The following is a 1,045,413-nucleotide window of genomic DNA, read 5'->3' as shown; positions in this document are numbered from 1 at the left end:
AAGATCTTTGGGTTTTTGAACCGGAAGAATATATTGCTCAATTATTGCTTATTCCCTGCAAATTACACCCTTCTCCATAAAAGGAGAAACGAGGAAATAAAGGGTTTGGGAGCACAACTACATGAGAAATCTATGTTCACAACCTATAGCTTATAATAGACCCACCTGTGTAGTACAAAGTAAAGGAAAGAAATTGTATGGGCTTATGGACACAGGAGCTGATGTGTCAGTAATATCCAGTAAGGACTGGCCCCCAGCATGGCCTCTCAGACTAACCTCCACATCCCTAGTGGGAGTAGGAGCAGCTAAAAGTGTTCAACAGAGTGCTGAGATTTTACCTTGTCTTGGTCCGGATGGACAATCATGTACTTTCCAGCCTTATGATGCAAATATAGCTATCAATTTATGGGGTCAAGAATTACTTACAGCATGGGATATGAGACTTACAAATGAAAACTTTCATAACCCAGGATTTAAAATGTTGAAGGACATGGGATATCAGAGTGGAAAAGGTTTAGGGAAATTCCTACAAGGAAACCCTAACCCGATATCTATAACTGGAGAAACAGAAAAGGGCAAGGATGTCAGGATTTCTGATGGGGATCATTGATATTTCTCCTCGACCCACTGCCTTACCATTAGAATGGCTTTGTGACAAACCTATGTGGGTGGATCAATGGCCCCTAACACAGGAGAAGCTAGATCAACTTCATCTGTTGGTAAAAGAACAATTGAATGCAGGACATATAGAGAAGTCAGCCCCTGGAATTCACCGGTATTTGTTATTCCAAAAAAGTCTGGAAGATGGTGACTACTGCATGATTTGAGAGTTATTAATGCGCAAATTAAACCAATGGGTGCCTTACAGCAAGGTTTACCTTCCCCAGCAGCCATTCCAAGAGACAGGCCTCTTGTAGGAATAGATCTTAAGGATTGTTTCTTTACTATACCATAACACGAGAAGGATAAGCCTCAATTTGCCTTCTCTGTGTCTTCTATTAATCATAGAGAACCTGTTTCTCACTATCAATGGAAAGTTTTACCTCAAGGCATGCTTAACAGTCCTACATTATGTCAGCATTTTGTGGGAAGAGCATTAAAGGAGCCTTGAAATATGTTTCCCACTGTGTATATCATTCATTTTATGGATGATATTCTTTTGGCCGCTCCTACAGATCAAATTTTACATCAGTTATTCAGAGAAACAAAACAGGCTTTAATTAAATGGAATCTCAAAATTGCTCCAGAGAAAGTGCAAACAACTTCCCCATACTAATACTTAGGAACTATTGTTATGGAGGGGAGTGTACTGTTGCAGGAAGTCAGGGACCCCAAACAGAGGGACTGGCTGAAGCCATGGCAGAAGAATGTGGATTGTGAAGATTTTATGGACATTTATTAGTTCCCCAAATTAATACTTTTGTAATTTCTTATGCCTGTCTTTACTGCAATCTCTAAACATAAGTTGTAAAGATTTCATGGACACTTATCACTTCCCCAGTCAATACCTTTGTGCTTTCCTATGCCTGTCTTTACTTTAATCTCTTAATCCTGTCCACTGAGGAGGATGTATGTCACTTCAGGACCATGTGATAATTGCATTAACTGCACAAATTGTACAGCATGTGTGTTTGAGCAATATGAAATGTGGGCACCTTGAAAAAAGAACAGGATAACAGCAATTGTTCAGGGAACAAGAGAGATAATCTTAAACTCTGACCGCTGGTGAGCTGGGCAGAACAGAGCCATATTTCTCTTCTTTCAAAAGCAAATGGGAGAAATATCACTGAATTCTTTTTCTCAGCATGGAACATCCCTGAGAAAGAGAATACGCACCTGGAGGTATAGGCTTATAAACAGCCCCCCCAGGTGCACCTGTCTCTTATGGTTGAGGCTGCAGAGATGAAATAGATTCCAGTCTCCCATAGTGCTCCCAGGCTTCTTAGGAAGAGGAAATTCCCGCCTAATAAATTTTGGTCAGAAGGTTGATCTCAAAACCCTGTCTCCTGATAAGATGTTATCAATGACAATGGTGCCCGAAACTTCATTAGCAATTTTAATTTCGCCTTGGTCCTGTGGTCATGTGATCTCACCCTGCCTCCACTCACCTTGTGATATTCTATTACCCTGTTAAGTACTTGATGTCTGTCACCCACACCTATTCGCACACTCCCTCCCCTTTTGAAACTCCCTAATAAAAACTTGCTGGTTTCTGCGGCTTGTGGGGCATCACGGAACCTACCGACATGTGATGTCTCCCCCGGATGCCCAGCTTTAAAATTTCTCTCTTTTGTACTCTGTCCCTTTATTTCTCAAGCTGGCCAATGCTTAGGAAAAATAGAAAAGAACCTACATGAATATCGGGGCAGGTTCCCCAATAGTGTACGGCCTCAGAAAGTAGTTCTCCATAAAGGCAGGTTACAGACTTTAAATGATTTTCAATAATTATTAGGAGATATAAATTGGCTGTGACCAATGCTAGGTATTGCAACTTATCAACTTACACATCTTTATCAAACCCTGCAAGGAGATTCTTCCTTAAATTCCCCACAGCAATTGACCAAAGAGGCAGAAGTGGAGTTACAACTTGTAGAGCAGATGCTACAGCAATGACATGCCTCATGGCTACAGCCACAAAAACCTTTGCTTTTGTTTGTTCTTCCTATCCCTCACTCTCCAACAGGACTTTTAGGCCAATGCTTAGACAAATCTGTAACCGTAATAGAATGGCTCTTTCTACCTAATCAGTCAAAACTTTGCAAGTCTATCTTTCTTTAATTACACAAATTGTGACTATGGGCAGGCATAGGTCAAAGATGCCTATGGGATATGATCCAGATAAAATTATTGTTCCTTTAGACTCTCAGCAACAGTCCACAGCTTGGGAAATGTCAACTGCCTGGCAAATCACTTTTGCAGACTTTGTGGGTGCCATAGACAACCACTATCCCTCAGACAAAGTTTTGCAGTTTTATAAAGTCCATTCTTTCATTCTTCCTGTGATTACTCATCACAAGCCTATTTCAGGTGGCCAGACTTATTTTACTGATGGCTCTTCTAAAGCTCATGCAGCTATTTATGGACCTAAACATACTCAAACAATAATGACCTCTGGGGTTTCAGCTCAGCGCTCAGACTTAATTGCAGTCATTCAGGTTTTACAGCTGACAGCTGCAGATCCTATCAACATTGTCTGTAATTCAACTTATGTTGTAAATGTAGCCAGTTGCATAGAAACTGCTACAATTAAAAATACACTAGACCCAGAACTGCTTAATTTGTTTCTAAGACTTCAAACAACTATTGGCTCTCCTTCATCTCCTTTTCATATTTCTCATATTCGCTCTCACACACAACTTCCTGGACCACTATCTCTAGGTAATGATAGAGCAGATAAACTGATTAGTTCTGTGTTTCAGCAAGCTCAAGCCTCTGCACCAAAGTACTTCTGCCCTACTCGCATGTTCCATTTCTCTCGCAGCCAAGCTAGGGCTATAATACAAGCCTGTCCTACTTGCCAGCATGTCCCTGGAGCCACACCTGTAGAAGGTTGTAACCCATGAGGTTTGGCTCCAAATGAAATCTGGCAAATGGATGTTACACATGTAGCAGCCTTTAGTAAACTTAGCTATGTTCACTAATTATAGACACTTATTCTCATATGCTGCATGCTACATGCCAAACAGGTGAGACAGCTGGTCATGTACGGCAACATTGTTTGTCATCATTTGCTCATATGGGGATAACTAAACAATTAAAACCTGACAATGGACCAGCTTATACTAGTCATGCTTTTCAAAATTCTTACAGCTTTGAGCTATAACCCATAAAAAAGGAATTATTATAATCCTAGAGGACAAGGAATTATAGAGTTGGCACATCAAACATTACAACACGTGTTGAAAAAACAGAAAGGGGCCAGGTGCGGTGGCTCATGCCTGTAATCCCAGCATTTTGGGAGGCCGAGGTGGGCAGATCATGAAGTCAAGAGATCGAGACCATCTAGCCAACATGGTGAAACCCCGTCTCTACTAAAAACACAAAAATTAGCTGGGCGTGGTGACGCGCACCTATAGTCCCAGCTACTTGGGAGGCTGAGGCAGGAAAATCACTTGAACCCAGGAGGTGGAGGTTGCAGTGAGCCAAGATCGTGCCATTGCACTCCAGCCTGGTGACAGAGCAAGACTCTGTCTCAAAAAAAAAAAAAAAAAAAAAAAAAAAAAAAGGGAAAAACAGAAAAGAGGGATAGGAGACCAGTTACACCTCAAACAAAACTACACTTAGCCTTATTTTCTTTAAATTTTTTTGACTCCTGGTACAGATGGTAAGACTCCAGCAGAAAGACATTGGCAAGTGTTAGAGGAAAAGAGGAAAGTTTATCCGAAAGTGTTATTGAAATCCCCCGGAAAAAAGACAATGGAAAGGTCTGTTGGATTTACTGACGTGGGGATGAGGGTATGCTTGTGTTTTTATGGGAGATGGACAAGCCGTGTGGGTGCCCTCAAGGTGCATGTGACCATGGAACGGGAGACTAGAGGAACCCAGGGTGGCCAACTATGGGCCTGGTCCCTCTGGTATGAGCCATGAGCCAGCTGAGCCAGAGTGCAAAGATGGAGAGAAGGCCGACCGGAGTCATGACGACATCAACCCCCATAACCTGGGGGCAACTCAAGAATACCACTCAGGAAGCTGGGAAACTACTGGAGCATCAGAGCCAGGCAAAACACCCTGATTCCATGTTCTTGGCCATGTTAGCCATAATGTCCTGTGTGGTATGTTTTCCCTGTGCAGAGGCAAAAACATTTTGGGCATATGTTCCCAATCCCCTAGTAGTACAACCTATGCTTTGGAGTGACACTCCTCCTGAGATTTATCGTGATCAGCAAGTATGGGCTCCAGGACCCCTAACTCCCCTTAAAATAGAACAGTTAGACTCTCAGAACAATGTCATTAATTATACCACCCCACTAGAAGGACTCCCCTTGTGTATCACTACAAAGACATCGCTTAACTGTAGCTGTCTTATAATTCAAGCTCAAGAATGGTTGAGTCATTATGGAAAAGTCATGTGCCTATTAAGTCTTGGTTCTATTAATGTAACAGGTGTGCTAACCAACCATTCCCGGCCCAATCACCCTAATCGTGCTGACTATATGGAATGGATTCCCTTCGATAGTTACTACCCCCCAAGACATGGACCCAATGTCTTGACCCACTGGCTAGAAAACAATCTATGTTAACTGGAGACATTGTGGATTGGGGACCTAAAGGTCAACTATATGGAAAACATGAAAATCAGAAATCATGGCACAAACTTCGCTGGCATTGGTGGCAAGATTTTAATGCTTCTTCTTTATACCACACCGGGATCTAATCCCAGTCTGCCACCCAGATTGCTTGACATGGAGCAGGCTTTAGCCCGCCTCTTCCTCAGTGGCATTATCTAGGGAGGAAAGGACCAATCCAAGAGATGTTATGGAAGGCAGCACTCCCATTTATGAATGGCGGGATACTATCCAGTGATAGCAATAGTAAGCAACACAGTCTTAATGTTACATTTGTAAAGAATATCACCACTCAATTTATGGTTTGTCTTTTTAATCCTTATGTCTTTTTTGGCAACTAAGAAGGACCAGCTCCAGGTAAACAATATCCAATTGACCTGTAAATCTTGCCAGTTATGTCACTGCATTAATCATAGCACATTGCAAACACATAATGTCTCTACTTTGATAATTTTGGGTCGCATCCCTGGGCTATGGATTCCTGTTAATCTGTCCCAGCCTTGGGCTACCACACCTGCTTTGCACTTCATGAAACATCTTCTAACTCAACTTACTCATTGTGCCCATAGAGCCTTAGGCATGATAATTTTTGCTATTGTTTCCTTGGTCACATTAATAACTTCCGTTGTGATGTCCTCTGTAGCTTTGCATAGTTCTATTCAAACAACTCAGTACATGGAAAACTGGATGCGTATAGCCAACCAAGCATGGCCACTTCAGAATAAAATTAACACTGAGTTACAAACTGAAGTGGCATTGTTGAAATCCACGGCTCTACAGTTAGGAGAACAAGTACAAAGCTTGCAATTGCAACAGCAATTGCACCATCATTTTAATCACACTCATATTTGTGTAACCAACTTAGAATATAACCAAAGTGAGTATCCATGGGACCTTGTGAAAGCCCATTTGCAGGGAGCTTGCACATCCAACATCACCTTTGATATCGGTGAATTACAAAACAAAATTCTTGATTTAAATAAACAAACTCAAGAGTTTCAGCCTTCTTTAGAAGACTAGACCAAATTCCAGCAAGGCCTGGAGAGCCTCAACCCTTGGACCTGTCTAAAGCACCACATTAACATCTTATATGTAGTCCTTGGAATAATGTTGTTTTGTCTCTGTCTTCTGTTCATAGTCTGTAAAATTGGATGGACTGCCAATCAGAAAATGAGAGCTGCCCAGCCTGGCCTTACATTCTTTCAATTAATTCATAAACAGAAAGGGGGAAATGTAGAGAGCTGAATGCCCATGGGTTGTGACCAACTCAGCATTCCACTGAGGCTATATGATCAAACAGCAAACTGTTTATCATAAATGCAGAATGTGGGCAAACTCACTTCTGCTTCAGCCGCCAGAAGGTTCGCTGAGGGCAATCACTCCCTGGCGCCATGCTCTTTGAGGTTATCTACTGAGACATCTAGAGCCTACTGTTCAAAGAATGCAATCTTGTGAGCCTGCTGTGAATCAAGCTGCTGACCGACAACCACCCCCCCTTCTCCCTATCTCCTTTACCCAATAAATACAAAGGGCACTAAAGCTCAGGGCCCTTTTTCACTAGAAGCAAGGAGCCCCCTGACCCCTTCTTCCAAATATACTCTTTGGTCTTTATCTTTATTGCTGTGTTCGTCCCCTTTTGTTCAGTCCAACAGGGATTAGGTCCACGTCACCTTTTAAACAACCAGCTCTTGAGTGAACTCATTACCATGGGGGAGGACACCAAGCCATTCATGAGGGATCCACCCCCATGATCCTAACACCTCACACCTTGCCCCACCTCCAACACTGAAGATTACATTTTAACATGAGATTTTGAGGGGATAAATATCCGTACTATCAGAGAGGTTACTTCAAATGTTCAGGTGCATGACATTTTGATATAGCTTTAAAAATAAGCTATTAGGGCTGTGCCCAGTGTCTCATGCCTGTAATCCTAGCACTTGAGAGGCCAAGCCAGCAGGATGACTTGAGGCCAGGAGTTCGAGACCAGCCTGAGCAACATAGCAAGACTCCATCTCTCTCTCTCTCTCTCAAAAAAAAAAAAAAATATATATATATATGCATGGTAGTGCACGCCTATAATCCCAGCTACTCAGGAGGCTGAGGTGGGAGGATCACTTGAGCCCAGAAGTTCAAGACCAGCCTAAACAACACAGTGAGACCCCATCTCTACAAAAAATAAGCCATTAGACTCTCAGGTTATTATTTTTATTATTGCCAGGTATCCTCACCCTTACTCCTGGCATGGAAGATACAGTAGGAGTCATAGATGGCTGTAGGTCAGGTGCTGTCTCATAAGTAAGCCATATCGCCAGGCATCACATCTATGCTCTCACTCTAATATATGTATATTGTAACCCCTTCTATGTGCCAAGGCAGGAGGATCACTTCAAGCCAGGAGCTGAAGACCAGCCTGAGCTACATAGTGAAACCCTGACTCTCCAAAAATAATTAGCTGACTGTGGTGGCACATGCTTGTAGTACCAGCTATTTGGGAGGCTGAGGCAGAAGAATCACCTGAGCCTAGGAGGTAGAGGCTGCAGTGAGCTATGATCGCACCACTGCACTCCAGCCTGGACGACGGAGTTAGACCCTGTCATTAAAAAATATAAAAAATGAAAATATTGTTAAGAAGCTCTTGAGAAGGCTCCAAGTACAGTTCCTGGCATGTAGTGGGTGCACAGTTAATACTTCTTGGGGCCACAGGATTGGGCATCAGATTTACATTTCACTGAAACTTTCTATACCATCTGCATCTATTTCCTTTTGAAAAATGTAAATAAAATCAATACAAATGAACAAATGTCAGCTCTGTTTTATCCTTCACAGAATAAGCCAAATGAGAGTTGGAAGTGACTGCAGAGATTGTGAGGAAATGGAAGCTCAGAAGTTGTGTGGTTTGTCCAAGTTCCCCTGACCAGCTCTGGGACCCTGTTTTTTTCAGTTGAGGTGAAATTCACATAACATAGCATTTACTTTTTTTTTTTTTTTTTTGAGACAGAGTCTCTCTGTGTCACCCATGGAGTGCAGTGGCACAATCTTGGCTAACCGCAACCTCTGCCTCCCAGGTTCAAGCGATTCTCCTGTCTCAGCCTCCCAAGTAGCTGGGCACATGCTACCAAGCCCAGCCAATTTTTTGTATTTTTAGCAGAGATGGGTTTTCATCATGTTGGCCAGGCTGATCTCGAACTCCTGGCCTCAGGTAATCCACCCGCCTCAGTATCCCAAAATGCTGAGATTACAGGCATGAGCCATGGCACCACCTGGCCACTTTTTTTTTTTTTTTTTTTTGAGACAGTCTCGTTCTGTCACCCAGGCTGGAGTGCAGTGGTGCGATCTTAGCTCACTGCAACCTCTGCCTCCCAGGTTCAACCAATTCTCCTGCCTCAGCCTCCTGAGTAGCTGGGATTACAGGTGCCAGCCACCATGCCCAGCTAATTTTTGTATTTTGGGTAGAGATGGGGTTTCTTTTTTTTTTTTTGGAGACAGAGTCTCACTCTGTCACCCAGGATAGAGTGCAGTGGCGCGATCTCGGCTCACTGCAAGCTCCGCCTCCTGGGTTCACACCATTCTCCTGCCTTAGCCTCCCGATCAGCTGGGACTACAGGCGCCCACCACCACGCCTGGCTAATTTTTTGTATTTTTAGTAGAGACGGGGTTTCACCGTGTTAGCCAGGATGGTCTCGATCTCCTGACCTCGTGATCCACCCGCCTCAGCCTCCCAAAGTGCTGGGATTACAGGCGTGAGCCACCGCGCCCGGCCGAGATGGGATTTCACCATGTTGGCCAGGCTAGTCTCGAACTCTTGACCTCATGTGATCCGCCCACCTCGGCCTCCCAAAGTGCTGGGATTACGGGTGTGAGCCACTGCACCTGGCCTGAATTTGTTGTTTTTAAGTGAGCAATTTGGTTGCATTTAGTAAATTCACAATGTTGTACAACCACCACCTGTATCTGGTTCCAAAACATTTTCATCACCCCAAAAGGGCACCCCACCATTAGAAGTCACTCCCCCTTGGTCCCTTCCCAGGGCCCCCAGCAATCGACCTTCTCTCTATATAGATTTGCCTGTTCTGGATATTTCCTATAAGTGAAATCATACAGTCCTTCTCCTTTTGTGTCTGGCTTCTTTCACTCAGCATCATGTTTTCAAGGTTCATCCACATCGCAACATGCATCAGCACTTCCTTCCTTTTTATGGCTAAATAATATTCCACTGCATGGATATGTCACATTTTGTCTGTCCATTCATCTATTGACTGATATTTGGGTTGATTCCATCTCTGAGCTGTCGTGAATAGTGCTGCTGTGAACGTCCGTGTACAAGTTTTTGTTGGGAGTCTCTGTTTTCAATTCTTTCCAGTATGTGATCCTGGTCTTTGATTCCCTCATTACACTGCCTGCCAAATGTACAGCCAAATTGTATGCAACATCGTTGGAAGGACACCGGTGGGAGGGGCTGTCCTGTTAATTCTTGGAGAAATAGCGTCGTAGTTCAATGTATGTCCCACAAGGTGGCGCCCACACTTAGGAAGCTTCTCCGGGCTGAAGGAAAAGCTCTCTGTGCCCTCTGTGCAGCCACAAGTGGAGGCTCTACCCAGAAGCAGCGGCTTTACACCTAATACTCCTGTGACTGACCCACATCCGAATACCCAGGGAGATTAGGTGGTTCATCACCTGAGAGCTTTGTTTTTACTTCAGACAGCTGCTTAAGGTTCTAATGGGTTCCTGTCACTAAAAGTGCAAGGAGATTAATGTGTCTAGGTTGTCAAAATCAACTTGATAGACATTTCTTCATAGCTAATATTTCCTTTCTTATCTGTTGGTTAAAAGAGCCGATCCTCTCACAGTTACAGTGAGTACAGCAGGAAAGAAATATTACATTTCTCTACTTTTTCCAATTCACCCCTACCAAGGTTCTTTGCAGTATTCTTTTCTTGTTTTTTGTGTTTTTTTCAGAGATGGGGTCTCACTCTGGGCTGGAGTGAAGTGGTGCAATCACAGCTCACTGCAGCCTTGACCTCCTGGGCTCAAGTGATCCTCCCACATCAGCCTCCAGAGTAACTGGGACCACAGGCACACATCACCACGCTCAGCTAATTTTTGTATTTTTTTGTAGAGATGGGGTTTCACCATATTGGCCAGGCTGATCTTGAACTCGTGGGCTGAAGCAAATCACCCACCTCAGCTTCCCAAAATGCTGGGATTACAGGCATGAGCCACAGTGCCTGGCCTAAAATACTCTTAAATGATGCACCCTCCATACATAGAAAATCTTCCTAGAAGTAATATCATCCTATATAATGAGATGAGGGTTAAGCTGGTGATAAAGTTAGGCATAAGTAGGGCATCACCCTAAATCCCGAGTTAAGAGGAGTTTGCTGTAGTTTGGGGAGCATATTGAAAACACATTGTTGGCTGTGGGCGGCAAGCCATCCAGGTGCTGAGGCAAGAGACCGAGGGCACGAGCTGTTCCAGTATAATAAAATATATAAAACAACAAGAGTTATACTAGATCTAGATCACAGACATGATTATATATGAATATCATTAATCATTAGTTATCCGGAGGCCTAACCGTCTCCCTGTGGTGCTGTGCTTCAGTGGTCACGCTCCTAGTCTGCCTTCATGTTCCATCCTGTACACCTGGCTCTGCCTTTTAGATAACAGTAGCAAAATTAGTGAAAGTACTAAAAGTCTCTGATACGCAGAAATAATGGCGTAAGCTGTCTCTCTCTCTCCCTGTCTATCTCTGCCTTGGCTGCCAGGCAGGGAAGGGCCCCCTGTCCAGTGGACACGTGACCCACGTGACCTTACCTGTCATTGGAGATGACTCACACTCTTTACCCTGCCCCTTTTGCTTTGTATCCAATAAATAACAGTGCAGCCAGACATTCGGGGCCTCTACCGGTCTCCGCCTCTTGGTGGTAGTGGTCCCCCAAGCCCAGCTGTCTTTTCTTTTACCTCTTTGTCTTGTGTCTTTATTTCTACAATCTCTCGTCTCCGCACATGGGGAGAAAAACCCACCGACCCTGTGGGGCTGGTCCCTACAGTTGGCCGGGCACGGTGGCTCACACTTGTAATCCCAGTACTCTGGGAGGCAGAGGTGGGTGGATTACCTGAGGTCAGGCCTTCAACACCAGCCTGGCCAACATGGCAAAACCCCGTCTCTACTAAAAATACAAAAATTAGCCAGGCATGGTGGCGCACACCTGTAATCCCAGCTACTCAGGAGGCTGAGGCAGGAGAATTGCTCCAACCCAGGAGGCAGAGGTTGCAGTGAGCCAAGATCACGTCACTGCACTCCAGCCTGGGCGACAGACCGAGACTCAGTCTCAAAAAAAAAAGAAGAAAAAAAAAAAGAAAATACATTGTCAAGACTCAAATCACAGAGTGGTGTTTCACATGATGGTAGAGACTGCTGATTGCCCTCTTGAACCCAGCTTCCATTTCTTCTTTTTCTTATTTATTTATATTTTGAGACGGAGTTTCTCTCTTGTTGCCCAGGCTGGAGTACAATGGAGCAATCTTGGCTCACTGCAACCTCTGCCTCCCAGGTTCAAGCAATTCTCCTGCCTCAGCCTCCTGAGTAGCTGGGATTACAGGCATGAGCCACCATGCCCGGCTAGTTTTTTTTTTTTTTTTTGTATTTTCAGTAGAGATGGGGTTTCTCCCTGTTGGTCAGGCTGGTCTCGAACTCCCAACCTCAGGTGACCCACCCACCTTGGCCTCCCAAAGTGCTGGAATTATAGGCGTGAGCCACTGTGCCCGGCCTTTGCCAGGTATCTTGACTAGAGGAAGATAGTGTTCTGGGTGGGAGACTCAAGAGGTCTGGTTACTGAAGATACAGATCTCACTTAAAGTAAGTAAATTGACATCTGGTTTCCAAATCAATCTATTATGAAATTGGCCCATGTCACTTTCATTTGGCCTGATCAAGTTTTTACTGAGAACTGAATTGGGCACAGTGGCTCACACCTGTAATCCCAGCACCTTAGGAGGCTAAGGCGGGAGGATCACTTGAGTCCAGGAGTTTGAAAACAGCCTGGGCAACATAACAAAGTCCCATCTCCACAAAAAATACAAACATTAGCCCAGGAAGCTGAAGCAGGAGGATCATTTGAGCCCAGGAGGTCGAGGCAGCAGTGAGCTATGATCGTGCCACTGCACTCCAGCCTGGATGGCAGAGCAAGACCCTGTCTCAAAAAAAAAAAAAAAAAAAATTTGAGAACATTGGACATTCAGTATCTCTCCCCTCTCTTGGGCATCATGTTTAGGTTCTGTCTCTAGAGCACATCTCAGAGCCTGCTACAGGTAAACAGGCCAGAAGTTAAATGCATGAAACAAATTAAATGCATGAAACATTCAAGCACATTCTTATTGGTGTAATTAAAATAAAAAAGTAAATGCATGAAACAGAAGCTGTTTACCCACAGCAGAGGAGGGGCAGAAATCATATCCAGTGTGCCATATCATTACTGCCTGCCAGCATTTCCTTAGGCTATTTCATTTATTTACTTTTTTTGAGATGGAGTCTCGCTCTGACTCCCAGGCTGGAGTGCAGTGGCATGATCTCCACTCACTGCAACCTCCACCTCCCAGGTTCAACCAATTTTCCTGCCTCAGCCTCCCAAGTAGCTGGGATTACAGGTGCCAGCCACCATGACTGCCTAATTTGTGTATTTTTAGTGAGAGACAGGGTTTCACTACGTTGGCCAGGCTGGTCTCAAACTCCTGACCTCGAGTGATCCACCCGCCTCGGCTTCCCAAAGTGCTGGGATTACAGGCGTGAGCCACCATGCCCACCTTCCTTTGGTTATTGAGATGGACAAAGAGTTACCCAGTAAGTTAAGAGCAGCTAGTTTTTAATGAATCTTAGCCCAGAATACAAAGCAGGGTGTAGCAGTTGCCTTAATGGTGATATAATTGTAAACAATAGCTTTTTCTTCCCCTATAAACTCGAGTTATAGGAAGCGTTTCAGAGAGAGGATAACACATTTGAATCTATTTTTTAAAAATCATCCTGAAAGCTAGCAGTATTGTTGTCGTTTAAAAGGTTCCTCATATACTCTTACCCTCAGCCAACCCACCATGTTTATCAATTCAAATTCTAGAACTTTCTTGACCCAAGAGATTTTGTAGGAAAAATTTCTCTTTTCAGATATTCAGCACGCAAGGATCATTTTTCTTGGTTTTGTTGCTGATCTTGCTGAACTTTCCATCAATGGCTGAGGGAGGAAGCTTGCATGATTCTTATGAGTTCTTCTGAGGCACTTTGACTGTGACCTGTAAGGGGGACAGAGAAGCCGTTAGATCTTCCTGCTTCCCTGTGATCTGTAGGTCCCCTCAGCTAGGAGCTGACTAAGTGTGAGCAGAAAGGGCTTTTCTTTTTTTCTCCCCAGACTGGAGTACAGGGGTGCAATTACAGCTCACTACTGCCTTGACCTCCTGGCTCAAGCGATCCTCCCACCTCAGCCTCCCAAGTAGCTGGGACTACAGGCATGCACCATAACACCCAGCTAACTTTTTGTATTTTTATTAGAGATGGGGTGTCACTATGTTGCCCAGGCTTGTCTTGAACTCCTGGGCTCAAGCGTTCCGCCTGTCTGGGCCTCCCAAAGTGCTAAGATTACAGGCGTGAGCCATGGCACGTGGCCTGTAACTATGATTTTGATGAAGAGTTATAGGCCAATGATGTCAGAATTTCTATTTCAAATCTGGGTCTTGCCCCTGGAGCTCCAAGCCCATCTCCCTAGATGTGTTCTCCACATCACCTCTTGGGTTTGGACAGGTACCCCAAACACAACCCTAAAGAGAACCACAGTACTTCATTCAGTGTTCCCTATCACAGGACTGGCGTCACCACTCAACCCCTCCTTGGAAACCTGGGTGCCATCTTTGATTCCTAGTTTTGCTTTTCCTCTCTATATCCAGAGTCGCCAATCCTACTCCTGGCTTCCTGTCACATATACCCTCTTTTCTCCACCTGCACTGCACCACTCCAATCCAAACCACCATCTTTCTCCTTGGAGCAGTCTCCTGACAGCTCCCTCATCCCTCCTCATACTGGATGGTCCATTCTCCCTAGGGCAAGCAGAGTGAGGTTTCTTAAATTTTTTTTTTTGAGACGGAGTCTTACTCTGTTGCCCAGGCTGGAGTGCAGTGGCGCAATCTCGGCTCACTGCAACCTCTGCCTCCCAGGTTCAAGCAATTCTCCTGTCTCAGCCTCCCGAGTAGGTGGGACTACAGGCACCTGCAACCAAGCCTTGCTAATTTTTGTGTTTTTAGTAGAGAAGGGATTTCACCTTGTTGGTCAGGCTGGTCTCGAACTCCTGACCTCAGGTGATTCACCTGCCTCAGTGTCCCAAAGTGCTGGGATTACAGGCGTGAGCCACCGCGCCTGGCCGCTTTCTTAAATTTTTAAACAACTTTCTTGAGATATGATTTATGCACAATCAAGTGTAATTGCTTTTAGAATATTTTAAGTTGTGCAATCATCACCATACTCCAGTTTTAGAACATCTGCATCATCTCCAAAAGCAATCTTGCACCCATGAGCAGCCACTACCCATTCCCCATGCCCTAGATGACCAGTAATAAGTTTCTGTCTCTATAGATTAAGCAGAGCAATCTTTTAAAAATACAAATTGAGTGGGCCAGGCACAGTGGTTCACACCTGTAATCCCAGAACTTTGGGAGGCCGAGGCAGGCAGATTACTTGAGGCCAGGAGTTCGAGATCAGCCTGGCCAACAGGGTGAAACCTCATCTCTACAAATACAAAAAATTAGCCAGGTGTGGTGGCAGGCGCCTGTAATCCCAGCTAGTCAAGTGGCTGAGGCATGAGAATCGCTTGAGCCCGGGAGGCGGAGGTTGCAGTGAGCCAAGATCACAGCACTGCACTCCAGCCTGAGCAACAGAGCAAGACTCTGGCTCAGAAAAAAAAAAAAAAAAATTGAGCCACCTAATTCTTCTACTTAAAATGCTCCCATAGCTGAGATCAAACTCCATTATCAAAGACATCAAACCCCACATCATGGCCAACAAGGGCCTGTGCATTCTGGCCTTGCTCTCTCCCCACTAACCACTACATCTTCCACCACCAGCAACCTTCCTGCAGTTCCTGGAAGAGCCATATTTCTCGCCATCACAGCTTTTCCAGAAGCTATGCTCTTTGTTTAGTACGTTCTTCTCTTCCTCCCCTCACCATCTCTACTTCCACTCATCCTTCAGGTATATCAGCTTAGATACCACCCTGTCACGTGGCCATCCTGGACATCGCCTCCTTAACACTAGTCATGTGCCAAGATTTAAGACTCACCAACTGAAGTTGGACCTTTTATCCGATGTCATAACTCAAAGCCCAGCACAGGCTGTCCACCCACATGGCCACCTCCTGCTGTTGTGGACTCTGCTCGGGCAGTGGATGAAGTGTACCCACTGGGAAGTGGGTGGGGTATACAGTAAACAAGACTGGCTGTGAGCTGATCTTTGTCATAGCTTTATGGTGGGGATACAGAGGCTCATTCTACTGTTTTTTTTTTTCCGTTTTGTTTTGTTTTGTTTTTGAGACAGAGTCTCGCTCTGTCTCCCACGCTGGAGTGCAGTGGCACCATCTCGGCTCACTGCAAGCTCCGCCTCCCGAGTTCACACCATTCTCCTGCCTCAGCCTCCCAAGTAGCTGGGATTACAGGCACTCGCCACCACGCCTGGCTAATTTTTTGTATTTTTAGTAGAGATGGGGTTTCACCGTAGCCAGGATGGTCTGGATCTTCTGACCTTGTGATTCGCCCACCTCGGCCTCCCAAAGTGCTGGGATTACAGGCGTGAGCCACCATGCCCGGTCTGTTTGTTTGTTTTTTGAGACAGAGTCTTGCTCTGTTGCCCAGGCTGGAGTACAGTGGCGCGATCTCAGCTCACTGCAACCTCCACCTCCCGGGTTCAGGCAACTCTTGTCTCAGCCTCCCAAGCAGCTGGGACCACAGACACATGCCACCAGCCTGGCCAATTTTTGCATTTTTAGTAGAGATGGGGTTTCACCATGTTGACCAGGCTGGTCTCGAACTCCTGACCTCAAGTGATCTGCCCATCTCGGCCTCCCAAAATGCTGGGATTACAGGCATGAGCCACCACTCCTGGCCTCATTCTACCATTATACCTATTCTTTGCATAGATTGGAAAGTTTCCACACTAAACAAGTAAACACGTTTAGTTGATTCCAGTGAGCTATTCAGGAACACAGGTTGTGTCCTCGGCCTCTCCAGTCTCAGGCTTGGCACTGTGGCCCTGAATGAGTCCCGTTTGCCTTTTCTCACCTGCTCCACAGCTGGCAGGCTTGCCCTGAGCCTCCTCTTTTCCAATCCTGGAAAGGCTAGCTCAACCCATTTGCCTCTTCCTTAAACATCACTTGTGTTTATGTTTTCTGGTTAAACTATAATTAGTATTCACAGTAAATCATTTTCACTTCAGTGTATATTTCCCTGTTTGTTTGTTTTTTCTTTTTTTTTTTTTCCTGAGACGGAGTCTCGCTCTGTCGCCCAGGCTGGAGTGCAGTGGTGCGATCTTGGCTCACTGCAAGCTCCACCCACTGGGTTCACGCCATTCTTCCGCCTCAGCCTCCTGAGTAGCTGGGACTACAGGCACCTGCCACCACACCTAGCTAATTTTGTTTTTGTATTTTTAGTAGAGACGAGGTTTCACCATGTTAGCCAGGATGGTCTCGATCTCCTGACCTCGTGGTCTGCCCACCTCAACCTCCAAAAGTGCTAGGATTACAGGTGTGAGCCACTGCGCCCGGCCTGTTTTTTTTTTTTTTGAGTCTCACTCTGTCGCCAGGCTGGAGTGCAGTGGTGCAATCTTGGCTCACTGCAACCTCCACCTCCCGGGTTCAAGCAATTCTCCTGCCTCAGCCTCCCAAGTAGCTGGGACTACAGGCATGTGCCGCCACGCCCAGCTAATTTTTGTATTTTTAGTAGAGACAGGGTTTCACTATCTTGGCCAGGATGGTCTCGATCTCTTGACCTTGTGATCCACCCACCTCAGCCTCCAGAAGTGCTGGGATTATACGCGTGAGCCACCGCGCCCGGCCATTTTGTTTTTAATAAGATGGTATCTTGCTACATTGCCAAATTAATCGCTTATGAAATTGGCGAACATGACTCTTCAATTTGGCCTGTCCAAGTTTTTCGACTTACAAAACTGAGAGCCAGGCTGGGTGTGGTAGCTCATGCCTATAATCCCAGCACTTTGGGACCAAGGCAGGAGAATCACTTGAGCCCAGGAGATTGAGACCAGCCTGGGTAACATAGTGAGACCCCATCTCTACAAGAAATACAAAAATTAGTCAGGAATGGTGATGTGCACCTGTAGTCCCAGCTACTCGGGAGACTGAGATGCGAGGATCACTTCAGCCCAGGAGGTGGAGGCTGCAGTGAGCTGTGATGGCACCAGTACACTCCAGCCTGGTGATTCCAATCCTGGAAAGGCCTGCTCAACCCATTTTCCAGGCTAGCTTCAAACTTGTGGCTCAAGCGATCCTCCCACCTTGGCCTCCCGAGTAGCTGGGACTACAGGCATGCAACACCACGCTCCAGTTTTTCCTTTCTTTTTTTATATTTATAAGTAAATGTATCTGAGTATCTATCTATGTACATAAATTCCAAAAATTGGGCTTATATTGATGATATATTAGTTTGTATACTGCTTTTACTTTAAAGGCTAAGCATTTTTCATATCAAATATTCTACAAAAACATTTGTAACAGATACCTGTTACTCCTTGATTGGGGTGTTCCATAATTTATTGGGCATTAAGTTTACATCTGATTTTCCCCTCTTAGAGATAAAGCAGTGATGAATATTTATGGAAGGAACGCTTTCTTTGTATTTCTGATGGGTCCTTCAGGCTATATTCCAGTCATTGAAGTTGCAAATCAAAGGAGATGCATATGGTTATGGGCCTTGATATCTCATGCCTAATAGCTTATGTTTGTATTATTTATTTTTAAATATTTTTATTACTGTGGGAATTGCTCCATTCCAACCTAATAGCTAATTCTTTTTTCTTTTCTTTTTTTTTTTTTTTTGAGACGGAGTCTCGCTCTGTTGCCCAGGCTGGAGTGCAATGGCACAATCTCGACTCACTGCAACCTCCGCCTCCCGTGTTCAAGCGATTCTCCTGCCTCAGCCTCCTGAGTAGCTGGGATTACAGGCGCACGCCACCACACCTGGCTAATTTTTGTATTTTAGTAGAGACAAGGTTTCACCATGTTGGTCAGGCTGGTCTCAAACTCCTGACCTCATTCGTGATCCACCCACCTTGGCCTCCCAAAGTGCTGGGATTACAGGTGTGAGCCACCGTGCCCGGTGAAAAGCCACCGCGCCTGGTGAAAATCTGAAAAGATTCTTACTAGAAGCTTTTCCTCTCCGCTCCGCCCCCTGAAGTCTCTCCCTCTTCTCAGGCCTACAGGCCTTGGCGTATAACGAAGCCCAGCAAATGACCGCATAGGCCTGATGGGGGCACGTCCCTCAGTATTTCTCATGGGACAGAGCAGAGGCTGGGTCTTTACCCTCTCTTGTCACTTCTCAGGCTTAAAATGGGAAATTAGTAGGAAACACTGATGGCCTCAAGCATGAGGGAGAGGCCAAAAGGTGGCCCGCCCAGCAGACCCTAAATCCCTGGCAGGCCCTGATCCCCAGCAGGTCCTGAACTTCCAGCAGGCCCTGAGTCCCCGGCAGGTCCTGAACCTCTGGCAGGCCCCGAGCCCCCAACAGACCCCAATCCCCCAGCAGGCTCCGAGCCACCAGCAGACCCTCAAGCCCCAACAGGCCCTGAGCCCCCAGCAGGTCCCACACTCACAGTTTTCACTTCAGTGTATGCCTGCAGCCCGTACTCGCCCAACTCCCGGCCACTCCCCGACATCTTGTAGCCACCAAAGGGTGACTGGGCTCCAAACACATCATAGCAGTTGACCCTGTAATTTGAAACGAGATTGCAGAAATCACTCTTGGGGGTTATGGGTTACACTCCCAGGACCCCCTGTATTGCCCCAAAGTCTTTATTTTATTTTTAACTTAAAAAAAAATTTTTTTTTTTGAGATAGAATCTTTCTCTGTTGCCCAGGCTGGAGTTGCCATGGCATGATCTTGGCTCGTTGCAACCTCCACATCTGGGGTTCAAGAGATTCTCCTGCCTCAGCTTCCTGAGTAGCTGGACTACCAGCACGTGCAACCACGCCTGGCAATAAATTTTTTTTTAAGAGACAGGGTCTGATTATGTTACCCAGGCTGGTCTCCAACTCCTGGTCTTCAGTGATCCTCCTGCCTCAGCCTCCCAAGTAGTTAAGATAACAAGTATGTGCCACTATGCCTGGCTAATTTTTTTATCTTTTATTTTTTGTAGAGATGGGGTCTCACTATGTTGCCCAGGCTGGTCTCGAACTCCTGGCCTCAAGTAATTCTCCTGCCTCAGGCTCCCAAAGCACTGGGATTACTGGTATGAGCCACTGCACCTGGATGGCTTTCTTTTCTTTTCTTTCATTTTTTTTTTTTGCAATTTAAAAAAATTATTAAATTTTATTTGAATTTGAAATTTACCATTTATTTATTTATTTTTATTTATTATTATTATTTTTTGAGATTATTTTTTGAGATGGAGTTTCACTCTGTTGCCCAGGCTGGAGTGCAGTGGTGAGATCTCAGCTTACTGCAACCTCCGCCTCCCAGGTTCAAGCGAATCTCCAGCCTCCCGAGTAGCTGGGATTACAGGTGCATGCTACCATGCCCAGCTAATTTTTCTATTTTTAGTAGAGACAGGGTTTCACCATGTTGGTCAGGCTGGTCTCAAACTCTTGACTTCGTGATATGCCTGCCTTGGCCTCCCAAAATGCTGGGATTACAGGTGTGAGCCACCACGCTTGGCCTATTTTTAATTTTCTTTTTTTTTTTTTTTTTGAGACAGAGTCTCGCTCCGTCGCCCTGGCTGGAGTGCAGTGGTGCGATCTCGGCTCACCGCAAGCTCCGCCTCCCAGGTTCACGCCATTCTCCTGCCTCAGCCTCCCGAGTAGCTGGGACTACAGGTGCCCGCCACCACACCCGGCTAAATTTTTGTATTTTTAGTAGAAACGGGGTTTCACTGTGTTAGCCAGGATGGTCTTGATCTTCTGACCTCGTGATCCGCCCGCCTTGGCCTCCCAAAGTGCTGGGATTACAGGTGTGAACCACAGCGCCCTGCCCTTTTTCTTTTCTTTTTTTGAGACAGAGTCTCACTCTGTTGCCAAGCTGGAGTGCAGTGGTGCGATCTCGGCTCACTGCAACTTCTGCCTCTAAAGTTCAAGTGATTCTCCTGCCTCAGCCTCCTGAGTAGCTGGGATTACAGGTGCCCACCACTGCGCCCGGCTAATTTTTTTTTTTTTTTTTTTTGAGACAGAGTCTTGCTCTGTCACCCAGGCTGGAGTGCAATGGCACGATCTCAACTCACTGTAACCTCTGCCTCCCGGGTTCAAGCGATTCTCCTGCCTCATCCTCCCAAGTAGCTGGGATTACAGGTGCATGCCACCACACCCGTCTAATTTGTGTATTTTTAGTAGAAACAGGGTTTCACCATGTTGGTCAGGCTGGTCTTGAACTCCTGACATCATGTTCCACCTACTTCGGACTCCCAAAGTGCTGGGATTACAGGTGTGAACCACCACGGCCTTACAGGTGTGAGCCACCAGGCCCAGGCCTAATTTTTGTATTTTTAGTAGAGACGGGGTTTCACCACATTGGCCAAGATGGTCTCCATCTCCTGATCTCGTGATCCGTCTACCTTGGCCTCCCAAAGTGCTGGGATTACAGGGGTGAGCCACTGCACCCAGCCTAAAATTCACCATTTTAAAGTGTACAATCACTGGTTGACAGCATATTCACAGTGTTGTGTGACCATCACCACTGTCTAATTGCAGAACATTTCTATCACACTGAAAGAAGCCCTGTGCCCAGGAGGCAGGCACTCTCCATTCCTCCCTCCCCCAGCCCCTGGCAACCACTAACATACTTTCTATCTCTATGGATTCGCCTATTCTAGATATTTATAATACTGTAAATGGAATCACACAGCATGTGGCCTTTTGTGCCTGGGTTCTTTTTTTTTTTTTTTGGAGTCTCACTCTATCGCTCAGGCTGGAGCGCAGTGGCATGATCTCCACTCACTGCAATCTCCGCCTCCCAGGTTCAAGCGATTCTCCTGCCTCAGCCTCCCGAGTAGCTGGGACTACAGGCACCTGCCACCACAGCCAGCTAAGTTTTGTGTTTTTAGTAGAGATAAGGTTTCACCATGTTGGCCAGGCTGGTCTCAAACTCTTGACCTCAAGTGACCTACCCACCTCGGCTTCCCAAAGTGCTGGGATTACAGGCATGAGCCACCGCACCCAGACAGTCTGGGTTCTTTCACTCAATGTTATGTTCAAGATTAATCCATGCTATTGCATGCATGGCTACTGATATGGCTTGGCTTTGTCCCCACCCAAATCTCATCTTGAATTGTAGCTCCCACAATTCCCACGTGTTGTGGGAGGTAATTGAATCATGGGGCCAGGTCTTTCCCATGCTATTCTTGTGACAGTGAGTAAGTCTCACAAGATCTGATGGTTTTATAAAGGGGAGTTTCCCTGCACAAGTTCTCTTCTCTTGTCTGCCACCACGTGAGACATGCTTTTCACCTTTCACCATGATTGTGAGGCCTCCCCAGCCACGTGGAACTGTGTGAGTCCATTAAACCTCTTTCCTTTATAAATTACCCGGTCTCTGCAATGTCTTTACCAGCAGTGTGAGAACAGACTCATACAGCTACTTCATTCCTTTCTGTGGCTGAGCCACATTTCATTGCATGGACAGATCACATTCTGTATCCATTCATCTACAGACGGACATTTGGGTTGTGTTCACCTTTTGGCTGTTACAAATAATGCTGCTGTGAAGATTCATATACACGTTTTTATGTGGGAGCACGTTTTTCTTTCTCTTGGATAAATACCTAGGAGTGGAATTGCTGGGTCATATGGGGGCTTCATGTTTAACTTTTTGAGGAGCTCCCAAATTATTTTCCACAATGAGTGTGCCATTTTCCATTCCCATCAGCAACATAGGAGGGTTCCGATTTCTCCACATCCTTACCAATACTTTAAAATATATATACATATAGCCCAGCCTGGGCAACATGGCGAGATCTCATCTCTACAAAAAATAAAAATGTTTTTTAATTGTCCAGGTGTGGTGGTACACACCTGTGGTCCCAGCTACTCAGGAGGCAGAGGTGGGAGGATTGCTTGAGCCCAGGAGTTCAAGGCTGCAGTGAGCTATAATCGCACCCCACAGCACTTCAGCCTGGGTAGAATATTTTTTTCTGTCTGAAAAAATAAAACTAAAAATAAATAAATAATAAAAATATAGCCATCCTAGTGGGGGCTAAGTGTGAAGCAGAGGCTAAGCTTTTAGGATCAGTGTCACAATCATGGGTCCCTCTGCTCTGGTCTCCTGCCCTGAGGCAGCTGGGGAGGAGCCCCACCACTCCGCTGCCTGCCAAGTTCAGGTGCAGGGCCTTTGCACCACAGAGAAGCTTGATCCTTCGGAGGTGAGGTAGCAGGACCTCTCAAATCGACATCACACCCTGACCCAGGAGAAACTGAGCCCAGCTCCCCAAATTCCAGGATGGTGACCACCAGATTCCAGTAGGCCCTGGCTTTGAGGAATCTCTGTTGGGTTGTGAGGGGCTGCTGGGAGGCTCTTACCACACAGTGCCCGCCTGGAGGGCCTGGGACAGGTAATTGGCCTTGTCCAAATCCTTTGTGAAGACAGCTGCGGCCAGCCCGTACGTGGAATTGTTGGCTCTCCCAACAACCTCCTCTATGGTCTTGAACTTCAGGATCTGCATCACTGGCCCGAAGATCTGGAGTGAGAGAGCAGCGTAGGAGGGTTCGGCAACACGGAGGCACCTGCCATCGAGCTCTCTCAGAGCAGAACAGATGATTCCAGATTGGGGGATAAGCCCCCAGCCATGCTCTAACAGTTCCAGGGGAAGACAACAGCCATCAAGCTCAGCAGAACACAGAGGGAATGGAGCTAACAGGGGCCAACTTCCTCCTGTGCGCCCCGGGCTTTACATACAGTATCCCATTTCTAAACAATCCTGCCAGGTATGTTATTCACACGTGACACGTAGATTTAGTGTCAAAGAATTTAAGTCAGCTGGGCATTGTGGCTCATGCCTGTAATCCCAGCACTTTGGGAGGCCAAGGTGGGAGAACTGCTTGAGTCTAGGAGTTCGAGTCCAGCCTGGCAAACACAGAGAGACCCTGTCTTTACTCAAAAAAAAAAAAAAAATTTTTGGCCAGGCACGATGGCTCACACCTGTAATCCCAGCATTTTGGGAGGCTGAGGCAGGTGGATCACCTGAGGTCAGGAGTTGGAGACAAGCCTGGCCAACATGGTGAAACCCCATCTCTACTGAAAATAAGAAAAATTAGCTGGGCGTGGTGGTGTGCGCCTGTAATCCCAGCTACTAGTAGGGTCTGAGGCAGGAGAATCGCTTGAACCCGGGAGGCAGAGGTTGCAGTGAGCTGAGATTGCACCACTGCACTCCAGCCTGGCGACAGAGTGAGACTCCATCTCAAAACGAGAAGAGAAAAAATAAGCCGGGCGTGGTGGCTCATGCCTGTAATCCCAGCACTTTGGGAGGCCGAGGCAGGCAGATCACGAAGTCAGGAGTTCGAGACTAGTCTGATCAACATGGTGAAACCCTGTCTTTACTAAAAATACAAAAATTAGCCAGGCGTGGCTAAAACTGGAGACAGAGTCCCGCTCTGTTGCCTAGGCTGGAGTGCAGTGGCGCGATCTCGGCTCACTGAAACCTCTGCCTCCCAGGTTCAAGCGATTCTCCTGCCTCAGCCTCCAGAGTAGCTGGGATTTCAAGCAAGCGCCACCACGCAGGGCTAATTTTTTCTTATTTTTAATACAGACAGGGTTTTGCCATGTTGGCCAGGCTGGTCTCGAACTCATGACCTCAGGTGATCCACCCACTTCGGCCTCCCAAAGTGTTGGGATTACAGGCGTGAGCAACTGCACCCAGCCTGTACTAAAAAATTTTTTTAAAATTAGCCAGGCATGGTGGTGAGCACCTGTAGTCCCAGCTACTCAGAAGGCTGAGGTGGGAGGATCATTTGAGCCCAAGAGTTCAAGGCTATAAGGAGCCATGATTATGCCACTGCACTCCAGCCTGGGCAACAGAGCAAGAATCTGACTGAAAGAAAAAAGGTCATGGGAAGGAGCAGACAATGTCATTCCTAGACTCCTGGCTCTGAGGGCCAGGACACCAAGGCCTGCAGGCCATGCTGAGGAATGCAGACGATCTCCCAGACAGAGGGTACAAGCTGAAGAGGAGGGACAAGATCAGATACATACTATGAATAGCGTGTTATGGGCACTGGTTCTGGGTATAACTTGAGATCTGGCCCCAAGCCAGCAGATGGGTGACAGCATCAGGATGCCAGGCTGAACTGTTTACCTCACCTCCCGCCAAGAATGTTTCCAGAGCACTGGCCCCAAGTGCTCACCTCCTCCTTGGCGATGGTCATGCCATCCTGCACATCTCCAAACACAGTGGGCTGGATGAAGTAACCACGGTCAGCAGCAATGCCCCCACCACACAGCAGCTTCGCCCCCTCTTGCTTCCCCGTGTTGATGTAGCCGAGGATCTTCTTAAACTGAGTTTCATCCACCTGTGGGAGAAGGAACCCAGAGTTATGGAGACATCGGATTCAGACCTCTCCTAGGCTTCAGGCTTAGAATTATGCAGGCAACAAGACAACTGGGAAATGGACCAAGGTCATAAGAAAGCAAGATCAGAAGAGGAAACACACAGGGCCAATAGCAGAAAACACAAAAAAGGCCCAACTTCCTCAGCCTACCGGAGAAAAGGACATCAAATCAATCTTTACTTTTCAACTATAAGATTACCAAAAAGTTTAGGAAGAAAATACACTGATAGCAAGAGACCGTTACATATACTGTTAGAAGGATGACAGACTGGTACAGCCTTTAGAGCAAGTGGTTTATTAATATTGCTCAAAAATTATATACTCAGATCCTTTGGCCCAGCTATTTAACTTCTAGGAATTTATTCTACATATGCACAAAGAGAAATGAACAAGGATATTCACTAGGGAGTATTTTTTTTTTTTTGTATTTTTGTTTTTGAGATGGGGTCTCACTCTGTCACCCAGGCTGGAGTGCAGTGGTGCGATCTCCACTCACTGTAACCTCTGCCTCTCATGCTCAAATGATCCTCCCACCTCAGCCTCCCGAGTAGCTGGGACTATAGGCATGCACCCCTACGCTGGGCTAATTTTTGTATTTTTAGTAGAGACAGGGTTTTGCCTTGTAGCCCAGGCTGGGGGAGCATTTTGTAAAGGCAAAAGATGGAAACAATTCTAAGTATAAATCAGTAGAGGGGTTGGTTAAAATTATTACGGTGCATCCAGTATATTGTCATCACTAATAGATCTGTGAACTAACTGACACAGAAAGATGGCCCAAGATACTCTGTAAAAAGAAGGAAAGCTTGGGCCAGGGGCAGTGGCTCACGCCTGTAATCTCGGCACTTTGGGAGGACGAGGCAGGCAGATCATGAGGTCAGGAGTTCAAGACTAGCCTGGCCAACATAGTGAAACCCCGTCTCTACTAAAAATACAAAAATTAGCTGGGCATGGTGGCACATGCTGAGGCAGGAGAATCGCTTGAACCAGGGAGGTGGAGATTGCAGTAAGCCAAGATCGCGCTATTGCACTCCAGCTCTGGCAACAGAGACTTCGTCTCAAAAAAAAAAAAAAAAAGAAGTAAAGCTTGTAGAACAATATGCACTTATATACTCCTTTATAGGGTAGGGGAGAAGGGCGACAGGGTCTCACTCTATTGCCCAGTCTGAAGAGCAGTGGCACAATCACGGCTCACTGCAACTTCAATCTCCCTGAGCTCAGGTATCTTCTCATCTCAGTCTCCCGAGTAGCTGGACCACAGGTGTGTGCCACCACACCTGGGTAATTTTTATATTTTTAGTAGGGATGGGGTTTTGCTATGTTGCCCAGGCTAGTATCTAACTCCTGGGCTCAAGTAATTGACTCACCTTGGCCTCCCTCCCAAGTGTTAGGACTACAGGGGTTAGCCACCACACCCAGCCTATTTTTTAAAAAATAAACATACAACAGCATAACTGTGTGTGCATGAGTGGTTACCAATGGAGAATAAAAGAAATGCAACAAAGTCTTATTTTTTACATTAAATACCTTTTTTTAAAAAGAGTCAGGGCCTCACTCTGCCACTCAGGCAGCAGTGCAGTGGTGTGATCACTGCTCACTGCAGCCTTGACCTCCTGGGCTCCCACCTCAGCCTCCCAAGTAGCTGAGAGTATAGGCACGCATCACTACATCTGGCTAATTTTTTTTTGCTTTTTTTTAAAAAAAAAATTATTTATTTTTTGAGGTGGAGTCTCACTCTGTCACCCAGGCTGGAGTGCGGTGGCACGATTTTGGCTCACCACAACCTGCGCCTCCCGGGTTCAAGTGATTCTCCTGCCTCAGCCTCCCGAGTAGCTGGGATTATAGGCGCCCACCACCACGCCCAAATAGTTTTTGTATTTTTAGTAGAGATGAGGTTTCACCGTGTTGGCCAGGCTGGTCATGATTTGCATTTTTTTTTTTTTAGTAGAGATGAGGTCTTGCTGTAGTGCCCAGGCTGATCTCGAAATCCTGGGCTCAAGAGATTCTCCTGCCTCAGCCTCCCAAAGTGTTGGGGTTACAGATGTGAGCTGCCACACATAGCCTAAACACTTTCTCATTAAATTTATTAATGCAAGTTTATATTATCTTAATAATTAGCCACAAAGAGAAATGAGACAAAAAGAAATGTTAGGACGGGTGCAGTGGCTCAAGCCTGTAATCTCAGCACTTTGGGAAGCTGAGGTGGGCGGATCACAAGGTCAGGAGTTCAAGACCAGCCTGGCCAACATGGTGAAACCCTGTCTCTACTAAAGATACAAAAAATTAGCTGGGCATGGTGGTGGGCGCCTGTAATCTCAGCTACTCGGGAGACTGAGGCAGGAGAATCATTCAAACCTGGGAGACGGAGGTTGCAGTGAGCCGAGATCGTGCCACTGTACTCCAGCCTGGAGACAGAGCAAGACTCTGTCTCAAAAAAAAAAAAAAGAAAAGAAATGTTAGGACAGGTGCGGTGGCTCACACCTGTAATCTCAGCACTTTGGGAGGCTGAGGCAGGTGGATCACCTGAGGTCAGGAGTTCAAGACCAGCCTGACCATCTTGGTGAAACCCTGTCTCTACTAAAAATACAAAAATTAGCAGGGCGTGGTGGCGTGCACTTGTAGTCCCACCTACTCAGGAGGCTGAGACAGGAGAATTGTTTGAACCTAGGAGGTGGAGGTTGCAGTGAGCTGAGATGATGCCACTGCACTCCAGCCTGGGTGACAGAGCGAGACGGTCTCAAAAGAAAGAAAGAAATGTTAGTGCCCCTAGCTGCACTATTCACAGTAACCAAAAGGTGGAAACAATCAAGTCTGTCAACAGATTAATAGAAAAATCAAAATGTGGTCTATTCACACAATGGAATATTACTTGGCCTTTTATGTTCTGATACATTCTTATTACAACATGGATGAACCTTTAAAACATGGCTACTTGGAAGAAGCCAGACACAAAGAACCATGTAGGATTCCATTTGCATAAAATGTCCAAAATAGATAAATCTATAGGCAGAACATAGATTGGTGGTTGCCTGGGCCTGGTAGGGGGAGGAATGGGGAGTGACTGCTAATGGGTACAGGATATTTAGGGGAGGCAATGACAATATTATAGAATTAGTGGTGATGGTTGCACAAAGTTGTGAATATACTAAAAATCACTGAATCGTACACTAAAATGGTGCATTTTATGCTACGTGAATTATATCTCAATAAAGCTATTAAAGATAGAGATGTTGGAGGCCAGGCACAGTGGCTCACACCTGCAATCCCAGGACTTTGGGAGGCTGAGGTGGGAGGATTGCTTGAGCCCAGCAATTCAAGACCAGCCTGGGTAACATAGCAAGACCTCATCTCTATAAAAAATATGAATATTAGCCAGGTGTGGTGACGTGTGCCTGTAGTCCCACCTACTTGGGAGGCTGAAGCAGGAGGATCACTTGAGGCCAGGAGGTTAAGCCTGCAGTGAGCCATGATCACACCACTGCATTCCAGCCTGGGCAACAGAACAAGACCCTGTCTCTAAAAAAAATCAAAGAGGGGGATGTTGGGCACATAACCCTGTCCCATGGCAAGGCCAGTCCATCCTCAGACATGGCTGTGGCTCCCCACTGAGGAATCAGAAATGCAAACTGCTAAAAGAAAGAAGCCAGTCTGAGAAGGCTACCTACTGTATGATTCGTATAAGACAATCTGGAAAAGGCAAAACTATAGAGACAATAAAAAGATCGGCCAGGCACAATGGCTCACGCCTGTAATCCCAGCACTTTGGAAGGCTGAGGTGGGTGGATCACGAGGTCAGGAGATCGAGACCATCCTGGCCAACGTGGTGAAACCCTGTCTCTACTAAAAATACAAAAATTAGCTGGGCATGGTGGCATGCACCTGTAAGTCCCAGCTACTCAGGAGGCTGGGGCAGGAGAATCACTTGAACCCAGGAGGTACAGGTTGCAGTGAGCCGAGATCACGCCACTGCACTCCAGCCTGGTGACGGAGCGAGACTCTGTCTCAAAAAAAAAAAAAAAAAAAAAAATCAGTGGTTGCCTGCCAGGGCTCAGGGGAGGAAAAGAGGGAAGAATAGGTGGAGGACGGGGGTTTCAGGGCACAAATATATTTATATGATACTAGAATGATGGTATCATACACATTATGATACATTTGTCTAGGCCCATAGTAAGTACAACACAAAAAATGACCCCGAGGCTGGGTGCCTGACAGCAGATTGCCCGAGCTCAGGAGTTCGAGACCAGCCTGGGCAACAGAGTGAAACCCTGTCTCTACTAAAACACAAAAAATTAGCCAGGCGTGGTGGTGCGCACCTGTAGTCCCAGCTACTCAGGAGGCTGAGGCACAAGAATTGCTTGAACCCGGGAGGCATGAGTCGAGATCGTGCCACTGCACTGCAGCCTGGGTGACAGAACAAAACTCTGTCTCCAAAAAAAATAAAAATTAAAAAAAAAAACCCGAATATACACTACAGACCTAAGTGAATAATAAGGTACCAGTATTGGCTCATCAATACTAACAGATGAACCACACTCATGCAGGATGTGAATAAAGGGGAAACTGGTGGAACAGGGAGGTGCGAAGGAATATATGGGCACCCTCTGTACGTTCAGCTCTATTTTTCTATAAACCTACAACTGCTCAAAAGTAAAATCCAGGCCAGGTGTGGTGGTTCATGTCTGTAATCCCAGCACTTTGAGAGGCCAAAGCAGGAGGACTCCTTGAGCCCAGGAATTCAAGGCTGAGGTGAGGTATGATTGCACCACTACACTCCAGCCTGGGCAACAAAGAGAGACCTTGTCTCTAAAATATAAATAGGTAAATAAATAAATAAATAAAATCAAACAGCTCAAAACATGAAGTGAAATAAAGTCCCTATACTAGCCATACCATGGCTCTCAGACACGAAGGTTCACAGAGCTGTGTATCTTCTGGTGGATACACTTCTACTGATGACCAAGGTCTTGGAAACACACACTCCCTTTTGCAGACACTCCTGGTATTTGTTACATATATGCAATTTACAAAGTGCTTCCCAGGATTAATTTCTACATCACAGCCACCCTGTGAATGAGGCAGGGCACGGCTCGGGATGGGGAAATGAAGGCTGAGGGAGGGAACATAGCTTCCCAAAGGCACACAGCTGCTGTGTGGTAGAGCTGAGACCTGAACCCAGTCCCAACTGATCTGAGCCCGATGCCCTCTCTGCTTCTCATGCTGGCTCTAGACACCCAGACCCTGCGGCACTGCCTGGCTCACCTGCGGCCCCTGCTCGGTCTTGCTATCAAAGGGGTTCCCGACCACCCGAGACTTGGCCCGGGCAACGCTCCGCTCCACAAACTCATCATAGATGTCCTCCTGCACGAAGGTCCGGGAGCCGGCACAGCAGCACTGGCCCTGGTTGAAGAACAGGGCGAAGTGGGCCTGTTCCACGGCCCAATCCACTGCGGGAAGTGGGCAGGAGACAGAAAGGTGACAGTGAGGAGGAGGACCCTGGCCCTGGTGGCCGCCTGCCCAATGGAGCCTGTTCCCACCACTGTAAGGGTTGATGCCTGCTGGGTGCCAGAGACAGATACAGGGAGATGAGGGGTGCTCTCGGAGCCCACTGCCAACCAGGACAAAGGGCGTGATGGCGGCAAGTGGATGAGTCAGATAGCAGGGGCGTGGCCTAGCCTGATGATGCAGAGAGCAGCCAGGGAGAGGCTGGGGACAGGCCAAGGCCAGGCCATGCAGGCCCTGCGCTGGCGTCTTATCCTGAGGCCCGAGGGACAGCAACCAACGCCATTGGGCACTGGGGGGGCGACAGGATCGGCTGGAGCCACAACACAGGTGGCCAGGGCTACCTTCAAGGCCAGGCCTTCTCCAGCTGGAAACTCACTATCGGCATCTGACATGATGATGTTGGGGCTCTTCCCCCCCAGCTCCAAGGTCACTCTCTTGAGGTTGCTGCTCCCAGCAGCAACCTGGATTACGCGGCCAATCTGTGGGGACAGAAAGACAGGAACAAGCTCTCAGTGCCGGGAGAAAAGAGTCCAGCACTCTATAGACACAGAACAGAGTCCCCCACAGCTTGAGTGAGCAACTGGACCACGAGAGACCTAGAGAATTTCACCAAATAGACGTTCACTTTTTTTTTCTTTTGGACAGGGTCTCGCTCTGTCACCTAGGCTGGAGTGCAGTGGCGTGATCTCAGCTCACTGCAGCCTTGACCTCTCAGGCTCTGGCAACCCTCCTGCCTCGGCCTTCCAAGTAGCTGGGGCCACACGCACACACCACCACACAAGGCTAATTTTTAACCACAATGGCAGTCCTGGTCAAGGAGTCTGACCTGGCCAAGATGCTTTGATTTGGGGCAAGCGGTCAGCTCTGGGCTATGTGGAGTCTGGCCAGGCCTGGCCTCCTTAGTCCACATGGGACACTGGCCCCTCCCAAGGGCAGCTAGTGTGGCAACCAGACCACGAAGGGCTCAACCCTGCCCCACCCCTCCTGGTACCTACAGGGTCGTCCTGGAGGAAAAGGCCTCCGCTTGACACCCGGGAGCTCACCTTGAGCATGTCGTCCACTGAGGACAGGGGGAGCTTGGGCCAAGGAGGCTGCAAGCTTGAGGCCAGGGTCACCTTACCTCAGTGGAGCCTGTGAATGCCACTTTGTCCACATCCTCATGGGAGGCAATGGCGGCCCCAGCCGTGGGGCCAAATCCAGGCACAATGTTGACCACACCAGGGGGAAAGCCAGCCTGTGAGCAAACAGCCAGGGGACATTGGGAGTCACCCTCCTATTCTGAAGGGCTCAACCAGGGGAAGACACATCCTTTCTCAGAGAGGGTGGGACAGTCTGCCAAGGACACATGTGGTCAGAAGCTAATTGTATGGGGCACTACATGGGAATTCTAAATGGGACGGAGAAGGAGTCTGTTCGCTGGGGTTCCCTGTGTCTTTGCCCCTCCCCTGACAGCATTCACTTAGAACAACAGTGGGTTTTTGTTTGTTTTTTGAGACCGAGTCTCTCTCTGGCACCCAGGCTGGAGTGCAGTGGTGTGATCACAGCTCACTGCAGCCTCAAACTCCTGGGCTCAAGTGATCCTCCTGCCTTAACCTCCCAAGTAGTTGGGACTACAGGTGCATGCCACCCAGCTGATTTTTAATTTTTTGTAGAGATGGGGTCTTGCTATGTTGCTCAGGCTGGTCTCAAACTCCTGAACTCAAGCAACCCTCCTGCTTTGGCCACCCAAAGTGCTGGGATTGCAGGCGTGAGCCACCAAGCCTGGCCTAGAGCAATATTTTTAATTCTTCAAAGGGGATCTTGCAGTGAAGTCCAATGTGGAAAAAAGCTAAGAGGGAGCCACTCTGGTTCACATGGTGATGGGGGCTCCACAAACACACCTCCCTGTTTAGGGACCCCTGAGACCCTTCTCAGAACTCCTTTAGAACAAGCCTCAACAAGGGCATTTAGAGGTTAAGACCAGGATAAGCCACGCACCTCCTTGATCAGGTTGGCCACATAGAGGGCGGTGAGGGGTGTCTGCTCAGCTACCTTCATCACAACCACGTTTCCAGTTGCCAAGGCTGGGCCCAGCTTCCATGCTTGCATCAGGAGCGGGAAATTCCACTGCAACAAACAACAGCAGCCCTCGAAATCCAAGCTTCCTCAGAGAACTACACTGGGTAGCAGAAGGTGGCAACCCCAGAGGGCAGAAGCAGCACCGAGTTCTCTGAACCCTGCGTGTCCTCCCCTAACTCCATCCATCGTGGTTTTAAGATGAATGGATGAGGCAGGCGGTGCACAACGATGACAGACTCACATTTATCCGTGCTTTTATGTCCGTGACACCATGCTAAGCCCTAATTACCTCCCTAAGACAGGCACTATGTTCATTTCCACTTTTCAGATGGGGAAACTGAGGCTTGGGGGATAAGTGACTTGCCCAAGGTTACAGAATTCACGAGTGGCAGTGCTGAGACTCAAACCGGATTGGCTTTGTCAGAGCCCATCTTCTTACCTGCCACCCAGGCTGCCTTCCGACACCACCCCAGAACCTCTGCAATGAGTCTGGCAGACTGCCAAATCTCAGGGCACCCTGAAGAAACTCCAGGGAGGCTGGACTCACCGGAATGATCTGCCCGCACACCCCCACAGGTTCATGGCGTGTGTAGCTGAAGAAGTCTCCGTCAATGGGGATGGTTTTCCCGTGGTACTTATCAGCCCAGCCGGCATAATACCTTTAAACAAAGAAACGTTCAAGCTCGAATCAATGATTGTCAGGGACCCCTGCAAACCCTGGCAGAAAGAGAAGACTCAAACTGGTCCAGCTGAGTCTTTCTGAAAACTGTCTTTGCTTTTGGCTTATTCAGAGAGAGACAAGTGACTGCAAAGGTCACGAAAATCTACTCTAGGTAGCTAACCCCCAAGCCTCAGAATCGCCTGGGGTTCTTGTAAAAAACACCAGATCCCAGGAGTCCATTTCCAATCTACTCAATCCCACTCTCTGGGGCTCATGCCCAGGAATTAGATTTTTTTTTTTTCTTTCTTTTCTTTTCTTTTTTTTTTTTTGAGACAGCGTCTCGCTCTGTCTCCCAGGATGGAGTGCAGTGGTGTGATCTGGGCTCACTGCAACCTCGGCCCCCCAGGTTCAAGCGATTCTCTACCTCAGCCTCCCAAGTAGCTGGGATTACAGGCACCTGCCACCATGCCTGACCTTCTTTGTTTTTTTTAAGAAACAGGGTCTTGCTGGGTGTGGTGGCTCACACTTGTAATCCCAGCACTTTGGGAGGCCTAGGTGAGCAGATCACGAGGTCAGGAGTTCGAGACCAGCCTGGCCAAGGTGGTGAAACCCCGTCTCTACTAAAAATACAAAAAATTAGCTGGGCGTGGTGGCGGGTGCCTGTAATCCCAGCACCTCGGGAGGCTGAGGCAGAAGAATGGCTTAAACCTGGGAGGCGGAGGTTGCAGTGAGCCGAGATCACGCCACTGTACTCCAGCCTGGGCAACAGAGCGAGACTCTGTCTCAAAAAAAAAAAAAAAAAAGAAAAGAAAGAAAGAAACAGGGTCTTGCTCAGTTGCCCAGGCTGGAGTACAGTGGCACAATCATAACTCACTGTAGCCTTGACCTCCTGGGCTCAAGTGATCCTCCCACCTTAGCCTCCTGAGTAGCTGAGACTACAGGCACATGTCACCATGCCTGGCTAATGTTTTTAAATTTTTTGTAGAGATGTGGGTCTCCCTATATTGCCCAGGCTGCTCTCAAACTCCTGAGCTCAAGTGATCCTCCTGCCTTGGCCTCCCAAAGTGCTGGGATTACAGGCTCGAGCCATTAGCACCTGGCTAGTGACCTGGGTTTGAACATGGGTTTGTGACCCTGGAAGAAAGCTAGCTAGGGGGTTGCCAATCTATGCAAGCCCAGGCATTGCAGCTTCCCTCCCCCAGATCTATACAAACACAGTCTACATGACATGTGTTTTGCAAGCCCCAGAAGTTATTTCATCAGCACAAAAGCAGAATGCCAAAATTCAGGAAAGCATGTGGCCCCAACTGAGATGTACCAGGCTGCTCTCTCTGGGGTGTCCTTGCAGAGGGAGTTTTTCAGCCTTGGCACTGCTGACATCTGGGGCTGGAGAATTCTTTGTTGTGGGACTGTCCTGGGCATTGTACGATGTTGAGCAGCATCTCTGACCTCTATCCACTAGATGCCAGTAGTACCCTTCCCCTCGCAGTCGAGGCTGCCAAAAATGTCTCTGGACATTGCCCAGTGTCCCCGGGGAGGCGTGATTGCCCTGGCTGTGTGCACCTGTTGTGAAGGATACCGACTGTTTTCTTTTTTTTTTTCTTTTTTTTGAGACGAAGTCTCGCTCTTGTCTCCCAGGCTGGAGTGCAGTGGCGCGATCTCAGCTCACTGCAACCTCCGCCTCCCAGGTTCAAGCGGTTCTCCTGCCTCAGACTCCCAAGTAGCATGCCTGCCAAGACGCCCATCTAAGTTTTAATTTTTTTATTTTTTATTTTTTTTTCTGAGACAGAGTCTCGCTCTGTTGCCCAGGCTGGAGTGCAGTGGCGCGATCTCAGCTCACTGCAAGCTCCACCTCCCAGGTTCACACCATTCTCCTGCCTCAGCCTCCTGAGTAGCTGGGACTATAGGCGCCTGCCACCAAGCCCAGCTAATTTTTTATATATATATATTTTTAGTAGAGATGGGGTTTCACCGTGTTAGCCAGGATGGTCTCGATTTCCTGACCTCGTGATCCCCCCGCCGCGACCTCCCAAAGTGCTGGGATTACAGGCATGAGCCACCGCGCACAGCCTAAGTTTTGTATTTTTAGTAGAGACGGGGTTTCATCATGTTGGCCAGGCTGGTCTCGAACTCCTGACCTCAGGTGATCCACCCAGCTCGGCCTCCCAAACTGCTGGGATTATGGGAGTGAGCCACTGCGCCCGGCCCAACTGTTTTCTTGTCCAACCTCTACTCTTCTGGCACTGCTTCCTCCCCACCACCTCTGTTTACATGTCATAGGGAGGCAGCCATTATGTACACAAATGATCTGTCCACCCTTGGCCACAGCTGGCCAGAACCAAGGCCAGCCACTCAGGGTCCTCCCTCAGGAATATGGCATTACAACTAAAAGATGACAGCTTAGCCTGGCTGGAATCAGGCATGGAGGTACAAGAACAGGTGGTGTGGGCTACCAGGTCCCAATGTAAAAACTGGCCCTCAAAGCCAGTGTAGCTGAGGAGAATGAAGCAAGCAGGGAGGTGAGTGAGACTCAATGGCCTTTTGCATTAGAGACCTCTTGACTCTATCGTTTAAGTTGGGCTCAGTGAATTTCTTTCTTTCCTTTTTTTTTTGTTGAGATGGAGCCTCAGTCTGTCACCCAGACTGGAGTGCAATGGCACGATCTCGGCTCACTGTAACCTCCACCTCCTGGGTTCAAGTGATTCTCGTGCCTCAGCCTCCTGAGTAGCTGAGATTACAGGCATGCGCCACTACTGCCTGGTTAATTTTTGTATATTTAGTAGAGATGGGGTTTCACCATGTTGGCCAGGCTCCTCTTGGACTTCTGACCTCAAATGATCCACCCGCCTCAGCCTCCCAAAGTGCTAGGATTACAGGTGTGAGCCACTGTGCCTGGCCTCAGTGAATTTCTGGCAGCTCCAACACATGGGCTTTAACAAAGCCCTTGTTCCTTGGTCATTGAAATGTTTATGTTTGCTGGGCATAGTAACTCATGCCTGTAATCCCAGCACTTTGGGAGGCCGAGGTGGGAGGATCACTTGAGCCCAGGAGTCCAAAACTAGCCTGGGCAACATAGCAAGACCCCCGTCTCTACAAAAAATTTAAAAAGTATCCAGGCATGGTGATGCACGCCTGTGGTCCCAGCTACTTAGGAGGCTGAAGTGGGAAGATTGCTTGAGCCCAGAAGGTCAACACTGCAGTGAACTATGATTGTGCCACTGCACTCCAGCCTGGGCAAGAGTGAGACCCTGCCTCAAAAAAAAAAAATTAAAATTATCAATCAATCGCCAGGCGTGGTGGCTCACGCCTCTAATCTCAGCACTTTGGGAAGCCAAGGAGGGTGGATCACAAGGTCAGGAGATTGAGACCATCCTGGCTAACACGGTGAAACCCCATCTCCACTAAAAATACAAAAAATCAGCCGGGCATGGTGGCGGGCGCCTGTAGTCCCAGCTACTCAGGAGGCTGAGGCAGGAGAATGGCATGAACCCGGGAGGCGGAGCTTGCAGTGAGCTGAGATCGCACCACTGCACTCCAGCCTGGGCAACAGAGCGAGACTCCATCTCAAAAAATAATAATAATAATCAATCAATCAATCAATCAAACATTTTTGATTAAACCAAACCCAAAGCTAGTAAAAGGAAGGAAATAAAGACTGAAACGGAGATAGACAAAAGACAATATTTTCTTGAATAGAAAAATAATAAAATCAACAAAACCAAAAGTTTGGTTCTTTGAAAACATTTACAAAATGGACAAACCTTTAGCTAGGCTAAGAAACAGAGAGAAGACCCAAATAAGTAAAACTGAAAATGAAGACAACACTACAGATCTTACAGAGATAAAAAGGATTATAAGAGAATACTGTGAACAATTGTACACCAACAAATTAGATAACCTCGATAAAATGGACAAGTTCCAAATAACACAGAAAGTACCAAAAGTGACTCAAGAACAAAAGAAAGCATTTATGACTAATCACAATTTGTGATATTGAAGGATTTTCCCATGAGCTGGAGTCTAAATAGAGTAGCCTTCTCTGACTCCTGTGATCCTTTTGAATTTTTGTAATTTATTCATTTTTTGTTTTTGTTTTTGAGACAGAGTCTCACTCTGTCACCTAGGCTGGAGTGCAGTGGCGTGATCTTGGCTCACTGTGACCTCCACTTCCAGGGATCAAGAGATTCTTCTACCTTAGCCTCCTGAGTAGCTGGTATTACAGGTGTGCGCCACCATGCCCAGCTAATTTTTGTATTTTTAGTAGAGATGGGGTTTCATCATGTTGACCAGGCTGGTCTCAAACTCTTGACCTCACGTAATCCACCTGGCTCAGCCTCCCAAAGTGCTGGGATTATAGGCATGAGATACCGCGCTCTGCCCCTTTTGAATTTTTGTAATTTAATTTTTACCTCCTAACAACGTTGCCTCCCCTTTTCCCCTGCCAGAACAAAGAACAGGAAAGCTGAGCCCATACCGGAGACATTTGAGGACCATGTCCAAATCCACCAGGTAGGAGATGACATAGGGCTTGCCATTGTCCAGGGTCTCCAAGGCCTGAGAAGAAAACAAGGTCAGCAGAGACATGGGTGCAGGAATGAGAGGAAAACAAAGGGCTGACAGAGGGCGCCAAGGCTGGGACTGAGAAGGGCTGGTGCAAGCCCAGGGTGAGAGTCCGCTTTGTGCCCCAAATGTCACTAGCATCTCTGGACTATTGCCATGGTCTCTCCAAAGGCAGGGAGGAGGAGGAAGGGGGCCAGGCAGGATGAGCCACCAATTTCTCACTCAGTGATTTCATAAACACACTCTTTTAGCTTCTGCTCTCTACCATATCCAGGTGCTGGGATAGAGACCAGCGTGGAGCTTACAGAGCAAAGAGACTGTGCATAATGACACAAGTCCTCAGTCACATGTGTTAAGAGTGCTAGAGGCCGGATGTAGTGACTTGCAGCTATAATCCCAGCACTTTGGGAGGCCGAGGCAGGTGTTCGAGACCAGCCTGACCAAAACAGTGAAACCTTGACTTTATCAAAAATACAAAATTAGCTGGGCATGGTGGTGCACACCTGTAATCCCAGCTAGTGGGGAGGCTGAGGCAGGAGAATTGCTTGAACTTGGGAGGTAGAGGTTGCAGTGAGCCGAGATTGTGCCATTGCACTCCAGCCTGGGTGAAGAGTGAGACTCCATCTCAAAAAATAATAATAATAATAAAAGAATGCTAAAAAATAGAAAGCAGGGAGCCAGGCTGCCCAGCCCTGTCTAGAAACATCAGCCAGAGATGAGCCCTTTAGGCTAGAACCTGAATGATATGTAGGGGGCAACTGGGCAAAGGGGATGGTACAGATGGCAGCAGGGCGAAGAGCATCCCAGGCAGGTGCAAGCGCTGATGCTCAAAGAGGCTTGGCCATCAAGCATGGGAGCCCAGGCTCAGGAGCACATGTGAATGTGAGGACTGCAGTGCAGCATGACTCAGATGATGGAACTAGAACAGGCTGGGTCATTTTTTTTTTGAGACAGGATCTGACTCTGTTGCCCAGGCTGGAGCGCAGTGGCACCACAACAGCTCACTGCAGCCTTGAACTCCTGGGCTCAAGCAAGCCTCCTGCCTCAGCCTACCATGTAGCTAGGACTACAGGCATATGCCACCATACTCAGCTAGTTTTTTAACTTTTTGTAGAGACAGGATCTTGCCATGTTACAGGCTGGTCTTACAGACCATGTTGAGGATTTTATCCTAAGGACACCGCATGCCATGCAGGGATAAGAGCAGAGTGCCATGTATAATCTGCCTTCTGGAAGGTTTGCTCTGGCTTCTGTGTGCAGAATCAATTGTGGCTGGGAGGAGATTGCCTCCTGGTTTCTTCTCCTCTTGCAGCCAGGGAGAAGGCCCACCATGGAGGGGCCGAGGGAGAGGTGTCCATTCCCAGGGGTCTCTCTCCTGGGAAGGCCTCCCTGACACAGCTCCTCTCCCCTCCCCCAGATCCTTCTTGCTTAGCCAAACCCGCCGCATCAAAGGCCAGGTGCGGTGGCTCACGCCTGTAATCCCAGCACTTTGGGAGGCTGAGGCAGGTGGATTACTTGAGCCCAAGGGTTGGAGACCAGCCTGGCCAACATGGTGAAACCTTGTCTCTACTAAAAATACACAAATTAGCTGTGCGTGGTGGCTTGTGCCTGTAATTCCAGCTACTTGGGAGGCTGAGGCAGGAGAATCACTTGAACCCAGGAGGTGGAGGTTGCAGTGAGCCGAGATGTCGCCACTGCACTCCAGCCTAGGCGACAGAGTGAGACTCCATCTCAAAAAAGCAAAACAAAACAAAACAAAAAAACAAAGGAGACACTGAAAGGCTCCTCTGGTTAGTACAGAGGTGCCCCCTAAAGGTGTCCATCCTATGCCATTCCCATCAGTCCCGTGTCAGATGTGTGTTCCCTGGCTGTTCACAGGATGCTTGGTTCCTGGCTGTTCACAGGATGCTGCGAGCCTATTCACCACATGGGATCTGAGGGGGAGAAGGGCTGAGGACTCACCGCCAGGTAGGTCCGGTCCCGCTCGATCAGATCGGCCAGGCGGTTCAGCAGCCGGCCCCTGTGTGATGCGTCCATGCGGCGCCAAGGTGAGCCCAGCTGGAAGGCGGCCCGGGCGGCCTTCACTGCCTTGTCCACATCTTCCTAGAAAACACAGGAAAACTCAAGCCTTCCTGGAAAACTCAGGTCTTCTCAGTAATAACCAGGTCCGAATACAAACACATCCAGAAGGTCATCAGCATATCGCTGCACAGAAAACCTGCCCCGTAAACAATGCTCCTAGCCCGGCAGAGCCCTGATGAGCACCAGACTTCAGCAATGGGGTTGAATAACATGACCTTCCCCTCCTTTCATGAAGTCCTGGTGGGAATGAGAATCCGGATAATTTCTGTATTTTCTTTTTTTTTGTTTTTTTTTTGAGACGAAATCTCGCTCTGTCGCCCAGGCTGGAGTATAGTGGCGCAATCTCGGCTCATTGCAACCTCCGCCTCCCGGGTTCAAGCAATTATCCTACCTCAGCCTCTTGAGTAGCTGGGATTACTCAAGAGATGCCACCACACCTGGCTAATTTCTGTATTTTTAGTAGAGACGGGGTTTCACCATGTTGGTCAGGCTGGTCTCAAACTCCTGACCTCATGATCTGCCCACCTTGGCCTCCCAAAGTGCTGGGATTACAGGCTTGAGCCACTGCGCCTGGCCTGTATTTTCTTAGTTTTAAATTACTTATTTGTTTCTTTGTTTACTTTAGAGATGGTATCTCACTATGTTTCCCCGGGCTGGTCTCAAATTCCTGGGTTCAAGTGATCCTCCCACCTCAGCCTCCCAAAGTGCTGGGATTACAGGCCTGCGCCACTGCGCCCGGCCAAAAACACAAAATATTTTTACTAAGAGTCTAATTTAAAAATTTTAAACAGAATATTATCAGTTTCGATTGGTTCCTACAGTCTGTACAATTCAAACCTCCACAGGAGCTAGATCTTAGGAGACCCAAATTCTACCCAGCAAGGTTTCCATCTCTGACCTTCAACTTCCAGGTCTGGAAAGGAGACACTGTATTAGATATTTGCCGAATTCACTTCTAAGTCTATAGTTCTACACTAAGTGAATTAACACCGTTGTCTGCAGACAAGTTTCTATTGATTAATTTACTCGGAATTTTTCACTGGTATCTGTTACTTGTGAAAGTAATACACATATATGGTAAAGCTTTCACCACACAAAAACGTATAAAATAGAAGACGAATCCATCCCTCCCCCAAGGTAAGTCACCAGTTCTCACCTTGTCCCCTTCAGCTACCTGACAGATGACCTCTCCAGTGGACGGATTGACGGTGGGGAATGTTTTCCTGCTGACGGCATCGTGCCATTCATTGTTTATGAAAATCTACAATGAGAAGGAAAGAAGTTCTCAGGACCAGCTGTCAACCTAATACTGACTACCAGTATTGTAAGGAAAAAAAAAAACAAGAAAAAGCAAATATGAATTAATTTCAGAGTGGTGTAGCCTACAAATGAAAAGCACAGGCCTTGCAGACAATCTAGGCCAGAATGCTCACTCTGCCAAGTGACCTTGGGTAAGTCACTTGACTTCTCAGTGCCTTGGTTTCTTTAAAAAATGAAGAGAATGTTCATACTTGTTCTAGTTATCCATTGCTGTGTAACAAAGCACCCTAAAACTTGGTGGCTTAAAATGATTTCTTATCTCCCACAGTAGAGTCCCCTGGTTGGGCTCATCTGGGCAGAGTTCCCTTGTGTGGCTACAGTGTGAGGACAGCTGGGGCCAATAGTCATCCACCTCTGAGGCTGGATGTGCAAGATGGCTTCTGCACTTACTCGTCTGGCACCACATGGCTGCTTGGGCTTCCTGACTGCATGGCTGGCTCAAGCTAGTCCGACTTCCCACATGGCAGCTGGCTTCCCCTGAGACAGTGTTCCTAGAGACCCAGGTGGAAGCTGAAAGGCTTCCTAAGATCTAGCTTCAGAAGTCACTTGGCCTCATTTCTGCCACCAAATTCTGTTGGTCAAAGTGAGTCACAGGCTCAGTCCAGAGTCCCAGGTTGAGGAGAGAGCCTCCCCTTCTCCCTAGAAGGAATGGCAAACAATTTGCAACCACCTTCATTCTATTCCACTCCCACACAAATTTGTTGTGAGAACTAAATTAGATTATTCTTTTTATTGTTTTTTTTCTTTTTTGAGACAGGGTCTCACTCCACTGCCCAGGCTGGAGTGCAGTGGCGTGATCATGGCTCCCTGTAGCCTCTTCCTCTTAAGCTCAAGTGATCCTCCTGCCTTAGCCTCCTGAGTAGCTGGGACCACAGGCACACGCCACTACGCCTGGCTAATTTTTGTATTTCTTGTAGAGATGAGGTCCCTCTATGTTCCCCAGGCTGGACTCAAGCGATACTCCCTCCTCAGCCACCCAAGGTCCTGGGATTGCAGGTGTGAGTCACCATGCCCAGCCCTAGATTATTACTTCACTCACTCAGCAAACACTTAATGAACACCTGCGATGGGCCAGGCACAGTTCTAGGGCTGAGGACACAGTACAGCCAAAAGCCAACAAAGACCATGCTCTCATGGTGCCCAGGAAATAAAGAGGCAATCAAACACAGAAGACCACCTCAGACTGTACAGATGAAGGCGAAGGGAAGAAGAGGATCCAGAGAAGGTGACTAAGGTGGGGGGTAGAGAACTCCAGCCGTGGTGGTAGGGGCAGGTCACCCTGAGGAGTGGACATTTGACCGAGTCCGGAATGATGAAAAGGAGGGGTCCACAGGAAGAGCCGGAGGACCAGCAGTCCAGGCTGTGGAATAGCAAGTGCAAAGGCCCCAGGGCAGGAATAAGTCTGGTAGATTTGAGAAAAAGCAAAGGTGGCCAGAGTTACTGGTGAACCAGAAAGGAAGTGATAAAAAACGGGGTCAGGGAGGAGGGCGGGTCCCAAGACGGTTCCGCCTCTAGAATGTAATTCAGACCAGGCCATCACCCAACCAAGCCACATCTGGGGGAAAGACTTCCTTCCTCATGAGGCCAATGTCAGAGAGCCAAAGCCCCTCCATTTGCTCAGAGGAAGGGTCCTTACTTATTACCTAAAGTCACCTATTAAAGTGCGAGGCTGCGTGCGGTGTTCATGCCTGTAATCCCAGCACTTTGGGAGGCTGGGGTGGGCGGATCACCTTAGGTCCAGAGTTTGAGACCAGTCTGGCCAACACGGTGAAACCCCATCTCTACTAAAAATACAAAAAATTAGCCAGGTGTGGTGGCAGGCGCCTGTAGTCCCAGCTACTCGGGAGGCTGAGGCAGGAGAATCGCTTGAACCCAGGAGGCAGAAGTTGCAGTGAGCCAAGATCACGCCATTGCACTCCAGCCTGGGCAACGAGAGTGAAACTCCGTCTCAAAAAATAAAAATAAATACATACATAAAGTGCCAGAGTTCGCCCTCTGCTTTCCAGGCACTGGGCGATGGTCTTGGGGAGTGCAGAGAAGACATCTCCCAGCAAGCTGTTCCCTTCGGGCTTGGTAAACCAGTGTCCTGGCAGGGTCCATGGTCACCTCACCAGTGCTGAGGCAAAGGCTACAGGTGACGTGAAGGCAAAGACATCTGCCTCTCTGCCTGCCTTCCTTGGGGGTCCCTTTGGCCCCAGCATCCCTGCATGTCCTGGCCCTGGCCTAGAACTCCAGTGAGACATCCATGGTCACTCTGGGCCAGAGTCTCGGACCATAAAGAATACCGAGCTGCCAAGCAAAGCCTGGAGTGAGGCTCACAACAGGGCTGGGGAGGGGTGGCCAGGCTCACTGGTCAAAAGCAGACATTTGGCCTGGCACAGTGGCTCACACCTGTAGTCCCAGCACTTTTGGAGGCCAAGGCATGAGAATTGCTTGAGCTCAGGAATTTGAGACCAACCTGAGTAACATAGTGAGACCTCCATCTCCACAAAAAATGAAAAATTAGCCAAGTGTGGTCGCATGCGCCTGTAATCCCAGCTACTTAGGAGGCTGAGATGGACGGATCACTTGCTTGAGTCTGGGAGGTTGAGGCTGCAGTGAGCCATGATCACACCACTGCCTCCAGCATGGGTGACAGAGCAAGACCCTCTCTCAAAAAAGAAAACACAAAAAGGAGCAGAGGTTCAAGACAAGAATCTGGGTGGCCAGGCACAGTGGCTCACGCCTGTAATCCTAACAATTTGGGAGGCCAAGGTGGGAGGATTGCTTGAGCTCAGGAGTTTGAAACCAACATGGGTAACATAGTGAGACCCTCTCTCCACAAAAAGTGAAAAATTAGCCAGGTGTGGTTGCGTGCCTATAGTCTCAGCTACTCAGGAGGCTGAGGTGGGAGGACCATTTGAGCCTGGGAGGTTGAGGCTGCAGTAAGCCGTGATTGCATCACTGCACTCCAGCCTGGGTGACAGAAAAAGACTCTTAAAAAAAAAAAAAGAATCTGGACGAATATGGGCTTTTTTTTTTTTCCTGAGACAGAGTCTCATTCTGTTGCCCAGGCTGGAGTGCAGTGGCGCAATCTCAGCTCACTGCACTCCAACCTCCCAGGTTCACACCATTCTCCTGCCTCAGCCTCCCAAGTAGCTGGGACTATAGGCGCCTGCCACCATGCCCGGCTAATTTTTCTGTGTTTTTAGTAGAGACGGGGTTTCACCGAGTTAGCCAAGATGGTCTCAATCTCCTGACCTCGTGATCCGCCCGTCTGGGCCTCCCAAAGTGCTGGGATTACAGGTGTGAGGGTTTTTTTTTTCTTTTTTTTTAGACAAAGTCTGGCTCTTGTTCCCCAGGCTGGAGTGCAATGGAGCGATCCCGGCTCACTGCAACCTCCGCCTTTCAGGTTCAAGCGATTCTCCTGCCTCAGCCTCCTGAGTAGCTGGGATTACAGATGCCTGCCACCATGCCCGGCTAATTTTTGTATTTCTAGTAGAGACGGGGTTTCACCATGTTGGCCAGGCTGGTCTCCAACTCCTGACCTCAGGTGATCCACTCACCTCGGCCTCCCAAAGTGCTGGGATTACAGGCGTGAGCCACCGCGCCTGGCCGAATATGGGCTCTTTTGCTCCTGATTTTGTCACATGGGACAAGCACCTCACCCCTGTGTCTTTGTTTCCTCATCTGTAGGGTGGGAATCACCCTAGAGCCCCCTTTTTATAAAGCCATGTGAGGGTCTGCAGTCTCTGCGCCAAGCATGGAGTGAATGCCCAACGCCATGACGATGGCAGGGTGGAAACAGAGTGCCCCAGGAAGGAGTCGTTCAGGTAAGGGCCTAGCAGGAATCATATTCCCAGGCTGAAATTTGTTCCGCATAATCTCTATGGTGGAACCCGCAGTTGTGCACCCACAGGAAAGGCTCTTGGCACCGGAGAAGAACATGGGTAAACATTAACTGGGGTTCTGGAGGCGTGCTTGTGTGGTTTCATATTAGTTAGTCAATCGTTAATTTTTAGGGAAATGGCACCCTTCTTTCTTTCCACGGGAGGGCTGGGTCATTTCCAGTGTGGGGACAGGTGTGGCAATAAAGAGCTCAGGTTCAAAGCCAGGAAACTGCCAGACCTAAGTTCAAGTTGGACTATGCCGTGCCTGGGCAGCAGGTCCTGGGTGTTTACTCCCCGACTCTGAAAGTCAGCTCCTCCTCGGGGTGCCCGTGGAGGAGAAGGGAGTTCCCGGGTCTGCCTGCTGGAAGATGGGGGCTCACGGGCGTGGGGGGCGGGCAGGCAGCTTGCAGCCATTGAGTAGGCATCCTTCTCTCCTTCCCCCTGTAGCACAGGCTCAGGGTTCACGCCTCACACACAACTGCCTCACAGCAAAGCACTTGGGTCAGCAGGGTTAGGAGAGTACAGAGAAGCACTAGGCTGGGCTGGGTGGAAGTAGGTCTGGTTGGCCTTGTACTATCCCCAAGCTTCTTCCTCCCCCACCCAGGGAGGAAGTCCACTCAGCCCTCTGCGTGTCATGGACATGGCTAACATTCACTAGCTACCCCTCAAGAACCAGCCCCACACCAGCGGTTCTGTGTACTTGGATTGTTCCCATTTAAACCTCATAGCAAACCTAGGAGGTGAACTTCATCCTCTCCACTTCACAGCAGAGGATGCTGGGCACAGAAGAGTCCAGCCACTTGGCTCTAGGTCACACAGCAGCAAAGGCAGAGCCAGGCTTTGAAGCCAGGTCTTTGGGACTCCAAGGCCTGTGTTTTTCCCAACTCCAACCTCCAGCCATAGCCCAGGTCTGCCTTCAAGGAGGTTGGAATTCTGATTCCCAAATCTCCATCTTTATGGTTTACTTACTGACTCAACACACGTTGATTTCACATTTTGATTCTGAGCCAGGCACAGTGGCTCATCCCTGTAATCCCAGCACTTTGGGAGGCCAAGGCAGGTGGATCATTTGAGGTCAGGAGTTCGAGACCAGCCTGGACAACATGGTGAAACCCTGTCTCTACTAAAAATGCAAAAATTAGCTGGGCATGGTGTCACTTGCCTGTAATCCCAGCTACTCGACAGGCTGAGGCAGGAGAATTGCTTGAACCTAGGAGATGGAGGTTGCAGTGAACCAAGATTGCACCACTGTACTCCAGCCTGGGCAACAGAGTCTCAAAAAAAAAAAAAATTTTATTCTGAATGTTGTAAAAAGCACCAACCTCAAAGCCAAACAGATCTGGGTTTGAATTTTTTTTCTTAAATAAAGGTGGGATTTTTTTTGTATTTTTTGTAGAGATGGGCTTTCACCATGTTGGCCAGGCTGGTCCCAAACTCCTGTGCTCAAGTGATCCTCCTGCCTTGGACTCCTAAAGTGCTGGGATTACAGCTGTGCGCCACCATGCCCGGCCTGGGTTTGAATTCTGACTCCATCCCTCACAGATTTGACCCTGGGCAAATCCCTTCACTTCCCAGATGCCTCATCGAGTACTTCTGGGGGCTGATGTGAAGGTTAAATGCAAGAACGAGTGTACAGTTCCTAAGCTAGGACCTTGCCCGCAGGGGGTCCTGCAGTGTTCTAGATCCTGCAGCTCTCTCGTAGCTTAAAGATTCTTAGGAGCGAGGGCCAGGTCTATACTCTTTATGTTGTTCCCTGCACCAAAGCATACTAAATTGTCCTGGATTTTAAACTTTATTTTGCAAAGATCAGGAAGTAGGAAGGGGAGAGGTGGGCCAGTCTGGCTAAAACCCCACCAGCCCCACCCCTTCCTCGCTGGGCTGGCCCCTCTGATTTAGATTAGGATCCTGGAAAGACCACTCCCTGGCATGTTTGCCTTTCAAAGCCCAGAATGTTCTCAATCACCCTTCACTGTTGAACCAGGCTGCATTTTCAACAACCCATCCTCCCTTCTCCACTGATAAGATAAACCTGGGTCTGCTGTAGGACGCTGGAAACCTCCTCCGGTTTACATTTCCCATTTCCCTTCTCCCAGAGCCAGACTCAGTGGCTTCCCTCCCCGGTGGGGGGCTGGGTAGGAACTGTTCTCACACTGAGTTTCTGCCAAAGTTCTGCTTCAAGTGAGGAGCAGTTTTCCTGAATAAACACCAGGCCAGACTCTGGGCCAAATGCTTTATAACCTCCTGACCAGAAACCCGAAGCTCGACTTACATAACACACGTAAACGCTCTTGGGCGGGGCGTGGTGGGGGGATGTCCTAGCTCCCACTTCCTCTTTATAGTTTCCAGAAGCACAGTGATGTCTGGAGTTGACATTTTCAATCTAGACTGTAGGCAAAACATAAAGATTTTCTATCAAAATACTCTAATTCCTACATATTTTAATAAATACATCTCACTTTGTTTTGTAAAAATTGGATTCATTCACCCACGCATTCCATAAGCTTTCACTGACAGCCCTGGCCACTCCAGCACAGGGAGTCCAAGAGCCAAGTCCTGGCTTGTGGGAGCTGAAGTCCTGGTGAGGAGAGGGCGCAGGAAACAAGCAAAACCAAGCAAGTGAGAAGCAGGAGGAGGCTTGGCCAGCTGAGGGGTCTGAAGGGTGACTGCTAGGAAGAGCCTGGGGACAGGAGGAGTGGCTGCAGGGTGTAGGTGAGGGGAGAGCGGGGGGCTCGCGATTCTACCTGCTGTGTGCCAGGATCTGCACTTGATGCTGGGAGGACCCAGGAGACCAGAGAACCGGGACACTGCCGTGTCCTTTCTAAGTGGGGGTAATAGACTTGCTGTTTGCTAACTCGCTTTTCTCAGTTTCTCTTGGACGTTATTCCACAGGCAGCTCTGCCTCATGTTAAGCCACATAGCGTTCCTCAACACGGTCAGGCCATGGTTTATTTAACGATTTCCTACAAATGCACTTTTAGGACAAGTGATCGCCATTCCAGCAACAGCTGTGGCGAACCCTTTCACATGCGTTTTTCCAAACATGGGGCAGATTACTGTGTAGAAATTAGAACTACTGAGTTAGAGGGTAACAGGATCCCTCTTCACCTTGGCTATCTTGTTCTCCATGCCAGGCAGAGACTTAGTGGTGATTGTGGTGGTCGAGGGGCTCAGGAGCTGGGGCAGGGTCAGTGCCCAGAGCAGGACAACTGGACCTTGGGGGCGGAGGTCAGACCAAGGCCAGGAGAGAATGAAATTCTGGCCACCACCCCCAGACCTCATGACAATGGGTGGTTATCATCTGCCCAGGGTCTCCAATGAAAGGCTAAACTGTGTTCAGTAATCATCTGCCCAGGGTCTCCAATGAAAGGCTAAACTGTGTTCAGTAGTTCTGATTTAAGGAGGCAGGATACATTCTAGAAAGATTTCAGTTCAAGCTTTGATGCATGAGAGAACTGGACATGTTACCTAGGAAATCCCCGTCCCTGGAACACCGTATTTTCCCAAAGAGTGAGCAAGCTAATGGCGCGGTTTTGCAGCCTGGGATGATCCCAACGGCATGTGCTCTTTCACTTGCTAATCTGCGGTTAGGTGATTATGTCCGATGGAAAGCAGATGCCATTGCTTGTATTACAAGATTCCAGGGAGTAAAGTTCAAGACAAACACGGAATGCCACACACATTCCCTCTTCCCCACACATAATCCAGAACCCCAGGTTAGTTGGGGATCAAGGCGAGGGGCAGTCATCTCCCCAGGCTTGCTCGGGACACTCCCGAACCAAGACTAACCCAGGCAGACAGACGCCAGCCCTCTGCCCCACTCCCCCACCCCAGGGCCTTTTTTCACCACTTCAAAGATGGGAGTTTCAATTCCACTTTGGACTGTTTGCCAGACAGGCGCGGTTTCAACTTGTTCTGCTTACGGTTTGGCAACCTCTATCTTGCTGCAATGGACTTTCCCTGAGCCAGTTTCACCACTCCCTATGCGTCCCCATGTTCCCACTCTTTTAAACTTCCAAATACTTTGCAATAAGGTCCTTTTGAGTAGAAATACTGGGTTCTCATTAAGCAACCCTTTACCTCACTTCTGGAGCACAAAACTGTAAACATGGTTTCGTAAATGGCAACCATTCATTATTCAATAAATATTTACCCAACAGTGATCCTATGCTAAGGTGCTAGGTGCCAGGAATGCAAAAGTGAACAATACAAACATGGCTCCTCCTCTCTGATTTTAAAATTCTATTCAATTGTCCCTTAAATGTTTATTAATACATTCTTATGGTCTGATCATTATTCAGGGAGGTCAAGTTCACATTAAGTTATAAGTTTGAAAGTGGGCTTCAAATTCTGCCCTGCCCAACCTTCACACACATGCCCTTAGTTATACTTAATGTGAACTTGACCTCCCTGAGCCTCAGTTTCCTCACCCGCAAGACGGGACAGCAATACTACCAGGCTTATAGAGTTGCGGGTAGGATGAAAGGTGAAATGCAGGTAGAAGTCCTCAGTAGAGGGCCTGATGGAAAATAGGTGATGAATAATCATGATTACTGGAGCAGGGAATACATACACATGTCCACAACATGTAAATTCTCAACTCAGCTTGACCTCAGGAGCACAAACATTATTATAGCCCTGTCACCTGAAACTCAAGTGTGTCCCACAGATTCTGGGCAGGCAGGAAGTATTGAATGCCCATTTGTGTTCTCTGATTAAAAACACGGGCCGGCCACGGTGGCTCATGCCTGTAATCCCAGCACTTTGGGAGGCTGAGGCGGGCGGTGTCACTGGGCCCCACCACAACCTCCGCCTCCTGGGTTCAAGCGTTTCTCCTGTCTCAGCCTCCCAGGTAGCTGGGATTACAGGTACATGCCACCACACCGGCCAATTTTTGTATTTTTAGTAGAGACGGGGTTTCATCATATTGGTCAGGCTGGTCTCCACCTGAGGTGATCCGCCTGCCTCGGCCTCCCAAGGTGCTGGGATTACAGGCATGAGCCACCACACCCAGCCTGCCTAAATCTATTTCTTTTTGTTTTTTTTTTTTGAGACGGAGTCTCACTCTGTCACTAGGCCTCACTCTTATGCCAGGGCATGAGCTGCCATGCCCGGCCACCTAAATCTATTTCTATAGAGGCTCTTAAAACTCCTAGCTGGATGTTGTGGCCCATGCCTATAATCCCAGTGCCTCTAGTGGCTGACGCAGGAGGATCGCTTCAGCCCAAGAGTTTGAGGTTGCAGTGAGTTATGATCATGCCATTGCACTCCAGCCTGGGCAACAGAGCAAGACCCTGTCTCAAAAAAAAAAAAAAAAACCAAAAAAAAAAGAGGCCAGGTGCAGTGGCTCACGCCTGTAATCCCAGCACTTTGGGAGGCCAAGGCGGGTGGATCACAAGGTCAGGAGTTTGAGACTAGCCTGGCCAACATGGTGAAACCCCAACTCTACTAAAAATACAAAATTAGCTGGGCATGGTGGCGGCACCCGTAATCCCAGCTACTCAGGAGGCTGAGGCAGGAGAATCGCTTGAACCCGGGAGGCAGAGGTTGCAGTGAGCCGTGATCGTGCCACTGCACTCCAGCCCGGGCGACAGAGTGAGACTACATCTCAAAAACAAAAACAAAAACAAAGGACACTCCTAAAGAAGTCATCAACCTGTACAATCAATAGGGAGATTCAGTCAGCACAAAGTCACTCCAAAACACAGGTTTTGGCTCATTCTGTAAGAATCTCCCAGGCAAACAAGAAAAAGCAAATTTCTGCTTCAGATATACCGTTAACAGTGATTATCTGCAGGGGTGGCACATCAGGGGACCATTATATTTTTTCTTTTTTCTTTTAATATCTGCTCATGGGGTATTAAGTTTTTTTTGTTTTTTGGGGAGTTTTTTTTCAGACGAAGTGTCACTCTGTCACCCAGGCTGGAGTACAGTGGTGCGATCTCGGCTCACTGCAACCTCTGCCTCCCGGGTTAAAGTGATTCTCATGCCTCAGCCTCCGGAGTAGCTGGGATTACAAGCGTGGGCTACCAGGCCTAGCTAATTTTTGTATTTTTAGCAGAGTCAGGGTTTCACCATGTTGGTCAGGCTGGTCTCGAACTCCTGTGCTCAAGCAATCTGCCCGCCTCAGCCTCCCAAAGTGCGGAGATTACAGGCGTGAGCCACCGTGCCTGGCCAATTTTTAAAGAAATCAAACATTTAAATGAAGCCAGAGTCCTCGTTCATCACTACCCTTATCCTGTCCTGCCCACTCAGGCAGTAACCACCCTCACACCAAGGAGAATTTTCCTTCCAGCACATTCTTACACATTTTTTATGGAGATCTGTCTATCTACATACAACATAAAGTTTTGTACAGTTTTCATGGTTTCATATGGTGTAGAGTGCTGGACATTTTTCCTCCTTGACATATTGTTTTTGAGATACATTATTTGTACAGGTTGAGCCAATGATTTGTAACTGCTACATGCAGAGGATTATTTCCTCCTATAACTGTAACATAGGTGTTCATCTATTTCCCAATGGAGCTCGAGCTGGCTTATTTCCTAAGCTTTTACTGACATAAAAGAAGTTGCAATGAACATTTCTGTATGGTGCCTATGTATACTTGCAGTGTTGCCCAGGATGGAGTGCAGTGGCAAGATCAAAGCTCACTGAAGCCTCAAACTCCTTGGCTCAAGCAATCCTCCTGCCTCAGCCGCCCAAGTAGCTGTGACTACAGGTGCTCACCACCATGTCCAGCTAATTTTTTTAAGCTTTTGTAGAGATGGAGTTTTGCTATGTTGCCCAGGCTGGTCTCGAACTCCTGGGGTTAAGCAATCTTCCCACCTTAGCCTCTGAAAGTGCTGGGATTACAGCTGTGAGCCACCACACCTAGCCTTGGGAAATCCATCCTTAATTGCCTGTCAGTTCTCTCTTTAGTTCAGTGCTTCACACTGTAATCCCAGCACTTTGGGAGGCCAAGGAGGGAAGATTGCTTGAGCCTAGAAGTTCAAGACCCAGCCTGGGCAACATGGCAAAACCCCATCTCTATAAAAATTATAAAAAATTGGCTGGCTGCAGTGCCTTAATCCCAGCACTTTGGGAGGCCAGGGCAGGTGGATCACCTGAGGCCAGGAGTTCAAGACCAGCCAGCCTGGCCAACATGGCGAAACCTCATCTCTACTAAGAATACAAAAAAATTAGCCAGGCGTGGTGGTGGGCACCTGTAATCCTAGCTACTCAGGAGGCTCAAGCAGGAGAATCGCTTGAACCCAGGAGGTGGAGGTTAGAGTGAGCCAAGATCACACCACTGCACTCCACCCTGGGCAACAGAGCAAGAGTCTGTCTCAAATAAATAAAATAAAATAAAAAATACAAAAATTAGTCAGGTGTGGTGGGGTATGCCTGTAGTCTCAGCTACTTGGAAGACTGAAGTAGGAGGATAACTTGTTGACTGAGCCTGGGAGGTTGAGGCTGCAGTGAGCACTACTACACTCCAGCCTGGGCAACAGTGAGAGACCCTGTCTCAAAACAAAAACAAAAACAGAAAGAGAGGGTAAGAATAAAGATGCAAGTTTTAATTCACCCCAAACTCCCATTCTACTTTACCACAATCTAGCTCACCCCTTCAGGAAACAAACTGCAAATACAACAGCATCCATATCAAATGGAGTTTGATCACCAAGACACTGCAAGTCCACAGCGTCACTGTTATCCCAGCTCCTGCTTAAGGCTGCAGTCAATATGGAGGCACCAGTGGCCATGAAGCCAGCACTGCCTGTGGCTGCAGAAGCCTCACCCCATTTGGTCCTCACAGCAATTCGGTGATGCAGATGGAATTTTACCCCCCACATTTTTTTTTTTTTTTGAGATGGAGTCTCGCTCTGTCACCCAGGCTGGAATGCAGTAGTGTGATCTCGGCTCACTGCAACCTCTGCCTCCCAGGTTCAAGTGATGCTCCTGCCTCAGCCTCCCAAGTAGCTGGGATTACAGGTGCGCGCCACCATGCCCAGCTAATTTTTGTATTTTCAGTAGAGACAGGGTTTCACTATGTTGGCCAGGCTAGTCTCGAACTCCTGACCTCGTGATCCGCCTGCTTCAGTCTTGCAAAATGCTGGGATTACAGGTGTGAGCCACTGCACCCAGCCATTTTACCCCATTTTACAGATGAGGCAGCTGAGGTGCAGAGTCCACTGCTGTATGCACCATCCCTCTTCCCTGCTGAGTCAGCAATAAGGCCACACTGCAAACAGCCCAGGGGGCTCTAAGAGGTCCAGTTCCAGCACGGCGCCACCAGAGTAGAATGCTCTGTGGTCCTTGGAAAGGGTTAAATGAGATCTGAACGTACTCAGAATGATAACCCAGGTACATTGTTCAGTGAGACGGCGAGCTTCAGAATATAAGTGGTTGCATCTCATTTATGTTAAAAAAAAAAAAAAGTCTGGTGTGCTTGCATTCTCTCTCTCTCTCTCTTGCTGCAGGCACTTGTAAATGCAAACAAAATGTCTACAAGAGACACACCCACCTGTTCACAGTGCTCTTGGAGGGAGTAAAATGGGGTATCCAGAGAGGTTTATTTATTTATTTATTTTTTAAGAGATGGGTTCTTGCTCCATTGCCCAGGCTGGAGTGCAGTGGCACAATCATAGTTCACTGCAGCCTTACATCTAATCTCAAGCGATCTTCCCACCTTGGCATCCCAAAGTGCTGGAATTACAGGCATGAATCACCTTGACTGACCATGTCCAGAGAGTTGTAAGTCAGTCCTCTGCAATTTTATACAGTGGGCATGTGTTACTTTAATGATCTCAAAAAGTCTGATAAAGAAAAGCAGCCACAGGGAATTGACTCGGCTCCTCCAGCCTACACCCACAGAGTAAATCTGGAGAACAGGATGTGTTACCTATGGGCCTGGGTGCATATCTGGACCCAGCTGCCTCATCTGCATGTGATAAAGGATAAAGATTTTAATCAGATCCTGTGGCCAGAAGGGTTCCTAGGGCGATGGCTGTTCCTTGAGGACATTTCTGAGACAGGGTCTTGTTCTGTTGCTCAGACTAAGTGTAGTGGCCCAATCATAGCTCACTGCAGCCTCGAACTCCTAGGCTCAAGTGATCCTCCCACCTCGGCCTCCCATATAGCTGGGACTACAGGCATGTGCCACCGCACCTGACTAATTTACTTTTTTAGTAGAGACTAGACACAGGGTCTTGCTATGTTGCCCAGGCTGGTCTCGAAATCCTAGGCTCAAGGGATCATCCCACCTCAGCCTCCCATATAGCTGGGACTACAGGCATGTGCCACCGCACCTAACTAATTTACTTTTTTAGTAGAGACTAGAGACAGGGTCTTGCTATGTTGCCCAGGCTGGTCTCGAAATCCTAGGCTCAACGGATCATCCCACCTCGGCCTCCCAAAATGCTGGGATTTACAGGCATGAGCTACTGCACCTGGCCTCTGCTAGATCTTTTGATGCTCAAGTCTTCCAAGCATGAACTTGCACAGGCTGCCAAGGGAGCCATAGCTGCTGCCTTTTTAGCTTGTGTTATGCAAAAGATTTTATTTTATCCTTTTAAAAATTCCCTTGCAAATGACCTTTGTAACATCCCCTAAAATCACACGCATGTGCCTTTACCCATCACCTATATCCAGATTTGCAGCCACACTCAGGGCCAGACCAGCAGGTGTGCTGTTGAAAGCAGCTGGCTAGGAGCCAGCTCTACAGCATCCCAAATCAGCAATAGTCCCAGAGGATCGGTGGTCCCTTTGTTCCCACCCAGAGTCACAACATACCATGGAATGTTCTGGTTAGGGGCTTACTCCTGGAAGTTCAGCTGTGAACCCCAACTATGCCACTGACTTTGGTCTTTAGGTGAGTCACTAAACCTCTTTGTGACTCAGTCTCTTCATCTGTAAAATGGAGAATTACAGTCCCTTCCTACTGAGGCTGTTGTAAAAATTACCTTAAATTGCAAAACAGGTAGACGCTTAGAACAGTGCTGCACAAAGGCTGTGCAGACAGGACAGGAGCTGTGATTAACTATGAAGTGACTGGTTGATGAGGGCCTGTGTGAACCTAACCCTCAGAGCGCCTTTCCATTTATAGGAGAAAAAGCTTAAGTCAGAGAAGGCAGCCAACATGCACTGGCACAAACAAAACAAACTCTTTCATAACCAATTTCAGCCTCTGTGAAGTCTAGAACTTTAACCAAACTCAAAGATCAAAACAAAAAATATTCCAAAGTATTACTGATTGAGCAATCAATAAATGGACCACAGGAATCAGTTTTATCCTGGAAAGCTCCTCCTTGGTTTGGTCGAAGCCGGCGTTGGAAGCCGCAGACACCCCTTGGGGTCGGCCCCCTGGGGCCGAAGGTCCTCCAGGATTCCCTACTCCCAGCAATGGAAGCAGCCGAGCGTGGCCTCGCCCATGGTGAACTGGAGAACGTGGCTGCAAATCACCTCTTTCCTGGTTTTTCCTTTTGAACTCCTTGGATGAGGGCATGAGTCAGGGGGTAAAGGGGATGACTAAGGAAAAGACAGGAAAGTTCCTGCAAAGAGGGACTTGGTCGCGTCTTCTGAGTGGGTGAGGGTGGGGACCCTGCGGAGACCCGAAAGCAAGGACCATGGGGAGAACGGAACCCCGAGAGTTGGCCCTGGAAAACAGACCGAGGCTGGGCGAAGACGGAGAGGGGGCCCAAGTCACGGGGAAATGGGACGGGGACTGTCAGAGGCGGCGAAGGGGCTAAAATGCTTGCAGGAGAGGAGGGGGCAGATGTGCTTCCAGGTCAGCCTCTGCAAACCCCTCGAGCCCCAGATGAGTACACTAAGGCCCACGGCGGCGCGGGGCCTTCCTAGGGGCCTGCGGGGGACTCGGGCCGGAAAACAAAGCGCGAGCCCGGCCGGTGGGCTCACCTGGTTGCAGAAGACCTCGGGCTGCTGGTTGGGGGCAGGCACGGCCTGGGTGGCGGCGGCTGACAAGAGGCGGCGGCCCAGGCGGGGCCCGAAGCGGGCGGCAGCGCGCAACATCGCAGCGGGCTAGCGGACAGCGAGCGGACCGAGAGCAGAGCTAGGGTCTCAGGGCCACTGAGCCGACCCCGCTCCCCGCCCCGCGCGGCAGCCAATGGAAAGGCGGGGGCGGGCCGGGGGCGGGGCTGCCTCTACCATTCCTCGGGATGGGGCGCGCAGCTGATGCAAGCGAAGCGGGTGGCGCTAGGTACCCCCGGCCCGTGGCTGCCCCCTGGCTCGCGCGACGCCTCCGCGCCCGCCACCGCCCTCCGCCTGTGCGGAAAGACCCGGCCCCGCGAACGCAGCTCGCCTTGGTTGAGCCCCCAATGTGTGCCTTTGACCCCAATGTGAACAGGCCCGAGCCAGGGCGACCCTGACCTTCCCGGCTGATGCTCCAGGTGAAGAGACCGGCCGTAAACCCAAAAGCGAGATCATTTCGGAGGTGAAGGAGATGAACGAGGTGACATGGATGGGGCAGACGGCACTGCTTTTATAAGTACCATGGTCAGGAAATGACAAGTGAGACCTGAATGATGACAGGGAACAGCAAGGGCAAAGGCCAGGAGATGAGACCACCTGGCACGTGTTAGAGAAATGGAAAGAATGAATGGAGCCCAGTTAACAAGGAGAGAGGCGGCCAGGGCAAGGGCAGGGACGGTCTTGGAAGCAGCGGTTCAGAGTTTAGAACAGGATGATTTGCATGATTTGCTTATTCTTTTTTTTTTTTTTTTTTTTGAGACGGAGTCTCACTGTGTCGCCTAGGCTGGAGTGCAGTGGCACGATCTCGGCTCACTGCAAGCTCTGCCTCCCGGGTTCACACCAGTCTCCTGCCTCCGCCTCCGGAGTAGCTGGGACCACAGGCGCCTGCCACCACGCCCGGCTAATTTTTTGTATTTTCAGTAGAGACGGGGTTTCACCGTGTTAGCCAGGATGGTCTCGATCTCCTCACCTCATGATCCGCCTGCCTCGGCCTCCCAAAGTGCTGGGATTACAGGCGTGAGCCACCGCGCCCGGCGGTGGGACTCTGATTTCAACACCAGATTCCACCAAAGTCGCCCTGGGGGCTCAGCACCATTCCACACAAACCAGAGGAAGAAAAGGCATGGGGGTGGCCCATGGGAGGTTTCTGTGGGCTGAGCCTGCTCGCCTGGCTGGATTTCAATCACACAACCATGCCTCCATGCAAAAGAGTCTGGGAAATGAGTGGCCCCTGTGCCAGGAAGAAGGGAAATAGGTTTGGAGATCAGCTGCAGAGATAATCTGATAACCAAGACTCCCTTCCTTCTCTGAATTCAGCCATGCAGGCCCCACTTCCCCTTCCCAATGGCGCCTTGCTTTTTTTTTTTAGATGGGGTTTCACTCTTGTTGCCCAGGCTGGCACCATGTGGGCTCACTGCAACTTCCACCTCCCAGGTTCTAGCGATTCTCCTGTCTCAGCCTCCCAAGTGGCTGGGATTACAGGCGCATGCCACCACACTTGGTTAATTTTTGTATTTTTAGTAGAGATGGGGTTTCATCATATTGGTCAAGCTGGTCTCGAACTCCTGACCTTAGGTGATCCGCCCACCTCGGCCTCCCAAAGTTCTGGGATTACAGGCATGAGCCACCGTGCCAGGTACTTTTTTTCCCTTAATACTGTGTGTGGAGATCGTTTTGTCACAGCACACAAGGACTATGTCCCCATTCTCTTCAACAGTTTCATGGTATTCCTCTGGATACATGAGGTAGTTTTATTTCATGAATTTCCTATGATGGACATTTAGGTTGTTTCCAATCTTTTGCCACTACAAACAATGCCACAATGTATGCTCTTGATTTGCTTAAGAAATTAATAGAAATGAGGCTGGCACCATGACTCGTGCCTGTAATCTCAGCACTCTGGGGGGGAAGCTGAGGCGGGTAGATCACTTGAGGTGAGGAGTTCGAGACCAGCCTGGCCAACATGGTGAAACCCCATCTCTACTAAACACACACACACACACACACACACACACACACACACACACACACACACACACACAATTAGCCAGGAATGGTCGCAGTGCCTGTAATCCCAGCTACTCCAGAAGGTGAGGCAGGAGATTGCTTGAATCTGGGAGACAGAGGTTGCAGTGAGCCAAGAGCTGAGATCGTGCCACTGAACTCCAGCCTGGGTGATAGAGTGAGACTACGTCTCAAAAAAAAAAAAAAAAGAAAAAAAAAAAGAAAAAAAAAAGAAAGAAAAGAAAAGAAAGAAATTAGTAGAAATGGAACAAAGAATATTTACAATTTAAATACAGATATATTACCCTCCAAAGAAGTTTAATTTATGCCCCACTACCTGTCATGTCTGAGTTTCCTTACACCCTCACCAGTAGAAGTTTCAGGATTTTTTTTTTAGCTTTGCTAATCTGAGAGACGAAAAAGTGGCATTTCACTACCACATTAATTTGCTTCTCTTTTACGAGTGAGCTTGAGCATCTCTGCCTAGATGAAGTCATGCATGTTTCCTCTGCTATGAACTAGCTGCTCATGTCTCTGGCTCACTTTTCTATTGGATTGTTGGTCTTTCTGAAATTGATTTGTAGGTGCTTTATATGTATCCAGGCAATTAACATTTTGTCTATCATATATGGCACAAATACATCCTGCCAGTCATCTTTTTACTACTAAGTAACTGTAAGTAGCTATTTCTGAACTACTGTATATTCTGTGTCATTGATCTCTGTATGCGTGTGCCAGTATGACACTGTTTTCATCACTGTAGCTTTCTAAGTCTTCTTGTTTTTTTTCCCCAAGACCAGGGTCTCGCTGTCACCCAGGCTGGAGTGCAGTAGCACAATCACAACTCGCTGCAGCCTCGACCTCCCAGGCTCAATTGATCCTCCCACCTCAGCCTCCTGAGTAGTTGTGATTACAGGTGCATGCCACCATGCCTGACTGATATGGTTTCACTGCGTCCCTACCCAAATCTCATCTAGAATTGTAACTCCCACAATTCCCACATGTTATGGGAAGAACCTGGTGGGAGGTGACTGAATTATGGGGGCAGGTCTTTACTGCACTGTTCTTTTGATAGTGAATGAGTCTCACGAGATCTGATGGTTTTAAAAACGGGAGTTTCCCTGCACAAGCTCTTTTTCTGCCTGCGGCCATTTATGTAAGACGTGACTTGCTCCTCCTTGCCTTCTGCCGTGATTGTGAGGCCTCCCCAGCTATGTGGAACTATAAGTCCATTAAACTTCTTTTCTTTTTTTTTTTTTTTGAGACACAGTCTAGCTCTGTCACTCAGGCTGCAGTGCAGTGGTGCTATCTTGGCTCACTGCAAACTCCGCCTCCCAGATTCAAGCGATTCTCCTTCCTCAGCCTTCCAAGTAGCTAGGATTACAGACGTGCCACCACGACTGGCTAATTTTTGTATTTTTTAGTAGAGATGGGGTTTCAACATGTTGGCCAGGCTAGTCTCGAACTCCTGACCTCAGGTGATCCACCTGCCTTGGCCTCCCAAAGTGCTGGGATTACAGGCATGAGCCACCGCACCTGGCCTAAACCTCTTTTGTAAATTGCCCAGTCTCAGGTATGTCTTTATCAGCAGCATGAAAACGGACTAAGGCACCAGCTAATTTTTTTTTTTTTTTTTTGTAGAGATAGGGTCTCTTTATGTTGCCCATGCTGGTCTTGAACTCCTGGGCTCAAGCAGTCAGCCCACCTTGGCCTCCCAAAATGCTGAGACTACAGGCATGTGCCACCATGCCCGGCAGCCTCCTAAGTCTTAATAGCTTGTACTAATATTTCTCTTAACCAAGATCTTTCAGCCTGGAAGTGATGAGGTTGCACATGTGCCTTCGAGGGATTCCTCTGAGAACTGCATGGAAACTCAGTTGTAGTGGGGAGGCAGGCCAGAGGCAGAGAGATGAGGAGGGCTCAGTTGGCAGAAAGAGTGTGAAGGTGGAATTGACAGGTAGCTGTGTGGAGATGAGGGCGAGAGGAGTGGAGTGGGTGCTGAGGTTCTTACCATGTGCTATTCCCCAGGATGGGGGAGCCAGGAGCAGCAGTAAACTTGGTTGTGGGGAGGGGAAGGAGAAAATGAGCTGACTTATCCACATTCGCATACATCGATACAATGTGGGCAACGTGCTTCGTCCCTGTTGGTGTGCGTGGTGTGTGTCTCAGTGCAGGACACGCTGGTCCACAGGTTCGTTTATTCTGGTTTGTCTGTGGTCTGTGGTGCTCACCATAATCCTAACCAGCAGCTCTCTCATCCCTGGTGCCCTACTGTTGGTGCACCTGTTCCACCCATGTCCTGCCCTCTCTCCTTATGGAAATCTTCCCTATCAAGATCCAGCCCAAGTCCCATCTTCTGGGAAGTCTTTTGTGACCATAGTAGCCTTCCTTAGCTGCTTTTTTTTTTTTTTTTTTTTTTTTTGAGACGGAGTCTCTCTCTGTTGCCCAAGCTGCAGTGCAGTGGTACCATCTCAGTTCACTGCAACCTCTGCCTCCTGGGTTCAAGCGATTCTCCTGCCTCAAGCTTCCCAAGTAGCTGGGATTACAGGCATGCACTACCATGCCTGGTTAATGTTTGTATTTTTAGTGGAGACAGGGTTTCACCATATTAGCCAGGCTGGTCTCAAACTCCTGGCCTCAAGTGATCCACCCAAGTCAGCCTCCCAAAATGCTGAGATTACAGGTGTGAGCCACCACATTTGGCCTCAGCTGCTTTCACACAGTCCTCAACCAAATACTGCAGACCAAGATCACCTGGATGTGCTGAAACGCTATTGTAATTATGGCTCCTTGTGGCTCAGTCTCTCCAAAGAATGAACTAAAACTTAACTCTCAACCTAGATTTCACCCTGACAGTCTGAGGCTTTCCTCTCTTCCACGTTTCTTTCCATCTGTTTCCTGGTTCTTCATCGCCCCTTGTCTGTGGGCTCACTGGCAGGAATGGGGCCGGCAGAAGCACAGGCATTCTCATGGTGCTGAGACCTTCGGTGGAAGCACCTCAAGCCACTTAACTTCCTCTAAGATATTCAAATTCCTAGCTTTCAACTACTCTGAAACCTTTCATTGTTAGGGCACAACTGATGTGCTTTCAGGCTTTAAAAAACCCTAGTTCCACTTGCTCTCCAACAAAGGTTGTGACTGAGGTCTCCTTCAGGGTCACTGACTGGTGAGATTCTAGATGTTTGGTTGTTTAGTCCCCGTTCTGGGACACTGACTCTGTCTATGGAAGCTCTTTGTTGCTGTTGTTGCAAACAATGATGTTAGGTGAGGAATTTAAAGCCCCATTTTAACAGGAAGACATCTGGCTGGGGGCAGTGGCTCAGCCTATAATCCAACACTTTGAGGCCGAGGCGGGCGGATCATCTGAAGTTGGGAGTTCTAGACCAGCCTGACCAACATGGAGAAACCCCATCTCTACTAAAAATACAAAATTAGCCAGGTGTAGTGGTGCATGCCTGTAATCTCAGCTACTTGGGAGGCTGAGGAAGGAGAATCGCTTTAACCCGAGAGGCGGAGGTTGCGGTGAGCTGAGATAATGCCATTGCACTCCAGCCTGGGCAACAAGAGCAAAACTCCGTCTCAAAAGCAAAACAAAACAAAACACAGTAAGACATCTGCCCTCACAGGTAGGAGGAAAAATATGGTCAGCCCTGAGCCCCAGCTCTGCCCTCCTTGTTTGCATATGTACACACACACACATACACACACACACACACACACACACACACAATCTCTCTCTCTCTCGGACACACAGCTGGCTTGACACTCCACAGGCAGCCAGGGCCACAGGGCAGACACCCCCATCATGGAGCCTGACCCCCTAAGAGGCAGTCGGGGGGGCATCCCGGAGATTATTCTGGAAGCATCAGAAGCTCATGCACTTCTTGAGGGCACAGCACGCTCTCCTTGGTGACATGAGCCTCATCATCTTCCTCCTTTCCTAGGTGAGGAGGCCAGTACCTCACAGAGGTGATCTTAACGATCCATGCCATGGAGTAGAAAGAGCTCTGGGATCTTCTGAATTTAGGTTTGAATTCACTGACAAGCTGTGTGATCTTAAGCAAGTTGCACAATTCCTTTGAACCTCTGTCTCCTCATCTCTAGCAGGGGCAGAATAAAAGGATCTGCCAATTGTTATAGGGTTCAAAATAACTGGCCAGGCGCAGTGGCCATGCCTGTAATCCCAGCACTTTAGGAGGCTGAGGTGGGTCAATCACCTGTCAGGAGTTCAAGACAAGCCTGGCCAACATGGTGAAACCGTCTCTACTAAAATTACAAAAATTAGCCAGGTGTGGTGGTGCGTGCCTGTAGTCCCAGCTACTCAGGAAGCTGAGACTGGAAAATCACTTGAACCCGGGAGGCAGAGGCTGCAGTGAGCTGAGATCGTACCACTGCACTCCAGCCTGCACAACAGAGTGAGACTCTGTCTCAAAAAACAATAATAATAATAATATACAGATAGTTCTTGGCACCTGGTATGTACTAAATACCCAGTAGCTCTTATGATTCTAGCCAGGCGGTGTCTGCTCATTCTGCCTCCCCTGGGGATCAGGTTAGGGAAGTCAAGCCCTTCTCACCCTCGCTTCTCAAAGTGGGTCCCAAAACAAGGAGCATGACCTGCAAGTGTGTTAGGAAGGCAGGCCCACCGCACCACGCTCTGCATTTTAACCTGATCGCAGGGGCATTCCTTTGCTAGTTGAGTGTGAGAAGCATGGCATCTTATGTGGTCCAGGCTAGTCCTCAGCCCAGATGAGGCCCCACATTCTTGCACTCCAATGTGAGCACAGCCGCCTCCTCTTTAGCGGGTCCCGCTCCTGACTCCAGCCACACACGAACAGCTGGTGTGTGCTGTGGCTTATGGTAAGCCACACATCATCCCATTTAATCCTCAGGTGATTCTGGGAAGCAAGGACTGGTCTACTCATTTTTCAAATGAGAAATCTGGCCGGGTGTGGTGGCGCATGCTTATAATCCCAGCACTTTGGGATGCTGAGGTAGGAGGATTGCTTGAGCTCAGGAGTTTGAGACCAGCCTGGCCAACATGGTGAGACCTCTGTCTCTTAAAAAAAATTTAAATAAATAAATAAATAAAACGAGAGATCTAAGTCTCTAAGATGAAGGAACATTTCCAAAGGTTGCCCAGCTACTCTGTCACAGAGTCAGGATTTAAACCCATTTGAATTTGGGCCATTTGAATCTAGAGCCACAGTCCTGACAAAAATTCTCTCCTTGAGCACGCTCTCGCCAGCCTTCCTCTGAACTCCCATCTCCACTAGACCTCAAACTTGGCATATTAAAACTGCAGACTTTCAGCACAAATGCTTAAGTCCACACCCCCATACTCCCATGAAAAGACTTAAGTTACATGGTGTCCAACATCTCAAGACCACATCTGTGGGATGCCCGTACCTGCCTGAGAAAGCCCAAAGCTGCTGAAAGAAATTACTGTTTGTTCCAGCAACACTAGAAGATGGACCCTGTCCCCCAGCCTCCAAGGGAGGGCAGGAGCCTAACCCTAAGCGCCAGTTAGCAAACCCAGACAGGTGTCACGCCAACCACACTCCTTCCTGCTCTCTCTGGTTCCCCTTCCTGACTCTTGAGCCCCCCTCCCAACCACCACCCCTCCCATCACCTCCGCACAAATCCAAGTGGAGCTCAGTTCCCGCTGGGCCCTGCTCTCTAAAGCAATGGCTTATGACTGATTAAAACCTGTCCCTGCTGGGCACGGTGGCTCACGCCTATAATCCCAGCACTTTGGGAGGTTGAAGCAGGCAGATCACTTGAAATCGGGAGTTCAAGACCAGCCTGGTCAACATGGCAAAACCCTGTCTCTACTAAAAATACAAAAATTAGCCAGGCATGGTGGTGCATGCTTGTAATCCCAGCTACTCGGAAGGCTGAGGTAGGAGAACTGCTTAAACCCAGGAGGTGGAGGTTGCAGTGAGCCAAGATGGCACCAATGCACTCCAGCCTGGGCAACAGAGTGAGACTCTGTCTCAGAAAAATAAATAAAACCTGTCCCTACCACTTTAGTGTCCGCCTTTACCTCTGACAGCTCTTCACCACTGTGTCATCCGTCTAACACTGATAGGACAGAAAATCCCCTGGGCCATTTCTCCACTCAGTCAACTTGATTAAAAGAAACCCTGTCCCAGGTTACTTGCAGGTGTGGGCCCCAGGCCGCTGGAGTCCGGGACTCACCTGTCCCAACGCGCATCCATTTTGGTAAAATGGACGAAGGGGAGAAATCTGTACCTATGTCGCAGCAGGGAGGGCAGCAGAAATACCAACAAGAGGGGTCTCTGAGTGACAGCCTTGGCACGCCCGAGGCATCCCTGGGGAACTCTGAAGCCCTGGGTGGTGACCGACAACCCTGGGGGACTGACAATGGGTACAAGCAGCAGAGATCACTGGAGCCTGTTCTTTCGGTGTCACTCCCAGCTGCCGTCTTGAAGGGGCCCTGCCCAGACAAGTTGCCTGGAAGTGTCTCTTTGCAGCCTCTGTAGGATTGTTGTGGAATGATCTGACGGTATCTGAAATCAGGCCTTGGCGAGCACAGGTCTTGGCATCCAGACACCATCTGGCCTCCCGAAGTGCTGGCATTATGTGTGTGACCCGCGGCGCCCAGCCTGCCCTTTCTTCTTGTCAGGCAGGTTTGGCTGAGACACCTCTTCTGGAAAGAGTCCTCCCCTCAGCCTCCAGCCCCAGCAGTGCTTGCCCCATCACACGCCCAGGCCTCTGGGGCACTAACCGCCATCCCCTACTTGAGATGCAAACCCCCAAAGGCCAGCAGTTGTCCTGTTTTGTTTACTTGCACATTCCCCAAGGCCTGGACTCCTGCTGGGCCCAGAGCTGAGGCTCCCTCGACAGTGGTGGGCAGAATGATCTAGCAGAGGTGGAGGGCCTGGGGGGGACCTGCCTGTCTGCAGGCAGCATTCCTGGGGCCCCCGGGGTCTCTAGCCCTCAAGGCAGAGGATCTGAGGGAGATATGGGGGTACCCACAGCCTGACTCCCATTTTCCTCTCAGCAGCTGCGTTACTGAACAGGCAAGGTTAACCTCAGAGGCCACGAAAGACATTCTTAGGCCCATGAGACAGGCCAGGCCACGACCACTTCCTTTTTTTTGAAGAAAACCTCTCCTCCCGGAGCCTGAGGGAGCACTCAGCTGCTGCGCTCCTGCCAGCTTAGCAGTGGGCTCCTGGCCAGTGTGGCTGTCATTGTGACAGGCATTTGTTTGGGGTTTAACTTCCTTGAGCAACAAGCAGTTTCTCAAGTGTGGTGAAGGGGGACCTGCCTCCCCAGACCCCTGGGCATGTGGGTCTGAGGAGCCCATTCACGGGCCCCTCATGGTGCTGATCCTGGCTGGCCATTCTCAGGGAAGGCAGTTCCCACAGGGTCACCTCTGCAAGGTGGCAGCCGGGGGGGATGGTTCCTGCCCGTCTGGTCTAACCTGAGACGAGTTTTGGCTACCCCACCACGAGTTATGAGACGAGCAGGCTGGGGCCTCACTGCCCCTGGCTCACCTCTGCATGTCGCTGGGTTTCTCAAGGAGCTCAGACTGCAAGTGAGTAAGCATTTCCACTCTCCTCAGAGAAGAGAGATTGTGCTCCAAAGTGTAATGGCGAATGGGCCACCACCTCCCCTTCGCCCAGATATTCTGACTATGGAGCAGGTGGAGGCTGCAGGGGCCTCACATGCCAGCTCCTGGGTAAAGTATGTATGAGCACAGAGCCCCGGGCTACATAGTGAGGGAAGGCAGCCAACTCGGGACTTATCGGACCCGTGGCCTCTGTGCTCCCAGCATGTATGGGGCTGAGATGATGGCCTGGACCTCGAGGAAACACAGGCAGGAGGAGGCATGAAGGCGCTGAAGGGAACCTCTCCACTCGATTCTCTTTGTATGACACAGAAAGTCCACAAAGCCTCCGAGATGTGTTTACTTATTCTTCTGTGTCCCCAAAACCCCTTTCCAAAATAACATTTAAATGATTGTTCTGTGCTGTGTGTTCAAATGGAGATAATCAGATGCCAGTGGCTTTACAATGTGGGTTGCATTCCATTTTCCCAGGCGCCCAGGTCCTGGGTCTCTAGGCCACCGCCCGCCGTGGCCGCCCCTCTGCTCACCAGGGAGGCCAGACAGGAACCCTGCAGCTGCCAGAGCAAGCACGTCCCACAGCCTTGGGAGGCCTCCCAAAATGTGTCCAGATTCCCACAGGCAGAGAGAGAGGGACTGAAAGGCTGAAGTGAAGTGACCGTGCCTGCCCAGCCTGGGACTGAGAGCCTGAAGACCAGCTTTCCAGACTCTGTCCCAGAACCCCCTTGGCCCTCAGCAAATCCCCTCCTCCTGGCCTGAAACAGACTCCAGGCTTCTTGCAGAGACGTCTTCTGTGGAGAACCAGAAAGATTGAGTCCACCCTGACTGTCCCGGGACAGAGCTGCTGAGCAGGGTGCAGGAGCCACAAACACCGGATCTTTCGAGGCACATCAGTGACAGATCTGGGCACAGCTGGACCAGCCAGGACATTGAGCCACTGCAGCCCCAAGGCTCTAAATGCGGTGCTTCAGCTCTAGCTTGGCCACCGTGGCCCGGTGCACCTCGTCAGGGCCGTCGGCAAAGCGCAGGGCTCGGGCCCAGGTGAAGAACTGAGCCAGTGGGTAGTCGCTGCTCAGGCCTGCTGCTCCAAAGGCCTGGCAGACACAGAGTGGAGGGAGGCGGCCCTGGGTCAGCCCTTGTCTCCGAGAGCCCCAGGAATGATAGCCTGCTCTTGATGGCCCATAACAACCATCTTCCCGGACTTCCCTGTGGCACCTATGTGATACAATCACTAATATTCCAGAGGGCTTCCATGGGGCCACACCTGCCATCCCACGGCCTCCAGACTCCCCAGGCCCACTCTGCAGGTGCCTTCTGCCCTGTGCTGGGGCCGGGGGTTAGGATCTAAGGAGGCGGCCCCCCTGCATGGGAAAGAGCCTGGGCTCTGGGCTTATGAAAACCCAAGTTCATGTGAATTTGAGGTCAGCTACTTGCAAGCTCAGTGACCTGGACAAGTCACTTCACTTTTCTGTGCCTGTTTCCTCACATTCAAAATGGGGGTACGATGGCACCTCCCACCTTGCTGGGTCATTCTGAAGAGGAAAAGGAAAGTTGCATGCATGGTGAGTGGGTGACACAGGGCATCTGCCAGGGTCTATGGGAGGCTGGGCGGCTGAAGATAGGAGAGTTTGGCATCTAGTATTGATGGTTCAAATAAGCCAACTGTCTGGTCTGTGCTCACCTGAATCGCACGATCAATCACTCGGGAGGCCATGGACGGGGCGACCATTTTAATCATGGCTATATCCAAGGCTGCAGCCTGTAAGGAGGAGGAGATGCGATCATAAAAGACCCGAGGGCAGCCTGGGTGGCAGAGTGAGGCCCCCCCGTCCCCCATCTCTACTAAAAATACAAAAACTAGCAGGGTGTGGTAGCATGTGCTTGTAGTCCCAGCTACTCAGGAGGCTGAGGTGAGAGGATTGTTTGAGTCTGGGAAGTTGGGGGCTGTGGTAAGCTGAGATTGCAACACTGCACTCAAGCCTGGACAACAGAGTGAGACCCCCTCTCAAAAACAAACAACAGGCCAGGCGCGGTGGTTCAGGCCTGTGATTCCAGCACTTTGGGAGGCCGAGGCGGGCAGATCACCTGAGGTCAGGAGTTTGAGACCAACCTGGCCAACATATAGTGAAACCCAGTCTCTACTAAAAAATACAAAAATTAGCTGGGCGTGATGGTGCACACCTGTAGTCCCAGCTACTTGGGAAACTGAGGCAAGAGAGCTGCTTGAACCCGGGAGGCGGAGGTTGCAGTGAGCCAAGATTGTGCCACTCTACTCCAGCCTGGGCCACCGAGTGAGACTCTGTCTCTCAAAAACAAAACGAAAAACTAAACCACAAAAAAGACCCGAAGGCAGAAAGCCTGGAAGAATGATCAGATTCCCAGCAAGAAGTCAAACACCACCGTCCAAAACAGAGGCCCCAAGGTCTCGCTGATGTGAGCTGGGTGAGGCTGCCCCTGCCTGGTGTACGGCTTGACAGCACCCAGGGATGAAGGGCGCCATGTTGGCAACTATTATCTTATGTCACAAGATGCGAAGCAAGTGCTGGCAGAATGTGGCTGTCTTCCCAGATGACGGGGAACACAGCCAGCACACACTGAAGGGATAAGGGGAGGGTCCTGTGCTTTGCTCAGGGTCACGGCCAGCTCTGCCTCCAAGCAGCAGTGGACCAAGGCCACTCAGGGCTCTGGGAAACCGAGCTACAGTGATCTGCCCTGGGGCAGGGTGTTCAAGGGAGACACCCAGCAGCCTCCACCATATCTAGCACGCCAGCGTCAAAGAACCAGGAACTGTGAGCATGAGCATGGGTTGGTCCCTGATGGTTGAGGGTCTTGGGTGGGGTTGGAGGCTGCCCCACAGAAAGCTGGACAAAGCAAGGTCAACATGGCATTGTGCTTGGTCATCACAGGCACTTAGAAAGAGCCTTAGTTAGCCTGGGCAACATGGTGAGAGCCGGTCTCTACAAAAAATAAAGAATTAGCTGGGCATGGAGGTTTGCGCCTGGAGTCCCAGCTACTTGGGAGGCTGAGGCTTCAGTGAGCCATGATGTACCACTGCATTCTAGCCTGGCTACAGAGCAAGGCCCTGTCTCAAAAAATAAATAAATAAAAGGTTAAAAAGAGCCTTAGTGAATGACTAATGTCACACTTGAAAATAAGCTTCTATTTTTGTTAATTCAATATTCAGATGAAGGCCAGCAGAGGGTCCCTTTTCCCTGCCTTACTCTTAGGTTGCCCAACACCTCCACCAATGGCCCTGGGAGTCCAGGGCCACCCAGGGGCCCTGTGGCCCCATCAGACCCACTGCCTTGGACTAAGCAGCTCACCAGGTCAGTAAAACACAAAGGCCAGTCCTCTCTTCTTGTGCCTTTCCAATTTTTGAAAAACTGCCCAAACAGCTCCAAGTAGAGGTGAAATAAAGTTTCTAATGTCAAGAAGCCAGGCTCTCATGCTTTGCTGAGTGAGGAGGAAGAATCTCTGCCTCTGGGAGGCCCCCTCGTGCCCCTGCCCCTACCTTGTTTCCTGCCAGGTCCATGAGGTGGGCAGCTCTCAGCACCAGCAGCCGTGCCTGCTCAATCTCCACGCGCGACTGCGCGATGTCCGCCAGCACTGTGCCCTGCTCCACCAGGGGCTTCCCAAAAGCCAAGCGGGACTTCACCTGTCGACACAGGAGATGTGCGGCTGAGGACATGCTGGGCTGGGGGTGGCCACGAGAGGCGGGGGCTGGTGGCCTGCAGAGCTGGGTGGAAGCAGACAGGACAGGGCAGGGGAGGAGAGTGAAACCAGGACTGTGCATCTTCTCAGCCAAGGTGCCTGTGTGCAGCCATGCGCCATGTCCAGGGAGTAGGTCTGACACACAACCTTCACGTGTGCCACAGCCAGCCACAGCCCACAGGGTGCCTGTAACAAATTGCTTCCAAGAACCCTTTATTCCAGCCATTGCACATCTGGGCAGGCCTGGCTACCAGACAGGAGCAGTTATAGATCTGAGCCAGCATCTGACCCAAGGCTACTCCTGGGAATGAGGGAGTGACTGCAGGCACTGCACACGGCGCAGGCGAAGGGTGCCCTCTGCTGACCGCAGCACCCCTTCCTGCCCTGCAGCTCCAATGGGAGCAAGGTCCCCTCAGCCCCGTCTCGCTCCCGGCCTTCCGCCGTGGGTGGCCTTATCTGCAAGGGGGATTTTAAATTCTGAAAGTCACAAGGCATCAGAAAAGGTTCTAAGTATTCCTTTTTTTTTCTTGTTTTATTTATTCTTTTTCCTTCTTTTTTTTATTATTTTTTTGGAGACGGGGTCTCACTTTGTTGCGCAGGCTGGAGTGCAGTGGCGTGATCTTGGCTCACTGCAACCTCCGCCTCCCGGGCTCAAGCAATCTTCCTACCTCAGCCACCTGAGTAGCTGGGACCACAGGCAAGAACCACCACATCTAGCTAACTTTCCAATTTTTTGTAGAGACAGGGTCTCACTACATTGCCCAGACTGGTCTCAAACTCTTAGACTCAGGCAATCCTCCTGCCTTGGTCTCCCCAAGTGTTGGGATTACAGGCATGAACCACCACACCCAGCCTAGTTTTTTTTTTTTTTTTTCACTAAAAACAATCTACACAAATAATTTATCTCATGGCAGAAAAACTACCTGTTTTCAGAACAAAAAAAGAGAAGACAGTAAGAGCACCTAGAATCCCACCATCTAGTCACCACTAGTTAATATTTGGTGGATATTCTCCTCTATCCTTCTATAGTTTTTTTATATATACTTATTTTTTCCAAAAACGGGAGCCACACTCTATATATGGTTTTGTAGCCTTTTTGTTTGTTTGAGACAGAGTTTCGCTTTTGTTGCCCAGGCTGGAGTGCAGTGGCGCGATCTCGGCTCACTGCAACCTCTGCCTCCCGGGGTTCAAGTGATTCTCCTGCTTCAGCCTCCCAAGTAGCTGAGATTACAGGTGCCTGCCACCACACCTGGCTAATTTTTGTATTTTTTTAATAGAGATGGGGTGTTTCATAATTTTGGCCTGACTGGTCTTGAACTCCTGACCTCAGGTGATCTGCCTGCCTTGGCCTCTCAAAGTGCTGGGATTACAGGCATGAACCACAGCACCCGGCCAGCCTGCTTAAAACAATAACAACAACAACAACAACAACAACAAAACATTATTTTGCATCAAAGCTAACAGCCTGTTTTTGTTTGTTTTTTTTTTTCCCAGACAGGGTGTTGCTCTGTTACCCAGGCTGCAGTGCAATGGCACACTCACAGGTCGCTGCAGCCTCGACCTCCCAGGCTCAGGAGATCCTCCCACCTCAGCCTCCTGAGTAGCTAGGACTATAAATGTGTGCCACCACACCTGGCTACTTTTTTTTTTTTTTTTTGAGACAGAGTATCGCTCTTGTTGCCCAGGCTGGAGTGCAATGGTGCGATCTCGGCTCACCGCAACCTCCACCTCCCGGGTTCAGGCGATTCTCCTGCCTCAGCCTCCCAAGTAGCTGGGATTACAGGCATGCGCCACCACGTCCAACTAATTTTATATTTTTAGTAGAGACAGGGTTTCTCTATGTTGGTCAGGCTGGACTCGAACTCCCGACCTCAGGTGATCTGCCCACCTCGGCCTCCCAAAGTGCTGGAATTACAGGTATGAGCCACCACACCCAGCCCCACCTGGCTACTATTTTTAATTTTTTAATTTTAATTTTTTTTTTTGAGATGGAGTCTTGCTTTGTCACTCCGGCTAGAGTGCAGTGGTGCAATCTCAGCTCAGTGCAACCTCCGCCTCCTGGATTCAAGTGATCCTCCTGCCTCAGCCTCCCAAGTAGCTGGGATTACAGGCATGTGCCACCATGCCCAGCTAACTTCTGTATTTTTAGTAGAGACGGGGTATCACCATGTTGGCGAGGCTGGTCTTAAACTCCTAACCTGAAGTGATCCGCCCACCTCAGCCTCCCAAAGTGCTGAGATTACAGGCGTTAGCCACCGCGCCCAGCCTTATTTTTTATAGAGATGAGGTTTTGCCGTATTGCCCAGGCTAGTTTCAAATTCCTGGGCTCAAGCAATCTGCCTGCCTCGGCCTCTCAGAGTGCTGGGAGTGTCACCACACCTGGCCACAGTCTTTTTTTTTAAATTTAAGTGTATATAGTGAGCAATTTCTCCATGTTAAGGAATAGATTTCCACAGCATCATTTAAAGTCTCACTGTATGCCATCTTGTGTTTTATTTGGCCAACAGTCATTGTTAGCCTTATAGGTTGTTCAGAATTTTGCTATTTCAATAAGCACTGTGGTGAACCTCCTTGTAGCAAATCTTTTGTAGATTCCTAATTACTCCAACCAAGTCTTCAGTGGAGGTGCCATGTTCATGCTATGCACTTTCTGGAGACTTCTGTCTGACTCATTCAGTCCAATTATTCTGCCAGAAGGCTGAATTTAATTCCATGTGGGGCTGAAGCACCATACCTGAGTCCATAGACAGGAGCGTTTTACTTAGAAAGAAAAAATAACTGGTCAGTCTTAACTCAAAAGGGTGTAAATCACAGGTTTGCTCGGTAATAAAAAATTCAGACTGCCTCTGTTCTTTCAATAGCAGTTCTTGTGAGACACTGGTTTTGGTCTCAGGGTTTGCGTCACCTTTCTGAAATTGATAATCACCAATTTGAATTCCTGTCCTGGAAGCAGCTGTCTTTTAACCTAGGTTTCCAAACTTTGGGGGTGGTAGGATTATGGCCGAATAAAGTTTTCTGGATGTGCTGTGGAGGAGGGTGGTACAGGCCAGATGATGGAAGCCTAGGGACAAAAACAAGCAACATGGGATCTCCCTGGTGTCTGATTTTTATTTATTTATTTATTTTTAAAGAGACAGGGTCTCACTCTGTCACCCAGGCTGGAGTGCAGTGGTGTGATCACTGCTCACTGCAGCCCTAAACTCCTGGGCTCAAGCGATCCTTCTGCCTCAGCCTCCTGAGTAGCTGGGACTAGAGACACATGCTACCATGCCTGGCACTTAAAACTTTTTCTTTTTGGCCAGGCACGGTGGCTCACGCCGGTAATCCCAGCACATTGGGAGGCTGAGGTGGGCGGATCATGAGGTCAGGAGATCGAGACCATCCTGGCTAACACGGTGAGATCGAAACCATCCTGGCTAACATGGTGAAACCCCATCTCTACTAAAAATACAAAAAATTAGCCAGGCATGGTGGCGGGTGCCTGTAGTCCCAGCTACTCGGGAGGCTGAGGCAAGAGAATGGTGTGAACCCAGTAGGCAGAGGTTGCAGTGAGCCAAGATCGCGCCACTGCACTCCAGCCTAGGCAACAGAGTGAGATTCCGTCTCAAAAAAAAAAAAAACAAAAAAAACTTTTTCTTTTTTTTGCCGGGCACGGTGGCTCACACCTGTAATCCCAGCATTTTGGGAGCCCGAGGCGGGCAGATCACGAGGTCAAGGGATCGAGACCTTCCTGGCCAACATGGTGAAACCCTGTCTCTACTAAAAATACAAAAATTAGCTGGGCGTGGTGGCACGTGCCTGTAGTCCCAACTACTTGGGAGGCTAAGGCAGGAGAATTGCTTGAACCCGGGAGGTGGAGGTTGCAGTGAGCCGAGATCACACCACTGAACTCCAGCCTGGTGACAGAGCAAGACTCCATCTCAAAAAAAAAAAAAAAATTTTTTTTTTTTTTGTAGAGACTGAGTCTCTCTTTTTCGCCTAGGCTGGTCTCAAATGCTTGGCTTCAAGCAACCCTCCTACCTAGACCTCCCAAAGTACTGGGATTATAGCTGTGAGCCATTGCACCCAGACTGATTTTTAATAATGTGCTAGCAGCATGACCTTTACACCTTGGAACCTTGCCTCTGCTGCTACAGAGCCTGGCGTTTCCCTTCAGGTCACCTCGACAGAGTGGGGTCCATTCTGCTCTGAATCCAAACTGCAGCAAAGTAGCAGATGCAAAGCAGACAGGAATGCAACTTCTTGGCAAGGACATCACCTTGCTTCACCTGCTAGGACTGCACTCAGAAAACAGGTAGGAATTGAAGTCCGACAGCAAAGCAGAAGGTGGTGGTTCTGAGTCAGTGCTGGGTGCGGGGGAAAGCACTCACGCGGGCCTTCATGAGTGCCAGGGCCCTCTCTGAGAACCCGATCAGCCTCATGCAGTGATGGATCCTGCCGGGGCCCAGTCTGCCCTGGGCGATCTCAAAGCCTCGGCCAGGGCCCAGGACCATGTTCTCTTTGGGCACACGCACGTGCTCAAATCGGACTTCACCATGGCCACCTGAAAGACCCAAACGATCACTGTGAGCAATAGCCATAGTCATTTTCCTTGGATGTGTTTATTCCTCACCTCAGTCTGGGTTATCTGCTGGCAATGTCCCTGCCCTTTATTTAGCCTTCTTACTGGGACATGGTTAAAGGGAAAAGGACGGCAGGAAACAGCCTGTTAAACACAGAAAATGAATCACTGATTTATAATGGCAAATGACTATTCTGTGATTCCTTTTATAAAAACATAATAATGCCACCTTAAGCTGAAGCTCCTAGTGGTTTGTGACAATGTAGTGATCCTATGAAAACACTGAAAGTAAAAATGTGAACACTATTAGCAGAGAACCAAACTGGGAGCGGACCAAACCAGGGCTGTGGCCTAGAGGTCAGCTGTTCACACTGGGGCCTGGAAGAGTAGGTTTGGGGTCCACTTCCTGCGTCTGCCCTGTATGGCTTCCTGTGTCACAGACTCCTGATTACTTTCTAAGTTTAGAAGAGGGAAAAAAATCCATAAATGCCTGTCTGAAATCCGCCTGCATGGTTGATATTCATGTATGGAAATGAAATGCAGGAGCATGTGACTCCAAATGTCATCATACCCTCAGACGTGGGATGTGGCAAGTCCTGAACAAGAGCAGGGGCCCCTCAGTGGTGTTTCCTGGGGACCAGACCCACACCCAGGGGTGACCCGCCCCTGGAGGTCTCACCTGGTGCATCTTCCAGTCCATACACCGTCAGAGGCCGGATGATTTTTATCCCTGGGGTATCCATGGGAACCAAGAGCACAGACTGCTGCCGGTGTCTTGGTGCATGTGGGTCTGTTTTTCCCATAAACACACAGAGTTGGCAACGAGGATCCAGGATGCCTGCCAGGAAAGGAGAGAGACAGACCCCATCATCTGACACCAGGGCCATCAAATCTCTACACACGTGGTCCTGGCCCAAGAAAGGCACAGTAAGGAAGCAGACAGAGCTCTTTAAGGCTCCATGTAATCAGATGAGCATCTGCAGACTGCTGACCAGAAATAAGAGCAAATTGGGTTTTGTCCCAGTGAGGAATGAATCCAACATCATAAGAGCAAGTTTTTAAAAGCATCACATAGAGTAGAAAATATAATTTAGAGACAAGAGGATGAAAACCGCTACTTGATCCCTGCCAGCTGGCTCGGCTCCCACAGGTGGTGCACACATAACGGCTCTGGGCCCGGGCCTTGGAATCAGGTGAACCTTTGACTCTGGGTTCTCTACTTGCTGGCTGGGGGCTCATACCCCAGGCAAGGGACCTAAGTCTGAGTGCGGTTTCCTCCTTTGCAAAATGGGGATGCTCATTCTTAATGTCCAGGGAGGTATGGGCTCCGGGAGGTAAGCTCCACGGCTACTTGTAGGGGCCCTGCAAAAGTAACACTGGACAATCCCTAAAAGTCAGGATTGTCATTAGCCCTTAGGATGTAACACACCTGATCGAGGAGCCAGGAAGCCACCAAGGAAGGGGAGCTGCCCAAAGCAGAATGAACAGCAGGAAGTGGAGAGATTCCTGGGGTCACATGTGCAGGGAGGCATCCGTCCATGTGTGGGCACCGGGGGACGTCCCTGCCCTGTGAAGTGCCACCTCTGAGAACAGTGTGCTCCACGGATTACCCTCCTATTCTCCCAGCTGCCTCTGCTGGGGGCGCTAAGTGACAGAATCTCCTTTGTGTCAACTTGAAAAAGCAGAGGCTCCTCCCAGGCATTGAGAGACGCGCCTAACAGCACAGACTCCCTGATGTGCATTTGGAAAGTGCATTTTAGGCCAAATACCTGTGATCCACCATTTGTGACCGTTTATGACATAGAAGCTGTCCTCCTCTCTGATGGAAGCCTCAATGTTGGTGGCATCTGAAGAGGCAACCTGAGTGGGGAGCATATTCCAGTCAGAGACGCCAGCAGACAGCCCGTGTTCCCTGTGGGGCCGACAACAACAGGGCCAGGCAAGTGGGTGGCAGCCCAGGCGACGTACCTGGGGCTCGGTCATAGCAAAACAGGAGCGGGCTTTCCCCTCCAGCAGAGGAATCAGCCAGCGAGCCTTCTGCGCTTCGGTGCCATACCTCACCAGCAGCTCCATGTTGCCCGTGTCAGGCGCAGAGCAGTTACATACCTGAGAAGGAAAAGGAGCGTGACCATGACTGTCATGTCCTCTTCTAAAAAAAACAGAGTCAAGCTCTGTCACCCAGGCTGGAGTATCGTGGCACGATCATGGCTCACTGCAGCCTCGACTTCCTCAGCTCAAGCCATCCTCCCATGCCTCAGCTTCCCAAGCAGCTGAGACTACAGGTATGCACCATCACACCCGATTAATTTTTTATTTTTTTGTACATACAGAGTTCTATGTTGCACACGCTGGTGTCGAACTCCTGGCCTCAAGTGATCCCCCACACTTCGGCCTCCAAAAGTACCGGGATTACAGGTGTGAGCCACCATGCCTGGCCTTCTCACATTAATATTTCAAGCTTCAAATTGGATGGGCATGGTGGCTCACGCCTGTAATCCCAGCACTTTGTGGGGCCAGGGTAGGTGGATCACCTGAGGTCAGGAGTTTGAGACCAGTCTGGCCAACATGGTAAAACCCTGTATCTACTAAAAATACAAAAATTAGCCAGGTGTGGTGGCACATGCCTGTAGTCCCAGCTACTTGGGAAGCTGAGGCAGGAGAACCACTTGAACCCAGGAGGCAGGGGTTGCAGTGCGCCAAGATTTCGCCACTACACTCCAGCCTGGGTGACAGAGCGAGACTCCATCTCAAAAAAAAAAAAAAGTTCAAGTTCATGCCAGTGCTTCTGAATCTGGTTTATCTGTTTAGGATTGAGTTCTTATGAAGATCAGGATGTTCCCACACACTGAGGAAAACTTTAAAGAAGGTACCTCGGGGGCATACAGGGACGTGCCCATGAGCTCACACAGATGTGCATATTCCACATTGGTCAGTCCTGCTCCGTATTTTTTCTCGGGATCAGCCTCTAAGGGTAGGAAAAGGTTCCAAAGTCCTTCAGCTTTGGCTTTCTCCTATCATGGGGAAAATAAGTCAGGAAACCACAGTGGAAGATTTCATTTTATTTTGAACCGTGGAAAACAATGAAAGGGATTGGAGGAAACAAGGCAGACAACCAAACATGCACGTGTGCCCAAAAAAATGATATGAGGAGCTGGGCATGGTGGCTGTGCCTGTGGTCCCAGCTACACAGGAGGCTGAAGTGGGAGGATCACATGAGCCCAGGAGGTTGAGACTGCAGTGAGCTATGACCACACCACTGCATTCCACCCTGGGTGACAAAGCGAGACCCTGTCTCAAAAAAAAAAAAAAAAAAAAAAAAGAGAGAGATGGTGGCTCACGCCTGTAATCCCAGCACTTTGGGAGGCCGAGGCGGGCGGATCACAAAGTCAGGAGTTCAAGACCAGCCTGAACAACATGGTGAAACTCCATCTCCATTAAAAATACAAAAATTAGCTGGGCATGGTGGCACGTGCCTATAATCCCAGTTACTCGGGAGGCTGAGGCAGGAGAATCGCTTGAACCTGGGAGGCGGAAGTTGCACAGAGCAAGACTCCGTCTCAAAAAAAAAGAGAAAAAAAGAAAAGTAGATGATGATTGCATTATGCTCCTGAAGATCTCAAGTAATTTCAAAACTAACACAATCCAAGGTTCACGTGATAAGGAACAGCGGGTGTTTCTGTTTATCAGCTGAAGTGACAGCACTGGGAGACAACACAGAAACTCAGCTCACAGTGGATCTGGCCCTCTAGCTGTGATATTACGGGTTCTCTAGAGAGAGATTTATTAGCTGATACAGCACTGTTTCAAATTTACATAATTCAAATACCCATCAGATAGGCCTAACCTGCCCTGGCTTTCTAAGGCCAAGCATTCCACTGCCTGGGCTGTGCAGTCACACCTGAGCCATCTGCCTGTGACACAGGCACAGCAAGAGCAAGAGATGGAAACTGAGTCATGAAGAGCTGGCTCTTTCTGAGACGATGGAAGCAAAGATCATTCAACTCGGAGCTCCTGTATCTTCACTGCCTGGGATGGTTCAGGTGAGCCCGGTGGGGTCGGGGAGGGTATGCCATGGTATTGGGGTCTTACCACCTCACCATGGCTGCTTTACCTTGAGGTCTTCGATCAGTGGGGAGGGGCTCCACCTGGCTGCTGAGGCCTGGTGACTCTGCAGCTCTGGCTCTGCAGGGTACACACGTTGCTCCATGAAGTGCTTCAGCCGGTGATACAGCTCTCTGACAGGTGGAGAGAGGCTCTCTGGAGAGATAACCAGACCTCCCCTTGAGGTATGAGCTGGGGAAGCTTCTGGAACGGAGCTATAACTCCTGCTGCCTGTGGGGCACCACTGGGACTGGGGCCTGGCCCACGTGTGGTAGGACCTTGTTAACGGATTTGTGAAGGGCATCTCTTTGAAAACCCGGAACCCTTCTTTGACTGCGAAATCCCACGCCAGGTTAGACACAAATTCGGTCAGCTTTCCAGTTTGTTCCGCATATGTGGAGCTTGCTTGCCCTAAGCAGAATCAAAGAAAAACAGTGATTACTCCCACACGACCCATCATAGGGATGTTAACATGTGATGACACTGTCACTTCAGCAGCTATTGCCATTTGCTGAGCACTTGCTAAGTACCAAACACTGTGCTAAGAGCCACTATAGCTCACTGAATCCCCAAAGCAATACAACTGCTTTCACCTGCACTTTGCACGCAAGAAAACTGAGTCTTAGAGAAGGAGGTGACTTGGACGAGCTGGAAGTTAGGGGGCTGGGGGCCAGAGTCCAACTTAGGTCTGCCTGCTCCCTGCTCTTGATCTCTGCTTTCCTAAAAGACTACATTTAATCAGTAACACCCCAGATCACCTCTGCCGTTGCCAGTGGGCTATAAGAAGTCCTGCATCCTAGACCACCCTTGCTACAAAATTGATAACAGCAATGCCACAACTGACTAAAGGAAGAGCCAACTTCTAGACACCACTGTCTCTGGAGGGAATCAACACCAGCATCACTCAGCTCACTATTTGGCTCTCACAGCGTCTCTTTCTTCTTGTAAAATGTGCATCAAGACTTTTTTTACAAACATATTTTTCCCCATTAAAAAAAATTAAGGTGGCCAGGTGCGGTGGCTCACACCTGTAATCTCAGCACTTTGGGAGGCTGAGGTGGGCGGATCACTTGAGGTCGGGAGTTCAAGACCAGGCTGGCCAACATGGAGAAACCCCCATCTCTACTAAAAATACAAAAATTAGCCAGGCATGGTGGTGTGTGCCTGTAATCTCAGCTACTCAGGAGGCTAAGGCATGAGAATCGCTTGAACCTGGGAGGCAGAGGTTGCAGTGAGCCGAGATCGTGCCATTGCACTCCAGCCTGGGAGAGAGTGAGGCACCCATCTCAAAAAAATAAATAAATAAAAATAAAAAAATTGAGGAGTGGTGTACATACACCTCCTTAATGTAGAACTCTGCAAGTCTTAACAAATCCATAGTTGGGTAACTACCATTGCCATCAAGATACAGAATACTTCGGCCAGGCGCAATGGCTCACACCTGTAATCTCAGCACTTTGGAGGCTGAGGCGGGTGGATCACCGGAGGTCAGGAGTTTGAGACCAGCCTGGTCAACATGGTGAAACCTGTCTCTACTAAAAATACAAAAATTAGCCAGGCATGGTGGCACATGCCTGTAGTCCCAGCTACTTGGGAGCCTGAGGTAGGAGAATCACTTGAACCCGAGAGGCGGAGGTTGCCTGGGCAACAGAGCGAGACTCCATTTCAAAAAAAAAAAAAAAAACAGAATATTTCCATCATCTGGAAATTTCCCCAGTGTACTTTTGTACTCAACCCCTGCCCCCCTGATCCCCAGCACCCACTGATCTCTGTTTCTGTAGTCTGTCTCTTCCAGGATGTCCCATAAATACATATGTCACTCAGCATGTGGCCTTTTCAGTATGGCCTCCATCACTCTGAGCCCTGCATCTGAGACACATCCAGATTGCTATGTGTACAATGTCTCCTCACAGTGAACTTTTTCACAGCCAGCTCTCCTGGATTACTTCTAGCACTTCCATGTCCCCAAGAGACTGTACCCAATAAATGGATAAATTGATAGTTCTAAAGAGACAGCCATTTTCTTTTTTTAAATGATTTCATTTTAGGCTGGGTGCTTTGGCTCACGCCTGTAACCCCAGCACTTTGGGAGGCTGAGGTGGGTGGATTACTGGAGGTCAGTTCGAGACCAGCCTGGGCAACATGGTGAAACCCTGTCTCTACTAAAAGTACAAAATTTAGCCAGGTGTGGTGATGCACGCCTGTAATCTTAGCTACCGGGGAGGCTGAGGCAGGAGAATCGCTTGAACCCAGGAGGTGGAGGTTGCCGTGGGCCGAGATCATGCCATTGCACTCCAGCCTGGGTGACAAGAGCAAAATTCCGTCTCAAAAAAATAAATATTTTATTTATTTTTAAATAAGAGATGGGGCCTTACTACGTTGCCCAAACTGGTCTCGAACTTCTGGCCTCAAACAATCCTCCTGTCTCAGTCTACCAAACTGCTGGGATTACAGGCATGAGCCACCATGCCCAGCTGAGACAGCCATTTTCATGCAGCTTTGGTGTTAAAGATAGTTTAAACTATTCCTTACAGAGTTAGGAACAAACTCAGAGCAAATTCTTTGCTACCCTGCAGAGAGTTAGCCTACTGGACCTCAATAGGTCTCTACTGAGGACCTTCTGGGTGCTAGGTATGAACCTAACCCAGGGAAGTCAGTCAGAAACCAGATAGCCTCTTCCTTGCAGACACACAGTGGGGGCTTATTCCTTATTCCTCGGACTGCACACAGCACATTGAAGGGAAAGATACTCCCTTATGTTCCTTATTATTCATAAGGATTTTCTTCTTCTAACAGAGTAAGAGGTGTATTCTTAATTTTCTTCTATTTGGTTGGCTCCCACTCTGAGACTGCTACTTTGTCCCTGAAAAAAGTCACTTGTATAAGCTTGGATTGATTTAGATCTATTGCTTCTGGTATATTTTCCAAAATGTAGTTCCAGCAGAAGAGACCACATCACTGGTGTCCACTTAACTTGCAGTCATAAGCACTTTATAGAATTTCAGTGGCCATCTACCAGAAATCTAATTTCTGCACCCACTTATTAAGGAAGGAGAAGGACACATGGGCTGGGCAGGTACATACTGTTAATCTTCTGCTCACTGGGCTCTGGTCTCTCTCATCCCCTTCCCAATCTAATGCTGATTTGAAGTCTTTTGTAAATGACACCATAGAGAGAATGTCTTGGAAACAGATACCCCTTCTCTAAGCTCCAGTTTTCCTGGCCAGTACCAAATATCTCAGCTGTTCAAACAAAAATGATTTTAAAGCTAATTGTAGAAGACAAATGTACAGAAGTAATATTTATGTTTGTATAGTTGGTTTTTTCCCCATTCATCATACGTTTTTATATTATTCTTTCAAAAAATGGATTTTGTTGTTTTTACATGAGAAAACTAAGCCATTTCCTCAGTGTGTCTGGCTGGCTTCCCAGAGGGAGGGAAAGGAGTGCACAGTAAGATAAGAGGAATAAAGGCCTGAACAAACAGACATTTTTCTGTCTGGTGGCAAACAGGTGGGGTGTTTTAGCTCTGGGCCGAGAGAAACCAGAAGCCACAACGATGGCTCACAGGATCTTAAAAACATGTCAAAGGGCTTCCTGAGAGACAGGCTGAGGACACTCAGTGTGGAGACTCTAAAATGGGCAGTCTATTAAGCTTTTCCCAGGTCACTGGAGCAGAGCAGGGAGAAAACTTGGCAGCCGGCTAGGAAATATCAGAGGTGACCAGGACTATTCATCACCATAAGGACTTAGCAGCCATTCTGTTTAAGTAAATATTTCTGGTTAGTGTTTATTGGAAAACTATAAAAAAAATGGGAAATAGTGGCTTACAGCTGATACTGTATTTTCCTAAAAGAGGGAAAATATTGTTTCCAGAAATTCCTGCTTCCAGCATCCCCTGCTTATCAGACCAGGTACAGTTAAACTAGAAATTCTCTGGGTACTGGTTTTTCTCCGGACAGTTTTTCTCATGACTGTGTATCTCCAGGACCACCTAGCACAGTGCTGGCTTTTAGTAGAGGCTCATATACTTGGGAATGAATGATCAATTCCCCTACTGCAACTGCTTCTCTCAGAAGACTCTGGCAACCTGGCTGAGAACACAGGCTGCCAGCAAGCTTGGGGTGTCACTGACTGCAAAGCTAAACACTCCATCAGCACTAGCAAATCCCATGATGAATTCCTTTCTCCTTCTTTCTCCTTGCCTTTTGTTTTTAAGTTTTGCTTTTGGAAAATTTCTTTTTCTTTTCTTTTTTTTTTTTTTTTTTTTGAGATGGAGTCTCGCTCTGTCACCAGGCTGGAGTGAACAGTGAAGCAATCTCGGCTCACTGCAACCTCTGACTCCCTGGTTCAAGCTATTCATCTGCCTCAGCCTCCCTAGTTAGCTGGGATTACAGACACCTAGTAGCTGGGATTACAGGCACACACCACCAAGCCCAGCTAATTTTTGTATTTTTAGTAGAGACGGGGTTTCATCATGTTGGCCAGGATGGTCTTGATCTCCTGACCTCGTGATCCCCCCGCCTCGGCCTCTCAAAGTGCTGGGATTACAGGCATGAGCCACCGCACCTGGCCTTTTTTTTTTTTTTTTTGAGATGGAGTCTTGCTCTGTCACCCAGGCTGGAGTGTAGTGGCACGATCTCTGCTCACTGCAACCTCTGCCTCCCGGGTTCAAGTGATTCTCCTGCCTCAGCCTCCCATGTAGCTGGGATTATAGGCGGCATCACCACACCCAGGCAATTTTTGTATTTTTAGTGGAGACGGGGTTTCACCATGTTGGCCAGGGGTCTCAAACTCCCGACCTCAGGTGATCCACCTACTTCGGCCTCCCAGTGTGCTAGGATTACCGGCGTGAGCCATCATGACTGGCCTCCTTTTGGAAAATTTCAAAGACACACAGGAGTAGAGAGGAGAGAATAACAAGCCTACGGGTTCTACTGCTCGCCTTCCGCAATGATCGATGCCAGCCCAGTCTGGTTTCATTCCCTGCCATCCCCACTCCCACTGTCCTGGATTTTTTGGAGTAAATCCCAAATATCTCATCTAGGATTCTTTCAAAACTCTAAAAACAAATGTTTTTTAAAAAACCCACAATACTATTATTACCCTTAAAAAATCGTTAACTGTTAACTTCTTCATATCATCGACTATCCACTCAGAATTCAAGTTTCAGTGACTATCATCAAAATTTTTTCCAAATAATTTGTTCAAGAAAGGATCCAAATAAGGTCCCAACACTGTAACTGGCTAACGTATCTTTTAAGTCTCTCCCCGCTCCCCCCACCTTTTTTTTTTCTGAGACAGTCTCACTTTGTTGCCCAGGCTAGACTGCGGTGATGCAATCATGGCTCGCCGCAACCTCCGCCTCCTGGGTTCAAGCAATTCTCCTATCTCAGCCTCCCGAGTAGCTGGGATTACAGGTGCCCGCCACCAGGCCTGGCTAATTTTTATATTTTTTAGTAGAGACAGGGTTTCCCCATGTTGGCCAGGCTGGTCTCAAACTCCTGACCTCAGGTGATCCACCCACCTCGGTTTCCCACAGTGCTGGGATTACAGGCGTGAGCCACCACGCCCAGCCTGATGTTTCTTTTAAGTCTCTCTCAATCTACAGGTTCCTTTTTCACCCTTTTCCTCCCCTTGAAATGTAAGTGTTTGAAGAAACTGAGTTGTTTGCCCTGTGATGTTTTCCAGAATCTGGATTTTGTGAGTGCTGTGCCCAGGGTGCTGCTGAACATGTCCCTCTGAACCCTGTGTTTCCCATGAGTTGGCAGCTAGCACTGGAGACCTGGGCAGAGTCAGTGTAACTTTTGAGGGAAGCATCAGGAGGTATATAATGTCTGGCTGTCTGTCTCTCAGTGGTGTTGGCTTTCATTGAAGCTTATTGCCCACATCCATTAATGCATTAGGAGTTGCAAATTGGTGATATGCAAATTCTATATTATTCTGTCCAGGATACTTCTCTAGAGAGAAACATTCCCTCATTGATTATTTGGATAGCCTGCAGTATCATTTGTACAGGAAAGACAGGACAAATGCTTGATTCCCCACCCCCCCACCCCATTTTCCAATTTTCAGAATAATAAGTTGCTTTCCTGGCAACCTCTGAGGTCATCAATGAGACTTTGTCTCTTTGTTTTTGTATCACTACTCATGGACTTATTTATTTAATTTTTATTTTTGGGGGGACAGTGTCTTGCTCAGTCACCCAGGCTGCAGTGCACAGGCGCGATCTCAGCTCACTGCAACCTCTGCCCCCTGGGTTCAAGTGATTCTCTCTCCTGCCTCAGTCCCCTGAGTAGCTGGGATTTTAGGCGCCCGCCATCACACCTGGCTAATTTTTGTATTTTTAGTAGAGATGTGGTTTCACCATGTTGGCCAGGCTGGTCTTGAATCCCTAACCTCAAGTGATCTGCTCACCTTGGCCTCCCAAAGTGCTGGGATTACAGGCCTGAGCCACCATGCCCGGCTACTACTCATGGATTTAAACATACCTGATGTGTTTCATCCATTTCAGCTATCATCCTTGGTGATGCCCAAAGTTTCCTATTGTTAGCAAGTGGGAGCCTGTTCAGGTTGGCTCCCAAGTCTTTTTTTTTTTTTTTTTTTGAGACAGAGTCTCATTCTTGTCGCCCAGGCTGGAGTGTAGTGGCACGATCTCGGCTCACTGCAACCTCCCCGTCCCAGGTTCAAGTGAGTCTCCTGCCTCAGTCTCCCAAGTAGCTGGGATTACAGGCACCCGCCACCATGCCTGGCTAATTTTTGTATTTTTAGTAGAGACACAGTTTCACCATGTTGGGTAGGCTGGATAGACAAGATGAACCTGGAACATTTTGTCATACTAGCGAGCAAGGAAGTTGTCAAAGACCACAGGGGTTTTACCTAAAGACTTGGGGACTGGCCGGGCTCAGTGGCTCATGCCTGTAATCCCAGCACTTTGGGAGGCCGAGGTGGATGGATCATCTGAGGTCAGGAGTTCGAAACCAGCCTGGCCAACATGGCAAAACCCCATCTCTACTAAAAACAAACAAAAAAATGACGCGGGTATGGTGGTATGTGCCTATAATCCCAGCTTCTTGGGAGGCTGAGGCATGAGAATTGCTTGAGCTGGTGAGGTGGAGGTTGCAGTGAACCAAGATCGCACCACTGCACTCCAGCCTGGGCGACAGAGTGAGAAACTGTCTCAACACACACACACACACACACACACACACCAAGAAATTTGCCTCATATAGTTGTTAAATATGCAAATGGTCACACACATATTTCACAGAAATTCTTAAGCTTACAAAATTTTAAAATCAAAGTACCGAAAAATACACATAGGATGATCACATTTGTGTAAAAGTAGGAGGAGAGAGAGAAGACAGATAAACAGAAAAACTGGAGGGCCCAGGAAACTCTTAACAGTAACATTTATCTTTGAGGAATGGTGTTGAAAAGGGTGAGATACAATTTTACATAATTCTATATGACCAAATTTTGATCATGTGCATGAATGCTTTAACTGGAAAAATTTCTTTGTGCATTACTTTAATAATTAAAAAACAAGTTTAAATATTGTAAAGAGGCTGGGCATGGTGGCTCACACCTGTAATCCCAGCACTTTGGGAGGCCAAGGCAGACGGATCACTTGAGGCCCGGAGTTCGAGACCAGCTTGGCCAACATGGTGAAACTTCATCTCTACTAAAAATACAAAAAAAAATTAGCCAGGCGTGGTGGCGCAGGCCTGTAGTCCCAGCTACCCTGGAGGCTGAGGCAGGAGAATCGCTTGAACCCAGAAGGTAGAGATTACAGTGAGCCAGGATCAAACCACTGGACTCCAGCCAGGGTGACAAAGCAAGACCCTGTCTCAAAAACAAATAATAAATAAATAAATATTGTAAAGAAAATATTTATGGACAAATGGTTAGATTAACTGAACCTCAGAGAATCCTGGCCAAATCGGTCTCTCCAAAGCCTCTGTGGCCCTGAGAGGGTTTCCAGGTGGAGGCACGGTCCTTGCTGTGACTCACCCCGCAGTGGCTCTTCAGGGCAGCCATCCCATTACCTGTGAGTGATCGCTTGTAGACTCCCTGTAGGATTGCAGCCACACGGAAAAAGGAAAAAGCCATATAGAAGTTCCAGTTCTCAGTGGGAGGGAGCCCCATTTGGAGACAGTACATCCTGAAATACTCCTCTGCAGCAGGGATTCCCAGCTGTGTCAAGTCACAGTCATTAATACCTGCGAGAAAGACAGAGCCATTCATGGGTAGTCACTGACGTGACACGCCCCTGTGGCTGGCAAATATTTAAATTCTGAAAATCGCCATGTCCCTTGCAAATTAGTTTCACGACCAGTTCCATGGGTTAGCTTATTCCTGCATTGGCTCTTGCTCCCTTAGATGGCTGGGGATCCAGGCATGAAGTCATTATTCACAAATTGGCTCTTACAGGTTTCAGACTCAACTGGCAGTAAAGGAAGGAATGGGAGCTTCCAATTCCATCTGGCCACAGTTAAGGGTGGATGCATATTATCTTCAACCAGTCATTTGATCAAAAATGATATGGAAAGAGCGATCTCAGGTCGAGCACAGTGGCTCATGCCTGTAATCCCAGCACTTTGGGAGGCCGAGTTAGGTGGATCACCTGAGGTCAGGAGTTCAAGACCGGCCTGACCAATATGGTGAAACCCTGTCTCTACTAAAAATACAAAAATTAGCCAGGCATGGTGGCGTGCACCTGTAATCCCAGCTACCTGGGAGGGAGGCTGAGACAGGAGAATTGCATGAATCCAGGAGGCAGAGGTTGCAGTGAGCTGAGATCACGCCACTGCACTCCAGCCTGGGTGACAGAGCAAGACTCCATCTCAAAAAAAAAAAAAAAAAAACAATTGGCTGGGTGCAGTGGCTCATGCCTCTAATCCCAGCACTTTAGGAGGCCGAGGAGGGCAGATCATTTGAGGTCAGGAGGTCGACACCAGCCTGGCCAACATGGTGAAGACCCTGTCTCTACTGAAAATACAAAAATTAGCCAGACATTGTGGCACACGCCTGTAATCCCAGCTACTCAGGAGGCCGAGGCCGGAGAATCGCTTGAACCCGGGAGGCAGAGGTTGCAGTGAGCCGAGATTGCGCCACTGTGGTCCAGCCTGGGCGACAGAGTGAGACTCCATCTCAAAAATAAATAAAACGAGTGACAGAGGGAGACTCCATCTCAAAAATAAATAAACAAATAAACAAATAAATAAATAAATATAAAAATAAAAAGATCTCACCAAATTATGAAAATGATAATTATAGCAAATAAAATAATTTCACGGGCCAGGCGCAGTGGCTCACGCCTGTAATCCTAGCACTTTGGGAGGCCAAGGCGGGCGGATCATGAGGTCAGGAGATCGAGACCATCCTGGCTAACACGGTGAAACCCCATGTCTACTACAAAAACAAAAATTTAGCCGGGCGTGGTGGTGGGTGCCTGTAGTCCCAGCTACTTAGGAGGCTGAGGCAGGAGAATGGTGTGAACCTGGGAGGTGGAGCTTGCAGTGAGCTGAGATCGCGCCACTGCACTCTAGCCTGGGCAACAGAGCGAGACTCCGTCTCAAAAAAAAAAAAAATTCACTTATTTCCTCCAGTTGTGACATTTTCATGATTTAGAAGCATGTAATATATTCCATTCCTAGGTATTAATCTTAGGAGTATACCTTATATATAGGCAAATATATTACTACAAGGATGTTCACTGCCTTTTTTTCATGGAAGTAGGGGAAGTAATACTAAAAAATTGGAAACAAATTAAATATCTAAATAGGAATTAACCCAAATGTCTTCCCTTAATTCTTTTTTTTTTTTTGAGATGGAGTCTTGCTCTGTTGCCTAGGCTCGAGTGCAGTGGCGCCATCTCAGCTCATTGCAAGCTCCGCCTCCCGGGTTCACACCATTCTCCTGCCTCAGCCTCCTGAGTAGCTGGGACTACAGGTGCCCACCACCACGCCCAGCTAATTTTTTTGTATTTTTAGTAGAGACGGGGTTTCACCATGTTAGCCAGGATGGTCTCGATCTCCTGACCTCGTGATCCACCCGTCTCGGCCTCCCAAAGTGCTGGGATTACAGGCGTGGGCCACCGCGCCCGGCCGTCTTCCCTTAATTCTATACAATAAAATTATATGCTCTCATTAAAAATTATGCTATAGAAGAAATACTTAATGTCATGAAAACATGTCTACAGTATACAATGAAGTGAAAAAAAGCATGCCATTAGATCATGTTACATTTTTGTTTTGTTTTAGGAAATGTACATATACACACAGAAGAAAAGATGACATGGATAGATACTGAAATGTCAGCAAATGGTTATCTCTGGGACTACTAATGATTTTAACTGTTTTGTTGTTGTTGCTATCTGTTGGCTCTAGTATTTTCACAATAAATGTGGTTTGTTTTTGTTTTTTTTGAGATGGAGTCTCGCCCTGTTGCCCAGGCTGGAGTGCAATGGCATGATCTCAGCTGACTGCAACCTCTGCCTCCCAGGTTCAAACAATTCTCCTGCCTCAGCCTCCCGAGTAGCTGGGGTTACAGGCACACGCCACCACGTCCAGCTAATTTTGTATTTTTAGTAGAGACAGGGTTCACCATGTTGGCCAGGCTGGTCTGGAACTCCTGACCTTGTGATCCACCCGCCTTGGCCTCCCAACGTGCTGGGATTACAGGCATGAGACACCACACCCAGCCACAATGAATGTGTTTTTAATTTAAAACCCTAAATAGAAGTTAGCTGTGTAAAAGCATAAGCGGTACCTATACAGGCATACTTTTCACTTAAAACACATCCTATATCCACTTTCCCGTAAATGTGACAGGACTGCATTCTAGTTATGTTTCCCACCAGAACCACCAGGACCTCACTTTCACTTCCCCCGCCCAATCACGGACTACTTCAGCTGAGTTTGCTCCCAAATGCTTGGAGAACTGGCTTGCTCCCCCACTATCCTCCAGCAGCAGTTCCTACCTCTCAGCACGGGAAAACTGGATGGCAGGTAATGAGCCAGGCAGCTGTAGGCCACATCAGCAAGGGGGTCGCCCAAGGTAGAAAGTTCCCAGTCAAGGACAGCAAGCACCTCTGGCTCTTCTGGATGAAACACCAGGTTGTCGAGCCTGAAAAGTCGCAGGAGGAATAGAGACAGCACTAAGAAAACTGCCGGCTAGGGTGGATTCTGCGTGGTCTGTTTGCCCTTTAGGCTTGGCTCCCCACCCTCCCATCCCCTCTGTGCCCGGGTGCCTGAGCTCCCTGGGCTGTGTGCTCCAAAGGCTCCCTTGCCCTCTGGCTTCCAGCTGGACTCAGCCAATCAAAAGCAGGAGATGGGAAAGGGCCTGGTTATTTATTTCCCCAGCTCCTTCTCTGCAGCCTTCCCCAGAGAGCTAGCCTCTCTGGGTTCCGGGAATTACTCCCTCCCTGTGATGGTTTTAAAACAGATCTGTAAATCCTTTGACACTCCTCCCACAAAAGGTAGAGTCTAATGCTTGGCCCAGTGAAGCATCTTGCTTCTAACAGATATAAGACACGTGGAAGTGATGCTGAGGGATTCCTGAAACTAGACTAGGTCAGAAAACGTGATACAGCTTCTGCCCAGCCCTCTGTCTCTTGAAACACACTATTTTGGAGCCCTGAGCCCCCAGGTAAGAAGTCCAGGGCTGAGAGCAATGGTTCATGCCTGTAATCCCCACATTTTCGGAGGACTGCTTAAGCTCAGGAGTTCAAGACCAGCCCGGGCAACATAACAAGATCCTATCTCTACAAAAAAAAATTTAAAAATTAGCTGAGCGTGGTAGTGCACGCCTGTAGTCCCAGCTACTCAGGAGGCTAAGGTGGGAGCATCACTGAGCCCAGGAGTTGGTGGCTGCAGTGAGTTATGTTCCAGCCTATGAATTGCCACTACACTCCAGCCTGGGTGACAGTGCAAGATCCTGTCTCAAAAAAAAAAAGTCCAGTTACCCAGAAGTTGCCATGCTGGAGAGACCATGTGGGAACCACAAAGAGACAGAAAGAGAGGCCCAAGGAGCCCGGCTGTTAATATCTTCTCTGCCCAGGGCCAGCATGCTAGCAAGTCTTCAGAAGATCCAGCCCCACCCGACAGCCGCCCTACTTTGAAATAAGCTGTCCTGTCCCCAGACTGCAAAGATTCATAAGCAAAATGACTGCTGTCGTTGTTGACAGCCACTCAGTTCTGACAAAGTTTGTTGTAGAGTAGCAATAACCACAGCACATGCTTGCCCTGTCAGACTGACCCCTCACTGTTACTGGCCCCGGGACTCCACGCTGTTCTTCAGCGGTTCCTCTAAACCACGCTATATTGAACTAAATAACCCTATATTGAACTCTCCCCAGATAGCCTCTTTCATGCTTTCTGTTTCCTGCCAGGGCTGTCTGTAATGCATGCTTTATTTAAAAGAAAAAGTAAACATCAAGCATGCAGAAAAATACAGAGAATGACATAATGACAGAACTCATGTGTCCACCTTCCAGATTTAACAGATATTGTACGTGCTTTTTTGTTACATTTGCTTCAGATTTTTTAAAAATGAGATTTACTGCTACCCTGAAGTTGGTATATATCAGTCTCAGACATTTCTATATTTCTCTTATCTATACCTGTACCTATATACCACATATAGTGTTCTTTCAATTATTTTTAAATTTTCATAAATGATATATTACCCTTTTGAAACTTTTTTCTACTTCGATTATCTTTTTTGAGACTTATGACTTATGTACAGCAAATTGGTTTATTTTACTCACTAAATAGAATTCCAACATATGGCCAAACTACACTTTATTTATCATGTATTATAATTACAAGCATGACCAAAACAAACATCTTCACCTGAGTCTCTTGGTGCAAAGCTGCAGCAGATGCTTCTTTACAAGAAACGATGGGTTGTAGCATATTCCCATCTTCCATGTTACTGCCCATTACTTTTCTTTTTTTGTTGTTTTTTGAGATGGAGTCTCACTCTGTCACCCAGGCTGGAGTGCAGTGGTGCGGTCTTGGCTCACTGCAACCTCTGCCTCCCGGGTTCAAGTGATTCTCCTGCCTCACCCTCCCGAGTAGCTGGGATTACAGGGGCACCACCACACTCAGGTAATTTTTATATTTTTAATAGACATGGGATTTTGGCATGTTGGCCAGGCTGGTCTCGAACTCCTGACCTCAAGTGATCTGCCCGCTTTCGCCTCCCAAAGTGCTGGGATTACACGCTTGAGTCACCGTGCCTGGCCACTGCCTACTACTTTTCAAAGTAGCTGCAGCAGTTTATGCTCCCACCACCGCTGATTCACTCCACTAGCAAGAAATGTTCTTCTATCCATCAAAAGACAGAACTATCTCTGACTGTGTTGATCAATAAGCAGCAGCACGCTCTCTAAAATCAGAGGATGCCTTTCCTGGAGGCAACATCCTAAATGATCATCATACTTCACTATAGCTAGGGGAGGGGGTGCTCAGACTGCACTGGATATCTCCTGCCTGCTGTATACTTGATCACATTCGTGGATTGTTGAGGTGCCAAGAGAAGCAAAGACAAGGTCCACGGAGCAGCTGTTGTGGGCTGGTGACACAAAGGCCACCTGAGGTCTTCCCCGCCAAAGGAAATACATGGCAATGGCTGGCAAGGAAAGTGTTGTCAGGCAAGTGCTCTAGAATCCCAAGTGGAGAAAGAAGATGGAGGAGGGGGTCAAATGCAGCCCAACTGCATGCCACGTTCAAGGCAGTGTGGGGGAAGCACTTGGCCCCATCAGTCTCTGATGCAGAAGCAGGTTCCTCAAGCTCCCGTGATGACCACATGACAAAGAAAGCTCAGCTGTCCACTCTCAGACCCAGGGGGATCCCCAAAGGTGGCTGGCTAACGGAAGAAGCCGGGAGCGAGGGACACCGGTCAAGCCAATGAAGAGAGGCCAATCAAATTTGGAAGGCAAAGAAATGTCTTTAAGGCTGGGCATGGTGGCTCATGCCTATAATCCCAGCACTCTGGGAGGCCAAAGTGGGCAGATCACTTGAGGGCAGGAGTTTGAGACCAGCCTGATCAATATGATGAAACCCCATCTCACATTTTTGTATTACTAAAAATGTATTGTATTTTTGGATTACCAAAAATACAAAAGTTAGCCACACATGGTGGTGCACACCTGTAATCCCAGCTGCTCGGGAGGCTGGGGCGGGAGAATTGCTTGAACCCAGGAGGTGGGGTAGGCAGTGAGCTGAGATCACGCCACTGCACTCCAGCCTGGGCGACTGAGTGAGACGATGTCTAAAAAAAAAAAAAAAAGAAACGGAAATGTCTTTAAAATTAGCCTTCACTGTCTAGTCTTGTTTAATAAAAGGCCTGAGTCCCCAGATGGGCAAGAAGACAAGCCAAATAAGGCATGCTTGCATCAAAAGCAGGTCTCCAGGTGCTGCGAAGCAGAAAACACTATAAACACTACCCTATAAAAGTACCTAACGGGCAGTTTTCACAGCAAGAGATGATAAGATAAAGCTAGACACTGCCGCCAGACGCCAGGCATACTGAAGTTCCCATTTTAGCCGTGCTACAGACTCATCACATACCCCCAGAGACCCTGTCACTCTCTTTCAATCCTTTCATTACACCCAGTGAGAATGTCCATCCCCAGGCCTCTTGGGAGGTGAGTGGCACCCTCACTCTGCCTTACTTTCAGATGAGATCGGGCCTGTTCAGGGTGGTATGGCCATAGACTCTGCCTTACTTTCAAACAGTGGGTCTCAACAGAGGAATGCTGCCCTCCCTGGGAACACTGGACCAGGTCTGCGAAGATTTTTGGTTGTCACACTCTGTGGGGAGGGGTGCTACTGTCATCGAGTGGGTTGAGGCCAGGGATGATGCCTGACATCCTGCAATGCACAGTAGCTCCCACCACAAAAACTTATCCAATTCAACATGTCACAGTGCCAGAGCTGAGAAACCCTGCCTGAAAAGGCCACACACAGACAGGTGCTTTGTAATAGGAATAATTCCCAGCTGTAAATTGCACCAAGACCAATTGCTCAATTCCCCCTTGGAGCATCCTTGCTGTCATTTTTCAGCTCTCCCTGCCACCACATCTACCTGAAGTCCCCGTGCACCACTGTGGTCCTCTGCTGACGGGGAAGATGGAGGGGCAGCCATTCGATCAGCCTCTCCATGGCTGGGATGGTGCTAGTTTCGGAAGCTCGATACTGCTTAACCCAGGTTCGTACCTGGCGTGGAATATAGTCCCCTGCGGGAAATAGGATTAGAACTTGGTGTGCAATTTCAGCAACCTCTGAAAGTAGCGGAAAAAAAAACCAGTGCAGTGAAACCCTTTGTCATGCTCTGCACTGGGTGGTGCAGTGTCTTTGAACACGTTCCTATGACTGGAGAATTTCCCACATGATGCTCCTGCTGCCCCAAGGTGGAAGTCACCAGCTCTTTGGCTGGATTAGTGTGGTCTGGGTGCTGTTCCTAGCTATATGGTCTCCAAGTATGATCTCTGGTCCTCTTAAAGACCTTGTGGCCGGCCATGGTGGCTCACACCTGTAATCCCAGCACTTTGGGAGGCCAACGCAGGCAGGAGGTCAGGAGTTCGAGACTGGCCTGTCCAACATGGCGAAAGCGCATCTCTACTGAAAAATACAAAAATTAGCCAGGTGTGGTGGTGGGTGCCTGTCATCCCAGCTACTTGGGAGGCTGAGGCAGGAAAATCGCTTGAACCCAGGAGGCGGAGGTTGAAGTGAGCCGAGATTGCGCCATTGCACTCCAGCCTGGGTGACAAGAGCAAAACTCCATCTCAAAAAAAAAGATCTTCTGTGCTTCCTAATAGCCTTTCATAAATCACTTTTTGGCTAAACAACAGTGGTTAGCTGAGCACATGAACCCTGGAGCCAGACTGCCAGGCTATGAAACCCAGCTCTGTTGTTCTCTAGCTCTGTGATCTCAGGCAGGTTACTTAACATCTCTATGCTTTAGTTTCCTCATCTTGAGATGGTCCTCATAGAGCTGTTGGGAGAATAAAATATGTAAAGCCCTTAGAACTATTCTTGGCATGTGGTAAGAACTACATGAGGGCTGGCTGCAGAGGCTCATGCCTGTAATCCCAACACTTTGGGAGGCCAAATCACTTGAGCGCAGGAGTTTGGGTAGAGCCTGGGCAATGTGGCAAAAACCTGTCTCTGCTAAAAATACAAAAATTAGCTGGGCATGGTGGTGCGTACCTGTAGTCCCAGCTACTCAAGAGGGAGAGGCAGGAGGATTGCTTGAGCCCAAGAGGTTGAGGCTGCAGTGAGCCGAGATCACACCACTACACTCCAGTGTGGGCGACAGAGAGAGACCCTGTCTCAAAAAACAAACAAACAAAAAAACTATCCCTGTTGAAACTGGACACGGTGGCACATGCCCAGAGTCCCAACTACTTGGGAGGCTGAGACAGGAGGATGGCTTGAGCCCAGAAGTTTGAGACCAGCCTGGGCAACACAGTGAGACCCCCATCTCAAAAAATACATATATTCCTGTTGAAAAGAATATTTAGGGGAAAGGGTAAAAAACGGAGAAAAATACATTTTAAATACCTATGGTCAGTATCAGAAAAAAAATTTAAATGGTCTAGTGAGATAAAAGTTGCAGGGAATTGGATAGCAGAATATTTAAGGGAAAAAAAGAAAAAATGAAAAAAAAAAGTTGCAGGGAAGAAAGACTGTGTAGTTCATAAAGGGATTTATTGAAGGCCCAAATGCCTAAGTCAGCAACACCTCCATTAAAACTAAACTGGATTTCCAAGGAAGAAGCTAAGTCTGCCTTACGCTTGGTGTGCTAATACTCAAAACGACCCAAAACGATTCAGATCCTAAAAGCAGAAGCACTAGTGATGAAACAACCAGCATGGGAGACGTGGCCTCCTGCTCACCTTGCTTCCCATAGTCTTCAAGTCCCACAGCCTGCAGATCCACACTGTGAATTTTGCACAGGACTGTGTTCATGGCAGTGTATATGGCTCGTCTGTGGCTGGGCTCCAAGCCTGGCAGGGAAGGGTCTTTGTAGATGAGACCTGGGCAGTACTCCATCACATAGAAGGGGGTGCCAATGACACTGGGAGGAACACAGAAGGGGTTTCAGGGATCAGAGTCATAATGTGGCAGGCTGTTAGTCATGACCCTATTCTTTGTCACTTTCCCTGGGTATACAGGTTGAGAGCTGGTGAAGAGTTCAGACCCAGAGCACTGGATACTTCCTTTTTCCTTTCACATAAGCACAGTGCATTAGAAGTATCCTCTCTTGCAATGGATCGATCCACATACATGCACACACACATATACATACACACGTGCACACACACACATGCACACCCATCTATGCTTCTTGGACAGCATGCTTTTCTCTTCTCCCTGGTTCATTTGTGTAAGCCACAGGAATGGATTCAAAGTGTAATAATGTAGCAAGCAGCAAGGCTCAGAGAAGGACCTCTGGAGTCACACCGAACCAGGTTTTTATTTTTTGTTTATTTATTTATTTATTTTTTAATTTTTTGAGACGGAGTCTCGCTCTGTCACCCAGGCTGGAGTGCAGTGGCGCGATCTCGGCTCACTGCAAGCTCCGCCTCCCAGGTTCATACCATTCTCCTGCCTCAGCCTCCTGAGTAGCTGGGACTACAGGCACCCGCCACCACGCCCGGCTAATTTTTTGTATTTTGAGTAGAGACAGGATTTCACCGTGTTAGCCAGGATGGTCTTGATCTCCTGACCTCGTGATCCACCCGCCTTGGCCTCCCAAAGTGGTGGGATTATAGGCGTGAGCCACTGCTCCCGGCCTATTTATTTATTTTTTTGAGATGGAGTCTTGCTCTGTCGCCCAGGCTGGAGTGCAGTGGCGCGATCTTGGCTTACTGCAACCTCCTTCTCCTGGGTTCAAGCGATTATCCTGCCTCAGCCTCCCAAATAGTTGGGACTCCAGGTGCATGCCACCACGCCTGACTAATTTTTGTATTTTTAGTAGAGATGGGGTTTCACCATATTGGCCAGGCTGGTCTCAAACTCCTGACCTCAGGTAATCTGACTGCCTCAGCCTCCCAAAGTGTTGGGATTACGTGTGTGAGCCACTGCACCTGGTTGGAACCAGGTTTAAATCCCAACTCTGCTCTTAGTTGAAGAGTGACCCTGAGAGACTTATTAAACCTCTCTGAGCTTTGTTGTTGAGATGGAGTCTCGCTCTGTTGCCTAGGCTGAAGTGCAGTGGTACGATCTTGGCTCACTGCAACCTCCGCCTCCCGGGTTCAAGTGATTCTCCTGCCTCAGCATCCCGAATAGCTGAAACTACAGGTATGTGCCACCACAACCAGCTAATTTTTTGTATTTTTAGTAGAGACGGTGTTTCACTCTGTTAGCCAGGATGGTCTCAATCTCCTGACCTCGTAATCCATCCGCCTCAGCCTCCCAAAGTGCTGGGATTACAGGCGTGAGCCACTGCACCCAGCCATGTTGTTGTTTTTTAATCTGTAAAACATACATACTTCAAAGGGTAATTGCAAGAATTAAGGGAGCTTCCAGGGTATTTGTTACTTAAAAAAAGAAATGAATTAGGGAACAAACATACAGAGTGCCTGACATGGTCTCTGGTTCCAATAAGGGTTCAATAAGTATCCCTTCTTGTTATTGAGGTTATTTTTATCATTTTTTGGTGGTATGAGTGGTGTATATACCACCCAGCAGTACTAAGGTGACCCAATGACATGTCACTAATCCATCTTTTGGTCATTACTAGCAAACAGTTTACTACTCTATTTATTTATTTATTTATTTTTGAGATGGAGTCTCACTCTATCACCTAGGCTGGAGTGCAGTGGTGCGATCTTGGCCTACTGCAAACTCTGCCTCTCAGGTTCAAATGATTCTCCTGCTTCAGCCTCCAAAGTAGCTGGGACTCCAGGTGAGCGCCACCATGCCCAGCTAATTTCTGTATTTTCAGTAGAGACGGGGTTTCACCACGTTGGCCAGGCTGGTCTCAAACTCCTGGCTTCAAGTGATCCATCTGCCTCAGCCTCCAGTTTACTACTCTAAAAAATTGTTTTGAAAATCCTACCATTACAAATGTTTCAAGTTGAAAAATTATTACAAAAGATGTTTTGGATTGGGGAAATTTGAACATGGGTTAGATATTCAGTATTATTATTAAATAATTGTTAGTTAGGTATACTGGTGTTGTGGTTATGAAAAACAATGTCGGCCGGGTGCAGTGGCTCATACCTGTAATCCAGCACTTTGGGAGGCCGAGGCGGATGGATCACTTGAGGTCAAGAGTTTGAGACCAGCCTGGCCAACAAGGCGAAACCCCGTCTCCATTAAAAATACAAAAATTAGCCGGGTGTGGTGGCACATGCCTATAATCCCAGCTACTTGGGAGGCTAAGGCAGGAGAACTGCTTGAATCCAGGAGGCAGAGGTTGCAGTGTGCCCAGACCGCGCCATTTCGCTCCAGCCTGGGCAACAGAGTGAGACTCCATCTCAAAAAAAAAAGAAGAAGAAGAAAAGAAAGGAAAAAAAAAAAGACAGGGTCTCACTCTATCATCCAGCCTGGAGTGCAGTGATGTGATCACAGCTCACTGCAGCCTCCACCTCCCAGGCTCAGGTGATCCTCCCACCACAATCTTCCGGGTAAGTAGGTAGGACTACAGGTGTGCACCTCCACGCCTGGCTAATTTTTTGTTTGTTTTTGTAGAGATGGGGTTTTGCCATGTTGCCCTGGCTGGTCTCAAACTCCTGGGCTCAAGTGATCTACCTGCCTCAGCCTCCTTAAGTGCTGGGATTACAGGAGTGAGCCACTATGCCCGGTCAATGTCTTTATTCTTGAGAGATGCATGCTGTCTGAAACTTATTTCAAAAGGTTCAGCCAAAAAAAATCATTATCTACATGTTAAAAGTATACATGTATACACACACACATATACAGAAAATAAATGTGGCAAAATGTTAACAATGTTTTAATTTTTGATCTAGATGAAGTGTAAACAGGTATTCATTGTATTAGTTTTTCTTCTTTCACCTTTTCTGAAGGTTTCAAATGTTACATAATTAAAACATTAGGAAAGAAGAGACACTCAAAAAGCATGTTACAAAGCTGTTTAAAATAGTCTTCTCCCTCTCCCTCTCCCCACGGTCTCCCTCTCCCTCTCTTTCCACGGTCTCCCTCTCCCTCTCTTTCCACGGTCTCCCTCTCCCTCTCTTTCCACGGTCTCCCTCTCCCTCTCTTTCCACGGTCTCCCCTCCCTCTCTTTCCACGGTCTCCCTCTCATGCCGAGCCGAAGCTGGACTGTACTGCTGCCATCTCAGCTCACTGCAACCTCCCTGCCTGATTCTCCTGCCTCAGCCTGCCGAGTGCCTGCAATTGCAGGCACGCGCCGCCACGCCTGACTGGTTTTGGTGGAGACGGGGTTTCGCTGTGTTGGCCAGGCCGGTCTCCAGCCCCTAACCGCGAGTGATCCGCCAGCCTCAGCCTCCCGAGGTGCCGGGATTGCAGATGGAGTCTCGTTCACTCAGTGCTCAATGGTGCCCAGGCTGGAGTGCAGTGGCGTGATCTTGGCTCGCTACAACCTCCACCTCCCAGCCGCCTGCCTTGGCCTCCCAAAGTGCTGAGATTGCAGCCTCTGCCCGGCCGCCACCCCGTCTGGGAAGTGAGGAGTGTCTCTGCCTGGCTGCCCATCGTCTGGGATGTGAGGAGCCCCTCTGCCTGGCTGCCCAGTCTGGAAAGTGAGGAGCGTCTCCGCCCCGCCGCCATCCCATCTAGGAAGTGAGGAGCACCTCTTCCCGGCCGCCATCACATCTAGGAAGTGACGCCATCACATCTAGGAAGTGAGGAGCGTCTCTGCCCGGCCACCCATCGTCTGAGATGTGAGGAGCCCCTCTGCCTGGCTGCCCAGTCTGGAAAGTGAGGAGCGTATCCGCCCAGACGCCATCCCATCTAGGAAGTGAGGAGCACCTCTTCCCGGCCGCCATCACATCTAGGAAGTGAGGAGCACCTCTTCCCGGCCGCCATCACATCTAGGAAGTGAGGAGCGTCTCTGCCTGGCCGCCCATCATCTGAGATGTGGGGAGCGCCTCTGCCCCGCCGCCCCGTCTGGGATGTGAGGAGCGCCTCTGCCCGGCCGAGACCCCGTCTGGGAGGTGAGGAGCGTCCCTGCCCGGCCGCCCTGTCTGAGAAGTGAGGAGACCCTCTGCCTGGCAACCGCCCCGTCTGAGAAGTGAGGAGGCCCTCCGCCCGGCAGCCGCCCCATCTGAGAAGTGAGGAGCCTCTCTGCCCGGCAGCCACCCCATCTGGGAAGTGAGGAGCGTCTCCGCCGGGCAGCCACCCCGTCCGGGAGGGAGGTGGGGGGGGGGGTCAGCCCCCCGCCCCGTCCGGGAGGGAGGTCGGGGGGTCAGCCCCCCGCCCGGCCAGCCGCCCCGTCCGGGAGGGAGGTGGGGGGGTCAGCCCCCCACCCGGCCAGCCACCCCGTCCGGGAGGTGAGGGGCGCCTCTGCCTGGCCGCCCCTACTGGGAAGTGAGGAGCCCCTCTGCCCGGCCAGCCGCCCCGTCCGGGAGGGAGGCGGGGGGGTCAGCCCCCCGCCCGGCCAGCTGCCCCGTCCAGGAGGGAGGCGGGGGGGTCAGCCCCCCGCCCGGCCAGCCGCCCCGTCCGGGAGGGAGGTGGGGGGGTCAGCCCCCCGCCTGGACAGCCGCCCCGTCTGGGAGGGAGGTGGGGGGGTCAGCCCCCCCGCCCGGCCAGCCGCCCCGTCTGGGAGGTGAGGGGCGCCTCTGCCCGGCCGCCCCTACTGGGAAGTGAGGAGCCCCTCTGCCCGGCCAGCCGCCCCGTCCGGGAGGGAGGAGGGGGGGTCAGCCCCCCACCCGGCCAGCCGCCCCGTCCGGGAGGGAGGTGGGGGGGTCAGCCCCCCGCCCGGCTAGCCGCCCCGTCTGGGAGGTGAGGGGCGCCTCTGCCCGGCCGCCCCTACTGGGAAGTGAGGAGCCCCTCTGCCCGGCCAGCCGCCCCGTCCGGGAGGGAGGTGGGGGGGGGTCAGCCCCCCGCCCGGCCACCCGCCCCGTCCGGGAGGTGAGGGGCGCCTCTGCCCGGCCACCCCTACTGGGAAGTGAGGAGCCCCTCTGCCCGGCCACCACCCCGTCTGGGAGGTGTGCCCAACAGCTCATTGAGAACGGGCCAGGATGACAATGGCGGCTTTGTGGAATAGAAAGGCAGGAAAGGTGGGGAAAAGATTGAGAAATCGGATGGTTGCCGTGTCTGTGTAGAAAGAAGTAGACATGGGAGACTTTTCATTTTGTTCTGTACTAAGAAAACTTCTTCTGCCTTGGGATCCTGTTGATCTGTGACCTTGCCCCCAACCCTGTGCTCTCTGAAACATGTGCTGTGTCCACTCAGGGTTAAATGGATTAAGGGCGGTGCAAGATGTGCTTTGTTAAACAGAAGCTTGAAGGCAGCATGCTCGTTAAGAGTCATCACCACTCCCTAATCTCAAGTACCCAGGGACACAAACACTGCGGAAGGCCGCAGGGTCCTCTGCTAGGAAAACCAGAGACCTTTGTTCACTTGTTTATCTGCTGACCTTCCCTCCACTATTGTCCTATGACCCAGCCAAATCCCCCTCTGTGAGAAACACCCAAGAATTATCAATAAAAAATAAATAAATAAATAAATAAATAAATAAATAGTTTAGGGCCGGGCACGGTGGCTTACACTTGTAATCCCAGCATCATGGGAGGCCAAAGTGGGTGGATCACGTGAGGTCAGGAGTTGGAGACCAGCATGGCCAACATGGCGAAACCCTGTCTCTACTCAAAAATTACAAAAACTAGCTGGGCATAGTAGGGGGCACCTGTAATCCCAGCTACTCAGGAGACTGAGGCAGCAGAATCACTTGAACCCAGGAGGCAGAGGTTGCAGTGAACCGAGATTAGGCCACTGGACTCCAGTCTGGGTGACAGAATGAGACTCCAGTCTGGGTGACAGAATGAGACTCCGTCTCAAAAAAACAAAACAAAACAGTTTAGAAAGACTCTGATTAAAAAAATAAATAAAGACAAGCAACATGAAACTAGATTAATATGTATTTTTTGAATGTTAAAAAAGATGTTTTCTACCAATTATCCCTAAAGCAGGCATATACTTATCTTGCAGGATAACTTAAATATCTGAGAACTTCTGGGAGAGGTTGTGATAAAGTTTCTTTTCCCTCCTACCCAAATTTTATTTGTCTTTAACAAATTGGAATTTGTGTTAGCATATGGGCTTTTCTCTCCTGTAGCTTGAAAGTGCAATAGCAAAAACATCTGAACTTTACCTTGAATCTTCACAGAGATCAAGAACGTTAGGGACAGGTACTCCAGCATTTGCAAGGGCTTTCATAATCCTGCAAGGACAAATGAAAATAAACAAAATTGCTGGCTGAATTGATGAGATTTTCTTGAAGTTACTTTTCTTTGTTTTTTGTTTGTTTGTTTGTTTTGTTTTTTGAGACACAGTCTCGCTCTGTTACCCAGGCTGGAGTGCAGTGGCACGATCTTGGCTCACTGCAACCTCTACTTCCTAGGTTCAAGCCATTCTCAGGCCTCAGCCTCCTGAGTAGCTGGGATTACAGATGTGCACCACCACAACCAGCTAATTTTTATATTTGTAGTAGAGACGCGGTTTCACCATGTTGGCCAGGCTGTTCTCAAATTCCTGACCTCAGGTGATCCACCTGCCCCGGCCTCCCAAAGTCCTGGGATTACAGGCATAAGCCATTGTGCCTGGCCTGAAATTACTTTTCTGAATTAAAAATGGTACATAAATTAAAATGAAATTCTAAAAAATATTCAATTGACCCAAAAGTAGGTAAGAACAAAAAAATGATGGGACAAACAAAAAACCAATGGTGAAATTGTAGACCTAAATCAAACATATCAATAATTACATTAAACTCAAAAGATGAATAGATTCCAATTAAAAGACAGAAGTTGGCCATGCATGGTGGCTCCTGCCTGTAATCCCAGCACTTTGGGAGGCTGAGGGGGAGGACTGCTTGAGCCTAAGAGTTCAAGACCACCCTGGCCAACATGGTAAAACCCTTTCTCAACTAAAAATACAAAAATTAGCCAGGCATGGTGGCGCGTGCCTGTAATCCCAGCTACTTGGGTGGCTGAAGCATGAGAATCACTTGAACCCAGGAGGCGGAGGTTGCAATGAGCCAAGATCGCTCCACTGTGCTCCGGCCTGGGTGACAGAGCGAGACTCCATCTCAAAAAAAAATAAAATAAAATAAATAAAAGAAATAAAATAAAAATAAAAGACAGATGTTTTCAGCCTGGACAGAAAAACATGACCTAATTATATGATGTCTACAAGAGATATGCGCTGAATATATAAACATAGATAGGCTGCAAAAACAAGGATGGAAATGGAAGCATTATGCAATCACTAAGCATAAGAAAGCTGGTGAGGCTACTTTAATATCAAATAAAGCAGCCTTTACGACAGTGTACCACCAGAGATAAAGAGGGACATTTGAAAATGATACAACTGCAAGTTCATCAGAAAGATATTACAATCATAAGTATGTATGTGCTAAACAACAGAGCTTCGAAATATATCAAGTAAAAATGATCAAAATTAAAGAGAAAAAAATGGAGAAATCCACAAGTCTTAGTTGAGCTTTTAACACTCCTTTCTCAGTAATGATAGAATTAGACAAAAATAGATTTATCTAAAGACATACATCTGAACCCACTACCAACTTGATCTGATGGACATTTGTATACCACTCACTCAGATATTGCAAAATACACATTATTTCAAGTAAACACAATATGTTCGCCAAGATAAGTCATGTGCTGGTCCATAAAATAAATCTCAAAAAATTTCAATAAAAATTAAAATCTAGCCCAGCACACTAGCTCATGCCTATAATCCCAGCATTTTGGGAGGCCGAGGCGGGCGGATCACCTGAGGTCAGGAGTTCAACACCAGCCTGGCCAATACGGCGAAACCCCATTTCTATTAAAAATACAAAAATTAGGGCCAGGCTTGGTGGCTCATGCCTGCAATCTCAGCACTTTGGGAGGCTGAGGCGGGTGGATCACGAGGTCAGGAGATCGAGACCATCCTAGCTAACATGGTGAAACTCCGTCTCTACTAAAAATACAAAAAATTAGCCAGGAGTGGTGGTGGGCACCTGTAGTCCCATCTACTCGGGAGGCTGAGGCAGGAGAATGGCGTGAACCTGGGAGGCGGAGCTTGCAGTGGGCCGAGATCGTGCCACTGCGCTCCAGCCTGGGCAACAGAGCGAGACTCTGTCTCAAAAAATAATAAAAATAATACAAAAATTAGCCGGGCATGGTGCCTCATGCCTTTAATTGTACCTACTTAGGAGGCTGAGGCAGGAGAATCACTTGAACCCAGGAGGCGGAGGTTGCAATGAACCAAGATCATGCCACTGCAGTGCAGCCTGGGCGACAAGAGCAAACCTGCATCTCAAAAAATAACAAACAAAAGGCCGGGCGCAGTGACTCATGCCTGTAATCCCAGCACTCCGGGAGGCCGAGGCAGGTGGATCATGAGGTCAGGAGATTGAGACCATCCTGGCCGAAGTGGTGAAACCCCATACCTACTAAAAATACAAAAATTAGCCAGGCATGGTGGTATGTGCCTGTAGTCCGAGCTACTGAGGAGGCTGAGGCAGGAGAATTGCTTGAACCCAGGAGGTGGAGACTGCAGTGAGCCAAGATCGCACCACTGCACTACGGCCTGGGTGACAGACCAAGACTCCATCTCAAAAAAAACCAAAAAATTGAAATCTTGCAGGGTATTTGTCAGACTTCAATGGAATTAAACTAGAATTCATTCACATATAATATCAAGAAAAAAACCCCCAAATATTTGAAAATTAAACAATGCACTTCTTTTTTTCTTTTCTTTTTTTTTTGAGACAGAGTCTCATTATGTTGCCCAGGCTGGAGTGCCATGGCACAATCTTGGCTCACTGCAATCTCCGCTCACTGCAATCTCTGCCTCCTGGGTTCAAGAGATTCTCCTGCCTCAGCCTCGAGATTGGCTGGGACTATAGGTGTGCACCACCACACTTGGCTTACTTTTGTATTTTTATTAGAGACAGGGTTTCACCATGTTGGCAAGACTGGTCTTGAACTCCTGACCTCAGGTGATCCACCTGGCTCGGCCTCCCAAAGTGCTGGGATTACAAGTGGGAGCCACTGCGCCCAGCCTTAAAAGTTATATATTTAAATGCTTGTATTAGAAAAGAAAAACAGGCCAGGCGCAGAGGCTCATACCTGTAGTCCCAGCACTTTGGGAAGCCAAGGCAGGCGGATCACCCGAGGTCAAGAGTTCGGACCAGCCTGACCAACATGGTGAAACCCTATCTCTACTAAAAATACAAAAATTACCTGGGTATGGTGGCGCATGCCTGTAATCCCAGCTACTCAGGAGGCTGAGACAGGAGAATCACTTGAACCTGGGAGGCAGAGGTTGCAGTGAGCCGAGATTGCGCCACTGCACTCCAGCCTGGGTGACAGAGCAAAAACTCCGCCTCAAAACAAAACAAACAATAGAAAAAAGTAACAAAACCAAACTGTGGTTCCCAGATCAATGTAATTGATAAATCCCTAGCTAGACTAACAAGAGAGAGAGAATACAAATTATCAGTTAATACCAGCAGTGATAAAGAAAGGATATCACTAGGGTGGGCATAGTGGCTCACGCCTGTAATCCCAGCACTTTGGGAGGCCGAGGCAGGTGAATCACTTGAGATCAGGGGTTGTAGACCAGCCTGGTCAACATGGGGAAACCCCATCTCTACTAAAAATAGTAAATTAGCTGGACATGGTGGCGTGTGACTATAATCCCTGTTACTTGGGAGGCTAAGGCAGGAGAATCACTTGGACCTGGGAGATGGAGGTGGCAATAAGCCAAGATCATGCCACTGCACTCCAGCCTGGATGACAAAGCAAGACTCCATTTCAAAAAAAAAAAAAAAAAAAAAAAAAAAAAAAGGATATCACTATAGATCCTACGTATATTAAAAGGATAGTAAGGGAATATTATAAATCATAAATTCAACAGCTTAGGTGATATGAACAGACTCCTTAGAAATTACAACTTACCAAATCTAAAACAAGATGAAATAAAATATCTGAGTAACAACATTTTTGTTAAATTGAATTAATAATCAAAAACCTTGGCCAGGCACGCTGGCTCATGCCTGTAATCCCCAATACTTTGGGAGGCCAAGGTGGGAGGATTGCTTGAGGCCAAGAGTTCAGGCAATATAGTGAGGCCCCATCTCTACAAAAAAATTTTTAAAACTAGCCAGGCATGATGGCATGTGCCTGTAGTATTTGGGAGGCTGAGGCGGAGAATCACTTGAGCCCAGGAGTTCGAGATTATAGTGAGGTATCATCACACCACTGTACTCCAGCCTGGACAATAGTGACACTCTGCCTAAAAAAAAAAAAAAAATCAGCTAATACTATATATGCAGTTTGTATCTGCCTTTACTATCTTAAAATTTTATCATACACATTTGTTATTATAGGCATACTTTTATTAGCTGCAATAACAGCATAATCATTAAAGGTGAGCTATGAAATCTCACAGACTGGCTATAAAGCCAGACTCTAGCACTTGCTTACTAGTTTTATGACCCTGGGTATGCTGGTTAATTTTTTTTTTTTTTTTTTTTTGAGACAGGGTCTCACTTTGTGAGTGCAGCGGTACGATCTCAGCTCACTACAACCTCTGCTTCCTGGGTTCAAGTGATTCTCCAGCCTCAGCCTCCCATGTAACTGGGACTACAGGTCCAAGTCACCAACACCCGGCTAATTTTTGTATTTTTTGTAGAGTCAGGGTTTCACCATGTTGCCCAGGCTGGGCTCGAACGCCTGAGCTCAAAGCAAATCTGCCTGCCTTGGTTTCTTTAAGGCTTACTTTTCCCAGTTGTAAATGAGGACTATAATTGTAACATATCATAGAGTTGTGAGGATGCTCTGCAGTAACAGACATTCGAAGCATTTATTTTAGTGCCTGGCACATATTAACCATTCGATAAATGTTAGCTATTACTATTACTGTCATTGCGACAGTATATATACCAAGGTTTACTTAATTATTTCCTGATTATGGTACAGATTATAGTATATTTAAGTAGTTTCCAAACTCTTTTGTTTGTTTCTTGAGACACAGTCTCGCTCTGTCACCCAGGCTGGAGTGCAGTGGTGCCCACCTCGGCTCAGTGCAGCTTCCACCTCCCAGGTTCAAGAGATCCTCCCACCTCAGCCTCCTGAGTAGATGGAACTACAGGTATGTGCCACCACACCCAACTAATTTTTCGTATTTTTGGTAGAGACAGGTTTTCACTATGTTGTCCAGGCTGGTCTTCAATTCCTGAGTTCAAGTCATCCACCTGCCTCAGCCTCCCAAAGTGCTGGGACTATGGTAGCTACTGCTCCTGGCCTTCCAAATTCTTATTATTAAACAACTTTATGGTGAGCATATTAATACATACAGCTGTTTCCCCCTACTTAGAATTATTTCTTTAAGACAGAGCCCCAGAATTGGAATTATTAGGTCTGAAAGTATGAAAACGCTGAGGCTTTTAATAAATTGTATCATATTGTTTTCCAGAATAGTTCTAATTTACATTTGGCTTTTTGGGGGATTGGAGCAGGGTTTCACAATGTCTCCCAGGTGGGAGTGCAATGATGCCACAGTAACTCACTGTAGCCTTAACCTCCCAGCTCAAGCAATCCTCCCACCTCAGCCTCCTGAGTAGGTGTGACTACAGGTTCATGCCAGCACACCCAGGCTTTTTTTTGGGGGGGGATGGGGGGTAGAAACAGGGTCTTGCTGCATTGCCTAGGCTGGTCTTGACCTCTTGGGCTCAATGATCCTCTTGCCTCGGTCTCCCAAGGCACTGGGATTATAGGTGTGACCCACCAAGCCTGGCCCATAATTGTAGTTTTAAATGTCTTGGGGTATTTTTATGGAGTGCTGACTTTTCAGTTTAGGGCTGAGCTTGTGCACAGTGGAGGCTAGTGGGCAAGTGCTCCCCTGGCCCTGAAAACTTACCTGAACTCCCTCTCTATGGCATGGGCAGATGGAAGGAGTGTCCCTGGGGGCTTCTTCCTCAGAACTAGATCACGATTAGCCAGCCTGATGTAGTAAGTTGGATTTGACTGCCCGTGATCAAACTGAAGTAGTTCCAATGGGCCTGCAAGTTTGAAAACAAAGAAAACTCAAACCAGCCCTGGAGGACAGATCTGAGCAGACATTCTTTCTTTCTAATGAGTTCTGCATTTGGGCTTCAAAATATCCTCATCTGCCATGCAGTGCAAGAAAAGTACCTCTTCTCTGCCTACTAGGAGTGACTGAGTCCCAGGTCTACACTCCGCCAACTCAGGTCCAGGATCACATGCCACTACAGTTTGTCAAAGGCCATTCATTTTATACCACAGTAATTTTCTCAGTTTGTGCAGGTGTCCAATTTTGTCCTTCCTGCCAGCTCCTGCTCCATGAATAAAAACATGTTCATTCTGTTTATCAAGCACAAACGCAGCCATGGCAACCCATCTTGCCAAATGGAATGCTTTAAGCCTGAGGATGAAAGGTGCCCTTGCACGTCCCTCTGCCTGACACTGCTGGGACAGCTGAAAGGAGTGACACAGAGGCCTTCGGCCTGACCCAAAGCTGCTTTCATGAGATGTAATTTCCCACTGCACTAGGCTGAATTCTGTGGCTCCCTTGCAGGATCCTGGCTGAGGTGAAACTAATTCATTCTCAGCTCCATAAGAAGACTGAACCCTGGGTATAGACTGATTTCACTTGGTTAGAAGAGTAGGCAAGCAACAGAACTCGGCCTGAGTTCTTCTGGCTGGCCAGAGTGGGCGCCTCAGCTGTGCAGAGGCCACTACCAATAATCCAATTGCTGGAAAACATCCTAACATGAAACTCCATCAATAAAAGCCTTTTTCACGGAGCAAGTGGGTGAAGCCTTTATTACCTGGGAAAAATGTCTTCTTTGGCCAGGTGCGGAGGCTCATGTAATCCCAGCACTTTGGGAGGCCAAGGCGGGTAGATCACCTGAGATTAGGAGTTTGAGACCAGCCTGACCAACGTGGTGAAACCCCGTCTCTACTACTAAAAATACAAAAATTAGCCAGGCATGGTAGTGGGTGCCTGTAATCCCAGCTACTCGGGAGGCTGAGGCAGGAGAATCACTAGAACCCAAGAGGCGGAGGTTGCAGTGAGCTGAGATCATGCCATTGCACTCCAGCCTGGGCAACAAGGGCAAAACTCCATCTCAAAAAAAATTTAATTTAATTTAATTTAAAAAATTTTGTAAGTCTTCTTTTTTGTTTTCTTTTGTTTTTGAGATGGACTCTCCCTCTGTCGTCCAGGCTGGAGTGCAGTGGCGTGATCTCAGCTCACTGCAACCTCTGCTTCCTGGGATCAAGCGATTCTGCCTTAGCCTCCCCAGTAGCTGGGACTACAGGCATGCGCCACCACACTCGGCTAATTTTTGTATTTTTAGTAGAGATGGAGTTTCGCCATGTTGACCAGGCTGGTCTCAAACTCCTGGCCTCAAGTGATCTGCCCACCTCAGCCTCACAAAGTGGTAGGATTACAGGCATGAGCCACCACCCCTGGCCCAAAAGTGTCCTCTAAAGCACACAAGGCACCTGGTTTTCTGAGGGGGGAATGTGAAGGAGGAAAGAGAAAACTTGTCTCCAAGAAATGGAGACAATTTGTTGCGTTTTAAAATCATGCAACTTTTTTTTTTTTTTTTGGAGACAGAGCCTTGCTCTGCTGCCCAGGCTGCAGTGCAGTGGCATGATCTCAGCTCACTGCAACCTCCACCTTCCAGGTTCAAGTGATTCTCCTGTCTTAGCCTCCCAAGTAGCTGGGGCTACAGGCATGTGCCACCATGCCCGGCTAATTTTTGTATTTTTAGTAGAGATGGGGTTTCGCCATATTGGCCAGGCTGCTCTCAAACTCCTGACCTCAGATGATCCGCCCATCTCGGCCTCCCAAAGTACTGGGGATTACAGGGGTGAGCTACCACACCCAGCAACATTATTTTTCCTTTTTTTTTTGGGGGGGGGACGGAGTCTTGCTCTGTCACCCAGGCCTGCAGTGGCACTATCTTAGCTCACCGTAACCTCAGTCTCCCAGGTTCAAGCAATTCTCCTGCTTCAGCCTCCCAAGTAGCTGGGATTACAGGCGCCCGCCAAAACACCTAGCTAATTTTTATATTTTTAGTAGAGATGGGGTTTTGCCATGTTGGCCAGGCTGACCTCGAACTCCTGACTTCAGGTGATCCGCCTGCCTCAGCCTCCCAAAGTGCTGGGATTACAGGCATGAGCCACTGCGCCCAGCCCTTTTTTTTTTTCTTTTCCTTTTTTTTTTTGAGATGGAGTCTCACTCTGTTACCCAGGCTGGAGTGCAGTGGCACAATCTTGGCTCACTGCAACCTCTGCCTCCCAGGTTCAAGCAATTGTTGTGCCTCAGTCTCCAGAGCAGCTGGGACTATAGTTGTGCACCACCACACCCAGCTAATTTTTGTATTTTTAGTAGAGTCAAGGTTTCACCATGTTGGTCAGCCTGGTCTCGAACTCCTGGCCTCAAGTTATCCACCTGCCTTGGCCTCCCAAAATGCTGGAATTACAGAAGTGAGCCACTACGCCCCGGTCAGCAATGCAAATTCTTTTTTTTTTTCCCCCCGAGATGGAGTCTTGCTCTGTCACCCAGGCTGGAGTGCAGTAGCACGATCTCGGCTGACTGCAACCTCCACCTCCTGGGTTCAAGCAATTCTCCTGCCTCAGCCTCCCGAGTATCTGGGATTACAGGCACCCACCACCACACCCAGCTAATTTTTGTATTTTTAGTAGAGACAGGGTTTCACCAAGTTAGCCAGGCTGGTCTCAAACTCCTGACCTCGCGATCCACCTGCCTTGGCCTCCTAAAGTGCTGGGATTACAAGCGTGAGCCACCGCACCCGCCTGCCGATGTAACTTCTAAGTCGTCTTCACAAAATGGGCTGTCGTCTCAAAGCATTAGAAACTGTAAAATCCTCTGAGCACACACTGCAGTCCCCAAGTTCCTCTCCCTGTTGAAAGCAGGCAACCACTGCCATACCACACTCTCAGGTGTAAGAGTGGGATAGGTACACTTTTGGAGATGCATAAATAGGGAAGTTAATGCTTTTTCCCAAGCAAAACTGAAAGCAGTGCTCCGATGCACCAGGCCCAATGGCTATTTTCCTCACTGTAAAGCTTCTTTGTCTCCAGCCCATTCCATTAGGGTTGAAAAGTGAGAAACAGACCAAAACCTTCGCCTTGGAGAGAGCTACCAAAACATGAAAGAAGCCCACATACCTGTGGTCTGGATACCCAGTAAGTCTTTGAGGTACTTCTGCAAGGAATCTTTCGGAATTTCCATCGTCTTTTTCACAGGCCGAGTGTTTGGAACACCTACTCTCAATGTAAAACCCAAGAGAGCTTCTAATTCCTTTACTGCAGTCTCTGGGTCATTAACCTGGTTTCAGAGAGAATATGTAGATGTATATTTTTTGTTGTTGTTATTTTTCCCTTCCTTTCACAGGATGTTGAGAATATATACACGTATATATTTTTAATTTTACAATTCATGGTAGTACAGGTGCAGAGAATATATATTGAACAGGTGCCAGCAGTCAATCCTGGCCTCAGGGGCTCCTATCTGTTTCCTAGGAGGTGTCTGAAATGTTTGTTCCCCGGTGCCACAAAGACATAGCACTTGAACATAAATTTAATTTACTCAGCAAGGCCATTTTTACTTCCTGCAGAAAGGGTACACTCACCAGCAGTTTTGCCACAACAGTACACCAAACAAAGGAGACAGGGTCATTTATAAGCTGACGCATCCATCCTACTGCTGTGTCCAGTTTCCATTGGCTGGAACGAGACTTTACATTCTGTATTTGTCCTAATTGGCTAGCAACTTAAAACTTTTTAAAAGAGGCAAAGGTAGAGGAAAACAAAGGAAGAAGGAAGTAACTTGTAAAATGCTGAGAAAAATAAAAACACCTTCAAATAAAGAAGAGGAACAAGCTATGACCCAATACTTGCTTGGACCAGTATTAGCAGGCCAAGGCAAATATTTAGACTAAATTGCAGGAACTAAAAACATAAAATACATTAATTTCTTTATTGCAGCTAGCAAATATTTAAAAATGTTAGCATAGCTGGGCGCGGTGGCTCACGCCTGTAATCCCAGCACTTTGGGAAGCCAAGGCGGGTGGATCACGAGGCCAGGAGATCGAGATCATCCTGGCTAACACAGTGAAACCCCGTCTCTACTAAAAATACAAAAAATTAGCCAGGCGCCTGTAGTCCCAGCTACTTGGGAGGCTGAGGCAGGAGAATGGTGCGAACCCAGGAGATGGAGCTTGCAGTGAGCCAAGATAGGACCACTGCAGTCTGGACTGGACGAAAGAGCAAGACTCCATCTCAAAAAAAAAAAAAAAAAAAATTTTAGCACAGGTCAGCTGGGTGTGGTGGCTCACGCCTGTAATCCCAGTACTTTGGGAGGCCGAGGCAGGCGTATCACGAGGTCAGGAGATCGAGAGATCGAGACCATCCTAGCTAACACAGTGAAACCCTGTCTCTACTAAAAATACAAAAAAATTAGCTGGGCGTGGTAGTGGATGCCTGTAGTCCCAGCTACTTGGGAGGCTGAGGCAGGAGAATGGCGTGAACCCAGGAGGTGGAGCTTGCAGTGAGCCAAGACTGCACCACTGCACTCCAGCCTGGGCGACAGAATGAGACTCCGTCTCAACAACAACAACAACAAAAAATTTAGCACAGGTCTTTAAATAAATTTTGCTTCTAAAAGAAGTTACTATTTATTCCTAATTAAATAATAAGGAAAGTCTTTAAAGAAGAACCTCTACTTTACTTTTTACAAAGGGTAGTCCTTTAGAGGGAAATTATCAAAGAAGTCAGTACTCTGAGGAAGGCCTTCGAACCCAGGATATTTAGCTAATGAGGGAGCAGTAGAATGCATTTCCTCTTCCCATTTAACTCCTAACCACACTGAACTTTCTATCCTGCAGAGAGAAGCACTGGTCAACGGTTCACAAAACAGCTAGGCATGATGGTGTGCACCCACAGTTCCAGCCACTTGGGAAGCCTGAGGTGGGAGGACTGCTGGAGTCCAGGAGTTCAAAGCCCTCGGCAACCTAGCAAGACCTCATCTCAAAAAAGATTCACGGCCGGGCGTGGTGAGGCCGTGAATCTTTGGGAGGCGAGGCGGGCAGATTTCCTGAGCTTAGGAGTTTGAGACCAGCTTGGGCAACATGGTGAAACCCTGTCTTTACTAAAATACAAAAAATTAACCGGGCATGGTGGCGTGCGCCTATAGTCCCAGCTACTCAGGGGGCTGACACACGAGAATTGCTTGAACCAGGGAGGCAGAGGTTACAGTGAGCCAAGATCATGCCACTGTATTCCAGCCTGGGTGACAAAGTGAAACTCTGTTTCAAAAAAAAAAAAAAATTTCACAATACCCTCTTGTGCCAAGAAGAAAGAAGATTATGTTACAACGTTTGCTCTTACCCTACAGGCCCATCAGCTCGACGATGAAAACCCAAACATAGAAGAATAGAAGCCAGGCATGGTGGCTCACACCTGTAATCTCACCACTTTGGGAGGGTAAGGTGGGTAGATCGCTTGAGCCCAGGAGTTCGACACCAGCTTGGGCAACACGGCAAAACCCTGTCTCTACAAAAAATACAAAAATTAGTCGGGTGTGGTGGTGTATGCCTCTGGTCAGCTACTCAGGAGACTGAGGTAGGAGGATCACTTAAGCCCAGGAGGTTGAGGCTACAGTGAGCTATGATTGCACCACTGCACTCCAGCCTGGGTGACATAACAAGACCCTGTATGAGAAAAAAAAAAAAAAAGAATAGAAAAAAGTTGGCATGAGACCCCCTCACATGGCTTCTCGTGCTTTACAGCAGTGAGCTGCATGGCCTGCATGGCTGGTGGCCACTGGCTCCCCACTTAAGGCAGCATCACTGGATCATGAGGACAGTGTGAACACCCCCACAAAGGTCTTAAGCCTGCCATTCACCTCCTTTCCCATCTCTTTTCTCAACCTGCCTTCGCAGTACCTGTTTGTCTTGCTTCCCATTGAAAATACAAGCAGCTAGTCACATAGATTTCATAATTAACACAAAATAAGATGACTATGGAAACACAGGGGGAAACCCTAAGGAAAGCTAGAGCTACAAATGTAAAAAGATTACAGAGAAACATTGCATTAGTGGCTGGTGCATGGGAGGGAGTTCAAAAATTAGTGACTATTACCTTAATGGTGTGAATACCAAGTCTGGCAGCTTCTTTTAGATTTGTTCCAAGGTCATCAAGAAAGATGGACTCAGAGGGCTGCAGGCCGAGCTGCTCCAAGCACAGCTTGTAGATCCTAGGGTCTGGCTTACAGATCCCTTCCATGCAGGACTCCACAATCTGATGGAGGGACAGGAATGAGAGATGAATGTCCCGAAAGGTGGAGCTCCCACATGCATGCTGGTAAACTTTTTGAGAGGAAAAGCATAAGAAGGACAGTTGAGATTTATTATAACAAGTAATTTAAGAGTGTTATGATATAAAATGATGTTGCCTTCTTACATTGAGTAATTTGACAATACTGGGTTACAACGTGGGGGCAAACTCGAGAAACCAAAGTGTCTGTTTCAGACACTGTGACCCTGTGCAAACGAGCAAAGCCATAATGGGCCTCAGTGCCATCATCAATAAAATGGGAATAATATTAATAGTCATCGTACCTATCTTAGCTCAGTAAGTTGTGAAACTTAAATGAAACTTAAGTGGGTTCCAAAATGACAAAGCATTTGGCTAATGTCACATCTTGGGGCTAAACAGAGCAGAAGAAAAGCTGTACATGTCAGTTTGACGGAAAGCATTTCGCCATTTTTTTTTTTTTTTGCAGAAAGAAGACACTATTACAGGTATAAAATAAATACGAACTTAGTGTTTATTTCAGAGGTTAAAAACCCATCCATACTCCATTTAGACAGAAATTCCATGGGAGGGCTGACACTGTTCCTGACATGCTAAGAGGCTCCTGTACTCTGACGACCTTGCTTCAGCCACATATCTGATCCGTAATGGGTGGAGGGTGCTGGTGAGAGTTCAGGAGAACACGGGAAAGCCTTCTCAGTGTCAGGCTGTCTCTGATCCACTGATTCCCCGAAAGTCCTTTTACAGTGTCCCCAGGGCGTAATCTCCTATAGAGTGGGCCCAATCTCCTATAGCCACATAGCCTATAACCAATACCCTCTGATCTGCCCTAAGAACAGAACTAAATCTCTGACTTGCCACTTGGAATGACCCAAGCTCTCCAAGGCCAAGGACAAACCCAGTGGCCCCTCTCTCTACCCTACACTTGCATTCTGGGTTGGGTGAGAACTGCCCTTTCAGGTAAATAAATGTCTGGAATAAACTGGACCTTTCTACTTTCTCTTGTCTCCTAAGGACCTGAATGAGCTAAAAAAAAAAAGTCTAAGAGGCTACCCTAAAGAAAACGTCAATAGTGAGAAGTACAGAAGCAGGGTGTTTCAGACACCAGTCGATGTAACGTACCAGATGGAAGTGGCAGAGCTGTACTGGCTGAGACAAGAGCTAGGAGAGTGGAGGGAATTGGGGGGGATGGGGCAAAGTTCCAGGAAGCATTCGGCTCCTCTCACTAGGTGAATTACATCTGGGGGAAGTAAAATAAATTCTTAAGATTTATTTGATAAGATCTCTAGCCTTCTCTTTCTTATTTTGCACATGATGGCATGAACTTATTCAGGGCTTCTATTACTTTCTTGGCAAAGCAGGAACTGTGGGAACAAGGTCAGTGTTTTTCCAAATGTAGATCAGATAAAAATGATTTTATTTATCAAGGCTCTATCCCAGGAAGATGGAGGGGAAGCCTCCTTCTCAAGGTAAGCATGACAGAGGCTGTCTGATAAGAGAAAAGCATGGACAGAATCTGAAGTCCCTCACTGCGTCTTGGGGTATCTCACCCCAGCTGCAAGGCAGAATCACCTGTGGAGCTTTTTCGAAATACACATGCCTGGATCCCAACTAGACATACTCAATGAAAGCCTCCAGGGAAACAGACCCAGCATCTTTACAAACTCCCAGGTCATGTGATGTGTAGGCAGAGTTGAAAATCTTTAATCTCACTGGCCCAACGAAGGGTACAAATACACCCAGGCATAGGCAGATGTAGGGCTAAGGTAATATGCCACTTCCTGGAGTCCAGCAAAAGTAGCTCTTCCAAAGATGGAAAGAATCAGAAAGGGGCTCTGGTAGCAAAATGTCCAATACTTGAGTTATCAGAGAAATTTAATCTGATGTGTTCTAGAGGCTACCATGACTCTCACTATATTTCATGAGCTGTTCCCTTTTGCACTGACTCAGAATATCCTTGGAGGAATGGGCCAGGGGAAGGGTCCTTCTGATCCATCACAACTCTAAAAGGTGCTGGAAGATCAACTGCCAATCTGGGCTTTGGAGTTTCTAAAGGGAATTATCACTGCTGTTGGTTATAAGACAAAAACAAACATTTTTAAAGTATCCAAATAGGGCCAGGCACAGTGGCTCATGCCTGTAATCTCAGCACTTTGGGAGGCTGAGGTGGGTTGGTCACTTGAGGTCTGAAGTTTGAGACCACCCTGGCCAACAGGGTGAAACCCAGTCTCTAATATTCATAAAAAACACAAAAACTAGCCAGGCGTGGTGGCATGCACCTGTAGTCTCAGCTACTAGGAGGCTGAGGCACGAGAATTGCTTGAGCCCAGGAGGTGGAGGATGCAATGAGCTGAGATTGCGCCACTGAACTCCAACCTGGGCGACAGAGAGAGACCTTCTCTCAAGGAAAAAAAAAGAGAGTACCCAAATAGGGGCCAGGCACGATGGCTCATGCCTGTAATCCCAGCACTTTGGGAGGCTGAGGTGGGCAGATCACTTGAGGTCAGGAGTTCGAGACTAGCCTGGCCAACATGGTGAAACCCTGTCTCTACTAAAAATTCAGGGGTGGTGGTGCCAGGGGTGGTGGTGCATGCCTGTAATCACAGCTACTCAGGAGGCTGAGGCAGGAGAACTGCTTGAGCCTGGAAGGTGGAGGCTGCAGTGAGCCGAGATGGTGCCACTGTACTTTAGCCTGGGCAACAGAGTGAGATGGTCTCAAAAAAAAAAATATATATATATATATATATAAAAAAATAAATAGGCCAGGCACGGTGGCTCATACTTGTAATCCCAGCACTTTGAGAGGCTGAGGTGGGTGGATCACTTGAGGTTGGGAGTTCGAGACCAGCCTGGCCAACATGGTGAAACCCCCGTCTCTACTAAAAATATAAAAATTAGCCAGGCATGGTGGCACACATCTGTAATTCCAGCTACTCAGGAGGCTGAGGCATGAGAATCACTTGAACCTGGGAAGCAGAGGTTGCAGTGAGCTGAGATTGTGCCACTGCACTCCAGCCTGGGTTACAGAGCGAGACTCCATCTCAAAATAAAAAAATAAAAATAAATAAATAGGTAAAGTACCCAAATATAGCCAAGCATGTCAAAACGATAGGTTTATCACATGACAGGTTGGGATACACACATGGAGCAGATGGATTTAGTATGGAAGTAAATCAGGCCGAGGAAGGCAGTAAAATTTTATTGGACAGCACTGGTCTAGGAACTAACGTCACAGAAATAGAAGGCAACATAGTTGGTCTTAGAAAAGGCCAAAGGATCCATTACGATATGAGGGCTGACAGAGATGCTTGTGTTATATGAAGACTAAGGTTCGAATTTAGAATGTAAAGCTGAAGTGTCAACCAGTAATCAAATGCCATAAATGTCTGACCTTGCTAAGAACACAGTGATATCTTAAAGGGTCTGTTTTCAACATATTGCATTTAAACCTAACTTAGTCAAGTGGCTGAAGGAAAAACTCCCTCACTCAAGACCTGCTGGAAGATAGCATTTAACATTGCACCCTGAAGCGAGGGCACAGATTCTGTTCCAATGGTTTTCAATTAGCTCAAGCTTACCACATCAAACTGTTTCCGGTCCAGGGGCAAAAAGCTTTTCTGGTTGGGAAGATAAAAATTATTGCTCAAGACTGCAGTCTGAAGACCTTTTGCCCGAATTTGAGTTATGGCCTCAGTCATCACTGGGAACTGCTTTGCCACTCGCTCACTGGTCAACAGAGAGAAAAATGAGTCCACAGGCACGGAGGTCTTTAACTAAGAACAGGAGAGGGCACAGGAGAACAGCAATCATTAAGAGTGACAAACACTCATGGCCAACAGAAAAAAAAAATGCTTATTCCTGGCGTCCTTCTGCTCTCTGCTACAAGAGCCCAGGCTCATAGCTTGCTGCCTGCAGGAACTGTGTTCCTCAGCCCCTGTGCTGAACTCTCATATAAGGTTTTTAAAAGTTATCCAGGACTAGAGTTATAGGCTGGGCACAGTGGCTCACACCTGTAATCCCAGCACTGTGGGAGGCTGAGGTGGGAAGACTGCTTGAGCTCAGGATTTTGACACCAGCCTGGGCAACAAAGTGAGATCTAAAAAAAATTTTTTTTTAACTTAGCTAGGCTTGGTGGCACATACCTGTGGTCCCAGCTACTCAGGAGGCTGAGGTGGGAGGATGGCTTGAGCCTGGGAGATTGGAGCTGCAGTGAGCTATGATCAAGCCATTGCACTCTAGCCTGAGCAACACAGTAGGGAATGGAGCTATTTATATCAATATTACAATTAAATGAGTTCTTTATTCTGCTCATGGATTGCTAGTTGAAAAAAAAAACAGCATATCATAAGAGGATACAGTGAAATCTAAAAGTATATGAAGTATATGTAATTTAATTTTTAATGATTGAGAAGTCATTTAATGCTTTTTATATTGCCTCAGTATCACCATTATGAACTTTAGTTTCTGATCAATTTTTTTCTTGTTTTTAAATTCAATCTGTGTGGGTTTTGAAAACTCTTATAAGGCTGGGCGCAGTGGCTCACACCTGTAATCCCAGCACTTTGGGAGGCTGAGGCAGGCAGATCACGAGGTCAGGAGATCGAGACCATCCTGGCTAACATGGTGAAACCCCTTATCTACTAAAAATGCAAAAAATTAGCCAGGCGTGGTGGCACGCACCTGTAGTCCCAGCTACTGGGGAGGCTGAGGCAGGAGAATTGCTTGAACCCAGGAGACGGAGGTTGCAGTGAGCCAAGATCATGCCACTGCACTCCAGCCTGGGCAACAGAGCAAGACTCCGTCTCAAAAAAAAAAAAAAAAAGAAAGAAAGAAAGAAAGAAAGAAAACTCTTATATTATCACATTTCAAAATCTGCAAAGGCAAGTCTGCTGTTTTATATATACATATACACACACAGATTTTAGAACAGCTTTACTGAACTCTAATTCACATGCCATGCAAGTCACCTATTTAAAGAGTACAATTCAATGGTTTTTAATATATTTACAAAGTTGTGCAACCATCACTGCCATCAATTTTAGGACATTTTCATTACTCTAAAGAGCAAACCAGCCAGGCGTGGTGGCTCACGCCTGTAATCCCAGCACTTTGGGAGGCCAAGGTGGGCGGATCACAAGGTCAAGAGATCGAGACCATCCTGGCCAACATGGTGAAACCCCGTCTCTACTAAAAATACAAAAATTGGCTGGAGCTGGTGGCACACGCCTGTAGTCCCAGCTACTCGGGAGGCTGAGGCAGGAGAATCGCTTGAACCCGGGAGGCAGAGGTTGCAGTGAGCCGAGATTGCTCCACTGCACTCCAGCCTGGGCAACAGAGTGAGACTGTGTCTCAAAAAAAAAATTAAAAAAAAAAAAAGTAAACCGTACCCATTAACAGTCACTCCTCATTTCCCCCAAAGTCTCCTTGTACTAGAAAACCACCAATCTACTTTCTATCTCTATGGGTTTGCCTATTCTGGACATTTCACACAGATGGAATCATACACCATGCAGTCTTTTTTGACTGGCTTCTTTCACTTTGCATAATGTTTTCAAAGTTTACTATTACATATACACATATATGTTTATATATATATATATATATAAATTGTGGAAAATATATGTAACACAAAATTTACCATTTTAACCTTTTTTTGTTTTTGTTTTTGAGATGGAGTCTCACTCTGTCACCCAGGCTGGAGTGCAGTGGTGTGATCTTGATCCTGGCTCACTGTAACCTCTGCCCCCCAGATTCAAGCAATTCTCCTGCCTCAGCCTCCCAAGTAGCTGGGATTACAGATGCCCACCACCACGCCTGGCTAAATTTTGTATTTTTAGTAGAGATGGGGTTTCACCATGTTGGCCGGGCTTGTCTTGAACTCCTGACCTCAGGTGATCCGCCCTCCTTGGCCTCCCAAAATGCTGGGATTACAGGTGTGAGCCACTGCACTCGACCATTTTTAAGTACACAGTGCAGTGGCATTAAGTACAGTCGTGTTGTCGTGCAACCATCACCATCATCACCATCTACCTACAGAACTTTTCTTACTATATTTTAAATTATATTTTAGTAGAGCTATTGTGGTTACATGAGTTATATAAAGAGCTTAGAACAGTGCACAGTACAGAAAAAATGTTCAATATTATTATTGCTTTAAAAAAGCTTTTTTATCAAAGCCATTATGTAGACAGCTCCTGTTTTAGTATCTATTAGAGGGGAGCTTTCAGGTTGCTGAATGCATGGAGGTGCTGGGAGGAGGGTGGCAGGCCTGGAAAGGGCACAGTGGCTCTAAAACCTTTGCCCCCAGGTATCTTGTCATCTGGCTGTTCATTCGTATCCTTCATAACATCCTTTATAATACACCAGAAAACATTAAAAAAATATATGCTGGAGGAACTTAGTAAAGAATTTTTTTTTTTTTTTTTTTGAGACAGAGTCTTGTTACGTTGCCCAAGCTGGAGTGCAGTGGCACGGTCATGGTTCACTGAAGTTTCAATCCCTAGGGCTCAAGCCTCAGCCTCCTGAATAGCTGGGACCACAGGTGTGCACCACCATGCCTGGCTAATTTTTTTGATTTTTAGTAGAGACAAGGTCTGGCTATGTTGCCTAAGCTGGTCTCAAACTCCAGAGTTCAAACACTTCTCCTGTCTCAGCCTCCCAAAGTGCTGAAGTTACAGGTGTTAGCCACCACGCCTGGCTAAGAATATTTTTAGTTATTCATATATGAATTGAACATTGAACACCTAGGGGTGAAAGAAATAACTTTATTATTATTTTTTTTGAGACAGTTTCGCTCTTGTTGCTCAAGTTGGAGTGCAATGGCATGATCTCAGCTCACTGCAACCTCCACCCCTGAGGTTCAAGCAATTCTCCTGCCTCAGCCTCCCAAATAGCTGGGATTACAGATGTGCGCCACCACAGCCAGCTAATTTTTTGTATTTTTAGTAGAAACGGGGTTTCACCATGTTAGCCAGGCTGGTCTCGAACTCCTGACCTCAGGTGATCCACCCCCTGGGCCTCCCAAAGTGCTGGGATTATAGGCATGAGCCACTGCGCCTGGCCTAAGAAATAACTTTAAAACATGTAATGGGTTATTAGGTTTCACTTTATTTTCAGTTTAACTAACTTATACATGAATGTTGCAACCACTACTCAAGGCAAAAAGAAAAATATGGAAATGTAGGTATGTTTACCACTCACCATTTCAGAGCAAAGTCTCCCAAATTCTCGTAAAAAACCCTCTGCTGTTATTTCTGCTCTCATAAATCTCATCCAGGGCCCATTTTCACCACCTTCCATCAAGGCCTTTAATATAGTTCCAGAAGGGATACGATTCTGTACCTCCCATTCTATAGGAAGCAAAATATGCAAAAGTGGAATACATTGATACATGCTGGGGTTTAGGGAGCTCAGGAAAATTACCATACCAGTTCCTACGGACTCGCTGTACTGCCAGGGTGGATGCTGTTGGAAATTTGCAGACATTCACAAAATGCAAAATCTCAACCTTAGACCCCCAGAGGAAGAGCAATGCTAATGTGTACAACAGAGAGCACACTGCTGTGAAGCATCAGATCCTCAGTGGTTGCTTGAGAGGACTCCGGGCACTGCATGATGAATTTTATTCCTTGATCTCATATTCACTGGACCATATGTTAGGTCACTTACCTGGACCTGGCAGAGACTATGGAAGCACATGAAGGAAGAAGCCAGATCCTGGTGGCCCCTAGAACATGCCCTTCCTTCTATAGGCTATAGTAATTCTTCACAGCATGGAGTGAGTACACTGAAATGTTCGCCTGAAATGCTGTCTTTGTGGATAAGGAAGCAAATTTCTTCTTTTTTTCAGAAAAAGCCTCACTCAGTCACCCAGGCTAGAGTGCAGTGGTACAATCTCAGCTCATTGCAACCTCCACCTCACAGGTACAACTGATTCTCGTGCCTCAGCCCCCCAGGTAGCTGAGATTATAGGCGTGCACCACCAAGCCTGGCTAATTTCTGTATTTTCAGTAGAGACAGGGTTTTGCCATGTTGGCCACGCTGATCTCAAACTCCTGACCTCAGGTGATCTGCCTGCCTGCCTCGGGCCTCCCAAGGTACTGTGTGTGATTACAGGTGTGAGCCACTGTGCCTGGCCAAGAAGGAAATTTCTGTCCACAAAGAGCTAAGGCAGTGGATGGATCAGCATCAGCATCTGTAGAATACTGGGAACATTTGTGCAAGGACTGTTTCTCCTCATCCACAGTTGCTTTTTCTGTCTATAATACAGATGCTGGGGGCAAATATATACATACAACATTCATAATTATATATCTAAGACAAAATACACTTTACATATAGCTTTTGTTTTGGAATTAAAACACCTTTGTTGTTTTTTTCTGATAAAGTAGTGTCTGTGCATTGAAAATTTTTCAGACAATATATTTCATAGAAAACTATGCAAAAGAAAGTAGGCTGGGTGCAGTAGCTCACACCTATAATCCCGGCACTTTGGGAGGCCAAAATGGGAGGATCGCTTGAGGCTAGGAGTCTGATACCAGCCTGGGCCACATGATTAAACCCTGTCTCTAGAAAAAATTTAAAAATTAGCTTGGCGTGATGGGTTGCACCTGTAATTCTAGCTACTCGGGAAACTGAGGTGGAAGGATCGCTTAAGCCCAGGAGTTTGAGGCTGCAATGAGCTATGATGGTGCCACCGCACTGCAGCCTAGGGACATAGAGCAAGACCCCATGTCTTAAAAAAAAAAAAAAAAAAAAAAAAAGAAGAGGAAGGAAGGAAGGAAGGAAAGTAAAAGGACAAGCAGTCCTATCTTCTTTCAGAAATAACTAATGTTAACAATCTGGTATATGTCCTTTGAAAATAACAAGACTTTTAAAACTCAATCCAAAAAATACTTTAATTTTAGAGCTAAAGCATATAGCATTTTTCACAGTCTCGGAGTTGGCAAGCATGTGAGGAAACCGGCACCATCATATGCTGTTGACGGGAGCGTAAACAAGCACAACCTCTGCAGACAGCAATTTGATAATTTCTGTCAAAATCTGAAATGCACATACATTTGACGTAGTAATTCTACTTTCAGAAATTTCTTCCATATATATTTATGAAAGTAAGCAAAGGTTATGTACAAGGTTGTTTGTGCAGAATTGCTCATAATAAAAAGAACTAGAAAAGTTAAATGTATACTAATAAGGTGTTTATTACATCAATTATGATATATTCATATAACGGAATACCACACAGATGTTAAAACATATAAACTTGCCCAAAGGTCAGCAAAATATGGCTTGGGGCCAAATCTGTCTCCTATCTATTTTTTTAAGAGATGGGGTCTTGCTGTGTTGCCCAGGCTGGCCTCAAACTCCTGGGCTCAAATGAACCTTCACCTCAGCCTCCCTAGTAGCTGGAACTACAGGCACACACCAGCATGCCTGGCTCTACCTATTTTCGTAAATAAAGTCTTATTGGAACACAACCACACTTGTTTACTATTGTCTATTATTGCTTTCTTGCTGCAATGGTAGAAGTGAATAGTTGTGACTGAGAGTATGGCTCACAAAGCCTATCTAGCCCTTCTTTATTTTTGTTTTTTAAGATGGGGTCTTGCTGTTGCCCAGGCTGGGGAGCTGTGGCACAGTCATGGCCCACTGCAGCCTCAAGCTCCCAGGATCAAGTGATCCTTCTGCCTTAGCCTCCTGAGTAGCTGGGATTACAGGTGCGTGCTACCATGCCCAGCTAATTTTTTTATTTTTTGTAGAAATGGGGATCTCACTATGTTGCCCAGGCTAGTCTCAAACTCCTGGCCTCAAACAGTCTCCCACCTCGGCCTCCCAAAGTGCTGGGATCGTAGCCATAAGCCATCACATCCACCATGTCTAGCCCTTTATAGAAAAAGTTTACTAACCTCCAAACTAGATCCTAGACATATGCCAACTGATATGAAAAAGATGGCAAAATATCATACTGAGTCAAAAAAAAGCTATGGAACAGTCTACAGCATATGATCCAATTTGTATATGCCCCCCACACCCACCCCCAACACACACGGGCAATTTTTCAAAAATAAACAAGAAACTTTTCACAATGATAACCACTTAAGTCTGGAACCAACTGGGAAAGGGTCGAGGTGGCAGCAGGAAATTTTATCTGTATTTTATGCTCTTTTAGCAGTGACTATTCAATAAATGGGGTTGGCATAACTAGGTTTCAATATGGAATAGAAATTAAGTTAAATCATCTTTCAGGCCATCACAAAACAAATTCCCAATACAGTAAATATCCAAGTCAGAAAAACAAAATTCTAAAACTTAGAAAATAATATAGAAGGCTGGGCGTGGTGACTCATGGCTAAAATCCCAGCACTTTGGGAGGCAGAGGCAGAGGTGGGCAGATTGTTTATGCTCCCAAGTTCAAGGCCAGCCTGGGCAACATGGTGAAAACCCATCTCTACAAAAAATACAAAAATTAGCCAGGTGTGGTGGTGCGAGCCTATAGTGCAGCTACCTGTGAGGCTGAGGTGGGAGGATAGCTTGAGCCTGGGAGGCAGAGGTTGCAGTGAGCCGAGGTCACTCCACTGCACTTTAGCCTGAGTGGCAGAGTAAAATTCCGTTTCAAAAAGAAAGGAAGAAAAAGAAAACTTTGGTACAGCTAAAAGCATTATCAATAAAATCAAAAGACAAGGCATAAAAGGGAGAAAATATTTGCAAATCATGTAACAGATAAACGGTTATGACCGGCCGGGCGCAGTGGCTCATGCCTGTAATCCCAGCATTTTGGGAGGCCAAGGCGGGCAATCACCTAAGGTAGGGAGTTCGAGAGCAGCCTGACCAACGTGGAGAAACTCCGTCTCTACTAAAAATACAAAATTAGCCAGGGGTGGTGGTGCATGCCTGTAATCCCAGCTACTCAGGAGGCTGAGGCAGGAGAATCGCTTGAACCTGGGAGGCAGAAGTTGTGGTGAGCCAAGATTGCACCATTACATTCCAGCTTGGGCAACAAGAGCAAAAGTCTGTCTCAAAAAAAAAAAGGTTTACTGAAAATCAACAAGAAAAGTGAGCAATTCACGGAAAAACTGAATGACCAATAATATTAAAAAAAAAAAAAAAGGCTCACTACTCAGGAGGCGGGAGAATCACTTTAGACTAGGAGTTCGAGACCAGCCTGACAGCCTGGGCCATACAGCAAGATGCTCTCTGAAAAAAAAAAAAAAAAAGGCCAGATGCAGTGGCTTGTGCCTATAATCCCAGCACTTTGGAACCCTGAGGCAGGCAAGTCACTTCAGGTCAGGAGTTCAAGACCAGCCTGGCCAACATGGTGAAACCCCATCTCTACTAAAAACATATAAAAAATTAGCTAGGTGTGGTGGTGCACACCTGTAGTCCCAGCTACTCGAGAGGCTGAGGAAGGAGAATAGCTTGAACCAGGGAGACAGAGGTTACAGTGAGCCGAGATCACAGCACTGCACTCTAGCCTGGGTGACAGAGTGAGACTCCGACTCAAAAAAAAAAAAAGGGCGCAACCTCAGTTGCAATCAGGCAAATGTGAGACTCCGACTCAAAAAAAAAAAAAAAAGGCGCAACCTCAGTTGCAATCAGGCAAATGAACATTAAAATAACAGGAAAAAAAAGGCCAGGCCCAGTGGCTTACACCTATAATCCCAGCACTTTGGGAGGCCAAGGCGGGCGGACCACCAGATCAGGAGATTGAGATCATCCTGGCTAACACAGTGAAACCTGTCTCTAATAAAAATACAAAAAATTAGCAGGGCGTGGTGGTGGATGCCTGCAGTCCCAGCTACTTCGGGAGGCTGAGGCAGGAGAATGGTGTGAACCCGGGAGGCGAAGTTTGCAGTGAGCTGAGATAGCATCACTGTACTCCAACCTGGGCGACAGAGCAAGACTCTGTCTCAAAAAAAAAAAAAAAAAAGAGAGAGACCAACCTGGTCAACATGGCGAAACCCTGTCTCTACTGAAAATACAAAAATTAGCCAAGCATGGTGGCACACACCTGTAATACCAGCTACTTGGGAGGCTGAGGCACGAGAATTGCTTGAACCCGGGAGATGGAGGTTGCAGTGAGCCAAGATCACGCCACTGCACTTTAGCCTGGGCAATGGAATGATGCTCTGTCTCAAAAAAAAAAAAAAAAGGAAAAGAAAAGAAACCACAAAGATGGAATTTTCATCTATCACACTAACAAAAATTTTAAAGTCAAACATTTTGAAGTTTCGAAATCATTATACCCTCTGAATTCAATTTTTTTTTTCTCCCAAGACGGAGTCTTGATCTGTCACCCAGGCTGGAGTGCAGTGGTGCTATCTTGGCTCACTGCAACCTCTGCCTCCCGAGTTCCAGCAATTCTCCTGCCTCAGTCTCCCGAGTATCTGGGATTACAGGCATGGACTACCATGCCCAATTTTTTTTTTTTTTTGAGACGGAGTCTCGCTGTATCGCCCAGGTTGGAGTGCAGTGGTGCCATCTAGGCTCACTGCAAGCTCTGCCTCCTGGGTGCACGCCATTCTCCTGCCTCAGCCTCCCAAGTAGCTGGGACCACAGGCACCTGCCACCACGCCTGGCTAATTTTTTGTATTTTTAGTAGAGACGGGGTTTCACCACGTTAGCCAAGATGGTTTCAATCTCCTGACCTCGTGATCCACCTGCCTTGGCCTCCCAAACTGCTGGGATTACAGGCGTGAGCTACTGTGCCCGGCCTAAATTCAATCTTAAAGTGTTTGAGCTTTGGTCTGAAAATGCATTCTTGGAGAAAAATAAAGTAAAATAAAAAATAAAAAAACTAAAATGTTTGGGCTATACTTTGAATTCTTTGTTGTGCGTACTAATTTTATAGTAAACTAACAGCTTAAATCAAGCTTTTCTGAAAAGGGCCAGATGGTAAATATTTTAGGCTTTGAAAGCATTACGGACCCTGTTGAAATTACTCAACTCTGCCAGTACAGGGTAAAAGCAGTCATGGACAATATGTAAACAAATGGGCAAGATGGTTTTCTAAAAAATTTCATTTTTATGGACATTGAAATATGAACTTCACATAATTTTCACATGTCACAAAATATTATTCTTGTTTTGATATTTTTCAATTACGTATTTCAAAACATAAAAGTCATTCTTGGCTGACAGGCCATACAAAAACAGACAGCAGGTGAGGCATGGTAACTCACACCTGTAATTCCAATGACTCAAGAGGCCAAGGCAGGAGGATCACTTGAGCCCGGGAGTTCGACACTAGCTTGAGAAACATAGCAAGACCCCATCTCTATAAAAAACAAAAATTAGGCATAGTGGCAAACACCTGTAGTCCCAGCTACTTGGGAGCCTGAGGCAGGATTGCTTGAGCCCAGGAGTTTCAGGCTGCAGTGAGCCATGATTGTACCACTGCACTCCAGCCTAAGAAACAGAGCGCGATCCCATCTCAAGAAAAAAAAAAATAGTATAGTACAGTAATTCTAGTGTATATATATATATACTTTTTTTTTTTTTGAGACAGAGTCTTGCTCTGTCTCCCAAGCTGCAGCGCAATGGTATGATCTCAGCTCACTGCAACCTCTGTTTCCCGGGTTCAAGTGGTTCTCCCTGCTCAGCCTCCAGAGTAGCTGCAATTTCAGGTGCCCATCACCATGCCCCGCTTATTTTTGAATTTTTAGTAGAGATTGGATTTTGCCATGTTGGCCAGGCTGGTCTCAAACTCATGACCTCAAGTGATCCGCCCATCTCGTCCTCCCAAAGTGCTGAGATTAAAGGCATGAGCCACCGCACCTGGCCAATTCTAGTATATTCTTATCAAATGACCCTTGATATGGTTCATTTGAAATAAATAACATTAGAAGCTCCAGTCAAGCAAAAGACAAAGTAGAAGGCATCACTATTTTGTTCACATTTACCCATCAAACATTTCCTGAATGACTGAGCCAGCCTGCAGAGCTAACACTGCAACAGTGAAGTGAAGAAATCCCAGACCTGGGGTCCTGGAATCCAAGAGCCCCATAGAGGAGACATGAACATATCCCACTGCAAACAAAAATATCTCGGTGAAGGTGAAACTTAATGGGAATTGGCTATCCAGGAACATTCTGCCCAGGTTGCAAATGAGGTTGGAGAAGTCTTGACAGAAGAGGACTCTTGAAGTTAGTAACAACCATGAGATTTACTGAGTGTTCAAAAGATTCCAGTCATTGCTGAATAATATCCCCTTAAATTTGCCATTAAAAGCATCAGTAGGATTTGAACAGGCAGAGGAGGCAGGGAGGAAACACAGCTTGCAAAGGCACAAACATGCAAATGTGCCTGGCATGCCTGGGGAGCATCAGGTAGTCCATAGCAGGAAAGCTAAAACTGAGAGGAGCCCTGAATCCCAGGTGAAAGCTTCTAGACTTAATCTAGGGGACCACATGCAGGCATTCAAGATTTTCAAGCCAGGGATGAAAGGAACAAGATCTATGCTTTATTTTTATTTTATTTATTATTTTGTGACAGGGTCTCACTTTGTCACCCAGGCTGGAGTGCAGTGGTGCAATCTCAGCTCACTGCAGCCTCAATCGCCCAGGCTAAAGAGTTCCTCCCACCGCAGCCCCTCAAGTAGCTGGGACTACATCCATGCACCACCATGCCCAGGTACGCTTTTTGTATTTTTCGTAGAGACAAGGTTTCACCAGGTTGGCCAGGCTGGTCTTGAACTCCTGTGCTCAAGCGATCTGCCCACCTCGGCCTCCTAAATTGCTGAGATTACAGGTGTGAGCTGCTAAGCGCAGAAGCACGATCCATGTTTTAGAAAGGTTAATTCTGGAGCTGGGAGGAGATTTTGTAAAATCCAGAGAGCCAGAGGCAGAGGAAGTTAGGAGGCTGATGACATCATTTGGGTGAGAGAAGGCAAGGGTGGAGGCAGTGGCAATGGAGAGAAGTGAATTGGTTCTTAAGATATTCTAGAGAAAGTCAAGAAACTTTCTGTCCAGTGATCTTTATGTTCTTCCCTGCTGCCTTTTTTTTTAGAGACAGGTTCTCTAAAAAAGACTGTTGTGCCAGTCTGGGGTGCAGTGGTGCAATCCTAGCTCACCATAGGGTCTCACTGTGTTGCTCAGGTTTAGTCTTTATGTTCTTTGTAGAAGAACAGATTCAGCTATCTGCAGAGCAAGAATATTTGGGGGTGGTAAGGAGCAGGGGGAGTGGACAGTCTGGAACAGCCCCTGAGGTAAACATGACAGAGATACGAGTGAAGGAACAGAGAGATAAGAGTGAAGGAACAGAGAGGCTCAGGCGTAGCACCAATGGCCCAACTGAGGCTGGAGCTCAGAAACCAGCTTGTGCAGCCAGTTAGCACGGCTGAGTAATTTGGTCAGCAGTGCTGGAAAGCCTAGACACGCAGGCATAGAAAACCTGTGCCTGGGTTGATTTAGGATGGAGAACTGGCCAACCAGCCACCACAGAAGGTCAAAAGGAGAGGGATGGCTGCCTGGCCCTTTGTCCTTCCTGCTGGCTGGCATGAGAATATGATAGCAGGAGGCGACACAGCCAAGACAGACCACAATGTAAGAGTGGAAATGAAAAGTCACAGCAGAGCAACATGCTATAAAGAGTCGGAGTCCCTGATACCACAGAGTCGCATCACACAGTGCCCCAGACCACATACCTGGGCTTTTATGTGCAAGAGAAAGAAACTTCTAGCTTGTTTCAGTCACTGTTTTGTTAGGTTTTCTACTGCTTGAAGCCAAAACGACTTTAACTAATAAAAACTGAACTGAGTAGAAAAGAAGTAAAACCAGGAAGGGGCTGGTAAAGAGAAGACCAGAGACCAGAGGGCTGACCCTTACCCTGTCAGTCCAGAAGCAGGTTTAGAGGGAGTGGGGTAGAAGGGAGGAAGGCTGTAATCAAAAGGGGAATTTCAGCATTCTAGATTTCAGAAGTAGAACAGTTCCCAAGAAGAAGTGGTTAAATTCTTTGGGATTTTTGGTTGTTTGTTTTTGAGTAAGGGTCTTGCTCTGTTACCCAGGCTGGAGTGCAGTGGCATGATCACGGCTGACTACAGCCTCAACCACCTGGATTCATGTGATCCTCCGACCTCAGCCTCCTGAGTAGCTAGAACTACAGGTGCCTGTCATCATGCCCAGATAATTTTTAAATTTCTGCAGATACGGGGTCTCACTATGTTGCTCAGGCTGGTCTTGAACTCCTGGGCTCAAACGACCCTCTCACCTCGGCCTCCAAAAGTGCTGGGATTACAGGCTTCAGCCACTGTGCCCTGCCTTGGTGGTTAAATTCTAATCACAGCATTCATGGCAGCTCATCATTGATTGAGAATTTAGGATGCACTGAGCAATCACTGTGCTAAGCAAGTGCTTCCCACGGATAACTCTCCGCCAAATCCCAAGGAGGAAGGCACTACCATTAGCTCATTTAATGATGAGGAAAGTAAGATTTGGAGAAGCTGAATCATGCGCCCAAGACACTCAGCCCCCTAGTGGTGCTTGGAATTCGACTCGAGAGCCAGAGCATGGCCTGCTGGGACACACTGCTGCCCAAGTGTTCCCCTCTGCCTTCCCGATCACCCTCCATTCTCCCACCACCACTCTAGTCCCACAAAGTGAAACAGAATCAATAGCTCACCTGCAGCGACTCTCCCTGGAGAAGGAATGAGAACTCCGCCCATGTCGAAAATCACCGCTCTGTAGGTGCTGCCTCCAAGGTGTGTCCATCGGTGGGACCCCTGGTGCCTGCGCTGGGTGTGTTTCAGGAAGGCTGTTCTCCACACCCACTGGAGACGGGGGGACTGGAAACAGCTCCTGACACACATGGTGAGGCTGAGGCTGTGTGGGAAGAAGGCACAGGGCGTTACTTGCCTGCACTGCCTCCCAACCAGGCCTCCATCCTGGAGCTCAGAGGGGCCAGCCAGACATCTCTAACCCATCTCCAACAGGCACTTCGAATCACACCCACAACTGACCTCAGTGTCTCCTCCCTCCCTGGCTACTTAGTCAAGGGCTCCATCGCCCACTCGGCTGCCCAAGCTAGAAAGCTGGGACTCGCCTCTGACTTTCTGCAATCTCTACCTCACCTCGCCCTATCTAGTTCTGTGCTGTCAAGTCTTTCTCCTGAAAATCTCATCTACCTCTTTGCATTCTCACTGCCACCATCTTGCCCATGGATCCTAACTGGCCCCCTTGCCTCTTCTCAGACCTCTCTCCAATTCTTTCTTCACCCTCCAGTCAGAGTATTCTTTAAAAATTGTAAATCTGGGCCAGGTGTGGTGGCTCACTCCTGTAATCCCACCACTATGGGAGGCCAAGGCGGGTGGATCACCTGAGGTTGCGAGTTCGAGACCAGCCTGACCAACATGGAGAAACCCCACCTCTACTAAAAATACAAAATTAGCCGGGCATGGTGGCGCATGCCTGTAATCCCAGCTACTCAGGAGGCTGAGGCAGGAGAATCGCTTGAACCCGGGAGGCAGAGGTTGCAGTGAGCCAAGATCGTGCCATTGCACTCCAGCCTGGGCAACAAGAGCAAAACTCCATCTCAAAAAACAAACAAACAACACCTTCAATGGCTCCCCATTGCCCTTAAAATAAAATCTCAATTCCTAAGCCTGGCTTAAAAGATCTACTCCCGTCAGGCGCAGTGGCACACGCCTGTAATCTCAACACTTAGGGAGGCTGAGATGGGCAGAACACCTGAGGTCAGGAGTTGGGAAACCAGCCTGGCCAACATGGCGAAACCCCATCTCTACTCAAAAACACAAAAATAACCTGGGCATGGTGTTGGGTGCCTGTAATCCAGCTACTTGGGAGGCTGAGGTAGGAGAATTGCTTGAACTTGGGAGGCAGAGGTTGCAGTGAGCCAAGATTGTGCCACTGCACTCCAGCCTGGGTGAGAAAGCCAGAGTCCATCTCAAAAAAAAAAAAAAAAAAATCTCATTCCTTTCTGCAGCAGCTCCCCATTTTTTCATCTCAACCTGGGATGATCTGGACATACACATCTACATGCAGTTTCCTCAAACGCATGTTCTCCTCTGCAATGCTCTGTTCCACCTGTTGCCTGGCTAATTCCAAACAGTCCTTTGGGTTGCAGTTTACCAGTCACTGTCTTCATGAAGCCTCTTGGGGATACCAGAAAAGACTCATTAGGAGTCTCTCCTGTATGCACCTAAGATGTCCTGTACTCGCCTCCTCCTAGCACTTACGATGACACCCTCACACCACAAAACACCATCATTTCCACTTACAGATCACTGCAGCAGCCTGGTAACTGTTCCTCAAACTTACTTTCAAAAGGTTCAGGAAAAAAAAAGACACACACAACACACATACATACATGTACACGTATACAGATGCATACCTATATACACTCGTGTATAGAGAAAACCAAACATGGCCAGACATTAATAGTGAGTCTAGATGAAAGGTATAACGGGAGATCACTGTAACTTCTTTTGACTTTTCTATAAGCTTGAAATAAAAAGATGGGGAAAAAAACCAAAATAATGAAGGCAAATTCTATTTTCTTCATGAAAATCTTTAAGCTTTTTATGTGATTTCTACAGTTAAAAAGCTTACTAAAAATCAGGAGAGTGCAAAACAGGTTGGTAAGACAGCATCTGAGTTTACAGGAGTCATTCAGTGGGGCCAAAAGGACTCCAAAACTATATACTTTGAGCATCCCCAATCCAAATATCTGACATCTGAAATGCTCCAAAATCAGAAACTCTTTTTTTTTTTTTTTTTTTGAGAGTCTCACTCTGTTGCCCAGGCTGGAGTGTAGTGGCACGAATTTGGCTCACTGCTACCTCTGCCTCCCAGGTTCAAGTGATTCTCCTGCCTCAGCCTCCCGAGTAGCAGGTACTACAGGTACGCACCACCATACCTGGCTAATTTTTGTATTTTTAGTAGAGATGGGGTTTCGCCATGTTGGTCAGGTTGGTATCAAACTCCTGACCTCAGGTGATTCACCTACCTCAGCCTCCCAAAGTGCTGGAATTACAGGTGTGAGTCACGGCGCCCAGCTAGGACTAAAAAACTGTAGAGGTTGAGCATCCCTAATCCAAATATCCGATACCTGAAATGATCCAAAATCCAAAACTTTTTGAGCCCCCACACGATGCCACAATGAAAAATTCCACACGTAAGTACTTAACACAAACTTTGTTTCATGCACAAAATTATTTAAAATATTGTATAAAATTACCATCAGGCTAGGTGTATAAGATATATATGAAACATATATATATAAGTGAATTTCATGTTTAGCCTTGGGTCCCAACCCCAAGATATCTCATTATATATACGCAGATATATCAAAATCCAAAATCTGAACTACTTCTGGTTCCAAACATTTGGGACAAGGGATACTCAACCTCTATAAGCACCTAGAGAAAGGACTCTTAAGTGGTAAATCTTGAATATAATGTGTTTCTCATCTATAGTCAGCCCTCTGTATTTGTGAGTTCCACATCTGCAGATTCAGCCAACTACAATAGAAAATATTCGAAGTAAGGCCGGGTGCAGTGGCTCACGCCTGTAATCCCAGCACTCTGGGAGGCCGAGGCGGGCGGATCACAAAGTCAGGAGATTGAGACCATCCTGGCTAACACGGTGAAACCCCATCTCTACTAAAAATACAAAAAATTAGCCGGGCGTGGTGGTGGGCACCTGTAGTCCCAGCTACTCAAGAGGCTGAGGCAGGAGAATGGTGTGAACTGGGGAGGCGGAGCTTGCAGTGAGCCGAGATGGTGCCACTGGACTCCAGCCTGGGCAACAGAGTGAGACTCCATCTCAAAAAAAAAAAAAGAAGAAAATATTTGAAGTAAAACAAAACAAAACAAACACACACAGTAAGGGCACAGTAACTGACGCCTGTAATCCCAGAACTTTGGGATGCTAATGTAGGCGGATCACCTGAGGTCGAGAGTTCGAGACCAACCTGGTCAACATTGTGAAGCCCCGTCTCTACTAAAAACACAGAAAAAAAATTAGCCAGGCGTGGTGGCGCACACCTGTAATCCCAGATACTCGGGAGGCTGGGACATGAGAATCACTTGAACCAGGGAAGTGGAGGTTGCAGTGAACCAAGATTGCACCACTGCACTCCACATTCCAGCCGGGGTTATAGAGTGAGACTCCATCTCAAAAACAAACAAAAACCAACAAAAATAACAACACAACAATAAAAAATGCAAACAAAAAATACAGGTTAACAACTATTTATTTACACAGTACTTACACTGTTTTAGGTATACATACATATATATGCATGTATATATATTTATATATTTTGATATGGATATGATTTGATATATATATTAAATATATATATTTTTTGATATGGAGTCTCCCTCTGTCACCAGGCTGGAATGCGGTGGCATGATCAGAGCTCACTGCAACCTCCACCTCCTGGGTTCAAGCGATTCTCCTGCCTCAGCCTCCCGAGTAGCTGGGATTACAGGTGCGTGCCACCACGCCTGGCTAATTTTTGTGTTTTTACTGGAGACAGGATTTCACCATGTTGGCCAGAATGGTCTCGATCTCTTGACCTCATTATCCACCCACCTTGGCCTCCCTAAGTGCTGGGATTACAGGCGTGAGCCATCGTGCCCAGCCAGTATTATAAGCAATCTAGGGATTACTTAACTCATATCTTGCTTGCCCTGAGAATACTGTGCTGGCAGCGAGCTGCACTTTTTTTGCTTTCTTTTTTTTGTTTTGTTTTGAGACGGAGTCTTGCTCTGTCGCCCAGGCTGGAGTGCAATGGTGTGATCTCGGCTCACTGCAACCGCCTCCCAGGTTCAAGCTATTCTCTTGCCTCAGCCTCCCGAGTAGCTGAGACTACAGGCGCTCGCCACCACATCCAGCTAATTTTTTGTATTTTTATAGTGGAGACGGGTGTTAACCATGTTGGCCAGGCTGGTCTCGAACTCCTGACCTCAAGTGATCCACCGGCCTCGGCCTCCCAAAGTGCTGGGATTGCAGGCGTGAGCCACCACACCAAGTCAAGTACTTTTTTTTTCTAAATGGGAAATGGGTTAAAGCATATAGGAGGGTGTACATAGGTTATAAACAAATGCTACACCATTGTATATCAGGAACTTGAGCATCCACAGATTTTGGCATCTGCAGGGGGTCCTGCACCCATCTGCTGAGGATACCACCATGCAACGACAGTAATTGGAAATTTGCTGAATTTGGGGGCAATATTTGAAACTAAAAATGTCAAGGTTCATTTGCATTTTCAGTTTTACTTAACGTTCCTATGCCAAGGCCAATGTTTATGATAGAAAGAGAAATTTACTTACACACTTGTATATTTTGTGTGAGGGCTTAGTAGAGACGAAAAATGCCTTTGGGGGGGCCGGGCGCGGTGGCTCACGCCTGTCATCCCAGCACTTTGGGAGGCCGAAGTGGGCGGATCACAAGGTCAGGAGTTCGAGACAAGTCTGACCAACATGGTGAAACCCTATCTCTAAAAAAAAATACAAAAATCAGCTGGGTGCAGTGCTGTGTGCCTGTAGTCCCAGCTACTTGGGAGACTGAGGCAGGAAGCTTGAACCCAGGAAGCCGAGGTTGCAGTGAGCCGAGATGGCACCACTGCACTCCAGCCTGGGCGACAGAGTGAGACTCCGTCTCAAAATACAAAAAAAAAAAAAGGTTTGTTTGGTAAAGAGATAAAGAATGTTCGTTCTGGATTCAGATTGCCTGAATTTCAGTTCCAGCTCTGCCACTACTACCTGTGAAATCCTGAGCCAGTTACTCTTCCTCCAAGCCTCAGGTTACTCCTCTGTAGAACAGGGACATAGTACCAGTTTCATAAAGTTGTTGTGACCATTGCATGACACAAGGTATATGAAACACTCAAATTAGTACCTGGCACATGTTGAAATGTTATCTACTATAGTAATATACTAAAAAAGTTCACAAGAGGTCTCATAGGTTTTATGCATACAGTATGTGTGTATGGTTTATGCACTTTCACATAACCCTGTGATTCTTCAACAGGGTTATGTTTTCTAACCCCAAGGAGACATCTGGAAAGGTCCAGAGACATTATTGGTTGTCACCACCTGGGGAGAGGTGCTACTGACATCTAGTGGGTCAGGCCAGGGATGTTTCTAAACACTCTACAATGCTCAGGACACCCCGCCCCCTTGCCAAAAACAAAAAAGAATAATCAGGACCCAAAATGTTAATAGTGCAGAGTTGAGAAACCCTGATTTAAACAGGGCATATGGAAACGTATTTCATAGGATGTAGTCACAAGATCTATATACGCATGTATCTTGTGGTCATGTCATAGTCCAGATACACACACATCTAGAACGCACTATGTCCACACACACACACATCTAGAATGTACTATGTACTTACATATGTATCATTATACAATGTACCTAGAGTAGCATCCTGTCATGTATGTGTCCCATATGCATTGATTGTGTCAGTATCTACATACAAAAGCCACTCTGACATACTGGAAAGAATGCTGAGCCTCAGAAAAGCTAATGTTATCTCCATATACATAATTCCATTTCATCCTCACAACTGCATGAGGACATGATATCATGCCAACTTTATGCAATGACTATACTAGTTCAAGACTGCACAACTGCTGATGTAGGTCAACCTCATAGTACGGACAGGAACTGTGTTTATCTTATACGCCAACGTATCTCAAGCATCCCAAGGGTGTCTAGACTCTCAGTAAACATTTGTGAAGTGACAGGGTGGGGAGGAGGACCCCGGTCTAACTGCAGCACTATGCTCGTAACCAGCAGATCACCATCTTTTCTCTCTTTTTTTTGAGACGGAGTTTCGCTCTTGTTGCCCAGGCGGGAGTGCACTAGCACTATCTCGACTCACTGCAACCTCCGCCTCCCGGGTTCAAGCGATTCTCCTGTCTCAGCCTCCCAAGTAGCTTGGACTACAGACGCGCGCCACCAAGCCCGGCTAATTTTTTGTATGTTCAGTAGAGACGAGGTTTCACCATGTTGGCCAGGTTGGTCTCGAACTGCTGACCTGAGGTGATTCGCCCGCCTAAGCCTCTGGGCTGGGATTACAGGCGTGAGCCACCGCGCCCAGCCAGATCGCTATCTGAACAGCGATCGACTCTCCACTCTCTACGGCCCCTTAGAAGGAACTTCACCTCTCTGAGCCTCGTTGTACCTATCTGTAAAGTGGGACAGAAACAAAACCATCCAGACTAGGGTTAGAGACAGGAGTCAAACACAACAAAAGGGGCAAAGTTCTGCATAGCAGATAGCTCGGACAATTCGGAGACCTCGCGGAGCCAGGGATCCCGCGCCGTCAGCCGAGGTGGATTAGGACGAGGCCTCTGGAGCAAGCAGAGGTTAACTCGCGACTGTGCGAAAACCTGCAGCTCAGCCTAAGTGTGGCACCCCAGCGCAAGCAATCTCCACGACGTCCTTCCGCTCCGACCTCCTCAAAATTGCGTCCGGAAGAGCAGTGGGTGACCCCTGCCACGCCGCCCAATCGCTGTGCGCGGTCCTGCGCGCATGCGTAAACCGCAGGTCAGCGACGGCGGCCGGGAGGCGGAAGTGGAGGTTGTTGTGGCTCCGAGGGCTGTTCGAGGAGCTGCTGCTGCTGAGGCGGCGGCAACTGCATTGAGGTGGTGGCGGCGCTGCCGGCCCCGGGCCGCTCGGCCTCTCGGCTCGCCTTCCAGCCTCGCCTGAGCCCGCCGGGGCCCGCGCCGGCCAGCGCCTGCCCTATGAGTGTGTCACTGGTTGTTATCCGATTGGAGCTCGCGGAACACTCGCCTGTCCCCGCCGGCTTCGGCTTCAGCGCCGCGGGTGAGTCCCGCGGCCTCGCCGCATTCCCTGTAGCCGGGTCTGGGCCCGGAGGGCTTCCCTTCCCAAAGCACTGGCCCGGGAAAAGCCCGCGGCGAGGGCTGTTGCCCAGGAAGACACGGAGAGGTAATCGGGATCCCTCTCTTTCCCATCCGCCTTTGAGAGGCCTTCCCGTTTGTTATCTCAGGGAAGCCCTGCCCCGAACCTCCCTCCCTGTGCCGTCTGAGGGCATTTAGTTTATACCTGGCGCGTCTCCCTCTCGAGATAGTCGAGTGGTGTGTTTGTCTCACTTGCTTCCCTATGGGCTTCGTAAAGGCAGGGACTGGGTCCCCAGCAACGCTGGACGGTCCCTGGGTTAATTAAATTGTTCCCTTTTGGAACGATATCCATTGAAGTGCCCCCTAACCATAGTCATAACTAAAATTTGGACACTTCCTATATCCCAGCACTGTACTAAGCACCTTTTGTGTATTGTATTCTTTAATTATCTTTGCAACAGCCCTAAGAGGCAGATGGATGTGACATGTACCTCTTACACATTGGGAAACTGAAGCTTAGTGATTAATTGATTTGCCCAAGGTTATCTGTAATGGGTGAAACTGGGATTCTAACTCAGTGAGCTGGACTTGAGTCTGAGCTTTTTACACCATTAACACAAGTGAGGAAGCTCCTTAGTGGGGAATGCAGCTCTGGCTCTGTTCCTTGGTCCTCAGATAATTAACTAACATTCATTCAAGAAATACTTGGCCGGGCGCGGTGGCTCACGCCTGTAATCCTCACACTTTGGGAGGCCGAGGCGGGCGGGTCACCTGAGGTTGAGAGTTCAAGACCAGCCTGGCCAACATGGTGAAACCCTGTCTGTACTAAAAATACAAAAATTAGCTGGGCGTGGTGACAGGTGCCTGTAATCCCAGCTACTGGGGAGGCTGAGGCAGGAGAATCGCTTGAACCCGGGAGGTGGAGGTTGCGGTGAGCCAAGATTGTGGCACTGCACTCCAGCCTGGGCGACAAGAGATAAAGTCCATTTCAAAAAAAAAAACAAAAAAAAAACTTATGCTCATATCTGCTGGAGCCTTCCTTGTGTGCTGAATCAGACAGCGTCTCTGTTTTAATGGCACCAGCAGTATCATGGAGGAAACAGATGAATTAAATAAGTGCAGAATATGTGTAGAATTACAACTGTGGTAAGTGCTGTGAAGGAAAGGAGAAACAATTTGGGAAAGTATTACAAGAAGATGTGTTTGGTTTGGAGAGAGGGATGGGGGCAGGTAGGGATGGTGTCATTGGGAACTTCCTGAGGACGTGACCTTTGAAGCTGCAAATTAAAGATTGAATATGACTTTATAGCTTATGAGCACCTTTCCAAAGGCTAAAAGTGGCTTCTGAGTTCTGAGAGTCAGCTAAATTGATATTAGCCGCATATAGACATCTGCATGGGTCAGTCATGTAGTCATTTATTCATCAAACATTTAGAGGGCTTCCTCTGTGTGCTCGGCACTGTGGTATAAGGGCTGGGAATACAGTGGTGGGCAAAACAGGCCTTGTCCCTGCCCTGACAGAGCATGTATTAGGGATATTTCAGTTAAGTCTCCAAATTCCGTTTCCCTTTTCATGTGTTTCATTGATTTAAGACAGTAATCACAGATGTTCATGGCTTGGTTCATGGCATGAGCATAAGCCAGGATGTTTAAGACTACCCCTACAAGTTTTTGAAATTTTGTTTTTTTAATGGACTTGATAGCTTCATTTTGGGCTGAACACAATTTCATTTTATCAGGTGTTACTAAAATGTTAGCTCATCTGGGCATGATCACTGTTGCATCTTCTCTAAGGCTCCCTCTTTGGCGATTTGCTTTAAAGTGCATGATTTTGGGCCAGGCGCAGTGGCTCAAACCTGTAATTCCAGCGCTTTGGGAGGTCAAGGCGGGTGGATCACTTTGAGGCCAGGAGTTCGAGACCAGCCTGTCCAACATGGTGAAGCCCCATCTCTACTGAAAGTACAAAAATTAGCTGGGCGTGGTGGCACGTGCCTGTAATCCCAGCTACTCGGGAGGCTGGGGCAGGAGAATCACTTGAACCTGGGAGGTGGAGGTTGCAGTGAGCCAAGATCACACCACTGCACTCCAGCCTGGGTGACAGAGTGAGACTCTGTCTCAAAAAATAAAAATAAAGTGCATGATTTCAGTAGAACAGCCCTGCATTTCTGAGTATATTGTCCTGGCTGCTTATTGACTCTTTGCTGTGTACTGCAGTGGTCCCAGAGTTGAGTGAGATGGATACTACAAAGGCTTCTTATCATCTTGGCGGAAGGCAGGAGAAAGAAAAGGAAAACCTAATGATAGAGGAATAGAGAACAGAGAGGAGCTTGTTTTATTACCTTGTATTAATCATTCATGTGTTCTTTAGCCGGGGAAATGTCTGATGAGGAGATAAAAAAGACGACACTAGCCTCAGCTGTAGCCTGTTTAGAAGGCAAGTCACCAGGAGAGAAAGTAGCGATTATCCATCAGCATCTCGGCCGTCGAGAAATGACAGATGTGATCATTGAGACCATGAAGTCCAACCCAGGTATGCTTTCTAAAACCCTGGACTCTCTTTTGTAATGTGAACACTGGTTGCCTATTTTATACACGGTGTTTGATGAGCCTACAATTTCAACATCTAGCATACTTTTGTCTTTCACTACGTGTGTGCTTTATATGACACTGTTAAGCCACATGTTAGTGTTTCCAAATATTTCTTCCAAATTAATCCTAACAGTTGGAGTTGACAATTCAGTTCAGTGACGGGGGGGACTTTTTTTTTTGAGGCAGGGTCTCTGTTGCCCAGGCTAGAGTGCAGTGGTGCAATGTCGGGTCATTACAACCTCAGCCTCCTGGGCTGAAGCAGTCTTCCTGCCTCAGCCTCCCAAGTAGCTGGGATTACAGATGCCCTCTACCACGCCTGGGTAATTTTTGTATTTTCAGTAGAGACAAGGTTTCTCCATGTTAGCCAGGCTGGTCTCATACTCCTGGTCTCAAGTGATCCACCTGCCTCGGCCTCCCAAAGTGCTGGAATTACAGGTGTGAGCCACCACACCCGGCTACCAGGGAGAATTTCTTACCACCTAGTTCAGTGGCAGATCATTAATGTGTCCAAATAAACATGTCGTGCCTTCCCCTGCTCTGCCAGCTCATTTTTTCTTTCTTTCTTTTCTTTTTTTTTTTTTTTTTTTTTGAGACAGTCTCACTTTGTCCCCAGGTGGGAGTGCAGTGGCATGATCTCGGCTTACTGCAACTCCACCTCCTGGTTTCAAGCAATTCTCCTTCCTCTCTCAGCCTCCCAAGTAGCTGGGACTACAGGTGCACGCTACTACACCCAGCTAATTTTTGTATTTTTGGTAGAGACAGGGTTTCACCATGTGAGCCAGGATGGTCTCAACCTCTTGACCTCCCAAAGTGCTGGGATTACAGGCATGAGCCACTGCACCCGGCCAGCCAGCTCATTTTATCTGCGGAAGTGGATGTGTAGATAGTACTACATCTCCAACATGGAGGTGGTCAGAACTGGTAGGTTTGGATTTCCACCTTAGTAGCCCTGAATGTTTGTCCCAGTTAGGATTTCGTGATAGAAGATACCTGCTTGCATTATGGTATTGCCAAATGTAATAGCCATCCTTAAGTTTCTGAGGGTGTTAATGAGATTTTTATGGAGCAAAGAGAGCTTTAAAGTATGATGCCCTCATAAACTCAGCTATTCTACAAATAATAGCTGTTAATGCATTACATTGTAATTACTCTATCAAAGTTTATTCCTCTGACTTGAAATTTTAATCTAGTTCAAATCCTTCAGCATATGTCCTATCCATTTATAATCTGCTATTTTTTAACTGGTGAAAGATGAACTAAAAACTACAGTGGAAGAAAGGAAGTCTTCAGAAGCCTCCCCCACTGCGCAAAGAAGTAAAGATCACAGTAAGGAATGCATAAACGCTGCCCCAGATTCTCCGTCCAAACAGCTTCCAGACCAGATTTCATTCTTCAGTGGAAATCCATCAGTTGAAATAGTTCATGGTATTATGCACCTATATAAGACAAAGTAAGAAAACCCTCTTTTCTTGGGGGTTAGTCAATTTTTTTTTTTTTTTTTTTGCTTTGCTTTAGCATAGTCTCTTGTCCTGAAGGAAAGTGGGTATTTTAAGCTTCAAAATAATAATACTTTTGTCTGTTGTATGTTAGAGAATTCTCAGATGTTTTACATTTGATTAATCTTGTGGATTGGGTCAAAGCTTTTCCTTATAAAAGAAATGCTTGTGGATACACTTAAGAGAATATGTGGGAAAAATGTTTTCTTTTTTTTTTTTTGAAATGGAGTTTCGGTCTCGTTGCCCAGGCTGGAGTGCAATGGCGCGATCTCAGATCACTGCATCTTCTGCCTCCTGAGTTCAAGTGATTCTCCTTCCTCAGCCTCCCAAGTAGCTGGGATTACAGGTGCCCACCACCACACCTAGCTAATTTTTTGTATTTTTAGTAGAGATGGGGTTTCACCCTGTTGGCCAGGCTGGTCTTGAACTCCGACCTCAGGTTATCCGCCCGCCTCAGCCTCCCAAAGTGCTGGGATTACAGGCGTGAGCCACTGCGCCCTGCCAGGAAAATGTTTTCTTAGCAGATAGGCATGGAAGGTGATGGGGAATTGAAAGGACAAAGAAAATGATCCACAGCATCTTTGTAGTCTCATGTCCCCACCAAATCTTTACTGAAGAGGCTGCTAAGAAGTCAGTTAACTCATTACAATTTTATTACCTCTTTTTTACCATTTTCTGTGGTTCAAACAAAGCTTGCTAGAGCCCCAAGGAAAGGAAGCATTTGGCTAGATAATCCACAAGCCCAGCCACTACCTTCTTGGGTAATGGTAGCTGATACCTTAAGGCTGTTCTTGTGCTAACTCATTTGCCAGATCTCTACTGGGAAAACAGTGACTATTCAGGTAGCCATTTTGTTTTTTGTTTTGTTTTTTGTTTTGTTTTTTGTTTTGTTTTTTTTTGAGACAGGGTCTCACTCCATAACTCAGGCTGGAGTGCAGTGGTGCAATCCTGGCTCACTGCAACCTCCCCTCCCGGGTTCAAGCAATTCTCCTGCCTCAGAGTAGCTGGGACCACAGGTGCACACCACCACGCCCAGTTAATTTTTTTTTTTTTTTTGGCAGAGATGGGGTTTCATCATGTTGGCTAGGCTGGTCTCGAACTCCTAACCTCAAGTGATCAGCCCACCTCAGCCTCCCAAAGTGTTGGGATTACAGGTGTGAGTCACTGCACCCGGCACAGGTAGCCATTCTGGATCACAGCTGTCAAGTGAGTTTGCAGCATTTCAAAAAACAAATTGCATTGTGGGAGGATTTTCTTTCCTCTCTATTCCAGCCATCTCAACTTGGTAACACTTCCTGTAATCCTCAGTTACATCCTCATGGTTTAGAATTCTCTCTTGCCGGGCGTGGTGGCTCACGCCTGTAATCCCAGTACTTTGGGAGGCCGAGGCGGGGGATCACGAGGTCAGGAGTTCGAAACCAGCCTGGCCAACATAGTGAAACCCCATCTCTACTAAAAATACAAAAATTAGCCCGGCGTGGTGGCACGCGTCTGTAATCCCAGCTACTTGGGAGGCTGAGCAGGAGAATTGCTTGAACCCAGGAGTCAGAGGTTGCAGTGAGCCGAGACCATGCAGCAAGACTCTGAAAAAAAAAAAGACAGAATTCTCTCGTATATTTAGAGCTGTTTTTTTAGGCCTTTTAAGAGAGGTCCATAGCCAGAGTTGTGCTTTTAAGTTAACCAGTGACAGATTTTTTTTTTTTTTTTTTTTTTTGAGATGGAGTCTTGCTCTGTGGCCCAGGCTGGAGTGCAATGGCGCGATATTGGCTCACTGCAAGCTCTGCCTCCCAGGTTCACACCATTCTCCTGCCTCAGCCTCCCAAGTAGCTGGGACTACAAGCACCTGCCACCATGCCCGGCTAATTTTTTTTGTATTTTTAGTAGAGATGGGGTTTCACCGTGTTAGCCAGGATGGTCTCGATCTCCTGACCTCGTGATCCACCCGCCTCGGCCTGCCAAAGTGCTGGGATTACGAGCATGAGCTACTGTGCCTGGCCACCAGTGACAGATTATTATTCAAACATTGATGAGAGTAAAACACTGCAAATTTACCGAATGCAGATTTATAACCGTAATAAATGTTGAACTGAAGATTAAAAAGTCCAATGGGGGGTATAATATAGAACAGTTCATTAATGAAATATTACAATTTTTATTTTTTCCTGTTTTCTTGGACATAAAAGTTGTCTAGTATTGTTTAAACTAACCATACCTCATCTATTCAAGACACTCTAATTTTTTTTTTGTTAGTAAGATGACCTCCTTAAAAGAAGATGTGCGGCGCAGTGCCATGCTGTGTATTCTCACAGTCCCTGCTGCAATGACCAGTCATGACCTTATGAAGTTTGTTGCCCCATTTAACGAAGTAATTGAACAAATGAAAATTATCAGAGACTCTACTCCCAACCAATATATGGTGCTGATAAAGTTTCGTGCACAGGTAAAAGTTATTAAATTTATTAAAAATCTCTTTGCCACAGAAACTGTGGTATTCAAACTGTATGATAGCTGTGTGTGATTTACAACATTTTGCACTTAAGATTCTTGAGATGTCTTCTAAGATATAATTGTAATTCTAGATGTATTTCTAAATTCATTAGCAGAAATACAATTATAACGTATACACTTTTTTTTTTTTCGGTAGAGATGAGATCTTGCTGTGTTTTCCAGGCTACTCTTGGCCTCAAGCAATCCTCCTGCCTTGGCCTCCCAAAGTGCTAGGATTACAGATGCTCTGAGCCACTGCACCTGGCCTCATGCCCATGATTTTTTATAGATCAGATTGAGTATGAAGTTTAGGGTTTTGCAAGGAGGCAGAGGTTGCAGAAAGCTGACATCACACCACTGCACTCCAGCCTGGGTGGCAAGAGTGAGACTCCGTCTCAAAAAAAAAAAAAAAAAAAATCTAGTGTGTTTTTTTGTTTGTTTCTTTTTGAGACGAATTCTCGCTCTGTCGCCCAGGCTGGAGTGCAGTGGTGTGGTATCGGCTCACTGCAACCTCCGCCTCCCGGGTTCAAGCGATTTTCCTGCCTCAACCTCCTGAGTAGCTGGGACTACAGGCATGCACCACCATGCCTGGCTAATTTTTGTATTTTTAGTGCAGACAGAGTTTCACTATGTTGGCCAGGCTGGTCTCGAACTCCTGACCTTGTGATCCACCCGCCTCAGTCTCCCAAAGTGCTAGGATTACAGGCGTGAGCCATCATGCCCGGCCTGTTTGTTTTTTTAAACAAGCGGTAACTATTCCAGAAAAGCGGTGGTTCCCAGACTTTTTGAAGTTAACACCATCTTATTATTTTTCCATTACCCCCACTTCTTTCATTTTTTTTTTTTTTTTTTTTGAGACGGAGTTTCACTCTTGTTGCCCAGGCTGGAGTGCAATGGCACGATCTCAGCTCACAGCAACCTCCACCTCCTGGGTTCAAGCCATTCTGCCTCAGCCTCCGGAGTAGCTGGGATTATAGGCATGCACCACCATGCCTGGCTAATTTTGTATTTTCAGTAGAGGCGGAGTTTCTCCATGTTGGTCAGGCTGGTCTCAAACTCTGGACCTCAGGTGATCTGCCCGCCCCAGCCTCCCAAAGTGCTGGGATTACAGGCGTGAGCGACTGCACCCGGCCTCATTCTCTTTTTAGTGGGGGAAGAGTGTACCTGTTCTGTGATCTCCAGAGAGAAGCTTTAGTGTGGAGTTCTGTCTGCAAGAGAGTACACAGTTATTATGTTTTCTGTTTACAAAGTACCCCATCATTTAGGGAGACATTTAAAAGGTTTCAATTATCCTTTGGATTTAAAGTTTACAAGTTGACATTAAGAACAGAAAAGCACTTGAATAGCTCCTTTCACTGTCCATCAGAAAGCCTTCCAAGGGTGCCAAGGAGCTTTGCAAACCATGGGAAAATCGTGCCTTAAGCCATTTCAGTCTGGTAGCACATGTAATAATAAGGATAATGATGATAATATCCAACGTTTATCGATGGCTTCTGTATCACTCACTGTGCTAAGTGTTCAATACACTTTGTCTCATTTAATCCTCACTACAATCCCTTGCGGAAACTGTGTTGTTATCTTTGTTTTACAGATGAGGAGGGTGACTGCAGAGGGAGATACATGGTTTGCCCAAGGTTACATAGCTAGACATAAATGACAAGCAAGAGTGTGGCACCCTCACTTTTAATTCCAGGGACGCGTTCCTCTTCTAGTAGGAGTGGGATGAAGGTGTGGGGAAGGGAGGCGGTTGTTTGTGAGACATTCTATGACAGCAGTATTGTTACAGTTTCTACTTAACAACTAGGGCAATAAGCAAGTAACAAAGGAAAAGACCCAGAAATAGATTGGGAAAAAAATGTTGAAGAGCACTCAGGCTTTTGAAATAGTCTGAAGTCGTATAAATCCACCACAGTCACCTGTTTAATAAACCCACACAGTTCCCTATAACAAGTACTGCCCTTCATAATGTGCAGGTAGTACTGTGGATATTTACTGTGAATGAATTTTCCTTGTACATCTGCACTATCCTTCCCCTTGTGTCTTTTGATCAAGTGAAGGTTGCTCAAGTTGACATGTTTTTCTGAGACTGCGAAACAGGTTGCTGCATGCTCTTCCCCATGGGGCTAGAACCCTTTATCTTGGTATCATGAGTTGTATTATTTATTGCTAACTCTGGGTCTTAGGGGCTAATCCCTATCATCCTAACAGGGATTTTCTAATACCTAATAATACCCTCTTGGTGTAAGACTGGAAGTTAAACTAATATCGGCTGTAGTGAGAATAATAGGCTCAGTAGCTACCAACTCTGAAGCACTTACTAGAGACCGGACCCTGTGCCAAGTGCTTTCCATGCATTGTCTCCTTGAATCCTCTCAACGATGCCATGTTGGCCAGGTGCAGTGCCTCATGCCTTTAATCCCAGCACTTTGGGAGAGACCAAGGTGGGCGGAACACTTGAGGGCAGTGGTTTGAGACCAGCCTGGCCAACATGGTAAAAGCTTATGTCTACTAAAAATATAAAACTTAGCTGGATGTGGTGGCGCACGCCTGTAATCTCAGCCACTTGAAAGGCTGAGGCAGGAGAAACTATTGAACCTGGGATGTGGAGGTTGCAGTGAGTCAAGATCACACCACTGTACTCCAGCCTGGGCAACAGAGCGAGACTCTGTCTCAAAAAAAAAAATGCCATGTATTTTACAGTTGAGGAAACAGGCACAGATAAGTCACTTGCCTGCAGCCAAACAGCTAGTAGGTGTCAGAGTTAGGGTTCAAACCTAGGCAGCCTGACTCCATAGCCTGGGCACCTAACTATGTTTTTATTCTTTTCCTCACCACAGATTTTTAAATAAGGACTTATAAGCCTTCTCTTTATCTTTGGTAATTTTTGAATTTCTGTTGGCCTTAGCTTTAGCTGAAAGAGTTGTGAGGCCAGGTGTGGTGGCTCATGTCTGTAATCCCAACACCTTGGGAGGCCAAGACAGGAGTATTGCTTAAGGCCAGGGGTTCAAGACCAGCCTGGGCAACATGGCAAGATCCTGTTTCTTAAAAATTTTTTTTAAAAGATCAAAAAAAAAGGGGGGGTGTGCTTACCAATTTGTAGTGTGACCCTTAGGAAACTTGGTCTTTGGGTAGAGAATTTACAGTTCTTCAGGACATAGGAAAAGCAGAAGGAAGTTCAATTTTGTTGTTCTTGGGGGCAGAAAAGGACAGATGACCACTTAATAGAGTATGTTGGCTTTTTTCACCTGCGTGCTTAGTTACCACAGCCTTAGCAGACACCTCCTTGGAGAAGTAGAGGTATGTTCTCAACACTGTAGTTGATTCCTGTGACAGCGAAGGAACTTGATCATAATGGATTTGTCTTTTTCTGAGTTAATCCTCAGAAGAGAACAATAAAACCAAAGGACTAGAGGGAAACAAAAGCCAGGTTTATTTAAAGTTTTGGGTCCACACAATGCAAACATTTTCAATAAAAGCTGTTTCTGCAATGTTCTTGGCAGTTAGCTTCAGGCTTTTGTTTAGTGCATTTAGATGGTGAGTTGAAGTAGGAACCATGTGTAGTTTGTTCCCTACTCTCTACCTAGTACATAGCACAGGGCCTGGCACATACTAGATGCTCAGAAAATATGTGAACAGGTGAAGGTGCATTTCTAATACCAAGATTTTAAAGAAGAGATCAATATGTTAATTGGGAAATCTCAGCTGTTTAGTGATGTTGTCATTACAAAAAAGTACTTTTTCTTTTTACTTTTTTCATTTCTGCCACAATCATCCTAGTGTAGGCCACCATGACAACTCACCTACATGCTTCTTCTCCTTTTTTATTTTATTTTATTTTTTTTGGAGACAAGGTCTCACTCTGCTGCACAGGCTGGACTGCAGTGGCACGATCTCGGCTCACTGCAGCTTTCACCTCCTGGGCTCAAGCTATCCTCCCACCTCAGCCTCCCAAATAGCTGGGACTACAGGCTTCCACCCCCATGCCCGGCTAATTTTTGTATTTTTTGTACAGATGGGGTTTCGCCACGTTGCCCAGGCTGGTCTCAAACTCCTGGGCTCAGGTAGCAGAAAGGAATAATTCATTGAATGGTTTTGGTCACATGCCTTATCCTTTCCTGTAGAGGAGGCTGGTCGTTTAGTGAGCATTTGCAGAGCTCTAGACCCCAAGAGGGCTCTACCAGCCACTGGTGGTGCCTGAGGCTCTGAAGAGGTGAGAGAAGGCCCTGACTTTCAGGCAGTCCGTTTTCTCCTGGTGAATCCATGTGCTGACTTTGCTGCTTACTTAGCCAAAAGCATTTCAAGAAACCGTTGCTCCTGAAGAATGGGGGAAGCCATATTAGGTTGTAACCTCTTAGTATTAAAGAGGCTTCTTCTCCAACAGCTGGCTTTAAACATTTTCAAATTGTAATGCACTATGCTCAATACACGGATTATTTTCTTAAGTAAAGCCTCTCCACCCCGACCTGCTGCCACTCTGCCCCTCCAAAATAAAAGTATATTCAGAATTGATCATCCTTCCTCAGCTGCTTAGCTCACTTGGTCATGTTAAGAAAGCATAAGTAGCCAGGCGCGGTGGCTCACGCCTGTAATCCTAACACTTTGGGAGACCGAGGTGGGTGGATTGCCAGAGCTCAGGAGTTCGAGACGAGCCTGGGTAACTTGGTGAAACCCTGTGTCTACTAAAATACAAAAAATTAGCTGGGTGTGGTGGCGTATGCCTATAATCACAGCTACACAGGAGACTGAGACAGGAGAATTGCTTGAACCTGGGAGGCAGAGGTTGCAGTGAGCTGACGTCATGCCATTGCTCTCCAGCCTGGGTGACAAAGCGAGACACCATCTCAAAAAAAAAAGGTGGGGGGGAAGCATAAGTAATCAAGAATTCACAATTACCTCATTAGAGGGGAATTAAAAGCTATCGAGAAGCTTACAGTGTCTGTGAGATTCAGAACCTTGTGAGGGTGGACAGGCAGGAATATTTTTGCCTGGTGCAGCCCTGAATCTCTTCCTTAAGGTTGACGATGCTGCATTTCCTGTTGCAGAATTCCCAGAAGCAGCCTGTCAATGTTGGTAGGGCCAAAGCACATAACTTTCTGTGTTTGGATTAATGCCCGTATGGGAATAAAATCCAGACAAGCCTTGGCCTCCCCGCTTGCCTTAAAAAATTGGCTGAGTTTAAAAACTGGAATCGTCTCCATTGCTTGCTACTAAGGCTAGACTAGAAGGTTCTGTTTACCTGTGTCCATTTCATAGACGCACATGTGCCTTTGCAGCTTTGCCTCAAAGGGACTGTTTGTCCACATTTCACCCATTTTCTAACGCTAGCAAATGAGACTGTTAGTATTTTAAAGGCTGGTTCATCTTGGGCCCCTTGACCTTGACCAAGAGCTTTGCTTTTGGTATTGGACACTAGGTGGCGGTTTAAGACCTCCTGATGGGACCCATTAGATGGGATCTAACTATCATATATTATTATTATTATTATTTGGTTTATTAAAGAGTAGTTGGTTTTTCATCTCATACCAGTTCCCCTGGTCTTTTATTTTTTTCTAACATAAGTGCTGACATTTTCTTTCTTTTTTTTTTTTTTTTTCTTTTTGAGATGAAGTTTCGCTCTTGTTGCCCAGGCTAGAGTACAATGGCCCGATCTCAGCTCATCGCAACCTCTGCATCCTGGGTGCAAGCGATTCTCCTGCCTCAGCCTCCCGAGTAGCTGGGATTATAGGCGTGGGCCACCAGGCCCGGCTAATTTTGTATTTTTAGTAGAGACAGGGTTTCTCCATGTTGGTCAGGCTGGTCTCAAACTCCTCACCTTAGGCGATCCGCCCGCCTCGGCCTCCCAAAGCGCTGGGATTACAGGCGTGAGCCACCACGCCCAGCCCAATGCTGACATTTCCTTAAAGAGTTCTTTCATAACAAGCGTCAGTTATTATTTGGTTCCAGGCTTTGCAGAAATGAGTGTTTACTTTCAGCTGCACAAGTGATGACTAGAGGGAAAAAAAACTGCTATTAAGGGAAATGTTGACTGTTGCTGGTTGAATATGAAAATTGTACCAGCTTTCAGCTTGTTGCACTTCAGTACCTTCTGCCAGTTCAGGTAAAAACTCTGTTGTAGCCCAGGAAATACTGTAAACATGGAATATTGACTTACAGAGTGTGATTAGCCTACCAATCAGCTTCAGTAGATGTGACTTTTGGTGGTTGCTCTCTCTCCTAAGTATAAATTTTAAAAGCTGATGAGAATGAATAAAGCCATGCATATTGAATATAAAGCAGATTTTCAGGGTATCTGTCTTAATTTTTTTCCTTTTCCCCATTGGTGTACATAGGCTGATGCGGATAGTTTTTATATGACATGCAATGGCCGCCAGTTCAACTCAATAGAAGATGACGTTTGCCAGCTAGTGTATGTGGAAAGAGCTGAAGTGCTCAAATCTGAAGATGTAAGTGTGAATTGTTCCTATATTTAATTAAAATATATCAGATTGGTGTAAAATTGAATGCTAAGGTATCTGTGAAATACCCAGAATAGGCCAGTCCATAGACACAGAAAGTAGACTGGTGGTTATCAGGGCAGGAAGAGACGAATGGGGAGTGCCTGCTAACAGGATACAGGCTTTCTTCTGGAAGTGATGGACGTGTTCTAGAATTAGATAGTGATGACAGTTGCACAACCTTGTGAATATACTACAAGCCAATGAACTGTATACTTTAAAATAGAGAATTTTATTGAATATCTCATTTTCTAAAATTTCAAAAAACGTAAAAAAAAAGAAAAAAGATACTGCATTGTTGAAATTGAGTGTTTATCAATTCTAGATCAACGAAGCCTGGAGCTGAAAATAAATGTTTTTGTTTTCAATATTAACTCCTAATTCTTGTTTCTGCCTTTTATTTTTGAGACAGGGTCTCGCTGTGTCACCTAGGCTGGAGCACAGTGGTGTGACCTTGGCTCACTGCAGCCTCTGTCTCTCCAGTTCAAGCATCTGCTAGCCTCAGCCTCCTGGGTAGCTGGGACTACAAGTGTGTACCACCACGCCTGGCTAATTTTTTAAATTTGTTTTAGAGACAAGATCACCCTGGCTGGGCGCGGTGGTTCATGCCTATAATCCCAGCTCTTTGGGAGGCTGAGGTGACGGATCGCTTGAGCACAGGAGTTGGGAGGCCGAGGTGATGGATTGCTTGAGTGTAGGAATTCGAGACCAGGCTGGGCAACATGACGAAACCCTGTCTCTACAAAAAATACAAAAATTAGCCAGGTGTGATGCTGAGCACCTTTGGTCCCAGCTACTCAGGACCCTGAAGCAGGAAGATCACCTGAGTCGGGGGAGGTCCAGGCTATAGTGAGCCGTGATCTTGCCATTGCACTCTAGCCTGGGCAACAGTGAGACCCTGTCTCAAAAAAAAAAAAAAAAAAAAAAAGTCTCTCTGTTACCCAGACTGTTCTTGAACTCCTCAGCTCAAGCATTTTTCCCACCATGGCCTTCCAAAGTGCTGGGATTACAAGTGTGAGCGACTGTGCCTGGCCTCTTGATTCCGTTTTGTTTTGTTTTGGAGACAGAGTGTCACTCTGTTGCCCAGGCTGGAGTGCAGTGGCACTCTCTTGGCTCACTGCAACCTCCACCTCCCAGGTTCAAGCGATTCTTGTGCCTCACCCTCCTGAGTAGCTGGGATTACAGGCATACGCCACTATGCCAGGCTAATTTTTTTATTTTTAGTGGAGATGGGGTTTCACCACACTGGCCAGGCTAGTCTCGAACTCCTGGCCTCAAGTGATCTGCCCACCTTGGCCTCCCAAAGTGCTGGGATTATAAGCATGAGCCACTGTGCATGGCGTTGATTCTGTTTTGATAGCAATTTGTGATGGCTCTGATCTTTCACTCCCATGGGAACCTTTCCTATATTATGTGGTCACTGGAATCATTTTGTAAAGTAGCAATACAGCTCTTTATTTTAAGATATATTTTAAGATTAAGATTTCTTTTTCCTTTCTTTTTTTTTTGGAGACATGAGTCTCACTCTGTCACCCAGGCTGGAGTATAGTGGCGTGATCTTGGCTCACTATAACCTCCACCTCCCAGGTTCAGGCAATTCTCGTGCCTCAGAATCCCAAGTGGCTAGGACTATAGGCATGCGCCATCACTCCCGGCTACTTTTTGTATTTTTAGTAGAGATGGGGTTTTGCCATGTTGGCCAGGCTGGTCTCAAACTTCTGATCTCAGGTGATCGGCCCACTTTGGCCTCCCAAAGTGTTAGGATTACAGGCATGAGCCACCGCGCCCGGCCAGATTTCTTTTATTTTAAATTAGACCTGGGCCAGATGCGATGTCTCATGCTTGTAATCCCAGCACTTTAGAAGGCCAAGGTGGGCGGATAACTTGAGGTCAGGAGTTTGAGACCAGCCTGGCCAACATGAGGAAACTCATCTCTACTAAATATACAAAAATTAGCCTGGTGTCGTGGCAGATGCCTGTAGTCTCAGCTACTCCGGAGGCTGAGGCAGAATTGCTTAAACCCCGGAGGCCGAGGTTGCAGTGAGCTGAGATTGCGCCACTGCACTCTAGCCTGGGCAACAGAACAAGACTCCCATCTAAAAAACAAAATTAAAAAATTAAGTAGACCTGAAGGTCTTTTTACTTTGAGATCCGCTTGATGGAAGTTAGTTCTGAGTAGATTGTTTTAGCATTTGATTAGGTGAAATCAAAATTTGATAAGTGGGTGGCGGGGGAAAATGTTGGATGGGAGAGAAGAAGGCTGAAAAGTCTCAGCGAGCTGGAGCTGCCAGAGGACCTGAAGAAGAGGCAGAAAAACTTGTGAAAACTAAAACTGTTTCTTCCAGTAATGGAGGGGAAAGTTCCAGTCGCAGCATTGAGAAACGGTCAGATGAAGAAGAAGCTGCAGACCTCCCAACAAAGCCTACAGTGATCTCCAAGTTTGGATTTGCCTTAGTTGGATGACAAAGAAAGCATCAACAATATCCATCAAACTTGGATCAAATAAGCCAAAAGAAACTGTTCCAACTCTTGCTCCAAGCACTTTTTCAGGAGCAGCAGCTTTTAATGAAGATGAAGATAGTGAACCAGAGGAAATCTCCAGAAGCAAAGATGAAGATGAAGAATATTGGAAGGGATACACCAACATCAGCTGGACCAAACTCCTTCAATAAAAGAAAGCATGGGTTTTTTGATAACCAGAAGCTATGGGAGCGAAATATAAAATCTTATGTTGGAAATGTCAATGACCAAGACAATTAAACGATGTTTTGAAATTGGGGTGTGGGGTGGGTGTAAACTTAAAAGGAACAGTTTCCTTTTTTAAAGAATGGTATAAGACTATTTTTGGAGCCACTTTTTTTTTCTCTTTCATTTTTTGTTTAAATATTGAGCTGTACACTAATAAGTTAGGGTTCAAAATTAGAGGTAATTTATGTTTTATATACAGATTTCAAGACATTTGCTAATTTTGTAGTTTCATGTGATTAGTTTCCAAAGGTTACAGATAATAAATCAGAAATGGTACCTTTTTAAGAATTGCATATATTTTTAGAGACAACTATTAACACATTAAGAGGGAAGCAAAGCCGGGCATGGTGGCTCACACCTGTAATCCCAGCACTTCGGGAGGCGAAGGCAGGCGGATCACCTGAGGTCAGGAGTTCAAGACCAACCTGACCAACATGAAGAAACCCCGTCTCTACTAAAAATACAAAATTAGCCAGGCATGGTGGCGTATGCCTGTAATCCTAGCTACTCAGGAGGCTGAGGTAGAATCACTTGAACCCAGGAGGCAGAGGTTGCGGTGAGCCAAGATCACACCATTGCACTCCAGCCTGGGCAACAAGAGCGAAACTCCGTCTCAAAAAAAAAAAAAAGAGAGAGAAGCAAATAGTTATTGTCTGTTTAAAACTGTAAGCAGTTACTCTCTTAACTCCCTTATTACCTAAACTTGTCTGGCTCCCAGGAACAGCCTTCTAGAGACAGGGAGTATTGGGAGGAAAACGTTACTTAACTATTGACTGAACGTAAATTTAGATAAAATTAAAATGCAGCTTTTTTCCTTATAGGCATTTGTTTTGTTTCAAGTCATCATAAAGTAGGTATTGCATTGCTATCAGTGGATACAGATGCTTAGCTCTTAAAAGAATTTTTTTTGGCCAGACGCAGTGGCTCACGCCTGTAATCCCAGCACTTTGGGAGGTTGAGGGTGGATCACGAGGTCAGGAGATCGAGACCATCTTGGTTAACATGGTGAAAACCCATCTCTACTAAAAATACAAAAAATTAGCTAGGCGTTGTGGTGGGCACCTGTAGTCCCAGCTACTCGGGAGGCTGAGGCAGGAGAATGGCGTGAACCCGGGAGGCGGAGCTTGCAGTGAGCCGAGATTGTGCCACTGCACTCCAGCCTGGGCGACAGAGCGAGACTCTGTCTCAAAAAAAACAAATTAAAAAAAAAAAAAAAGAATTCTTTTTAATGTAAACTGTTGAATATTTGAAATAGCCCACTTCACCTTAATGGGTCTTGTGTATCTTCATTTGTCTTCAAAGAAAAACCATTTGCTACCAAAGTAAATCAGTATTTCGAATGTGCTTCTCTTGTTTTTTGTTTATTAGCTAGTTGCTGTAAGCATTTCCACCAGAACTTGAGCCAAATCATAAGGAAGCTGTTTCTTTTAAAATACAAACCACCACCAAAAAATTAAATGTACATATTAAGCATTTGACTATTTTTATTTTTTTAAAAAGTATAAACACCAAAAAAAAAAAAATTAACATTGTATGAAGATGGAAAACAAGAAGATACACTTTCTGTAACTTTGTCTGAGGATTTAAATTACTAACTTGTGAATCCAATTTAAATTGAACTTAACTACTGGCTTCCCCCACACCCCGCCCCGACCCAGACGGAGTCTTGCTCTGTCGCCCAGGCTGGAGTGCATTGGAGCAGTCTCGGCTCACTGCAGCCTATGCCTCCCAGGTTCAAGTGATTCTCCTGCCTCAGCCTCCTGAGTAGCTGGGATTACAGGTATGCACCACCATGCCCAGCTAATTTTTGTGTTCTTAGTAGAGATGGGGTTTCACCACGTTGGCCAGGCTGGTCTCAAACTCTTGACCTCGTGATCCGCCTGCCTTGGCCTCCCAAAGTGCTGGGATTACGGGTGTGAGCCACCGTGCCAGCCCCAGCTTTCTTACTAGTAAAATTACATGGTTGATTTTAAATGTATACATGTTGACCAATGGCCTCTCAAAAAGCACATTTTAGATACTGGAGTAGAAGGAAAGAAAATGCATCTTCAAACATTTTTTTGGAATCTCACCACATATACTTTGTGAGATTTGTATATTGTAGGGTGTTAGTTTTTGTATTTTTGTATTGTGTATGAGCTTTTTTTTTTTTTTTTTTTTTTTGAGACGGAGTTTCACTCTGTCTCCCAGGCTGGAGTGCAGTGGTGTGATCTCAGCTCACTGCATCCTCTACCTCCTGGGTTCAAGAAATTCTCTGCCTCATCCTCCCAAGTAACTGGGATTACAGGCACCCACGACCACACCCGGCTAATTTTTTGTGTTTTTAGTGGAGACAGGGTTTCACCCTCTTGGCCAGGCTGATCTTGAACTCCTGACCTTGTGATCCACCCGCCTCGGCCTCCCAAAGTGCTGGACTTAACAGGCGTGAGCCACCCCGCCCGGCATCTTTTTTAATGTGACAGTTAAACACATCTTTAAAAGCATAGTCACAGACAAAAGAAGCATACAGTATAAACATTTCCTTGAAAACTCCTACAATATTATATTTGGAGGCAGCTTCAGACTGTTTTATTGGTGGTAACTGCTCGCTGAGCTCTTTTAGTTGGTAATAACTCCAGAGAAGCATCCTGTGTATATTCCTAACACTTGTTCACTAGCATTTAAGTTTAGAATGAGCCCCAAGTAAAACAATGGAAATGTATATAGAACTCTTAGTTCTTACATGATTTAATTATATCAAAATACATGAATTTAACTTACTTTAATGTAGGCAAACTATCAATTTTTGTCCATTTTCCTGTTTGTTAACATACCTCTCCTAGATATTCTTTTCTTGACCCAAATGAAATATTAACCTAAGGTCAAGCTGGGAGAGAGAAACAACTGAGATGAATGTCTTTACTAAAATACCGATAAATTTGTCAAACTCAAAAAAAAATTGACGTGATAAAATTGGGCATCCTTTGTGCTGGCTGCTGCACGAGGCCTCAGTTTTAGAGATTCCTTTCTTAAATGAACGTGGCTTCTTGAGAGATTTCCTGTAAGTATCTACTCTTCAGGGACTGTAGGTTAATGTGCTTTTTCTCTGTCCATAAGTGTGTGCTCCCTGACCTTTGCCTAAGTAATTCTTTCTCGTCTTCTGGCTGGAAGCGTCAAGTCAAGCACTGTCTTAGGAATGCCTTTCCTGACCATCTAGACTGTCATGCCCCCTAATTCACACCCTGTTGTGGCTTCCTGTACTGTTTGCTTTTTAATTTGATTTTTGTCTCTCCCTCCACTAGATTCTAAACTCTGTGGGGGCAGGAGCTGACTGTTTTTTGGACTTAACGTATCTGTTTTTGCTCACCACTGTTCCACACCTAGAACAGTGTCTGTCTGCTGCACATAGCAGGGGCTCAATCTCTATCTGTACAATGAGGGAATAAAGAAAAATCAGTGTTGTTGGTGCTGTCATCACTGAGTAGAAAGTGTTAAGTTATAACTTACTCTATGGAAAAATCCTTCAGGTCCAGCTATTCTTTTGTTCCTTTGTGTTCTATTATAGTCGTAGACACTTAGAGCTTGAGCTAGGAGTCTGGTCACATTTGAGATTTATATGTTAAGGTTTTGACAGCAGTCTCCCTTCCTGGAATGTCAGTTCTGTAAGGGCAGAGATCTTTGTTTTGTTCACCGCTGTACTCCCAGTACCTGGCACAGTGCTGGAACACAGGAGGTACTCCATCCCTGTTTCTTGAATGAATGAATAAATGAATGAAAATATTACCAATTTAAATTACTTGCTTAGAGTAATGATATTGAGGATATCCTGCCAGGAGTCAAAAAAGCAACTAGAAAACTATTATTAAAAGAAGAAAGGCCTGGCACAGTGGCTCATGCCTGTAGTCCCAGCTACTGGGGAGCCTGAGGTGGGCAGATCTCTTGAGCCTGGGAGGTCAAGGCTGTAATGAGCCATGATTGCGCCACTGGGCTCCAGCGTGGGTGACAGAGAGCGAGACCCTGTCTCAGAAAAAAGAAGGAAAAATAAAGTATTGCTGGTAGATGAAGAGTGAGGCTTATGTGAGGTGTTTCCTGTAGGGCGCCAGCCTCCCAGTGATGGACCTGACTGAACTCCCCAAGTGCACGGTGTGTCTGGAGCGCATGGACGAGTCTGTGAATGGCATCCTCACAACGTTATGTAACCACAGCTTCCACAGCCAGTGTCTACAGCGCTGGGACGATACCACGTGAGTGCAGGGGCCGAACCCCTCTGTGTACAAGCCCATTGCAACCCTTCCAGAATTAAAAAGAGCCACCAGCAGAAATGAACCATTCCAAGTATTTGACTTTATTCAAGAGGTCCTTTTTCTCCTTCCCTTTCCTAAGTTCAGGGAATCGGCATTCTGAGACCAAGTCCTTTTTTAGTATGCTGATTCTGAACCCTTGTGGAATTCCCCAAAGCAGCATGAGTTGTTCTTTCCTTCCAAGAGCCAGAGAGTGAAAAAAAAAAGCAAAGCTTAGTTTGAGGCTCTCGTGCTGCAGTGAAATCTAGGTCTGGAATCTCATGTATCAGCTGCACTTGGTGTCTGCCATTCACTCTGGGCTTCTTATCAACTGGGCTACAGCAGCCTAATATTTTAGCTTTGCTGGGCTGTTGATGGCTTGGTGGCCAGTAGAAATAGCAGTTACTAAGTATGAGATCTACTCTACAGCCTCCTGATTCCCAACATACCAGGTCTTAGTCATAGGTGATGTTGCTACAGACAAAGAACAGGTAAGGCCTGTACCTTTTTTTTACCCCCTAAATCCAGGATGGTTGCTCCCTTTGCAGACTGCACTGTGGGACTTAACCAGAAAGGTGTATCAGATGCTGGCCTTCTGGATTTCCCAGTACAGAGGGGAACCCAGAAATGAAATCACACAAGTAAATAAATCACAGCCATAACCAGTGTTACAGAAGAGCAGTGTGCAGCATTGGGACTGAGAACTGGGGCCCTAATGAAGCCAGGACCACCTGAGAAGTGGCATCTCCAGGAGGGTAATTAGGAGTTAAGCCGGGTAAAGAGCAGAACCCAGAGAAGGCAGTGGGGGAAGGGGAAGATCATGTTCCCAAGCACAGAAGTGAGGAGGGGTGAAAGTCTACAGGAATCTCTGTCCACCCACAAGTGGCCTGGTGGCCGGAAGAAGAATATCAGCTTCACAGAGCGGGGGCCATGCCTGGCTTGCTCACTGCTGTGTCTCTCACACCTGGTGGGGGACGTGGCACACAGTGGTAGACACTGAGGAGCACATAAATAAACTGGGTCTCTGCAGCTTATCACTGCCCTGCTTATTTAGCTGGACAGGAGTCTTGCTCCAATTCCGTGGAGTCCTCAGTCAATTCTTAGGTATCATTTGGGAGTTTTCCAAGGAATTGTCCAGTTGCCTTGAACAAAGCCATACTGAGATATGTGCATTCCTTAAAGTGTTTACCTGTATCTTCAGTCCATCTGCTATACCAGTTAAGTTCTAGGCAATTCTTTGTTCCCCGCCACTCCAGTTTTACTTTTTTTTTGAGACAGGGTCTTGCTCTGTCACCCGTGTTGGAGTGCAGTGGTATGATCACAGCTCACTGCCTCCTCAAACTCCTGGGCTCAAGTGATCCTCTCGCCTCAGCTTCCCAAGTAGCTGGGACTACAGGTGTGCACCATCTCACCCAGCTAATTGTTTTTTTTGTTTGTTTTGTAGAGATGGGGTCTCGCTATGTTGTCTAGGCTGGTCTTGAACTCCTGAGCTGAAGCAGTGTTCCTGCCTTGGCCTCGCAAAGTGCTGGGATTGTAGGCATGAGCCACGATACCCATCCCCAGTATTCCTTTTGATATAAATTAACTGTTACAGAACCATAGCATTTTAAAGTTGGAAGTTTCCTCAGGGACCATTTTTTCCAACAACCTCATTTTATACAGGAGGAGGACACAGGCCCAAAGATAAGAATTTGCAAGCTCAAAGTGTCATGGCCAGAGAATGCCAGAACTGGGACTAGAATTCAACCTGTCATATGGGATGTAAGACATGCCATTTGCCCTCAGAATCATGCAGTTCATTTAATGAGTTTTGAGCCTTGGTACATGCATAGAACTGTGAGAGATGCTGAGACAGAGGAAGCAAATTCAGGTCCTCTTTGGGGTGGTTTGGTCTAAGAGAGTTTACACTTGGACATAAACACATGTGGTTCAGGGTGGAGATTGGAAGAGAGAATGATGGCATCCCCAACCAGGGGTACTCAGGAAGGGCTGCAGTAGGAGGCAGTGTTGGTCTTTTTGATAGAGATGTCAGAGAAGGCTTTGGGAAGAGCTCCCAAAGATCTCATCAGGAAAATAGGATAAAATAATTTTTTGCAGAGAAAGGCAGGAAGAATTTAATAAACTGTTAATTATTATTATTATTATTTTTTGAGATGGAGTCTCACTCTGTCACCCAGGCTGGAGTGCAGTAGCGTGATCTCGGCTCACTGCAACTTCCACCTCCCGGGTTCAAGCAGTCCTCGTGCCTCAGCCTCCCGAGTAGCTGGGACTACAGGCATGTACCACCACACCTGGCTAGTTTTATATTTTTAGTAGAGATGGGGTTTTGCCATGTTGGCCCAGCTGGTCTCGAACTGCTGACCTCAGGTGATCCACTCACCTCAGCCTCCCAGAGTGCTGGGATTATGGGCGTCAGCCACTGTGCCTGGCCGATAAACTGTTGATTATTTTTTAGTAGACAGATGAGGTAGTATATCATAGAATGCTAATTGTTTGTTTACAAGTTTATTCTTGTAATTTTTTTTTCTTTTCAAGATCAAATTTACATTTCAGAAAGATCGTTTTGATCATTTGGGCATAGTGTAGAGAATTAGATTTCAGAACCAGTTCTGAAATCTAATTCTGTTGTTTTTAGTTTTTTGTTTTTTTTTTTTTTTAGAAGGGCTTTTGCCACATTGGCCAGGGTAGACTTGGCTTCAAGCCATCCTCCTGCCTCGGCCTCTCAAAGTGCTGGGATTACAGATGTGAGCTACTGCACCTGGCCTGTTTTCTTATTCAACCACTTTCACAGCCACCACACAGACCGAAGGGATGAGACAAAGCCAATTTCTACTTTCTGCATTCTGCTTTCTGGCTACCATTTCTGTTCTTTCTTTGAGTTTGTCTTCTGTCTTCTCTTTTGATGCTAAAGGAAGAAGTGGACTAGATCCTTTCCTTTCTCTTACACAGATAGAGCTGTGTCATCTGTGACACAGTGTTCTTCCTGTTTATTCCATTTTCTTGGTTTTATTTACTTAGTTGGGTAACTGTTACTAGTTATAGCTTTTTTTTTTAGACGGAGTTTCGCTCTTGTTGCCCAGGCTGGAGTGCAATGGCGCAATCTCAGCTCACCACAACCTCTGCCTCCTGGGTTCAAGCGATTCTCCTGCCTCAGCCTCCCAAGTAGCTAGGATTACAGGCATGTGCTACCATGCCCTGCTAATTTTGTATTTTTAGTAGAGACAGGGTTTCTCCATATTGGTCAAGCTGGTCTTAAACTCCCGACCTTAGGTAATCCGCCCGCCTAGGTCTCCCAAAGTGCTGGGATTACAGGTGTGAGCCACCGCGCCTAGCCACTAGTTATATCTTGAGCATTGTTTCTTCCTGGTGCCAGTTCAGTCAGCCTCAGCTATAACCCACTTTCTGTCCTAGTTGCCCATCTAACAAAAATACTCATGACTAGTATTTAGTATTATTTTGTGTGGAGTATAATAGAAAACAGTTAATGGATTTTTTCAACATTGTTTTTATTGGCTTTTTGTAAATTGAGACATGAATGCCTGATAGAGCACTGGTATCTTCCACATGATGTTCACGGTGCAGTGAGATATCATGTGCATTTCAATAAGTACATTAACACCTTTGTGTTTAGCCAGGTGCGGTGGCTCATGCCTGTTATCCCAGTACTTTGGGAGGCCAGCATGGCCAATATGGTGAAACCCTATGCCCACTAAAAATACAAAAATTAGCTGGGCATGGGGGTGCATGCCTACAATCCCAGCTACTTGGGAGGCTGAGGCAGGAGAATCATTTGAACCTGGGTGGCAGAGGCTGCAGTGAGCTGAGATCGCGCCACTGCACTCTAGCCTGAGTGACAGAGCAGGACTCTGTCTCACAAAAAAAAAAAAAACCTTTTTTTTTTACTACAGATTTTAAATCCAATTCTTAGGAGCAACCTGGAGAAGAAAGGGTACTTTTTGAATGATTTAAATCTTTGGGAAATGGGGATAAGGCAGGTTGTTTGTTGGAGTAAAAATACATTATAGGCTGAGCACGGTGGCTGACGCCTGTAATCCCAGTACTTTGGGAGGTCAAGGCAGGCAGATCACCTGAGGTTGGGAGTTTGAGACAAGCCTGACCAACAGGGAGAAACCCCGTCTCTACTAAAAATACAAAATTAGCTGGGCGTGGTGGCGCATGCCTGTAGTCCCAGCTACTCAGGAGGCTGAGGCAGGAGAATTGCTTGAACCTAGGAGGCTGAGGTTGCAGTGAGCTGATACTATGCCGTTGCACTCCAGCCTGGGCAACAAAAGCTAAACTCTGTCTCAAAAAAAAAAAAAAAAACAAGCTGGGAGCTGTGGCTCACACCTGTAATCCAAGCACTTTGGGAGGCCAAGGCCAGTGGATCATGAAGTCAAGAGATCGAGACCATCCTGGCCAACATGGTGAAGCCCCGTCTCTACCAAAAATACAATAATTAGCTGGGTGTGGTGGTGCATGCCTGTAGTCCCAGCTACTCGGGAGGCTGAGGCAGGAGAATCGCTTGAACCTGGGAGGCAGAGGTTGCAGTGAATTGAGATCGCACCACTGCACTCCAGCCCAGGCAACAGAGCAAGACTCTGTCTCAAAAAAAAAAAAAAATTATAAATAATCAGACATGAAATGAAGTCCTAATTGTAACCTGTAAATACTTAGCTCTTTGATCATCTAAGCTTTAGACATAAGAGCGGAAAAGGACATGAGGCAGATCCCAATTTCTCTGTTCTCTGTTTTATCAAGATTTTGTATATTTTTATTTTGTATATTTTATTTTAAGTGATATCCTTAGTTATGATAAAAATAGCATATAAGAGGAGGAGGATATAAAATCCAGTGTTTGACTTTTGGGTTCTGTAACAGCTGTCTTTTATATTTAACCTGCACCATTATCTTTTGGTGTCCTGGATAGGTGTCCTGTTTGCCGGTACTGTCAAACGCCCGAGCCAGTAGAAGAAAATAAGTGTTTTGAGTGTGGTGTTCAGGAAGTAAGTAATGGGTGATGGAAAAGAACAAAGAATGCAGCTTTAATTGTCATGAGTTTTCTTCTGCCTGGTATGACTTAAGTTCTTTATTTTTAATTTATTTTTTATTTTTTATTTTAAGAGACAGGGCTTACTGTGTTGCCCAGGCTGGTCTCGAACTCCTGGCCTCGAGCGGTCCTTCCACTTCAGCCACCCATAGTGCTGGGATTGCAAGTGTGAGCCACTGCACCCAGCCTAAATTCTTTAAAATTTTTTTTCTTTTTGTCTAGGGTTGGGCAAGACATATGAATACACAAATTATGTTACTCCTGAGCTAAATTTATTCCTTTTTTCTTTGCACTTTTGAAAGGCTTAGACTTTTACTGATGAATTGTGAATTTTTTTCTTGCTGTTCACATAGTGCTCCTTAGAAATCAGCAAAAAAAAAATGACCCATAAAAGCATCCTTGATTGTTGGGTTTTAAACATACATTTAATCACTCAGGCTCCTGTAGAAACAGTTTTTTCTTTTTCTTTTTCTTTTTTTTTTGAGACAGGGTATCATTCTGTTACCCAGGCTGGAGTGCAGTGGCATGATCATAGTTCACTGTAACCTCAAATACCTGGGCTCAAGCCTTCCTCCCATCTCATCTTCCCAAGCAGCTGGGACCACAGGTGCATGCCACCATGGCCTAGTAGGTTTTGTTTTGTTTTGTTTTTGTTTTTTCTAAAAAATTTTGTTTTTGTTTTTTCTACAAAAAAAACATTTTGTAGAGTTGGGGTCTTGCTATGTTGCCCAAGCTGGTCTTAAACTCCTAGGCTCAAGCGATACTCCTGCCTCAGCCTCCCAAAATGCTGGGATTACAGGTGTGAGCCACTGTGCCCAACCAACAATTCTGTCTTCTAGTGTCTCAGGTTCCTTCCCACTCTGAGTGAGCTGGATCGATTATTTGTTTGTTTGTTTGTTTTAAGACAGAGTCTTGTTCTTATCACCCAGGCTGGAGTGCAGTGGCACGATTTCGGGTCACTGCAACCTCCACCTCCTGGGTTCAAGCGATTCTCTTGCCTCAGCCTCCTGAGTAGCTGGGATTACAGGCAGCTGCCACCACGCCCAGCTAATATTTGTATTTTTAGTAGAGATGGGGTTTCATCATGTTGGCCAGGCTGGTCTCGAACTCCTGACCTCAGGTGATCCATCTGCCTCGGCCTCCGAGCCATCGCGCCCAGCCAGATCATTTATTTTTATTTAACTAATTAAGATCTTACCTCTTCCGGCAGAATCTTTGGATTTGTTTAATATGCGGCCACATAGGATGTGGACGGTATGTCAGTCGACATGCTTATAAGCACTTTGAGGAAACGCAGCACACGTATGCCATGCAGCTTACCAACCATCGAGTCTGGGACTATGCTGGAGGTGAATACCACTCTCTTTTCTAATTTGGACTCATTCTGTGTGGAAACTTTGCCTTCACAACGCCTTCACTTTCCCTCCCAGCTTGAAATGTCATCTTTTGACAGCTGTTGCAAACCCAAATTCTCAGTTTCCCTGAGGGCACTATTTTTCTAGGAATGTCTTGAATCACACATTATAAAGGGAGTTAATACTTCCATTCTTGCTTTCTCCCTCCCCTCTAAAATTCAAATGATTTGACACTTTTAAAGAAATATTGTAAGGCATTTAAATTAGATCTGAAAAAAAAATTTTGTCAGAGTTAAAAGTGTACAGAGACCCTTTTCATTCTAAAGAAACACACTTTTGTTGACTCTTTCTGTAGATAACTATGTTCATCGACTGGTTGCAAGTAAAACAGATGGAAAAATAGTACAGTATGAATGTGAGGGGGATACTTGCCAGGAAGAGAAAATAGATGCCTTACAGTTAGAGGTAAGAGATTTAATGAGTTATCACTCTATCTGTTTCTACTGCTCTTTACTATTCTAATTTGAAATATTTGTCATTTACCTGGATGTACATTTTTTTTTTAAAGTTTGGTCATGGCCGGGCGCAGTGGCTTATGCCTGTAATCCCAACACTTTGGGAGGCTGAGGCAGGTGGATCACCTGAGTTCAGGAGTTCAAGACCAGCCTGGCTAACGTGAAACCCTGTTTCTACTAAAAATGCAAAAAATTAGCTGGGCATGGTGGCACACACCTGTAATCCCAGCTCCTCGGGAGGCTGAGGCAGGAGAATCGCTTGAACCCGGGAAGCAGAGAATCGCTTGAACCTGGGAAGCAGAGGTTGCAGTGAGCCGAGATCGGGTCATTGCACTCCAGCTTGGGCAACAAGAGCGAAACTCTGTCTCAAAAAAAAAAAAAATGTTTGGTCATTGCTGTGAGGTGTTATTAAAATATTTTTATTCTGTTTTTCTTCTTTGAAAGTCTAAATGTCAGCTGGGTGCAGTGGCTCACACCCCTGTAATCCCAGCACTTTGGGAGGCTGAGGCAGGCGAATCACCTGAGATCAGGAGTTCAAGACCAACCTGGCCAACATGGTGAAACCCTGTCCCTACTAAAATTAGCTGGGCGTGGTGGTTCATGTCTGTAATCCCAGCTACTTGGGAGGCTGAGGCACCAGAATTTCTTGAACCTGGGAGGCAGGGGTTGCAGTGAGCTGAGATTGTGCCACTGCATTCTAGCCTGGGTGACAGAGCAAGACCCTGTCTCAAAAAAAAAAAAAAAGTCTAAGTTTCACTGTGCCTTGTTACTTTCATTGTGATGTCTGTAGTTGTCTCAAGTTCAGTGTTAAGATTTGTTTTCCCGTAGCTACAGGCTAGAGTACAGTGGTGCAGTCTTGGCTCACTGCAACCTCTGCCTCCCGGGTTCAAGCGATTCTCCTGCCTCAGCCTTCCGAGTAGCTGGGACTACAGGTGTGTGCCACCATGCCCAGCTAATTTTTTGTATTTTTAGTAGAGACAAGGTTTCACTGTGTTAACCAGGGTGGTCTCGATCTCCTGACCTCGTGGTCCGCCTGCCTCAGCCTCCCAAAGTGCTGGGATTATAGGCATGAGCCACCGTACCCGGCCACGAGTCATGTTTTATATAAATTTCAAAAAATGTTGTTTTAGAAACATACCTTAACCTTAGGAGGAAGTGGACATTTGAAAACTTGCTCATTTCAAGACTCTTAAAGGTCTGATAGTAAAATGGCCTAAAATGAGTTTTATATCGTTATTAATAAATCATTGTATTAATAAAGATCAAACACTTTTAAGTATTTAGAATTAGTAAATCCTCCACATTAAGTATGTACATGCATTCTATTCATACAAGAAATACTGGCCGGGCACAGTGGCTCATGCCTGTAATCCTAGCACTTTGGGAGGCTGAGGTGGGTGGATCACCTGAGGTCAGGAGTTTGAGACCAGCCTGGCCAACATGGTGAAACCCCACTTCTACTAAAAATACAAAAATTAGTTGGGTGTGGTGGTGGGCGCCTGTAATCCCAGATACTTGGGAGGCTGAGGCAGGAGAATCGCTTGAACCTGGGAGGCGGAGGTTGCAGTGAGCCCAGATGGCGCCATTGCACTCCAGCCTGGGCGACAAGAGCGAAACTCCGTCTCCAAAAAGAAAGGAATATTTATTGGCCAGGCATGGTGGCTTATGCCTGTAATCCCACCACTTCAGGAGGGCAAGGCTTGATCGCTTGAGTTCAGGATTTTGAAACCAGCCTCGGCAACATAACAAGGCCTTGTCTCCACTAAAAATAAATTTTAAAAAAAATTATCCAGGTGTGGTGGCATGCACCTGTAGTTCCAGCTACTCAGGAGGCTGAGGCAGGAGGATCCCTTGAGCCCAAGAGGTTGAGGTTGCAGTGAGTCGTGATTGCACCACTGCATTCCAACCTGGGCAACAGAATGAGACCCAGTTTTAAACAAAAAAAAAAGAAAGAAAAAAGAAAAATCTTTGCTGTCAGCCACTGGTGCTAGTGCTGCAAACACAGTATTGAACAAACTCCCTGCTCTCATGGAGCTTAGGGTTCAGTAGCATAGGTGTTCTTCTCCTTGCCCTCTCTGTAGTCTGCAGACATGTTTATATCTCTTCTAGTCTTCTAGAATGGTTTTTCCAAAATGGAGATGTGACCTTGCCACTCCTTGGCCTTGGGTTCCCCATTGCCCATATTTGTCAATATTATAATACCCCAAAGCCTTCCACTGGTGCCATATCTCCTAACCTGGCACATTAGTGTTACAACAGCCTCATTAGTGTTACTCATTCATTTCTGAAGAGATTCTAATGTCCACAGCTCTGTCTTGGTCAAGTAGTTCTCTGGACTCGGATCTCTGTCTTTATCTGTTCTTCTTCTATCTGTCAGCACCCTCTCAAATCTCGCCTTCTCTCACATCTTACTGTCATACGCCATCTGTCCCTTCCCTGTGGTTACACAGCACTGTTCATTCATTCATGCAGTCATGCAGCAAACAATTCTCGACATCCACCATGTGCCAGGCACTGGAGATACAGCAGTAGAGATATAACCCTTGCTTTCAAAGAGTTCACAGTCCAGTCAGGGAGACAGGCAGGTAAACTGGTGATGAAGTGCTGCTGTCCTGAGTGCTGTTACTGATAGGCACAGTGCTATCAGTCAGGGGGTGCCTGACTCAAGTGCTGGTTGGGACAGGATGGGACAGGACTGCTTCATGGGGTCAGGGAGACAGGTAAGTTTATTTGAGTTATACATAGATTTAAAACCACTGTGGTTCTTCTTAAAGTCAGCTTGACCAGAATAAAGGTTTTTATAAGTACATTTATTCTGACTAGATTGTAAGCCCCAGGAAGACAGAAGCATAATGTCATTTGTGTCCCCTGGTCCAGTATATATTGAGTAGAGTAGAACCAGGGCGTAAATATACATTCTGTTGGTTAGTTTTAGTTTTCTGTGGATCATTAAATATCAGATTTTTAAATTGGATTTCAGAGGCTGACAACAGTGACTTACATTTTGGTCTTTATTCTCTATGTTTCTAGTATTCATATTTACTAACAAGCCAGCTGGAATCTCAGCGAATCTACTGGGAAAACAAGATAGTTCGGATAGAGAAGGACACAGCAGAGGAAGTAAGTCTGTTTGGTTTGGGTGACTGCGGAAATGACACATGGCAGGGCACTCTGATGGGGGGTGTGGAAGGCAGAGTACAGGGAAAGAGGAATCTTACCATCTTCCCTTCTCAGGCAGGTAATAGGTGGAGAACTGTTTTGCCACTAAAAAGAAACTTTGGATTTAAAGGCTTGACTGTTTTGATATTTTGGGGTCTTAGGGGGTTTTGTTTGCTTTTTTTTTTTTTTTTTAAACCTCAGTCTGGTTTTCTAGTGCCTTGTGAAGTTCCACTAAAAACATAGAAGTATCTACCTGAGGGTTTGTCATTTGAGTTAGGCACTTGGGAACCGCTGCCTTTGGGAGCTAAACATGAACTTCTAAGGCAATGAAATGGCGCAGAGCCTTTCTAAATGGAAGGAAATAAAATTGGGCAGAGATACTGGCACTTCATTATTCACCCTGAAGGTCTAGGGCAGCAGTTTTCAAATTTTAACAAAATAGTCCTTTAAAAAAGATGCCATTCACTACTTTAGCAAAATTAAAAAGTGGTATGATTTTGGTGGAAACTCAGATGGAAGGCCCAGAGCTCTGTCTCCAGTATGTGCAAGGAACCCTGTGACTTCCAAAGAAGGTAGTCTGAAAACTAGTAAGCATCTGTGTATAATTGTGTATAATTATGGCTCTAGGAACCTTTCTTTGGACCTAGGGACAGTGTTTGTAATTCAGTGATTCCCTTAGTATGAAATAAAATCTTGTAAAATTTCTCAATGATTACTTTAGTAACCTTGTGAGTCCCCACCTATCCTTGGGCCTTCAGATAGGCAGTACAGAGCTGGGCTTGGGGCCCACCTCTGAGGTGGCTAGGAATATCCTGGAGCTTAGCAGGCAGGGCCATGGGCCCCAGTTTCTGGATATGCCGTAAGTGGGCAAAATCAAGGTCTGTAAAAATTAATGCTTAACATCAGCTTTAGGCCAGGTGTAGTGGCTCACACCTGTAATCCCAGCACTTTGGGAGGCCGAGGCAGGCAGATCACTTGAGGTCAGGAGTTTGAGGCCAGCCTGGCCAACATGGCGAAACCCAATCTCTACTGAAAATGCAGAAACTGGTCGGGCGTGGTGGCAGGCGCCTGTAATCCCAGCTACTCAGGAGGCTGAGGCAGGAGAATTGCTGGAGCCCAGGAGGCAGAGGTTGCAGTGAACCAAGATTGCACCACTGCACTCCAGCCTGAGCAACAGACCGAGACTCTGTCTCAAAAAAAAAAAAAAAAGTCAGTTTTAAAATGATCTGCAGTTAAAAGTTATTGATGAACTTCTTACAAGAGCCTTCTAATCAATGCATGTGCCCTTCCAGTGGCACTCAAGGTCACTTGACTTTGCTAGTTCTGAATAGGCCTTGATTAGAGTATGTGCAGGGAGGACCACCTCCCAATGCTCTCGTTGGAGCAGAGCGCAGGTCGCTGCCGCGTACTGTGAAGTTGGCTCACGGGAAGTGCATTGGCAGCTCCACTGCAGCTGCACTCATGGGTTTTTCCATGGGATATACCAGTGTGACTACCTCAAGTGCTTCATCCAGACCCTTGAAGCTAAGCTCAGGATTCTCTCTGCCCTCTAGGATTGAAAAGCAAGTCAAGGGGCAGGAAAACGAAACACTGAAACTTATGTTTGCTTTTAGGTCAGGGTAAAATGGAAGCCAGAGCAGCTCTAAATAAAACGCTTGGGGTGCTTAAAAGGATGCTTTTGTTTTCTAGTAACAAATGTCGTTTATCCATAAGTTAATGGATGATGCAAGCCTTTTGTTCTGCCACGGTCCTCCTTTTGGCCAGTCCCTTGTCCGTTAGCACCCCCAGCAGTAGAACATGTTCAGGGAGAAACAGTAACCCGGACCCTGGGTTTCACTGACAGAGATTCTTGTTTGTGGGCCTTCTGTTGATGTGGAGGAGGGGTGTGGATCAAGGTTGAAATTCATTGTGGGCTTCAGTTATAAACACTGTTTCTTTCCCCCAGTGCCTTAGGTAGTGCCGTTATTATAGCATGTGAGCACAGCCTATTCTAGAAGATGAAGCTCACAGACATTCAAAGGTTCTTAGTTTTCATGGCCATGTATGAGGAACACATGGTAGGCAGAGGCAGTCATAAGGTGACCTCCTCTAAAAGTATATCTTTTCTTGTGGATGTCTAGCTCCATTTTAATCAGTATTTTTCCAGCTGTGGATTGTAAAATGAGTTTGGTGGACCACAACTAGCATTTTTATTAGATAAAATAGTGTAGATGTAAATATTAGGATGTAGTACAATTAATATTGTTTTGTGAAACTCATTTCACTTTTGTGTGTGTCATGGGTGTTTCTTACTGTGGGCTAATGATCAGAATTTTTCATTTGTTTTTTGAGATAAGATCTCACTCTGTTGCCCAGGCTAGAATGTAGTGGCACCATTACAGCTCACTGCAGCCTCAGGCTCAGCCTCTCATGCTCAAGCGATCCTCCCACCTCAGTCTCCCTAGTAGCTGGGACCACAGGAGGGTGCCACTGTGCCTGGCTGATTTAAAAAAAAAATTTTATTCAGATCGGGGGGTTGGCCGGGCACAGTGGATCACGCCTGTAATTCCCAGCACTTTGGGAGACCAAGGCGGGCGGATCATGAGGTCAAGAGATTGAGACCATCCTGGCTAACACGGTGAAATCCCATCTCTACTAAAAATACAAAAAATTAGCCAGGCTTGGTGGCACGTGCCTGTAGTCCCAGCTACTTAGGAGGCTGAGGCAAGAGAATCACTTGAACAGGGAGGCGGAAGTTGCAGTGAGCTGAGATCACGCCACTGCATTCCAGCCTGGGCAACAGAGCGAGACGCCATCTCAAAAAAAAAGAGAGAGAGATGGGGGAATCTTACTATGTTGCCCAGGCTGATCTCCAACTCCTGGGCTCAAGCAAACCTTCTGCCACGGCCCTCCCAGAGGGCTGGGATTACAGGCGTGAGCCATGGCACTGGACCAGAAATGTTTTAATAAGCACTAATTTAAATCGTTGTTAACATTTGTCTGTAGCAATATTAAGAACCTTTCTGGCCAGGCGCAGTGGCTAATGCCTGTAACCCCAACACTTTGGGAGGCCGAGGCAGGCAGATCACAAGGTGAGGAGATCTAGACCATCCTGGCTAACACAGAGAAACCCCGTCTGTACTAAAAATACAAAAAATTAGCTGGACGTGGTAGCGGGTGCCCATAGTCCCAGCTACTCAGGTGGCTGAGGCAGGAGAATGGCATGAACCCAGGAGGCGGAGTTTGCAGTGAGCCGAGATTGCACCACTGCACTCCAGCCTGGGCGACAGAGTGAGACTCCATCTCAAAAAACAAACCAACCAACCTTTGTAGGGTTACCTTTATATTTTCATCTTGATTTAAATGTGTTTGGCTTAAGTATCTTTACTGTCCAAGACATGTACAGTTTGGTTCCTTAGGATAGTAATTTCTGTCCTTTTCAACTTCCTTAAACTGACAGGAGTCAGTTTAGAAGAAAATTTCAAAAGGATCTAGTGCTCTGTTATTTTAAAATAATATTGAAGAGAAAATTAATACCTAACTAGAATTTGAGCGATTTTAAATCTATTTTGATTTTTATGACAGAGAAGTACATTTAGAAATCTCTCTTCCAGCCAGGCGTGGTGGCTTATGCCTGTAATCCTAGCACTTTGGGAGGCCGAGGCGGGCAGATCATGAGGTCAGGAGTTCAAGACCAGCTTGGCCAATATGGTGAAACCTCGTATCTACTAAAAATACAAAAATTAGCTGGGCGTGGTGGCATGCACCTGTAGTCCCAGCTGCTCAGGAGGCTGAGGCAGGAGAATTGCTTGAACCCGGGAGTTGGAGGTTGTAGTGAGCCAAGATAGCGCCATTGCACTCCAGCCTGGGTGACAGAACAAGACTCTGTCTCAAAAAAAAAAAAAAAAAAAAGAAAAGAAATCTTTCTTCCATGTTCTTCCAGTGGAGGTTGGCTATAAAGTTAATTTGAACAAAACATTTATTTTTATTGTATTGTATTGTATTTTTTTTGTAATGGTGTCTTGCTCTGTCTCCCAGGCTAGAGTGCAGTGGTGTGATCTTGGCTCACTGCAATCTCCACCTCCCTGGTTCAAGCCGCTCCCTGCCTCAGCCTCCTGAGTAGCTGGGATTACAGGCGCCTGCCACTGTGCCCGACTAATGTTTGTATTTTTAGTAGAGACGGGCTTTCGCCATCTTGGCCAGGCTGGTCTTGAACTCCTGACCTCGTGATCCACCCGTCTCGGCCTCCCAAAATGCCGGGATTACAGGCGTGAGCCATCATGCCCGGCCTATTATTATTATTATTATTATTATTATTATTAAAGCTAGTGCTATTAGAGACTTGCTAGGCAGGCTGTATGGAAAATGATTAAAAAGAAAGGTCTAGCTGATCCCTGGGCTGTATGACTTAAATTCTCAGCCACTTTCAGTTCCTGTTATATTGCCTTGTGGTTCACCCAGCCTCCTGACTTTGCCTTCCCACCAAATCTTTTGCTGGTGTCCTTAGACCAGTGGAGTTGAGGAAATTCCCAAGTTCGCAGATCTTCACACAGGAGTGGATCCAGTATCTACCTAGCCAGACTCCAACATACTCTGGGCTGGGATGGCTGCCGTCTGATATGTTATACATCAGAATTTTTTAATTCTCTTATGTTTTTAAGGCTGTGTAATATGAATTAGTCTATGTATATTGTTTTTATAAATAGACTCAAAAGAACATGGACTGCTTATACTCCATGTGGCTTCATGATACATGAAAAAAATATTGTGAATTGGAAAAAATAAACAACTAGAGTCAAGTGTCACAAGTTTCTTAGATTACCAATGTTTGTCTCCACAAAAAATACAAAAATTAGGTCAGGCGCAGTGGCTCATGCCTGTAATCCCAGCACTTTGGGAGGCCGAGGCAAGCCTCACTTGAGGTCAGGAGTTTGAGACCAGCCTGGCCAACGTGGCATCTCTACTAAAAAATAGAAAAATTAGGCCGGGCACGGTGGCTCACGCCTGTAATCCCAACATTTTGGGAGGCCGAGGCAGGTGGATCACCTGAGGTCAGGTGTTCGAGACCAGCCTGGCCAACATGATGAAACCCTGTCTCTACTAAAAATACAAAAATTAGCCGGGCGTGGTGGCAGGCACCTGTAGTCCCAGCTACTTGGGAGGCTGAGGCAGGATAATTGCTTGAACCCAAGAGCGGGAGGTTGCAGTGAGCCAAGATCATCCCACTGCACTCCAGCCTGGGCGACAGAGCGAGACTCTGGCTCAAAAAAAGAAAAAAAAAGATTTCCCGGCATTTTTAATCCTATTACAGAAATTCTTTCAAATGATTACCTCACCTTTTCTTTATTTTTTTCCCCTGCCTGGAAACTGCCATATCTCACCTTCTCTAATTTTGGTTTGTCAAAGTTATATACAGATAATTGGGGGGAAAAATATGATGTTGGTCCCAAAGAGCACACCACATTACCTTTGTGAAATGAATCTGATTTCTCTTTGCTCTTTCAGATTAACAACATGAAGACCAAGTTTAAAGAAACAATTGAGAAGTGTGATAATCTAGAGCACAAACTAAATGATCTCCTAAAAGAAAAGCAGTCTGTGGAAAGAAAGTAGGTATAATCGGTCTATTCTGTTGTAACAGGCTCTATAAACAGACAGTTTCTTTCATTCCTATGGAAACACCCTCATTTTCAAATATATGTATCACCAGGTTTTCAGGAGTCTCCCTATATATGGAACAGGCTTCTCGTTTATTAAAAAATGCGGGGTTTCATACCAGATGGATGCCATGTGGAATGCAGTGCTCTCTTCTGATGTCTGTGCACTTGCAGTGTGTGCAGATATCTTCCATTTTTGCCTGTGGAAAGCAATTTTCTTCCATCCAGAGCCTTCGGCTTCTTTGAGCCATTGTGGCTGAGAACTGGCAGTTAGGAACGAGACTGTGTCTAAGCTGGAGATGTTCTATGCTGTGGCCTTGGGCAGGAGTTAAAGGCAAGAGATGTTGAATATGGAGCAAAAAACTCATGAACAGCATGGCGATAACATTCCTTATTTACTGTTATTTGGGAAGATAGTTGCTACTGATTGAAATTACCAGCCAGGCATGGTGGCTTACGCCTGTAATCCCAGCACTTTGGGAGGCTGAGGCAGGCAGGTTGCTTGAGCCCAGGAATTCAAGACCAGCCTGGACAACATGGTAAAACCCCATCTCCACTAAAAATACAAAAATGAGCTGGGCATGGTGGCGCATACCTGTAGTCCCTGCTATTCAGGAGGCTGAAGTAGGAGGATCACATGAGTCTGGGAGGCAGAAGCTGCAGTGAGCCAACATCTCACCACTGCACTGCAGCCTGGGCAACAGCGAGACCCTGTCTCAACAAAAATAAAATTTTGTTAAGCTATTGTAAAAACAACACTACAAAATTAATAGACGTAAAACTTAAAAATTACCCTATACTTTCAGCACCCTAACAAATTGAACAACTGTGTTAAAGAATACAAAGTAAAAACCGGACGGGTTTTTTTTGTTGTTGTTGTTGTTGTTTTGGAGACAGGGTCTTTCCCTGTCACCCAGGCTGGAGTACAGTGGCACAACCTTAGCTCACTACATCTTTTTTTTCTTGAAACGGAGTCTCGCTCTGTTGCCCAGGCTGGAGTGCTGTGGCGCGATCTCGGCTCACTGCAAGCTCCGCCTCCCGGGTTCACGCCATTCTCCTGCCTCAGCCTCCCAATAGCTGGGACTACAGGTGCCTGCCACCATGCCCAGCTAATTTTTTTGTATTTTTAGTAGAGATGGGGTTTCACCGTGTTAGCCAGATGGTCTCGATCTCCTGACCTCATGATCCACCTGCTTTGGCCTCCCAAAGTGCTTGGATTACAGGCGTGAGCCACCGTGCCCAGCCCATCTTTATTTTTAGACAGAGTCTTGCTCTGTCGCCAGGCTGGAGTGCAGTGGCGCAATAGGCTGGAGTACAGTGGAGCGATCTCAGTTCACTGCAACCTCCGCCTCCCGGATTCAAGTGATTCTCCTGCCTCAGCCTCCCGAGTAGCTAAGACTACAGGAGCACACCACCACACCCAGTTAATTTTTGTATTTTTAGTAGAGACGGGGTTTCACCATGTTGGCCAGGATGGTCTCGATCTCTTGACCTCATGATCCACCCGCTTTGGCCTCCCAAAGTGCTTGGATTACAGGCGTGAGCCACCGTGCCCAGCCCATCTTTATTTTTAGAGAGAGTCTTGCTCTGTCGCCAGGCTGGAGTGCAGTGGCGCAATAGGCTGGAGTACAGTGGAGCGATCTCAGTTCACTGCAACCTCCGCCTCCCGGATTCAAGTGATTCTCCTGCCTCAGCCTCCCGAGTAGCTAGGACTACAGGAGCACACCACCACACCCAGCTAATTTTTGGATTTTTAGTAGAGACGGGGTTTCACCATGTTGGCCAGGATGGTCTCGATCTCTTGACCTCATGATCCGCCCTCCTCAGCCTCCCAAAGTGCTGGGATTACAGCCTTGAGCCACTGTGTTCGGCCAGCTCACTACATCTTCCACCTCCCTAGGCTCAGGTGATCCTCCCACCTCAGCCTCCCAAGTAACTGGACTACAGCTGTGCACCACCACCCCTGGCTAATTTTTTTTTCTTTTTTTCTTTTTTTTTTTGAGACGGAGTTTCGCTCTTGTTGCCCAGGCTGCAATGGTGTGATCTCGGCTCACTGCAACATCTGCCTCCGGGGTTCAAGCAATTCTCCTGCCTCAGCCTCCCAAGTAGCTGGAATTACAGGCATGCACCACCATGCGTGGCTAATTTTGTATTTTTAGTAGAAACAGGGTTTCTCCATGTTGGTCAGTCTGGTCTCAAACTCCCGACCTCAGGTGATCCGCCTGCTAAAGTGCTGGTTTTACAGGCGTGAGCCACCGTGCTTGGCCTCTGGCTAATTTTTTGCAGAGACTGTTTTACCATTACAGGCATGGGCCACCACACCCTGCAAAAACTGGAAGTTCTTTTTCACCCTCTAGATCCTGCTATCTAGTGTTAACCATTATTAACCAGTACCAGTGAATATTTCTTCTTCTAGATGTTTAGCTCTGCCCACATAAATATCTCACATGCATAATCTTTTCTCTGCAAAAATAGAATCTAGGTATTCTTTTTGATAAAATATGTTTTTGGATTTTTTTTCATACTAGCACATCTAAATCTATCCTGATCTTTGTAACATCTGCATGCTGTTTAATTGTATGGATGTACTATAATGATTTCTGTTGTGGTGGTTGTTGTTGAAATAAGGTCTTGCTGTGTTGCCTAGGCCAGAGTACAGTGGCGTAATCATAGTTCACTGCAACCTCCAGCTACTGGGCTCAAGTGGTCCTCCTAGTCTGAGCTTCCTGAGTAGCTAGGACTACAGGTGTGTGCTACCATGTCTGCCCAATTGAAAATTTTTTTGTAGAGACGGGGTCTTGCCATATTGCCCAGGCTGGTTTTGAACTCTTAGCCTCAAGTGATCCTCCTCCTTGATCCTGTCTTGGCCTCCAAAAATGCTAGGATTATAGGCATGAGCCCTGCACCTGGCCTGCATAATGATTTTGACCAGGTTCCTATTGATTGTGTCAAGTTGTGTCAAATCTCACACTACTATAAGCAATACTGTAATGAGCATCTTCCTCCATGTCTCTTTTTACCTAATCCTGAGTATATCTATTCTATGGTATAAATTCCTAGAAGTAAAATAGCTGTGTCAAAGGGCATGCAAATTTTTTGTTTTTATTTATTTATTTTTGAGACGGAATCTTGCTCTGTCACACAGGCTGGAGTGCAGTGGCACGATCTCGACTCACTGCAGCCTCCGCCTCTAGGGTTCAAGCAGTTCTCCTGCCTCACCCTCCCGAGTAGCTGGGATTACAGGCACACGCTACCACACCCGGCTAATTTTTGTATTTTTAGTAGAAACGGAGCTTCACCATGTTGGCCAGGCTGATGTTGAACTCCTGATCTCGTGATCCACCCTCCTCGGCCTCCCAAAGTGCTGGGATAACAGGCGTGAGCCACCGTGCCTGGCCCAAATTTTTTGTTTTTATAGATATTGCCAAGTTGTCTTCGAAAGAGTTTATACCAGTTCATGCTCCAGTGCTAGTGTGTAAGTGCCTCTTTTCTCATGTCTCAGCTCTTGGGTGTTCTGATGCATAAAAATAGTATCTCAAATAGTGGGGTTTTTTTGTTCGTGGTTTTTGTGTGTGAGTGTTTTTGGTTTTTGTTGTTGTTTTTTTGAGACAGGGTCTTACTCTGTCAGACAGGCTGGAGTGCAGTGATGCAATCACAGCCCACTGCAGGCTCAAATTCCTGGGCTCAAGCAGTCCTCTGCCTCAGCCTCCCAAGTAGCTGGGTCTACAAGTGCACATCACCACACCCAGCTAGTTTTTTAATTTTTCTTTTGTATAGACGGTGTCTCGCTATGTTGACCGGGCTGATTTCAAAGTGACCCTCTCACTTTTGCCTCCCATAGTGCTGGGATTACAGACATGAGCCACTCTGCTGGGTCTCAGATGGTATGGGTTGTTTGTTTGAGACAAGATCTCGTTCTGTCACTCAGGCTGGAGTGCAGTAGCATGAACACAGCTCACTGCAGCCTTGACCTGCTGGGATCAAGCAATCCTCCAGCTTCAGCCTCCTGTAAATCTGGGACCACAGGTGCACGCCACTGCACCTGGCTAAGTTTTTTGATTTTGTGTAGAGACAGGGTCTTACTTTGTTGCCCAGGCTGGTCTCGAACTCATTTCCTGTTTCATTTACTGAAGCGATCCTCTCGCCTCAGCCTCCCAGAGTGCTGGGATTCCAAGCATGAGCCAATGCACCTGGCCTCAAATGGTGGTTTCATTTGCAATTCTTTACTTATGAGTAAGACTGGACATCAAGAATAGGGCACTCCCAAGTCTAAAGCCCTTTGGTTAGAATAAGTGCCCTTTTTTTCCCCTTCAGCAAATGCAATGAAGTCAGAGTACTTGACTCTCCAAGAATGCCACTTTTCCTCATAACTTCCTTATCACAGCTATCATCTCGAAGGCACCTATTTAACCACTGACTGCAAAACAAAGAAGCAGTAGAATTTTTACCGTCAGTCACAGAATAGTTTCTGCTACTGAAAACTTTCTGATGCTTAAAAAAAAGTGTCTTAAAAGTACATTTGTGGGCTGGACGCGGTGGCTCACACCTGTAATCCCAGCACTTTGGGAGGCCAAGGTGGGTGGATCACAAGGTCAGGAGTTCCAGACCAGCCTGGCCAAGATGGTGAAACCCCGTCGCTACTAAAAATGCAAAAATTAGCTGGGCACAGTGGCAGGCACCTGTAATCCCAGCTACTTAGGAGGCTGAGGCAGGAGAATCGCTTGAACCCAAGCGGCAGAGGTTGCAGTGAGCCAAGATCACGCCACTGCATTCCAGCCTGGGCAACAGAGTGAGACTCCATCTCAAAAAATAAATAAATAAATAATACACTTGTGGACTGGCGCAGTGCCTCATGCCTGTAATCCCAGTACTTTGGAAGGCCGAGACAGGTGGATCACCTGAGGTTGGGAGTTCAAGACCAGCCTGGCCAACATGCCGAACCCCAATATCTACTCAAAATACAAAAATTAGCCAGGCATAGTGGCAGGTGCCTGTAATCCCAGCTACTTGGGAGGCTGAGGCAGGAGAATCGCTTGAACCCAGGAGGTGGAGGTTGCAGTGAGCTGAGATCGTGCCATTGCATTCCAGCCTGGGCAACAAGAGCGAAACTCCGTCTCAAAAAAAAATACACTTGTGTTAAGTAGAGCAAAATTCTTGCTTTGCATAGCTGATTGCGATGGCAGAAAACCATTCTCCCTCACGATGGGAGAAAGGGGTCTGTCCTAAAGGGATTCTGAGGTCATGGTTTCTCTGTTCAATCCCAGAGCAGAAAGGGGACTGTGTCAGCAAATGAAAAATGTGCTTTTGTCTTCCTTTGTTTTTCAAAAGGTGCACTCAGCTAAACACAAAAGTGGCCAAACTCACCAACGAGCTCAAAGAGGAGCAGGAAATGAACAAGTGTTTGCGAGCCAACCAAGTCCTCCTGCAGAACAAGCTAAAAGAGGAGGAGAGGGTGCTGAAGGAGACCTGTGACCAAAAAGATCTGCAGATCACCGAGATCCAGGAGCAGCTGCGTGACGTCATGTTCTACCTGGAGACACAGCAGAAGATCAACCATCTGCCTGCCGAGACCCGGCAGGAAATCCAGGAGGGACAGATCAACATCGCCATGGCCTCGGCCTCGAGCCCTGCCTCTTCGGGGGGCAGTGGGAAGTTGCCCTCCAGGAAGGGCCGCAGCAAGAGGGGCAAGTGACCTTCAGAGCAACAGACATCCCTGAGACTGTTCTCCCTGACACTGTGAGAGTGTGCTGGGACCTTCAGCTAAATGTGAGGGTGGGCCCTAATAAGTACAAGTGAGGATCAAGCCACAGTTGTTTGGCTCTTTCATTTGCTAGTGTGTGATGTAGTGAATGTAAAGGGTGCTGACTGGAGAGCTGATAGAAAGGCGCTGCGTTCGAAAAGGTCTTAAGAGTTCACTAACCTCACATTCTAATGACCATTTTGCCTTCCTGCTTGGTAGAAGCCCCAACTCTGCTGTGCATTTTTCCATTGTATTTATGGAGTTGGCGTATTTGACATTCAGTTCTGGGGTAGGTTTAAGATGTTAAGTTATTTCTTGTAACCTCAAAGGTAAGGTTATCTAGCACTAAAGCACCAAACCTCTCTGAGGGCATAACAGCTGCTTTAAAGAGAGGTTTCCATTGGCTATTAAGGAGTTATGAAAACTCCCTAGCAATAGTGTCATATCATTATCATCTCCCCCTTCCTCTGGGGAGTGGAAGAATTGCTTGAATGTTATCTGAAAAGAGGCCTGGTAGTAAACCAGGCCCTGGCTCTTTACCAGCAGTCATCTCTTCTTGCTCTGGGGCCAGCCAGGAAAAACAAACAACCCGGGGCACATTGGGTAGACTCAGTGTAGGAAAAATGGTGGCAGCTCCACTGTTTATTTTTGGTGACTTCGTACATCATTATGAACCGCAATTAAGGAGGAGGCTTAATGGCTGTTCCCAAACTCAAATCTCAGAGTGGGTATCCTAGCATCTAGCAAGACTGAGTGGGGAGATTTCTCATCCGTGTGAAAATGTAGAGTGAGGCCTCTGACTAGCTAATTGTGTATTTTGTTGGGTTTAGTATTTTCTAAATGTTTACAAAATATTGGGCTGCATGTTCAGGTTGCAGCTAGAGGGAGCTTGGGCAGATTTTCAATTACGCTTTCAAGATATAACCAAAAGCTGTTTCTAAATCCTAAAATTAGAATTTCAACAGAGCCCCCTTTAGAACAGTCATATAACGCTTGTGTGGGCCAACAGAGGGGCTGTGTACTCTCTCTGGAACCATAAATGTCAAATAATTTATAACCTGCAGTAATTGAGCAAACTTAAAATAAGACCTGTGTTGGAATTTAGTTTCTTGAAGAGGTAGAGGGATAGGTTAGTAAGATGTATTGTTAAACAACAGGTTTTAGTTTTTGCTTTATAATTAGCCACAGGTTTTCAAATGATCACATTTCAGAATAGGTTTTTAGCCTGTAATTAGGCCTCATCCCCTTTGACCTAAATGTCTTACATGTTACTTGTTAGCACATCAACTGTATCACTAATCACCATCTGTTTTTGTGGGATGTGCTGCAGCATTTCCCAAAAAACTTTACGTGTAATGTTGCAAAATGAATGTACTCAGACATTCTTAATTTTTACTTAGGGCAGACCAACTCTTTGAGTCTCTCTTGGACTTATATATACAGATATCTTAAGAGTGGGAATGTAAAGCATAACCTAATTCTCTTTCCTATAGAGATTCTATTTTATTTAAAATCTATTTTTACACTAGTTAGAATCCTGCTGTTTTGGCCAAGTACTTGTCTTGCATGTCTGACCTTGCAGAAGCTGGGGTGGATCATAGCATACTAATGAAGAGAATTAGAAGTAGTTTACAAAGCTCGCTCACTCCTCATTTCTCTGTGATCCCTTCTATCCAGTGGCCCCACCACCACCTGGGAAAACAGATTTTTCAGTACAGGTGGGATAAATGCTCTGAAAGGCTGTGCCCAGAGGAATGAGCAAATAGGCAAGTGTTTCCAAACTACTTGGAGGTTTACAAAAAATATGTCCCAGAAAAAAAAAAAATCTTACCAAGATACGTAAAGAAAAAAAAATTTTTTTTTAAACAGTCAAAGAGTCATGTTTGAATTTCACAAAATCACATCAGACAGAAGTTGTTTTCTTCAGGAGGGAAATGAACCACTTAATATACCCATACTACCTTGAACAATGAAATTGAATTAAAATAGCCAAACTTTGAAATTATTCTGCCCCGTGTGAAATGTGTGTCTCTGACTGACATTTGCTTGGGAGCATGTCTCTAATAATCTAAGAAAGTGTCGGCTGGGCACAGTGGCTCAGCGCCTGTAATCCCAGCACTTTGGGAGGCTGAGACGGGCGGATCATGAGGTCAGGAGATCGAGACCATCCTGGCTAACATGGTGAAACTCCGTCCCCACTAAAAATACAAAAAAAAAAATTAGCTGGGCATGGTGGCAGGCACCTGTAGTTCCAGCTACTTGGGAGGCTGAGGCAGGAGAATGGCATGAACCCGGGAGGCAGAGCTTGCAGTGAGCCGAGATTGCACCACTGCACTTCAGCCTGGGTGACAGAGCGAGACTCCATCTCAAAAAAAAAAAAAAAAAAAAAAAGTGGCCTTGATTTAAAAAGCAACGTAAAAATCAGCCCCTTGGTTGGGTGCGGTGGCTCACATCTGTAATCCCACCACTTTGGGAGGCTGAGGTGGGAGGAATGCTTGAGGTCAGGAGTTCAAGACCAGCCTGGGCAACATGGCCAGACCCAATCTCTACCAAAAAAAATAATAATAATAAAAGTTTTTGATTAGCCGGGCATGGTCTTGCACACCTGTAGTCCCAGCTATTTGGGAGGCTGAGGTGGGAGGATCGCTTGAACCCAGGAGTTCGAGACTGCAGTGAGCTGTGATTATACCACTGTACTCCAGCCTGGGCAACAGACCTTGTCTCAAAAAAAAAAAAAAAAAAAAACCCTCAACAATATAGTGAGCATCTAGATTATTCATCTTTCCACTCCCTTCTTCCAGGTTCCCAAACTAGTGAAAAGTAGCTGAACTGGGCAAGGGAAGTCCTAGGCACACAACTCTTGCAAACTAAAAGCACATTTTTTTATTTTTTATTTTTTTTGAGACAGTCTTGTTCTGTCTCCCAGGCTGGAGTGCAGTGGCTCCACCTTGGCTCACTGCAACCTCCACCCGCTGGGTTCAAGCGATTCTCCTGCCTCAGCCTCCCGAGTAGCTGCGCTTATAGCATGTGCCACCATGCCCAGCTAATTTTTTGTATTTTTAGTAGAGATGGGGTTTTGTCATGTTGGCGAGGCTGGTCTCGAACTCTTGACCTCAAGTGATCCACCCGCCTCAGCCTCCCAAAGTGCTGGGATTACAGTTGTGAGTCACCGCACCCAGCCACTAAAAGCAATTTTTACACCTGAGACTATTTCCCACTAAGCTGAGATTGTTTTGGTGGGGGGGTTTGTTCTTGGTGGGAAACCGTCATAAATGTGACTTGCTAGAATATATTGATCAATATATAAACACTGAAGCAACTACCCACTCTCTGCTTGCATGGCAAAGTTGTCCTCCTCAAAAGGGCTGAGAAACTGATTTCCACAGCCAGCTAGTAGAGTGTGGAGAACTTGGCAAATCACGAATGAACAACCTTCTGTCATCGTTTAGAAACCCCTCTCCTAGTACAGTCAGGCTCCACAAGCTACAAATACCATCCATGAGATTTGGCTGCCATGCATGATGCCACGTTGCTTGGGCTGGTGGCATATTTTGGCTTGTGCGATGCCATGGGCTTATCTAAAAAAGGAAAAAGTCACTCTTATTTTCTCCAGGATAAAGCTGAATTAACTGCTGCATAGTGACTCTGCTGCATCACTTCTCTTGGCAGCAGAAGGGAAATTAAAAGTCTCTTAAGAATCAGCTGCACCTTAACAGTGCTGGGGGTCCTTTAAACTACCCAGAGACCAGGCTGTCACCTTAATCGAGTTTAGGAAGCCACCGAGTATTCTGTGGCAGACCTTTTCTGTTGGCCAGTCCTTTTCATGCTTCCCTGTGAAAATTCTTGAAATAGAGACCCAGAATACCTATAAAATGGTTGCACCAACAGATGCAGCTTTTTTTTTTTTTTTTGAGACAGAGCCTCACTCTGTTGCCCAGGCTGGAGTGCAGTGGCGCGATCTCAGCTCACTGCAACCTCCGCCTCCTGGGTTCAAGCAATCCTCATGCCTCAGCATCCCAAGTAGCTGGGATTACAGGCACACACCACCATGCCTGGCTAATTTTTGTATTTTTTGTAGAGATGGGGTTTTGCCGTGTTGGCCAGGTTGGTCTCGAACTCCTGACCTCAAGTGATCCACCTACTCGGCCTCCCAAAGTACTGGGATTATAGGCATGAGCCACTGTGCTCAGCCATTTTTTGTATTTTTTGTATTTTGTATTTTGGTAGAGATGGGCTTTTGCCATGTTGGCCGGGCTGGTCTCAAACTCTTGGCCTCTAGTGATCTGCCTGCCTCGGCCTCCCAAAGTGCTGGGATTACAGGTGTGAGCCACTGCGCCTGGCCCAGATATAGCTTTGACAGTAAAGAGTGAAGCAGTAAGAGGGAGAAAAGCCTGTCCTTTAGGAACCCCAAGTTTTATCCTAGAGCCAAGGCCAAGTGTCTGCTTCTCCTCTGCAAGGTGAAGTTGATTTTGCACCTCCCACCCTCACCCACTGGCCTCCCCCAAACCCTGTTCTGTAGTCTCCCTGGAGCAAGTGAAAAGCATTATTTGCATTTGGGTATTAGTGAACTTCAGGGAAGTTACATAAGGCTTTTAATTTTTACTGGAGTGGGGGCTGGCCTCTTTATCCTGATTAATTGCCATAATCAACAACTTCTTTCTTTCTTTCTTTCTTTTTTTGAGATGGAGTCTCGCTCTGTCCCCCAGGCTGGAGTGCAGTGGCACCATCTCAGCTCACTGCAACCTCTGCCTCCTGGGTTCAAGTGATTCTCGTGTCTCAGCCTCCTGAGTAGCTGAGATTATAGGTGCATACTACATGCCCGGCTAATTTTTGTATTTTTAGTAGAGATGGGGTTTTGCCCTGTTGGCCAGGCTGGTCTCAAACTCTTGACCTCAAGTGATCTGCCTGCTTCGGCCTCCCAAAGTGCTAGGATTACAGGCGTGAGCCACCACGCCTGGCCATCTTTTCATGTTTTAGTGATAACCTTTCTTTACCTTGTATTCCTGAAACTCACATGTTCACAGACATTTACGACCATAGGGTCTATCAGACATTAATTTGGAAACTTGTACTTCCAGAAGCCAAAACAATTTCAGAATTATTGTAGCTAGTATGCTTTTCATGAACATTGAGTAGTCTCTCCCTATAATTCTGGAAGCTTAGGAGGACATGAAAGAAAGGGGTTCTGCAGTTGGTTCTTAATCTGGATTTTGCATTCTTGCTGCATGAAAGGAAGAAATGAACAATCTTGTTTTGTACAAGATGATTGCCGTCTTTAGGGCCTAATGTTGAATTGCTTCGAGTGAAAAACTCACTGGAATCATCTGGAAAATGTGGTTTTGGTACTTGGCACGGAGCTGCACTGGTGCAGATAACATTTGTTACTCTAAGGCTAATTACCACACTTACTAAGTGAACTGAAGCAGCTTTGTTTCTTTTCAGACCTTTTTCTAAATCCCCTGACCCAAGACTCCTTTCCGATCCAGCTCAAGATGGCCTTGAAACAAATGCAGGGAGGTTTGTCCAGGAGGGGAAGTCCAAGAGTGAAATTACATGCAAGATCCCAGAACGTGAACGTGTACAGCACTCAGGATAAATCTGGGTGTTTTGTTTGTTTGTTTGTTTTGGTTTTTTTTTGAGACCAAGTCTTGCCCTGTCACCCAGGCTGGAGTGCAGTGCAGTGGCTGGATCTCGGCTCATTGCAACCTCCGCCTCCTGGGTTCAAGCGATTCTCCTGCCTCAGCCTCCCAAGTAGCTGGGATTACAGGTCCCCACCATCACACCTAGCTAATTTTTGTGTTTTCAGTAGAGACGGGGTTTCATTATGTTGGCCAGGCTGGTCTCGAACTCCTGACCTCAAGTGATCCACCCACCTTGGCCTCCCAAAGTGCTGGGATTACAAGCATGAGCCACCACGCCCAGCCTGGGTGTTGTATTTTCAAAAGATAAAAGCAGGCCAGGCATGGTGTCTCACGACTGTAATCCCAGCATTTTGGGAGACCGAGGCAGGAGGATCACCTGAGGTTGGGAGTTTGAGACCACCCTGACCAACATGGAGAAACCCCATCTCTACTAAAAATACAAAATTAGCTGGGCATGGTGGCACATGCCTGTAATCCCAGCTACTCGTGAGGCTGAGGCAGGAGAACCGCTTGAACCCAGGAGGCAGATGTTGTGGTGAGCCAGAGATCGCGCCATTGCACTCCAGCCTGGGCAACAAGAGTGAAACTCCATCTCAAAAAAAAAAAAAAAAAAAAAAAGTAAAAGTAAATCTACAGCACTAAGCATAAATGCCAAATAGGAAAAACAGTTCCAACTTGGCCTCTGTGAGGATGTCTTCTGCCATTTTTTTTGCCCAGAAGAAGCAGCAGGTTCCAGACCAGATTTCCTGGTACATGTGTTTCCTAATTTAAAAAGGAAGAGCCCAGGCTAGGTGCTGTGGCTCACACCTGTCATCCCAACACTCTGGGAGGCCGAGATAAGAGGATCGCTTGAGGCTGGGAGTTCAAGACCAGCCTGGGCAACATAGACCTTGTCTCTACTAAAAATTAAAAACAATTAGCCAGGGGTGGCGCATGCCTGTAGTCCCAGCTACTCAGGAGGCTAAGGCAGGAGGATCTCTGGAGCCCAGGAGTTCGAGCTTGCAGTGAGCTATGATCGCACCACTGCTCTCCCAGCTATATCAACTCCTGGTTCTAATTCTCAATCCCTTGATTATGGCCCAATAGGCAAAAGTTCAGGTTTTCCCTAGAGAACTGGGAGAACTCAAGTCCCCTGTAAAAGAATGAGATGTTTCCGGCCGGGTGCGGTGGCTCATGCCTGTAATCCCAGCACTTTGTGAGGCTGAGGCGGGCGGATCACCTGAGGTCAGGAGTTTGAGACCAGCCTGGCCAACATGGCAAAACCCTGTCTCTACTAAAATACAAAAAATTAGCCGGGCATGATGTCAGGTGCCTGTAATCCCAGCTACTCAGGAGGCTGAGACGGGAAAATCACTTGAACCAGAGAGACGGTGGTTGCAGTGAGCCGAGATCACGCCACTGCACTCCAGCCTGGGCGGCTGAGCGAGACTCTGTCTAAAAAAAATAAATAAATAAAGATGTTTCCACAACTTAAGAAACTCGCCTGTATCAGTTTACATCATTAGCATAATGCTTAGCACTAAAAGGCTTCAGTGCTAACTAAAAAGAAGGGACAGGAATTAATTTTACAGGCACAACAGATTACAGAGAAAGACCTAGAAGTTAAGACATGTAAGCAGAAAATTTTAGGAGGAAAAAGGAGAGTTGCTATCTTGGAAACACTCCAACAGAGAGCAACCAAATTGTGACTTATCACACGCAGCCAGAGGGTCTTCCGGCAGCATTTTTTAGGAATTATCTTTTGTGATAGAAGCAACCTTAGCTGTAGCTGTATTCACTCATATTCTAACTGATCAGTTTCTGCTCATGCAGACACTATGAGCCCAACTGTTTGCAAAAGGGACAGCAAGAGAGGAGCCACGTGGCACTCCCCCACCTCCCCACCCCACCTGTCCTTGGGGAAAAAAATTAAGATCCTCTTTTCAAAATGCCTGCCTCAGGAAAACAGCTTCGTCGCATTTGTTTCCATGCTGCGGAAAATCAACACGAACTGGCTTTGATCCCAAACAGGGCCAACTGCAGGGCACTGAGGATTCCACAGCCAGGAGGAATGCGGAGGCCTCTCCCCCAGCACATTCGACTTCAATTATGTGGGAACACGCCTGGGCCGGGGGCTGATGCCAGAATTATCCTGGCTGAGACGGAGGAGGCCCCGTGCTGTGGCCTAGAATCTTTCCTAAAAGTCCATGCGGGATCTCTCGGTTGCTGCCAATCCTGCACTTTCTCGTTGGCGAGATTCCTGGCTCTGTTTGGCTAGAGTAATGCTACGGCTCACTCCTGTCCTTTTCTTCTCACTGCGGCCCCTCTGCCCCTCACCATTGTCAATCAGAATGCTCCACCGCTTTCAAAAACAGAACAGTCCCCCCAAGAAATCATCCACACCATCCCTTCCTCCTTCTCGGTTAGCTCCGTTATGGCCCACAGGAGAGGGCTGCCTTTTTGGTTAACTCTTTAAAAAGTTTCCTTTTCACCTTCTGACATAACATTCTCGTGGGAAGGGAGGTAAGGGATGCTAATGAGCCTCACTGGATTACCGTTAGCGTGTGTGAACCCAAGTGGACTAGGAAAATCCCAGCAGGACATCCCTATGAGGGGCCTCTTTTCCAGCACTGGTTGTCCTAATCAGGCAAGCCAGAGCGGTAATCTAGAGACCCCAAACCTGTGTTGGATTTTAGTAGGACGTAGAGCCGAGATAGCCCCTTTGCACTTGCTGAGAATGAAAAATGGAAGTAAGCCCTGTCCTGCGGTTTTGATGTGTTTGATTACACTGCTAGCTCACACAACCTACCGCCCAGTCATTGTGCTGAGCACTTGCCTTGTATGTTTCATCCAGTCCTCACAACAATCCTGTCAGGTCCTACGGTGAACCCATTTTACACAGCAAGAAACTAGGGCGCAGTGGAAACAGGATGGGACTCGACCAGCACTGACTGAGGTCACATAGCTGGTAAGTGATAAAGGCCATTCTCTCTCTCTTTTTCTTTTTTTGCAACAGAGTTTTGCTCTTGTCACTCAGGCTGGAGTGCTATGGCGGGATCTCAGCTCACTGCAACCTCTGCCTCCTGGGTTCACGCAGTTCTCCTGCCTCAGCCTCCTGAGTAGCTGGAATTACAGGCACCTGCCACCAGGCCCAGCTAATTATTTTATTTTATTTTTCATAGAGGCAGGGTTTCTCCATCCATGTTGGTCAGGCTGGTCTCAAACTCCTGACCTCAGGTGATCCACCTGTCTTTGCCTCCCAAAGTGCTGGGATTACAGGCGTGAGCCACTGTGCCCAGCCCTCTCACTCTCTTCTTTTTTTTTTTTTTTTTAGAGACAGGGTCTCACTCTTGCCCAGGCTAGAGTGCAGTGGTGTGATCATGGCTCATGGCAGCCTCAACCTCCCTGGACTTAAACGATCCTCCCACCTCAGCCTCCTGAGTAGCTGGGACCACAGGAGCGTGCCACTATGCCCAGCTAACTTTTTCTTATTTTGGGGGTCTCCTATGTTGCCCAGGCTGATCTGGAACTCCTGGGCTCAAGTGGTCCTCCCACCTCAGCCTCCCAAAATGCTGAGATTATACACATAAGCCACTGTGCCCGGCCCTTTTTCTTTTCTTTTCTTTTTTTTTTTTTTAATAAACAAGGTCTCTGTCGCCCAGGCTGGAGTGCAGTGACGCGATCATAGCTCACTGCAGTCTCAAACTCCTGGGCTCAAGTGATCCTCCTGCCTCAGCCTCCTGAGTAGCTGGGACTACAGGTACACCACCATGCCCAGCTAATTTGTTTGTTCTTGTAGACATGGGATCTTGCTATGTTGCCCAGGCTGACCTTGAATTCCAAGTGATCCTCCCACCTCCGCCTCCCAAAGCACTGGGATGACAGTTGCAGTCCACCACACTCAGTCAATTCTCAATCTTGACATCATCTAACCCCAAAACCTGGGCTTATCACCACTCTGCTCTACTATCTCCCCTAACTTTGGGACTTGGGAATGTAAAAGACACAGCTCCTAGTTCGATTTTGTTGTTTTGGGAAAGGAGAGTACTGAGTTGAGGCCACTTTTGTGTGAGTCCAGGGTCCTGAACATCCACCCTCTGCCAGCCTTCCCTTTTTTTTTTTTTTTTTTTTGAGAAGGGGTCTCTAGCTCTATTGTCCAGACTGGAGCACAGTGGCACGATCTTGGCTAACTGCAACCTCCACCTCCAGGGTTCAAGCAATTCTCATGCCTCAGTCTCCTGAGAAGCTGGGATTAACAGGCACCCGCCACCACGCCCAGCTAGTTTTTGTATTTTTAGTAGAGATGGGGTTTCACTATCTTGGCCAGGCTGGTCTGGACCTCCTGACCTCAGGTGATCTGCCCACCTCGGCCTCCCAAAGTGCTGGGATTACAGGCGTGAGCCACCAACCCTAGCCTCTTCTCATGGAGTTTTCTAACTTCTCCCTCTCTCCTTTCCCACTTCAATGGGGCGCCTGAGCTGATAAAGAGAAAGGAAGAGGAAAGCCACAGGGTTTCCCCCCACTATACCCAAGGGCTGGCCTTGGGAATTCATTTCAATGGACTGTGCTGGCCCCTTCACCCTGGGGAGCTTGGGGCCCAGCCCACAGCAGCCATTTACACTGACATCTCAGTTCCTTTATCCAGAGCCTCATGGACATTTGCTCCATTGGAAAAGTCGCTTCTGGAACAAGGCTATCCAGGCTCTAAGGTGTTCTCTCTGTAAGAGTGCAGACTCTGCTAGTGCCCCCAGAGGCACAGTCAAAAGGGCATAAACAGGCTAACTGGAAACTGGATATTCTGGAGGGATCGGCTTAATTTGCAGCTTCAATTTATTATAGAACACATGGGGAGAGAGAAAGCCTAGAACAAAAATCTTACAAACTACTAGAGGATATTATAAAGCAGTATTAATTTGGCAGATGTAAATTGGTGCTGTGTGTATGTCTATGTGCAAATGTGTCCAAGAGCTTTTTCTTTGTTTTTTTTTTGAGACGGAGTCTCCTAGGCTAGAGTGCAGTGGTGCAATCTTGGCTCACTGCACGTCTGCCTCCCAGGTTCAAGCAATTCTCCTGCCTCAGCCTCCCAAGTAGCTGCGATTACAGGCTTGCGGCACCACACCGGCTAATTTTTTGTATTTTTAGTAGAGACGGAGTTTCACCATGTTGGCCAGGCTGGTCTCAAACTCTTGGCCTCAAGTGATCTGCCTGCCTCGGCCTCCCAAAGTGCTGCAATTACAGGCATGAGCCACTGTACCCGGCCTTTTAAAAAAATATTATGTAATAACAAGTTTAAGCCAGGCACAGTGGCTCACACCTGTAATTCCAGCACTTTGGGAGGCCAAGGCGGGCAGATCACAAGGTCAGGAGATTGAGACCATCCTGGCCAACATGGTGAAAACCCATCTCTACTAAAAATACAAAAATTATCTGGGCGTGGTGGCGTGCACAAGTAATCCCAGCTACTTGGGAGGCTGAGGCAGGAGAATCACTTGAACCCGGGAGTCGGAGCTTGCGCCACTGCACTCCAGCCTGGCGACAGAGCGAGACTCCGTCTAAAAAAAAGCAAAAAAATTATAAGTTCAATTTATGATCTGATGTTTTGTTTTTTCCTTTTTTGAGACAGTCTTGCTCTGTTGTCCAGGCTGGAGTGCAGTGGCGTGATCTTGGCTCACTGCAACCTCCACCTCCTGGGTTTAAGCGATTCTCCTGTCTCAGCCTCCCAAGTAGCTGGGACTACAGGTGCCTGCCACCACGCCTGGATAATTTTTTTTTTTTTTTTTAGATGGAATCTCGCTCTGTTGCCAGGCTAGAGTGCAGTAGCGCAATCTCAGCTCACTGCAACCTCTGCCTCCCGGGTTCAAGTGATTCTCCTGCCTCAGCCTCCCAAGTAGCTGGGATTACAGGCATGCGCCACCATGCCCAGCTAATTTTTGCATTTTTAGTAGAGATGGGGCTTCACCATGTTGGCCAGGCTGGTCTTGATCTCCTGACCTGGTGATCCACCCACCTTGGCCTCCCAAAGTGCTGGGATTACAGGCATGAGCCACCGTGCCCGGCCTAATTTTTGTATTTTTAGCAGAGGTGGGTTTCATCATGTTGGCCAGGCTGGTCTCGAACTCCTGACCTCAAAGGATCCACCCACCTCATTCTCCCAAAAATCTGGGATTACAGGCGTGAGCCACCACACCCGGCCTATGATCTGATTTAATAGCTATATTTGTGCTACTGAGCTTAGATTTTCACCTACTTCCACTTATCCTACATATATATATATATACATTTTTTTTTTTTTTTTGAGATGGAGTCTCACTCTGTCACCCAGGCTGGAGTGCAGTGGTGTGATCTCGGCTAACTGCAAGCTCTGCCTCCCAGGTTCACACCATTCTCCTGCCTCAGCCTCCCAAGAGGCTGGGACTACAGGCGCCCGCCACCACACCCGGCTAATTTTTTGTATTTTTAGTAGACATGGGGTTTCACTGTGTTAGCCAGGATGGTCTCGATCTCCTGACCTCGTGATCCACCCACCTCGGCCTCCCAAAGTGCTGGGATTACAGGCACAAGCCACCGCACCCAGCCCCTACTTATATATTCTAAATGCTATTAGACAATAGGAAGTACAAAAGTATATTGCTTGTGTGTTTATTTTTTATTGAGATATAATTAACATACAATAGGCCCCACGCAGTGGCCCACACCTGTAATCCCAGCAGTTTGGGATGCCAAGGCAGGCGTATCACCTGAGGTCAACAGTTCAAGACCAGCCTGGCCAAAATGGCAAAATCCCATCTCTACTAAAAATACAAAAAAATTAGGCGTGGTGGTGTGCACCTGTAATCCCAGCTACTTGGGAGGCTGAGGCAGGAGAATTGCTTGAACCTGGGAGGTGGAGGTTGCAGTGAGCAGAGATGGTGCCATTTCACTCCAGCCTGGGCAACAAGAGCAAAACTCTGTCTCAAATAATAATAATAATAATAATAATAATAATAAAAAACATACAATAGAATGCAGATCTTAAGTGCTCAGTTCAAAGAGTTTTGAGAATTGTATATACCCATGTAATCACTACCCAAATCAAGATGTGTAGAATATTTCTATCTCCCCTGTTAAAAAATACAATGTTATATTTTTTAAACAGAAAAACATAAAGAAAATTAAATGGTTATCTCAACAGAGGAAGTTATTAACACTTTAGAGTATGTTTCTTCTGGTATTTTTGTTTGTTTGTTTTGAGACAGGGTCTTGCTCTGTCACTCAGGCTGGAGTGCAGTGGCATGATCACAGCTTACTGCAGCCTCAACCTTCCAAGATCAAGCAATTATTTCACCTTAGCCTCCCAAGTAGCTGGGACTACAGGCACACACCACCACACCCAGCTAATCATCTGGTATTTTCTATGCATATTCTTTTTTTTTTTTTTGAGATAGAGTCTCGCTCTGTCACCCAGGTTGGAGTGCAGTGGCACAATCTCAGCTCATTGCAACCTCTGTCTCCCAGGTTCAAGTGATTCTCCTGCCTCAGCCTCCTGAGTAGCTGGGATTACAGGCACATGCCACCACACACAGCTAACTTTTGTATTTTTAGTAGAGACCGGGTTTCACTATGTTGGGCATGTTGGTCTCCAACTCCTGACCTCAAATGATCTGCCCTCATTGGCCTCCCAAAGTGCTGGGATTACAGGTGTGAGCCACTGTGCCCAGCATGCATATTCTTTTTACATGATTTCTTTATTCTTTCAAAAATTCCTTCAGGGCCTAATAAGTGCTAGACACTGCCTAGGTTCTGGGGATATGGCAATGAAGGCCAAGAGTCCAGGCACTGCCATCCTGAAAAGAAACAAAATTATTAATATATAAAATTTCAGATAATGGTAAATGCCAGGAAAAAAGGTAAAACAGTGTAATTGGGATGGAGGGGAGGGCTGTGTTAGGTAGGATAGTCAGGGAAGGCCACGATGGTAGACTGTGTGCAAAAAATGGCTCACTATTCCCCCCACAATGTGACTCTGCAGCATCTCCACCCCACTGAATCTGGGCTAGTATTGTGACTTGCTTTAGACCACAACTTTTGCTTCAGCAAAAGTGACACTGTGACAGTTTTTTGTTTTCGGTTTTTTTTTGTTTTGTTTTTTTTTTTGAGATGGAGTCCTGCTCTGTCGCCCAGGCTGGAGTGCAGTGGCACAATCTCAGTTTACTGCAGCCTCTGCCTCCCAGGTTCAAACGATTCTCCTGCCTCAGCCTCATGGGAATACAGGCATGTGCTACCATACCCAGCTAATTTTTGTATTTTTAGTAGAGACAGGGTTTCACCATGTTGCCCAGGCTGGTCTCGAACCCCTGGCCTCAAGTGATCTGCCTGCCTCGGCCTCCCAATGTGCTGGGATTACAGGCGTGAGCCACTGCACCCGGCAATACTGTGATAGTTCTGAGCCTCAAGAGGCCTTTTAAAATTCTATTCTGTCTCAAAACCCTGCCCAACCTCTAGGAAAACAAGCCCAGGTTAGTCTGCTGGTGGATGAGAGACCACATGGATGCGAGCCAAGCAAGCCCAGTTATCCCAGCCAAATTCATGAAAAGTACCCAGCAAAGATCTCTGCCTTGATGTTCACATGGCGTTCCCCTGTGTGCATGTGTCTATTCCTTCTTTTAAGACACCAGTCATATTGGGTCAGGATACATCCTAATGACCTTATTTTAACTTGGTTACTTCTGTTAAAAACCCTATCTCCAGCCGGGCACAGTGGCTCACGCCTGTAATCCCAGCACTTTGGGAGGCCAAGGTGGGCATATCACCTGAGGTCGGGAGTTTGAGACCAGCCTGGCCAACATGGAGAAAACCCATCCCTACTAAAAATACAAAATTAGCTGGGGGTGGTGGTGGGCACCTGTAATCCCAGCTACTCAGAAGGCTGAGGCAGGAGAATCGCTTGAACCCAGGAGGTGGAGGTTGCGGTGAGCTGAGATCGGACCATTGCACTCCAGCCTGGGCAACAAGAGCGAAACTCAGTCTCCAAAAAAAAAAAAAAAAGAAAAACCCTATCTTCAAATAAGGTCACATTGTGAGGTACTGTGGGTTAGGACTGCAGCATATGAGTTTGGGGAAGATGCAATTCAACCCATTACACATGGCTTGGACTTTTTTTTTTTTTTTTTTTTTTGAAACCGAGTCTCGCTCTATCACCAGGCTGGAGTGCAGTGCCGCAATCTTGGCAACCTCCGCCTCCTGGGTACAAGAGATTCTTCTGTCTCAGCCTCCCGAGTAGCTGGGACTACAGGCATGCACCACCACACCAAGCTAGTTTTTGTATTTTTAGTAGAGATGGGGTTTTACCATGTTGGCCAGGATGGTCTCAATCTCTTGACCTCATGATCCACCCACCTTGGCCTCCCAAAGGGCTGGGATTACAGGCATGAGCCACCGCGCCCGGCTGGCTTTGACTTTTTAAGCTCTTTCCAACCTCAGGACCTTTGCATGTACTGTTCTTGCAGGAATGACCTCCTGAACCCTTTGAATGACTGAGGCCTTCTCTTACTTCAGGTCTCAACTTATATGTTTTCTCTTAAGAGAGGCTTTCCCCAAATCTCCCTTCTCGTGCTAAATAAAGTGAGTGTTCCCTGAAGCATCCTTGGTTCAGCCATTTGCTATTACGCTTTGCCACAACACTGTTTCCTTCACGGCAACAGTTCTGTTCATCTATATGCATGTATTTTTCCTCCCTCCTTGCACTAAACTATAAAATCTCAGAAGCCAGGGTTTTGCCTCTTTCTTCACTGTATCCCCAGTGTTTGTGGACCAAATGACAGAGCAAAGGTTGAGTTTACCTGGTCACACTACAGAGCTAGGGTCATACCCCAGATCTCCTATCTCCTAATTTCTTTTTTCTTTCTTTCTTTTTTTTTTTTTTAGATGGATTCTTGCTCTGTCACCTAGGCTGGAGTGCAGTGGTGCAATCTCGGCTCACTACAACCTCCACCTCCCAGGTTCCAGTGATTTTCCTCCCTCAGCCTCTCAAGTAGCTGGGACTACAGGCATGTGCCACCAAACCTGGTTAATTTTTGTATTTTTAGTAGAGACAAGGTTTCACCATGTTGGTCAGGCTGGTCTTGAACTCCTGAGGTCAAGTGATCTGCCCGCCTTGGCCTCCCAAAGTGCTGGGATTATAGGCATGAGCCACTGCACCCAGCCCTACCTCCTAATTTCTATGTCCTTCCATATTCCCTCTCTACAAAAGCATCTCTCTACTATGAAATAAGCCTCTAAACAAGCTGTTTTGCATAGTCATTACAAACAAGTAATTAAGTGCTTGTGCTACTTAGGTTCAAATCCCAGCTTCTTTCTCCCTTTTCTAGTTGTGTGAACTGCAACCAATTCCTTACTCTTGTTGTACTTTAGTTTCTCGCTCGGTAAAATGTAGGTTGGCCAGGTGTGGTGGTTCACGCCTGTAATCCTAACACTTTGGGAGTCCGAGTCAGGAGGATCACTGGAGGTCAGGAGTTCTAGACCAGCAACATAGTGAGACCCCATCTCTATAAAAATAATAAGAAGAAGAAGCCAGGGGTGGTGGCCCTTACCTGTAGTTTCAGCTACTCAGGAGATTGAGCTGGGAGGATCCCAGGAGTTCAAGGTTACAGTGAGCTATGATTGTGCCTGGGTGACAGAGTGAAACCCAGTCTCAAAAAAAAAAAAAAAAAAGCGGGGGGTAATAATACTCACTCAATAGGGCTGATATGAAGCTCAAATGACTTAATGCCTGTGAAATTCTTAGCACAGGGTTCAATGAGTGTTAGGCACACAGAAACAGGAGAGGAGCTCTCAAATCAATATTAATTAATACTAAGGAAATAATGCTTTATTTTTTGAGACAGGGTCTTGCTCTGTTGCCCAGGCTGGAGTACAGTGAGGCAATCTTGGCTCACTGCAACCTCTGCCTCCAAGGTTGAGGTGATTCTCATGTCTCAGCCTCCTGAGTGGCTGGGATTACAGGTGTGTGCCACCACGACTGGATAATTTTTTTTTTTTTTTTTTTTGTGAGACGGAGTCTCACTCTGTCACCCAGGCTGGAGTGCAGTGGCACGATCTTGGCTCACTGCAACCTCCACCTCCCAGGTTTACACGATTCTCCCACCTCAGCCTCCCAAGTAGCTGGGACTACAGGTATGCACCACCACACCGGCTAATTTTTGTATTTTTTAGTAGAGAAGAGGTTTCACCATGTTGGCCGGGCTGATCTTGAACTCCTGATCTCAGGTGATCTGTCCGCCTCAGCCTCCCAAAGCGCTGGGATTACAGGCGTGAGCCACCGCGCCTGGCCAGGAAATAAACTATTTTCTTAAATATGCATCTAGGGCCTAGTAAGTACAAGGTACCCTGGGGTGGGGGGGTCACAGATGAGCAGCATGGTGTCACTACCTCCAGGGACCAGGTGTGCTGTCAAGGCAGAACAGTGTGGTGCAGAGGTTATCTGCATGGTCCTGGAGTTGGCCTTCTTGGGTTCAAATCCCAGCCCTGCTACTGCCTGGTTCTGTGATCTAGGGAGAGTTACTTGACATTTCTAAACATTTCTGATTTCAGCCTATAAAATGAGGCCAATAATAAGAGTATCTGCCCCGCCTAGACAGGATTAAATGAGGTAGTGCTTAGCATAGCTCAGTGAGCACTGCTGGTGTCTCTGTGTTGGAGCCTTCCCACCCCTGCTCTCCTGCAGGCAGTGTTAGTGGCCCCCATCCTGTTCCCTCATGGCCCCTGAGCTCATGATTCTCCCCCTGCTAGATGGTGTGCATTTTGAAAGTGGGGACAACTTTCCTCCATTTATGCAAGGCCTCACTCAGAGAAGCCCCTTAACAAAGGGCTACTGGAATAAACGAAGGAATGGATGAAGAAACAAAGGCCAGGCAGAGTAAAACCAAGAAGACGTTGCATAATTGAAGGCAGCAATTGGGCATTTTCACCTCAACAATGCTAGCACCTATTACATCAGCTGGACTGGACAGTGCTTTCACACTTGCAAAATGCATCCAAAAGGACAATGAAGTCCCAGTTACTTGGGAGGCTGAGGTGGGAGGATCGCTTGAGTCCAGGAGTTGGAGGCCACAGTGAACTGTGATCACACTGCTACAGTCCAGCCTGGGCAACAGAGTGAGACCCCGTCTTTAATCAACAACAACAACAAAAAGGATGATCAGGCCAGACGCGGTGGCTCATTTGAGGTCAGGAGTTTGAGACCGGCCTGGCCAACATGGTGAAACCCCATCTCTACCAAAAATACAAAAAAATTAGCCAGGCATGATGGTGGGCAACTGTACTCCCAGCTACTCAGGAGGCTGAGGCAGGAGAATTGCTTGAACCTGGGAGGCACTGGTTGCAGTGAGCTGAGATCGCACCACTGCACTCACTCTAGCCTGGGCAACAGAGCAAGACTCTGTCTCAAAAAAAAAACAAAAAAAAAACAAAAAAAAAACAAAAAAAAAAAACCGCCGGGTGCGGTGGCTCATGCCTGTAATCCCGGCACTTTGGGAGGCCGAGGTAGGTGGATCACCTGAGGTCAGGAGTTCGTGACCAGCCTGGCCAACATGGTGAAACCCCATCTCTACTAAAAATACAAAAATTAGCTGGGCGTGGTGGCAGGCGCCTGTAATCCCAGCTACTCGGGAGGCTGAGGCAGGAGAATCCCTCAAACCCGGGAGGCAGAGGTGAGCCGAGATCGCACCATCGCACTCCAGCCTGGGAGACATAAGCGAGACTTTGTCTCAAAAAAAAAAAAAAAAAAAGCAACTCGGGAGGCTGAGGCAGGAGAATCGCTTGAACCCAGAAGGTGGAGGTTGCAGTGAGCCAAGATGGCACCATTGTACTCCAGCCTGGGCGACAGAGTGAGACTCTGTCTCAAAACAACACAACAACAACAACTAAAAAAACAAAAAAGGATGATCAAGGATATAGGATGATAGTGCTCTCCTTCCAATGACTTCACATTTGAACAAGTGATCAGACATGCAAACTGGCTACTATGATTCACTATCATAAAATGCCATGCTGTGGGAACACAAGAAAGGGTGCACTTCATTCTTTTTTTTTTTTTTTGAGACTGAGTCTCACTCTGTTGCCCAGGCTGGAGTGCAGTGGCTTGATCTCAGCTCACTGCAACCTCCACCTCCCAGGTTCAAGTGATTCTCCTGCCTCAGCCTCCTGAGTAGCTGGGATTACAGGTGCATGCCACCACACTGGCTAATTTTTGTATTTTTATTAGAGACAGAGTTTTGCCATGTTGGCCAGGCTGGTCTTGAACTTCTGATCTCAGGTGATTCGCCTGCCTCGGCCTCCCAAAGTGCTGGGATTACAGGCGTGAGCCACTGTGCCCGGCCAGGTGCACTTAATTCTTCCTGGCTGTGAGGGTGAAGGAAAGCTACAAAAGTTAAGTGCCCTGGAGCCAATCTTTGAAGTAAAGAGACTGGCGGGTAGAAAGGCATAGGATAGAGTCATAGAGTCACTCAGCAGAAGCAAAGGCACAGAGGGAACTGCCTGATGGATCCTAAGAGTGCGAAGGAATTCCTCACTGGCTAGAGTGTGGGTGTCATGTAGTTGGATAGAGTAATGGCCCCCCAAAGATATCCATGTCCTCACCCTGGAGCCTGTGAATAATCCTCATATAGCAGAAGAGACTCTGCAGGTGTGATGAAACGAATGATCTTAGGATGGGGAGGTTACCCTGCATTATCCACATGGGCCCTAAATGCAATCACATGTCCTCCTCCTAAGAGGGAGGCGGGAGAACAGGTTCAGTGGAAGGTGGTGTGACTAAGCAAGTAGAGGGAGAAAAGGTGACGTGATGTGGATCGCGGGCCAAGGATTGCAGGCAGCCTCTAGAAGCTGGGGAAGGCAAGGATCAGCTTCTCCCCTGCACCCCCGAGAAGACACCAGCCAGGCCAACACCTTGAATTTAACTTCCTAAAACTCATTTCGGGCCGGGCAGGGTGACTGACACCTGTGAAATCCCAGGTGGGAAGATGGTTTGAGCCCAGGAGTTCGAGATCAGCCTGGATGACACAGCAAGACCTTGTCTCTACTAAAAATTTTTTAAAAATTACCCGGGTGCAGTGGCTCATACCTGTAATCCCAGCACTCTGAGAGGCCGAGGAGGGCAAATTGCTTGAGTCCAGGAGTTCAAGGCCAGCCTAGGCATCATAGCGAAACCCTGTCTCTACAAAAAACACAAAAATTAGCTGGGTGCAGTAGCCCGCACCTGTTGTCCCAGCTACTGGGGAGGCTGAAGAGGGAAGATTACGTGAGCCTGGGAAATCAAGGCTGCAGTGAGCCGTGATCACACCACTGCACTCCAGCCTGGGCGACAGAGCGAGATCTCATCTCTACTAAAAATGTTCAAACAATTAGCTAGAGGTGGCACGCACTTATAGTCCCAGCTACTCTGGAGGCTGAGGAGGGTAGGAGCGCTTGAGTGCAGGAGTTTGAGGCTGCAGTAAGCTATAATCATGCCACTGTACTCCAGCCTGGGTGACAGAGCAAGACCCCGTCTCTAAAAAAACAACCACACATACTCAGTTTGGACTTTTGGCCTCAATTACTGTAAGATAATACATTTGTGTGCTTTTAATCCACTAAGTTTGTGGCAAGGTGTTATAACAGCATAGGAGACTAAACAGGTAGCAGGGTAGGTATGGGAAGAAAATAGGTTATTAAGGCCGGGTGCTGTAATCCCAGCACTTTGGGAGGCTGAGGCAGGATCACAAAGTCAGGAGATCGAGACGATCCTGGCTAACACGGTGAAACCCAGTCTCTACTAAAAATACAAAAATTAGCCGGGCATGGTGGCGGGCGCCTGTAGTCCCAGCTACTCGGGAGGCTGAGGCAGGAGAATGGCATGAACCCGGGTGGCGGAGTTTGCAGTGAGCCGAGATCGTGCCACTGCACTCCAGCCTAGGTGACAGAGCGAGACTCCGTCTCAAAAAAAAAAAAAAAAAAGAAAATAGGTTATTAAGACTGTGCCGACTGCACTACGAAATTTGAACTTCATTCCATATGGGACAGGGAAATGAGAGACTCATAAGGCAGTATGATTAGATAGATGTCAGAGAGAGAATTCTGATGTGTGGTGGGCTCATGCCTGTAACCCCAGCACTTTGGAAGGCCAAGGCAGGAGGATTGCTTGAGTTTAGGAGTTTGAGACTAGCCTGGGCAACATGGTAAAACCCCATCTCTACCAAAAAAAAAAAAAAAAGAAAGAAAAGAAAATTAGCCAGGCGTTGTGGTGTACGCATGTAGTCCCAGCTACTCTGGAGGCTGAGGTGGGAGGATCACTTGACCCTGGGAAACAGAGGCTGCAGGGAGCCAAGATTCTGCCACTGTACTCCAGCCTGGCTGACAGAGACGCCATCTCAAAACAAAAAAATACTCCTGTAATCCCACCCCTTTGGGAGGCCAAGGCAGCTGGATCGCTTGAGCTCAGGAGTTTGAGACCAGCCTGGGCCACATGGTGAAACCCCATCTCTACAAAAAACAAAAAAATTAGCCGGGCATGGTGGTGTGCAGGTATAGTCCTGGATACTTGGGAGGCTGAGGTGGGAGGATCACCTGAGCCCAGGGAGGTTGAGTCTGCAGAAAGCCATGATTGTGCCACTGCAGTACAGCCTGGATGACAGCAGGAGACCCTCTCTCAAAAAAAAAAAAGAAAAGAAAAGAGCCTGGGCGCGGTGGATCACACCTGTAATGTCAGCACTTTGGGAGGCCGAGGCGGGCAGATCACTTGAAGTCAGGAGTTCAAGACAATCCTGGCCAACATGGTGAAACCCTGTCTCTACTAAAAATATAAAAAATTAGCTGGGCGTGGTGGCGGGTGACTGTAGTCACAGCTACTGAGAAGGCTGAGGCACGAGAATCACTTGAACCCAAGAGGTGGAGGTTGCAGTGAGCCGAGATCACGCCACTGCACTCCAGCCTGGGTGACAGAGCAAGACTCCATCTCAAAAAAATACAATAAAATAAGGCCAAGGTGACTCATGCCTGTAATCCCAGCACTTTGGGAGGCCAAAGCAGGGTGGATCACTTGAGGTCAGGAGTTCAAGACTAGCCTGGCGAACATGGTGAAAACCCGTATGTGTTAAAAATACAAAAATTAGCTGGGTGGCCAGGCGCAGTGGCTCACGCCTGTAATCCCAGCAGTCTGGGAGGCCAAGGTGGGCAGATCATGAGGTCAGGAGATCGAAACCATCCTGGCTAACACAGTGAAACCCCATCTCTACTAAAAATACAAAAATTAGCCGGGCATGATGGTGGGCGCCTGTAGTCCCAGGAGGCTGGGAGGCTGAGGCAGGAGAATGGCGTGAACCTGGGAGACGGAGCTTGCAGTGAGCCGAGATCGTGCCACTGCACTCCAGCCTGTGCGACAGAGTGAGACTCTGTCTGAAAAAAAAAAAAATAGCTGGGCATGGTGGCATGCGCCTGTAGTCCCTGCTACTCGGGAGGCTGAAGCACAAGAGTTGTTTGAACCCGGGAGGTGGAGGTTGCAGTGAGTCGAGATCGCACCACTGCACTCCAGCCTGGCGACAGAGGGAGACCCTGTCTCAACAATAAAATAAAATAAGGCCAAGGACCTGAATGAAGGACTGAGCCATGTGAATACCTGGGGAAAGGGCATTCTGGGCAGAGGGAGTGGCAAGTGCAAAGGGCCTACTCTGCACAAGTTGCAGAGTGGAAGGAGGTGAAAGCTGAGAAAGTAGTGAAGGATTGGATATCTAGGACCTTCTAAGTCACGTTAAGACAGGTGGCATTGGCCGGGCATGGTGGCTTACGCCTGTAATCCCAGCACCTTGGGAGGCTGAGGCGGGCAGATCACTTGGGCTCAGGAGTTCAAGACCATCCTGAGCTAATACGGTGAAACCCCATCTCTACTAAAAATACAACAAATTAGCCAGGTGTGGTGGCACACGCCTGTAGTCTCAGCTACTCAGGAGGTTGAGGCAGGAGAATCGCTTGAACCTGGGATGGGGAGGTTGCAGTGAGCTGAGATTGCACCACCGCACTCCAGCCTGGGCCACAAAGCAAGACTCAGTCTCAAAAAAAAAAAAAAAAAAGACAGGTGGCATTGGCCGGGTGTGGTGGCTCACAGGTATAATCCCAGCATTTTGGGAGCTGAGGCGAGCGCATCACCGGAGGTCAGGAGTTCAAGACCAGCCTGGCCAATATGGTAAATCCCCGTCTCTACTAAAAATATAAAAATTAGCCAGGTGTGGTGGCACACGCCTGTAATCCCAGCTACTCGGGAGGCTGAGGCAAGAGAATCACTTGAATCCAGGAGGGGTTAGTAGAGCCAAGATCATGCCATTGCACTCTAGCCTGGGCAACGGAGTAAGACTCTATCTAAAAAAAAAAAAAAAAAAAAAAAAAAAAGACAGGTGGCATTTACTCTGACATGGGAGGCATTCAGAGGTTCTTAGCAGTGGAGGCACGTCCTATGACTGGCACTTTAAAAGGATTGCTCTGACTGCTGTTTGGAAAATGGACTTGATGGGGCTAAGACTGGAAACAGGGAAACATGTTAGAAGGCTCCAGCAACCCTCAGTGGGGAGGATGATGGTGGTTGGACAAGGGTGTTAGTGACAGAAGTGGGAGAAATTGCAGAATGCCAAGCGAATCATATTTGCTGATGCATTGAAGAGAGGGAATGAGAAAAAGAGGAGCCAAGGACAAGTCTAGGTCTAGGTTGTTGTTTTATTGAGCAACTGGAAGACTGGAGGTAGAGTGTCCTGAGATGGGGAAACTGGGAAGAGGAGACTGGAGCTCTGACTATGTCCTAAATTCAGGGAGTCCATTAGAAATCTTAGTGGGGGCTGGGTGTGGTGGTTCAAGCCTGTAATCCCGACACGTTGGGAGGCTGAGATGGAGGATTGCTTGAGGCCAGAAGTTCAAGTCCAGCCTGGGAAACATGGCAGGTCCCCATCTCTAAAAAAAAAATTTAAATTTAAAATTAAAAAAAAAAAATCTCAATGGGAAGGCTGGGCATGGTGGCTCACGCTTGTAATCCCAGCACTTTGGGAGGCCCAGGCGGGTGGATCACTTGATCTCAGGAGTTTGAGACCAGCCTGGCCAACATAGCAAAACCCCGCCTCTACTAAAAATACCAAAAAAAAAAAAAAAAAAAAAAATTCGCTGGGTGTGGTGGCACATGCTTGTGTGAGGCAGGAGAATTGCTTGCACACAGGAGGCAGAGGTTGCAGTGATCCAAGATCACGCCATTGCACTCCCAGCTACTCGGGAGGCTGAGGCACCAAAATCACTTGAACAAGGGAGGCAGAGTCTGCAGTGAGCCAAGATCACGCCACTGAACTACAGCCTGGGTGACAGTGCAAGACTGTGTCTCAAATTAATTAATTAATTAATTAATTAACTGGGAGTGGTGGCACCTGGCTGTAGTCCCAGATACTTGGAAGGCTGAGGTAGAAGGATCCCTTGAATCTGGGAGGTGGAGGCTGCAGTGAGCCAAGATCGCACCACTGAAATCCAGCCTGGGTGACAGAGAGAGATCCTGTCTCAAACAAAACAAAATAAAACAAAACAGCTCCTTGCCTCCATGATGTTATTATTACATATGACATGTCTGTATCAAAACATTTCACGTGTCCAGGCTCGGTGGCCCACGCCTGTAATCCCAGCACTTTGGGAGGCCAAGGTGGGTGGATCATTTGAGGTCAGGAGTTTGAGACTAGCCTGGCCAACATGGTGAAACCCTGCCTCTACTAAAAATACAAAAATTAGCCGGACGTGGTGGTGCACACCTGTAATCCCAGCTACTCGGGAGGCTGAGGCAGGAGAATTGCTTGAACCCAGGAGGTGGAGGTTGCAGTGAGGTAAGATTGCGCCACTGCACTCCAGCCTGGGCAACACAGCAAGACTCCATCTCAAAGCAAAACAAAACATCTCATGTACCCCGTAAATATATACACCTTCTAGGTACCCACAAAAAAAAAAAAAATAAAAAGGCTTGGTGCGGTTGCTCACGCCTGTAATCACAGCACTTTGGGAGGCCAGGTGGGGCTGATCACCTGAGGTCAGAAGTTCGAGACCAGCTAGGCTAACATGGTGAAACCCAGTTTCTACTAAAAATACAAAAAATTAGCTGGACATGGTGGTGCGTGCCTGTAATCCCAGCTACTCGGGAGGCTGAGGCAGGAGAATTGCTTGAACACAGGAGGCAGAGGTTGCAGTGATCCAAGATCACACCATTGCACTCCAGCTTGGGCAACAAAAGCGAAACTCCATCTCAAAAAAAAAAAAAAAAGAGTTTTGTTCTGTCACCCAGGCTGCCGTGCAGTGGCACCATCCTAACTCACTCTACCCTCCAACTTCTGGCCTCAAGTGATCCTCCTGCCTCAGCTTTCTTAGCAGCTGGGACTACAGGCATGCACCCCAATGCCTGGCTAATTTTTCTGATTATTTTTTGTGGAGACAGGGTCTCGCTACATTGCCCAGGCTGATCTTGAACTCCTGGCCTCAAGCAATCCTCCTACCTTAGCCTCTCAAAGCACTGAGATTACAGGTGTGAGCTACCATGACCGGCAAAAATGTTCTAAAATTATACTATGGTGATGGTTGCAAAGCTGTGTGAATATACTAAAAGACTCACTGAACTATATACTTTAAATGGGTGAATTGTATAGGGTGTGACTTATACCTGAGTAAAATTGTTTAAAAAATAGTCTATGGAGGCTGGGCGTGGTGGCTCACGCCTGTAATCCCAGCACTTTGGGAGGCCAAGGCAGGTGGATCACGAGATCGGGAGTTCAAGATCAGCCTGGCCATGATGGTGAAACCCTGTCTCTACTAAAAATAAAAATAAAAAAAAAAATAGCTGGGTGTGGTGGTGGGCGCCTGTAATCCCAGCTACTCGGGAGGCTGAGGCAGAGAACTGCTTGAACTCGGGAGGTGGAGGATGCAATCCAGTTGGGCCAGACACAGTGGTTCACGCCTGTAATCCCAGCACTTTAGGAGGCTGAGGCAGGTGAATCACGAAGTCAGGAGTTCGAGACCAGCCTGACCAACATGGTGAAACCCTGTGTCTACTAAAAATACAAAAATTAGCCGGGCATGGTGGCGTGAGCCTATAGTCCCAGCTACTTGGGAGGCTGAGGCAGGAGAATCACCTGAACCCAGAGGCAGAGGTTGCAGTGAGCCAAGATTGCACCACTGCACTCTAGCCTGGGTGACAAAGTAAGACTCCATCTCAAAAAAAAAAAAAAAAAGTCCAATTGGGCATGCTTAGGGAAATACTGTAAGTAGATTCTCTTTATTCAGTTGCCTTTCTTCTTTCTTTTCTTGTCTTTTTTTTTCTTTGAGTCCGGGTGTTGCTCTGTTGCTCAGGCTGGAGTGCAGTGCTGCGATCATGGCTCACTGCAACCTCAACCTCCCAGGCTCAAGGAATCCTCCCACTTCAACCTCTGAAGTAGCTGCGACTACAGATGCGTGCCACCATGCCCGGCTAATTTAAAAAAATTTTTGAGGCCAGGTGCGGTGGCTCACGACTGTAATCCCAGCACTTTCGGAGGCTGAGGCAGGAGGATCACGTGAGGTCAGGAGTTCAAGACCAGCCTGGCCAACATTGTGAAACCCTGACTCTACTAAAAAAATGCAAAAATTAGCTGGGCGTGGTGGCAGGTGCCTGTAATCCCAGCTACTCAGGAGGCTGAGGCAAGATAATCGCTTGAGCCCGGGAGGCGGAGGTTGCAGGAGCGGAGATCATGATACTGCACTCCAGCCTGAGCAACAGAGCAAGCCTCTGTCTCAAAAAAAAAAAAAATTTTTTTTTTTTTTTTTATAGAGACTTGGTCTCACTATATTGCCAGGGCTGGTCTCAAACTCTTGGGCTCAAGAGATCCTCCCACTTTGGCCTCCCAAAGTGCTAGGATTACAGGTGTGAGTCACTGCATCCAGCCTCCTGGCCTTCATTTATTTGAACATTTTCAAGCATCTACTGTATGACTCTCTCCCATTTAAGCTCTAGTATTATTGAAGATTCTGCTAACTATGAGTATGAGTGCCCTTCAAGCCATAGGGGACAGAAATAACTTTTTTTTTTTTTTTTGTGATGGAGTCTCGCTCTGTTGCTCAGGCTGGAGTGCGGTGGTGCCGTCTTGACTCACTGCAATCTTGGCCTCCTGAGTTCAAGCAATTCTCCTGCCTTAGCCTCCATAGTAGCTCAGATTACAGGCGCCTGCCACCACGCTGGCTAATTTTTGTACTTTTATTATTATTGTTATTATTATTATTTTTGAGATGGAGTCTCGCTCTGTCTGCACTCCCAGGCTGGAGTGCAGTGGCATGATCTCGGCTCACTGCAAGCTCTGCCTCCAGGGTTCCCGCCATTCTCTTGCCTCAGCCTCCCGAGTAGCTGGGACTACAGGTGCCCGCCACCACAGCCGGCTAATTTTTTTGTAGTTTTAGTAGAGATGGGGTTTCACTAATGTTAGCCAGATGGTCTCAATCTCCTGACCTCATGATCTGCCTGCCTCGGCCTCCCAAAGTGCTGGGATTACAGGCGTGAGCCACCACGCCCGGCCTATTTTTTTTTTTTTTAACGGAGTCTCACTCTGTCTCCCAGGCTGGAGTGCAGTGGCACGATCTCGGCTCACTACAACCTCCGCCTCCTGGGTTCCAGCAGATCTCCTGCCTCATGCTCCCGAGTAGGTGTGATTACAGGCATGTGCCACCACTCCTGGCTAATTTTTGTATTTTTAGTAGAGACGGGGTTTCACCATGTTGGCCAGGCTGGTGATGAACTCCTGACCTCAGGTGATCCGCCCGTCTTGGCCTCCGAAAGTGCTGGGATTACTGGTGTGAGCCACTGTGCCAGGTCCTAATTTTCCTATTTTTAGTAGACGCGGGGTTTCTACATGTTGGTCAGTCTGGTGTCGAACTCCTGACTTTAGGTGATCTGCCTGCCTCGAACTCCCAAAGTATTGGGATTACAGGCTTGAGCCACTGCACCCAGCCGGGAATGACTTTTACGGTCAGCCTGGAATAAATGGTCTATTTGTAAAGTGGTGTAATAATATTGCACAATAAAATGAGATCAAAGGGTTTAAACAAGCCTACGAGAAGGAAAAGTTGAAAAATCATAGACTCACAGCCCATGCCAAAATCTGGATGAAAGCTGAAAATTTCAGCCTCTCTGGCTGTCTTATCTCTACAGGCAGCGATTGGGCCATTCCACATATGGCCTGTTCTTTCATTTTCCTGAAACATGACCTCTGAAAGGTTCCTTGCAATTTGAGAAGATCTAGTATAACCCCTTGTTTTCGATGAAGAACAATGAGGATGACCTTCCCAAGGTCACACATTTCTGGACAAGCAGCTGTGCAGAAACTATACCTGGTGCTATTTTCATCAGGATGGTTCTAATAGTCCAGGGTGAGATGACCAAGAATCTAGAGTTTGGAAATCATCAGGTTGTTAAAAGAAGGCTTCTCAGCTTTGTTCTGCATTCCGGAAGGCATCTTGTTAAAAGAACAAGTTTTCGGCCAGGCGTGGTGGCTTACGCCTGTAATCCCAGCCTTTGGGAGGCGAGGTGGGCGGATCATGAGGTCAGGAGATCCAGACCATCCTGGCTAACACGGTGAAACCCCATCTCTACTAAAAATACAAAAAAATTAGCTGGGCGTGGTGGCGGGCGCCTGTAGTCTCAGCTACTTGGGAGGCTGAGGCAGGAGAATGGCATGAACCCGGGAGGCGGAGCTTGCAGTGAGCCAAGATCACGACACTGCACTCCAGCCTGGGCGACAGAGCGAGACTCCGTCTCAAAAAGTAAATAAAGAAAGAATAAAAGTTTTTGTATTGATATTCAAATATCTCGCCTCCAATTGTGATGATTACACAAAAAAGCCACCAATTGGTTCCTCCCTACATGCCCATCCTTTGCAAAGTTATTTGGCTGTATATTTCCCTACCCCTCAAATTTTGTGTTTGGCCACATGTCTTGCTTTGGCTAATGTGACATTAGAAAATGTGACACAAGAAAAGACCTGAAAAGTGCCTGTGCAGAGTTCAAGACCAGCCTGGGTAACACAGGGAGACCCTGGCTCTACAACAAATACAAAAATTAGCCAGGCCTGGTAGTGCGTGCCTGTGGTCTCAGCTACTGGGGAGGCTGAGGTGGGAGGATTGCTTGAGCCCGGGGGTGAAGGCTGCAGTGACTGTGATCATGCCATTGTACTCTAGCCTGGGTGCCAGAGCAAGATCCTGTTTCAGAAAAAAGGCTGGGTGCAATCGCTTATACCTATAATACCAGCACTTTCGGAGGCTGAGGTGAGAGGATCACCTGAGGTCAGGAGTTCGAGACCAGCCTGGCTAACATGCCGAAACCCTGTCCCTACTAAAAATACAAAAATTAGCTGGGCATGGTGGCAGATTCCTGTAATCCCAGCTACTGAAGAGGCTGAGGCAGAAGAATTGCTTGAACCTGGGAGGCGGAGGTTGCAGTGAGCCGAGGTCGCATCATTGTACTCCAGTCTGGGTGACAAGAGCGAAACTCCGTCTCCAAAAAAAAAAAGTGCCTGTGCAGTGGGGCCTGCCTTCTCTTGCTGTTCTTGGGAACCTAGTATGTACGGCCATGTGAATATGTCCAGGCTAGCCTGCTAGATGACTACAGACCTGTGGCTATGCTGCCCCTATCATCCACAGGTGACCAACAGCCAGTTGCCAGACATGTCAGTGAGAACATCCTAGACCATCCAACCCCAGTTGAACTAGCTCAGAAGAGAAGTGTCCAGCCAACTCTCAGAAAATTTTTATTTTTTTGAGATGGAGATTTGCTCTTGTTGCCCAAGCTGGAGTGCAATGGTGCGATCTCGGCTCACCACAACCTCCACCTCCCAGGTTCAAGCGATTCTCCCACCTCAGCCTCCTGAGTAGCTGAGATTACAGGTGTTCACCACCATGCCTGGCTTTTTTGTATTTTTAGTAGAGATGGGATTTGTCACTGCACTTAAGCCTGGGTGACAGAATGAATGTTTTTGTATTTTTAGTAGAGATGGGGTTTCTCCATGTTGGTCAGGTTGGTCTTGAACTCCTGACCTCAGGTGATCTGCCTGCCTCGGCCTCCCAAAGTGCTGGGATTACAGGCGTGAGCTACCGTGCCCAGCCAACTCTCAGAATCTTAAGAAAGAAATAACATCTGTTGTTTTCAGCCACTATGTTGGGGGTGAGTGGTTTGTTACACAGCAGAAGCTAACGAATACACAAATATTCAGGAAGTTTTTAAAAAGGGTTACATAACTGAAAAATAAATTCGCATGTCAAGATCATTAGAAATCATAGTAACGGGATTTCTTGAGTCATTTTCAGGACACCAGGAGACTATAAATTGCTTATTGCTGCATCAAGATTTGTCCTGTGTTGACCCTCTGAGGATAGAGATTAGTCACATGTACATGGAAAGAAACAAGAACCCTGATCAAAGAAGAGTGAGACCAACTCACAGAGAGCCTCAGTTCTAACCTCTTTCAAGCCTGCAGAAGGCTAGTGACCAAGAGTAGATCCCCTGAAGGCTCCTGTGGTTTCTTGGTTCCAGTGTCTTCTGATGAACTTAGAATGATGCTTTTCCCAATGCCTGCAAGGCGACATCACAAGCTATTAACTAACTGCAATAAAAATTGGCTTCGGCCGGGAGCGGTGGCTCATGCCTGTAAGCCCAGCACTTTGGGAGGCCGAGGCGGGTGGATCACAAGGTCAGGAGATCGAGACCATCCTGGCTAACACGGTGAAACCCCATCTCCACTAAAAATACAAAAAAAAAAAACAACTCTCCGGACGTGGTGGTGGGCGCCTGTAGTCCCAGCTACTCCAGAGGCTGAGGCAGGAGAATGGCGTGAGCCCGGTAGGCGGAGCTTGCAGTGAGCCGAGATCGCGCCACTGCACTCCACCCTGGGCAACAGAGCGAGACTCCGTCTCAAAAAAAAAAAAAAAAAAAAATGGCTTCATCCAGTGGGAGAATGAAAATTCTGGGCCAGGCACAGTGGCTCACACCTGTAATCCCAGCACTTTGGGAGGCCGAGGCAGATAGATCACTTTGACCCAGGAGTTTGAGACCAGCCTGGACAACAGGGTGAGACCACGTCTCTACAAAAAAATACAAAAATTAGCAAGGCATGGTGGTGTGCAACTGTGATCCCTGTCCCTGTGCGCATGTATCTGCTTGGGAGGCTGAGGTGGGCGGATCACTGGGAGGAGAGGGTTACAGTCAGCTGAGATCACACCATTGCACTCAAGCCTGGATGACAGAGCTAATCCCTGTCTCAAAAAAAAAAAAAAAAAAAAAAGGAAACTTCTCCACTGAAATCACATACGATGGCAACACTTAGGTAAAGAAGGTCCCCTAACTGCCTGGAATTGCTTGGGTCATTGTGGGTAGCGTTGGATGTTGGCCCCATCGTCCTGGCCCATGGCTGGTAGCCATTAGCAGGTGCATAGGAAGCATGTGCCATTGCAGGCCCAATTAAGCAAACTTGCAAAAATTGAGAATTAGTCTCAGATCAAATTATTAAGTACCCACTATGCTCAGATTGACTCCATGTAGGTGACAACAGGAGCAGAGGGCTCTGCCTGCTTCTGCTGCTCCTATATTTGGCCAATATGACATTTCAGCAGAAAAAAATCCAAATGTGGCAGAAAAGCATGCAGGATTAAATTTCCTGCTGGGCGTGGTGGCTCACACTTGTAATCCCAGCACTTTGGGAGGCTGAGGCGGGCGGATCACGAGGTCAGGAGTTCAAGACCAGCCTGGCCAACACAGTGAAACCCCATCTCTACTAAAAATGCAAAAATTAGCTGGGCGTGGTGGTGTGCGCTTGTAATCCCAGCTACTCGGGAGGCTGAGGCAGGAGAATCGCTTGAACCCGGGAGGCAGAGGTTGTAGTGAGCCGAGTTCATGCCATTGCACTCCAGCCTGGGCGACAGAGCTAGACTGTGTCTCAAAACAAACAAATAAAAACAAAACAAAACAAAAAAATCTTCCTGAAAATGGCCTTTCCTTTCTATTTCTGTGTGACTTAGGATTTCCTGCCTAGAGTTTGAAAATGGTAGTTTCTGTTTGAATAACACAAAAGTAAAGTGGTGTAGACAATAAGATATTTTTTCTTTTCTTTTCTTTTCTTTTCTTTTTTTTTTTGAGATGGAGTCTTGCTCTGTCACCCAGGCTGAAGTGCAGTGGTGCGAACTTGGCTCACTACAACCGCCACCTCCTGGGTTCAAGTAATTCTCCTGTCGCTCCTGTCTCAGCCTCCCGAGTAGCTGGGACTGCAGGTGCAGGCCACCATACCTGGCTAATTTTTTTTGAATTTTTAGTAGAGACCGGGTTTCACTGTGTTAGCCAGGGTGGTCTCGATCACCCAGCCTCGTGATCTGCCTGCCTCACTCTCCCAAAGTGCTGGGATTATAGGCATGGGCCAACATGCCCCCAGCTCTTTTTATTTTTTGAGACGAAGTCTCTCCCTGTCGCCCAGGCTGGAGTGCAGTGGCCCGATCTCAGCTCACTAAGCTCCACCCCCTGGGTTGAAGCAATTGTCTTGCCTCAGCCTCCTGAGTAGCTAGGATTATAGGCACCTACCATCAAGCCCTGCTAATTTTTGTTTGTTTGTTTGTTTGTTTTTTGAGACAGAGTCTGGCTGTGTCGCCCAGTCTAGAGTGCAGTGGCGCAATCTCGGCTCACTGCAAGCTCTGCCTCCTGGGTTCACGCCATTCTCTTGCCTCAGCCTCCTGAGTAGCTAGGACTACGAGTAGCTGGGACTACAGGTGCCTGCCAACACGCCCGGCTAATTTTTTCTATTTTTAGTAGAGACGGGGGTTTCACCGTGTTACCAGGATGGTCTCGATCTCCTGACCTCGTGATCTGCCCGCCTCGGCCTCCCAAAGTGCTGGGATTACAGGTGTGAGCCACTGCGCCCAGCCTGTTTTTTGTTTTTTTGGGATAGAGTCTCACTCTGTCATCCAGGCTGGAGTGCAGTGGCATGATCTTGGCTCACTGTAAACTCTGCCTCCTGGGTTCAAGTGATTCTCCTTCCTCAGCCTTCCAATTAGCTTGGACTACAGGTGCACACCACCACACTCGGCTAATTTTTTATATTTTTAGTAGAGATGGGGTTTCACCATATTGGCCAGGCTGGTGTCGAACTCCTGACCTTGTGATCCGCCCACCTTGGCCTCCCAAAGTGCTGGGATTACAGGTGTGAGCCACCATGCCCGGCTCTAATTTTTGTATTTTTAATAGAGACACGGTTTCACCACCATGTTGGCCAGGCTAGTCTCAAACTCCCGACCTCAAATGATCTGCCCGCCTCGGCCTCCCAAAGTGCTGGGATTACAGGCGTGAGCCATGATGCCCAGCCTCTTTTTTTGTTTTGAGACATGATCTCGCTTTGTTGTTCAGGCTGGAGTGCAGTGGCACAATCATGGTTCACTGCATGCAGCCTTGACCTCCCAGGCCCAAGTGATCCTCCCACCTCAGCCTCCTGAGTAGCTGGGACCACAGGCATGCCCCGCCACGCCCAGCTAATTCTTTTTCATTTACTTTATTTTTATGTATTTTTTTAGATGGAGTTTCACTCTTGTTGCCCAGGCTGGAGTACAATCGCATGATCTTGGCTCACCTCCACCTCTACCTCCTGGGTTCAAGCGATTCTCTTTGCTCAGCCTCCCGAGTAGCTGGAATTACAGGGATGTGCACCAGCCTGGCTAATTTTGTATTTTCAGTAGAGATAGCGTTTCTACATGTTGGTCAGGCTGGTCTCAAACTCCTGACCTCAGGTGATCCACCCGCCTCGGCCTCCCAAAGTGCTAGGATTACAGGCGTGGGCCTCTGCGCCTGGCCTATTTTTTAATTTTTATTATATTTTTGAGAGAGCCTCACTTTGTCACCCAGGCTGCAGTGTAGTGGCACGATCTCAGCTCACTGCAACCTTGGCTTCCTGGGTTCAAGCAATTCTCGTGCCTCAGCCTCCCAAGTAGCTGGGATTACAAGCACCCGCCACCACGCCCAGCTAATTTTTTTTTTTGTATTTTTAGTAGAGACGGGGTTTCACCATGTCGGCCGGGCTGGCCTCAAACTCCTGACCTCAGGTGATCCACACGCCTCGGCTTCCCAAAGTGCTTGGATTGCAGGCATGAGCCACTGTGCCTGGTTTTTTTGTTTTTGTTTTTGTTTTTAATTAATTTTTTTCCTATAGGAACCAACATGCGTGCACTGTCAGTTTTTAAGGCATTGCCAATTTGTCCCTTGCAGGTGGTGACTTCTATAATAATCACTATTCCTTGAATAAAGAAACAGGCAGTCATCAGTGGTGCCAGTTCACTAGAGCCCTGTATTTGATGAGACAAAGGAGAGAAGCTGATTTTTTTCAAGAGAGCCACCTTAGGCCTTTACTTTTTTTTTTTTTTTTTTTTTTTTTGAGATGGAGTCTTGCTCTGTCGCCAGGCTGGAGCACAGTGGCACGATCTTGGCTCACTGCAACCTCCACCTCCTGGGTTCAAGCAGTTCTCCTGCCTTAGCCTCCCAAGTAGCTGGGACTATAGGCGCACAACGCCATGCCCAGCTATTTAATTTTTTTTTTTGTATTTTAGTAGAGATAGGGTTTCACCATGTTGCCCAGGCTGGTCTCGAACTCCTCAGTTCAGGCAATCCTCCCGCCTCGGACTCCCAAAGTGCTAGGATTACAGGCGTGAGCCACCACACCCGGCCAGGCCTTTACTATTCCATATAGGAAAGCAGTTTAGAACCCGGATGTTGGAAACAGACTTTCTGGGTTCGAATTGCACCTTTACCATTTAATAAATGTGCCCTTAGACAAAGTGACTCACTCTCTGTATGCCCTAGTCTCCCCATCTGTAAAAGGGGAATAATAATCCTATCTACTTCTCAGGGTTACTACAGGGTTTCTTAACCTCAGCACCATCGTCATTTTGGGCTGGATTAATTCTTTGTGCTGGGAGATTGTCCTGTGCATTATAGGGTGTTCAACAGTATAAGGACATAGAAAAAAACAAATTTGGATTCTCCTATACTCTCACAATACAACATAGAACGCTTCTGGGCTGGGGCGGTGGCTCACGCCTGTAATCCCAGCACTTTGGGAGGCTGAGGTGGGTAGATCACCTGAGGTCAGGAGTTCAAGACCAGCCTGGCCAACATGGTGAAACCCCGTCTCTACTAAAAATACAATAATTAGTTGGGCATGATGGCGGGTGCCTGTAATCCCAGCTACTCGGGAAGCTGAGGCTGGAGAATTGCTTGAACCCAGGAGGCGGAGTTTGCAGTGAGCCGAGATCACATCATTGTACCCTAGACTGCGCAACAGAGCAAGACTCCACCTCAAAAAAAAAAAAAAAAAAAAAAAAAAAGGCTTCTGACACCAGCCAGGCGCAGTGGCTCAGGCCTGTAATCCCAGCACTTTGGGAGGCCAAGGCAGACGGATCACCTGAGGCCAGGAGTTCAAGACCAGCCTGGCCAACATGGTGAAACTCTGTCTCTTCGAAAAAAATACAAAAATTAGCTGGGCATGGTGGTGCGTGCCTGTAATCCCAGCTACTCAGGAGGCTGAGGCAGGAGAACTGCTTGAACCCAGGAGGTGGAGGTTGCAGTGAGCCGAGATTGCGCCACTGCACTCCAGCTTGGGTGACAGAGGGAGACTCTGCCTCAAAAAAAAAAAAAAATGCGTTTGACACTAGATGTGTGGGGGCTTTTCCCTACCACATATCAAGCAAGCAATTCTGGAGTGTGCATCTGGGCACCTCTAATTCAATTCAATTCTGGCACTATCTACCTGGAGATAGCATCGGATCACACCCCCGACTTCAGATGCCAGTCACAAAAACAGGCTGTAAATCAGGGCCCCAGCAAGAGATCGGGGTTCCCACGATCCCCTCCTCAGGTTTGATTACTTTGCTAGGGTGGGTCACAGAACTGAGGGAAACACTTCTGTTATTACAAAAGATACAGCCAGATGGAAGAGAGGTGCAGGGCAAGGTATGTGGGAAGGGGCAAGTCACACTCCACGAACCTCCACCTCTTCAGCTATCTAGAAGCTCTCAGGGATGGGTATGGTGGCTCATGCCTGTATTCCCAGCACTTTGGACAGCTTAGACAGAAGGATTGCTCTAGCTCAGCGGGCGGATCACAAGGTCAGGAGATCAAGACCATCCTGGCTAACACGGTGAAAACCCGTCTCTACTAAAAATACAAAAAAAAAAAAAAAAAATTAGCCAGGCATGGTGGCGGGCGCCTGTAGTCCCAGCTAGTTGGGAAGCTGAGGCAGGAGAATAGCGTGAACCTGGGAGGCGGAACTTGCAGTGAGCTGACATCGCGCCACTGCACTCCAGCCTGGGCAACACAGCGAGACTCCGACTCAAAGAAAAAAAAAAATAGGCCAGGTGCAGTGGCTCATGCCCGTAACCCCAGCATTTTGGGAGGCCGAGGCGGTTTGATCACCTGAGGCCAGGGGTTCGAGATCAGCCTCGCCAACATGGTGAAATCCCGTCTCTACTAAAAATACAAAAATTAGCCGGGCGTGGTGGCGCATGCCTGTAATCCCAGTACTCAGCAGGCTGAGGCATGAAAATCGCTTGAACCCAGGGAGGCAGGGGTTGCACAGGGCTGAGATCACGCCACTGCAACCCAGTCTGTGTGACAGAGCAAGATTCCATCTCAAAAAAAAAAATAATAATAATAAATAAAAGCTCTCATAACCCAGCTCTTCTTGATTTTTATGGAAGCTTCATTCTATTGGCATGATTGATTAAATCATTGGCCACTGGTGATCAAGTTAACCTTCAGCCTCCTTTCCCTCCCCAGAGGCTGGGGGATGGGGCTGAAGAGTCCCAACCCTGTCATTATTGTCTTTCCTATGTCCAGCCCTCATACTGAGGCTGTCCATCACTTTGGAGATTTTGAGAATTTTAGGAGTTGCGTGCCAGAAAACCAGAACAAACACCAAATACCTATATTTAACAATATCACAAACAGCATACCTGGTCTGTACTCACAAGATGCCAGGGGCATTCCCCTCCAATCGTAACAAACAGAAATGTGTCTAGACATTGCCAAATGTCTCCTGAGGGGGCGATGGAGCTGGGGCAAAACTGTCCTTGGCATTGAGAAGCAGCAGGTTGTTACAAGGATTCAATGAGCAAGTTATTGTGCAGGTAGCACTTAGAACATGGTTGGCACATAGTAAATGCCATGTAAAGGTCTACAATTATTATTTTCATTATTGTTCTCTAGCCCTGCCTTACCTTGTGGAAAATAAATATTTTGATAATATGAGGGCTTAAGCAAAACGGTGTGTATGGTTAAGCCCATATGTGATTCTACTGGGGAACAAGTATCCAAGTCCCTATTCTGAGATCGAAGGTCAGCAATGTCAGTATTCATTATAGTCTGACTCTTCTGGGGTTCCATTGTAGGACTCACCATATCCCGTAGCAAACTAACAAGATCCCATGCTAATGGCCAGTTCAGCTGTCACTGGTCTGCACACATCCATTTTAAATCCCTTCCTGCATTCTCCAAATCATGCATAATTCAGATCTTTGGCTTTCCATAAATCTGTGGCCCTGAAACAACAGGCTGCCCACCAAACTCACCCCCAAAAAGAGGGTGAATAAAAACAAAAAAGGGAGAAAGAGGAAAAACAAAAGGCTGAGTTTCTTTAAATTTCTGGCTCTGCAGAGCCCAAGCATTTCCAATGAAAAATAAAGAATTCTTTCTTCTGTGTCTATTTCAGCTGGCAACCAGCTTTGCCTTGTGAATAATGTTACTGCATCATTATTCTATCCCACAAGGTAAAACAAAACGAGCAACTTAACAACCAGGAGTGTGCTCGTTTGGAGGGAATGGCTCATTTAAAAGTTCTTTAAATAATGTTGCTGTGTTCTCTACAATTTTGCAGCTCCCCACCCTCCACTTTTTTCAAAGCTATGGGAAAGTTGTTACTTTGCATACAAGGTATATAAATAATCCCTTCCTGGAAGCCCTCTCCCCCAAACACTTTTCATTTTTTAAAAAATAATGTTTTTTATTGCATTTACTCTTTTGGGATTCCTGGAGTGTCTACAAATAGATGAGCCTCTACGAATTCTGAGTAACTGTGGTTAGAAAAAAAAACATTGGTTTAATTAGCCATGGTCCTATTTTTGATATTACATCAGCTTTTTTTTTTTTTTTTAAATGAGGATTGGTCTATACAAAAACTTGAAGAGGATGAATTTGGGGGGATGCAAGTTAGTTCTGATTTGAATTAATTTTCATGCTTTTGAAAGTGAAATCAAGAGTATTTAGTGAATAATATACCATCATACATTAAGCAAGATCAAGGGAAGAGAAATGAAAAGGCATGATTGCAGAAATGTGAATTGCCAGGAATACTGGATCACGTGATATGTGCTTCTGTAGTGAGTGCAAGCAAATCACTCTTCACAGTTCTGCTCCACATAGCTCCATCAGTTTGTCATCCCCAAATCCCGAGACTTGATTAATCATTGAAGTGATGAAAATTAACAGGCTCAGCCGGGCATGGTGGCTCATGCCTGTAATCCCAGCATTTTGGGAGGCTGAGGTGCGTGGATCACCTGAGGTCAGGAGTTCGAGACCAGCCTGGCCAACATGGCAAAACCGTGTCTCTATTAGAAATAAAAAAATTGCCAGGCGCGGTGGCTCACGTCTGTAATCCCAGCACTTTGGGAGGCCGAGGCGGGCGGATCACGAGGTCAGGAGATCGAGACCATCCTGGCTAACACGGTGAAACCCCGTCTCTACTAAAAATACAAAAAATTAGCCAGGCCTGGTGGCAGGCACCTGCAGTCCTAGCTACTTGGGAGGCTGAGGCAGGAGAATGGCGTGAACCCAGGAGGCGGAGCTGGCAGTGAGCCGAGATTGCGCCACTGCACTCCAGCCTGGGTGACAGAGCGAGACTCTGTCTCAAAAAAAAAAAAAAAAAAAAAAAGGAAATAAAAAAATTGGCCAGGTGTGGTGGCGCACACCTGTAGTGCCAGCTACTTAGGAGGCTGAGGCAGAAGAATCGCTTGAACCCAGGAGGCGGAAGTTGCAGTGAGCTGAGATTGTGCCACTGCACTCTAGCCTGGGTGACAGAGCAAGACTCTGTCTCCAAAAAAAAAAAAAAAAAAAAAAAAGCTGGGCGCAGTGGCTCACACCTGTAATCCCAGCACTTTGGGAGGCCGGGGCGGGCAGATCATGAGGTCAGGAGTTTGAGACCACCCTGGCCAACATGGCGAAACCCCACCTCTACTAAAAATACAAAAATTAGCCATGCACAGTGGCAGGCGCCTGTAATCCCAGCTACTCGGGAGGCTGAGGCAGAAGAATCACTTGAATTCAGGAGGTGGAGGTTTCAGTGAGCTGAGATCACACCACTGCACTCTAGCCTGGGCAACAGAGCAAGAATCTGTCTCAAAAAAAACAAAAAAGAAAAGAAAAGAAAAGAAAATTATTAACAGGCTAATAAAAGGGCCCTGTGGCTTGCTGAAGGGTCAATGAAAATCAGAAAGCAAGTATAGAATCTACTGGACTAGATTCTCAAGTCTGCAGGTCTGTCTCCAAGCTCTCTCACTTGAGATATTTTTTCATTTCTGAAATAGTGGCTGAAATGACCATAGCTATTTTTGAAGTTGAAATTTTAGCAACACTTCTCAATATCAGAACTCTTTCAGGAGAGTACTGTTCACTGCCTTTGCAGACAACTCTCTGACTCTCTGCTTTTGTTTAAAGGGGTGTCTGAAAATCATTTGGGGGAAAGGAGAGCATTCAAAATGTTCACTTGTTGGTTGGGTGGTGTGGTGGCTCACACCTGTAATCCCAGCACTTTGGGAGGCCAAGGCAGGCAGATCACTTGAGGTGAGGAGTTCTGGCCAACACGAAAAAATGTCGTCTCTACTAAAAATACAAAAATTAGCTGGACATGGTGGTGAGTGCCTATAATCCCAGCTACATGGAAGGCTGAGCGGGGAGGATCACTTGAACCCAGGAGGTGGAGGTTACAGTGAACTGAGATTGTGCCACTGCATTCCAGCCTGGGCAAGACAGCAAGACTCTGCCTAAAAACAAACAAACAAATCCCCCAAAACTAACAAAAATTAGCTGGGTGTGGTGGTGCACGCCTGTAGTCCCTGATACTCTGAAGGCTGAGATGGGAGGATTGCTCGGGACCGCCTGGGAGGCAGACGCTGCAGTGAGCCAGACTGTGGAACTGTACTCCAGCCTGGTTGGCAGAGTAAGACCCTGTCTCGAAAAAAAAAAAAAAAAGTATTGTTTTAAAATTCAGGTGGGGAGGATTTCACAGTGTCTGAACACCAGGAGGCAAGAATCATTTGGGACCGCCATAGAGGCTGCCTGACACACCACTTCTTTTAAGGTGCATTACTCTAATATATATATATATATATATTATTTTTTTGAGATGGAGTGTCACTCTGTCACCAGGCTGGAGTGCAGTGGCATGATCTTGACTCACTGCAACCTCTGCCTGCCAGGTTCAAGCGATTCTCCTGCCTCAGCCTCCCGAGTAGTTAGGACTACAGGCGCACACCACCATGCCCAGCTAATTTTTGTATTTTCTTTTTTTTGAGACAGAGTCTCGCTCTGTTGCCCAGGCTGGAGTGCAGTGGCGCCATCTCACCTCACTGCAAGCTCCGCCTCCCGAGTTCATGCCATTCTCCTGCCTCAGCCTCCCAAGTAGCTGGGACTACAGGCGCCCGCCACCACACCCACCTATTTTTTTGTATTTTTAGTAGAGACGGGGTTTCACTGTGTTAGCCAGGATGGCCTTGATCTCCTGACCTCGTGATCTGCCCGCCTTGGCCTCCCAAAGTGCTGGGATTACAGGTGTGAGCCACCATGCCTGGCTAATTTTTGTATTTTTAATAGAGACAGGGTTTCACCATGTTGGCAAGGATGGTCTCGATCTCTTGACCTCAGGTGATCAGCCCACCTCAGTCTCCCAAAGTGCTGGGATTACAGGCATGAGCCACCGTGCCCAGCCTACTCTGATATTTTCATATAAAGCTTAAGCCTTCTGAAGTCCAGAGAAAAGGTAGTTTCCATAAATAAATAAATAAAATAAAAATAACTAAATAAACTTACCACATCACCCAACAATTTCGTTTGTAGGAACCAACCCAAGATAAATGAAAACATATATCCACATGAAGATATATGTTCACAAATGTTCATAGCAGCATTATTATTTTTCTTTCTTCTTCTTTGTGTGTGTGTGTGTGTGTTTTAGCAACTCTATTAACTGAACGAGACAGGGTCTTGGTCTGTTGCCCAGGCTAGAGTGCAGTGGCGCATTCGTAGCTCACAGCAACCTCGATCTCCTGGGCTCAAGCGGTCCTTCTGCTTCAGCCTCCCTAGTAGCTGGGACTATAGGTGCGTGTCACCATGACCAGCTAATTTTTTTTTTTTTTTTTTTTTGGAGACAGAGTATTGCTGTGTCACCCAGGCTTCAGTGCAATGGTGCAATCTCGGCTCACTGTAACCTCCGCCTCCTGGGTTCAAGCAATTCTCCTGCCTCAGCCTCCCAAGTAGCTGAGATTACAGGTGCCCGCCACCACGCCTGGCTAATTTTTTGTATTTTTAGTAGAGACGGGATTTCACCATGTAGGCCAGGCTGGTCTCGAACTCCTGATCTCAGGTGATCCACCCACCTCGGCCTCCCAAAGTGCTGGGATTATAGGCATGAGCCACCACGCCCAGCCAACCAGCTAATTTTTTATTTTTAAAGTTTTTCATAGAGACAGGGTCTCTCTATGTTGCCCAGGCTGGTTTCAAACTCCGGGGTATTCAAGTGATCCTCCCATCTCGGTATCCTAAAGTGTTGGGATTACAGGAGTGAGCCACCAATCTCAGCCCCAGCAGCATTTTCATAATACTCAAAAAGTTGACACAATCTAAACATCCACAATTGGAAAGTAGACACAAAATGTGGTATGTCCATACATGGAATATGACATAGCAATAATAAGGAATGAAATACTGCTACATGCCACAACCTTAGATAAACCTCAAAAACATTATGACAAATGAAAGAAGGCAGACACAAAAGGCTGCATGCTGTAAGATTCTACTTATGTGAAAAATCTGGACAAATCCATAGAGAGAAAATGTAGATGAGTGGTTGCCTGGGGCTAAGGATGGGAACCAAACTGCCCACCATCGTGAAGGATCTTTTTGGGGTAATGGAAATGTTCTGAAATTAGTGGCAATGGTTGTGCAAATTTACTGTGTAAATTTACTGAGAATCATTAAATTGTACACAAAATAGGTGAATTTCATAGTATGTAAATTATATCTTGATAAAACTATTAAGTTTTTATTCAATGGTAGTGAGTTAAAACAAACTTTCTCAGCTATGTCAGCTTCAGGCCTTCTTTTTTTTTAATTTTGAAAAATTTTTTATGGAGAGGAGGGTCTCACTATGTTGCCCAGGCTGGTCTCCTACTCCTTGGTTCAAAGGATCTGCCTGCCTTGGCCTTCCAAAGTGCTGGGATTATAGGTGTAGGCCACTGTATCCAGCCTAGGCCTTCTTATTCAACTTCCATCGACCTGAAACTTACTATTTTTTTTTTGAGACGGAGTCTCGCTCTGTCGCCCAGGCTGGAGTGCAGTGGTGTGATCTCCGCTCACTGCAAGCACCGCCTCCCAGGTTCACACCATTCTCCTGCCTCAGCCTCCCAAGTAGCTGGGACTACAGGTGCGCATCACCACACCCAGCTAATTTTTGTATTTTTAGTAGAGATGGGCTCTACTAAAAATTGGCCAGGCTGGTCTCGAACTCCTGACCTCAGGTGATCCACCGGCCACTGCCTCCCAAAGTGCTGGGATTACAGGCGTGAGCCACCACACTGGCCAAAACTTGTTCTTAAGATTGTATTCTGGGACCTTGATTCCAATCAGAGAAAAGTGATTGTATTTTTTTATTTTTATTTTTTTTAGATAAAGTTTCGCTCTTGTTGCCCAGGCTGGAGTGCAGTGGTGCCCTCTTTGGTCACTGTAACCTCCGCCTCCTGGGTTCAAGCGATTCTCCTGCCTCAGCATCCTGCGTAGCTGAGATCACAGATGCCCACCACCACGCCCAGCTAATTTTTTCGTATTTTTAGTAGCGATGGGGTTTCACCATGTTGGCCACGCTGGTCTTGAACTCCTGACCTCAGGTGATCCATCCGCCTCGGCCTCCCAGAGTGCTGGGATTACAGGTGTGAGCCACCGCGCCAGGCCAAGTGTTTGTATTTCTATTAAAGAAAGAATATAACGGGACACCATTGACGACCTGCTCCATTGCAGGCCTCCTTGCTGTTCCTCAGACTCCCCCCTCAGAGCCTTTGCCCTCGCTGTGCCCTCCACCTGGAGCGTTTCTCCCCAGGATCCTCATGCCCATGCTCATTTGGGTCCCTGCCCCATGTCACCCTCTCCAGGAGCTTCCCCTCACAGCAGCCCTGGCCTGTACCACAGCCGGGTACAGGTATTTTTTTGTTTCAACTGGTTTTTTAGTTCCAGTTTCCTTTAGGTTACTTTATTTATTTATTTATTTATTTATTTTTTGAGACGGAGTCTCGCTCTGTCGCCCAGGCTGGAGTGCATGATCTCGGCTGACTGCAACCTCCACCTCCCGGATTCAAGCAATTCTCCTGTATCAGCCTCCCGAGTAGCTGGGATTACAGGCGCCCACCACCACACCCGGCTAATTTTTATATTTTTGGTAGAGACGGGGTTTCACCATGTTGGCTAGGCTAGGTTAATTTTTAAAGGGTTTTGCAATGGTCCCTTGATCTACTTTTTACCTTAGATGGGAAATAAAACTGATTTCCTACATTGGCAGAATACAATGATCATTTTTGCCTGGACTATCTAGGAGGTTAATTTCAGTTGGACTACTGAAAACTGCTGGTTCAATCATTCTCCACGTTTATCTAAGTCTTTACCTTTATCTGGACAGTTCTAGGACATTGAGGGGAATTTTGGTGTTTCTTCCCCTATTATTTCCTGAAGTCATTTCACTTTAAAAAACAATAGATTCACTGCTCAAAAAAAAAAAAAAAAGTTACCTACTTTCTACTTGCTTCCAGTTTAACTGCAACACATTTTAAAAAGAGTCTACTGTGCTGGCTGGGTAAGTTAAATTAAAACTTCTAAAGGGTCCAAGGTCTAAAGTTCGCACATTGTTTTGAGGTCGGCTCTGTCTCTACCGAGGGAGATCCCATTATCCGTAGTTCTACCAGTCCCAATCCCATATATTTCCTTTAGAATCTCATGAATGAGGAAAAAGAAGTTCAAGTGAGGGAACATAGGTTCAAATGAAGGTCAGATACCTAAAAGAGTTTTCTGGTGACTGTGCGCGGCTGGGGTGGAAAAAGTGGGGAAAAGGTACCCAGATGTGGGTGGCCCCGGAGGGTTGCTCCACTCCAGCCCCGGCAGGGCAGGACAGCGCGGCCTGCCTGGTAGATGCCCCGAGCCACTGGAGCGCCTACTGTGTGGCGGGCGGGGGACGGCAGGAAAACGGCAGGATGCTGTGTCCCCTGAATCTGGCAGGGTTCTAGGTGCTTTACACGTAGCAAGACACATTCTCCGCCCCAAGGCACTCGCAGTCAGTCCATTTTCTGGGTTGCATCAGGTGGGGGCAAACTAGGTCCCCGCAGAAGTGAAGATGCTGAAGGAATACAGTAGGAGAAGAAATGCTTCTCTCCTGTCCTCCACACCAGGCAGGCCCCAGAGGCTGAGACCGACACGCCCTCCCCGAAGGGCAGACCCGCCTTGAGGAAGGCGGATCCGGGTAGGGACCGCCGCCTGGCCCTCACCCGACCCCCGAGAAAGCAACCCAGCGCGCCGCCCGCTCCTCACGTGTCCCTCCCGGCCCCGGGGCCACCTCACGTTCTGCTTCCGTCTGACCCCTCCGACTTCCGGTAAAGAGTCCCTATCCGCACCTCCGCTCCCACCCGGCGCCTCGGCGCGCCCGCCCTCCGATGCGCTCAGCGGCCGCAGCTCCTCGGAGTCCCGCGGTGGCCACCGAGTCTCGCCGCTTCGCCGCAGCCAGGTGGCCCGGGTGGCGCTCGCTCCAGCGGCCGGCGCGGCGGAGCGGGCGGGGCGGCGGTGGCGCGGCCCCGGGACCGTATCCCTCCGCCGCCCCTCCCCCGCCCGGCCCCGGCCCCCCTCCCTCCCGGCAGAGCTCGCCTCCCTCCGCCTCAGACTGTTTTGGTAGCAACGGCAACGGCGGCGGCGCGTTTCGGCCCGGCTCCCGGCGGCTCCTTGGTCTCGGCGGGCCTCCCCGCCCCTTCGTCGTCCTCCTTCTCCCCCTCGCCAGCCCGGGCGCCCCTCCGGCCGCGCCAACCCGCGCCTCCCCGCTCGGCGCCCGCGCGTCCCCGCCGCGTTCCGGCGTCTCCTTGGCGCGCCCGGCTCCCGGCTGTCCCCGCCCGGCGTGCGAGCCGGTGTATGGGCCCCTCACCATGTCGCTGAAGCCCCAGCAGCAGCAGCAGCAGCAGCAGCAGCAGCAGCAGCAGCAACAGCAGCAGCAGCAGCAGCAGCAGCAGCCGCCGCCCGCGGCTGCCAATGTCCGCAAGCCCGGCGGCAGCGGCCTTCTAGCGTCGCCCGCCGCCGCGCCTTCGCCGTCCTCGTCCTCGGTCTCCTCGTCCTCGGCCACGGCTCCCTCCTCGGTGGTCGCGGCGACCTCCGGCGGCGGGAGGCCCGGCCTGGGCAGGTGGGTGTCGGCACCCCAGCCCCCTCCGCTCCGGGCCCGGCGTCCCCTCCCCCGCGGCCCGCGCCGCCGTCCCCGCCCCGTGACCCGCCGGGCTACCCGGGGTGGGCTGGGGGCCGGCAGCGCGGGGGAGACTCGCTCGGGCCTGAGCCCCGAGGCTCGGCCGGTGGGCGCAGCCGGGGTCCTCTGGGATTGTCAGGCCTGTCCAGCCTCCCGCAGCATCCCCGCCCCCTCCCCCGGCGGTCAAGATGGAGGGAGCGGGCGGCCTCCCCTCCCCACGCGTGTTGGGAGGGGTTCTCGGGTAGCGGCGATGGTCAGCCCCGGCTCCCCCTTCCGCACGATCCTCCGCCCGCAGCGTGGGGATGCTCGGGCAGCTCCTCCACTCCCGGTTTAGGTGTGAACGTTGGAGGGGTCTGGAGGCTGTGGTGGCGTTTTCCGGAACATGTCCCCCTCCATGGGGGACATCTCTGGAGGGGAGAAGTTAGGGCCGCGTCCCCCGTGCCGGTTAAAGGGGTAGGCACCGGGCTCCTCCGGAATCATCAGGGTCTGTCGGGGCTCTCTCCCCGCCCCCTCCGAGTCCTGGGAAAGATCGGAGGACGGGGTGGAGACAAGTGGGCCTTGGCCCCCGCACCCCTCTGCGTTCGTGTCCGAGGCGGCGGCGGGGGCTCCCGAACTCCCCTGAAATCGTGGGGCTCCATGTGGCCTCCGGCAGCGTTCCACCCTCCCCCACCTGGGGAAGGGAAGGGGTGGGGAGTGCCCGGCCCCGTCCCGGCCTTCCTCCTTCCCCCGCCAGACCTCTCCGGCGCGCGGGTGGTGGCCGATCCGCATTGCTGTTCGAGGCCGCAGTGGAGAAGGCGCCTGTGGAACATCGGTGGGTGAGGGCTGGACCCAGGCTGGACCCTGGAGATCCGGGGTGGCGGTGCTGGTGGCAGGGGGCGGGCACCCTGCGCACTTATCCCAACCCCCGCCCCAATTTCGGAAATGCTAGGAGAGAGAGATTGCAGCAGGGGACGTGGTCGGGTTCCTGAAGGCAGAAAGGCGGGTGTTTACTAGCGTCTTTTTCCCTCCTAAGCCGGGGTTGTAGTAGGGGCTGGGGGCTCAGTGTTGTCCCGGCTAACTGGGTTTGACTCGAGGGTGTGTTTGTGCAGGAGGGCCTGTTGGGGGTGGCGGGCGGTTGTCAGTTCGTATTTCACGAACTAAGAAAATGCTTAGTGTTCAAAGGGAGAAGGAAACGTCAATAGACTCCATTCCATTGTGGCCGGTGTCCTTAACTTCGGGAGTGCCGCCAGAGCTTACCAAGGGCACGCAAGTCCATTTCCCTTGTGCCTCAAGTCCATCCGTGTTGTAGGCACTACTGTGCCTTCTTTAGGCCTAGGCCGCCGGCTTGACGGCGGGTGACCGGCGTCCTCCTTAAATAGGCATCTTGGGCTTTGGAAGGTGGAATAAGAGGATTTTTCATTCACCCGAGTTTTCTTTTTGAAAACACATTTTCAGCAACCCATTTCCAAAGAATTTTTATTTACAGCAGAAATTCCCCATCAAGAGGAATCAGCTGGTTTTTAAGGAATTCTGCTGCCTTCAAAGGGGGCGGAAACAGTCGGTTATTTGACTTTACACGCCCCGCCCCCCCTTCCCCTTCTCTGAGTCTGAAGCATCCCAAACACTACTTAGCCAAACTAGTTCAGATGAAGTGATCGTTTCCCCAAGTAGGGTAACTTCAGTTTCCCTTTTTCGTTGGCATCTAGCGAAAAATGAAAAAATTTAAAATACAACTTTTATAGAAAAGGATGTATTCTGTTTTTACTTTCTTAGGTATTAGGAAGAGATTTGGCAGATAATTCAACATGTTCAAATATATAAACATTAAAACTAAGGTTATTAAGTTGCATTGACTACTAGGCTTAAAAATTAGATTATAAGAGAATTTGCTCCTGAGTAGTTTGAGTGATCAAAGATATTTGGAATGTTTTAGTACCACAAGGTCTTTTTTCTGTTCCTTGAGGCTTTACAACAATTTAAGGTTAATTTAGATTTTTCCTTGCTTTAAGTTCTTTTACTTGAGACCTAAATGGCAGCCCTTATTCTTTCTGATGAATAGGTGAAATTTTGTTTACTGTGTTGGATTTGTGTAATGTGAAGTTTTATTCTTGAACAGATCGTTAATGTACTTGTAGAATTACTTTGAATTTGAATCACTTTCCTGCATTCCTTGTAAATAAGTTTCAGCTTCTAGAATCTCCTCACTTAGGTTTGTGCGTATCAACAGTGAAAATAAGTCTCTGAGAGCAAGGGTGAAAAAAAATGCAGCATTCGGTTTGACAAGTTTCGAGATAGCAAAATATGCTTGAAAGTCTGGAAATTCACATCTGCTTTAAGAAACATTTCATAATTTGACTTTGTGTGTGTGTGTGTGAATAGTTTTTCATGACTTTCAGAAGTGATTTATTTTGTTCTTTGTTATATATATTTTTGAAGGTGGCTGTTTTAGGAAAGATAATGTAATCACAATATTAGAACATAATTTTACTGTAATCTAATTTTGTGTGTGTGTGTGTGTGTGTGTGTGTGTGTGTGTGTGTGTTTTGGATGGAATCTCACTCTGTCGCCCAGGCTGGAGTGCAGTGGCCTGATCTCAGCTTACTGCAGTCTCTGTCTCCTGGGTTCATTTAAGTGATTCTCCAGCCTCAGCCTCCCCAGTAGCTGGGATTACAGGTTCGTGCTACCACACCTGGCTAATTTTTTTGTATTTTTAGTGAGGACGGGATTTTGCCATGTTGGCCAGGCTGGTCTCGAACTCCTGACCTCAAGTGATCCGCCTGCCTTGGCCTCCCAAAGTGCTGGGATTACAGGCGTGAGCTACTGCCCCTGGCCAATTTTTGTATTTTTAGTAGAGATGGGGTTTCACCATGTTGGCCAGGCTGGTCTCGAACTCCTCCTGACCTCAAGTGATTCGCCAGCCTCGGCCTCCCAAAGTGCCAGGATTACAGGCAGGAATGAGCCACTGCCCCCAACCATCAGTCTAATTCTTATTTTTGCTTTTTACCTTTTCATTTTTATGTAGTAGAGGTGATTGTGTATGTTATTTTGTAGTTAGCTTTTTTCCCCTGAACGTTGTATTGTAAATGTAAATTTTTTTTTTTTTTTTTGAGACAGAGTCTCGGTGTTTGCCCAGTCTGAAGTGCAGTGGTACGATCTCAGCTCACTGCAGCCTCTGACTCCTGGGTTCAAGCGATTCTCCCACCTCAGCCTCTTGAGTAGCTGGGGCTACAGGAATGTTCCACCACGCTTGGCTAATTTTTGTATTTTTGGTAGAGACAAGGTTTCACCATGTTGGCCAGTTTGGTCTCGTACTACCGACCTCAGGTGATGCGCCCGCCTCGGCCTCCCAAAGTGCTGGGATTGCAGGCGTGAGCCACTGCGCCCGGCTGTAAGGTTTTTACTTAACCATTCTATTGTTGGGAATTGGGTTTCCACTTTTTTGTTATAGATAGTGGTGCAGTGAACATTTTTAAATAGCTTTTTGCTTCAGTGTAATTATTTCCTTAGAGAAAGTTACCAAGAGTGGTTTTACTAGTTCAGAGGGCTTCAGGATTTTTATGGCTCTTGCTAGCGGTGCTCTATTATTCTTTAGAAGACTTGTATTACTTCCAGTGTCAAGAAGGTTGCTCTTCCATGGAATGGTTTCTTTGTAGTTTGTCAAATATTGTGGGGAATTTTTAAAGGAAAAATTGCATTTTTACTGTCAAGTGCATATATTATTAAGTGCTTTTGTTAGTTACTGGATTATTGATATTTGAGTTTAATTTGGTTCCTCTGAGGATTTAATAAGGTAATATATGTGAAGATGTTTTGAAACCTGTAACCATTATTATTAATGAGGGTACTTGGTTTATCTGTCGTGCTGATAGTACTGAGTAAAGTGCAGGAATGAAATTCCTGAGGAACTGTTCTAAAGCTTTGTTGTTGTTGTTAACCTTTCTTTTTCATCTGAAAGTGTTTTTTATTAGCTGCTAGCCTATGACCAAGTTATTTTTGGTAACTTTTTTGTAATTTCATGGCACTATTGGGAATTTTCGCTGGTTGACTCTTCTTCTTCTACATTCCCTTCCCCATTAAAAATAAAAATATGGATTTACAATTGTTACTCTATTCCTAAACCTAAATAATATGACATTAGAATTGCTTGGGATACAGGATTCAGTCTGAATAAAATATTTTTCTTTTAGTGATTTTCAGCTTAGTATTTTTACTGCTTCTTTCTCTTGAGGCATTGCAACTTAAAAATTGTGCTGTTTAGCCAGGCGCCTGTAATCCCAGCTACTTGGGAGGCTGAGGCAGGAGCATCACTTGAGCCCAGGAGGCGGAGGTTGCAGTCAGCTGAGATTGTGCCACTGCACTCCAGCCTGGGAGACAGAGTGAGACTCTATCTCAAAAAAAAAAAAAATGTGCTGTGATTTAATGTAGTTGTTCATCATGCTTCCATTTAAATTTCAGTGAGACTGTTCATCTTTTGCAGTTAAATATCTTGTAGAAGGGCCTAAAATATCTACGTTGAATACAGCTTTATTGAAGCATCTATGTACATGGGGTTTTTGGGATGAATCAGTGAATAAAGCAAACATATTGTCCTTTTGGAGTTTACATTCTAATGTGACTAGGCAGACAATGAGACATTAAATTACCAGCCTATGTATAATAGTGTATAAGAGCTATGGAATTAGAAGAAAGCAGATTAAAGGTATAGGGAGTGTGGGGAGGGGAATGAGTTACAATTTTAAATGGATTGGGGGAACTTAATTGAGGAGCTAACATTTGAGCAAAGATTTGAAGGTTGGGTATTTAGCCGTTTGCTTTTTATCTAGGTTAATTAGTCATGTGGCTTCATTAGTAATTTATAAGGTTTAAATGGCATCATCCTTTGTTATTCTTTTATGTGCACATTGATACTAACCATCTCTGAAGTTAGACCAAAAAAGTTAATTGACATTGAGGGTCATTAGAGGTAAATTGTAGATGGCTATTACTAACCAAAGAGACATGTTTTGTTTTTCTTTTGGGCTTACGTATTTTACCTAATTAGTTTAGTTTTTGTTTCAAGTATGTGGAGAAAATAAACTTTTTAAGTTTGGGCCAAAACTTGCTTTGGTTTTCTTTTTCTTTTTCTTTTTTTTTTTTTAAGAGAAAAATGTAAGCCTGTAGTTGCTTAAAGATTCCACATTCTGAAACAGTGAAAACATGGGATCAGTCATGGTGTTCCTTTTTTTGGTTAAATGTAAACTTGTATTTTCAGTGTTACTCTAATTAGCAATGGTTTATACTTCTACATAAGGGATGTTAACTCATATTGTAGCTATTTAATAGCCATATATTTTGACTTAAAGGAGGATCTCAAGGCCAGGCGCGGTGGCTCATACCTGTAATCCCAGCACTTTAGGAGGCTGAGGCGGGTGGATCACCTGGGGTCAGGAGTTTGAGACTAGTCTGGCCAACATGGTGAAACCCCCATCTCTACTAAAAATACAAAAATTAGCCGGGCATGGTGGTGGGCGCCTGTAATCCCAGCTTCTTGGGAGGCTGAGGGAAGAGAATTGCTTGATCCCGGAGGTTGCAATGAGTGCGGAGGTTGCAGTGAGCTGAGATCATGCCATTACACTCCAGCCTGGGCAACAGAGCGAGACTCTGTCTCAAAACAAACAAACAAACAAAAAAAGGAGGATCTCATTTTTTTGTCCTAAATAGCTACAGCCGTGTTAGAACTGTCACCTTAGCAAAGTATTGTTTTTTTACTTTGAAACGAATTTTAAGGTTTTAGAAGATTGTTCTCTAGAATTACAATTTTCTGTTTTGACTAGTGATAGTATTTTGATGTTGTGTAAATAGTTGAGCATGAACAAAACCCTATTTTTTTTTTTAGCTATTTCAAGTGATTGTGACAACTTCAACGGAGATGTAAACAGTTTATTAACAGTCACACCTATTATCTTTTTTTTTTTTTTTTTTTTTTGAGACGGAGTCTTGCTCTGTCGCCCAGGCTGGAGTGCAGTGGCACGATCTCTGCTTACTGCAACCTTTGCCTCCCGGGTTCAAGTGATTCTCCTGCCTCAGCCTCCTGAGTAGCTGGGTCTACATGCGCACACCACCACGCCTGGCTAATTTTTGTATTTTTAGTAGAGACAGGGTTTCACCATGTTGGCTAGAATGGTCTCAAACTCCTGACCTCAGGTGATCCACCTGCCTCAGCCTCCCAAAGTTCTGGGATTACAGGCATGAGCCACCGTGCTTGGCCGCTGCCGTATCTTTTTAAATGAAAGTACTTGTGTTTTTTTTGTTTTTTTCCAAAGGATATCTGGGTCATCTATGATGTTACTGTTACCATCTAAGGGTTTTTTTGTTTGTTTTTGAGACAGAGTCTCTGTCGCCCAGGCTGGAGTGCAGTGGCGTGATCTTGGCTCACTGCAACCTCCGCCTCCCAGGTTCAAGCAATTCTCCTGCCTTAGCCCTCCCGAATAGCTGGGATTACAGGCACCCGCCACCATGCCTGGCTAAGTTTTGCATTTTTAGTAGATATGGAGTTTCACCATGTTGGCCAGGCTGCTCTTGAACTCCTGACCTCAGGTGATTCGCTTGCCTCGGCCTCCCAAAGTGCTGGGATTACAGGCGTGAGCCACCCCCGCCCAGCCTCATGAGCTAAGGTGTTTTTTTTTTTTTTGAGACAGTTTTGCTCTTTCCCAGGCTGGAGTGCAGTGGTGCAATCTCAGCTCACTGCAACCTCTGTTTCCCGGGTTCAAGCGATTCTCCTGCCTCAGCCTTCTGAGTAGCTGAGATTACAGGTGCCTGCTACCCCACTCAGCTAATTTTTGTATTTTTAGCAGAGACAGGGTTTCACCATGTTGGTTAGGCTCATCTCGAACTCCTGACCTTAAGCGATCCACCTGCCTTGGCCTCCCAAAGTGCTGGGATTATAGGCATGAGCCACCGTGCGCAGCCTACCCTGTCTCTTAAAAAACAGTAACAACAACAACAACAACAAAAAATCCTAAATCTTAAAAATGGAAGGCAAAAACTCTAAGCTTTGAGAGATTAGGGGACTTGCCCAAAGCAATATTTGTAGGATTTTATTACACCTCTCCCTTTATTTATTTTTTTAGAGTCAAGGTCTCCCTCTGTCACCCAGGCTGGAGTGCAGCCTCAATCTATGGGGCCAAGCATTTCTCCTGTCTTAGCCTCCTGAGTAGCTGGAACTACAGGTGTACACCAGCTGGCTAACATTTAAATTTTTTGTAGAGACAGGGTCCTGCCATGTTGCCCAGATTGGTCTCAAACTCCTGGGCTCAAGTGATCCTCCTGCCTCAGCTTCCCAAAGTGCTGAGATTACAGGTGTGAGCCACTGCACCGAGCCCCCTCCCTTTATTTTTATTTTTAAATTTTAAGTTCTGGGGCCCCTCCCTTGAAATAAATAGAAACGTAATATATACACAAGATCATGCTGTGTATTTTAAGGCAATGGTCCTCAACCTTTTTAACACTAGGGACCGGTTTTGTGGAAGATGGTTTTTCCATAGGGGCAGGGGATGATTTTGAGATGAAACTGTTCCACCGGCCGGGCACGGTGGCTCACGCCTGTAATCCCAGCACTTTGGGAGGCCGAGGCGGGCAGATCACGAGGTCAGGAGATCGAGACCATCCTGGCTAACATGGTGAAACCCCCCTCTACTAAAAATACAAAAAAATTAGCTGGGCGCGGTGGAGGGCGCCTGTAGTCACAGCTACTCCGGAGGCCGAGGCAAGAGAATGGCATGAAACCCGGGAGGCAGAGCTTGCAGTGAGCTGAGATAGCACCACTGTACTTCAGCCTGGGGGACAAAGTGAGACTCCGTCTAAAAAAAAAAAAATTGTTCCACCTCAGATCATTATGCATTTGTTAGATTCTCATAAAGAGCATACAACCTACATCTCTTGCTATATGCAGTTCCCAGTAGGGTTTGTGCTTCTATAAGAACCTAATGCTGCACCTGATCTAACAGGTGGGGCTCAGGTGCTAATGCTCACACAGCTCCTGTTGTGCAGTCTGGTTCCTAACAGGCCTGTTTTTTTTTTTTTAATTAGATGGAGTCTCGCTCTGTCACCAGGCTGGAGTGCAGTGGCACGATCTCAGCTCACTGCAACCTCTGCCTCCCGGGTTCAAGCGATTCTCCTGCCTTAGCCTCCCATGTAGTTGGTACTACAGGCGCACACTGTGATGCCCAGCTAATTTTTGTATTTTTAGTAGAGACGGGGTTTCACCATGTTGGCCAGGATGGTGTCGATCTCCTGACCTTGTGATCCGCCCAACAGCCTCCCAAAGTGCTGGAATTACAGGCGTGAGCTGCTGCGTCCGGCCCCCTAACAGGCTTGTTTTATGGAATACAGTCACGGACAGTACTTGCCCTTCAGGATATCTTTTTGTAACCTTGATTTTGGCTTGCTAAAATAGGAGGTCTATTTTCTTTTCTTTGTTTTTAATGTATGTGGTTCTGTACTTACGTGGTGTGAAATCTACATAAATGTTAAATCCTTGGTTATTTATTTATTTTGAGACAGAGTCTCACTCTGTCACCCAGTCTGGAAAGCAGTGGCATAATCTCGGCTCACTGTAACCTCCACTTCCCAGGTTCCAGTGATTCTCCTGCCTCAGCCTCCTGAGTAGCTGGGATTACAGGCATGCACCACTACACCTGGCAAATTTTTGTATTTTTTTTTAGTAGAGATGGGGTTTCACCATGTTGGCCAGGCTCGTCTTGAACTCCTGACCTTAGGTGATCTGCCTGTCTTGGCCTCCCAAAGTTTTGGGATTACAGCATGAGCCACTGCGCCTCGCCTTATTTTTTTGAGACAGGTTCTAGCTCTGTCACCCAGGCGGGAGTGCAGTGGTGCCATCATGGCTCATTGCAACCTCGAGTTCTCAGGCCCAAGTGATCCTCCTATCTCAGCCTCCTGAGTAGCTGGGACCACAGGCATGCGCCACTATGCCCAGCAAAATTTTTGTTTCACTCTGTTGCCTAGGGTGGGGTGCAGTGGCAGGATATCGGCTCAGTGCAACCTCTGCCTCTTGCGTTCAAATGATTCTCATGCCTCAGCCTCCCGAGTAGCTGGGATTATAGGCATGCGCCACTACACCTGGCTAATTTTTGTATTATTGGTAGAGATGGGGTTTTATCATGTTGGCCAGGCTGGTCTCGAACTCCCGACCTCAGGTGATCCATATACCTTGGCCTCCTGAAGTGCTGGAATTACAGGCATAAGCCACTGCGCCTAGCTTTTTTGTTTGTTTTTATTTTGTAGGGACAGAGATTTTACCTGTTGCCCAGGATGGCCTTGAATTCCTGACCTCAAACAATTTGCCCTCCTTGGCCTCCCAAGGTGCTGGGATTACAGGTGTGAGCCACTATGCCTGGCTGGTTTTTTAAATTATTATTATTGTTTGTGTGTGTGTGTTGCAGGATCTTACCCTGTCACCCAGGCTGGAATGCAGTGATGTGATCTCGGCTTACTGCAACCTCCGCCTCCTAGGTTCAAGTGATTGTCCTGCCTCAGCCTCCTGAGTAGCTGGGATAACAGCTGTGTGCCACCATGCCTGGCTAATTTTTGTATTTTTAGTAGAGATGGGGTTTCATCATGTTGGCCAGGCTGGTCTCGAACTCCTGACCTTAGATGATCCACCCGCCTCGTCCTCCCAAAGTGCTGGGATTACAGGTGTGAGCCACCGTGACCAGTTTGGTTTAGTTTTTTTTTTTTTTTTTTTTTTTTTTTTTTTTTGAGAAATCTCGCTCTGTCGCCCAGGCTAGAGTGCGGTGACACAATCTCAGCTCACTGCAAGCTCCACCTCCCAGGTTCATGCCATTCTCCTGCCTCAGCCTCCCGAGTAGCTGGGACTACATGCGCCCGCCACCATGCCCGGCTAATTTTTTTTATGCATTTTAAGTAGAGATGGGGTTTCACTGTGTTAGCCAGGATTGTCTCAATCTCCCGACCTCTTGATCTGCCCGCCTCGGCTTCCCAAAGTGCTGGGATTATAGGCATGAGCCACCGCGTCCGGCCTGGTTTGGTATTTTTTTTATGAGTCTGGGTTGTTTATGAAAACTTGTCACAGCTGTTAACCTTAACTTTTTTTTTTTCTTTTTTTTCCGAGACGGAGTCTCGCTCTGTCACCTAGGCTGGAGTGCAGTGGTGCGATCTCGGCTCATTGCAACCTCTGCCTCCCAGGTTAAAGCGATTTTTCTGCCTCAGCCTCCTGAGTAGCTGGGACTGCAGGCACGCACCATCTCGCCTGGCTAATTTTTGTATTTTAGTAGAGATGGGGTTTCACCATATTGGCCAGGCTGGTCTGGAACTTCTGGCCTCAAGTGATCCACCTGCCTTGGCCTCCCATGCCTGGCAACCTTAACTTTTTATTTGCTGGTAATTATTTGTGTTTGCATTCATGTGAAAATTTGAAATTCTCATTAACATTTAAAGATTCTTACATAGATTGCTTGTAATTTTAACCCTGAAGTTGTGTCAAGTGACTTTACAATGTCAATTTGTTTTATTTATTTATTTATTTATTTATTTATTTATTTTTGTGATAGGATCTGGCTCTGTTGCTAAGGCTGGAGTGCAGTGTTGCAAATACGGCTCACTGCAACCTCTGTCTCCCGGGTTCAAGCCATCCTCCCACCTCAGCCTCCCAAGTAGTTGGAACTACTGGTGCGCCCCACAGTGCCTGCCTAGTTTTTTTGTATTTTCAGTAGATGTGGAGTTTTGCCATGTTGATCTTGAACTCATGGCCTCGAGTGATCCACCCCACTTAGGCCTCCTAACATGCTGGTGTTACAGGTGTGAGCCACTGTGTCCAGCCCGAAAATGTCAGTTTCGTGCCATGATTAATAGCTAACTACATTTTGGGAATGTAATAAAATTTCATTCTATAATGAAGTCTTTGTAAAACTCATTAGTTGTGGTATGAGGCTTGTCGGCAATATAAGTGAACGTGGTTTATTTTTATTAACTGTATCAGAACTTTAGAATGTTGGTCTCCTGAAACCATTGCCTTGAGAGGCTTTATTGAACAGTGTTGCCAATGATCAGTTTTTTTTTAAATTTCCTTTTTTTTGAGACTGAGTCTTACCCTGTTGGCCAGGTTGGAGTATAGTGGTATGGTCATGGCTCACTGCAGCCTCAACATCCTGGGCTCAAGCAGTCCTCCTACCTCAGTCTCCCGAGTAGCTGGAACTACAGGTGTATGCCACCATGCCTGGCTTTTGTATATTTTGTAGAGACAGGGTTTAGCCATGTTGCCCAGGCTGGTCTCAAACTCTTAAATTCAAATGATCCACCCACCTAGTTTTCCCAAAGTGCTTTAATTACATGTGTGAGGCACCGTGGCTGGCCAGGTCAAATATTTTTCATTGACGTTTTTCATATTGCTTTTTAAAGTCATGTTAAAATATTCTTAATAATTTTTCTAAGTGGAATTAATCTTGATTATAATTTTAGTTTTTTATAAAGGGCGGGTTTTGAAACAAGTACTGCATTTTTCTTTTCGGGTTTATAAACATTTGCTGTGGACTTTGTGCAGTTAACTATTTTCATTCCTGAAACACATTTCGAAATCAGGAATTGAAGACTAAATGTCTTTTCACTGAAGCTTGAGCAGATTTTAGAAAGGGGAGTTCTTTTTTTTTTTTTTTTTTTTGGTAGAAATGGGGGTCTTGTTATGTTGCCCAGGCTGGCCTCCAACTTCTGGGCTTAAACTGTCCTCCTGCTTTAGCCTCTGGTCTGGAGAGTTCTTTATGGCCTCTTTGAGAACTTTTACTTTACACATGATTCTATCTAGCTTTCTTTTCTGATGTACATATTGGCAGCAAGTAGAAAAGCAATGTTTTCAGAGGCAGATATATTAACAGCAATGAGAAATAACAGTAGCGTGATAGAAAGTTGAAAGACTTAGCTGGGTGCGGTGGCTCACGCTTGTAATCCCAGCACTTTGGGAGGCCAAGGAGGGTGGATCACTTGAGGTCAGGAGTTCGAGACCAGTCTGGCCAACATGGTGAAACCCTGTCTCTACTGAAAAACAGAAAAAGGGCCGGGCGTGGTGGCTCACCCCTGTAATCCCAGCACTTTGGGAGGTTGAGGAGGGCGGATTACAAGGTCAAGAGATTGAGACCATTCTGGCCAACAGGGTGAAACCCCATCTCTACTAAAAATACAAAAAAATTAAATGGGCGTGGTGATGTGTGCCTGTAGTCCCAGCTACTCGGGAGGCTGAGGCAGGAGAATTGCTTGAACCCGGGAGGCAGAGGTTGCAGTGAGCCGAGATCGGGCCACTGCACTGACGACAGAGGGAGACTCCGTCTAAAAAAAAAAAAAAAAAAAAAAAACCAGACTTGGGGCTGGGCGGGCGCCTGTAATCCCAGCTACTTGGGAGGCTGAGGCAGGAGAATCGCTTGAACCCGGGAGGTGAAGGTTGCAGTGAGCTCAGATTGTGCCACTGTGCCCCAGCCTGGGCCACAGAGCAGAGTGAGACTCTGTCTCAAAAAAAAAAAAAAAGTTTGGAAGACTGGTGGCTGGGCATGGTGGCTCACACCTGTAATCCCAACACTTTGGGAGGCTGAAGCAGGCAGATTACCTGAGCCCAGGAGTTCAAGTCCAGCCTGGGCAACACAGGGAAACCCCATCTCAACAAAAAATATTAATACAAAAAATTTAGCCAGTCATGGTCGTGCACTTCTGTAGTCTCAGCTACTTGGGAGGCTGAGGCAGGTGGTTCACTTAAGTCTGGATGTCGAGGTGAGCCATGATTGCACCACTGCACTCCAGCCTGGGCGTTAAAATGAGACCTTATCTCAAAAAAACAAAGCAAAGAGCCTGGGAACTACTAAAATGGGAACTACTAAAAAACAGACACAAGAGCTCAACAAGTATACCATTCTGGGAGGTTTTTTTTTTTTTTTTTTTTTTTTTTTTTGAGATGGAGTTTTGCTCTTGTCACCCAGGCTGGAGTGCAATGGCGCCATCTCTGCTCACTGTAGTTCCGCCTCCCAGGTTCAAGCAGTTCTCCTGCCTGACTCCTGAGTAGCTGGGAGTACAGATATTGGTCACACACCGGGTTAATTTTTGTATTTTTAGTAGAGACGGGGTTTCCCCATTTTGGCCAGGCTGGTCTCGAACTCCTGACCTCAGGTGATCCGCCTGCTTCAGCCTCCCAAAGTGCCGGGACCACAGGCGTGAGCCACCGCACCTGGCTTTTTTTTTTTGACATAGAATCTTGTTCTGTTGCCCAGGCTGGAGTGCAATGGTACAATCTTGGCCCACTGCAACCTCTGCCTCCCAGCTTCTAGCGATTTTCCTGCCTCTGACTCCTGAGTAGCTGGGATTACGGGTGCCCGCCACCACACCCGGATAATTTTTGTATTTTTAGTAGAGATGGGGTTTTGCCATATTGGCCAGGCCGGTCTTGAACTCCTGACCTCAGATGATCCACCTGCCTAGGCCTCCCAAAGTGCCGGGATTACAGGCGTGAGCCACCACTCCCGGCCTGGGAGTTTTGACTGTAAGTTTATAGCTGTATATCTTAGGCCCTAAGGGCATTACTGTTTTATAGCACAGTGTAGTTAGTTAATGTGCTCATAATGGTGACTCATAACACCAGGTTAAATGATTTTTTATATCTCCCAAAGAAGTATTTTTCAATCTGCAGATCATGACCCCTTAGTAGATTGTGAAACACATTAGTGGATTATGACAAGCATTTTTAGAAAAATGAAAAAGAATAAGAAGTGTTAGGATGCATTGCATTATTGAAATAATTGTTTTTGAGATGGAGTTTCGCTCTTAGTTGCCGAGGCTGGAGTGCAATGGCCCGATCTGCCTCCCGGGTTCAAGTGATTCTCCTACCTCAGCCTCCTGAGTAGCTGGGATTACAGACATGCTCCACCATGCCTGGCTAATTTTGTATTTAGTTTTAGTAGAGATGGGGTTTCTCCATGTTGGTCAGGCTGGTCTTGAACTCCTGACCTCAGGTGATCCACTTGCCTCGGCCTCCCAAAGTGCTGGGGATACAGGCATGAACCCCTGTGCCCGGCCTAATTTTTGTATTTTTAGTAGAGATGGGGTTTCACCATGTTGGCCAGGATAGTCTTGATCTCTTGACCTCGTAATCTGCCCACCTCGACTCCCAAAGTGCTGGGATTACAGGTGTGAGCCACTGCACCCAGCTGCCAAGAATTGTTTTAAGCTTTGGTTTGAGTTAATGTATATATACCGCATTGTAATTCAAAATGTAATTTTTGGCCAACTCTGGGCACATTGCCTATGGACTAGTCCTGCTCTGCCACGAGCAGCAACAGTTCAATGAATTTTTTTTTTTTTTTTTTTTTTTTTTTTTTTTTTGAGACAGGGTCTCTGTCACCAAGGCTAGAATGTAGTGGTGCAGTCTCGGCTCACTGCAACCTCTGTTTCCTGGGCTCAAGCGATCCTCCCACCTCAGCCTCCTGAGTAGCTGGGAGTACAGGAGCACGCTACCATGCCTGGCTAATTTTTGTATTTTTTGAAGAGATGAGGTTTTGCCATGTTGTTCAGGCTAGTCTTGAACTCTGGAGCTCAGATGATCCACCCACCTTGGTGTCCAGAAATGCTGGGATTACAGGGATGAGCCACCGTGCCTAGCCAAAAATTTTTTTTTAAGTAATTTTTTATTGATATAGTCAAAAAAGTTACTGCTTTAGAGCCAGAGAAACGCAGTAAAAGGATTGAGAAAGAGTTTTGAGGTTATATCTAAGCTAGGGTTGTCAGATTTGGCAAATAGAAATACAGGACACTCAGTTAAATTTGAATTTTTGATGAACATTGACCAGTTTTTTAGTATAATTGTGTATTAAATTGCATAGAAAAAAGTTATTTATCTAAAGTTGAAATTTAACTGAGCATCTTGTATTTTATCTGGCAACTCCAGTCTAAGCTGGAATCATGGTTCACTGTTTTTTTTTTTTTTTTTTTTTTTTGAGTCGGAGTCTTGCTGTGTTGCCCAGGCTGGAGTGCAATGGTGCGATCTTGGCTCACTGCAACCTCCACCTCCTGTGTTCAAGTGATTCTCCTGCCTCAGCCTCCTGAATAGTTGGGATTACAGGCACCCACCACCATGCCCAGCTAATTTTTATATTTTTAGTAGAGACGGGGTTTTCGCCATGTTGTTCAGGCTGGTCTTGAACTCCTGACCTCAGGTGGTCCGCCCACCTGGGCCTCCCAACGTGCTGGGATTACAGGCATGATCTACCGTGCCTGGCCATGGTTCACTCTTCAGTAACTAAAATTTAAGCTCTATGAAAGCAGGAACTTTGTTTTGTTCACTATTGATTGTATCCCTATTTCTTGAATGGTTGGCACTTAACTGCTTGGTCACATGTTTGAATGGGCAAGTTACTCAGCCACTCTCAGGCTTAGTTTATTTACCTATTAAAAGAGAAAGAATATCTTCCTTGGCTGGGCGCGGTGGCTCACGCCTATAATCCCAGCACTTTGGGAGGCTGAGGCGGGTGGATCACGAGGTCAGGAGATCGAGACCAACCTGGGCAACATTGTGAAACCTCATCTCTACTAAAATAGAAAAAATTAGCTGGGCATGGTGGTGCGCATCTGTAGTCCCAGCTACTCGAGAGGCTGAGGCAGGGGAATCGCTTGAACCCAGGAGGTGGAGGTTGCAGTGAGCCAAGATTGTGCCACTGCACTCCAGCCTGGGCGACAGAACGAGACTCTGTCTCCAAAAAAAAAAAAAAAACAAACAAAAAAAAAAACTGAGATACTGGCCGGGCGCGGTGGCTCGTGCCTGTAATCCCAGCACTTTGGAAGGCCGAGGCGGGTGGATCACGAGGTCAGGAGATCGAGACCGTCCTGCCTAACATGGGGAAACCCTGTCTCTACTAAAAATACAAAAAATTAGCCAGGCGTGGTGGCGGGCGCCTGTAATCCCAGCTACTTGGGAGGCTGAGGCAGGAGAATGGCGTGAACCCGGGAGGCAGAGCTTGCAGTGAGCGGAGATGGTGCCACTGCACTCCAGCCTGCTGGGCGACAGAGCGAGACTCCGTCTCAAACAAACAAACAAACAAACAAAAAAACTGAGATACTAAAGTCTTAATATTTTCTGTTTTTATGTATTTATTTTTTGAGATGGGATCTTGCTGTATTGCCCAGGTTGGAGTACAGTATTGTGATCATGGCTTATTGCAGCCTTTAACTCCTGGGTTCAAGTGATCCTCCCACCTCAGCCTCCTGAGTAGCTGGGACCACAGGCACATGCAACATCACACCCTGCAGTTCTTTTTTTTTTTTTGAGACACCGTCTCGCTTTGTCACCCAGGCTGCAGTGCGTGGTGCAATTTCTGCTCACTCTAACCTCCACCTCCCGAGTTCAAGCAGTTCTGCCTCAGCCTCCTGAGTAGCTTGGGACCACATGTGTGTGCCATCATGCCTGGTTAATTTTTTGTATTTTTAGTAGTGACAGGGTCTTACCATGTTGCCCAGGTTGGTCTCAAACTCCTGAGCTCAAGTGATCTGCCCGCCTTCGCCTCCCAAAGTGTCTGCGCCCTACAATTTAAAAAAATTTTTGTAGAGACAGTCTCACTGTTACCCGGGCTGGTTTTGAACTTCTGCCCTCAAGTACTCCTCTTGCCTTGGCCTCCCAAAGTATTGAAATTAAGGCCATGAGGCAGCACACCCAGCCTAAATTCTTCTTATGTTCTGTTCTTGGCACATAGTAGATGTTCAACAATGTAGAGTCAAACGCATTTGGAGTTGGAATGGCTCTGGTGTTTTTTTTTTTTTTTTAAACCAGAAACACGTGCAGTTTATTGAATGCCATTGTAGAAAAGTGTGTGAGGATAAACGGCTGATAGAGAACTTGGCTCTGGGGGCAGGGCGAGGAATGGAGGGTGGATGGAGTACATGGGAATCAGATCACGGGCAGAGCTCCTGGCCTAGATAATGCCTCCTGATCTGTTGATAGACTTGAAAGATCAACACTGGGATGATGCTGAGCAGAATGGTCGTAATGATGCGCACAATCAGGGCCCAGATGTTCAGGCACTTGGCGGTAAAGGCATAGGCCTGGGCCCTGATCAGGTCGCCAACCATCTTCTTGTCCCTAGACTTCACGGAGTAGGCCAATGCTATGAAGCCCAGGCAGCAGGAGTTCATGAAGTGGGTGTTGAACAGGGACCAGACGACATGGTCGGGCACGGAGTTCTCGCTGTGGATGGGGATCACGGTGGACATTGGGGGAGCAGGGTTGTGGGGTGCCCCCAGCACAGCCACCTCTTGCTCCTCCTTGAGCATCTCATAGTTAGGGGGATGGCCGATGTTGGCAGGAGTGAAGAGGTTTGGACATTGTGGTTCATGGTGTCCAGGGAAGACCAGCTGTGGTCGGGTTGCTGGGGTGGTTCTCAGTGGGCCCCTCCCTTTCCCTGGTAGTTTGGATTTCTCTGGCTCTGGTGGTTTTTTAGTACTCATTCTATTTACGGGTGAAGAAATTGAGACCAAGAGGGTTATTTACCAGAGTATCTCATCATTGGCTGCATAACTGGCATTAGAATCTGATGTACTTTTATTTCTAATACATTTCTTTTTTTTTTTTTTTTTTTGAGATGGAGTCTCGCTCTGTTGCCGAGCCTAGAGTGCAGTGGGGCAATCTTGGCTCCTTGCAACCTCCACCTCCTGGGTTCAAGCTATTCCTGTCTCAGCCTCCCAAGTAGCTGGGACTACAGGCACCTGCCACCACAGCCGGCTAGGTTTTGTATTTTAGTAGAGATGGGGTAGCACCATGTTGGCCAGGCTGGTCTCGAACTCATGACCTCAGGTGATCCACCTGCCTCGGCCTCCCAGTGCTGGGATTATAGGCATGAGCCACCATGCCTGGCCTTTCTTTGTCGTTTCCTTTCTTTCTCTTCATCCCTCCTCTCCTTTTTTCCCCTCCCCGCTGCCTCCTCCTGTCTTCCCTTCTTTCCTTCCTTTCTCTCCTTTTTATTTTTTCCTTTCTTTTTCTTTCTCTGTCTCTCCCAACCCTTCCTCTCTCCCTCCCTCCCTCCCCTTCTCTCTCCCCCCCTCCCTCCCCTTCTCTCTCCCCCTCCCCTTTTGTTCCTAAGAGACAGGGTCTCCTTATGTTGCTGAGGCTGACCTTGAACTCCTGAGCCCAGATGATTCTGCCTCCTTAGTAGCTGGGACTACACCCACCTCCCGTTCCGTTGTCATCTTTTTTTTTTTTTTCTTTTTTGGAGACAGAATCTTCCTCTGTTGCTCAGGGTGGAGTGTAGTGGCACGATCATAGCTTACTGTAACTGTGTAACCTCGAATTCTTGGGCTCAAGCAATCATCCCATCATCCCACCTCAGCTTGCTGAGTACCTGGGGCTACAGGTGTGTACCACCATGTCCGGCTAATTACTTTTCTTATTTTTAATTTTTCGGAGATAGGATCTTGCTCTGTTGCCCAGGCTGGTGTCAAACTCCTGGGCTCAAGTGAAACTCTTGCCTTGGCCTCCCAAAGTGTTGGGAGGGATTACAGGCATGAGCCACTGCACCCAGCCTCCTCTTTCTTCCCATTTAACTCCTAACCACACCGAACTTTCTGTCTGCAGAGAGGAGCATTGGTCAGCAGTTCACAAAATGGCTAGGTGTGATGGCGTGCACCCATAGTCCCAGCTACTTGGGGAGCTGAGGTGGGAGGATCGCTGGAGCCCAGGAGTTCAAGGCCCTGGGCAACACAGCAAGACCTTATCTCTGGCTGGGCCCAGTGGCTCACGCCTGTAATCCCAGCACTTTGGGAGGCTGAGGTGGGTGGATCACCTGAGGTCAGGAGTTCGAGACCAGCCTGGCCAACATGGTGAGACCCTGTGTCTACTAAAAGTACAAAAATTAGCCAGGCACGGTGGCGCGCTCCTGTAATCCCAGCTACTCGGGGGGGCTGAGACAGGAGAATCACTTGAACCCAGGAGGAGGAGGTTGCAGTGAACCAAGAACACGCCACTGCACTCCAGCCTGGGTGACATAGTGAGACTCTTATCTCAAAAAAAAAAAAAAAAGGTCGTCTGTACTATTGCATGTTAGTAGTTTCTTTCTGCTTATTGTTGAGTAGTAGTCTATTGTATGCATGTACCAGTTTGTTCATCTAGTGGTGGACATTGAGTTAGCAGGTTTTGGCTATTAAAAATAAAGCTGGAGGCCGGGTGCGATGTCTCACGCCTGTAATCCCAGCATTTTGGAAGGCCGAGGCAGGCGGATCACCTAAGGTTGGGAGTTTGAGACCAGCCTGACCAACATGGAGAAACCCCATCTCTACTAAAAATACAAAATTAGCCAGGCGTGGTGGCGCATGCCTGTAATCCTAGCTACTCAGGAGGCTGAGGCAGGAGAATCGCTTGAACCCGGGAGGCAGAGGTTGTGGTGAGCCAAGATTGCACCATTGCACTCCAGCCTGGGCATCAAGAGTGAAACTCCGTCTCAAAAAAATAAATAAATAAAGCTGGTATGAATATTTATGTACAGGTTTTGTGTGAACATATGATTTTATTTCTCTTGGTTGGAATGCATAGAAATGAGATTGCTGGGTTTTGTGGCAAGTGTTTATTTTTCCAGGGTACATATAATCCTGTGAGTGTTTATTTAATTTTAAAAGTAATTGCTAAACTGTTTGCTAAAGTGACTGCTATATTTTCTTTCCCTAGCAGTGTATGAATTTTTTTTTGAGGCAGGGTCTTGCTCTGTCACCCAGGGTGGAGTGCAGTGGTGCGATATTGTCTGACTGCAACATTGACCTCCTGGGCTCAAGTGATCCTCCTGCCTCAGCCTCCTGGCTGGGACCACAGGCATGTACCACCACACCTGGTAGTTTGCTTTGATTTTTAGTAGAGAAGAGGTCTCACTATGTTGCCCTGGGTGGTGTTGAACTCCTGGGCTCAAGTGATTCATCTACCTCAGCCTCCCAAAGTGCTGGGATTATAGATATGAGCCCCTGTGCCTGGCCTCATTGTGGTTTTAATTTGCATTTCCCTAATGCCCAGTGATATTGAGCATTTTTTCATGTGTTTATTTGACATTCATACCATCTTTGGTGATGAGAAACTATGTTTATGCATTGCTTAATGATGGGGATGTGTTTTGAGAAATTTTTTCGGTGATCTTATCATTGTACAAATATAGAGTTTACTTACACAAGCCTAGATGGTATACCTACTAGACACATAGGCTGTCGTACAGAGTATTACTCTTAGGCTACAAATCTGTATAGCATGTTGCGGTACTGAACACTGTTGGCAGATGTAACATAATGTTAAGTATTTGTGAATCTAAACATATCTAAACATAGAAAAGGTGAGTAAAAATACAGCGTAAAAGATAAAAGTGGTATATCTGAATAGGTCACTTACCATGAATGGAGCTTGCAGGACAGGAAGTTGCTTGGGATGAGTCATTTATCAGTGGTGTGTGAATGTGCAGGCCTAGGACATTACTGTATGCTACTGTAGACAAACACTGAACAGTTAGGATACACTAAATTGATAAATATCTTTCTTATTTTGTTTTTTGAGATGGAGTCTCGCTCTATCGCCCAGGCTGGAGTGTAGTGGCGTGATGTTGGCTCACTGCAGTCTCTGCCTTCTGGGTTCAAGCGATTCTCCTGCCTCAACCTCCTGAATAGCTGGGATTACAGGTGCGTGCCACCACACCTGGCTAATTTTTGTATTTTTAGTAGAGACGGGGGTTTCACCATGTTGGCCAGGCTGGTCTCGAACTCCTGACCTCAGGTGATCCACCCGCCGTGGCCTCCCAAAGTGCTGGGATTACAGATGTGAGCCACCGCACCTGGCCAGAGATGAGGTCTTGCTGTATTGCCCAGGGCGTTGAACTCCTGGGCTCCAGCAATCCTCCCACCTCAGCTTCCCACGTAGCTGGGACTGTGGGTGCACGCCATCATGCCTAGCCGTTTTGTGAACTGTTGACCAATGCTCTTTTCTGCAGACAGAAAGTTCACTGTGGTTAGGAGTTAAGACTTTTAACCTCTGACCTCAAGTGATCTGCCCACCTTGACCTCCCAAAGTGCTGGGATTACAGGTGTGAGCCATCACGCCTGGTCAAAAATATCTTTCTTTAAGAGTAAATTTACCTTAACTTACTGGTTGATCATTGTATATAGGTCTGTTGTTAATTGAAACATGCGGGCCGGGCCCGGTGGCTCATGCCTGTAATCCCAGCACTTTGGGAGGCCGAGGCGGGTGGATCACAAGGTCAGGAGATCGAGACCATCCTGGCTAACACGGTGAAACCCCGTCTCTACTAAAAATACTAAAAATTAACCGGGTGTGGTGGCGGGCGCCTGTAATCCCAGCTACTCGGGAGGCTGAGGCAGGAGAATGGCGTGAACCCGGGAGGCGGAGCTTGCAGTGAGCCGAGATCGTGCCACTGCACTCCAGCCTGGGCAACAGAGCGAGACTCTGTCTCAAAATAAATAAATAAATAAATAAATAATTGAAACATGCGGTGCATGTGTTTATTTGCGATCTGACTTGTTTGGAAATATTTGCATTATCTTCCTTCTAGATTTAGAGCATCTTGACAGTAGGAACAAGTGTTTTGTACAACTTTGTATGCTTAGTAAGTTATCAATTAACTTGTCGTGGCCAGGCGCAGTGGCTCACGACTGTAATCCCAGCACTTTGGGAGGCCGAGGCGGGCAGATCACCTGAGGTCAGGAGTTCGAGACCAGCGTGGCCAACGTGGTGAAACCCTGGGTTTGTTTGTTTGTTTATTTATTTATTTATTTTTTGGAGACGGAGTCTCGCTCTGTCGCCCAGGCTGGAGTGCAGTGGCGTGATCTCGGCTCACTGCAACCTCCGACTCCCAGGTTCATGCCATTCTCCTGCCTCAGCCTCCCAAGTAGCTGGGACTACAGGAGCCCGCCACCATGCCTGGCTAATTTTTTTATTTTTAGTAGAGATGGGGTTTCGCCGTGTTATCTGGGATGGTCTCGAACTCCTGACTTTGTGATCCGCCCGCCTCGGCCTCCCAAAGTTCTGGGATTACAGGCGTGAGCCACCACACCTGGCCTACCCTGTGTTTATTACAAATACACAAATTGGCCATTTGTGCGTGGCTCATCTACAGTCTCAGTGACTCAGAAGGCTGAGGCAGGAGAATCTCTTGAACCCGGGAGGCAGAGGTTGCAGTGAGCAGAGATCGTGCCACTGTACTTCAGCCTGGGTGACAGAGTGAGACTGTGTCTCAAAATAATAATAATAATTTGTTGAATATGTGACTGTTGGTTTAATTTTTATTTTTATGAGATGGAGTCTCACTCTGTTGCCCAGGTTGGAGTACAGTGGCGTGCAGTGGCGCAATCTTAGCTCACTGCAACCTCCGCCTCCTGTGTTCAGGTGATTCAGCCTCCCAAGTACCTGAGACTACAGACGTGCACTACCGTGCCTGACTAATTTTTGTATTTTTAGTAGAAATGGGGTTTCACCATGTTGGTCAGCCTGGTCTCAAACTCCTATTCTCAAGTGATCCGCCTACCTCGACCTTCCAAAGTGGCGGAATTATAGGTGTGAGCCGTGGTGCCCGGCCAGACTATTGGTTTGGTTTGGTGTGATGTTATGTTATGTTATGTTATGTTATGTTATGTTATGTTATGTTATGTTATTTTAAGACAGAGTTTGTCTCTTGTCGCCCAGGCTGGAGTGCAGCGGCATGATCTCGGCTTACTGCAACCTCCGCCTCCCAGGTTCAAGTGATTCTCCTGTCTTAGCCTCCCAAGTAGCTGGGATTACAGGCGCCCACCACCGTGCCTGGCTAATTTTTGTATTTTTAGTAGAGACAGGGTTTCACCATCTTGGCCAGGCTGTTCTGGAACTCCTGACCTCATGATCCACCCGCCTTGGCCTCCCAAAGTGCTGGGATTACAGGCGTGAGCCACTGCGCCTGGCTGACTATTGGTTTTATTATTAAGCAGTAGTAGTTGACCCTGTCATGTAGAAAGCATGGCATTTATAGGCATACCACGTTTAATTTCCTCCCCTTTTTTTATTTTTGGAGTACCTCCTGCTTGTGAGGCTTGGGAATACAGTAGTGAATAAGCCAGATGAGGTCTCTCTCTTTTTGGAGCTTATGTGGTAGTATAGACTAGGCAGAAAGTTCTCATTGCCCCTGCCACCTTATGGCATTGAGGTGTTTGAGATGCTGATGTTTACTTCTGTCTCATAAAATCTTGAAAGGAGTTCTTTTAGATGAAGAGGAAAACAAAATCAGAAGAATGGGCCTGGGTCATGTCTGTAAACCTCCCCACGTCATGGGGAGGCTGAAATGGGAAGGGCCAGGAGTTCAAGACCAGGCTGAGAAACATAACAAGACCCCATCTCTACAAAAAATATTTTTTAATTAATGGGGGATGGCAGCACACACCTGTAGTCGCAGCTACTACGAGGCTGAAGCGAGAGGATTGCTTGAGCTCAGGAGTTAAAGATTGCAGGAGCTATGATCACAGCACTGCGCTCCAGCCCCTCTTATCAGCAGTCTGGTATGTTGCTAAGGGTCTTGTTCTTTTTAGTGCTTCAGGGACAGCCACTGGCTATGCCCAGAAATAAGTATGTTTGAGAAGCTTTCTGACCTCAGCTTGAAAAATTGATTAGGGTCATAATTAAAAAGGGAGGGAAACAGGATTGAGTGAACCGGACGCTACCGTGAGTTTATTCTCCCAGGGCATACATAATCTCATGTGATTACCACATAGCCCTGTTAGATAATCTGTTATCCTGTCCTCATTTTACCCATGAGGAAATGAAGGCCCAGAGAGGTTAAATGACCTATTCAAATTCACTCAGAAGGTGGCAGAGATGAGTTACTATCATTGTATTTTGGATCTCTGGAAAGAAAGAAAACTAGTGATGGTATTAAAAAATGTTATTAATAGTTTCTTTTAATCAACCAGGAACTTGAGTCACTAGCTTCTCTGGGTGAAGGACTATACTTCAACAGTATGAAAAACGGAAAAGAAAATGAGGAATTTTGGCTGGGCACAGTGGCTCACACCTGTAATTCTAGCACTTTGGGAAGCCAAGGGAGGAGGGTCGCTTGAGCTCAGGAATTCAAGATCAGCCTAGGCAACATAGTGAGGCCCCATCTCTACAAAAATAAATTAGCTGGGCATGGTGGTGCATGCGTATAGTCTCAGCTACTTGGGAGGCTGACTCAGGAGGGTCACTTAAACCCAGGAATTGGAGGTTGCAGTGAGCTATGATTGCGCCACTGTATACCATCCCAGGCGACAGAGTGAGACCCTATCCCCCCACCGCCAAAAAAAAGAAAAGAAAATGAGGAATTTACATTTGTGACAGATACGGAATTCAGGGAATTTAGTTGTTCATAGTCTATAAATGCTATAAGAAGTCTCCATACCTTTTTTTTTTTTTTTTTTTTTTTTTGGAGACAGAGTCTTGCTCTGTCGCCCAGGCTGGAGTGCAGTGGTGCGATCTTGGCTCACTACAAGCTCTGCCTCTCGGGTTCACGCCATTCTCCTGCCTCCACCTCCCGAGTAGCTGGGACTACAGGTGCCCGCCACCACGCCCGGCTAATTTTTTTGTATTTTTGGTAGAGATGAGGTTTCACTGTGTTAGCCACAGATCCCGACCTCATGATCTGTCTGCCTCAGCCTCCCAAAGTGCTGGGATTGCAGGCTTGAATCACCGCACCCGGCCGGAAGTCTCCATACTTTTTAACCCAATCTAAAATGGTAAGGAAATATATAAGAATGTCTATTTATTATTAAATTTTTTCTATATAAAACATTTCAGAAAATAAAGACTAGCATTTCTGAGCCAAGTGGTAGTAGTGGCCATTTTTTCTGGAAAAAAAAAAAAAAAGAAAGAAAAAACACATTTAGCTATCTATGATGTGAAAAGATGAACATTTTATTTAGGTAATAAATGTTATGTCATAAAATACCATTTATTGTGTGCCTATTAGGTTTCAGGAGAGCTGTGCCAAGAGCATTACTTGTATATCTTTTAAGCCTTACAACAGCCCAGCCTGTCAGGCTGGTAGTGCCATATCTGTTTTACAGATGAGGAAGTGATGGATTGGAGAAATTAAGGAAATTGCCTTTAGGTCAAAGAGATAGGAAGTGACAAAGCTGAGATTTTTAACCTTGTGAGATTTCAAAGTCTTTGCTTTTTAATAACTGTTCCATTGCTTCTAATATAGAGATATGACAAAAACAAGTAAAAATCAGTGAAGAAGGCTGGGAGCAGTCGCTTATGCCTGTAATCCCAGCAGTTTGGGAGGCCGAGGCGTGTGGATCGCCTGAGGTCAGGAATTTGAGACCAGCCTGGCCAACATGACAAAACTCCGTCTCTACTAAAAATACAAAAAAGTTAGCCAGGCGTGGTGACAAGCACCTGTAATCCCAGCTACTCAGTAGGCTGAGGCAAGGAGAATCGCTTGAACCTGGGAGGTGGAGGTTGCAGTGAGCTGAGATCGCTCCATTGCACTCCAGCGTAGGCAACAAAGCAAGACTCCGTCTCAAAAAATAAATAAATAAATAAATAAAAATAATAACAATAATGAAGAAAACAATCCGGTGATTATTGTCAGCAATAAAATTTCTTCAATCAACCATGCTTTAGTCCTGGCAGTTCTCTATCAGTGAGTTTCAATCAAAAAGTTTGTTTATAATTTTTTTTTTTTTAAAATTTTGAAATTTGGAAACAACATCATAAATGATGGTTAGTTTTCTGCAGCTCCCTATTTTGGCAGATAGTCTGTTGTTACTCATAATTAATTTGAACTAAAAAGTAGTGTTGTACGATATCATGGGCTGTGAATGTGTTTGTGACTTGATCTGAGAACCCACACACCACTTAGGATGCTTCTGTAGGAAAATTAGAGTATGGAACTCACTTGCCCACGCTTTCCCTGTCTCAGTCCATGTTGGTAGGCTGCAAAGTCTGGGGCTAGAAGGACACTGAACAAGACTTCAGCAGTACATGTTAGTCTTCCAGAGGGAAGGAATATAATAGTTGAGAGAATAATTCCTTTCCTCTGTGACTTTAGGCAAATTCTTGGCTATGCTGTTATTTATTTGGGCCAAACAATATCAGGAGGTTGTACATTTTATTCTTAATTACTGCGATACATTAATTTTATCCATGGGTTTAACCTAGCCTACCTTTTGCTGTTAGACTTCAACTCTACTTGTGTTGGGTTACCCCTCTGCTTAAAAATCACCCTATTCCCAAGCCTGAGGGAGTCTACCTTCAAAGCTTTCTATGACCTAATCCAAGGCCTGTCAAACTTCGTAAAGGGCCAGATAGTAAATTTGTTTTTTTTTTTTGAGATGGAGTTTTGCTCTTGTCACCCAGGCTGGAGTGCAATGGTGCCATCTTGGCTCACTGCAACCTCTGCCTCCCAGGTTCAAGTGATTCTCCTGCCTCAGCCTCTCAAGTAGCTGGGGTTATAGGCATGTGCCACCACGCTCGGCTAATTTCTTTGTATTTAGTAGAGATGGGGGTTTCACCATTTTGGTCAGGCTGGTCTCGAACTCCTGACCTCAGGTGATCCACCTGCTGCGGCCTCCCAAAGTGCTGGGATTACCAGTGTGAACCACCGTGCCCAGCCCGATAGTAAATATTTTAGGCTTTGCAGTCCATATACAGTCCCATTTTTTTGTGTATGTTTGCACGTTTTCTTTACATATTTTAAAAGCCCCTTTTTTTTTTTTTTTGAGACAGAGTCTTGCTGTGTTGCTCAGGCTGGAGTGCAGTGGTGCAATCTTGGCTCACTGCAACCTCTGCCTCCTGGGTTCAGGCGATTCTCCTGTCTCAGCTTCCCGAGTAACTGGGATTACAGGCACATGCTGCCACGCCCAGCTAATTTTTGTATTTTTAGTAAAGATGGGGTTTCGCCACATTGGCCAGGCTGGTCTCCTGATCTCAGGTGATCTGCCCACCTCTGCCTCCCAAAGTGCTGGGATTACAGGTGTGAGCCACCGTGCCTGACCTAAAAGCTCTTTACAGTGTAAAAAATATTCTGAGCTTTAAGCCATGTGAAAATAGGCCATGGGCATTTGCTGACCCCTAATAGAACTCCATTTTACCTTTCTGATCATGTTTCCCATTAACTCTTCAAAAATATGACCTCCATTTAAATCAAGATGGTCTCCTTCCTCACTGCTTGTGGAGGTCCAGTGCCCAGTGTCTGCCTCTTGCTTGCTCCTCCATCATTGTTCTGCCATTCGAGATCCTCATACTTACCCTTTAAGATCTAGCCCAAATTTTCCATGAAACTAATTCTAATAATTAAAAACTTCCTGTAGAACTTAACTTTGTCTAGTACAAGTTAGCTTTCTTATTCAGTAGTAGCTTACTATAAATTACAAGAATAAAAAGATTACCATTTTCCCTCACACTGTTTTGTGGAGAATGCCTAAAGTTACTTTTTCTTTTTACAGGTCAGTATTCCTATTTGGCATCCTAATCCCCTTTCCCAAATCTGAATTTTGGGATTTGAAGCTTGCATTTGAGATTATGATTTGTCTTCCTTGTTGTACACAGGAGCAGGGACTTTACAATTAGTATTCGCATCCCTGCTCCTTCATACTTCGTGATGTAAGGCAAGTTATTTTCACTTATGCTTAAGTTTCTTCCCCTGTAAAAAGGGGATGGAAGAGGATTAAATGAATTAAACATGTAACACGCTTAAAGCAATGCCTGGCAAGTAATAAGTGCTCAGTAACTTTTAGCTGTTCTTATTAGCATGTTTGGAAACCAGTAGAAACTACACCAGCAAGTTAAGGTTGAAAAGTGGTATTGATGGGCTTGGGGTAGTACAGTATGAATGGCTACAGTTTAGCGTTTCATTAAGTTTGTATATTCATTAATTCATTACACATTTGATGCTGTCAGACTAGGACAGAGACAAAGATGAATGAAACATTATCTCTGCTTCCAGGTTACCCAGTGTAGTAGAGAAGGCAGGCATGCAGATAGTTTAAATTGGTAGCACTGGGAGGGGACTGCCATGGGTGGGCAGTGAAGAAAAAGGGCTTCAAAATAATGAGAGTTGAGATGGATCTTCAAGGAAGATAAGCAGTTTTCAGTAAGGCCATGAAGAGAGGAGGAAGTTCCAGGCGGGAAGAGTTTGTGCTAAAGTACAGGGATTGCTATACACATGGTGTATGTAGAAAAAATTTGGTTCACAGTGTGATAGAAGAATTGGAGGGGGTCCTCACTGAAAGTAAGGAAACACATTTGGAAGAATATGTTTCAGTTAGAAAATGAAATGAGCTTAAAGTAAACGCTAATAAGGTTTTTAAAATGTAAAATTTCAACGTATTTAGAAAGAGAACAGCTGGATGAATCTTATGTACCTGTCACTCAGCTTTAGCAGTTATCAGTAAATGGCCAACGTTGTTTCAGCTATACTCCCCTCTCCTCCACTGATAGTCTTTTGAAGGGGAATACAATTGTTTTGTGGCCTCCAGAAAGGGATAAGTTTATGAGCAACGGGTAGATCGTTGGGAGAGACTTGAGTTTCCTGTCAGGAAGCATTCTTGGTGCATAAGTCAGAGGTGATATGAATGCCGTGGAAGGGGGTGGCTTACTGTCTGGAGAACTCGAGAAGATGGGAATGGGCACTGTCCAGTATTGTGGCTACTTCCACACATGGTTCTTTAAATTTAAAATTATGTTGATTAAAATTTAAATATTTCAGTTCCTCAGCCATACTAATCGTATTTCAAGTGCTTAGCTGCCACATGTGCCTAATGGCTGCAATATTGGACAGCATGACATAGGACATCTTCATCATTGTACAAAGTTCTCTTGGACAGCATGGGACTAGAGCCCTAAGATCCTTTTCTACCTGAGTTGTTTGGATTTTTTGGTGTGTCTAGGTTGGATCTAGTTGTTCATGGCTTCATGACCAAGCCTTTTATCCCTTTCTCTAGAGGGACTCAAGGGGTAAAGGCACTGAAGGGGTAAAACTTCATATGAAGAGTGTGGTGGTGGTGGTGGTGTTTTAAGACAGGGTCTCGCTCTGTCACTCAGGCTGGAGTCCAGTGGCATGATCCTGGCTCACTGCAGCCTCGACTTCCTGGGCTTAAGTGATCCTCCCACCTCAGCTCCCAAGTAACTGGAACTGTAGGCATGAGCCACCACACCTGCCTAATTTTTAAAACTTTCTGTAGAGACGAGATTTCGCCATGTTGTCCAGGCTGGTCTCAAATTCCTGGACTCACCTTGGCCTCCCAGAGTGCTGGGATTGCAGGTGTGGGCCACTGCGACTGGCCTTTTTTTTCTCCTTTACTACTCTAGTGTATGCTGGAATATGAGGAAATAATTATATTAGCTAGCAGTTATTAAACACTTAATAACATACCAGGCACTGTTTTAAGCTATGCGATCTGTATGGAATATTACTTAATTTCCACAACCTTATGAAAAGATACTATTTTTTTTCTTTTGAGAAGGTACTATTTTCATCTTCATTTCATAGATGTTGAAATTGAAACACAGAGAGCTGAAGTCACAGGATTAAGGCCACAGAGCTGAGAAGTGATGGAGCCGGAATTTGAACCCAAGCAATTAATGCTGATATTAGTTCTTGTGTGAATGGTAATTGTTTTGAAACAATGATCCTAGATGATTATATGACCGGATTAATCTGGCAGTTGTTCTGTGTGAATTTAGAGTTGCCTTCCCACCTCAGTTTCCTAAAAACAAAACAAAACAAAACAAAACAAAAAAAACTCTAGCTTCACTGTGTTTGGGTTGTCATGGCCTACCCCCTCTTGCCACCTCATTTGACTCAACTTTTTAGGGAGAAAATATTCAATACGTGGTATAGGATTTCCCTTTCTAATAATAATGTAAACAACAACAAGAAGTCTGAAATTGGAAGAACAAAATGACTCACCTAAGTGAGTTAACCTTAAGAGGTGGAACTTGATTTCTAGATTTTAGTTAATTGTCTAACTGATGTACTAAATATTAGTTACTTAAGTATTAAAACGGGTAGACATAATAGTTGGGGAGCTGCTGTAGAGGGGGTAGTTTGAGAAGGCTTCTTTCAGGAGGTGACATTTAAGTTGGTAACTAACAAGAAAGGGGCAGCCATGTGAATAGCTGGAGGGAAGAGCATTCTTACAGTTTTACTGGAAGGGGGTTAGAGGTATGTGGTACCCTTATGCCAAAGAAAATTAGTTACTTCTATACAACCAGTCTGATTCTAGAAACCTGGATCAATGAAATATTTTGATTATATAAAAAAATCTGTTACCCAGGTCTTGTTGAAATAGCATTAGAAACTACTGAAGGACATATAGAGGAGGAGTGTTGAAAAATGGTGATGGATGAGCAGAATGGTGAAAAATAAAAAGACATGAAGCTCTATAATTATATTGTATGGTGACAGTACCAATAGAGATTGCATGTTTTTTCTCCCCAGTTTTTTTTTTTGTTTTGTTTTTTGTTTTTGAGACAGAGTCTCACTGTGTCACTCAGGCTGGAGTGCATTGTCGTGATATTGGCTTACTGCAACCTCTGCTTCCTGGGTTCAAGCGATTCTCCTGCCTCAGCCTCCTGAGTAGCTGGGATTACAGGCATGTGCCACCACGCCCGGCTAATTTTTGTATTTTTATTTGAGAGGGGATTTCACCATGTTGGCAAGGCTGGTCTTGAGTTCCTGACCTCAGATAATCCACCTGCCTCAGCCTCCCAAAGTGCCGGGATTACAGGTGTGAGCCACTGCGCCCGGCCTCCCCCAGTTGTTGAAACAATAATGGAAGGTAATTTTATTCTTAGATTATTTAATGTTTTTCAGTTATCAGGATGTGTTAGATTGTTTGTGTATATTGTTTTGCTTGTTAATTAAGTAACACAGTGAATAAGACAGACAAACATACGAAAATGTACATTTATTTTATTTTTTTGAGACAGTCTGTTGCCCAGGCTGGAGTGCAGTGGCCCAATCTCGGCCCACTGCAACCTCTGCCTCCTGAGTTGAAGCGATTCTCTTGTGTCAGCCTCATGAGTAGCTGGGGCCATGGGTGCACGCCACCATACCCGGCTAATTTTTATATTTTTAGTAGAGATGGGGTTTCACCATATTGGCCAGGCTGGTCTCGAATTCCTGACCTCAGGTGATCTGCCCGCCTTGGTCTCCCAAAGTGCTGGGACTACAGGCATGAGCCACTGTGCCAGGCCATTTCATTTTTGGAACGTTCTTTTTTTTTTTTGAAATGGGGTCTCGCTCTGTCTCCCAGGCTGGAGTGCAGTGGCTCAATCTCAGCTTACTGCAACCTCTGCCTTCCGGGTTCAAGTGATTCTCCTGCCTCAGCCTCCTGAGTATCTGGGACTACAGGTGCATGCCACCACGCCAGGCTAATTTTTGTATTTTTAGTAGAGACGGGGTTTCACCATATTGGTGAGGCTGGTCTTGAACTCCTGGCTTCGTGATCTGCCCGCCTCAACTTCGCAAAGTGCTGGGATTACAAGTGTGAGCCACCACGCCCGGCCTGTTTCTGGAATATTCATAATCTTTTGTTGTCATTTCAACAGTGCTCACAGCAGCTTCACCAGGTGTAGATTCCATCTTAAGAAACCACTTTCTTTGCTTATCCATGAGAAGCAACACCTCATCTATTCAAGTTTTATCATGAGATTGCAGCAATTCAGTTACATCTTCTGACCCCACTTCTAATTTTAGTTCTCTTGCTTTTTTACCACATCTGCAGTTACTTGCTCTACTGAAGTCCTGAACCCCTCAAAATCATTCATGAGTATTAGAAGCAATTTCCTGGTTGGGCACGGTGGCTCATGCCTGTAATCCCAGTACTTTGGGAGGCCAAGGAGGGCGGATCACCTGAAGTCAGGAGTTCAAGACCAGTCTGGCAAACGTGGTGAAACCCCGTTTCTACTAAAAATACAAAAATTAGCGGGGATGTGGTGGCGGGCGCCTATAATCCCAGCTACTTGGGAGACTGAGGCAGGAGAATCGCTTGAACCTGGGAGGTGGAGGTTGCAGTGAGTTGAGATTGTGCCCTTGCACTCCAGCCTGGGCAACAGGAGCGAAACTCTATCTTAAAAAAAAAAAAAAAGAAAAGCAATTTCCTCTAAAACTCCTGTTAATGTTGATGTTTTAACCTCCTCCCATGCTCATGGATGGCATTCTCAGTGGCATCTAGAATGGTGAATACTTTTTAGAAAGTTTTCAATTTATTTTGCCATCAGAGAATGGCTATGAATGGCAGTAGTAGCCTTACAGAATGTATTTCTTTTTTTTTTTTTCTTTTTTTTTGAGATGGAGTTTTTTTTGCTCTTGTCACCCAGGCTGGAGTGCAGTGGCATGCTATCTCGGCTCACCGCAACCTCCGCCTCCCGGGTTCAAGCAATTCTCCTGCCTCAGCCTCCTGAGTAGCTGGGATTACAGGCATGCACCACCATGCCCACCTAATTTTGTATTTTTAGTAGAGGCGGGGTTTCTCCATGTTGGTCAGGCTGGTCTTGAACTCCCGATCTCAGGTGATCTGCCTGCCTCGGCCTTCCGAAGTGTTGAGATTACAGGCGTGAGCCACCGCGCCCGGCCGTATTTCTTAAATAAAATGGCTTAAACGTCAAAATTATCCCTTGATCCCTGGGCTATGGACTGATTCTTGTGTTAGCAGTTATGAAAACATTTATGTCCTTGTACATTCCCATCATAGCTTTTTGTCAATGAGAAGTAATTTTTTTTTTTTTTTTGAGACAGAATCTCACTCTGTTTCCCAGCGTGGAGTGCAGTGGCATGATCTCAGCTCAGTGCATCCTACAACTCTGAGGTTCAAGCAATTCTCGTGCCTCAGCTTACTGAGTAGCTGGGATTACAGGCGCCCACCACCACGTCTGGCTAATTTTTGTATTTTTAGTAGAGATGGGGTTTCACGATGTTGGCCAGGCTGGGCTCGAACTCCTGGCTTCAAGTGATCCACCTGCCTTGGCCTCCCAAAGTGCTGGGATTGTAGGTGTGAGCCACTATGCCTGGCCTAATTGGCCTAATTTCAATATTGTTATATCTCAGGGAATAGAGAGGCACGAGGAGAAAGAGAGACAAGCTGACTGCTGGTTCGTGGAGTAGTCATAACACACAACATTTATTAAGATTGCTGTCTTATATGGACCGTTTGTGGTGCCTTAAAAGAAATCAGGGTAACATCAACGATTACTGATTACAGATTACTATAACAGATACAATAATAATTGTAAATTATTATTTACAATTGTAAAATACAATCTTTTCTTTATTATTTACAATTATTGTAAAATACAATCTGATTACAGATTACTATAACGTATACAATAATAGTGGAAAAGTTTGAAAATATTGTGAGATTTATGAGAATGTGACACAGGCGCAAAGAGAGCACATGTTACTGGAAATACGGCACTAATGGACTTGCCCGACTCGGGGTTTCCACAGACGGTCAGCTTGTCAAAAATGCAGCATCTGTGAATTTCAATAAAGCAAAGCAGAATAAAATGAGGTATGCATGTATTGCCATCACATGTACACTAGTAAAATACGTTTTTTTTTTCAGTAGGTGGATCAACCTCAAATTTTAATATAAAGCATTACTTAAAGGAGAATATGGGGACATTCATGACATTTCTTATATGTACATAAAACTTCATGAAAATAATTTAATGCTATCCAGCAGTTTATTTTAGAAGTACTGGAGGCTAGGCATGGTGTCTTATGCCTGTAATCCCAGCACTTTGGGAGGCTGAGGTAGGAGGATCACTTGAGTTCAGGAGCTGGAGACCAGCTTGGGCAATATAGTGCGACCCCATCTCTACAAAAGAGAAAAGAAGTACTGGAGTGTTGCAGCTCTTACAGAATTTGTCTAGCAGGTTTTCCAGTCTTTACCAGAAATGCCCCCATGCAGAAGTAGTAAATACTGATTCATGTAAAATAATAAACAACTTTATCTTTCAGTTTTTAAAAGACAGGGTCTTGTAACGTTGCCCAGACTGGCCTTTAATTCCTGGGCTCAAGCGATCCTCTCACCTGAGCCTTTTGAGTAGCTGAGACTACAGGCTGCACCTCTGCACCTGGCTCTGCTTGATTTTTAATTGTTGTATTGCTGTTGCAGCTATGTTTTTTTTTTTCTTCAGTGTGAGGATGGGCAAACTTTTTATGTAAAGTCTCAGGTAATAAGTATTTTAGGCTCTAGGGCCATATAGCTTCTCTGTTGCATATCCTTTTTTTTTTTTTCCATTTCCCCTCAAATTCCTTTTACCATAAGCAACTCTTGAGGAACATAAAAATCATTCTTAGCCCAGAAGCCAGACCAAAACAGGTTGTGGGCTGTAGTGTCCTGACCCCTGATTTAAAGATTGATAGCTTTGAAATGGAAAGTTTTAACTTTCTTTTTTTTTCTTTCCCTTGTTCTGATTGGGCTGTTAATTCATTAGGTATTTACTCAGTGTGTATCATATGAGGCATGATTCCTCTGCTAATTTTGGTAGTGGTAGAAAGATACTTTTGCCAAGCTTGGTTGTTAGGTTTTCATTTGTCCAAGAGTTCCTGACCAAGTGTGAATGGATGTTGAAATCAAGGTGTTTCTTTGGCCACACAATGTGCCTTTGGGGGCTATATCTATGTGCTTCTGGTACCTTCTTTTAATTTTCACAAAGACACTGCTTGCCGACCACACTGTTTTGTCTAATGTGGGGCTATGACCCCCTGGAAGAGGCATCATTTTCTGATTTTCACAGAAGCATAATATGGTCAGGTGATGGTCCTGAGTAGTGGGTATATGACAGATACACTAGTAATTATAATACAGATCTAAACTGGAGAGTTGAAAACAGCATCGTATATTTGATTGAGATAATCGAAGGAAGACTTCCTGAAAAGATGGCATTTGAGTTTCAAGGCTGAGTAGGATTAAGTATTATTATTTAAAAAATGCCTTGGACAATGCATTAAATAGAGTTAACAAATCACATCACTTATAGTCTCCAATTAAAAACATTTTACTTAAACATAATTTTAGACTTTTAGAAAAATTGCAAAGATATTATAAAGAATTCTCCTATATATCTCACCTGTATTCTTCAAGTAACATTTTACCATATTCACCTTAACATTTTCTCTGTATTGGTAATTGTATATGTAAGATTTAATATAAAATAAAAATTCTTATTAAACATATGAGAGACATGATGCCTCTTTAGCCCTAAATACTTCAACTTGTATGTACTAATAACAAGGGCATTCTATTTCAAAACCACAGTACAGTTGTCAAAATAAGGAAATTAATAATTGTGTCAAACTGTTATTCTGTTTATAGACCTTCTAATGTCCTTTAAAACAATCAACAAATCAACATTTTTCTGGTCAAGAACCAGTAAATATGTATATTCTACATATATATATACACATATATATACACACATATATTCTACATATATATGTGGAATATACGTATTTACTCCCTCTGTCCAAGAACCAATCCAGGATTGTTACCTTCGGTTATCATGTATCTTTGGTCTCCTTTAATCCAAAGCAGTTTCTTTGTCTTTTATGACTTGACACTTTTGAAGATTACAGGTTATTTTGTAGACTGTCCCTCAACTAGGGTTTATCTGAGGTTTCCTTATGATTAGATTCAGATATTTATTTTTGGCAGGAATACAACAGAAATGATTTGTGTGTTTTTCTCATTGCATGATATCAGAAAGTGCATTGTATATATTTATCCCATTACTGGGGTTGTTAACTTTGATCACTTGGTTAGAGTTGTGTCTACTAAGTTTCTTCACTATAAAGTTATTTTTCACTTGGTCATTTCATCAGTATCTTGTGGGGAGTTACTTTGTGGTTATATAAATACTCTGTTTCTACTTTCCCTTACTATATTTAGCTTCTGTGGACACTTTTGCCTGAAACAGTTATTTACTATGGTGTTACCAAGTAGTGATGCCCTTTTCTTCCATCATTCTGTCTACATTTTTTTTTTTTTTTTTTTTTTTTTGAGATGGAGTTTCGCTCTTATTGCCCAGGCTGGAGTGCGGTGGCCTGATCTTGGCTCACTGCAACCTCTGCCTCCCGGGTTCAAGCAGTTCTCCTGCGTCAGCCTCCCGAGTAGCTGGGATTACAGACATGCGCCACCACTCCTGGCTAATTTTGTATGTTCAGTAGAGACAGGATTTTTCCATGTTGGTCAGGCTGGTCTCCAACTCCCGACCTCAGGTGATCCACCCACCTCAGCCTCCCAGAGTGCTAGGATTACAGGCGTGAGCTGCCACACCAGGCCTTCTTTTTCTCTTTTAAGAGATAGAGTCCTGCTTTGTCACCAAGGCTGGAGTGCAGTGGCATGATGATAGTTCACTGCAGCCTCAAACTCCTGGGCTCAAGTGAACCTCCCATCTGTAGCTGGGACTACAGGCACCTGCATAACACCTGACTGTTTTTTAAAACTATTTTAGAGATGGGGTCTTGCGAAGTTGCTCAGGATGGTCTTGAACTCCGGGTCTTAAGTGGTCCTTCTGCCTCAGCCTCTGGATTAGTTGGCATTACAGGCATGAGCCATTGTACCTGGCAAGTGCATATTTTCTTTTTTTTTTTTTAAGGTGGAGTCTCGAGGCCGGGCGCAGTGGCTCACACCTGTAATCCCAGCACTTTGGAAGGCCGAGGTGGGTGGATCAAGAGGTCAGGAGATCGAGACCATCCTGGCTAACATGGTGAAACCCTGTCTCTACTAAAAATACAAAAAATTAACTGGGCATGGTGGCACACGCCTGTAGTCCCAGCTACTCGGGAGGCTGAGGCAGGAGAATTGCTTGAACCCAGGAGGTGGAGGTTGCAGTGAGTCAAGATCATGCCACTGCACTCCAGCCTGAGCGACAGAGGTAGACTCTGTCTCAAAAAAAACAGAAAGACGGAGTCTTGCTCTGTCACCCAGGCTGCATTGCAGTGGCATGAACTCCGCCTCCTGAGTTCAAGCAATTCTTGTGCCTCAGCCTCCCAAGTAGCTGGGATTACAGACATGTGCCACCACACGTGGCTAATTTTTATAGTTTTAGTAGAGGTGGAGTTTCACCATGTTGGCTAGGCTGGTCTTGAACTCCTGACTTCAGGTGATCCACCCGCCTTGGCCTCTTGAAGTGGTGGGATTATGAGTGTGAGCCACTGTGCCCAGCCAAGTGAGTATTTGCTTATGTAGTATTTTAATTTTATGATTTTTTTTTCTTTGAGACGGAGGTTTGCTCTTGTTGCCCAAGCTGGAGTACAGTGGTGCCATCTCGGCTCACTGCAGCCTCCACCTCCTGGGTTCAAGCCGTTCTCCTCCCTCAGCCACCTCCTCCTGAATAGTTGGGATTATAGGCGCCTGCCACCATGCCTGGCTAATTTTTTGTATATCTAGTAGTGATGGAGTTTGAGCATGTTGCCAGGCTGGTCTTGAACCTCTGACCTCAGGTGATCCACCTGCCTTGGCCTCCCAAAGTGCTGGGATTAAGGCATGAGCCACCATGCCCGGCCAGAGACTGTTCATTTATTTTTTTTTTTTGAGGCGGAGTCTCGCTGTATTGCCCAGGCTGGAGTGCAGTGGCACAATCTCGGCTCACTGCAAGCTCCGCCTCCCAAGTTCACACCATTGTCCTGCCTTAGCCTCCTGAGTAGCTGGGACTACAGGTGCCTGCCACCACGCCTGGCTAATTTTGTTTTTGTATTTTTAGTAGAGATGGGGTTTCAGCCCGCCTTGGCCTCCTGGAGTGCTGGGATTACAGGCGTGAGTCAGGGCGCCTGGCCAATCATACCTTCTTTTACTGCATTAATTATGGTTTTCTTTCGTTCTTAAAACATGTTTATAGTGACCACTTTTGAAATTCTTATTAAGTCAGACATCTGGTTATACAAGCAATTTCTATTGCCTACTTCTTTTTCCAGTGGGTGGGGTTATACTTTCCTGTGTCTTAGCTTGTCGTTTTTTTTTTTGTTGTTGAAAACTGGACATTTTAAGTAATGTAGTAACTCTGGATACCTCATTAGCCTATGGTTGGGGGTGGTGGTTGTTACTGTTATTTGCTTATTTGTCTAATGACTGGCTGAATGATTTTAGTGTTCTATCCTTCTTCCCTCCCTGTACAGTGTGACACGTCTGATGCTAGTTTTCTTGGGATGCAGCCTTGGGTATGCCTACCATCACTCTAGAATCACAGTGATTTTGGCATGGCTTTGTCTCTTTTCCTGACTGTACCCAGCTGTTAAGCTACACTAATTACTAGGTGATGCTGTGTAGTCATTTCTTGGTGTCCTTGGGGGATTGGTCCCAGGACCCCCCCGTTGGATATAAAAATTTATGGATGCTCTAGTCCCTCATAAAATGGCACAGTATTTGCATATACCGGTGCACATCCTCCTGTATGCTTTGTCATTTCTAGATTACTTATAATACCTAATATGGTGTAAACACTAGGTAAATAGTTGTTATATATTTTTTATTTGTCTTATTTTTATTGTATTTATTTTTAAGTGTTTTTAATCTCGAGTGATTGAATCTGAGGATGTGAAATCTGCAGATATGGAGGGCCTGCATTGTTTTCCGTGGAGCTTTGGGCCTAAACTGCTCCACAGACTGATCTGATCAAATTTGCGCTTCTTTGAAGGGATAGTTTCTGAGATCAGTGTTTGAAATTTGTTCCAATCCACAGAGGAGTCCTCCCAGCTCTCTTTCCCTAGTTCTGGCCACCAAACTAGACAACTACAATTTAGCACTTATCTCCAATGATTCTCCTCCTACCAAGTGCCTTTGAAAGCATCATTAACTCTTTCATACCTTGTTGCAAATGAAATTTCTTTGGGAAGAGATTGTGAGTTTTTTTTCTCCTAAATTATGGTGCAATATAAGTAATATACCATTTTAACAATTTTAAGTGTATTAAGTGTTTTTTTTTTTTGTAGTTTTTTTTTTTTTGTTTTTTGAGATAGTCTTGCTCTGTCGCCCAGGCTGGAGTGCAGTGGCACGATCTCGGCTCACTGGAACCTCCACTTCCCGGGTTCAAGTGATTCTCTGGTCTCAGCCTCCCCAAATATCTGGGATTACAGGTGTGCACCACCACGCCTGGCTAATTTTTCTATTTTTAGTAGAAACGGGGTTTCACCATATTGGTCAGGCTGGTCTTGAACTTCTGAGCTCGTGATCCACCCACCTCGGCCTCCCAAAGTGCTGGGATTACAGGCCTTAGCCACCACACCTGGCCTATGCATTGCTTTTATATGTATTTTAAAATTCATAAGTTCTCCTCCTATGATGTTTTTGTCCCATGTGATTTATTTGTTAAACCGTCATCTTTGGCCGGGCGTGGTAGCTCACGCCTGTAATCCCAGCACTTTGGGAGGCTGAGGTGGGTGGATCACAAGGTTAAGAGATCAAGACCATCCTGGCCAACATGGTGAAACCCCGTCTCTACTAAGAATACAAAAATTATCTGGGCATGGTGACGCGTACCTGTAGTCCTAGCTACCTGGGAGGCGGAGGTTGCAGTGAGCCAAGATCGTGCCACTGCACTCCAGCCTGGCGACAGAGTGAGACTCTGTCTCAGAAAAAAAAAAAAACAAAAAACTGTCATTTTTTATGTTGCATTTACTGCATTCTGGATTTAAACTGTGAGGAACCTCATGGTATCAGTTAATATATTCTTCCATCTTAATGTTTCTCGTAAACTGGTAGATCTGTAAACTTGATTAGGTCTATCCTATTGTATCACATCAGAAGCAGAAGGTGCTTTTTTTTTTTTTTAAGGGAAATTGTGTGAAAGTAGACAGAATGGTAAAGTGAACCCCTGCACACCTATCACCCAGCTTTAATAGTTATCAGCTCATACCATTCTTGTTTGATTTACAACCCCATTCATTTCTCCCTTCTGTATTATTATTATTTAGTTAATTATTTTTTGAGACAGGGTTTTGCTCTGTCACCAATGCTGGAGTGCAGTGGCATAATCACAGCTCACTGCTGTCTTGACCTCCTGGGCTCAAGTGATCCTCCCACCTCACCCTACCAAGTAGCGGGGACCACAGGCGTGTGCCACCATGCCTGGCTAGTTTTTTATTTTTTGTAGAAACAGGGTTTTGCTTTGTTGCCCAGACTGATCTCAAACTCCGGCACTCAAGTGATCCTCCTGCCTCAGCCTCCTAAAGTGCTGGGATTACAAGCATGAGCTACCACATTCAGCATGTAAATTTCTTTATATTAATTTGACTGGCATTTTAAGTCACACTTGAATTTCATATTTGGCAACTATTAAAAGCATAGAGTCCTGGATATTAGTGTTTTGTTAAACCTGATCTATCTAATCATAAATATACTTAGGTCTAAAATATGCTCTTGGCCTTTGTTTATTGCGGTTCAGTATTTGTTACTATATTAAATAGTAAAATATTTGGTTTGAGATACTAATGAAAAGATTAAAAGTAAAGCATAACTTGAATGGATACAAAAAGAAACAAGAATTTAGACTTCAGTGGATTTCAGAGAATACTGCTTCGATATGCTAACATTCCTGTTGGGTGTCCAACCGTGTCATAGATCAGTGGAAATTAGTGGTTTCTGCACTTTACTGTACTGTTTTTTTATATGATAATATTTTCCTGGTTGAATGATTCGTTCTTTTGAGTAAACTCCATGGTCAAACAATTACTTTTTATTAGTCAAAGATGTAACCACATAATCACTAAAAAGAACAGTGTGACTTATTTAAAGGGGATTATGTTTTTAAGTCTTTTATATAGCTTTGTAGGGAGGCCATATGAGTTTAAGGACAGTTCGTGGCATTTGTTCAAGGTTTTGTAACTTGGCATCTCAGCAGCCACCAGGATACCAGATCATCGTTCTAAGTAAGATTTAGGCATTTTAGCCTTCATGTACAGACTATAAGTACACCCCCCCACACCCCTACCAAAACTGTAAATTCAAATGATGTTTGAAAAAGCATAGAATTTTTGTTAGGCGAGGTAGTTTATTCCTTGTGATACAGTTCCAGAGAGGCAGCATAACCTAGGAATGAAAAACTTAGACGTGGAATCAGATACACCTGGTTTAAATACCAGCTCTACTGCTCATGAACTGGATGATTTTGGTCAAGATACTTGACTGCTGAGGTTCAGTTTCCTCACCTGTAAAGTAGAGGTGATAGATTAGACATGTTGCATGTGAAGTACTTAGTATGGTGTCTGGTTTTGTAGTAAGATCTATAAAAGATAAATTATTAGTCATATTCCTTAGACTTCAGGAATTTATCTCTGTGCCATGTTTGAGGCAAACAGTTACAGAATTAGAATGTTAGAAATGAAAGGAATCCTAGATGTCATTTAATTCAAGTCCATTGTTTTCTGGATGAGAGAAGAAAGTGAGGAAAAGTGACAGAGTTGGAGACCAAGCTAGGACTGGCCTCAGAATGTTAAGAGTACTCTTCTAGGGATCGACCAGTCGTGTTACTAGACTTTTTGGATCTGAATTGTGCTTTTCCTTGAATGTTTTGAATTTTGGCTTGAGTGTTGTGATTATTTTATTAAAATGAGATTCCAGTCCTATTGTCATGACTAATGTTTATGAGAAATATAACATTTCACTTTAATGATGTTTTTTAATTATTCTAAGGGGCCTAATCTTTTTCAGTGGAATAAGCTTTAGGTTGTATTATATTCTATAATTCACTTGAAAATAGAATTCATCTTTACTTGACAGCCAAATTTTGTGTACTGCATCTTTTCTGAGGGAGAGAGTTGGCAAGGAAAGGCACTTGTTACAACGATCCACACATATAGACGCATATTATTTAGAAATGAAAGTGCTTTGAATGATTTAGCTTATTTTCAGTTTTTTTTTTTCTGCAGTTGTAATCATATGACCTGTTTTTCTTTCTTTTTTTTTTTTTGAGACAGAGTCTTGCTCTGTCACCCCGGCTGGAGTACAATGGGGCGGTCTCAGCTCACTGCAACCTCCACCTCCCAGGTTCAGGCGATTCTTCTGCCTCAGCCTCCCTAGTAGCTGGGACTACAGGCGCATGCCACCACACCTGGCTAATTTTTTTATTCTTAGTAGAGATGGGGTTTCACTGTGTTAGCCAGGATGGTCTCGAACTCCTGACCTTGTGATCTGCCCACCTCTGCCTCCCAAAGTGCTGGGATTACAGGCATGAGCCACTGCGCCCGGCCCATATGACCTGTTTTTCTTTTATAGATGGGGGAGAAATATGGGAAGTGACTTGGTGTCAGTCATCTGTGTTGGTTAAATCAAGAATATAATCCGTGTTTTGCTTCTGAATAGCTCTTTATAACAGTGATTGGTTACTTTGGGAGTAAAGATTATTATTTAGAGACAGAGTCTTGCTTTGTCGCCCAGGCTAGACTGCAGTGGAATGATCGTAGCCTACTGCAGCCTCAGACTCCTGGACTCTGGTGATCCTGCCTCAGCCTCCTGAGTAGCTAGGACTAGAGGTGCATGCCACATGCCTGGCTATAATTATTATTAATTTACGTTTAGCATTAGTTTTTTTCTTCCAGTAGGCTATTTTACTTTATTTATTTGATTTTGATGAAGTTTGATTATTTCTAGTTTGCTTCCTTCTATGACCCCTACCTGTTGTGGGTCTCCAGGCAAGCAGTGCATAGGTAGAGCCATCCTTAGGTAGCCTTTAGACTTAATATTAGGTGAGCTCTCCCCACAGATAGCCTCTCCTTTATTTGAATGGAATTATATTTTAAGTTTGGAAATATTTTTCAGCTTATTTAGCCTGTTGAATTTAATAAAAATAATATTTAATCTTTTCAGAGGTCGAAACAGTAACAAAGGACTGCCTCAGTCTACGGTGAGTAACTTTAATGTTACTTATTGGGGAAAATTAGTAGCTAAAACATGATCTCTAACCACAGACCAAATGCCAAGGCAAAAGATTCCCTTCTTTTGAATTTTGTCATAGATAACTTGACTGTTTAAGTATGTTATTAGCCTATATGTGTTTTTTTAATGACTCTGTATAAAATGTACAATTACTTGTTGTATTAGTCCATTCTTACACTGCTAATAAAGATATACCTAAGACTGGGTAATTTATAAAGGAAAGAGGTTTAATTGACTCATGCTCTGCATTGCTGGGGAGGCCTCAGGAAACTTACAATCATGGTGGAAGGGGAAGCAAACACATCCTTCTTCACATAGCGACAGGAGAGAGAAGTGCTGAGCAAAGCAGGGAAAGCCCCTTATAAAACCATCAGATCTCCTGAGAACTCACTCACTATCATGAGAGCAGCGTAGGGGAAACTGCCCCCATGATTCAGTTATCTCCACCTGGTCTTGCCCTTGACACACGAGAATTATTATAATTAAAGATAAGATTTGGGTGGGGACACAGAACCAAACCATATCATTTGTAAATAGTATTTTTGTCACGTGTAATAACAAGAACAAGTCGCTTGTTCTTTTCTAAATGACTAAGTGCAAATCTAAGTGAAAAACCTCCAAAAGATACGTAGAACACCAAGAGTGGAGTCTGCAGAGTTCTTTATGCTTTTTATTTTGAATTAATGTGCTTTTTTTCTGCTGCTTTCATTTTTCTCCTTTGGCTTTCTGGTCTTAAATTTTGGAATGTTATCAATGAAATTGAACCGGACATGAAGGGCAGAAACTATAAGTCCCACATGATGGAAGAAATAAATGAGAAGCTATCACAAATTTTTGAGACTTTGCCTTTATTAGATTGTTTTACAAGAATCAGGAAGATATACACGTATATGGTAGTAATATGGAGTAGTGTGGTTGATCAGACTTAAGCACTGTCACTGATGCTGATATGCTGGGAGAACCTAGTCAGGGTTCTTCTATGAAGGTATGACCTGGCTTCCTACCCCATTTATTTATACTTCACCCTTCTTAGGGTACATTTCTGTGAGTTTTAACAATTGCATACAATCAGTGTAACTACCACCACAATCAAGTTAATAGAACAGTTTCATTGCCCACCAAAATCCCTCAAATCACTTTTCAGTGAACCCTCCTCTCTCTCCAACCATTGATTTGTCTTCCATCCTTACGGTTTGTGTCCTTCCTCCTCTATGGAAGTTTACTCTTGCTTTTTTATGTCATGTTTAGTCAAAACACCATTAGTTGGTTTGACTGATAACACTTGAAAACCTGACCTTCTGTTCCTTCTGTTCTCTATGGAAGCAAAATATTAAATAAACAAAATCTTCCCTTAATACATGTAAGATATCATAAACCTAACTAAACATTTTGCAACAAATAATAAACGTTAGCTTTATATGCAAATGTAAATACAGGCTGAGCATCCCTAATCGGAAATGCTCCAAAATTTCATATTTTGAATTAGGGATGTTCAAGCACTAAGTATAATGCAAATATCCCCAAATCCGAAAAAAATCCGCAGTCTAAAATACTTCTGGTCCCAAGCATTTTAGATGAGGAAGATTCAGTTTGTACTAATTTCTAATAGTTTTTTTTTTTTTTAATATTCCAGATTTCTTTTGATGGAATCTATGCAAATATGAGGATGGTTCATATACTTACATCAGTTGTTGTAAGTTATTAGATTATTGGGGATAAACTGCCTTGGGGGTAGAATAAAGTAATTCCATGAAGTTAAAATGTGGATAAATGATTGTCAAAGTAACATTGCTTAGATCATGTTTAGTCAGGATGATTTAGAGAAATAGATTAGAACTCCTTTTATCCAGTCTAATATAATTCATTGTAAAAGTACAGTTGGTCCTCTGCATCTGTGGGTTCCATATTCATGGATTCAGCCAACCTTGGATCAAAAATATTTGTTAAAAAGGCCAGGCACAGTGACTCACGCCTGTAATCCCAGCACTTTGGGAGTTTGAGGTGGGCAGATGGCTTGAGCTCACAAGTTTAAGACCAGCCTGGGCAACATGGCAGAACTCCGTCTCTACAAAAAGTAAAAAAACTAGCCGAACGTGGTGGTACGTGCCTGTAGTCCTAGTGACTTGGGAGGCTGACGTGGGAGGATTGTTTGAGCCTGGGAGGTGGAGGTTTCACTGAGCTGAGATAATGCCCCTGCACTCAGCCTGGTCAACAGTGCCAGACAGACCCCTTCTCAAAAAAAAAAATTTTTTTTTTTTTTTTTTTTTTTTTTTTTTTTGAGAAAAAAGAGGCATGGTTGCGTCTGAACCAAAGATGTACGGACGTTTTTCTTGTCATTATTCCTAAAACAATACAGTATGACAATTTACATAGCATTTACATTATATTAGGTATTACAAGTAATTTAGGGATAGTTTAAAGTATTTGGGAGAATGTGCTTAGTTATATGCAAATACTATTACATTTTATGTAAGTGACTTAAGTATTATGTAATTCGGTATCTGAAGGAGGTCCTGGAACCAGTCCCCTACCAATAACAACAGATAGCTGTATTCTTGTTAACCCTGCTGTGTGTGTAAAATAATGTTAGTAGTTGATTGTCTTTTGTACATTATTTTGTCACTTAAAATAGCTGGGGTCAGAAATGTTTGACTTCAGTATTAAAATTCGTACTGCAAACTCTGAGTAGAGCCTCCTGAAGAATTTCAAGAGTTCAGTGTATTGTTAATGTTTTGAAATTTTTTTATTGTTTTGTTAGTGAATACCTAATATTGAATGAAGCCTGATGAGGTATAAAAAGTAAAATGAAAACAAATATCCCTGGTGACCGGGTAGTATACTGTTTCTTTGATAAATAAATTATATGTTTTTAGGGCTCCAAATGTGAAGTACAAGTGAAAAATGGAGGTATATATGAAGGAGTTTTTAAAACTTACAGTCCGAAGGTAATTTTTACTTTTTTTCTTTTTCTTACAAAGTAAAAGAACATTTTCATAGTCAGTGTTTTACCTAGTTTTTAAAGCCACTTTGAATGATTTTACTTCTCAGTTTCAAATACTGATTATTTTATAGACTGGTTTGTGTAATCAGAGAGGCTTCTTGATGTGTGTGCTTATTAAAATATTTCAACCATTTTTAAGCATTGTGAGCTAATAGAGGGATGTGGTGGTTTGTTTTTTCCTCTTAAAAATTATTATTAATGTACTTAAGACAAACCATAGAAACAAAAAACATTTAGATATGAGGATTTTTAAATGATGGAATGGATAATAGATCATATGCCTGGGAAAAAGGGTATGATTCTCTTGAGATTATTTTTGTCAAAGGCATATAAGAACTGGTACCTTGATGAGCTAAAGAATTCCTAACAAATTTTATTTTGTAAAGGTTTGGAGTACTTACTTGTGTTTTTCATTTTAGTGTGATTTGGTACTTGATGCCGCACATGAGAAAAGTACAGAATCCAGTTCGGGGCCGAAACGTGAAGAAATAATGGAGAGTATTTTGTTCAAATGTTCAGACTTTGTTGTGGTACAGTTTAAAGATATGGACTCCAGTTATGCAAAAAGAGGTGGGTTTTGATTTCCTAAATATGCCTCATGGTTTATTAGATTTATTCAAGCAAAGATTTTCACAGTGATCTTACAAACTTTTTTTAAAGAAATATCTGGGCTGGGTATGGCGGCTCATTCCTGTAATCTTAGCACTTAGGGAGGCTGAGGCGGGTGGATCACCTGAGGTCAGGAGTTCGAGACCAGCCTGGCCAACATGGCGAAACCCCGTCTCTACTAAAAATACAAAAATTTATTTTTGTGTGTGGTGGCGTGCGCCTATAGTCCTAGCTACTAGGGAGGCTGAGACAGAATTGCTTGAACCCAGGAGGCAGAGGTTGCAGTGAGCTGATACCGCACCACTGCACTCCAGCCTGGGTGACAGAGCAAGACTCCGTTTCAAAAAAAAAAAGAAAGAAAAAAGAAATATCTACTTTCTAGAATAGCCCAAGTAAGGTAATTTTTTAGAAAAATGAGAATGTTAATGCATTTTTGTTGGAAAACAATTAGAACTTTAGAGAAAAATTAAATAGAGTTTTTGTGATCTCTTAAAAAATTAGTTTGTAAAGCATTTTCTACAGTTTTGTGGTCAAGAATGCTACTGATTATATTCAACTGAAAATTTCTTGTCCCATTTGGCCTACAATGCTTTAGTTTATAAGTGGGCATGTGGCAAATCTGGAAAGAAATCAAAGTATAAGGCTAAGGAAGAAAGGTAGAGAACGGTTGGTAGAAAACAATTGTCTAATGAAAATGAAAAAGGGTGAAGAAGTAGAACATACGTATTTTAAAAATATTCAGAGTATGAGACAAGGTTTTGAGAATTTAAAAGCGATTATGTAGTTATATTAAAAATTTAGTCTCTTTTTAAGTGTCCATTGATGAACAAAGTGGGAATTCCTGTTACTCATTTGCAAGGCATTATTGAGTGTTCAGTAACACGTTGCAAGGCACTTCTGGGCAATCCTGAACTTGGTTCTCAAATTCTTTTTTTTTTTTTTTTTGAGACGGAGTCTTGTTCTGTCCCCTGGGTGGAGTGCAGTGGCACGATCTCGGCTCACTGCAGCCTCTGCCTCCCAGGTTCAAGCGATTCTCCTGCCTCAGCCTCCTGAGTAGCTGGGACTACAGGCGTGTGCCACCACACCAAGCTAATTTTTGTATTTTTTGTAGAGACAGGGTTTCACCATGTTGGCCAGGATGGTCTCGATTGTTTGACCTCGTGATCCGCCCGCCTCGGCCTCCCAAAGTGCTGGAATTACAGGCATGAGCCACTGCACCCAGCCGGTTCTAAAATTCTTTTATTTATTTGTATATGCCAAATTCTGTAGTGAAATACGTAATTCTGTTGTAAATTGTAGTTCAGTACAATTTGATTTTCACTATTCAAATCTATACCAAAAGCTGTTTTTATTGTTGGGCTGATTCTTCTACACTGTTACTTGGAAATAATAATATACCAGGATTCTTTCTCTTAGACTTAGGAGTCTTTCTCTTTGCTTGCTTTTTCAGAGGCTAACAGTACTGGGTATTCTTTAACTGTCTTGATATGCTGATGAAAGCACAGTGTTCTGTTTTTGAATCTTCTCAAATGTCCTTGTCTTTGATTCACAACTTTTTGTCTTAAGAGGCCTTCAGCATCCCATACAAGGAAACAAGTCTTTTTTTAGCTGCTACCTTTGGAGTTGATTTTGTTTATGTCTAGGAGCACTAAATTATTTATACTTATACTATTGAAATATTCCTCTGTTATAAATTCAAAAATTGACTTTGGAAGATAAAATTTTAGTTGAATTTAATACATAGCACTCTGGAAAGAGTATTGGCCACAACAAAAAAAAAGGTTCCCTACTCTATTGGATACCAGGTCATTTAACAGCCATTTACGGTATGCATTGTCTTTTTGTTTTTATGATGAATTGATATTTCCCAAATGTGGAAGAGTGAATATTACTTTGAGATGTTTGTGATAGTCCATTCCTTGCTCCTCTTCAAAATTAATGTCATTAAATTTTTATTACTTTATTAGATCTTCATTTCTCAGATAATTTTAGTTCATTATAGAAAGGCAAGAAAATACAGATCAGAGTGACAACTTTGAAAATCTCACTCTACTCATAAGGGGATGGGTGTATTTTGCTATATATTACAAAATTAGTTTTCTTGATGAGGACATCCACTATTGGAGTAATTTCAGGTATCTTATTTTTTCTTTTCTCTCTCTTTTTTTTTTTTTTTTTGGAGACGGAGTTTCGCTCTGTTGCCCAGGCTGGAGTGCAGTGGCCTGATCTCGGCTCACCGCAACCTCTGCCTCCTGGGTTCAAGCGATTCTCTTGCCTCAGCCTCCCGAGTAGCTGGTTACTGAGGCATGTGCCACCATGCCCGGCTAATTTTTGTATTTTTAGTAGAGACGGGGTTTCACTATGTTGGCCAGGCTGGTCTTGAACTCCTGACCTTGTGATCCTCCTGCCTTGGCCTCCCAGAGTGCTGGGATTATAGGCGTGAGCCACCACGCCTGGGCAGGTATCTTATTTCAAAACTTACAGTGGTTTAGTGAATTATACAATTGCGTCCAGTGCGTAGTATCCTGAAAATAGTATTAAGTCATGTGTTTAGGACATCAGGTCTCTTAAGCTAAGACTATCCAGGCAGAAATTGCCCTCTTCTATAAAAGAAGAAAAGTATTAATTAGGAAGTACTATCAGTATGGAGAAAACCATTTTAGAATTATTAATTGGCATGGTTTCCTTCTTTTTTTTTTTATTTCGAGATGGAGTCTCACTCTATTTCCCAGGCTGGAGTGCAGTGGTGCGATCTCGGCTCACTGCAACCTCTGCCTCCTGGGTTTAAGCGATTCTCCTGCCTCAGCCTCCCGAGTAGCTGGGATTATAGGCACATACCACCATGCCCTGCTAATTTTTTTTTTTGTTTGTATTCTTAGTACAGACTGGGTTTCACCATGTTGGCCAGGCCGCATGGTTTTCCTTAATAACAAAATTAAGGCATTTATTACTGCATCTAGATTTTTTTTATTTTTTATTAGAGACTTACTCAGATTACTCCCAAAGTAAAGGAAGGTATGGTTTAATCAATGCTTCTTAATGCTGGGTTCACGTTTAGTCACCTGGGGAGTTTTTAAAAATGTTCTCACTTCTAGGGATCCTGGTTTAATTATAATTAGCCTGGGTGAGGCTCTGGACAGTCAGGGTGTGAGCTATGGGTTTCATGTGATGAGATCCCAGGAGTGGCTCTGTTCTGTGGCCTTGAGAATTTGTGCTTTCTAGGCCAGGTGCGGTGGCTCACTCCTGTAATCTCACTTTGGGAGACCAAGGTGGGCAGATCATTTGAGGTCAGGAGTTCGAGACCAGCCTGGCCAACATGTTGAAACCCCGTCTTTACTAAAAAAGTAAAAAATTAGCGGGACGTGATGGCACATGTCTATAATCCCAGCTACTTGGGGAGAGGCTGAGGCAGAAGAATCGCTTGAACCCGGGAGGCAGAGATTGCGAGATCATGCCACTGCACTCCAGCCTGGGCAACAGAATAAAAAAAGAATTTGTGCTTTATTTTCTTGCCTCACAGTCCCCTTTCTGTCTCAGAATTGGCAACTGCCTGAAATAGTCTCTGCTGTTATCATTTGATAGTACTTTTCCACATCTTGAATGGATAGATAGAGTGTTTTTTATAATAGAAGTGGATGAATGATTAGAGTATACTAATATGACATTGTATTTTCCTAAAAGATATGAATTGATTTCATTTCTGAGCTTTTATAATTCTCTTCTGTAATAGTCTGTCAAATTATTAAGGTTGATAATATTAACTAAAATTTGAGTGCATATTCTATGTGCCAGACTCTGTGCTAACAGATTTACCTACATTTGTTCACATAATCATCACAAGTTGTTTCTGTAGTAGATACAGCTATTATCCACGTCATAGATGAGGAAACAGGCATATTTAGGAAACTTGCTAAAGTGAGGACACAAATCTAGCTTTTCTACTCTAACTCATGTTCTTAACATTATACTGCAGTGACATAAATTATGTGGTTTGGTTTGTTGTTTATCTCAGTTGTCATAAGTCGAATTAATGTTTGTTTGTTTGTTTTGAGACAGAGTCTTGCTCTGTCGCCCAGGCTGGGTACAGTGGCGTGATCTTGGCGCACTGCAACCTCCACCTCCTGGGTTCAAGCAGTTATCTTGCTTCAGCCTCCCTAATAACTGGGATTACAGGCACGTACCACCACACCCGGGTAATTTTTGTATTTTTAGTAGAGATGGGGTTTTACCATGTTGGCCAGGCTGATTTCAAGCTCCTGACCTTAGGTGATCCACCCACCTGGGCCTCCCAAATTGCTGGGATTGTAGGCATGAACCACTGTGCCCAGCCAGTAAGTTCCATGGTTGTTAAAGGATTTCTCCACAAATAAAGCTAAAAGTAAAAAAAAAAAAAAAAAAAAAAAATTCTCAAGCAATATAAGATGCAGACTATTATGTTGTTCAAGTTTTTTTTTTTTTTTTTTAATCTTTGGCTTTATTTTTGGGGAAACCTTTTTTTTCTTTTTTGTTTTCCTTGGGACGGAGTTTTGCTCTTGTCGCCCAGGCTGGAGTGCAATGGTGCAATCTTCGCTCACTGCAACCTCCGCCTTCTGGGTTCAAGCGATTCTCCTATCTCAGCCTCCCGAGTAGCTGGGATTACAGGCATGTGCCACCATGCCCGGCTAACTTTGTATTTTTAGTAGAGACTGGGTTTCTCCACGTTGGTCAGGCTGGTCTTGAACTCCTGACCTCAGGTGATCCACCTGCCTAGGCCTCCCAAAGTGCTGGGATCACAAGCGTGAGCCACCGCGCCCAGCCAGGGAAACCTTTATTTTGAGGCGGAGTCTCGCTCTGTCACCCAGGCTGGAGTGCAGTGGCGTGATCTCAGCTCACTGCAACCTCTGCTTCCTAGGTTCAAGCAATTCTTCTGCCTAAGCCTCCCGAGGAGCTGGGATTATAGGCGTCTGCCACCATGCCCAGCTAATTTTTATATTTTTAGTAGAGACGGGGTTTCACCATATTGGCCAGGCTCTTCTCAAATTCCTGACCTCATGATCCACCCACCTTGGCCTCCCAAAGTGCTAGGATTACAGGCGTGAGCCACCACACTCGGCTGCTGGGGAAACCTTTTAACATGAGTAAGGTCAGTGTGACTTTTAAGTTCTTGATGCTAACATCATTGATTTCAATAAAGTTTAAAAGTTATATTCATGCATATATGCAAATGAATAAAAGGCTTTGAAATAGTGACTTCTTACGGTACAGTGAATAAGTTTCCTTTGGTCTCTTGAATGTTATACATGTTCCAGTTTGATTTACTGAGAAACTGAAAGTACCTTTACGTCATATGAGCTGTGAGTCACCTTGGCACATTCATAATTAGAAGAGACCATCAGATTATCATTGGAAAATCAGTTTGTATTTATCCTTTATTTGAATTCCAGTGCAGACAGATCTGAGGTTCTCTTCATTTTGCTAAAACTTCTTAGGGCCTTCAGTCGCTTTTGGCTCTGTATTCGTGTATCTTTGGAATTGTCCTGTTATCTCTGCTTGTTTTTTACTTGATTTTCCATCCATTTCCAGTATTCCTTTCTCCTCTATTTTTTTCCTTCATTTTCTTTCTGCTCTTCCTGTTGCGCCATTATTCATGTTTTCCTCTTTACTCCAACTCAACTATGGCTTTACTTCTGTTTCCTTATTCCATTGTTCCTCATACTTTTTCCTACTGCTTCATTTTCTTTGCAGTATTCTCAGCCTAGATGATAGGGGTCAGCAAATCTGCTCATCAGTAAATAAATTTTATTGTAGCATAGCTATGCCCATGCGTTTGTGCATTGTCTATGGCTGTTTTGATGGCTGTAGCCATAGAGTTGAGTAGTTGTAGCTGACTGTAGGACTTGCAAAGCCAGAAAATTTGACTGTCTCTTTACAGAAAAGTTTGCCAGCTCTTGGCCTAAATCATATTTTCCGCTGCATTTAGGGCTTTTTAGGACTGATCAAAAATACATGCTATACTGGCTTTGGTGAAGTAACAGAATGTGCTCTGTCCTTTAAACTTACAACTAATTGCATGCTTTGATTCTAATACTGTATAATATCCTGCGATTCTTATTCATGACCATTCTAATTGGATTTAGTCTGAAGAATTACTTTTGCTTAACAGATTCTTTGTCACATTTAGTGAAAAATCATAAAAGGGGAAGGTTGGTTAATGGAAAAGATCTCCATCAACTAACCACTACCTTCCTTATCTACAAATTTATCTTCTTCCTCCGTGCCATCTTTTTTTTTTTTTTTTTCAGATGATCTTGCTCTGTTGCCCAGGCTGGAGTGCAGTGATGCAATCACAGCTCACTGCAGCCTCGACTTCCCAGGCTCAGGTGATCCTCTCACCTCAACCTCCTACATAACTGGGACTGTATGTGCACATCACTATGCCTGACTAATTTTTTATATTTATATTTTTTGTAGAGATGGGGTTTCCCTGTATTGCACAGGCTGGTCTCAAACTGCTGGGCCTAAGAGTCTTCCCACCTTGGCCTCCCAAAGTCCTGGGATTACATGAGTCACCGCACCCGGCCTCATTATTATTTTTCCTCTGGTTTTAGTAGAGAGGATTTTTAAGCCAACTTCAATCATGCCCTTGACTCTCTCCCTTCTACTTACCTCCTTGTTCTCTTTTTCTTTTTCTTTTTTTTTAGATGGAGTCTCGGTCTGTCACCCAGGCTGAAGTGCAGTGGCGTGATTTCAGCTCACTGCAGCCTCAGCCTCCTGAGTAGCTGGGGCTATAGGTGCCTGCCACCACGCCCGGCTAATTTTTGTATTTTTAGTAGAGATGGGGTTTCACCATGTTGGCCAGGCTGGTCTCGAACTCCTGACCTCAAGTGATCACCTGCCTCAGCCTCCCAAAGTGCTGGGATTACAGGCGTGAGCCACCACGCCTGGCCATCTTTTTTTTTCTCCTTGCTCTTTTATACCACTTCTCTGTTTCTGGGCTCTTCAACATCTGCCTTTCTAGTTAATCTTTCCCTTTAGCATGAAAACCTATTCACTTCCTGCTCATCCTAAAAAGGATTCTTTTTTGTTTTGTTTTGTTTTTGTTTTTGAGACAGAGTCTCGCTCTTGCCCAGGCTGGAGTGCAGTGGCACTATCTTGGCTCACTGCAAGCTCCGCCTCCCGGGTTCACGCCATTCTCCTGCCTCAGCCTCCCGAGTAGCTGGGACTACAGGCACCTGCCACCACGCCCAGCTAAATTTTTGTATTTTTAGTAGAGATGGGGTTTCACCGTGTTAGCTAGGATGGTCTCGATCTCCTGACCTTGTGATCCATCTGCCTCGGCCTCCCAAAGTGCTGGGATTACAGGCATGAGCCACCGCACTGGGCCCAAAAGGATTCTTTTTAATCCTGAATTCTTCTAGCCATTATCCTGCCTAAGGCTACGATTAACCTCTAACTGCCAGGTCCTTTGGAATCTTTTTCTGTCTTTATTGCTGCACTTGAATGTTGGTTTCACCCTCCTTCAGAATTTCCTCTTCTGTATTTTTTATGTTTATTGATCATTCCTTCCCTGCCTCATTCCTGGGCTTCTTTTCCTTCACACACCCCTTAGATGTGTGTCCCCAGTGTTTGTTTCTTTGCCTGCTGCTCTTGCCACATGACACACACTGCCAGCTACCACACACAAGTTCCCTCCTATCATGTGTGTATCATTGCCCTTATACCATGTTGTATTAAAATTATATGCTTGTCTCCCCTGTTACAGTTTGAGCTCTTTGTGCTCCAAGTAAAGACAGTGATACTGTCTTTATTATTTATTCTCATGGTCTAGTATAGTGCTTTGGCACATAGTACAGGCTCAATATAAATGTGTTTGAATAAATGAAATTCAGTGCCTTAATACACTTTTGTAGAAGCATTATTTTATGGAAAGAATGAAAAAGCTGTAAGTGGTCTTACATATATAGTCATCCAGCAGATACTTAGAGAGCTCTGGGATGTGTTCCTTGCTGTGCTTGTTGCTATGGACAGTACGGAGAAATACAAGAATCTATTTTGGGTCCCTTTTGAGAACCTAGTGAAACTGTGTACCTAGTGAAACTGTATACCCTCACCCTAGAAAAATTTACACACATGTAGATTTTACATGTAATTCTTTTAAAAATTAATTTTTTTTCTTTTTTTTAAAGAAACAGGGTCATGCTCTGTCACTCAGGCTGGAATGCAGTGGTGTGATCATGGCTTACTGTAGCCTCGACCTCCTGGCTCAAGCGACTCTCCCACCTCAGCCTCCCAAGTAGCTGGGGCTACAGGTGCACGCCGCTATGCCCGGCTAATTTTTAAAAATATTTTATAGACACTGGTTCTCACTATGTTTCCCAGGCTGGCCTTTACCTCCTGGGTTCAAGCAATCCTCTACCTTGGCCTTCAAAAGTGATGGGATTATAGGTGCAAGCCACTGTGCCCACGCTAATGTAATTTCATGGTGTTCACAGTTTCTTCAGGGAGTTCATATACGCCATGTACTCTATTCTAAGCATTTTTAGAGTTAGAGATAGCAAAGCACGTGAATAAATTCAAGAAAAATGGAATGTTGTACTGCATGACATTGAATATCAAATGGAGTCAGCGATGCAAATAATTGTCTAGATTTTACAAAAAAAATTAGCCTGGTGTGCTGGTGTGCGCCTCTAATCCCAGCTACTCGGGAGGCTGAGACAGGAGAATCATTTGAACCCAGAAGGTGGAGGTTGCAATGAGCTGAGATCGTACCACTGCACTCCAGCCTGAGTGACAGAGCGAGACTCCATCTCAAAAATAAAAAATAAAAGAATTGTGTAGATTTTAGTAGTTGGAAGAAGTTGGAGTGTTAATGTGTAATTAGAGAACAGTGAGAAATAAAATTCTACAGATTGTTTTATTCTGGTGTGCTGTTGTGTTCTCATATGGTTGTCTTTTTGGTCTTGATAGTGTATCAGTAACAGAGTACGAGTAACAAACAGGGATCTCTTCTGAACGGCGTGACATTAGAAAAGCTGTTTACGGCCTCAACTTTGCTGTGGTTTATTAAGACACAGATATGTGTTCATTCTGGGGCCAAGCAGTAACTGGAGAGTGGCACTTATTGAGGCCAGTATGGAGGCAGTACAGAGATTATTGAGATTAAAAGAAAGAAACAGGTGGAACGGATCTATGTAATGGAAAGCTAAACAGAATAGTTCGTGGTACACAGTAGAAAAGCATTACATGTTTATTAAGATATGGTCATCTTCCATTTATTAAAGTTACATGTTTTATAATTTTTAGAGTATATAGAAATTCTCTACCCTATCATGTTTGCCAAAGTCAGAACAATAACTTCATTTATTAAATATAAAAAAAATAAAAACCTCTAGCATAAAATAGAATTTTATTTGGACAAACGATAAAAAAATACTGTGTGGTACTAGTAAGAGTAAGGTTGATTCAAGATACATGGGAGCAGAATCCAAAGTGTAGAAATAGGCCAGGTGCAGTGGCTCATGCCTGTAATTTCAACACTTTTGGAGGCTGAGGCGGGAGGATGAGTTCAGGAGTTCAAGACTCGCCTTGGCAACTTGGCAAAACCCCATCTCTACAAAAAGTACAAAAATTAGCCGGGTGTGGTGGTGTACTCCTGTAAACCCAGCTACTTGGTGGGCTGAGGTGAGAGGTTCACTTGCAGCCAGTAAGTCAAGGCTGCAGTGAGCTGTGGTTATGCCACGGCACTCCAGCTGGGTGACAAGCAAGACCTTGTCTCAAAAACAAACCAGCCAGGCGTGGCGGATCACCTGAGGTAAGGAGTTGGAGACCAGCCTGGCCGACATGGCTCTACTAAAAATACAAAAATTAGCTGGGCGAGGTGACGGGCACCTGTAATCCCAGCTACTTGGGAGGCTGAGGCAGGAGAATCGCTTGAATCCAGGAGACGGAGTTTGCAATGAGCCGAGATGGTGGTGCTGCACTCCAGCCTGGGTGACAGAGCCAGACTCTGTCTCAAAAACAAAAATAAGCATAGGACATGGGGATAAATTGAAGATTTATGAAGACACAGCTGAAGGAGACATAAAAGTAGATTTGGCTAAATGGAAACATGCCATACTTTGAATGGAATTATTTAATACTACAACGTTGTCAATTTTCCTCAAATAAATCTCTAAAGATAATATATTCAGTTTTGGCCGGGCACGTTGGCTCACGCCTGTAATCCCAGCACTTTGGAAGGCTGAGGTGGGCCGATCACTTGAGGACGGGAGTTTGAGACCAGCCTGGCCAACATGGTGAAACCCTGTCTCTACTAAAAATACAAAAATCATCTGGACATGGTGGCAGGTACCAGCTACTTGGGAAGCTGAGGCAGGAGAATTACTCGAACCCCGTAGGTGGAGGTTGCAGTGAGCTGAGATTGCACTCCAGCCGGGTGACTCCATCTCAAAAAAAAAAAAATTTTTATAATATATATATATATATCCGTTTTTGTAGAAATTGACAAAATGATTCTAAAGCTTATTAGATTATGTGTATTAACAGAAGAACTTTGGAAATTTTTTTCCACAAGAGTCATAAAGGAGGACTTGCCCTACAAAATATGTCAGAATTAAAACATAACTTGTCAGCTGGGTGCGGTGGCTCACGCCTATAATTCCAGCACTTTGGGAGGCTGAGGCAGGCAGATCATGACCAGCCTGACCAACATGGAGAAACCCCGTCTCTACTAAAAATACAAAATTAGCCGGTCATGGTGGCGCATACCTGTAGTCCCAGCTACTCGGGAGGCTGAGGCAGGAGAATCGCTTGAACTCGGGAGGTGGAGGTTGCAGTGAGCCGAGATCGCGCCATTGCACTCCAGCCTGGGCAACAAGAGTAAAACTCTGTTTCAAAAAAAAAAAAAAAAAAAAAAGAATTATAACTGTCACAGTGGCTACGTATGGAGCATCCAAAACTGAATTTATGTGGGTATTTTATTAATATGCAATATAGCACTTTAATTCTGGAGGAAAGGTGGATTATTCAGTAAATGATTCTGGGACATTGGGGACAAATTAGATACCTACTTCACACTGATAAATAAAACCAAATAGATTAATGAGAAAACTGTGATTAAACAAAACAACACCCAGACTACACTGGAGCAAATCTGTGAATTTGTTTAATTTTGAGTGGAGAAGGACTTTATAAGCATGACTACCAGAGCAAAAAAATCATGAAGTAAAAGATCGATACCTTTGATTATAAAGAGATTAAAGATTTAGGCCGGGTGTGGTGCTCACGCTTGTAATCCCAGCACTTTGGGAGGCCAAAGCGGGTGGATCACTTGAGGTCAGGAGTTTGAGACCAACCTGGTCAACCTGGTGAAACCCCATCTCTACTAAAAATACAAAAAAATTAGTCAGGCATGGTAGCACATGCCTGTAATCCCAGCTACTCAGGAGGCTAAGGCAGGAGAATTGCTTGAATTTGGGAAGTGGAGGTTGCAGTGAGCCGAGATTGTGCCACATCACTCCAGCTTGGGCGACAGAGTGACTCCATCTCAAAAAAAAAAAAAAAAAAGACTTAGACGTGTCCAAAAGTACCATACATTTAAAAAGACATGCCACAAACTGGGAAAAGTAGAAAAATAGTTTTAAAAATGACCAGTGAATGTATGAAAAGGTGGCCCTCCTCACTTGTAATGATTTAAGAAATGCAGTTTATTTTTATTTTATTGTATTTTTAAAGAAATTCAGTTTTAAAGCAGTGGAATATGATTGTCTATCAGCTTGCGCTGAATGGTAAATGTGAGAAAGATTACTACTACTTAGTGGTACTGAGGGAGTTGCAAAACACTTAACACTGCTAGTGGGATGGTTTAAGTAAAACAAGTAGCATTCTTAAACTCTCTATTAGGTAAAGAATAGGTAAGTAATGCATATGTTTCCAGGACATTTTCAGTAAGACTGTTTACTGATAGGGTTGTGTAATGCTAATATACTTACTATCTAGTTTTAGTATTATTTTTTTCTCTTGTCTTGGATGGTTTCAATGGAGTCTTATGCATGCAGATATATTAAAACTAGTAATAAAGCAAGAGAAGGAATGTGGATAAATTATCTCTAATTTCTATTTTGTTCTATTTCTATTTCATACTCCTGGGAAAGAATATTAAGTGGGCATGTGTACTTGAACAGTTGTTCTGTTTTTTATTAGAAAAGAATCCGAATCTATAAAATGTTTTACATATTTGCCAGGGAAACAGAAAAGATATTTGTACAGCTGTAAGAATTGGAATTAATTTCATTTTACTGACTTTTCCTTAACCTAATTCTGAACACTTTTGCCATAGGTTTGAGAATAAGTTGTTATAAAATGACTACTATTCTTCACTAATAGTATTGGCATTTCAATTCCTAAATTCTGTTTTTTGATTCTTGAACATTTCTGAATTTACTTTTTTTGTCTTAGTTCTTCTACAGAATCATTTTCTTCTTTTTTCTTTTTTTATTTTTATTTTTTATTTTTGAGACAGAGTCTTGCTCTGTTGCCCAGGCTGGAGTGCAGTAGCGCGATCTCGGCTCACTGCAAGCTCCGCCTCCCGGGTTCATGCCATTTTCTCCTGCCTCAGCCTCCCGGGTAGCTGGGACTAGAGGTACCCGCCACAGCGCCCGGCTAATTTTTTGTATTTTTAGTAGAGACGGGGTTTCACCGTGTTAGCCAAGGTGGTCTCAATCTCCTGACCTCGTGATCCATCCGCCTCGGCCTCCCAAAGTGCTGGGATTACAGGCATGAGCCATCGCACCCGGCCTTCTTTTTTTCTTTCTCTTTAACTTCTGAGCTGAAAATAGTACCTTTTATAAAGAAGTGCTCAAACGATGATTGGACTGATTTCTCCTTATTTCTCTCTTTCTCTCTGTCTCTTTCACTCTCTTTTTAGAATTTTTCTTTTTTAAGTAGAGACGAGGTCCCACTATGTTGCCCAGGCTGTCTTGAACTCCTGAGCCCAAGCAATCCTCTTTGCCTCAGCCTCCCAAAGTGCTCGGATTACAGGCTTAAGCTATCACACCAGGCCTAGGCTAATTTCATATTTTGAGATGGCACAAATTTCTTTCAGGTAGCTAGCTTTTCCTCCTCCTCCCCACTTAAAATAGATCCTGATCCAGAAGCCTAATGGAGAAAATGAAAACAGAATGTTCACCCATAAACAGTATCTTTGTATTGGAATCTTTTCTAAAACTTCTTTTGATCTTTTTAGGAGATAGTGTGGGAATCAGCAATCTAGTATTACGTACGTGGAATCTGTCACCTTGTTTTTTTAAATACAGCAAACCTCATGAAGTGAATTTCCATATTTTTTCTTGTTCTTGTTAGTTTTGCACCACTCAGGCTTTGCTGTAGAATTTGATGTATATTTGATTCTGTAGAGCATGGGCTATTGATCTTCACTCAGCTTTCAGAGGAATCTGATTAGTAAGTTTGAGTTTTTTATTATTTTTTAGTTGATTTTGAAGTAAAATACAGCACCATTTTAACTGATACCATTTCTAAACAATTTTCAGTTCAAATTTTAAGTTAGCTAATTTAGAGCTTAAGAAAATTGCTTTAAAAACATAAAATTACTGGCTGGGTACAGTGGCTCATTCCTGTAATCTCAGCACTTTGGGAGGCCAAGGCAGATGAATTGCTTGAGCCCAGTAGTTCAAGACCAGCCTGGGCAATATGGTGGAACCCCGTTTCTACAAAAAAAATACAAAAAGTAGCCAGACACGGTGGTATGTACCTGTAGTCCCAGCTATTCGGGTGGCAGAGGTGAGAGGATCATCTGAGCGCAGGGAGATTGAGGCTGCAGTGAGCCAAGTGAGACCCTGGTTTCAAAAAAAAAAAGGTTACTAATTGCAGTGCCTTTTATCTTATTTAATGGGCTTAGTCAAACTAAGATGATGTATTTTATCTTATAAATGTTTTCCCTTGAATTTTAACTGAAGAATCCAATTTGTACCTCTCACAAACAGAATGTATTAGTAAGGAAAATAAATACTGCTTTTTATTACTTAAATAGGATATATTTTTCTCTTAGGGATTTTTTTTCTATTTTATCTCACTTTATCGTAGTGCTAGAAAATTTAATCATTCATTTGAGATAGGGAGAAAATTAGGTTTTTTTTTTTCTTCTATTTTGAGACAGGGTCTCATTTTGTTGTCCAGGCTGGAGTGCAGTGGCGCCATCGTAGCTCACCATAACCTCAAACTCATGGGTTCAGGTGATTCACCTTAGCCTCCTGATTAAGCTGGGACTGCAGATGTGTATCACCACTCCTGGCTAATTTTTGTTGTTATTTTTTGTTTGATGAGGTCTCATTATGTTGCCCAGGCTGGTCTCAAACTCTGGGCCTCAAATGATCCTCCTGCCCCAGCCTCCCAAAGTGCTGGGATTACAGGCATGAACCTCTGCTCCCAGCCCATTTTTTAAAATATATTCACAGCATTGTGCAACCATCACTACAATCAATTTACATTTTCATCACCCTGAAAAGAAACTCTGAACCCCTTAGCAGTTCCTCTCTGTTTGTTTCAATTTTCCCCAGCTCCAGGCAACTATTGATTTATTGTCTTCATAGGTTTGCCCATTCTGGACATTGCGTATTAATGGAATCATATAATATATAGCCTTTTTTTTTCTTTTTTTTTTTTGAAACAGAGTCTCACTGTGTCGCCCAGGCTGGAGCGCAGTGGCATGATTGCAGCTCACTGCATCCTCTGCCTCCCAGGTTGAAGCGATTCTCCTGCCTCAGCCTCTTGAGTAGCTGGGACTATAGGCGCCTGCCACCACACCTACTAATTTTATATTTTTAGTAAAGACGGGGTTGCACCATGTTGGCCAGGCTGGTCTCGAATTCCTGACCTCAAGTGATCTGCCCACCTCGGACTCCCAAAGTGCTGGGATTGCAGCCATGAGCCACCGCATCTGGCCATATATATTATGATAGGCTTGTTTCACTTAGTATGTTTCTTCCATGCTGTAGCATGTATTAGTACTTCTTTCTTTTTCATGGCCAAATATTCCATTATACAGTTACACAGGTACACTACATTTTGTTTATTCATCAGTTGGTGGACATTTTCATTGTTTCCACCTTTTGATTTATACATAATCCTGCTGCGAACAGTGACTTTTAAAGTTTTTGTGTGGGCCGGGTGTGGTGGCTCATGCCTCTGTAATCCCAGCACTTTGGGAGGCTGGGGCTGGCAGATCATTTGAGGCCGGGAGTTCGAGACCAGCCTGCCCAACATGGTGAAACCCTGTCTCTACTAAAAATACAAAAATGAGCTGGGTGTGGTGGCGTGCACCTGTAATCTCAGCTACTAGGGAGGCTGAGGCAGAGAATCACTTGAAGCTGGGAAGCCGAGGCTACAGTGAGCCGAGATCACGCCACTGCACTCCAGCCTGGGTGACAGAGTGAAACTTCATCTCAAAAAAAAAAAAAAAAAAAAAAAACTGCGTGTGGACATAGGTTTTCAATTCTCATGGGGGTGTGTGTGTATGCATACTCATACATACATACACATACCTGCAAGATAATTGCTGGCTCGTATGCTAAATCTATGTTGAACCTTTTACATAACTGTTGGGCTGTTTTGTTTTCTTTTTATTATTTTTTGAAAATAGAGTTGGGGTCTCACTGTTGCACAGGCTGATTTCCTGGGCATAGTGGCTGTATCATTTTACAATCCTACATAGCTGTTTCCAACGTAGCTGTATCATTTTACAATCCTACTAGCAGTGTCTGAGGTTTCTTATGTTTTTCACATCCTCACCAGCATTTGTTATTGTCTGTCTCTTTGATTATACCCATCCTAGTGGGAGAGTAAGAAGTAGTATCTCACTGTAGATTTTTTTTTTCTGTTTACAACTTTACTTTAAAAATTATATATGCACACATGGTAAAAAGTTCAAAACGTGTGTACCAAAAGATTTAACAGTGAAAATAGAAAATAAGTGTGGTCCTTGTTTTCTTCCACCAAGGCAAATATTGTTATAATCTCCTAAACAACTTGTCTTCCAGATTTCTCATTTTCAGTCAATCTTGGGCATTGACATAAAGAAATTCTTAGACATTGCTTTTATTAGATCATCTCATCCCTTGCTCAAAATCTTCAGTGGCCACTGTTGTTTACAGAATAAAGTTGGGATGCTATACAGGGCCCTTCCCAGTGGAACTTCTCTTTTTCAACCTTATCTCTCATTATTTCCCAATGTTTTTTTTTTTTTTTTTGAGACGGAGTCTCGCTCTGTCGCCCAGGCTGGAGTGCAGTGGCGGGATCTCGGCTCACTGCAAGCTCCGCCTCCTGGGTTCACGCCATTCTCCTGCCTCAGCCTCCCAAGTAGCTGGGACTACAGGCGCCCGCCACTACGCCCGGCTAATTTTTTGTATTTTTAGTAGAGACGGGGTTTCACCGTTTTAGCCGGGATGGTCTCGATCTCCTGACCTCGTGATCCGCCCACCTCGGCCTCCCAAAGTGCTGGGATTACAGGCGTGAGCCACCGCGCCCGGCCTATTTCCCAATGTTAATCTACTTATTGACCTACTAAGCTGGCATGTTCTGTGTGTTAGACATCACCAACTTTGTGCCTTCTTTTTTTGTTTGTTTTTGAGTTGGAGTCTCACTCTGTTGCCCAGGTTGGAGTGCAGTGGCGCGATCTTGGCTCACCACAACCTCTGCCTCCCGGGTTCCAGTGATTCTCCTGCCTGAGCCTCCCGAGAAGCTGAGACGACAGGCGCGCGCCACCATGCCCTGCTAACTTTTGTATTTTTAGTAGAGATGGGTTTCACTGTGTTTCCCAGGCTGGTCTCGAACTCCTGACCTTGTGATCCACCTGCCTTGGGCTCCCAAATTGCTGGGATTACAGGCGTGAGCCACCGCGGCCCCCTGTGCCTTCTTCTTTTACTCCTGGATTTAATCCCAACGTGAAGAATCTACCTTACTAACTAGAGTTTTAGATACTTTTTCAAAACCAAGCCCACATCTGTCCTTTTTAGAGTCTTCTCTGACCTTCCCTGCTCATTGTGGTTTGTTTTTATTGCCTGTAACAATGGCTGTTAAACTTTACATTTTAAATTAATTTATGTTTGTATGTATTTATTTGTTGAGAAAGGGTCTCTCTCTGTCACCCCTACTAGAATGCAGTGGCGCCATCATGGCTTACTGCTTCCTGGGCTCAAGCTGTTCTCCCATTTCAGCCTCCCCATGCACCACCCTACCTGGCTAATTTTTTTGTTTGTTTTTTTTAGTTTAGTTTTTGTAGAGACAGATGTCTCACTGTGTTGCACAGGCTGATCTTGAACTCCTGGGCTCACTTGATCCTCCCATCTCAGCCTCCCCAAGTGCTGGGATTACAGGTGTGAGTCACCATGCCCAGACTTTAACATTTTCTTTTTAGTATAGAATAGGTCAGTTTTTTTCCCTCTGATGAGATCCCATGCTGACTCTTAGTTAAAACAAGGCTTTGGTTGGAAGAAGAGCTAGTGATGTCCTAGCTCCCTACTTACTCCACTTTCCCTTGCCTTCTGGGGTGTCCTGAAGACATCATAGGGTGTCATGAAGTACAGTTGGAGAACCAGTGGTCTCCATCATGTACCAAACACTCATCTTCACGAAGCAGTATGTAGTGTCTTTTTTACCGGTATATTTTCTCTCTCCCAATGCATTAAACTTTTCTGGAGTTCAGAAAACAAATTTATAGAATTAAGGAAATGCGTCCCCCCCAACCATGGTGTCTAGTATATATACAGTGACTTACAGATAACAGGTGTTCAACATATATATATTCCTTTGATTGATTTTTGAAAAGTTTACATGTATATATTTTTTATATACGGGGTCTCACTCTATCACTGAGGTTGGAGTGTGGTGATGCAGATCTTGGCTCACCGCAACCTCCTCCTCCCAGGCTCAAGTGATTCTCCCACCTCAGCCTCCCGAGTACCTGGGACCACAGGTGCGCATCACCATGCCTGGCTAATTTTTTATATTTTTGGTAGAGACAGGATTTTGCCGTGTTGCCCAGGTTGGTTTCGAACTCCTGAGCTCAGGCAGTCCACCTGCCTTGGCTTCCCAAGTGTGAGCCACCACTGAAATACTTATATTTTTAAACTTAATTTATTTATATTTATTATATTTTTATGTTTTTATATTTTAAAAAATATTTTTATACTCACTAGACCCAATTTTATACTCCTAAACCAGGGAATAACTGTTTTTTTTTCTCTTACATAGGCATGATACCATAGACAATGATTAAAATTGTAATTACCATTCATTTCTTAGTTTTGTGGCTGGGACACTGATGTCTTCAAATGTTAGTTTGCAAATACAGTCAGCCCTCTCTATCCATGGGTTACACAGCTGTGAATTCAACCAACCATGGATCCAAAATATATGGGAAATACGCTGGGGCTGTGGGTCACACCTGTAATTCCAGCACTTAGGGAGGCTGAGGCAGATGGATCACCTGAGGTCAGGAGTTCAAGACCAGCCTGGCCAACATGGCAAAACCCTAGCTCTACTATAAGTACAAAAAATTAGCTGGCCATGGTAGTGCACATGTGTAATCCCAGCTACTCGAGAGGTTGAGACAAGCAATTTGCTTGAACCTGAGAAGTAGAGGTTTCCATGAGCTGAGATTGTGTCACTGCACTCCAGCCTGCGCAACAGAGTGTGAGAAGAAAAGAAAAAAAACTGTCTGAAAAGAAAAAAAAAAATTATATGGGAAATCAAAAGCATCTATACTGAACATGTACAGACTTTTTTTCTTGTCATTATTCCTTAAGCAGTACCACAACTATTTCCGTAGCATTTACTTTGTATTAGGTATTATAGGTAACCTAGAGGTTTAAAGTATGCGAGAGTATGCAAATACTACACCACTTTGTATCAGGGACTTAAGCATCCCTGGATTTTGGTATCCCTAGGGGGTATTAGAACCAATCCCCCATAGATGCTGAAGGACAACTGTAGTGTGTGTTGGAATAATTTATTTTCAAATGGATCATTTGGAGAACACTATTCTTTAGGAAACATAGCCTCCTAAGTTCTGTTCCATACATCCCTTTCACCTCCACGGCGTTGTAGCATCCTGCTTTCATGACTGTGTCATCACTCGGAAGGAACTGCTTCTCTTCCAGAATGCTTTTCAAGATCTACTCTGACCACAGCTATAAACTTTACACTTCTATTCTCTTCTTGCCCCTCACAGTGTTCTCTGTTCCTCTAAGATCTTAAACTCTGTCTACTCCTAATCCAGCCTGCTGGGTGTGGCTGGAGAAAGTCCCACTGGGGGGCTGATTAGTTAGGAATGTAGGGTTTCCAGCTCTTGCTGGAGCCTCAGAAGAGTTCAGCAGACTTTTTTTTTTTTTTTTTTCCTTAAACCTATTTCTGCAGCCTTGATGACCACTCCTTCCAGTCCCTCACCTATTTGCTTTATTCATGGCAGAGGCTCTTTCTTCCTGCTTGTCAGTACAAAGAGGCAGGATTCTTCACCTGGATCTGTGGATTCTCAAAGAATTTGTGGAGAGAATTCAGGGCATTGATGACCTTGGATGAAGAGAAATTTACATCTTTATTTACACTAACCTTCAAGTGAAATTTAGCATTTTTTGCCATTTAAAAATATGGGCAACAAACAACTAGTAGTATTAGCAGTATTTATGACTTAAGCACCTATAGAACTCAGTTAATTTCATATCGCTTGATGTTATGGGTATCTCAAATTATTATTTTATGTATATATATTTTTGAGATGGAGTCTCGCTCTGTCTCCCAGGCTGAGTGCAGTGGTGCAGTCTCAGCCCATTGCAACCTCTGCCTCCTGGGTTCAAACGATTCTCCTGCCTCAGCCTCCTGAGTAGCTGGGATTACAGGCGCACACCACCACGCCTAGCTAATGTTTGTATTTTCAGTAGAGAAGGGGTTTCACCATATTGGCCAGGCTGGTCACCAACTCCTGACCTCAAGTGATCCGCCTGCCTTGGCTTCCAAAGTGCTGGGATTACAGGTGTGAGCCACCGCACCCGGCCTCAAATTATTTTTAGAAACAGAATCTTGATATGGTATCCGCTCTGGCCTTGAACTTGTGGGCTCAGGCAGTCCTCCCACCTCAGCCTCCTGAGTAGCTGGGATTATAGGCATGTGCCACTGCACCAGGCTTCAAATTATTATGTATGTTCATCACCTCTTTAAATTTATAATAGTTATTAAACCTGTTACTGGATCTTAATATTTAATGCTTTAATTAAGAACATGTATGTTACTATGCCAACAGATTTTTTTAGTTTTTGATAACTGCATTTCATTGTTACTTGTTCTCATTTGATTTCCTGTGTATTTTACGAATTTAAGTACATTCTGAATACGGTTTCATAGGCTTCCCTAAAATATTGAAGGGGCCCATGGATTAAGAAAAAGGCTAAGAATCCCTAATCTAGAGGCTCCCCACAGTCCTCTTTTGTCATCATACCCCTACCCCATTCTAGCCTGAGGAGCGTGGCTCCACCTGTGCCCTTGGTTTTGTTGTTCCAGTCCATACATCCTGCACCCTTAACTGTGTTTCTTATCCCCAACTTGTTTCTTTGTGTTATTCTTCAGTATTATAGTCTTTAATATAATCTGTATAATACATGGTGTAGTAGTATATGCTCGTAGTATACAATTCAGTTAGAACAGATGAGTATTCAATGAAAAGATAATCTCCTCTCTAACCCCCAGTCCCACTTCCCTGGGGAAGCCTGTGTTCTTGTGTACAATTCAGAAAATGTTTATACACATATTTTTTATTTATTTATTTTTTGAGACGGAGTCTCGCTCTCGCCAGGTTGGAGTGCAGTGGCGCAATCTTGGCTCACTACAACCTCCGCCTCCCTAGTAGTTCAAGCAATTCAAGGTTCAAGCAATTCGCCTGCCTCAGCCTCCCGAGTAGCTGGGACTATAGGCGTGTACCACCACGCCTACCTAATTTTTGTATTTTTAGTAGAGACAGGGTTTCACCATGTTGGCCAGGATGGTCTCGATCTCTTGACCTCATGATCCACCCGCCTCAGCCTCCCAAAGTGCTGGGATTACAGATGTGAGCCACTGTGCCCAGCCTGTTGATTTAATTTTAAACAGAGTTTCGCTCTTGTTACCCAGGCTGGAGTGCAATGGTGCGATCTCGGCTCACCGCAGCCTCTGCCTCCCAGGTTCAAGTGATTCTCCTGCTTCAGCCTCCCGAGCAGCTGGGATTACAGGCATGCACCACCATGCACAGCTATATTTAGTAGAGATGGGGGTTTCTCCATGTTGGTCAGGCTGGTCTCGAACTCCGGACCTCAGGTGATCCGCCCGCCTCGGCCTCCCAAAGTGATGGGATTACAGGCGTCAGCCACTGCACCCCGCCTATACACATTTTTTTGTTTTTTGTTTTTTTGAGATGGAGTCTCGCTCTGTTGTCCAGGCTGGAGTGCAGTGGCGCGATCTCTGCTCACTGCAAGCTCTGCCTCCCTGGTTCACACCATTCTCCTGCCTCAGCCTCCCGAGTAGCTGGGATTACAGGCGCCGGCCACTACGCCCATCTAACTTTTTGTATTTTTAGTAGAGATGGGGTTTCACCGTGTTAACCAGGATGGTCTTGATCTCCTGACCTCGTGATCTGCCTGACTGGGCCTCCCAAAATGCTGAGATTACAGGCGTGAGCCACCGCTCCCAGCTATACACGTATTTTTAATGCCACTCCAGTCTATGTTGGAACCATTTTACTTCCCCTTTCTTATTTTCTTCTTGTGTTCTTGAAGGCCTAGATCAGCTGTTGCTGATAGGCTGTCACTGTCACTTTAGAAAGCCCAGAGCCTTTTGTTCCTTAGAACTTTGTTTTTAATTGTATTGTAGCACTCATTGTATTCGATTCTAAAAGATTTGCTTCATTTCTGTAACTAGTCTCTTACACCCAGGAGCTCCTAGTTCCTACAGGAAATGCTGGGAATTGTATCAGTCAAATGTGAATCCCCACCTCGTCCAGACTTATGAGTGCATTGTAGGTACTCAGTAAGTGCTAAAAATGACTAAATAGTCCCACTGATACCAATCTATATACTGATACTTTATATAGTATATAGATTGGTCCACATATAACGATGACACATAATGAGAAACTGTCTTAAAAAGTTGTTGAAAGTGCCGCAGGAATAGGAATTGATCAAAACAATATGATTTTTTAGGTTTATATGGAACTTTGATGTTTGAGAAAAGGCTGATTTAGTTGAGAAGAAATGGTTAGCTGAGGATTTTGATGACTTCTCTGGAAGCACATTTGAGGGTTTGTGATGTTAAATCTGATGTTAATGATTATTTCATCCAGTTTTATGTCATTTTATAGTTTTTATACATTTAAGTATATTTATTTCTAATGTTTAACACTACCATTTTAGTTATTTGACCATTATTCTGGCCCTTTAAAAAATGCTCAGACAAGTTTGAATGATTTTTCAGAGGCATTATTGGCTCAGAGGTAAAAGAGGAAAGATTGAGAAGCTGAATATGTACTCTGTTTCCTGGGTATGGGGCTGGGGATACCCAGAAGAGGTTCACACGTTGGTCGAGACATTTCTTTATGACCACCAGCAGGTGGCATCACCGGCCCAAAATGACTAAGTTTCTGCCCAGAATCAGAAGAGAAGGTGTTGAGAGCCCACTGCTGTGGGGGTAGCATGGAGGTGGGATACAGGGGCTGGAGGTGATACAATTTTGTTTCTTCCTCCAACATCGCCTGCTAGTCTAGAGGCTTTTATAAATTGAAAAACTAATTCTTTATCATCTCATCTGATGGTTTTTATGTTTTTCCTTTTTTCTCTCTATACCTGTAGTTCCTTCAGAAACAGGTAACACTTTTCTAATAGTCACGTTGTATTCTTGCATCTTGTTGTTACAATGCTTTTGTTTCTCACCATAGGGGATGATGGAAAATTAATATTCTTTGACTTATGGCATTGGTAAAATCTGCATGCAAATTCCCACAGTTGCCTGTAGATTAGAGCCAGTTGTTTTTTTCTCAACTTTGCAGGAATCCTGGTTACAACATTGTACTATTTACTACCAACAGTGTTTTTTTTTTTTAAAATCCAGACTTGCTGGGCATAGTGGCTCATGCCTGTAATCTCAGCGACTTGGGAGGCTGAGGTGGGAGGATTGCTTGAGCCCAGGGCTGCAGTGATTGCGGCACTACACTCCAGCATGAGTGACAAAGACCCCATCTCTGAAAAAACAAAAACAAAAACAAATTTTTTTTAAAGAAACAGAAACAAAAATCCAAACTTGTAACCACTGTAAAACAAATCAGAATTTACGATAGTGGATATTATTAATAGTGCAGAATGGATACCCAGATCTTGCTTCCTTTCTAGCTAATGATGCAATGTTGGCCTGAAATGCATTACTTATAGCCAGGGATTTTCTCAGCATCCTGATGATATAGCCTCATTTCGTGCTAACTCTCCACTTCTGCACATCTTCCCCTAAGTCCTTTACTCATCTTTAGAAAGAGCTACTTTTGGTGAAATTTTAAAACCAAGGAATATCATTCTTTATAGAATCACACTTCTGTGTTTTCCCCTTCCCCATTTCTGTCTCGAAAGCGACAGACTGCTACATAACCTGTGAATACTTTTTTTTAAAAAAAGTTTGGTATTGTAAACAGAAGATTTAAGATTAAAATGTAGCATTGAGAAAAATAGATTTATTAATAATGCCCTCTTAACACAACCTAAATTCTGGTCAGTGGAATAAAGCCTGGGTCCTAAAGTTTTAGACGCTTGCTTGCTTTTCCACACTGGCTCTTACTTGGGGATCCTTTTAGAAATTTGTTTAGAATAATACTGTAAAAACATATTTAAGCTACTTTGTGTGTACATTTGGGATCTTTTGGTTTGAAGACGGCTTGACTCAAGACTTTCTAAATATTTTCACACACACACACATACCCTGTAGTGAGAAAAAAATCCGTTTATATGGTTCTATAAAAATCTCTAGCTGCTTCGAGCTTTAATTTCTTGAATCAAAAGAGTATTGTTTTTAATACTGAGCTTCTATCTAAATAAATGCTTTATTTACTTAAATGTGTGCTTTTCAAAAACTAGTATGATTAAGACATTAACAGGATCTTAGACGTAAAGGAACAGTCCTGTTGCTTCTTCCAGAAGATAATATGACTCGTTTGGAATTTTCCTATAGTGTAGTTTTTTGTCTAGTGTTGTGAGAATTAAAGGGATTTCAGGATCTTAAGGTAGGTTATTATTTGATGTTTTCTTGGAACATTTTACATTCTTGAAAATACACATGGCTAAATTAATTTTTGCCAGCAATCCACATAACTTTAAGATAATGTAGAGAAGAACGTGATTCAGGTTAGTATCAAATAAGGTCAGATTTCTAGTGCCATCAGTAGCTTTCAGCAAAGATGAGGTGTTGGTAAGATAGCATTAGTCTCTTAGAATCTCTTAGAGAGATTTTCCAAAATTCAGCCATTTCTAGTGAATGCTCCATTCCACCCCCAGCTGAGTCCTGCTGCTCTGGGGAACTCCCTCAGCACACTCTTGGCTCTTAGAATTGCTAGCAATGGGAGTAGTGCTGCTGGTGGAGCTGGCAGCTAAGCCCAGAGGTGGATTAATGCTTTTATTCCCTGATGTACAGGTACACACACTCATACCTACCCACACCTAGTTTGGGATAAGAAGAGGTTAGAATTAGCTAGGCTTGAAGTTCCATGCTTAAATTTGCTGGCTCAGATTTCTTATTTTGGCATCACTTTGCCCATTAGGGAGACAATGACAGTTATAGAAGCATTGCCAAATAAAAAATCCATCTGGAATAACCTCTTTTGTAGGAGTATTGTGTGTTTAGTTGTTGATTCGTCCCTTCCTCCTCTTAGTGGCAACTTACAGTACTGGGAAGGAACAGTGGCTGGGAGCTTATATTCCTCAGCAGAGCCAGATCAGCAGAAGTATTACTCCTTAGTTCGTAGTAGGTGGTACCCTATGGGTCCAGTCATTTAAATGCAAGCCTGTATCTACAGAGCGTTTCCTAGTGCCATCATTGCCCAGTGGGCCTTTATTTAGCTGAGTCTAACTCCCAACTAGAGAAAATTTCCTGTGCCAGACAGCAGTATGGTCAGCTAACATGTGGATGCTACATTTGCTTTCATAAGTCAGTACTCTTCAATAACATTAGTAGAAGAGAAGAGGACACAAAGTGAGAGTGTGTTAATAGGAAGTCCAGGTATGCCTGCTACCTGAACTTTCTGAGACAGGTAATACTGTAGGGCCTGAACTTTGTAGCAGAGTGGTTATATATGAAGAAGTGGGTTCTGGGAGGGGTTAAACCACTTAGAATGGCTTCATTTACTAATGGCAAGAGTTTGCTGGGATATTGACCACTGTACATAGACATGAATATGGAAAGTTAAAAACAAAATCCACATATATTTGGCTGCAAGTACTCCGAAGGTATATCTAATTAGTGCATCCATTAAACAAAAGAGATATTTTAGGCCGGGCATGGTTGCTCACACCTGTAATCCCAGCACTTTGGGAGGCCAAGGTGGGTGGATCACCTGAGGTCAGGAGTTCGAGACCAGCCTGGCCAACATGGTGAAACCCTGTCTCTGCTAAAAATACAAACATTAGCTGGGCGTGTTGGTGGGCGCCTGTAATCTTAGCTACTTGGGAGGCTGAGGCAGGAGATTCCCTTGAACCTGGAAGGTGGATGTTGCAGGGAGCCGAGATGGTGTCACTGCACTCCGGTCTGGGTGAAAGAGCAAGCTCCATCTCAAAAAAGAAAAAAAAAAAAAGAGATATTTTTGATGGATTGATAGAAATTTTCTTTTTCTTTTTTTTTTTGAGACAGGGTCTCACTCTGTCGCCAGGCTGGAGCACAGTGGCGTGATCTCCATTCATTGCAACCTCCACCTCCCGGGTTCAAACGATTCTCCTTCCTCAGCCTCCCGAGTAGCTGGGACTACAGGCATGTGCCACCATGCCCAACTAATTTTTGTATTTTTAGTAGAGAGAGGGTTTCACCATGTTGGCCAGGATGGTCTCGATCTCTTAACCTCATGATCCACCTGCCTGGGCCTCCCAAAGTGCTGGTATTACAGGCATGAGCCACCACATCTGGCCAGAAATTTTCTTGGTCACTTCTGAGACATGCAGAGTAATTACCTGTAATATAATTTAATGAATTATGTCAATATATTAAAATATGCTTCATGTGGGCTGGGCATGGTGGCTCATGCCTGTAATCCCAGCACTTTGGGAGGCCAAGGTGGGGGTATCACTAGGTCAGGAGATCAAGACCAGCCTGGCTAACACGGTGAAACCCCGTCTACTAAAAATACAAAAAATTATCCGGGCGTGGTGGTACACACCTGTAGTCCCAGCTACTCGGGAGACTGAGGCAGGAGAATCGCTTGAACCCGGGAGGCAGAGGTTGCAGTGAGCCGAGATCACGCCACTGCATTCCAGCCTGGGCAACAGAACGAGACTCTATCTCAAAAAAAAAAAAAAAATGCTTCGTGTGGCTTAAAATTATATGAAAAGAAAATACCTTTACTGATAGTCATCTGTGATTCCATTTGCTAAATTAAACGTGAAAGCATACTTTTACTGAATACTATATATTCCGTATCAGTTTAGATAGCAGTTTATCTTCACATACATAAGTTTTAAGTTTACCTTTATTATAGTGCATTGGTCTTTTGTTTTCATCAACCTAAATTATGTTCAATAAATGTTTCTGTTAGATTTTAAGTTAAACAATTATGTGAAATTCATTTTTCGTAATTGTTTTTTAACATATGTCTTTGTTGGTAATTCACGTGTGTGAGTGTAACTGATTGCCAGATTATATAAACTTTCAACCAAAACCATTCTTTGCAGATGCTTTTACTGACTCTGCTATCAGTGCTAAAGTGAATGGCGAACACAAAGAGAAGGACCTGGAGCCCTGGGATGCAGGTGAACTCACAGCCAATGAGGAACTTGAGGCTTTGGAAAATGACGTAGTAAGTAACATCTTTGTAATTATTGCTAGACTCTGGTCAGTATGACATCCTGTCACTTGGTTGTAATTTAAATGTGCTTTTGTTGTTGTTGTTATTGTAGTGAGTGTATTTAGAGCAGCAGGTTTGTTGTATAACTAGAGACTTTCTCCCAAGCAATATATAAAGAAAAATGTTTGTCATTTTACTTGTAGGGGTTAAGCAGGAGTACTGTCTGTTCTTGTGGATGCTCATGAATTACTTCTTTGTGATTAAAATAAATAATAAGAAGTAGCTTAAATTAAAATTAGAAACCATGGGAAATGCCGGTGTGTTTTGCTTTAACACCCAGCCAAATAAGGTAGCCTAAGGAAAGTGGTGTCTTAATTGTTGACTTCACCTAGAGAAGAGGTTGAAGTAGGACATTTTAAGCCTCTTGTCTGAAGAAAAGGTTGTCATTAAGATAAATAATTAGGTTACATTGGAATTAAAGCATTACATAAATTTCTTGGTCTTAAATTTGGATTATTCTCCACAAAATTCTTTTATTTCTAAAACGCCTCTTGTCACATACTAGTTTTGTTTCTCTCTTTAATGCATTATCTGTACTTGAAGTGCTTAGCTGGGTATGCTGGCACATGCCTGCAGTCCCAGCTACTTGGGAGGCTGAAGCAGGAGGATCACTTGAGCCCAGGAGTTGGAGTCCAGCCTGAATGACATAAGGAGACCCCTTCTCTAAGAAATAAAAATAAAAACAAATACTTAATAAAGACTCTGTCTTTAGGATAGAGAGCATAGAGATATAAAGCAAAGTGTCTTGCCAAAAATGAGTGTTATGGTACCAATATTTGAGTAGAATGAAGAATCTTCCATTGAGTAGAAAGAGAATTTGTAACATATCTGTGTTTGATGTTTAAGGCATAACAGCTTAATAATGACACTCTTCCTCAGACAGGAAGCCTGAAATGTCCTACTTTGACCTAAAGTCTAGTAATAAAACTGGACATACACAGGCAACATGTCATTAATTCTCAAACTTTAACAAATCATATATAACCTAATATAATGGTTCTCAAGTCTGTACATCACGTCACCTGTATGAAAAATATGAGGAAACAGAGACTTCTTTTACACTATTGGTGAGGTGGATAAATTGATAGAGTCTTTCTGGAGAGAATCTGGCAATGCTAATCAAAATTTAAAATGCACATACACTTTGTTCCAGCAGTTCTATCTCTAGTAATTTATTTTTGCCCTCATATATCCATAAGACATGCAAATAATTATATGTGAAGATTTTTTTTTTTTCTTTTTCTGCAGAGACAGGGTTTTACCATGTTGCCCAGGGTGATCTGGAACTCCTGAGCTCAGGTAATCCACCCACCTCAGCCTCCCAAAGTGCTGGGATTACAGGTGTGAGCCATCATGCCTGACCAGGATTTTTTTTTTTTTCAGCATTATTTCTTTTGTTGTTGTTGCTGTTGTTTTGAGAGATGGAGTCTCACTCTGTCACCCAGACTGGAGTGCAGTGGTGCGATCTCGGCTCCCTGTAACCTCCACCTCCTGGGTTCAAGTGATTCTACTGCCTCAGCTTTCCAAGCAGCTGGGACTATAGGCGTGCGCCACCACACCCAGCTAATTTTTGTATTTTTAGTAGAGACGGGGTTTCACCATATGTTGGCCAGGCTGGTCTTGAACTCCTGACCTCAGGTGATCTGCCCACCTCGGCCTCCCAAAGTGCTGAGATTATAGGCGTGAACCACCATGCCTGGCCATAGCATTATTTCTAATAGTGAAAAATTGGAAACATGCTAAGTGTCTATCAATATAGCATGAGTTAGATTTATGATGTCACCATTCAATTGAAACACTACATATCTCCCAAAAAGAATGGTGTTCCAATATGGAAAGATATCTAAGATTTATTAAGAGAAAAAGCACATTGCAGAACACTGGGATCCTATTTGCTTTTTTTTTTCTTTTTTTGAGACAGAGTCTTGCTCTGTCACACTGCAACCTCCGCCTCCCGGGTTCAAGCGATTCTCCTGCCTCAGCCTCCTGAGTAGCTGCCACCATGCCCAGCTAATTTTTGTGTTTTTAGTAGAGAAGGGGTTTCACCATGTTTGTCAGGCTGGTCTTGAACTCCTGAACTCGTGATCCACCTGCCTCAGCCTCCCAAAGTGCTGCGATTACTGGCATGAGCCACCGCACCTGGCCATGAAATTTTTTTTTTTTTTTAAAGAGCTGTTCATATTCTTATTGCCTAGAAGATGTCTGAAATTACACCCAAGAAACTCTTTTTGAGACGGAGTCTTGCTCTGTTGTCCAGGCTGGAGTGCAATGGCGTGATCTTGGCTCACTGAAACCTCTGCCTTCCAGGTTCAAGCGATTCTCCTGCTTCAGCCTTCTGAGTAGCTGGGACTACAAGCGCCCGCCACCACATCTGGCTAATTTTTTGTATTTTTAGTAGAGACAGGGTTTCAACATGTTGGCCAGGCTGGTCCCGAACTCCTAATCTCAGGTGATCCACCCACCTTGGCCTCTCAAAGTGCTGGGATTACAGGCATGAGCCACTGCGCCCGGCTGAAACTCTTTTTTTTTCTTTTAAGATGGAGTCTCGCTCTGTCGCCCAGACTTGAGTGCAGTGGTGTGATCTCAGCTCACTGCAAGCTCTGCCTCCCGGGTTCACACCATTCTCCTGCCCTAGCCTCCCAAGTAGCTGGGACTACAGGCTCCCGCCACCACACCTGGCTAATTTTTTGTATTTTTAGTAGAGACAGGGTTTCACCATGTTAGCCAGCATGGTCTCAATCTCCTGACTTCGTGATCCTCCTGCCTCGGCCTCCCAAAGTGCTGGGATACCAGGCATGAGCCACCGTGCCCGGCCAGAACTCTTAATAGTAGTTATTTATGCACGCTGGGATTGGAAGACATTTACTTTTTACTGGATGTCTTTCCGTATTGTGTGCTTTTTTTTTTTTTTTTTTATGTAGGGCATACATTACTTAAGTAATTTTAAAGCCTCCATAAGTAAGTGTGATTTCCTGCCCATGTGTTTGGCAAAAGGAATTGCATTGGTGGTAGACTTACATTATAGTCTTACCTGGAGTAGCACAGGAGGACCCAAGGTTAATAGGTGAACTTCGAGGCAAGCCTTAGCATTGAGGTTGCCATCAGCATTGCTTGGTTGATGTGTTCATTCTTCTGGGATGGATTACAACCTTTACTGGACTTTATACTTTTCACCAGTAAGGCTTTAAAAAAGGAGTTGAAACATTAGAGAATAATTATCCAGGCAGTAATATTCACTGGTAAATAGTCTTCCAGCCTGTGGCCCAATTGGTTGATTCTTTTACGTTAAAGAATGCAGCCTCAGCTGCTCTGCCTATGGAGTAGGATTCTTTTATTTACTTTCTTAATAAACTTGCTTGCCCCTGGCTCCCCCCCACCAAAAAAAGAAGGCAGCCTCCCTTTTGCGAATGGTAATTTCCTATAGTTTCCTCGTAGAATTGTGGAGTTACCTATGCTGAGGTTATAGGTTAGGGTATTGAGATCCAGAGTTGCCACTTCTGAGGTGTCACAACTGCTAATGGTAAAACCATTTCTAAAGCCCAGTTCTTGTGACTTTGTCCAGTGATTGCCTGTTCACCGTTTCATGCTGCCTTCCCATTTGAGCATTCCCAGGAGGAAGGGGAGGTTGCCAGGGACCTAGTACCATAGTCCGACCTTGGAATCGTTGAATATGAGGGAAAGCGTTGGCTTCTCCCTTCTTTCTCCCAAACATTGGAAGTATTTTTGGCTGTTAAAAAGCACCCCTTGTTCCATGTGGAATCCCTTGTTTAAAAGAAGTAAAATATGTACCTCCTGTCCTCCACAGACCTGAGGACCAGTGTGATCTCAAGAAGGTTACAGGTAAATGTAGATGTCTCTAACTGAAAGGTGGCTTTTACAGGTTAGAGAAAAGAGAGAACCCTGATCTGAAGGCTATTTTATGAAGTAATTAAAATGTTCTAAACTTTAAAAATAACTGCTCAAATAATTGTGTTGTATAGTTACTTATCAACTGGAGGGGCTGATAAGTATTTTTCTAAAACATTTTTAAGGAAATTTTTTCCTATTTTCTAATTTGCTAATTTTGCTCAAGTAGTTTGTTAGATATTGTTAATATAGATGTTGGTTATAACTGAATGAAAGGGAACAACTACTTTGACATTTTGAAAAACAAGCTTCATTTTCTTCTAGTCTAATGGATGGGATCCCAATGATATGTTTCGATATAATGAAGAAAATTATGGTGTAGTGTCTACGTATGATAGCAGTTTATCTTCGTATACGTAAGTTTGAAAAGTTTGTTTTTATTTTAGTGCATTTGTCTTTGATTTTCATCAGCTTAATTTATGATGAATAAATGTTTGTTAGTTTTTAAGTTAAACAATTACATGAAATAATTTTTCTCTTATTACCAACTGTGATAAATTTCCATTAAAAAAAGGGAATAAATGTAGTTTGCCTATACCCTGTTTTTATGCTCTAAACAAATTTTGGTTTTGTCTTTTTTTTTCTTTTGAGAGGGAATCTCGCTGTGTCTCCAGGCTGGAGTGCAGTGGTGCAATCTCGGCTCACTGCAACCTCTGCATCCCGGGTTCAAGCGATTCTCCTGCCTCAGCCTCCCGAGTAGCTGGGACTATAGGCGCGTGCTACCATGCCCATCTAATTTCTGTATTTTTAGTAGAGACGGGGTTTCACCATGTTGGCCAGGATAGTCTCGATCTCTTCACCTCGTGATCCACCTGCCTCGGCCTCCCAAAGTGCTGGGATTACAGGTGTGAGCCACTGTGCCTGGCCGGTTTTGTCTTCTAAGTTGTTAAAAAATATCTAAATTTGCAAGGGCAGAGATTATGGTGAACAGTTTAACCAGTTTTTGAAATATGTTCCTCTGGAGAAAAGGTAACAGAAAAAAAAGTTAGAATTTTGATTTATAAATACACAGATCACTATAACTTTTAGTTTTAGTTTTAGTTTTAGTTTCTGTTTTTACCAGTATTCTAAACTCTAAACTTTCTTAGTAGTTGATTATGACAGATACATAAACTGTGGCTTTAAAGGACTCATTTTGCTTTTCTTTTCCTCATGTTTCAGAGTGCCCTTAGAAAGAGATAACTCAGAAGAATTTTTAAAACGGGAAGCAAGGGCAAACCAGTTAGCAGAAGAAATTGAGTCAAGTGCCCAGTACAAAGCTCGAGTGGCCCTGGAAAATGATGATAGGAGTGAGGAAGAAAAATACACAGCAGTTCAGAGAAATTCCAGTGAACGTGAGGGGCACAGCATAAACACTAGGTATTTAAAGGAAATCATGATGCAGTATTTTGGATACACAACTCAAGGTCTGTGTGAGACGGTGTATTGTTATTATATTTCCTCTTCCTTTAATATAGCTTAGGTAGAGAATGCAAGTAGAATTGGTTTAAGATCTGTTAGAGAAAAGGTTATGGTGATCTTGGAAAATATGCTTTTGAGAGTAAGCTCTGTGGAGCCAAGTGTTGGTATATCACGGTGAGCAATCCAAGATCTTGAAGAGCTTGTTAAAATAGTTATCTGGTGGGGGACACGTGTAACAATCACAGCAGTACAATATGATTTGCTTGGTTAAAGGCATGTTCAAAGTACTAGGAACATACAGAATGAGGAGGAGCTAGCATAACCTGTAGAGTCAGAGAAAACCTCATTGAGGAGGTGACATTTTGTGATAAGATAATAGGGTCTTTGACACTTAGAGAAGAGTTGGGAGAAGAGTTTATCACCTGATGAAAAGCCATGTACAAGCATGGCTATGAGAAAATTTGGCCAGCTCAGGAGAGGGCTGGTTGTTGCATGTGTCTGGAACACAGGATCTGTGTCAGGTGCAGCAGTGGCAGTTGATAGTAGGAACTGAGGTCATTAAAGGACTTGGCATGTCATGCTAAAGAGCACCCTGTTGGAAGGAGATGGGGTGAATAAACCCTGGGGCATTGAGGACTGGCTGAGACACAGAGAACAGTTAGTGCACTGAAATAGTTCAACTGTGAGAATTTGGTAACCACCTAGTTAAGGGATGAGCCTGAGGTTTATTTGATAACTAAGTGACTTAATGGATGTACTGGTAAGAGAGAGAGGAAACATGGAGCAAGTTTGAGGGGAAAAACAGTGACTCCGTTTGTGCAGCTAATTGCATATGTGGGCTTGTGGGTCTTTCATTTATTCATAAACGTGTTGAGAAATACCTGCTACCTATCTAGTAAAGTAAGAGATGCATCCTCTCTTAAAGGCAGTCAGCTTAGAGTCTGGTGATTTGAATTGACATGTCCACTGATAGATGTTGACACTGTGAGACTGGCGGTTCAGTTTGAGGTTTCATCAGCATTGCCGATATTGGAGCCATGAAAAACCAAAGAACAGCCAGTGAGAGAAGAGATCTCAGAGAAAATAAAATTGAGAAAGTGAAGGACAAAAAATGTTGTGAAGATAGACCAAGATTGATGGAATCAGCCATAGAGAGGTCAAGTGGGATGAGAATGAGCACGCATCTGTTAAACTTTGTGCTTAGGAGCAGAATCTAAGGGAAGGGACAGTCCAGAGGTTAGAACTCAGGGTAAGATGGAAGAACAGGGGCATCTGGGAGTGAGGCAGTTTGGTTTAGTGTAGAACCTTTTTGTAACAAGCATTCCCTTCTGTCTAGATGACTTTTAGATATGTTTCATTGGCTTGGTACCTTTTAGAATAAAATGATTTAGAGGATCTCTCATTTTCAGGGAAAATAAATATATTCCTCCTGGACAAAGAAATAGAGAAGTCATATCCTGGGGAAGTGGGAGACAGAATTCACCGCGTATGGGCCAGCCTGGATCGGGCTCCATGCCATCAAGATCCACTTCTCACACTTCAGATTTCAACCCGAATTCTGGTTCAGACCAAAGAGTAGTTAATGGAGGCAAGTATTTTGACCAGACTTGTCAATATCATTGATAAAATAGTTTTCTAAATACTTAAAATACTTAAAATAGTTTACATAACTGATATGAATGTGCACTTTAATGATTTGGTGAGTAGCTTTCACTTCAGCATTACTTAAAATTGGCTTTTGTGGATATTAAATTAGTAAAACATTGTATATGTCATTGACATATATATTATTTAGCATGATGAAATATTCATGATGTACTAAGATAAAGTGCTACATTTAACCCAAGACAATCACTTGGCCAAAAACACTTCACATATAAAGAAATTGGAAACTTTGGGTAGGTTCTCAATTTTAAAAACACTGGATAATAAAATTTTTTAGACATAATTTATATGGAAAATTCTAACCTATGTGCAACACTGTGGTTAATATAGATCAATTTTCATTATTTGTTTCTATATTATGCTTACTTCAAGAAAGGATCTGAGGTAACTTATAATACAAGACATGATCAAGAGTCATGTGAAGAAAGTGACTAGAGAAATTTGCTTAAAAAACAACAAAAACAACCCTTAGTCTAAGGGTGGATGTTACAGTTTAGCAACTTAAGTAAAAGAAACCTGAATCTTTAGTAGGAAGACATTTTTTACTCTACCTCTAAATCTAGGTTGAATATATCTTGTAGGTTGTGGATCTTTTCCATAAATCAGGGATACTGAACAACAGTTCTATGGATGGTATGGAAATAGTAATAGCAATAGTATGTTACTAACTTTGTGGGAAAAGAGTGGACATTCAATTTTAGCTATTTAAATTTGGAAAGTTAGATGAAAATAGAGAACACTAAGTTTCCAATTTCATTTGTTTTCATTGAGTCTTTTCTCCAGAATTCCTCTCCAAATGGACACTCTTGAGTATTTTCAGTACTTAATATTGGGGGTGAAATTTCTTTGCTCACTGAGGAAAGATTTTAGTTGTTTATAAACAGAATTTTAAAGTTAAAAAACCTGAAGGGGGCTGAGAAATATATGATACTTAAGTGTGTGGAACCCTATGGAGAGGAGACCTGGACTGTTTGATAAGATTAAGGTAAGTGATATGTAATGTTAAATACTAGCTGTATCTTTACCTAGGCATATCCATCAGTATAAATTTATTTGGTGATGACTGCTTTGTAGTTGCAGTATTTATTAAGCAGTCGCTTAGATAAGTGTTTAACTGTATAAATTATTTAGAAGGTCTCCCTTTTTCTAGTTTAATGAGGTCAAGACTTTTTTTTTGAAATAGCAATGAATATTATCATTTGATACTCACAGGAGTCACAAACTCTAGAAGAGTAATGTTTTATTTCTACTTAAATGGGACTTGCTTAATAAGATTCCAAACTGAGTTCTGGGTTCAAGTGTAAACCTGATGAAAATCATAGATAATTGTAAGGAACCAGCATTTCTAATTGGATATAATAGCTACTGCTTATTTTCGTTATGCCTCAGAGTTAAAACTAATACAGTAAATAATCTTACTCCTGAGTAGGAATTATTGTGATTTATTATGTGAAATTATCTAGTGTATGTTATATTCCTTTAAACAACCAGTTACTGAGAAACAGTTATAGAAGCAGGATTAATAGGCAAAGTCTTAACTGTCTTCTTCAATAGTGTGTATAGATCCTAATTAACCCTTTGGGAACGTGTATTCATTTAAACAGACTTAATCTTAAGGAGGTTAAAGTAAAATGTGAATTTATGTCAGTTAAGTTATGCTAAAACTTATCACAAATCAAATGACTGTCCTCAAAGGGTTAAAATGTACAAGAAATCATTTTTGTCATTTTACTTTTTTTCTGTTTACTTTTTTCCCTCATTTTTTTCTTTAGTTTTTATACTTTCCTTCATATCATTTGTTCTGTCAGGTGTTCCCTGGCCATCGCCTTGCCCATCTCCTTCCTCTCGCCCACCTTCTCGCTACCAGTCAGGTCCCAACTCTCTTCCACCTCGGGCAGCCACCCCTACACGGCCGCCCTCCAGGCCCCCCTCGCGGCCATCCAGACCCCCGTCTCACCCCTCTGCTCATGGTTCTCCAGCTCCTGTCTCTACTATGCCTAAACGCATGTCTTCAGAAGGTACAATACCACAATTTGTTCATGTTTTTGTTTGTCTTTGTTTAACTCCTATGTGAGTTTATAATTACAAAATAGTTTCCTCTTCATTATTTAATAACCTATAATTTCTGTGTTTTAACTTTAGTTTATTAAAACTATTTCTATTAACCTTTTGTTCATTAGAGAGAAATTTGATAAATGTGTGAAGCTATAAACTCTCTTGAATTGTTGTTAAAAAGGGGGTTTATCTCTGCCTGATAATTATGCTTCTTTACAGCCCCAGAAGGGTCTGCCCCACAGCCTTCCCCCTCCTTATTTGCACTGTATACAGTAGTTAAACAAATGAACTTTCTTCAGCCAGTCTTGAACTTAGGTTCATTTTACAGCTCTTTGGCCAAGGTCCTAGTGAACCTTCCTATTGGCCATAAGCAGGGATGGTGTTTTCTGGGTCTTTTTTGAGAGCGACAGCCCATGTAGCTGACTTTGCGTGTCTGCCCTTAGATTAAAGTAGTTGATTTTTAGAATGCCAGAAGAATTCTAAATTTAACTGAGTAATTTTTTTAAAGTTAGCTTTGCAATCTTACATAGTGAAAGGCTGCTTTAATCTGGAAGAAGTCCTTGATCTGAGATAAAATTGATAAAAACGACATATGAATTTGAATATTTAGCTATTTCTTTCCTCGTCAAAAATAAGAATAAAATCTTGTAATTCTTATTCAGTATTTGGCGCTAAATCCATCATTGCCACATATCAAATACAGGGATATGTTGTAGAAAGGTAACATTCTAATTTAAATGCCACCCATATATTAAAAACCTGTTTTCTGAATCATAATGTCCTTTTGATACTAGTTCTGAATATTTGTGTTAAAATTTTAATCTGATTTGTTCATTAAAATTAGTTAATATTGCTTATGTTGGGACTAATAAAGTTTTCCGCACAAAATGTGTTTCTCCTGCTTCCCTGGAGAAAACTGTATTGGCTACTTTTAAATAAATTGTTACCATCTAAGCAGGCAGGTCATATGACTTTGACTGAAGCATCTAACCTTGAAGAGCAAGTTCCACTGATTTTCAAGGTGACTTCTTTGCTCAAAAGGGCCTTAATAGTGGTCACTAAATGCAAAATTCTGTTGATATTTTTCTTGTAGTCCATCATTTGAGTAAGCGATGTTTATTTAATGAGAATATATTAAATAAAACATGATCATTAATGACTGTGAACATCTTTATTACATTAAGATTTAAGGACTGCTCATGTATTAACTTCACACAGAAATATACTTTCTGTGTCATTCAGAGATGTTGAATATTTCCATTTGAAAATTATAGTGTATAACATTAGCATTCTTCTAAAGATCATGTTCGTGTTTAAATTCCTGTTGGAAGCCAGGCATGGTGGCTAACGCCTGTAATCTCAGCACTTTGGGAGGCTGAGGCAGGTGGATCACTTGAGGTCAGGAGTTTGAGACCAGCCTGGCCAACATGGTGAAACCTCGTCTCTACTAAAAATACCCAGCTACTTGGGAGGCTGAGGCAGGAGAATCACTTGAACCTGGGAGGCAGAGGTTGCAGTGAGTTGAGATCGTACCACTGCACTCCAGCCTGGGCGACAGAGACAGACTCTGTCTTATAAAAATAAAAATAAAATAATAATTCTATTGGCAACATATATTAATTTGAAGTTCTAAAGAGTTTGGCAGCCGGGTGAGAGAGTGAGGAGATTTGGCTTTGACATTAGGGAAGTTTTCGCTTGGTGTTAACACCAGTAGGCTTCTCTGATGAGGGCCATTCTGTCCACTCTTTTACCTGATAGATTGGTCTAATGCACAGTAGACTGATTTAGAAAGAGTAGTCACTAGTGGCATGGCAGAATCAATAATGTAGAATTTTGACAATTCATATAGTGCTGATTTCTCCCCCAAATGTCAGTTATTTTGGTCATCTATTAATAGACTAATACAAGTCATCCCTTTAATAGAATTTTCAGCTCACAGCCTGCTAAGCCTAAGAAACTGCTTACAGGTTACTGCTTACTGTTTTAAGCCGAGTTTTAAAATTGATGATCATGATAGAAGAGATAAATAAACTAAAATTTTAGAGAAATTTAAGAAGGGTATGTACATATGTTTTAGTGGTATCGGGGTGTATAGGGATTAATAGTCTTCTGTTTAAATTTTTTTTTTCTAATTTTAGAAGTAATGTAGAAAATTCGGGTCAGGGAAAGGTAAAATATATGGAAAGTTAAAAATATTTTATCATGTAGTCATAATTTCTAGTAACATATTTCTTTACAAATAAGACATAGTTGAAACAGATTGCTACAGTTCTTTTAAGAGTTGACATCTTATTGTTGATTTCTTACCACCAACTTCATCCCTCCCTTTCTTTAAAAATAAAGGGAAATAATAAAATTTATTTATAAAACTTTGTGGCATTCCACAAAATAATTCTGAAAGAATTAGTATGGCCAAAAAAATATGTATGGTGTTTTTTTTTTTTCTATTTTTAACCAAGGAAAAACTGTAGAGTGAGTGAGTGTGTGTGCATGTGTGTGTGAATGGGTGTATTTAGCAGAAAAGTAGTACTGATGAATATCATGGAATTTATGTGATGTTCACTGTTTCTTCCTTAGGGCCTCCAAGGATGTCCCCAAAGGCCCAGCGACATCCTCGAAATCACAGAGTTTCTGCTGGGAGGGGTTCCATATCCAGTGGCCTAGAATTTGTATCCCACAACCCACCCAGTGAAGCAGCTACTCCTCCAGTAGCAAGGACCAGTCCCTCGGGGGGAACGTGGTCATCAGTGGTCAGTGGGGGTAGGTAACACTTGGGCATAATGATGGTACTCATTTTGTCATTACACTAGATATAAAGAGGGCTGAGCTACAACTCTGTTTGAGGAAGTGTAAGTATGTATATGTTAAAAATAGTAGAATCACCAGGAATTGGGAAACCCATATTTTTATTCTGGGCTCTACCACTTATTCATCATATATTAAAGCAAGTCAGACACTCATTCTGAAGTTGAGATTTCGCAGTGAGTAAAGTGTTAATAATTCTTGCCTAGTCTACATTATGGGATTGTGATGAGATTCCTATAAGGTTCATAAATACAGATATATTGTAAAACTATAAAGTTTTGTAAAGTACCTCTCTAATATGAGGCAAACACAGTATGTAACACTATTTGGAGGGACCGTATTTCCTTATCTTTTTAGCAGCTTTGTTTATCAGTACATTCTATAAACATTTATTTTTGGCTTACATTGTAGTGTGTTTCTATAGCATCTGTATATGGCACTAATTCCCAACTATATTTCCATAATAAGGAATATCAAATACAAATAAAGGGTCCAAGTTTTATTTGTGATTAGCATAAGGAATATGCTGACAGCAGCTATAAAAGTATAAAAATTAGGCTGGGTGTGGTGGCTCACGCCTGTAATCCCAGCACTTTGGGAGGCTGAGGTGGGCGGATCACAAGGTCAGGAGATCGAGACCATCCTGGCTAACACGGTGAAACCCCGTCCCTACTAAAAGTACAAAAAAAATTAGCCGGGCATGGTGGCGGGTGCCTGTAGTCCCAGCTACTTGGGAGGCTGAGGCAGGAGAATGGCATGAACTCGGGAAGCGGAGCTTGCAGTTAGCTGAGATCACGCCATTGCACTCCAGCATGGGCAACAGAGCAAGACTCTGTCTCAAAAAAAAAAAAAAAAAAAAAGTTTAAAAACTAGACGTTGACATGATTTTACAATAAGGCTGACTGCTTTTGCTACTTTGCCAATCAGTCCTTAGTGCTTTGTTCCCATAACTGTGGTAAGCAAGAGCTTACAAAGAATACTTAAAACAAACAAACAAACAAACAAAAAAAACACTTTTTCTCTTTTAATCAGTCCAGAGAACCTTTAAAAGAAACAAGATCGGCCAGTTGCTGTGGCTCATGCCTGTAATCCCAGCACTTTGGGAGGCTGAGGTGGGTGGATCACTTGAGGTCAGGAGTTCAAGACTGGCCTGACCAACATGATGAAACCCCATCTCTACTAAAAATACAAAATTAGCTGAGTGTGGTGGCTATTTGAGAGGCTGAGGCAGGAGAATCATTTGAACCCAGGAGGTGAAGGTTGCAGTGAGCCAAGATCACACCATTGCACTCCAGTCTGGGTGACAAGAGCGAAACTCTATCTCAAAAAAAAGAAAAAAGAAACAAGATCTTCAAGCTTAAGGAAACAAAAACAAAACTCAGCTGTGTTAAATCTGTTTTTAGTTGCTATACATTTCTGCTCAGCTTCATGTGATGCACATTCATGTAATTGTATCCTAAATTCCTTTGTACTTTTTATTTTCTTCCTTGGTCTTCAATTATCTTAAGACTACCAAGAAAACAAAAATTTTAAAAATCTTCTTCAGCCGGTCAGGCGCAGTGGCTCACGGCTGTAATCCCAGCACTTGGGGAGGCTGAGGCGGGTGGATCACGAGGTCAGGAGTTCAACACCAGCCTGGCCAACATGGTGAAACGTCGTCTCTACTAAAAATACAAAAATTAGCTGGGCATTGTGGCGCGTTCTTGTAATCCCAGCTGCTCAGGAGGCTGAGGCAGGAGAATTGCTTGAACCAGGACCCGGGAGGTGTAGGTTGCGGTGAGCGGAGATCGCGCCACTGCACTCCAGCCTGGGCTATAGAGTGAGACTCCATTTCAAAAAAAAAAAAAAAAATCTGCTTCAGCTATTCTGTTAATCTTTTGACATTACTTAGATGGTCTGGAAATAAATTTTGAGAATAACATGATTAGAAGTGAGAGAGTATAAGCATAGTTTTGGAGATACACTCAGAATAGCATTATAGATTTTCTCTTTTTACTAATTGGAAAAATGGCAGTTGTTGAATAATAGTTTTCTTCCGTGACCCTTGTGACTTAAAAAAAAAAAAACACTGAAATGAAATAATCGAACCATTTTCTCTAAACCTTTGAATCTGAGCTCTGCAGTTAGGTTTATAATGGTATATGAAACCTATTAGATATATACTTGGAAGTCATATGGGATACAAACCCTGCTTTTATTATCTTCCCCTTTTGACTAACTTGGGTCTCAAGTTTCCTTAATTACTGCACAGTGGACCTTGATGTTGCTATAAAGAATGTGTAGGGCTGGGCATGGTGGCTCATGCCTGTAATCCCAGCACTTTGGGAGGCCAAGGTAGGCAGATCACCTGAGGTCAGGAGTTTGAGACCAGCCTGGCCAGCATGGTGAAACCCCGTCTCTACTAAAAATACAAAAAAATTAGCTGGTTGTGGTGGCGAGTGCCTTTAATCCCAGCTACTCCAGAGGCTGAGGCAGGAGAATCACTTGATACATTTAGTTAGGAGAGAAAATCATACTTATGTTAGTAATTGCTGCTGTTCTTCATATACTTGTGGTTTTGATTGCCAGCAAATTCCTAACATTTTGGAAAAGAAAACAGTAATGGGATAAAGGGTAAGGGCTAGAGAGGACAGTTTTATTTACCTAGATCTTCAGAGAAGCCTGAAGCCTCTTTTAGGAAGTAACATTTGAACTGAGAATGTAATAAATACATTTTCCCTTTCTTCTAGTTCCAAGATTATCCCCTAAAACTCATAGACCCAGGTCTCCCAGACAGAACAGTATTGGAAATACCCCCAGTGGGCCAGTTCTTGCTTCTCCCCAAGCTGGTATTATTCCAACTGAAGCTGTTGCCATGCCTATTCCAGCTGCATCTCCTACGCCTGCTAGTCCTGCATCGAACAGAGCTGTTACCCCTTCTAGTGAGGGTATGTAACAAAGGGCTTCTGGATCCATAATCTCAGCTGTGAAATTGAATGTTAGAGGGTGATATTATATGAAAAAATTCTAGGTTATTTTTATTCATAGACAAGTATTTTTAGTGCACATTTAAAAGTTTATGTAAATTTTGATGTTGTTTAATACTACTAATTTAATATAGTGTCTGTGTTACAAAGGTTAACATTCCTGGGTGTCAAATACCTACATAAATAAAATTATTGGTGTTTCATATGACATCTGCAAAGGAAAAAAAGCCTCTGTTTAAATGAAAGCATTATTTTCCAAAAACATAGGAAATCAAAATTATTGTTCAGTGTTTTCTTGTTTTGCTTTTCTAACTTATCTGAATTTTTTTTAAAAAATTGTTTTCTAGCTAAAGATTCCAGGCTTCAAGATCAGAGGCAGAACTCTCCTGCAGGGAATAAAGAAAATATTAAACCCAATGAAACATCACCTAGCTTCTCAAAAGCTGAAAACAAAGGTTAGAGTTTAAAGAGTCATTAAGCTTAACTGTAGGAATAGGAAGAAGTATGTCTAATTTCATGCCCATACAGAATATTTTTGTTCAACATTTCTTCTTACTATTGTGATAGATAAATGTATTGCTTGACAAATTCCAAAATCCAAATTTAATATTTGAAATTATTTTCTGATCTTATATCTTATTCTAATTTCTATCATCTCATACTAAAAAGAATGTGATGTTAAAGTTTAAAAATAAACCTGTGTCTTAACAGTTCTTAATTTTACAGGTATATCACCAGTTGTTTCTGAACATAGAAAACAGATTGATGATTTAAAGAAATTTAAGAATGATTTTAGGGTAAGTATTGTACTAACTGATGAATTTGAGTTTTAGAAAATAAGCATTACTAAAGATTTATCTATTTATAAAAATGCGTTATGTATACAGTCAGAAACATCAAACCATATATGTAGAAAGCAGAACATTTTTAAAGTGGTCTTTGCCTATCCTTTAAGTGGGATAACTAAAATCATGAGATTTGGTAACAACAATATGTAGGTATCAAATGAGAGTATAGCCCTGACATTTGAAACCACCATAGCACAGCTTACTATTTGATGGTCATTTGTACTTTGTTCAGTGAAGCTAGATATTAGTAGAGCAAGGCCAAGTCATTAATAATCTAGTGTGGCAAATGGAAGATGTACTGGACTCTGGTGTTCTGAGGTAGTTGGAGATTTATACTTTGTACACAAATATATTGTGGTCAAAATCTTTCTGTAACATTATTTCTCTGTCTTAGCACAGGCTTTACTTAACATCTCTCCTTGATTGTCATTTCATTCTTTTGCATGTTATTTACTATAGGTATCGAGGTAGATTTTGAGACCAACCAATAAATCTTCTTGAAACTTAGCTTCTTAGAAAGGAAAATCTAAATACCAGCCTTTTAAAAAAAGTAGCTGAATTAAAGGATGAGTGAACCAAAGGCAAAGGTAGCCTTTCCTCAGCCTGTGTTTTAGCTTTCTAAATGTTAACAATAGCTTCATTCTTGACTTATTGGTAACATTCAAAATACTACTTATTATTTCATACTTTAGCACATGTATCTATTCAGCTTTAATGCTATTAACAGTTGTTAACCTAAGTTTTCATTTGTTGGCGGGCACGGTGGCTCACACCTGTAATCCTAGCACTTTGGGAGGCCGAGGTGGGCAGATCACCTAAGGTCAGGAGTTCGAGACCAGCCTGGTCAACATGGTGAAACCCTGTCTTGACCAAAAATAGAAAAATTAGCTAGGCATGGTGGCGCACACTTGTAATCCCAGCTACTTGGCAGGCTGAGGCAGGATAATCGCTTGAACCCAGGAGACAGAGGTTGCAGTGAGCCGAGATCACACCACTCCACTCCATCCTGGGCGACAGAGCAAGACTGCATCTCAAAAAAAAAAAAAAAAAAAAAAAGTTTTTCAATTTGTTAAACAATAGTTAACACATACAAATGATACAAAGAATATTGAATATGATCATGTGCCCACTACCCAGCTTAGTAAATAAAGCATTCTAACACAGTTAAACTCCTCTTATGTATCTGCCCCTCCTCAGCTGCTTCCCCCTGTTTCCTTCCAAAAGGAAGGGTTTCTTTTCTGTGCAGTTCTTTATATTTATACTGCATATGAATATATCTGTGAGCAATAGATGATATTTTGCATAATCTTAAATTTGCTATAAAGTCTTTTTTTTTTTTTTAATTGATCATTCTTGGGTGTTTCTCGCAGAGGGGGATTTGGCAGGGTCATAGGACAATAGTGGAGGGAAGGTCAGCAGATAAAAAGTGAACAAAGGTCTCTGGTTTTCCTAGGCAGAGGACCCTGCGGCCTTCCGCAGTGTTTGTGTCCCTGGGTACTTGAGATTAGGGAGTGGTGATGACTCTTAACGAGCATGCTGCCTTCAAGCATCTGTTTAACAAAGCACATCTTGCACCGCCCTTAATCCATTTAACCCTGAGTGACACAGCACATGTTTCAGAGAGCACAGGGTTGGGGGTAAGGTCATAGATCAACAGGATCCCAAGGCAGAAGAATCTTTCTTAGTACAGAACAAAATGAAAAGTCTACCATGTCTACTTCTTTCTCCACAGACGCAGCAACCATCCGATTTCTCAATCTTTTCCCCACCTTTCCCCCTTTTCTATTCCACAAAGCCGCCATTGTCATCATGGCCCGTTCTCAATAAGCTGTTGGGTACACCTCCCAGACGGGGTGGTGGCCGGGCAGAGGGGCTCCTCACTTCCCAGAAGGGGCGGCCGGGCAGAGGTGCCCCCCACCTCCCGGACGGGGCGGCTGGCTGGGCGGGGGCTGACCCCCCACCTCCCTCCCGGATGGGGCGGCTGGCCGGGCGGGGGCTGACCCCCACCTCCCTCCCGGACGGGTTGGCTGCCGGGTGGAGATGCTCCTCACTTCCCAGACGGGGTGGCTGCCAGGCGGAGGGGCTTCTCACTTCTCAGACGGGGCGGCTGCCGGGCAGAGGGGCTCCTCACTTCTCAGACGGGGCGGCCAGGCAGAGACGCTCCTCACCTCCCAGACGGGGTCGCGGCCGGGCAGAGGCGCTCCTCACATCCCAGACGGGGCAGCGGGGCAGAGGCGCTCCCCACATCTCAGACGACGGGTGGCCGGGCAGAGACGCTCCTCACTTCCTAGACGGGATGGCGGCCGGGAAGAGGTGCTCCTCACTTCCCAGACTGGGCAGCCGGGCAGAGGGGCTCCTCACATCCCAGACGATGGGTGGCCAGGCAGAGACGCTCCTCACTTCCCAGACGGGGTGGCGGCCGGGCAGAGGCTGCAATCTCGGCACTTTGGGAGGCCAAGGCAGGTGGCTGGGAGGTGGAGGTTGTAGCGAGCCGAGATCACGCCACTGCACTCCAGCCTGGGCACCATTGAGCACTGAGTGAACGAGACTCCGTCTGCAATCCCGGCACCTCGGGAGGCCGAGGCTGGCAGATCACTCGCGGTTAGGAGCTGGAGACCAGCCCGGCCAACACAGCGAAACCCCGTCTCCACCAAAAAAATACGAAAACCAGTCAGGCGTGGCGGCGCGGGCCTGCAATCACAGGCACTAGGCAGGCTGAGGCAGGAGAATCAGGCAGGGAGGTTGCAGTGAGCCGAGATGGCAGCAGTACAGTCTAGCTTCGGCTCGGCATCAGAGGGAGACCGTGGAAAGAGAGGGAGAGGGAGACCGTGGGGAGAAGGAGAAGGAGGGGGAGGGGGAGGGGGGGAGAGGGAGAGGGACAATGATGTCTTGCTGTAGGTATTCTTCCCCATTTGAATTTTTTCCTCAGCATTATTTTTTTTAACATCATTCAGTCTCCTCTTATACTACACTTGGATTGAATTTAATATCTCATGAAGAAAAAACATTTCTACTTTGAAGCATGTGAATTAGCATGTTTTTATAACAGCTTTATTGAGATATAATTTACATATATAAATAAACCGTTTAAAGTGTATAAATCAGTGGTTTTTAATGAGATATAATTTACATATATAAATCAACCATTTAAAGTGTATAAATCAGTGGTTTTTAAAATATTCACAATGTTGTACAACCGTCTTCTCAGTTGATTTTAAAACATACTCTTCACCCCCAAAAGAAACCCCGTGCCCAGTTTAGCAGTCGTTCCACATTTGCCTCCAGCCCTTCTCTTTCCCCTACTCCCAACCCTAAGCAACCGTTAATCTACTTTCTGTCTCTATGGATGGGCTTATTTGGGGCAAATTCCATTTCATACAAATGGAATAATAAAATATGTGGCTTTTATGACTGGCTTCTTTCACTCAGAGTAGTGTTATAAAAGTTCATCCATGTTGGAGCATGTTTCAGTACTTCATTTCTTTTTGTGACTGACTAATATTCCTTGATGTGGATAATACCACATTTTGTTTATCCATTAATCAGTTTGTAGCTATTTGTGGTGTTCTCACTGTTTGACTATTCTGAATAACACTGCCACAAACATGAGTGTGCAGTTTTTTTCTCGTCCTATCTTTTCATTTCTTTTGTGTACCTACCTAGGAGTTGAATTGCTGGGTCATATGGCAACTGTGTTTAACCTTTTGAGGAACTACCAAGCTATTTGCCAAGATATCTACACTATTTTACATTCCCACCAGCAGGGTATGAGGGTTTCTGTTTCTCCACATCCTTGCTAACACTTATTGTCTTGTCTTTTTTGATTATAGTCATCCTTGTGGGTGTGAAGTGTTAACCTCATTGTGGCTTTAATGTGCAGTTCTTTCATGGCTAATGATGTTGAACATCTTTTGTGTTTATTGGCCATTTATATATCTTCTTTGGATTGATGTCTGTTCAAATCTTTACCCATTTTAAAAATTGAGTTGTCTTTTTATTATTGGGTTGTGGGAGTTCTTTATATATTGTGTGTACAAGTCCCTGTTAGATACATGGTTTGCAAATGTTTTCTCCTGTTCTGTTGGTTGTCTTTTTACTTTTTCATCCCTTGAAGCACAAAAATTTTTAATTTTGATGAAGTCCAATTTATCTGATTTTGAAGTAAGCTTTTGGTGTCGTATCTAAGAAAATACTGTTTCATCAATCATTAAGGTTTATTACTCTTCTGGGTTTTTTTAAGAATTACATTTAGAGGTGTGATCCATTTGGAGCAACTTTTTTTTTCTTTTGACACAGAATCTCGCTCTTTTGCTTAGGCTGGAGGGCAGTGGTGCAATCTTGGCTCACAGCAGCCTCAGCCTCCTGGGCTCAAATGAGTAGCTGGTACTACAGGTGTGCACCACCACACCTTGCTATTAATAACTTTTGTATTTTTTTGTAGAGACAGAATTTCGCCATGTTGCCCAGGCTGGTCTCAAACACTTGGACTCAAGTGACACGCCCACCTCAGCCTCCCAAAGTGAAAAATTGCTTTCACCTTGCACTGCGGACTCGCCCTGAATTCTTTCTTGTGCAAGATCCAAGAGCCCTCTCTGGGGGTCTGGATCGGGACCCCTTTCCTATAACAATATTATGAGAATAACATTTGATTTTTTTTAAGTGAAACAAATTGTTATTAAAAAATTAAAAAAGGTCATAGGAGAGTGACTTGGTGCTCAGCCCATTTTGAGCAGTTATTTAATATAGCATAAGGTGGGGTTCAAATTCATTCTTTATATTAATTTTTTATTTCTAATTGACACATAACCATACACTTATAACCATTTTTACTGTGTAAGTTCAGATTCATTCTTCCGTATGTAGGTATTAGTTGTCCCAGCACCATCTGTTAAAAAGACTATTCTTGGCCAGGCACAGTGGCTCTCAACGCCTGTAATCCCAGCACTTTGGGAGTCCCAAGCAGGCAGATCACATGAGGTCAGGAGTTCGAAACCAGTCTGACCAAATGGTGAAACCGCATGTCTACTAAAAATACAAAAATTACCTGGGTGTGGTGGCGCACACCTGTAGTCTAGTCCCACTACTGTAGTGGCTGAGGCAGGAGATTCGCTTGAACCCAGGAGGTAGAGGTTGCAGTGAGCTGAGATCATGCACTCCAGTGTGGGCGACAGAGTGAGACTCCATCTCAAAAAAAAGACTATTCTTTCCTCCATTGAATTATCTTCACATGCTTGTTGGAAGTCTGTTGACTACAAATGTGAAAGTTTATTACTGGACTCTGAATTGTCCTCCACTGAATCTCTATGTCTTATCCTTATGGCAGTACCATACTGTCTTGATTAGAGTTACTGTATTTTAAAAGGCTGTACTTTTTCAGTTAGCAGAAAACATTTTAGCTATCAGCACAACTTTCTGTAAACCTTCATTAATGCTTGACTTAAATTCCAAGAAGGAGCAACATAAAAAGTCTTATCTCTTTAGGAGTTTTAGTCTTACTACTTTTAGGTGCCTGAATAACCAAATGTATTATTTAGCCTCTTACTAATAACTCCTTGATCCATAGGGGCATACCAGGAAGAAAAGAAGTGGTTTTTAAAAAATGAGAGTGGGCCGGGCACGGTGGCTGATACCTATAATCCTAACACTTTGGGAGGCTGAGGCGGGTGGATCACTTGAGGTCAGGAGTTTGAGACCAGCCTGGATAACATGGCGAAACCCTATCTTTATTAAAAATATATAAATTAGCCGGGCATGGTGGCACATGCCTGTAATCCCAGCTACTCAGGAGGCTGAGGCAGGAGAATCACTTGAATCCAGGAGGTGGAGGTTGCAGTGATCCGAGATTGCATCAGTGGGCGACAGAGCGAGAATCTGTCTCAAAGAAAAAAAAAGAGAGTGGAAAAAAAAAATATGTGTCCCAGAACTTAAATTTTAATTAAAAAAAAATAAAAGAGTGAACTTTCTAATTGTTCTCTTCAGATAATATAATGTTATTCTCTTATGTTTTATTGCGTATTTCCTGTGTACCAGATGCTGTTCTTCATGCTTGTATGTTAAATCTTGTCTAACATCTCTGTCAAGCAAGTTCTGTTTGTATCTGCACTGTGTATATTAGGCAGCTTGGGCAAAGAGAAGTTAAGTAATCTGCCCAAACTCACATGGCTAGTAAGTAAGAGGGCTGACCATCTGGTGTTTAAGCTTCTAGCAGTGCTTTGAATAGTAACTAATGCATAGTGCATGCTGCACTGTCAGTCAGTGATTCATTAGAGCTAACTTCATGACATGCTCATAGCCCCAAACTGCATTTGTTCACAAATATCTGTAGTCCTTCATTTAGGCAGAAATAGAAATACCTTGTGTGTTTGTTGTTCCTTCCCTTTTGAGCCATATGCAGAGTGCTGATAGCTTTATTTGTGTAAGAATTGCTAGTAATTTGATCTGTTTTGGGTTAATAATGTGGGTTTTAGAGGTAAATGGACCTAGGTTTGAATGTTGGCCTCTATACATCATGTGCGTAACATTGTGGCATGCTATCTACTTCCCCCAAGCCAAAATGGGTTAATTTTAGAACCTGCTTCATAGTGTTCCTGTGAGAGCTCGATGAGATATTGCCTATAAAGTGTTTAGCATAGTGCCTAGCACATGGTATGTATTCAATACATGTTCATTCTTACTAGCAAAATATAGATGACCCAGTATTGTACAGAGTATGTACAATGGTGTCATTGTACCATTTCATGTGGAGTCACATAAGAATTTCAGTTTTCTGCTGGGCATGATGGCTCACTCCTGTAATCCCAGCACTTTGGGAGGCTGAGGTGGATGGATCAGCTGAGGTCAGGAGTTCCAGACCAGCCTGGCCGACATGATGAAACCCCATCTCTACTAAAAATACAAAAAATTAGCCAGGCGTGGTGGCAGGTGCCTGTAATCCCAGCTACTCGCAAGACTGAGGCAGGAGAAATGCTTGAACCCGGGAGGCGGTGGTTGCCATGAGTTAAGATCGTGCCGCTGCACTCCAGCCTGGGCAATAAGAGCGAAACTCCGTCTCCAAAAAAAAGAAAAAAAAAGAACTTAAGTTTTCCATTAGATTTAGTATAGTGCAGAGAGGAAATACAGCAGAGTGCTATATTCCATATATAGCAATATAGCATTAGAACAATATATTCCAATACAGCAGAGTGCTATATTCAGATACCAACTAGTGGACTTGCTATTTGTAAGATGGCAATAATAGTATCTACATCAAATAGGGCTGTTGTGAAGACTAAATGAATAAGTCTATAAATAGTTTAGAACAGTGTCTGGACAGGTACAGTGGCTCATGCCTGAATCTTAGCACTTTGGGAGGCTGAGACAGGTGGATAGCTTGAGCTCAGGCATTAAAGACCAACCTGGGTAACATGGTAAAACCCTGTTTCTACAAAAAAATACACACATTAGCCAGGTGTGGTGGCACATGCTAATAGTACCAGCTACTCAGGAGGCTGAGGTGGGAGAATCACTTGAGCCTGGGAGATGGAGGTTGCAGTGAGGTGAGCTTGCACCACTGCGCTCCAGTCTGGGCAACGGAGTCAGACCCTGTTTGGAAAAAAAAAAAAAAGTGTCCAACCCATAGTAAGAAATGCAGATGTGTTTGACATTGTAAGAAAAAGCAACACCAAAAGTCTGATTTTTGCCTTCACTCAAGAACTCTTATGATAATTAAACTCCGAAGTCCTTGGCAATATATATAGTTGGTCTGTTATGTGGATCGCCTCTACTAAAGATTTTTGTGAACAAATGAAAGTTTAAGTAGTAAGTTCCTACATCGTGACTTAAATTGCCAGTGTGCCCACATAAATACCCTGTCAACATTTGCCCTTAGCCACTTGACTCTTTAGCTATATTGGTAATGCAGTAAAGCTTGCGATGCGCCAGAGTTGCATAATGCTGTTTGCCATGACACCAAGAGCCTTGGTAATGAAACCATTGAAATTGGTTTGCCTATACTGAGGCTGAAGAGGTATCTTGGCTCTCTAATTTTAAGGCAACCTTTTTGGCTGTGTAGGTTTCTCTTTAGCTTGTTTCTCACCACCTGGGGCTGTGGCTTAGGTCCGTTGTCCTAACCTGTGGCTTAGGTTCTGTTTTTGTTGCTTGTACTTGCTCCCCCTTTTTTCAGCCATTCCTGTTTTCTTTCTTTTGTAGAGGATGCCATCTTAAATCATCTTCAGCCAGTGGTAGCATTTTATTTTTTCTGGTCTGCAAACTTAAAAACCTCATCACTTATTTTGCTAATATCTTTGTCTTCTGTTCTTTTTGATGGTCCTTGGTTTTGCAGTCTACTTTAAAGGTTTTTATTTTTTTATGGGTACATAGTAGACGTATTATTCATAGGGTCTGTGAGATATTTAGATAAAGGCATATAATGTGTAATAATCACATTAGGGTAAATGGGGTATCCATCACCATCATCATTCATCATTTCTTTGTGTAATGAACGTTGCAATTGTACTCCCTCAGTTATTCTAAAAAGTACAACAAATTAATGCTGACTGTAGTCACCCTGCTTTGTTGTCAAATACTAGATCTTATTCATTCTTTATTTAACTTTTTAAATTTTAAACTTATTTTATTTATTTATTTTTAGACGGAGTCTCACTCTGTCGCCAGGCTGGAGTGCGGTGGCGCAGTCTCAACTCACTGCAACCTCCGCCTCCAGGGTTCAAGTGATTCTCCTGCCTCAGCCTCCTGACTAGCTGGAACTACAGGCACGTGCCACCACGCCCAGCTAATTTTTGTATTTTTAGTAGAGACGGGGTTTCACTATGTTGGCTGGGATGGTCTTGATCTCTTGACCTTGTGATCCGGCTGCCACAGCCTCCCAAAGTGCTGGGGTTGCAGGCGTGAGCCACCGTGCCCGGCCTTTAAAATTATTTTAAATCATTTTAATATCTTTTTCATTTCTGCCTCCGGTCCTGCAGAGTTCTTATTCGTTCTTTCTAAATTTTCTTTGCACCCACTAATCACCTCATTTCCCTTCTTCTCCCCATTACCCTTCCCAACTTCTGGTAACCATTCTGCTATCTCCATGTGTTCAATTGTTTTTATTTTTAGTGCCTGCAAACGAGTAAGAATATGCAAAGTTTATCTTTCTGTCCCTGGCTTATTTTACTTAACATAATGTCCTCCAGTGCCATCTACATTGCTGCAAATGACAGGATCTCATTCTTTTTTATGGCTGAATGGTAATCTATTGTGTATATATACCACATTTTCTTTCTCCATTTGTCTGTCAGTGGACACGTAGGTTGATTCCAAATCTTGGCTGTTGTGTATATAGTGCCGTAGTAAACATGGGAGTGCAGATATTCCTTCAATAAACTGATTTCCTTTCTGAGTATATACCTAGCAGTGCAATTGCTGGATCATATGGTAGCTCTATTTTTAGTTTTTTGAGGAATTTCCATACTGTTCTCCATAGTGGTTTTACCAATTTACATGTCCACCAACAGTGTGTGAAGGTTCCCCTTTATCCACATCGTTACCAGCATTTGTTATTGCCTGTCTTTTGGATAAAAGCCATTTTAACTGGGGTGAGATGATATCTTGTTGTAGTTTTAATTTCCATTTTTCTGGTGATCAGTAGTATTGAATACCTTTCATATACCTGTTTGCCATTCATAAATAACGATGAGGTCTTGCTGTTTGGCCCAGGCTGGTCTCGAACTCCTGGGCTCAAGCAATCCTCCCACCTTGGCTTCCCAAAATGCTGAAATTATAGTTGTGAGCCACTGCACCTGGCCTTGTATGTCTTCCTTTTTTTTTTGTTTTGTTTTGTTTTTGAGACAGAGTCTCACTTTGTTGCCCAGGCTGGAGCGTAGTGGTGTGATCTTGGCTCACTGCGCCCTACACCTCCCGGATTCAAGCAATTCTCCTGCCTCCTGCCACCATGTCTGCCTAATTTTTGTATTTTTAGTAGAGACGGGATTTCTCCTTGTTGCCCAGGCTGGTCTTGAACTCCTAACCTCAGGTGATTTACCTGCCTCAGCCTCCCAAAGTGCTAGGATTACAGGCGTGAGCTGCTGCGCCCAGCCTGTATGTCGTCTTTTGAGAAATGTCTATTCAGATCTTTTGCCCATTTTTAATTGAGTTACTAAAATTTTCCCTATGGAGTTGCTTGAGTGCCTTTTATATTCTGGTTATTGATCCCTTGTCAGATGAGTAGTTTGCAAATATTTTCTCCCATTCTGTGGGCTGTCTCTTCACTTTGTTGATGGTTTCCTTTGCTGTGCAGAAGCTTTTTAACTTGATGTGATCCCATTTGTCCATCTTTGCTTTGGTTGCCTGTACTTTTGGGGTATTACTCAAGAAATCTTTGCCCAGAGTAATGTCCCTGGGAGTTTAATGTTTTCTTTTAGTAGTTTCATAGTTTGAGGTCTTAGATTTAAATCTTTAGTCCATTTTGATTTGATTTTTTTTTAATATGGTGGGACACAGGGGTCTGGTTTCATTCTTCTGCATATGGATATCCAGTTTTCCCAGCACCATTTATTGAAGAGACTGTCCTTTCCCCAGTGTATGTTCATGGCTTCTTTGTGGAAAATGAGTTCACTTAGACGTATGGATTCATTTCTGAGTTCTCTGTTCTGTTTCATTGATCTATATCTTTTTTTATGCCAGTACCATGCCATTTTGGTTACAATAATTTGAAGTCAGATAATGATTCCTCCCGTTTTGTTCATTTTGCTCAGTATGGCTTTTGCTCTTTTGGGCCTTTTGTGGTTCCCTACAAATTTTAGAATTATTTTTGTCTACTTCTGTGAGGAATGTCATTGGTATTTTGATAGGGATTGCACTGAATCTGTAGATTGCTTTGAGTATTATCAACATTTTAGCAATATTAATTCTTCTAATCCATAAACATGGAATCTCTTTTCATGTTTTTTCTGTGTCATCAATTTCAGTGTTTTAAAGTTGTCATTATAGAAATCTTTTACTCATTTGGTTAAGTTTATTCCTAAGTATTTTATTATATTTGTAGCTATTGTAAATGGGATTGCGTTTAAAAAATTTTTCAGATTGTTTGCTGTTAAATATAAAAATGCTCCTGATTTTTGTGTGTTGATTTTTGTATCCTGCAATTTTACTGAATTTGTTTGTCAGTTCTAATAGGTTTTTCTTTTTTGGAGTCTAGGTTTTTCCAAATGTAAGATCATATTATCTGCAAACAAGGATAATTTGACTTCTTCCATTCCAGTGTGGATGCTTTTTATTTCTTTCTGTTGTCTGATTGCTCCAATTAGGACTTCCGAGTATTATGTTGAATAACAATGGTGAAAGTGGGCATCCTTGTCTTGTTCCAGATCTTAGAGGAAAGCCTTTCAGTTTTTCCCTTTTCAGTATGGTACTAGTTATGGGTCTGTCATATATGGCTTCTGTTTTGTTGAGGTATATTCCTTCTATACCCAGTTCTTTGGGGTTTTTTTGTTTGTTTGTTTTTGAGATGGAGTCTCACTCTGTCACCCAGGCTGGAGTGCAGTGGCGCAATGTTGGCTCACTGCAAGCTCCACCTCCTGGGTTCATGCCGTTCTCCTGCCTCAGCCTCCCGAGTAGCTGGGACTACAGGTGTCCGCTAACACGCCCGGCTAATTTTTTGTATTTTTAGTAGAGACGGGGTTTCACCGTGTTAGCCAGGATGGTCTCGAACTCCTGACCTCATGATCTGCCCGTCTCAGCCTCCCAAAGTGCTGGGATTACAGGCGTGAGCCACCACGCCCGGCCAAGGGTTTTAATCATAAGGGGATGTGGCATTTTATGTGATATAAATTATATATTTATATCATGTGATATATATTTATATCATACACAGTATAAATAATATATATATATATTTTTTAGTCTTTGTCTTTTATTCTGTTAAGATGTACCATGTTTATTGATTTGCGTATGTCGAACCATCCTTGCATCCCTGGGATGAATCCCACTTAGTCATGATGAATGATCTTTTTAATGTGTTACTGAATTCGGTTTGCTAGTATTATATTGAGGATTTTTGCATAATGTTCTTCAGAGACACTGGCTTCTAGTTTTCCCTTTTTGATGTGTCCTTTGGTTTTGTATAGGGTAATAGTGGCCTTGTAGAATGAGTTTAGAAGTATTCCCTCTTCCTGTATTGTGTTGGAATAGTTTGAGTAGGATTGGTATTAGTTCTTCTTTAAAGGTTTAGTAGAATTCAGCAGTGAAGCCATCAGGTCCATGGCTTTTCTTTGCTGGGAGACTATTTCTTATAGCTTTGATCTCGTTACTTGTTATTGGTCTCGTTACTTGTTATTGTATTTGGGTTTTGGATTTCTTTGTGGTTCAGTCTTGGTAGGTTGTATGTGTCTAGGAATTTATCCATTTCTTCAAGGTTTTCCAATGTATCAGCATATAGATGCTCATAGTAGTCTCTAATGATCCTTTGAATTTCGGTGGTAACAATTATAATGTCTCCTTTTTCATCTCTCATTTTATTATTTGGGTTTTCTCTTTTTTTTCTGAGTCTGGCTAAAGGTTTGTCAGTTTTGTTTATCTCTTCAAAACAATTTACTGTTTTATTGATCTTTTGTATTTTCTTCATTTCAATTTTATTTATTTCTGCTTTGATTTTTTTTATTTCTTCTACTGATTTTAGGTTTTGTCCTTGCTTTTCTAGTTCTTTAGGATGTATTGGCAGATGAAGTTTTTCCACTTTTTTGATGTAGGCACTTACTGCTGTAAACATTCCTCTTATTGTTGCTTTTACTGTATCCTATAGGTTTTGATAAGCTGTGTTTCCATTTTCATTTGTTTCAAGGAATTTTCCAGTTTTCTTCTTAATTTCTTCATGGACCCACTGGTCATTCAGGAGCATATTGCTTAATTTTCATGTATTTGTATACTTTCCAAAGTTCCTCTTGTTATCTAGTGTTATTTTATTTTATTTTTATTTTTGTTTTTTTGAGATGGAGTCTCGCTCTGTCACCCATGCTGGAGTGTAGTGGCGCGATCTCGGCTTACTGCAACCTCTGCCTCCCCAGTTCAAGTGATTCTTCTGCCTCAGCCTCCTGAGTAGCTGGGATTACAGGCATGTACCACCACTCCTGGCTAATTTTTTTTTGTATTTTTAGTAGAGAGGGGGTTTCACCATGTTGGTCAAGCTGATCTCGAACTCCTGACCTCAGATGATCCACCCACCTTGGCCTCCTAAAGTGCTGGAATTACAGGCATGAGCCACCGTGCCCGGCCTCTAGTGTTATCTTATTGTGATCAGAGAAGATAGTTGATATGATTTTAACTTTTTTGAATTTTTATTTATTTATTTGTTTGTTTGTTTGTTTGTTTGTAACAGAGTCTCACTCTGTTACCCAGGCTGGAGTACATGTCATGATCTTGGCTCACCTGCAACCTCCGCCTTCCTGGCTCAAGCAATCCTCCCACCTTAGCCTTCCAAGTAGCTGGGACTACAGGCACATGCCGTCACATATGGCTGATATTTTTGGATTTTTTTTTTTTTTGTAGAGATGGGGCTTTGCGATGTGTCCCAGGGTTGTTTCGAACTCCTGAGCTCAAGCAATCCACCTATTTCGGCCTCCCAAGGTGCTGGGATTACAGACATGAGCCACTGTGCCACGTCAAATCTTTAGACTTGTTTTGTGGCTTAACATAGGGTCTATCTTTGAGAGCAATCCATATGTTGAGGAGAAGAATGTGTATTCTATAGCTGTTGGACACAATGTTCTGTAAATATGTATTGGGCCTATTTGGTCTATAGAGCAAATTAGGTCTAATGTTTCTTTGTTGATTTTCTGTCTGAATGATCTGTCCATTGCTGAGAGTGGGGTGTTGAAGTTTCCGACTGTTACTGAGGTCTGTTTCTCTTTTTTGCTCTAATAATGTTTGCTTTATATATCTGGATGCTCCAGTATTGGTTGCATATGTATTTATACTTGTTATAACCTCTTGCCGAATTGATCCCTTTATCATTATACAATAATCTTCTTTGTCTGTTTTTATAGACTTTGTCTCAAAATCTATTTTATCTAAGCATAGCTACTCCTGTTCTTTTCTGGTTTCCATTTGCATGGAATATTGTTTTCCAGCTCTTCAATTTTAGTCTATGTGTGATTTTATAGGTAAAGTGTGTTTCTTGTAGGCAATGGATCTTTGGTTTTTTTTTTTTTTTTTTTGAGACAGAGTTTTGCTATTGTTGCCCAGGCTGGAGGGCAATGGCGCTATCTCAGCTCACTGCAACCTCCGCCTCCTGAGTTCAAGCGATTCTCCTGCCTCAGCCTCCCAAGTAGCTGGGATTACAGGCGCCTGCCACCAAGCCCAGCTAAATTTTTTGTATTTTCAGTAGAGATGGGGTTTCAGTATGTTCGTCAGGCTGTTCTTGAACTCCTAACCTCAGGTGATTTGCCTGCCTTGGCCTCCCAAAGTCCTGGGATTACAGGCGTGAGCCACCGCACCCAGCCTTTTTTTTAAATCCATTTAGCCACTCTGTATCTTTTGATTGGAGAGTTTAGTCGATTTACATTCAGTGTTGTTACTGATTAGTGAGGACTTAACTACTACCATTTTGTTACTTATTATCTGGTTGTTTTGTAGTCCTACTCCCTCCCTTCCCCCTTCTTTTTTACTTCCTCTTCGCTCCTTTTTTCCCTCCCTCCCTTCCTTGTTTTGAAAGTGATTTTCTCTGGTGGTATGTTTTAATTTCCTGCTTTATATTTTTTGTGTATCTGTTGTAGGTGTTTTTGATTTAAGATCACCATGACAGCTGGGTGCAGTGGTTCACACCTGTAATCCCAGCACTTTGGGAGGCCGAGGTGGGTGGATCAAGAGGTCAGGAGATTGAGACCAGCCTGGCTAACATGGTGAAACCCCATCTCTACTAAAAATACAAAACTTAGCCAGGCGTGGAGGCACGTGCCTGTAATCTCAGATACTCAGGAGGCTGAGGCAGGAGAATTGCTTGAACCCAGGAGGCAGAGGTTGCAGTGAGTCAATATTGTGCCACTGCACCCCAGCCTGGGCGACAGAGTGAGACTCCGTCTCAAAAAAAAAAAAAAAAAAGAGATCACATAAGGGTTGCAAATAACATTTTATAACCCATTATTTTAAACCAATGACAACTTGAAACTTTGATTGCAAAAACAAGCAAGCAAAGAGAAAACTAATAAAAACTCTACACTTCATCTGCCCGCTTTTTAACTTTTGTTGTTTTTATTTATATCTTTATTATACTATGTCTTAAAAAACTGTAGTTATAAGCCAGGCGCAGTGGTTCACGTGTGTAATCCCAGCACTTTGGGAGGCTGAGGTGGGCGGATCACCTAAGGTCAGGAGTTCGAGACCAGCCTAGCCAATATGGCAAAACCCCCTCTCTACTAAAAATAGAAAAATTAGCCGGACATGGTGGCGGGTGCCTGTAATCCCAGCTACTCGGAGGCTGAGGCAGGAGAATCACTTGAACCCAGGAGGCCCAGGTTGCAGTGAGCCGAGAGTGCGCCACTGCACTCCAGTCTGGGCAACAGAGTAAGACTGTCTCAAAAAACAATACAAAACAAAACAAAACCCTGGCCTAGTGGCTCACGCCTAATCCCAGCACTTTGGAAGGCAAAGGTGGGGCGAATCACAAGGTTAGGAGTTCGAGACCAGCCTGACCAACGTGGTGAAACTCTGTCTCTACTAAAAATACAAAAATTAGCCAGGCGTGGTGGCACGCACCTGTAATCCTAGCTACTCAGGAGGCTGAGGCAGGAGAATCGCTTGAACCTGGGAGGCGGAGGTTGCAGTTAGCCGAGATCGCGCCACTGCCGTCCAGCCTGGGCAGCAGAGCAAGACTCTGTCTCACAAAAAAAAAAAAAATTGTAGTTCTTATTTTTGAAAGGTTCATTTTTTATTCTTCCTGCTCAAAATATGAGTAGTAGTTTATACACCACAATTACAGTGTTACAATATTCTGTATTTTTCTGTGTACTTGTTACCAGTGAGTTTTTGCACCTTCAGGTGATTTATTATTGTTTGTTAACATCCTTTTCTTGCAGATTGAAGAACTTTTTTTTTTTTTTTTTTTTTTTGAGACAGAGTCATGCTCTGTTACCAGCCTGGAGTGCAGTGGTGCCATCTTGGCTCACTACAACCTCCAACTCCCAGGTTCAAGCGATTCTTCTGCCTCAGCCTCCCAAGTAGCTGGGATTACAAGCATGTGCCACCACGCCCAGCTACTTTTTGTATTTTTAGTAAAGACGGGGTTTTGCCATATTTGCCAGGCTGGTCTTGAGCTCCTGACCTCAGGGTGATCCGCCCGCCTTGGCATCCTAAAGTGCTAGGATTATAAGCGTGAGTCATCGTGCCCAACTTGGTTGTTTATTTTCAAATAGCCTGAATTCAAGCTCACTAATGTTTTCTGCTGCTTGATACATTTCTGCTATTGAGAGACTGATGCATTTTTCAGTTTGTCAATTGAATTTTTCCACTTTGGGATTTCTGCTTGATTCTTTTTACTAATAATTATTGCAGTCTCTTTTTTAAATTTATAGGATTCTGAATTTGTTCTCTGTATTATCTTGGATTTCGTTGAACTTTCTCAAAGCATTCAGCTTGAATTCTGTCTGAAAGTTCACATATCTCTTATCACTTGGGAATTGGTCACTGGTGTCCTTTATTTTTAGTTCATTTGGTGAGGTCATGTTTTCTCAGATGGCCTTGATGCTTGTGGATGTTCATCAGTGTCTGGGCATTGAAGAGTTGGGTATTCTGTTCTTTGTAGTCTGGTTTTGTTTGTACGCATTCTTTTTTTTTTTTTTCTGTTTTTGAGACAGAGTCTCGCTCTGTCGCCCAGGCTGGAGTGCAGTGGCACAGTCTTTGCTCACCGCAACCTCCGTCTCCCGGATTCAAGCAATTCTCCTGCCTCAGCCTCCTGAGTAGCTGGGATTACAGGTGCGTGCCACCACGCCTGGCTAATTTTTGTATTTTTAGTAAATATGGTGTTTCACCATGTTGGTCAGGCTGGTCTCGAACTCCTAACCTCGTGATCTGTCCGCCTTGGCCTCTCAGAGTGTTGGGATTACAGGCGTTAGCCACTGCATCCGGCTCCCATTCTTCTTGAGAAGGTTTTTCAAGTATTCAAAGGGAATTAAGTGTTGTCATCTAAGTCTTCGCTCACTGCAGCCATACATGCATTAGAGGGCACCCCAAGACTAGTAATGTTGTGACTCTGTAGAGGTATCACCTTGGTAGTCTTGGGGAAGATCTGGGAGAATTCCCTGTATTACCAGGCAGTCTCTTGTCCTCTTACATTTCTCCAAACAAATGGAGTCTCTCTTTGTGCTGAGCTGCTTGGAGTTTGGGGAAGGGTGACACAAGCACTGCCATGGCCACCGTCACTGGAACTGTACTTGGTCTCACCCAAGGCCTGTGGCAGCTATTTTCTGGCCACCACTGATGTTAATTTAAGGCCCAAGGGTGCTTTAGTCAGTAGGTGAAGAATCCTGCAAGAACTGGGTCTTTACTTTCAGTGCAGCAGGTTCCCTTCTGGCCCAGGGTGTGTCTAGAAATGCTGCCCAGGAGCCAGGGCCTGGGATCGGGAGCTTTAGGAATCTGCTTTATTGTACTGGGGCTGAGCTGGCACCCACTTGCAAGATAAAGTCCTTTTTACTCTTCTCTCACCTCAAGCAGGTGGGTCTCCCCATGGACACCACAGCTGTGAATGTGCGGGGTCATATCTGAAGCTGGCACAATACGACATGGCACCTTGTTTTTTATTCAAGGCACAAGGGCTCTTTAGTCAGCTGGTGGTGAATCCTACTAGGACTAGGTATTTCCCTTCAAGGCAATGGGTTCCCTTCTGGTCCAGAATATGTCTAGAAATGTCATCTGGGAGCTATGGCCTAGAATTGAGGCTTCAGAACTATGCTTGGTGCTTTATTTTACTGTGGCTGAACTAGTATCCACATTGCAAGACAAAGTCCTCCCTACTCTTCCCTCTCCTCCCAGAGCTGTGAGCTGTGGTACCTGGAGTTGGGGGAAGGCTGGCACAAGCACTCCCTTGGCCACCCTAGCTGGTGTCTCAGTGGGTCACATGTACCCCAAGTCCACTGACTATGAGCCCAGCACAGTACCATGACTTGTCCAGGAATTGCAGTCCTTCTGGTCTAGACTGCCTTTCAAGTTTATTTAGGACCCCAGAGGACTTTACCCACGGTGGTGGGGCTTACCAAAATTAAGATTCTTTTGGTTTTTTTTGGCAGAGTTTCGCTCTTATTGCCCAGGCTGGAGTATAGTGACGCAATCTCAGCTCACCACAACCTCCGCCTCCCGGGTTCAAATAATTCTCCTACCTCAGCCTCCTGAGTAGCTGGGATTACCGGCATGCGCTACCACCTCTGGCTAATTTTTTTGTTTTTTAGTAGAGATGAGGTTTCTCCATGTTGGTCAGGCTGGTCTTGAACTCCCGACCTCAGGTTATCCGTCCGCCTCGGCCTCCCAAAGTGCTGGGATTACAGACCATAGTGCCCAGCCCGAAATTCAGATTCTAATCACTGGGATGGACAATTCCCCTCTGACTAGGGCTAGTCTAAATACTCCCTCTGTGGGTGCTGGCTGAATTCTGTCCTATGCTGCTTTCCACTGTGACAGGGCAGCACTGAGTTTCAATGCAAAATCCCACAGTCATTTCTCTCTCTCTCCCCCGAGCACACAGATTCTTTCTCCACCCCACACTGCATTGTGGGGGAATGTCAGGGGTGTTGGAGGGGCAGTTCAAGACTATCTTCCTTATCTTTTTTGGTGTCTTTTTCCTTGATAGGATGTCAAAACTGGGTACTGTGATCGCTTACCTAATTTTTGGTTCTTATGAAGGTGCTTTCTTGTGTGGATAGTTGTTCAATTTGGTGCTCCTTGTTGGGGATGATCACTGGAAGGTTCTGTTTGGCCACCATGCTCTGTCTCTTCTCCCCTGCCATCTCCTTTTTTTACTTAGGGGTTTAGAATGTCTAACTGACCAATATGTACAGTCAGGTCTCATTCTGAATTCACCTACTTAATGACCTTCCAAGCTGACTAGGCCCAGCGCTTAGTCCAGCCTCCATGACGGTCCCTCCACATCCTAATTAGCCTCCCTCCAGTTCATTTCACACAAAGCTGCTGTGTTCACCTTTCTGAACTATAAATCTGCCCAGTACTCTACCCTACTTAAAATTCCGTATAGACTGCCCATTTGCCCTGAGAATTAAAAGCCAAAGTCCTAAACGTAGCTTTTTAAAACTTTTTTTTTTTTTTTTTTAATTTTTAGATGGAGTCTTGCTCTGTCACCCAGGCTGGAGTGCAGTGGTGTGATCTTGGCTCACTGCAACCTCCGCCTCCTGGGTTCAAGCAATTCTCATATGTCAGCCTCCCAAGTAGCTGGGATTTACACGTGTGCCATCACGCCTGGCTAATTTTTTTTTTTTATCTTTAGTAGAGACGGAGTTTCACCATGTTGGCCAGTCTGGTCTTAAACTCCTGACCTCAAGTGATCCACCTGCCTTGGCTTCCCAAAGTGCTAGGATGATAGGTGTTAGCCACTGCACGCAGCCCTGAACATAGCTTTTAAGTTCCTTTATTGTCATATTCCTTTTGACGAGTCTATCATTTTCTGACTCACTTGTACATGTGTGTCTCACCCTTGGTCCAGCCATTGGTGCTTTTCTTTACTTCTTTATTTTTGTTATTTTATTTTATTTTATTATTATTTTTTAAATGAGACAGGGTATCACTATGTTGCCCAGGCTGGTCTTGAACTCCTGAGCTTAAGCAGTCTGCTTGTCTCAGCCTCCCAAAGGGCTGGAATTACAGTGATGAGCTACTGTGCCCAGCTCATTGGTGCTATCTTTTTTTTTTTTTTTGAGACGGAGTCTCGCTCTGTCACCCAGGCTGGAGTGCAGTGGCGTGATCTTGGCTCACTGCAGCTCCACTTCCCAGGTTCACACCATTCTCCTACCTCAGCCTCCCGAGTAGCAGGGACTATAGGCGCCTGCCACCATGCCTGGCTAATTTTTGTATTTTTAGTAGAGATGGGGTTTCAGCGTGTGAGCCAAGATGGTCTCGATCTCCTGACCTCGTGATCCGCCTGCCTTGGCCTCCCAAAGTGCTGGGATTACAGGCGTGAGCCACCGTGCCCGGCCCCCATTGGTGCTATTGTTTTATGTGATAGAGCCAGCTTCTCCCTTTTCTTTGGATTTTTAAACATACTCTTCCTTTTACTTAGACTATTCTCCATCCCAACACCTTTCCTAAACTTCTTTCACACCTTAGACTAGCTGACACTTTACTGAGAAACCTTTCTTTTTTATAGGTTGCTTTTTCTATAGACTCTCTTAGCATTTACTCATTTTATTGTGAAGTGTCTGATCTTATTTAAATGACAAGTATAAGAGGATAGAAACTATTTCATATTTTTCTCACCCAGCAGGCACAATTTCTGACATGTGGTAAGCACTCAGTAAATATTGAACTTTAGAGGCTAGGACATTTGAGTGCTTTGGTGACTGTGGTTGTGCTATATAGGTACTCTGTTATTGTTAGTTTATAGTAAAAGCATTACTCTTAAAGTATGAAAAAAGCCTTATTCAGAACATTTCATGCGTATAGTTAATATTACGTAGCTTGTGCTCATGGCAAAAATGTATTACTAAAGTTATTTAAGATATTTAAGTATAATTGTTTCCTTTATTTAGTTACAGCCAAGTTCTACTTCTGAATCTATGGATCAACTACTAAACAAAAATAGAGAGGGAGAAAAATCAAGAGATTTGATCAAAGACAAAATTGAACCAAGTGCTAAGGATTCTTTCATTGAAAATAGCAGCAGCAACTGTACCAGTGGCAGCAGCAAGCCGAATAGCCCCAGCATTTCCCCTTCAATACTTAGTAACACGGAGCACAAGAGGGGACCTGAGGTCACTTCCCAAGGGGTTCAGACTTCCAGCCCAGCATGTAAACAAGAGAAAGACGATAAGGAAGAGAAGAAAGACGCAGCTGAGTGAGTAAACCTGGAACTTAGACCATCCTGTTACTCAATTAACTTTTTTTTTTTTAAAGGCATTTAGGTCCTTCCAACTGTGAAGAATCCATCTGGACTTTTAGACTACTTTATACATTGCCCTTAGTTTACAAACAGCTAGTCCAAACAAATGACATCTTAAGTAAATGAGGTTATTGCACCCTGTGCTACTCTTCTGTTCTTCCCCTTTTTTGTACCCCAGGGCTAGAAAAACAAGGCATAAATTAAGAAAAGTTTTTCTGTAAATGAACAGGAGTTGAAAAATTATCAATTCAGGGGACCTATCTTTACTGGATTCCACTCATTAGTCACCCTCACTGTGCTGCTAGGTTGAAAAACTGCCACTGTCAAGGAGAGAAGCATGCGGTGCTTCTACTTGGAATTCAAAATATTTTTCATCAGAAACTGTGTTTTAGTTAATGTTTAGATTTGTTAAGATAGACTTAATTCTGCACATTCAGTATATTAATTAAATGGACTTTTAGGGGCTAACCTCAGAACTTAACTACCATTGACTTAGGTGTTTGGGTACCAAACAATCCAGTTAAAGCTGAAGTTTTGGAATGCAGCTTATTGATAAATTGGGGACTGCTTATTCTTGATTTGAGGCAATTTTTTTTTACAGCCATGACTTTTTCCAGGTATGTCATGTAAAATATCTTCTCACATAAGAATTACTGCATGCTAGAATATTGGTATGTTGACTGGTAGCTCATACCTATAATCCCAGCACTCTGGGAGGTCCAAGCAGGTAGATTACTTGAGGTTAGGAGTTGAAGACCAGCCTGGCCAACATGTGAAACCCTGTCTGTACTAAAAATACAAAAATTAGCCAGGCATGGTGGTAGGTGCCTGTATCCCAGCTACTCGGGAGGCTGAGGCAGGAGAATTGCTTGAACCCAGAAGGTGGAGGCTGCAGTGAGCCGAGATCATGCCACTGCACTCCAGCCTGGGTGACAGAGCGAGACTCTGTCTCAAAAATAAATAAATAAATAAATAAAAGGATACTGTTATGTTAAGAATTGCTTTTAAGGATATTTCATAAGTAGCTACTGTCTTTTCAGCTCAAGTGTTTGTTGATTGGCCAGGCGTGGTAGCTCATACCTGTAATCCCAGCACTTTGGGAGGCTGAGTCAGGCAGATCACTTAAGGTCAGCGTGGCCAAAATGGTGAAACCCCATCTTTACTAAAAATAAATATTAAAAAAAATTAGCTGGGCGTGGTGGCAGTCTCCTGTAATCCCAGCTAATCAGGAGGCTAAGGCAAGAGAATGGCTTAAACTCGGGAGGCAGAGGTTGCAGTGAGCCAAGATTGCACTGCTGCACTCCAACCTGAGCAACAGAGTGGGACTCTGTGAAGGAAAAAAAAAAAGTATTTTTTGATTGCCTTTGAGAGGAACGGTTGTATATTACTCAGATTTTTAAAAAATTGTTCTTTTATGGCTGTATTCTTTAAGGGATTAAGGAATGGGCAATATAAGTGTATATGTTTCAATAAAAACGATTAGTGATCTTCTAGTGAGAACAGTTTAAATCTATATTTAGCAATTTTTTTTAAATTGTCAGGTATGGAAGATTTTAGAGCAACGTAAAGTCCATGTAGATTTCACTGGCCTTTATATTTTTTTTAGGCAAGTTAGGAAATCAACATTGAATCCCAATGCAAAGGAGTTCAACCCACGTTCCTTCTCTCAGGTAGGTTTATTACTTTCTTTGAGGTTATCTAGTCCCAAAAAAAGAAAAATTATTAGTAATAGTCCTTCTTCCATACCTGCCATCTGAATTTTGTTTTAGTGTGCTGAACCAACCTTCTTTCTTTTTTTTACATGGCCATTAATGAATACTTTTTAAACATTAAAAAAAGGTCTTTGTTTTGTCATCAATTAGATGTGATCTTGGGCAAATCTTTGAATTTCTCTGACCCAGAATTTGACGATGGTTGGCTAGCTAGGCTGTCAGGTTTATAGATACGTCCTCTGCACCTGAGGGTTTTGCATCACTGGATTCAACCAACCATGGATCAAAAACATAGTTAGGATAATCTATACTGAACACATGCAGACGTTTCCTTGTCATTATTCCAAAACAATACAGTAAAGCATTTACCTTGTTTTAGGTATTATAAATAATCTAGAGATGATGTAAAGTATATAGGAGGATATGCATAGGTTGTATGCGAATACTACATGATTTTATGTAAGGGACTTGAGCATTCCAAGACTTTGGTATCTTCACAGGGTACTGTAACCAATCCCCCACAGATACTAAGAGATGACTGTACTATTGTTATTATTCGACTGAGATCATAAGAAGATATATTTATTTTTAATTTTTAAAAACACTTCCATCAGTTTCTTAAAAATAGCTGCCACTGTTTTTAATATTTTTTAATTGACAAAGTTTTAAGTTCCTACTGAAACATTTTTTCTTTTATTGAAATGTGAAAATTTATGTGCTGTGTTTTTGTTTTCAATAAAAGGGACATAGTTAAAGCAAGTAAAATTAGAAAGACTGGGAAAATCCGTCTTTAAATTGCAATAATAGTTCATCTGTTACCTTGAGATAATTGAATTTATTGTTGTTTTTGTAGCCAAAGCCTTCTACTACCCCAACTTCACCTCGGCCTCAAGCACAACCTAGCCCATCTATGGTGGGTCATCAACAGCCAACTCCAGTTTATACTCAGCCTGTTTGTTTTGCACCAAATATGATGTATCCAGTCCCAGTGAGCCCAGGCGTGCAAGTAAGTCATAGAATTTGATGTTCACTTAGCCTCCCCAATTGTTTGTATCTGACACCAAGCACTCTTTAGGTTTTCAGTGACTTGAGGGTGTGATGGTTATGCATATGCATTTGAAACAGACAGGCATGCAGAGATTCAGTGTGTTGTTAAGTATGAGGACCTAAATCTGAGAATGTTTTCTGTGAAAAAGATGGTTTAGATTTACTGTAGTTTGGGGTTTGTTCCTTTTAGCTGTGGGTATGATCTAATTTTTTAATGACTAATGGAGAATCAGGAAACCTTCTCATGCCTAGCTCTCTAGCAATATAAAACTAAGAGTGACAGAATACCTTGTTATTATCATAGGTGCCTAATGTTAATTTTTTTTTTAATTCTCTCAAGCCTTTATACCCAATACCTATGACGCCCATGCCAGTGAATCAAGCCAAGACATATAGAGCAGGTAAAGGTGAGAATAATCCTGCCTGTGTTTGCTTGTAGTTTGCATGCTGCATGAATTGAGTAACTAAGTTTATAATGAATAAATAGTTGTAGTTTAGCTCTGACTTTTTGATGAGGCTATGCATTGGCTTTTGATGAACAACATTACATAGATATTCACATGGATTTTATGAAGAAAAACAGGGGAGAAAAAATGCCCATCAGTTGTGATTATATAGTATCCTCTTCAAAAAGAGTAATTGGAGGCCTGGTGTGATGGCTCACACCTGTAATTTTAGCACTTTGGGAGGCCAAGGCAGGAGGATTGCTTGAGCTCAGGAGCCCAAGATCAGCCTGGACAACAGAGACTTTGTCTCTACTAAAATTCAAAAAAATTAGCTGGGCATGGTGGCATATGCCTGTAGCCCCAGCTGTTTGGGGGACTGAGGCGAGAGGATCACTTGAGCCCAGGAAGTAGAGGCTGCAGTGAGCTGTGATTATGCCACTGCCCTCCAGCCTGGGCGACAGAGTGAGACCCCGTCTCAAACATAAATACTGGCTGGGCATGGTGGCTTATGCCTGTAATCCCAGCACTTTGGGAGGCCGAGGTGGGTGTATCACCTGAGGTCAGTAGTTTGAGACCAGCCTGGCCAACATGGCGAAACCCCATCTCTACTAAAATACAAAAATTAGCCGGACATGGTGGCACCTGCCGCCTGTAATCCCAGCTACTAGGTGGGGCTGAGGCAGGAGAATTGCTTGAACCCGGGAGGCAGGGGTTGCAGTGAGCCAAGATCGTGCCACTGCACTTCAGCCTGGGCAACAGAGTGAGACTCCATCTCAAAACAAACAAACAAACAAAAAACAAACAAACAAAAAAACCAGACTAATTGGCTGGACACAGTGGCTCCATGCCTGATATCCCAGCTGGAGGATGACTTGAACCCATGAGTTCGAGAGCAGCATGGGCAATATAGTGAGACCCTATCTCAAAAAAAAAAAAAAAAGTTAATTCCAAAGCTTTTTGATCTGAAATCTGATTTAAATCTGAACTTAAATTTGAAGAAGAGGGTTTGCTAGATTAATTTACTAGATTGCTAACCTTGCTTTATATATACCTACAGTTATTTCCCCAAAGCCAGAATTTCTTTTGAAGCAGAGGGGCAACTAACTTCAACCAATGTTAAGATCCTATTAGAAGGATGTTTCGGCTAGGCTTGGTGGCTCACGTGTAATTCCAGCACTTTGAGAGGCTGAGGTGGGCAGATCACATGACCGGGAGTTTTAAGACCAGCCTGGGCAACATGGCAAAAACCTATCTCTGCAAAAAAAAAATAGAAATCTTAGCCAGCCGTCATGGTGTGCTCCTGTAGTCCTAGCTACTTGGGAGACTGAGGTGGGAGGATCAATTGAAACCAGAAGGTCCAGGCTGCAGGGAACTGTGACTGCACCACTGGGCTCCAGCTTGGGTGAAAGAGCGAAACCCTGCCTCAAAAAGAAAAATAAGATGGATGTTTCTGCATTAAAATTAGGGAGTTGTCGTATAATGTAGTTGCATAAACTAGTATTCTGTGCTTGTGTGGTTAAAGAGCCTTCGTAGAAAAAATCCCACATTTTTCTTAAAAGGAAATCTTTTGGCCAGGTGTGGTGGCTCACATCTGTAAGCCCAACACTCTGGGAAGCCGAGGTGGGCAGATCACTTGAGGTCAGGAGTACAAAACCATCCTGGCCAACATGGTGAAAACCCGTCTCTACTAAAAATACAAAGATCAGCTGGGCATGGTGGTGCGTGCCTGGGTGACAGAGCGAGACTCCGTCCAAAAAAAAAAAAAAAAAAAAAGAGTTCTTTTAATGTTGGAAAATGCTAAAGGGTTTTTTTTTTGCCAACCAGTTAATTTAGAGTGATTAACTGCTATCAGTTGAGAAACTATAGAAAGTAGAATAATTTATACAGAAAAGACATTTCTCAGTGCCCAATAATTGCCTTTCTGACATAAAGTTTTCATTTTTCCTGAATTAATAAGATTTCCTCAATGTGTTTTTTTGGGTGTTTTGTGTGTGTGTGTGTGTGTGTGTGTGTGTGTGTGTGTGTGTGTGTATGTGTTTGATACAGGGTCTTGCTTTGCTGCTGAGGCTGGAACGCAGTGGCGCTATCATGGCTCAATGCAGCCTTGACCTCCTGGGCTCAAGCGATCCTCCCTTCTCAGTCCCCTGGATAGCGGGGGCTACAGGTGCACACCACCACACCTAGCTAATTTTTGTATTTTTTGTAGAGATGGGTTTTGCCATGTTGCCTAGGCTGGTCTCAAACTCCTGGGCTCAAGCGATCTGCCTGGCTCTGCTTCCCAAAGTGCCTGCGCCCAGCCAATTTTCTCCATGTTTGACCTAATTGTGATTTCATAGATGTTAACTAAAACTCTTAATTTTCGTTTTCTCAGTATGCTATTTTTTTTTTTTTTAGCCTTGGAACATATGAACCTGTTGAAAGAACTCTGCCTGAAATAATGTAATCAAATTATAGAGTTTAATCTTATTTTGAGGGCCTTTAGAAATTCTGAGAAGAAAGTGGGTTTTTTTTTTTACTGCCATTTTAATGTAGTGTTAAGGTGTTCATGTATCACCAGCAGGTGTAGCTGTTTTCAATGATTACTTAAAACAATGCAATGGGAACTTTTTGTTGTCATTAAAATATAAAAGGTTACTGTAGTAAGAGCAAGCATGACAGTTTGGCTATCTGATGGGAGAGTCACATTCTAACTTCAGGAGGTACTGTCTTTTTAATAGAAATGATATACTCAGAGTCTGGGCACGGTGGCTCACGCCTGTAATCCAGCACTTTGGGAGGCCGAGGTGGGCAGATCACGAGGTCAGGAGATCAAGACCATCCTGGCTAATACAGTGAAACCGTGTCTCTACTAAAAATACAAACAATTAGCTGAGCGTGGTGGCAGGTGCCTATAGTCCCAGCTACTCGGGAGGCTGAGGCAGGAGAATGGCATGAACCTGGGAGGCAGAGCTGGCAGTGAGCTGAGATGGTGCCACTGCACTCCAGCCTGGGTGACAGAGCGAGACTCCGTCTCAAAAAAAAAAAAAAAAAAAAAATAGTAGAGAAAGGGCTTTGCCATGTTGGCCGGGCTGGTCTTGAACTCCTGGCCTCAAGTGATCCACCTCCCTCGGCCTCCCAAAGTGCTGGGATTACAGGTGTGAGCCACTGCTCCTGGCCTGAATATACCACTTTTACCTATCATCAGTTGATGAACATTTGGATTATTTCCTTTTTCTGGCAATGAGTAATGCTTTTGTGGATTTTCATGTACAAATTTTCATATGAGGCTGGGAGCAGTGGCTCATGCCTATAATCCCAGCAGTCTGGGAGGCTGAGGTGGGCAGATGACTTGAGGTCAGGAGTTTGAGACCAGCCTGGCCAACATGGTGAAATCCCATCTCTACTAAAAATACAAAAATTACACTGGCATGGTAGCGTGCACCTATAATCCCAGCTATTCAGGAGGCTGAGGCAGGAGCATCAGAATCGCTTGAACCTGGGAGGCGGAGGCTGCAGTGAGCTGAGATCACACCACTGCACCCCAGCCTGAGTGAAAGAGTGAGTCTCAAAAAATAAAAAATAAAATTTTTTTTCATGTGGCCTTAGATTTTCATTTCTCCTAAAGTAGAAATGCTGTGATGGAACTGCCAAACTTTTCCAAAGCAGCTGCATCATTTTGTATTTCTACCAGTAATGTACAAGTGTTCCAGTTTCTCCACATCCTCATAAATAACCGATATGTCTTTGGTTTGGGTTATGTCCATTCTAGTGGTTATGAAGTGTCATTGTGGTTTTTTGTTTTTTTGTATTGTTTTGAGATCGTGCCCAGGCTGGAGCACAGTGGCACAATCTCGGCTCACTGCAGCCTTCGCTTCCTGGGTTCAAGCAATTCTCCTGCCTCACCCTCCCAGATAGCTGGGGCTGCAGGCATACGCCACCACACCAGGCTAATTTTTATATTTTTTGTAGAGATGGAGCTTCTCCGTGCTTCCCAGGCTGGTCTCGAATTCCTGAGCTCAAGCGATCCCCCTGCGTCAGCCTCCAGAGTAGCTGGGGTTATAGGCGTGCACCACCGCGCTCGGCCCATTTTTGTATTTTTAGTAGAGATGGAATTTCACCATGTTGGCCAGGCTGGTCTTGAACTCCTGACCTCAAATGATCCGCCTGCCTCACCTTCCCAAAGTGCTGAGATTTTAGACGCGAACCACCATGCCCTGACTATAGGTTATCTTTTTACTTGCTTGATGGTGTTCTTTGTAACACAGTTTTTAATTTTGATGAAGTTCAATTTATCTGTTTGTTTTTTCTTTTGTTGCTGTTGCTCCTGATGTCATATCAGACAAAGCATTGCCTAACTCAAGGCCACAGAGATTTACTCCTATGAAACGCCTATAAAACTCCTATGATTTTTATAGTTTAGCTCTTAACATTTAAGTCTACAATCTCTTTTGAGTTAATTTTTGTGTATGAGATGAGAGTAGTGGTCCAGGTTTTTCCTTTTGCTTGTGGATATCCGTTGTCCCCACCTCATTTGTTGAAAAGACTATTCTTTCCTCTTAAATTGTTTGTTTGTTTATTTATTTTTGAGATGGAGTGTCGCTCTGATGGAGTGGCGCTAACTTAGCTTCACTGCAACCTCCGCCTCTCAGATTCAAGCGATTCCCCTGCCTCAGCCTCCTGAGTAGCTGGAATTACAGGGGTGCGCCACCACACCCAGCTAATTTTTGTATTTTTAGTAGAGACGGGGTTTTACCGTGTTGGTCAGGCTGGTCTCGAACTCCTGATCTCGTGATCTGCCTGTCTCCTGGCACCCTGGGAGGCTGAGAGGCTGAGGTGGGAGGATCACTTGAGCTCAGGAGTTTGAGACCAGCCTGTACCATTATGCCTGGCTAATTTTAGAATTTATCTTAAAGTATAAAATGTGAATCCAATTTATCTTGTTCTAAATGACTATCCAAAATGTTTTAACCAGTTTTATTAGTCTGTAATTTACATACAAGAAAATGCTCATCTTTTTATGTTTACATTTTAATGAGTTTTGACAAATATATTTGCTCATGTAACTACTTGCTTCATCAGTGAAGATGGAAAACATTGTGCCTGTTCCTCTTCTCTGTCCAACTGTACTTTATTACCACTAGCTCCAGTTAACCAGTAATCTGCCTTCTTTTACTATAGATTAGATTTATCCTCTTTAGATTTCTTTTTCTTTTTTTTTTTTTGATTAGGTTTTTTTTTTTCTTTTTTTACGTAAAAAAATCTTTTTTTGGAGACGTCTCATTATATTGCCCAGGTTGGTCTCGAACTCTTGAGCTCACCTCAGCCTCCCAGAGTGCTAGGATTACAGATGTGAGCCACCTCAGCCAGCCCCTAGATTTTTTTTTTTTTTTTAATAAATGGAATCAAACAGCGTGTAACAGAGGTGTTCAATCTTTTGGCTTCCCTGGGTCATATTGGAAGAAGAATTGTGTTGGGCCACACATAAAATACAGTAACACTAATGATAGCTGATGAACAAAACAAAAAAAAATAGCAAAACTTATAATGTTTTAAGAAAGTTTATGAATTTGTGTTGGGCCACATTCAAAGCCGTCCCAGGACGCAAGTTGGACAAGCTTGGTATATAATTTCATATGTGTGTCCTAAACAGTGTAGTAATTTGAATTTCATGTTAGTATCAGCTTATTCCTTTTTGTTTGTTTGTTTGTTTTTGAGATGGAGTCTTGTTCTGTGTCCCAGAATTGGTCTGCAATTCCACTGCCTCAGCCTCCCAAGTAGCTGGGATTACAGGCACGTGCCACCACACCTGGCTAATTTTTGTCTCTCTCTCTTTTTTTTTTTTTTTTTTTTTTTTTTAGCAGAGACGGGATTTCACCATGTTGGCCAGGCTGGTCTCAAACTCCTGACCCCAAATGATCCACCTGCCTTGGCCTCCCAAAGTGCTGGGATTACAGGTGTGAGTCACCGTGCCCAGCCAGCTTATTCCTTTTTATTGCTGGGTAGCATTTCATTTTATGATTATACCACAGTTAATTTACCCATTACTAGTCGATGGGCATTTGAGTTATTGCCAGCTTTTGGCTATTATGAATGAAGCTGCTGTGAGCATTTGTGTACAAGTGTTTGTGTTTTTATTTCTTTTAGTTAAATACCTAGAATTGGAATTGCTGAGGTATGGTAAGTGCATATTTCATTTTTTTAAAAAATTTATTTTATTTTTTATTTATTTATTTTTTTTGAGATGAAGTCTCACTCTGTTGCCCAGGCTGGAGTTCAGTGGCGTGATTTCAGCTCATGGCAACCTCCCTGTCCCGGGTTCAAGCAATTCTCCCGCCTCAGCCTCCCAAGTAGCTGGGATTACAGGCGCGCACCACCATGCCTGGCTAATTTTTTTGTATTTTTAGTAGAGACGGGGTTTCACCACGTTGGCCAGGCTGGTCTCGAACTCCTGACCACAAGTGATCCACCCGCCCCAGCCTCCCAAAGTGTTGGGATTACAGATGTGAGCCACCACACACTGCCTGGTAAATACATATTTCAATTAATAAGAAACTAGCAATCTTCTAAAGTGATTGTGTCATTTTACATTCCAACTGATCAGGTACATGTGTAGGTTCCATGTGTTCTGCATCCTTGCCAACACTTGGTATTGTGTTATCTTTTTAATTTCAACAGGTCTAATGGGTGTCTTATGGTATCTCATTGTGATCTTAAATGTACATTTCTCTGATGATGACTGATCCAGGAGCACCTCATCATGTGTGTGTTTGTTTTCAGCTGTCAACCTTTTTTTAGTAAATGGTTCAAATCTTTTTTCCATTTTATTTATTTATTTATTTATTTGATGGAATCTCACTCTATTGCCCAGGCTGGAACGCAGTGGTGCCATCTTGGCTCACTGCAACCTCCGCCTCCCAGGTTCAAGCAATTCTTACGCCTTAGCCTCCCAAGTAGCTGGGATTACAGGCATGCGCCACCATGCCTGGCTAATTTTGTATTTTTAGTGTAGGTGGGGTTTCACCATGTTGGTCATGCTGGTCTCTAACTCCTGACCTCAGGTGATCTACCTGCCTCGGCCTCCCAAAGTGCTGAGATTACAGGTGTGAGCCACTGCGCCTGTCCTAATAATTTCTTTTTGTCTCAATGTTTCTGCCTGGGTGCACTGGCTCACGCCTGTAATTCCAGCACTTTGGGAGGCCAACCTGGATGGATCATTTGAGCCAACAGTTTGAGACCAGCCTGAGGAACATGACAAAACCCTGTCTTTGCAAAAAAAAAAAAGAAAAAAGAAAAATTAGCCAGGCACAGAAGCGCATTCCTATGGTCCCAGCTACTTGGGGGGCTGAGGTGGGACAATCGCTTGAGCGAGGTTGCGGGGGTTTGGAGGGCGATGGAGGGGTGATCGAGGTTGCAGTGAGCTGAGATTGCACTACTGCACTCCAGCCTGGGCAATAGAGCCAGACCCTGTCTCACAAAAAAAAGAAAAAAAAGTCATGTTTCTTTTCTTACTGTGAAAATAAAGTTACTACTTTTAGTAAATTATTTTAAGTTATTTATATATTCTGGTTACAAGTCCTTTCTCAGAATATTGTGAATATTTTCTCCCAGTCTGCGGTTTTTTTTGAAGAGCCAGTATTGTTAATTTTAATGAAGCCTTATTTATCAAGCTTTTCTCTTAAGGTTCATGCTTTTTTGTATCATAATAAGAAATCTTTTACGTACCCTAGGTTATGAATGTTTTTATGGTTAGGTATATGGTTGATTTCAGGTTAGGTTTTGTGTAGGGTGTGATGTAAAGGTCTAGCTTCATTTTCTCCACCATAAATATTTACTCGGTTTCTCTGGCACCAGCCTCTGTTTTCCATTGGTGGCTTTATTTTTTTTCTGTTCTTGAAACAAGAGTCTCGATCTTGTTACCCAGGCTGGAGTGCAGTAGTGTGACCTTGGCTCACTGCAACCTCCACTTCCCAGGGTCAAGCGATTCTGCCTCAGCCTCTCGAGTAGCTAGGATTACAGGTGCCCGCCACTACACCCAGCTAATTTGTATTTTTTTTTTTTTTTTTTTTAGTAGAGACAGGGTCTCACCATGTTGGCCAGGCTAGTCTCGAACTCCTGACCTCAGGTGATCTGCTCATCTCAGCCTCCCAAAGTTCTGGGATTACAGGCATGAGCCACTGCGCCCAGCCATAGTAGCTTTATTGAATTCAGTTGACTGTATTGTATGTGTGTCTATTTGTGAACTGTTTTGTTGTATTGATCTTTGTATATATCCTTATGCCAATTCTCTCTTTATTGCTGTTACTTTGTAACCAACCTTTAAGTTCATATGAGTCTCCCAGTTTTATTCTCGTCAAAATTACTCTTATTCTGCGTTCTTTGAATTTGCAAATAAATTTTAGAATCAGCTTGGGATTGTGCACTGAATCTTTATATCAGTTCTGGGAGAAATATCTTAACAATATGGAATCTTCATTGAGGTCATCATATACTGCTCCATTTATTTAAGTCTTAAGTTTCACCAGTGTTTTCTAGTTTTCTTTGTATCAGTTTTGTGCCTGCTTTCTTAAATTTATCCCTTAATATTTCATCTGTTTTGTGCTGTTGTGAGTTATATTTTAAAAACTTTCAACGTTTGTTTATTCGTAAATAGAGATGCACTTGATTTTTGAATATTGACCTTGTGTCTTGATGTGTTGGTAAACCCACTGTTTCTGGCAGCCCTTTAAGACTTAAACATACAATCATGATCTAATCACCATGTTGGTGTTTTTGGGTTTTTTTTTTTTGTCTTATTGTACTGGTGCATTACTGAAAAAGGCATGAGATTTTGCCATGCTCCCATTTTTAGGGGTGAGACATTGTCTTTCACTATTAAGCATACAGTTAGGTGTTACTTCAGTTCCTAATTTGCAGAGGTGGGTTTGTTTTCTTTTTAATCATGAATGGTTGTTGGATTATGTTCAAATACTTATCATCTACTAAGTATATCATATTGACCAGGAACAGTGGCTCATACCTGTAACCTCAGAGCTTTGGGAGGCCAAGGCAGGAGGATCGCTTGAGGCCAGGAGTTCAAGACCAACCTGGGTGATGTAGGAAAACCCCATATCTACAAAACAATTTAAAAATTTGCTGGGTGTGGTGGCACACACCTGTAGTCCTAACTACTTGAGAGGCTGAGGAAGGAGAATTGCTTGAGCCCAGTAGTTTAAAGCAGCAGTGAGCTGTGATTGTACCACTGTACTCCAGCCTGGGTGACAGAAGGAGACCCTGTATTTAAAGTGTGTGTGTATGCGTGCGCATAGATGGATAGATAATAATGTAATTCCATTATGGTCATACAAACTGATATGAAATGCCATTTTATCATATAACAAGTGTCTTTTTGTGGTTGAATTTGTTTCTGGATTTTTCACTCTGCTTCACTAATCTAATAGGACTACCTTCTCATCCACTCACTGCCAACATTGATTTTTTTTTTCAGATTACCTTGAATTTTCTGTTTATTTTTCCATATGAACTCTATAATTAACTTACTACTAAAAAAATCAGTTGCCTTTTTAAAACCAACTGATCTTTAAAATATATCTTGGCTGGGCCCGGTGGCAGGCACCTGTAATTCTAGCTACTTGGGAGACTGAGGCAGAAGAATTGCTTGAACCCAGGAGGCGGAAGTTGTAGTTGAGTTGAGATTGCGCACCTGTACTCCAGCCTGGGTGACAGAGCAAGATTCCCTCTTAAAAAAAAAAAAAAAAAAAAGAAACAGAAAAGATAAATCTTTTTACAATAATTTGTTCCAATTAGGGTCCAAGTCAGGCTTGCAATTTGGATTTGTTTATATGTTGAAGTCTTTTTTTTTTTTTAATTGTTTCATATTGTGGTAACTTTTTTTTTTTTTTTTTGAGATGGAATCTTGGCTCTGTCACCTAGGCTGGAGTACAGTGGCACAATCTCAACTCACTGCAACCTCCCCCTCTGGGGTTCAAGCAATTCTCCTGCCTCAGCCTCCCAAGTAGCCCAGCCTTTTTTTTTTGAGACAGAGTCTCGCTCTGTTGCCCAGGCTGGAGTGCAGTGATGCGATCTCGGCTCACTGCAAGCTCCGCCTCTTGGGTTCATGCCATTCTCCTGCCTCAGCCTCCTGAGTAGCTGGGACTACATTCGCCCGCCACCACACCCGGCTAATTTTTTTGTATTTTTAGTAGAGACAGGGTTTCACCGTGTTAGCCAGGATGGTATCGATCTCCTGACCTCGTGATCCGCCCGCCTCGGCCTCCCAAAGTGCTGGGATTACAGGTGTGAGCCACTGCGCCCGGCCTTGTATTTTTAATAGAGATGGGGTTTCACCATGTTGGCCAGCCCGGTCTTGAACTCCTGACCTCAAATGATCCACCCGCCTCGGCCTCCCAAAGTGCTGGGATTACAGGTGTGAGCCATCGCTCTCAGCCTTGCGGTAACTTTTTATTACGAATGTATTGAGACATTAATAACCTAGGCCAGTCATGTTTCATCCCTACCCATTGTCTCTTAAAAGCTTTGAGTCCACTGGATTATTCTGAAGCAAATTCTAGACATTGCATCAGTTTATCCACCAACATTTTAGTGTGTATCTTTAAGTTGGTTTTGGTTTTGTTTTTTGTTTTTGAGATGGGGTCTGGCTTTGTTGCCCAGGCTTGGAGTGCAGTAGTGCAATCATAGCTCACTGCTGCTGCGAATTCCTGGTCTCAAAGGATCCTCCCTCCTCAGCCTCTCAAGTAACTGTGACTACAGGCACATGCCACCTTGCCAGCTTTTCTTTTCTTGTCTTGTCTTTCTTCTTCTTTGTTTTTTTGTTTGTTTTTTGTTTTTTTTTGAGACAGAGTCTCACCATCTTTCTATCTTGCCCAGGCTAGTCCTAAATTCCAGGGCTTAAGTTATCTTTCTACCTCAGCCTCCTAAAGTGCTAGGATTACAGGCCAGCACTTTAGGAGGTGCTGGATGAGCCATCACACCCAGCCAAGTCATAGGTTTTTTTGTTTGTTTGTTTTTTGAGACAGTGTCTAACTCTGTCACCCAAGCTGGAGTGCAGTGGCATGATTTCAGCTCAGTGCAGTCTCTACCAATTGGGCTTAGGTGGTCCTCCCACCTCAACCTCCCAAGTAGCTGGGACTAAAGGTGCGCGCCACCATACCTGGCTAATTTTTGTATTTTTTGTAGAGACAGGGTTTCGAATTCCTGAGCTCAAGCAGTCTGCCTGCCTTGACTCCCAAGGTGCCAGGATTACAGGCATGAGCCACTGCACTCAGCCCTCACAGTTTTAATTACAGTTTTTCCCTTAGTTTTTGTCTTGTTCATATCCAGCTTGTCTTGTATTTTTTTCCCACGATCTGAATTTTGCTGACTGTATCCCTGTGTTGATATTTAAAGTAGACTTCTGTCCCCTGTAATCTTTGTAAACTGATAGTAAATAATGAAGGCTTGATCAGATTGGGTTTTTTTTTTTTTTCCCCAATGTTTCACAGATGTGTGTACTTTCAGTGAGGAGTCATGTAATCAGTCTTTTTCCTGATAGGAGTAGTCAGTGAGTTCCTAGATGTTTTATCTATCCAGGAGATAATATGTCCCTTTAGCGCCTTAATTTTTTTGGTGTGTTTTTTAGCAGCCATTGATGATAATTGTCTAGCCCAAGATCAGTTATTTCCTTAGGGGTTGTAAAATGGTGACATTCTTTTCCTTTCATCCCTTCTTCAATTATTGCCTGGAATATTTCTATAAAGAAAAACTTTCCCATATCCAGCTGTTTGGTTACCCTGAGGTATAGCTTTCTTAGGAAAAGTAATTTAAAATGTTAATCATTTCCCTTTTTAAGGCAGTCTTCAAAATAATGAGTTGGTTTTCTGTTATCCTCCAAAGGTAACCAGTGAGGTGGTTTTTTTGTCGTTGGTTCTTACTATCAGTATAAACTTCTGGAATTTTTTTTTTTTTTTTAATTTTTTGGAGACAAGGTCTGGCTCTGTTACCTAGGCTGGAGTGCAGTGGGATGATCTGGGCATACTGCAGCCTCAACTTCCCGAGCTAAGGCAATCCCCCCACCTCAGCCTCCCAAGTAGCTGGGACTACAGGCAAGCACCACCGTGCCTGGCTTAATTTTTGTATATTTTGCAGAGACAGGGTTTCACCATGTTGCCCAGGCTGGTGTCGAACTCCTGAGCTCAAGCAGTCTGCCTGTGTCAGCCTCACAAAGTGGTGGGACTACAGGCATGAGCCACCATGGCAGGCCAGAATCACAATAAACTTATAAATTAACTTGAGAAGAAATGATTGATGTCTTCATGATGTTGAGTCTTCCTGTTCAAGAACAAAGTATACCTTCAATAGCATATTAAAGTTTATCCTTGGCTGGATGCAGTGGCTGACGCCTGTAATCCCACCTCTTTGGGAGGCAGAGGTGGGCAGATCACCTGAGGTCTGGAGTTCGAGACCAGCCTGGCCAACATGGTGAAACCCCGTCTCTACTAAAAATATTTTAAAAAAAGTATTAGCTGGGTGTGGTGTGCACCTGTAGTCCCAGCTACTCTGGAGGCTGAGGTAGGAGAATCGCTTGAACCCAGGAGGCAGAGAGTGCAGTGAGTCAAGATTGCACCACTGCACTCCAGCTTGGGCAACCGAGCGACACTCTGTCTCAAAGAAAATAAATAAATAAAAATAAAGTTTATCTTTAAGGTTTTGTACATTTTTTTCAGTGTATGCCTTAGGTAGGTTCTTTTTTAATGTTAGTGTAACCCAGGGACTTCTCTTCCATTGCATCTTCTAAGTAATTACTTATGAAGTACCATATATGAAGGCTATTGCTGTTTATATGTTAGTTTTTACCCTGCTCCTTTACTAAATTCCAATCCTTTGAGGTATTGGATAAAAATATTTTTAGCATTTTTCAAATAACAGGCAGAGTCAAGGGCTTGGTTTCTTTTCTTCCCCTCCTGTCCCCTACCCTCCCCTTTTTTGAGACAGGGTCTCACTTCTTCGCCGAGGCTGGAGTGCAGTGGTGCAGTTACGGCTTACCGCGGCATCTGCCTCCCTGGCTGAAAAGTTCCTCCCACCTCAGCCTCCTGAGTAGCTGGGACCATAGATGCACAGCACCGCAGCTGGCTAATATTTTTGTATTTTTTGTGGAGGCAGTGTCTCCCCATGTTGCCCAGGGTGGTCCCAAACTCATGAGCTCAAGCAGTCCGCTCGCCCTGGCCTCCTAAAGTGTAGGGATTATAAGCGTGAGCCACTGCGCCTGGCCTGGGGATCATGTTTTAACATGAGAATTAGTGGAGACAAACACATGATATCTAAATAATAGCACCATAGTATACTTGACTAGCTTTTTAATTATTTTTTAAATATACAGGAAGGTAATAAGTAACAAAGTAATAATAGTGAATAGTTTAAGCTCAGTTAGCATAATCGGGCAAACTTTCATTTGATAAAAGTGATAAGTAGTTTTCAGTGGCTTTTTTGTTTACCAGAAGGAGGTGGTTTTTAAATACGTGCATCCAAGATAAAATATAAAAAAATGTTCAGGTTTGCTTTCCTACATAGATAAAATAATATGTAACTAGCTCTCCCAAATTTCAGCAACAGTTAGTGAATGTTTAGCCACAAATTTGCAGTTAATTATATAATCAGTTCTTAGGATTTTATGAACAAGTTCTATATTCTTTGTGCCTTATACCTAGTTGTAAGCAGTCATTCCACAATTATTTTCCTGAAGTGGCTTGGTTAATGCCACACCAGAAACAGGTCACAGACAATAGTGCTGTAAGAAATGTGTGAGGAAAGAGGCACATGGGAAGTAGCTAGCTCGTGCTGGAGGAACTGGAAAAAAACCTCACATGGGAGATGACAGTTGAGCTGAATTCTTAACTAGAGTTGTAACAGGGCGAGGCCCTTACATGCAGACCACCTGTGTGGATTAAGATAAGACATAAAGTAATCTTTTAAAAGAACTATTATTTAGAAACCTGGTATATGCTACATGGTGCTGTGTTATACTGGGTTTGAGAAAGAATGGGAAGTGTTACAAGGATTCAGTGGTTGGAAATTAAGGAAGATAGAAAGTTAGTGTTGGATCTGTTTTGGCTCTTTGGTCATGCCTTTGTTTTTCTCAAAATGAATGCAGTGCCCGTCCCAGAAAATACCATATGAGAAGCGATTTCATAATGCTGTGAGAGTCTGTTACAGGGACTTGATCAAGTCTGAGGGCCATGAGAGAAAGTCCCTCTGAGGAAGTTGCTTTCAAGCTGACACCTGAAGGATGAAGCAGAATTATCCCAGCTGGGATTTGGGAACTGGTGTTTGAGGCTGAGGACTAGCATGCATGATAGGAAAATAACCCAGAGTGGCAGAAGTGGGAGTGGTATGAGATGGCATCAGAGACGCAGATTCAGGGTCAAATCATTCAGAGCCTCCTAGACCATGTGAACACATGTATTATGCTGTGGAGATACTGTTTAATAGGCAGTCTGCTTTTTTTTCTGCAGTACCAAATATGCCCCAACAGCGGCAAGACCAGCATCATCAGAGTGCCATGATGCACCCAGCGTCAGCAGCGGGCCCACCGATTGCAGCCACCCCACCAGCTTACTCCACGCAATATGTTGCCTACAGTCCTCAGCAGTTCCCAAATCAGCCCCTTGTTCAGCATGTGCCACATTATCAGTCTCAGGTAAGGCTGGTAAGGCCTAACTCTTAATTTTTGTACCATATAAAAAAACTTTTAATATGGTAAAGGGATTTTCCTTTATAATTTTTGCTTTTGTGTGATGGTAGGGTAGATAGCTAAGGACTTGGGGACCCTTTTCAATATATATTCGAAGGTTACTGATGATTGTAAGAGGTTCAGAGGAAACAGCCAAGAAAGATTTGAGAGTTTACAGCTGTTTCTGGAAATCTGGAAACCATGGAGTTAAAAATCTTAACTAAAGTCTGCTTGGCTCTATTTGCAGTGTTAATGTGCTTTCTTTATTTTTTGTTTGAACACAGCATCCTCATGTCTATAGTCCTGTAATACAGGGTAATGCTAGAATGATGGCACCACCAACACACGCCCAGCCTGGTTTAGTATCTTCTTCAGCAACTCAGTACGGGGCTCATGAGCAGACGCATGCGATGTATGGTAGGAAGCACTTTGTTTGTCTCTTCCAGTGTGTGTGACTCTTCTTAATTTAAGTTTCTGAAAACATACTCTATCTAAGAATAACCTGACCTTTTATGACATTGAGGGTCAAGAATCTGAAGGAAAAGATGAACCCATTTCTTTGCCTGACTTGCTTTATAACTTTTGGCAAATAGTTTCTACTTCTGTACCTGGTCTTCAGATCTCTTTCCTGCTTTAACTAAAATGTAATGATGTATATAATGGCAAAGCATCTTTGTGGAGAAAGGTACCTTTCTCCTCTTCCTCATCAATATTATGCTTTGGTATATCCTGCCTACGACATGCAAGAGAATTTTATAATAATAAAAGCATAAAGGTGTTCTCCAGCATGAAAACATTTTGCTTCACTACTTGATCTGAGGGTCACTGGCATTACATATTTTTTTTGCTGTTTGTTATAATGATAATACTATGTTTCTACATCATGCTGTATTTTAATGGTTGAATATTATGTCATATTAGATATATTTTAGACATGAGTCACACTTTAAATATAACCAATGTGAACAGAATGCTGAAATGAAAATGAGAAGTATTTTATGTAAAACTAAGCAGTATTTATATGTGAGAATAATAAGCAAAAAAACCCATCTTCGTTTTGTGACTAAACAGAGAAATTTGTGTAGATCAACTTAGCAGCTGTCTAAAGTACCAAAATAATAGATTTTTCACTGTTGATAATTTAAAATAAAATGTCCATTTGTATATCTTATGATACAGAATTAATGGATTGCTTCAAATGTTTTTCAGAATATGTTTTTAAATAGTACTGATTTCATTAAGATGTTTTGTTCTGAATATTTCTGAGAACTACCGTAGTGTCGTTTAGTTTTCCTATTTGCGTTTTTGGTTGTTTGGAGTAGGGGATAATTTTGGTTTATTCATACAGTTGAAAAGTGTACTGCTATGAGAATGAGATTATGGTTACATGTAACTACATGGGCATTTCATTTTTAAAGCCTCTTTGAACTTTTTGAAATACTAAGAATATAAAATTTTTATTTTTTAAGTTTAGATGTCCTGAACGAGTATGTTTAGGCAAAATTGAGTTATTTAAGAATTTATAGGCTGGGCGCAGTGGCTCACGCCTGTAATCCCAGCACTTTGGGAGGCCAAGGCTGGCGGATCATGAGGTCAGGAGATCGAGACCAGCCTGGCCAACATGGTGAAACCCCATCTCTACTAAAAATCCAAAAAATTGGCCGGGTGTGGTGGCATGTGCCTGTAGTCCCGGCTACTTCGGAGGCTGAGGCAACAGAATTGCTTGAACCCGGGAGGCAGAGGTTGCAGTGAGCCGAGATCGCGCCACTACACTCTAGCCTGAGCGACAGAGTGAGACTCCATCTCCAAAAAAAAAAAAAAAAAAAAAGAATTTACAGATTTCTGGCAAACCTTCTTCTTGAGACATTACTACTTTTCATACCACCTCTGTCCTTTTTGAAGAATAAAAGTTTTAACATTCCGTAGGTTAATGAGAATAGGACTTGGGCAGCAGCAATCATCCTTCCTGTCACCTGTAACCCACAGCTTATGCTTTCTTCCTGGAGGTTCTTGTCTGCCACAAAGGCTCACTGCTGATAGGAATTTGTATATGATCAAAGGTGTTTAGTTTTATAAAACAGTTAAGTCCAGTCTTAATTTTCCACATTATCACTTTCAATTTTGTATTGTGGATTACGCATTTTAAATAAAAAATTGTGTGATTGCTACATTTTGGAAAACATTTTTTTCAAGAGGCCCATCCGTAATTTAATTGTAAAAGATACTGACAAACTAACTTGGTTTATTATTTTGGTTATGACCCCGTCATTTGACTTGTCTTTAGTTGTCTTAACGGGGACTGAATATGCGTGCAAAGGCACGATTGATTTATCATGCTGGCTTTTATGCAACTTGTATATATTTTAACAATTTTCCTGTTTGCTAAAGGCTTAGGTTAAAAGTTCATTATGATTGTTTATACATTTCTGGTGAATACATCATGATTTAACAAGTGGAAAGAACATCTCTTTCCTTCCATTTTCTGGCATACTCCCCTTGGAATCAGATCTGAAACTTTTAAGCTAAAATTTCCATTGCATTTGGAGAGTAGTTATTTGTGTATGCATGCTTTTGAGACATTGTAGCAATAATACTGTAATGTTGAGCCGAATCTTTCTCCTCATTGTGTTCATTCACTGCCAACATCTGGCTTCATCTTTTGGATGAATGTTCATTGGTTTTGAAACAGCCTATAGGGTAAATACTGTGTTTGAGGTACAGATGATTTTCATAACTACTTCCTAGAACATGTCCATTTGAAGAGCAGTGGGGCCTTAGACCCCAAAGTCCATTTATGTGTGGGCAAATAGGAAATGTTGCAAACAAAACAAAGCACTAGATCTAATGTCCAGTGAAATCTGGAATGAACTAGTCATTAGAGCCGGTTCTTTCATGCCAGGAAAAAGTTACTCAGCCAAATCTGAACTACTCTCCTGCAGTTTACACAGGTGGTATTTAATTGCTGTCTGTATGGAGGCAGGCTAGGAGCAAGGCTGTGGACTTGTTGTGATTGTCACTAGTTAATCAAGATTCCCTTTGTGGTGCTTAAGACCCTAAAAAGGACACTAGGAGCTGGGCATGGTGGCTGACACCTGTAATCCAAGAACTTGGGGAGGCTGAAGTGGAGGATCGCTTAGCCCAGGTGTTCAAGACCAGTCTAGGCAAGATGGCGAGATCCCATCTCTACCAAAAAAAAAAAAAAAAAAAAAAAAAAAAAGCCCAGTCATGGTGGCACATGCCTGTAGTCCCACCTACACAGGAAGCTGAGATGGGAGGATCACTTGAGTCCAGGACTTTGAGGCTACAGTGAGCTATCATGGCACCACTGTAATCCAGCCTGGGTGACAGAGCAAGACCCTGTCTCTATTTAAAAAAAAGAAAACATAAGAAAGAATTGTTTTGTTCTATGCCATCATAAGCCATAATTTAATCTGCTTAAGCATGTTCTTCATTAAATCTGCAGTGATTTATTTGAATTATTAGACTTTCAAAGCCTTATTATATCAAATATAAACAAAATTTGAAGTACATTCTTATAAACTACAACAAACTTACATAGAAGTGTTAATTTTATACTCATCTTCCCTGAACAATTTATATTTTATAAATATATTAAATATATTGTCATAAATTTTCTCAAAGGAACCAAATACTTTGAGTATGAATTGTGCTTTTCTTTTTAAGCTACATCATATCTAGGTTTTTAAAACATTTAATGCAAACAGAAGAACATGCACCCAGATGTTGGTGACAATTTTATGTCACCTTTTCTCATTCATTAATTGTTATAGCCATAGCCAAAGGCATTGAAAACATAGGACCACTAATGACTGCAAAATGAAATCCTGATTATTGTTTTTAAATTTTTAGTATGTTTAATACACATATGCTAACATTACTGAACAGTTAAATGATAAAATAGGATAATTATTTTATTCTAAAAAAGTATTGACCTTGACCTCTTTCTAGCTATCTTAGAAAGGGCTTTTGTCAAAAACCTTATCTCTTTGATGTCTCTTTTTTTGAGATGGAGTCTCTCCCTGTCGCCCAGGCTGGAGTGCAGTGGCGTGATCTCAGCTCACTGCACGCTCCGCCTCCTGCGTTCACGCCATTCTCCTACCTCAGCCTCCCGAGTAGCTAGGACTACAGGCGCCCGCCACCATGCCCGGCTAATTTTTTGTATTTTGTTTAGTAGAGATGGGGTTTCACTGTGTTAGCCAGGATGGTCTTGATCTCCTGACCTCGTGATCCGCCTGCCTCAGCCTCCCAAAGTGCTGGGATTACAGGCGTGAGCCACTGTGCCCAGCCTCTTTTTTTTTTTTTATTTTTTATTTATTTTTTATTTTTTTTTTAATTTTTGAGAAGGAGTCTCCCTCTGCCACCCAGGCTGGAGTGCAGTGGCGCGATCTCAGCTCCCTGCAAACTCCGCCTCCTGGGTTCAAGCAGTTCTCCTGCCTCAGCCTCCTGAGTAGCTGGGACTACAGGTGCCCGCCACCACACCTGGCTAATTTTTGTGTTTTTAGTAGAGACAGGGTTTCACCATGTTGGTCAGGCTGGTCTTGAATTCCCGACCTCAGGTGATCCACCCACCTCAGCCTCCCAAAGTGCTGGGATTACAGGCGTGAGCCACTGCCCCGGCCTCTTTGATGTCTCTTAATCTAACTTCCATCATTGCCTCTACCCCATCCCTTCTAAGAAGTTACTTTAATTTTTTTTCCTCTCACATCTACTCTTTTTTTTTTTTTTTTTTTTTTTTTGAGGTAGTCTCACTCTGTCACCCATTCTGAAGTGCAGCGGTGCGATCTCAGCTCACTGCAACATCTGCCTCCCAGGTTCAAGCGGTTTTTCTGCCTCAGCCTCCCGAGTAGGTGGGACTACAGGTGTGCGCCACCACGACCGGCCAATTTTTGTATTTTTAGTAGAGACGGGGTTTCACCGTCTTGGCCAGGCTGATCTCGAACTTCTGACCTTGTGATTTGTCTGCCTAGGCCTCCCAAAGTGCTGGGATTACAGATGTGAGCCACCACGCCCAGCCTCACATCTACTCTTCTAATCCATCTAATTTTGTTTTATGGTGATGCTTTTACCTTTCAGAAACAGTAATAATACAACTTTTCCGACTAACTAGAGCCATTAGGAAGAATTAGATCCAGAATCCTTTTTTGATTTGTTTTTGGTAGTTTAATGCAGATAAGTAAGAAAATATAGTTAAGTTAAAAAAAAAAAAAATGAAAAGCATCCATAATCCCTCCACCTGACAACTGCCTTTTAACATTTTGATGTGTATCCTTCCAGGTGTATTTAAATACACTCAAATACCCTACCCCTTTATGTAGACATGTTTTAATAAGAAATAATATTCATGTTTATATTCTTGCTATGATCCTAAATTTTTGGATCCATTACTAGATAATCTTTCAGGATAATGACATTTCCATTAGTAATGTTTTTGCAAAATTGTGTGTCTATTGAATTAAACTTGTAAAATAGTTTTATTTTGGTACATGATTTATATCAAGGTTGTTCAGTAGAATGCCATGTTGGTGTTTTTATTAGATAATGATTTTATTCCTTTTACTTTTAAGCAAGTCAGCATGACAACTTGACACCTAAGTACAGAAGAACAGTGTCTTCCGGTTTAGTCCTTTCTTTTAAAATTCTGTAGCAGTGTTTAAAGTGCTTGTCATCTCTTATGAAAATGAATTATGCATGAATACAAAAAGAAATTACTAATATGTCAACCTTTCCAGAAAATTTGGAAAATGCACACCTCAAAAGGCTAATTTACCTTTCTATTTCCCAAATTCAGCATGTCCCAAATTACCATACAACAAGGAGACAAGCCCTTCTTTCTACTTTGCCAGTGAGTTGGGTTTTTTATACTAATTTTTAATTGTACAGTAAAACACTTTTTAAAGGATACATGTTAAGGGAGTAGACTTGTTGAACAATATTTTCCTTGTGCCAGTCAAATTATTGAAAGTACTTATATATATAAATAATTCAGTTTTTAAAATGGAAATACCCAATTTAAGAAGGCTGGAGTTAATGAAAAATGGAGTTGTTTCAGAAATCAATTTTTGCATACCAAGCAAATGTGACTGGGAAATGCCTAATATTTTCCTTGTTAGAGAAACTTCCTAAACAGCTTTATACACACACACACACACACACACACACACACACACAAACACACACACCCAAGCCACAAGCTTGGTATAAATTTAAAATGTTTATTTATACACACACACACACACACACACACACACACACACACCCCAAGCCACAAGCTTGGTATAAACTTAAAATGTTTATTTATATTCTGATAAGATGAAATTTATGCCTACCAGGATTTTTAATTGAATAGGATTGATGAAATACTAAGGGAAAAACTTTTCAGTCCTGTGCATGGCTAAAGGTTTAAAATACTCAGGAAGGGCCAGGCACGGTGGCTCACACCTGTAATCCCAGTGCTTTGGGAGGCTGAGGCGGGTGGATCATCTGAGGTCAGCAGTTCAAGACCAGCCTAGCCAACATGGTAAAACTCCATCTCTACTAAAAAATACAAAAATCAGCCATGCATGCTGGCATGCGCCTATAATCTCAGCTACTAGGGAGGCTGAGACAGGAGAATTGCTTGAACTTGGGAGGCAGAGGTTGCAGTGAGCCGAAGTCGTGCCACTCCACTCCAGCCTGGGTGGCAGAGCGAAATTCTGTCTCAAAAAATAAAATATTCAGGAAGCAGACCCCTCAGGATATCTTGAGCTTAAGCAAGAGATCATGACCTCTCAGGTCATTATCTTGGACAGCACAGGTCCCCTCTCCCCACCTGGCAAAAAGTACAGAAATAGTTGCTCCTTCATGGAGAAAGTCTGGGCAGAGCTTTCTTCTGGAAATGAACTTTTAAGGTACATTTTTCCTATTTGTAGGGCAATTTGTAAAAATAAGGGCCGGACGTGGTGGCTCACGCCTGTAATCCCAGTACTTTGGGAGGCCGAGGTGGGTGGATTGCTTGAGGCCAGGAGTTCGAGAACAGCCTGGCCAACATGGTGAAACCCTATCTCTACCAAAGCATGGTGGCACGCACCTGTAGTCCCAGCTACTTGGGAGGCGGAGGCACAAGAGTTCCATGAACCCTGGAGGTGGAGGTTGCAGTGAGCTGAGATTGTACCACTGCACTCAGGCCTGGGCAACAGAGAGAGACTCTGTCTCAAAATAAAAAATAAAAATAAGGCTAGTCTTGGACTTTGGTATTTAAATAGGAAGGAGTACTAATATTTGTAGAAATCCTTTAGAAATTTGTGCCATTAATATTGTCACCTTGTATGAAATGTTGTGTTCTAGAGGATATTAAGGATTCAAATTTTATGTTAGGCACATTTTGAGTTATTTTGGGGTGACTCAATGTCTGACTCTACTAAATGCCATATTAGCATTTAAAATGCATTTGACCTTAAATCTTTGTTAATTATGCCATGACTTGGTATCCAAAAATAAGCTGATACATACATACATACATATATGTGTGTGTGTGTGTGTGTGTGTGTATATATATATATATGTATGTGTGTATATATAATTTATTTGGTGCTAGGAAATGTTAAATTTAATCCTTTAATAGATGCTCTTTAAAAAGGAGTCTTGCTGTATGTATATACTATTAAAGGGGAAACTATGTCTGTGATTGTAGTGTGTAAAAGATAGTAGGTGATTTTATTATGTACTCAATTTGAGGTCTCAAATGTAGTTATCCTCACCATCTTACTGTCTCTGTTAGTAGTTTGGTGTTGTTTTCCTGGTAAGTAGCTAAGGTCCTTAATCATTAACACCTAAGCCTTAATTGCCTTAGCACAACTTCCCCTAAAAGGGAGTATCAGTACTTTTTAAAAGAAACTAACAGTTGGGCTGCTAATTTAATCTGCTGCTTCATTTCCCCCTGTTCTAAGCCATTTTATGATGGTTTGGTCAAGTTGCCTTTTATTCCCCTTTTAGAGTTTTCAACTTTCCTTCACTTCCCTTTTTCTGAATTTAACATCAGATTTACAAGTTGGAAGATTTTGTTTTGTTTTATAAGTTTTGCAATGCTGGTGATCTCTTATGACTTGTGCATCCAAAGTCAAAATGACAAAACCTAGTTACAAATTAAACACACAGCTTTCTGTACTTAATTTGCTTCAGTGAGATCACAGCTGAGGAAACTAGTTCTGGAATGTGGTTAGTGTTATTAAGGATTTTTGACTGATCATATGTTTAGAATCTTAAATATTTATGTCAAGGAACACTGAGTGGGAAACTTCTGGACTAGGTCTGGACCAAAGAAGCATATGTCTTTGATTATCTTTAATCTAAAAGATTTTATGAAGACTAAAGTTTTATAAATAGAAGTTTAACTGATGAATAAATCAGTATTACAAATAAAATTAACTTTATTTTTAACCTCTCTGGGATCTTTAGCCAGAATGAGCATATATAACAAAAGCAGTGAAATAATATGTGTGGGTCAGAACCCACTGCCCTTCCCACTCCACTCTCCTTTTCCCTGATTCTCCTGTGTTTTTTCCTTCTTTACCTTATCTTGGTTCCTTTTTTTTTTTTTTTCTTTTGAGATGGAGTCTCACTCTGTCGTCCAGGCTGGAGTGCAGTGGTGCGATCTCGGCTCACTGCAACCTCCGCCTCCTAGGTTCAAGCAATTCTCTGCCTCAGCTTCCAGAGTAGCTGGGATTACAGGCGCCTGCTGCCACACCCAGCTAATTTTTTTTGTATTTTTAGTAGAGACAGGGTTTCACCATCTTGGCCAGGCTGGTCTTGAACTCCTGACCTCGTGATCACCTACCTCGGCCCCTGGTTCCTTTTTTGTCTCTCTTGTCTTCCAAGCTATTTTTTTCCTTGGCTTTTAAATTTTCTTCCTACCCTGCTTTGTGTCACTGTCACTTAACTGGCCTATCAAGGAACCGAACTGTATTTTTGTTACTAGTATTGATTTAAAGTATAAGTTTCACATTTCTCCCAATTTATTATTATTATTTATTTATTTATTTGTTTATTTTATTTTTTGAGACGGAGTTTCGCTCTTGTTGCCCAAGCTGGAGTGCAATGGTGTGATGTCGGTTCACTGCAACCTCCACCTCCCGGGTTCAAGCTATTCTCCTTCCCCACTCTCCCTAGTAGCTGTGATTACAGGTGCCTGCCACCACGCCCAGCTAATTTTTGTATTTTTAGTAGAGACAGGGTTTCGCCGTGTTGGCCAAGCTGGTCTCGAACTCCTAACCTCAGGTGATCCGCCCGCCTCGGCCTCCCAAAATGCTGGGATTACAAGCGTGAGCCACCGTGCCCGGCTCCATTTCTCCCAATTTCAAATTCAAGGAGGAAAAGAATTCCTGATTAAGGTACTTCTTTCAGATCTTTTGAGCTAGAACAAAAAAACAAAGGGAAATATTTCTAATTAACTCTTTTTAAATTTTGTTTACAACGTATGATACATATTTTACACATCCTTTGTGGTTTTTGTTCGTCTTGTTTTTAATCAATGCCTTGCAAGTTTACCGGTATTTAGGTAGGGAAAGGATTTTGTTTTTGTTTTTTTAAACAAAGCCTATGTACATTCACTCAGCTTGGGTATTTGTGCTATGCATGCAAATTAGCTATAGATTAGAAAACCGTATTATAGTCTTTAAATACTGGTAAACTTAAATTGCAGAGATGCCTTTTAAAAATGCATAGTAAAAATATTTCATCTTTACTTTTCTCTTCAAATGATTTTAAGATTTTTACATTTTTCCAGTTGATGAATAACTTAAATTATGAGATTTCATGGGCATAATTATTTTCTATATTTATTGTTACTTTTTAATATTCTTAATACTTTGCTTAGAAGGTATTTAAAAGTGAAATTTCAAACTTTTTAGTACAAAATTTCTTGAATAAATAAAGTTACAAAAAAAAAACAAAAACCTCTGAGATTCCGTACTGTATCTTTATGAACCTCCATGAACAGAATTTGGGATTTGGGAATTGCTTTTCCTTAGACAGATTTAGATTGTTACAAATGACATTTTTAAGAGGCTGGGGTGGCGGTAGGGGTTAGTGCTAATGGTTTAACAGTAGGGGACCATGGACAACTGTAGACATCACTATCCAGTAGAACATTTTGTGGCTGGGCGCGGTGGCTCACGCCTGTAGTCCCAGCACTTTGGGAGGCCAAGACAAGTGGATCACCTGAGGTCAGGAGTTCAAGACCAGCCAGACCAACATGGTGAAACCCTGTCTCTACTAAAAATACAAAAAAGTTAGCCAGGCGCGCCTGTAGTCCTAGCTACTCAGGAGGCTGACACAGGAGAATCGCTTGAACCCGGGAGGCAGAGGTTGCGGTGAGCTGATATCACGCCACTGCACTCCACCCTGGGCAACAGAGCGAGACTCCGTCTCAAAACAACAACAAAACTGCACTGTCCACCGTATTAGCTACTTAGCTACATGTGGCTTTTTTATTATTCAAAAATAAATTTTTAGGCCGGGTGCAGTTGCTCACACCTGTAATCCCAACACTTTGGGAGGCCGAGATGGACGGATCACTTGAGGCCAGGAGTTTGAGACCAGCCTGGCCAACATGGTGAAACCCCGTCTCTACTAAAAATACAAAAATTAGCCAGGTAATCCCAGCTACTCAGAGGCTGAAGCAGGAGTATCACTTTAACCCAGGAGGCGGAGGCTGCAGTGAGCCGAGATCGCTCCACTGCACTCCAGCCTGGGTGACAGCAAGACTGGGTCTCAAAAATAAACAAACATGGCCGGGCGCAGTGGCTCATGCCTGTAATCCCAGCACTTTGGGAGGCCGAGGCGGATGGATCACTTGAGGCCAGTAGTTCGAGACCAGCCTGGCCAACATGGTGAAACCCGTCTCTACTAAAAATACAAAAATCAGCCAGGCATGGTGATGCTTGCCTATAGTTCCAGCTACTCGGCAGGCTGAGGCAGGAGAATCGCTTGAACCCGGGAGGCGGAGGTTGCAGTGAGCCGAGATGGTGCCCCTGCACTCCAGCCTGGGCAACAGAGCGAGACTCTGTCAAAAATTAAACAAATAAATACATTTTTAAAATGAACGTAAGATTTTTACAAGTACAACAAACTCAGGTTCGAAATTTACATCAAATCTTTTAGACCAAGTCAGTGCCTATACAACTTGGAGGAGCTGGAAGTAAACTTAATGAGTATGATGATGATGGAGGGCCTGTTAATAAGCCACCAAGTTAGAAAAAAAGGACTGTCTTATAGACTTATGGGACTGTGAAGCTCAGGAAGGCTTCATCGTTTGTACATCATTTGTTCTAGCTCCCAGAAGACGTTCACTACTCTTAAAAACATTCAGAGACTATGTTGCCACAGTTTTCTTGTTAAAATATTCTGGCATATGTTAATTCCTACAGTCTGGAAAATTTTCCCAGTGTATAAACAAAGCTGCTGTATCCAGTCTAAACTGGATATGAAGGAATATTAATGCCAGCTGTGGCATTGGCAGTGGATGCACAGGTGATCCTAGAACTGGCTCTTTGCCTTGCCCTTTCCCCTGCTAAGAGATAGCTTTGCAGCTGGAGACGTAACTGTTAGGGCTGGAGAGTTGGTGGCCCTTAGCCCTACAACACCTAGGATTATAGAACTGCTCCATGTGCCTAGCCTAACCCTCTGCACACCATTTACGTGGAATATACCCAGAGCCGTCTATGCTGGTGACTCGGCAGCCTTGCCTACCAGACTGCTGGAACTAGGGTGCCTCTTCCCAAAGCTGTGCTTGCTTCTCTCACCAATCAGTCCTGCATATGTCTGTGTTTGCTAACACGTTATATGAAGAATGTGGGGAACTATTTTGGAATCATTTCTGTGTATGGGCTTATTATCTTGAGGGATTTTAGGATTTGTTTCTCAAGAGAGGGCTGGGAACTATACCTTGCTAGAGTTGTCTTGAGAACGCTCTATTCTCAGCTCATTGCCTCGTGGAGGTTAGTTTTTTATCATCGGTGTGCTGTCCATAGTCACTGGAAGCAGTGAACACATCCTACTCTGCTTCTGATTCTCAACTTACTGTTTTTGAAGCACATGAACAGGCCAGGCACGGTGGCTCACGTCTGTAATCCCAGCACTTTGGGAGGCTGAAGTGGGCGGATCATTTGAGGTCAGGAGTTTGAGATCAGCCTGGCCAGCATGGCGAAACCCCATCTCTACTAAAAATACAAAAATTAGCTGGGCGTGGTGGCACATGCCTGTAATCTCAGCTACTCGGGAGGCTGAGGCAGGAGAATTGCTTGAACCTGGGAGGCAGAGGTTGCAGTGAGCCTGGGCAACAGAGTGAGTGAGACTTATATCTCAAAAAAAAACAAAAAACAAAAAACTGAAAGACATGAAGAAATGGTTTTTGTACCAAGGTTTGGCCCACGCTGAGATTCACAAAGAACTGGCTTTCAGTTCTTATCTTTATTTTGATTTAAACTGGCCCATCATGTTGTCCTTTGAAGTTAGTCTAGTAAATTTCTTTCCAAAGGGCTGGGGCACTCAGAAGGGAGTTTACTTTTCTATATTTATTTCATAAAGCAAAGATGGGAGATCCTCCATTAGGGCTTGGGAAAGTAAACTGAGTGGCAGAAGGGCTCCTGTGATTAGCTGAGAGAGACTGTGGTCCTTCGGCCCTGATGATAGATCCCTGGCCTTGCCACATACCATACACAGTGCCCGCACCCCCATCCCCCACCACACCCAATATAGTCTGTGCCCTCAGGACATTGCTCCAGGGCAGTAGCATGGTGAGGTTAGCCTGATGATGGCCTTGAGCTAAAGAGTGTGCACCTAAAATGCACTTGTTTGAGTAGTTTCTGCCTATGCCTTCAAGTTGCCTTTTTGGGAAAACCTAGTGACCGTTAAGAGTAAATGCAAACTAATTTGATTTTAATATCATATGTAGAGCTGTATTATATGAACCAAATGCTAGTCTGTTAAGCAATAGCTACACTTATTTTTTCAAGACAATGGATGGTTTAAATGGAGTCATCTATAGAAATTGGTAGTGGCGTGAGTTATGCATTGTAACCATCAAGAAAGTTCAGTTGATGAAGTGTAGAGGAGCGATGGAGGTTGTCAGACATCGGTTGTGTACATGCTCCTTTTTCTTTCACTTTAGTTTCCACGGGCTCCCTTGCTCAGCAGTATGCGCACCCTAACGCTACCCTGCACCCACATACTCCACACCCTCAGCCTTCAGCTACCCCCACTGGACAGCAGCAAAGCCAACATGGTGGAAGTCATCCTGCACCCAGTCCTGTTCAGGTAAGGGCAACTCAGAGGTCTGCATGGAGTGGCTTCTTTATCCTAGTATCTGAGTGCTTTCTTCAGGTGCCAGGTATCGCATCGTCAGAACACATGGCATGTCCACCCTCGTGAAGATGGATACAGCTGTGCCCCTGGGGTGGTGGTTTTAAGAATCACATTTAAAGGCTGGGCGCAGTGGCTCACGCCTGTAATCCCACCACTTTGGGAGGCCGAGGCGGGTGGATCACGAGGTCAGGAGATTGAGACCATCCTGGCGAACACTGTGAAACTCCGTCTCTAATAAAAATACAAAAAAATTAGCCGGGCGTGGTGGTGGGCGCCTGTAGTCCCAGCTTCTCGGGAGGCTGAGGAAGGAGAATGGCGTGAACCCGGGAGGCGGAGCTTGCAGTGAGCAGAGATCGCGCCACTGCACTCCAGCTTGGACAACAGCGAGACTCTGTCTCAAAAAAATAAAAAATTAAAAAAAATCACATTTAAGATACATGTTGATAATAAGGTGATTGGATAAGCTCTGGAAACTTGCAGTAATGAAAAATCAAATTTAACATAAAGTTCATAAGGCAAATTCCTATTTGCTTGGGACTTTTTAATTTCTAAGGTTTATGTGATGAGGTTATTTTCCTATGAGCTTCTTGAATTATGTTTGCTAATGGAGGCAGTTAAAGATGTCTTTGATATCTATCAGTTCCCTGGGGCAGTAGTCTTTTTTGACTTTAGTATGTATGCTCAGAAGTTTCTAACTGCCAGACTGAGAATCAGGCTTCTGTACCCTAGAAAGGAGTTGTCCAGATGGGAGGCACCTCCAGCCTTGCTCTTACCACCCTGTACATTCTCCTGTACTTTCCAGTGACCCTCATCATAGGCCCAAGTGTGCAAAGCTTAGCTTTGTGGGTATCCCTTGGCTGCTTTTCATTAAAGAAGTTTTCCTCTCAATTCTTTCCTGTCGCTTTGCAGCACCATCAGCACCAGGCCGCCCAGGCTCTCCATCTGGCCAGTCCACAGCAGCAGTCAGCCATTTACCACGCGGGGCTTGCGCCAACTCCACCCTCCATGACACCTGCCTCCAACACGCAGTCGCCACAGAATAGTTTCCCAGCAGCACAACAGACTGTCTTTACGATCCATCCTTCTCACGTTCAGCCGGCGTATACCAACCCACCCCACATGGCCCACGTACCTCAGGTAATACCAGCTTTAGCCAACTTTCTGTGAAGGCCAAGTAGAATGTGAAGGTTATCAGTAAGCAGCTAGAGGCTCTCCCAGCTAGGAAACCCTGTGTGTCATGCCATTTGCCTGTCTCCCTTTCCCTCTCAAATACACGTGATCTGGCCCTAAGGGAATGTTTGTGTGGTTTTGTCATGGGATCAGTGAAGGTGCTGATTGGTCAGTCCTTTAGTTTTCCAACTGAGACCTTAAAAATATCTTTGACTCTGGAATGCAACCCAGTCCTTCTTTCCTTTCTGTGTCTGCTTTGCTATGTCTATATAGCCTCACTACTATATATATGTGTACATATATATTCCCCTACACACTTACCTTGGAAGCCAGGCAGGGATGATGGCCTTCACAGAGTCTCAGCTCTCCGAAGTGACTACCGGGGCCTGTCAACTTGATTGTTACTCACATGAGTTCCAGACACATCTCTCCAATTGTTTTCCCTGGTTATCCATATATCTGCTTTGACCATAAGTTGTACTCTTGAGAGGGCTTGGCCTTGGACATTGGTGCAGTGTAACTAGAAGCTGGAAGCACCCAGGTGGTCCCATTTTTCTTTAAGAGCAGCCCTGGAAGCACTTTGGAGCTCACCTCCAGTGTAAGCTGCTACAGGTGAAAGGTGTGCTTGCCATCTCAGTGGTTGCTGTCTGCATCAGCTGCTGACAAAGGTCCCTGCACTCCAGGGCCCAGGGGATTGTCTTAATGAGGAGAAGGAGCTGCACTGAAGTTGGGCTCTAACGCTGGCCTTGAGGCCCTCCCTGGGGCTGTTACGGGTGAATTGGCTGTATTAGATGTCTCTGCTACTTTCATAACAGAACTCTCTGAGGCGGGTCTAAGTGAGACCTGCCACAATGAATTCCATTTCCTGTTAAATAGTGCGCCAGTGAGGCTCTGGCAAGGTGTGGGCTAGAGATGCGACTCAGTTGGATCTATCTCTCAGAAGGCTACCTTGTAAGTAGAGTTCCACAGCTCTGGGAAGTTTGGGCGTCCTCACCCTGCAAAGTTTAGGTTCTGTGGTGTAGCGCACTGCAGTTGATTTGCTTTTTGATAGTGGGGAGGGAAGCCGGTTTGGTCCGTGTGGGCCAGCGTGGTTTGGTGGAGTCAGCTTCATAAGAGCTGGGGTCCTGTAGGTGTCTACCAGAGGCTGGTGGCTAAGTAGGCATGTGAACTTACATGTAAGTCAGGGATCCCTAAAACCTCACTCTGTTTTTGTGCTGAAAGGGCAAAAAGGTTAACACAGGGAAGCTCAAATTTGCCATGTGCCCGTTTGAATATGTGAGAGTAAAAACGGCATTTCATCCAAGGCTTATCGTAGTCTAGAACAGTGCACAGTGTGGGAAAAAGGAAACAAGGGCTCTTCCTGGCCCTGCCAACCCCCTGCAGAGCTGGAATCCAGCTGTTTGGGCTGACTAAAATCACCTTTCCAACTTGACAGTGAGTGAGACCAGGTTGAACTTGGTACAGAGACGCTGGGCTGGCCCAGATGACTTCAGGTTACTCCTTTCCATCTCACTGGAGCCATTAAAAACTCCAACTCCTCCTCCTCCTCCTGCTCCATCAGCATATCTCTGAGAGAGTCACGGGGGCCTAAGAGTCTCTTTTCACTGCCTGGTGAGCAGACCAGAAGCAGAGGGAGAGAGGCAAATGAACAGAGGTCCAAGTAATTCACATACTTGACTGTGACAGTCTCTGCTTATTAATGTAATCTGTTTTCCTATTTGAAAGGGATGTTATCTGCAAAACTACCTCAGGCCCCACATGGCAGCCTGATTCTGAAGCATCATTGAATCTTGTATGATATTAAGTTGAGAAAGCTGCCCTTGGATCCAGTGTCTAATCTTTGTGAAGATCTTACCCCATACATAGAATACAATGATCAGAAATGTCAAGGGTTAGGACAGCACAGCCCTGACTTCTACCCAGGCTCACTTGTTGCCTGCTCCCTGACCCTTGCAGGATCTGCCCAAAGGTGAAGCGCGTCTTCAGGTCAATAGATAATCTACTAGAGATTGTCCCCAGAGAACAGAACTGGGCCCTGAGGCCCACCGTTGCCCTTTCCTGAGAGTCCCAGCCCAGTGAAAGGAACACAGTTGACATGTTGTTGAAGCCGGAGATGTTGCCTGTATGCGTAAAAGAGCTCTCTGTTTCAGGCTCATGTACAGTCAGGAATGGTTCCTTCTCATCCAACTGCCCATGCGCCAATGATGCTAATGACGACACAGCCACCCGGCGGTCCCCAGGCCGCCCTCGCTCAAAGTGCACTACAGCCCATTCCAGTCTCGACAACAGCGCATTTCCCCTATATGACGCACCCTTCAGGTGAGGCGTGTGTGTGCAGGGGCCGCCGGGGCACCCCAAAGCATTCTGCTCGCACAGGTGGAATGGCAGGCAGGGCCAGTGCTTCAAGCCCCGCATTTGAGAACTAGCAAGACCCGTCCAGGAGTGTGCACAGGAGGGACTGTGACGATCAGTTCAGCATCAGGGCCTGAGGCTTCCGGGAGCCGAGTCTGTGTGTGTTCTGATGGTATACAGGATTTGGCTTGATGAGAAGCAGCAGCAGCAGCAACAGCAGCCTGATGCATGCCTAGGACTCAGTTGGCCTTCCTTGTTATGACAGGCTGGACAGGGCAGTGTTTTCCTTCCTGAGTCCCAAAAGTCTGACATGTGGGGGGTTATTACCATGGCAGAGTTTGATTGTAGCTCTGGAGAAGATACTGCTGAGAAAGCGCTGTGGATGGACTGGCTTTGAGTGTAGCGTTAGCCCCAGCCCCTGAACAGGGGAGAGCGCCCTGTGATTGTGCTCTACTACTTGATGGCTGCCATGGCGATACTTCACAGTCTGACCTGTTATTCTGAAAGCAATACTGGTGCTTGGCTAATATTTGGGGAGGGGGTTTGTTAAGGCCTTTTTTTCTACCCCATGAACAAGTCTTCTGGGAGTTTTATCTGAAGTGGTTTTACGTCTGACTGGTTTGTTTCTACCCACCCACCCAACCCTCCCCACTTTGGTGCAGATGGGAGGGGGAAAAGCGAATTCAATTTTGAGTTTTGTTCAGCTAGCACGAGGATAGTTTACAATCATGTGCTGCAGAGACACTAGGCTGATGTGTGGTGTTGCCAGTTTTCTGTTTCAATGTTCGCTTTTCTTTTTACAGTACAAGCCCACCACCAACAGCAGTTGTAAGGCTGCCCTGGAGGAACCGAAAGGCCAAATTCCCTCCTCCCTTCTACTGCTTCTACCAACTGGAAGCACAGAAAACTAGAATTTCATTTATTTTGTTTTTAAAATATATATGTTGATTTCTTGTAACATCCAATAGGAATGCTAACAGTTCACTTGCAGTGGAAGATACTTGGACCGAGTAGAGGCATTTAGGAACTTGGGGGCTATTCCATAATTCCATATGCTGTTTCAGAGTCCCGCAGGTACCCCAGCTCTGCTTGCCGAAACTGGAAGTTATTTATTTTTTAATAACCCTTGAAAGTCATGAACACATCAGCTAGCAAAAGAAGTAACAAGAGTGATTCTTGCTGCTATTACTGCTAAAAAAAAAAAAAAAAAAAAATCAAGACTTGGAACGCCCTTTTACTAAACTTGACAAAGTTTCAGTAAATTCTTACCGTCAAACTGACGGATTATTATTTATAAATCAAGTTTGATGAGGTGATCACTGTCTACAGTGGTTCAACTTTTAAGTTAAGGGAAAAACTTTTACTTTGTAGATAATATAAAATAAAAACTTAAAAAAAATTTAAAAAATAAAAAAAGTTTTAAAAACTGATCAAGTTAGTGTGTGTCTGTATAAGCTACTTCTTTGTAGGATACTTAATATCAAAGCAGGTGTGCTAAGGGTGCATTTTGAATATCCCGGAAGGTAGCTGTGAAATGATTTTTCTTCTTCACCCTTAGTTCTGGTTCAAGGTATCTCTAGAAAAAGACAAGACTGAGCTATTCTCTTTGGTGGATTAGAGATCTGCTTCAGGAGGAGGAAGGTTGGCCAGAGTTGGGCAGCACTGAAATTCCACATCCTCGGGCTGACACCGATTCTGTAAGCTTCCTTTTTAATATCTCCTGAACCAAAATGAGTGTCATTAGCTGGAAGTTCCCAATTCGGGCATTTTTCTACTTTACCAGTAGGGGGCAGGAGACACTCAGAAAAAAATTGCAATAAAGAAATCCAGAGGGCATGAAGGCTGAAAAGATACAAAGATGTACAAAGCTGCTTATTGACATGGATGGACTCATAAGCATTTGTTAGTATTCCCAGATTGCAACGGGGAGGACAAAGGGAAGAGCGAGTATTTGGGCAGGGCAAGGATTTTGTAGAGACACCATGGTCTTAATAGAGCCTTTAAATATTATGACAGCAAATCAAGATTCTGAAAACTTTTTAATTCACATATAGCAATTTGTACATTATAGCAAAATTTGCATTATTCAAGAATAAGTTACTTGTACAGTACATAAAACAATACATAAAAATTTGCCAAATACCTTCTGCCTATAATGATACAAGATGAATCCACTTTATGTTATCACAATGTGCTGTATATTCTAACCAAACACAGGATGTCAGATGTGTCCTTGTTAATATACTCGCAAGTTCCTCTAGCTTGTGGGAGATGTTAGAGCTAACACATTTGCAGTAAGGGACTTAGTCCTGAATAGAAAGCATGAAGGAATCTCAGGCAACCCTCAGGGAAGAGTCCAAGGCCTTGACTTTAGGTTAAGAAACTGTTATGTAAAAATAGTGTTCTCTGGCCCAAGATTTTAATGATTGCTATTCCTTTTTCCTACGGTCCAGAAATGATCAAAGGCAGAAGATTTATACCAGATAAAGCCATATGGATTGCTGGTCTAAAATTCAAGGCAGGTTAGTTGACTTAATTCTTTGGTGCTGGTGACTGTTAGTTTGTAAAAGTTCAATAAGTCAGATGAAGGAAGGGATGGTGCCGGGAGCTGTCAAGCTGTACTGGTGGGGTCTGTAATTAGAGCTAACTGGAGGGATCATGATGTCTACTGTCCAGTTTGGTGTTGAGCCATGGCTCTCGGTAGAAGTTGCCGGCTGGGGCCTGGTCAGGACTGGAAGGAGAGTGGTGGGATGTGCTGTGCCTATGGTGGGCTAGCTGCAGCCAGTGGGGTGCCTGCCCCACACTGCTGCCCACCCCTTCATCAGCTGATTCTGCTCCCACATAAAGAAAGGTGTTGGCTTAGTGTCACTTCTTCCTAGAGCCATGGGAGTTTTCTGTCAGCATGTTTTTGAGCTGTCCTGGTAACTTGGACGGGAAGCAGTCTGGAGGTGGGTGCCTTCCAAATCTCTGCCACAGAATCTGAACTTGCACTTTGCAGCCTGTTAGTCAGAGCTGCTAAGTTTGCTCTACCTGGTGTGCCTCTTGGCACCACCTGAGAGATGTATGTAGAGAGGCTGCTAAGAAATGAGTGCCCCTGGCATGAAGACGTCATATCCCAGATGTTTAACTTCTGGCTGGAGGGAGGGAACTTAATTTGGTTCATTATCTACTGGGTACCTTTCCTGTGCGGAGGGGAGGACCAGTGACTTTCCATAATAAGCTTTCTCCTTTAAAAAAACTTCAGACTCTTACTTACTCTTTTGGTTCACACTAATTAGCATTCATTTTCCAGAGAAAGCTGCTTGACTTTGAGGAAATAAAGACAGGTGTCCTTAAAAATGGACTGCAAATCTGGATCAGTGTCAGGTCTGCTTTAGGGTCCATGAAATCACCCAAGAGTGTTGGTACTAAAAGTGGTGTAGGCTGGGCGCGGTGGCTCGCGCCTGTAATCCCAGCACTTTGGGAGGCCAAGGCGGGTGGATCACCTGAGGTCAGACATTCGAGACCAGCCTGGCCAACATGGTGAAACCCTGTCTCTACTAAAAATACAAAATTAGCCAGGCATGGTGGCTGGTGCTTGTAATCCCAGCTACTTGAGAGGTCGAGGCAGAATCGCTTGAACCAGGAAGGTGGAGGTTGCAGTGAGCCAAGATTGCACCACTGCACTCCAGCCCGGTTGACAAGAGAAACTCCATCTCAAAAAAAAAAAAAAGAAAAGTGCATAGGGGTTTGTTCCCCCACCCTCTGAAAGACCCCAAGGAAATTCTAGAAGCAAAAATTTGACCTCTTGGAGCACAGAGACTAAGTATAAGTGGAAGAAGCAGACCTAACCCTCCTCCCAGGCAGTCAGTCCTATGAGTTTTAGGCTGAGGTTTCATTTTAGCCTCTGATCGATGTATCTGTAAAGCTGATCTAAACTCCCAGTTTCCTAGAAGCCACTGCTGTGAGCCTGGGGGTTGTACTGAATGGCTCTGCTGGCACCCAAGAGCAGCTGACTCCACTGTCACTGCCCCCGTTTCTGAGCCTCCAGACAGGTTCTGGGAGGAGCCAGCCCCCTATGAATTGTATCACTTGTATAGATAGAGATTTGACTTCAGGACCTCCCTGGATGGTGGAGATTGTGTGTGCCCATGTGTGCAAGGAGATAGATAGATTCTCAATCCAGTGAAGCAGTAGCCAGCTAGAACAGAACACTGATTGTGGGCTATTAAAGGAGTTTCTCATTAGTTATGGCACCAGATTCCCAGCTTCCATTTTGGCTCAAAAAAGGAGCCTAAAACCCACTTGTGGGATAATTTAATAAGCCATTAGATGCTTGGAGGGCACCAAGCCAGCCTTGTTGCTGAAGGATTTACTAGAAAGGGCCTAGGAGTCCTTCTTCCCTTTTTGCTTGCTCTTCCCCTAGCCCCAGTTAATTTAACTATCACTGTAAAGCTGCTGTAAACCAGAATCCAGTTTTTTATTCGTAAGGCACCAGGATAGAACTGTTCTTGCCACCCTCCTATTTCAGTAATTGCCTGAATTTCCCTGAAAGGGTGACATACTTCACTTCTTGACATTTAGGAAGGACAGTGGCCACTCAGTGGCAGGTGACTGTCCCGAGGATGCAGTAGACAAGCCAGCATGCTGGCTCAGACTGTAAATTAGGTAGGGTTTGCATAGCTGTTTCTGACTACAAAAATAGCATGGGTGTTAGTTGAAACAGTGCACTGAAATAAGCAGTGGTTAAGTTTTGAACCTGAATCCTTTAAAGAAATTAGTCTGAGGTAAAATGTTTTAAATCATTTTTGACCTTCAGCTTGTGCCTCTGACAGAGCTTTTGTCCTAAAGCTGAGAGTAGAAGCAGGATTAGATGTGGTCATCTGTGGTGTGGACACAGCAGACCTGCCATGTGGACTGACGGTAGATGGGAGAACCGCTTGTTAGTGTTCTGGGCTTCCTGATGATCCCCCCCTCCTCCCCGTAGAAAGTCTGTCATCCGCTGTGACAGTGTCAGTGAAAAAGAGAACAAGTTTCCACTGCCAGCTCTGGCCCTCACCCCAACTCCTTTCTCTAAGAGTAACGGGGACTGGGCATAGGGACCCCGGGCAGGAGCTAGCGGCATCCTCTAACAAGAACTACATCTGTAAACAATAAGGAGAAAGCCAGGTGGATAGATGAAACCTACAGGAGGGCCCTTCAACAGGCCTAATAGAAGGGTCACTTCCAAACTGGCACGAGCAGTTAACAGTGTCCCTTAAATCTTTCTCTGGAAGGAAGGAAAGATCAATTACATTCACAAGTTCACACTTCTGCCTGTGCTCCTCAAGGGCAGCTGTTGAGGCCTGGAATTCCTCACTGGTCAGAGAGGTGTGTACTGATTGTCTATGGCCCGCAGGTGGCTCCGGGAGGATGAGTCCATTTCGTAGTCCGAGTCCCGGGCTCGATTCACAGGCTCATGCTCCAGGTGCTGCAGGCTGTTGGCCAGTTCTTCGGGCGAAGGCACCAGGTGGAAGATCTGCTCGGGGGGTGAGGATCGCCCTGGGAGACCCTCTGGGCTGAGCCCCCGGGGACAGCCAGAAGAACTAAGGTGGGGAAGGCCCAACTCTGAACCCCAGTGAGGAAGGGACTCTGAATCCCAGTGAGGAAGGGAGAAAGGGAAGAGGACCGTGTTGCAGGAACCTAGGACAAGTGACCAAGAGAGACCACACCATCAGTCTTGAGGCAAGTGCTGACAGGACACAGAACAAGATACCTGTACCCCTGGGTCTGCAGCAAGCCTCTACCCTCTACCCAGTGTCAGCCACCCCCTTCAGCAAAGGGCAGTAGGGTCAGACCTGGTGGTTGGGAGACGACTACCACGTAGCTGGAGAGCCGGACATCACAGGCGGCGCCGCACTCGAGTGGGATGGGCGAGCGCTGGAAGTGGTGGAGCATGTCCACGACCGAGGGAAAGTGGAGGTGCTGCACACGGCACTGGCCCCGCTCTGTCAGCGACAGGCGCAGGTGCTGTGGGAGGAGAGGATGGTGGGCTCGGGCTGTCCCTCTAGGACCCTGAACTCCAGTGGAGAGGGGTGGCACGGTCCTGCCTGCCCCACCCCACCCCACCCCACCCCATACCTTGGCTATCCCCTGAAAGTTGAAAGTGAGCACGTATTCCCCACGCCGCGTCTCGCTCTGCCGCACCAGGAACACTCCATGAGCATCAGGGCCCTGCAGCTGAACCAGCTGAGCTGCTTTCACTCTGGAGATGGGGCCGTGGAACCAGGGGTAGCAGGACAGGAAATGGTCCGTCTTCTGGCAGGCCGGGTCCAGCAGCCCCCCAGGAGAAGCACCTGTTAGATAAGATGGGTGATGGTGGTCGCAGGGGGCTACCTTATGTCCTGGGCTGAGTCTGGGTTCCAGCGTACCCAGAAGACAATGGCCTAGCTATTGGTTTACCCACCTTGGTTAAGGGAATCTGTGCTGCCCCTTGGGGAGCTGGACGTGCTAGGCTCTAGGGCTGAGGGAATATGCATCTCTGCTTCTGTGCTCTCCAGCCTGCTGGAGAAGAGGCTGAGGTTAAGGATCTGGGCAGGTCAGGGGTGGTAGCAGCAAAGGTGGTGCCAGGGACGAGGGCCCAGGACCTCACCCTCGGCCTGTGCACTCCGAGAGCTCAGCCATCCATGAATTCAGCTGCTGCTCGTCTCCCACCTCAAAGATGATGTCTGTCCGGTCCTTCACCTGGCAGGGAGGAAGGGAACAGGGTTGGGTCTGCTGTATGTGTATGTATTTGTATTGCCCCAGGGTGTGAAAAGCCTTGTCACTCACCTTCAGCACAAAGGTGTAAAGGTTGTCAGGCATCTCAAGCCGTGTGCACCACCGGACCTCCTGGATGCTGGAGCAAGCTGCTTGTAGCTTGGGCCTTGAACTCTACGAGACCAAGTTGGGGTACTCAAGGCTTGTTCCTGATGCTCTTTCTTCCAGCCAGGCCTGAGTTTGTCTATAGTCTCCCCAGGAGTCCCCCTTTTAGAGAGAGTATCCATGGTGTTGCTGGGCAGGCTCTGAGCCTGTAGTGAGGTCCAGGGTGCCTTCCCCTAGCCTCCTGAACACCATTCACACTGAGATCCCAAGAAGCATGTGCTGGCAGAAGGCCAGCCCTCCCAGCCCATTGGACCTGGACTTGGAGACATTCCCACTCTGCCATGTGTCTGACATCCGTTTCTCTTCCCACTGGTGAGCAAACAGCTCCCTGCCCAGCCAGGTGATAGCAGCTGCTGACGGTCTCATCACACCAAGCCCAAAGGGGCAGAGCCTAGCATGGCTAGCCTAAGTTATAGCCACTGTAAAACCACAAAATCTTGGCCCTGGACCTTCCCAGGACACCCGGCACATAGGGCTGCAGGGTGGATAGGAGTTAGCCACTGTTCCTTTGCCAGCAGGAAACCTGCTCCCAGGTCTCAACTGACCCTGCAGATGCTTCCTGTGCTGGGGCACTCTGCAGCCAAGGAGCCAGCTGCTTCCGGTTGGGAATCTGCTCAGGAGGGGGTTTGCCCCTCCCCTTCCTCTTGTGATAAGACTGAAAAGATGGCCGAAAGAAGAAAAGGGGAGAAAGAGATGAGATAAGGAATGGACAGAAGTGGCCCCACTGGGCCCCCTCCATTCAGGTGTTCCTGGAAAATACTACAACCCCTAACAAACTGGGAGCAGGGGGATGGAAAGCAGAGGCAGCCCAAAGGATGTTCTAGCAACTGTGGCTTCAGGTGATCTGACCTCCACCTCAGCCCAAAAGGGCATACCTTGGACTGGAGCTGCTAGTGCTGTTGAATTGACCCCCAAAACCAGATGCTTAACCTTGCTTTACACACAGAGCTGCCAGGTACCTCTGTCGGAAGGATCATGACCCAGTGGCCTGGCCACCTCCTTTATCCCCCTTCCCCACCTGCAGGAGAGTCAATGAACAGTGAGGTAAGAGGGCAGCCTGGCAGGAGCAGGATGGCCACCTGGGCCCTTCCAGCAGGTCTCCTGGGAGCTCCCGGGCCTGCTCTGGTTGGCGGACACAACAGGCTGGGGGAGAGTAATGACTGCAGGAATGACCAACACTGGCCACAGCTCACTGCGGCCTCTCACTAGAAAGCTGCATGACTAGAAAATTCCAGCCTGAAGTGACCAGCACCAGCCAGGGCATTTTCACCTCCTACTCCCAGAGGTCCAGCAGCCAGGATGAGGCAGGCAGAGTGAGGCCTCACATGGCATCCACACGGGCACTGGACACAGCGCAGTGTGCAGGGAGTGGGGCCTCTGCGCTCTTGCCCATTTTTACAGCCAGCCAGCCCTGCAGAGCCTTCATTTCCTGTCTGCAAGATGGGTAAGGTGCGAGTGGCCACTTCCTTCTGCTACTTTTCCAGTTGGCCCTGCCTGGCCCCCACCCTTCCCCCTAGCTGCAGGCCTTAAGGATCACTGGGAGGATATAGGCCAGGCCTGGAGGGGAACGGGCCTAGTCTCCCTTTCAGTTCCGCTCCAGGCCTAGTCCCCAGTGTCAGTGCTGAGATTAACCAGCAGAGCTGCCGGTTTCACTCTGACTCTGGCCCCTGCAAGCCAGCTCCACCCCCAGCAGCTGAAGAACTGCTGAGCAGGCAGGCAGTGGTGAAAAGAGGATTCCCCTCCTCACCCACAGCCAGCCTGGCTGCCACCTGCCTGCTGGCTGAGCACAACCCAGGGGTTCTTCCCCAACTCCCCACAGCAGCCCTTGAGAGCCGCCCAGGCCTAGAGCCACAATCTCAACCCAAGCCTGCCAAGTATCAGAGCCGGGGTCCGCCACAGCTACCTGGTGGTATGGGTGTCCTATGCCAGAGGCTCCAGCCAGGTTGCAGCGTGTGGGCACATGGGCGCAGGACAACCCCTGCTTCAGTCGAAACCTCAGCCTGGACAGCTCAGGCTCTGGCCACTGCAGGGAAGGACCACCAGATGCCCATCAGATTAAGCTATATGGGGGGATGGGTGAGAGGGGAGACAAGCTCAAACCTGGGGGCTGTGTCAGCAGCTGTGGGGGCTTTAGGTTCCCTCCTCTCACATGCCCGCTATTCCACCTCCCTCAAAAGTCAAGCCAGGCCAGCAACAGCTGCTCCCTGGACCTGCTTAGGCTCTACTGTGGTTGGGTGATCAAAGTGGCCAGATCATTTCAGGTATTTGTGGTTTGAACAGTAGACTGTCACCCACCACATCCTGCAGCGTCTATTTCTGGGGAGCAAGTCTTCTCCATTCCCAGCATCTAAACAGATGGCTTCTGTTTGTTATGGCCACTGTGGCTCCAGTGGGAATAATCTATTTCTTTCTTTGCTCTGGCTGCTAGGAATCTCAAAGTCAAAGACGTAGGCCAGCTCTGACACTACCCCAACGGTAGGACTTGTATTTATTTCAACAGCTAACTTTATCCCAGATGTTATAGTTCTTTTATCCTCTAGGGTTTTTTGTTTTTGTTTTTGTTTTTTGAGACAGATTCTCACTCTGTTGCCCATGCTGGAGTGCAGTGGCGCAATCTCGGCTCACTGCAACCTCCACCTCCTGAGTTCAAGCGATTCTCCTGCCTCAGCTTCCGCAGTAGCTGGGATTACAGGCACCTGCCACCACACCCAGCTAATTTTTGTATTTTTAGTAGAGCTGGGGTTTCACCATGTTGGTTGGCCAGGTTGGTCTCGAACTTCTGACATCAGGTGATCCGCCTGCCTTGGCCTCCCAAAGTGCTGGGATTTTAGGCATGAGCCACCACGCCGGGCCCTACCCTCTAGGTTTTAAGATTCAGCCCTGACCCTGCCACTTCCTATACAACCCTGGACAAAGGGTTCGGCTCTCCATGCCTTAGTTGTCATCTGTAATTCAGCTCATTTTTTCACAAGGTGAGCTAACACAAGCGAAAGGCATGACTCGCACAGCTGTTAACAGGCCGGTGAGTAAAGCCTGCTTGGCTCCCACTACACTACTGACAGCATGACAGTCCCCTCTGAGTAGCCTAGCCACTGGGTACACCCCCAGCTTCTCTCAGCCTTACAGAACTATTGCCCCATTTTGTCACATGCTCCCTTACCATCCTGCAATAAATTCCACGTAATATAACCAACATACTACCCTAACTAATTACAAGACAGGGACAACAAAGGACTGTCACTTAGCCGAAATAAAACGTGCTTCAGTGCAACTGTAGACAACACAACCAACTACTTGGCTGCTTCTGAGTTTGTTGTGAAAAGAAGGCTAAGAACATAAGGGAGCCAAAGGGCGGGGGAGCTAGGAAAGCCAGCCTGGTTCCAGATCCACCCAGGGTCCACATGGAAATGCAGTTCCAGGCTCCCTTCAAATGGCCCTGTGCTGTGATCAGTCCCCCTGCAAAGGTCTCTGAGCCACAGTCCCGTCATCTGAGAAGTGAAGATGAAACACCAGCCTCGTGGGGTCACGCAGCTCTCCCTGACTCCCGCCTACCTGAGGATCCCTCTTTATCCCACCTGGCTGTTCAGCCCGCCTGGAGGGAATGTGACGGGCTGGAGGCAACAGACCCTTCCTCTCTAGGCCTCACTTGCCCTCATGCTGTTACCTGGAAACTGTCTTGCTACCTACTGCCCCTTCTGTGTGCTGAGGGACAGGGGACCTGTCTTGGCACAAACATTTATAGGGCCAGGATGGTCCTTCTAGAGTCTTCCGAGGTACTGGGCCACACCCCACCCTGCCAGGTCCTCATAACCAGCTTGAGTGGGGTCTGTTACTGGCTTTGCCCTCAGGCATCCAGCAGAGACAGGCAAGTCGGGGCAGGGCAGGGCTGGACACACCAGTCAAAGGCCAGAGCTCTGGTGGCGTGACCACACCTACGTGGAGAGCAAGGCTGATGGCATGGCCTCCCCTGGTGAGAGAGCAGGAAGAGGCACAGGTGAGCCTGCCACAGCAGCCCCCAGAAGCCACCATGGGGCTTCAAGGCTGTGGGAATCAGCTTGAGCTTTTTCTAAGGTGGGGAAGCTCTTAACAGGAGCAGGCCTGCTGGCTGTCCCCCTCCTCCTGGGACGCTGGAGGGCAGGACACAGGGCAGCATCTGACACACCCCAGCAGCAAGGGCTTGGCCCAGACCAGCCTTGGGGAGAGACCGCCCACCCCCGGGAACCCCCAGGCCACACTAGCTCCCTGGTGGTCTTACCTTCCCCAGAGCCTTTGAGCCCACATTCATCGGTGTACAGCAGCAGTGGGACAGGCCTCAGTCGACCCTCCAGCACCAGCCACGCCTCTGCCACACCTATGCCCTCAAGGAGGCATCTGGCAGCCTGGGCCTAGCTCTGCAGGTGGTTAGAAGAGCCCTAGCTCTACCACTTACTTACCTTTGAAACCTTGGGCAGGACACTAACTGGAGGTTCAGTTTGCTTTCAGTAATAGGGGGCCCGTAAGCAGGTCCTGTTGACCTTCTTACTGGAGGAGGAGAGGGAGGGGGTCTGAAAAGGCGCAGAGCAAATTCCAGATCCTGTCCTGGATGGCTGATCCCTCACCCCAGCCCAGAACCTGAAGTGGATGCTGCCGGGATGGATGAATGAGCATTATTATGGAAAATACTTAATCCAAGCTTACTGTCTAGTATCAAAAAGTTAACCTACTTGGGAAGCTGAGGCAGGAGAATCACTTGAACCTGGGAGACAGAGGTTGCAGTGAGCTGAGATCACACCACTGTACTCTAGACTGGTCGACAGAGTGAGACCCTGTCTTAAAAAAAAAAAAATTCCTTGCCTTCTTCCAAAAATGATTTTAGTCAGGTTAGAGACACCCAGAAAGAGCTGGGAGACAGCTGCTACAACACAGACAAGAGTCCCTCTTGCCACAGATTTGTCTCAGCTTCCTGGCAGCCAATGCAAAGGATTCTCCGAGAGAGGACAGTCATTTGTGGAAAGAGAATGCTGCTGCTTAGCTCCATTAAAGACTCTGAGAAGTCCTGCAGCAGAGAAACCTATTAAACCCATGCATTACCCAGACTTTGACCTATTTCATAGACCTTATTACCATCCCAAGGTAATATGGGATTGAGGTGAGGAAGGTCCTCACCTCGCAAACTCTCCTTAAACGTGGTGCGTCTCAGCCATTCTCTGGGGTGGGCAGCATCAAGACTGAGCCTAGTTGCTAAAAGCCATCCAGTATCCTGCCCAGAAATCCCTCAGGGCTACAGAACCATGCAGCAACTCCACCACCCTGAGGTTTGGGACACTTAGTCCTGTGCTTGAGTCCCAACTCTGCCTTCTCTTCCATAGGTAAGTGACTCACCTCTCCTAGCCTCAGTTTCCAATTTTTTTTTTTTTTTTTTAAGAGATAGGGTCTTGCTCTGTGGCCCAGGCTGGCTCACTGCAGCCTCAAACTCCTGGGGGCTCAAGTGAGCCTCCTGCCTTGGCCTCCCAGGTAGCTGGGATTACAGACACATGCCACCACATGTGGCTGATTATTTTTTTGTAGAGATAGAGATAGGATCTCGCTATGTTGTCCAGGCTGGTCTCAAACTCCTGGCTCAAGTGATCCTTCTGCCTCGGCCTCCCAAAATGAGTCTCCACGTGTGTGTATGTGTGTATTTTGTTTTTGAGGCAGGGTCCCTCTCTGTTGCCCAGGATAGAGTATAAACTAGCTCACTGCAGCCTTGACCTCCTGGGCTCAAGCAAGAGTCTGCATTTTCTAAGGTGGGATAATAATGCCACTACCCTTCCCTGAGAATATGAGCATAGTGTGTGCAACAGAGCTCCCAGAGGGTATGGAAGGATCTCAGGGGAATGGTAAGGCAGGGAGGAGCACAGGGCCTTAGGAGCTCAGCCTTAAGAGAGACTTGGGAGCAAGAAGGCCCCTCCCTGGGCAGCCCTCCTGAGTTGTCACTCCCCTGCTCCCATGCACCAGAGGCTCAAGAAGGCCTCCCTCTTCCTTTTCCATCTTTCGGTCTTGGCCCAGCACAGAGAAAGGAGCAGTAGCGTTTGCTGAATATTCTCCGAAGTGGGGATGGTGGAGAAAAAGGCACTGGAGGTTAAGGGAATAGCAAGAGCCAACACCCAGAGGGCAGAAGGCACAGCCCCAGGCTAGAAGACAACAGGGGCTTGACTGTGGCTGGAAATGACGCTCACAGACCCCACACCACCCTTTAGTGAGCATCTGCTGTGTGCCAGGCATTGGAGCCTGGGTGGCCCACCAGCAGTTTCCAGATTGTGGAATTCACAGGCCGGCAACATTTTTCAAAAAGTTTTCCAAGAGGAAGTCACAGAAATGGGCGTCACACCATCAAGGACACGACGAAACCAAGTAGGACGTCATGGTTCCAGAGCAAAGGACAATCCTGGGCATCATGGACAGTGAGATTTATGAAGGAGAAGCCTCACCACCCTGCCCCGGGCCAGCTCCGTGCAAGGAGCAGTGTGTGTGAGCCTCACGTGGCCCTCCTGTGCCTTCACCTACTTCACAGATGAGAAGGCTCAAGAGACCTCCAAGGGGGAGGGAACACAGCACAGGGTGCTTCTATGACCTTCTGGCACAGGACATCTGGAAGGGAGTTTGGAATCTGCATTTTAACATGGGACCTGGGTGGATCTGAAACCCACCGGCGTCTGAGCTGGCTGGGGTCTGAGGGAGGTCAAGAGAGCTGGGCAGGGAGGCCTCTGTCCCCCATCTTCCCCCCAGATGCCAGGGAGCCACAGAAGATGTGCAGGAGGGGAGGCACGGCCCATCCCTCAAAGGCAGAAAGTGGTGGATGCTGGGAGCTGAGCAGCCAGGATTCCAGTCCCAGACAACTGCTGGGGGAAAGGGGTATTCACAAGGAGCCCCCAGTGAGGAGAGAGGAGCCAGGCTGGAAAACAGTGTGACACCTGGGCCCTCTGGGAGTTGGGCAGCATCAAAAACTGCCATCTGTCCCATCAGACTACGCCCAAGTCTGTCCAGAATTAGCTATTTCCACCCCCACGATGCTGCTCCAGCCTACCCTCCTCTGCTCAAAACTCCCCTGCAGCTACAGGAGGCTGAAGCAGGGAGGTTGAGGCTGCCGTGAACTATGATGGTGCCACTGCACTCCAGCCTCGACAACAGAGCAAAATCTCATCTCAAAAGAAACTCCCGGCTGGGCGCAGTGGCTCACGCCTGTAATCCCAGCACTTTGGGAGGCCGAGGCGGGCAGATCACAAGGTCAGGAGTTCAAGACCAGCCTGGCCAATATGGTGAAACCCTGTCTCTATTAAAAATACAAAAATTAGGCCAGGTGCGGTGGCTCACACCTGTAATCCCAGCACGTTGGGAGGCCGAGGCAAGGCAGATCACCTGAGGTCAGGAGTTAGAGACCAGCCTGACCAACATGGAGAAACTCTGTCTCTACTAAAAATACAAAATTAGCCAGGTGTGATGACACATGCCTATAATCCCAGCTGCTCGGGAGGCTGAGGCAGGAGAATCGCTTGAACCCAGGAGGCAGAGGTTGTGGTGAGCCAAGATCGTGCCACTGCACTCCAGCCTGGGCAACAAAAGCGAAACTCCATCTCACACAAAAAAATACAAAAATACAAAAATTAGTCGGGCATGGTGGCAGGTACCTGTAGTCCCAGCTACTTGGGAGGCTGACGCAGGAGAATCACTTGAACCCGGGAGGCAGAGGCTGCAGTAAGCCAAGATTGCGCCACTGCACTGCACTGCAGCCTGGGCAACAGAGCAAGACTGTCTCAAACAAACAAACAAACAAAAACAAAAACTCCCCTGTGGTCCTCATCTGAGAGACCCTTGTTACCTCCTCAGCCTCTTGGGCCTCCCTCCCTCGCTCTGATCCAGCCACACTGGCCTCCACTCTTCTTCAGTGTGCCAGGTGCACTCGGGGCCTGTGCCCTCAGAGAGGCAGCTCCCCCCACAGCTTCACAAATACGACTGCTTTTCAAAGTGTCATCTCCTCAGGGAGGCCCTCCCTGACCACAGTATCTAAATCCTGAGCCGCAAAGCCCCTTCACTTCCTTCCCTGCCTGTTGTCCTATGAGCTGGTCTTGCGCATTCCTTGATGCAGGTCTCTGCCGTGACTTGGCTTTGCTCACGTGGTGTCCTTGGCCGCGAGCCAGTGCCTGCTAGGTGGTGGGTGCTCAACATTCATCATAAGCCTTTTGCTGGCTAAGCATCCTTTGTGCTGGGTAACGGGGGGCATAGGGGATGATTGCCCCTACTGCCATCCCCCACCCCAGTGAAGACCATGAGTGATAGGGATGCTACAAGCCAGTGCTCTCAGGGCTGGGGTGGGCCTCCCAAGGCCCCTCCAGCTGGCCAGGGAAGAGGGCAGGCTGAAAGGCAGGCTCAGGTGTGTCAGCCCCCTGACCTCCCCGCAAGGGCACCATCAGGAGCCCCCATGCTACAGACTCTGGGAGGCAAAATCACACAGTGCCCCAGCCATGGGGAATAGCGAAGTTGAGCCAGGGCTCCAATCCTCATCTGCCCACCCCCAGCCCCAGCACCCCCAACACCTGGTCTCCCTCCAGCCGCCTTCCCGCCCACACCTTCCCCTGCCACCCAGCCCCTGCATTTGTGATGCCCTGCCTGACCCAAACTGCATGTCCCAGCAGAGAAAACCTCCTCTCCTCCAGGGAGCCTTCTCTGACCACTGAGTCATGATTAGTGCAATTCCTGTGCCTCTCCCTCAGCACTGAGCTTATCGAACCGGCCATGGTTTCCTGATGACGCAACTGCCTCCACCATCTGACTGGGAGAGTTCCTCTTGGGGTTGGGGTGGGCACCAAACCTTGCTGCCAGCTGAGGCCCAGCCCTGGGGCAGGCCCAGAGGAGGTACTTGGAGGGTTTGCCGGGTGGATGGATGGATGAGCACTTGGGTAGGTACCTGGGACCCCCAAGCTCTCAAGTGCCTGGGAAGCAGAGGGAGGTATGGGGTGTGATGGGTGATCTCAGCCCCCTTTTCCCAAGCTCCTTGGGGGGCAAACTGAAGGCAATGAGCCAGTTCCAGCGACTGAATCAGTGTGGGAACTACAGGCCACAGGGCGCTTCTCTGCTATGCCCCCCACCAGGACCCCAAGCCTGGCCCCTCCTTCACAGACCCTTCAAATGCAGGGCCCTGAGCAAATTACTTTGGCCTGCTGTGCTTCAGTTTCCTCACCTGTAAAATGGGGATGATAATGGAACCCACTCCTTGGACTTCTGCAAGTGAGCCTGCCTGCTGCCCTGAATGCCCAGTGGGCCCAGTCCACAGGGCAGCGGCTCCTAGACCCCCACCACCCTGTTCATTATGGGCCAGATCCCCCCTTGGTCTGCACCCTGCTGCCTCAGGTGCCCTTTCCCCACAGGGGAGGAGGAAAGAGAAGGGAGAAGCTTCCAGAAAAGCCACATGGCTGCCAGAAAAGCCCTTTCCTGGCAAGAGCCCCCCAATGCCAGAAACAGAAACCTCCCCAGCCAGAACATCCCCCTATTTCCCAGACATCTGAGGGCTTTGGGGGTCCCAGGCCCCTACCCAAGTGCTCATCCATCCGTCACCCAGTAAACCCTCCAAGCACCTCCTCTGGGCCCAACCCAGGGCTGGGCCCCTACTGGGAGCAAGGCTTGGTGCCCACCCCAACCCTGAGAGGAATTCTCCCAGTCAGATGGTAGAGGCAGAGACAGACATGGTGAGTGTGACACCCCCAAATACAGAATCCCTGTTCAGAGTCAGATCCCCCCTCCAGGCAGGTGGCACCCCAGCTCACACTGAGTGACTGAGTGTGGTGTGGGCAACAGGACACACACCAGCCTGCTTTTCCCGTGTATGTGTGTGGCGGGAGGGGGGCGGGGGAAGTGATTAGCCAGAGATGCTGGGACAGACAGGACTTGGGGACCTGTCTAAAACCCCACCCAGAGTGAATTCCCCTCAGTTCCCATCATGGTCCTCCTGCATGTCAGAGAATCACAGGGACACAGACACAAAGCCCCCTCTCAGAGAGACAGCAACCACCCCCAAGACAGAATCATGATGGCAAGGACACAGAGCCCCTTTCAGATGCTAGAGTGGCCTCCCTACAGCGACAGACACCCAGAGGAAGACCTTCACACAGGGAAAGACAGCCCCCACCACACCTGCTTCCAGACCAGCCCAGAGTCCCCAGCAGCAACATGGTCCCCTCCTCAGATATGGGTGCCGACTCCACCAGGTGGCCAAGGGTGGAGGGGCCAGTTACACATGGCCCCTGCAGCCTGCTGTGAGGATGGTGGGACGCTTCTACTCTCGAGTCGGCTATGGTGGGGCTATGCGCAAGGCCTGGGGACAGTGGCTTATGAGGGATGATGCCTGGAAAGCCCTACACTCCCTACCCCGCAGTGGGCACCTTCCCCAGCGCTCTCATCCCAAAACATGGACAGGAAGTCCAGGCCCCATCCAGCCCACCTGGCTAGGAGGAATGTCCTGGGATGGGCCTTGCAAGGAGCAGGATGGAAGGAGGGGAGCCACACCCCCAGGGCCTTTTCCCTCCACACCTTCACTCAAGCTGTGCCCTCCGCACAGGGCACCATTCTGGCCAAACCGCTGGGCTCTCAAGTGCCAAATAAGGACAAACAACTGTCAGGCACCGGGAGCTGCGCTGCAGTGACAGCCAGCGGACCAGCACATGGCACAGGGCATGCAGCAGCTTCCATCCACCTGCCCTGTCCCCAGCAGGCCTGAGCCACTTCTGAGGACAAGATGGCATCTCTGGGCGGCACTCAGCTCCATACACGGCAGGGCCACCAGACCCCACTCCAGGCCTGGTCCCAGCACACCTCCCCTGCTGCATGCCAGCTGCCGTCAGCCCACGCCTCGCACGACCACATCCTGCTCCCAGCTGTCCCCATAGGAATCCTTCCTGCCCCCACTGTGGCCAGCCTGGCTAAGCCCAGCACCCCTGCCCTTGGCCACACCTTTTTCAGGTGACGCCTTCTGCGCCTCGCCACCACAAGGCCATGGACGCCCCAAACCACGAGTGCCAGGCTGTGCTGGCCTCCAGACAGAAGGGAGAGCAAGCAGCTCCCTTGGCAGGGAGGGGGCAAGCCTGGCTCCCTGCAGTGGGTGGGGGTTGTTCACGCCTGTAACGAGCACTTTGGGAGGTCAAGATGGGCGGATCACTTGAGGTCAGGAGTTCGAGACCAGCCTGGCCAACATGGTGAAACCCTGCCTCTACTAAAAATTCAAAAATTAGCCAGGCGTGGTGGTGCATGTGTAGTCCCAGCTACTCAGGAGGCTGAGGCACGAGAATCACCTGAACCTGGGAGGCGGAGGTTGCAGTGAGCCGAGATCGTGCTACTGCACTCCAGCTTGGGCTACTTCAAGATGCCCTCTCAAAAACAAAAAAAACACCAGTGAGGACTGTAGCCAGGCCCCGCATCTGTGACGATCACCGAGGGTATCATGGGGCCCCAGGGCTGGGTCTACTGTAGCACACACCAGTGGGGCCAGGTCCCCAGGCTTGAATGGGGCACCGACGGCCCATCCCCCTGCCACAAAGCCAGGACCAGCTCGGGGAAGCCCCGGCCAAGCATCTGCTCTGCACCGGGTGTGGGTGGAAAAAGATGTGGTTAAGAAACAACAAAAAACCTCTGTCGCCCGTCTCGGGTGGGGAGAGTGCACCAGAGGAGAGGGGACTCATCACCACCAAGATCCCCAAAGCCCCAGACAACGGTAGCTACTGCCTGCCTTCGAAGAACGATGATTCAGAAGAAGAGGTGAGAGCAAGGGCTTCTGGGGTGGAGGGGCTCCCAGCCAACTGGCACAGCCAGGCCAGGTCCTCCTCCAGCCACGGCACAGCACCGGGAATCCCATGTCCTTCTGAGCTCCACCCGGCACGGACTCTCATTACTATCATTTTAGCTCCTGTTTACTGAACGTTTACCATGTCACAGGCCTTGACACACAGCCTCTCACTGACATCACAAAACAACAGGAAATCACACCAGCCACCCATAACAAAAGCCAGCTGGATTAAATAATTAAAAGTGAAAAAGGAAACCAAGACAGAACTAGAATAAAACCTAAATAATTATTTATCTGATCCTGGGTGGGGAAAGGCCTTTCTAAGGTAAAAAAGCAAAGAATAAAACCATAAAGGCGAAGATCACTGGATTTTACTGCCTGGAACTTGCAAACCCCCATAGGTCAAGAAATGCAGGAACAAAATTGAAAAGTCAAATCGGAAACCAGGGAAATATTTGCAACATGGGACAGAGCTAATATCCGTGCCGTGTAGTGTTCACAAATCAAGAAAAAGGCAAGCAGTGCAGGAGACAAACATGCTGAGTAAATAGCCTGATAAATCACAAGAAATGTGTATGACCAAGGAACAGAAGAGAAACAGTCGAAATCCACGGGGACAGAAAGATCAGTGGTTGCCACGGGCTGGAGGCAGGGAGTTTGGGGACTGACTGCTCCAAGGTTTTTTTCTAGGGTGATAGAAATGTTCTGGATTAGATAGTGGTGATCATTGCACAATTGTTTAAATATACTAAAAGCCAATGCATTGTACAATTTAAACAAGTGAATTTTATGGTATATGAATCATATCTCAACTTTTAACAAAGAGAAATGGTCACACTTAGGATAAGATAACCACTTTTCATCCAGAAGGTGGCAAAGGTTTTTAAAATAATACCCAGTGCTGGCACCACTGGTGACAAGAAGATATATGCGTATGACCTTTCTGGAAGGCTACTCAAAAATAATGTATCAAAAGAATAAGAAATGGCTATTAGGCAGATGAAAAGATGCTCAACACCATTTTCCATTGGGGAAATGCATATCAAAACCACACTGAGGCTAAACCCGGTAGCTCACACCTGTAATCCCAGCATTTTGGGAGGCTGAGGTGAGAGGACTGCTTGAATCCAGGTGTTCGAGACCAGCCTGGGAAATATGGTGAAACCCCAGCTCTTCAAAAAACAAAAACAAAACAAAACAAAACAAAAAACCACATCACGTAGTGTAGTGAAAAACAAAAATTAGCTGAGTGTGGTGGTGTGTGCCTGTAATCCTAGCTACTCAAGAGGCTGAGGTGGGAGGATCACTTGAGCCCAGGAGTTTGAGGCTGCAGTGAGCTGCCTCTGCACTCCACTGCACTGCACTCCAGGCTGGGTGACAGAACAAGACCCCGTTTAAAACAAACAAACAAAAAAAACACCACACTGAGAAACTACTTCACACCCTTTAAGATGGCTGGGATGGCTACAATCAAGAAGACAGACAATAACAAATATTGGCAAGGACATGGAGAAACTGGAGTCCTCTCACGCAATGATGGTGGGAATATAAAATGGTACAGTTGCTTCAGAAAACAGGTTGGCAGTCATATTTATTTTATATATAGTCATTTTTTTTTCTGAGTCAGAGTCTCTCTCTGTTTCCCAGGCTGGAGTGCAATGGCATGATCTTGGCTCGCTGCAGCCTCCACCTCCTGGGTTCAAGTGATTCTTCTGCCTCAGCCTCCTGAGTAACTGGGATTAAAGGTATCCACCACCACGCCCAGCTAATTTTTGATTTTTAGTAGAGACAGGGTTTCACCATGTTGGCCAGGCTGGTCTCAAACTCCTGACATCAAGTGATCCACCTGCCTTAGCCCCCCAAAGTGCTGGGATTACTGGCGTTAGCCACCGTGCCCAGCCCAATGTAATTAAACATAGAATTACTGTATGCCCCAGCAATTCCACTCCTAGATGTATCCCAAGAGAAATGAAAACACAGATCCACACAAAAACTTGTCCACGAATGTTCATAGCAGCATTATTCATAACAGCCAGAAAGTGGAGATAACCTGATGTCTATTAAGTGATAAACAAATAAGCAAAATGTGGCAAGTCCATACAATGGAGTATTTTTCAGCCATAAAAAGGAACAAAATACATGCTGTAACTTCGGTGAACCTGGAAAACATGATGCTAAGTGAAGGAAGCCAGACACAAAAGGCTGCATAGTCTGATTCCACATATGTGAAATGTCCAGAATAGGTAAATCCCTGGAGACAGAAAAGAGATGAGTGGTTGCCAGGGGCTGGGGAGGGAGGTATGGGGAGTGACTGTTCATGGGTACAAGGTTTCCTTTTTTGATGACGAAAATGTTCTAAAATTAGATTATGGTGAGGGTTGCACAACTCTGTAAATATACTAAAAACCAATGAATTATACGCTTTACACAAGCGAATTTTATGGTTTGTAAATTATATCTCAATAAAGCTTTGAGAGCAAGAACGGATCAGAAGTGCTCATAAAAGCCTTGACCCAGCACTCCCCTTCTAGGAACTGAGCAGAAGAAAATCATCAGAAGTGGGCACCAAGACTGACATAAGGTGTTCATCCCAGGGTCATCTATACCAGCAAAAAAGTTAAAAATGGGCTGGGCGCGGTGGCTGTAATCCCAGCACTTTGGGAGGCTGAGGCAGGCAGCTCACCTGAGGTCAGGAGTTCGAGACCAGCCTGGCCAACATGGTGAAACCCCGTCTCTACTAAAAATACAAAAATTAGCCGGGCGTGGTGGCACATGCCTGTAATCCTGGCTACTCGGGAGCCTGAGGCACGAGAATCGCTTGAACCTAGGAGGTGGAAAAAAAAAAAAAAAAGAATACAGAAAAATGTTCAGGACACAAAGTGAAAAAAGCAGGTGACCAAATAGTATGAGGAATGCCAGGCCCGCAAAGGCTGAAGCTTTTGTCCACAAGCTCCTGCCTGCAAGGGGCTCCAGACAGAATTGTGCAAAAAGTAATCCCTTCCCAGCAATTGCTGAAGGAATTGGAATTTGGAGGCGGAGGCAAAGTTAAAGACAGAGAAGAGGCTGGGTGTGGTGGTGGCTCACGCCTGTAAATCCCAGAACTTTGGGAGACCTAGGCGGGAGGACTGTTGAGCCTAGGAGTTTAAGACCAGCCTAGGCAACATAGTGAGAGTTTGTCTCTACAAAAAAACTTAAAAATTAGCAGGGCATGGTGTCCTGCTAATGTCTATGCTAATAGCAGCATTAAATAGTCCCAGCTACTTGGGAGGCTAAGGTGGGAAGATCACCTTGAGCCCAGGAGGTTGAGGATGCAATGAGCCGAGATGGCGCCACTGCTCTCTAGTCTGGGGGACAGAGCAGTGTCCCCCAGTCTCAAAAACAAAACAAAAATGACAATAATGACATCTACCAAAATGGAAATGCTGGTTCTCTCTGGGTAGTGAGATTGTGGGAGGTTTTTCTGTTACTGTTTTTTTTTTTCTTTAAATAGTTTCTGCCATGAGCTTTATTAATTGAAAAAGCAAAATAAAAAACATTAGGAACTCAGACATGGAGGCCCTCGGCAAGTTAAAGACAGTTTCCTAGATTACATGGGGTACCCAGATGAAGACAGGGCAGGGCCCCCTTCCAGGTGGTTCCCTAGAGAGAGGTTTCTCTCTCCTCCTACAGTGGTGCCCCTGTGTGTAGAGCTGAGGTTGGGGTTCGAGTCAGGCATGGGGTGGGGGGTCCCAGGCAGCAGCCACAGCGAGGGAGGTCCAGAGGCCAGGTGGCCCTTAATCGCCCCGATGTACACTGTCACCCAGTGGTTCCAGAGGCCAAACAGTGGGCGGGGGCCACAGCCTCCTCCTCAACTCAGAGGGGAGATAGGAAAAAGGGGGTATGGGGCCCCAGAAAGGAAGCTGAGGTGGCCCCTCCTGCACTGGGAGAGGAAGCCCCCCCCGCCACCCACCCCCGGCCGGCACTCGGAGACCTCTTCTAGCGCAATCAGTTTCCTTTTCCATTCACAAAGAACTGGGTGGGGGATTTCCAGCAGCGCCAATGGGGCCAGCCAGGGGTTGCTGTGGGGAGCAGCCAGGCTGCTGCCCATCCCGGGGAGGGACCCTGGGGACCCACCTGTGGGATCTGGTGGCCTCCTTCCCCTTTTTCTGCCCTTCAGGGTAGGAACACATCATGCCAGCTACTCCCTGAGCCTGCAGTTGGCTCAAAACAACCCACTAAGGCAAGTGCTGGCATCCCATTTTCTGTAATGAGCCACTGAGGCGCAGAGAGGCCAAGTTCTTGGCCCAGAGCCACACAGCAAGGATACAAGAGCCAAGATCTGAACCTGACCCTGTCCATCTGCCCTTCTCCAGCGTCCACCCTTCGCCCCTGGACCCTGACCCTGAACCTCCAAGCCCACAGCCCTGACCCCACAATGGTCTCATCTCAATACCAGCCTCGAAAACAAACAAAACAAAAAAATACCACACCAACTTCCAAGAAGCCAGTAAGAGCAGCCAGGCCTGGTAAGCAGGACGGGGTGGGGATGGACCATAATAACTTAATTACCTCCCCCCTTGTTGGATTCAGGGCACTTTCTAGGCTGTGGATTCGCAGAATTTGAGCTGAAAGGAAGCGCCCCGATACCATCTGCCCCCGTGGTTTCAGCGCGGTCGGGGGTTTCTTCTAAGCGGCAAAGCACTTTTTCAAAAACGATTTTGCATGGAACCCCAATAAGGGGGCAGATGGGGCGGCAGTGTGTGTGGCTGGGGCCGCAGGAGCCCTGCCCAACCCCCTCCGCCTTCCCCATCACTCCCAGAAGGCCACTGCAGGCACCCACTTCATAGCTCAGAGAGGACTGGGACCTACCTGGGTCACATGGCAGCCCAGGACAGAGTGAGGATGGGACCTCCGTTCCTACCCCAGGAGCCTCTGCCGCTGGTCCCCCAGGAGACGTGGGCCCAGGAAAAAACCGGCTTCTTAAGCCTGTGTGCCCGCCAGGACCTGAGCTCTGCCTGCCTGCCAAGACCAGGGCTCAGTCTGCCCTGCTTGCCGGGATACAGGCTCGTTCTGACGGTGGAGGGTGGGTGCTTTCTCTCTGCCTGTTCTGGGGCCTAAACACAAACCCCCTGCCCCTGGTGCCCCCCGGCCTTGGCAGACCCACCAGGGACTCTCATTTCCTGCCTTGGCCACCTACCAGCTCTGGGGCCTCGGGCAAGTTTCTGGACCTCTCTGTGCCTAGTTTTCTTGGCTGTGAAATGGCTTCATCACTGTCCCCACCTCCGGGGTTTGTGATAAGGATTCCATGGGATGTGGCGGACACAGTGCCTGTCACATGAAAACCAATTAATAAAAATGGGCCGGGCGCGGTAGCTCACGCCTGTAATCCTAGCACTTTGGGAGGCCGAGGCAGATGGACAGCCTGAGGTCAGGAGTTCGAGACCAGCCTGGCCAACATGGCGAAACCGCGTCTCTACTAATAATACAGAAAAATTAGCGGAGTGTGGTGGTGGGCGCCTGTAATCCCAGCTACTCGGGAGGCTGAGGCAGGAGAATTGCTTGAACCCTGGAGGCGGTGGTTGCAGTGAGCCAAAATCACACCACTCTGCTCTAACCTGGGCGACAGAGCGAGACTCTGTCTCTAAATAAATAAATAATAAATAAAAATGACAACGCCAGTGATGCCTGCAGCAGCAAAGCCTTGCAGGCCCCAGCGAACACTGGCTGTGTTGGGCACAGCTCTAGGTGCTTCCCAGACAGCACTCAGTTGATCCTGGGGCCAGAGCCATCATTCAGCTATTTTTACTTGAGTAAACTGAGGCACAGGGAGGGCAAAGTGCCTTCCCCCGGGTCACAGGCTCAGAAGGGCAGGGGCAGGCCAGGGCCGCGCCTGTCAGAGCCCGAGGCGGCTTCCTGCCGTCCCTCCTCCTCCTCCTCCTCCTCTTCCTCCTCCTCCTCCTCCTCCTCCTCCTCCTCGCACTCCTGCCCCGAGAGGAAACCGCCAGGCCTCCGGCGGACGTCCCTTTCTTTCTGCTTCCCCTTTCCCACACCCGGAGGCATGGGGGTGGCTCCTGCATCCCCGCCCAGGCTCTGGGCCCAGAGCCCGACTCCTGTGGCCTCCCCGGGTCTCAGTTTCCTCCTCTGTAAAGGAGGTGTGAGGGCGGTGCCACCTGGAAGAATCACGGCAAGGACGGACGGGCACGGCCCTCCTGTGCCCAGGCAGGGTCACAGCCCACCCAGAGGGAGCTGCCCACCTGTGCCTCTGCCTCCCCTGCAGACCCAGGCACACCCAGGAACTGAGGCCCCCAAGGGATGGGTCACTCATCAGACACCCGGGCTCCTGTGCTATCTCTTGGGGGGACTTTGTGCTCCCAAAATCAAGGTCAGAGTGGCCTTGTTCCAGGGCTTCTGGGTGCCCCAAATGTCTCCTGCCAGAAGGGTGGGCCCGAGGCTGCCCCTCACCTGCCCTATCAGTGCTTACCGTAGCCTGCCCCCCATGACACTTCCCATTTTACAGAAAACTGAGGCCCAGCAAGGCCAAGTCACACACCAGGGACACCTGGCTCGAAAGGGGATGAGTGGGGATGGCTCTGAAGCACATTTACCCCCGAGTCGCAGCCACTCCTACCCAGACCACTGCCTCCTGGGCACTCAGGCCTGTGATGCAGCGGGGGGCTCAGGGCTGAGGGCTAAGTCCCCCTGAGGCATCCCCCAGCCCCTCTTCTACCACTTCTCCAAGCTGGGCATCAGAGGCCATGGGTGGGATGTGCCAGGCAGAGTCCTCTGTGCCAGGTGAGGGGCGCTGGCCAGCCCCCTCCAGGCCTCGGTGTTGGCATCTATAAAATGGTGGCATTGGATAAAATGGCCACAGGAGCTTTTCCTAGTCCAAGAGCCCAAAACAGGTGCCCCCACCCATGCAGGGCCCTAGTTAACAGTGCCATCAATAATACTGACAGTAAGTCCTTCTAAGGACTCACTGCTCACAGGGGCAGCCAACTGCCCAGGTTCCAAGCCCCTCTCAGCCACAGGGGCTGTGAGACCTTGGGAAAGCCACCTAAGCTCTCTCAGACCTAGTCTCCCCATCTGTGAAATGGGCCTAATGGCGCAGCTACCCTCACAGGGCTGCTGTGAAGATAAAATGAAGCCAGGTCAGTAAAGTGCCTGCTGTATAAGGAAAGCCCAATAAATGGTGGTTTAAAGGGCATTTATCAACAGCTAGAACTCCATCATGTCCTCCACTGTACAGATGAGGGAAACTGAGGCTCAACCTCCAGAACCACCAGGGCTGGCAGGACTTCAAGACCATCTCAGCTAATCCATGCCTGGGCATATGTGGAAACTGAGGCCCGGCAGGCTGGGCATGCTCCATTTGAAATGGGAGCCCCACCTCCCCGGGAAGGTCTGGGGCCCAAGGCCAGCTACTCCAGCCTAGCAGCTGCTTCTGGAATCTTTCTCCTTCCCCAGGGCCCCCACTGCTGTCGCCTCCCCGTCAGGCTCTACTGCTGAACCAGTGGCAGCACAGGCCAGGCTGGGACCCCCTCCAATGCCGGCCTGGCACCGCCAGATCCTCTGATTTTTTTTTTTTTTTTTTTTTTTTTTTTTTCCTGAGATGGAGTCTTGCTCTGTCGCCCAGGCTGGAGTGCAACGGTGCAATCTCAGCTCACTGCAACCTCCACCTCCTGGGCTCAAGTGATTCTCCTGCCTCAGCCTCCCGAGTAGCTGGGATTATAGGCACACGTCACTGTGGCCAGCTAATTTTTGTATTTTTAGTAGAGACTGGGTTTCACTATGTTGGCCAGGCTGCTCTTGAACTCCTGACTTCAAGTGATCCATCTGCCTTCGCCTCCCAAAGTCCTGGGATTACAGGTATGAGCCACCGTGCCCGGCCGATCCCCGGATTCCATAAGAGAAACCAGAAGTCTGGATTCTGTGAAATCTCTCCACTTTAGGTTGTAAATGTGGCAACCAGTGCAATTTCCTTTTCTTGTAACTGCCAGGTGAGACGCACACCTCAGGCCCAGCCCAGCCTGGAGCTGGGTTATACACTCTCTGGTTTGAACCAGTTCAGCAGGGGGCCAAGGGCTTGGGGTTAGGGGCCCCTTGGGATCAAGAGTTCCTGTCTCAGGGTTCAGATCCCCTTCACTTCATGATCCCAGGCAAGTCTCTTTGCTTCTCCCAGTGCCTCAGTTTCCTCATCTGTCAAATGGGTCAGTGAACTCCAGCTCATGGGAAGGTCCAAGAATTTAGGGCAACACCTGGCACACAGAGGCACACATTCAGGGCCATGAATGTTGGGGCTCAGAAAACAACACCCCAAAGAAAGGTGCTGTGGCATGCTACGTACTTGAACTAAAGAAGACTAGAAGGGCTCAGAAGGGGCCCTCAGAAGCAAAGTCTCTCTCACCTCCTTCTGCCTTCCTGTCTCTCTCACCCTCCTTCTCCCCTGAAGTGAGTCATAGAAACTAGGCGGCTGGGCACAGTGGCTCACGCCTGTAATCCCAACACTGGGAGGCCGAGGCAGCAGGATCACTTAGGGCCAGGAGTTTGAGGCCAGCCTGGGCAACATAGCAAATCCCCATCTCTCTTAACAAAAAAAAAAAAAAAAAGATAAAAGAAAAACGGAACCAGAATTCTTCCTCAAGGTGGGTCATAGAATCTAGAACCCCTCTCCCTGAAAGCCAGCCATAAAACCTAGAAATATAACTCTAACCTTCCCCTACCTTCCTGGGTAGGAGCCATCCACAGAGAAATTCTCCAACCTACCTTGTCTGAGGGAGGCAGGTTGTAAGTTCCAGAGAGGTCCTGCCCTACACTGGGAGGAAGGAACACCATGCAGAGGCCAAGAGGAATGGGAGCAAGCAGGCCTTGCTGGGACCCCGCCTCCGTCTAGCTCAGTAGATCACACCCTTTCATCCCAATCCCATTTTTACGCAGCTATCCCTGCTCCATCAAACCTAAACACCAGACAGACCATTTCCTGGGGTCTTTCGGTCTTCATTCCTGAAAGCTACATGTCACATAAAACTTTGATTCAATAACTTTGTGATGCTTTTCTCTTGCTGACCTGTCTTGTTGCAAGAGTGTCGGTCGTGAGCCCGATGATGGGTGATGAAAGGCATGTCACCTTTCCCCCACATAAACACACTGCTCCCCTGTCCTTGCCCTGCCTGGGGCTCAGCGGTGCCCAGGGGAAGGAGGTCTCTAGAGGAAATCATGTCATACTCTCCCATCGCGGGCCTGAGCTGGGAGACCACAGGTAGCCTGGAGGGTCCCTTGCACCCACTCCCACCCGCAGGTGGCCCCAGCAAGTGTCTCAGGCCCTCTAGGCCTAAATCCTCCAATTGTTCCCACTGCTCTTAATGTAAAACCTAAAGTCCCCACTGTGGCCCACAAGGGCCTCTGCAATCCAGCTCCACTACCTTTGTAGTCTCACCTTTCCCTGTTCCCTCGAACCCCAGGCTGCCTGGCTATTCCACAGACTTGCCTGGTTCACGCTCACTGCAGGGCTTGTGAACCTGCCATTCCTCAGCCTGGGACTCCTTCACCCAGATCTATCAGGACCGGCACCTCCTGCCAAGAGGCCTTTGCTGACCAACCCCAGGGAAGGCAGCCCCCTCCCACCTCCCAAGGGCCCACGCTGCCCACCTGCAGTGGCCACTGAGACCAGAGAAAGCTGGGACTTTTCTCCCCTTCTCCTGACCTTGGAAAACACAGACATCTCCTCCACCCACACCCCCACCCCTGGCAGACTGTGGCCTCCCCTTGCACACCCCCAGTCACAGAGTGCTCTCTCCCAGCGCAGCCCTCATAGTGCCCCTGGAGGTGCTACACCATCACCCTGCTCCACAGGCCCGCGGTCACACAGCAGGTCGGGGGCAGAGCTGGGGCCCAACTGCAGGTGAGGCTCACCTGTGGGCTGAGCCCACCTGGCCTCAGACTTCTGGGCAGCTGCCTTCTCTTGGCTCTCTCCCTCCAAAGCCTCTTCCAGCCCTGGGCAGCAGGGCCTCCACCAGGCTGGCACTGGGATTACATCTGCTCCCTCTCCTGCAGGGCACCCTTTAAGTGACAGACCGCAAGTGCAGATCCAAAGCTTAAGCCCTTCGCCACCACCCACTGGTTGTCAGAACTTTCTTTTCCTTTTGTTTAAAACTGTTCCCAGAGCCAACCCCTGGGTCAGAGGTCAGGGATCACAGTTGACTACCTGGCAAGCACATGCAAGAGTTGTGGTCTGAGCACCCTTGGCCCATCACCTGGACACAGATTCACTGAGGGGATGCTCCTGAGCCGCCCGGACTGTTCCACCTGATGCTCCGAGGGGCTAGGAGAAGCCTCCCCAGGGCTGCTTGCTTTGCAGGCAACACCCCAGGCCCCGCAGCAACCACCAAGCCTGTGACAGAGCCCCAGCCAGCCAGGGCTACGGCAAAGCCCTCTGGGACCTCCCTGGTTCCCTGGATTGGGAAAAGCCCTAGGGAATCTGATGGGGCCCTACCATCAGGGCTCCCAGAGAACAGGAGTCTTGGGGATGCCTTCCCCTGAGGGCCCAGCAAGCACTGGAAATAAACCTGGGCTCTCCGCCCGAAGTCAAAACCATAACAAACCACAACAACCGTGGCAACAGCAACACAGCACTCATGGAGTGCTCCCAGCGCCAGGCACGTGGCACATGCGCTCTCCCCACCAAGACACACAGCCCTATGGGGTAGGAACTATGAGTACTCCCCAATGTACAGAGGGGGAAACTGAGTCTCAGAAAGGTGATACCACTTGCCCCAGAGCTGAGAAAGCAGCTTATTCATTATTCAAACCCAGGGCCAGCTGGCTCCCAACACCTGGTCTTCCAAGATTATTTTTATTTTTTATATATTCACTTATTTTTTTTGAGATGGAGTTTCGCTCTTGTCACCCAGGCTAGAGTGCAGTAGCACGATCTCAGCTCACTGCAACCTCCGCCTCCTGGGTTCAAGTGATTCTCCTGCCTCAGCCTCCGTAGTAGCTGGGATTACAGGCATGTGCCACCACACCAGGCTGATTTTGTATTTTCAGTAGAGACGGGGTTTCACCATGTTGGTCAGGCTGGTCTCGAGCTCCTGACCTCAGGTGATCCACCTGCCTCAGCCTCCCAAAGTGCTGGGATTATAGGCATGAGCCACACGCTTGGCCACCAAGATATTTTTTAGTAGAGATGGGGTTTCACCATGTTGGCCAGGCTGGTCTCGAACTCCCAATCTCAGGTAATCTGCCTTGGTCTCCCTAAGTGCTGGGATTACTGGCATGAGCCACTGCGCCCAGCCACTGAGGTTGTTTTTCAAAGTTAAGAACCCTGGACGGGCGCAGTGGCTCACGCCTGTAATCCCGGCACTTTGGGAGGCTGAGGCGGGCAGATAACGAGGTCAGGAGATCGAAACCATCCGGGCTAACACGGTGAAACCCCATCTCTACTAAAAATACAAAAAAATTAGCCAGGTGTGGTGGCGGGCACCTGTAGTCCCAGCTACCCGGGAGGCTGAGGCAGGAGAATGGCATGAACCCGGGAGGCGGAGCTGGCAGTGAGCTGACACCGTGCCACTGCACTCCAGCCTGGGCAACAGAGCAAGACTCTGTCTCAAAAAAATAAAAAATAAAAAAATAAAAACCCTACAGTGTCACACAGATAAGATCATGTATTGGGGCCGTTATTTGTCTTTCATGGTGTCACAGCCTTGAGATTTTTAACAAATGATGAGAAAACCGTTTTTTATCTGTGCTTGCGTTTTCCCAACAGCTTCTGATTGTGCTTGGAATAAAACACTAAGTCCTCCCGTTCCCAGTGTCCTCCACCCACATGTACTTCCCCGCTCCCCATCTCCCTCTCTCTGCTCCCACCACACCGGCCTCTTCATCTTGTCCTTTCTTCAAAACATGCTAAACACATTCCCCACTCAGGGTCTCTGCCCATGCTGTTCCCTCTGCCTGGAAGGCCCAGTGATTTACTTAGAATGAAAGTAAGTGACCTCCTGGCCAGGCGTGGTGGCTCGCACCTGTAATCCCAGCACTTTGGGAGGCCGAGGCGGACAGATCACCTGAGGTCAGGAGTTCAAGACCAGCCTGGCCAACATGGTGAAACCCCATCTCTACTAAAAATACAAAAATTGAGGCCAGGTGAGGTAGCTCACGCCTGTAATCCCAGTACTTTGGGAGGCTGAGGCAGGTGGATCACGAGGTCAGGAGTTCAAGACCAGCCTGGCCAACATGGCGAAAACCCATCTCTACTAAAAATACAAAAAATTAGCCAGGCGTGGTAGCATGCGCCTGTAATCCCAGCTACTCGGGAGGCTGAGGCAGGAGAATCACTTGAACCCAGGAGGCAGAGGTTGCAGTGAGCCGAGATTGCGCCACTGCACTCCAGCCTGGGCAACAGAGTGAGACTCCATCTCAAGAAAAAAAAAAAACAAAACTGCTTTTCATGAAAAGCCAGGCCATAAAGGTAGGAAATGACTTTTAAAACGCAAAGAAATTGTCCAAAATATATAACGACTTTTACAAATCAATTTAAAAAAGGCTAGACAGACAATAAAAACATGTACTTCACAAACGACCAAATTCCGATGACCAATCAACATATGAAAAGGTGCTTAACCTCCATGAGTCATCAGGGAAACGCAAAGTAAAGCCACCTTGAGATCCAGGAACGCAGCCACCGGTGACTCTTAACACCAAGTGCCTGGCTAACATGGTGAAACCCCATTTCTACTAAAAATACAAAAATCAGCTGGGTGTGGTGGCACGCGCCTATAATCCCAGCTATTTGGGAGGCTAAGGCAGGAGAATCAGCTTGAACCCAGGAGACGGAGGTTGCAGTGAGCCGAGATTGTGCCTCTGCACTCCAGCCTGGGCAACAGAGCGAGACTCCGTCTCAAAACAAAAACAAAACAAAACACAAAAAAACCCACCAAGTGCTCAAGTGTTGGTGGGGAAGTGGAACCACCCGGAACTCTCGCCCACTGCCGGTGGGACACAAAATGGTGCAGCTGCTTTGGGAAAAGTCTGGCAATTTCTCTAAAGTAAACATGTACCTACTCTATGACTGAGCAATGCCACTTCTAGGAATCCACCTGAGAGAAATGAAAGGATGTGTGTCCATATTTAGACTTAGATGCAAACTTCATAACAGCCTTATTCATAAATCAAAATAGAAACAACCCAAATATTCATCAACAGAGGATGGGATAAACCAGTTGTGGGACATGGAGACAGCTGTGCAATGGAATCTATTCAGTACTCAAAAGAAACAAACCCGGCTGGGCGTGGTGGCTCATGCCAGTAATCATAGCACTTTGGGAGGCCGAAGTGGGGGGACCATTTGAGCCCAGGAGTTCGAGACCAGCCTTGACAACATGGTGAAATCCCATCTCCACAAAAAATACAAAAATTAGCCAGGTGTGGTGGCACGTGCCTGTGGTCCCAGTTACTCGGGAGGCTGAGGTGGGAGGACTGCTTGAGCCCAGGAGGACAAGAGGCAGAGGATGCAGTAAGCTGAGATCGAGCCACTGCACTCCAGCTGGGTGACAGAGCGAGACCTTGTCTCAAAAAAAAAAAAAAAAAAAAAAAAAAGGAAGACACTATTGACATGTACGATCAATGTGATCAATCTCTAAAACATTATGCTGGGCAAAAGGAGCCAGAAATAAAAGGCAACCTATTTATTAGCTGGGAGTGGTGGCACGTGACGGTGATCCCAGCTACTGGGGAGGCTGAGGCACAAAAATAACCTGAGGCTGGGAGGTTGAGGCTACAGCGAGCCATGATCACACCACTGCACTCCAGCCTAGGTGACACAGTGAGACCCTGTCTCAAAATAAAATAATAAAATAAAACAAAGGCAACCTACTGTGTGATTCCATTCACATGATGTTCAAGAACAGAGAAATCGAACCTGTGGTGATAAGAGGTGGTATGTATGGGGGTACAGGGCACTGGCCTGGGGGAGGCATGAAGGAGCCCTCTGGGGTGCTGGTCACTTGCGTTGCACACACACGGAAACACAGAGCTTCAGATGTGTCTCATACTTCACGCACTTCCAGGTCTGCATGTTACGCCACAGTCAGTTTGAAAACGTTACTTCAAAGGATTCTTGGATGACTCTCCCAAACCGCCAAACCGGGACCCCTCAGTTATCCTCCCAGAGACCCCATTGCTTTTCCTTTAGAACACAGTTTACCAGTTTTAGAACACAATTTACCATTTTTAATTCCATGCTCATCTGTGGGTTTATTTCCTCAACAGCCTCCACTAGGCCCGCCTGGTCCCCCAGAACCTAGCATGTGCCTAACACATAGTAGGTGCTCCATAAATATCTGTCGAATGAATGAAAGAGTAACCATAGGTTTCCTCCACCCACATCGTGAGCCCCTCAGGGCCAGTATCACATCGGTTTTGCTCATGCTCTAGAGTAAGGCCCTACCACGTAACAGGATCCCAAAGAGAGAGCAATTAGATGAAAGCCATATGGTCCTGTCATGCATACCTGAGTCAAAGATGGAGCCTGGCAGGTGAGTAGAACACAGTGACCTTTCAGCCTCAACAGCACAGTAGGAATTAAGCCAGCTGTGAAGGAAAAGAACTTTTTTTTTTTTTTTTTTTTTTTTGAGACAGGGTCTCGCTCTGTCACCCAGGCTGTAGTGCTGTGGTGCGATCTTGGCTTACTGCAGCCTTGGTCTTCTGGGCTCAAGCGATCTTCCCACCATAGCCTCCAGAGTAGCTGGGACCACAGGCGTACACCACCACGCCCAGCTAATTTTGGTATTTTTTGTAGCAATGGGGTTTTGCCAAAGGACAAATTCTTTTTAACTTGCAAAATATCACCAAGGCACAGGAGGTGCAGAGAAATTCTCTGAAGGTTTTGAGCCCTCTGGAAATAAAACACCAATCTGTCAATGCCAGTCTGAGTCAGAGTTTTCAAGGATCTCAGAGTGACCTGCTACCAGCCCACATGACACCCAAATGTGAAGGCAAAAAGGTGTCCCTGGACATTGTACAAAATCCTTGACTGGTACTCCTCAAAACTGCCAAGGCTATCAGCAATAGAGGGTTGGAAACTGTTACAGCCAAGAGGCGCCTAAGGAGACGTAACGACTAAACCTCATGTGGTATCCTGGGGGGCGAGCTGGAACAGAAAAGGGACATTAGAGGAAAACTGGCAAAGCCAAAGGAACAGTGGCGTTTAGCTAATAGTGATGTACCCGTGCTGGTTCCTTAGCTACAACCAATGTACACAGCAGCGTAAGATGTGAACCTTCGGTGAAGCTGGGTACCATGTGTAAAGGAACACTACTATCTTTGCAACTTTCCTGTAAGTCTAAACATTTTTTTTTTTTTTGAGACAGAGTCTCACTCTGTCACCAAGGCTGGAATACAGTGGTGCAATCTTAGTTCACTGTAACTTTCCCTCCCAGGTTCAAGTGATTCTCCTGACTCAGCCTCCCAAGTAGCCGGGATTACAGGCGTGCGCCACTGTGCTCAGCTAATTTTTTATATTTTTAGTAGAGACAGGGTTTCACTATGTTGGCCAGACTGGTCTTGAACCCCTGGCCTCAAATGATCTGCCCACCTTGGCCTCCCAAAGTGCTGGGGTTACAGGCGTGACCCACTGCACCTGGCCTGTAAATCTAAAATTCTAAAATAAAAAGTTCTTTTTTATTGTATTTATTTAGAGACAGGGTCTTACTCCGTCACCCAGGCCTGGAGTGTGTTGGCATGATCACGGCTCACTGTAGCCTCCACCTCCTGGGCTCAAGTCATCCTCCCTTCTCAGTCTCCCGAACAGCTGGGACCACAGGCACGTACCACCACACCTGGCTAATTTTTTATAGAGATAGGGTCTCGCTAAGTTGCCCAAGCTGGTCTCGAAGTCCTGGGCTCAAGCGATCCTCCTGCCTCGGCCTCCCAAAGTGCTGGGATTACAGGCATAAGCCATTGCACTCGGCCTAAAAGTTCTTTTTTAAGAGGGCCTAGTTCCCTCTGGACACTCTGTGGCCACCAGCTGGAAAGCCATCACACCTCCCCAGCCCGCGCTCTCCCCAGGGTGAAGGCGAAGGGCGCAGTGCAGTGCGCAACCCCGCGGGCAGGGCTTACTTACCTTGGGTGGGTCGAAGAGCTCCAGCACGCGGTCGGGGCCATCGGGGCCCGGGGCCCGGCGCAGCGCCAGCCTCCCGCGCTGCCAGCGTGCCCCGCTGTCCATGGAGGCCTCGTCGGCCAGGCTGTAGCGCAGCACCGCCTCCTTCAGCGCCTCGGGTGGCGGCTCCCGGGCCAGGCTCCAGGGCAGGAACTTCTTGGCCAGGCCAGGCCGGGCGGGGGTCTCAGCAGCCTCTCCGGGGGTCCCGGGGGCGGCAGCGGTGTGGGCCGCTGGCAGCTCCCCGGCCGAGCGGCGGCGGAAGATGTGGCGGAGGCTGCGGCGAAAGTGCTGGAAGGAGCAGGGCCCGGGCGGCCGCGGCGGGGCCAGCTCCTCAGAGCTGCGGGCCTTGGGCAGGCCAGGGGCGGCGGGGCCGGGGCCTGGCTCCGGGGACGCCTCGGCCTTGGCTGGGGGCCCACGGCCTGTGTCCCGGTAGTCGCGGCCCGGCGCCCGTCCGTCGCGCACCTCGCGGCAGAAGTAGCGCTGGAAGAGGTCGGTGAACTGCAGCGACACCAGCTCGGCGCGCAGCGGCGCGTGCTGCGGATGCTCCCGGGCGAACAGCCAGTACTGGCGGGCCAGCTCCCGGGCCGCCGCTACGGCGTGCAACTCACAGAACTCGCTCCAGCCCCGCGGGGCCGCCGCCGGGGAGGCTGAGGGCGCGGAAGAGGGCGAGGAGGGCTGCAGGGCAGGCCCGTTCATGGCGGAGACCCAGGTGGTGCGGCCGGGCTGAAAGACACGTGGGTGGGGGGGCGACAAGGAGTAAGCAGGTGGGCAAGCAGGTGTAGGCCCCATTACACACCGGGCACCACAGCAGAAATCCAACGCGACCATAACACCCAGTGCTGGTGAAGATGCAGGGAAACATGCACTCCCCTACCAAGTGGCATTCTGTAAGGGGCATGGCCAATTTGGCAGAATTGATTCTAGACTCTGGAATCCTGCTTTTGAAGTACAAAAACCATATGATCATTTCGATAGATGCAGAGAGAGTATTTGACAAAATTCAACATATCTTTATGATAAAAATTTTCAACAAATTAAGCATAGATGGTATGTTGTACCTCAACACACTGAAGGCCCTATATAAAGGCTGAGGTCGGAGGCTCAGGCCTGTAATCCCAGCACTTTGGGAGGCTGAGGCAGGAGGATCACTTGAGCCCAGGAGTTTGAGACCAGCCTGGGCAACATGGTGAAAGCCCATCTCTCCAAAAAAACCAACACAAAAATGAGTTGGCATTGCAGCACGTGCACCTGTAGTCCTAACTACTTGGGAGCCTGAGGAAGTCAAGGCTGCAGTAAGCCATGATCAGCCATTGAACGCCAGCCCAGGCAACAGAATGACTCTGTCTCAAAAAATAAATAAATAAATAAATAAATAAATAAAATAAAGGCCCTATATGACAAGCACACAGTTAACATTGTACTTAATGGTGAAAAGTTGACAACTTTTCCTTTAAGGCCAGGGATGAGAAAAGGATGCCCACTCTGGTCACTTCTATTTAACACAGTACTGACAGTCCTAGCCAGAGCAATCAGGCTCTAGGAATCCCACTTTTAAGTATTCAAGAGAAATACTTGCTCCCTGCTACATATTTCCTGCTAAAACGTTTATAATGGGGAAAAACTAGAAACAACCTAAATGCCCACCAGCTGGAGACTAGTGAAAGAATCTGGCCCATCTATAGGCTGGAAGACTGCATCAGGGGGAAAGAGTGAGGAAGACCCACCCCACCACCTCTGGGAGAGCTCCAGGGCTATTCACTAAGCGAAAAAGCAAACGGCAGAACAAGACACCCTAGACAATCCCATTTACATGAACATACATAAAACCAAACTACTAATGTTTATGTGTACACAAACATTTTGTAAATGGTGGGCAAGAAAGGTCTGGCAGAAGCAAACTCATCCTGAAACAGTGGGTACCTCTGGGGAGGAATCAGAATTGGGATGTGGGGATGGTGGGGAAGTAACCAAGAAGCCTGTTACTGCTTATCTCTAGCAAGGATGGCTAAGAACACAGATTCTGGAATGTGGGTTCAAATCCCAGCACCAGCCACGCGCGGTGGCTCATGCCTGTAATCCCAGCACTCTGGGAGGCCGAGGCAGGTGGATTACTTGAGGTCAGGAGTTAGAGACCAGCCTGGCCAACGTGGTGAAACCCCATCTCTACTAAAAATACAAAAATTAGCCGGCTGTGGTGGCGGGCGCCTGTAGTCCCAGCTACTTGGGAGGCTGGGGCAGGAGAAATGCTTGAATCCAGGAGGTGGAGGTTGCAGTGAGCTGAGATGGTGCCACTGCACTCCAGCCTGGGTGATAGAGCAAGACCCCGTCTCAAAACAAAAAACAAAAAAACAAAAAAAAAACCAGCAACAACTTATTAGTTATGGGACCTTAAGTGACTTACATGATTACTCTCTACCTCAGTTTCTCCATCTGTAAGAGGGGAACCATGATCATGCCTACTTCATAGGCATATTATGAGCATGAATTGATAGCTGTAAAGCCCTAGAACGTAGAAAATGCTTCATAAAGACTGGCTGACATTGTTGTTATTTCCATGTTGCGGTGAGAGTATATTATTGGTGTCTAAAAAATAAACATAGGGCCGGGCACGGTGGCTCACGCCTGTAATCCCAGCACTTTGGGAGGCCGAGGCAGGCAGATCACGAGGTCAGGAGATCAAGACTATCCTGGCTAACACGGTGAAACCCCATCTCTAGTAAAAATACAAAAAAATTAGCGGGGGGTGGTGGCAGGCACCTGTAGTCCCAGCTACTGGGGAGGCTGAGGCAGGAGAATGGCATGAACCCGGGAGGCGGAGCTTGCAGTGAGCCGAGATCACGCCACTGGACTCCAGCCTGGGCAACAGAGCGAGACTCCGTCTCTAAATAAATAAATAAATAAATAAATACATAAATAAATGGGCCGGGGGCAGCTGCTCATACCTGTAATCCCAGCACTCTGGGAGGCTTAGGTGGGTGGATCACCTGAGGTCAGGAATTCGAAACCAGCCTGGCCAACATGGTGAAACCTCGCCTCTACTAAAAATACAAAAATTAGCTGGGTGTGGTGGTGTGTGCCTGTAATGCCAGCTACTCGGGAGGGTGAGGCAGGAGAATCACTTGAACCTGGGAGGCAGAGGTTGCAACGAGCTGAGATCATGCCACTGCATTCCAGCCTGGGTGACAGAGCGAGACTCTGTCCTGGAAAAAAAAAAAAAAAAAATCACACACACAAAAACAAAAACAAAAATAAATATAAAACAAAAAATAAAAAGGAATAAATTAACAAAAGTCACGGGGGTCCAGAGGGATTTCCTGCACTGACAGGGGACCCTCAGGACTAGCAGACCTTTGCCTGCCCATCTCAACTGGGGCATCCTTCTCCTCCCATGGCCAGAGGGCCTTTCCTTAGGCACAACATCACCAGAATGGCACTGAGACCCCCCACCCCTCTGCTGTCCACGGTGCAGAACAGTTGGGACCTCTGTGGGCACCATCCTTCCTTCCTCCTGACCCTCGCTGGGCCTGGGCCCCTGCTGGAGACCACATATCCATGTCGCTCTTCAAGATGGAGAAGAAATGCTCTCCCTACTCAGGCACAAAACTGGGCCCCAGATCCCTGATATCAGCACACCCTGAATGAACAGCAGTGCCACTCCAGTGACTCCCTCCCTGGGCAGGGGTAGTGGCTGCACAACACAAGCTACAGAGCCACAGGGGCCTGGGTACATTTGCTGCCTCCAATCACGCCCTCCTTCATCCTCTCTTCAGGTGTTACTGAGGGCCTACTGTGTGCCAGACACCAGGCTAGGCCCTGAGATACCACGGTGAACAGCACAGACGAACACTGCTCTCCCAGGGCTCACATTACAAAGGGGGACACGTATTGGCTGTGTGGCTCCTGATGCCTGACTCAACCTCTCTGAACCTGGATTTCCTCATCTGCCAACCAGGTGGCAGCATGGCATCCACCTTGTAAGGAACCCATGAAAGGGAATGCAAGGTGGAGATGCGAACCTACAAATGGGGTTCTCTCTGCCACACACCCCTCCACAGGCACCGTCTCTGCATGTGGCCATGTCCCGCTGGGCATGTCTGCAGGGCAGTGGCAACAAAGGGTGCCCCTGTCACATGAGGCCATGGTGGAACCCCCACAGCCGATCTCCACAAGAAACCCCAAAAAGCACAAGTAGGTGCCTCTGCCCTCGATGGAAGGGGGCCATGCAGAGTCGACAATGTTTTTTTTTTTTTTTGAGACAGGGTCTTGTTCTGTCACCCAGGCTGGAGTGCAGTGGCATAATCATGGCTCACCGCAGCCTAGACCTCCCAGGCTCAAGCTATCCTCATCTTGGCCTCCCAAAGTGCTAAGACTACAGGCACACACCACGACACCTGGTTAATTTTTGTATTTTTTGTAGAGATGGGGTCTCACTATGTTGCCTAGGCTGGTCTCAAACTCCTGGGCTCAAGCAGCCCTCCCACCTTGGCCTCCCAAAGTGCTGGGATTACAGGCATGAGCCACCGTGCCCTGCTACAGTCGACAGTTTTGTACATCACAGGGTCCTTGGGACCCGCACACAGTAGGTACTTTGCACACAGTAAGTAGTCACTAAAAGCTGTCAGGCAGATGGGAAGGGAGAGGGAGGGGCCACATCTGCCCTTGGCCACCATGTTCTTCCTGTCCCTGAAGGGGGGAGGGTCTAACCCCTGCATAAGGGCACCTGTTCTTGGTCAATCCTACTGTTCCCCACACCCAGCCTTGACACAGGTGAGACAGGCGCTGCCCTCGTGGCTTGGAGGATGCCCAGAGAGCTGTGATTCCAGACCCAGGCTCCTGCCCCACCTACACGATCTGCCGCTAGTCACGCCAGCTGCCTGTGGGTGTTGGCATGAGCCATTCCCTCTGCCCTGTCTGCTTCCAATTGCACATAAGAGAAGCCTCTTCTGAGCTCCCAACTGAACTTGACCTTCAGCACACTGGTCACACATTATCACTTGACAGGATGCTTTTATTAGTGACTATCTCTCCAACAGACTGAGTTCCATGAGTCATTCCCTGCTTCATCTCCAGCTCCTAGCATACAGCAGGAGCTCAATGAATGCCTCTTGAATGAATGAACATATGAATGCAAGAGATCAGTTGGATTTGCAAACTCTTGCTCTCCCGGCAGATGCGTGGCAACCAGCATGAACCAACCTCCCCCGCCCCCTGGGCCGTCCTACCTTCCGCACAGTCCTGTATGTCAGAGTCTTGAAGCCCAACTGCAGGGCCAAACCCTGGCAGGAGCCTTCCTCAAAACAGCTGCGCCCACTCCAGGTCCCTCACTGCCCAGGCAACGGCTGGGAACCCCCCTCATTGGGCCCCTTCCACCAGTCCTCCCATAAGAACAATGGCATTTACTGAGCGTCTGCTACACATCAGACATTTTTCTTTCTCTTTTTAGAGACAGGGTCTCACTCTGTCTTCCAGGCTGGAGTGCAGTGGCACAATCATAGCTCACTGCTGCCTCGAACTCCTGGGCTCAAGAGATCCTCCTGCCTCAGCCTCCAGAGTAGCTGTAACTACAGGCTCATGGCACCATGCCAAGATCATATCAGGCATTTTTCTAACTACTTTTACAAAATATTACCTCTTCCAAGGTTCCTAACAGCCCTAGGAGGTAGGTCCAACGATTACTTCCATTTTACAGATGGGGAAGCTGAAACAGAGCGGCCCCATAGCTAGTGATTATAGAGACCCCCACACAGAAGGGACCCCCAAAATGTCTGATCAGTGCCTAAATGCACACAAGAAGGGCTCACTTCCCAATGAATGCTTATTGGATGAATGAGTGAGTCCCAGAGGAGAGAATATAAAAGTCTCATTCAGCTCCAGCTGGAGTCAGGAGTCGGCAGTAGCTCTGTCCAGGTCCCAAACCCACCAATGATCAGGAAAACTGTCACAGGGCAAAAGGAAGAAAACAAAAATGAGAGGCTGGGCTCAGTGGCTCACACCTATAATCTCAATACCTCGGGAGGCCAAGGCGGGAGGATTGCTTGAGCCCCAGAGTTCGAGACCAAGCTGGGCAACATGATGAAACCCTATGTCTACTATAAATACAAAAAAATTAGCCTGGCATGGTGGCTGGGCCTGTAGTCCCAGCTACTCAGGAGGCTGAGGCGGGAAGACTGCTTGAGCCCAGGAGGTCGAGGCTGCAGTGAGCTGTGATCACACCACTGCACTCCAGCCTGAGTGACAGAAGCAGACCATATCTCTATAAGAAAAAAAGAACTGATGTCTGCAGTGTGCTTGGCATGGGGCTCATAAGTGGCTGCTGCTATTTTCTTACTATCACTGTTAGAAAAGAGCTCCAGCCTCGGAGTCAGGCTCGCCCGCCATGGGAAGCCACAGGGGGGCCTGCCTCATGGGCTGGGCTCGGGGCGTCATGGGGAGCTGGAACAAAAGATCTTCTCAGGGGAGAGGCGGCTGCTCAGGCTGCTCCGGGCAGGAAGTTGCCAGCCCAGAGCAGTCAGCTGTAGCCCAAGCTATGGAAGGGACTGTACCAGGGAGGTTTTTTGGCCAGGAGGGCAGCCAGGCCACAGGAAGGTGGATCCCTCCCTGACCCTGGCCCAGGCAGTGGCGTTTATTGAGTGCTTACTATGTGCCAGGCTCAGAGAAAAAGCAATTGATCAGATGGTGACAACCCTGGGATCAGGGGCTGACAAGCTGTGGACAGGAAGCAATGATGATCACGCCAGGGGGACCTGGGGCCCTCAGGCTTCGACTGTAGGGTATGAGTTGGGGGCAGGGTGTCTTTGGGACACTTCTATCCCAGCACAGAGCTTCGGGGGAGCCTGGTCAGCCAGAGAAATAAACCACCTTCCCCACAGAGGGGCCCTAGCACCCAGGAGACCCCCCTCACCTGCTCAGGCTTCCTTCTGGGGCAGGAACCTCCCAGCTATGGGGGTCTCCAGGGTTTCCCCAAATCCTGCAGCCAGGTGAGGGGCAGGATGATGTGCAGAAGGAATAACTCAGCCTGGTGCATCCTTGTCCCCCACCCCCAATTCCCTCCCTGCAGCAAATACATGAAGGCAGCTAGCTGCACGCCCACCAGCTGGGGCTGGGGGGTGTCTGCATCTCAGGACCCCAAGCTCAGAACACAACCGGGTCCACCAAAGGGCTATTGAGGGCCTCGAAGCAGCAGTGGTACCTGGTGCTCCCCAAGAAGCACAGCCAGCCCCAGGCACCCTGGAGCCACCAAGTCGGTGAGAAATCGCAGGACCTTGAATCGCTGGGAACCTGGCTGAGCTGTGGGGTCCCCTTAATCCATGCCCCGCTGAGATCAGGGCTTCTCAGCCTCTCCTCTATCTAATCACCCTGGATAATAGTATAATTCGGGAGGCTGAAATTTTCCTTTTAATGATCAGGCCCACATGCAGAGAAAGCCTTTATCCATGGTAGGAATTCCCCTGCTGAGGCTTGGGGAGGATTTTTTTTTTTTTTTCTTTCTTTGAGACAGGTCTGACTGTCACCCAGGCTGGAGTGTAGTGGCATGATCACAGCTCACTGCAACCATGACCTTGTGGGTTTAAGCAGTCCTTCCAAGTATCTGGGACCACAGCCATGTGCCACCATACCCAGTTTTTTTTTTTTTTTTTTGGTAGAGACAGGGTCTCACTATGCTGCCCAGGCTGGTTTCAAACTCCTGGGCTCAAGTGATCCTCCCACCTTGACCTTCCAAAGTGCTGGGATTACAAGTGTGAACCACTGCTCCCAGCCTGGGGAAGATTTCTTAAAGTGTGGTAAATGAAGTTAAATTGGGCCAGTCCAGAGCCTCCACTCTCCCCTGCCCCAGCTCACAGATATAGGCAGGAAGTCTCACACCTTCAGAGGGGACACTTCCTCCAGGGAGGCCTCCTGGTTGAATCTAGGCCACAAGGAACATTTCTATCTTCCCCATGCCTAGCACCAACTGTTCATAGAGTCCAGACCCTGTGGCCTAAGGAGGCCCAGAGAGTTGTGGGATTCTGACACACACTGCCTGGCAGGCGGCCTGCTGCCCTTTCACAGCATTCAAGTTGCCAGACGCAGAGATGCCCACGGGAAGCAGGGGGCGAAGGCAGGGTCCCTGGGGAGGCAGAGAGGTGGGTTCTACCCCAGGCCACGGGGCAGCTGGCTGGACACTGATGCACCCTTGCTGGGGTCACCTTGTGCCCCGGGGACATTTATCAGGCCAGCACAGTCTGCCAGAACAGGAAATGTCCTCTGGCTTCCTCTGCCCACACCGCCAGCCTGACATCCCAGCCACCGCCCCAGCTAGGTTTCAGGAGGTAGGGAAAGCCAAGAACCATCTCCCTGCGGAGAGGCAGCACCATCAGAATCCCGCACGCCCCCCATCCCAAGGCCGTGGCTTCTTCCTTTCACTGCCTCTGGGTTGAGGGCAGACAGGGGAGACCCTAGGAGGGCAGCCTGTGGGTGAACCTCCTCCCCACGTGCTACTTGGGGACATCAGGAGGGACATGCGTAAGCCCTCAATTACCTCGCCTCTCGCAGCATACACTGCCCTCTCTGGGCCTCTCCTCCTTGAGATGACACCAGTGTGTGAGCTCTGAAAGGGCAGATCCCATGTCAGAGGTCCCCTTGTGTGTCCACCTCCCTGATTGATCACATTCCCAGTCTCCCAGCTGGGGCCCCCCATTGGGCGCCTGTGAGTCAGCCCCTGTGAGGAGGGCATAGACTTCCTTCCTCCCAGGCCTCCCTGGGGACACATGTCCTGGGCAGCAGCCGGCTCCCCACTGGCCAGCCGGGGGGTAGCCACATCCGGGTGGGCCCCCAGGGGCTCCAGGCCTGGCTCACAAGGAAGCCTGTGGCCCGGCCCTGCTGGCCGACCCCTGACAGGGTGGCGTGGGAGGAAAAATCTTCTATCTAACTGCTCAGCTGCCGGGTTTCCGGCTGGGGCGGGGAGTGGGGGGGCACCAGGAGGACCTGTTCCCCTGGGGAAGTGTCCTCTGCCCCTGCTGGGAGGAAGGATGGCTAGTGGTGGCCAGCAGAACCCTGGAGCCCTGGTAGAGGGATGCTTGTCACCCCGGCAGCAGGGCCCCATTGAGCAGATGTCCAGTGGTGGCCTGGTCCTGCTGCCAGGCCTCAGGACCTGCTCAGTCTCCAAGGGATCTCAAGCCCCGGGAAGCTGGGGAGGTGGGGTGCAGGACTCCTGGGTCCAATAAGGCCTGACTCAGCAAGTGACCCCGGCTGAGTCACTTCCCCTGGGCAGCCTGCCCGCCTCAGTTTCCTTGGGAAGGGTGGGTAGTGAGGAATGGGGCCTTGCAGGGAATGAGCAGCTAGCACTGCACCTCTGGACTCGCCGAGGCAGGCGTCTCCGGTCTGCCAGACGGCAGCGGCTTCCTGCCCTGCCTCGTCAAAGATGCTGAACGCCCGCGGGCCCTTGGGGACCGTTTTCCCAGGAAACCTGGCAATTAAGTGCCAGCCCCTATTGGGCATGAACAGCAATGGCTTGCACTTATTGAGTGCCAATTGCATGCCGGGCACTGTGCATGCCTCCTTTTCTCAAAACCACCCTAACAGGGAGTTGGCAACCCCCCTATTTCATAGACAAAAAGACCTGTGGCTCAGAGAGGCTAAGGGACCAGCCCAAGATCACACAGCCAGAGCAAGTACAGCCAACACAGTTCCAGTCCTGACACTGTACTTCACACACCCAACCCTGGGGAGGCTGGAACTCTTGGCTTCCATCGGGCAGGCGAGGTCCAGATCAGAGAAGCCAGGTAACCTGCCTAGGACCTCACACCTGGAAGCTGGCAGAGCCCAGATTTGGCCCCAAAGTCCATACTGCTACCAGGGAGAAGTGGGAATTTAGCAGGAAAAGCCTCTTGTTTTATTAATAGCAATAATATCTACTATTGTTAATTGAGTGCCAGGCTCAGCGCTCAGTGCCTTATGTGCCATGTCACAGCAAGTGCACAGCTGTTAAAGCCTTTCACAGATGTTGTCTCAATTGCCTCAGAGAGCTTAAGTGATCAACCCAAGGATCCCCAGCAATGGGAGACCCTCATGAACACCAGCCCTCAGAAGGGTGTGGGGTCATGTAAACTGGGTCCCAAAGGTGTTTCCAGCAAAAGGAGCTGTATTGGCCCAGACTGTGGGACAGCTCCCTACTATGTCCCTGAGACCCCCTTCACTGACCCTCCCCACCTTGGCTGGGGAGGGCACCCGGTCTCCCCTCACCACAGACAGGTGGCACTGAGACTGGCAGCGAGGAGGTCCCTCCAAGTGCCTCCAGCTCTGCTCCACCTGGGATATGGAGAATGTCTGGGGGTGGCACAGCGGGAGCCAGAAATCCAAGGGCCCAGCAGTCCTGTGGGATCTGATTTGTACTCAAAAGTTCTATTTATCGGAGAAGGAGGATCAGGCCCAGGTTTGAGAGGCATGGGGGTGGGGGTGGGGGGATGAGGAAAGAAAGCCAGCAGAGCTAACACCCACAACAAAAAAGATCATTCCGGCCCCAAGGCTACTTCTTCTCTTCCTCCTGACCAAGCCACTCTGGACACTGTGAATTCACTCATTCATGGTTCCCATGACTCTAGGAAGTAGGTACTATTAGCACACCCATTTCACAGATGAGGAAACTGAGGTGGGGCAGTTAAGCAAGGCCTTATAGCTAAGGAAGTGCCCAGATCTTCAAAATTCTGCTCCCAAAGACCCAGGAAATTCCAGTGCTATGTATGCAAGAGATGCTCAAGGGAGACTACTGAAGGAACACCTCATAGCCAATAACAGTAACACTAATGAAGGCAATGATAAAATCACCACTACCACCACCACCACCTGCAACTGAACCTCTCTTTGCCAGGCAGCAGGTGCTCATTACACACTGGCTCATTAAATCTCCACTGCAAACCTGTTACTCCCCCATTTTACACAGAGGGAAACTGAGGGCAGAGTCACTTGCCCACGCCTTCAGCTGAACGAAGGCAATAGGAGTAGCAAAGCACAGTCTCCAGGACCCTCCTCACTATCCTCCTCCACTTCCTGCTGAGCCCCTGCAGACCCTGAGCCCCCAGCTGCTGATGCTCTGAGCCAGCCCCTTCCCAGCTGGCCGCTCTGTGGCCCACAGGGACTCACAAAAGTTCTAGGAATGCTCACCCTTTGGCTCAGAAGGATTTTCCCTCCCAGAGGGGGTAGTGGGAAAAGGCTCAGGAAAAGTGCACTAAAAACCCTTCCAACTTCCCCCAGTAGGCCCTGGCTCTCATCCTCCGAGCCCAGCCTGCCCAGGTGGCCTCTGACGGCTCTCCCTCCACGAGGGCAGGTCCCGAGGAGCCTCCAGAGCTGTTTCCACTCAGGCAGCCAGGTCAGTGATGGGAAACCCAGACACAACCTGCGCCTGCATCCCTGGAGACCCACAGGCCCACTGCCCTGGCAGGGGCCCTGAGGCCTGGCTGCTAGCCGGTGTTAGGGAACTGTCATCTCCCCGGCGAGGGGCTGCGGGTCAGATCTCGGTCCCTCCTGCCACCAAAGCTGGCCTTGCCGACATTGCCTTGCCGGGGCCTCTGCTCTGAACCCCCCACCAGATTTCACTTCCTCCCACTCAGCCCAGCCTGGCCGTGCCCCTCCCTGGAGGCCCCCAGCTGCAGGCAGTGACCTCCTCACCTACATCATTGTGGCTGGGAATGGGGAAGAGAAACAGGAGAATGAGGAAACTAAAGAAAAAAAGAAGCGGGACAGGCAGGCAGACCCTCCTCTCCAGTTCCTCAAATGCAGTCCCCCTCCCTCAAAACAAAGCTCCCCTGGCCGGAGGGAGGGAAGGGAGGGAAGGGGATTTCTGCACCAGGCATCAGAGACCTCTGAAATACCATCCCTACCGTGCGGATCTAGAAGACCAACACCCACTCCAGACGTTTTTTGGTCGGGGGATTCCCAGGGAACCCCAGGCAAGAGGTGTGAGAGGATCAATACCAGAAACCTGTCTCTGGGACGCCTAGCCCTGGTGAACCGCCCAATTCAGCAGCATGCGGGGGCCTGGCCCGGTCGACCTCGGCAGTGCAGGAACTGGGGAGAGGGGCTTCCTGAATCAGGGCGCTACCCTCTTAGCCACATGGCCCGGAATGGGGAGTGGGGAGGGGCCGGCGCATCCTCCCCCGCTGCCCCCACACCCAAGGGCTCATCTGTGCTCACAGCCTCAGTTTGACTACTTTCACTTTCAGGGTAGCAATGGGTGACCCCTGACCGCTCCTCCCCAGGCACAAGTTGAGGGGAGGGCCGCCCCCAACCGGCGAGGCTACCGTAGGGTGGGCTGGGGGCGTCAGCGATGCCCTCTCCCCCATCCCACGGCCTCAGTTACCCCAACGCTCTCCCTAACACGTGTGTGGGTGGGGGTAGTGGCTGAGTGGGGGGTCGTAGGCGCTGGGAGCCGTCACCCCGGAACGCCTCCATCCGAGTTGGCTGCAGGGCAGTATTTTGGGCTGGGGGTGACGCGCAGAGCCCGGGCAGAACTGGACACGGGGCCTCCTCTTTCCCCACAAAAGCCCTCCCGGCCCCGGAGGAGGGGAGCGCGGGCAAACGCGGGCTCACCTGAGAGACAGGAGCTCTGGGCCCGGCCGGCCCATGGCGTCGCGCGCCCCCGGGCCCTCGAAATCCCGAGGGGGCGGGCGGGCCCCCGCCCTGGGCGCGTCCTCTCCCGCCCGCCGGCTCCTCGCTCGCGGCTCGCTCGAGCGGGGCTCAGGCAGGAAACCCGGGCTCGGAAAATGGCCAGCGCCTCATCATTTCCGCCGCCAGCGCTTGACAGTTGCGGGAGGATGCGCCCCCGGGCCGCCGCCGCCGGGGAAACTTTGCAGCGGCCGCCGTCGCCACCGCGGGCCGCGACAGTCCGGGCGGGCAGCCGGGCGGAGGCGGTGGCCCGGGCCCATGCCGCCCCGCGCCGTTATGTAAAGAGGAACCGGCCGTGCGAGCGGAGCCCGGCGGGGGAGGCCGGCCGCGACAGGGGCGGGGCAGGGGCGGGGCCACCAGGAGCCACGCCTCAGGCCGCGCGCGAGTCGGAGATTCGGCTGGAGGGGCGGGCCATGAGGGCGGAGCCCGGACTGGCCCCGCCTACCAATCCCGCTAGTCCGCGGCTGCCAGGGTCGGAGGGCTCTCCTGGCGCGGGTCCGGAAAAAGGCGAGGCCTTGCGAAGCCACGCCCACCACGTGCCCACCCGATTTCGCGTCCCACAGTCTGAAGATAGAAGTGAGGATCGGAGGGGCGGGGCGACTTTAGCCCCACCCACTCAACGCCGGCAGGTCACCAGGTGCCTCAGCGCCTGGAGGCGGGGCCAGATGAAGGGGCGGGGCCTAGGGCGGGCAGGGTCGAGGGGCCTGGCCTCCAGGGGGCGCGCCCTTGCTGACTCCCTCCTGCAGGGCCTTATCAGTGCCCGCAGGGCTGGGCGGTGCAATAGCGACCACGGCTTTCATCATCGCCCCAGGGAGGGAGCCCAGCCCTGCCCGACCCTGACTATCTGCGATCATGCTGACCCGACCCGCCACGGCCCCAGGCCCCCGATTTGGGTTCTGGCCCCAGCCCTCAGCTTTGCCTTTGCTACAGCCGGTGCCCGTATAGCCCAGCCTCGCTCCGGCCGCCCGTCCTGTCCCCCAATTCTAGGAGGGGTGCATCTTTCTCCAGGAAGCCCTCTCCGACCGCTGGCTTCCGTGGCCTCTGCGCCCACCCCCCTGCCCGCCCCCGGGCTACTTACATTTTCTCCACGGCCTCATGGGGAGCTGAGACGGACAGTGGGGTTCCCCCTAGTCCGGAGTGGGACATGCTCTCAGCCAGCCTCTCCCCCAACATGTGGGAGGGCGGGGAGGGAGGAATGTACTCTTCTCCCCCTCCCCCAACAGGAAACAAGTCGCCCACGCCCCCAGCTTGGAGGGGCCACCTCGAGTCTTCCCAGGCAGCAAGTGTCTCCATTCCACTGCCTCCCCCTCTTCCTACCCGGGCAAATGACTTGACTTCTCCGTACCTCTCCACTTCCTTGCCTATGAAATGGAAATAATGTGTACCCACTCTCCTGGCAGTGAGAATTAAGTGAGTTAATGCATTAAAGCAGTTAGCTCGAGGCTTGGCTCCAGGAAGCTCTCTGTGTTAAACAAATCGGCCCCAGTCCTGACCTTAGAACTACAGGAAGGGGTTCCCCAGAAGGTGGGGATTTCCAGACTCCGAGTAGATGGGGGAAGGGAGCGGTCTGCTACAGGATTCCTGGTGTCCAATGACCTTGAAGAAAAAGGCCACAAAAATCTGCTTTCCGCACATTTCCAGGCACTGTTCTAGGCGCTGGGAACACAGCAGTGAACAACACAGATATCCCTGCCTGCGTGGAGCTGATATTCTAGTGGGGGGACATAAGGCACGAATAAGCAAGTGGGATCAGCTATGACAATGACAAAACAGTTACGGGATGGAGAGCTGGAAGGGGATGTCTTAGATCCAGGGCTCAGGAAGGACACCTCTGCGGAACTAACATGTGAGCTTAGAACCCTCCATGACAAGAAGGATCCAGGTGCTATAACGTCTGAGGGAAGAGCATTCCAGGCCAAAGGAACAGCATGTGCAAAGGTGCTGAGGTGGGAATACATGTGGTGCTTTGGAATAAAGTCATAAAGGCAGTGGTGACACCTATACTGGTAAGAGATGATGTTTCAAAGGTGGGCCCATCACATGGTGTCTTGAAGGTCTTGGTGGGGACTTTGGGAATTATTTTGAAGGCAGTAGGGTGCCATGGAGGGTTGTGAGGAGAAGGACCTGTGGAGTGTGGGATTCAAGCTGTTCACACGGCATCTGAGGATGTGGGAAGAGGGGTGGGGTGGGGGAATGTCAATGAAGTCTAAACGAGGCCGGGTGTAGTGGCTCACACCTGCAATCTCAGCACTTTGGGAGGCTGAGGCCAGCGGATCACCTGAGGTCAGGAGTTTGAGACCAGCCTGGTCAACAGGGTGAAACCCTGTCTCTACTAAAAATACAAAAATTAGCCAGGCATGGTTGCACGCACCTGTAGTCCCAGCTACTGGGGAGGCAGAGGCAGAAGAATCGCTTGAACCTGGGAGGTGGACACTGCAGTGAGCCAAGATTGCATCACTGCACTCGAGCCTGGGAGACAGAGGTAGGCTCTGTCTCTAAAAAAAAAAAAAAAAAAAGTCTGAATGGATCATCCCATATTATTTGATCACTTTCTTATACCTGGGGACACTGCGGCCAAGAGAGAACAGTTACTTGTCTGTAGCCATGCAGCTGCCAGGCAGCACCCACAGAGCAGCCCGGTACCCAGCCAATGCCAAATGGCTGCTGAAATCTGCCAGCCACAAGCACTTTCCCTCTCACTGCCCAGACAGCAGCTCTGCTGACTTAAATTGGGACTTGTGGTTCTTCCCCTTTTTAATCACGGTTCAAACCTTCTCGCCTGCCAGATTTCTCGGAGGCCCAAACTGGTTTCCTTCCTCGCTTAGTCGCTTCTTGCCCACATCCCCGCCAGAGTCCAGTTTTTTGTTTTGGCGCTCGCTGAGACCCCAAGACTTCTCACTTTTTGTGTTTATTTTCCCTTGGAAAGGCAAAGGGATTCCAACAAATAACCTTCCCATCACCGTGCCCAGATTTGAGAGTGCCGCTGCCACGAACACAGCGAGGTCGTCGTCGCCACTGGGAGGCCGGCCAGCCACGGCTCTTCCCACTCGGCAGGTCACTGGGACCTAAGGAGAGAAAGGGTTATTCAAATTCCCATGACTGATCCGTAGCTCCCGGAAACAAGCCAGGCCGTCTTAGGGGAGCAGGTCCAACCGCCCTTCCTTCTTGCTGTGAAAAACACCAACACCTCCTGCTGGCCAAGTTCCAGAAAGCCGGAGACTCACAGGATTAATAACAATTACAGGCCACGCGCGGTGGCTCATGCCTGTAATCCCAGCACTTTGGGAGGCCGAGGCAGGCGGATCACCCAAGGTCGGGAGTTCGAGACCAGCCTGACCAACATGGAGAAACCCCGTCTCTACTAAAAATACAAAATTAGCCAGGTGTGGTGCCGCATGCCTGTAATCCCAGCTACTCAGGAGGCTGAGGCAGGAGAATTGTTTGAACCCGGGAGGTGGAGGTTGCGGTGAGCCGAGATCGTACCATTGCACTCCAGCCTGGGCAACAAGAGTGAAAATCCGTCTCAAAAAAAAAAAAAAAAAATTAAAAAGATAACGATTACAACACGAGTCAACAGCAATAAATTAACAATGATCAATGCTATTAATATTCATATTAGCAATTCGTATTAATAATAATTTAAATAACAACAAAAGTTAACTAGTACAAACACAAATACATGATAAGTGCTTGAGGTGATGGATACCTCATTTACCCTGATGTGATAATTACACATTGCATGCCTGTATCAAAATACCTCACATACTCCATAAATATATACACCTACTATATACTCATAAAAATTCAAAAAGTGGGCCAGGCGCGGTGGCTTAGGCCTGTAATCCCAGCACTTTGGGAGACTGAGGCGGTGGATCACAAAGTCAGGAGTTCAAGACCAGCCAGGCCAATATGGTGAAACCCCATCTCTACTAAAAATACAAAAATTAGCCGGGTGTGGTGGCGGGTGCCAGTAGTCCCAGCTACTCGGGAGGCTGAGGCAGGAGAATCGCTTAAACCCAGGAAGGGGAGGTTGCAGTGAGCTGAGATCACGCGACTGTGCTCCAGCCTGGCAACAACAGAGCGAGACTCCGTCTCCAAAAAAAAAAAAAAGAGTTCTCTGTTCTGTATCTCCTAGCTGTGCAGTCACATAGATTCTCTGGGCCTCAGTTTCCTCATCTGGAAAATGGGGACAGTGACAGGACTGACCCCATTGGGTTGAGGGGGAATTTGATGAGAAAACTCACATTGAGGGCTTAGGAGTGGGGGAGGTACCTCCACATAGCAACGACTGATAAAGAATGTTGAATATAGTGCAGGCTCGGTGGCTCATGCCGGTAATCCCAGCACTTTGGGAGGCTGCAGCAGATGGATCACCTGAGGTCGGGAGTTTGAGACCAGCCTTGTCAACATGGTGAAACCCTGTCTCTACTAAAAATACAAAAATTAACTGGGCGTGCTGGTGGGTGCCTGTAATCCCAGCTACTTGGGAGGCTGACGCAGGGATAATTGCTTGAACCTGGGAGGCGGAGGTTGCAGTGAGCCGAGATTGCACCATTGCACTCCAGCCTGGTGACAAGAGTGAGACTTCGTCTCAAAAAAAAAAAGAATGTGATTATAATCTATGATTGGGTGTGAGAGTCCCGTGTCCCTCGAGGGTTGTGAAGAGGAGTGGCCACAAAGACCAGTCCTGTAAACAACAGAGCTTCACACCCCTTTTACAGATGCAGACACTGAGGTTTGAGAGCAAAGATCTTGCCCAGGGTCACCCAGCCAGAGTGGAGGCCTTGCTGTCTGCATTTGTAAAATGTGCTTCTGCAGGCCTGGGCCACAGGCGAGGAGGAGGCCCGGGGACCTGGCCTGGCCTGGCCCCCAGCTGGGCAATGGCTACTGCTGGTGTTTCCCATGCCCGAGTTTCCATCACGGCACTGCTGTGCAACCTCCAAAGGTCCCCTCTTGCCACCAGCAACAGGCTCCCACTTTCTGAGCCTCAGTATCTCTGGCTTGTCAAATGGGCATGATAGTAGTTGGGTGAAGGGAAATGACATTGTGTAGGACACTTTGTCCCTAGTGGCCTTCAGTGAATGCACAGAGTGCTGAGCATTATCAAAGGACACTGCAGCACACTGGGCTCCTCCTGGCTGTTCCTCAAACTCACCTTCATGCTCCCACTTCAAGGCCTTAGCACTGGCTGTTCCCTGTGCCCAGAATGCTCTTCCACCAGATGTTTTTGTTTTGTTTTGTTTGAGACGGAGTCTCACTCTGTTGCCCAGGCTGGAGTGCAATGGCTCAATCCTGGCTCACTGCAGCCTCTGCCACCTCCTGGGTTCAAGTGATTCTTCTGCCTCAGCCTCCTGAGAAGCTGGAATTACAAGTGAAAGCCACCATGCCCAGCTAATTTTTTGTAGTTTTAGTAGAGATGGGGTTTCACCATGTTGGCCAGGCTGGCCTTGAATAGCTGACCTCAGGCAATCTTCCCGCCTTGGCCTCCCAAAGTGCTGGGATTATAGTCGTGAGCCACCGCGCCCAGCTGTCTACCCTTGCTTTCTTCACTCCCAGGAGATGTCTGACTGCCCACCAAACCTAAACCAGCCCTGCCCCCATTGCTGACCATCTCCATCTCTCTTCTGCTCCTGCTTTTTTTCTTTCTTTTTCTTAGAGGCAGGGTCTCACTCCATCACCCAGGCTGGAGTGCAGTTGTACAATCATGGCTCACTGCAACCTTGAACTCCTGGGCTCAAGCGATCCTGCTGCCTCAGCCTCTCAAGGAGCTGGGACTACAGGTGCACCCCACCATGCCTGGCTAATTGTTTCTATTTTTTGTAGAAACAGGGTCTCTCTATGTTGTCCAGGCTGGTCTCAAACTCCTGGGCTCAAGCAATGCTCCCACTTTGGCCTCCCAAAGTGCTAGGATTACAGGAGCCACCGCGCCTGACTTGCCTCTGCATGTTTTTTCTTCCTCACCCTTGTGGCCCCCTGACTGATACCAGAATCATTGATTCATCTGTTTATTGGCAGTCTCTTTCCCCCACCCCCAGGAGCAGGTCAGCTCCACTCGGCCAGGCATTTGTGTGTCTTGCTCACTCTTGTGAGCACAGTTCTTGGCACATAACAGGTGCTCCTCGTGGCTTAAAAACAGTCCACACTTCTTTGACATACCTCCCTTGAAAAGGTGGAACCTGATTCCCCTGCCCTTGAGTGTGGGCTGGACTTAATGACTCCTTCCTTCCTTCCTTTCCTTCCTTCCTTCCTTCCTTCCTTCCTTCCTTCCTTCCTTTCTTCCTTCCTTCCTTTCCTTCTTTCTTTCTTTCTGACAGAGTCTTGCTCTGTCACCCAGGCTGGACTGCAGTGGTGCGATCTCGGCTCACTGCAACCTCCGCCTCCTGAGTAGCTGGGACTATAGGCACGAGCCACCACGCCCAGCTAATTTTTTGTATTTTTAGTAGAAACAGGGTTTCACTGTGTTAGCCAGGATGGTCTTGATCTCCTGACCTCGTGATCCGCTCGCCTCGGCCTCCCAAAGTGCTGGGATTACAGGCGTGAGCCCCCACACCTGGCCTTAATGAGTCATTTCTAACAGAGACTAAAGTGGAAGTGACGCTGTGTGACTTCTGAGACTGAGTCATAAGAAGCATTTAGGCTTCTCCTTGTACTCTCTTGAGCCATCCACTCTGGGAGAAGCCAGCCACCGTGTCTTAAGGACACCCAAGTAGCTTTATGGAGGTCCGTGTGAAGAGGAACTGAGGCTTCCTGCCACCAGCCAGCAAGGAACAGAGACCTCCTGGCAACAGCCAGGACTGAAACCATCACTTCCAACTATCCTGGAAGTGAATCATCCAGCCCCAGTTGGACCCCAGATGAGAACAGTCCTAACCCATTTTTGTTTGTTTGTTTATTTAAAAGACGGGGTCTTGTTTCATTGCCCAGACTGGAATGCAATGGCTATTCACAGGCACGATCATATAGCACGATCTATAGCCTTGAACTTCTAGGCTCAAACAATCCTCCTGTCTCGGCCTCTCAAATAGCTGCAACTGCATGTGCGTGCCACCAGCCCATGTTTCGGACTACCATCTCAGGAGTGAGAGACCCTGAACTACAAGCTAAGTCAGATTGCATGTGAATTCCTAAAACCATATGAGATAATAAAGGTTTGCTGTTTTAAGCCAGTAAATGCAGGAGTAATTTGTTACCCAGCAATCAATAATTAACACAGAGCTCAAGAAACCTTGGGGGGGTGAGGTCCAACCAACCCTTTTCCCACCCATTAGGGTCCAACAGAGACCAAGAGGGCTCAGGAAATGGTCCCCCTTGGTCAATACACATCTGCCCCAGGCCAGAAAATAATTACATTACTGGGTTCTTCCCTTTTTGCCTGGGTGGGCAGAACTCCCAAGGCCGATTCCTGGGCTCAGGGTCTGATCTGCTGAGCTCAAGTGCCTGATGTCATCTCTCCCTGTGCTTCCTTCCCTTGGATTCAGTTCTGTTTTCTGTCCTCCCAGTGCCTTAGAAGCTAAAATTGCCACAAGTCCTTCCCTAAGAAAAGCATGAACAGTATTTACAATCTGGACTCCATTTATGGAAGCGTGCGCCACACTGAGAACATCACAGGCCTTATCTCTTCCACCCCAAATGAACGGTTTGCTATTCATTTTCCCATTTGTCAGATGAAGGAACTGAGGCACAGGGCAGTGAAGTGACATGTCCATGTCACACGACTGGCAATGAAGCAGCTGGTGTGGACTAAAGACTGGCCTCACTGTAGTGCCCTACCTCTTAATCACTTACTGAGCCCAAGTGATAAAAAATGGTAATAATAACAGAATTAATGATTCTGAATTAATGGTTAATGATTTTTTTTTTTTAGATGGAGTTTCACTCTGTCACCCAGGCTGGAGTGCAATGTCTCGATCTCGGCTCACTGCAACCTCCACCTCCTGGGTTCAAGCGATTCTCCTGCCTCAGCCTCCTGAGTAGCTGGGATTACAGGTATGCACCACTACGCCCAGCTAATTTTTGTATTTTTAGTAGAGACGGGGTTTCTCTATGTTGGTCAGGCTGGTCTCGAACTCCTGACCTCATGATCTGCCTGCCTCAGCCTCCCAAAGTGCTGGGATTATAGGCATCAGCCACCACACCCGGCCCAATGATTAATGATTAATTAATGTTCTTTTTTGTCCTTTTTTTTTGGGGGGGGGTTGGGGGAGGGAGTCTTGCTCTGTCACCAAGGCTGGAGTGCAATGACTCGATCTTGGCTCACTGCAACCTCTGCCTCCCGGGTTCAAACGATTCTCGTGCCTCAGCCTCCCAAGTAGCTGGGATTACAGGCATGAGCCACCACGGTTGGCTAATTTTTTGTATTTTTAGTAGAGATGGGGTTTCCCCATGTTGCCCAGGCTCGTCTCAAACTCCTGACCTCAAGTGATCCGCCCGCCTCGGCCTCCCAAAGTGCTGGGATTATAAACGTGAGGCACCTCGCCCGGCCTAATTAATAATTCTGAGTGATTAATGAATTATTAGAGGATTATGTGCCAGGGACTACTCTGAGGGCTTAGTTTAGGTAGATTACAATTTACTTTGCCCAACAACTGTAAGGAGAGAATGTTGTTTTCCCCCATTTGACAGAAAGGAAACTGAGGCACGAAAGGTGAAGTGACTTCCCCAATTCACGTGGCTGGTAAGTGGCCCAGCAGCGATTTACACCCAGGCTCCCCAGTTCTGATCTTGACCAAAAACAGCGGCGGCCGCGCACCCCAACCCCAGACCCCCGCTTCCACCTTCCCCCGCCCCAACCTCAGCCTGCGAGCCGCCCCCTCTTCCGCTAGCCTGGGGAATCTGGTTTCTGGGGGAAGTGACTCAGTAGCCTGAGGCCCAGTAGATAATTATTCACTTCCAATCCCGGTAATTAGAGTCCCTAATAGCTCCGCAGAGGACGTACAACCCAGTTACCCCAGCCGTCCCCACCCGTGACCCGGGATCAACGTGGGGCACGCGAGCTCCTGGGGCCGGGACTTGGCCGCAGTCCCAGGCATCAGGCCCTGAGGGTGGTAACGCGCGGTGGCAGCCACTTGGTGGCAGCCGCTTTGCGCGGGGCTCTGGCGCCCCCTGGTGGCTGTGGGGCGATCGAGGGCTGGGAAGCGGCCTCCTAAACTCCCCTGCCTCACTCTTTCTCCCGCAAAGAACCTTCCTCTTGGATTCCCCCCAAGCCTTCCTGGAAGCTTCCCAGGCTCCAGGTTGGATGCCTCTCAGCCACCATCGAGTAGCCATCAACGTTGAGTACACGGGTTTGGGGACAGCTTAATGGCTAGCTTCTCCCTTCAGTGCTGGGTCACCTTGGGCAAATGACTTGGGCTCTCTGAGCTTCAGTTTCCGCATCTGTAAAATGGGAACAAAGAATGAGGACACCAGTGGGGCGTGGTGGCTCACGTCTGTAATCCCACCACTTTGGGAGGCCGAGGTGGGAGGACTGCTTGAGACCAGGAGTTCGAGAGCAGCCTGGCCAACAGGGTGAAACCCTGTCTCTACTAAAAATACAAAAATTAGCCTGGCGCGGTGGTGCATGCCTGTAATCCCAGCTACTTGGAAGGCTGAGACAGGAGAATTGCTTGAACCTGGGAGGGACAAGTTGTAGTGAGCCGAGATAGTGCCACTACTCCAGCCTGGGTGATAGCGTGAGACTGTCTCAAAATATATAAATAAATAAACAAATAATGCTGACTATTACTAGCTAAACCTGTTCTCAGGTCTTTCTTTTACAATGAGGAGTGGATTACTAAGAACAGCTTAATCCTACCCGCCTCATTTAATCTACATTAAAAGAAGCATCAAGGCCAGGTGCAGTGGCTCACGCCTGTAATCCCAGAACTTTGGGAGGCCAAGGTGGGTGGATCACCTGAGGTCAGGAGTTCGAGACCAGCCTGGGCAACATGGCAAAACTCTGTCTCTACTAAAAATACAAAAATTAACCAGGCGTAGTGGTGCATGCCTGTAATCCCAGCTACTTGGGAGGCTGAGGCAGGAGAATCGCTTAAACCAGGGAGGTGGAAGTTGCAGTGAGCTGAGATCATGCCATTGCACTCCAGCTTGGGCAGCACAGCGAGACTCCATCTCAAAAAAAAAAAAAAGCATCAAAATGTTAGCTAAAGCCAGGTGAGATGGCTCATGCCTGTAATCCCTGCACTTTGGGAGGCTGAAGTGGGAGGATCACTTGAGCTCAGGAGTCGGAGGCCAAGCTGGGCAACATAGTGAGACCCCCATCTCTAAACAAACAAAAATGTTAGCTAAAGTACAGAGGCAAAAGAATTGAAAACAGGCACTCAGACAGATACTTGTACATGAATGTTCATAGCAGTGCCATTCACAATAGGCAAAAGATAGAAACAACTCATGTGCCCACCAGGGGATGAATGAATCAAGACAATGCTATCTATACAATGGAATATTACACAGCCATAAAAAGGACCGAAGCATTGATATATGCTACAATGTGGATGAAACTTGGAAGCATCATGCTAAGTGAAATAAGCCAGTCATAAACGGACAAATATTGTGTGATTCTGCTTATGTAAAGTATATAGAATAGGTAAACCCCTAGAGACAGAAAGTAGACCAGTGGTTGCCATGGGCTATGGGCAGCGGGAATAGGAAGTAACTTCTAATGAGTATGGGGTTTCCTTTAGGGGTGATGAAATGTTCTGGATCTAGACTGAGATAAATGATGGTGGCACAACACTGTGAATGTACTAAATTTAGTTACTTCATGAGGCCGGGTGCGGTAGCTCAAACCTGTAATTCCAGCATTTGGGGAGGCCAAGGTGGGAGGACTACTTGAGCCCTGGAGTTAAGAGACCAGCCTAAGCAACATAGTGAGACTCATATCTCTACAAAATAAAATAATAATAATAATAATAATAATAATAATAATATTCGGGCAAGGTAGAATGCGCCTGTAGTCTCAGCTACTCAGGAGGCGCTGTGGTGGGAGGATCACTTGAGTCCAGGAGTTTGAGGCTGCAGTGAGCGGTGATCCTGCCCCTGCACTCCAGCCTGGGTGACACAGCAAGATTCTGTCTCTAAGTAAATGAATAAATTTAGTTAATTCACTAACTAAAATTAATTAATTCATTTTGTTATGTGACTTTCACCTTAAATTTTTTAATGTGGAAAAAGGTGTTAGGATGCACCCTGCCCTCTCTATTCCTTCAGCCCTATCCCCCCACCCCACCCCCATCCTCCATCTCCCATCCTGTTGCCCAGGTGATCTTGACCTCAAGATGCAGATGTGCGGCAGAGGCTGGGAAGTTCTTCTCCCACACCCCCAGAACCTGGCAGAGGCTGGGGCTGCTCCCACAGAGGAGGTGACATATGTACGGGCCACTTCTCGCCTGCAAATCAGCCAGGGTGGCTTCCTGGTTCTAGATCACCAACTTGAGGCCTCCTGAGCCCCTTGCCAGCCCAAGGGGACTTGGGCAGGGCCTGAGGCTGCAGAAAGGCATGGGGGTGCCCGCCCCTGGAGCTTGTCCACCTGTGCCCTCTGCACTGGAGGAGGCAGCAAGCAGGGCCTCTCTGGGGTGTAAGATGTCAAGATGCTCAGAGAGGGGCAGAAGGTGTCAGAGGGCACTGGGTGTGGTGGCTCACGTCTGTAGTCCCAGCACTTTGGGAGGCCAAGGCGGGCAGATCGCTTGAACTCACGAGTTTGAGACTAGCCTGGGCGACATGATGAAACCCCCATCTCTCTCTCTCTCTCTCTCTCTCTCTCTCTCCCCATATATATATATATATATATATATATATACACACACATATATGAAAAGAGGGTGCCAGAGAGGGAGGCAGGAGTTGAGGTCATGGCCGGAAGGGCCCCGAGCCAGGAGAGTGCCCCAAGCCAGCAAGCAGGGTGCAAGGTGCAAGGAGCTGCACTTTCCTCTGCCCTCTGTGGGGTTCTCAGGCCTATCAGACCAGACCATCAGTCACCCAGATGGAAAGGGATTATCTTCAGAGCCTCAGGCACCTGAGTTACTTCCTTTCAGAACTCAGACAGGGGTGGGCTTGAGCTTATTCTTGGGTCAAGAGCAGGACACTGGGGCCAGCTGCCTGGGTGCGCCTCAGGGCTCTGCCACATAGACCTGCTGTGTGACCTTGGGGGAAGTCACTTCATGTCTCTGAGGCAACTGGGGCCACAGGGCCATAGAAAGGAGGAGAGGAGAGAGGGGAGTATTTGGCAACACTGTTAGAAGCAGAAGTAGAAAGCGGAGGGTGGGGCTGGAGGGTGGGGAGCGCAGCTGACCCTGCGTTTCCCTGCTGGAAGCCACTCACCGTGAGGCCGAAGTCGAAGTGGACATGGGCTGTGGCTGCCTGACTTCCCCTTGTGCTGGTAGAAGCACCTGATTTTCCATCCAGTCGGAGTTCAAGATGTTCTCTGGGGCTAACCCTCCCTCCCATGCCCCAGTGACTGGTTCAAGGGTGGGCAGGGCCAATGAGCCTCAATTCCAGTCTTTAACAGCACAGTCGGATAAGAAAATACCTCATTTGGGCTGGGCACGGCGGCTCAATGCCTGTAATCTTAGCACTTTGGGAGGTCAAGGCAGGCGGATCACTTGAGGTCAGGAGTTCGAGACCAGCCTGGCCAACATGGTGAAACCCCATTTCTACTAAAAAGTACAAAAATTAGCTGGGCGTGGTGGCACGCCTGTAATCCCAGCTACTCGGGAGGCTGAGTCAGCAGAATCGCTTGAACCTGGGAGACAGAGGTTGCAGTGAGCCGAAATCGTGTCACTGCACTCCAGAGGACATGAGCTTGGAATTTCTGAGGGCTGTCTTGCCTGGGAGTGAACACACTCATAGTAGAGCAAAGCCCAGAGACAGAGAAAAACCATCTTGATGACAATGTCTGTGCACCTAGATCCAGCCATACCTGAAAGCAGTCACTCTTGGACTTCTCAGCTCTGTAAGTCAGTCATTTCTTTTTGGCTGAAGCCTGTTTGTGTGCAGCTTTTAGCCACTTGGCAATGGCCAGAGAACAGCACTGGGTCCTCCTAGCAATCATAACACCCAAATGTGCTTTGTGGGCTCCTCATACCTGAAACAGGAGACTGGGATGGTCCTGTTTGCATCTATTGGGTTGACTGGAATGGCCCTGGGGTTGGACGTTTGCAGCACCAGGCAGCAGAGGAAGGCTGAGAGGAGTTAGGGCCCCATAAGGTCAAGAGAATACACTGCCCCTCAACTTGAGATTTGTTGAGCCCCTACTATGTGCTAGGACTTCTCCAGGCACTGGGGATACAGTGGGGAACACAGCAGACATGGTGTTTGTTCTCATGGTAGACAGGCAGTTGGAAAGTGAATCCTTAAATACAAAGTGACAAGTTAAATACCCTTAAATACAGAGTGACAAGTTCATGGGCCATGAAGCTCACTGAATTCTTCTAACAACCCTTATCATCTCCATTTTCCAGATGAGGAAACTGAGGCTCACAGAGGTGAAGTGACTTGCCCAAGGTTGCACAGCTACTCAGATTCTAAGCTCGGGTTTACTTGCTCGCTGTGTGACTTCAGGCAAGCCGCGTCACCTCTCTGTTTGGTTTCTTTATGTTTAAAATAGAGATAGTAAAGTCTTTCCTAATTATCAGTGTCATGGTAAGAAGCAAAACCCTCAAGTGCTCGGTAAACATTAGCTATTATTTTTATTTTATTTTATGTTTCTGAGCTGGAGACTTGCTCTGTCGCCCAGGCTGGAGTACAGTGGCACAATCTCAGCTTGCTGCAAACTCTGCCTCCTGGGTTCAAGCCATTCTCCTGCCTCAGCCTCCCAAGTAGCTGGGATTACAGGCACACCACCACGCCAGCTATTTTTTGTATTTTTAGTAGAGACAGGATTTTGCCATGTTGGCCAGGCTGGTCTTGAACTCCTGACCTCAGGTGATCCACCCGCTTCAGCCTCCCAAAGTGCTGGGATTACAGGCGTGAGTCACCGCGCCCAGTCTGTTTCCCCTGTTTTACAGATGAGGAGGCCAAGGCACAGAGAGGTAAAGTGACTTGCTGAAGGACACACAGTTTGCAAATGGCAGAGTGGGGATTAGAACCCACTCATGCATATTAAACCCATTAATTTCCAGCCTAATGCATGGTTACAAGTTGCTTTTTACTATTTTTAAAAATTTTGGCTGGGCGTGGTGGCTCACGCCTGTAATCCCAGCACTTTGGGGGCCCGAGGCGGGTGGATCACGAGGTCAGGAGATCGAGACCATCTTGGCTAACACGGTGAAACCCCGTCTCTACTAAAAATACAAAAAATTAGCCAGGCGTGGTGGCGGGCGCCTGTAGTCCCGGCTACTCAGGAGGCTCAGGCAGGAGAATGGCGTGAACCAGGGAGGCGGAGTTTGCAGTGAGCCGAGATCGCGCCACTGCACTCCAGCCTGGGCGAAAGAGTGAGACTCCGCCTCAAAAAAAAAAAAATTTTTTTTAAGAGACAGTCTCGCTGTGTTGCCCAGGCTGCAGCGCAGTGGCTATTCACAGGCACGATCATAGCGCACTACAGCCTTGAACTCCTGGCCTCAAGCGATCCTCCCGCCTCAGCCTCCCGAGTAGATGGGACTGCAGGTGCGGACCACCACGCCCAGCACAAGTTGCTTTATGAGTCTGGGGCTTCACCGGCAAATGAAAGACCTCCTCTGCTCTTCTGCAATCCTGGATGCGACTCAGGAACCATGCCTGCCAGCCTCACCTCCCTTCAGCTCCTGACCCTGAAGAGCCAGAAGGAAAATAAATCCCACGAAATCTATCTACAGAAGGCAGCCATTCTGGGTTTCTGGGCGGGAGTTGGTTGGTTGTGGGTTTTGCTAAAGCAGTACTTGGATAGGATTTTTTGGATTTGAAGTGGAGAGTGCTAGGTGGTTAGGAATACCAGCTTTGTGGGCATGGTGGCGCATGCCTGTAGTCCCAGCTACTCGGGAGGCTGAGGCGGGAGAATTTCTTGCCAAGATCGCGCCATTGCACTCCAGCCTAGGCAACAAGAGCAAAATTCTGTCTAAAAAAAAAAAAAAAAAAAGGAACACCAGCTTTGGTGACCAGTAGGCTAGCACCCGCTCTGCCTCTTCCTGTGAGAACACTGGTGCCTCACTCACCATCTCGGAGCTTTGGGTTGAGGATTCACAGTGAGGCACCATGTCAAATAAACACAGCCCCGGCCCCAGGCAATACCTCTTCGTTGCTTTGAGCAGGTGAAATTTAGAAATTGAAATTGCCCCTTGGGAGAAAATGTCCAGGAATTTGGGTGTCTGTGGCAGGGGTCTGGGGGGAAATGAGAGGCTCCCTTAAAGGAGGGACAAAAGGATAAAGGGAGAAGTTGCCAATGCCAGCTTTTTTTGTTTGTTTGTTTGAGGCAGGGTCTTGCTCTGTCGCCCAGCCTGGAATGCAGTGGCGTGATCACTCACCGCAGCCTCGACCTTCCAGGCTTGAGTGATCTTCCTGCCTCAGTCCCCCAAGTAACTGGGAGTACAGGTGAATGCCACCACGGCCAGCTAATTTTTATTTTTATTTTTTGTAGAGAGGGAGTCTTGCTATATTGCCCTGGCTAGTCTTGAATTCCTGGCCTGAAGCATTCCTCCCGCCTCAGCCTCCCAAACTGCTGGGATTACAGGTGAGAGCCACCATGTCTCATGTGCCACCTTTTAAAGCAGGACTCATAAATCCTGCACTTGCCAGGTGTGGTGGCTCACACCTGTAATCCCAGCACTTTGGGAGGCCGAGGTGGGCAGATTGCCTGAGCTCAGGAGTTTGAGACCAACTTGGGCAATATGGCGAAACCTTGTCTCTACTAAAAATACAAAAAAAATTAGTCAGGCTATGTGGTGCACACCTGTAATCCCAGCTACTCGGGAGGCTGAGGCATGAGAATCACTTGAACCCGGGAGGAAGAGGTTGCAGTGAGCTGAGATCATGCCACGGCACTTCAGCTTGGTGACAGAGTGAGACTCTGTCTCAAAAAAATAAAAAAATAAAAAAAAATTAAAACAACAACAACAACAAAAACCCCTGCACTTGAGGCAGGGGATGAGCCGGCAGGACCTTCCAGGTCTTTGGGACTTCAGCAAAATTCACTCACACACAGCAACCCAGCCCTTGGCTGGTGTCTCCTTTTTCCCATGTATATACCAGGGGAAGGGGACCCTTGAAGTGGAGGGACTCTGGCCCTCACTATCGCTCCCCCTTCCTCCATGTCCTGCCCAGTGTGGAGCCAGGCCAGCGTGTTTGTGGTGGAGGATGATTTCGGTTCCCTCTTGTGGGTGGCTGGCTCAGCCCACTTCTTGGGTGGGGTGGCCATGGTGGAAGGAAGCTCCGCCTCAGATCCCACCTGGACCACCATCTGCCCCTGCTGGTGGCTAGGTGAAGAGGGGCATCACTGCCATCAGTCCAGAGACTGAGATCTGGATGCCAAACAGCGGGGCCAGGGGACACCAGGTCAGCCACTGACTCATATCCTCGTCACCAAGCACCTGCTATGTCCTGGGCACTGCCAGGTGCTGAGACACAGCGGTGAACAAGGCAGACCAAACCCCCTGCCTTCCTGGACCTGCCTTCCAATGTGGGGAGAAGCCCGCCAAGGGTACATCCATAGTTATCAAGCCCAGATACGTGACCTGCAATTGGCTTCTCCTGGTTTTTCTCCTATGTCACTGGCTGTATCTTCTCATTTCCTTTGTGGGTCCTGCCACATCTTCCCAACCTCCTGAGAAAAGCCCACAGGCCTCCATGATGTCATCTCTCCTCTCCCCTCCTCTCTGCTGCAGCCACATGGCCTCCTGCCTGCGGGCCTCTGCATGTGCTGTTCCCTCTGCCAACAACGCTGTTCCCTGGCCATCTGCATGGTTTGTGCCCTTATTTCCTTCAGGTCTTTGCTCAAAGGCTGCCTTCTCAAGGAGGCCTTCCTCGGTCCCCTCCTAGTAAAATGACAAGCCCTGCAACCCATCCTCATGAACAATTCATATCCTCTTGCCCTGCTTATTTTTCTCCTGGGCTCTTAACTTCAATTCATGGACTGTACGAATGTTATTTACTTATTTTCCCCTCTGGTCAGGAAGGGCAGGGGCACTTGTCTTGTCTGTCTTTAAAAAAATAATAAGTTAAATGAGGTGAAGTTCCTATAACATAAAACTATTTTTTTTTTTTTTTACATAGAGATGGAATCTTGCTATGTTGCCCAGGATTGTCTTGAACTCCTGGGCTCAAGTGATTCTTCTGCCTTAGCCTCCCAAGAGGCTGGGACTACAGGTGTGAGCCACTGCGCCCAGCAAAACTAACCATTTTATTTATTTATTTATTTATTTAGAGACAGAGTCTTGCTCTGTCACCTAGGCTGGAGTGTGGTGGTGGCAGGATCATGGCTCACTGTAGCCTCGGCCTCCCAGGCTCAAGTGATCCTCCTGCCTCAGCCTCTGAATAGTGGGACTCCAAAAAAAAAAAAAAAAAAAGCCCAGTGTACAGGTGTGAACCACCATGCCCTGCAAAACTAACCATTTAATTAATTGTTTAATTTTTTTGATAGAGTCTTGTTCTGTCACCCAGGCTGGTGTGGAGTGTCATGATCTCAGCTCACTGCAACCTCTGCCTCCTAGGTTCAAGTGATTCTTCCACCTCAGCCTCCTGAGAACCCCGGAATTACAGGCAAGCACCACCATGCCCGGCTACCTTTATATTTTTAGTAGAGATGGGGTTTCGCCATGTTGGCCAGGCTGGTCTCAAACTTCTGACCTCAAATGATCCGCCTGCTTTGGCCTCCCAAAGTGCTGGGATTACAGGTGTGAGCCACTGTGCCTGGCCATTGCCTGTCTTTTTAACTTCTATCCCTGGTGCCTGGGACAAAGCAGTGCCCAGTAAATACTGGTTGAAAGAATGGCTAATGGGAAGCAGCGAAGGCCTCTGACTTAGCGGGAGGGGAAGGGTTGGGGTCACAGACCTTCCTGGAAGAGGCAATGGCTGAGTGAACACTTAAAGGATGAGGGGTGGCTGAGTGAAGGAGGAAGCCTCCTGGGAAGGGGACCAGCACATGCAAGGGCCTGGAGCCTGGCGCACTCTGGGAAGAGAGGGAGGCCAGGCAGCTGCAGCGAAGCGTGAGGAGAGTAAACCATGTGTGAAGAGGCTTGAGGGGTAGCCAGCAGCCAGGATAAGGAGGGCCTTGTCACCCATGGGATGGAGTCTGGACTTGCTCCCAAGGCCATGGGGAGCCATGGAAAGGCTTTGGGCAAGAGGGTGCCATGACTTGATTTCATGAAAGTTCTAAGAGGATCCCTCGGCTGCTCAGTGGAGAATGAACCCTGGGGATGAGGGAGTTGGGAGTGGCAGAAGGGAGGCCGGAAGGGAGGCTGCAGTAACCGACCTGGGGAGAGATAGTGGTGGCCTGGGATGGGGAAGTGGTGGCAGAGATGGAGAAGTGATGGATTCAAGACACGGTTTGGAGGTAAAATCAGGACTTGATCTCGGTGGCCAAAGCCCAGTTCTAGTTCCCAAATTTCCCTTTTTAGTTCTTCTGACTCACTGTCTGCTCTCCACACCTCTCCTGTTCCCAGCCACAAAGATGCCTGGGTGTTCACAGTAGCCCAAACGGAGACACCCTGCGGTCCTCAATGGATGGATGGATGGATAAACCAAAGGTGGCATATCTGGCCAGTTGCAGTGGCTCACACCTGTAATTCCAGCACTTTGAGAGGCCAAGGTGGGTGGATCACTTGAGGTCAGTAGTTCAGTTCGAGACCAGCCTGGGCAACATAGTGAGACCCTGTCTCTACAAAAAATACAAACAAAAAAATTGCCTGGAGTGGTGGCATGCACCTGTAGTCCCAGCTACTCAGGAAGCGGAGGTGGGAGGATTGCTTGAGTCCAGGAGGTTGAGGCTGCAGTGTGCCATGATTGTGCCACTGCACTCCAACCTGGGGAACAAAATGAGATCTTGTCTCAAAAAAAAAAAAAAAATTAGGGTATCCATACAAGGGAACATGATTCAGCCATAGAAAAGAAGAAGGACTGATACATGCCACAATGGGATGAGCCTCAAAACCACGATGCTAAGAGACAAAGCCAGTCACAAAGAAACACGTAGTGTTGATTCCATTCATATGAAATGTCCGGAATAGGGAAACCCATAGAGACAGAGAGCAGATGGCTGGTTGCCAGGGGCTGGGGGGAGGGGCAATGGGGAGTGACTGCTTAATGGATACAGGGCTTTTCCTTTTGGGGTGATAAAAATGTTTTGGAATGATCAATGCTTCCAATTATCAAAGTAAAAAGGAAAAATAAAAGTTTTGGAACTTGATAGAGGTGGTACCTTCATAATGTTGTGAGTGTACTAAATGCTGCTGAATTGTCCACTTTATTTATGTATTTATTTCAAGATGGGGTCTCGCTCCATCACCCAGGCTGGAGTGCAGTGGAGCAATCATGGCTCACTGCAACCTCAACCTCCTGGGCTCAAGCAATCATTCTCCCACCACAGCCTCCTGAGTAGCTTGGAATACAGGTGCCTGCCACCCAGATTGGCTATTTTTTTGGGAGGTGCCAATTTTAAATAGTTTTATTTAAGACATTGCATTTTCCACTTAGAATACAGTGCTTATAAACTACAATGTTACTTCCACATGTTCCATATAAGCATTGAGAATGTCCAGTAATTTACTCTAGCAGCTCGACTTTATTTATTTATTTATTTATTTATTTATTGAGATAGAGTCCCACTCTGTCACCCAGGCTGGAGTGCAGTGGCGCAATCTCTGCTCACTGCAACCTCCGCCTCCCGGGTTCAAGCGATTCTCCTGCCTCAGCCTCCCGAGTAGCCAGGATTACAAGTGTGCACCACCATGCCCAGCTGATTTTTGTATTTTTAGTAGAGACAGGGTTTCACCACGTTGGCCAGGCTGATCTTGAACTCCTGACCTCAAGTGATTCACCTGCCTCAACCTCCCAAAGTGCTGGGATTACAGCCATGAGCTACTACACCTGGCCCCTAGCAGCTCAGCATTAAAACTGCCACAGAATTTGTTACAAATTTGGGTTCTTCAATGTTTTGACTATGTGGAATCATGTGATCTTTATATTGGGGTTGGCTTAATCAACCTCTTTTTTTTTTTTTTTTGAGATGGAGTCTCGCTCTGTCGCCCAGGCTGGAGTGCAATGGTGCCATCTTGGCTCACTGCAGGCTCCGCCTCCTGGGTTCATGCCGTTCTCCTGCCTCAGCCTCCCGAGTAGCTGGGATTACAGGCACCCACCAGCACACCCGGCTAATTTTTTGTATTTTTAGTAGAGACGGGGTTTCACTGTGTTAGCCAGGATGTTCTCGATCTCCTGACCTCGTGATCTGCTCACCTTGGCCTCCTAAAGTGCTGGGATTACAGGGGTAAGCCACCATGCCCGACCTAATCAACCTCTTAAATGGTTGTCCCTGAGGAAGTAGGGACACTACGTGTTTCTTTGTGACTGGCTTTGTCTCTTAGCATCGTGGTTTTGAGGCTCATCCCATTGTGGCTTGTAGCAGTCCTTCATTCTTTTCTATGGCTGAATCCCTGAGGAAGTAGGGAAGTAGAGGGAGGAGCTCCATGACCAGGGACTCCCCCAGGTGAGCCTCCTGGCGGTCCTCCTGCACTTGGGTCCAGCTTGGTAATGATGGGGTTACAGCCTTTCTCCAGCTCTTTCTGCTGATGATCAATTTCTTCCTTCTCTGTCATCTGATTCTTATGGAGCCAGTTGATAATTTCATTACACTTGTCAAGAATTTTCTGTTTGTCCTCACCATTAATCTTGCCTTGAATTTTCTCATCTTCAGTGGTGACTTTCCTGTTGAATGCATTGGATTCAAATGAATTCTTGACCCTCTGCTTCTCATCTTCAGCTTTGTACTGCTCATCTTCCTGGACCATACGCTCAATGTCCTTCTTGCTCAAACGGCCCTTGTCATTCATTAGTGATAGTAATCTTGTTCTTTTTTCCTGTACTATTTTTTATTTTTTTGAGACATTGCTCTCTTGCCCAGGCTAGAGTGTAGTGGCACAAACTCGGCTCATTGCAGCTTTGACTTCCTGGGCTCAACTGATCCTTCTGCCTCAGCACCCCCAAGTAGCTGAGACTACAGGTTCACCCTATCACACCCGGCTAATTTTTTTGTATTGTTTTGTAGAAATGGGGTTTCACCATTGTTGCTCAGGATGGTCTCAAACTCCTAGGCTCAAGCAATCCACTTGCTTTGGCCTCCCAACATGCTAGGATTACAGGCGTGAGCCACCACACCCAGCTTCCTATACTTTTGTCCACAGCAGAGACACTGAGGATGTCACTAGCATCAGTGTCAAGTGACTTCAGTGTGAGGAGCACTGTCACAGGAAGTATGCCCGTGAGTTCAAACTTGCCAAGCAGGCTGTTATCCTTGCTCACGGCACGCTCGCCTTCATAAACCTGAGTAAGCACAGCAGGCTGGTTGCCAGAGCAGGTAGTGAAGGTCTGTGTCTGCTTGGTAGGAATGGTAGTATTATGCTTAACAAGGACTGTTGTGACTCTGCCAGCAGTTTCAATGGAAGGGAAAGAGGAGTGACATCCAGGAGCAATGAGTCTTGAACATTTTCTGATTTTCTGATCTGTTTGTCTCCAGATCAGATGGCTGCCTGGGTAGCTGGATCGTAAGAAACAGCTTCATCAGGGTCAATGCTCCTATGCAGTTTTGTTTGTTTTTTTGAGACAGGGTCTCCTACTGTTGCCCACGCTGGAGTGCAGTGGCACAGTCATGGCCCACTGCAGTGTCAACCTCCTGGGCTCAAGTGATCCTCCTGCCTCAGCCTCCCAAACTGTTGGGATTACAGGCATGAGCCACCATGCCCAGCCTTCAGTTCTTTTCTATTGAAGAAGTCTTGGGCAAGCTCTGAATCTTGCAGTTAGAAGCCGAACCAGCAACCAGGGTGATGTCATGAATCTGTGACTTGTCTAGTTTGGTGTCTCAAAGGGCTTCTTCTACGGGGTCCAGGATGCTATGGAACAGGTCAGCATTCAATTCTTCAAATCGGGCATGGTAATGGAGGTATAGATGTCAATTCCTGCCTAGAGAGAATCAATCTCAATACTGGCCTGGGTGTTGGAAGAGAGAGTATGTTTTGCATGTTCACAAGCCGCATGAAGGCGTGCGGGCAGCTCTTTTTCTTTTCTTTTTTTTTTTTGAGACGGAGTCTCCCTCTGTCACCCAGGCTGGAGTGCAGTGGCCCAATCTCTGCTCACTGCAATCTCTGCCTCCCGGGTTCAAGCAATTTTCATGCCTCAGCCTCCTGAATAGCTGGGATTACAGGCGCCCACCACTATGCCTGGCTAATTTTTGAAAAAAAAAATTATTTTTTGAGACAGAGTCTTGCTCCTGTCACCCATGCTGGAGTGCAATGATGCGATCTTGGCTCACTGCAACCTCTGCCTCCTGGGTTCAAATGATTCTCTTACCTCAGCCTCCCAAGTAGCTGGGATTTCAGGTGCCTGCCACCACACCCAGCTAATTTTTTTTTTTTTTTTTTTTTTTTTTGAGATGGAGTCTCGTTCTGTCGTCCAGGCTGGAGTGCAGTGGTGCGATCTTGGCTCACTGCCACCTCCGCTTCCCGGGTTCAAGCGATTCTTCTGCCTCAGCTTCCCGACTAGCTGGGACTACAGGAACGTGCCACCATGCCCGGCTAATTTTTTGTATTTTTAGTAGAGTCGGGGTTTCACCATGTTAGCCAGGATGGTCTCAATCTCCTGACTTCGTGATCCACCTGCCTCAGCCTCCCAACGTGCTGGGATTACAGGCATAAGCCACCGTGCCCAGCCATACCCGGCTAACTTTTGTATTTTTAGTAGAGATGGGGTTTCACCATGTTGGCCAGCCTGGTCTTGAACTCCTGACCTCAATGATCCAACGACCTTGGCCTCCCGAAGTACTGGGATTGTAGGTATGAGCCACCATGCCCGGCCAGCTCTCCTGTTCTCACTGAGGTCCTTCTTATGCTTGCACTTGAGCTCAGCAATGCAACGGCTGTCCATTTGGTTGCAAAGTCTTCTCCACCTTCTCCAGCTGTAGATTTGACTTCAAAAATTTCATCCTCAATAGTGAGGACTGACACATCAAAAGTGCCACATCCCGCACGCCTATAGTCCTGCTACTTAGGAGGCCAAGGTGGGAGGCTCTCTTGATACCAGGAGGTTGAGACCAGCCTGGGCAACATAGTGAGACCTCATCTCTACAAAAAATAAACAAAAATTAGCTGGGCATGGTGGCAAACAACTGTAATCCCAGCTATTTGGGAGGCTGAGGTGGGAGGATTGCTTGAGCTCAGGAGAGCAATGTTGTAGTAAGCCAAGATCGTGCCACTGCACTCCAGCCTGTGTGACAGAATGAGACCTTGTCTCAAAAAATAAAATAAAATAAATAAATAAAATTTTAAAAAGTGCTACCTCCCAGGTCAAAGATCAACACATTTCTTTCAGTTCCAACCTTTTGGTTTAAGCCATAAGCAATAGCAGCAGCAGTTGGCTCATTGCTAATTCTAAGTCCATTGAGACCAGCAATAGTTCTAGCATCTTTTTGGTAGCCTGATGCTGAGTCATTAAAGTAGGCTGGCACTGTGAGCACAGCATTGGTAACAGTCTTCCCAAGGTAGGCTTCTGCAATTTCCTTCATCTTTGTCACAACCATAGGGGACATCTCTGGATAGAAGTTTTTTGTTTTGAGACAGGGTTTCGTTCTGTTGCCCAGGTTGGAGTGCAGTAGCGTGATCATGGCTCACTGCAGCCTTGACCTCCTGGGTTCAAGCAATCCTCCTGCCTCAGCCTCCTGAGTAGCTGGGACTAGAGGTACACACCACCACACCTGGCTAATTTTTGTATTTTTAGTACAGCCAGGGTTTCACCATGTTGCCCAGGCTGGTCTCGAACTCCTGGGCTCAAGCAATCCACCCGCCTCAGCCTCTCAAAGTGCTGGGATTACAGGTGTGAGCCACCACACCTGGCCTGAAGCTTTTTGTTTTTCCCTTGTTCTCTCCTTGGACCTTGGGTCTGCCAGCATCACTCACCACCATGAAGGGCCAGTGCTTCTTATCAGACCAGACAACAGTATGATCAAATCCGCATCCAATAAGATGTTGGCCATCAAAAACTGTGTTGTTGGGGTTCATTGCCACTTGATTCTTTGTGGCATCACCAATCAATCGTTCAGTAGCCGTAAAGGTGACATAGCTTGGAGGGGTTCAGTTTCCCCAATCATTGACAATTAACTTTACCTTTTTGTGCTGGACAATACCCACACAAGAGTTGGTGGAACCAAGATCAACACTAAATGCAGTTCCCTTAGAAAACGGTTGCTGGCATGCAGGCCTGGCTCAGATTGTGAAGAGAGACATAGGAACCCTAAAAGCAGTGGCCATATTCAATGAGGCCCTAATTTAAAAAAATTTTGGAGAGATGGGATCTCATTGTATTGCCCAGGCTGGTCTCTAGCTCCCAGGCTCAAAGTGATCTTCCCGCCTTGGGCTCCCAAAGTGTTAGGATTACAGGCGTGAGCCACCATGCCTGGCCCTAAATTATTCACTTTAAAATGGTTAACTTTTTGTTTTGTGAATTTTCCCTCAATTAAAATAATGAATAAAAGGAACCCCCCGCAACCCCCCACCAAAAAAAAAAAAAAAAGCCAGGCTCATGCTTTCTGATGTCTGCCTCCTTCACCCAGGTCAACCTTTGACTCCAGCATGAGGGGCTCTGAGAACCAAGATTCGCAGGCCCCCTGGAATTTCACCCACATCAAGGCCCATATGTCCATATGCCTGGCATTTTCCTTTCCTGGTGAACGTCTAGACTTGGGGATACTCCACCTTGCCCTTCCTGCCCTGGGAATGATGCCAGCATTAGTGCTGGCCCGGAATCCAGGGGCTCCACTGATGCTGCCTGGTAGCCTTCTCCCTCCACATCTTCCCTCTGCACTGGCTTCACTATCAGGCAGGCTCTGTCCCATCGGGGCAGGTGTTGCTCCTCCCACTTAACAGGGTCTCAGGTCTGAGCCTGGCTGGCCAGGCATGGGTCACATGTCTATCCTTGAACCCCTCATCATAGCCAGGGGCACAGACCGTTCTGATTGCCCAGGCAGAGGGAATGGGCAATATGCCTTCCATGGAAGAGTGTGTTTGTGTGTGTGTGTGTGTATGTGTGTGTGTGTGTGTCTTTCTGGGGGCACCACACATCTATTCTAATGGGCAATATGCCTTCCATGGAAGAGTGAGTGTGTGTGTGTGTGTGTGTGTGTGTGTGTGTCTTTCTGGGGGCACCACATATCTACTCTCCAAGGTCCACAAGCCCTGTCTCCCTGAAAAGAGTGAAGCCCAGAGCAGGGAGGAGCTTCCCCAGGATCACACAACCAAGAGTCCCTGACCTGACCAGGCATTCATTTCCCCATGCCGTGGGTCAAAGGCTCAGGGACCTTCTCTCCGACTGTGACCAACAACGCATTGAGCCAGGGCAGACCTGTGAAATGTGAGGCACACACAAAGTATGGGATCTGAGTTTGCTGACAGCATGGTGGAAGTGGATAAGAGGCCTTGGGGAAGGGGACAGGGTGTGGGAAGCTCAGTGGGAAACCCTACCCTGCTAGAACATCCATAGCCAGGGCTGGCCTGGGAGCCTGCCTTCACATGAGAAGGTGGGACTGTCTTTTTGTGGGTACTCTCTTCGTCTAACAAGCACTTAGCGAAGATCTGGTGTGTGCCACATGCTGGGAACATGGCAGTGCTAGAACAAAAGCCTCAGCTTTCATGGAGATTACATCCCAGAGGTGGCGCTCCATTCATCCCACAAGCATTTACTGAGCACCTACTGTGTGCTAGGTATGGAGACAGGTGTTGGAGATCTGGTGGTGGGCAAGAAGATAAAGATTCCTGTGTTTATGGACACCAAACAGATAAACAGACAAGAAACTTCTCAGGCGGTGATGAGAGCTGTGGAGAAAATGAAATCAGCAAGGGTTGGCAATGATGGGGGTGGCCATAGAGCAGGTAGTCAAGGAGGCCTTCCTAGAAGAGGTGATTTTGGCTGTTTCACATGTAATGGGTCTCTCCGCATATTTAAAACCAAACTTATACTCTTTTCTCTGAGTCCTGGTCCTGTCCCCCTGCTCAAGTTGCTGAGATGTCCAGACCAGGAACTTAGCCACTGCATCAATTCCTCCCATCCCTTCACCTCCCACTTCTAACCTGTGACCATCTTGTACAGTTTTTCAACGCTGTTCCCTTTTCCAAGCCACCATCATCTTTCACTTGGACCCAGACAGCATCTTTTGCTCAGAATCTCAATGTTTGAGAGGCATCCAGGTTGTTGCATGTCTTTCTTCTTCTTCTTTTTTTTTTTTTGAAATGGAGTTTCGCTCTTGTTGCCCAGGCTGGAGTGCAATGGCACAATCTTGGCTCACTGCAACCTCCGCCTCCTGGGTTCAAGCCATTCTCCTGTCTCAGCTTCCCGAGTAGCTGGGATTACAGGCATGCGCCACCACGCCCAGCTAATTTTGTATATTTAGTAGAGATGGGGTTTCTCCATGTTAGTCAGGCTGGTCTCAAACTCCCGACCTCAGGTGATCTGCTTGCCTCTGCCTCCCAAAGTGCTGGGATTACAGGCGTGAGCCACCGCACCCAGCCTCTTCTTTTTTTTTTGAGACAGGATCTCGTTCTGCCACCCAGGCTAGAGTGCAGTGGCGTGATCACAGCTCACTGCAGCCTCAACCTCCCAGGATCAGGCGATCTTCCCACCTCAGCCCCTCAGTACCTGGAACCACAGGTATGTGCCACCAAGCCTGGCTAATATTTTTATTATTTGTAGAGATGGGGGTCTCCCTATGTTGCCCAGGCTGGTCTTGAACTCCTGAGCTCAAACAATCCTCCTGCCTTGGGCTCCCAAAGTGCTGGGATTATAGATGTGAGCCACTGTGCCCAGCCTCTTTCCTTTTTTTAATTGTGGAAAAGTACAGGTAACATAAAACTTACCATTTTATCCTGGATCTGGTTTGGTGTCTGACAAACACACACACACACACACACACACACACACACACACACACACACCCCACACCTCTGATTTTAACCATTCTAAACTGCTAAACTGTACAATTCAATGGCATTAAGTACATTCACTTTGTTGGGCAACCATCATCACTATCTAGTTCCAGAACTTTTTCATCCCCGCAAATGGAAACCTCATGCTGGTTGGCAGTTATTCCTTACCTACCAACCCTGGGCAACCACAAATATTTCTTGCTCTTTGGATTTCTCTCTCCTGGTTATTTGTTTTGTTTTGTTTTGAGACAGAGTCTCCCTTTGTCACCCAGTCTTGAGTGCAGTGGCACAATCTTGGCTCACTGCAACCTCCACCTCCTGGGTTCAAGCGATTCTCCTGCCTCAGCCTCCCGAGTAGCTGGGACTACAGGCACACGCCACAACACCCAACTAATTTTTGTATTTTTAGCAGAGGCGAGGTTTCACCATGTTGGCCAGGCTGGTCTCAATCTCCTGACCTCAGGTGATCCGCCCGCCTCGGCCTCCCAAAGTGCTGGGATTATAGGCATGAGCCATTGTGGCTGGCTCTCCTGGTTATTTAATGTCAATGGAAACTTTATTTCTTTTCATGGCTAAGCACTATTCCATCAAATGGATGTACCACAATTTGTTTCTCCATATATCTGTGGATGAATATTTGAGTTGTTGCTAGTTTCTGGTGTTTCTGAATAAAGTTGCTATGAATAGTCACATACAGGTCTTTGTGTGGTCATGTTTTCATTTCTCTTTGGTAAATACTTTGGAGTGGGATTACTGGGTTGTACATGGCGAGTTTCTGTTCTTTTTTTTTTTTTTCTTTTTTTTTTTTTTTTTGAGACAGACTCTTGCTCTGTCACCCAGGCTGGAGTGCAGTGGTGCAATCTTGGCTCACTGCAACCTCTGCCTCCCAGGTTCAAACAAGCCTCAGGCTCCGGAGTAGCTGGGACAACAGGCGCATGCCACCACGCCTGCCTAATTTTTGTATTTTTAGTAGAGATGGGGTTTCGCCGTATTGGTCAGGCTGGTCTTGATCCTGACCTCAGGCGATCCACTCGTCTTGGCCTCCCAAACTGCTGGGATTACAGGCGTGAGCTACTGCACCCGGCCTTTTTATTTTTTTTTTGAGACAGAGTCTTGCTCTGTCACCCAGGCTGGAGTGCAGTGGTGCGATCTCGGCTCACTGCAACCTCCACCTCCAAGGTTCAAACGATTCTCCTGCCTCAGCCTCCCAAGTAGCTGGGATTACAGGCGCCCACCATCACGCCCAGCAAACTTTTGTATTTTTAGTAGAGATGGGGTTTCACCATGTTGACCACGCTGGTTTCAAACTCCTGACCTCAGGTGAATCCGCCCACCTCAGCCTCCCACAGTGCTGGGATTACAGGCATGAGCCACCTTGCCTGGCAGAGTTTCTGTTCATTTTTACAAGAAATTGCCAATTTGTTTTCCAGAGTGGCTATACCATTCTACCTTCCCATCAGCAGTATGGAAGTTCAGTTGTTCCACATCCTCACCAGCACTTGGTGTTGTCAGTCTTTTTAATTTTGGCCTTTCTAATTGGAACATGGTATTAGCTCATTTGGTTTCAATTTGCATTTCTCTGATGTGTAATGACACTGGGCATCTTTTCATTGCTTATTAGCCAGTATATCATATTATAGCTTTTTTTTTTTTGAGACAGAGTCTCACTCTGTGTCGCCCAGGCTGGAGTGCAGTGGCACAATCTTGGCTCACTGCAAGCTCTGCCTCCTGGGTTCACGCCATTCTCCTGCCTCAGCCTCCCAAGTAGCTGGGACTACAGGCGCACGCCACCATGCCCAGCTAATTTTTTGTATTTTTAGTAGAGACGGGTTTTCACCAGGTTAGCCAGGATATTCTCAATCTCCTGACCTTGTGATCCACCCACGTCGGCCTCCCAAAGTGCTGGGATTACAGGCGTGAGCCACCACACCTGGCCCATATTACAGCTTTTTATAAAATATCTGTTAACATCTTTTGCCTGGGCCAGGCATGGTGGCTCATGCCTGTAATCCCAGCACTTCAGGAGGCCCAGGTGGGAGGATTGCTTGAGTGTAGGAGTTCGAGACCAGCCTGGGCAACATGGTGAAACTCCATCTCTACCAAAAATACAAAAAAAAAAAAAAAAAAAAAAAAATTAGCCAGGCATGGTGGCGCGCGCCTGTAGTCCCAGCTACTTGGGAGGCTGAGATGGGAGGATGGTTTGAGCCTGGGAAGCAGAGGTTGTCGTGAGCGGAGATCATGCCATTGAACTGTAGCCTGGGCAACAGGACCAAACCCTGTCTCAAACACACACACACACACATCTTTTGCCTGTCTTTAGATTGGGTTGCTTATCTTATTATTGGGTTGTAAGACTTCATTATATAGATCTGGCATTCAGATTCTGTCAGATATATATATCAAGAAAATTTTTTTTCTCAGTTAGTTGGTGGCTTATCTTTTTGTTTCTCTGATGGTATCTTTCCTTTCCTTTCCTTTTCCTTTTCCTTTCCCTTTTCCTTCCTCCCTCCGTCCCTCCCTCCCTCCCTCTCTCTCTCTTTTTAAACAGGTTTTAAAAACAACCTTTATCTTTTTTAAAGTCAATATGGGCCGGGTGCAGTGGCTCACACCTATAACCCCAGCACTTTGGGAGGGTGAGGCCGGCAGATCACCTGAGGTCAGGAGTTCGAGACCAGCATGGCCAACATGGCAAAACTCTGTCTCTACTAAAAACACAAAAATTAGCCAGGCATGGTGGCACACACCTGTAGTCCCAGCTACTTGGGAGGCTGAGGCAGAAGAAATGCTTGAACCCAGGAGATGGAGGTTGCAGTGAGCTGAGATTGCACTCCGGCCTGGACAACAGGGCAAAATCCTGTCTCAAAAAAACAAAACAAAAAAAACCCCCCAACCTACTGAAGTCCAATTTTTATTTTTTTCTAGTTTATGCTCTTTGAGTCTTAAGAAATCTTTATCCTAAAGTTGTAAAGATTTTCTATTTTATTATTTTTAGTTCCTTTTTTTTTTTTTTTGAGGTAGAGTCTTGCCCTGTGGCCCAGGCTGGAGTGCAATGGCGCGATCTTGGCTTGGTGCAACCTCCACCTCCCGGGTACAAGTGATTCTCCTGCCTCAGCCTCCCGAGTAGCTGGGATTACAGGCATGTGCCACCATGCCTGGCTAATTTTGTGTATTTTTTTTTTTTTTTTGAGACAGAGTCTCGCTCTGTCGTCCAGGCTGGAGTGCAGTGGTGCAATCTCAGCTACTGCAACCTCCACCTCCAGGGTTCAAGCAATTCTCCTGCCTCAGCCTCCCAAGTAGCTGGGACTACAGGCACACGCCACCACACCCGGCTAATTATTTTTATTTTTAATAGAGCCAGGGTTTCACCATATTGGTAAGGCTGGTCTCGAACTCCTGACCTCAGGTGATCCACCCGCCTCGGCCTCCCAAAGTGCTGGGATTACAGGCATGAGCCACCATGCCCGGCCCAATTTTTTGTATCTTTAGTAGAGATGAGGTTTCACCTTGTTGGCCAGGCTGGTCTCAAACTCCTGACCTCATGATCTGCCCGCCTCGGCCTCCCAAAATGCTGGGATTGCAGGTGTGAGCCATCGTGCCCGACCTTATTTACTTATTTTTTGGAGACAGGGTCTCACTCTGTCGTTCAGGCTGGGGTGCAGTGGCGTGATCCTAGTTCACTGCGGCCTTGACCTCCTGGGCTCAAGCGATCCTCCTGCCTCAGGTTCCTGAGTAGCTGGGACTACAGGCATGCGCCACCACACCCAGCTAATTAAAAAACAATTTTTTAAGAGATGGGTTCTTACTATTTTGCCCAGGCTGGTCACTAACTCAGGCGATCCTCGCACTTTGTTTGGCCTCCCAAAGTGCTGAGATTACAGGCATGAGCCATTGTGCCTGGCAGCCCCTATTTTCTTCTAGAGATTTTAGAGTTTAGCTTTTATGTGCAAGAGTTTGATGTATTTTGAGTTAATTTTTATGTATGGCATGAGGTAAGTATCAAGGCTGTTTTTTTCTATATGAATATCCAGTTATTCCAGCTCAATTTGATGAAAAGACTAATCTGGATTTTTCCCTTCGAATCTCCATTTTTCCCATTACTTAGGTCCAAAAGTTGAGAGTCCTTTTTATTTTTATTTTTTATTTTTTGTAGAGACGAGGTCTCCACCCACCTTGGCCTCCCAAAGTTCTGGGATTGCTGGTGTGAGCCACTGTGTCCAGCCCTGGGTAATATTTTTATCATTTGTAGAGATGGGGTCTCCCTGTGTTGCCCAAGCTGGTCTCAAACTCCCAGGCTCAAGTGATCCTCCTGCCTCGGCTTCCCAAAGTGCGGGGATTACAGATGTAAGCCAGCATACCTGGCCCTGGAGTTCTTTTTCTTCTTTTCTTTTTTTTTGTTTTTTGAGACAGAGTTTTGCTCTGTCGCCCGGGCTGGAGTGCAGTGGGGTGACCTCAGCTCACTGCATCCTCTGCCTCCCGGGTTTAAGCAATTCTCTGCCTCAGTCTCTCGAGTAGCTGGGATTACAGGCACCCACTACCACGCCTGGCTAATTTTTTTTGTATTTTTAGTAGAGACGGGGTTTCACCATCTTGGCCAGGCTGATCTCAAACTCCTGACCTCGTGATCCACCCACCTTGGCCTCCCAAAGTACTGGGATTACAGGCGTGAACCACTGTGCCCGGCCCCTGGAGTTATTCTTAACTCCTTTTCTTCCTTCCTCTCTCTCTGTCTCTCTCTCATTCCCCACATGCAACCTATCATCAAATTTTACATATATCTTAAATATATATTAATGTGGTTTGGCTGTGTCCCCACTGAAATCTCAACTTGAATTGTATCTCCCAGAATTCCCATGTGTTGTGGGAGGGACCCTGGGGGAGGTCATCGAATCATGGGGGCTGGTCTTTCCCGTGTAATTCTCATGAGAGTGAATAAGTTTCATGAGATCTGATGGGTTTATCAGGGGTTTCTGCTTTTGCTTCTTCCTCATTTTCTCCTGCCGCCACCATGTAGGAAGTGCCTTTCACCTCCCGCCATGACTCTGAGGCCTCCGCAGCCACGTGGAACTGTAAATCCAATTAAACCTCTTTTTGGCCGGGCGCAGTGGCTCACGCCTGTAATCCCAGCACTTTGGGAGGCTGAGGAGGGCAGATCAAGAGGTCAGGAGTTCGACACTTGGACACAGGATGGGGAACATCACACACCGGGGCCTGTCGTGGGGTGGGGGGAGGGGGGAGGGATAGCATTAGGAGATGTACCTAATGTAAATGACGAGTTAATGGGTGCAGCACACCAACATGGCACATGTATACATATGTAACGAACCTGCACGTTGTGCACATGTACTGTAGAACTTAAAGTATTTAAAAAAAAAAAGAGGTCAGGAGTTCGAGACCAGCCTGGCCAACATGGTGAAACTCCACCTCTACTAAAAATACAAAAAATTAGCCAGGCGTGGTGGCAGCTGTAATCCCAGCTACTCAGGGGGCTGAGGCAGGAAAATTGCTTGAACCCAGGAGGCGGAGGTTGCAGTGAGCTGAGACTGCACCACTGCACTCCAGCCTGGGTGACAGAGTAAGACTCCATCTCAAACAAAAACAAAAAAACCCAAAAAATCTCTTTTTGTTCCCAGTTTTGGGTATGTCATTGTCAGCAGTGCAAAAATGGATGAATACAGTAAATTGGTACCAGGAGTGGAGTGTTGCTGAAAAGATAGGCAAAAATGTGGAAGTGACTTTGAAACTGTAACAGGCAGAGGTTGGAACAGTTTGGAGGGCTCAGAAGAAGACAGGAAAATGTGGGAATGTTTCAAGCTTCCTAGAGACTTGTTGAATGGCTTTGCCAAAATGCTGATAGTGATATGGACAATAAAATTCAGGCTGAGGTGGTCTCAGATGGAGATGTGGAACTTGTTGGGAACTGGAGCAGAGGTGACTCTTGTTATGTTTTAGCAAAGAGACTGGCGGCATTTTGCCCCTGCCCTAGAGATCTGTGGAACTTTGAACTTGAGAGAGATGATTTAGGGTATCTGGTAGAAGAAATTTCTAAGCAGCAAAGCATTCAAGAGGTAACTTGCAGGCTGGGAGCGGTGGCTCAAGCCTGTAATCTCAGCACTTTGGGAAGCCAAGGTGGGCAGATTACCTGAGGTCAGGAGTTCAAGACCAGCCTGACCAACATGGTGAAACCCTATCTCTACCAAAAATACAAAAAATTAGCCATGTGCAATGGCGTGCACCTGGTGCCAGCTACTCAGGAGGCTGAGACAGAAGAACCGCTTGAACCCAGGAGGCGGAGGTTGCAGTGAGCTGAGATCACACCACTGCACTCCAGCCTGGGCAACAGAGCAAGACTCTGTCTCAAAAAAAAAAAAAAAAAAAAAAAAAGAAAAGAAAAGAAAAAAATAAGAAGTAAATTGTAATAGAAAGAAAAGCCCATTTTCTGGGGAGAAATTCAAGCCGGCTGCAGAAATTTGCATTACGTAGCAAGGAGCCTAATGTTAATCCCCAAGACCATGGAGGAAATGTCTCCAGGCCATGTCAGAGAACTTCCTGGCAGCCCCTTCCATCACAGGTCCAGAGGTCCAGGAGGAAAAAGTGGTTTTGTGGGCCAGGCCCTGGGTTCCTGTGCTGTGTGCATCCTAGGGAGTTGGTGTTCTGTGTCCCAGCTGCTCCAGCCATGGCTGAAAGGCACCAACACAGAGCTCAGGCTGTGGTTTCAGAGGGTGGAAGCCCCAAGCCTTGGCAGCTTCCATGTGGTGTTGAGCCTGTGGGTGCACAGAAGTCAAGAATTCAGGTTTGGGAACCTCTGCCTAGATTTCAGAAGATGTTTGGAAATGCCTGGATGCCCAGGCAAAAGTTTGCTGCAGGGGCAGGGCCCTCATGGAGAACCTCTGCTAGGGTGGTGCAGAAGGGAAATGTGGGGTTCAGAGCCCCCACACAGAGTCCCTACTGGGGTACTGCCTAGTGGAGCTGTGAGAAGAGGGCCACCATCCTCCAGACTCTGAAATGGTAGATCCACTGACAGCTTGCACTGTGTGCCTGGAAAAGCCACAGATACTCACCACCAGCCCGTGAAAGCAGCCAGGAGGAAGCCTGTACCCTGCAAAGCCACAGGAGTGGAGCTGCCCAAGATCATGGGAACCCATCTCTTGCATCAGCGTGACCTGGATGTGAGACCCGGAGTCAAAGGAGATCATTTTGGAGCTTTAAAATTTGACTGCCCCACTGGATTTCAGACTTGCATGGGCCCTGTAACCCCTTTGTTTTGGCCAATTTCCCCCATTTGGAACGGCTGTATTTACCCAATACCTGCATCCCCACTGTATCTAGGAAGTAACTAGCTTGCTTTTGATTTTACAGGCTCATAGGCAGAAGGGACTTGCCTTGTCTCAGACAAGACTTTGGACTGTGGAATTTTGGGTTAATTCTGAAATTAGCTAAGACTTTGGGGGACTGTTGGGAAGGCATGATTGGTTTTGAAATGTGAGGACGTGAGATTTGGAGGGGCCGGGGCAAAATGATATGGTTTGGCTGTGTCCCCACCAAAATCTGAACTTGATTTGTATCTCCCAGAATTCCCACGTGTTGTGAGTGGGACCCAAGAGGAGGTCATTGAGTCATGGGGGCCAGTCTTTCCTACGCTATTCTTATAATAGTGAATAAGTCTCACGAGATCTGAAGGGTTTATCAGGGGTTTCCGCTTTTGTTTCTTCCTCACTTTCTCTTGCCACTGCCATGTAAGAAGTGTCTTTCACCTCCCGCCATGATTCCAAGGCCTCCTCAGCCATGTGGAACTGTAAGTCCAATTAAACCTCTTTTTGTTCTCAGTTTCGGGTATGTCTTTATCAGCAGTGTGAAAACGGACTAATACATATATCCATTAAATATATATCTATACTTAACCACTTCTCTCCACCTCCACTGCTCCACTCTAAGCCACCACCATCACTTGCTTGGACTACTGCAGTAGTGTTCTCCCTGATCGCCTGGCTTCTACTATCATTCCCTGCCCATAGCAGTCAGGGACCATGTTAAATCTAACACAGACCATGTCCCTCCTCTGCTCAAAACCCTCCCATGGCTCCTCATTCTTCTTAGAGTAAAAGCAAAATCTTTCCTCTGGTCCTTAAGCCCCTAGGTCACCTGGCTTTCTGGCTTTGCCAATAATCTCTGATCTATTGTGTTTTTTTTTTTGTTTTTGTTTTTTTTTTGTTTGACAGAGTCTTGCTCTGTCACCCAGGCTGGAGTGCAGTGGTGCAATCTCAGCTCATTGCAACCTCTGCCTCCTGGGTTCAAGTGATTCTCCTGTCTCAGCCTCCCAAGTAACTGGGATTACAGGTGTACACCACCATGCCTGGCTAATTTTTTTTTTTTTTTTTTTTTGTATTTTTAGTAGAGACCGGGTTTCACCATGTTGGCTAGGCTGGTCTCGAACTCCTGACCTCAAGTGATCTACCTGCCTCGGCCTCCCAAAGTGCTGGGATTATAGGCGTGAGCCACTGCGCCCAGCCAGCTGACCTATTTTCCTACTATTCTTCCCATTGCTCACTTGGCTCCACTGGTCTCCTCGTTGTTCTTCAAACATGCCCAGGATGGCCCCATTTCAGGGCTTTTGCACTTGCTGTTCCCTCTGCCTGGGACCTCCTTCTCCCAGATAACCACATGGCTCCCTCCCTCATTCCTCCAGGTCTGTCCTCAGAGAGGCCTTCCCTGACCACCTTGTCTAAAAGCTGCACTTCCAGCTTGGGCAAGATAGCAAGACCCCCCCGATCTCTACAAAAAATTAAAAAAAATTAGCCGGGTGTGGTGGTACACACCTGTAGTCCCAACTACTTGGGAGGCTGAGGTGGGAGGCTCGGTTGAACCCAGGAGTTCAGGTTACAATGAGCTGTGATTGTGCCACTGCACCCCAACCTGGGTGACAAAAAAACACAAAAAACAAAAAACAAAAACAAAAAAACTGCACTCCCAGGCTTTCTGCCCCATTGCCTTAGCGTACAGTCCTAGCATGAATCACTTCCAGAACTCATTTGTGTTGTCTTGATTCCTGGCTGCACCTGCTTACCTGGTTCAGGTACAGTGCCTGGCACACAGTAGGCGCTTAGTGAGAGGCTGTACAATGGAGAGCTGACCCTGGTCTGTCCTGTTCTTCCTGCTTTCAGGCCAGGACTTAATAGTGATTGGGAGGTGGCGGGTGGTGGAGAAGAGGCGGCAGGAACAGGAAGGAAGGGTTCAAGGAGGTGGGCAGGGCAAAAACAACAGCAATTCCTATTTCTTGAGAGCTTTCTGTTGTGCCGTGCACTTTACATATCATGATGGTCTTTATTTTCCGGATGAGGAAACGGAGGCTTAGAGAAGTGAAATGATTTCTCTAAGCTCACACAGTGTTCAGTGGCCTAGTGCGACTCGAACTCAAGTCTGCCTAATTCCAGAACTTCCTCTCTTCACCTGGAGCCAGGGGAAGCTTGCGAGGCGCCCTGTCCGTATGGAACAGTGCTGTACGCAAATGTCCTGGATTCAGCTGTTTTTTCTGCCACTCACACATTTTTCAGGAATTAGAGCTATTTTTCTAATTTAACTGGGCATTAAATTTGCTAAACCTGGCAACCCAGGTTTAGCAAATATTTTTATTATTTGTAGAGATGGTGGTCTCCCTCTGCTGCCCAGGCTGGTCTTGAACTACTAGGCTCAGGCAATCCTCCTGCCTCGTCCTGGGGGGAGTTCGGACTTAAGCCTAGGACTTCAGCGAATGGCCCGCCCAGGACCCCCAAATGCTTTTGCAGGCTAATCCACGACCTGGGCCAGTCCTTACCTTTGGAATCGCAATGAGCTTCCCGGGCTCCAATCCGCTTTTCTGGGCTAGGGAACTGGGGAGTCGCGAGCCAGGAGCGGACCCTTTAAGAGTGATTTCGAGGGCGGGCTCACGGGGGCGTGCCGGTTCGGGGCCTGCCAATCGGGAGGTGGGAAGAACGCGGGGGCGGGCCCGGCGCGAGCAGGCTGGGAAGGGTTAAAGGGGCGCGCCCGTGGGTCGCGGACTGTCCGGTTGCTCCCGCCTCCTTCCGTCGGATCCGCGCTCTCCCGCGGCTGCGCCGGCCCGGCCGCCCAGGAGACAAAGCGCTGCCGCCGCCGTCGCCGCCACCGGGCCAGTCCCGAACCATGGCCGGGCCACCCCGCAACCTCGCGCCTCCCGTCCCGTCGCCGCCCTAGGCCTGCGCTGCGAGGTAAGGCGGGCCTGGCGGGGGGACATGCACGAGGACATGGGACCCGGGTCGGGCCGCCCTGGGCCTCGGGGTCCCCCGGCCACCTGGAGAGCGCGTTGCGGGGATCTTCCCCGCTGGGACTCCGCACCAGTGGTGACTTCTCCAGCTGCCGAGGCGAACTTGGCCAATGACCACCCTCCCCTCTCTCAGCCCATAGGGACGTCTGCCGCTGGTGGGGACTGCGGATAAGCCCCCCATTCTGCCGCTGATCACCCATCTGGGGCTCTGGCTGTCCTTTAAGGAACTTAAGAGAGCTCCCACGCACAACACACAAAGGGACAGAGAGCAGCCGGGAGCAGGGCCACACCTGGAGCAGCAGCCCCTGCCGTGGACAAGGGGGCTGCCTGTGTCTGGACGGCGGTGCTGGCGTGTCTCTGGGGTCCCTGCTGGGGCGGTGACGGCCAGGCTGCTCTTTAGTGTTCTTGGCACACATGTTTTTCAGCCTGTGCCTGCCACACCCTCTTCCCCACGCCCGCTGCTGGGGGACACTGAGGGCAGCTGGATTCAACCCCAGGACCTGCGGTACTGGCTTCTTTTCGTTGATGTGAGTGCCAAAATGCCATGCTTCAGTCTCCCAGGAGACCTGGGTTCCGGGGCCAGCTGTGCCCCTGGAGATCTTGGATGAATTATTTGCCTTTTTGACAGCTCTTTCCCTGAAAGCTCACTACCCACCAAGTATTTTGCAAAATGACTCTTCAGGAGTCAATTCACTCAGCCCTTAGAGGGATGGAAGTTAACGTCACCATTTTGCAGATGAGGCTGAGAAAAAACTCCGACTCACAGCAGCTAATATTTGCAATCCATTTCCCATAGTTTGCCAGTGGGTTTTCCTTCTTTTAGCTCATGAACCCTCGCCACACAGCCCAATTTAACAGATGAGGACACTGAGACTTGGAAAGGTGAAACGACTTGTCCAAGGTCCTCCAGCCTGGACCTGCGGAGGCAGGAACTTTGCCTTGGGAGCAGAGCTGGGCCAGGCTCCCTCCAGCTTCCTGTCTGGCCATGGGCTGTTGAATCAGCAGCAGTGCCCACAGTGGACTCTGAACTTCTTGGAAAACAGTGTGGGGAGATAAGGCAGGGGCCAGGCCTTCGCTCCAGGCAAGGCTGGCGCCTGTGCCCCTGCAGCTTCCTGTCTTCCCAGTTCTGGTGGAGGCAGGGGTCATGGGCAGAGCTGGGTCCTGTGCCTGCTGGTGACCTTGAACCAGTTTGGCCTCTATCTAGGCAGTCGGGGGAGGAGGGTTGCTGAGCAGGAGGGAAGTTGCTATTCCTTTGGCCTTGATGGGGTGGAGAGACCCCAAGATCAGCCCCTTTATTTGGGTGGCTTGCCTGGAGCATGTGATTCTGGGCACAGTTGTATGCCTCTAGCCAACTTATTGAATCTCCCTGTGTCCATTTCCACATCTGTGAATGTGGGGTGAGATCCCTTGTCTTGGGGCTGTTGAAAGGTTTCAGAAGATACTGCAGAATGAATCAAACAGCTGTGTGAGTACCTACTGCATGCCAGGCACTAGAATTCAGACCACAAACGCCCCTGCAGGCAGAAATGACCCAGGTATTAATTTCAGGTGGAGGCACAGGAGAGGGACTGGGGGGCCTCTTGTGCATAGGGTGGCCAGGGACCACCTCTCTGAGGAGGTGACAGCTAGGCTGAGACCAAAGGATGGGGAGCTGGCCTTGTGAAGACCTGCAGGCAGACAGCCGGGACCAAGTCTTGGAGGTGGGGATGTGTCTGGTGTATTTGAGGAACAGAAAGGAGGCCAGGATGGCTGGAGCTGAGTGAACAAGGGGGAAAGAGGTAGGGAAAGGGAACTTGGAAGCCAAGGGAGGCTTGGATTTTTTTTTTTTTTTTTTTGAGACAGAATCTCACTATGTCACCCCCCAAGTTCAAGGGGTCCTTCCATGTTAGCCTCCCAGATAGCTAGGACTAGAGGCTTGTATCACCATGCCCAGCTATTTTTTTTTCTATTTTTTATAGAGATAGGGTCTTGCTATGTTGTCCAGGCTGGTCTCTAACTCAAGCAATCCTACCCCCTCAGCCTCCCAAAGTGCCAGCATTACAGGTGTGAGCCACCGCACCCTGCCTAAGGATTTAATTTTATGCTGAGAGAAGTAGGGAGCCATGGGAGGGTTTAGAGCAGAGGAGGAGTGTGATTGGACTTAATTTTCACAGGATCCATCTGTGGGAAGTGGATTTCAGTGTGGCTCGGAGAAGAGCTTAGGAAGGAGGCTTGGATCTTACCTTGAGGAACATGGACAGGGAGGGGCAAGGAGACTTATGAGGAGGCTACAGCAGCCATCCCAGTGAATGGTGATGGGGCCTAGAATGGGGAGGTGGAGTGGACAGATTAGGCAACTGATTTGGAAGACGCTGGAGAGGGGGATCAACTGGACTTGATGTGCGATCAGATGCGGGGGTGAGAGGGAAACCAAGGGCCATTTGCTGAGATCGGAAGCACAACACAGGGATGTTTGGGGAAAAGCCAAGAAAAATGTGAACTGCAACCGCGCTCAGCAGGCACTGTGTGCCTGGCCCCATGCTCCGCAAAGTCCATATAGTCACTGTATCATTGTCACAACAGCCCTGACTTAGGCACTGTTACGATCCCATTTTACAGATGCAGAAACAGAGGCCCAGAGAGATGAATAGCCTGCCTGGGGTCCCCCAGCCCAGATGCTGCAGAGCTGACATTTGAATCCAGAGAAGAGCGAGCTGAGGCTGGAGCTGAGCAGAGGGCAGGGAGGCAAGTGGTGGCCTGAGAGGTAGGAGCGGAACTGGGCAAGCAGGGCGGGAGGGTCCTGTGAGAACCGGGGCCAGCATCCACATGGGAGTTGATGGGTGGTGGTGTGGGGAATGCGTGAATCCCTGCGGCTTAGAGAGGGACAGCTGTAGCTGAGAGGCAGGGTGGGGATTCAACACCTGGAGACTTTGGGGGCTCTGGCCTTGGCCTCCCACTAGGTCAGGACAAACTGACCTCAGTTTCTTTTTTTATTTTAAGTTCCATGATACATGTGCAGAACATGCAGGCTTGTCACATAGGTATACGTGTGCCATGGTGGCTTGCTGCACCATTGACCCGTTCTCTAAGTTCCCTCCCCTCACCCCCGATCCCCCAACAGGCCCCGATATGTGTTCTGCCCCTCCCTGTGTCCATGTGTCTCATTGTTCAACTCCCACTTATGAGTAAGAACATGCGGTATTTGGTTTTCTGTTCCTGTGTTAGTTTGCTGAGGATGATGGCTTCCAGCTCCATCTATTTCCCCGCAAAGGACATGATCTCATTCCTTTTTATGGCTGGATAGTTTTCCATGGTGTGTATGTACCACATTTCCTTTATTCAGTCTATCATTGATGGGCATTTGGGTTGGTTGATCTCAGTTTCTAAGTCACAACTCATGTTCCGTCTTCTAGGAAGCCTTCCCTGACTGCCTATGTGGCTGACAGGAGGTGGCAAGGACAACCCCCTCCACCCTAGGACAGGTAGTCTGGCAGGGCCTCACTGCGGTCACCTGCTCCCAGGAGAGCCACCACCCTGACCTCATTCCACCAGGCTCTGAGAAAGACACCACCCAGGCAGGGGAATGAACACTGAGTGCCTACTGCGTACCAGGACTTTATATCCTTTGCTTCTTGAAAAATGTAGCTACCATCCTATGCAGGCTGAGGCTCTGCAGTGGGAGATAAGGCAGGCTCTCAAAATGGCCATGGAAAACCCCAAGGGAAGGTGGCCAGGCCAGGGACGCAGATGCCACCTCCCGACAAGTCCTTCCTGGCCAGCGTTGCCCCATCATATACTCCTTGGGGGAAGGTGGATGGGGTCACTGTGGCCGATGGCATGGAGTTAGAGTCCTCTATGCTAAATGGCACGGGTCGACCCCCTGCCCCTCCTTCCTGTAAGTCAGCCTAGCCCTGGGCCTGCATCTTTCCCCAAATTCTTTCTTTTTTTTTGAGACGGAGTCTGGCTCTGTCCCCAGGCTGGAGTGTAGTAGTGCAATCTCGGCTGACTGCAACTTCTGTCTCCTGGGTTCAAGCACTTCTCCTGCCTCAGCCTCCCAAGTACCTGGGATTATAGGCACCCCCCACCATGCCTGGCTATTTTTTTTTTTTTTTTGAGATGGAGTCTTGCTCTGTCGCCCAGGCTGGACTGCAATGGCGCAGTCTTGGCTCACTGCAACCTCCGCCTCTTGGGTTCAAGCGATTCTTCTGCCTCAGTCTCCCAAGTAGCTGGGATTATGGGCGTGCACCACCTCACCTGGCTGTTTTTTAGTAGAGATGGGGTTTTGCCATGTTGGCCAGGCTGGTCTCGAACTCCTGACCTCAGGTGAGAAGGATTGGCCTTGGCCTTCCAAAGTGCTGGGATTACAGGCGTGAGCCACTGTGCCCAGCCCCTGTCTTACTATTTTCCATAGAACATGAGACTACCTGGCAGACGTCTTATCTGTTTGTTAACTGTCTGCTCCCTTTCACTTGCCAGTGGCATTTCAACACCACGAGGGCAGGGACCGTGTCCATCTTTTTTTTTTTTTTTGAGACAGAGTGTCACATTATTGCCCGGGCTGGAGTGCAATGGCATAATCTCGGCTCACTGCAACCTCCGCCTCCTGGGTTTAGGTGATTCTCCTGCCTCAGCCTCCCGAGTAGCTGGGATTACAGGCGCCCGCCACCACGCCTGGCTTATTTTTTGTATTTTTAGTAGAGAAGGGGTTTCACTGTGTTGGCCAGGCTGGACGACCCTGTCCATCTTGTTATTGCTATATCCCTAGGCCTGGAACAATGCCTGGCACCCAGTAGATGCTTAATAAACATTTTATGAATGAAATCAATCTCTACAACTCTCCAAAGTTGGTTCTGCTCATCCATTTCATGGATGAACAAACCAAAGTCGAACCACAAAGTCAGGGCTGGGACCTGGCAGGGACTGCAGAAGGCCAGCTGGTCTTGTTCTTGGGATGATGGAAACAGCAGCGCCTGAAATGAGGCCTGGGTTTGGATTTCAGCCCTGCCCAACCTGCTTTGTGACACCAGGGAAGCAGTTAACCTCTCTGTGCCTCTGTTTCCTCATCTGTTGCACTGGTGCCAGGCCAGTCCCTGTGACCTAAGGTCTATTGTGAGATAAAGTGAGTTCATTCCTCTGAAATGTCTGGCATGCAGCAGGAACTCACAACATTATTTCAGGGATACAGGAGGGTAGGAGGTTATGAGGCTGTCTGGGGAGGCCCGTGAGACCCAGGTTCCAGTCCTGTCTCTGCTTCTTAGGAGTTGTGGGCGCATAGGCCAGCTGCTTCCACCCTATGAGCGTCAGTTTCCTCATCTGTGAAACGGGGATGTAGAGTGGCTGCAAGGTCCCCTTGGGGCACTGGGTGACCTAGCGTCAGTGGCCTTGTGCATAACAGCCCTTCTATGGGGTCCAGGCCCCAGGCTCCCCTCCAGGCCCCGCGATTGCCACCATGAAGCTGAACGAGCGCAGCCTGGCCTTCTACGCCACCTGTGACGCCCCGGTGGACAATGCAGGCTTCCTGTACAAGAAGGGTGGGCGGCACGCGGCCTACCACCGGCGCTGGTTCGTGCTGCGCGGGAACATGCTCTTCTACTTCGAGGACGCTGCCAGCCGTGAGCCCGTGGGCGTCATCATCCTGGAGGGCTGCACTGTGGAGCTGGTGGAGGCCGCCGAGGAGTTCGCCTTCGCTGTGCGCTTTGCGGGGACCCGGGCGCGCACCTACGTGCTGGCCGCTGAGAGTCAGGATGCCATGGAGGGCTGGGTCAAGGCCCTGTCGCGTGCCAGCTTCGACTACCTGCGGCTGGTGGTGCGCGAGCTGGAGCAGCAGCTGGCGGCTGTACGTGGCGGGGGTGGCATGGCCCTGCCCCAGCCCCAGCCCCAGTCCCTGCCCTTGCCCCCGTCCCTGCCCTCTGCCCTGGCCCCAGTCCCATCCCTGCCTTCTGCCCCAGCCCCGGTCCCAGCCCTGCCCCTGCCCCGCCGGCCCAGTGCCCTCCCGCCCAAGGAGAATGGCTGCGCTGTCTGGAGCACTGAGGCCACCTTCAGGCCTGGACCCGAGCCCCCTCCACCACCGCCTCGCCGCCGGGCCTCGGCACCCCACGGGCCCCTGGACATGGCCCCCTTCGCCCGGCTGCACGAGTGCTATGGCCAGGAGATCCGGGCCCTGCGTGGCCAGTGGCTCAGCAGCCGGGTCCAGCCCTGAGGCCACCAGGGCGCCTGTTTTAGGGGGACACAAGCTCTATGCCCTCTGGGACAGGCCGGGTCCTGGAGAGACTGGGGGAGCAGATCCTGAGGGAAATCATGGGCAAGGCTGGCCCCCAGGCCCTGAGTGGCCTGGTTTTGGGGGATGCAGGCTCTGAGAAGGTGCTGGATTCTGAGTGGGCCTTTAGGACCATGTGACCCAGAAGGCCTACCCTTGAGGGGAACGTCACGTGCAACACTAAGGAGAATCCAGGGCCTGAGGGGGAGGTTTCCTGAGAACTCCGGCCCCAGGCTGGCCTGAGCTGCCGGGCAGAGGCCTGTGCTGGCAACAGGCATTGCCGGGCCTGCAGCTCAGAGGGTCACTGGGACTGAGGGCGATCTGTGGCCTGAAAAGCAAATGCACAGTTAGTGCAGCTCCTGACCAGGCCTTCAGGGTGGACAGAGGGAGGATCGGTCATGGCAGCCACACCTGGGCCTGGCCTTGCTCCGGGACCTGCCAGAGGAGCTGGCCTGGCTCTGTGCCTGCCTGCCTCCAGGAGCAGGACGGTGGCTGGGAGGGTAGTGACTGGGGACACAGGTGCAGGTGTTAGTGCAGGACCGGAAGGGTGAGGTGGCCTGGTCCTCGGGGCTCCTGGCCTGGGCTGGCTGAGGCAGGACTCTGCCAAAAGTCCCCTGCCAGGCCTCATGGTGGTGCTCCTGGTGGCAGTGGCTCTCTGGCCGCGGGCCCTGTCTGTGTCTCCGTGGTGGCTCTCACAGGGCTCTCCAGACACTCCTTGACTGCATCCTTCAGTCTTGGCCCCTAGGCCTGGGGCCCCTTGGGAGCTTGCCTGACCTCCCTTCCTGGGCTGGGTAGCCATGGCCCGAGGTGACCTTCTAGCAGGTTCCCCCAGGGAGGGGAGGCCACCAGCTGACTCACCGCCTAGGAAGGCCCAGGTGCTGACCTAGTGGCGGAGAAAAAGCCGCACACCGAGTGTGGCTTCCAGAGCCCCTCTTCAGCTCCAGGCAGCCCCCTCTAACATGTCCCCTCCTGAGCTCAGCCCCCACCCCCATACTCCTGGTGGGGACCAGGTCTTGCTTGGCTTCGGGGCTGACCGCCGGTCCCCTTTCTTCTCACCACAGTGCCCATTTTTCATCCAGGGAGAACCTCGGGGCTGGGACACCTCCTGGCCCTCACCCTGGGTCATGTTTACAGTCCTCAGTGCCCCACACCGGTGGCCCCCTGAGGACACCTCCACCCTGACCTTGATTTTCCCAAACGCTGCCTCTTGGTGACAGACTCAGCCCAAAACCCCTTCCTTCTGTCTCTGGAGACCCTTGAGCTTGGGGAAATATGGAGGGGTGTGTGTCTGCAATCAAGGCCTCTGCAGCTCACGGCTGGCCCGGTGGGCTGGGACTTCCGTCTGAATTTTAAATACTTAGGGTTCATTTTTTTTTCTCTGGCAACAAAGCTTGATGTTTTCACTGCTTTAGTTTCCTGTTTGCTGGTGGGAGGGGATACGGTCTGTGACTCTGGACTTGCTCTGGGGGAACAGTTGTCACTGCCCCCGGGGAGAGGGGCAGCTTGGGCTGGAGAAGCACAGCCAGAGACAGAGCCCCTCGAGAGGGATCCTTGGCTGCTTCATTGTCTTCCCCCCAGCAAGCCCTGCTCTCCACAGGCACCTCTGGGGTCTTGGTATGGTCCCCGCTCACCTCCTTCCAGAGTCCTGAGTGGTGTGGGTGTGGGTGGCACAGGATCTGGGGCATGGGAGGGGTTCAGAGCTTCCCAGAGCCCCGTGTCCTGGCAGACTCAGCTGGTGGGCTGGGGTGTTAACCCCAGTCCTGGCGTAGGTTTACAGACTCTCAAGGTACGTTGGCCCTGGTCTCCTGGGAGAGAGGGGTGAGGGATGTCCCCTACCAAAGCACAAGGTGGGATCAGGCTGCCTCCTGGGTTGGGTGTCGGGGGAGCTGTCCGGCAGCCTGGCAGGGAGATGCAAGGGCTAAAGTAAAATTTTGTCAAGTAATGGCTGATTGTGTCATTTTTTTTCCCCATCAAAATCCTTGATTGATTTCCCTGGCAGAGCCCAGAGCAGGCTGTGCAAGGGCAGGGACTAGTGTGTGGTCCCACATGGCTGGTGCCCTGCCAGGCACGTTCTCACTTCTCAAGGCAGATGCTGGTCCCGTTTTACAGATGTGGAAACAGGCTCACTGAGGTTATGAAACTTGCCAAAGCCACATAGCTAGAGAGTATAAGAGCAGGGATGTAAATCTCTGAAATCCCGTGACAGGACAGAGTCTTCAGGAGGAATATGAGGGAAAACGGAGCCCAAAGTTCCTTTTCAGAAGGTAGAGAAGGCAGGGAGAAGCCAAAGATTTGAAAGCTAACTGGGCTGAAGACCTGAGAGTTGGGAGGGACATTAACAATCCTGATCAGGATGGCAGATGGAAGAGTCGAAACTGCGTGCTTCTCACTGATAAGTTCATGGAGGCTGTGGAGGGAGCTGGAGTGAAGAGGATTCTAGCACCAATGCAAGTTCAGAGGGAAAGAGTCTGTGATTGATTAGTAAAATCTGCCGTGAGCACCATGTGGCTGGTAGTGGTGCTCATGCCATGTATCCGCTCTCTGACTGATTGAGTCTGTCTACTGGGTTAATGGGTTCACAGAAGGGGCTGGCTCAAGGTGGCCTAGCATGATGGACTTAAGCCCTAGGTCCTCTTCACGTGGACTCAGCTTGGGTCACAGGTCTCCCTTGCCAGCCTAGAAAAATCCTGTACATTTAGGAACATGTGGCTTAGCGTGAGCAACCTAAAGTCCTCGTTGTTCAAGTTCAAGAAATGAAAAGTATGAAGATCAGGGAATCATGGCCCTTGTGAGCATCTAGTGCATGCTGAATAATTTTTTCCATCTCTTGTGGGACCACAGCTGACAGATGGAGGCTGGGGAAGTGGCTCCCCACACAAGCTGAGTCAGGGCACTGCCTGTGGCATTTGTGACCGCGGCCACCGTACAGCATGGGGCAAAGAGTAGGGGAAATAGCGGGAGAGAAAAACAGCTCCAAGAGGGAGGGTCAACAGCAAAATGCTGGACATCCAACTGCTGATATGTCAGTGATTCCTCCGGACCCAGGGGAGGTGTTCAGGGCACAAGTCTAAGGGGGCACTGTATGTGGTCAGAAGGAATATTCTGAGAAGCCACTTGGGGTAGAGGGTGAGGCCCTCAAGCAGGACACTGCAGCGAGAGGTTAGGCTGATTGCCAAACATCCATGCACCCTAAATACTTAGTCAAATGCAATCAGTTACGCTGCCATAGGCTCTCAGGGAATAGCTAAACTTTACTGCCAGAGAGCGACCATGTGGCCTGATTTTGGCCAATGAGATGTGAGTTGGAAGAGTCTTTTTCCTTCCAAAACACACACACAATAAAGAGCTCTTCATTGGCCAGGTGCAGTGGCTCACGCCTGTAATCCCAGCCCTTTGGGAGGCCAAGGCAGGTGGATCACGAGGTCAGGAGTTCGAGACCACCCTAGCCAACATAGTGAAACACTGTTTCTACTAAAAAATACAAAAATTACCCAGGCATGGTGGTATGCGTCTGTAGTCCCAGCTACTCGGGAGGCTGAGGCAGGAGAATCGCTTGAACCTGGGAGGTGGACGTTGCAGTGAGCCGAGAGAGTGCCACTGCACTCCAGCCTGGGCAACAGAGCGAGACTCTGTCTCAGGAAAAAAAAAAAAAAAAATCTCTTCATTGTTCTCTGTGGGGAGGGAGAAGGGGAGTAATGTCTGTGATGCCTGGAACTGTGGCAGCCATCTTGCAATCATGAAGCTGACCACTCTAAAGAAAGTGCTCCATACTGAGTTTGGCGCACACTCCAGGGTGGTTCTGGGTAACCAACTGCAGGGCTGTTGTTGGCTCAGTGGGGTGCAGGTTGGGGCTAGAATGGGATTGCCTGTTACAGTAAAGGGGCCACTGCTTCTTATCCCTTCCTAAAGAGTAAACAAATATTGAAGGAAGATCATGTCCCCCTATGGCCCTGCATCTTGGATGTTCCTAAGTGAGGCTGCTTTGTCCCCACTATGTGCTGTGTGGCTAGATCTGGTGCTAACTGTCTGCTCCCCCTAACACCTCCACGGATGACCTCACCTCACTCACCTTGCACAAACTTTGTTATGAAAAAGTTCCTGTGGCCAGGTGCAGTGGCTCATGCCTGTAATTTCAGCACTTTGGGAGGCTGAGGGGGCAGATCATCTGAGGTCGGGAGTTAGAGACCAGCCTGACCAACATGGAGAAACCCCGCCTCTACTAAAAATACAAAATTAGCCGGGCATGGTGGTGCATGCCTGTAGTCCCAGCTACTCAGGAGGCTGAGGCAGGAGAATTGCTTGAAACTGGGAGGCGGAGGTTATCCAGCCTGGGCAACAAGAGCAAAACTCTGTCTCAAAAAAAAAAAAAAAAAGAAAAAGTTCCTGCTACCTGTCCCAACTTCTAAAATCTCAGCATTCAACATGAAACTCTTCGAAGATGGTAAAATAATAAGTTGTCTAAGCCTAGCTGTAGGTTTTGCACTTTTCTGATGAAGACTTTTTTAAAAGGTGGGCAAAATATTTGCAAGTCATTTGCAATCTGATAGGCAGACTATAGACAGAACTCCTAAAACTCAACAACAACAAAAAAAACCTGATTTAAAATTGGGCAAAAGGCCGGGCGAGGTTGTTCATGCCTGTAACCCCAGCACTTTGGGAGGCTGAGGCGGGCAGATCACCTGAGGCCAGGGGTTTGAGACCAGCCAGGCCAACATGGTAAAACCCTGTCTCCACTAAAAATACAAAAATTAGCCAGGTGTGGTGGCGGGTCCCTGTAGTCCCAGCTACTCGGGAGGCTGAGGCAGAAGAATCGTTGGAACCCAGGAGGTGGAAGTTGCAGTGAGCCAAGATGGCACCACTGCACTCCAGCCTGGGTGACAGAGCAAGATTCCGTCTCAAAAAACAAAACAAAACAAAACAAATAGTCCAGGTGCAGTGGCTCACGCCTGTAATCCCAGCACTTTGGGATGCCAAGATGGGAGGATCACCTGGGGTCAGGAGTTTGAGACCAGCCTGGCCAACATGGTGAAACCCTGTCTCTACTAAAAATACAAAATTAGCTGGGCGTGGTGGCAGGCAGCTGTAATCCCAGCTACTCAGAAGACTGAGGCATAAGAATTGCTTGAACCCAGGATGGGGCGGTTGCAGTGAGCCGAGATGGTGCCATTGCACTCCAGCCTGGGGGTAGAACGAGACTCTGTCTCCAAAAAAAACCACAAAAGACTTGAGTAGATATTTCTCCAAAGAAAATATATAAATGGCCAATAAGTACATGAAAAGATGCTCACCATGAGTAATCAGCAGCAAAATACAAGTCAAATTAGGATGGCTGCAGTCAACACAGAAAATAACAAGTGTTGGCCAGAATGTGGAGAAATTGCACAACCCTTGTGCACTGTTGGTGGGAATGTAAAATGAGGCAGCCACTGTGGAAAAAAGTGTGGTGGTTCCTCAATAGTTACAGATAGAATTACCATGTGATGCAGCAATTCACTGCTTGGTATATATCCGAAAGAACTGAAAGCAGAGTTTTTTGTTTTTTGTTTTTTTGAGATGGAGTTTCTCTCTGTCACCTGGGCTGGAGTGCAGTGGCATGATCACGGCTCACTGCAACCTCTGCCTCCTGGGTTCAAGCAATTCTCCTGCCTCAGCCTCCCAAGTAGCTGGGATTACAGGCATGCACCACTATGCCCGGCTAATTTTTATATTTTTAGTAGAGATGGGGTTTCACCATGTTGGCCAGGCTGGTCTCGAACTCCTGACCTCAGGTGGTCCACCTGCCTTGGCCTCCCAAAGTGCTGGGATTACAGGCGTGAGCCACCACACCCGGCAAAAGCAGGGTCTTGAAGAGACATTTGCATACCCATGTTCATAGCAGCATTACTCATGTGTCCATCCCAAGTGTCCATCAGTGGATGAGTGGATAAAGAAACTGTGGTCTATCCAGGCAATGGAATATTTTTCAGCCTTAAGGGAAGGAAATTCTGACACATGCTACAACATGGATGAACCCTGAAGATATTAGGCTAAATGAAATAAGCCAGCCATCAAACAAATACTATATAATTCCACTTGTAGGAGGTATTATTTTGATGCAAAAGTAATTGCAGTTTTGCAATTAATGACAAAAGCCACAATTGATTTTGCACCGACCTAATACTAAAAGTAGCCAAATTCAGAGACAAAAAGTAGAAAAGTGGGTGGCAGGGGCTCAGGGGAGGCAAAATGGGGAGTTAGTGATGAATGAGGACAGAGTTTAGTTTTGCAAGATGAAAAGAGTTCTGGAGATGGAGGGTGATGATGGCTTCATTGTTATAAATGTTCTTGACACCATTGAACTGTACACTCAAAAATGCTTAAGATGGCAAAGTTATGGCCGGGCGTGGTGGCTCATGCCTGTAATCCCAGCACTTTGGGAGGCCGAGGTGGGCAGATTGCTTGAGCCCAGGAGCTTGAGACCAGCCCGGGCAACATGGCAAAACCCCGTCTCTACAAAAAACACAAAGATTAGCCAGGCATAGTGGTGTATGCTTGTAGTCCCAGCTACTCAGGAGGCTGAGGTGGGAGGATTGCTTGAGCCTGGGAGGTGGAGGTTGCAGTGAGCTGAGATCACAACACTGTACCCCAGCCTGGGTGACAGAGTGACCCGTCTCAAAAAACAAAACGAAACAAAACAAAACAAAACAAACTTTATGTGTATTATGTATATTTTACCACAATAATAATAACAAAAATAAAGGCGGGCCCATAGATTTGTTTTTTCCAAGAGGATTTCCTGCTCCTGACACAGGGGCCAGCTGCCTTTGCGGTTCCCCTGTGCCTGGAGCTGAGAGCAGCCGAGGGCCGGGGCCATGGTTGCTACCCTCTCTTCATGGTCCAGGGGCACAGCTGTCATTGCTTCTCTAGTTGTGATGCTGAGAAATCCCAGGGCAGGGCACCCAGGCCCTCTAGGCTGCAGCTCCTTAAGAAAGGGGCCTCCCCTCTGTCCCTCCCTGGGGCCTGGCACAGAGAAGCCAATCTTTGCTTCCATCCCTCTCTCAGCTCCCCTGAGTCTTCCCTCCTTGCCTACAGCTGATCGGATGAGAGTTGGTCAGACACAAGCTGAGCCAATCAGGGTCCTGGGAACTAAGTTTGGTATCCGTAGTGCTAAACTTAAGAGCTGATGGTTGAGCGACCCTTCTGGGACATGATGGCAGGGAGAGAAACAGCCAGGCCTTAGAGAGAACTAAGATCAAAATAGCCTGTGCGACACCTATTGAAGCCTGGCTAAACTTCCTGTTTTTGGGTTTTCGAAGATCTCCCCTGGATCCTCCCAATAAATATTTGCATAGTTAAGTGGGTTATAATTTCTTTCAATCCAACAGTTCTAGACTGTAAGACACCCAGTGAGTATCTGTTCTGTGCTCCTATTCTGTCATTCTCTTGTTTGCCAGTGTCCATCCTAGGGGCTGGCACACCCAGGGGGCTGAAGAAAACCAACTGGATGACAAGTCTCTCTGAGACCTATGACAGTCAGTGGGGCTTAACCCTTAGTTTGTGTCCAAATCACCTGGAGTGCTTCTTAAAAATGCAGATTCCTGGGCCCTGGCTCAGTAGGTTTGGGCAGGGCCCAGGAAACTGCATTTTGAGTAGGGTGCAAGGGATTCTAGGGCCACAGCTGAAGAAATGATAAGGTAGTGTGGTGGCAGCCTCTAAGATGGGCCCCAGGTGACCCTGCTTCCTGGTATTCACATCCTGGTATGGTTCTTTCCCACACTGAGTTATGGTGGGCGCATGTGGCCAATAGATTGCACTGGATGCAACAATGGGGCTTCCAAATCGAGGTCACAGAAGACACTACATCCTCCGCTGTGACTACTCCGGGGAAAGTCAGCCACCATGTTGTGAGGATGCTCAAGCAGCCCTGTGAAGAGTCCTACCTGGAGAACTAAAGCCCACAGCCAGCACCAACTTGTGGGCCATAGAAGTGTGCCATCTTGGAAGCAGACCCTTTAGTCTCAGAACAGCCTTCAGATGACTGCAGCCCTGGGTGATGGCTCAACTGTAACCTCCTGAAAGACCTACCAGCCAGAATCATCCAGTTATACAATCCCCAAATTCCCGACTCATGGAGATTATGACAGATAAATGCTTATTGTTTTAAGCCACTCAATCTTGGCATAGTTTTTTATGCAGTAATAGACAACTAGTAAAAGTGATGCTATGATGATCAAATCCATTTTCCAGTTAAGGAAACTAAGCTTCATGGAAGGGCTCTAGAATTACCTGATAGTGGAGATTCAAACCCAGGCCAGGCTAAGTTCAAAGCCTGTACTTTCACAGCTATACCCTAGGAGGCTGGAGAAGGTCACAGATCAGCAAAGAGCTTAACTGTTTCTCCCTCTCATTGTGTGCAGGCAGGGAAACAGACCTGGAGGGAGGAGTCACCATTGTTAAGGTCACCTGGCTGGCCTATCTGGGTGACGTTCCCTGCCCCAGGCCCCCTGCTCTTGGGATTGGGAGTGCATTCAGCGTCCCAGGTACCTGCAAAGGCAGCCTGGTTTCCATAGCGGCACAACTTGAAGCCTTGGCTGTGGGGAGGTAGGGCTTCAGAATGACCAACCACATCAAGGGCCAGTCAGCTAGGGAGGGCTTGGTTTTGTGCATTTTCTAGGAGGTGATGGGATGTGGGGCTGCCTGCTCAGTGGGAGGAGCTAAACTAGGAGGGAGGAGTGCACGGAGGCCTGAGGCTCAGGGCCTGCCCTCAGGGCTCTGGTGTGCCTTCTACCCAGGCAGATGGGACCTCCTAACCTCCTCAAAGTGCTAGACTGACCACAGCAACCCCCTGCCTCACACCTTCCATGGCTCCCCAGTACCCTCAGGAGAAAGGCATATTCCCTGCCATGCCCCAAGGTGCTTCACAATTTGGCTCCATCCCTCTTCCTCCCCACTGCCCTACCTCAACTTCCAGCCTCCTTTGGGCTTCTTCCTCCCGGGTTCTTATCCCAGTTCCACCTCCTGCCTATGGTTCCTTCTGCACTCCTCCTCTACTTCTCCTTTCTAACTCTTGTCATCTTTCAGGCATCAGTTGGGATGCCCCGTCCTCCAGGAAGCCTTCCTGGACCCCACTACTTGTACCTTCATGGCCTCCTGTGTTTCCTCCACCCAACTCTGAGCACACAATATGTACTCAATAAATGCTTATAGCATTGAGCAGACAGTAGGTACTCAATAAATACTTAGCAGCTGATGAACAGTTGCCCAATGGCCCCCAGCTGGGCTCTCCACTCTCCTCTGTGCCCCGATCCAAACCCGCCTCCTCCTGGGGGCTGTCCTGGCCTTCTCGTTGCTCTCCAGCCCCTCCACTTTCCCGCAGCCCCCCAGTGCAGAATTCCACATTTTGCTGCGCTGTTGCTGCCTGTTTCACTCCAGGGCAGTGGTGGCAGACACCCTGTCAACACCAAAGCTGATGACCCAGAACATGCTTCAGTCCCTGAAGCCCACAGGCACCTGCTCCCTCGGGTTCTCAGGTGGCTTGCGTGGTGCCAGACTCCACTCCTGCCAGCCTGGTCCCACAGGGGGCCACACCCTGGGGGTTTCTGACCTCCAACCTTCTCAAGAGCTGTGAATGAACTGAGGGTCTGAAAGGGTATTCTTTGGTTTTGTTTAATTTGAATCTTTACAACCACCTTGTGAGCAAGATGCCATTCCTACCGCCTCCACTTTATGGCTGGGAAACTGAGGCACTGTGTAGTTTAAGCATTTGCCCAAGGCCACACAGCTCTAAGAGGCGGAGCCAGAGTTGAAACCAGGCCATTTGGCTCTTGACTCCCATCTTCCTCCCCAGCTCTGAGGACAGGCCATCCATTCGCCTGAAATGTCACATGCAATGGGCTGACTCAGGAGCTCCAGGGCTGATGGGGGCCTGGGCCCTGACCTGCCACCTCCCACTCCCACCACTCCATGATGGGGTGCCCAGGCATCCCAGTGGGCTGTCCTGCTGGGCTTGGAGCAATTAGTTATCCTAACCGAGACGGGGGTAATTGTTTAACGCTCCCTGCAAGGATATACGGAAAAACTGGGGCAATTGGAAGATTTCCAGACAAAGGGAAAAGGGCTGTCTTGGGACAGCCACATGGCTGGGCTCATGGGTGAGTAATGTTTAGTGCCACTTCAGGGACTCTCCTGACATCATAGGTCACAAAAAAACCCCTCCTGCAGCCTGATGCACAGAGACTCACTATCATAGGCTGGAAGAACCTACCCCCTACTTACAATAACAATAACTAATAGTTACCGAGTTTTTTCTTTTTTTCCTTTGAGATGGAGTCTTGCTCTGTCGCCCAGGCTAGAGTGCAGTGGCACGATCTTGGCTCACTGTAACCTCCACCTCCTGGGTTCAAGCGATTCTCCTGTCTCAGCCTCCTGAGTAGCTGGGATTATAGGTGCACACCACCACGCCCAGCTAATTTTTGTATTTTTAGTAGACATGGGGTTTCACCATGTTGGTCAGGCTGGTCTCGAACTCCTGACCTCATGATCCACCTGCCTTGGCCTCCCAAAGTGCTGGGATTACAGATGTGAGCCACTGCGCCTGGCATTTTTTTTTTTAATAGTCTCACTTGGCCGGGCGTGGTGGCTCACACCTGTAATCCCAGCACTTTGGGAGGCCGAGGCGGGTGGATCACGAGGTCAGGAGATCGAGACCATCCTGGCTAACATGGTGAAACCCCATCTCTACTAAACAAAATACAAAAAATTAGCCGGCGGTGGTGGCGGGCGCCTGTAGTCCCAGCTACTCGGGAGGCTGAGGCAGGAGAATGGCGTGAACCCGGGAGGCGGAGCTTGCAGTGAGCTGAGATCTCGCCACTGCACTCCAGCCTAGGCGACAAAGCGAGACTCCGTCTCAAAAAAAAAAAAAAAAAAAAAAAAGTCTCACTCTGCCCACCCAGGCTGGAATGCAGTGGCGCAATGGCTCACTACAGCCTCTGCCTCACTACAGCCTCTGCCTCATGGGTTTAAGCAATTCTCGTGCCTCAGCCTCCTGAGTAGCTGGGACTACAGGTGCCCACCACCATGCTTGGCTAATTTTTGTATTTAGTTATCGAGTTCTTACTGCCGTGCAGTTTTACGCATATGCATATGCATGTATATTATTCACAATGACCTTCTGAGTTGGCTGCTGTGATACCCCCATTTTGCAGATGAGGAAACTGAGGCCCCAGTTATACAACTAGGAAAGGTGTGATGCTATGTTGGTCAACAGGAAGCCCCTCTTGGCATTTTCCCATCGGGCCTGGGGGCACTAACCACTCACACACTGTACAGAGGTGGGCACAGCTTGCAAGCTGGTTCACTTGCTGGTTTAGGGGTAGAGTGCAGTTTTGACTCCTCATACCAGGCCCTGGAGTCTGAGCAGCTTCTACTCTGCTGCAGGCTGGTCCACAAGGCACACTTGCCAACCCAGATGCCCACAAGGCCCAGGCAGGTTGCACAGTTGAGGGCTGAAGCAAATCATGGGCATGTGCCCCATCTAAAGGCAGCCAGCCCTCATCTGGCTGTTGTCACATTGGAACGTGGGCCCAGTGTGGCCAAGATCTTGACTATTTCCTGGAGAAGCTCATAATCATGCTTTTTAATGGGACATGCCCATTAAATGTTGGCCATTTTTTTTTTTTTTTTAGAGAGGAGGGTCTTACCGTGTTGCTCAGGATGGTCTCAAACTCCTGGCCTCAAGTGATCCTCCCACCTTGGCCTCCTAAAGTTCTGGGATTACAGGCCTGAGCCACCATGCCCAGCCAATGTTGGCAATTTAGAAACCAGGCTTAAATTTTTTTTTTTAGAGACAGGGTCTCTCTCTGTCTATGCTGGAATGCACTGGCAATCATAGCTCACTGCAGCCTCAAATTCCTGGGCTCAGGCAATCCTCCCACCTTGGCCTCCCAAAGCACTGGGATTATAGGTGTGAGCCATTGTGCCTTAAAAACTAGTTTTAAAAAATACCATTTTGTAAAACATCTCTGAGGGCCAGATCTGACCTCCAGTTTGTACTCCTAGCCCCAGAACAAAGAAGCAAGACACCCAGAATTATTATACAATTCTGTATTTAGCGACTCGTTTACAGAACGTGTTCCTTTTTTTAAAATTTTAAACAAAGTTCATCAATCTCTCATAGAAACGGTTTGTGTATGTGTGTGTGTGTTTTTTAACCGTTATAGGACGTGAACCTGACAAAGTTGTTCACGGGTCCGCTAGCTTTAAGTACAACAGGATTTCCGTGTTCAAAAGACTATACTAAGTGCTTAATCAAATCCCGTCACACTAAAGCCAAATTTAGTTCTCTAGGAATCGGAGTCTGCGTATAAGCCTGGATTTCAACGTTGTGTTGGTTTCAACAGTAAAAAGTGGTGTGTTCCCCCACGGTTGTCTTAATTGCAACAGGGTGGTGGTGGCTAAAAGATGTTTCATTTGTTCCAGATTTGATTACTCTGAAAATGGTCACTGTTTCCTATTGTCAAAATATAAAAATACCTTCATCTGGATAAAAATGTATACAGTGGAAAACTCTTCAATGCATAGCCTGGGTGTATGGAAAAGGTTTTCCTTCAGGGTTTGTGTTTTGTTGACTGTTTGGTGTGGAGACTGCAGCCTGGGCTGGGTGTGAGAGTTGGGATTTCTGGAACGGTCCTTATCTGTCCCCTTCTGGTTGCCGGGTTTTGCCCATATGGTTTCAAAATGCTAGCTACATCTTTGAAACCTCCATCGGCCATCTCACCCGCTGGCATTACATTGGCATTGATTATATTCACCTTCTCATCTTCATTCTGGGGAGTCACTCAATTCAGCCTTCCCATGGACAGTTTGAAAAAGGAAACGTAATAAAAACAAGGGAGAGAGATTCAGTAACCAATATGGTGGCCGTTCTATCCAAATTGGGAACTCTCACCCTAGAAACCATGCCAAAGACGCTGGAGGAAGGGTTCCTCTGAGTTGGGGGTTAAGTCTCTGCTCCCCAACAGGTCATGCGTTGGAAGGTAGGAGGATAGATTTGGAGGCTGGGATATGGTGAACATGCTGCGATGAACTTGGCCTTCCAGAGTTCTGCATGGACTTGGAGTTGCAGATGCCTTCCAGAAACAGCACCACGGTCAACTTGAGAAAGAAGATGGCGAGAAGGGGAGCTGGGGTCTCTAGTTTGATGAATCTACTTTTTGGCGCTGGTTACTAAGCTTCAGTGGTCATGGGATGACCAACACTGTCACTTTCGGAAAACACCAAGAGGGGAAGATGGTGGCCACAGTCTTGCTCTGGAATACCCACACTCCTACAAGTGGGGAAACTTCCTGGGTTGTGCCTATGGTTCACACGGGAAATGGGGTCGCTCTGGCTCAAACGCCACTCTCCAAGCACCTGCCCCATGCCCACCTTTCCAAAGGATCTGGAAACACTTCTTGCCTATAGATGGACAAGATGGATGTCTGACCTCCATGGCCCACAGGTTTCTAACTAGTGAGACCTGTGTAAGCAGTTTGTTCTGTACCATGCTACATCTCATATAGGACGGTTGGGCCACGGCCCACATCTCTACAACATTTACAATGGCACGGACATTCTGTTATCAAGCTTGCAAAACAGACCACCAGAATGAAACACATCCTCAACGGCGTCGAGGTTTTTGTTTAGAGTCTTTTGGACTTTCTCTTTTTAGCACAGTTTCTGGAAGGGCAGTAGCATTGCGCTGTGTCTCACAGACAGATGTGGAAAAAAATCGTGGTTCAAAGGTTATCTAAATTTTGGTCAGTCTTATAGTGTTTTGTGATGGCTTTGAATAATTGTCTTCTTTTAATCTCATCTAGTGGCAAAAACGACACAACTTCAGTGTATACTTCGCAACAGTTGTGACAGCATCCTGATTTTATAACTCTCTGTAATATCAAAACAGCATCAGCTGGGATAAATTCCAAAGGATCCTTTATTAAAATATCTAAAAGAGGTCTATAAATATTTATTTATTTTTCTAAAAGAGTTTGGAGTTTTCAGGTGAATATGTGGTGCCATTTTGCTTCTGCCTCCTGCAGAGGGGTCAGGGTGAAGAGGAGCAGGGGGGTGCAGAAAAGTGGAGGCAATGGCATTTGACCCACCTGCTCACACAGCTTCATAGAACTAGGATTACAACAAAAAACGTAAACGGCATAACATTGCTGTCCACATTTTGATGGTTGAGTTCCTCCCTCCCTTACCCCATCCTGTTGAGGAGAGTAAGTGCGAGAAGGAAGGTAGTTACCAGGGTATGTCCCTTGCCCCCTCACCCTGCCTTCAGAACTCCCACTCCAGGGCCTCCTCCCGATTGGCAGCCCGCTCTACTCGGTAAATGATGTTGTTCAGATTGGCCATCTTCTCATGCCGCCGCTGCAAGTTGGGGTTCACCTTGGCACTGGGGTGCAAGGCTCCAGCCATGTCAGCAGTGGGGCTGGCACTCGGCACTTTGGCAGGGGGGGCGCCAGGTGGGGATGGGGAGATGGGAGCTGAGGAGGAGGGGACAGGTGACACAGACATCATGAGGCCTGGTGAGGAGGCGGCCGAGGGCGAGTTCAGTGACACCTCCAGGCTGCAGCGTGAGGACTCTGAGGCTGACTTAAAACTTAAAGGGTCCGGGTGAAGTCGCTCCCCGGCCTCACTCTCCTGTTGGGGATGAAGTGAGGGACAGTCTGGGGTGGATCCACCTGGAAGGAGGGGCCCGGGAGCCACTTTTGGGAGTCCATCATTACCCGGAGGGTCGGGATGCTCCTCTTTGGGGGGACCTTGGCCTTTGTCCAGCTCCCCTGAGTCCTGGGGCTGGCTGCCTGCCTCTTCCTCAGCATCCTCCTCCATCTGTTCCTGCTTGATCCTCACTTGGGCCTTGTCCTGGGTGGTCAGGGGTGTGCTGTTCTCCTCAGGGCCCTCCTGAAGCTCCAGTTCCTTCACGGTTGGCTTCTGGTCCTCAGTCTCAGAGTCAGGGCTCTGCGGGGTGGGGTCTGGGTGGGAGTGGCCTGGCGGTAGGATTCCAGGACCCCCGCTTGGATCAAGGTCTGGCTCATCCTGGGTCCCCTCCACCAACATCTCCCGGCGCATCCGGGACCTGGGGCAGAGACGGCGGTGAGCCTGGGGCTGGACAGGGGACTCCCAAACCCTGGACTCCATCTGCATACATGGCATTTTGGTCCCACCCACTGCCCTGGGGCTCTCTAGGCACTAAGCCTCCATACTTGCACCATCTTATTAAGTCTTCTCAACAACGCCACAAGGTGGGCGCTATTATTATCTCCACTTCACAGGAAACAAGGCTCAGAGATGTTAAGTGACTTGTTCCAGGTCACACAGCTAGTAAGTGGCAGAACCGAGACTTGAACACACGACTACTGAATCCCAAAGCTCATGATCTAGACCTGTGCTGGCCAACACAGCAGTTACTGGCCATACATGGCTCTTGAGTGCTTGACATGAGGCTAGTCCACATTGACATGTGCTGTAAGGGTACAATACACACCGGTTCTTAGGCTTAATACAAAACAAAGTGAAAGATCTCATTAATAATGTTTATATTGGGCTAAATCAAATAAATGATTATGATTAATTTTATCTCTTTTTTTTGAGACAGAGTCTCACTCTGTCACCCAGGCTGCAGTGCAGTGGTGCGATCTCAGCTCACTGCAACCTCTGCCTCCTGGGTTCAAGCAATTCTCCTGCCTCAGCCTCCTGAATAGCTGGGATTATAGGCATGTGCCACAATGCCTGGCTAATTTTTGTATTTTTAGTAGAGACAGTGTTTTGCTATGTTGGCCAGGCTGACTTGAACTCCAGACCTCAGGTGATCCACCCACCTTGGCCTCCCCAAGTGCTGGGATCACAGGCTTGAGCCACTGGGCCTGGACCCAATTATTTTCTTACAGCAAATGAAGTCAAGAAATTTTCAGTAACTTGTCCAAGGTCATAGAACAACAGGGGTTTCTGTTTCCTCAGCACCTTCAATGCTGTGGCTCCCTGGCCATTTATGTTAACAATAAAGTACACTAATATAGACTATTAGCAACTATATAGTTACAAACATAATAATAATGGGCGCTTATCATGTGTTGGGCACTAGGCTAAGCACTTTTTGCGGTTTTCTTTTCTTTTTTTTTTTTTTTGAGATGGAGTCTCGCTCTGTTGCCCAGGCTGGAGTGCAGTGGCGCAATCGCGGCTCACTGCAACCTCTGCCTCCCGGGTTCAACCTATTCTACTGCCTCAGCTTCCCGAGCAACTGGGATTACTGGTGGGCGCCATCATGCCAGGCTAATTTTTGTATTTTTAGTAGAGGCAGGGTTTCACCATGTTGGTCAGGCTGGTTTTGAACTCCTGACCTCAAGCAATCCACCAGCCTCGGCCTCCCAAAGTGTTGGGATTACAGGTGTGAGCCACCGCACCCAGCCTGTTTATTTCATTTTCTGTTAGGTTGGTGCAAAAGTAATTGCATTTTCTGCCTTTTTTTTCTTTTTCGTGTAACTTTTTTTTTTTTTGAGATGGAGTCTCACTTTGTTGCCAGGCTGGAGTGCAGTGGGGGCACGATCTCGGCTCACTGCAACCTCTGCCTCCCGGGTTCAAGTGATTCTCCTGACTCAGCCTCCTGAGTAGCTGGGACTACAGGTGCATGTCACCATGCTAATTTTTGCATTTTTAGTAGAGACGGGGTTTCACCATGTTGGTCAGGCTGGTTTTGAACTCCTGACCTCAAGCAATCCACCAGCCTCGGCCTCCCAAAGTGTTGGGATTACAGGTGTGAGCCACCGCACCCAGCCTGTTTATTTCATTTTCTGTTAGGTTGGTGCAAAAGTAATTGCATTTTCTGCCTTTTTTTTTCTTTTTCGTGAAACTTTTTTTTTTTTTTTTTGAGACGGAGTCTCGCTCTGTCACCCACGCTGGAGTGCAGTGGCGCGATCTTGGCTCACCGCAAGCTCCCGGGTTTACGCCATTCTCCTGCCTCAGCCTCCCGAGTAGCTGGGACTACAGGCGCCCGCCACCACGCCTGGCTAATTTTTTGTTTTTTAGTAGAGAAGGCATTTTACCATGTTAGCCAGGATGGTCTCGATCTCCTGACCTCGTGACCCACCCGCCTTGGCCTCCCAAAGTGCTGGGATTACAGGTGTGAGCCACTGTGCCCGGCCTTTTTTTTTTTTTTTTTGAGATGGAGTCTCACTTTGTTGCCAGGCTGGAGTGCAGTGGGGGCACGATCTCGGCTCACTGCAACCTCCGCCTCCTGGGTTCAAGTGATTCTCCTGACTCAGCCTCGGGAGTAGCTGGGACTACAGGTGCACGTCACCATGCTAATTTTTGTATTTTTAGTAGAGACAGGGTTTCACCACGTTGGCCAGGATGGTCTCGATCTCTTGACTTCGTGATCTGCCTGCCTTGGCCTCCCAAAGTGCTGGGATTACAGGCGTGAGTCACTGCGCCCGGCCTTTTGTGACTTTTTATTTTAATGGCAAAACCATTTTTTTAAAAAATGGCAAATCCTTTAAAATGGATCAAAAAACATTTTTTAAAAAATGGCAAAAACCAGCTGGGCGTGGTGGCTCATGCCTGTAATACCAGCACTTTGGGAGGCCAAGGCAGGTGGATCACTTGAGGTCAGGAGTTCTAGACTACCCTGGCCAACATGGCAAAACCCCATCTCTACTAAACAAAAAAAGAAACAAAAGTGGCAAAAACTGCAATTACTTTTGCACCAACCTAATATAATAATCTCATTATGATACACTAGTCTGATTTGCACTGATAAAGGAGACCAGGCTGAGAGGGCACAGGAACTGGCATGGTCTCAAGGCTCTGAACCTAGCAGTCTGGCTTATATTTTCTTGCCCCTGCCTCCCTGCTCAGGTCCTGTGGGGCCCCATCCCAGGATCCTGGGCCTGGAGGAACTGTGAGGGGTCACCTAGTCCGTACCCTCCCCTCCAATCCCTCCAAAAAGGTGACCTTGCCCACCTTCCAGAGCTCTCCCCCACCTCCCTCAGCTCCCTCCAGTGGGAAGAGCTTCGATGGGGAGGGACTTTGTCTTGTTTTCTGTGGCGTCTGGTACAGAGTAGATGCTCAGTAAACATTTACCAAATGAAATAATGTGTTCTTCTGTAATTATAACCCTTTGATAGTTCTTTTGAGAGTGGAATTCTCTCTTCTCCTTTGTGCAAACTCCTATTCATCCCTCAAAACCCATCTCAAATACCACTTCTGTAAAGTCCTCCCCAGGCAGAATTCCCTTTTCCCTTGGCCCCTTGTTCCTTCCTGTTTCACAGCATTTATTAGATTATAGTGAAATGTTCTGTTTTATGACTGTAAGATCCTTAAGGGCGGGGATTGGTTCACTATGCATACATTAGAAATGTTTGTTGAATGAATATGTTGGATAATAACGGAGTGCTCAGTTCCTGTGGGGAATCAGAGAGGAGAAGATGTCCCCATATCCCCCAGGGAGGGAAGGAAATGAGCAGGCTTTAAGGACCTATGTCATTTGTTATTTGGCAGGCTCTGCTCTGAGCCAGATGATAAACCATATTTTATTTTATTTATTTATCTGTTTGAGACAGAGTCTCACTCTGTCACCCAGGCTGGAGTGCAGTGGTGTGATCTCGGCTCAAAGCAACCTCCACCTCCTGGGTTCAAGTGATTCTCGTGTCTCAGCCTCCTGAGTAGCTGGAATTACAAGCCCCTGCCTGGCTAACTTTTGTATTTTTAGTAGAGATGGGGTTTCATCATTTTGGCCAGGCTGGTCTTGAGCTCCTGACCTCAGGTGATCCGCCTGCCTTGGCCTCCCAAAGTGCTGCGATTACAGGTGTGAGCCACTGCGCCCGGTCAAAACCATATTTTATAATGTGTTTATACCCAGAGTTATTTCATTTGATCTACAATCAAGCATTGTGGGATAGGTATTAGGTTCCTCATCTGTAAAATAAGGGTGAGACGTGGAGAAGTAAAATGACTTGTGGGGGGATTGGGGACTGAGAGAGGGTATGGACTCAGGTCTATAGGACCCTGGTGCCCAGGAGAGAGGAGATGCTGAGTTGCTCCTCCCACCAATCTCCTCTTTCCTTGATTCCTTGGGGATCAAGAGACATTCTCTCCCCCTGGAATGGATGAGTGGATTTTCTTCTCTGGTACCATGTGGGCACCAGAGACTTTTCCTGCTCAGGAAGCTTGGCAGGGGTGTGGTGGGGGATGTTCCTCAGAGATGGTCCTTGAAATCCCCCCAAGTGTTCTTTACAGGGGTCTCCTCAGAGCCAGCCCTGGGACTAAAACTCCTAGGAAGCTCAACCTACTTCAGGCCAGTGACTTGTGAGACCAGGGAGTCAAGAGTGGGAAGAGCTATGGAAAGAAGCAGCCATTGAAGTAGGAATCACCCACTCTCTGAGGTGGTGGAGCCTGAAGAGGATACCAGGGGGTTTTTCTTTCGGTTTCAGGGGTAGGAGGGGCCAGGAGCCCCAAATCAGGGATCCACCCTGAGGCTCAATGAATAGTCAGGGTTCCTCAGGCCTGTACCCCCAAATACCCTTCCCTGTCCCTTCTTTGAGGCAGACGCAAGGCAAACAGGGTGAAATAATAATAAAAATAATGACAATAATCATATCAATACCCACCACATACTATGTGCTGGATTTTTTTTTTTTTTTTTTTTTTTTGAGATAGTCTCACTCTGTTGCCCAGGCTGGAGTACAGTGGCACAATCTCGGCTCACTGCAACCTCTGCCTCCTGGGTTCAAATGAGTCTCCCGCCTCAGCCTCCCAAGTAGTTGACACTATAGGCATGCACCACCACGTCCAGCTAATTTTTGTATGTTTCAAAGAAATGGGGTTTCATTATGTTTCCCAGGCTGATCTTGAACTCCTGACCTCAGGTGATCTGCCCACCTCGGCCTCCCAAAGTGTTGGGATTACAGGTGTGAGCCACCGCGCCTGGCCTACACGCTAGGTATTTTATGTAACTATGTTAGTCTATCAAATCCTCTGTGCAACTCTATGAAGTAGATCCTGCTACTGTCCACCCCATTTTACAGGTTAGAAGACTGAGGCTCAGGGAAGTGAAGAAGGCTCCACAGCTGAAAGTGATGGAGCTGGGATTTCTTCCACATTTGCCTGTGTTTTAAATTTTTTTTTTTTTTGAGATGGAGTCTCTGTCGCCCCGGCTGGAGTGCAGTGGTATGATTTTGGCTCACTGCAGCCTCCGCCTCCTGGGCTTAAGTGACCCTCTCACTTCGGCCTCCCAAGTAGCTGGGACTACAGGTGTATGCCACCGCACACAACTAATTTTTGTAGTTTTTTTTGTAGAGACGAGGTCTCCCTATGTTGCCAGGGCTGGTCTCAAACTCCTGGGCTCAAGTGATCCTCCCACCTTGGCCTCCCAAAGTGCTGGGATTACAGGCATGAACCACTGCACTTGGGCCTGTGTTCTATATCTAAGTGCCTATGTGATGGGGTCTTCCATCTCCCAGAGGCCATGTGGGGCTCCCTCCAGGCCCTGGGATGGGGAAGGGGTCCCACCTGGATTCTGCCACCCGCCTGTGGGTACGCCCCCATAGTCCCACCTGTAGTTGTGGAACCAGTTGATGACGGTGTTGGTCTTGAGGTTGAGCTGGAAGGAGAGGAGCTCGATGGTCTGCTGCGAGGGGTAGGGTTCCAGCTGATAGGCCTTCCGCAGTGCCTCCTTCTCCTCGGGTGCCAGCACCACCCGGGGCTTCTTGATCTGCAGGAGGCTCAGGTCCTGGGGCTGCAGGCAGGGGCTGGGGCACTCTGAGCGGGTGGCCGGGGACTCACTGTCTGAGCCGGTGCTGATGAGGCCATAGCGACGTTTCAGGTAGGCTGGGGCCAGGAAGAGAGGGAGGGCTGAGAGGTGGTGTCCCCATCCCAAAAGTTCCTGGCCAGCAGGAGTTCCATGGTGGGAGTGCATCTGTCAGGCCCACTCGGAGGCCATCATGCCCTAAGCTTAGAGGCCCGCCCCCCAGCCTTTCTCCCTCCTCACTCTCCTTCTGCATCTCCCAACCCCCAATCCCCCGCCACAAGATGCTAGCCTAACCTCGCCCGCCCGGGAGCCCTGGCATGAGCGAAGACTCAGGAGCATTCCTCACGCATAGGAAGCACTTGAAACAGGGTGCTCTACAGTATTCTCTCTGTTTTTGTAGAGACAAGGTCTCACGCTGTCACCCAGCCTGGAGTACAGCGGTGCAGTCATGGCTCACTGTAGCTTCAACCAACTAGGCTCAGGCAATCCTCCTGCCTCAGCCTCCCAAGTAGCTGGGATTACAGGTGTGAACCACCACCCCTGGCTAATTTTTAATTTTTTTTGTAGAGATGGGGTCTCTCTCTGTCACCCAGGTTGGAATGCAGTGGCACAATCACAAGTCATTGCAACCTTGAACTCCTGGGCTCAAGCAATCCTCCTGCCTCAGCCTCCTGAGTAGGTGGGACTACAGGTGCACGCCACCATGCCTGGTTCATCGTTTTGTAGAGTGTTTGAAATGCTTGTTCCCTGGTGCCGTAAAGAAATAGCACTTGAATATAAATTTAATTTACTCAGTGAGGCCATTTTTATACTTTCTGTAGAAAGGGTACGCTCGCCAGCAGTTTTGCCACGAGAGTACACCGAACAAAGGAGACAGGGTCATTTATAACCTGATGCTTCCACCCTACTGCTGTGTCCGGTTTCCACTGGCTGGAACAGGACTTCGCATGCTGTGTTTGTCCTGACTGGCTAGCAACTTAGAACTTTTTAAAAGAGGTAAAGGCAGAGGAGAACAAAGGAAGGAGGAAGTAACTTGTGGAAAAAGTTGAGAAAGGTAAAAACCCCCTTAAATAAGGAAGAGGAACAGGCTATGACCTAATGCTTGCTTGGACCACTATAAGCATGCCAGGGCAAATATTTAGGCTAAATCGTGGGAGCTAAGAACGTAAAGTACATTGATGTCTTTATCACGGCTAGCAGATATTTAAGAATGTTAGCACAGGTCTTTGAATAAATTTTGCTTCTAAGAGAAGTTACTATTTTCCTAATTAAATGGGGAGGAAAGTCTTTGAAGGGGAAACTTTATTTTTTACATAAGAATTAGAATCTCACTCTGTTGCCCAGGCTGGTCTCAAACTCTTGGCCTCAAGCAATCCTCCCACCTTGGCCTTCCAAAGTGCTGAGATTACAGGTATGAGCCGCCACATCTAGCCTACAATATCCTCTAGATTGTCAGAAGCATCCCTGAATTTCTGAACAGCCTTCAGTGGGCAATAGGTAGGGACAGTAACTTAAATGACTTACTGACTGCATGGTGCATCTTGACCCCAGATCATGAAGATGTTGGGGAGAAAAAAGCCCACTTCAGAATGAAAGAAGGTATGAGGGTCTTACTTAATCCTCACAGCAATGCTTTGTGGCTCTGAAAATGCATTTTTTTTTAGATGGAGTCTCGCTCTGTCGCCCAGGTTGGAGTGCAGTGGCACGATCCTCTTGGCTCACTGCAACCTCCACCTCCCAGGTTCAAGCGGTTCTCCTGCCTCAGCCTCCCAGGTAGCTAGGATTACAGGCATGCATCACCATGCCCAGCTAATTTTTGTATTTTTAATACAGATGGGGTTTCACCATGTTGGCCAGGCTGCTCTTGAACTTCTGGCCTCAAGTGATCCATCCACCTTGGCCTCCCAAAGTGCTAGGATTACAGGTGTGAGCCACCACATTGAGCCAGCTCTCTTGTTTTCAGAAATAGAGAGCAGCCAGCTCTCTTATTTTCAGTAACTAGCTTGAGGTTGTCACACGGCAAGGAGGTAGAAGGTCAAGTTCTCAACCACAGCATTGTCTGATGATGATGGCCCAGCCCTAGGTGCTCTCCACAGTCTGGCGTGTCCCTGGGTCATCACACGACCTGCCCTCACGACCTGGATGGCAACTTCAACTGCTCCTATCTTATCTTCCAATGGACTTTGAACCTTTGGAAATATAGAGGAATCCTTGATGCATAGCATGAGACTGGGTGCCCAGCTCAATGCCAGCTTATCTTCCATCCAAATACTAACCAGGCCTGACTCGGCTTAGCTTCTGAGATCAGCATTCCGGGTGGTATGGCTGTAGACAATGCCAGCTTATCTTATCAGGATATAATGTCAGACAATGTGAGAACTTGCAATCTCCTTGCCCAGCCCTACAAGAGACGGTTCCTGGTCCTGTCCTTTGTTATGTAGAATCTGGGTAATGGGCCAAGGGCTGATCTACAAAACAGGGGGCTGAGGCAGAGGAGGGAGGGAGGTACACAGAGTTTTGGGAAATAGACAGTTGGGGCTGGCAACAGACTTTGGTGTAGCTTCAGAGGTGTGAAAGGACAACAAGAGATGGGGTGTTAGGTTTCCTTTTGTTTCTTTCTTTTTTTTTTTGAGACAGAGTCGTTCTGTCGCCCAGGGTGGAGTGCAGTGGCGTGATCTCAGCTCACCGCAACCTCCACCTCCTAGGTTCAAGTGATTCTCCTGCCTCAGCCTCCCAAGTAGCTGCGATTACAGGTGTGCACCACCATGCCCAGCTAATTTTTTATTTTTAGTAGAGACAGGGTTTTGCCATATTGGCCAAATTGGTCTTGAACTCCCGACCTCAGGTGATCTGCCCGCCTCAGCCTCCCAAAGTGCTGAGATTACAGGCGTGAGCCACTGCACCTGGCAGAGTATTGGCTTTTCATGGGAGAGGTAGTAAATATTTACCAACTTTTTTAAAAATTGGAGATGGGGTCTTACTGCACTGCACAGGCTGGAGTGCAGTGGCTATTCACAGCTTTGATCATAGCACATTGCAGCCTTGAACGATCCTCCTGCCTTAGCCTCCCAAGTGATCCTCAAGCAATCCTCCTGCCTTAGCCTCCCAAGTGATCTGCAAGCCTTAGCCTCCCAAGTGATCCTCCTGTCTTAGCCTCCCAAGCAGCCAGGACTACCCATGCCCTGCCACTGCGACAGGCTGTAAATATCTTCACTGCTTTCAATCACATTGTTACATTGTTTTTCAAGGTTGCTATTTCATGCAGTCCCATAGTAGGCTGAGACTGGACCATGGGAGCCCTGGGTTTATGTGGGTTACAGCTAGATATGGTTCTGGGGAAAATCTGAGACCCAGTGCTGGGGCCCATCCTCTGCCCAAGTCTTACCTTTCTTCTCCAGCTTCTTCATATCCCTCAGCTTCTCCACGTTATGGGGGTCATTGAGCCACAGCTGCATGCGGACAAAAGGCTCCCGCCCCTTCAGGCTCAGCTTGTGCCAGGGTTTGGGCCGGGACAGCAGGTCAGACACGGAGCCCTGTGTCAGACCCAGGATGCTTTCCCCAAACAGCCGCTGCCCTGGGGATAGGGGAGGGGAGCAATCTGTTACCCGAGGCTGGGCAGAGAAGCCTACTCCCAGGAGAGACATGGAATAGGCCAGAGACACAGGGGAGAGCCTCGAGGCTATCTCCACTGACTCCGAAGGGAGGGCCAGAGACGGCGGAGGACCCACACCTGATGTGAAGCCGAGGGGGGTCTGTCTGTAAAAGAGATTTGGGGGCAGGACGAGGCAGCAACCAACAAAAGAGCTTTTTTTTTTTTTCTTTTTTTGAGACAGAGTTTCACTCTATTGCCCAGGCTGAGCGTAGTGGCATGATCTTGGCTCCCTGCAGCCTCTGCCTCCCAGGTTCAAGCAATTCTCCTGCCTCAGCCTCCCGAGTAGCTGGGATTACAGGCACGTACTACCACACCCAGCTAATTTTTGTATTTTTAGTAGAGATGGGGTTTCCCATGTTGGCCAGGCTGGTTTCAAACTCCTGACCTCAGGTGATCCATCTGCCTTGGCCTCCCAAAGTGCTGCAATTACAGGCGTGAGCCACTGGGCCTGGCCCAAAAGTGCTTTTTTAATTTAAGAGGTTCTTTACTCCTAGGAGATCCCTGAAATTGTCTGCCAACATCATACACACAAATTTGTATCACCGTGTTGGAGGATAATTTGACAGATTCCATCCCAGTTTTAAATGTGCACAGCTTCGGAGCAAGCAGTTCCACTGCCTGGGATAGCTGCACTTGCCCAAGTTCACACAGATGCACACAGACTTATTTTTAGAGGCAGCAGGAAAGTGGAAAAAGCCAAAATGCCCATCAGTTGGGTAAAAAACTGTGGCGCATCCATGGCCTGAAACACTCTCCAGTGGTGAAAAAGAATGCGGGTAATAGAATTATTCTAACGTGGGTGGAAGGGTGCCCACAAAATAGTGTTCATTTTTCTTTTCTTTTTTTTTTTTTTTTGAGACAGGGTCTCACTCTATCACCTAGGCTGGAGTGCAGTGGTGTGATCTCAGCTCACTATAACCTCTGCCTCCCAGGTTCAAGTGATCCTCCCACCTCAGCCTCCCAAGTAGCTGAGAGCACAGGCTTAAGCCACCACACCTGGCTAATTTTTGTATTTTTATTTTTCATTTTTTTGGGGACAAAGTTTGGCTCTATCACCCAGGCTGGACTGCAGTGGTGTGATCTTGGCTCCTTGCAACCTCTGTCTCCTGGGCTCAAGCCATCCTCCTGCCTTATCCTCCCGAGTGGCTGGGACTATAGGCACACACTACCATGCCCAGTTAATTTTTCTATTTTTTGTAGAGACGGGGTTTCGCCGTGTTGCCCAGGCTGGTCTGGAACTCATGCCCTCCAACAGTCCTCCCGCCTCGGCCTCCCAAAGTGCTGGGATTACAGGTGTGAGCCACTACACCCAGCCTAGTGTTCATTTTTCAAAAGCAAGTTGCAACGCAATATTTGTATCATTTCGTCTACACAGAAAAAAAAGGAGAGGAAATTAAGTGTATATATGTTCTTATATGTGTTCAGAAAGTGTCAAAGAGACATTAAAAAACTGAAGTGTGGGCTGGGCACGGTGGCTCACACCTGTAACCCCTGCATTTTGGGAGGATGAGGCGGGAGGATCACTTGAGGTCAAGAGTTCGTGACCAGTCTGGCCAGCATGGTGAAACTCTGTCTCTACTAAAAATAAAAAAATTAGCCAGGAGTGGTGGCTCAGGCCTGTAATCCCTGCTACTAGGGTGGCTGAGGCAGGAGAATCACTTGAACCTGGGAGGCGGAGGTTGCAGTGAGCTGAGATCGTACGACTGCACTCCAGCCTGGGGCCTGGGTGACAGGAGACTCCATCTTAAACACACACACACACACACACACACACACACACACAACACTGAAGTGTCTGAGAGGCCAATGGGGAGGGATTTATTTACTTTTTTAGTAACTTTTTTTTTCCTGTACTTTTCGGTATACCTTAAAACAATGAATATGTCTTATTTTTATAACAGGAATTGTAGTGAAAATGTTGGGGTTTGCATACATCCCTCTGGTAGGGGGGCATCACCCGCATTTAAGACTCAGAGGAATTTGTGTCCCAAAAAGGGAAAGAGCCCTAGAAGAGATTTTTCCACTGTGGCCCAAGAGGGCAAAGACTTCAGCACCGGGTGAGGACTGAGCTGGAGTTCCGCAGTGACTGGGGTTCTCCACGTCTTCCTGGAAGGAAGTTTTTAAAGCCGTGGGCTGAGAATTCCAGGTCCTCTCAGACCTGCATTCACTTTGTCCTATCCCAGACCCAGGTCAGAGCCAGATGCCTCACACAGGGTCCTGGATGCCCTGGGGCTGACTCCAGTGCCCTGGGATCTCACCGTGGGCACTTTTGTCTTTTTTTTTTTTTAATTTAACTTTTTTAGAGACAAGGTCTTCCTCTGTCGTCCAGGCTGGAGTGCAATGGCATGATCATAGCTCACTGCAGCCTTGAATTCCTGGGCTCGTGCAGGCCTCCTGCCTCAGCTTCCTGAGGACTATAGGCATTCACCACAATGTGTGAAGTTTGTTTGCATGAAGTTTGCAGCTAATTTTAGGAAGCTTTTTTATTTTTTATTTTTTTGGAGATGGAGTCTCACTGTGTTGCCCAGGCTGGAGTGCAGTGGTACAATCTCGGCTCACTGCAACCTCCACCTCCTGGATTCAAACGATTCTCCTCAGCCTCCTGAGTTGCTGGGATTCCAAGTGCATGCCACCACACCCGGCTACTTTTTGTATTTTTAGTAGAGATGGGGTTTCACCATGTTGGCCAGGCTGATCTGGAACTCCTGACCTGAGGTGATTCGCCTGCCTTGGCCTCCCAAAGTGCTGAGGTTACAGGCGTGAGGCACCGGGCCCAGCTTGTTTTTTATTTTACTGATTGACTGATTTTTTTTTTGAGATGAGGTCTCGCTCTGTCGCCTTGGCTAGAGTGCAGTGGTGTGATCTCGGCTCACTGCAACCTCTGCCTCCCAGGTTCAAGCGATTCTCCTGCCTCAGCCTCCCAAGTAGCTGGGACTACAGGCATGTGCCACCACGCCTGGTTAATTTTTTTGTATTTTTAGTAGAGACGAGGTTTCACCATGTTGGCCAGGCTGGTCTCGAACTGCTGACCTCAGATGATCCACCTGCCTGGGCCTCCCAAAATGCTGGGATTACAGGTGTGAGCCACCATGCACAGCCATTAATTTATTTTATAGACAAGGTCTTGCTCTGTTGCCCAGGCTGGCATGCAGTGGCATGATCATAGCTCACTGCAGCCTTGAACTCCTGGGCTCACGCGATTCTCCTGCCTCAGGCTCCTGAGTTGCTAGGACTACAGGCATGCACCAACACGTGTGAAGTTTGTATGCATGGAGTTTTCAGCTAATTTTAAAAAGCTTTTTTAAGATATGAGATCTTGCTATGCTGCCCAGGTTGGCCTCAAACTCCTGGCCTCAAGCGATCCTCCCTCCCTGGCCTCCCAAAGCACTGGAATTACAGGTATGAGCCACTGGGTCCCAGCTCCAGACACCTTTTCAAGGCAAGTAGGAGCCAACCCAGGTGGGAGGCAGCCTCTCCGATTCCCACCCGCTCCGTACCTAGATTGTTGTCTGTGAGGACCTCCTTCACCCTCTTGGTGATGGAGTACGTGTCCAGCTCGGGGGACATGGCCACGATCTCCTGGATGCCCCCTGGGGCCTGGCTGCCTGAGTACATCTTCCCGCTCAACGAGGAGCTGGAGCGGCCCTCTGGCTGCTGGTTCTCCTTGCTGCTCTCCAGGGACAGGCTCAACGGCTCCTGGGAGCTCTTCTCAGGCTCTGTGGGGCTGGGGGGTGGGGATGGTGAGGACCTTGGTTCTGTGGGACTGGCTGTGGGCCACAGAGAAAGAGAAGGTGGTTACTATAATCTGGCACAGACACATCCACTTTCGGGAGGCTTGCTTCTTACAGCCAAGAGTTGCCAAACACCCATTTTGCAACCACTGTAGTAATAATCGCTCAGGTAGGGACCACCCTGGATGCTAAAACTAGTGGATGAAAGTTTGATGAGGACTGGACTGGGATTTCTACAAAGTCTCCAAGTATCTCCCCACATGATGCTTAGCAATTTTTTTTTTTTTTTTAAGACGGAGTCTCGCTCTGTTGCCTAGGCTGGAGTGCAGTGGTGTGATCTCGGCTCACTGCAACCTCCGCCTCCCGGGTTCAAGCGATTCTCCTGCCTCAGCCTCCCAAGTAGCTGGGACTACAGGCATGCGCCACTACGCCCTGCTAATTTTTTGTATCTTTAGTAGAGACGGGGTTTCACCATGTTAGCCAGGATGGTCTCAATCTCCTGACCTCATGATCCACCCGCCTCAGCCTCCCAAAGTGCTGGGATTACAGACATGAGCCACCACACCTGGCCGATGCTTAGTAATTACAAAGGGAAAAGTAGCCACTTTACAGTACAGAGACCTGGTTGGACTCTCTCTGTCACCCAGGCTGGAGTGCAGTGGTGCGATCTCGGCTCACTGCAACCTCTTTCCCGGGTTCAAGCGATTCTCCTGCGTCAGCCTCCTGACTAGCTGGGATTACAGGCACTGGTGGATACCATCTTAACCAATGATCCAAGTTACTATCACCAATCACAGGGCAAGTCAGCAACATGGGCCTCCTGAGAGGATGGCCTGAGAAGGACATGGCATCACTTCTGTGATATTCCCAGCCCCAAGTACACAGCCCGAATCTGATTTCAAGGGAACATCAGGCAACCAAACTCAGACTGTCCAGGAAATAACAGCCTCTACTCTTCAGAAAGGGCAACACTGGAAAACAAAGAAAGGCAGAACTGTCGAAATCAAAACATGAAAACTAAACACAAGTGATCTTGAATCTCATCCTGCACAGGGAAAAGAAATTTACATATTTTATTTAATTAATTCATTTTGAGACAGGGTCTTGCTGTGTTGCCCAGGATGGAGTGCAGTGGCTTGGTGATAACTCACTGCAACCTCGACCTCCTGGGCTCAAGTGATCCTTCCACCTTAGCCTCCCAAGCAGCTCGGACCACAGGTGTGCATCATCATGCCTGGCTCACTTTTCTTTTTTTGAGACAAGAGTTTCACTCTGTCTCAAAAAACTTCACCCAGGCTGAAGTGCAGTGGCATGATCTTGGCTCACTGCAACCTCCACCTCACGGGTTCAAGAGATTCTTGTGCCTCAGCCTCCTAAGTCACTGGGATTATAGGTGCATGCCACCACACCCGGCTAATTTTTTGTATTCTTAGTAGAGACGGGGTTCCACCATGTTGGCCAGGCTGGTCTCAAACTCCTGACCTCAAGTGATCTACCTGCCTTAGCCTCCCAAAGTGCTGGTATTGCAGGCGTGAGCCACAGCACCTGGCCAAGATTTATATATTGTATCTAAAAATTTATATAGCTCATAAAGGATATTATTGGGACAACTGAAGAAACCTGAATATAGATGGTGGGATACATGCCAGTATTTTACCACTGTAAAATTTCTTGTTTTTGGAAAGCACTTGTTGAAGCATTTAGGGCTAAAGGGACAAGATGTCAATGAATTCCTCAAATGGCAGAGAAAGAGCACGATTATGGCAAAATTAATAACTGTTCAAACTGGGTACAGTGCAGGGAGTTTGCTGTTCTACTGTTTCAATTTTTCTGTAAATTAGAAGTTACCTCAAAACGAAAAGTTAAATAAACGGCAACAACTAAAGAAGTCAGCAATGATCCAGCAATGATCTACAAGTTCAACCACAGGAGATTGGCTGAATAAAATATGGGGGATCCCTGCAGTGGGCTCTTCCGAGGCAATGAAAGAAAATGTAATGAAAAGATGTCCATGGTGCAATGCCACATTAAAAAGCTAGATTGGGGCCGGGTGCAGTGGCTCATGCCCATAATCCCAGCAATTTGGGAGGCCAAGGTGGGAGGATCACCTAAGGTCAGGAGTTGGAGACCAGCCTGGCCAAATGGTGAAACCCCGTCTCTACTAAAAAATACAAAAATTAGCTGGGCATGGTGGCACATGCCTGTAATCCCAGCTACTCGGGAGGCTGAGGCAGCAGAATCGCTTGAACCTGGGAGGCGGAGCTCGCAGAGAGCCGAGATCACACCACTGCACTCCAGCCTGGGCAATAGAGCAAGACTCTGTTTCCAAAAAAAAAAAAAAAAAAAAAGGTAGACAGATTTTTAAACTACATTTTTCATTTTTCTTTTTTTTTGGAGATGGAGTCTCACTCACTCTGTCGCCCAGGCTGGAGTGCAGTGGCATGATCTTGGCGCACTGCAACCTAGCCTCCTGGGTTCAAGTGATTCTCCTGCCTCAGCCTCCCCCATAGCTGGGATTACAAGCGTTTGCCACCACACCCGGCTAACTTTTGTATTGTTAGTAGAGATGGGGTTTCGCCATATTGGCCAGGCTGGTCTTGAATTCCTGACCTCAAGTGATCCACCCTCCTCGGCGCCCCCAAAGTACTGGGATTACAGGCTTGAACTACCATGCCGGGCCCATTTTTCATTTTTCAAAAGACATTTTGTGTGACTATATATTGGAAAAATGATTTGAAAGATATCTGGGGCTTGTGATCTCGGGTGGATGACTTTGCCAAGCCTCCGTCCTTCCATCTGTTAAATGGGGCCATAAGACACGTAGCATTATACATACTACTTGGGGCCATCGAGAGACCTCCATGAGATAACGTGGGGCAAGGGTCCACCTCCACCTCCTCTACCACCTCCACCTCCTGGGGCATTAGAGGCACCCATGGGAGTCCCAGTGTGAGCTGAGCCTCCTGAGAAACCAGGAAAGGTGGGAGCATCCCCAGGGAGGCACCCCTAATGGGTTGGCAAGCATGGTGTGGGGTCTAGGAATCCCAGCACTGGCCACACCTAATCCCAGCACATTAGAAAAAGATGCCTCTTCCTTGAGGCATTCAACTGCCACCTGCTGGAAACTTGTTAAAATAACCATTAAAATGTATGACAGCTGGAAGAAAAGGGAGCAACGGCTTTACTTTCAGAAGAGACATCCTGAGCCCAGGATGGGTTCCTTCCTTCTCTGTCGTGGGTGAGTTGGTCACTCGGATCAGACCACTCCTATGCTCCAGAATCATCAATGGCTCCCCATTGCCCCTTGTGCAAGAAATGTCTATCACCTTGTCTTGGTGATTAAGGCTCTGAACTCCCTTGTCCCTGCCAACTGGAGCTACAGCATTTCCCTCACTCCCCTTCACAAACATCTAGGCTCCTCTCTAAGCCCCTATGTCTTTGCTCAGGCTGGTCTTGCCATCCTGAGGACTTTCCTTCTAATCTTGAACTCCTATGCATTCCTCAAGATCCAGTCCTAAATGTCCCTTCCCTGAGGTCTATTAGACTTTTGGGGTCTAATAGCACCTTGAATATATATTGTCACAGTTTGCTATAATTTCTTGCTTGGGCCAGATCTCTTCCTTACTGATGACAATGATGATGATGTTAATAAATTCCCTTTATTGAGTACTTACTACATGCCCAGTGTAGTATTATGTGCTTTATGCCTATGATCCCTCTCTCTTTATATATATATATATATATATATATATATATATATATATATATATATATATATATATATATATATGTATATGTATTTTTAAATAGAGATAGGGTTTCACTATGTGGCCCAGGCTGGTATCAAACTCCTGGGCTCAAGTCATCCTCCTGCCTCGGCCTCCCAAAGTGTTGGGATTACAGGCATGGGTCACTGTGGCTGGCCAATGCTCATGATCTCAAGTGACCCTCATGACACCTCTAAGAGGTAAGTGCTATGTCATCCCATTTTATGGGTGAGGAAACCGAGGTTCAGAGAGGTTAGACAACGTGTCCAAGATCACACAGCAATAAATGGCAAAGTCAGGACTTGAGCTGGGGTTGGGTTATGCCCAACACTGTCCTCTCATCTACCAACTGTGAGCCCCTTGAAGGCAAGGACTACAAGTTAGTCACAGGTGAGTCCCCAGAGCCTGGGGGTGGGGCAGGGGCTCTGGGCAGATGCCTATGGAGTAATTTCAGCCAGGATCCCTGAGTACTCCTGAAGAGGGCAAGGTGAAGCCCCCGAGTTCGAAGTAGCAGCATCATGGCCCTTTGTGACCGTGAGGTCTCAAGAAGTCTACTGTGCCCCCAGCCCCAAGTGAGCTGATCCTGGCCATTCAGGTAGCATCCATGTGATGCCAAGGCTGACGTGGGCATGTTCCAGGCTCACTGTTACCAACACTGATGCCATGTTGGTGTGGGAGGGCCAGTCTGGGAAAGTGAGAGTCTGTCCTAGGTGTCTGCCCACTGTCGGCAGCAGGAGAGGGGCTGGGGCCAGCTGGAAAACTGACGGTCTTTGGGCCGGGCATGGTGGCTCACGCCTGTAATCCCTGCACTTTGGAAGGCCAACGCGGGTGGATCACCTGAGGTCAGGGGTTCGAGACCAGCCTGGCCAACATGGTGAAACCCCATCTCTACTAAAAATACAAAAAATTAGCCAGGTGTGTTTGCACACACCTGTAGCCCCAGCTACTCTGGAGGCTGAGGCAGGAGAATTGGTTGAACCTGGGAGGCAGAGGTCGCAGTGAGCCGGGATTGCGCCACTGCACTCCAGCCTAGGTGAAAGAACAAGACTCCACCTCGAAAACAAACAAACAAACAAAAAACACAAAAAACTGAGGGTCTTTGAAGGCATCTCCCTCTTGGAAAACTATCTGCACCCATGTCCCAACCTAGAGGGCCAAGAAGCGAAGCGAACAGGATGACATGGAGATGATTGGCAGGAAAGAACACAGCCACCCCCCAATCCCACTCCCCCAGGGAGAACCCCGCCTTTCTGACTCCTCTGACTGAGAATCGCTTCTGACGAAGTGATGGAAAGATTCAGAAATTATCTCTATCAGGAAGACTGTGCTAATTACAGGGCTGGGGGAGTCACATGTGAACAACTGGGTTATTTGGAGAGGGAGGCGACGACAGGGAGAGGCAGGGTCTTCTTGCCTTGCTGGGCTTGTGGGTGGGGTGCCAGACAGGGCTGTGGGCAGCTGGGGACAGGAGAGAGAGCAGAGTGACCAACCCATCCCAGTCTGCCCGCGACTTTCCTTATTTTACTACAGAAAGTTCCAGATCCTGGGAAATCTCTCTCTCCTGGAGAGATAAGGATGGTGCAAGAGAGATGAAAAGAGAGCACTGGAGGGACAGGGAGGGTCAGGGAGGAAGAGACAGAGCAAACAGAGGGGGAGAGAGATGGTGAGAGAGGCAGGGGGAGAGAGAGAGTGGGGTGGGGGGAGGAGAGGGAGAGGGAGAGAGGGAGAGAGGGGGAGAGAGAGAGAGAGAGAGAGAGAGAGAGAGAGATAGGTGAATCAAAAAAATGCAGAGTGAGAAAAACAGAAAGAAGACAATGGAGGTGACTGGGTGCAGTAGCTCATGCCTGTAATCCCAGCACTTTGGGAGGCCAAGGTGGGTGGATCACCTGAGGTCAGGAGTTCAAGACCAGCCTGGCCAACATGGCAAAACCTGTCTCTTCTAAAAATACAAAAAATTAGTTGGGTGCCTGTAATCCCAGCTACTTCGGAGACTGAGGCAGGAGAATTGCTTGAACCCAGGAGCCGGAGGTTACAGTGAGCCGAGATCACACCATTGCACTCCAGCCTGGGCGACAGAGTGAGACTCTGTCACACACACACACACACACACACACACACACACACACACAAAAGAAATTGGAGGAGAGAGACAGAGATCAGGAGAGAGACAGAGGGAAGACAGGGACTGTGTATGGGGACAGGACAGGGCTTCCTTGACTGCTTGAGAATTCTGAGAAACCTCGGATGGAAGGGTCTGGAATACTGATGCTGCCACGGTAGGTAGCGCCGATTATACCCGGGGCTGCGCCTGGCAGTGGACGTGGGGATAAGGGCGTGCTTTATAACCCTCCCGTGGCATCTGGCTCAACTTCAGTAACAGGTATGGTCAGGGTTCCAGTGCCGGTCCCTGCCCGCCCCAGTGGCCAGGGCATACACAAGCGGGGCTTGGACAGGTCCTGACACCCAGCCCCACAGCCAGACTCTGTGGGACTTTGTGGGCAATGGATACACCCTTTTGCTTCCAGGCCCAGTGGGTTATGAACAAGCAGAGGCTGTGAGGGTGGCTCTGCCATCACCACTCTCTCCCTAGGGCCAGCAGCTACAGTAGCCACCTCCAGGCCTGATTCCCTCATCATTATTATTATTGTTTTTGAGACAGGGTCTCGCTCTATTGTCCAGACTGGAAGGCACTCACTCCAGTTCACTGCAGCCTTGACCTCCTAGGCTCAAGCATCCTCATACCTCAGCCTCCTGAGTAGCTGGGACTACAGGCACCTGCCACCATGCCCAGCTGATTTTTGTATTTTTGTAATTTTGTACAGAAGGGGTTTTGCCATGTTGGTCAGGCTGGTCTCAAACTCCTGACCTCAAGTGATCCGCCTGCTTTAGCCTCCCAAAGTCCTGGGACTACAGGTGTGACGCACTGTGCCTAGCCTTGGCTTCCTATTCTGGGAGAGCAGGGGACCCCGCCACCTCTACTCACATCCCTTCCCAGGCCGTGCATGGTCCCACCTCCTAGCCGCTGCCTGTGCCATTCCTTCCACAAGGAGCACCATTCTCCATCTTCTCTGCTTACCTCTATCCTACCTGTGGTCAAATCCTTCCATGACAATAAAATCTACAACCAAAACAATCAGACATTGGGGAAATGCAAATAAAAACTACAGTGAAATACCACTTACACACCCACCAGGATGGCTAGCGTCAACAAATGGGAGATAACCCATGTTGGTAAGGACCTGGAGAAACAGAAACCCTTTGAACTTCCTCAGTAAGTTAAACACAAGAGTTACCATATGATCTAGCCAACTGTACTCCTAGATATATGTTCGAAGAACTGAAAATGGGGGTTCAAACACAAATATGTACACAAATTTTCATAGGCGCATTATTCAAAATAGTCAAAATGGGGTCTATCCATACAATGGAATATCATTTAGCCATAAAAAAGGAAGGAAATTCTGATGCATACTACAGCCTGTATGAGCCTTGAAAACACGTTAACTGAAAGAAGCCAGCCACAGAAGGCCAAGTAGTACAGGATTCCATCTATATGAAACATTCAGAAGAGGCAAATCCAGACAGAAAGAAAGCGGAATTCCAGGAGCTGGGGGGAAGGAGGATGGGCAATGACTGCTGGATGGGTATGGGGTTCCTTTTTGGGGCGGTGGGAATATTCTGGAATTAGACAGAGGTGATGGTCACACGCATTGTGCATGTATTAGATCCACTGAATTGTATACTTCAAAAATGGTTTAAAAGGTACATTTTACGTTATGTGATTTTTGTTTGTTTGTTTCTTTGTTTGAGACAGAGTCTCACTCTGTCACCCAGGCTGCAGTGCAGTGGTGCCATCCGGCTCACTGCAACCTCTGCTTCCTGGGTTCAAGCGATCCTCTCGCCTTAGCCTCCCGAGTAGCTGGGATTACAGATGCGTGCTACCACACCCGGCTAATTTTTGTACTTTTAGGAGAGACGGGATTTCTCCATGTTGGCCAGGCTGGTCTCAAATTCCTGGGCTCAAGTGATCGGCCCGCCTCGGCCTCCCAAAGTGCTGGGATTACAGGTGTGAGCCACGGTGCCCAGCTGTTATGTGAATTTTACTACAGTAAAAAAGTTAGTTAAAACCTAACACCACAGACCAGGCGCAGTGGCTCACCACTCCAGCCTGGGTGACAGAGTGAGACTATGTCTCAAAAAACCAAAAACCAACCCCCTCCATCACCACAACACTATAAAACAAAACCAACCCCTACCCCACCACAAGACTATAAACAAAACCCACCCCTCCCCCAACACAACACTATAAACAAAACCCACCCCTCCCCCACAACACTATAAACAAAACCCACCCCTCCCCCACCACAACACTATAAACAAAACCCACCCCTCCCCCACCACAACACTATAAACAAAACCAACCCCTCCCCCAACACAACACTATAAACAAAACCCACCCCTCCCCCACCACAACACTATAAACAAAACCCACCCCTCCCCCACCACAACACTATAAACAAACCCACCCCTCCCCCACCACAACACTATAAACAAAACCAACCCCTCCCCATCACAACACTATAAACAAACCCACCCCTCCCCCACCCCAACACTATAAACAAAACCCACCCCTCCCCCACCCCAACACTATAAACAAAACCCACCCCTCCCCCACCACAACACTATAAACAAAACCCACCCCTCCCCCACCCCAACACTATAAACAAAACCCACCCCTCCCCCACCACAACACTATAAACAAAACCCACCCCTCCCCCAACACACTATAAACAAAACCCACCCCTCCCCCAACACACTATAAACAAAACCCACCCCTCCCCCAACACAACACTATAAACAAAACCCACCCCTCCCCCAACACAACACTATAAACAAAACCCACCCCTCCCCCACCACACTATAAACAAAACCCACCCCTCCCCCACCACAACACTATAAACAAAACCCACCCCTCCCCCAACACAACACTATAAACAAACCCACCCCTCCCCCACCACAACACTATAAACAAAACCCACCCCTCCCCCACCACAACACTATAAACAAAACCCACCCCTCCCCACCACAACACTATAAACAAAAAAGGATGGAAGTCTTTTCCCAGGTAGGCTCTGGGGTAGACACATTTCGGGACCCTAGGGGGCAGGAAGCCTGATGGCCCACAGCCCAGGGTGCTCATCCTAGGTCTGCCACTCACTGGATGATGGCCTTGGGCAAGTCACTGCACTACCATGCCCCTGGATTTCCTCATCTGTGAAATGGAAATGATAAACAGTCCCTTTGGTGGAGACTGACATGAAGATTACAGGACAAAGCACTTTGACCACTTGGTGCTATGTGTGGTAAGTGGCAGCGGTCATTAGCATTAGCATGGCTGCTTTTTTTTTTTTCTTTTGAGACGGAGTCTCGCTCTGTCGCCCAGGCTGGAGTGCAGTGACAGGATCTCGGCTCATTGCAAGCTCCGCCTCCCGGATTCACACCATTCTCCTGCCTCAGCCTCCTGAGTAGCTGGGACTACAGGCGCCTGCCACCACGCCCGGATAATTTTTTTTTTTTTTTTGTAATTTTAGTAGAGACGGGTTTCACCGAGTTAGCCAGGATGGTCTCAATCTCCTGACCTTGTGATCCGCCTGCCTCAGCCTCCCAAAGTGCTGGGATTACAGGCATGAGGCACCCCACCCGGCCAGCATGGCTGCTTTTAATCCTCGTTACAGCCTTATGGAGAGGAGTTTTTAAATCATTGTATTTATAAACTATTAAAAACATATAGAAATATACAGACAACAATATGTAAGTCCTCCCCTCCCTTCCACCCATCACCGTAATCGATGCTGACACTTCACCCCCGTCACTTCCAATCTTCCTTCTTGTTTTAAAGAAACAGGAAAGGGCCAGGTGCTGTGGCTCACGCCTGTAATCCCAGCACCTTGGGAGGCCAAGGTGGGTGGATCACCTGAGGTCAGGAGTTCAAGACCAGCCTGACCAACATGGAGAAACCCCGTCTCTACTAACAATACAAAATTAGCTGGGCATGGTGGCGCACGCCTGTAACCCCAGCTACTCGGGAGGCTGAGGCAGGAGAATCGCTTGAACCCGGGAGGCAGAGGTTGCAGTGAGCCGAGATCATGCCATTGCACTCCAGCCTGGGCAACAGAGCAAGACTCTGTCTCAAAACAAAAACAAAAACAAAACAAAACAAAAAAAAGAATAGGAAAGGAGCAGAGCAAAGTCACCACGCCCTGCCTCTTCCTGGCCCCCTCCCTGCCCAGTGCAACCTCCCTCCCCAGCTGGGGGGCTGCCTCCTTATGCATTTCTTTCTTTCTTTTTTTTTTTTTTTTGAGACAGAGTCTCACACTGTTGCCCAGGCTGGAGCGCAATGGTGAGGATCTCAGTTCAACTGCAACCTCTGCCTCCCAGGTCATGTGATTCTCCCGCTTCAGTCTCCTAAGCAGCTAAGATTACATGTGCACGCCACCATTTCCAGCTAATTTTTTGTATTTTTAGTAGAGACGGGGTTTCACCATGTTGGCCAGACTGGTCTCGAACTCCTGACTTTGTGATCCGCCCGCCTTGGCCTCCCAAAGTGCTGGGATTACAGGTGTGAGCCATCACACCCGGCCTATACATTTCATTTTATTAATTCTTTTAGAGATGGTCTCACTTGCCCAGTGCAGTGTGAGATGCACTGCAGTGGCATGATCATAGCTCACTGCAGCCTCGAACTTCTGGGCTTAAGCGATCCTCCTGCCTCACCCTTACAGGCACATGCTACCATACCCGGCTAATTTTTTATTTGTAGAGATGAGGTTTCGCCATGTTGCCAAGGCTGATTTCAAACTCCAGGCTTCAAGAGATCCTCCTGCCTTCACCTCCCAAAGTATTGGGATTACAGGCGTGAGCCACTGTGCTCGGCCTCCTTTTTTCTGAGACAAGGTCTTACTCTGTCACCCAAGCCGGAGTGCAGTGGGATGATCACAGCTCAAGTGATCCTCCTGCCTCAGCCTCCCGAGTAGCTGGGACCACAGGTACGTACCATTCCAACTGATTATTTTTATATTTTGTAGAGACACGGTCTCCCTCTATTGCCCAGGCTGATCTTGAACTCCTGGCTTCAAGAGATCCTCCAGCCTCAGCCTCCCAAAGTGCTGGGATTACAGGCGTGAGCCCCCATGCCTGTCCTCAGCCTCTTTTTAAATATTAATGCATAAGTCTGCAGCCATACAGCTACACCAGTGTGCAGTCTCATCCTGTAGGTGTTAGCTTCTATAGTAAGCACTGTCACTGGGATGGAGGCTTTTGTCACTTGACATTATGTTTCCAGTCCATATTCCTGTTGATATGGGCCTGCTGACCTGGCTCGTTTCTGTGAACCTGAGATATGGTTTTGTCCTATTGACAAGACTGAGCTCAGATCCTTGGACTCAGGGTCTGGCCTCCCCTGGTCTCTGCCCTTCTCAGTGGGCAGGTCTGATGTCCTCTCCTTGCAGTCACGTGCCCTCATTCCAGTGCAGGGCCCGGGTAGGTGCCTCACCAGGGCCCTGGCAGACTTATCCGCTGGTCCCCACAGTGGCAGGGAGCTGGGGCTCCCCCTAGCACTTCCGGACTCTGGGACTTTGGGCATCCCTCTGAGCCTCCGTTTCCTCACCCGGGCAAAGCTGACACTCCAGCCTGCTCGTGCTATCATGGGCAGCTGGGTGGCACTGCCCAAGGCCCTGTGCTAAGAAGGAGTCTGAGGCTGCACGCTAGGTCTTCAGGAAACAGAGCTGAGATCGATGAGCAATTCCAGATGTGGGACTCCACATGCAAAACACATTCTCCACCTGCTCTGAGCACCATGGAGCCACTTGGAGGCTTAAAGCCAGGACCCAGTGCATCAGGCGTGCAGCTTCTAGAAGCCTCCCTCTGGTTGGAGGAAGGAAGAAAGGGGAGCAGAGAAACCCCAGGACCCCCCGCCATGTTCCAGTGCAGCCATGACAGTGACTGGGATGAAAGCCAGGGCAGCAGGGAGGGAGAGATAGGTAGACTCGGGCAGTAAAGCCAGGCGGACATGCCACTGCGCAGGTGGGAAGTTTGCCAGCACCCCCTGAGATGCTCCTGCCCGCACTCACCCTGGGAGGCACCAGGCTGCTGGCCCACTGCCTGGCCGAGCTGGTCAGAGAGCCACAGCTGCATGCGGATGAAGGGCTCCCGCCCCTTCTGCGTCAGCTTGCTCCATGGCTTCGGCCGGGACAGCATGTCGCTCACGCTGCCCTGTGACAGGCCCAGCACCTGCGAGGGGCGGGCCAGGGGGGTAGGTCAGCAGGCCCCTGGGACATGGGCCTGGCCCTCACTCTCCTCCCCAACCTTTTTTTTTTTTTTTTTTTTTTTGAGGCAGAGTCTCGCTTTGTCTGTCGCCCAGGATGGAGTGCAGTGGCACCATCTCAGCTCACTGCAAACTCCGCCTCCCAGGTTCAAATGATTCTCCTGCCTCAGCCTCCTTAGTAGTTGGGACTTGTACCAGGCTGGTGCACGTCTGGCTAATTTTTGTATTTTTAGTAGAGATGGGGTTTTGCCACATTGGCCAGGCTGGTTTCGAACTCCTGACCTCAAGTGATCCACCCAACTCAGCCTCCCACAGTGTTGGGATTATAGGTGTGAGCCACCATGCCCAGCCTCCCATCCCCTCCCCTCCCCTCTGTTGGAGTCCAGGCGGCCTTCATTTGTTCCTCATAGGTGCCTGCCATGTGCTGTTGCTGTGCCCTTCCCCTCCAGTACCCTCCCTAATGTCCCTACATGTAAAAATCCTTCAGTGCCCCCCTCCTCCAGGAAGCCTTCCCTGACCTCCCACTTAAGTCATTTCTCCCTCCTCCGAGCTTGCCTGGCCCTTTGCCTATTCCCTTGCTAAAGGTAGAGGTGACACTTAAAACTGGCATTGCAGGGGCACCAACCAATCAGGAAACACTGAGGTCCCCTGGCTAGGGTGAGCTTTATTTAACCCTTTCTTTTTAAATTTTTATTTATTTTTGGGGGGATGAGGTCTTGCTCTGTTGCCCAGGCTGGAGTGCACTGGTGTGATCATGGCTCACTGTAGCCTCGACCACCTGGGTTCAAGCAATTCTCCCACCTCAGCCTCCTGAGTAGCTGTGCACCACCACACTTGGCTAATTTTTTTTATTTTGTAGAGATGGGGGTCTTGCTACATTGCCCAGGCTGATCCCAAACACTTTTTTTTTTTTCTTTTGAGATGGAGTATCGTTCTGTCACCCAGGCTGGAGCACAGTAGCGAGATCTTGGCTCGCTGCAACCCCTGCCTCCCAGGTTCAAGTGATGCTCCTGCCTCAGTCTCCTAAGTAGCCATGACTATACCGGCACAGGACACCAAGCCCAGCTAATTTTTATATTTTTAGTAGAGATGGGGTTTCACCATGTTGGCCAGGATGGTCTTGATCTCTTGATCTCATGATCTGCCCGCCTCAGCCTCCCAAAGTGCTGGGATTACAGGTGTGAGCCACCGTGCCCAGCTTAATTTTTGTATTTTTTAGTAGAGACGGGGTTTCACCACGTTGGCCAGGCTGGTCTCAAACTTCTGGGCTCAAGAGATCTTCCCACCTCCGTCTCCCAAAGTGCTGGGATTACAGGCGTGAGCCACCAAGTCCTGCCACTTAACCCTTTAGTGGCTGGACCTCAGGCGATCTGGAGGGGCCTGGAGGAGGGGAGTTAAGTGGCTGTTTGCTGGCCAGGATGGAAGCATTTCCTGGTTTTAACAACCACGGAGCAGAACAGTGGCCCTCCTTCCTGCGGGACCCAGGGACAGCAGGACTCAGGAATGAAGGGCCTGGGCCCCTGGGGTCCCGCCAGCCTGCTTGGGTGGGCATCCTACTTCTCCGACATCTTCTCCCAGAGCCCAGACACCGGGGGCCCGCCCTGCACTCACCTTCTCCCCGAAGATCCTCTGGCAGATGCCGTTCTTGGCCAGCTTCTCCTTGACCTGGCGGGTGAGCTCCAGCGTGTCTACCTCACGGTACATGTACAGCTCGTACTGCTCGGGGGTCAGCGGCGGCACGGTGGGCTTCAGGGTGCGCGGCACGTAGGCCGGGTAGTAGGGCAGCCGCGCGCCCGCCTCGGCCGTCGCGCCCTCAGCCTTGAGCTCGCCCGTCCTGGGGGGTTCGTCCTCCGCCCCTGCCGCCGCCTCGTCCTCGGGGGGCACAGGGGCCTCGTCCCCGCGGGGCCAGGCGCGGCCGTTGGGCTGGCCAGAGTAGCCAGAGGAGGAGGAGGAGGACAGCGAGGGCGACACGGAGGCGTAGGGGCGGCTGAGCAGGCCGCGGTCGGAGGCCCAGTGGTGGTCGAAGTAGCCGGCGTCGCCGATCTCGGACTTGACCTTGCGGATGATGCTCTGCACGAAGGCGGCGGGGGACAGGACCGGGAGCGGCGCCTGCGCGGGGCCCCCGCTGCCCTCCTCCTGCTTCACCAAGGCCGGGGCCCCGTTCTGGCTCGCGGTGGCCAGTGATGGCCGCTCCGGGGGCGAGGGGGGCACCGAGCGGCCCCTGGGCGCCACCTCCATCTCCAGCAGCGCCTGCTGTTGCGCCTGCATCTCACGGCGTGCCTGCTCCAGGATGCTCTTGATGGCGTCCTCCGAGGTGCTGGCGGGGGTCGTGCCGTTGGCGATGCTCAGCGGGGCCACCGAGGTCTTGGGCTCGCCTGCGGGGAGGGGGACAGGACGGCCCGAGGCCCAGGGTCAGGGCTCGGCATGCAGGGGACGATGTTCACAGCATCCCTGTTGATGCCAGCACGGTGTCCAGGCAACCTCTGTGTCCAGCAACTGGGGATTGGCTAACTAAATTATGATCCCTCCCTGTGGCAGAATATTAGGCAGCCACCCAAAATTCGGTTGACAGTGAGGTTTTGGCATATGCAGAGAACATGCTCATGCGGATAATGCAATGCAAACACAGACCTGACTTTTGTTTTGTTTTGTTTTGAGATGGAGTCTCACTCTGGTGCTCAGGATGGAGTGCAATGGCACGATCTCAGCTCACTGCAACCTCTGCCTCCCCACTTCCAGCAATTCTCCTACCTCAGCCTCCTGAGTAGCTGGGATTACAGGTGTGCACCACCATGCCCAGCTATTTAGCTTTAGTAGAGACAGGGTTTTGCCATGTTGGCCAGGCTGGTCTTGAACTCCTGAGCTCAAGTGATCTACACCTCAGCCTCCCAAAGTGCTGAGATGACAGGCATGAACCACAGTGCCCGGCCTGACCTGACTTTTACATAGGCAATGATCCAACCATGTAAATGTTCAAAGACAAAGAAAACACGAAGGCACAGAAAAGTGGCTTGTTCACTTGTTCTGTTTTAAAAAAAAAATTCTTTAAAAATATTTCTTTCCTTCCTCATTTCCCTTCCCTTTCTTCCTTCCTTTCTTTCATAGAGATGGGGTCTTGCCATGTTGCCCAGGCTGGTTTCAAACTCCTGGCTTCAAGTGATTCTCCTGCCTGGGCCTCCCAAAGTGCTGGGACTACAAGCATGTGCCACCATGCTCAGCTAATTTTTGTATTTTTTGTAGAGACGGGGTTTTGCCATATTGCCCAGGGTGGTCTCAAACTCCTGGGCTCAAGTGATCTGCCCTCCTCAGCCTCCCAAAGTGTAGAGATTACAGGCTCGAGCCACTGTGCCCAGCCCTTCACTTGTTCTAATAGCAATGAATCCAAATGCCCATGCAGAGAATGGATCAAAAACAGTGGGATGGGCCAGGCACAGTGACTCACACCTGTCATCCCAGCACTTTGGGAGGCTGAGGCAGTCAAATTGTCTGAGTTTAGGAGTTCGAGACCAGCCTGGGCAACATGGCAAAACTCAGTCTCTGCAAAAAATACAAAAATTAGCCAGGCGTGGTGGCTCACACCTGTACCTCAGGGTCTGAGTTGGGAGCATTGCTTGAGCCTGGGAATTCGAGGCTGCAGTGAACCAAGATTGCACTCCGACCTGGGTGACAGAATGAGACATCCATCTCTAGAAAAAAAAATAGTGGGATGATCACACAATGGAACACTATGCAGCAGTGAAAAAGGAAGTCCTTATGCAAAATCAGATATGAATCTTTTTTTTTTTTTAAAAAAAGAGATGTGGTCTTGCTATGCTTCCCAGGCTGGAGTGCAGTGGCTCGATCTCAGGTGCGATCATAGCTCTCTGTGGTCTCAAACTCCTGGGCTCAAGTGGTTCTCCTGCCTCAGCCTCCCGAGTAGCTAGGACTACAGGTATGAGCTACCGTGCCCTTTGTGTGAATCCTAATAACATAATATTGAGTGAAAAAAGCAGGTGAAGGCTGGGAGCAGTGGCTTATGCTTATAATCCCAGCACTTTGGGAGGGTGAGGCAGGAGGATTACTGGAGCCCAGGAGCTCAAGACCAGCCTAGGCTACAAAATGAGACCCTGACTCTACAAAAAAGTGAAAAAAAAAAAAAAAAGAAAAAAGAAAAAAAAATTAGCCAGGCATGGTGGTGTATGCCTACGGTCCCAGCTGAGGCAGGAGGATCACTTGATCCTGGGAGGTCGAGGTGGCAGTGAGCCATGTTTGCACCACTGCACTCCAGCCTGGGCAACAGAGTGAGAGCCTATCTCAAAAAACAACAACAATAACAACAACAACAACAACAAAAACAAGTCCAATAAGATGGCACTCAGTATCACGTTTTCTTTTTTCTTTTTTCTTTTTGACTGAGTCTTGTTCTGTTGCCCAGGCTGGAGTGCAGTGGCGTGATCTCAGCTCACCTCAACTTCTGCCTCCCAGGTTCAGGCAATTCTCTTGCCTCAGCCTCCCGAGTAGCTGGGATTACAGGCACTCGCCACCAGGCCTGGCTAATTTTTTTTTGTATTTTTAGTAGAGATCGGGTTTCACCATGTTAGCCAGGCTGGTCTCAAACTCCTGAGCTCAAATGATCTGCCCACCTTGGCCTCCTAAAGTGCTAGGATTACAGGTGTGAGCCACCGCGCCCGGTCGGTATCACATGTTTTCTATCAAGTTCCATAACAAATAACATAAACACTATATGATTTAGTGAAAAACCTTTTCTACAAATGGCAAACACAAAGGAACAACAGGACAAAATTTTAGGATGAAAGACATCTCTGGGAGAGGAAGGCAGGGGTGGGATGGGGAGGAAAATGCCAGATCTCAGTTATTGGGAATTTTCTAAATCTTGGGTTGGGCAATATGTTCCCAGAGGTTCATTCTGTCATTTACATGAGTGAACGAATGAATGAATGCATGAATATACACACACATATATACACATATATATATATGCACGTGTGTACACACATACACACAGACACCTGAGAGAAGGCCATGCAGGCGGCAGCCCTGAGAGTGTGTCATGAACCAAGGATAATAGATGGATCTGTGCCCTGAGGAATGACAATTAACCAGTAAATGAAAAGGTGCTTCCCTCTGCCCTCAGAGAAGCGTTCCCGACACCAGAGTCTCTCTAGCTCTGCAGAAAGCCAGATCAATGTAACCCCTTCTTCATTATCTCTGTGTAGCTTTCATCCTAGTGGGTCCTCTTAGACCCATTAAAAATAATTTTCATTGCTTTTCCAATTAAAAAGTAATATAGCAATGGAACATTATTTTGTCATAAAAAGGAATGAAGCACTAACAGGGGCTACAACAGGAATAAGCCTTACAAACATGGGGCTGAGTGAAAGAGGCCAGACGCAAGGTAGCACATATGATATGATTCCATTTACACAAAATGTGCAGAACAGGTCAATCCACAGAAACAGGATGCAGATCAGTGGTTTCCAGGGGCTGGGGGGAGAGTGGAAAGGAGAAGCACTGCTTAATGGGTATAGGGTTTCCTTCTGGGGTGATGAACATGTGTGAACTGGAGAGAGATGATGGTTGCATAACACTGACTATACTAACTACTACTGAATTGTACACTTTAAAATGGTTAATTTTGGCCGGGCGTGGTGGTTCACGTCTGTAATCCCAGCACTTTGGGAGACTGAGGCAGGCCGATCACTTGACCTCAGGAATTTGAAACCAGTCTGGCCAACGTGGTGAAACCCCGTCTCTACTAAAAATACAAAAATTAGCTGGGCGTGGTGGCACGCACCTGTAATCCCAGCTACTCAGGAGGCTGAGGCAGGAGAATTGCTTGAACCTGGGAAGTGGAGGTTGCAGTGAGCCGAGATCACACCACTGCACTCCAGCCTGGGCGACAGAGCTAAAGACTCTGTCAAAAAAAAAAAAAAAAAAGAAGTGCCGGGCGCGGTGGCTCAAGCGTGTAATCCCAGCATTTTGGGAGGTTGAGGCAGGCGGATCATCTGAGGTCAGGAGATTGAGACCAGCCTGACCAACACGGAGAAACCCCGTCTCTACTAAAAATTAAAAAAAAAAAAATTAACCGGGCGTGGTGGCACATGCCTGTAATCCCAGCTACTCGGGAGGCTGAGGCGGAATCACTTGAACCCAGGAGGCGGAGGTTGTGGTGAGCCGAGATTGCGCCACTGCACTCCAGTCTGGGCAACAAGAGCACAACTCTGTCTCAAAAAAAAAAAAAAAAGCTTAATTTTATGTTATGAGAATTTTACCTCGATTAAAAAAAACTCATACTTGCCTACTATGGGAGCACAGAGGAGCATGCAAAAAAAAGCACAAAAAGTCAAGATCAAAATGAAAGTCACCCTTACTGTCTCTTAGGAGCAACCACGTGAAATATTCTCATGTATTCCCTTCCAGTCTGTTTTCTAAACTACATGCATCGCATGATCATACTCGATATGTGGAAGTGTAGTCTGGTTTGTCCCCATTTAGTATCAACATGAGTGTTTTTTTTCTTTTTTTCTTTTTTGGAGACAGGGTCTTGGTATGTTGCCCAGGCTAGTCTCAAACTCCTGGGTTTAAGCGATCTTCCTGCCTCAGCCTCTCAAGTAGTTGGGACTACATGCATTTGCCACTATGCCCAGCTAAATTTTTTCTTTTTTTTTGAGACCGAGTCTTGCTCTGTTGCCCAGGCTGGAGTGCAATGGCGCGATCTCGGCTCACTGCAACCTCTGCTTTCCAGGTTCAAGTGGTTCTCCTGCCTCAGCCTCCTGAGTAGCTGGGATTACAGGTTCCTACTACCATGCCTGGCTAATTTTTGTATTTTTAGTAGAGATGGGGTTTTGCCATGTGGTCCAGGCTGGTCTCCAACTCCTGACCTCAAGTGATCCATCTGTCTTGGCCTTCCAAAGTGTTGGGATTATACAGGCGTGAGCCACTGTGCCCGGCCCCATTTTTTCTTATCATTAAAAGTTCTACCTTTAAGGGCTGCACATGCTGCTAAAGGGATATTATCTGCTTTACTTACCAGATCCCCCACTGCTGGACACTTAGGTTGTTTTGTTTCCAGTTTGTCACTCTTATGAACAATGATGGAACAGCTTATATATAAACCCCTGTCCCCATTCTGGACATTTCCTTCCAATCCCAGAAGTAGAACTCGTGATTGAGCAGTTAGTCACATTCATTTCCTCCCTGGCAGCGGCTCATGTGCCCACTGCTTAGCATTCATTTTTTTTGCCAGGGGTATGGGGCAATAACCTTTGTATTTTTCCTCTTGCTGAACTCCTAGACCCTGAATATAAGACTACTGGCTGGCCCATGGAGAGCAAACGTTTTCCTCTGCTGCGATGCTGTCTTTGACATTGCCCTGGTGCCTGCTTCCGACCCCCAGGAGAAAGTGCTGTATAAAGAGGTGAGAGACCTGGGGTTTCCCTCTGTCTCTGTGTAACTGAACTCATGTCTTCCCTCCCTAGCCTCAGTTGTCCTGTCGGTTTAGTGGGAGACTTTGGCTAGTTATTTCTTTTTCTATTATTTTTTTTTGAGACAGCATCTCACTCTCACCCAGGCTGGAGTGTAGTGATGAGATCTCGGCTCACTACAACCTCTGCCTCCTGGGCTCAGGTGATCCTCCTGCCTCAGCCTCTTGAGTAGCTGGGACCACAGGTGTGTGCCACCACACCTAGCTAATTTTTGTATTTTTAGAGGAGATGGGGTTTTTTTTTTTTTTTTTTTTTTTTTTTTTAGACTGAGTTTTGCTCTTGTTGCGCAGGCTGGAGTGTAGTGGTGTGATCTCCGCTTACTGCAACCTTTGCCTCCCAGGTTCAAGCAATTCTCCTGCCTCAGCCTCCAAATAGCTGGGATTACAGGCACCTACCACCATGCCCAGCCAATTTTTGTATTTTTAGCAGAGACGGGGTTTCACCATGTTGTCCAGGCTAGTCTCAAACTCCTGACCTCAGGTGATCTGCCCGCCTTGGCCTCGGCCTCCCAGAGGCCCAGATGAGAAGATGGTCTGGGCACGGTGGCTCACGCCTGTAATCCCAGCACTTTGGGAGCCGAGGCAGGTGGATCACGAGGTCAGGAGTTAGCTGCCACACCCAGCCCTGGCTAGTTATTTCTCATGGTTCTTTTCATCTCCATATCATGTCTCACCCATATCTGAAATCTGTGTCTAGACCACAGTAGGTGCTTAATAAATGTTTACTGCATAATTACATCCTTCTCTGTCTTGCATCTCTCTTGCTACTGGAACTGACCAAGAGGGAAATTAGGCTCAGGGGATTTTACAGGTGGGGCAGGGTAGCCGGGTAATCCCTTATCCCCTCACCCCTCCCGGGGACCAGGCAGGAGGGAGGGCCATTGATTGGGAAACATCTCGGCTCCTGGCGGCAACTGGAGGGATTCAGGACACCTGCTCGGAGCAGCCACCAGGGGGCAGCAGACACTGCAAAAATGGAAGAGGGCTTTGAAACCGGAGTCCAGGGTCTCAGTCAGTCTACGCTGTGCTGGGTGTGAGGATGGAACTCGGTCCCTGGCTGCAAGAAGCCCCCACAGCAGACGGAGGGACAGCCACACCAGCAGAGTCGTTTGTGACAGCGCAGAACTGCAACAGGGAGGTAATAATGATAATATTTGCTGTAATGATGGCTGATCTTTCAGGATTACACTGACCTCATTTGATCCTCACACAACCCTAAGAAAGGAAAACTAATACAGTCCCCATTTTTTTTTTTCTTTTTGAGATGGAGTTTTGCTTTTGTCACCCAGGCTGGAGTGCAGTGGTGTGATCTCGGCTCACTGTAAGCTCTGCCTCCTGTGGTCAAGAGATTCTCCTGCCTCAGCCTCCTGAGTAGCTGGGATTACAGGCGTGCGCCACCACGCCCAGCTAATTTTTTTGTATGTTTAGTAGAGACAGGGTTTCGCCATGTTGGGCAGGCTTGTCTCTAACTCCTGACCTCAGGTGATCCGCCCGCCTCGGCCTCCCACAGTCCCCATTTTAAAGATGAGAAGATGGGCGGGGCACGGTGGCTCACGCCTGTAATCCCAGCACTTTGGGAGGCCGAGGCAGGTGGATCACGAGGTCAGGAGTTCAAGAGCAGCCTGACCAACATGGTGAAACCCCATCTCTACTAAAAATACAAAAAAAAAAAAAATTAGCCAGGTGTGGTGGCGCGTGCGTGTAATCCCAGCTACTCAGGAGGCTGAGGCAGGAGAATTGCTTGAACCAAGGAGGTGGAGGTTGCAGTGAGCTGAGACTGCGCCACTGCACTCCAGCCTGGGTGACAGAGTGAGAATCTGTCTCAAACAAAGACGATGAAGGCACAAAGAGGCTAAGTAACTTGCCCAAGGTCACATAGCCAATAAACAGCAGAGCCAGAATTTGTGGCCAGTCCAGCTCCACTACACCAAGCAAACAGGTCACTGTGGTGGGGGTGGAGGGAAGCGGGTGCAGTGTCCAACCCATCTTCTTGCAGGAGGTGACTTCTGAGTTGAGTCATAGGTATGAGTAGGAGTTGGCCAGGTGAAAGGTGTCTGGGGTAAGGACAGCATCAGAGGCGCAGGGTGGAGTGCACGGCAGCTGGGCATGACTATGAACAGTTCATGTGACAGGCATGGAGGGGCCTGAAGACTGTAGGGCCTGTAGGCCTTGTCGAGTCTTGGGATATTTTTCTTTTTTTTTTTCTGACAGAGTCTTGCTTTGTCACCTAGGCTGGAGTGCAGTGGTGTGATCTCGGCTCACTGCAACCTCCGCCTCCCGGGTTCAAGCAATTCTCCTGCCTCAGCCTTCTAAGTAGCTGGGATTACAGGCACATATCACCATGCCCAGGTAATTTTGTATTTTTAGTAGAGATGGGGTTTTACCATGTTGGCCAGGCTGGTCTCGAACTCCTGATCTCAGGTGATCAGCCTGCCTTGGCTTCCCAAAGTGCTGGGATTACAGGCATGAGCCACTGCGCCTGGCCAAGGGTTGAGATTTTATGTTGAGAGCTGTGTGGAACCATGGCAGGGTTCTGAGCAGTGCCACAGCTACCCATGCGCTCTAGACAGGTCCCTCTGGCCTCTGGTGGTTCTGATCCACCTTGGATTCCCTCTGGGGTGGACAAAGGTAGACGAAGCCTCATCTCCTGTTCGCAGCTGGCCCCGGGGGCCTCAGGCTTTGCCTGCAGGGGTCACACTCACCGCCCTTCTGCGACTCGATCTCCTTCTTGGCCTGCTCTAGAATGCTCTTGATGGCGTCGTCTGAGCCTGTCTCAGGCGTGCGGATTCTCGGGGTGATGCTGCCTGGGGAGGCAAGAAGGCATCTGTGGCAGGATCTGCATGTTGGGCTCAGTCTCCGGAGCCTGGTGGGGTAGGGGGGCTGTCTCCTCCTCCCAGAAGAGTGAGGGTCAGACCATCAGTGAGATGGCAGGGCCACTGCTTAGTCTATGTAACAAACTGTGGGCCTGTGAGTGATTCTGGTGTGAAATAAGAATCATAATAACGAGGCCAGGCACAGTGGCTCATGCCTGTAATCCCAGCACTCTGGGAGTCCGAGGTGGGAGGATCACTTTAGGTCAGGAGTTTGAGGCTATCCTGGCCAACATGGTGAAATCCTGTCTCTACTAAAAATACAAAATTAGCCAAGCATGGTGGCTTGCACCTGTAATCCCAGCTACTCAGGAGGCTGAGGCAGGAGAATCGCTTGAACCCAGGAGGCGGTGGTTGTAGTGAGCCAAGATTGTGCCACTGCACTCCAGCCTGAGTAACAGAACAAGACTCCGTCTCAAAAAAAAAAAAATAATAATAATAAAGAAATAGGGTACAGTGGCTTATGTCTGTAATCCCAGCACTTTGGGAGTCCAAGGCGGGTGGATTACCTGAGATCAGGAGTTTGAGACCAGCCTGATCACTATGGTGAGACCCTGTCTCTACTAAAAATGTAAAAATTAGCCAGGCATGGTGGCGTTGTGACTGTAATCCCAGCTACTAGGGAGGCTGAGACAGCAGAATTGCTTTAACCCAGGAGGCAGAGGTTGCAGTGAGCTGAGCTTGTGCCACTACACTCCAGCCTGGGTGACAGAGTGAGATTCCATCTCAAAAAAAAAAAGAAATGATGACGACAATGACTATGGCAACCACCACCCCTAACAGTTCTCAAGCAGCACTGCATGCCAGGTGCTGTGGTCAGTGCTTGATGCCCGTTTAATCCTCATGGTGCCTCCTGGAGGCTGACAGATGCAGAAACCGGGGCACAGGTGAAAGGAGTTGTCTGAGGTCACCCAGTGGGTGAACAGCAGAGCTGGGACTCAAACTCAGGCATTTGTGAGGCCACAGCTGGGACCCTTCATACTGATTACCTGAAAAATCAAGTCTGGTAAGGTTGGCGGTCTTACAAATGTATAAACTGAGGCTTGGAAGTGCTGGATGAATACCTGCCAGGGCAGCGCCTGGAGCCTTTTCCCGCCACCCTTACCCTGAGTGCCCCAGGAAGGGCAGACTGTCTCTGGCCAGGGCCAGGAAGGAGAGAGCGAGGATGTATTTCCTGCTTTTACAGAGGGGAAACTGAGGCACAGACAGGCAAAGCCACTGGCCCTGGGTCACACAGCCAGGTGGTGGTAGAGCTGGGCTTTGAACCCAGAGCGCGTGTCCTCAGCCCCCAGCCCTGATGCCCTGGACCTGGCGTGGTGGCCAGCGGGGACGGGCCCTCTTGGGCACTCACCTCGCTGCCGCACTTGGATGGTCCTGAGCGCCAGTACATTCTGCTCATCCGACAGGAACTGCTTCATCTTGATGAAGGGCTCCTTGCCCTTCACCGTGAGCTTGCGCCAGGGCTTGGGCCGGGCTAGGATCTCGCTGACCGAGCCCTGCGACAGCCCCAGCACGTAATGCCCAAACACCCGCTGCCCGATGTTGTGTTTCAGCAGCTGCTCCTTCACCTGGAAGGCGATCTCTGCCGTGTCCAGCTGCTCCTCCTCTGCCCCGGGCCCCGCCGCTCCGCCCCCACCACCATCCGCGGGCTCAGGACCGCCCAGTGGCTCAGGGCCAGGGGCCGGGGTGGCAGGGGCTGTGGGGGGCTTGGCGCCATAGAAGGCTGGGGGGAACACCAGCAGGCCGCCCGCCTCTCCCTTGAAGGCGGCTGGGGGCATCATCAGTCTCTCCCCTGATGCCAGGCTGGGGAAGGGGGACAGCGAGAAAGTCCGAGTGCCGTCAGGCCCCAAGCTGGGGCCCAGCAGGGGCTGCCCGGGGCTGGGAGACAGGGGGTCTTCTGGCCCTGGTGGAGGTGGGAGCTGCTGAGGGGAGGGGTAGGACTGCTCCGTGCCCAGTGAATCCTTGATGGAATCGTCCTCTGATGGGTCTTCCTCTAGAACACCCAGACAGACAGACAGACAGACAGACGGGGAAGACGATGATGAGGGGAGAGAGAGACAGGGAGAAAAAGAACCAGAGGGGGAGAGAGACAGAGAGAGACAACGAGAAAGAGAGACAGAGAGAGAAACCACATCAGAGAGACAGAGAGAGAGAGGGAGAGCGAGACAGAGACCACATGTGAGAGAAAGAAAGAGACAATGAGAGAGACAGAGAGAGAAATCACATGAGAGGGACAGAGAGAGAGAGAGGGAGAGCAAGACAGAGAGACCACATGAGAGAGAGAGAGAGAGATAAAGAGACAAAGAGACAGAGTGAAAAACCACATGACAGAGAGAGGCAGGGAGAGGGTCGGGGGGGAAGAGACAGAGAGAGACAGAGACATATATAGAGACAGAAAGTCAGAAATAGAGGAAGGAAGGAGGAGGAGGAGGGAAGGGGTTGGTGGGGAGGTGGGGGTGGGGAGCAGTGCTATAGGCGTCCAGCAGCTGGAAGCGCCGACCTTGGCTCTTTCTGCCCTACCCCCTCCATTCTCCAACTCCCACTCTTCCAGGCCCCATCCAAATGCCAGTTCTGGGGAGCGCCCCACCCCCATCACCAAGAGCATCAGCTGAGAACTTGCTATGGGCCCAGCACCTTGGCCTGGGGTGGGAAGTCGAACTTGCCACCACCTGCAGATGGGCCCTTGCTGGGCACCCACCCTGGAGCTGACTCACTAGACCTACATGGCACCCATGAAGTGGGCCCCAAGGTCACACCCATTTTATGGATGAGGAAACAGAGGCAGCACAGTGTCCTGCCTGGGGCCACAAGGCTAAAAGTTCAGTGGGTGGCTGGGTGCGGTGGCTTATGCCTGTAATCCCAGCACTTTGGGAGGCTGAGGCAGGCGGATCACCTGAGGTCAGGAGTTTGAGACCAGCCTGGCCAATGTGATGAAACCCCATCTCTGCTAAAAATATAAAACTTAGCTGGGTGTGGTGGTGCATGCCTGTAATCCCAGCTACTCAGGAGGCCGAGGCAGGTGAATTGCTTGAACCCAGGAGGCGGAGGCTGCAGTGAGCCGAGATCACACCACTGCACTCCAGCCTGGGCGACAGAGAGAGACTCGGTCTCAAAAAAAAAGTCAGCGGGTGGCTGACAGGGTGATCATGTCCGCAGCCTACTGCTCCCCACAGTGGTCGGCTGTGGGGGGTGTAATGACAATGCCCTGCTTGTCCCCCTGTGACCACTTCATGAAAGCCGCTGCAGCTCAAGAAGGCTCAGTGGGGAGTGGAGCTCTTTAGGGGGCCTTGGAAGGGCCCAAACCAGCTGTGTGACCCCAACGATGACGTGGGTGTTTGTGGATGCCCTGCAGGACAGGCATACAGCAGGTGCCAAATCAATGCACACCTGTTGTTCTGTCGTTCTCCTGCCTGCATGGAAGGCAGTGGTCCTTGGGCATGAGAAGGCCAGAGACCCACAGGCAGCCCCCGCCCCAGCCCTCAGCCCCAGAGTATCCTCCTCCCCTACCAGGGCTGGCCAGGAGGCTGGGCTTCTCCAGAAGGAATTTCTGCGTGGGGAAGAAGGCCTCCTTTGCAATAAGCAGTGAGTCTTCAGGCTTGGCCATGCCCTAGGAGACAAGAGGCAGGTTGAGAGGGCACCTGGTGGGCGGAAGGCTCACTGGGGCAGCCTGCCCTGCAGGGATGGTGGCAGGGACACTTACCTGGGGGAGGCTGCAGGTGCTGGAGGCCAGCTTCATGGCTTTCAGGATGCTGCCAGAGCAAGTGGAGAGGGTCTGAGGTCAGCCAGCCCCCGGGCTGGAGGAGAGGTCTTTCAAGAGGCACTGACCCGGCTTACCTCCCTGACAATGACTGCTCCATTCCCCAGAACCCCATTAATTCCAGAGTCATTGCAACCCCAGGCCTGAAGTAGCAGGCTCATTAACAGGTGGCGATGTTACCTGGAGGGGTGCTGCCTGAACTGACCCATTCTGGCCAGCTTGAGTTTAGCTGGTTAATGAATCACCTTCCAGTTACCATGCCTATAATAAGTTCCCTTGTATGGTCTACAGGCAGCTTCTTTTTTTCTTTGAGATGGAGTCTCACTCTGTCACCCAGGCTGGAGTGCAGTGGCACGATCTCTGCCTCCCAGGTTCAAGCGATTCTCCTGCCTCAGCCTCCCAAGTAGCTGGGACTACAGGTGAGCGCCACCACACCTGGCTAATTTCTGTATTTTTAGTAGAGACAGGGTTTTGCCCTTTCGGCCAGGCTGGTTTTGAACTCCTGACCTCAGGTGATCTGCCCGTACAGGCAGCTCTTAATGGAAAAGGACTGAAGATGGTTGAATTTCGTTTTGTTTTTGAGACAGGGTCTCACTGTGTTGTCCAGGCTGGAGTGCAGTGGTGCCACCACAGCTCACTGCAGCCTTGACCTCTCAGGCTCAAGCAATCCTCCCACATCAGCCTCCTGAGTGGCTGGGACTACAGCACGCATCACCACCACTCCTGGCTAATTAAAATTGTTTTTTTCTCACAGAGATGGGGTCTCCCCATTGTTGCCCAGGCTGGTCTCAAACTCCTGACCTCAAGCGATCCTCCTGCCTGGGCCTCCCAAAGTGTTGGGATTACAGGGATGAGCCACTGCACCTGGCCTGAGGATGGTTAAGGTTTGATATCCACAGTGTTAGTGGAGAGAAGAACAAATGGGGTTTAGTAGGAGGGAGGAAGATGATGAACTTTGCCAAGAGCTCCTGGCCAGGGAAGAGCACTGAGGGTCTGTGGAGCCCCACCCCACATGGTACCTCAGCTCCGTTTTAATTTCCTCATAGTCAGACTGGGCCTGGAGCTTCTCTTCCAGCTTCTAGAAGAGCAAAGAAAGATGGTGAGGCTGGTCTGTGTGCTTCTGCATGGGGCCGCCTGCCCGCCTGCCTCCTCCCCAGGACCCACTTCTATGGCCTCGGACTTGGCCGTGAGCTGCCGCTCCAGGTCGGCGATCTGGTTGGCGGATGCCTCCTCCAGCTCCTGCAGTGAGCTCTGGAGGTGCTGCACGTCCTTCAGCAGCCGCAGGATCTCCCTGTCCTTGGAGGCCAGCGCGGCCTCCAGCCGAGGGCCCGAGCACAGAGTGAAGTTCACCTTATCCTGCAGGCAAAGGGGTCTTTGAGGGGCTGAGAGGTGAGGGATGGGGGTCCACAGGTCTGGCCTCCCCACCCCTGAATCCCAAGCAGAATGCAAATTTGTTGATCTGGATGATGGTATGGGGTGTGCTTGTGTTGAAAAATTCAAAGTGTTGTATACTTATGACTTGTACACTTTTCCTTATGTATTAAGTTACACTTTGATTAAAAGATTTATTAAAAAAGAATAGCCATGACAAAAGGAAGGAGTCAGCTGAGGTTGGGGATTGGGTGCTCGCACCAGAGGAAACAGCATAGGTAAAAGTTTGAGTTTCTTTCTCAGGTCTGGCTCCTACTCCAGGGGGATGTCCCCATTCTAGGCAATAAGGGACCCTCAGGATTAGACTTGACACCTTGGAGCCACGGACCACGTTATGGGCGGCTCTTTCCTCCGCCTAATTTGCTGATAGCCCCAAGACCCATGGCTTCTCCACATTTTAGGAAATGGACCCTCTGTCCTGGATGAAGATGGAGAGGTTGCTGTTTGAGGAACCTGAAGTCAGGCTGATGTCAGGCTTAGTTACAAATAAATCTAAGAAACATTAAAAAAAAAAAAAAACCAAACAAACAAAAAGCCCCAACCCAACCCCAGCTTTCTTCCATGGAGATAAATGCCAATTAAAACAGGAAGCGGATGCCATTAATACATTAAATTAATTAGCATCGAGTGCCACTGTTGTGCTCAGAAAAGCACACCCCCCAAACCAGCAAAGTTCCCTGGGGCTGATTAGCACAGGCATTTGCCGGGTTCCACGGGGGTTAATTAAGAACCATTGGCAAATTCCTCTACGAGGCATCCTCATGGGCTCTCACTCTCCATCTCTCTCCACACAGCCTCTCTCTCCTGTGTTCACTCTCTCTGTGTTATGCCGTCACCCAGGAACATGGACACACACAGAATCTCCTGGGACACAGACACAGGCTGACACACAAGGACACACCTATAGCCACAGCACACACTAACACATGCAGTTTCCCAAATATGCTGACACACACACACAAATACACACGCATCAAAGAGAGACACTCACAAGGACACATCATCACACACAACAGACATGCGCGTGCTCAAAGAAGCCACATGCTCTCATGAGCAAAAACACCCCAGACACACCAAAGACACATTAACAATTATAACAGTAGCATCAAGTACTTAGTGAGCATATACAATGACCCAAGCACCATTTTAGGCACTTTACACATAATCCATTTTTTTTTTCAGAGACAGGATCTTGCTGTATTGCCCAGGCTGGACTCAAACTCCTGGGCTCAAGTGATCCTCCTGCCTCAGCCTCCTAAGAGGCTGGGACTACAGGCATGTGCCACCATGCCTGACTCATGTAATCCTTTTAATAACCCTATAAAGTAGATGTTAATTGTACAGATGAGGAAACTGAGGCACAGTCAGGTTAAGAATACAGTCAGTTGCCCAAAGGTCACAAGTAGAGACACACATACACAGTAACACATTCATAGAGACTCATTCCAATATTCAAACAGAAAGAGAGACATAGACACCTGGGCCTGTATATGTGGGTGTCAGGTGAAGTGAAAATTATGCTCGCAAGTTCAGGTTCATGGGTGGAGAGGGAAGTCACCCTGGAGCAGACCTGTTATTATGTAAGGAATCATGAATCTCACCCCTTGGTATGTAGAGATCTGGAAATAAGGCAGACCAATTCACATAATGAACCCAAGGCTCTCTGGGAGAGCCAGGATGGAGACTGCTAATATAGGACAGAAGGGTAGGTTGGGGTGGCCTTGATGAAAGTCTCTTGTCAAGAAATGACACTAGGACCCCAAAGAGGCACAAACCAGGAGGAAAGAGAAAGATGAATTGATTAATCAGGCCTAACACAAGAACCTCAGGGTTGATCACCGAAGACTGGCTCTTCATAGCATGTGGCTGGGGTGGGAAATCCCCCTAGAATCACCTGGCATGCTTTGGAAACCAATGGCTGAGTATGAATGTTAAATTTTATCTTGGTATGTGGCCCCACTGCAGTCCTGGTGATGACTGCCTGTTGATATGTTGGCTGGCTCACACTCCTAAAAGTACCCAGTTTTGGGACTGAAAACCAGCAGGGGCATCACCATCCCAAGCATGCACAAAGCTGCTATGACCGGTGTTCAACAGCGACACCTGGTGGCAGCCACCAAAACTGCATGCTGCTGTATTGCCTCAAACTCCCTCTCCCCCATGTCTTTGCTGGTGCATCTGGAAATCAGAATGATCTTTGGTCTGAGGAAGTTCCTGGCATTCTTGGATAATTGGGGATAAGGGAGGCCTCCAAAGGAAGATACTGGAACTCCTGGTAATAAAGGGTATATGGAAACGTGGGCTTGAAAAGTAAAGAACTGTAGCTGTATTTTTATCCTCAGCTGGTGTAGCAGGTCATAGTGATTATGCTCACCGTATGCACAGAGACCCACACACATTCACACTCCCAGTTTCAAATGGATGCACACAATCAACCACAAAGTGTCACCCACATGCTGAAACCTGCAAACTCAGCCATTCCCGATCTTTCCCTCTGCCCTCCCTGCTCACTTCCCCAACCCCATCCTTACCCCACTGGGCCCCTGGGGAGAGCAGCAAGCCAGGCGGATGGAGCTGTTGACAGAGGCCAGCTGTTCCCGGAGACTTTCCACCTCCCGCTGGGCAGCCTCAGCTCGCTGGGGAGAAGGGGACAGTGTGGGCGAGAGGTGAGCCCACTCTGCACTTCCACCTTCTCCCTGCACTGTTTCAGGCAGGGGTTGGGGAGGCAGACCTCCGAGGGCCTCAGGTCCTGCCTTCCTAGTCCCGGACCCTGTCCTGGAGCTATGAAGACCAGTCACAGAGCCCTGTCTGGGCTGGGGACAAGAAATAGCAGCCTCTGGGGTTACTCCTGAGCTGAGAGGACAGGAAGAAATGCCCCTCTGAGGAGGTTCTGGGTTCTCGTGGGGTGCCTGGGACCCCCAGAGGAGTCAGAACATTCCTGCTCTATGAAGGCAGGATGAGAGAGGCTCTCTGGGTGGGACTGGCAGGTTTTCACACATTTCTAGATACTTCTGTCTGCCACATTAACTTCAGGCCTGGCTAGTCTGAAGGCAAGAGCTGTTCCAACTCTCATGCCACCTGGTATGGAATGAGTCCCAGACACGGCATCTGCAAAGGTGCTTTCCCAGGCCACAGGTTATTGCAGCCCCTGGGCAAGTCACTTCCTCTCCCTGGGTCTCAGTTTCTTTTCTTTTCTTTTTTTTTTTTTTGAGATGGAGTCTCACTCTTGTCACCCAGGCTGGAGTGCAGTGGCACAATCGTGGCTCACTGCAAGCTGCCCCTCCTGGGTTCACGAGATTTTCCTGCCTCAGCCTCCCAAGTAGCTGGGATTACAAGTGCACACCACCACACCCAGCTATTTTTTGTATTTTTAGTAGAGGTGGGGTTTCACCATGTTGGCCAGGCTGGTCTTGAACTCCTGACCTCAGGTGATCCACCCGCTTCAGCCTCCCAAAGTGCTGGGATTACAGGAGTGAGCCATCGTGCCCAGCTCAGTTTCTCTTTTTGAAATGGGGAGCAATGAAAACATCTAACACAAAGAGGTTTTGAGTGGTTAAAATCAGAATGCAGCAGTTCACTAAACTGGGTCTATGGTCGATTTTTTTTTTTTTTTTTTTTTTTTTTCGAGACAGGGTCTCGCTCTGTCACCCAGGCTGGAGTGCAGTGGTGCAATCAGGGCTCACAGCAACCTCCAACTCCCGGGATCAATTGATCCTCCCATCTCAGCCTCCTGAGTAACTGGGATTACAGGTGTGCACTACCATGACGGGTTAATTTTTGTAGTTTTAATAGAGACGGGTTTTGCCATGTTGGCTAGGCTGGTCTTGAACTCCTGGGTTCAAGTAACCCACTTGCCTTGGCTTCCCAAAGTGCTGGGATTACAGGCATGAGCTACTGTGCCCAGCTGGTAGATTTCTTTTTCTTTTCTTTTTTTTTTTTTTTTTTTAAGACAGAGTCTTGCTTTGTTGCCCAGGCTGGAGTGCAGTGGCACAATCTTGGCTCACTGCAACCTCCACCTCCTGGGTTCAAGCAATTCTCCTGCCTCAGCCTCCTGAGTAGCTGGGATTACAGGTGTGTGATGCCAGGTCTGTCTACTTTTTGTATCTTTAGTAGAGACGGGGTTTTTCCATGTTGGCCAGGCTGGTCTCTAACTCCTGGGCTTAAGCAATCCACCCACCTCAGCCTCCCAAAAGTGCTGGGATTACAGGCATGAGCCACCACACCCAGCTGGTAGATCTTAATTCTTAAAAAATTTCTACCTGGAAGGAAGCATTCAAATGTTAATACATTTAATCTTGTGGCTTTGGAGAGAAATCTGGGCTCACATTCTGACTTTGCAACTTTCCGGTTATGCGATCTTAGGCAAGAGGCTTCATCTCCCCAGCCTCGGTTTCCCTATTAATAAAATGGGGATTATAAAGGCAACTATCTCATAGGGTTGTTCTGCAAATGAAGTGGTTTGGCCAAATGCAATTTGGTAGATATCTTTGCTTGGTGCCTGGCACATATAAATGCATCAATAATTGGTTAACTTTGTTAACATCATGAGGGTATATTACTTGAGCCATTACTTAGAGAATTAAAAGAGCTGTGGCTGTATTTTTGCCTTTGGCTGGTAATGCAGGTCATAGTGATTATGTTTAACTACATAATGACCTGGACAATCAGGATGCTATGCCCAATGTATGCATATTGAGACCCATACACATTCATGTTCACATTTGAATTTATTATTTATTTATACGTATCTTGCCTTGTTCCAGAAATGGTTCAAGTCAATTTTGTTTTGGGAAGAGTTTCCTGGTATGTGGGACTGTAAAGGAAATATTTTTATGTTTCTGTACAGTTAGGGAACCCTGAGCATATCTGATTGAAAGCTGAGATCTGGACTAAAGGACAAGCCTTGAAAATTCAACTCATGGCTGATTAGCTACTGAGAACCCCAGAGGTTTCCTTCCCTGGAGGTTTATGTGTTTAGACATCAAGGGTGGGTGAGACCCACATCATGGAGACAGCCCCTGAACAGTAAAGCTGGGTTTTAAAGCAATTAGCTGGGGCTGGGCATGGTGGCTCATGCCTATAATTCCAGGACTGTGAGAGGATTGCTTGAGACCACGAGTTTGAGACCAGCTTGGGCAACATAGCAAGATACCATCTTGACAACAGCAAGAAAAAATTACGGCTGTGGTGGTGTGAGCCTGTAGTCCTTGCTACTTGGGAGGATCCCTTGAGCCCAGGAGTTTGAGGCTGCAGTAAGCTAGGATCTTGCCACAGCACTCCAGTCTGGGTGACAGAGCTGGACCCTGTCTCTTGGAAAAGAAAAAAAAAAAGCTACTAGTCTTACCTCCCCCTCCAGAGATGTGTCTACATTCCAGAGGCTAACAGCCAGCGTCCTTGTCTCTGTCCACATGACACTTGGGAGGTAGATTCTTTCCCTTCCTCTCTCAGAAGGTCCCTCTCCTACATAACCACCTAGATTCAGAATTGGGGCGGTCCTCGCCTAGAGTACAAACTTAAGTACATGTGGGATGACAGCTGGTTCTCATTTTCTCACCCCAGGAGTAAGAATTGGGGCAAACTGGTGTGGTTATTATCCTGTAAGTAATAATATGGATCTGCTGTACCCCAGCATCCTCATTAAAATAGTATTAATAAATACAGAGATTAAAAACCTAATACACTGACATTTATTTTCTTCTCTATACGTCTCCATAATGTGTGGGTTTTAGTTTTGGACTCAGGAAAACATTATTAGACGTGCTTCCTATTCCAAGTACTATAAGCTGGATTTTTTTTTTTTTTTTTTTGAGATAGGGTCTCACTCTGTTGTCCAGGCTGGAATGCAGTAGTGTGATCATAGCTCACTGCAGCCTCCATCTTCCTGGACTCAGGTGATCGTCCCACCTCAGCCTCCTGAGCAGCTGGGACTACAGGCGTACACCACCATGCCTGGATAGTTTTTAAATATTTTGTAGAGATGAGGTCTCCCTATGTTTCCCAGGCTGGTCTCAAACTCCTGGGCTCAAGTGATCATCCCACCTCGGCCTCCCAGAGTGTTGGGATTAGAGGCATGAGCTATTGTGTGCAGTCTTGCCTGTTCTTATAAAGTTTTATTGGAATACAGCCATGCTCATTCACTTACATATTGTCTATGCTTTCATGCTATAATGGCAAAGTTGAAAATCTGTGTCAGAGACTGTATGGATTGCACAGCTGAAAATATTTACTCTCTGACTCTTTATAGAAAGTTTGCCCTCCCCTGGGTTAGACGATGGTGCACCCTGCTGAGGAACACCACACAGCCGTAAAACAGAGGAGGAACTGCTTTCTATACTGATACGGAAGGAGCTCAAAGATATAGACGGGGAAAAGTAAGGTTCACAATGGTATGCATAGTATATTATCATTTTGTTTTTAAAAGGGGTGGCTGGGCACAGAGGCTCACACCTCTAATCCCAGTGCTTTGGGAGGCCCAGGAGGGTGGACTGCTTGAGCTCAAGAGTTTGAGATCAGCCTGGGCAACATGGCAAAACCGCATCTCTACAAAACATATGAAAATTAGCCGGATGTGGTGGTGCGTGCCTGTAGTCCCAGCTACTTGGGGGACTGAGGCAGGAGGATTGCTTGAGCCCCAGAGGTTGAGGCTGCAGTGAGCTGTGATCGCTGCAATGCACTCCAGACTGGATGACAAAGTGAGACCCTGCCTGTCTCAACAAAAAGAGGCCGCTGGTTAAAATAGATATATTCTGGGCAACATGGTGAAACCTCATCTCTACAAAAAAATACAAAAAATTAGCACGGCGTGGTGGCACACGCCTCTGTTCCCAGCTAACTGGCTACCTGGGAGGCTGAGGTGGGAGGATCACCTGAGCCGGGGAAGTCAAGGCTACAGTGAGCCATGATTGTGCCACTGCACTCCAGCCTGGGCGACAGAGTATGACCCTGTCCCCCTTGCCCCCCACAAAAAGATATATTCGTGGGCTTGTGAATGGATTGACCATCTCTGGAAGGAGAACCCAGGGGCTGGTGAGAGAGGCTGCTGCAGGGGAGGAGAACTCGGAGGAGAGCTGGACTTTCCTAGACAGGCCCTTGTGTAGCTTCTTGAGTTCTGAACTACATGAATGCATTACCTATTCAAAAAATCATTCTAAAAAGGCTATGTAGCCTATACAAAATGGGGCTTACTTAATGATCATTTCAGAAAAATATGCTGGACCTAAGCTCAGGGAAGCCACTGCGGTTACCACCACCACGGTAACCTAGCCCTGACTTTGGCCTTCCCGACCCTCCTAGGGGACACTGCTTCTATAGGGGTAGGGGCTCATAGAGTCTCAGCACTTCCAGCCCAGGCCTGCACCTTCTGGTGGCTTCCCAGGGACATAGAATCAGCCCTTTTATCCAAGTCTCCTCTGTAGGAGGGAGTGCCCCCACCCTGCGCCCAAAGAGCCACACCTCGGGCCTCTGCTCCTGCTGAGCCTTCTACCTGGCTGCCCTCCCTCAGGGGACAGCATCAGGACTCTGAAACCCAGCTTCAAAATGTCTTCCAAGAGGCCCCTTTTAACTGCCCCTGGGGAAAATGACCTCTCTCCCTGCCACAGTGCGGGCCCGCAGACCTCAGGGCGGGTGGGCATCTTCTCCCACCCCACAGGCAGGAAGATGAGCCAAGGGACAGAGGGCTCAAGGCCCTGCTGGCCTCTCCTGGCCATGTCTCTGGCTGGTGGCATTGCAGGGAGCTGGGGGACAGACATGGTGGGCACTCAAGACTCCGGGCTGGAGCCCCCTGGCTGTGGCTGCCCTTCTTTTAAAGTCCTGCCTGACTCTGCCCACCAGATGGCAGCACCTCTGAGCCGGAGGAAGGCAGGAGGCGGGAGCCCCACTTAGAATCCATGCCTAGATATGCTGTCATTTATTCTTTGGGTCTTAGCTCCACATCCCTTCCTCTAGGACGTCTTCCTGGACTCCCGCAGTCTGGGTCAGCGGCCCCTTCCTGCCTGTTGCTGCTTGGAGCACTCTATTTCCAAGTGTGTCTGTCTGCATTCCCTACCCCAACCCCCTACCCTGGGCCCACCCTGGGAGCTTGGGGAGGGCAGGGCCTGGGGCCCAGACTCCTCCTGGCTCCCTCACTTGGCATGCACAAGACCCACAGTTGAATAAATATTGATGAAGCTCAGTCCCTTCCTCCTCATCTGGCCCGAGACCCCCACCCCAGGCAGAGGGAGCCTCTGGCACCCACGGGTGGGAACTGCGCCTCCTCACCTGATTAGCTTTCTCCAGGTTGGTCATGATCAGGCCGACTTCATCTGCCCTGAGACACAAAGATGAGGCCCTGAGGAAGGGCTTCCGGCGGGCTCCAGGCCCCCGCCCCTCCTGACACCCCCAGCCCCTGCCTGAGCCCAGGGGAGGGCTGAAGGCCTTGCTACAGGAGAGAAATCGGGCTGGGGAGAAAAGAGCCTAGGCTTCGAGGAAAAGGGAGTAGGGCGTCAGCACTGCACCTCTTCAGGACAGCCTGGCCTCCCCTCTCCCCCAGGGGCCACTCTCTGAACTCCACCTCCAAGCCTTTGTCCTGGTAGTGCCTGGAATGCCCATCCTCAAGAGAACAGCCCCCGGCTTTAAAACCCTGATCACAGTGTTCTCCGGGGAGGCCGCCCTGCACTGTCCCCAGTGGTCACTTGTTTACTGCGCTGCCCAGCCCCCTGCAGGCTGCCAGCATGGAGGGGCTTGGGAGAGGCATCCCCTCTGTTAGCAGGGGGTGGGAGACGCGGGGGGCACGTGGGGAGCACTTTGTGACCCAAGGCCACACACATGCTTCATGCATGCTTAGGGCCTTCCTTGGCTCAAGCTGTTCCTGCTGCCTGGAGCACCCTTCCCTGCTTTCTTCACATGGCCTTCTCCTCATTCTGAAAGCCACCTCCTCCAGGGAGTTCTCCCTGACTACCCTGGATAAAGGACCTACCCCTGCTTGTCATTCTCTTTTCCCATCCCCAGTTCTTCCCTTTGTAGCATTTGCCATGTGCCAAGAACAGTGCTGGGCATACCGTAAGTGCTCAATATGTGTGAATGAACAAATGTATCACTGCACATCAGTTTTTGTCTCCTCTCCTTGACTGAGGACCGGGTCATGTTCTCATGTTTCCTCCAAGGACCCAGAACAGCACTGGATAAACAGCAGGTGCTCAATAAGTGTTTGCAGAATGAATGATTTCTTAAAGCCTAAAGAAACGCTTGAGTCCAGAGTAATTTAGGTGAATGCCTCTCAGCCCCTGAGGATTGGAGTGTGGAGCTGGGGAGCGGGGACAGTCCCAGGGGCCCAGAGCAAAGGGGGAGGCCCCCACCAAGCAGCCCCTCACTCAGCCCAGGTCCCAGGACATTATTTATGGCTGTGGTGTGTGAGTGGCACAGCAAATGACAGCTGTGTGCCTTTGGGGGTGAGGAGCAGAGGTGCTTAATGAAACGGGGGCCTCCAGCCGAGACTCAGAGGAAGGAGAAGAGTCAGAAAGAGGAGGCATGTCTGAGAGGTCAGAGGGAAGAGACATGTCTGGAGGGACAGAGGGAGGATGTAAGTCCTGGAGGATCAGAAGGAGGAGGCAAGTACTGGAGGGCCAGAGGGTGGAGGCGTGTCTGGGATGATCAGAGGGAGGAGGCGTGTTTGGGAGGGTCAGAGAGAGGAGGCGTGTCTGGGAGGGTCAGAGGGAGAAGGCCTGTCTGGGAGGGCCAGAGGGTGGAGGCATATCTGGGAGGGTCAGAGGGAGGAGGCAAGTACTGGAGGGTCAGAGAGAGGAGGCCTGTCTGGAAGGGTCAGAGGGAGGAGGCGTGTCTGGGAGGGTCAGAGGGAGAAGGCCTGAGAGGGCCAGAGGGTGGAAGCAAGTACTGGAGGGTCAGAGGGAGGAGGCCTCTCTGGGACGGCCAGAGGGTGGAGGCAAGTACTGGAGGGTCAGAGGTAGGAGGCCTCTCTGGGAGGGCCAGAGGGTGGAGGCGTGTCTGGGATGGCCAGAGGGTGGAGGCAAGTACTGGAGGGTCAGAGGGAGGAGGCCTCTCTGGGAGGGCCAGAGGGTGGAGGCGTGTCTGGGATGGCCAGAGGGTGGAGGCAAGTACTGGAGGGTCAGAGGGAGGAGGCCTCTCTGGGAGGGCCAGAGGGTGGAGGCGTGTCTGGGATGGCCAGAGGGTGGAGGCAAGTACTGGAGGGTCAGAGGGAGGAGGTGTGTCTGGGAGGGTCAGAGGGAGGAGGCAAGTACTGGAGGGTCAGAAGGAGGAGGCCTGTCTGGGAGGCCTCCAAGGGAGGAGGTACACCTCAGCAGGGCTCACTTACTTGGATGCTGCCTCCTCGTCGTACTTCCGCCGCAGCTCTAGCAGCTCTGCCTGCGTAGCCTTTAGCGCTGGGAGAAAGCAGAGGCAGGGTGAGGCCCCACCTCCGAGTGGGAAGGAGCTGGGTCTCCCAGGGAGGTGGAGCCCACTCCTTCTGCGAAGCCCAGCAGGCAGAATGAGAGCTCGGGTAGTGAGGGAGATCTTTCTCTCAGTCAGAACTGGTGACGGTGAGTGAGTTTCCTGCCCCTAAAGGGGCTCAGGCTGGTGAGAGGGATGTGCAGTGGCTGGGGTGGGCAGTGCGGGGCAGATGAGGTCTCTCCATGGGCCTAGGTAGCTCAGGGGACCCAGGCCGGGGTTGGGGGGTGGAGGCGTGGTGCTGTCTGCCCCATGACCTGGGGTATAAGCCCCCCAACACCCTTAAGTCATTTCAGGACCTGGGCAGGGCCATCCATCCCGAGGTGTTCAACCACCCCGAGGTTCCAACCTGGCAGGCCGGAAGACAGGGAAGATCCACACAATGAACAGATTCATGTGTTACAATGAACGAGCGTTTTTGATACAACTCCAGATTTCTAATTTCTCTGGGAAAATGGAAGGGCCTGGCCACAGGGGACCATATGGTAGCGCCTGGCTGGTACTAAGCAGTGGCTGTCTCTTTAGATGAGGCCTCATTTCTCCAGTTTGCCCCAGACCTCACCCCTCCCCAACGCCTCCCCTAAGTCGGTGGCTTGGTAGCGTTTTGGCCCCTGCAGGGGTTGTATTAAATTAATTAATTAATTAATTAATTAATTAGAGACAGGGTCTTGCCATGTTGCCCAGGCTGGTCTCAAACTCTGGGGTTCAAGCGACCCTCCCACTTCAGCCTCCCAAAGTGCCAGGATTACACATGTGAGCCACCACGCCTGGCCATCACCTGAATTAATTCTGTCTCAAATCCTCTTTCCACAGCAATGTGGCCTCTGGGGCATAGAGGCTCAGCCCCCCACTGGGTAAGATTATTCTTCCCAAACTCCCATTTTGCCCTCTTGATTCTAAAACACCTGGATGTGGCAGACCCCAAGCCGTGACCCCTCGTTGACAGCATTACCGTCCCCTCCCAGTCCTCCCTCTAGGCCACATGGTGCCGACACATACCTGAATGTAGGACTTTGATTTTCTCCTCTGCCTCCCCCAGTCTGGCCGCCAAAGTGATCTGTACTTCTTGAAGGCCCCTGCGGAGAGACGAGGCCTGCTTGTGCTGGCTGCAGGGACAGGCCTTGCCTGGGGCCCCCGAGTCGAGCCCCATCTTGCTTCCTACCCCTTGCCCACTCCCTGTAACCTGCACCTCTGTCTTTCTGCAAGTCCTTAGACACGACATTCAGGCACCTGGCTGTCCTGCTGCTCCACTGCCTATGTGGACCCTGTCATGGCTGCTCCTGTTAGTTTCTGCCAGGATTTTTAGGGGCAAAATTTACAGTAGCAAGCAACCTCTCTGGTCCTCAGTTTCCTTATTTTTAAAATGAGGTTTCTGATAGGGTCTGCCTCAGGGGGTACTGTGAAGCATGCTCAGTGGTGTGCTCAGCCCCCAATAGTTCTGCAATATTGTGAGTTACTTATACTGTCCTGGGGGAGGAATATTTCCTCCGTTTTCTTTTTTTTTCTTTTTTGAGATGGAGTCTCGCTCTGTCGCCCAGGCTGGAGTGCAGTGACCCGAACTCGGCTCACTGCAACCTCCGCCTCCCAGGTTCAAGCAATTCTCCCGCCTAAACCTCCTGAGTACCTGGGATTGCAGGCGCCTGCCACCACACACAGCTTAATTTTTGTAATTTTAGTAGAGACAGGGTTTCACCATGTTGGTCAGGCTGGTCTCAAACTGCCGACCTCAAGTGATCCGCCTGCCTCAGTCTCTCAAAGTGCTGGGATTATAGGCATGAGCCACCACGCCCGGCCTGTTTTCTTTCTTTTTTTTTTTTTTTTTTGAAAAGATAGGGTCTTGCTCTGTTGCCCAAGCTGGAGTGCAGTGGCGCAATCATAGCTCACTACAGCCTCGACCACCTGGGCTCAAGTGATCCTCTGCTCTGCCTCAGCCTCACATGTAGCTGGGACCACAGGTGCACGCCACCATGCTTGGCTAATTAAAAAAAAATGTGCATATATATATGGGCACACAGACTTACACCTGTAATCCCAGCACTTTGGGAGGCCAAGGCGGGAGGATCACTTGAGGTCAGGATTTTGAGACTATCCTGGCCAACATGGTGAAATCCTGTCTCTGCTAAAAATACAAAAATTAGCCAGGTGTGGTAGTGCACACCTGTAATCCCAGCTACTCGGGAGGCTGAGGCAGGAGAATTGCTTAAACCCGGAACGTGGAGGTTGCAGTGAGCCAAGATTGCAACACTGCACTCCAGCTCTGTAGCCCAGGCTGGTCTTGAACTCATGGCCTCCAGCAATCCTCCTGCCTCGGCTTCCCAAAGTGTCGGGATTACAGGCTGCAGTGGGCTATAACTGTGCCATTGCACTCCAGCCTGAGTGACAGAGCAAGATCCCATCTCTAAAACATTATAATTATTGTAAAATAAAATTTAAAAAGATTGCAGCACCAACTCCTGCTCTACCAATTTTGCACCTGGCAGCTCCCACAACTGCATAAGCTAAGTCCTAGGAATACATGTCTTAATCATTTAAAAAATCCTACCAGTTCAGTTTCTCTAGAGAATGCTGAGGAATGGACCACCCTTAGCCCCATTTCCCAGGTAGGGAAGTTGAGGCTCAGAGGATGATGTGACTTGCCCAGGGCTGGCCACTGAGTTCCTGCAGTGGAACTTGAACCCAGACCCGGTTGGAGTCCAAAGCCCTCGGCCCTTTCTCATCTCGGTCTCCAGCCTGCATCTGGATTCTGGTAGGAGACTTTCCCCGTCCACGACCCAGCCAGGTGGGGCAGCAGGAGCCCTGCCCATTCCTTCCTCCCTCCCACCCACCTTCCCTTCCTCACTTTTGTTTTTCCGCCTCATTTCTCTGCAGCAAGGTTTCTGTCAGGAGGGCTTTCCCGGGAATGCCTGGGAGGCGGCTTCCCTCGGTCAGCGTGGGCCCGGCAGGCGACGTCCCCTCTCTCTGCTCTGCAGGGAGAAAAAGAGGGAAAACCCCCATTGCCAAGAGAGCAACGTGGCAGCCAGAGCCGCTTTCTGTAAACCGGATCGATCATTGATTGTGATCAATTTCCCAAACTTGGGCCTTGGAGAGAGCGCAGCTGTGGGGCCCTGCGGGCCGCATGTCCTCAGCACACAGGTCATTTCCACTGTGGCACCAGCGTCAGCACACGCAGACCTTCTTTTGCCTGCTCATGCCTCCGCGGCCTGCTTTATTATACTTTTAAAATTGTGGTAAAATATACGTCACATAAAATTCACCTTTTTTTATTTTTTATTTTTTTTTTGAGACGGAGTCTTGGTCTGTTGCCCAGGCTGGACTGCGAGTGCAGTGGCACAATCTCAGCTTACTGCAACCTCTGCCTCCTGGGTTCAAGCGATTCTCCCGCCTCAGCCTCCCGAGTACCTGGGATTATAGGTGCCTGCCACCATGCTTGGCTAATTTTTGTATGTTTAGTAGAGATGGGGTTTTACCATGTTGTCCAGGCTGGTCTTGGACTCCTGACCTCAAGTGATCTGCCCGCCTTGGCCTCCCAAAGTGCTGGGATTACAGGCGTGAGCCAACGTGCCTGGCCAAAATTCACTATTTTAACCACCATTTTGCAGTGACATTTAGTATATTCACAATTTTCCAAAAGGAAACCCCTCATACCCATTAAACAACTCCCCATTCCCCTTCCTGCAGCCCTAGGCAACGACCAATCTCCTTTCTGTCTCTACCAATTTGCCTGTTTTGACATTTCACACCAACAGAATCGTACATTACGTGGCCTTTCCTGTCTGGCATTTTCCACTCAGCACCATGTTTTCTTTTTATTTATTTTTTGAGATGGAGTCTTGCTCTGTCACCCAGGCTGGAGTGCAGGGGCATGATCTTGGCTCACTGCAACCTCCACCTCCCAGGTTCAGGCAATTCTCCTGCCTAAGCCTCCCAAGTAGTTGGGATTACAGGTGTGAGCCACCAAACCCGGTGAATTTTTGTATTTTTAGTAGAGACAGGGTTTCACCATATTGGTCAGGCTGGTCTGGAACTCCTGACCTTGTGATCCACCCGCCTTGGCCTCCCAAAGTGCTGGGATTACAGGCATGAGCCACTGCACCTGGCCAGCACCATGTTTTCAAAGTTCATCCATGTTGTAGCATGGATCAGTGCTTCTTTCCTTTTCATGGCCGAGTAATATTCCATTCTATGGATATTTTATTTGTCCATTCAGCTGTTGAAAGCCACTTGAGTTGTTTCTGCTTTTGCTGTTATGAGTAACGCTGCCATGTACATTTGTGTACACTGTTTTGAGCCTGTGTTTTCAATTCTCTGGGGTCCACACCTAGCCGTGGCGCTGCTGGGTCATGTGGTGAGCCTGTGTTTTACTTACTGAAGGACTGCCAGACATTTTCCCCTCCCTACTGTGGAGGGCGCCCATGTGGACACTCAGCCATCACTGGCCTCACCTGCGTCATGTCCAGCTCGGCAAGGGCTCATCCCAGGGCTTGGTGGGTGCTTTTGGTGCTGAATTCGTCACTGGGGCAGAGGGTGCTTTGGGGCTGGCCATGGAGGGTGGGAACCTGAACGGGTCTGTTGACTTTTCTCTCCACCTGCCACACTATGAGTCTTACTAATTTGTTCACTGACAGTCTCCCCTTCTAGAAGATCATCACCACAAGGGCAGGATTTTTCTCTTTTACTCCTAACTGCATTTCCAGCACCAGGATCAATATATACCCAGGAACTAGATGGTTACCAAAGGCCTTCACCTGCCCAGTTCCCTGCCCCAGCCACCCCGCAACAAGGCTGGCTGAGTTTGGCTCTGAAGATCTGCAGCCTGGTTGTTTATTGTAGACGCTCCGAGAAGGCCTTATCAGTACCTTTGGGGCTGAGGAGCTCGGGGTTCCTCTTCCACGAAGTGTGGAGGTCTCGCCGGGGCTGCCCACTGGGGTCAAAGCTGGGGGGCTGCAGTCTGTCGTCTAGGCTGCGTGCCGCCTCAAACACAGGCACGGGGTCTGTGCAGGGAGAGAAAGACAGGGATAGTGAGGGCCTGATGGATAGGGACACCCGGGCTGTGGCTGCAGGGCCTGGCAGGTTCCACAGGAGCCATCGGAGTCACCCCGCTGGCTTACAGGAAGTAGCATGGACTTTCTGCTCTACGAGGGAGCAGGCTTGTCCAGGCACTTGTTCAGGGGAGCACCTGCTATCTCCAGGGTATGGGTATCCTGCCCAGCTGGGAATAATACTAACAATAATAATAGTTGGCCAGGCCGGGTGCGGTGGCTCATGCCTGTAATCCCAGCACTTTGGGAGGCTAAGGTAGGCGGATCATTTGAGGTCAGGAGTTCAAGACCAGCCTGACCAACATGGTGAAACCCCGTCTCTGCTAAAAATACAAAAAAATTAGCCGGGTGTGGTGGTGCATGCTTGTAGTCCCAGCTATTCGGGAGGCTGAAGCAGGAGACTCGCTTGAACCCAGGAGGTGGAGATTGCAGTGAGCTGAGATCACGCCACTGCACTCCAGCCTGGGCGATAGAGCAAGACTCCATCTCAAAAAAAAAAAAAGGTTGGCTGAGTGCAGTGGCTAACGCCTGTAATCCCAGCAATTTGGGAGGCCAAGGTGGGAGGATCACTTGAGCCCAGGAGTTCAAGACCAGCCTGTGCAGCATGGCAAGATCTCATCTCTGCAAAAAGATTTAAAAAATAGTCTGGGCGCAGTGGCTTATGCCTGTAATCTCAGTACTTTGGGAGGCTGTGGCAGGTGGATCACCTGAGGTCAGGAGTTTGAGACCACCTGACCAATATGGTGAAACCCCGTTGCTACTAAAAATATAAAAATTAGCTGGGTGTGGTGGTGGGCACCTGTAATCCCAGCTACTTGGGAGGCTGAGGCAGGAGAATCACTTGAACCAGGGAGGCAGAGGTTGCAGTGAGCTGAGATGATGCCACTGCACTCCAGCCTGGGGGACAGAGTAAGGCTCCATCTCAAAAAAATAAAATAAAATTAGCTGGGCATGGTGGCACATGCCTGTAGTCCCAGTTACTTAGAAGGCTGAGGTGGGAGGATCACTTGAGCCTGGGAGGTCGAGGCTGCAGAGAGTGGAGATTGCATCACTGTACCCCAGCCTCAGCAACAGAGTGAGATTCTGTTCAAGTGATCCTGCCTCAGCCTCCCGAGTAGCTGGGATCAAGGGTGTGCACCACCATGCCCAGCTAATTTTTGTATTTTCTTGTAGAGACAAGTCTCACCATGTTGCCCTGGCTTCATTGCATTTTCTTGATTTTATGATGCTATCTGTGGCACTTTAAGACTGTGCCTTGCAGACCTCCAACTACAGCGAGGGGCACTGAGCAAGGATCTGGCTGCTGCTCTGAGATCCATCGCTCTGAGGCCAATCTTCCCACCGCCTCTGCCAACCATGCCTGTGTGAAGCGGGGATACCAAGGTGGGACTGCTCTGAGGACTGACTTTGGAGTGATGACTCCCCCATGGCCTCGGCCAGCACTTCTGTAGGCTATGTGGGGGTCTAGATGCTCCCAGGCAGCTGCCCCACCTCTCCGCGAGCTCTCCCAGCCTTCCTGCTCCCTGCATTCCTATTTTGCACCAATATCCTCTCCCATGTAATCCTTGGTGTGCTTCTCGGTGGACCTGGTGACACCATCATTTGTGACACACGTTGTTGGTTAAGGACTTTTTCGGGGGCAAAACACACATCTAGATGTAAGATGTCCACCAATTCCCCAATCACTCAAAGGTGAGGAACGTGCAGGTCCTTCTGCCTGGAATTCGGTTCCCTCTCCCAGCCCTTTACACCGCAAGCACATCCGCTTCCTTACACTCTGGAGTCCTGCCTCACTTCTTCCAGGACACTTTCCCCAAGTCCCCATCTAGGGCAGGGACTAAGAAATGTGGATCATCTCAGAGGTGTGTTGGCACCTTCCAGGCTACAAAACCCATGCACAGGACTGGCTTCCCAGCATCCTCACGGCATCCCCTGGAGGCTGGCTTGGATCCAAGGCATTTTCACAGATGAGGAAACTGAGGCTCAGAGAAACCAGGTGACTTGCTGAAAGGTAGATGTGAGACTCGAATCTGGGTCTCTTGCTTTGATATCACAAAGGCCTCCTGTCCTAGTGCCTGCTCTTGACAGCCCCAGCAGGTGCAGATGGTGTCCATGGCACCCAGGAAAGCCAGGGTCCTGGATATAGACCAAGGGGCCTAGTCTGGTTCAGTTCTTTCTAATGCATGGAAGCCCTGTCTCTTCCTGGTCTCTCCCCCAGAATTTTCTTTTTTCCTTTTTTCTTTTTTTGAGACAGAATCTGGCTCTGTTGCCCAGGCTGGAGTGCAGTGGCGTGATCTCAGCTCATTGCAATCTCTGCCTCCCATGTTCAAGCTATGTTCCTGACTCAGCCTCCCGAGTAGCTGGGATTCCAGGTGTGTGCGACCACGCCTGGGTAATTTTTGTATTTATTTATTTTTTTTGTGCTGTTGCCCAGGCCGGAGTGCAGTGAGACGATCTCGGCTCACTGTAACCTCCGCCTCCTGAGTTCAAGCAACATTCCTGCCTCAGCCTACTGAGTAGCTGAGATTACAGATGCGCGCCATCACACCCAGCTAATTTTTATATTTTTGGTAGAGATGGGGTTTCACCATGTTGGCCAAGCTGGTCTTGAACTCCTGACCTCAGGTGATCCACCCACCTTGGCCTCCGAAAGTGCTGGGATTACAGGCATGAGCTACTGCGCCCGGCCAAATTTCTGTATTTTTAATAGAGTTGGGGTTTCACCATGTTGGTCAGGCTGGTCTCGAACTCCTGACCTCAGGTGATCTGCCTGCTTTGGCCTCCCAAAATGCTGGGATTATAGGCATGAGTTATCGTGCCTGGTCGCTCCCCCAGATTTTTCTGCCAGTATCTGCTTGGCCCTTGCTCTCTGCTGGGAAGCAGAGGGATCAAGAGTGTGGACCTCAAGGTTAGGTATCCCTGGAGTCTGCTAATCTATACTTGCTTCTTGGGATTGCTGTATGACTTTGGCAAGTGACTCTACCTCTCTGTGCCTCACCATAAATGTAGCAACCTCATGGGGCTGTGGTAAGGATGCATGTAAAATGCTCCACATGGCACCAGACACTTGGTTAGCTCAGAGTAAGCAGAAGCCCTCACTTCTTTCTGAGCTCCAGTCACATTGGCTTCTTCTTACCTTCCCACCTCAGACCCTTTGCACGAGAACCTTTGCCAGGAACACCCTCCCCTGACCTACCCCTTTCAGCTAGTAAACACTTACTTGCCTTCCATAGTACAACTCAAATGTCACTTCTTCCAGGAAGCCCTCCTCGACTAACCTGTCCTCTGATATGAACTGCCTACACCTTTCCTTCACGGTACCCACTGCAGTTCTAATGCATGTTTATTTGCAGGTTCACCTAATTAACACCCACTGGACTGCAAACTCGACAAGGCAAGGCCAGACTGCATGTTTTTGCACTCCCTTCCACCCCTACCCTGCTGGAATTCTTCTACCTACCATGAAGTATGACCCACAGTCCAACCCAACAAAGATCTGCTGATGGAAGAAACGGGGCAATGCCTGTACATGGGGCCTTCAGGTCCGGCTGGAACAAGGCGGCTTCCCTGTTTTACTCTGCTGTGGCCTGTTTGTTTAGGTGGCAGGGGCTTGGACAATGGGCGTCCATGCCGAGGTAAGCAGGTGCGCGGGAAGGCGGCGGTGGCTTTCATCTGCCGGCAGCCCCCACGCCCCGTCATTAGGCAGGGCCTGCGCAGCAGGGTATGCCATTATGTCTCCCCGGGCTGATGTAATTATACATTGACATAATTAACCCAGCAAGCGCATTAGGCAGGCCAGCTAAAAATTCATCTATAATTATTTGTTGTGTGCATGCTAATGAGTCCATCTGCACTGCCTTTGTACAACACGAACAAATTAATTTACAAGTCTGGATTTTTTAATAAGTTCAAGGAAACGCTTCCTATTGTGTCCCGGTTTTTGAGACAGGAGGAAAAAAGGCAACGAGCACTCGCCGGGGTCAGGGAAGTTAGACAAACACAAGACGGTGCGGTGCCACGCGGACTGCGCAGGGCCACGGAGGGCTTGCTCCGGTTCCAAGGAGGGGGAGGATCCGGCTCGTGGCCCAGGGGCCCTGCTGGCCATGAGCCCATTGAGCCAAACGACTATACTTGGTGATAAAGGATGTCTGTCACTCACCCTGTTCGCAGGGATTAGGTATTGACATTTCGTTCTACTCCGAGGCCCTCTGGGTCATTCCTTGCTGGCTGTGTGCTCTGTCTTGGGGAGGCTGGCCTCAGGTGGCTCCCCAGAGAGGCTGGTGGGAACAGGGGCTGGCTGGACCTTTGATTCAGGTCCATAGATTTCAAAGCTCTGTCTTTTTGCCTTCCTTTGCAGGTACAGTGTAAAACAGTCATTAAGCTCACAGAATCCAAAGTCCAGCTCAGGGTCCAGATCCCATGGGGCCTGGAGCCTCAGTTTCTCCACTTATAACCTGGAAACTTCCTAATTCCCAGGAATTATTATTATTGTTATTATTTAGAGACAAGGTCTTGCTCTGTTGCCCAGGCTGGAGTGCCAAGGCTCGATCTTGGCTCACTGCAACCTCTGCCTCCTGGGTTCAAGCGATTCTCCTGCCTTAGCCTCCCGAGTAGCTGGGACTACAGCTACCACCATGCCAGGCTAATTTTTGTATCTTCAGTAGAGATGGGGTTTCATCATGTTGGCCAGGCTGGTCTCAAACTCCCAATCTCAGGTGATCCACCTGCCTTGGCCTCCCAATGCGCTAGAATTACAGGTATGAGCCACTGCGCCTGGCCACTAATTTTTTAATTTTTGTAGAGATAGGGTCTTGCTATGTTGCCCAGACTGGTCTCAAACCCCTGCCTAAAGTGATCCTCCTGCCTTGGCTTCCTAGGCTTGCTAGGATTACAGGTGTGAGCCACCACACCTGGCCTTCCCAGGAATTCTTATTGGGAAGATTTAAAAAAGATATTGAGAGAGGCAGTAGTGATTTAGGGATCGGGTGTCAGCTCTTACTGCAACTGGCCAAGCTAACCTCTTGGAGCCTCTGTTTCCTCATCTGTAAAATGGGGGTGCATGTGTAGGGTGGTTAAGGACTGGGGGAGAGAAGGTGTGCAGAGAACTGCATAGTGCCAGGCACAGGGTGGGCCTTGCTAGGCGTTGTGTGCTTTCATCACCCCTAGACAAGGCAGCACACCAGGTGCTGGCATTCTGGGCGCTGGCTGTCTGGGCAGATATGCTCTGTGGAACTCGGGACAGGGTATGGCTTCACCTGTATGCATCAGTCCCTCAGAGACCCAGAGTCTAATAATCCTGCTTTGAGCTAACTCTACTCTGAGACCCAAAGATTCAAGCTTAGAAAGTCACACTGGGGAGGGATCTATCAGATCAATCTGGCCAACATCCCTTCCACCCCAGGACACAGTGGGGTCTGATATTATCCCTGAAATCCGCTGGAGAGTTGGTGGCAGGCTGAGATGGGCCCTTAGACCTCTTCCTCTCACACTGTGCTGCCCCGGATTCCCCAACTTGAGGGAGAAGGTGGCGGTGACATCCAGATGCCTTGGCCAAAGTCGGGCTGCAACGGAGTCCTAACGGCCAAGGCCCTTTCCACGGATTAGAATTCATTCAGTCTTCACCACAACACGGAGGCAGGCACTGCTGGATCCCGATTTCCCACACGGAAAAATGGAGGCACTGGGGTGAAGTCATTTCCCCAGGGTGAGGCAGGGAGGGCTGGGCTGCCATCCAGGGACACTGGCCCTGCTTGGCAGAATGGGGTGCTTGAGAGAACTTGCTGGCTCTAAGCAGGGGCACATCAGAGTCCCCTGAGGAATTTGTCAAACATCTCAGGGACTCAGTCCTAAAGATTCTCACATGTGTCAATCTTAGTCCTTTCAGGGAGCAGGTGGGGTGGTTCATGGCTCGGCCGTTAGACCTTCTAACTAATGGGTGATTTCCATTCTCTCTTAGATACAATGGAGCTGTCAATTAAGATGCCCCGCCTTCCCCTGGCAGAGGGTCAGATGCTCTGCCCTGGGAATTTGAATGAATCCCTCAGCCGGCCCAGCTACTCACTGCTCTGGTCCCATCTGACCCAGGTGGTCTCACCATTCTCCCCCACCTTCTGCCTTCTAATAAATTCCTTTCGTGCCTGATAGTTTTGCAGAGCTGGCTTCTGCTGCATGACACTAAAGAACCCTGATGGATACATGTGATGAGTGATTTTGGGCCAAAGGAGACCTAAGATACAGGTTCATTTCAAGACTGGGTAAAAATTGGGCCTAATAATAAAGAGACTGAGGACTGAATGCTCAGGAGGGTGCAGGGCCAGGTGTACCCTGGGCTTTCCCGGACGTCGTCACAGGTTTGGGGGAGAAAGGAAACCCTGTGGCTTAGACAGGGCTGGTGCAGGGCAGCCTGGCCAGGAAGCAACCAGGAGGGGTGGACTCCTGCAGTGCGCCTCCAGGAAGGAAAGAGGAGGAAACAGGCTCTAAGGTTTGTCTTGTTTGCTGACACACAGTAGGTGCCTCATAAACATCTGCTCACTAACTGAGACAATGAGAGGTTGGCGAAGAGACCAGAGGCCCTTCCGAGCTGCACGAGGTGAAAGCGTCACTTGAGCAGAGGTTTGATTAGAGCGAGAGCAAGAAGCGGGAGGTGAGCTCAAAGTGCGGCTCTGTAGGCAGAGCCATCTGGGTTAGAATCCCATCTCTGCCACTTACTCATTGTGCGGTCTTAAGTAAGCATTTCAGCCCTTTAAGCTTCAGTTTTCCCTTCTGTAAAATGGTGACACTAACTGCATCTACCAAGGTTACTATGAAGATGTGAAACCTAAGTTTTGTAAAGCAGTTAACACAGTGCCTGGTACACCTAAGTGCTCAGTAAAGAACAATGGGCTGATTCCCAGGGAGGCCAGAAGGGACCAATGCTCGTGTCCAAGCTTTGCTGTGCTCCTGCCCGGCCTTGTCTCCTGGACCAGGCTGCTTTGAGACGGAGCATGAGGGCCCTGGCTTCTTACTATTAGACCAGGAGCACAAGTCGTATGGCTGCCCTCGGTCCTGCTGCTGGCCTGCTGTGTGACCCTGGACAATGCACTGAATTCTCTGGTTCCCCTGTCCAAATGCCCATTACAATATATCCTAGGCATGCACTCAACATTAGGTGTCATCAGATAGAGGCAGGATCCCATGGAGGCGGGTGCTTTGGCCCTGGGTCTATCCCTTACAGCTGGGATGATCAGGGAGGGTGATTATGAGACACCCTCAGGGTTGAACTTGATGCAAGAGATACGCAAGGGATTTAGTAGGGAAAGGCCCACAAAAGAAAGAGGGGAAGGAGAGAGAGGAGGCAGGGTGCTGGTCTGATGCCTGAGAAAGGAGGGAAGGAGGAGGGAGGATTGGACAGGATGAGCCTCGGACTGCAGCACGACTCTGACAAAGTCTCGGCCAGGCTGGTGGGGAGTTTCAGAGCATGGTGTATTGGTCAGCTCCAGCTGCCATTAAAAACATACCACAGGCTGGGCACCATGGCTCACGCCTGTAATCCCAGCACTTTAGGAGGCTGAGGTGGGCAGACTGTCTGAAGTCAGGAGTTTGAGACCAGCCTGACCAACATGGTGAAACCCCTCTCTACTAAAAATACAGAAATTGGGGAACACTGACTTCCCCAAATCCCCAAAGACACGCTTAGAGAAAGGGAAATGAAGCCAGGCTGGGAGGCTGGAGGTCAAACCCTGGCTGTAACATCACCAGGGAAAGTCACTTAGCGTCCCCAAGCCTCAGTTTCCCCATTAGTAAAAGGGAGATAACAAAAGGACCTACGGCATGGGGTTATGCTGGGGTTATCTGAGCACGCCGAGCTCCCGCTTCAGTGCCCGTCATCTGTGGACTCCAAATGAGTGCTGCTCTTATTATTATGACTCGTGGCAGCTGTGGAAGGTGCCACTCAGAGCTCCCTTCAAGAGAAAACCTCCCTCGAGGCATTGGTGACACCTTCCAGGTGTGGCATCTTCCAATGGCTGAGCACGGCGGGGGTAGTCCTGCCCGATGCTGGAACAGACGGTTGTACCATGGACTGAACTGTGACCCTGTCTGCTGCAGACCCACATCCTGAAGGCCTAACCTGCCCCCCATGTGACTACATTTGGGGATAGGTTTTTTTTTTTTAAGACAAGAGTCTCACTCCATCACCCAGGCTGGAGTACAGTGGCGCGATCTTGGCTCACTGCAACCTCTGCCTCCTGGGTTCAAGTGATTCTCCCACCTCAGCCTCCAGAGTAGATGAGATTACAGGCATGCGCCACCACACCTGGCTAATTTTTTTTTTGTATTTTTAGTAGAGACAGGGTTTCACCATGTTGGCCAGGCTGGTGTCTAACTCCTGACCTCAAGTGATCCGCCTGTCTCGGCCTTCCAAAGTGCTGGGATTACAGACGTGAGCCACCACACCCGACCTATGGTATCCTCTAGATTGTCAGAAGCATCCCTGACTTTCTGAACAGCCTTTGGTGGGGGGAGGTGCGGACATTAATTTAAATGACCCATTGACCATTCCTTTTTCTGTGCACCAATAGAGGGAAGGCTGTGTGAGGATACAGTAAGAAGGCAGCTGTCTGCAAGCCAGGAAGGGAGGTTCTACTGGAAACCAACCCTGAAGGCACCTTGATCTTGGACTTCCAGCCTACCCCACCGTGGGGAAGTAAATTTCTTGCGTTTAAGCCTCCTGTTCTGTGTGATTTTTTTTTTTTTTTTTTTTTTTTAGATGGAGTTTCACGCTTGTTGCCCAGGCTGGAGTGTAATGGTGTGATCTCAGCTCACTGCAACCTACGCCTCTTGGGTTCAAGTGATTCTCCTGCCCCAGCCTCCTGAGTAGCTGGGACTACAGGCGCAGGCCACCACACCTGACTAATTTTGTATTTTTAGGAGAGACGGGGTTTCACCATATTGGTCAGGCTGGTCTCAAACTCCTGACCTCAGGCAATCTGCCTGCCTTGGCTTCCCAAAGTGCTGGGATTACAGGCGTGAGCCAAGGCGCACGGCCTGTGGTATTTTTTTTTTTTTTTTGAGATGGGGTTTCGCTCTGTCGCCCAGGCTGGAGTGCAGTGGCACGATCTTGGCTCACTGCAAGCTCTGCCTCCCAGGTTCACACCATTCTCCTGCCTCAGCCTCCCAAGTAGCTGGGGCTACAGGCGCCCACCACCTCGCCCAGCTAATTTTTTTGTATTTTTAGTAGAGACGGGGTTTCACCGTGTTAGCCAGGATGGTCTCCATCTCCTGACCTCGTGATCCACCTGCCTCAGCCTCCCAAAGCGCTGGGATTACAGGTGTGAGCCACCACACCCGGCCTGTGGTATGTTTTTAATGGTAGCTGGAGCTGACCAATACACCTTGCTCTGAAACTCCCCACCACCCTGGCCAAGATTTTCTCAGAGCCGTGCTGCAGTCCGAGGCTCACCCTGGCTAATCCTCCCTCCTCCTTCCCTTCTTTCTCAGGCATCAGACCAGCATCCCGCCTCCTCCTTCTCTCTCCCCTCTTTCCTTCACGGGCCTTCCCCTAATAAATCCCTTGCATATCTAAAGCTGTCTTGGCATCTGCCTCCTGGAGAACCCAAATCACTTGCTTCTCAGAGCCTCAGTTTCCCCATCTGTAAAACAAGGACAAACACAGACCCTCCCCCTAGGAGTCTGTGGATATGAAATCTGTGACTGGTGCTGGTGCATTTCTGCAGTGATGAGTCTGAAGCTGGCAGAGATCCTCAGGGCACCTGAGTCCTTGCGCCTGCTTCACTCAGCCCGTTTATTGAGCGTCTGTGGGAGGCATGATGGTGAGTGAGATAAATGAGACCCTTGTCTTTGTGCAGCCGACTTCCCAGTGGGGGAGACAGATGCTGCTCCTTTGCAAAGGTGCTCAGTGGGACCATAGAGAATGTTTCCATCAACACCGACCCTGGGGGGATCTCGACTCACCTTAGGGAGGAGATTGGGAAAGACCTCAGTGACATGGAACTAGGGGTGCTGCTGAGAAGCAGGGAAGATCTGTGGGAGAGAGGTCTAGGTGGGAGGCACCGCTTGTGCAAAAGGCTGGTGGCTGGAAGGAATCTGTGCAAAGCTCAGTGGCATCTGAGGACAAGACACCAGGTCCCAGTGGCTGGAGTGGAGTTGGGGGAGATGGGGGGGACAGGTGGCACGTAGATGCCAAAGCCCCTCTGTTGATAATGTAGATGAGGGTTGGGATTTATCCTAAGGGCAGTGGGAGGACACATTCTAATTTGCCTTTTTCAAAGGCTCATCTGGCTGCTCTGTGAAAAGTGGCGTGTAGAGGGCGTCAGATAGGCGGCTACTGCAAGAGTCCTGGCAGCCATGATGATGGCTGTGGTCACAGTGGTGGCAGAAGTGGGAGCAGCACTCAGATTCAAGAGTTACACAGGAAATGTTGGTGGGACCTGGTGCACTGAGCTGAACAGTGTTTCCCCAAGTTCATGTGAATTTGGAACATCAGAATGTGACCCTATTTGGAAATAGGGTCTTTGCAGATGTCATCAAGTCAAGATGAGATCATATTGGAGTAGGTTGGATTCTAATGCAATGATTGGAGTCCTCAGGAGAAGAAGAGAGGATGCACAGAGCCACACAGGGAAGGAGGCCATGTGAAGATGGACGCTGAGATGGAAATGACACATCTAGAAGCCGAGGAGTGCCAAGGATTGCTGGCAGCCCCAGAAGCTGGGAGAGAGGCGTGTGACACCCCTGCAGAGTCTCCAGAAGGAACTAACTCTGCCGACATCTTGATGTGGGGCTTCTGGATTCCGCAGCTGAAAGAAAACATTTGTTGCTTTAAACCACCCAGTTTGTGGTAATGGGGCACAGCAGCCAGAGGAATCTGCTCTGCTGTGTTTTGGAGGCTGGAGGTCCAAAATCCAGGTGTCAGTAGGGCCATGCTCTCTCCAAGGCTCTAGGGGAGACCTGGGCCTTTCCCCCAGCTTCTGGTGTCACTGGCAATCTGGCTTTCCTTGGCTTGCAGCTGCATGACTTCGATCTCAGCCTTCGTTGTCATGTGACCTTCTGTCTCTCCCTGATTCTTATTTATTTATTTATTTGAGACAGAGTCTTGCTCTGTCACCCAGGCTGGAGTAGGGTAGCGCGATCTTGGCTCACTGCAACCTCCGTCTCCCGGGTTCAAGCGATTCTCCTGCCTCAGACTCCCAAGTAGCTGAGATTACAGGCGTAAGCCACGATGCCCAGCTAGTTTTTGTATTTTATTTTTAGTAGAGATGGGGTTTCGCCATGTTCGTCAGGCTGGTCTTGAACTCCTGACTTCAAGTGATCCATCCACCTCAGCCTCCCAAAGTGCTGGGATTATAGGCACGAGCCACTGCGCCTGGTCCTTGTTTGTTTGTTTATTTTTGAGACGGAGTCTCGCTCTTTCGCCAGGCTGGAGTGCAGTGGCGCAATCTCGGCTCACTGCAACCTCCACTTCCCGGGTTCAAGTGATTCTCCTGCCTCAGCCTCCCGAGTAGCTGGGACTAAAGGCATGTGCCACCACACCCAGCTAATTTTTGTATCTTTAATAGAGAAGGGGTTTCACCATGTTGGCCAGGATGGTCTCGATCTCTTGACCTTGCGATCTGCTGGCCTTGGCCTTCCAAAGTGCTGGGATTACAGGCATGAGCCACCGAGCCCAGCTCCTTGTTTATTTTTGAGATGGGGTCTTGCTCTGTTGCCCAGACTGGAGGGCAGTGCCATGATCACAGCTCACTGTGGTGCCAAACTCCTGGGTTCCAGCAATCCTTCCATCTTGGCCTCCCAAAGTGCTGGGATTTTAGGCATGAGCCACCACACCTGGCCTCTCCTCTTCTTCTGAGGACATCAGTCATACTGGATTAGAGGCCACTCTAATGACCTAATCTTACCTTGATTATATCCTGCAAAGATGCTTTTTCCAAATGAGGCCACATTTAGAGGTAGTGGTGGTTAGGACTTCAACATATCTTTCTGGAGGACACAATTCAAACCATAACATGTGGCAATGGACTCAATACAAACTGTGAGACAGGCAGGACCGAGGAACTGCCAAGGCTCCAAGTCTCATAGGAAGGAAGTCCTCACTCAAGTCTAACCTACTTCTCTCCTGCTATACCCATTTCATTTGCCTTTCAGGGAGACAAGCCCATGCCATAAGGGGACCTGACAGTTCCTAGGCACTGGTCCTCCTGCCTCCTCATTCTCTCCGACTCCTGAGGAACTGGGCTGTGGGTTCAGTTGGCTGCTCTAGAAAGTACACAGCTACGATGATCATTTACTTCCCTGGGTATTTTCCACTCCTTGTTTCCTCCCCCAGCGCACAGTGCTGTGTTCCCAGATTTTACATTGTACAGGGAACTCATTTCTTCCCACCTTCCCTATCTGGCAGGAATTCATGGAGCCCTGAGCTACCTTGCTGGGAGCTGGGGTAGGGAGGAAAAAATTACTAACATCCAGACAATTACAGGATTCTGCCAACTTCTATGGAGGAGAATGCTCTGCCGGGCAGCTTGGCAAACCTGAGGGCCTCCCGTTTACTTTGTCCAATGGTATTATTCGATGCATCAGCTAAATGTCACTGGCTGCTCTTACAAACACAAATTGAAAGAGAGAGAAATGACAAAAAATCTTTAAAATGTTTGGAAAACGTTTCTCAGAGAACCTGACAGCCATGGAACACCAAGGGAATCTTGTTTTTCATTCCCGAGTCTTCCCTTCCTTCCCTGGGTCCTGCTCTGGCTCTTCACATAGTAGGTGCTCAATTAACGTGGGTTGTTTGAAATGTGTGATAAGTGATGAAATTATTAGAGCTCTGGGTGAGAGGGTAGGGCGCCACAGAGTTTGAGAGTTTTCCATGGGGGCATCTCTGTGGCAGGCAGAATAATGGCTCCTCAAAGACATCTTGACCCTCAGAACCTGTGAGTGTTTTTTGTTGTTCTTTTTAGAGACAGGGTCTTGCTCTGTCGCCCAGGCCACAGTGCAGTGGCACAATCACGGCTCACTGCAGCCTCGACTTCCTGGGCTCAAGCGATCAATCCTTCTGTCTCAGCCTCTGGAGTAGCTGGGGGCCACAGGCACATGCCATCACGTCCAGATAATTTTTTAATTTTTGTAGAGATGGGGTCTTACTATGTTGCCCAGGCTGGTCTCAAACTCCTGGGCTCAGGTGATCCTCCCACCTCAGCCTCCCAAAGTTCTGGGATTACAGGTGTGAGCCACCACGTCCTGCCCGTGAGTGTTATGTTACATGGAACAGGGACTGAAGGTTGCAGATGGAAGGGGATCACAGTCAGAGATTGACTGAAGAGGCTGCCCGGCTGGCTTTGAAGATGGAAGAAGAGGCCATGAGCCAAGGAACATAGGCAGCCCCAGCCCGAGAAGGTGGAAAAGACAAGGAAATGACTTCTCCCCTGCAGCCTCCTGCTTTCAGAAACAACCCGGCCCTGCGAATGCTTTGATTGTTGCCCAGTGAGACCCATCTTGGACTTCTGTTCTGCAGAACGGTGAGATCATAAACGTGTGTTGTTTTAAGCCTCTAAGCTCATGGTATTTGTTACAGCCGTGACAGGTGACTAAGAGTCCCTAATGCAGTCGTCATTTAGCCACCAGTCCACTACGTGTTGACAGCATTTCTTCAGTTGCCAAATATTTCCCGAGTGCCTGCTGTGTGTCAGGGAAAGCTCTGGGCCGTGGAGGTCCAGCAGGAAATGATAGAAAATTCCTGCCCTCCTGGGGCTGACACTCTAGAGGGAATGATGGACAAAGGATGGGTGAGGCAACTGGAGTGAGATGGGCTCAGAAGCAAAATGAAGCAGGGCTGGGGGAGAGGGTGGGCTGGGTGGCGCTAAATGGGCAGCCTGGTGAGGGGAGTGGTGTCTCCGCGGAGCCCTAATGAGGCAGCTAGCAGGGGGGTCGCGGGGGAGTATACTAGACACAGGAAATACCAGGAGAAACGGCTTGCATCAGATAAGGAAATGGCAGCTGACCGTCCTACTAACCTCCCCTGGGGTTACCGTCCCAGAAATACAACTTTGCTCCATCTTCATAACGACCAACCCATTTCACAGATGGGGATGTGGGGCTGGCCCAGGGGACGCCCAGTGCCAATCTCCTTTCCCCTCCCTGCGCAGGCTGGGAGGGCGGGGTGCTATGGCCGAGGGTGGCAGCTGGGTTCAGAGTGGGCTGCGGCCCTCCATATGTGAGTTTCTGGGCTTCATCCCTCAAACTCCAGCAACCATTCATCCTGGGGCAGATGGGGCCCCCACATCCACAAGGTTGGGTAGGGCAGGGGGCAGATGAGACCCCCACCTGATATCCTGAGCCAAGAGCTCAGAGGAACTGGAATTTCTTGACCGCACCTCCAACAAGTGCCAGCACTTTGCATATCTCTATATCTCACTTAAAATATGGAAACAACTGGCCGGGTGCGGTGGCTCACGCCTGTAATCCCAGCACTTTGGGAGGCCAAGGCGGGCAGATCACGAGGTCTAGGAGTTCGAGACTAGCCTAGCCAATATGGTGACACCCCGTCTCTACTAAAAATACAAAAATTAGCCGGGCATGGTGGCTCGCGCCTGTAGTCCCAGCTACTCGGGAGGCTGAGGCAGAAGAATCGCCTGAACCCAGGAGGTTGCAGTGAGCCGAGATGGTGCCACTGCACTCCAGCCTGGGCAACAGAGTGAGGCTCCGTCTCAAAACAAAACAAAACAAAACAAAACAAACAAACAAACAAACAAAAAGGAAACAACTACGTGAGCTATCACTATCACCCCCCTTTTCCAGATGAGAACACTGAGGCCTAGCCGAGGGAACCCACTTGCTCAAGGTCACTAGGCAAGAAAAAGTCAGAGGTGGATTTGAACCCAGGCCTTTCCACCAAGCCAATGCGACCCAAATGCCAGACTCTGGTGTATTCCCTTTATAACTTCTGCTGTGTCCATATGCCTCCGAAAGATGATTAACTTGACATCTGCCCTATGTGACTCACTTTTTATTTATTTTTATTTTGAGACAGCATTTTCACACTGTCATCCAGGCTGGAGTACAGTGGTGCAATCCTGGCAGCTCACTGCAGCCTCGACCCCTTGGGCTCATGTGATCCTCCCACCTCAGCCTCCCCAAGTAGCTAGGACTACAGGCACGCGTCACCATGCCCAGCTATTTTTAAAATTTTTTGTAGAGACAGAGTCTTGCTGTGTTGCCCAGGCTGGTCTCAAACTCCTGGACTCAAGCAATCCTCCCGCCTCAGCCTTCCAAAGTGCTTTGATTACAGGCATGAGCTAGTGTGCCCGGGCTGACTCACTTTTTAAAAATATATATATTTTAAAGTAATGTTTTATCTCACTTTCATAAATAGAAAATCGGGATCTTGTATCATAAGTAGAAGGTGCTTCAACCATAAAAATAAAGGCAAGGAGAAAAACAAAACAAAACAGAAAATGGATGTTACTGAATCTGAATTTTCGTTAGACCCTGTGGCCTGCCCAAGACCTTGAGCCTGGGCCGCCTCTCCTGAGGTTCAAAGGGGAGAGCTGGTGGCGTGGAGGTGTTGAAGATGCTCCAGTACCTGGCTGAGGCTTTACTCAGAGGGGAGCAGAAAGGTGGCACCCGCACATCCTGCAATGTGTTCAAAGTTTCAGTCTTGGGTCCGGGTACACCCAGGCTGTCTCCAGTATCATGTGGACTCCGCACTTGGGGAAATACTAGGTGCTGCCAAGCCCCCGACCTCTAAAATCATGCCCCCACTCCAGCATCTGGCAAGCCTGGTATCCTAGTGTCAGGAGAAGTGACAGGGCATCCGTGCAGCTCCTTGCCTGGAGCCAGCGATGCAGGTTTCTGTTGGGCTCAGCACTTCTCCCGGAAGCCTTCCAGCCGACACATGCGGCTGCCCAGAGCTGCCAGCCCCACGCAGGGGTGTGAGCGGGACTTCATTTCCCTACTCACTCCCACAATACACAGATGGTCAATAGACAGACCAGGGCAGTGGCCACGATGATCAAACAGCCTCAGATCCAACCTGGATGTACAGACCCCAAATCTAAAGTGTTTAAATACAACAGACCCTTCTGATGAGCTGATGAGTGGCAGACTTGGATCCACTATGAGCCATCAGAGATGGCAGGTCCTGATGGGCGTGCAGGGATGGGGGACACCGTGGGGAAGTGTACCCGCCTTTGTCCGACACACATCAACCTGCTCTGGGGCACAAACTACTTAGTAAAATGGCTAATTCATTTGGTTACATGGGATCCAAACCCATAGAGAACACAGTCAAAGGACTGATAATATCTGAAGACCACACCAGGCTTTCTAAAGGCACTGTCAGGGAGGTGGGTACAACTTCGCCTATTCCATCTTTCACCACTAGCTGATGCTATTGGTGGTTTTTTTTTGTTTTTTTGTTTTTTTTTTTTGAATCATGGAGGGGGTTGGGGAATCTAGAGCTGTCTCTATCCTCCCACTATGTCCATCTGAAGGAAAGTGGCATTTGGAGCTTTTTTAGGAAACACAGAGCCGGAAAGGCTGTCCGAGAGGCTGTTTAGAAACACATTTATGCAGAAGTATGCGTGCACCCCTCCAAAATATCTTCGAGACAGAAGCCTTCTCCCATCTGGGCCCAGGCTCCGGGCGCCTGCGGGGGTGGGAGGCTCAGGCTATTGATGGTGGCAGCGAGACTAACTTTGATCCTTTAATCTAAACTTTTCAATAGCAGATGGGGTGCCAAGCCTTTATATGCAGCTGTGAGCCATGTGTCTACCCACTCCTTTCTTGGGGCAGTTGGCAGTGGGGCTGGCGGGGGGTTCCTCCTGGCTTGGACAGGGACAGAGGGCTGGGAATGAGGGTCTTCTTTCTTGGCACTGGGTGCTGATGGTAATAATAATACCACCACCACCAGCACCAACAGCAGCAGCCACTGTTTACTGAGCATTTACTATGTGCCAGACACCCAGCTAAGGACTTTACAGTCCTCACCTTACTCAGCCCTCCCAGTGGCACTGGGAGGTAAGTCTGCTTTCCAAAGGAGGAAACAGCTGCTCAGAGAGGTTGGCTGAGCCAGTTACTCAAGGCCACCCAGCCAGGGAATAGCACAGCCAGGACTCAAACCCACATGCCTTACAATAAAAATAAAGTTCTTCACCAGGCGCGGTAGCTCATGCCTGTAATCTCAGCACTTTGGGAGGCCGAGGTGGGTAGATCATCTGAGGTCAGCAGTTCAAGGCCAGCCTGGCCTATGGTGAAATCCCGTCTCTACTAAAAATATAAAAAACAAAAAACACCCAACAAAAAAACCCCCAAAAACAACAACAAAAAATCAAGTTCTTATATACTGAGCTGTACAGAAAGTTCCAGGAGGGCAGGGGTGGTGTCTGTTTTGCTCAACATTGTGCCCCTGTTGCTGACAGAGTGCCTGGCAAACAGTAGGCACTCAATATTTACTGAATGAATTGCATGGGGCAATGACTGCTGGGCACCATGTTTAGTGTTCTCTGTTGCTCACTGAACCCATCCAATGGCCCTTATAATGAGGGGAGGTCATTATCCACATTTTACATTGGGGAAACTGAGGCTCGGAGAAGTCAAGTGTGATGTGGGAAGCAAAATGGCAGCACAGGATTGGCCTGGCTCTGCAGGGAGGTTCTTCAACCTGGAGTCTTGCTCCTTTCTTCCTCCACTTGCCAGGTTGGGAGCTGTGTGACTGTCTCCCCAGAATGAAAGTTCCACTTGTTCTTCCTCGAGCACACATCTGCATTTCAGCAAAGGCTTCATCCTTCCAGCCTGGAACTTTTCAATCTACTGGCAGCAAAGACCCTTTAACTGTTTTTCACTCTTTTTAGAGCTCAAATCTCCAGTGGTTTTGTCCAAGCTCCTTGGATTTTTAAATTCCTCTTGCAACTGGGGTAGTGGGTAGGAGCTGGGTCGGGGCGGGTCTAGATTCAGGCTCCGTCACTTCTCTGCTGTGTGACCTTGGGCAAGTGGCTTGAATTATCTGAGCCTGTACTTCTTCAGCTTCCCAGTGAGGAAGGATGATGGAACCTACCTCCCAGGGTATGGGTGTGTGTGGAATCAGTGAATTTGTATCTGTAAGGGCCGAACACACTGCCTGACACACAGAAAGTACCCCAGAAATGACCTCCACATGGTGGCACTTCAACCTTTAAAACCAGGTCCAAAGGCCTCCCTCTCTGAGGCCTCTGCCAGCCATCCTTCCTTGAAGCCTGCTTTCTGTTGTGTATTCTGGTTGTCTGTCTTTGGGTCATGTTGTCCTTGCTGAACCCGAGAGTCTCCAAGGGCAGGCCTGGACTTGAGCTTGAGTTCCCACAGGGCTAGGCACATAGCAAGCACTCAGAGCATAAGCTAATGAGACGCCACGGCTCGAATGCCTGTCCTCCCTTCTGAAAGGGACTGGCCTTTACTGAACACCTCCCAGGCAGCAGCACCCGGCTGGATGCTTTCATTCAGTCCGCTCTCCAACCCTGAGCTGCTGGGAGGAGCAAAGTTTAGCCAGGGGGTCATGGGGAAAGGGTGCTCCTGGCTGAGGAAACGGCATGGGCAGAGGTGTGGCAGGAAATGGTGCGACACTGCCTTCTAAAGTTAGCTGTCACCTGGGTGTGGTGGCTCACATCTGTAATCCCAACACTTTGGGAGGCCGAGGCAGGTGGATCACCTGAAGTCGGGAGTTCGATACCAGCCTGACCAACATGGTGAAACCTTGTCTCTACTAAAAATACAAAATTAGCTGGGTGTAGTGGCATGTGCCTGTAATCCCAGCTACTCGGGAGGCTGAGGCATGAGAATTGCTTGAACCCTAGAGGCGGAGGTTGCAGTGAGCTGAGATTGCACCACTGCACTCCAGCCTGTGTGACAGAGTGAGACTACATCTCAGAAAATAATAATAATAATAATAAAGTTAACTGTCATCTTCAGGAAAATTGACATTGTTAAGTTTTTCCTTTTTTAACGGGTGAAATACTGTTTTATGCTAACCTTCAGTGTTCCACTGACCATTATGGGACTAACTGAGCAGAAGCGTGGGCATGGAGGAGGGAGAGGAGGAGGGAAGGAGGGAAGGTTAGCACAGACAACACTTTCTAATCGTAGAAAATCTCTATTTCCTGTAGCTGTGCAGGTGGCTTATCCACTAGATGGCACTGAAACGAGTTATTTGGGACAAAAACAAAGCTAAATGCTTCACCTCCCCTGCTACTTCTATCAATATCTATTATATTTCAGCTGGTTCAAATGTAAATGTTTAAAAATTAAGATCACAAAAGTACTAAAAAAACTCCTTATACCCTTGAGGCGAGAAAGATTTTTAAAAACAGGACCGGATATTCAGAAGCTACAAAGCAAAGATTTGCTAAGATTTCTTGCTTTCTGCAAATATTTTTTTGAATACCTGCTACATACAATAGACAAGAGACATTACACACTAAGTTGAGAAACAAAAGGCAAACCAGGGGAGAATATATGAAACATGTATACCTGGACAAAGGTTAATATCCCCCATATACAAAGAGTGTCTACAAATCAATAAGAAAATAATCTACTCTCTGGTAGAAAAAATCCACTCTCTGGGCTAAGGAGACATAAACCAGAGATTTCTAAAAGTATAAATATGAATGCTTTATAACATATGAAAAGATATTTAGTGAACTAGTAAGTAAAGGACTGCAATATAAAATCAGCAAGGAGAAAAACATTCTTATTCTGGTCACTGATCCTGGGGTTTGTGGTCAATACAAGGCTACAATGTACTTTTCCTTCCCAAATTTTCTTCTTGGTACAGCACAGTACCAATAGGGGATGTGTTCCCAAGCACCTTAACTGTCCAGAGTTGGAGAGGGGTTAGGTAAATTACAATACAGCTATACAAGGGATTGTTAGGCTTGTACAATGAATCAAAGTTACTTGGGATCTGTAATCACACAGGGAAATATGAGTGCTTCATGTCAGATAAAGGAAACAATTCAAAACGGTACATGTAGAATCAGCAACTGTTTTGAAAAAGTACACAGGGAAAAATCACGGAAAAGAAAAACAACAAAATGCTTTTCTAGCTGGTCGTTTTCCCTCTTTCTGTTTCTCTCTATTTTCTGAAGTTGACAGCATGCATATGCTACTTTTATAATCGAGGAGACAAATTTAAAAATTTTAAACGTTGTAGAGCATTTTCCTATTCTATAGGCTCAGGAACCCTGTTGCCTGCACCACTGCTTATCCAATGTCCCTGACAACAGACCGAACCTCGTAGAATCAATAGCAGACGCTTGTCACTCCTATAACTGTTATACCCTGATGTCAATGGGCTGCTGATTACTCAGCCCTGCGGAATGCTTTCATGTACAGCGTAGCGAATCCTCACGTCCACCCCTGAGTAGGTTCTATTACTATCCCTCTTCTAAAGACACAGAAACCAGAGCTCAGAGAGGTTAAAGCCCCTGGCCAAGGTCACACAGCACAAAACACCAAACTGAGAGTTCCACCCAGGTGTGTCAACCTCTATAGCCTGGGCACTGAGCACCTTCCTGATCAGCCTCCCCCCCAAGAGAAGGAGCAAGGTGAGAAATGTCTGCCAGGAATTGCAAATCTGCATCAGATTTGTAAAAACCAAAGCACAGTAGAAAACAACATTTTGGGGCACTCACCTGTCTCTTATCTCCTCAGCAATGTTCATCTGCCTGCCCTCTCATTTCCTCGTTCCTTGTTTTTTTTTTTTTTTTCCTTTTAACTAATCACTCAGTTAACAAGTTAGCCTTCTGAAGCTTGGGTCCGTACCTAGTGACTCTACGAGTGCGATAAAGGAATCAGCCATCACCAATACAGAAGTCAGAGAGGTTTAAATCACATCATCACCCACAACAATGACATTAATTATGCTTTTAACACGTTTTACTGCTTTTTTTTTCTCACTTCACGCCACATCTGTGTGAACAATATCCAAAAGATTTACGGTTTTCTTTCGTAATTACAGACATCCAGGCTGCACACTTATCAAAATACTTGCTGAGCCATCAGGCTCTGTCGTATTCTCTGCCAAAGATCTGTGTTGGCAGCAGTCACTCAAAACAAAAATGTTGAATCAGGACTTGTGTGGCTTCGGGTGGCGGGGAGGAGTATTTCGACAAATAATTTGCCTGTCAAGAAATATAAAAACAGGAGTGTGCGCGTCCCAGCGAATTTTCCAGGAGTGTTATTTTTATGGAGGGGGTTGGAGCTGGGGGGCCGGCAGTGAGCGGGGAAGCTGGAAGCGCCCAACACACATTTGACATTTGGTTCTTGTGTCTGAGGATAAAATTTAATGAGAACAAAAATATGTCTTCCTAATTCCCCTAAGAAATCATTAAAACATTTTGTTATGCTTAAATGTCTCGAAAATGAATTAGAGGCCCTAAAGGGGCTGTTCGTATGGTACGTCTCCATCAGTTAAGGCTCCTTGTTCTCTAAGTCGGTGACAGCTGGGGACAGCTCTCCCGCCCCTGCATTTCTGGGGAGGAGAGTTGGGAAATCAGACTCCTGGAGTCAGCACTGGGCTTGGAATGACCTTCCTGCTCCCGGGCTTTGGGGAAAGAGGAGAGAGGGTATATGGACCTTCCAGAAGGTTCCACAGCAATCTTGGGACCTTGAGTGGCCCCTGGCCTGTGACTGTTTTAACAGTCTTCTCTCCAGAAAGATGAGGGTCCCATAAGAACACCCCCCAAAATGAGGGCTCGTTTCCAAGTGGGGGGCCGTAAGACCCTTCTGTTTCCCTTTGTCTTCCTGCCTGTCTGTACCCCCAAGCACTAGACATGCTGGTGTCCCCCTGTGACTGTGATGACAGGCTATGTGACCGATGATCTGGTCACTTCTGCCACTCAAAGGTAAGCTTCTGAGGGCTGGGCCCATGTCTGTGTTTGTAGGGTCACAGCTGTGTTCCCAGTGTCCAGCAAGTGCCGGGCACACAGTAGGCACTCAATAAATGCTATCTGAGTAAACAACACAAGATGTGCATGGAAGGGGGGTCTCACTGATGAAGTATCTTTTTGCTCCAATAACCTTTCCTCCCGTTTTTGCTGCTGAGTCTTATTTCTAATATTCAACAATTATTAGGTGCCTACTGTGTACCAGGTTCTGGGTATACGAATTTAGTATGATTTAGTCCGAGGCCTGGTGCATTTCACATCTCCTAGGAAAGCTGGACACATATATGATAAGGAGAATAGTTAACACTTAGTAAGCACCTGCTGTATACTGTGAACCTTGATGCCTCCAAATAACAGCACGAGGCAGGTTCTAATATTATTCTCAATTTATGGAAGAGGAGACTGCAGCTCAGGAAGGTGAATTAATTCCTCTGCAGTCACGCAGTAAGTGACACAAACAGGATTTGAATCTGGGTCTTTGAGCCTGAAAGCACACGCATATCTCAGCGCTGCCCCCTCGTGTTACAACTGAGGTACTACGGGGTGCCGTGGGAGAGCGCTGCCTGGGGACCCCTGGGAGGCATCTCTGGGGTCTGTACAGGGTCATCCTCCAGTGTCATTTGTCGCTGACACAGTGGGACCCAAAGGATCGAAAAGGGTGGGAAATAAGAGGGTGTCTTTTTCTAGATATCACTGATGAGAGCGGAGACATTATAAGCAAAAAGGCGGCAAGGAATGGTGCCACTGGGCCTCTTGGCCATGAGTACGTTATGGCCGGCAGTGAGGGTGATAATGACCCCAGCTGCAGACACATGGGCTGTCTCGGCCTCGTGCCATAGCGCCATGTCCTCGCAGGGACCACAGCCTGCAGCTGTGCCATCAGCTCTTGCCATTCCTTCCACTCTCATCACTGGGAAAACTCACGTGGCTGGACTGTTCCTGTGAGCGCGGGATGGGGTGGAGCATGGGACCAGGCAGCAGGCACATGTGTACTGGCTGAACGTCCGCCCCAAAAGGATACCTCTGTGTCCTAACGCCTGGAACCTGTGAATGTGACTTTATTCAAAGTGTCTTTGAGCTGGGCATGGTGGCTGCACCTGCAGACCCAGCCATTCGGGAGGCTGAGGTGGGAGGATCACTTGAGCTCAGGAGGTCAAGGCTGCAGTGAGCCAAGATTGCACCACTGTACTTCAACCTGGGAAACAGAGCAAGACCCTGTCTCTTAAAAAAAACAAAAAACAAAAAACAAAAAACAAACAAAAACCAAAGTGTCTTTGCCGATATAATTAAGGATCTTGAGATGAAATCAACCTGGATTATCCAGGTGGCCCCAAAATCTAATGACAAGTGTCATTATAAGAGAAAGGAGGTTGGGTACAGTGGCTTACACCTGTAATCCCAGCTATTCAGGAGGCAGAGGTGGGAGGATCACTTGAGGCCAGGAGTTTGAGACCAGTCTGGGTAACATAGTGAGACTTTGGGACTACAAAAAATAAATTTAAAAAATTAGCTGGGCTTGGGAGGCTGAGGCAGGAAGATTGTTTGAGCCCAGAAGTCTGAGGTTGCAGTGAGCTATGATCACACTACTGCACTCCAGCCTGGGCTTTGTTAAGCAAGACCTCATATATATTTTTTAAAAGGAGAGAGAGAGAGAAAGGAGAGGGAGATTGAGACAAAGATACAGAGGAGACATTGGAGTGATATAGCCATAAGCCAAGGGACACCTGGAGCCACCAGAAGCTGGAAGAAGCCAGGAAGGATCCTCCCCTGAGCCTTCAGAGAAAGTATAGCCCTGTTGACACCTTGATCTTGGGCCTGTGGCCTTCAGAACAGGGACGGAATGAATCTCTGTTGTTTTAAGGCATCCATGGTAATTTATTACAACAGCCGTAGGAAACTAACTCAGCCTTCCACGTGCAGCCAGCTTGTCACACGGAGCAGAGTCTGGAAATATTTGTTATACATGATGAGACCCGAGTCACATCTCTCCCTGCCTGTGAGACCTTGGGCATCGGGCTCAACCTCTCTGTGCCACAGAGAAGCGAGTTGCTTGGACCTGCTCCCATGGGGCGTGTGAAACGCAGAGCACAGAACAAAGGCAACTTCTATATCAGGCCTGTGCGCTCAAACTTTCCCATGCTCCAAGATCACAGGGGAGCTTGATAAAATGCAGAAGCTGATTCTGTGGGCCGGGGATGGGGCCTGAGACTCTGTAGTCCTTCCTTCCTCCCTCCCTCCCTTTCTTTCTTTTTTTTTTTTTTTTTTTTTTGACAGGGTCTTGCTCTGTCACCCAGGCTGGAATGCAGTGGCACAATCTTAGCTCACTGCAACCTCCACCTCCTGGGTTCAAGCAATTCTCCCACCACAGCTTCCCAAGTAGCTAGGACCACAGGCGCCCACGACCATGCCCAGATAATTTTTGTATTTTTTTTGTAGAGACAGGGTTTCTCCATGTTGCCTAGGCTGGTCTCAAACTCCTGGCTTCAAGTGATCCTCCCACCTGGGCCTCCCAAAGTGCTGGCATTACAGGCATGAGCCGCCACCTGCGGCTGAGCCTCTGCATTTCTAACCAGCTTGCAGGTGAGGCTGATGTTTCTGGTCCACAGACCACACTTTGAGTAGCAACAGGCCAGAAGACCTCCCTCTTCATCCAGGCCACACGCTGTCGGAGGGCAAGCTTTGTCAGCATTGCTGGATTAGTGTCCCAGCGCTGCAGTAGAAAAGCACCACCAACTGGGGGCTGAAAACAACAGACACTTATTGTCTTGTAGTTCTGGGGACCATAAGTCCAACATCAAGACACTGGCAGGGCTGTACTCCTTCTGAAGACTCTAGGGAAGGATCCTTCTTGTCTCTCCCAGTTTCTCATGGTTGCTGGCAATCTTTGGTGCTCCTTGCCTTGTAGCTACATCATTTCCACCGTGCCTCTGTTTTTACACAGCTTTCCTCAGTGGCTATCTCTGTACCCTCGTCTCTTTTTTTTTTTTTTTTGTTGAGACAGGGTCTTGCTCTGTCACCCAGGCTGGAGTGCAGTGTTGTGATCTCGGCTCATTGCAACCTCCGCCTCCTGGGTTCAAGCGATTCTCCTGCCTCAGCCTCTTGAGTAGCTGGGAATACAGGCTACCACACCTGGCTAATTTTTGTATTTTTAGTAGACATGGGGTTTCCCCATGTTGACCAGGGTTGTCTTGAACTTCTGACCTCAAGTGATCCTCCTGCCTCTGTCTCCCAAAGTGCTGGGATTACAGGCTTTGAGCCACTGTGCCTGGCCCCATACTTCTTACAACACCAGTCATTGGATTTAGGGCTCACCCTAAAGCCAGGATGATCTCATCTTGAGATCCTTAGCTAATTACATCTGCAAAGACTTATTTTCAAATAAGGTCATATTTTGAAGTTCTACGTAGACATAAATTTTGGAGGCCACACTATCCAACCCACTACAGTTGCCCCAGACAGAGGAACAGTGGACTTTCCCACCCCAAATACAAAGATCCCAGAAATGACCTTGACATCTAATCTAAATGACTCTGTGTTCTCTGTGGTTTGGGTTTTGCAGTCGGACAGCTGAGGGTGGGATGTCATTTTCCTCTTCACAGGCCCCCAGCCTCAAACACCTCCCGTAGTGCTGATTCCTGCCACTGTGTGGAAGGATGGGGGAAAGGACTGGGAGAGGTCTGGGTGGGGAGAGTTAGCACAGCAAGGCCTCCTCCGGGCTCTGCCATTGGTAAGCAGATCATTTCAACTCTTTGGGCTCCTGTTTCTGGGTCAGTAAATGAGAAGGTAGCAGGGGATGGGCCATTTAAAACAAGGGAAAGTTTTGGCCGGGTGCGGTGGCTCACATCTGTAATCCTAGCACTTTGGGAGGCTGAGGTGGGCGGATCACTTGAGGCCAGGAGTTTGAGACCAGGCTGGCCAACATAGGGCAACCCTGTCTCTACTAAAAATACAAAAAATTAGCCGGGAATGGTGGTGCATGCCTGTAATCCCAGCTACTCGGGAGGCTGAGGCAGGAGAATTGCTTGAACCCGGGAGGCGGAGGTTGCAGTGAGCTGAGATCGCGCTACTGCACTCCAGCCTGGGCAACAGAGCAAGACCCTGTCTCAAAAATAAAATAAAATAAAATAAAATAAAATAAAATAAAATAAAATAAAAATAAAATAAAATAAAATAGGGGAAGCTTTTATGGATGTCTGGCATATGTATAGATCCTTTGTGTACAACCAAATGTTCTCAAACTGTAACCCAAACCAGGACCGAGAAACCACAGTCCCAGCACCCAGAGGCCCCTCCCAGGAACTCTTGGCCCCCTTCAAGTGTTTGAAACCACTATCTTGATTTCCAATAGTACAGGTTGACTTTTTTTTTCAATTAAGGTGAAATTCATACAACAGAAAATTTATCATTTTAACGTGAACAATTCAATGACATTTAGTACATTCTTGATGTTCTACAACCACTTGTTCACTTAGTTCCAGAATATTTTTATCCCCCAAAAAGAAACTCATACCGATTAAGCAGTCACTCTCCAATCTCCCTCCCCAGCCCCGGGCAACCAACAATCGACTCTTATCTACGGCTTGCCTGTTCTGGATGTTTCATGTAAATGAAATCCTACACTATGTGGCCTTGGTTTCTGGCTTCCTTCACTCAGCACTGTGTTTTCGAGGTTCATCTTCACTGAAGCACATATCACAGCTCCATTCCTTTTTTATTTGAGACAGAGGACAGTCTTGCTCTGTCATCCAGGCTGGAGTGCAGGCATGATCTCAGCTCACTGCAATCTCCACCTTCTGGGTTCAAGCGATTCTCCTGTCTCAGCCTCCCGAGCAGCTGCGATTACAGGTGCCCACCACCACACCTGGCTAATTTTTGTATTTTTAGTAGAGATGGGATTTCTACTAAAACCGCTGGGTTGGCCAGACTGGTCTCGAACTCCTGACCTCAGGTGATCGGCCCACCTCGGCCTCCTAAAGTGCTGAGATTACAGGCGTGATCCCCTGTACCCGGCCCTCCATGCCTTTTCATGGAAAGGGAGTAATACTCCCTTGTAAGTCTAGGCCACATTTTGTTTATGCATCCATCCATTGATGGCCATATGGATTGCTTCCCCCTTTTGACCACTGAGTAACATTAATTGTCTGTTTTTAGATTTTCTGTAGGTGGAATCCTACAGGATGTGCTCTTCTGGGGCTGGCTTTTACTCAACAGCAGATTTTTGGGGTTGGCTGTGCCATTCTGGGGGAGGTACTGGAGGTCTTGCCTCTATTGCCACCTGCAGGCAGAGAGCACTGGGTGCCCTCAGTCTTCTGTGCTAATGGGATGGGGGCTCTAGTGGGTAAGATTTCAGCTCCCCAAGTAGGTCCAGGTGGGATATCTCATCAGGAGTCCCCCTAAAGCAGGCTCCTGGCTGATGTGACAACATGATGAAGGAAGATGGGGGGAGCCCTGGGGGGACATGTCACACCAGACTGGCCACAGCTCCCCCTGCCCTATACAGAGTGCCTGGCCTCACCCAGGAGCCCAGGCATGTCCCCACATCCCACCTCAAAGTCCCTGTGTCACAGTCCTAATGGCTATTTATTGTCGTTAACTATTCAATTACGGAGCCCAAGCATTTCTTACCTGGTGCTTCAATTAATTGCTTGTAAACACTCAGAAAAGCAGCCTCCGCCTCCTGACTTCTCTTACTAAGGGCCACCACCTTTGGAGACAACAAGAGAAAGAGTCACGTGTAACCATGGCATCTGTGTCTGCAAGCAAATTTCATCATTTTTTTTTTCCACAAGAAAACATCTGCAGGTTTTTTGTTTTGTTTTGTTTTGTTTTGTTTTGTTTTTGAGAGAGAGTCTTGCTCTGTCGCCCAGGCTGGAGTGCCATAGAATGATCTCAGCTCACTGTAACCTCCGCCTCCTGGGTTCAAGTAATTCTTCTGCCTCAGCCTCCTGAGTAGCTGGGATTACAGGTGCCTGCTACCACTACAGGTGCCTGCCACCATGCCCAGCTAATTTTTTTGTACTTTTGGTAGAGACGGTTTGACCACGTTGGCCAGGATGGTCTCAAACTCTTGACCTCAGGTTATCTGCCCACCTTGGCCTCCCAAAGTTCTGGGATTACAGGCATGAGCCACCATGGCTGGCCATGTATTTTTTTTCTTGTTTGTTTAAGCGATGGGGTCTTGCTACAGGTTGCCCAGGCTTGTCTCGACCTCCTGCGATTCCCCTGCCTCGGCCTCCCAAAGTGCCGGGATTACAGGCCACCACCGCACCTGGCCTTAGTCATTTTCTACTTGTGCAAACATGGGATAGGGGAGGGGCAAGAAGGAGAAATGAAGGTTAAAAGTGTGGGCTCTGGAGTTAGAAAATCTGGGTTGAAAGCCCAGCTCCACTGTGTGCAGGCTGTGTGACCTTGCACTGCCCCTCTCTGATTCTCAGTTTCTTCATCTGTAAAATGCGGGGTAAATAACAGGACCTACCTCCTGTTGGGATTAAATGGAGCCGCACCTAAGTGCTAAGCACAGGGCCCGGCACACGGTGTGTTGGTGACACCTGTTATTCTTCTTATTAGTAAAGGGTAGACTGGAAGTTCAAATATGATACATGTTTTAGGAGGAAAGTGGGACACGTCTAGAGAATATTTCTTGCCACTAAAAATGAAAGAGAAATTGTTAAAGCTCTCGTAAGATATCAAACAACTTTAACAAATGTTGGAGGGTAACAGAATTACCCTCTTTAAAAGAGGTGGAAATGTATTGGTGATTAAAGTGATTAAAAAAGGTTAGTTTTAGGCTGGGAGTGCTGACTCATGCCTTTAATCCCAGTGCTTTGGGAGGCTGAGGCGGGAGGATTGTTTGAGCTCAGGAGTTCGAAACCAGCCTGAGCAACATAGTGAGACCCTGTTTCTACAAAAGATAAAAAAATTAGCCAGGCAGGGTGGCTCGTGCCTGTTGTCCCAGCTACTCAGGAGGCTGAGGTAAGAGGATTGTTTGAGGCCAGGATTTCGAGGCTGCCATGAGCTATGATTGCACCACTGCACTTCAGCCTGGGCAATAGAGTGAGACCCTATCTTAAAAAAAAAAAAAAAAAGATCCATTACAAAATCTCTGTAATTTCTCTCATTGTTAGTCTGAGAAAGTCCCTGGTCTCTCACCTTCCAGCATGGATGACAGTCTCTCATTCCCTCAACAAATGTTTCCTGAGCACCTGCTATGCACCAAGCACTGTGGGCTGAGAACCCAGCCATGAATAAGGCAGACTCATGTCCCACCCTTATGGGACTTACAGTCCGGTGGGGACACTGGCATTAAGGCAGCTTCCCCAGATGACTCATTAATTACAAGTGCTAAACGCTTGGCAGAAAAGCACAGGGTGGCCTTGGGAGTGTGTAAATTGGGGGGAGGCTGACCCAGTTTGGTAACAGAACATCAGGAATTATCTCCCTGAGAAGGGGAAGTCACTTGGGGGAGGGCAGAAAAAAAGTTCTAGAAGCTAGACAAAGGGAAAATCACCAAGCTGTAGGTAGGTCTTTTTTAAATTTAAATTTTATTTATTTATTTATTTAGAGACAGAGTCTTTCTCTGTTGCCCAGGCTGCAGTGCAGTGGCACAATCTTGGCTCACTGTAACCTCTGCCTTCTGGGTTCCAGCAATTCTCCTCAGCCTCAGCCTACCAAGTAGCTGAGATTACAGGCACCCGCCACCATACCTGGCTAATTTTTTTGTATTTTTAGTAGACATGAGGTTTCGCCATGTTGGCCAGGCTGGTCTCGAACTCCTCACCTCAAGTGATCTGCCCACCTCGGCCTCCCACAGTGCTGGGATTACAGGCATGAGCCACTGCGCCTGGCCCTGTGGGTAGATTTTTGTCCTTGCTTAGATGGACAAGAGTGAGTTTCTGGGGACATGCAATTGAGTGGGAGACACAGCTATGGCCAGTAGGAAGCGTAACCACTGCACACCAGCCTGGGCAATAGAATGAGACCCTATCTTTACAAACAAAACAAATGCACAGGAGGAGGTGCAAACACTGGTGGCTCCTGTGAGCCCTGAGGAGGGGGCAATTCATTCAGAATCTTGGGGCGGGGGCGGGGGGCATCCCTGATGGGCTAATAAAAACAAATGGCATCGACCGTTTACTGTGTGCCAGAAGCTTTTACTATTCATGAGAGTCTGTCTCCACGGACACATCAATCACCGAATGGCTGCTGCCACCTGCCCCATCATACAGATTAGAAAACGGAGGCTCAAGGACGTCAAGCCACTTGCCCAAGGTCACCCGGTTAGCAAATGGCAGGGCCAAGATTCACACCAGGTCTGGGGATTCAAATTGCCACTCTGAATTCAAATGCTGCCTTCCTTTTGTCCTGGATAGAAAAATTACCCCAGCCAGTGGGGCCGGGTGTTCAGAGCCCATGAGGATGCCGCTGCCTTACAAGCCAACTACAGCTGCCCTGGGCGAGAGGCTGCGGTGCTGGTGACTTGGCACCCAAGAAAACAATGAGAAACAAAAGCAATTCATCTCATGGGTCTTAGAAGGAGAATTATCAAAGACCAGCCAGAAGAATGACTCAATGTTCCATTTTACGGTTGCCTGAGCTGAGTGCATGTGGTGGCTGGGGTCTGAGGAAAGGCACTGGCCTCCAATGAGAGACTGAGCAAGGGTGGGGACAAGTGCTGGAAGATTCCTTTAATGTTTCCCTGTCCCTGCCTAGAGCACCCCCTACTTTCCCTTCATGGCACTTATCAGTGTATAATGGTCCATGATTTATCTCTTCCAGTGGGGAAGACTAAATCTAACATTATAAGGAGGATGACAGTTTTGGTCTTAAGTTTTCCCCACTGGAGCGGAGCTGTTCAATAAGGCAGCCACCGGTCCATGTGCTACTGAGCACTTGAAATGCAACGATTTCAAACTGAGATGGGTTGTAAGTGTAAAATATAGCATTTCTAAGTCTAAGAAAGAAAAAGGAATGTAAAATACCCCAATACTTTTTTTTTTTTCCTGAGACAGAGTCTCGCTCTGTAGCCCAGGCTGGAGTGCAGTGGCACGATCTTGGCTCACTGCAAGCTCCACCTTCTGGGTTCACGCCATCCTCCTGCCTCAGCCTCCCGAGTAGCTGGGATTACAGGCGCCCGCCACCATGCCTGGCTAATTTTTTGTATTTTCAGTAGAGACGGGGTTTCACCGTGTTAGCCAGGATGGTCTCGAGCTCCTGACCTCATGATCTGCCCGCCTCGGCCTCCCAAAGTGCTGGGATTACAGGTGTGAGCCACCGCGCCCGGCAATAATTAAAAAAAAATTTTTTTTGGACAGTCTCGCTGTATTGCCTAGGCTGGAGTGCAGTGGTGTGATCTCGGCTCACTGCAACCTCTGCCTCCCAGGTTCAAGCAATTCTCCTGCCTCAGCCTCCTGAGTAGCTGGGATTACAGGTGCCCACCACCACGCCTGGCTAATTTTTTTGTATTTTAGTAGAGACAGGGTTTTACCATGTTGCCCAGGCCAGTCTCAAACTCCTGAGCTCGGGCAATCCACCCGCCTCGGCCTCCCAAAGCCAATAATTTTTATATTGATTACATTTTGAAATGCTAGTGTTATGAACATATCAGGCTAAATAAAATATATTATTAAAATTAAATTCACCCACTTCTTAATTTCTTTTTTTTTTTTTTTTTTGAGACAGAGTCTCACTTTGTCACCCAGGCTGGAGTGCAGAGTAGCTGCAATTACAGATGTGCACCACACACCTGGCTAATCTTTGTATTTTTAGTAGAGACGGGGTTTCAACATATTGCTCAAGCTGGTCTTGAACTCCTGATCTCAAGTGATTTGCCTGCCTCAGCCTCCCAAAGTGATGGGAATACAGGTGTGAGGCACTGCGTCCAGCTACACTTCTTACTTTTTAAATTGTAACTACTAGAAATTTTAAATTACAAATGTGGCTTGTGTTCTTTTCCTGCTGGACACTGTTGATCTCATGGATCAATGGTTGGCAATCTTTGGTCCTTGGTGTGAATCTGGCCCTTCATCTGTTTGTGTAAATAAAGTTTTATTGGAACAAAGGCATGGTCACTGTTTTACGTGTCTATGGCTGCTTTTATGTTACAAGGACAGAGTTGTGTAGTTGTGAAAGAGACTTTGTGGCCCGCGAGACTAAAAATATTTTCTATCTGGCCCCTTACAGAAAAAAGTTAGCTGATCCTTGCTTTAGGGGTTCATCTAACAGCTGGATAATATTTTTAAAAACAGAGATAAGAAATTATCCTGAGGCCAGGTACAGTGGCTCACACCTATAATCTCAGCACTTGGGAGGCCAAGGTGGGAGGATCACTTGAGTCCAGGAGTTTAAGACCAGCCTGGCAACATAGCAAGACCCTATCTCCACACACACACACAAACACACACACACACACACACACACACACACACACACACACAGCTGGGTGTGGTGGTCTACACCTGTGGTCCCAGCTACTTGGGAGGCTGAGAAAGGGGGATCACTTGAGTCTGGGAGGTTTAGGCTGCAATGCACTCTAAGTGCACTTGTGTCACTGCACTCTAGCCTGGACAACAGAAAAAGACCCTGTTTCAAAAAAAGAAAAATAATCCTGAAAAAATTAGTCAGGTGTGGTGGTGCACCCCTGCAGTCCTAGCTACTCAGGAGGCTGAAGTAGGAGACTCGCTTGAGCCCAGGAGTTCGAGGCTGCAGTGAGCTGTGATCACACCACTGCACATCAGCCTGAGCAATAGAATGAGACTCTATCTTTACAATCAAAAGAAATCCTGGACTGGCACTCAGTGTGAATCAGTTCATGTTTAGGGCTTCCCAAAGTCAACGGACTTTCAAAGACAGGAGCCGTGTAGATTTCCTGCCTCATTCAGTCTCGTTTCAAGGCAATGACTGGCTGTCTGTGGAAGGCCAGGTCCCTAAATTCCTCTTTTTTTTTTTTTTTTTTTGAGATGGAGTCTTGCTCTGTCGCCCAGGTTGGAGTGCAGTGGCGCAATCTCAGCTCACTGCAACCTCCACCTCCCAGGTTCAAGTGATTCTCCTGCCTCAGCCTCTTGAGTAGCTGGAATTACAGGCATGCACTACCACGCCTGGCTAATTTTTATACTTTTAGTAGAGACGGGGTTTCACCATGTTGGCCAGTCTGGTCTCAAACTTCTGACATCAGGTGATCCGCCCGCCTTGGCCTCCCAAGGTGCTGGGATTACACGCGTGAGCCACCGCGGTCCTTAAATTCCTGATGGCATCAGAGCCTGACCTGGTACTGGGCCTAATGTCACTATGAGCATCTCTTGGCCCCAGTTTGTCCGTGCATCAAGTGGGAAGAATAACCTCTACCTGCCTACAAAGCTGTTGGGGCAGGATGAGCTAACATGCAGCAAAGAGTCCCATGGAAGCTGATGAAAGCTTTCAAATAAATCAGAAAATTCTTCTTCTAATCACATAGGATATCTTTTCCAAGGGCTGAAACTCAATGCATTTCACCCACATGCTGAGAACAAGTGAGCTTGGCATAAAAGGCCATGTTCAATAAAAGGCTGTGTGTTTCTGTCTCATGGCTCTGCCCAACCACACAGAAGGGCAGCAGCAAAGTGCCCAGAATGACAGATTTGCCCTATGACAGGAACACCCTTGAAGGCCATGTGGAAAGGAGGAGAAAAAGACAGGAAGAGGAGGAGGAGGATGGAGGAAGGGGAGAAAGAGGGAGGAAGAGGAGAAGAAAGAGGAGGAAGAGGAAGAGGAGGAAGATGGAGAATGAGGAGGAAGGGGAAGGAGGAGGGAGGAAGAGGGGGGAAGAGGGAGGAGGAGGAAGGAGGAGGAAGAGGGAGGAGGAAGAGCAGGGAGGAGGAAGAGTGAGGAGGAGAAGGAGGAGGGAGAGGAAAGAGGAGGAGGAGGAAGAGTGAAGGGGAGGAGGAGGAAGAGGAAAGAGGAGGAGAAGGAGGGAGGAGGAAGAAGAGGGAGGGGGAGGAAGAAGTGGGAGGGGGAGGAAGAAGTGGGAGGGGGAGGAAGAAGTGGGAGGGGGAGGAAGAAGTGGGAGGGGGAGGAAGAAGTGGGAGGGGGAGGAAGAAGTGGGAGGGGGAGGAAGAAGTGGGAGGAGGAGGAGGAAGCGGAGGAGGAAGAGGAGGAAGGGGAGGAAGAGGGAGGAGGAGGAAGAAGTGGGAGGAAGAGGGAGGAGGAGGAGGAAGAGGAAAAGGGAGGAGGAGGGGGAAAAGGGAAGGGGAGGAAGAAGTGGGAGGGGGAGGAAGGAGAGGGAGGAGGAGGGAAGAGGGAGGAGGTGGAGACCATCCACAGACACCCTCAAGAAGGTCACTGTCAGGAATAGCTCAGCATCTGTGGAAGCACATGGCATTTACGCAGCCCACTGTGATACGAGGGGTGACAATGTGTTTAGTCCCCCGAGGATGAACGCAGCAGGTGTAGAACTGCTTCTGCCAGGGGCGAGTCAAGCCTGTTCTAGCCACATAGCTCTTTTCAGCCAGGTGGTTAAAAACAGAAAATTTGGGCCCCCTCCCCTAGGCTGAGCTCCACCAAGCTGTCTGAGGTCGCAGGGACATCTGGGAGCCACTGAGAACCACTCTGTGCCAAGTTCTAAGCCTTACTATGTGCTCCAGGCATCTTCTTTGAAATCCCCGCCTTCCCCCAAGCACACCTTTAGGATGTGAGCATTGTGACCGGCCCTGTTCTACAGAGGAAGAAAGAAACTAAGGGGCAGGGATGTTAAGTCACTTGGCTAAGATGAGAGCACTAGTTAGTGGCAGAGGTGGTATCGGTGCCCAGGTGCCTCTCACTCCAGGGCCCAGACTTGCAGCTGCAAACTGTGCTTCTCCAAGTGCTGTGGGCATGAAAAGGGGGACCTGCCATCGAGACTGCACAACTCCTTCCCTGGGTTCCGTGGAACATACTTTGAGAGCAGCCTCCCTCTACCACTGGGTCCTGGGCTCTGGAGAGGGTAGGGTGATTCTGAGAGATGATGGGGGGTGGACGTCTGATGTGGCAGGAATTCCAGAAGAAGCTGAAGACTGGTGGACAAGCGAGAGGAGGCAGGTGCTTGGAGGGTCTCAGAATGAACTCGGGCAATGGAAAGGCAACCCAGAGATCGGGGAATGAAGGAATGAGCTGGGTTCAGAGGGGAAGGGGTGTCCCTTGATGGCCTCTGAAGGCTGGTTGTTCCTTTAGGGCATGCAGATCAGGGGGCCACACAGAAGGCAAAGAGAGGCAAGAGTACGAGGGGGGCTCAGAGAAGAAAGGAGGGCCATGGAGAGCTAGGGGGGCTGTGGTGGGAGATAGGTTTGGTGCGGTGGGTAGGGGCCGATGGGCCGTGGAGAGGAGCGATGAGAACCCCTGGAAGCCATGAAGCAGGGCCGAGACTTGCTCAGATGTACCAGAGGGGGAGGGGCTCCTGTTGACCACTCAGGGGTGCTTTGGGGTCTGGGTGGGAGGTACTGAGCTCCCCACCAGGGGAGGCATCCAAGTACATGCCCCTGTATCTGTGAGGCTGTAAAGGTACTCAGGGAGACCCACATGTGGGGAGGTCTGGCTAGACTATCCTGAGGGTTCCCACTCACTCTGACAGTCCCTGTGAAAGATCCCTTTTCTTTACAGCACCCTTCTGATTTCCTACCACCCGGAAAATGGGGGTAACAGCTACTTCGATTGGCTGATTTGTGCATTATTATTGATGATAACAGTGACTACTGAGCACTGACTCTGTGCCAGGCACTGTGCTATGTACTGGATGCACATTAGCTTAACCCTCATCACGCTGCGGGTGTGACTATCCCATTTAACAGATGAAGATGTCGAGGCACAGAGGGTGATGGCCACATGGTGCTGGGAGCTGAGACTCAGAGGCAGCTTAGTCTGACAGCAAAGCCCATGCTTCTCAGCCTCCACTCAGAATCGATTCTTTGGTTGGGGGCTGGTGGAAGCACCTGGAATAACCAAAAGAGCTGGAGGAGCCAGGCCGGCAGGTAGGTGGGGGACGGGAGGCCAGGAGGAGCTGCAGGACTCAACCCTGCCTGCCTCCAGGTGTGTCTGCTGGGGCCCCCGTTCCCTGGCGAGTGCTAACGTGCTCTCTGCCATCCATCAGTGATGCCGCTGAGCAAATGAAAATTACATTTTAATGTCAGGGATTAAATAAGAAATAAGTTTGACTTTTGTTTTTGATAGCTACTGTTGTCAAACTGGGTTCTCAGTCTCCTGCTAAAATGGGGCAGAAATTGGAGACCCTCTCTGGCCCTCTGGAGGGTCACCCAGGGGTCCCAGAGAGGCCCCATCCTAGCCTGTTTCAGGAGCCAGCACTAGCTGGTTCTAAAGACTGATTAAGGTTGGGTGCGGTGGCTCACGCCTGTAATCCCAGCACTTTGGGAGGCCGAGGCGGAGGGATCATCTGTGGTCAGGAGTTCGAGACCAGCCTGGCCAACATGTGAAACCCCGTCTCTATTAAAAATACAAATATTAGGAGAGTACCTGTAATCTCAGCTACTCAGGAGGCTAAGGCAGTAGAATCTCTTGAACCCGGGAGGCAGAGGTCGCAGTGAGCCAAGATCGTGCCACTGCACTCCAGCCTGGGTGACAGCGCAAGGCTCCGTCTCAAAAAGGAAAAAAAAAGACTGCTTGGCTGGAACAGAATTAACGCATTTGGCCACCTGTCATTGTCATTGTTTTGCCTTCTCAGATGTAAATCACTAATTCATTTTGAATTCCCAAGTGTAAGTCACTAATTCATTTTGAATCCTTAGGGGTAAGTCACTAATTCATTTTGAACCCTCAGGTGTAAGTCATTAATTCCTTTTGAACTTTCAGGTATAAGTCACGAATTCATTTTTGGACCCTCAAGTGTCAGTCATTAAATCGTTTTGAGCATTCAGGTGTAAGTCACTCAGTTTGAATTCACAGGTGTAAGTCACTAATTCATTCTGAACTCACAGGTGGAAGTCATTAATTCATTTTGAACCCTCATGTGTAAGTCAGTGATTCAGAGCTTGAGCTCTGAGGCCCCCTCTCCTCAGATGTGCAGGTCCAGCTTCCAGATTCTGCCCTCTATGCCTCAACCTGCAATGATGATGGGCACGGGGTGCACAGCAACTCTGCAACAGCAGCAGATGGTGCATACTGAGCACCTACTATGTGCATGCCCAGGGAATCAAGCCAGCCCTCCCCCAGTGCCTAAATACATAGTGATCCTTAGGGATGTCTGGAGAAGCACCAGGCACCCTGATTTGTGTTTGTGTTTTAGTGAAAGGAGGTGTTTGTGCTTGGTCTGGATTCTGAGCATCCCTACCTCTGAACACAGGGCACCCACGCATCCGTCAGCATCTGCTGACATCAGGGCTGCAGGAATGCTAGCTTCTATCCAAACACTGCTCCATTTCCTCAACTAGCCAGTGGGCATCCCAAGGGTAGAGACTAACATTTAAAAAAATTGAATATGGCTGGGCATGGTGGCTCACACCTGCAATCCCAGTACCTTGGGAGGCTGAGGCTGGTGGATCGCCTGAGGTCAGGAGTTCGAGACCAGCCTGGCCAACATAGTGAAACTCCGTTTCTACTAAACAAAAACAAAACAAAACAAAAATGGCAAAAACCACAACTACTTTTGAGGAAACAGAGTGAGACTCCATCTCAAAAAAAAAAAAAAGGCTGTTTCTAAAAAAACAGTATTTTATAAATGAAATAAAAATAAAATCATACATGCAAAGCATTAAGACGGTGCTTGACCCATCACAGATGCCTAATACATTTATTTGCTTAACAGATATTAATCAGGCATCTCCTAGGGATGGGGCTGTTCTAGGTACTGGGCATTCAGCACCAAGCAAGACTGGCGCAAACACCTACCTCTGTGGAGCTGACATGTTTAGAGGCAGAGGCGAGCAATGAAATAAATCATGAAAGAGAATGTGGGACAGTCGTCAAGTGCAGGGGAGGAGAATGGAGTAGGGAGGTGACAGGAGTCCTGGGCAGGGCATGTGGGGCCACAGGAGGGGAAGGCGTCGTGGGGAGCTTTGGGAAAGAGTATTGCAGACAGCGAGAACGGCAGGTGCAAAGGCCCTGGGGCAGGGGCTGTCTGGCTTGTTTGAATGCCAGCAGAGAGGCTGGTGTGGCGGGAGATGGTAGACGAAGGGGAAGAAGAAAGGGGGTCGGGAGGTGAGTCGGGGGGAAGAGCCCTGGGGGTCACTGCGAGGGCCCAGTCTTTTTCTCCAAGGGGTCTGAGGAGCCACGGGAGGGTTTTGTGCAGAGGAGAGCAGATTCATGTGATCTGACACGCGTTTTAACAGGACCCATCTGGCTGTTGTGCGGAGAAGGGACTGAGGGTCTGGGGTGGAAACAGGGAGACCAGGGAAGTGGCTCCTGCCGAGTTCCAGGAGAACAACCCAGGCGGCTCAGAGCAGGATGGTGGCAGTGGTGCTAGGATTCTGGGATTGTGAAGGTCGAGCCACAGGATTTGCTCCTTGGGAACACAGAGTGGATGTTGGAGGCATAAAAGCAACAGAGGGGCCACGGATGACTCCACAGCTTGGGGCTTTAACAACTGGATAATCATTCATTCATTCATTCATTTAGAGATGGGGGTCTCCCTATGTTGCCCACACTGGTCTGGAACTCCTGGGCTCATGTGATCCTCCTGCCTCAGTCTCCCAAATTGCTGGGATTACAGGTGTGAGCCACTACGCCTGGCCTACTAGATGATCTTCAATGGCTCCTGCTATGACATTAACATTTTTCTCCCTCAGAGCCCAGGCGGGGCTGGGCACAGAGTGGGCAATAAACCAACACTGACTGAATGAACAAACCATGAATAATATAAGGAAGGAACTTAAGAGCCTCCCTGAGCTAATCCTGCCAAGCTGCCAAACTTACCTAAAACCCCGAGGCTTCCCAGAGAACAGTGGAGAATGATGCCCTCCTAGTAGCTCAAACTCAGCTGAGGTCCTGACTGCTCTGTGGAGACCTCTTGCAAGCTCCCTGGTAGGGAGGGGACAGAGGCCCAGGATGTGCCCCAGAAGTCCCAGCACTTGTCTTGAGGAAGCAAATAGCAGGGTAGGAAAGAGGAGAAACTAGCCTGGGGGTGAGGAGACCTGGGTTCTGGTTTTAACTGGGGCCTGCATCCCCATTCACCTTGGGCAGTCATTTTCCCTTTCAGAGCCTCAGTTTCCCCATCTGTAAAGTGAAGGTGCTGGGCTATGGGCCGAAGGCTCCTTCAAACTCAGTTGTGCATTGATTCTAGATTCTAATTCACCAAGGCAGATATAATATACATATCTTTTAGAGATGGGGTCTCACTCTGTCACCCAGGCTGGAGTGCAGTGGTGTGGTGCCATCATAGCTCACTGTGGCCTCAAACTCCTGGGCTCAAGCGATCTTCCTGCCTCAGCCTCACAAGTAGTTGGGACTACAGGCACACGCCACCATGCCTGGCTAATATTTTCGTTTTCTTTTTTTGTAGAGGTGGGGTCTTGCTATGTTGCCCAGGCTGGTCTTGAACTCTTAGCCTCAAGTGATCCTCCTGCCTTGACCTCCTAAAGCGCCGGGATTACACGTGTGAGCCTTGTAATCCTGGCCCATACAGACAGATAGAGAGACAGAGAGACAGACAGATATTGTCTTGTCCTCACATGAACATCCCCTGCACCCCTCTGGACCACCGCTGGGATTTTAATGAGGCCAGTGCAAGACCTAGGAAGCCCACCTACCCACCCAGGCTCTGGCTGAGGGGAGGGTCTGCAGGAAGAGGAACACCATGCAATTTTATTCTAATATTTGTAATTATTCCCAGGGTAAAAATAAGGCACAGAGCAAAGTGTTTTCAAATGTCGGCATTAAGAACACTTTTGATCCAACATAATACAATCCCCCAAATGCATTTATGTCAGGCTCCCGGAGATACCGCGAGTGGTGTTCCGTGCCAGGCTGGCTTTCACGGCTTGGAAGCAGTGCAAAAATGAAATGTCCCACAAGCAATGGCTGGCAGGCCTGCTATTAGCAACAGTGTAATCATCAATTATGTCCAATCACAAACTGCTGATTTTATAATTATCAAATGAAGTTCTAACTTCTCACCTCCGCTCGGTGGCAACTAATATAATCGCTCAGTTCCAAAAGGAAGCTTTTTTCCCTTTTCCTTTTCCTCTCGTTCTCTCTCTTCTGGGGGAAAAACAATTTCCAGGCCTCCACGTAAGACTGCATTTAAATTGCTTGTCACTCAAAACAAAGGGGAATCACTCATTTGTAATTCACCAGCTACCTGAACAGACTGCCTGTTTTCCTCGAAGCATCCATGCACCGAAGCACAAAGATCATTTTTCTATTGTTAAAATTGTATAAGCCAGGGCTTTTTTTAGCAGTAAATCCACAATTTCTCTTCTCTTCCGAGGGCTCCTGGCATAAAAGGGACAGGAGGCTTTCTTTAGCGCCTTGCAAATAAATTTCGCTTTTGGGTATTAAAAAAAATACACTATACGCTCATATAATGAGCCGAAAGCTGCAGTATCAATTCTTTGTATGGTCATATATGGAGATGAGACCAGGGCAGAAGTTATGTTTCCTGCCCTGCCTGGGGTGTGGCCAGTACATGAAGCTGGGAATCCAGATCCACTTTCATGGGCTCTGGGAAGCATCTATGTCCAGTTTTCTCTTTTTGGGAGCTGCTGATGCCACAAGCATGGCCCCACGCTGCTTGGCATGTGGCTGGCAGGTCATGCACGCAGGAACAACCTAGAGTGGGTGCTCCGGCTCTGACCTTGCCATTCCAGCCAGAAGCAGTTTCCAGCTGTGTGTCTTTTGGGCCACCTCCTCCCAGAGGAACAAACCACAGACAATTGCCACCAGCCCCCTGTGTGCAACTGATGAGGATGTCTTCCCAAGGCTCAGCCTCCGAAGGCCAGGCTCGTTTTGCCAACAGTTCAGTTTTTCTGCCTAACTGATTATAATCATAATACCTTCCAATTTTAATCTAGAGCTTTTTATAGCTTACAAAGACCTTTCACGGGAATTAGCGCATCTGAGCCTCCAAACGCTCCCAGGGGCAGCCCTGGGTCCTCTTGTTTTAGAGGCCCAGAGAGGCTGAGAAGGCGGCTCCAATATACACACACGAGGGGCCAAGGCAGGGTGTGAATTGGGGGGCGGGGGGCTGTCTTTGGACTCAGAGCCAGTTGTGTGGTAAGGAATTTGGGGCTGGAATCTGTGTGACACCCCCACCCCCACACCTGAAGTGGGCAAGTGGCTTCCATTTTGGGTAATTCAGAACAAACTCAGGTTCACCCCTAAAATGTCCCTTCTGTCACCTGAATGTGCTGTGATTCCCTGAGTGGAAGGGAAAGGGGGTGGGCTCCCACCAGGAGCTCTTTGTCAGCCACTTTGGCCTTTTTTTTTGTAGCAGCCATGAGAACTAAGAAATATTCCCGATGGCAGTGACACCGTCCTATGTGACACTGTGATGGTGGGTACATGACATCATGCATTTGTCAAAGCCCCTAGAACTTTGCAACACAAAGAGTGGCCCCTCACGTAAAGTATGGACTATAGTGAATAATTGTGTCTTGACACTGGTTCATCACGGTAACAAATGCACCACACGCTAATGTGAGATGTTAGTCATCGGGGAATTGGGGTGGGGGAAGAGGGAGTCTATGGTAACTCCCTATACTTTCTGCTCAAATTCTCTCTAAGCCCAAATAAAACTGCTCTAAAAAATAGGGTCTAGGCTGGGCGTAGTGACTCATGCCAGTAATCCCAGCACTTTGGAAGGCTCAAGGCAGGCTGATCACCTGAGGTCAGGAGTTTGAGACCAGCCTGGCCAACATGGTGAAACCCTGTCTCTACTAAAAATACAAAAATTAGCTGGGCATGGTGTCGCGTGCCTGTGATCCCAGCTACTCAGGAGGCTGAGGCAGGAGAATCACCTGAACCTGGGAGGCAGAGGTTGCAGTGAGCCGAGATTATGCCACTGCACTCCTGCCTGGGCAATAGAGTGAGACTCTGTCTCCAACCCCACTAAAAAAAAAAAAAAAAAAACAAAAAAAGGGTCTATTAATTTAAAAAAAAAAAAAAAAAAAAAAAGGCAATAGCACCCGGGACTTTTTCTCAGTGCTTATCATGTCAGTTCAGTGAATCTGTGCAAGAGCCCTGGGGTCCGTATCCTTCTCTTCCTCATTTCACAGATGGGGAAAATGAGCCTTCAGAGAGGTGGGGAAACGTGTGCAAAGTCACACAGCAAGTGGCAGAGCTCGGATTTCCAGCCCGGGCTCCAGAGCCTGTTCTCTGCGCTGTGTGAGTAAAGGGATGATGCATGATCACTGGGCTCTTGCCAAAGCCTGCCCCTCCCCATGGGATACTGCCATGTGTGCTCCCTGCACATGTGTGTCCCACCTCGTTCACGGGGGTCACACGACACACGAGACTGGGGGCCATGGATGGTGGGTCCACGGCCAGATGCACCCCATGGACAACATATTTTCTTGGACCCTCCAGTGTTTTAAAAATATTTGAGCTGTCAAAATTCATCAAGTTATACACTTAAGATTTGCGCATTTTACTGTATGTAAATTATACCTCCATAAAGTCCTGTGAGCATGAAAATATGTGCATATATATTGAGCCAGTATTTAAAAACCAGAAGAGTTCCAAATTGCTGGCTTCTCTTGGGAAATTAGAGGATCTGGCCACCCTGGGCCCATGTTTCCATCGACAGCGGCCACCTGGAGCTGGGTGTCAGCCGTCTGTTGGGACAGGCTGAGGGTCTGCATTTGGCTCCCCGTATGGGTGTGAGCCCGTCCAGGCCCCATGAGCATTAGCGTTTCTCTGTGGCCTAGACCGACACCCCCTTTATCCTGGCTTCACCCCCCTCCTTGAAATTTCTCAAAGCCCACCAGCCCCTCCCCCACCCTGAAGGAGTGATTGCATAGCCGGGTGACAGACAGACAATGCTGCAACAGGAGGGCTGGTCCTTGTCCTACTTCTGCTTCCAGGCAGCATCCACCTCCTCCCCCTATGGCTGGCAAACTGCCAGCCGAACCTCCATGTGAGTCCTGCACACAGAAGAGGCCCTTCTGACTCAGTTCCAACCTGGGCTTGGAGAAAAAGGCCATTTGCGGTGCCTGCAGGAACGTGAGACTTCCTGGGTGGTGAGGCATGCCTAGGTGGAGAAAGAACTAGCAGCTTTCCTGGAACACTCTGTGCCTCAGTGTCCCCACCTAGAGAGCAGGGACATCGGGACCCAGCTGGGGTGTGAAGACACCAGCAGTTAAAAGATATGCTTTGGGCCAGACGCAGTGGCTCACGCCTATAATCCCGGCACTCTGGGAGGCCAAGGTGGGTGGATCACCTGAGGTCAGGAGTTCAAGACCAGCCTGGCCAACATGGTGAAACCCTGTCTCTACTAAAAATATGGAAAAAAAATTAGCCAGGCGTGGTGGCGGGCACCTGTACTTCGGTTGCTGAGGCAGGAGAATCACTTGAACCCAGAGTCTGAGGCTGCAGTGAGCCAAGATTGCACCACTGCACTCTAGCCTGGGTGACAGAGCAAGAGACTCTGTCTCAAAAACAAAGAAACAAACAAACAAAAGATATGCTTTGTTCACTGTTAAACACAGGGTGAGGTTGGCCAGGCCACAGACGGTTCTTGGAATTTCTGGCCAAAGGGTTGTGAGGGTGTGTGAGAAGATGACATCATCTAGGGGGAACATGAGGGGTGGACGCCCCTGGAACATGAGGGCTGAAGCCAAAAAACCAGAGCGTGGGCAGAGGGTCAGCAATGCCAAGAACCCCTCTCCCCATCCTGCCCCCAGCAACAGGCGCCCTCTTGAGACTTGGGGCTGTCCAGGGTCTACATGCCAGGCCCCAGTGACACCTGCTGCCCCCTGACCTGGCTTGGTGATCCTGACCTGGCCCATGAACTCTCGCCACCCTGTGCTCTCTCAGCCCTGTGCTGCAGTAGCCATGTCTCTGGGAAGGCTGCAGGGATCCCAAGTGGCAGCGGCCTCCCCTTTGCAGTGATCCTGACAAGTTCTCCGAAATACCAGCTCAGAAGAGCGGAGCTAAAAGAACATGTCTGCCCTTTCTGGAAAGGCGGCTGCCCAAATGTCACTGAAGTGCTACCCTGCCCAGGCTTTTAAATATAGCAGCGTCCTTTCTGGACGTATCTGTGGAGTGTGGCTGGAGACAGCCCCGGGAGAGCCTCAGCCGGGCATGCATGCCCTCCACTGTCTGATCCCAGCCCAGTCTAGCCGGGGTCCTTGCTGCCTAACTTTCCACGTGCGGTGCTCGCTATGGACTCAGCCGTCTGCAGTGGGCTCCAGAGGTGAGGAGCCTGGGTTTGATTCCCAGTAAATGCCTCCCTCTTTGTGGCCTTGGGCACAAATATCCACATCTGAGGGTTATCATCAGGATTAAGGTGATGATACATAAAAGGTGCTTAGCACATAGCCTAGCAAACAGAAGATACTCAATAGATGTTGATTTTATTATCATTATGATCCTTGATGTACACAGCCCTATGCCAAGATGAACAAAACACAGCCCCAGCCCCTCAGTCCTAGAGTCAGAAAGACATAGACCACAGCAGAGGGTGGCAGGGAAGCAGCGCTTTGAGGAGGGACAGTCAAGGACGGAGTCATGTACCCTGCAGGGCACAGCTAGGAGGGCTTCAAGGAGGAAGAGGCACAGGCTCACACAAGAGAGGCAGGCCGTTGATTCAACAGGAGGGAGAGCAGTTGCATACAAAGGTGAGAGGTGAGAAAGGACCTCGCCTTGCCAGACAACACCCACAGTCCATTCCTCTAAGTCCAACTTTGCAAACGTGGAGTCTGTGGTCCAAATTCCACATGCACTTTGTTTTGCTCAGGTTTTAAAAATGATTGATGTTAGCCAATCTTTAAGAATCCGGAGATTTTTGTTTTTTGCATAAAAATCAAGATTTCCAGCTTCTCTGGAAGAATTGGAAGATGTGGCCACAGTAGTGTCACGTTCCCCCATTATAATCACATTGATCACACAAAGAGGAATACAGTGAATTGGAGGGTGGCCAGTGTGCTGGGCACCGTTTTAAGTGCTTTATATGTATTAAGTCTAGAAATCATCCTAAAAGCCCTGTGAGGAAGGTGCCTGTGCTGGTAAAGGTTTAACAAGTGGCTGACTGGTGAGAAAAAATAAAAAAGGTCTGATTTGTAGTGTCTGCCAATGGCTGTGGTGTAAATACTCCCACCATGGCAGATTTCATGCAATCAGTGTCACTGATGGTGGCGTTCACTATATGAATCTCTGTGTCACACCAGTGGCAGGTGCGGTTATCATTTCTACTTTCCAGATGAGGAAACTGAGGCGCAGAGAAGTCAAGAGACTTGCCCCGGGTCATGCAGCTAGGAAAGCTGGCAGAGTAGGGATCGGGAGACAGAGCAGCTTGGCCCTGAAGTTTGTGCTCTCAGCTCCTGAAATGAGCTGCAAGACCAGACTGCTTTAATCTGCCTGAGCGGGGTACAGGCCACTCCTTCAGATGGCTTACAGAGTCCCCACCTGCCCCAGTCCCCACGCCTCCCTGTTGTCTCATCTGTGCCTGCGTTGTCCATTTTGTGCACCTGCCAGGCCCCCGTGGGTAACTGAGGTTGCAACTCTGCTTTGGGGATGAAACGCCACCCTGGTCCTACTTTTCTGTTTGTGTCCAGGTTGTGGACCTGGACACAAACAGGAGGCACTTGGGTGGGGCATACCCAGCTCCTTTTCCTCTGTCCCTACCCTGTCCCCTTGCACCTGACACAAAACGCAGAGAAAACCTCTTAGCTCGAATGCTCCTTATTGTTTTCTCATTCTCTTTTTCCCAGGAATACCAGCAGCATCATTTTTCTTTGAGACAGGGTCTCGCTCTGTTGCCCAGACTGGTGCAGTGGTGTAATCATGGCTCACTGCAGCCTCGATCTCCTGGGCTCAAGTGATCCTCCCACCTCAGCCTCTGGAGTAGGTGGGAACACAGGGGTGTGCCACCATGTCTGGTTTATTAAAAAAAGAAAAATTGTGCTTCTGGATGACTAGATAGATAGCATCAAAACAATGGAAAAAAATTAAGAAAAAAGTAAAAAAAAATTTTTTTTTTTGGGTAGAGATGGGGGTCTCACTATGTTGCCCAGGGTGGTCTCAAACTCCTGGGCTCAAGTGATCCTCCTGCCTTGGCCTCCCAAAGTGCTGGGATTACGAGCGTGAGTCACTGTGCCTGGCTGCACCACCAATTTAATATAAGCATTTTTTCTGCTCTCCTTCTCACCTCCTGCCATACCATAGAACAAAACTTTGAAACAACATGATTTATAAGGGAAAAAAATACCAAGAACAGTTCACCTTGGGTTGGAAATACAAATGGTGCTGTATCCCCTATGCTCTGTGGGGAGAAGTTGCTTCCATTTCTCAGAGTAGGGGGGCTTGGATGGGGACCCCATTTTTCATTCTGTTTCTCAAAGACAAGCAGCCTTGAGAAGCCCCCACAACAGCCTTCATTGCTCCCAGCTAAGAGCCCAGGATGGCAGCAAATGAGGGAGAGGCATGTATTTGGTGGGAAGCATGGAAATAATCATGTGTGAGTAGATTTTTGAAGTAATTTAATTACCTTGCACAGCAATGAAATCTGGTTTCTGCTTTCATTAATGACCAATGACATGGGCTGAGGTTTCCTGACACCCTGGGGGAGAGGAGTTTATGCAACCCCAGGCAGCCTCAACTGTTCTGTTCTGATCAGTCCTGACCTTGCTACCAATTGCCCCCTGCCCCTGCCTTGGGATTGACTAGGCTGTACACTGGGAAAATCCTGATGGAAGTGCCCAGCATTACCTGTAAGTAGATTTGCTAAAAACATTGAACCTGAACCTGATCATGCCTCTAGATCCAACTGCTCATACATAGCAAATACAAGGATGGAAGAACAAGTTAAATGACACCACGGGGTCGTGATCAGCAAAATCTCAGCTAGAGGTAACGGAACTTGCTCAATGTCTTGCAGCTCCGGACAGAGCTGGGATTGAACCCAAGCTCATGAGCACAGTGCTATCTAGCGACAACATGGGGAGCTGGAGAAAGCACAGCTGGGCTTCCCAGAGGACGGGACAAGCACCCAGAAGAACAGCCCAGAACCAAGGTGGGTACTTCCCCACTAGGGGTGAGGTCCCTCCTGCAGCCCCCTCTCTAGGCCGACTTTCTCAGCTGCCCCACACACTTCCTGGGTGGAAAGTGCCCATCACAATGGCTGCCTCAGCTTCTGGGTTCACCCTACAGCACCCATGCTAACAACCCAGTTTGGGAGGCCAAGGTAGGAGGATTGCTTGAGCCCAGGATTTCGAGACCAGCCTGGGGAACTCTGCCTCTTTAAAAAAACAAAAACAAAAAAAAACCCAAAAAGCTAATAACCCAGACCAGTCAAAACCAACCAGTTCTGAATTCAAACTCCTGGGATAATGAATATCATTGGCTTAGCTTGAGACCAGCATCAGCCCCTGGTCCAATCAGCTGCAGTCAGAGGAAAGTTTTTAGGAAAAACTGTTCTGGTCACTTCCACATACAAAGAGCAGGCACATGTGCTCACGAACACACATGCACACACACATACAGGAAGGGATGGACAGGGAGCTTACAGATGAGAAGACATGGCTTGACCAACTTGTCTCAGTTTGCCTGGGACTTTCTTGGTTTTAGCATGGAAATTTGTGCACCTCAAGACCTTCCCAGTTTTAAAACTGAAAGTTCTGCTTGCCGGGAACCCCTCAGTCCAGGGCCAAGCTGTGACAGTTGATCACTCTACTTAAGAGGTACATCTTAGCCAGACATGGTGGTGCATGCCCGTAGTCCCAGCTACTTGGGAGGCTGAGGTGGGAGGATCACTTGAGCCCAGGAATTTGAGGCTGCAGTGAGCTATGATTGCACCACTGCACTCCAGCCTGGGCAACAGAGCGAGACCCTGTCTCAAAAAAAAAAAAAAAAAAAAAAAAAGGCACATCAACCAATCATAATGTGTGAACCTATTTGAGTCCTGATATAAACAAAAATCTGTTTCAAAAAATGGGAGGGCTAACCAGGGACACTGGGTATTTGATGACATTAAGAAAGTACTATTAAAATTTTGAGGGTAGATCATATTGTGGTTACATTTAAAAAGAGATTCCTTTTTTCAGAAATATATACTAAAATATTTACAGGTAAAATGATACAATGACTTGAGTTTTCTTCAAAATAATCTAGAGGTGTGAGAGGAAGGTGGCTATGCAGGAATAGTTGTTGAAACTGGGTCCATGGGACTGACCAATTATTTTATTCTCTTTACTTTTGTATGCTGGATTTTTTCCATAATAAAGAGTAAAAGAAAACCTACCAAAATGCCCATCAATGATAGACTGGATAAAGAAAATGTGGCACATATACACCATGGAATACTATGCAGCCATAAAAAAGGATGAGTTCATATCCTTTGCAGGGACATGGATGAAACTGGAAACCATCATATTCAGCAAACTAACACAGGGAGAGAAAATCAAACACCTCATGTTCACACTCGTAAGTGGGAGTTGAACAATGAGAACACATGGACACAGGGAAGGGAACATCACACACCAGGGCCTGTCATGGGGTGGGGGACTAGGGGAAGGATAGCATTAGGAGAAAAACCTAATATAGATGATGGGTTGATGGATGCAGCTGCCCCGGCTGGAATGCAGTGGTGGAATCTCGACTCACTGCAACCTCTGCCTCCCAGGTTCAAGCGATTCTCCTGCCTCAGCCTCTGGAGTACCTGGGATTACAGGCATGCACCACCACGCCTGGCTAATTTTTGTATTTTTAGTAGAGATGGGGTTTCACCATGTTGGCCAGGCTGGTCTTGAATTCCTGACCTAAGGTGATCTGCCCACCTCGGTCTCCCAAACTGCTGGGATTACAGGCGTGAGCCACCATGTCTGGCCTACAAATCTAATCTAGGAACACAGATCAGCAAACCTGTTTCATCAAGAGCCACGGAGCAAGTATTTTCAGCTTTTCAGGCCACCTGATCTCTGTTGCAACTCCTCAACTCTGCCCTTGTCGTGGGAAAGCAGCTGCAGGAAATATGTGAACGAATGTGCATGGCTGTGTTCCAATAAAACTTTATTTGGCCCACGGGCTATAATTTGCCAACCTCTGGTCTTGAAGGATTCAGTTTCATCACTTATTTGCTGTTGCAACTTAGGAAAGTCACTCAACCTTTAAGGTTTCCTCCCCTGTAAGATGGGGATAATAACAGTTCTGTATCAGGCCAGGATTCAATGCGATAATGAATTGGGCTTGGCCCAGTGTCAAAGTGAGTAGTAGGTCCTCAACAAATAGCAGGTGATACTGTTATTGATCTGTCATACTCTGCTAGAACATTTTGTTCACTGCTTAGAACAGCATCTGGCACATAATAGAAGCCCAATAAATATTTGTTGAAATGATGAACAATTATGTCTGCCCCTGTCAAGCAAAGAAAGCAAGGATGAGAAAACATGGTCTTTTCATGACTTTTCAAACTATCAGCCCATCTTGTACATTGAAAGAGGAAAACTTAGAACAGAGACATGAGTCCTACTTCACACAATAAGGAGTCAGCTCATGAGATCTGCTTCCTAAGACTGCATAGCTGAAGGCTGAGTTTTGTAAAGTGTCACGCTGTCAGGGGTGGTCCCAGGAAGCTGGCCAGCCCAAGTTCTGATGATCAGTATCATGGAAGAAGCAGATTGCTCCAGCTGCCCCTCAAGGGCCTGGCCAGAAACATGGGTTGAATGAGCCATGGGGTCGGGCCAACGTGGGATGTCTACATCCAGTCTTGGCCGCCATGTTGTTTGAAATGAAAATTAACTCTCAACTGTTGGAGTAGGGCTCCTTGGAGCAGGTGCTCCCCTTTCACAGGGAACCTGGGGGTGGGGTGGGGGTGTTAAGTCTTGATCCTAGGAAAAGCATGTGGAAGAATGAAACAAGATGACATCAGGGCTTGGCTCCAATGGGCTAGAACTGGAAGCAACCCATTCTCAGCAGCATGTATTTCTTTATCTTGACTTCTGGACAAACTGCAGACTATTGGGCTCTGCTATGGTTTGGACATGGCTTGTCCCCATCAAAACTCATGTTGAAGTTTGATCCCCAATGCAGCAGTATTGGGAGTCGGGGCCTAGTGAGAAGTGTTTGGGCCGTGGGGGTGGATCTCTCATGAATAGATTAATGTCCTCTCTTGGGAATGGATTATTTCCTGAGAGCAGGTTGTGAAAGAGTCTTGCTTCCTTGGTTTCTCTCTCTTGTTTCCTCTCTCACCATGTGATCTCTGCATACGCCCTCTCCCCTTCCACCTACCACCCCAAGAGGAAGGTGGCCCTCACCAGATGCGGCTTCCCAAACTTGAACTTTGCAGCCATCAGAACGGTGAGCCAAGTAACCCTCTTTTCTTTATACATTACCCAGCCTCAGGTATTTTATGATAGCAACACAAAACGGACTAAGACAGGCCCCTCTCCACTAGCCTCCTGGGTGGCTCTACCTGGTGGCATCTCTGCCCAACTGCTGACATGGGGCTGGTTGGCATCGGCACACCTGCAGAGCTTTCTAGACCCTGAGGTATTAATAGATACCTAACATTTCTGTTTGCTGAGAATCACTCCACCATTCCTCCAGAGAGCAAAAACCCAAATGTCTTCAGGAACCTCACAGGTAGCTAAGTCCAGGAGGTGCAGTAGCCCAGAGGAGATGAGAAGAGAGGCTGAGGGGAGACTGGACTCCATCCAAGGCATTCATACTCAATTTTAGGACAACTCTGTGGTAAGTGACATGAGGGTGGATGAGGTGGATGGCCAGGCTGCTCATTTGTGATCTTCTTTCCTCCCCTAAGATTGGCTGTGGTGGCCATTTTTGCACCGAGGCATTGTCCTGACCTCAGCCGATTGGACCAGGGGCTGACACTGATCTCAGGCTAGACCGGTGATACTCATTAACTCGGGAGTTTGTATTTAGAACTGGTTGATTTTGACTGGTCTGGGTTGTTAGCTTGAGTGCTGTGGGGGAACCCAGAAGGTAAGCAGCTGCTGTCAGGGGGTACCTTCCACCAAAGTCTATGGGGCAGCTGAGAAAGCCAGACTAGAGAGAGGGCTGGAGGGGGGACCCTAGCCCTTGTGGGGGAAGCACCCACCTTGGTTCTGGGCTGTTCACCTGGGTGCTTGTCCCACCCTCTGGGAGGCCCAGTTTTGCTTTGTCTGGCCTCTCATGCCAGAGAGCCACAGGACAGCACTGTGCTAGTGAGCCTGGGCTCAAATCCCAGCTCCACCATTGGCTGTGAGGCCTCAAGCAAATCCTCTCACCTTGATAAGCCTCAGTTTCTTCATCTGTAAAGTGGCGAGAATAGCAATACTTCCCTCACAGGACTGCTGAGGACTAAATGAAGGATACGGTCTGCATAGCTGGCGCACAGCTAATATTATAACCAATTCTGCTGTGAAGCTCACTTGGCCGCATTTTTGTTTCTTGCACCCCAAAGTTTTCACTTAAAACTGTCCTCCAGCTGCCCTTGACAATGACCCTGTCTTTGTGGAGGACCCCAGGATAATGCTCCAGGTGCAGGGGGGTCTCCTTCCCTCCCCGACCAACACCAGGGATAGAACCCAGACAGACACAGAACACAGACAGAGATGCTGCACTTACTCCTGATGGCCCAGGTAGCCCTGGCAGGTGCCATTCCCCCACCCCACTCATTGTAGAAAGCAACAGGCGAGACAAACAGATGGAAGAGAAATGGCTTTTCCCTCTCTCCCTAAATAACAAGATGGGAAAAAAAGGGAAGGAGATGAAAAGATTGCCACCAGCTAAATCAAAGGGAATTGGCCATTTTCGATGATAAACTTTGCTTAAATGCCATCCCTACAGCCAGGTACAAAACCACCCTGGGGCCAGGACTGGTGAGGGGTCCGGCTTCCTATTGCCTGTCGATGTATCATTAATTTCTTTTTGTTTCCTGCTAAGGCGTACACCCGACTCAAGGTGAGAGAACGCAACTGGGCTGCGACTTCTCAGATTGATAGATTGTGTTTCTGTGCTGGGTCCGTTTCATGCTTGGTGACTCTGCAGCAAGGCAATTATCACTGTGGAATGCATAATGGCCTAATTAATAACTAATGTCAGCTTGGCCTCTGAGCCATGATTATACTTCTGCAAACCAACTTTTTTTTTCTTTTAAACATTCTGAGAGAAAAATATTATTGTAATTGACTGGTTAAACTGTCAAAGTGTCCCTAGCCTGTGGACACATGGTATAGTAGGAGACACACACAAAGACTAGAATAAGGAGAGGCGTTCTGCTGCCAACTGGCTGTGTGATCTTGGCCAACGTTTGAGTGTCTCTGTGCCTGAGTGTCTGCACCTGTAAATTGAGCCATTTATTTATTTATCTATTTAGAGACGGAATCTTGCTCTGTCACTCACACTGGAGTGCAGTGGTGTGATCTTGGCTTACTGCAACCTCTGCCTCCCAGGTTCAAGGGATTCTCAAGCCTCAGCCTCCCGAGTAGCTGAGACTACAGGCATGCACCACCATGCCCAACTCATTTTTGTATTTTTAGTAGAGACAGAGTTTTGCCATATTGGCCAGGCTGGTTGCAAACGCCTGACCTAAAGTGACCCACCCGCCTCGGTCTCCCAAAGTGCTGGGATTACAGGTGTGAGCCACCATGCCTGGCCAGAGCCACCTTTTGAGACCTGAGTGGAATTCATGTGTGTGTGTGTATGTGGATGTATTTATATATACATAAAAACTAGGTTATGTAGTTCTTGTTCACTGCTGTATCCCCAGAGCTCGGCACATAGTAGGCACTTAATAAATAATAGTTAAGGGCAAGGACTCTTGAGCCAGACTGCCTGGGTTCAAATCTTGTCTCTGCCACATGCCACCAGCTGTGTGACCTTGGGTAAGTTACCTAACCTCTCTGTGCCTCATTCATCTCATCTGTAAAATGTTGAGAATAACAACATCTCCCTTAAAGGGGAGTCATGGAGGATAATGAAGTGGTATCTGCAAAAGACCTAGAGTGTTGTCTGGAACATAGAAACGGCTACAGCAATGTCTGCCAACATTATTATGTGTCAACAGTCACTTAATAACTATTTACTCAGCACCTGTTGTGTGTCAGGCACCGTGAGGGACCCAGGAACATCACAGTCTACAAAATGCTGCCTCCTTCCTTTGGTTAAGTGGGAGGGACAAGTACTATGTGAGTAATTAGGCAAACAAACATATAATTACAGACTGTGCTAAGCGTTGTAAAAGGTCCTGGGAAGGCATGTACTGGGGAGGTCTGCTTGAATTTGGGTAAGTCATGAAGGCCTTCCCAAGGCAGTGACACTTGAACAAAGATCTGAAAGACACGTAGGTGTTAGGTCAGTGGTTCTTGGTGATTTGGTCCCCGAGGGGACATCTAGCAACGTCTGGAGACATTTTCGGTTGTCACAGCTGAGGAAGGTGCTCCTGGCATCTAGTGGGGAGTGGGGGATGCTGCTAACATCCTACAATGTACAGGGCACCCCCACCACAAGGAATCATCCAGTCCAAAGTGTCCATAGTGCCAGCACTCAGAACCCCTGCATTCAGGGGGAGAAACGGGGGCAGGGGAAGAGCAGAGGGAAGAACAGGTGCAAAGGCCCTGAGTTGAGGACAGCATTTTCAAAGAAGTGCAATGACGGGTGAGAAGAGGGAAGGGGCACAAGTGGGCAGCAAGGCAGGGGCTGGAGAGCAGATGGTCTTGGAGGTGGTGGCCGGAGGTCTGGGTTTCATTCTGGGTACCACTGGAAGTTCCCAGAGGTTTTAAACAGGGAGGCGTGCCATGTGATACCTGTTTCTAAACAGCTCACTTGGGCTGCTGGATAAATTCATCTGGGAAGCAAGGGGCTGGATTCTGTGATGCCTGAGTTATGTTCAGGAGAGACAGGGACGTGGACAGCCCACTGTTGCCCTTCGAGTCGGGCACGGTTGTGAAGGCAAGGTGGGGACGCCCATCATTCAGGAGGCCCAGGTGAGGACAGGGACCTAGGGGATCATGAAGTCTCACAGCCAAGGCCACATTTGAGTGGAGTCTTGAAGGACAATTGAGGATTTGCCAGGGGGCTTAGAGGAGGAAAAGCATCCTGGGAGAAGGGAACAGAATGTACAAAGGCTCAGAAGCCTGGCACAGCAGCTCGCTACCTGGGATAAATCGGGGTCAAGCTGTCAGGTGATGGGGGATGGATATAATAACCCTTCCTTATGTTGGATGCTGGAAAACTTTTGCCTCTTTTATTTTTATTTTATTATTGTTTACAGAGACAGGGTTTTGCTCTGTCACCCGGGCTGGAGTGCAATGGTGTAATTTCGGCTCACCGCAAACTTGGCCTCCCAGGCTCAAGCGATCCTCCTACCTCAGCCTCCCAAGTAGCTAGGACTACAGGCACATGTCACCACACCCAACTAATTTTTGTATTTTTTGTAGAGATGAGGTCTCATCATGTTGCCAAGGCTGGTCTCAAACTCCTGGACTCAAGTGATCTGCCTGCCTTGGCCTCCCAAAGTGCTGGATAACAGGCATGAGCCACTGCACCCAGCCGCTTTTGCCGCTTTTAGGAGGCAACATTTCTCAGACAATTATTTTTGAAATCCTCATGGAAAAGAATACTAAAACGCAGATTGATAACTCAAAGCTGCTAGTGCAGTGGCAGAGTTTGAACCCAGGTCTCCCCCTATTATATTGAACATAAAATTCCTATTGCCTCTCGATGTATTATTTATTTCTTTTTCTTGTCTTCTGGGCATTTCTCTTGAACCAGTGCCAATCAGGCCTCAGCCTGTGGTCCTGAAGCCTCCTGTAGACTCTCTCTCTCCCTGTCTCACCCCAGGGCACGGGGTTCAGAGCTGGACCTGACACTCCATGTGACCTGAGCATGATTATCCACCTTGCAAGCAGATCTGCTCTGTGTAACTGAGGCCCCTGCGCTGATCGTCCCATCTCCTACCTGCCTGGTCTTTACGCCTCAGTCACTCATCTCTACAACAGGCATAATAATAACCCCTATCCCAGGGGCTTGTGACAATGATTTCTAAAGTCAGTATGTGTAGCAAGCTTAGCAGAGAGCCTGATATATACTGAGACCCAGGAGATCTGGCTGCTGTGGCTACTGATGTTCCTAGGAACAGTATTCTTGGTCTGCAGCGTGTTTGAGGAATCTGTTGGTTCAGCACGAGCCCTTTCTTAGCCCAGTGTTTGGTCTCAATGGGAAAAATGATGGTGATAACAAGGATCATTTCTTGAGCATCTACTATGTGCTAGGCATAGTGTCATGGAATCCTCCAACAACAACCCTATCAGGGAAGGACAAATACTATCCCCCCTTTTCCAGATAGGAAAGATGAGGCTCAAGGAGGGGAGATGACTTGCCTAAGGTCATATGGCTGACGAGAGGCAGACCTGGGGCCGTGCCAGGTCCCACTGGCTCCTGGAGGATTCCCAGACTGAATCTCACAGGTTGGGTATCCAACAAAGGGGCTTGTTTCCCTGAAGCCAGGTCCTCTTCTGCTAATGGTGTCATGTCCCACTGGCCCCCAAAACCTGAGCCCCAGACCCTCTGTCTCCACCTGCCACATCAACCTGGATCCCCACTTCCCAACTCTTTCAAACCTGTCTCCACTTTGCTGCTCCTCTGTCGCTGTCCCAGGCCAGGTTATCATTAGTGCTCACCTCATTCTTTTTTTTTTTTGAGATGGAGTCTTACTCTGTTGCCTGGGCTAGAGTGCAGTGGCGCGATCTCAGCTCACTGCAATCTCTGCCTCCAGAGTTCAAGCAATTCTCCTGCCTCAGCCTCCTGAGTAGCTGGGATTACAGGCACATACCACCATGCCTGGCTAATTTTTGTATTTTTAGTACAGATGGGGTTTTACCATGTTGATCAGGCTGGTCTCGAACTCCCGACCTCATGATCCACCAGCCTCAGCCTCCCAAAGTGCTGGGATTACAGGCATGAGCCACTGTGCCTGGCCGCTCGTCTCATTCTTAAGTGCTCCAAAGCACAACCCAACTCTGAGTCAGCCCCCTCCTGCCTGTACACCTCCAGAGAGATCTTTCTGGAACTTGGTTTCCGGTCATCCTTCCTTATATATCCAAAAAGCTTCTGTGGTACCTCCCTCTGCCCACAGACAAACTGCAGACTTAACTTGGCATTCAGGACCCTGGTGTCCTGCCCATGTGTGTTTCCTGGCCTTGTCCTCTCCCCCAGCCCCGCCTCCCAGCACTGCTCACTAAATAGCCATCCGGGAATAATTATTCATTTTAAGCTTTCTTTGTGCTAGTATCATGCTGAACACTTGATATGCATTACCAGCTCACTCAACCTCTTGACAAACCTATGTACTAGGTACCGTTTTATTGATGAGAAAACTGAGGGTCAGAAAGAGAGGAAGTGGGCTGGGGACAGTGGCTCATGCCTGTAATTCCAGCACTTTGGGAGGCTGAGATGGGGGCATCACTTGAGGTCAGGAGTTCCAGACCAGCCTGGCCAAAATGGCCAAACCCCATCTTTACTAAAAATACAAAAATTAGCTGGGCGTGGTGGTGTGTGCCTGTAGTCCCAGCTACTCGGGAGGCTAAGGTGGGAGGACTGTTTGAGCCTGGGAGGCAGAGGTTGCAGTAAGCTGAGATCACGCCACTGCACTCTAGCCTGGGTGACAGAGGGAGACTCTGTCTCAGAAAAAAAAAAAAAAAAAAGAAAGGGGAAGTGGCTTGCCTCAGATCACCTCACCGGTGTTCAAACTGGTCTTGAACCCAGGTCTGCCTGATGCCAAGACCTGTGCTCACCACCACTCTTCATTCCCCATGTTCCATCCTGCCCAATCTTCCTAATCTCAGCTGGGACCTCACTTCCTCCAGAAGTCTTCTCTGATTGCCTGCCCAAAAAATAACCACTCTCATTGGTACACCTGGGACATTTGTTCCTACTGCACACTGGCTTTTTTTTAAGTGGACCTTGGGCATGGGATCCCAATGGTGGCTCAGCCTCCTTGCTGAACAGAGTTCATCTCTTTCTCTAGCCAGCTCAGCACAGGGAAGAATGCATAGTAGGAGCTTTATAACATCTGCCAAATTGTTAACAGTCCCTCCTTGCTCCTGCTTTGCTGCTCCCTGAATTTGGCAGGCCTCTTGGGTTTCATTCCCATTCACCTGTCCAAAATGTACCACTGTGTGCAAGGCTGTGTATTCAGGGCTCTGTCCTATTCCCTGACAGTGAGTGAGGTGCTCTATCTGTGAGGGAGTCCACAGGGCAGCAGACAGGGTTATGTGCTAACTTAATTCTGTTTTTTTACCCACTCTTGGGCATATAATGTTAGACTATAGCCTTGAAATTGGGTATGGTTTTGTAACAGAGTTCTGGACAAATGAATGTGGGCAGAAATGATGTGACCACTTCCAGTTTTGGTCCCTGAGAACCTCCTAGGAGGGCCATCATGTTTTCCTCTTTTCCCACCTACCAGATGATGGTAGACGCCTGGATCCCTGAATGACTGCATGGATCAGAGCCTCCCCCACCACAACTTCTATCAACCAGCGCTAGACTGTGATGTAACCTCATCTGTGTTTGAAGTTGTTACAACAGAAACGAGCCCATTTTGACTAATGCAGACAGGCCTGGGTTCAAATTCTAGCTCTTCAACTTCTCAGTATGTGATCTTGGTGTCTCAATCAGAGTATCAGTTTCCCCTTTGTAAAAGAAACACAATGTTCTCAGGATTCTCCAGAATATTCCACAACAGCCCAGATGTCGGATAACCAGCCCTGAGTATGACACTCAATCAGTGCTCAAGAAATAGGAACTCCCCTTGCTCCCCCGCCCCCTCCCATCTCCCTCACCCCATCTCTGTGTCTCAGTCCCTGGGTCTCAGGGCAGGACCTCTGCTCAGTTCTGGGCCGTAGGATTCAGTTGATTTTAATCTTCACTGGATTCTGCCAGTCTTTGGTTTTATGTATTTTAATTAAGTGTTATTATTTTGTGCTTGTGGTGAGAGTGATTTTATTATAGGGCAGGAGTTTATAAACCTCAGGAATGAAATAAATAAGAACCTTTGTCTGTTGCAGTGTGGACTCCAGGGCCAGGAGGGAGAATAAACAGAATTTAAGAGGCGGTCTGCAAGGGTAGGGAGGCAATGGTGGCCAGCGAGCCAGAGACACCTGGCTCAAGATGATGCTGTGCTTGGCAGAGCAGATATGGAGAGACTGGGGGCCAGGGCACAGGAGCAGACCTGGGAGCTCAGACCACCTCTCATTGGCTTTCAGGCCCTGCAATTCCCACTTGCCTCCTGCCTTGGGGCATTTGTACCTGCTATTCCTTTTACCTGGCATGCCGTTCCTCTCTTCCTGTGACTAGAATGTCCCTACTCTTGCTTCAATTCATACACAGGTCACTTCCTCCTGGAAGCCCTCCTTGACATCCCAGGATGCTCTCATAGCCCCAGGAAGGTCCCTGGTACAGTTGGAATTATATATTTACTTGATGTGCGAGTGTCTGAATTACAACTGTCTTCCCGCGAAAGGGTCAGCTCTGTGAGGGACTCGTCTTTGTCTTATTTGCTTCTGTGTCTATAGCAGTGCCTGGCAGTAGGTGCTCTGTAAATATTTGCTAAGGAAATGAATGAATGAATATGTGAATGAATAAGGTGATTAAATTTCTCCCATTCCCTCCACACCTAAAAGCAGGGGCTGGCAAACTTTCCCTGTAAGGGGTCAGATATATTCATCTTTGTGGGCTAGATAGGTTCTGAGCTATCAACAGCCGTACCTCAGTATCCATGGGGAATTGATTTCAGGACACCCTGAGGATACCAAAATCCTCCGATGCTCAAATCCTTTATACAAAATGGTGTATTGTTTGCATATAATCTACGCACATCCTCCTGTATACTTTTATTTATATTTTATTTTATTTTTTGAGACAAGGTTTTGTTCTGTTGCCCAGACTGGAGTACAGTGGTTGTCACAGCTCACTGTAGCTTCAAACTCCTGGGCTCAAGCAATCTTCTCACCTCAGCCTCCTGAGTTGCTGGGACTACAGGTGTGCACCACCACGCCCAGCTAATTTTTAAAAAATTTTTGTAGAGAAGGGGTATCACTATGTTGCCCATGCTGGTCTCAAGCAATCCTCCTGCCTCAGCCTCCCAAACTGCTGGGATTACAGGTGTGAACCATTGTGCCCAACCCTCCTGTATATATATATATATTTTTTTTTCAGATGGAGTCTCACTCTGTCACCAGGCTGGAGTGCAGTGGCGCGATCTCGGCTCACTGCAACCTCTGCCTCTGTATGACACTGATTGAGTGTCATACTCAGGGCTGGTTATCTGACATCTGGGCTGTTGTTGAATATTCTGGAGAATCCTGAGAATATTGTGTTCTTTTACAAAGGTTCAAGCAATTCTCCTGCCTCAGCCTCTCGAGTAGTTGAGACTACAGGGGCGCACCACCACACCCAGCTAATTTCTGTATTTTTAGTAGAGACAGGGTTTCACCATGTTGGCCAGGTTGGTCATGATCTCTTGACTTCATGATCTACCTGCCCCAGCCTCCCAAAGTGCTGGGATTACAGGCATGAGCCACTGCACCTGGCCCCTCCTGTATACTTTAAATCATCTCTAGATGACTTATGATTCCTAATAAAATGTAAATGTTATATAAATAGCTGTTATACTGTATTTTTAAAATTTATATTATTTTTAATTGTTGTACTATTATTTTTTAGTGGTTTAAAAAATATTGCTGATCTGAGGCTGGTTGAGTTCATGGAACCCATGGATACAAATGGACTGTGTTCTAATAAAACTTTATTTACAAAGATAGGCTTTAGCCCAATGGCCACAGTCTGCTGACTTCTGACCTAAAGCATGCAATTGCACCTCTGTTCTCACTTGTTACAAGGATTGTCTGTGGTAGTTTACTGGGGTCAGCCTGCAGTGGCTTACAAAGCAATTTTACATTTTCAGAAATTTTGCAATCTGGTTGTTAAACACAGCCACAAAATTAAATCATATAAACCTACAACTAAACAAATTTTGTTAAACATAAATGTAATACCACATGTGTGAACCTTGAGGACATTAAGCTCAGCCAAATAAGCCAGTCACGAAAGGACAAATACTGTATGGTGCCACTTATAGGAGGTCCCTGGAGTAGTCAAATGCATAGGGACAGAAGGTAGAATGGTGGGTGCCAGGGGCTGGGGGAGAGGAATGGGGGGAATTAGTATTCAATGGGTGGAAGTTTCAGTTTTGCAAGATAAAAAGAGTTCTGGAGATGGATGGTGGTGTTGGTTGCACAACAGGGCGAGTGTACTTAACTCATTGAACTGTACACTTAAAAATGGTTAAGACGGTAAATTTTATGTTACGTGTATTTTACCAGAATACAAAATTTGAAAAAAAGGCAATACATACTCAATGCTCATGACTTCCTAATTATTTGACTACATTCCACTGCTGTCTGTGCTCTGAGGTTTTTTCCATCTACTGTGTGTGTGCTGGAAACACTCTATAATGTTCTGCACATCTCTTCCCAGCCCCCTGTCAACGACATCATGTTTGCAGCTTGAAATTGGCCACGGTGGGAATATTTACACCACAGAAATGAGCAGATGCTACAGATCAGGGCTCCTCCCAGCCAGCTAGTTGTTCAGCATTTACCAGCACAGCCCTGGTTATTTCCACAGGTCTGTCTCTTCCGCTAGATGGTGAGTTTCAGGGCAGGGGCTCTCAAACATGTGAATCACCAGAATCTTTTACAATCCTGACACTCAAGCCTCATGCTAGACCAAGAACACCAGCCACTGTGAGCTGGGACCCAGGTCTTAGTATTTTTTAAAGCTTGCAGGGGATTCCACTGGGCAGCCAGGGTCGGAAGCCAGTGGGCTCTGAGGTCGAGTGTCTCAAACTTTCATGTGCCCATAATCACCAGGGGACCTTGTTAAACTGCAGATCTTGGTTTTAGAGGTCTGGGACATGGAGGTGGGGGATGGAGACTGCACTTCTAAGGTACTTCCAGGTGATGTGGATGCTGCTGGCCTGGTGACCACACTGAATAGTGAAAGATTCTAGAGAAAGACACCGCTGTAGGCAGCACACAGGCAGCCTCACACTCAGCTCTGGAACTCACCTGTGAGTCCCACTTTGGTTGGCAAATCTCTTTTTCCTTTCACCTCTTCCCTCTCCCCATTCCTCCCCTCCCCGTTCCTCCCCTCCCCCCCTCTCCTGCTTCCTTCCCTCCCTCCTTCTCTGTCTCTCTTTTTGAGATAGGGTCTTGCTCTGTCACCCAGGCTGAAGTACAGTGGCATGATAATGGCTCACTGTTGCAGCCTCGACCTGCTGGTCTCAAGCAATCCTCCCATCTCAGCCTTTGGAGTAGCTGGAAATTTTTTTTTTTTTTTTTTTGAGACAGGGTCTCACTTTGTCATCCAGGCTGGAGTGCAGTGGCACGATCTCAGTTCACTGCAGCCTCGACCTCCTGGGCTCATGCAGTCCTCCCACTTCAGGCCCCCTAGTACCTGGGACTACAGGCGTGCACCACCACGCTTCGCTAACTTTTTTGTAGAGATGGGGTTTCACTATATTACCCAGGCTGGTCTTGAACTCCTGAGCCCAAGCAATTGGCCTGCCTTGGCCTCTGAAAGTGTTAGGATTATAAGCGTGAGCCACTGTGCTTGGCCAAAAAAACTTTTTTTTTTGTAGAGACCAAGCCTGGTCTTGACCTCCTGAGCTCAAACAATCCTTCCACCTCAGCCTCCCAAAGTGCTGGGCTTACAGGTGTGAGCCACCATACCCAGCCAGGCAAATTTCTTTCAACTGGGTGATCACATTGGTTCTTCACCCATCCCCCCAGGATAAACAAGGTGGATGTTACAAGAACCCATTTTATGGAACAGGAGACAGGCTAGAGGGAAAGTGACCTGACCTGGGCCCATCTTTCTCCTGGCTGTGTGACCTAAGATGGGTTTCTCACCCTCTCTGGGCCTGATTCCTGCTGCTCAGGGCATCTGGGAGGTTTGACTGATATTGGATGTCTGAAGGCCTCCTGCAGGGCCCACCTCAGAGAGGACACCCACATCTAGAAAGATTCCTTCTCCTGTATCTAAATTTGGGGGTGTTGCTTCAGGAGCCCCATTCTGGCAATGACCCTAGGGGGTCACGCAGTCCAGCCCCTCTGCCTCTGAGCTAGGCCAAGAGTGGGGGCCTTTCTGGGTGCAACTGTACTTTGCCTTTGTGGAGGCAGCATTCGGCACCTCCACAATTAGTTAATACACCGGGGGATTATTTTAGAGTCATAATCATCTTAATTGTAATAATCATGGTAATCGCAGCCTCTGACACTGATCTAAGCTTTCTCTGCACCAGGCACTGTTCTACGCCTTTATATCTATTACCTCATCTGATCTTCACCTTCACCTATAAGATGAAGTGCCATTTGTACCTCTGTTCTCACTTGGTACAAAGATTGTCTATGGTGGTTTACTGGGGTCAGCCTGCAGTGGCTTGCAAGGACCATTTTACAGATGACGATGAGTCCCATTTTATAGATGAAGACATCAAGGCACAGAAAAAAAGAAAAGTGCCCCAGTCACAGATTACAGTTGACCCTTGAACAGCGTAAGTTTGAACTGTGCGGGTCTGCTGACACACAGAATTTTTTTTTCAACCAAATGCAATAAAAAACATAGTTTTTAAGGCCTGGCACAGTGGCTCACACCTGTAATCCTAGCACTTGGGGAGGCCGAGGCAAGTGGATCACCTGAGGTCAGGAGTTCGAGACCAGCCTGGTCAACATAGTGAAGCCCTGTCTCTACTAAAAATAAAAAAATTAACCAGGCATGGTGGCACGGGCCTGTAATCCCAGCTACTCAGGAGGCTGAGGCAGGAGAATCGCTTTAACCTGGGAGGTGGAGGTTGCAGTGAGCCGAGATTGCAACAATGCACTCCAACCTGGGAGACAGAGCGGGACTCTGTCTCAGGAAATTATACACACACACACACACCATAGTTTTCACTGGATGTGAAACCTGCATATATGCAGAGCCGGATTTTCCTATATGCAGGGGGACTTGCATGGTTTTGGGTATGGGGCAGGTCCTGGAACCAATCCCCTGCATATACTGAGGGATGACTATAATAAGTAGCAAAATGGGGAGTTGAACCCAGGCAGTCTGGTTCCAGAACCACACTCCTAACCACTGTGCTATACTATCTTTGAGGTAACTCCTGTGCATGATGTAAGTATGCATGTCCCTCACTGTACTTTTAGCTTAGAGACAGGAGCATGTGTCTTGTTCCCTGCCTATCCCCAGGGCACTGCACAGGGTCTGCATATAGTGGGGCTCCAGAAAGCATTTCTCAATGAAGGAATGGGTGGGCTGGTGACTCTCTCCCATCCCCATATCCTGACCTTGTGAAACTCAACCGTAACGTGATTGCCGCTGGCGCTGTGTAGGGGTGTGTGGGTCCATCTGTCTCTCCCATGAGGCCATGTGTGCTGTGAGGACAGGAAAGGTATCTGGGGCCACCTGTTGCCACATCCCTGAAGGCTGGCACTCACCCTTGTATACAACAGGTGCCAAATACATGCTGCGAAATAAAGGTCTCTGGAGGGAGGCAGGGGTGTGCTCTAGGGGAGCTGGTTGGAGGGGTGAGGGCACTTGGGGAGAAGAGGGCTGGCCCCTGGGGTGGGGGTGTGCCCTCTAGGGGAGCCTCCATCACTCCCTGCCCCCAGCTGGCTGCCCTGGCTGGTTTTCCAACAAGAAAATATAGGAGAAAGCCAGAGTGCGCAGGAGGGGGACACAAGGCTGCCCCAACCCCAGAAGCTATGAGGACTGCAGCCCAATGGGAAGGCGGGATGTACGCCTGGAACCTTAGGTTTTGGAGAGAACAGAGAGAGTGTCCAGAGCTCAGCTGGTAGCAACACTGAATCACCACGATCCTCTTTACTCTGCATCAAGTTCTTGATCTGCACCGAATCCTGCCAGCCTCCCTAGGAGGTAGGTCCCCATTTTACAGACAAGGAAACTGAGGTTCACTGAAGAACCTGGCAATGGGCAACGAGCTGCGATTTGAACCCAGCTCCAGGCGACTCTAGGCTTAAGTCACTTCTCCACTGCCACAGGCTCCAGATGAATGAGGAATTTGCACTCACCCTTTCACCCCCGGAATTCAGTGCCGCTCCTGACACCCAGTCGGTACTCAAATCCTTCCTGAACGCATGAGTAAATAGTAATGTTCACCACCTCAGCCCCTGCATCTAGCGCCACACCTGGCACCTAGTAGGTGCTCAACAAACATCTACTGACCAGATAAATGCAGGACTGCAAGAGTGGCTACAAGACCTATGCTGGTGTCGGTGGGGCTGTTGCGGTAGCTTCCATCTTGTGTCTCCCACCTCCCAGGAGGCAGACGTGAGCACTGAGAGACACTGGGCCGACTGAGCCATGAGATGGATGCACGCCCAGCGGCCTTATCTCCCCACCGACTGGCCCCGCACGGCCTTCCATAATGCAGTCCATTAAAAGCCTTGTAAATTTTCATACACGAAAGCCTACCATGGCGTCGGCACAGACTAATTGTTGTTAAATGTGCGGGAATGTTACTGCCACGCGGCTGGAGCGATCACTCTTCCCAGCCCGGCCCAGACGCCAGCCCATTCCTCTGCAGGCGGAAAGCTTACAACATTCGCACAAGGCCAAAAAGCAATTCGTGTCAAAAAGATCAATAATATAAAAATAAAGCGCGAGAATTCTAGTTAAAGGGAATGTCATATAAATATGTGGTTCACGTCCATGACTCCAAGATTAAAAAAATCAGTCAATATCGTTCTTTAGATGATGTTATTTCTAATGAGAAATACCCGGAACAACTGCAAATAACTACTTAACTGGGGGGAAAAAAGCATTAATAATTTACTTTATAAGGCATATAATACTGAATGAAAGAGGATTGCTGCTGGTTCTTAATTTGGTTGTAATATGGCGTGACAGGTTCAATAATGCTTTGGTGGGTTCTTAATATTAAATTCGGAAGGATGTTCATTCAGTTCATCGTTAAGTTTTACCCCAAGCTGGGCAGGGCAGACTTCCAGAGGGGCAAGACTTGGTTATGGGCAGCCAAGGAGCATGCACCATCAAAGGAATTCTGTTATCAAAGAGGAGGGAGGATGGGAAGGCCAGGTGTGATGGCTCACGCCTGTAATCCCAGCACTTTGGGAGGCCGAGGCAGGAGGATCACTTGAGGCTAGGAGCTCGAGACCAGCCTGGCCAACATGGTGAAACCAAGTCTCTACAAAAAATACAAAAATTAGCTGGGTGTGGTGGCGCACGCCTGTAGTCCCAGCTGCTTGGGAGACTGAGGCACCAGAATTGCTTGAACCCGGGAGGCGGAGGTTGCAGTGAGCTGAGATTGCGCTGCTGCACTCCGGCAGCGGAAAAAGGGTGGGTCATGTGTGTGCACATGTGCATGTCGGGGGCAGTAGAGAGGATGGGAGGCCTTCTTCTCATTATATCTGACGTGAGCTGCAAGCAACACTCTTGTTTATTGAGCACTTATTATGTACCAAGTTCTGGGCTGGATACACAGACTTGGGCTCGAATCACAGCTCTTTGTATGCGGCGGGCTTTCCTGGCAGATTCTGCCTGAAAGAACAGTTCAGCAAAGAAACATCTAAAAGGCATGGGCCTGGCTGAGTGATGAGCTCCTTTCTGGCCCTAACCACCTGCAGATCTCCAGCTGGGTCCCTAAATCTAGAATCACCATCCTCAGCTCCTTCTGCACCCCCAGACCCCTCAAGGGGCCCGTTTGGCCCTCCAAGCTGAGGTTTGCATCTTCTGCTCTCTGTTCAGCTGATGAACCGCTGTGTGAGCTCAGGCAAGTCACTTGACCTCTCTGAGCCCCAGTTTTACACCTATAAAAGGGGACAATACCAGCTGTGCCTTCCTGGCTGCGTTGCTGAGAGGAGGTGACACAACAGGCATCCCGCTAAGTGATGGATAAACCTTGCCAGCTGATGTCCCTGCCCGAGTTCCCACTCACCATCAGGGGCTGCGGGCTGAGCCTCAGTCACCTCACCTGAGCAATGGGTAGGAGCAGAAACTTCATCATGGGGCTCATGGGAGGGATAAACATGATGTGCTCAGTTTCAGCTCACCTGCTGGGAATGCCAACTCATGCTCACTGAACACTCACCATGTGGTGGGCTTTGTTCTTGGGGCTTTTCAAGTATCAACTCATTGAGGACTCCCATCACTCCTATGAAGTGGGTACTATTACCACCATTTAAAAACAGAGGACCAGCCCAGGCCACATGGTGAAACCCCATCTCTACAAAAACTACAAAAATTAGCTGGGTGTGGTGTTGTGCGCCTATAGTCCCAGCTACTCGGGAGGCTGAGGTGGGAGGATCACTTGAGCCTGGGAGGCGGAGGTTGCAGTGAGCTGCGAATGCACCAATGCACTCCAGCCTGGGAAACAGAGCAACTCTGTCTCAAAAATTAAAAAAAAGAAAAGTAAAAGCAGAGGAAAGTGAAACCCAGAGAGGTTATGTGCCTTGCCCAAGGTCACACAGCCAGGAAACAGACGATCTAAAATGTAAGCCTGAGCCAATTTGGCCCTAAAACCCACAGTTGCCCCTACTGCTCATCCCCCAGGGTGGCCTCACCGGCCAGCAAGGCCACTGCTCCCTGGCCTCCCCTGCTCCCTGCCCTCCCCTGCTGTCAGAACTGCACGCATCTAACATCTGTTGTGGTTCTAAGGGGGCCCTGTTTACAAAGGGATAGTCATACCAGTGCCAGGAGTGCCAGGGAAAAGGGTAGTTTAGGGAGTGAGAGAATTATGCCATCAAAGACAGCTGGAAGAGCAAATAACGTTAAAAGGCAAAAAAAAAAAAAAAAAAAAAGCCCTGTAATTAAATTTCAGCTCAAACGGAAGAGCAAGAGTTTGCAGGCAGACACGGAGCAGAAGGGGGGCACAGGAACCAAAGAAGGACGCAGCACATGGGGCTGGGTGGGGGCTCGGGGCCAGAGCAGGGAGGGATGTGCACATCTTGGGTGATCTCAACTGTGAGGAAACCCTCCACTCCCCTCTCAGGAAGCCTGGCTGCAAGCACAGGAAGTGACCCACTAGAAAGGTCTTCTCCAAGGTTAGGACTACCCTTCCCCACCGACGATTGTCTTGGTGGGAGAATCAGAAAAATCTCAGTGTCTCAGAAAGCATCTGGGCCTGGGGCAGGGAGGACGGGGGAATGGTCTGTCCTCTCGGTCATCTCTGAGAGACCAGGGCCCCCATGTTATCAGATTAGTGGCCAGAGGGATCCTGTTAAAATCTGAGTCAGAGCTGGTCCCTCCTCTGCTCTAAAGCCTCCCATGACTCCCACCTTATTCAGAGTTGCAGTCAAAGTCCTTACAGTAGTCTCAAGCCATTAGCTTTAGGCAGATGCATAAAGACAGATGATGCTAAGCACCAGTGAATGCCAGGGGCTCCAGGGTTGATGGAGGGTCAGGGTGGTCAGGGAGGGTTCCCTACTCCCCCAGGACCTGACATTTGAAAGGAGTTCATCCAGCAAAGAGATGGTGCAGGGAAGAGAATTTCAGGCAGAGGGCATGGCAAGCACTGACACCCTGAGGTGCGAATGAACCAGGTGTTCACAGTCAGATGGCAGTTGGGGCTGCAGTCATCTGACGGCTTGACTGGGTTGGATGTCCACCATGGCCCCTGACTCCAGTCTGGTACCTCAGCACTCCTGGCCTCTCCGCCATGTGCTGTCTTATCCCCCAGAACCTCTCCATGCAGGGTGGTCTCCAGGTAGTCACACTTCTCACATAAAGGATGGGTTTGGAGAGATGTGGTGGGGAGAGCCAGCAGGTAGGCTAAAGGCTATGCTGGATCATGGCACAGTGTCACCTCCACCATGTTCTACTGGTCAAAGTAGGCACAGGCCCAGATTCAAAGGATGGAGACACAGACTCCATCTCTTGGCAGGGGAATGCAGGGACACACGGCAGATGTGCATGGGATGGAGATACTGCCGTGGCTGTCATCGGGGCAGGGTGTCAATGTGAAGCGCAGCAAACAAATAGAACCTCTGGGATGGAACCGACGGCCTCCCTTGGGCTTCTGGACATTATTTCAGAATCACAGGGACTTGGCTCCTACAGACATTTTTTCTTTTTCTTTCTTTAAAGGATTCCATGCGGAATCCTAGGGACATCCTTGAGGGCAGGGATGGTGTCTCACCATCTTTGGATCTGCAACAGTCCTCACACAGAGCCTGGGACATAGAAGGTTCTCCACAAGGATCTGTTGAGCGGACCTGCACGCTGCCAATAGAAGGGTGGCCTTGTCTCCTTTGGGAAGTCCTTCTTCCGGGTACTGCAAAAATGCTTGCTCTCCCTCATACCAAAAGGAGGCGAGGTGACCACTGGGTTGTGACCATCACTGGGCCAGCATCTGGAACCCTGCCTAGTATGCAGCAGCTATTCAATAAATGCTTGTTGAGGTGACTAAATGATTACATGGGCTCAAGTGATGATCTAATGCATCTTTACCCCCTTCTCTAAGCTCCTAGAAGGTGATCATGCCACACGAATTCCCCCAGACCCTGAGTGATTAGAGGGAGAACGTTCTCAGTCCCACACAACCATGCACGCCCACCATGGTGACAACAAGTGACTCACTGGCCACTTGACACACAGAATGTCACTGAATCTCATGCAATCCTATGAGCTGACCCTATTTACAGATGAGGAAACAGTGGCTCAGAGACATAAAGTCACTCGCCAAGGTCACATAAGCTTGTCAGTGTGAGGGTGGGGCTCAGACCACAGGTGTCTAACCTCTCCTGGGTGTCAGAGGCCAGGTCAGCCCACTTGGTCTCCAAACTACTGTGTTTCAATCAGGCCCAGGTGAATGTCTCTGTTCCAATCCAACCCAAAAGGTTTTCCACCATACAGGCCACATCCCCTTTATGGTGGAAGAAAAAGGCGGCAGAGAAAAAGAAAATCTCCCAACAGTGGCCCTGTGGTCTTTCAAGCTGGGACAGTGCACACGCGCTTCAGAAAAGTTTCACCTCCGAGTTAGCATAACAAAACTTTTAATTTAGATGTTTTCATGTCTCCCTCCAAGTAAAAATAAGTTTAAAATAATGACTGTAATAAATGAAGGTAATTAATTGTAGTTTGTTCCTTTACTGTCTAGTCAGCTTAATTTTACCTTTTCAACTAATAATGAGAAAATAATTTTTGTGCTCGGAGGGTTAATGATATGTAACTGCGAGAACTGCTAATTGCATGTTGCAATCCATCCATCAACAACCCCATCTGTGCGACTTGATTATGTTTGCTAAATTATTGCTTTGAATTATCTTTCATAAAGCAACTTTTATAATTAGCGAGGCTTTCGTCTTGCTCTTTTCTCTGTACGCAAGGATATTCAAACTTTGGCCATTTCAAGCTGTCTCCATTAAGCCACCTTCTCTGGCTGTCTTTGTTTCCCTGAACAGGAGAAATCTAAACTGTCCTTTAAGCAATCAAGGCAGACAGAGAAGCTTCCTTGATTCACAGCAGGGCAAATTCACTTCCTCTCCACCCCCTCCCACCGGCACGCACACACACAAACACACACACACACAGAAAGAAAGAAAAGAGACCCACACATATATAATATAAAAAGATAAGAAGTATGCCCAGATTCTGAACACACCAGGGCTGGTGAAGCAAAATTCAGGAATAACATGGTATATTTTATTGAACATGGTATATTTCATGGTACTTACCATGAAACTGAACATGGTATATTTCAAGGAAAGGCCTGCACTGGGAAGAAGGAATGACGGGCATGATATTCTGCCCTGGCGTTTTATGGGCTAGTTTATGTGACTTGGGATGGTATTTGCTCCAGGGAATATTTCCAGGAGGTGATTAATACCCACTTGGGAATCGCAGTGCCAGCCCAGAGCCTGGTGGATTGCAAGAGGACAGCGGCATAAAGGATGAGGCCTCATTAAAAAAATTAAAATGAAAATCAAATTTGGATTATAAATGGCCTGTGCATGTGCAGCTTTTTCTGGACGAAGAAGATGCTTTTTATTAACACCTTCCTTTGGCAGCGTCTCTCCCCTGAGGCACAAGGAGGACACAGAGGCCACAATGGCTTAGTCAATAGATCACGAGAAAAGCAGGGGTTTCGGGAATAAAATTCCAGACAAATGTAGTCTTCTTGGTACATTAAAGGGACGATGGAAAGCCCTCTTAAGAAAATTAACAAAGTTCTTTAAGGTCTCCAGCTATTAAAGCAGCATCTATTCAATATGCCACATGGGTTTTGAAAATGAGAATTCTGCTTTGTCTTTCCTTTTGGCCTAAGACTTTCTCTGTCCTAGTATTTACTGAGCACCAACGGTGTGCCAGACCCTGGGACTGCCTCCATGCTGCTGAAGTGTTTGAATCCTTTTTCCTTTTTTTTTTTTTTTTTTTTTTTTAAGAGACCAGGTCTCGCTCTGTTGCCCATACTAGAAAGAAATGGTATAATCATAGCTCACTACAGCCTTGAACTCCTGGGCTCAAGTGATCCTCCCACCTCAGCCTCCTGAGTAGCTGGGACTACAGGCACAAGCCACCATGCCCAGCTCATTTAAATTTTTTTTTTTTTTTTTTTTTTTTTTTTTTTTTTTTTGCAGAGATGAGGTCTCATTATATTGCCCAGGCTGGTCTCAAACTCCTGGCCCCAAGTGATCCTCCTACCTTAGCCTCCCAAAGTGCTGAGATTACAGGCATGAGTGACTGCACCTGGCTTCTGAATCCTTATTGTTAGCCTTATTTGCCAGAGGAGGAAAGCTGAAGTTCAGAGAGGTTAAGGAATTTCCCCAAGGCCACACAGCTGGTTTAGGAGCAGAGTTGAGGTTTTGACCAGGCCTGAGTCAGATTTGCATGTATTTTCTACCATGCTTCAGTCAGGTCTTCTCCCGAACATCACCCAAACCTAGGATTTCTCCTATTGAAAAGATAACATAAGTCATACCCACTTCCTACAGGAAAAAAAACCCTGAAACCCATCTTTGAGATAAAAAGCCTTCAACACCTAGTTAGGAAAGTGGCAGATGGCAGCTCAGCCATACTAGAGACCCAGTAAACCTGTACTGGAGGTCACTGCTCATAGGAATAAAATATCCAAGACTTCTCATATGCAAGGCAGTATTTTAAGCACTTCATCAGTGTTAACTTTGTTCTTCCTCAATCTCACCCTGTGAAATATGCATAATTTTTTTTTTTTTTTGAGACAGAGTCTTGCTCTGTCGTCCAGGCTGGAATGCAGTGGCGTGATCTTGGCTCACTGCAACCTCCGCCTCCTGGGTTCAAGTGATTCTCCTGCCTCAGACTCCTGAGTAATTGGAATTACAGGTGCCCACTACCACACCTGGCTAATTTTTGTATTTTTAATAGAGTTGGGGTTTCACTATGTTGGCCAGGCTGGTCTCGAACTCCTGACCTGAAGTGATCCACCCTCCTCGGCCTCCCAAAGTGCTGGGATTACAGGGGTGAGCCACTGCCGGGCCTCAAATATGTATAATTATTATTCCATTTTACAGATGAGGAAATGGAGGCACAGAGAGGTTAAGTAGCTCACCTCAGATCACACAGCTAGTAAGTGGGAGAGGTGGGATTCCAACCCAGGCTGGCTCCAGCATCTGTACTCTTCACCCGCTAACAGCTCTTCGTGTGTCAGACATTACATTAAACCCTTTCCCTGCATTAGATCTCAGTTAATCCTCAAAACAACATGAAAAGACTTGTCAGTGTCTTTATACTCCCATTTAACAGATAGGGAAAACTGAGGCTCTAAGAGGCCAAGGGATGCTCTGTTCACACCAACTCAAGCAAGGAAACAGCTGAGAAAGTGATGCTCTCTACAAACAGCTGAATGCCTGTCTTTGGATTGGGCAGAGGGATCAGCTGCTATAGGGAGCTTGTGTGCTGAGCAGCTCTCCTGGGACTAGGAGTTGGTAGATGGGAACCTCTATTTTTTTTTTTTTTTGTAACACAAAGTCATGACATTATATAGGAACACAAAGTTCCTAACATTATTGGTCTGTCTAGTTTTTTTCTTCCAAGCCCAGGCACCTTGCAACCAAATGAACCAATACTGGATGGCCCTATAAATAAATAAGCACATCAGTCAACTAGGTAATAAAATGAAAGGATGAAAAATATGGAAATCAGCGACATTTGTGTAAATCCAGTTATTGTTTACTTTAATATTGCCTTATGTGCTTATGTGGTTCCAAAGAGACAGATTTAAAGTAATGTGGCGCTTGGTGGATGACAGACTTAAAATGCATCCCCTCTGGTGAGATCCGAGTACGGCCAATCCTTCTGGGGTCCTGCCTGAGTCCAGGGAAGCCTGAGAAGAGCCCCCTCAAGATGGAACGCTTTAGAAATCCCTGGACCCACATGATTCCAGTCTTTTCTTGGCCTGCCTCCTGTGCCAGCCAGACAAGTGGACATTATCAGACTCTTGGTTACGAAGTCAAGCAAAGAGGAGAAATGGGCGGGGTGGGGCGGGGGTTCACCCTGATCACAGGGCTTCCAAAAAGCAAGAGAAATTATTTACTGAGGACAGCAAAGGAACTAGGGCTCAGCGGGTCGGCAGGAAAGAATGTGGACAATGTCACTTTTATACTCAAAGAGTGGGCTGGTGCAAAGAATTTCTGGTTGGGCTGGTAACTGTGTGGACTTATCTGCAAGGCTGCCTCAGAGAATCAAAGGACAGCAGAATGCCAAGAGAGGGCAAAGGTCATCTAGTACCAACCTCTGATTTTAAAAATAGGAAACCAAGGCTGGAAGGTGAGGTAGGTTTGTTCAAGGTCATAGATCTTTCTTAAATTTTATTTTTTTATTGTTTTAGAGACAGGGTCTCGCTCTGTCACCCAGGTTGGTGTGCAGTGGTGCGATCATGAATCACTGCAGCCTCAACTTGCCGGGTTTAAGCAGCCCTCCCACCTTAGCCTCCGGAGTAGCTGGGACCACAGGCACGTGCCACCATGACTAGCTAATTTTTAAATTTTTTTGTAGAGATGGGGGTCTTGCTATGCTGCCTAGGCTGGTCTTGAACTTCTGGCCTCAAGTGATCCTCCCACTTCAGCCTCCCAAAGCACTGGGATTACAGGTGTGAGCCACTGTGTACGCCCCAAGGTCACAGATCTCACATGTAGCAGAGCCATTGTAAGGCTGGGCAAAGTCGAGGGAGAGGGAGATTTCTTGGGATCAGACTTGAATTCTGTCAAAATGAACAGAGAACCAATTCTCATTACTATACCATTCGGATGGGAGACCAGAGGGAAGGGCACAGAGTTTGCAATGGGGACAGGGAAGCTTCTCCAAAGCTTCTGGAGGCTGCTGGCCCCCCTGGGCAACTCTAGGTGGGATAGGAGGGGGAGCCATTGGGGGCACTTTTCTGACATGCTGTGGGCCCTGGGTCTTACCTCGGCTTGGAAGCTTTTTAATACAGGAGCCACCATCTCTCTGATTTCCTGAAAAAGAGATCAGCAAAGAGTTCACTACAGTGCCAGGTGGGACGCCCCCGTGGCCCCTGCTTGTAGCTCGCTGCTGTCCCTGGCTCAGCATTTCCCAAGCATGTCCCGTGGGGCCTGAACTCCATTGGATTTCACAAGGGACACACGCAAACAGGGGTACCAAGCCACACCAGACTGGGAAACGTCAAGTCCAAGGGGTTTCTTTCCTGCAGGACTTTCTGGAGTCTTTCATATAATGCATGTTGGGAATTTCCAGAAGACAAAGGAAGTGGCGTTTCTCAAATGAATGTGATCATAGAATGGTCTTTTATGCGAAATATCTTGTGAGATAGGTGGTCCATCCCAGGTCACACTTTGGAGTGGGGTGGGGGCTGGAGAGGTAACCCCAATTCTCCATGCTCAGCACTACATGAAAGCCCTTCCTTAAAAACCTTCTGCCCTTCAAGGTGTCGCCCGGGGCTGCCTCTTTCAGGTTGCAAGGTCTCCGTGACCCTACCCTGTAGCCACCTCTCCAGCAAAGACTGCCTTTTGCATTTTAGCAATGCCACTTGTGTAACTGACTCTCCTTCCTCACCAGAACGTGCAGTTTCTGCAGTCTAGGCTGGGTTTATACCCCATTCGAGCTCTGCAAATGTCTGAGGAACTCTATGGACGTGGGCTGTCTTCAGAGGAGGTTTGTCACAGCCACCCTGAGCCTCCTATTTCCAGACTCTAATTTCCTGGCTTTCATAAGTGACCTGAGGTTCCCAGCAACTTGGGCTAGCCTGGCAAACTCCTATGTATTCTTCTCCCCGGCACGTAAGAGGGAAACCTTAAGAACCATGTGTCCCGAGACTCCAACCCTAATCCTCCAGTTTCCTGTGAGATCTGCTGGTGTGACTCCCCCATCACAATCAGCCACAATTACCAGTAATCCCCATGGGAGGCACTGAGGGACTAGATAGGGTGGGGAGGGGTTGCCCCAGACAGAGCAGAAAAGGAAGAGATGGGTTGAAGACTTATGGGCAGGTAAAGAATAAACCCCTTCATTATGCAAATAACACTGTGTTGCTCCTGCCCCTGATTCTAGGTCCCCAGGGCTTTCCTGAGCCACTGATTGATAGACTGATGTATGTTGGGGACCTTCAGGGGAGACACAGTCCTAGTAGACTTGACCATAAGGGGCCATGGGTGCGAGGCTGAGCCATGGATAAGGAAACTTCTGAGAATCTGGGTCACAGGTGGTGAACTCAAATGCCTACCAGGCTAGGCAGGAAGCAGCTACGAGGGAGGCTGGGACAATGCAACCCCCACCGATGGGGTGGCGTGCTCTGCTCTAGCTTATGACGGCAGCATGAGCACGGAACCTCTGGGTTGCACAATCTACCAAATATTCTCAAAAGGCACCGGAAATCCAGTTTTTAGGTGAAATCATCTGAGATGCTAAATATTGGCAACCCACCGTAAAGTTCGAAAGACTTTACAGACTAAATAAAAATGTGATGGCGGGAGACCTCTGGTCCATGTTCAGGAAACATTAGTTCTGGATGGGACCTCTCAGAAACCATCTCTCAGTTCCTTGAGTTTACAGAAGGGGAAACTGAGGTCCCAAGAGGGGCTAGCCTGCTCAAGGTCACACAGCAAGTGAATGGCGCAGCTAGAATTTGAGCCCAGGTCACTGGACTCCCCAAACAGGCCCTTTTCAAAACCCCACACTCAAGTATCTGAGCATTCTGGGAGGGATGGGTTTGGCGGGACTTCGTGCTAATGCTGCCCATTTCTAGAAGCATGCCGCCTCATCTGCTTCACGGCTGGGGGACGCCGAGCACAGGCGCGAGCAGGAGGTGAGCTGGGCACCAGCCAGAGGAGCTCTTAAATAAAGCCTCGGCGTGACTTTCTCCATCAGGAGAGACTGGCTCCAAAAAGGAGAATTTTCAGAGGCACGACTATAATAGGAATGGAAACTTATTCCTCTTAATTACATAATTGCATAATTATGCAGTATTAAAATTATGTAAGCTGAACTCAGAGGCTTAAAACATGGCCTGGATTTCCCTCATCACCTGGGGGCTCCCACATGGCCTCAGAAGAAAGTCAGTTGGGCTAGAAGGAAGATGAGATAGAGGGTCTAAGCTGACCAGGGAGAGGGCATGTGCAGCTGTGAAGATGTGGGGCCGATTCAGCTCTGATTCCTGGAGTCAAAGGAGAGTCAAAGGTAACCTCATTCTGGGGAGTTTCCAGACCAAGCTGAGCTCTGTTCTAAAAGGCGAAGGAAGGGTTCTCGGCATCACTGATGCCTTCTTGGCTCTTGGAGTCAAACCAAAGGCCTGGCTTGGCTTTTCTGAAGCCACAACATGGGAGAGGCTTTTAGACCTGAGATTCATGCCCCTTCTCCATGTAGACACTCTCTTCCTTCCAGACTTGCTCCATGGACAAATTCTAGCTAGATCCTAGTCCCTTCTCTTGCCTTGAAGAACCAAAGACATTTATGACTTGTGTGAGATGGATTTTGCAGCTAAGAGCCTGAGGTGGACCTGAGGCTTCTCCCCTCTGTGCTCATATGACCTGATCCCTGGCTGGGTCTGCCTATTCCCTGTCTTCCCATGTTCCCCTCCCTGACCAGCGAGATGGCAACAGGACCCCCCACCAATCTCGGTATCAGACTGGCAGAGTGTAACTGCTGGAATCAGGGTCTCCCATCTGAATGCTAAACTCTGCCCCACCTTCCTCCAGCACACCTGAGCAGGTAAGGACAGATGTTAACCTTCTGCCGACCAGAATGAAACACAGTTGGCTTTGGGGAGATCTGGCCGCAGAGATCTCTGATGTCTGTTCCCTGTCACAGCCCTGATGTGCCACATCCTTTTTATATAGAGTCAGAGGGCTTTATTTTCTCTATTTATGTTTATTCTCATCATTTGTTTTGTAATTTGAGAAGCAATAGGGGGGCCTGCGAGAGGATGGAAAAGAATTCACACATCCGGGCCGGTAAATAACAGAAACTTGTCTGTTCTAGTCTGTTCCTTGGGGGGCCCTTACATTGCTGGGGGCTGGTCATTCTCTGTCCCCCACCAAGCTCCCTGTAATGACTGCTAGAAAAGGCATAGCTGGTTGCTGGGACTGCAAGGGAGGCGGTGAAGGGGAAGAATGAGGTGAACGTAAAGGGGGTGAGAGGCCGAGTTTCAGAGACGATGAGTGCCGGCAGGCCCCGAGAGGGTGTTAGAGAGTCGACGGCTGTCTTCTTCCAGACGCCAACGGGAAAGCAAAATAAAATCAAGAACTCTAAGGCACATTGTCTTTGCCAGCAAGGCCAGGCATCTGACTTGGATATGAATGTTGGGGGAAAATGGATGTTTCACAGCGCCCTCAAAAAACAATGACGTTGATGGAGAAACGCCCCGCCCTCCCTTCAGTAGGCACCGCTGAGCACCACTAGGCCAAGAAACCCCGAAAGGTTAGGGGCTGTCATTTTTCTTTGTGGCTAATTAGCTTCTTTTCTTGTTAGTCACTTGCATCTACAGTTTTCAAAATATAGTTTGAATGGAGAGAAATCTGCATTCCTACTGAGTTAATTCTATAACGGCAAATATACCATACCTCAGGTACATTTTTCTTAAATTCCCGGCGGAGTTCAATTAAATGTTTATGAGAATGTTCACTCTCCTCCTGCCGTGCAGACAGCTCAGAAGCGACGGAATTAAGCTCCTTCTGGAACAATAAAAAAAAAAAAAAAAGAGAGAGAGAGAAAAGAAAAAGATTTTTCTTCTTTTTTTCCTTTTTAACCACTGTACAAAACAGCATTCTGAACAAGTTTTCTTAACTTACAAAGCTGAGAAAAGACAGGATATTGACTCCTGGCACAAATAAATAATTTACAAAACTGGGATGCAACTGAAAAAAAATCCAGGACAGCTTTTTTTGCTCGTCGGAAGTCAGGCCAGATCAATAATCTTCTATAAAGTTGGGTGGAGTTGGTTGTTTTTTTTTTCCATCTCTTCCCCCCACCCCCTGCCCCACCTCTTAAATTTCCAAAGGAGTGATGGCATAAGCTTGTCAGTAACTGTAGAAAACATCTCCAGACCATGTCAAAATAGTAAAGTGCGGCATATTGTATGGGCATATTATAGTGGAAGAAAGTGCTGTCGACAGCTTTCATATATCAGAGGTGGGAACGGCTCCAACTATGACTTACTTACACTTAAAGGTTCATAAATACGCCTTTTAAGATATAGATGGCTTTTTAATTTCAGTAGATTTTGGAAAAATGAAGGTGCCAATAAGAAGTAAGCTGACCTTTTGTGTATCTCGCAGTAAATCATTTAAGGTTCACTTCAAGTCTAAGAAATATTTCATTGAAGACTCCTGGATTCAGAAGAAATGGATTGGAAGGTGCTTTGCTGGCTTATATGCAAGGAAGGTATCAGACCAGGTTTTTATAGGATGTACCAGCGAGGGAAAAAGAGAGAGAGATGGAAGGGGGGATGCTTCGGCTCACACACATCACAGACAATGTCTGCTGGTCGTGCATGTATATTTGATCACCCCTCTTGAAGCTTTCTTCACTTTAATGGTGGCAGTTTCACAAGGGGAGTACAATTCACCATGAGTTGTCATGGATTTCATTTGCATAATTCAAGAAATGCTCTGTTTATGTGGTCGGCTGCTTCCTTGCACCATCCCGAGATGGGCTTTTTTTCTGGACCATAACTCGAGGAGCATTTCTGTATATATCATCCGATTATATTTGCAGCAATCAAGCCCCATAATTTCCTAAATCCGGTGATGCAATAAATTTCTGCAATCAGATTTATTAAAAACACACACGCAGATGCGGGAGTGTATTTCTAGGGTGAACTCTTTAATCTAACATATGTATGATGAGGCCCGGCACCGTGTTGAAAGACCCCATTTGTCATCACTAATACACATTCCTCTTGCACACACAATGAAACACTTTTGCCATTAGATAATGAAATAAAAGTACTATTAACCCACTGCAAATTCTTTTCCCTCTAAGAGACGAAATGCATGGTAATTGTCTTATATCATGTCTGAGAGTCAGTAAATCTGCTCAATAGCAGCTCACCAGAGCACCATAAACCTGGCACCCCAAGCTGGGATGAGTGTCCCTGACCTATGGATTTCTTTGTAGAAATCCAAGAAGGAACTTCTATTTCTGGAGAAATGTCTAACTTCTTTAGAAAATTATGAGACTAGAAGGGAGAAGGTAGAGGCACCAAAGTAGCTTTGAAATAGAGGCAAGGGCCAGGTGCAGTGGCTCATGCCTGTAATCTCAGCACTTTGGGAGGCCAAGAGTTTGAGACCAGCCTGGGCAACATAGTGAGGCCTCCTCTCTACAAAAAATAGAACAATTACCTATAGTCCAAGCTACTTGGGAGGCTGAGGTGGGAGGACTGCTTGAGCTCAGGAGGTCAAGGCTGCAGTGAGCTGTGATGGTGCCACTGCATTCCAGCCTGGGTGACAGAGAGAGACCCTGTCTCTATTTTGGTGGGGGAGCGGAAACAGGTGCTCTCCAAGGTGCTGAAACCAATTCTTGCCGAAGCACAGGGTACTCCCACTTGAAAGTACATGGGGGCTTCCAGTTTAAAAGCCCGGTTTTTATCAGGATTAAGCCAGGTGAGGAACAAGGTGTTATGAGCAAAAAGGGGGAATTCTGGTTCATCATCACTTAAAACTAATCACAGTTTCTAATACAGAAACTACAACTGACCACAACCGAAATATCCAGTGACAGGAGAGATCAGTGTTTGCAGCAATAGACAAAGGTAGACTGGCGCGGCCAGGTGGACAGAATCTCACTTGGCAGGAGAGAAAAAAACTGGAGGGCCAGGGTCAATTTGAGTTGCAGCAGCGTACTCCCAGCTCTTCTTAGTTTTTCTCATCTCTCTTGAAGACAAAGATGTGATTTTCACATTGCTACAGGACAAACAGAACTGGGACATGGGTTTACAGCTCTCTATCTTGGATTATTGTGTGTCTGACACTTTTTTTTTTTTTTTTGAGACGGAGTCTCACTCTGTCGCCCAGGCTGGGGTGCAGTGGCGCCATCTCAGCTCACTGCAAGCTCCGCCTCCCAGGTTCACGGCATTCTCCTGCCTCCCAGCCTCCCGAGTAGCTGTGACTACAAGCACCCACCACCAAGCCTGGCTAAGTTTTTGTATTTTTAGTAGAGACAGGGTTTCACCGTGTTAGCCAGGATAGTCTCGATCTCCTGACCTCATGATCCACCCACCTCGGCCTCCCAAAATTCTGGGATTACAGGCGTGAGCCACCACACCCGGCCGTGTCTGACACTATGTTCTTATTGCAGGGACACTGGTGCCTTCCCACAATGCAGCAACCAATATACCTGGTGGGGGTGAACTTTGCCTCTCATTAAAAACATCCAGCCCAGGTTCTGAAAGGAAATTGCAGAGCAGGATAAGTCCAACCACCTGATGTGTCCTCACAGACAATTATGCCTGACTCCCTCCACCTGCACCTCCCAGGCTGCTGGTGGGTGCAAATCTGACAGGCAGGATGTCTGCTGTGTCCACACTGCAGAGAGAACAGAGCCAGGGAAGGCAGGGGGATATCACCAGTCCCCTCACCCTGACCCCACTGCAAGCCCAGCCCTTGGTGTCTTTCCTCGAGCAGACGAAGTCACTGACATCCACGTTCTTCTCAATTTTGCCTAAATCTATGCTTGTCCTTCAACCCTGAATTCTTGCCACAGTTCACTGGTAAACACACTAACACCAATAATAATAATAGTAAATACTCATAACTACCATTTATGGAAAGCTTACATGTACCAGGCACTATGCTAAGCTCCTAACATACATCATCTCATGGAACAAACACATTAATGTGTCTTGTCTGTATGGTGATTCAAACAGGGGCTTGGAAATATACTACAGTCAATTCTAATAACTGAGGTGTGGATTATCTCCTTGGTGGATTATAAAGGCATATTTTTTAATGCCCTTCTCTTCAGCGGGCTTCTGCTCTGCGTCTCCATCAGCTGGGGGGTGTTCAGGGCATTTGTTTTAAATGATATGGATGTGTAAAGCTTCAAGTGTTCAATAAATGTTGTCTTTTTTTTTTTTTGAGACAGGGTCTCACTCTTGTCACCTAGGCTGGAGTGCAGTAGTGCAGTCACAGCTCACTGCAGCCTCGACCTCCCAGGCTCAGGCGATCCTTCCACCTCAGCCTCCCTAGTAGCTGTGACTATAGGCATGTGCCATCATGCCTAGCTAATTTTTGCATTTTTTTGGGGTAGAGACAGGGTTTCACCATGTTGCCAGGCTGGTCTCAAACTCCTAGACTCAAGCAATCCACCTGCTGTGGCCTCCCAAAGTGTTGGGATTACAGGTGTGAGCCACTGTGCCTGGCCTTGGCTGATATTAATCTTATGTTTAGATAAACTGACAGCTAAGAAAACACCCCACCAGATCAATGATTCCAAGAATTTTGGATTTCACAGCTCAGTAAAAATTCTGTTTTAAAATGAAAGGAAGACCGGTAGAGTATTGCCAAATGTTACTGTATCAAGCAAAGACATTAAAAACCACTCCCTCCCACCCTAAAAGAAAGGATATTTGAATATCAGCAAAGCAAGAGGGCCAATGACAGCATCGGCACGGGTCTTTCATAATACACACAGCTAAAATTAAAAAGCTCATGGCACTATATCTATTTTGAAGGAATGGAAAAAAATTCTGTCACAAACATAAACCAGCACTGGTCTAAAACTGAGTTTTAGAAAGCATGTCCAAACTACCACACACACAGCTCTGGTAATCAAAAAGAAATCAGGATCTTCTCCTACCCAGCCCCTGCTGGCCCCACCAGCCCCCCAGCCCTGGGGGAGCCATGATTAACACAGCCCCAGACTTTGGGCCAGGCCCAGGCAGGGAGGAGACTCATCTGATTAACTGGCCATCAGCAGCAGACAGACAGCCCGGAGCCCGGCGCAGACCATTCAAATAATGATCATCATAAACAGCCCATTTGCAACTAAAAAGAAATAATTTTAATGAGCCTGAAGCAGATGATAGATGCAGCTGAGGCTCGGGCCAATGTGCAGAGAGAAAGGAGGCCGGGGCTGAGCTGCACCCGGGACCGGGTGCTGCAGGAGAAGCCGGGGGCTTGGAGGAAGGGGCTCTTCTGATGGGATCTGCAGTACCCCCTGGAAGTGCCCACTGCCTAGTGAGAGCCCCTGTCTCTGAGAGGGTTTGCCATTGGTGTGCTGAACAGTCTTGGGACTTAGTCCTCCAAGGCACTCAGAACATATGAGCTAGAAGGAATCCTCAAGGTCGCTCAGGTCACTGCTGTCCAAACTTTGACCACTCATGTCCCTCTGTGTGAATTTTGTCATATTGATATAGCATCTAAAATATGATTAATTAATATTTCTCTTCAAAGGGACTCCTATGGTTCTCTTTTTGAGATATGGATCACTTTAAGTTCCATAGTTCAATGTTAAGCTTAGTGAATTACAAAATTTTTTTTTAGATAGGGTCTTGCTCTGTCACCCAGGCTGGACTGCAATGGCATGATCACAGCTCACCGCAGCCTTCACTTCCCAGGCTCAGGTGACCCTCCCACAGCCTCCTGGGTAGCTGGGACTACAGGCATGTGCTACCACGCCAGGCTAGTTTTTATTTTTTGTAGAGATGGGGGTCTCGCCATGTTGCCCAGGTTGGTCTCGAACTCCTAGGCTCAAGTGAAAGCTTAGTGAATGGTTTACACCTGAGTAAGCACTACCCAGTTCAAGATGTAGAACGTTCACGTTCCTAGTGCCTGTGAAAACTCCCTAGAGTACTCTCTCCTTGTCAGTACCCCCTAAAAGTAACGATGATTTGGACCCTGGCATCACAGACACATTTTTCCTATTCCTGACTTTTACCTAATGACTCCTTCCCTTTTTTTAAACCTAAATAAGTGTATTTAAAAAGGACACTTTCTTGTCACTAGAGAATCATGTACCATAAACAGATGGTAGCCATTAAAACAAAAGTATAACCAAAAACAAATCATTGCTGCCTGTGTTTGTTATAAAAGGTTAGCAAGTGCTGGAGGGGTGTTAATGCAGTCCCCTACAGAGACTTTCTGCTTGTTGGAATGAAGAAGGGTGGAAGAGATAAGGCAGAACTGTTCCTCAGAACCCAAGTCAATCCCTTCTAACACTGGCTCTACTGAATGCTTACAATTTCATGTCCCGTCAGTGGGTATGTGTCCCACACTTCAGTAAATATGAATCATATCTGAGTCTCCCATTTAAAGATGAGAAAACGGAGGCACAGATACTTTTGGTTACCCACCCACATCACACATAGTTAAGAGGTTGGATTTTCTCAGAGGGGAGGGTGGGTCTTGGCTAGGGAAGGATCCTATGGTTGGTTATCTATGGGGAAGCAAGTCTAGCATTCTCAATTCGTCTGGGTTTCCCCAACCAGGAGGGACTGGGAATTTTACAAGAACACTTAGTTTTTAAAGTAATTTCACACCTGATCCCAAAGTGTCAGCTATATGAAGAGCCTTGGGCTAGAATCTGTGTTCTTATGAGGGGAACACATGTTAAGACACAACCTGAGATCCCGCCTATCTGTGCCCACAATCTTCTCAGCTCCAAGGACACCTCACACTCAGACATATCCCCCTAAGGCCACCTCCGAGAAGAAACCTAAAAAGTGATTGTTGGGAGCTGGGTTTAAGGAATTGAGGACCTCAGTTGTTCCTAGGCTTTAAAGAGATTCCATGAAGACAAACAATCTCTTTCTCAGTATGTCCCTCCTGGTTTAAAACCTGGCCTAGGACAATCTCCTCACTCCTGGGTGTCCCTGGGTCCCTCCCACTTCCCCTTCTCCTTGTTTCCTTCCCAGCTGGACCAAATTCCGTGCAGAAACCGAAATGCACCAGAACCTTCTGACTCCGTGGTTCCACAGTCTCCTTTCCCTCAGCTCAGATGAACTCATTCTGTCTTTGTGGTTGATCTTACTCATCTCTTTGTGTGTCAGCTTAAATGTCTCCTCTTCCAGAAAGGCTTCCCAGACACCCCTCCAAGTTAGGTGTCTGCTTTGAGCCCCTGTTAACTCTTTCTGATATTTGCTACCAGATTTTTTTTAAGCCCTAGAACATTTACACAGAAGTTCCTTATAGGAAACAATAGCTCATAGTTAACATTTATTGAGAGTCTATTACACCATATATACTAATATTTATTGAGTGCACTAAGCACTTTATGTACAGTATCTCTTGTAAGGATATGTATGTGAAGTGATGGTCGAGATTCCAGGCCAGGTTTCAGAAACAAAGATGAGCAGTGATTATGACTTCCAGTACAGTCACCAACCCCCCAAATCCAAACAGGGGCTCTGCTTTCACCTTACTACAGGGGGATGCAACCGAAGATGTTGGACCTCATCTGTCCACCCACTCATCTACCCATCCACTCGTCCATCAATGCATTCATGGTCTCTGATGTGCTAGGCATTTCATAAGGAGGATGGAAATGATAAGCCCGATATAGCCTGGATCCTCCAAGAGCTCAGAAACCAGACAAGCTTGGGTATAAGTAATTTTAGTGAAAGGTGACAAAGGCCATCATGCAGAGACATTATCTTTAGTGCAGGCTTGGAGAAGAGTGAAACCCTAACATGTCTTTTGTATTGCCTTTGGGTGGGTATGGAAACTGATCAGGCAAAGGAGAGGTAGAGCTTCAATCTACCTCTTCTAATTAAATCATAGTGTGGTCCCAAGTTGGGCAGGGGCTGCCAGTAACCACTGAAGTGCTAACCAGGCTGGAAGCCCTTTATCCAACATCCGTCCAACTACCCAACCACCATCCATTTATCCATTCATCTAATCATACATCTATCTACCCAACTAATCATCCATTTATCCATTCATCCAGACATACATCCACCCATCCAACCACCATCCATTTATGCATTCATCCAATCATACATCTATCTACCAAACCATCCATTTTCATCCAGTTATACATCTACCCATCCAACCAACCATGCCTTTATCTATTCATCCAATTATATGTCTACCCACCTAACCAACCATCTATTTATCCAACAGTTGATCATCTAGAAAAGGATCATCCATTCATCTATTCACCCAACTGATCTTGTCCAGCATCCAGGTACCCAATCACTCAAGCAGTCATCCATCCTTGGGTGGATAGGTGGGTTAGTTATCTAACCCCATCCAATCAACCATCCAACTAATCACTGGCCCAATTCTGTGTCAGGCACAGTGCTAGGTACTGGTGTACAGAAACCAACCAACACAGTCTCTGTCCTTGAGGAGTTCACAGTACAGTGTGGTAGACAAGGAGAGCCATTCTAACACTATGTGCCGACATACACTATGAGAAGTATAAAAACAGTATGACAGGAACACAGAGAGCAAGGTTACTTACTGTGATTGGGAAAAAGAGTTGCCAAGATAGGACCATCTGACCTGTGTCTGGAAGGATGAAGAATCTGTCAGATAAAGAAGCCAAGCAACCCAGGCAGAGGAAATGGGAATGTTGCAAAAGCCCTTAACTTTTTTTTTCTTAGACAGGGTTTTGCTTTGTAGTCCAGCCTGGCGTGCAGTGGCACAATCCTGGCTCACTGCAGCTTCAACCTCCCATGCCCAAGCAATGCTCCCTTCTCAGCCTCCCAAGTAGCTGGGACCATGGGTGCAAACCACCACACCCAGCTAATTTATTTTTTGTAAAGACAGGGCCTTGCTATGTTGCTCAGGCTGGCCTCAAACTCCTGGGCTCAAGCAATCCTTCTGCCTTGGCCTCCCAAAGTGCTTAGATTACAGGTGTGCACCAACTACACTTGTCCTGGTCTTCCGGTTCTTGTCTTGAGTTTTCTTCTCCTTAACATGTATCACTACCAAATACACTGTGTATTTTACTTCTTTACTAAAATGAAAGCTCCATGAGAACAAGATATCCTCAGTGCCTAGAAGAGTTCCTGATACACAGTAGGCATTCTAGAAATGTTTGTTGGTCGAATGAATGAGTGAATGCTATGTGTCAAGGCCAGAGACCCCTAAAGAGCCCGGTCTGTCTGGGAAACAGTGACATGGTTCACAGACCACTGACCTGGGTTCAAACGTTGGCTTTGATGCCTCACTAGCATTGTGACCTTGGATAGGTGACTCAGCCTCCGTTTCTGTGTCTATAAAATGGGGCTAAGAATTCGTGCCCATAGGGTTGTCAGGACCCCTTGAGAACCAGACTGTAAGCAGGTCAAGTGCTTGGCTTGGTGTCTAGGGTCTTCAGAGTGTTGACAACCACCAATGGCACACAGTCCCTCAAGGGTGGGGGCTGTGTGCATGACTGGGTGATACAGTTCTTGTTCACAGCTATCCAGGGGTTCTAGTTCAACGCCTGGTGCACAGTGGGCATTCAATAAATATTTGTGGAATGACTATTAGTGGAGTAAGTATGAGAAGCCCCTTGTGGCGGGGGGATGGAGGGACAACTTTGTGGGAGCAAATGTCCTATTCTGCATCTTGGGCCCATGGAGGTCCTTCAGGATTTTGCTATCAGAGTTGCCGGCAAACACTGAGGAGGGCTTCAGGGGATGTTCAGAGCAAAGGGACTTGTTCTATCTACTGCGGGGCAGGTTGGGAGTGTCGCCTTCAGAGGGGCCTCAGAGGGCCAGCTCTGGGAGGGGGCTGGGGGATGACCCGGGATGGAGGGCACCCGCCGGCCTGCCATAAGTGAGGAGACAAGACAAGACAAGACGGATGGCTCCGCAGCCCGCCGAGATGGATAACTGAGCCGTGGCTGGGAGACAGCCCGGGTTACCAGAGCCATCCATCACTCCCTGCGCCGTATGTAAATTTCAGATGCCAAGATGTATTGGGCCAATTATCCGAGGCCAGGGCAAGGGGTGGTGCCTATGAGAAACAGTTCCCAGCCAAGCTGGCTTCCCCGCGTTCTATCAGCTGGGCCAGGGTGATGGACAGTTCACATTCGGATCAAAGAGCCAAGCCTCAGGCCTGTGTGTGAGCCAAAAGACTGCCAACAACTTCTTAGCAAACTCCCAGTGCTGTGAGAACAGCAGGATAACAACTGCCCCATAGAGGGCTGGCTGTCGACTAGGTCCACAATGACCAGCACTACAAAAGTTCATTTCCCTCTCCCAGTGGCATCTAGAGTGCAGTGGATTCTCTAGAAACATCTGTTGAGGGAGCCAATGAAGGGTCTTAGGATGCAGGTGTCATCTGATGCACGGTACCTGCAGAGAGACAAAGCCACTCGTCCCACATCACACGGCGAGGAAGTGCCATCATGGGGACCCGAACCTATAACTTTCTGATTTTCCTCTGGGTTGTTTCCCTGGAGGACAATCTTTCCCTAAACTGTCTCTACAAGGTCTGCCGTGGCCTGAAGACCAGGAGCATGACCAGGCCTGGTCCATCTGTCTGTCCATCCACCCATCCATCTATCCACTCAATAACTACTTTTTGTGTGCCTACAGTGTTACCAGGGACAAGACAGACCCAGGTCCTGCGCACATGGAGCATGTGGTTACATGGGGAGCACAACAGGCAATTACAACTGTGGGACATCAGGCCCACCTGGCAGCTCCGTAGCTCAGGCTTCCAGAAAGCCCAGGCAGTGGTTGGTTTTTTAGTTTGAGGCAGGCCAAGAGCCAGCATTTGGCAGGCAGACTAGGTTCAGGTCCTGACCTTCTTGCTTGCCAGCTCTGTGAGCTTAGGCAGACCTGTGGCCTCTCTGTATCTAGGACTCTCACTGCTGCAAAATGCAGCCAGGGCATCACCTCTCTCTGGGGACTGGCAGGACGACAGGCTGGTGGACTGCAGGGGTTCCAGGCTATGGGAGGTGCCTGGGAAGGGCTGGATGCTTTGGGCCAAGGCTGGCACTTGGGCTGGGGCTGCCACCAGCCCTGAGGCCCTGGGAGTTGGGAGGCAGCAGCTGCTCCGCCTGCCTTAGGTATCATCAGGCTGATGTAAATTGGCAAATCTTGTCAGCCTGATCTAACAATTTCTCCTCCTCTCTACTGTTGCCACCTGGGCCAGGCCACTGTCATTGCCTGCCTAGGTGACCACAGGAGCCTCCTCACTGGGCTCTCTACTGGCACTTTCACCCTCCTACAGCCCCTTCCCCACTTGGCGGCCACAGAGATCCTGTTAAACCCAACTCATATCCTGTTCCTCCTCTGCTCAAAACCCTTCCATGGCTCCCATGTGAGTCTGAGTCAAGGTCCCATATGATTCGTGTTGGGCTTCACTTCCTTCTACACCCTCCGGCCCACTCTGCTCCAGGCACATGGGTCCTTCTTGACTTTTTCTTTTTTTTCTTTTTTTTTTTTTTTGAGAGAGAGTCTTGCTCTGTCACCCAGGCTGCAGTACAGTGGCACAATCACAGCTCACTGCAGCCTCAACCTTCTGGGCTCAAGCGATCCTCCCACCTCAGCCTTCTGAGTAGCTAGGACTACTGGCGTGCTCCACCACGTGCAACTAACTTTTTATTTTTTTGTAGGGACAAGGTCTCACTAAGTTGCCCAGGCTGGTCTTGAACTCCTGGGCTCAAGTGATTTTCCTGGCTCAGCCTCCTGAAGTGCTGGGATTACAGGAGTGCACTACTGCACCTGGCCCTTACTGATTTTTTTTTTTTTTTTTTTTTTTGAGACAGAGTCTCATTCGGTTGCCCAGGCTGGAGTGCAGTGGCATGATCTTGGCTCACTTCAACCTCCGCCTCCTGGGTTCAAGTGATTCTCCTGCCTCAGCCTCCTGAGTAGCTAGGATTACAGGCGTGTGCCACCACGCCCAGCGAATTTTTATATTTTTAGTAGAGATGGGGTTTCACCACATTGGCCAGTCTGGTCTCTAACTCCTGACCTCAAGTGATCCGCTCACCTTGGCATCCCAAAGTGCTGGGATTATAGTCGTGAACCATGGTGCCCAGCCCTTATTGATTCTTGAACACACTAAGCACGTTTCTGTCTCGGAGCCTTTGCACTGGCTGCTCCCTCTTTCCTCACCTGCTCGGAGGCTTAGCTCTTATACCACCTTCTCCCAGAAGCCTGTCCTGCCGTCCTATTTAAAACAGTAAGCACCTCCTCTCTACCTCAGCCGCCCTCTGCTTATTTTTCTCCCAAGCCCTTGCCGTTGACACATTTATGTAGTCACTTCTCCATTTGTTTATTGCCTGCTTTCCCTGCCCGCCTCCTGCCCCCTCCAATGTCAGCTCCACAAGCACAAGGACTTTGTCCGTTTGGGTCACTGCTGTGTCCCGATGCTTGGCACACACTAGGTGCTCAATACTTTGAATTAATGAATGAACAAATGAACAGATGAAAGACTGGCTAACTCTGGGTCCCCAATCCCACCCGTCACCCCCATCAGTCCCCTGCCACAAGCATCAGGCAGGAAAACAAGCCTGCTCCTGTGCAGGCGGGACCTGGAGGTGGCTGTCCTTGAGAGAGGATGCCAATCAAACGCCTAATTATCTTGTCGGCAAGCCCCGAAAACCAGAGCCACATCCGATCACTTCCTCCTGCCCTTGATTGCTGATTTATATTCCGGAGTTCTCGGAATTTAAAACCACACGGGCACCAGGAAAACAAAATAGCCCCCACTCTGACAGGTGTCAGGTGAGGGGCTGGGGACCCCTTGTGCCCCTCTTAGGGCTGACACGTCTGGTCCAACTGGGTGAGAGGCCAGAGAGTGCTTCCCCCGGCAAAATGGGGGCAGGGGAAAGGGATCCCACAAAATGATCATTCACTCATTCATTCGTCAATGAATGTTTACTGAGCACCTACTACATGCCAGGCTTTTGCTAGGGGCCACAGTGGCAATGACTCACATCACAGAAGCTGAACGCCTACTGCATGAGGGCACTTTTAACGCCTTGGCCCACTGCATCTTCTGGGAGGTCTGTGTTCCTAATAATTCCTTTTGCAGCTGGGAAAACGAGTCCCTGAGAGATCATGTCACTGCCTCAAGGTCACAATCAGGCAAAAGCAGAGCTGGGCTTTGAACTCTGGTCCACTCTTCTCCAAACCACTGCATCCTCTCTGAAGTCTGCCACTTTCAACATCTTTTCTCTAACTCATTTCTTGCAGCAGCCTCTTTTTCAAGGTTGGGAGCATCTGGGGGTGGGAAGAAAGTCTGTGGGAACCTCAGGAAGCTCTGGAAAAATTCTCTGGCATGCAGGGCTGAGAAGGTGCCAGGTGCAGGGCTGAGAAGGTGCCAGGTAGGGAAGCATTTATTAAGCGCCCACTGTATGCTGGGTAGGGTTCCGAGAGCCTTGGGCTCTGGGGAGGACTGGGGAGGACTGCCACACAAATATGCAGGCGTAGTCCCAAGAAAAGCACACCTGGAGAGAGCTGCGCCTAAGGGCACGTGGGGCCTGGGGGAAGGCACTAGAGGAGGAGGGAGCTGTGGGCATGAGTGGGGCTGGAACCGTCAGGCTGTTGGGGAATGGGTGACCATCTGGATGTATCTTACAGCCTCGTGGGGATTAGGTTGGGAAGTTGTGGGACCAAGGCAAGAAGCGATTGGGAGCCAGAGGGGTTGGCTGAGCAGAGGTGCCACCCCCACCTCCAGGCAGCTGCAGGGAACCGTGCGGGCAAGAGACTGAGCCTAGAGGCTGGCAGAGCAGACACACCATCCCCTGCTACCAGCGGAGGGGAAGGTGGGTGGAGGCATCAGGCAGGAGAGGGCGCTGATGGATTTCAGGGACTGGCAAGGAGCCAATGCCTCCCAGCAACTAGAAGCCCCGGCCAGGGAGGCTGAAGGTGAGATTGAGAGGGGAGGCCCTCAAACGAGGGGCGGCCAGGGTGGTCACAAGCCATTTTAGCCCAGGGGCTACACAGGCTTGTCCCCTGCCTGCTGTTGACTTTGCCGAGTGCCTGACCTCCCCCTGCCCCACTATTGTTTAAATGAGAGCAAGGATGCCTCGAGGGTTTACGGAGAGGCCCAGCAGAAACCAGTAGATGCAATTTCTTCCTAAACAAATGGGAAGCATCACTGCTAATATAAATGCCCCCGCGGAGGCTAGTTTGTAAGCACGAAGATGGAAGCATTCATAAAGAGAAAATTTTCGTAGGGGTGATAAGGAGGAAGAGAGAATGAGAGGTCGAACTAAATGTTCCTGCCCCCCACCAATTCTGCTGGACTTCCTGACTCCTGGGGACACCCCAAATTTGGCTGCATCCTATACGTACATCATGGCTATTCTTTTGGGGTCTGAAGACACTGAGCCAAGTGACGACACCTCCGGGAGGGAGGCCTGGATTGAATGGGGGCTGGCCAGGTAGGGTTACCCGAGAGTCTGCCATGAGGCTCCTGCTTCCCAGATGACCCCACGACAGAAGCTCCCATCCTAGCCTCCCCCCAGCACTCCACAAACAGTGTCCAAGTAGCCGTTCCCTGTCCCGGGTGTATTTCACATCAAGCTGTACGGGGTCCTGAGATACAGTTCTTGCCACTTCCAGAAAGGAAAGAATGGGGGAGGGAGGGAAAGAAAAACACAACCTAAAAAAAAAATCCCATTTTATCTTTCTACATTTTATTAAAGTGCTTATTATCAACATGAATGTGAAATGCCTATCCAGCTGACTTTAATTACCTGAAGCTGCACCCGAGACCCCCAACTGCCTCCCCTGTAAATAAAGGTATGGCCAGGGACAGCTACACAGGGCAGGTGCAGATCCAGCTGTGGGAGAGTTCAAAGACAGGGCTCGGATCCTTGCTGCAAGAGGGGGTGTCCTCTCCTCTCCCCAAACCATAAAAAGCCACTTCCCAAAACAACACAGGCAAAAGCTTTCTCTCCAAATGCTCTCTCCCCCGCAACCCGAGGAGACTTTTATCTCTGTTCACCTCCCCTCCTGATTCTAACAGTACAGTAATGCATGTTCATCTGTGAAAAACCGAAGAGCAGGGTACCACGCAGCACGCAAACAGAGTGCTGTAGAAAAGAGCCTTCCTGCGGGCTTTTTCCTCTGTGACTGTAGATGGACACACAGACACACGAGACATAAATACACACAGACACATAAATGCACACACAGACACATACATACACACAGACACACAGAGATCCATACATGTAACACACAAACACACAGAAACACACGTACAAACATAGATACAGGGACGCCGGGACACAGAGACACATACCACAGACAGACACGTTCACATGGAGACACACACATACACAGATGCACCCAGACGTCTCAGCAGAATTGAGTTCTTACTCTATTGACTAAGAGAAAACCTGAGCATGACAGACCGGCCTGCCCTAGACCAGGGCCTGTGGATCCGTGACCTTCTCTCCACCCATCTCATTCCCTTTGTTTCTGCAGAGCCTGAAGAGGCCCAGGATGCAGGGCACGCACATTCCCAACTTAGGTGTGTGGGCTGGGTTCAAATCCTGTCTTTGGTGTTCTCCAGCCAGGAAATCCTAACGCCTGAGTCTGTTTCCTAATCTGCGCAATGGGGATAATGTTTGTGGGCATCATTTCAGCTAGAGAGATGGGGCTGGATACCACACTGAGCTGCCCAGAGTAGTACTGAAGTACAGAATGCAGATTCCAGCACCAGGAAAGCCCGAGTTCGAATCCTGCTTGCTGCTCTTGCTAGCTCTAACCCCAGGGCAAGTCAGCGTGCCTCTCCGAGCTTCAGTGTCCTCACTTGTACCACTAGAATAATAGTGATGTTGAACGAATCCCAGCCACGTCTCTTCAATCCCGCCAACGTCCAGAAATAATACCCACTCCCACTGCCGCCTTTGTCCAAGCTGCTACCCTCCCCTGCCTGGATTATTTCCGAGGCCTCCTCCCTTCTCTCTCCGCACCCACCCTTGCCTGCATTTTCCACATGGTGGATGGAGTGAGTCGCTCAAAACGTGAATCATCTCTTCTCTTTCCTTGGCTTGAAACTTGTCCATGATTTTTGCCATGGTCTTAGATTGAAATCAGACTTCTCACTGGGCCTAGAGGGCCAGGCTACTGCTCACAGCTTCCTATACCTTAGGGGGGCCCCTCTCTGCCCAACTCTATGCACTCCAGCTACACCTGCTGCTCCTGGGCCTCCGATGAGCCAGCCTCTTTCTCACCTCAGGGCATTTGCATGTGCAGTACCTGCAGCCTGCAATCCCTCCCCATCCCCCCCAGTGCTGCCACCTTCTCAGCAGGGCCCTCGCTGGCCCCACTGGCACCCCTGCCTCTAAAGCAGATCCACTTTCTCCTTCCTCCTTTTCCACAGGGCATTCAACATCATTTGCAAAGATAGTTATCTGCATATTTAATATCAGCCTCCTTCCTAGGACTAAAGCTCCGGGAGGGCAGGGACTCTTGTCTGTTTTGTTCACCTCCATAGCTCCAGCATCTAGGCCAGTGCCTGGTCCAAACCCAATAGACACTTTTTTTTTTTTTTTTGAGACAGGGTCTCACTCTGTACCTCAGGTTGGAGTGCAGTGGCACAATCTCGGCTCACTGCAACCTCCGCTTCCCAGGTTCAAGCGATTCTCCCACCTCAGCCTCCTGAGTAGCTAGGATTACAGGTGTTCACCACCACACCCGGCTAATTTTTGTATTACAGTAGAGATGGGGTTTTGCCATGTTAGCCAGGCTGGTCTCAAACTCCCGAACTCAAGTGATCTATCCACCTCGGCCTCCCAAAATGCTGGGCTTACAGGCATGAGCCACCCGCACCTGGCCTTAATAGACAATTTTTAAATGAATATTCACCTCACCAAGTTTCTCTGCCCACGGAATGACAATAATGAGTATGAAAAGATTTTGATAACTAAAGAATATTTCACATAAATAAAACAAAAAAATTATAATTCTGGAAGAATGGAAATATCTCACTTTAGGGTCCAGGGTGGGGAAGGAGAGATCAAGAACAGCAGCAAGAAAGGGAAGAAAGAAGTGAGGGTAGCAGGAAATTCCAGATGAAAGGGATGAAACCACTGGGTTCCCCCAAACAGGCTTGAGTGGGGGCACTGCTGTGGGAAAAGTGAGCACATCCTGATGTTTTAGGGCCTGGGAGAATTACCTGTATGTAAACCCATGCACATTTTGGGGCTGTGTTATTTCACTGTGTGAACCTCTCCTATGGCTCCCTGGTGGTGGGAGGTGGATCTGACCTGGCCAAGCCTCACCCATTCTACCACCCGCCTTGGATGACCTTAGACTGGCCTGAGCCACAGCCACGCTCCAGCTGGATGAAGCCATTTAAGGACAGGGAAGCTGTCTCTGCCTTCACTCAAGACAGGCCGCCACTGGCATTGAACCCAGTGCTATTTTTCAAGTCACATTTCTGAAGGAGGGTGTTGTTTTCTCCAGGAACCCTCAAGATGCCTACACGCTGCTTGCCAACAAGCCAGTAGCATGTACGCATTTATTCATTCAACAAACATGTAAGGAGCATCCCCTCTGTGCCAGGCACTGTTCCAGGCACTGGGGATCCAACAGTGGCCACCGCAAAGTCCCTGCCTGTGTGATGCTGACAGTCTAACATCCCAGCTTTCACGGATGAGGATGGGATTCTGGGCTGACATGGCATTGATCCAGTCCTGGGGGCCAGGCAGAATAGTACCAACAATAAAGATAACAATAACAGAAGCTGATCCTTTCCCACACTGACTAAGTGGTAGGCACTGAGCTAGGGGATTTAGAGGAATTATTCTCTGAGCCTCACAGCAGTCCTTCGAGAGAGATATTAGTACTTCCATTTTGCAGATGAGAAAACTGAGGCTAGGAGGGAATAGGTCAGTTGCCCCAGGTCTCAGGCTTGGGAAGCAACAGGGCTAGGATTTGCACCTGGGTCCTCCTAGCTCCAGAGCCCGTCCACTCTCTTTTAGTGCCTCTACAAGATGCCCCAATTTAAATCCCCTCTTCTCTGAGTCACTGAGCACCATCTAGACACAATATTCCTGTACATGCAGCCCCTAGTCCCTGAGCCCCACGCCTATTCCAGCTATGTATGATTAAAAGGTTTGAACTCTGCTCAATCCTCTGAAAGATTCAAGGACCCAGAACATACTGAGTGGTGATCCTGAACTTCTAGAACTGCACTGTCCAATACAGCAGCCACTAGCCTCCTGTAGTTATTTAAATTTAGTACTTCTACGTTAATTTAAATGAAATGCAATCACAAATTCAGTTCCTCGGTTGCACAAGCCATAGTCATGTGCTCAGTAACCACAACGGGTAGTGGCTACCGTACAGGATGGTTCAGATATATATCATCTACATGTTCTATGGGACAGTGCTGTTTTAGAACACCTGAGGATGTGCGATTTTGTTGTATGCCCCCCACCTGCCATTCATTTCTTCAAGCTCCAGTGGCTCCCAGAATTCCCAGCCCAAATTCTCATTGAAACCAGGGACCAAAAATGCAACCTCAAATATCAACAAAGACAATACTAAGCCCAGATACTGCTGGTGGGAATGCAACATGGTACAGCCACTTCAGAAAAACAGTTTGGCAGTTTCTTAATAAGTTAGACATAAATGTATCTTATGACCCAGCAATTCCACTCCTCTACCCAAGAGAATCGAAAACATGTGTTCAAAGATCTGCGTGCAAACTTTCACAGCAGTGCTATTCACAACAGCCAAAAAGTACAAACAACCCACATGCCCATCAACCGATGAACGGATAAAACGTGGTCTATCCATACAATGGAATATTATTTAGCAATCAAGAGAACAAAATACTCATACATGTTACCACATGGGCAAACCTTGGAAACATTATACCTAATGTAAGAAGCTGATACAAAGACCACAGATTGTATAATCCCATTTGTACGAAACGACCAGAAAAGGCAAATCTATGGATACAGCAAATAGATTTGTGGTTTCCTGGGGCTGGGAGTGGGATCAGACAGTGACTGGAAAAGGACCCAAAAGATCTTTTTTGGGGTGACAGAAATGTTTTAAAACTGGATGTGGTGATGGTTGTACAACTCCATAAATATACTAAATCGATTGTGTTGTACATGTATAATAGGTGAATTTCATGGCATATCAATTATATCTCAATAAAGCTGCTGGAAAAAAAAGAAATGAGGAGGTAGGGGAAGCTAGGCTTAGCAGCCACTCCTCATATTCATAAGGCTTGTGCTGGCTTTGAGAGCCTTGTCTTTGCATTGGTCCATCAAGATTATAACAAACATTATGGACAAGTCCTTAGTGTTGGGCTCTGTGTCCCTAGCTACGGTGATTACCAGTATCCCCATGTCACAGATGGCAGACCCAAGGGCTCAGGGAAGGCGCTTCCCCAGCTCAAGGACAGAGCGTGGAAGAACCAGGGTTCCAACTCGTGTCTGTCAGTCCACAAGATGCTCCACCCAGTTCTCCCAGCGATGTTGGCAGAAGCTTGCAAGAACCAATTTCATTCTGTACCCTTGAAATCTCACACCGGAGGCTGGTGCCCAGTGATGCCCCGCTGGCCGGGACCCATGGGGTCAGTTTCAGATGATTTCTATTCTAAAGCAATGTTTTGTGTTTCTTTTTTTTTTCTCCTAGGGGTTTATAAACTCTGTCTTTTCCATATCAGGTTGAAACTTAGAATATAGGTTGTCAGCCAACATACCAGCATTTTTCTAAAAATAACCCAAATTGGTTAAGCCATTTTTAAGCGATGGAACAGTCAGGGGAGGGAAAAAAAGGTGCGTTGGGCAGGAAAGGGAGGGAGGGATTTTAAAAGTGGTTTCACATGCTCTTTTTTGAACAGCTTCAAACAAAATACAGAAAAGGCCTTGTCTGAATGAGAGGAACGTGGACCAGTGACTGCAGGTGCTGGCTGGCCACGGGGCTGTTTGTGGCTTCTCTGGTGCACTTTGGGCCTCAGATCTGCTGCTTAAGGGATAGGAGTTTGACACCCCCGCATGTGGGTCTCCAGAACATCTCCTGTAGGGTTGGGGAGAGGGAGATGGGAGTTCACAGGCAGCAGGACTTTCTTCTGATGGCCACTGGGTGGTACAGGAGCTGGACAGCTGGGGGTCCCCAGATAGACACAACCAAGGCTGGAGTTTGCTGCCTCGCTCAGGCAAGACCACCCAGGCTCTGGGGCTGCTCGCGAACTGGATCTGCTCATGTAATCAGCCTCTCGTCTGAAGACACGCTCATTCAAATATGCTTTAAGCACCTGCTGTGTGACGGGCACCGGGTACATCAGGGACCGAGGTGACCTGTTCCCAGTTGACCTCCTGGGGCTTACAGGTGAGGGCAGGGGCCCACGAGGTGATGCCCTGGAATGACTGGGTGGGATGGGGACATGGCAAAGGAAAGACCAGCGTCCCTGCTACAGGAGGCTGCAATGCTCAGCTCTGGCCGATCGGTGCTGCATGGAACTGTGGGCCCAGCAGGGTCGGGAGTCTAGTTCTCCAGAAAGGCCCCAAATCCAGATTTTTGATGTGAAAATCTCCTGAACTGTAATCACTGGCAACAAGTTCAGACAAAAATTTTAACAATGCAGTTTGTGCCAAACAAAACAGATTTACTGGGGAGTTGGACCCCGGCCTGCCAGTTTGCAAACTCGGGTCTAGCCTGTTAATTATGCAGGATGGAGAGAATAATAACAGTGACGGCTTCCATTTATTTTGTGCTTATCACGTGCGTGGCCCTGTGCTACAAGAACCCCAGGAGGGGGGTGCTGTTATTATTCCTGTTTCGCTGATGAGCACCGCTGAGGCACAGAGAGGTTAAGTCACTTGCCTAAGGTCACACAGCTGAGGGGGCAGAGCTGGATTCAAGACAAAGAGTCTGGCTCTAGAGATTCGCTTTAGTGACAAGGCTACTGCTACCCAGGTGGCCACCGGTGTGATATGTTCATGTTGCACTGTGAGACCAAAGACCCCGCAGGAATGTGGAGGTCCTTAATGCTGTCCAGCTGAGTCACCCCTGCCTTTTGTAAGCCTATCACCCAGCAAGGTTGCGGAGGAGCCCAACCTTGGCATCCAGAATGTTGGTTTCCTTCACTGTCTGCTCCATCCTGGGACAGACTGTCTCCATCCCAGCTGGCCCTAGAGGGTCTTCAGGAGAATCTGTAATGTTTCCCAGAGGGGCACCTGTCTGCGCATGCCCTTTGCCCATCGCAGCCGGCTTCCCCCGACCTTGACATCTCATCAGGAGGCGGAGGCCAAGCCCATGGCAGTGCTGCCCACTCCAGCCAGTGAGAGGTCCCCAGGCCCAGCCGGCAGCCCCCGCAGCCCCCACACCTCCAGCGCCTTCATTCCTGGATCCCGAACAAGGGGCCTGTTCACAGCAGAACACTCATTACCATTTCCATCCGTCTTTATCCAGCAGATGTGCGGCCGGCGTTACAATTACAATAGCGAGGGAGAAAATAGAAAGAAATTTCAGAATTTGTTCCCCAAAGATATTCAAATTAGTTAATCAAGGGGCTTATTATTGCTTCTTTTCTCCCCCCCAACAGCTATCCATGAGGATAATTGATCAGCTGCTAATAACTGATTACACTTCACAAGTGTTTTCTTATGCCCATTACCAGCGTGTTTAAAGACATTTTGTAAAGTTCTAATTATTTCAAATTGTTTTGCTGTAGAAAACACCTCAGAACAGTCAGCCGCCGGCTGTGCCGGGGATGCTTGTGCCAGGTCAGAGGGTATTTGGAGGGACTAATCAGGGCTATGGGGCGCAGTCAGGCAGGTGGGATTTGGGTAATTCCACGTCTCCCTCTCTCCTGGACTCCTGTGTCGCTCTTTCCTCCCTTGAATCCATTTTCCGCCACCCTGACCACCAACCCTTAAAGACAAGCCAGGTCCAAATGCCTTGGCTCACACTCCATTCACTCTTTCCTTCACCCAACTCATTCATTTATTCATTGAACACAGTGGCTCTCAAAACTTTTGTGTCTTGGGACCCTTTTAGGTGCTTAAAAATGATGGAGGAACCTAAAGGGCTTTGTCTGGGTAGGTCACAGCAATCAATAGTCATCATATTCAAAATTAAAACTGAGACATGTTTAAAGCACAAAGATACACAAACACACACGCTATTAGCCATAGGAACGATGATGTCATCACACCTTGGATAGCTTCTGGAAAATTCCACCATGTGTTTGTGAAAGAATATGAGTAAAAAGGGCAAGTAGCAGCTTAGTATTGTTACGAAAGTAATTTGATCTTGCAAACCCCAAGGAAAAGGTCTCAGGACATCCAGGGGTCACTGACCCACACCCTGAGAGCTGCTGACTTAACCAGGACTTTTTGGGTCCTTCTCTGTGTCAGACCCCGGGTGGGCTGCGATGATGAACTGGACAGACAAGTTCTCCTTTCCTAGGGTTCCTGGTGGGGGAAGAGAGCAGCCAGCAGGGGTTATTAGCAGCCACACCTGATGAAGATCTAGTGAAAGCAGGAAAAAGGCATGAGCTGGAAGGCAGGTTATGTAGTTCTCGGGGAAAAGAAAGGGCTGGAGGAGCAGGGCTGGGTTCAAATCCCCTCAGCCATCAGGGTGCAGTGGCTGACGCCTGTAATCCCAGCACTTTGAGAGGCTGAGGTGGGAGGATCACTTGAGGTCAGGAGTTCGAGACCAGCCTGGCCAACATGGCGAAACCCCATCTCTACTAAAAATACAAAAAAATCAGCTGGGCGTCGGTGGTGTGTGCTTGTAGTCCTAGCTACTCAGGAGGCTGAGGCAGAAGAATCACTTGAACCCAGAAGGCAGAGGTTGTAGTAAGCCGAGATCACACCACTGCACTCCAACCTAGGTGACTGAGTAAGACTCCATCTCCAAAAATAAATAAATAAATAAACAAATAATAATAATCCCCTCAGCCACCTTCTCACTGCAGAACCTGGGGCTTTGCATGCGTGGGCCTCTATTGCTGGTGGTCACAGGGTGTTAGTAAGACCAAGATAAGGTGCTCAATAAAAAGCCCCCATAATTAAACTGGTATGCAGTAAGTGCTCAATAAATATCCTCCCTTATAAGCATCATGAGAGACTGACTCCTGCTCCCCACAACCTGAAGACCAACCATCCATCCCACTGGCAAGCTCAGAGCACCAGTACCAGGGGTCAGGGAGGTGCCCCGAAGGAGGTGGGGTGACACTGGCCTCTGGGCATGAACAAAGTGGGGGGGTCCCCAGGTGGAGAACAGAGGAAAGCACACTCCAGGCAAGAGGAACAGCAGGTCCAAAGGCCTGGAAGTGGGAGAAGGCACAGTGGATATCAGCAGGTATGAGATGGGAGAAGGCAGGTGGAGAGAACCTGGGCACGGGCAGACCAGTCATAAGAATAACAGTGGCAGGGCTGGGTATGGGGGCTCACGCCTGTAATCCCGACACTTTGGGGGGCCAAGGTAGGCAGATCACTTGAGGTCAGGTTCTGCAGCCTGGCCAACATGGTGAAACCCCGTCTCTGCTAAAAATACAAAAATTAGCTGGCGTGGTGGCGTGTGCCTGTAATCTCAGCTACTCCGGAAGCTGAGGCAGGAGGATTGCTTGAACGCAGGAGATGGAGGTTGCAGTGAGCTGAGATCATGCTACTGCACTCTAGCCTGGGTGACAGAGCAAGACTCTGTCTCAAAATAAATAAATAAATAAATAAATAAATAAATAAATAAATAATAAAAGAATAAGAACAATAATAGTGGTAGACAGCCACACAATGACCCCTGTGGGCCAGGCACGTTCTTAGCACTTTACCCGTGAAACTTCATTTCACCCCCTCTGCAGCTCTACCAGTTGAGTACCACCATTATCCCCATTTTATACATGGGAAAACTGAGGCTCAGACAGGTTAGCACTTGCCTGGTACACAAGATCTGTGAGTGGCGTAGCTGCAGATCCAGCCCCTGCAGAGGGGCTTTGGAGGCTCCAAGTTTTGCCCCTCTACTGTTTGTCCTCAAGGGATGCCAGGGGGTGGAGTCCCGTGGGAAGCTGGACAGCAGGACCCTCCTGGCGTGCTGGATCTGCGAGCAGGTCGGCTGTGCTCAGCTGCTGGGTCAGGAGTGAAGGTGGCTGGAGACCAGCATCGAACAGGAGGTGAGTGTGAGGAGGGTCCTTGGAGGGTGTCAGTTTCATGGCAGGAGTCAACGCACACAGATTAAAAGCCGGGGCATTCAGCTTTGGGGTAGCAGCAGACCCAACAGTGAGAGATCTTCACTGATCAAGAATGAAATCAATCTTGCACAAGCTACACATAGAGGCAGATGCCCACCTGCCTCTCTTTTGCCTTTGCTCCTCGCATCTGGGACCAACCACCTTCAGGTGTGTCTCTGTTAGGCCACAAAGGGTCTATTGATCAGCTAAAAATGCCAGGCGTCTCTCTGGATGTCCAGGAAAGATGAACTCATCTCATAGTCAAAAAGCATCAAGAGGTGGGAAAATGCAAAAGGAAGACCATGGTTAAGTGGACACCCTGGCTTGAGCAGCTTAGATAGTGGGGCCAGGCTAGGTGGAGGAATGTTCATGAATTTGGGGAGATGTCTCCCTGAGAAAGGTCAGGAACAAGAGTGTGGGGTGTGTGCGTGAATAACTAGCTGAAAGATAATCCCACCAGCAACATACTGTAATCTGGTTAGGACGGGCAAAATGGGAACCTCTGCACCCTACTCCCGAGTCCTGAGCAGTAATTGTTGCATTAAAAAGAACAAGTGCAATAAAAGCGCAAAGGCAAGGCCACAGAGAGAGAGAAGGAATGTACAGTTTATCTGATGTGTGCAGAATCAAGCACTCCTAAAAATTCAGTAAGGAAGAGATGATCAAATAGAAAAATGGGCCAGAGACTGAAATCAGTGCCTCACATAAGAGGAGATCCCAACAGTCAATGAACACACGAAAAGATGCTTAACCTCATCTGTCACCAAGGAAATGAAAATTTAAGCCACAAGGAGATAGTGCTACATACCCACCAGAATGGCTACAAGGGAAGACAGATAATACCAAGTGTTGACAAGGATGTGGATCAACTGGAACCTCATACAGGGCTGGAGGAAGTGTCAGTATCTGGGAAAACTACTTGCAGCGTCTACTAAAGCTAAACATATGCCTCCCCGTGCTCCAGCAATGCCACCCCTGGGTACCTACCCCAGAGAAATATGTTCACCAAAATACAGCCCCAGTCTTCAAAGTATGGTCACAGGCCAGCAGCGTCGGCATCACCCGAGAACCTAAGAGCAATGCAAACACTCAGACCTACTGAATCAGGATCTTGATTTTAACAAGTTCTCTAGGTGATTCATGAGTACATTAACGTTTGAGAAGCGCTGGTCTGGAATGTTCATAGAAGCAGTATTCATAATAGCCCCAGACTGGAAACAACCCAAATGCCCATTAACAGGAGAATGGATAAATACATTTGTGATCTACTCACCCAATGGAATACTACGGTGTGGCCACGAGCATGAATCAACTACCACAACAAACAATATTGATAAATCTTACAAATGCAATGTGGAACAAAACCAGCCCAGTGCAAGGGCACACACACTGTACGATTCCATTTACGTAAGAAACAGAAACTGGCAAATCAAGCCTGTGTAGTTCGGAGGCAGGAGAATGGTTATGTTGCTGGCAGGGTAGGGTGGATTAGACATGGACTAGAATGGGTACAAGGGATGTTTCTGGGTAGCAGGGAATGTTCTGTTTCTTTTTTCTTTTTGAGACAGGGTCTCATTCTGTCACCCAGGCTGGAGTATAGAGGTGCAATCATGGCTCACTGCAGCCTCAACCTCCCAGGCTCAGGAGATCCTCCCAGCTCAGCCCCTTGAGTAGCTGGGACCACAGGCGCACACCACCACACTTGGCTAATTTTTTGTAGAGTCGGGGTTTCCCCACTTTGCCCCGGCTGGTCTCAAACTCCTGGGCTCAAGTGATCCACCCGTCTCAGCCTCCCAAAGTGTTGGGATTTTGTGAGCCACTGTGCCTGGTCTGTGCACCTTTCTGTGTGAATATTCTGGGGGTAAAGGGAGGGAGGATCAGCTTTTTTCCTTCTGCCCAAAATACTCCTGAATCTGCCCACATCTTGCTGTCTCTACGGCCACAAAGCCCATCCTCTCTCACCTGGACTGGTGCAGGAGACTGCTTGCTGGTCTTCCTGCTGCCCTCTCTTCCAACAACCATGGGTGCGTTCACAAACATGAATCAGATCCTACCGCTCCGCAGCCTAAAACCTGCCGTGACAAGAGGGGTGACTTCCCATTGCTCCTGAGGCTGGGGCACCAAATGCTCCCCAGGGCCAGCAAGCTGAGTGTGACCTGGCCCCGCCCACTTCTCTGCCCTCCTTTCCCCCCCGCTCTCTGGGTTCCAACCACTCTGACGTTCTTTGGCCAAGCATCTGGCTACCTCAGGACCTTTGCACCTGCTGTTCCCATGCCTGGACCTCTTTCTCCCTAGATTTTTCCTATAACTGGCTCCTGCTGGCCTTCCCTGGCCATCCTGCTACATGGGACCCCTGTTCTTCCTCTCCCTCGGCCCCTGGTGGCTTCCTTCACAGAGCTCTGCACGCTGCTTTGATAGCACCTTTGCTGGTGTCCAGCAGTCTCTCCTGCCCAATGCTGATGGCAGGGTCCGTGTCTCTCTTGCCATGTCCCAGCCCAGGGCAGCACCTGGCACACAGCACCTGCTCCTCCTCCACACTGCATCGTCCTCTTCCTCCGCCATTTCTCACCTGCTCTTGATTTCTGATGTTGCAGACACTTGTGTTAGTAACCTGTCTATTGACGTAGAAAAATCCATTCCACAAAGTACACACAGTAGGTGCTCAATAAATGCTTGCTGAAGGAACAAGGCCAGAAGTGGCCTGGAGAGCCAAATGATGCATTTGCATAGTATTCCTGAGCCCCCCTGCCACTCAGCTGTCATCGATTTCCAGGGCTATGCCACACAGCCTGGCCAGCCCACTGAAGGTTTTCGAAATATGTCCTTGAGGGACGTAAGAAAATGAGATAGGCCAAGTTTAAAAACAGAGTGACTCAGTGCAAGCCTGTGATCGATGGCTCTGGGGTGCAGGGTGCCTGGCAGCTGTGCCCACCTGGGGCTCTGTTGGACCTGGCTCTTCAACAGATCTGAGCCAGCACTCCAGGCCCATTCTCAGCCCCATCACCCCTGCCCCCAGCACAGACATCTGTGGGCCAAAGCCAGCAGTGAAGAAGCAGGCCAGTGGGCCAGTCCATGGTCACCTGGACAGGGGGCCACAGAAACCCCAGGCTGGAGCTCTGCATGGACAGATGCCACTCAGGAGACTGAGTGGCACCTCAGGAGACCCAGCCGGCCTGTTGTGCACAGACAGGCCAACTCCAGGCACCAGTGGCACGGGGGTGCCCAGGGGTGGCAGGCCCCAAGGCCAGGGTACCCCAATCCCCAGCCAGGTCTCCAACCTATGAGCCACATGAGCCACTGAAATGCGTTTAGGTGTGGACATGGGGAGGGAGGACACTCAAGCAGGGAAAGGGGTCAGGAGTAGGGGGAGGTGGTGGTAGAGAGCTGCAATTTCACACAGAGCAGTGGGGGGGCCAGGGGAGGGTCATGGAAGAGGTGACTTTTAGGCAAAGACCTAAACGAGCGGGGACTCAGGCCATGTGACTCTCTGGGCAAGAGTCCGTTATGAGGGGGCACAGCAGGTGCAAAGGCCCCAATGCTACAGGAGTCACGAGCAAGGGAAGGATGGGTCCTGATGCCGGCGTCACTGAACCTGCAGGCTGCTGGGTGATATGGAGGCCTGGCATTGCACTGTGAGCAGGAAGCACGAATAACGCCACCAAGGGTAGCATAAGTGAACATCTGGATAGCCCCAGCTCTGCACTGGCAAGTTCTAAGCACATTCATACTTAGAGCGTAAAAATATACATCATGCTGCCAGGCACAGTGGCTCATGCCTGTAATCCCAGCACTTCAGGAGGCCGAGGTGGGTGGATCACTTGAGGTCAGGAGTTTGAAGCCAGCCTCGCCAACATGGCAAAACCCCATCTCTACCAAAAATACAAAAATTAGCCAGGCATGGTGGCACGTGCCTGTAATCCCAGCTACTCAGGAGGCTGAGGCAGGAGAATCACTCGAACCCAGGAGGTGGAGGTTGCAATGAGCTGAGATTGCACCACTGCACTCCAGTCTGGGTGATGCGGTGAAATTCTGTCTCAAAAAAAAAAAAAACATACACACATCATATCGATTTTAATACCTGCACATGTCTCAGCGACCCTCTCAGGTATGCACCATCACCATCTCCACTTCGCAGAGAAGGAAACAGAGGCTCAGAGTGGCAAGGTCATACAAGGTCACACAGCTGGCAGATGGCGGCGCTGAAGGCGAGCCCAGGGACCCTGCCTCTGTGCAGCTGCGAGCCTCACGCCACAGAGTCGCCCTTCTCTCTCTCAGCAACCATGGGTCCTGGTGGCCGGGTGTGGCCAGAATGTGCTCAGTTCCCTCTTCCCCACCCGACCTCAGGACCTGCGCGTGTGCCCTTCCCGCTCCCCTGTTCCCCGCCTAGTTTATGCTTCGGGTCTCAGCTTAACGTCATAGCAACTTAGCCTTCCCCACAAGGCCCTCATGCCACTTTCTCAGCACCTGCGTCCCCCATGGAGTGTCCACCCCTGAAGGCAGGGGCCTGGGTGGACCACATTCCTGCCTCCTATTCCCAGCACCTGGCTCAGTACACAGCTGGTCCCCATAAGTGTCACCTGACTAAGCATCCACAGTGACAACTAAGGCAGCCCTTAGATAGCTGATGTGGGAAAGGAGAGAAGGGAAGGGAAGGCAGGATGGATGCCGAGAGTGGGAAAGAGGAGAAATGCCGAGAGAGGACGTGAAAGCGAAATCTAGTGAGACGGAGACAGAAAGGGGGCGAGGGCAGAACAGAGGGCAGGAGGAGGAAGGGAGGGAGGGAGAGAGTGAGAGTGAAAGAGAGAGGACCAGAAAACAGAGTCTGAAGACAGAGTGAAAGACAGAGAAATACAGAAAGAGAGGGGGAGAGAGAGACAGGCACAGAGACAAACAGAAAGACAGGGAGGGAGGGATGAGGTATGAGAGAGAGAGGGAGAATGAGAGACCAACTACTGCCTAGCAGCTCCTACATTGCAGGCAGCCCCCTCGGACCGTGGAGCTGACACAGGCAGGTACTGTCAAGCCCCCAGCTTGTCCCCCTCGGCCAGGCTGAGCTGGGACTGGGCCTCATTAGAAGAGCTGTGACTGTAGGGGCTGGGCCTCTTGGGAGGGCTCCATTACTGAGCCTACCCAGGCTAATGGGCTCAGGGGCTGCACTGAGTGTGTGCCGGGGTCCCCTCGGGGCTCAGGGCCAGACCTCTGTCCTCAGCACCCTACTCAGCCAGTGCTGGACACCCCCACGAAGGGCTCTGGGCCTAGCACAGCCAGAAACAGCACCTCCTTCCAGCCTGCAGCTGGCGATAAGAACAGCTAGGAACTGTGGGTGAAGCGCAGGCTGGCTCAGCGGTTTCAGTACACGATTACGCCGACACCTGTCCCTGCTCTGGGTGACCACCATTTTACAGATGGCAAAAGTGAGGCATAGAGAGCTGCCATTGCTTATCGAAGGTCACCCCTCCAGTAAATAACAGAGCCAGTACTTGCTTCCAAATTTGACTTCAAGAATCCAGGTTCTCTTTCCATGATACTCATTTTAAAAACAGTACCATTTTGACACTGCTAAAGTATGATATGCATAGGATAAAAATGGCAACAGCACAGAAGAATTCAACATCAAAGTCTTCTTCCTCCAGAGGTGCCCACCTTTATTCTGTGTTCTTCTAAAGATACTTTACTTATATTCAAGCAAATACAGAAGCAGAATCTTTCTTTCCTTTGTTTTACTCAGAGGATATCCCATACCTTGTTATGCAATGTGCCTTTTTTTTTGAGACAGAGTCTCACTCTGTAGCCCAGGCTGGAGTGCAGTGGCGCCATCTTGGTTCACTGCAAGCTCCGCCTCCTGGGTCACCCCATTCTCCTCCTGCCTCAGCCTCCCGAGTAGCTGGGACTACAGGTGCCCGCCACCATGCCAGGCTAATTTTTGTATTTTTAGTAGAGACGGGGTTTCACTGTGTTAGCCGGGATGATCTCGATCTCCTGACCTCGTGATCTGCCCGCCTCGGCCTCCCACAGTGCTGGGATTACAGGCATGAGCCAACGCACCCAGCCGCAATGTGTCATTTTCTTTTCTTTTGAGACAGGGTCTCACTCTGTTGCCCAGGCTGTAGTGCAGTGGTGTGGTCATAGCTCACCACAGTCTTAAACTCCTGGCCTCCAGTGATTCTACTACTTCAGCCTCCCAAGTAGCTGGGATTACAGGTGCGTGCCACCTTACCCAGCTAATTTTTCTGTTTTTTTTTTTTTTTTTTTTTTTTTTGGTAGAGAGAAGGTTTGCCATGTTGCCTAGGCTGACAGTGTGCCATTTTCATAGAATTTATTGTCTGCTCCTTTTTATCAGTACATCAAGAGCATCCTTCTGCCTCTTTATGGTTGCAGAATATTTTGTATGGATGAGTCTTATCTATTCAGTCACTTAGGTTACTTCCAATCCCCTACTCATGGACACTCAGGTTACTTCCAATTCCCCACTCATAGACACTTAGTTTACTTCCAGTCCCCACCTTGTGGAAACAGGTTACTTCCAATCCCCGACTCATGGATACTTAGGTTTTTTCCAGGGTTTCCTCTTACTATTAATGCCACACCAACACACTGAGATGTACATCTTGGTAGTCACATATGGGTGTATCTGAAGAATAAGTTCTTAGACAAAGAAGGACTGGGTCACACAGCTGCACCTATGTAAATGTCATAGATGTTGCCAGCTTGCCCCTCAAAGGGACCACATTGATGGCTGCTCCCATCAACCCCGCAAGGGACTGCCTCTTTCCTGCAGCCATGCCGAGGATGAGGGTCAGGATGTCGAGGATGTAAAAGGGAAAAGGCAGAGGATACGGACGATTGAAGTGTGTCCAGAAGAGGGTGGCAATAGGTGACAATAGGTAGCAATGGGTGCCAGCCACCCAAGGAAAAAGTCTCACAGTAACTTCAAGGAGGTCACTTGATACCTCTTTGCCTTGACCTGGAATTCTCCTTGAGCTAAATAAGCTTGTTAGTCACAAATATCTGCAGGGGGTGGTGGGACTCCCCAAATGCCCTAGGCCAATAATTACTGCCACCAAACAGAACGCGCCAGGCACTATGTGAGCACTGATGTGTATGACCTCATTCTATCTCACAGTCACCTGGACAGGGATGCACTGTCATCAGCCCTACCTGCAGGATGGAGAAGTGACGCCCAGAGAGGTTTAGTCACTTGCCCAAGGTCACACAAAGCTAAGAATGTGATGAGGCTGGGATTCAAACCAAGGTCTGTTGACTTTAGGGTTTGAGCGTTTAACCCCCATGCTATCCTGGCTCGAAGCAATCTGGCTCCCAGCCAGGTAAACAACAACCTCACCCTGCCTCTGAGACCCCGGTGTTGCTTCTGCCTATTGCCAGACCCCTCAGACCCTGAGATTTCCTTGCACAGAATTCTCTGGTGATGTTAAACTGGCTCCTCCAACTGAGGGGACTGGAGCCTGGGCACAGCTCTATGCCCATGAAGATGAAGCAGGAGCCACCCCCAGCAGGCTTGGAGGCCCAAATGCCAGGCCTGCCTGAGGGACAGCCTGACCCTGTCATTCTTGGCTATCCCAGAGCCCAGCTGAGTCCCGACTGGATGTTCACATATCATTCATTCATTCAGTAATTCATCCAGCCATTCCACAAATATTCATTGAGTTCTCAACTGGGGTGAAGCACATAAACTTCAGAAACTGACCTGAATTTGACTTCCAGCCTCACCCATTCTTAGCTGTGTGACCTTGGACAAGTTGCTCAAGGCCTCTGAGCCTCAGTTTCTGCATCTCCCAAACAGGTAGAATTATAACCTCCTCCCAAGGTACCCGGGCAGATTGAAGGAGGAAGGTGCATGTCAAATGCTTGGTACAGGATCCGGGGCAGTTGGTGGCGAATAAATGGCTGGTGCTATTCCGATTATTGAACGAGACTGGCCCTTTCCCTGTCACCAGGGAGCTATGAGTCCCTTCATTGGCTCCCCTGGAATGTCCTTTTGGGGGCACTTGAATGTATCCTGGGCTGGCTCAGGGACCACTGTCCCATGCCCACCTGAACGAAGATGACCACTTGCCTTGGTGATCAATGTGTTACTGAGCTCAGCCAATTTCTGCAGGACCCGCTCGTCTGACCCCAAAGTCAAAGCTGCCTCCTCCTCCTTCTCCATCCCCAACGATGACTGTTCTAAAATTAGCCAGCAGTTGCCAATTCCAAGCGGAGCCAGCTTCTGGGAACTGGGAGGCCTCAGCATTGTCACCTGAGCCGCCTTCTCCATCCAACTGCGTAATGAATTGTCAGTCTCAGCCACCCCACGGATGGTCTCGAGTTTACAACTGTTCCACCGTCAAGGACGTGGGGGCTAATGGCTCTGAGAAGACGGATCAACTGGAGAACGTCAGGATGATGAATGGATTTGCCCAACGCCAGGATGCTGGCCGCCGGGCTGTATGTAAAAGAGAATGCCTAATTTGTTCATACCTGCAATTACCTGGAGCCCACTCTTCAGGTATGATTTAGCGTGGAAGTGGTCCTCTGTTTAGAGGAATTAATTATTTCAAGTGGTGCCAACCTTTGAGCTCTGATCACTATGGATAACCTCCCCGGGGCCCTAGGATGGGGGCATGTCTCTAGTTAGGTCCTGCTCTATGTGGAAGGGAACGGAACACAGATTAAACCCATCACAGTCATTCGGGAGGGCTTCAGAGATTGATTTTTATCCCCCGACCCTGCCCTGAAACATCTTTGCATCAAGTCTTCCCTTTGCACATTTTTAAACAAATGTCCCCCCACCTCCCTGTGCGCCTCCCCTCCTCCCAGATTAGGTGCACCCGTCGGAGATAATCCGATGAGTCAGTGGGTCCTTGCACCCCCCATGAATTACAAGGATTTCTCTTGCCAACCAAATATTTCATCCAGCTGTAGATATCATGAGGAAATGGCAAACAAAGAGAGAGATTTAATAACTGGAAATAAGAGTGAGGATGCAGATAGTTTAATTTTTTTTTGTATTGCATCTAATTGCAATCAACAGTAGACATCTGACACAGTGACAGCCTCAGCAAAATTGCTGCTGAGAGAACAGAATCTTTGTCTAAAAATAATCAGACATTCTGTGCACCACTGTTTGTTATAACGGTAATCGATGCTGGAGGCTTTGAATTCCATCAATTTATAGATCTGCGCAGGCCTGCCTGGCAATGGAGCTGGTGCACAGAGGCCCTCGCCGGCTCGGGCAGTGCTGGGGCCCGGTGTGTGATTAAGATAAGCCCCGATTCCTTTCATACATTCCTTATCAGGATCTAATTCTCCAGCAGGTAGAGATGTTCACAACAGTTAAAGATTAGTGCAGCTTCTCAGACGCCAAATTTGAGGGTATTGATCAATAAATCAAATCAGGCCAATCAATCGCCCAATCAGGAGAGTCTAGCCAGTGCATTATTACCGGCGCCTCCAAGCCAAAGCTTTTCATGGGTTTCATCAAAACAGCCTCACCTTGGCTTCCCGCCAGCTGCTGGCTTGCCTAATAGACTCCACAGCCGAGAGGGGCCTCCTGCCCAGCGGAAGAGCAATAAATTTCTCATCAAACAGCCGATGGAGAAACAAGATGAACATCTGTTTTGCTGCAATGAAACTCCTGTGTTCCTCAGAATGCACAAACCGCCTCTGACAGACCACCCCAAAGGCGGCTTCCCTGGCACGCGGCGGCCCCGCGGAATATTCCGCCTGGTTATTTCAATCAGGTAATTTAAGGAGACTTTTGCATTCTTCTCTCTGCAGCTGCCGGAGCTCTGCAAAGACTATTCCGGCGCAGTCGATAATAAATGCCATCCTGGGACCCTGTAGTATGAAGGCAATTTTATGATACCCATTATGTGGCAATGTAACTTCATTAAAAGCTGTTTATTCCCTCTAAGCATTTTAAGCACTTTCCCTCACCCATAAAGGAGGAGCCCGGGAGGTTATTTTTACAGAAAGGGTTCTCGGCCATATTTCTTCCCTCAATAACTCAGGGGAGCCTCGCCCACCGGCCTTCTCACTTTGAGGAGGGGAGGCAACCTTGGGTCTGGGGAGGCTGGGGGAGGACTAGGTTTTCCCTGGGACCCAGGCATGGGGCCACCACAGCTGCAGGAGCTGAGAGGTCCAGGAGAGGAGAGGACTGGAGGCCTCAGTCCCACCAGATCCTCAGAGGCCCTTTGTTCCTATCAGACTGGGAGGAAGAAAGTTCCAGAATATGAGAGCCAAAGCCAGCGTTTTCCAAACTGTGTGTCCCCTAACCTTTCCTTTTACTTTTCTATGTTGACACGAATCCAAAGAAATTATTTCTCGGCCTGTCGTAAAGGCCCAAATTCTCCTTTGCAGGGACAGCTGGCGGCTGAAGGATCATTTCTTAGCCCAAGATTTGAATGCCACATGTCAAGGGTTCTTCGGTGGAGGTCTGCAGACTCAGGCTGAGAGGAGCAATTCTTAAGGGTCCGTGGAATTGGTTTCCCTCCCTGTAGAGGGATCTGCTCATGTCCTGCGCTGGAGAAGTGGAAGGTGATTCTGCTTCTTGGAAAGCAGGAGAGGGAGGAAGTAGTGAGGGAATGAATGAGACTGTAGAGAGGAACACCTGCAGGCACCAGTCAGGGGTGTGGAGGGTTCCCGAAGACTCCTTTAATTCTGATGAGCTTGTTGTCCAAGGTGAGGAGGGACACAAGGTCAGAAGCCCAGCAGGGTGAGGTGGGGGGAGGGTGGGGTCAGGGGGCCCCATGGGGGCTGGAATTCTGCCAGGGATGCAGTGGAGCACAAGACAGGATCTGGACTAGTGCCATGGCATGATCCGGGGTCAGGGTAAAAATTACAGTCCCAGGGGCTGGGCACGGTGGCTCACGCCTGTAATCCCAGCACTTTGGTGGGCCAGGCGGGCAGGTCCCCTGAGGTCAGTAGCTCCAGACCAGCCTGGCCAACAGGGCGAAACCCTGTCTCTACTAAAAATACAAAATGAGCTGGGCATGGTGGCATGGTGGTATGTGCCTGTAGTCCCAGCTACTCGGGAGGCTGAGGCAGGAGAACCACTTGAACCCGAGAGGTGGAGGTTGCAGTGAGCTGAGATCGCACCACTGCACTCCAGCCTGGGGTACAGAGTGAGACTCAACACCAAAAAAAAAAAACAAAACCATGGCCCCTGCTGACCAATCATGTCATACACGAAACTAAAGGAAAGGGCAGGCAAAACAACAACAACAACAACAACAACAACCACGGCGATGGCTCAGATCAGCCGGAATGAACTCTGTGCCACGCACCATTCTAACCCATTCAATCCTCTCAACACCACCATGAAGTAGGATCGTTATTAATGCCATTCTGCAGATTTGGAAACTGAGGCCCAAAGAAGTGAAGTTAAACATCCCCAGGTCACACAGCTAGTAAACAGAATTCATCATGAACATTTCTTGGGTGCTTGGTGTCCCCATCCTGTGCACCTTATATGTGGTCTCCTGATTTATCTTTGTAATACTCCTCCACGGCGGGTGTTGGTATTATGCCCATCTTACAGGTGAAGAAACCAAGGCTCAGAGAGGGGAAGTGATTTAAACAGGTCAGTCAGGGGCAGGGCTGGGGCTGAAATGCATTCCAAAGTCCTTGACCCTTTTGGGCACTGTTTCCTGGCCTTCCAGGGGTCCTGCTAGGCTCCCTGTGAGGGGATCCTCAATGAGGAGGGGAGTCCACGGTCCCCTCTAGGGCTCCCACTATTGCCCTGTCCAGTCTGATCTCTGTGCGGTAGCTCAGGGAACGTCTGAAAGGTAAACTAATCCTTCCAAACCCCCCTTGGCTGCTGCTGGCTTTGAGCAAAAGGCCCTGTGTGGTCCTGCACAGTCTGCTCCCAGGCCTCTCTCAGCCCTGCTTTCCCCTGCGCCGACCGCTGACCCCCTTGCTGTCATTCCCCGTTACAGAGTCCAGACACGCTCCTGGACCTGGCACATGCACACGGTCTTCCAGCTCAGCCCTGGGATATCACCACCACAGGACATCCCCAAGCCCCCACGGCCCCTGCGCTTCCATCTGAGCCCTCATCACAGGCATAAATCATTGGACTTCATTCCAAACGGCCATCCCATAAATGTCCATCTCCCTCATTAAACCCTGACTCGGTCTTGTTCACCTGTGTACCCAGCCCCTGGCATGATGCCAGGCACATAGTAGGTATTTAAGAAATATTCATTGACTGATCAAAGTGGGGACCCCTGCCCTCCCTCCCAGTGTCCCACCCGTGACCATTCCCTTTCCATCCCAGCTGGTCCCTTGCAAATCCAGTTCTAGTTCTCAGTCACGTTCTGTGTTTTAAATGGGGGAGGGGGAGTGGCTGGACCGGGTCATAAGTCCACCCTTGAGCCAAGGAAGTTGTGGAACAAGGATGAACCCAGTCAGAGGGCTGGACTTGTCAACGTGACAGCAAATTATATTCCTGCCAGACCACAGGGCTGTCTGCCCAAAATACAGATATGTACTAGGGTCTCTCATACAGAGAGGCCACAGTATATTAGATTTATCATACACTCCAGCCAAGATGTGCTGCCGAGATTTCGGGGCAAGATTTATTACACTGGCTGGTTTTTAAAATGAAAGTGAAAAGAGGATATTCTGGCAAAGCTGCAGGCTGTTAATGGGGTGAGAATCACATAAAATAGATCATCTTGGAATCTCTTCTTCTAGACACAGACAGACCTTTGCAGAAAACCCCAGGGTTTCTGGAAAAAAGATGCTCGACCCAGTGTTTTTACACAGAACCACTGAGTGACCTTGGGTGAATTACTCTCATTCTTTGGATGTGTATTTCTTATTGGCAAACAACAATAAGAACAAACAATGACAGCTATAACTTATTGATTGCTTACTACGCGCTGGGCATTTTGTATGGGGTGATTCTCTGAATGGCAGCAACAATGCTTTGAGACAGTTATATTTTTATTCCCATTATAGAGATGAGGAAACTGAGGTCCACAGAGGTATCGTCACTAGGACAATCAACAGCAAAACCCAAATGCTAACCCAGGCCTCGGGCCAGCCCTGGTCAGAAACCTTCAATGACCACTGACCTTCCATTCCATGAAAAGTTAGCTCTGACTGTTCAGATGAACGCTACCAGAAAAATCATCCTCGGCTGGGCACGGTGGCTCACGCCTGTAATCCCAGCACTTTGGGAAGTTGAGGCAGGCGGATCACTTGAGGTCAGGAGTTCGAGACCAGCCTGGCCAACACAGTGAAATCCCATCTCTACTAAAAATACAAAAATTAGCCAGGCGTGGTGGCGCGTACCTGTAGTCCCAGCTATTCGGGAGGCTGAGGCAGGAGAATTGCTTGAGCCTGGAAGGTAGAGGCTGCAGTGAGCCAAGATCACACCAGTGTACTCCAGCCTGGGTGAAAGAGTGAGACTCCGCTAAAAAAAAATCATCCTTGTCTTCAAAATGAAAACTGCAACTAGGAAGCCCCAGCCACCCCTTGGTCCCGGTGGTACCTGTCTTTTGCAGAGATGGCTGCAGGGGGGAAAAGTGGGGGCAATTTTATTTGATTTTTCATGATGTTTGCTTTTGGGGTCTCAGGCTCTCAACAAGGTTTAGCTTGTGCCAAGTAAACGCGGGCCCTGCTCCCAAGTAGGCACGGAAAACATTTTGGATGCATAAGCCACAGGGGTGCTGGCATGCCAGAGGGCACAGAGATAAGACATCCTGAAGGAGCCCAGCACGGGGAAGACCCAAAACTCTAGAACAGTGGTTCTCAAGCAGGGGTGATTTTGTCCTCTGGGGGACATTTGGCTATGTCTAAAGATATATTTGATAGTCACAACTAGGGGTGTACTACTGGCGTCTAGTGGGTGGAGGCTGGAGATGTTGCTAAACATCTTACAAGGCACAGGACGACCCTGCAATGAGAAATTTTCCAGTCCAAAATGCCCTTCATGTGCGAGGTTGAGAAAACTGGATCTCAAAGGACCTGCAGGCATTTCCTCCGGTGAACAGACTGGAGGAATTGGGGAATGAATGGGAGAGGAGTTCAGATCTGTGTGGGCCAAGGAAGTCACATGTGAACAAGTTTCAGCCCAACAAAGGAAAGCAGCCCTGATGGTCAGGAGCCCTGTCCCCAAAGGTGGCCCAGCATATACTGGTGACCTGATAGATCCTGTGGAGGGAAAATAGAGCCTGGAGTGGGGGTTGGACACAACAACCTTTTTTTCCCCATCCAAACCTGGCACTGAATAAAGTCCCCAGGACAAGAGCAATGATGTTTGGGGTTCCTTCCAGAATCTTCCATGGATTAGTTCATTTAATCCTGCCCACAGCCCCATGACATGGGCACTGTGGTTATCCTTATGTAATAGAAGAGGAAACTGAGGCTTCAAGAGGTAAAAGTCACTTGCTTAAGGTTACAAAGATGGCAGGTAGGGAAGTCAGGACTGGAGCCTGAGTCTCCCCGATCCCCAAGCTCATTAGGAAGATATTCCTCACACTGGGCATGGTGGCTCACACCTGTAATCTCAGCACTTTTGGGAGGCCAAGGCATGAGGATTGCTCGAGGCCAGGAGTTCAAGACCAGCCTGGGCAATATAGTGAGACCCTGTTTCTACAAAATTAAAAAAAAAATTAGGTGTGGTGCACACCTGTGTTCCCAGGTACTCAAGAGGCTGAGGCAGGAGGATTGCTTAAGCCCAGGAGTTTGAGGATGCAGTGAGCTGTGATCGCATCACTGTATTGCAGCCTGGGCAACAGAGTGAAACAACTCTGTCTCTCAAAAAAAAAAAAAAAAAAAAAAAAAGAAGAAGAAGAAGAAGAGACTCCTCAAACCCCATCAGTTCTCCCCCCAATCTAGGGAAAAGCACCCACTGCCTTCCCGCCCCTGCCACCTAATGCCTTGATTTAGAGACAGAGGTAGGAGATCTGGACCCAACATTCAAGACCTAAGTTCAACAGTTCAGCCGTCTCTCATGTTAAAGACACAAAAACATGTACAATAAGCTGCCCAGATCCCCGCTTACTTTTTTTTTTTAAACAAAAACATTGCAACCGGCGGTGAAAAAGACATTGTCTTGAACATACACTTTAACTGATGTCTCCGACCATTCAGTAACATGGATAAAAGAAAACTTGCTTTATTAATAGGCCCTCATGCTAATTAGCACAATTTATTGCCAGGGAGGCAGTCCCTACCTTCTGCAAATGTTATGAGTGTAGACAAAAAAACTTTTGTTGAGAACCCAACACGATATTGCCGCGTGACCAAGCCTGCCACAAAGAGATGGGAAAAGCACACAGCTTAGAGAGGCCACTCAAAGGCATGGGGTGCTGCTCTATAAATTTATGATGTCACTTGACCATTTCCCAGTAATCAGAAAGCCCCAAATTTAAATGTCGGCTGGTTTCTGCCCATAAATATGTGTTTCTCACCACTTTGAGGAAGGTTCCCTAATGACTATGAAGCTTTGTGGAAAAGTGTAAAAAAAAAAAAAAAAAAAAGGTGTGGGTGGGGAGGGGGTTGGTAAAAAAAACCTTAAATGTTTAATATTCAATAAATGTGTCAATTTTACATACAGAGGCAAATGGGTCTTTACTGAGGAATTGGTAAATTTCCTCGGAGAAAAGTAAGTGCATTTTAGCCTTCAAGGAGTCCCAGATGAATAGAAATGGAATGTGATTTGTGATAAAACTCAGCTGCTCTATAAAAGACGTTAAATAAATGTTGCTGTTTCACCAGGGATGTACAAAATTGATTGCATTATAGACTGATTCTAAGATGCTGCATCCCTGTACGGCCCCCTCTTCTGTGTGTGGGGGGGAGCTGCTTCCAGAGACAATTTAGACTGCATGGTGACTCCTCTTCCTCATGCTGTAGCAGAATTTTCTGGAATTGTAAGATTTCCTCTTTATATTTTGATTTCAGTTGAACCACAGGAAACTGCTGCTATTTGGCCATTTTTGACTTCTTCAAAACTGCAATTTCTTCTCTATCTGCTTAATATTTCCGGTGGCCTGATCATCATCCTGGGGAAGGCTGCTGATACCTCCAAAGAGAATTGTGGTTGCTGTCTAGGGTTCACGGGTGGTGATGTCCCTGTTCCCTTTGTCTGGTCACCAGAGGGCACCCCAGTCTGTAGAGGGAATCTTGCTTTTCCTTCAGCCCACCTTGGGGAGCTTGGGAGTATCCCGTGCCCTTTCTGAATCTCAGTTTTCCCCCTCTGCAAAATGGGCACAACTCCACCTTTCCTGCAGGGTATTTGGAAAACTGGATGTGGTAACCATTGCAGGTAAACTGTCCCGTGCTTTTGGCCAGCTAGTATAAGGTATTGTGTATCCAACTAGGGGCTGCATGTGACTCACATATGACACACACAGCCCTACCCTCAAGGAACTGCTAATGTCACGTCAACATAGGACAACTTCTTCAAGTGAGAAATTAGGGTTCACAGATTGAAGGGTGGAACCAAACTGATCAGGAAAACTTCCTGGAAAGCAGGAGCGTGGACTCATTCAGACACGTCCCGTGCCTCTCCATGCCTGCTGTCATCAGCCTGGTCTGGTCACTGCCAATTCCTGCCTGGATGCTTGCAGGGGCCTCCCTGGCTCCATGCAATTCTCTGCCATCTCACTTCCACCCTGGCAGCCAGACAGGGCATTTCAAGATGTAAACTGGATGTTGATACTTCCCTGCTTAAAACCTCCCCGGACTCCCCATTCCATTTCAGATCAAATCTGAACTCTCCAGCCCAGTCTGCAAGGCCTGTGTGGTCAGGGCCCTGCCTGCTTCTCTACAGCATTTCCTCCCACAGTCCTTGTGCTTTGCTCCACCCTCTGGCCCTTCATTTGGTTCCTGGAAACTGCCAAGCCCAAACCAGCCCCAGGACCTTTGTACGTGCAGTTTCCGCTACCTGAATGCCCTCTCCTCCCAATTCTTTGCCCAGTTCAGTGGTTCCCAAAGTCTCTGGCCCAGCAGGATCAGTGTCACCTGGGATCTTGTTAGAAATGCAAATTCTTGGACGGGCTCCAGACCTACTGAATCAGAAACTCTGAGGGTAGAGCCTGGCGATTTTTTTCAAGGAAATTTCAGGTGATTTAAATGCATGCTCAAGTCTGAAAATCAATGGCCTAACTCAGGCCTACCCCTCAGCCAAGTTGCAGCTTAAACATTACTTCCAGCAGACCAACACCCCAACATGAGGCCAGTTTCCTGCTGTCGTGAGCCCCTGCTGCTGCCTCCTCACCTCTATGAAGCACTATGGCAACTGTGATGTCATCAGGAACTATTTCAAGTCTGTGCCTCTTCATAGCTAGACTAAAAGCTCCAGGAGGGCAGGTACCCCTGTGCGCCCAGCACCTCATCGTGCCTAGAAGAGAGTAGGTGCCCCGGAACTATATGTTGCATGAGCACATGAATGAATGCTCAAATGAACAAATGAATGAGTTCTGGAAGAATGACAGTGTTCATAAAGAAAGTGCCCCCTGGCATCCTATTTTCCATCCACCAGCCCACAGATCAACCCTGTCCCCGTCCCCATTTGACTTTCTGAGTATCACCCTGGTCAAGTCAGGAGCCAATCACAGCAATGTATGGGAATGACCATCAAATTAGAACAACAAGAACATCAACCAAAGAACCAGCCAAGGGGAGACTCCCACGCAGTAGATGCCCAGCTCAGGGTCTAAGCCTGAACATCCCTCAAGAAGAACAACAAACCTCTCTCTCCCTGACAGCAACTGGCTGTGCAGACAGCTTCCAGATAAAAACCTAGAGACCAAAAATTTGCAGGCAAGAAGTCTGCCCATCAGCTTGGAAGATTCCAGTCCCGCACTCACCCAAGTCTTCTGGCTGAGAGGCTGAGGCTGCCTCGAACTAAGCCCCGAGTTTATTGGAAGCTTCTCGATGCTGCACGGCAGTTTGCTCAGCTCTTGGAGCTAAAGCTGGAAGGGAAATCATTTCTTTTCCTATAACTCAGAGCAGTTATATTCTCTTAGTGTGGACATCTGGCTCACTGCTGATCTCCTTACTTACGTTTTCCAAACGATATCAGTTCTGGGAAGATCAATTATTACTGAAAAGTCGAGAAACGTTCACTGGTTATTTGCATTGATTTGGTTGACAAGACACAGACTCCTTTTAAACTACAGATGTCCATGGAAGGGACAGAGAGGAGAAAAACACAAGAACCCCAGACAGCTCGAGGTTCGGAGCCTCCACCCAGCTGCAGGAACTGCACAGAGTGGAAAGCGCTGGCTGGGATGGGGACACTGAACCACCCTCCCGGAGTCCCCCAGATAGAGCCATTTCCATCAAGACAAACAGGTAGCCAGTGTTGGCCAGCACCACAAGCAGCCACGATGATATAATTTGTTCGTTACTGCATCATCTTTAATCAATAGGATCTGGAGTTTCTACAGCTTGGACAGCCCAAATCTCTCTGGCAGCCAAGAACCAGCGGGTTGTTAAAAGGCCCGATAGTTCTGCCTCGCTAATGGGTGGCTGGTTCCCTCAACCCTGCTGATTTTTTAAATAAACCTAAATTCCAATAATTGTTTAATGTTTATTTTTATTTAGTTCTGGTTCAGATGCTCTGCGTCTCTCTGACAGAAATTGATATCTGGCTCCTGGTGAGCTTTATTAAAAAACAGGCAAACACACATGCACATACACACACAAACACACACACAGAGGCACATGCACACACAAAGGCACATGCACACACACACACAAGCATATGCACACGCAGAGACATGCATACGCACAGGTGCATGCACACACGTGTGCACATGCACATGTATACGCAGGCACAGGTACACACAGGCATATGCACACACATGCGCACACACAGGCACATGCACACACACACAGGTGCATGCACATGCACGCACACACACGCACGTGTACACAGGCACAGGCACACGCACACACAGAGAGTGCATATGCTGCCTGCCCATTGGGAAATGGGTTATTTATTTGGTACAGGTAAGGCCCAGGACCCACATATCTGGATGGGAGAAGACAGAGGGCCAATTTCCCAAGCTCTGCCTTCTCTCCGGCTCCTTCCCCGGGAGGCGAAAAGGGACCCTGCCATTCTTTCACCAGGGAGCCCTGTTCTCAGCTCAGGCACTGGACAAAGGTGACACTGAGCCCCTAATTATGGCCTGCAAACCCCTTCAGCATCACTGTGGCCACAGGCTGGGATGACTCCTCAGAGAGGGCACTCTGGGCTTTTCCGTCCCATAGCCCCAGATGTGTCAGGTGGCTGTGCTCCGGAGACCCACTGAGCCACTAGCCATCTGCGTGCACAGGGACACGGGACCGGGGTTTCCCCACAAGCCATGGAAACAAGGAAGCAAGATGTCTCCGGGCTGCTTGCATTGGGTCAGAGAGAGACCCACTCCCACTGGTGCATAAGAAACCCCTCTCGTCTGTCCTTCTGGCCGGTCTCAGAAAAGCCGCAGTGAGTCTGGGTATTAAGGGGAGGTTTTTGGTGCTCTCAGCAGGCTGCACAATGCACTAAGGGGCTCAGGTGTTCACTGGCAAAATCACTGCAAACTGATGACCTGCAGATCGGGCTTGCCAACAAGGTCAAGGTGTGTGTGAAGGTCAAACTCGAGGCTTTCCTTCCATACTCTGCACCCCGTCCATCAGACTGGGGGTTGCCCAACTTCTCCATCTCTGTCACCCCCAAGTGGAATCAGCCACTGACACCTGCTGGGATGACTCCAGGTGTTACCAGCACCTATTCTCTCCTTGGATGCCAACGCCACTCTGGGTCACAGCCCAAGAGGCATCACCAGGGCAACCAGAACACCTTGCTGGACCCTACCTGGCGCTTCCCCACTCCCCTCCCATTCCCATGCACCTTGACCAGAATTGCCGATGCCAGACATGGGCCCGGTCCATCCCTCCTTAATCTCTCCCGCTTCCCAGGAGACACTCCCATGGCTTCCACATGCTTATTCCCTCCACCTCGGCCTTCCTACCACGCTGGGCCCGAGGTCAGGGACCCAGCCACGGAGAGGAACAACCTGCTATTTTCATCTTTCCAACACACCACACATAAGAGGAAGTGATGTCAAAGTTCCTCTTTCTGTCGGAGAATGGGGAAGACTGGAATCATTGAGCAGTTTCTGCAGCAAGTGGAGAGGATGTTGAAAAGAACCCAGGCTTTGTCATCAGAAGAACTGGGTTTCAGGAGGCAGGGGTTGCAGTGAGCTGAGATCGTGCCACTGCATTCCAGCCTGGGTGACAGAGTGACACACCGTCTCAAAAAAAAAAAAAAAAAAAAAAAAAAGAAGAGCTGGGGGTGTGCATCCAGCTTCAGTCACTTCCTAGCTGTGTATCCTGGGCACATCACCCTATCCTGTGATCCACGGTGGGGGCAGTTTTTTTTTTTTTCTTTCTTTCTTTGAGACGGAGCTTTGCTCTTGTTGCCCAGGCTGGAGTGCAATGGCATGATCTTGGCTTACCACAACCTCTGCCTCCCAGGTTCAAGTGATTCTCCTGCCTCAACTTCCCGAGTAGCTGGGATTACAGGCATGTGCCACCACTCCCGGCTAATTTTGCATTTTTAGTAGAGAAGGGGTTTCTCCATATTGGTCAGGCTGGTCTTGAACTCCCGACCTCAGGTGATCTGCCTCCCAAAGTGCTGGGATTACAGGCGTGAGCCACCACGCCTGGCCAGTTATTGTTCTTAATACTCTCATCCTGGGAGACTCAGGACGAATGCTCAAGTGCAATCCCTTACTGCTGCATAGGGGCTGTTACTGTTGGCACCCCAATTCTTGGAGGCAGTTTCCTTAAATTCTTCCCCCTAGTACCTTGCATGGGGCATCCAGTGGCCCTGTTTGCACAGGGAATTTGCTTCCATCCACAGCTGCCACACACAATCTCTAGCGGGCTCCCTGCTGTCCACATATGGCCCATAGTCATTCCCTGCCACCCTCATGCCCTCTGGACCACCCTGGCCTGCCACCAGCCACCCCAGCAGAACCACGTCTCTGTGTGTAATCGACTCTAATAATTGTCCCAATACATAAGGCGTGTACTCAGGGTCTATTATCAGCTAATGAGTAAATAATATTCTGTTCTAAATCCAAAAGCGCTATTAGATACCAGAGGGGGACTAATGGGCGTTTTAAGACCCCTTTAATCACATATTAACGTGACGCGAAGCAGGCTGCGGAGCCCATATGCCAACCACCCTGCCACTGAGGAGGCTTTTTCCTCTTTAAAAGAACAAAGTCAGGGAGAGAGCCAGCCCTCCATCCTCAGGGCTGGTTAGGCAGCCAGGCCGACCCGCTGAGGGTGGAAGAATGTCCCTGATCCGATTGGCTATCTTTGAATAAAACGAGTATGGTTGTGGCCATCCCTGCTTTTCTGGGGCATGGTGGGGAAAGGGGGTTCTGTTCCTACGGACGCTGTGATGAATTACCACCAACTAGGGGAGTTTAAAACAACAGGAATGTCTTCTCTCCCGCTTCTGGAGGCTGGAAGTCTGAAATCAAGGTGTGGGCTGGCAGGGCTGCGCTCACTCTGCAGGCTCCAGGGGAGGGTCCTTCCTCGCCACCTCCAGCTGCTGGTGGTCGCGGCCATCCTTGGTGTTGCTGGGCTTGTGGCATCGCTCCCATCCCTGCCTCTGTCATCACATGACTTTCTCCCTGAGTGTCCCTGTCTTCATGTGGCCTTTTGACAAGTACAATCAGTCATTAGATTTAGGGCCCACCCTACTCTAGTATGGCCTCATCTTAACTGATTTCACCTGCAGAGACCCTGTTTCTAAATAAGGTCATACCCTGAGGTTCTAGGTGGACATGAATTTTGGCGGATGCCATTCAATGCAGGACAGAGGTGAGATGGAGGGGTAGTGATGACAGTGGGGGGAGGGGGCAGGCAGGGGGCTCTGATATGGACCTTCATACTCTGAGCGACTATAACATAGAGTTCCTGCCATCTTGCAACCCCCACCCGGCTGAGCATTCCACAAAAGTTCAAGCACCCGACCCAAATTCCTCCCACTGATCCATCATGTCCTATTAGCAACTTGCGTTTCTTATTAGCTACTTCCATCGACTCATATTAATATTTGTTTTCCCTAATACAATGCAGGAGTCTTCTCCGATTAGTAACTTTCATATCACATTAGTGGAAACAACTATGAATACAATACAATCCCAATATGACACAGTTTGATGGGGAGTCACTAACACAATGCGACTCTCCCCTGTGATGGCACAGGAATGTCGCTCTGTTGTCAGGCAGAGCTAGGGAACGTGGAAACAATCAGTCCCCAGCATGCTGAGCCACATGGGCCACCCTTGACCGACGGGACGAGGTTCTGGTGTGGTGGGAGGTCCTGCTTGGAAGGAACCAACTTAGTGCGTCTCTCCTTGTTTCCAAACACCCACCCATCAGATCAATAAGGATCATTCCAGCTATTCTCCAAAACTTCTGAGCAGCCCTGGAATCTGCAGGGGACAGGTGACAGGCAGAGAGAAGGGCTTGTGACATCTTCTGCAACCCAGATCTCCACAGCTCTACCTTTATCAGTGTGACAGGCAGGGCTGGTGTTGCCCAGGTTAATTCATCAAGGATGTGTGAACACAGCAGAGTTGGGGTGAGGTGAGGAGCCACAAACTGGGTTGCTGTCTGATGAGGCCTCAGGAAATGGGTTGGGGAGGAACGGCGCTGAGACGGTGCACATCTGTCAGGGCAGTTTAGAAAGACTTCACTCCAGCCAGCTTGGCTCCGGACTGGCTTGAGTTCAAATCTTATCACTGCCCTCTCTAGGTGATCTCTCTGTGCCTCAGTTTCCTCCTCTGTAAAATGGGGATAAAACAGGGCGTACCCTGAGCGCAGTGGCTCACAACTGTAATCCCAGCACTTTGGGAGGCAGAGGTGGGTGGTTAACTTGAGGTCAGGAGTTCGAGACCAGCCTGGCCAACATGGTGACACCCCTTCTCTACAAAAATACAAAAATTAGCTGGGCGTGGTGGCGTGTACCTGTAATTCCAGCTACTCAGAAGGCTGAGGCATGAGAATCACTTGAACTCAGGAAGCAGAGGTTGCAGTGAGCTAAGATCATGCCACTGCACTCCAGCCTGGGCAACAGAGCAAGACTCCATCTCAAAAAAGAAACAAACAAACAAACAAACAAACAAACAAACAAACCCAGGGCCAACCTAATAGGATTGTTAGGAGGATTAAATGAGATAGGAACAGAAAAAACTTAGAGCTTTGCATGGCATCTGACAACGTGGTAAATCTGCCTTAAGATGCAGCACAGGCTATGACTGCAAATCCTGAAGTGACTCGGTCCCTTCTACCATGGACGGGGGTCACCCCTCCTTGCCTTTCAAGTTCACCCACTTGTTCTGAGTGAGCTCTGGGCTAGGCATTACAGAAAAATAAAAAGTTGAGGATGAAACAGGCCCTCCCCCTCGAGAAGCCCATGGTCTACTTAGGGGCACAAGCTACAGAACCGAGAGGCAGGGGTCATATCACAAGAGGTTTTCGAGCCAAGTCAAGGAGTGTGAACTTTATCTCGATGGAAATAGGGAACAGTGGAAGAAGCAAAAGCCCCTAAGCTTCAGTGCAGGTGAAGGAAAGAAGGCCTGTGGGGACAGGGGATGGTGCTTCCCTTGGTGCCAAACCACCTGTCAGCTCAAGTCCTGGCAGAAAGAGAGGCCAAGGGATAGCAAGAGACAGAGACAGACAGGGGCAGGGAGGACAGTGCAGAAGCTGAGACTGTGAGCTTCTTGTGACAGTGCTGGCGCTCTCGCTCTCCCTGCCAGCCTGTCTAGGAGACTGGCAGAGCCCCCGCCCTGCCCTGCCACAATCCATTCCAAGCTATCCCAGGCAAGGTTGCCGAATAATTCCCACCGCCTCCAAACGGCACTCCACGTGGCAGCCAGCAGCCTGCTGCCAAGGGGCAAGTGGCCAAGATTCCCTTCCAACAGAGACATCCCCTCGCCAATCAGAATGCGGCCGGCACGCGTCCCAGAAAGTTGGACGGTTGCTGTTCGCCAAGCAGATGATGCCGTCAGGACTTCTCGGTCCTGGGCAGTGTCCGCTACCCCCGCCCAAGCCTCCCAGCAAGGAGGGTCCACTCTCAGGGACCAAACACCGGCCCCTTCCACGTTTAGCCTCTGCAGATCCTCCTGATGAAAGCACAGACTCTACAGTCAAAATGCGAGGGTTCAAAGCCTGGCCCCTCCATCAAGCAGCTGTGCAAACCAGAGCAAGTCACTTAACTTCTCTGAGCCTCGGGCTGTGTTCACAACATGGGGTTCATACCTCATAGAGTTGTTGGGTGGGTTAAATGAGAATATCTGCAGGAAGTGCTTTTCCAGTGCCTGGCACTTAGTCCATGCTCAATAAATGTTAGTTTGGGTATTACCATCTACGGTATGTCGTCTACTCAGAACTCAGCTAACTGATAATGTCAGCTTTCCAGAATGGAGCTAGGAGCCAGAGGGTTAGAAGAAAAGGCTTCCAAGCAGTTAAAATAAATGTCGCAGGCTGGGCGTAGTGGCTCACGCCTGTAATCCCAGTGCTTTGGGAAGCTAAGGCAGGAGAATCGCTTGAGGCCAGAAGATCAAGTCCAGCCTGGGCAACAATAGCGAGACTTCGTCTTTACAAAAAAATGAAAAAAGTTAGTCAGGTGTGATAGTGCACACCTATAGTCCCAGCTACTCAGGAGGCTGAGGCAGGAGGATCACTTGAGCCCAGGAGGTTGAGGCTGCAGTGAGCCGTGATCACACCACTGCACCCCAGCCTGGGTGACAGCGAGACACCCAGTCTATAAAAACAACAACAACAAAAAAGAGTCAAAGTGGACACACTGAAAGCGCAATCATGAAAACCATTTCATATTAGTAATATTAGAGTAACATGCTTAATATAATCGTAATTAGTAATCACCACCACCAAACACTGTGGATAGCAATTTAAATACGTCTTGGCATTTCACCAGTAGGATGCTGGTAAATGTTAAACAACCAGCTCTCTGGAGAAAAAGGACAAATTCTGATATTTACCATTTCCATGGTGTACATTTTCCCACCATGGTCAATTTCAAGCCCTGCTGTGATGTCACTACACGTGGAGCTGGGAGGCGATGCTTATAGCTGGTTCTCACCCACCAGCTCTGGTCACTGCTGCACGAACACTCTCCACATCCCAATGAGGTCAGTGCTATTTTTACCCCCATTTTGTAGACAAGGACAATGAGGCCCAGATACACATATTTCTTCACCCAGGGTCATACAGTGAGCAAGTGGCAGCAGCACCAGAATTTGAGTCCAGTTCTGTGTGGATTTTAAAGTTCATGTTCTCTGCACGTGGCCCAAATTCCCCGCCATGAGACAATAACACTGACCGTCTTGGTAGAGACAGACGACAGTCTGTGTCCACTCTCCACCAAACCCTTGCATCTTCTGTGCTTAACTCTGTTTGACAACTTCTGGAGGCCACTGCCTCAATGAGGTCACTCTGGTTTGGCTCTGAAGACGTCCTGCCATGTGGGTCACCATGGCCCTCCATGACCTTCCTACTTCTCTTTTCTCAGGGGGCAGAAAGATGCATCTCTTCCCTACCCAGAGAGCTAAACACCAAATGTTTTCCTAATAAAATGGCATATAGGATCATAGCCTCCACCCCATCCTTACCCGCATAAATAGCCCCTAGTCCCTTACGACACAGAGGCCCTTCTGACAGCATCTACAAAGTAGCTTAAGAAAAAAAGGGAATCCATTGCTCATATAATTGAACAGTGGAGTGGTGGCTTCAGGTATGGCTGGATCCAGCAGTTCAAATGCTATTCGCAGGGTTTGATTTCTGTCTCTTGGCTCTGCTTCCCTCTGATCTGTCCTCCTCCTCTCCCCCCCATGGCTGGCCCTAAAACTTTAATTTTCACACGAGTCACCTGGAGATCTTGTTAAAGTACAGATTCTGCTACAGGGGGTACAGGCAGGGACAAGTCTCTGTATTTCTAATGAGCAATTCAGTTCTACTGTGGACCACACTGTAACATCACACTGTTAGCAGTGAGGATGTGAATCCCCAACATTCACATCCCCAAATTGCTCATGGGACCCCTAACATTCCTCTGTGCCTCAAGGTTTCATAAACTCCCAAAGCAATTATTGCGTGACTTCTAACTACGAACACCTTGGGGGGCTGATCCAATTTGTGTGGATCCCTCATGCTCACTTTCTGTTATTGTCTTTTGCTTGTTCTCTTTTTTTTTCTTTTTTATTTTTTTGAGATGGAGTCTCACTCTGTTGCCCAGGCTGGAGGGCAATAGCACAATCTCTGCTCACTGCAACCTCCACCTCCCAGATTCAAGTGATTCTCCTGCCTCAGCCTCCCAAGTAGCTGGGATTACAAGCACGTGCCACCACGCCCAGCTAATTTTTGTATTTTTAGTAGAGACGGGGTTTCACCATGTTGGCCAGGCTGGTCTCAAACTCCTGACCTCAAGTAATCCACCCGCCTCAGCCTCCCAAAGTGCTGGGATTACAGGCATGAGCCACCATGTCCCGCCCCTGTTCTAACTCCTACTCAACAAACACCAAGTGTCCCCTCAATACCAGGCCTGGAAGGGTGCTGGGAATATGGGAAGCCCTAATCTCAGCCTCAGGGAGCTGACAATTCCCTCCATTTTGCAGGAAAACCCCCAGAGAGTCTGTGAGTTCAGTTTCCAGGTAGTATTATAATAACAGCATATGCTTAGACAGTACTTACTACATGCCAGGGACTGTTCTAAGTGCTATAGAGATATTAATCCATTTAATCTTTTTAACTCACCCTATGCCCTAGGTCCAATGATTAGCCCCATTTGACAGATGAAGGGATTAAGGTTCATGGAGACAAAGTCACCTGCTCAAGGTTATACAACCTTGAAAAGAAAAGAGAAATGATTTAAACTCCTAGAGGAAAAGTAGGTGTGGGGCATGGTTCTATGTTGGGGACTAAGGAACGCCCCTGGGTAACTTGACCCCTGGCAAGCATGGGTGGGCGTGAGTCAGCAGAAATAAGTGGGCAAGTGACTCCTCCTGGCTGGATTCAGGGGGATGAAGGAGAAGAGTCCTGTATTATTTGGCACTCTTCAAGTTGTAAGCAGCAGCAGCCTAATGCAAAGTGGCTTAAGCATAAAAAGGAAACTGCTGCTTATATAGCCAAACGGTGCCAAGGTAGTTTCAGGTATGGCTGGATCCAGCAGTTCAAACAACCTTGGCAGGGTTTGATCTCTTTCTGTTGGATCTGACCCCCTGTGAGCTGTCCTTCTTCTCTCTTACCATGGCTGGCTTCCTCCAGGAATGGAGGGACAATGGCTGCTGACAGCCCTAGGGTTACATCCTCCCGCAGGTAAAAACACTTTTCTCCCCCAGGCTCATATATAAGTCACAGCGAAGTTTTACTGGAGCACAACCACATCTATTCATTGAGGTACTGTCCACCGTCACTATTCGGTTACAATGGTTGAGTCATTGCAACACAGACCATGCGGCCTGTAAAGCAGAAAATATTTACTGTCTGGCCATTTGCAGAAAAACCTATTTTAGACAGCAATGCCGTCAATAATACTTAACTAACAGCCTCCAAGTGAGTACTATATGCCAGATATAGTTCTAAGCATTTGTTTGCTTCTTACAACAATTCTATGAGGTGGGTAAACTGAGGCATGAAGAGGTTAGGAGTGGTCAAGCTCAAGGTCAGGCAGCCAGTCAGCAGCAGAGCTGAGATTCGAATTCAGCAGCTTGACCCCAAATTCCTTTTTTTTTTTTTTTTTGAGACAGAGTCTTGCTCTGTTACCCAGGCTGGAGTGCAGTGGTAGGATCTCGGCTCACTGCAAACTCGGCCTCCCAGGTTCAAGCGATTCTCCTGCCTCAGCCTCCCGAGCAGCTGGGATTACAGGCACCTGCCATCATGCCTGGCTAGGTTTTGTATTTTTATTAGAGATGGGGTTTCACCATGTTGGCCAGGCTGGTATCGAACTCCTGACCTCAGGTGATCTGCCTGCCTTGGCCTCCCAAAGTGCTGGGATTACAGGCGTGAGCCACCACACCTGGCCCTTACCCCAAATTCTATGCTCTTCGTCTCTCTGCTAATCAAGCAAGGGTCTTCTGGAAGCTTCAGTAGGTAGGTGTCTAAATTAGGGTGTGAGTTTCCAATTATGGGTTCAAGAAACATACACGCACTTGCTAAAACAAGTAGTCAATTACCCACAGAGCTTCCTCTGCTTGTGAGCTGTTCAGCACTGTCCCATCATCGCTGTGATGGAGAGAGCTGTCCCAGTGAGCCATTGAGTTCTTCCTGGACAGGGTGGCTCAAGCCCCCAAAGTGGGCCAAGGCCGCACATCCCAGCAGTGGGGCTTCAATACAGCTGCAATCCAACATGGGCTTTAGCCCACCCACCAGGGCTCCATGCACAGGCTCCCGTGATAAGCCTGCTTCTCTTGCAACAGGATCTCACCAGCTCTGGTCCCAGAGCTCTGAGAAGCCCACAGCTCCAAGGACGAAACCCCACCTCCCACCCGTGGCAGTCACTGGAATACTTTGGGCTGGGGTAGGGGAACAGAGACTTTCACTTCCAGTGGAGGAAGGCAGGGGCTGGTGGCCAGGGGCAGTTCTCACCTCTGAGAGAGAGTTCAGGGCTTCACACCAGGCCCGGCAATGCCGCTTACTAGTGGTGCGACTCTAAGCAAAGCATTTTCTCTCTCTGGGCCTCAGCTTTCCCCCTCTGTAAAATGGGCATAACAGTAACGCCCCTGCTGAAGTGACTTTAAGAAATGACATCCTGTCCAGGTGCGGTGGCTCATGCCTGTAATCCCAGTGCTTTGGGAGGCCAAGGCAGGAGGATCGCTTGAGCCCAGGAGTTCGAGACCACATTGGGCAACATGGGGATACCCTGTCTCTACAGAAAAATACAAAAATCAGCCGGGTATGTTTGCGCATGCCTGTAGTCCCAGCTACTTGAGAGGCTGAAGTGGGAGGACTGCTTGAGCCTGGAAGGTTGAGGCTACAGTGAGCTGTGATCGTGCCACTGCACTCCAGCCTGGGTGACACAGTGAGACCCTGTCTCAAGAAAACAAAAAAAGAAAAGAAATGGCATCCAGCGACACTCAGCATAGAGTGTGAGAGCTAAGAGAACGGGTTTTGCAGTTGAACTGCCCTGTTTCAGTCCTGTCTACACCATACTGCTGTGCAACTACTATTTTGCTGAACCTCAGTTTCCTCATCTGTACAATGAGAGTAATTGTAGAACTTTCCTCTTGGGGTTGTTGTGAGGATTAACTGAGCCAATAGGTAGTCAGGGCGGACACACAGTAAAATACTCAACATTAGCTGTTAGGATTACCATCAACCAAGGCATGCAAGAGAGTGTTTCAGTAACAAAGTGTGTCCTTATTTTCTGAGATAAGCGTGACATGAACCACTCTGGGAAGCTGGTCCCAGCCTCCAGGGAGGTGACCCAGTGTTCTGAGGCCTCAATGCTGGGGGAACCAACCTCATGATCCCCCAGCCCTATGGAGCCCTGCTGCTGTGATTCTGGTTCATTTTGGGCTGAGTCCCCAGAGGGTGCATCCCTTTAATGGGTGTTGCCCATCAGAGCCCAGGGGCTGTGCTGAGACAGCTGATGGGGATAAAGTGGCCATGCTTAAGTACCCTTCCAGTGATCCAGGGCTCTGGCTCAGAGCCCAGGGCAGCCAGGCAAGGGCTGGCCCTTTGAGCCAAGGAGACACAGTCTGCCCCGTCTGTGGTCAAGCCCAGGGCTCACCTCCAGCCCCCAGGTCTCTGAGCTCCACCACCCACCCACTGCGGACCTGATAACCCCTCTGGGAGACCATGGGCATCTCAGGTTTCAAACCCATAGCCAAAAGGGAACTCTGCACTCTCACGTCCCATCTGCTCCCGCTATTCCTCCCTGCATCTTCCCCATGGCAGGAAGCGGCACGGAGTCCACCCAGCTGTTCAGGCCAGGAGCCCGGGAGTCATCTTCATTCATTCCATCCCGACACATTACATCATCACCGCAAGCCCCATCAGCCCCACTCCTAAGGCCAAGTCCAAGCCATCTTCTGTCACCAAGCCTCCTCCTCCAGGCCACCGCCTGCCCCCCACGGTGCTGTTCCAGAGGAATCCCCTGAAAATGCCACTGGACTGCGTCACTCCTCTGCATAGCCCTCCATTGGCTCCCTGGACATGGAGACAAAAACCCAGGCCCCTTCGTGTGGCCAAGGAGACCTCCACAGCCAAGTGCCACCCTGCTCCCTGCTCGCATCTCGCGCCCCCTCTGTGCCGGGTCACGCGAGTTCTTGGACCAGGAAGGGCCCTCCCTGACACACTGCACGTGTGCACATGCAGACACACAGGCACAGAGATGAAGGCTCAGACACACTCACACACACCCTGCACTACACACACGTCCCGAATACGCCCAGATGCCCGCACACACATGCTTGCCCATACACACTCTGACACGCACCCTGCACACACAGGCCAGACACACCTATCTCTGACTGGTCTGATTCCTCAGCCTTAGGGGGTCCATTTAATAGCCCTCCAAACCATGGCATGCTGTTTCTTTGCAGAATCACAATTTGTAATTCTTCTATCACAACTTGTTGACATGCTTAGCAAATGTCCCCCTAGCCCCGTCCTATGCTGCCTGTCCCAGGAGACATTCTTCTGTTCATTGCTGTATTCCCAGCGCCCAGCACCCAGCAGGAGCTCAATGAATATTGAAGGAAAGAAGGAATCATCCCCTAACTCCTTTTGCTTTTTTTGTAGTTGTTGTTTTGTTTTGTTTTTAAGATAGTCTCACTTTGTCGCCCAGGCTGGAGTGCAGTGGTACAATCTCGGCTCACTGAAACCTCTGCCTCCCGGGTTCAAGCGATTCTCCTGCCTCAGCCTCCAGAGAAGCTGAGATTACAGGTGTGCATCACCCTCCCTGGCTAATTTTTGTATTTTTAGTAGAGATGGGGTTTCACCATGTTGGCCAGGCTGGTCTCAAACTCCTGACCTCAGGTGATCCACCCGCCTTGGCCTCCCAAAGTGCTGGGATTACAGGCGTGACCCACTGCGCCTGGCCTCCTTTTCTGTTTTTAAATAGGGCTGCACTTGCATGCTTGCCTATGGGTCAAAATGTCCTGAGAAAACAAATAAGAAGTATGTGAATAGCCGGAAGGGGGCTGGAAGTTCAGGAGACTCATTGTTTATTCTGAAATCATTTTTAATGTCTTGATTTTTAAAAATTACAGATCAGTTGCTTATGAAATAATGCATCCTTAAAAAATTAATATTTTTAAATGAGCTACCCAAAAATGTTCTCAAACTGGTCCAGCTTCAGAACCCTTGGGAAGTATTTCTAAAATCCTTGCAGGTGGCTGGGCTCAGTAGCTCATGCCTGTAATTCCAGCACTTTGGGAGGCCAAGGCAGGAGCATTGCTTGGGGTCAGGAGGTCAAGACCAGTCTGGGTAATGTAGTGAGACCCCTCTCTCTAGGAAAAAAAAAAAAAACAGCTGGGCATGGTGGCGCACACCTGTAATCTCAGCTACCTTTGAAGGTTGAGGTAGGCGGGATGACTTGAGCCCAGGTGGCTGGGGTTGCAGCGAGCTACGATCGCGCCACCGCATTCCAGCCTGGGTAACAGAGCAAGACCCTGTTTCCAGCAACAACAACAACAACAACAAAATCCTGGCAGGAGAAGCTGGGTTGGGCTCTCAGGTGGGTACTATCAACACCTGTCTGAGTGGGATGAGGGATCGGAACACCAGCTGGGCTTGAGAAATGGGGGTCCACACAGCCCCTTCCCAGGCCTGAGGGACAGCACCTTGCTCCCATTTCCTGCGCCCCTCTGTGTTCACGACCAGCCTGTCTGTCCATGAAGGAAATAAGTTTTTCTGTGGCTGAGTGTTGTTCCCAAGGCCACACTGCTGCTGTTACATCCAAGAGTACATGGGCAGAGACTGGCTCATGATTTGACAGCTTTTTTCTAGACCCTTCCCAGGAAGGGAAGCTGGGCTGACCGGGCCAAAAATCACAGACTGCCCTCGTATCTTTTTTTTTCTTTAAGTAGAAAGTTTTAATTACATTTATAGCCCTATTCAATATAATAATCTCACAACATTTCCCTTCTCCTAAAGGATTTTTTTGTTTTGTTTTAAATCGTGTAAAACATGCAGGGTCCCCAGGCTGCTGTCACCCATCTTCATGCAGATGCTCCGGGCTTTCAAAACAGCTGTTCCTCCCCAGAGTCCCATTCCCTTCCCCAGCCCAGGCTATCTTTGCACTGCCCACTCACACAATGGCATACTTTCTCCAAGTGTCTGATCATGGCTGAGCTTTTTTTTTTTTTTTTAATAAAAATTAATTCTTTTTTTTTTTTGGTAGAGACTGGGTCTCACTTTGTTGCCCAGGCTGACCTCAAACTCCTGGCTTCAAGAGATCCTCCCACTTTGGCCTCCCAAAGTGCTGGGATTATAGGCATGAGCCACCGCACTTGAGCTCATTCTTCTTAAAAGATGGGGATTGACAGAAAACAACAACAAAAAATCAAAGGTGCTTCCAGTAGGTCATTTGCTATTTGCTCTCCACACCCCACCCATCCTTACCAGGTCCTTCCTGTTTGTGAGGTGAGGAAGAGAGGGGGAAGGGGACTATCCCTGATCCTCCGTTTTCACCTGACATAATTGAAAACTGTTTTTCTATTATCCGTTCCATCGTTGGCCTCCTGCCTTGCCTCTTTTCTTTGAACCTTCCTGATTGCGTCTCTGTGGAATCACATTGGTCCTTTGCACATCTCTCCAGGGATTTGGTTTAATTTTTACATCTTCTGAGGGTCCCAGTTGCTTTACTGATTCCTAAACAATTTCAGGTGGAGACAACATGGCATTCATGTGGTCTCATGGATGTTGTGCTAATCCATGTCTTTGCTTAATGTCTGCAGGAATGGCCAGTGAACATTCCTCTTCAAATACATCTCCTGGAATATCTGTAGCTGTTGCTAAAGCTATACACTACTATCCCTAAGTGATTCTTCATCTTCCCCACTCCCTCTCATCAACCTAAGAATGACTTATGAGGCAGAGATAACAAATATGTAGCATGTGCATGCTCACTGCCACCTCCCGTGTCCATGGTAGACATTACTAATGGATCACCAACTCCTATGCTGCAATCCAAACCATCGATGAATTTGGTCAACTGGACTTTTCATGTAAAGCCCAAATCAAATAAATTCTTATCCATCACCCATCCTCACCTGCAATAACCTTGAACCTGGCCTTTTGGCATCTCTTCCTTCCTCCTTTCCATTGATTCTCTATACACAACCTAGAGTGATTTTTTTTTTAAAGCTGTAATCTTTGAAACATAAACCAGATCCTAGCACTTCCCCAAGGAAAATCCTCCCATAGCTTCTCAATGCATTCAGAATAAGATGCCAACTCTATCCTGTGCTTGAGTTTTGCATGAGCTGGTCTTTTAGTATCTATTACCAGCCTCTCCCAACTAGTGCCTGGCACATAGTAAGTGCTCCAAAATGTTTATAGATTGAATGAGGCTCTCTTTTGCTGATCTAGAATGCAGTCTAAGAATCCTTGTCAACGCAGAGCTCCAGGAAGCTGCCAGTGAATTCTCAGGGTTAGCATGCAAAATGCAGCCTCCCTCAAAGTCTGTTCTGATACTGGGCGATTCTACCCATCTCTGACTATTTGGGAATGAAGCAGTGTGCAAAAAAATCAGTGTAGCCCCCTTGATCAGCTTATTTTCTTTCATAATATGTACAAAGTGTTTTACTCCTGTTTTTTGTTTCTGTTTCTGTTTTTTTTTTTTTTTTTTTTTTTTGAGAGAAGTTTTGCTCTTATTGCCCAGGCTGGAGTGCAGTGGCACAATCTTGGCTCACTGCAGTCTCCGTCTCCTGGATTCAAGCAATTCTCCTGCCTCAGCTTCCCAAGTAGCTGGGATTACAGGGATTACAGGCATGCGCCACCACTCCTGGCTAATTTTGTATTTTTAGTAGAGATGGGGTCTCACCATTTTGGTCAGGCTGGTCTGGAACTCCTGATCTCAAGTGATCCACCTGCCTCAGCCTCCCAAAGTGCTGGGATTACAGGCGTGAGCCACCGCACTCGGCTTTGTTTACTTTTTGTAGTGGAAAATGGTTTGCTAAGGTTGTGCTTTGGGCTCACCAGGCTGCTGAATGGGGTTCCTCAGCTTTGGGCATCTGGTGGCAGGGACCTTCAGGAGTCTTTCCCATGTTTGGACCAGTGCATCAGTGAGGCTGTCACTGCAGAGAAAGACGCTAGGGGTCAGGTGATGGACTGCTGCTTCTTTAGAGCATCACCTTCATGACTGGCTGAGTCACCAGGATGGCTGAAAAACAGGTTCTAGAAAATCAAACATTCTGGAAAGCCCTGGAGGAACCACTGGGAGACAGAGAAAATATTCCGAAATAAGGAGTTTAGAATGGGGATAGTCTCTGAGCCTGCTAACTGGTTTCCTGGGGAACAGGGATGAGGGCAGGAAGAAAAGGGGAACATCTTAGAGCAAAAGGGGAACATTCCTGGTGCTTCCATCAGGTTTCTTGGGAAGCAGGGATGAGGGCAGGAGGGAAAGGATACAGAGCAAGGGAAGAGTAATTAGTGCTATTAATTACATCTCAATCACAGCCTACGTTTCTGCCCCGGGATTAAAGAAACATTCATTTGGAACGACTATTAAAGTCTTAAACTCAATGCTTCACAAATCAGGGCGGTGGAATGAAAATTCTTTCTCTGTAGGGACCAGGAGGCAGAAAGCAAGAATTTTCTATCCAGGTTGCTGCAGTCCAGCTGGAAAAGCCAGGGCTTGTGAGCGGGTTTGCTTGTTATTATTGTTGGCTGGTTTTTATTTTTATTTTTTTTTTTTATTTTTTAAGCTGTTTCAGGCAGGGATGTGTTCCAAATGTACAATCTAATGTGCTATAAAAGTCACTAATGTGATTATACTTTTATATCATATTAGAGAAAATGAATACTAATTCAATACCAAACGCTAATTCGGTAGAACCACAAAATGCTGAGAGGTTGCAAAACACTTGCCAGGCTGAACTTTCCGGCTGGTGCCTGAGAGCGTGTGGTGGCGTTTTCAGGAGTTGGTGTGTGCGGTTTAGTGAATCGGGCAGTCAGAGCTGTCCGGGTCTGCCATTCCCTCTGCAGTGGACAGAGGCTAGGGTGGTTTCCCTGGGAACATATGGGAGAAACCTCATCACCCTGGGAGAAGCTTTCCAATGCTCAGAGGAATTTTCCCAATGAAAATTTTGCAAAATTTTGCAATTTTCATTGGGAGTGCAAGTCTGTTTGGATTTTTAAACTAAGCATGTTGTTTGATGGCATCAGCAATGGGACAAGGTGCTTGTAAATCCAAGTAAAGCTTTTCAAAGAAAGAGCACTAAGAATCATGGCCCAGGAAGTAATATTAATGGCCAACATTTGCTGAACGTTTACTATGAGACAAGCACTGTTTTAAACTCTTTTTTTCCATTCATTCATTCAACCCTCAAGACTACTGTATGAACTAGAGACCCTTTTTGTACCCATTTGACAGATGAGGAAAATGGAGGCTCAGAGAGGTGAAGTGACTTGCTCAAGGTCACACAGCCAGTAAGGAACAGAGCTGGGATGCCAGGCCAGGTTGTCAGCTCCAGAGCTGCATCTTTAATCACTCAACTTAATTGAAGTCAGGCCCACTGACAATTATGTCTTACCTGTATTATCGCGTGTTAACCTGGAGGCAATCCTTAAGGTAGATATGTTCTTATTCCCATCATACAGATGAACAAATTGAGATTTGGAAGTATTGCCTGACTTGCCCCATAGCACCTACCACAGCAGCAGTGACAGAGCCAGGACTCACAACCGCTGTGCTACACAACTGCCCAAGTGCCCCAAAGCAAGGCTGTCATCCCCAAAGGAAGGTCCTCACATCTCTGGCCTCCCCAAACAGATGTCCAACATCCCACCCATTCTGGCTTCCCTGCTTTTTCATGGAGACTTTTGTCCTACCACTTCTGACCCGGGAGTCCACAGAAGAACAATTCAGGTCAGTTTCTGGAACAGTCCTTCCCTGGAGTCTCTCTTGCAAGACCGTTGCCTCTCTGATTCCCGCACAGCTCCATCTCCCAGGCACGAGGTCCCATTTTATTATCAAACATCAACTGCATCTCCCCGTCTTGGCCAGACACATCCAGAAATGCAGGGCCAGAATTATGACGTGCCGACTTGCCTTCATAAATAATATTTTGCAATTTCCTTGTCTGGGGGCATGGATAAATTATTCTTCCACGTCAAGGTTACGATGATCAAAAAGGTGGCCCGGCTGGCCTTCCTCGAGAGTGAGGAGGAAAAGAAGGCTCTGATTACATCGTGGCGCCAGGCTGAGGGAGGAGCCCTGTGGCCTGGGCTCCTGCCTGGTGGACTGCATGACAATCAGATTGCCGCAAACATGTGAACTCGGATCTGAAGTCTCGCTCCAGGAGGGATGCACACGTCAGGCACATCTGACTTTTGCATCATTCATGGGACTTAACAGAAAGAACATTCCAGTGACACTACATGTGGTGCTGCTTTCTTGTCCCCTTCACCGAGAGCCCCAGCGAGCCTGCTGCAATCACACAGGCTGGCTTTCTCTGTGGGGTGCTAAGAGCTGAACTGTGTTGCCACAAATCCATATGGGTGAAGTCCTAACCTCCAGAACTCAGGATGTGACCTTATTTGGAGACAGGGTCTTTTAACGAGGTAAAAAAGCTAAGATGAGCTCATTAGTGTGGTCCTCAATCCAGTATCGTTGGTGTCTTTGTAAAAAGGGGGAACTTGGGGCCCAGAAACACAGAAGAAATGAACGTGAAGGTGGTCATCTACAAGCCAAGGAGAGAGGCTTTAGAAGAAACCGCCGCTGCCGACCAACATCTTGATTTTGGACTGCTGGTCTCCGGAATCATGAGAAAACAAATCCTTGTTGTGTAAGCTACCCAGGTGTGGCACTTGGTCATGGCAGACCTAGCAAACGAATATACTGAGATACATTCCTGGGGTGAGGCCATCAGTAGTAAGTGATGCCAATTTGTGTTCTTAACTATATGTTTGCTTATGGTCTGTCTCCAGTAGAATAGAGGCTCCAAGAGGGCAGGTATAGTCATGTACCACATAATGACATTTTGCTCAGTGATGGATGGATATACAATGGTGGTTCCATTGTATAAGACTCTAGTATCATATTTTCATTGTACCTTTTCTATGTTTAGGGATGTTTAGATACTCAAATCCTTACCACAAGTTACAAGTGCCTAGGGTGTTCAGTGCAGTTGCATGATGTTCAGGTTTGTGGTCTAGGAGCAACAGTCCAGGTGTGTAGCAGGCTCTACTGTCTAGGTTTGTGTAAGAACACTCCATGATGTTCAACAGCAATGAAACTGACTAACAACGCATTTCTCAGAATGTATCCCGGTTGTCAAGTGATGCATGACTGTAAATCTGTCTTGGTCGCCACTATATCCCCAGCACCTAGAACAGTGCCTGGCTTATCATAATACGCTTATTGAATGAATAAATAAGTGAATAAATGAATGAATGCCAGGAAGAATGCCACGCATTCAGCAGGCGCCCAATAGCTTTCATACATTGCGGTTTGGAAGGATGGAAGCCAGAGATGCCTCTAAAACTAGAATCCAGGGGCCTTCCCCAGTGAGAATATCCCTGAACCTCGGGTGGCTTTCGGGATTCAGAGAAGAAAAAGCCAAAAAGAAAGGTTTGCTCCAGCTATAACCACCCCATCTCCACCACTGTTTTGCGGGGTTCCTGACCAGCAGAAATCACACCTCGCCTTTCCTGCATCTCCCATTTACAAGCCCAAAGCCACACTGTCCCTTCTCTCTTTGGTTCTGTTTCCCAGAAGGTGCCTTCTTTATGTTTCTGGAGATGCAGCAAGTGGCCTCACAGGCCCCATCTAGAGCGGCTTGTCCCCAGTCCCTGACTGCCAGATGGGAAGCTAACACCTCCTTCCCCCGTCCCCCACGCACATCCAAGGCTCCCGCAGCACCGCACCCCTGCCTGCCAAGGCGTTGCGAGTTCTACTGCCTCTAACATGCGTCTATTTTTCAGGCCCCAAGAGCAAATGGTTTTTGCTTTCACAGCAGAATCAGGCCCAATAACAGACATTGCAAACAGGTGGCCCTCGGGCAGAATATGCACACAGTCATATTTAGTTTGGCCTGCATCGTGTATATGTTTTAATTTTCCTTTAAAAATGGGTGATTTTGCATAGAAACCCCAAGGCCCAGCCTCTCATGTGAAATTTAAAACTCTGCCAACACAAGGCCAATGGTGGTGCTTGCTGGAGCTGTGGGGCTACTGTCCCTTTAGATGAGCCATAGGCGCTCCAGTTTGCCCTGAGAGCTGAGGTCCCAGGGTCTGGTCACCTCGCCCAGGTCTATTGCCTGCACTACCAGCCAGGGCTGTGAGGTTTTGAGCCTTTCTTTTTATTTATTTATTTTATTTATTTATTTTTTTTGAGACAGAGTCTTGCTCTGTCGCCCAGGCTGGAGTGCAGAGGCATGATCTTGGCTCATTGCAACCTCCACCTCTCGGGTTCAAGTGATTCTCCTGCCTCAGCCTCCTGAGGTAGCTGGAACTACAGGCATGTGCTACCATGCCCAGCTAATTTTTGTATTTTTGTAAAGATGGGGTTTCCCCATGTTGGCTAGGCTGGTCTCGAACTCCTGACCTCAGGTGATCTGCCCGCCTCAGTCTCCCAAAGTGCTGGGGTTACAGGTGTGAGCCATCGCACCGGCCTTGAGTCTTTCTTAAACCTTTGCTTCAGAGCACGTGAGGTTTCTAGCAAAATCAATGACTGATGCGATCCAGGCCAATCTCCTGGGTCACTGACGGCCTTGGTTCACAGTAGGTCCTCAGTAAATACTCGAATGACTAAACAAACAGCAACAGGAATCCCAATCATCAGTAGTCGCTTGGAAACAAAGATGCCCGAACCATCAGACTGTGATGGCCGGAGCGAGCCTGGCCAGCCCTCAGGAGCCTCCCAGACAGCACAGAGATCTCCCTGCCTTCCTAGGGGAGGCCAATTAACACCAGATCCCTCTCTGGCTGTCCCTCAGCATTGAGAGCCGGTGACAGACACAGTCCACCGCCCCTAAGTCTCGGCAAGATGGAGCCAAGCGTCAGTCGTCTTCCTCTGCCGTCTGCCCTCCACGCATTCAGTAGGTGCCCAATTCTCGCTGCCCTCCCAAATCCAGACGAAACTGCGAATTCTCCCTGTCAGTGCTGTATATCACTTTGAGATATATACCATATTAGCAGAAAGAACTGAATTATATTGCATTCATGATGCAATTAAACACTTCACTAGGAATCAATGTAAAACTGATGAGGCCTGAAAGTAGTGCATATGGCTTAGAACATTATAAAACATTACCTTCACTCAAATCCTTTTCAGTAGCAATTTAAATCTTCTTACAGTTACTGCTGCCAATGGTAAACCATCTACTGATTCATAACAGCGCATGGTAACGAATGAATTTTTTTAAAAATTTATTCAACTACTAAATTACCCATGAAACCGGAATAGCTGACAGGAATAATCTGAATTATTATTAGCTCTGCAAGTATTCTGCATTAGCCAATTTAAAACCACGGCTCTCAGGCAGGAACCAGTTAGTACAGCCGGAGTGTTAAATGACTGCTATAGTTCTTCATTTTACTGCTGCTTACATTTAAAGGTCAAGAGATAAAAATTACATATGACTCCAAACATAGGAAGGGTGTTTATCTTTTTCTAGGAATCAGGTCAGTTGAAAACTTTAAAACGTTTGAGATGCAACTGTACAAACTCAAAGACCTTTGGAATTGTTGGGAATCAGGAGGCTGGGGGGGTTTCCTTCCCCCTCCCACCATTGCTGCGAAATAATAACAAAATAAAACATGACGTGACCTCTCGTCTTTGTGGTCCAGAAACTTGCTCCCTGAAAGATGCCAATTTCTAATTTTCCTCCCTGGCCTCCACACACCCCACCCCTCCCACCCCCCGAGGCTTTTCCCAGCTCTTGGGCAGCTCTGGAAGGATCCTGAAGCTACAGAAAGAGGAAGCCACAGAAATAGGCGCTGGTTGCTCATGAAGAGGTGATTTGGTCCAGCCGTCTGCCTCCTGCCCGGGGCAGAAGTAAGATGAAGATTTCAGGCTCCTTATTCCCTTCCCTAACTGCCTTCCTGTCCACACCCACTCATCTGTTGTTGTGTTTCCCCCACTCCAAAAGCCCAAGGGGGAAAAACCAAAGTGAGAGAAATAAAGAACCAGCTTTCTCCCGGAGCCCCGTGTTACCCACACACAGCTGAACAAGGATCATAAAACACCAGACTTGTTTCTTTGCGTGGCTTTGGCAAGAGGGGCATGTGTGTTTGGAGCACTGTGGAAGGACAAGCTAGGCAAGTTCAAGGCATGATTCTTTCTTTTTCCCGGCCCTTTTTTGGGGGGAGGAGGAAGGTTAAAAAAATTTTTTTAACCCATCAAGTTAATATATGCTCATTCTAAAACATTCAAATGATGGAGAAAAACACAAAGAGAAAGCTGACAGCCCTGTCTTGCCACTTCGCATTTAGCTGTCGACAAATAGTAATGAAGCAAGCACCTACTATGTGCCAGGGCGCTGGGAATGTAGCAGTGGACAAACCTTTGGAACACTCTGGTCTGCATCTTTCCAGGTTTTTCTCTATGTGTCAGCTGACATGTACATTTTCTCAAAATGATCATGTATTACTCCTGGCTTTATTCACCCCACAAAGTCACTGTCCGGATGTCCTGGACATCTTTAACTAAAAGGCTACAATTCCACTGTGTGTGCAGACTGTGCACTTACCCAGACCTGAGCAGGACCTTTTTGTAGCAAAATAAACCAATTTCCAAATGAAAAACTGTTCAGGCTACAAGTAAGGGTGTGCCTAGCCTAGGCCAAAATGGAAACTTAAAATGTCTTGGCGTTTTAAGGGAGAGAGGGTGTGAAGAGATGGTGCACTCCAGTGAAAAAATAACTTTCAACAGGTAAAGAAAGCATTTTTCCTCTACCCCTGCCCCCAAATGACCTCTTTTGCACAACCTGATTGATTTCTATGGATTGGTGTGGCTTTAAAACACGAGTGACTGTCCAATATCCTCCGTACTGCCAGGAAGCCCCCGTTAAAGCAGGGGTTTTCAACCAGGGGTGATTTTGCCTCCCAGGGGACATTTGGTAACATCTGGAGACATTTTTGGTCATTTCACTTTGGGATTGTGGGGGGCGGTGTGCTACTGGCATCTAGTGGGGAGAGGCAGGGATGCCACTGAACACCCCACAATATACAGGCAACCCCCCACAACAGACTATCCAGCCCAAATGTCAAAAGTGTCAAGGTTGAAAACCCTGCCTCAGTCATTCTAGGATGGTCTAGGGTAGGGGTGTCCAATCTTTTGGAAGAAGAAGAATTGTCTTGGCCCACACATAAAATACACCAACAATAGCCGATAAGCTTTAAAAACCCACAAAACTCATGATGTTTTAAGAAAGTTTACGAGCTTGTGTTGGGCCACATTCAAAGCTGTCCTAGGCCACAGGTTGGACAAGCTTAGCTAGGATGATATGGTTGAAGATTGGGTCTTAGACACAGACACCCTGTGGGTAAGGCCCAGTTTGGCCACTTGCTGCTGGCTGTGTGACTTTGGAGAAATGATTTAGCCTCTCTGAACCGCAATACTATTAAGTTTGTGTAGGTAAGTGTCCTTACCTACCACTTCTTTTTTTTTCCACCCTTAGAGGCAGGGTCTCGCTCTGTCACCCAGGCTGGAGTGGAGTGGTGCAATCATAGCTCACTGCAGCCTCAAACTCCTGGGGTCAAGCAATCCTCCTCCCTCAGCCTCCCGAGTAGCTGAGACTACAGGTATGCACCACCATACCTGGCTAATTTTTAAAATTTTTTTAGAGAAGGGGTCTCACTGTATTGCCAAGGCTGGTCTCGAACTCATGGGCTCAAGCAATCATCTGGCCTTGGCCTCCCAGAGTGCTGGGATTTACAGGTGTAAGCCACCGGGCCCAGCCCCTTACCTACTTCTTAATAGTATCTACTTCTTCAGGATTATCGGAGGAATTACAGGAGATACTTTGTGTCACGTACGCACTGCAGCATTACTTAGTGGTGGCAGTAACATAGTATTAATAGTAGTAGCAGCAGTAGCTGTAGTAATAATGAAAGAAGTACTTTTTATCGTAAAATATACATAACATAAAATTTACAATTTTAACCATATTTAAATGTACAGTTCTGTGGCATTAAATACATTCACATAATTGTGCAACATCACCACTATCCAGAACTTTTTCACCTTCCCAAATTGAAATCCTGTACCCATCAAACACGAACTCTCCATTCTTCCCCGCCACCCGCCCCAGACACCCACCACTCTACTTTCTCTCTCTGTGGATTTGACTACTCTAGGGACCTCCTGTAAGTGGAATCATACAGTATTTGTCCCTTTGGGTCTGGTTTCTTTCACTTAGTATGATGTCTTCAAGGTTCATCCGTGTTGTGCCTGGTCAGAATTTCCTTCCTGTTTAAGGCTGTATAGTATTCCACTGTATGGATGGACCACATTTTATTTATCTGTTTACCCACCGATGGCAACCTGGGTTACTTACACCCTTTGGCTCTTGTGAAAAATGCTGCTGTGAGCATGGCTGAGTCCCTGCTTTCCAATTTTTAGGGTGTGTAGCAAGAAGCGAAACCACTGTATCAAATGGTCCTTCTAGTTTTAAGTTTTTAAGAAATTGTCATACTGTCTCCCATAGTGGCTGCAGCATTGTATTGGAAGCAGTATTTCTAGAGCTAGGCCAATGACTGGGCGCCTGGGTGGGAAACCTCCTTGACAAGTCAGCCCCTGTGTCTGGGAGCCTGGGCCCCCTGGAGGACTCGTTTGCTGAGACCTGCTGGACACATCGCCTTCCTGGGCATGCCTACCTGGGCTTTTGCTACCTTTGCTGTGGCATCATAGAGATCTGCTCCAGGCCACCTCCCTCGCCCTCTCCCTCCTCTGCCAGGTGACCTTGTGACAGCCTTGCAGGTGCCCAGCTCTGAGCAGGCTTGCCATCCATCTTCATCCTGTCTCCTCTCAATGCCAGGCTCTGTTATCACACCCTGCTCCATGCAATCGAGCAATCTGGGGGCCCCCAACCTATGAGAGCTGGATCCTGGGAGCCTAGAGCACGAGAGGGTGGGAACCATGAACTTGAAAAAGGCTCTTAATCCCAGCTTGGAACTGTGCCAGGGAAAGGGGGCCCCTTGGGCAGGGACTAGGGAAAAGACAGGGGCACAGTGGGAGCCTGGCGGGCAGTGGGGACAAATGTGGTGAGAGTTGACCATGGGGACATAAATCCCAGGTTATTTTGTATTGCTCTGAGTGGGCCACCTGGCTGGGGGAGCAAGATTAATGCTAGGACCTCCTCTCCCCTCCCCAAACACTGCTAGGACTAAGAATCAGATAGAACTGGTTCAATTTCCAGCTTTGTTAGCATCTACCAAAATAGTTCTGAAAATAATTCTCCACAGTTCATCTCATCTAAATCTCATGTTGGAGATCAGAGCATGCATGCATGCATTCATTCACTCATTCATTATTTATTTTGAGACAGAGTCTCGCTCTGTCACCCAGGCTACAGTGCATGGCATGATCTCGGCTCACTGGAACCACTGCCTCCCGAGTTCAAGCAATTCTCCTGCCTCAGCCTCCCGATTATCTGGGATTACAGGCACGTGACACCATGCCCAACTAATTTTTTGTATTTTTAATAGAGACAGGGTTTCACCATGTTGGTTAGGTTGGTCTCGAACTCCTGACCTTAAGTGACCTGCCCACCTCAACCTCCCAAGGTGCTGGGATTACAGGTGTCAGCCACCGCACCTGGCCCCAGAGCTATTATTATGCCCATTTTACAGAAGGAGAAACCGAGCCCCAGGAGCTGAAGCAACTCTATCAAGGTCACACAGAATTATTAGTGGGGAAGCTGAGATTTAAACCTACGGGGTCTGACTCTGGGACCAAAACTCTGATGATCATGCTAGACCACGCTGGAATTTAACCTCTCACACCCGCACGTTAGTGTCCTTGGATCAAATACACGTTACTAACCCTCTCTCGCTTTGCTTGCTCTTCTGTAAAATGTGATAATAACAGAATCTACCTGTGGCAAACACTACAGATTGGCCACCCACAAGCTATCCCAACCCCTTTCCCCACTGTCATCTGTTCTCATTTCCTGGGGCTGCCATGCAGAAGTATCACAGACTGGGTGGGGACACAGCCAAACCATATCACACACAGTATAATTCCAACTATACAACATACTGAAAAAGGCAAAACTATGGAGGCAGTAAAATGATCAGTGGGTACCAGGAACGTTGGGGGAAAGAGGGATAAGTAGGTGGAATACAAGAGGATTTTTAGGGCAGGAAAACTCTTCTTCATGATACTACAATGGTGGAGCCACGTCGTCATACATTTGTCCAAACCCATAGCATGTACACCACCAACAGTGAAGCCTAATGTCAACTGTGGACTCTGGGTGATAATGAGGTGTCAGTGTGGGTTCATCAGTTATAACACATGTCCCACTTGGGTGGGCGTGTTGCTGGTGGTAGAGAATGTGCCGTGTAGGGGCGAGGCATATATGGAAATTCTCTATATGCTCTGCTCAATTTTGCTGTGAACTTAAAACTTCTCTAAATACAAAGTTTGTTTAAAAATAAATAGCCAGGGCCGGGTGTGGTGGCTCACACCTGTAATCCCAGCACTTTGGGAGGCCGAGGTGGGTGGATCACAAGGTCAGGAGTTCCAGACCAGCCTGGCCAATATGGTGAAACCCCGCGTCTACTAAAAATACAAAACAAAACAAAACAAAACAAAAACAAACAAACAAACAAACAAAAAAGCTGGGTGTGGTGGCGCATGGCTGTAATCCCAGCTACTCGGGAGGCTGAGGCAGGAGAATTGCTTGAACCTGGGAGGCAGAGACTGCAGAGAGCCGAGATCACGCCACTGCACTCCAGCCTGGGTGACAGAGCAAGATGGAGTCTCAAAATAAATAAATAAATAGCCGAGCATGGTGGCTCTAGCCTGTAATCCCGGCACTTTGGGAGGCTGAGGCAGGAGGAAGACTTGAGGCTAGGAATTCAAGACCAGCCTGGGCAACAGATAGGGAGACCGCCATCTCTATAGTAAAAAAATTAGTTGGGCATGGTGGCGTATACCTGTATTCCCAGCTGCTTGGGAGGCTGAGGTGGGAGGATTGCTTGAGCCCAAGAGTTTGAGGCTACAGTGAGCTATGATCATGCCACTGTACTCCAATCATTGGCCTGGATGGCAGAGTGAGACCCTGTTTCAATGGATAAATGAATGAAGCTTAAGGCACTGGTTAGCTGGGTTTCCAGTTACTTGCAGCTGAATACATTCCTCATAGGAGTGAACCTCAGAAGGTGCTAGGGCCATGGGCTCACCCCACATGGATAGAGGGGGTTTGGACAGAGTAAAGAAATCCTGCATGTTAACACATGAAAGCCAAGCCACGCCTGGACAAGCATTATATGAGATCACAGATCCTGTGCAGGCCCTTCTGTCCCTGTGCCCTGACAGCTCGAGGAAAGAGGGTTGCAGGGATCAGAAAGATCAATGCTTATGGCTCAGAAGACTTCTTGGGAAAGCAGAAACTCAGCCTGGAGGCTAGGAGGTGAGATGAAAGAAGATGGAGGCCAAGCTGCGTCCAGGGCACTCCCCAAGTTCCCAGCAGAAGCCTCTGCCCTGCCTATCCCAGGTGGAAGACGGTGGGACAGGAAAAAGGTATGACCAGAGAGCCCACCCCCAGCTCACTCACAGCCTGACCCAGTGACAAGAGAAAGAGCTACTGCCCGGCCCACAGTCTTCCATCCTCAGGCCTCCAGGTAAAGATCCTTGGATAGGCACCCCCTCCCCGGCCCCCAATTTCACCCTCAACTGCTGCCTTCAACAAAGGGGATTTAAGCATAGCTCAACCCACGGACAGCAGTGGTAAGCTAAAGGCATTCATTCGTTCATCTTTAAGCATTCAGGAATTTCAAGCTGGATGCTTGGGCTCCAGAGCTGAGCACGAGGGAGATGTGACACAGAGGTGCCCTCAGTGATGCACAGGAGAGGAAATATGCATGTCCCCCACTGTGATATGTGCTTCTGCAGAGTGAAGCCCAAGGAGAAGCCCCCCACAAACCCAGTGTGGGGATCTGGGGTCAGGGGAGGCTCTCCAGAAGAGGTGACATTTGAGTTGGGAGTTAATCAGCTAAAAAGCTGGGAAAAGGCAGCCTAGTGACCGGGAAGATCATGGATAAAGGCCAGGCAGAGGCCAAAAGAGACGTTCCGAATAGGAGGAAAAGCAGGGTTTTACTGATGGCTCCGGAAAAGGCAGCGTGGGTGTCTGGGGGTCCTGAAAGGTTGAGATAGGCCAATGAAGCTGCTCAGTTAAGCCTCTCATGCCCAATGGGAAACCAGTGAGTCAATAATTGAGAACTAATTAAGCACCTTCTGTGTCCCAAACACAGTTCTGGGCATCATTAGTGAGACAGGAGGAGATGGAGATATTAAAGGCCCAGGCCTGGCCTTTAAAGACCTCATGATCTAATAGGGGGGATCATACAGCAGTACAGGCACCAGGCAGTGGGGGGTCCACTGCCTGTCACACAGGCCTGAGCAATGTCTGAGAATTTGGAGAAGGCCTGGCTGGTCAGGGAGGGCTTCTTGGAGGCATCAGCCACTTCAGAGGAGAGGCTTGAATGCCGAGTCAGTTTGGATAAACAGACTCTGCTAGTGATGTCAAGCAGGCACCAAGGAAACACAAAGAGGTTTTGGGCAACAACTCCCAAGAGGAATCCTGGGAGGTGCTGACAGAGAGGGAAACTGAGTCCCCAGAGCTTCCAAGAAAAAAACCCCCCCACACACCCCAGATGGCCCATGCCAGGCATGCAGGGAAGCCGGGTGGTGGACAGTGCTTAGCACAGGGACGCACATTGATGGAGAAGGCATCAGGCGGCGAGGCCTCCAGAAAAAGAAGTGAGCTCCAACTTGGAAAGTCGGCATTGTCTCTTTAAGTGAGCATAACACTGTATCATCCTTTCTCTCCCTATTTTGGGTTTTATTAGCAAAGCAGTACAATGTTTATACTAGTGGGTATTACATTTGCCAGAACAATTACAGTATGACAAATGGTACATCAATGTAATCCATCAACCTTGCCAAGACAGGAATCCTTTACTCGGGACTGCCATTAATTCTGCACTCCCGTCTCTGGGGTCCCGGGCCTGTGTAGCCATGACAACGTGGACGACGCCTGGTGCGAATGACAGGGCTCTGTGAAAAATGGGCACCTCCTTGATGCGCTGGAATTTAACCTCCGACACCCGCATATTAGTCTACTTGGAGGCAGAAATTAGAGTTTGGAGCTGGAAACACCCAAGGCACTTGTGGGAGAAGGGCGTTTTTTGCTCCTTCATCCAGTGCAGCTCCTTGGAAGCTGGAAGGGATTTGCACCAAGGAGTCATGTGGCCCCCCTGTTGCTGGTTGCTGGATACCAGCCCCGAAGCCAGGAGCAAATTCAGACAGGATGTGTCAAGTCTCAGTAGCAATGGCAGCTCTTGAGGAAAGGGGACAGGAGACTTCATGGCACAAAGTGCAAAGACAGTGGGCATTTGTAGAGAGAGAAGGAGGAAGTCCTTTTTTGATAGATACAGAAGGCCTCAGAGATTCCAAAAAAAGCGAACACCTTCTAGGCACTCGGAGAAAAGGCGATCTAATACACATGGATCTCAGATCCCTTCTGATTGGGCAATGCCAGCCCTCTGTGATTGGCACATCGCTTCTTGACCCTGGGCTCTCTCTGCCTCCCCCAGCTGCAGCTCCCCACAGCAGCAAAATCCCAGCGGTTACACAGGCCCTCCAATGAGACTGCAGTCATCAGCTAGAAATTCACCAGGAGTTTCAGGGTTCCTCGATTCATCCCAACCAGCAAATTACAAGCCGGGAGCAGCTTTATAAAATATGAAACGGCTGCTGTCAGTTTTTCCATCAGTTCTACATATTTTGCTGTTAACAAAAGGAACCGATAAGCACTTCTCATAAGGAAAAACAAGAATAAAATCAAAGGCCCCTAATGGAGACAATCTCCAAAGTGCAACAACACAAGCCCATTTCTGTTTTTTTTTTTTTTTTTTCCTTCCCTGACAAATCAGTCTGGCCATGGTCCAAGGATACAGGCAGACAGACGGAGCTACCTCACCTGTTTTATTAAGCCATTACCAGAATCATTTTATTCCCATTTATAATGTTCAATACATGGTCTGAAGACTTTTCTAATATAGTAATTAGATGGAACACTAGATAGATGGATTAAATTGGGACGATCTTTTATGCCACTGTACATTGCCTCACAGTATTCTGCCTGGTTTCTGAGATACCAAAATGTGAGGATGTGGATATATAAATACATCCCTTTTATTTTGAATTGGAGGGGCCATACTTTGCATGTGGCTCATGTCAGCATGATCCTTCCCATTTGGAAATCTAATGGAAATTTACAAATTTCCATGATAAATCTTGCTAGGAAAGGCATCCTATATTCCATTGCCCTGCCCCCAGGCAATAGTTTTCCCTTTTTTTTGAGATGGAGTCTCACTCTGTCACCCAGGCTGGAGTGCAGTGGCGTGATCTTGGCTCACTGCAACCTCCACCTCCAGGGTTCAAGTGATTCTCCTGCCTCAGCCTCCTGAGTAGCTGGGATTACAGGCACACACCACCATGCCCTGCTAATTTTTGTATTTTTAGTAGAGACAGGGTTTCGCATGTTGGCCAGGCTGGTCTCGAACTCCTGGCCTCAAGTGATCTGCCTGCCTCAGCCTCCCAAAGTGCTGGGATTATAGGCGTGAGCCACTGCCCAGCCTAGTTTTCCAAACATCACCATCAATGTCACGGTCACCATAGCAAATATTTACTGGGTGCCTATTAGGTACCATGCATGGAACTAAGACCTTGACATTCACTGGGGGACACATGACTTGGGAGCTCAAGAGCATCTAGGCTTTAAAATTGCCCAGAGTTGGGTTTATGTCCTGGCTCTACTTACTTGCTGTGTGACCTGGGGGAAAAGTCACTCCCTCTCTGAGTCTCCATTTTCCCCTCCTGTAACATAGGGATAATACTAGTACTTATCTAATGGGGCTGTTCTTAGGTGCTTAGATACTTAGATGAGGCTTAGCATGGGGCCAGATAAAGAGTAGGTGCTCAATAAATGTCAATCATTTTTATTTTCATCTTGTTTAGTCCGAGGAGTTAGCACTGTGCCCATTTTACAGGTAGGGAAACTGAGGTTTGGAGACAGGAAATACTTTATCCAGGTTACCAAACAAGTACAGGCACAGGTCTCTTAACTGCCACCAAAGATTTGTCTCCTTTGAAGAGCAAAAGGAAGAACACCTCTACCAAGAAGAATGTGTGTGTGTGTGTGTGTGTGTGTGTGTTGACCTAAGCCCCTGAGTCCCTAATTTGTACCTAAGATGAGGATTTAAACTATAGTCTTAATTCAAAGGGCCTGAGAAATCACTGAGATTGTTATTTTTCCGGCACTGCATTGGGACAAATGCTTTCCAGTCCCTCAGAGGAGGCTCTTCTAAGGCAGCGGGCATTTCTGGCTTTATCTGACTCATCTTCATCTCAAAGTTTGGTGGTCCACATAGAACATCTCCCTTCACGTGCCATCTCCTCTCAATCTTCAGAACGACACTAAAAAATGAGACCAGAGAAACATATCCTGCAGGCGTCACCTGAGGCTCCCTGCTCACTTCTCAGGCATCGTCCCCAGGTGGGAACACTGAGCCAAGGAAATAAAACTGAAATATCATCAAGAGAAATGATGCCACTTTAGAGAGGGGAAAACTGAAGCTCAGAGAGGTAGTGTAAACTGCCAAAGGTAACACAGCTTTCGAGTTCACGTTAGGGACCTCTGCCACCCTGGAGTCACAACTGGAGTGTGACAAGGGCTGCGCATTCCCCCACCCCTATTCTGATTTTGCCTGTTCCCTTAGCTTCGGACCACGGCAGCCTGCCTGTGCAGGGGCTATATTTAGCTGCTGCTTTTTTCCAGTTTCGCGTGTAAATGGAGAACATCTAGTGGATGAAACCTATTAATATAAAAGAGGAGGATGCACCCAGCCACGAAGCTGGAAGCTGAGTGCTTCTGAAGACCTGCCTTCACCATGGCCGGGAAAATAATATTATCTTCTGTACTAATATTCCTAGATCAAGAGGGGGTGCTCAATTTGATAGGTGGTGCTGTGACTCACAAAAAGAATAAAACTCTGAAAATCTCTTCGCTGCTAGCTCAATCTATGGTATTGATGAGAAAGTGAGAGTTGCCTTCAATTGTCAATTGTCCCCCATCAATGGCCACAGGACCTGCTGTTCTCGCTCCTCTGCCTGGGAAATTAAGTCCCTGTATAGCCTTGCAGGGGTCCTCAGAAAGTTGTTAAATGGGTTTCCAGCTCACCCCAAGTCTTTTGCTATTTTTGCAAGCAGCGCTGACCTGGAAGGTTTCAACACTGAAAAAATGTCTTTAAGGAACACAGTGAGGGACAGGGAGTGGAGCCAGCAGAGGGAAGAAAAAGAACAGAGAAGTTACTGGAAATGCCAAATACTGACATTTACACTGTAGGGCAGGTCCCACGACTGCCTCACTGATCCTCCTAACCACCCTCATTTATATCCCCATTTCACAGACCAGGTGATGGGGGCTCAGAGAGGGGAAGTGACTTACCCAAGGTCACACGGCTAGTTCAGGGCTGAGTTTGGATTAGCACCTGGGTTTGTCCGATTTTAACATCTGGACCTGTAAGTCCAAGTGGCTCTCGGGCAGAGTGAAGGTGGGTCCACCACCTTTGACACAGTAGGCAGTTCTTGGGAGAAAATTGTTCTGAACGCTTATCCTATTTGCCATGACCTTGGGAAGCTCAGCCCCATGGAAGGAACGGATGAACTGTATGCAGTGCATACAACTATTCCTTTGTTCATCCACTTTGTATAGCAGATTTTTGTCAATCAGGTGTTCATGATACAAAGGCCTCCCAAGGAAGAATAGCAGCTGGCTGTGGCTGAGATGATGCTGGATCAGATAAAGCCAGAAATGCCCGCTGCCTTAGAAGAGCCTCCTCTGAGGGGTTGGAAAGTATCTGTCCCAACGCAGTGCTGGAAAAATAACGATCTCCATGACCACAACTTCGACCACCATTATTTCTGAACATAGGCCCATTGCTCAAACCTTTGCCACAAATGCCATCTGTGGTTCATCCACTCTCTGCAGCTCATCCCAGGCCAGGGAGGCAGAAAATGTCCCCATCACATACCCCTCTCCTTTCTCTCCCAAACCCCATCCATTCTCCTCCTATTGAGCACTTGTGGACCACTCGGGCCAGCAGGATCTTTCTCTCTTCTCCAAAGAGAGCCTCCAGTTACATGAAACCTTCTGGTTTACAAGAAGGAATGTCAAATCCATCATGTCCCTTGGTCCTCGTAGACCATCCCAAAGAGTGAGGGCTATCTTATCCTCATGCCCCCCACGAAGTCCCTGAGGCTCAGGGAGTTTAACAACCTGCTGGAGGTCACATGGCGATCAAAGACGGGCCTGTAGTCCAGATGGGATTCTGTCTTGGGTCGGGTTCTCTGGGGGCTGAGATGGGGATCTGGGGGCTAGTGACTTATTGGGGGACGGGGATATGCCCTCAAGAGGAAGCTGGCAGGAGTAAGGGAAGCAGGTGGGGGCAGGAGAGGAGCTGGGTGGAAATGTGGGCTCAGCGAGAGTCCAGTGTCGCCCCTGGGAGCTGTGTGGGGTGAATGGTACCATAGTGCAGTCCCAACTTGAGGGAAGCGGGCCAGGCTTTTACTCTTCCCCTGAATCAAGTCACTCAGGGGCTGTGGGCTGCCCCTAGGGTGGGATGGGATGGAACATCTTGCAATTCCCTGGAGAACAGAACAGTCAAGTCACAGCGGGGATGGGTGCTGCTTGGCAAAGGGGTCTGGGTGGGCCACCAACAATGTCCCCTGGAGATTCTATGGCTCTCCTTCCTAGCATTCAATCAAGAAGGGTGGTAGGGATGGGGGATTCTTAACCTAAGCAGAAGCCAAATGGTAGCAGTCCATGGAGGAGGGAACCCTGGGGGCTGCCATGGGGAAACTGAGGCTCAGAAAGGTCAAGCAGCCTGACCGAGGCCACACAGCATTTCCTGCCACTTACCATGGAGCTGCGACCCTCTGGAATAATGAAGGGCTGACAGGCAGCCTCTCTGATGTTTTCCCCTCTCCTCCACCCCTACCCCTCCTCTCTCCCCACCCCCACATGACTGCACCTCCCCCTGCTGGCTCCCCAGCGCCCGGGTGCTGGATGAGAACAGTGACACCTTGTCAAACAGGCTTTTGATAAATGCAAATCTCTCTTAATTTGAATTTAATTATCAATGAAGTGAGCGACTCCCAGATCGCTTCTCCCTATCAGAAACTGGCAGATACATCTGTGCGTGGAGCGAGACTGGCATCTGCTGGTCCTCATGCCAAGCCCCTCCCCTCGGCCAGCCTGGCAGTGGCAGATCCTCTGTGGGAGGGGTAAAGGGGATGGGAGTAGGGGTTCCTACAGCTGGAGACCCCACCTTTTCAGCAGTCCAGGCTAGAGCCGTCACATGGCCTACCCATACGGTCTCTTTCCAGATGCCCAGAGAGGTTAAGACACTTGCCCAAAGCCAGACAGCAGGGCTGGACTCAGGTGACCTGATTCTGTCATGACCAGAGCTTGTTCCACTGTTCTGCCATCAATGTCAGGGCAGGGAATTGGTGGTCCAGTGCTTCATTCCTGCCCCATGCTCACCCCTAAGCAAATTCTGGGTGGGCTGTGCATGGTGGCTGGTTCATGCCTATAATCCCAGCGCTTTGGGAGGCCAAGGTAAGAGGATCGCTTGGGGCCAGAAGTTCGAGGCCAGCTTGGGCAACATAGTGAGACCCAATCTCTATGAAAAAATTTAAAAATTAGCTGGGTATGGTGGCATGCACCTGGAGTTCCAACTACTCTGGAGGCTGAGGTGGGAGAACCACCTGAGCCTGGGGAGGTCGAGACTGTAGTGAACTGTGATTGGGCCACTGCACTTGTGCCTGGGTGACAGAACAAGACCCTGTCTCAAAAAAAAATTTAAATAAGTAAATAAATAAAGTTTATAAAAATCCCATCATTCAGAAATAACCTCTAGTAATGCTCTACCATTTTCCCCTTCAGAATTTACCTTTCCCCAAAGTGTCTGATTTCAATTCTATTTAACAACATCAACAACAACGACAACATCAACAAACAACAACAACAACATCAGCAGAAGAGAGGTGACAGCACTAAGACCAACTTGGTCAATACTTCTCTTGCCTCTGTCCCTTTACAGTGGACTTTACAGTGGACTTTAAAGTGTCCCTTTACAGTGGATTTTGGATGGGAGTGGTGGCTCATGCCTGTAATCCCAGCACTTTGGGAGGCCCAGGCAGGGGGATCACTTTGAGCTCAGTAGTTTGAGGCCAGCTTGGCCAAGATGGCCATCTCTACCAAAAAAAAAAAAAAAATTAGCCAGGTGTGGTGGCTCGTGCCTGTGGTCCCACCTACTCGGGAGGCTGAGGCTGGAGAACTGTTTGAGCCTGGGAAGCAGAGGTTGCAATGAACCAAGATCGTGCCACTGCACTCCAGCCTGGGCAACAGAGCGAGACCCTGTCTCAAAAAAAAAAAAAGCCATAAAAAATAAACAGCGGATTCTTAGACCAAATCTTGACACATACACTCTCCCCTGCCTCAGCCACTTGAGACTGTTTAGTGAGACCCTGTAAGTTCCTGCACTGACTTCAAAGGCATTGACCTTTCCAGTCCTGGAAGGCAAGAACTCCTGACAAACAAATGGCTGGGTCTTGGAGCCAGGCTCCCAGAGATCCAAACCTTGGCTGGCCACTTACTTGCTGGGTGACCTTGGGCAAATCTCTCTGAGCCTTCCACATCTACCTGTATAATGGGTTAATAACTGTAGCAACCATGGGACGCTACATCAATTAAATGAGATGAAGGGCAAAAGGCTCTCAGCACAGTGCCCAACCAAGAGCTGAGGGCTTCATAGATGTGCCTGTCATTTTATTTCTTGACACAAAACCTCCTGGCCCTGCTGCACCTGCAATTTTTCCAGAGGCTGCTCAAATGCAGCTGGGGTCTCCCTGTCAAGAGGCCTTGCCCCTGTTGGGTCTGGCGAGGTCAATGCAGCAGCCCCCTCTGGCCCCAAAGCAGAGCCCCCACCTGGCTTTATCCTCCCTCTTCTCTCCCAGGCACCACCATCTCAGGAAAGGGCAGCTCCATCCTCCCATAGTTCAGGCCAAATTGTGGACTCCGCTCTCTCTCTCACTTCCCACGTGCAAGTCTTGTTGGCTCCATCTTTAAATTCTACCGAGAATCGCGTCACTTCTCACCCCTCCATTCCCTCCCACCCTCATCACGTGCAGGAACACGCGATGTTCCTGCATCCTTCTCATGGGGTCCCGGCTCCAATCCACACCCCTTAGGCCTATTCCCCATGTGGCCGTCGGAGTCAATGACCTCACCCCTCTACTCCAAACCTTTGAGGCTCCCAGCTCACTCAGAGCAAAGGCTGAAGTCCTCACCCGGGCCCCGCACCCACCTGCCCCCTCACTCCTCCTTCAGTCAACCAGACACTAATTGTAGGAGTGCATATTAATATCTGAATGCACACAGTTCAGTGGCACTTATTAGTACATTCACAATATTGTACAACCATTGCCTCTATCTACTTTCAGAACATTTCATCACCCCAAGACCCAGCAAGTATCTGTTTCCCATTCTCCTTTCCCCAGCCCCTGGAAAGCACTAATCTGCTTTCTGTCTCTATGGATTTGCCTGTTCTGGACATTTTGCATAAATGGAATCCTACGCTACATGGTCTTTTGCGTCTGGCCTCTTTTAATCAGCATTGTGTTTGGGGCTCATCCTTGTTGCAGCCTGTGTCAGAGATGCATTCTTTTTCATGGCTGAATAATATTCCATTGTATGGACAGACCACATTGTATTTATCCATTCATGAGCGATGCACATGCGGGTTGGTTCTACCTTTTGGCTAGTGTGAATAGTGCTGCTGTGAACATCTGTGTATATGTTTTGGTTGGAGCACCTGTTTTCAATTTTTTTGGGTATATTCCTGGGAGCAGAATTGCTGGGTCACATGGTTAAGTCTATGTTTAACTTACTGAGAAACCATCAAACTGCTTCCCACAGCAGCTGCACCATTTTGCATTTTGCATTGGTGGTTCACTCAGCTAGGAATGCCCTTTCCCCGATATCCTCATGGCTGCCTTATTCAAATCCTTCAAAGGTGCAAATGTCACTGTCTCAGTGAAACTCTATTTAAAACTGCATGAGCTCTACCTATCCCACACCCCACCCTCCCCTGCACCCCATTCTTTCTTCTCTTTTTTTTTTCTTCATAGCACTTATCACTGTGGACGGACCACACACATACCTTTCTACTATTTACAGTCTTTCTCTCTAAAATAGAGCTCCAAATGGACCTTTTCTGTCTCGCCATTGAAACTCCAGGGCCTGGCACACAGCAGGTGCTCAATCAACAGTCCCCAGAGCAATCTTTCTAGTACACAACTGAACCCCAGCCACTGCTCTGCTCAAAGCCCTGAATGGCTTCTGTGGCCCTCAAGGGAAAATACCTTGCCCTACTCTCCAGACATGTCCCTGTCATGTCCCCACATGTACCGTGTGTTTAGATCACACTGAACTAGCTGTAGGAACCCAAGCACACATGGTCCTTCTGCCTGGAGTTCCCTTTCCCACCCAGTTTTTCTGGTAAACCCTCTTTTATCCTTCATAACACAGCTCAAGTGTCACCTCCTCCAGGGAGTCTTCCTTGACCTCTCCAGGCAAAATTCAGTTGGTCTCCCTGGGCATCTCCTTATCACCTATATCAGCTTACATTGCTCTAGGTACATATTTGGTTTGACTATACCAGCAGCAGAAACACACACACACACACACACACACACACAGAGAGAGAGAGAGAGAGAGAGAGAGAAAGAGATCTTATTGGTTCTGTTTCTCTGGAAAACCCTAATACAGATTTTGGCACCAGGAGTGGTTAGAGAGGAACAGAATTTTAAGGATGAGTATTCAGACATGGTTTTGGGATTTCTGGGGTTGGCTCTCTAATTCAATTAGATATAAAGATGCTAATGACTCTATTTCCAGTAGTAAAGAGAACACTGATAGTCCATGGTGTTTATTCCCTAATAGAGATATGCAAACTATCTCCAATAGATATTCCAAATCAACCACTGATAAGAAGCACGCATGTGGGTGACAGTGTCCATAATACTTTCTCTTTTTAAGGCCCACTTGATATGCCAGATACTTTGAAACATTTTTGGCAAACTAGGAATACAATGACATTGGCTGGTTGGTCCTAATGTCTCTGGACACAATGGGGAAAGAAAAGGATGAGTTTAGAGATTTAAGTTACCAGCTCAAGTGCCACATAAATGGCCTGAAAGCTTCCATGCATGCCCTGAGGGAGACTCTAATCTCCTGTAGCTGCAGGGCTGAGATTGCTGAAAATCAGACCCAGAATCTCATTCTGTGACTGGCTGAATTACAATGCAAGTTGAACTCCTAGCCTTGTAGGGTGTCTGCTGCTAAAGTGAAGGCATTGTGATGGAATGGAACCCTGAAAGTTAGGATGGGGACAGGTGGGAAGACCCTGGTGAAGCTGGGCACACTGAGACCCTAAACTCTGAGTCTTCCTTGCCAGTGGAAGAAGTCTCCCCACCACCAGCTGGAGTGGCCTCTCCACGTCCTACTGAGGGAATTAACCCTGCACTGCCTGGGGAAACTCTTACAGCCTCCCCTGAGGTAGCTGCCATACAAGACAATCCTAAGTCTCCTAAAGACCCCCGCCCCCAACCACCTCTTTGCTTCTAGACTTGTAACTAGACTGAATTCCCAGCAGGCCCCTAAAGGGGAGGTGATATGGTTTGGCTGTGCCCCCACCCAAATCTCAACTTGAATTTTATCTCTCAGAATTCCCACGTGTTGTGGGAGGGACCCAAAGGGAGGTAACTGAATCATGGGGGCCAGTCTTTCCTGTGCTGTTCTCATGATAGTAACTCTCATGAGATCTGATGAGTTTATCAGGGGTTTCCGTTTTTGCTTCTTCATTTTTTTTCTCTTGCTACTGCCATGTAAGAAGTGCCTTTTGCCTCCTGCCATGAATCTGAGGCCACCTCAGCCATATGGAACTGTAAGTCCAATGAAACCTCTTTTTGTTCCCAGTTTTGGGTACATCTTTATCGGCAGCGTGAAAACGAACTAATATAGTAAATTGGTACCAGTAGAGTGGGGTGTTGCTGAAAAGACACCTGAAAATGTGGAAGCGACTTTAGAACTGGGTAACAGGCAGAGGTTGGAACAGTTTAGAGGGCTAAGACAGGAAAATGTGGAAATGTTTGGAACCTCCTAGAGACTTGTTGAATGGCTTTGACAAAAATGCTGATAGTGATATGAACAATAAGGTTGAGGCTGAGGTGGTCTCAGATGGAGATGAGGATCCTGTGGGGACCTGGAGCAAAGGTTTGTTATGTTTTAGCAAAGAGACTGGCAGCATTTTGCCCCTGCCCTAGAGATTTTTGGAACTTTGAACTTGAGAGAGATGATTTAGGGTATCTGGCAGAAAAAATTTCTAAGCAGCAAAGCATTCAAAATGTGCTTTGAGTGCTGTTAAAAGCATTCCATCTTAAAAGGGAAACAGGCCAGGCATAGTGGCTCATGCCTGTAATCCCAGCACTTTGGGAGGCCGAGGCAGGCGCATCACCTGAGGTCAGGAGTTTGAGACCAGCCTAGCCAATGTGGTGAAACCCCATCTCTAATAAAAAATAGAAAAATTAGCTGGGCGTGGTGGTGGATGCCTGTAATCCCAGCTACTTGGGAGGCTGAGACAGGAGAATTGCTTGAATCTGGGAGGCAGAGGTTGCGGTTAGTTGAGATAGTGCCATTGCACTCCAGCCTGGGTGACAGAGTGAGACTCTGTCTCAAAAAAAAAAAAAAAAAAAAAAAAAAAGGAAACAGAGCATAAAAATTCAGAAAATTTGCAGCCTGATGATGCAGTAGATAAGAAAAGCCCATTTTCTGGGGAGAAATTCAAGCCAGCTGCAGAAATTTACATAAGTAGCAAGGAGCCTAATGTTAATCCCCAAGCCCATGGGGGAAAATGTCTTCAGGCCATGTCAGAGACCTTCACAGCCGCCCCTCCCATCACAGGCCCAGAGGTCTAGGAGGAAAAAGTGATTTCATGGGCTGGGTCCAGGGTCCCCATGCTGTGTGCAGCCTAAGGACTTGGTGCCCTGTGTCCCAGCTGCTCCAGCCATGGCTGAAAGGGGCCAGTGTACAGCTCGGGCCATGGCTTCAGAGGGCAGAAGCCCCAAGCTTTGGCAGCTTCCACAGGGTGTTGAGCCTGCAGGCACAGAGAAGTCAAGAATTGAGGTTTGGGAACTTCCATCGAGATTTCAGAAGATGTATGGAAATGCCTGGATGACCAGGCAAAAGTTTGCTGCAGGGGTGGGGCCCTCATGGAGAACGTTTGCTAGGGCAGTACAAAAGGGAAATGCGGGGTGGGAGCTCCCCAACAGAGTCCCTACTGGGGCACTGCCTAGTGGAGCTGTGAGAAGACAGCCACTGTCCTCCAGACCCCAGAATGGTAGATCCACTGACAGCTTGCACTGTGAGCCTGGAAGAGCTGTAGATACTTGATGCCAGCCCGTGGGAGTGTCTGAGAGGGAGGCTGTACCCTGCAAAGCCACAGGGGTGGAGCTGCCCAAGACCATGGGAAGCCATCTTTTGCATCAACATGACCTGGATGTGAGATCTGGAATCAAAGGAGATCATTTTGGAGCTTTAAAATTTGACTGCCCCACTGGATTTCGGACTTGCATGGGCCCTGTAACCCCTTTGTTTTGGCCAATTTCTCTCATTCGGAATGGCTGTATTTACCTAATACCTGTGCCCCCACTGTATCTAGGAAGTAACTAGCTTGCTTTTGATTTTATAGGCTTATAGGTGGAAGGGACTTGCCTTGTCTCAGATGAGACTTTGGACTGTGGACTTTTGGGTTAATTCTCTAATGAGTTAAGACTTTGGGGGACTGTTGGGAAGGCATGATTGGTTTTGAAATGAGAGGACATGAGATTTGGAAGGGCCAGGGGTGGAAAGATATGGTTTGGCTGTGCCCCAACCCAAATCTCCACTTGAATGTATCTCCCAGAATTCCCATGTGTTGTGGGAGGGACCCAGGGGGAGATAATGGAATCACAGGGGCTGGTCTTTCCCATGCTATTCTCGTGATAGTGAATAAGTCTCACGAGATCTGATGGGTTTATCAGGGGTTTCTGCTTTTGCTTCTTCCTCATTTTTTTCTCTTGCCACCACCATGTAAGAAGTGCCTTTTGCCTCCTGCCATGATTCTGAGGCCACCGCAGCCATGTGGAACTGTAAGTCCAATTAAACTTCTTTCTCTTCCCAGTCTCAAGTATGTCTTTATCAGCAGTGTGAAAACAAACTAATACAGGAGGCATAAAAAAAGTGACCCATGAGGTGTGCTACACTCCAAAAGAACAACTTGAGTTTTCTAATTCATAAGATAGAAATCTGGGGAACATGCATGGCAATAGGTGTGGGATAATGGTGGAAGGAACATAAAATTGAATCAGGCTAAATTTATGGATATAGGCATACTAAGCAGAGATTCTGCATTTAATGTTGCAGCCTGGGAGTTAGAAAGGGTTCTAACCATGTGTTGGGTTGGTTGGCTGAAACATGGACCAAAAGGTGGCTCACAGTGAGGGGGATGGAGATGCCAAAACTGCCTTGGTTTAATCTAAAAGGAAGAGATTCAAGGACCTAAAAGGAAGAGATTGAAGACTGGGACAGTAGAGTGGATTTGTTATTTAAGACCTATGCACCCACACTGGGAAGGACCAGAGACATGATTATCAACCAACACTGTGAGAAATAAATTTTTTGGGGGAGCCCCATCATCCTTGAAGAGCTCTGAGATCATTCTTCTCTGTAAGCCAATCCTTACCATGGGAACTGAGGTCACTGAATTTGGAAACCTAAATACAAAGGGTATAACTGGATCCCAGAGTGGGAGGGGCCAAGTGGGGACACTCACTGTAACAGACAGCAGCATCAAAGCAGCAGTCAGAATAGTGTAATCACACAGACCTATATGACATTAATTAGTTGGTGATGGTGTTCCTAGAAGTGGAGAGGAAACCTACTAAATTCTTACTTGATCTGTATGAGCAGTAAAGTTCTAGATCAAGGGATCAAAAGTTTAACCTGAATCATAAAAACAGAGTGTCACAGCCCCTCAATCAATTCACAGACTGGAGCCAATTTATAGACCCAGAACCCTTTGAATGAAGGGGAGGCCGGGTCCCCTTAAGGGAGGACCTTGGTATACTGCCAAAAGTTTATACTGTTAATTTTTCTCCCAGCCCCCCACAAAGGAACCTGCAGCCTTTTACCAGAGTGACTGTGCACTGAGGAAAAGGAAGTAATCAGAACATTCAGTCACTACTGGACAGTGGCTCAGAACTGACATTGATTCCAGGAGACCCAAAATGTCACCGTAGCCCTCCAGTCAGAGTAGGGGCTTATAGAGGTCAGGTGATCAATAGAGTTTTAGCTCAGGTTCATCTCACAGTGGGGCTGAGTGGGGTCCCAAATGCATTCTATGGTTATTTCCCAGTTCTGGAATGCATAATTGAAATAGACATACCCAGCAGACACAGTCCCCACACTGGATGCCTGACCTGTGGAGTGAGTGCTATTATGGTGGGAAAGGCCAAGTGAAAGCCACAAGAACTGCCCCTATGTAGGAAATTAGTAAACCAAAAGTAATCCTGCATTCCTAGAGGGCTGGCAGAGATTAGCGTCACTATAAAGGACTAGAAAGATCAGGGGTGGTGACTGCCACCACATCCCCACTCAACTTGCCGATCTGGCCTATGTAGAAGACAGATGGATCTCAGAGAATGACAGTGGATTACTGTAAGATTAACCAGGTGGTGGCTCCAATTGCAGCTGCAGTACCACACCCAATTGCAGATGTGGTTTCATTGCCTGAATCTCCTGGGACCTGGTATGCAGCTATTGATCTGGCAAAGGCCTTGTTCTCCAACCCTTTCCATAAGGCCCACTGGATGGAAGCATTGTGCTTTCAGCTGGCAAGGCCAGCAACACACCTTCACTGTCCTAGCTCAGGTACAGCACTCTCTGGCTCTACGTCATCATTTGGTTTGCAAGGACCTTGATCACCTTTCCCTTCCACAAGATTTCACCCTAGCCCATGACACTTATGATACTATGCTTATTGGACCTTGTGAGCAAGAAATCCCAATGATCCTAGACTTATTGGTAAGACATTTGCATGCCAGAAGGTAGAAAATAAATCTAACAAAAATTCAGCTGCCTTCCACCTCAGTGAAATATCTAGGGCTCCACAGTGTGGAGGCACATGGAGATAGCCCTTTAAAGGGAAGAAGTTGCATCTAGTTAGTCCTGCAACCAAAAAAGAGACAAAATGCCTAGTGGGCATCTTTGGATTTGGGAGCCAACATATTTCTCATTTGAGTGTGTTAATTCCACCCATGTGTGGAGTGACCTGAAAAGCTGCCAGTTTGGAGTGGGACCCAGAACAGGAGAAGGCTCTGCAACAGGTCTAGGCTGCTGTGAAAGCTGCTCTATTGCTTGGGCCATATGACCCAGCAGATGCCATGGTGCCCGAGGTGTCAGTGGCAGATAAGGATGCTATCTGGAGTCTTCGACAGGCCCCCATCTGGATAAATCACAGTGCAAGCCCTTAGGATTCTAGAGCAAGGCCCTATATCATCTATAGATAACTGCTTTTTGAGAAACAGCTCTTGGTTTGCTACTGGGCCTTAGTGGAGATTGAATGCTTGACCATGGGCCCCCAAATGACCCTGTGCTCTGAGCTACCCATCATGAACTGGGTGTTATCTGACCCTCCAAGCCATAAAGGGGGGCATGCACAGCAGCATTCCATCATCAAATGGTGTGGTATATATGTGATTGGGCCCAAGCAGGCCCTGAAGGCACCAGTAAGTTACATGAAGTGGCCCAAATGCCCATGGTCCCCATTCCTGCTGCACTGCCTTCTCTCTCCCAGCCTGCACCTATGGCCTCATGGGGAATTCCCTATGATAAACTGACAGAATTGACCCGGACCTGGTTTACAGATGGTTCTCCAGGATATGTAGGCACCACTGGCAAGCAGACAGCTCCTTCCTGGGACATCCCTGAAGGACTGCGGTGAAGGGAAATCTTCCCAGTGGACAGAACCTCAAGCAGTGCCCCTAGTTGTTTACTTGGCTTAGAAGGAGAAATGGCCAGTCCTGCAATTCTATAGCAATTGATGGGCTGTGGTTAACGGTTTGGTTCGATGGTCAGGGACTTGGAAGGAACATAATTGGAAAATTGGTGACAAGAAAATTTGAGGACGAAGCCTGTGATCCAAGAATCAAGGGGTGGAAGTGGGAGTGGCACCACTCACTATTACCCACTGATATGGTTTGGCTCTGTGTCCCCACCCAAATCTCACCTTGAATTGTAATAATCCCCACATGTCATGGGCAGGGCCAGGTGGAGATAACTGAATCATGAGGGCAGTTTCCCCCATACTGTGATAGTGAATAAGTCTCACAAGACCTGATGGTTTTATAAGTGGGAATTGCCCTGCACAAGCTCTTTCCTGCCACCATGTAAGACGTGCATTTGCTCCCCCTTCGCCTTCTGCCATGATTGTGAGGCCTCCCCAGCCATGTGGAACTGTGAGTCCATTAAACCTCTTTCCTTTACAAATTACCCAGTCTCAGGTATGTCTCTTAGCAGCGTGAGAACAGATTAATACACCTGTAAAGAGCCACTAATTAAATGTTTGCTTCTTACTCTGTGGCCTTATACTTTGCTGGTCTAGAGGTCTTAGTTCCAGAGAAAAGACTGTTTCTACTAGGAGATACACTTATTCCACTGAAAAGGAAGTTAAGACTGTTAGCTGGCCACTTTGGGATTCTCATGCCTCTGAACAACAGGCGAAGAAGGGAGTTACTGTGCTGGCTGATGTGACGACCCTATCAGAGGGTCACTGGACAACTAGGCCACAATGGGGGTAAGAAAGAATGCCTGGAATATAGGAGATCCCTTAGTTTTACCATGCCCTGTGACAAACTAAGGTCAATGGAAAACTACAACCCAGTCCAGGCAGGACTGCTAATGGCCCAGACCCTTCAGGAATGAAAGTTGGGTCACTTGCCCAGGTAAAGAACCATGACCAGTTGAGTTGTTTGCCGAAGGCCAAGGGAATATGGAATGGGAACCCCAAAGTGGAAGAAAGTAGTTATACCAGCTATGACCACATGATCAGTTACAGAACTGAGGACTGTAATTTTCATGAGTATTTCCTCCTTATTTGTGTGTGTGTGTATAAAGATACATATTAAGCAATTATCTTTGTTTTCTTTCTTCTCATTCCCTTATTAGGTAACATAAGATATATTGACTTTATATTACGGTACTTGAATATTGTTAATTTTACATCACAGTATTTAAGCTGTAGGGTATCAAGGAAAAGAGTAAACATCACTGAAGTCCTTTACTTCCTCTTCCAAGGAAGGAGTTAGTGCATTTTTGGTTGTACACAGGATAGTTGTATCACATTACGTGGGATTATGACCTTGTTATTATCTTTACTTGGAGATTAAACATGGCTTAAGGAGATGCATATGGGTGCCAAGTTGACAAGGGGTGGACTTGTGATGGTTAATTTTATGTGTCAGCTTGACTGGGTCATGGGGTAGCCAGATATTTGGCCAAACATTATTCTGGGGGTATCTGTGACGGGGCCTCCAGATGAGATGAACATTTGAGTCAGAAGACCAAGTAAAGCAGGCAGCCCTTCCTAATGTGAGTGGGCCTCTTCTAATCAGCTGACAGCCTGAACAGAACAGAAAAGCTGACCCTCCCTCGGGTAAGAGGAAGTTCCTCCTGCCTGTCTACTTGAGCCAGGACAGCAGTCTTTTCCTGCCTTCAGACTGGAACTGAAACACTGACTCTTCCTGGTTCTTGAGCCTGCTGGCCTTCAGAGTGGAATTATGCCATCAGCTCTCCTGGGTCTCCAGCTTGCTGACTCAGATCTTGGGACTTCTGCCTGTAATCCCAGCACTTTGGGAGGCCAAGGTGGGTGGATCATCACTTGAGGTCAGGAGTTTGAGACCAGACTGGCCAACATGGTGAAACCCCGTCTCTACTGAAAATATAAAAATTAGCCAGGGATGGTAGCACATGCCTGTAATCCCAGCTACTAGGGAGACTGAGGCAGGAGAATCGCTTGAACCTGAGAGGCAGAGGTTGCAGTGAGCCAAGATTATGTCCCCGCACTCCAGCCTGGGCAACAGAGTGAGACTCCATCTTAAAAAAAAAAAAAAAAGACCTCGGGACTTCTCAGCCTCCATGAACACATGAGCCAATTCCTTATAATAAATCCGCCCCCCCCACGCCACCACCCCACATACAAACAAACGTAATACATCGTGTTGAATCTGTTTTTCTGGAGAACCCTAATATAGTTCATAACCCGGTGGCCCATTTGGCCTTTGCAGATGTGTTTCGTTTAGTTTCTGCTTTTTCTTGAATATCAGATATTTAACATAAAGATCTAAATTTTCATTTTCTCTAAAAAAAATTGGAAGATCTGACCACACTGTGCTTGCACTCCTGTCTGGCAATCCTCAGAGCCATTTGCCTGGGTGCCCATTCTCTAATTAGCCTCAGTCTCCACCACTCCCTAAAGCCTCACATCTGCTCTGCTTCCCTCATTATCCTATCCATGCGGAATCTGCAGCAGCACTATTTGCAACAGCCAAAAAGAAAAAACAAGCCACATTCCTAGCAACAAATGAATGGATACATAAAATGTGATATATCTAGGCAATGGAATGTTATGCAGCCATAAAAAGGAATGAATTACTGATCCATGTGCCAACATGGATGAACCTTGAAAACATGATGCCAGACATAAAAGGCTACACTGTGGAGGATTTTGTTTATATGAAATATCCAGGCCGGGCGCAGTGGCACATGCCTGCAATCCCAGGACTTTGGAAGGCCGAGGAGGGCAGATCACCTGAGTCCAAGAGTTCAAGACCAGCCTGGTCAACATGGCAAAACCTTGTCTCTACTAAAAACACAAAATTAGCCTGGTGCGGTGGCACGTGCCTGGAGTCCCAGCTACTCAGGTGGCTGAGGCAGGAGAATCGCTTGAACCCAAGAGGCGGAGGTTGCAGTGAGCTGAGATCACACCACTGTACTCCAGCCTGGGTGACAGAGGGACACTCTGTCTCAAAAAAAAAAAAAAAAATTCCAGAATAGGTAAATCCATAGAGAGGGAATGTAAACTGGTGGCTCCTAGGGGCTGAGAGAATGGGGAGTTGCTCCTGTTAGGGCTCAGAAAATGGTACCCCAAAATGAAGGCCTCAAAAGCAGCCTCAGAAGCAAAGGTTCTTCTCCGGACTTCTCCTGCCCTCCTGTCTCTGGTCCCTCATTCTCTGAGACTGGCCACAGAAACTAGAATCCTCTTCCCCAAGGTGAATCATTAGAAATCAGAACCCTTTCCTAAGCAAACTAACATAGGAACAGAAGACTAAATACCGCATGTTCTCACCTGTATGTGGGAGCTAAACATCAGGTACTCATGGACATCAAAATAGCAACAATAGACAGTGGGGACCCCTGGAAGGGGAAGGGAAGGAGGGAAGCAAGGGTCAAAAAACCAACTGTTGGGTACTACACTCATTACCTGGGTGATGGGATTTGTACCTGAAACCTCAGCATCAGGCAAGATAAGCAGGTAACAAACCTGCACATGTACCCCCTGAATCTAAAATAAAAGTCGAAAAAGAAAAAGAAAAAAAGAACTCAGAACTCCTTTTTCCCCAAACCAGCCATAAAACCTAAAAATATTACTTGAACTTCCCACTACCTTTCTATATAAAAACTGGCCATAAAGAAATGATCTGACCTGCCTTGTTTGACTGTAGGTCATAGGAGCCCCAATCCAGAAAGGGTCCTGCCTCACACAGACAAGGCAGGCAGGCTGCACGGAGGCCAAGAAGAATCCAGACAGATAGGCCTTACTGGGCTTCCCAACTCAGTGTCTGAGCATTTCATCATATCTTTTTGTTCAATCCTGTTTCTACATGGCTGTCCACACTTGACTGAACTTAAGCGTAAAAATGAATAGTTTTCCCTGTATCTTTGGGTCTTCATTCTGAAGGCTCCCATGTCAGTAAAACGATGATCAAATAAATTTGTATGCCTTTTCTCCTATGAATTTGCCTTTCATCCATCGATTTTCAAGGAACCTTCAGAGAGTGAAAGGGAAGTTTCCCTTGGCCCCTACACTGCTCAGGGGTATGCGGTTTCCTTTTGGGGGAATAAAAATGTTTGGGACCTAGATAGTGGTGATGGTGGCACAACACTATGAATGTACTAAATCCACTGAATTGTTCACTCTGAAATGGTTAATTTTATGTTATGTGACTTTCACTGCATCTAGAAAAAAATGTTGACTAGAGCCAGAAGACCTGGGTTCAAATCCCAGCTCTGACTTTTGCTGTGTTTTACCCCTCTGAGCCTGTTTCCTTATTAATACAAGGGGACCAAAAGGAGCATCACCCTCTGTGGGTTTTAAGAGGATTAAGTTTGTCTGGGCGCGGTGGCTCACGCCTGTAATCCCAGCACTTTGGGAGGCCGAGGCAGGGGGATTGCTTGAGCTCAGGAGTTTGAAATTAGCCTGGGCAACATAGTGAAACCCCGTCTCTACCAAAAACACTAAAATTAGCTAGGTGTGGGGGTATGTACCTATAGTCTCAGTTACTCAGGAGGTGGAGGTAGGAGGATCGCTTGAGCCTGAGAGGTGGAAGTTGCTGTGATCCATGACTGTGCCACCGCATTCCAGCCTGGGCAATACAGTGAGACCCTGTCTCAAAAAAAAAATTAAGTGAGCTAATGTATAGAAAGTGCATGTGATCCAACACATACAAAGTGCCTGGTAATGGCTGGGCGTGGTGGCTCATGCCTCTAATCCCAGCACTTTGGGAGGCCGAGATTGGTGGATTGCTTGAGACCAGGAGTTTGAGACCAGCCTGGCCAACATGGCAAAACCCTGTCTCTACTAAAAATACAAAAAATTAGCTGGGCGTGGTGGTGTGCACCTGTAATCCCAGCTATTTGGGAGGCTGAGGCACGAAAATCACTTGAGCCTGGGAGGCGGAGGTTGCAGTGAGCCAAGATGGCACCACTGCACTTCAGCCTGGGCGACAGAGGGAGACCCTGTCTCAAAAAAAAGAAAGAAAGAAACTATATGCCGGGTAAGCATTAGCTATTTCTGTTATCACTCTGGGGTTTATTGAGTTTTCTGAGTCCCTTCAGGACTGGGTCAGCCAGAGACACGGAAGGCTCCTGGGGCCCAGCAGGCCTGGCCAGGACTCCCAGACCTTGTGGCTGCATCGGACATCCAAGGAGGCGATCAAACATTTCCTGCCCATTAAATTACAGCAGGAGTTATCCATCCAGGAAGAAATAAAAACTGTAAATATCAAAGCCGATGCATAACCTTCCTGGGCTTCTGTTGCAACTTCCTTTCTTTAATAATTATTGTTTAAAAGAAGCAGCCTGTGACAGGGCGGGGTGGGTCAGTCCCCTGCCCCATTTGAAGTTCACTGCATGCACTGACTTGTGTCCCCATATCAAATATCTGCAGCCACGAGCAACTAGCCGGTGGCTGTTTGCTCTCTGGACATTATTTATTGCTCGTGCAAATTGGCAGGATCTCCCCTGGTGCATAACTTTTTTCCCTGACTTGTTTCTTTCCAGAAGATCCCAGACTAGGGGGCCAGCCTTGCAGACGCCAACAGAACAATCTTCTTTCAACAGCATTAATTATCTGTATGGCTTTCCATAACAACAAAAGAAAAAATCTTGACCCTACTGCCTGCCAATATTTAAGGCACTCGGAGAGGGAAATCCTTTTATCTTTGCATCTCCCAGAGCAGTTCGGTTTGATGAAACATCCTTCCCCTCCCCCGTCCCGTTTTATATTCCGAACTTTCTGGCCTGATTAATTCTCTCCATCTCCATAAAGGGCTGTGTATACTCTTGAGTGTTGACTTGATTTTCTTCTATAAAAACATCCTTGCAAGAAATTAAAACAGCTTAGCCCATCCTTACTCTAGAAACTACTTGTAAAGAGTCTTATTCCTCGGTAATGAAAGGTGGGGTAGGGGAAATTAAAAGATCTGTCATGGAGGACGGGTGGGGGAGAGAATGTAGAAAATGGAATATGAGTTGAGAAGATTTCTTTAAATTAAAGTTGAGGATTAAAGGCATCAGGCTTTCAAGAGTTCTCGTGAAAGGCTTTTTGGCAGTCCCAGGTGGACGGGCCATAATCTTCTTTTTAAATGGCTATATTTAGACCACAGAGCAGTCAGCCAGTCAAACCAGAAACTTCCAGCAGGGGACTGCATGAGGGATGGAGGATGGTGTTTTGATATGAGCTGTGGAAACGGAATTTAACCTCCTAGGAATGATTTGTTTTTGAGAACTCGTAGCACCTGGAAATAGCACATGTATTTTAGGTCTCGGTGGAAGGGGCTCTTGAACAGTTACCTAAGAATTTGGAAAGGCAAGACCTTACCCCAAATGCCCCTGCATTCAAGAACTGTCAGATTCATACCTATAATGACACCTCCCATGAAAGCATCTGTGGCCTATAACTTATACAGTCATATTTCAATGGGGGAAAAATTATCTTAAAATCCTGTTTTTCTTAAAAGTCCAATTACTGGGTAAAGTACTATTTATAGAAAATACGTTTATTGGCCGGGCATAGTGGCTCACACCTGTAATCCCAGCACTTTGGGAGGCAGAGATGGGCGGATCCCTTGAGGCCAGGAGTTCGAGACCAGCCTGGCCAACATGATGAAACCCCACCTCTACTAGCTGGGTGTGGTGGCACAAACCTGTAGTCCCAGCTACTCGGGAGGCTGAGGCATGAGAATCGCATGAACCCATGAGGCGGAGGTTGCAGTGAGTCAAGATCGCGCCATAGCCCTCCAGCTTGGGCGATAGAGCAAGAATCCGTCTCAAAAAAAAAAAAAAAAAAAAAAAAAGAAAAAAGAAAAGAAAACAAAAAGAAAGAAAAAACACATTTATTTCAGAATCTGCCTTCTAGTTTAAGTTCCATGCTCATGTTTAATGCATCTAAAATTTGACCGAGTTCGCTGCTACTCTGGTTGAGGGCAACTGGGTGACATAGAAAGGTTATTGGAGCGAGGACTATATTATTAATGCACATTAAATCAATATAGTAAAGAATGATTCACCCCCTCAAAAATAAGATATCGAGTTAGTTGTGGGTTGTTTTTTTTTTTTTTTTTTGTGGTAACAACTTTAAGACAATTTGCTTATGTCTGAAATAAACTACCAGCGTCGATGCAGCCCAAGCGTAGAACCCTTAAAAGTCTGGCGGGTGACAGGCAGGAATCTGGAAATAGCAATTCAGTAGAAACAGGAATACCTTGAGCTTCTGAGACAGCAGGACCCCCCCGGGCTGGTTTCAGTGTGGTTTGGTTTTTGTTCATTACTGGAGGCACAAGTAAGTATTCTAAAATCAAAAGTGACAACAACCCAACTTGCAAGGCAACATAATCCTCTCCGAGGAAGCACAAACACGTTTCCCGCATTTATCTCAAATTGCAAATCAAAGTGGACCCCGACATATTTTCTCTATGCTAATCTCCAGCAGCCTGGTAACTTTGAAGGGGTTTAAATTACACCAGTTGGTTTTTGTTGCCTTTTTTTTTTTTTTCCTTGTGGTTACTCCCTTCCTTATTCAGCAGGTCTCCAGAGAGAAGGTGTCAAAGGAGTTGAGGACAAAGGGCATCCTTTATAACCCTAGGCAGCTAGATTTTCCTACACCTGTGAGATTCTACCAGGCTTCCCAATATGTCAGTCTACTCAACAGCCCAACAACTCCCAGGAGTGGGGCCTGGGAGCCAACACGGTTCAGAAGGTTCTCAGGAATTCTGATGTCCACGGCAGATGCTGAAGCCCGGCTATTTGTGGTTTTAAGGGGAAGGAGACGTGATTTGACCCACAATATAGTTCTAAGTAATAGCCGGTGATCCCCCTAGAAGTCTTATAAATCACATCTAAGTGCACCAGCTCATCATTCATTCATTCTTCCATTTATCCAACCCAAGTTTATCGAACACCTACTACGTGTTGTACCCCGGGCACAACACCAGGGCATAGCAATGATATAGAGGATAATGAAGAGAGTTGCTGTCCTCATAGAATTTAGAGAAACACAACCAAAAGAGTGACTTCAATATCATGATGGAGCAAGGCCATGGGGATGTGGGGATTCTCCAGGCTATTCCCTTTTGCAATTCTCCATGTTTAAAAAAAATTTTTTTTTTTGAGATGGAGTCTCACTCTGTCGCCCAGGCTGGAGTGCAGTGCCGCGATCTTGACTCACTGCAAACTTCACCTCCCAGGTGCAAACTATTCTCCTGCCTCAGCCTCCTGAGTAGCTGGGATTACAGGCGCGTGCCACCATGCCTGGCTAATTTTTGTATTTTTAGTAGAGACAGGGTTTTGCCATGTTGGCCAGGCTGGTCTCGAACTCCTGACCTCAGGTGATCCTCCCGCCTTGGCCCCCCAAAGTGTTGGGATTACAGGCGCAAGCCACTGTGCCCAGTTCATAATGTTTTTTAACAATAGTAAACGTTATTTATTTTTTCAGTGTATTCATGCAACCATTTTTTTGTTGTTACATGAGACCCAAAGGTCGGGCACTAGACTGAGAGAACAAGACTCATGGGATCCTCCCCTTGAAAGAACTTCCAGTCCATCAATGCTCAAGTCAACGTTTTTGCCTATCAGATGAGTAAGTACAGTTAAAACTGCTTCAAGAATCTGGGGGGCCAGAGGGACACTCCACAGACCCAACTAATCTGTTGGCTCAGTGGGAACATTCAAGGTAATTATGTGCATAGATTTTTCTATTTTTTTAATGAAGAAAAAAAATTTTTTTTTTAAAGATGGGGTCTCGCTATGTTGCCCAGGCTGGTCTCAAATTCCTGGACTCAAGCGATCCACCCACCTCAGCCTACCAAAGTGTTGGGATTACAGGTAATGAGCCACCATGCCTAGCCAATGTACATAGATTTTAAGAACAATCTCAGGGCAGGCTACCCTGTAAGGGACACCATAGATGGGGACTGGCATGCACCCTGCACATGCATCTTCCTTTACAGATTGTCTATGGCTACTTTTACATGGCCATGGCAGAGGTGAGTAGCTGCAACAGAGACCCTATGGCCCACAATGTAAAAAATATTTACCATCTGGCCCTCTAGAGAAAAGGTTTGCCCTCTGCTGCTGTTCCTTCCAGATTATTGTTGGGAAAACTGAGAAAGTTTCCCATGAATTAAATCACCCATTTTGCAATCTGATAGGAGCCCAGATTAGGAGATGGGTGATTTAACTCATGGCAAACTTTCTCAATTTTCCTAACATGTTTTCTCCTTTGATAGCCCATGTTTTTTTGCACACTGAGTTTGCTTGGAGTTGTACTTCTCCACATTGGTGGGAAAGCTTAGAAAAAATCCCAAAAGCCAGACACACCCCAGACCAATTAAATCAGAATCTCTGGTGGTGTGTCCTGTAAAAAAAATCTGTATATCTGTATTTTTTTAAGCTCTCTCAGGTGATTTTAATGGGCAGCCAAGGGTCTAACCACTGTCTTAGGGGGAGGAATATCAGTCTAGCATGTTTGCAAGGATGAATGTGGACTATTGTCCCAATGCAGCAGCCTCATGGAAGCTGGTCCGGCCCTGGGACCAGTTGGATCCATTGGGAGGGCCAGGTGGTCCTGGATTGAGGCTGATGGTGGAGGCGAATGGTACAGCTTGATGGTGGAGGCAGGGGGCTTCAGGCAGTGGTATGCTGGTAAATGGTTAACAATGGATCTACAGGGGGAAAAAAGCCCTGACTGGTAATGCTTGCCAATTTCTGGGGTGTAAATATTCCCATCATGGCCAATTTCAATCTACCAACTGGACATCACTGAGCGCACAGCTAGGGAGAGATGTACAGGGGCACTCTATCATGCTTTAACATGTTGTATTTCCACCATACACATTTGGTGGATGTAAATAACCTTAAAGAGCATATAATAGTAAAATGCAGTAAAATAATTAGGAAGTGATGAGTTTTGAGTACCTGGTTTGAAATATAATTACACTCTAGTAAGTTTATGTAACTTACCTTTGAATATCTGTGTTTAGTAAGTAGTTTGCAAAAGTCTTGCAAATTTAACATTTGGCTCTAGTGAACTGATATAAACTAGCACTAGCACAGAATTCATATCAGAGGCCAAGAGTTGGGAGTCACTTGCACAGGAAAGAGTTGGGGAAGGATGTCTGGTCATCACCAACTGAAACTGCAAAGGGAGGTTTCCCAGCCTTTACCTGGGAAATACGGTAAGGCAAAGGAACTAGGACTTGCTGCTTCCTGGCTGTGTGACCTTGGGCATGTTGGTTTGCTTCTCTGAGCCTGAGATTTCTCATCAAGTAAATGGGGTTATTATAATATGGGTTCTGTAGCCAAGCTTGGCCTGCATTCAAATACCTGGAGCCAAGTGGCTCTACTGCTTCCTCAGCTGTGTGATCTTGGGCAAGTAACTTCACCTCTTGGAATCTCAGTCCTCTCATCTGTGAAATGGAAATACTCAGAGTATCTACCTGATAGGATTGTTGTGGGGTTAAAAGTGCTCTGTAGGTAAACAGTACATGGCATGTGGTAAATAGTCAATAACCATTAGCTCTCAGTGTCATCTTGGAGGTCTGTTGTAGGGTCAGAGGAACTCCTTGTTGTTTACTGAGTGCTTATGGTCATCATTCATGCTGTTTTGTCAAATATTTCTGGATTTCTCTCTCCCATGCACAAGGTAAGATTGTGTTTATTGGCTTCTTGTGGTTGAATGAGGCCAAGTTGCTAGTTTTGGCCAATGAGTAAGTGATGTGTCACTTCCAGAGTGGAGCATTTTACCATAGGTACAAGACCCTTAGAGGTCTCCATACTTCTAGCATGGTGAATGGCACATCAGAGCTGGTGGCTGCACCATCAGCCTGGGTCCCTAAAGAGACACTGATGAGCCAAGTCCACTGCCCATATATGATGGACATGTAGCCAATGAATGGGTCATGCGAGTATGAAAGTTGCTTTGTTAAGTTTAGCCACTGAAATTTGGGGGTCTTTTGTTACTGCAGCATAATGTAGCCTGTACTTACTGATACATTGCTCAATGAGTGGAATTCATGACTACTATTAGCAATATCACCATATTCTCCAAAACCACAAACATTCATCTAAAACCTCTTACCCTCTTTTCAACCTAGATCATATGCCTCTAAGAGGAAAACTTCAATTAATATGAATTCATTGGCAAGGTGTAAGGAATGGAGCACAGTATTAGCTGTCTAATGATTTACATTTGAATCTGCCACTTGCCAGCTCTGCAACCTCAGGCCAGTCACAGTCCGTGGTATGAAAATAATAAGGATGAATGTATGTGCCCTTGCTTTACCAGAATGTTCTCCAACTAAAATGAGATAGTGCACCATAGAAACATAAGCTATTATTGTTGGAGGAAATTATGATCTCTGGTTGTGATAAAGTTAGATTTTTTTTCCCATTGCTCTTCAGGAAAGCCCTGAAGGAATTCCAATTGAGTTTCTGTTTTGTTTATATTAACCAGCTCCAGATCCAATTCAGAGTAAACTATCTCTGGTCTCTTCCAAAAGTCGAGTCCTCCACAGGACTCTCCATTCTTGGGCTTCTTCTCTCTCTCAACTTGCTCTGAATCACCAACATCCTGTAATATGCCTCGGGAACTTGTCCCAACAATCACACTCCTTCTCAGAAAGTTCTTCCTAAAGTCTTCCATAGAAATGCTCACCCTGGGGATTTAATTAATGCCAGGGCCTATATATTGACTTGGGATCAAAATGTAGAATGAAATCTATAAGTCCAAGTAGCATCCACAAACCAATTAGTTAACAACACAATGCTTCTAAACTGCTGAAAGGGGGGAAAAGAGACTCTTAATTGCATCACTTTGTCCTCACCACTTCTCAATATTCTGCAGGCCTTGGCATTTCCTAATTATAAGCACAGCCTAATTCAATCAAGATTCCACCACTGGTTTTTCCAATGCTCTGACTGATGCTGTGAAAGCAACATCTTTCGTTCCCCCAGATAAATTAAACTTCTGTATTATAATCATTACCTAAAAATTCTCTGTAGATGTATAATTTCATTTTTAAAAATCATAATTACACACATCTACCTGTCAAATGAATAGGAGTTCTCAACATATAATGCATATCAGCAGGAACTAAGCCTTAGGCAGAAGGCCAAGAAAGGGGTGAGGGATTAGGGCTTGGGTTCTCCATCAGCAAACAGAGACCAAGGTATTCATCAAACTGTGAATGACAACAGCCAGTGTTCTCAGATCTATGTCAAAGAATAGGAGGGGATTCGTTCATTCATTCATTCATTCATTTATAAATCTTCATTGACAACTTACTGTGTGCTAGTCTGTGAACAAGGCAGACCTGATCTTTGCCTGTATGGAACTTATGGTCTAGTGGGGGAGACAAATGCAAAACAGATACTCACATTAATAATTATTAATACCACTGTGATTAGTTCCAAGAAGAAAAAGAGGGGGCACCAGAGGGTATAACAGGAGCTGGATCATCGAGTCAGGAGATAACAAAGACCTCCTTGAGAAGATAACACTTAAACTGGCACCTGATAGAGGAGTAAGAGTAAGCAGGGGAAGAGCATGGGGTAGAAAATGGAGATATACCATGTTCATAGATTGGAAGATTCAATATTATTAAGAAATTTTATCCAGCATTTTGGAAGGCCAAGGTGGGCAGATGACGAGGTCAGGAGATTGAGACCATCCTGGCTAACATGGTGAAACCCCATCTCTACTAAAAACACAGAAAATTAGCCGGGCATGGTGGCAGGCACCTATAGTCCCAGCTACTCCGGAGCCTGAGGAAGGAGAATGGCGTGAACCTGGGAGGTGGAGCTTGCAGTGAGCCAAGATCACGCCACTGCACTCTAGCCTGGGCGACAGAGCAAGACTCTATCTCAAAAAAAAAAAAAAAAAAAAAAAAGAAATTTTATTATCTCCAAATTGATCTACAGATTCAACGCAATGTCAATCAAAATACCAGCAGGTTTGCTTGTTTGTTTCTTGTAGAAATTGAAAAGCCAATTCTAAAATTTACATAAAATTAAAAGGACACAGAATATCCAAAGAAACTTTGAAACAGAAGAATGAAGTTGGAAGACTTAATCTATCCAATTTCAGAACTTACTGTGAAGATATAGTAATCAATAAAGTACGGTAATGCTATAAGGATAGACATATTGATCAATGAAAAAGAATAAAATGCCAAGAAATAGATCCACACCTAGATGCTCATTTGCTTTCTGAATAAAGGAATCAAAACAATGGAAAGTGATAAATAAAATCTTTCCAGCAAATGGTGCTAGAACAAATGGATATCCATAAAGAAAAAAGAAAATGACCCTCAAACCCTTATCTCACATCATACACAAACATTAATTTGAGACAGATCACAAACCCAAACATAAATGCTAAAGCAACAGCACTTCCAAAAGAAACATAGGAGAATATCTTTGGAGCTAAGCAAAGATTTCTTACAGCAGATATGAGAGAAGGTGTATTCCAGACAGAGGGCACAGCTTAGGACAAGGCCCTGGAGAAGGAAAGAGGTTCATTTTCTTGAGAAACTGAAAGAAGGCCAGTATGGCTGGAGTGTGGCAGAGTTAGAGACATTCACGGCTGCAGCATCTTTACCTGCACTTTCAGAGAATGAAAACACAAGCCACACACTGGGAGAAAATATTTCCAAATCACCTATCTAACAGAGAACTGATCCCCAGAATATATAAAGAATCCTCAAAATTCATCAAGAAGAAAACAAACAACCCAACTAAACAATGGGCAAAATATATGAAGAGAAGCATCACTAAAACAGACATGCGGACAGCAAATAAGCAATGAAAAGATGCTCAACATCATTAATCATTAGGGAAATGCAAATGAAAACCACAATGAGATACTGCTATGCCCCTATTAGAATGCATAAAATTGAAAAAGAAAAAAAAATGATAATATCAAATGCTGGTGAGCTTGTAGAGCAACTGAAACTCTCATATGTTACTGGTAGAAATGCAAAATGGTACAGCCACTTTAGAAAAAATTTGGCAATCTCTTAAAAAGTTAAACATGCACTTATCAAATGATCCAGCAATCCCACTCCTAGGTATGTATCCTAGAGAGATAAAAGCTATGGTCAAACAAGAACCTATATGCAAATGTTTAGCAGCTTTATTTGAAACTGGTAGAAACTGCAAATGACTTGAACATCTTTCACCAGGTCAATGAATAAACAAACTGTGCTATGACCACACAATGGAACACTTTTCAGTAATAAAAAGGAAAAAACTACAGATACTTGCAACAATGTGGATGAATCCCAAATGTGTTATGCTAAATTAAAGAAGTGAGGCCAGACGCGGCAGCTCACGCCTGTAATCCCTGCACTTTGGGAAGCTGAGGTAGGTGGATCACTTGAGGTCACGGGTTCGAGACCAGCCTGGCCAACATGGTTTGAAACCCCATCTCTAATAAAAATACAAAAATTAGCTGGGTGTGGTGGCACATGCCCATAGTACCAGCTACTCAGGAAGCTGAGGCAGGAGAATCACTTGAACCTGGGAGGTGGAGGTTGCAGTGAGCTGAGATCGTGCCACTGCACTCCAGCCTGAGTGACAGAGCGAGACTCTGTCTCAAAAAATAAAAATAAAAAATTAATTAATTAAAGAAGTTAGATTCAAAAGATCACATATTGCATCATCCCATTTACATGACATTTGGAAAAAGGCAAAGCAATGTGGTCAGAGAACAGTTGTCAGGTGTAGGGGGTGGGGGAAGGGTTGGATGTAAAGGAGCAGCAACAAGGAAATTTCGGGGGGTGATGGAACTGTTCCATATTCTGATTGTGGTCAAAGCTCATGGAATATACACAAAAACAAAAAAATTACAGTATGAAAATTAAAACTCCACCAGTCATCTCATCCCCTGCTTAGACACTTTGCCAGGCTTGCCACCATCTACTGGAGAGAATCACAAGTTCTGAGTCAGATGGTCAAGGCCTGATGCACCTTCCTAGGCTCCTCCCCAGCGGGTCCTCTCTACCCCTCCCGGCTCCCCTCCATCACTCCTACTCTATTAACTTCGGGGCTCCAGGCCTCAGGGTCTTTGTTCATGCTGTTCCCTCTGCCTGGGATGCCCTTACTTTCCTCCCTCCCTGGCAAGCTCCTATGCTTTCCTCCAAATATGGCTCAAATCAAATAAAATATGCCTCAAATCCTCCAAATATGTCTATCCTCAGATACGCGTCACTTTCTGTCCAAAGTGCCAAGCACTGAGGCTCAGTCTGCAGAGACGCTGAACCCAGCCGGGGTGAGCACAGTGGTGCTGTCCAATGACCCAGTACTTAGGAAAATGCTGGCCAAGTTATGCCTCGGATCAAGGTGTCCACATTCCAAAAGGGTTATAATATAAAACACAGGAGAAGCAAGGGACATTTGTCCAGCTGAAAAACATGAACTTCTTTATTAAGGCTTATTTTAACCTAAAAGAACTCGATGAGCTGGAAACTCTCAGGAGATGGAAGTCAGGACAGAGTACGGCTACCTAAGAGAAGCCAGATCCTCAAGTCCTGCTGTGGGCTTCCCAGGCCCTCCCCATTAGGTCCCCAAAGCACACAGCTTGTCCAAAAGTTCCCCCCACGTCCCCCTGTGTCACACCTCCATGATGAAGCAATTCCTTCCCCACGCCCAGACAGATTAAGGAAACAGCAAAAGCCCCAGAACGCCGCTTAAGAGAGATTTCTTAGGCCATAGCTCTGCGAGTCAGAAATAAAAAGCGGGGTTTCAGCATCATGCAATTAATGCAGCAAACATTGATTTCTGCACTGTAAGAAGGTGGTTCACTAATTCCAGATGCTTCCACCAGTCAAACCCAGGTTCGGCTTCTTTGCAATATGAGGCAAATGAGAATACTGAATTTTAAAATTCCTTTCTGCAGCAATCTTTATTACCAAACAGAGCATAAAACCCACCCACCCAGACTGCTTAATTCTTCCTAAATAATTAACAGCACCTGCTCACCTCCCCGTTGACATGGGCAAAACTCACTGAGCCACTCGACCCTTCTTGTGAGAGGAGAGATCAATTGGCCACAGACCTCGATCCCTCACCCAAGTCCTGAGCAACCACTTTCTTTGCTTAGCAGAATATCCCGCCCAGGCCTCCCAGCATCAGGACTTCTTTACTAGATTAGATTTTTCTCCAAATCACCTTTGGGAGGTACAGACCCCACAGGGACTTCCTGAGAAACATGTCTGTGGGTTCTTTGAGGGAAAAAGAAAGGAGAAGCCCCGTGGGAGAACCGTTTCCCCTTGCAAGAGGCTTCTGCAAGTTCAAAGCTTTCATTTCTTTTTTTTTTAAAGGCAAATTTGCCTTTAGGGGACTTGCTGCCGTTAGCAAGACTCAAACTCTGTAATTCAAGTCCAGAAAGGCCCAGCAATTGGCCAACTGTACTGTTGGGTTTTCTTGTTATTTGACAGAGCCTTGCTACTCAGAGTGTGGTGTGCTTTAGGCAGCATCAGCATCACCTGGGAATGCAGAAGTTCAAGTACCCCCGGGCCTATTAAATTCCTGGGAATGGGGAATCTCTCTAGGAGATTCTTATGCATGCTGAAGTTTGAGGACTACCAGTTGAGATCACTGCCAAAGGATTCTATTAACGTAGAAGTTTGACATCTGATGGCTGCCATTTTGCTTTGATGGACATCTTCAACTGGACTCCAACTGAATGTGGGCCTTGGAGATCGGGGAGACCCAACCTTGTTTACTAAATGAAAAAGAAGTTGTGGGGAGGAGTAAAAGTGAATAAATGACTCCCAGTAGATCATTAGCGCTGGATAGGGTTGGGAAAGAGATGAGGCATCTGAGATCCAAGTTCAAAGCCATTGTCTCTCTTTTTTTTTTCTTTTGAGACAGAGTCTCATTCTGTCACCCAGACTGGAGTGCAGTGATGCAATCTCGGCTCACTGCAACCTCCGCCTCCTGGGTTCAAGCGATTCTCCTGCCTCAGCCTCCTGAGCAGCTGGGTTTACAGGTGCACGCCACCATGCCCAGATAATTTTTGTATTTTTAGTAGAGATGGGGTTTCACCATGTTGGCCACGGTGGTCTCGAACTCCTGACCTCAGGTGATCTGCCCACCTCGGCCTCCCAAAGTGCTGGGATTACAGGCGTCAGCCACTGTGCCTGGCCAAAAGCCATTGTCTTGAACTAATGATGTTTCTCTGGCAAGAGGCACCAGCAGGCCTCACCCTTCCCCTCCCCTGCACCCCATCCTCTGCCCCACTTTCCCAATTCGTAAGAACAGTTTCTTTATCCAAGAGGGACTTGGGGATGAAACACTCAGTCCTTTGAACGTGTGGGTTCCCCCTTCACGCCTCCCCAGCCTTCTCAGTTATCCTGGTGAACACAACGAAGATTTCATGCACCAAATACCATCCAGCTCCAATTGTCATTTCAGGATTCGCACTGTTTTAATGAATGCCAAAACTGTTTTTTCACTTGATAGAGCCTGACAAGACCAGCAATCACAGATTAGAGAGAAACTTCTTGCTTTTCAACAAAGGTTAATAAATAGTGACAGCATTAAGTCTATTCTGATTAACTATGCTGAAAGATATTATTTCTGTTTGTAACAAGAAATCATTATTGGATTAAGCACAGCATATAAAAATGAAATGTGAGTTTTAACCTCAAATGTAGAATGCAGCCTGCTCAGATAAAGGCAGAGGTAACACTTGGAGGCCCGTATTAATGTTTGAGTCACTCTGGCGAAGGGATATTATATGGCATTTGTCTGGTCTGGATTTGCTGGGGGAAGAAGAGGTCCCTCAGTGAACTCTCTTGTTGTCTGCCACCCCTCAAACCTAAGATGCTAAGAGGCAAACAGCAGTGACAAGCTCCTTGTGCTAGATTGTATCATGTCAAGTAGCAAAACAAAAGCATGTAGCATCCAACTGGGGATGGATGGATCACAAGTGGCCTTGGTTGTCTATGGGCGTCTCTGACCTCAAAGACCTTCCCCAGTAAAATGCCAATACTAATTAAGAAGCTGGAGATGAAGCACTTCAGGAGGCTGAGGTGGGAGGATTGCTTGAGCCTAGGAGTTTGAGACCAGCCTGGACAACAAAGCAAGACCTCGTCTCTACTTAAAAAAAAAAAAAAAAAAATTAGTTGAGTGTGGTGGTGGGCACCTGTGGTTCCAGCCACTCTGGAGGCTGAGGCAGGAAGATGGCTTGAGCCTAGGAGTTGGAGGATGCAGTGAGCTATGATTGTACCACTGAACTCCAGCCTGGGCAACAGAGTGAGATCCTATCTCAAACCAAAAAACAAAAAGAAGTTGTTAGAGATCGGGGGAGATCCACCCTTGCTTTCTAAATGAAGAAGTTGGAGAAGTAATTTAATGGTTTCCAGTGGCTCATTAACCTGCAACTGGGTTAGGAAAGAGATGAGATCCAAGATCAAAGCCATTGCCTTTCCCCTTCTCCACCATCCTATCCACTGTGGACTACCAAAAATGCCCCAACCTGTGTGATAACAGATGTTTTGTACATTTGTTCTTTCAGCACCCAGACTGTGGTCTCTAAATACCATTAGTCCAGGGATCCCTGGAGCAAAGCCTGAGTCCAAGACTGAGGTGGGAAACATATGGAATGAGCTTGGATCAACTTGTCCTCCCAGAAAGCAAGAAGGGCATCCAAGGTCGCTGGGGCAGTCCAGAGGGGTCAGAGGCCCCCACATGCCAGAGATGGGACAGTCGGAGCATAAATAAGGGCAGTAACTGAAATGGATTAAGACACTTCTGTTACACTTGCAACTATGGGCTTACAATGATATTTTTTAAAACTCTCGTAGGCCACCTTTGGAGGATGTTAGGGAACCAGCTCATTATTTTGAAAACCAGCAAATAAAGAGAAAGATTTAAGCATCTATCTTCCCTTTTGTAAACATACTTTCCTTCAGGGTAAACAAATAATTGATGAGGGGCGGTTTCCCTGTAGAGAAAATTGCCCAGCTAAGAGAGAGAAAGAGGGACAGGAAGAACGTAAGCACATTTAGCAACCCCTAATGAATTCATGGACCCAGGCAATGATTATCAGTGGTCATGAAACCCAGCAGATGAAAAGCTGATGGGAAACTTGACAATGGATGGACCGGCTGACAGCTCCTGAACCCACCAATCAATCTCCATGCCCTGAAAGGGAGATAGCCAGACCTCGTGTGCCTCTACCAGAAGGGCATGTGGCCACCTGCAATGTGGTCTTGGCAAAAATGTCAATCTGGCATCTGATCAAGCCTCTGGGGTTACCACCAGTTCACAGGAGACCCAGGGGATGGAGGAGAGCATTAAATGACACCATGAAGATGCACTCAGCCAAACCCAATGGACAGAAGCTCTACAGGACAGCCTGATTTCTTCAGCAAGAAAAAAAGTTGCAAAAAAAGAGAGAGAGAGGGAGAAAGAGAAAGTGAAGGAGAGGAGAGTGGGGCGAGGAGAGTGGGGCAAAGAGAAGGGGGAAAATGGGTGGAGACAGAGAGGGGAGATGGGGTGGGGGAAGAGAGAGAAAAGATAGTGGGTAGAGACAGTGGGTATGGAGGTGGCAGAGAGAGAGGGGAAACAGATTAAAATATGAATCTGAGTCCACACTGATATAAATAAAAAACTGAATAGATAAATAAATGGGGAAGAAGGAAAAAAGCTCTTCAATTAATAAATGTAGAAGTAATGACGGAAACAGAAAATCACCATTTGGCAAACACCATAGCAATAATTGTTTCAAGCAAGAAGCATCGATGCATGCTAAAATTATTGGGCAAAAGAATGATGACAGAGAGTATTACATTGTCTCAAAATGTTTCCACACAAGCACTTATTAGTTACAAAGGGAAAAATAATAATTTTACAGCAGAGGATCCAGCCAGTCTTCACCTTGAGCAAGTGACCAAAGTTAACAGCAGTGGTGCCTCCTGATCCAATGCATGGAGAAGGACACAACATCACTCCTGTAGCCCAAAATGCACAACCTGAATCGAATCATAAGTAAACACCCTGCATTCTCAAATGGAGGGACATTCTTCAAGATAAATGGCCAGTTTTCATCAAAAGTGTCAAGGCCATTAAAGACAAAAGAAGACTGAAGAACTGTTGGAGATTAAGGGAGACTATGGGGAAATAACAACTCCATGCGTCACATGATCCAGAACTGGACTCTGGACCAGAAAAACGACATCAGTGGGACACTTGGCAAAATTTGAGTCAGGTCAGTCCATTATGTAATGGTGTTTCAGCCACGTTAATTTTTCTGACTTTGTAATTGTGTTGTGGTTAGGCTGGATGTCAGCATTCAGGGAATCTGGGGAATTCTTTGTACTGTTTTTGTAACTTTTTGTCAGTCTTTTTGAAATTATCTCAAAATGAAAAGTTAAAAAAAAAAAGTTTAAATAAATTACACCCAAAGCTTTCCCTAACTGCCCTATCTCATTTATTTGCTTTTCATCCTCTTGAATTTTAATTTCAGGCATTTGTTTTCTCACTGTAACTTAGAAGCCCCATCCCAGACCTTTCCATTCCCTGCACCCTCTGCTCCCTCACCTAGAGGACGGGCATTCTGCCTGCCAGGGCACATGTCCCAATACTCCCAACTTCCTAGAGCCAGCAAGAACAGAATACGGTGGGAACTGCAGCACTGGGCCCTCCCCAGGTGAAACCTGCAGCTCCCGGAACTCCCTGAGGCAACAGAAGAACTTAGCTGGGAACATGGAGAAAAGAATTGTAAGTGACATGTACATGACATCTTTGCCTGATTAGATGAGGCAGGAAATCCTGAAGAAGAATGGATGCACCCCAGTCAGATGTCAAAAAAGTTCCTGCAAAGGAGAAACTTACATGGGCTCAAGGACTCCAGGTGCACACCAGGTGGGCAGGCTGTGTGAGGGGCCTGTGGGCTTGGCCACAGAGCAGGAAGGCCACCGGGGGGTCTTGGCAGACCTTAGGTGTGATTCAAAGGGACATGGCCCACTGTCACCAAAAACTGTACATTTGGGTACACCTGTAGATGTTACAAAGAGCCTCAGTTTCCTCACCTGTAAAATGGGGACAGAAGTGTGGATTTAATGAGATGGTATAAGTTAACGCAATGCCTGGCACACACTGTCCAGCCAATGGAAGGTGGCATTGCGTGTTATCATTGCTTCTGAATTTCAAATGCAACAATCTTGCCACCATGTGGGCCTTGCCTGCACACAGCCTGTCCAGCAACCCTATCAACTGAGCTGCTGACACAAAGCCCAACACTTCTCTTCCACTACATCCTTGCCTCTCCCTGTCCCCAGGTTGTCCCCTGTCCTTCTTTCCTCTCCCGGCCATAATGGACAGCATCTGTTCTTCCATCTCACCAGAGATTCTATGCCTCCCTGCCTTTGTGCCTATGAATTCCTGAAACAGAAATGTGTTTTCTGTCCCACCCCTTTCTGTCACATGTTGTTGGAAGTGTCATCATTCAAGGCCCTTCTCGCGGAAGTCTTCCAGGATTGCCTCAGTCAAAATCTATCACCCCTTCCTTGGCACCTACCTGGTACCTTTTCTTATTTCTATCAGGAATTAAGACTCATTATTAGGCCAGATATGGTGGTGCACACCTGTAATTCCAATACTTTGGGGCTGAGGTGAGAGGATTACTTGAGCCCAAGAGTTTGAGACCAGCCTGGGCAACATAGCAAGACCCCATCTCCTCTAAAAATAAAAATATTAGCCAGGACTGGGGGCAGTGGCTCATGCCTGTAATCCCAGCACTTTGGGAGGCCAAGGTGGGTGAATTGCTTAAGTCCAGGGGTTTGAGACCAGCCTGGGCAACATAGCAAGACCCCATCTCTACTAAAAATAAAAATATTAGCTGGGGCTGGGCATGGTGACACCTGCCTGTAGTTCCAACTGTGGTCATGCCTGTAATCCCAGCACTCTGTGAGGCCGAGGTGGATGGATTGTTTAAGTCCAGGAGTTTGAGACCAGCCTAGGCAACATGGCAAAACCCTATCCTTACAAAATATTAGCCAGGTATGGTGGTACCAGCCTACAGTTCCAGCTACTTGAGAGGCTGAGGTGGGGGGATCGCTTGGGCCCAAGAGTTTGAGACCAGCCTGGGCAACACAGCAAGACCCCATGTCTACTAAAAATAAAAATATTAGCCAGGCGTGGTGGCATATGCCTGTAGTCCCAGCTACTCAAGAGGCTGAGATGGGAGTATCACTTGAGCCCAGGAGGTCAAGGCTGCAGTGAGCCATGATCATGGCACTGCACTCCAACCTGGGCAACAGAGAGGGACTCTGTCTCAAAAAAAAAAAAAAAAAAGACTCATTATTAGTTAATATCAGTGAAATCAGAGCTGCCATGAATTACCATTAGAGAAATTCTCAATTAAGTCTCTGAACAGCCATGCAGCAGGTATTACTGTTCACCCACTTTACAGATGAGGAAACTGAGTCACAGAGAGGTGAAGCCACTTGCACAAGGTTACCACCTAGCTGGGAAATGACAGATGCAGGCTTCAAACCCAGGTCTGTGTGGCTCCAAAGTCCCAGTTATTCTCCTGATACTCCTGGGAAAGGCAGCTGGAGAGGAAGCAATCTACATTCCCCATCTCCCTGGGGGTGTGCAGTATAGGCTCTGGAGAGGCAGGGAGAGCTCACATGCACACGTGCGTGAGCACACACACACACACACACACACAGAGCTTTCCAGCTTCCCACACTAGCCCTCTCCTGAATTTCAAAACATCTCCCCTTTGCTGAGTCACCTCTTCCGTCAGCCCCTTCCTGGGAGGAGGCGGACAGAAATCAATAGCCATTGCCTATCAACTCAGTGATCAAATCAACCAGCATCGGGCCCCCGAGGCCATGGCTGATCATTCCAAAACCCCCAAACCCCATTTCATTACAGTTAAATGAATATTTCCTTTTAATCACCCCCAAATATTTCTGAAGAGGCAGAAATAAATGCCTGGGGAGAGGCAGGCCATACATCTTAGCACCAGAAGCAGTGAAGGTCACTACCCAGGGAACGGGGCTCACCCCAGCGCAGGGCCCTGACCCTCAATGTGGCCCCCGAGTCAATTCTGGGGATAGCGATGAGCCCAGGTCCCTGGACAGATCAGCCAAGGACGGCTCCTTAGAGGAGAACAGGTTATAAGGCATGCCTGGGAAAACCGGGCTGGGAGAAACAGAGTGTTTCGGGTAGAACCACCAAGACTCACGCCCCATTCATCCAATATGGGAGCCACAGGGTCCCCTCCCTATCCCTGTCCTTTCTTCAAAAGAAGCATCCACATTCTCTGAGGGCCACAGCTGGCTGCGAGCCCAGGTGGTCCTGAAAGGCGTCAAGGTCACCAGGTGGGGCCAATCTGACTCTTGGTGTTCCATGAACTTGCAGGTGTCTCTGAAGCTCAATGGGCTGCTGTTTCCTCCTCTGGTAACCAGGAACGGACTTTAAAACCCCTCTTCTGGCCTGGCGGCTCTGAAAACAACCCAGCAATAAAGATAATGGCCAGCAGTCCATACTGCGTGCCAGATCCTTTCCTTCAATATGTTGTGTGAATTATCTCATTTTATAGATGAGGAACCAGGGCCACAGCGAGGTAAAGCAACTTGCCCTGCATCACACAGCCAGAGGGTGAAGAGCTGGAATTTGAACCAGGGAAACCTGGCTTTTGAATCAGGCTCTTCCCCTTTTCCCAGCTCCCCACCTGGCCAGTGTGACTATCCAAAGCTTTGGAACCCTCTGCAAATGATGGGGTTCAGAAGATAATTCCTGGGCTTCTCTTTGGACTTTGTTAGCCCACAAACCTCCCATGAGCCATCCTGAGATTTGGCTTCTCGATTAAATCCTTCTTAACGCCCCAAATCCATGCATGCATTCAACACGGATCCTGTTTTTTATACTATGTGAGGGGGGAAGAGTGAAAGGCAGAAAAAGGAAGCTTTGGCCTATGAAGGACCCTAGTCTACCTAACATGAACATGGTGCAGCCAGGACATGCTGGAATTAGAAGACATAAAAAAGATGATTGTGCCCCAAGAGAGAGAAAATGCAGACAACAATAAAGACAGAAAGAGAGGAGGCTTTTAGTAGTAGCCGTGGCGCTTAGGCAGGACTCAAAGCACAAATAGGTTAGGTTTAGGTAAAAGAAAGACATTCCAGGTGGTCGGAACGGCTTGGGCAAATGCATGGATCCAAGTTGGTCCAATCAGGGGGAATCCCAGGACATTTGCTAAAGCCTAGGAAAGAGCTGCTTTCTTTCCCTGGGAGCTGCCAAGGTGGTGAAACAGCTGCCAGGGGAGAATCCTGGCTCAGAACAAAGCCCACCCATACAGGGGAAAAGCTGAGCCAAGATCTGAGTAGGATGAGATAACACCATTTGAGCAGCTGGATACAGCCATGCCTGAAGGCAGACACCTGACCGTTTCAGGTCACATGAGCCAATAAAAATTTTCTTTTGTTTAAGTTGACTCCAGATAAGTTTCTCTCAGATAGAACCGTAAGAGTCCTGCCTGTTATAGTAGACAGTGGCCCCAGATCCTCCCCAAGTGTGACAAAGTCCCTGAAAAGTCTATTTGAGATTCATGCATCAACCAGTTCTCTTCTTTCACTTGGCCCCAACAGGGCATCTCCTTGCATCCCAGCACTGAGCACAGAAATGTTCACTGAATGAATGAATGAATGAAGTTTCCCTCACAGTTGATGTACGCCTGTCTGTCAAGGTCATATTCACTCCCTCTAACCCATTCCCTGGTCTTCGAGTTGAGAGATAGCATCTCAGTTTCCTGCCAGCTCCTTTATCTCTGGCCATCACACTCAGTTAAGTGACTGACTCCAAGGTATGTTCCCAGCACCCAGGAACAACTCTGCAAAGGGAAGATGCTTCCATCAGGCGCCCTGTTTATGGGAAACTGCCAGGTCGTTCCCGAACCCAATCACCCGTTAGCCACAGTGAGCATGGTGCACCGCTTGTCCACCCATCCAACAAGCATTGGTTGAGCATCTACTATACACCAGACCTTTTGCTCAAAGCATCCCAGTGAGGGAGGCAAAAATCCATGAAATAGAAAAAGCTTCACCCCCATCCAATAAGACCGTCAAGGTAAGAGGAGTGTCCCCTCTAGGCAGGAAACTTACAAAATTATCTGTTGCTAATAATAATAAAAATAAAGTGTTTTATTCCTAAAAAATAACCCCTTTCTGTAAACATCAAGGCATCCACTTCAAATCTTGTTGGTATCATTAAACTGGTAAGGAATATCACCTTGCAAAAAGATAAGATAGTAACAATAGTAATAACAATAACAGCTTTTTTTTTGATCACTTACTACGCAAACTGCCAAGCTAAATGTTTTAGCTACACTGTCTCATTGAACTTTTGCTACCCACTACGAAGTGGGTAAACAGAGGCTCAGAGAGGTTAAGGAGCTGTCCTGAAGTCACTCGGCAACTGGAAGAACTAGAACTTCTACACAGATTTGGAAGACTCCAAAATGTCTCCAAGCCTCAGCTTTCTCCCCATAAAATAGGAATAAGGATTTACTTTGAGGGGTTTCTACAAAGACTAGACGAGATCATGCATGCAAGCTGTTTCAGCACAAGGCCTGGCCCAGGCAGAGGGCCTCACTGAATGAGCCTGAGTATTTCATCATCAACATGTCCGTGACATGGTTGAAGGTGGGGTGGGCTCAGGGCACAGTGTGGTGCCAGGCTCAGGGGAAATCTCATGCCACTCTCCTCTCAGTTGTCTGCCACCAATGCTCAGATGTCAGTCGGCTTTGGACAAGTGCACAAAACAGTCTCGGATGCCCACAACCGCCACAAGCCTGAGCTTGCTAGATCCTCCCTCGGAGGGAGAGCTGCCAGGTGGCTTCCTTGTCGGCTGGCTCCCACACCTGGCTGCTGCCCAGGGTGATTTAACCTGAGTCCCTGCCCACCTCACCAGACCGTTGGAGGAGAGACAGGCACAGCATTTGGCGCGGCCCACCCACGCAGGACACCCACCCCATAACCCATACCACGATGCCTCGGGCATGCCCAGCCAGATGCCTGGCACACAGCAGCTGCCTGACAGCAGCACACAGTGGGCAAGGCTACAGAAAGAGTGGGTTACACATTGTGTGATTTTAAAAAAAGAGGATATTGTGTGCCGACAGGACGTTTTAATCTGAGTTCAGGCGTTCCAGAAATAACAATAATAGCTCCTGCTCTATAGTACTTACTATAACCTTTTATGTAAAGTAAGAAATTTAACTCTCACAACATCCCCATGTAGTCGGTACTGTATTTAGCCCGATTTTGCAGGTAAGGAAACTGAGGCACAGATAAAGTGACCTGCCTGATATCACACATAGCTAGGACACACCGAACCAATCTGGCCCACGGAAGTCTGCCTTGTTCCAGAAAGACCCCAAGGTAACAAGTAAGAGACAGCCCTGAGCCTGGCTCTGTTATGACTCTCATTTTACAGGTGGGAAGACTAAGGCTCAGAGAAGCTCAGCAACATGCCCAAGGCCACACAGTGTTTGAAGCCAGGCTCCAGATATGCATCTGGCACTGGCGCGACCATCTTCTATTCTGCAGAGTACCTGGTTTCTGTTTTGTAAGATGTGACTCCCCCTACCCACTCACCCACCCAGATCTGCAGAGGGTGATACCACAACATGACAAATCCCAGTGAAGGGACAGTGAGCCGGACAGGGACAGAGATCAAAAGGAGGTTCCTCTGGCTCCATGGCTCTGTGGAGAAGCCCGGCAGCCACCAGGTTCCCTGCAAGGCATGGATTTTCTAGCCTGGAGAAGCGGCTGTAGGGGGTCACACCCTGCAGGTGGCAGGATGCAGGGCTGCTGTGGTGTGGCCATCTGGGGGACCCTGACAGTCTCCAGGGCTGTGGCCAGAGTCCCTTACCACACAGCTCAGGGCAGCCTTCCTGGAAGGTGCATCCCAGGAACCAATCCTGGGGCACCAGCCTCCCCCGGGCCGCACTGACCCATTGTCACCCAGGGGTCCTCATCACGAGGGGTGAGTGCACCTTGAAAAAGCGCATTCGTGTCACAAAATGCTTTGGTATTTAGAAAGCAACACCCCTTCCAAAACCAAAACACCCATTGTTTTTATCGCCCAAGCTACAGAAGGCAAATCTTGACAAAACCATCTTGGTTGGAATAGGGTGGGTTAAAAATGGCCACAGCCCTCAGAGGGACAGGGGAGGGTTTTCCAGGCTCTGACTGGAGCTGGGGCTGAGGCAAGAGGCTGGGAGTCTACAGTGACCTCCTTGGTGGCAAGCTGAGCTGCCCAGGGAGGGCTCTACTGGGGGCTCCCCCATGCAAGATGGAAGTGCCCCACACATGTGCTCATATGCAACACATGCAACATGTGCTCACATACATACTCACACAGGTGCTCCAGCACATGAGCACTGCTCACACCCTCCTGTGCAACGTGTGCTCAGTCCACACGCTCTCATATGTAGCACACACATGCAAAATACATGCACACAACTCACTCTGCCACGTGACACCCTCCTCCATGCAAGCTCACATGTTCAAATGTATACAATTCACACACTTGTGGGTGTACACTCATGCTTACACACACGCATGCATACCCCTCTGACTTGCACACATGGGTGTCTGCACCCACACAGACCCACCAGTCACGCACCCATGTGTCTCCTTAAGATACACACACACATCCGCACAAACAGAAAGACACAGAGGGCCAAGACCCACACCCAGCCACACCCATGGCCACCTCCAAAGACACACAGACACACACACAACTCATGAGTGCACACACAGAGATAGGCAGAGATCCACACTCAATCTCATGCATGGACGGCTCTCGCGGCCACCACACACGCAGAGAAAGACACACGGAGAGCCACACAGGCCACGCATACATCGAGCTGGACACACAAAGGGGCACAAGGACACACACAGGCACAAGGACACACACAGACACAAGCACACACACACATACACACACACACACACACACAGTCACAGGCTCCTGCTCTCACATCCCCCAAGTCCTCTCAACCCTCGGCGGGTCCTTGCACTCACCCTGGGCAGCTCCTGCCTCCTCTCCAGAGCCGTCCAAGGCTCCCAGAAGTGTCCAGACACAGCCCCGCTCCGAGGGCCCGTCAGCAGCACCACCGGCAAATAAAAAGCGAATGTGCAAAAATAAAAGCGAAAGGCTGCGATAAAGCCGTTCCCTTCCCACAGGACTCTGAGCTGACGCAGGTTCTGCTCTGCAATAAACATTTTCATTCTAATTTTAAAAGACATTAGCATTACCTCTTTGGCTCTCGATTGAGCCAGACGGTCCCTCGCCTCCTAGCTGCCCATCGGCCCCGCTGGGCATGGAGGGGACAGAGGGTCACTCTGAATGATGGGCACTGACCCAGGCTGCCTGGGTCTGATTTTACACCATCCGTGCAGGCCCCAGTTTCGGCGCCCAATAAACCCAATAGGTGATCAGAGAGACTGGGAGCCCCAAAGCTGGCAGAGACATCCCCCACCTTCCCCTGAGACTCCATCTCACCCCAGCCAGGATCCCTGCAGGTCCAATCCTGTTCTCCCATGTGAGGGCTACACATGAGGATGGTGGCTTTCAAATGGCAGGTCTGCCCCCAACAAATAGGGGGCCACCCCCACCTCCCCACAACTTGCCCTGCCTGCAAACCCGAGTCTCACCTCATACCTCCCAGCAGTGACCCAACCTGGCTTTCCGGGCTTGGCAAGAAATGAAGGAAGAAGAGAAACCACATAACGGTTTAAGAAAGCACCGAGCTATTTTTATGAGCTCAGAGGCCTAGACCCCAAAATGCAGCACTGCCTCTGGCCTCCAGCCTCAGCTCTTGCCACACCCTGCTCACCCGGAGGTCCCAGGCACTCTGAACAGTGATTTGCACAAAGCCCACCTCCGAGCCTTTGGCCAGGCCGTTTCCTCCACCTTGAACACACGTTCCTGCCTCTGCTGGGGCAGGACCTGGTCGCCCTTCAGGTCTGAGCTTCCAAGTCACTTCCTTCCACACTGCTGAGCATTTGGGATCCTGTATTGAATGGGCAACCCAGTTCCTGCCTTCACTGAGCAGATGATGTAGGTGGCCTCCTCTGGGAGACTTCCTTGGCCTTCCAGGCTATATTGAGCACCTATCCTTACTCCAGAGGCCTCCCGGCTCCTACTCAGGGACAGCTCTTCTCAGGCTGGTTCTACATGCTGCACTTCTGGCCGTTCCTGTCTGGGGGCTCCCTGAGGGGAGGAGGCAGTCTGCGGTGCTCCCCCTTTCCCCTGCACCAGGCATGAGCCCCATGGGCGGCTGCTAAGTGCATGAATAAATGAATACCCAGCTTGTGCCAGCCGAGGCCAAGTCCCTCCAGCGTGGCTCACTGTCCTCCTCCTCTGAACTCACGAAGAGAAAGGGAATCAGGAGACCAACATGAGTCCTTGCTAGAGAGAGGGAGGTGACGTTGGCTTCCTGCTCTTGTCTGAGCTGCTCTGGGGCTGGGGGTATAGGTCCCCTCCGGCCATTCCCCCGTTAACATGTCACCATATTGTCAACTGGGGCTCCGCAGTCCCCGAGCGTCAAGATGTGGGATGGAAAGGAGAAATGCTGGCAAGGCAGCTCACAGCAGCCTCAGTGGCCTCCCTCCAGAGATGCGTATCTACTTTGAAAGGTCCCTCGTTGGCCTGTACCCGGGAATCCCCGGTGCCAAGGCCGATGACTGCAGCAGCTCCTCCCTGTCTCTCCCACTCAGTTCTTTTTTTTTTTTTTTTTGAGACGAAGTCTCGCTCTGTCGCTCAGGCTGGAGTGCAGTGGCATGATTTTGGCTCACTGTAACCTCTACCTCCCAGGTTCAAGTGATTCTCCTGCCTCAGCCTCCCAAGTAGCTGGGATTACAGGCAGGCACCACCACACCCGGTTAATTTTTATAGTTTTAGTAGAGACAGGGTTTTGCCATGTTGTCCAGCCTAGTCTTGAACTCCTGACCTCAAGTGATCCACTTGCCTCGGCCTCCCAAGTGGTGGTATTACAGGCGTAAAGCCACAGCGCCCAGCTCCCGACTCTGTTCTTACCCCTACGACCCTCCTCTCCATGGTGGCCTGAGACTTCTTTGCAAAAGGTAAGTGGATCCTGTCACTACTGTCCCAAGCTTACGCCCTTCAATGGCTTCCTGTAGCTCTTAGAACTAAACTCCCCAAATCCTTACTCTGAGCCTCGGGGAAAAGTCCAAACTCCATGTGGTGGCCTTGGGGCCTTGTCTGATCTGACACCCACCAACCACTCCAAGCTCACCTCTAACCCAGCAAAACGACTCACACGCCCTGGAGCCTGGGTTCTCTGTGCCAATGCCCACGCCATTCCTGGTGCCCAATGCTGTGCCCCAGGTACAAAACAGCCACCCCGATCCCCTGCCTGCTCGCTGCAGTCTCTTTGCGGATCCTCCCTGGCTCCTGACTCTGAGCGCCTCGCTTGCCGAGCAGGACCTGCTGCTGTGAGAAAACGCTGTCTTGTGCAGTCACGGGTGGTCTGCTCACGCCAGTGACCCCCCTGAGAGCAGAAGCCCATTTTAGTTATCTAGGAGCTCCCCAGATCTGGCCCCGGGTAGGCACATGAATATGTATTAGTTATTGCTGCTGTGATTAATATCATTTTAGGCTCCCTCTGCTGCTGGTGCCTTGCTCTAAGCTCTCGTATTTGTTGCTAATAAATAAAGCCAAAAAGAAAGACCCTGGCTCCTCTGCTTCCTCCCCAACTTCCCATCCTGCTCTCTGGAGATGGAGGGCTTGGGGACAAGCAGGTGAGCAGTGTGTCATTTCCCAAAACACTTCCCAAAATTGAACAGGAAGCAGTGGGAGATGGGGTTTGTCACCCCAAGACAGGCATCTGAGTACCTGAGCCCAGAACAACATGGGTTTTCACTCCAAGGCCACACCTGGTGGTCTCAGGTGACACACACACATTTGAGGGTCTCATGTCACCTTCCTGGGTGTATCTGGACCAGAGCTCCCATCAGAGGCATGAGAAGGGAACAGGAAGGATGCCCAGTGCAGAACTTTCGGGGGTGCTGGGCTCTGTCCGATGTGTTGGCAAGGCTCTGCTTTTAGGATTTAATCCTTTTTATCTTGACAACAGGGACTCACCTTCTGAAGCCAAGATCTTAGCTGCCTCCCAACTTCTTCTTTTTCTTTTTTTTTTCTTGATGGAGCCCTGCTTTGTTGCCCAGGCTGGAGTGCAGTGGTGTGATCTTGGCTCACTGCAACCTCCACCTCCTGGGTTCAAGCAATTCTCTGCCTCAGCCTCCCAAGTAGCCGGGATTACAGGTGCCCACCACCATGCCTGGCTAATTTTTGTATTTTTAGTAGAGATGGAGTTTCATCATGCTGGCCAGGTTGGTCTCTAACTCCTGACCTCAAGTGATCCACCTGCCTCGGCCTCCCAAAGTGTTGGGATTACAGCCTACTAACTTCTTCAAGCCAGATCTCCTGAACAATTCCAGCTCAACTCACAAACCCACCCCGTGGCTGAGCTGGCCTTGCTTTCTGGAGGGAAAGAGGAGGCTGGAGGTGCCACTGAGCTGGGAAGCGGGGATGTGAAGCATCAGAGAAGAGGGACAGGACCACGGGATGGCTATGGGGCCTCGGGCAAGTGACTTTGCCTCTGTGAGCCTCAGTTTCCTCTTCTGGAAAATGGGTGTAAGTGATAAAAGCTCCTAAGATTCCATACGGGGAGCACCCAGCAAAGGGCCCCGCCTCCCACTCTGCTCTGTGGTGGCCATGGGGATGATAATTTGGGTAAACCCAACTGGCTTCTGGGAGAGCAAGAAAGGATGTGAGGGGTAGGGGATAGAACAGCCCGGGGCAGACAAAGAACCTCAGCCCAGGCAGGTAGGGAACTTGAGACCTCCAAGGTCTGATTTCCCCTCACCCCCACCGGAGGGCTCCATTTTGTACTCTCTAGGCTGTTGGCAAGAATGCGGACCAGACTCTGGTGATAACTGCTCTGAGCACCAGGCAGCTCTTGGTTCTCCCTGCTGATGGGGGGCTCGGTGGCACACTTAATCCTGGAACCATCACTCATCCACGAGCCACTTGTTGAGCCCCTGGCACTCTCTCTTGTCCCAGCATCACTGCTGACCCTGTCAGCCTCTGAGCCCTTGCTCGAGGAGGCTCGGACTTGCACAAGGGGACTCAGCTCCAGGGCCAGCTCACTGCTCCTGCACGGAGCAGATGCATGAGAGCAACCACCATGTGCAGGGACTCACTCCAGGCCCAGCATTTCCGGACCCTACATGGCACCCAGCATGCTCCTTCATTCTGGCTTTGAGACATTGAAAGGGTTGACAATGTCTGAAGCAGACAAAATGGAGGCTGTGAGTTTCGCTTATTTCATGGAGAGAAAAAGTAGTGATGGTAGTAACGGTAATATTGATCAATACAATTTTAATAAGAACAGCTATAACTCACACACTGAGTCCTTCACCTGCACCCTCTCATCTACCTCTCACTGCAGCCCTCAAGGAGGGGAGCACTGCTATGCTTACTTTACAAATGAGGAAACTGAGACTTAAAATGGTGAAGTCATTTCCCTCCTTACCTCATTAGACCAGGAAATAAAGACTCAGAGAAGGCAGACCACTTGCCTAAGAACACACAGTGGGTAACAGACAGGAATTTGATACCAAGAGTATCTAACCTTCATCCATTTTTTTTTCTTTGAGATAGGGTCTCACTCTCTTGCCCACACTGGAGTGCAGTGGTACAATCACAGCTCACTGCAGCCTCAACCTCCTGGGCTCAGGCAATCCTCCCACCTCAGCCTCCAGAATAGCTGGGACTACAGACGTGCGCCACCTCACCTGGCTAATTTTTGTATTTTTTGTAGAGATGGGGTTTTACCATGTTGCCCAGGCTGGCCTTGAACCCCTGAGCTCAAATTATCTACCTGCCTCTGTCTCCCAAAGTTCTAGGATTACAGGCATGAGCCACTGCGCCTGGCCACCCTCATGCTCTTAACCACAGCTGTTCCCACCCCAGGAAAACACATGGCTAGTCATTCAATAAACAGCATAAGAGATGCTATGGGGTATCTGGTGCTGGGCAGACTGAGGTGAAGTCCCTGGGTGCTTGCGGCTGACCCTCTAAATAGGAGGAGACAGACACTGAAGGCTGCATTACTCCCAAGGTGATGACAGCCAGGTAGGGGGCCAGGGGACAATTCTGTAACTAAGCCAGTCTACCTTCGTCCAGAGATCAAGAGAGCCTCCCTGGTTAAATAAGACAGCCTCCAGGCTGCACAAAACTTCCGGCACAATGAGCAAGACAGACATGCATTGAACAGTATCACATAAATCACTTCTATTGCTTAAAAGGTGGATGCACCAGCTGCAGTGGCTCATGCCTGTCATCTCAGCAGTTTGGGAGGCTGAGATGGAAAGATCACTTGAACCCAGAAGTAGGAGACCAGCCTGGGCAAACAGTGAGACCTCCATCTCCCCCCAGCCCAGAAAAATTAGCCAGACATGGTGGCACACGCCTGTAGTCCCAGATACTGGGGAGGTTGAGGTGGGAGGATGCCTTGAGCCTAAGGGGTTGAGTCTGCAGTGAGCTGGGACTGCACCACTGCTCTTAGCCTGGGCAACCGAGCAAGACCCTGTCTCAAAGAAAAAAGGTGGATGCTGCCAAAAGCTAGGTGCTGTTGCAACCGGGGCACAGGGGGAAGACACAGGTCTCTGACCCCAGTCCCCAAGCTCAGTTAACAGCAGAAGTTACTTACCTGGCAGGAAAACCAGGCTTCCAGCATGACCCTTGCCTCCCTCTGCCCGCTCCCGGTCCCCGTCCACTTCTCGGGCCCTTCCGCCACAATGAGGTGGCCAGGGCTGCTCACACCGGGCCCAGCCGCAGCCTGTTCCCCTCCTTCATGCGGCTCTTGGAGTGATCGATTCTGCCACGGGAATGGCCAGGATAATTTTTGCTTAGCTTCAAATACCTCGTTTTCAGGAATTCCTCTGCCAGAAGGTTATAAAGCTTCCTCTAAAATGTGGGGGAAAGATTAAGCCTGCTTATGGTTAATAATACACTGTCCCCTGTCCGTCAAATTGCCTGTCTGCTATTGAAAGTTCACTATTAGATACTTATTTAAACAGCCTCGCAAGGCTTCTGAAGAAAGTGCAGTTATGCATTTTTCCCCTCCTTGCTGGCGCGAACGACTATAGATAAACATCAATTGGCTCCTGCGGATCACAGTCACAGTAAATAAATTTTTCAGGAAGCTTGAGATCCGCACAAAGGCTCCGCCAAGCTCCCATTTCACACAACATCAATGTTTGGCCTCCAAGAAATAAAAGCTCTAAGGTGTCCATCGCCAGGGCAAAATTATCAATTGTCAAGTCACTTTTAAAAGAAAAAGAAGATAGAGGGTTTCAGGGAGCCATTTCATCCTGCAGCTTAAAATAAAAGGAAGAGCGACAGGCGCTTCACCCACAAACTAACCACTGGGACTTCCCCCTAAAAGCTCAGGTGTTCATCGCCCCCCCGTCAAATTTCTGGCCCCAGCCCTGCTGCCCTGGGTGAGCTGAAGCAGTCAGTTCAGCTTGGAGCTGCCGGTTCCAGCTGAGTTCAGTGACTTCAGTGACTCAGGCGTTGGGTTATTTTTACTTTCTCAAAGTGGGTTTTTTTTTTTCACTACTTTTAGAAGTGGCAGACGAGGCTTGTCTATTATAAAATATTTGTTGCAAACACGCACTTACTTGCTCACCGCCCCACACACAGTTCTCGTCTGTGTAAAAATCTCAAGTCGCCGTGGTGTGAGGGGCAGGAGATGCAAAAGCTAGGACACCCTCCTGGGCGAGCCAGAGTTTATGTAACAGCACAGTTCTACTGGAGTCGGGGTCATCTAAGCTGGGAACCTGAAACAGGTGTCATTTTCCAGATAGGGAAACTGAGGTACAGGGGAGCCAGAGGAAGTGAGACATAGAGGTGGATGTACCTGCATTTGCATCTCAGCTCCACTACGTTCCAACTGCATGGCCTTGGGCAGGAAACTTAAATCTGTTGGGCCTGGCCTGGTGCAGTGGCTCATGCTTGCAGTCCCAGCACTTTGGGAGGCCAAGGCAGGTGGATCTCTTGAGCCCAGGAATTCGAGACCAGCCTGGGCAATATGGCAAAAACTTGTCTCTACAAAAAATACAAAAATTAGCTGAGCTTGTTGGCATGTACCTGTGGTTCCAGCTACTCGGGAGGATGAGGTGGGGAGGATCATTTGAGCCTGGGAGGCAGAGGCTGTAGTAAGCCATGATCGGGCCACTGCACTCCAGCCTGGGCAACATAGTGAGAACTTTTCTTAAAAAAAAAAAAAAAAAAAAAAAAAAATCTGCCAGAGCTTTGGTTTCCTTATCAGGAAAATAAATATGGATTACTACAGCTGTCCCTTCCTCAGAGGGTCACTGCAAAGATTAGCCTCTGCCATTCCTATTTGCCAGCTTTATTATTAAAGGTCTTAGACCCTCCTAGCCAATCGCTGGCAGGACCAGGGCTGGATGTGAGAAAGGAACACTGTTCTTGGAGGCAGCAGATCCAGCCCTGATTCCAGGCCTGTCACTTTTGCTTACGGCTCCTCTCCCAGTCCCAGATTCTTTGTCCAAATGAGACCTTGGACTAGTCAGTGTCTAGCATTAAAACCCACAGTGATGTCTTCCCAACAGCCGCATTGGGAAGGTACTATTATTATGCCCAATTTACAGAGATGAAAATTGAGGGTCTGGGAAAGGCAAGCTGTGAGGAAAGGCCAATAGCCTAGACCTCAGCTCAGCCTGCTCAGAAGACTCTGCTCCTCCTGCCTGACCACACAGCCCCCTGTTTGCAGCCAAGACTTCAAGTCTCAGTGTTTCATTCAGAGACACATCTGGGACTAACAGCTGGAGCCCTTCTTCCTGCCTGCGGATGGGGGAGACATTCGCACACCCTCTCTCTTCTTCACCACAAAACTCCTAACAAAGGTCAGGGTGAAAAGGACACCCTTGCTCTCAACGTTTTCTAAAGATGCTGGTATTGGGTTGAATTGTGGTACCCTAAAATTCACATCATCTTGAACCTCAGAATGTGACCTTATTTGGAAATAAGATAAGGTCAGAAAGAAACTTAAATCTGTTAGAGCTTGGCTGGGTGCAGTGGCTCATGCCTGCAGTCCCAGCACTTTGGGAGGCCAAGGCGGGTGGATTTAATCAGTTATGTTAAGATGAGAGCATATCGGATTAGGGTGGGCCCTAAATCTAGCGACCCTTGTCCTTATAAGAAGAGACAGGTGCAAAGATAAGACAGTCATGTGGTGATGGAGGCAAGATCCTAGTGATGCGGCCACAAGCCAGGGAATACCAGGCAGGGCCGGCAGCCACCAGAAGCTGGGGGAGGTGAGGAAGGACCCTCCCCTGGAGTCTGGAGAGGGAGCACAGCCCTGCAGACACCTTGATCTTGGACTTCTGGCCTCCAGAACCACGAGAGGACAAACTTCTACTATTTTAAGTCCCCTTTAGTTGGTGGTAATTTGTTACAAGTGTCCTCAGAAAGGAACACAGCGTTCTTCTATAAAAAGTGCACAGAACCCCAGGTGACAATTATCTGGGCTTTGGGAAGGTTCCAGGCTGGGTGGGGTGAAAAACTGAAGTGGGCCCCATCAGTTGGGCAACTGGGATGAGGTGGCCCAATCCTGCACCCCTCGATGGCCTGATCTCTGTTCTTAGGGGTCTGTACAGGGAGGAGTGAACGCTGCCCGGTTGCACTTGACCTCCGCCAGCAGCAACCCCAGCTGTGTCTCCTCCGGGCCTTTGTGAAAAGGGCACGGCTGAGTCGGGAAATACACCCTGGCAGCTTTGGGGCTGCGGATCTGACTTCCCTCCGCAAACAGGAACAATGAGGCCAACCTCCTGGGGCCAAGTCCAAGACTGTCTTTTATCCAGTCCATGGTGCCCGCTCACCTGGCCCTGGCTGGAGTGGGAACACTGACTCCTTCAGCCACCTTTTGGGTGAGTCCAGTGAGTGACCCCTTACATGGATGTGCACACGGATGTGCAAACTGAGGCTGAGAGTGACTGAATTCCTGGCTCAAGGTCCCATGTAGTGAGGACACGGCGCAGCCGGGCACAGACTCACTCTGTCAGATTTCACTCCCCCGTGGCCTTAACCCAGAAGATCAAGGAGAAGCACACAGGGAGCCTCGGCACACAGTAGGTGCTCCATCAATGCTGGCTTGTGCTTGCTTAGAACCTGCTGTTTGGTGATGGCATTGTTTCTCAGTGCCTCTCCTGAGATGAGAAGGAGACCTCAAACTGGTTTTTACAATTAAAAAAAAAACAGAGAGAGTGAGAAGTAGCATCTCTGTTCAGCTGATGGGTTGGTGGCACATTTGAAAAACCACCGGACAAAATGATGGAGCTTGTATCTCTAACATGAGGGGCCTCTTGGTGAGGTTTGGGATTTTTTGCAGTTCACTGCAAGGTGTGGGCTCAGGGAGGATATCATTTGACCCTCACCCAGAAAAAGGATGCCGAGAGATGGGGAGGTGGAAATCACCTCTGTTTTACAGAGACCAAAGAATAGTGTAGTAAAGGGATCGCAGGCCGGGCGCAGTGGCTCACACCTGTAATCTCAACATTTTGGGAGGCTGAGGCAGGTGGATCACTTGAGGCCAGGAGGTTGAGATCAGCCTGGCCAACATGGTGAAACCCCATCTCTACTAAAAATACAAAAAATTAGCCAGGTGTGGTGGCGCCTGCCTGTAATCCCAGCTACTCAGGAGGCTGAGGCAGGAGAATCGCTTGAACCCAGGAGGCGGAGGTTGCAGTGAACCGAGATCATGCCACTGCACTCCAGAGCGAGAGACTCCATTTCAAAACAAAAAAGAGGTAAAGGGATTGCCCCTTTCGGGCCAGCCCAGAACCCAAGACAGAAACCTCGCTCACCTGAGATGCTCCCTCATCTGGCCCCACGGAGAGCTCTGTCAATTCAGCACTGACAAATGTCCCTAGCTGGTCACTCCTATCCAAGCCCATTCCCACAACTCTGCTCCAGGACCGGGGATCAGATCACTCATCAAGATGCTGCAGCTGCCTCCTCCCTGGCCTCCCTGCCTCCACTTGGAGCTCACCTCTGCTCCCCTCCACTGCACATGATGGCCAGAGGCACCTTCCTCACATTAAGCCCACCTGCATCACTCCTCTGCCCCAAAACCTCCATGGCTCCCATCACCCTCAAAATGTAGTCCAAACTCCTTATCTGCCCATGAGCCCCCTGAAAGGCCACCAGCCTGCTTTGTGATGTTTTAACTGAAGAGGAGACCTAGGGCCACAGTGACTAGGTTCTGCTTTTTGCCTGCTTAATGCTCAAGCATGAATGCTCTGGTTACAGTTCCCCAAAAGCACCTGCACTCTCTGACCTCTGAGCCTTTGTACTTGCTGTTCCCTCTCTCTGGAATGCCTTTCCCTCTACTTCCTCCCATTAACCTAGGAATGCCCAGCCATCTTTCAGCTCTCAGCTTCGATGCTGCCTCCTGCAGAGGGCTTTCCAGGCCCTCTGGATGGCCGCTGTTGCAACACATACTGCCCTGCTCAGAAAACCAACAGCCTAGCAGAACTTGGGTCCAGGAGAGCACTGTAGGGCCTGGAGGGGTAACATCAGGGTGGATAATTCAGGTGGAGGCTTTGCTCCTCTCAGCTCAGAGCCCTGGGCCTCAGAGCAGACAGACCAGGGTTCCAAATTACAGGCTTCAGATGCTGCTAGCATTTTTTGTCCCCTACAGTGTGTTATCAAACATATTTTCTATTTAATCCCCATTACTCCCCCCATTTCTCAGATGGGGAAACTGAGGCTTGAAGAGAAATCAGTTGCTTAAGGCCACAGTTTGGTGATCTACAGAGCCAAGACTCAATCCCAGCGCTGCTGGACTTGGCCTCCAGGGCCTGTGCCCTTGATCACTGTCACAGGGCAGAAGATGCTCTGAGAACAGGAACTGCACAGGACAAAGCAAACTGACCGTGATCATTACCACAGGATGCTGGAGCTAGGGAGAACTGCATCTCCACTTGGAATATCCTGCAGGTCCCTTCGCCCCGTGCCTCAGTCTCCTCACCTGTAAAATGTCATAATACCACCCAACACTGCACACCACCGCCCCTGGATAAGGCAAACCTAGTGGAGTGGGGAGGGGGTCGTAACTCCTGAGGGGTCAGCAGCTCACTCAGGAGCAGGCAGGTGGGAAACCCAAGATGACTCTCCACCGCCTCTCCCCACTGCAGAGCTGTCAGCCTCGTCAGACGGGGGTACCATGGCACCCAGCTGCCCGGTCGGACATCTCATGTCCATGCACGACAGGTGAGCTTCATAGCTCAGCTCATTGTCCAAACCTGAGGCGCTCAGAGTTGCACGTCTAGAGGAAAGAACTAAGGGCTCAGGGCCTGACACTCCCAGGTCTGCGTCCTGTCTCTACCATTTGCCAGCTGTCTGTCTTCAGACAAGTCCCTTAAGCTCTCTGAGCCTTTTCCTTCTCTGAAAAATGGTGACATCATCTCCATCTACTCCACAGGGCTCCTATGAAGACTAGAGTTAAAGCGTCACATCGTAGGGATTCAGTCCGCTGCTATGAAGACTCCAGTTAATGCGTCACATCGTAGGGATTCAGCCCGCTGCATTTTGAATAATTAATGCAGTGGTTTCAGTCCTTTACTTTTTTTTTTAATTGAACTTTTTATTTTGAGATAATTGCTGATTCACATGCAGAAAGAATACAGAGAGGCTGGGCGTGGTAGCTCCCATGCCTGCAATCCTAGTGCTTCGGGAGGCTGAGAAGGGAGGATTTCTTGAGGTCAGAAGTTTGGAAAAGAACACAGGGAGATCTCTTGCCCCCTTCACCCAATTTCCCCCAAGGGTCACATTTTACAACACTGACAGCAGGACCAGGATACTGACATTGACACAGTCAAGGTACAGAGCATTTCATCACCCCCAGGCCTTCGTGCTGCCCTTTGATAAGCACACATATTTTCCTCCCTGACCCCATTCCCACTCCATTCCCTGTTCCCCAACCTTGTCTTTTCGGGAATGCTAAGTAAGTGGAATCCTTCAGTAAGTAATCCCTTTTGAAATAGTCTTTTTTCCCTCAGCACGATTCCTTCAAGCTGTATCCACATCATTAGCTTATCAATAGTTCGTTCCTTTTCATTACTGAGTAGTGCTCCTCGGTGTGGGGGTGCCACAGTTGAACCACTGGCCTGGTGAAGGACATCTGGGGTGTTCCCACTTTTTGGCTACTCATGAATAAAGCTTCTGAGAACATTTGTGTGCAGGTTTTGGGGTAAACTTCAGTTTTCAGTTCCCTAGGATATAGTCCTTCATTTTTAAACCCATACAGGCATATAATTTCATTCATTCAACAGATATCCATCACACATCTACTATGTGCAGGGGCTGTTCTAGGCACTGAGGAGACAGCACACAAAGGCAGACAAAGCCTCTGTCCTCTTGGATGATACAAAACAAAATGACTGAACAAACAACTTATGGCTAAGTCGACTCTACAGCCACACACAGAAATGAAAAGCATTCTCTGATTAATGATCAAATTAGTAGCTGCTCCAGTGAGCCAGGTTAAGTGCAAAGCACTTGCGTGTGTTTTCTCAAGGAATAGTATTACCTGCTAGTAAAACATGCATTGCATCAAGATGAAGCCACCAGCTGGCAGGCTAGAAAACTCTGGTGACTTCTTCTTCATAGCATTTTCTTTCTTTTCTTTCTTTTTTTTTTTTTTTTTTTTTTTTTTTTGAGATGGAGTCCCACTCTGTGCCCAGACTGGAGTGCACTGGCACGATCTTGGCTCACTGCAACCTCCGCCTCCCAGGTTCAAGCAATTCTCCTGCCTCAGCCTTCCGAGTAGCTGGGATTACAGGTGCCCGCCACCACGCCCAGCTAATTTTTGTGTGTGTGTGTTTATTTTTGGTAGAGACAGGGTTTCACCATGTTGGCCAGGCTGGTCATGAACTCCTGACCTCAATCCGCCTGCCTCGGCCTCCCAGAGTGCTGGGCTTGCAGGTGTGAGCCACTGTGCCCGGCCCACAGCATTTTCTTTAGTAAGTCCCTTGTTACGGTAGAATAACTTACTATGTCCATTCCTATTTCATAGGCTATAAAAAGTATGTCACTTGACAGCTCGAATAGCAATGGGTAACATTTCTTGAGTGCCATGTTTGGCACCATTCTCAGATTTTTACACATATCATCACTTTTTTTAGTGATGGGGTCTCGCTATGTTGCACAGGGTAGCCTCAAACTCCTAGGCTCGAGTGATCCTCTTGCCTCAGCCTCCCAAGTAGCTGGGACTACAGGAATGCACCACTGCACCCAGCTGTGCCTCATCACTTTTAATCCTCATAAACCAAAAACCATTCCCTGAGATAACTGCTCCATCAGCCCCATTTTAAAGAAGAGGAAACTGAGGTTCCAAGATGCTAAACAAGTGGCCAAAGGGCATATGGCTGGGAAGGGCAGAGCCAGGATTTAAACCCTCGGAGACAGAGTCAATTTGATGTCCTAAAAGAGGAGCCTTCTTCCTCTCCCTGTCTGCACCCAGCTCTGTGATGTTAAGTGTCTTTCTCTCCCAGGCACTGCACACTTCACTAAAGGCCCTGGATAGCAATTGTTTCTAAGATAAATTGGACAGTTCCTCATTAACTATGAAAGGCCTAAATGCTGATCACCTCAATCATTATGTTCTAAGCTCTCATCATTAGAAAAAGAAATAATCAGGTCAGCCAAACCTGATTCTTTTGATGAAAATGTTTCCTTCTTTGATGCACCCCAGGCTACACAGTTCCAGTTGCCTGTGAACTAAGTACTTTCTCCATCAGTGACACAATCTTCATCTTAAGTTCTGAACTCACATCCATTGCTCTGTGATACTACCATGATATAATAGAAATATTTAACCACTGAAGTGGCCAATGTCTTTAGCAGGAGCAGAGAGAATGCTCTTTCTCACTGACAGGTTGGTAGCTGGTGGGGGTAATTACTATGACCATCATCAGAGTGGCCTCAATCTGCCACTGTGTTGCTTCAAAGTTAACTAGAAGGGACCTAGGAATTATGCTCCTGGATCAGGCCTGGCACAAGGTAGGAGCCTCTAGCTTCTCCATCAGCTACATCTGCTCCTGATCCCTGATCTCACACCATTCAGGGCATTTCCCAAACCAATAATAAGTGCAGAAAAGTCTCTCCACCAGCATTCACTGATGTGACAATAATGCTTCAAGCATCTGCCCTGTGTAAGCCCTTGCTGGAAGGTGGGGAGATGGCAGGGGACGAGATCTTTCTGAACTTACAGTCCAATGAGGGAGACAGATTCCAAACTCAAAGAAACAACCCAATACCCAATTACAACTGGAAACAAATGCTGGGAAGGGAACCAAGTAGTGCTGATATAAGAATAAAGGCGAAAGATGTGCTGTGGCAAAAATGGTCCCGGAACACTTCTCTAGGGGAGACAGGAACCAAAGGAATCAGCCAGGGGAAGAGCATTCTGGGCAGAGGTACAGCATGCACAAAGTTCTGGAGGCACAAGTAAACTGATTAGAGGATTTCAGAGACCAAAAGTATTTACAGAATTCCTTTGGCCTTATCTCCTTCCATTCTCCCCTTCATTCACTCATCCCATCCCCACTGGCTTCCAGGATGTTCCTCAACCCTTCTGAACACATTCCCACATCAGGGAATGCCTGGAACACCCTTCCCAACCCTCCCCCAGATCTCCGCATGACCTGCTCAGATGCATGCTGGTAAATGGTTAACAATGGGCTCTCTAAGGAGTAAGCCCTGATTTGTGGCATCTGCCAATTTCCATGGGGTAAATTCTTCCACCTTGGCTGATGTTAAGCTGCCCATGGAATGTCACTGAATGAAAGGCTGGGAAGAGACACACACAGTCAGCTCTCAGGAGCTGGTATGAGCCAACTCCAGCACACCACAGCACCTCCATCCCCATCCTCTATCCTACTTTCCTTTCCTTCACCATTTTTATCATCATGATGTTCATTTATTTTTTTTTCTTTGCCACCTGTCTCCCCAGACTAGAAGGTCAGCTCCACGGAGGCAGGGAGTGTTGCCTGCTCTGTCACAGTGTGTGGAACAATGCCTGGCACATAGTAGATGCTCAATGAATACCAAGAGAATAAAAGAATGATGAGAAGGTCCATGTGGCTTCACTGTGGTGAGAAGAGGAAGAATGGGAGAAGAGGGGGTGAGGTCCCTCCAATCCCCTGCACCCCGCAGCAGCCTCTCCAGAAGGTGGGCACCCCGGAGCCCGAGTGAGAGCAGGTACAGCGGGCTGTCTACCAGCCCGCCCGCCACGTGGCCCCTCATTATACAGCGCCGTCGCTGCCGCAAAGCTTTCACAGCCACTCTCATACCATTTTGCTTTTAAAATAGAAGTTTCCTGTGAACCTGCAAATAATTCATCGCTGTGAGTCCTTAAAACGTTCACAGGTATTTAAAATGCTATATAATCAAGTTCGCAGAAATATAAAGTGTAAGCGTTAAAATACTTTAATGTTCTAATTAAAACAGGCCACTTATGCCCCAGCCCTGACTCCTGTTTACTATTTCCGTAATAGCCAGTGGCTTGTTCTAGGGAAAAAAAAAAAAAAGATTCTGTTTAAATTGGCCTTGAAAAAACAAAGAAGAAAAAAAGAGGAAAAAGTTAAAGTTTGCTTTCTCCAGCGGTGCACTGAGGAACTGAAAATCACACTTTCTAAATATTCACAGGTTGTCAACTGCTAAAGCAGGGGACAGGGGACATCTGGGGTCCCTCCACCTGCTCCCCTAGAAACAGATGGTACTTGGGCAGGAATGGGAGGAAAGGGCGGGGGCTGAAATCCTTTATGTCTCAGGGCTCAGAGAATGCCCACCAGCCCAGGCACCACTAACCACTCCACTCCTGCTGATTCAGTCTTCACCGCTGTAGACCAGGAGGAAAATCATATTTATTTGTAAGGAGTAAGACAAGTCAGGGCTCTATCTGCCTCTGGTCTCTGACAAGCACAGCGTGATGCCTCTGCATATGCTGTTCCCTCACACTTCCCCATGTACACTTCTACTCATCCTTCCGTCCTCAGCTCCAGCATTCACCTCCTCAGGGAAGCCCTCCCTGACTACTCCCACCCTGGTACTCGAGGAGATGGCCCTGCTCTCTACTCTCACTGCCCTTTGTGCCAAGGGCTGGCTTGTTGTTCTTCCCCCATCAAAGTAACCTTGAACAAGCACGTTCTCTGGGCCAAAGGCGGGCTGCCCTGTGGATGGCAGCCCCTGACTGGTTGCCTGGCCTTTTCTCCCAATCTCCCTGCCAGCCCCAAGGTTCACGACTACAAACTCCCGTGCTTCCCTCTTGGAGCTCTCAGTGCCAGCTGTCATCTTCTATTACCTGTGAGTTTGCTCGGTGGGCGTCCCCTCCACTGGGCTGTATTCTCCATGGAATCCGAGACACAGCAGGTTCTCACTAAACTGCACAGGAAGCAGCCTCTTAACTCCCTCCTAAACCTCAGTCCTCTTTTGCCTAAGTGACTTATATCTGGCTCATTCATTCACTCAGCAACACCCACCCCATTACCACAGACCCACTTTATGTTAAGCCCTGGATGGCACCCCAAGATGCATTGACTCTGGGGTCCTCAAGCTCCACTCACCCCAAAGGACTCCTCTTCCCTTCCCATCTGTCCTTGGTCCCATAGACCCATCAGGCCCTAGACCTTGGACCCCGGCCCCAGGCTCCAACATCTGTCTCCTTCGTGGTCTCCTTGGCCTGCTGATCCCTGGCCTTTTAATCCTTTCTCTGGAAGGCCTCTCACACCCATGCCCTCTTTCCCCTGCCCTGCCCCAGTTCTGGGTGACCTCAATGGTCACCTGCTTGGTGGCTGCTCTCTGGCTGGTCACCCTGCTCATCTCTCTCCTAAGGTGGTACCGTGGTTCTTGGCTGAGGTCGCTCGTGACCCCCAATGGACAGTCAGCAGTATCTGGAGACATTTTTGGTTGGTACAACTTAGCAGGGGAGGCAACTGCCACTTAGAAGGGAGTGGCCAGTAAGGCTGCTAAGCACCCTAAAAGGCACAGGGCAGCCCCTACCATGAAACGGCCACAAATGTCAACAGTGTGGAGTCGAGAAACTGTGATAGAAGACTCTTTCCAGCACAGCTCAGAACACCTCCTCCTCCTGCTCAAATGTCCTCCATGGCTCCCCATGGCCCACCAAGCTACCCAGCAACCCCTCTTCACGACACCCATGGTCCTGCAATCTCCCAGCCTAACTTCCACATTGCCCACCCTTCCCAGACAAGCCAAACCAGTCTGCTCAGGGCCCCCAGGGTGTGGCCATGCCTTCCCCTCTGAGCTTTTGCTCATGCTCTGCTCTGGGGCACCTGCCTCCTCCACCTCCCGGCGAGTCTTCCACGTTTCAGGGAAGTTTCATGGGAAGCTTCTGTTTGGGAGGGGAAGTTTCTGTCTGGTTTCAAAGCTGTGTCCTCTCTCCCAGCTCCCTGGCTGGTCTAACCACTCTCTTTCCTCTGTCCCTACACCCTGGGCTTTAACATCCCAGGGGCGACCTGCCACTCCAGTCCGACCTGGGTCCCTGCTGTTTTTTGATTTTCTCAGACATTTTCGGACACTTGCCCAGCACGGTCCTTGGCACACCGTAGGCATTCAAGAGGTGTGAAATTAATTCAAATCCCTCTTCCCACTAAAGTGGCAAATTCAGAAAACTCCTGGAATCAAACCAATTCAGGCCACCAGCCTTTTATTTGGACTGACTCTAATTCCTTTACAAATATCATATTCCTTCCAATATATTGTGATTTTCCACTTTCTCCCTTCTCTCTCTCTCCCGCTCATCTCTGCTGGATGAAGAAGCCTGAATTGCTCTGTCCACAACATGAGCAGATACAACACAGAGATGCCTCAAAACACCTGCTGTCCCCACACAGACATCCCCAACCTTCCCAGGGACATTCCTGTCCTTTTGTAGAAGGTTGATTTAAAACGGCAAAATGATACATTCTCTATGCTGAAAACCTAAAATCCTCCTTAAGAAAGCCAAACACGAAAATTGCCTATAATCTCCACCACCCCAAGGAAGAGCAAAACAGGCATCTGTGTCATTCCTCTCAGGGTGAGGGAGCCGGGGCATTTATATGCCAACTCCTGAGGCTGGAGGGCTGCACCTGGGGGGTTACGGCCTCAATACTTCTGGCCTGCCCTCTCTCAGGCAAAGTGGTCTTACAGTTTTGGAAAAAAAACAGAGATGCAGTCACCAGCAGGCGGAAGCTCGTGGAAGACACTAAAAAGTCCAAGGGGAACAGAACAGCACCTGCTTATCTTCTGCCCTATCTCAGGCTACACAGTGGACAGTGGCTGGTCACCACCACAGCACCAATTCCCGCTGCATCCAGAAATCACTCCTTATTCTCTTTGGGGTCCCCTCCTCACCTCATCCTAACTTCTCCCAATTGTCACCAACATCTGTCATGCTTTATGGCCAGTCAGAATCAGAATCTCCTTCCTATAGGTGGAGAAGCCCCTCCTTACATGAGTCTTGGTGGGGGCTGAGTCGGTTTCTGTTGTTTGCAATTAAGAGTCCTGGGTGAGGTTCTTCCCTGACTCTAGGGGTGAGACTAGATCTCATTCCCCTGGTCAGAGGAGGCTCTGCTTTCTTAATTTACAGAAACTACACCACATGTGCTGCTTGGCAGTGGCTTTCATCCATAGAGCAATGTGCTAGGGATGTTTCCCTAGGACAATAAATATCCACTGGTCTTCCCCTCCCAAACAGAAACTTCCCATACTTAAAAAGACAATAAAAACAAAATAAAATGAACTTTATCTAGAAGAATTTGAGACACCGCTCGAGAAAGCTGGACTCCCAGAGGGGTGTTTGTAAACCTCAGCTGGACACTCTGGGTGGACAACAGTAGGGGGCAAACAAAAAGATCAATCCTCCCACCACTGCAGCAGTCAATCGGAAACGGTGACAGCATGGTGAGGGCTGAGGCCTGGGTCCTGGACACAAACTCCACTCTCCAGAAACACTCCCACTACTGGCCCTTATTATTCATTGTACCGACAGCTATAAGAGCTCCTATGTATTGAATAATTTTAGGAGCCGACAGTTACAGCACTGACTTCACAATAACTCTATCATAGCTATTATCAGCAGCGTCTCCACTTTATAGATGAGGAAACTGAGGCTCAAGAAAGCTTAATAGCAGTAATATCAGTAATAATAACAATAACTTATATTTGTTGAGTGCTTATTATATACCAGGAAGTGCCTATATTATATTGACTTATTTCACTCATTCCTTCAACAGATACTTACTGAGCACCTACTCTGTGCCAAGTGCCATTTTAGGTGCTAGGAAGACAGTAGTAAGCAAAACACACAAAAATCCTTGCCCTTCTAGAGCTGACATTTTATTTTTTGAGTGCCAGGGTCTCACTCTGTCACCCAGGTTGGAGTGCAGTGGTACGATCACTGCAGCCCCAGACTCCTGCACTCAAGTGATCCTCCTGCCTCAGTCTCTTGAGTAGCTAGGACTATGAGTGCATAGCACCATGCCTGGCTATTTTTTTTTTTTTTAGAGAGACAGAGAGATGGGGTCTTGCTGCATTGCCCAGGCTGGTCTCAAACTCCTTGCCTCAAGCAATCCTCCCATCTCGGCTTCCCAAAGTGCTGAGATTACAGGCGTGAGCCACCACTCCTGGCCCTAGAGCTGACATTTTAATGGGAGAAATCAGCAAACAAGGTAAATGGGTGAAATATAAATGTTCAATCATGTTAAGTGCTAAGGAAGAAAGAAAATACAGCAGGGGAGGGAAGTGAGGGCTGCGTGTGTAGGTGTGTGTGTGTGTTACGGGATTTTAGTCAGGGTGGCTGGAGAAGCCTGTGAAGGTAACTTCTGAAAGACCACCAGACAGAGCAAAGGAGCAGGGCAGGCTGCCGTGGGCAGAGGGAACAGCCAGTGCAAAGGCCCTGAGGTGAGAAAGTGCTCAGTCCGTTCAAGAAACAAGAAGGCCAGATATTATCATCATCCCCGTTTTACAGATGAGAAATTGAGGCCCAGAGAACAGAAGTGACTTGATCAAGGTCACACAGCAAGCAAGTGGGCATGACAGGACTAGAACCCAGGACTTCTGACATTAGACCAGAGGGTATTTTTCCACTGCCATCTCTTGGTGAGCAATTCCTGTGTGCTGCGCCTGGATTAAGATGATTGTGGGCACCTGCTTGTCACCAGGGAGAGCTGTGAAGTGAGGCGTCCTCCCACCCAGTCCCAAACCCACACTTGGAACATCCCATGTGGACACCCACACAAACTGACCTGGACACACATGCACACAGGTGTACGCACAGGCTGTTCTGCCCTGGACAAAGCAGGTGGGAGAACAGTGCCGCTGAGGGATGTGCAAAGATTAAGCTAATAAATAAAGCTGCCCAATCAATGATTCTTAGAGCAGAGCATGGGGGAATGAGAAATCACTACTCGTGCCAGGAAAAATCTTGCTCTTCTAGGTCTCACTAAGTCTACAAACTTAACCAACAGCAACGAGGAAGACAAGCCGAAAACACAGCAGGGAAGGGAAGCCAGGGAGGGGTCAGGGCCTGGGAAGGGGCTTGAGCGACCAGGTAGGGCTGTGTGACTGCAGGCAAGCGACTGCCCCTGCCTGAGCCTCATCTGTAAAATGGGGCAGCAAAACCAGTCCTCGTTCAGAAGGCCACCACAGGTCCATGCTGCTGTGTGTCGCAGATGATGTGGACAATTTTGACTAGATAATACTCACCTATAGCATAAACTCAGAGGCTACCAGAGGAGAAAGTAAATCCCCCACCCACCCCAAGAATCCCTTTCCAGGGGCAACCACTTTTGGTAGTTTCTTCTTTCCAGAAGGAAAGTCTTAGACCAAAAATTATTCTAACCTGCTTGTACGTGTGAATGACAATTTGTCTGAGGCCACCAGTTTGTAAAAGGCAGTGAGATGGGAAGCTCCCACATCTATCTGATCTTAGAGCCCAAGTTTGCAAGCTCTGGGCCACCAGGTCCCAGCTCTTCCCAGTCCATAGACAGCTAATGTTCTGCTGCAAGTAGTTCCTCAGCCCCCATGGGACCAGGCCAGGATAGGCTTGGGGCTATAGGCCTCATTAGGCTAGGCTGGGACCCCAGGTGTTCCCACGCACGACTCCTTTTCCTCAGCCACCTGGCCCCTGACCAGAATGATCGAACCCATCCGCTTCCCCCAGTTAAGCCACCATCATCACTCACCAGATGGCTACAGTAGACCCCTCAGGGGTCTCCCAGCCCACCTGCCTCTGAGTGACCTTTTCCATCACCAAACTCAAACAAGCCACCCCCCTGTTCAAAACCTGTCCGTGGATCCCCATTGCACTGTATAGAAAACCCAAACTCCTTCGCTGACTTTTTATTTTTAGAGACAGGATCTTTCTCGGTCGCCCAGGCTGGAGTGTAGTGGCACGATCATAGCTCGCTGCAGCCTCAAATTCCCAGGCTCAAGTGATCCTCCCGCCTCAGCCTCCTGAGTAGCTGGGACCACAAGTGCATGCCACCACATCCAACTAATTTATTAAATTTTTGTGTAGAGATGGGGGTCTCACTATGTTGGACAGGCTGGTCTTGAACTCCTGACTTCAAGTGAGCCTCCTGCCTCAGCCTCCCAAAGTTCTGGGATTATAGGCATAAGCTGCTGCACCTGGCCCCCAACACCTGAAATGAGATGCTCTTGTTCCTTTCTCTGGTAACTTCCTCTCTGCTTCCTCCCAATGCTCAGCATGCCTTAGTGATTGAACACTTTGTCCTTTCTTTCCTGCCTGGCTCCTCCCACCAGAATGGAAACTCTACAAGGGCAGAAGCCTTGTCTCTCTCAATGTCGGCTCATCCCCGATGCCTAGTCTGGTGCCGGGCACAGTGTGGGCTCAACTGGTTGTTGAATGAATAAACACAATGACCAGAAGCAACACCCCACTGCTCCACAATTAGCCACCTACAAATTCAATGTACTCATTTGCTGATTTCTATATCATTGTTTTGAAAATCTCCAAGGACAGGGACAGAAACCCCAGGTACCCCCAGAGCTGAGATGCCTTTGCCACCCCTGGGTACCACCTGGACTCCCTTTGTTTCCTCTCTTCTTTCTTGCTGTTACATTAAGCAAAAATTTCTTCATTGACAAATAAATGCTTTTCCCATCAATAACCACAGAAGACTAAATCAAACCTTTAGCTGCTGTTCTTATCTCTTAAACAGACCCATGGATTTCCCAACTAATCAGAAGATGAATCAAATGCTGCCATTTGAGGTGGGAGATAATCTGGTCAATTTCTTCCAGGAGGAGGGATCTGGGTGGGAATTTGCGTATGGCCCCCAAAAAACAAACACTCTTGTAAATAAAGCTGGCCTCCATCCTGTCTCCACAATGCAACGCTTATTGAGTGAGTCAGGTGTTTGGCTGATTAAAAATTGATCCATTTCAAAATCTAATCAACAGAATAGGATTCTTTCATACGTTATCAAGAGAGCTGCTGACATCGAAAACCAAACCTGTTATTAACCCATGAACTCCAGTGACCTGCTCCTCGCCGCTCCGAGGGACCGTAAATTATTCAGTGGTCCAAGACCGGGGCTGGTGAGCCTGATGGATTTAGGCCATCAGTCCAGGGGGGCAGAAGTCCAGGGGGTTCAGGTCGATGGCATGGCCGCGCCAGTCCCCAGAGGCTAGGGTTCAAGACACTCGGGGTCTGGGAGTCATGTCTGTGAATACATTACCCACGTCTTCCCGGGCCCTGCCACACGGCTGCGCGTTTCAAGGAAAGGCCTCTTTCAACTCCCCAAGCAGGGCAGGCAGAGGCCAGCTTGGGCCTCGGGGGCGCTGCGGGGTTTGGGAGCACTATTTGGAATTCCCAAGTTAATAAATTATTTCCCTTGAACTACAGCAAAGGAAAAAATAAATAGTCAAGGGGGGCAGAGATGTATTCTGCAAACAGTTAGGAACAGGCAATACAATCAGTTCAAATATTTTACCTCCTCGTGCAAGGAATAGCTCTGTTGCAATGGGACTGTTTAAAAGAGGAGATGAAAAGAGCCATCCTTTGGCCGTTTATGTGTCCAGCAGGGCCCCGAGGGGCGACGGGTTTTCTCACCAACTTCTCGACTCTTTGACCTTGAATTAAAGCCTCGTTAAGAGTCATATCTTATAAAAACAGGAGCAGAGTAAATAAAGGATTTTTTTTTAAGGACACACATATACCCATGCCAAAGTTTCCATTCTGCTAAGCAAGCAAGAAATCCAATGCAGCAAAGGCTGCACTTGGCATTATTTTGGGGCCCGTAGTCAACGGCTGACCTGATTAGAAAGGAGGACTTGGGAGGGGAAAATATAAGACTCTCGAGCAGGGCTGGAAACAGACTGGAACCTGGGAGGAGGCTAGCCCGTCTGCTGAGTGATGGAGAGAAGGGTGAGTTGTATCTATGCTCTGAGCTACTGAGAGACCCCAGAAGAGCACAGAAGCTCCCACTGGCTCCTTGGAGCAGCTGCTGGGAGGACCAGCAAGGAGGCTCTGTGAGCTGTGTAGCCAACAGAATTCAAATCCCGGCTCTGCCACTTCCTGGCTGTGTGAGCTTTGGCAAGTGAGTCTCCCAGCCTCAGTTTCCTCATCCATCAAATGGGAACAAGAATGCAGCTATGGATTTGAAGTTCTCTAGGTCATCTCTACATGGTAGGAGGCACATGGGAATTATTCAACTGCTCAAAAATGGCATCTGTTGTTTCCATTGTTAATATTGCTATTATATGCCAGGTGTTTTGTTTTGCTCCTTAGATCAGTTCTGGATAAAGTCAGTGGTGGTGGATTAGCATCCTCCTCAACTGCACATCCCAGCCTGAGGACCTGATCTTTATAAAAATGATGATGCTGACTTGCCTCTCCAGTGCACAAGGCTTTAGTGGGAACTTCAGAAAGTATCCACATGATGTGTGGTTAAGCTTGAAAGCCAAAGTCCTGAGTTCAAATTCTAGCTTTGCCACTGACTAGCTGTGTGACTTCAAGAATGTGAATTCACCTCTCTGAACCTTAGTTTTCTCACCTTTATAATGGGAAGACAATAGTACCAACCTCATAGGGTTCACTTAGCACAGTTCCCGGCCACCTGCTAAGCCCTTACTGAAGGCTGGTTATTATCATCATCATTATTATTCAGACTCAGTTTCCCACTTGGTCTGATGGAGACTATTTTGCTCATTTCCTAGGCAGAGTGGAACCTGGCAGGGGCCTCTTGCTGAGTGACCCTGGGCAAATCACTCGGACACCCTGGGCCTTGGATTCCTCCCCAGTAAGGACAAATAATGAGACTTATAAGCTCCATCTGGCTTGGTCATGACCTGATTCCCTCAGCCTAGAATAATGCCAGGCCTACAATAAGCGCCCAAATAAGTAAAAAGACAGCATGACACACAAATATATTTGTCAACTGAGCTCTCCCCAAAAAACAACAGCAGCAAATGGACATGGAAGGTGAGCAGCTCCCTCTCCGCATCCGAACGCTGCCCCCAAACCCTGATCATCCCCTCTACCCATTGCCGGGGAAGGCACCCAGCTTATCCCATCGCAAACAGCCTAGACGCTTTGACTCCACCCCAGAGAACATCCAGGAGACCAGAGAGAGGCCAACTCCCTGTCCAACAAACTCTTACGGACCACCAGGAATCCTCCCTTAAATAATAAATTTATAAGTCTGAAGCCCCTCTGACCTCTCCTCAAAGCAAAATCATCCTCCAAAGGCCCCTCGACCTGATCCTATTGATCCTGTCTGAGCTGTAATTTTGCGGTGGCTCTGCGCAGACAGGGTCGGCCCGCCTAGTTGGCTGCGGTCTGACGGCTCCAGGGGTGCCTGGCAGCAGCTGGGATGGAACAGAAATCAGATCTGCCCTCCAGAGCCAGGGAGAGCGGCTGCTCCTGTGAGCAGGGCTCAGGGTGCGGCTGGGTGGTGGGGGGTGGGGGTGGTGGCTGTCTCCTCCATCCTCTGCAGCCCTCAGGTGTGACTCGGCCAGGCCTGGTCCAGAGAAGGCCTGTGGGGGACTGGATGAATGAACCCAGAATCCCTAAGGCTCTGAACAGGCAGGGGCAGAGCAAGGGAGACAGTTCTGGGGGACCAGGTCTGGGCAAACCTTACCTGGCTAGATGGTGGGGTCTCGAGAGGCTCAGGCCTGGGCCCGAGGGGCACGGTGTCCCCAACAGTGGTGGCCAGACCTGGCCGGTACCACGAGCTAAGACAGGTTCCTAGGTCCAGCCAGGTCCTCCCAGCTGCTGGGCCCTGCCGCCGTCTGCTGTTTACCCGCTGCCTGTTTTCCTCATGACAGGCCTTCCAAGAACTGCAGCCAGAAATCAATGCAGTTGGTTCTGGTGCCCACAACCCCCCACTTCCCTCCTGCTGCCAAAGTTCAGCTGCTGCTTCCTGTGAAGTCAGGGCAGGCTCTGGGCTGAGCTGAGGGGCAGCTCAAGGTAGGGGCACCCCCTCAGCCCCCTGTCCAAGCTGAAGGCCACAGGCAGAGGGGTCCCAGGCAAGGTTGGGCAAAGACAAGCCTCTATCTTCACTCACAGCAGAGAGCTGACCCAGCTGATCAGGCAGGGAACAGCTAGAATGTTTCCCTGCCCCATCTTCCACTTTAGCGAAATAGGCGGGTGGCCCTCACAATTTACTCTACTCAGGTGTTTACCCTACGTCTTTGGCTCTGAATCACCTGGGGACTTAGTTACAGATTCAGTCTCAACCAAATTTGCAATCTGTTTCGAGAGACCTGGGGTGGGGCGAGATGCTGGGCTTTAACAAGCCCCCAGGTGATTCAAATGAGAAGCCTCGACTGGGAAACATGGTTTGTATGCAAAGATTCAGCTTCCAGGATGTTATTCACTGCAGTGTTCAGAAGACAGAAGAAATGGAATTAAGCCGATTGCTGGATAAAATACAGGACACCCAGACACATTTCATTTCAGATAAACAATGACACATTTCATTTCAGATAAACAATGTATGATTTTTTTTTTTAGTATAAGTATATCCCAAACATTGCATGGGATATACTTATACTGAAAATCATTCACTGTTTATCTAAAATTCAATTGTTTTTCTCTGAGATGAGGTATCCCTCTGTCCCCCAGGCTGGAGTGCAGTGGTGTGATCATCGCTCACTGCAGCCTTGAACTCCTCAAGACATTCTCCTGCCTCAGCCTCCGGAGTAGCTAGAACTACAGGCGCTTGCCACCATACCCAGCTAATTTTTAAATTTTCTCATAGAGACAGGGTCTCCCTGTGTTGCCCAGGCTGGTTTCAAATTCCTGGCTCCAAGTGATCCTCCTGCTTTGGCGTCCCAAAGCATTGGGATTATAGGCATAAGCCACCATGACCAGCCCCCGGAGACATTTTTCATTGTTACAATTTGGGAGATGCTATCGCACTGAGTAGATAGAGGCCAGAGATGCTGCTAAGCATCCTACAACGCACAGAGCAGCACCCACAACAAAGAATTCTCTGGCCCCAAACATCAATGGTGTCAAGACTGAGAAACCCTTATTTATACCCAAGAAAACTGTGTGCCCCTGTGCACTAAAAGACAGTAATGAACAAATGTTCCTAACAGCACTGTTTGTAGGAGCCCCCAACTGAAGCCACTCAAATGTACCTTAACAGGGGAATGGATGAAAAATTGTGGTGTAGTCACAAAAGAGAATGCTACACAGCAATGACAACAAACTGTAATGCCGCACAACACAGGTGAATCTTGAGAACATAATGTTGGTAAAAGAAACCAGACACAGAAGAGCACAGGCTGGTTGATTCCAAACAAGACTAATCTGTGCTGTAAGAAGTGGGCACAGGGTTCACCCTGGGGGGTGGGTGGTTGGTAGTGACTGGAAGGGATACGAAGGAGCCTCTAAGAGGGCCAGGGATTTTCTAGTTCTTAATTTGAGTGGAAATTCCATGAGTATGTTCAGTTTGTGACAGTTGAGCTGAACCTATAGGATCTGTGCCTTTTTCTGTCTGTGACATGTCAACAAAAGATCTAAAGAAACCGTGACAAAAATTTATCTCTTAAGTGGACCATTTTTATTTTCTTCTTTTTGCTTATCTGTTCTTTCTATAATGGCCACATTGAATATATTTTACTTTTCAAAAGAATGAGTAGGATAACAGCAAATGTGTTTCTTCATTCATCAAAAATTTGCTCACTTCTGCAATGTGTGTGCCCCCCAGCAGAGGACACTGAAGTTGGGGTTGGGGGAGGGGTCCCTGCCCTCAAAGGGCTCCCTGCCTTGATGGGGCTGGGAAGAGGACATAAATAGAACCAGAGACTGTAAACAAGCAGGCCCAAGGGCCACAGTCAGCCAGTAATCAGGTATTTTATCCATCCAGCCCAGTATTTTAATCAATTTTATTTCCCTGGGGCAGGGCCAGGTCTCCCCAGTTGCCTAGCACCCCATACCCCCAACAAACTTCCTCCTACTTTACTCAGAGCCTGATCCACCATTCATGTTACTTGCCTGTCCCTAAGCTCATGGGAGTTTGCCATTCCTTGAGGTAGATATTGCAATCAGCACTGTATTGTGATGGAGAGATGGACAAAGGGTTACAAACACAGAGGGAACTGCATGGGGGCAGGGAGGCCCACAGGGTGTGGGAACCTGCTCTTGACAGGAACACAAACACATGTAGACTAAATACTATATATAAATAAAGCAAGGCTAAATGTAACAAACTATGTGCAAGATCTATATGAGTAAAACTACAAAACTCTGACGAATAAAATCACAGAATAACTAAATAGATGGGGAGATAGTCCATGTTCATGGATAGGAAGACTCAATATTGTCAAGTTGTCAGTTCTTCCCAACTTGATCTATAGACTCAGTGCAATCCCAGTTAAAATCCCAGCCAGCTATTTTTGTGGGTAGTGACAAACTGATTCTACAGTTTATATGGAGAGGCAAAAGACCCAGAATAGCCAACATAATATGAAAGAGAAGGACAAAGTCAAGGACTGACACTACTGAACTTCAAGACTTACTATAAAGCTACAGTAATGAAGACAGTGTGGTATTGGAGAAAGAATAGACAAATAGATCGATAGAACAGGACAGAGAGCCCAGAAATAGACCCACATAAATATAGTTAACTGATCTTTGACAAGGGAGCAAAGGCAATAAAATGGAGAAGAGATATTTGTCTTTTCAACAAATGGTGCTGGAACAACTGGACAGCCACATGCCAAAAATAAAAAATAAAAATCAATAGAGACACAGACCTTACACTCTTCACAAAAATTAACTCAAAATGGATCATGGACCTAAATGTAAAATGCAAAACTATAAAACTCCCAGAAGATAACATAGGAAAATCTGGATGACCTTGGGTTTGGTGTTGACTTTTTAGATACAACACCAAAAGCAAATAAATTCTTGATAAGCCAGACTTCATTAAAATTAAAAACTTCTGCTCCTGGAAAGGGAGTATTAACAGAATGAGAAAACAAGCCACAGACTGGGAGAAAATATTTGCCAAAGACACATCTGATACAGGACTTTTATACAAAGAACTCCTAAAACTTGACAATAAGAAAATAGCCTGTTTAAAAAATTGACCAAGGAACTTAACAGATCCTCACCAAAGAAGATATACAGTATATGCAAATAAGCATATGAAAAGATGCTCCAAGTCGTATATCATCAGGAAAATGCAAATTAAAACAATAGTGAGATACCTCTACACACCTATCAGAATGGCCAAAATCCAGAACATTGATAACACTAAATGCTGGCAAAGATGTGGAGCAACAGGAACACGCATTCATTGCTGGTGGGAAGGCAAAATGGTGTAGCCACTTTGAAAGACAATTTGGCAGTTTCTTAAAAAACTAAGCATACTCTTACCATATGATCCAGCAATCTTGTTCCTTCATATTTACCCAAAGGAGGTGAAAACTTATGTCCACAAAAAAAAAAAAAAAAACCTAGAGAAAGATGTTTACAGCAGCCTTACTCATAACTGCCAAAATTTGGAACCAACTAAAATGTCCTTCAGTAGGTGAATGGATAAATAAACGGTGGTACCTGCAGACAATGGAATATTATTTGGCACTAAAAAAAGATGAGCTAAAAAGCCAGGAAAACACATGGAAGAATCTTAAATGCAGGTTGTTAAGTGAAAAAAGCCAATCTGAAAAGGCTACATACTGTATGATTCCAACTATATGGAATTCTGGAAAAGGCAAAACTATGGAGACAGTAAGAGGGTCACTGGTGTCCAGAGGTTGGAGGGAGCAGGGAGGGATGAAGTAGTAGAGCACGGATGATTTTTAGGGCAGCAAAAATCCTAGGTATGATACTATGATGGCAGATATATGTCATTATACACTTGTCCAAGCCCATAGAACATACCACACCAAGAATGAATCCTAATGTAAACTACAGACTCTGGGTAATGATGTGTCAATGTACATTGATTTGTAACAAATGTACGATTCTGGTGGGAGATGCTGATAATGGGGGAGGCTATGCACATATTGGGGCAGAGAGGATACGGCAACTCTCGATTTTGTTGTGAACCTAAAACTGCTGTAAAGAAAATCTTGAAAAAGAAGGAAGGAAGGAAGGAAGGAAGGAAGGAAGGAAGGAAGGAAGGAAGGAAGGAAGGAAGGAAAGAAGGAAGGAAGGAAGAAGGGAGGGAGGGAGGGAGAGAGGGAAGGGAGGAAGGGAAGGAAGGAAGGGAGAGAGGGAGGACAAACCCATAGATAGTGTTAACAACGGTTTTATTTCTTGTGTGGCCCTAGAAGGTTGTCCAGAGACCCCCACTTGCTGAAGCTGGGCAGGATGTCTTCAGGCACACCCATTCCCTTCTCCCACTCCCTGGATATCTGAGACTCTGGCTCCCTACGCCTCCATGGCTGCTGTGGGCAGTTCAGAGACTTACAAACTCCTTGTAAGACCAGGCAGAGCATGGAGGTGTGTGCCTAGGCCTCAAGTCAGGGAAGGCAGCCAAGCTCTGCGGCCAGGAGCTCCCAGGCCGGCATCCCCCATGCAGCGACCCTCCCATCCTCATCACAGGAGCTGGGCCCTGGGGCTGTCTAAAGCCATGCTCTAGGGTCCTGTAGAGACTGAAGCCCACACAGGTATCATCTAGAAGCACACCTAGGCATGGTGACTTTTTTATTAGGAGCTGAACTCCCGCCTCCCCAACTGAAGTCCTAACCCCCAGGACTTCAGAATGTGTGTTTGGAGACTGTATTTGGAGCAGGGCCTTTAAAGATGTATTTAAGGTAAAAATGAGATCATGACAGTGGGCCCTAATTCAATCTGATGGGTGTCCTTCTAATAAGAGATTAAGACACAGACATGCCCAGGGTATGACCATGTGAAGACACAGGGAGAAGACAGGCATCTATAAGCCAATAAGAGAGGCCTCAGAAAGAACCTGCTGAAACCTTGATCTCAAACTTCTAACCTCCAGAGCTATGAGAAAATAACACACACACACGCGCGCGCACACACACACACACACACACACACACACACAGAGCAAGGCTTTGTTTATGGCCAGCCTTAGGATGGAGGGGTTGCTGACTGAGGGTTTACAGAGAGGTGATGCTTTAAGCTGGGCCCTGATGGATGAACAGGAGTCCACTGGACAGACGAAGTATGGAAAGTTACTGTGGGCAAGGGGAAGAGCACGGAAGAGGGAGAAAATACTGCCCTTCAGAGCTGTGCTAACTTTAATATGGCAGCACATGGGCTGAGAGGAAGGGTCAGCCAGGGTGAACCTGGAGAAGTGAGCACTTACTATGTATTGGGCTCCGTGCTAAGGAAGTAATTTTCCCATACTGTCTTCACTAAACCTAACAACCCCATTCTTCAGATAGGAAAACTGAGGCTCAGAGATTTGAACCCAGACCCATTCTGACTCCAGGGCCACATTCCTTTTTTTCTTTCTTTTAGACCGAGTCTTGCTCTGTCACCAGGCTGGAATGCAGAGGTGCGATCTACGGACACTGCAACCTTACCTTCCTGGGTTCAAGCAATTCTCCTGCCTCAGCCTCCCGAGTAGCTGAGATTACAGGTACAGGCCACCCAGTCCGGCTATTTTTTGTATTATTAGTAGAGATGGGGTTTCACCATGTTGGCCAGGCTGGTCTCGAACTCCTGACCTCAAATGATCCACCCGCCTCGGCCTCCCAAAGTGCTGGGATGACAGGCATGAGCCACCAAACCCTGCCCAGGGCCACATTCTTAACCATGAGATTTTCCCCTCCTGTCCAACAGGAGGGCCATGGGGGCATTACCGGCACCCCGTCTCCTCTCCTCTCAGGGTGCAAACAGCCCCTGACATGGGCACACGAATCAGGGAAGAAGGGGGCGGAGTTGAACCACGCAAGGCAGAGCAGGTGAGCTACAAAGGCACTGCTGCAGGGCCCTGCCGGGAACACAGGAGAAAACACCAGCTGCTCAAACCAGCATCGCTTTTCATCTCCTCAGAAAATGGATGCGCTCCTGGGTCCCCGGAGAGCCCAGAGTTTGGGCTGAAGGCTTTCTGGAAAAAAATAAAAAAGCTCACTGTTGCAGGCGTCTCCACAGTCACCCCGGGTGACGCCTGACACTTCACCGCAGCACTCGCTGACAAGCGTCTTCAAAGGACAGAAATCGGCCGGCTGGCTGGCTTTTCATACAGATGTCATTCATCCACAGGAAGCACTTTTCCCTGTGCATTGTGAGAGTTATTTTGGTTCGAGGAAGCCAACCCCAGAGCAAATCCAAGAAAGAAAGAAAAGGAAGAGGGAAAGTGGGGAGGGCAACTCCGGCAAAATTAGAAAAAGTGGCATTTGGGTAAACTGCACACAAAACAATCTTTTCCAAGATGATCTTTTTTTGAGATCAAAGATAAAGCGGGGAGAACTATGCAGAACGAAGCAGGTGTGGTGGGCTTGGGGACACGGGAGGGACTTCGCCAGGCTCTGCAGGCCACTTTTTAAAAGTGGGCAAAAGCCATTCCCTGCTGGACTAGGGTATGATCGGTGGGGAGGGCAGGTAACTCTTGCTAGAGGGGTCGTGATGGGCTGCCCTGAAAAGAATCTGAGGCAGGGGGTGGAACTATTCCACATCTGCTGAAGCTCTGCGCGGGACCTTATTTCTCAGGGTGGTTCAGTGACACGAACATGGCCATGTCACTGCCCAAATGTTCCTTCTTCTGGGATACTCAAATCCCAAGGGTGGTGGAGTTCTGCCCAGGCCTGTGTCCTGGCACACCCTATGGCCTCCCTCTGTCCCCTTGTTCTCCACATGATGTTCTTCAAACAACAGGGTACATCCTGCACCAGACCCGCCTATCAACACCAGGCCAGGTTGGCAGACATGACTTGTGTCTGATTCACCTTTGGAGAATTTTGGTCACACAGAATGGAGTGGCCAAGAGTTCCCGGAACCTTCCATGGGGAGACATGTTTTGGGGGTGTTTCTGATTGTAGGTGGCAGAAACTCGGTCTGAACAAGCTTAAACAACCAAATACACAAATAAAAACATGGGTTGGGCTCCTGTAATCAAACGATAAAGAGAGAGAATGCCCTCAGGATGATTCAAATCAGGACTCTGTCTCTTAGCCTCTCCCTGCAGGCTGGTTTCACTCTGTCCCCATGAAATTGTCTGAAACCCTGCCTCCAGGCGGCTCTAGACTTCCTTCCTTCAGGCTTCCTTCCTTTCTTCCTTCCCACGTCTCAGCTATAGGGACAACAGAGACCTGCTCCAGCTGAAAAGTACCAGAGAATTCTGATTGGCCCAGCTTAAGTCATGTGACTCTCTGGTGGTCCAATCACTGTAGCCAGAGGGATGGCATACTATGACTGGCAGCTTCCCTGTCTTCCTGGGTTGAGTCACATGACTGTGTAGAGGTGGAAAGCATGAAGAAAGGTCACTACAGGAATAGTGGTGGGGTGCAGGGCTGCTACCCCAAGTTGTATCTGTGACACGATGGCCTCTGGAGCACCCAAGGGCCAGTCCACCTCCCCAGCCTGACTTCTCCAAGTCGGTTATCATGAGAAACAGACTCATAACGGCCATTCCAGTCACAAACATTCATTGGAGGTGCTCCCTGGAGGACTCACCATGTACCAGGTGCTTGGCCAAGTGCCTTCCATGAATGATCTCACTGGATCCTTAACAGCAACCCTCTGTCATCCCACCTTGCAGTTGGAGAAGCTGATGCTCAGAGAGGGGCAGAGGCTCACTCAAGATCACACAGCTTGTAAAAGGCAGAGCTGGGAGTTGAACTTGATTCCAATGGATTTTAAAGCCAGAGCTCTTCACCCTGACACCATTCTGACCCTCCTCCTTAGAGCAGTCAAGTTCCCCTAGAGCAGAGCAAGGGGATTTACATGCTGGAATACACTGACCATGGGGTGGTGTCCTCTAGCAGAGATACTTGTCACTTGTATAAAGTGAACTCCCCTCACCCCTCACCCAATGGGTGCTTAACAAACGTTGGCTGAACTGGACTCCAGCTCCAGGCAGAGGTAAGGTAGAGAGACTCCCAGGATTTGTTCAGCCTTTGGTCCCTGTGAGTGACAAAGTGGGCTCAGACCCCAGGGTAAGTGAAAAGTGTCAGGTCACCAGTGAAGCAGGAGGCTACCAGACCTTCTAAAAAGAATTCTAAAGGAGAAACTAATTTTCATTACATTGAGAGGACTTCAGTGTCCAGTAACATGGAAGACAATATAACCTGAAATGCTCCCACTATAAAACACCCAGAAATACTGGATAAGGTATACCAGCATCCCTTTAAATATATAGGTCAGTTCTGGAAAAAGTAAGAAATTCCCAAGGGCCAAAACTGAAGAGGGAACTCACTCAGACTGCTAAGTATGTGAACCAATAATTAAGTGCCCTCTGCAATAAAGGAGTGGGGCATGGGATAGATAGGTGCCCATCTTAGTACTGAAGAGGCCTTCACACTCAGCGAGTATGTGGATCAGAACACCTCTATCCACTAACACTGGAAGAAGACATGCCTTGATCTGTCTCTGCCTTGCCTCTAGTTTGGAAAACCAAAAGGTAGCTTCCCCTGAGAATGTATAACCATAATCCTGCACTCGCATGGGTTTGGAGTTCAAATTGATTGTCCCTTTGGAATTCTCAGACTTGAGTATGGATCAGAATCACCTGGGCAATTTGTTAAAATAGAAACTGCTGGGTCCCACTGCCAGGATTCCTGACTCAGGAGATCTGGGTTGGAGCTCGACAATTTGCATGTCTAACAAATTTCTTGGGGATGCTGATGCTGCTGGTCCAGGGACCACACTTTGAGAACTACTGTTCTCTGCCAAGAAATTAACTTAAAAATCATTCTCACATGGTAATACTGCTGGACATTAAGCCAAAACAAATACAAAATATTTCTATTAATAACACAGGGGTGGCTGGGTGCGGTGGCTCATGCCTATAATCCCAGCACTTTGGGAGGTCAAGGCTGGTGGATTACCTGAGGTCAGGAGTTCGAGACCAGCCTGACCAATGTGGTCAAACCCCGTCTCTACTAAAAATACAAAAACTAGCCAGGCATGGTGATGTGCACCTGTAGTCCCAGCTACTCAGGAGGCTGAGACAGGAGAATTGCTTGAACTCAGGAGAGGCGGAGTTTGCAGTGAGCCGAGATCGTGCCACTGCACTCCAGCCTGGGCAACAGAGCAAGACTCCGTCTCAAACAAACAAACCAAAAAACAAGGGTGAGCAAACAGTGACCTGTAGGCCAAATCCCATCGGCCCTGGGTCAAATCCAGCCCCACTCATTAGTTTATTTCTTGTTTATCACTGCTTTTGCACAAAGGCAGAGTTAAGTCATTGTGTTAGAGACTGTAGTCTGCAAAGTGAAAAATATTTGCTATCTGGATGACTTCTGCACTAAGGTCAATCCTGGTCACATAGAATTCACAGAGATACAAGCCTACCAAAGATGACCTCTCAATCCAAAATTACAAAACACATGGGGAACTGGTCTACCATAGATCAACAGGCAACATTAGCAGGATCACACCCAAGAACTTCAGATAATGAAATTATTATACACAGACTATAAAAACAGCAGAGAGTCAGAGTCTACATTTAGCAACTCTTAGGTCTTTAACCAGAAGGAATTATGAGGATGATATTTACTGAGTACTGTATGCCGGGCATTGGGCCCAGTGCTTTATATACTCCAAGTCCTTTCCACATGAAGCCACTCAACATTAGGTAAAAAAGACTGAGGCTCAGAGATGGGTCATTCACTTGCCCAATTTCACAGCAAATATGAGGCAGAGCCAGGATAAAACCCAGGCCTTGGGTTGAAACCCACTTCTAGGCAGTTCCAAATTCTATGCCTCACTTCCACCCCAGAGCAAGGTGCATGATAAAAGTAGGAGCTCTTAACTTGGGGTACATGGCTAGATTTGGGGGAATCTTGCAACTCCCTGAAACTACATGCAAAATGCTAAGTCTCCATCATATTTCTAAAAAGAAGATCCATAGCTTTCATCAGATTCTCAAAATCAAAGCCCTGAGATAGCCAGACTCAAATCCAGGCCTTCTCTCCATGCTAGACCAGAATCATATTAATGGTGAACATTTCTTGTGCATGATGCCAACTGACACCACTTGAATGTTATAAGCGTATGTTTAAATCCCATGATAGCCCTACGAGGAAGTTATTTTATCCCCATTTTATAGATGAGAAAACTGAGGCCACAGAGGGGTCAGGTAACTTGCCTGAAATCCCACAATTAGCAGGTGGTTGAACAGGGAACCCAGAGTCAAACCCTCTCACCTGCACACTTCTCACCTGCCACATCGCCTCCTGCTGCTGGTGGTAACCAGCTCTCTGATTCTGAATCCAATCATTTGTCTCTACAAGCTTGGAAGGCCCAGGGTCTTTCCTGCCCACTCCTAAGCCATTTGCACACGCACAAGAAACACAAGGCTCCTTCTACCTTGATTTTGAGGTAAAGCCCCTTTCTTGATCCCAACGTCCATGTCCAAAGAACATTTCCAAGGCCAGCCAGACAGGAAGCAAATATTTCCCAGAGAACATTCATTCCCCTGTCCCCACCACCTTGCCGGGTGCATGTCCAGACACCAGCTACCTACTTGGCTGGTGCCTCGCTCCTCGACAGCGTAAACACACATTTACCCAATTTTTCACAATGAGCAATATTTACTCAACAGCCCAGAATGGCTCATATGGAACTATTAAACCCCATTGCCTCCGTCTGCAGCTCGGAGTGCAATAATGAATCAGTATTTTGGAGCGATTACGATGCTAATAAGAATGTGTGAGGCACAGAATAATGCTATGCAGGGGCGGCCGCCAAATCCCCCGGACTCGCTACCTCCCTTCCTCTGGGAATTTTACCCTTCCAGGAGCCAGCCTGCCTGAGAACCCCCAGCCCCCAAGGCAGGCCCTGCTGGAGTTACTGGAGCACCAGACTGATCTAAAACGGAAGCCCACCGTATCTCAAAGTGCAGGCCCCATGAGGCCAACCTTTGCCGGGGCTGTGGGAGGCGATGGTGCCGCCTCGCGATGTCCCAAAGGCCCCAGAGCCACCTATGCTGGTTGGGACCTGGAGCTCTAGCACAGCGTCTCACATGCTCACACACGTACAGATACTGGAGGAAAAAAAATACTCATTCCCTCAGGCTGCACGCCTGGAGCAATGTTGGACTGCAGGGTGGTGGGGGGAGGGGGTGTTTGCTTGCTGTTGTTTTTTTTGGATCCTTCTCTTTTTCACAAGCCCCTAGGTAAATAATACATGGCAGAAAAGAAGCCTGTATTTGAATGTGGTGAGGACCACCCTCAACCCCCTCCTCATCTGCCCAGGGAAATTGCTTTATTCTTGTGCCAACCTTGGGAGACTGGGGAACTTTCTGGATGCCCAGGGAGGCCAGACATACAGACTTGGGCCAGAGGATGGTGGAGGCAACAGCTAAGCCTCCTTGTCTGGCCAGGTCTCCCAGCCCAGGCTCTCTGTCCTCAAACCCCTTCAATCCTCCTCCTCTTTCGTCCCCTCCCATTCATGATAACGACCTCAGCAGGGCCTACAAGCCTCATGGGACCCTGCCCTGTCCCCTGCTTCTCAGACACATCCTGCCTATCTGCCCTTCACCCTGCACTCCAGCCACACTGCCCACCTTTCACTTGCTGGAGCCAGAGGTATGGTCTCCCACCCCAGGGCCTTCGCACATCTCGCTCCTACCCTCTAACTGGACTACCATGCGCCTCCTCACTGGGCTAACTCAGGAGTCCTTCCCTGACTTCCAGACTAAAGCTGGTCCCTGTAATATGGTCTCATCATTCCTAGCTCATTTCCTCTGCAGCCCTTAGCTGGGCTTGCAACTTCAAATATGTGATTATTTGATTAATGTGGGTCTCTTCAGGGATTTGATTTCTAAACACCACAGAGACCAAAGCACCTCGAGAGCAGAGAGCATGTCTGTTTTCATCACCAGGGCATCTCCGGCACGTGGCCTGGGCCCAGGCCCACAGTAGGTGCTGAGATAAATACTTGTTGAATGGATGACTCCCCTCGCTCGAGCCGTCTCCCAGCTCTGCTTCCCTAGTGACAGCTGCCTTTTCTGTGAATGGGGCCACACAGCTTTTCAAGCCTTTTTTTACATGACATCATTTTATCTGCCATAAAATGCAATGTTCATAGTACAAGCCCCGGATAAATATTTAATCACAATAAAATGCTCGTGGACCCTCAACCAGGAGGACAGCCCTGTGCACTCCCTTTGGTGTAGATGAGAGAGCGTGTGTGAGTGTATGATACACATCTATCTCTACACAAGGTGTCCCCAACAGAAACGTGCATGCCACACAGGCAGAAAAGTACCTACATGGGAAGGTGCCACCCACATTCATTCCGCAAGGATTAAGTGAGCACCCAGTATACACTAAGCATGGCAGACCCGCCGGCGGCTATAGCAGAAGTGCTAACATGGATTGGGCACTTACTCCGTGCTAGAACAGTCCTGGGTTACATGCTTCAGGCAAATTCACTCATCTAACCCTGCCGACACTCCCTGTGAGTGAGGCTGCGAGGCGACCTATTTCACAGGCGAGGAAGCTGAGGCACAGATGGAGTGCACGCGCTGAAGTCTTATTGGCAGGGGCAGAATTTGAACTTGACTGTGCCTGACTCTAAAGCCTGGTGTTTGGCCACGAGGCGCCCCCCACATCCCTGCCTGCTGAGAACAAGGCCAAGTACATAAAACTGGAAGCACAGTGTTTCCATCACAGCAGAAAAAAGAAAACGACAAAAAACCCAGAGATACCCAGGGCCAGGGCCAGGCTGAGGGGAGAGTGACCCACTCACTTCACAGAACATCGGGCAGGTAAAACGCTTGTCCGAAAGACAGCAAAATGACGTGGAGAATGCTAATGTGGGTATAAGTGGAAAGACCGTGATGTAGAGTTGGATGTACTTAGGCGGGCAAAGCAGGACGAGGGTGTAGACAGAAACACACACCATGCCAAAGGGTGTTCTTCCAGTCTCCTTCTTCCTCTTTTCTCTATTTGTAAAGCCCTCCGATAATGGGGCGACTTTGTCTTCCATAATGCAAAATTACTTTTAAAAAGCCCTTCTTTCACTTGCAGTCGTGGGATTCCCCGAAAACCCTTCTACAGCCCATGCTTCCCTCCTCCTCCCCCATCCCGAAAAGCTTTCCTCAGTGGCTCTCCTCATTGTCCCATAGTGACTCAAACAGGAATAAAAATAGGAAGAAAGGAGAGCAAAGGATGCCATGGACTGTGGTGTGCATGGGTCCTGGGTTGTAGCTCAGAAAGCCAGGCATCCTCCTTGCTGTGTGTGTGTGTGTGTGTGTGTGTGTGTGTGTGTGTGCATATGCATGCACACATCTGGGGACAGCTTGGGCCTGCAGAGACTCACTGATCAGCGGCTGGCCTCTGCAGGGCCACAGCCATGAGGGGAGGCCTCCCATGAACAGCCCCAAGGAAGCGGGGGAGGGGGCAGCAGGGCCAGCTGGAGGTCCTGGCATCCCAAGGCTGGGAGGTGGCAGGTGTCACTGCTTCCTTTCTGAAGGCCTCACGCCCCTCCTGGAGGGACGATAACTGTGTCACATCCCTTCATCTTTGTCCCTGGCACTTGGCCTTCCAGAGGATGAAGCTGACAAGAGGGTAGAAGGAAGAGGGGGCTAAGGCTTCCGTTTCTGCTTCCCGAGGGTGACCACCATGGCCTAACTTTTTCCTTGGCCCTTAGAGAAGGGACTTTGTCTAGTCCTCACTTCCCAGAGGCTGTCAGCTCCAACAGAACCTTCCAGAGCTACAGGCTGGGCCGGGCTGGGCCTGAGGGAAAGGGAATTTGCTCGTCTCAGTATCCGCAAACCAGATAGAACCCCTGCTTCCTACTGGGTTCCAGCAAGTTCAGGAGTGAGATCCCTGCTTCCCAAAACTCTGGCCCATCCATGGGCATTTATTGAGCCTCTAATATGTGCCAAACTCTGTGCTTGTGACAAGAGTCAAGAAGACAGATACAAATGCTGCCCTCATGGGTCTTAAAAAGACTAGCCAAGGAACTCCAATCAATTATGATGTGCATTATTATGGGGGAGCCCCCTAATCCAGCCAGGAGGTTCAGGAGAGCCTCCCAGATCAGACACGAAAGATGAGAGAAGTGTGTCTGTTTGTACGGTGATTTTAAAAAGGGAGTTCCAGGCAGGGAGACCAGGATATGCCAAGTCTGGATGTAAGACAGCGTAAGGCATTTGAGGGCTGGGTAATAATTTAACCCTGGCTGGGGGATTTGGGGACGAGGAAGTTTATAAGAGATGACATGGTGGGATTGGATGAGGGTGAGGGGAGGTGCTCACGACCAGCCTCATAAGGTAGAAGTTTGGACTTTGTCCCATAAACAATAGGGAGCCACTGAAAGCTTTTCAGTTGGGGAGAGGGTGTGGGGTCATGATTCGGTTTCAATAAAGATCTCTCACAGCAGAGTTCAGGGTCCAAAACTCTTGGTTTTAACCAAGAGAATCAACAAAGGACACTGCCACAAGACCTAACAGAAGTCACTGCCACCTCCCTGCCATGATTTCCCGGGAGTGATTCTAAATGGAGCCCTGGACCTGCTGGAAAGACCATGTGAGTCAGGATCCCAAGGTCGGGGGCAGGGAAGGGGGCTTCCCCAGAAGTCAGGCTTAAGTCTGGTAGGGGTAAGCTGGGGAGAAAGGGGCCCATGCTCTCCCCAACACCTCCCTCACTGCCCCCACCCTCGGCATCCCAGCCAGGACTGAGGACCCCCCACGACCACCTTCTCCTTGGTAGCACCCCTTCCACATCACCCTCCCCTCCTCCTATATCTAAGGGGCTCTATCTTTAGAAAACAATCCCACCTCCTCACCATAGCCCTCAAGGTGATCTGGCTCCTGCCACCCTGCCCCCACTTCATCTCCCACCTCCCCACCTCTAGGATACAGAAAGCTGACCCTGGGTGGGGGGACCTAGGAAAGTCAGAAGAGTCACGTGCCCCATTTGGAAGGTGAGGGAAACTGAGGCATCAATGGGGCCCTCATAGAAAACAAAATGGTCCAGGAATCAGGCAGTAGTCCTGCTCCCCTCACTGGGAGTTGGCCTGGCTATCTCTGCCAAGAAGCCCCTCGCTGGGGCCAGGGGCACCTAGCCTTATCAAGAACATTTGGGCGATATGGTTATTTCTACCCAGTTTGCTCCGTGTGGAGTCTGCACATTTTTTCAGAGACTGGGCCCAATTCCAGAATGGAAATGTAGCCCTCCTCCCCTCCCACCTCCCCGAGAAGCCCTGCAAAGAGGGGCCCCCTCCAGCTGACCAGTGTGGCAGGTGCCACTGTCAGAGACATTTGAACCAGAGCGACTCCATTTTGAGTGAGGGCTGGAAAATGAGGCTGGTACCTGCTGGGCTGCATCCTCAGAAAGTTCAGCATTCCGAGCCTCTAGATGTTTACGGTTAAGGGAACAAATTAATAATGTTTACTAAACACACCCAGACTTGGGAGTGTCCAGATATCCCAATATTTGGAGAACAAAGGGATTCCTAATTTTGCTTTAAAGATAACAATATTGATTATTGCAAAATATAGTAATTAAGAAAATTAATCCTTTATCACAAACCCTTGTCACAGAGCATATCTCCCCATATATATGAGTATTGTACCTAGGGTGGATGTGTTCCTCCTCTTATTTTCAGGAATGTCCTACTCTGTCTATGGAGTAGCTGTTCTTTCACCATTTTACTTTCTTAATAAACTTGCTTTTACTTTGCACTGCGGTCTCTCCCTGAATTCTTTCTTGCGTGAGATCTTGGGGTCTCGCTCGGGACCCCCTTCCTGTAACACCACTATCTGCAAGGGTGCACTAAAACGTCTCCTTGGGCCCCACCCTTTCAGCCACCCTCCAGCTTCTCCTGTATCTGAGATGAGAGAATTGCTCCCTCTCTGTCTCTCTCTCTGTCTGTCTGTCTCTCTCTCTCTCTCTCTGTCTCTCTCTCTCTGTGTCTCTTCAGTGTTCTCCCTTCCTCCCCAGCCAGGGAAATGGAGGTAAAAATCTCCCAAGATCCCCAATTTAAAGTAAAGTCAGATCTTTCTCTCTTCCCTTTCCTCACTACCTAATAATCACACTTGTGTGAAGTTGATGCTCTACATAACGAAGAGAGAGGCCTCCTTGGAGAGGGTACAATCAGACAATTTTTAAGATCATGGAGCATTAGACCATTCCCAACTGGGTTTACTAATCAAACAGCCAAATCCTTCATAACCAGCCAATCCCTACAGGGCAATTAAATCCTTCCCCTTTAAAACACTTGCCACACTGTCTGGGGACAGAAAGAAAAATTTGCAAAATTCATTTGATAAATTAGCCAGGGAAAAGAAAGGAGTGAATCAAGCTTTGTTCTTTTCATTTTTTTTAATTATGGAATTCACAATGCCTGAATAATGTTTAATAAGAACTATGAAAATTCCTAACAGTATTACAACACAACACAAAAGAATTAACCTGGTTACCGTGAAAAATTGCATATTTAATTAAGAACAGAGAGTTCAAAACTATCCAGAGATTTCAAAAGTGCTGTTGCCTGAGGGGCCAAATTACATGCTTCCAGGGCTGCTAACGGAGTTAGCGCGTTCAGTCATTACCCAGGCGTCCCCATTAAGTGACTCTGGGCAGATGACATCAAATTCATTTCAAAAGCACCAGGAACTGAAGCATTCACTTGGGTAGTTTAAGGGAAAGCAACTATCCTGCTGGTAGAAATCAGACCCCTTGTTGATAAAGGCAATAATTAAAGAATAATGTTAATTAGCTGCTTTTATTTGAAGAAAAGTACGGTAGTTGGAGTGCTTCCAGGCTGTTGAGGTGGGAGTCACTCTTTCTGGCAGAAGGGGAGGCTGCTGGCAGAAGTGGGGAGCGAGGGGCCCACAGGAAGACAGGAAGATGGTGGAGGCTAGGGCAGGGAGAAAGATGGGGCCCGTGTAAGGAGGTCTGGGTCCCCACGTTGGAATCGGCCTGGTCACCCTGAGGCCCTCAAGAGGGCAGCTTGGAAAGCAAGGAAAGGTGGTGCTGTCAGCATCTAGGGCCCTGTCACTGGCAGGCCCACTTCCATCATGGCAGACAAAGCCAGATCTCCAGTGGCCACTTCCTGTCACACCCACTCCACTCCACTCACATAGCCGTCTCTGTCCCACTAACTTCCCTCACATAATCTCCTGCCACACCCATTGCCCTCACACAGCTTCCTGTAACATCCACTCCAGCTTGGTAACTTCCTGTCATACTGACTCCCCCACACAATTTCTTGTCACACTTACTTGCTACTGGGCCACTTCCTATCACACCCACTGCAGCTCAGGCCATTTCCTGTCATACTCACTCTCGTCACACAACCTCCCGTCACAACCATTGCAGCTTGGCCATTTTCTGTCACACTCACTCCCTACTTGGCCACTTCCTGTCACACTCCCCCACACAATCTCCTGTCACACTGAATTCCCTCACACAACCTCTTGTCACAACCATTCCAGCTTGGCCACCGCTTGTTACACTCTGTCCCCCACACATCCTCCTGTCACACCCACTCCCTACTTGGCTACTTCCTGTCACACCAACTCACCTCACACAACCTCCTGTCACATCTACTCTCCTGCTCAGCCACTTCCTGCCGCACTGGCTCCCTTTACAGCCTGTCACAACCAGCCTGAGTCACCTGAATCACCACCACCATCGCCCTCACTGTAGCCAACTGTCTTTTCTAAAGATGGCTGCCATAATATCCCTCGCCACCAAGGCTTCCTGCAAGGTGACCTTGACACTCCTTCCACCCAGTGGTGGGATCTACGTCCTCCTCCCTTTGAACCTGGGCCCACCTTTGTTACTGCCCCAATCAGCAGAGTAGATGGAAGTGATACTAGCAACTTGCAAGGCAAGAGCATGAAAACACCTGCACTTCCACCTGGCTCTCTCAGGATGTTGCCTCTCGGAACCCAGCCACCATGCTGTGAGGAAGCCCAAAGGAGAACACACAGAGAGACCCTGCAGAGAGGCCATAAACTGGGGTTCCCACAGGTAGCTGAGGTTCCAGCCAACAGCCAGCATCAATTGCCAGATGTGGGAGTTGTCAAATTACCCGCAAATGTTGAATCTGCCCAGATGAAGCCACAGCTATCATGGAGTGGGGACAAGCTGAACCAACTGGGCTCCGTCCTAATTCCAGCCCACAGAATCAGGTATACAAGAGTTGTTTCTGTCCACTAAGTTTGGGGTGGCTTGCTACCCAGCAACAAATGACTGCTGCGTTTACAGAGACACATGCAGTCACACATGTTAAGAACAGTCCTCGTCTCTAGCATCCTCCTTCCCTGACAGATCCATCCAAGAGGCCGGCATGAGAAACGCATCCATGGATCTGTCCACCAGTGACAAGAACACCCAAAGAAAGCCACAATTGGCCTCCGCCTTTTGCCTCGGATCTCAACAGCCCCCGAGGTCTCCAGGGGCATAGCAAACAATCTAGCTATGGAGGGGAAAGAACGCAGGAAGCCCCATGTTACAGAAGATAACACTGAGAGCCACGCAGCTAAGTGGCCTGCTCAGGACCATGGCTGCTTCACGGCAGAGCTAGGCTGCGATCAGCCCGACTCCCAGCGAAGTGGTTTGATTCTCATTAGCAAGGTGCCTAATTAGGGCAGCTCATCAATACATCCCACAGAAACAAATTATCCTCTGGCTCAAGCCTACTTACCTGTAGGGAGGCTGGGCCAGCCCCAACCTTCTAGGGGTGCCATCCTGGGCAGGGGACAGGAAACGTGCGCCGATGGGACCGCTGGGGCAGTCGGGCAAGCTCCGGGGGCTGGGGGAAGGGGGGCTGCCTTCCTCAGGTGCCCCACCTTGGGGGCCAGGCGGGAGGCAGGAGCTGGGCCTTGGTTTCTCTCCTCGCCCCCTCCAGGGAGGCAGACGGCCTCAGCAGGCCTCACCCACTGTGATATGCCAAGATGCTCTGCTCTGCTCAGAGAATAATTTTTTTCCAGAGATGAATTTCACAAAGTAGGCCAAGGGCCGTGGGACCAACCCCCTTGCTTGCAGAGGCTGAAGAGGATATCCTCCGAGGGCCGGGGCCGCCTCATTGCGACTTCCAGGCTGCTGGCCCGAGGGTCCCAGGGTCCAGCTACCCCAGGATAGGAAGGACAGGAAATTGGCCTAGTCCCCCAGTGTATGCTGCTATGGTGACCAGCTCTGACGGTGGCCTCTGGGACTCTGACATCCCTGATGCTTGTCCCAGTAATTTGGGCCCAGGCCCCGACTCCTGCCAGACAACATGGTCCACCAAGAGCCACCCATCATCACATTAGACCTTTATGAGGCCAATCTGCACATACAGCAGCTTCTGGGGAGAAAAGAGGGAACCTGGACATGTAGTAGCCCTGTCCCAATGATACACAGTCTCTGCTTTGCATAGTAAAGAGAAATAACAAGAGACAGGAGAGCGTACGAACATGGACTGTGGAGTCAGACTGCCTGGCTCTGCTGTGTGGCCTTGCACAAGTCACTTAACCTTTCTGTGCCTCAGCTTCCTCCTCTGCAAAATGGGAATATTAAGAGTGTCTAGGGCCGGGTGTGGTGGCTCATGCCTGTAATCCCAGCACTTTGGGAGGCTGAGGGAGGTGGATCGCCTGAGGTCAGGAGTTCAAGACCAGCCTGGCCAACATGGTGAAACTTCGTCTCTACTAAAAATACAAAAATTAGGCGGGCGTGGTGGTGTGCGCCTGTAATCCTAGCTACTCAGGAGGCTGATGTGAGAGAATCTCTTGAACCCGGGAGGCAGAGGCTGCCGTGAGCCAAGATCACACCACTGCACTCCAGCCTCAGTGACAGAGTGAGACTCCATCTCAAAAAAGAATGTCTACAGCATAGAATTGTGATGGGAATTAAACCACTAAATGATGGTATTTAGAAAGTACTTAGAGTCACATAAGCCACCCTTGGCAAGTGCTTGTTAAACTAGAAATAAATAAAAATAAAATTTAAAAAAATTTAAAAAGCTCTTCTGAGCTGCTCTCATTGCTGAAAGGTCATGTAAATTCTGCCCATTATCTGGAATGGCTATACTGAGGCCAGAGAAGGCAGAGTCACCTCCACACCAGTCACAAAGTTGGCACAGCTAATGCCTAGGGTGAGGTTGCTATTATAACTCACACGCTTATATGAGGGCCACACTGAAAGCTGCACAGGGAGGCCTGGGCTCAGCAGAGGTTTTGCAAAATGGGAAACCCACACCCCCAGAACCCAGCCCTGTGTGAAATGCAGGCCCGGGGACGCCAGCTCTCACACTGAAGAGAAAGCCAGGAATCTGTTTTTTGTTTTTGTTTTTGTTTTTGTTTTGAGATGGAGTCTTGTTCTGTCACCCAGGCTGGAGTGCAGTGGCGCGATCTCGGTTCATTGCAGCCTCCACCTCCTGGGTTCAAGCAATTCTCCTGCCTCAGCCTCCTGAGTAGCTGGGATTACAGGCGTGTGCCACCATGCCTGGCTAATTTTTGTATTTTTAGTAGAGACAGGTTTCACCACATTGGCCAGGCTGGTCTCGAACTCCTGACCTCAGATGATCCACCCGCCGTGGCCTCCCAAAGCGTTAGGATTACAGGCGTGAGCCACTGCGCCCAGCTCTGAGTTTTTAAAAGGTAACCTCTGATCAGGCCACCAGGCATTCAATGTTTACCAATCACCATGCCAAGTACTGTAGCTTTAATGTATGGTAATGAGTTCACCGTCTGATACGGGAGACCAACAAGGAACTGGGGAATCATCTGGAAACATGGAAAGCAGCCCAGGCCAGGGATGTCCAAGTGAGACCTAAAAGAAGACATCCAACCCAGCGCAGAGTCAGGGAAAGAGGGCCAGGGCCCACGAAGAGCAATGTGAATGGTGTTCCAGGCAGAGGAAACAGAAAATGCAATGCTGGGAAGTGTGAGGAGTATGGAGGATGTAGAAGCGGAGATAGTGAGACAGAATGCTAAGGATGGAGACTATGGAAGTACGTGGCAGATTCATAGAATACTCTTGGGGCTAAATCCCATCTCTGCTGGGGAAATGCTGTGTGTCCATGGGAGGCCTCTGAACATCTCAGCATTAAGTGGGTTAGGATTTTGCTTTCACTAGAGCCCTTGGATGGCCCCAGAGATGACACTGGGAAAGGGCCCCCTTGAAGGAAGAGCGTTTCTTGTCATTAGTGGGACTTAGTGGAAAATCACTCTCCCACTGCTGGGGCAAGAGCCACCGGGGAGCAAGCACGAGAAACAAAATCACATTTCTGGAGCCCCTGGTATGTGCCAGGCGCCGTGCTGGGCCCTGCATGTACAGGCGCTCATTTCCTCCATGTGGAGATGCTATGAGGGGATTATTTTTGCTATCCCCATTTTGCAGATGAGAAAACTGAGGCACTGAGCAGTCCTCTGGCGGCCTCATGTATCTGGCAAGAGCAGAGCCAGTCTGTTCGGCAATAACCCTGCTTTGCCCCTGCACCTAGCTACCCGTCTGGGGTTTTCCCCTCAAAGGGATGAAGGTGGGGGTGGGGGAGCTTCAGCAGGTACAGCAGGCAATCCTGGGGAGGCAGTGCCTGCCACTGGCCCCACATGCCCGTGTCACCTCCATCACAGTGAGATCAACTCTGCAGTGGCCATGCTTAGCTTTGGGGAAGTCATTAAATGCCACACCAAACTAGACAGAATACAATTGCATGGCAAGGAGATGTTGAAAGAAGTTCTGCCTGGGAGCATGAGCACACAAACACATACACAGACATACTAAGGTGCACAAATAAACAAAGACACGCACTGACACACACACACAGATCCCCACATGTGGATGCAGATACACAGGCACACATTCAGAGACATACTCAGAAAAACACAGATACAAAGACACACACACAGAAACACACTAAGATACACATACAAGGACACAGACACAAAAATTAAAAGACCCACAAACACACTCAAAGATATGTACCCACAAAGATGCAGACATACACACGTAAGTATACAAATACACTCACATTACACTCACATCACACTCACATCCATCCCTGTTTGTTCATTTGACTGATTTTTTTTTTTTTTGAGGGCCTACTATGTGCTCTGCCCTCTGCTGCTCAGTTCTGGGGACAAGCTGCTCTATACCCTCATGGTGATGACAATCCACAGAGGGAGGCCGGTGTTCATCAGTAACCCACAGAGCTATGTCTGACACCTGCTATGGTAAGTGCTGTAAAGTTGGGGTGCACAGCCTCATGGGGCCATACAAGGTGGAGCAGGCAGCTGCCCCAAGGAAGTGATATTGAGTAAGCTCCAAGGATCTGGGAGGAGTTGATGGGAAGAAGTATGGGAAGAGTGTCGCAGGCAGAGAGAGCAGGTCACCCATGGGGGCTATGGTGCCGGGGAAACAAAGAAGACACGTGTGACTGGAACATGGCGAGCATAGGGAATGTGGCTCAGGATCAAGAACAGAGGGCGCATGTACAATTATAATGTGTCCATTAAAAAAGAATGAAAGGCATGCTGAAATTACACTGCTATAAATCTGAACTTGATTCCTATAAGTTACAATATATATGGTAAACCCTAGCACAAACCACTAAGAAAATCCTCAAGTAATATAGTTAAAAAAAAAACCTCACTAATTAAAATGCTACATTAGAGAATATTCACTCAATGCAAAAGAAAGTAGTAAAAGAGAAATAGAGGAACAAAAAGATATAGAAAACAAAAAGCAAAATGGCAGACATAAATTCTACCATAGCAATAATAACATTAAATATGAATGGATTAAACAATCCAATCAAAGAGCAGAGTTTTTCAGACTGAATAAAAAACATGATCCAACTATATGTTGTCTATAGGAGACACGCTTTAGATTCAAAGGCATGAACAGATGGAAAATTAAAGGATACAAAAAGATATATAATGCAAACAGCCACCATAAGAAACTGGGAGTAACTATACCAATATCAGACAAAATAGACTCTAAAACAAAACAAAAAAAAAAAGTTACTAGGGAAAGAAGGACCTTTGCTAAATAAAAGGGCCAATCTGTCAGGAAGAGATAACAATTATAAATGTATATATGCACCTAATAGAACACTAAAATATATGAAGCAAAAATTGACAGAAATGGAGAAATAGACAATTTAACAACAGTTGGAGACTTCAACACCCCACTTTCAACAGTGCAAAGAACAACTAGACAGAAAATCAACAAGAAAATAGAAGACTTGAACGACACTATAAACCAAGAACAGAGGGCAGTGACCAGTCCATGCTGAGCATGGAAGGTTAGTTACATTGAGGCTTTCACCTCAAAGGCAATGGAGGGCCATTGGAAATGGTACTTTTTAAAACAAAATGCATTTTTAATTGATACATAATATTTGTATATATTTATGAGATACATGTAATATTTCGTTACATGCATAGAATGTGTAATGACCAAGTCAGGGTATTTAGGATATCCATCACCCAGGTACTGGAAACATTCCAAGTCCTCTCTTCTAGCAATTTTAAAATACACAATACACTGCTGTTAACTATAGTCACCCTGCTCTGCTATCAAACATTAGAATGTATTCCTTCTATCTAATTGTATGTTTGTACCCATTAACCAACCTCTCTTCATCGTCCCCTAGAAATTCTTCTTCCTAAACTTCTATTAAAAAATTCTTAACAAGTTTTTAATAACCTCACTTGCTGCTGTGGTCAAAAGAGTGGAGAAGCCAGAGTCAGCAAAGGAAGAAATTAGGAGACCAAAGTCCAGCGGGAGAGGCAATGGGGGCATGGGTCCAAGTGACGATGGTGGAGATGGAGGTAGGAGATGGGATGCAGGAGGTATCTAGGAGGTAAATCCCCAGGATTTAGTGATGAACTGGACATAGGGGGCATACAGGAGAGGGAGGTAATCAGGGTAGCTCCCAGGTTTCTGTCCTGTAGACCCGGATGGAGCCATCCCTAAGATGAAGACCCTACAATGGAGAGAAAATTAGGTTTTGAACGTCTTGACCTGGAGACATCTTTGAGACAGACATTCAAGAAAAGTCAAATAAAGTGGCTTAAAAAGAAAGACAGAAATGTCAAGAAGGCTATTGTACAGAGAGGTTTGACACCCAGAGGCAGGGACTGGAGAGCTGGGAGGCAGTGATGTTGTGGATACAGATGAGGTCACACAGGGTCAGGGCACAGAGTGAGAAGAGATGGACCTTGAAAGGACCAACATAATTAGAGGCCAGCCAGAGGAGGATGGGTCTGAAAAGAAACAGGGAAGTGGCGGCAAGAGGTAGGAGGAAAATGAAGAGAATGTAGTATCAGGAGGGCCAAGAGGGGGCTCTGTGGGGGAAGCGGCAGGGTGGGTGGGAGATACAGAAATGGAGATACAGTGTGAGCCAGATGCTCTATAAATGTGGCTGAGCAGGAGAGGAGGATGTAGGTGAAGGGTTTCTCTGCCCTGCCTTCCTTCATATACCCTTTTGCCTCAGTTTCCTCCTCTGCAGAATGGGAGGTGGTCCAACAGCATAGGTGGGTGGAACCATTTCTGACAGGCTCCAAGCACCATGCAGAGGTTAGGGGCTGCTAATCTGCACTGAACAGTAAAACCAGGGAGCCCCTGTCCTAGTGGCAGACCTGATGATCTGCCTTGTCCACCTCCTTGGTCACAGACCATCCCCCTTGCCCAAAAAAGTCTCTCTCAAAAAGACCTTGCTGGGCTCCAATCTGCTACAGGACAGAGCTTGGTCCTTCCTGGGCCCATCCAGGGTTTGGTGACCATGGTTCCTGTGGTGTCTCCTTGAAGGCAGGCTGCCTTCTGAGACCACCCACCCTCTACCTAGGCTAGAGAACATCACTGAATCCAGATGGGGAAGGAGGGGAGAACTACACGTCTCAAGTCTAGAACCCTCTCCAGCAGCCCTCACCAACCTCACAGGCCTGCAGGGCCAGTGTTTGTCTCCCCTCTTGTTCCCCACAGCTCTGTGTACAGCCTCTGATTACTGTGCTAATTATGTCATTTTGGGGTTATTTCACTACAGTTGACTCCTCCACCAATCTAAAGCATTCTTAAGAACAGGGACTGCTTTCTTTTCATCTTTACATTCCTAGTGTTGGCTGAGTAGATGTTGGATGGATGCATGCATGGAGGAAGGGATTTTTGTTGGATGCACAAATATGTGGATGGGTGGATGAGAAGGTTGCTGGGTGGCTAAGTGGATGAATGGATAGATGAATGGGTGGGTGGATGGGTGGAGGAATTCGTGGATGGGTGGATGGATGGATGGATGAATTCGTGGATGGATGAATTCATGGATGGATGGATGGATGGATGAATTCATGAATGGATGGATGGAAGGATTCATGGATGGATAGATGGATGGATTCATGGGATGGATGGATGAGTGGACAGATGGATGGATAGTTAAGATCAGTAAGAAATGGGGAAGTACAGCTGGATAAAGTGTTAGGTGGATGGATACAGTGGATGAGAGAGCAGATTTATGAATGAGTAGATAAGACAATGTTGGGTGGGTGGTGGATGAGTGGATGATGGATGATAAAGAGGTGATCCCCCAACCCCTGCTACTTCCAGTCCACAGGTGCTCATAGATTAGACAAAACTAAAAGGTGAAAAAGTTCTCTTTATTCCATACTCCAGCCCACATCCCCTGCAGTCCCCCAGGTAGACATTCAACCTCTCTTACACCTAACAGCATCCCCATATATGAAAGTCAGCACACGACCCCCTGGGACAGAATACCTGCATGTGGCCCGGGCTCTACAGCCACGCCGTCTTAGTCACCTCATCTTTTTATGGCCTTTCCTAACAAGTGGCACCTGGAAACACACTGGTAATAATGCCCACAGAGACCACTGGGCAAAGGGCCCTTCTCAGAACATAACCCAATCCCCCATGACCCTCCTTGCACCAGCTCTATGTCCAGGAGAGAAGGCGCCCCTTGCCCACTGCATGCCTGCCGCTAAAAGCCTACAAATCCACACCAGCTGGCCACTCACACAGAAAACCAGCCATACGCTTACCAAGGAAGCACAGCTCCCACCTTGCTGGGGGTACCAGGCATGTTCCCATGGCAATCTCTCCACTCCCACAATGCTGTAGAGTGCTAGTCCTCGAAACGTTTGCGTGCCCAAAGGCTTCCTGCCACGAAGAACTCCTCTCTGGGCAGAGATGACAACATCCAGTTCATCACAGATGCTGTCCTTTGCCTATTTTCCAAACGTCCCCTCCCTCCCTTCAATGTTTCCTATCAGGCTGAACCCAGCGGGAGCCAAACATAAATTGGATCTCGTTTCTCCCGTTTTAGACCCTCAGTATCTTCCCACTTCCATGATAATAGAATTCAAAGGAATCCAGCCACTACCGTGGTCTAAAAGGGCCTGCGTGAGCAGTAACCACCTCCCCCTGTGACTTCTCTCCCTCCCCTCTTCTCCCCTCTCTAGCCTCACTGGCCTCCCTTTGGTTCCAGGACTTTACAAGCTGAGTCCCACCTCAGGGCCTTTGCACAGGCTCCTCCTGGAGCTGTGAGCTCCCCTGCCTGAACTGTGCCTGCACAGCTCCTCTTCATGGTTCAGGTCTCAGCCTAAATGTCACCTACCCAGTGTGGGCCTCCATCATCACCCTAAATAAACAGGCGGCCCCTCCATGTGATTTCAGCGCTCTTTCCTCCATTCTTTCTATTTCTGTCATTACACATTTATTTGTTTAGCTTGCCCTTCCACACCCAGCAGCTGGCATTGTGCGGGGCCTATAGCACGTGCTCAAGAAATACCTGCTATTTGATGGATGAATGTCAGATTCAGAGCAAAGACTCTGGCCAGACTGTCTGGGTTCGAGTCTTGTGTGACCTTGGGCTAGTAAATGAACCTCCCTGGGCCTCAGTAGCCTCAGCTGCAAAATAGGGTGACACCAGAGCCTGCCCCAAGGGATGCTGGGAGGATTCAATGAAAGAACAAAGGTCAGGGACCATTCTCCAGCCCTAGCCCCAGCCCCAAGTCCTTGCTTCTTGGAGTCAGAGCAATGAGTATAAGGTCTGCCATGGAAAGAAAGAGCTTATAAGGTAAAAACGCGAACTGTAGAGTGTGGCTGGTACAGCCACAGAAAGGAGGGCTGGACTTGGCTTTAAAAAAAAAATCTAAAAAACTTTTTTAATAAAGGCTACAAGTCTATCTCCTTCCTTCTTTATCAACGACACGATTTATTGACCGGGGAGGCCATATTGACTAAATAAATCTTGATAATGACCACGGCAGCAATCAATACCTGCTTATTATCAGCCCCAGCCGAGAATTCCATCTCGCGGAATGCAGGCCGGACGACAGGGCGCGCCACGCGGCTCCGGGACCCAGCGGGGGCCGGGGATGGATGGCCGGGTGGTGCTCATTCTCCAGGCTGGGAGACACGCTGGGAACCGGGAGCTTTCTCTCACCTTCCCCTGACCCATGCTTCTCAGGCTTTGGGGCCCAAATCCATTTCCATGAGTTGACAGTGGCAAGGTATCTTCAGAGGTTTTTAAAAAGAACAGCAAGGGGCCGGGCGTGGTGGCTCACGCCTGCAATCCCAGCACTGTGGGAGGCCGAGGCAGGCAGATCACATGAGGTCACGAATTCAAGACCAGCCTGGCCGACGTGGTGAAACCCCGTCTCTACTGAAAATACAAAAATCAGCCAGGCGTAGTGGCACACGCTTGTAATCCCAGCTACTTAGGAGGCTGAGGCAGGCGAATTGCTTGAACCTGGGAGGCAGAGGTTGCAGTAAGCCGAGATTGCGCCACTGCACTCCAGCCTGGGCGACAGAGCCAGACTCTGTCTCAAAAAAAAATAAATAAAAATAAAGCATAAAGAGAAAAATACTGACATAGTGATTGTAGATGGGGGGACCTCGGCAGTGGCGTGAGACAGCCATCAGTCCTGGGAGGGGCAGCTTTGGCCATTAGTGAGTCCAGAGCAGGAACACGGGTGGCCAACAGCCCTGGGTCTTGGGTTCAAGTCCAGGCTGGGCCGCTTCCTGGCAATGTAGCCAGGGACTGAGCCTTCTGTGCCTCACTCTGTTCATCTGTAAAATGGGAATGGTCATCGTTTTCCCTTCATAAAGTTGCTGTGGGAATTAAAAATAAGACAATACAAAGGGCTGTGAACACTGGCTTGCATGGCAGTAAGAGTGCAGGCGCCATTTGTTAAAGAAATCCCAGGCCTGCACTGGTCTCTCCGCAAGCTGTCTTCTGAACCACAAAGCCAGGCCCAGCCTTGCTAAGCCCTGCCAAGCGGCATGCAGGGAGGCCTGACCTCCTGTCCCAAGCTTCTCTGCAAAGAGCCAGCGCACCTGGCTGCTGGCTGCTGGCTCCGGGTGGGCCGGGCTGGGAGGAAGACCCAGGTTAGATTCCTGTCCTTACAGGGTGTGGTGGGGGTTCCTGCACCTGGCTGGAGTTCAGGTGAGCTTCTCTCATCTGATACCTGAGCAGCTAATACTGCAAACGAATCTCTAGGCTCCACCCAGATTTGGGCACCACTGAGCTGAGCAGTGAGGGCCTGGAGGTGAATGACAAACAACGATGGCAATAATAATAAAGGTAATACTAGTCACTCCTGTTTACTGGGGAATGATGGTGTCCCAAGTGTGTGTTATGGGCTCTGCATCAAATCAAATATTCTCAATGTCCCTATGAGGTAGGGGCTGTGTTTCAGTCCCATTTTACAGATGAGGAAGCTGAGGCTTACAAAACTGGGGAGTTGCCGAAAGCCTCTCAGTGAGGAAGTGGCAAGACCGGGGTCTGAAGCAAGATCTGACTGCTCCGAGCCCAGCGCCCATCATTGCAGGTGCAGCTCCCAAGGCAACTGAAATTCAACAGGAAATGCCCTCCCATTTTAAGAAAGATAATAATAACAATTGCTAATAAAGATAATAAATAGCAATAATAATCACCATTAGGAAAGGCTCACAACATGCCCAGCCCTAGGCCAAGTGTCTATATGGAGCTGTCACTTTCTACTTCTCACGATCCTTGAAGAAAAGTAGTTCTACCTCCAAATGATTATGAAGTAGAAGCTTTATGAGGGCAGGACTTGGTCTGTTTTGTTCTGTGCTACACTCCCAACACCTCAGGCAGCTTGGGACACATAGCTGGGGCTGAATAATGCTCATCAAATGAATAAATGACCTGTCTCAACAAACCAGGGATGCTCCATTCTAGATAGAAAAACTGGGGCCCAGCCAAAGAAGGAAAGATGGGTCTCCCCCCGATTATAAACGAGGGGTCCCTGCGCATGGTGGGAAAGAAAGCCCTTCAACCCTGGGATCACTGTCCAGAGACCCAGGCCGCTTTCTCATGCCTGCTGGGATGATCCAGTGGGCCTGGGAATCAGTGTCAGGAATGTCAGCCGGGTCCGAGGACATTAACTGGCTGTCTTGTGTCCTGGATGACAGCCATCTCACAGGCTGTAGGGATGCTTTCAGCTCTCTATGGCTGAGGCCACCAAATCATCGCTTATGGCCTGCAGCCTTCCAGCAATTAATAAATAGATATACTAATTAGATGGGAGCTGCCTCCCAGGTTGGAACTGAGGTCACCCTAAGGCGAGACTGATGGAGCTAAAGGTAAACAAACCCTCATTCGCCACAGGCCTGAGGCCGGTGCCCAATTCCCAGCAACTTTCAAGAGCCAGTGAGGGGTGTAGCAGCCAAGGGTCCCCCAAGACTGCCCCTCAAGGTGAAGTCGAGGGGCAACTGCCCCCTACCTCATCCCTCCTGTGGATTCAGCCACCCATCAATCAAATATTTATTGAGCACTTACTATGTCCCTGCCCTCCCCAGAGAGGGAGGCAGACAGTAAACAAATGAACAAATAAATACACAAATAAATATTATCACATCAGGTGAGGCAGAGTGAGGAGAGGGGAGCTGATTTGGAAAGAGAAGTCAAGGAGGACTTCTCTGAGGAGGTGGTATTCAAGCAAAGGACCAAACTAACTGAAGGGAGGTGTTTGGAAATTGTCTCAGAGAGAGGGAACAGTAAGTGCCAAAACCCTGAAGCTGGGACCTGCTTGGCTTGTTTGAGGCACAGCAAGGAGGCCACAGGGGCTTGAATAAAGAGGGGGAGAATGACAGGGGACGGGAGGGGGATAGGATGAGGGGATCCTAAAACCTGAGGGCAAGTAAGGACAGGCAACCAGGAAAGAGACAGTGCTGGGAGTGACAGCTCCCCAGCCTCCCCCAAGACATGACAGCGACCTCAACGGAGCGTCTCCTACACCCTGAGAGCCTTATGCAGATGTCCCAATCCCATTTCTTCTTTCCTGTGGGACAAGAAACAGACTTGAAGGCAGGGTCATATGGCAAAGAGATTTGTAAGGGTCAACACCTGCACCTGCCGGAGGGAGCCAGTGTGAAGGAGAGAGGACAGAAGGACAGGAGGAAGGTTGTTTGGTTGACGGAAGCTCCTAGACTACCATGGAGTTAGCAGAGGGGTCCCGTGTGTCCCAGGTACGAGTCTGTGCCAGAATTTCTGCTGCACTCTGCCCCTGGCTGGGCCAGCTATGGGATGGATTTCCAGCGCAGCACGGGTCCTATCACGCTCCCTGAAGTCGAAGATGGGCAAGATGCATTCTCATGGAATGCCCTTTCTCCTACTACCATTTCTGTCTCGTGAGTATGTACAGGGCAACTAGGATTCAAATCCTAGCTCTACTTCTTTCTTCCTAGATATGTGTCCTTGGGCAACTTATTTCCCCTTTCAGAGGCATAGTCTTCTCATCTGGAAGATGGGTATAGCAATGGTACCTCCCGGAGTGCTGGGATTACAGGCGTGAGCCACCGCGCCTGGCTAATTCTTGTATTTTTAGTAGGGAAGGGGTTTCACCATGTTGGCCAGGCTGGTCTCAAATGCCTGACCTCAAATTATCTGCCCGCCTCATCCTCCCAAAGTGCTGGGATTACAGGCATGAGCCACCGCACCCGGCCACCATGCAGTGTCGTATTATATCCTCCATCCCTACTCCTCATTGGCAGGTGGCAAAAGTGAGAATGAGACAGGCCCAGTAACCTGCTCAGAATCTTCTCCCGGCCATACTGCTTTCTTCAGTTCCTTGGAGGCACAATTCTTCCACCCTTCTCGGGGTCTCTGCAAATGCTGTTCCCTCTTCTGAGATGCTTTTCCCTAACCTTGTCCTTGAGATCTCAACAGAAGGGTCATTTCTTCCAGGAAGCATCCCCTGAGGTCCAGACCCAGGCAATTCCTTTGCCATATACTGTCTCGGAATCTACTCCCCTTGCCCGTCTGTGAAATGGCATGTGCATCCACTCGTCCCATGGCCTGTGGGCTCTGAGAGAGCTGGCACCTTGCCTTCCTTGCTTACTATATCATCTTTAATATGTAATTATTAGTTATTGTATTTGTTTTTTATATATAATTATTTATACCGTAAGTGGTGAATGTACAGTTCTGGAGTGAAGGATAACAGCAATTATTATTCACTTTAACATTATATCATGTTTCAATGTGCTGGGCATGGATCTCAGCGCTTCATATGCATTAACTCACTTAATCCTCAAAACAGGCTGGGCACGGTGGCTCACACCTGTAATCCCAGCACTTTGAGAGGTTGAGTTGGGAGAATCACTTGAGCTTAGGAGTTCGAGACTAGCCTGGGTAGCATGGTGAGACCTCCACTTCTACGTTAAAAAAAAAAAAAAAAGCCAGGCGTGGTGGCGGTGCACCTATAATCCCAGCTACTTGGGAGGCTGAGATGGGAGGATCATCTGAGCCTAGAAGGTTGAGGCTGCAGTGAGCCCTGATGGCACCGTTGCACTCCAGCCTGGGTGACAGACTGAGACCTCGTCTCAAAAAAATAATAATAAAAGTCCTCACAACAATTCTTAAGGAGGTGGCTACTACTATTATCCCCATTTTATATATGAGAAAAGTGAGGCTCAGAAAGGTTAATTGACTCATCCAAGGTCACACAGCTGGTAAGTGGCAGAGCTGGGATTTGAACCGAGGCCTGCTGGCTCCAGAGTCCAGGTAGTCTTTGGGGGTGGAGGGTGTAGGGCTTGATTCCGCAGCTCACACCACATCCCCTGGGACACCCGCACCCATAGACACTCGTAGCAGATGACAGACACTCACAGGCATCTGTAGCAGCAAGGCCTAGGAGTGATGGCCCCACTCAGGGAAATCTGCCCTGGACTGGCGGCCCCTGTGACCCCTGTGGTCTCCGGATCCGCAACACCCACAGTCCACACCGGCGGCTGGGCAAGTCAATCGACCATAATGGTTCCCCGGGAGCCATTTACCCCGTCCAGCTTGAGCGACGGCGGCTCACAGAGTCTTAAGCACCGTTGGGCCCCCCAGCGTCTCTGGGCAGACGACCAGCTCAGGCCAAAGAGGCCGAAGGATTGATTTCTTTCTTTCTTTCTTTGTTTTTAATGGCAAATGCATATCCTGGAACTGCTGTTTCATTGGGCTGAACTGAAGACTGGCAGAGGCTGGGGTGTGCTCCGGAGGGGTTTCGGGGGACAGCCACAGGCCCACTTTTGGGGGTGTGGGCTCCTGGGAAGAAGCAGAGACAGCAGGCTCTGAACCCTACTAACCGGGTATCTTCATGCATTGGTCAGGAGCCTTTCATTTGTTCTGGAAATGCAGCCTCTTCTGGAACTAGGCACTGGGAAGGTGCGGCCTGTGGCCTTGAACTACAGAGAAGACCCTCCTCAGGACTCCGACAGCTGGCCTGACCCACTGAGGACCCCTGGCACAGGGCCCTGGCACTGGGTGTTCCCTCTGCCTGGAAATGTCCCTCCCAGGTCTCCACTCCCCTTCTCCATTGGACCTGCCCACAGTGGCCAGAGCTCCTGATTTTCAGGGGACACTGGTCACCTAGATTTCTTAGGTAAATCTCTTGTGTTTTAAATGCTGACAACTTACACAAAAGTGTTTTTAAATATCTCACTAATCTAGACAGACACATCCATGGGCCAGACATAGCTCCCCGTCTGCAATTTCTGTGGTCAGAACTCCCAAAATATACTACATATAATATTAGTACAATACTAATATAGTAACCCCAAAGGAGTAAGAGAGAAGAGAAAACTTGCTCAGAAATCTCTAAAACAGCCTGCAAGGCCAGCAAGTTCCAGCCGCTGCTGTTTATTTGGTTTTCTCCTCTCATACTCTAAAAATACCAATGACAATAGGAAGTCACTCAGATTCACAGGGCAGCAACTGTGTGCCCCACACTGTGCTAAACACTTTCATGTTCAAAGTGGTTTGATCTTCCTGAACAACCTAGAAGGCGGAGACTATTATTAGTCCCATTTAAAGACAAAGAAAGTAAGGCTTGGAGAGGTTAAGTGACTCATCCAAGGTCACACAGCTAGTAGGTGATGGAGCCAGGATTTGAAGCCAGGCAGGGGCCTCTCACTGCTCTGACTCTTCATGCTTCTCTCTGGAGGGAAAGGGTCAAGAACAAGTTTTGGGAACTGAGTTTGATCCACTTTAATACTCTTAACTGAAAAGTTAAAATTTCAGCCATGCCACAGCCTATATATGACAGCCATGACATAGACCAGTAGACCCAGGGCAGGCAAACTACAGCTCTCAGGCCAAAACCGGCCCCCTGCCTGTTTGTATAAATAAAGTTTTATTGGAACACAGCCACGTCCATTCATTCTCATTGTGGCTGTTTCATGCTAATGGCAGAGTGGAGGCTTATGGTCCACGAAGCCCAGTGTATTATTATCCAACTCTATAGAAAAAGGTTGGCCCCATCTGATGGTAAACCTAGCATGTGTAGAGAGAGACCATACCCTGAGAGGGTTCTATGGTCAAAACCCTCTGGGGTGTCCTTAGCAATATGGGAGCACATCTGCATATTACAGTGGGGAAACAGTGGTGGAAGCTTCTTTAGTTTTCTTTAGGCTGAGTGGTCACGACATTTGGGCTCAGAATGAAAGAGATGAAGGAGCCAACCACAGAGAGATGGGAGGGAAAGGGTCGCAGGCAGAGGAAAGCATACATGCAAAGGCCCTGAGGTGGGGACATGCTTGATGTGTTTGTGGGACAAAGAGAAGGCCGCTGCGGTACAGTGGTTGGAGAGGGAGCCAGAGAGATTGAGAGAATGGGGCAGATCCTGGGGGATCTGTCAGGGAAAAAAAATTTGAATTTTAATCTAAACATGATAGGAGTATATTTTTTTCCGTTTTTTTTTTTTAAACAGGGTCTTGCTCAGTTGCTCAGGCTGGAGTGCAATGGTATGATCATAGCTCAGTGCAGCCTCCACCTCCTGGGCTCAAGCAATCCTCCCACCTCAGCCTCCTGAGTATCTGGGACTGCAGGCAGGTGCCACCATGTCCAGCTAATTTTTTTATTTTTTGTAGAGAAGGGGTATCACTATGTTGCCCAGGCTGGTCTCAAACTCCTGGCCTCAAGCAATCCTCCCACCTCAGCCTGCCAAAGTGCTGGGATTATAGGCATGAGCCACCTCGCCTGGGCCATGATAGGAATATAATGTCTACATCCTCCAAAACACTACAAGCCATTTTGGTGAAGGGCTCACTGAGGCTTAGAAACCAAATAACTCCATCCTAGACATAATTTTTTGTTTCAAAAATATTGCTTAAAAGGTCAATAGCCCCACCACCACGACCATGATGGAGAAAGAAGGGGAGGGGCCCAAGGTCATCACACTTGTAATCCCAGCACTTTAAGAGGCCGAGGCTGGTGGATCATTTGAGGTCAGGACTTCAAGACCAGCCTGGTCAACACTGCAAAACCCCGTCTCTACTAAAAATACAAAAATTAGCCAGGCGTGGTGGCATGCGCCTATAGTTCCAACTACTTGGGAATCACGTGAACCCGGGAGGCGGAGGTTGCAGTGAGCTGAGATTGCACCACTGCACTCCAGCCTGGGTGGCAGAGCGAGACTCCATCTTGAAAAAACAAAAAAGAAGAAGACAATGCATTTAAGTGACCCACAAAGGTGTCAGCATCCTTCACCTTTACAATAACTCGTACAGCAAAGTTGGGCACAGCCAGCTGACTTCAAGGGTTAAGAAGCAGGAGACTTGGGATGTGGGATGATTCACCCAGGAGCACTAAAGGCCACACAGAATACAGTTCTTGGGGTCCTTCCCCCCTGCCAACCTCTACCATCCCTGACACCCTCCAGTATATGACACCATCATAAATAATGAGCACCCCCAGAGGAAAAATATCAAACAGAAGATGGGACCCTGAATCCCAAGGCCAGGAACAAAGGCAGGTCACCACCTGAGTCCCCTTCCAATGCTTCACCTCTGCCAGGCCCGGCCTTTGAATTAGATAGCCAGGAAGCCACCGGAAATTCAGCCCTTTCAGAAGCAGCACAGAAAACCACAGTTTCTGGGCAGCCTTGTCTACCATCATCCAGGACCATATATTTAGCACTAGCCAAGGTGCTCACGTTTGAAATCCCATCTGCCGGAAGAAAGGTTACCATGACAGAATGTCAAGTTCGAAGATAGAATCCTCTTTTTAACAGGAGAGTTTAAAAAAAAAAATAAGGAAAAAAGTAAAAGAAAGAAAAACCACCACCACCATCAGAAAAGCTGTTCCCTCTGGTCAAAATAGCACCGTGCTCATCTGAAATAACCCACCGAGACACTTATTTGCTTCTTTTAGCTGGTCCGTGGTTTCTCCATTTTCTACAGTGAATTCAAGTATTAATAAAAGAAATTTCAAGACCCCCAACAGTAAAACCAGTGAGGGATGAGATGTTGCTTGTTTTTTCTTCTAGCATTCAAAGAGAGAGCCCGTTTTTGAGAAGCAATCTCTGTCAAGTTGAGAAACTACAATTTTGGGAGACCCAGAAAAGGCTGCTGGGTTCTTTAAATAAATTCTCAACACCTGTTTCTAGCTCTTTCTGCAGAAAAGGGCCACAGGGTGTGGGTTCTACGGACTTGGAGAGGCAGAGGGAATGGGGTCACCCACTGGCTGGAGTTAGAAGAGAGTCCAAGGGTTTGTCTTATTCTCAGAGCTGTCTTCACCTAATGCCAACCCCTCTCAGGGGGCTGAGCCATGCCAAGCTCTGCGGGCTCACGCTCCCCACCTCGGCTGCAATTGGACCTCGGCAGCAATTCTATTATGGTGAAGTTTCCAAAGTTAGGATTCCGCCAACAGGGCTGATAGCTTATTTACTGCTGTCATCTATAGAAAGAGGAATTTTGACACATTGTTAAATGATAGCACATTTAGATAAGTCAAGCTGTCAGAGGCTCTAATGGATGTCTAAACTCTCTGTGGCTGATATGTAAAATTTATGCACTTCAGAATATCATAAGGTTATAATATTTTAATCACATCCCTGCTCTTTTCTAAACTTTGAGCAGGGGAAAATATTCCATCAAGCACCATCTTGCTCTCCTGCGCCAGGAGATTGAGTGTTCCCGGAAGTTTCTCCAAACTCCTTGGAAAAGTCCGGCCTCTCTTTGCTCATCCTGTTGATCTTTCTCCCAACTGCTGACACCCGAAGCAGAATTTGCCCCTTCCTCCCAGATTAGTACTATGTAATCCTATTGACCAAGCTCCTTTCTCCCCAGAAACACAGATGGGCATTTGGACCGAGGACCCTCATTTGGACTGGGTGCCCCCCAGCTCATTGTTAGCTCAATTAACCCTCTTTGGAGTCAGGGAAGACAGCATGGGAGACTGGACCCAGAGCATGGTAAAAAAAAAAAGTAGAAAGTTAAGCAGAAAAAGAAAATCATAAAGGTATGAATCCGGTTACGACGATTATACACAGAAAAGCCATAAAAAAATACTGCATTAGTAATGTTCACCATAAAGCAATCTTATAACCAAATGAAATATGCCTAGCATTATCTTTGGATGGAATTTTATTTCTTCTCGTTTCCTGAGCTGCTAGCAGCAAAGGCAAAAAAGAAGCAAAGACGGGGGGAGGTAGTTTCAGGAGTGCCGGAGTAGGGTGGCACATGTCAGATCACCTTTACCATCGGCCCAAAGTCATTAAGGTTGTTGACTGACTTCCAGCCTAGGAAAACAGCCCTGCTGTGTACAGAGACGGCGCTGGAAGGAATAATAACTGGAACGCTTCCATTTTTGAAAAATATACGTTTCCGGAGGGCTGGACACCGGGCTGGTACAAGGTCACCTTTCTTGCCAGGATCGGTATGGCGTCAGCGACGTGGTATGGCCTGGGGACACGGGGCCGCCCATGTTGCCTCGGCCACTTTAATGCTCAGCAACCACGCTGCGAGAAACCATTCAACCTGAACAGCCAGGAATGAAAGCCACGCACCTCCTCACATCACAGGCAGCTCAGCCTCGGGACGCGGGACCCCGGCTCTCCGGCTGCCTGGGGCTGGGCACGGGGACCTGCCTCTCCTACCTGGATCTCAGAAAAAGCCGGCAGAAGTTCTCCTTTCTGGCTATCTCCCCTATAAGAGGAAAGTAGGGGAGGGGCAAAAAATGAAAATAAAAGTGTGTCGTAGGAGTCACTGGCATTATGTACAAGAGAGGATCCCAGGCCAAAGTGCTTAGGCTCCTAATCCACTTCCAACAAAAATGCCATCAGTGAGGATATGGGGTGGGGTGGGGGTGGGGGGCTGCGGGCCTGTTGGCCAGGGGACCAGCTGAAGATTTCAGGCTGGGGGTGGGGAACGCGGCAGATGGAGGGCCAAAATGTTTGCACGCGGCCACGGCTGCCACGTTTATTTCTTTGCTTTCTAGAAGTGTGCTGCCTTGCAAACTCCCACAGGGACACCCCCTCCACTTAATATCGATGTAAATGAGTTTACCCCCCTTCCCTGAGAGCCTTCTCCTGTGTGCCAGACACACTAGCCATTGTTTTAACGAACAACCCCCCCCTTCACATATACACCCTGTAGGCTGGGAGGTCTGGGTCCTATCTCCCCATCACCTGAACAAACCCCTCCACCACCCCCTACCTTTATCCTTTCCAGTTCAAATTTGCTTTCCATCTATGCATCTTCTAAAACCCTAACAAAGGGTTCCCAGATTAATGGGCGTCCAGCTGGAATCAAGATTTGGGTGACCTCAACCGTTCCACAAAAGACCCCTTGGGTAGAAGACTGAAGACAGTGAGGTTCCAACCTCCCTAGTTCAGACATTAGCCCCCTGGGAGCCGCACCCTCCCCTCAGCACCCAGCCCCTGCCTCTCCCCGGGCTGCAGCCCGAGCTCCCCGGATTGAAAACGAGTTATCTAATGAAAATTGTGTTAACTGACATTCCGGCCGACCGGGAGCAAATACCAGCGCTGTAAATCTCGCCGCGGAAATTTTCTCCAGCCCAGAATAACAATAGGACCCTGCAAAGGGCTTTCGCCAGCCCTTCTGGTTCCTCTCCTCTTGTGTGCCACGTTCTTGTCATTCCTTATGTTACAGAACATCAATCATAAATAAAGACGCTGTCCCCCAGCCGTGCCCGGGTCTCATTTACAAACATTAGCAGGGAATACGATTACCATTGGCCTTCGTGCCAAGCCCAATGTGGCTGCCCAATTCTCCCTCTCTCTCTCTCTCTCTGCCTCCATAACCCCCACTCTTCCAGAAAGGCCACTTTAGCATCATTTAAGCCGGCAGGCACAGCTCGCAGCCCTGCCCGTCTCAGTTGGCCACCAAACTGTAGCCCCAACTCGAGTGCGGACCCGGAATTGCAAGGCACTCGGCAGTTATTAACTGCATGCCTCAGTGCCCCGATTTTCTCCCCAGCTCAATGGCTTTGGGGGAGGGGGAGAGCGAGGAGTGGGGCGTTCGGAAGGACGGGGACTGGGAAGCGGCCAGGACGGGGAGAAGGCGCGGGTGCTGGAACCACTTATCAGAAGAAACTTAACGAGATTTGCCGGCGGATTAAAAAAAAAAAAAAAAGTGGGTCCCTTTTTATCTCCAGACTGATGATCTCGCGTCTTCCGCGAATGTCACGGTCAAGGCAGGATGCTCTAACCGCCCTGTTATCCGCACCATTTTCCCGCCCCTGATCCCCGCCGCACCCGCCGAGACTTTGCGAGACTCCAAGGCTGGGGGGCCTTGCCAGGCGCGTCCGGGGCACTCCGGGAAAGAACAGAGGCCGGAGCCGCGCCTCCACGGTGCGTTCTCTGAGATTCCACCTCCCAGCCCCGGCTCCTACGGGGTCCGCAGAGAACACCTCCAAATCTAGGGGAGGCACACAGACTCCCACAAAGGGAGGATGGGGAGAAAGTGATGGGGTTTCGAAGAGTCGCCCTAGGGAAGGAGAGAGAAAGAGCAGGGAAGAGAGGAAAGAAACAGAAGAAAAGCAGAGACGGGAGAGAGGAGACGAGGGGAGCAGCGGGGAGAAACGCAGGAGGCAGAACAAGCAAGGAAATCTCTCATTTAAAAGTTCCCTTGGGCCCGAGGGCTGGGAGTCACCTGCTCTGCGCCGCTCCCGGCTCTCCACCGCCCTGGAGGCAGGAGCGCAAACTTGCGAGCGCCCGGGCCCACCTCCACCGCCCGTCTGCATCTAGACTTGGGAAGGGGATGGAAGGGGCGGGGGGGTAAAGGCAAGAAGCAAGACGAACCCCAAGACCCCGGCCCGAGGAGAAGAGGTCTGCCGGCGCTTGCGGCCAGTCCGGCGGCGGCGGCTCTGGCGGCGGCGGCGGCGGCCCCCGGGTGGCGGCGCGTCCGGGCTGCGCAGCCAGGCGGGCGGCGAAGGCTGAGGTGCCGGCGAGCGGCGGGGCGCGGAGCCGCCTCCTCGCCAACCCCGGCTCCCTCCTCCTCTCTCCTCCTCCTCCTCCTCTCCTCCTCCTCCTCCCTGCCCGCCAGCTCCCTCCCTCCCTCGCCGGAGCCCCAGCCGGGTGCGGACTGGCAAGCGGCGCGCTCCGCGGCCTCCCCGGGCGCCGCGAAGTTGGGAGGCGCGCAAAGTGCGGCTCAGGGGGGACCGCCGGGGGTTCCCGCCAGCAGCCCCCTGCCCGAGGCCGTAGCCCCTGCCTTCCCCGCTCCTCGCCCGGCCGCCTGGCCGCTCGGCCGCTCCGCCGACCGAGGGCTCACTAGCGCTTCTCCATGGTCGCGGCAGCTAATCGATGACTGAACCGAACAAAGAGCAGCGGCGAGATCAATTCCTAATACCTATCGATGGGCAGCGGGCGGCCGAGCCCCGGCGAGCCCCGGCAGCCGCCGCCCGCCGCCCCAGGGCGTCCGCCTGCCCGCCCGGGGACCTCCCCAATGCGCCCAGGGCGCGCCCGGGGGCTCCTCACGGCCGCGCGGCCGGCGCTGCCCGCACTAACCTGGAGTCGCCGTAGATCAAATCGCTTCCAATATTGAAACATCGATCCCACATTGGCGGCCATCTTGGGGGCTATCGAGACGCGCACACACAAGAGTTTGGCTTTTCTCAATGGCTGCACTCAATATCCGGGCTGGACTCCCCCCAGCCCCGGGGCCGCCGCCGGCCGCCCGGGCCCTGAGCGCCGCGGCCCGGGGCCCCTCGGGCGCCCTCCGGCCTCCTGCCACCCGCTGCCCCTCGCCGCCGCCGCGCCGCCGCCGCCGCCGCCGCCAACGGGCCCGGGAGCCGTGCGCCCCCCCGACCCCCGGAGGGCGCGGGCGGAGCGCGCCGGGCGGGGAGCTCGGCGCCCGCCCGGGGGAGGCAGCCGGGGATGGGGTGGGAGGGGAGGGGTTGGGGGGAGGCAGCCTCTCCGAGAGGCGCCGGCGCCGCCGCTGCCCTGCCTGCCGCCGGCTCCCGGGCCCGCGGAGCGCTCGCTGCATCTCCCCCCCAAGTCCGGGGTCGGTGTGCCGCGCGATTGCACTTGACTTTGGCTTTTTGCAAACTTATCAATACTGACGTAACGTGCTGATCAATGCAAAGGGAAGTTTGGGAGGGGGCGCTGCGGGAGGCGGGCGCGCGGGGCGCCTACCCCCGCTTGCACCTGTCTACCCCCAGCTCCCGGCATTGCACGCTTAAAAAAAAGTTAATAGTTTGAAATGCATTTTTTTTTCTTTTGCAATCGGAGCACACACAACACGTGCCTCGGGCTGCCGCCGCTCCATCGCCAGATATGCTTGGGATCCGAGGGTCGCAGCCAGCACTTGGGGCTGCGTAGACGCGCCGGCCGGAGGGAGGGTGGGAGCCGCCCGGGGGCGCCACTGAGTCGTGGGAAATGTCACCACCACCGCCCACAGTTTCCGCGCCATTATATTATTATTATTGGCGGGGAGGGGGGCTTCGTCTGAGTAGTAGCTCAGGGTTCTTTACGGGCGGGGGCCGAGGGCGGGGCCTCAGGTCCTTTGGAATAGGGATTTCTGTTGTTATTATCTGGGGGGTCTTTAACCCAATTATAGGGACTCCCCCACAGCTTTGCAAGGTGAAACCCTTTTACTGTGATGATGATTATTGGAGGTTTTGTTATTTGGTTCTGAACCAAACCTCTGGAGGGCCTTTTCCCCCAGTGGGCTTGTTTTATTGTTATGACTGTTGAGGGTGCCCTACCCCTGCTGTGGGGGCTCCGGATCCTTAAAAACCTCGGAGGTTTCTGCTGTTGTTATCATCATTATTATCCGGGGCTCCGTTCTTTGCAACATGACATTCCTTTATTGTGATTGTCTTTGGGGAGAGGGTCTTCAGCATGGCTAGAGGGAGGTTCCGGTCCTTTGCAATTCTTCGGACTCTTGACAACCGGGGTGACTGGATTTCTTGTTTTACATTTTTCTGTCTGCTTTTTTGTTTGTTTGTTTGTTTGTTTGTTTGTTTGTTTTTGCCTCTGTGCAAGCTCGAGGTCCTCTGTTTCCACTTCCCCTGGAGGTGAGATGTCACCTCCAGGGGGAACTCATACTCCCAGCCCCCTCCATCACCAACCCCCTTGCCTATCCCTGCCACCACCCTTAAAGGTGAGGTCACCCTTCCTCTCTGGCTTATTCCCCTGATACATAGCACCGCACCCTCTTCCCCACTCAAAAAAAGGGGACATGTTTTTCCTTTTTCTCTGATCAAAAGATTTGCTTTTATGGACAGCAAATGGAAATTATATTCTTTTTATGACCCAGCCTAGACTTCTGACATCACTCTTGGTCTGGGACAATAGATCAATACAGTGGGTTATAAAAAAGATAAAGTTTAGAAGAGTTATAAAGAAGAGAGAATCATGATGGATATTTTTGATGATTTTCCAATATTTGTGTCTCAGAGCACGTGCTTTGAGGCAATTAAAGTTTTTAATGTAATGTAAATAATTGTTTCATAAATGCTTCGGAAGAAGGTGTGATCTTTCTGAGCAATCATTTGAGCTGTTTAAAAAATGAAATGTGATTTAAACAAGGATACAGTATTTCTGTTTCCATTCCCATACATTTTCCATGAGGTCTGGGTAAATATATTAATGCAGGAGTTGAAAGACGCGTAAGACCAAAAGTACTGCATTCACCGAGATGTAATGAATTAGGCCTAGTTAGCAATTCCGAGTGGCCTGTTTCCCTGCCAGATTAAATTGCACGTGATGTGTGGTTTATCTCAGCTCTCGATAACTTCAGGTTTAAATTACAGCTCTCATTCTGCAAAATGAATTTAGGGAAATTTCATAACTATCACATTACAATTTTTTAAATGGCTACATTTTTCTCCTGAGCATCTGTAAAGCTTGTGGCTTCCTTGTCTTTGGGTCTGCTTTTTAAAGTCCTACTAGAGTGCGTGTGAAACCCTTCCAAGCAATGTTTAACAAGCCAAGGGTTTGATGAAGAAAATTATTTTAAACTTATGTGTGATTTTGCAGGAACAGGACGCACTGACATCGTGTACCTCCTGATATGTTGTGCTTGAAGGACAGATCACTTCTGTGGTATTCCTGCCAAAGAGGTATAATCTAAATCTAATTGTGAAGAAATATCAGACAACCCCAAATGGAGGGGAAAATTCTACAAAATAAACAGCCTGTTCACTTCAAAAACATCAGTGGCACATGAAACACACAATAATGGAGGAACTATTTCCAATTAAAGGAAACTAAAGAGACTTGACAAGTGATTATAACGTACGATCCTGGATTTTCTTTTACTATAAAGTGGATGAATTAGAACCAATGACAAATTTAAAATAAAGTCAATAGATCAGATAATAGTGTTATATCGATGTTAATTTCCTGATTTTGACTATTATACTGTGGCTATGTAACAAAATATCCTTGTTTTTAGAGAACACACTGAAGTATTTAGGGATAAAGGGACAGACATCATGTCTCCAACTCTCAAGCAATGCAGATGAAAATAATATGTACCTATTTATTTATCTATATATGTCTACCTAGACACAGTGATAAAGCAATGTTGCAAAATGTTAACATTTGAAGATTCTAGGTGACTAGTACACAGAAATTCCTTCTACTTTCTTGGCAAGATTTCTAGGAATCTGAAAGTGCATTAAAAGAAAAAAATAGATAAATCTAGGTCTGACTTTGTTTCACCTGTTAGGGACTACTGGCTTCCAAATAAAAATTCGGCACAGGACTTTCTACTTTCCTGACTGAAGTAGGCTGCACCTTTGACCCAGCAGGAAATTGCCACAGCAAACATGCTTACCGACGAGCAGCGAGAAAATCCAATAATTCAGATTGTTTTAAGTCTGTGATATTTTTACATGACTTAATGCAGTGGGTCTCTGAAGAATTCCAACAATTTTAATGGTAGAAACTTGTAGTCCCACAGAGGAATGGGTTGCTACATAAATACTGAATGATCGTGTCTTTCTGTCTGGGCTGAAACATATTAGCTTTGCCTAGTGGCTTATTGCTTTATTCACAAAATAAATTTCAGCCGTCTCTCCCCACCATATTCCAACTGCATCGTGTGCCTGTGCTTATTAGATGTGGGGGCTTCTACTCCAAAGGCATCTGTAACCATCTCAGACTTAGCAATAATGAATTGAGCAGATAAGTGTTTACCCCCAAACAGAATTAGCTGGGGAAATATTATGGGTGGTCCTTAATGAAGGATAATAAGCCAGGAAATTCAGACTTTGTCAGCAGACAATGGCCTTAGATTTAAGAACTAAAGCACTAACGTTTTAAATATTTTTGTGAAAAGCTGTTTTTCATGGTCTTAGCACACCCTCTGCCACAAACACACACACACGTACATAGATAAGGCAAAAACTTAAACAGGTTCCAGATTAATTCCTGATTCCCAAAGACTCACACATCAAGATGAGTATTAAAAAATTACTGTAGAAAAGAAAGTACCTCCCCTCCCCCAGAGGAATCAGAGGGCAGCTTGGGGCAGCCTATCCTAACAGCAGAAGCAGGCAGAGAGCCGGGATCCTTTAGGAAATTCACTAACTGTGCAAGAATCCCGGGGAAGATAATGGCAGGTCCTTAGCCACATACATAATGATATGCGAAATCCCCAGGATCAAAGCTGAAACAAAAGAAAATGTCCTTCGGTAGCTCCGCGTTGCCCACTGCAGCTGCCAGGCAGGGAGAAAAACAACTACAGAATCTGAATTCATCTGAAAGTATTAAACAGCACTAGGAGTAAGGGGTATGGGACTGTCTGGTGGACACCTGCAGGGTGTGTTCCTGGAGGCTGGCCCGTGGTTAGGTCCAGGATTCTGTGGCTAGAGTGACCTGCTACAAGGTCCAATCCTGGCACGATGCTGTCAACAACTGCCATTAGTAAACACCTCCTGGTTGTTGGATGCTTTATAAATAAACCACTAGCATAACACAGTGGCTAGGTGCATAGTGGTTAGGAGCCTAGAACATAGTGGTTAACAGCCATCTGGAGCCAGATTGTCTGGGTGTGAATTTCAACTCTGCCACTTACAAGCTCTGTGACCTTGGGCAAGTTATTTTACCTCTCTGTGCCTCATTTTCATCATGTATGCAATGGCTCTAATAATTGCGCCATTGCATACATGTGATGAGGATTAAATTAGTTAATCCATGTAAAGCACTGTGTAAATGTGCAGCATCTACTAGATCTCATTATTATTGGCCTCACAATGGACTGGGCAGGGATTGGTATTCCCATATTGCAGATGCAAAGACTGAGGCCTGGAGAGAAGTGGTTGGCTCATGGTCACATGGTTGTAAAGGGGCAAAACCAGGGTTACTACCTGGGTTCACTCACAGCAAGTTGGAGCTCTTTGCACTTGAGGCTGTTCTGCCTTTCGTGGAGGGGGAGAATGGGTGCAAAAGCAGATTCCCAGAAAGCAAAGGCTGCGGCCTGAGCCATGTGCCGATGCCCAGTGGCCAATGCTCCGTGGAGAGAAATAACACAAGAAGGACAGGCTCCCTTGACCTGATTCCCCTCCAATGCCAGGGACTAGTTAAATAAGCAATCTTGTATTCAAGCTGTGTTGGTCATTCTCCTTTTTCTCTTCTCTTGCACCATTCTCCACCTGCTCAGTGCCCAGGAAGCTGACCTCTGTGGACCACATTTCCCAGGCTTCCTTGCTCTCTGGCTTTCACTTGGGTTTGGCTAGTGGGAGGCCCTGGTAGGAAATAAGAAGGCAGGAGGAGAGAAGGTTGGGGTGCTCATTCCCCAGCTCCCTCCCTACTTTGCTGCCATTTTGGCTGTGACTGGGTCCTTCTACAGACGCAGTCCTTGTCAAGCTGTCCCTCTCCTGCTCTCACTGGGTCCCAGCAACTGCTCCCTCTTCCTCCTGCTTCAGGTCCGGGATGGAAATGGCTTTCCCCTGTTGCTGGCACCTGGTGGCCTCAACATTCCTCTGCCCACACCTCTTCAGATGGTCTCCTCATTTAAAAATCCCAGCCAAGGCTGGACACGGTGGCTCACACCTGTAATCCCAGCACTTTGGAAGGCCGAGGCAGATGAATCACTGGAGGTCAGGAGTTCAAGACCAGCCTGGCCAACATGGTGAAATCCTGTGTCTACTAAAAATACAAAAATTAGCTGGACGTGGTGGCAGGTACCTGTAAGCCCAGCTACTTGGGAGTCTAAGACAGGAGAATCACTTGAACCTGGGAAGTAGAGGTTGCAGTGAGCCGAGATCTCACCACTGCAATCCAGCCTGGGTGACAGAGCAAGACTCCATCTCAAAAAAAACAAAAAACAAAAAAATCCCAGCTGAGTGTCCCTGCTGGGGCCCTGACTGACCCCTACCACGGAACGCAATTCAATTGTTAAGAAAGTGAGGGCTATTTATATATGTTGAGGCATATATTTATATGTGTCTATGATATACGGTAAAGTAAACATAAGCAGGTTATAGAACAGCATTATGGAATAATCTCTTTCCTTAAAATGTGGTGCTTTGGGAAAAGTCAACAAAACTAGATATCAAATGGTTAACAGATATTAGTTCTGGAAAATGGGCTTACAGGCCCTTATCATTTCTTTTTTGTCACTGTTGCTTTTGTTTGTTTGTTTGTTTTGAGGCAGAGTCTTGCTCTGTTGCCCAGCCTGGAGTGCAGTGGTGCAAACATAGTTCATTGCAGCCTCAACCTCTTGGGCTCAAGAGATCCTCCCACTTCAGCTCCTGAAGTAGCTGGGACTATAGGTGCACATCACCATGTCCAGCTAATTTTTTACTTTATGTAGAGATGGGGTCTCTCTGTGACTCCAGCCATGTTGCCCAGGAGGTCTCAAACTCCTGGACTCAAGTGACCCTCCCATCTCAGCCTCCCACAGTGCTGGGATTACAGCCATGAGCCACCATGCCTGGATAATTTCTACATCATCATTTTAAGCTTTTTTATGAGCACAAATTTATTTTTTCATCAGGAATCTTCATTTGGTTGTGGGAGGGGTGGGGGTCTGTTTCTTCCTGGGACCCTGACTCATACACATACCACACCCACCTGAGATGTCTATAAAAGAAGAGCTGACTGAACAGCGAGATTCCCTGTTCATGGGCTGGAAGAATTAACAGGATGATGTCATTTCTCCTCAAATTAATTCATACATTTAAGGCAATTCCAATGAAAACCTCAATAAGAGTTTTCATGAAACGTGACAAGCCCATCTCAAAAATTCTTACAAAGATGCAAGGGTCAAGAACAGCCGAGGCAAGTTTGAGGAGTAACAAGATAGGAGAATCATTCCTATAAGAGAAGAAGACTTCTTATAAAGCTGTAATAACAGAGAGCAAGTAAGACACATTGACCCAGGGGACAAAATCAAAAGCCCAGAAACAGACTCATACAAATTTAGAACCAATACATGAGTAGATGGCAGAGCTGGCATAATAAACTAGTGGGGAAAGGATAGATTTCATTTTCAGTATGATGCTGGACCAGCTGGCTACCCATATGGGAAAAATACAATTAGATCTCTACCTCACACCATACACCAAGATCAACCCCAGGTGGAGATGTCGGCACACCATGAATTTGAAGAAATTCAACTAGTTCCTTTTTTCCAACAGCACAGAACATTGGAATGGAAGGATCATATTGTGATTAATCTGACTTCACTATACTATGTTTGTCTGCCTGTCTGTCTGTCTGTTTTAAAGCATCCTAATAGCTCTGGTCATGTAATAGCCCAGGATTCTTTCCCGAACTGGATTGTGGCCAGAACAAGGACTGAATTTTCTTTGAGTACCCCCGGAATGAAATGCCACTTGACAGCTGGCAGCTTCCAGGAGGTTTAGAGACACTTGCTCACCAAAGGTCAAATGTTCTAGAGGCCCCTGCTCTGTACAGCTCTTCCTTGGGCACACAACGTGCGAGCCTCTGAGAAGCTGGCCCCAGGGCAAGCACCTGCCTTCCAGGTCTGCCTTCCTATTTTAGCAGCCCAGTGCGTAAGTGAGACAGTGACTGAAGTCCTCAGAAACAATCACTGTGGAATTCCGGGCACCCATTTGACCCTCCATCTCACCCAGATCCCATTCTTCTGGCTTGGGCAGTGGCCCATTCCTCCATCAGCATCCAGAACTGTGGGCTCCCAAAGGCAACATCAGCCTTGTCTGTACTCTGCGAAGAACTGAGCCCTCCAGCACACCCCTTCACCCACCCAAACAAAACTCCACAATCGGGGCCCCCAAAGCCTCAATGAAGACTGCAGACTATTGCTACAGGTTTTCTTAAGGGCAAGGCATGGAGGGCTTACCGCCTTCAGATCCTCTTTGCTTCTTTCTCTCCCCTAAGTCCCCGTCATTAAAGCAGCCTCTCCAGGCTCTATTTTTAATTTCTCTCCCTACAAACAGCTCATTCGTCTTCTCTCTCTCATCGCTCACTCTCCAATTCTCCAGCTCCTTCTCCTCTTCTCCCTCTTCCTTTGTTCTTCTTCCTCCTTGGGCTCACATTTCTCCTCCCTCTTCTTCAAATCGGAGGTTCTCACATTTAGTCTCATCAGCAAAACATGGGCCTGGAGCCAAGCAAAAAAAGAAAGAAAGAATTCTTTTATTCCTTTGGTAAGCCAGGGATATGTGGATGCTTACATTTTCTCTGTCCCTCTCCACGATCATCATCATTGTCATCGTCATCATTGTTGTCATAATGGTGCCTACTATGCACTGAGGCCATCCCCAGCATTCTCCCCAAATCTCACATTGAGCATGCCTGTGTCCATTTTACAGATAAGTAAACTGAGGCTCAGAGAGGTGGAATAGCCCACCTGAGTTCACTCAGCAGGACGATGGCTGAGCACAATTTAGAAGCTGGTCAGGAAAACGTGCACCCTTTGGCAGCCCTGCTACAAAAGCCTGCTCTTCTCCTCCTCCCACCCTCCCTTCCTGCCCTGTTTAAGCTTCTGCTGCCAGTGCTCAGGGCAGGAGAGAAGCAGGGATAAAGATGCCATTCAGACAAATTGGAGCCAACGGGGGCAGGTGTTGGGGGGGGCACAAGTGGGAGGGGAGAAGGAACATGTCTGCTGCCCTGGCAGCCAGTCCCTGCCTTTCCACTCCCTCAATCCCCTTGGAACTTCTGGATTCTCAGCTCTTGGCTTCCGCAAACCAAAAACTGATCCACTTGGCCTCATGGGGCTGGGCTCGCTCTCCCCGTCATCTAATTTCCTTCCCTGACAGCATTTGGAGGTAAGCGTGGCTGTTTCCTCCCTTTAATAGCTGAGGAAATGGGGGATCAGAGAGGGTGAGTGACTTGTCCGAGGTCACCCAGCCTGTGAGCAACAAAGGCAGGGGTCAAAGCCTGTTCTCTTTGATGCCAAGGCTCCAGTTCTTGACTTTTAATGCCACCCCTTCCCTTTCTCGACTACCTCTAACTCCTTCGTGGGACCTTACATTTACTGCACAGCTGGTGAGGGGCTGAGTCAGGCCTGGAAGTCAGAGCCAATCCCCTCTTGCGGCCACAGATTCGGGCCACATTCCCCAGAGCTCTGAGCATCCAGGAGGAAGGTTCAAAGCTCTTCTCTGAAGGGTGAGTCTCCATCCCTCACACTGCAGAAACCTCTGAGTACTAAAGAATTCAGCATCTGGGGGAGCAAAATCCCCCCATTCAGTCACTCCCTAACCCAGGAAGCACATCCAGCCCCTCTTGCCACGCTGCCTGACCCAGGAAACACATCCAGCCCCTCTTGCCACACTCCTTGACCCACGAAGCACAACCAGCCCCGCTGCCACACTCCCTGACCCGGGAAGCACATCCAGCCCCTTGTGCCATGACTCTTCTTGCTCCAAGTCCTTGGCATCCATCAGGGTCTCTGGCAAATGTACCAGGCATTGGGGACCTCAAGAGGTCATTGGTTCCATCCCCTTGCCTCCATTTTTGGAGCCTAAGAAAGAGACTCTAAAATGAACCTCAGCACCCAAGGTCAGGGTCTAATCTGCCACCCATGTGCCCACACCCTTTTCTGCACACACTCACATATGTACATATTTGCACATATGTGCACACACAGATGCACAGATAGACATCTGCACATGCTCCTGTCTACACTTGCTCACACCTGCACTCACCTATTCTGCACTGCTCACATGTATTCATGTTTGCACATAAATGAACACACACATGCACACACACCTGCATGTCCCATGCACATCTTTTCATGCACATTTGCACACGAGCCAGAAACAGGTTTTCTGAGACATGGCTGTGTGCTCACACACACGTTTGCACAGCTTGCGTGTGCACACGAGTGAGTATCCTGCCAAGATACAGGCAGGAGGGTATGTCCAGTTGTACCTTCCCTTCCCTGGGTGGGGCAGCCTGGCCTCTCCTGGGGCTTCCCGGAGCCTGGCCTTTGGCAAAAGCCCCACCTGGTGGACACTCGGTGTATACGCCAAGCCTGGGCGCCCTTGGGACCTGAATGAGGGCTCTGGGCAGCCCCCAACCTGACTGGTGATAACTGAGGGAGCCCAAAGCTAGACTTGGGGGCACCCCTACCCACTTAAAGCTTCCTTCTCTCCTCCTATCTTTTCCTTTCCCCAAGCAGCAATTTCCTTGCCCAAGACAAAAAAGAGGATCAGATCCAGAGGCAGGGGTTTGAGTCGCTGCTCTGTCACTCGCTGGCTTCTCCCAGGCCCCATCCACCGAGCTGTAAAATGGGTGTAAAGTTCTCAAACAGATATTCAGAGGAAGGAGATAACACCAGAACGCAAAGCAATTGCTATGTATCTCAGGACAGAGCCTAGGACGAGTCTGAAGTCAGACCCAAGCCCAAATGAGGATGCAAACCCCAGCTGTGCCTCTTCCTTGGTGTGTGACCCTGGGTGAGTCACTCCACCTGCCTGAACCTGTTTCTTCAGCTGTAAAGTGGGTCAAAACCCCCAAAAGGGTGGTTGGAAGAAACCATCAACATCGTGGAAGCGAAGTCTGTTTCCCTCCTCCTTCCTCCCAAACCAAACACAAGAATGCTTAGGGACTGCAAGAAGCAGGTCTGGAATCACAGCAACCAGGTTTGAACTCTGATTTGAATCCTACCTCTGCCACTTTGTAGTTGTGACCTTGGGCAAGTTGCTTTACCTCTCTCCAACTCCTGGCCTCAAGCCATCCTCCCCGCTGAGCCTTTCAAAGTGCTGGATTCAGGCATGAGCCACTCCACCTGGCCATCACTCCACCTTTATGAACCTCAGTTTCCCAGTCTGGTTAATGGGGACCTCCTAGTGTTGTGACAATAAGACAATGCATGCGAAGAGCCTGGCAACCACAGGTGCCCCCTGAATGCAGGCTGCATGATCAGCATCGATGTTTGGGGGAAATGAGTGATACTTGGAGGCCTGGGTGGAGCTGACCCTTAGGAGCCCAATATAATACTTACATCATTCAAATCAATTATAATTAATCACTATGTGCTAGGCACTGATCTAAGCACCAAGAATTAATTCATATAACTTCATAACGACCCCACAGGTAGGCACTTTTATTACTATTTTTGAGACAGGTCTCACTCTGTTGCCTAGGCTAGAGTGCACTGGTACAATCACAGCTCACTGCAGCCTCGAACTCCTGGGCTCAAGCGATCCTCCCGTCTCAGCCTCCTGAGCAGCCAAGACTATAGGTATGTGTGCCACCATATCCAGCTAATTTTTTTTTTTTTAAGAGATGGAGTCTCACTATGTTGCCCAGGCTGGTCTCAAACTCCCTGGCTCAAGCGATCCTCCCACCTGGGCCTCTCAAAGTGCTAGGATTACACGTAGGAGCTACCACACCCAGCCAGCACTTTTATTATTATCCCCATTTTACAGATGAGGACACTGAAGGCACAGAGGGGAAGTAACTTGTCCAGGGTCATGGAGCTAGACAGTGAATTAAAATCCAGACAGGCTAACTCCAGAGCCCTCTGGATTTCTCCCTTTTCCTACTCCCACCGAGCTGTCATAACTGCTTGGACCTCCCAGCCTCCCCCAGGTCTAGAAGCTTCTCTAGGAGCTGAAGTCTGTTTTAGAGGGCAAGTCCTCCACCACAAGAAGCCCCAGCAGGCCTACACTTCCTTCCAATCTCCAGGGGCCACATGGCCACATAAGCATCATGTGTCTCCTGGGGACTATGGAATTAAGATAATCTCAGGGAAGTAATAAACATGATGGAAATGATGCTCATGAAAGAGCATCTGCTAATCCTGGGAGCCCGTGTCAGAAAACTTGCATCTGCTAGATGTTGCTAAGTAGTGTGAAGGTTGGGGGAAACCTGGCTGGTGGGGCCTCGCCCCACTGCTGAAGCAACGCCATGGGGCAGAGGGACAGATGGCGGCCCAGACAAGAAGCTATTAGAAAAGAGAGATTCTGCAAGGGAAAGTGTGCACCCCACACTTTAGTTAAAAGTCAATGGAAAATGACTGCCCGATGATGCCAGCAATAGAGGGGTCAACTTTCAATGTGGCAGGGGGTGGTGCAGGAGCTACTGGCTTTGAATCCTGATTCTGCGACTACCTGGCTGCGTCTAAGTCCGGTTGCTTAACCTCTCTGGACATCAGCTTAATTTGGACGCGGTGGCTCATGTCTGTAATCCCAGCACTTTGGGAGGCCAAGGTGGGTGGATCACTTGAGGTCAGGAGTTGGAGACCAGCCTGACCAACATGGCGAAACCCCATCTCTACCAAAAATATAAAAAATTAGCCGGGCATGATGGTGGGCGCTTGTAATCCCAGCTACTCAGGAGGCTGAAGCAGGAGAATCGCTTGAACTTGGGAGATGGAGGTTGCAGTGAGCCGAGATTGTGCCACTGCACTCCAGCCTGGGTGACAGAGTGAGACCTTGTTCAAGGAAAAAAAAAAAAGAAAGAAAATGAGAATAATAATACCTGCCTGTGGTAGATGGTGTCACTGGCACCAGTTCTTCCCCTTCCCTCTCTGTGTGCCCAATGCCAGATGACTTCGAATGACCTTCCCACTGTGGGTGAGGGTGATTTTCCTGCCTCTTGATCTTGAACTTGGCAATGTGAGCTGCTTTGGCACACAGAACGAGGCAGAAGTGTTGGTCTGCTGGTTCTGAGCCCACGTCTCAAGAAATGTTGTGTGCTTCATTTGTTTTTTGGGCCATGGCCTTTGCCATGGAAAGAACATTTTTGGGCTAGCCCACTGGTCCCAGGAGAAGGCTGCAAGACCTAAGGGTAGGGAGGAGGCAGGGTTTCTGAATGGCAGGTTGGGGGAAGCCTCTGGCACCCAGAAACACCTGCTGAGGACTGGTCCGTGGCTAAGAAACCAACATCTCACGCACTGAGTCTCTATGCTGTGGGTCCTACTTGTAACTGCAGCAGATGGATCTATAGCCATCCCCCTGGAAGCTGGACCCAGCACCCCTTCCTGAGCCAATCCTGTGGCTTTGCCAACCTGGATGAACCCCTGAGGTCACACAGCCTGGGCACCATGGGACTTTGTGCTTTCAGCTGCTGTAGCCCCCTGACCTAAGACTATGGGCTCCTTGCAATTAGCTGTGGGTTCCCATTGAGTCCACCCTTAGGCCATCCAACTGCCTTGAGGGGACCCACTCTGGCCCAGGAATGAGGTTCCCTGGTGCTCCTGCCAGTCTTCCTGGTGGCCTGCGCCACTTTGTGTTCTGCAGTCCCAGCAGGTCTTACGCACAGCTAGCCAGAGTCATGATACCATGTGTCCTCGGACAAGCCACTGCCGTCTAGCACCTCCCAGGCCTCGTTTTTCTTATTTTACATCTGTGAAAGGGGAGTGACGCTCTCTGCATGACTCAACTTTGTCAGCATGAAGATTCATCACTTTGGAAAGATGAGTCCTCCCGAGTGCTAAGGGGTCGTGAGAGCCGCCGTCCAATCTTACTTCAAGGGGCATCACTGAGATAAGTAGAGGAGAATCCCAGATCTTTGCCCAGCTTCTCCTTAACCCTCTCCCTGCTTCCTCCTTTGCGTGAAGGTCTTGAATGTCAGCTTCTTTGCCAAGCTCACGATGACAAAGAAATAAAGATGTACATAGCCCCACTGGCGCTGGAAAAAGATTCCTTTTTTTTTTTTTTTTTTTTTTGAGACAGGGTGTCCCTCTGTCACCCAAGCTGGAATGCAGTGGCACGATCATAGGTCACTGCAACCTCGACCTCCAAGACTCAAGCCATCCTCCCACCTCAGCCTCTCAAGCAGCTGGAACTACAAGTGCTTGCCACCACACCCAGCTAATTTTTTTTTGGTAGAGAGAGTCTCACTATGTTGCCCAGGCTGGCCTCCAACTCCTGGGCTCTGGAGATCTTCCCGCCTCGGCCTCCCAAAGTGCTGAAATTACAGGCATGACCCATCATGCTCAGCCAAAACATCCCTTTCTAGAACTGCATGTGACAGCCATGAATGGGCATTTCACAGAGGAGGAAACTCAGATGGCCAATAAGTACAGGAAAAGCTGCTCAGCCTCTCTGATAATTAGGAAAGCTTCAAAATAAAACCAAAATGAGGTATCCCACTCACCAGATTGGCCAAAATGTTAATGCCTGGTAAGAACAAGTGTTGGCAAGGATGTGGAACAACTGGAGCCCTCATACACTCTAGGGGCAGGAGGTGGGTCTAACTAGTACAACCACCTTAGAACACAATCCAGCTACATCCAGTGAAGCAGATAACATGCATGCTGTATGTTCCAGCGATCTACTCCTAGGAATATTCCCAGCAGAGACTCTTGTACCAGGACAGGACGCAAATGATTTGTATCTTTATATAAGATTGTTTATAAAAGATTGTTCACAACAGTTATTAAAAAGAGGGGCTAGATGTGGTGGCTCATGCCTGTAATGCCAGCACTCTGGAAGGTTGAGGCAGGTGGATCACATGAGCCCAGGAGTTCAAGACCAGCCTGGCAACATGACAAAACCCCATCTCTACCAAATATATATATACAAAAATTAGCTAGGCATGGTAGTGTGCATCTCTAGTCCCAGCTACTTGGGTGGCTGAGGAGGGAGGGTCACTTGAGCCTGGAAGGTTGAGGCTGCCTTGAGCCGTGATCATGCCACTGCACTTGTGCCTGGACGACAGAGCAAGATCCTGTCACCAAAAACAAAAGGAAAAAGGTAGTCACCAAATGCCCATCAGCAGTAGACTGGATAAATAAATTGTACAGTATTTACACAATAGAATTCTATAAGTGGGAAAAATAAATGAATCAGAGCTACATAAGTCAACATGGATGATTCTCACACAGTCACGCTGAGTGAAAAAAACGAGGGACTGAAAAACACAAATAATAGAATATTATGTATATGAACTTTTAAAACAGGCAATACTCTGCTATATATTGTTTCAGGACACATTCACAAGTCTCAATAAAACATTAATTCAGGCTGGGCGCGGTGGCTCACGTCTGTAATCCTGGCACTTTAGGAGGCTGAGGTGGGCAGATCACCTGAGGTCAGGAGTTTGAGAACAGCCTGGCCAACGTGGTGAAACCCTGTCTCTACTAAAAATACAAAATTAGCCAGGTGTGGTGGCACGTGCCTGTAATCCCAGCTACTCGGGAGGCTGAGGCAGGAGAATCACTTGAATCTGGGATGGGGAGTTGGAGTGAGCCGAGATCATGCCATTGCACTCCAGCCTGGGCAAAAAAAAAGCAAAACTCCATCTCAAAAACAAACAAACAAACAAACAAACAAACAAAAAACCCAACAACAACAACAAAAAACTGGCCGGGCTCGGTGGGTCACGACTGAAATCCCAGCACTTTGAGAGGCCAAGGCAGGCGGATCACGAGGTCAGGAGATCGAGATCATCCTGTCTAACACGGTGAAAACCCGTCTCTATTAAATAAATTTAAAAAAAAAATTAGCCGGGCATGCTGGCACGTGCCTGTAGTCCCAGCTACTCAGGAGGCTGAGGCAGGAGAATTGCTTGAATCTGGGGGGCAGAGGGTGCAGTGAGCGGAGATCGCGCCACTGCACTCCAGCCTGGCGACAGAGCGAGACTCTGTCTCGAAAAAACAAACAAAACAAACAAACAAACAAACAAAAAACCACATTAATTCATAGGGATAATAAGCCCCAAATTCAAGATAGAGATAATCTGGTCAGGTGAGGAAGGACTGAACTTGGGGAGCGATAGGTAGAGGGGTGTTAGCTGGTCATCTTGTATTTTTTTAAGCTGGGTTGCAGGTGTACAGATGCTGTAATGTTGTTCTTCACCTCTTCTCATATCTGCAATAGATCAAAATAAATTTTGCAACAGGGAAGTGGAGTATTGTTTGGTTTGAGGGACATGTAAGGACTAAACATCCTCTCTGCCACTTAGTGTGTGACCCTGGGGGCTCTTTGTTTTTCTGGACTTCAGTTTCCTTGCTGGGCAACTGTGAAGGTCTGAAATCATCTAGTGAATGGATTTGGTGCAGAGTAAGTGCATGACAGTTGTTGAAGATGACTACTGATCATTTGGGTAAGTTCCAATCTTCATGTCCCCCTCCCTCCCTCCCTCCCTCCCTCCCTCCCTCCCTTCCTTCCTTCCTTCCTTCCTTCCTTCCTTCCCTCCATCCTTCCTTCCTTCCTCTCTTTCTCTCTCCCTCCCTCCCTTCCTTCCTCTCTTTCTCTTTGCCTCCCTCCCTTCTTTCCTACTCTTGACAGGGTCTTGCTCTGTTACCCATGCTGGAGAACAGCAGTATGATCATAACTCATTGCAGCCTTGAACTCCTTGGCTAAAGCAATCCTCCTGCCTCAGCCTCCCAAGTGCCTGAGACTACAGGTGCATGTCACCATACCAAGCTAATATTTTTTGTAGAGGTGGGGTCTTGCTATCCTGCCCAGGCTGGTCTCTAACTCATGGCCTCAAGCATTCCTCCTGCCTCAGCCTCCGAAAACGCTGGGATTTCAGGCATGAGCACCATGCCCAGCCTCATGTCAGTTTTCTTAAAGCAAGGTGTCTAGGGGTACCCAAGAAAATGAGAATTGTGGAGGGTAAGGGAGAGGCAGCTATCCTCTTGGCGTTTACTTCTATGGTGATGCCTGTGCTGAAAAGAGATGAGGTCTTGCCCATCAGCATCTCCTAGAAGAAGACCCAGTGGACACAATGAGTGGGCTCCAGACGTGGATTCCCGGACACTTTCAGATACACCCAATCCAACCAGAACATATTTCTATGAGCCCATTGCAAGAGGCCAGTGGGTCTGCAAAAATATGTTCATGGTGCAAGGTCCAGAGGAGCTTATGATTTGTTCCCTCCATCAGCCAACAGGTAATTCATCAAACCCACTTTGTGCTTGGTGTTGGAGACACAACAATGACGACGTCTCAAGAGTTACTATCCTTTTGGCTATCACAGTCCAAAAGACATGAAACTGCCTTGGGTGAGAGACAGTTCGAGGATAACATGGCACAATATAGCCTGGAATGGAGCACTGATGTCACAGAATTCTGCATGAATTCTGCATAGTAGGCACTCAGAAAATACCTCTTAAGTCCGGATGCGGTGACTCACACCTGTAATCCCAGCACTTCGGGAGGCTGAGGCAGGTGGATCACCTGAGGTCGGGAGTTCAAGACCAGCCTGTCCAACATGGCAAAACCCCGTCTCTACTAAAAATACAAAAATTAGCTGGGCATGGTGGCACATGCCTGTAATCCCAGCTACTTGGGAACCTGAGGTAGGAGAATCACTTGAATCAGGGAATGGGAGGTTGCAGTGAGCCGAGATCGTGCCACTGCACTCCAGCCTTGGTGACAGAGTGAGACTCTGTCTCAAAAAAAAAAAAGGAAAAAAATTGTTAAAAAAAAAAAAAAAAAAGGAAAGAAGGAAGGATGAGAGAGAGAAGAAGAGAAGGGAGGGAGGAAAGACAGAGGTAAAAGAGAGAGGGAGGAGGGAGGAAGGGAAGGAGGGAAAAGATGGTATTTGTAGACAGTCAAGGTAGGAAAAAGGAGAGCTTGGGTTGGAGTTACAAGGAAGGTTCCTTGGAGAAAGTAGGATTTGTGTGCATCAGACTTTTCCTGGCCTCCTCAGTAACAATCCCCAAACCACAGAGGCTTAAGACAACAAATGTATGTTTCTTGTTCCTGTTATGTGTCCACTGTGGGTCAGCTTAGGGCTCTGCCCAAGCACCCTCACTCAGGCACCCAGGACGATGGAGCCTCTATCCCTTGGGAGTCATGGTGGGACAAATGGAAACACAGCACCTCGTAAAGCATTGTCTCGTACAGCCTTCCATGGTTAACATCACATTGGTCTAAGCAGGGGATGCCAGGCTTGGCATCTCTCAAATCCTCTTCTGTCTATGCTGGAAGCTCTGCTCTTCTTAATCAAGGAAAAATGCATAGACGGCCTTAGGTAGAGAAATTGTTAGGATGCCAACAAATCTGTAGCCTCATCCTGGAGTCCCACAGATATTGGTGAGAAAGTCCTTGTCCTCGAAGAAGAGAGTGCTGAGAGAAGGGACAATCTGGGGGAAGGAGCAGGTTGCAGCATCTTGGGGGCTGTCCAGGTCTGAAAGACAGGGCTACCAAGACTCTCCTTGGGGAAAGATGTGCCAGACAGACTTTGCATGTATGGGGACACCTGGTTTCTGGCTCCATGGGTATTAGGTACACATCTCAGTTCACAGACAAGGTGTACAAGAGACAGTGGGTCTCCTTATATTCTTTTTTGTTTTTTGTTTTTTTGAGACAGGGTCTCGCTCTATTGCTCAGGCTGGAGTGCAATGGTGCGATCTCAACTCACTGCAACCTCCGCCTCCTGGGTTCAAACTATCCTTTCACCTCAGTCTCCCAGGTAGCTGGGGATACCAGTGCGTGCCACCATGCCCAGCTAATTTTTGTATTTTTAGCAGAGACAGGGTTTCACCATGTTGGCCAGACTGGTCTCAAACTCTTGACCTCAAGTGATCCACCCGCCTTGGCCTCCCAGAGTACTGGGATTACAGGCATGAGCCACCATGCCCGACCTCCTTATGTTCTTTAAGCCAATTTAATTTCCACTTCAAACCCCATCCACACCTCAAATGGAAGATGGGCAATTTGACAGCAGCTGTTCTTACATTCCTCCTCTGGCCCTATTTCAAATGTCTCTCAATCTTTCTGATCATTCCCAAAGTGCAAGTTTCAGTTAGATGCTAGTGCATCTGTAACTTGAAAAAAGAAATCTCTCTTTTAAATAGAGAGAGAGCAGGTTACAGGCTCAGTCCCTCTGGCAGGCAAAAATGTAATTCATTACTCTCAACATATTTATTTATAAGTATCTCCTTTCTATTTAGGGCAAGAGATGCCAGTTTTCTACTTAGAGTGGTGATAGGAAGTTTCCTTTTACAAATACACTTATTTAAGTAAAAAGTGAGCCAAGTTAGAGAAAAAATATTTAAAAAATAATAACATAGATGATACATGGATATGGCAAAATTTGAGAATGTGGGTGGCAAGGATTGAAGGATTCTATTGGGTACTGACCTTGGCTTTGACATTAGATGTGCCAAGTTTAAATCCAGGCCACACTCGCTATACAAACTTGGGCAAGCTACTGACCCTATCTGAGTCTCAGTTTCCTCATCTGTGAATTGGAGATGATAATAAAATTAATCAAACTTCCATAACTCACTTCATCTAAACTCTTTGGGACAAGATGTATTTTGGAGTTCAGAATTCTTCAGAGGTTTGGAATACTGTATACTGAGTGTTAGTTACACGCAGGATCTGGGCAGCACCCTGTGACCAAGCACATTGATATTTCTGCAGCAAATGGATGGCTGTTCATATTAAGTGTTTTTGTTTTGTTTTGTTTTGTTTTTTAAGTCTATACATTCTACAAGTCCTGGTCAGACTTTTCAGTCAAATGAACTTGCCACGTAAACTTGAAAATAAAACCTTTCGAATTCCAAAGCTTTGGGGATTTTGAAATTGCAGACAAGGGACTATGGACCTACACCAGCTTCATAGGAGGTTAGGTCGGGGGTGCACAAGACTAAATGAGCTAGAAACATCCAGCATACCCAGCACAGGATATGCATTCCATCAGGCTCATGCAGCACCAAGGCAGAGGGAGCAGGGAGAGGCCAGAGCCCAGAGGAAGGGATTAGAGAAAGCAAGGGATGCCATCCATGGATTGCGGATTATAAGAGCTTCCCAGATTTCTGAGAAAGCGCCTCCTCCGAGCTGACCCTGCCTCTCCTCTTCTTCTTTCTTCCTCTTTCTTCTTCTTCCTCCTCTTCTTCCTTCTTCCCCCTTTCTTCTTCTTCTTCTTCTTTTTTTTTTTTTTCAGTTGGAGTCTCACTCTGTCACCCAGGCTGGAGTGCAGTGGTGCAATCTCTGCTCACTGAAACCTCTGCCTACCTGGCTCAAATGATTCTCCTGCCTCAGCCTCCCGAGTAGCTGGGATTATTGGTGGGTGCCACCACACCTGGCTAATTTTTGTATTTTTAGTAGAGATGGGGTTTCATCATGTTGGCCAGGTGGATCTCGAGCTCCTGACCCCTCATGATCTGCTCCCCTTGGCCTCCCAAAATGCTGGGATTACAGGCATGAGCCACCATGCCCGGATCCCTCTTTCTTCTTATTCCCCCTCTTCTTCTTCCATCTTCATTCTGCAGCAGGCAGTCCTATCCAACTGCTTGATTTTGAGTACCCCCAGTAGTAGACCCCAAGATTAGCACTCAAATGCAAGTACAGTCATGTGTCACTAAACAATGGGGATACATTCTGAGAAATGCGTGGTTAGGTAATGACATAGCACGGACATCATGGAGTGTCCTTACACAAACCCAGATGGTCTAGCCTATACACATCTAGGCCATACGGTTTAGCCTATTGCTCCTAGGCTACAAACCTGCACAGAATAGTGCTGTATGGAATACCATAGCCAACTGCAATACAGTAGTAAGAATCTGTGCATCGAAATATATCTACACATAGAAAAGGTAATGCATTGGGCTACAATGTGATGATGGCTATCATGTCACTGAGTGATAGGAATTTTTCATTTCCATTATAACATCATGGGACAACTGTGGTATATGTGGTACAACATTGACTGAAATGTTGTTATATGGTGCATGACTGTAGGGCAGAGACACAGAGCAATGGGGAAGTGAGACAGGGAAGGGAAGGAAGCCCATTAAAAAATGACTTATCAACTTGGTTGCCTATGGTTTAATCCACCAGGAAATGCTGTAGACAAAGTAACACACGCCCTCAGCCTTATCCTGTCTGAGGAGTGAGGGAGCTGGGGTATTTACACACCAACAGCCATCAGTCATTGCCAAGGGGTACCACCAAGGGGCATACCTTCCCTGGCTCTTCCAGATTCCTGTGTGGGTGGGCAAGGTGAGCTACCGCAGCCAGGGAAACCCTTCTGCCAGTGACATGTAGGTGCTAGCAGTTGGCAGTCAGAAGGCTTGTCCTGAAATGAGATGATAAGCAAACAGGGGTGGGGTACTGATGGGGCCTGTTACATTAACCTCACAACCATGCTCCCCATATTCCTTGCTGGCACATTCTCAATTTTGTGGGCATGTCCATCTGCCCAAAATCCTGACTCAGAGGAAGCTGAGGATGACTCTCCCCAATTTCAGAGCTAAATCTTGATTAATCTAAAGTCTAAACCAATTACGATGCCTGCATTACCCTTGTTGGTGATTGGTCTAGGCCTGGACATGTGACTGTTTTAGCCAATGAGATGTGAGGGAAGGTCTGCAGAGGTGCTTCTAGCGAAGGTTTACTGTGGATGCTTCTGTGTCCAGGTGTTGATACCTGGTGCTGGGGCAGCCACTTTGGGGCCATTAGGGGAAGCAGGCCAAGGTTAAAGGCCACACAGAGAGAGTTGATATCACATAGCCACTGATCACCCAAACCTGAGTTCGCCTACGTCTGCACTTCTTGTGTAAGATTAAGATAATCTATTCTATTTTTAGCCTGTTTGAGTTGGAATTATCTCTTATAGTAAAAGGACATTATTTTGGATATTAAAGGAAACTATAAATCAGCTAGCAACCTAGCTGAGATGTTGGATCTTAAAGACTTTAACATGAGAGAGGGGACACTAGAGGCAGGCAGGAAGGGGACAGTGAGAGAGCTGGCTGGGCTGGATGAAAAGGAGGGTTTCAGGAAGGAGGTTGGAGTGAAAGTCATTAACAAATTCCTGGTTCCATTTCTGTATTCTCAGTGGAGAGCAAATGATTTCAGCTCAAGCCCAGGGCCCTCCAATTTCTTTCCAGGATCCTTCACATCTCCTCCACCAGGAAAGAAAGCTGGACTGCGCAGGTCGGGAAGATTCCGGGGAGATGCACAGCCTTTGCGTTCTGGGCTCATCTGGCCTTCAACGTGTGATTTTGAGAGTTGGAAGCGAGAAGATTATAACTCAGAATGGCACGCGGGTGTGAAGCCGGCTGCCTTGCCAGCTATTTGCCTGTATTTAAAACACATATGGGTGATATTTTTAAATATCTTTGCTGTGTGATTGAAAAACATTGCAGTTGCTACTTCGTGGACGTGGGTTTTTATGCAAACCCAGGGACGGAATGATGAGTGTATGTTGTACCTACGTGGGCTTTGCTGGAGAGAATGCAAGGACAGAATGCACAGCCTGCAGAAATGTCGGGCAGAGAATTGGGGCTGGGCCATTCAACATGTAACTTGGGTATAGGGGCGGCTGGCACAAGTGCCTTGGTTTTCTCTGAGGTCTGTCTCTCCCTGCTCTCTGTTCTTGGGGTTTGGATGGGGCTCCTCCAATGTCCCTAGGAGTGGGCATGTGACCCAGGTTTGGCCAATCAGGTCATTCAAACCCATTTGCCCCAGCAATTGGTTGTTGGGGGGAGCTCATGCCCCAAGGCAAGCCTATGAGACACAACCCTGGACTTTCAGGAGCTACTGGCATGGAGGCACTTTCCTCTTGTAAAGTGGCTGGTTGATACCTAAAATGGTACCTGAAACTGCCAAATACCAACTTTGTCCCCATTTGGAGAGAGCCTGCTGAGAATAAAGCCAAGGTGGGGGAATAAGGAGCCTGAGAGATGGAGAGAATCCTGGATCCAGCCATGCCTGAAATCCAAAAATCTCCTTCCTTCCTTCCTTCCTTCCTTCCTTCCTTCCTTCCTTTCTTCCTCTCTCTTTTCTTTTCCTTCCTCCTCCTTTCCTTTTAAAATCATGGTAAATTATCTATAACATAAAATTCGCATTTCAACCATTTTTAAATGTACAGCTCTACCTCCTTTGTGAATCCTTACCATCTTGCCCAGCCAGCCCTCTCACTGCTTGCCCATAGTGTCCTCTCCCTTGTATTAAAGTCTTTAAAATTGCTGTCTCTTTGCCTGCTGCCATCCGTGTAAGACGTGACTTGCTCTTCCTTGCCTTCCACCATGACTGTGAGGCTCCCCCAGCCACGTGGAGCTAACAGAACAAACCCCAGTGCTGTCATCTCCTGGCTGTCTCCTTTGATCTGGTCCCTGCCCACCTTCCCACATCCCACTCTGATTCCTTTGATGCAAATATCTGATGTCATGTGGGCATTCGATTCTAAAATGTGAGTGTGAAGGAGATTGGGAGTGTGGCTACTATGCTACTCAGAAATGCTCTTAGCCTTTAGAGAATCGATCACTATTTTGAAATGTCATAATATTCAGAAAGGGAAAAGTTAGACTGGGTCTACTGTGATGAGGACACATCTTCAAGAAGAGTCTCATGTTGCATCATCCTCAGCTTCTCATGAGGTGTTGTTGGTTGTGTTGTTCTTGGTTATTCCATAAAATCTTAGGGTCTTGTAAAAAAAAAAATCCAACTTTGCTTAGAAGTGAGCTTATAACTTGAGACTTCCTCCATTTTCTCACTTTCCAGATTTATAGTTTCTTTTAATATCCAGAATAAGACCCTTCTACATAAGAGAGAGTTGTATAATACATTTAAATGTTCAACGCATTAATGGCATTCGCAAGGTTGTGCAACAAAAATCACTATTTCTAAAATTTTTTATCACCCCAAACAGAAACTCTGTACTCTTTAAGCAATACTTCCCCTTCTACCCCAGGACTTTTTTTATTTTTAATTAATTAATTAATTATTTTTATTTTTATTTTTTTGAGATAAGTCTTGCTCTGTTGCCCAGGCTGGAGTGCAGTGGCTCAATCTCAGCTCATTGCAACCTCCACCTCCCGGGTTCAAGTGATTCTCCTGCCTCAGTCTCCTGAGTAGCTGGGAATACAGGCATGCACCACCATGCCCAGCTAAATTTTTGTATTTTCAATAGACATGGCGTTTTACCATGTTGGCCAGGCTGATCTCAAACTCCTGACCTCAAGTGATTCACCTGCCTCTGCCTCCCAAAGTGCTGGGATTACGGGCATGAGCCACCACACCTGGCCTATTTTTATTTTTTAAAGTATAACATACACATACAGTAAAATTCTCCCTTTTTACTGTGCATTTGGACAAACACATACAGTTGTGTAACCAGCACCACAATCCAGATACAGAACAGTTCTATCCCCTGACCTCACATTCCTTGGTTCTTTGTAATCTGCTCTCCTACTCCCCACCACCCTGCAGCCCCTGGCAACCACTGATCTGTTTCCTGTTTGTAAAGTTCTGTCTTTTCCAGATTGTCATATAAATGAAATCATGCACTACGCAGCCTTTTGAGTCTGGCTTCTTCCTCTTAGCAAAATGCATTTGAGGTTCATGTTGTTGACATTCGGTAGTTTATTCTTTTTCATTACTGGATAATAATAGCCCAGTGTATGAATGTGCTACAGTATATTCACCATGTACCAGTGGAGGGCCATTTGTCTACTTCTGTACTCTGAATTTACTTCTGCCCTAAATTCCTTTTTTATTTCTCAAGCTGTTTGAGTCAGGTTTCTGTTACTTGCAACCAAATAATCTTGACAAGATATTGGAGAAAGCTACTTTCCTTCTCTGAAATTATTTATTTCATCTATAAAATGAGAGCATATTGCTCAAGACAGTTTTGATTGTAAGTAACAGAAATCTAGACTCAAAATTGGTTTAAGTGAGAGGGACAACTATGATCTCACATAACGGGGATCCTGCAAGTGGAGCAGATCTCAAGGTGGGTGACTTTGTGGTTCAACCATGTCACCCCAGTTGCAGGCACGTTCCATCTCTTTGTTTTGCCATCTTCAGGGTTTCTTCCTCAGGACAAAGCAAGATGGTGGCAATGGTTCCACTGGGACATGGCAATGGTTCCACTGGGACAAAGTTCACAGAGGTTTTCTCATAGATCTTGGGAGGCTTCTAGAAACCACACCCAGCAAATTTTTCCTCATATCCCTTTGGCCAGTGATATGGTTTGGCTGGGTCCTCACCCAAATCTCATCTTGAATTGTAGCTCCCATAATTCCCACATGTTGTGGGAGGGACCCAGTGGGAGCTAATTAAATCGTGGGGGTGGTTTCCCCCATACTCTTCTCCTGGTAGTGATTAAGTTGCACAAGATCTGATGGTTTTATGAGGGGTTCCCCCTTTCACTTGGCTCTCATTCTTCTCCTACCTGTCACCATGTAAGATGTGACTTGCTCCTCCTTGCCTTCTGCCATGATTGTGAGGCCTCCTCAGCTATGTGGAACTGTGAGTCAATTAAACCTCCTTCCTTTATAATTATACAGTCTCAGGTATGTCTTTATTAGAAGCGTGAGAACAGAATAACACAGCCAGAGCTGGGTCACACACCCATTCCTGAATCAGTGCCTGAGAGGAGGAATGGGATTCTTCTGCAACCCAGTGGGCTCGCCTTCCCCTAAGGCAAGTGACTTGGTGGGGAGGGGGCTGGGAACTTGAACAAAATGGGGGGCGGAAGAGGGGCAAGAATGCTGGAAAGGCAACCAACAGTGTGAACTATACAAGATGACACTAGCTGCTCGGCTACGTCTCAGGGGGGAAGTAAGATTCAGAAAAGTTGTAATTCTCTTCATTGTGAGAAAATATGGGACGGAGACCATCCCAAACCTGAGAAAATCACATACCACAGGCACAGATGCAAAACCCTGAGCTAGCTCCACCCAATGCATTTGTGTAAGTCACAGGCTTCTGTGACAGAAACACAACTCAAATTGGCTTAGGCCTAAAATAATGTATTGGCTTTACCTGGAAAGTTGAATGGTATGGATGGGCTTCAGTCATAGCTGGATCAAGAGCCTCTGCAGTTGAATTTTTGACTTAAATATTCTCTTTCTCTGGGCTCCAATTTCTTCTGTGTTGTCTTCATTCTAGACAGGCGTCTCCTCTCAGAGGGGCAAAGTTGGCTACCAGAGCCCAGACTTCCATCCTCCCAGCCTAACATCCCTAAGGAAAGGAGAGTGCCCCTTCCCAAAAGTTCCCTCAGAAATCCTGGGGAAGCTTTTCATTAGTCCAGAGTGGATCATATGCCTATGCCTGAACCAATCGCCAGGACTCTGCAAGATGGGGCCCAGATCACATGCCCAATTCTATAGCTGTGGCAGGGTGCTAATGAGTAACGAGAGTACGCCAGCCAAAGAGAAATGAAGAAGACACATTTACAAGAAAGAAAAATGGTATGCAGGCAAAGGCAGTGCTTGTCTCCTCTGGCTTTAATTTTACTGATAGAGGAACTTAGGCCCAGAGAGGGTAAGACACCTGCCCAAGGTCTCACAGCAGTGGATCAACGCAATGAACTCCAGCTCCTGAACTCTCCACTGCCACCAGCAAGAGTGAAGAGGGCAGGTGAGTCTGTGATTCCCTATGACACCCACTGTAGACTCCCTTTCACCTGCCATCCTCCTTATCCAAGGATTGTCACACATGTTTCTTAGCTCAAGATTGTGTCTACTTTGCAGCTGAAGCATGACATTTTAGGGGCTTGCTACAGACTGAAGTGTATCCTTCTGAAATCCACATGTTGAAGCCCTAACCTTGAGGTGATAGTATTTAGAGATGGGGCCTTTGGAAGATAATTAGATTTAGATGAGGTCATGAAAGCAGGGCTCTAATGATGGGATTAGGGCTTTTATAAGAAGAGACACCAGAGAGCCTGTGTGTGCGCTCTCTCTCTCTCCCCTCTCTGCCATGTGAGGACATAGCAAGAAGGAAGCCATCTGCAAGCCAGAAAGAGAGCCCTCCCCAGAACCTGACTATGCTTTTGGATTTCCAGCTTCTAGAACTATGAGGAAATAAATGTCTGTGGTTTAAGCCCCCTGTCTATGGTATTTTGTTATGGCAGCCCCAGCTGACGAATGTAGGGTTCCATTTAGAGCAACAGGCATTTATTGTGAACCTGCTAAGTGCTAGACACATGCAGAATGCCAAGGTTCATTCGCTGAGTCTCAGTGCACAAAGAGCTTGGAATCTAGAGGTAGTATTGAAATGTCAATGATGGGGCCAGGCACTGTGGCTCATGCCTGTGATCCCAGCACTTTGGAAGGCCGAGGCGGGCAGATCACTTGAGGTCAGGAGCTCGAGACCAGCCTGGACAACATGGTGACACCCCGTCTCTACTAAAAATACAAAAATTAGCCAGGTGTAGTGGCGTGTACCTGTGATCCCAGCTACTTAGGAGGCTGAGGCAGGAGAATTGCTTGAACCCTGGAGGTGGAGGTTGCAGTAAGCTGAGATCACGCCACTGCACTCCAGCCTGAGTGACAGAGTGAGACTCTGTCTCAAAAAAAAAAAAACAGTAATGGATCTCTTTTATGTTTTCTGTAACTTTCCAATCACTTTTATTCAAGAAAAGAAATTTCTAACTCAACCAATAACCTCCTTGCACTTTCTTCCTCTCTCCATCTGTCTCCAGAGACAGAACAGCACGTAGACTACAGGACTCTGGATTCATTTTTTTCCTACTTATTTCCCTCCATGGCAAGAGAAAAAAAAATGGCAGCTATAAAGAGAGATGGCAGATGCTCTTAAGTGCCCTGTGTTCAGGGCTTTCTGTGTCAAACCTCATTTAATCCCCAAGCCAGCCCATGAGGCACCCATGACTAGTCCCGTTTCCCAAATGAGGAACCTGAGGCTCAGAGAGTCAAAGTGATTTGCCCAAGATCACATGGCTGGGTGAAGCTGAGATTTGAGCTCAGATCTCTCTGGATTTTTTCTTTTCTTTTCTTTTCTTTTTTCTTTTTCTTTTTTTTTTTTTTTTTTTTTTGAGACAGAGTCTTACTCTCTTGCCCAGGCTGGAGTACAGTGGGATGATCTCAGCTCACTGCAACCTCCTTTTCCCGGGTTCAAGTAATTCTCCTGCCTCAGCCTCTCAAGTGAGTAGCTGGGATTACAGGTGGCTGCCACCACGCCCAACTAATTTTTGTATTTTTAGTAGAGACGGGGTTTCACCATGTTGGCCAGGCTGGTCTCTAACTCCTGACCTCAAGTGATCCGCCCGCTTCAACCTCCCAAAGTGCTGGGATTATAGGCATGAGCCACTGCGCCCAGCCCAGGTTTCTCTGGATTTAATGTCCAAGCTCTTAGCTCCCCACTGACTCCTACTGGCTAACCAGTTCCATGGATGAGCTCGTAAAACAGATACTCATGCCAAGTTGAGACATTGTGATGACCTAAATTTTTTCATAAGAGCAGACGCCACTGAGGAAGCTGGTCGTGATGTGGATGGGCACATTACAAGCTGTTATTGACTCTCCAAGTGATAATAATGGTATTAGTTTTGCTATTCACAAGAGCCTGAAGTCACTGAGCCTGTTCCCCGTGCTGGTCACTCCACATGTTTTCACTCTTTCCCTCTCGCATCAATCCTATGAGGTAGATCCTAGCGGCACCCCCATTTTCCAGATGACAAAACTGAAGCTCCACAGAAATCTCACCATTGAAAACCACTGAGGGAGGAGTAAATTTCCCAAACCCCTTGAGGTATAGAATTTTACAAGTCCATATTCAGAGACAGGAGCAAGATGGAAATTTAGAGCAAAATTTTCCTCTCGTAGAAGAAAGATGCTAACATCCATGGAGAATTCTGGGAAAATGCCATGAGCTCCCCACGGGTCCCTGGGAACCCTGGCAGTTTCCCTGAACTGACTCAGAGCTGGTGGATGTGGGAGAGGGAAGGCTTTTAAGGGAACCCCACGGGAAATGCAATGATAGCAGTGTTGTGCTCTGGGAGAGCTGTGGATGGGGTCCTCAGTGACAGAGGAGCCGAGATGCATACGCTTGAGTGGTTCTGCTGTCTGAATGTGCATAATGAAAAACCTTGTATAAAAATGTAATAAAATAGTTCTGTGAATTCAACTTTAAAACATCATGTGCACCTGGGTATTGTCCTGAAGGAAAAAAATCCTACCACCAGTTTGGTGAAGTCGGATGAGGGATGTGGTTAACAGCTGTTTATTGTTTGCTTTTGTGTCTTTTGCAAAGGTAATACATATGCATTATTAAAAATGCAAGCAATGTATAGGTGATGGTGTTTCAGTTAGGAATGCTTCTAGCTACAAGTAACAGTAAACTCAACTAATGCCTCCTTAAAAGACTTAAAAGGGCATTTATTGTTAATTAGCAGGAAGCCTGAAGGTAGGGAGTTCTGGGCTTGGTTTAGGGACTCAACCAAGGCAACAAGGACCCAGACTCCTCTGCTCTTTCTGTTCTGCTAGACTCAGTGTGCTGGTGATGTCTCCCCTCATGGTCACAAGGTGGCTGCCACAGCCCCAGACATCAGGTCCTCATATCTGAGTCCCATGCAGAAGGGAAGAGGTATGATGGGTCTAAAGAGAATCTTGTCTTCTTTTATTATTTACTTTATTTTTATGAGACAGGGTCTCACTCTTGTTGCCTAAGCTGGGGTGCAATGGTGCCATCACGGCTCACTGTAGCCTCAACTTCCTGGGCTCAGGTGATTCTCCCACCTCAGCTTCTCAAGTAGTTGGGGCTACAGGTGCGCACTACCATGCCCCGCTAATTTTTTGTACTCTTAGTATAGATAGGGTTTTGCCATTTTGCCCAGACTGGTCTCGAACTCTTGGACTCAAGCAGTCTGCCCACCTCAGCCTCCCAAAGTGCTGGGATTACAGGCGTGAGCTACTGCGCCTGGCCATTTTCTTCTTTTATTTAAAAGGATGATCTTCCTCAGAGATTGTCCCCTTCCTTCACAAAGTTGGATCTCTGTCCATTTAATCTCTCTGAGCCTCAATTTCCCCATCCTGGAAATGGGAGTAATCATAGCACCTTCCTGATAAGGTGTTGTGAGAATTAATTGAGAAAGCTTATTAGCCTGTAATAAGCACTTGCTATAATAAGTGCACTGATATCTTCACTTTGCCTGTCCAGATCCACTCTTCTCCACCTCTCTCCAGCTTGCTCTGTGCTGCCCCAGGACTGCAACGGCCTCCCTCGGCTCTGGTTTCTGCTGGATTTGGCCAATGGAAGATATTGACAGGAGATCAGATGCAGGAAGGAGAGGGAGGTCAGGTATGTATTCTTCTGGCTCCCTCCCTGGGGGACTGCCAAGGGAGGCTGAGCTTCTCTACCGATGGCCATGGCTTCTCTCTCTCTGCCAGCTGCTTGCTCTCTATCTCAGTGATGCCCACATGGAAACAGCTCCCTGTGGCTCCTAGCACAATTGCTGTTTCCAAATCTGCCTTCACCTTCATAAACAGTCTTCCAGCCTGAGCAACAAAGCAAGACCCTGTCTCTACAAACATTTTTAAAAAAAATTAGCTGGGCTTGGTTGCATGCACCTGTAGTTCCCAGGTACTCAGGAGGCTGAGATGGGGGGATCACTTGAGCCCAGGATTTCGAGGCTGCAGTGAGCTATCATCCCGCCACCACACTCTAGCCTAGGCAACACAGAGAGACACTGTCTCTAAAATTAATGCATAAATGTCTTTTTATTAAACTCCTCTGTAAATGCCAGTTGGAGGGTTTTGCCTTTTCCTACCAAGACACTGACTGATTCATTAGCTTTTGTTTGTTTGTTTGTTTCCCCAAAGTTATTTGCAAACTTTGGTATTTCATTAGTAGCTACAAGTGACTTGTGTTACACCTTGTGATTAAGAATCACCTGTCCACTTGGTCAAAAAGTCGGTAAGCTCGGATGTGATTGGGTTGGCTGTTACAACCGTGAATTAATTCTAAATCCTCGGGCTGCAATACATTCTAAATTCTAAATCCTCAATACATTGAGGCACAATATCTTTTATGTGAGAATGATTTTGAAAAATAGAAAAAGGAAAGACAGGATTTTACATTTACATGGCCTGAACTCATGGCTGTGTATTCTTGAAGCCCTTCAGTTAAATGGAAAACACTGGGTTTTGAAACTGTATTGATTTCAGTGGGCATATATTATTTTACTGTAAGTACCAATGTCTGTTGTACTTAATATACAATGGATTAATTTAAAATGCATTAGTTTAATAAAAATGCATAAAATAGAATAGAATTGCATTAGCTTCAATAAAAAATTCAATTTCATAAATATTATCTCCTGTTAAAATGCATTGATTTTCAGAAAAATATATTGGTCAAAGGTAATTTACATTGGTTTGAATGGAAATGCACCAGTATCATACATATGTATTAGTTTAGTCAAACGTATCCAATTGTGTAAAATATCAGTTAGGCTGAAATGGATTCGAACCCTGTTGCTCTCATTGTTGTTGTTGTTTTATTCTCTTTTGCTGAATAAATAAATATCTCACACGATGGCTTTAATGTGGCCCAGTTCACTTGAAGGAAGGTAGTGAGTAAGCCAGGGGAACATTCTGGTAACCTATGGGTTTGTGAGTGGCACTGACTTCAGCGGCAGTTAAGGGTGGCAGTGAAGGGGCAGCCAGCTTGCCCACCCAGGCTGGCTATGGGATATGAGCAGAAGATCCAGGCTGAGGGCCCAGAAGAAATATCCCCTGCCCCCGTGAGGACTGATTGGAGACACCCCTAGACTAGGAAAATGGCGTCTTCATCATGGCACCCACTGCAGGCCTTGACTACTGAAACTGCCTTTGTAAAATTATAACTAAGGAAATTATGACAGTGAATGCTATCAAACCTAATCAATTCCATCTTGCTTCTAACTTCTAAACTGTCCTTGTCCATTCCTGGGCATAGGCTGAACTAGCCTTGGGAAGGAACTTAGTTTATAGTTTAAATAACAGCCCTTCCCAAAAGCTAAACTCTTCTTGTAAAAGGAATGAAAGGCCACCAGCCACCAAGTTAGAATGAGAGGGGCTGGAATTCTAAATATTACCAGCCATTATCCCGGAGGTCATAAGATTCGCAACTTCCCCAATTACTCTTAAAGGTAACATCGGCCGGGTGTGGTGGCTCAGGCTGGGCGTGGTGGCTCACGCCTGTAATCCTAGCACTTTGGGAGGCTGAGGCCGGCAGATCACCTGAGGTCAGGAGTTTGAGACCAGCCTGACCAACATGGAGAAACCCTGTCTCTACTAAAAATACAAAATTAGCTGGGCGTGGTGGCGCATGCCTGTAATCCCAGCTACTCAGGAGGCTGAGGCAGGAGAATCGCTTGAACCCGGGAGGCGGAGGTTGCAGTGAGCTGAGATTGTGCCATTGCACTCCAGCCTGGGCAACAAGAGCGAAACTCCATCTCAAAAAAAAAAAAAAAAGTAACATCACTGTTGTGAACCCAAGATTGGCCTTTTGGGATGTCTTTTCAGGTTTTTGCATTTCCTAAAACCAGATGGCCCCACCTGGACATGCAAACCAGTTCTGTGGCCCCCACCCAGGAACTGAGTCAGCAGAAGAGAACAGCTTCGACTCCCTATGATTTCATCCCCAAGCCAACCAATCAGCACTTCCGATTCACTGGCCCCCTACCCAACAAATTATCCTTAAAAACTCTGATCCCCAAATTTTGGGGGAGACTGATTTGAGTAATAATAAAACTCTGGTCTCCTGCCCAGCTGGCTCTGCGTGAATTACTCTTTCTCTACTGCAATTTCCCTGTCTTGATAAATCGGCTCTGTCTAGGCAGGAGGCAAGGTGAACCCACTAGGACAGGGGGAGCTGGAAGGAAGCCTGAGATACAGGGACAAACGGGGACCAGAATCAGGAAGTGAGCTCAGGGTCAACAGGTCACAGGATCCCATGAGGTTCTGGGGTCACCCAGGCCTGGGTCCAAACCCTGCGCCTGCCACTTCCTGTGTGACTGTGGCCAAATCACTTCACCTCTCTGAATCTCCATTTCCCCCAGGCGCTGTTAGACACTGCTCTGATCACTCTGTATATGACTGATTTGTTCCAATGGCTCTGTAACCCCATGGTACAGGTAAGTGACTTGTTCTACTCCAGCTAGCAAGTGGCAGAGCTGGGACCTGAACCAGAGTCTGTGCTCTCAGCCACTAGATTGCCTCCAATAATTGCTTTGTGGCTTCAGAAGGAGGCGTCACATGGCAATTAAGGGAAAGTATTCTAATCCTGGCTCTGCAGCTTTCTATCTGGGAATCTTGGGATAAGTGATTTGCCTCTTTCAGCCTTGGTTCCCTCATCTGCGAAACAGGTATAATGATAGCATCCACCTCCTAGGGCACTCAGCATAGTGCCAGGGACATGGTATGGGCTCGACAAATGGCAGCTCTTCCCTCCAGCAAAAACATATTGAACACATTTTTGTGGATGCAGGACTTTTCAGAGCCTTTAGTATGCTAATGTGGGTCATGAATCTCTAAGAGGGAAATGAGTAGGCAGAGTCTACTAAAGATATCATTGAGCTGTGAGGAGAAGAATTACAAATAATAATTAGAGGTCGGGTACAGTGGCTCACACCTGTAATCCCAGCACTTCAGGAGGCCAAGGTGGGAGGATCACTTGAGCCCAGGAGTTTGAGACCAGCTTGGGCAACACAGTGAGATCCTGTCTCAGCAACAACAACAACAACAACAACAACAACACACACACACACAGACACACACACGATTAGCCAGGAGTGGTGGTGCACACCTGCAGTCCCAGATACTTAGGAGGCAAAGATAAGAGGATTGCTTGAGTCCAGGAGTTCAAGGCTTCAGTGAGCTGTGATCACTCCACTGATCAGCCTGAGCAACAGAATGAGACCCTGTCTCAAAAAAATAAATAAATAAATAAAGGAGAAATCGCACCAACTGAGTAGCATTTTCCACAGCGCAGGATGAGTTCCTGTGATGTGTGAGTTGCTCTTGCTCTCCTCAGGTGGACATTTTCCAAAACTTTTTACTGGGGAAAAATATTAGTAAAGTTGTAGGCCAGGTGTGGTGGCTCATGCTTGTAATCCCAGCACTTTGGGAGGCCGAGGTGGGCAGATCGCTGGAGCCCAAGAGTTTGAGACCAGCCTGGGCAACATAGCAAAACCCCCATATCTATAAAAAATATAAAAATTAGCCAAGAGTGGTGGTGTGTGCCTGTAGTCTCAGCTACTTGGGAGGCTGAGGTGGGAGGATCACCTGAGCCCAGGAGGTCAATGCTGCAGCCTGGATGACACAGGGAGAATCTAAAAAAAAAAAAAAAAAAAAGAAAAGAAAGAAAAAGAAAAGTTGCAAGAAGAGTAAGGTACAACAAGCTCCCTGAATTTCCCCAGATTTGCCAAATGTTGACATTTTGCCACATTTACTGTATCTCTCCTGCCTCTATTTCCCAACCCCTGAAGCATTTGTGAGTTAATGCAGTCACTACCACGATCCTTGATACACACAGTTCAGTGTGTCTCTCCTAAGAATAAGGTCATTCATTCCCTTATATAATTACTGTACAATTATTGCATTCAGAGAACTTAACATTGATGTAGTTCTATGATCTGAATTTTTTAGATTCCATCTTCAAATTTCACCAATTGTCCTAATGCTGTATTTTATAGCAATTGGTTTTCCAGTCTAGGAGCAAATGCAGGACTATACACTGAAATCAGCAGTCATGTCTCTTTGGTCTCCTTTGATCTGGAATCCTTCCTTAGCCTTTCTTTGTGTTGGTCTTGACATTTTCGAAGAGTCCATTTTGGAGGATTTCCCTCACTTTGGGTTTCCTGGATGTTTCCTGGAGGTTAGATTCAGGTGATGCACTTTTAGCAGGAAAACCACAGAAGTGATGCTATGTCCCCCTCAGTGCATTGTAGCAGGAGGCACCTGGCATCTGTCTGTCCCACTGGTGTCATACCTACTTACCTCTTGAATAGGGTGGTATCTGCCAGGTTTCTCCACTATAATTTTTCCCTTTGTAATTAGTAAGAAATATATAAAGGGAGCTATTATAGATAAGACTATACCAAGTTAAACATGGAATTTTTTAAAATTAACATACGTAGATTTATTTTTCTGTTAATTTTTTTTCTGCAAAGGAAAACTGGTGTTTCATTTAAAGTAGCAACGTAATGTTTCCTTCTCCAATACATATATTTACAGTAAAAAGAAGAAAAAGAAAACTGAGTCCATTTGAAGAAAAGTGTAAAATAAGTGACAACAGTACATATGGGAAGATACTATGAAAGGTGGCTTCTGGGTGGCTGTTTTAGAGACACAGGATAGAGTCAGCTCTTGTCCCAGGCGGTGCAGCAAAAGCCCCTGGAAGGTGGTGGAGCAAAGCTGTCAGGCTGGGAGAGGGTGCTCTTGGGGTCTTTTGAGCCTTAGAGGGTCTTCTATGGTTCCCCCAGGCCCAGAGACCCTGAACTCACCCTCTGTCTCACCCTGCAGGCGAGGGGAGGCAGCCACTGGGATGGGCATTTTGGCCCCTTGACTGGCATGACCAGAGGGATCACCAGCTGGTCTGGGAGATCCCAGGGACTGGGTGTGAGTCCTGGTTCTTGGAAATCCACCCAGCAGTCCATACAAGCTGAGCACCTACAGAAAGAGCCCCTCCCAGCCTCTCCTAAATCAGAGCCATGGGTAACAGCAAAGGCAGACTGAGTGTTGCTTTTCTGGACCCAAATTGGATGGTCTTGGAGTCTTGCAAATGATGGTGAATGCACCAACAGGCAGGGTCACCAAGAAGGTAGCAGGCAGGGAGGGCTTTGGAGGGAAAGGCCTGCCACCTGGTAGGAAAAATCAAATCTAACAGAGTGCCTATTCTTTAAGTATTGAAGGCTCAGTTGCTTCCTGTAATCAGGCCAAAAAGTGACCCTTTGAGCTGTAACAAAGACTGTCCCTTCAGGCGCTGGCCTGACTAAAGCCTTGATACCTGTCTCAGAAGTTACCCACCGGATACCTCAGCCAAACTGGCATCTATAGCTGGATAAAAAGCCAAAATTGGGTTAATTCCAGGACTGTGGCAAAATCAAGAGTAAACAAATCCATGTTTCAATTCTGAGTGGTTAGAAAGGGCATGGGCTTCATGTTCACAACATAGCTCCAGGCCGGCCATGGGGCTGAGGCCCACTCACTCCCTCTGTGGGCTCACTCTTCTCACCTGTAGAAGGGGTAATAATATTGCCTACTCTCTGGGTTGAGAGGGATCACGTGAAGGCAGTGAATAAAGACCTTGGCACGATGCCAGGCATGTTGTAAACAGTCATTAAATTTGCAGCTGTAACCACCCAATGGATTCTTCTTGTCTGCTACCCAGATAAAGCCAATTTACCAAGACAGAGGAGTTGCAACAGAGAAAGAGTTTAATACATATAGAGCCAGCTAAACAGGAGACCAGAGTTTTAATATTACTCAAATCATCCTCCCAGAAAATTCAGAGGCTAGGGTGTTTAAAGATAGTTTGTGGACAGGGGGCTAGGGAATGGGGAGTGCCAATTGGTTGGGGTTGGGGTTGGGGATGAAATCACAAGTATTCAAAGCTGTCCTCTTGGGCTGAATCAGTTCCTGCATGGGGGCCACAAGAACAGATGAGCCAGCTTACCTGTCTGGGCAGCACCAGCTGATCCACCAGAATGTAGGGTCCGAAAAATATCTGAAACACCAATCTTAAGTCTCACAATAGTAACGTTATCCACAGGAGGAAATGGGGAGGTTAGAAATTTTGTGGCCTCTGACTGCATGACTCCTGAGCCATTATTTCTAATCTTGTGGCTAATGTGTTAGCTTTACAAAGACGGTCTGGTCCCTAAGCAAGGAGGAGGTTTGTTTTGGGGAGGCACTGTGATCACTTTTATTTTAAAGCTAAATTATAAATAAAATTCCTCCCAAAGTTAGTTCTGCCTACACCCAGGAATGAACAAGGGCAGCCTGAAGGTGAAAGGCAAGATGGAGTCAGTTTGGTCAAATCTCTTTCATGGTCATAATTTTCTTTATCTTTACAAAGGTGGCTTCCTAACTATTATGACTGTCATCATCGTTGTTGTTGTTGTTGTTAATCAAACCAGCCCATTGGAATAGCCTGAAGAGAAGTCATTCAGTTGAACAAGAACGCCTTGAAAGCAGGAATACTTTTTTATTCGTCTTTGTACCTCAGCATCAACACGAGGGCCTGGGTGTGAATCCTGGTTCCTGGAAATCCACCCAGCAGTCCATACTAGCTGAGCACCTACAGAAAGGGCCCCTCCCAGCGTCTCCTAAATCAGAGCCATGGCCAACAGCAAAGGCAGGCTGAGTGTTGCTTTTCTGGACCCAAACTTGGGCTCTTGTAAAGAAGGGTGAATGCACCAAGAGGCAGGGCCAACAAGGAGGACACACATAGTAGTATTTGCTAACAAGAATCATCAAGCGGCTGATGTTTTTTGAGCAGTGACTATGTTTGAAGCCCTGGTTAAGCTTTTGACATGTGTTCTTACATCAAAACCTCAGAACCACCCTAGGTGGCACCCTACATGGCACCAGACAAGACAGAATGAGAGGCAAGTGAAAGGGGAAACCCCTTATAAAATCATCAGATCTCGTGAGACTTATTCACTACCAGAAGAACAGTATGGGGGAAACTGCCCCCATGATTCAGTTATCTCCCACCAGGACCCTCCCACAACACGTAGAAATTATGGGAGCTACAATTCAAGATGAGATTTGGGTGAGGACACAGACAAACCATATCAAGCCCTAATTTCATTCATTCACTTCTCCATTCATTCATCCATTCCGCACTTACTGAACAATGGCTTTCACACTGAGCAGTGTTTTAAGCACTTTCCTTACAGCAATTCATGTAACTCCCACAGCAACCCTAAATGAGGTAGACGCTATTATAATTTCCCTTTTACATATGGGTGACCTAAGGCCCCGAGAGGGACTGTCACTTGCCTTGGGTAACACAGCTTGTAAATGTTGAAGTCAGGATTCCAACTCAGAGCACCTGGCCACAAAGTCCATGCTCTTAACTTTTTATAGCCAGATGTTTCCTCTCTGCAAATCAGAGGTTATAATAGCACTTTCCTCCTGGGGTTGTTGTGGGGATGAAACTCAGTCTTGCCTTTACACAATTAGCGCAGTGCCTGCTCCTCAGGGAGTTGTTATTTTAAATTTTTTTTTTTTTTTTTTTTGAGACGGAGACTTGCTCTGTTCTCCAGGTTGGGGTGAAGTGATGCGATCTCAACTCACTACAACCTCTACTTCCCAGGCTCAAGCGATCCTCCCACCTCAGCCTCCTGAGTAGGTAGGACTACAGATGCATGCCACCATGCTCGGCTAATTTTTTATTTTTTTTTTAAATGAGGTCTCACTATATTGGCCAGGCTGGGGAGCTGTTATTTTTATTTATTATTTTCTTTTTCTTGCCAGTACACCTCCAGGCCTCTGCACTTGACTCCCCTCTTGGCCTGGCTCTCTTTGGATTGCCTTTGAAGCCTCCAATTCAAGCGTCACCTCTTCTAGGGAGCCTTCCCTGACCTTGCAAAACAGGCTAAGTGTAAGCAGAGCCCCTGAGGTTACCACACTGTTCTACGATGTTCCACCTCCAGCTAATGTAGGAACAGCAGTTGTGCTTTCTTTTTTGTATTTCTGGCTCTTGATATGGTTCTGAACCACTGCGGATGCATGCTCAGAGAACAAGTACTCTTCGTTCAACAAAATGTTCCAGCACTGATGGCGTGTTGGGCTCTGGAGCAACAGAGTGTGAGTTTGTTGAATGGCTAAAGGACCTATTTCCATTTTCTGTGCTCATTTGGCCATCTCACTGTGAGTGCTACTCCCTCATGTACCTGAAAATGCTAAGGTGGCACTTTTTTTTTTTTTTTTTTTTTGAGACAGTGTCTTGCTCTGTCCCTGAGGCTGGGGTGCAATGGCAGGATCTTGGATCATTGCAACCTCTGCCTCCTGGGTTCAAGCAATTCTCCTGCCTCAGCCTCCTAAGTAGCTGGGATTACAGGCACCTGCCCTCACACCTGGCTAATTTTTGTATTTTTAGTAGAGACGGGGTTTCGCCATGTTGGCCAGGCTGGTCTCAAACTCCTGGCCTCAAGTGATCTGCCCGTCTCAGCCTCCCAAAGTACAGGGGTTCCAGACACAAGCCACCGCACCCAGCCTAAGGTGGCACTTTCTGGAAGGTTCCAGGCTCCTCCAAGTAGCAGCCCCCTCCCCAGTTCCAGATACCCAGCGATCTGGCTGTTTTCCCCTCATTCCTCCCTACAAAGCTCCCAGGCTGCCCCTGCACCCAGCCCCTCTCCTGAAATAGTCTCTTGTGGCTTCCCATTTGTCTTCCCAGAGCAGTCTCGTTTCTTTCATGTGCCACGGGACGCACCAACTCTCCAGGCTAAAAATACCCCTGACATTTCTGAAGGCCTGTTAGGGCCAGAGCTGCTCTCCTGAAGAGAATGAGTGTCTCTGCAAATGGAAGCAGGTGGCAGCACAGTCACGGGCGGAGGGCACCTACTGCACTTGTGGCTCAGTCCACCCAGTGGCCAACCGGCCTGCGTCCTTCATGACCCCCTCCTCCACCCTGAGCTCCTGGAGACCAGGAGTTATGAACTGGATTGCATTCTCCTAAAGCTCATATGGTGAAGCCCTAAACCCCAGTGTATTTGCAGACAGGGCCTTTAAGGAGGTAATTAATGTTAAATGGGATCATAAGGCCCGGGGGCTTATCCAACAGGACTGGTGTCCTTAGAAGAGGAAGACAATAGATCTCTCTCACGCTTTTGCTCTCTCTGCACACACAAGGAAGAGGCCATTTAAGGACCCAGCAAGCAGGTGGCTGTCCACAAGCTTGGAAGAGAGAGGCCTCACTAGAAACCAACCCTGATGGTATCCTGATCTTGGACTTTTGGACTCCAGAATTGTGAAAAGATAAATTTCTTTTCTTTTCTTTTCTTTTTTTAAGACCAGCTCTCACCCTATGACCCAGGCTGGAGTGCAGTGACACGATCATGGCTCACCTCAGCTTCAACCTCCCAGGCTCAGGTGATCCTCCCACCTCAGCCTCCTGAGTAGCTGGGACTACGGGCATGTACCACCATACCTGGCTAATTAAAAAAAATTTTTTTTAGAGACGAGGTTTTGCCATGTTGCCCAAGCTGGTCTCAAACTCCTGGGCTCAAGTGATCCTCCCGCCTTGGCCTCCCAAAGTGCTAGGATTACAGGCATCAGCCACTGCACCCGGCCAAGATAAATTTCTGTTCTTTAGGCCACCCAGTTTGTTGTGTTCTGTTATGGCAGCCCTAGCAAACTGATGCACCAGGGATTAGGGCTGGTTCCTCTCCATGTCCTCACACAGCCTGGCACAGAGTAGGTGCTCAGTAAATGTTTGTTGAATGAGGCACAGTAGTTATGAACAGGGATTATGAAACCAGATTGCTTGACTTCCAGTTCTGGCTCTGCCCCTTGCTGGGTGATCTCTCTGTACCTCCATCGTCTCATCTGTGAAGTGGAAGTAATAAAAGCTCCTAGGGTTGTTAGAGGACCACGTAAATATAGGTATTGCTTCTAGAGTAGAGTTTGACAATGGTAAGCACAAGATACGAGTTATTAGTATTCGTATTCTTGTCATCATGTTTATCTCATTGGGAATCTAGCTTTTCTTACTGCTCTGCTGTTTTTGTCTATGGTCTTTATTCTCAGTCACGCGGCAAAATTTTTCCACCCTCATGGTGGGAAGATACCTGCTAGGTACTCAAGCTTGCATCCCATCCCTCAAAAACCCCAGTCTAAAGAGAGCTTGTCGTTTCCTTCCTCAAAGTTCCAGCAAAAATCCTGGATTGGCTTTCTTCAGTCTGTCTTTGAGTCCTGCCCTTTCCTGTACCAAACTCTGGGGCCAGAGAGAGAGCCTGTTCTTATGAGCCAGTCTTAGATGTGTGCCAATCCCAGAACCAATCACTGTAGCCAGAAGGACAACAAGCTCTGATTGGCCAGGTCTGACACCAGTGATTGTGTCTAGGAGGATTAAATGCTCCAATTGGCTAGGCCCGAGTCACATGGGCATCAGGAACCAATCATTATGTCGAGGCAGATAAAATGCTCTGATAGGCCAGGTCTAAGTCATGTGCTCATCCTTGGAGCCAAGGGTTGAGGTGGGCTTCACCCAAACCTTGCACTGGGGTGAGGGAGGGGTGAGGGGTGCTGCTCCTAGATGCGGGAATGAATACAGGCAGGCAGATGATAGCAACCCCAACGTGGGACAAAGCCCTTTGTCCCTTTTCCCCAGAGTGCCCCCAACTCTAGGTTATACTGGGTGTATGACTTTTATTAGACATGACAGTTGCAGTGGTGTGTGCATGTGTGTGTGTCTACATCACATTGCACAATGCAATTTAAGATTAAATATTAGATCTCCTATTCTTAAAAGCCTTCAGGTTCTTCCCTCCCAGCATCAGGGAGTTGTCTGTCTCTGGTGAGCCTCTGGCTTGTCCAGAGTCCCCCTATCCCTAGGGGCAGACGTTTTGTGGTTTCTCTATCTGGGTCCATAACGACATCTCTCTGCATCAAACGACACAAAATGCATTCACTGAACAAACATACCTTGATCTTATCTTCCTGCCTTGTCTGCTTTTAACCCTTTAGTTCCTCCTTCCACACAATGAGCAACTATTCACTTGGCAGGATTTGAATGTCAAGCTTCATTCACTGTGAGGGTCTCCCCAGCATGAAAAAGTCGAGTCACATCTTAGAATAAAAATGGTTGTGGGAGGGATATGGGAATAAGAAAGTTCCAAGGGAAATTCTCCCCCAGACCTTGGGTAAAGCCTCTCAGCTTCTCAAATCAGGCAAGCAGTTGTCTTATTTGATTAGGATTAACAGATTTTCCAAAGATAACCTATTTTGGTTTTATGATTCTATCTCTCTAGGCAGTGTTTACAATATGTATTTGCAGAGACAGAAAATGTATGCCAGGAACGAGGCGAGGGCCCTTGCCTCTGCTCACACAGTCTGTCATAAATATAATATTAGGATGATGCCTGAAATTAATGTGAATCATTTCCCAATAAATATAGTCAGTTAGTGAGGTGTTCCAGGACCGCTGATGGGAGATATATTTTGGTAAAATATGGTTTTTTTATCGGTTGGGAACTGGGGGTGGGGGCACAAGGAAGGCATAAATCTCTATGGAAGAAGTATCTTTTATGATTATTCAATTCCACAGTAGCTCTAAGAGCCTAAAGTAGATTCATATTTACACTTCCTGGAAGCACCTGGTTTTTATATATTGGGGAAAGAATTAGTATCAGGGCCTTCTCGTGGAAATCACTGACTTATGCTCTTGGACGGCAGGGAGGTGAGAGGCTCTTCTGCCAGGGTGCTCCATGAGACTGAATTAATTTCATCTGCATCCAGGCGTGGTGTGAAGGAGACGTCACACAGCTGTCAGGGTAGAAGGGGCTGCTGGAAAGGTGGTCTTTGCTGGCCCTGATGCACAGGTGGCCCCTGACGCACAGGAGACAGGCATTGGGAATGGCGGATCGGGGGAGTGGGGTTAGGGCCACAGGGCTGGAAGAGGAAAAAAGCATGCTAGGGAGAGGGCTGAAGCCAGCTGGCTGAAGGCAACAGTGATGGGGTGTATGTGCTTCTGTCCCTGAGAGCTCGGGCTAAACATACATATTCCCCATCTCGTCCCACTTGCCTTGATGCTCCCAAAGTCTGCAGATGAAGGAAGGAACCCTGGCCCTTTGTCACTTGCTGTTAATTTCCCTGCATGGGCATTATTCATTTCATTTTTTTTTTTTTTTTTGAGATGGAGTTTCACTCCTGTTGCCCAAGCTGGAGTGCAATGGCACAATCTCGGCTCACTGCAAACTCCGCCTCCGAGGTTTAAGTGATTCTCCTGCCTCTGCCTCCCGAATAGCTGGGATTACAGTTGCCCACCAGCACGCCTGGCTAATTTTTTTGTATTTTTAGTAAAGACAAGATTTCACCATGTTGGCCAAGCTGGTCTTGAACTCCTGACCTCAGGTGATCCACCTGCCTCAGCCTCCCAAAGTGCTGGGATTACAGGTGTGAACCAGCACGGCCTTAATTTTAAGGTTAACTGTTCTATTAGTCTGTTCTTGTACTGCTATAAAGAACTACCTGAAGGCAGTTGCAGTGGCTTATGCCTGTAATCCCAGCACTTTGGGAACCCGAGGCGGGCAGATCACTTGAGGTCAGGAGTTTGAGACCAGCCTGGCCAACATGGTGAAACACCGTCTCTACTAAAAATACAAAAAAAAAAAAAAAAAATTAGCCGGGTGTGGTGGCACATGCCTGTAATCCCAACTACTTGGGAGGCTGAGACAGGAGAATTGCTTGAACCTGAGAGATGGAGGTTGCAGTGAGCCAAGATTGTGCCACTGCACTCCAGCCTGAGCAACAGAGCAAGACTCCATTTCAAAAAAAAAAAAGAACTACCTGAGATTGGGTAATTTATGAAAAAAAAAAAAAAAAAAAAAAAAGAGGTTTAATTGACTCACAGTTCCATAGACTATACAGGAAGCCTGATTGGGGAGGCCTCAGGAAACTTACAATCATGGCGGAAGGCGAAGGAGAAGTAGGCAGATTTTCACATGGCGGAGCAGGAGAGAGGGGATGGGGAGGGGCCACACACTTTTAAACAACCTAGTCTTGCAACACTCACTCACCATCACCAGAGCAGCACTGAGGGGGAATTCCACCCCCATGAGCCAATCACATCCCACCAGGCTCCTCCTCCAACACTGGGAATTACAATTCAACATGAGTTTTGGGTGAGGACACAGAGCCAAACCATATCAATTTTATCATTTTTTTTCCCCTCTGCAAACAAAAATAATGCAAGTCCACCGTCTGTTAGCCAAAATTCTAAAGTCCTAAAAGCTCTGGAAACTGTTGAGTCCTTCCTGGTTAACATGTGTGGTGGCAAAAGCTGATCGGAACCAATATGAGGTTATTTATATTACTTATTCATCCCCCTTTGTGGAAATGTTTATACCTTTCACTGCAGAAATATTAATGTGTTTGATTATAGAGTGCTGCCCCAAACCTCTCTGGGAGTGTTAGATAAGACACGGCTCCCGATGCCTTTCTAAGAGCCACACAGATTTTGAATCCTGAAATAGATCTTCCCCCAAAGGTTTCAGATAAAGGATTGTAGACTTGAACTGGCTATTTGCCATAAGAAAGTCTATATAATGTAGAAAGTAAAAGCCTTAAACAAAAAGTGGGCAAAGCATGTAGATATTCACAGAAGAAAAACAACTGCCCACTAAGCTGAGAACGAATTCAACTGTACTTGGAATTGAAGATGGCAGACTGAAACCATAATAAGCTCCATCTTTATCAGATTAAAAAAATGGGAGAACAGGCTGGGCGCGGTGGCTCACACCTGTAATCCCAGCACTTTGGGAGGCTGAGGCAGGCGGATCATGAGGTCAGGAGATCAAGACCATCCTGGCTAACATGGTGAAACCCCGTCTCTACTAAAAATACAAAAAATTAGCCGTGCGTGGTGGTGGGCACCTGTAGTCCCAGCTACTTGGGAGGCTGAGGCAGGAGAATTGTGTGAACCCAGGAGGCAGAGCTTGCAGTGAGCTGAGATTGTGCCACTGCACTCCAGCATGGGCGACAGAGCCAGACTCCATCTAAAAAAAAAAAAAAACAAAAACAAAGGGAGAACATCCATTGTTGGTGAGGATGTGGTTAAAAGGCACTTCCATTCATGCAGATGATGGGGTAAATCTCACCAACTTTTTTGGAAGACAATTTGGCAATACCCATCCATATTTAATGAATTTATCTTTGAGACGGGGGTCTCACTACATTGCCCAGGCTGGTCTCAAACTCCTGGGCTCAATTGATCCTCCAGCCTCAGCATCCCGGGCAGCCGGGACTACAGATGGATACCACAGCGCCCTGCTGGAGTGCTGCCTCCACATTTTTATAAGTGTATCCCCCTTAGTCCAGCAATTTCACTTCTTGGAATTTATCTTGTAACTAGTCATATTCACCTAGTGCAAAGATGAATGTTCACACATATTCAGTGCACCTCAGTTTGTAGTAGCAAAAAACTGGAAGCAACCTAAACATTAAGTGTTTATGAGAGAGGATTGGTTAAATACACTTGGGGCACGAAAACCATGGAATATTATGAAGCCGTTAAAAAGAATAAACTAGATCGACATGAATGGACTTGGTAAGATGCCCACAATATAGAGTCCCAGGGACAGAGCATGCTATGCAATTCTACAATTCAGTTTTTAGCTTCCAAAAGTACATATATGCATATTATGTGTTTATGTGTGCAAAGAAAAAATTGTGGAAGAATATGTTCCAAACCATGGTTATACTTCTATAAGATGCATGAAGACCAGGGATATTTCTCTAGATTAGATGCACTTTTGTAATGTTTAAAAGTTTTTACATCGATTCTATATCATTTTTTAGTTAAAATAAATTACCCACAGTGAGGAAAAGGAAGCAGAAATTTCCCTTAATTCTACCCTCTTACCCAGAGATCACTGTTGTTGAATTTGGCGTTTTTTTAGAATTTTCTCTGTGACTACATCATATTTACATCCCTGCCCATGTACATTTATTTTCCATCCACAAGAATGAGTTTGTGCTGTCCAAACTCAAACTCCCCTGCAATTTTCTTTTCCCTTTAGACATGATGCCCCGGACACCTTCCCACCTTTCCACGTTACTGCCCGGAGCTCCCCATCCCAGGCATGCCACCATGAGAAGGCGTCATCGTCCATTTCACTGGCCACCCGTTGATGGACACCTGGGCTGACTCCAACTTTGGAGGCCTCATGTTCTGAAAAATTGTTGTCAACCAAACTGAATTTATTAAGTAATAATTAATTTGTTTCCCCATTTTTTATTCATCAAAGACGTACAAACTGCAGACCAGGGTTTCTGATTAGCAGGAGGCTCCCAAAGCCCAGAGAATCCCAGCCAAGAGCAAAGCGGCTGGGTGTTTGAAGAAGGCTGGGTGGCCTTACGGGTATGTGGGTTCCCTTTGTGTGTCGGGCCTTTTGCTTTTTTAACACAGGAGTAAACCCAGACCCCAAACAGAGGGGAGGGATGGCAAGGGCATTGATGGGCAGAAAGCTCTGGTGTTCAATGGAACAGTAATTACAAAGTCACAGTGAAATCAGCCTTTGGGTAAGTGGCTTAAATGTTCTGAGCCTCAATTCCCCCTTCTGTATGATAGGGATCATCTTTTCTGCCTCCTGCTAGAGTTCCATAGTGGCACATGGTAGGGCCTCAATAAACTCAATAGACATTAAAGGTAAACCACTAGAAATGAGGTGGAGCTTCTGTTATTTCAACAAGTCTGTGTTGTGCTCCATGCTGATTGCTGGAGATGCGGAAGGGACCAAGACCCAGCCCCTCCTCTCCAGGAATCCAAGGACTAACTAGTTTTGCACAAGGAAAGGATGATTTCCCTGAGGAAAGTAAGGTGTTATTCCAGGCAAGGCATTAGATACTGGATGGGCCAAATCAACTGGAAGCTGGAAGCAGAATGAAAGGGGCTAGGGGCTGGGGGAAGGGGAAGTGGGGAGTGACTGCTTAGTGGGTTTGGGGTGTCCTTCTGGGACAAAGAAAATGTTTTGCAACTAGACAGAGAGGGTGACTGCACAACACTGTGAATGTACTTAATAAACACCACTGAGTCGTACACTTCAAAATGGTTCATTTTATATCATGCGAATTTCACCTCAATGGAAACAAAAACTGGAGGCCCAGATGAGTAAATGCAGCTCCACCCGCCCTCCTACCTAGCCATGTGAAGAGGAGCGGGACCTACTAGGTGTGGGCGGGACCTACTAGGTGTCGGCACATTGCTTAACCTCTTGGTGCTTCAATTTCCTCATCTGTCAATTGCAGATTATAAATATCCACTCACAGAGTTGCCAGAAGAATTAAATCAAGTAACAGTTAAATCAGGTAATTAAATCAGGTAAAGCTTACAGCAGAGCCTGGCCTACAGTAAGTGATCAACAAATGGCAGTTACTATTACCATTACAGGCAAGAAAAAAGGTGCTCAAGGGTAAAGGCAGAGAGACAGGCAGGGAGATTGCCTGGGCTGTGGATTGCAAGGTGTTACTTTGGGCTAGAGACACCCACAGGCATGATGAGGGAAGGTGGGAGAAACCAGTCTATTTCTGGATGCAACTGAACATGCTAGTGGGGGACCTCATCTGATCATAGCATTTATTGCAAAATATAAATATGTAGTTTCCATGTGACACACTTAAGTCCAATCAAGATGATCAGGTTGCACCCTCAACTGTAAGAAGGTAAACTTGGAAAGGAAGGTGTAACCCAGTGCTCCCCAAAGTGAAATCCCTGGAACCCCAGTTCTTTAATGTTAATGTAATCCCTTTAAACCCCAGGGATTAAAACAGGAATGAGGTTTCAGGTCAGTTGCAAAGGTATCATTGTTCAAAATAACCCTTGGCAAGGGCACAGGAACTATCTTTCTTCTGTCTTTATAGCAAACCAATTATTCATTATTGTTCGTACAATAAACTGAGGATTTAAAAAAAAATGCATATTGATGACTATTCTGTTGTTTAAAAAGAAGTCACTGTGCTCTTGGCTTCCCCATTGGCTTTTGGCCTCATGAGGGATATTGGCAGAGTTTTTGGTAGCAGTGCCCCATGAAAGATATAGCAAATGCACGCCTAGCCCCTATCAGGTATTCTGAAAGCAATCTAATTGGCAGATTATACCTACAGAGTGGCAGCTACAGGATGGGATTCAGGAATGGTGTGCACCAGGGGCTCTTTGAGAGTATCCTCTAGAACACAAAGTTAGTGAGTTGATAATAGATGTTCTACGAGAAAAGCATTCCCTGGTCAATTAAGTATGGGCAACAGCGAGATTAACAAAGTTCCACGGTTTATTTCATGCAGAAATTGTCAGAGCTTTTAATGTCTTAAGGCTCATTTGACTTTCCCAAGAAGGGGTAGAGGATTTAGTGTTTCCCAAGTTGATTTGCGTAGAGAACGCTTTTTTTCCCAAAACAAGCTAAAGAACTGGGGTTCCAGGGATTTCACTTTGGGAGCCACTGGGTTACACCTTCCTTTCCAAGTTTACCTTCTTACAATTGAGGGTGCAGCCTGATCATCTTGATTGGACGTAAGTGTGTCACCAAACACTGAATGAACATCTGTCAAAGACTTGTGTGTGTTGGTGCTGGGGAGGCAGCCTGGAAATGACACAGTCTCTGTCCTCAAGGAGAACATGATCTAACCAGGCAGAATACTAGCACTAACAACAACAACGGTAATAATAGCAGCTCTCATTTACTGAGCATTTGCTACATTCCAGGCACTGTGCTAAATGCATGCTCAAACAAGCTCATGTAAACACGTCAATAGTGGGAACAGTGTTATTATTCGCATTTTACAGGTGAAGAGATGAAGTTCAGAGACAGCAAGTAACTTGGCCAAGGGCACACAGCAAAGAGGTGTCAGAGTGGGGCTTTGAGCAGATTGTCTGAATCTGAAGGTCACAGACATCAGCCCATTTGCTCTAAAGACCTGGTCAAAGGAGAAAAGCAAAGGGGTTAAGTCATAGGCCACCAACATAAGAAGAGTGTAGCAGAGACCTCTTGGCACCTTCTCCAGTTTGTGATATGAGGTGTTCCTAGCCCAAAAAAGGGCTCTAGGGTGAGAAGGACCAGGGGCTGGGTGAGAACTGGGGAGAAGCTTGAACTCCACACATAAATATCTGTAAGGAATGGAGCAATGGCTATAAGTTATCCCAGCCATGGGAGAGCTGGAGAGGAAACTCAGGATGATAAGAAGGAGGAGGCCAGGAGACACAGTGGGAGGAATGTGGACTGGAGAACCAGGAGAACCAGCCTCTTCTCTGGATCTTGCTCCAATTTACTGTGCAGCCTTGCACAGGTCACTTAACCTCTCTGGTTTATCGAAGTCTCAGCATCACACACCACTCCTGTACTCATACGAGAACTATGACAGTGCTTCCTCCAAAAGAGAGGCTCTTCCAAGGGCAAGGAGAAGCTTCAATTCACCTTCTGCTTCCCAGTGTATGGTATCATACCCCGCACACTTTAAGTTTCCCATAAATGTTTGTTGATTGAATGAGTGAATGAGTGAAAAAGTAGGTGAAACTGTAAGGGGAAGAGGGTCAACTTAAACTGGCACCAGAGTAGAAGCTCCTGAGACGTATTTTCCCAGCTTTCCACTAAAATACCTAAGAAGGCAGAAAGAATTGAAAACTCACAGTGCTGACACCCAAGACTGACAGGCCCTTTTTGCTAGAATCTGGGAGGAATTTCCATAAATACAAGGCAGATGGAGATGGGTTGAGATAAACAATGGGGATTCTGTTCAAGTTTTATCTCCTGAGTTAGGGGAACCACTCCAGGCCAAAAAGAGGTCGAAAAGTACTCAACAATTTCCCTGCTTGCAACCCCAGTCTCTGAGACCCGGAGTCTGTGCCAATCAGAAACTTGGGGTTGGAGGAGGGGTGGAAGTTTTCTCCACTGTGTGGTGAGGAGGGGTGTGTAATTTTATAGGTGAAGTACTCTTTTTCTTACTGGCCCATAGTTCTACTGAAGTTAGAGACTGAAGTTTCCAAGGCCAGCCATGGTGCCTCACGCCTCAAATCCCAACAGTTTGGGAGGTTGAGGCAGGAGGATCACTTGAGGCCAATAGTTAGAAACCAGCCTGGGCAACATAGCGAGACCCCGTCTGTACTAAAAATACAAAAATTAGCTGGGTGTGGTGGTGCACACCTGTGGTCCCAGCTACTTGGGAGGCTGAGGTGGGAGGATCACTTGAACCCAGGAGTTTGAGGCTGCAGTGAGCTATGATTGCACCACTGCACTCCAGCCTGGATGAGAGATAAAGACTTTGTCTCAAAAAAATAAAAATTAAAACATTTAAAAAAATGAAGTTTCTAGAAGACTATATAGGTCAGGGGAGATAAAATAGAGGGAAGAATGTCAAAAGCACTTTGATTCCCAAGAGGGACAACTCCCAGAAGTGCTATTGCCCATGGAATGGAGTGCGTGCTGGGGATTATAGTTTTTAATGCATTTCTTTTAGTTCATTGTGCCAAAGAGCCAACAGTGCAGTGGGATAGAAGGGGTTCCCTCCTCAGTTCAACACAGTGTAATAGGCGAGCACCTGGTTGACACTGCCTCTAGTTGCTGTACAGACCAGCCAGCCTTTCCTCTCCAGGTTTAGATTATAAAGTGGTGGTGGCTGGGCACAGTGGCTCATGACTGTAATCCCAACACTTTGGGAGACCAAGGCGGGTGGATGGCTTGAGCCCAGAGTTCAAGACCAGCCTGGGCAACATGGTGAAATCCCATCTCTACAAAATATTTAAAAAGTCAGCTGGGCGTGGTGGTGGGTGCCTATAGTCCCAGCTACCTGGCAGGCTGAGGTGTGAGGATCACTTGAGCCCGGGAGACAGAGGTTGCAGTGAGCCGAGATCGCACCACTGCATTCCAGTCAGGGTAACAGAGTGTCCCTGTCTCAATAAATAAATAAATAAATAACAAATAAAATGGTGGCGTTTGGGGTGAGGAGCTGGGGTCAACCGGTACTTTAGTGGACAATGAGAAGTACTGAGGGCAATTCACACAACCTGTCTGTCGGTAAACACAAGCCTAGGTAATAACCAGCTTCTGCAAAGATGAATAAACAAAAGTCAATCGGTGGAGAGTATGCAAAAAATTACTGCATAATGAGAGGAAGGAAATGTCTTTCTAAAAGGAAGAAGCTACCTTTAAAAAATATTCACTGTGTGTCCCAGAAGAAAAACAATGGAAATTTGTCTTGTGTGCTACATAGAACATATACAAAGGGGATAATTTCAATAAAATAGGAGCAGAAGTTTCTAAGAACAGTGTAGACAGAGATTAAAAAACAAAAGCAAAACTATGATTGCAATGACAGAATTTAAATCCCCAGTGGGGGTGGTTAAAGTGCAGCAGTGACCTTGCAGGAAACCAAAATCAGTAATATGGGAGCCAAGCTCGAGAAGCTCTTGTAGCATAAAGAGGAAAAATGATAAATGTTATGGACAGAAAGATTATTTATGAGGGGCAATATCAGCTTAAGGAAAACGGGCATTCATGATGGAAAAAAAGAAATAAAATGCAAAAACAAACATGGACAAAAATTACAGAAAGCATTCTGGGTCAGAAAAAAATAAAGCCCAAGTTGCTGGGTGTGGTGGCTTACACCTGTAATCCCGGCACTTTGGGAGGCTGATGTGGGTAGATCACTTGAGGTCAGGAGTTCAAGGCCAGCCTGGCTAACATGGTGAAACCCCATCTCTACTAAAAATACAAAATTGGCCGGGCATGGTAGTGCATGACAGTGATCCCAGCTACTTGGGAGGCTGAGGCAGAAGAACTGCTTGAACCTGGGAGTTGGAGGTTGCAGTGAGCCAAGATCATACCACTGCACCCCAGCCTGAGTGACAGAGTGAGACTCCTCCAAAAAAAAAAAAAAAAAAAGGCCAACTATACAGGAAAAAGGACTTATCACAATTCAGGCAAAATTACTGAGAAGAAGCGCACATTTTTCTGGCTATCTTTTGCTTTGTAATGAACCCCATCATCTCACTATTATCTCTGATGATTCTGTGGGTGCCCTCGGCACAGCTGGGTGACCTTGCTCAGGGTCTCTGGTTGCAGTCAGCTGGTGGCAGGGATTAGATCATTTGAAGGCTTCTACCGTTGTGTCTGGGATCTGGGCTGGGATGGCGGGAACAGGTAGGGGCTGGCTGGGCATCTCTTTCTCTTCACTCCACCTGTCTGTGGGCTAGCTTCAGCCTCCTCACAGCCTGGCAGTCTCAATCAAGGTGACTGGGCTTCTCCCATGGTGGCTGGCTTCCTCCAAACTGAATGTTCTAAGAAGCCCCGGAATAAGCTTCAAGGCTTCTTCTGTGCCTAGCTTCAGAAGGCACACAGTCTTCTGAGAGTCTTCTTTTCCATTTCACTCTATTGGTCAAGTCAAAGAAGTGGAGAAAGAGATTGTACTTCTCAATCGGGAAAGGCTTGCATGTACGGGAAATGAAGGAATGGATGGTGGCCATCTTGGAAACAAGCTCCCATCCCTACCAACATGCCCTTAAAAATATTTCAAGGAAAAACCTCTAAGGGTCCAAGTTGAAAACACAGGTTGCCTGAGAAAGGTAAGAATTGAATTTCACATATGCAACCCCAATATGGAGCAGTAGCCTCAGAGTTACAGAGCAAAATTATGTTCATAGTAATTTTATACTCGATCAAGTTATTACTCATGTGTGAAAGCAACTAAGGAACATTCTCTGATAGTCAAGGGCTCAGAGAATGTAATACTTGTATGATCTTTTGAAAAAGCTACTTGAAGATATATTCTAGTCAACCAAGAAGTGAATCCAAATCAAAGGATGCCTGAATTGGAAAGCCAATGAACTGAGTGTTTTCTGTTTAGTGGAAATATTTCCAAGAATAGCAAAGCTCCTCAATATTTGGTGATGATCATAGAAAGAATAAACGGAGGATGAAAAATTTCTGCTGTAGAATCTGCAGATTTGCCTCTACCACTCTGTGTGTCCCAAGATGCCGGGTGTGTGGTCAGGAATCTGGTGCACATTTCTTTTTCTCTTTTTTTTGAGACAGAGTCACACTCTGTGGCCCAGGCTGGAGTGCAGTGGTGTGATCTCTGTTCACTGCAACCTCTGCTTCCTGGCTTCAAGCGACTCTCCTGCCTCAGCCTCCTGAGTAGCTGGAATTACAGGTGCAGGCCACCACCTCCAGATAATTTTTGTATTTTTAGTAGAGACAGGGTTTCGCCAGATGGGCCACCACCAGTGTAGTGGCCAGGTTGGTCTCGAACTCCTGACCTCAGGCGATCCACCCATCTCGGCCTCCCAAAGTGCTGGGATTACAGGCATGAGCCACCGCGCCCAGCCTGATGCACATTTCTATGAAGCCTGGAAATGACACCTTGTCATTCAGTGGAGAACAAAAACACGTGGCCTCTAGACCAGGGGTCGCAGGCCCCATTGACATTTAGGGGCCAGCAGGTATTGTCTGTGGATAAAGTGGGTAAGTGTTAGAGAGGGTGTTGAGGAGAACTGGGGAACTGGGCCCTGTGATGTCCATTTTACAGATGTCCCCTGTCCCAGGTTTGTTTGCTTGTTTTTGAGACAGAGTCTTGCTCTGTTGCCCAGGCTGGAGTGCAGTGGCACAATCTTGGCTCACTGCAACCTCTGCCTCCCAGGTTCAAGCAATTCTTGTGTTTCAGCCTCCCAAGTAGCTGGGATTACAGGCATGCGCCACCACACCCAGCTAATTTTTGTATTTTTAGTAGAGATGGGTTTTCGTCATGTTGGCCAGGCTGGTCTCGAACTCCTGGCCTCAAGCAATCCACCCACGTCAGCCTCCCAAAGTTCTAGGAATACAGGCGTGAGCCACCATGCCTGGTCCCCTGTCCCAAGTTTCATAGCAGTTTGGATCAGGACAGCTTCTTCGTTCTGGAAGCTTCTTCAGAGGATGCTTACAGGGATGCTGGCGCTATCAGGAGGCAGCAGAGGTCTGTGTTTCTGAGGGGTGGAGGTGGGAGCAGCCATTGGCCTGGAGCTCATGTCCCTACCACTGGGCACCTGGGTCTGCAGCCACTCACCTGGGTGAGGAGGGCCCTTGTCTCTCTGCCAGCCAACCAGCCCTCCCTGCCTCACTCCTTCCTCATGTCTGTTCCTCCACTTTCTCTCTCTTCCCACCTGCCTTCCGTCCTCCCTCCTGTCTCTCTATTTCTTCCTCTCCCTTTGTCTCTCTCTCTCTTCCACTCTGCAAGCTCTTAGTAAGCACCTACTGTGTGCATATCACTGGGATAGGCTCTGAGTGTGACACGCCACACCCAGCTGGATGTGAGCTCATCTGTCTCCCCCTCCACTTCCACATATGCAGAAACAAGGCTTTTCAGTAAAGAAATACAGCAAATTTCTCCGAGGCCGATAGTAATTACCCTGTAGACACAATCACATGAAATTAGCTGGAAAACTAACCTGATCCTTGAACTTTCTGCCTCCTCGGTAATTTCAGCTCTGAAATACTGTCATTGCATTTAAGAAAGAACAGTGAGAAGGAGCTTTGTGATAGGCCTGGAACAACTCTGCCAGCTCAGGCATGCCAGGGTCAGGCATTGGCTTCTAGAGGAGGCCGGCTCCTTGTCAGGGGTCTGCCCAGCTGTGCCCCAGAGCTCAACCCTCATCCTGGTTACGGGCCAGAATTTCCTTCCTCCACCGAAGCCCACGCAAGTTGGGCGCTGTGGTGGAGGAAATGCCTCACTCCAGTACTTTGGACCATGCTCGGATCTGCACATTTACACAAAACTACAAACCCTTCCTTCTTTTGCTCCCTCTCACCCCTCCACCCAATTCATACACCTAATGTCTTTAATAAAACTTTTAATGTGCTATTTGCCCTAGGATTAAATTAAACCCAAATTTCTGGTTCCTTTCATCATTGTACCATCATGCTACTGGGGAGTGCTTATAAGATCCTCCACGTTCTTTCTTGATGAAAATCATCTCTTTTTTTTTTGTTTGAGATGGAGTCTCCTTCTGCCGCCCAGCCTGGAGTGCAATGGCATGATCTCGGCTCACTGCAACCTCCACTTCCCAGGTTCAAGCAATTCTGTTGCCTCAGTCTCTCGAGTAGCTGAGATTACAGGCACCCGCCACCATGCCCGGCTAAGTTTTGTATTTTTAGTAGAGACGAGGTTTCGCCATGTTGGCCAGGCTGGTCTTGAACTCCTGAGCACAAGTGATCCGCTTGCCTCAGCCTCCCACAGTGCTGGGATTACAGGCATGAGCCACCGTGCCTGACCGAAAATCATCATTTTAATAATGCCTTTTTCTTTTAAGTTTGTGCAAATTATTTTATGCTTTATGCTGTAATCAAAACTATGTGAGACAGACATTATATTGAGTGAAAGAAGCCAGAGATTGTATGAATTCATTTGTGTGAAGGGAAAGAACACGCAAAATGAATGAGGGTCAAAATTACGTTTCCCTCTGGTAAGGTGGTCAAGGGGTGTGAGGGAAACATCTCGGGTGCTAGACATACTCTGTATCTTTTTTTTTTTTTGAGAGACAGAGAGTGGGTCCTGCTCTGTTGCCAAGGCTGGGAGTGCAGTGGTGCAACCACAGCTCACTGCACCCTTGACCTCCCAGGCTCAAGTGATCCTCCTGCTTCAGCCTCCCAAGTAGCTGGGACTACAGGTGCACACCACCATGCTCAGCTAATTTTTTTATCTTTTTGTAGAGACAGGAGTCTCATTATGATGCCCAGGTTGGTCTGAAACTCCTGGGCTCAAGCAATCCTCCCACCTCAGCCTCCCAAAGTGGTGGGATTGCAGATATGAGCCATCATGCCCAGCCTGTATCTTGATGTGAGTGCTGGTCACATAGGCGTATGTAATGTTTGTCAACATTCATTGAATTGAACACATAGGGATATGTGCTCTTTATCATGTTATACCTTAATTTAAAAATAGATGTATGCAAGTTAGTTTCTTTACAATGCAAGTTTGTGCTAAAATTTCTCTATTTTTTGCTGTCCTTTGTACTATTGGCTTTGTTTGTTGGCAGAAAGTGTTGTGTTCTTTGCTCCTCTTAGCTTATTTTTAAGGAGCACTGTTAAATTACTTTTATGCATTGCCCCCCATCATGATATTACTCCTCATTAGAATTCATAATCTAGAAGGAAAGCTAACATTCATACTCAAGTAACAATCATGCAGAGTTTCAATGTGAATTTGGGAGGAAGCATGAGAATCTCTAAGGATGAAGGCAAGAATGTAAAGAGTGATCTCACACAATTAGTGCAATCTAACAACAACACAGGAAGAACAAACTGGGGTTCCATGGGCTGGGGTCAGATCATGGAGGGCTTGGATGCCAAATTGCCATTTGTTTTAGTAGACCATGGGAAGCTACTGGAGTTGCTTCAGCAGAAGAGGAGTGTTATCAAACCCATGCTTCCCAGAGAGAAATATAGCAGTGTGCCCAAGATGAGGCAATGCCTGAAGGCTGGGAAACCAGGCAAGAGGGTACTGCAATAGCCCAAGTGAGAAGTAATAGGGCTTGACATAGGTAAAGAACTAGAAAGGAGGTGATGGATGCTATAAATAATGGGACCAATGGGTATAGAGAGGATTGATGAAAAAGAGAAAAAATAGGCCGGGTGTGGTAGCTCACGCCTATAATCACAACACTGGGAGGCTGAGGCGAGAGGATCACCTGAGGTCAGAAGTTTGAGACCAGGCTGGCCAACATGGTAAATCTGCGTCTCTACTAAAAATACAAAATTAACTGGGCATAGCGGTGCGTGCGTGTTATCCCAGCTACTCGAGAGGCTGAGGCAAGAGAATCACTTGAACCTGGGAGGCAGAGGTTGCAGTGAGCCAAGACCATGCCACTGCACTGCAGCCTGGGTGACAGGGAGAGACTCTGTCTCAGAAAAAAAAGAAAAAAAAAAGAGAAAGAAAAGACTTGCCAGTTGGGAGCATGGGCTCTGGACTGATACTGTGTGACCTTGAATCCCAGCTCCACCCACATACCAGCTGTTAATTTTAGGCAAGTCTCTTAACTTTATTATCACTCATCCAACGAAAAGGAGATGGAAGCTTTGAGAAATTTGTAAGCTTCCATCTTTTTGATAATAAGAACACCTGTTGCATAGGATTACATGAGTTGTGCCACATAAGGCACTATTGTAGGACACAGGGACACTGTAGGCCCTCAGTGAATGGGAAATAGTATAATGACTTTCATTATCGTTATAATTATTTGGGATACTATTAAGAATGCCTAAAAGGTGGTCAGCACAGGCAGAGTGAAAGGTTAGGTGAATGATGGCTTCCTTTTTTTTTCTCAGCAAAAGCTTTAAGAGCCAACACATGGTTCATCATGTTCCCATTTCCTTCTGCCGTTGCAGACAGAGGCCACGCCACTAGATCCCAACAAGAAGATGACAGAACAGAGCCTCAAGCTACCCACCATTGACATGGAACCTGAACAAGAAATAAACCTGTATGGTTGTAAGCCATGGAGACTTAGGAGATGTTTGTTGCTGCAGCATAATCCAGTCTCCCTGACTGCTACAGAGGGTGAATGAGTTGTCCAATGACCCTCATCTGTGACATCAACAAAGTTAAAGCAGAAAACTCCCACAGGTTCCTCCAGAAAGGCTTACAAAGACACAGCTTCAGTCTTTCCCATCATAACAACAATCATAGCATCAGACTGTTAGCACACGCCAAGGGGGATAATTTGGGTGGAGTGGGAAGATGCTCTGTACCCGGTATTTTACAGTTAAGGGCAAATTTGCAGAGATTTGGAAAATTGGGTGCTGTGTGGAGTAAACACACTGAGCAAGTTTTCAGCTACAACACAGCTGAGCTCAAGGGAATGGGGTTTGATAGTTAGTGTCAGCATAATGAATTAAAAAAAAAAAAAACCCACTCCAGAATGTCTGCAAAATACTGTCAAGCTAAAAATCGTGCCTGCGGGGTTTTTTTAAAAAGCAATTTCCCTAGCCACTGTGGCTAATAATATCTCATTTTGTTGACTCTAAAAGAAGGCCTTTTTAAAAATGCTGTAGCATGTCATCTCCCAGTTTAAATCCTCTCAATGACTTCCCATTGCCTTGAAGGTCAAGTTGAAACTCTTCAAATGACCCATAAGCCTCTTCATGACTGGGTCCTGCCTACCTATCCAGCTTCACATCTGGCCTCCCATCCTGTGGCCCCACCACTCAAGGACAGAAAATTCCTAGTAGAAGCCAAGCCCACCCTGCCTCTGAGCCTTTGCACTTGCTGTTCCCTCTGTCCAGAACACTCTTCCAACCATTGAGAAAATATTCAATTATGCATAGGGTACCAGGCAAGCAGATGCTCCAAATGTTTGAAATAATACAAATAATTTCCATAATGCAAATGCAAGTACCTTTCTCCAAAACAGTATTGGGATGTGGGGGACATCACAACATGTTTTAAAGTTTCCTTGTACAGTTGACTGTTCAAACATGGGTTTGAACTGCCTGGGTCCACTTACACATGGATTTTCTTCCATCTCTGACACCCGTGAGATAAGACCAACCCCTCTTATTCCTCCACCCACTCAACATGAAGACCATGAGGATGAAGACCTTTATGATGATCCACTTCCATTTAATGCGCGGTAAATATATTTTCTCATCCTTATAATTTTCTTAATAACATTTTCTTTTCTCTAACTTACTTTATTGTAAGAATATAGTATATAATACATGTAACATAGAACATATGTGTTAATCAACTGCGGACTGGAAGCCTTACCCATTAAGCGATAATTCCTCCCCTCCCTCCTTCCTCCCAGCTTCTGGTAACCTCTAATCTACTGTCTACTTTCTGTTTCTATGGATTTATCTCTTTTGGACACTTGTATATGAAATCATACAATATATGGCTTTTGTCTCTGTGTCTCCCCCTTAGCACAATGTTTTCATGGTTCATCCACACTTTAGCAGAATCAGGACTTTATTCTTTTTCATGGCTAAATAATATGTCACTGTACAGAGGGGCCACATTTTGCTTATTCGTTCACCTGTTGCTGGACACTTGGGTCATTTCCACTTTTTTCTTCCACCTCTGCCACTCCTGAGACAGCAGGACCAACCCCTTCATCGTGAAGACTGTGAGGATGAAGACCTGCTGCCAGCAGTGCTGCCATGAACAATATTGGCATTGCTTAGTGGGTATGATGAAAAAGTGTTGGAAAGAGATAGTGGTGATGGTTTCACAACACTGACTCCAGCAGATATTGCCATTCTGACCATTTCTGATTATACAATGTTCATTACCAGAGCAATGTTCATTACCAGAAATCAACATGAAAACTAACCAAAGTAAGCAAATGTACTTAAGGCCACTGAATAGTATACTCAGAAATGATCAGAATGGCAACATCTGCTTGAGTCCCTGATTTAAATTCTTTTGGGATGTACCCAGGAGTAGAAATGCTGGGTCCTACAGGAATTCTCTTGTTTCCCATCACCCCACTACGCCCCCCTATCAGTGGCAATAATAATGTTTGGGGAGCCCTGGCTACTTGCCAGACGCGGTGCTAGGCCTTTTAGCTGTATCTGCTTGTTGGAGCCTCTGGCAACTCTCTGTGGCATATACACTTATTACCCCCATTTTCCAGGTGGAGACACTGAGGCCTAAACAGATCCTGCAACTTGCCCCAAATTACAAACCTAGGAAGCGGCAAAGCAGGGATTTGAATTCCAAAATCTCTGCTCTTAACCAGTCTTCCTCCTGAATCACATGATGTGGTGGCGGGAGGAGTGGGGAATGGGAGGGAGGTGAATGGAGACCCTCTTTCTGAAAGTGTTGTCCAGTCTGTAATTATCAAGATTAACTGAAAAGTCTGGCATGGTAGTCCCAGAACTTAAGTTCCTTTGGAGGGTTTTTGTTTTCTGTTTCTTTTTAGACTGAGGCTCGCTCTGTCGCCCAGGCTGGAGTGCACTGGTACTATCTCGGCTCACTGCAACCTCCACCTCCTGGGTTCAAGCGATTCTCCCACCTCAGCCTCGTGAGTAGCTGGGATTACAGGCGGGCACCACCAAGCCTGGCTAATTTTTGTATTTTTAGTAGATACAGGGTTTTGCAATGTTGCCCAGGTTGGTCTCAAACTCCTGACCTCAAGTGATCTGCCCACCTTGGCCTCTCAAAGTGCTGAAATTACAGGCATGTGCCTCTGCACCCGGCCCCTTTGGAGGTATAATACTGTTTTAATGTAAACACACCATTTGACTATTTTATACAAGGGAGGAGGAGGCTGGTGCTCCCTTATCATAAGAGCAATGTTCATTACCAGAAATCAACATGAAAACTAACCAAACAAGCAGAAAGAAGAAAATGTTTGAAACACGCACACACAAACTATAGTTCTGCCTCCTCAGGCGCTATTACTATTAACATTTTGGTGCTAATGATTCTTTCAAAAAAAAAATTTTTTTTTGAGACAGAATCTTGCTCTGTCACCCAGACTGGAATGCAGTGGTGCAATCATGGCTCACTGAGCCTCTCGGGCTCAAGTGATCCTCCCACCTCAGCCTCCTGAATAGCAGCAACTACAGATGAGTACCATTATGCCCTGCTAGTTTTTTTTCAGAGATGGGGTCTTGCTATGCTGCCCAGGCTGCTGTTGAACTCCTGGGCTCAAGTGATCCTCCTGCTCCAGTCTCCCAAAGTGCTGGGATTACAGGCATGAGCCACCTGGCCCAGCTTCCAAATCTTCTTCTATGCATATGCAAGTGTATGATGAATCTCTTTTTTAATGAGATTGTACAGAGTATGCCATTTCTTAATCTTTTTTAATTTAACACATCACAATTATATTCCGTTAATAAATATATTTCTCCAATATAATTGTATGATTATTGTGTATTTCATTCTTCACTCAGCAAGCATTTACTGAGTGACTTTGTGTCTCAGGATGTATTTAAGAGAGCCTCTAGTATTATGTATAATTTCTCCCAACTTCTTACTAGGATAAAGAGCACTATATTAAATATGCTCATAGCTAAATCTTTGAACTTATACTTTGATTATTTTTTGGAAATAAATTCCTAGAGGTAGAATTGTTTGATCTAAATAAAACACTTTTCAGGCTTTTGACATTCTCTGAACCAGTCATATTTGGTTGTGAGGAATAGATCGCTACTTGAACTAGCTCAAATTCAAGGTGGTTTATTAAAAGGACACAGACCTTAGGAAGGGTGAGAGCAGAGCAACTTCAGTGTTCTCAGCAGTCGAAGTTCATGGCCTCTCAGTCTAATGCTCCCATTGACTTGACTCTGCCAACTCAGTCTTTGTTTCAACTTTATCCAAATTCTCAAGAAAGAGAAGCTGGTTGGTGGAGCCTCAGCCTATGGGACTGGCTCCTCTACGTTAGACGATTCCGTGGTCGAATTATGGGCAGCCAGTGAGACCCATATGGAACTGATAACCTCCTATCCCATGAAGTGCATCTTAATAATGGCTTGAGAATGAAAATATGTAGGAAGAGAAAAAAATAGCATCCTTTTAATTTTTTTGTGTGTGTAAATGGATCATCATTCTTGGAACATAATCAGAATTCTTCTGGCTGTACATGACAGAAACCCAACTTAAACTGGCCTAAGCATGAAGATATTTATCAGCTCATGTGACTGGGAAGTTCAGGGGGTAGATCTGTCATCAAACACAGCTACAGCCAAGAGGCCTACAGTGTCACCAAGACTCTTTCTTCCCCACTCCCCACCCGCCACCCTCTCTGCTCCACTCCACTTTCTTCTGCGATGGAGGCATTCACAGGCCAACCCTCTCCAGGGTAATGTGCAAAGGCCCCAGCAGTTCCTGACTTATCCTACCACCTTGGCAACCCCAACAGGAAGAGGGCCTGACTCCTCCCAGCAAAAGTCCCAGGGCTCACTCCTATTGAGACTTCACTGACTCAGTCACCATGGCCAAGGGAAAGGAGGTGGCTGATTGGTCAGGAGTAGGTCTTGGGCGTGCCCCTGGGCCGGGCAGTAGGGTTAGCCCTGCCTGAACCATGTGGACAGAGAGTAGGAGAAGGGTGACTAAATCAGGTGCTTTTTCCAAAAGGAGAGAAGTGGACACCAGGCAGAGCACACCAAGAAGTGTTGCTGCAGAAATGTAGTAGGGGTTTTCCCCTCTTTTTCCAGTAGAAGAGATGCATCATATCAAGCCATTCTGATTTTCTGTTCTCAGTTTTCTCAAATGACAAATAAGAGGTGTTGTGAGCTTGGTGTGAGAAGTTCCAAAGAATTTTCTGGAATGATGGAAACATTCTTTATCTGTGCTGTCTGGTATAGAAGCCACAAGCTATGACATTGCTACTGGACTCTTAAAATGCAGCTAGTGGGACTGAGAAACTGAATTTTTCATTTTAATTAATTTAAATTTAAATAGCCACACAAGGCCGGTGGCTGCTGTAATCAGACAACACAGAATAAAAGCCTGCTAAGTTTTTCTGTTAGCATTGGATAGAAATGTGAGATCTTCAATGCATCTGGTCTGTAGTAAAAGAAACTCTCTTGCCCTTGTCTGCTGCCAGAGAAACTTTCTGAATCTCAGGGAGTTTTTCCACGAGAGTGATGGGAGGTCTGCGCTGCGTCCATAGGGCCAGCGATGAATGTGGCGCCTTGTAATGAAATAACTGAAACATCATTGTGACTGTAGAATCAAGGGTCTTCCCTCCTTATCTCCAAAGTGCCCGTGTTTTACATGAAAAAGCGTTTCTAATTAATAGGCCAGCCCCTCTTGAGTTTGATAAAAACAGAGGAGAAAAGGATTTGATTAACCCACGATCTTTTCAATTTGGCGTGTTCTGCATGAGTGAAGTGTGTTTTCTGCAACCGAGCCAAGCCAGGCTCGTCCTGGTTTACCGTGATAACATTCTTCCCTTTGTGCAGCCCTGATTCACTTCCAGGAGAGGCTGGTATGAAGAGATTCTCAGAGGTAATCACTAGCGTGGCCCTCAAGGGTAATCTGGATTCTCGTACAGACAGTGGCCCACACGAGGAAGGAAAAGACGACAAAAGCTTCCATTGTCCCCAAGTAAGATAGTTTGTTCAGCCTGGAGACCGAGGGTGGGAGGTTTGGGCTAAGCAGGGATGGGAGGAAGGGTGACTGGGTCACTCAAAGTCAAAATGTCAGGGACTGTGATGGTGCAGAAGGAAGACAGCCAGTTGTAGCAATCATCTGGTGCTATGATCTGTTGTCTGCTATCTGTCCTGTCTGCAGTGTGTGGCCAAAGAAGCCTTCACTGCCTGGGATCAAAGCAGGTCACAGAGTAATGTGTTTTCTGATTTCATTTTTTCTCTTTGTTGATGCAGAGATAAGAAACTTCTTTCTCCTCTCTGCTTACAGGGACAGGACAGGCTAGGTAGCAGATAACATCTCTCTAGATGGATGTGGGTTTTAAAACATGACTGCAAAGTTTTTGACAGTTCACCATTGAGAAGTGAGGTCTTTCGTGCTTATCATTTGAATCAGGATGGGATTGTAATTGCCACCATGCTAGAGAAGCCACATGTTGGAGCCTCAGTTGGGGGACCCTAGCAGAGCCCAGCCTTCCAGCCATCCCTAGCAAGGTACCAGACATGGGAGTGGACCCTCTGGGCTAAGCCACTGGCTAGCTGAATACTCCTGAGTGATCTCCATCAACACCATGTAGAACAGAAGAATCACCCAGCTAAGCCCTGCCTGATTTGCTGACCCACAAAATTGTGCAATATAAAAGTGGTTGCTGTATTCAGCCACTAAGTTTTGGGATTATTTCTCACACAGTGAAAAGATAATAGGAAAATAATGTACTGAATTATTTTGTTTATTGGTAGGTTCCTGGCCCCATTCATCAAGGCTGGGCCAGGGAAGGCTTTGAATATGGCTACTGTTTGGGTCTGTAACACACTCCTCAAATGACACACTTCCTGCTTGAATTTTAAGGTGTATTGACCTCATAATGTCAGCTCAATGGACAAAAACTTTCAGGCTCCTGGGGCTGGGAGATGAATTGGGGCTACTGGGCTGCACAGCTTCAGCATTCAATGTAAGTGGACCCTCCCACTGGAGTTGAGCAGTATGGCGGCTTTGGGAGATGTCATGGAAAATGTGTGGACTCTTGACAGACTGCCTGGGTTGCAATCCTGGTTAGAACTGTTACACTGTGTGACCTAGAACAGCTATTAGCTTCAGTTTTCTTGGCTATAACATGGTCGTCATGATCAGGCCTACTTCACTGAATTACTATGAGGGTTAAATAAGAATTTACATAGAAGGTATTGTCACTTCTTTTGCCATTTGGTATCTGAAGTCCCTTTCTACATTTTGGGAATTCTTGGCTGTATCAGTCATGGGGGATGGGAAGGCAGAACCCTCATCTCTCTTAGGAAGTTGGAAGCCTGGCCTTTGCTCTCCCAGTCTCCCTGGCTGCCAGGGTGTCCTGTGTCATAGGTTATATGACATGGGCTCAGCAATCAGGTGTACTGGCCTCAGACTTTGAAATGGGAGCTGAGGTTTGAAGAAACCAGGACAGGGAAACATATTATTGGGGGGCATCAGCAATGGCAGTCACATCCAGCTCCAGCAGTGGGGGACACAGTCAGCAACGCCTAGGTCAGTGGTTAGCACAGGAGCCTTCACCAGGCTGGCTTGGGGTGTGATTTTGGCTGTGCTTGGGGATGCATAGTCCCCCTTAGGCCCTTTTCCCCTTCTGAAGCTGCTGCTTCTTCCACATGATATTGCGGCGACTCCACGTCCTTCCGTTAATTCTTCATCTGCTTAAATCAGTCCAGCTAGGTGGGTGTCTATGGCCTGCCAATGAGAAACCTGACTGATGCTTTGCATGTAAAGTGTCTAGCACTGTGCTGGGCACAGAGAAGGGCCTCGGGAAAGGTCCCAGTGGCAGACATCACCCTTTGTTTTTTTCTTTTTTGAGACAGGGTCTTGCTCTGTCACCCAGGCTGGAGTGTGGTGGTGAGATCATAGCTCACTGCAGCCTCGACCTCCTGGACTCAAGTGATCCTCCTGCCTCAGACTCCCAAGTAGCTGGGATCACAGGTGTGTGCCACTAAACCTGGCTAATTTTTTAAAAATTTTGTAGAAAAAAAAATCTTGCAAAGACGGAATCTCACTATGTTGCCCAAGCTGGTCTTGAACTCCCAGCTTCAAATGATCCTCCTGCCTCAGCCTTCCCAAATGCTGAGATTACAGGTGTAAGACACTATGTCAGGCCAGAGCACTTCTTAAACGTATCAAAATTAACATTATAACAAAATGTAGAAGGTGGGTACATGGGTATCCACAATTCTTTCTACTTTTCTGTATATTTGGGATTTTTCATAAGAAAATACTGGGGGAGGCCTGGTGTGGTGCTTCACAACTGTAATCCCAACACTTTGGGAGGATGAGGCAGGCAGATCACTTGAAGTGATCACTCAGAAGTTTGAGACCAGCCTGGCCAATATGGTGAAACCCCATCTCTATTAGAAATGCAAAAAAATTAGCCAGGTGTGGTGGTGCATGCCTGTAATCCTAGCTACTCAGGAGGCTGAGGCAGGGGAATTGCTTGAACCCGGGAGACAGAGGTTGCAGTGAGCCGAGATGGCACCACTGAACTCCAGCCTGGGCAACACAGTGAGACTCTGTCTCAAAAAAAAAAGAAAAGAAAAGAAAAGAAAAGAAAAGAAAATATTGGGGGAAAGACAAAAAAAAATCCAACAATAACAAAATAAGATGGAAGAAGAGTGATGTATTAGTTTGTTAGGGCTGCCATAACGAAGTACCACACACTGGGTGGCTTAAACAACAGAAATGTATTGTCTCACAGTTCTAGAGGCCAGAAATCTAAGACCAAAGTATTGGCAGCGTTGGTTCCCCCCAAGGGCTGTGAAGGCAAATCTGTTCCAGGCCGCTTCCCTGGCTTCTGGGTTGCTGGCAGTGCATGGTGTTCCTTGGCTGGTAGAAACAGCACCCCGATCTCCATCTTCTTCTTCACATGACCCTCTTCCTGTGTGTGTCTTTGTGTCTGAATTTCCCCTCTTTATAAGGACACCCGTTGTATTGGATAGGACCCATCTTCGTGACCTTATTTTAACTTAATTACCTCTAGAAAGACCCTGTCTCCCAACAGTCACATTCTGAGGCACTGGGGGTTAGGGCTTCAGCATAGCTTTTGGGGGGATACAATTTAACCCATAACAGGTACATTTGCAGCCTGAACTTCATTTAGGTAAAAAAATAACCATGAGGACCCGCTAAGTGATTAGCATTGTACTTGGCAAAAACTTACTCTCAAATCCCAGCACTTTGGGAGGGGCCAAGGCAGAAGGATCACTTGAGCCCAGGAGTATGAGACCAGCCTGGGCAACACAGGGAGACCTCATCTCTACAAAAAACAAAAAAATTAGCCAGGCATAGTGGTGCATACCTGTGATCTCAGCTACTTGGGAGGCTGAGGCAAGAGGATCACTTGAGCCTGGGAGGTTGAGGTTGCAGTGAGCCATGATTGCACCACTGCACTCCAGCTTGGGCTACAGAGCAAGACACTGGCTCAAAGTAAATAAATAAATAAATAAATAAATAAATAAGCTTTCTCAGACTCCCATGTAGTTAAGAGTAGTCAGGGAACATAGCTCTTGTCAATGAAATGTAGGCAGAAGTCTGTCGGGTGGAGTTCCCAGATAACTCCTTGTTTTCCTAATTTAAAAATTGCGATAGTGGTAGTGGTAATGATGGTGGTGGACAGACTCAGATAGTATATCCTTTTTCCTCCTCTCTTTCCCTTTTTCCTCCCTGGAATGAGGATGCAATGCCTGGAGGTAGAGCCATCATTTTGAGGCTATAAGGATAAAAGCCTCATGCTAAGGATGAAAGAAGGAAGCTAGAAGACTAGGTCTTTTTTCTCCACCCCTAAATAGAGATGGGGTCTTGCTATGTTACCCAGGCTGGTCTCTTAACTCCTCGATTGAAGCAATCCTGCCTCAATCTCCAAAAGTGCTAGAATTACAGGCATGATCCACTACCCCTGGCCTTAGAAGACGAGGTCTTTGGCAATGTCCTTGGATAGCTGCACCAACCCTGGACTGTTGAAGTCCAAAAATCTTGTTAACTGAAAACATTTAACCCTTACTTGTTTAAGCCACTACTTGTTGAGTTTTCTGTTATTTGAAACCAAATGCATCCCTAATTAATACATCTGAGTTTGAGTGGCTGCTTATATTTTTTCTCTATTTTAATTCAAATAAACATGCAATTAGTTCAATAAGATTGCTTCTGGGTATCATCTGAAATTGATTCATGTAAACCAGTGCAGTGACAGTTTTAGAAATTCTGACTTAGTAGGGTCCTTACTTTGGTTGAGCATTTCAGAATTTACTAAGCTTTTCCTCCATCATCCTTTTATTTAATCTTCACTGCAATTCCACAAACTAGTGAGGTAGATATTATTGTCCATGTGTTACAAATGAGGGAATGGATGGGGCTGAGACATGTTAAGTGACTTGCCAAAGATTCTATAGCTGGTAAGTGGGGAGGCCAGGAGGACCTCAACAAATGTTTATTATGCACCTACCAAGTGACAGGCACTGTGGCTACAGAAGGGAATAAGACAGACAGTCTCTGATCCCATAGAGCAACAAGGAGGTAGAAAGTTAAACAAGTCATGGCAACCAAATGTGATCGATGTTATGGCAGAAGAAATCTCCAGGTCTGAGAAAGCATGAAAGAGTGTCCCTATCTTAATTTTGGTCCCCCAGAAGCCAACCTTAAAGCAAGAATTTGAGAGCATATAGATTTGGGGGAGGTAATCCCAGGAAGTGACGGTAGGGGAATTCGGGAAGTTAGACAGGGGAGAGAATATGTGTTGAAGCGTGTGTTACTAAACAGACTTTATGCTGTGGCAACTAGGGCACAACCCTGCCACCCCCCAACCAAGGACCCTCTAGGAAACTGTGCAGAACACATCTCGATGTTGCCCCAGGAGGGGTGAGATGCTGGGATGTTTAGCCACCACCTCTTGTGTCTTGTTGGTTGAGATTTGCTCCTGGGGACATCAACTCCCTGGCACTCTGGCCTGTCCCCATGCACGGACCCAGCGAGCTCTGGCATCTAAAGAATATTAAAAGCCCCCAGCCAAGCAGATGGAAGAACCCCGGGGCTTGCACCAAAACTGTGTGCAGATGGCTCCAGTGAGGGCCTAGAGAAGCTATGGGTTACCAGCAATGACTGCCACAGGTCCCTAATTTAGTGAAGAAGAGTCAGGAAAAGCTTCCTAAGGTAGTGGTGCAAAAATTCTAACCTTTGCTGGTCACATAGTGCGACAATCTGACAATGACACAGCCTCTAAGAGAGGCAGACTTCATGTACAAAATGCCTCAATATCCTGACACTTGGCCTGCTGGCTCACCCGTGAGGCCGATCCAGGTTAAGCCTAAATGCTATGGTGAAGCTGAAGGCAGAGACAAGATCAAAGCACACCCCCTTCCAGAAGCCTCTTCAAGAACCGGCCTCCAGGGAGGGACCAGGGAACCGGCAGCCCTGTTTCCAACTTTGCCTGGGCTTCCTGCGGTGCGCGCTTCTGTCCTCGCTGACATGCCGAATGTTCTCCCCAAATTATTTCTGAGTTCTCCTGGCAGCGGCTCTGCCTCCCCGGCTCCCCTCCCCACTCCCGTTGGCAGATCTGTGTTATAAAATAAGAGGCTCGGGATTATGTCTGTCTGACAACTGAAGAATGAGCAACGGAGCAGATGCAGAGTCTTACAAATCCCGTGAATTATACATGGCCATCTGCAGCCTGGAGCCGTCCAGGATTTCCACCCCACACCACGGCGTTCCATATGGAGTCATATGTTTTTAGTAGCGGAGCCATGCTGTCAACGTCCAGCAATCCGTCATGTGGCACATGTGTGATGCAAGCGCCCAAATCAATGTTATCTCAGGCCCAGGAGTTCTGAGCAGAGCTGAGCGGTGGCTCGGGCAGTCCTGTCTTCTCACAAGGACGGCGCAGTGTCATTTTCCCACATTTGAACAATGTTATTAAATCTCTTTTTTATCACTCGGAAGGCAGCCCTCACACTCTCCGCCACACACATGCCCCGAGAGAGAGGCCTGATTTGAATATAGAAATTTAAAAGTCACTAGATTGAAGCTGGAGGGTGGTGGATTTTAACGGCTTCTCTCCGGACGGGAGCCTGGGCCCTACCACCCTCTTCCTGAGACCTGGGCACCTTCGCCTGAAATCACTGGGCTGGAAATCACGTGACCCCCACCCTGGCTGGAGCTGATTGGCTCAAGATGGACTCCTGGCTCTGGCTGGGCCAATCGGATTCTCTCCTCTACTCAAGCTGCACTGAGACCTCTAAAGGAAGGAAATTTGGGCGCCGTGGGGAAGTGGTGTTAGGCCACGTGTGTGGGAAGGGAGAATCTGGGCTACCGAGAGGGATAGAAAGAGAGGGGGAATGAGAGAGAGGCAGAAGGGAGGGAGGGAGGGAGAGAACAAGGGGAAAAGAAAAGCTGTGTGGGGAGGCTCATGCTTGTAATCCCAGCACTTTGGGAGGCCGAGACGGGAGGATAACTTGAGATCAACCTGGCTGACAGAGCAAGACCCTATCTCAAAAAAAAAGGGGGGGGGGTGTGGAGGGGAGTGGGGAAGGAAAGGGATCACCATCTCTTTGCCAATGCCCTCTCGTTAGTCTCCCTCTTTCCTGAGCACGGGCCATACCCCTGTCCCTGTGTCTAAATTCTCCTGCTTCCCCAAGGGCTGTTTCTTGGCTGAGGTTTGTGGTGAGAGAGAAGGGATCTCGAGATCTCTCGGTCAACTAGTCCAGACGTGGTGCCCTGGACATAATCGCCTGGCATCACCACAGGGCCGGGATGGAGCTCTTCCAACCTTTTCAGGGAACCAGGGTCGGGGTGGGGGCTGAAAAGAAAACGACTTTTCTGGGCCCTGATGACCTTCCCTCAGAAACACCACGGTGTCCTTCCGAGAAACTGGGAAGGCGATCCAGCTCTTTGTTTTTCTGGTAACAGGAATATCCAGGTATTGGCGCTGTTTTGCAAGTACCAACTTTATGCCCACAGGGAATGTCTGTTGTTTGGCCTTCCTGATATCTCTTTTTCCTGCTCAGATACCAGCACCCTAATTTGCCTTTGGGACACCAACCACCTTCCACTCGGGGTCCGCTTTGGGCTGATTGTCTCCTCACCTTGACCCAAGCCCAGCTAGAGGACAGAGAAAGAGAGAGTAGAGGAGAGAATCCGATTGGCCCAGCCGGAGCCAGGAGCCTAGCTTGGTCCAATCAGCTCCCGCCAGAGATTAGTACAGATAGTGGTTAGTGAATGGGCAGAGAACAAAGCTGGGTCATGTGATGTGAGATTGAACCTCTGTGACTCTCTCACACCATCAGGAAGCTTTCACGGTAATCTCTGCCTCTTTTATCTGTGGATAAATGGAGAAGGGGGTACAGCAAGTTTTCATCATCCTGGGGAATCAATGCATACCACCACTGGGAAGACAGAAGACCCTTGCATGCACCTTGGGAACCAAGACTGGGCCTCAGAGACCCCAAGCCTTGTGGTTGAGGCTCATTGGTGTTCATTCCAGACAGACCTGGATTTGAACCTCGATCCCACCACTTTCCAAACCTCTTTCCTTGGACAAGTCCCTTCACCCCTCTGAACCTTAGTTCCCACATCTGTAGAATGGAGATGGCAATGAAACCCACCTTGTGGGAATGGGGTGAAAAGCAGCATCATTCCAGGTATATGCAGCATTGGTGGGTACTAGGGGGACAGAGAGCAAAAGTTTTTATTTTAATAGTTATGCATTTATTTTAAGGTTACTGTCTACTTTTGAAAAATATTACTGTCTACTGTTTTTTTCACTGATGGCAGTGCTCTAAAGTTCCTTTTCAAAATAAATTTATTGAAACAAAAAAGGAGCCAATTTAAAGAAAAATATTAAGTCAAAAGTAGTACAGATGAAACTTGGAAAACCTGGGAAGCAGAATTCAAATGACTGAAGTTTGAGAAACACTGAAATAATGCCCAATGCCTGGTACATAGTAGTTGCTCATTAAAAGTGTATAGATCAAGATGGATTGGTATTTTACACTGGCTGCAGGCAGCCTGGCCATGGCTAGATGGAAACGCATGAGTAGGGGCCAGGCGTGATGGCTCATGCCTGTAATCCCAGCACTTTGGGAGGACAAAACGGGTGAATCACTTGAGGTCAGGAGTTCAAGACCAGCCTGGCCAACATGGCAAAACCCCACCTCTACTAAAAATACAAAAATTAGCCGGGGGTGGTGCGTGCCTGTAATCCCAGTTACACTGGAGGCTGAGGCAGGAGAATCACTTGAACCCGAGAGGCAGAGGTTGAGGTTGCAAGTGAGCAGAGATCATGCCTTTGCACTCCAGCCTGGGTGACAGAGCCTGACTCAATCTCAAAAATAAAATAAAATAAAATAAAATAAAAATTTTTTAAAAAAGAAATGCATGAGTGGGAAGATGCCAGAGTCATGTGACCTTGTGGAGTAGATGCTCTGATGCCTGATAAACCTCAGCCAAGAAACAGCCCTTGGGGAAGCAGGAGAATTTACACACAGGAACAGGGGTGCGGCCAGTGCTCACGACAGAGGGAGACTAATAAGAGGGGATTCAAGTGGTTCTTATGGGAAAACATGAATCTCAGAGGAAATGATTCAAGAGAAGTCAGCCCCAGGGCAAGCCCTGGTGCTTGGAGTTGTGACTTCTGATCCCCATTTTGGATCTAGAAAACTTCCCACCTGAAATGCCTTGTCCCTCTTGACAGCTGTCATCATATCCGGCACACAGGAGGAAGAGGGAGCCCAGGGCAGGATCCTGCAAGATGAGCCCTTTAAGCTGCCATAGGAAGCCACAGGGACTGGCCATAACCAGTCCATTTTCCATCTGGAACTTGGAAATATGGTCTTTCCTAGAGAAGAATGTCAAAGCCTCAGATGGCATCTAGGGGGCTAGACAGGGAGATAAATGAATAAAGTTGGCAGGTTGAAACAATAATCCTGAGGATGGTGTTTCACTGGGCATGTGCCACACCCAAGGTGACAAATTTAGTAAGTTGCTATGCAGGTCACATAAGATCCTGCATGTAAGTGCCTGGCACAGTGCCTGGCATCCAGACGATATGCAAGAAATGGTAGCTATTATGATAATTGTTGTCCATCAGCCTAAGGGAGAGTCCTAAACCAAAGACTGAAAAGCCCTGGAAAGTCCAATATCCTGTTATTTTCTGACTGTAATACACAAAGAAATGTGCTAAGAGGAGCTAGGTGTTGGAAGGAAAGAACTGTTCAGTGGTTAGAGGAATGCCCAATTTCTATTCTTTCTCTGATGAATTCTACAGCCTTCTCCAGCAGTAAAATTGAGATTTTTTTTTAAAAGATAGATTTAAAACTACTTTAGTGTTTTAAAACCCTGCTACCATCTGAATGAGGGAGTATTACGACAATGGAGTATTAGGACAATGCAGTAGCACTTGAAGCCAAAAAATAAATTAAACTGATAAATTACTCAGTGTTCTTGAATGTATTGAGAGATTTATAAGAATAGCAGAGAGCCTGGGGTGAGTTATTGATAAGAACACAGAAGACAAAAAAAAAGAGGCAATGGCTAACTCTAGGAAAAACAAAATGTTATAGTCATAGCACACGAAGTGGCCCAGTTGTGAATAATATAAACAATCATCAGGCTGGGCATGGTGGCTCCATGCCGGTAATCCCTGAACCTTGGGAGGCTGTGGTGGGAGGATTGCTTGAGCCTGGGAGGTCAAGCCTGCAGTGAGCCATGATTCTGCCGCTGCACTGTAGCCTAGGTGACAAAGTGAGACCCTGTCTCTCAAAACAACAAGAAAACAACAACAACAAAACCCAATCATCATAATATAACCATCAAATATTAATTCAATATTTGAATAGACTTTTTAAAGAACTGTCTTAGGTTTAAAGGAAAATTAATAATATAGTTTAGGGAGTTCCTATATGCTCCATATCCAGTTTCCCCCATCACTAACATCTGACATTACTATCTGACGTGAAATTTGTTACATTTAATGGACCAATCTCAATACATTATTATCAACTAAAGTCCATGGGTGATTAAGATTGCCTTAGTTTCTTCTAATGATTTTTTTCTGTTCTAAGATTCAATCCAGGAATCCATACTGCATTTATTTGTATGTATTTCCTTAGGCTCCTCTTGACTGTGGCAGTTTCTTAAACTTTCCTTGTTTTTGATGACCTTGATGGTTTTGAACAGTACTGATCAAGTATTTTACAGAATGTCCTTCAACTGGGGTTTGTCTAATGTTTTTCTCACCATTAGCCTAAGTTGTGGGTGTTTAGGAGGAAGATCACAATGGTAACGTGCCATTTTCATTACATCATACCAATGGTACATATATTATCAACATGTTTTATCACTATTGATGTTGATCTTGATCACCTAAGGTACTGTTTGTCACTTAAATAATTTTAAAATATTAAACATAAAGTAGAAATAAAATATAATTTAAAAATTTAAATGGCACCAATCTATACTTGGAATATGAAGTGGTGAAGACTGTGTGTGTGTGTGGCATGTGCGTGGCATGTGGGGATAGTGATGAGGGAAGATATCTTTACCTTTCATAGTTGAGAGACAATCAGTATCTGAATGGAGGAAAAAATCAAGAAATTACAGAATAAACATTTTATTTAGAAAAATGGAGGAAGAGAATTACTTCAGGAGAGTGAGAACTCAGGATAAGGAGAGGTGGGACAGGGAACGGGGACCATGGTGGATACTGACCACTTGACACCCATCCCAACCTCCTTTATCTTGACTTTCTACTATACAGGCTGAAAAGCTAAAAAAAAGAAAAACTCTCACCATCTTAAACTCCCTTGCAGCTGGGGGTAATTAAGACACAGCTCTTGCCAATAACACAATCAGAAACCTGCTGGGGATTTCTGGGAAAGTCTTTGCTACCTTCCTTCTGCCTGGAACACAGATGTGATTGATGACTTAAGGAGCTGCAGCAGCCATCTTGTGATCATGAGGGAAAGGCCAAGAAAATGGAAACACATCTGACCTGATGCTGTTGAGCCACTTAACAAACTGCTCACGTCTGGACCTCTGGTTGTGAATAACACAAAAATATTAAAATCAATTCTTATAGTTTATGTTACCAGCAACCGGGTTTTCTGTTACTTGCAGCCATGTGCAATCCATAGCAAATATAAGGACTGTTTGACTTTTTTTTAAAAAAATCAATGTATCTGCAGTATTTTGATAACCATTAAAATGAAATTTTAAAATAGATTAGTAGAGTAGAGTGTTAGTCGTTAGTAAAATAGTCCCTGGACTCAGGGACTGCCTGGCACACATGGTGTTCTCATGTAATTTTGGTCGAGGCCCAGGTCCCTTCCTAGTTCCTGCATAGCTCTTAGACCATGTCCTCCCCCATGGTCTTAGGCAGTTAGGAAAGAATACTGCAGATGTAGCAGCCTCTGTGACAGTCCCCATTACATTCCTGCACTTTGCATCTTGACATATATAGATTTTACTTAATGCTATAAATTAAGACAATTGTGCTGAAGTCCAATTAATCCAGTGAATTTTCTGGGACAAATGCAAGGCAAAACTTGATTATGAGGTAGGAGCCCAAGCTCCTGTCTATTTTTTGCTCCTTTGTTTCTGATAAAGCCACTGCACAAAGGCCTCAAAAATACTTTCTGGGCTGGGCACAGTGGCTCATGCCTGTAATCCCAGCACTTTGAGAAACCAAGGCGGGCAGATCACCTGAGGTCAGGAGTTTGAGACCAGGTGAAAGCCCGTCTCCACTCAAAATACAAAAATTAGCCAGGCGTGGTGGCGGGTGCCTATAGTCCCAGATACTCAGGAAGCTGAGGCAGGAGAATCACATAAACCTGGAAGGTGGAGGTTGCAGCGAGCCGAGATCTCGCCACTGCACTCCAGCCTGGATGACAGAGTGAGACTCTGTCTCAAAAACAAACAAAAAAAACTTTCTGAATTCTCCTCTGCTCTATGTCTATTTCTTTAGAGATACAACAAAATAGTTAAGAATCAGAACCCTGCATGTCATCCTAGACACTTCCCTCATCTGCTTTATCCTCGAGTCCTATTTTACCCCTTGGAATCTCTCAAGGCCATCTCCTGTTCATGACCTCTTCATCACCCTAGCCCAGGCAGCTGTCAGTGGTTGATGTCCCCCTCTGTTCAAAGACCTCCAATCAATCGCCCCATCTCACTGTGAAAACCAATGACCTACCAGCTCACATGTGATCTGGTCTCATTTAACCTCTCTGGCCTCACTCTCCTCCACTCTTTCCCTCATTTTCCATTTTCTAATCACATATGCGCCATGTCCCCTCTTACTTTTGCCTGGAATGCCCTCCTACCCGCCCAGGCCCACATGTTTTGCCCTTTATCTTCCTAACTCTTATTCACCCTTCAGAGCTAACTTAGTTATCACCTCCTCTAGGAAGGCTTTCTTGATTCCCAATGTTATATAAAGAGAACTCCCCAAGGAAAGGGTTCAACATCTCCTATTTTAGCCCCAGCATCAGAACAGTTCCTGACACAGAGTAGGCACTCAATAGACGTTTGTTGAGTGAATGAATGTTGGTAGACAGAAGAAAATAAGCTGTTGCTTCCAGCAAGTGGCAATTGAGCCTGTGAGCACAGCTGTGTTTGGGGTGAGAGACTGCCCTCTAGGGCAGCCCATACATGCTCTGTTAGAAATGCTTTGAGTGCAAGTAACTGCAAATCCAGCTAATATGGCCAAAAATACAGGTTGTGCCAAACAGTGGCACACAGGGCAAATCTGGCCCTTAGCCCGTTTTTGAAAATGAAGTTTTCTCAGAACATAGTCACATCCATTTGTTAACATATTGTCAAAGGCTGCTGTCACGATATAAATGAAGAGTTTAGTAGTCATGACAGAGACATATGGCTGGCAAAACTTAAAATATCTACTATGTGGCCCAAGGAGTTTCCAGGGTTAGTTTCATAGCTGAACAATACTCAGGACATTGGGATAGTGTCTCTGTTATTCTCTTGGCTTTCTCCTCATGGTCACAAAATGGCTTCCACAGCTCCAGGCATCACATCCTCACATAACTGCTTTTGGAGAAGGAAGTAATTGGAGGCTTAGAGCAGAGAGATCCCCTTATGTTTTCCTCTTATCGGGGAAGAAAAACTTTCCCAGACTGCCCATAAATTGACCTTTATACCTTGCTGGTCAGACTGGGTTACATGCCCATCCTCTAAGCCAGAGGCTGAACCCACCTTCCTTAAATCCCGGAACAAGATTAGAGTCCTTACAGCAAGGAAGAAGAGAAGGGATGTTACATTAGTGAGCAACCACAGTGTCTGCCATAACATTCCCTCCGACTACCTTTCTCTCTCCTCAGTGGCATCTGACTCTCCCTTAGGAAGGGAACTGCCTTAGATCTGGAAAAAGACCTTGCCAAGAGCTCAGGTTCGAATATGAGCTACCTCTTCCCCAGGGTAGGGTACAAAGTAGCACTACTGAAAGGAGAGCTGCTGCATTGTATAATTGAAGGAAAAGAATTTGAAGTTTCAGGGACAAAATCGGAGATCCAGGGTGGAGACTGAGGTGAGGGCACCGGCAAGATAGTGTCCTAGGAGAAAGTCACTGTCCAATCTTGAGTTTTCTGCCCTTTACAAAATCTTGTATAAAGTCTATTAAATTCGTAATAACCGCTAGAACACACTGGTTGCAAACAAGAGAAAAACAAACAAGCTAAACCGTCTTAGGTGAAAAACAAAAACAGAATAAATCTTAAAAAGCACAACTGAATAGTCTGCCAGGAAGAATGGATGAGGGAGTGAGGGAAGCGGGACTGAAAAGATGGGATTTGATTTCTCTTTATTTCTCTGCCCCATTTCCTCCTGAATGGCTCCATTCTCAGGCAATCTTCCTCCGCAGCACACGATGGCTGTCAGCAGCACCTGGAGAAAGATCATTCCTTTTTTTAGACCAGCAAGCAAAGGAGTCTCTTCCCTCAATTTGTAGAAAACATTCATCTTTATTCCGATGAACAAGCTCAGGTCACATGCCCATCCTTGGGCCAATCACTGTAGCCAAGGGGTAGGGATTATCCTGATTGGCTCAGACCTCAGCCACAGGCCCCACCCCTGGAAGAGGATGTCACTTCCCAGAAGCCCTCGGGCCCTTGGGGAGGGACGGGCACTGTTCCCCAGAGCAGTGCAATCAATGCTGGGAAACTGAAGCTGCGAGTGTCCGAGGGACCCTGGGATGTCTCTGGGGTCTGCGTAGGTACCCATGGAGGAGCAGAGATGGTGGATGAAGGAGGCCGTGGAGGAGAAAAGAACACAGGAATTTACCAGAAATTGGCAGGCTGTGGAATTGATGGAGTCCACTTACTGTCCAGGCCTAAGGGGTAAGGAGACGTCTCCTTTCCCCCATGCTGGCATTTGGGTCACATGTGGAATCCGTGGTAAACTGAGGCACCTGTCTTCTCCTTCCCAGGTCCAATAATCCCATCCTTTGCCGAAAGCTTTACTGTGGGACTGGCATCATTTCAAGCATTTAATCCTCGTCCCAACTCTACGAGGAAGGTACTGTTGTTCCCACTTCACAGGGGAGGTGATTGAGGCACAGAAGGGTCAACCAATTCACTCAAGGTCACGCAGCTCCTACACAGTGCAGTTGGGATTCGAACCTGCAATGTGGTTCCCAGTGCAGCCCACCATGACCATTCCACGTGGCCAAAGCCAGCGCGCCTGGAATCCGGGAAGGGAGTTCTTTCTATTGCAGGCCAGAAGTGGGGTACATCCCACTTGCCTTGAGGGCCCCTAGTGCTTGTCAGGAGGCGACAGACCGAGGTGCTATCCTCTCTGGGGCAACTGAACTGCCACCAGAAAAATGACCCATAAACTCGAGATGGAGCCCGCTTTCCCTCTGTGGATTCCACCCTCCATTACGTCTCTCCCTCAATTAATTAATAAAGCCCCGCGCCTCTCTGCCTGGCTGCTTCCTTCCCTCACTCTACCTCCCCATCTCCACTGAGATCCCGGGAAAAAAATCCCTCCCCATGGCCCAGCCTGCTATTGTCTCTCGGTCCCTACAGTTGCTCCTCATAGGGAGGCTGTTGGAGAGAGAGAGAACACGGAAGGCTCCGGGTGGATTTGTGCAGCCCTTAAAACGGGGCTCTGCTTCATCGAATCTCAGTTTTGTGAAGCTCTCCTGCTGAGCCCGGCCTCTGCTCCAGATTCATCCGTATGGGCAGACCTCCTAAAGACAGGTTCAGTCCAAGGACAGGTTCGAGGTCGAAGATGGGGTTCAGAGCTCTCTCTGAGGGCCCATGCTCTCTAGTTTCCTATTTGCAGGCACACCTTTTATGAACAGCTTGGTTCTGGGCTAAAAATGCGTGGGAAAGAGCTGAGGCCCTAAATTCAGGCAGACCTGGCTTCAAGTGCTAGCCCAACAATAACTGGCCTGGTGACTTGAACTTCTGTGGGTCTCATTTTCCTGTCCTGTAAAATGGGGATAGTAGCAGAAATTGTATATTTGGAAGTTAAATGACAGAACATGCAAATCTCTTAGCACAGAGCCTGACACAATGAAAGTAATTCATTTTTTTAAAATAGCTTTTTTTTTTTTTTTGAGACAGGGTCTCGCTTTGTCACCCAGGCTGGAGTGCAATGGTGCAATCACAGCATACTGCAGCCTCAACCTCCCAGGCTCAAGCAATCCTCCCACCTCAGCTTCGTGAGTAGCAGGGACTACAGGGGTGTGCTATCATACCTGTCTAATTTTTTGTATTTTTTTTTGTAGAGACAGGGTTTCACCATGTTTCCCATGGCTGGTCTTAAACTACTGGTCTCAAGCAGCCCACCCATCTCAGCAACCCAAAGTGCTGAAATTACAGGCATGAACCACTGCGCCCAGCCAAAAATTAGCTATTTTATTGTCAGTAGAATCGTTAAAATTATTTTATGCCTTTCCAAGATAGCACGTTACCCTTGGAGAAACAGCACAGAGCAGGAGCTAAGAACACAGACTCTGGATTCAGTCTTCATGACTTTAAATCCTGGTTCTGTCATTTTTCAGCTCTGTGACCTTAGGCAAGTTATTCTACCCCTCTGTGTCTCAGTTTCTTGATCTTGAAAATGGTATTAATAATAGTACCCACCTCGCAGGCTCTTGTGAGGATTAAATGTGATGAGACATGTAGAGGGCTTAGAACAGCACACAATGAATATTAGCTATTATTATTTTCCAACATTCACGAACTTCTCAGTAAATGAAAACTGTCATTCTTTCAGTGGTGGGTTTTGATCAGTGGCAGGCTAGTAGCAACCAGCTGTCCTAAAAAAATTGTAGGCCAGGCATAGTGATACATGCCTGTAACCCCAGCACTTTGGGAGGCTAAGGTAAGAGGATCACTTGAGGCCAGGAGTTTGAGACCAGCCTGAGCAACATAGCAAGCTCCCATCTCTTAAAAAATGTATACATGTATGCATGTACATACATACTTTTTTGTGTGATGAATTTTACTGATTTAAAGGATGTGTGGTGCAAATTTTGCAAATAATAATAAAGTTTCATTTAGTTTTGCCAATCTCTGTAGCTATTATCTATCTGTAATTGCAAGTTAACCATGATTTCCTTCCTTCCTTCATTTGTTTGAAATGGGATCTTGATATAATTCAGGCTGATCTTGAACTCCTGGGCTCAAGGAATCCTCCTCAGTAGCTGGGACTACAGGTGCCCACCAACCATGCCAGGCTAATGATTTTTTTAAAAAATTTTTTTAGAGATAGGGTCTCTCTGTGTTATCCGAGCTGCAAGCCAACCATGATTTGACAAATGGAGTTGCACCCCAACCATGAGTGTATTTCCAACATGAATGTTGGCTGATTTTTCATTTCCATTAATGAGTAAAATGAAAGTGAGACAATGAAGACATATGTTGAAACTTGACTCAGCCATCAACTTCTTTGCTAAATTGGATAATAGTTTTTAATACTGGAAGAATATTTACTCCAATTTTTATTGCTGTTCACAATGTAATGGGTATAACACAACACACTTTAAAATTTAATCTGTATTATAACATTTTCTTCATTTCTTTCTGAGGTCTAGACAATCAGCCAAAGCCCTGATTGGTAGCATCTGTCTATTTTCATGGTGTAAATATTCCCACCATGGCTATATTCAAGCTAACAAGATAGAGTCACTGAATGTGAAGTTGGAAAGAGAGGCACAGTGAGTGACCCAACATTATACATTATTTCCACCATATAGATACAATAGACTTTAATCTCAAGAGCATAGATAATAGCAAAATTTATAAAATAATCAGAAAGTAATGAGTAGTGCATCATTTATTATATGTTTTTAATTTAATCTCTTTGAGTGTTATATAATTTAATTTAAAATAATTGCTGTTTAACAACTAGCTTGCAAAATTTCTAAAAGTTTAACAATTGGCTTTCATGAGCCAGTGTGAGCTACCTCCAGCATACCTCTGGTTTTGATAGCTAAATCCCCAGAGGAAACTTCAAGAACAACAAAAGAGGAAATGCATTAAATAATTATGGGACGTGAGAGATTTTTAAAATTATGCATTAAGAACAATTTTTCCTAAATGAAGGGTTTTCCTTATTGTGGTAGATTGTATTTTCCAAAGGTGGCCACAAAATATCTCGTATTCCCAAACGTTCTTCTAGTACTTTGCCACTCTACTGTCAAGAGGTAAGAGTCGCTGTCCCCTCTCCTTGAATTGGGGTGAGTTTGGGATTGCCTGGAGCAATAGAGTATGGTGGAAGTGGCTTCCATCCATAGGTGACTTCCAAGGCTAAGTCTGAAAAGATGGTGCCGCTTCCTCCTTGTGACCTAGAAAACTCACTCTTGAAGCCTACAGCCTCCATGTAAGCAATTTGGCCAACCTGAGACTGCCATGTTGTGAGGAAGCCCAAACTAGCCTATGCAGAGTGACTGCACAGAGAGCCCGGAGACTCCATGCAGAGAGAGAGAGGCTCAGGAACACCCAGCTGCCCCCTGCTAGCCCAGCACCAGCTCCATTTGACTGTAACTGTGCAAGAGGCTGTGGGCCAGATCCAGGTATCAGAGACCTCGGCAGGGCCTTGGACATACTAAAAGCTTGTAGAGTCCTGAGAAGGATGTTAGTGCCGAATTAAGAAAAACGTTATTAGAAACTGGAAGAAAGGGGATCTTTGTTATGTGGTGGTGGAAAGTTTGTCACCTGCGGTAACATAGAAAGAAGACATGTATCCAGTGAACTCACTGTTATAGCAGAATATTAAAAGTGTTATCTGGCTTTTTCTTGCTACCTATGATAAAATGTAAAAGGAAAGAAACGAACTAAAACAAGCTATTAAATATAAAGGAGCCAGGATCTGCTGGACTTGAAAACAAAATTATTTTTCGTTCCTAGCTTCTCTAGATGGCAAAAACTTCTCAAACTGAGAAAAGCCCTCAGGCTTTTATTACCTGATTTCAAGACTTACTATAAAGTAAGTCTACAGTAATCAAGACAGTGTGGTATTGGTGAGAGGATAGTCACATAGATCAATGGAACAGAACAGAGAATCCAGAAATAGACCTGCTCGTATATGGTCAATTGATTTTCAACTAAGGTGCAAAGGCAATTCAATAGAAAAAAGTCTTTTTCAATAAAGAGGGCTAGAAAAAATGGACATTATATGCAAAATAAAACAACCCTCAGTTCATACCTAGCTCCCTGTACGAAAATTAACTTTAAATGGATCATAGACTTAAATGTAAAACCTAAAACTATGAAATTTTCAGGAGATGACATAGGAGAAAATCTTTGTGACTCAAGTTTGGCAAAGATTTCTCATGTGGGACACAAAAACACAAATCATAAAAGAAAAAAGCTGATAAATTGGGCTTCATCAAAATTTAGAACTTCTGCTCTTTCAAAGCCTTGGTTAAGAAAATGAAAAGACAAGAAACTGGGAGAAAATATTTACAAAATGCATATGTTATAAAGGAATGGTTTCCAAAATAAGAAGATAAAAAAATTCTCAAAACTCAATTTTGAAAGGAAACTCCGTGTTATTATAAAGCAACCCTATTTAAAGTGGGCAAAAGACTATCTGTTCTCCACTGAATTGCCTTTGTAACTTTGTCAAAAATCAGTTGTCCATTTATGTGTGGATCTATTTATAGACTCTGTATTCTGTTCTATTGATCTATATTCCTGTCTTTATACCAATACCATGCTGCCTTGAATACTGTAGTTTTATAATAAGTCTTGAAATCACATAGTGTTAGTTCTCCAACTTTATTATTTTTCAAAGGCTTTCTAAGTCCTTTGTCTTTCTTTATGAATTTTAGAATAAACATCACTTTCTACCAAAAAAAAAAAAAAAGCCTTCTGGGATCTTTGATCAGAATTGCATTAAATCTATAGTTCAATTTGGGGGGAAATTGCCATCACAACAATACCAAGTCTTCCAACTCATGAACAGGATATATCTCTCCACCTATTTAGCTCTTTTTAAATTTCCTTCAGCAGTGTTTTGTAGTTTTTACTCTAGAAGTATTTCATCACTTTTTTGTCAGATTTATCCCGTAACACTTTTTACTTTTGATGCTATTGTAAATAGTATTGTGTTTTAATATTCCAATTTCTAGTTGTTTTTGACTGGATTTAGAAGTGTGATTGATTTTTGTATAATGATCTTGTATCCTGCAACCTTGCTAAACTCAATTACTAGTTCTCAATTACTAGAAAATCATCAGATTTTATATAAAGATTATCATATCATGTGCAAATTTTACTTCCTTTTTTCCAATGTTAATGCCTTTTATGTCTTTGCCTTGCATTATCAAAATGGCTGTAACACCGACTGCAGTGTTGAATAGGAATGGGTGAGAGCAGGCATTCTACATCTTATATGTAAAAATTAACTCAAAACAGCTTATAGATCTAAATGTAAAGATACAACACTACAAAGATTCCTGAAGAAAGAAAATTTTTGTCCTCTCCCTCTCCCTCTCCCTCTCCCTCCCCCTCCCCCTCCCCCTCCCCCCCTCCCTCTCCCTCTGTCTCCCTCTTTCCACGGTCTCGCTGTCATGCCGAGCCACTCCCTCTCCCTCTCCCTCTTTCCAGGGTCTCCCTCTCATGCTGAGCCAAACCTGGACTGTGCTGCTGCCATCTCGGCTCACTGCAACCTCCCTGCCTGATTCTCCTGCCTCAGCCTGCCGAGTGCCTGCGACTGCAGGCGCGCGCCACCACACCTGACTGGTTTTCGTGTTTTTTTGGTGGAGACGGGGTTTCGCTGTGTTGGCCGGGCTGGTCTCCAGCTCCTAACCGCGAGTGATCCACCAGCCTCGGCCTCCCGAGGTGCCGGGATTGCAGACGGAGTCTCGTTAACTCAGTGCTCAATGGTGCCCAGGCTGGAGTGCAGTGGCGTGATCTCGGCTCGCTACAATCTCCACCTCCCAGCCGCCTGCCTTGGCCCCCCAAAGTGCGGAGAGTGCAGCCTCTGCCCGGCCGCCACCCCGTCTGGGAAGTGAGGAGCGTCTCTGCCTGGCCGCCCATCGTCTGGGATGTGAGGAGCCCCTCTGCCTGGCTGCCCAGTCTGGAAAGTGAGGAGCGTCTCTGCCCGGCCGCCATCCCACCTGGGAAGTGAGGAGTGCCTCTTCCCAGCCGCCATCCCATCTAGGAAGTGAGGAGCATCTCTGCCCGGCCGCCCATCGTCTGAGATGTGGGGAGCGCCTCTGCCCCGCCACCCCGTCTGGGATGTGAGGAGCGCCTGGGCCCGGCCGCGACCCCGTCTGGGAGGTGAGGAGCGTCTCTGCCCGGCCGCCCGTCTGAGAAGTGAGGAGACCCTCTGCCTGGCAACTGCCCCGTCTGAGAAGTGAGGAGCCCCTCCGCCCCGCTGCCACCCCGTCTGGGAAGTGAGGAGGGTCTCCACCCAGCAGCCACCCCTTCCGGGAGGGAGGTGGGGGGGTCAGCCCCCCGCCCGGCCAGCCGCCCCGTCTGGGAGGCAGGTGGGGGGGTCAGCCCCCTGCCCGGCCAGCCGCCCCGTCCGGGAGGTGAGGGGCGCCTCTGCCCGGCCGCCCCTACTGGGAAGTGAGGAGCCCCTCTGCCCGGCCAGCCGCCCCGTCTGGGAGGGAGGTGGGGGGGTCAGCCCCCTGCCCGGCCAGCCGCCCCGTCCGGGAGGGAGGTGGTGGGGGTCAGCCCCCCCGCCCGGCCAGCCGCCCCATCCGGGAGGGAGGTGGGGAGCTCAGCCCCCCACCCAGCCAGCGCCCTGTCCGGGAGGGAGGTGGGGGGGTCAGCCCCCCGCCCGGCCAGCCGCCCCGTCCGGGAGGGAGGTGGGGAGCTCAGCCCCCCGCCCAGCCAGCGCCCCGTCTGGGAGGGAGGTTGGGGGGTCAGCCCCCCGCCCGGCCAGCCGCCCCGTCCCGGAGGTGAGGGGCGCCTCTGCCCGGCCGCCCCTACTGGGAAGTGAGGAGCCCCCTCTGCCCGGCCACCAGCCCGTCTGGGAGGTGTACCCAACAGCTCATTGAGAACGGGCCATGATGACAATGGCGGTTTTGTGGAATAGAAAAGGGGGCAAGGTGGGTAAAAGATTGAGAAATCGGATGGTTGCTGTGTCTGTGTAGAAAGAAGTAGACATGGGAGACTTTTCATTTTGTTCTGTACTAAGAAAAATTCTTCTGCCTTGGGATCCTGTTGATCTATGACCTTACCCCCAACCCTGTGCTCTCTGAAACATGTGCTGTGTCCACTCAGGGTTAAATGGATTAAGGGCGGTGCAAGATGTGCTTTGTTAAACAGATGCTTGAAGGCAGCATGCTCGCTAAGAGTCATCGCCACTCCCTAATCTCAAGTACCCAGGGACACAAACACTCTGCCTAGGAAAACCAGAGACCTTTGTTCACTTGTTTGTCTGCTGACCTTCCCTCCACTATTGTCCTATGACCCTGCCAAATCCCCCTCTGCGAGAAACACCCAAGAATGATCAATAAAAAAAAAATTAAATTAAATTAAATTAAAAAAAAAAAAAAAAGAATAGTGGCAACTGGGCTGGGCACGGTGGCTCAAGCCTGTAATCCCAGCACTTTGGGAGGCCCAGGTGGGTGGATCAGGAGGTCAGGAGTTTGAGACCAGCCTGACCAACATGGTGAAGCCCCGTCTCTACTAAAAAAATACAAAAATTAGCTGGGCACAGTGGTGCGTGCCTGTAGTCCCAGCTACTCGGGAGGCTGAGGCAGTAGAATCGCTTGAACCCGGGAAGTGGAGGTTGCAGTGAGCCGAGATCGTGCCACTGCACTCCAGTCTGGGCAACACAGTGAGACTCTGTCTCAAAAAAAAAAAAAAATTAGTGGTAACTGGTTTTACTTTCTTTTTAGCTTTAAAGTTTTTTTGGCGGCAATGTGAATACATTCCTATACTTCTGCCCACTTAATTTGTTCTTGGCCATTGTCTTTGATACTCATGTGTAGCCACTCAAGCCCCAGGTGACACCATCTACACACACTGGAAATATGAAATTTTTTGAGGCCCAACATGTTGTTCAAAGGAAATGCTCACTGCAGCATTTTGAATTTTAATTTTCAGATTAGGGAAGCTGAACCGATAAGCATAATACGAATATTCCAAAATCTGCCCAAACACTTCTGGTCCAAAGTATTTCAGATAAGGGATACTGAACCTGTATAAGCTGTTCATCTAAGCTATATTAGATATGTCTTCTTATCAAATTGTTCCATTAAACTATAATAAAGATAAATCAATGGCAAAAAAAAAAAAAAAAAGAAAATTTTTGTGACCTTGGGTTAGGCAAACGGGATGTTCTTAGACACACTATCAAAAGCATGAGCCATAAAAAAATTGAAAAAGTGATCTTCATCAAAATTAAAACCTTCTGCTCTTTGAATAACTCTTTTAAGAGAATGGAAATGTGAGCCATGGACTGAGAGAAAATGTTTGCAAGTTACACATCTGAATTAAAGAAAAACAAAAACTTGTATCCACAATACATAAAGAACTCTCAAGACTCAATAATAAGAAAATAAACAGCCCAGCTTTTATAATGGGCAAAAGATTTGAACAGACATTTCACCAAACAAGATGGCAAATAAACACATGACCAGTTGTTTAGCATTATTAGTCATTACAAAAATGCAAATTTAAACCACAATGAGACACTACTACATACCTATTAGAATGGTAAATTTAAAAGACTGGCTATACTGAGTTGAATAGGGTCGCCTCCAAATTCATGTCCACTGGAACCTCAGAATGTGACTTTATTTGGAAATAAGATATTTTCAGATAATTAGTTAAAGCAAGGTAATAGTGGATTAGGGTAGGCCCTAAATCTACTGACTGACTGTTGTCCTTAAGAAGGCCACATGAAGACACAGAGACACACAGAGAAGAGAATGCCATGTGAAGCCAGGGACAGAGATTGGAGTGATGTATATATAAGCCCAGGAATATCTGTGGCCACCAGAGCTGGAAGAGGCAAGAAGCTCTCTCCCTGAGAGCCTCCAGAGGGAATCAACCCTGCTGACTCTTGACTTTAAACTTCTGGCCTCCAGAGCTGTGAGAAAACACGTTTCTCTTGTTTTAAGACCCCCAGTTTGTGGCAATTAATTACAGCAACCCTTGGAATCTAATATATTGACCATTCCAAATGCTGGGGAAGAATGTGGAGGAACTGGAACTCTTGTACATTGCTGATGGGAATGTAAGATAGTACAAGCGCTTTGGAAACCAGTTTGGCAATTTTTTTAAAAAAGTTAAACACCTGCTGCAGGATCCAGCCATTCTGCTCCTAGGTATTTACCCAAGAGAAAAGAAAGCTGTGGTAGGCAAAATAATGGCCCCTGAAGATGTCCATGCCCTAATCCCTGGAACCCATAAACATGTTAAATTACATGACAAAGGAGACTTTTTAGATGTGATTAGATTAAGGATCTTGAGATGGAGAGATTGTTCTGGATTATCCAGGTGGGCCTGATGTCATCACAAGGGTCCCTATAAGTGAAAGAGGGAGGCAGAAGAGTGAGTGTGAGAGTGACATCATGTGACAAGACTTGACTTGTCATTGCTGCCTTTGAAGATGGAGGAAGGAGCCACAAGCCATAAATTCAGGTGGCCTCTAGAAGCTGGAAAAGGCAAGGGAATAGATTCCTCCTAGAGCCTCCAGAAGGAATGCAGCTGTGCTGACACTTTGATCTTATCCCAGTGAAACTCATTTTAAAATTCTGACCCCCAGAACTATAAAATAATAAATTTGTGTTGTTTGAAGCCTCTACGTTTGTGGTGATTTGTTATAGCACCCATAGCAAACAAATACAAAAACATATATCCACACAAAGACTTGTAAGCATCAATGTCCATAGCAGCTTTATTTGTAATAGACAAGTATCCACCAATATGGATAAACAAATTATGGAATATCCATACAATGGGATTCTACTCACATACTGCATTATTCCCTGTATATGGCATTCTGAAAAGGGCAGAACTTCAGGGACAGAAAATAAATGAGGAACTGCCAGGGGCTGGGTGGGTGATAGAAATGACTACAAACCTATACAAGGGAAGTTTTTTGGGTGATTGTAGTGGTAGTTACGTAATTATATGCATTTGTTGAACTTACAGAACTATACCCCTAAAAAGGGCAAATTTTTCTCTATATAAATTTTACTTCAGTAACTTTGACTTAGAAAATGGAGAGGTGAGAGACACAGCAAAGAAAAAGAAGGAAATGGCTGGGCGCAGTGGCTCACACCTGTAATCCCAGCATTTTGGGAGGCCGAGGCAAGTGGATCACCTGAGGTCAGGAGTTTGAGACCAGCCTGGCCAACATGGTGAAGCCCCATTTCTACTAAAAATACAAAAAATTAGCTGGACGTGGTGGTGCGCACCTGTAATCCCAGCTACTTGGGAGGCTGAGGCAGGAGAATCTCCTGAACCCGGGAGGCGGAAGTTGCAGCGAGCTGAGATCATGCCATTCTACTCCAGCCTGGGCGACAAGAGCAAAACTCCATCAGAAAAAAAAAAAAAAAGGAAGGGCCTCAGACCAAATATTGAATCCAGGTGGGATTGTAAGTTCCTTTAAGACACAAGAAAGATTTATGGCAGTGCCTCATAGAACCTTTCCAGTACAGAAAAGCTTCTCTAAGGATCTATAGGCCATGCCTCACAGGCACTTTCCATTATATGACAAGCCTTTTTAAGATCTTAAAGGCATTGATCTACAGTGATCTCAATGGGAACCCACGGTAGAAAGGGCTTATCTCAAAGAGATTTGTGATTTTGGCTTTTCTTTAATGGCATGAATCTCAATAAGATTCGTAGGAAACACACAGTGTTTTTAATAGAATTGTTCTGGTGGAAGCTGTGCCTGCTTGAACTAAAAGGAACTGAGAGAATAGAAAATAAAATGAGGTCTTTGGTTTTCCAAACTTCTATAGGTAGGAAGCAAGCCAAGAAAAACCCTCAGCTGCAAACATGGCTGTACTTTATGGAAAATAACAGTGACTCAGAATCATATCTAGGGAACAATCCTGAGTCCCAGTCAAGGAATTGGCAACATTTAGCAACATTTGCCCAGCTGGATTTTAGAATTGTTATGGACCAGTGATTTACCTCCTGTTTTCTACCTCTTTAAATGTGAGTGCCTGTAACAGTTGTCTTGTGCCTGACCCATGACTGCATGTTGAGTGTGTAAGAAGCAGTTAATTTGCTCTTTATTTTACAGATGTTCAGGTCAAAAAGAAAAGTACTCAAAGAGCTGTCCCCAAAGTATCATACCTGAGGAGCATAATGTGGGCCTGGACCTGATTTAGATAATAAAATCCTGGACCTTGATACTAAGCCTGATCCTGTAATGGGATGAAACTCCTGGGAGGTCTCAGAGGAGTGTATTTTACATGTGAAAGGGATATGAATTGTTGTGGCCAGAGAGTGAGCTTGGCACATTATATTTTCCAAAAAATGTCTGCAGTAATATTTCCCAGCCCACATGCCCTTCTGGAACTTTGCAACTCCTCCATGAAGAGGTGGAATCTATGTTCCATCCCCACTTGAACTTGGTTTGGCATTTATGCCTTTCTTGACTGGTGGAGTACAGTAAAAGTGATACCATGTGACTTCTGAGGCTAGGTCACAAAAATACCGTATACTTCTGCCTCGATTTACTGAGATGCTCAATCTTGAAACCCAGCCACCATGCTGTGAGGAAGCCCAAGTAGCCTTTGAAGAGACCCAGATGGAGAGGAACCAGAGTTCTCAGTCTAATGCCTGAGGTTAGGCTGAGCTCCTAACCAATGGTTAGCACCAAGACGCCACGTGAGTGAGCCATCTTGGAAGTGGATCTTCCCACCCACATTGAGCTGTGTCAGCTGAAGCCCCATGCAACAGAGACAAGCTGACCCCACTAAGTCCTGTCCAAATTGCTGATTCACAACCAAAATAAATGATTATTATTTATTTCAAGCCACTAAGTTATGGGGTACATTGTTACACAGTAATGAATAAATAGAACCTTTACCTAGAGGTCTCTAAAAATAGTATAGAAATGAACCCAGAGCCAAAGCAATAAGAAAAATATTGATAGATGAGTATTTTAAAATGTAAAGCTTCTGCATACCAAAAAGAGTCACAGACAACATTAAAAGTTAAAGATATCCGTTTCCAGGTATATACACACAAGAATTGAGAGCAGGGACTTAAAAAGATATTTGTATACCCATGTTCACAGCAACACTATTCACAATAGCCAAAAGATGGAAACAATCCAGGTGTCCATCGATGGATGAATGGATAAGCAAAAATGTGGTCTATCCACACAATGAAATATTATTCAGCCTTAAAAAGGAAGGAAGTTCTGACATAGGCTACAACATGAATGACACTTGAAGAATCATGCTAAGTGAGATAAGCCAGACACACAAAAAAGATAAATATTGTATGATTTCACTTATGTGAGATTCCTGGAGTAATTATAGAGACAGAAAGTAGAATAAGGGCTACCAAGGGCTGGGGGAGGGAGAATGGAGAGTTACTGTTTAATGGGTGCACAGTTTCAAATTTTGGTGATGAAAGTTTTGGAGATGGATGGTGGTGATGGTTGCACAACAGTGTCAATGTACTTAATGCCACTGAACTGGACTCTTTTTTTTTTTGAGTTTCACTCTGTCGCCCAGGCTGGAGTGCAGTGTTGTGATCTCAGATCACTACAACCTCCACTCCCAGGTTCAAGAGATTCTCCTGCCTCAGCCTCCCAAGTAGCTGCGATTACAGGCATGCACCACCGCACCCAGCTTTTTTTTTTTTTTTTTTGTATTTTTAGTGGAAACAGGGTTTCACCATGTTGGCCAGGCTGGTCTCGAACTCCTGACCTCAAGTGATCCACCCCACCTCAGCCTCCCAAAGTGCTGGGATTACAGGCATAAGCCACCGCACCCGGCCTGAACTGGACTCTTAAAAATGGTTAAAAGGGTAAATTTTATGTTATGTGTATTTTACCACAATAAACAAGATAATTCAAAGACAAATAGAACACTGGAAAAATATTTGCAAAAATAACGGCTTTATATTGCCAGTTTTTAAAAACATAAGCAAAGATAGAAACATGCAATGCAAAATAAGAAGAATTAGGATGAGGAGGAGAAATAAAAATGGCTAAAAACCAATTTGGAAATATATCCAATCTCTCTAGTGAGCAGTTTTAGTGGTGTGTGGGATAATATCATATATAGCTGTTGAGCGTGTAAATTAGCATCTTTCTGGAAGGCAGTTTGGTTCTATGCATGAAATCTTTTTTTAAAAAGTTCCATGACCCCCCAATTACACTATTAGGAATTAAGTATAAAACAGTAGTCAGATGAAATACATACAAGGGCAAGCAATAGAGGATGGCTAATAATCAGACAAAAGTTTAAATCAACCTACAACCCCCAGTAAGAGGAGGTTCGTAAATAAATGCTGGCACAACCGTGGACTATGCAAACTTTAAAAGGGACGACATTCTTCTATATTTATTGACATGCCGAGGTGTGCATGACATATTTTAAGTGAAAAAGATGCAGATTAAGAGAAAATATGTACAGTATGGGGGCGGAAAGTGCATGTGTCTGAATACATTAGAAGTCTAGAAGAAATGTTAACCATGCTCATTTGTGGGTAGTGGAACTCCAGATAATTTTTTTCTTCCTTACACTCATCTTTCTTTTTTTTTCTTTTTCGGGGCTATGAGCATATATTCCATCAGAAAATTTTAGAAGACCTTTTTTTTTTTTTTTTTTTTTTTACACAATTACAGAAAAGCACAGATGTGGTCCTGGCTGGAGAGGGAAGAATCCCACTGCCCTTCTCATTTGAGGATCTCAAGGCACATCAAAAAACATCTGCTGAGGACTTGGCAAACCCTAAGATGTCTCGGTCAAAGTTGCCCTCCCTGGAGAGTTCCAGCCCCAGTCTGCTCCAAGTTCAGTCCACACAGAGCATTCACTGACACTCCTCAAATCCTCCATCATCTGTGCAAGTGGAGTAGATAAAGTTTATAAGAATCCAGGATCTCATCCACCACCTCTTTTCCCATCTTTCCATGGCATTGGGCTCCTCCTGGGACACCTGCTTCCCTGTTTTCTGTTGCTTCCTCCTGCCTTAAGATGGTGACATTGAGCAGACATGATCAAAAGATGTCCCCAGAAGCCAACCTTCTCTAAGCAGAGTCTGATTCTGGGTTCTCTGAATGCTGCCTCTCCACTACCCCACAAAGAAAGCTGAAACTGGGGAGGTTCTTGTTAAGGGAGAACAGTTTTCTTCTTGCCTTTCCTAGTGAGTTCTTTCTACCTGGAAGGTGCATGTGTGGCCTGGAGCTGCAGCAGCCATTTTATGTCCACAAGGAAGTCCCATATCCTAAGAAAATGAAGCAGGAAATTAGAAGAAACTGGTATCTTGGGTAGCTTCCTTGATGCTTTGCGTAGCTTTGAGTTGCCTGCCCCCAACTCTTTATTTTGTGAAATAAATTATGTTTAAGCTAGATTATCAGAGGTTTACAGGCAGAGATGATCCTAACTGATCTCTTGGGGTTTCCATCATGTCCACAACGCCTGGGCTTGGCCCTAAGTGTAGAGGCTGTGGGGGGTGTGTGTGTGTGTGTGTGTGTAGGGGGTGTGTCCCTTTCAACTGCTGGCAGCACTGTTGTTCTCTCTATTGCAATTCTTCTCTATGCTCATTTAATCTTTGTAACAACCCTCAAGGGAGGTACCATTGCCATCTTCCTTTCACAGCTGGGAAATTGAGGCTTCCAGAAGATAAGTGACTTGCTTAAGTTTACACTAATCTGAGGACTCTTCCTATGACATTACATGATTCAGCCAGGGCAGAAGACAAACAGCCTTGATAATAGTTGTTGTTAACTAGGCCATTTCTTGGTTCTCTGGAGAGTCCTCAAACCTAGGCCTTTGCTTTAAGCTTAACAAATAGCACAGTGATGAAGAGTGCAGACCACGGTCTCAGAAAGATTTGAATTCAAATTCTAGTTCCCTCAGAGTTCCAGGTCAGCCCTCTGGGAAGCAGACACCAAGATGGAAGTGAACTTGCAAGAGATTTATTGAGGAAGATACCTAGGAAGGATAAAGGGGAGGGGAAGCCAGGCACGGTGGCTCACACCTGTAATTCCAGTGCTTTGGGGGACCAAGGTGGGAGGATGCTTGAACCCAGGAGTTCAAGACCAGCCCGGGCAACATAGTGAGACCCCATCTCTACAAAAAATTAAAAAAATGAAAGGGCCGGGCACTGTGACTCACACCTGTAATCCCAGCACTTTAAGAGGCCAAGACGGGTAGATTACTTGAGCCCAGGAGTTCAAGACCAGCCTGGGCAACATGGCAAAACCCCATCTCTACAAAATAATAATAATAATAATAATTTTAAAATTAGCCAGGCATGGTAGCACACGCCTATAGTCCCAGCTACTTAAGAGGCTGAGATGGTAGGATCACTTGAGCTCAGGAGGTCAAGGCTGCAGTGAGCTATGATCGCACCACTGAACTCTAGCCTGGGTGACAGAGTAAGACCATCTCAAAAAAAAAAAAAAGTGAAAGAAAGGAAAGAAAAGAAAATGAAAAGGATAAAGAGGAGAGAGTAGGAGGGGGGAGGGAGCACCTTCAGATCCTGATGCTGGTCTGACACCTGGGAATGGAGAGGGGAATGATAAGGACAAAAGATGGGAGGAGGAGCCTCAGATTGCAGTACAGCTCTGAGAAAGTCCCCAGGCTGATGGGGAGCCCAGAGCAAGGGTTGCCTGTCCCCGTCTTGGGCAGGCGTGACCCAGCTCTCCCACCCCGGCTGTGCCCAGTCATTGGCTGGGAGCAGTCAATGGACACCATGTCAATCTGGAGATGTGGCACTGGGAGCTGTCACCAACACCTTGAGGAAAGAGGTGCTTTCTTGAAGGGAGAGTGGCACATTCCACGGCCACCACCCCCCTCACCATGAGCAAGTCCCAGCACCTCACTTAGCCTCAGTGCGCTCATCTGTGAAACGAGGGTGGTAATAATGGTGCCTATCTCTCAAGGTTGGCCTGAGGACTAAAAGGCATAATTTACACCAAGGCTTAACCGAGCGCCTGCCACATGGGAAGCGCTCAAAGAAAGGCAGCTATTTTTAATAAGGAAAATTCCCTGCCTGTCTTTCCCACCTCCACCTCCCCAGGAACCAACCCTGTGCATCCCTTCTGTGTTGAGATCTGCTAGGAGCTCAGCTCAAGGCAGTGACAGATGCTATCCTGCAGGTGCCAGGGGCTCACATCTCAGCTTTCCTGGCAATGAGGTCATTCGTGCACCCACAGAGCCAAGCAACAGAGGCTGGCGGCGGGGCCCCGCCCCAATGCTCTCCCGCCCCAGCCCCCAGGAGAGCTGGGAGTTCTCAAGTGAGGATGTGACATTGACACTCTAGGGGACGCGATGTTTTGGGTCAGTCATGGTGGGATCTCAGGCTGAAAGGGCAGAGGCCAGCTCTTCTGAAACCCTCCTCTGAAGGTAAAGTAGTGGGTGGCTCAGAGCAGTCAGGGATGGGCCCAAGGTCTCAGTTCCCATCCTGACCCTCTGGGGTCTTTCATCAAGGCAAGGAATGACACCAAGGGAGATGCTAGTGGGCTGGGGAACATGGTGCAGCCCTGGGCAAGTTCTTTGCCATGCATGGGTTATGGGTTAGGTGACCTGGCTTGTGTGTACCCTTTTTCTTCAACTTCTTTACCTGTAAAATTGGTACAGTTGGACTTCTCTCAAGCTAGCCACTCATGGAAATGAAATGACGGAAATACCCACCAGAAATATTAGTTACAATGTCCTGAGAATGTACGATGTGGCAAGTCCTGTGCCACACACTTATAAACATTGGCCACTTAATCTTCACAAAACCGTGAAGTGGGAACTGTGATTGTACCCATTTGGCAGATGTGGAAACTGAGGCTCTGAGAGGCTAGCTGAGCTACTGTAGTCATGCAGCTGAGAGGTGAGCCTGATGGAGGCTGTGGGCCCTCTCAGCCCTGCTCAGCCCGGTCCTGCTCTCATCATAGACTAGAGCATGGAGATGTTCCATGTATCATTGTTTTAATGGCAAAACAACCCAGCTATCCATCATAGGGGATCAAATAAATAACTCATGTGACCTTTACATAATGAAAATTGCTGCATCAATTAAAAAGAACAAGGCAGGCTGGGCATGATGGCTCATGCCTGTGATCCAGGTCTTTGGGAGGCCAAGGTGGGAGGATCACTTGAGGCCAGTAGTTCAAGACCAGCCTGAGCAACATAGTGAGACCCTGTCTCTAACAGTAAAAAAAAAATAAAAAAATTAACCATGGCGGCACGTGCCTGTGGTCCCACTACTCCAGAGGCTGAGGCAGGAGAATCACTTGAGCCCAGGAGGTCGAGGCTGCAGTGAGTTATGATCATAGCACTGCACTCAAGCCTAAGTGACAGAGAAAGACCCTGTCTCAAAAAAAAGAAAAAAAAGAAAAAAAGAAAAAGAACAAGGCAGCCCATGTGCCCCTATAGGGAACAATTTCTAAGATAGGCAGTTGACACTTGAACAACACAGGTCTGAACTATGCAGATCTACTTACACATGGATTTTTTTCAAGCTGACTGCGGGACTTGAGTATGCAAGGATTTTGGTATACGAAGGGGTCCTGCAGCCAATCCTCCACCTATGCCAAGGGACAACTGTCTTGTTAAGAGAAGAAAGCAAGGGCCAGGCACAGTGGCTCATGCCTGTAATCCCAACACTTTGGGAGGCCAGGGCTGGGGGATCGCTTGAGCCCAAGAGTTTGAGACCAGCCTGATCAAAATGGCAAGACCCTCTCTCTACAAAAGAATCAAAAATTAATAATTTTTTTTTAAAAAAGAAGAAAGCAAGGAATAGAAATCATGTTTTAAACGAACCCTTTTGGAGGTTTTTTTAACGTGTAACATGATACTAATTTTATTTAAATTTTTTTATTTTTATGACAGTATTTTCTTCCTACTGAGGGAAAATTCCCATAACAAAACTTATGCAGGAGCTGAACCATGTCTAGCAGGTGAACACACAAAATGAACCCGGGCAACTTCTGGGGAGATGTGGGCCTTTTCTTTCTACTGTACGTACTTCTCTTGTGTTTGGTTTTTATAACAAGAAAAATTGCTTTCATTAGAAAAATTAATACAAAAAGCAATGCATGTCCAATACCGAAAATACAATATAGAAATGAATAAAGAAGAAAATTAAAATTACCCAAACGACCAGCCCTACAGAGGCAAGCCCTGGCAATGTGGTAGGGTACTCATTTCTCTTCAGAAAAGGTGATTTCCTGCCAAATGAAACATTCTCAGGCTGCTATAGGGTCCCCCTGAAACCCTCCCAAACCCTCTTGAGAAACACGCAGGCCTCACAGACTGTTGAGCAAAGTGCACAACCTTTGCTCCAACATTCCCACTCTAGAAGCACATCCGAAGGAAATAATTGGATACTCAGACAGTGTAGAAATTTTACAAGAATGGTGGCTGCATCGCTATTTATAATTGGGAAGATCACCTAAATGCCCATTAGTGGGGGAATGGTTGAATAAATCCCGAACATCTGTGAGATGGAACATTCTACAACCGTTTCAGTAATGATGTGGATCAATATTTATTGACATGGAATGATTGCCTTGTTATATTATTAGGCAAATAAGTGGTTATGAAACCGTATGATGGTATGACCCCAATTTTTGTAAAAAAAATACATATAATATACACACACACGTATGTATGTGTGTATGCTTAAAAATAGAACACAAAAATATACACCACCATGTTACCAGTTATTTCTGGGTAGAGGGACAGGAAGTGATTTTTTTAATGTCTAATTTTCCCACAGTAAATGGATATTATTTTGCACTTTTTAAAACTAAAAACTAAATAACATGCTAGCACAGTCTCACCTCGGGGCCTCTGCCCTGGCACTTTCCTCTGCCTGAAATGCTTTTCTCCAAATATTCTCCACTTTCTTCATGTCTTTGTTCAAACGTCATTTTCTCCAGGAGGCTTCCTGACCGCTCGATTTAAAATTGTGTCTTGGCTGTGCACGGTGGCTCACGCTTGTAATCCAGCACTTTGAAAGGCCAAGGCGGGAGGATGGCTTGAGGCTGGGAGTTCAAGACCAGCCTGGGCAACAAAATGAGACATTATTTTAAAAAAGTTTTTTTTAAATACCTGGGCATGGTGGCACACATCTGTGGTCCCAGCTACTCGAAGGCTAAGGTGAGAGGATCGCTTGAGCCCAGGAGTTCCAGGCGGCAGTGAGCTATGATGGTGCCACTGCACTCCAGCCTGGGTGACAGAGAGAGACTCTGTCTCAATAAAGTATATTAAAAAAAAAAAAAAATTAGCCGAGTACCGTGGCTCACGCCTCTAATCCCAGCACTTTGGGAGGCCAAGGCGGGCGGATCACAAGGTCAAGAGACGAGACCGTCCTGGTCAACATGGTGAAACCCCGTCTCTACTAAAAATACAAAAATTAGCTGGGCGTGGCGGCGCGCACCTATAGACCCAGCTACTCGGGAGGCTGAGGCAGGAGAATCACTTGAACCTGGGAGGCAGAGGTTGCAGTGAGCCGAGATCGCACCACTGCACTCCAGCCTGGTGACAGACTGAAACTCCGTCTCAAAAAAAAAAAAAAAAAAAAAAAAATCGTGTTTATCTCTCTCTTTCTTCCTTTTTGTCTCTGTCTCTCTTCCCTCTTACCTTGTTCTATTTTCCTATTTTACTCCATAGAAGGTATCAACTTCTAACCTCCTAGGTCGTTTGCTTATTTATTACGTTTGTCATCTAAGACCTCCTGCCCACCGGCCCCCAGCAGGAAGGACTGCTCCAGGAAGGCAGGAATTGGAATTTGTGTCTGTTTTGTTCCCTGTTGACTCCCAGGGCTTAGAACAAGGCTTGGCACACAGTAGGAGCTCAGTAAATATTTGAGTAGTGAATGAATGAAATCTAAACAAGCAAATGGTTTTCCTTTATGAAGACTTTATTTCATCCTCACTCTTCTGATTTTCAGAAGCAGCAGCACGGATGAGACGGGTCTGGCAGGCTTGGCGGGGGACAGGTGGGAGGAAAGATGTTCCTCGCCCTCTCCAGATTCCGCGCCCTTGGTTCGCCAGCGGGAAGCCGTGGCTGCGCGGAGCCGAGGTAGCACCGCCCCCTGCTGGGCAGTTTGGAGAAATGCAGCGCGGACGCTCAGCGATTGGGCCAGATACATTTCAAACAAGTACACCTGGGAATTTGGAAAGGAACAGGATGGAAAGGTCATCGGGGGTGAGGCAGCCAGATGGATCTGCGGGAGGCCTTTTCAGAAAGGAAGAGGAGCCGAGAAAAAAAATGCAGCCCATTCTCTCAGCTGCAGGACCCGGATTCAAGCAGAGTCCGCGTCTCGCAATGAATGGGTTTCTCCTGTTGAGGCCAAGGCTGACCGTGATGGAAGCCAGGTGCAATTCAAGGCCAACTCCCAGGGATCTCTTTTTGGAATTTCTGGTTTCCCTAGGTTTCCTCGCAGGTTTTGTGGTGAGCATGTATCCTTTTATCAAACCCACCCCACAAAACCAGAATTTCAAAACAAGTTTTTACCCAGCCTTTTTAACAAATGTGCACATGCAGTTTCAGAAAGAGGAAATGTATTAGTGTATTAGTCCATTCTCACACTGCTATAAAGAACTACCTGAGACTGGGTAATTTATGAAGAAAAGAGGTTTTATGGACTCACCGTTCTGCAGGCTTAACCAGCAGTATGACTGGGAGACCTCAGGAAACTTACACTCATGGCGGAAGGCAAAGGGGAAACAAGCACCTTCTTCACATGGTGGCAGGAGAGACAGAGAGAGAAGTGAGGAGAGCTCTATCACGAGAATAGCAAGGGGGAGGGGGAGCTCCGCCCCCATGATACAATCACCTCCCACCAGGCCCTTCCCCCGACAAGTGGGGAATACAATTGGAGATGAAATTTGGGTGGGGACACAGCCAAACCCTATCAATTAGCCAAGTCAAGATTGTTCATTGACTCGACATTTTTACTGTGAATTTACTGTGTGCCAGCCACGGTTCTTGGTGCTGGGGCTACAGCAGCAAAACAGACAGACAAAAACCTCAGCCTTTATGGAGCCGATATTACAGTAAAAGAGACAAGTCCCTAACGCACAAATAAATGAAAATACCTGACTAAAAACTAAGGTAAGTGCCCTGAAAGAGAAAAACAAGGTGTTACCAAAAAAATTTTAAAAAGAGCAGACTTCAATTTTGGGAATCCACACCGAAGACATGAGATTTAATCTGAATTCCTCTCCCAGGAGCCAGGGGCAATCTACGGGGAGAAAGGAATAGCAAGAGAGAAGCTGGAAGTTTCCAGGCTTTCAGTCTTAATTCAGTATCCCCCAGAGAAGAATAACTTGTCCCTTTTAGTAGATGTTTGCTCTGTAGTAAAAGGACAGCATAGGAGTCTAGAATCAGAGTCCTGGGTTCAATTCCTGGCTCTGCCCCCTTCCTTAGTTTCTATTTCCTCTGTCCCTTAGAGTTATTATAAGGATTTAATGAGATAATAGAGATGTAGCTATGGACACAGCAGCTGGCAAATAGTCAATAAGTAGTCATCATTGTTTAAAGGCTCTGAGAAGATCTGCAACTGGGGAACCTGTTGAACTAGACTCTCTTGTTGGCTACAGAAAATTTTTTTTTTTTTTTTAGACAGAGACTCACTCTGTCGCGCAGGCTGGAGTGCAATGGCATCATCTCAGTTCACTGCAACCTCCGCCTCTCAGGTTCAAGAGCTTCTTCTGCCTCAGCCTCCCAAGTAGCTGGGATGACAGGCATGCGCCACCACACCCAGCTAATTTTTGTATTTTTAGTAGAGACAGAGTTTCACCATGTTGGGCAGGCTGGTTTCGAACTCCTGACCTCAAATGATTCGCCCACTTCTGCCTCCCAAAGTGCTGGGATTACAGGCGTGAGCCACCACGCCCAGCCTATAGAACCATTTTGTTGCAGGATATTGTGTGCTGTACCATATATATTGGGGAAATATTACTTCAGTTACTGGGGGTGTGGGTGGAGCAGACATTATTCATTGCCTACCCCAAGTCCATTTGCTGTCTTTTTTCTTGCTAATAGAACTCTGGTTATGTTCAGGATTAGGCCAAAGAACCTTGGATGTCAAAGCAGGTAGGTCAGACTTGGTCTAGATGTGGGCGCCTTACCTTGTTCTGGCCAGTGAGATGTATGAAAAGTCTCCTAGGGGCTTCCCCATGAAGATATTGTCCTCCATAAGAAGTAAAGAAACATTTGCACCTGACCCCACCCCCACTGCCACCACCCCCGCCCCAGCTTCTGCTTTGAACGTAGTGTCGTGAGGACAGGACACTTGGCTCTGCTGCCACCATCTTGGGACCACAAGAGGGAACCCCCACAGAGTCACAGAGACAACTCTGGGGTCCCCAATCATGTCCAGCTACTGAACAACCGTGGAACTGTCTGTTCTCCAACTTCTTGAGAGAAAACGAACCCCCCGTTTGTTTAAGCTGCTGCTAATGGATTTCCATCACCTGCATCCCAGAACATTCCTCACTGATCCAGGGTCCCAGTTCTCTGTTCCGAATTAAAATCATCCTGGTTTTCTCCATTTGTCTAAATATTCTCTGGTTCACCTTGAGGACAGTGTCTGGGCATTGCACCAGGCAGCCCATACCCCTCCCTGGGGCCTGTTCCCTTTGTAAAACCATGACTCACCTCCGAGGCCCTTGCTGGCCACACACCTTCATTCCAGAGAGGATTCCATGAGCCATCCCTCTTTGTCTTTCTTCTCTCTCATCTATTTTTGTCCTTTGTGAAATGCCCTGGCCCCCTGTGAGGATACAGAGGTATTAGCACACCCTCCCCCTTAATCCCTTGGGCTCCTGTTCCCTTGTCCAAAGTCACCCAAGAGAACAGGGCCAGCCTAACTTTTTCTGGCTGGCTTTTCCTGGGGGAAATGAAACTGTTTCACTGTATGTCCCAACCCCAAAAGTCTCTCCTATTCTCTTCACCATGCATGGCCCTAGAACTTTCTTTCTGTCTCAGAGGACACCTACGAAGGAGGAATAGCAAATACATAGCATGTGGCAATGGCATACATGTCACCCTTCCTTCACTCAGTCCATGGCAGACATTGCTAATCAATCACAGCACTCTTTCTTACTGAGTGGAGTTGGCAGGGAAGATGAGCTGAAGCCCTGACCTCTGTGACATGGTTGGAGACAGGGGATAAAGAGTAAAGTTCACACTCACCTCAAAAAAATTCTCCTGAGGCCTGACACCCCCATTCTCTCTTAGCCAGAGGGGACCTAGCTGGCCCAGAGAGGCTTGGGCAAGCAAGGTGGGTGTGCAAGGATCAATGCCTTCAGCCCTGGAGACACAGCACAGAGAGTTGTTCAGGCCCTTCTGGCATGTGTCCTGGACTTACTCCAGGATCGTCTTTGGTCTCAGTTGAATTCAGTCCCACGGAACAAATCTATCATGATCACCTACTATGTGCCAGGACCGAGGGCACCGCAGAGATGCATGAATCCTGGCCCCTGGCCCAGAAGATTCTAGTGGAAGAAACAGACTAACAAACAATGAAGCAGAATGCAGAAAGTGCCACAAGAGAGCAGTCATTCGACAAGGGCTGACGCAGTGCCCGCTATGTGCCAGTGCCGTACTGGGTGCGGGAGAAGCAGCGGTGGGCAAGATAGACATGGTGCCTGTCCCGTAGAGTTATGGTCTGAGCAGAAAGTTGGGTGTTCATCAGCTAATCAGACAAAAAAAAGTAGAATGCAGCTGTGGTTCAACACTGGGAGGGAGAAAGGAACGCAGTGCTGGGAGGGCCTAGTCTGGAAGTTCGGGGAGAACAGTTTTGCCCCAACTCCCAGGGGCCACATGGCAATGTCTGGAGACATCTTTGGTTGTCATGACTGGGTGGCATCTGGTGGGTAGAGGCCAGGGATGCTGTTCAACATCTTCCAAGACACAGGACAGCCCCACAGCAAAGAATGACCTGGCCCCGATGTCAGCAGTGCCAAAGGTGAGAGATCTCCATCCAGACAAAGAGGGGATGGCGGGGCAGGGCGGGGGGTCCAGGCAGATGGAAAGGTCTGCATCCTAGGAGAATGGGCAGCCATTTAAACATGCGGGTGTTTGGGTGTGGTGGTTCACGCCTGTAATCCCAGCACTTTGGGAGGCCAAGGCAGGTGGATCACCTGAGGTCAGGAGTTCGAGACCAGCCTGGCCAACATGGTGAAATCCCGTCTCTAATAAAAATACAAAAATTAGCCGGGCGAGGTGGTGGGCACCTATAATCCCAGCTACTCAGGAGGCTGAGGCAGCAGAATCGCTTGAACCTGGGAGGCAGGAGTTGCAGTGAGCCAAGTTGGTTCCACTACACTCCAGCCTGGGCTACAGAGCAAGACTCCATCCAAAAAAAAAAAAAATTTGGGTGGTGATGACCGAGCTGGGTGTTGTTGTTGTTTTTCTTTAATGTCCCTCGGGCTGCCGGGTGGCAAAGGCGGAAGCAGAGACCAGGAGAGCGGGTGTGCGGGTGTGGCCTTGGGTGGCTGTGTGCTCACCACAGGCCTGGAGACTAGACATGAACTCTAGGGAGGAGTTCTGAATTATGATGACCGCTTGGGGCTGCACATTCTACACACTGAATTAAGACTGTATTTGGGGCAGGGTGTGGTGGCTCACGCCTGTAATCCCAGCACTTTGGGAGGCTGAGGCGGGTGGATCACTTGAGCCCAGAAGAGCTCAGGAGACCATCCTGGGCAACATAGCAAGACCCCATCTCAAAAAAAAAAAATACAAAAATTAGCTGAGTGTTGTGGTGCACACCTGTAGTCCCAGCTACTTGGAAGGCTTAGGTGGAAGATTGCTTGAGCCCAGGAGGCAGAGGTTACAGTGAGCTGAGGCTCCAGCCTGGATGACAGAGCAAGACCTTGTCTCAAAAAAGAAAAAAAAAAGACTATTTGGGACTCAGTGATCTTAGGGTTGTCCTTTTCCCCAACAGTGAGAGGAAAAATCCTGACTTTTCATCTGAGAACACGCACAGATTAGCCCCCCGGGAACAGAATTTATGAAGAACGAAGGGTTTTGCTCAAAATTATCTCGAGCCAGCCTCACAGCGCCGCCATGAGGTCAGTGTTCTGAACCAACACATTTTGCAGATAAAAAAATGGAAATGGAGATGGAACCGGAAAAAGCCACTGGACCTGTTTCATCCGGTCAGCAAGCAGCAGAGGTGACATTCTAGCCCAGACCCAACTCCAATGTCCCTTCTTCCCCAAAGTCCCCAGCCAGGAGACCTCAGGAGGTCGGTGGACTCGGGCAGCCCTAAACCATCCTCAAACTCTACGAGCAGAAAACCTGTCTCTCCCTTCCTAGGAATTGCTCTGTATGTCGATGGTGCTGAAATTGGGATAATGTATGCCCCTCAGGGCAGTGAGCAATGTTGAGGACATTTTTGGATATCACAATTTGGGAGGGGGGTTTGCTAATGGCTGCTAGTGGGTGGAGACCAAGGATGCGGCTGATCATACCGTAATGCACGGGACACCCTCCACTGCCGTAACAAAGAATTATCCAGCCCCTCACATCCATAGAGCCCAGGATGAGAGTGCTGCTCCAGAATGGAAGCCCCGCAGACGCCTGCATCTGTGCTGGGGAGGAGCAAGGGCCTGGGCCTGCAGAGCTGGGTGTCCCCTGAAGACTCGTTGAAAGGTCCTTCACCCGACAACCTCAGGTCGGATGACTAATGAGCCAGGAGTGTGGCCTTTATATAGCTCTGGGCCCAGGCATGCGGGACCAGGTTCGGCTGTCACTGTGCCACGTTCTTCAGCAAGGGGGCTCTGGCAGGCGGGCAGGGGGAGCGCAGGGGGAAGCTGGCGGGGGAGCCTGGGGCAGCAGCTGTTGCTGGAATCTGGGACTCGTAGAGAGGAACAATACCCCCGGAATGCCAGGCACCGAGACAGCTGAGCCCGCGGGCATCTGAAGGGCACCAGTAAAAATGGGCTTGTCTGAGTGCCGCTGTCCCCAGTGCAGGCAAGATAGATGACCGAGGGCTAAAAATACCAGGGACAAGAAAGCCACTGCAGGGCTATCTGGGTCGTTGAGGCTGGATCCGAGCTCTGGGATCCTGGAGGGTAGTGAGAGGTGGGGCCGGATCCCCCGGCTTTGAAACCAGAATACCATGGGGAGGAAAAGTGTGTACAGAGGAGTCCGACAATCTGAGTTCGAAGCCCAGCGCTACCAGATGCTAGCAGTAGGGCCTTGGGGAGTGACTACTCCTCCCTGAGCGTCAGTTTCCTCATCTGGAAAATGGGTCTAATATTAGTACCTTCCTCATAGTGTTGTGAGGATTATATCCGACGGTGAGTAAAGCATATGGCTCAGTGCGTGACATGCAAGGAGCTCTAGGGAAGGGGGATGATGGCGATTTGATTTCTTTTGGGACTTCAGTTTGGCAAGCTATGCAGTGGCTGGGTGGTGGCCATGGCGGGCAGGCCTGCCTCCCCCAGTCCACTGGAGCACTCAATACATGATAGCTTCTACTCCGCCAGCTCAGAGCAGCTGTCCCTAAGAGCACTGAATAACGGGCTGGAGGGTGAGGTGGGGGCCGGAGTAGGAAATGAGGCTGGGAAGACAACCAGTAATAACCACACACACTCATACACACACCCACTCACACACTCACACTCTCACATACACACTCTCTCACACATTCACTCACACACACACTCTCACAATCACACACACGCTTATACACACTCACACACACTCACACATTTTAACACACTCACATATACACACTCACACACTCACATACACAGACACGTGGCACACATACACACACGTCACACACATACACTTACACACACATACACTCACACACTCACACAGTCACATACACACCTGTCACACACACTCACAAACACACAGTCACAGTCACACACACTCATACACACACTCACGCAGTCACACACACTCATACACTCACACACATACACTCTCTCACGCAGTCACACACACTCATACACTCACACACATACACTCTCTCACGCACAGTGCCTGTACTCTCCATGCCTGGCGCTGTGCAAAGCCATTTACACTCATTGCATGAGTAACCATGTGGATGGTGCTTGGAACAGAATAAACACACAATAAATGTTAGCTGCTATCGTTAGTATCACAATTATCTAGTTTCACTTGAACGACACTCTTCCAAAGCTAGCATGATAGTTTTCTCCATTTATCAAGTGAAGACTCTGAGGTTTAGGGTGGTTAAGTCACCTGTCCAGGGGCCCCACAGTCAAGGAAGTGGAGGAGCTGACCTGGAACCCAGCTTACAATCATAACACCATTCTGGTAGGACAGGGTCAAGTGATAAAAGATCTTAGCTGTCAGGCTAAGGAGGGGAGATTTCCTCCTGAGGTAGTGGGGAACCACTGAGGGTTCTAGAGCATGTACAAGTCATCATCAGAATGGGGTATGGGGGAAAGGAGTTGGACTCAGAGTGTGTGAAGGGCAAGATATAAAGACAAGAGAGAGGAGGCCCAAAACCAGTTGGGGCCTACTACCTTAGGCCACAGCTGGGGCTGGACTTGAGGAAATGGATTTGCAAGACATTTTAGAGGAAGAATAGATAGATTTTGTCACTAGTAGGGCAGAATCAAAATGGCTGAGGATTTTGGTCTGGGAACCTAAGAGAGAGGTGAAGTCATTAACAGGAAAAGGATTTGGGAGAGGAAGAGGAGAGAAAATGAATTCATATTGGAACATGTTATTTCTTTTCTTTTCATTGGAACATGTTATTTCTTTTCTTTTCTTTTCTTTTTTGAGACGGACTCTCGCTCTGTCGCCAGGCTGGAGTGCGGTGGTGCAATCTCAGCTCACTGCAACCTCCGCCTCCCAAGTTCAAGTGATTCTCCTGCCTCAGCCTCCCGAGTAGCTGGGACTACAGGTGCGCACCACCATGCCCAGCTAATTTTTGTATTTTTAGCAGAGATGGGATTTCACCATGTTGGCTAGGATGGTCTCGATCTCTTGACCTCATGATCTGCCCGCCTTGGCCTCCCAAAGTGCTGGGATTACAGGCGTGAGCCACCACGCCCAGCTGGAACACGTTATTTCTTTTACCTCCATTTCCACTGACATGGGTGCCTAGCCAGTTCTCTGGAATAAGAGCTGGCATTCACTGAACATCACCATGCCCAGCAGTATTCTAGAACTTTAGAAGCAGTAATTAACTCATTTAAACCTCATGATAACTTTTTGAAGGACCTCTATTACATGTTCCCATTTCACATATGAGGAAACTGAGGCACGGGGAGCTGATGCTGCTTGTCCCAGTGGTGCTGTGTACACAGGGGGTGCCCCGTTATGTGGCTCACCCATCTTTGCTGGGCACAGGCCTGGTCCACCTGAATCTGACTCCCAAGAGAAGCCACCCTCCCCACTTGGTGGCTCTCACTGACGCCTGGGGGCCCTGACACGAGGAGATAGGCTATCACTTGGTGACAAAAGCCATCAGCCACCCGGCTTTGGGCTGGCAGGGCCTGGTATGCCTTTGTTCTATCAAGAGGTGGCTGACTTCACCGCCCTCTTTAAAGGGGCCTTACACCCCAAGGCAAGTTAACCCGCTGTGCTACTTGCTTCCATTGGAGATCATGGTGGGCACTTATGTGACACTTTCCTGTGCCAGGCTCTGTCCTAAATATTAATACATTACTAGATTAACTCTGTAAGCTACTGATATTAGCATGCATACTTATGTGATCCGCTGAAGAGTTTTATAAGACAAACATGTAGAGAAGCCTTTCCCTTTCTCCCTTACAATATGGGATGTAATGGCTTAAGACTTGAATTCCAGGAGCTAAAGTGCAAAAAGCCCCTGCAGAAGAAACGAATTAAAATATGCCTCCAGCAGGGCTGGATTGAAATCTTTAAAAGCCCCAAAGACTGAAAAGATGCTGGCTGTCACCACCTGACAGCAAACGAAAGATAAAAACAGTACTTAATAGTCCAGCTAGCGTGAGAACATCCTGGCATGTTCGGAGTTTTTCCCCATGGTGGCTATTTTGACTTAAAAACAAACAAACATTAATTGGCCGGGCACGGTGGCTGACGCCTGTAATCCCAACACTTTGGGAGGCTGAGGCAGGTGGATCACCTGATGTCAGGAGTTCAAGACCAGCCTGGCCAACATGGTGAAACCCCATCTCTACTGAAAGTACACAAATTAGCCAGGCGTGGTGGCACACGTCTGTAATCAGAGCTACTCAGGAGGCTGAGGCACGAGAATCACTTGAACCTGGGAGGCGGAGGTTGCAGTGAGCCGAGATCACACCACTGCACTCCAGCCTGGGCGACAGAGCAAGACTCTGTATCAAAAAAAAATAAAAAGTATATATATATCTCCTTTCCCCCAAAAAAAGTTTGTTGGGTTTTTGTTGTCATTGGCACCTCTGGTGCTTTGGGCGTGTATTAAATGTGCCAGCTGCACGGCCTGGCTCAGCTTGAGGGAAGACCACGCCAGCCTCCATCAGTGAGGTAGGGACTGCAAAGGAGGTCTCCAAGGCCACCATAGAGTGGGAAAATTCAGGTGGCTGGGGCGGGTATGTGCATGTGTATGAGTTATGATACCATTAACGTGAAAATGTGTATCTCTGTTTGCATGGTATGACATCATTATTGTGAAAAAAAGTAATATTTGTGTGTGTGTGTGTCTGTGTGTGTCTCTGTGTGTGTGTGTCAGACAGAAAGAGAGAGACAGAGAGTTGGGAAGGCTAAATGCAATGTGATATCCTGGATTAGATCTTGGAACAGCAAAACGACCATAGTGGAAAGGCTGGTGAAATCCAAATCAAGCCAGGAAGTTTGGTCAATAGTAATGCATCAATATCAGTTTCTTTGTTGTAACCGATGTATTAGGGTCATGTAACCTGTGTTAACATCAGGGAAACTGGGCCAGGGGAAAGGAGAACTCTGCCACTTTTAAAATAAATTCTTAAATACAATTTTTATTTTTAAAATGTCTGGAAGGAATCTGCTGAAGTTCTGGAATGGCAAAACTAATCTACGGGGCTAGAGGCCAAGAGGTGCTGACTTTCAGGAGGGTTGGCTGGGAAGGGACACTAGGAAAAGCTCTGGGGCTGAAATGTTCTGCGTCCTGCCTCGGGTGGTGGTTACACAGTGTGCACCTGTGTAGAAACTCATCTCACTGGACACTTAGGACACATGCACTTTGCCATCTCAATTTTAAAAGCAAAGAATAAAAAGTAGCATCTGAAAGGCTTCACACGAAACTGCAAACCCTGTTCCTTTTGGAGAGGATTTGGTTGTCATGATAGAAAGGGGACATTTTAGTCGATATCTTCCATAACACATTCAACTGTTTTATAGTAAAAATGTGCTTGCTCACATTATATTAATTTAATTTTTTATGGGTGTGTAGCATGCACAGAGACAAGTGCACAGATCATAAATGTGCAGCCCGTGACACACCCGGATCAGGATCCACAACATTCCCAGTTCTTCCAAGAGGTAATTCCAACTTATCTTAAATTCTGCTGTCACTGGATGTTCTGCAATTTTTTTTTTTTTTGGCTAAACTTGGCAATCCCACTCCTAATGTTCCCTCCTTGTCACTACCCTCCTCTATCCTGACTTCTCACAGTTCAGATTCATTTTTTGCCTGTTTATTCATTTATCTTTTTTTTTTTTTTTGAGACAGGATCTATCTAGCTCCATCACCCAGGCTGGAATGCAATGGAGTGAACACAGCTGACTGCATGACTGCAGCCTCAACCTCCCTGGCTCAAGTGATTCTCCCACTTCAGCCTCTCAAGTAGCTGGGAATACAGGTGTGCACCACCACACCCAGATAATCTTTGTATTTTTTGTAGAGACAGGGTTTCACCATGTTGCCCAGCCTGGTCTCCAACTCCTGGGCTCAAGTGATCCACCTGCCTCAGCCTCCCACAGTGTTGGAATTACAGGTGTGAGCCACTGTGATCAAATGTGTCTTAATGCACACTCTGATTTAATCCGCACAACAGCCCTAGGAGATGAATACTGTTATTATCCCATTTTACAGAGGAGGAAACTGAGACTCAGAGAGGAGAAGAAGCCTATCTAAAGTCACATTGCTGACCTGGATGCAAACCCTAGCTAGTCCGATTACAAAGCCCTGAGCTACCACGTCAGGCCAATCAAAACAAAATGTTCCCCCAGTCCTCAATCTGGCAGATGATCAATACCTTGTCAGGCTTGGGGTCTGTGAGTCGGAGCCCTCTGTTCTCTGTTTCCTTGCTGGCAGTGTTGCCAAGAAGTACGACACCAGCCTGACTTTTCCACTAGAGTTATGTTCTTTCTGCCCAGAAGTAGGCCAGATATTCTCTTAATCCTTGGAGTTTGTTAATGTTGCTGGGATGCACCTTGGTGTGTGCTTTTCCTTATCCTTCCAGCTTGGAGTTCGGGAGTTCTTTCAACCTGCAGATTCTGTTCTCTTCTGTGCTGAAGAACATTTTCCTGTATTACTTGCTTACTTTTGGCTTCTGTTTCTGGAATGATTTTATTTGCATTTCTTTGTTATTTTGCTTCATGATATTCCCAAGATATCATCTTCTAGGCCACTATTTAAATTGCAACAAAACTAACCTTTCCTGAAATTCATTCACTTAATTTTTAGTTTAAAAATCAGGTCTTAAAGCTCTAGGAAGTCATTTTTGGGTTTCACTTGAATTTCTCTAAGGTTTTTTTTTGGTTTGTTTTTATTTTTATTCTTTGGAGCAAACCAGTACTTGGGCTTTAAAAAATAATGAAATTAATACAGTGCTCTATTTTCTAAAATGAGGACTGTTGTACCATAATACAGTTGAACATAAATTTCCACTTTTCTTGAATTTAAGCTTAATATGTATATCTCTCCCCTTACTCTGCATGAAGCTTTACTGATGTACATCACACCCTGTACATAGTGGGGCTCAAATAAATATCTATATGCAAATTCATGTCCTTCGATTTGGGGCTAAAATCATTCTTACTTAAAAGCAGTGTGTACCTATAAAGAATACTTACATATTTTCCCTCTCTTCATCTCTTCTTTTAAAATTGTCAACGGGGCCAGTCACAGTGGCTTACGCCTATAATCTCAGCACTTTGGGAGGCTGAGGCAGACGGATCACTTGAGCTCACCAGCTCAAGACTAGCCTGGCCAACATAGTGAAACCCCATCTCTTCCAGAAAAATACAAAAATTAGCCAGGCATGGTGGCGGGTGCCTATAATCCCAGGTACTCGGGAGGCTGAGGCAGGAGAATCGCTTGAACCCAGAAGGCAGAGGTTGCAGTGAGCCGAGATTGTGCCACTGCACTCCAGCCTAGGTGACAGAGTGAGACCCTGTCCCCCACGCCCCCCCCCCCAAAAAAAAAGGATGGAAGCGGAGGAGTCAGAGAGGTTGGATTCAGAGGTTGGAGTGATGTGGACCACGAACCAAGGAATGTGGGGACCTCGTGGTCCACAAGGAGTGTCGGTGCCTCATTCCCTGCTTCGTGGTCCTCATCACTCCAACCTCTGAATCCTCCGAGGTAGAAAAGGCAAAAATCGGGTTCTCCCCAGGAGGCTTCAGAAGGAACACAGTCCTATTTGTGACTACAAGATAATAAATACGTTGCCAGGTGTGGTGGCTTGAGCCTGTAATCCCAGCATCTTGGCAGGCTGAGGCAGGAGGATGGCTTGAGCTCAGGAGTTCAAGACCAGCCTGGGCAACATAATGTGACCCCGTCTCTACTAAAAAAATTGTTTTAATTAGCCGAGCGTGATGGTGCGTGACTATAGTCCCAGCTACTTGGGAGGCCAAAAGAGGAGGATCACTTGAGCCTAGGAGTTCGAAGCTGCAGTGAGCTATGATTGTGTCATTGCACTCCAGTCTGGGCAACAGGGTGAGACCCTGTCTCAAAAGAAAAAGAAGTGCTGTTTTAAGCCACCACATCGGTAATATTTTTATAGCAGCAATAAGAAACAAATACACTTGGGTTTCTGATATTCTAGAAGTTGCTATTCTGATGGATCGGCCCACTGTGCTTCTCTCTGGCTTCTGACAGCCTCAAGTGAGCAGTTATTTTTCTCTTCTATTCAGTGGGACTCAGGTCTAGCTGCTGGAAACTTATTAGCTGTAGGAATCCCACAGGTAGCAAAAAGGCAGGGGTCTCAGGTCCTGTGGGCATGTGCTTCTCAGCAAGAGGCCTCCGCCACCCAGCCTTGAGGGCAGGGCACAACAGCCCCAGCCGCCCACTCGCTCCCTCCCCAGCCCCCGCAGTCTTGAGGCTGATGCTGAAAGGAACCCCTGAAGTCTACAAAGAACCAAGTCCTCCCTGGATTCTCCAATCCCAGGGCCTTGTCCCTGGTCTTGGGGGCTCCCTGGGGCAACACAACCCATTGATGAGAGAGACTTTGGATCTCTGGCTCTCTCAACAGACCCCAAGGCCTAGTCCACACCCCACGTGCTCCACGTCCCAGCAGCCACGTGGTTCCATGCCCCATTCAGGCCGCCATTTCCCAGAATCCCTAGACACAATCTCACTTAATCCTCCCAGCAGCCTTATGGAGGTGTGTGATCTCCCTTTTCCAGGTGAGGAAACAGGCCCGAGAGGGTGAGTGCCCTATTTGACAACCCCTCTTGCTATCCAGCCAGAATGGTTCCTCTAGTACCCCTTCTGGAGGCCTGGCTGTACAGGTGTCCCTCAGGGACACACACCCCCACTCGACTCTGGGGGCCCAGCCCATCCTAATCCCCACCCCGGGGCTTCCCACCCCCCATCATACACTCTCCACATCTTCTGTGGCTGCAACAACCTTTTCACTTGGCCAGTTGGAGCTACTGACTGCTCACACAGGGTTTTAACGAAAATCTATGGTGTGCCTATTAGCTAGGGAAACATTTATTCTGGTGTTGTCAGAGAACCTTGGACAGAAAAGCTCCTCTTGATGTGTGCACTGCACATATGTGGATGCGTGTACATGCACGTGTCTGTGTGCCTCTATGCATGTGCAGACGTGTTTTTGTCTGTGCATGCATGTGCCTACACACACACATGAACACATCTTTTGTTATTAAAGATCTGTCAGAAGAGTGTCCTGGGTAACTCTAACCCATGTGGGACTGCAGAGAAGAAAAAAACCCACACCTTTTTTTGTCACAGCCATCAATGGTCCTTGGGTTTGTGTGCCCCCAAATTGAGATTATTTTTCCACCTGAGAAGGGGAGTGAGTGATAGCTACCATTTGCCAGGTCTCACCTCCTTTTACCCTCTGGAAAACCTAATAAGAAAAGTGATTTCTTTTTTTAAGCTCTGGAAAACTCCAGCCCCAGGGGGCCTTCTGTTCCTCAAAGCCTCCAAATTCTCCCTGCCTTGAGGTATGTGCTGTCCCCACTGCCTGGAGCCCCCTTTGCAGACTCTGCTTGGAGGAGCCCACCTGCGCCCCTGTCTGAGGCTGTCACCTGGCCACTGCCATGCCTCTGTCTCATCCCTGCATGAGATCCGTCACTGCCTGCAACTGTCTGGGTTGTGCATTTGTTTACTTTCTCCTTGTCCATCTTCCCCTCGCACTTACGCACCTCAAGGGAAGGGAATTTGTTGCTTTGCGCTGGGCTCGATGAAGGGGAATGAATGCTGGTTCAGCCATCAGCCCCGCACCCACACTACTGGGAGGGCAGAGGGACATTCTCCTTCTTAGAGGTGTGGCCTCTGGCACTCAGGCCTGCCACCCACGGACACTAAATAACCACAATGATTCCAAGCCCCGAGTTCTTGCTCCCTGAATCCCAAGGCTGTCTTTAAGGGCACAGGAAGATGGCCATCTTTTGTTGTTTTGGTTTAGTTTGGGGTTTTTTTGGTCTTTGTTTTTGAGATGGAGTCTTGCTCTGTCGCCCAGGCTGGAGTGCAATGGCACGATCTCGGCTCACTGCAACCTCCGCCTCCTGGGTTCAAGCAATCCTCCTGCCTTAGCCTCCCAAGTAGCTGGGAGTACAGGCATGTGCCACAACGCCCAGCTAATTTTTGTATTTTTAGTAGAGATGGGGTTCTGTCATGTTGGCCAGACTGGTCTTGAACTCCTGACCTCAGGTGATCTACCCGCCTCGGCCTCCCAAAGTGCTAGGTGTGAGCCAACATGCCCGTCCTTTTTTTTTTTTTTTTTTTTTTTGAGTCAGAGTCTCACTCTGTCGCCCAGGCTGGAGTGCAATGGCGCTATCTCGGCTCACTGCAACCTCTGCCTCTCGGCCTCAAGCGATTCTCCTGCCTCAGTCTCCTGAGTAGCTGGGACTACAGGCCCGCGCCACAACGCCTGGCTAATTTTTGTATTTTTAGTAGCGACAAGTTTCATCATGTTGGCCAAGGTCGTCTTGAACTCCTGACTCAAGTGATCCACCCGCCTCAGCCTCTCAAAGTGCTGGCATTTCAGGTATAAGCCACTGCACCCAGCAGGAAAGCTGTCTTCAGTAAAAGTATTATATAATGACACCTTGCATTCTGAGAGCAGCTGCTGTTTTCAAGGCTCTTAAAGAGCCTGGACTCTGGAGACAAAGGGGCCTCCAGAGGGGTCCACGCCTAGCTCCATCACTGTGTGACCCTGGGCAGCTCACTTCGCCTCTCTGAGCTTTTGTTTCCGCATCTGTAAAATGGGGGCATGGATGATGAGGTGGTCCCCACCCTCTAGGGTGGCTGGAAAATTATGTGTGGGAGCCATGAGCACATAGTGTCCGGCACGTGCCAGTGCTCAGTCAATGAGATTTGTCATTTCTTCAGTCAACAAATATTTATTTTTGAGCTGCTGCTGTGTGCATCATGAGCTGGGAGCTGGGGAGACAGTCAGTGGTGAGGGAAACTAAAGTGATCCCTGCCCTCTGAGCTGACGCTCCACAGATGCTGAAGAAAATGAGTCAGTGCACTGTGGGCAGTGTTCGGGACTGCCTCACGCTGTGCAGAGAAACAAAGAAGGGAGATCGGAGCGCAGGAGGTGCGTGGCTGTGTTATTTGTTTGTTTTGAGACAGGGTCTTGCTCTGTCACCCAGGCTGGAGTGCAGTGGTGTGATCGTGGCTCACCACAGCCTCAACCTCCCGGGCCCAAGTGATCCTCCTGTCCCAGCCTCCTGAATAGCTGAGACTATAGGCATGCACCACCACGCACAGCTATTTTTTTTTCTTTTGCGTAGAGACAGGCATCTCCCTATGTCACCCAGGCTGGTCGCAAACTCCTAGGCTCAAGCAATCTTCCCGCCTCGGCCTCCCGCCGTGCTGGGATTTCAGGCATGAGCCACAGTGCCAGCCTTCATGGTTATTTTAAAGATGGTGGTCGGGGAGGCTTCACTCAGGAGATGACATATGAGCAAAGATGCAGTGAAGGAGGTGAAGGAAGGAGCCGTGCGATGACTGACAGAAAGACATTCCAGGTAGAGGGCACACAGGTGCAAAGACCCTGAGGCCAGATCCAGGCTGATAAAACAGAGCATTTTAGCAGTCTCCTCTCCCTGCCATTTTTTTTCTCAAAATTGACAAGCACAAGTGTCCCCGGCCCAAGCACCGCAGAGAGCGCGCAGCATCTCTCCCCGTGACCATGACCCAGCTACTGCCTCTTTAACCTTGAATGCCTTTTTGGGGGCTCACGTGTCACCCAGTGGCGAGTGAGCCACCCTTACTTCAGAAGAACGGCATGGGGTGGGGGGGCCTTAGGTGGTGCCCGCCTCACCTATGACTGCCAAAAGCGGTCATGGGGTTATTTTTAAACATGGGGAGGAAGTATTTATTGTTCCTGGGCTGCAGAGAGCTGGGCGGAGTGTGGAATTCTTCTCGGGAGGCAGTGCTGGGTCCTTTCCACCATGGTGAGTACAAGGGCTCCAGGAGGTGATGATGCCGGGTGGGCGAGGAGAGGAAGCCACTACAAGCGAGGGACCACGGCGGAGGGGGAGGAAGGCGGCCCTCAAAGCCTCCAGCCCCTTGTGGAAAAAGCCCCATTGACTGCGCGGGCACAGAGGAACCCCAATCAATGCCCCGATAGGCCACAAATAACAGCAGCTCTCGGGGACTCACAAACACAAAATAAGAGAGTTGGCTTTTTTATGGCTTGTCTACTGACCTCTCGAGGAATCAATAACTCCCAGGACTTGCAAAATGGGATTGAATGCTTTTAAGGATCAAATTGTAATTCTTTTCTCTTGTTCAGGCAGCTGGGAAAAAGAATGTTTTTGTTTTCACCTTTTGAACTTGCAAATTTAAAACCTTTCTTTCTGTGCTGTTGGGTTAGGTGTCCCCCTCCTGAAGTGGGCAGTCCCCAAATCAGGGTCAGCACAGGAGGGAGAGTGGTTAGAGGCAGGAACTCTGGAGTCAGAATGCCCAAGTTCAACTCCCCAAGTTCAACGCCCAAGTTCAACTCCGGCTCTGCCTTCTGTGTGTGTGGCTGTGTGATCTTGGGCAAGTGACCCAACCTCTCTGAGCCTCAGTTGCCTCTCCTGTAAAATGGGGATGATAATAATAGTATCCACTTGACAGAGTGGTTATGAGAATTAAATAATACATATGTAGAGTACCGAATCATTTGCTGTTATTGAAAGTCAGAGAGAAGTGGGGTGGGGAAGAAAGGTCAACTCGCTCTTCTCTGCCCTATTGATGTGGTGCAAGGACGGAGCATTCAGAGAGGAGGTTTTGCTGCCATTTGGAGCAAGGGAAAATTGTGGGGTGTGGGGCGCAGTTGGGTTTTAACACCTTGAAGAACTGTCATTTCATCTTGGCATTCATCATGGCTTAGTGAGCCTGACTTTTTCTTTCCCTCCAATCAATTCTCCTTCTGTGCATTACTGAGCTTTTTGTGAAATGCATCAGAACAAAAGTGGCTGGATCCTGCAGGGGCGATCTGAAGGTGTGGCCTCCATCCCCAGGGACACACCTGTGGCTTCTCCTAGTTGGTGAAGGAGCCACTGCAAGATGCACAAACGCTTATGATCCACTGGTACCAGAGGGCTCTGGAGAAACTTCATGTCATGTCCTTTGCTCCCTCCAGCATCACCGTTTGGAGACCTGAGTGTGGATGCTGTACCCACATTTCACAGATGGGCAGCTGAGCCCTGCAACAGAGATGAACACACCCAGAGTAGGGGCCTGACCTAGTTTTTTGACTCCCAGCCTCTCACTCTTTTAATCGATGCTTTTTTCCCCCAGGCACCTAAGAAAGCAAAGAAGAGAGCCGGGGGCGCCAACTCCAACGTGTTCTCCATGTTCGAACAGACCCAAATCCAGGAATTTAAGGAGGTGGGTGCAGCTATTGAATCATCCGCCTGGATGGAAATCCCACCCACGAGGGAGAACCTTCTTTTTGTTCCATATTCCCAGCAGGGACCTTTCATTAGATGCCTCTATCCTCCAAACAATCCCAAATTCGGCCTGAACGGATGTGTGAATTTTTAAAAGAAACTATTTTTAATATTTTCACTGATTATCAAAGTAAAACATATTCCATGTTGAAAAATGTTGGAAAATTTTTCAGAAAAGCACAGAAAAGGAAATAAAAACTACCTACAATTCTATTACCCAGAGATAATCAGTTCACATTTTAGTATATACCCTTCAAACCATTTTTGTTATCTATGTATATATTTATTAAACAAAATTATAATCTTCTGTGCCCACTGATTACACCTGCATTTTTTTCGTTGAGAAATTCACCATTAACATTTCCTATCATGTATTTAAACCATTTCCTATGGTTAAATATGACATTTGTTTATAATGTTTTACTACTATAAATAACACCTCTTTGCTTGTATCTCTGGTTATTTCTTGGGGGTAAATTCCTAAAAGCAGAACTGCTGGGTCAAAGGAACTTAAAACAACAACAACAAAAGAACTAAAAACAGGCAGAACTGCTGGTCCGAATTGCCCCCCAAAATCACAGCACTAATTCCTATGCCCAGCAGCCTCGTGCCTTTCCCCACATTTCCATCAACGCTGGGTATTAATAGTCACAATTTTTTTTTGCCAGTCTGAGAGGTGAAAAGCAGTATCTTCTGGGTTTTACATTTTACAGTCTTTGATTATTAACCACTAGCCCCATTTGAAACCCCATCGCATTTGATGGCAATGGACCTTATGAAGAGAACCAAAGTACCAATTAGGCCAAACTGCACACGGGCTTGGATGGACAGGCTCAGAATTCATTTTCCAGCCGTTGCGAGGGCTCACACTGACTCATCCACATTCCCACCTGGCTTTCCAGAGGGAACTATGCTAAAATGATGCTAAAGAGACCAGACTGCTTTCTTTTTTTGTGCGTGTGACAGAGTCTCGCTCTGTCACCCAGGCTAGAGTGCAGTGGCACAACCACGGCTCCCTGCAGCATCAACCTCCCAGATTAATCAATCCTCCCACCTCAGCCTCCTGAGTAGCTGGGACCACAGGTACACACCACTGTGCCCAGCTAATTTTTGTGATTTTTGTAAAGATTGAGTCCCCCTGTGTTGCCCAGGCTGGTCTCAAACTCCTGGGCTCGAGCAATTCTCCTGCCTTGACCTCCCAAAGTGCTGGGATTACAGGCATGAGCCACTACACCCTGCCCTAGTGTGCTTTATATCAAAGGGGAAACCATTTGGGGCTTCCAAACAGGAAATGAACAGTCGTACCTTTTGTCCTCACTAACATTCAGATTGCAGGAATGCCGTGTCCCATAGGGAAAGAGAAATTCCTGAGGCAAGTGTCATATCTGAACTTGAGATAGTCACCTTCCAGGCAGAAAGCTACACCCGCCTCTTTTCCCAGCCTCTGGCATCAGCTGCCGGCGGTGTGGGTAAGGGATGCAAAGAACTCAAAACATGTAGCCAGGATTCCCCATTTGGTCTGTTTGTTTGTTTGTTTGTTTGTTTGTTTGTCTGAGTAAATGGGATTACAGGTACTCACCACCATGCCTGGCTAATTTTTTTGTATTTTTACTAGAGACAGGGTTTCACTGTGTTGGCCCGGCTGGTCTCAAACTCCTGGCCTCAAGTGATCCCTCCGCCTCGGCCTCCAAAGTGCTGGGATTACAGGCGTGAGCCACTGCACCTGGCCTAAAGCTATTATTTTTTAAAAAGCTAAAAACTGGTGTCTCATCTGGCCTCTCCACTCCCTAGCCTGCCCTATCTATAAAATGGGACCAGTAATCTATCTCAGCTGACAGTCAGGGAGATTCTCAGAACTTTATAAATGCCCAAGTGTTTTACAAATGAGGAATCACGGGCCAGGCACAGTGGCTCACACCTGCAATCACAGCACTTTGGGAGGCTAAGGTGGGCAGATCACTTGAGGTCAGGAGGTTGAGACCAGCCTGGCCAACGTGGTGAAACCCTGACTCTACTAAAGAAAAATAAGCTGGGCATTGGTGATGCGCGTCTATACTCCCAGCTACTCGGGAGGCTGAGGCAGGAGAATCGCTTGAACCCGGGAGGCGGAGGTTACAGTGAGCCGAGATTGCACCACTGCACTGCGGCCTGGGTGACATAGCAAGACTCTTTCTCAAAAATAAATAAATAAATAAATAAATAGCTTTATAGAGTTATAATTTGCATACCATAAAATTCACCCTTGAAGTGTGCAGTTTTGTGGTTTGCAGTATACTCACAAAGTTGTGCAACCATCACCACTATCTAATTTCAGAATATTTCCATCACCCCCGAAAGAAACCCCATACCCATTAGCAGTCACTTCCTGCTCCTCCCTCTCCCACCAGCCCCTGGCAACTGCTAATCCATTTTCTGTCTCCATGAATTTCCTGTTCTGGACATTTCATAGAAATTGAATCATACAATATGTGGTATTTGTGTCTGGCTTCTTTCACTGATGTTTTAAGGCTCATCCATGTTGTAACCTTTGTAGGAATTTCCCTCCTTTTTATGGCTGAATAATATTCCATTGTATGGACAGACCACATTTGGTTTATCCATTCATCAGTTGATGGACATGTAGGTTATTTTCAGTTTTGGGCTACTGTGAACGATGCTGCTATACACATTTGTGTTCAGGTTTTTTTGTTTTTGTTTTTGTTTTCCGAGATGGAGTCTTGCTCTGTCATCCAGGTTGGAATGCAGTGGCATGATCTCAGCTCACTGCAAGCTCTGCCTCCTGGGTTCAAGCAATTCTCCTACCTCGGCCTCCCAAGTAGCTAGGATTACAGGCATGCGCCACCACGCCTGGCTAATTTTTGTATTTTTAATAGAGACGGAGTTTCACCATGTTGGCCAGGCTGGTCTTGAATTCCTGACCTCAAGTAACCCACGGGCCTAGGCCTCCCAAAGTGCTGGGATTACAGGCGTGAGCCACTGTGCCCAGCCTTGTGTACAGGCTTTTATGTGGACATGTTTTCAATTCTCTTGGGTATATATCTAGCAGTGGAATGTCTGGGTCATATGATAACACGAGGCCTGACGTTTTGAAGAAACTGTTGGATTATCTTCAATTGTTGACTTTTAATCTGAGGTCCTACAATGATCTTTGAAGATCCCAGAATCCACTCCTGCCAAGTCCTTGGCCCAATCTCTTGGGCAACTCTGCCAGTTTCTCCCAGGCTGAGCTGCCAATCACTTCCCTTCCACAGGCCTTCACTATCATGGACCAGAACAGGGATGGCTTCATTGACAAGAACGATCTGAGAGACACCTTTGCTGCCCTTGGTATGTCACCCTCTCTAGCCCTGCATGAGGGTCTCTTTATCTCACATCCATGAGGAGCAGGAGGTGGGACCATCAGAAAAGCTCAAGATGGTGTCATTTCCCAAAGAAACAACTCTGCCACAACTGGTCTTTAAGACAAATTTCAGGGGATGGGAAAGAAGTGTTTAGTCTTTGAGTACCTTCAGATATCTTTTTTTTCTCTTGAAATAACTTTTTTGTGTGATTTTGAATGCAATGTCAGCTCACAACAGAAAATGGGGAAAAAATGCAGAAAAGTATAAAGGAGAAAATGACATCACCCAGAAGGTCATATTCCACTGTGAACATTCCAGTCCCTCCTCTAAGTCTTTCTAGACATGTCTGTTAGGTTTGGGTTTTAGTTTTTTAAATTATTGGAATCATTCTCTTTCGAATTTATCTTCTAAAATGTATCATCTCAACAGTGTGAGCATGAGTACATGGAGTTTCTTCAAAATATACATGCCCAATCTGCTACCCGCCACCACCACTTACTCCTGACCTTAGAACTCAGGGCAACCATACACAGCTGTGCAGACTGCGCACTGCACAATTCTACAGGGAAGTATTCACATTTGTAGTGAGTGTAGCTTTTTATACTTAAAACATACATTGGCTTAAAAAATGACAGATTTTTCTTATTTGCACAAAGTTAGGCTTGTGGCAGGACTAGAGCAGGTAAATCAGAACCTCCACGGCTGTGGGTTACAGCAGGTTTAACTTGTAAAAGTTCCCTCAGGTGATCCTGATCTGTCTCTCCCGCCTCCAACTGTGAAGGGCTAATTTACAACATGAGCCTTTCCCATTTGAGTGAAAAATGAAAATATCTGCATCAAATGTTCCAGGTTCTGAAGACACTATTTTAAATATAATGAACTGGCCGGCATGGTGGCTCACACCTGTAATCCCAGCACTTTGGGAGGCGTAGGCTGGAGGACCACTTGAACCCAGGACTTCGAGACCTGCCTGGGCAACATGGCAAAACCCTGTCTGTCCAAAAAACTACAAAAATTAGCCAGGCATGGTGGCATGCACCTGCAATCCCAGCTACTTGGGAGGCTGAGGCACGAGAATCGCTTGAACCTGGGAGGCGGAGGTTACAGTGAGTCGAGATTGTACCACTACACTCCAGCCTGGGTGACACAGCCAGACCCTGTCTCAAAGAAAAATAAATAAATAACGAACACCTTCCCACATCAGATGTTAGGGTCGCTTCCAGTCATTTGGTTATTATAAATAACACTGTCAAGAACATCTTCTCAGAAAAGATCTTTGCCTCCATCCACCCCATCTCTGATGATTTCTAGACTAGATTTCTTGAAGTGGAATCCCAGGAGCCAATGGCAGTGTCATAATGGTTCTTTCTCCCCAGCTCGGAGTCCCTGAGTGTGTGTTTCCTACCCTAGGGCGAGTGAACGTGAAAAATGAAGAAATTGATGAAATGATCAAGGAGGCTCCGGGTCCAATTAACTTTACTGTGTTCCTCACAATGTTTGGGGAGAAACTTAAGGGTAAGGTCGTGTGTGTGTGTGTGTGTCTGTGTGTATGTGTCTATGTTTCTTCGGGGGGGCTGGCAGAAGATGGTTAACTTTAAAAGAGATAAAGCACCATTGGAAAAAAATAATGAAAACAGCAACTTGGCTGGGCGCAGTGGCTGATGCCTGTAATCCCCAGCACTTTCAGAGGCCGAGGCGGGCAGATCACTTGAGGTCAGGAGTTCAAGACCAACCTGGCCAACATGGTGAAACCCCATCTGTACTAAAAACACACAAAAAAATTAGCCAGGCATGGTGGTGTGCACCTGTAGTCCCAGGTACTCAGGAGGCTGAGGCGGGAGAATCCCTTGAACCGGGATGTCAGAGGTTGCAGTGAGCTGACATTGTGCCACTGCACTCCGGCCTTGGTAACAAGGTGAGACTCTGTCTCAAAACAAAACAAAACAAAACAAAAACACAGCAACTAACATTGCTCCAAGACTTAACCTAAGTCAGACCTCATGCTAACCACTTTATATGCATTACCCCACTTAATAGCAACTAGGAGGTATGCTCTATTCTTATCACCAGTTTACAGATGGGGAACTGAGACTAAGAGACAGAAAGTCCCTTGTCTGAGGCCACATGGCTAGCAAGTGCCAGGGTTAAGATTTGAATCCCAGGCTTTCAAATCTAGATGATGTTTGACCTTGGGTTCTCAGCCCTCTCTTCGAAATACAGAGGCTCAGTGATCAGACGAAAGCAGGGTCTTTTTCCTCCATGCAAAGCAGCCTTGCTCTGGCCCCTTCATCTCTGGGGGAACTTGGGCCCTGCTGCCTGGGGTGCCAGTGGTTCCCAGCCACCCCCAGTACATGTAAGCCCTGTGTTCCGTTTCAGGAGCGGACCCTGAGGAAACCATTCTCAACGCATTCAAAGTGTTTGACCCTGAAGGCAAAGGGGTGCTGAAGGCTGATTAGTGAGTGGGGTCTGTGGGGGAGGAAGGGGGTTCCCTGCTTGCCCCCTGTCCCCCCTACACACACACAACTGACACCAACACCTGCTTTCCTTTCTCTGCAGCGTTCGGGAAATGCTGACCACGCAGGCGGAGAGGTTTTCCAAGGAGGAGGTAATGGGGTCCTTCAAGCACTCCCTCTAACCCAGCTCCTGGGTTCTCCTTCTGGGGGGCTCCGTCTCCCCTCTCGTCTAAAGCACCCCTGACCCCACACTGACAGAGAACCAGCTATCGTCTTCTGAGGCCTGGCCTCATTTCATTCTCTGCCACCCTATGAGGTAGGGACTGGCATAACTGCCATTTTACAGATAGGCAAACTGAGACCCAGGGAAGTAAAGTCACTCATCTAAAATAACAATAATCACACCTGTAATCCCAGCACTTTGGGAGGCCAAGGCAGGAGGATCACTTGAGACCAGGAGTTTGAGACCAGCCTAGCCAACATGAGGAAACCCTGTCTCTACTAAAAATACAAAAATTAGCTGGGCATGGTGGTGGACGCCTGTATTCCCAGCCACTCAGGAGGCTGACGCATGGCACGAGAATCGCTTGAACCCGGGAGGCAGAGGTTGCAATGAGCCAAGATCATGCCACTGCACTCCAGTCTGGGCAACAGAGCAAGACTCTGTCTCAAAAATAAAATAAAATAACAACACTAATAGTAAATGCCAGGACCTAGATTCAAACCTAGGTCTGCGTGACTGCAGGTTCTGCCTTGCTCACGATGCATAGAGACCTGCTTAGAGCATGACATTATTATGGCGTGAAGGGCCGCCACATACTGTCATGTGAGTTGTGCACTGAACAATTCTTCTAAATGTCAGTTTCATAAAAGTCATCAGACTGTGTATTTGTTGCAACAGCTTTCCAGAACTGGCAGTAAAGTGTCTGGTAATAATTTTTTTTTTTTTCAACTCAGGTGGTGCGGTAGTGAGTTTGGTAGAAGGGGCACTTTTGCTAATTTGCCAAAGCTTCTGTATGAGCAAGCAATGGTGCCGTCAACCTTATTAGTGAACCTTAATGAGTCGATTTTAAATGCTCCCCTCATAGCCTCACAGGCCTGTTTCCATCAAGTTCCACATTTTACTAAAAATTGTATGTAGATTTTCCCTCCCCCAAAATTCAAGCAGCTAAAAGGGCTGCCTTCACTTTCCACCTGCTGTGTGCTTTGAACAAGCTCCTTAACCTCACTGCACCTCAATTTCCTCATCTGTAAAGTGGGAATAATAATAGAAGCTACCTCATAGGAGATTGCGAGGATTCGACATGTTAATGTGGGGAAAGTGTGAACTTGTGGCAAGGGCAATATAAGTGCTAGCTATGAATAGCCAGTATGTTTTAAAAAAATAATAATAATAACTAGCCAATGCTTTTTAAATGGGGAAATTTTGTGTAAAAACAAAAATCTAGATTTCTGACACCCTGGACCCTGTGGTCACTTCATGTCACCTTTTTAGATGGCCACGTGTCTCCATTTAGCCATAGGACCTATCCTGCTCCCTTGCATAACCTGCCTGGCCCCTCGGAACCCTTGAGTTTGTGATCCCAGTGGAAGGCTGGGTTTCCAGGGACATCTCTGCATGATGTTTACTTGGGAGGGCCCTTGGGGTCAGGGAAGGAAGAACAGGGAAGGGCAAGAAAGGAAGAACAGGGAAGGGCAAGGAAGGAAAAGTGCATGAAGGAAGAAGTTGAGCCAAGATTTAGGCCCAAAGATCGGCACTGCTGACTACCCAGGGAGGGAGCTTATTCTACAGCTCTCCTGAGAGGTACCAAGTTGGGCGAGATGGCCGTGCCTTTATACCCCCACACCAATCCCATCCGCTGGCTGTGGGCTGCCCCAGAAAGGGCATGACCTTGGGCGAGGGGGCCCTGCAGCAGCTGGGGAAGTCCTTCCCCGGAGGACCCTCTGAGTGGCCCATGTTCCCATCCCCCACCCCCCAGCTATCCGTCCACTCAGGCCCCGCCCACAGCCCCCCACCCTCCGTCTCAGTTCCCCTCCCCTCGTCCTTAGCACGTGTTGCTGGCTCATTGCAGGTTGACCAGATGTTCGCCGCCTTCCCCCCTGACGTGACTGGCAACTTGGACTACAAGAACCTGGTGCACATCATCACCCACGGAGAAGAGAAGGACTAGGAGGGGGCTCGCTGCTGCGCCCTGGGCTCGTCTTTGCAGAGTGGTCCCTGCCCTCATCTCTCTCCCCCGAGTACCGCCTCTGTCCCTACCTTGTCTGTTAGCCATGTGGCTGCCCCATTTATCCACCTCCATCTTCTTTGCAGCCTGGGTGGCTATGGGTACTTCGTGGCCGCACATCCTACAGTTGGAAATCCATCCAGAGGCCATGTTCCAATAAACAGGAGGTCGTGTATTTGGTCACGACATTTCTCTGACAAACAGTGCCTTGTGTAAGGAAGGCAAAGGCAGATGAGCTAGTGACAGCCTTGCAGTCATTATTATTGAATCTTGGTGACTCTTTATTTAAGGTAGACCTTTGCAGCCACTCAGAACTGTTTCTATCAAGGATCACGTTTTCCTGGAATGTTACCTGGATGACCAAAGCCCTCTCTTCCAAAGAGCTCAAGCATTTAGAGGGCCTTGCTTCCATGACATCTGTCCCTTGGGATGCCATCGGAATGCCTCTCCTGCCAGTGACAGTGACAAGAAGGAAGCGGACTGACACATGGTAGGAACATAGCTCGTTCAACAGTAATCACACCTGCTAATCCTAAGAGGGTGACTTCTAGTTTCAGATAAAGTAGAAGTTGTCTGTACTTCTTCCCTAGCAAACTGAGGGAGTGGTACTGACTTCTGTCTCTGTCTGGGGCCCAGGCCTGGATGTGAGTTGACCTTTGATTTTGAATGACCACAGTCACGGTTGAAGCATTCAGGTCTGTTATGGCTGCAAGAGTCCCAGTGTAAGAAACAAATAGGGCCAGGTGTGGTGGCTCACGCCTGTGATGCTAGCGCTTTGAGAGGCTGAGGCAGGAGGATCACTTGAGCCCAAAAGTTTGAGACCAGCCTAGGCAACATAGTGAGATCCAATCTCTATAAAAAATAAATAGCCAGGCATGGTGGTGTGCACCTGTGGTCTCAGCTACCCAGGAGGCTGCAGTGGGAAGATCGCTTGAGCCCAGGAGGTCGAGGCTGCAGTGAACTGCACTCCAGCCTGGGTGGCAGAGTAAGACTCTGTCTCTTAGAAAAGGAAAAAAAAAAAAAACAGAAATAGGTTCAAATAACTAAGAAGTCCAAGGGCTTCAAGCACAATTGCACCTAGGAGCCCAGGCAGTGCCCTCAGAGGCTGGGGAGGCCTCTGTTTTCTGTCACGTTGCTCTGCTCTCAGCAGTGGCAAAATAATTAAGAGCAGCTCCTGCCCCTTTTCCAGCCCCTCAGCAATCCTAGAAGAGCGTACTCCTCTCTCTTCCAGCTCCACACAAACATCAGAACAGGGCCTTGTGGGATCCCTCTGGGGCACTTGACACCCCTGAGCCAATCACCATGGACTGGCAAGGGCAGTGCTCTGATGGACAGGCCTGGCTCAAATGATCAGCCCTGTGCTGGGGTTGAAATCAGAGTCCTCCTGAACCATATGGCCTGGAGATGGGAGGGAAGATTCCCCAGAGGAAAACCCAAGAAGAAGCAGGGAGTGGACTTCGGGTACTTCAAGTTTTCAAGAGAATCCCAAGAACCCTCCCAGCACTTTGGGAGGTCGAGTCAGGCAGATGGCTTGAGGTCAGGAGTTCGAGACCAGCCTGGCCAAAATGGCAAAACCCCGTCTCTACTAAGAATACAAAAATTAACCAGGCATGGTGGCACATGCCTGTAATCCCAGCTACTCAGTAGGCTGAGGCAAGAGAATCACTTGAACCCGGGAGGTGGAGGTTGCAGTGAGCTGAGATCACACCACTCACTGAGCTGAGATCACTCCAGCCTGGGCGACAGAGCCAAACTCCGTCTCGGAAAAAAAAAAAAAAAGAGAGAGAGAGAGAGAGACTCCTAAGAACCCAAGAACCCAGGACACAGCCCAAGTCAGTGATGTGATGGGAAGAAGCTGAAATGTGGTGACGGAGTGGAGCTGGGGTCACAGTGAAGGCAGGAGGACCCAGGAGGCCAGAGGAGCCACAGTTAGGGCCAGTCCTCAAGGCTTGACAATGACAACAGTGGGAGGAGCTCAGGGCTGAGCCATTAACAAGACGAATGAAACTGTCCCCTGGCTGCAGAGACCTGGGGCCCCTTTCAAAGCAGGCTGCGTGGGCAGGGACCCAGGGGAGTCATGGCCCCATCCCCATGACCCAGGACACCCCACACCCTGTGGTGACCCTCGCCCCTCACGGCTTCCCTGCACTCCAGAGTTGGTCCAGGCCGAGAGCCTCATACCCGGGCTCCTGTGGTCAGAGATGCAGTCCGGCACCAAGAAGGCGGGACTCAGGACACTCCAGGGCAGTGCGTGGTTCTGGGCAAGACACCCTGGACTCAGCTCCACAGTGACATGCTCACCCACGACAGACACACGCAGAGACAGAGACATGCAGAGACACACAGAGAGATACAGAGATGCACACAGATACACAGTGAGCTGAGATCACACCACTCACTGAGCTGAGATCACTCCAGCCTGGGCAACAGAGCCAAACTCCGGCTCAAAAAAAAAAAAAAAGAGAATCCCAAGAACAGGTACAGACTTGCAGAGACATACAGAACACACAGAGACAGAGACACAGGGACATACAGAGATGCACACAGAGATACAGAGACACACACAGATACAGACACGCAGAGACACACAGACAGGGACACACAGAGACATACAGAGACACACACAGAGACACAGAGATGCACACAGATACAGACATGCAGAGACACACAGAGAGAGAGACACAGAAACATACAGAGACACACACAGAGACACACAGATAGGGACACACAGAGACACACACAGAGAGAGCCACAGAAACATACAGAGACACATAGACAGGGACACACAGAGACATACACAGGTGCAGACATGCAGAGACACACAGAGACAGAGACACAGAGACATACGGAGATGCACGCAGATACAGACATGCAGAGACACACACGGACACAGAGATATACAGAGACACACACCGGTGCAGACACGCAGAGACACACAGAAACAGAGACACAGAGACATATGGAGATGCACACAGATACTGAGACACACACGGGTACACACATACATGGACACACAGACACAGAGACACACTCAGATACACAAAGAGATATACACAGACATATATACAGACACATAGATACAAACACACAGAGACACAGACACTCAGAAACACAGATATACACACATGTACACAGACACACCCAGAGTAGCAGATCCAGCACGCCCCCAGCTCCCACTTCCCATTTGTGAGTGTTTGCCACACCTCGGGTGGCCAGGGGCGTCTCAGGATCCACACTTTGGCTCCAGCATGGCCCCTCCCCCGGGCTAGTCCCTGTTACATCTGGTGGACCGCATCTGCATCCATGTCTCTGCATATCTGGGGGTGGCCTGTGCTGGTCTCCAGCTCAGAGGTTTCCAGGGGCCTTGATGGACTCACATGGTTCCCACTCCCTGTTCCCGCTTTTACTTCTCGCTCCTCGGCCCCAGCCCAGAGGTGGCCCCAGTACCCAAAGCCCTTAGTAATGTGTGTGACAGGCACGAGGCTACAGAACAAAACATTTATTCTTTCGGTTATGTTGCAAAGGTGGCCCCATGCATGCACCTCACATGGTTACTTTCTTCCTGGATCTGAAGTCATCCACCTTCTCAGGCAGGCTGTCTCCGCGCACTTCCTTACTCCGATTCTCCTTCAGGATATAATTGTCGAGAACCAGCTGCCGAAGGCTGCTGTGGTCCAGGGGCTGTTCCACTGCACCAAGATCAGATTTGTGTGAGGTGCTGGGAAATCAACCCCAGGGCTGGGGCTAAGCCTGGTTTGGCGTCCCTCCATAGCACTGGGGAGTGGAGCATGGAAATTCTCAGGTTTCAAGGAGGGGGAGAATGAACAGAAATATACTTCTTGGGGCTGCCCAGACAATGACTAGTTTTTCTCCCAGACAAGGATGTGAAGAATGTCTGGTTTAATGTTAAGGAGTTAGGGCCACCATGTGCAGTTGTTCAGGATGTGCACTGCACAAAGACACCTGAGGAGAGCGGTAGATGGATGGGCTGAAATCCAGCCCCCACTTGATTGCTGAGCCATAGCTACCCAGAAGGGGCAACTTTTTCTAATTTAATCTACCCAGAAGTGGCCCTTCTAATTCACACCTGTAGGCCATAGAGGCCAGTGGGCTGGGAGAACCTAATGTTCATCAACATTCCCTTGAACAGATGTGAAGACAGTATCTGTACATTTCTGACCTTGTGAGGACGACTTAACCAGCAGCTTGGCCCACCTCTCCCCCCAACCTTTTAGGAACTGAAAGGGCGGTGGAAGTTGTGCTGAGATGGGTGGCATCTGACCTAGCTTTCACTCCTGCTGCGTTTCAGTCTCCTCAGCTGAAACACACAGGATCTCTGTGTGTGCGTGTGTGTGTGCATGTGTTGTGTGCATGTGTGTGTGTGCACGTGTGCTTGTTGGGGGTCTCTACATCCTTGGCACACTTGAAATGCTGCTCAGAGAAATGGGGGCAGCTTTTAAAAAATTGATTTTTTCCCCTACTTACTAAAGTCATGCAAGGTCATTGTAAGAGAAAATTTCAAACAATACAGAATTGTTTAACTTAGAAATGCAACATTATTTGCAAACCACCATCCAGAATTATCCACTGTAACAGGTGGCTTATACACCTCTGTTTGGTTTTTTATGCATAATCTAGAAACCTTCCTCCTTCCCTTTCTCTCATCGCCCCTCCCTCCTCCTCCTCCTCCTCCTCCTCCTCTTCCTGCCTCTGAGCCTTCCTCCCTCTCTCCCTCTCCCTCCCCCTCTCACATGTCTTATATCTCTTATTACGTATCAGGGTTGTGAAGTGCTGTCCTGTGCATTGTGAGATTTTTAGCAGCATCCTTGGCCACTAGATGACAGCAGCACCGTCACTTTCAGTTGTGACAACCAAAAATATCTTCAGATATTGCCAAATGTCCCATAAAGGGTAAATCACCCCTGACTGAGGACTACTGGCAAAAAAAAAGTATATATATTATATATATATTATATATTATATTATTATAATATATAATATATATTATATTATATAATATATATTATAATAATATAATATATATTTTATATAATATATATTATAATAATATAATATATATTTTATATAATATATATTATATATAATATAATATATATTATATATAATATTATATATATACACACACACATATATACACATACACACACACATATATATACATACACGTGTGTGTGTACACACGCATGTGTGTGCCTGTGTATTGCATGCATATGTAGAGAATGTTTTTAGAAAGATGGGATTATACAATACAGTACTTCTCAGGATGCCCAGACAATTGTGCAACTGACTGTTTTCCCTTTTTGTCTTAATATCAAGGGCATCTTCCTAGTCTCTTCATATTGGCCCTGTGCCTTATTTTTGGGGCTGCTTAGAATTCCACTGCATGGGTGGATGAGCTGGACCTTATTTAACCAATCTCTAAGGGGTGGGCATTATACTTGTTTCCAGTTTGGGGCTGCAGTGAACAGCCTCCACTCCTCCACCTTTCATCTTCCACCCTTGAGTAGTCCTTCTGGAAGGATCGGTTCCCATATATGTGGCCAAACTGCTCTCCAAAAAGCAGGTGAGGTCAATTTGATTCCCACCTTCAGAGTGAAGGCCTGGCTCCCCACATGAGGAGGATGAGTGAGTTTCCACCTTGGAAAAGAAGGAAGATCAATGGGCTGGTGTTGGAAGAGCCACAGTTGACCATTTCGCTTCTGGCATGGACCAGGTTGAAGCTGCTTCAACCGTGGGGTTAGGGGACAAAAATGGGGAGGGGCCAAGGATGGGTCCTGGAGGCACAATGGGTCAGGGAAAGGGTGGTCATAGGTGAGTGAGACTCAGGAGCATAGATAGGGTGAGCATGAGACACTGAGTCTGGGAACTCTGTTTACTCATAACTTGCCAACTTGTAAACTTTTGATATTTTAAGGTTCATTTTAAATGATCAAAAGGTAGTTTTGACTTTTAAAAATATCCAAAATAACTAAACTTCAGGATCTGTGTCACCCTAGCATCATAGAGAGAAAAGTCCCCAAGCAAGTGACACCAAGTGACCACAGCCAAGATGGCACCCAAGGGAACTGGCAGGCCACAAGAGCTCATAAAGAGAGGAAACCGAGGTTCAACACTGCAGACCCTCTCGGGCACCTGGACACGGTCTCCCCAGACCTGAAGGCACAGGTTCCCTAGCAACCTGTGCAGATTGAGAGAGAGAGAACTCACCATCATCCAACCTGTCGCTGAAGGGGTCAGCCCCCAGCACTGGGGGGATGACTTTGATGGGTTCTGGGGGCTTGAGGAGGGCAGAGCCACCCCAGAAAGGGTTGATGAAGGGTGGCGGGATCTCAGCCTCTGCCCCTTCCACTTCCAGGATGCGCCTGTAGGTCTCCAACAGCAGCAGGTCGTTGGTCTTCTTTTCAATGATGGCTGGAGAACAAGAAGCAGGACCAAGATGGCTGCCGAGAGACCTGGGCCTGGGGGCACTGTGGGTGGTGCCACCACTGCAGAGGGCGGGGAGGAGCAGGAAGTACAGGAGGTGCGGGATCTGGGCTCTGACAAGGAAAAGGCTTTCTCCTGGGCGTCACTATGCATTCTCAACAGGACAACATCACTCCTCACCCTTAGAGGCTGAAATTTGGTTCTTGAGAGAAAAATAATTGACTTTTTTTTTTTTTTGACAAGGTCTGGCTCTGTTGCCCAGGCTGAAGTGCAGTGGCATGATCTTGGCTCACTGCGACCTCAAACTCCCAGTTCAAGTGATTCTCCTGCTTCAGTCTTCCGAGTAGCTGCAACCAAAGACATATGACACCGTGCCCAGCTAATTTTTGTATTTTTTATAGACACTGTGTCTGGCTGATCTTGAACTCCTAGGCTCAAGTGATCCTTCCGCATCAGCCTCCTAAAGTGCTGGAATTACAGGCGTGAGCCATCGTGCCTGGCTTCTGACTTCTTAATGTATACAACACAGATACGCACAGGACATAAGCAGACATACGGTATCTCAATGATATTAAAATGTTACATTCACAAGGAGGGCAATTAGGAAAATATGTCTAGAGAGGCTCCTTAGCAGGATGATGACGAAAAGAAGGTTGAGAAACACCAGGTTACACTAAAAATTGGGAGCCCCACCTTAAACTCCTGGCTTGCCCCAGTGTTCTCTGTTTCAAGTCTCCAGGCCTTTGCTTATGCTGTTCCTTCTGCCAGAATGCCTTTCCCTACACACTTCCTGAATAACCCCCTAGAGGTGTTTTAAAACTCAGGTCACTCCTCGCTACCTGCAGGAATGCTTCCCTGGCCTGCCTCATTCAGGGGACATCCCCTTGCACTGTAGCTCCATAGCCCCATGCAGTCACAAGAGCATTCATTCACTCACTCATTCATTCATTCATTTGCAAATGATTACTCAATGTCTACCACGCCATGCACCGTGCTAGACGCTAAGGATGCAATGGAGGAAAAACAAAACAATGACAACACTAACAACAAAAATACAGCCCTTGCCCTACCAGAGCTTCAGTATGTATGGAGGCATAGAAAGAAAGCCAAGTTCAACAATTGAACCAATCACTACAGGCAGCCCTGGCCATCCCGATGTTCATTATCTGATTCAATAACTACTGGATTTGGGTATGTTTTTTGAATAAACCTCACACTATCCAGACTGCTGCTATTCTATCTGAAAATCAGGGATCAAAAATATTACCATCCAGGCCGGGCACAATGGCTCCTGCCTGTAATCCCAGCACTTTGGGAGGCTGAGGCAGGTGGATCACTTGAGTTCAAGACCAGTCTGGCCAACATGGTGAAACCCTGTCTTACTAAAAAACAAAAATTAGGCCAGGTGCAGTGGCTCACACCTGTAATCCCAGCACTCTGGGAAGCCAAGGCGGGTAGATCACTTGAGATCAGGAGTTCGAGACCAGCCTGGCCAACATGGTGAAACCCCATCTCTACTGAAAATACAAGCTGGATGTGGTTGCTCAGGCCTATAGTCCCAGCTACATGCGAGGCTGAGGCAGGAGAATAATTTGAACCTGGGAGGCAGAGGCTGCAGTGAGCCAAGATTGTATCACTGCACTCCAGCCTGGGTGACAGAGCGAGACTCCATCTTAAAAAAAAAAAAAAAATTAGCCGGGCGTGGTGTCGGGCACCTGTAATCCCAGCTACTCGGGAAGCTGAGGCAGGGGAATCACTTGAACCTGGGAGGAAGAGGTTGCAGTGAGCCAAGATTGTGCCACTGCACTTCCACCTGGGCAACAGAGTGAGACTCTGTCTCAAAAAATAATAAATAAATAAATAATATTGGCAACCAAAATTTGCTATCATATCTCAGGAACCACATAGATTCAGATATTGAAAGCAACCTGTCCATAGAGACAAATTGGGTAAATGCTAAACACTAGGACTGCGGTGAGAGGGAATAATAGTGGTCGGGGGGAGTAGGGGGTGAAGCTTCAGATGGGTGGGGACAGGGCAGCTTCAGTGCAGGGAGGACAATGAAACTGAGATTTGAGAATGTGGAGGAACTGGGCATGGGACAGGTCTTCCAGGAACAGCCTGTGCAAAGGCCCCAAGGTAGGAACAAGATGCAGGGGCAGCAATGGATTTGGAAGGATCGAGAGGAGGATAGTGTGGCTACAGGTGAGCCAGGGACAGAGCAGGACAAGAGGAGATCAGAAATATAAGCAAGGCCAGGCTAGAAAGAACCTGATAGGCTGTGTGCAGAAAAAAGTCAACACAGCAGGGTGAGGCTTTCTCCTCTGAAAGCCTTGCTGACCAGGTCAGGCTTGGGCTGGCATCCGGGAACCTGGATTTCAGCAGGATTCCCAACACCATTAACTGATAAGAGTGGCTCGCCTGAATGGATAAAGAAAATGTGGTGGCCGGGCGTGGTGGCTCACACCTGTAATCCCAGCACTTTGGGAAGCCAAGGCAGGTGGATCACCTGAGGTCAGGAGTTTGAGAACAGCCTGGCCAACGTGGTGAAACCCCATCTCTATTAAACATACAAAAATTAGCCAGGTGTGGTGGTGGGCGCCTATAATCCCAGCTACTTAGGAAGCTGAGACAGGAGAATAACTTGAACCCAGGAGGCAGAGGTTGCAGTGAGCTGAGATCATGCCATTGCACTCCAGCCTAGGTGATGAGAGCAAAATTCCATCAAAGAAAGAAAGGAAGGAATGAAGGAAGGAAGGAAGGAGAAAGAAAATGTGGTACATATACATGATGTATATGTACAAAAAAAGAATGAGATCCTGTCATTTGCAACAACATGGATGGAACTGGAGGTCATTATGTTAACTGAAATAAGCCAGGCACAGAAAGACAAACTTCACACGCCCTCACTTATCTGCAGGATGAAAAACAATGAACACATGGAGATAGAGACTGGAAGGATGGTTATCAGAGGCTGGGAAGGTCAGTGGCAGGTGGGAGGGAGGTGGGGCTGGTTAATGAATACAAAAAAACAGAAAGAATGAGCAAGACTGGGCACAATGGCTCCTGCCTGTAATCCCAGCACTTTGGGAGGCCAAGGCAGCGGGATGACTTGAGTACAGGGGTTCGAGGCCAGCCTGGGCAACATGGCGAGACCCCATATCTACAAAAAAAAATAAAAATAAATAAATAGATAAAATAATAAGAACTAGTATTTGATAGCATAACAGGGTGACTATAGTCAAAATAATGTAATTGTACATTTTAAAATAACTAAAAGAGTATAATTGAATTGTTTGTAACACAAAAGATAAATGCTTGAGGGGATGGACGCCCCGTTTTCCATGATGTGATTGTTGTGCGCTGCATGCCTGAATCACAATATCTCATGTACCCTACAAAATACACACCATGTACCCACAAAATTTAAAAAAAATTTTAAAAGAGTGTCTCACCATGCCTAAATAGTTTGCACTATATGGTTTATCACATGGTTCACACTAACACATTGCTTTGCCAATTTTGTTCTGTACCCTTTTACTGTAATAAATCATAGCCATATGTGTGACTATATACTGAGTCCTGGAAGTCCTCTAGCAAATCACTGAATGTGGCCAGGAGGCTAGAATGTGTTTGGGGAACCTCCCAAACACAGAGTGTACTAAGAATCTGATGTTTGGCTGGGCGCAGTGGCTCACGCCTGTAATCCCAGCACTTTAGGAGGCCAAGGTGGGTGGATCACGAGGTCAGGAGATCGAGACCATCCTGGCCAACATGGTGAAACCCCATCTCTACTAAAAATACAAAAATTAGCTGGGCGTGGTGGCGTGTGCCTATAATCCCAGCTACTTGGGGGGCTGAGGCAGGAGAATCACTTGAACCAGGGAGTCAGAGGTTGCAGGGAGCTGAGATCGCGCCACTGCATTCCAGCCTGGGTGACAGAGTGAGACTCCATCTCGAAAAAAAAAAAAAAAAGAATCTGAGGTTTAATTCAAGGAGCAGTGGAAGCCATTCATTCCAAATTGTCAGGATCTATGCAGGTATGCCCCTCCCTGTCCTCTCTGAGCTTAGGGTCAATGCCTAGAAATGTATGTGATTGCTAATAGATTTGCTACATGCCAGGCACTACTCTGAGCACTTTATTCCTTCCTTTCTAATTTGTGTGCCTTTTATTTCTTTTCCGTGCTTTATTGCATTGGCTAGGGCCTCCAGTACAGCACTGAATAGGCATGGTGACAGCACGCAGACATCCCTTCCTTGTTCCTGATCTTAGGAGAAAAACATTCCACTTCCCACTCCCACCAGGAAGGATAAGATTCGCTGTAGTTTTGGGTGTTATTATTATTATTTTTTTGGTTTGCTTGAGACAGAGTCTTGCTCTGTTACCCAGGCTGGAGTGCAGTGGCACAATTTTGACTGACTACAACCTCCACTTCTCAGGTTCAAGCAATCCTCCTGCCTCAGCCTCCCGAGTATCTGGGACTACAGTGTACACCACCACACCCAGCTAATTTTTGTATTTTTAGTAGAGACAGGGTTTCACCATGTTTGCCAGTCTGGTCTTGAACTCCTGACCTCAAGTGATCTGCCCGCCTCGGCCTCCCAAAGTGCTGGAATTACAGGTGTGAGCCACTGTGCCTGGCCTAGTTTTGGGTGGTTTTTTGTAGATGTCTTTTATCAAGTTAAGAAAGTTTCCTTCTAGTTCTAGTTTGCCGAGAGTTTTCTTTTTTAAAATCATGAATGGATGTTGAATTTTATCAAATGCTTCTACATTTATTGATATGATAATATCATTTTTCTCTAATAACTATACATTTATTTAAGCCTCCCAACAGTCTTATGAGGTAGATACTGGGTTCACACCAATTTAAAAAAAAAAAAAAAAGAAGGCATTAAAAGAGACCCATTTTTGTCGATCAAAAATCTGAAGCACAGTGAGGTTCAGAAACCTGCCCTGGCCAGGTGCAGTGGCTCATACCTGTAATCCCAGCACTTTGGGAGGCCAAGGAGGGCGGATCACTTGAGCAAAGGAGTTTGAGACCAGCCTGGGCAATGTGACAAGATCCTGTCTCTACAAAAAATACAAAAAATCAGCCGTGTATGGTGGTGCATGGCTGTAGTCCCAGCTACTTTGGAGGCTGAGGTGGGAGGATCGCCTGAGCCCAGTAGGTTGAGATGGCAGTGAGCCATGATTGGGCCACTGCACTCCAGCCTGGACAACAGAGCAAGACCCTGTCTCAAAAGAAACAAAGCAAAACCAAAAAACAAACCTGCTTAAGGCTCCAGAGCTGGTAAGTGTAGACCCAGGATTCAAACCCAGGCAGGCTGGCTTTAGTGCCCACACACTTTGCCACAAAGCTCACTACTCCATAAGAGCAAGGCCTTATGCTCAGTCACAGAAAGTTCTGGAAATGTTTCCTAAGACTCCAACGGGCCCCAGCTTGACTCACCAAAATACTGCGGAAGGTTGATGTCAGTGACTTTCCCCGTCTCCCCTAACTGCACCAGGATCTTGGTGGCGTCACAGTTTATCTTCTTGAACAGTTTCTCCACTGAGTTCTTCAATAGATCCAAGGTCTTGCTGACCTCCCCGTACTTGCTCTCATACATATCTGCCTCCTCCGTGGTCTTCCTCAGTTTATCCTGGTGGCAGACCCCAATTCCCACCTGCTCAGGAGGACTTTCAGTGGGCAGGGTGTTTGGGACCCTCTGGGGTCAGGGTCTCCAAACTGCGGGTTTTCAAACCTCTGAGGGGACACGAGATCAATTAAATGGGTTCCCATCAAATTTTAAAGAAATAAAATAAAATAGAATAGCAATGAAAGGGAGAGAAGAAAAAATACTAGTGTACATTGAGGGTCGTAATAGTAAATATTGTTCAATGTAAGTTTTGCTTCACTTACTTGTCTATGTGTGTCTACATGTCTACAGGATTACGAATTTTTTTTTTTTTTTTTTGAGACAGAGTCTCACTCTGTCACCCAGGCCAGAGTGCAGTGGCATGATCTCAGCTCACTGCAACCTCTGCCTCCCAGGTTCAAGCAATTCTCATGCCTCAGCCTCCCAAGTAGCTGGGATTACAAGCAGGTGCCACCATGCCCAGCTAACTTTTTTTTTTTTTTTTTGTATTTTTAGTAGAGACGCAGGCTGCTCTCAAACTGCTGATCTCAAGTGATCTGCCCACGTTGGCCTCTCAAAGTGCTGAGATTACAGGCATGAGCCACCACGCCCAGCCTACAATATTTTTTAAAAGCTGTTGACTCTTTAATTTTTATTTATTTATTTTTGAGACAAGGTCTCACTCTGTCACCTAGGCTCCAGGCTGGAGTACAGTGGCCCAATCTCGGCTCACTGCAGCCTCAACTTCCTGCACTCAAGCTATCCTCCCACGTTAGCCTCCAGAGTAGCTGGGACTACAGGCAGACGCCACCATGCCCAGCTAATTTTTGTATTTTTTTTAGAGATGGGGTTTCACCACGTTGCCCAGGCTGGTCTCGAACTCCTGGATTCCAGCAATCCTCCCACTTTGGCCTCCCATTGTGCTGAGATTACAGGCATGAGCCACCTCGCTCAGCCAGTTCACTCATTTTTTAAAAAATGGTGATCCACCTGAGGCCAGAAGTTCAACACCATCCTGGCCAACATGGTGAAACCCTGTCTCTACTAAAAATACAAAAATTAGTTGGGCATGGTGGCATGTGCCTGTAATTCCAGCTACTGGGGAAGAGGCAGGAGAATTGCTTGAATCCAGGAGACGGAAATTGCAGTGAGCCCGAGATCATGCCACTGCACTCCAGCCTGGGTGACAGAGCGAGACTCTATCTCAAAAAAAAAAAAAAAAAACAAGGTGGTCCACAGGAAGAAATACATTGCAGCCAACACATACAAACATACATACGTATGTTGTGTATGTAGATTTATCCATATTATCTAATCAAATGAATATAAAATTTCACAAATCAATATTTTAAAAAAGCACAGTTGGGGTCTTGCTCTGTCACCCAGGCTGGAGTGCAGTCATGTGATCATAGCTCACTGCAGCCTTGAACTCCTGGACTCAGGTGATCCTCCTGCCTCAGCCTCATGAGCAGATGGGACTACAAGCATGCAACACCACACCCAGCTAAGTTTTTGGGTTTTTTTTTAATTTTGTAGAGATGGGATCTTGCTGTGTTGCCCAGACTGGTCTTGAACTCCTGAGCTGAAGAAATCCTCCTGCCTCAGTATCCCAAAGTGCTGGGATTACAGGTGTGAGCCACCATGCCAGTTCAAATCAATATTCTTTTTTTTTTTTTTTAATAAAATTAGAGACAAGTTCTTACCATGTTGCCCAAGCTGGTCTCAAACTCCTGGGCTCAAATGATCCTCCTGCCTCAGCCTCCCAAAGTTCTGGGATTAACAGATGTGAGCCATTGCACCCAGCCTCGAATCAATATTTTTATTATGTGTTCTAATATTTTCTCTTCTGTTCTGTTCTATCTCACTATTTTAAAATGTTGGCTACCATCCAATAAACTGATTTTACCATTCACAGTTTAAAACACATTGCCCTAGCCCAGTGGTTCTTAAAGTGTGGTCCCAGGACAAGCAGCATCAGCTTCACCTGGGAACTTGTTAGAAATGCATATTCTTGGCCCCCACCTCAGTCTTACTCAGTCAAAGGCCCTGGGGGTGGACCAGGCCACCTGGTTTTAGCAAGCCTCCCGGTGATCCTGGTGCACAGTAAAGTCTGAGAAGCTCTGCCAGCCTGTTGGATCTCAGCCTTGGCTTCACACTGGTATCACCTGGGAACTTTAAAAATATTTGCTGCCCAACTCCACCCTCAGTGATTCAGAGTCTTAATTGGCCTGGGGCGCAGCCTGGGCATCTGGGAGTTCTCATTAAAGCCTCCCAGGTGATTGTGACGTGCAGCTGGACTGAGGATCACTGTTCTAGGGTATTTCCTTCCCTGATTCCTGCCTCTCCCTCAGAGATCTTAGCTTGCAAAGGTGAACTGGACCCTGGGTGAACCAGCCCCATTCCCACTGGTGAACTCTGCACGCACCATCCCGGATAATGATCTCAAGGGGTCGGCCCTATTCACACCCCTATTTTACAGGTGAGAAAACTGAGGCTCTGAGGCATACAGCCAGGAGAAGGAAGCCAGGAATTGAGCTCAGTCTCTCAACCAGCACATCAGGTGGCTTCCTCCACCCGGCTACTAGAATGTTTAGTTCCCAGGGCTGCAAATTTCCCATATGACAAGAGCGGCCCTTTCTAAAGATGCATTAGGCCAGGCATGGTGGCTCACGCCTATAATCCCAGCACACTAGGAGGCTAAGGTGGGAGAGTCACTTGAGCCTGGGAGGTTGAGGCTGCAGTGAGCTGTGATCCCACCACTGCACTCCAGCCTGGGCGACAGAGCAAGACTCTGTCTCAAAAAATAAATAAATTATAATAAAAGTGCATTTAAGAAAATCACAATTTTAAAAAAATCACAGGATTCATTTTTTAAAAGTCAATGTTCAGCTTGATGTGGTGGTTATAATACATGTCTAGCTCCTAAAATATTCCAGGTACTTTACACACATCATCTGAACTCAGCCTCATAATCGGCCTAGTTTTCAGATGAGGAATGTTGAGGCCAGAGAAGAAAAGTGAATTCAGGTTTAGCTTCCCTGTACCAAGCTCATCCAAAGGCTTGACCTTGAGCTCAACTCTTCACTTTGGCAATTATTTAGTAACAAAGTGAGGGTGACTTACCAGTTTTTCTGGCTCACATGATAACAACAACAATAATAATAGCTACAATGTACAGCTCTCTGCATTACAGTGTGCCAAATGTATACATGTGTGATTTTATTCAACCTTCACAGCCCTAAGAAGTAGGTATGATTATTATCCCCATTTTACAGATGTGGAAACTGAGGCTCAGAGAGGTTGAGTCACTACCTCAACGTCACAGAGCTAGGAAGTGACTTTTCTGCAAGTCATAGCCAGGCTCCCAGAGCTTGGTTGCTTAATTCCTATGCAAAACCCTCCCATGATGGATGTGGTCCCACCACTTCTCCCAAAGGGAAGGAGATGATGAAATAAAGGGTTTCAAGAATAGAGCAGGTGGAAGTGATCTTTAGCAGGGGGTAGGAAACATCTGTGAGTCTATTGCTATCAAGACTGATTCTGGCCAGGCACAGTGACTCACGCCTATAATCCCAGCACTTTGGGAGGCCAAGGCGGGCGGATCACCTAAGGTCAGGAGTTGGAGACTAGCCTTGCCAACATGGTAAAACCCCGTCTCTACTAACAATACAAAAAATTAACCGGGTATGGTGGCACGTGCCTGTAATCCCAGCTACTCGGGAGGCTGAGGCAGGAGAATCGCATGAACCCGGGAGGTGGAGGTTGCAGTGAACCGAGATCGTGCCACTGCATTCCAGCCTGGGCGACAGAGCGAGACTCCGTCTCAAAATTAATTAATTAATTAATTAAAATTAAAAAATAAATTAAAAATTAAAGTTATCTCGGCATGGTGGTGTGCACCTGTAATCCCAGCTACTCGGGGGCGGAGGCAGGAGAATCGCTTGAACCCGGGAGGTGGACGTTGCAGTGAGCGGAGATCGCGCCACTGCACTCCAGCCTGGGCAACAGAGTAAGACTCCGTCTAAACAAACAAAGAAACAAACAAAAACAATTATCCTGCTTAGAGTATCTGCATTTGAAAAGAAGCCCCTCAAAGTCATGCTAAAGCCAAAGTAACAAAAAGCTAGCGGTGGGGCTTCAGGCAGAGGCGAGGGAGATGTTTGGCTTTGCCTGATCAGCCTGTTCCAAACGCCAAGATGTAGAGGGGCGCCAGTCTCAACCTCAACAAGAGTCTGGATTCTGGGTGGCCCCGAGTGAAGGACGTGGGCCCCAGGCATCTGCCCAGCTTGGGGAGGGTCTCCGTGGACCTGGACCCTGCCTGGAACCCTGTTATTCCCCATACCCAGATATCCGGGAGATGCCGCTCTGAGCACCTCAATGGGCAGCATGTGCTTTGCTGCCATCCAGTGGCCTAGAGGAGAATAACACCCTGGCGGCCATCCCTGTCTCCCAGGTGCGCGTCAGACAAAAAAAGCAGAAAACAGCCGCAAAGAAGGGAAGGGAAATGACTCCGGAGGGCAGTTGCCAGGTCTTTGTCAGACATATGCTATCCACTCTTTCCTTATACCTCAGTAACAAAACTCTGATTGTATTTAGGGTGGCAATGTGACCAACTAAAAGTTACATTTCCAAACCTCTCTTGCAATAGGGGTGGCCAATGAAGTTTAAATACAGAAGTCATTGGCTGAGACTTCTGGGAAGGCACTTTTAAGCTGTCTGACTCTGCTAGTGAGGATTTTTGTTGTTGTTGTTGCAGCTCCCACTTTCTTCCTATCTGGAATGTATATGCAACGGCTGGATCTATGGCAGCTACGATGCAACCATGAGGTGCCCTTGGAATATAAGTCACCCACTAAGGATGGCAAAACAGAAAGACGGAGCCCAGGTCACTGATGACATCATAAAGGTGCCATACCAGCCCTGAAGTGCCTATTTCCAGACTTATTTCCTTTTTTTTTTTTTTTTTGAGACAGGGTCTCACTGTGTTGCCCAGTGCAGTGACACGATCTCGGCTCACTGCAACCTCCACCTCCCAGGCTTAAGCAATTCTCCTGCCTCAGACTCCCAAGTAGCTGGGATTACAGGTGTGCGCCACTACCACCTGGCTAATTTTTGTATTATTAGTAGAGATGGGGTTTCACCAGGGTGGCAGACTTATTTCTTAAAGTAAATAAACTTGTATCTTGCTTAAGCCACTATTATTTGGAGTCCCTATTATTAGCAGCTGAATAAAGCTCAAAACGTATACAATATCCCAGCTCCTTGATGTTGGTCAAGTGACTTAACTTCCGTGAACCTTAGCCTCTGCATCTGTAAAACGACGAGATCAACAGCACCTGCCACCAGGATTCAATGAAAGTGCAAGCCAAGCTCTTAGCCCGGCGCCTCGTACATGGTAATTACTCCAGAAGTGTGTGTATTTGCTATTACTGATTGAGAACAGGGCACAGGCAGGACAAGGGGAAGAAAGAGGGAAAGAGGCAGAGATCCATGTGGAAGGAGCCCATCAGGGATGAAATTGCAGGCCCAAGAGCCCGGGCTGGACTCCCTGAAAAGGGGGGTGGGGGCTTTAGAATGGAAGAAGGGACAGAATTCCACAATGACATTGTAGCAGAGGCTGCCCGGGACAAAACGTCAGGACATGTCTGGATGTGATCCAGGCCAGCCTGAGTCATGGGGCAGACCTCTTACTGCTCCTGAGAAGCAGCTGACAGATGCCCGACGGACAGACAGACAGAAGCTCCCGTCAGACACAGAGACAGACAACAGAAGCTCCCGCATCCCTCCCTCCCGATCCTGTTCTCACCTCCAGCTGTCTCAGGACAGAGTGGTTGTCATCGTGGGACAATTTCTGCTGGGATCGCAAGAGGATGATCTCGTCCTGCTCGGGAGAGAACAAGACCATGAGGAAAAGTGGGCTCTTCCCTCCCCACTGCTCCCAAAAATAAGTGTGCGCCTCAAAGAGTCGATGAGGATTTCAATGATCCGTTTCAAAGAGCCCCAAACACCTGGGCCCCTCTTAGGCCCGTGGGGTTATTATTTTTTTTTCTTCTGATGTTTCTTAAGTAAAAGGAGGGTGAGAGCATGAAAGGGGGTGGGAGGGGTGAGTCATCCTTTCTTTCTTTATCTTTTTTTTTTGAGATGAAGTCTCGCTGCGATGCCTAGGCTGGAGTGCAATGGCACAATCTTGGCTCACTGCAACCTCCTAGATCTCCCAGGTTCAAGCGATTCTCCTGCCCCAGCCTCCTGAGTAGCTGGGACTACAGGCACGCACCACCAAGCCCAGCTTTTTGTATTTTTACTAGAGATGGGGGCTTCACCATATTGGTCAGGCTGGTCTCAAACTCCTGACCTCAGGCGATCCGCCCGCCTCAGCCTCTTCTGGAAAATTCTAGAACAATGCAGTCAATAGAATTTTCTGTTCTGATGGTAATGTCCTATCCACCCTAATACTGTAGTCACTAGCCACATGGTGCTGAGCACTTGAAATATGACTGGTGCCACTAGGAACTAATTTTTCTTTTTTTTCTTTTTTTATTTTTATAGAGATGGGGGGTCTCACTATGTTGCCCGGGCTGGTCTCGAACTCCTACACTCAAGCAATCCTTCCGCCTCAGCCTCCCAAAGTGCTGGGATTACAGGCCCACAGTGGCACAGAGCCACTGTGCCCAACCTCTGATGAACTAATTTTTAGATATTGTTTAATTTCAGTTAATGTAACTTAAAAAGCCACACGTGGCTGGTGGCTATGGTATTGAAGAGTGTGGCTGTGGAGTGGGAGTTCTCAAACCTGAGCATACTCTCAGACTCTCCAGAGTCACCTGGAGGCTTGTGAAAATGCAGAATGCCAGAACCCATGCCCAGGGCTTCCGATTCTGTTGGTCTGGGTGGGGCCTAAGAATGTACATTTCTAACAAGTTCCCAGGTGATGCTGCCACTGCTGTCCCAGGGACCAGCTTTGAGAACCACTGGGCTTAAACCATGTGCTCTGATAGAAAAAAGCTCACACCTTTCGACCGACCAATCTCATGCCTAGGAGTCTGTCCCATGGAAATAACAGAACAGGTCGGCAAAGGTGGACCCTCAGGGCTGTCTGTTGTATTCTTGTTTATAGTGGCCCCCAGTTGGGGACAATCAAATGTCTACTGATAGGGGGTCAGTTAATGATGGCACATTCATAAAACAGGGGAGAGGGTCTTGGGTTAAAATATGGCTAAAATGCAGATTCCTGGCCCATCCACAGAGAAGCTATGTCTGTAGGTATGGGAGGGGTTCTGGGGAATGTGCTTTTCTTCTTCTTCTTTTTTTTTTTTTTTTTTTTTGAGAAAGGGTCTCTCTCTGTCACCCAGGCTGAAGTGCTGTGGCATAATCACGGCTCACTGAAGCCTTGACTGCGATCCTCCCATCTCAGCCTCTCAAGCAGTTGGGACCACAGGCACATGCCTGACTAATTTTTTAAAAATTTTTCTGTAGACACGGAGTCTCACTATGTTGCCCAGGCTGGTCTTGAACTCCAGTGCTCAAGTAATCTTCCTGCCTCAGCCTCCCAACATGCTGGAATTACAGGTGTGAGCCACTGTGCCTGGACAGGAATGCATTTTTTTTGTTTTTTGGTTTGTTTGTTTGTTTGTTTGTTTGTTTGTTTTGAGACAAGCTCTTGCTCTGTTGCCCAGGCTGGAGTGCAGTGGTGTGATCTCAGCTTACTGCAACCTCTGCCTCTCGGGTTCAAGCGATCCTCCCATCTCAGCCTCCTGAGTAGCTGGGACTGCAGGCATGAGCCACCACACCCAGCCTGGAATGTGCATTTTTAAGAAGCATCTTGTGATTCCATGCTACAGAGCATCTAGGGTCTCCAGAAGCCATTAAAAAAACACAGCAGGCTGGGCATGGTGGCTCATGCCTGTTATCCCAGTGCTTTGGGAGGCCAAGGTGGGCAGATCACTTGAGCCCAGGAGTTTGAGACCTGCCTGGGCAATATTGTGATATTCCATCTCTACAAAAAAATACAAAAATTAGCCAGATGTAGTGGTACATGCCTGTAGTCCCCAGATACTCGGGAGGCTGAGGTAGGAGAATCCCTTGAGCCCAGGAGGCGGAGGTTGCAATGAGCCGAGATCCCGCCACTGCACTCCAGCCAGGCGATAGAGCAAGATCCTGTCTCAAAAAAAAAAAAAAAAAAAAAAGAAAAGGAGGAAAAAAATAGAAGATGTTGGGAGGTATCTATGGTAAGTTGTTGGGAAACAAAACGTTTACAGAATAGCATGAACTGTCTAGTATGATCTAGTACTACAAACAGGCTTGTAAATGGGCGTGTGTGTGTGTGTCTGTCTATGTGTGCAAACGTGTAACCACACACTGCCTTCATAAAGCAGTGTCAATAAAATGTTAATTATCTCCAGGTCATGATATCTTGGTGACTTTTACTTTTTCTTTATGTTTTTCTGAATTGCCTACACTTTCCCACAGGTGTATAATAATATATTTACACAATTTGGAAAATTCTACAAAGAACAAATACAAACCCAAATCAGGAAGAATCCCATCTCCTAACATAGCATTGCTTCATGTTTTTGGTAAGAGCTCTATCTTGCTTTTTTTCCCCCTGTAAAGATTGGAAGGCTCATCTCCTTTAATTTTTAAATTTTTTTTTTTTTGAGACAGGGTCTTGCTCTCTTGCCCAGATGGAGTGCAGTGGTGCGATCTTGGCTCACTACAGCCTCGACCTCCCAGGCTCAAGCAATCCTCCCACTTCAGCCTTCTGAGTAGCTGGGACTAGAGGCACACACCATCACACCCAGCTAATTTCTTTTTGTGTCTTGTATTTTTTGTAGAGATGGGGTTTCGCCATGTTGCCCAGGCTGGTCTCAAACTCCTGGGCTCAAGTGATCCGCCCACCTCGGCCTCCCAAAGTGCTAAAAATTTTTAATTTTTAAAAAAGCAGAAAGAACTCTACCAAAAAGATGAAACAATGCTATGTCCGTGTGATGGAATTATTCCTGATTTGGAGGTTGTATTTATACTTTTTAGTATTTTCCAAATTGTGAAAAAAAATTCTAATCGGAAAAAAATATATGATTTTGGAAAAAGGAAAAAAGAAAGGAAGTGAGTCTTCCGATCTTTACAGGGCAGGGGTGGGGTGGGGGATCTCTACCAAAAAGATGAACCAATGCCATATCCAGGTGATGGGATTCACATTGAGACTTTTTACTATTTTGCAAATTGCATCAATAACCTGAGTCGATGGCACCGCTCCCCTGCTCGGAGATCTCCCATGGCCCCTGCCTCTCTGAGAAATGGCCAAAACCTCTTCTGGAAATGTGCCCAGCAGCCCTCACCTCCCAGATTCATCCCCTCTCCCTCCCATGTCTCTCTCTGTGCGCCAGACACCCTGGCCTGCTTGCAAGCTGCGTCAGGGCCTTTGCGTGTGCTGTTGCTGTTTCCTCTGCCTGGAGCGTTCTTCCCCAGAGATCTGGACAGCTCAATCCTTCACCTGTAAGTTCACTCAGATCTTAACTTCTCAACTGCCCGGGGCCCCAACCGGCTCCAAAACCCGTCTTACGCTGTGCGACTTCATCTTTTTACCCACACTGCATCTCCCTTTCTAACTTACTCTATAACTTACGTAAGTATTGGGCTTGTTGTTTATTGTCTGTTTCTCCCTGCCAAAACAGCAGTTCTGTGAGGGCTGAACTTTTTGTCATCCTGTTCACTGCCACATTATCAGGGTCTAGAGCAGTGTCTGGAACGCAGTAGGTGCTCAATAAATACTTGCTGGATGAACGAGTAACCAAAAGGACATTTGCTTCAATCAGATACACAACTTTATATGATAATAACTATGTTACATTTGAAAAGCACAACCATTGACACCAGCCTGGGCAACACACTGAAACCTCATCTCTGCAAAAAATACAAAAATTAGCTGGGTGTGGTGGTGTGTGCCTGTAGTCCCAGCCACTCTGGAGGCTGAGATGAGACGATCACCTGAGCCAGGGAGATTGAGGCTGGAGTGAGCCAAGATCAAGCCACTGTACTCCAGCCTGGGTGACAGTGTGAGATCCTGCAAAAAAAGAAGAAAGAAAAAGAAAGAAAAACGAAGGAAGGAAGGAAGGAAGGAAGGAAGGAAGGAAGGAAGGAAGGAAGGAAGGAAGGAAGGAAGGAAGGAAGGAAAGAAGGACCAAAAAAAAAGTTGGAAGTTGGAAGGAAATATTTCAGAATGTCACCAGTGATTGTCTCAGGCAATGGGATAGTGGGTGGTTTAAAATTCCTTCCATCCTTAGTTGCTTTCCAGATTCTCTACAGTGAGCATATCTTTGTCCTATAACATTTTTTGCAAAATTAAGTCTTACCATTGGAAATCAGTGCTCTCTGGACTTATTCAACAGGCATTTGCAGATCTATTTGAGCCCAAAAAGTCATAGTTCTGTAACCTTAACAAAGAGCTTGGAAGCTACTGTTCTGGTCCAAATATCACTCTACAGATGGGGAAACTGAGGCCCAGAGAGGGCAGCGCTTACCCATCTTAGACATATTTGTCATGACCCTAAGGAAGAGGGTCCCCTTATGAGGAGTGGGGAAAATCAAGGCCAATTCAGCTCAGGAATATTTTCTATCAGGTCAGGATATTCAGCTGGGGTCCTCATACCCCTCTGCTAGGGCTTGTCCTCCCTCGGTGTCCCACTGGGACCCGAGAATTCAGGGTCCTGCCCACTTCCAGGCCTGCCCGCAAAGACCTTCCCTGCAATACCGCAAATGGACGCCAGAGGACAGTGGTGACGCGCCTGAACCTCAGTTAGCAACTCAAAGGCCCGCTAAGCTCTGCGGGCCCTGGAGCACTTCAGCCTGGCTGGTCTCTGTGAGCGAAGAGGGAGCCGATGGCTCCGTTTGTAGGAACTCGGATTCCCGCGGGAATGTGGGCGGGAGGTGTCAGATCTGATTTTCCAAGGGAAACCAGAAATTCAGACTTTCATGTGGAATATCCTGGTTTTTAAATCACTGCCACTAAGAATTTAACAACTTGGGGAGGTGGAGGAGACCAAACGAAACTAAAAAAGAAGGCTGGGGCCGGGCGCGGTGGCTCACGCTGTATTCCCAGCATTTTGGGAGGCCGAAGTGGGCGGATCACGAGGTCAAGAGATGAGACCATCCTGGCCAACATGGTGAAACCCCGTCTCTACTAAAAATACAAAAATTAGCTGGGCGTGGTGGCGCGCGCCTGTAGTCCCAGCAACTCAGGAGGCTAGTTTATGAGACTCCGCCCCCAGCCCTCTAGGGAGGGGTGAAGTCAGATGTTAGAATTCTAATTGTTTTTAATTAAAAAAAAATTTTTTTAACCTGATCCCTTAGTCTGAGCAAAGGTGCCAGAAGAAGGCAAAAAGGTAGGGTCCCAGCCCCCTCCCATGGCCCATCCCACCGCCACTCCTTCATCCAGGTCTGCTCCATTTCCTATGTTTTATGTACCAGTGTTTCCTCATAACATGGGATTAAACAAAAACATTTTGTATAAGAATAGAGCTTGCAGAGCAAGCCACCACCGGGCGTGGTGGCTCATCCCTGTAATCCCAACACTTTGGGAGGCCGAGGCAGGCGGATCACCTGAGTTCAGGCGTTCGAGACCATCCTGGCCAACATGATGAAACCTTGTCTCTACTAAAAATACAAAAATTAGCCAGGTGTGGTGGCTCTGCCTGTAGTCCCAGCTACTCTGGAGCCTGGGCAGGAGAATCGCTTGAACCCGGGAGGTGGAGGTTGCAGTAAGCCAAGATCGTGCCACTACAGTCCAGCCTGGGTGACAGAGCAAGACTCTGTCTCAAAAAAAGAAAAAAAGAAAGAAAATTTAAAAAAAAAGTTTTGTAGCTTTTTAAATAAAAGTTTGAAACTTTTTTTATAAAAAGAGTTTGGACTTGGAGGACTCCTCTAGTCCAAGTGTGTGTGCCATTCTACAGATAGAGAGACTGAGAACCAGAGCACCTGCACTTGTCCTTGTGCAGGAGATGCTGTGCGACTGCAGGAGGAAAGGATGAGAGCAGCCTCAAGGTGAATGTGAGGTCAAGGTCATTTCTGGGGAAGAACCATTTCCTGTGCCTGTCCTGGACCCTTGTCCAGGAAGACCTCCTTCCGGGAGGGGGACAGAGAGTGGCATGAGGGTCCTTCAAGTCTGTCTTCCCCACCCCCGGGTGCACCTCCCACCCCACACCTCCCCATGCCCTGCCTGGGACCTGCAGGGCTTGCACCAATGGGCTTCCTTGTGCTTGGCTGCTGAGTAGCCCAGCCAGTGGGAGGCACAAGTGGGAGATAAAGGGTGGGAGGAGAGGGAGGTTGGGGTATTTGCCACCCCCTGGGCCCGTCCCTAATTTGGCTGCACCCCTCCAGGAAGGGCATAGCAGGCAGCCATATCCTCATTCCTCCCTCCCCTGACCCATTTCTGGAGCTCTGGCTACTCCCGCATGCTCCCTTCTTAATTTCCTTAGATGTCTGGAAACAGTCCCTTTTTAAAAACTCTCCTCAATTTACCCATTTTATTTTTGGGTTTTGGTGGTTTTTTGGGGTGGGTTTTTTTTTGGTTTTTTTTGAGACGAAGTCTCCCTGTATCACCCAGGCTGGAGTGCAGTGGCGCCATCTCGGCTCACTGCAACCTCCACCTCCCGGGTTCAAAGGATTCTCCTGCCTCAGTCTCCCAAGTAGTGGGATTGCAGGTGCAGGCCACTATGCCCAGCTCATTTTTGTATTTTTAGTAAAGACAGGGTTTCACTATGTTGCCTAGGCTGGTCTCGAACTCCTGAGCTCAGGTGATCCACCCGCCTCGGCCTCCCAAAGTGCTGCGATTACAGGTGTGAGCCACTGTGCCTGGCCAATTTACCCATGTTGGCTGTGCTGTTTCCTGTGACAACCCTAATTGATAAAGTCACCTTCACTCCATTTTTTGCAGCCACATGGACTGTTATTATCTATAATAGTTTTCTGTAAACCAAGCCATTATGTTTATTATTCTTTGTTTACTGTTATTATTACTTACTACCCTAAGTAAATATCCATTAAATCACAAGTTTGCTCTGCAAGCTCTATTATTCCTTTAAAAATTAATTCATCACTAGTAAATGAAAATGTTTTCACCTATATTCTAGCTGCAATCTGTTTGCACATGGCCAGCGTGCATGCCCCACATTTGGGAAACAGTGACATATTGCAAAGGAAAGCAGCTCCCCTCATCATGTAAGCAGAGGACAGGGCCTGCAGAAGAAGGACTAATGAATTCCCAGAGGAGGCGACATTTGTGCAGGGTCAGGACTAATGAGCAGGATTTCATCAGAAGAGAAAAGGAGGGGAGGGAGAGGGAATAGCACGGGAAGGCAGTGGCGGAGGGAAATGCATGGGACAGCTGGGGCTGGCAGCAGCAGAGGGTGTCTTGGAGGTCATAACAGGACCTGTGTCTGCAAAGGCAGGTAGAAGCCAAATTTTGAAGGGGCTGGAATGTCACACTAAAGGGTTTAGACTCTATTCCATGCAGACAGTTCCAAAGGATGTTTATTTATGTACTGGTGTGTAAATAGCCCAGGAAGCCAATGACATTTGGGAAATTATGGGTTCAACAAAGGTAGACAGGCTTCTTTACTGCAGGACTTGTCAGGGCCTGTGCATCAAGTCTCGCCAAGATGAGAATGAGTTCTCACTCCTCGAAACTGTTGATTAACAAGGGTCAGGTAAGGGGCCAAATAAGAAATACTTTCAGCTTTGCAGGTCCCTCTTGCATATTTCTCTCTCTCTCTTTTTTTTTTTTCTTCTTACAATCCTTTAAAAATGTAAAAATCATTCTTAGCTCATGGGCTACACAGAAATAGCCATGGACTGTAGTTTACTGAATGCTGGTTAATAAAACATGCCATGGATTATAAAGTCACTATTGGGTTGGGGGACATGAATACATGAAATGTATCTATACATTGAAAGACAATTACAGGCCAGGTGTGGTGGCTCACATCTATATAATCCCAGCACTTTGGGAGGCTGAGGCAGGTGGATCACTTGAGGCCAGGAGTTTGAGACAAGCCTGGCCAACATGATGAAACCCCATCTCTACTAAAAATACAAAAAAAAAAAAAAAAAATAGCAGGGCGTCGTGGCGGGCACCTGTAGTCCCAGCTACTCCAGAGGCTGAGGCAGGAGAATCTCTTGAACCGGGGAGGTGGAGGTTGCAGTGAACCAAGATCATGCCACTGCACTCCAGCCTGGATGACAGAGCAAGACTCCGTCTCAAAAAAAATACAAATAAAAAGTAAGGGGACACTGGGTGCAACGTTTCACACTTGTAATCTCAGTACTTTGGGAGTCCAAGGTGGGAGGATTGCTTGAGGTCAGGAGTTCGAGACCAGCCTTGCATGGCAAAATCCCAACTCTACAAAAAATACAAAAATTAGCCAGGCATGGTGGTGCACACCTGTAGTCCAAGCTACTCAGGAGGCTGAGATGCAAGGATCATTTCAGCCTGGGAGGTTGAGACTGCAGTGAGCCAATATCGCACTACTACTGCACTCCAGCCTGGGTGACAGAGTAAGATCCTGTCTCAAACATAAAATGTAAGGGGAATAGAGCGGTGTTGGCCAAACTGCTTTCTGTAGTGCCTCTCACAGAGCCTTCCTAGGAGACTGCCCTGGAAAGGCTGCTGTGGACACAGGGGCCCAGGGCCTGGGAAAGCAGAGCCGCCCTGACCTGGATTCGTTGGGTCCTCTTGTGCATCATCTCCATGTCGTTGTTGAGCTCCGTGACATACGTGAACCGAGCAAAATTCTTCTCCTCCTTGGCCAGAAAATCTTCAATGAGCTGGTTTAGGTTCCCACTCTCAGCCAGCTTCAGCAGCCGGAGGTGGGCCACCTCATAGCTCTCAAAACTCTCTCCCCTGTTCTTCTTGACATGCTTCTTTGCCTTGAGAGCTAGGAAAGGAAAAATCAGCCACTGTGACACTCAAAAGGAAGCTCCTCAGATCCGTGCCAGGCAGACAGTAACGTGATCAATATTATTGTGGCCAGGCATGGTGACTCACGCCTGTAATCCCAACACTTTGGGAAGCCGAGGCAGGCAGATCACCTGAGGTCAGGAGTTCGAGACCAGCCTAGCCAACATGGCGAAACCCCGTCTCTACTAAAAATGCAAAAATTAGCCAGGTGTGGTGGCACATGCCTGCAATCCCAGCTACATGGGAGGCTAAGCCAGGAGAATTGCTTGAACCTGGGAGGCAGAGGTTGCAGTGAGCCAAGTTTGCGCCACTGCACTCCAGCCTGGGCGATGGAGCAAGACTCCATCTCAAAAAACAAACAAACAAACAAGCAAACAAAAAACAAACAAACAAACAAAAAAATATATATATAGTAGTATGCTTTAGGGATGAGGCTAGATGTTTCCAGGAGATAGAGCAGAAGCTTCACCCATCATTCATTTCACAAATATCTCAAGAAGCATTTACTATGAGTCACACACTGTGCTAGGCACTGCTGATACAAAATCCCTGCCCTGGCCGGGCATGGTAGCTCACACCTGTAATCCCAGCACAGGGGTTGAGCCCTGGAGTTCAAGACCAGCATGGACAACATAGCAAGACCCCACCTCTACAAAAAATTTTTAAAATTAGGCCGGGTGCAGTGGCTCCCGCCTGTAATCCCAGCACTTTGGGAGGCCAAGGCAGGTGGATCACGAGGTCAAGAGACTGAGACCATCCTGGCCAACATGGTGAAACCCCGTCTCTTCTAAAAATACAAAAATTAGCTGGGTGTGGTGGCATGTGCCTGTAGTCCCAGCTACTCAGGAGGCTGAGGCAGGAGAATCACTTGAACCCAGGAGGTGGAGGTTGCAGTGAGCCGAGATTGCGCCACTGCACTCCAGCCTGGGTGACAGAGCAAGACTCCGTCTTAAAAAAAAAAAAAAAAAAATTTAAAATTAGCCAAGTGTCGTGTTGAATGCCTGTGGTCCTAGCTACTCGGGAGGGCAAAGTGGGAGGATGGCTTGGGCCTAAGAGGTCAAGGCTGAAGTGAGCTGTGACTGTCACACCACTGCACTCCAGCCTGGGAGAAAGAACTAGACCCTGTTTCTTAAAAATAAATAAATAAATAAATAAAAGGATCGTTTAGGCACACCTGACCATGTGACCTTTTTACAGGTTGTGGCTCCCCACTGTTCTGGGGAGGCTCAGGCGATCCTCCCACCTCAGACTCCCCAGTAGCTGAGACCACAGGCAAGTGCCACCATGCCCAGCAGTTTATCCCAAACACCTGCTTTTCCTCTGAGTGTCTAGAATTTTGGTATGTGCTAGGCAGAGGGTGTCTACACGACCAGCCCCCAGTAAGAATTTGGGGTACTGAATCTCTAGTATACCCCACTATGAGATAACCTTTTTTTTTTTAAGAGACAGGGTCTCACTCTGTCACCCAGGCTGGAGTGGCGCAATCATAGCTTGCTGCAGCCTCAAACTCCTGGACTTAGGATCTGCTTTTTTCTACCCCTCAGCACCTTGTCACCATCAGACCTTCTGAGATCAAGCCATCCTCCCATCTCAGTCTCCAGAGTAGCTGGGACCACAGGCATGTACCACTATGCCCAACTAATTTTTTTTTATTCATTGTAGAGATGGGGTCTTGCTCATTTGCCCAGGCCAGTCTCAAACTCCTGGCCTCAAGTGATCCTCCCGCCTTGGCCTCCCAAAGCACTGAGATTACAGGCATGAGCCACCATGCCCAGCCTAGTAGATAACTCTTGACATGATGTGTGGTCACAGATCCTGAAAGAACCATGTGTGCTCAGTGTGACTGTACTTGGAAGCTTGCGCCCAGTTTCCTCCAGACGCCGGACCACACACCTTCTCCCTGTGCTGATCTTGCTTGGTGCCTTTTCACTGTAATGCATCACAGCCATGAATGTGCCTCAGTGCTGAGTCCTGCGAGATATGCTAGTGAATCATCAAACCTAGAGATGAACCTGGGGACCCCTGACAATAAGTCTCCTTCTAAATAATAGAAAGAGAGTCCCAGATGAAGACACATGCTGTAAATTAGGGTTGGCAGATAAAATAGAGGGTTCTCAGTTAAATTTGAATTTCAGACAAATATATTTTTAAGTATAAATATGTCCCAATTATAGATAAACAAAAAAGTTTTATCATAAGTATGTCCCAAATGCTGCATGAGACATAGTTATCCTAAACATTTATTTATTGTTTATTTGATATTTAAATTTAACTAGGCATTTTTTTTTTGAGAGTCTTATTCTGTTGCCCAGGCTGGAGTGCAGTGGCATGATCTTGGCTCATTGCAACCTCTGCCTCCTGGGTTCAAGTGATTCTCCTGCCTCAGCTTCCCAAGTAGCTGGGATTACAGGCACTCACCACTATGTCCAGCTAATTTTTTTGTATTTTTAGTAGAGACGGGGTTTCACCATGTTGGTCAGGCTGTTCTCAAATTCCTGACCTCAAATGATCAGCCTGCCTTGGCCTCCCAAAGTGCTGGGATTACAGGCGTGAGCCACCATGCACAACCTTAACTAGGCATCTTATATCTTTATTTGCTAAATTTGACAACCACAAGGAGACTTGGGCACCTTCACTTAAAAAGAGAGAAAGAGAGAAAGAAGGCAAGAAAGAGAGTGAGAGAGCACAAGCTTGCTCCTGGAGGGTGTACCTTCCTCCCTTTTGGCCTGCTCCTCGAATTCATTGCGATCATTCAGCTTGACGAGCAGGAAGGACTTGAGCTTGCTCTCATGGGCATAGAGACGCTCCAGCTCTCGGATCTCCAGGTTGTACTGAGAGGTGTCCTTCTTCTGGCGGTCTTTCATGGCAGCCATTCGAGCCATGGCCTCCACCCTGGGCAAAGGGAGTACAGAGCCTGAGCATCTGAGGCTCCTCCTCTCTACTTCCCTTTCCCTGCCAGTCCAGAAGGCCTTCCTGCCTAGAGAATGACTATCACTTTTATTTATCATAAAGGTTTCTCGGTGTGTAAAAACAATCCTCCTTACCTGAACAACAGGAGCTGTAAGCTCTAGATCACTCCCAGAAATGATTTTCCATCATTATCATCATCATTGCCTTCAGCATCACCATCATCATCATCACCACCACCACCATTACCACTATCACCATCACCATTATCACCATCACTACCATCACCATCATCATTGTCACCATCATCATCACCACCATCATCATTATCACCACTATCATCACCACCATCACCATCACCACCCCATCACTATAACCATCATCACCATCACCATATCACCATCATTACCATCATTATCGTCACCACCATCATCACCACTTATCAATTACTGTGTCCCAGGCACTACTTTACATTTATATATTATTTAATCCTCTTTACCATCTAAAGAGCTCCTACAACAATACAGTAGTGATGAAACCAGGATTTAAACCCAGATCTGACTCTGAAGGCTACGCCCTTCACAGCCAAACTATATGCCTTTTGCTCCTATGAGTGTGAAGCCAGCAGAGACCCAGATTGAGAAAGATCCCCTTGGACTAGAGGCAGGGGCACTTGGAGGAGATGGTACAGCACAGAGGTTTGAATCTCAACTTCACCACAATCACCACTTACCTGGATCTCAGGTAGGCATTTTAGCATCTCTAAGCCTGCACATTCCAGTCTGTAAAATGGGGATAATAATTCCTAGGGCAGTTGTGAGAGTTAAAACAATACCCACCAGAGTACCTAGCATCATGCCTGGCACACAGTCAGTGCTCAGAATTATTACTACTATGATTTAAGATTCCCCAACACATAACGACCAGGGACAGTGGTGGCCCAGAGTAGGAAGCTAGATGCTCAGCAAGGGGCTAAGAGACCTCGCTGCCCCTGGACCTATCCCCAGCCCACCTCTGCTCATAGGCCTGAGAAGATTGCTCAATGGCCAAGTTCATGGTTTTCTTCTCCATCAACAGGCAGTGCTGGAGCTGCTGGTAGACATTGTCATAAGCAGCCTTCTCAAATCGTAGGTCTTCAATCTCCTTCCGGAGCTTGGCATTAGTGGTCAGCATCTTGTCAAAGTGAACAGTGACCTGTTGAAAGGGCCATGCTTCAAAACAGGTCTCATTTCTGTTTTGTAAGATAAGCTACCAGAAGGCACCTGGAAGGCTGTCAGGTCTTTGCCCCACCTCATACGCAAGGGCCATGGAGGAGTGGTTGGAGCAGTAGGCAAGAGGCTCAACTGGTTGGAGCCAGTTGAGTGGCCCACCAACTGGCTAAGGGCCCTTTAGTGGATCCTTTTTACTACTGTATTTCAAATTCCTCAACTACTTTTAGACCTAAGTTCCAGCTGTAGGCAATTAACAGAGGAGTGGGGAACAAGCTAAATGACAGCATAGGAAATAATCAGCCAAACTGAGAAGATATTAATAGAACTTTCTACAGGACAATTGACTTGGACTTTTCAACAAATTGACAGCATGAAAAAAAAATTGGGTGGGGCTGTTTTCATGCAGGGTTTCTCAAACTCAGCACTACTGGCATTTTGGGCTGGATGATTCTTTGCTATAGGGGGCTGTCCTATGCTTTGTGGGATATTAAATACCCACTACATGCAGGTAGCACCCTCACCTCCAACTCTGTTATGACAACCAACAGTGTCTCCTTTTGGGGACAACGTCCCTTTGGAGGCAAAATCACCCTCAATTGAGAGCCACTGTTCTAGATTAAAGAAATTTAAGAGACCTAACAATTATGTGAACCTTGACTGGATCTACCTTTAAAAGACATTTTAGGGCCAACCAGGTACGTGTTAATATGGACTAGGTATTGTGTAATATTATGGAAATATTATTCATTTTGTAGGGTGTAATACTGGTCTTATGACTGTGAAAGAAAAAGTTTAATTTTAAAATATGCAAACTGAAGTATTTAGGGGTGAAATGTCGTGACACTTGTAATTCACCTTTAAATACTTCAGGGGAAAAATGGTGAAGCAAATAAAGCAAATGTTAACAGTTATTAAATCAAAGTGATAGATTTGCTCATTATTTTATTCCCTCTACTTTCCTGTATGTCTTATAAATTGTCTTAGCTTTTTTAAAAGTTGTTTTTTAAAGGCGATGTGATTGGTTACACTGTTCATGGGAATGTAGATTGGTGCAGCCATTATGGAATAAAAGGATGAAGGTTTCTAAAGAAGTTAAAAATAGAACTACCATATGACCCAGCAATCCCTCTCCTGGGCATACACCCAAAGGAAATAAAATCACCACCTCGTAAGGGCATCTGCAGTCTCACATTCACTGCAGCATTATTCACAACAGCCAAGATTTGGAAACAACCTAAGTATTCACTGACAGATGAATGGATGAAGAAAGTGGGGGCTGGGCACAGTGGCTCACACCTGTAATCCCAGCACTTTGGGAGGCCAAGGCGGGTGGATCACCTGAGGTCAGGAGTTCAAGACCAGCCTGGCCAACATGGTGAAACCCCGTCTCAACTAAAAATACAAAAATTAGCCAGGCATGATGGCAGGTGTCTGTAATCCCAGCTACTCAGGAGGCTGAGGCAAGAGAATCATTTGAACCTGGGAGGCAGAGGTTTCAGTGAGCCGAGATCACGCCACTGCACTCCAGCCTGGGCAACAGAGTGAGACTTTGTTTCAAAAACAAGAAATTGGGGTGTGTGAGTGTGTATATATATGCACATACTTATATGTGTGTATATATGTATGTGTATATGTATGTATACATGTGTGTATACATATATGCATATAGGTATATATATGTATGTATATGTGGATACATATGTGTGTGTGTGCATATATATACACAATAAAATATTACTGAGCCTTAAAAAAGGAGACTCTGCCATTTGCCACAACATGGATGAAACTGGAGGACATTACGCTAAGTGAAATAAGCCAGACGCAGAATGAAAAATATTGCATGATCTCATTTATATGTGGACTCTAAACAAAAAAAAGTCAAGGCTGGGCGCAGTGGCTCATGCCTGTAATCCCAGCACTTTGGGAGGCTGAGGCGGGTGGATCACCTGAGATCAGGAGTTCGAGACCAGTCTGGCCAACATGGTGAAACCCCATCTCTACTAAAAATACAAAAATTAGCCAGGCATGTTGGTGGGCACCTGTAATCCCCAGCTACTTGGTAGGCTGAGTCAGGAGAATCGCTTGAACCTGGGAGGCAGAGGTTGAAGTGAGCCGAGATTACGCCACTGCACCCTAGCCTGGGTGACAGCATGAGACTCAGTCTCAAAAAAAAAAAAAAAGAAAGAAAGAAAGTCAAATATACAGAGATAGAGAATAAAACAGTGGTTACCAGGGCAGAGGGGGTGAGGGGGAAAGGGAGCAGGGAGATGGAGGTCAGAGGATAGCAAGTAGCAGATATGGAGAATGAGCAAGTCTAGAGCCCTAAGGTACAACATCAGGACTCCAGGGACTCTAATTGTACTGTATTTGGGGCTAGGCGCAGTGGCTCATGCCTGTAATCACAACACTTCGGGAGGCCAAGATGGGTGGATCACCTGAGTGAGGTCAGGCGTTTGAGACCAGCCTGACCAACATGGTGAAACCCTGTCTCTACTAAAAATACAAAAAATTAGCTGGGTGTGGTGGCGCACACCTGTAGTCCCAGCTACTCGGGAGGCTGAGGCAGGAGGATTGCTTGAACCTGGGAGGTGAAGGTTGTAGTGAGCCAAGATCGTGCCATTGCACTCCAGCCTGGGGGACAGAGCCAGACTCCGTCTCAAAAAAAAAAAAAAAAATTGTACTGTATTTGGGATTCCTGCTAATGTGCAGATTTTAGAGGTTCTTGTCACAAAAACAAAAATGGGTAACTATGTGAGATAACAGATATGTTAACTTGCTTCACTATTGTAACCACTTTAATATCTACATGTATCAAATAATATATTATATACCTTAAATATACACAGTAGAATTTATTTTTTATTTTTATGAAACAGGGTCTCGCTCTGTCAACCAGGCTGGAATAAAATGGTGCAATCACAGGCTCAAGTGATCCTCCCACCTCAGCCTACCGAGCAGCTAGGACTACAGGTGCAGGCCACAACACTCAGCTATTTTTTTTTTTTTTTTGTATTTTTAGTAGAGACAGAGTTTCACCATGTTGCCCAGGCTGGTCTCAAACTCCTGGCCTCAAATGATCCTCCCACCTCAGCCTCCCAAAGTGCTTGGATTATAGATGTGAGCCACCACATCTGGTTTATTTTTTTTTAATAAAATTATTTTTTAAGTTTTTTTAAAAGACCACGTAAAGTGCTCCCATAAGCACTGAAAAGAGACAACTACAAAAAAATATTCCTAACAGCAAGGGGATTTAATTTCACTGGAGGTTTTCAAAGTATGTTCTAAGAAACATTCGGTTTCTGCAGGGCCAACACTGGGGTAAAGCAAGTGAAGCAACCGGGGCATGAAATGTAAGGAGGCACTCACTCTCAGGTGCCAGCCCTGTGTTTCCACAAGCCTGAGCAGAAGAGCCTCCTAAAATGTTGCATCCTGGGCTTTTTGCTTGCTTCTGCTAGTCTGAGCTCTGGGTGTTCCTGAGTGTCTCCATAGCCACCACACAAGGTAGGGGAGTCCCTGGGAGCAGAGCATTCTTATTCTATCTTTGCATCCTCCACTTCCTCTTGGGAAGTTATCAGTTACCACTCATTTGCTCCTTACTGTGAATTTTGCTCCAGGACCGTAGCATACTATCTATCCTCTGATTGTGGGGGGGAAAGACCTGACCTATGGGGAGGACTCTCAGGCCCCACTGAGTAGGTGGAGGATATTTAGGACCATGGGGTACTCTGAGACCCCAAAATTGCCTTTAGAGATGGCTGCCTAACCTTTTTTTTTTTTTTTTTTGAGACAGGTTCTCACTCTGTCATCCAGACTGGAGTACAGTGGCACAATCTCGGCTCACTGCAAACTCCGCCTCCTAGATTCAAGCAATTCTCCTGCCTCAGCCTCCAAAATAGCTGGGATTACAGGCATGCATCACCATGCCTGGCTAATTTTTATTTTTATTTTTTTGTATTTTTAGTAGAGGCAGGGTTTCACCATGGTGGCCAGGCTGACCTCAAACTCCTGACCTCAAGTGATCCACACACCCTGGCCTCCCAAAGTGCTGGGATTACAGGCGTGAGCCACCGCGCCAGGTCAGCTGCTTAACCTATTAAAAGGCACAATCACATCTCGTTAGGGATGAAGGGAAGAGGGGACCAGTTTGAGATACAAAAAACAGACCTCTCAGAAATATAAAAAGGAGCATTACTACAGATCTTATGGAAAAAGTATAAGGGATATACTAGGAACAACTATATACCAACAGATTAGCATAATTTAGATGAAATAGACCAATTCCTAGAAAGACATAAACTACTGAAATTGACTCGAGAAGAATAGAACATCTGAATAGACTTAGAACAAAAAAGCAGACCTCTGAGGCTGCAGTGAGCCACGATCGTGCCACTGCACTCCAGCCTAGGTGACAGAGTGAGACTCCGTCTCAAAAAAAAAAAAAATTATACCTATAGACAAGTCATCATTAAATCATGCATGCATTTAGTAACTCATTCAATCAACAGACATTTGCTGAGGCATTAAACACCATGCCAGGCATTAAATCTATGATTCTTAACCAATGGGACCTTCAGTCTCTCTGGGTTTGCTAATAACGGTGCAGATGCCCAAATCTAAGCCCTGGAGGTTCTGATTTGGTGAATCTGGAGGAAATCCAAAAATCTGTATTTTTAACCCATATCCTAGGAATTCTGAGGCACAGTTGCAAATCACTGGGCATGGATATTAAAAAGACACTGCCCAGTCCTTCAGCAGCAACTTGGGGAGGCAGACAGAGATCAGATCCAATTAGCTCCCACCATGCCTGCTCAAAGCCTGGTGGTCAAAGTCTGGGGGAAGCTAAGAGCTTTGTTTAGTGAAGGAATGACAGGCTTTCTTCCAAATCCATTCACTTTCTCTCTCTAGTAGCTCATGTGGGAGCTACAGTTTCACAAACCAGACTGGAATGTGTGGTTTGTCCCTGTCCATCATTCCTTCTCCACTCTTTTTGCTTTTCCAGGGGAACCACCTCTCCTCTAATCCACTTATTTTGAATAGGGCTGCCCTTCCCTGACTTGGGGTAGCAGTGGGTGGGTTTGGAGGAGAGGGGCCCCAGGGTAGCCATGTGACTCAGGCCCATGTATTTCATTCTTCTGACCACCCACCCTGATTGGTTCAGAAATGGGCACATGACCCAAGCTGGCCCAGTGGGAACTCTCCCCAGAATACGTCATTAAACTCTTAGGAAAAAGATGTTTCATTTCTACTAGCATTCGTTCACACTGGGGGCTACCCAAAAATGAAATCCACTCAGAGGAGAGGTGGACAGAGAATATGTCCTAAAGACATGTATGGAGCACCTGGATCCAGCTATGCCTGAAGGCCCCACTTCCTCCTCTGGATCTTTCAATTCTATGACTAACACATTCCCCTTTTTTTCTTAAGCCAGATTGCAATTTAAGGAACCCTGCTTAATGCAAAAGTCACTGTAGATTGAGGATGATCAGTGTCACCTTTCCCATTATCAAGTTATGCATATCTATGCCTACTCATTCTCAGAGACAACACCGACAACAAAAAGGCACTGGCTATGATAGAGGCATGAGCAGCTTGTCACAGAGGAGGAAGGTCTAACTAATGCTGCTTTGGTAATGGGTAATGCTTGAGCTGCTTCTTGAAAACCAACAGGAAGTTTGGAGGCAGAGAACTAAGAGTAGGCATCCCAGATAGGTTGGGGGATTCGGGTAAGGGTTTGAGGGGATAACCGCATTTGCTAAGGTGGACAGTAAATCCTAAAGGCTTCCTGGCCTGTGTGGCCATTAGTTCACCTGCTCCTGAGTCAACCAGGGAAATGGGTATGTTCTGCTAATGGCTGGGCAGACATCATTTTTGTTCTGAGCAAACGTGGGCAGAGCTGTTTGCAGAGCTGCAGAGAACACTTTACATACGAGATTCAAACGGGTTTCCAAAATGTGAATCTGTTTCTGCAGTTTCCGGGGGTTATTGGCCTCCTGCATTTTTGCGAAAATCTGTTTTTGGTTTGCGATTTTTTTTTCCATCTGAAGAATCTGAAAAAGAGAGAGAGAGAGAAATTCCAGCTGTGTTAGCATCTGTATGGGTACCCGTTCTACAGTTCACTAACTGAAGTGTGCTCAGATAGCATCTGTATGGGTACCAGCTCTACAGTTCACTAACTGAAGTGTGCTCAGACAAAAACTGCAATGTTCTTTCTTTTCCTATAAATGGAATTTTAACTTATCTGTTGGATGCCTCCTCAGTTAGACTTAATCTTAGCCAGTTCGGGGTACAATAAAGCAGTCTGGAGATTTGCTGTCACCTGTGCATGTAAATGTCACTCACCTGTGACATTTATACACAATGACATACATTCTGCCTACCCAAAGCCATGGTTTCCAGCAGAAATGACATCGTCCTCCCAGGGGACTTCTGTAAACTTGGAGAAGTGATTTTTTGGCTCTTGCAATGATGAAGCCACTAGTGGCATGTAATGGGTGGGTCACGAGAGGTCACATACCCTGCAACATGTGAGATAGCACCAGGCATCCAAGACTTCTCCTCCATCCTTGTGACTTCCCAGTGGCCCCCTGGATGTTACGTAGATGAGAGACCTCTTTATACTTTTATTTTCTTTTGAAACTTTCTTTTTGTTTTTTGAGACAGGGTCTCACTCTGTCGCCCAGGCTGGAGTGCTGTGGCGCGATCTTGGCTCACCACAACCTCCTCCTTCCAGGTTCAAGCGATTCTCCTACCTTAGCGTCTCGAGTAACTGGAACTAAAGGCATGCACCGCCATGCCTGTCTAATTTTTTTGTATTTTTAGTACAGATGGGGTTTCGCCATGTTGGCCAGCCTGGTTTCGAACTCCTGGCCTCAAGTGATCCACCCGCCTCAGCATCCCAAAGTGCTGGGATTACAGGCATGAGCCACCATGCCCAGCTCCTTTTCCACATCTGATCAAAAAAGATAGTTTGATTCTAGGTACAGAAAATTTGGCCAGCATTTTGGGAGGCCAAGGTGGGAGTATCACTTGAGACCAGGAATTTGAGACCAGCCTGGACAACAAAGTGAGACCCCTATCTCTACAGAAAAATCTAAAAATAGTCAGGCTTGGTGGCATGCACCTATAGTTTCAGCTACTTGAGAGGCTGAGGCAGGAGGATAACTTGAGCCTAGGAGGTCGAAGCTGCAGTGAGCCATGATTGCATCACTGCACTCCAGCCTGAACAGAGCAAGACCCTATCTTAAAAAAACAAACAAACAAAAACACAACTATCTTTTCTATGTACACACACAGAATTTTCCATTCAATTCTAATAGACACTGAATTATCCGGGACTGTAGTCACTGTATCAATCAAGAGAAGATTATTCTTCGATTTGTTTGGAACTTTACGAGAGTTGGTCACCATTCTGAAAATCACGTCACCAGCACAGCCTGAATCATGTTCTTCGAGTTGTGGATACAGTCAGCCTGCATCTGTCTGCAGTATGTGTAATGCTTGGCAATTCTGCCTATCAATACAGGCCTCTCACTGCAGTTTTTAGGCCAGGGGTCTGCAAACTCCAGCCCTTGGTCAAATCTGGCCCACTACCTGTTTTTGTCAATAAAGTTTTATTGAAATCCAGCCATGCCCATTCATTTATGTATTGTCTATGGCTGCCCTCAAGCTACAAAGGCAGAGCTAAGGACTTGCAACAGAGACCACGTGGTCCACAAGGCCAAAATATTCACTATCTGGTTCCCTGCAGACACAGTTTGCTGGCCCTGTTCTAGGTAAGTCAGATGAGGACATTCACGTATCAAAATAAATATCATTCTAGTACAAATAACTTTTATTTCTTCCTTATATTATAATTAAGGCATCATATTGATTTTAAAACATCAGTAAAGGGAAAATATTCTATCATTTATGGATTTCATTTCAGGATTGTAAAGGGATAATTATTTGCTGTTGAAAAAGGGTGTTGGCAGACATAATGTTGAATGAAGAAAGCCAGTTATAAAGTGCATATCCTGGAAGAGGTGATTTAGATGCAATTCTATATGCAGACAAAACAAAGTTATGATGCTGGAGATCAGGATGAGGTTCCTTGGGGGTGGTTTGTGGAAAGAGACCAAGGAAGCCTTCCAGACACTGCAATAATCTACCTCTTGATCTTGGTGATGATTACGAGTGTATACCTAAGTATCAGTTCATTGAGCTGTATCCTTAAGACGCGTGCACCTCATCATGTGTAATTAACAACTCAGTGGAAGGAGATCGCACCACTGCACTCCAGTCTTGCTCTGGTGACAGAGCAAGTCTCTGTCTCAAAAAAAAAAAAAGGAAGGAAGGAAGGGAGGGAGGGAGGAAGGAAGGAAAGATAGAGAGAAGGAAAGAAAGAAAGGAAGGAAGGAAGGAAGGAGTGTTATGGTTTTTGGGAGTGATAAGTTTAAGAACCACTGTCCTGGCTGGGCGCAGTGGCTCACGCCTGTAATCCCAGCACTTTGGGAGTCCGAGGCAGGTGGATCATGAGGTCAGGAGATCAAGACCATCCTAGCTAACACGGTGAAACCCTGTCTCTACTAAAAATACAAAAAAATAGCCAGGCGTGGTGGCGGGCGCCAGTAGTCCCAGCTACTTGGGAGGCTGAGGCAGGAGAATGGCATGAACCCGGGAGGCGGAGCTTGCAGTGAGCCAAGATTGCACCACTGCACTCCAGCCTGGGCAACAGAGCAAGACTCTGTCTCAAAAAAAATAAAAATAAAAATAACCACTGTCCTAAAGGGATCCACAAATGGGCTGTGTATTTAGGAGGTCCTTTCCTGCTTGGAAGTTTGGTATTCACAGATTCAAAGTCTCTGGATGGAAACTGAGGCAAAGCCACTGGGCTTAGAGAAGTCGAGGTCCTTAGTGACCCCAAAGAAAGCAGTTTCAGTGGAGGTGACTTCTTCCCATCACCAGGGACGGAGGTGGAAATAACATCTGCCCAAGAAAGGGAAGCAGGGAATGTAGACAAGTCCTTCTAGAAACTTCTAGAAAGGGGGAAGCTGGCAGTAATTTGGGATTGCAGGTGGGTTGTGTTTTGAGTTTCGTTTGTGCTCAGTTATTAGGTTATTTTGAAATAAAAGAGGCAAGGGAGGGATACCTTGACAAAATAGAAGGTGAAGATGAGAGCAACCAGGGCGGTCATTGATGGAGAGAGGTCTTTCTCTAATAATGGGGGATGTGACTGAAGGAAGGTAACACAGGATGGGGTCTGGCCTCATAGAAGGGCAATGGGACATCTCTCCCTCTGAGGCAATGCAGATGGAGCAGAGGATGGAGGGATGCATCCTCTTGGGGTGCAGGGAAAGGCATGGCTGCCACAATCTTTTAAAGCAGATGAAACAACACTGAGGCCACCTATGTCCAGAGACTTTTTGCTAAGTGAAACGTAAATAACCTAAATGCAAATTGGTGCCCTGGATTAGATCCTGGGACAGTAAAAGGACATGAATGGAAAACACTAGTGAAATCCTAATAAAGGACTGGGTGCTGTGCCTCATGCCTGTAATCCCAACACATTGGGAGGCCCAGGCTGGTGGATCACCAGAGGTCAGGAGTTTGAGACCAGCCTGGCCAACATGGTGAAACCCCGTCTCTACTAGAAATACAAAAATTAGCCAGGCATGGTGGTGGGCGCCTGTAATTCCGCTACTTGGGAGGTTGAGGAAAGAGAATTGCTTGATCCTGGGAGGTAGAGGTTGCAGTGAGCCGAGATCATGCCATTGCACTCCAGCCTGGGCGACAAGAGCAAAACTCCATCTCAAAAAAAGAAGCTCCAATAAAAACTGGAGTTCAGTTAATAGTAACATATCAACATTCATTGCTTAGTTTTGACAAATGTCCCACGGTAATGTACAATGTTTACATTGGGGGAACCGGGTGAAGGATATGTGAGAACTATATTATCTTTGTAACCATTCCGTAAATTTTAAAGTATGCCAAAATAAAAAGCTTATTAAAAATAATTGATAAATAAATGTCCTTTTGGTCAAAGCCTCTCTTGGTTGGGTATTATGTTACTTGCAGCCAAAAGCATTCCTGACACACCATCCACTTTACTCATTAGGATAATTGACTCTGACTTCAAATAAGTGAAATCTACACTGCCATGGCTGGCAGGAAAAAATGTTAGTGTCTCTCTATACCCTCGTAATGCCAGCCCAGTTCTCCAGACCCAAACACTCCCAGCCAGTGTCCCGGAAACTTCACTCCATAGTTTCTCATATGAGGCATTCCAACACACTGCTAGCAGTGTGCATAACCAGCCCACAATGCAGCCTTAGCCCACACCCAAATATCTTCATTATCAATATTTAACCCCATCTAGAAGCAGACGGCTAATGCTAAGTCCCAGAAGGCCTTAGAGAAGTTTCAGAACTAGTATCTGAAGAAGAGTGCCCTTCAAGACTAGTAAGTACCAGATCCTAAGCACAACAGAGGCACATTCTCTTCTTAGAGGCTGGGCTGAGACTAAGCTCTGAGATGTCTTTTTGGAACCCTGGTAGGTAAAGGCAACAGGGAATGAAGAGGACAATGACATTCAAAGCAACTTGGTTTGTTCCTGTTTGTGTCGAGATGGTGGCTTGATGAGGATAGTCTAAAGCTCAGTTCCTGTTCTGGAATTGAGAAGTTCTAGATGAGGAAGGCTTAAGTGCTCAGTGTTGTGAAATATAAAGTTTGTCAGCCTCCAGCTGGGAATCAGGGGCCCCGTGCAGAGCCTGGGCTGGTGAATTCTGCAAGCAGTTGCATCTGGGATTCCGTGTTAGCATCCCTGAGTTTTAATTCCCTTTGGTTATCCCCAAGTCTTCAGAAAGTCTACACAGCACAGTCTCAGCTATCTTCATGGGAAGCTGAGAGAAAAATCTACACTAGTGGGCTGCAAAAAGTGGGCAGGAGGGTGGCATACAAAAGTAAAGTGGTCCAGCAAATAGACATGACAGGATGGCAGAGATGATAGCAAACTAGAATGTGTGCACCCTATCTTAAGGGGCACCAGCTTGTTATCAGTTAAGAAAAAATGTAAGTTACAGAAAGCCCAACTAAAGAGTGGCTTAAGCTCTCCCTCTCCCTCTCCCTCTCCCTCTCCCTCTCCCTCCCCCTCCCCCTTCCCCTCCCCCTCTCCCTCTCCCTCCCTCTCCCTCTCCCTCTCCCCACGGTCTCCCTCTCATGCGGAGCCGAAGCTGGACTGTACTGCTGCCATCTCGGCTCACTGCAACCTCCCTGCATGATTCTCCTGCCTCAGTCTGCCGAATGCCTGCGATTGCAGGCACGCGCCGCCACACCTGACTGGTTTTGGTGGAGACGGGGTTTCGCTGTGTTGGCCGGGCCGGTCTCCAGCCCCTAACCGCGAGTGATCCGCCAACCTCGGCCTCCCGAGGTGCCGGGATTGCAGACGGAGTCTCGTTCACTCAGTGCTCAATGGTGCCCAGACTGGAGTGCAGTGGCGTGATCTCGGCTCGCTACAACCTACACCTCCCAGCCGCCTGCCTTGGCCTCCCAAAGTGCCGAGATTGCAGCCTCTGCCCAGCCGCCACCCCGTCTGGGAAGTGAGGAGCGTCTCTGCCTGGCTGCCCATCGTCTGGGATGTGAGGAGCCCCTCTGCCTGGCTGCCCAGTCTGGAAAGTGAGGAGCGTCTCCGCCCGGCCGCCATCCCATCTAGGAAGTGAGGAGCGCCTCTTCCCAGCCGCCATCACATCTAGGAAGTGAGGAGCGTCTCTGCCCGGCCGCCCATCGTCTGAAATGTGGGGAGCGCCTCTGCCCCGCCGCCCCATCTGGGATGTGAGGAGCACCTCTGCCCGGCCGAGACCCCGTCTGGGAGGTGAGGAGCGTCTCTGCCCGGCCGCCCCGTCTGAGAAGTGAGGAGACCCTCTGCCTGGCAACCGCCCCGTCTGAGAAGTGAGGAGCCCCTCCGCCCGGCAGCTGCCCCGTCTGAGAAGTGAGGAGCCTCTCCGCCTGGCAGCCACCCCATCTGGGAAGTGAGGAGCGTCTCCACCTGGCAGCCACCCCGTCCGGGAGGTGAGGGGCGCCTCTGCCCGGCCGCCCCTACTGGGAAGTGAGGAGCCCCTCAGCCCGGCCAGCCACCCCGTCCGGGAGGGAGATGGGGGGGTCAGCCCCCCGCCTGGCCAGCCGCCCTGTCCGGGAGGGAGGTGGGGGGGTCAGCCCTCCGCCCGGCCAGCCGCCCCGTCTGGGAGGTGAGGGGCGCCTCTGCCCGGCCGCCCCTACTGGGAAGTGAGGAGCCCCTCTGCCCGGCCAGCCGCCCCGTCTGGGAGGGAGGTGGGGGGGTCAGCCCCCCGCCCGGCCAGCCGCCCCGTCCGGGAGGGAGGTGGGGGGGTCAGCCCCCCGCCCGGCCAGCCGCCCCATCCCGGAGGTGAGGGGCGCCTCTGCCCGGCCGCCCCTACTGGGAAGTGAGGAGCCCCTCAGCCCGGCCAGCCACCCCGTCCGGGAGGGAGATGGGGGGGTCAGCCCCCCGCCCGGCCAGCCGCCCTGTCCGGGAGGGAGGTGGGGGGGTCAGCCCTCCACCCGGCCAGCCGCCCCGTCTGGGAGGTGAGGGGCGCCTCTGCCCGGCCGCCCCTACTGGGAAGTGAGGAGCCCCTCTGCCCGGCCAGCCGCCCCGTCCGGGAGGGAGGTGGGGGGGTCGGCCCCCCGCCCGGCCAGCCGCCCCGTCCGGGAGGGAGGTGGGGGTGTCAGCCCCCCGCCCGGCCAGCCGCCCCCTCCGGGAGGGAGGTGGGGGGGGTCAGCCCCCCTGCCCGGCCAGCCGCCCCGTCTGGGAGGTGAGGGGTGCCTCTGCCCGGCCGCCCCTACTGGGAGGTGAGGAGCCCCTCTGCCCGGCCAGCCGCCCCGTCCGGGAGGGAGGTGGGGGGGTCAGCCCCCCGCCCGGCCAGCCGCCCCGTCCGGGAGGGAGGTGGGGGGGTCAGCCCCCCGCCCGGCCAGCCGCCCCGTCCCGGAGGTGAGGGGCGCCTCTGCCCGGCCGCCCCTACTGGGAAGTGAGGAGCCCCTCTGCCCGGCCACCACCCCGTCTGGGAGGTGTGCCCAACAGCTCATTGAGAACGGGCCAGGATGACAATGGCGGCTTTGTGGAATAGAAAGGCGGGAAAGGTGGGGAAAAGATTGAGAAATCGGATGGTTGCCGTGTCTGTGTAGAAAGAAGTAGACATGGGAGACTTTTCATTTTGTTCTGCACTAAGAAAAATTCCTCTGCCTTGGGATACTGTTGATCTGTGACCTTACCCCCAACCCTGTGCTCCCTGAAACATGTGCTGTGTCCACTCAGGGTTAAATGGATTAAGGGCGGTGCAAGATGTGCTTTGTTAAACAGATGCTTGAAGGCAGCATGCTCGTTAAGAGTCATCACCAATCCCTAATCTCAAGTAATCAGGGACACAAACACTGCGGAAGGCCGCAGGGTCCTCTGCCTAGGAAAACCAGAGACCTTTGTTCACTTGTTTATCTGCTGACCTTCCCTCCACTATGGTCCCATGACCCTGCCAAATCCCCCTCTGTGAGAAACACCCAAGAATTATCAATAAAAAAATAAATTAAAAAAAAAAAAAAAGAGTGGCTTAAGCAAATTACGGTTTATCTTTTTCTCATAAAAAGTTGCTGCTGCCTGTAACCCCAGCACTTTGGGAGGCCGAGGCAGGTGGATCACCTGAGGTCAGACGTTCAAGACAAGCCTGGCCAACACAGTAAAACCCCATCTCTACTAAAAATACAAAAATTAGCTGAGCATGGTGGTGCACATCTGTAATCCCAGCTACTTGGCAGGCTGAGGCATGAGAATTGCTTGAACCTGGGAGGCAGAGGTTGCAATAAGCTGAGGATGCACCACTACACTCCAGCCTGGGTGACAGAGGGAGACTCTGTCTCACATATACAAAAAAAGAAAAAAGTTGCTGAGCTAAGTTCCATAGCTCAAAGAAGTAAGGACAAGATCTCTGTAATTCACCTGACAGTTCCCTTATTGTTAAAAGATGACTGCCATTGCACCGACCTTCACGGTCTTATTCCAGGGAGGAAAGTAGAAGATGCAATACGTTTGAAGAGGTAGGTCATCTATCTGGAAAGCAAGACTTTCCCAGAAACCCCAACAGACTTCCTCTTAAAACTCACTGTCCACCCTTAGCTGCAAGGGAAGATGGGAGGAGCATTTTAGCTGGGCACAAGACCAGCTTGAACAAAGTCAGAAATCTGTTAGAGAAGAAAAAGTAGAGAATAGGGGAACAGTTGTGTCACCCGCAACACTATTTAGTTAACGGTTGTTCTATGAAAATTCATGCCTGATATCCCAGATCTTTCGGTTTCTAAAGCCAGAACTCTTATTTCTTTATGAAATCTCACAATTTTTTTTCTTTTTTCTTTGTCTCTTCTTTTTCTTTTTTCTTTTTTTTTTTTTTTTTTGGTATATGCTGAACATCTATCAATTATTAATATGTTGTCAACTAATGAAATCTTAAACAATAAATGGGCCACAGCCTTCCTGTCACCAGGCTTAATCCATCCTGAGATCTACCAGTTTGAGATCCTTGGTCTACATCCACATTTAGAGTCATGGAGCCACAGCGCTCTGATGAAAGATGGATTTTAGGCAGCAAGAAGTGCCCAGTGGAAGACAGAAGAGTGACCCAGAGCCAGAGAGCTGGCAGAGGTGGCACCCAGGACTGTGGTAGACACAGTGGCTGGTGGCTCCCCACATCCATTCCTCCCATATCCAAGGCCACCGTGAGAAACCCCCTCTGCCTGTGATGTATTGATTCCAGAGTAAGCAGGACTAAACCAGCTGGGGCCTCTCTATTGGGAAGGGATGTCTGCTAAGGAAACTTCTAGAAAAAGTCTTCTCATTCCTAAAAGAGTTATTGGAGGACAGGGTACATCTCCTGAAGGTAGTGTCAGTCTGGGTGTGGTGCCTGGAATTGCTGCTCCCATCTTGCCCCAGCCAAAGGATAACACCCAACATAGCTGACAGCAAAATTGAGCTGCTAAACCAACCAGCCCTGAAGTTTGCCTTACCTTTGCACTTCCTGTCATATGAGACAAAACATTTCCTTATTACCAGTCATCTATCAGGGAAGGTGGTCTCCACCCCAGCTCCAGGGGATAGAGCATCACTGGTCTAAGCCGAGTGGAAAACATTTTATTTTCTCTTTTTTTTTTTTTTGAGATGGAGTCTCACTCTGTTGCCCAGGCTGGAGTACAGTGGCGTGATCTTGGCTCACTGCAACCCCTGCCCTCCCAGGTTCAAGTGATTCTCCTGCCTCAGCCTCCCAAGTAGCTGGGATCACAGGCATGCACCACCATATGCAGAGATGGGGTTTTTACCATGTTGGCCAGGCTGGTCTGTTCGGAACTCCTGACCTCAGGTGATCCTCCCACCGCAGCCTCCCAAAGTGCTGGGATTACAGGCATGAGTCACGGCGCCCAGTCTCTTTTTTTTTTTTTTTTAAGACAGGGTCTCGCTATGTTGCCCAGGCTGGTCTCAAACTCCTGGGCTCAAAGATCTTCCTGCTTCAGCCTCCCCAGTAACTTGACCACAGGCAACTGTGTAGGACTCAGAAAACTTTTCTTAAAGGGCCAGATGGTAAATATTTTAAGCTCCACGGACTAAGAGGTTATAACCAGGTACTCATACAATCATTTAAAAGTCAAAGCCATTCTTTGCTGGAAGACTATAAACAGATAGGCTGGATTTGGCCCTTGGCCTGTAATTTGCTACCCCTGGTCTACTCAAAGCCAGTTCTGGAAATTCTACTTCCCTTTGTCAGTGATTGACATTGAAATGGGCATATATGCCAGCCATGGCTGATGAGGGGAAATCTGCCAGAGGGATTTTGTGAAATACTCTCTCCCATCTCATCTTCATGTCTTTGAATGTGGTTCTGTGAGGATGAATGTGGCTATGGCAGAAGCTGATGCCAGCTGATGACTGCTTTGGCAGTCACCTTGTGACCATGAGGAGCAGACCAGTAAAGAAGGTCAGAGAGAAAAAGACAAACCATCATTGCAGAGATGCTAAACCATCCCTGGAGGTTGGACATGGTGGCTCACGCCTGTAATCCCTGCACTTTAGGAGGCTGAGGTGGGCAGATCACTTGAGGTCAGGAGTTCAATACTAGCCTGGCTAACATGGTGAAACCCCATCTCTACTAAAAATACAAAAATTAGCCAGGCATGGTGGCACATGTCTGTAATCCCAACTACTAGGGAGGCTGAGGCAGGAGAACTGCTTGAACCCGAGAGGCAAAGGTTGCAGTGAGCCGAGATTGTGCCACTGCACTCCAGCCTGGGCAACGGAGCAAGATTCTGTCTCAAAAAAAAAAAAAAAAATCCCTGGGACAGCCTATTTCCAGTCAGATATTTTGTTATGTGATAACAACATAATAACAACAAACCTCTACCCTCTCAATTAATACCTCTTGAGAATTCTGTTACTTGCAGTCCAACCTTTCCTCACTGGTACATCATGCGAGTGGCAGCTCGGATGATCAGGTGTCAAGGGAACTGTTGGGTTTCACATAAACTGATGAGGCATATGAATGCTATTACAATGGATACTAGCTGTGGTTTGGACTTCAGCTGGAACACACACACACACACACACACACGTGTGTGTCACTCAAAGCGAGACTAAAGGGCTTCACCTGCCCCGACACACACAGTGGAGTCAGGCCCCCGCTCTACTTTGGTGTCCCTTCTGTTCCGTGCACAGGCAGCGCCCCCAGTGCAAACCCTCACTAACTCACCAATGAAATAAAACAAATAGCTGGGCCTCAGTGCAAACCCTCACTAACTCACCAATGAAATAAAACAAACAGCTGGACGCCGTGGTTCATGCCTGTAATCCCAACACTTTGGGAGGCCAAGGTGGGTGGATCACCTGAGGTCAGGGGTTCGAGACCAGCCTGGCCAACATGGTGAAACTCCATATCTACTAAAAATACAAAAATTAACCAGGCATGGTGGCGGGTGCCTGTAATCTTAGCTACTCAGGAGGCTGAGGCAGGAGGATTGCTTGAATCTGAGAGGTGGAGGTTGCAGTGAGCTGAGATCACACCACTGCACTCCAGTCTGGGTGACAGAGTGAGATGGTCTCAAAAAAAGAAAAAAAAAAAGAAAAGAAAAAGAAAAGAAAGAAAACAACCAATTTGTTTTCCTATCCACAAGGGCGGCATCTCCAGACTGCGCCATCACCTGAAGGCAGGCCCGCCCCCACTAGAGTTGGGCCTGCAGTCCTCCAGCTCCGGCTCCCTGTTAAGGGAAGCTGTGGCATCAGCATTTCCTGGTGGCTCTCATGAGTACATTCAGAGTTGGATTTCCTTTGGAGTCTTTACGTCAGATGCTGCTTTTGTGATGCTGGGAGTCATTCAGCCTCTGCACAATGGGAGACATTCTCCAAGGCAACGGCTGGTGGAGAATTGTATTCCCTAAGCAAGATGCTGTCTTCCCATCGGCTTATTAACTATTTTGCGAGGAAGGCCAGGTAGGGCCTGGGGAGGTCCCCACCTCCAGTGACCTCCTGTGAGGACGAGGCTTTGCCCATCGAGGGTGGGCATGGGAGGAAGGGATTCTGGTAACTGCCACCCTGGAATGAAATTGGGCAAAGATGGTTTGCACTGGGCAGTGAGCCCCAGAAACTTCTGAGGACCCCACGCTGTGTTGCCTCTTCCTAATGCTTCTAAAGACCCATGGCCCCAGCTCCTCTTCAATTTTTCTCTTTATTCCCTTTATTGCCTCCTTTGTCACCTTTCAGTCATTTATTCATTCACCAGTGTTTATTAAACACCTGCTCTGGTGCCAGACAGCAGGGGTGGGTGATGATAATAATCAAGACAGAGGGTCTCTGCCCTCTGAGAACTTACAATCTAGGACTGGAAACAAGCCACGAAGGGGGCGTCAAGCCCTAGGGGACAGGAGACACAAGGTATTTCGGGCACGCACAGTAGGGACATCTAGTGGGGAAAGATGAAGGGATGATGTCCCAGCAGAAGTAGCATTTGAGGCCGGGCACAGTGGCTCACACCTGTAATCCCAGCACTTCAGAGGCGGAAGAGGGCAGATCACTTGAGGTCAGGAGCTCGAGACCAGCCTGGCCAACACAGTGAAATCCCATCTCTACTAAAAGTACAAAAAAAAAAAAAAAAATTAGCCAGGCACCTATAGTCCCAACTACCCTGGAGGCTGAGGCAGGAGAATCGCTTGAACCCAGGAGGTGGAGGTTGCAGTGAGCCGAGATCGCACCACTGCACTCCAGCCTGGGTGACAGAGTGGGACTCCGTTTCAAAAAAAAAAGAGCATTTGAGCTGAGACCTAAGTGATAAATAGGAGGTCTCCAAGCAAAGAGGACAGGGAAAGGCACTCCAGGCAGAGGGAATAGCACACGCAAAGTCCTGGAAGTGAGGGACAGTACTGTGGGCTTAAAGGACACGAAGAAGGCCTCAGTGGGTGGAACACAGAGCAGGTGGGGGCAGGGGAGGAGGTGAGAGAGGCAGGCAGAGCTGATGCAGCCCCACTGGGGAGTTGGGCCTTTATGGAAAGAACAACAGGAACTTTCTGAAGGGTTTGAAGCAGACAAAAGATGTGAAGAGATTTCCAGATTCATTCAGTAGTGATCTGGTTTGGCTCTGTGTCCCTCCCTAATCTCATGTTGAATGGTAATCCTCAGTGTTGGAGGAGGGACCTGGGGGAGACAATGGGATGGTGGGGGGTGGTTTTTCATGAATGGTTTGGCACCATCCCCCTTGGTATTGTCTTGGCGATAGTGAAATCTCATGAGATCTGGTTGTTTAAAAGTGTGTGGCGCCTCCCCCGTCTCTCTCTTCTTCCTGCTCTGGCCATGTGACGTGCCTGCTCCCCCTTTGCCTTCCACCATGATTTATAAGTTTCCTGAGGCCTCCCCAGAAGCAGAAGCTGCTATGCTTCCTGTATAGCCTGCAGAACTGTAAGCCAATTAAACCTCTTTTCTTTAAAAACTTCCTGTCTTGGCTGCATGCCGCGGCTCACGCCTGTCATCCCAGCACTTTGGGAGGCCGAGGTGGGTGGATCACCTGAGGTCAGGAGTTCGAGACCAGCCTGGGCAACATGGTGAAACCCCGTCTGTACTAAAATTACAAAATTAGGTGGGCGTGGGGGTGCCTGCCTGTAATCCCAGCTACACGGGAGACTGAAGCAGGAGAATTGGTTGAGCCTGGGAGGCAGAGGCTGCAGTGAACCAAGATCATGCCGCTACACTCCAGCCTGGGCGACAGGAGTGAAACTCTGTCTCAAAAATAAATAAATAAATATTTAAAAATAAATAAACTACCTGTTTCAGCCGTTTCTTTATAGCAATTAATTAATACTATAATAGAAATAGTAAATGTTTACTGAGGATCTACTGTGTGCGGGACACTGGGACAGGCACGGGGTTGCGGGCAGGGGTGGCACTGTAGAGAACAAAATGGATGTGGTCCTTGCCCTTGTGAAGCTGTCAGGCTGCTTAGGGAGCCGTTAAACACCAGAATAAGGCATAATGACAATGGTGGGAAGAGCTATGAAGGGGGTACTGTGGGGAGCCATGGGATCCCCCACTTGCCCCCCAGACCCACTGCTCTGTGCCCCAACAGGCTGACCTGGCTGCATCGCTGAGGGGCTCCCTTGCACTGAGGATCAGAGGGTTGGAAGAAAGGGGAGCCATTGCCCCTGGCTTGCCCCAGGCTCTCCAAGTTCCAGACCACTGCCCCCTCCCCCGCTGTTGCGAACCCTAGTGTTTCAATGTCCCTACTCATGCTCATGCCCACACCCTTGTAAATGGTTCCTGCATTAAACTCTTCTCAAAGTACCCTGCTGGGGGTGCTCTGGGTTCCAGCCAGAACCTGACTGACACAGGGAGGTATAACCTGGAGAGGGGGCACAGAAAAGGCCTCCCTGAGAAAGTCACATTTAAGTTGAGACCTGAAGGACAAGCGGGAGTGGGGGAAGGGGTGGGAGTGGGGGAGCATAAGCAAAGGCCCTGAGGTGGGCCAAGGGGTAGGCAGGGGCTAGATCACGCAGGGCCTTTCAAGCCAGGGTAAGGGGCATGACCATTAATGTTGTCCTGCAAATACTTCCAGCTCTTTGCCTTCCAGATAATGAGAGGGTGGCCCTTCCCGGACCCCTTTGTGGATGGGTAGGATCACGTACATGACTATTTTCTCTTGCTTTTTCTTTTCTTTTTTTTTTTGTTACCATAATCAGAAAACACGACTATTTTGAGCCCCTGGGTCATGAGCAGAAGTGACGTGTTTCAGCCAGGCACGGTGGCTCACGCCCGTAATCTCAGCATTTTGGGAGGCCGAGGCGGGAAGATCATTTGACATCAGGAGTTTGAGACCAGCCTGGCCAACATGGTGAAACCCTGTCTCTACTAAAAATACAAAAATTAGCCAGCATGGTGGTGCACGCCTGTAATCCCAGCTACTCAGGTGGCTGAGGCATGAGAATCACTTGAACCCAGGAAGCAGAGGTTGCAGTGAGCCAAGATTGCACCACTGCATTCCAGCCTGGGCAAGAGAGCAAGACTCTTTCAAAAAAAAAAAAGAAGTGACATGTTTCACTTCCAGACTGGAATATTCAATGGCCAGCATGAAACCCTCTAGAACTCTTTCTTTCCCATAATACCTGGCAATGTTCAAGATGGTGGCTATTCCTTCAGCCTAGTCCCAGTGTGAGAAGATATAAGGGCTCTTAGCCAACCCACAACAGTTACGTGTCATCAACAAGGAAGAAACCTTAAAGTTTTAAACCACTAAGAATGCGTGAGGGGGTGGCATTTATTCCTGCAGCATAACCAAGCCTCTCCTAACTGATAGGGTGCAGCTGTGGGGGTTTATTCACGGTGCAGCAGGTGGCACTGGGGAGCACGGCGGAGGGATGGATTGGTATGGCTGAGCCTGGATACTGGAGCCCAGAGGTCTCAAGGGTAGCGAGACGATAGCAGCAGTCACATTTAGCGGGCTGTCCAGAGGAGATACTGTGATACAGGGGTGTCAGGTCTGGCCTAAGGCATCACGAATATGCACCCCAACTCCTCCCCTTTGCTCTGTGTTCTGGTTAACCCTTTAAGAGAAAGACCACACCTTCTCATCCAGTTCAGCCAACAGCACTTTCAGGGATTTAATCAATGCCTCATAGTCCTCCTTAGTTTGGAGCAGGAGTCGCAGCTCCATGTAGTTCTTCTCACTCCGATTCATGTTCCTCGAGGATTTCATGAGACTCAACAGTAGGGTGATCTCATCCTGCTCTGTCTTCAGGGTCTTGATCTCCTTGCTGTTGGAAAAGCAGCCCATGATTAACCCCAAACCCCTAAGTTTAACTTGACGGAGCACTCCAGGCACATCAGCCCTGCAAGGAGACCGGGAGAGAGGAATTTCCCACCTGAGCAAGCAGGCAAAAGGGACGTGTCCATGGTCTCAGATCCAGGTCTGGAAGCCTGATCACCTGAGACCTGGTTCACCATGATTTCCTGCTGCCCTGCCTTCTCTGAGGTGGGTATTTTCTCTAGGTAACAATTTGCAGCTGTGCCTGTCAAAACCCATTACTCAGACATGGAGGAAACCCCCACGTTCTCCTTTGCCAGCAACTCCCTGGCACCTGTCTGATTCTGCAGACCATCTTTCCAGACTTTACCGCCAATTATCTCCAGTAATGAGGAGCAAACCATCAGGCAGGATTTTATTTTATTTATTTTATTTTTTATTTTATTTTATTTTATTTTATTTTATTTTATTTTATTTTATTTTATATTTTGAGACAGAGTCTCACTCTGTTGCCCAGGCTGGAGTGCAGTGGCATGATCTCGGCTCACTGCAACCTCCACTTTCCAGGTTCAAGCGATTCTCCTGCTTCAGCCTCCTGAGTAGCTGGGACTACAGCCACAAGCCACCATGCCCAGTTACTTTTTGTATTTTTAGTAGAGACGGGTTTCGCCATGTTGGCCAGGCTGGTCTCGAACTACTGGCCTCATGTGATCCACCTGCCTCGGCCTCCCAAAGTGCTGAGATTACAGACATGAGCCACCGTGCCTGGCCAGGCAGGATTTTTCAAGTTTGCATCAACACAGGGATGCATAATAGCCTCTAAGCTCCACCAGTTTCTCTCCTTGTGGTGCTAATGAGGAAATGTCTACCGGGATGTGGGAAAACAGGGGGATTTGGAAAAGAGCAAAGGGAGCTTGAAAGACTGCACAATGGAACAAGGGGAGATGGCACAGAGGCTGAGTTTCTGGCAGTCTGGAGACTGACACCCACTCCCCAATGTGGTTTGCGGATCAGTAGCATGAATGTCCTTTGGAAACTTGGAGAAATGCAGAATCTCAGGTGCCCAACCTGAGACCAATTGGATCAGAATCTGCTTTATTACAGGATCGAGTGTCCAGATGCTTCAAAAGTTTTGGACACACTGCTATAGAACAGTAAAGAATGTTCTACAGGCCCGGCGCAGTGGCTTATGCCTGTAATCCCAGCACTTTAGGAGGCCGAGGCCAGTGGATCATGAGGTCAGGAGTTCGAGACCAGCCTGGCTAAGATGGTGAAACCCCATCTCTAGTAAAAATACAAAAAATTAGCCGGGGGGGGTGGTGGGCGCCTGTAATCCTAGCTACTCTGGAGGCTGAGGCAGAGAATTGCTTGAACCCGGGAGGCGGAGGTTGCAGTGAGTTGCGATCGCGCCACTGCACTCCAGCCTGGGAGACAGAGCAAGACTCCATCTCAACAATACAAAAACAAACAAACAAAAAAGAATGTTCTACAGGCCTGGCGCAGTGGCTCACTCCTGTAACATCAGCACTTTGGGAGGCCGAGGCAGAAGGATTGCTTGAACTCAGGAGTTTGCGACCAGCCTGGACAACATAGTGAGGCCCTGTCTCTACAGAAAATATTAAAAGTAGCTGAGGTGGGAGGATTGCTTGAGCCCAGGTGGCAGAGGTTGCAGTGAGCTGAGATCGTGCCACTGCATTCCAGCCTGGGAGACACACAGTGAGACCCTGTCTCAAAAAAAAAAAAAAAAAAAAGAAAGGAAAGGAAAATGTCCTAGGACAGGAGTTGGCAAACCGGCCAAAAAGTGAACCAACAGGCATGGCTGTGTGCCAATAGAGATTTAATTACAAAAAACCAGCAGCCAGCCAGATTTGGCTGTAGTTTGTAGATCCCATTCTAATAGGACGTTCTGCAGTGATGAAAATGTTCTCTGAGGGGCCCATAGTATCCACTTAGGCACAAGTGATTGTTGAGCACTTGAAATGCGGCTATTTCAGCAGAACTAAATATTATTTTATTTTATTTATTTTAATTAATTACAAATGTAAATAGCCACATTTGGCCAGTGACCTCCTGTCTTCTCAACCAGCCTGGGGACTCTTCTGCCCTGCTTAAGCCCCTCCTGGAAGGAGGCGGGCGGGGGAAGCTGGGGCGAGTGTCTTTGTTAAGGTGGAGAGAAAAAAGAGAGTACAATACTCTACAAGAGTTAGGTTTTCAGGGTGCCGTGGCTCATGCCTGTAATCCCAGCACTTTGGGAGGCCGAGGTAGGCAGATCACCTGAGGTCAGCAGTTCAAGACCAGCCTGGCCAACATGTCGAAACCCTTTCTCTACTAAAAATACAAAAATTAGCCAGGCATGGTGGTGGGCGCCTGTAGTCCTAGCTACTCAGGAGGCTGAGGCAGGAGAATCGCTTGAACCTGGAAGGCAGAGGTTGCAGTGAGCCAAATTTGCACCACTGCACTACAGCTCGAGCAACAAAGCAAGACTCCATCTCAAAAAAAAAAAAAAAAGAAAAAAAAAAGAGGTTTTCAGAGAGGGTTGGTAAAAGCAAAAGGAAGGTGTGTCTGTCTTGCAGGCAAGGCCAGGACTGGTGTAAAGGGAGTGAAGTACCCCAAAACCTTAAGTTACTCCCTGAATGTTGTAAGCCAGGGTTGGTGCTGGGGAAAAGTGCTTCCTTAAATACTGTATAGGTGTTTCACTCTAAAGAACCTAAACTTGGCCTGGTGCGGTGGCTCATGCCTGTAATCCCAGCACTTTGGGAGGCCGAGGCGGGTGGATCACCTGAGGTCAGGAGTTTGAGACTAGCCTGACCAACATGGTGAAACCCCATCTCTACTAAAAATACAAAATCAGCTGGGTATGGTGGCACATGCCTATAATCCCAGCTACTCGGGAGACTGAGGCAGGAGAATTGCATGAACCCAGGAGGCACAGGTTGCAGTGAGCCAAGATCGCACCATTGCACTCCAGCCTGGGCAACAAGAGCGAAACTCCATCTCAAAAAATAAATAAATAAAATAATAAGAACCTAAACTCTCCACTCTTCCACCCTCCTCCTCTTCAGTTCCATCAAAGTGAAACCAGATCAAATGGATTGACTTAGTAGAGCCAGAAGCCTGTGTGTGGGGTGCTGTTGGGGTGAAGAAGGGTTAAATTCAAGAAAAATTGTCAGAGACATATCAAAAGGAGGCATTTCCTGATGCCCACCAGAGGTAGGCTTGCGAATCAGGTCAGCCAGCCACAGATGTGCAGGTTGTGGCCTGCACAACCCTAGGAAGCACCACCAGCTTGAAAACACACCACTGTTTTGTAGATTTATTACACTTTTCTGGGAGACACTTTCTTGTTCTAACAAAATCTCTACATAATGACAATTTTTCCAACAGATGACAGTAAAGCGTCTTGAGAAAGTGTACCTTTTAAAAAAATTCACATGGAGGTCCCTTATGGGCTAGCCCTGGCCCTGAGTAAGTTGAATCCATGGAAAATCTAAAGAATCCCTTTTCAGGCCGGGCATGGTGGCTCACGCCTGTAATCCTAGAACTTTGGGAGGCCTAGGCGGGCGGATTGCTTGAGCTCAGGAGTTTGAAACCAGCCTGGGCAACTTGGTGAAACCCCATCGATACAAAAAATTAGCCAGGCGTGCTGGCACACGCCTGTGATCCCAGCTACTCAGAAGGCTGAGGTCGGAGAATCGCTTGAGTCTGAGAGGCAGAGGTTGCAGTGAGCCGAGATGGCACCACTGCACTCCAGCCTGGGTTACAGAGCCAGACCCTGTCTCAAAAATAAAAATAAAAATAAAAATTCCTTTTCCCCATCCTGTGAACTTCTCATCTAACAGTAAGATTTCCTTTCTAACAATGGACAGTTTCTGCCTTTATAAACAATATGGATGCAGCTAAGGAATTACATTCCCTTGGAGGGAATCTAAGAAAGTCTGCTTAATGTTTGTGTATTCAACCCCAGGGAACACCTTTCTGTTGCCTGAAGAAATGATACACACAGCTGGGCATGGTGGCTCACACCTGTAATCCCAGCACTTTAGGAGGCCGAGGTGGGTGGATCATCTGAGGACAGGAGTTTGAGACCAGCCTGGCCAACGTGGTGAAATCTTGCCTCTACTAAAAATACAAAAATTAGCCAGGCATGGTGGTGGGCGCCTGTAATCCCAGCTACTCAGGAAGCTGAGGCAGGAGAATCACCTGAACCCGGGAGGCGGAGGTTGCAGTGAGCTGGGATCACGCCATTGCCAACTCCAGGTTGGGCGACAACAGTGAAACTCCATCTCCAAAAAAAAAAAAAAAGAGAAAAGAAATGATACACTCCAAAAAAAAAAAAAAAAGAAAAGAAATGATTGTAATTTCTGATGCAATCCAATTTCAAATATTCTATCTTGCAGTTCTCATAAGACACACAATTAGGAAACGTTGTTAGGGTTTCCGCCTTCTCTGGGAACTCCTCCACTTCCCTGGTAGGACCAAGGGAGTGACAGCCCCAGACATTTTTGTGTCCCTTGCCCTCTCAAGCCACAGCTGATTGGACCAGGAGGAGACTGCTAACCCAAGCTGAGCCTATCAGAGTCTCCGTCTCCCAGGAATGTGAGGTTGGAATTGATTCAAGACCCTCTCTCTGTGCAGCTGGTAAACTTGAGAGCTGGAGCAGCCACTTCCCACCAGCTGAGGCTGAAATTCAGAGAGAGAGAGAACAGAAGTCATGTGCGGAGAAAAACAGAAACCAGAACTCTTTCCTCAATTAGGTCCTTCCCTGAGATCTGGGTGCCCTGCCCACCAGGGGTCCCCAAAACACCCTGCATTCTGACAAGAAATTCCCCCTCTTCACTGAAGCCATCTCAAGTGAGTTTCTCTTGAAACTAGGCTCTGCAGATAAAAGACCGTGGATCCTCCAATGGGGCTCAGAGGTGGCTCCCTGCCCCAGGGGTCACAGAACAGAAGACAAGCAACATGAAGCCCAACCCCAACTTTCCTCCAAGGTCACTCAGTGCGAAACTCCAACCATCACTTACTACTGACTCGCAATCTTCTGCTGGTTTCGGAACTTAAAAGACTTCCGGCTTTCCACCATCTTCCTGAACTGCTGCCTTAGCTTCCGGAGCTCTGCCTCCGCCTGCTGCTCTTTGGCCTTCTCCGAAGGTTCCTGGGGAGTGTCGGAGTCTTTTCTCCTGTTCTTCTTCAACTGGGGGAGATGGAGAGGAGTGGGAGGCCGTAGTGGGCCAGGTGGCTAGAGAAGCCCACAGATGGGCTTAAGAGTGAAGGGCAGTGGGGGTGGCTGGGCCATGGCTAGAAGTGGAAGACCTTCCCTTGGGTGATGTCAGCTGCTTGTCTATTACATGGAAAACCCACCCTGGCTTGCTAGGGTGGAGAGATGACTGACTTGTAATTGCATACTGTGGTGAGGGGAGGGTATTCTTTGGGGTTCTGGGTTCAAACTCTGACTGTGCCATCTAGTGGGAACTTGGGTGAGTCACTGGATGTCTCTGAGCCTCCAGCCTCCCACCTACAAAATGGGTGAGCACAGATCTGTTTGTCAGGATGAGACGAGCTAACGTGTAAAGTGGATGGCACAGTGCCTGACCCCATAGTAGGTGCTCTGTGGCTGGGAGCTGGCATCACCTACCACAGACATCTTGAAGGAACCGCACTTTGCCTCCACTCAGACACTGTACCCAGAGAGCTCAAAGCCAGTGAGCCTTCCTCTCTCTCTCTGTCTCTCTGCAATGCCCTGTTCATGGTGGCAAAAGGAAGAGAACTTGTAAGCCACCCCTGCTGGGGGTGCAGGTCAGAACGGCACCTCCTCCCTCCCCCTGCCATCCCTTCCTCCACCCACACCTTGGCACATGAGGAGGATACCCAGATGGCTGCCCGGGTGTGACAAAAGGCACTTATTTGTTTTAAAGCAATGTTTGCCTGGAACCTGGTTCTCTCACCATTTATTATTAGGAGCTGGGCAGATGGTTCTGGCGTGTCAGTTACCCTCCTGCTCCCTGTGTACCCAAAGAGGGGGCAAAATGGCATCAGGGGGCCGGGCATGGTGGCTTATGCCTGTAACCCAGCACTTTGGGAGGCCAAGGTCGGTAGATCACTTGAGGTCAGGAGTTCGATACCAGCCTGGTCAACATGGTGAAACTCTGTCTCTACAAAAAATACAAAAAAATTAGCCAGGTGTGGTGGCACACACCTGTAATCCCAGTTACTCAGGAGGCTGAGGCAGGAGAATTGCTTGAACCCTGGAGGCAAAGATTGCAGTGAGTGAGCCGAGATCGCGCCACTGCACTCCAGCCTGGGTGACAGAGTGAGACTCCATCTCACAAAAAAAAAGGCATCGGGGCAGTGTGTCCCCTGATGGGGTTAAATAGAAATGTGCCCAACTTCAATTGCAGCTGTCAGGGAATCCCCACCCTCCCATCTTAGAGCAGGAGTCAGTATTCTTATCATGTCACCACTTGAACTTCATCTAGCCCATAGTTATTCAGAGCAAGGGACAGCATTAATCCCACACATCACATCCTTTGAGGTTGTGAGACCCACTGCACAGCCAATTCCAGACTGCAGGAGCTGGGTTCCAAAAGCAGAAATTCCAGCTTTGCCACCATTGAGGGTCCTGCAATGCAATGGTTTAAAGCATTGGTTGTGCCAATCATCAGATCTCATTTCAAATTCCTCCAAAGCCACTTATTAACCTCGGGCAAGCCACTTCAGTTCTGTAGTCCTCATTTTCCTCACCTGGAAAATGGGAGAAATTCTAGAAGCCATGTCATTGAGTGTGTAAGACACTCAGCACTGTGCTTGGGACGTAGTAAGTGCTCAGTACACAGTGGCTAGGATGATATGGCAGGATATGGATTGTTTCAGAGGGCGAAGGTGCAGGGTGGTGAATGTTGATGAGGGTGAGAGGGGTGTTCCTCTATCTCCTGGTAACAATACCCTGAAGTTCCCATGGGAAGCCACACCTTCCTGCACTCCTGGGGGCTGACCATACCCCACCACCTTCAAGATTGGGGCATCCGACTCTGGATGGGAGAATCAGAGCACCAGATCCCAGTCAATCTGCATGATCTCAGCCCTCTAGCCTGGGATTTCTTCGGGGGTGGATGGGCACATGAAGCTAGCTAGTCCAACCAGAGTGAATGGTGGAATTTAAGCTGGAACACTCAAGAAGAGAGAGACTTTGTTTCCTGCTGCACTTGAACCTCGGTGGATAAGGTCAGGAGGGGCTGACAGCCATCTCGCCTCTGCAAGAGGCTGAGAACCAAGCTAAAATGGAGGAGAGAAGACAAAATGAAGACAGACTGAATCTTGAGGCTTGAGAACATCATCCAAGCAAGCACCAGCATTTAGCCAAGCCTGAACATACCTCTGGGTAATGTCCAATTACAGAAATCAGTATATTCCATTAAAGCAACCTGAGATGCATTTTCTATTGCTTGCAACCAAATGAGTTCTCATACCTGAAGTACTTACATCTATTTAGCACATAAACTGAGCCCCCACTGTATGCTACACACTGTGGAATTCAGTGGTAAGTCAGCCTGCAAAGTGCCATAAATCCTGCCTATGACAAAATAGTAAAAAAGGCTCCACAAAGAAGATGACTTTTAACTTGGGTTTTGAGGAATGAATAGGAGTTCACCAGGCAGAGAAGAAAAGTTGGAGGTTGGGGGCGTATTCTGGGCAGAGAGAACTGCTCGGGCAAAGGGTGAGAAGGAAGTGACTGAAAGGAGTGTTCAGAAAACGATTTGCGCTCAAGTATAGGCAGTATCTAGTGGAAAGTGGCTAGCAAAGAGATCTGTAAAAGACTGGACGCTGCTCTTTATTTTTATTTATTTATTTACTTATTTTTAGACAGAATTTCGCTCTTGTTGCCTAGGCTGGAGTGCAACGGCACAATCTCGGCTCACTGCAACCTCTGCCTCCCGGGTTCAAGCGATTCTCCTGCCTCAGCCTCCCAAGTAGCTGGGATTACAGGCATGCACCACCATGCCCGGCTAATTTTGTATTTTTAGTAGAGACGGGGTTTCACCATTTTGGTCAGGCTGGTCTCGAATTTATGACCTCAGGTGATCCGCCCACCTCGGCCTCCCAAAGTGCTGGGATTACAGGCGTGAACCACCACGTCCAGCCTGGATGCTTCTTAAAAGCAAGGATGAGATAGATCAGCCTGGAAGAGATCAGTTCATTGCCTCCCCAACAGTCGCTTCCCTCCATGTGGCATTGTTGTGTGAGTTAGCTGCCCAACCAGGGCTTCGCCTCCCTGCTCCTCTCAGATCCAGGCAGGGCTCTCTGATGAATTCTCACCAATGGGATGTGAGCAGAGGGGAAGTCTGTCACTTCCAGATCATGACTTTTAAGAAGTGGATGTGACCTTTCCATCCTTTCTTGCCTCATCTGACATTTACAGGAGGCAGAGCCACAAGACAGGTCCCCAGATCTACTTGTAGAAGAAGTCATCTGCCAACCATGAACATCCTCATTGGGCTGTTACACAAATGCGAAATTAACTTCTGTTGTGTTAAGCCAGTGAAATGTGGGGATGTATTTGTTATAGCAGCTAGCATGCCTCAGAGAATACCCTAACTTCTTTCTGCCTAACACAAATCTGATTTTGTACCCCTTCAATGTGCCCAGTCCCAGAGGATGACTCATGATTGTTTCCTGCTAATCATGGTAACCCCACTTCCCTTTGTCAATGATTGGTCTAATGATAGACATGTGACCCAGATATGGCCAATGAGACATAAGGAGAAGTATATTCCATTCCTTTGGGACAAAAAGTGAGAACTTGGGCCGGGCGCAGTGGCTCATGCCTGTAATCCCAGCACTTTGAGAGGCCAAGGCAGGCAGATCACTTGGGGTCAGGAGACTGAGACCAGCCTGGCCAACATTGTGAAACCCCGTCTCTACTAAAAATACAAAAATTAGCTGGGCATGGTGGTGGGCACCTGTAATCCCAGCTACTCAAGAGGCTGAGGCAGGAGAATCACTCGAGCCTGGGAGATGGAGGTTGCAGTGAGCTGAGATCGCACCACTGCACTCTAGCCTGGGCAACAGAGTAAGACTCCATCTCAAAAAAAAAAAAAAAAAAGGAAATAAGAGCTTGTTCGTGTTCCTCTCTCCTTCTGCTTTTAGAAATTATTGTGAAGGCATGCATGATGGTTCAGTGGCAACCCTCCCATGACCATGAAGAGAAATATCACCGTCACACCTAAAGACAGCAAAGAGGAAAGACAGGAAAAAATTTAGGTTCTAACTGACACTGTTGGCTACTGCCCCATCCCTGGAACTGCCTACCTCTAGACATCATGTTAGGTGAAATAGCAAGAGTCACTGTTGTTTAAGGCAGTCACCAAATATTTTGTTCATTGAAGCCTAAAGCATTCCTAACTGACATGGTCCATACCTTGAAAATGGTTCTCAGGTTAATGGGTGATAGGAAAATAGTGGCTGGTAATGTAGGAACCTCTGGATTTTCCCTGATGTTTTTGAGGGTTTGGGGGCCAACTGAATTGTCTGATGTTGGGAAATTCCCACAGGCAGGGAAGTGGTATAAGACAATGGTTCTGTATCTTGATCATTTCTGGAAGGGTCCTCCAGGTAGGAGTAGAAGCTGTAGGAGGATTTACCTGACTAACAAGGTTTGGGCACAGGATGCTCTCTCTGGGACCTCTTTCAGCCCTGGAATTTGGGGCAGCTCCAATTTCATATTGTCCAGGAGCTGTTCTATGTTCCAGGGCCCTTTGGGTCCTAAGTGGATTTGTAATGCACCATCTTAATAACATGAACTGGGTATATCTGACCTTCACTGACAGTGTGATTTGACCTCTCTGAGCTTCAGTTTCCTCATCTGTAGAATGGGGATACCCACACCCATATCTCAGCGCAAAATAATGTCTGTAAAGTGGTTAGCATAGTGCCTAGCTCATGACAGACGCTGGGCGAACGTAGCCTGTTTGTGAAGTGGGATTTTCAAGTACCAGTCTGTCTGGCCCATGAGATCATTGGCTGGGTTATGCACCATTCTCCAGGAACCAAAAGCTCCATCACCTCCTGCCTTTTTGCTGATCCATATGCGCATACATAGTCACTCTCCCCTAGGGTGCTGGCTTCTCTTCAGGTTCCAGATGTTAACCCAGGCCTTTCCCTTTCGATCAGTGCCCTCTGGGATGGGCTCCTACATTCCCTGGGGAACAGATCCACCCCCTCACCCCCATCCTCATAGCTTGGCCTGCAGAGCATCTCCTGGATGTCCTGACCCCTGGCTTACCACCCTCTCATTCAAGGGTCTGAAACTCATAGTCCATGGGGCCAATTCAACCTACCTCCAGTTCTGTTCCACAGTGTTTCAAAACATAAATGTGGGTCATGCACTCACTCTCCTGGCCACAGGCCCCACTCCTCCCTATTGGCTAAGCTCCCCTCCCCACAATTCTCACATTTTCTGTAACTGCCTAGAGCCAGTAGGAATTTGAATTTGCAGTTCCTGTTAGGAATCTAAAAGCTGCCCACTTCTGGGGAACAGCGTGTGCGAGGAAAAGTGCAGAGAAGCCCAGCAGCCCAGGTCAGGGGACGTCAGGCAAGGGCCTCCTGCCCCTTGGGCCTCAGTCTATTCACCACAGCATCCATAGTCCTGGGCGCATGGGCAGCTCTTGGCAAATACAGTTTGAATGAATGAAGTTTCCTCCAGGCAGAGATCATCTTCATTTATCTAATATCTAATTAGGCCTGCACCTCATCTGCTTCTGAATTTTAACAACCTGCCTTTAAAAGACAAGCCTGCCCCCGAAGGATTCCCTAGGGACCTTGGGACAGGCAGCTATGTGGATCATATTGAGCCAGGGCTGCACAACCTGGAATTAAACATGTGCTTAGGGCACTAGCCAAACAGGAGCACAGAAACACATACACAGTTTTTTGTTGTTGTTGTTGTTTTTCTTGTTTTTTGTTTGTTTGTTTTGTTTTTTGTTTTTTAAGGATTATTATGGGAGGAAAATAAAAATTTGTTGAACTTTTTTTTTTTCCTTTTTTGAGAGCGTCTCTCTCTCTCTCTGTCACCCAGGCTAGCGTGCAGTGGTTCAATCTCGGCTCACTGCAGCCTCAACCTTCCCGGGCTTAAGCGATCCTCCCCCTTCAGCCTCCCAAGAAGCTGGGACTACAGGTGGCACCACCACGCCCGGCTAAGTTTTTAAATATTTTGTAAAGACGAATTTGCCCGAGCTGGTCTCGAACCCCTGGGCTCAAGCGATCCTCTTGCCTCAGCCTCCCAAAGTGCTAGAATTACAGGCATGAGCCACCTCGCGCGGCTCTGGAGTTATTTTACACACTACAATTTATTTATGCATGATTGCGGGAGACCCTGATACTTTCAACGCTTAGGGCAGCGAGATATGAATGGACTGGGGACCGCGACCGCTCTTTCCTTTTCCCTGGCAGGGGGAGCTGTGGCGCAGCAGGCGCGGCCGGGCGGGCGGCGAAACTTACCAGTGGCGGGGCCCGGACTGCTTGTCCGTGGCTGCTCCGGCCGCTTGTCCGACGGCTGCTGCAACTGCGCTTCCGACGGTGCCGGGAGGACTGCTTGCTGCGCGGCCTCGCTGCGCCACACCCCCAGCCCCACGCCCGGGCGTTCTGGGACCCCTGGAACGGGCGCCTTTGTGACTCGCACAAACATGGACGTTCTCCCCTGCAAGTCCGCTGGGAGGGCACAGGGCCCTCGGGAGGAGAGGACAAGAGCAGCTGGTTGGAGGGAAGCTTTTGGTTGGGGGAGAGGGGCGACACACTCTCCAGCGACCCCTTACCAGACTACCCGGACCCTCATGACGCTAAGTGACTTCTTGAGTCAATCAACAGTCTTAGCCCCTCCCTCGGCCAACGCCATGCAATCGCTGGTCCACCTCGCCCCACTCACACCCCATTCACCGTCTTCTTAGCCTACACCTACACTCATGCTCACAGCAGCCCTGCTAGGTACAGACTTCACACGCAGCTAACTCAAAGGAGCCCAGTTTTTTCTACTCTGAAAAATAAAATAAAGTAAAAATAAATTAAAAAAAAATGTTGGGGCGGGGGGGGAAAGAGATATTTCATGAGAAAAATAACTTCATCAGTGCAGGAGAATTTTCTTCAGAACATCCACCTGACCCCCACCCACTGTGAGCATAACACGGGAACCCAAGTGTGATCCAGGCAAGTGAGCTTTTCACTGCCCTAACGGAGTTTAGTGGTTTAAAGATACACATTTTTCATACAATCGGCCCTGAAACACAAGTCAACTACTTTCTCTGGGGCTAAGCTCTAGAAACAATCACAGAATTAATGGAAAATTATTGGGGGTACCTGTTTTCTACAGTAATTTTGATTCCATGTGATTTCCACTTTAACTCCTAGCCCCCTGAGTGGATTGTAGTAGCTCAGCCCTGCTAAGGTCTCCACTTCATCCGTAAATTCTTGGGACAGGATGTGTGTTTTAGAACTTACCATATTTTGGAGGCCAGGTGCGCTGGCTCATGCCTATAATCCTAGCACTTTGGGAGGCTGAGGCAGGTAGATCATTTAAGGTCAGGAGCTCAAGACCAGCCTGGCCAACATGGTGAAACCCTGTGTATTTCTTTTTTTTTTTTTTTTTTTTTTGTATTTCTACTAAAAATATAACAAATTTAGCCCGGCATGGTGGCACACACCCGGTGGGTGCCTGTAGTCTCTGCTACTCGGGAGGCTAGGGCAGGAGAATTGCTTGAACCCAGGAGGCAAAGGTTGCCGTGAGCCAAGATCACACTCACTCCAGCCTGGGTGACAGAGTGAGACTCCGTTTCAAAAAAAAAAAAAAGAACTTACCATGTTTTTGGTTTCAGAAAGATAATATGGTACGCAAGGGAGTATGTTGCCCCTAATGTTGCTGGCAGCCACGTTGTAACCATGAGGGAAGTCAGTGGGACAGTATATTACATACAGGGTTCGGGCCACACAGTCCAGATCAAACGAATTACTGTTTCTGCAAGGAAACATCAATATTCATGTCAAGTAAGATAAGGATAGATTATGAACAGCTACATGTCAGGCCTTGCCTCCAAATGATTCATATGAAGTGTTTTGGATACACTTGACCATCCTCATTTTACAGATGGGGAAACAGACTTAGAGAAACCGAGTTTTGCAGTCAGTGGAGCAGCCAGGATTTGAACCCAAGGCTCCCTGTCTCTGGAGCCCCACGCTTTTCCACACCCTGACTGAAACCACAGCCCCAAATCTGAGCAGCCCTGCAAGCTGATATCTCCCATCTCTGATATTTAAAGGGCTGCTCCAGCACTCAGCTCCATGCAGAGCCCAATGACTCACACATTTCAAGTGTCAACGACTGAAAAATGATTAAGTTCAATTAGGTTCAGGACTTGTTAAAAATAGACCTTCCTCCGACGAATTTACTCTCTTTGTCTTTATGGGCGCAGCTCTCAGCAGCCGCCATGCAGAGACGTATCAGGCTTTTTTAATTAGAACATGTCAGAATCGATTCTGCTAAAGGGACCTTCTGCTTTATCAGCGGGACTTGGAGCAGGGTGAGATGCCAGCTTGCCAAAGCGATGAGCCAGCGGTGGGAAATGTTGGCGACAGCAGAGCCTCCAGAACACAGGAGGAAATTAGAGCCAAGCCGCAGAGGGACCAGGCAGAGGCATTTGGACGCAGACCAGAAAACTGACAGTCCAAGTGACTCTTTGGTTACAAAAATCAGAAACCCACTCGAACTATCTCAAAATGAATTTTTTTCTTTGGCCTCCTCATCTGTTTCCCTTTCCTTCTTCCCAGCCAATCCCAATTTGTTCAGGTAACAGTCCTTCCCCATTGAGCCTATGTAACCAGGAGCAGTTGAGTTTTACACACACCTCCAAGGTAGATCTCCATTAGTGTTAGCAAATCACAGCCATCCCATCACCTCCTTGCCAATGACTGGGAATCTAAGTTTAAGCCAATTAGTGCATAGCATTCTCCCAGAAACTTCTACTGGTCCAGGAATAGGCGTGCAACTGACAGTGGCCTATCAGACAGAAAGGAAGAACTTGGGGTAGAGGGAGATGCTTTTCTACCCTTATGGATGCAAACAAGAAAGCATGTTGCCCCTCATGTTGCTGACAGCCCTCTGGCAACTATGAGGGAAGCCAGTGTGAGATCAAGGCTAACACACGATGGAGGGAGGAGCCTAGGGAGAATTACAGAACAATGTGGCTGGCACCCTGATCATACCTTGCCTGAAACCCACATTATGAACAATAGGAACTCTGCATTTCCTATTATGTGAATGAATACGTTTCTTGTTTTTTAAGCCAGTGTGGATTGCAGTTTCTGTTTCTTTCATCTAAAGCATGCTGCATCGTATGAATGTTAGGGCTATCTCACAAAGGTTGGAGGCAGATCCCATGAGGAACAAGAACCCAGAACTAGTAAGCTGTCAGAAACCAAGGCAGCTCCTCCCTCTAGCCCTCTCTGGAACCACCTGGTCTCTCAACTTGGCCTCTTTTTTTAAGGACTATTTTCTCTGCTGTCCCCTCTTCCTCCCATCTTGCTTCTTATAAGTTCCCATTTTAGAACTCAGTTTAAAAAAAAAAAATCAATGTCCTCATCTCAACTTCCTCATCTCTTCCCAAGAGATGCTCCAATGTCCTCCTCTCTTCCCAAGAGAATACGATTGTCCTAGTCTAGATTTGATGTCCTGGCCCAATGATGTGGGTCCAGGGGGCCATGGTCAGGTGGTCCCCAACAGGGAATGTGAAAATAATTCTCGCCAGGCGCAGTGGCTCATGCCTGTAATCCCAGCATTTTGGGAGGTCAAGGTGGGTTGATTGCTTGAGCCCAGGAGTTCGAAACCAGCCTGGGCAACATGGCAAGACTCTGTCTCTGCAAAAAATACAAAAATTAGCTGGGAATGGTGGCATGCACCTGTAGTCCTAACTACTCAGGAGGCTGAGACAGGAGGAACACCTGAGCCTGGGAGTTCGAGGCTGCAATGAGCTATGATCATGCCGCTGCACTCCAACCTGGGTGACAGAGCAATACCCTGTCTCAGAAAAATAAAAAATAAAAAAAATTTTAGAAAAGGGGGCACAGGCAGGGAGGGCGCAGTAGTGTAATGGAGAGAACTGCTCTGCTTTGCACCCTGAGAAAAGCAAACAGACCTCTCTGAGCCTCAATTTCTTGTGACTGCCAGGACCAAATTGAGAACTTTAAAGTCTGCAAAGGTTGTGAAACATTTCACCCCACCTATGACATTCAATAAAAACAGTACTGATCCACAAGCTAAGTGTCAAGTAGTCTGGATTCCAACTTCTGCTGTCATGTGTATTGAATAACATAACAAATCATTTTGGGGAAAAAAAAGTATGGGTGCCTCAACTTCACTGGTGCCATTAGTCCCACTTCATTTGTTTTCTTGGTAACAAATAAACTGTTGTTGTTCCTCAGCGAAGGAGGCCACTCCAGCCCCTTCCATCTTCCCCTGCCCTGCTGAGTGGCCTAATCTCCACGCCTGTGGTATTTGAGGTCCCCCAATCCTCCTTCCTTCTGTGGCGGATTGGACAAGAAGAGAACACCTCACGCAAGTTAAACCAATCAGAGCTCCTTTCCCAGGAAGTGGAATCTGGACACAAAATTCCCTGGGAAACAAAGGACTGATGAATAGGTTCATGAGGTGTTGGGTGCTGGAGCCAACAGACTGTGTGAAGTCAGGCCAGGGTAGCCTTCTTTTGCCAAGTCTACATTGCCGTGGCCGCACAGGCAGACCGTGCACAAAGCCCTTCCTCAGGTTTTCCTTGCTAGCAAAGTCCTGATTTTTATTCTAGACTTGGGTGGAGGACCCTGGATCTCACAGGTCTCAAGATCTCATCGAGCCCACCTGAGATCTCAGGGTGGCCAGTGAGAGGGGAAGTCCGCTGGGAGAACTTGGGGCAGGTGCTGGCCGAATGCCTCCAGTCCTCAGAGTCCGTGGTGTAAGCTGAAGCGCATGGGCCCACAGGTGGAGGGAGGTGAGTTCTGTTCCCGCTGCAGAGCCACCAAGCCCACCAGATCATCTATGGACTGCCTAATGGCCTTCAATGCATTCCACGTCCACTTAAGCCAGCTGGAGAGGATTCTGTTGTTTGCAACCAAGAACTATCAGATACAGACTTCCCCTTCCAGAACCAGGTGCTTCAGGGGCTGCAGGTTACGGTGCAGACATGGCCAAGTCCAAGAACCACACTGCGGACAACCAGTCCCAAAAACAGCACAGAAATGGCCTCAAAAAATTCTGATCACAGGCCGGGTATGGTGACTCATACCTGTAATCCCAGCACTTTGGGAGGCCAAGGTGGAAAGATCACTAAAGGTCAGGACTTTGAGACCAGCCTGGCCAACATGGTGAGAGCCTGTCTCTACTAAAAATACAAAAAAATTAGCCGGGCATGATGGCATGCACCTGTAGTCCCAGCTACTCAGGAGGCTGAGGCAGGAGAATCGCTTGAACCTGGGTGGCAGAGGTTACAGTGAGCTGACATTGCACCATTGCACTCCAGCCTGAGTGACCGAGGGAGGCTCTGTCTCAAACAAACAAACAAAAAACAAATTCTGATCGCAAAGATATGAATCTCTTTAGGGGGTGGACCCTAAGTTCCTGAGGAACATGCGCTTTGCCAAGAAGCACAACAAAAAGAGCCTGAAGAAGATGCAGGCCAACAATGCCAAGGCCATGGGTGCACGTGCCGAGGCTATCAAGGCCCTGGCAAAGCCCGAGGAGGCTAAGCCCAAGATCCCAAAGGGCATCAGCCACAAGCTTGATCGACCTGCCTGCATCACCCACTCCAAGCTTGGGAAGCTCCATCAACCTGCCTGCATCACCCCACTGGAGTGCAGTGGTGAGATCTCAGCTCACTGCAACCTCTGCCTCCCAGGTTCAAGTGATTCTCCTGCCTTGTGCTGGCACTGCCAAGCGTCTCAGGCTCTGTCGGCCAAAGGCCAAGGCCAAGGATCAAACCAAGGCTTGGGGTCCAGCTTCACTTCCAGCTCAGGCCAGGATGGAAGGACTGGTGTAACCCCTGGGCTGTCAACCCCACGGGACTATTGTCCTCCTGTGCTCTTTGTACAAATAAACTGAGGCAGGAAAGAAAAAAGAACTATCAGATACAGAGACCGTGGCCATTGTTGACATCCAAAGTTTCCAATTCCTTCCTAGTGGGATCCAGAATTGCACCCCTCTTGGCCTCCCTTCCAATTGTCAGAGGCATTTGAATCAAAGCAACTCCATCTTGAGTAGGGGCTGGGTAAAATAAGGCTACGACCTACTGGGCTGCATTCCTAAACGGTTAAGGCATTCTAAGTCACAGGATGAGATAGGAGGACAGCACAAGATACAGATCATAAAGACCTTGCTGATAAAACAGTTTGCAGAAAAGCAGCTGGCTAAAATCCACCAAATACAAGATGGCGACGAGTGTTCTCTGGTCGTCCTCATTGCTGCTCTCCCACCAGCGTCATGACAGTTTATAAATGCCATGGCAATGTCAGGAAGTTACCCTATATGATCTAAAAAGGGGAGACATGAATAATCCACCCCTTGTTTAGCATATCATCAAGAAATAACCATAAAAATGGGCAATCAGCAGACCTCGGGACAGCTCTGTCTATGGAGTAGCCATTCTTTTATCCCTTTACTTTCTTAATAAACTTGCTGTCACTTTACTCTATGGACTCACTCTGAATTCATTCTTGCAGGAGATCCAAGAACCCTCTCTTGGGGTCTGGATCCGGATCCCTTTCCTGTAACACAGTGAGGCACAATGGCGCAGTGGACAGAATGCTGGAGTCCTGGATCTGCCACTGGTTTGCTGTGTGCCCCTAGAAAAGCAAATAGACTTCTCTGAGCCTTGATTTATTGAGACTGCCAGGACCAAATGGAGAACTTTAAAGTCTGCAAAGATTGTGAAATATTTTACCCCACCCATGGCATTCAAAATAAAAACAGGGCTGAGCACGGTGGCTCACACCTGTAATCCCAGCACTTTGGGAGTCTAAGGCAGGCAGATCACCTGAGGTCAGGAGTTCAAGACCAGCCTGGCCAACATGGTGAAACCCCATCTCTCCTAAAAATACAAATATGAGCTGGGTATGGTGGTGCGTGCCTGTAGTCCTAGCTTCTTGGGAGGCTGAGGCAGGAGAATCACTTGAACCCGGGCAGTGGAAGTTGCAGTGAGCTGAGATCATACCACTGCACTCCAGCCTAGGTAACAGAGAGAGATTCCATCTCAAAAAACAAACAAACAAAATAAGTAAAAACAGTACTAATCCATAAGATAAGTGCCACTCATTATCTCAGTGACAGACTTCTGACACAGGTGTAGATTCTTCAGAAAACATTTTGGCCTCACACAGCAAGAGTTATAAAAATGTTTATATTCTTCAACCCAGGAAACCTAAATGTGGAGATTCATCCTAAGAAAATAAGTCAAACTTGGGGATTTTTTTTTTTTTTGAGACAGAGTCTCCCTCTGTTGCTGAGGCTGGAGTGCAGTAGCACTATCTCGGCTCACTGCAACCTCCACCTCCCAGATTAAAGCGATTCTCCTGCCTCAGCCTCCCAAGTAGCTGGGACTACAGGTGTGCGCCACCACACCCAGATAATTTTTGCATTTTTTAATAGAGATGGGGTTTTGCTATGTTGGCTAGGCTGGTCTCGAACTTCTGACCTCACATGATCCACCTGCCTTGGCCTCCCAAACTCCTGGGAGTACAGGCATCAGCCACCATGCCCGGCCAAGTCAAAGATTTTTAAAATGCAAAGGCACTCTTGTGTTCTCCTCTCTCTGTGCCCTTTGATGGTATGGCAAGGCATTTAAAGATGTTTCTGACATTTTTTTAAATTCTAAGACGATGTTAACTATACGGTTATTGGCTAGAAATCCTGAGTTATCAACTGTACATATCCATAGTTTGTAAAAAAGAACAAAACAACCAAGACAAACTCTTGATGTTCCTCACTTGGCAATGAGGCCGTGGGGGAAGATGGCTTTCGGAGGAGTGGTAGCTCAGGGCGTGCACTGTGAGACAGGACCTGTTGACTCCGTGGTGAGCATCTATTTAGCTTCAGGTGGTCTTGTTTCTGTATAGAGTGACATAGCATTCTGCTGCCATTCTTAGCTGTGGACAAAGTGGGATCAGCTGGCATGAGAAGTGTTTGGGGGTTTTTTGGTTGTTTTTTGTTTTTTTGAGACAGAGTTTCGCTCTTGTTGCCCAGGCTGGAGTGCAATGGTGCGGTCTCAACTCACCCCAACCTCCGCCTCCCGGGTTCATGCGATTCTCCTACCTCAGCCTCTTGAGTAGCTGGGATTACAGGTGCCCACAACCACGCCTGGCTAATTTTTGTATTTTTAAGTAGAGACAGGGCTTCGCCATGTTGGCCAGGCCGGCCTCAAACTCCTGACCTCAGGTGATCCACCCGCCTCGGCCTCCTAAAAAAGTTCTGGGATTACAGGCGTGAGCCACCATGCCCAGCCTTTTTTTTTCTTTTCGAGAAAGGGTCTCCCTCTGTTACCTACACTGGAGTCCAGTGGTGCAGTCATAGCTTACTGCAGCCTTGACCTTCCAGCCTCAAGTGATCCTCCCACCTCAGCCTCCTGAGGAGCTGGAACTACACCACACCTGGCTTTTTTTTTTTTTTTTTTAACAGAGACAGGGTCTGTGTTGGCCAGGCTGGTCTTGAACCTCTGGCCTCAAATGATCCTCCCACCTCGGCCTCCCGAAGTGCTGGGATTATAGACATGAGCCACTGCACCTGGCCTAAATTTTGTTTTAAACAAACTACAGAACTCTTCCTTGTCAGCAAACAAAGAGCCACCCATCAGTGAAAGTTCAAGAATCAGGCCGGGCGCAGCGGCTCATGCCTATAATCCCAGCACTTTAGAAGGCTGAGGTAGGAAGATCACCTGAGGTCAGGAGTTCGAGACCAGCCTGGCCAACATGGCAAGCCCCATCTCTACTAAAAATACAAACAAAGGCTGGGCATGGTGGCTCACGCCTGTAATCCCAGCACTTTGGGAGGCCGAGGCAGGCGGATCACGAGATTGAGACCATCCTGGCTAACAAGGTGAAACCCCGCCTCTACTAAAAAAACAAAAAAAGCCAGGCTGAGGCAGGAGAATGGCGTGAACCCAGGAGGCAGAGTTTGCAGTGAGCCGAAATCCCACCACTGCACTCCAGCCTGGGCAACAGAGCTAGACTCCGTCTCAAAAAAAAAAAAAAAAAAATACAAAAAAAAATTAGCCGGGCGTTGTGGCAGGCACCTGTAATCCCAGCTACTCGGGAGGCTGGGGCAGGGGAATCACTAGAACCCAGGAGGGGGAGGTTGCAGTGAGCCAAGATCTTGCCACTGCACTCCAGCCTGGGCAACAAAGTGAGACTCCATGTCGAAAAAAAAGAAGAAGAAGAAGAAGAAGAATCTTCTTTATTTTGTATGTTTAGAATGCTGAGGTATTTTTCAAGTTACATTAACAGCATTGCACTTTTTAAAAAGAAAAAGAAAATAAGCCAAAGGCAAAAAAAATCCATATATACAAAGATGCCGATTGTAAAATCATCTCTACATAGGCAAGTGGAAATAAGTAAAAATCAACAAAATAAACACTTGGAATGAAAAAAGCCAAGCCCAGAAGAGCTCATACTGAAAAATGCCATTCATATAAAGCACAAAATTAGGGGAAGCTAACTTTGCCTTTAGAAGTCAGAATAGAGGTTATATGGTAGAGGGGGATAGAGAAGAAATAACTGGAAGGGAAATCAAGAGGCTTTCAGGGCTGCAGATATTCTGTTTCTTGATCTGGTTACATAATCAATTCATTTGTGAAAATTCATCCAGCCATACACTTCTGATATGGACCCCTTTATATGTGTGTATTGTACTCCGATACAAAAGTTTTCTAGACAGATGAACAAGAGGAGGATTTTTTTTTTTTTTCGAGATGGAGTCTTGCTCTGTCGCCCAGGCTGGAGTGCAGCGGCGCTATCTCTGTTCACTGCAACCTCCGCCTCCTGGGTTCATGACATTTTCCTGTCTCAGCCTCCCGAGTAGCTGGGACTACAGGTGCCCACCACCACGCCCAGCTAATTTTTTGTATTTTTAGTAGAGACAGGGTTTCACTGTGTTAGCCAGGATGGTCTCGATCTCCTGACCTTGTGATCTGCCCACCTCCGCCTCCCAAAGTGCTGGGATTACAAGTGTGAGCCACCACGCCATGGCCAAGAGGAGGATTTTTAAAGTAAATTATGGCTTATCTACTCATGGGACATTCTAGAGCATCGAAAAACGTAAAAATAACCACACCTGGCCTGGTGCAGTGGCTCGCACCTATAATCCTAGCACTTTGGGAGGTCAAGGTGGGAAGATCGCTTGAGTCCAGGAGTTAGAGACCAGCCTGGGCAACATAATGAGACCCCCATCTCTATTTAAAAATGTTTAATACAAAATAAAATAAAATACCCACATCTATTAAGCATATGCATGGTATGTACATATTGTTTTTCGTCGTCTAGTCCATCTTCTGTCCAATTCATTTGCCACTCTTCTCTTCCTGCTGTGTGTCTCAAGAAGTGGACAGTGTGATCCACATCACTCAAGGTCTCCCTTACCTTCTGTCTTCTGGTTGAATGTGGCCAATGACAGAGACCAGCAGGAGACCAGTCAGACAGGGTGAGAGAGATGTGAGACGTTTCTTTCAAAGTTCTTGCATACTTTGACATCCTGTCCCTGCTAGTCGCTACATCCCTATGTAGCTACAGCTTCTGTCTATATGGCCCCCCTCCCCAGCTCCAGCCCTCACTGGGCTTCCATCACATCAGTTCCTTCTCCTGCCTTGTCCTACCTTTAGTGTGGCAATGGCTTCCTTCTCTTGCTATTCTCTCAGTGCCTCAATCTCTCTTCTCTGTTCCCTTAACCCTGCCCACACTCTAAGAGAAGTCCTTCTTTAAAGTCTTTTGAACTGTCTGGGTTGGATTCAGTTTTCTTCGGAGCCCTGACCGTCACAGCCACTCCTCACCTTCCCATGTGACAAGTAAGTGACCTTCTTGGGTTCAATGCTGCAGAGACTGTGCCTTCAGCAGAGTGATGGGAACCAGCCCGGGAGTGAAGCCAGCATTAATTTCAATTTGGCACCAGGAGTTGTGCCAAATGCTTTCATCTTTTATTTTATTTCTATTTTTTTTTTATTTTTATTTTTTGAGACCAAGTCACTCTGTTGCCCAGGCTGAAGTGCAGTGGCACAATCTCGGCTCACTGCAACCTCCACCTCCCGGGTTCAAGCAATTCTCCTGCCTCGGCCTCCCTAGTCGCTGGGATTACAGGGTCATGCCACCACACCTGGCTAATGTTTGTATTTTTAGTAGAGTTGGGGTTCACCATGTTGGCCAGGCTGGTCTCGAACTCCTGACCTCAGGTGACCCACCCACCTCGGCCTCCCAAAGTGCTGGGATTACAGGCAGGAGCCACTGCACTTGGCCTCATCTTTTTCTTTTTCTTTTTTTTTTTTTTTCAAGAGAGGGTCTCAATCTGTCACCCAGGCTGGAGTGCAGTGGTGCAATCACGGCACAGCCTCAACCTCCTAGGCTCAAGTGATCCTCCTGCCTCAGCCTTGTTTCATCTTTTTGAAAAAGTAAAGAACTGAGCTCTCTCCCTCCCTCTATGTGCCACCTTCCTCTCCCTGTCATGGTCCCACTTTCCCCAGCTGAGGCTATGAACGGGTAGAGCTCACAGAGCTCGGGAGAGTGAGAGGAAAAGAGAAGATTGCAGGCCATGCTGTGACCCTGCAAGGCAGGGGAGAACAAATGGCTGCCCATCTGGAGGCAGCAGCAGAGACCTGGTGCCCCAAGCAGTATATGTACCCGTGTGCTGCCCAGCTGCTCCGAGCAAAGGTCATGTCTGTCTGGCCTCCTCCTCAAGGGAAAATGGAAGCTTCAGCATGACAGTTTGTCTCCTCAATATCTACTCTCTCCTTCCTCTCTTTTCTTACTTTTACTGGGAATGGCACATGCCCAGCTTTGAAAACCACATCTCAGTCAGGCATGGTGACTCATGCCTGTAAGCCCAGCACTTTGGCAGGCCAAGGTGGGTGGATCGCTTAAGGTCAGGAGTTCAAGACCAGCCTGGCCAACATGGTGAAACCCCATCTCTACTAAAAATACAAAAATTAGCCAGGCGTGGTGACAGGTGCCTGTAATCCCAACTACTTGGGAAGCTGAGGCAGGAGAATTGCTTGAACCTGGGAGGCAGAGGTTGCAGTGAGCCGAGATCGTGCCACTGCACTTCAGCCTGGGGGACAGAGCAAGACTCCATTTCAAAAAATAAAAAATAAACATAAATAAAAAATAAAAACTGCATCTCCCAGCCTCCTTTACAGAAATGGACAGCCATGTGACTAAGATCTGGACCAGCAGCTATGGCGGGTGGGGTAGAAGGAGCTCTGCTGATGCCCTGAGCAGATGCCTACCCTTTACTAACTCTGCAAACGTTCACCAGCATCTGCAGCTTTTCTATGCTTCTAACATAGATTTGGGCAATGGTGCCACCTCTGCTGTATGGAAAGCCAGAAGTTCCTGGAGATTTACTTCCTCCCAACCTCTTCTGGGCAGCCCATGGCTGGGTTGAAATGCAGGGGCCCAGTTCCTTTCCTTTGAGGCAGGACAAACTCTGAGATGTAATTTATACTCCCAAGCTCCCCAAGGATCCAGCTGAGGCTGCCCTGAAGTTGCACCCTTGCTTGGCGGGTTCCTTTTCCTCATTCTGCTTCTTTCACTCCCTGACCAGTTTCCCCTGACAGCATTTCCCGAATTAATCATTTGCATCTGGATCTTTGGTTCAGGGTCTTCTGGGAGAATGGGACCTAAGAATGACACTTCCAAGAAATCTCCTAAAAACAGGCTGACTGAGCTGGCATGCTCTCTCTTTCCTTCTTTCACCATTATCTCCCTTCCTGCCTAAAAAGTAGATATAATGGCTGGAGCTCCAGCAGTCATCTTGTAACCATAATAAGCATAGGGATAGAAGGATTGTGGCTTCCTGATAACTTTGGGTAGCCAACAGTCCTAGACTCCTACCTCTTCCAGACTTCTTTTATCTGAGAGAAATAAAGTGTTAATTTTTTTTTTTTTTTTTTTGAGATGGAGTCTCACTCTTTTGCCCAGGCTGGAGTGCAGTGGCACGATCTTGGCTCATTGCAACCTCCACCTCCTGGGTTCAAGGAATTCTCCTGTCTCAGCCTCCGGGTACCTGGGATTACAGGCTACAGGCGTGTGCCACCACGCCTGGCTAATTTTTGTATTTTTAGTAGAGACAGGGTTGCACCATGTTGGCCAGGTTGGTCTCAAACTCCTGACCTCAGGTGATCCACCCACCTCAGCCTCCCAAAGTGCTGGGATTACAGGCATGAGCCACCGCACCCGGCCGACTCTTTTTCAGGTTTTAGATTTAGCAACCTACATAACTGCTAATATAGTCGACTAATAAAGTTCTACAATCTTCCTCCACGGCAGTGAATTTCTCCCTTGAATATCTTTCTCTTTAGGCCCTGATCACCACTCACCCCCTATAGCTTCCTGTCCCCTCCATAGAAAATCAAAATCTCTCTCTTCCATGATAATAGCAATGGCAATAATAATAGTAGCAGTAGTAGTAACAGTGGTTGAACACTTACTATGTGCCAGGCATTGTTCTAAGCACCTTTCATACAATAACTTACTTAAACATTCTTTTGTTTTTTTTTCTTGAGATGGAATCTCACTCTGTCACCCAGGCTGGAGTGCAATGGTGCACTCGGCTCACTGCAACCTCCACCTCCCAGGCTCAAGCAATTCTTCTGCCTCAGCCTCCCAAGTAGCTGGGATTACAGGCACCCACTACCATGCCCGGCTAATTTTTGTACTTTTATTAGAAACAGGGTTTCACCATGTTGGCCAGGGTGGTTTTGATCTCCTGACCTCAAATGATCCACCCATCTCAGCCTCCCAAAGTGCTGGGATTACAGGTGTGAGCTACCGCGCCTGGCCAACATTCTTGTAACAACCCCACAGGGTAGATACCCACATTATCCCCATTTTACAGATGAGGCAACTGAGAATAACTCAGGCTAACTCTACACTGCCCACTCTTCTGGACCATCCAAAAATCGGAATCCTGGTTAGCACAATATGCTGATACATTTAACCCCTTTTTGGCTGGATGCGGTGGTTCACGCCTGTAATCCCAGCACTCTGGGAGGCCAAGGCGGGTGGATCACCTGAGGTCAGGAATTCGAGACTAGCCTGGCCAACATGGTGAAACCCCATCTCTACTAAAAAAAATACAAAAAAAATTAGCCGGGTGTGGTGGCAGGCACCTATAATCCCAGCTACTTGGGAGGCTGAGGCAGTAGAATTGCTTCAACCCGGGAGGTGGAGGTTGCAGTGAGCCGAGATTAAGCTACTGCACTCCAGCCTGGGCAAAAGAGTGAGACTCCATCTCAAAAAAAAAAAAAAAAAGAAAAAGAAAAAAAGAAACCCTTTTCATCTCCTGATTCTGCTAGATTGGCTCGGGGAAAATGGAAGGAGCTAGGAAGGATCACCTCCGAAACTAAAATGTCTCATCCAGATGGTTTCCTAAATAAGAGAGCAATTTTCACCCTAAGAGAGCTTCTCCCACACTTCTTGGGCAACCAGCTCAAATCACAGACAACATTAAAAACAATCATTTTTCCTCATTTTGTTTTTTTAAAAATGAGACATCAAGCTGTTTCTCTTGATAAATAAAAAGAGATGTTTCCATGCCCTGCCAGCATAGCTAGGAGGAAACAGGTGCCGCTTTCCTCTTCTTGGGCCCTCTGCCGTGCATCTTTGTTTCCCTAACTCATTTCCATAGAGTCTGCTGTTTGTAGGGCACCAAGCTGGGTGCAGTGGTACATCACAGCATCCGGACATAGGCTCTGGAGTCAGGAAGACCTGGGCTGCCACTAGCTAGCAATGAGATCTTGGGCAAGACACTTTACCTCTCTGGGCCTCATTTCCTCATCTGCAAGGTGAAGGTAATGACTGCACCCACCCCATCAGCACAGAAGTCACTTTTAGTTGCCTGCCCACTTGCCATTACACTTCTTCCTTAGTCCTGGGGATGGATTAATTTGAGCTAAACCATACCCAACATATTAGTCAAGGGATGGGCATATCCTTTCAGGCAAATGAGGCATACGGAGATCTCTGCAGGGAGTCTCTTCCCAAAAAGGAGAAGACCATGAGAGGCAAATCTCCCACTTTCCCAACTTTTATAATAGATATGCTCCAAGATGGCTGCCCAAGACCAACCCCAGGTTCAATGATTCCATAGAAGGACCCCCAGAACTTAGAAAAGCTGTCATATTCATGGTTATAGTTTACTACAGTGAGAGGGTACAGATCAAAATCAGTAAAGACTAAAGGCACAGAGAGCAGATATGAGCCTCCAGTTGTCCTTTCCCTGTGGACTCTTACAAACATCACTTAATTATAAGTGACAAATAACAAAAACAACAAATAGCAATGATGTACACCAACACGTCAGAGGCATTGCCAACCAGGAAGACTCACCCATGCCTTGGTGTCCAGGGTTTTTACTGGGGGCCAGTCACAGAGACATGGCTGGAGATTTTGATTCAGAAAGTCTGAGAGAATCTTGAGAATGTATTTATCAACAATCATAGGCCAGGCACAGTGGCTCATGCCTGTAATCTCAGCACTTTGGGAGGCTGAGGCAGATCACTTGAGGTCAGGAGTTCAAAACTAGCCTGGCCAACATGGCAAAACTCCATTGCTACTAAAAATACAAAAATTAGCTGGGCTTGGTGGCGTGCACCTGTAGTCCCAGCTACTCAGGAAGCTGAGGCAGGAGAATTGCTTGAACTTGGGAGGTGGAGGTCGCAATGAGCCAAGATCATGCCACTGCACTCCAGCCTAGGAAACAGAATGAGACTCTGTCTCAAAAAAAAAAAAAGAAAGAAAGAAAGAAAAGAAACAAACAACAACAACAACAACAACAACAACAACCACAAATCATGAGCACAAACTTTTATAAAGCACTTTCTTTGTTCCAGGCATGGCTTTAAGCGCTCCGCATCTATGAACTCATTTAATGCTCACAAGAACCCTATGAGGTCTAGATTATGATTTTCCCCCTTTACAGGTGAGGAAACTGAGGCCCACCTGTATAACAAGTGGGAAATCTAATGTCACGAAGCATCAGTCTTTCAAGAATTGCAACTTGTTCGTTTGGCTCACAGGGACCAACATTTAAAAATCCAGAGCATTCACACAAGAGAAAATGGAGCGCAGTAGTGAAGGGCAGGATGCTGGGGCCGCACTGACCAGGTTTCAACCTAGGCTGATGAACAGTCTTGATTTTCCTGGACTGAAGGGTTTCCTGGGACGTGGATCTGACAGTGCAAAAACTAGGGACAGTCCCAGGAAAATCAGAACAGTTGGTCACCCTATATCCCAGTTACCAATAACTAGTATAATTTTAACACGTTTGTTTGTTTGTTCACTCTTGTTACCCAGGCTGGAGTGCAGTGGTGTGATCTCAGCTCAATACAACCTCCACCTCCCAAATTCAAGTGATTCTCCTACCTCAGCCTCCTGAGGAGCTGGGATTACAGGTGCGCACCACCACACCCGGCTAATTTTGTATTTTTAGTAGAGACGGGGTTTCACCATGTTGGCCAGGCTGGTCTTGAACTCTGACCTCAAGTGATCCGCCTGCCTCTGCCTCCCAAAGTGCTGGGATTACAGACATGAGCCACCACGCCCAGCCCAGCACTCATTATGTGACATCTTTGTACCTCAGTTTCCCCATCTGTAGAATGGGAGTAATAACCATATCTACGTCATAACGTTTTGTTAATATTTAACATATTAAGGTGTTTTGGAACTGCCTGAGTGTTTGGCATTAATAGGATTATGAAAATTTGGATTTCCAGATTCACTTTCCTCGAAAGATTAGAAGATCTGGCAACAAAAAGGGTTACATTCTTATTTACCTAATTTATTTAGCAAATGTTATAAATAATGCCTTTTTTCTTTGAAACAGGGTCTCACTCTGTCACCAGGCTGGCATGTGGTGGCGTGATCACAGCTCACTGTAGCCTTGAACTTCCAGGCTCAGGTTATCTTCCCTCCTCAGCTTCCTGAGTACCTTGGACCACAGGCATGCGCCACCATGCCCGGCTAATTTTTTTTTTTTTTTTTTTTAAGTAGAGACAGTGTCTCCCTAGGTTACCAGGCTGGTCCCGAACTCCTGAGCTCAAGTGATCCTCCCACCTCGGCCTCCCAAAGTGCTGGATTATGGGTGCGAGCCACCCCGCCTGGCATATAATACTTTTTACTATGCACCACACACTGTTCTAAGCACTTGCAGAACTTTCACCCACTCAGCCCTCAGAACAACTCTGTGAGATGGGTTCTGTTTTTTTTGTTTGTTTTTGAGTGGGTGTCACTCTGTCACCCAGGCTAGAGTGCAATGGCATGATCTCGGCTCACTGCAACCTCCGCCTCCCGGGTTCAAACGATTTTGCTGCCTCAGCCACCCAAGTAGCTGGGATTACAGATGTATACCACCACGCCTGGCTAATTTTTTTTTTTTTTTTTTTTTTTTTGTATTTTAAGTAGAGACAGGGTTTCACCATGTTGGCCAGGCCAGTCTTGAACTTCTGACCTCAGGTGATCCACCCATCTCAGCCTCCTAAAGAGCTGGGATTACAGGTGTGAGCCACTGCACCCGGCCAAGATGGGTTCTGCTATTGTTCAGTTTTACAGATGAGAAAACTGAGGCACAAGGAGGTGAAGTGACTTGTCCAGTGTCACACGACGAGTAAAGGGCAGAACCAGGATCTGAACCCCAAATGTCTGACTCTAGGCATGACGGTCAGCTAGCACTGGGTCTTAATTAACCCCTCGAGGAGGGCATGGACTCCCCACTTCGCCCCAGCTCCCGCCCCAATTTCCTATTTCCATTCCTCCCAGGCCCCTTTGAGCTCTGTGTTTTCTTCCCTCACATACTGGGTGCTCAAGCACAATGACAGCCTTGCCAAAAGATACCCAGGGAACACGCTTCAGGTCACGCTGGCCCCGGAGCTGGGAATTTAGCCTGAGGTCTAAATCCAACTTTCATTTTCTGAGTCCCACGCTTTCTCAAAAAGCCATCCTCTCCTCAGACAGAATTAGATTAATCTCCTTATCCAATAGCTCAGGATCAGGCGGACAGTCGGGTCACCTGCTTCAGCCCGGCCAGACCTGATTACCCTCTGTGACCCCAAAATTCACTCATGCGCACCTGCCCCTGACACGTTTGCTGATTAATAACGGCAGGGAGTTTGGGGATGGTGCGTTTTTCACCTTCTGGGAGCATCAGTGGCTTGAACACAAAGGCCACCTGAGGAAGAGCTGTAGTTAAACACCCATGGCCTCAGCCCTTGGCCCCCTCCCCCCAGCCACCCACCCTGCCCAGAATCTGTGCCCTTTTAAACTTCCACCAAATTCCATACAATTTAATGTCCCAGAAAATAAAAGCTGATCAAATCAATAGTCATCAAACTAAAAAAACTTGAGAGCTGCCAGCATGTTCTGAAATTATTCTGTTTGGGCTGGGCGTGGTGGCTCATGCCCGTAATCCCAGCACTTTGAAAGGCCAAGGTGGGTGGATCACTTGCGGTCAGGATTTCGAGACCAGCCTGGCCAACATAATGAAACCCCATCTCTACTAAAAATACAAAAATTGGCCAGGCACGGTGGCTCACACCTTAATCCCAGCACTTTGGGAGGCCGAGGCAGGTGGATCGCTTGAGGTCAGAAGTTTGAGACCAGCCTGGCCAACATGGTGAAATCCCATCTCTAATAAAAATACAACAATTAGCCAGGCATGGTGGTGCGTGCCTGTAATCCCAGCTACTTGGGAGGCTGAGGCAGGAGAATTGCTTGAACCTGGGAGGCGGAGGTTGCAGTGAGCAGAGACCGTGCCACTGCACTTCAGCCTGGGCAACAGAGTGAGACTCCATCTCAAAAAACAAAACAAAACAAAACACAAAAATTAGCCAGGCATGGTGGGCACCTGTAGTCCCAGCTACTCGGAAGGCTGAGACAGGAGAATCACTTGAACCCGGGAGGCGGAGGTTGCAGTTAGCCAAGATCATGCCATTGCACTCCAGCCTGGGCGACAGAACAAGACTCCGTCTCAAAAAAAGAAAGAAAGAAAGAGAGAGAGAGAGAAAGAAAGAAAAAAAAGAAAGAAAGAAAGAGAAAGAAAGAAAGAAAGAAAGAAAGAAAGAAAGAAAGAAAAGAAAAGAAAAGAAAAGAAAAGAAAAGAAAAGAAAAAAGAAAAGAAAAGAAAAGAAAAGAAAAGAAAAAAGGAAAAGGAAAAGGAAAGAAAAGAAAAGAAAAGAAAAATTATCCTGTTCAGGGCTGTGTAAGGACCCGCTGTTGTCTTTTTCCGCCTTCTTGTAAGAGCACATCAATTTCCCTCTGGAGGGTCATTCCATCTCCCGGCGCTCAGTCCATGAGGTTGTGGAGGCTGCCCCGCGCTGTCAGATGCAGGTAGCTATTCCTCTATTGAGAGCTCCTATCAGGGAGCCCCTCTCTCACAGCTTCTGATCTCAGACTCCAGAACAGTCTTTCCCCTGCACTTGCCAGTCCCAGGCACTTCGCCATCCCTGCTGGCTCTCCCCATCCTGCCCACACACTCGCTTGTCACTCCCATGTGACTGTCTCCAGGGGACCCTAACTGATACATCTGGAGACCCAGCAGTCCTTTTGGGAGCTGAGCACGCCTCCCACCACTCCCTACATTGTTTGCCCGGCTCCCTTTACTTCTTTGCCTCTGGGCCAAGGCCTCCTGGGCTTTTCCCTTTTATTGAAAATGCCCTGGGGGCCAGCGTGGTGGTTCACACCTGTAATCCCAACACTTTGGGAGGCTGAGGTGGGTGGATCACTTGAGGTCAGGAGTTCGAGACCAGCCTGGCCAACATGGTGAAACCCCGTCTCTACTAAAAATACAAAAATTAGCTGGGCATGGTGGCATGCACCTGTAGTCCCAGCTACTCTGAAGGCTGAGGCAGGAGAATCGCTTGAACCAGAGAGGTGGAGGTTGCAGTGAGCTGAGATCCTGCTAACTGCACTCTAGCCTGGGCGACAGAATGAGACTTCGTCTTAAAAAAAATTATTTTTAATTTAAAAAGTTTAAAAAAGAAAGAAAGAAAGAAAATGCTCCGGGGAGGGCTGTCACCTCTCTCTCTTAGGATTTCCCCTCTCACACTTAACTTCAAGTGGGGGCAATCTCCCAGCAAGCCTCCTCCTCACTGTTCTGATTTTTACGCTCAGCCCTCCCTGCCCGAGTGGCCACCACACTCAAGGGAGTGTCCTAGAGATTTTTGCAGGCGTGAGCTCATTTGTTGCACACTCTTGTGGGAAGAGCCACGTGAGGAGGTTACACAGCTGAAGCGGTCTCCCGACATTCAAGCAGTCACGGATGCTGAACTGTTGCAGATGTGGTAAATTGGTAGTAGGCAGGAGGGCATGCTGGTTATAGGCTTGGGCGGTGGAGGCAGACAGACCTGATCTCAAATCCCACCTCTGCGATGTGACTCGGGCAAGTGGTTTAACCTCTCCCGGCCTCTGTTTCATGATCCAGTCTGCCATGTTGCACAATTCCAGGAAACGCCATTCATGTTGGTGCACCAGGGGGCGCCACTTACACAGACAATACAGTGAACGCCATCCCCAGGGTCCTGTAAGGCGGTGGTGCTGACAACACTGCCTCCCTCAGTCAGGGCTCCACATGTCAAGAGTAGGCACTCAGCAATCATCCCAATAGCCTTCTCCTCATTTTACAAAAGAGGAAACTGAGGTTCAGAGAGGTCACATGATATGCCCCAGGTCACAGGTCAAATAAATGACTGAGCCAGAATTTGAATACAAAATTTCTTTCACGCTGGGCAAGGATGGCTTATGCCTGTAATCCCAGCACTTTGGGATGTCGAGGTGGGAGGATTGCTTGAGCCCAGGAGTTCAAGACCAGCCTGGGAAACATAGTGAGACCCCATCTCTACAAAAAATTTTAAAAATTAGCTGGGTGTGGTGGCACACACCTGTGGTCCCAGCTATTCAGGAGGCTGAGGTGGGAGAATCACTTGAGCCCAGGAAATTGAGGCTGCAGTGAACCATGATCACTGACACTGCACTCCAGCTTGGGTGACAGAGTAAGACCCTGTCTCTAAAGACAAAAAAACAGGCCGGGTGTGGTGGCTCATGCCTGTAATCCCAGCATTTTGGGAGGCCAAGGCAGGCAGATCACTTGAGGTCAGGTGTTCAAGACCAGCCTGGCCAACATGGTAAAACCCTGTCTCTGCTAAAAATACAAAAATTAGCCCAGCATAGTGGCACATGCCTGTAATCCCAGCTACTCGGGAGGCTGAGACAGGAGAATTGCTTGGACCTGGGGCGTGGAGGCTGCAGTGAGCTGATATCACACCACTGCACTCCAGCCTGGGTGACAGAGTGAGACTCTGTCTTAAAAAAAAAAAAAAAAGAAAGAAAAGAAAAGAAAAAGAAACAAACAAAAAATCAAAAATTTTATTTAATCCAGGGCCTGTGCACTCTCTAGCCTGCTGTTCTATCTCCAGAGATCTTCAGTTTGGGTGGATGCAACACCACACACATCTTCACAGCCACAGTCCATCCCTTCCCTCTCAGAGCACCTCTGCCATCACCAAAGAGTTTTCCTTGAACTGTAAGTTGTTGTCTCTCCCTCCCTCTTTTCCCTCTGGTATTTCCAATTCCAGGCATGGCAAATATTTAGTTCCCCATGGCTGATCCCACGGCAGACATTACTAAACAGTCCCGGCACTCTTTCCACTTAGATCCAGGATGCAACCCACCAGGCAGCCATTACTAAGTGATCCAGGTTATCTGTCAAGACAAACCACGAGTTCTATTAGAATCTTCATCAGCTCTTCCCACTCGCTGCCCCAAATAGTAATAGGTGTTCATACATTAAGGAAATGTTTGTGAATGGACACATTGGGCTTTCCTTCTTACTAGCTCTGTGACTTTGGCCAAGTCCCCTCATCTTTCTGATGTCAAACAGAAATGGAAGTTTAGAAAAATGAAGGGACTTGCCTAAGGTCACAACTAGCAAGAGAGGGAACAAAATTATGTCCAACAGAGACAAGAAGGGCTGTTGAAGGTGTGGGTCTATGTAGAATTCTTAGCATACTGCCTGGCACATGGCACATACTCAACATCACCAGGCTTCTTTTGTATAAAACAGGATTGGTTCCGTGCTCTGACCCCAGCCTTTCATAAAACTGTTCTCTGGGGCTCTCTGGCCAGAATCTTTCCTTGGTATGACAACGTAGAAGGCCCCAGAAAGCCCATTGGCTCAGAGATTTGAGAGAATGCACTCTGGAATACTGGCACGGAGTAGCCGAGTACTTTCTAGAACTCTGGGCTGGATTCAGGAGCTATGAGATCAGATTTTCGAGATCCTGGCTTTCCCAGTTGAGAAGCAGAAGTTGCAAAGACCATCCCAAAGGCCCCTCTCACATTCAAACCTGGCTCCCTCCTGGCTCCCTCCCTGCTTTGCAGTGGCCCAAAGCAAGCTGGTGGGCACGTTCTATTATTAAAAGTTTCCCCAAGCTGTTGTATAACCCTGGTTGCCACACAGCAGGAGGGAAGGCAGGGACCCAGGAGGCTGGGCTCCCAGCTCTGAAAAAGATGACAACTTCCCTCCAAACCTGGCTGGCTACAGGCATGACCACTTGATGGGCTACCGCACCTAGTTCCCTTCCCTTCCTTCATTTCCCTCACTTCTTTCCTTCCTTCCTTCTTTCCTTCCTTTCTTCCTTCCTTCCCTCCTTCCTTCCTTCCTTCCTTCCCTCCCTCCCTTCCATCCTTCTTTCCTTTCTTCCTTCCTTCCATTCCCTCCCTCCGTCCCTCCCTCCCTCCTTCCCTTCCTTCCTTCCTTCCCTCTTCCTCTGTTTCTTCCTTCCCTCCTTCCTCCCTTTCTTCCTTCCCTCCCTTTCTTCCTTCCTTTCTTCCCTCCCTCCCTTCCGTCCTTCCTTCTTTCCTTTCTTCCCTCCCTCCCTTCCTTCTTTCCTCCCTCCCTCCTTCCTTCCTTTCTTCCTTCCTTCCCTCCTTCCTTCCTTCCCTCCCTCCTTCCTTCCTTCCCTCCCTCCTTCCCTACCTCCTTCCTCTCTTTCTTCCTTCCTTCCTTTCTTACTTTCATTCAGGGACTACTGATTGAAAACATGGGCCCTGGAGCCATGAGCTCAGGTCTAGCACCAGCCAGGCATAGTGGCTCATGCCTGTAATCCTAGCACTTTGGGAGACCACAGCAGGTGACCACCTGAGGTCAGGAGTTTGAGACCAACCTGGCCAACATGGTGAAACCCCGTCTCTACTAAAAATACAAAAATTAGTTGGGTGTGGTGGCAGATGCCTGTAGTCCCAGCTACTCGGGAGGCTAAGGCAAAAGAATCGCTTGAACCTGGGAGGCAGAGGTTGCAGTGAGCCAACTCTCTGTGCCTCAGTTTCCTCATCTGTAAAATATGAATAAGAATAGTTATTCATTCTCTGTCTAACAAAAAAAAATAGTCTGACCTTATAGAATTGTTGAGAAGATTTAATAACTTACTGCACAGGTAGCACTTCGAACAGCACCTGGTGCTTCACAAGTGCTGTGTAAGTGTTTGTTATTATTGTTAAACGGTGTTGAAGGAGCAGCTATGGTGGGTGCTGTGAACAAACCTGTGAGCAAGTCCCAGATGGCCTCACAGTCCCTGGCCTCACAGAACCCACAGCCTAAGAGGGCAGACCAGCATTAAATAATTACACAATTAAGTGATTAGTTATTGTTGGCCTAACCACTGTGAAAGGCCATGAGTGTATCTGAAAGGGAGACCGGATCTATTCTTGCCAAAGGGCAGGGGAGTCAGGGAATGTTTCCAAGGAGGAGAGAGAGTTTGCAACTGTGTCTTTATTGGCTTGTCCATTCATTTATCATTCATTGTCTGCCTCTGGCACCAGTGTGTAAGCTCCAAGAGGTCTGGGATCGTGTATATTTTATTTACTAATGTTTACCTGGCATTGGGAGGCACCATAACTATGTGAGGTTTTTTGGTTTTTGTTTTCTGAGACAGAGTCTTGCTCTGTCACCCAGGCTGGAGTGCAGTGGCGAGAACTCGGCTCACTGCAACTTCTGTCTCACGGGTTCAAGTGATTCTTGCACCTCAGCCACCCAAGTAGCTGGGATTACAGACACGTGCCACCACACCTGGCTAATTTTCATATTTTTAGTAGAGATGGGGTTTCACCATGTTGGCCAGGCTAGTCTTGAACTCCTGACCTCAGGTGATCCACCCACCTCGGCCATCGAAAGTGCTAAGATTACAGACCTGAGCCACAATGGCCGGCCAATAACTATGTTTGGATCAATGGATGAATGAATGAAAGGATGTTGCATTGGAGACCAGGATGAGTCAGTGCAAACCACGTGACTAGAGGGATGAAAGAGCACCCTGAGCAGACGAACCAGCAAGTGCAAAGGCCCCGTAGCTGGAAGGAGGTCTGAGTGTTTCCAGAAATGAAGCAAGGACATGATGTCTGGAGCTGGCAAAGGAGAGCCACAGAGAGAGTAGAACAGACCACACAGGACCTTGGAGACACATGGTGAAGTCTCTCCACCAGGTGCCCAGTCAGAGCTGCAATGTGAGGTGATCCAGGGTGTTAGAGAAGCTGGGGTTCAGGTCCCAGGTGCTCCACTTTCTGGCTACAGGCAAGTCAATTAACCCGTATAAGCCCTGGCTTCCTTCTTTGCAAAGGGGATGCTAATAGTAACCTATAGCAAGGGGCTCAGGGAGGATGATGGAATTAAGGCACGTTAGCGCAGTACCTGGCATAGTGCAGGTGGTGCTCACGAAAGGTAGCTGTGGTTATAATAACAATATCACTATGATCAACCCAGGCCTCATGGTTCTCCTTTTCTGTCCTCTAAAGCTCAATCACCCCCTTAAGGAGGGCTCTCCCTGTCCAGTCCAGCCCAGGGACAAAGCTGTTTCCAGTCCTCCCAACTCAGAACAGGCCCCAGGTTCCCAAGGCCCTCCTGGGGCTGTTCTCCTTGAAGTTCCCGCAGCCAAGACTATAAGATGGTTCCCTCTGCTCAGGGCAGAATCTGCATCTACATTGCTAAGCAACCAACCCCCATCCAGATGCCAGCTGCACCCCAGCCCAGGGATGACATCAGCACTCTGAGAAGGGTCTCCTGGGGGCATTTCCAGGACTCAAGCTGCAACCAGGGCTGTAACAGGAGAGAGCAGAGGCAAGGTGACCCCCCTGCCACCAGCTGGTCCACAGCCCTCAGTGAGAGTCAGGGCGCAGCATAGAAAGCCACAGGGTCCAAACATGTTCAGACCCCAGCTGTGCAGCTTTGGTCAAGTCGCCAAACCTCTCTGAGCCTCAGCTACTCATCTCCACAATGAGCTGGCCAGACCTAACTGCAGATTCATCGTGAGGATGATACAGAATGCTATACATGAAAATGCCCAGCACAAGGTAGGTGCCCAAACAACCTTGAAATATGAATGCATCTCCAGGGGTGAGTCCACCAGTCTTGTCACCCATCAGTGGTGACAAAGATAAAACTCCTTAGCCTGCCTAACCTGTCCCCTCACTTGATCCCCCAAGTTTCTTCTCTCAAATTAATACCTCCTAGTTCTGGGCTTCTCAACCTCAGCACTATTTTTTTTTAACAGCTTTATTGGCATATAATTCCCATACATTGCAATTCACCCATTTAGAGTACACACTTCTGGCCAGGCGTGGTGGCTCATGCTTGTAATCCCAGCACTTTGGGAGGCCAAGGAGGGCGGATCGCTTGAGCCCAGGAGTTCGAGACCAGACTGGCCAACATGGTGAAACCCAGTCTCTACTAAATATACAAAAATTAGCCGGGCTTGGTGGCACACACCTGTAATCCCAGCTACTCGGGAGGCTGAAGCAGGAGAATCACTTGAGCCCAGGAGGTGGAGGGCCAAGATTGCGCCACTGCACTCCAGCCTGGCAGCAGAGCAAACTCTGTCTCAAAAAAACAAAAACAAAAAAAACAGACTCCTTACTCAAAAGTGAATTGATATCTGAGACCATGTGAGATAACGCCTTGGACAAGGGTTTTCTGAATCCTACAGGGTTATACAATATACCCCTACAATTGCAGATAGGTTAGTTAAGAGTCACACAGATGTAGATTCAAGTCCCAATTCTGTCACCATGTTTGGTATTGAGGTTTGACTCAATAAATAAAAATGTAAAGCTTTGAGAAGAAAGAAGAGGCTGGGCACAGTGGCCCACGCCTGTAATCCTAGCACATTGGGAGGCCAAGGCAGGAGGATCCCTTGAGTCCAGGAGTTCAAGACCAGCCTGGGCAACACAGTGAGAACTCATCTCTACCGAAAAAGAAGAAGAGGAAGAAGGAGAAGGAGAAGGAGAAGAAGAAGAAAGAAGAAGGTGGAGGGGGAGGGGGAGAAGGAGAAAGGGAAGGGGAGAGGAAAAAGGGGAGCTAGAGAGGGAGGGAAGAGGGAGGGGAGAGGGGAGGGGGAGAGGGAAGGGGAGGGGGAGAGGGAAGGGGATGGAGAGAGGGAAGGGGAGGGGGAGAGGGAGAGGGAGAAGAAGAAGAAAGGGGAAGAAGACGAAGAAGGAGGAGGAGGAGGGGAAGGAGGATAAAGGGAGAGGGGAGAGAAGGAGGGGGTGAGGGGGAGGGACAGGGGGAGGGAAGGGGAGGGGGAAAGGGAAGGGGAGGGGAGAGAGGGAAGAAGAAGAAAGAGGAAGAAGAAGAAGAAGGAGGGGACTGGGGAGAGGGGAGGAGGAGGGGGAGGGAGGGAGAGGGGGAAAGGAAGGGGAGAGGAGAGGGAGAAGAAGAAAGAAGAAGAGGAGGGGGAGAGGAGGAGGGAGGGGGAAGGAGGGGGAAAGGGAAGGGGAGGGGAACGGGGAGAAGAAGAAGAAGGAGAAGTAGAAGGAGAAGAAGAAGGAGGAGGAGGAGGAGGAAAAAGGAAGAATAAAGAAGGAAGAAGCTTATTTCTTTCTTAACTAGGCCTGGTTATGGTGGTCAATGGTATCCTCCCAGCCAGATGCACCTCCATTCAGGGCACTCCTACGTCGCAGTTCAAGATGGTGGCCTTCAAGTTCCAGATGCCAGAATAAAAGAAGGGATGAAGAAGCAGTGACCTCTTAGAGAGAGTGTTTCAGAACCACTGCGGGACTCTTCCCCCGACATCCTTAGCCCATACCAGAGTCCCATGGCCACACTTACCCACAAAGGAGGCTGGGAATTCTGGACAGCCATGTTCCCTAGTAAAATTGGATTTCTTTTACTTTGAAAGAGGGAAAAAAATGGATGTTGGGAACATGGAGCAGTCTTTGCCACAGTTCTGTAGGCCTCGGTGTCCTCTTCTGTGATCTGTGGGTAACAATAGTTTCACCTCACAAGGTCGTTGCAAGAATGAATTGAGTTAATGGGTATAAAGAGCTTACTAAGTGGGCAGTGAATATTAGTAATTATGATGATGATTAGTAGAACATCTTGACAGCAAATTAGCAGGAGGAAAAAGAAGTCACTGTTTTCTGTGCCAAGGAAGGGTGTGACCAGGTGAAATCGGGCTCGTTGATTTGGTAAATGTGGGCACCTCCCTAATGACAGGGAACCGCCCAGAGAAAACATTCAAGACCAGCTTTAATGCCCAGAGAGCAGTCAAAGGTAAATTCGTATCTCCCTTTGTATCCAAGAATCGAGTCAATGTCCTCAGGGACAATTTGTGCTGCTAAGGGAGCCAAAGGTGGCCCTTGAATTAACTCACACAATTCATTTGCTTCTCAAATCTTGTTCCCAGGGCCTGGGTGAAGCAGGCCCTGGGCTCCCTTGATAGTAAGTGGGGCTGGGGAGTGAGTGGTTGCTGTCAGTTGAAGGGACCACAGGACAGGGCTGGAATCTTGAGTCTTTCCAGGGGGTGTCTGGTGCTCTCGTCCACTGAACTTGGACAGAAAATCCTCTTCTTAGGAGCAGACAAAATTTTTCTTGGGAGAGAAAAAAAGTTTTTTGTTATCATCTTTTCTGATTTCAAGATTAGCAATTTGTCTAGCAAAATCCCAACAAACTAACATGTATCCAACAGGCCTTGTGAGAGGGATGTGAACCAGAGCAACTCCATCTTGAATAGGGGCTGAGTAAAATGAGGCTGAGACCTACCGGGCTGCATTCCTAGATGGTTAAGGTATTCTAAGTCACAGGATGAGATAGGAGGTAGGCAGATACAGGTCATAAAGACCTGGCTGATAAAACAGTTTGCAATAAAGAAGCCGGCTAAAACCCACCAAAACCAAGATGGCAACAAGACTTGACCTCTGGTCGTCCTCACTGCTACGCTCCCACCAGCATCATGACAGTTTATAAATGCCATGACAATGTCAGGAAGTTACCGTATATGATCTAAAAAGGGGAGGCATGAATAATCCACCCCTTGTTTAGCATATCATCAAGAAATAACCATAAAAATAGGGCCACTAACAGCCCTCAGGGCTGCTCTGTCTATGGAGTAGCCATTCTTTTATCCCTTACTTTCCTAATAAACTTGCTTTCACTTTACTCTATGGACTCACTCGACTTCTTTCTTCCGAGAGATCCAAGAACCCTCTCTTGGAGTCTGGATCGGGACCCCTTTCCAGTAACAGCCTCAGGAGCGTCCTGGAATTCCACTGGGGGTTTCTCAAGATGTAGTGTGCACCAGGGCCTTGTTAAAAATGCAGGTGTCACCATGAGTTGCTAATCATTGACATGAACAATGGGTGTACAAAGGTTAATTATAATATTCTGAGCCAAGGAAGGTGGCTCATGCCTATAATTCCAGCAGTTTGGGAAGCTGAGGCAAGAGGATCTCTTGAGCCTAGGAATTCAAGAACAGCCCTGGCAACATAGCAAGACCCCGTCTCTACAAAAGAAATTAGAAAATTAGCTGGGTGCAGTAGTGCACACCCATAGTCTGAGCTACTCAGGTGGCTGAGGTGGGAGGATCCCATGAGCCCAGGTGTTTGAGGTGACTGAGCCATGATCGTGCCACTGCACTCCAGCCTAGGTAAAAGAGGGAGACCATGTCTCAAGAAAATAAAAAAATAGGCCAGGTGCAGTGGCTCATGCCTGTAATCCCAGCACTTTGGAAGGCCAAGGCAGATGGAGCACTTGAGGTCAGGAGTTCAAGACCAGCCTGGCCAACATGGTTAAACCCCATCTCTACTAAAAATACAAAAAATTAGTGGAGCATGGTGGCACATGCCTGCAGTCCCAGCTACTCGGGAGGCTGAGACAGGAGGATCACTTGAATCTAGGAGGCAGAGGTTGCAGTGAGCTGAGATGGTGCCACTGTACTCCAGCCTGGGCGACAGAGCAAGACTCTGTCTTAAAAGAAAAGAAACAAAATAAAAAATTGTGGCCGGGCATGGTGGCTCATGCCAGCACTTTGGGAGGCCGTGTTTTTTAACATTTTATAAGCATTTTATAAGCATTAATTCATTTAATTCTCACAATAACCCTATGAGATAGGTACTATTATTAATCCTATTTTACAGATATGGAAAGTGCTAGAAATGGAAAAAATAGGAGGATAAAAACAAACACCTGGCCGGGCGCGGTGGCTCACGCCTGTAATCCCAGCACTTTGGGAGGCCAAGGCGGGCAGATCATGAGGTCAGGAGATCTAGACCATCCTTGCTAACACTGTGAAACCCCATCTCTACTAAAAATACAAAGAATTAGCCGGGCGTGGTGGTGGGCGCCTGTAGTGGGTGGCTCATCCCAGCACTTTGGGAGGCCGAGGCGGGTGGATCACAAGGTCGGGAGATCGAGACCACCCTGGCTAACACGGTGAAACCCCGTCTCTACTAAAAATACAAAAACAAAAGTTAGCCAGGTGTGGTGGCGGGCGCCTGTAGTCCCAGCTACTCGGGAGGCTGAGGCAGGAGAATGGCGTGAACCTGGGAGGCGGAGCTTGGAGTGAGCCGAGATCGCGCCACTGCACTGCAGCCTGGGCGACAGAGCGAGACTCCATCTCAATTTAGAAAAAAAGGTAACATTCTCTCTACTTTCATGTATGTTCAACATTTTCTATAACAAAAGGTTTTTAATTTAAAAAAATATATTTAATACAGGTAGCAGAACCCAGCCCCAAAAACTTCTCAATCTGTAGCTCAGGGTGGAAAAGGAATCTTTTCATGCCCACTTGTTTCAACACAGTTAGAAAAAAACACTTAGATTGGATTCATTACGTACTAGATCTGTTGGAAGTGCTTTATAAATAGGAAGATAATCTCATACCTGCATGTCATTATTGCACCATTTTACAGATGAGGAAACTGAGGCATACATAGGTGAAGTGATTTGCCCTCTTCTCACAGCTAGCAAGTGGCAAGGCTAGGATATGAACCCAGGCAGCCAGGCTCAGAAACGAAGTTCCACCCTCTATCTCCTCTGCCTCTTACAGTTCTGTGAGCAACCTCTATTGACATTCTAACTAGCTCCTTTCAGACTTTTTAAAACTCTCTTGTTTTCACATTCATCTATATCTGCATAAAGATTGTAGGAAGAACAGGCTGGGCACAGTCCAGCCTCTGGTCCTTTGTTCCTCTGGTCCTTTTGTTACTTGGGCTTGGAAAGTTGGGACTTTCCTTTTGATTTAGTTCTAGGAAGTCAGCATGAACTGACCTTAGTTTCCCTGCCTGCAGACGCTATTCTCCTGCCTCAGTGTCAGCAACGAATTCCTAGTGGATTTTACCTGGCTATCTCAGGTATCCCAGAATATCCCAGAGCATCCCAGGAAGAAGCACCTCCTTGAGTTTAAAATACTCACATACCATCCACCTCCCCATCCCAGTCACTGTCTAACCCTCTTCCCCTGCTTTGCTTGTTTCCATTGCTGTTATTTTTCTCTGCTATTATATATTCATTTGTTATTGTTTACTTACCTGCTGTCTGTCACTCCCTGTAGCACATGAGCTTCATGATGGCAGGGACCTTGTCTCCTGTTTTCCTTGCTACAGTACAGCCCTGGCACCTTGCCCAGCAACTGACACACACTAGGTGCTCAATAAAGCACTGAGTGCGTGTGTGAGTCAATGAGAAGTTGGGATATGAGGACAGCTTATGTCTGTGAGCTGGGCCCAGGCTGGCCCTCCCAGAGATGATGTTTCACAAAGGTCTCAGCTCAATCCTGAAATATAAAGACTCAGAATTCTCAAGGCCAGATGGTGTTAACCGCCTTCTGAAAGTGTCTGAAGGCCAGGCAGAGTCAGGGAGAGGTCTCCATTTGGCTGCAGAGGACAAAGAAGTAAAATAATTCAGCAGAGACCAGCTCAGTTGCACCAGATGAGATCCAGGCAGCAAGGGAAGGAGGGAATTCGCCAAAGATGCTCCATTTCCTCAGTCACACACACATGGGTTGTCCAACAGGTGAGATGACAATGATGATGATGATGATAGCTAACATTAATGTAATGAAATATTTACCAGATGCTGCTCTGAGCTCTTTAATACATTCATTCATTTAACCCTCACAACATTACCTCTGAGGCAGGTAATGTGGTTATCCCCATCTTACAGAAGGATAAGTTAAGGCACAGAGCGGTTAGGGAACTTGCCAGAGTGACAAGGCTTGGAAGTAGCTGAGCAGGAATTGGACCAGGTGACCCTGGGCATGTGTCAGAGCAAAACATCTCACTGTCACCTACCACCCACCCAAAAATGCCCCAAACGTTTCAGGTCCCAAAACCAGGGCCAGGCTGACACAATACTGCCCTCTTGTATCATGAATTCCCATTCAGACCACATATTTGCCTTCATGCTGCAGAGGCAGGGTAGTGGCTACAGCCTGAGCCTAGGGTCTCAATGTTTTCTCGGCTGTGTAACCTTGAACAAGTTGCTTGAGTTGCCTGAACCTCAGTTTCCTCATCTGTAAAACAGGATGGTGACTGTACCTACCTTGTAGGATTGTGAGGAGGAATTGAGTAATACAAAGGGTATAGCACAAATCTCAGCTCATAGTAAGCACTCAATAAAAGTAGCTACTGGGGCCAAGCACGGTGGCTCACGCCTGTAATCCCAGCACTTTGGGAGGCCGAGGCAGGCGGATCACTTGAGGTCAGGAGTTGAAGGCCAGCCTGGCCAACATGGTGATATGTCTCTACTAAAAATACAAAAGTTAGCCAAGCATGGTGGCAGGTACCTGTAGTCCCAGCTACTCAGGAGGCTGAGGCAGGAGAATCGCCTGTATCCAGGAGGCAGAGGTTGCAGTGAGCCGAGATATCACACCATTGCACTCCAGCCTGGGGGTACAGAGTGAGATCCATCTCAAAACAAAACAAAACAAAACAAAAAAACAGCAGGGAGCTGTTAGCACTGCAGCCCTAAAGGAGACAGGAGGGAGTGTTTTAGAAGAGGAGGCTTCCAAAACCAGACCCAGTGGCTGTCCTGGCTGGGAGAGAGGCCTGATTGAAACCGTGGCCTTCAGTGGAAGAATGTATGGTGTCCCCACCAGAAGGAGCTGGGAAAATGAACATCGTGAGCCCCCTCCCCTCTTGCCCTCTATTCCGTCCAGGTTCCCAATTGGCCAAATCCACCCAAAAGCAGAGGGCAAACTCCCAGGTGCCCAGAAAGTGGAAGGGGCAGGGAAGGGATCTGGGGAGGCCACCAGAAGACACCCAGGACTGCCCAGGGTCACACTGCTAGTTAATGGCAGAGCCACAATTCGAACTCAAGCCATCTGGCTCCAGCATGTACTCAGCTGCAGATGGTGAGGTCTAAAGACCACCTAACAGATGGGGCGCACCCCAACACAGCCAGATCACAGCCTCAGTTAAGCTGGTGTTTGGGTCAAATTGCGTGCTTCTCATTCATGAAATTGGGTTCCTTCCAGAACTTTCTGGACCTTATTTGATCCCTGGTGAGAGGGATGCCACAATGGTTAAGCAAACACAGTGAAAGCCTGTTTGCAGTCAGACAGGCTTAGGTTCAAATCCCAGCTCAAGGCTGGGTGTGGTGGCTCATGCCTGTAATCCCAACACTTTGGAGTTCAAGATGAGAGGATTGTTTGAGCCCAGAAGTTCAAAACCAGCCTTGACCAAGAAAAAATTTAAAATTAGCCAGACTTGGTGATGCATGCGGGTCGTCCCAGCTACTTGGGAGGCTGAGGCAGGAGGATCACCTGTGCCCAGGAGGTCAAGGCTGTAGTGAACTGAGATGACTCCATTGCACTCCAACTTGGGCGACAGAGTGAGACTCTGTCCCAAAAATAAATAAATAAGCTGGGTATGGTGGCGCATACCTGTAGTCACAGTTGCTCTGGAGGCTGAGGTGAGAGTATCACCTGAGCCCAGGAGTTCCAGGCTGCAGTGAGCCATGTTGGCACCACTGCACTCCAACCTGGGTGACAGAGTGAGATCCTGTCTCAAAAAACAACAAAATCCCAGCTCAGCCACTTCCTAACTAAGCAATAAGGGATAAGTGATGTCACCTCTCTGAACCTCAGTCGCCTCATCTGTGAAATGGAGCTAATGATAATAGAATGGTGAGAGTCCTGGGGGACAGATCAGCCAAGAGTGCCCAGCATATTGCTGGCACTTATTGTGCAGGGAGGACACGTTGCTGTTTTTTGAGGTTTTTGTTTGTTTGTTTTTTGGTTTTTGTTGTTGTTGTTTGTTTTTGTTTTTGTTTTGAGACAGTTTCCCTCTGTCACCCAGGCTGAAGTGCAATGGCGTGATCTCGGCTCACTGCAACCTCTGCCTCCTGGGCTCAAGCGATTCTCATGCCTCAGCCTCCCAAGTACCTGGGATTACAGGTACCTGCCACCACACCCGGCTAATTTTTGTATTTTTACTGATCTGCCCGTCTCCCAAAGACCTGGGATTACAAACAGCCACTGCACCCAGCCACGTTGCTGTTTTTATCCCCGCCCAGCCTTGACCCCTGTCTGCCCTCCACTTCCCACCTGCCAGCCTGCTCCTCGACCTTGCCAAAACCCTCCCGCCTTCCACAGGATCAAAGTCAGAGAAATTAAAAGCCCAGCAGGATCCCTTAAGACTCAGCCAGCTTAGCAACCCAGGCAATTAAGAAATCTCTGTGATTTGAATTCTGAGCAAATCGGATCTTGAAAAAAAATGTCCCCAACTCAAAACCCCTCTGAGGAACTAAATCTGATGCCCCGCAAAGCTCTTTTTTTCAAGTCCTTTGAATCTTGAAAGGTAAGAGTTGTAAATATGTGTATCTTACACAGGGCTGCCCAATCCTCTCAAAGGTTTCAAGGTCAACGGAGATGTTAAAAATACAGGTTCCCCAGACAAACGCAAACTGAGGGGCATTCTACAAAACAAGTGGTCTAAACACTTGTAAAATATCCAAGTCTGCGGAGGCCAATGTGGGAGGATAGCCTGAACCCAGGCTGCCCTGGGCACCATGGCAAGACCCCATTTCTAAAGAAAAAGAAGAAGAAGGAGAAGGAGAAGGGGAAGGGGAAGGGGAGAAAGAGGAAGAGGAGGAGGAGGAGGAAGAGATAGAAGAAATAGAATGTCAAGGTCATGAATGATGGGGGTGGGGGGGTGCTGAAGAACTCTCAGATTAAAAGAGATAGGCTGGGCACGGCGGCTCATACCTGTAATCCCAGCACTTTGGGAAGCTGAGGCGGGTGGAACACTTGAGGCCAGGAGTTCGAGCCCAGCCTGGCCAACATGGTGAAAACCCATCTCTAATAAAAATGCAAAACAATTAGCCGAGTGTAGTGGCACACACCTGTAGTCCCAGCTGCTCAGGAGGCTAAGGCATGAGAATCACTTGAACCCAGGAGGCAGAGGTTGCAGTGAGCCGAGATCACACCATTGCACTTCAGCCTGGGCGACAGAGTGAGACTCTGTCTCAAAAAAAATAAAAGAGAACGAATTTTTTGTTCTAATATAACTAAAGCAATGTGTGATCATTAAAAAATAAAGGGGTGGTGACAATTAGGGAAACTTACCATGTACTGTGGATTAGATATTCACATTGATGCTAAGTATCCTAAATTTCATAATTCAGTGCTGAGTTATGTAAGAGAATTTCCTTGATCTCAGGAGGTAAGCTCAGGTAAAGAGGCATTACGTTTGTAACTTCTCAAATGATTCAGAAAAAAAAATACGCATATTTATATCTGGAAAGTGAGAAGTGATAGAGCAAATGTGATGAGCTATACATCACTCTTTGGAACTATTCTTGTGACTTTTCTTTAAGGATGAAATTATGTCAGTGAAAAGTTTTGGTTTTTGTAAAATACAGATCCCCGGGTCACTCACTGGACTTTTGGAGCAGCCCAGGAATCTGCATTTTTAGCACGCTCCCTAGGGCAGTTGGGCACACAAGAAGCCTGACACGGGAGCTCTGCAGACACGCAAGCCTACATTCCCAGAGGGCAGAAGCACAGCCCATAAGGTTCTTACTCTCCTGTCCCTCCCTGCTGTTCCAGGCAACAAGCAAAGAGCCACACATGGAGGGCTTTGCAAACCAACAGCGTGAGAGGTTCATCCAGATTTTTGCCAAGGGCAGAGCTAGCTCTGAGCCTCTAACCAACTCATCATTACATGACTTAAAATACAATTTGCTGAAGACAATCTTCTGGGAAGGGAGACAGAGAAAGAAAGAAACCAAGGGTCAAGGAGGAGGCAGCCAAGACAGGATAGAGGAGGACCCTGGAAACCAGAAGGCTCCTGTGAGTGTATGCATCAGGGGTAGCAGTGACATTGCTTGGCTTTAGCCCTCCTTAGTCATTTTCATCTGGGGACATCAGCAGCAGCTGCCATTTCTTAATGCATGGGAGGCACCAACAGCTCTGCCTGGCATTGGTGTTCAAATATGCCAGGGGGCTGCCTCATGAATGCAGGGCTGCTTCTCACAAACAGAGCCTTGGAAAAAGTGACTATACCCCACAAGGCAATTAGGAGAAAAACAACTCAGGTAGAAGCACAGCCCAGCCCAGCCAGGGGCTTGCAAACCACTCTGACCAGGACCCACAATAAGGAAGACATTTGCATCACAATCTAGTGACACACACACACACACACACACACAAACACACACACACACAAACACACACACACACTGTGATGGGCATGAAATGCTCCATTTCCTTTGGTTTTTTTTGTTTTTTTTGTTTTTTTGAGACAGAGTCTTGCTCTGTCACCCAGGCTGGAATGCAGTACATGACCTCAGCTCACTGCAACCTCCGCCTCCCAAGTTCAAGCAATCCTCCTGCCTCAGCCTCCTGAGTAGCTGGGATTACAGGCACGCACAGCCACACCCAGCTAATTTTTGTATTTTTAGTAGAGATGGGGTTTCACCAAGTTGGCCAGACTGGTCTCGAACTCCTGACCTCAAGTAATCCACCCGTCTCAGCCTCCCAAAGTGCTGGGATTACAGGAGTGGGCCACTGTGCCCGGCCTAGTCATCTTTTTGTTTTTGCTAATGAAACCTTAGGTATTGGATGGGCAGAGATTCATTAGACATAAACAATGACCCACTTCTAGCCAAGGAGACATAAGGAGAAGGCTGTTCCTGGGGCTTCTGCAGAATTTTTTTTTTTTCTGAATTTAACTGCAGAATTTTTTTTTTTCTGAATAAAATAAATGTGTGAGGAGCTGCTCTCCACACCTGCTTCCTTTAGAGGTGGTTGTATGAGGATGTGATACCTGGCAGTGGCAGCGACAGCCATTCTGTGACTATGAGGAGACATGGCCAACATGTCAAGGGTATCAGAGAGGAAATACATGGAAAGAACCCAGGTCATTGATGAAGCTGTTGAGATGAACTAACTTTGAAATCACCTATTACCAAATCTATTATGCAAAAAAGGAACCCCTAGTATTTAATCCATGTTTAGCCAGGCGCTCTTTTACTTGCAGCCAAAGACAGCCCAAAGGACATGCTAACCATCCTCCATGCTTCACGGGCATAGCCCAGGCAGGTGTTTTCAAAGCCATGGCTGACTGAAATCAATGTAGTGGGTCATGACCAACATGAAAATAAATAAAATAGTATAGATAATATGAGAATGCATGACACATAGAAAAGATAAATATTGTTTCTCAAAACTCCTGTTTGACTTATGTGTATCCCACATTAGGATCCCCAGGAAGCAGACTCTAAGATAGAATTTAGTGTTTAGGGGATATTTGAAGAAGCCCCCTTGAGATCACCTCCTGGGGAAGGAGCAGAGAGGAAGCAGGAGTGGGTAGGGAGAGAAGTTGACCTGAAATGCAGGTGCAACACCATATTTACCAACCCCACCAGGAAACAGGAAGTTAAGATGGCTGTTCAGAATTGTCTAGATTGGGCCAAGATGGCCAGACCTTTGTATATCCCCTAATCAAAATTACTAGACGTGGGACATCCCAGGAAATTTATGTGACCTTGGGCAAGGTGGCCTTCTGCAGGTGAGGCAGGGGCTCAGCCCAAGGACCTGACACCTGGATGCTCTCTGAGGACACCACTTTCAGCAGCTGGAACAGGGCTCTCCTTAAAAGGAAATGGAGCAGCTGGGCACAGTGCCTCATGCCAGTAATCCCAGCACTTTGGGAGGCCAAGGCGGGTAGATCACTTGAGCTCAGGAATTCTAGACCAGCCTGGCCAACATGGTGAAAACTCCTCTCTACTAAAAATACAAAAATTAGCTTTGCATGGTGGCACACACCTGTAATCCCAGCTACTTGGGAGGCTGAGGCAGGAGAATTGCTTGAACTGGGGAGGTGGAGGTTGCAGCGAGCTGAGATCATGCCACTGCGCTCCAGTCTGGGTGACAGAGTGAGACTACACCTCAAAAAAAAAAAAGTGAATGAATGTTGCTAAGGTCTGCCACAGTCCATGTTAGATATCCCTTTCAGCCCTCATTTCCTTATGGGCTTCCATGTCAAAGACCCCGAGGCGGGAGCAGAGGCATTGATCTGGAGCAGATTCATAGCAATTGTACCACCACCAAGGCTTCCTAGATCTGTGACAGACACCACCAGTCAATTACAGCAAGTTTCCCACTGAGCAAGAATGTGGTTTCACAATGTATCTCAACAAAGTATTCCATGTACCCATTACCAACCCATTAGAATTACAACCTGAGATAAAATCTGGTTCCTGCCCTGACCTCTATACCAGAGGATAATAAAGGAAGCTGATAGAAGGTTATTGCTGGTTATTGCTCTGCATTTTCAAAACACTCTCTGACTCATGCCATCCACCCCTCCCTCCCCACATTGGATGTGTCCTCCTTCTCTCTGCCTATCTAAATCCCACCCATCTTTCAAAGAGGCTCAACTCGGAGCAGAGATCCTGTCTTAAAAGACCCTGTCTTAAAAATAAATACATAAAATTCATTTTAAAAAAGAGGCTCAACTCAAACCTGACTCCTCCAGGAAGTCTCCCCTGGGTGTCCCAACCTTGTCTAAAATTATTCACTGAACCCACTGACCAAACCTGACATCACTCCAAGTGGGATAACCAAACATTGAGAGCTTCCTAATGTGATGCGAACAAGAATCTCTATAAAGTGTTCTTGCCCCATGTGACTCTAATCCAGCCTGTAGATTAACTACCCATTTACAAGGAATATGGAGGCTAACAGTAAATAACACCTGGAATGTAATTAGCAAAAATCTAGAATGTCGGAAACGGAAGGACAAGGCTCCAGGGTCTTCAGCAAGTAAATGACATTTTAAAAAACAGGAAGAAATTTGTAGATTTGTATCAGTTATCTATTGTCCACAATAATACTATATAATAAATTACACTAGAATTTAGTGATTTATTTATTTTTTATTTATTTTGAGACTGAGTCTCGCTCTTGTTGCCCAGGCTGGAGTGCAATGACACAATCTCGGCTCACCTCAACCTCCGCCTCCAGGGTTCAAGCGATTCTCCTGCCTCAGCCTCCCGAGTAGCTGGGATTAGAGGCATGTGCCACCATGCCTGGCTAATTTTATTTTTAGTAGAGACAGGGTTTCTCCATGTTGGTCAGGCTGGTCTGGAACTCCCTACCTCAGGCGATCTGCCCACCTTGGCCTCCCAAAGTGCTGGGATTACAGGTGTGAGCCACTGCGCCTGGCCTATTTTTTTATTTTTATTTATTTATTTATTTATTTTTTTGAGACAGGTTCTCACTCTGTGGCCCAGGCTGGAGTGCAATGGTGAGATCTCGACTCATGGCAACCTCCAGTCCCAGGCTCAGGTGACCCTCCCATCTCAGCCTCCTGAGTAGTGGAGACCACAGGCGCACACCACCATACCCAGCTAATTTTTCTATTTTTAGTAGACACAGGGTTTCTTCCTGTTGCCCAGGCTGGTCTGAACTCCTGGGCTCAAGTGATCCAACCACCTGGACCTCCCAAAGTGCTGGGATTACAGGCGTGAGCCACTGCGCCTGGCCAAATTTAGTGATTTTAAAATAACAATTATTATTACACAAGAAGCTGTGGCTCTTTTGGTCTGGGCCAGGTTCAGCTGAGCTGGGCTGGGCTGATCTCATGTTCTGTGGTCAGCTGGCGGGTCAGAAGATGGGCTGGCCTAGAACAGCCTCACCTGGCACAGCTCTTCTGCCCACAGTCTCTTGTCCCACAGCAGGCTGCCTGGGCTTGCTCTCCTTGCTGAGGCAGGGGTCCAAGAAGCATGTAGAATCACGTAGAGGCATCAAGGCTGGGACCGAGACGGCACTCACTTTTACTTCTGCTGCATTCTATTGGCCCAAGCAAGTCACCTGACCAAGCCCAGATTCAAAGGTTGAAAATAGACTCCTCCTCAACAAGAGAAGCCGCCTTCACCTTGCGAAGGACGTGAATACAGAAAGAGACCATTTTTTGGCAATTAATCCCCCACAGGGTAGAAAGAGACTAAGTATATATCAATCAATGCAATGTGTGCCCTTGCTCAGATCCTGACTTCAACAGACCAACTGCAAAACCTCATTTTTGTAGTCATTAGGGCAAATTGAACATAGAATATTAGATGGTAACAAGGAAGTGTGGTTTTTTAATTTTATTTATTTATTTTTTTGACGGAGTTTCGCTCTTGTTGCCTAGGCTGGAGTGCAATGGTGCGATCTTGGCTCACTGCAACCTCCACCTCCCAGGTTCAAGCGATTCTCCTGCCTCAGCCTCCCGAGTAGCTGGGATTACAGGCATGTGCCACCATGCCTGGCTAATTTTGTATTTTTAGTAGAGACGGTGTTTCTCCATGTTGGTCAGGCTGGTCTTGAACTCTCGACCTCAGGTGATCCACCCGCTCTCAGCCTCCCAAAGTGCTGGGATTACAGGCGTGAGCCACAGCGCCCGGCTTAGGAAGTGTTAATTCTTTAAGTATGATAATGGTATTGTGAATATTTTCTAATGCGTTTATTGTTAGAAATACATATTGCATTCCGGGTGCGGTGGCTCACGCCTATAATCCCAACACTTTGGGAGGCCGAGGCGGGCAGATCATGAGGTCAAGAGATCGAGACCATCCTGGCCAACATGGCAAAACCCCGTCTCTACTAAAAATACAAAAATTAGGTGGGTGTGGTGGTGCGCACCTGTAGTCCCAGCTACTTGGGAGGCTGAGGCAGGAGAATCACTTGAACCCAGGAGGTGGAGGTTGCAGTGAGCCAAGGTCACACCACTGCGCTCCAGCCTGGTGACAAAGTGAGACTCTGTCTCAAAAAAAAAAAAAAAAGAAATATGTATTACAGTGTTATGATGTCTGGAATTTATTTAAAGATATTCCAGGCTGGGCATGGTAGCTCATGCCTATAATCCTAGCACTTTGGGAGGCCGAAGCTGGAGGATCGCTAGAGGCCAGGAGTTTGAGACCAGCCTGGGCAATATAGCAAGACCCTGTCTCTACAAAAAATTTAAAAAATTAGCCAAGCACAGTGGCACGTGCCTGTGGTCCCAGCTACTCTGGAGGCTGAGGTGGGAGGATGGCTTGAGCCCAGAAGCTCAATGCTTCAGTGAGCCCTGATCATGCCACTGCACTCCAGCGACGGAGTGAGACCCTGTCTCAAAAAAAAAAAAAAAAAAAAAAGATATTCCAACAAGACCATCAAGAAAAGGAAGTAGGGTATGTGTAAGGGGTAGGAGATGTAGTAAGAATGGCAGAGGGTTGGTAGTTGTTAAAGCTGCGTAATGCATACCCAGGGGTTTATGGTACTATCTTCATGATGTTTATATGTGTGTGTCTGAAATTTTCCATTACAGGCCAGGAACGGTGCTCATACCTGTAATCCCAGCACTTTGGGAGGCCGAGGCGGGTGGACCACCCGAGGTCAGGAGTTTGAGACAAGCCCGGCCCACATGGCGAAACACCGACTCTACTAAAAATACAAAAATTAGCTGGGTGTGGTGGCACATGCCTGTAATCTCAGCTACTCAGGAGGCTGAGACAGGAGAATCGCTTGAACCTGGGAGGCAGAAGTTGCAATGAGCCAAGATCACCACTGCACTCCAGCCTGGGTAATGGAGTGAGACCCTGTCTCAAAAAAAAAAAAAAGAAAGAAAGAAAGAAAGAAAGAAATTTCCCATGGTAAGGAATGTTTAAAAATTATTCATCGGTTTTATTTCCCTCATGTAGTTTCATAAAGTATGGTGTGATTATCATATAATCATGATAATATGGTGTTTCAAGAATATTGCAGAAAAAGTCTAGTTTGGTTCCACCCTGTCTTTAACATCTGTCAAGCACTTGTTAATCTCCCGTTATAACAAAGTGAGAGCAGGCTCAGGCTTCGGAGCTCTTGTCCTGAACAAGATATGGAAAGAATATCACATCATTGTTTGATTTTCATACCACTTCTTTGTTATCATTACCTTCTCTCTACTATGAGTGATACTGCTTTTGCATTTATAAATAGTAATAAAAAGTTCTTTTCAAATAAATTAAAGCTATAAAAAGTAAACTGGCCAGGCATGGTAGCTCACGCCTGTAATCCCAGCACTTTGGGAGGCCGAGGCAGGTGGATCACCTGACACCGGGAGTTCGAGACCAGCCTAGTCAACATGGTGAAACCCCGTCTCCACTAAAAATACAAAAATTAGCCAGGCGTGGTGGCACCTGTAATCCCAACTACTCAGGAGGCTGAGGCAAGAGAATCGCTTGAACCCAAGAGGCAGAGGTTGCAGTGAGCCGAGATCATGCTACTACACTCCAGCCTGGGTGACAAAGCTAGACTCCATCTTAAAAAAAAAAAAAAAAAAAAAAAAATGAGGCTGGGTGCGGTGGCTCACGCCTGTAATCCCAGCACTTTGGGAGGCCGAGGCGGGCAGATCACGAGGTCAGGAGATCGAGACCATCCTGGCTAACACGGTGAAACCCCATCTCTACTAAAAATACAAAAAATTAGCCGGGCGTGGTGGTGGGCACCTGTAGTCCCAGCTACTCAGGAGGCTGAGGCAGGAGAATGGTGTGAACCCAGGAGGCGGAGCTTGCAGTGAGCCGAGATAGCACCACTGCACTCCAGCCTGGGTGGCAGAGCAAGACTTCGCCTCAAAAAAAAAAAAAAAAAAAAAAAAGAGTAAACTTATTTTTAAAATGTGATTAAATCAGTAATGGTACAGATGTTGGCTACCCACTCTAGCAAATAATTCCAAATCCCACTGGCTTTACATAATAAAGTTATGCTTCTCAAGTCACAGCCCAGTGCAAGGCAGTCAGAGTCTCGATTCCACAGAGTCATTCAGGAACTCAGGCTCCTTCCAGCTAGTGGCTCTGAAACCCCCCACACCTTGGGGTCCACCATGGAACCTTCTGCGTTCAGCTGGCCAACTAGAGAACTGAGAGAGAGGCTGTGGTGTCGTGTGGAAGGATTTGGGAGACCAGGCCTAGACATGAACACTTCACTTTAGCCCACATTCCATTGGCTAGAACTTCATCACATAGTTCCACTTAGCTGCAAGGGAGGCTGGAACTAAAGCACGAGCCCAGGAAGAAGATAAGAATGGTGAACATTTAGCATTACCTCTGCCACTGCAGTCCTCAAATGACAAAAAGTTGAGAAAAACAAGTCTATAAGATGAAGCCCCAATTCCTCAGTGTGGCACACAAAGGTCTATCACTCAGGGTTCAATCAGAGATCCACTGTGAGCATCAGAGAAGGGATTTATTACAGGGTTAGACCTTACACAATTGTGAGAGCTGGTAGAGGACTCTATTCACTAATGTTGTCTCTGGGTCACTTATATCAGCTGTCAAGGAGGAGGCTGGACATGAATGAGAGCTAGGAAAAATTGGAACCTTGAGGATGAACTGGGAACCACAAGGACAACTGAGAGCACCAACTGGAAGCTGTGTCCACAGTGTCTGGGGCTCTGCATTGACCTTCTTAGCATTAAAAATATGGCTCAGTTTCACTCCCACCTTCCAAATCTCATACAAATTTCTCCTGTGGCTAATGCCAACCCAGAACCATATGGAGATGGTAATTCTGGAAAAGTGGTTCTAGCCTAGCTGAACACAGAACAAGCCATTCATGGGCCTGTGCAGCATTCTAGCCTCACCCCCCCAGCACTCCCCAGCTCACATCTTCCACTCCAGCCATGCCAACGACTTGCATTTTCTCGACTACACCAGATGTTTCCTCTCTTGTCCATGCTGCTGTTCCCTCTGTCTGGAATGTTCTTTCCTGCCACCATCTTATGCCTCACTCTTTCTCAGCCTTCAAGATCTGTTCAAATGCCACCTCCCCTAGGAAGCCTTCCCTAATGTCTCCGCCAGGAATGGGAGAGTGGCGGGGCCATAAATGCAGTAGAAGGTTGTGCAACTTGCAATCCTTCTGCATAACCTTTCAAATCTTCCACAAAATCACTACATGTACTAAATGCTGAGTGTGACTGGGTTTCTTCTCAAAAATAGTGAGGGGGTGGGGCTTTTAACCTGGCTTTGACTCAGGGTGGGAGCAAGATAGCTCACACAGTCACAAGAGCCCTGAGACCAGGAGGAGTATGAGGAAGAGAAGAGCAAGAGGATATAAGATACAGGAACAGGCAGAAATTGACGGGAGGCTTTAAGCTGTCTCCAACTTGGAATTTGGGTCTATGCCATGTTTAAGTAGATCTCAGAGGAGAAGGAGCACCATGTTACACAGGTGTGGTAGATAGGATTATCTTTCTTAATTCTTCACTCCCTTCTGTCACATGACCTTGAAATGCATGAGAGTGAGGAAAGTCTATTTCCCTTTCCTGTTGATGTCAGGCTTGGCAATAGCTATAGATAGTGGCATAGATTTTTTGCCAGTGGAATGTGTGCAGAGGTGATGTGCTAGCTCCAAGCCAAGGTGTTAAGAAACATTACATGTGTCTGCTCATCCCCTTGCACTTCTGCTAGCCACCTTGAACATGCCTGAGTAGTTGCTGACCCAAGAGGATTAAAAAAAAAAATGTAGAAGAAATACATGGAACATACCAGAACACAACTGCAGCCAGGAGCCAAGCCCAAGTGATTCCAGCAGACCTACAGTTAATTCGTACACTCACAAGCAAGAAAATCAATGTTTGTTGTTGTGGCTTTTTAATAGTATGTGAAATGTCATTCATGTACTGTTAAATTCACCAATGTAAACAGTATAATCCAGCAGTTTTTAGCATATTTATAGCTGTGCAACCATCACCACAATTAATTTTAGAATGTTTTCATCACCCCAAAAAGAAACCCTATACCTATTGTATTAGCAATCTCTCCCCATTTCTTTTCTTTTTTTTTTTTTTTTAGAGAAGTCTTACTCTTATCCCCAGTCTATTCCCATTTCTGTTTGTCATTTGAAGCCACTAAGTGGGGTAGAGAGATACTTGTTACACAGCATTATTGTGGCAATAGCTGACAGATACAGAAGTATTAGAGATGTGCTCAGTGTAAACAAGTCCACAATTGTACATTTCCCTTGGAGAAGCTTAGGATAAGAAAAATTTTCCTCCCCAGACCCCCTTATACACAGTCACACAATAACATGTGCTCAGACACACTGTCACTTTCACATACTTTTATAAATATATCACACACCCACACTCATAGACTCACTCATTTCCATGGATACAATCAAAGATCCATATGCAGACTCCCATGCATAGATTCACAATTACACACTGTAGATGCACACACCCAGATAGCAATTTCCCAAACTCCAGTCGTTCAAATGACACAACTCAATTTTTTTCTCCATATCTGTACATCACATGTGCTCTTATTTCCTTAATTTTTTCTTTAAATGACTGATATTTTTGTTTAAATAAATTCATTTTTAAAAGAAGCCACTGATGAGTCCTATACATAGATGATCCTCATCTTTTCCGTTGGCTCTTGCCCCTTCTTTCCACCACACTCAATCCTGTCTATTATCAGGGGGATTGAGAGAACCCAATGCCACCACCTCCAGGAAGCCCCCCACCAGTGGCATGCGACCCATGCAGTTGCATAGGACTCTACCCTTAGAAGGATCTCATGCTTGCCCTTAGGATGCCTCATATGATCTACTGTCAGCATTTGGAAATTCTTAGTCATTGGTAAACAAGGGGCTATGCATTTTCTTTCTGTAAATGGCCCCACAAATTATGTCGTTCTCCTGCCTCTAACCATAGAGTCTTTCAGTTCCCATCGGCTTCCTGAGGTGGCAGCTTCCTACCTGGAAGATGAGCTGACCCAGGGCAGGGTCCCATCTCACACAGCCCAGACCTCGGGGTCCAAGCTTGAATCTCAGCTCCATTTACCAGGTGAGTAAGCTTGAGCCAGCCTGCCCTGACAGCCACAGGACCCAGGACAAGAGTATGAAGGGAGGTTCACAAGTACATGCCACCACACCAGCTAAACATCTTCATGGGATAAATCAAGCTTACAGTTGTCAAATAAAATGCATTTAACTTTCTTTTTTATGTATTTCTTTTTTATGAGACGGAGTCTCGCTCTGTCACCCAGGCTGGAGTACAGTGGTGCGACCTTGACTCACTGCAACCTCCACCTCCCTGGTTCAAGTGATTCTCCTGCCTCAGCCTCCTGAGTAGCTGGGATTACAGGTGCCTGCCACCATGCCAAGCTAATTTTTCTATTTTTAGTAGAGATGGAGTTTCACCATGTTGCCCAGGCTGGTCTTGAATTCCTGGACTCAAGCAATCTGCCCACTTTGGCCTCCCAAAGTGCAGGGATTACAGATGTGGGCCACTGTACCCAGCCAATTTGTTTAATGTTTCTAAATGATCCTCTTGTTGTGGTAGTTATATATTGCTGCCTAACAAATTACCATAAATTTGGCAGTTTATTTACTATCTCACCATTTCTGTGGTCAGGAATCCAGAAATGGCTTAGTTGGGTCCTCTGCTGCAGGGTCTCATAAGGCTGCAATCAAGGTGTCAAGCCAGGGCTGGGGTCTCATCTGAGACTCGCCTGGGGAAGGATCTGCTTCTAAGGTCATACAGTTGTTGTGCATCCAGTTCAGGCTGTCAGACTAAGTGCCTCAGTTTCTTGCTGGCTGTTGGCTGGAAGTCACCCTCAGTTTCTAAGCACATGGGCCAACTCCTCTGGTGGCTTACTTCATCAAAGCCAGCAAAGAAGAACATCAATTGGAAGAGTCTGCATGTAAGACAGCAGTTACAATCCTCTGCCATGTAGTCACAGATGTGAAATCCTATTACCTTTGCTGCATTCTATATGCTAAGAGCAGGTCCCAGGGCCCTCCCATACTCCAGCAGAGAGGATTACACAGGGGTGTGAATGCTAGAAGGCAGGGATCACTGGGGAGCATTTTAGAATGTGTCCCCTACAGTTGTCTTGTGCAGTTGTGCAAAGATTACACTAATGTGTGAGGACTTCCAGAACCACAAAGTGGAACACAGAAAGAAGGCTGTCTCAGTCTGGAGTGCAGTGGCGCAATCTCAGCTCACTGCAACCTCTGCCTCCTAAGTTCAAGCAATTCTCATGCCTCAGCCCCCTGAGTAGCTGGGACTACAAGTACATGACACCACAGCAGCTAATTTTTGTATTTTTAGTAAAGACAGGGTTTTATCATGTTGGCCAGGCTGGTCTTGACTTCCTGACCTCAAGTGATCCTCCCACCTCGGCCTCCCAAAGTGCTGGGATTGCAGGCATAAGCCACCACGCCCAGCCAGAGAGGGAGAATTTGGTAAATTAATTCACTGGTCTTTGCTCTTATCTAAGTGCCTCAAATTCTTAAATTATCCTTGCCCCCTATAAGCACATTCATCTCCAACATTGGCAGCAGCCCAACCCATGAACTTTCACTGCATTAGGACACAGTTGTTATTTTGAGGACCTAATCTAAGGGATGTGGAGAAGCTTTTCTCTGGAGTCTAAATCGTATAAGTCATGAGAGTGAAGGTTTTGGACTGTGGTTGTGCCATGATAGTTCTGAGTTCCAGGCTCCAAGTGACAGACTCCAAGTGATGGAGGCCACATGTGTTTTTTAAATAAATTCTTTGTGTGTGTACGTTTGTGATTTTCAGGGCTGCTTGAGTATCCTCACAACATGGCAGCTGGATTTCCCCAGAGCAAGTGATCCAAGAAAGAAAGAGCAAGATAGAAGCCATAATGTCTTTTATGACTCAGACCTGGAAATCACACACCATCATTTCTGCAATATCCATCTGGTCACACAGGTCAGCACTATTCAGTGTGGAAGGGTGCTACACTGTTGTAGTAAGCAGAATTCTAAAACAGTTCCCAAGATCCCACCTCCTGGTGTACATACCCTGTATACTTTCCTCCCTTTGTGTGTGTCAAGACTTATGGGCCGGGTGTGGTGGCTCACGCCTGTAATCCCAGCACTTTGGGAGGCCGAGGCGGGTGGATCACGAGGTCAGGAGATCGAGACCATCCTGGCTAACTTGGTGAAACCCCATCTCTACTAAAAATACAAAAAAAAATTAGCCAGGCACAGTGGCGGGTGCCTGTAGTCCCAGCTACTCAGGAGGCTGAGGCAGGAGAATGGCGTGAACCCAGAAGGCGGAGCTTGCAGTGAGCCAAGATAGCGCCATTGCACTCCAGCCTGGGTGACAGAGCAAGACTCTGCCTCAAAAAAAAAAAAAAAAAAAGACTTATGAAGATAGTGGGTTATCACTCTTACGATTATGTTACATTATAAAGCAGAAGAGATTTTGCAGATGTAATTAAGGTCCCTAATCAATTGAATCTGAGTTAATCAAAAGGGAAAATGCCTCAAGTGGCCTGACCTAATCCAGTAAGCCCTTAAAAGAGGTCAGAGAGAGTCAAAGCTAAGAAGAATTTGGGCTGGGCACAACAGCTCACACGTGTAATCCCAGCACTTTGGAAAGCCAAGGTAGGCGAATCACCTGAGGACAGGAGTTTGAGACCAGCCTGGCCAATATGGCAAAACCCCATCTCTACTAAAAATACCAAAATTAGCCAGGTGTGGTGGCACACACCTGTAGTCCTAGCTACTTGGGTGGCTGAGGCATGAGAATCACTTGGACCCGGGAGGTGGAGGTTGCAGTGAGTGGAGACAGTGCCACTGCACTTCAGCCTGGGTGACAAAGCCAGACTCTACCTCAGAAAAAAACAAAGAAAAGGCTGGGTGCAGTGGCTCATGCCTGGGACCTACTCCTCTCCTCATTCGTTCATTCATTCCACAAACAATTCCTGAACCCCCTACTCTGTTCATGCACAGTGCTGGTTAGTGGGGGCCCAGAAGTGACTCATGTGTTTCCCAATCTCCAGGAGTTCCAATCTGGAGCAGAAAGCATCCCATGGCATTCCTCAACTATTCCCGACATAACCCATATGTAGTTGAGACTCCAGAATCTTCCAAGGACTGGTTTCAGCACATTGTTCCACCCCCAAACCACAAACCTGACCCCTAAAGCATTGACATACAGTACTTTTGCTTAAGTTTCCTAGTGGAGACCAAGGATGATATTTGATATGGTTTGGCTCTGTGTCCCCTTCCAAATCTCATCTCCAATTGTAATCCCCACGTGTTGAGTGAGGGACCTGATGGGAGGTGATTGGATCATAGGGGTGGTTTTCTCCATGCTGTTCTCGTGATAGAGAGGGAGTTCTCACAGATCTGGTTGTTTGATAAGTGTCTGGCATTTCCCCTGTGCTCTCTCTCCTTCCACCCTCATTGTAAGTTTCCTGAGGCCTCCCCAGCCATGCAGAACTGTAAGTCAATTAAACCTCTTTTGTTTATAAATTACCCAGTCTCAGGTAGTATCTTTATAGCAGTGTGAAAACGGACTAATATGGAATTACATCACATATTATGAACTAAATGTTGTCAAACTTTTCTTTTTTGTTAGAGACAGGGTCTTGCTCATGTCACCCAGGCTGGAGTGCAATGGTGTGATCATAGCTCACTGCAGCCTCAATCTCCTGGGCTCAAGTGATCCTCCCACCTCAGCCTCTCAAGTAGCTGAAACCACAGGTACATGCACAGTACCTGGCTTCAGATTTCTGTATTAAACTTCTCTTCTCTCCTTAAGCTGTATTATCCAGGATGTCTTCTCTCCCTCCTCCCTTGCTAAACATCTTCATTATTCCGAGGAGTTTTTTGTTTTCATACTCCACTTGGCACAACAAAAGCCTGGTGATAAGTCAAACCAATGTGGGCATGGATGGAAGAGGGATTGGCCTCCTCAGTTCTGTAGGCAGCCCTGCCCTAACCCTTGTGACCTTGAATGAGGTACCTGCTGTCCCAGTTTCCTGCCCCTTAGGGGAGAACAGCAGCTTCCTGAGCACCCCAGCCAGGCTTCTGAAGTTCTAGGAGGAAGATGTTAGGGAAATAGCAAGTCCAGATCATGACCAGCTCAGGCCCTTCAGAATGAGGGCATTGAAATAAAAGGTCAAAGACCCTGAGGACAGTGGCTAAGATCCAGCTTCCAGAATATCACAGCGACCCCAGTCAGGGCCCCTCCAGGCCCCACTGGGTATGGGTAGAAGCCTGAGCTGTTGGATGTCCCAAGTTACCATTCTTTTTTTTTTTTTTTTTTTGAGACCGAGTCTCGCTCTGTCGTCTGGGCTGGAGTACAGTGGTGCGATTTCAGCTCACTGCAACCTCTGCCTCCCAGGTTCAAGCGATTCTCCCACCTCAGCCTCCCAAGTAGCTGGAATTACAGGCATGCGCCACCACACCCGGATAATTTTTGTATTTTTAGTAGAGATGGGGTTTCACCATGTTGGCCAGGCTGGTCTCAAAGTCCTGACCTCAGGTAATCTGCCTGCCTCAGCCTCCTGAACTGCTAGGATTACAGGCCTAAGCCTCTTCGCCCGGACGACCGAGTCACCATTCTGGAAGCCAGCCCTCCACCCTGAGTGACAACCATCTTCATCACTCTCCTGTCTCCGGAAGGGGACTGTCTTCACTCACTCCCTGCCCAATCTCCTCAGTCTTGAGACTTTAAGGATCACTCATAGGATGACTCATCAGTCTCCTCCCCTGCCTTCACCTTAAGTCCCTGACCATTATCCACCTGCTAACTGACATGTCAGCCGGAAGGTACAATGGCCATAGCAAACCTGCCACGTCCAGAATAGAGAGTCTCCATTTCATCCTCCTCGCTCTCCAACCACCCTCACTGAAACCTACTCCTTCATATTCCCCATCTCGATAAATGGCCCCATCACATCTGCCCAGTTGCTTGAGCCAGAAACCAAGGATTTAACCTTGATTCTTCTCTTGAATCCCCCAACTATAACTCATCGTCATTTTATTGGCTCTCCTTCCAAACATTTCCCCAATCTTTATTTTGTCTCCACGGCTCCCACCTTGGTCCAGCTCACTGCCTTCTCAGACCAGGGTGACTTCAGGAACTTCCTCAACCTGCTCCCTACTCCCTCTCTTGCCACACCACAGCCTACTCTCCACACAGCACCCTGAGAAAGCATGATTCTCCTGCTTAAGCGCTCCACGTTTTTATTTAAAAATTTATTTTATTTTGTATTTTATGGCTTTTTTTTTGTTTTTTTTTTTTTGTTTTTTTAGAGAAAGGGTCTCACTCTGTCACCCAGGCTGGAGTGCAGTGGCGCAATCACAGCTCATTGTAGCCTCAACCTCCTGGGTCCAAGCCATCCTCCCACCCCAGCCTCCCAAAGTGCTGGGATTACAGGTGTGAGCCACTGCACTCAACAGCCTCTCCAAGTTTTTATGCAGCTGCCACACACTTGTTTCATCTGGCTGTGGCCTATATCTTGAACTTTCAGCCTTTCCTGTATTCTATGCTAGCCACATGCATCCTCCCTGTTCCCCATACACACCAGGCTTCATCTGACCTCAGGGCCTTTGCATGTGCTGTTCCTTTCACCTGAAATCCTCTCCCCTCTCCTACCTATTTGTGTAGCTGGCTTGACCTTGCCATTTAGATCTCAGTCCAAAAGTCGCCTCTTTAGAGACCCCATTCCTATATAAATGAGGCACACCCACTCTCACTCCCACCCAGCTACTGCCTACTACACCATCTTATTAGAATTCTCCCGTAGAGCCTGTCACTATCTTACTATCTTTTTTTTATTTTTTTTTAGACAGTCTTTCTCTGTCACCCAGGCTGGAGTGCCGTGGTGTGACCTCAGCTCATGGCAACCTCCACCTCCAGGGTTCAAGCAATTCTCGTGCCTCAGCCTCCCGAGTAGCTGGGATTACAGACGTGCACAATCACGTCAAGCTATTTTTTGTATTTTTAGTAGAGATGAGGTTTCACATGTTGGCCAGGCTGCTCTCCAACTCCTGACCCCAGGTGATCCGCCTGCCTGGGCCTCCCAAAGGTCTGGGATTACAGGAGTGAGCCACTGCGCCCCGCCTCATCATCTTATTTTTGCTTGCTTGCTTACTTATTTAGATTGTCTTCCCCATTAGAATTTCAGTGCCAAGAAAGCTGTTTGGTCACTGCTCTATCTCTAGCCCCTAGACCAGTGCCTGACATATAGGACTTGCCCAGGAAATATCTCTCAAACTCATTCTTTCATTCATTCATTCAGCATATATTTACTGAGGCTTACTGCTTAATGACTCAGGAACCCCAAGGGTACAAGGGTAACCAAGACTTCTGGCACCAGTGGGTTCAAATTCAGGCTCCCCCATCATTCCCCATCTCTGACATCTGCTCTCTGAGCCTGTTTCCCCATCCATAAAATGGGTGGGTTCAAATTCAGGCTCCCCCATCATTCCCCATCTCTGACTCTGAGCCTGTTTCCCTATCCATAACATGGGAATAAGAATATCTATTTGGCAGGATTGTTACGAGAATTAAACATAAACCTGCAAAAGGCTACCAGACAACCTCACACATAGTAGGTACTCATTAAGTGAGTCCTTTTATCCCATGACCAAGGGTGACCCTGACTGCCTGGCAACTGCCCCAGAGAATGTGGACACAGGCCTGGGGGCTCTGACACAGCTGTGGAACAGCTGGACGCCTGCGTGGGTGAGAGGTCGAGAACGGATGTGGGGTGGGTGGAGGCCCCTGAGGCCAGCTGGTGACCCAGTTGGCCACAGAGACAAGGGAGAAAAGGACCAGAAATAAGCCAGGGCAGCTTCTTGAAATAACAGAATGGGAACAGGATGGGGCCACAGGATGCCTCCCGGGGGCAAAGAATTGGGAAGGCAGGAAGATGTGTCCCTCAACTCTAGCTCCAAGAATCCCCAGACAGGCCGGGGAACTTGGCCAACCCTCAGAGCCCTGCCTCCCACCCAGCCCACCTATGTGTTCTCTGGCCAAGAGCAGAGACAAGTCTGGCAGGGACTACACAACCCCGGGCTGCTGGGTTGGGTTTGAAACGGAAAATGTCCATCAATTCCATGGAATATTGTGCAGTGGCAAAAAAGAATGAGATGCTCCTTATATACTGATGGGACTGGTCTCTAAGAGATGTTGTGAAGTAAGAAAGATGAATTTTTTTTTAATTTGGGTTTTTTTGTTTGTTTGTTTGTTTTCCCTACGACAGGGTCTCACTCTGTCACTCAAGCTGGAGTGCAGTGGCATAATCATGGCTCACTGCAGCCTCAACCTCCCCGGCTCAGGTGATCTTCACACCTCAGCCTCCCGAGTAGCTGGGACTATGGTGCACGCCACCACACCTGGCTAATTTTTATATTTTTTGTAGAGACAGGATCCTGCTATGTTGCCCACAGGTGATCTGCCTGCCTCGGCCTCCCACAGTGCTAGATTACAGGCATGAGCCACCACGCCTGGCCTAATAAATATTTTTTTAATAGAAAAATAAAGAGTCCTGGCTGAGTGTGGTGGTTCACACCTGTAATCCCAGCACTGTGGGAGGCCAAGGGGGGCAAATCACCTGAGGTCAGGAGTTCGAGACCAGCCTGGCCAACATGGTGAAACCTCATCTCTACTAAAAATACAAAAGTTAGCTGGAAGTGGTGGCGGGCACCTGTAGTCCCAGCTACTTGGGAGGCTGAGGCACGACAATCACTTGAACCCAGGAGACAGAGGTTGCAGTGAGCCAAGATCCTGCCACTGCACTCCAGCCTGAGTGACAGAGTGAGACTCTGTCTCAAAAAAATACATAAATAAAATAAACAAATAAATAAAAAAGAAAGTTGATTATATTTCTCCTCTTTATGTTGCTCCACTGTTTAAATCCTTTCAGTGACACATAGCTGAGTATATTGGATAATTTCAAAAAAAGTATTTGTTGATTGGATTGGTAAATTAATACATGTGTGAATGAACAGGATCATACTTTATCTCTTGATATGTATTGATATGGAAAAGTGTAGAATATTACATAAAGGATGATCTCGTTTTTGAGAGATAATTACATTCAGTACACAAAATTGTATTGGATATTAGCATATGCATGTATTTGCTCATGTGTAGGTTAGTATACAGATGGATATTGTACATATTAGGATATATTTGGATATGTACATGATTACTGGTCTATAAATAGAAAAAAAAATCTAGGCTGGGTGCAGTGGCTCATGCCTATAATCCCAGCACTTTCAGAGATAGAGGTCGGCAGATCATTTGAGGTCAGGCATTCGAGACCAGCCTGACCAACAGGGTGAGACCCCATCTCTACTAAAAATACGAAAATTAGCCAGGGGTGGTGGCACACCTATACTCTCAGCTACTCAAGTGACTGAGGCAGGAGAATTGCTTGAACCCGGGAGGCAGAGGCTGCAGTGAGCCGAGATAGTGCCACTGCACTGCAGCCTGAGTGATAGAGAGCATCTGTCTCAAAATATATATATATATATTATATATATATATATAGAGAGAGAGAGAGAGAGAGAGAGAGAGAGAAAGACCCCCAGCATACTGATCTACATCTTGATCTTAGTGGTGATTATGTAAGCATAGGTTAAACATGGGTAAAAATTCAGCAATTTGTACTTAAGAATTGGACACTTTCCTATATACTGTATATTATCATGTTTTAATTATCTATTTATTTATTTATTTTTGAGACAGAGTTTCACGCTTGTCACCCAGGCTGGAGTGCAATGGTGCGATCTTGGCTCACTGCAACCTCTGCCTCCCGGGTTCAAGCGATTCTCTTGCCTCAGCCTCCCGAGTAGCTGAAAAGGGCTGGTATTCAGCAAGTGTTTGATTGCCTTCCTCTATATCTGAACTTAAGGATTCATTCTATTATTTAAAATAAAAGCTACATCCAACTATTGATAGTGACTCTAGATATTATTATTATTTTTGAGATGGAGTCTTGCTCTGTCACCCAGGCTGGAGTGCAGTGGTGTAATATTGGCTCACTGCAACCTCAGTCTCCCAGGTTCAAGTGATTCTCGTGCCTCAGCCTCCCAAGTAGCTGGGATTACAGGTGTGAACCACCATGGCTGGCTAATGTTTGTATTTTCAGCAGAGACGGGGTTTCACCATGTTGGCCAGGCTGATCTCAAACTCCCGACCTCAGGTGATCCGCCCACCTCAGCCTCCCAAAGTGCTAGGATTACAGGCGTGAGCACTGCACCAGGCCTGTCTTAATTTTTTTAAAGGAAAAAAAGATATACCCCAAAAATGTGATTAGAGATTTTCTCCTGGGACAGTTGGGATCATGGGGAGCTTTTGACTTCCAATGTGTATCTAAATATTTTATAAGCACACAAATACAAATTCTTTTGAAATATAAATATTTTTAAATTCATATTTTGACTCTTCAAAAATTTTTTTTCTCTTTAAATATATATGACAAATCATTGTGGAGTTTTTTGGTATTCTGTTTCTTATTTGAGACAGGGTTTTGCTCTGTCACCCAGGCTGGACTGCAGAGGCAAGATCACGGCTCACTGTAGCCTCGACCTCCCAGGCTCAAGTGATCCTCCCACCTCAGCCTCCAAGTGGCTGGGACCACAGGCCCGTGTCACCATGTCCAACAAATTTTTGTATTTTGTGTAGAGATGGGGTTTTGTCATGTTGCCCAGGCTGGTCTCGAACTCTTAGTCTCAAGCAATCTTCCTGCCTCGGCCTCCACACCCAGCCTAGACTCTTTAAGTTTTTTAATATATTTTTTAGAGACATGGTCTCACTAGGTTGGTCAACTCCTGGGCTCAGGGGATCTGCCTGCCTTGGCCTCCCAAAGAGCTGGGATTACAAATGTGAGTCATAGTGCCCAGCCAAGACTCTTTAGCTTAGCACACAAAGCCTTCATTTCTTCAACTACTCCCACCCTTCATTCCAACCACATGAAACTACTTACCATTTCTCAGATAAGTCATGTTGTTTCATGCCTTCACGCCTTTACCTTTGCTGGTCTCTGAAACACCCTCTCTCACTTCCTCAAGTCCTCCCACCTACCTAACTTCTTCTAGTCCTTTACGCCTCAACTGAAGGATCGCCTCCTCCAGGAAGTCCTTCTTGACCTCCCCAGGCTGGATCAATTGCTCTTAGACACAATCACAATTGACTCTGTCATAGCACCTGACTCACTTGTCCATCTCACTCATCCAACCCTGAAGTCCTAGAGGTCAAGGATTGTGTCTGACTTATTGTGTCCCCATGCTTAGCACCAGGCCAGGCCCAGAAAAGGCATCAATACCTCAAGATGAATACATTTTAAAACTAGCAAAATGGCCAGGCATGGTGGCTCACACACGCCTGTAATCCCAGCATTTTGGGAGGCCAGTGGATCACCTGAGGTCAGGAGTTGAAGACCAGCCTGGCCAACATAGTGAAACCCCGTCTCTACTGAAAATACAAAAATTAGCCAGGCGTGGTAGTGCATGTCTGTAATCCTAGCTACTCTGGAGGCTGAGACATGAGAATCACTTGAACCAGGGAGGCGGAGGTTGTAGTGAGCCGAGATCGCACCACTGCACTCCAGCCTGGGCAACAGAGCGAGACTCTGTCTCAAAAAATAAAAATAATAAAACTAGCAAAATGTAGAAGTCAGATGATGCCAAGCATGGGTGGAAGGATGAGGCGCAGCAAGAAGGTTTATCCGTTGCTGATGGAAGGTTGAAAAATACCCCCCTCCAAACTGATCAGGCGTTAATCCCCAGAATCTGAGAATATTGCCTTATATGGCAAAGTATGTGATTAAGTTAAGGAGTTTACGTTGGTGGGATTATCCTGGATTATCTGGGTGGGCCCTAAATGTAATCACAAGTGTCCTTATAAAAGATGCAAAAGGAGATTTCACACACACAGAGGGGAAAGCCACGTGGGGACAAAGGCAGAGAATGCCTAGAGCCACCAGAAGCTGCAAAGTCCAAGGAAGGGCTCTCCCCTGAAGGCTGGAGAGACGGTCCTGCCCTCCTTGAATTCAGCCCAGTGACACTGATTTCAGATTTTTGGCTTCCAAAAGAAAGACAGCATACATTTCTGCTGATTGAAGCCACCAAGTTTGTAGTAATTCATTACAGCGGCTCAGGAAACTAACACAAATGGTACCTCTTTTCTGGAAAACAGTTTGGCAAAACTAAATTATAAAGTTGGTTATGTGCATGACAATGAGCCAGCTATTCCCCTTGAGATAAGCTCTGCAGAAATGCTTGCCCAAGTCAGCCAAGACACACATCCAGGAACATTCCTAGCAGCATTGTTTATAACAACAAAACCTAGAAACAAGTCTCTTCTCACCAAAAGGAGAAGGGATAAACTGTGGTCTCTGCACATAATGGAATGTTATATGGTGGGAGAAAGGAATAAACCATAGCTATTTGCAACAACAAGCATAAATCTCACATACTTGACATTAAGTGGGAGAAAGCAAGTCACAAAAAAAATGAATGGGATTATTCAGTTTATATAAGCTTGAAAACACGTACAGCTAAGCAATACATTGTTTGGGTATTTAAACTATAAAGAAAAGGGAAAAATAAGTAAAGTAAATTTCCAGATGGTAGTTCCTTGATAAAAGGAAGGGGCTGCAATTGAGGAAGGGAAGTGGAGAACACAGGTGGCCTACTAGTCCATTGTTTTTTGTTTTTTTGGTTTTTGAGACAGAGACTTCCCTGTCTCCCAGGCTGGAGTGCAGTGGCACCATCTCGGCTAATTGCAATCTCTGCCTCCCGGGTTCAAGCTATTCTCCTGCCTCAGCCTCCCAAGTGGCTGAGAAAACAGGCATGCACCACCACCATGCCCATGCCCAGCTAATTTTTTTTTTTTCCTTTTCTGAGACGGAGTCTTGCTCTGTCACCAGGCTGGAGTGCAATGGCACAATCTTGGCTCATTGCAACCTCTGCCTCCCGGGTTCAAGTGATTCTCCTGCCTCAGCCTCCCAAGTAGCTGGGAAAAAAAGCATGCACCACCATGCCCAGCTAATTTTTTTTTTTTTTTTTTTTTTTTTGAGATGGAGTCTTGCTCTGTCACCAGGCTGGAGTGCAATGGCACAATCTTGGCTCACTGCAACCTCTGCCTCCCAGGTTCAAGCGATTCTCCTTCCTCAGCCTCCCAAGTAGCTGGGATTACAGGCATGCGCCACCTCGCCCAGCTACTTTTTGTATTTTTAATAGAGACGGGGTTTCACCATGTTGGCCATGATGGTCTCGATCTCTTGACCTCATGATCTGCCAGCCTCAGCCTCCCAAAGTGCTGGGATTACAGATGTGAGCCACCGCGCCCGGCCTAATTTTTTGTATTTTTAGTAGAGATGGGGTTTCACCATGTTGGCCAGACTGGTCTTGAACTCCTGTCCTCAAGTGATCCGCCTGCCTCAGCCTCTCAAAGTACTGGGATGACAGGCATGAGCCACTGTGCCCAGCCATATTAGTCTATTCTTGCATTGCTAGGAAGAAATACCTGAGACTGGGTAATTTATAAAAAATCAAAATAAAAAAAGAGGTTTAATTGGCTCACAGTTCTGCAGGCTGTACAGGAAGCATGATTGTTGGGGATTACAACTGAACATGAGATTTGGATGGATACATGGATCCGAATTATATCCAATCATTATCTTCTGGGCGAAGGGACCATATATTTTGTTACCTCACTGGCCCACCTTTGCAGACAAAAAGGGAGGCTGTTAGTAATGATCATGGCAGAAAACAGGTGCAAACCAAAACTGTCCCAGGCAAACCCAGAGCATTGGATCATCCCACTTGATTTAATGGCCTGGCTGGTGTGGGCATGGGTATTTGTTTTATTGGTGCTTTTTAAAGTGGACGTATAGGACCGAGCACAGTGGCTCACGCCTGTAATCCAATCACTTTGGGAGGCCAAGGCAGGTGGATCACTTGAGGTCAGGTGTCTGAGACCAGCCTGGGCAACATGGTGAAACCTCATCTCTACTAAAAATACAAAAATTAACCAGGCGTGGTCGTGCACACCTGTGATCCCAGCTACTTGGGAGGCTAAGGCAGGAAAATCACTTGAACTGGGGAGGCAGAGGTTGTGGTGAGCCGAGATCACACCACTGCACTCCAGCCTGGGCGACAAGAGCCAGACCCTGGCTCAAAAAAATAAAAAAAAGTAAAAATAGATAAAGTGTATATATACATTTTCTATGTCTTATATACTTCATAGACTTTTTTTCAACCAATAAATGAATAAGGTGGTATGACATTATGATATAGATGTTGGTTTTTGTCCATGGTTGCTGACTCAGAATTCCCATAGCCTTTTTTTTTTTTTTTTTTCTGAGATGTAATCTCACTCTGGTTGCCCAGGCTGGAGTGCAATGGCACAATCTCAGCTCACTACAACCTCCAACTCCCGGGTTTAAGCGATTCTCCTGCCTCAGCCTCCTGAGTAGCTGGGATTACAGGCATGTGCCACCACACCCAGCTAATTTTTGTATTATTAGTAGAGACAGGGTTTCTCCATGTTGGTCAGGCTGGTCTCAAACTCCTGACCTCAGGTGATCCGCCCACCTCTGCCTCTCAAAGTGCTGGGATTACAGGCGTGAGCCAACGTGCCTGGCCCCCATAGCCTTTTTTGTAACATTGGGGTGCTTTAGGCCTCAGAAGCCAGCCTCAGAAACAGAATCTCTATCTGACCTTCTCCCCTTCTTTCACCTGCTCCATTCTCTCCCCAAAGCAGAAATCTTCCCCCACCTTTCTATCTCGGAGCTGACCATAAGGAAATTCTCTGACCTACCTTGTCTGATAGTAAAATCATAAGACCCTCATTTCAGAAGGGGTCCTGCCCCATAACGCAGAGGAAAGAAGGCTGCACAGAGAGGCCAAGAAGAATCTGAACAGACAGGCTTGCTGGGTTTCCCCCCTCAGTCTACTAGCATTAGACCATTTGCCCTTTTTGTCCAGTCACCTTTCTACACAGTTGTCGGTCATGTCTATCCCATAAAATCTTCATAAAAGGGCCGGCTGCGTGTGCTAGCCTGTAATCCCAACACTTTGGTAGGCCGAGGAGGGCAGATTATCTGAGGTCAGGAGTTCAAGGCCAGCCTGGCCAACATGGCGAAACCCCGTCTCTACTAAAAATACAAAATTTAGCCAGGCATAGTGGCATGTGCCTGTAATCCCAGGTACTCGGGAGGCTGAGGCAGGAGAATCGCTTGAGCCTGGGAGGCAGAGGCTACGGTGAGCCAAGATCGTGCCACTGCACTCCAGCCTGAGCAACAGAGCGATACTCCATCAAAAAAAAAAAGGCCCAACAGGATAGGGTTTGTAGAGCTTCTGGACAGCCGTGCATGTGGGGGTTCCCAGGGAATGGTGTTCTCTCCCAAAGGCTGTTGGAGGGCAGGGAAGCTCCATGCCCTTTCTCCCTTACCTCAACATATGCATCTCTTCATCTGTATACTTTGTAAAATCCTTTATAATAAGCCAGTAAATGTATTTCCCTGAGTTCTGTGAGCCACTCTAGCAAATTAATCAAACCCAAAAAGGAGGTCATGGGAACCCCATCTTGAAGTAGGTCAGTAGAAGTTCTGGACGCTGGGACTTGCGATTGGTGTTTGAAGGTGGGGGGCAGTCCTGGGGACTGAGCCCCCAACCTGACACCTGGATCTGACACCACCTGCAAGGACATAGTGTCAGAAATGAATTGGAGGATGCTCAGTTGGTGTCCACTGCAGACTCGATTGCTTGCTTGGTGGTGGAGAGAAACCCCTATGCATATGGTCACAGAAGTCGCCTGTGATTGTTGCAGTTGAAGAGTGAGAGCAGAGGAAAAAACTGAAAATGAAAAAATTGAAAATTGAAAAACTTTTCAATTTTTTCCTCACTCTCAGAGGTGGGTACCCGTATCAGCTCAGGGTTTTTGTTGTTGTTGTTTGTTTTGTTTTGTTTTGAGATTGACTCTCACTCTGTCACCCAGGCTGGAGTGCATTGGCACGACCTCGGCTCACTGCAACCTCTGCTTCCCGGGTTCAAGAGATTCTTCTGCCTCAGCCTCCTCAATAGCTGGTGCCCACCACCACACCCACCTAATTTTTATATTTTTAGTAGAGATGGGGTTTCACCATGTTGGCCAGACTGGTCTTGAACTCCTGACCTCAAGTGATCTGACCACCTTGGCCTCCCAAAGTACTGGGATTACAGGCGTGAGCCACCACACCCGGCCTCTTCAGGGTTTTTAGTAGCAACTCCAGACATATAAGCAGACTCGCTAAATTCAGCAGAAAAGAAATTCAACACGGAGAGCCATGAGCTCCCACAATTGCCTGGAAGGCACACACAGAAGACAGACACACAGTGGGAAACACACTCAGAAACCTGCCTGGGACCAGGCTGCTAAGAACCCCCCAGCTTGTGTCTCTGAACGCTGCCAGCCCACTGACTGCTACTGCTGACCCTGGAACATGGACAGTCCTGCCACTTCCACCCCACCTTCCATCCCTCACCCCAAATTTCTCTTTGTCCCTTTCTCTGACCACCCCGGGGTCCAAATCCTCTGTGGATGGGCCAGGCCCAGTGGCTCATGCCTGTAATCCTAGCATTTGGGGAGGCCAAGGCAGGAGGAGCATTGCTTGAGCCCAGGAGTTCGAGACCAGCCTGGGCAATATAGCAAGACCCCACTCAAAAAAAAAATCATCGGTGGGTGCAGCTGATTAGTCGGTTACAACGGATGCTGGGAAAGGGTGTACAGGCAACCCGGCTTCCTTGAGGTGTGCTCTGCCTGTCCCCCTGAGAGCCATCAACCAGAGAAGTCACAAATTCAGCATGGGGAGACAATCGCTGAGCAGCGGAAACATGGAAAGCCCACAGTGTTTACTTTGCCAGGTATGTCAGAGACTAGGGGCAGGCACCAAAGTGGATCCTAAAGTCCTAAAGGATCTTTTTTTTTTTTTTTTTTTTCTAAGAAAGGGTCTTGCTCTGTTGCCTAGCTGGAGTGCAGTGGTGTGATCATAGCTCATTGCAGCCTCAGCTCCTGGGCTCAAGCGATCCTCCTGCCTCAGCCTCCAGAATAGCTGGGACTACAGGCACACACCACCACGCCTGGCTAATTTTTGTATTTTTTGTAGAGATGGGGTCTCACTGTGTTGCCCAGGCTGGTCTCAAACTCCTGGGCTCAAGCCTCAGGAAGCTGAAGCCTCAAACTAGTACCTCAGCCTCCCGAAGCACCGGAAATAGAGGTATGAGCCGCTGCGACCGTCCCTAAAGGATCTTACCTGCCAGCTCACACTCCCTTCCCCAGATGAAGCCTCTGGACCAGATGGGCCCCTGACTGGGGCAGCCATGGCCACCTGATCCAAAGCCATCAACCCATTGGCTGGCCAGTAGCCAAGTAGAGCCTCTCCCACGAGCAGAGGCTCTCAAGCTTTCTCCATTCCTGGTGTCCTTAGAAGGTCAGGGTTTTCAGCCAGGCATGATGGCTCATGCTTGTAATCCCAGCACTTTGGGAGGCCAAGGCGGGTGGATCACTTGAGGTCAGGAGTTCAAGACCAGCCTGGCCAACATGGTGAAACCCTGTTTCTACTAAAAGTACAAAAAAATTAGCTGTGCATGGTGGCATGTGCCTGTAATCTGAGCTACTCGGGAGGCTGAGGCAGGAGAATCACATCGCTTGGACTTGGGAGGACGAAGGATGCAGTGAGCCGAAATCATGCCATTGCACTCCAGCCTGGATGACAGGGTGAGACTCTGTCTCAAAATAATAATAATAAATAAATAATAGTCAGGGTTTCAGCCAGGTGCAGTGGCTCACACCTGTAATTCTAGCACTTTAGGAGACTGAGGTGGTGGATTACTTGAGGTCAGGAGTTAAAGACCAACCTGGCCAACACGTGAAACCCATCTCTACCAAAAATACAAAAATCAGCCGAGTGCGGTGGTGCATGCCTGTAATCCCAGCTACTCGGGAGGCTGAGGCAGGAGAATCGCTTGAACCCAGAAGGCAGAGACTGCAGTGAGCTGAGATTGTGCCACTGCACTCCAGCATGGGTGACGGGTGACAGAGCGAGATTCTGTCTCCAAAAAAAAAAAAAATGGAATCTTAGGGTTTTCTTTTTTTTTTTTCAGGGTAGCCTTAGGCCAAAAGAAATACCTAACAGTTCCACTTGTTAAGTAGTTACATCAAGCAACTTAATAACTATTTGTGGCCTAACAACTTAGCAGCCTTTTGAAAAGATAAATTGAAAGAAAAAATATTTTTCATTCATTCTGAAATATCCACACTTGCTGTCGAATGGAAAGTGTGTGTCTGTTGGGCACTGCACAAATTCTCGAACCTTGGAATCAGATCAGGGCACTGCCTCATTTCCTGTTCCATGCTGATTTTCGGCTACTAATTGCTTTTTATTACAGCAATCACAGAAAGCCCAGCTTGCGAAAAGATGACATTGTGGAAAGGGATGTAGTGCGGTCTAACGCTGAAACTGTAAGCTCCTTCAGCCAGTAGTTTGGGAAGCATCTGAGAGATGTGAACTTTCACTGTATTTGCTTTGAAAATGTAAATATCCCCTGCTGAACCTGTGAGTTTGTGGGGAACCCCAGCGCCTTGGTCCACAATTTGAAAATTGCTGCTTTCAGGGTGTAAACTGAGAGACAAAGGCAGTAGCTGGCCAAACAATGATGGAATCAGGGAAGAGATGGGTGGTTTCAGCCTGAGGCATGCTGACGACCAGGGAAAAACCTATCTGCAGAGAGAAGAGGGGGAATCAAAATAAAGATGAGAAGCCAGGAAGTCCTAGAAGGAAAAAAAAAAATGCAATTATCTTATGCGGTATTTACTGCAACTGGATTGCACAATCTGGCCCCTGAATCCATTTCTCTCTTTTTTTTAATTTTTGTTTTTTGTTTTTTGAGACGGAGTCTCTCTGTCGCCCAGCCTGGAGTGCAGTGGCGTGATCTTGGCTCACTGCAACCTCTGCCTCCAGGGTTCAAGCGATTCTCCGGCTTCAGCCTCCCGAGTAGCTGGGACTACAGGCACGCACCACCACACCCAGCTAATTTTTTGTATTTTTAGTAGAGACGGGGTTTCACCATGTTGGCCAGGCTGGTCTTGAGCTCGAGACCAGCCTCAGCCTCCCAAAGTTCTGGGATTACAGTCGTGAGCCACTGCGCCTGGCCCTGAATCCATTTCTCATGTCGAATTTATGGTTGGTGGCCCTAAATGAGTGCCTCCCACACCTTTTCCCAGATCCAGGAAATAGTGGCAACTCCATCCTTCCAATTGCTCAGGCCAAAACTTTGGATCCTCCCAGACTCTTTTTTCTCCCATTCCATGCCCAATTCCTTACCGAATTTTGTCATCTCTGCCTCCAACACACAGCAGTCCCCCGTTATCCTCAGGGGACATGCTCCAAGACTCCCTGTGGATGCCGGAAGCTGAGGACGGTCCTTGAAGCCTGCATAGACTATGTTTTTTTGATCTGATAACTGAGACAGCTACCAAGTGACACAAAAGGATGTTTCACGTCCCAAAACGGAGGACAGGCAGGATTCCATTATGCTACTCAGAACGGCACTCAATTTAAAACTTACAAATTATTTATTTCTGGAATTTTTCTATTTTATGATTTTCTGACTGCGGTTGACCATGGGTAACTGAAACCACGGAAAGTGAAACCATAGAGAAGCGGGGGACGACTGTAGATCTAAAATCTGACCACTTCTCCCCATCTCCAAGTTACTGGTCCATCACTTCTCACCTGGGCAAGGCAGTTCTGGGGTCCAAACTCTCAGATGAACCCATCTCACTCAGAATAAAAGCCAAAGCCCGTAACATTGCCACAGGGCCCTATGGGAATAAGCCTCAGCCTCCTCTGATCACACAACCCCTTGCTCCGCTTTCACTCACACTATTCCAGCCACACAGGCCTCCTTGCTGTTCTTTTGTCTCTTTTTTTTTTTGACAGAGAACTGGAAAAGTGATTCTCGTGTCTCAGCCTCCCAGGTAGCTGGGATTAGAGGCATGCCCCACCACACCCAGCTAATTTCTGTATTTTTAGTAAATACGGGGTTTCGCCATATTGGCCAGGCTGATCTCGAACTCCTGAACTCAGGTGATCTGCCGGCCCCAGCCTGCCCAAGTGTTGGGATTCCAGACATGAGCCACCGTGCCCGGCACTTTTCTGTTCTTAAAACATGACAGGCACCTGCCCTTGGGGCCTCTGCACTGGCTGTTCTCTCTGCCTACCACCTCATCCCCCAGATACCTTCATGGCTCACTCCCTCATTTCCCTCAGTCTTTGCTCAAATGTCACTTTACCTGTGTGTCCTCCTCTGACCACCTGTATAAAATAAAATCAGCCCCCTGCACCTCTCTGCACTCCCTGGTCCCTCACCTTTGGGAGGGAGTACTGAGTTGCAGGACCTAATGAGACAGTCAAGTGTAAGGGGGTCCCCAAAAAAAACTCCAACTAGCCTGCCCACTGGGAGGAGTGTGCACTGGGGTGGAGCCACAGAAACTGCCACCATTTGCAGCGGGGAGGAGCCTGGCCCCTCCTGTTCCTGGGTGGAACCTGGGATTCAATTTGTGAGGCAGGAAGCATGTCAGGAGAACTCTGACCTTGCGGAGGGTCTCTGTTTCCCTTTTTTCCGTTTCACCCAATAAACCCTGCCTTCCTCACCCTTCAAATTGTCTGCAAGCCTAATTTTTTGTGGCCGTGTGACAATGATCCAGCTCTTAGCTGAACTACAGAGAGAGTCCTACAACATCTTTAAAAATCCTACAACACTGACATTGACACTTTCATTTTTTTGAAACAAATATTTCCTGAGCAACTACTATGTGCCAGACATTGAGCTGGGCACTGAAGGAAAAATGGCTCCTTCAGTTTGAAGCCGACTGCCTCTAATCGCCCAAAGTTGATGTCTTAGATCACACTCCCCAGATAACCATGCTTCCTTCCTCCCCGCTACTGGGATAGTGTAATTTAGAACTGCCTGGAAATCCTGAGTAAAATCGCCTAGAGAAGTCCCCATTGCAGGCCCCCGCAGGTCCCGTCACCATGCCTTGCCCTGCACATCCAGTCACCACTCAGGATTGTGGGTGGCAAGGATGGCCCAGGGAAGACTTCAGCTCCTTTAGCCTGTGCACAGGCTGTCAGAGAAATCCCAGGGGCTGGGCTTCTGGGACCTAGAGGAAGATCCCATGGCCAGGCTATTGGAATAACTTGGTTTTGAACTTTACTTTTTCTTTTCTTTTTTTTTTTTTTTGAGACAGAGTCTGGCTCTTTCGCCCAGGCTGGAGTGCAATGGTGAGATCTCGGCTCACTGTAACCTCTGCCTCCTTGGTTCAAGCAATTCTCCTGCCTCAGCCCCTGAGTAGCTGAGATTACAGGCGCCTGCCACCATGCCTGGCTCATTTTTGTATTTCAGTAGAGACAGGGTTTCACCATGTTGGCCAGGCTGGTCTTGAACTCCTGATGTCAGGTGATCCATCTGCCTCGGCCTCTCAAATTGCTGGGATTACAGGTGTGAGCCACTGTGCCTGGCCTCAAACTTTTCTTTTCTTTCTTTCTTTCTTTCTTTTTTTTTTTTTTTTTTTTTTTTTTTGAGACAGAGTCTCACTCTGTTACCCAGGTTGGATGCAGTGGCACGGCTCACAGCAGCCTCAACCTTCTGGGCTCAGGTCATCCTGCCACTTCAGCCTCCCAAGTAGCTGGGACCACAGGCATACACCAAAACACCTGGCTAATTTTTGTATTTTTTGTAGAGACAGGGTTTTGCTATGTTGGCCAGGCTGTTCTTGAACTCCTGGGCTCAAGCGATCCTCCCGCCTCAGCCTCCTAAAGTGCTAGAATTACAGGCATGAGCCACCACATCCAGCTGATTTCTGACTTTTCTAACTTACATATTTACATGTATGGTATGTGGCCTCCATTTATACTCTTATCCCAGACCATGCTGATATATCAGGCAAGTTCTAGATTCTGGTATAGGAATGGCAAATACATGGCAAGCCCACTGTGACTGCCCCCTCCCTGATTGTGGCAGACATCAGCAATGGATCATAGCACTCTTTCTCCCGGAGATGCAGCCTCAGAACTGTCTCTCACACAGCCCCGCCAGCAGCCACTCCTCATCACCCATCCACACAGGAGGTGCAAGGGGATTTCCTTCCTTGTTCTAGCATTTTCTACATGGCAGCCTGCTCTGCAGCCCACAACATCCAGCAAGAGGCCTCAGTCTTGCCCGGAAACTTTTTTCTCCTCTTGAAAAGAAACCGCTGATGCTAGATGTTAGTGGAAAGTAGATAAACAACACTTGAATACTGTCTTTGGTGTGGCTCAGAAAGTTCTGATGTTATAAGAAGAAAAAAATGAACAAAATAATTTTCCATTTGGGGAGTAATTACTTATATTAAAAACATTTTTTAAACCCACTCTTTCCTCTGAAGAGATGAATGTTTTGCATTAAGGCCTAACACATTCTGACTCTCAGGATTTTTTTGGCAGAACAGAAAATCCTGATGGCTTTTTTTTTTTTTAAGAGACAAGGTCTCACTATGTTGCCCAGGCTAGTCTCGAACTCCTTGGCTGAAGTGATCCACATGCCTCAGCCTCCCAAATTGCTGGGATTACAGGCATGAGCCACCTCGCCAAGCCCCTCCAGGCTCTTTTCGTTTAAACAATTTATTTTCCTTCTCTGTGTGGATCTCTGTTTCTGCGCCTTTTTCTTTCTGTCTCTATTTCTTTTATCTCTCTGTGTATCTCTGTGAGTGCATTTGTCTTTCTCAGTCTCAATCTCTTCATCTCTTCCTCTGTCACTCTCTTCCTCAAAGGGCTGGCAGTCCATCTCTTTACGTGAATCTCTCTCATGGAGTGTTTGTGGGTGTGTCTCTGACTTTCTATTATTATTATTATTATTTAGAGATGGGTTCTCACTCTGTCACCCGGGCTGGAATGCAGTGGCACGATCTTGGCTCACTGCAGCCTCAATCTCCTGGGCTCTAGTTATCCTCCCGCCTCAGCCTCCCAAGTAGCTGGGACTACAGGCGCCGGCCATCATGTCTGGCTAATTTTTGTATTTTTTGTAGAGACAGGGTTTCGTCGTGTTGCCCAGGCTGGTCTTGAACTCCGGATCTCAAGTGATCTGCCTGCCTCGGCCTCCCAAAGTGCTGGGATTACAGGTGTGAGCCACCGTGCCCAGCTGTCTCTGACTTTCTTTGTCTCCATCTCTGTATGTGGATCCCTCATTCTCAATCTTTGTCTATTTCTCTCTTACGCTGTATGTTGTATATGACCGACTTTCTCTATGTGACTCTATATCATCTAGCTTTCTTTTTCTGTCTGTCTCTCTCTCTGTGAAGTTTATCTTTCTGTCTCTGTGTTTCCCTATCCCTCCATGTCAGTTTCTCTTGATTTTCCTCTCCCTTTCTCCATTTCTCTCTGTCTCTCTCTCTCTCTGCTCTTTTCCCTCCCCTGACCCCTTGCCTCCAATCCACCCCCATTTCTCTTTTTTCCCTCCCTTTTCCCCTCCTCTAGAGTCTCAAGATTGGGGCCAGGCAGCAAGACAGTGAATATAAAGTGAAAAGTCACCTGGAGATTTCCAGGCCACCAGATGTGCAACGTATTCAGACAGAACAGCTGGATCATTTAACAGCTTCCTTGTTTTCCCCCAGAACATCCGCTGCGGGGGTGTCTCACACAGCATATCTACATGAAGACACGCAGGTGTGTGCCCCCGTGTGTTGCCTCATGAGACCCTGTGCAAAAGTCACCATTGTCTGAAAGCCCCACTTGTATCCTTTAATGTAATCTGATTCAAATTTCTTCCCCTGCAACTTCCCTCTTTTCCTCTTCTTACATAACATAGCTAAAAAACCTGGTGCTGTTTAATCATCTCAGATACCTTCCACTGGCTTCCTGTGATCTTCAAGTGATCTTGTGAGTGAGGTGTTTGGAAAGATGAGACAAAATGAGGAAGAAAGTCTAAAGAAAGCCCTGGAGAGAGCTGGAAAGAAAACCCTCAAATTCAGCGCCAATCATGGTGGCTCACACCTGTAATCCCAGCACTTTGGGAGGCCAAGGTGGGTGGATTGCTTGAGACCAGGAGTTCGAGACCAGCCTGACCAACATGATGAAATCCCTTCTCTACTAAAAATACAAAAATTATCCTGGCATGGTGGTGGGCACCTGTAATCCCAACTACTCAGGAGGCTGAGGTGGGAGAATTGCTTGAACCCAGGAGGTGGAGGTTACAGTAAGCCGAGATCACACCACTACACTCAAGCCTGGGCGATGCAGCAAGACCCTGTCTCAAAAAAACAAAAACAAAAGCAAATACAAAACTCAAATTCAGGGCACTGCATTGTTCTTGGCCCCATTATACAGATGAAAGAACTCTAGGGTCCAAAAGCTCAAAAGAACCTGTACTCCAACCCCAAACTCCTAGCTCTTATCATGCAACTCAACTGCCAGCATCACAGACAAAGCAAAGCTGGAAAAGACCTCACACATGGGGCTGCATGGTGCAGAGAGCATTGCCTCAGCCTCTCATGTCGGCTAGACAACACTGAGTTCAAATCCCTTTCCTGGGACTTAGAAGCTGCCGACTTGGGCAAGCCGTGTCAGCTCTCTGAGCCTCGGTTTCCTTATCTATAGAATGGTAATAATAACAGTATCTCGACCAGGCGTGGTGGCTCACACCTGTAATCCTAGCACTTTGGGAGGCTGAAGCAGGGGATCACCTGAGGTCAGGAGTTCGAGACCAGCATGACCAACATGGTGAAACCCCGTCTCTACTAAAAATACAAAAATTAGCTGGGTGTGGTGGCGGGCACCTGTAATCCCAGCTACTCGGCAGTCTGAGGCAGGAGAATCACTTGAAGCCGGGAGGCAGAGGTTGTAGTGAGCCGAGATCGTGCCATTGCACTCCAGCCTGGGCGACAGAACGAGACTCCGTCTCAAGATAGTAATAATAACAACAACAACAACAGTATCTCTCTCTCAGAGGGGTGTTGTGAAGATCTGATGAAACGAGACATGTAGAGTTCCGAAATGATAGTAAGGACTAGAAAATGTATGTTGTTGTTAGAATTAGTACAAAACTGAGGCCCAAG

At 47.5% G+C, this 1,045,413-nt stretch overlaps 9 protein-coding genes, 9 long non-coding RNA genes, 3 other non-coding genes and 5 pseudogenes across 66 annotated transcripts, besides 82 other annotated features; 11 read left to right on the top strand and 15 right to left on the bottom strand.

Moving 5' to 3' along the window:
- On the bottom strand, positions 5,582–56,181 carry ALDH2 (aldehyde dehydrogenase 2 family member). 2 transcript variants are annotated; one of them, NM_000690.4, is made up of 13 exons: positions 56,018–56,181; positions 41,092–41,196; positions 39,816–39,956; positions 37,768–37,847; positions 33,180–33,291; positions 32,552–32,680; positions 31,695–31,808; positions 30,951–31,053; positions 30,332–30,516; positions 24,872–25,036; positions 23,051–23,208; positions 19,141–19,255; positions 5,582–13,571 (listed from the first exon to the last, which is right to left on the bottom strand). In NM_000690.4, the coding sequence occupies exons 1-13, from the start codon at positions 56,129–56,131 to the stop codon at positions 13,539–13,541; spliced, it is 1,554 nt and encodes a 517-aa protein (NP_000681.2). In that variant the 5' UTR covers positions 56,132–56,181; the 3' UTR covers positions 5,582–13,538. The 2 variants fall into 2 exon arrangements, with proteins under 2 accessions (NP_000681.2, NP_001191818.1); NM_001204889.2 differs by lacking the exon at positions 39,816–39,956.
- On the bottom strand, positions 23,209–23,280 carry MIR6761 (microRNA 6761). Its single transcript, NR_106819.1, has one exon. It is a non-coding gene; the product is annotated as a microRNA 6761 (primary transcript).
- Positions 30,278–31,202: an enhancer, noted in NCBI's record as "H3K4me1 hESC enhancer chr12:112229716-112230640 (GRCh37/hg19 assembly coordinates)". NCBI's record gives its function as "activates a minimal SCP1, AML or CMV promoter by ChIP-STARR-seq in primed H9 embryonic stem cells {active_cell/tissue: H9 hESC(primed)}" and the evidence as "EXISTENCE:reporter gene assay evidence [ECO:0000049][PMID:30033119]".
- Positions 31,203–32,128: an enhancer, noted in NCBI's record as "H3K4me1 hESC enhancer chr12:112228790-112229715 (GRCh37/hg19 assembly coordinates)". NCBI's record gives its function as "activates a minimal SCP1, AML or CMV promoter by ChIP-STARR-seq in primed H9 embryonic stem cells {active_cell/tissue: H9 hESC(primed)}" and the evidence as "EXISTENCE:reporter gene assay evidence [ECO:0000049][PMID:30033119]".
- Positions 47,517–47,706: an enhancer, noted in NCBI's record as "active region_7039". NCBI's record gives its function as "activates an Ori minimal core promoter by ATAC-STARR-seq in GM12878 lymphoblastoid cells {active_cell/tissue: GM12878}" and the evidence as "EXISTENCE:reporter gene assay evidence [ECO:0000049][PMID:35858748]".
- Positions 49,410–49,981: an enhancer, noted in NCBI's record as "H3K4me1 hESC enhancer chr12:112210937-112211508 (GRCh37/hg19 assembly coordinates)". NCBI's record gives its function as "activates a minimal SCP1, AML or CMV promoter by ChIP-STARR-seq in primed H9 embryonic stem cells {active_cell/tissue: H9 hESC(primed)}" and the evidence as "EXISTENCE:reporter gene assay evidence [ECO:0000049][PMID:30033119]".
- Positions 55,953–56,722: an enhancer, noted in NCBI's record as "H3K27ac hESC enhancer chr12:112204196-112204965 (GRCh37/hg19 assembly coordinates)". NCBI's record gives its function as "activates a minimal SCP1, AML or CMV promoter by ChIP-STARR-seq in primed H9 embryonic stem cells {active_cell/tissue: H9 hESC(primed)}" and the evidence as "EXISTENCE:reporter gene assay evidence [ECO:0000049][PMID:30033119]".
- Positions 56,174–56,493: a silencer, noted in NCBI's record as "silent region_4875". NCBI's record gives its function as "represses an Ori minimal core promoter by ATAC-STARR-seq in GM12878 lymphoblastoid cells {active_cell/tissue: GM12878}" and the evidence as "EXISTENCE:reporter gene assay evidence [ECO:0000049][PMID:35858748]".
- Positions 60,915–61,450: an enhancer, noted in NCBI's record as "NANOG hESC enhancer chr12:112199468-112200003 (GRCh37/hg19 assembly coordinates)". NCBI's record gives its function as "activates a minimal SCP1, AML or CMV promoter by ChIP-STARR-seq in naive H9 embryonic stem cells {active_cell/tissue: H9 hESC(naive)}" and the evidence as "EXISTENCE:reporter gene assay evidence [ECO:0000049][PMID:30033119]".
- Positions 64,230–64,869: an enhancer, noted in NCBI's record as "H3K27ac-H3K4me1 hESC enhancer chr12:112196049-112196688 (GRCh37/hg19 assembly coordinates)". NCBI's record gives its function as "activates a minimal SCP1, AML or CMV promoter by ChIP-STARR-seq in naive H9 embryonic stem cells {active_cell/tissue: H9 hESC(naive)}" and the evidence as "EXISTENCE:reporter gene assay evidence [ECO:0000049][PMID:30033119]".
- Positions 64,870–65,511: an enhancer, noted in NCBI's record as "H3K27ac-H3K4me1 hESC enhancer chr12:112195407-112196048 (GRCh37/hg19 assembly coordinates)". NCBI's record gives its function as "activates a minimal SCP1, AML or CMV promoter by ChIP-STARR-seq in naive and primed H9 embryonic stem cells {active_cell/tissue: H9 hESC(naive and primed)}" and the evidence as "EXISTENCE:reporter gene assay evidence [ECO:0000049][PMID:30033119]".
- Positions 66,015–137,061, bottom strand: ACAD10 (acyl-CoA dehydrogenase family member 10). Of its 2 annotated transcripts, NM_001136538.2 has the most exons (22): positions 136,875–137,061; positions 130,218–130,417; positions 120,804–120,952; positions 117,182–117,376; positions 113,430–113,588; positions 112,749–112,841; positions 110,457–110,616; positions 107,152–107,293; positions 101,375–101,443; positions 94,971–95,152; positions 93,158–93,308; positions 89,046–89,191; positions 86,110–86,283; positions 78,071–78,471; positions 76,830–76,970; positions 75,928–76,065; positions 75,729–75,819; positions 74,639–74,797; positions 73,769–73,941; positions 69,199–69,342; positions 67,369–67,446; positions 66,015–66,781 (listed from the first exon to the last, which is right to left on the bottom strand). In NM_001136538.2, the coding sequence occupies exons 2-22, from the start codon at positions 130,402–130,404 to the stop codon at positions 66,641–66,643; spliced, it is 3,273 nt and encodes a 1,090-aa protein (NP_001130010.1). In that variant the 5' UTR covers positions 130,405–130,417; positions 136,875–137,061; the 3' UTR covers positions 66,015–66,640. The 2 variants fall into 2 exon arrangements, with proteins under 2 accessions (NP_001130010.1, NP_079523.3); NM_025247.6 differs by lacking the exon at positions 112,749–112,841.
- Positions 66,153–66,794: an enhancer, noted in NCBI's record as "H3K4me1 hESC enhancer chr12:112194124-112194765 (GRCh37/hg19 assembly coordinates)". NCBI's record gives its function as "activates a minimal SCP1, AML or CMV promoter by ChIP-STARR-seq in primed H9 embryonic stem cells {active_cell/tissue: H9 hESC(primed)}" and the evidence as "EXISTENCE:reporter gene assay evidence [ECO:0000049][PMID:30033119]".
- Positions 136,730–137,431: an enhancer, noted in NCBI's record as "H3K27ac hESC enhancer chr12:112123487-112124188 (GRCh37/hg19 assembly coordinates)". NCBI's record gives its function as "activates a minimal SCP1, AML or CMV promoter by ChIP-STARR-seq in naive and primed H9 embryonic stem cells {active_cell/tissue: H9 hESC(naive and primed)}" and the evidence as "EXISTENCE:reporter gene assay evidence [ECO:0000049][PMID:30033119]".
- BRAP (BRCA1 associated protein) lies at positions 137,158–180,968 on the top strand. 5 transcript variants are annotated; one of them, NM_006768.5, is made up of 12 exons: positions 137,158–137,403; positions 139,807–139,968; positions 141,279–141,477; positions 143,774–143,963; positions 150,340–150,453; positions 157,327–157,475; positions 162,439–162,514; positions 163,769–163,907; positions 164,269–164,378; positions 167,459–167,548; positions 173,072–173,175; positions 178,552–180,968. In NM_006768.5, the coding sequence occupies exons 1-12, from the start codon at positions 137,322–137,324 to the stop codon at positions 178,913–178,915; spliced, it is 1,779 nt and encodes a 592-aa protein (NP_006759.3). In that variant the 5' UTR covers positions 137,158–137,321; the 3' UTR covers positions 178,916–180,968. The 5 variants fall into 5 exon arrangements, with proteins under 5 accessions (NP_006759.3, XP_005254001.1, XP_016875481.1 ...); XM_005253944.5 differs by having other exon boundaries at positions 137,158–137,526; XM_017019992.2 differs by lacking the exon at positions 139,807–139,968.
- Positions 137,286–137,385: a silencer, noted in NCBI's record as "silent region_4874". NCBI's record gives its function as "represses an Ori minimal core promoter by ATAC-STARR-seq in GM12878 lymphoblastoid cells {active_cell/tissue: GM12878}" and the evidence as "EXISTENCE:reporter gene assay evidence [ECO:0000049][PMID:35858748]".
- Positions 137,432–138,133: an enhancer, noted in NCBI's record as "H3K27ac-H3K4me1 hESC enhancer chr12:112122785-112123486 (GRCh37/hg19 assembly coordinates)". NCBI's record gives its function as "activates a minimal SCP1, AML or CMV promoter by ChIP-STARR-seq in primed H9 embryonic stem cells {active_cell/tissue: H9 hESC(primed)}" and the evidence as "EXISTENCE:reporter gene assay evidence [ECO:0000049][PMID:30033119]".
- Positions 138,134–138,835: an enhancer, noted in NCBI's record as "H3K4me1 hESC enhancer chr12:112122083-112122784 (GRCh37/hg19 assembly coordinates)". NCBI's record gives its function as "activates a minimal SCP1, AML or CMV promoter by ChIP-STARR-seq in naive H9 embryonic stem cells {active_cell/tissue: H9 hESC(naive)}" and the evidence as "EXISTENCE:reporter gene assay evidence [ECO:0000049][PMID:30033119]".
- PCNPP1 (PEST containing nuclear protein pseudogene 1) lies at positions 152,735–156,183 on the top strand (annotated as a pseudogene).
- On the bottom strand, positions 173,278–174,156 carry LOC124903020 (uncharacterized). Its single transcript, XR_007063463.1, has 2 exons — positions 173,819–174,156; positions 173,278–173,539 (listed from the first exon to the last, which is right to left on the bottom strand). It is a non-coding gene; the product is annotated as an uncharacterized LOC124903020 (long non-coding RNA).
- Positions 187,092–187,695: an enhancer, noted in NCBI's record as "H3K27ac-H3K4me1 hESC enhancer chr12:112073223-112073826 (GRCh37/hg19 assembly coordinates)". NCBI's record gives its function as "activates a minimal SCP1, AML or CMV promoter by ChIP-STARR-seq in naive H9 embryonic stem cells {active_cell/tissue: H9 hESC(naive)}" and the evidence as "EXISTENCE:reporter gene assay evidence [ECO:0000049][PMID:30033119]".
- Positions 210,952–211,451: an enhancer, noted in NCBI's record as "H3K4me1 hESC enhancer chr12:112049467-112049966 (GRCh37/hg19 assembly coordinates)". NCBI's record gives its function as "activates a minimal SCP1, AML or CMV promoter by ChIP-STARR-seq in naive H9 embryonic stem cells {active_cell/tissue: H9 hESC(naive)}" and the evidence as "EXISTENCE:reporter gene assay evidence [ECO:0000049][PMID:30033119]".
- Positions 222,859–223,616, bottom strand: ATXN2-AS (ATXN2 antisense RNA). Its single transcript, NR_146497.1, has 2 exons — positions 223,561–223,616; positions 222,859–223,286 (listed from the first exon to the last, which is right to left on the bottom strand). It is a non-coding gene; the product is annotated as an ATXN2 antisense RNA (long non-coding RNA).
- Positions 223,065–223,294: an enhancer, noted in NCBI's record as "active region_7038". NCBI's record gives its function as "activates an Ori minimal core promoter by ATAC-STARR-seq in GM12878 lymphoblastoid cells {active_cell/tissue: GM12878}" and the evidence as "EXISTENCE:reporter gene assay evidence [ECO:0000049][PMID:35858748]".
- On the top strand, positions 223,441–370,900 carry ATXN2 (ataxin 2). 5 transcript variants are annotated; one of them, NM_001310121.1, is made up of 26 exons: positions 223,441–223,539; positions 267,195–267,231; positions 268,897–268,956; positions 270,137–270,208; positions 270,684–270,834; positions 297,798–297,922; positions 302,141–302,232; positions 303,038–303,235; positions 304,687–304,865; positions 306,751–306,960; positions 309,575–309,757; positions 312,532–312,729; positions 313,116–313,223; positions 313,495–313,565; positions 334,334–334,638; positions 336,290–336,353; positions 337,249–337,401; positions 337,783–337,843; positions 352,372–352,556; positions 352,874–353,006; positions 358,399–358,452; positions 365,755–365,900; positions 366,858–367,085; positions 367,995–368,069; positions 369,269–369,437; positions 370,274–370,900. In NM_001310121.1, exons 3-26 carry the CDS (start codon positions 268,924–268,926, stop codon positions 370,300–370,302), a joined length of 3,222 nt encoding a protein of 1,073 aa, NP_001297050.1. In that variant the 5' UTR covers positions 223,441–223,539; positions 267,195–267,231; positions 268,897–268,923; the 3' UTR covers positions 370,303–370,900. The 5 variants fall into 5 exon arrangements, 4 of the variants coding, with proteins under 4 accessions (NP_001297050.1, NP_001297052.1, NP_002964.4 ...); NM_002973.4 differs by lacking the exons at positions 223,441–223,539; positions 367,995–368,069 and adding an exon at positions 223,799–224,330; NM_001372574.1 differs by lacking the exons at positions 223,441–223,539; positions 367,995–368,069 and adding an exon at positions 223,799–224,330 and having other exon boundaries at positions 337,783–337,849.
- Positions 223,755–224,064: a silencer, noted in NCBI's record as "silent region_4873". NCBI's record gives its function as "represses an Ori minimal core promoter by ATAC-STARR-seq in GM12878 lymphoblastoid cells {active_cell/tissue: GM12878}" and the evidence as "EXISTENCE:reporter gene assay evidence [ECO:0000049][PMID:35858748]".
- Positions 224,125–224,294: a silencer, noted in NCBI's record as "silent region_4872". NCBI's record gives its function as "represses an Ori minimal core promoter by ATAC-STARR-seq in GM12878 lymphoblastoid cells {active_cell/tissue: GM12878}" and the evidence as "EXISTENCE:reporter gene assay evidence [ECO:0000049][PMID:35858748]".
- Positions 224,385–224,434: a silencer, noted in NCBI's record as "silent region_4871". NCBI's record gives its function as "represses an Ori minimal core promoter by ATAC-STARR-seq in GM12878 lymphoblastoid cells {active_cell/tissue: GM12878}" and the evidence as "EXISTENCE:reporter gene assay evidence [ECO:0000049][PMID:35858748]".
- Positions 225,025–225,154: a silencer, noted in NCBI's record as "silent region_4870". NCBI's record gives its function as "represses an Ori minimal core promoter by ATAC-STARR-seq in GM12878 lymphoblastoid cells {active_cell/tissue: GM12878}" and the evidence as "EXISTENCE:reporter gene assay evidence [ECO:0000049][PMID:35858748]".
- Positions 230,869–231,043: a silencer, noted in NCBI's record as "fragment chr12:112029875-112030049 (GRCh37/hg19 assembly coordinates)". NCBI's record gives its function as "represses an EF-1alpha promoter that drives an FKBP-Casp9 reporter gene in an ReSE screen in K562 erythroleukemia cells {active_cell/tissue: K562}" and the evidence as "EXISTENCE:reporter gene assay evidence [ECO:0000049][PMID:32094911]".
- IFITM3P5 (IFITM3 pseudogene 5) lies at positions 241,169–241,782 on the bottom strand (annotated as a pseudogene).
- Positions 244,830–244,889: a silencer, noted in NCBI's record as "silent region_4869". NCBI's record gives its function as "represses an Ori minimal core promoter by ATAC-STARR-seq in GM12878 lymphoblastoid cells {active_cell/tissue: GM12878}" and the evidence as "EXISTENCE:reporter gene assay evidence [ECO:0000049][PMID:35858748]".
- Positions 252,350–252,547: a silencer, noted in NCBI's record as "fragment chr12:112008371-112008568 (GRCh37/hg19 assembly coordinates)". NCBI's record gives its function as "represses an EF-1alpha promoter that drives an FKBP-Casp9 reporter gene in an ReSE screen in HepG2 liver carcinoma cells {active_cell/tissue: HepG2}" and the evidence as "EXISTENCE:reporter gene assay evidence [ECO:0000049][PMID:32094911]".
- Positions 258,231–258,293, top strand: LOC124903094 (U7 small nuclear RNA). Its single transcript, XR_007063618.1, has one exon. It is a non-coding gene; the product is annotated as a U7 small nuclear RNA (small nuclear RNA).
- On the bottom strand, positions 371,491–418,384 carry SH2B3 (SH2B adaptor protein 3). 11 transcript variants are annotated; one of them, XM_011537720.4, is made up of 9 exons: positions 417,990–418,384; positions 404,237–404,995; positions 378,256–378,375; positions 376,260–376,361; positions 376,081–376,172; positions 375,895–375,992; positions 375,570–375,784; positions 375,287–375,458; positions 371,491–375,131 (listed from the first exon to the last, which is right to left on the bottom strand). In XM_011537720.4, exons 2-9 carry the CDS (start codon positions 404,966–404,968, stop codon positions 374,812–374,814), a joined length of 1,851 nt encoding a protein of 616 aa, XP_011536022.1. In that variant the 5' UTR covers positions 404,969–404,995; positions 417,990–418,384; the 3' UTR covers positions 371,491–374,811. The 11 variants fall into 11 exon arrangements, with proteins under 11 accessions (XP_011536022.1, XP_047283981.1, XP_011536021.1 ...); XM_047428025.1 differs by having other exon boundaries at positions 375,895–375,989; XM_011537719.3 differs by lacking the exon at positions 417,990–418,384 and adding an exon at positions 416,837–417,191.
- Positions 374,520–374,589: an enhancer, noted in NCBI's record as "active region_7037". NCBI's record gives its function as "activates an Ori minimal core promoter by ATAC-STARR-seq in GM12878 lymphoblastoid cells {active_cell/tissue: GM12878}" and the evidence as "EXISTENCE:reporter gene assay evidence [ECO:0000049][PMID:35858748]".
- Positions 377,710–377,979: an enhancer, noted in NCBI's record as "active region_7036". NCBI's record gives its function as "activates an Ori minimal core promoter by ATAC-STARR-seq in GM12878 lymphoblastoid cells {active_cell/tissue: GM12878}" and the evidence as "EXISTENCE:reporter gene assay evidence [ECO:0000049][PMID:35858748]".
- Positions 378,369–390,630, top strand: LOC124903019 (uncharacterized). The gene is made up of 2 exons (XR_007063462.1): positions 378,369–385,166; positions 386,030–390,630. It is a non-coding gene; the product is annotated as an uncharacterized LOC124903019 (long non-coding RNA).
- Positions 378,730–378,849: an enhancer, noted in NCBI's record as "active region_7035". NCBI's record gives its function as "activates an Ori minimal core promoter by ATAC-STARR-seq in GM12878 lymphoblastoid cells {active_cell/tissue: GM12878}" and the evidence as "EXISTENCE:reporter gene assay evidence [ECO:0000049][PMID:35858748]".
- Positions 380,285–380,471: a silencer, noted in NCBI's record as "fragment chr12:111880447-111880633 (GRCh37/hg19 assembly coordinates)". NCBI's record gives its function as "represses an EF-1alpha promoter that drives an FKBP-Casp9 reporter gene in an ReSE screen in K562 erythroleukemia cells {active_cell/tissue: K562}" and the evidence as "EXISTENCE:reporter gene assay evidence [ECO:0000049][PMID:32094911]".
- Positions 382,426–382,970: an enhancer, noted in NCBI's record as "H3K27ac-H3K4me1 hESC enhancer chr12:111877948-111878492 (GRCh37/hg19 assembly coordinates)". NCBI's record gives its function as "activates a minimal SCP1, AML or CMV promoter by ChIP-STARR-seq in naive H9 embryonic stem cells {active_cell/tissue: H9 hESC(naive)}" and the evidence as "EXISTENCE:reporter gene assay evidence [ECO:0000049][PMID:30033119]".
- Positions 383,983–384,496: an enhancer, noted in NCBI's record as "H3K4me1 hESC enhancer chr12:111876422-111876935 (GRCh37/hg19 assembly coordinates)". NCBI's record gives its function as "activates a minimal SCP1, AML or CMV promoter by ChIP-STARR-seq in primed H9 embryonic stem cells {active_cell/tissue: H9 hESC(primed)}" and the evidence as "EXISTENCE:reporter gene assay evidence [ECO:0000049][PMID:30033119]".
- Positions 386,200–386,779: an enhancer, noted in NCBI's record as "H3K27ac-H3K4me1 hESC enhancer chr12:111874139-111874718 (GRCh37/hg19 assembly coordinates)". NCBI's record gives its function as "activates a minimal SCP1, AML or CMV promoter by ChIP-STARR-seq in naive H9 embryonic stem cells {active_cell/tissue: H9 hESC(naive)}" and the evidence as "EXISTENCE:reporter gene assay evidence [ECO:0000049][PMID:30033119]".
- Positions 386,780–387,359: an enhancer, noted in NCBI's record as "H3K27ac-H3K4me1 hESC enhancer chr12:111873559-111874138 (GRCh37/hg19 assembly coordinates)". NCBI's record gives its function as "activates a minimal SCP1, AML or CMV promoter by ChIP-STARR-seq in naive H9 embryonic stem cells {active_cell/tissue: H9 hESC(naive)}" and the evidence as "EXISTENCE:reporter gene assay evidence [ECO:0000049][PMID:30033119]".
- Positions 387,870–387,999: an enhancer, noted in NCBI's record as "active region_7034". NCBI's record gives its function as "activates an Ori minimal core promoter by ATAC-STARR-seq in GM12878 lymphoblastoid cells {active_cell/tissue: GM12878}" and the evidence as "EXISTENCE:reporter gene assay evidence [ECO:0000049][PMID:35858748]".
- Positions 388,060–388,149: an enhancer, noted in NCBI's record as "active region_7033". NCBI's record gives its function as "activates an Ori minimal core promoter by ATAC-STARR-seq in GM12878 lymphoblastoid cells {active_cell/tissue: GM12878}" and the evidence as "EXISTENCE:reporter gene assay evidence [ECO:0000049][PMID:35858748]".
- Positions 392,071–392,380: an enhancer, noted in NCBI's record as "active region_7032". NCBI's record gives its function as "activates an Ori minimal core promoter by ATAC-STARR-seq in GM12878 lymphoblastoid cells {active_cell/tissue: GM12878}" and the evidence as "EXISTENCE:reporter gene assay evidence [ECO:0000049][PMID:35858748]".
- Positions 397,028–397,603: an enhancer, noted in NCBI's record as "H3K27ac-H3K4me1 hESC enhancer chr12:111863315-111863890 (GRCh37/hg19 assembly coordinates)". NCBI's record gives its function as "activates a minimal SCP1, AML or CMV promoter by ChIP-STARR-seq in naive H9 embryonic stem cells {active_cell/tissue: H9 hESC(naive)}" and the evidence as "EXISTENCE:reporter gene assay evidence [ECO:0000049][PMID:30033119]".
- Positions 404,748–405,447: an enhancer, noted in NCBI's record as "H3K27ac-H3K4me1 hESC enhancer chr12:111855471-111856170 (GRCh37/hg19 assembly coordinates)". NCBI's record gives its function as "activates a minimal SCP1, AML or CMV promoter by ChIP-STARR-seq in primed H9 embryonic stem cells {active_cell/tissue: H9 hESC(primed)}" and the evidence as "EXISTENCE:reporter gene assay evidence [ECO:0000049][PMID:30033119]".
- Positions 409,068–409,915: an enhancer, noted in NCBI's record as "H3K4me1 hESC enhancer chr12:111851003-111851850 (GRCh37/hg19 assembly coordinates)". NCBI's record gives its function as "activates a minimal SCP1, AML or CMV promoter by ChIP-STARR-seq in primed H9 embryonic stem cells {active_cell/tissue: H9 hESC(primed)}" and the evidence as "EXISTENCE:reporter gene assay evidence [ECO:0000049][PMID:30033119]".
- Positions 413,008–413,157: a silencer, noted in NCBI's record as "silent region_4868". NCBI's record gives its function as "represses an Ori minimal core promoter by ATAC-STARR-seq in GM12878 lymphoblastoid cells {active_cell/tissue: GM12878}" and the evidence as "EXISTENCE:reporter gene assay evidence [ECO:0000049][PMID:35858748]".
- Positions 416,853–417,432: a silencer, noted in NCBI's record as "silent region_4867". NCBI's record gives its function as "represses an Ori minimal core promoter by ATAC-STARR-seq in GM12878 lymphoblastoid cells {active_cell/tissue: GM12878}" and the evidence as "EXISTENCE:reporter gene assay evidence [ECO:0000049][PMID:35858748]".
- Positions 417,553–417,712: a silencer, noted in NCBI's record as "silent region_4866". NCBI's record gives its function as "represses an Ori minimal core promoter by ATAC-STARR-seq in GM12878 lymphoblastoid cells {active_cell/tissue: GM12878}" and the evidence as "EXISTENCE:reporter gene assay evidence [ECO:0000049][PMID:35858748]".
- Positions 419,735–419,984: an enhancer, noted in NCBI's record as "active region_7031". NCBI's record gives its function as "activates an Ori minimal core promoter by ATAC-STARR-seq in GM12878 lymphoblastoid cells {active_cell/tissue: GM12878}" and the evidence as "EXISTENCE:reporter gene assay evidence [ECO:0000049][PMID:35858748]".
- On the bottom strand, positions 419,804–453,853 carry LINC02356 (long intergenic non-protein coding RNA 2356). Of its 4 annotated transcripts, NR_187522.1 has the most exons (4): positions 453,794–453,853; positions 451,044–451,145; positions 426,241–426,283; positions 419,804–419,976 (listed from the first exon to the last, which is right to left on the bottom strand). It is a non-coding gene; the product is annotated as a long intergenic non-protein coding RNA 2356 (long non-coding RNA). The 4 variants fall into 4 exon arrangements; NR_187521.1 differs by lacking the exon at positions 426,241–426,283; NR_187520.1 differs by lacking the exon at positions 451,044–451,145.
- On the bottom strand, positions 437,434–441,328 carry HSPA8P14 (heat shock protein family A (Hsp70) member 8 pseudogene 14; annotated as a pseudogene).
- Positions 453,849–454,428: a silencer, noted in NCBI's record as "silent region_4865". NCBI's record gives its function as "represses an Ori minimal core promoter by ATAC-STARR-seq in GM12878 lymphoblastoid cells {active_cell/tissue: GM12878}" and the evidence as "EXISTENCE:reporter gene assay evidence [ECO:0000049][PMID:35858748]".
- PHETA1 (PH domain containing endocytic trafficking adaptor 1) lies at positions 454,019–462,435 on the top strand. Of its 6 annotated transcripts, none has more exons than NM_001177996.3 (4): positions 454,019–454,202; positions 456,857–457,001; positions 457,463–457,550; positions 459,651–462,435. In NM_001177996.3, the coding sequence occupies exons 3-4, from the start codon at positions 457,548–457,550 to the stop codon at positions 460,434–460,436; spliced, it is 789 nt and encodes a 262-aa protein (NP_001171467.1). In that variant the 5' UTR covers positions 454,019–454,202; positions 456,857–457,001; positions 457,463–457,547; the 3' UTR covers positions 460,437–462,435. The 6 variants fall into 6 exon arrangements, with proteins under 6 accessions (NP_001171467.1, XP_006719320.1, NP_001171468.1 ...); XM_006719257.4 differs by lacking the exon at positions 457,463–457,550 and adding an exon at positions 454,392–454,785; NM_001177997.3 differs by lacking the exon at positions 457,463–457,550 and having other exon boundaries at positions 456,857–456,982.
- Positions 460,702–461,358: an enhancer, noted in NCBI's record as "H3K4me1 hESC enhancer chr12:111799560-111800216 (GRCh37/hg19 assembly coordinates)". NCBI's record gives its function as "activates a minimal SCP1, AML or CMV promoter by ChIP-STARR-seq in naive H9 embryonic stem cells {active_cell/tissue: H9 hESC(naive)}" and the evidence as "EXISTENCE:reporter gene assay evidence [ECO:0000049][PMID:30033119]".
- Positions 469,003–469,203: a silencer, noted in NCBI's record as "peak1952 fragment used in MPRA reporter construct". NCBI's record gives its function as "represses an SCP1 promoter by STARR-seq MPRAs in K562 erythroleukemia cells {active_cell/tissue: K562}" and the evidence as "EXISTENCE:reporter gene assay evidence [ECO:0000049][PMID:32103011]".
- Positions 469,003–469,632: a biological region, named in NCBI's record as "H3K4me1 hESC enhancer GRCh37_chr12:111791286-111791786".
- Positions 469,132–469,632: an enhancer, noted in NCBI's record as "H3K4me1 hESC enhancer chr12:111791286-111791786 (GRCh37/hg19 assembly coordinates)". NCBI's record gives its function as "activates a minimal SCP1, AML or CMV promoter by ChIP-STARR-seq in primed H9 embryonic stem cells {active_cell/tissue: H9 hESC(primed)}" and the evidence as "EXISTENCE:reporter gene assay evidence [ECO:0000049][PMID:30033119]".
- CUX2 (cut like homeobox 2) lies at positions 472,560–788,949 on the bottom strand. Of its 7 annotated transcripts, none has more exons than XM_017019081.2 (23): positions 788,874–788,949; positions 633,269–633,351; positions 608,804–608,914; positions 605,177–605,224; positions 559,275–559,353; positions 531,562–531,696; positions 529,545–529,668; positions 527,705–527,781; positions 526,575–526,641; positions 524,525–524,573; positions 518,800–518,904; positions 516,002–516,193; positions 515,857–515,915; positions 514,781–514,829; positions 514,588–514,687; positions 512,432–513,073; positions 510,913–511,014; positions 502,339–503,102; positions 500,534–500,693; positions 488,404–488,673; positions 484,640–484,828; positions 481,061–481,334; positions 472,560–475,590 (listed from the first exon to the last, which is right to left on the bottom strand). In XM_017019081.2, the coding sequence occupies exons 4-23, from the start codon at positions 605,210–605,212 to the stop codon at positions 474,789–474,791; spliced, it is 4,275 nt and encodes a 1,424-aa protein (XP_016874570.1). In that variant the 5' UTR covers positions 605,213–605,224; positions 608,804–608,914; positions 633,269–633,351; positions 788,874–788,949; the 3' UTR covers positions 472,560–474,788. The 7 variants fall into 7 exon arrangements, with proteins under 7 accessions (XP_016874570.1, XP_016874569.1, NP_056082.2 ...); XM_017019080.2 differs by lacking the exon at positions 788,874–788,949 and adding an exon at positions 748,200–748,400; NM_015267.4 differs by lacking the exon at positions 633,269–633,351.
- RNA5SP373 (RNA, 5S ribosomal pseudogene 373) lies at positions 483,493–483,587 on the bottom strand (annotated as a pseudogene).
- On the top strand, positions 502,952–537,885 carry LOC105369983 (uncharacterized). Its single transcript, XR_945341.2, has 4 exons — positions 502,952–503,041; positions 508,022–508,144; positions 535,098–535,379; positions 537,701–537,885. It is a non-coding gene; the product is annotated as an uncharacterized LOC105369983 (long non-coding RNA).
- MIR6760 (microRNA 6760) lies at positions 518,905–518,972 on the bottom strand. The gene has a single exon (NR_106818.1). It is a non-coding gene; the product is annotated as a microRNA 6760 (primary transcript).
- Positions 523,230–524,223: an enhancer, noted in NCBI's record as "H3K27ac-H3K4me1 hESC enhancer chr12:111736695-111737688 (GRCh37/hg19 assembly coordinates)". NCBI's record gives its function as "activates a minimal SCP1, AML or CMV promoter by ChIP-STARR-seq in naive H9 embryonic stem cells {active_cell/tissue: H9 hESC(naive)}" and the evidence as "EXISTENCE:reporter gene assay evidence [ECO:0000049][PMID:30033119]".
- Positions 527,685–527,855: a silencer, noted in NCBI's record as "fragment chr12:111733063-111733233 (GRCh37/hg19 assembly coordinates)". NCBI's record gives its function as "represses an EF-1alpha promoter that drives an FKBP-Casp9 reporter gene in an ReSE screen in K562 erythroleukemia cells {active_cell/tissue: K562}" and the evidence as "EXISTENCE:reporter gene assay evidence [ECO:0000049][PMID:32094911]".
- Positions 529,728–530,229: an enhancer, noted in NCBI's record as "H3K4me1 hESC enhancer chr12:111730689-111731190 (GRCh37/hg19 assembly coordinates)". NCBI's record gives its function as "activates a minimal SCP1, AML or CMV promoter by ChIP-STARR-seq in primed H9 embryonic stem cells {active_cell/tissue: H9 hESC(primed)}" and the evidence as "EXISTENCE:reporter gene assay evidence [ECO:0000049][PMID:30033119]".
- Positions 573,498–574,165: an enhancer, noted in NCBI's record as "H3K4me1 hESC enhancer chr12:111686753-111687420 (GRCh37/hg19 assembly coordinates)". NCBI's record gives its function as "activates a minimal SCP1, AML or CMV promoter by ChIP-STARR-seq in primed H9 embryonic stem cells {active_cell/tissue: H9 hESC(primed)}" and the evidence as "EXISTENCE:reporter gene assay evidence [ECO:0000049][PMID:30033119]".
- Positions 604,400–604,899: an enhancer, noted in NCBI's record as "H3K27ac hESC enhancer chr12:111656019-111656518 (GRCh37/hg19 assembly coordinates)". NCBI's record gives its function as "activates a minimal SCP1, AML or CMV promoter by ChIP-STARR-seq in primed H9 embryonic stem cells {active_cell/tissue: H9 hESC(primed)}" and the evidence as "EXISTENCE:reporter gene assay evidence [ECO:0000049][PMID:30033119]".
- Positions 604,900–605,401: an enhancer, noted in NCBI's record as "H3K27ac hESC enhancer chr12:111655517-111656018 (GRCh37/hg19 assembly coordinates)". NCBI's record gives its function as "activates a minimal SCP1, AML or CMV promoter by ChIP-STARR-seq in primed H9 embryonic stem cells {active_cell/tissue: H9 hESC(primed)}" and the evidence as "EXISTENCE:reporter gene assay evidence [ECO:0000049][PMID:30033119]".
- Positions 622,748–633,882, bottom strand: LOC124903018 (uncharacterized). The gene is made up of 2 exons (XR_007063461.1): positions 632,400–633,882; positions 622,748–632,305 (listed from the first exon to the last, which is right to left on the bottom strand). It is a non-coding gene; the product is annotated as an uncharacterized LOC124903018 (long non-coding RNA).
- Positions 629,344–629,854: an enhancer, noted in NCBI's record as "H3K4me1 hESC enhancer chr12:111631064-111631574 (GRCh37/hg19 assembly coordinates)". NCBI's record gives its function as "activates a minimal SCP1, AML or CMV promoter by ChIP-STARR-seq in naive H9 embryonic stem cells {active_cell/tissue: H9 hESC(naive)}" and the evidence as "EXISTENCE:reporter gene assay evidence [ECO:0000049][PMID:30033119]".
- Positions 639,973–640,473: an enhancer, noted in NCBI's record as "H3K27ac hESC enhancer chr12:111620445-111620945 (GRCh37/hg19 assembly coordinates)". NCBI's record gives its function as "activates a minimal SCP1, AML or CMV promoter by ChIP-STARR-seq in naive H9 embryonic stem cells {active_cell/tissue: H9 hESC(naive)}" and the evidence as "EXISTENCE:reporter gene assay evidence [ECO:0000049][PMID:30033119]".
- Positions 661,820–662,431: an enhancer, noted in NCBI's record as "H3K4me1 hESC enhancer chr12:111598487-111599098 (GRCh37/hg19 assembly coordinates)". NCBI's record gives its function as "activates a minimal SCP1, AML or CMV promoter by ChIP-STARR-seq in naive H9 embryonic stem cells {active_cell/tissue: H9 hESC(naive)}" and the evidence as "EXISTENCE:reporter gene assay evidence [ECO:0000049][PMID:30033119]".
- Positions 717,944–718,445: an enhancer, noted in NCBI's record as "H3K27ac hESC enhancer chr12:111542473-111542974 (GRCh37/hg19 assembly coordinates)". NCBI's record gives its function as "activates a minimal SCP1, AML or CMV promoter by ChIP-STARR-seq in primed H9 embryonic stem cells {active_cell/tissue: H9 hESC(primed)}" and the evidence as "EXISTENCE:reporter gene assay evidence [ECO:0000049][PMID:30033119]".
- Positions 722,394–723,013: an enhancer, noted in NCBI's record as "H3K4me1 hESC enhancer chr12:111537905-111538524 (GRCh37/hg19 assembly coordinates)". NCBI's record gives its function as "activates a minimal SCP1, AML or CMV promoter by ChIP-STARR-seq in naive H9 embryonic stem cells {active_cell/tissue: H9 hESC(naive)}" and the evidence as "EXISTENCE:reporter gene assay evidence [ECO:0000049][PMID:30033119]".
- Positions 723,949–724,028: an enhancer, noted in NCBI's record as "active region_7030". NCBI's record gives its function as "activates an Ori minimal core promoter by ATAC-STARR-seq in GM12878 lymphoblastoid cells {active_cell/tissue: GM12878}" and the evidence as "EXISTENCE:reporter gene assay evidence [ECO:0000049][PMID:35858748]".
- Positions 724,139–724,238: an enhancer, noted in NCBI's record as "active region_7029". NCBI's record gives its function as "activates an Ori minimal core promoter by ATAC-STARR-seq in GM12878 lymphoblastoid cells {active_cell/tissue: GM12878}" and the evidence as "EXISTENCE:reporter gene assay evidence [ECO:0000049][PMID:35858748]".
- Positions 750,374–750,889: an enhancer, noted in NCBI's record as "NANOG hESC enhancer chr12:111510029-111510544 (GRCh37/hg19 assembly coordinates)". NCBI's record gives its function as "activates a minimal SCP1, AML or CMV promoter by ChIP-STARR-seq in naive H9 embryonic stem cells {active_cell/tissue: H9 hESC(naive)}" and the evidence as "EXISTENCE:reporter gene assay evidence [ECO:0000049][PMID:30033119]".
- Positions 762,054–762,556: an enhancer, noted in NCBI's record as "H3K4me1 hESC enhancer chr12:111498362-111498864 (GRCh37/hg19 assembly coordinates)". NCBI's record gives its function as "activates a minimal SCP1, AML or CMV promoter by ChIP-STARR-seq in naive H9 embryonic stem cells {active_cell/tissue: H9 hESC(naive)}" and the evidence as "EXISTENCE:reporter gene assay evidence [ECO:0000049][PMID:30033119]".
- Positions 764,666–765,521: an enhancer, noted in NCBI's record as "VISTA enhancer hs611". NCBI's record gives its function as "enhancer in: hindbrain (rhombencephalon)[8/8] | forebrain[8/8]" and the evidence as "EXISTENCE:transgenic organism evidence [ECO:0001131][PMID:17130149]".
- Positions 781,374–782,140: an enhancer, noted in NCBI's record as "NANOG-H3K4me1 hESC enhancer chr12:111478778-111479544 (GRCh37/hg19 assembly coordinates)". NCBI's record gives its function as "activates a minimal SCP1, AML or CMV promoter by ChIP-STARR-seq in naive H9 embryonic stem cells {active_cell/tissue: H9 hESC(naive)}" and the evidence as "EXISTENCE:reporter gene assay evidence [ECO:0000049][PMID:30033119]".
- Positions 797,416–810,720, top strand: LOC105369981 (uncharacterized). 2 transcript variants are annotated; one of them, XR_945338.2, is made up of 3 exons: positions 797,416–797,569; positions 804,699–804,800; positions 810,550–810,720. It is a non-coding gene; the product is annotated as an uncharacterized LOC105369981 (long non-coding RNA). The 2 variants fall into 2 exon arrangements; XR_945339.2 differs by lacking the exon at positions 797,416–797,569 and adding an exon at positions 799,145–799,201.
- Positions 864,914–866,113: an enhancer, noted in NCBI's record as "BRD4-independent group 4 enhancer chr12:111394805-111396004 (GRCh37/hg19 assembly coordinates)". NCBI's record gives its function as "activates an origin of replication core promoter dependent on BRD2, P300/CBP, MED14 and CDK7 cofactors, and independent of BRD4, by STARR-seq in HCT116 cells {active_cell/tissue: HCT116}" and the evidence as "EXISTENCE:reporter gene assay evidence [ECO:0000049][PMID:35650434]".
- On the top strand, positions 865,296–871,431 carry LINC01404 (long intergenic non-protein coding RNA 1404). 2 transcript variants are annotated; one of them, NR_135002.1, is made up of 4 exons: positions 865,296–865,544; positions 865,634–865,722; positions 866,778–866,875; positions 871,272–871,431. It is a non-coding gene; the product is annotated as a long intergenic non-protein coding RNA 1404 (long non-coding RNA). The 2 variants fall into 2 exon arrangements; NR_135001.1 differs by having other exon boundaries at positions 866,774–866,875.
- Positions 884,475–885,167: an enhancer, noted in NCBI's record as "H3K27ac-H3K4me1 hESC enhancer chr12:111375751-111376443 (GRCh37/hg19 assembly coordinates)". NCBI's record gives its function as "activates a minimal SCP1, AML or CMV promoter by ChIP-STARR-seq in primed H9 embryonic stem cells {active_cell/tissue: H9 hESC(primed)}" and the evidence as "EXISTENCE:reporter gene assay evidence [ECO:0000049][PMID:30033119]".
- Positions 885,655–885,949: a silencer, noted in NCBI's record as "tiled region #3484; K562 Repressive DNase unmatched - State 12:CtcfO". NCBI's record gives its function as "represses a minimal TATA promoter and a strong SV40 promoter by Sharpr-MPRA in K562 cells {active_cell/tissue: K562}" and the evidence as "EXISTENCE:reporter gene assay evidence [ECO:0000049][PMID:27701403]".
- Positions 885,655–886,555: a biological region, named in NCBI's record as "Sharpr-MPRA regulatory region 3484".
- VHRT (ventricular heart development associated lncRNA) lies at positions 885,666–886,512 on the bottom strand. The gene is made up of 2 exons (NR_036513.1): positions 886,416–886,512; positions 885,666–885,929 (listed from the first exon to the last, which is right to left on the bottom strand). It is a non-coding gene; the product is annotated as a ventricular heart development associated lncRNA (long non-coding RNA).
- Positions 885,862–886,555: an enhancer, noted in NCBI's record as "OCT4-NANOG-H3K27ac-H3K4me1 hESC enhancer chr12:111374363-111375056 (GRCh37/hg19 assembly coordinates)". NCBI's record gives its function as "activates a minimal SCP1, AML or CMV promoter by ChIP-STARR-seq in naive H9 embryonic stem cells {active_cell/tissue: H9 hESC(naive)}" and the evidence as "EXISTENCE:reporter gene assay evidence [ECO:0000049][PMID:30033119]".
- Positions 886,556–887,249: an enhancer, noted in NCBI's record as "H3K27ac hESC enhancer chr12:111373669-111374362 (GRCh37/hg19 assembly coordinates)". NCBI's record gives its function as "activates a minimal SCP1, AML or CMV promoter by ChIP-STARR-seq in naive H9 embryonic stem cells {active_cell/tissue: H9 hESC(naive)}" and the evidence as "EXISTENCE:reporter gene assay evidence [ECO:0000049][PMID:30033119]".
- Positions 891,236–894,393: an enhancer, noted in NCBI's record as "VISTA enhancer hs2493". NCBI's record gives its function as "enhancer in: heart[7/7]" and the evidence as "EXISTENCE:transgenic organism evidence [ECO:0001131][PMID:17130149]".
- On the top strand, positions 901,665–912,269 carry MYL2 (myosin light chain 2). 3 transcript variants are annotated; one of them, NM_001406916.1, is made up of 7 exons: positions 901,665–901,725; positions 903,921–904,010; positions 907,324–907,399; positions 908,824–908,928; positions 909,790–909,868; positions 909,970–910,018; positions 911,939–912,269. In NM_001406916.1, exons 2-7 carry the CDS (start codon positions 903,975–903,977, stop codon positions 912,035–912,037), a joined length of 444 nt encoding a protein of 147 aa, NP_001393845.1. In that variant the 5' UTR covers positions 901,665–901,725; positions 903,921–903,974; the 3' UTR covers positions 912,038–912,269. The 3 variants fall into 3 exon arrangements, with proteins under 3 accessions (NP_001393845.1, NP_000423.2, NP_001393674.1); NM_000432.4 differs by lacking the exon at positions 901,665–901,725 and adding an exon at positions 902,535–902,587; NM_001406745.1 differs by lacking the exons at positions 901,665–901,725; positions 907,324–907,399 and adding an exon at positions 902,535–902,587 and having other exon boundaries at positions 908,790–908,928.
- Positions 901,727–904,161: an enhancer, noted in NCBI's record as "VISTA enhancer hs2149". NCBI's record gives its function as "enhancer in: heart[5/9]" and the evidence as "EXISTENCE:transgenic organism evidence [ECO:0001131][PMID:17130149]".
- Positions 904,702–905,201: an enhancer, noted in NCBI's record as "H3K27ac hESC enhancer chr12:111355717-111356216 (GRCh37/hg19 assembly coordinates)". NCBI's record gives its function as "activates a minimal SCP1, AML or CMV promoter by ChIP-STARR-seq in primed H9 embryonic stem cells {active_cell/tissue: H9 hESC(primed)}" and the evidence as "EXISTENCE:reporter gene assay evidence [ECO:0000049][PMID:30033119]".
- Positions 905,202–905,703: an enhancer, noted in NCBI's record as "H3K27ac hESC enhancer chr12:111355215-111355716 (GRCh37/hg19 assembly coordinates)". NCBI's record gives its function as "activates a minimal SCP1, AML or CMV promoter by ChIP-STARR-seq in primed H9 embryonic stem cells {active_cell/tissue: H9 hESC(primed)}" and the evidence as "EXISTENCE:reporter gene assay evidence [ECO:0000049][PMID:30033119]".
- On the bottom strand, positions 915,579–978,628 carry CCDC63 (coiled-coil domain containing 63). Of its 8 annotated transcripts, none has more exons than XM_011538001.3 (13): positions 978,402–978,628; positions 977,359–977,515; positions 970,151–970,255; positions 969,540–969,709; positions 964,339–964,528; positions 949,153–949,272; positions 943,027–943,208; positions 941,818–941,999; positions 938,864–939,084; positions 929,964–930,038; positions 923,989–924,181; positions 918,323–918,526; positions 915,579–915,783 (listed from the first exon to the last, which is right to left on the bottom strand). In XM_011538001.3, exons 3-13 carry the CDS (start codon positions 970,157–970,159, stop codon positions 915,638–915,640), a joined length of 1,692 nt encoding a protein of 563 aa, XP_011536303.1. In that variant the 5' UTR covers positions 970,160–970,255; positions 977,359–977,515; positions 978,402–978,628; the 3' UTR covers positions 915,579–915,637. The 8 variants fall into 8 exon arrangements, with proteins under 8 accessions (XP_011536303.1, XP_011536301.1, XP_047284399.1 ...); XM_011537999.2 differs by lacking the exons at positions 977,359–977,515; positions 978,402–978,628 and adding exons at positions 971,484–971,787; positions 976,009–976,127; XM_047428443.1 differs by lacking the exons at positions 977,359–977,515; positions 978,402–978,628 and adding exons at positions 970,461–970,517; positions 976,009–976,127.
- Positions 962,319–962,819: an enhancer, noted in NCBI's record as "H3K4me1 hESC enhancer chr12:111298099-111298599 (GRCh37/hg19 assembly coordinates)". NCBI's record gives its function as "activates a minimal SCP1, AML or CMV promoter by ChIP-STARR-seq in primed H9 embryonic stem cells {active_cell/tissue: H9 hESC(primed)}" and the evidence as "EXISTENCE:reporter gene assay evidence [ECO:0000049][PMID:30033119]".
- Positions 968,966–970,165: an enhancer, noted in NCBI's record as "CDK7 strongly-dependent group 2 enhancer chr12:111290753-111291952 (GRCh37/hg19 assembly coordinates)". NCBI's record gives its function as "activates an origin of replication core promoter dependent on BRD2, BRD4, P300/CBP, MED14 and CDK7 cofactors, with strong dependence on CDK7, by STARR-seq in HCT116 cells {active_cell/tissue: HCT116}" and the evidence as "EXISTENCE:reporter gene assay evidence [ECO:0000049][PMID:35650434]".
- Positions 981,107–981,362, top strand: RPL29P25 (ribosomal protein L29 pseudogene 25; annotated as a pseudogene).
- Positions 996,126–996,195: an enhancer, noted in NCBI's record as "active region_7028". NCBI's record gives its function as "activates an Ori minimal core promoter by ATAC-STARR-seq in GM12878 lymphoblastoid cells {active_cell/tissue: GM12878}" and the evidence as "EXISTENCE:reporter gene assay evidence [ECO:0000049][PMID:35858748]".
- Positions 996,376–996,425: a silencer, noted in NCBI's record as "silent region_4864". NCBI's record gives its function as "represses an Ori minimal core promoter by ATAC-STARR-seq in GM12878 lymphoblastoid cells {active_cell/tissue: GM12878}" and the evidence as "EXISTENCE:reporter gene assay evidence [ECO:0000049][PMID:35858748]".
- Positions 1,009,000–1,009,499: an enhancer, noted in NCBI's record as "NANOG-H3K4me1 hESC enhancer chr12:111251419-111251918 (GRCh37/hg19 assembly coordinates)". NCBI's record gives its function as "activates a minimal SCP1, AML or CMV promoter by ChIP-STARR-seq in primed H9 embryonic stem cells {active_cell/tissue: H9 hESC(primed)}" and the evidence as "EXISTENCE:reporter gene assay evidence [ECO:0000049][PMID:30033119]".
- Positions 1,013,420–1,013,921: an enhancer, noted in NCBI's record as "NANOG hESC enhancer chr12:111246997-111247498 (GRCh37/hg19 assembly coordinates)". NCBI's record gives its function as "activates a minimal SCP1, AML or CMV promoter by ChIP-STARR-seq in naive H9 embryonic stem cells {active_cell/tissue: H9 hESC(naive)}" and the evidence as "EXISTENCE:reporter gene assay evidence [ECO:0000049][PMID:30033119]".
- Positions 1,015,232–1,015,495: a transcriptional cis regulatory region, noted in NCBI's record as "candidate enhancer chr12.3641 targeted for multiplex CRISPR interference". NCBI's record gives its function as "positively regulates PPTC7 gene expression with high confidence in K562 cells {active_cell/tissue: K562}" and the evidence as "EXISTENCE:mutant phenotype evidence [ECO:0000015][PMID:30612741]".
- Positions 1,042,350–1,042,511: a silencer, noted in NCBI's record as "fragment chr12:111218408-111218569 (GRCh37/hg19 assembly coordinates)". NCBI's record gives its function as "represses an EF-1alpha promoter that drives an FKBP-Casp9 reporter gene in an ReSE screen in K562 erythroleukemia cells {active_cell/tissue: K562}" and the evidence as "EXISTENCE:reporter gene assay evidence [ECO:0000049][PMID:32094911]".

The sequence above is a fragment of the Homo sapiens genome, chromosome 12, assembly GCF_000001405.40.
Source record: "Homo sapiens chromosome 12, GRCh38.p14 Primary Assembly".
Classification (NCBI taxonomy): domain Eukaryota; kingdom Metazoa; phylum Chordata; class Mammalia; order Primates; family Hominidae; genus Homo; species Homo sapiens.
The sequence above is the reverse complement of the archived record's forward strand: the minus strand, read 5'-3'. Positions and strand labels throughout refer to the sequence as shown.

Coding starts and splice junctions, on each gene's coding strand:
- ALDH2 (NM_000690.4), bottom strand. CDS start 56,131: ATGTTGCGCGCTGCCGCCCGCTTCGGGCCCCGCCTGGGCCGCCGCCTC. Junction 31,054..31,694: donor CATTCACAGGCTCCACTGAG/GTAAGGTGACCC, acceptor CTGTCCCCACAG/ATTGGCCGCGTAATCCAGGT. Junction 19,256..23,050: donor CTCCAGGCGGGCACTGTGTG/GTAAGAGCCTCC, acceptor TTCAAATTACAG/GGTCAACTGCTATGATGTGT.
- ACAD10 (NM_001136538.2), bottom strand. CDS start 130,404: ATGTGTGTCAGGAGCTGTTTCCAGTCCCCCCGTCTCCAGTGGGTGTGG. Junction 101,444..107,151: donor GCCATAGAGAGGGAGTTCAG/GTAAGTTTTCAG, acceptor TTGTCCTTGCAG/GATTATGAAAGCCCTTGCAA. Junction 73,942..74,638: donor TGGACTGGAAGATGCACCAG/GTGAGACCTCCA, acceptor TGGGTCTTTCAG/GTGGCCATGGTGAAGTCCGA.
- BRAP (XM_005253944.5), top strand. CDS start 137,322: ATGAGTGTGTCACTGGTTGTTATCCGATTGGAGCTCGCGGAACACTCG. Junction 137,527..139,806: donor GCCCAGGAAGACACGGAGAG/GTAATCGGGATC, acceptor TGTGTTCTTTAG/CCGGGGAAATGTCTGATGAG. Junction 173,176..178,551: donor AAGCAGTCTGTGGAAAGAAA/GTAGGTATAATC, acceptor GTTTTTCAAAAG/GTGCACTCAGCTAAACACAA.
- ATXN2 (NM_001372574.1), top strand. CDS start 224,080: ATGTCGCTGAAGCCCCAGCAGCAGCAGCAGCAGCAGCAGCAGCAGCAG. Junction 303,236..304,686: donor GGGCACAGCATAAACACTAG/GTATTTAAAGGA, acceptor TCTCATTTTCAG/GGAAAATAAATATATTCCTC. Junction 365,901..366,857: donor CTGCACCCAGTCCTGTTCAG/GTAAGGGCAACT, acceptor GTCGCTTTGCAG/CACCATCAGCACCAGGCCGC.
- SH2B3 (XM_011537720.4), bottom strand. CDS start 404,968: ATGAACGGGCCTGCCCTGCAGCCCTCCTCGCCCTCTTCCGCGCCCTCA. Junction 378,376..404,236: donor AGCTCTTCGACCCACCCAAG/GTAAGTAAGCCC, acceptor CCTTCCCTGCAG/TGGCCAGAGCCTGAGCTGTC. Junction 376,173..376,259: donor TTTACACCTTTGTGCTGAAG/GTGAGTGACAAG, acceptor CCTCCCTGCCAG/GTGAAGGACCGGACAGACAT.
- CUX2 (NM_015267.4), bottom strand. CDS start 788,936: ATGGCCGCCAATGTGGGATCGATGTTTCAATATTGGAAGCGATTTGAT. Junction 559,354..605,176: donor TAAAAAGCTTCCAAGCCGAG/GTAAGACCCAGG, acceptor TTGTCTCCAAAG/GTGGTGGCCCTTAGTAAGAG. Junction 484,829..488,403: donor CCTCACAGACAACAATCTAG/GTACGGAGCGGG, acceptor CCCTATCCCCAG/GGCAGCGGCTGTTTGGGGAA.
- MYL2 (NM_000432.4), top strand. Junction 907,400..908,823: donor AGACACCTTTGCTGCCCTTG/GTATGTCACCCT, acceptor TTCCTACCCTAG/GGCGAGTGAACGTGAAAAAT. Junction 910,019..911,938: donor AGAGGTTTTCCAAGGAGGAG/GTAATGGGGTCC, acceptor GGCTCATTGCAG/GTTGACCAGATGTTCGCCGC.
- CCDC63 (XM_011538001.3), bottom strand. Junction 942,000..943,026: donor TCTCAGGCCTATGAGCAGAG/GTGGGCTGGGGA, acceptor CCCTTTGCCCAG/GGTGGAGGCCATGGCTCGAA. Junction 924,182..929,963: donor CTGTCCTGAGACAGCTGGAG/GTGAGAACAGGA, acceptor GTCTGCCACCAG/GATAAACTGAGGAAGACCAC.